This window comes from Jaculus jaculus, chromosome 5 (genome assembly GCF_020740685.1).
Source record: "Jaculus jaculus isolate mJacJac1 chromosome 5, mJacJac1.mat.Y.cur, whole genome shotgun sequence".
NCBI lineage: Eukaryota > Metazoa > Chordata > Mammalia > Rodentia > Dipodidae > Jaculus > Jaculus jaculus.
In genome coordinates this window covers 2,722,179-3,875,611 of record NC_059106.1, presented here as the reverse complement: position 1 = coordinate 3,875,611, position 1,153,433 = coordinate 2,722,179, and the positions used below count along the sequence as shown (strand labels likewise).

General features: G+C 46.2%; 8 protein-coding genes, 1 non-coding gene and 2 pseudogenes across 23 annotated transcripts; 9 read left to right on the top strand and 2 right to left on the bottom strand.

Annotated features, from left to right (window-relative positions):
- Positions 1-76,444: 76,444 nt before the first annotated feature.
- Crem (cAMP responsive element modulator) lies at positions 76,445-129,070 on the bottom strand. Of its 5 annotated transcripts, XM_045150625.1 has the most exons (7): positions 128,993-129,070; positions 116,211-116,308; positions 115,914-116,056; positions 103,723-103,914; positions 88,991-89,026; positions 82,251-82,407; positions 76,445-77,165 (listed from the first exon to the last, which is right to left on the bottom strand). In XM_045150625.1, the coding sequence occupies exons 1-7, from the start codon at positions 129,068-129,070 to the stop codon at positions 77,018-77,020; spliced, it is 852 nt and encodes a 283-aa protein (XP_045006560.1). In that variant the 3' UTR covers positions 76,445-77,017. The 5 variants fall into 5 exon arrangements, with proteins under 5 accessions (XP_045006560.1, XP_004668220.1, XP_012806528.2 ...); XM_004668163.2 differs by lacking the exon at positions 88,991-89,026; XM_012951074.2 differs by lacking the exons at positions 103,723-103,914; positions 115,914-116,056; positions 116,211-116,308; positions 128,993-129,070 and adding an exon at positions 96,021-96,135.
- Positions 129,071-143,698: 14,628 nt separating this feature from the next.
- On the top strand, positions 143,699-143,806 carry LOC123461324 (annotated as a pseudogene).
- Positions 143,807-183,549: 39,743 nt separating this feature from the next.
- Cul2 (cullin 2) lies at positions 183,550-251,761 on the top strand. 5 transcript variants are annotated; one of them, XM_045150377.1, is made up of 21 exons: positions 183,550-183,694; positions 198,874-199,014; positions 203,380-203,482; positions 208,382-208,476; positions 215,627-215,732; positions 221,913-221,995; positions 225,428-225,524; positions 225,617-225,727; positions 233,105-233,267; positions 233,664-233,788; positions 237,120-237,227; positions 238,326-238,385; positions 239,337-239,465; positions 239,565-239,651; positions 240,501-240,653; positions 240,912-240,989; positions 245,121-245,187; positions 247,859-248,061; positions 250,094-250,195; positions 250,831-250,947; positions 251,187-251,761. In XM_045150377.1, the coding sequence occupies exons 2-21, from the start codon at positions 198,896-198,898 to the stop codon at positions 251,316-251,318; spliced, it is 2,238 nt and encodes a 745-aa protein (XP_045006312.1). In that variant the 5' UTR covers positions 183,550-183,694; positions 198,874-198,895; the 3' UTR covers positions 251,319-251,761. The 5 variants fall into 5 exon arrangements, with proteins under 5 accessions (XP_045006312.1, XP_045006315.1, XP_045006314.1 ...); XM_045150380.1 differs by lacking the exon at positions 183,550-183,694 and adding an exon at positions 183,877-183,914; XM_045150379.1 differs by lacking the exon at positions 183,550-183,694 and adding an exon at positions 184,850-184,947.
- A 5,369-nt stretch (positions 251,762-257,130) lies between these two features.
- On the top strand, positions 257,131-274,999 carry LOC101616873 (putative ankyrin repeat domain-containing protein 20A5). The gene is made up of 5 exons (XM_012951061.2): positions 257,131-257,387; positions 266,255-266,369; positions 266,510-266,683; positions 274,030-274,136; positions 274,858-274,999. Exons 1-5 carry the CDS (start codon positions 257,131-257,133, stop codon positions 274,997-274,999), a joined length of 795 nt encoding a protein of 264 aa, XP_012806515.1.
- Positions 275,000-332,548: 57,549 nt separating this feature from the next.
- LOC123460952 (Kruppel-like factor 18) lies at positions 332,549-339,277 on the top strand. The gene is given in 5 exon segments (XM_045151339.1): positions 332,549-332,726; positions 332,988-333,241; positions 333,916-333,972; positions 334,459-334,542; positions 339,143-339,277. Coding segments are annotated over 5 exon segments (708 nt in total).
- A 119,754-nt stretch (positions 339,278-459,031) lies between these two features.
- LOC123460951 (basic proline-rich protein-like) lies at positions 459,032-462,823 on the top strand. The gene has a single exon (XM_045151338.1). It carries the CDS (start codon positions 459,032-459,034, stop codon positions 462,821-462,823), a length of 3,792 nt encoding a protein of 1,263 aa, XP_045007273.1.
- A 38,210-nt stretch (positions 462,824-501,033) lies between these two features.
- On the top strand, positions 501,034-808,842 carry Mgat5 (alpha-1,6-mannosylglycoprotein 6-beta-N-acetylglucosaminyltransferase). 5 transcript variants are annotated; one of them, XM_045151121.1, is made up of 18 exons: positions 501,034-501,117; positions 555,839-555,884; positions 623,505-623,883; positions 641,184-641,348; positions 680,908-680,984; positions 682,194-682,283; positions 700,727-700,798; positions 702,771-702,932; positions 705,262-705,431; positions 707,673-707,807; positions 716,712-716,845; positions 730,079-730,212; positions 767,015-767,164; positions 777,947-778,093; positions 790,783-790,899; positions 793,389-793,463; positions 803,392-803,549; positions 808,268-808,842. In XM_045151121.1, exons 3-18 carry the CDS (start codon positions 623,643-623,645, stop codon positions 808,464-808,466), a joined length of 2,226 nt encoding a protein of 741 aa, XP_045007056.1. In that variant the 5' UTR covers positions 501,034-501,117; positions 555,839-555,884; positions 623,505-623,642; the 3' UTR covers positions 808,467-808,842. The 5 variants fall into 5 exon arrangements, with proteins under 5 accessions (XP_045007056.1, XP_045007059.1, XP_004668219.1 ...); XM_045151124.1 differs by lacking the exon at positions 501,034-501,117 and having other exon boundaries at positions 623,508-623,883; XM_004668162.2 differs by lacking the exons at positions 501,034-501,117; positions 555,839-555,884 and adding an exon at positions 596,062-596,123.
- On the top strand, positions 690,104-690,213 carry LOC123461302. The gene has a single exon (XR_006637591.1). It is a non-coding gene; the product is annotated as a small nucleolar RNA U6-53/MBII-28 (small nucleolar RNA).
- On the top strand, positions 706,603-706,699 carry LOC123461384 (annotated as a pseudogene).
- Positions 808,843-816,039: 7,197 nt separating the features above from the next.
- Tmem163 (transmembrane protein 163) lies at positions 816,040-1,043,208 on the bottom strand. Its single transcript, XM_004668129.2, has 8 exons — positions 1,043,010-1,043,208; positions 1,035,887-1,036,006; positions 890,907-890,950; positions 889,444-889,535; positions 851,122-851,218; positions 827,815-827,926; positions 819,078-819,219; positions 816,040-817,001 (listed from the first exon to the last, which is right to left on the bottom strand). Exons 1-8 carry the CDS (start codon positions 1,043,206-1,043,208, stop codon positions 816,941-816,943), a joined length of 867 nt encoding a protein of 288 aa, XP_004668186.2. The 3' UTR covers positions 816,040-816,940.
- Positions 1,043,209-1,076,840: 33,632 nt separating this feature from the next.
- Positions 1,076,841-1,135,736, top strand: Acmsd (aminocarboxymuconate semialdehyde decarboxylase). Of its 3 annotated transcripts, XM_004668161.2 has the most exons (10): positions 1,076,842-1,077,030; positions 1,092,583-1,092,627; positions 1,097,895-1,097,991; positions 1,101,777-1,101,826; positions 1,104,383-1,104,619; positions 1,112,942-1,113,035; positions 1,114,900-1,114,995; positions 1,117,956-1,118,128; positions 1,131,436-1,131,534; positions 1,135,386-1,135,736. In XM_004668161.2, the coding sequence occupies exons 1-10, from the start codon at positions 1,076,974-1,076,976 to the stop codon at positions 1,135,446-1,135,448; spliced, it is 1,011 nt and encodes a 336-aa protein (XP_004668218.1). In that variant the 5' UTR covers positions 1,076,842-1,076,973; the 3' UTR covers positions 1,135,449-1,135,736. The 3 variants fall into 3 exon arrangements, with proteins under 3 accessions (XP_045006216.1, XP_004668218.1, XP_012806533.1); XM_045150281.1 differs by lacking the exon at positions 1,092,583-1,092,627 and having other exon boundaries at positions 1,076,841-1,077,030; XM_012951079.2 differs by lacking the exons at positions 1,076,842-1,077,030; positions 1,092,583-1,092,627; positions 1,101,777-1,101,826 and having other exon boundaries at positions 1,097,917-1,097,991.
- Positions 1,135,737-1,153,433: the final 17,697 nt, after the last annotated feature.

Sequence of the window (1,153,433 nt, the reverse complement as noted above, 5' to 3'; positions counted from 1 at the left end):
AAGGAGCCAGAAGGGCTGTGAGCTTGATGTGGGCACACTCGCCTCTTGAACTAATACTGGTCCAGTGCCCGGAGGACCGTGCAAACCTTCTGGGGCGGTGAAAGATGGTCGGGGCACAGAAGGGTTCCACCAGCTGCAGCGAAGATACCAGGTGATTCAATAGCTCCTCCAGCCTGCCTCAGGAGACGGGTGCAAGTTTAAAGAGCGTATGCGAGGTCAGAGAAAACATTTTTCTCACCCTGGGAGGAAATTTCAAACAGGAAAATGGTTGCAAGCTGCCAACTGACCGGAGGCCACTCTGTATTTTCCTGGAAATCCTGTAGTGAAAAGAAAAGCTGAGGGCTGGAGAGATGGCTTAGCGGTTAAGCGCTTGCCTGTGAAGCCTAAGGACCCCGGTTCGAGGCTCGGTTCTCCAGGTCCCACGTTAGCCAGATGCACAAGGGGGCGCACGCGTCTGGAGTTCGTTTGCAGTGGCTGGAAGCCCTGGCGCGCCCATTCTCTCTCTCTCCCTCTATCTGTCTTTCTCTCTATGTCTGTCGCTCTCAAATAAATAAATAAATAATGAAAAGAAAAGCTGAAAGCTGACTGATGCACTAAGTCACTCTAAAAGGTAACTGCTGAGAAGCTGAACTCTGTCAGCTAGAGATCCAAATGAGAGATCTGTCTAGGGGGAACCCCAGAGAGATGAGAAGTGGGAAAGGCAGTTTAGACTGAAATAGAGCTAGCTCATGGTTACGGTGACCCGACTACATAATTCATATGTATGTTGATTCATATGTTTTTTTTTTTTTTTTGTTTTTGTTTTTGAGATAGGGTCTCATTTAGTCCAAGCTGACCTGGAATTCACACTCTATTCTCAGAGTGCCCTTGAACTCACAGTGATCCTTCTATCTCTGCCTCCTGAGTGCTGGGGTTAAAGGCGCGCACCACCACGCCCAGCTCACATGTATGTTTTGAATCATACAGACTGCGCAAGCTGTCACGTTCTGCTTCTGTAAACCAACTGCCCGCTGCTCGCTCCCCCACCCCCCGGAACTATGAACACTGTAACATGAAAGTAAACAAAGCACAACATAAAATATGAGTGAAATCGCAGCTTAACCCCAAAGTTACTTTGAGGAGTGATCCCAGTTTCCATCCCTGGGAAATAAACTCTCTCTACTTTCATACCAACATTGGAGTGATCTTTAAAAAAAAAAAAAAAAAAAAAGTTCCCTAACAATTCACACTCACAGACATCCAGGGACAAATATACAAAGATCCTGGGTGATCACAAGGTGTCCCTTGTCTTTGGGGTCCTTTCTGCCGATGGGCTATGACTATGTGGGCCTGGGTAGGTTCCTCTTCAGCCTATGTAAAGCCAGATTCACAAAGTGTAGCATGCATCTGGAGTTTGTTTGCAGTGGATACTGTAAGCTTTATGGCTGGGAAGCCAGGTCAAATGTATCCACTGGTGCAATGGTGGAATGTCTGTTATGGGGAAAATGACTGCTCTCTGAATAGCTTTGAAGCTGCTCCATGGGAGGGAACTCATTCTGGTACGAAATTCCTGTGGGTGTGGAGGTCAGAAGGCCTAAGGGGAAAGCTGCTTCTGTTGTTTAACTAAATGAATATATTATGTCCACCAATTGCCCTCTAAATATTTATATGTTGCTCATACATTAATGCTATTTTCGCATTTGAGTAGATCAATTTCCCTTTTTAGATGGCACTGACCACTGGGGAGAACCAAAACTCAACAAAATGCTAAAAAGTGATAATGAAAAGCTGGGAGTGATGGTGCATGCCTTTAATCCCAGAACTCGGGAGGCAGAGGTAGGAGGATCACCAACCTGAGACTACAGTGTGAATTCCAGGTCAGCCTGGGCTAGAGTGAGACCCTACCTCGAAAATCAATCAAACAAACATCAACAACAACAAAAATGAAGTGATAATGAAATGTTCAGCACTAAGTGAGACATCTCTGTGACACCCTCCAAACCTCAGGGACCATTGCAGAAGAGGTGGCATGAAGAATGTAAAAGCCAAAGGAAGGGGAGGAGTGCAATGACAATATTGCTTGTTTTTTTCTAGGTTCCTTATATGTGTGCTTTTCCTTTTGTTCAGCATGGAGGATTCTATCAAGTATTTTCTGTAGAGCTGGTTTTGTCTTCAAATACTCCTTTAACCTGTTTTTGTTGTGGAATGTCCTTATTTCTCCGCCTATTTGAATGGATAGCTTTGCAGGATAAAGTAACCTTGGTTGACAGTTGTTATCTTTCAGAACTTGGAATACATCACTCCAAGCCCTTCTGGCTTTTAAAGTTTGTGTTGAATAATCTGCTGTTATGCTGATGGGCTTGCCTTTGTAGGTAACTTGATTTTTCTCTCTAACTGCTTTCAATATTTTTTCTTTGGTGTGTGTGTTTGGAAGTTTAATTATAATATGGCGAGGAGAGGTTCTTTCCGGGTTTGTCTGGCTATGAGGGAGGCAGGAGAGGACAGGGCTTAGGCGAGGGCTTTGCGGATATGTAAGTAGGGTTAGGTCACTGGGGGTAGAACGGTCTAAATGGGATCAGGGAAGGGGGTGGAGGAGGGTTGGGGAGGAGGGTGAACCAAAATTCAAGGTGTGGGCTAGAGAGATTGCTTCGTGGTTAACACACTTGCCTATGAAGCCTAAAACCCCATGTTTGAATCTCCAGGTCCCACGTAAGCCAGATGCACAGTGATGCAAGCATGCAGCGTCGCACATGGGAGCCCACGTGTCTGGAGTTCAATTGCAATGCTTGAATGACCTGGTGCATCCATTTCTCTCTCCCTCCCTCTCTCTTTTTCTCTCCCTCTCTCACAAATAAATAAATTTTAAAAATTTAAGATGTTATGAATAAGCTATATGTAAGCCTAGTTCTTTGCTAGAATATTGGCAGAATTATCCGATGGAGATGGATAATAGTGAACCCAGAAACCATGGATTGTTATTTTAAAAATTTCAGTGTCATTGTTGGGCAGGGCAGTCCCTGATGCCCCCCAAACATTACAGGTCATTACCAAGGCTCTTGGTTTCCCACCAGAACTAGATGGTCAGACCCTCCTGCTGAGGACTCCACAGGCTCAGGCTGTAGGTCACTGAGGAATCAAGCTGGAGCTGAGCTGGAAACATTTTCCCCCTGTTGACTAGCTATCAGAATTCTAGAAAGAAGCTATGCAGCATACAGCCTTTTGAGACAGAGAAGTCATCCACAGTGTTAAACAGCAGTGGACCCTGCAAGCCTTAAGGCTGGTCAGCCAGGCTAAATGAGCCAACTGGTATAATAGCGGCATGTCTGTTATAGGGGAAACACACAACTGCTCTCTGACTGGACTGGAGGTCTGCTCTGTGGGAGGGAATACATGCCTGGTACTGAAAACCTAATAAAAAGCCTCCACCGGGCGTGGTGGCACACACCTTTAATCCCAGCACTCTGGAGGCAGAGATAGGAGGATTGCCAGGTGTTCAAGGCCACCCTGAGACTACATAGTGAATTCCAGGTCAGCCTGAACTAGAGTGAGACCCTACCTCAAAAAACAAAACAAACAAACAAAAAGCCTATGACTGGAAAGGTCCTGAGATGTAGAGGAGTGATAGCTATTGTTGTCGGGCTAAGTGCCAAACCACCCTCTAAGCATTTTTCATGTTTGTGTTTATGTTTGTGCCCATACACTAATGCTGCTCTCACTTTTAGTTAGAGAAGCTTCTCTTTTCAGATGGTGGTGACCACTAGGGTGACTCAAAAGCCACCATAGTGCTGAGAAGAATTGACAATGGACTATTCAGCACAGGGACATCTCTGTCACACCCTCGAAGTCTCAGGATCCACTGTGGAAGAGGTGAAGGAAGGGTAGGACTGCGTACAATGCCATCTTCCAGACATGCAATGGTCTTTATATTCATGACCTCACAGTGCCTGACACTACCTGTTTGAGACCTTTGTGGTAGTTTGAGTACATGGTCCCATGGACTTGGGTGTTTTATTAAAACTGAGCTTGGGTCTTGACCCAATAGCAGGCAGAGCCCAGCTAGAGGGGACATGTCACGTGGGGGGAGGTGGATCTTGGAGTCCTGCCCTAAGGTGTACCTGGGGGCTCATCTCGAATCCAACCCTAATGGGTTTGGAGAGCAATTTTGGAGCCCCAGATTTTTTGTGCTTGTTGGTGTTTGGTAGTGTCTCTACTATAAATTTATTAAAGTGAGTCAGTTTCTTCCACCATTCATGATGTTTCTCCTGGAATTTGCAAGCCTGAAAACAAAACAAAACATCTCTTCCCATAAGCTGCTTCTGATTGGATGTTTGTCCCAGCAATGCCAAGCTGACTACAACAACTTTCATAATGGCAGGAAACAGTTATGACATCAAATAGAAGAGAGATTAACTGGAAATAAGAAGGAATTCAATAGGGGTGGATTTGGGAGGGGGGAAGTGGGGATGATGGATGGGAATTATCATGGTTTGTTGCCTATATTTATGGAAGCTGTCAATAAAACGTTTCTTTTTTAAAGAGTTCATTGGAGGGACCATAGAGAAGGGGCCAAAGAATGGTGGTGGAGGGCATTATGATCAGGTACATTGTGCATATATATGGAGGTTATCAATTAAAAGTTTTTTTAAATATTTATTTTTATTATTTGCAAGGAGAAAGAAAGAGAAAGAACACACACCAGGGCCTTCTTACACTGTAAACAAATGCCAGATGCATGTGCCACTGTTCATTTGGCTTTACATGGGTACTGGGGAGTTGAATCCAGGCCTTAGGCTTTGCAAAGCAAGTATCTTAACTATTGAGCAATCTCTCCAGTCCCCCCAAACCCAATTCTTCATACAAAGAAGCAGCTCTCAGGTCTAAATATGAATTGTTCTTTTCCCATTGGTGCTTGTGGAACTGTCTACAGTGTTACTTTTTTATTTATTTTTATTTTTAAATTTTATTTTATTTTTCATCTTTTCACAATTTTTATTAACATTTTCCATGATTATAAAAAATATCCCATGGTAACACCCTTCCCCCACACACAAACTTTCCCCTTTGAAATTCCATTCTCCATCATATTACCTCCCCATCTCAATCATTGTACTTACATATATACAATACCAACCTATTAAGTACCCTCCTCCCATCCTTTCTCTTCCCTTTATATCTCCTTTTTAACTTACTGGCCTCTGCTACTAAGTATTTTCCTTCTCACGCAGAGGCCTAATCATCTGTAGCTAGGATCCACATATGAGGGAGAACATGTGGCGCTTGGCTTTCTGGGCCTGGGTTACCTCACTTAGTATAATCCTTTCCAGACCCATCCATTTTTCTGCAAATTTCATAACTTCATTTTTCTTTATCCCTGAGTAGAACTCCATTGTATAAATGTGCCACATCTTCATTATCCACACATCAGTTGAGGGACATCTAGGATGGTTCCATTTCCCAGGTATTATAAATTGAGCAGCAATAAACATGGTTGAGCATGTACTTCTAAGGAAATGAGATGAGTCCTTCGGATATATGCCTAGGAGTGCTATAGCTGGGTCATATGGTAGATCAATCTTTAGCTGTTTTAGGAACCTCCACACTGATTTCCACAATGGCTGGACCAGATTGCATTCCCACCAGAGTGTAGAAGGTTTCCTCTTTTTCCACATCCCCGCCAACATTTATGACCATTTGTTTTCATGATGGTGGCCAATCTGACAGGAGTGAGATGGAATCTCAATGTAGTTTTAATCTGCATTTTCCTGATGACTAGTGACATAGAACATTTTTTTTTAGATGCTTATATGCCATTCATATTTCTTCCTTTGAGAATGCTCTATTTAGCTCCATAGCCCATGTTTTGATTGGCTTGTTTGATTCCTTATTATTTAACTTTTTGAGTTCTTTGTATATCCTAGATATTAATCCTCTATCAGATGTATAGCTGGCAAAGATTTTTTTCCCATTCTGTAGGTTGCCTCTTTGCTTTATTCACTGTGTCCTTTGCAGTGCAAAATCTTTGTAATTTCATGAGGTCCCAGTGATTAATCTGTGGTTTTATTGCCTGAGCAATTGGGGTTATATTCAGAAACTCTTTGCCAAGACCAATATGTTGAAGGGTTTCCCCTACTTTTTCCTCTAGCACTTTCAGAGTTTCAGAGGTCTGATGTTAAGGTCTTTAATCCATTTGGACTTAATTCTTGTGCATGGCAAGAGAGAAGAATCTATTTTCATCCTTCTACAAATATATATATTCAGTTTTCTCAACACCATTTGCTGAAGAGGCTGTCTTTTCTCCAATGAGTAATTTTGCCATTTCTATCGAATATCAGGTGGCTATAGCTACCTGGACTTACATCTGGGTCCTCTATTTTGTTCCATTGATCTACATGTCTGTTTTTGTGCCAGTACCACACTGTTTTTGTTACTATGGCTCTGTATTATAGGTTAAAATCAGGTATGGTGATACCACCAGCCTTATTTTTGTTGCTCAGTATTTTATTTTAGATATTCGAGGTTTTTTGTGATTCCAAATGAATTTTTGGATTGTTTTTTCTATTTCCATGAAGAATGTCTTTGGAATTTTTATAGGGATTGCATTAAATGTGTAGATTGCGTTTGGTAAAATTGCCATTTTCACAATATTGATTCTTCCAATCCAGGAACAAAAGATGTTTTTTTCCACTTTCTAGTGTCTTCTGCAATTTCTCACTTGAGAGTTTTAAAGTTCTCATTGTAGAGATTCTTTACTTCCTTGGTTAGGTTTATTCCAAGGTACTTTATTTTTTTTATTTTTTTTTTTGATGCAATTGTGAATGGGAGTGATTCTCTGATTTCATCCTCTGTGTGTTTGTTGTTAGCATGTATGAAGGCTACTGATTTCTGTGTATTTAGTTTGTATCCTGCTACATGGCTGTAGGTTTTTATCAGCTCTAACAGTTTGTTAGTAGAGTCTTTAGGGTCCTTTATGTATAGAATCATGTCATCTGCAAATAATGATAACTTGATTTCTTCCTTTCCAATTTGTATCCCTTTTATGTGTGACTCTTGCCTTATTGCTATGGCTAAGACTTCCAAAACTATATTAAATAAAAGTGGGGACAGTGGACACCCTTGTCTTGTTCCTGATTTTAGTGGAAAAGCTTCCAGTTTTTCCCCATTTAGTAATATGTTGGCTGTAGGCTTGTCATAAATAGCTTTTATTATATTGAGATATGTTCCTTCTATTCCCAGTCTCTGTAGGACTTTTATCATGAAGGGATGTTGGGTTTTGCCAAACACTTTCTCTGCATCTAATGAGAAGATCATGTGATTTTTGTCCTTCAATCCATTTATATAATTATTGCATTTATAGATTTGCATATATTGAACCATCCCTGCATTTCTGGGATAAAGCCTACTTGATCAGGGTGAATGATCTTTCTGATATATTCTTGTATTCTGTTTACCAATATTTTGTTGAGAATTTTTGCATCTATGTTCATGAGGGAGACTGGTCTGTAATTTTCTTTTTTTGTTCTATCTTTGCCTGGTTTTGGTATCAAGGTGATGCTGGCTTCATAGAAGGAATTTGGTAGAATTCCTTCTTTTTCTATTTCCTGGAAAAGCTTAGGAAGCAATGGTGTTAGCTCTTCCTTGAAGATCTGGTAAAAATTCAGCAGTGAATCCATCTGGGCCTGGGATTTTTTTAGTTGGGAGATTATTGATAACTGTTCAGATCTCCATGCTTGTTATAGGTCTATTTAAGTGATTAATCTCATCTTGATTTAATTTAGGTAGGTCATGTAAATCAAGGAGATCGTCCATTTCTTTCAGATTTTCATACTTTGTGGAGTATATGCTTTTATAGTATGTCCCTATGATTTTTTTGAATTTCTCTGAAATCTGTTGTGATGTTACCTTTTTCATCTCTAATTTTATTAATTTGTGTCTCTTCTCTCTTTCTTTTGGTCAGAATTGCTAAGGGTTTATCAATCTTGTTTATCCTTTCAAGAATCAACTCTTTGTTTCATTAATTTTTTGGATTGCTTTTTTTGTTTCTATTTCATTAACTTCTGCCCTAGTCTTTATTATTTCTTCCCATCTACTGGTTTTTGGTTTGCCTGTTCTTCTTTTTCCAAGGCTTTAAGGTGAAGCATTATGCCGTTTACTTGTGACCTTTCTAATTTCTTTTTTTTTTTTTTTTTTTGGTTTTTCGAGGCAGGGTCTCACTCTGGCTCAGGCTGACCTGGAATTCACTATGTAGTCTCAGGGTGGCCTCGAACTCATGGCGATCCTCCTACCTCTGCCTCCCGAGTGCTGGGATTAAAGGCGTGTGCCACCACGCCCAGCTCTAATTTCTTAATATAGGCACTTAAAGCTATAAATTTACCTCTTAGGACTGCCTTCATTGTGTCCTAGAGATTTTGGTATGTTGTGTTCTCATTATCATTTGACTCTATAAATTTTTTGATTTCCTTCTTGATTTCTTCATTGACCCATTCATCATTTAGTAGTGTATTGTTTAGTTTACATGATTTTGTGTATGCTCTATTGCCTTTCTTGCTATTGATTTGTAGTTTAATTCCATTGTGGTCAGATAGAATGCAAGGAATTATTTCAATTTTCCTGAATTTGTTAAGATTTGCTTTGTGTCCTAATATATGGTCTATTTTAGAGAATGTTCCATGTGCTGCTGAAAAGAATGTATATGGATGAAATGTCCTGTATATATCTGTTAGGTCCATTCCTTCTATGATCTCATTTAGTTCAGATGCCTCTCTGTTTATTTTTTCCCGGGATGACCTGTCAATTGATGAGGGTGGGTTGTTAAAATCACCCACCACCACTGTGTTTGGTGTTATCTGTGATCTTAGTTCTAATAGTGTTTGTGTGATGAATTTGGGAGCCCCCATGTTAGGTGCATAGATGTTTAGGATTGTAATGTCCTCCTGTTGGAGTGTGCCCTTAATCAATATAAAGTGACCTTCCTTATCTTTCTTGACTAATGTTGGACTGAAGTCTACCTTGTCAGATATTAGGATAGCAACCCCTGCTTGTTTTCTAGGCCCATTTGCTTGAAACACCGTTTTCCAACCTTTCACCCTAAGATAATGTCTATCCTTTGTAGAAAGGTGAGTTTCTTGGAGACAACAAATCGTAGGATCCTGCTTTTTAACCCAGTCGGCAAACCTATGTCTTTTGGTTGGGGCATTGAGGCCGTTGATATTAAGAGATATTATTGAAAGGTATGTATTTATGTTTGCCTTTTTTTGTGTGTGTGTGTGGTTCTGGTTCTACCTTTGTTCTCTTGTGTTAACTAGTATTTGCGTATTGCTTGTTTTTTCAATTAAAAGTTTTTAAAGCCAGGCATGGTGGTACATGCCTTTAATCCCAGCACTCAGGAGGCAGAGGTAGGAGGATCACTGAATTTGAGGCCACCCTGAGACTCCATAGTGAATTCCAGGTCAGCCTGGGCTAGAGTGAGACTATACCTCAAAAAAACAGAAAAAAAAAAACAGTTTTTAAAAATTAAGGAAGAAAAGGTACCTCACCTAGTATGTAATAATAATTCAAGAACAAATTTTGTGTTAATTGAGACCAAACCTAGAGCTGAAAACATTCGCTTTCCACCGAGGTTAATCTTGACAGCATGCCCAAGTGTCTGACATACCACTGGTAATAGTCACTGTCATATGCGAGTGGGGAAGCAGAGCCTGAGATTGTGGTGTCATGCTGCAATTCTTTATCAGACCTGGCAGTGAGAGGAGGGTGTTGGAAAAGAAAACAATTTGTCAGGGTGTCTCTAGTCCTGACCAGGGGGAAGGAAAACAGGAAGCCAGCATTTGCTATCTCAATGAGAGTTTCCTCAGAGAGAGCCTGAATGCCAGCTTTAGGTTTTTGCAATCAATGTAGTTGCACAGGGGCTAGAGGTGGGAAGCACTTTATATTTGATCTGACACTTTTGTCACACTCTTGAAATGCTGATCATTGTTAAACAAGGGGTCTAGTATTTTCATTTTGTTCTTACAGATTATGTACAATTGATGGTCCAGTTGGGTCCTTGGGTGATACGCTGTTGTCTCGAGAGTTTGGAGGGTAAATTGGATTACGGAGGACAATAAAGGAAGCAGAGGCTAATCTCACTGGGGAAGAAGCTTTGGAAAGGTAGAGTGCTAACACGCTAGGAGACGTGCTCTCGGGGGTAACACCGTCTTGTAAACTCACTCCCCGTGGTTCATGTAGGACGCTGATAGTGGAAGAGTTTTAAGAAACCACTTCAGGTCTGACAGCTGCAGAAGTGGATCAGTAAAAAGAGTTCTTCCAGCGCAGTCACGAGAGTTTGAGGGGACCCGGGACTGCCTGGGCTTGGTTCCCCAGCACCGCATGTAAATATCTGGGTGTGCCCATTCACCTCTGTAACACAAGTCCTGTGGGGAGTGGAGACCAGAGAATCACTGGGGCTCGAGACAGCAGCAGCTCTGGAATTAGTGAGGGACTTTGTCTCAAGGACACGTGTGGATGAGCAATAGAGGAGGAAATCTGATCTTCTCTGGTCTCCAGGCACACAGGGAACACACACACACTTACACACACATACTTCTGTGTAATTCCTCTTCACATGTCTCCCAGAGAACCATGACTGATCCTTGGCAACAAATAGAAATGTGGCCTCTGAAATTTCCCTGTCACTGATGTGGTACCTTAGTTATATACACTTGGAGATGCGGACCATGCGGCCTGGGCTGACAGCTTACTTTGCACAAATGTGGAGGGTTGATGATGTGCAACTGATGATATGCACCTGGGTGCACTGCTGGGGACCTACAATTTTGGGTATACAGTAAGATGCACCTGAGAGGCCTGCCCTCTAAAAAGCCCAAGATTCTGAGATTCAAACAGGCTTCTTCGGATAGAGATATTCCACATACATCACAGGGAGATTTGTCAGAGGGAAATTGCTCCTGCGTGGCCTTGAACCAGGAAGTTCATCAGCATCTTGGTCTGGCCTTCATGTCCTTTGAAGCAGCAAATGTCAGCATGTGTATGACCAGTCACTGAGCCTTCTCAGTCCTTGTGAAACAGGGTAAATCTCACTACAACTTCAAAAATAGCCTGCGTACCATTGTGCTTTTCTAACGAAAACCCATAGGTTTTAATGAAATAGCCATCAATTTAATTTACTAATACCAAAGACTCGTGATAACACTAGGTGTCATGATAAGCCCCGGTCCCTAAACTGAAACTCTTTTCTAATATTTAAAATGTAAGCTGGCCATGGTGGCACACTCTAATCCCAGCACTCAGGAGGCAGAGGTAGGAGGATCTCTGTGAGTTTGAGGCCACCCTGAGACCACATAGTGAATTCCAGGTCATTCTGGGCTAGAGTGAGACCCTACCTTGAAAAATGGTAAAACCAAAAATAAAATAAAATGTATTATTTTCTTTTGAAGATTTTGGAGGATGTAGTAACATTTGAATCATTTTTATAGACATTTAAATGAAACACTCGGTGCTATGTGGTCGAGATGCCATTTGACCATTTGGAGAGTGTCTTTCATTATGGAGACATGTGCACTTGCTAAAATAGACTTGGAACAGCTCACAGAGTGCATGCCTTTGGGTCCTTGTAGATTGATTACTGCCATTCCTTCTCCAACATTCCAGAGGAACTGACTCATAGATTACAAGTGTCTCCACATTCTACCACATATGTCCCTGCCAACACTATATCAATTTTTATGTCTATGCAAAAACTTGACCTCTCAGGAGGTCTTGGGCTCCTTTATGATATACTTAGGTAAAAAATAACTAGAGGCAGACCTCCTTCAGGTAGCATTTGCATGTACACTTGTGTCTGTTACTTACTACTGGTTAGGGCACATCATTATAAAACATTAATGCATATTTAGGAAATGTCCGACAAACCCTTACCTTCTAAGTCTTCAAAGGTGATTTTTTTTCACTACATTTCTCCTAACCATTAAGAATGCCCTCACAGGGGCTGAGGAGATGGCTCAGTGGTTAAAGGCCACTTTCTTGCAAAGCCCTCCAACCTGAGTTCCGTTCCCCAGCACCTATGTAAAAGCACATGCATGACAAGACGCCCTGGCACGCCCGCTCTTGCTCTCTCTCTTTCTGTCTCTCTCTTTCTCTCTTTCCTTTAAATAAAAATAAAAAAGAATTCTCATATATATAATACATATGGTTATTCTATCATTTTAAAACAATTAAATCTATCATTGAATATGTGTGTGTGTGTGTGTGTGTGTGTATTCTTTGGCTTGCAGAATGTTTGTGTACCATCTTCAATTATTCTCCATTTTCTAATATTTTTATTTGCAAGCACGGGGGGTGATGGGAACAATGGGATTTTGTGAGGTACAAATCAGTTAAATTCAAAACTATTTCATTTTCTTGACGTTTCAGCTACAATGACAGGTATCATGGAAGAAAGAGTAAGAGCTGGAAGTAGCTTAGTGGTAGAACATTTGCCTAGCATGGGTGGGTTTAATACTCAGCACTACAAAAGGAAGAGAGAGAGAGAGAGAGAGAGAGAGAGAGAGAGAGAGAGAGAGAGAGGGGGGAGGGAGGGAGGGAGGGAGGGAGGGAGAGAGAAGGAAGGAAGGAAAAGAAAAGAAGGGGAGGAAGACATAGTCTCTGTCCCCAAAGAGTAAATGTCTTCTAGAAAATGTGGGACTTAGCCAGGTGTGGTGGTGCACGCCTTTAATCCCAGCACTCGGGAGGCAGAGGTAGGAGGATCACCGTGAGTTCAAGGTCACCCTGAGACTACATAGTGAATTCCAGGTCAGCCTGGGCTAAAGCGAGATCCTACCTTGAAAAACCAAAAAGAAAGAAAGAAAATGTGGGACTTGGGATGTAGTTAGTCTTGAATATCCCCAGAGGCCCATGTCTTGAAGTCTGGTCCCCACGCTGTGGCACGCTCTTGGAGGAGGGGCTAGTACGAGTCCACGTGCTGCCGGGAGGCGAAGGGACACTAGGAAGGTCATCACCGAGGAGCATGCTAGTGAGCTCTCCAGCACTGCAAAGGCGAATATTGTTGAATCTGGTGCAGTAAATCGCTCCACTGCCATTTGTAGACCAGACTGGTAAGTGTTCACAAAGAATAGTTCATACTCACTTGGCATTTGATCACTTTTAAATTATACTTTCGGGGGGCCTGAGGGCTTAGCTTCGTGGCAGAGTGCACACTTAGCGGGTACAAAGCGCTGGGCTTGATACCCAGCACTACGGATGTATGAATGACTTTCTCATTGCTGTGACAAAATACCTGATAAAAGTAACTTGAAGCCGGGTTTGGTGGCGCACACCTTTAATCCCAGCACTCAGGAGGCAGAGGTAGGAGGATCACCATGAGTTCAAGGCCACCCTGAGACTACATAGTGAGTTCCAGGTCAGCCTAGCCCAGAGTGACACCTTACCTCAAAAAAAAAAAAAAAAAAAAAAGTTAAATCTATTTATTTGAAAGAAAGAGGCAGAGAGATAATGGGCACATTTTGTTCATTACTTATTTATTTATTTGAGAACAACAGACACAGAGAGAAAGGCAGACAGAGAGAGAGAAAGAGAGAGAGTGAGAGAGAGAGAGAATGGATGCGCCAGAGCCTCCAGCCACTGTAAACGAACTCAAGACTCATGCGCCCCCTTGTGCATCTGGCTAACGTGGGTCCTGGGGAATTGAGCCTCGAAACAAGGTCCTTAGACTTCACAGGCAAGTGCTTAGCCGCTAAGCCCTTTTATAAAATTTTTAAAAAATATTTTATTTTTTAATTTGCAAGGGGAGAGAGAGAAGGAAAGAGAGCACATGCGCACACACCAGGGCCTCTAGCTGCTGCAAACAAACTCCAGATGCCTGTGCTACTTTGTGCCTCTGGCTTTACGTGGGTCCTGGAGAATCAAACTGTGGTCATTAGGTTTTGCAGGTAATTGCCTTAACCACTGATCCATCTCTCTAGCCCCTTATCTCTTTCTTCCCTTCTCCTCTCTTATTCTCTGCTCTGCTCTCCTCTCTTCTTCTTCTTCTCTCTCTCTCTTTCTTTTTTTTTAGGCAGGGTGTTACTCTAGCCAGACTGATCTAGAACTCACTCTGTAGCCCAGGCTGCTCTAAACTCACAGTGATCCTTGTACCTCATCCTCCAAAGTGCTAGGATTAGAGGCATAGGCTACACTGACTGATTTTCAGGTCTTGTTTTTTAAAAATGGAGTTTTACTCTCTTTTTTTGAATGTCTCCTTTCCTATTTACCCTTAGTTTTTTGGTCCTTAACTGTGATGGGCCCCGTGGAGTCAGAGGCAGAATGGAGGCCCGGCGTTCAGGTAAGCAGATCAGGAAACTGCTCTTCTTTTTGCTCTCTATTACATAGCCAAGGTTGTGATTTAACCAGACAGTTGATAGCGAAAATCCTGCCAAATTAAAAATAACAGCTAGCTGTCCCTACCCTGCACTGGAATACTTCACATCTGCCAAGTGCCTTAATGCTGAAAATGCTATTTTAGGGACCCAAACAATTTAATCTAAATTGTTAGTCACAACGGTTGCCAGAAGTAAGGAAGAGCCTTCTGCTTCCAGGGCAGAGGTCCTGCCTGGGAAGTGAGGCATCTGGCGCTGGGGCCCCTGGGCGCCCACAGGGCTGTGCCCACCAGCGCCCAGCATTGACAGTGAGCCTTTCCAGCACAATGACTCTGGCTGGGGAAGCTGCAGTCGCCTGGCTTGGGAGCCAGGAACAATAGTGACTGGGCCTCAAAGGGAACAGAAACACCCCTAGAGAGTCCTCATCTGGGAAAACCAACCTTGCCCATCCTCCAACCAAGGGAACACGTTCATCCTCCTTGTTCATCTTTACACCTAGGCGGGCAGCGTCTGCCCCTGGCGTCAGCGGGCACCAGGGAAAGGACGCACTGGCTGTGGGTTGGGAGTGATGGCAAAGGCGGTTGGATTATCTTATCTTTATTCGTTGTCATCTTATAATGTTTATTGTTTCTCCATAGAAACTCTAAGACATCCCAGCAAAACAAATTTCAAAGGGAGCTATTTGAAAAACAAAAGCGCACCATCTCTTTTAAGTTTAACAAAGGAGGAAGTGGCTCATGATCAAGCTAGGCCCCAACAGCGTGGAGGGAGGCTGAATGCTGGGAGGTGGCATAGGACTTGCAGGGCCAAACCTGGCACAGAGAAGTTCGCCATGAATGCGAGGAAGGCAGACGCTCTTTTTTTTTTTCCAGTGCTCCTCTGAGTCATTGCTTTAGTTCATTTTCTACATGGGTGGGTCCACATGTTGTAACAGCTGCCTCCTTGTTTGATTTCAAGTAACAAACCGAGGCCCGCCCTTGGGCCATCCCTGGACCCAGCAGCGTGGAGGTGATTTGAGTGAGGTGTCTGGTAGTCCAATGGTTGGCTTCAATTTGAAATGCACTCATTAGGGGCGGCGGGGGGGGGGGGGTGGGCGCTAAGTGGTTAAAGATACTTACATGGAATCAATGTTTTAATTTATTTATTTTTAATTTATTTGCAAGCAGAAAGAGTCAAGCAGACAGACAGCCAGAGAATCAATTCACCAAGTCTTCCAGCCACTGCAAACAAACTCCAGATGTGTATGCCACTTCGTGCATCTGGCTTTACGTATGTAATGGAAAATTGTACCTGGGTCCTTAGGATTTTCAGGCAAGCATGCCATCTCTCTAGCCTGGAATTTATTTATTATTTATTTACTTATTTTGGGTTTTTGAGGTAGGGCCTTGCTCTAACCCAGGCTGACCTGCAATTCACTATGTAGTCTCAGGGTGGCCTCAAATTTGTGGCAATCCTCCTACCTCTGCCTCCCCAGTGTTGGGATTAAAGGTATGCTCCCCCATGCCTGGCTTTGGAACTTATTTTTTTAAGAACTCTTTATTTGTTAGAGAGAGAGAGATGTAGAGAGTGAGTATGGATGTAGCAACCTCTTGCCACTGCAAACGAACTCCAGACCATGCAACACTTTGTGCATCTGGCTTGATATGGCTATTGGAGAATTGAACCTGGGTTGTCAGACTTTGCAAGCAAGTGCCTTAAGTGCTGATCATCCCTCCAGCCCCTCAAATGCACTAATTAAGCTGGCTGCTCCCAGTGCTGTATAGAGGAGTTTAAAAGATGAACAGTGTAACTTGGCAGTGAGCATAAAATGTCAGGACACAGAGAGGAAAAAGGGATTCATTTGGGATAAGAGAATCAGGTAAGATTCCCGACTGGGTTAGACACTGAAAGGGGAACAGGACTCAGCAGGCGGAGGAACACACAGGGGTTCCCTTGGGTGTGGGCACAGCTTGCAGTGCCATTTCCCAGGATTCCCAGGGGAGGGGCAGAGGAACCACCCAGGAATGGCAGGGATTTGAGAGTCAGCATTTGTGGTAGTTTGAAGGTGGAATGTCCCTGTGGTGGTTTGCAGTAGATGTCCCCTGTAGACGCATGTGTTCTGAATGCCTGGTCTCCAGCTGGTGTCAATTTGGGAGGTAGTACTTTGCTGGAGGAGGACCCTGCAAACGAACTCCAGATGCGTGAGCCCCCTGTGCATCTGGCTTACATGGGTACTGGAATATCGAACCTGGGTCCTTAGGCTTCACAGGCAAGCATCTTTACCACTAAGCCATCTCTCCAGCCCCTCAGCTCTCTCTCTCTCTCTCTCCCTGTTGCTGTGCAGAAGTGATGTCCTCTGCTCTACTGTCCTTTCCCTGCCTGACGAAACTTCCCTGGAGACTAATAACCCTAAATCATAATAAGCCTTTCCTCCCAACCAACTGCTTTGGGTCAAGTGTTCGGTCTAAGCAATGACTCCCCAAGGCTCTGGGGTGAGTGGGGAGGAACTAAACTGTAGTTTCACCTCTGTCGGGGACCTCTGTGTTTATAGCAGCGACATGTTTGTGGTACAGGCATCCTGGTAGGTGACATAAAAGAAGTCAGAAGCCGACATCTACTCCACAGAGTAGCAGAAGGGGCCAGGGTCCTAGATGCAGCCCTTCCTGAGACCCACCAGCCCCCTTTCTCTCCCAGGGTTCCATAAGACACACTTAGTTGGAGTTGGGGATTTATTACTCTAGCTAGAAGAATTTGGACTATTACAGTCCCGCTGTTCTCTCAGTCAATGCTATCTATATTGTGGTGCTTATTTATTTATCTATGTTTGTCTCTTTGATCACATCTCAAAGATATTAAGCTGACTAGAAAAAGTGCAGTTTCTCACTCACCATGTTGGGCAAGGGACTTGCAAGGTGACAAAGAGCTCAGTGTGAACTGGGTGGCTGAGCTCTCAGCACTGGGCTTCCCACGGAGGCAAGGATGCTTTCTAGAAAACGTGTTTAGGGCTCAGTAATTTGGGACCTGCTCTAAAGATGCTATCAAGAAATATTTAGTTGAGGGCTGGAGTGCACAGATGGCTTAGCAGTGAAGGTGCTTACCTGTGAAGCCTAGGGACACAGGTTTGATTCCCAGGACCCATGTAAGCCAGATGTATAAGGTGGCACATGCATCTCGAGTTTGTTTGCAGTGACTGGAGGCTCTGGAGTACCATTCTCTCTCCCCCTCAAATAAATAAATAAAGTATTAAAAAAAGAAATATTATCTGGGCGTTGTGGTGCACACCTTTAATCCCAGCACTTGGAAGGCAGAGGTAGGAGGATTGCTGTGAGTTTGAGGCCGGAGATTACATAGCAAATTCCAGGTGAGCCCCTACCTCAAAAAATAAAGAGAGAGAGAAATATTTAGTTGAATAACGAACCACCCATGTAAAGCCAGATGCACAAAGTGGGGTATGTGTCTGGAGTTTGTTTGCAGTGATAAGAGGCCCTGAAGCACCTATCACCCCCCCTTGCAAATAAGTAAATAATATTTTCAGGTTGTATGTGCACATACCTTTAATCCCAGCCCTTGGGAGGCAGAGGTGGGAGGATCGCTGTGAGTTTCAGGCCAGCCTGGGACTAGAGTGAGTGCCCATTCAGTTTGGGCGGGAGTGAGACTCTACCTTGAAAAAACAAACAAAAAAGTAATATTCCTTTTAAAAAATTATTCATTTATTGGGGGGAAGCAAGCATGCCAAGGGCCTCTAGCCACTGCAAACAAGCTCCAGACGCATGCGCCCCCTTGTGCCTCTGGCTTACGTGGGTCCTGGAGAAGTGAGCGTAGGCCTGAAGGCTTGCAAGCAAGTGCCTTTAACACTGAGCCACCTCCCTAGCTCTATTTTATTGTTATTTTTAAATTTTTTTTACTTTTATTTATTTGAGAGTGACAGACAGAGAGAGAAAGAGGCAGATAAATAGAGAATGGGTGCGCCAGGGCCTCCAGCCACTGCAAATGAACTCCAGATGCATGCGCCATCTTGTGCATCTGGCTTACATGGGACCTGGGGAATCGAGCCTCAAACCAAGGTCCTTAGGCTTCACAGGCAAGTGCTTAACCGCTAAGCCATCTCTCCAGCTCTATTTTATTATTATTTTTTTTAATTTTTTTGGCTTATTTATTTGAGAGCAACAGACAGAGAGAGAAAGGTTGGGGGAGAGAGAATGGGCGTGCCAGGGCTTCCAGCCACTGCGAACGAACTCCAGACGCGTGCACCCCCTTGTGCATCTGGCTAACGTGGGACCTGGGGAACCGAGCCTCAAACCAAGGTCCTTAGGCTTCACAGGCAAGCGCTTAACCGCTAAGCCATCTCTCCAGCCCTATTTTATTATTTTTTGAGACATAGTTCCTCTACAGAGCCATGGTTGGCTCCTGCCTCTGCCTGCTGCTCCTGCTGGAGGTTGGTGTGAATACCCCCATGCCCGGCTACTCTGAGAGGTCTGTGGACTGCACCTCCCCCGCCCGTGGTCTCAGGGTCTGTGAGCCAGCAGCACAGCATCACGCAAGAGCTTCGGAGGGCGAAGCCCCTCGGCTCTCCAGACCCGCTGAGTCACAGCGCTTTGTTCTCAACTTTTAAAAAATATTTTATTTTCATTAATTTATTTGACAGAGAAAGAGGGAGAGAATGGGTGTGCCAGGGCCTCCAGCCACTGCAAATGAACTCCAGACGTGTGTGCCCCTTTGTGCATCTGGCTAACGTAGGTCCTGGGGCATCGAACCTGGGTTCTTTGGCTTTGCAGGCAAACGCCTCAACTGCTAAGCCACCCTCCAGCCCTATTCTTAACTTTTCCCTGACAACCTCCATCCATGCACACAAGATGCCGTGCTTAATCCCTCCCGCAGCACTCTCTCTTTCCCTCCTGAACCCCCTCCACTGAATGCTGGTCTCCCTTCCCTCCTATCAGGCAGGTATTGTGCAGGTAGTGTCAGCCACCGTGAGCTCATAAGTACCATGGCCACGTTGTGTCTGGAGGACACTATTGGAAGCACACCACCCCTTCCTTTGGCTCTTACCTTTATTCCACCATAGGCTGAGTGCTGAACACTCGACTGCCACTTCTTCTCAGCACTTGGATGAGTTTTGAGTCTTCCCGGTAGTCACTGCCATCTGAAAAGAGAAGCTCTCTAAACAAAAGTGAGAATGCCATTAATATATGGGCATAAACATAAGTATTTAGAGGGCAGTTTAGAGGGAATAATATACCCATTTAGCCAGATAGTAGCAGTAGCTTCTCCCTAGGGCTTATGACCTCCCCGGCCATAGGCTTTTGACTAGGTTTTCAGTACCAGGCAGGAATTTCCTCCCATGGAGCAGGCTTCAAATCTAGCCAGAGAGCAGTTGTTTTCCCCCTTAACGGACATGCCACCGTTGCACTAGTTGGCACATTAGGCCTGGCTGACCAGCCATAAAGCTTTTAGGGTCCAAAGCTGGTTAAGACTTGTTGACTTTTCTCCTCCAACAGGCTGTGTAGCTCTTTCCAGAATCATCATAGCTAGTCAACAGGAAGGCGGCTTCCAGCTCACCTCCAGCTTGATTTCTCAATGCCTGCAGCCAAGCATGGGGAGTGTCAGTAAGAGGATCTTACCATCTAGCCCTAGTGGACAGCCAAGAGCCTTGGCAATAGCTTGTAATGTTATGAGGACATCAGAGGCCTCCATGACCAACAACTCCAGAGAGCACTTTTTGACAATCCCCAGCCACTCCCATTTAAGAAGCACAGGTTGGATGGAGAGATGGGCTCAGTGGTTGAGACACTTACCTGCAAAGCTTAACAACTTGAATTTGATCCCTCAGTGCCCACTTAAAGCCAGATGCACAAGGTGGCACATGCATCTGGAGTTCATTTGCAGTGGCTGGAGGCTTGGGTACAACCATTCTATCTGTTCTCTTCTCTTCCCCTCTCTGCTTGCAAGTAATTTTTTTTTTTTAAAGGAAGGAGCCAGGTGTAATGGCACATGCCTTTACTCCAAGCACTCGGGAGGCAGAGGTAGGAAGATTGCTGTGAGTTTGAGGCCACCCTGAGATTACATAGTGAATTCCAGGTCAGCCTGAGCTAGAGTGAGACCCTACCTTGAAAAGAAAACAAAACAAAAAGGAAGGGATGAAGACTAACTCCTTTAAAAAGGGAGGAGGGCTGGAGAGATGGCTTAGTGGTTAAGGTGCTCGCCTGCAAAGCCTAATGACCCAGGTTCGATTCTCCAGTACCACACAAGCCAGATGCACGAGGTGGCGCAGGAATCTGGAGTTCATTTGCAGTAGCTGGAGGCCTTAGGACATCCATTCTCTCTCTCTGTCTCTCAAATAAATAAATTAAACTAAACTAATTTTTTAAGAAAACAGCAGCACTGGTCTAGACAATCCAGGAGACAGCCTGGGGCTTGAGGAAGGGAAGAGCTACATCCATGGGCTCAATAGAGTCACTTCCTCCAGAGCACGTCTCTAGCAGGGCTTCTTAAAACTGAGAGAAACATCTGGTTCTCTTCCTCCAGCTGGAACTCAGCACCTGCTGGTGGTGACACACGCCCTTCCCCTGACTCTCACCAAAATAGCTACCCATGCGTTGCTCCAGCAGAGTCATGTGTGTTGATTCATGAACCCTACAAGTGGCGTTTGTTATTAACCCTGTTTTGTAGCTGAGGGTTCTGCAATTTGAGGAGCGGAAGTAAGGTCACAATGGCAGGGCCAGGGGTCCAACTCCATGCTGCCCCGGCTCTGGAGGGCCCAGGCGGGTTGAGGGTTTCCTGTCAAGTTTCAGAGCTTCACACTGGATCTCCTGGCCTCCTGCCTTCTGTTCCTGGTGCTCAATTCTTTCCCCAAATCCCCAGGAAAATCTTAAGAAAGAGACAGAAAATAGCTACCAGTTAAACTTCTGCCAAGATCCTAATGCAACCTGTCCCAAGGGGAAATTCAGGCCCTGCCTGGAACAGCAAAAAAAAACGCCAGCTGTTTCCTGCCCAGCCTAGAAGGCTGGGGCATGAGTCATCACTTTCCTTGCCCCAGTTGAGATGGGGCTCCTACAATCCCTCGGTGATGTTTCCACCCTAAGTCCTCAGGCCAGCCTGTTATGAGCACCAACCACTTCAGAGCCTGCTTGCAATTTCATGAATTAAAAATGATGTACTTAAGGCTCCAAAGTGCTCACTTGAAATGAACTCTGTTGACCTTTAAGGATATCCCAAACTAGTCACATATGGTGAGCCGGGTGTGGAGGATGTGGCCTTGCTCGGGCTTAGTCTCTAGAGATGGAAAAGGCACCTGCAGAAAGCCAGCCATGGGCAGCGTTGCTCCCGTTTGCTTTGGCGTGTTTGTGACATATATTTAGGACCAAGAGCATCTTTTAGCTCCTCCTCTCCAGTACTCTGCTTATTTTTTTAATTTATTTTGTTTATTCGAGAGAGAGAATGAGTATACCAGGGCCTCCAGCTACTGCAAACAAACTCCAGACACATGTGCCATCTTGTGTATCTGGCTTATGTGGGTCCTGGGAACTGAACCTGGTTCCTTTGGCTTTGCAGGCAAGCACCCTAACTGCTAAGGCCATCACTCCAGCCCCTACTCTGCCTATTTTAATAGTGGACAGTAACCTCTGGAAGGACAATGGCCATGTTTCTGTCCTCTCCATTGATGTTCAGCAGAGAGCTCTAAATGCAGAAGGTGCACGATAGACGCTTATTAAGAGAAAAGGTACAAATGAATGGAATTCTAGTGACTATTATTACCACTTGGTGTCTGGAAGGAGACTCACAGCCCTTTGTAGCTTTCTAGGTTCAGTCTTCAGCAAAGAATTCTTTGGAACTTTAGGTAACAAGAGCTTATTTATTTACTTTTGTTTGTTTATTTAGTTAGTTTGAGAATGACAGAGACAGAAAGACACAGAGAGAGAGAGAGAGAGAGAGAGAGAGAGAGAGAGAGAGAGAGAGAATGGGCGCACCAGGGCCTTCAGCCACCACAAAGAAAGGCCAGATGCATGCGCCCCCTTGTGCATCTAGCTAATGTGGGTCCTGGGGAAGTTGAGCCTTGAACCAGGGTCCTTAGCCTTCACAGGCCAGCACGTAACCGCTAAGCCATCTCTCCAGCCCCACAAGAGCTTATTGATGTTAGTTCTGTCCAACGCCTCTGGCGGAGGTGAGCAAGGAGATGATGGTTGGGTTACCTCCCCGCGTGCAGGATGCCACGCAGGCTTCCTTGTTTGTCCTTTGAAGCTTTACTGTTAGTAAGGGCGGAGAGCAGAGAGGACGGGCAGCCTGTGAGCAGTCCCTGGTGCGGCTGCTTTTAATCCAGCTGAGGTGGCGGAGATGAGGAAAGTGCGTGCTGAATGGCTTCGGGCCCAGGGTGCGTCGAGTCCACCGACAGAAGCGAGAGCGCTTGGGTAGGCGCATGCGGGTGTTGGCAGCCATCTCTGTTAGACTCAGCTGGCGCAGAGGGAGCGAAGGGCTGCGGGGAGAGACCGTTGCCTCATGCTGACATTTGCTCTCCTCCATCTCCCGCCTTCATTGTCACCAAGCCCTCCGCAAACACCCAGTTACGCTTTTCCATCACGCCGGCGAGAAGGAATAAGTGGGTCCCTGTATGTCTAGATAGGACTCCAGTCCTTAAAAGGCCTCCTTAAAGAGCCAGTGGTTTTGCAAGTCTTTGTGTTTAGCGGGGTCATTGTGCAAACCCTGACTTCCACAGTCCTCCGGGAAAGTCCGTTGGCTTCACGGTCTTGTGTTGCTGGCATCAGCACATAGCTCAGGAAAGCTGCCCGCGGAGGAGCCCACGATGGTCCGCAGTGACCTCTCCGCTCAGAGCGAGGCCAGGGCGCTTCGGGATGGCTGGGAACTTTGGAAAGTCTTTTCCAAAATAGTGGGAATTTAAATCGTGTTGGTTACATTGTAATAGCAGTGATCGGGCAAAGCATTTTCCTTTTTCAGATTCCTGAAGTGTCAGTTACAGCGCTTCCGTCTTTTACCCACAGGAAGATCAGATCTTTCCTTATTGAGAGCTTATCTCTAGCTGGGAGGAAGGAGACCGGGCGCTGAATTGGAACTAGAAGTTCCGCCTTTGAACCCGGATTCTTCACTTGCTGTGTATATGGGTGGGGGAGGGATGAGAATATTCACTCAGAAGAAGGATTCGTAGTTCAAGGCCAGACCAGGCCATATAGAGAGACCCTGTGTCAAAACCAAAACCAACGAAAGATTATATTCTCGGGACCTCAGCTTACTTATGTAAAAACTAAAGATAAACATTAAATTTAGTTCAAAGGTTCATGAGGATTTGATGAGATCTCAAACAAAGAGTTACACCTCCAATCAATACTTGATGAGAGAATAAAAGACACCATATGGCATCAGGACAGGCGCAATGTAAGCTTCCGGCCAGTGACACCCAGAGCGGCCTGCCCGGCTCCCAGCAGGTGCCCGGCCCTCACTGGGGCTGAATCAACGTCACTGAATAAGTAAGTGCATGAGCAGACTCGCAGGCCTGTGCTGCTGGGGCCCTGGGCTCTGGCCTGTGGCACGGAACTCCACGGAGCTTGGCAGAAGTGTTAACCTGTGCTGCTGGGCTGGGAAAGACAAGCCCCCGCGAAGGCTTTCAGCAGGGAGTGCGGCGGTGGAGGCAGGAGCTAAACCGGAGAAGGCATCGGTGCCCCCAGTTCCATGTCCCCCCATGGACCGGCCCCAGGGGAGGCTCAGGGTTATCAGTGCAGATGCAGCCAAGAGCAAGGGAGCGTCCCGTGCTGAGGGACTGAGCAAAGCACTCCTGCGATGGCTGATGGACCTGGGAAAGAGGAGAAAGGACAGCCTCGGAGAGAAAACCATCGCATGCAAAGTCTGGATCCACTGAAGACTCCCCAGGACAGAAGCTCTAAAGAGAGGTTCCTGGGCTAGGGATGCAGGGATGTGTGACAGCCACGATGCCAGCAGAGCCCAGGCCTTTGACTACAGTTCGTCTGGACTCTTCAGGGCACTGGCATTCCCTGAGGCTGAGGTGGGGAGGGCAGCCTTCTCAGAGCTGCCCAGGAAAGCCTTTCTGGTTGCTTATGGTAGGACAGGGGACAAGTCACTTATGGGTGTTTGTTTGACTAGGGACTAGACTCTTTTTGAACACATTGACTAATAACAGCCACAGACTTTAACTTATTTAAATTCACTTGGTTTGAGCTGGAGAGGTGGCTTAGCAGTTAAGGCATTTGCCTGTGAAGCCAAAGGCCCCAGGTTTGATTCCCTAGGACCCATGTAAAGCCAGATGCATAAGGTAGCACATGTGTCTGGAGTTCGTTTACGATGGCTGAAGGTCCTGGCACATCCATTCTCTCTTTCTCTCTCTCTCTCTTTCCTCCCTCTTTCTATCCCTCTCTCTCTCCCCCTCCCTCTTTCTATCTCTATCTCTCTCTCCCTCAAATAAATAAAATTTAAATTTTATAAAAGGGAGATTGATTGAGAGGAGGAGGGGATATGACGGAGAATGGAGTTTCAAAGGGGAAAGTGAGGGGAGGGAGGGCATTACTATGGGATATTGTTTATAATAATGGAAGTTGTTAATAAAACGTAATTTAGGGCTGGAGAGATGGCTTAGCAGTTAAGCACTTGCCTGTGAAGCCTAAGGACCCCGGTTCAAGGCTCGATTCCCCAGGACCCACGTTAGCCAGATGCACAAGGGGACGCACGTGTCTAGAATTCGTTTGCATTGGCTAGAAGCCCTGGCGTGCCCACTCTCCTCTCTCTCTGCCTCTTTCTCTCTGTTTGTTGCTCTCAAATAAATAAATAAAAATAAACACACATTAAAAAAATTAAAAGTAATTTAATTTTTTTTAAAAAATTAAAATTTAAAAACAGATTAAAAATAAATTGACTTGGTTTGGTGGCTGCAGATCCAGGTTCAGAATGAACTACTTTTGACTCTTCCTTTATTATGATTTGAATATAAACTATCTCCTACAGGTGGGTCTGTTTTTGGAGGTTCTGGAAACTTCAGGAGGTGGGGGTCTAGCTAGAGAAACTAGGCTACTGGGAATAGGTCCTTGTTTATGCCACGGTGGTGACAAACTATCCTTGTGTCTGAGAGACAGACACCAAGTGGAAAACTTTCAGGTCAAGACACTACAATGATCAAGTGCAATTCAATTAAATCTGAACTTCATCTTAAAAATACAAATGGTATTTTACTATGTCCCAAATACTACATGGCACATACATTAAAAATATTAGTTTTTTTAATTTTTAAATTAAAGCCTAACAAGCCTATGAGGAGTAAACATTAAAAGTTAGAGTTTTCTAGGGCAAATAAACCTTCCTAGGAAAGTAGTGAGTGGTGACCTAAATTTGCTCCGGCCTTGTCTTTCTGGGATCAGTGCCCTTTTGTTCCTGCCACAACCAAATCTGATATCAGGAAAGGATCTAATGTCAGACACTTATACTTCAGTGGGAATTTTTTTTCAAGCAGAAACACACACACACACAGAATAGGCACGCCAGGGCCTCCAGCTGCTGCAAGCAAACTCCAGCTGCACGCACCACTCTGTGTATCTGGCTGTATGTGGACACTGGGGAATCAAACCTGGGTCATTAGGCTTGGCAGGAAAATGCCTTAACTGCCAAAGTCATGGGCGGTGCCTGCATCTTTAAAGCTACACCCCAGTGTAGAAAGGAGCAGCTTGTCTCATGTTCAATCAAGGGGGGCTGTCACTGCACAGGTGGGTGGAATGCCTTCAATGCCTTGGATTTCTTCACAACACAGGGAGATACGTTGTGGGTCTTCAGTATTCTCCAAAGACCTGTGTGTTTACAGCTTCTGTGGCCCTCCAGGGTGAAACCTCTAGGAGGCAAGTCACTAGGACTACTGGCCTGCTCCAGTCCACCAAGATTCTCTCTTTGTTTCCAGGCCACCTCGAGGTGAACAGGGCTCCTCTAAGTGTGCTTTCGCCTGTGATCTGCTTCAGGATCTCAATCCCAAAACAATGGGGAAATGGTCCATGAGACTGAGACCCTGACTCTGGGAGCCCCAGGAAACATTCCTTCCTTTTTTTATTTTTATTTAAAAAAATTTTGTTCATTTTTATTTATTTATTTGAGAGTGATAGAGAGAGAAAGAGGCAGGTAGAGAGAGAGAGAGAGAGGGAGAGAATGGGTGTGCCAGGGCTTCCAGCCACTGCAAATGAACTCCATACACATGCACCCCCTTGTGCATCTGGCTAACATGGGTCCTGGGGTACTGAACCTCAAACCGGGGTCCTTAGGCGTCACAGGCAAGCGCTTAACCACTAAGCCATCTCTCCAGCCCATCTTCCTTCCTTTTAAATTGCTTGACTTCTCACATATGTTGTTACAATACCAGAAAAAGCCTGGCGTGGTGGCGCACTCCCAGCACTTGGGAGGCAGAGGTAGGAGGGTTGCAATGAGTTTGAGGCCACTCTGAGGCTACATAGTGAATTCCAGGTCAGCCTTAGCTAGAGTGAGACCCTATCTCAAAAAAAACCACCCCCCCAAAATAAATACATAAATAAAAATGCTAGCCTGTAGAGTTAAAGAAACAAAATGCATGAAGAATCTCTTGCAAGGACAGCTGGGCAGAGATGTCTATGCAGTCGTCAGGTCATGTGTGATGTGATACTTATAAGGGCCATCACATGCCAAGGGTGTTTCTAACTGCTTCACATTTGTTAACCCATCAGACATGAACAGCAGCTCTGTGAGGAGCATTATCATCATTTCTATCCGCGTCCTAGGGCCTGCATGGCCAGATTACACACTCCAGTTCACCCAGCAAGCACATGACAGAACCGACTTGTGAGCCGGCGTCCAGAGTCCTTCCTGTGAAAGCACCTCAGCTGGCAAGGTTCTCACAGAAACTTATAGAAGAGAGAAAAATGCTCCTGGGCTGTGGAGCCCACAGTGCTCTGTGAAGGGACTGGACACGCGGTTTCTAGTCAGAGGCACTCCTGCTTGGTGACTCAATAGAGCACCTCCTCCTGCTTCTGCAGATCTCCCAAGTGTGCAGGTAGCCATAGAGAACCTCACCCATAGTCTGCCTGTACCCTCCCCTGGGGAGTTGACTCAGAGCGTAGTGTTTGAGCTACACGCGTGACTCAGGAAAACCCCAGTTCAGATTCACAGAACCTACATAAAAAGCCAGATACTGTAGTGGGCACCTGTCATGCCAGTGTGCCTGTGGTGAGAAGCGAGCAGAGGCAGGTAACCTTCCTCTAGCTTGGAGAATGGAGTGGTGGACACTGGAGCAGAGGCTCCTGGGATTTGGGGGAAGGACAGATACTTGACAGTTACCCTCTGACCTCCACAGGCACATCGTGGGAGGTGTGTGCCCTCGCTCAAACGAAAATGCACCCCCACACACATACACACCAGGGAATAAACAAACGATCACAAACAAAGGGCGAGATTGGGAATGTTCTCTTCATTTTCTGTTTTGTTTTCTTCAGTTTTGCTGAATTGGGAAACTGTTGACACACAGAAGCATAGACTGAAATGGCCTGCATTTCTTCGTATACCTACAGGGCACCATGCTAGAATCTTCCATCTCACTGGAACATTGCAACAACACTATGAAGTAGTTACTATCTGTCTCATGAAACTTCTTCCCTAGGGAGATGTGAACACAACTATTCACCCCAGATAAGCCCCAGGTGACAGACTGCACCAAAACCAGTTTTGGTGCACTGGTGAGTTCACTGGGGTTACGTACAGAGCAGGAAGAGGGATTACTTACAGGAGCATGAGTGATTCAAAGGGAGCTGCATCCCACAAGCCCTCTCAGCACAGGTGATGACCCCGGAAGCTGCATCTTTGGGGGGTCATTGTATAGGACGTGTAGGTAGCTCGGCAGAGCAGGTTGGACGGTCTTGCCACAAGCAATTTACTCTTTTTCTTAAGTATTTTAATTCTATTTGTTTATTTGCAAGCAGAGAGAGAGAGAGAATGGCTGAAGGGTTAATAGCCTTCCCTGAAAACTAAAGGGAACTAAAGAGTTAATAACTATCCCTAAAGCCCACAAGCGATAAAGAAGCAACAGAGGCATTCAGCCGCATTAAGTCTGGCCCCCTTTCCTGATTGATGTACTCCACTTAGCCTAAGTGGCCTTGAAGAACCAGAGACCATCTGAGTCTTCTCCCTTAGACATTCCTGGCTGAAGAAGCCTGTTCCAAACAAGGACACAGCTACAATTCTCTCATCAACTGCACCTGGTCTAGCCTGTTTCTTTGGATCCTCCTTATAAGTTTGAACCCCAGCCTGGCTCAGTGCTCTAGCCTCCATCCCGTGGGAAGGCTACTGCCCCTCGCTGTGTCTCTCAATCAACAGTCTGTGTGTAGAGATCAAGTCCGGTGTTCTCTTTTGCTTTTCTCTTACATCTTCCTTATAATGGCCATGCCACGGCCCTCCTGCCATGGCAGGCAAACTTCAGATGCATACCACTTTCTGCATCTGGCTTTACATGGATGCTAGGGGATTGAACCCAGGCCATCAAGCTTAGCAAGTGTTTTTAACTGCTGAGTCATTTCTCCAGCTCAGTTACTCTTTATGTAACCTTAGAGAGGGGTCTTCTAAGTTTTAGCTCTCCTAGACTTGACCTCCTGTGTCTCCAGAGCCTCCCTCCTCCCCTCAGGAGGGAGTAGTTCAATTTGGAGGAATTTGCTGCACAGCATCACCCAATCTTCATTTACAACATCTGTCACGTAAAAGGTCCTTTAGCCTTTCCCGTCTTACAGTTTATACCAGCAGCTAGTCCTTCAAGGAGCCCCCGTCTGAGCAGAGCAAGAGGTAGGAACGCAAAGCTTTCTGAATCTTAGTGATACCACATTGACCATCATTAAAGGGTATGTGTTTCACCCTAGAGAAGGGAATCCTCACAGGGCTGACACAATTAGACACTCTTGTTCTTAAAGAACTCCATCCTCTGCCCCCGCCCCGATGTTCCTTTGGAATCTCAGAAGTGGTCCATCCAATCCTGAGGAGAAGCTGTCTTTCTGGTCTCTCTTGGAAGGTCTTCTTTTAGCAAGAAGCATGAGCACCCTGAAACAGAATTCCACAAGACAGGCCCTGCCAACTCCTCTGATGCAGCACCCTTGTTTTTTGTTTTTTTTTTTTTCTTGGTGACAAGTGAATCAAGTTTCCACTAAAAGCACTGATGCCAAAAGCGAAAGAGAAAAAATAAAAGCTCTGGCATGATTTTGAAGGACAATTTTCTGTCTTAATTCTAGAGGCCAGGACGGAGAGTTGGCAGTTTGTCTTGAAAGATGAGAGGGCACAAGGTGGCTGCATGGGCAACTCCTGGGGATGGCGGCAGGACAAGAGGCGCCGTGCTTGGAGCCAGGTCTGAGCCTCCCAGGGTGGCACCATCACGTCACCTCACCATGACGACACTCCTACACCCATGGCAAATGACAACAATGGGTGCAGGAGCCAAACTTGAAAGAAATTACTCTGTGACTCGGACTGTTAATCTCTGTTTTGACAACCAGCGGCCACTTCTTGGAGCTTCTGCTTACATTTGGTATAGAAATGTTATAATATAGCACGAAAGTCTCCTTAATTTACAGTCCTGACCCCACCCCAAATGCCAGTTGTGGACTGGCAAGGAAGCAGATTCATTCATGTTTAGGACTCTGTCTCAAAGAAATGTGGAAGAGTGCCAGAGGAAGCCATGTCCTCTGCTCTCCACATGCATGCCCATGAGGCACACACATGTGCACACATGTGTGCATATCACACACACACACACACCCACACACACACGAGAAAAAGAATATTCTCTCCACTTTTCTCCAGTAAATAATTAATTCAGGGCTGGAGGTTTGGCTTAGTGGTTAAGGCATTTGCCTGCAAAGCCAAAGGACTCTTCGACACCCCAGGACCCACATAAGCCAGATGCACAAAGGGGCACACACTGGAGTTCTGGAGTTCATTTGCAGTGGCTGGAGGCCCTGGAGCACCCATTCTCTCCCTCTCTTTCTCTCTACCTCTCTCTCTCTCCCTATTTTTGTATCTCTCTTTCTCAAATAAAATTAAATTTAAAAAATACTAATTAAATCAGCATTCTAAGAGGAATTACTTCCCACCGCTCTCCAAAGTTCAATTCCATATTTGTGTGGAATCCTGAAACTCATCATCACCGCTAGAAGAAAAGGGAAGAGAACAGTTTGCATAATGAGCCGTGAAGATCTAGGCGACACTTCCTGTGATTATTGGAACCAGAAGAAAAGGCTGACAGTTTGGTGTTTTGGGCCCAACCAGAACTTGACTCATCTCTTACTGAGCTCAAGACAAATCCAGGGCATCTTCCTTACATAGCTCAAGGATGACTATAAATTGAACAGCAATCTTAGTGAAGTAGCAATGCATGTGTGTGCATGTGTGTGTGCGTGCATGTGTGTGTGTGTGTGTGTGTGTGCGTGCGTGCATGTGCGTGTTACTAAGGCAAGTGCACTACCACTGAGCTATATCCCTACTTTTTCCCCTTTTTCTTTCTTCCTTTCTTCTTTTTTTGTTTTTGTTTTATGAGGTAGGGTCTCGCTCTAGCCCAGGCTGACCTGGATTACAGTATGTAGTCCCAGGCTGGCCTTGAACTCATGGTGATCCTCCTACCTCTGCCTTCCAATCAATGGGATTAAAAGCGTGCGCCACCATGCTCAGTAGAGAGTAGTACACCAAAGCTTCTAGCCACTGCAAACAAATTCCAGATGTATGTGCCACTTTGCATATCCAGCTTTTACTGGGGAATCAAACTCAGGTTACTAGGCTTTGCCAGCAAACAACCTAGCTGCTGAGCCATCTCTCCAGCCCTGAACGTTCATTTTAAAGCAAGCGTCCTTTGCTGGATAATTCCTGGTTACCTTCTCAGCTCCATTCCTCATCTCCGCCACACCTTGGGACTGCAACAACTGGGGCCCTTATGTCAGTCCAGCTGGGTCAGGGACTAGGAAGCGTGGCAGGAAAGGAAGGGATATGGGAGGAGAGGGAGGCTGGCATATTTATTAAACCCCAACCACTTCCCTGCCAGGCTGGAGCCCCTCTCTAGATTTCTCTAGTCTTCCTTTTCCTCGCTCCTTCACATACAGGGTGCCCAATGTCCAGGGTGCTCCTAAGACCAACTGAGTCAGAATTTCTATGTGGAAGAACCCAGCACTCAATACTTAACTCTCCCTGCACCCCCAGGAGATCTGGAAGTACAGCCAAGGATGAGAACAACTGCTAGAGACCAGGAGCTTCTGTCAACAGGAGAAGCTGCTCTGGGGTGGGGCTTAAAATTCTACGTGTCTCACCAGAGCTCCAGGTGAGTCATGTGCATTGTAAGCTCAGGAAGCCGCCGTCCTCTGCCAACCTTCCATTTAACAGATTGAAAACGGGAAATCGAGAGAGAGAGAGAGAGAGAGAAATTCGCCTGAGAATACACAAGTCAAATCTCCCATCTAAAGCTGTTGCCAAGGGTTACATTGAAGTCACAGGCTGGAGGTCCGATGTGATCCTTGGAGATGCCAATGCAGCCAAAAAAAAAAAAAATAGTCGCAGCAGAAGTATGGCTGTTCTGCTAAGGATTCTTCAACCAGATTATTCCAAAGGAAACATATTCACATGCGTACACACACATACACACATACACACACACACACACACACACACACACACACACACACCCTGGATACCTGAGACCCAAGGAGGAAAGAAATTTTCCAAGGCATCTCGTGGCAGGTACAAGTTGCAGCCATGAGAAAGGCCTCCACTGGGAGCATCATGGAGGGAGGGAGGGAGGGAGGGAGGGACGGAGGCAGAGCAGATGGTGTTCACTCTTCCAGAGACCACATCCCAGGTGTCTTGGAGTGATTTCTGCAACACTTGGGTCACTAGAAATGTGCTGATTTTGTTTTGTTGTTGGAACCAGTCTTTGGGTGGGTACTGACAAGCTCCTGTCCTCTAAACTCACCAGCTTCCCCAGACTCTGGCTTCTTATTAACTAGTTGGAGCCTCTTAGCTGATACTTCCTAAGGTAGACTGTTTGCAGGAACAGCCAGTGCAGCCCTCCCTCTCTGTATTTATAGTCTGGAGTTTTCATCTGACAACTGTCTCTGGATTTGGATATGTTCCTTTTCTGAGACAGTGTGACAAAAACAAACCTTCCACATACAGACGTGAAAAGGACTTGCACATTTGCTTCTGCCCTTCTTTGCTGCTCCTTTAGGACCCTGCAAGCACCAAAAAATTACTTAATTAAATAAAATTAAAGGGTTGGAGAGATGACTTAAGGGTTAAGGTGCTTGCTTGCAAAGCCTAAGGACCCAGGTTCAATTCCCCAGTAACCACATAAGCCAGATGCACAAGATAGTGCATGCATCTGGAGTTTGTTTCCAGAGGCTAGAGACCCTGGCACACCCATTCTGTCTATCTGCTCCCTTTTTTCTCTCTCTAATAAATAGATAGCATTTAAAAATAAAATTTTAGAAGCCCAGGTTGTTCTATGGAAGGAGCCCAGGAGGAACAGAGACAAGACTTCACAGTGGAGAATGTCTTGCTCCAGGTCAGCCAGCCCACCAAGCCCCAGACAGGTGAGTGAGGTCGTTTAGCTACGAGCAACTGCTAGTGACCAAAGCCAGCCATAGGAAGCCAGCACACAGCAGCCAGTCCAGAGCAAGAGGACACAGCTGACCCTGAGCAGAAGCAAATGTTTGTTTGTTTAAACTGCTAAATTCAGCAGCTTAAGAATCCAAAGCTAATGGAACCACTTCCACAACAGTAGTCCTGCCTGAAATTCTATAAACAACTTGAGGCCAAGGCATATCTTTTGGTTTTTTGAGGTAGAGTCTCACTCTAGTCCAGGCTGACCTGGAATTCATTATGTAGTCTCAAACTGGCCTTGAACTCATGGCAACCTACTGCCTCTGCCCCTCCTCCACCCCCCCCCCCCCCACCAAGTGCTGGGATTAAAGGTGTGCGCCACCATGCCTGGCTCCAAGGCATGTCTTCTGCAACACTGTTTATGGTGCTGAGTACTAAAAACAGAATGTGTTGGCGTGCCTTTAATCCCAACACTCAGGAGGGAGAAATAGGAGGATTGCCATGAGTTTGAGGCCACCCTGAGACTACATAGCGAATTCCAGGTCAGCCTGAGCTAGAGCAAGACACTACCTTGAAAAAAAAGAACGAGGCCCGTATGCATGTTATCTCAGGAATGCAGTCATTGGAAGAACCATTGGCACTGTATTTATGCATGAACATCAATGAGTAAAAGCAAGCAAAATCACAGATCCATGGCTAATAAGACCTATTTGTGTCAAACAACAAAACAAGGGCTGGAGAGATGGCTTAGCAGTTAAGCGCTTGCCTGTGAAGCGTAAGGACCCCGGTTCAAAGCTCGATTTCCCAGGACCCACGTTAGCCAAATGCACAAGGGGGCGCATGCATATGGAGTTCGTTTGCAGTGGCTGGAGGCCCTGGCGCATCCATTCTCTCTCTCTATCTGCCTCTTTCTCTCTCTGTCACTCTCAAATAAATAAATAAAAATTTTAAAAAATTAAAACAAAACAAGTGGCTGAAGGGATTGCCGAGAGGCTAAGCGCACTTCCTGCACCAGCATGAAGTGCTGAAAGGGCCTGAAAATGCTAGAGTTCAAATCTCCAGATCCCACATAAAACAGCTGGGCATGGCCACACACCCCTGTGACTGCAGCCCCACACGGGGGCGGAGAGCCGAGAGTCACTGGAGCGCAGCAGGCTCTGGAATCAGTGAAGAGCCTCCAGCTCAAGTTAAGACATGCCGGGGCCGATGAGCAGGACAGGACATTCCACTCGGGCAGGCAAGAGACGCCACCCCCACACATACGCACAGTAGAGCATATGGGTTACCACAGGGCACATACATGTGCATACATCACACACACAAGCACACACCAAAAAATAATAAATAAGCAGCGCCTGGTCACACACGCCTTTAATCCCAGCACTTGGGAGGCATAGGTAGGAGGATCACCATGAGTTCAAAGCCACCCTGAGAACATATAGGGAATTCCAGGTCAGCCTAAGCTATAGCAAGACGCTGCCTTCAAAACAAAACAAATATAATGATGGTAAATAGTTAAAATAATCAAAATCCCATGGGCTTCTATTGTATGCGTGTAAACCAGGAGGGACCTATGGGATGGTACTCACCAATGAATGGTAGACCAGAGTAGGAGAGATTAAATCAGGGATCAGAGAGAAAGAAAATTAAAGGAGTTCAGTTAAATATTCCCAAAGTGTCATGATTCTATTTAAAAGTGCATGTATCAGTTCTTATTTATTTATTTGAGAGAGAGAAAGAGAGAATGGGCGCGCCAGGGCCTCCAGCCACTGCAAATAAACCCCACATGCATGCGCCATCTTGTGCATCTATCTGCCTTATGTGGGTCCTGGGGAATTGAACCTGGGTCCTCTGGCTTTGCAGACAAGCACCTTAACCACTAAACCATCTCTCCAGCCCATGTGTCAGTTCTTTCTTGTTGCTGGGCCAACCTGAAACATCTTACCAAAGGACAAGGGTTTAACTCACTTACAGTTTCAGAAGATAGAGCATGTCATGACCAACATGGCTTAGCAGAAAACCAGCATCAATCCCATCATCACATAGCTGGGAGAAAGTGGAGAGAGAATGCTCTTGGGGTCCTGCTGAAACATCTCCAGGCCCCTCCTCAGTGCCACACATCCTCCATCAAAGCCCCAATTACTAAAGGTTCCACAGCCTTCCTGAACAATGCCACCAGCCATGGATTAAATATTCAAACACAGGAGTCTATGGGGGACATTTTCCACTCAACCCCCGCACCATACCTATTTATTATTAAATCTTCCCTGAAATGTTGGCCTTGAAGCTGTGAATAAGATAATGAAACATCTCAAGTGATAGGATTTCAGTCTTTATACTGTTTACTTATTTATTTGCAAGCAGAGAGAGATAGAAAGAAGAGAAAGAGAGAGAGAGAGAGAGAGAGAATGGGTATGCCAGGGCCTCCAGGCACTGCAAATGAACTCCAGATGCATATGCCACTTTGCATCCGGTTTTAGGTGAGTACCAGGGAATTGAACCCAGGTCATTAGGCTTTGCAGGCAAACATTTTAACAACTGGGTAATCTCTCTCACCAGTCTTTATACTTTTAAGAACTGTTCAAATTTAGGCCTGGAGAGGCGGCACAGTGGGGAAGAGCACTTGCTGCCCAGGCATGAGGACATGAGTGTGATCTCTCTCATCTTCATTAAAAGCTGGAAAGTCCTGGCATTGCGGTTAATGCCTATGATCTGAGCACTAGAGAGGCTGAGGTAGGAGAATGTCCATATGTTTGAAGCCAGCCTGGTCTACAGTGTGAGTTCTGGGTCAGCCTGGGCTAAAGTGAGACCCTGCCTCACAAAGAAAAGAAACCTGAGCAGTGTGGGGGGGGTAGCTGGGGGATGGCTCTGCAGGTAGGCACACATCCCGAAAGCATGAGGGCCCAAGGGAGATTGAGACTACCTGAGTTCAATTCCCTAGAACCCACATAAAAAGCTGGGTGTGTTCCAAGACTCAGGGTCTAATGCGGAAGAGGTAATGGAAAGAATGTAAGAGCCAAAGGAAGGGTAGGACTCCTTACAACGTGCTCCCTTCAGACACAAAATGGCCTGGATATCCATGACCTCACAGTGCCTGACGCTACTTACACAAGACCATTATAATAGGAGGAAAAGATCATGGCATCAAAATAAAAGAGAGACTAATTGAGAGGGGGAGGGGATATGATGGAGAATGGAGTTTCAAAGGGGAAAGTGGGGGGAGGGAGGGCATTGCCATGGATGTTGCTTATAATCATGGAAGTTGTTAACAAAAATTAAAAAAAAAAAAAAAGAAGCTGGGTGTGGCCCTGTGTGTCTATGACCCCGGTCCTGCAGGAGGCAGAAACCAGAGGATTGCTAGGTCTCACAAAACCCGCAGGTGGGTTTTCAGACAGAGACTCATCTCTTGGAAACACACAGGTGAGCAATAGAGAAAGGCCCCCGAGTGTTCTCCTCTGGCCTCTGCGCATACACGCGCACGCACCACACACACACCACACACACATGCGCACGACCACACTACTGTACATTCAAAAGAGAAAGAGAGCTGGGCAGGGTTGCCTCACACCTATGTTGTAACCCCAGCAATGAGGTGGGTGGAGGATCATTGGTCAGACAATCTAACTAGAAAATGTCCCAAGCTCCAGGCTGAGTGAGAAACTCAGTTTCAAGGAAATAAGACAGAAGAGTGATAAAGGAGGACACCCCCCCCAAACCCCTCTGGCCTCCACATGTGTGTGCCTGGGCACGTTTATATACACACACATGCATACACCACACACGCCACATGCCACACACACATGCCAAAAAATTGGTCAAATTTTATATTGAATATTATGTACATTCAATAATCCATAAAGCTATTTTCTTATTTTTAAAAATATATATATATTATTTATTTATTTGAGACAGAGAAAGAGAGAGTGAGAGAATGGGCGCACCGGGACCTCCAGCCACTGCAAAGGGACTCCAGATGCATGCGCCCCCTTGTACATCTGGCTTACGTGGGTCCTGGAGACTAGAAGCAGGATTCTTTGGCTTTGCAGGCAAATGCCTTAATCACTTAGCCATCTCTCCAGCCCCTATTTTCTTATTTTTAAATTTTTTATATTTATTTATTTCCAAGCAGAAAAAGAAAGAAGAGAAACATTAATGAAACAAAGAGTTGGTTCTTTGAAAGGATAAACAAGATTGATAAACCCTTAGCAAATCTGACCAAAAGAAAGAGAGAAGAGACACAAATTAATAAAATCAGAGATGAACAAGGTAACATCACAACAGATTCCAGAGAAATTCAAAAAATCATAGGGACATACTATAAAGCATATACTCCACAAAGTATGAAAATCTGAAAGAAATGGATGATTTCCTTGATCTATATGACCTACCTAAATTAAATCAAAATGAGATTAATCACTTAAATAGACCTATAACAAACATGGAGATCTGAACAGTTATCAATAATCTCCCAACTAAAAAAAGCCCAGGCCCGGATGGATTCACTGCTGAATTTTACCAGACTTTTAAGGAAGAGCTAACACCATTGCTTCTTAAGCTTTTCCAGGAAATAGAAAAAGAAGGAATTCTACCAAACTCCTTCTATGAGGCCAGCATCACCCTGATACCAAAACCAGGCAAAGATAGAACAAAAAAAGAAAATTACAGACCAATCTCCCTCATGAACATAGATGCAAAAATTCTCAACAAAATATTGGCAAACAGAATACAAGAGTATATCAAAAAGATCATTCACCCTGACCAAGTAGGCTTTATCCCAGAGATGCAGGGATGGTTCAACATACGCAAATCTATAAATGTAATACATTACATAAATGGGTTGAAGGACAAAAATCACATGATCATCTCATTAGATGCAGAGAAAGCATTTGACAAAATCCAACATCCCTTCATGATAAAAGTACTACAGAGACTGGGAATAGAAGGAACATATCTCAATATAATAAAGGCTATTTATGACAAGCCTACAGCCAACATATTACTAAATGAGGAAAAACTGGAAGCTTTTCCACTAAAATCAGGAACAAGACAAGGGTGTCCACTGTCCCCCCTGCTATTTAATATAGTTTTGGAAGTCTTAGCCATAGCAATAAGGCAAGAGACACACATAAAAGGGATACAAATTGGAAAGGAAGAAATCAAGTTATCATTATTTGCAGATGACATGATTCTATACATAAAGGACCCTAAAGAGTCTACTAGCAAGCTGTTAGAGCTGATCAAAACCTACAGCAATGTAGCAGGATACAAAATAAATACACAGAAATCAGTAGCCTTCATATATGCTAACAACAAACACACAGAGGATGAAATCAGAGAATCACTCCCATTCACAATTGCATCAAAAAAAATAAAATACCTTGGAATAAACCTAACCAAGGAAGTAAAGAATCTATACACTGAGAACTTTAAAACACTCAAGCGAGAAATTGCAGAAGACACTAGAAAGTGGAGAAACATCCCTTGTTCCTGGCTTGGAAGAATCAATATCGTGAAAATGGCAATCTTACCTAAAGCAATCTACACATTTAATGCAATCCCTATCAAAATTCCAAAGGCTTTCTTCATGGAAATAGAAAAAACAATCCAAAAATTCATTTGGAATCACAAAAAACCTCGAATATCTAAAATAATACTGAGCAACAAAAAAGAGGCTGGTGGTATCACCATACCTGATTTTAACCTATACTACAGAGCCATAGTAACAAAAACAGCATGGTACTGGCACAAAAACAGACATGTAGATCAGTGGAACAGAATAGAGGACCCAGATGTAAGCCCAAGTAGCTATAGCCACCTGATATTCGATAAAAATGCCAAAAATACTCATTGGAGAAGAGACAGCCTCTTCAGCAAATGGTGTTTTGAAAACTGGATAAATATCTGCAGAAGGATGAAAATAGATTCTTCTCTCTCGCCATGCACAAGAATTAAGTCCAAATGGATTAAAGACCTTAACATCAGACCGGAAACTTTGAAACTGCTAGAGGAAAAAGTAGGGGAAACCCTTCAACATATTGGTCTTGGCAAAGACTTTCTGAATACAACCCCAATTGCTCAGGCAATAAAACCACAGATTAACCACTGGGACCTAATGAAATTACAAAGATTTTGCACCGCAAAGGACACAGTGAAAAAAGCAAAGAGGCAACCTACAGAATGGGAAAAAATCTTCGCCAGCTATATATCTGATAGAGGATTAATATCTAGGATATACAAAGAACTCAAAAAGTTAAATAATAAGGGATCAAACAAGCCAATCAAAAAATGGGCTATGGAGCTAAATAGAGAGTTCTCAAAGGAAGAAATACGAATGGCATATAAGCATCTAAAAAAATGTTCTACGTCACTAGTCATCAGGGAAATGCAGATTAAACCTACATTGAGATTCCATCTCACTCCTGTCAGATTGGCCACCATCATGAAAACAAATGATCATAAATGTTGGCGGGGATGTGGAAAAAAAGGAACCCTTCTGCACTGCTGGTGGGAATGCAATCTGGTCCAGCCATTGTGGAAAACAGTGTGGAGGTTCCTAAAACAGCTAGAGATTGATCTACCATATGACCCAGCTATAGCGCTCCTAGGCATATATCCAAAGGACTCATCTCATTTCCTTAGAAGTACATGCTCAACCATGTTTATTGCTGCTCAATTTATAATAGCTGGGAAATGGAACCAGCCTAGATGTCCCTCAACAGATGAGTGGATAATGAAGATGTGGTACATTTATACAATGGAGTTCTACTCAGCGGTAAAGAAAAATGAAGTTATGAAATTTGCAGAAAAATGGATGGACCTGGAAAGTATTATACTAAGTCAGGTAACCCAGGCCCAGAAAGCCAAGCGCCACATGTTCTCTCTCATATGGGGATCCTAGCTACAGATGACTGGGCTTCTGCGTGAGAATGAAAATACTTAGTAGCAGAGGCCAGTAAGTTGAAAAGGAGACATAAAGGGTGGAGAAAGGAAGGGAGGAGGATACTTAATAGGTTGATATTGTATATATGTAATTACAGTGATCGTAATGGGGAGGTAATATGATGGAGAATGGAATTTCAAACAGGAAAGTGTGGGGGTGGGGAGGGAGGGAATTACCATGGGATATATTTTATAATCATGGAAAATGTTAATAAAAATTAAAAAAAAAAAAAAAAAGAAGAGAAACAGAGAGAACAGAGAGGACGGGTGCACCAGGGCCTCCAGCTGCTGCAAATGGACTCCCAAAGCATGTGCCACTGTGTGCATCTGGATTGCGTGGGTCCTGGGAAACCAAACCAGAGTCCTTAGGCTTTGCAGGCAAGCGCCTTAACCTCTAAGCCATTCCTCCAGCCCTATTTTCCTATTTTTGTAAAGTACTCCAAACCTGTGCTACTTCTTAAAAAAAAAAAAAAAAAAAGCAAATTCCTAGGTCCCTTAACAGGACATCTGAACAAAAAACTCTGGCTTGGGCCCCTGGAATTATAAATAAGCACCAGGCAAGACTGACTTGCGCGGTGGCGTGAGCGGCCCTGACACAGCTCCTCTGAAAGAAAGGTTCATCACCAGGTCACTCACCTGAGTGAACTCAGGGCTTAGGTGGTAAACAATGTCTCACATTCCTGCTTTCTTTTGTGAACTGTATTTCCTATCTCTCTCTCCCTCTCTCTCTCTCTCTTTTTTGCTTGTTTGCTTGTTTCTTATTTGAGATAGGGTCTCACTCTGGTCCAGACTGACCTGGAATTCACTCTGTAGTCTCAGGGTGGCCTCGAACTCACGGAGATCCTCTTACCTCTGCCTCCTGAGTGCTGGGATTAAAGGCATGCGCCCCATGCCCGGCTTTCTCTTTGTTTCTTTATTTGTGAGGAGAGAGGGAATGGGCACATCACAGCCTCTTACAGCTCCAAGTGAATTCCAGAAGCATGTGCTACTTTGTGCATCTGGCTTTACGTGGGTCCTGGGGAATTGAACCTGGGTCATTAGGCATTGCAGGCAAGCAGCTTAACTGCTGAGCCATTTCTCTAGCCCCTGCTATACCATTAAAAAAAACAAACAAACAAAAAAAAACCTTCGATAGCATGAGAAGAAACTTGAAGGATGAAAAGCTGTTATGCCACTTCCTTTTTTATTCCTTTCAAGTATTTTATTTATTTATTTCCAATGAGAGAGAGAGAATGGGCATGCCAGAGCCTCCAGTCACTACAAATGAACTCCAAAGGCATGCACCATTCTGTGCATCTGGCTTTATGTGGGTACTGAAAAAATTGAACCAAAGTCCCTAGGCTTTGCCAGAAAGTGCCTTAATGGCTAAGCCAGTTCTCTAACCCACATGAGTAACTTTTAAGCCAAGGTATCTGTGGAGGTGCTCATTTAAAAAAAAAAAAAGAATTTCTTGGCCTGGAGAGATGGCTGCGGTTAAGCGCTTGCCTATGAAGCCTAAGGACCTTGGTTTGAGGCTCGATTCCCCAGGACCCACATTAGCCAGATGCACAAGGGGGTGCATGCATCTAGAATTCGTTTGCAATGGCTGGAGGCCTTGGCGTGCCCATTCTCTCTCTATCTGCCTCTTTTTCTCACTGTCTGTCTGACACTCTCAAATAAATAAATAAAAATAAGCAAAAAAAAAATAAATAAATAAATAAATAAAAGAATTGCTTTTGTAAGCACACACCAAAAGAGAAAGAGAGAGAATGGGACCACTAGAACCTTTTGCAGTTGCAGATGCACTCCAGAAGCATGCACCACTTTGTATATCTGGCTTTCTGTGGCTACTGGGGAATTGAACCCAGACTTGTAGGCTTTGCAAGCAAGCAAACTTAACGACTGAGAAATCTCTCCAGGCCTGATGTGTTCACTTTGATCTTCATGATTCTTAGAAACACATGATATGGGGAATTTTCTTAGTACTCCAAAGACCATCATTGAGTTTCCTCTCACCCTAGTCAGAACAGCTGTTGTAGCTATCAAGAAAACACAGACATGCATGATAGTAAGGGTGCATGAGACTTTTATTGGGGAATATTTAATCACAGTTGGGGAATGTAAATTAGTGTAGCTAATATCAAAATCTGTATAGAGACCCCTCAAAAAATTAAAAGTGTAACTTCCTTATGATTCAGCCACCAAGTTGAGAATACATACAACGCAATCAGTCATCAGATGTCATGAGGCTGGAAAGAGCTGTGAAGCCTGTTGGGAGAAAAACGTCATCAACAGTGTTAAGCAGCAGTGGACCCTGCAAGTTTCATGGCCAGCCAGCCAGGCAGAATATACTACCTGCTGCAATGTGGCATGTCTATTATGGGGGAAACCAACTGTTCTCTGCTTGGACCAAGGCCTCCTCAGAGGGAATTACTACCTGATATTAAAAGCCTATGGCTGGGGCTGGAGAGATGGCTTACTGGTTAAAGTACTTGCCTGCTAAACCAAAGGACCAAGTTCAGTTCCCCAGGACCCATGAAAGCCAGACGCACATGCTTCTGGAGTTTGTTTGCAGTGGCTGGAGGCCCTGACATCGTGCCCATTCTCTCTCTCTCTCTTTCTTTCTCTCTCTTTTTTCCTTCCATTTTCTTCCTTTTTTTTTTTTTTTTTTTTCTAGGTAGTGTCTCACTCTAGTCCAGGCTGACCTGGAATTCACTCTGTAGTCTCAGGGAGGCCTCAAACTCACGGCCATCTACCTACCTCTGCCTCCTGAGTGCTGGGACTAAAGGCACATGCCACCACACCTGGCTTAAGTCAGCAGCTTTCTATTACAAACATTATACGACCAAAAAGTGTATCATATGTACATAATGGAGTTTTACTCATCATAAAGGAGAGGAATTTACCAAGAATGTAAAGGAAGAAGGCAAAAGGTGGGGAGAAGATAATGAGTAATAAATTAGGGGTAAATATGCTTAAAATTCATTATATGCATATATGAAAATATCATAATGAAACCTCTTACTTTGTACAGTTAATATGCACTAATAAAAATATGAAGCTGGATGTGGTGTTGCACTCCTTTAATCCCAACACTCGGAAGACAGAGGTAGGAGGATGGCCATGAGTTCAAGGCTACCCTAAGACTATATAGTGAATTCCAGGTCAGCCTGGGCTAGAGCAAGACCCTACCTCGAAAAACCAAAAAAAAAAAAAATATATGTAGATAGATAGATAGATAGATAGATAGATAGATAGATAGATAATTCAAATTCAAATTCTAGCAGGGCATTGTGGTGCACACCTTTAATCCCAGCACTTGGGAGGCAAAGTTAGGAAGATTGCTGTCAGTTCAAGGCCAGCCTGATACTAGTGATATGTCATTCCAGATTGGCCTGGAATACAGCGAGACCTTACCTCATAAAAAACAAAGTTCAGGTGGCTGGAGAAATGGCTTAGCAGTTAAGGCATTTGCCTGAGAAGCCTAAGGACCCAGGTTCAATTCCCCAGGACCCACATAAGCCAGATGCACAAGGTGGCGCATGCGTCTGGAATTCATTTGCAGTGGCTGGAGGCCCGGGCATGCCCATTCTCTCTCTCTCTCTTTCTGCTTCTTTCTCTCTCAAATAAATAAAATAAAATGAATAAAACACAAAACATTTTTAAGTGGAGGTTTGTCATTGTTATAAAACAATGGGATTTATAACTGGCATTGGTGGAGAGGACAGATGGCGTCTGACATACCGCACGGTCACCTGCCCTGGAAGCTCACTGCCCTTATGTGGGCTTGGCGCCGACCATTTTCAACAGAGCCCTGTGCTCCAGGCTTCTGAAAGGCTCCTCAGCCAGTCCCACATTGCTGGTTATAGCTTAGGCAAATCTTTCATGAAAGAGCAGAGAGCTTCCATTCCAGGGCACTTACAGAACAGGCTTGGCAAGTCCTATTTGCCAGCTTGCTAGTAAACATTTATAGGTGTGACAGCTGTTCTCTGAGACTGAATGGCCTCATCGTGAGGTGGCTTCATCTGTAACAAGCTACAAGTCACTCTCTGCTATGGTTTTTGTTGTTGTTATTGTTTTTTTGGTTTTTGGTTTTTGGAGGTAGGGTCTTACTCTAGCCCAGGCTGACCTGGAATTCACTATGTAGTCTCAGGGTGGCCTCGAACTCCCGGTGATCCTCCTACCTCTGCCTCCTGAGTGCTGGGATTAAAGGCATGCGCCACCATGCCCGGCTCTCTGCTATGTTTTTTTGGTTTTGTTTTGTTTTTCTAATTTATGAGAGAGAAAGAGGCAGAGAGAGATAGAGGGAGAGAGAAGGGGCACACCAGGGCCTCCAGCCACTGCGAACAAATTCCAGAAGCCTGCACCCCTTGTGCATCTGGCTAACGTGGGACCTGGAGAATCAAACTGGGGTCCTTTGGCTTTGCAGGTGTATTAGTCAGGGTTCTCAAGAGGAACAGAACTGCTAGAATGAATTATTTAAAAAGGGGATTTATTGGATCAGCATACAGTAGTGCAATAGCAGTTGCAGGCCCGAGAATCACCAAACCTGGTTGCTGCTCAGTCCTCGTGTCCAGAAGCCTCAGCAGTCCCGACCCGGCACTGCGGATGGTGCGGGTGAGGAGCCGCTGGGTTTCGATCCACGCCGGTCTTCAGTTGATGCTGGTCTGCAGTCCTCACTGGTCTTCAGTCCACGCTGGAAGGTAGTGAGCGAGCAGCTCCGGCAGCCAAGTGGAAGGGAGGAAGAAGGAAGGAAGGAAGGGAGAGAGGGAGGAAGGGAGGGAGGGAGGGAGGGAGGGAGGGAGGGAGGGAGGGAGGGAGGGAGGGAGGGAGGGAGGAACTCTTTTTACCCAGAGCTTCCTTATATCAAGTCCCCCTCTGAGCGGGCCGCCCACCCTGGGGGACGGCTCACCCTGGGGGCAAGACTTCTTCCTTTGTTGAACCTTCCTAGAAGCAACCTGTGGATTACTAAACAGATCAAGTTGACAACACCTTAACTATCACAGCAGGCAAACACCTTAACCGCTAAGCCATCTCTCCAGCCTCTGCTTGGGTTTTTATGTGCACCCCCCACCACCTAAGCCCATGTGACAATATTGGAGGTAGTGGAAACTTCAGTGGACGAGGTCTGGTGGGAAGAAGTTGGGTCATTGTGGGTGTGTCCTTGAAGGAAGTACTGGAAGCTCAGCTTACGTTTGGCCATGAATGAGATGAAAGTTTACCATGAACTAGAATGACCTTCTGCTTCGCCACAGGCCCAAAGCAACATGGCCAGTTGACCAGTGCCTGAAACGTAGGAACCTGTGATCAAAGCCAACAGCCCCCCTTTGAAAGTGACCCTTCAGGAGTTCTGCTACAGTATGAGAAACTGCCTCCCACACCCTCACTTCCAGTGCCTGTCCTTACTCATATCCATTACTTCTTTCTTTACCATTATTATGTTTCTCTTTTTTCTCTGTTTTTCTTTTCTTTGGGCTTTAAAAAAATGTTATTTAGCTGGGCGTGGTGGTGCATGCCTTTAATCCCAGCACTCGGGGGGCAGAGGTAGGGGAATCGCTGAGAGTTCAAGGCCACCCTGAGCGAGACCCTACCTCAAAAAAAAAACAAAAAACAAAAAAATGTTATTAATTTTCAAGCAGAGAGAGATAAAGGGAAGAGAGACAGAGAGAATGAGAATGGGCATGCCAGGGTCTCTAGCCATTGCAAACAAGCTCCAGACACATGCACCACCTTGTGCATCTGGCTTACATGGGTAATGGGGAATTGAACCTGGCTCCTGAGGCTTTGCAGGCAAGCTCCTTAACCACTAAGCCATCTTTCCAGCCCTGTGGGTTTTTTTTTTTTTTTTTTTTTTGAGGTAGGGTCTCATTCTTGCCCAGGCTCTCAGGAAATGGCTTGAATTTATGGTGATCTGCCTACCTTTGCTGGGATTAAAGGCATGTGATACTACACCTGGCTTCTTTTGGCTTTTTATGAGACAGTTTATGTAGTCCTGGCTGGCCTAGAACTCAGCATGTAGATTAGGCTGGTTATGAACTTGCAACAATCCTCTATCCCCCTCTTCCTCCCAAGTGCTGGGATTATAGGTGTGTAGCAACAAACATATCTGATTCTAAAAAGGGATTAATAATTGTGACTAACCAATAACACGGTGATCTAAAAATAGTCTTTTCGAGATGGAGAGATGGCTTAGCAGCTAAGGCACTTGTCTGCAAAGCCTAAGGACCCATGTTCAACTCTCCAGACCCCACATAAGCCAGATACACAAAGTGATGCAAGCGTGCAAGGTCACACATGTGCACGAGGTGGCACACGTGTCTGGAGTTTGATGTCAGTGGCAGGAGGCCCTGGTGCACCAATTCTCTCTCCCTTTCTCTCACTCTCACTCTCACTTTCTTGCATCAAAAAAAGAAAAAGGCCAGTCTCTTAGACTTGCCTCAAAAACAACAACAACCAAAAGTTCTTCTGGACTCAGTCAGTGGTTGAAGGCACTGGCTCACAAAGCCTGATGGTGTGGGTTCAGTTCCTCAGTACCCACATACAGCCAGATGCACAAAGTGGCATATGCATCTGGATTTCATTTGCAATGGCAGGAGGACCTTGTGCACCCATTCTCCCTCTACCTCTCTCTCCTCTTGGTGTCTTACTGTCTCATAATACATAAATAAATAAATAAATGTATAAATAAATAAATATTATTCTAATATACCACAACAGAGCTGAATCTACTGGAAGAGAATTTTCTGGGGCTGCACACAGCCTCTTGCAGGAGCAGTCAGCCCACAGCCCCTCCCCCATAAAACCTGAACCCATTACTGCCTCCCCCACCCCTCATGTTTTCTGGAGGAGAGATGGCTCAGTGATTAAGGCACTTGTCTGCAAAACCTAATGACCCAGGTTTGATTCCCCAGTACCCATGTAACCAGATGCACAAAGTGGCACATGCATCTGGAATTCATTTGCAGAGGCCAGGGGCCCTGGCATGCCCATTCTGTGTGTGCGTGTGTGTGTGTGTGTGTGTGTGTGTCTGTCTGTCTGTCTGTCTGTCTCTCTGCTTGCAAATAAATAAATAAAATATTTTTTTACAAAAGCACAGCAAACAAAAAACCCCAAACCCACTAACCAACCAACAACTAACCAACCAAACCAAAAAATAAATAAATAAATAAACTGATGCCAGGCAGACTTTGAAAACTCCAAAGCAGTTCCTGAATTGGTGCAGTGGGACCACTGGCATGGGTGGGTGACAGGATGTGACAACGTGAAATTCATGGAATTCGGGGAAAAACATAGATTAGTATACTTAACTTGGCAACAGAACTACTGAGATATTTTGTATCCTTGTTAAATGCTGGACAAATGCTAAGCCCTTGATCTCTTGCCGTGCTGAGGGCTGAACTCAAGCCTCATGCATACCAAGCCAGCCCCTGAGCCACGCTCCCGCCCTGTGCCAGACATGAAGGGCTGAAGGAGGACGGAGCCATCCTCTGGGTCACCCCAGAGAGTGATGGGGTGCCCACTGTTGAAAGAACTGTGGGCTTGTACCTTCCTCCATTTCCCTTATGTGCTGAGTGGGGAGGGCTGAGGAGCCTCCCTCCTTGGTAACTGGGGGCTGCAGATGCTGGCGTGGTGCCCTGGGCGGGCCCTGGAAGACTCTGCCCAGGGCCGAAGCACAGGGCGAGGACTATGGGCAGAAAAGCTGGAGTCTGGGGACGGCGGAGAGTTGCCCAGGTCACTGGAACTTTCTAGTGTTGTGCTTACTTTTCCTGAATTAATTCTATTTTTGTTTTTTGAGGCAGGGTCTCACTCTAGCTCAGGCTGACCTGTAATTCACTATGTAGTCTCAGGCTGGCCTTGAACTCATGGCCATCCTCCTACTTCTGCATCCCAAGTGCTGGGATTAAAGGTGTGCACCACCACACCCGGCATCTTTTTTTAGAAACAGTTATTTATTTGCAAGTATAGAGATACAGACACAGAGAGAAAGAGAGAGAGTATCGGTGTGCCGGGGCCTCTAGCCACTGTAAAGGATCTCCAGATGCATGAGCCACTTTGTGCATGGGGCTTATGTAAGTACTGGGGAACTGAAGCCAGGTTGTTAGGTTTTGAAGGCAAGTGTTTTAACCATTGAGCCATCTCCCCAGTCCCTGATTAACTTTTGACACTATTTAAATTCTTCCCAAACAGGTTTTTGATTTATTTATTTATTCCTTCATTTATTATTCACTGTTCTAAAAAAAGTTTTGTGTATATTCATTGTACTTGACACTGTGTTATTCAAACACATATTTTAAATTTTATTTGGGGACTGGAGAGATGGCTTAGCAGTTAAGGCACGTGCCTGCAAAGCCTAAGGACCCATGATCGATTCTCCAGGTCTCAAGTAAGCCAGATGCACAAGGTGACACAAGTTCTCAAGACTACACAGGCGCACAAGGTGGTGCACGCAGCTGCAGTCCTATTGCAGTGGCTGGGGCCCTGGCCCACCAAGTCTCTCTCTCTCTTTCTCTTTCTCTCTCTCTTTCTCTCTCTCTTTCTTTCTCTCATAAAAAAAAGGCCAGTCTGTTGGATTTACCTCAAAAATTTTTTTTATTTGGTATTAATTTGTAAGGAGAGAGAATGGGCAAACTACGGCTTCTTGCCACTGAAAAGAAATTCCAGATACATGTGCCACTTTGTGCATCTGGCTTTACATGGGTGCTGGGGAATCAAACCTGGGCCATCAGGCTTTGCAAACAAGTGCCTTTAACTGCAAAGCCATCTTTCTAGCCTTGTACTTTAAAAAAATATTTTCTTTTTACTTATTTATTTGAGAGAGGGAAAGAGGCAGAGAGAGAGAGAGAGTGGGCATGCCAGGGCTTCCAGCCACTGCAAACCAACTCCAGATGTATGTTCCACATTGTACGTCTGGCTTAGATGGGTCCTGGGGAATCAAACCAAGGTCCTTTGGCTTTGCAAGCAAGCACCTTAATCGCTAAGCCATCTCTCCAACCCCAGCCCTGTACTTTTTATTTTTTTTATTTTTATTTTTTTAATTTTTTATTTATTTATTTGAGAGTGACAGACACAGAGAGAAAGACAGATAGAGGGAGAGAGAGAGAATGGGCGCGCCAGGGCCTCCAGCCTCTGCAAACGAACTCCAGACGCGTGCGCCCCCTTGTGCATCTGGCTAACGTGGGACCTGGGGAACCGAGCCTCGAACCAGTGTCCTTAGGCTTCACAGGCAAGCGCTTAACCGCTAAGCCATCTCTCCAGCCCCCAGCCCTGTACTTTTTTAAAGATACATTCTCACTAAGTTTCCCAGGCTTGCCTCAAACATGCTATGTAGGCCAGACTGGCTTTGAACTCTTGGCAATCCTCCTGCCTTAGCCTCCACAGTTCTGGATTTACTGGCCTGTGGCACCACACTTAGCTTGGAGCACTTTATTCTAATATCTTTGTTGGTTTTGGGCATAGAACACAGCGCCTTGCATACGCTAGGCAAGTACTGTGCCACTGAGCTCCATTCTCAGCCCCACTATGGCTTCTTCGCTCGTTCAATCACACCTTGACCATCCAACAGTCACGGAAAGCTCCTGTCATGGGATTGGCAAGGATCCTCATGCTTAGCACAAACACATTGGTTCCAATTGTGTGCTGTTGGTATCATACATGTCACCTCTGGCTACTGAATTAAGTGCCATAAGAAGTTTCATTGTCATGGGCTGAGGAGATGACTCAGCAGTTAAAGGCACTTGCTTGTAAAACTTACCAGCCCAGGTTTGATTCCTCAGTACCCACACAAAGCCAGATGCACAAAGTTGCGCATGAGTCTGGAGTTTGTTTGCAGAGACAAGAGACCCTGGCACTCCCATACTCTGTCTCTCTCTATCTTTTTCTCAAATAATTAAATAAAAATTTAAAAAGAAGGCTGGGAAGATGGCTTAGTGGTTAAGGCACATGCCTTTTAAGCCTAGGGACCCAGGTTCAATTCTCCAGATCCCATGTAAACCAGATGCACATAGTAGTACATGTGTCTGGAGTTTGCTTGCAGTGGCTAGAAGCCCTGGCATGCCCATTCTCTCTCTCTCTCTCTCTGTAATAAATAAATAAAATATTTTTAAACATTTTAAAAAGAAATGTCAGCTGGGCATGGTGGCTCATGCCTTTAATCCCAGCACTCAGGAGGCAGAGGTAGGAGGATCACTGTTAGTTTAAGACCACCCTGAGACTCCATAGTGAATTCCAGGTCAGCTTGGACTACAGTGAAACCCCACCTCGGAAAACCAAAAAAAAAAAGAAAAAAAGCCATTGTCCATGGACTGTAATGGATGGAAGAAAGAGAGGAGTGAGAATTTCTTCCCAGGGTAGAGAGTGCCCAGGTCAGGAGCAGAGAGGTGCCCAAACGTCTGAGCAGGGCACTCAGTGGCCACACAGCTGTGGCTGGGAGTGTCCGAGAGCCAGAGAGGAACACCACAGCAGACACAGTGATGCAAACATCTCCTTAGAGGCCCCACTGCAGAACAGCAACCCCGCCGTAAGCCCCAGGGCCTCGCCTATGATGTAAGTACAGTGAGCAGTTGCCTAGCCACACCTTTTAGCACCTCCCGTCCTAGGGGAGAGGCCGGATCTAAGGAGTCTAGTGAGACTTGTCCTTACAATAGGGCTGGGGACTAACAGTCATAACAGAAACAAACCCGAGCCAAGAAATAAAAAAAAAGAAAGAATTCCCTATAGATGTTAACAGGAGCTCTTGACAATAACAGTAAAGAGATGGGAAATGAGTGTGAGAAGTCACATTGACGAGTGTCTGTAGGCTCTGGCTGTGTTTGGTAAACTTAATACAGTAGGACTGCTTCAAGGGCAAATGGACATGGTGTTGTGTGGGAATTTCTCTAGTTTCTTATTCCTAAAGTTAACACATGGCACACAGGGCTACCCACAGACTTGACTCCAGGGAACATAATCTAGACACGGAGATTAAAAACATAGGCCCCTAAGGCAGAATGTAAGGCATTTGGCATTTAAGGTTTCAAAGGAGGAAAACGTCTTCTGGCCAGGGCAGTAGGAGAGGCTTCATGAAGAATGGAGGGTCTCTGCTGAGCCTGGAAGTTGGTGCTCTATTAAAAGAAAGAGGGGGCTAGAGAGATGGTTTAGCCGTTAAGGCACTTGCCTGCAAAGCCAAAGGACCAAGATTCAATTCCCTAGGATAAACCAGATGCACATGGCACATGAATTTGGAGTTCGTTTGCAGTTACTTGATGCCCTGATGTGCTCATTCTCTCTCTCCTCTCTGTCTCAAATAAATAAGTAAATAAAATATTTTAAGACTCTGAGAGTATCTACAAAGATGTTCTTAGGGGTTGAGTTTCCCTGCTATATATATATTCAAGCAGGCTGAGTGGAATAAAATACAGGTAGATTCTAAAGTTTAACTAAACACTGTACACATTCAATCAAAAACAGCCCTGAGTATGTATGCAAGAGTAGTTATTATAACGACCAGATCCTCTATCAACAAAGAGGTTAAGATTTCTTTTCTGTTGAGGGATCCAAGTCAGCTTGCGACCAAGTGAGACCCTTCCCTGGTGCAATCCCAGTTACCTTGGATGAGTTTGGTCTCAGTCAAGTTGCTGCCTGCGTCTTCGGGCTGCTGTTCTGATTTCTGGAGCTGGGCACTGGCTTTTCCTGCGGGGCAAACTGAGCCTGGCAAGTGTGGCCCTGCAGATCAGCACCCCTGCTGCTGGAACTGCTGCTGCTCAAGCTGCCCCTGCTGGGCTGTAGCCACTGCTGCTGAAGGTGTTGCTGCTGGACCTACCGCTGCTGCCTCTGCTGCTGCTGTAGCTGCCACTGCTGGAGCCACCACTGCTGCTGAAGCTGCTGAAGCTGCTGAAGCTGCTCCCCCTGAAGCTGCTGCTGCCGAGTCTGCCGCTGCTGCCGCTGGGGCCGCTGGTACCGGTGCTGGAGCCGCTGAAGTTGCTGCCGAACTCTGCTCCTGCTTGGGTCCCGCTGTCAGCCCAAGTTGGCGTGGCCGGGTCCCGGGCCGCTGCTCTGTTCGCTGGAGCTGGGTTCAGGCGGCGGGGGAGGGGAGGGAGCCGCGGCTGCTCTGGTTGTATCGCTGTTCCACGTGTGCTTTTACCTCGCGGTCTGCTCCTCCCTCCGTTGCTCGCGGCCGCTCTCCCCTCACGTTTCCGAGTTGCGGACAGCGCGGTGTGAGGGGAAAATCCCACACCTGGCTTTTCCTGCGGCTCGAGCCGAGAGTCTGGCGGCTTTCTGCTGCGCCGCGGCGCTGTGGTTGGCTGAGCTGCCGGAGCCGCTTTTCCCGCCTGTGCAGGCTCTGGATGCTCTATAACTCTTCTACGTCTCCGCTGCCGCTTCAATTTCCTATACACCTCACTTTTTAGTAAAAGTGTATATTTTGTTGAGTTTTTTTGGTCTTTTTCCCCCCAGGCTGCTTTGGCGTGGTACCTATGCCGCCATCTTAACCGGAAGTCCGTTCAAATAAAATATTTTAAAAAGCTGGGCGTGGTGACGCATGCTTTTAATCCCAGCACTTGGGAGGCAGAAGTAGGAGGATTGCTATGAGTTCGAGGTCACCCTGAGAATACAGAGCGAATTCCAGGTCAGCTTGGGCTAGAGTGATACTCTACCTTAAAAAAACCAAAAAAAATTTTTTTTAATTAAAAAAAAATAAAGTATTTAAAAGAAAAAGGTGCATAATCCCAAGAGAGTAAACAAAGAAAGGACAGGTGGGCAAGTTAGTTTGATTTCCATGTAGGAAAGCAGAAGAAAATCTTTAAAGGGTGTGTGGGTCCTGCATCTCCAGCCACCCAGTGAGTCCGTATGTGACCCCAGTCCTCTGTCTGCAAAGCCTGATGGCCTGGGTCTGACTCCCCAGTACCCATGTAAAGCCAGCTGCACAAAGTGGAGCATGCACGCCTCCGGAGCTTGTCTGTGGTAGCAGGAGGCCCTGGTGTGCCCATTCTCTCTCTTCTTCTTAACAAATAAAAATATTTCTAGAAAAAAATTTAGCCTCCTCCCAGAAAGGCTTAGGAGAGGCAAATTTAACATATACATATGCAAGTTTGGTGATACACAGCTACCACCCTAGTGCAGCCAAACTACAGAGTTAGTTAAGGCCCGCAGGGACTATACAGTAAGACCCCATTTTAAACATAGGTAAACATGCTGGGCATGGTGGCACATGCTTTCAGTCCCAGCACTTGAGAGGCTGAGGTAAGAGGATCACTGTGAGTTCAAGGCCAGTCTGAGACTACAGAGTGAATTCCAGGGCAGCCTGGGCTAGAGCGAGACAGCACCTCAAAAACCAACATATAGGGTCTGGAGAGATGGCTTAGTGGTTAAAGTGCTTGCCTGAAAAGCCTCAAGGACCCAGGTTCCATTCCCCAGAATCCACATAAGCCAGATGCACATGCTAGTTCATGCATCTGGAGTTCGTCTGCAGTGCCTAGAGGCCCTGGTGCACTTATTCTCTCTACATATCTGCCTCTTTCTTTCTAATAAATAATATATAAAATATTTTTTAGAAAACCAGTATGGGGCTGGAGAGATGGCTTAGTGGTTAAGCGCTTGCCTGTGAAGCCTACAGACCCCGGTTCGAGGCTCAATTCCCCAGGACCCACGTTAGCCAGATGAACAAGAGGGCGCATGCATCTAGAGTTTGTTTGCAGTGGCTGGAGGCCCTGGCACGCCCATTCTCCCTCCTTCTCTCTCTCTGCTTCTTTCTCTCTCTGTCTGCCGTTCTCAAATAAATAAATAAAAAGAGTTCCATTCTTATAAAAAAACAGTATGTATAAATAAATGATAGTAAGTACAAAAGTATAATACAGTTATTATCTTCCATTCATTTTTGAACTCTAAAAAATTTGCAGAAAGTGACATTATAAAGAATGTTAAAAGAGAGAAGCCAGGCATGGTGGTGCACGCCTTTAATCCCAGCACTCAGGAGGCAGAGGTAGGAGGATCGCCATAAGTTTGAGGCCACCCTGAGACTGCATAGTGAATTCCAGGTCAGCCTGGACTAGTGTGAGACCCTACCTTGAAACATCAAACAACAACAACAAAAAGTGCTGGAGAGATGTCTTAGTGGTTAAGGCACTTGCCTGTGAAGCCTAAGGGCCCAGGTTCGATTCTCCAAGTACCACATAAGCCAGATGCACATGATGGTGCATGCATCTGGAGTTTGTTTACAGTGGCTACAGGCCCTGGTGTGCCCATTCTCACTCTTGCCCCTCTCTCTCTGTCTGAAAGAAAGAGAGAGAGAGAGACAGAGAGAGAAAAGAAAGATCTTTTTTTAAAAAGTTAAAAGACAACCTCCAGAATGGTAAAGTACTTGCAAATTATATATCTACTCATGGTTTAATATCACAATATAGAAATAACTCTTAAAATCCAACAACCAAAAGATAACCCAATTTTAAAAATGGGCAAAGGGGCTAGAGAGATGGCTTAGCAGTAAAGGTGCTTGCCTATGAAGCCTAAGGACCCATGTTCGACTCTCCAGATCCCATGTAAGCCAGATCATACAAAGGTGAGGCAAGCACAAGGTCACACATGCCCACTAGGCGACACAAGTGTCCAGAGTTTGATTGCAATGGCTGAGGCCCTGCCAATTCTCTCTCTCTCTCTCTAAAATAAAAAAATAAAAGTTCAAAAAAAAAAAAAAAGGGCAAAGGACACACAGTTCCCTGAAGAACGTATACAAATGACCCCCCAATGTTAATGTTATTCATCAGAGGATAAATGGCACGCATAATGAGAAGCCACTGCACACCCAGGAGAATGACTAAGGTGAGAAAAGAAGATGAAGACGCTGGGGGGGCGTGGCCAGCGTGACTGCTGGGACAGGGACACAGTGCAGCCGCCCAAGTCAAACAGCTTCCATTTAACTCGGCAGCTCCTCTTCTAAGTATAGGCAGAAACCTTTCACTCTTGCCTAGATTTTGCGACCTCCACATTCAGTCATGCAACTAAATACCTACAGTCACCACCTACAGCTTCAAAGCTGAAAGCACCTAGAAAATAAAGGTTTTGTTTTTTCAAAGACAGCAACAAACTAACAGTACATCATTTGATGAATAGATAAAGGTGGTATATCCTTACAATGGAATGATATTCAACAATAGAAAGAATGATAGGGGCCGGGCATGGTGGTGCTCACCTTTAATCCCAGCACTCAGGAGGGCAGAGGCAGAAGGATTGCTGTTAGTTCAAGCCCAGCCTGAGACTACATAGTAAATTCCAGATCAGCCTGGGCTAGAGTGAGAACCTACCTCAGAAAAAAAAGAATGAGAGAGCCGGGCATGGTGGTGCACGCCTTTAATCCCAGTACTTGGGAGGCAGAGGTAGGAGGATCGCTGTGAGTTTGAGGCCAGCCTGAAACTACATAGGGAATTCCAGGTCAGCCTGAGCTAGAGTGAGACCCTATCTCAAAAAAAAAGAATGAGAGAGCTGGAGAGATGGCTCAGCAGTTAAGACACTTGCCTGCAAAGCCTAGAGATCCTGGTTCAATTTCCCAGTACCCACTTAAAGCCAGATGCACAAAGTGGTGCATGCATCTTCAGTTCATTAGCAGAAGCTAGAGGGCCTGGCATGTCCATTCTCTCTCTGCCCTCCCTCCCCCATCTCTTTCTCTTTCTTTTGTCTCTCTCTGCTTGTAACTAATAATAATAAAAAAAGAACAGAGATTTCATCCACTTGCATCCTACCATAAATGATAAACATGGTCTGGAGAAATGGCTTAGTGGTAAAGGTACTTGCCTGCAAAGTCAAAGGACACAGGCTCAATTCCTCAGGACCCACATAAGCCAGATGCACAAGGTGGTACATGCATCTGGAGTTTGTTTACAACTGCTGGAGGCCCTGGCTTGCCCATTCTCCCTCTCTCTCTCTCTCCCCATGTCTATTTTTCTCTCTCTGTCAAATAAATAAAGAAAAATAAAAAATAATAAACATGAATGAAGCTTAAAACATCAGACTAAGTGAAAGAATCTTCCCACAAGCAGCTGGTGTAGTGTGTGGTCTCCAGGATGGACGGACATGTCCAGACGGAAGAAGATTGAATCTTACAAGAAGATAAAGGAGCGAGAAATGGGGAGTGATGACTTAATCAGGACAGGGCTTTTTTTGGGTAGTGATGGAGAAATCTTGAAATAAGCCTGATGGTATCCTAATATTGTGAATGCACCAAATGACAGCAAATTGTTATGTGAATTTAACCTCAATTTGAAAATTCTTCAGTTTGGGGAAGAAATGAAAGGGTAACTGGGGTGCAGGCATGCAGGGGCTGAGAGCCGAGCAGGAGATTTGGTCTGTCATTCTGAACACGGTAGGCACACACTGAATTCCTGTGCAATTGTGTTGTTGGCCTTTATTTATTTATTTGACATTTTTATTTCTTTCTTTATTTGCAAGCAGAAAGAGACAGAAAGACAGAGAGAATGGGCATGCCAGGGCCTCCAGCTGCTGCAAATGAACTCCAGATGCGTACACCACTTTGCGCATTTGGCTTTACTTGGGTGCTGGGGAATGGAACTCTGCCCATCAGGCTCTGTAGGCAAGCAAGTGCCTTAACCACTGGGCCATCTCTCCAGCCCTGTTGCTGGCTTCCGTTCTGGTTTGCTGGTTTGTGATTCCAAAGTTGGAGCTGTCTGAGTGGAACCTACAGAAATGAGGGAAACCATTGCCACAGTCCAGCCGTGGCCATAAATTAGCAGTGCTCCCCCAGACACAAGGAGGGAAGGACAGGCATGAGCGAGCACCCCCTTCAGGAGCAGTAGGCGTGGGCGACACCTGCGTCGCGGGCGGCTGGGGCGACGGCTGGGCCGCGAACGTGCTGGCCCTGCAAGCCCGAGGGCCCGCGCTTGACCCGGACGCCCTCGTGAGAGCTGCGTGTGGACTGCACAGGCCTGTCGCCCCAAGCCATCCTGGGGAGGTGGAGAGAAGGAACCCTGTGGCACCCCAGTTAGCCAGTCACACCAACTGGACCCTGGCAGCCAGGAGAGACGGGAGCTGTTCAGTTTTGAGGTGCTGAGTCTGGGGCCTGGCGGTGAGTTCTAGAAGGAGCCGATCTTAGCAGCAGGAACAACGGAGGGCAGTGAGGGCTGACCTGCTCGGAGCCCAGAGGTGGCGACAGACCAAATAAAACCTTCTCTGAGCCGGGCATGGTGGCACACTCCTTTAATCCCAGCACTCCAGAAACAGAGGTAGGAGGATCGTCGTGAGTTCGAAGCCACCCTGAGGATACATAATAAATTCCAGGTCAGCCTGAGCAAGAGTGACAGCCTACCTGGAAAAAAAAAAAGAAAGAAAGAAAGAAAAGAAAAGAAAAAAGAAAACCCTCTCTGAGTAGGAACTGTGGCCTGGTTCTGGGGTGCAGCTCAGGTCCAGGTGGGGTAACTCTGGGGATTCAGTCCTACTCAGTCCCTGTGGCTCCATGCTCCCCCAAAGTGAGGACTAGAGCCAGGGGAGGTGTTTGCTGGGTCGACTCATTGTGGAGGAAGAGTGGTCACCACTCAGGCCCGGGCTTCCCTGTGGACGTTCCGTGGGTCACTGCTGCTCCTATGTGGTCCGGGCAGAGCGGGGGGGCTGGGAGTGCCACAACGCAGGCTTCTGGAAGTGCAGACATGAGGCTGGCATCTCTGAGAGAGGTTGCTGTAGAGGCTTGAGAATGGGCACCACCTCTGAAAGATGATGGTTGAAGTGAGACTCAAGAAAGGACTGGTGGGGCTGGAGAGATAGTTTAGCGGTTAAGCACTTGCCTGTGAAGCCTAAGGACACCGGTTCGAGGCTCGGTTCCCCAGGTCCCACGTTAGCCAGATGCACAAGGGGGCACACGCGTCTGGAGTTCGTTTGCAGAGGCTGGAAGCCCTGGCGGGACCATTCTCTCTCTCTCCCTCTATCTGTCTTTCTCTCTGTGTCTGTCGCTCTCAAATAAATAAATAAATAAAAAATTTTAAAAAAAAAAGAAAGAAAGGACTGGTGTGGGCTGGAGAGATGGTTCAGTGGTTAAGGCGCTTGCCTGCAATGGCCCAGGTTCAATTCCCCAGCACCCACGTAAAGCCAGATGCATAAAGTGGCACATGTATCTGGAGTTTGTCTGCAGTAGCTGAAGACCCTGGTGCACCCATTCTCTCTGTGGGTTTCTCTTCTCTATCTCTCTCAGCTTGCAAATAAATTTTTTTTTTTCAAAAAGAAAGGACAGGGACTGGAGAGATGGCTTACTGGTTAAGTTGTTTGCCTGCAAAGCCAAAGGACCTTGGTTCAATTCCCCAGGACCCACATAAGCCAGATGCTCCAGACACATGCGCTCATATGCAGTGGCTGGAAGCCCTGGCACGCCCATTCTCTCTCTCTCTCTCCCCTTTTCCCTCTCTCAAAAACAAACAAATAAATAATAAAATATATATAAAAAAGAAAGGACAGACAGACATGAAAGAACAGAGGGCAAAAGGAGGGCCAGAGGGCTAGAGGGATGGCTCAGCAGTTAAGGTGCCTGCCTGCCTAAGGACTAAGGAACCTAAGGACTCAGGTTCAATCCTCCAGCTCCCACATAAGCCACACGCACAAAAAGGAAAACTCGAGAACTCATTTCAAGGACTGAAGAGGAGGGTGTGATGGTTAAGTTCTGTGGTCAACTTGATCTATTAGGAATCCGCAGGCTTCCAGGAAGGTTGCTTCCAGGAAGGCCTGACTGAAGGTGGAGGTGTGAGCCCTTCCCTCAAAGGGGGTGGTGCTCATGGTGAGGCTTTATGTCCAGAAGCCAGGAGAGGAGCAGCCCCTTCCCCCAGCCTGGCTGCTCGTGTTGCTTGCTGGCGAGCGCCTTCAGTTTTACGTGCATCTATCCTGTTTGCTGTCCTTCCTCAGCATGGGAACTGAGTGTCCTCAGCCTTCCAGCGTGGACTAAAGACCAACGATGCTCCAGGCCTTCAGTGCTGGATCGGGCCTGCCGAGGCATCCAGCCGGTGGACTGAGCAGCCACCGGGTTCCTTGGCTCTCAAGCCTGCAGACTGCTATTGTCGGACTGCTGTAGCTAAACCCAATAAACTCCCTTTTAACTACAATTCATTCAATCGGCTCTCTTCCTCTATAGAACCTTAAATAATGCAGAGGCTAACAGAGGTTGGGTAAGAAGTAGGAATGTGAAATGTCAAGAAAGATCATGCTGGGCATGGTGGTGCATGCCATTAGAGGTAGGAGGATTACTGTGCAGTTGAGAACACCCTTAATTAATTCTATAGTGAGTTTCAGGTCAACCTAGGTTAGATTGAGACCCTACATAAAATTAAAAAAAAAAAAAAAAAAAAAAACAGAGCTAGGCATGGTGGAGCACACCTTTAATCCCAGCACTCAAAAGGCACAGGTAGGAGGATTGTCATGAATTCAAGGCCACCCTGAGACTAATTCCAGGTTAGCCTGGGCTAGAGTGAAACCCTACCTCAGAAAACAAAACAAAACAAACAAACAAAAAAAAAAAAAACAATAGGGCCGGAGGGCTAAAGAGACTGCTTGCAAAGCCTAGGGACTCGGGTTCAATTCCACAGAACGCATGTAAGCCAGAAGCATATGGTGGCACCATGTCTGGGGGTCATTTGCCATGGCTAGAGGCCCTGGAGCACCTACCCATTCTCTCTCTCTCTCGAAAAAAAACAGGGGAGGCTGCAGAGATGGCTTACTGGTTAAGGTGCTTGCCCGGGAAGCTTAAGAACCCAGGTTCAATTCCCCAGAACCCACGTAAGCCAGATGCACATGGTATACACATGCATCTAGAGTTCATTTGCATTGGCTAGAGGCCCTGGCGTGTCTATTCTCTCTCTTTTTTGTAAATAAATAAAAGTAAAATATTTTTTAAAAGAAAGAGAAAGAAGGATCCTGCAAGAAATGGTGTTTTCAGCTCTTCACCACATCAAGGCAGGCAAGGCTGGGTAGGCTGGCTTTTGGACTTGCTGTGCCTCAAAGGAACAGTTTTCTTGAGGCAGTCAGGGAAATAAGCAAGGGATGACTGAGAATGAAATTGGCAATTCTTTTTTTTTTTTTTTTTTTAGGAAAAAGAACATTTAAAAATATTTTATTTATTTATTATTTATGAGAGAGAAAGAAGCAGATAGAGAGAAAGAGAGAATGGGCATGCCAGGGCCTCTAGCTACTACATACAAACTCCAGACACATGTGACCCCTTGTACATCTGGCTTACGTGGGTCTTGGGGAATTGAACCCAGGTCCTTAGGCCTCACAGGCCAATGCCATAACCACTAAGCTATTTCCCCATTTCCAAAAAGATTATTGTATTTTACATTACTCCTATCCCCCTCCAGCAAAGCCTGTGTAACTGGGCATAACACTGGGCAAATGACCACTGTGGGTAGTAATGGTCCCTCTCATTGAAAACACAAAGATTTTGTGGAATATGCCTCAGAATTGTCTCCTGAGGGGTCAGGAAGGTGGGTGCTTATTCTCCAACCTTCCATCCGTACACACATGAGTAGAGAGTTGCTCCTAGAGGCTGAGGAGAAATGCTCCGGGGAGCTTCCTGGTAGGTGAATTTGTGACCTTCTGTAGGTGACTCCCATGGTTGGCTGGGTGCATGTGAGGCAGGGCCAGATGCCAAGCAGTCTGGGTTGAATGCAGACTGAGAGGCTCTGAGGGTCCAGAAACAGAACAGGGCATCCTGGTGCTGGGCACATGGTGGGGGAGGAGAGCAGGTACTCTGGACCTGGACCTGGTACCAGGCCTGCAGCCCGGCTGGGCTGATCTGAGGAAGGGGCTCTTTTCCTGCTTAAGAAAAACATCTACAAAAGCACAGAGAGAGAGAAAAAAGGGGAGAAAAACAGGCAAGCAGACAGGTAGTCATTTCTGATCAGATTTTATTTCTGGTCCCACTGAAGTTCCATCAATTGAGGAAAAGGGAGTTCTGGGGAGACTTTACCCTGAAACTATGCGATTCATGTCCTGGGGAAAGTAGGATCCACAGTTATGCAGTTCTGGGAGTTGGAAACCAGAGAGTGCTTTTCTTTTCTCTCTCTTTCTCTCTCTCTCTCTCTCTCTCTCTCTCTCTCTCTCTCTCTCTCTCTCTCTCTCTTTCTTTCTTTCTTTCTTTCTTTTTTTACTTATGAGACTTGGAAAGCAAAAGACCAGAGGTGACAAACTTTTTATTTTTTCTAAGAGGTGACAATCTTGAGCTGCATGCCAGGATCAGCTCCGTATGACTCAGGTGGAAATGTGGCGCCCCCTGCCGGTCACTGGAATAAAGCCGTTGCAAGCTCGGTCGCCGCAAGTCTAGTCCACTGAAGTCATTACTCAACGTGGGGGCTTCCCACCAGCTCACCCCAACCTTCAGGAGGAAAAGCCCGAAACGTCACCAGAGGAAAAGACCCCTCGTCATAAGGGGAAAGACCTCCACGGACACCTTCATCCTCACCGACGATGGAGACAATCTCCACGGATAGGGGATCTCCATCTCTACAGACCCGCCGCTTTTCAACAGGCCAGCCGAGGAGGGCATTGCTTGATTCTGCTTGAATGTCGGAGGCCATCGACTGGGTATTTGTGGGCACCCAGCGCAGACCTGAGTGCCATCTCATCTTTGTCCATCTCTTTCTGACACACACTGGGACAGATATTGGTCAGGATTCTGAATTCAAGCCATTTATGCACACCTGGGCCGAGGCGCCTGGCTGAATCCAGGTTCTCATCAGCTCCGCTGTATACAGAATGTTGACACATTCTCAGCAGCAGCTGGTGAGCTCAAGAAAAATCTGTCCAATTTCACACGATTCATTGTCTAAGAGGTGAAACAATGCTTTGTTCATCTTATACAGTTCCTATCAAAGTGATTATAGACTAGCCCCTTATTTTTCCAAGCTACTGGTTTAAAAATAACTGGCTTCAATTACGTAGTTGTTTTCCTCATGATTTCCTTCACCTGACAATCTCAAATATATTTTCTTGGGCTAGAGAGATGTGGTTTAGTGGTGAAGGCTCTTGCCTGCTAAGCCAAAGGACTAAGGTTTGATTCCCCAGGACCCACATAAGCCAGCTGCACAAAGTGACATATGCATCTGGAGTTCCTTTGCAGCAGCTGAAGAGTCTGGTGCACCCATTCTGTCTTTGCCTCCCTCTCTCTCCCTCTCTCTCTCTCTCACACACACACACACAAACACAAATAAATAAAAATATTTTTTAAAGAATTTAAGAGCTGGAGGCTGGGCATGTGCCACCATGCCTGGCTTCTGCTTCTTTCTTGAGCCAAAGGAATTTGTTGAGTTTTTAAAATTTTTATTTATTTATTTTTGAGAGAGAGAGAAAATGGACGCACCAGGGCCTCTAGCCACTGCAAACAAACGCCAGATGCATGTGTCACCTTGTACATCTGGCTTACATGGGTACTGGGTAATCGAACATGGGTCTTTAGCCTTCACAGGCAAGTGCCTTACCCTCTAAGCCATTTCTCCAGCCATATATGTAATATATTATTTTCTATGAATCCCAGTGACTCTCCAGTCTCTGATGTCCGTCAACTGATGAGTAGATAATGAAGATGTGGCACATTTATACAATGGAGTCCTACTCAGCAGTAAAGAAACATGAACTTACGAAATTTGCAGGAAAATGGATGGATCTGGCAAGGTCTATACTTAGTGAGGTAACCAAGGCCCAGAAGGCCAAGTGTCGTATGTTCTCTCTCATATGCAGATTCTACCTACAAATTATTGGACATCTATTTGAGTTGGGATAAAACTTGGTAGCAGAGACCAGTAAGCTAGAAAAGGGAACTATAAGGGAGGGAGGAGAGGGGAGGACTTAATGGGATGGTATTGTTTATATGAAGTAGAAAAACAGTACTAGGGGTGGAAAGGCCTAAGTGAGGCCAGGGGAAGAGACTGAGCAAAGGAAGGTAGGGGGAAGGCTAATCAAAATCTAAGAGGATATAAAAGAAAGAAGAGGCAGCCGGGCTTGGTGGCGCACGCCTTTAATCCCAGCAGCACTCGGGAGGCAGAGGTAGGAGGGTCCCTGTGAGTTCGAGGCCACCCTGAGACTATATAGTGAATTCCAGGTCAGCCTGGAATACAGTGAGACCCTACCTCAGAAAACCAAAAATAAAAATAAAAATAAATAAATAAATAAAAATAAAGTTAAAAAATCATTTTGGGGCTGGAGAGATGACTTAGCAGTTAATGCACTTGCTTAAGGACCCAGGTTCAGTTCTCCAGGTCCCATTTAAGCCAGATGCACAGGTGGCACATGTGTCTGGAGTTTACAGTGGCTAGAGCTCTGGTGCACCCATTCTTACTCTCTTTCTCTCCCCCCTCTCTCTGTCTCTAGTAAATAAATAAAAATAAAATATTTAAAAATCATTTTGTCTGATTATTCCTATGGGTTTATTTTTTCAAGAGTAATATTACTATGTAAGCTATAAATGTGAAATTTTTATTAAGGCTGCAATAAATATAAAGTGAAAACATCATGGCTGGTATTTTTACATGTCAAACATCTTTATGTTTAATTTCCTTTTTGTAATGGAAATTACAGATGTGATTCTACAACTAGGTAAGGGTTAGAATATAGATAAGTTCACCTTTACTGTGTGTAATAGAAACAGCCTTAAAAGACAAGAATTTGATATTTTATATCTCCTGTTCATTTTGTCAGCTTTTAAATTTCTGTTCAGGTTGAGGTCTCTTCGTGTTTCTTGGCGATTTAACTGTGGCTGCAATAATAATTGGTACCACTAGATGGGAGACTTGACCTAAAATCTATGTGATTCATGTGTAAAATTGTTTTTTGGGTTCTCTCTAACAATATTACAGAGTGGCTTTTAATGTGTCAAAAAATATAAATCTAGCTGGGCGTGGTGGTGCACGTCTTTAATCCCAGCACTTGGTAGGCAGAGGTAGGAGGATTGCCATGAGTTTGAGGCCACCCTGAGACTATATAGTGAATTCCAGCTCAGCCTGGGCTACAGTGAGACTCTACCTCAGAAAACCAAATAATAATAATAATAATTTAAAAAATATATTTACATCCCAAAGACCAGCAACTGTAAATACGCTGTGGGCAAGGGCTTTTTAAGCCATACTTAGCATGGTCCATGAGGATGCCAGGTCCCATGGTTAGGGGGCTGGTTGATGACCACTCAGACTCATGCCACCTGGTCATCATGACCCCCCACAACCCATGGCTCCCTGGTCAGCTGATGACGCCTCAGAAGCCAAGACCCTTGGTAGGTCCATATCCCCTTAGACATCACTGGGCCATGATCAGCACATCACACCTCAGACCCCAGGCCTTTTGGTCAGCCTATGACTCCTCAAGCCCAAAGCCCTTTAGCCCTTTGTCAGTCTACTAAACTTCAAGCCCCGTGGCCCCAGGTCAATAGATGACACCTCAGATGATGAAGTCCTTGGTCAGTGCCGGACACCTCAGACCCCACTGGCCACTAGCCAGACCACAACAGTAAAGAACACATGGCTCGTATCAGCCCAGGACATCTCAGAACACATGGCCCCTGTGTCATCTCAGGACACAGCAGCCCCTCCCATTGCCCCCTGGTCATTTCACGGCACCTCAGGCCCAGAAGCCCCTGGTCAGCCCATCGCATCTCAGAATCCCACCCCATGACCCCTGCTCAGTCCACGACACCTCATGAGAGGCCATGGCCACTCAGGAAGCTCAGGAGATCTGAGAACTCTGTCTTCCCCTGGTCATGCTACTTGATTCCAAGGCCCCATTCAGTCCATGACAGGCAGAATCATAGCTTCCTGACAGCCTTGAGGTCTCAGATTCATGAGTACTCCTCCGCCCCCAGGTCCTTGGATCCTGTGGTCCCCTGCTTGGTCCAGAACACCTGAGACTCATACCCACCTGGACAGCTCATGGCTCCACATCCTATGGGCCCATTTAATCCCTGTTGCAGGTCCTGTGTCTCTGGTCAGTGACATATTTGATATCATGACCGTCCAGTCAGTCCATGATATCGCACAGTGATGAGCTCCTCAAACACCATCACCGGTTCTCAGGAGCCCCTTTCCCACCCCTAACGAAACGTTGACTGCTGAAGGACCCGGGAGGAAGAAGGAAACAAGCCAGGGGTCCTTAAGTCCTCAGGAGGAGGAGCCAGGAGGGCCCTGAAGGACTGTGCCCCCACCCCATCTCCAGGGCTGGAGATAGGAAGTGGCGGGAGGGGGCTCAGCAGAGGCAGGGCAGGAAGACGCAGGGCGGCTCTGAGCGCTGAAGGGCCCCTGTAGGCCGGGAGTCGGGAGAAGTGGGGGAGTGGGAGAGCAATCAGAAGACATCCCCGTACAAGGACAGCCTCTGCCAGCCAGGGCGATCTCGCCTCCGTCAGTAAAACCTCTACAGTCTCTCTGCGCCCTTCCTCCACTACGGTTGGGACTTGCTAGTGGGGAATTCAGTGATGAGTAAGGCCAGGAAGTCTGGCTCGAACAAGCCACGCCAGCCCTCTGCCCACCACTGCACAGAATTAGTGCTCCGTGCCCTAGGACGGGGTTTCAAGCCTGATATGGACACGGGCCCAGCCCGATCTCTGGACGCGCCTGACAAACGAAGCACCGGGACTTGAAACATCCTGGAGAGGGACACAGGGCCTAAGGAGGAGGAGGTGCCTGGCCTGGCCTCTGCCCAGGCCCCTTTCTTTTTGTTTTTCGAGGTAGGGTCTCACTCTAGCCCAGGCTGACCTGGAATTCACTATGTATTCTCAGGGTGGCCTTGAACTCATGGCGATCTTCCTACCTCTGCCTCCCGAGTGCTGGGATTAAAGGCCCGGCTCTCCTGGTCCTTTTGTAAGAGAGCTATTCGCACTGAGAATGTGACACACGCACACGCACACGCGCACACACCTATCGGCTGCTGCCCGAGCTGCAGTTGAGGCTCAGATTGAGACAGCCTGGGGCTGGGAACCCGAGAGGAAGGAGTGGGGCAGGTTTCCCCAAGCAAGAAGCTGGGGCCGACGCCAGGGGCCCTCCTCCGGCAAGAGGCTCCCCGCAGTGTCCGGCACATCCTTCCTGGGCCCCTGGGCCCTCAGCACCTGACCCGTCCTGACGCAGCGCATGAAAACTTGCTCCCTCCATGCAGAGACTGCACCGGGCTAGGCTCAACCCCATGGGCGCCTGTGCACACCCCTCCACCCCAAACCCGGGCCCTGGGTGAGCTCAGGAAGTGGGTCCTGGAGGGCAGAGAGAGGACCAAGCCAGCCTGAGCAGGTGGATCTCCGCCAGGGAACAGCCCAAAGGCCCTTGTAACCCTGAAACCTGAGAGTTCACCTGATGATGACGCGAACATTCGCCTTCTCCCTGGGCGTCCCCCACCCTAGATCTGGGACACCTCCATCTCCTCAAGGAGGCACCTCTCTAGCAAGACATCTCAGTCCCTACACTTGGCACCTGACCGGAGGAGGTTTGCCATGGGGTCCTGGCTGTCCGGAGGGCTTTCTGGGCACCTTGGAGAGCGGGGAGACCGGATGGAAAGAGCCAGCATGAGGGCCAATGTGTGGCCAGTTTCCTCTCCACCCCCTCTCATCGCAGAGGAGCCTCCCAGCTGTCTGCAGTCCTGAAGCCACCTTGGCCTCTGAAATCTCTCTGAGGAGCTTTATCTGCCAGCATTCTCCCAGGTACGTATTTCTGGAGCCTGCCCATCCTTGCTGGCCTGGTCATCCCTGCTGGCCTGGTCCCTACCGGGCCACCCGCCTCCCACCTGACAAATCGGTGAGTGAGGGAGACCCTGCCTGAGCCATCCCCTGTCCTCCCATCGAAGCAGCCTGGTTAACCCCTGTTGCCTCGGGGCTGGCTGCAGCGCCCCTCCGCCTCAAGCCGCCCTCCTGTAATCCTGGACCGCCCCACGACTGCCCATAGCACCTGGAAGTCTGCGGCCAGGGTTGGGGTGTCCCGGTGTAGAGCCCCTGCTGCGCCCCTCGCGGTTGCACGGGGTAGTGCAGGCAGTCTGGCGAGGAGAGCGGAGGTCAGGGCTAGAGGGACGCGCTTAGGCTCGAAGCCACGCCCGTGCCCGCCCAACCCTCCGCCCAACCCAGCCACTGCGCGGCCTTATTTCTGCTTCCCTTTCTCCTCTCTCCTCCTCCTCCCCGCTGAGCTGCACTGAGGTCTTAGTGGGAACGCATTCAGGTTTTCTCCATTTAGTACGATGTTGGCTCTAACTTTGTTGTATTCAGCTTTATTATGTTGGGATATGTTCCCTTCATGCCTAGCCTCTCCAATGAAGGGATGTGGTATTTTGTCAAACACCTTTTCTACATCTTTTGAGTCTACTGGTGTGATGTTTTTAAAATAAATCTTTTTTCTTTTATCTACTTGTTTTAGCTTTTTAATTTTATTTATTTGCAATCAGAGAGAGAGAGAGAGAGAGGATGAGCACGCCAGGGCCTCTAACCACTGCAAACGAACTCCAGATGCATGTGCCCTTTGTGCATCTGGCTTACATGGGTCCTGGGGAATCAAACCTGGGTCCTTTGACTTCGCAGGCAAACGCCTTAACCGCTAAGCCATTTCTCCAGCCCTAGTGTGATGTTTCATATTTAATAATTTATGTACATGGAACCATCCCTGAACCTCTGGAAAAAGCTAACTTGATTGAGGTGGATGATCTTTTTGATATGCTCTCGAGTTCAGTTTGCAAGAATTTCATTGAGAATTTTTGTATCTGTGTCCATCATTGATAGTGGTCTGTAGTTTTCTTGTTTGGCTTTCTCTACCTGGTCTGGCTATTCGTGTAATGCTGGCTTTGTAGGAGTTATGGACCATTCCCTTTTTTAATATTTTTGGGGTTTTTATTGACAATCTGCATACATAAAGACAATAATATACCATGATCCTAATCCCCTCCCGCCACCCACCACTCTTATCCCTCTCAAATTCCCCCTCCACACACGTACAAATAAATAAATAAAAATTTAAAATGTGTTGAGATAGGGTCTTATGTATCTTGTACTAGTCTTGAATTTATGATGAAACAGGGATGACCTTGAACTACTGATCTTTCTACCTCCATCTCCCAAGTGCTGGGATTGCAGTACGGGATTATGTGCCACCATGCCAGACTTCATTATGTTTTCTAAAGGCGTACCATCAGGCACATAGAAGGCAGCATACACCAGACACATGAGGAGTCCATGAAGAAACCTGAGAAGAGCAGGCAAGCAAGAAACAAGACTCGGGCAATGGAGCGGCAGCCATCTGCTCAAACTACCTCACTCGTGCTCAGTGTGGGGCAAGCATCGTGTCACCTTGAGATACTACCACGAATGGAATGCATTTCCTGTATTCTCCCACTATGCACTATTTAGCATCGTGAAGGACTATGTGAACTACCCAAAGAGGTATAAATCTCATGAGCCAGAATCAGCAATTTCTATATCCTCCTGAGCGCATATTGCGAGACTTTCAGGATTAAAAACAGACACATGCGGGCTGGAGGGATGGCTTAGCACCGGGCTAGGCTCAACCCCATGGGCGCCTGTGCACACCCCTCCACCCCAAACCCGGGCCCTGGGTGAGCTCAGGAAGTGGGTCCTGGAGGGCAGAGAGAGGACCAAGCCATCCTGAGCAGGTGTTTGTCTGCAAAGCCAAAGAAGGACCCTGGTTTGATTCCCCAGGACCCATGTTAGCCAGATGCACACGGGGGTGCATGCATCTGGAGTTTGTCTGCAGTGGCTGGAAGCCCTGGTGTGCCCGTTCACTTTTCCCCCTTTCTCTGTCAGATAAATAAAAGTTTTATTTAAAAAAAAAAAAAGACACATGCATGGGGTCTGAAGAGATGGATTAGCCTGCAAAGCCAAAGGATACCAGTTTGAGGTTCGATTCCCCAGGACCCACATAAGCCAGATGCACTAGGAGGCACACGTGTCTGGAATTCGTTTGTAGTGGCTGGAGGCCCTCGTGAGCCCATTCTCTCTCTCTCTGCCCTTTCTCTCTCTCAAATAAGTAAATTAAATACATTTAAAAATTTTTATTTATTTATTTGAGAGCGACAGACACAGAGAGAAAGACAGATAGAGGGAGAGAGAGAGAATGGGCGCGCCAGGGCTTCCAGCCTCTGCAAAGGAACTCCAGACGCGTGCGCCTCCTTGTGCATCTGGCTAACATGGGTCCTGGGGAATCGAGCCTCAAACTGGGGTCCTTAGGCTTAACTGCTAAGCCATCTCTCCAGCTCCTAAATATATTTTTTAAAAAAGACACATGCAGTGACATCTCTGGATTCTGTGCAACCCTGAAGTAAGGATTATAGTGTTCATGGAAACCTTCCAACCGACTGCTCACTAGGTGCAGTGAGGCTACAGACTTTAAAGTTGAATGAAGAGTCGCTGAAGAGTGCTATTTTGGGAGCAGCAAGAGGGCTTGGTTTAGGGAACAAACTAGAAAAGAATGCGTCCCTGTGGCATCCTTGAGAACTTGGCCAAGGTCCCAAATCTCTCACAATCTGCTCTTAACTTCCTGAACAGTTTAAGTACTAATTCATTAGCCACGGGGCCACTGCCAGTGGGTTGCACACTGCTCCTCCCGAACCCCAGCTGCATTCAGCATTGGTGGCCTATGCTTCAGGTTTAACCTCCCAGCGTCTTAGTTCCATTCTTCTGGCCTGGGATGTTAGGAAATAAAATTATTGTGAAAGTCTGGCTGGAGAGATGCAGGCTGCTGTTGAAAAGCTTCTCAGTAAGTTTCCCTTGCCTTGTAAAACAATTTTATTCGGGCCGGAGAGATGGCTTAGCAGTTAAGGCGCTTGCCTGCAGAGACAAAGGTCCCATGTTTGATTCCCCAGGACCCACGTTATTCAGATGCACAAGGGGGCGCATGCATCTGGAGTTCGTTTGCAGTGGCTGGAGGCCCTGGTGCATCCATTCTCTCTCTATCTTCTCTCTGTCAAACAAATAAATAAATAAAAAATGTTTAATTTATTTTCAAGCAGAGAGAGAGAGAAGTGAGATAGAATGGGTGTGCCAGGGCCTCTGGCCACCACAAATTCAGACACATGTGCCACTTTGTGCATCTGACTGTACATTGGCACTGGGGAATCAAACCCGGGTCATTAGGCTTTATAGGCAAGTACCTTAACCACCAGGCATCTCTTTAGCCTTGCTTTTGAAAAAGTGCAAGCCAGCACTTGGTAGTCTGAGGCAGGGGAATCACCAATTGGAGCCAGTGTGCTATATAGAGGGAGACCCTGTCTCAGAAAAAAAAAAAAAAAAGGACAAGAGCTGAGGAGATGCCTCAGCAGTTAAAGGCACTTGCTTGCAAAGCCTGCTGGCCCATGTTCGATTCCTCAGTACCCAAGAAGATTCAGAAACACAAAGTGGTAAATATTTCTGGAATTCATCTGCAGCGGCAGGAGGTCATAGTGCACCCATAATTGCTCTCTGTCTCTCTCAAATAAGTAAATAAAGACAGGGCTAGAGAGATGGCTTAGCAGTTAAAGTATCTGCCTGTGCAGCCAAACTACCCAGGTTTGATTCACCAGGACCAATGTAAGCCAGATGCACAAGGCGGCACATGTGTCTGCAGTTTGTTGACAGTGGCTGAAGGCCCTGGCATGTCCATTCTCTCCCTCCTTCCCTCTCTCTATGTGCTTCTATCTCTCAAATAAATAAAAAAATTAAAAACAACAAAAATCCAGGTGTGGTGGCACACACCTTTAATCCCAGCACTCGGGAGGCAGAGGTAGGAGGATTGCCATGAGTTTGAGGCCACCCTGAGGCTACATAGTAAATCCCAGGTCAGTCTGGGCTACAGTGAGACCCTACCTCGCAAAACCAAAAAAAAAAAAAGACCAGGAAGAGGAGTCAAGGAGTGGCTGTCTTCTCCACGTCTTGCTGCCTGGAACTGTGGCTGCCAATAGCAGGGTCAGGGAGGAGCATGGGAAAACCTTGCCACGAGAGCATGAAGTCCTGAATTAAGCCGCCCAGACTGTCTCCGATCCCTGTGCTTCTGGTTCCCTGGGGCAATGACGTTTCCTTACTGTTCCAACCACTGGGCTTGGGAGGGAGACCTATGTCACAAGTGGGTGAACAGTCTTCTTCCTCTGAACTAACATGAGGAATTTTGTAGAGGAATACATGCGCATGTTCATTCTTTCTTTTTAAAAATGAAACTGATAAATTATGAGGGCCAGGGTGTGATGTCCATTCTATTCTCATGTCATTGTTTTCCCTGCCATTGTGGAGCATCCCCTTGCGCCTGTAAGCCAAAATAAACCTCTTGCCCCCTCCAAAAAAATAAAATAAAAGTGACAGAGATGAGGGTCAAGGCAGCCTCCTTTTGTAGGTAGTTAGGGACGTGGAACCAAAAGAATGTAGACTGGCTCTGCTCTGGCAGGACTGAAAGAATTCCAGTCAGAACCTAACCCAGATGGATCCCTCAAGTCGGCCATCAGGGGCAGCCTGCCTTTAATTCCTGGTTCTTCCTCCTCCTGAGAATTTTGTTTTGTTTTGTTGTTCAAGGTAGGGTCTCCCTCTAGCTCCGGCTCACCTGGAATTTACTATGTCGTCTCAGGGTGGCCTCTAGCTCATGGCGATCCTCCTACCTCTGCCTCCCAAGGGCTGGGACTAAAGGTGTGCGCCACCACACCCGGCTCTAAGAATTTTCTGTGGGCTTCCCTCCCCACACATGGTGGGCTCATTCCAAGTCTGGGCTTTTCTCCCAGACTTGCCAACCAGTCAAGGTCTTCTACATGCATTCTGAAGTTAACCAGTAAAGCTTATCCCAACTTGATGCCTGATTTATATCCTCAAGATTATATAAGAAAACCTGATCCAGGGGCCGGAGAGATGGCTTAGCAGTTAATGTGCTTACCTGTGAAGCCTAAGGACCCAGGTTTGATTTTCCAAGTCCCACATAAGCCAGATTCACATGGTGGCACATACATCTTGAGTTCATTTGCAGTGGCTAGAGGCCCTCGTGTGCCCATCCTCTCTCCACCCCCCTTGCCCCCTTCTGTCTCTAATAAATAAATACCAATTAAAATATACACATATATAAAACCTGATCTAAGCTATCATGTGGACTATTGCTCAGGAACACTCCCAACTCAGGAGCTTTCTGCTTTCCTCTTAAAAACTATTTTTTAAATTATTAAATTACTGTTATTTAGGGAAATACAGAACTACGGAAAGACAGCCATGTGGCTTGAGAGCCCACATGGAGGGTCTGGAAAAAGCCATGGAAAGGACACAAAAGAGAGTTCCAAGAGCTGTTGCCATGTGGAGAAAGAGCCCATGTGGAAAGGAAGAGCTGGGGGCGGGGGGGGGGGGGGGAAGCCGAGCAGCTGGAGGCTCAGGAGTGGCCAAGCAGCTCAGAGCTTGCCCTTCCCTCCCAAACACATTTATAACCTTATGATGGTGGGCCCTACCTACCGGCTCAGGTGAGCTGAGGGTCAGCTGATTGGTTTGGGCTAGGGGCTGTCTCAGGCAGAGGCCAGACAAGTTCTGGTGTCTAAGCTTGACCAACCAATCTAACTAGGATTAGAGTTAAATCCTAGGAGAGACCTCATTCCCAGGAGAGCTCAGGTTGTAAATATATTTGTTTATGAAAGAGAGGGAGAGAGGAAAGGAAGGGCCTCTTGCTGCTACAAATATATTCCAGATACAGGGACCACTTTGTGTATCTGGCTTTACATAGATCCTGGAGAATCGAATATGGCCGGGCATGGTGGCACAAACCTTTAATCCCAGCACTCAGGAGGCAGAGGTAGGAGGATCACTGTGAGTCTGAGGCTAGCCTGAAACTACATAGTGAATTCTAGGTCAGCCTGGGCTACAGCAAAACCCTACCTCAAAAAACCGTAAGAAAATCAAATCTGGGCTGGCAGACATTGCAAGCATCTTTAACTGCTCAACCTTCTCCCCAGCCCCTCTCCTTTACTTTCTTTCCTAAAATAAATTTTGCTTAACTTGCTCTTCTGTCATGTCTGTACTTGTCAATTCTTTGAGAGTCGCAAGACAACGAACTCGGAGCCAGTGGCTTGAGGGGCTCCTTCAAGGCTCTCAAGCCAGTAACAGTCAGTCCTTGGGGCATGTCCACTTGACCTCCACGGACCCCACGTCCAAGCTCCTTTGTGCGGAACTCGGGCTCTGCACGCCTGTCCAGAACCTCCTCCTCCTAACACCGCCAATCACTTCAAGGCTTTGTTCCAAATCAACCTCCTACATGGAGTTTCTTATGGAGCCCCTGCCTGCATCTCTAATTTCAAGCACAGCATTGACTGCCTCCAAGGTTTCACAGCTTGTCTGCAGAGTCCTGCGTGTCTCCCTGCGTGTCTGAGCACACGACCGCCTCAGTGACCAGCCCTGGGAGTATGCTGCACTGCTTTTCTTCCCTTGAAACCTGGGGTGTTTCTTTCCTGGTTTTCTTCTGGGTATTCATTCCTCATTTGATTTCTCTGTAGAAGACAAGTCTGAAATTGGGATAAAAGAAATTCAGAGTTCAGGATCCACAGGAAAAGTATTTTTAAAAAGAAAGCCAAAAATGGCTTCCCTGGGCTGGAGAAGATGGCTTAGCACTTAAGGCATTTGCCTGTAAAGCTAATGGACCCTGGTTTGATTCCCCAGGACCCATGTTAGCCAGATGCACAAGGAGGCGCTTGCAGCTAGAGTTTGTTTGCAGTGGCTGGAGGCCCTTCCACACTTATTCTTTCTCTTTCTCTCTCTCTCAAATAAGTAAATAAATATTTAAAAAAAAAAGGCTTCCCAGCCGGGCGTGATAACACACGCCTTTAATCCCAGCACTTGGGAGGCAGAGGTAGGAGGATCGCCGTGAGTTCGAGGCCACCCTGAGACTCCATAGTGAATTCCAGGTCAGCCTGGGCTAGAGTGAAACCTTACCTCGAAAAACAAACAAACAAAACAAAGGGGAAAAAAAAGGCTTCCCTTTGGAAGTTTCTGATAAGGGAAAGACTAAGAGCAAGCAGCCTTCTACTTGCGCTTCCCTGCCCACTCCCAGGTTACGGCCGACGCTGCAGCGGGGGGTAGGGGGTGGGTGTTTCCTTAACAGATCAGAAGTGAGCACTTCCCCAGCGCGTGGCTGCTGTCAGGGAAGGAGGGAGGCGACAGGACACCACAGGGTCAGGGCTTCGGGCGCATCCCGCAAGCTTGTAACTCATTAACTGAGATGGAGAGAGAACGGGCGCGCCAGGGCCTCCAGCCACTGCAAATGAACTCCCTTGGCGCCTTCTTGTGCATCTGGCTTATGTGGGTCCTAGGGACTTGAACCTGGGTCCTTTGGCTTTGCAGGCAAGTGCCTTAACTGCTAAGCCATTCCTCCAGCCCCCTTGACGCTTTTTTTTGGGGGGGGTGGTTTCAAGGTAGGGTCTCACTCTAGCTCGGGCTGACCTGGCATTCACTCTGTAGTCTCAGGGTGGCCTCAAGCTCACAGCGATCCTCCTACCTCTGCTTCCTCAGTGCCGGCATTAAAGGCTTACACCACCATACCCAGCCCCTTGAAGCTTTTTTTTAAAAAATATTTTATTCTTATTTATTTATTTGACAGAGAAAGAGGAAGAGAGAGAGAATAGGCATGCCAGAGCCTCCAGCCACTGCAAACAAACTCGAAACGCATGCGCCACCTTGTGCATCTGGCTAACGTGGGTCCTGGGGAATTGAACCTGGGTCCATTGACTTTGCGGGCAAACGCCTTAACTGCTAGAAACTTTGTTTTTTGTTTGTTTTTATTTATTTATTTGAGAGCGACAGAGAGAAAGAGGCAGAGAGAGAGAAAATGGGCACGCCAGGGCCTCCAGCCACTCCAAATGAACTCCAGATGCGTGCAACCCCTTGTGCATCTGGCTAACGTGGGTCCTGGGGAATCGAGCCTCTAACCGGGGTCCTTAGGCTTCACAGGCAAGCACTTAACTGCTCCAGCCCCTTGAAGCTTTTTAAAAAATATTTTTAATTTATATATTTGTAATCAGAGAGAGCTAGAAAGAAGAGAGGCAGGGCTAGAGAGATGGCTTAGTGGCCCTGGCTTGAGGCTCGATTCCCCAGGACCCACGTTAGCCAGATGCACAAGGGGTTGCACGCATCTGGAGTTCATTTGCAGTGGCTGGAGGCCCTGGCGTGCCCATTTTCTCTCTCTTTCTGCCTTTTTCTCTCTCTCTCCGTTGCTCTCAAATAAATAAAAATTTAAAAAAATTAAAAAAAAAAGAAAGAAGAGAGACAGAAAGAATGTGCACACCAGAGCTTTCAGCTGCTGTAAGTGAACTCCAGATGTACGTACCACTGTGCATCTGGCTTTATGTGGATATTGGGGACTCAAACTCAGGTCATTAGGCTTTGCAGGCAAACACCTTACCTGCTGAGCTATCTCTCTAGCCCTCCCTTGAAGCTTTTCATCATAGATACAGATGATGGGTGGATGCCAGGAGCAACACTGCTGTCTCGAGTGTGATTAACTTCACCTGAAGGTGCCATGAGTCGGCTTTGCAGCCCACACCATTAACCCAGCACTCAGGACACCGAGGCAGGAAGTACTGGGAATACAAGGCCAGCCTGGGTCCACATGGTAAACTGCATTTTGAATTGCTCAGTGAGTTAAGAGCAATTGCTTGCAAGGCCTGTTGGCCCTGGCTTGACTCCTCAGTACCCACGTAAAGTCAGATACACAGAGAGCCAGATGTGTCTGGAGGTCAGTTGCAGTGGAGGCAGGCCCTGGGAGTACCATTCTCTCTCTCTCCTTCTGCTTGCAAAATAATAACAAATAAAATATTTTATTTTTAATATTTTATTTATGAGAGAGAGAGAGCAAGAAAGAAAGAGAGAATTGGCATTCCAGGGCCTATAGCCACTGCAAATAAACCATCTTGTATGCATGTGTAACCTTATTCACATGCATCATCTTGTGCATCTGGCTTGTGTGGGTTCTGGGGAGCCAAACCTGGGTCTTTAGGCTTCACAGCCAAGCACCTAAACCACAAAGTCATCTCTCTAGCCCAAATAAAATATTTTTGAAAAGCAAAGCAAAAGAATAGATCCAATATGGACTTCATTCAAGCTGTGTTGAAATGAAAAGTTAATTCTTGGGTTGTTTTTGGTTTTATTTTAAAACTCTGCTGGGTATGGTGGTATATGCCTTTAATCCCAGCCCTCTGGAAGCAGCGGTAGGAAGATGGCTATGAGTTCGAGGCCACCCTGAGACTACATAGTGAATTCCAGGTCAGTCTGGGCTAGACTGAGACCCTACCTCCAAAAAAAAGGCATTCTCTAAACTCCTGAGGTTGTTAGCTAACACTCAAAACAGAGCTATCAGCACATCTCTAGACCAGCTGCAGAGAGGCCCCGTCCAGGACAAAGGCTGACCTCTAATCGCCACTCTGCTCCTCTATGTGCAAAGCTCTAGGACCGCCCCTCTCATTAAAGTGTTTTCTGAACATGCTGGGTGAGGGCTCCCCGCCGAGCTGGGCCCTCCTTCCAGGGAGGCGGTGGAGCGTGGGTGAGGCTCGTGACCCCGCGGTGCCCTTGCAGAGGTGCAGTTCAGTTCTCAAAGGCCGTCCATCACTGCAGACAGTAAGACGTGTCGTCTCCTTCACCAGATCGTGGCAAACAAACACTAAGGACTTCTGCAGGGTTGTTTATGTGATCTGATAGCATGAAAAGCTGCGGTTAATGTTCATGTATTTAAATAAGCACCAAATTCTACAAAGAGCAACCAACATGGTTCTATTCAAAACTGCCTTCAACTGTGGCGTCCAAGGACAGCAGTACAATATTTTCTTTACAAAGAAACATATAAAAATCTATAAATGCCATAAATTCACTTGTAGGCTATTCTTCTCATATAGACATGCCATTAAGATACACTTCCGATTCTTTCCTGAGGTATTTCTGTGGTTTGATCTATTGTTCTTCTAGATGCATTACCCTTGATCATCCTTCCCTAAAATGACATGTAAAAGACCTGCAAAACTTTATGCATAGGGCACTACTCATGACAGAGACTGGAACTGCAATATGTAGTGTTGGAACAAATCTTACACATATTTCAACTTAAAAATGTGTTACATACATTTTTTACAGTTTGTCTCTTCTAAAAAAAAAATTGTCCCTATAGGTAAGAGTTAACTAAATACAACAAAGCATTTGAGGAATGTCAGGTATTAGAAAGGAAGGTGAAAGATACAAGGGGAAGCCATAGTTCTTGCTGGCTATATATTGTATTGCATTGAAAAGCAACTGTACATGCTGTAGTCAGTTCATAGTTAAGATACTTCTACTGATCTGTTTTGGGAGAGCAAATGTCTTTCAAGGTCTCCAGCTCCTCTATAAGCTTCTTGTTCTGGACTTCCAGCACTGCGACTCGGCTCTCCAGACATTTGACATATTCTTTTTTCCTACGTCGACACTCTTTGGCGGCTTCCCTGGAGAAAGTAGAAGCAAGAGGGCAGACAAAACATGTTTGCATGCTACCAACACACAAATTAGAGTAAGCCTGCTAATGTGATTAATGTTGCATTCCAAATCCCAGAACAATATTCTCAATTCACACACTAAGCCAAACTGGATTCTAAGTAAGGGTCACAAGTGCCCCTTCTACAAGAGCCTTGATTAGAGTTCACAGTCAACAAGGTCCAGGCCAGGGACAGTCACTCTGCTTTATGGCAATAAAGATCTTTGAGGGCCTTGAGTTCCTCAATGAGGGTCTTGTTTTGGTTTTCAAGCACAGCCACACGGTTTTCAAGACATTTGACATATTCTTTCTTCTTCCTGCGACACTCCCGGGCAGCTTCCCTGGAACCAACACAAGGCAAGTGACTACAGGAACAGGCCCAGTCCAGTCCAGTCCAGAGAGCCTCCGAGCCTCTGCCCACCCCCAGACCAACACAGGGAGGGAAGCACATGCCTGTGAGTCAACGGGAACCAATGAAAAGCTGTCAGCTTTACCAGCGGCATCTCAGAGCCCACATGCCAGGATAAAAGTGACCAGAACTGCGTTCAGTCAACTGCAACCATGGGACCACAAACCAAGTGGAATTTCCACTAACACAGTGTAGATCCTTCCAATCCACTCAATAGTAAATTTAATGTGGTCAAAATTATTTTAAGAATTAATCCTAAGAAACCTCAAATGCCAATATTACAGACATTTATTCTTCAAGACTAAATCTCAGTAAAAATCAAGATCAATCACACTTCAAGAAAGTTTTTTTTTTTTTTTTTTACTAAAAAACACAACACGGCTAAATTACAACAATATACAAAATATGTACATTTTTATAAACCAAAGTGAAATGCACATTGTGAAATTTAAAGAAAGGTGAATGTGGCTACATGACCCAAAATTCAACAATTCTGACAATTTGAGCCCACAAAAGTGAGAACATCACAGTTAAAAGTATGAAGAAGGAAGCCAGGCATGGTGACACATGTCTGAAATCCCAGTACGTGGGAAGTAAACAGAGGACGGTCAAAGTCCACGGCCATCTTCAACTATAGAGGAAGCTCAAGACCAACCTGGGCTACATGAGACCCTGTCTCAAGAAACCAAACACAAATCAAGACAAATAAGCTAAGATAAAATGCTAAGAAAAAAAAAAGCAACTGGATAATTGAAAGGCACATTTCAAAACTGTTTCCTAGTAAGATTCGTTTCCCATAACAATTTGAATGCACTTTCAGCAGCCCAAAGGAAAAAGACAACCAGTGAGGACGGCAACTAGAATAGTAAGAGTTAGTTATTGTCATGCATAATTACACCAAAAGCAATTAACATTATCCATGGTTTTTTTTCCCTTTCTGTCAAAGTGGGACGGGTTGGCAACCACCTGACTGAAGTCACCACAAAAGACGGCCTCTTACAACCGCTGTGTCCAGCACTCGAGTCCAGAGTAGCTTCCAGGCTCTGTCATTCAACCCGAGTGCACAGCAGTGATGCTGGGCATCTAAGTGCCAGCTACTATGACGCCCATTAGTACTGCAGCAATCCCAGACTGTGACTCATGCAACTGTGTGTTTTTAGAATAGGTGACGCTCACTGGCTGGATCTATTTTCCTTATGGGAAGTAAGAGTCAGCAGAAAAGAAACCTTGAAATCCCAAAGAACTGCAGGAAAAGATCAATGGGCCACTTCCTAGCTGAGGAGCAATGCCCTTTCCCTGTGAACTCACAAAGTGTTGGACTTCTCAACTAGGTAATGAAAAAATATGTAAAAGTATATTGAAGCCAGGTGTGGTAGTGGTTTGTGCCTATAATCCCAGCACTCAGGAGGCTGAGGTAGGAAGATCACAGTGACTTCTAGGCCAGCTTGGGTTAGGGTGAGACCCTGCCTCAAAAAAAAAAAAAAAAAAAGGTAAATTGAACCGGATAAAATAGAGATTAATCAAATGACACAGAGGGGGGAAATGGACAATGAATCCAGACACAAATTTTCCAGTTTGGGAATATAACTCAATTATTTTACACATACATATACACCTTGAGTTTAATTTATGAATATTCATGATTAAATCATTAAATTCTAAATCTAGAAGGTAGACAGTCTTTCTATAAAAACAAGTTATCATTAAATGGAAGTTTAAAGCTGCAGTGTTGTGGGGTGTTGTGGGGTGTTTAATCTTTTAAATCTTCACTCAGCTACTTATTGTAAATATCCACATTTCATATTTGACATTTGCGTGCGTGTGTGCACACACGTGTGTGTGTGTTTGTGTGTGTGTGCGCGCACGTGCGTGTGTGCATGGTCCAAGCACAAAGCATTATATGATCACACAAACACTTGGTGCGTTCCTGAAGTGCTTCTTGGTGATGGAAAACACCTGCTTCTTCTATTAATAATTAGCTCAGTTTTCAAGCCTTGCTGCGAAGTGCAGTGTCCTCAGCATGGAGAGGGAGCTGCATGCAGCAGTGTGTGGAGTGCACACCTGTCACGCCGACACTTGCAAGTGAGGGAAGGCAGCAGAACCATGAGTCTGAGGCTAGCCGGGACAACATAGTGAGACACTGCTCCAAACACAAAGGGGCGCTGGGGAGATGGCTCGGTGGTTAAAGGTGCCTGCTTACAAAGCCTACTGGCTCAAGTTCAATTCCCCAGTACCCACGTAAAGCCAGATACACCAAGTGGCATCTGTGTTTGGAGTTCATTTGCAGTGGCAAGAGGCCCTGGCACACCCATGCTTGTTCTCTCTCCTCACTTCTCAAATAAGTAAATAAATAAGGGCTGAAGAGATGACTTAGTGGTTAAGACACTTACCTGCAAAGCTTAAGGACCCAAGTTCTATTCCCCCAGTACCCACATAAGCCAGATGCACAAGGTGGCACATATATCTAGAGTCTGTTTGCAGTGGCTGGAGGCCCTGGCATGCCCATCCTCTATCTGCCTCTTTCTCTTTTTCCCAAATACATAAATAAAAATAAATAATATATTTTAAAAGTGGGAGGGTGACCAGGTTACAAAGAAATAACAACCATTGCTACAATAGCAGAAATGTAATCACATGTCTATTACACGCAACAGCCAATACATGAGCTCTTTCATTGTTAACCTTGAAAGGTGCATGCTTTCTGTGAAGTTAGGTCTGAAGTTTTAGACTGAGGTCTTTTGAGGTGAGAACTGGTATTACAGTAATGAGTGGTTCCGAAAGAAAAACTGCCCAACTACATGCGCACTCTCTCTTCAGTTTAGGCTATGGGACAACGCATGACTTAAACTTTCCAGCTTCTATAAAGTAGAGATAATTATCAGGCTGATTCTGATGGAAGAGCTAGTAAGAGTTAAAGTGATAGTAGAATAAAACACTTAAAATCTGCAAAGCAGGGCTAGGGAGATGGCTCAGCAGTTAAAGCCTACCAACCAGGGTTCAATTTCTCAGGACCCTTGTAAAGACAGACAGACAAAGTGGCACATGCATCTGGAGTTCATTTGGAGCGGCAAGAGGCCGTGGTGTGCCCATGCATCTCTCTCTCTCTCTCCCTCAAATAAATAAATAAATAAATAAATAAATAAATTGTAATCTGTGAGATACGCCTCACAGCCATTTGTCACTGATTTTCCTTTGTGTTGCTCGGAAATGGACTTTGGGCAAGCAAAACTGAACCCTCCTCAGAATCCCTTACAGCTAAAACCAGAGACATGTTTCTAGCCACTGAAATGTTGCTGAAAGTTTGCAGGAGGATCGTGCAGGAAGTGCTCAGAAGGAATTCTCTAGCTATAGCTCTGGACCGTGGCCATCCTCCCCTCCTCCCACCTAATGCCACCGCTGGGGAAGCAGCTGCCATCCTGTGTCTTAACCACATGGGCAAGATGGCACCGAGGGACTTGAAGACACTGCTGGGCCTTTGTGCTGGCTGCACACCTCTACCCCGCCGTAAAGACCGACAGCCTTGTCTCAAGGCTGGAGAGAAGGCTCAGCAGTTACAGGTGACTGCCAGGGTTTGATTCCCCAGCATCTGCATAAAGCCAGAGCACTAAGTGGCACCTGAGTCTGGAGTTTGTTTGCAGTGGCAGGAGGCCTGGCGTGCCCATGCTCACTCTGTCTACCTGCCTCTTTCTCTATCTCAAATAAATAAAATATTTTTAAAAACCACCTGTTTCAGCCAAGGTTTCCTTGGTTATTTACTGCCCAAACATATATCCTAATGATTATTAAGTACATAATTTTAAATACAGTTTTATCTCAGGAGGACCCTATGTGTCTGAGGACAGTCATGTGGCACATTTGTAGGACTTACTGCCTAATGTTTTGTTTATTTTTATTTTGTTTATTTCACACTGGTATTCCTACCTAGTCTTGAAATCTAAAATGAAGGGCAGAGAACAGTGTCAAAACAAAAACACAACTACTTCCTGCCTGTCCCTTTTACCAGCCTTGGTCAAACGAAGTCATCAGTGGACATTTTCTATTTCTGATTATTAGCTCATATTCTCTCTCCAAGCTGAACTTCACCCTGCACATTCACTTTGAGACTACTGTATTAACAGCTCCTAAAATCTCAAAAAGTACAGTTCTAAGGAATCTATCCTGCTCCACCAGATCAAAGTTAAAAACCTATTTTTTACTTCTTGAAACAGGATTCTGCTATATTGCCCACGCTGGCCTTGGGCTTGTGGACTGCCGCAATCCTCCAGCCTCGGCCTCAGCCTCAGCCTCAGCAAAGAAAGTAGCAGGGACTGCATGTGTTTATCATCACACCTAGATTCATGACGACGACCCTGTGTGAGTCTTATACATTCAGCCCTTTCAAATTTCTGAGCAAAATGATGAAAAAGCATGGCTCTAGCATCTGTAGTGAACTCGGACAACCCCAACTTGGAAGAGACTGCTTAATTTTTTTTTGTTTGTTTGTTCTTTTTTGACTTTTCGATGTAGGGTCTCCCTCGAGCCCAGGCTGACCTGGAAGTCACTGTGTAGTCTCAGGGTGACCTCGAACTCAGCGCAATCCCTCTGCCTCCCGAGTGCTGGGGCTGGCGGCGGCCCGCGGGAGTGAGTTCCGCCAGCGGAGCTCCTCACCTGTTTTTCATCAGCCGCAGCTCCCGCTTGCGGGTCGCTTCTTCGGCTAGCTGCTGGGGGCTGTGCAGACTTCCCGGTGAGGCAGCCATCACCATGCCCTGCGGCAAAGCAGCGGTAGGAGCCCGGATCTGGTAAGCTGGCATGTCACCCGTGGCAGCTGCAATCAAACAAAACATTTCAGTCCACGTGCTAAGATTGTATGTAAAATTGACTTACTCCTCACATGTCACTAGAGATCATGTTTTAACAGGGACACTTCTGAACATCACAGGAGGCTTAACTAGCAAAGATTTTCCTCAGTATTTGGGACAAAGATACGAATATTTCAGCCTGCTCTTGGCATTTAAGGTAAAAAAAAAACAAAACAAAACTGTCATGGCCCATTTTAGACGTGGTTTTACCATGTAGGCCTTTTAGCTGTGGCACATTTAAAGTCAGTTTTGTGCTAGTCTTTAGGAACCACTCTTTGGGTGGGGGTGGCAAGCCCTGACTTGCAGTATCTGATTGTTTTCTGTAGCAGAAGGACTTTCAAATCGGCCAGCTAAAAGACACCAACTGGATGTGAAGTCAGGGTAAGACACAGTAAGCTGCATACCACACAGGGTTACTATCCCAAGATCACAGAGAAAAACACTAGTGAGAATAAATTTGTAATTACTATTATTAAATGCAATTTACTTAGGTGTGTGTGAAAATATTTATTGAATTTTTAGTAGTGGCTGGTTAAGGAACCCGCTCACAAAGATGTTCAGCATTAACTATTGGTCCTCACAAAGCCAGTGGGAGCTAGGTCTGTCACATGACCACCAGTATTTTAACTTAAACCAGTGCTCCAACTGAGAAATGCCCCTCTACCCAGACCCAAAGCAGGTACTGAATCAGTTACCAAAAAGTGAATTGGAGCGAAGGAGGGAGGGAATCTAGTTCACTACAGTTTCAGTCACAAATAATAGTAAACAAAAAATTCCACCCAAATCCTTCCTAAAACTGGCTTCTCACCGGGTGTGGTGGTGCACACCTTTAATCCCAGCACTCAGGAAGCAGGAGGAGGATCGATGTGAGTTCGAGTCCACCCTGAGACTCCATGGTGAATTCCAGGTCAGCCTGAGCTAGAGTGAAATCCTACCTTGGAAAAAAAAAACAAAAACAAAAACCTGGCTTCTCAAAAGAAACGGTAATTTTTATCTTTCTTAGATTTGGGGGGAAATAATGCATTTCTTTTTTCTTTTGGGTGGAGGAGGGAGTGAGTTGTTGAGAAAGAGTTTTACTATGTAGGCCAAGCCAACCTCATACTCAGTACATAGCCCAAGCTGGCTTCAGATTTGTGATTATCCAGCTGCCTCAACTTCCCTAGAGCTGGGCTTACAAGCATGTGCCTGGACTCCCAGCAAAAACAATATAGCTCTAAATATTATGCTTTCTAAAAACTATTTCTGAGTGTAGTATAATCATATGCTTAAAAGATGTATTTAATATTTATTGGGCTGGAGAGATGGCTTAGTGGTTAAGTGCTTGCCTGTGAAGCCTCAGGACCCCGGTTCGAGGCTCAACTCTCCAGGACCCACGTTAGCCAGATACACAAGGGGGCGCATGTGTCTGGAGTTCGTTTGCAGTGGCTGGAGGCCCTGGCACGCCCATTCTCTCCCTCTCTCTCTCTCTCTCTCTCTCTCTGCCTCTTTCTCTCTCTGTCTGTCGCTCTCAAATAAATAAAAATGAACAAAAAATTATAAATAAGTAAATAAATATTTACTAAGTATTTCAGTTGAATACCAAGTTAGATTCTCAAAGTTTCCTAATTTGTACTCAGAAATTATCAACTTCAGCAACACAGCTTTCCAGAAACATCACTGGGTTGGAGTGATGAAAAATATTCCTACTGCTGGGTGTGGTGGTGCACGCTTTTAATCCCAGCACTTGGGAGGCAGAAATAGGAGGATCGCCATGAGTTCGAGGCCACCCTGAGACTATATAGTGAATTCCAGGCCAGCCTGAGCTAGGGTGATACCCTACCTCGGGAAAAAGAAAGAAAGAAAGGAAGGAAGGAAGGAAGGAAGGAAGGAAGGAAGGAAGGAAGGAAGGAAGGAAGGAAGGAAGGAAGGGAGGGAGGGAGGGAAGAGAAAAGAAAAATATTCCTACCAGCAGTGTTTGAACTTGAGATCACATGCCCACGGTAATTCATGCTCTAGGAGATTACAAAGTAAATACCCTCAATGATAAATACACGAAAAGGATTAGAAAGTTATGTAAGCCTATAAAAACTGATCTAAATCAAACGCCAATCAAAGGAAGGGATATAGGGCTGGAGGGATGGCTTAGAGATTAATTTGCCTGCAAAGCCAAAGGACCCAGGTTCGATTCCCCAGGACCCACGTTAGCCAGATGCACAGGGGTGTGCATGTATCTGGCGTTCGTTTGCAGTGGCTGGAGGCCCTGACACATACATTCTCTCTGTCTCTCTCTCTCTCTCTCTCCCTCCTTCTCTGTCAAATAAATAAATAATAAAATACTTTTTAAAAACAGGGAATATGGGCTGGAGAGATGGCTTAGCGGTTAAGCGCTTGCCTATGAAGCCTAAGGACCCCGGTTCGAGGCTCGGTTCCCCAGGTCCCACGTTAGCCAGATGCACAAGGGGGCGCACGTGTCTGGAGTTCGTTTGCAGGGGCTGGAAGCCCTGGCACACCCATTCTCTCTCCCTCTATCTGTCTTTCTCTCTGTGTCTGTCACTCTCAAATAAATAAATAAATAAATTAATAAATAAATAAATAAATAAATAAATGACATTCCCTTTAAAAAAAACAGGGAATATAAACAAACCTATATTTTTAGTGTATAGAATTGAACATTTTACAAAACAGGAGACAAAAGGTTTTCTTCATAAGATATTATCACTGAAAAGAGCCATGTATTTCTAAAAAGGTAAAAAATAAAAAAATCAATTTGCTTCTGATGGGTAAATGCTAGCTTTCTGCTCTCAGATTGGAGGACTGGGTAAAAGAAAGTAATTACAAATAAAAACTATGGCTCTGAAGGAAGACTAAAAGTCTTCATAAAATTAATAAAAATTGGCTGGGGTGATTGCTTAGTGGTTAAGGCGCTTGCCTGCGAAGCCAAAGGACCACAGGTTCGATCCTCCAGGTCCCACGCAAGCCAGATGCACATGGTGGCACATGTGTCTGGAGTTCATTTGCAGTAGGTGGAGAGCCTGGCGTAGTCATTCTCACTCTCTCTCCCTCTGTCTCTAGTAAATAAATAAATATCAGAAAAAAATTAATAAAAATGCTATTTATAAGGTTATGCTGCCTTTTCTTTATATAATCTTCCAAAACAAAGGTAATACATAATAACTATTATCAATGATCATCAACCAAACCCAATTAATAAACAGGGAAATCTAAATTTGCTTTTATGTCTATTTAAAGATATATCACTATATGATGTAGAAAATTTTGCAGATTTAAAATATTTTTGAGGTAGGGTCTCGCTTTAGCCCAGACTGACCTGGAATTCACTATGTAGTCTCAGAGTGGCCTTGAACTCACAGCGATCCTCCTACCTCTCGCTCCCGAGTGCTGGGATTAAAGGCGTGCACCACCACGGCCAGCCAGATTTACAATACTTTTAGGTGTGGGGAGATGGCTTAGTGGTTAAGTTGCTTGCCTGCCAAGCCTAAGAGTGCTTGTTCAAATTTACAGGTCCCATGAAGCCAGATGCAAAAGTGACACAAGCAGTGTTCCACATGCGCACAAGAGAGGCGCACCCATCTGGACTCCATTCACACCTGCTGAGAGGCCCTGGCACACCCATCCCCACTCCCTGCCTCTTTCTCTCTCTGTCTCTCCCAAAAATAAAATAATTAAAAAATAAAGATTAAATAATATTTAAAATATTTTTTAAATAGGTTGATATTATATATATGTAAGTACAATGATTGTAATGGGGAGGTAATACGATGGAGAATGGAATTTCAAAGGGGAAAGTGTGGGGGTGGGGAGGGAGGGAATTACCATGGGATTTTTTTTATAATCATGGAAAATGTTAATAAAAATTTAAAAATTAAAAAAAATGTATTTTTTACAAAACTACTTAGACACTAACTTATAAGTGTGTTTTAATCTACTGATCCTATTGTGAGGGGAAATGCTGATGAGCACATTTTCTCTCTCTCTTTAACCACACACAAGGAAGAAGGTTCTGCTATAATAAAGGCTGAGATAACTTGACAGCTGGCGTCCTACATGGGCTTTCTAAACTTAGCACAATCACCAGTGACGAATGAGAAGTTGATGTGTCACTGTGTGGACATTTACAGGCACCAGGATGCGGACCTGGCTTGAGAATTGTTCTTTTCAAACAGTGTGTACAAACAAGTGACAAAACAGTGACGGAAATGAGCAAAGACAGAGCAGCAGGTCTTTTACAGCCGTGCCTATTGCCTCTTTGTAGAGGACTAAATTTACTGTTTCTAAGTATACATGTGCATTTTCATTATATGCTCCAGGTTTGTATACATTTGCCATTTTCTGTAATATGAAGTGGGAACAGAATACTTGCACAATCAACAAAAGCTGGTTTAAGAGTTTCCTCTCTTTATAAAAATACTTCACAGGGGCTGGAGGGATGGCTTAGCAGTTAAGACGCTTGCCTACAAAGTGAAAGGACCCAGGTTTGATTCCCCAGGTTCAACATAAGCCAGATGCACAAGGTAGTGCATGTGTCTGGACTTTGTTTGCAGTGGCGCACCCATTCTCTCTGTCTGTCTCACTCTGATTTTCTCAAATAAATAAATAAAAACTTTAAAAATTAATTTAAAAAATATTTCACAGATGCAACTAGATACCAGAAATGGTCTCAAGCAATGTTTGGCATAGGCACAACCACCCTTGGATGACTAAAGGGTAATGGATATTCCAAATGAAGAATTCTTAAAACATTTTGAGCAGGATCTTTAAAAAGTCACTTTAGGCTAGGCAGGGTAGAGCACACCTTTAATCCCAGCACCAGGGAGGCTGAGGTAGGAGGTTTGCCATGACTTCAAGACCACCCTGAAATTATAGAGTGAATGCAGGTCAGCCTGGGCTAGAGTGAGACCTACCTCAGAAAATTAAAAAATATGCATTCACTTCATTTGCTTTAACAAATATCAAAGATTACAAAACTCACTACACTTCAAGCCAGAAATAAGAATTATGGTAAATTATAGATGAGAATAAATTTCTAGGATCTACAAGATGGTACACATCTTTTTTTTGATGGTATGCTTCCAATTGTCAATAGATAACTTCCAAATATTCAAATATAATCCTATTAATAAAGCACATTTAAAAGATGGGCAAGGGCTGGAGAGATGGCGCTGGCCTGCAAAGCCAAAGGACCTCGGTTCAATTCCCCAGGACCCACATAAGCCAGAGGCACAAGGTGGCTCATACATCTGGAGTTCGTTTGCAATGGCTGGAGGCCCTGGGGCACCCATTCTCTCTCTCTCTCTCACCCACTCACTCTGCCTCTTTCCCTCTCTCAAATAAATAAATAAAAATAAATTTTCTTTTAAAAAAGATGGACAAAGAAAATCTCCTGTTTTGCGAAAACCTAAATGTCAAAAGGTTTTATTTTTGAAACAAGTCACGACAAAGTGTTTGTCTTGGCTTCAATTTTTAACATCATGAATTTAGTGATAATTTCAAGAAGATTAAATATCAAGGACCACAGTTCAAAGAACCATACTATGTTTTCTGATGACATGTTTATTCCTGCACTATTTATAAAGGCCGACAATCCCTCATATCCCATCTAATAAAAGTATACAAATTATTTTTTATAGTTTTTTAAAGACAAGGTCTTCCTATGTAGCCCAGGCTAGCCCCAAATTTATAATCCTCTTGTCTTAGCCTCCTGAGTCCTGAGATTATAGCAATGTACCACCACGTCTGACTTTAGAATTTCATTTTCATTTTCTGAAAATACATGTGTCACCAGTGGGGGCTTACAAATCATAATTGAATATAAGAAAAATAAATTTATAAAGTAATATTATACACTAATTTTAATTTCAGGCAGGCAAAATCCTCCAGACAGATTAAGAATGGGACCTTCCTCCTTGGGCATGCTGTAGAGTCCAGCCCAGTGCCTGGCACACAATGGGTACTTCTGAAGTTTATCTGTGCACCACAAAGTGAAGCTTAAACTTCATAGTTGTACACAGGCTCACTGACATCTGGAAAATCTGAAAGGATGAGTTTTTCCTATAGACATGTTATTTATTTTAACTGTGCTTTTAACACAAAGCTATGGAAAGTTCTATGAGATGTTCATTCCAAATGGCTGTATTCAACAAAAGGTATTATTTTCTTCTTCTTCTTTTTTTTTTTTTTTTTTTTCGTAGAGGTAGGGTCTCACTCTAGCCTAGGCTGATTTGAAATTCACGACGTAGTCTCAGGCTGGCCTTGCACTCATGGTGATCCTCCTACCTCTGCCTCCCGAGTGTTGGGATGAGAGGCGTGTGCTACCATGCCTAACCATTATTTTCTTTAGATATATTCTAGATTCATCTCACAAGATTTTAGAAGCAGAGTTATAATTATAATATGTTTCTAAAAATCTGATGCCTGACGTGAAACAATTCCTAGAACTGTCAGTTCTGATTATTAACTGCATACCTCCCTTTGAAAGCTTTATTTAAATGCATACAACAGAAAGAACATGGGGGTTTGGGATCTGGGTTCTAGTCCAGCTCTGCCACTTACCGGCCATGTGACTTGGGGCAAGTTCAGTTTCCTCATCTGTAAAATGGGGACACATGATCGCATTGAGTACTCACGACACACCCGCAGTGTCTGTCAAAGTATCTAGCCCAGGGCCTAGCAGACAGCAGACGTCAACAGCATTAGCCCCCGCCGCCCTCATTTCTCAAAGACAATGTGCCGAATTATACTTAACCTGTACAGTACTTAAAAGGCTTATAACATCCATAAATTGTTTTCCTGCATTTCCCTCCTACCTAACAAGTCTGAGAGATCAAAACACAGGACTTTTATTCCTTATTTTATTTACTTTAAAAAGCCCCCAAACTCCTAGATGTATAGTGTTACATCCCTCATAGAATTTATTAATAAAAGATAAGAGCTGGAGAGATGGCTTGGCAGTTAAGGTACTTGCCTGCACAGCCCAAGGACTGGAGTTCAATTCCCCAGTAACCATATAAGCCAGATGCACAAGGTGGCGCCTGCATTTGGAACACATCTGCAGTAGCAGGAAGCCCTGGCCTGCCCATATGCATTCTCTCTGTGTCTGCCTCTTTCTCTTTTCTTTCTCTCAAATAAATAAAATAAAGTAAAATAAAATATTTTAAAAGATATATGTTCTTTTCAGTGTGTCACTTATTTAAAATAGAAGCCAGATGACAGAAAATTACAGATGCCTAAATAATACTCTTGTGTCAGACTCGTGAGATGGTAAAAAAAAAAAAAAAAAAAGAAAAAATACTCACAAATCAGAGAAATAAAAAAAAATAGGTAACCTGGATAAATACCCATTTTGATGGCTTCAAAAGTGAAACTCTGGGCTGGAGAGATGGCTTAGCAGTTAAGTGCTTGCCTGTGAAGCCTAAGGACCCTGGTTCAAGGCTCGATTCTCCAGAACCCACGTTAGCCAGATGCACAAGGGGGTTTGTTCACAGTGTCTGGAGGCCCTGGCACGCCCATTCTCTCTCTCTCTATCTATCTGTCTCTTTCTCTCTCTGTCTGTCACTCTCAACTAAATAAATAAAAATTTTAAAACATAAATAAAAATACTTTTAAAAAAAAGTGAAACTGGGCTGGAGAGATGGCTTAGTGGTTAAGCGCTTGCCTGTGAAGCCTAAGGACCCTGGTTCGAGGCTCGGTTCCCCAGGTCCCACGTTAGCCAGATGCACAAGGGGGCGCACGCGTCTGGAGTTCGTTTGCAGAGGCTGGAAGCCCTGGCGCGCCCATTCTCTCTCTCTCCCTCTATCTGTCTTTCTCTCTGTGTCTGTCGCTCTCAAATAAATAAATAAAAATTAAAAAAAAAAGGTGAAACTCTCAGGACTAAGCGATGGAACCAAGTCAGGTATCCGTGAGCAGAGGGATGGACGGTGAAGTGTACCTTTACACAACGAAATTTTATTTAACCATAAAGAAGAACAATGGGATGTATTTTCAAAAGAAAATGGATGTGACTATAGATTGTCATATGAAGCAAATTAAATCAGTCTCACATAAAAAAAAAAAGTGAAACTCCTTATTAGCCTGCTACTACAATTCATGCTAGCTTAGCTTTAATTTACCAATGTCAAGTGAATTTGGAGAGCAAGCAATGTGCTATGAACACAACGAAAAGCCGCATGAGGTCACTACCTGCTGGCTTTGTGAGCTTGGACTTCCTCTGCCCACCCTGAGCTGCACTGGGTTACAGACAACACTTGTCTGATAGTAAGTGCCCGTGTGTACCAGGGAGAACACACATGAAGCGGCCCTGCTTTCTCGGGATTAAGCACTGCTCCCTCACCGGACCTTTAACCTGTGACCTTCTCACCTCTATTTCCTGCTTCCTATGAGTCTCTCACAATCTGAGTTTCATTTCCTTCCTTTTTTAAAAAAATATTTTATTTATTTACTTAGAGAGAAAGAGGCAGATAGAGACAGGGTGGAAGAGAGAGAATGGGCACACCAGGGCCTGCAGCCACTGCAAACAAACTCCAGATGCGTGTGCCACCATGTGTACCTGGCTTACGTGGTGCTGGGGAATCGAACCCGGGTGAGCAAGTGGCTTAACCACTAAGCCATCCCTGCAACTCTTTTTTTGTTTGTTTGTTTTTTTTGAAGTAGAGTCTCACTGTAGCCCAGGCCGGCCTGGAATTCACTATGTTATCTCAGGTTGGCCTCGAACTCTCAGTGATCCTCTTACCTCAGGCTCCAGAGTGCTGGGATTAAAGGTGTGCGCCACTATTATAGCATTAATGCTTACTTGTAACATTAAATGTTTTTTATTTTAATATTTATGCAAGTGATAAATACCCACATTGTTACTTATTAGGCAATGTACGCACACAGACAAAATGGGCAAAGTCTAATCACTACCCCAAGAACTGCATTAAAACAGTTTCAAAAGTAATGGGGAAAGACAGGCTACTTGGAAGAAGGGGTTCAGTGAGTAGGGGAGGAGGACAAAAGAAAGAAACAGGAAAGATTATGATTAAAATACATTATGCTTGTATATGATAATAGTCACTAACAATGTCTAAAAAATAGTGGGGAAATAACAAAATAGCCATTTTCAACTTCCCCTCCATGAGCTTTGTAGTTTCACTGAAGGTCTAGGTGGGTAATGACTTATTTCCACTTTCAACATGAGTATAATTCTCTAAAGCCATCTTGAAAGTTGAAACCTAGTCCAGCATTTGAGAGGCAGAGGTAGGAGGATTGCAGTGAGTTTGAGGTCACACTGAGTCTACATAGTAAATTCCAGGCCAGCATGGAAACACTACCTTGAAAACAAAAACAAAAAACACAGAAACACACACACACACACAAAACTTAATCCTAGCCAGGTGTGGTGGTGCACGTGAGTTCAAGGTCACCCTGAGGCTATAGAGTGAATTCCAGGTCAGCCAGGGCTAGAGTGAGACCCTACCTTGAAAAACAAATAAACCCCCCAAAAAAATCTGAGACTAGAGGTGGCTTAGTGGTTAAGGCTTCCTGGGAAGCCTAAGGACTCATGTTCAACTCTCCAAATCCCACATAAGCCAGGCACACAGTGATGCAAGCATGCAAGGTCACATGCACACAAGGGGGCACATGTGTCTGGAGTTCAATTGTAGTGGCTGGATGCCCTGGTATGCCAATTCTCTCCCACCCACCCCTCCAACGCACAGAAAAAAAAAAAAAAAAAAAAAAACTAATCCAAAGCATTCCCTCATGTCAAACTTTCTTTTTCTTTTCTTTTCTTTTTTTTGCTTTTTCAAGGTAGGGTCTCACTGTAGCCCACGCTGACCTGGAATTCACTATGGAGTCTTAGAGTGGCCTTGAACTCACGGCAATCCTCCTACCTCTGCCTCCAGAGTACTAGGATTAAAGGCGTGCACCACCACGCCCAGCAGTCAAATTTTCTTAAGACTTATTGTCAGTAGTATTCTCAATACACCCTTTTCTAATGCATCCAGTATGAACTAAAAACCTATTTCCCAAATTTGAATAGTTGTGAAATTTGTTTTAACAATTCAGAAGCCCAGTTTCAATATAAATTATTATAATTTGAGGTATAAGACAGGAAATTGAGCTCCTAACATGATCAACTTATGAATAAAACAAAAAAGTTGTAATAAAAATTTAAATTATACCCAAGAGTCAACAACATAATCCCATAAACTTGAGATGCTCACTATTTATGTTTGATTCTATAATCCTACAAGTAAAAGCTACTGAGGTCTTTTCTTTTGAGGTTTTTGAGGTAGAGTCTCACTCTAGCCCCAGCTATAGTGAATTCCAGGTCAGGGTGGCCTTGAACTCACAGTGATCCTCCTTACTCTGCCTCCCAAGTGCTGGGATTAAAGGCGTGCACCACCACACCCAACTACTGAGGTCTTTTCTAGACCAGTCATTAAGAAGCTTGATTTGGGTATAGATCCATTTCTCAAGCTGTAAACTATAGACCATTAATGGGTCATAAGACCAAGTTTATGGGCCAAGAATAGCATTAAGAAAACAAATAGCTGGCTATGGTGGGACACGCCTTTAATCCCAGCACTTGAGGCAGAGGTAGGAGGACTACCATAAATTCAAAGCCACCCTGAGACTCAATGAATTTCAGATCAGCCTGATCTAGAGTGAGGTCCTACCTCAAAATCCAAAAAAAAAAAAAGAAAGGGAAAGGAAGGAAGGGAGGGAGGGAGAAAGGGAGGAAGGGAGGAAGAAAGAAAGGAAGAAAGGAAGAAAATAGAAAAGAAATAGGGCTGGAGAGATGGTTCAGTGGTTAATGTGCTTGCCTAAGGACCCAGGTTTGATTCCCCAGTGCCCACGTAAGCCAGACAAGGTGGCGTTAAATGTCTGGTGTTCATTTGCAATGGCTAGAGACCCCAGCATGCCCGTTCTCTTTCTCTGTATCTGTCTCAAAAAAACTAATAAATAAATTTTTTAAGAAAAAAAAAATAGAAGGCTGGAGAGACGAATCAGTGTTAAGGCCACTTGCATGCAAAGCCCGATGGCCTGGGTTTGATTCCCCAGTACTTACGTGAAAGCAGATACACAAAGTGATGCATGCATGGGGAGTTCACCTGCAGTAGCAAAAGGCCCCAGTGTGCCCATCCCCCCTCATTATCCCTGCTTCTGAATAAATGACTAAAAATATTTAAGGACCGAAAAGATGGCTTAGCAGTTAAGGTGCTTGCCTGCGAAGCCTAAGGCCCCAGACTCAATTCCCCAGTAACCAGGTAAGCCAGATGTACATATTGGCACATAATATCTGGAGGTCATTTGCAGTGGCTAGAGGCCCTGGTACGCCCATTCTCTTTCTCTAATAAATAAATAAAAATAAAATATTTTAAAAGAAAAGAAATAAGCCAGGCGTGGTGGCGCATAACTTTAATCCCAGCACTTGGGAGGCAGAGGTAAGTGAATCGCCATGAGCTCAAGGCCACCCTGAGACGACATAGTAAGTTCCAGGTCAGCCTGGGCTAGTGTAACAGCCTGCCTCGAAAAACCAACTCCCCTGCCAAATAAAGAAAAGAAATAGAATGGAAAATGAAGTTGAGGGTTATGTCTGAGAACCGTGTCATGACAATGTGGAGGAGAAACGCGTGCACAGAGGTCTACTGTGTCAGGACAGACTACGCATGTCATGCTCAGTAAGTTCCTAATCACTGATCACGGTGTCAAACCATACAGCTAGCCCGGAAATGAGAATTCAAAGCCTTGCTTTGAGCTCCTTTGCACACCCTCCACAATTTTCTTTTCTTTCTTTCTTTTTTTTTTTTCTTTTTATTTTTTGGTTTTTCAAGGTAGGGTTTTGCTGTAGTCCAGGCTGATCTGGAGTCTCAGGGTGGCCTAGAACTCATGGTGATCCTCCTATCTCCACCTCCTGAGTGCTGGGATTAAAGGTCACAATTTTCTTAAATCATGTGCAATTGTACAAGCAAGCCCCTTTAGCTGCTGAGTCATATGCAATTAACTTGTTAAAAAAAGGAAACATTTCATTTCCCATTTTCAAAGAACAGTACTTCTGGGAGCAGTGACAACAGTTTGGAAAATAACTATGTCCAAGACCACAATCAGGTGTTGTGGAAAATGTTCAATGCTGCTTGACATTTGTAAATTTTAACATTTTGGAATGTTTACACTGAGAAGAAAATTCATAAATGAGTAATGATAACAGACTGTGAGAGAAAAAAACTTTAAGGGTGATGAATTCATTCTGGAAATAAATGTACACAAATATTTAATTTACAAGTAATGGTTAAATTTTTTAATAAACTATGTGCCTTAAATATACTCAGTATTTTAAAGAAGTTTCTTATTTATTTATTTATTTATTTATTTATTTATTTATTTATTTGAGAGAGAGAGAAAGAGGGTAAAGAGAGACGGGGGAGAGAGAATGTGAATGGGCCAGGGAATGCCAGGGCCTCTAGCCACTGCAAAGGAACTCTAGACACATGTGCCACTTTGTGCATTTGGCTTACGTGGGTCCTGGGGAATTGAACCTGGGTCCTTTGGCTTTGCAGTTAAGCTCCTTAACTACTAAGCCATATCTCCAGCCCTATACTCAGTACTTTAATTACTTTCTCTAATGCTTAGGCAAGTCAAATGGTTAAGGCTGGGGAAATGGCTCAGCGTTTGTTAAAGGCACTTGCTTGCAATGCCTGACGGCCCAGGTTCTATTCCCCAGGACCCATGTAAAGCCAGACATACAAAGTCAGACATGTATCTTGCAGAAGCAGGAGGGCTTGGCACATCTCTCTCTCCTCTCTCTCAAATAAATAAATAAAATTTTTAAAAAAGAAATTAAAAGTTTAGTTAAAAGGAAGATATAAGCCGATCCTTTTTATAAAACAAGTGTATTCACAAAAATGCCTTTTGGTTTTGTACACAGTATTTGAGATCCCTTTAAGCTTATCTGTATCTCATAATAAACTTGTAATTTGAGAGCCTTTGCAATCCATAGCACTTTTATGATTTCACAAAGAAATATCTTTTGAAAAAAAAAATAGTGCCTTAAGACAATCTTAAAACTGTTTAGCGCAGGTTGTAGGTGCTCAGCCAACGACCTGTTCCAATCCAGAAGGCCCTCAACCCACTCACTGGAGAGAGCCGAACTGTGAAGCTGTGTGGTCATCTGTTCCTTTACAATCCAAATGCAAATTCAGAATTGGGTTACAAACAAGACCAACTTAAATAGACAATTTTGCAACCATACAAAGGTCGCTAATAGCTAGGTCTTTCAAAATCACTTATCTATAACTAAGAAAAGCAAACCAACCGTAAATCATTACTGATTACCAACTTCAACTCCAGAAACTGCGGAGTGGGGCAATGAGAAGAAAGCGCACCCACGACTGGGCACTAGAGGGCGCTCTGACTCCCAAGTCCCTCGGCTCGAGGAAGAGCCCCGAACCCCGCGGGCCTAAATATAGCCCACGAGTCACCAGGCAGGTGCAGCGCCGCTCCCGGGAGGCGCGGCCTGACCCTAGGCTGGCCAGGCGGCCCCCGCGGGCTCATGCACGCTCCCAGGGGTCCTGCGCGCCCCCGCCCTTCGGCGGCCACTTACCTCGGAGGAAGGCTGGAGGCCGACGGGGAGAGGAGCGCGGCCTGGAGCGGGGCGCGGGGCGCCCACTAGTTCGCGAGCTCGTAGCGGCCAGCGGCCAGCAGCGGCGCTGGACAGGGCAGAAAGGAACTGACTAAACCACAGCCTGACCGGGGCTGACGTCAATGTGCAGCTCGCCTGGAGTTTAACTTTTCCACTTCCCTGCTGAAACACGATTCCAGGAAATGTAATGACGTCAGCCCTTTGAACTCGATTAGCTAGCGGAGGACCGGGCCATTTATTTGCAAGGCAGAGGAAAGTAACCCCGAGTTTTCTTTCTCTTTTTGGAGCTCTCTCTGCACCCAGCAGCTTGTTTACAACGTGAGCAGAGGATGCGTTCAGCTCCAGGCTAAACTGATTTTGCAACAGGTTGCAGATTAAATAATAGCTTGTTTTCCCGGGGCAGAGGTGCCCGGGGTAAGACAGCCAGGCTGGAGGAGGGCGGGGGGCGCGGCGGGACCCGGCGGGCTGCCTTGGCGGAGACGGCGGCAAACCCACGCGGCGCAGCCGCCCCCCGGGACCACACGCCGCAGCCCTGAGCTCCGAGTGCAGACGTGCGCTCCAGAAACTTCGCGCTCCTCACTTGGAGGCTCCTGAACACTTCTAAACCCCAACAACAACAACAAAAGCTGTCCTCAGGATTAACTTCAGCCTGACCTCTAAAACCCTTACCTGTGTCGTCTCCAGTTACAGCCATGACGGGCTTTTGCATGCGGAGCCGCTCTTGTTCCCGCTTGCACAGTTCAACATGAAAGTGTTCCAAGCTAGCAAGCATGTGTAAGATAAGCAGGAGCACTGACATCACAGTGACATCACTAGCCTATCACTGCCATCAATTTGCTTTGTCACAGACGAGCTCAATGAAACCAAAGCCCCGTAAAAACTCTTCCTGTAATAAACCCTCAGAATGCTCTTTTTTCTCATTTTTACTTAGCAATCGGGTGCGATGGGCTCTGGAAAACAATGCCTCCTCACTAACATGAAAAGCTCCAAGGGTAACCTCCGTGTTGTGTGCAAGGTTTCTAGGTAAACACAGGGAGCCAAGAGCCCTATCTGTTTCTCCTAACTCCAAGAACAGACAAGGGCTTCAGACGTGGGGATTAAAAACCACTCCAACAATCAGTGCGAAAGTACTGTTTCATAGACATTTTTACATTTTACCAAGAAAGACTCACTACCCTGATTCAGTTCGACTAATTTTCTGAACCAACTGCTGCCGCACCAGAAAATCCAGCTGTTCCTAAAGGGACATGGAATTTGCTAATTTTACTAAAAGGAGTAAATACTGATATTTAAAAAGTTCACTGGGCCAGTGTAGCAAATGTGATACAGCATTTCCCCCAACTGTCTGACTGGAACAGGACTTGCCTTTGACACATTAAAAAGAGCATTTTGTGAGCCAATCTAGTAAATATAAATAAGATCACAATTATTATGTGTAATTTTGTGGCTTGGGGAGGGGGGCTTTATTAAATATAAGTAAAATCACAAATATTGTGAATAATTTTGTGATGGGGAGGGGGACTTTTTAAGGCTCAGGGAGACCTAGCACTCATTCTGTAGCCTAGGTGGAGTTTGAGCTCCTGGCAATCCTCCTAGCTCAGCTCCCCAAGTGCTGGGATTTCAAGTGTTAGCTACCACACTCAGTTGACTACTTGTAACTTCTTACTGTTCACTTTTACTTGAATAGCTAGCTAGGTGTGTTGGCACATGCGTCTGGAGTTCATCTGCAGTGGCAAGAGACCCTAGCACACACACGCATGCTTGCAAATGTGCGCACATGCACGCAAGCACACACACACCAACAAATAAACCAACAAATCTTTCTAAAGAATTAGTATAGCCAGGTGTGGTGGTGCACGCCTTTAATCCCAGCACTCAGGAGGCAGAGGTAGGAGGATCGCCATGAGTTCAAAGCCACCCTGAGACTACACAGTGAATTCCAGGTCAGCCTGAGGTAGAGTGAGACGCGACCTGGGGTTGGGGGGGGGGAATTAGTATAAAGAAAAAGGATTGTCAGGCATGGTGGTTCACACCTTTAATCCCAGCACTCTGGAGGCAGGGATAGGATTGCTGTGAGTTCAAGGCCACCCTGAAACTACATAGTGAGTCCCAGGTCAGCTTAGGCTAGAGTGAGACCCTACCTTGAAAAAAAAAAAAAGGGGGGGTGAAGGCTAGTGAGATAATTTAGCAGATAAAGCACTTGCCTGCAAAGCCTAAGGACCTGGACTTAATTCCCCAGTACCCACATAAAGCCAGATGAACAAGGTGGCACATGCGTCTGGAGGCCTTGGCGTGCCCATTCTTTCTCTGTATCTGTCTGTCTGTCCCTCAAATAAAATAAATAAGTAAAATATTTTAATTGGGCATGGTGGTGCACACCTTTAATCCGAGCACTCAGGAAGCCGAGGTAGGAGGACTGCGGTGAGTTTGAGTCCAACCTGAGCCTACATAGTGAATTCCAGGTTACCCTGACAGAGAGTGAGACCCCCACCTCAAAAAATAAATAAATATGCAGAAAAGAGCAGGATTGGTTGTTGGCTGCTGGCATTCATAAGCTTTAGTGTGGACCTCAGGCTAGCTGTACTCATCCATCAGACTATGTAACCGTAACCAATATTTCACAGACATGTCACATGTTTTTTCCTTTTTATTGAGACAGGGTTGCCTATGTAGCCCAAGCAGGACTCATACTTGCAATTCTGCCTCAGCTTCCTGAGTTGCTAGATTTATATATAAATTGTATTTATATCCTCAGAACCTTTATGAAAGCTGGGCATGACAGCATGCAAGTGTGATCCCCACAGGGAAAGCAAAGAGACAGGAGGGTACCTCGAGCTTGCCAGCTGGCTAGTCTAGCCTAATTAGTGAGCTCCACATTCAGTGAGGGACCCAAGGGACTCCATGGAAGGTGTGGCTTAGTGGTTAAAAGTGCTTGTTTGCTGGGCTGGAGAGATGGCTTAGTGGTTAAGGCACTTGCCTGCAAAGCCTAAGGATCTATGCTCAACTCCCTAGATCCCACATAAGCCATGCACACAAGGTGAAGCATGCACAAGGTCTCACATGTGCACAAATTGGCGCAAGTGTCTGGAGTTTGATTTCAGTGGCTGGAGGCCCTGGGGTGCCAATTCTCTCTCACAGCATAAAATAATACAATTTTTAAAAAAGTGCTTGCTTGTAAAACCTGCCGCTTTGGTTTAATTCCCTAGTACAGATTCACGAAGTGGCACATATGTTTGGAATTTGTTTACAGCAACGAGAGTACCTCATATTCATTCTATTGCTTAAGTAAGTAAATAAATAAATTTAAAAAATAAGGTGGAGAACAGTTGAGGAAGACACCAAATACTGAACTCTGACCTCCACACACATGTACACACGTATGACCCACATGTCCACCCACACTTAGGAACACACATACACACCCACATGCACAACATACACAAATACACATGAAAAATAAAAAATTAAATAACATGAACAGTATTTGTATATATTCCCAGCAGCAATTGGGAAGTGCAATAGATAATGAGGTACCATTCATAACAGCAACAAAACCAACTGAGCAAGAATTCCATGGAGAAAAATTTAAACTGTTAAAATAAAGGGCTAAGCTGGGCGTGGTGGCACACACCTTTAATCCCAGCACTGGGGAGGCAGAAGTAGGAGGATCTCTGTGACTTCGAGGCCACCCTGAGAATACAGAGTGAATTCCAAGTCAGCCTGGGCTAGAGTGAGACCCTACCTCAAAAAAAAAAGATAGCCCCATGGCATCTTGGGAGATGGCTCAGTGATCAAGTGCTCACCACTCAAGCTGGAGGGTCTGAGCTAGATTCCCAGACAAACCAAGGTGGCCTGCCACGGTGGCAGTGAGACTGGGCAGGGTGGGGGGAGAGGAGACTCTAGGAAGCCCTGCTTCAAATGAGGTGCAAAGGCGAGGGCTGACCTGAAAGTCGTCCACTGACCTCCACACACAGAGTGGCACGTGTGCCTACACCCACATGTAATGCACACTCACCAACACACACACACACAAATACTGCCAGCACTTGGGAGGTTCAAGGCCAGCCTAGGGCTGGAATGAGTTCCAGGTTGGCCTGGGCTAGAGTAAGATTGCTCCATATAAAAATCAGAAGCCAGGCATGGTGGCACATGCCTTTAAGCCCAGCTCTTGGGAGGGTGAGCTAGGAGGATTGCTGTGAATTCAAGGCGACTATGAGACTAATTCCAGGTCAGTCTGGGCTACAGCAAGCCTCTACCTCAAATTAGATAGATAGATAGATAGATAGATAGATAGATAGATAGATAGATAGATGATAGATAGATAGATAGGTGAGGAGAGGACAAACCGTGGGTCAGAGCTCCATACAGAGAGAAGCACTGGATTCCATCTGGATCCCATATCCAACTACACAGAGGTGGGCCACAACCAAGTGAACAAAGGCCCTAACCCTGTAAAATTCATAGGAGACCAAGTATCTTTTTTTCCACGTAAAAAGACTCCCATTCTCTCCCTCTGTCTCAGTCTGTAAAATAAATAAATAAAATATTTAAAAAAATAAAGTATTAAATATTCTATGAATACTATTTTTTAATTTTTTATTATTTATTTATTTATTTGAGATTAACAGACAGAGAGAGAAAGCGTCAGAGAGAGAGATGGAGATTGAGAGAGAGAGAGAGAGAATGGGCGCGCCAGGGCCGCCAGACACTGCAAATGACCTCCAGACGCGTGCACCCCCTTGTGCATCTGGCTAATGTGGGTCCTGGGGAATCGAGCCTTGAACCAGGGTCCTTAGGCTTCACAGGCAAGTGCTTAACCACTAAGCCATCTCTCCAGCCCTGAATACTATTGTTTTGTTTTTAAATTATTTATTTATTTATTTGAGAGCGACAGACACAGAGAGAAAGACAGATAGAGGGAGAGAGAGAGAATGGGCACGCCAGGCTTCCAGCCTCTGCAAACGAACTCCAGACGCGTGCGCCCCCTTGTGCATCTGGCTAACGTGGGACCTGGGGAACCGAGCCTCGAACCGGGGTCCTTAGGCTTCACAGGCAAGCGCTTAACCACTAAGCCATCTCTCCAGCCCCTGAATACTATTGTTTTTAACCCTAGAAAATATCACCACTTCGGTTTTTTCTGTCTTTTTTGTTGTTGTTGTTTGTTTTTTTGAGGTACAGTCTCACTCTAGCCCAGGCTGACCTGGAATTCACTATGGAGTCTCAGGGTGGCCTCGAACTCATGGCAATCCTCCTACCTCTGCCTCCCAAATGCTGGGATTAAAGGTGTGCACCACCACGCCCACTTGTTTTCTTTTTTAAATAGTTATTTATTTATTTATTTATTCATTCATTTGAGAGAAAGAAAGAGGCAGAGAGAGAGTGTGAATGGGTGAACCAGGGCCTCTAGCCTCTGCAAACGAATTCCAGATGCATGCAATCCTGTGCATCTGGCTTATGTGTGTACTGGGAAATTGAACATACGCATTGCAGGCAAGCACCTTAACCATTGAGACATCTCTCCAATGCTCTTTCATGTTTTTGAGGCAGGGTCTAACTCTAGCCCTGGCTGGCCAGGGGAACTCATTCTTCGGCCAGGCTGGCCTCGAACTCACAGCAATCCTCCTATCTTAGCCTCCTGTGTGCTGGGATTCCTGTCATGCTCCAGTGCACATGGTTTGAGTCCCAGCTGTAGCTTACGTTAACTCCTCAATATGCAAGGGTAAAGTTCACTACAAGCAATTTATTTGTCAGGTCTAGTGGCACACAATTATAATCTTAGCTCTCAGAAGTCTACAGCAGGAGGACTGCTGCAAGTTCAAGGCCAGCTTGGGCCAAACTTACAGGACTTTCAGGATGAAAGAGTTGTCTTAAGCAAATGGACCTTCCCCCCCCCGCCAAAATAGAATTAATTGTATCAGCATATGTCCATGTTAAAGATATCTTTATATATTTATTAGAGAAAGAGACAGATAGAAAGAGTGCGCACCAGGGCCTCCACCACTGCAAACAAACTCCAGATGCACGCGCCACCTTGTGCACCTGGCTTACATGGGTCCTAGGGAGTTGAACCTGGGTTCTTAGCTTTGCAGGCAAGTGTCTTAACAGCTAAGCCATCTCTCCAGCCCTGTGTATGTCCAGTTTAAGACAGGGTCTCATGCAGCCCAGCCAGGCTGGCCTCAAACACAGTATGTTACTGAGATTGACCTTGACTTTATTATCCTCAGCCTCTACCTCCTGAGTACTGAAATTGTAGGTGATACCACTGCACCCAGTTTAAGTGGTGCTGGGGACTGAACCCAGAGATTTATGCATTTTGGGCACAGCCAAGTGAGCCATATTCCCAGCCCCCAAACATAAAATTTTCAAGATCTTTTTTTGATTTTTGGAGGTAGGGTCTCACTGTAGCCCAGGCTGATCTGAAATTTACTACGTAGACTCAGGGTGGCCTCAAACTCACAGTAATCCTCCTACCTCAGCCTTCTGAGATCTGGGATTAAAGGTGTGCACTACCAAGCCCTTCAAAGTTTTATTTTAATTCATTTATTATAATTATTATAAGAACTAATGAATGAAAATAAATAATGCATAGCTTAAATGTAGTATCTTAGATAATCTTAGCTTAGGGCCCTATTCCAACTGTTTTGTTTCACTACAGTCAGCTTTTATAAGAGTTCAAATGGGTCCCTCACATTCTAACAGACTAAGAGTCTAAAAGATACAAGAATCAGCATTTATTTTTAAGTGAATTATACAGATATTAGACTTAAATGTAATAGCTGGGGGAACAAATTCATGGTTTAATACTCAGAAAATGTAATAGAGCCAGGAGTGATGGCACATGTCTTTAATCACACAACTTGGGAGACAGAGGTAGAAGGGTCCCTTGGAGTTTGAGGACACCCTGAGACTACATAGTGAAATCCAGGTAAGCCTGAGCTAGAGCAAGACTCTACAGTGAAAAAAAGAAAGAAAGAAAAAAAAAAAAAAAAGAGGCACTTGCCTGCAAAGCCTAAGGACCCAGGTTCGATTCCCCAGTACCCACGTAAGCCAGATGGGCAAGGTAGTGTATGTGTCTGGAGTTCCTCTGCAGTGGCTAGAGGGCCTGGTATGCCCATTCTCTCTATCTGCCTTTCTCTTGCGTGCTCTAAGTAAATAAATAGAATTTATTGTTATTACTATTATTTTGTTTGTTAAAGAAGAGCCAGGCGTGGTGGTGCATGCCTTTAATCCCAGAACTCAGGAGGCATAGGTAGGAGGATTGCCATGAGTTTGAGGCCACCCTGAGACTTCAGAGTGAATTCCAGGCCAGCCTGGGCTACAGTGAGACCGTACCTCAAAAAAAAAAAAAAAAGAAGAAGAAGAAGAAGAAGAAGAGGAGGAGGAGGAGGAGGAGGGAAGAGGAGGAGGAGAAATACATAACCATTTATGCTCCCAACTCCCTTTACTATACTACCCTAAAATTAATGTTTCTTTAAAACCAGTGAAAATCCTAATTAACTTAATGAATTAATATATTTCTTCCTCAAGCCTTTTTGAAGCATCTCCACTCCATCTCCCCAAATCCACCTCCTATTTGTTTCACACACCACAATGAAGTCGCCACTGAAGGGTATGACAGAGCAACCCACAGGTATTCTAAATGTACGAGAGGAATAAAATATACCTTGAACAACAACCTGGCTGCCTGGGACAAAGAACTGCTGTGTGCCATCAGGTGACTGGGCTGCGTACTGTACAATTGTCGCACCTGGCGGAGGAGCTCCTGGATTTGTCATTGTTAATGCCGGCAGTCCCGGAGGAACACCATCAGATCCTGGGTTAGTAATCTGGATTGCTCCACCTTGGGCTATAGCAACTTAATAGAAAAAGAAAAGACGTATTAGAGAACTCCAACTGTCGTTTTTAACCCCACAACGGGGGCACACACTCGTTCTGTGCACTGCTGCTCCTTCCGGTCACTGCTCCTAATTTTCTATAGTCGCTGGCTTCTTCGTAGGGTCAGATTTTTATTTTAGAGATTGTAGTGTTTTAATATAGGGTATGTTGCTTTTGTCACTGCTGCTGTTTTTGTCTGTTTGGTTGGCTGTTGTTTTGAGATAGGGTCTCACTTTAGCCCAGACTGACCTGGAACACACTGTGTATTCCCAGGCTGGCCTCAAACTCTCGGGGATCCTTCTACCTCTGCCTCCCATGTGCGCCATCATACCTGGTTGTTTTTGAGAGTACTTTATATTCTGATTTTAAAAAAATTCCTAGGGTTCACATGGTTTTGCTCTTGGTATGCATTCACTTGAACTATTCAAGAGGAAAGGCGAAAAAGCAGTCAAGGCGAGTCCAGCCTCCTGGCATTCTCTGCTCTCCTGGGTGGTTTAGTTAAACTATATTCTTTGAACTAAAGGGAGAGTGCATGCTCAGGTTAGACACTAGGATTTGAAGTTCAATACCCAGAACTCAAAAATAAAAAAAAGTTTTTAGGGCTGTTAGAGATGGGTTAGCAGTTAAGGTGCTTTCTTGTGAAGCCTAACAACTCATGTTTGACTCCACAGATCCCATGTGAGCCAGATGTACAAAGTGACACATGCACACAAGGAGGTGTATGCATCTTGACTTTGACTGCAGTGGCTGGAGGCCCTGGCATACTAATTCTCTCTCTCATTAAAAAAAAAAAAAAAAGTTTTAGGTAGGAGGATCGCCCTGAGTTTGAGGCCACCCTAAGACTACATAGTGAATTCCAGGTCAGCTGGAGTTAAGAGTGAGACCCTACCTCAGAGAAAAAAAAAAGTCTTAAAAGTCATATATATATGTTGGTTTTAAAACTGATGTCTACAAAACTATAACCTTGATTATTTTGATAGTAGCAGGGCAATCCTGATACATAAAGTATTAATTTGTAAATGACTATTTATGGTAATTACCCAAACAATTGTACTACAATATTTACCTCTACCAAGTACCTTGAAAAACTATAGCTACTGGCAACAATTATCAGGTAGGCTTCCTCTAAAGACTGAGATTAGGAGCTGGGCGTGGTGGCACACACCTTTAATCCCAGCACTCGGAAGGCAGAGGTAGGAGGATTGCCGTGAGTTCGAGGCTACCCTGAGACACCATGGTGAATTCCAGGTCAGCCTGGGCTAGAGTGAGACCCTACCTCAAAAAACCAAAAAAAAAAAAAAAAAAAGACTGAGATTAGCCAGTCATGTTTATAGGGCTGGAGAGATGGCTTAGTGGTTAAGATGCTTGCTAGCAAAGCCAAAGGACCCAGATTCAATTCCCCAGTAAAGCCGGATTCACAGGTGGTGCAGGTGTTTGGAAATTCATTGGCAGTGGCTACAGACCCTAGCATGTCCATTTTCTCATATTTATTCCTTCTCTCTCTCTGTCTCTCTTTCTCACCTTACAAATAAATTTTAAAAAGTTTAAAAATAAAATATCCGGGCTGGAGAGATGGCTTAGCGGTTAAGCGCTTGCCTGTGAAGCCTAAGGACCCCGGTTCGAGGCTCGGTTCCCCAGGTCCCACGTTAGCCAGATGCACAAGGGGGCGCACGCGTCTGGAGTTCATTTGCAGTGGCTGGAGGCCCTGGCATGCCCATTCTCTCTCTCTCTGTCTCTCTCTCTCTGCCTGTCTCTCTCAAATAAATAAATAAAAACAAACAAAAAAAATTAAAAAAATAAAATAAAATAAAATATCCAAGAGGTTTATATATATGGTTTAGCATAAAGATTACAGCTGTGGGACTGGAAAAATGGCTTAGCAGTTAAGGCATTTGCCTGAAAGCCAAAGGACCTGGGTTCAAGTCCCCAGGACCCACCTAAGCCAGATGTACAAGGTGTAGCATGTGTCTGGAGTTCCTTTGCAGAGGCTGAAGGCCATGGAATGCTCATTCTCCCGCTCTCTCTCTCAAATAAATAAATAAAAATAAACTTAAAAAACTATACAAAGCCAGGCATAGTGGCACATGCTTTTAATCCCAGTGCTTGGGAGGCAGAAGTAGGAGGATTGCCATGAATTCAAGGCCACTCTGACACTACATAGTGAATTCCAGGTCAGCTTGGACTAGGGCGAAACCCTACCTCAAAAAATAAATAAATAAATAAATAAATAAATAAATAAGACTACCGTGCCATATTTTAGTTTAAATGGTAGCGATGAATTGGAATCAAGGGCTATTGTTTCTTTAAAAAAAAATCATGTTTAATCTCTGTTGGAGAATCTGCTTCTCTTTTTCAGATAGGTGCAGATCCTAAGGAGAGAGCCACCCCATCATACCTCAAAAGGGCCCTGGCTGAGACTAAGGAAAATTGGCAAAACAAGCAAGGGTGCTGTTTTCCTGGTGAACCGGATACCAGCACAAGGGAAAAGAGACCAACACAGAGAAAAAACAACACCTACCAAATCAGAGAGCCAGAGCCTCAGAGGCCCCCAACACCTCATCATTGAAGCAGACCAAAAATGAACCCAACATGGCTCAGGGAAATTTTGCGGAAGAGGGGGCAGAAAGAACATCAGAGCCACATGTTGGGTCACAATATGCAGAGACATTTATCTTACCCATAACTGTGGGCTAACTTCACAATGCACGACCCATATACCTCAACAAGGAGGGGCCAAGGGGAGGGGGTAGGTCACGAATGAGCCTAATAATGGTACCAAACTGCCTGTACTTGCAGAATAGAAAACTAATAAAAAAAATCATATAAACTAGCTAACTAGACATTATGACTAAGATTTTAAAAGCGTATCACACAATAACACAACACCTATAAATCAGTGTAAATGTAAAAGTAGTGTTTAAAGTATATTCTCATTATCTGGTGTGATGGTGCACATCGATGGTCCCAGCACTCAGGAGACAGAGGCAGGAGGATCACTGTGAGTTCAAGGCCAGCATGGGACTACAGAGTGAGTTCCAGGTGAGCCTGGACTAAGAGTGAGCCTTCTTGGGAAAAAATAATAATAAAGTATACTCTCAGTATGTGTACAGCATTTCCGAATATTTTTATGCAGTGACCTGGCAGCTTAAGGCTTCTGGAACTCCAGAGCACTGAACTAGTTTTCAGCTCCTCGCCCTAGCAGAGACGTGAGTTAACATGGTAAGACTTCCTTGCCGGGCATGGTGGCGCACGCCTTTCATCCCAGCACTCGGGAGGCAGAGGTAGGAGGATCGCCATGAGTTCGAGGCCACCTTCAGACTACATAGTGAATTCCAGGTCAGCCTGAGCCAGAGTGAGACCCTACCTTGAAAAACCAAAAAAAAAAAAAAGAAGAAAGAAAGAAAGAAAAAAGGACTTCCACACATGCACACTCTGTGCTCTAGCTCCTGGTAGACCACTGCTGTTAAGAGTACGACTGACAGAAAGTGGAGACTTAGTTATAAAATGTCAGCGGCGCTGCGCGGAGAAACCCTGAGGGAATAACGGCCCCTTTCCCTCAGGCACGGTGCTCCCTCCATGCACTTCCTAATAGCAGGACACCTTCAACCACAACGCTGTAAAGACTTCAAGTCTCGGCTTCAGTCCTCATCATTAAAGGCTTTAGAAGAAATCTAAGTTTTTCAAAACATATGAGAAATAAGGGCTGGAGAGATGGCTTAGTATTTAAGGCATTTGCCTGCAAAGCCTAAAGACCCAGGTTCAATTCCCCAGAACCCATATAAGCCAAATGCACAAAGTCGCACATGCATCTGGAGTTTGTTTTCAGTGGCTACAGGCTCTGGTATGCCCGTTCTTCTCTAATAAACAAACAAACAAATAAATAAGTAAATACAAATTTAAATATATATAAAAGAAGCCAGGCGTGGTGGCACACACCTTTAATCACAACACTCAGGAGGCAGAGGTAAGAGGATCGCCTGAGTTTGAGGCCAGCCTGGAACTACATTGTGATTTCCAGGTTAGCCTGGGCTAGAGTGAGACCCAGCGATCCTTCTACCTCCACCTCCTGAGTCTGGGATTAAAGGTGTGTGCCACTACACCCAGCTACATACTTAAATAAACATTTACAGCTGATTATTAGTTTGGAGTGACAGAAATAATGCCAGACAGAGAAGTCAACAGCAGCCTGGGCTAGAATGAGATGCTCACCTAAAAAACCAAGTCCATGTGCATGTATTAGATACTGAAAATAAAAGCAGGGCTAGAGATGATGGCTTAGTGGTTAAGGCATTTGCCTGTAAAACCACAGGACCCAGGTTCAATTCCCCAGGACCCACATAAGCTAGGTGCATAAGGTGGCACATGCATTTGGAATTTGTTTGCAGTGATTGGAGGCCCTGACATGCCAATTCTTTCTCTCAAATAAATAAATAAATAGATAAAAATAAATTTTAAGCTGGGCGTGATGGCGCACGCCTTTAATCCCAGCACTTGGGAGGCAGAGGTAGGAGGATCACTGTGAGTTTGAGGCCATCCTGAGACTACATAGTGAATTCCAGGTCAGCCTGGACTACAGTGAGACTCTACCTCGAAAAACCAAAAATTAAAAAAAAAAAAAGAAAAGCATACTCACACAAGTTGATTCTAGGAGGAAAAATACTGAAACCTGGGCGTGGTGGCACATGCCTTTAATCCCAGCATTTAGTAGGCAAAGATAGGAGGATCACCGTGAGTTCGAGGCCACCATGAGACTACATAGTGAATTCCAGGTCAGCCTCAACTAGAGTGAAACCCTACCTCGGAAAAAAAAAAATTGAGACAGGGTTTTATATAGTCCAGGCAGGTCTCCAATTTATTATACAGCTGAAGATGGCCTTGAATTTACGATTCACTTGTCTCTGCCTCCCCCAGTGGTAGGAGCATACAGGACATTTCTACCCATGATCTCTTGTTTTAGACTAGTTTTGATTTCTTACACTGACTCTTCTGGAGAGGGCTTTCCCATTCAAAATGTTATCTCTTGTATGACAAAATGAGATTAACCAATTTTTCAAGGATTTTTTAAGTCTCCAACTTGTACTTAACACATAAAGAATTTAATTAGATAAAATTCAAAACTACCTTGATTTCAAATTGCAATCAAAAGATTCATAAATGACCCAACACTTGGAAGGCAGAGGCAGGAGGATTACCATGAGTTTGAGGCCACTCTGAAACTACATAGTGAATTCCAGGTCAGTTGGGCTAGCGCGAGACCCTACCTTGAAAAACCGAATTAAAAAAAAAAAGATTCATGAGTGAAATCTCATGACATTGACTTAAACAAGTTTAGTAGGAATGGAGCTCACTCAGAGGCAGAGCAGAGTATCTGTTTAATATGTACAAGACCCTAGGTTTGAGACCTCATACCGCAAATATATATATAATACAGAGAGAGAGAGAGAGAGAGAGAGAGAGAGAGAAAGAGAGGGAGAGAACAGACACAGACAGAGAGGTCGCAAGATTAAGTAGCCATATTTATATTATGTGAATTAGCCTTAAGTCATTTTGAAAGTAACCTGGGGGAATAGAAGCATCTTTAGTGCTACAAACAGGCAAATATGACTCTCTACAATGTGCCAGTTCCCTGATGAGACAGTAGTGCTTGTTCATGGGTGTCTAAGCATTCTGAATTCTGTAAGCAGTCCACAAAGCTCAGCCCCATCTTCCTATTCTGATGAGCTTCGGGCTAACCCACTTACTTTCCATGGACAAAACTTCCAGTAAAGATGAGTCACAGAGTTTCATTAATAAGTTTCTTAGCAAACGAGAGTCACAGGACATTCAGAAAAAAAAGTCCTGGAAGTTTTGGTGACTGGGTTGAAATTGAGTGAAATAAGGTGAAGAATTTAAATATTTTTCTCATAACAGAAAATTTACTGAATTAAAAAACTTCAACTGAGAGAGATGGCTTAGCAGTTAAAAGTGTTTGCCTGCATTTGCTGCACATGACATTGAAGACATAAATAAAAAGGTAAATGCAGAGACCAGCTGTGGTGGTACACACCTTTAATCCCAGCACTCAGAAGGCTGAGATAGAAGGATTGCTATGGTTCTAAGGACCCTGGCTCAATTCCCCAGTACCCAGGTAAGCCAGATGCACAAGGTGGCACATGCATCTGGACTCTCTATCTGCCTCTTTCTCTCTCTCAAACAAATAAATTAATAAAAGATTAAATAAAAAAAAAAACTTCAGTGTGTTGGGACACGCCTTTAATCCCAACACTGCAGAAGCTGAGATAGGGTCACCACGAGTTTGAGGCCAGCTTGGGGCCACAACATCTGGAGTTTGCAGTGGCTAAAGGCCCTGCTGTACTCTCTCTCTCTCTCATAAATAAAAAAGTAAATAAATAAAAATAAGGGACTGGAGAGATGGCTCAGCAGTTAAGGAGCTTGCGTGAAATGTCTACAGACTTGGGTTCTATTCCTCAGTATCCCCGTAAAACCAGATGGACAAAGTGGATCATGCACCTGGAGTTCGCCTGCAGTGGCTAGAGGTCCTGTGTACCCTTTGTCTCTCTCTCTCTGTCTCCTTGCAAATAAATAAACAAATTATTGAGCTAGAGAGATTCCTCAGAGGTTAAGATACTTGCCTGCAAAGCCTAGTAACCAGAGTTTGAATCCCCAGTACCCATGAAAAAAATTAAAAATGAACTAAATAAATCATTGTTTTGAAAAACCTTCAATCATTTCTTTTCCTTTTTTTGTTTGTGTTTTGTTGTGTGGTATGTGCCTGTATGTGGTATATTCATGTGTGGGTGAGTGCACACATGTGTACCTATGCGTGTGTGCAGAGGACAGTGGAGTACTTTACGGGGTTCCTTCTTCTGTTCTTCCGCCTTATTTCCCTGATAGGAGTGTCTCTCAGTGAACCTGGGCTCTCCTGTTTGGACTAGAATGGCTGACCAGCAAGCACTCAATGCTCCTGTCTCTGGCCCCTCCCCCTGCCCCTGCACTGGGGTTACAGGCATGCATAGCCAAACTCAGCTTTTTTGTTTGTTTGTTTTTTCTTTGGAGGTAGGGTTTCACTATAGCCCAGGCTGACCTGGAACTCACTGTGTAGACTCAGGCTTGCCTTGAACTCATGTCAATCCTCCTGCCTCTGCCTCCCAAGTACTAGGATTAAAGGCGTGCACCACCACATGCCACTTAAGCTCAGTTTTAATACACGCATGCTGGGTATAGAATTCAGGTCCTCATACTTGCACAATACGTCTTGCTCACTGAGTTATCTTCTCAGCCCTTAAACTTACCTAAAACATTTAATTCTTTTTCTTTTTATGAATTTACTTATTTATTTTTTTATCTTTATTTTAGAGAGACAAAGAGAGAGAATTGGTGCACCAGGGCCTCAGCTACTGAAATCAAACTCCAGATGCTTGTGCCACCTAGTGGACATGTGCGACCTTGCGCTTGCCTCACTTACATGTGTCTGGCTCATGTGGGGTCTGGAGAGTCAAACATGGGTCCTTAGGCTTCGCAGACAAGTACCTTAACTGCTAAGCCACTAAGCCATCTCTCCAGCCCTGCTTTTTTTATTTTTATTTTTATTTTTATTTTCTGAGGCAGGGTCTCAGTCTAGCCTGGAACTCACTCTGTAACTCCAGTCTGGCCTACAACTATAGCAATCCTTCTGTCTCAGCCTTCTGAGTGCTGGGATTAAAGGTGTGTACCACCACAGCTGGTCTCTGCATTTACCTCTTTATTTATGTCTTAAGTGTCATGTGCAGCAAGTGACATTCTTTGCCAGTGCTAAACTATCTCAAATGTCATCCTATGAATGACTGAGCAGACATTCTTTGGCCAGACTTTTTCTTTATGGTGTTGAAGACTATGCCCAGGGGCCATGAAGTCACACGCCCAGTGCCACTAAACTGACAGTCAGCAAACCTACTGCTAAGATCTGTATCTAGCAGACTTTTACACATGGGCTGTTTACATGATGACAACAATAAATCTCTGCCTGTTTTAAGCTTAAATTTTTAAAAAAATATTTTATTTATTTGTTAGCAGAGAGTTAAAAAGACAGACAGGGAGGGGGGCAGGAGAATGGGCATGCCAGGGACTTCAGCCACTTCAAAGGAATTCCAGATGCATGTGCCACTTTGTGCATCTGGCTTACATGGTACATGGGTACTGGGGAATTGAACCCAGGTCATCAGGCTTTGCAGGGAAATGCCTTAATTGCTGAGCCAGCTGCCCAGCACCTGTTACCCCCTTTTTAAAACATGTTTTAATTTATTTGCAAGACAAGAGAGAGAGTGAATGGGCATTCCCGGGCTTCTTGCCACTTCAAACAAACTCCAGATTCATGTGCCACTTAGCACTCTGGCCTTATGTGGGTACTGGGGAATTGAACCCAGGCCATTAGGCTTTACAAGCAAATGCCTTTAACCACTGAGCCTTCTCTCCAGCCTCTGTTACCTCCTTTTGTCTTCAGACTAAGTTCAGTGTTTGACCGTTTAAATTACTCCTATGCTCAGAGGAGCTTCCTGGCCTCCTCACTGAGTTAGCAGATAGCAAGGATCAGACTCCTTCACCACATCCTCTCCAGGTTACAAGTTCTCCCAGCCCCCGGGTTTCCTGTGTCACACTCTAAGGTAAGATTCTATGTAAAGTAACCTATATCAGCTACTCCTCTGTCACTGCTGCTCTGAGAATCCTTCAGTAGCATGAGGCTATGCCAAAGAAGCATCAAGAGCTCAGGCTCCTGGCTCATTCCCCCAAGTCCAAAACTGTTTCGGCACTGCTTTCCAACCTGCCCCTCAGGACACAACAGGAAACAGCGGCGCGTACACCGGAGGCCTGCTCGGCGGGCGCCTCTTAGAGACCCGCCACGAGGAGCTCAGCCCTGGCCCTGCGGGAACCCAGCCCTCCACTGCAGCTGCACACCACCCTGGTTTACAGTCCTGAGATGCCCGCCACCTACTCCCAGTGAGCCAGACAAAGATATAACCAAAGAACACATGAGAAATGAGGGCTGAGGAGATGGCTCAGTGGCTAAAGAGCTTGTTTGAAAAGCCTGATGACCCAAGTTTGACTCCCCAGTACCCATGTAAAACCACATGCACAAAGTGGAGATGCATCTGGAGTTCATTTGCCGAGGCTGGAGGCCCTGGCATTTTCCATATTATCTCTCTCTATATATATATATCTATATATATTTTTTCTTGCAAAAAAAAATATTTTAAAGAGAGACAGAGAGATGAGCCAGGTGTGGTGGCGGACGCCTTTAATCCCAGCACTCAAGAGGCAGAGGAAGGAGGATCCCCATAAGTTCAAGGCCACTCTGAGACTACATAGTGAATTCCAGGTCAGCCTGGGCTAGAGTGAGACCCTACCTCAAAGAAAAAGAGGAGAAAGAAAGAGAGAGGATAGAGAGAGAGGAAAGTGAAAATTTTAACATCTAATTCCTTATTAGTAGTAGTTGCAGTACTTCAAAACCATAGAGCCTTAGACCTTATTATTGCTGAATATGGGGGAACGTGTGTGGTCTTGGGAAAAGAATGGTTTTTTTGTTAATGAATCAAATGTTGTTGAACAAGATGTTGAAACTCTCATTAAACTCCACAAGGAGCTGCTTGACCACTACAAGCCTGAGGACCCCACCACCTGGTTCTCTAACCCTTTAGCCACCTGGCTTCTCCCCTCCTCAGCCCCCTCCTTGCTATAGGAGCCCTATTACGTGTAGCCCCTGCCTCACCAAATTTCCCAGACAACAACTAACTGACATTGCTGAGGTTGCGACTCATCAGGCTCTCGTGCACCATCTACCCGAGCCTATGACAGACCATAAAGATCTCACTCAATGTGATGACGCCTCCCCATTCCAAAACCAAAGGGAGCTGTCGGACATTGGCAGGGCCCTGGGTTAAGCAAACCTAAGCTGTCTGACACAAAGGCCCCAGGCTATGGAGGGTCACAGCAGCTGGTCATATCTCGGGACTGACCTGCAGGGGAGCTCCTCCCTCCATTCTTGGGGGTTGCAGTGAGTCAGGATCCTTCCCCAATTCTTGGAAGTCGCAGTGAGCTTGGACCCACAGACAGAATCTCACAGCTCAAGATAGGCAGGAAGTAAGGCCACTCTTTCTCCAAGCACGGGACACCTGGACATTCAGGTAAGACTTAGGCTTTGCCCATAACCCTGTGACCTCTGACCAGTTGCCTAGGAAACTCTTTGTGTGGCATCAGCCAGCCCTTTGCACAGCCCCCCCCCCCCCCGTACTCTATGCCCTCCCTTTGCCACGGCCTATGTGTCAGAATGCATGTCCCCTATGCTAATTAGGCATCAGCCAGCAACCTTGTACATCCAGTCCCCTTAGGACCCTCAACTGCTTATAAACCCATTTCCTTGACAATAAACCGAGAGCTGTTCACGGAAGCTGACTCCCATGGTGGTTCTTTCTCTTGTCATGAGCACGTAACTTTTGTTTCCAGTTGCCTGGGATGCCTTCAGGGAAACCGTGGCAGGGACCTGGAGGACCCAGGAACCCACAATAATAATACCAAGTATCATGACAGGAGCACCCTGAAACTACCAAAGGAGATTCAGTTTCCTACTGCGAATAACTACCACCATAAGAAAAATTATTCTAGAAAATGAAATAAAATACTAATGACTATATAAGATCTCCTCCTGTGAAAGATGATAGCTTCTTTTAGCCAGGTTGTGAGACTTTTCTAAGTATTGCTACTTTTTAAATTTTTTTTGAGAGAGAGAGAAGCAGATAAGGAGAGAGAATGGGCGCTCCAGGGCCTCCAGTCACTGCAAATGAACTCCAGATGCATGCACCCCCTTGTACATTGGCTTTCATGGGTCCTGGGGAATCGAACTGGGGCCCTGAGACTTTTCAGGCAAACACCTTAATTGCTAAGCCATCTCTCCAGCCCGTATTGCTACTTTTTAAAGGAAAACAAACAAACAAATAAAAAATCTAAAATCTTAACACCTTATTTGGACATGATATTTAACATTACACATTTTCCAACAGCAAGTACTGGCTCTCAGGGCCCTCCCCACCTATTCCCCTCCCCCTCTTCTTGTGTGTGTGCTTTCTAGCTCTTGTCTTACTTATTATTTATTTATTTATTTATTTTGTTTTTTCAAGGTAGGGTTTCACTCTATCCCAGACGAACTTGGAACTCAAAGCAGCCCTCCAAGTGCTGGGGTTAAAGGCATGTGCCATCACACACAGTTTTTTTTGTTTTGTTTTATTTTCTTTTTCAAGGTAGGGTCTCCCAGGCTGACCTGGAATTAAATTCACTATGTAGTCTCAGGGTGGCCTTGAACTCACAATGATCCTTCTACCTCTACCTCCCAAGTGCCTGGATTAAAGGCATGCACCACCACACCTGGCAATATATTCTTAATTTGGGAAAAACACCAGTGCTTTACTTATAGCAAAAAGCACAGAATTAAAAGTCCATTGAAATCCACAAGACTATATGTGAATGTATCTGTTTATTAGAGCTTTCAGTGTATAAAATTCAAATAAAATGATCTATCAAATTGTTAAGTTTTAGGGAAAACTGCAGCACAAATGAACACAGCAAGAGCGGCGAAAACAGAGCTGCACGAAAAGCATCAGATTAAAAACATCCGCCTCTTCCCGATCCGCAAACACTGGCTGCTGGAACAAAAGCTATAGTGAAACACGGGCATTCACCATGAAGACAATAAAAAGCCACTTTTACTTGAGATGAATATAAACATATAAATAAATAAAAAATCTCTCCCTTTATTTTGATCCATGCTTTTTCTATACTCAACGATAAAAGGTTATTTTCCAGCTGCCGGCACACCTCTCCTTCTGTGCCATGCACTTTTCCCCCTACACAGTTTGGTTGGTGAAGTTGCATCTTAAGTGGAGCAAGCGGGGCCCGGGGTGACCGTAACCAGGGAGGTCGAAAGCTCGTCTACAACGGACGGCGCATACATACTGTATTGTCCCGTGCTAGTCTGGTAAATGCTAGTTGGCACTGCCATGGTAGCAATGCTAGGTGGTGTTCCTTCTTCCTCTGATTTTTCTTCTTCAATCTTGGGAATACCAGGCACATCAGAGGAAAAGTCATTCAGTATTTTTCTAAAATATAATTTAATAACATACGCAATTAGGATACAGAATGAGAGGCACGGCAGAAAAGCTATAGAGGAAGAACTGATCTGCTTGATGACAATTGTACCCTTTTGGAAAGACCAGCGCTCACTCCAGTAGGAAGGACACTGAGCCAACTCACCTATAGGAAGGTCTTCGTGAAAGGACTTCTCGCCGTTTATGGGAATCGATTACACCTTCTGATTCTGCAGGCTCATTTGTCTCTGCAATTGTTGCTACCTGTAATACAAGACCTTCTGAGATGCATCAAAAAAGCTTCAAAGTGGGTGACTAAGGGTCTTTGTGGGCAGCCCTGGGCTGAGGGGCAAGGCATATCCAGATCATGACCAGCAGACCAGTGCAGGGATGCTCTGGACAGAGTCTCTGAGGGGAGGGGAGGGGAGGGGAGGGGAGGCAGGAAAGGACAAGCACAGGCATTGAGACCCACAACCTTAGATCTGAATGTGTCCTTAGGATCCCAAAGGGCTGAGTGAGCTGGACCGAGACAAAAACTCCCCACAGCATCATGGCTGGCTTGACCTGCATCTTCAAGCTGGCATCAGGCCCAAAGACCACTTACATAAAGTCAGTGTTCATGTCACAAGGAGTGTGTTCAAGTTTAAAAGTTTTGAAGGTCCAAAAAGAAGTTTATGGGGGCTGGGGAAATGGCCCAGAGATTAAAAGTGCCTTCTTGGGCTGGGGAGATGGTTTAGCAGTTAAGGTGCTTGCCTACAAGGCCTACAGACCCAGATTCAACTCCCCAAAACCCACATAAGCCAGATGCACATGGTGGCAACACGCATCTGGAGTTCATTTGTGGTGGCTGGAGGCCCTGGTGTGCCCATTCTCTCTCTCTCTGTCTCTCTTTAATAAATAAATATATTGCCGGGCATGGTGGTGCATGCCTTTAATCCCAGCACTTGGGAGGCAGAGGTAGGAGGATCACCATGAGTTTGAGGCCACCCTGAGACTACAGAGTGAATTCTAGGTCAGCCTGAACTAGAATGAGACTCTACCTCAAAAATAAATAAATAAAGAAATATATATATATATATATATGTATGTATGTATATATATACACATATATGTATATCATATATATATGATATATATATATGATCAGACCTTTTACCTTTCTATTTTAAAAGTAGTGCTTGCTTGCAAAGCCTTCTAGCCCAGACTCAGGTTCAATACCCCAATACCCAGGTAAAGCCAGGTGCACGAAGCGGCACATACATCTGCAGGCTTTGGAACAGTAATAGGTCCTGGTGCCCCCATAATCTCTCTCACATTTTAAAAAATATTTTATTTTTATTTATTTATTTATTTGACAGAGAAAGAGGGAGAGAGAAAGAGAATGGACATGCCAGGGCCTCTAGATGAACTCCAGATGTGTGTGCCCCCTTGTGCATCTAGCTAATGTGGGTCCTGGGGAATCAAACTGGGATCCTTAAGCTTCACAGGCAGATGCCTTTATTGCTAAGTCATCCCTCCAGCCCTCTCACAACTTGTTTTTGTTTTTCCAAGGTTGGGCCCAGGCTGACCTGGAATTCACTGTGGAGTCTCAGGGTGGCCTCAAACTCACAGTGACCCTCCTACCTCTGCCTCCTGAGTGCTGGGATTAAAGGCGTGCGCCACCATGCCCAGAACCACTCACAATTTTTTTTAATAGAGTAAAAGTATTTTCTCCTTAGAGGTAGTATCAGAGGTTTCAATGTGATTTCATTTTTCAAGTCAGGAAAAATACAATAATATGATAAGTCAGAAAACTAAAATAATGAATCTGCAGAACCTATTTTTGCCAATCTATTCAAGCCATACATTAATTACTAAAGTTTCATTTTAAATAGAACCCTAAGACAAAACTTACTTTATACAATTAAAAGAAAATTTTATTTGGGAAAAACAAGAGGTTACTAAAATTTCAAGAGCCGGACACAGTGGCTCATACCTTTAATCCCAGAATTCAGGAGGCAGAGGTAGAAGAATCACTGTGAGTTCAAAGCCAACCCGGGACTACAGAATGAGTTCCAGGTGAGTGAGACTCTACCTCAAATAAATAAATAAATTAAATAAAAATAAAAGGTTGGACTGGAGAGATGGCTTTGTAGTTAAGGCACTTGCCTACAAAGCCTCAGGACCTAGGTTCGATTCCCCAGAACCCACATAAGCCAGCTGTACATGGTGGTGAATGCATCTGGAGTTTGTCTGCAGTGGCTAGAGACCCTGGTATGCCCATTCTCGCTCTCTCTCTTGCTCTTAAATGAATAAATAAATAAATGTAAAATATTAGCTGGGTGTGGTAGCACACAACTTTAGTCCTAGTACTAGGGAGGCAGAAGCAGGAGCATCGTCATGAGTTCAAGGCCACCCTGAAACTACATAGTGAATTCCAAGTCAGCCTGGGGTAGAGAGACTGTGGTGGTTTGATTCAGGTACCCCCCATAAACTTAGGTGTTCTGAATGCTAGGTTCCCAGCTAATGGAGAGTTGGGGATTAATACCTGATGGAGGCGCTGTATTGTTGGGGGCGGGCTTCTGGGTGTTACAGGCAGGTTCCCCTTGCCAGTGTTTGGCGCACTCTCCTATGCTATTGTCCACCTTATGTTATACAAGGGGTGATGTCCACCCTCTGCTCATGCTGTCATTTTCCCTGACATCATGGAGCTCCCCCCCTCGAGCCTCTAAGCCAAAATAAACCTCTTTTTTTCCCACAAGCTGTTCTTGGTTGGGTGAACCAAGAGCAATGCAAACCTGACTACAACAGAGACCCTACCTCGAAAAACCAAAAAACAAAGTAAAACATTTTTAAAAGTCAAGAATGTAAGCAAGAATATCTAGTTCCTGCTATAACATGATGACAACTAGAGACTACTGCTAACTCTATAGTCTCAGGCTGGCCTTGAACTCACAGCGATCTTCCTACCTCTGCCTCCCAAGCGCTGGGACTGAAGGCGTGCACCACCATGTCCAACTCTGGGAAAACACTTTTTAAAATAAATGAGTTGTTGAGATAAGGACTGACCCAAAAGTTGTCCTCTTCCCGCCACAGGGACTCTGGCATGCACATCTGCACTCACACGCATGAATACGCATGCACAACATGTGGCTGTCTTTTCTTTGTTGCCCCATAGTGTAGGCGTGGGGACTAGGGAGGTGGCTCAGCTGAGCAAGCCTACAGCTGAGTTCAAGCCTGGTGCCCACGTGAACCGGGAGCCGCGGCGTGGTAGCTCTCACCCCGGCTTGCTTTCTGTGAGACTCCTCCATCCCCACAGCCTGTCTGTCACTCTTTCTAACCCTAATTAGGAAAGAGGACATTTCCCACACCCTTTGTCTGGTGGCTTTTACTGGGGTGCACATATTTCTTCTACTTTTAAGCTGGCTGGCACTGGAAGAGAATCTTAGATTCAGAAGACTTGTTATCGCTGTTGTTAAATCAGTGATTTGTCACTGTAGAGAGTATCCAGGCGGAGAGTACAGGGCCACCCTGAGACTACATAGTGAATTCTAGGTCAGCCTGGGCTAGAGGGAAACCCTACCTTGAAAAAACAAAACAAAAACAATTATTTTCCCAGTCAGTTGTGGTGATACGACAGTGGCATGAATGCTATGGGAATAACCGACCAGTCTGACTGGATTGAGGCCCATCTCTGGATGCTCGCTCTGCGGGGTGGGAATTGGGTGAAGTTGCCTCTGAGTCATCCACTGTCCCTGAGATCAACACCTCACCCTGCTCCGTCGCCACCTGCACAGAGTCACTGGAGTGCCACTCATGCTGTGCTCCGCCTCTGCCCCACCTGGGTGAACAGACCTGTGTTCACGTCTCCCCAGAGAAAAAGTTGCCCAAGACAACTTTTGGGAACTGTTAAGGATCTATAACCACTTTAATAAAATAAATAGTAAAAATACATATTTAGATCACAACTACAAGAATAATAACATCTACTAAAGTCCAGGTTCAATATGAGGAGATATGTGATATGTAAACAAAACAGCCAAGTGCCAATATTACTTTGGAGTGAGGTAGCAAAGCTCAGTGGTCAAGCATGTGTTTTGTATGTAAGAGACCTTGGGGTTCTATGCCCAGTACCAAAATAAAATATAGCAATACTATATTATTTTATAAGTATTGCACGCACTGATTCTAAAATAAACTTCAAAGCCAGGCATGGCTGTGCATACCTTTAGTCCCAGCACTCACTAGGCAGAAGTAGGAAGATCACTATGAGTTTGAGGCCAGCCTATGCTAGAGTGAGATCCTACCTCAAAAAAGCAAATAAGGGGGCTGGAGATACTGCTTAGTGGCTAAGGCCCATGCCTGCGAAGCCTAAGGACTCAGGTTTGACTCTCCAGATCCCATGTAAGCCAGATGCACATGGTAGCACATGTGTCTGGAGTTCGTTTGCAGTGGCTAGAAGCTCTGGCACATACATTCTCTCCCTCTCTCTCTCACTCTCTCTCTCTCTAATAAGTAAATAGAAATATTGTTTCAAATAGCAAGTAGGAACTAGAGATATTGCTTAGTGGTTAAGGTGCTTGCCTACAAAGCCAAATAACCCAGGTTCAATTCTCCAGGACCCATGTAAGACAAATGCACAAGGTGGTACGTACACCTGGAATTTGTATGCAACAGCTGAAGGCCCTGGCATGCCCATATTCTCTCTCTCTCTCCCTCTCTCCCTTTGCCCCCTCAAATAAATAAATATATTTTTTTAAAAAAGCAACTAAAAGCCAGGTATGGTGGTACACACCTTTAATCCCAGCACTTGGGAGGCAGAGGTAAGAGGATAACCGAAAGTTTGAGGCACCCTGAGAATACATAGCGAATTCCAGGTCAGCCTAGAGTGAAACCCTACCTTGAAAAATCAAAAAAAAAAAAAAAAAAAAAAAAAAGCAACTAAAGGGCTAGAATGATGGTTTAGAGTCAAGGCACTTGCTTGCAAGCCCGATAATCCAGGATCAAATCCCCAGTACCCACATAAAGCCAGATGCACAAATTAGCACATGCATCTGCAGTTTGTTTTCAGTGGCAAGAGGCTCTGATGCACCCATTGTCATATCTCATAACTCATTCCCTCTCTCTCCTTGCAAATAATAAAATAAATTTCTGAGCCAGGCATGGTGGTGCACACATGTACTCCCAGCACTCAAGATGCTGAGGCAAGAGGACTACTTAAAACTTTGAAGCCAACCAGGGCTACAAAGGAAGTTCAAGGCCAGCCTGAGAAGCCCTATGAGAGAGGACAAAACATTTTATTTTCCTACTCTTGTGAGTTCTTGTAAACACACTATAATCTTTAACGATGTTTTATTTATTTATCTGAGAGAGAGGAAGAGGCAGAGAGAGATAATGAGCATGCAAGGGCCGTAAGTCATTGCAAACCCAGACGCATGGGCCACCTTGTGCATCTGGCTTATGTGGGTACTGGGGAACTGAACTGGGTTCTTTGGCTTTGCAGGCAGCGCCTTAAGTGCTAAGCCATCTCTCCAGCCCCTATAATCTTTGTGTTACTGTGTTTGACAGATATCTCCAGAGACCCTTTCAACTACCACTAGGAAGCTTTGCTCACTAAACCTGAGTGAGCACAGGAAACTAGGAGAGAAGTACTGGATAGCAGGCCATCACGCCTTGTACACTAAGGCAACTCCAGCCCTCCGTGATGTCTATGCCCAGCAGGACAGCGTGCTTCATACAGAAGGTGAAGTTCGTCAGGCGTGCGTCTAAGAAGACTGCAGTGTGAGTTCTACAACACAGCCAGGTGTGTTTTTGTTTTGATTTTTCAAGGTAGTGTTTCACCCTAGCCCAGGCTGACCTACGACACAGCCAGGCACATGACTGCAGTCTCAGCATGTGAGAGGCCAACGGGGAAGATCATGCTATGCGTGCAAGCCGTGGTTGAGCTAAAAAGTGTGAGTGTCTTTAAAAAAATTATGTAAGAAAACGAGAGCTAGAGAGATGGCTCAGCAGTTAAAGGCAAAGCCTGAGGCCTATGTTCCTCTCCCTAGAACCCACCTTAAGACTGACGCACAGCCAGGTGTGGTGGCGCACGCCTTTAATCCCAGCACTTGGAAGCAGAGGTAGGAGGATTGCCATGAGTTCAAGACCACCCTGAAACTCCATAGTGAATTCCAGGTCAGCCTGGGCTAGAGTGAGACCCTACCTTGAAAAATTAAAAAAATTTTTTTTGAAAAAGAGGGCTAAAGAGATGGTTCAGTTTGTAAAGTCTGAAGGCCTGGGTTCAACCCCCTAGTACCTAAAGCTAAATGCACAAAACGGCACTGTGCCTAGAATTCCTTTGCAAGTGGCAAGAGGACCTGGTGTGCCCATTCTCACTCACTCTCTGCTTCTTTCTTGCTCTCTCTCTCAAATAAATAAATAAGATAAAAATTTAAAAACACAAAGAAAAGCAATGACAAATGAATAGTAAAAGCAAGAATTTCAAAGCTCAAGCAAGTCAAGGAAGAAAGCTGGCCTGGACGTCTGTGCGCACGGGGACTGAACACGGACTCGGCGTGCTCAGCGCGCCCGAAGGCAGCCAGCGCAGTCGTCGCAGCAGTCGCGGTGCCGGTGATTAAAGCTACACTTTCACGCTCTGGTCTGTTGTGAAGAGCGCTGCTCACTACCCAGGCCTGGCCTACTTCTCTTCTCTTGTTCTTTCGCTTAAGAAATGACAGACAGCTGGGTACTTACCATCAGGAGGTAGTCACCGTCCTGGAACTGTCATTCTCTGATGTGACAGATAAGAAAGAACCCATGTGCCTCACTTTTGGTGCCCATGCTTCGGTGGCTAAGAATGCTCCAAGCACAAAGTTCTAAAGCAGTTAAACTACCTTGCTAGGACCTCATGGCTACTAACAGTGAGGACCTTTAGAGGCCGGCCGAAGCATGAACTACCCTCTTTAAAAGCTGAAGAGAAACTAAAGAGAATTTAAATATAGTAGATTACTTTTATAAACAGTTTATATGATAATCTTGTACTACTTTAGATGCAACCAGGACTGGAGAGATGGCTTAGCGGTTAAGGTGCATGCCTGGGAAGCCTAAGGATCCAGGTTCAATTCCCCAGTACCCACGTAAGCCAGATGTACAACATGGTGCATGTGTCTGGAGTTCATTTGCAGTGGCTAAAGGCCCTAGCGTGCCCATTCTCTCCCCCCCCTTTCTTTCTCATAAACAAACAATAAATAGATGCACGTCAAGGTCTTGTTCCCATATGGACAAAGAGCACATTAATTTTCATGTCCCATAATCAAAAACACGCAGAAAGCACACAGAAGGCAGCTCAGGCTGCTCGAAGCCTTTAGAGTCCTCTCTCCAGAGATGTCATCTCAGGGCCAGTGTGGCCTCCCGCCACTCCTCCCCAGCAGGAGCATGCCGAGAGAAGTCCAGACTCCTAGCCCTGAGCTGAAGCCTAACTCAGTCATCACCCAGCTACTGAGTAATTTCAGAGACCCCGGCAGCAAGGCACAGTAATGCCCCTTGCCTGGACTCAAACACAGTAATGGAAGTCTGGCATGGTGGCACACGCCTTTAATCCCAGCACTTGGGCGGCAGAGGTAGAAGGATCACCGTGAATTCAAGGCCAGCCTGAGACTCCACAGTGAATTCCAGGTTGGCCTGGGCTACAGTGAGACCCTGCCTCACAAAACAAAACAAACAAAAGTACAGTACTGCCCTCCCCTCCACGCCAACCTACTCACTTGTCGGCAGTAAGCATTCGGCACGGTGGACCTCTCTGGCACTGGGCAGCTTCACCTCGCTGCTCTGCCGCGCACAGTGACTGGCGCACCCCAGCCAGAGACCTTGGCAATGAAACAAGCTCTACTTTTGTCGTGAGCGGCAGCAGAACCTCAAGATTTCTTTCTTTTTCTGTCTTTGAGACACACTGGCCTCTCTCTTGCTGTGCAGTCAAGGATGGGCTGGAACTTGTGATCCACCTGCCTCCCCTCCCCCAGCTGCTGGGACTGCAGGTGAGCGTCACAGCCTTATTTTTCGCTGTGGCAGGGACTGAGCCCTGCAGGGCTCTATGCATGCTAGGCAAGCAGCTTACCAACAGAGCTGCATAGCCAGGCCAAGATCGCAGCTGCTTCTTTCATTTTTTTTCAAGGTCAAGTCTCAGTCTAGCCCAGGCTGACCTGATTCACTAGTCTCAGGTTAGCCTTGAACTCACAGTGATCCTCCTACCTCTGCCTTCCAAGTGCTGGAACTAGAGGCATGCATCACCATGCTTGGCAGGATCTCAGCTTTTTTATTTTTATTTTTATTTTTTTTTGAGGTAGGGTCTTGCTCTAGGCCCAGGCTGACCTAGAATTCATTCTGTAGTCTCAGGATAACCTCAAACTCATGTTGATCCTCCTACCTCTGCCTCCCAAGTGCTGGGATTAAAGGCATGTGCCACCATGCCCACCTTGTGATCTTTTTTTTTTTTTTTTGATCTCATTTTTAAGGAACATCAATGATCTTCCTCTCTCTCGCTATCTCTCTCAAATAAGTAAGCAAATAAATAAATAATGTTTGCCAGGCATAGTGGCACATGTCTTTAATGTGAGTTCGAGGCCAGCCTGGGACTATACAGTGAATTCTGAGTCAGCCTGGGCTAGAATGAGACCATACCTTGACAAACCCTCACAGAAAAAGAAATATAACCCTACCTTGAAAAAACAAACTAACAAAATTCTGCTTCAATGCTTGGATTTCGTCATTGCCAATAAACACTGTCTGTCATTTTCCTCAAAGTGACAATGACATTCCTTTTTAAGGAAATGTCAAGTTTGAATAGACAGTTTCACTAATAGTCATTCTTTTGAGAAAAATGATTTGTTTCCCTGTAGAAAAACATCCCACAGGTAGTTTATCTTCGCACATCGTAACAAGAGTGCTGCTCCTCAAGAGGGCGTCGGTCTTCAGTACAGACACGAGCGCTTCCTGCGAATGCCCACCTCAGGACAGAACAGCAGAGGGACTGTGGACTCAAGGGCAAGATATGTGCAGCTGACCCTGTTACTGGTTCACAAAGGAGAGTCTTAAATGAAACTGGCTTTCTTGTTTGTTTTAATTGCAAATGAGTAATAGTGAAGAAAAGCTAGCTCATCTGGTCGTCTGAATGTGTTTCTGTAGAGATTTAGAAGCAGCTGGCAACAGTGATGCCATGGTACAAGCTGAAGAGCAGCCGAGGTAGCCCGGGTCCCTGAAAACAGCTGAAATAGTGTAGTGTCGAAGAATTTTTGAAAGAATGTTGGGGGAGGTTTGATTCTGTTGTTGTTGTTCTATTAATTTGGTTTTTCAAGGGTCTCACTCTGGCCCAGGCTGATCTGGAATTCACTATGTAGTCTCGGGCTAGCCTTGAACTTCCAATGGTCCTCCTACCTCTGCCCACTGAGTGCTGGGATTAAAGGCATGCACCACACCTAGCTCTCAAAAGACTTTTAATTATAATTTTACTGTAACTTGTTCTAAACTTAATGAAACTTGAATAAAACTAATAAATTGCATGAAAAATTAGTAATAGTGAAGAGCACAAAGGCATGTATGTACAGTTTGGCGCCACTGATGTCACAGGCTAGGACAGATAGTTTATTCCTGCCCCTCCCAGTCACTGCGAATGTTAACACAGAGGAATAACCGTTACATCTCAGCGTAACTGAAGGAAGAAGGATGGGGGCGGAGGGCTTGTTGGTGTCTACCTTAACAAACCTGTGAAGTACTCTGAGTTCTACCACAGTTCTTCCCTGTCCCCTTCACCATGACTCATTAAAACTGCACGAGGGCTGGAGAGATGGCTAGTGGTTATGGCACTTGCCTGCAAAGCCAAAGGACCCAGGTTTGGTACCCCAGGACCCATGTAAGCCAGTGCACAAGATGGTGCATGCATCTGGAGTTCTGCAGTGGCTAGAGGTCCTGGCACACCCATTATCTTTCTCTCTCTCTCTCTCTCTCTCTCAAATAAATAATTTTGAAAAAATTTAATGCAAGTGAGGCGGGCTGTAGAGATGGCTTAGAGGTTATAGTACTTGCCTGAAAAGCCAAGGAACCCAGGTTTGATTCCCTAGGACTCATGCAAGTCGGATGTACAAGGTGGTGTGTACATCAGATTGTTTGCAGCAGCTGAAGGCCCTGGCATGCCCATTCTATCTGCCTCTTTCTCTATCAAATAAAATAAAGATTTTAAAAAATGTACATGAGGGCTGAAGAGTTGGCTTAGCAGTTAAGGCACTTGCATGTGAAGCCCAAAGATCCAGGTTCAACTCCCCAGAACCCACTTAAGTCAGATGCACTTAAGGTGGCACACGTGTCTGGAGTTCGTCTGTAGTGGCTAGAGGTCCTGGTGCACCCATTTTCATTCTTTCTCATAATAAATAAATAAATAAACAAACAAACAAATAAATACAATTTTAAGTGCACATGAAGCCAGGCTTAGTGGTGCATGCCCTTAATACCAGCACTGGGGAGGCAAAGGAAGGAGGATCGCCCTGAGTTTGAGGTCAGCCTGAGACTCCACAGTGAGTGCCAAGTCATCCTGAGTTACCGTGACCAAAAACAGCAAAATTTGCTGAGTGTGGTGGCGCACGCCTTTAATCCCAGCACTTGGGAGGCAGAGGTAAGAGGATCACCGTAAGTTCGAGGCCACCCTGAGGCTACGTAGTGAATTCCAGGTCAGCCTGGGCTAGAGTGAGACCCTACCTCAAAAAAAAAAAAAAAAAAATCTTATGAGTAAGTCATATGGATACTAACTTCTTTGGCAGCTAATTAAAAATATATAATTTTGCACTAGAGAGATGGCTTTGTGGTTAAGGTGCTTTTCTACGAAGCCTAAGGACTCATGTTCAACTCTCCAGATCCCCCATAAACCAGACGCACAAAGTGATGCAAGCGCACAATGTCACATATGCACACAAAGGGGCACACACGTCTGAAGTTGGACTACAGTGACTGGAGATCCTGACACACCAATTTGCTTTCTCTTGCATAAAAAAAAAAATTTAAAAAGCCAATCTGTTAGGCTTCACCCCCCCCAAAAAAAAACTATGTGTGTGTGTGTGTGTGTGTGTGTGTGTGTGTGTGTATAAAAATAAATTTTGGCCAGGTGTGGTGGTGCATGCTTTCAACCCTAGCACTCAGGAGGCAGAGGTAGGAAGACTGCCATGAGTTCTAGGCCACCCTGAGACTACATAGTGAATTCCAGGTCAGCCTGGGCTAGAGTGAGCCTCACCTAGAAAAACAAATTCCTCCCACCCCCTCCTATATATTATATATATATACACAATTTTGTCAAAGAGGTATGGGAAGATGGTTCAGCAGTTAAAAGCACTTGCTTGCAAAGCCAGAGGCCTGGGTTTGATGCCCCAGTACCCACATAAAGCCAAATGCCTAAAGGGCACATGCATGTGGAGTTTGTTTGTAGTTGTAGAGGCCTGGCAGCCCACATGCTTGCTCACTCTCATTTTTACACACACACGCTCTCTCTTGCTCACTCTTTTTCTCTCTCTCTCTACTTTTTTTTTTTTTTTTTTTTTTTTTAGGTAGGGTCTCGCTCTAGCTTAGGTTAACCTGAAATTCACTATGTAGTCTCAAGGTGGCCTTGAACTCATGGCGATCCTCCCACCTCTGACTCCCAAGTGCTGGGATTAAAGACTTGTGCCACCATGACTGGCATAAAATAAAATGTTTAAAAAGAGCATTTGAGCAGAAGTACCCTGTGGAGCTGGGTAATGCTCTGCCTAGAAGCCATAGATTGTTAAAGGAAAAATCCCAGGGGTGCCAGAGATAGGCTACCTCCCATTGAGTTGCTGAATAGGGAGGTCCCTGAGTTCCCCCCTCCCCAAGTAATATAGGCTCTTGCTAAGGCTCTTGGTTGCCTACCAGAAGTAGATAGCAAGACTCTGGTGCTGAAAACAGAACTTGTTTTGGTTGCAGGACACTAAGGCGTCAAGCTGGAGCTGAGCTACAAGGCTCCTTCCTGCTGCCTAGCCATCATAGTGCCATGCTGGGGGAGAAAAATCATCGCAGTCTAAACCAGTAGGGGCCCTGCAAGCTACACAACTGGCCATCTAGGCGATGTGCCCACGAGTGCAGTAATGGCATGTCTGTTAGGCGGGTAACCAACCGCTCTGATTGGATCTGAGGCCCACTCCACAAGAGAGTGGAGTTTATGCCTGATACTGAGACTAGTGAATAGAAAGATCTTTAGTGCTAGGGGCAAAGCTTTTCCTGTGGTGTGGCTAAATGGATATGTTATATCTATCAAAGCCCTTTAAATATTTAGGTCTATGCCCATATATTAATGCTGCTCTCAGGTTTTTGTTTGTTTGTTTGTTTGTTTTGTTTTTCAAGGTAGGGTCTCACTCTAGCTCAGGCTGACCTGGAATTTACTATGTACTCTCAGAGTGGTCTTGAACTCATAGCAATCCTCCCACTTCTGCCTCCCAAGTGCTGGCATTAAAGGTGTGTGCCACAATGCCTGGCTGAGAAGGAAACCAACCAAACAAAAAAAAAAAAAAAAAAAAAAATGAGATCAGGGCTGGAGAGATGGCTTAGCACTTAAGGCATTTGCCTGCAAAGCCAAAGGTCCTAGGTTCAACTCCCCAGGACCCACATAAGTCAGATGGCACATACGTCTGAAATTCGTTTGCGGTGGTTGGAGGCCCTGATGTGCCCATTCTCTATCTGGCTCTTTCTCCTTCTCTCACTCAAATAAATAAATAAATATAAGATCACTTGGGAGGCAGGTAGGAGGATCACTGGGAGTTCAAGGACACCCTGAGACTACATAGTGAATTCAAAAAAAAAAAAAAAAAAAAAAACCTTGAATAAGCGACTACTCAAAAAATAAGTGAAAAACCTAAAAAGACATATTTTACAACCTACACCTCTTTCTATGAGGCTTTAAAACTCCACAGAATGAACTCACAGTGGATAAGAATTTACCTTTTTATCCAGATCCCCTGAGGAGTAATCTTCTTCGACAGGGTGCCGGAAACATAGGTTATGCTGATGCCACCACATCCACTGGGAACCCGCCACAGACAACAGTCAGTGTGAAGAAACAGGCTGAGGTGATGCAACCGACAGCCTTTCTTGGCTTTGGAACTTAAAAAAGTTCTAATAGTGACACTTCTGCCAGGAACACCTCACAGTGTTGTAGCACAGGATGTGATCAGCACCCGGATGAGCAGCTCCCATCTGTAACCAGGTTCCCTCACCATGGGCCTTATGATGTCACAGTGCAGCTGAGAGCATCACAGACCCGGCTCTGCATTCAATAAAGGAGTCAAGAGATGTGAATTCACAATATCGCAGACTTTACTCACTCGTGTCTGAGAGACCAGGGTGCAACGGTTACCTAGTTAATGTCAAGGACTAGAATGAGAATCTACTTCATCAATCTAAGAAAGATGTTGAAAGCTACCTTGATTTGTATTTGCTTTATGTAAAAGAAAGTGTTTAAATAATATCACAAATAGTTATAGAGGTTAAAAACAGAAAAAAATAACATTAAATTGAACACTTGAATGAATAAAAATGTGAAATTTCATTTAAATTTTACAAACTCATATTTAGCTGTGCTAATTGAAGACAAAACCAAAATGAAAACGTTGTTATTCCCTATTACTTTTTATTTTTTGGCGGTACTGGAGAGTGAATCCAGGCTGTGAACATGTTAGACAAGCACCCTACCTGGTGCTGGGGATAAAGCCCAAGGTTTCACATGCAAGCCAAGTTCTCTACTACTGAGCAAAAGAGTGCAGACGGGCCAGGCGTGGTGGTGCACGCCTTTAATCCCAGCACTAAGAAGGCAGAGGTAGGAGGATCACCAAAAGTTCAAGGCCAGCCTAGGATTACAGAGTGAATGCCAGGTCAGCCTATGCTAGCATGAGACCCTATCTCTCAAAAAAAAATATATATATATAAAATATAAATATATATAAATATATATATATATATGGTCTGAATCTATATCCCACTTTTTCTGGTAGTGTGACTATAAATAGCTAAACTATAGGCCACTAAAATAAATCACCCCTTAGCTAGCTAGATGTGGTACACACATCTATAATTTCAGGACTCAAAAGGCAGAGGCAGGATCATCTTTTTGTTGTTTTTTTCGAGGCAGGGTCTCACTCTAGACCAGGCTGACCTGAAATTCACTATGGAGTCTCAGGGTGGCCTCGAACTCACAGTAATCCTCCTACCTCTACCTCCCGAGTGCTGGGATTAAAGGTGTGTGCCACCACACCCAGCTCCAGGATCATCTTTTGTTTTTGAATTTTTTTGTTTATTTGTTTGAGAGCAACAGACAAACAGAGAGAGAAAGAGGCAGAGAGAGGAATGGGTGCATAAGGGCCTCCAGTTACTGTAAATGAACTCCAGATGCATGTGCCACCTGTACATCTGGCTTACGTGGGTACTGGGGAATCGAGCCTTGAACCGGGGTCCTTAGGCTTCACAGACAAGTGCTTAACTTGTCTAAGCCATCTCTCCATCCCCCCACCCCCGCCCCCAGGATCATCTTTTAAAGTTCAAGGCCAATCTGGTCTACAGAGCAAGTTCCAGGCCAGCCAGGCCTAGACACCAAGACGTAGTCTCACTTCTTCAGGGTTTGGATCTGGTTTTCTTTAGGGCATGCGGGGGCTGCACCACAGCTCTGCACGTGCTGTGCAACCTCTTACCATGGAGCTGCGTTTCGGCAATAAACAAAATGTGAGATAGTATCTCCCAGTACAACATGGACTGACCCAGAGCTCCTGAGCCCTGCCTTACCCTCTCAAGTGCTGGGATTTCAGGCAGGTACCATCACTAAAACTGTTTCCGTTTGGAGCATCATTCTATATTCTGAATAATAAGATGCTTCATTTGTCAGAAGTTTCTAAAATTTTTTTTCAGTGTTTCGAGGCAGGGTCTCACTCTAGCCCAGGCTGACCTGAAATTCACTATGTAATCTCAGGCTGGCCTCCAACTCACAGTGATTCTCCTACCTCTCTGCCTCCCGAGTGCTGGGATTAAAGGCGTGCGACGCTGCTTCTGGCCCAATTTTCTAATTTTTTTTTTTTTTTTCGAGGTAGGGTATCACTGTAGCTCAGGCTGACCTGAAACACATTTTGCAGTCCTAGGCTGGCCTTGAACTCACAGTGATCTTCCTACCATTGCCTTCTGAGTGCTGGGATTAAAGCTGTGCACCATCATACCCCGCTATTTTCTTTCTTTCTTTCTTTCTTTCTTTCTTTCTTTCTTTCTTTCTTTCTTTCTTTATTTATTTATTTATTTATTTATTTATTTGACGGAGAGAGAAAATGGAGTGCCAGGGTTTCATAGCCACTGTGAATAAACTCCAGACGCATGCACCACTTTGTTCACCTGGTTTTATGTGGGTACTGGGGAGTCAAACCTGGGTCCTTTTGCTTCGCAGGCAAGGGCCTTAACCACTAAGCCATCTCTCCAGCCCCGTCATCATATATTATATACATATACATATACATATACATATACATATACATATGAACAGAGACTCAGAGAGAAAGAGAATGAATTGGTGCACCAGGGCCTCAACCACTGCAACTCCAGACACTTGCACCACCTAGTGGGCATGTGCAACATTTCACTTGCCTCACCTTTACACATCTGGCTTATGTGGGATCTGGAGAGTTGAACCTGGGTCCATAGGCTTTGCAGGCAAGTGCCTTAACCACTAAGCCATCTTGCCAGCCCCCATCATCATGTTTTAAAAGTACTATTAGGGCTGGCAAGATGGCTTAGCGGTTAAGCGCTTGCCTGTGAAGCCTAAGGACCCCGGTTCGAGGCTCGGTTCCCCAGGTCCCACGTTAGCCAGATGCACAAGGGGGCGCACGCGTCTGGAGTTCATTTGCAGAGGCTGGAAGCCCTGGCGCGCCCATTCTCTCTCTCTATCTATCTGTCTTTCTCTCTGTGTCTGTCACTCTCCAATAAATAAATAAAATTTTTTTTTAAAGTACTATTAAAATGAACATAAAAAATGAAAGAAAAAAATGAACATGATCCTATGAGTCAGGACTTTTACAAGTCAACCTGGGCTGTAGAAATGGCTTAGGAATTGGGGTTGTGCCTGTGTATGAAGTGTAGTGTTCATCTGTATATATGCATGTTCATGAGTATAGTGCAGGTATGAATGAGCATCTGCACATGTGTGTGGAGACCACAGACCTTGATGCTATTGTGACTATGTTTCCCCAGAAGTCTGGGGAAAATGACATGTGTAGAGGAGATACAAAGAGAGTGGAGCTAGAAGTAAGGTTTTTTTTTCAACTGTACCCTCAGAAAGGAATGGTAAAATTATAACCCAGGATAGAATTTTAAAAATTCTGGAAGATCCCAAATTCATTGAGAAAAGATAAGTGTTTTTTCTCCTATTCTATTCTCACAGATAAAACGATAAGCCCAAAAATGTGGACAATGATTTTGTATTTGGATGTTAGGATTATGGAAATTTTTGTTTTCTTTTAAGTAATATTTATTTTTAGAATTCTATAATAAACATGCATTTCTTAAATAAATTAAGGCTATGTTTTTGTTTTATTTTATTTATTTACTTTTGGGTTTTTTGAGGTAGTTTCACTCTAGTCCAAGCTGACCTGGAATTCACTATGCAGTCTCAGGGTGGCTTTGAACTCACAAAGATCCTCCTACACCTGCCTCCCCAGTGCTGGGATTAAAGGCATGCACCACCATACCAGGGTTTTTTATTTGTTTGTTTGTTTGTTTGTTTGTTTTTAAGCAAAAGGACTTCACACCTGCCTTCCAGTGTAACAAAGCAGGTTGTTGCCAAGGGAGATGCACCAAGCCTCCAGGGAACAAGTGGGTGCTGTTAACTTGAAAGGGAAAAGAAAAGTCTGGAGCTATGGGCCCAGTTTTAGGGAAGAAGAGATTTCACAGGACTCAGCCTGGCCTGGGACAACCCAAGAAGGGCAAGCTTTGCCAATGGCCTTCCCATCAGGCACCAGGAGCTCCTCAGTTACTCATTAAAATTCTTTTAAAATCTCAGTACTTCTCTGTATCCCACATTACCAAGGCTCCACCAGGCACCCTAATGATTCCCCCCTCAGTGGCTCATTAACCAGACATGCCCCATCTCCATATGGCTGTGAATGTTCTAAACACAGTGAGTGTTGAAAATATTTCAAGCATATTTAGAGTATAAAATAGTCTGAAGTCTGAAATATCGCCAGCAGCTTGTCAGCCCAGAAACCAGGACTCTGTTGAACAGCAATGGTCTCCAGTTCTGACATCCCATCCACTAGCTGTGTGCTCTGTACACATTCCTCCCTGTTGAGTAGCAATGGTCTCCAGTTCTGACGTCCCATCCACTAGCTGTGTGCTCTGTACACATTCCTCCCTGTTGAGTAGCAATGGTCTCCAGTTCTGACGTCCCATCCACTAGCTGTGTGCTTCTGTACACATTTTTCCCTGTACCCAAAACAAGCGTCCTTCCTGAAATCCATACAGAAAACTCCTCCCTACCTTTTATATCTCTTTCAACCGCAAAGCCCTCTGTAGGCCTCCTGGTCATCTGGCTGCCCTGCTCCTCCCGCTGACCGGCGCACACAGCACTGAGCAGCTCTCCACGTGGACCTGAATCATATGTCTGTCACCCCACTAGACCACAACACACTGAAGGTCAAGAGAGGTAAGTCTCTGCGCATTTAGCTCTGTGCCTGGGTTCAGTAGGTATTCAAGAAGTAATTGATAAACTAGTAATTCATGAAGCTGGTTTTATTACATTACGTTTTTACAGACATCTCAGAATTTGGCTTTAGAAGCTGATAAGCAGGGCCTGGAGAGATGGTTAAAGGCATTTGCTAGCAAAACCTGCCAGCCTGGGCTCAATTCCCTAGCACCAGCATGCAGCTGGATGCAAACTGGTGCGTGCATCTGGGGTCCCAATGCCCACATACAATGGGAGATAGAGCCAGGAGAACCCAGAGCCAAGGCCAGCTAGCCTGACGTTTCTATGCAGTGGCAAGAGACCAACCTTAAAGGAGGAGGACCACAGACACCTTGAGGTTGTCCTCCAACCTCCATATGCCGTGATGTGTGCAAATGTGTGTGGGTGTGTACATGCACGCATACACACACACACACACACACACACACACACACACACACAAGTAAATAAGTAACTAGATTTTTAAAAATTCTTTATTTTTTGGATTTTATTTCTCGTTATTATTATTTTTTTTTTTTTCGAGGTAGGGTCTCACTGTAGCCCAGACTGACCTGGAATTCACTCTGTAGTCCCAGGATGGCCTCAAACTTAGGGTGATCCTCCTACCTCTGCCTCCTGAGTGCTGGGATTAAAGGCATGCGCCACCACTCCTGGCTTTAAGTAGATTTTAAAACATGGTAAATAGCCAGGTGTGGTGGTGCAGGCCTGTAGTCCAAGCACTGGAGAGGATGAAGTAGGAGGATGACATTGAAAATGAGTTTGGGTCAGCTCGGGCAAGACCCTACCTCAAAAAAAAAGAGGGACTAGTTGGAAAGAAGGGGTCAGTGGCAGGAGATAAGAGGACAGGGGACACAAGAACGTGATGACAGGGGTTATGATCAAAATACATTAGCGAGCTGGAGAGATGGCTTAGCGGTTAAGCACTAGCCTGTGAAGCCTAAGGAGCCCAGTTCAACTCTATTCCCCAGGACCCACGTAAGCCAGATGCACAAGGTGGCACATGCATCTGGAGTTCGTTTGCAGTGGCTGGAGGCCCTGGTGCGCCCATTCTCTCTCTCTCTCACTCTGTCTGTTGCTCTCAAATAAAAAAATAAAAATTTTAAAAAATACATTAGCAACCATGTATGAAAAATCATAAAAAGTTTACAAAATAGCATAAAAATATTCACAGATAGTAGCTGGAGAGACGGCTCAGTGGTTAAGAGCACTTGCCGTGCAAACATGAAGGCCTGAGGCCGTCTGAGTTTTATCCCCCAGCACCCGTGCATAAAGATGGGTTTAGTCACCCACGACGGCTGCCAAGATGGCTCAGGGGTTAAAGGCATTTGCTTGCAAAGCCTAGGGGCCCGGGTTCACTTTGGCAGTTCCCACTCTGTGTCAGACGCACACAGCGGCATGCGTCTGGAGCTGATCTGCAGCAACAGGAGCCCCTCAGCTGCCCCTTCTCCCTTCCTTTCTCTCTCTTCTTTGCAAATAAATAAGTAAATATTAAGGAAAAAAAAAGCTGGGCTTAGTCACACATTTCTGTAATTCCAGTCCTGTTGGAATCAGAAAATCAAGAATCACTGTGGCTCATGAAATTACAGCTTCAGGTTCAAATAGACTCTGTCTCAAGGAATCACACAGGTAATAAAGGAGGACATCAGATTTTCCCCCTAACCTCCATGAGCATGCATGGTGTGCACATGTGTGTACACACACCACACTACACATACTATAAACACATGCAAACAATACAAATGTAGGACTGGAGAAGATGACTTAGCAGTTAAAGTGTTTGCCTGCAAAGCCAAAGGACTCCGGTTCGATTCCCCAGGTCCTATATAATGCACAAGATGGCACATGCATCTAGAGTTCACTTGCAGTGCCTGGAAGCCCTGGTGCACCCATTCTCTCTCTCTCAAATAAATAAATAATGAAATATATATATATATATGGGATTGCTGCGAGTCTAAGAGGCCACCCTGAGACTACACAGTAAATTTAGTAAATTCCAGGACAACCTGGGCTAGAGTGAGACCCTACCTTGAAAAAACAAAAAACAAACAAAAACACAAATGTGGGGCTGGGGAAATGGCTTAGTGGTTAAGGCATTTGCCTGAGAAACCTAAGGACCCAGGTTCAATTCCCCAGGACCCACATAAGCCAGATGCACAAGGGGTTGCATGCATCTAGAGTTCATTTGCAGTGGCTGGAGGCCCTGGCGTGCCCATTCTCTCTTTCTCTGTGCCTTTTCCCTTCTCTCTCTCTTTATTTTAAATAAAGAAATAAAAAAGGGGCTGGAGAGATGGCTTAGCGGTTAAGCGCTTGCCTATGAAGCCTAAGGACCCCGGTTCGAGGCTCGGTTCCCCAGGTCCCACGTTAGCCAGATGCACAAGGGGGCGCACGCGTCTGGAGTTTGTTTGCAGTGGCTGGAAGCCCTGGCGCGCCCATCCTCTCTCTCTCCCTCTACCTGTCTTTCTCCCTGTGTCTGTCACTCTCAAATAAATAAATAAATAAATAATGAACAAAAAAAAAGAAATAAAAATTTTTTTAAATGCAAATGAATACACACACACACACACACACACACACACACATATAATTTTTTAAATCTAACTGACAAATCAAGCCAATACATTAACAAGCAACTAGCATAATTTCCACCAGCTTTATAGTGAGGAACATTAGAAATGTACAGGTTGAGAATAAACGATCTACTCAAGTAATGTGTTTTGCATGTGGGAATGGAACGCATGTGTGTGTGTATCCATGTTTAGACCAGAGGTTGACTTTGGGTTCCTTCTTTGACCAGTCATTTACTGAGGCAGGGGCACCGCGGAATCCAGCTGGCTGTGAGGCCCCTCTCCACCCCTTGAGTGCTGGGATTACAGGCAGGCCGCCGCTGGCCAACCCCCCCACACACACCCAGCATCTGCCTGGGTGTTGGGCTCTAACTCCTATCACCATGCTTGCACGGCCAAGTTCCTATCCACAAGCCATCTCCCCGGCCCCGATTATTTCTGGTGTGTGTGTCCCTCTGTCCAGCATTCATGTGCAGGAGTGTGGGCAGGCAAGCACCACAGCATGTGTTGTGGTCAGAGGACAACTTCGGAGTTGGCCCTTACTGTCACTGGGAGGCAGTGCTTCTTGCTTGCTGTGACACGCACCAGACTAGCGGCCCACAAGCCCCCTCTCCTGCCACAGGATTGCCGTGCAGCATTCGGCTTGACGCGCGTGCTGGGGTGGAAATTCGAGCGCTCACACACCGCAAGCACTTCGTCCACAGATCCCCAACTCGCTCTCAAGTAAGGCCATTACTACATATTGTGGAGGAGCTTTCGGCTTTCTGTCCCACAGGGAGGGTGACAGTCAAGGTCAGGGTACCCCCAAGTGTCTGTTACACTGCAAAATAGCTCGAGTATGTCTTCTTTTAATGTCAAATCAGTAAACATGGGAAATTAAAGATACCTGAAGGGGGCTGTAGAGATGGCTTAGCTAAATAGTTAAGGTAAAGCTTAAGGACCCAGGTTCGACTCCCCTGTACCCAGGTAGACCAAATGCAAAAAGCAGCACATGCATCTGGAGTTCGTTTCCAGTGGCATGGAGGCCCTGGCATACCCATTCTCTCTCCCTCTCTCTCTCTCTTAAATAAATGAATAAAAAATTTTGTTTTCGGGCTGGAGAGATGGCTTAGCGGTTAAGCGCTTGCCTGTGAAGCCTAAGGACCCCGGTTCGAGGCTCGGTTCCCCAGGTCCCACGTTAGCCAGATGCACAAGGGGGCGCACGCATCTGGAGTTCGTGTGCAGAGGCTGGAAGCCCTGGAGCGCCCATTCTCTCTCTCTCCCTCTATCTGTCTTTCTCTCTGTGTCTGTCGCTCTCAAATAAATAAATTTAAAAAAAAAATTTTTGTTTTGGTTTTTTAGTTTTTCAAGGTAGGGTTTCACTCTAGCCCACACTGACCTAGAGCTCACTATGTAATCTCAGGGCATCCTTGAACTCATAGCAATTCTCCTACCTCTGCCTCCCAAGTGCTGGGATTAAAGGCATGCACCATCACACCCAAATCATATTAAAAAAAAAAAAAAAAGATAATTGGAGGAGCCAGACATGGTGACACAAGCCTTTGGTCCCACCACTAAGGAGGCAGAGGTAGGAGGATCACTGAGAGTTCGAGGTCACTCTGAGACTACATAGTGGGTTCCAGGTCAGCCTGGGCTACAGTGACACCCTACCTCTGAAAAGGGGGAACTGAAGAGATACTTTAGCAGTCAAGTGCTTGCCAGCAAAGCCAAAGGACCCAGGTTCAATTCCTCAGTACCCATGTAGAGGGAGATGCACAAGTTGGTGCATGTGTTTGGAATGTGCCCATTATCTATCTGCCAATTTTTCTCTCTCTCAAATAAATAAAATAAAATTATTTTATAAAAAGATAACTGAGAGGCTGGAGAGATGGCTTAACGGTTAAGGTGTATACCTGTGAAGCCTAAGGATCCAGGTTTGATTCTCCAGGTCCTACATAAGCCAGATCCACATGGTGGCACATGCATCTGGAGTCCGGTTACAGTGGCTGGAGGCCCTGGTGCACCCATTCTCCCTCTCCCCTTCTCTGCCTCTTTCTCTCAAATAAATAAATAAAGTTTTTTTTCTTTTTTTAAAAAAAAAGATAACTGGGGGAAACAAAATCTGCACCAAGTTCTCATTTCCACAGGCTCTGACTTTCATCAGTGTCTGACTGGGGCATACCTGAGCTAAAGCAGGGATGGAGATCGGCCCCGTCTGCATGTGAGCAATACTGCGCTCTGCCACAGGAGGAAGTGCATCTCCAATGCGCTGAGGTTCAACTCTTTCCATGGCCATTTGTCTGAAAAGAAAATCAAAAAGAACAAACAGTGAGACACTAACTGAAGTCAGTGGTAGTACACTGACTGTTTCTAAGCAGCTTTCTGATCTTCACTCTGACAGCCCACTGGACTTCTTCATTGTGTTTAATACAACCTCAGGGGCTGGAGAGATGTCAGCAGTTAGAAGCACTTGCAAAGTCTGCTGGCCCCAGTAACCCATGTCAAGCCAGACGCACACAATGGCTCATGCATAGAGTTAGTGTGCTATGGCCATGCTGCGCCCATATTCATTTATTCTCTCTCTGCTCATAAACAAACACATAAAAATATTAAAGTCTGGGGGGCTGGAGCGATGACTCTGGGACTAAAGGCATTTTCTTGCATGTAGTCTGATGGCCTGAGTTCAATTCCCCAGCACTCATGTAAAGTCATATGCACAAAGTGGTGCATGCACCTGGAGTTCATTTACAGTGGCAGGAGGCCCTGGCACACCAATTTCTCTCCCTCACTAATAAATAAATATTTATATTAATTTTTTAAAATAAAAAATAGGGCTATAGAGATTGCTTAGTGGTTAAGGGGCTTGCCTGCTAAGCCTAGAACCAAGGTTCAATTCGCCAGTACCCATGTAAACCAGATGCACATGATGATGCATGCATCTGGAGTTCGTTTGCAGTGGCTAGAGGCCCTGACATGCTCATTTATTCTCTCTGTCTCTCATAAATAAATACATAAGTAATATATTTTTTTAAATATATCAAGCCATGCCAGGCGTGGTGGCACACGCCTTTAATCCCAGCACTTGGGAGGCAAAGGTAGGAGGATCACCGTGAGTTCGAGGCCACCCTGAGACTACATAGTGAATTCCAGATCAGCCTGGACTAGAGTGAGACCCTACCTCAAAAAACCAAATATATATATACATATATGTGTGTGTGTATATATATATATATATATATATATATATATATATGAAGCCAGGTGTGGCATCAGATACTTTTAATCCCAGTAGTTGAGTGAGAGAGAGACACAGGAGGATCAGAGTTCAAGGCCAGCCTCAGCATAGTGAGTTTGAGGTCAACATGGACTCCATGAGACCTTGAGTCAAAATATGTCCACCACAAAAAAAAAGAGAGATGAAAGCCGGGCCATGGTGGCACATGCCTTTAATTCCAGCACTGGGGAGGCAGAGTAGGAGGATCACTGTGAGTTTGAGGCCACCCTGAGACTACATAGTGAATTCCAGGTCAGCCTGGGCTAGAGTGAGGCCCTACCTCAAAAAACCAAAAAAAAAAAAAAAAAAAAAAAAAAAAAAGAGAGAGAGGAATGAGAGATGACATAAAATGTTTTCTATAAGGCTAGAGAGATTAGAGAGATGGCTCAGTGGTTAAGATGCTCATCTGCAAAGCCTAATGACCCGAGTTCAACTTCCCAGTACCCATATAAAGCCAGATGCAGAGTGGAGCATGCATCTGGAGTTCCTTTGTAGTGGCTGGAGGCTCTGATGCACCCATTCTCTCTCCCTTCTCTCTGCTGGGTATGGTGGCACTCGCCTTTAAATCCCAGCGCTCAGGAGGCAGAGGTAGGAGGACTGCCATGAGCTGAAGGCCAGCCTGAGACTACATAGTGAATTCCAGGTCAGCCTTGGCTAGAGCAAGACTCTAACTTGAACAACCAAATAAATAAATAAATAAGCAATCCTCCTGCCTTAGCCTCCTAAATGCTGGGATTACAGGACTATGCTTCCTCCTTTCTTAATTCCTTCCTTCCTTAGTGCTTTTTCCTGGTGGTCAGAGATCAGCTTCATCAGGATCAGTTCCCAGTGTGCTGGGTTTAGGGTTAGGTAACCATCCTATCACTGAGATGTAGCCCCAGCCCTTTCTTAATTCCTACCCCAGTCAGGAAGGATAGTTTCTCATCAGAACCATGGTTTCTCAACCCCCTAAATGCTTTTTTAAATATCTTATTTATTTTACCTATTTACTTATTTTGAGAGAGAGAGAGAAGGAGAGAAAAAGAGGCAGATAGAGAATAGGTTCACCTGGAAAATGAAATGTGTAAGAAAGGGGATGATCCCTCTATGCAATGTCCCATGACCTTCCTGTATCTCTTTGTTTCTATCTTTGTGATTACTTAGCATAGAATGTTTCTTGCCTCAGTTCCTCCATGTGACCTATGGTCCCACCCCCCATGTTTAACAATATGCAATTTTGTAGTCTAACTCCCCATCAATCCTGCTTCTACTATAAATATCATGTGCTTATTTCCAATAAAAGCTGACACTCCAAACAGATCAGGACTGCATCCTGAGATCCTGAACTCTGGGATGCAGACCTGGCCATACCAGCTTTCCTCTTTTTCTTTCTTTCTACCCAATAAAACTTGGCCTCACATTCCATGAGTCAATGGTCTTACTTGTGTGAGACCAGACCCTGTAACATGCCAGGGCCTCCAGCCACTGCAAAAGAACTCCAAACGTATGTGCCACCTTGTGCATCTGGCTTATATGGGTCCTGGGGAACCAAACCTGGGACATTTGGCTTTGCAGGTAAGTGCTTTAACCACTAAGCCATCTCTCCAGCCCAAATATTTTATTTCTTTATTTCCAAGGTGGAGGTTGGGAAATGGAAGCGCCAAGGTTTCTAGCTGCTGCAAATGAACTACAAATGCATGTGACACTTTGTGCATCTGGCTTTACATTGGTACTGGGGAATAGAACACAGGTTGTCAGACTATGCAGGTAGGCATCTTAACCAATGAGCCATCTCTCTAGCCCTCAGTCCCCTAAATTCTTTTTGTCTTTTCTTGTTGCTATTTTTTTTTTTTTTTCTTCTCGAGATAAGGTCTCACTCTAGCTCAGGCTAACCTGTAATTCACCATGTATTCTCAGGGTGGCCTCAAGCTTACTGTCATCCTCCTACCACGCCTCCAAAGTTTTGGGATTAAAGGCATGCATCACCACGACTGGCTTTTGTTGCTGGTTTTTTAATATTTATCTATTTGCAAGCAGAGCGAGAGACATACATAGAAAAGACACAGAGGGAATGAACACACCAGGACCTCTAGCCAGTGCAAAACAAATTCCAAAAGCATACTCACACACATACACACACACATACATACATATATAGTGGAGGTATACACACACACACACACACACACACACATATAAACCTGAGTCCTTAGGCTTTGCAGGCAAGTGCCTTAATCACTAAGCCATCTCTCCAGTCCTTCAATCCCTTAAATTCTTTTTTTGTTTGTTTGTTTTGTTTTTTTGAGGTAGGATTTCACTCTAGCCAAGGCTGACCTGGAATTCACTATGCAGTCCTGCAGTCTCAGGGTGGCCTTCTACCTCTCATGGTGATCCTTCTACCTCTGCCTCCCAAATTTTGGGATTAAAGGCATGTGTTATCACACCCAGCTTATAAATTCTTATTCCTTTTGTTTCTATGTATTTTAGTAATTACCAATCTGGGAAAAACAAGTTCTGTTCCACCTCCGCTGACACAAAACTGAACAATAATGAATAACTGTGTAAAACACAATTAGAGCTACTGAATTCATAGCTTTTATCCTCAAATGGGCAGCAATTTTACTGTTCCCAGGGGTCAATTTAATCTTTCATTCTCCCCAGCTGTTTGAATTTTTCTCCTCAAATCTCTGAATCTACCGAATTACACTCAACATAAGGTGGGGTTTTGTTGTTGTTGTTTTCAAGGTAGGGTTTCACTTTAACTCAGGCTGACCTGGATTTTAATATGTAGTCTCAAGGTGGCCTCGAACTCATGGTGATCCTCCCCACCTCTCCTTTCTATCAAGTTCCTTTATCAAGACATTAAGACTTTCCCATCCCAAACATCCACACATCAAAAATCTACTGGACCTGCAGGGCGTGGTGGCACATGCCTTTAATCCCAGTACTTGGGAGGCAGAGATAGGAAGATTATTGAGAGTTCCAGGCCACCCTGAGGCTATGTAGTAAATTCCAGGTCAGCCTGAGATCAAGAGAGACCCTACCTTGAAAAAAAAAATTACCAGACCAGGAATCCTCTATAGTTATTTCTTAGGTAACAAACAATAGTAGGCTTGAAGGTGATTAAAAAAAAAAATTAGCCAGGCGTGGTGGCGCACGCCTTTAATCCCAGCACTTGGAATTAACTATGCGTCTAAGAGTGGCCTTGAACTCCTACCTCTGCCTTCCAAGTGCTGGGATTAAAGGTGTGTACCACCATGCCTGGCTTTTTTCTTTACTAGACAAAGAGAGAGAAAAAGAGGCAGATAGAGGGCTGGAGAGATGGTTTAGCAGTTAAGCGCTTGCCTGTGAAGCATAAGGACCCCGGTTCGAGGACCCATGTTAGCCAGATACACAAGGGGGCACACGCGTCTGGAGTTTGTTTGTAGTGGCTGGAAGCCCTGGCGTGCCCATTCTCTCTCTCTATTTCTTCTCTCCCCCCTTTCTCTCTCTGTCTGTCGCTCACAAATAAACAACAAAAAAAGTTAAGAGGCAGATAGAGAATGGGCACACTGAAGAGCCCAAACCAAAGTAATGCCATGACAGACTTTAAATATATTAATAGGCCTAAGTTTCTGTTTCCCTGCAGAGCCCAAATTACTGACACAGCACTTTGCAGTTACTGGGAAAAATAACCACAAACTGCTCAGTACCCAAAAGAATCCCTGTAACGGGCCAAACAAAAAGGACCAAGTAGATGTTATACATTCCTGTGGCTCTTGTGACTATAGATAAGTTTGCTTAAAGCTCCTCAGCTACTATGTAACCAAACAGCTTGCAACATATATGCTCTTGCTAAATGTCAACCAATCTTGTAACTGATATGTTGGAAATTCCCCTTTTCTTTGTTTGAACCTAATAAAAGTCTTCAAGCTTACCACAGGCTGGGGTTCTAACACTGTACAGAAAGAGGATCCAGAGGGATGGACAGATGGCTTAGTGGTTAAGCACTTGCCTGTGAAGCCTAAGGACCCCAGTTCAAGGCTCGATTCCCCAGGACCCAAATTAGCCAGATGTACAAGGGGACGCATGCCTCTGGAGTTCATTTGCAGTAGCTAGAAGCCCTGGCACGCCCATTCTCTCTCTCAATCTCTCTGTCTCTCTGCCTCCTTTTCTCTGTCTCAAATAAAAATAAACAAAGAAAAAGAGGCAGAGTAAACCTACCCCATGCACAGCTCAGCCTGGCCTGCATTGTGAATGGGGAGACATGGAATTGAAAACACTAAGTACCCTCTTTGAACAGTGTTAAAAGAGAGTAGTAGTTTTTAGCAACCTTTCCAGAGGAAACTTGAGAGCCACCAAAGGTCTATAAAACCTATTACAAATAAAGACACTTGGGCTGGAGAGATTGCTTAGTGGTTAAAGCCCTTGCCTATGACGCCTAAGGATCTAGGTTCAACTCCCCAGAACCTACATAAGCCAGATGTACATGGCGGCGCATGCATCTGGAGTTAGTTTGCAGTGGCTAGAGGCCCTGGCACACCCATAAAAATAGGGGGAAAAAAAAAAAGAGGGCTAGAGAGATGCATTAGCAGTTAAGGCACTTGCCTGCGAAGTCAAAGGACCCACGTTCTACTCTCCAGATTACACATACGCCAGGCACACAAAGGTGAGGCAAATGCAGGGTCACACATGTCCACCAGGTGGCACAAGTGTCTGGCGCTCAATTGCAGAGGCTGAGGCCATGGCATGCCAGTTCACTGTCTCGCTCAAATAAAACAATAATAATAACCCAGACAGGCGTGGTGGCTCATGCCTTTAATCCCAGCACTCGGGAAGCAGGGGTAGGAGGATGGCAGTGAGGGAAGAGCCAGGCATGGTGGCACACAACTTTAATCCCAGCAGAGGACTGAGACGACAGAGTGAGTTTCAGATCAGCCTGAGCGAGAGCAGGACCCTGCCTCCAAAACAAACAAAAATAAAATATAAGGAAGACTGGGGCTGGAGAAACTGCCCACTGGTTAAAGGGGCCCAAGTTCAATTACCCATGCTGCTTTATGATCCTCCAAAACAAGCACAGTTTATGGGAGGAAGAAGGGGTTTCTTCCTTGATGGCGGGAGAAGCCGGCCCCTCTCAGACCCACGCAGAGAGGCAGCCTGCACCGCGAGCAAGAACGAAACCGGCAGCTGAACGGCGGGAAGCCCAGGCAGAGCTCAAGGACTGCATACTTTTAGGCTGGAAATCAGACCGGCCCCCCAAACACACCTGTGGGCTGAACCCCTAGTGGCACTTCTCCCTGCCAGACAGCCGAAAATCCAAGTTAAAAGCTTTAATATGGGCTGGAGGGATGCCTTAGCGGTTAAGGCGCTTGCCTGCACCCAGGACCCACATAAGCCAAATATAGGAGTACATGTGCCTGAACTTTGTTTGCAGTGGCTGAAGGCGCTGGCATGACCATATTCTCTCTTTCTCTCAAACAAACAAATAAAAATAAAAAATATGTTTAAAATGCTTTAATAGGGCTGGAGAGATGGCTTAGCAGTGAAGGCACATGCCTGGAAAGCCTAAAGACCCAAGTTCAATTCTCCAGTTCCCACATAAGCCAGATGCACAAGATGGCACACGTGTCTGGAGTTCATTTGCAGTAGCTAAAGGCCCTGGGAGCACCCATTCTCACTCTCCCTCTCTCCCTCTCTGTCTCTAATAAATAAAAACAAATCTTTCAACAAGCTTTAATAAGCCTCTTGAGTCTATTGGGGGACATAAATTCAAACTATCACACCTAGTAACTCACCAAACCCCTGTGAAGCCAGATGTACAAAGTGGCATTGGTGTTTGCAGTAGCAGGAGGCCTTGGCATACCAATGATCATGTTCTCTCTCTCTTCCCCCTCTCTCTAATAAATAAAAATGTTTATAAAAAATAATAAGGTAATAGAAATGACTAAACCTCTGGGGACTGCTCTGATTCTAAGACTTTACTGAACTGGCCACAGGAATGAAGTCTGCTTTTGGTTGAAAGGCCACTAGCACTTAGCAAAAGCCAAATGAAAATCCCCACTTTGGGCTGGAGAGCTGGCTTAGTGGTTAAGGTGCTTGTCTGTGAAGCCAAAGGAACCAGGTTCAATTTCCTAGGACCTATGTTAGCCAGATGCACAAAGGGGTGCATGCATCTGAAGTTCATTTGCAGTGCCTAGAGGTCTTGGCACACCCATTCTCTCTGTGTCTCTTTTTTCTCTCTCTTTCTTACAAATAAATAAAATTAAAATTTTTTAAATGAAAAAGAAAATGCCAAAAAAAAAAAAAAAAGAAAATGCCCACTTCATCCCCTACACATGGCTTTACAAAGATACATATATCAATCCATTCATCACTGTAATTTTTAATTATGTAAAACCTCTGAAAGGGTGGATAATAGGGCTGGAGAGAGTGGCTAAGGCACTTGCTTGCAAAGCCCAAGAACCCAGATTCAATTCCCCAGTACCTAAGTAAAGCCAGATGCACAAAATGGCACTTGCATCTGGAGTTCATTTGCAGTGGCTGGAGGCCCTGGCATGCCCATTCTCTCTCTATATATATATATCTTCTTCTTTCTCTGTCAAATAAATATAATCTTTTTTTGAAAAAGGAACAAAAAAATCCACCTACCTTATATTTGTCTTCATATACTTTTTCCTGGCAAATCTGCTCATTATTAAGACATCTGCAATCAATGCTTTCCTACTTCCACGTTTTCTTCTTTATATATCCTGCAACAAAATCACAATGCTGAGTTTAGGGGGCATAACACTGCATTAAAAAAAAAAAAAAAAACTCAAGGGCTGGAGGGATGGCTTAGCAGTTAAGGTGTTTGCCTGCAAAGCCAAAGGATCCCGGTTCGATTCTCCAGGACCCACATAAGCCAGATGCACCAGATGGCGCATGCATCTGGAGTTCATTTTCAGTGGCTGGAGGCCCTGGTGAACCCATTCTCTATCTCTCTTTTTCTCAAATACATAAAATATATTTTTTAAAATGGAAAAAAAAATTAAAATTAAGTCAGGAGTGGTGGCGTACACCTTTAATCCCAGCACTCAGGAGGCAGAGGTAGGAGGAGCGCTGTGAGTTCAAGGCCACCCTGAGACTACATAGTCAATTCTGGGTCAGCCTGGGCTACAGCATGACCCTACCTTGAAAAACCAAAAAATTAAAATTAAAAATCGCCAGGCATGGTGGTGCACACCTTTAATCCCCAGCACTTGAGAGACAGAGGTAGGAGGAATGCAGATGAGTTTGAGGCCAACCTGACACTATATGGTGAATTCCAGGTCAGTCTGGGCTAGAGCGAGCCCCTGCCTCAAAAAAAAAAGCAAGCAAACAAACAAAAACTGCAAACAACTCTGCACCATTTTTAAAAAATATTTCATTTCTTTATTTAAGAGAGAGAAAGCAGATCAAGAGAAAGAATGGGCACAACAGGGCCTCTAGCTACTGCAAACCAACTCCAGATACACCCACTGCTTTGTGCATCTATTTTATGTGGGTAAGGGAATCAGAGCCATTTCTTCAGCCCAACTGTGCACCATTTTAAATTAATATGTGCCACTTTGTGCATTTGGCTTGACATGGTAGTGAGAAAAAAGTCTTCCCAGATAGGTTACAAATGACAGACCAAAGAGCAGAGCAAGGGCCACATGCAGGTGCAATGAGTGACCAGCCTGAATGATAACCTCCTCTTAGCTGCTTTGACTCAAAACCAGCTCAACTGGTGTTTCTTGAGAACTGGTGGTTTTTCCCTTAATATAGCCTTAGGGCAAGGTTTTGCAAACTTCCTGAGTGTCTGGTACTTTCTTACTGCCTGCCCTCCAGAAAAGTATGTTTTTGTTTCTAATTAACATAACCTTAGGGAGTGGGTGTGTGACCTTTAAGTTTCAGGTCTCAGACTCACTTCCTGAGTCACAGCCTCCTTTCTCTCTTCAGGAAGGAGGACTTCAGTTGGGAGGAATCTGCTACGCAACACATGGGTACCAGAAAACCAAATCCAGGTCACCAGGCTTTGTAAACAAGTATATTAACCACAAATCCTCTCTCCAGCCCCTTATCCTGAACTTAAATTTTACTCCACTGCAACAAAATTTTTAGCTATTTTCATGTACTTTTAAATTCCAAATTAAGTTTGGTCAAAGAATTTCAACTCCAAACAAAGTATCAGTTTTTTCAAAAAAATTTCCTTCCAGCCCAGTGTGGTGGAATAACTTTAATCCCAGAGGAAGGAGGATCGATCCAGTGAGTTCAAGGACACCTTGAGAGTACATAATGAATTCCGGGTCAGCCTGAGAGGTAATCTATTTATCCATTTTTTTTGTTTTGTTTTGTTTTTCAAGATAGGGTCTCACTCTAGCTCAGGCTGACCCGAAATTCACTCTGTAGTCTCAGGGTGGCCTCGAACTCACAGCAATCCTCCTATCCCTGCCTCCTGAGTGCTGGGATTAAAGGCATGCACCACCACACCCAGCTGTTTATCCATTTATTTAATAAATATTGTGAATTTCAAAAATATTTATTTATGAGAAAGAGGCAACATAGAAAGAGAGAATGGGTGCACCAGGGCCTCTAGCCACTGCAAATGAACTCCAGACACATGCACCACCTTGTGCATCTGGCTTATGTGGGTACTAGGAAATCAAACCTGAGTCTGTAAGCCTCATGGTCAAGTGTTTAAACCACTAAACCATCTCTCCAGACCATTAGTATTTTTTAATATTTATTTTTTAATTTATTTATTTGTAAGCAAAGAGAGAGAGAGAGACAGAATGGGCACCAGGACCACTAGCTGCTATAAACAATATCATGATGCATGTGCCATCCTGTTCATCTGGCTTTACCTGGACACAGGGGACTTGAACTTGGGTTTTTAGGCTTTAAAGACAAGTGCCTTCACCTCTAAGCCATCCCTCCAGCCCCATTTCTCTCTCTCTCTCTTTTTCAAGAAGAATCAAGGGCTGGAGGGATGGCTTAGAGGTTAATGTGTTTGCCTGCAAAGCCAAAGGACCCAGGTTCAATTCCCCAGGACCCACGTCAGCCAGATGCACAAGGTGGCACATATATCTGGAGTTCATTTGCAGTGACTGGAGGCCTTGGCATGCCCATTCTCTCCCAACCCCACTTTTTCTCTGTCAAATAAATAAATAAAAATAAAAACATTTAAATCAATAAAATGGATCTTTAAAAAAAAAAAAAAAAGGTCTATCTCATGTAACCCAGGCTGGCCTAGGACTCAAATTCACTATGTAGCTAAGAATGATCTTAAATGCGTGAGCCTCCTGTTTCTACCTCCAAAGTACTGGAATTAGAGGCTTATACCATCACACCCACTTTTGTAGGTGCTAGGGATGGAACCCAGCCAGGGCTTCATGCATGTTAAACTCTCTTTCAATTAAGCTACCTCTCGGGCTTAGAGAGATAGCTTAGCAGTTAAGGCACTTGCCTGTACAGCCTAAGAACTCATGTTCAAATCTCCAGGTTCTACATAGCCAGACGCAGTAACACAAGTGTGTAATATCGCACATGGGCACAAGAGGACCGTGATTGGTTGAATAGATGGCCCCCAATTCTGTGTTTTGTTAGTATGTAGTTTGGATCTGCTGCCACATGGCTGGAGATGGTGCCACTGGGCGGATCTTAAGGTGTGGTGGTGGGTTTCAGATTTCAATCTAAAGATATGCAAAGTAAGTGGACACTGCAAGCCTTATAATTGGCCAGCCAGCCCAAATGAGTCAACGGGTGCAATAGTGGCATGTCTGTCATAGTGGAAACCAACTGCCTTCCAATTGGACTGGAGGCCCACTCCATGGGGGGAAACACATCCTTGATACTGAAAACTTAAAACAGGGGTAGTCATGAGCCCTAGGGGTGTAACATCTGCTGATGTTTGGAAAAATGTATATACTATGCTTATCAAACTGCCCAGTAAGCACTTCTCTTAATATTTTTGTTTATTTTTTATTTATATATTTGAGAGCGACAGGCAGAGAAAGAGGCAGAGAGAGAGAGGTGAGTGGGCACGCCAGGGCTTCTAGCCACTGCAAACAAACTCCAGACACGTGTGCCCCTTGTGCATCTGGCTAATGTGGGTCCTGGGGAATCAAGCCTTGAACAGGTGTCCTTAGGCTTCACAGGCAAGCACTTAACCGCTAAGCCATCTCTCCAGCCCACTTCTCTTAATATTTATACACTTATATTAACGCTACTCTTACTTTGGGTAGGGAATCTTCTATTTTCAGATGGCAGTGACTTTGGGATGACTCAGAAGCTATCATAGTGCTGGAAAGAAGTGACTGGAGTACTGAGGAACATCTCGATCACACCTTCCAAGGCTCAGGGTCTAATGCGGAAGAGGTGGCAGAAAGAATGTAAGAGCCAAAGGAAGGGTAGGACTCCGTACAATGTGCTCCCTCCAGACATAAAATGGCCTGGATATCCATGACTTCATAGTGCCTGACACTACCTACACAAGACCATCATAAGAGTAGGAAAAGACTATGATATCAAAATAAAAGAGAGACTGATTGAGATGGAGAGGGGATATGATGGAGAATGGAATTTCAAAGGAGAAAGTAGGGGAGGGGGAGGGTATTACCATGGGCTGCTTTTTATAATCATGGAAAATGTTAATAAAAATTGAGAAAAAAATCACAAAAAAAGAATACATTTTCATTGTTTCAAATCATTAAAAAAAAAAAGATATGCAAAGTATGCCCAGCTGGAGTTCTTGAAGTGTGCTATGTGGCCTTTGGCTTTTAGGCTTGTGCTTCTCTCTCTCTGCTTGGTCCTGTGAGGGCAAGCCAGCTTCTTCTGCCATTATGGAACTTCCCCTGGATCTGTAAGCTTCAATAAATCCCTTCCTCCGTAACTGTGCCTGATCTGGAAGTTCATCTCAGTGAACCTGAAGCTGTCTGCTACAAGGATGCATGTGTCTGGAGTTGGTTCACAGTGGCTGAAGGCCCTGGCATGCCCATTCTCTCCCTCTCTCTCAAGATAAAAAAAAAAAAAAAAAAAAAGGCCACATCTCTAGCCTCTCCTTAAAAAAAGACACTTGGGGCTCTCACTCTTGGTTGTAGACTGATTTAGTTTTGTTTTACTTTATGTATTAGAGAGAAAGAGAGACAATATGGGTATATCAGGACCTCTAGCCAATGTAGTTAAACTCCACATGCATGTTCCACTTTGTGCATCTGGCTTATGTAGGTTCTGAGGAGTCGAACCTAGGTCCTTAGGTTTAGTGGACAAGTGCCTTAACTGCTAAGCCATCTCTCCAACTCAAGACTCTGCTTTATTTTACAGATGGCCAAGAAAACGGAGGCGAGTTGAGATCCATCAGTAAGACAAGAGATAACCATCTGCCTACCAGGAGACTTACCACCTCCTGCACATCTGCCAGGGCCCAGGAGAACTGCAGTGGAAGTGGTGCCATGAACACTGCTCTTACTGCTGACCTGACAACCAGCTCCAAGGGGATGGCGGCAGACATGGTGATCAAGCGCAGCCTATCAAAGCAGAAATCCAGGGGCTACAGAGAGCTCAACACTAAATCAGACTGCCAACAGGCCTGCCATGGCTCGGGGAACATAGTGGAAGAAGGAGTGGAGAGACTGTAAGAGCCACCAAGTGGCTGGGCATACTTAGAGGCATAGTCCCCCCCCACCCCCCCACTATCCCATCGGGACTGACTGGGGCCTTCCTGACCCTACAATGAATCCCACAACCCCACAGAGAACAGCCCCAGGGAAAAGGGAGGAGGGAGCAAGAGCACAATCTGTGAAAAAATAAAGAAATTTTTTAAAAAGCTGGGTATAGTGGCAAACGATTTTCATCCCAGCACTTGGGAGCCAGAGGTAGGAGGATGATTGCTGAGTGCAGGGGCAACCTACTACATAGTAAATTCCAGGTCAGCCTGGGTTACAGTAAGACCCTACCTCAAAAACCTTAAAAAAATAGAAGACACTTGGCAGGGTGTGGCAGCACACACCTTTACTCCCAGCACTCAGAAGGCAGATGTAGGAGGACTGCCATGAGTGTGAGGCCATCCTGAGTCTACACAGTGAATTCCAGGTAAGCCTGGGCTACAACAAGATCCTACTTGGGAATACAACAACAAAAAAAAAAAAAAAAAAAGAAAGAAAGAAAGAAAAAAGAAAAGAAAAATTCATCTAAAGGTTTTTCTTTCAGACTGGAAAGAATAAAGCCTATCTTTCCCTAAGTATGTTAAGTGTTATGCCAGCAATGCCACGGACACACTGCGTCCAGGGTTCCCTCCTCAGTGGCCCTCTCTAAAGGAGTACCGTTCCATCTGTTAATTGCGAAACTGGAGGCAACAGACAGGATGGCCCCCGCCTTACTTTAGTGAAGCCGTGGGTACTCTGCCACCTCTCCCACCTGCCCCAACAGAGACAAGACATGATGAAGAATACAGGAGTAAGATGGCTTTATTTTTAGATAGTAGGGGCAGAAGCCCAGAGGGAACAAGGAGATGCCATTCTGTCCATGTTGGCAAAACTGCAACTTGTGTCTGATCCCGTCTCACCCAGCAAGAACTTCCCGCTTCTTCTCCAGCCCGGCCTCTCCGGCCAGCCCCCGTCACTCAAGCCCACGAGGCAGTGAGGACTCTGCTTTCACACCAGAGTCTGACATCGAGGCTCGCCAGGACTGTGTGTCTGACCCATAAAGAGGAGGTTGGGTCATTGCTCCCTCTTCCTTTCTTTTCGCCCTGTGACCTAGCCAGAACACCCACTCACCACAGTGAGTCTGCCCCTCATTCAGCCTGGCAGGGACCAACATGACAGTTCTTTGGAGTTGCTTCCAAGAAGGACTGGCTGAAGGAGAAAGTCCTTCCTCCAGGGCAGGACGCCCTCGCTGCGGTGGACTGTACGTAAAGCTCTGAAAGGAAATGACCTCTTTGTGTCCCCGCCTGGCTGCCAATGCTGCTGCTGGCGAGCGCCCTCCCTTGCCCGGGCATCTGTCCTGTTCTACTGTCCTTCCTCGGCATTGGAACCAAGTTTGCTCAGGCTTCCAACAGGGACTGAGACCAGCAACTCTCTGAAAAGCTTTTAGGCCTTCAGTGCTGGATTGGGACTGCTAAGGCATCCAGCCACCTGGACTGAGCAGCTACTGGTTTCCCTGACTTTCATGTCTGCAACTGTTGGACTGATTAAACTAATCCAATAAATTCCTCTATTTTGATTTATTTGCAAGCACAGAGATAGAAGAGACAATGAGAGAATGGAGGTGCCAGGGCCTACAACCACTACAAACTAACTCCAGATGCATGTGCCACTTTGTGCATCTGGCTTTATGTGGTACTAGGGAATCAAACCCAGGTAGTTAAGCTTTGCAAGCAAGCGCCTAAATCACTGAGCCCTGCATGTGCCTCTATGCATCTGGCTTTATGTGGATGCTGGGTTGTTAAGGCTTTTCAAAAAAGTACCTTAAGGGCTGGAGAGATGGCCTAGCGGTTAAGCGCTTGCCTGTGAAGCCTAAGGACCCCGGTTCGAGGCTCGATTCCCCAGGACCCACGTTAGCCAGATGCACAAGGGGGCGCATGCATCTGGAGTTCGTTTGCAGTGGCTGGAAGCCCTGGCATGTCCATTCTCTCTCTCTCTCCCCCTCTTTCTCTGTCTGTCACTCTCAAATAAATAAATAATAAACAATTTTTTTTTAAAGTACCTTAACCACTGAACCACCTCTCCAGTCCCCACATCCCCCTTTCAATACATTTCATTCATTTCCTTACCTCTAGAAAACCCTAATACACCCACTTTCCTGAAATGCTGTCCTCTTTGAACTGTTCAGACATTACTTCCAAGTTTTTCTTCCAAATTACTGTCCTTGGTTCTGTCCCCTTTGGCCCACTATTTAGTTTTGCTATTTTTACTTTTTGTGATTTTTCAAGGTGGGGTCTCCTAGCCCAGGCTAACCTGGAATTCACTATGTTGTCTCAGGTCTCCAGCATCCAGCGATCCTCCTACCTCTGCCTCCCATAGTTTTGCTATTTTTTTTTAGTATTTTTACTTTTATTTATTTATTTGAGAGAGGGAAAGAGGCAGTGTAAGGGGGGATGGGTGCACCAGGGCTTCCAGCCATGCCTATGCAACCTTATGAGTCATTTCATCCTTATTTGATGATTCTCAATTTTTAATTCAAGCCTACTGTTCTCTCTAGAACTCAAGCCTAGGAATCTGTCAGATGCTCTGCTTTGGAACTCACTCTCGGGCCCAGGCTGGCCTTGAGCTCATGGCAATCCTCCTACCTCAGCATCTCAAATGCTGATGTTAAAGGCATGTATCACCACACCCAGCCTACATTAAATTTTTTTTCTCCTTGTTTTTGGTACTAGAAATTGAACATAGGGCCTTGTGGTGGTTTGATTCAGGTGCCCTCCATAAAGTTATATGTTCTGAATGCTAGGTCCCCAGCTGATGGCAATTTTGCAATTGGAGTTTCCTGCTCCTGAAGGAAATGTATTGTAGGGAGCAGAATTATGGGTGTTATATCCAGCTTCCCCTTGCCAGTGTTGGACACACTCTTTTGGTGCTATTGTCTACCTGATGTTGGCCAAGAGGTGATGTCCACCCTCTGCTCATGCCATTGTTTTCCCCTGACATTATGGAGTTTCTCCTTGAGTCTGTAAGCCAGAATAACTCCTTCTGCTCACAAGCTGCTCTTGGTCAGGTTTTTCTGCCAGCAATGTGAAGCTGACTGCAACAGTACAACTGGTACCAGGAGTGGGGTCATTTCTGCTAGAAACCTGACAGTGTAAGCTTTAGTCAACTGTAACTTATTTGCAGGAGGAAAGTAGATAGATTTGAAACCTTGGCCTAAGAGATTCCTTGCAGTGCTGTAAGTACAGACTGACAGACCAGTCTAGTCAGAGCTGAAAGATCAGAATGCAGTAAGAACTATGGACAGCTATGTTTGGCTTTTGAGAGTGAGAAAGAGCTTTGCCTGGACTGGGCTAGAAGCAGTTTGTGTGAAAGGCTGTGGTTATGGTTATGGCCATATCCTGAGAATCTGTGCATGGCTGCATTGCATAGAAATGGACAGGTGGGCTGGAGAAATGGCTTAGCAGTTAAGGCGCTTGCCTGCAAAGCTAAAAGGACCTCAATTTAATTCCCCAGGACCCATGTAAGCCAGCTGTACAAGGTGGTGCATGCATCTGGAGTACATTTTCAGTGGCTGGAAGCCCTGGCACACCCATTCTCTCCATCTCTCTTTCCTTTCTCAAATAAATAAATAAAGATAAAATAAAATAAATTTTTTTCTTTTTTTTTTTTTTTTTTTAAGAAATGGACTGGTGTGAGCAGAAGGATATGGCACAGAAAAAGAAAAGAAATCTTGGGAAAACTGTTACCCACTCAGCAGCAATTGAGAGATTACTTGCAATCATTGAGATTAGGCCAGATGACCTGCACTGGGACAACAGGAAGAATGCAGTCTTTTGAAGGGGCCTGAATGCTGAAGGAGTGTCGAGCTCTTCAAAGTCATATTTATTGCCTCCCCTGGATTAACAAACTGATAGCCAATTTAGTATTATGGAGTGTAACAAATGCAGGAAAGAGAGGGCCATTGAATTTGCACCACGATTTTGCTTTTGGGAAATTGTCATGGGCAGTGTGAAACAGGCTTGTTGAATTACTTGCATTGGAGGCCCAATGGAGCCACGAAAATGAACAGTGGGTTACAATGGAGACCCAATGGAGATGCCATGACTATGGGACAGCTGCCAAGGAGAGGACTGGATGAAGTTTTTCAGGATATGAGTAGCCTAGATGGAAGGACAGAAATGGAATTCCAGAGACTCATCAATGGTTAGAATTATCAAGACTTGGGACTGGAGAGATGGCGTAGCAATTAAGGCACTTACAAAACTAAAGGACCTAGGTTCATTTCCCCAGGACCCACAAGGTATACAAGGTAGTGCATGCATCTGGAGTTCGTCTGCAGCAGGTGAAGGCTCTGGCATGCCCATCCTTTCTCTATTTGCCCTTTCTCTCTCTCTCTCAAAAAAAAGCAATAATAATAAAATAACAGAAAAATTATGCGGACTTGGAGACTTGTCACTGGTTAAGAGTTGTAGGACTTGGGAGTTACAGAATTTGATGTTGGCCCTACTTGTTTTAAATCTTGTATTGGCCGGGCGTGGTGGTGCCTTTAATCCCAGCACTCGGGAGACAGAGGTAGGAGGATCGCCGTGAGTTTGAGGCCACCCTGAGATTTCATAGTGAATTCCAGGTCAGCCTGAGCTAGAGTTAGACACTACCTCGAAAACCCAAACAAAATAAACAAACAGGCCGGGCATGGTGGCAAATGCCTTTAATCTCAGTACTCGGGAGACAGAGGTAGAAGGAAATTCAAGGCCACCCTGAGACTACATAGTGAATTCCAGGTCAGCCTGAGCTAGAGTGAAACACTACCTCGGAAAAAAAAAATAAAATAAATCTTGTATTGTTTCTTTTTTTTTTTTTGGTATGCCATCTTTTGCAGTGTGAGTGTTTATTCTATGTCATTAGGAGACCTTGGACAATGGGAATGTTTGAACGTCATTGGGATTGATTAAAAACTATGGGGACTTTTAAAGTTAGACTAATGCATTACATTTTACATCATGGATGGTTATCAGTTTATGTGGACCAGGATCAGAATGTGGTGGTTTGATTCTGGTGTTCCCCCATAAACTTACGTGTTCTGAGTGCTAAGTCCCCAGCTGGTGGCAATTTGGAAATTAAGGCCTCCTGGAGGTAGTGTATTGCTGGAGGTGGGCTTATGGATGCTATAGCGTTTCCCCTTGCCAGTGTTTGGTACACTCTCCTGGTGCTGTTGTCCACTTGATCGGCCAGTAGATGATGTCCACACACTATTTTCCCAGCAATCACGGAGCTTCCCCTTTAGTCTCTTAAGTCAAAATGAAGCCTTTCCTCTCCCGACAAGCTGTTCTGCATAGGGTGTTTCTGCCAGCTCTATTATTTTTTAACATTTTATTTTTCATTTATTTATTTGAGATAGAAACAGGCAAGGGGAGAGACTGGGCACACCAGAGCCTCCAGCTGCATGCACCCCCTTATGCATCTGGCTTACACGGGTCCTGGGGGATCAAACCTGGGTCCTCTAGCTTTGCAGCAGGCATCTTAACCACTAAGCCATTTCTCCAGCCCTGGTGCATATCTTTAATCCCAGCACTTAGGGTTAGGGTTAGGGTTAGGGTTAGGTAGGAGGATCACTGTGGGTTTTAGGCCACCTTGAGACTACATAGTGAATTCCAAGTCAGCTTGGGCTACAGTGAAACCCTACCTCAAAAAAACAAGACAAAGCTGGGCGTGGTGGCGCACGCCTTTAATCCCAGCACTTGGGAGGCAGAGGTAGGAGGATCACTTGTGAGTTCGAGGCCACCCTGAAACTACATAGTGAATTCCAGATCAGCCTGAGCCAGAGTGAGACCCTACCTCAAAAAACCAAAAAAAAAAAAAAAAAAAAGACAAAAAAATAAAAATAATATTAAGCCGGGAGTGGTGATGCACACCTTTAATCCCAGCACTTGGGAGGCAGAGGTAGAAGGATTGCTGTGAGTTTGAGGCCACCCAGAGACTACACAGTCAATACCAGGTCAGCCTGGATTAGAATGAAAACCTTCCTTGGAAAAAAAACACCAAAAAAAGCCAGGTGTGGTAACACACACCTTTAATCCCAGCACTTGGGAGGCAGATATAGGAGGATCACAGTGAGTTCTAGGCCACCCTGAGACTACATAGTGAATTCCAGCTCAGCCTGTGCTAGAGCGAGACACTACCTCGAACCCCCCCAAATAAAAACATACATACATACATATATATATGTGTATATATATATATATATATATATAAAATTTATATATATATATATATAAAATTTCAGAGTGTGTGTGTGTGTGTATGGATGTGCTAGGGCCTCTTGCCACTGCAAACACTCCAGATGTGTATGTCACTTTGTTCTTCTGGCTTTACATGGGTACTGGGAAATCTAGGCCAGTAGATTTTGCAAGCGTACAAGGGTGGCCTCGAACTCATGTTGATCCCCTTACCTCTGCCTCCTCCTTAGTGCTCGGATTAAACGCAAGGCGTGGGCCACCACATCTGGCTGCAAGTGCTTTTAACTGCTGAGCCCTCTCTCTAGCTCTGCACCCCACTTTTTGGTGTGCTGTAGTTTGCATTGGTTTTAGACAGTGTCTCATTCTGTAGTCCAGTACTAACAGGAGTGAGCCACCAAATCCACCTTCTGCTTTCTGCATTACTATCTCAGCCCAAATATGGTTTTAATGTCCCAGTATCTGTTTTTGTTGAATAAACAAGACCTGAACCCAGTGGCCCCACCTCCACAAACTAAGAGCACAAATGTCCTAATATATCCTCATGAGGTGTTTAATATAAGTTTGTTTTGTCTTGTTTTTATAATTTTTTAATTTTTATTAACATTTTCCATGATTATAAAAAAAATACCATGGTAATTCCCTCCCTCCCCCCCCCCTAAACTAATATAATATTTTGTTTGTTTGGGTTTTTTTGTTTGTTTTTCAAGGTAGGATTTCACTGTAGCTCAGGCTGACCTGGAATTCACTATGTAGTCTCAGGGTGGCCTCGAACTCATGGCAATCCTCCTACCTCTGCCTCCCAAGTGCTAGGATTAAAGGTGTGCGCCACCCTGCCCAGCTATGAAAATATTTTTAGCTTAAAATATTCCCCAAGAAAATCTGCTTTCCCATAGAACTAAAAGTTTGCTTTATCCCAAAATTAAAGAAAGGTCTTTTTTTTTTCCTTTGTTTTTCAAGGTAGGTTCTCAATCAAGCTCAGGCAGACCTAGAAATCACTACGTAGTACCAGACTGGCCTTGAACTCAGTGAACCTACTACCTCTGCCTCCTTTCCGAGTGCTGGGATCAAAAGCTAAGACTTTGTCTTTGTTTTCCTTTTTTTTTTTTTTTTTTTTTTGTTTTTTGAGGCAGGGTCTCACTCTAGCCCAGTTTGACCTGGAATTCACTATGGAGTCTTAGGGTGGCCTCGAACTCACGGCGATCCTTCTACCTCTGCCTCCCGAGTGCTGGGATTAAAAAAAGTGTGTAGTAACGCCCAGTTTTGTTTTGTTTTTAGAGGTAGCGTCTCACTGACCTGGAACCCACTATATAGTCTCAGGGTGGCCTTGAATTCACCTGGGATTAAAAAAAGTGTGTGCCCATTTAAGACTTTAAGCATCCATTGTATCCAGTAGTAGCTCTGTAGTAACCCAAAATGCAAAAAGTGCCTGAGTTCATTAAAATCCATCGGCAGAGACAAATTCTGTCAACTCTTGGGGAAACAGAAAGTTCAGTTCCTATTTACACATTAAATATATTAGTATTTATTTGTATCTTACAAAAATATGTACATAAGACAACTGCAATTTCACACTTCCCCAAAGATTTCTCGTGAACCATCAAGTCACTAGAAAAGCATTTATTACATCGACTTTACAGATTCACCAAAACAAGCCAGTGTCATCAATAATATGACAAAGTGTTTACATGTACACTTAAAACCACTTAAATACTCTTAGTTTTGTTTGGATAAGTGCAGGCGCGGTGGCACATGGAGGGAGATGTAGGAGGAGGGTTGTTCAAGGGCATCCTCCCTACAAGGTGAACTTGAGGTGAGTCTGGGCTACTTCTGGTCCTGTCTTTAAAACACACACCCACCAGAGTGGCACTGTAAGTACCCAGCATGAAATGGCCAACGCATGTTTGAAAGCTGTGTCCTTTGTAGTAGAACTGGCTTAAAGTTCAAAGACAATGAAAGAAAACAAGCTTATTACTCAGATCAACTAAGAAATGTAACTAATGGGGATATTAGAAAATATAAATTGTAGGTGGCTGCACTCCTGCCGAACTTCATACCAAGTTAAAAAAAAAAAAAGGAAGAAACTGAGTCATCTAAGCCTCACCATTACAGGAGATTCAGTTTTAGTCAGACTTTTCAAGCTGGTCGTGTGAGTCAAATTTCCTAAAAACGTGACTGCAAACCGACAGCTGCTTTTACTGAGTTGTGTGTTGGAAACTTCTGAATGATTACACTTTGCATTCGTTCGGGTAACAGTTAACAGCAACACGGTTTAGAGCTGTGCGGGGTGCGGCTGGCTCTCCTCCAGGCGCTCGGGGAACTTCACCAGTCGGTCCCGCACGGGGCAAGGGCGTGAGCTGCACACCGGCTCCTTCCGCGGTGAAGACAGAGCGACAGACAAGAGGGCTGCGAGCCGACCGGGCGTCCCAGGTGCGGCGGGCAGGCTTCTCCAAGGCGCCCCGCGCCCGTCCCAGAGCTAGCCCGGGAAGGGCGGGGGAGCCGGCGGGCCCGCGGGGTGCTCCCGGGCCCACTCCCCTCCTTTCTGGTCCCCCATCCTGTCCCCCGACCCCATTCACTCCTGTCTCCCCGCCCCGTCCCCTCCGCTCCTGTCCCCCGACCCCATCCACTGCTGTCTCCCCCCCGTCCCCCCCGCTCCTGTCCCTCCGTCCTCTCCTGGCCCCCGTCCCCCCATCCTCTCCTGTCCCCCGTCCCCCCATCCTCTCCTGTACCCCCGTCCCTTCCGCTCCTGTACCCCGTCCTCTCCTGTCCACCCGTCCCCCCCACTCCTATCCCTCCGTCCTCTCCTATCCCCCCGTCCTCTCCTGTCCCCCCGTCCGCTCCTGTCCCCCCGTCCTCTCCTGTGCCCCCATCCTCTCCTGTCCCCCCCGTCCCCTCCTCTCCCGTCCCGTCCCCTCCTCTCCTGTACCCCGTCCTCTCCTGTCCCCCCGTCCTCTCCTGTCCCCTCCGCTCCTCTCCTGTCCCCTCCGCTCCTCTCCCGTCCCCTGGCCGCGGTCCCCGCCCCGTCGGCGTCCTGCGCGCGTCGCCGGCTCTCCGCCTCCGCTGCGGGGCCGACGGCCACTTACCGGCCGCGAAGGGATTTACGTAGCGGCCGTCGTCACTGCTGACGGCCGACGGAGGAGGTGCGCACCCGAGCGCCGCCCCACGCAGCCCGCGCCGCCGCCGACTCGCGTCGCCGCCTCCGACGTCAGCCGTGATGCGGCGGCCGCGGCCTCGCAGCCGCCCGGAGCCGAGGGAGCGCGGGGCCGCCGCGGACTCGCGTCCTCGAGCTCCGCCGCCCCGCCCCGCCCCGCGACGCCCCCGCGACGCCCGCGACGCCCCCGCCTCCCCGAGGGCCACGGAAAAATCGTAAAAGTCCGGCCTCGAGCTCTGCCCCCTGCCGGCCGCCGGCGGCACTGCGGAGCTGACGACCCAACAATTAAATGGAACGGGGGGGGCGCTGTGGGCGGGGCCTGGCCAGGGGGCGGGGCCTCGGGAGGAGCTGGCCTGGGGGGGCGGAGGATGAAGGTGAAGCCCGGCCCGTAGTGCACACCTTGAATGCCTGCACGGCTAGGAACCGTGCTGAGAGTTCGAGGTCAGCCTGAGATAGCGTGGGACCCTACCCTGAAAAAAAAATCCCAGCACTCGGGAGGCAGAGGTAGGCGAATCACCCTGAGTTCCAGGCCACCCTGAGACTACATAGTGAATTCCAGGTCAGCCTGAGCTAGAGTGAGACCCTCCCCTCCCCAACAAAAAAAAAAAGAAAAAAAATCCTTGCAGCTGGGGAGGTTGCTCACTGGTTAAAGGTGTTTCCTTGCAAAGGCAGATAGTCTGGGGTTTGAGTCCCCAGCATCCACATTAAGCCAGATGCAGAAGGTTACACATATGTCTGCACTTTGTTTGTAGTGGCTGGAGGCCCTGGTGTACCCATTCTCTCTCTCTCCGTCTCTCTCATAAATAAAATTTAAAGGGGATGGAGAGATGGCTTAGTAGTTAAGGTGTTTGCATGCAATGTCAAAGGACCTCGGTTGGATTCACCAGGACCCACGTAAGCCAGATGCACAAGGGGGTGCATGTGTCTGGAGTTCCTTTGCAGTGGCTGGAGGCCCTGGTGCACCCAATTCTCTCCCTCTCTCTGCCTCTTTTATTATTTTTTTCTCTCTGAAATAAATAAATAAACAAAGCTTTAAAAATACACACACACACACACACACACACACATACATATATATGATCTTAAGCTGGCCATGACTACCTAGTGAATTCCAGGTCAGCCTGGGCTAGAGTGAGACCTTATATTAAAAACCATAAAAAGAGCTGGGTGTGGTGCGCATGCCTTTATTCTCAACACTCTGGAGGCACACGTAGGATTGCCGGGAGTTCGAGGCCACCCTGAGACTACATAGTGAATTCCAGACCAGCCTGGGCCAGAGTGAGACCCTACCTTGGAAAAAAAAAAAAAGAAAGAAAGAAGAAAGAGAGAGAAGAAAAGAAAGAAAAAAGAGAGAAAAAGCCTATAAGAAGAAATTCATTTTCATTACAGGGGAAAATCACAGGTTGTCCATCCGTTTTTGGTTTTTTGGTCTTTTTTTGGTTTTTTGAGGTAGGGTCTCACTCTAGCCCAGGCTTACCTGGAATTCACTACGGAGTCTCAGGGTGCCTTTGAATGCACAGCGATCCTCCTACCTCTTACCTCCCAAGTGCTGGGATTAAAGGCGTGTGCCACCACGCCTGGCTAACAATACCCATTTAAACATATTAAGTCCTTTAAGGTTGGTCCTCTGAAATACAGGGCCTTTACTGTTTTTTTTAAATTTATTTTCCAAGTTTTTATTAACAACTTTCATGGTTATAAAAAATATCCCATGGGGCCGGGTGTGGTGGCGCATGCCTTTAATCCCAGCACTCAGGAGGCAGAGGTAGGAGGATCGCAGTGAGTTCAAGGCCACCCTGAGACTACAGAGTTAATTCCAGGTCAGCCTGGACCAGAGTGAGACCCTACCTCGAAAAACAAACAAACAAACAAACAAAAAAATCCCATGGTAATACCCTCCCCTTTCCCCTTAGAAACTCCATTCTCCATCATATCCTCTCCCTATCTCAATCAGTCTCTCTTTTATTTTGATATTACGATCTTGTGTAGGTAGAGTCAGGCACTGTGAGATCATGGATATCCATGCCATTTTGTGTCTGGGGAATCATGTTGTAAGGGGTCCTTTCCTTCCTTTGGCTCTTACATTCTTTCCACCACTTCTTCCACATTAAGACCATGAGCCTTGGAAGGTGTGATAGAGATATTACAGTACTGAGCACTTCAGTCACTTCTTTCCAGCACCATGATGCCTTCTGAGTCATCCCAAGATCATTGCCACATGAAAAGAGAAGGTTCTCAACCAAAAGTGAGAGTGGCATTAATATAAGGGTATAAACATTAACAGAAGTGCTTACTGGGCAGTTTGATAAGCATAGTATATACATTTAGCCAGACAGCAGCAGACGTTACACCCCTAGGGCTCATGACTACCCCTGTTTTAAGTTTTCAGTAGCAGGGATGTATTCCCTAAGGGCCTTTACTTTTAAAATAAGCCTCTTCACAAACCGGGTACATGAAATTAAAAATAGTGAACCTAAAACCCAACCTTATGCAGGGCATGGTAGCGCACGCTTTTAATCCCAGCACTCAGGAGGCAGAGGTAGGAGTATTACCATTAGTTCGAGGCCACCCTGAGACTACATAGAGAATTCTAGGTCAGCCTGAGCTAAAGTGAGACCCTACCTCATAAAACAAAAACAAAACAAAAACCCAACCTTAAGATATGGAAGACTGGTGCTGTGGTAATTTCTGGTAAGGACACTATTTCACAAGTTACTGAGAAAGGCTTAGAGAGATGGCTTAGCGATTAAGGCGCTGGTGTGCAAAGCCTAAGGACACAGGTTCAATTCCCCAGTACCCAAGTAAAGGCAGATGCACAAGGTGGCACGTGTGTCTGGAGTTCGCTTGCAGTTGCAGGAAGCCCTGGGGTGCCCATTCTCTTTCTCTCTCCCTCTCCTCTCTCTCTCTCTCACACAGACACACATCTCTGTCTTTCCTCAATCTGAAATACATAAATAAAGTATTCTTTTTTAAAAGTTCCTGAGGAAATACAAGTGTATGGCAAGGCAAGAAGAGAAGGGGTATTCTGTGACAGAATACCTGCGGGTCACAGATGTCGCCTGATGGAGTCCTTGGCTGCAGAAGCTCAAGGTCTGTGTTCATCCCCAGCACCCAAATGGGGACAGCAGAGGGGGAGCCAGTCCTTGCACACACATGCACCTGCATGCATACCCACCACACATGCACGCATGTACATGCACACATGTGCACACCCACACCTGCACGCATACACACTTGTGTATACACCACACATGCACACGAAGGAACAAAAGACAGCTCAGTTTAAATATCCCCTCCTCGCCAGTCATGGTCGTGCACACCTTTAATCCCAGCACTGGGGAGGCAGTCATAGGAGGATTGCTGTGAGTTTGAAGCCAGCCTGGGATGACAGAGTAAATTCTAGGTCAGCCTGGGAGACAAACAGTGAAAAAATAAATAAAATTAATTAAATAGATAAATAAATACATGCCTCCTCCTTACTGGTCCTCTTTAGAAATCATCTATCGCAAGGTAGTTGTGGTGCTTCATACTGTAGTCCTAGCAAGCTGGAGAGAGGCTAGGACAGGGCAGCCCTGGCCTCCCACCTTGTTTGAGACCCGCTCTCTCTCGTTTGCCACTGGGAATGCCCAGCTAGCTGTCTGGGAGCTGCGCTATTCTCCTCACTGCCAGCCTTTGCCACGGGTGTGTTGGGATTAGAGATGTGTGTGCTAATTGCCTCACGTCTCGAGCTTCTTCTGGCATCCAAACTCTAGTCAGACCTTCCCAGCAAGCACTTTCAACTCGTGACCTATCCCACTAGCCCAGCTGACTACTTAAAAACTATTAGGTTGTGCCGGGAGATGGCTCAGTGAATCAAGTGCTTGCTGTGCACCTCTGAGGCCCTCAGTTCAGATCCCCAGACCCCATGTAAATGCTGGAAGCTGCGGTGGGCTTCTGGACCTCCAGTGCACCTGCAGTGAGAAGGGAAGTGGAGAAAGGAGAATTTCCCAGGGAACAGAGACCCTGCCTCAAACAAGGTCGAAGACAAGGACTGGTCTCCATATGGGTGGGATTCCGCCTACACACCAAAAAAGTACATAAATAAAGGCTGGATGTGGTGGCTCACCCTTATCATCTCAGCACTTCTGGAGTCTGAGGTGGGAGGATTTCCATGAGCTTCAAGCCTGTCTGGGCTACAGGGTGAGACCGTATATCAGAAAATAAAATAATAGGAAAAAAATTTTGGCGGGGGGGGGGTGTTTTGTGGTAGGTTCTCAATCTAGCTCAGGCTGACCTGTAATTCACTATGTAGTCTCAGTGTGGCCTTGAACTCATAGCGATCCTCCTACCTCAGACTCCAGAAGTGCTAGGATTAAACGTGTGCACCGCCATGCCCAGCTCAAAAAAATTTTTTTTAAAAACTGGGACAGGCAGGCTGCCCACTTTTTCTTTAAGTATATTTATTTATTTATTTATTTGACAGAGAAAGAGGAATTGAGAGAGAGAGAGAGAATGGGCATGCCAGAGCCTCCAGAAAACGAACTCCAGATGCATGCACCCCCTTGTGCATCTGGCTAACATGGGTCCTGGGGAGTTGAACCTGGGTCCTTTGGCTTTGCAGGCAAATGCCTTAACTGCTAAAGTATCCCTTCAGCCCAAGAAAAAAAAAATTAAGATTTTGTGTGAGGGCTGGAGAGATGGTTTGGCAATTAAGGCGCATGCTTGCAAAGCCGAAGGACCCCGGTTTGATTCTCCAGGTCTCACGTAAGCCAGATGCACACGGTAGTGCATGTGTCTGGAGTTCATTTACAATGGCTGGAGGCCCTGGCACACCCATTCTCACTCTCTCTCTCCCAATCTCTGTCTCAAATAAATAAATAAAAATAAAGGCATGTGCCCTCACACCTGAAGTAAAAATAAATAAATAAAAATTCAAAAAGATTTTGTGTGATTATGGTGGCCCATGTTGGTAGGAAATTGTTAAAAACAGAGGCAGAGGCTGTCCTTGGGGCAAAGGCAGGGCACTCCCTCAATAGCCCCAGGATCCACATGGCGGAGCCTATGGAGAAACAGCACCCTGCCTCTCCCTCTGGGTGGATCAGGCCAGGGCTTCTTTTTCTAGAATGCTGGGACCTGGCAGCCTCGAGTCAATACTTCAGACAAGCAAGCAGATGCACTTACAACGTGCCTACTGCATACACTGTTCTTGCCTCATTGGTACCTTCCTGGGAAGACAGTCAAACCTAGCCTGGGCTTCATCCAATCACCTATTGTGTGTGTGTGTGTGTGTGTGTGTGTGTGTGTGTGTGTGTGTGTGTGAGAGAGAGAGAGAGAGAGAGAGAGAGAGAGAGAGAAGGAAAGAATGAGCGCACCAGGGCCAGTCTAGCTACTGTAACAGATTTAAGGAAATGATTTTCAAAATACCACATTTTATTCAGGTCTTACAAAGGAAGACAGAAAAGTGGGAGGTAAGGGCAGATAAAGTAGGGAGAAGAGAAGTACATCACGTAGAGCCCAGAAGCCCACGTAAATGAACATGGATCTTAGAGAGAAAAAAAAAAAAAAAAATGAAAAGGGATTTTAAAAACATGTGCTTCCAAAAAGATTAAAAATGAAGATGGAAAAAAAAAACAAAAACCAGAGGCAGGAGGATGAGGAATTCAAGGCGCTCATTTAAAGAATCAGGTATGGCGGTGCAGGCCTAGAGTCCTAGCACTTAGGATGCTGCTGTAGGAAGGAGTAATTCCATGAGTTCTAGGCCAGCCTGGGCCAAGAGTGAGGTACAGTTCAGTCTAAGCTAGAGTGAGGCCCTACCTTAAGAAAAAAAAGTATTATGGCAGGCATATTATAAGCAAGGTGGTTTAAGTCTACAAACCCTCCCATTTGGGAGGTGAAAGCCATAGGAGAGCCTGTATCAACACTGTAACAACGTTTGCAGTGGTTAAACTATGATGCTCCATGGCTTCAGGATGACTTCAAACTCAAGGACATTAAGGCATGTACCACCATATCCACCCGCCCCTTTTGTTGTTGTTTGTTTCACTTTAGCCCAGGCTGACCTGGAATTCACTATGTAGTCTCAGGGTGGTCTTGAACTCAAGATAATCCTCCCATCACTGCCTCTAGAGTGCTGGGATTAAAGACAGCCACAACCACGTCCTGCCACAGCCCCTTTTTTAAGATAAAATCATTTCTCTATCATCTATCTATCTGTTTAAGAGAGAGAGAGAAGGAAAGACAGAGAGAGATAGACAAAGAAGTGGACTGCTTGCCCCTCGGAAGACCTCCAGACACTTGTCACTTTGTGCACCTGGTTACACCTGCGTAGGGGGAAGTGATCGAGGTCAGCAGGCTTTGTAAGGAAGTGCTAGTGACTGCTGAGCCATCTCCTCAGTCCCATTTATTTATTTGTTTGTTTGTTTGTTTTTGAGGCAGACTAACCTGGTACTCATTCTCTCACTCTGTACTCCTAGGCTGGCTTCGAACTCATAGTGATCCTTCTACCTCTGCTAGAATTAAAGGCATGAACCACCACTCTTGGCTTACAATTTTATTTTTGGATAGTAGACTATAAAACAAACTGGGTCTTGGTGGGACGCAGAGGTGCGTGCCTTTAATCCCAGTACTTGGTAGGCAAAGGTAGTAGGATAACCATGAGTTCAAGGCCACCCTGAGAGTATCTAATGGATTCTAGGTCAGCCTGGGCTAGAGTGAGACCTTACATTTAAAAAAAAAAAAAAAGCCAGTGTGGTAGAACACACCTTCAATCCCAGCACTTGGGAGGCAGAGGTAGGAGGATCACCATGAGTTCGAAGCCACCCTGAGAATACATAGTGAATTCCAGGTTAGCCTGGGCTAGAGTGAGAAGCCTTCCTCAAAAAAAAAAAAAAAAAAAAAACCAAACAGCTGGGTATGGTGGCCCACACCTTTAATCCCAGCACTTGGGAGGCAGAGGTAGGAGGATCGCCATGAGTTCGAGGCCACCCTGAGACTACATAGTGAATTCCAGATCAGCCTGAGCTAGAGTGAGACCCTACCTCGAAAAAACAAAACAAAACAAACAAACAAAAAACCTGGTTCTCAATTATCATGTGACTGCCTGAGTTTGCATGTGCAGGTGGTGGCATCTGAAGGGAAACTGAGAGTCAGTGCCTCTTCCTTGCAGCTTCCAATCGGCAGGCAAAGGGAAACTCTGGAGCTGACAAGGACTCTACTGCCTACAGATGGCTGGAGCCTGGCAGTGCCAGGGTGTGGTTGCTGAACCAGCATGGAGGCTGCTGCTGCTTTGACATGGGCCGCTTTCTACCCTCTCAACTACCTCAACAGGGCCAAAAATAAAAGCAAACTCTGAGTGTGTGTGTGTGCACGCGCGTGTGTGTGTGAGTGTGTGTGTGTGGTACTAGGAATTGAATCTACGGCCTGAATCATGCCAGGCAAATGCTCTTCCACTGAGCTACATCCCCAGCACCACAACCACCATTACTTTTTATTTAAACTTTTAACAATTTTCATTGATTTATTTGAAAGTGAGAGAGAAAGAAAGGCAGAAAGAGAGAGAGAGAGAGAGGATGTGTCAGGGACTCCAGCCACTGCAAACAAATTGCACATGTGTACCTCACGTTGTGCATATGGCTTTACATGAGTACTGGGGAATCAAACCTGGGTCCTTTGGCTTTGATGGAAAAGGTCTTAACCATTAAGCTATCTAACAAGCCCCTCTTTAAGCTTTTTATTCTCTTGTTTTTTTTTTCTTTTTTAATTTATTTTTTATTGACAGCTTCCATACTTACAGAAAGTAAAACATGGAAAGAATGTAAGAGCCAAAGGAAGGGTAGGGCTCCTTGCAATGTGCTCCCTCCAGACAAAAATGGCCTGGATATTCATGACCTCACAGTGCCTGACACTGCCTACACAAGACCATCAGAAGAGGAGGAAAAGATCATGACATCAAAATAAAAGAGAAGCCAGGAGTGGTAGTGCACACCTTTAATCCCAGCACTTGGGAGGCAGAGGTAGGAGGATTGCCAAGAGTTTGAGGCCACCTTGAGACTACATAGTTAATTCCAGGTCAGCCTGGACCAGAGTGAGACCCTACCTCAAAAAACCAAATAAATAAATAAATAAGAGACTGATTGAGATGGGGAGGGGATATGATGGAGAATGGAATTTAAAAGGGGAAAGTGGGGGGGGGAGGGAGGTATTACCATGGGATACATTTTTATAATCATGGAAGATGTTAATAAAATTTGAGAAAAAAAGAAAGTGAAACATAATTCCCTCCCCTCCCCTACTTTCCCCTTCCAAAATCCACATTCTATCATATCCCTGCCCTCTCTCCATTAGTCTCTCTTTTATTTTGATGTCATCATCTTTTCCTCCTATTATGAGGCTCTTATGAAGGTAGTGCTAGGCACTGTGAGGTCATGGATACTGAGGCCAATTTCTGTCTGGACAGTTGCATTGTAAGCAGTCCTACCCTTCCTTTGGCTCTTATATTCTTTCTGCCACCTCTTCCGTAATGGACCCTGAGCCTTGGAAGCTGTGATAGAGATGTTTCAGTGCTGAACATTCCTCCATCATGTCTTCTCAGCACTAAGGTGCCTTTTGGGTCATCCCAGTGGTCACCGCCATCTGAAAAGAGAAGCTTCTCTAACAGAAAGTGAGAGCAGCATTAATATATGGGTATGAATGTTAAGAGAAGTGCTTACAGGGCAGTTTGGTGAGCATAATATATGAATTTAGCCAGACAACAGCAGGTATTACTCCTAATGTTCATGACCTCCCTCACCACAGGCTTTTGATTAGGTTTTCAGTACCAGGTATGTATTCTCTCCCATGGAGCTGGCCTCCAGTAGTGGTTGGTTTCCCCCATAGCAGACATGCCACTATTGCACCCATTGGCTCATTTGGCCTGACTAGTCAGACTTGAAGTTTGCAGTGTCAACTGTTTTCACTGCTAATGATTTCTGTTTCTCCCATAGGGCTGCATATTGTGCAGCTTTTTCCAGCTTTCTGACAGTTGGTGTATAGGAAAGAGGTTTTAAGCTCAGCCCCAGCTTGATTTCTCAGTGACCTTGCAGCCCAGTCCTAAGAGTCTTCAGCAATAGGGTCTTACTATCTATTTCTGGTAAGAAACCAAGAGCCTTGGCCATAGCCTGTAATGTCTTGAGGGCATCAGGGACCTTCTTGCCAAGAATTCACTGGAAGGTATCCCATTCCTGGCAGTGAAATTTTTCTAGTAACAATATATGGCTTCTGAGTGTGCCATTATCCAAAAAGTAGGTTTTCATATGGTTTATACACAATATCCTGAATTAAAAAAAATTATTTATTTATTTGAGAGAGAGAGAGTGGGTACACAAGGGCCTCCAGCCACTGCAAACAAACTCCAGATGCATGTGCCCCTTTGTGCATCTGGCTAACGTGGGTCCTAGAGAATCGAACCAGGATCCTTTGACTTTGCAGGCAAATGCCTTAAATGTTAAGCCATCTCTCCAACCTCAGTATCTTGAAGAAAAAAAAAAAAAAAAAATATATATATATATATATATATATATATATATATATATATATGTATATATATTTGGTTTTTCAAGGTAGGGTCTCACTCTATCCCAGGCTGACCTGGAATTCACTGTGGAGTCTCAGGATGGCCTTGAACTCAAAGCTATCCTCCTACCTCTGCCTCCTGAGTGTTGAGATTAAAGGCGTGTGCCACCACACCTGGCTAATATGTTGAATTTTTTAAAAATATTTATTTATTAGTGAGACAGAGGGAGAGAGAGAGAGAATGGGCATTCTAGGGTCTCTAGACACTGCAAACGAACTCTAGATGCATGTGCCACCATATGCATCAGGCTTATATGGGATCTGGAGAATCAAACCTGGATCCTTAAGCTTCACTGACAAGCACCTTAACCACTGAGCCAGCTCTCCAGCCCAATAGCCTTTTGAATAACTCTCCCCCCACCCTTCTTTTACTCAATCTCTTCCCCTGACCTCACTTAGGCCATTCCACCCCCAAGTAATCTGCTCTTCTGCTGACATGTCAACACCACCGTCCCCTTGCACCCTCCCTCTCCTCCCTCCCTTATGTTCTTTTCTAACTCACTGGCTTCTGCTGCCAATTTATTTACTCCAACTCACATGCAAATCTAAACATTTGTACCTAGGATCCACATATGAGGGACATGTGACATTTGGCTTTCTGGGACTGGGTTACCTCACTTAATATAATACTTTCCAGATCCATCCATTTCCCTGCAAATTTCACAGTTTCATTTTTCTCTACCACTGAATAGAACTCCATTGTATAAATGTGCCACATCTTCATTATCCACTTATCAGTTGAGGGACATCTAGGCTGATTCCGTTTCCTCACTATTGTGAATAGAGCAGCAATAAACATGGTTGTGCAACTCTCTCTAAGGTAGTGAGACAAGTCCTTAGGATATATGCCTAGGAGTGGTATAGCTGGGTCATATGGCAAATCTATTTTTAGCTGAGCTGTCTCAGGAACCTCCACACTGATTTCCACAATGGCTGTACTAGACTACATTCCCACCAACAGTGTAGAAGGGTTCCCCTTTTTCCACATCCTCATCAACATTTATTGTAATTTTTTTTGTTTGTTTTTGTTTTTTGAGGTAGGTTTTCACTCTAGCCCAGGCTGACCTAAAATTCACTATGTAGTTTCAGGGTGGCATTGAACTCACCGTGATCCTCCTATCCCTGGCTTAATTTGTTTTCTTTCTTTTATTTATTTATTTATTTATTTATTTATTTATTTATTTATTTATTTATTTATTTGAGAGCAACAGACACCGAGAGAAAGACAGATAGAGGGGGAGAGAGAGAATGGGCGCGCCAGGGCTTCCAGCCTCTGCAAATGAACTCCAGACGCATGTGCCCCCTTGTGCATCTGGCTAATGTGGGACCTGGGGAACCAAGCCTCGAAGCGGGGTCCTTAGGCTTCACAGGCAAGCGCTTAACCACTAAGCCATCTCTCCAGCCCTAATTTGTTTTCTTAATGATAGATAGCCTTTCTGATAGGAGTGAGACAGAATTTCAAAGTAGTTTTAATTTGTATTACCCTGATGGCTAAGGATGTAGAACTTTTTTTTAGATTTTCTTTCTTTCTTTTTTTTGGGGGGGGGAGGTAGGGTCTCACATTAGCCCAGGCTGACCTGGAATTTGCTATGGAGTCTCAGGGTGGCCTTGAACTCATGGCGATCCTCCTACCTCTGCCTCCCACATGCTGGGATTAAAGGCATGCGCCACCACGCCCCGCTTAGATGTTTATATGCCAACTGCATTTCTTCTTTTGAGAACTCTCTATTAATTCCATAGCCCCAACCCCCCTTTTTTGAGGTAGGGTCTCACTCTAGCCCAGGCTGACCTGGAAGTCACTATGGAGTCTCAGGGTGGCCTCGAACTCCCCCTCTCCTCTTACCTTTGCTTCCTGAATGCTGGGATTAAAGGTGTGCGCCACCATGCCTGGCTATGCCTAGCCCACTTTTAAGGGTTTTTGTTTGTTTTTATTTATTTATTTGAGAGCGACAGAGAAAGAGGCAGAGAGGAGAGAAAGAGAGAGAGAGAGAGACTGAGAGAGAGAGAGAGGGAGAGAGAGAAAGAATGGGCGCTACAGGGCCTCCAGCCACTGCAAACAAACTCCAGACGTGTGCGCCCCTTGTGCATCTGGCTAACGTGGGTCCTGGGGAATTGAACCTTGAACCAGGGTCCTTAGGCTTTACAGGCAAGCGCTTAAATGCTAAACCATCTCTCCAGCCCTGGCACATTTTTTTAAAATTTTATTTATTTATTTATTTATTTATTTATTTATTTATGAGCGACAGACACAGAGAGAAAGACAGATAGAGGGAGAGTGAGGGAATGGGTGTGCCAGGGCTTCCAGCCTCTGCAAACGAACTCCAGATGCGTGCGGCCCCTTGCCTGGCACATTTTTTAATTGGGTTGTTTGATTTCTTATTATTTAGATTTCTGAGTTCGTTGTATATCCTGGATATTAATCCTTTGTCAGATGTGTATATCTATTTTCATCCTTCTATATATATAGATATCCAGTTTTCCCAGTACTATTTGTTAAAGAGGCTGTCTTTTCCCCAATGAATATTGAATATTTTTGAAAATCAGATCATTGTAGCTGCCTGCATTTACATCTGAGTCCTCTATTCTATCCCATTAATCTATGTGCAATATAGCTTAAAATCAGATATGGCAATACCACCAGCCTTTTGTTTTTGTTTTTGTTTTTTTGGTTTTTCAAGGTAGGGTCTCACTCTAGCCCGGGCTAACCTGGAATTCACTATGGGGTCTCAGGGTGGCCTCGAACTTATGGCGATCCTCCTACCTCTGCCTCCTGAGTGCTGGGATTAAAGGCGTGTGCCACCATGCCTGGCAGTTTTTTTGTTTGTTTGTGTATCTGGCTTACATGGGTCCTGGGAAATTAAACCTGGGTCCTTTGGCTTTGCAGGCAAATGCCTTAACTGCGAAGCCCTCCCTCCAGCCCTAATTAATTTATTTTTTATTAACAACTTCCATGATTGTAAACAACATCTCATGGTAATGCCCTCCCTCCCCCACTTTCCCCTTTGAAACTCCACTCTCCATCATATCCCCTCCCCCTCTCAATCAGTCTCTCTATTATTTTGATGTCATCATCTTTTCCTCCTATTGTGATGGTCTTGTGTAGGAAGTGTCAGGCACTGCAAGGTCATGGGTATCCAGGCTATTTTATGTCTGGAGGAGCACATTGTAAGGGGTTCTATCCTACCTTTCCTTTGGCTCTTACATTCTTTCTGTCACCTTTTCTGCAATGGAACCTGAGCTTTGGAAGGTGTGATAGAGATATTGCAGTGCTGAGTACTCCTCTGTCACTTCTTCCCAGCACCATGATGCCTTATGAGTAACCTAAGCTCACTGCCATCTGATAAGAGGTTCTCTACCAAAAGTTAGAGTAGCATTAATAATATATGGGTATGAACATTAAGAGAAGTGCTTACTGGGCAGTTTGATGAGCATAGTATATACATTTAGCCAGACAGCAGCAGATGTTACACCTCTAGGGCTCATGACTATCCCTGTTGTAGGTTTTCAGTATCAGGGAGATATTCCCTCCCATAGGGCGGGCCTCCAGTCCAATTAGAAGGCAGTTGGTTTCCACCATGACAGACGTGCCACTATTGCACACACTGGCTCGATTGGCCTGGCTTGCAGTGTCTACTGTTGAGTTTCTTCACTGGTGATTTCTCCCTCTCCCATTGAACTGCATGCAGCATGGCTTCTTCCAGCTTTCTGTCTGTTGGTCTACATGGAGGAGGTTATCAGCTCAGTTCCAGTAGGATTTCTCAGTGACCTTGCAGCCTAAGTACATGGAGTCTTCAGCAATAGGGTCTTACCATCTATTCCTGGTGGAAAACCAAGGGCCTAGGCAATGTCCTGTAATGTTTTAGGGGCATCAGAGACCTCCCTGGCCAACAACTCACTGGAAGGTATCCCATCCCTGGCACTGAAAATTTTCTAGTAACAATCTATGGCTCCTGAAGGTTCCATTGTCCAATAAAGTAGGTTTCCATATGACTTATTTATATCCTCTTAGATTTTTTTTTTTTTTCAAGGTAGGGTCTCACCCTGGCCCAGGCTGACCTAGAATTAACTATGTAGTTAGGGTGGCCTCGAACTCATGGCAATCCTCCTACCTCTGCCTCTCTAGTGCTGGGAGTAAAGGCGTGAGCCACCACACAAGGCATCCTCTTAGATTTTGATTAGCTCTCCCTCTACCTTTCCTTTACTCAATCTATTTTATTTACTTGAGAGAGAAACAGGTAGAGAGTGGGGGAGAGAGAGAGAATGGGCATGCCACAGCCTCTAGCTATTGCAAACAAACTCCAGATGTGTGCACCCCCTTGTGTATCTGGCTTACATGGGTCTTGGAGAATTGAACCCAGATCCTTTGGCTTTGCAGGGAAATGCCTTAACTACTAAGCCATCTCTCCAGCCCATGACTTGCTTTTACTAACTATTCAATATATTTTCTTTGGTTTGCATGTTTTGTAGAATTTTTCTGTCCATGTTCATGAGGGAAATTGGTCATAATTTACTTTTTTTGTTCTATCTTTGCCTGGTTTTCGTATCAGGGCAATGCTGGCTTTGTAGAAGGAGTTTGGTAGGATAACTTCTTTTTCCATTTTTATGGAAAAGTTTAAGAAGCATTGGTGTTAGTTATATTATAATTGTAATATGGCAAGGAGAGTTTCTTTCCAGGTTTTGTCTGTTTAGTGTCCTAAATGCTTCCTGTATATGCATTGGCATTTCCCAATTTGGGGGAAATTTTCTTCTGTGATTTTGTTGAAAACACCTACTACGCCTTTGGTGTGAAATTCTTCTCCTTCTACTATACTCTGGATTCTTATGTTTGATCTTTTCATATTGTCCTAAATATTTTGAAATTCCCACTCATACCTTCCTACTAGCTTGTCTTTTTCTCTGTTGTATTATATTTTTAGATCTGCCACCTGGTCTAGTTTAGAAAAGCTGTCCCCTCCTTCACCCATTCTACTGGTGAGACTTTCTACAGTTTTTTACTTGACTTGCCATGTTTTTAATTTCTAGTATTTCTGATTGGTTTTTCTTCAGTATTTTGATTTCTTTACCCATGTCTGGTATTGACCTCCTTATTTCATTTAATTGGTTTCCTGTGTCTTCTTTGGTTCCTTTGATTTATTCTTTGATTTCCTTGAACATAGTTATAATCATACTTTTGAAATCTTTCTCAGGCATTTCCTCTAAATCAGTCTCACTGGAGGTCATTTCTGATGCATTTATTATTTTTGGTGGAACTAAATTATCTTAATTTTTTATGTGTTTCTTATATTGTAAGGTAGAAATTTATGCATCTTGGATTAATTTTTTGTTTGTTTTTTTTGAGGTAGGGTTTCACTCTAGCTCAGGCTGACCTGGAATTCACTATGTAGTCTTGGGCTGGCCTTGAACTCAAGGGACTCCTCCTAACTTTGCCTCCTGAGTGCTGGGACTAAAGGCGTGTACCACAATGCCCAACTACATCTTGGGTTAATTTGATGCTTGAGTTTTCTAATTATCTAAAGTATTCTTAGATGTGTAAATCCGACATTATATATCTTCAGGTAGGAGCTTAAGGTGCCAGATGTAGTTCATAAATGACTCTCAGAGTAACAGCAAAAGTGATCCTAGGTGTTGGGTTTGCCTGCTATGTGATATTCTGGGTGAAGCAAAATACAGGCAAATTCTAAAATTCAACTGAACAATATACACATCCAATAAATACCGGCAAGGAGTATTTACATAAGAGTAGGTATTAAAACAAACAGATCATCTTACAAAATCCAAGTCCCTAAGGATGTGTGTTGTCCCACACCCTTAATCCTGTCAATTTGGAGTCTAAGAGTTCTGGTCTGTAAAGGGTACAAATTCAATCTGTGGCTGAGTGAGACCCTGCCCCCACAAATGACAGAAGAAGAGACAAAGGCATTACAAATCAGGAAGCAACAAAAGACAACCCCAAAACATAGCTTATTTAAGAATGGAAATGGCTGGAAAGATGGCTTAACAGTTAAGGTGCTTTCCAGCAAAGCCAAAGGACACAGGTTCGATTCCCCAGTACCCACGTAAAGCTGGTTACACAAGGTGGCACATGTATCTGGAGTTCATTTGCAATGACTAGAGGGTCTAGTATGTCCATCCTCTCTCTCTCTGTCTTTCTCTCATAAAAAAAAAAAGAACGGCAAATCTAACCATCCATCGAATTTACCACAGAACCTTCTTTGGCATGGAAGGCGCTGTTAGCACTTCTGGTGCAGTCCTACAGGCCAGGCTTTTTTGGTGGGTACTGACCTGGTGTAAGTAGACTCTGTTACCTTTTGGGATGGTTTTGGTCTCAACTATGTGGCGTGTCCACTTGGGTCCCTCTTTATTGTGCTGTGGGCTCAGGTAGGCTGGCTGGGTCTGTAGATGCTCTGATCACCTGTGCTGTGTGCGGTGTAGCTGAGAGCCCTTCCCAGGGCTCTGTGTTTGCTGGCACTGGAGGTTGGGGGAGAGGAGGCTGTGAAGTGTGCCCAAACTGTATTGGAGCTGCAGGGCGGGTCCCTCTTCTTCCTGAGTGGCTCAGCTGGTACCTGCTGTCTTCTCCTTCAGCTTGCTTGTTTGCTTTTTTGTTTGTTTGGTTTTTGTTTTTTGGCTTTTCAGTATTTCGAAGTAGGGTTTCACTCTAGTCCAGGCTGACCCAGAATTCACTATGAGTCTCAGGGTGGCTTCGAACGCATGGTAATCCTTCTACCTCTGCCTCCTGAATGCTGGGATTACAGGCATGCACCACCACACCTGGCTCTCTTTTCTCTTTTCTGAGGTAGGGTCTTGCTCTAGCCCAGGCTGGCCTCAAACTCACGGTGATCCTCTTACCTTCGCCTTCTGTTCTCTCTCTCTCTCTCTCTTTGAGGTAGAGTCTTACTCTGGCCCAGGTTGATGTGGAATTCACTGTGTAGTCTTAGGGTGGCCTCGAACTCATGGTAATCCTCTGACCTCTGCCTCCTGAGTGCTGGTATTACAGGTGTGCACCACCACAACTGGCTTCTCTCTCTCCTTCTTTCTTTTTTTTTTATTTTATTACATAATTATTTATTAACAAATGAAATGATACCTTTACATCACAAACACACATATAGGATCTTACATAATAAACACCAGAAACATTATTTCAGAAGAAAATCATATGCTGTTAACCAACTCCCTTTCCCTCTAAAAAGTGATGCCTCATCCTTGTCCTAAAAGGTGGTTAAGCAATATTTATGAGAAATAACATCAAGGCACTTATTCTAATTAAAAATACATACTATGAAACATGCATCCTAAAAGAGAAGCAACACTATCTATCATCCACCCATCCTTTTTTGGCAAATAAAGACTGAAATCTAAATTCATTTACATGTCTCCCTGATAGTGTCTTGATTTGTATACAAAAGTACACAGAGGGGAAAAGAAAGCCAGTTTGGAATGTTCACACCCATTTCTAAGAAAAAGAAGCCATGGCAGCATTAGCACTCAAACCATAATTCCCCAGCTGACTTGCATCGAAAAGGAAAGAGCTATTTAATTTTGTATGTCTTACGAGGGAATGGGGTATGGAGTGGGGAGAACTCCCCAAAACAAGTTTACTAAACTCTAGATAAAAAGGACCCTCCCAGCATAGGATGCTTATCACAGACTTATAAATGTATCGTCTTTTTGTTGTTGTTGTTGTTGTTTTCGAGGTAGGGTCTTACTCTAACCCAGGCTGACCTGAAATTCACAATGAAGTCTCAGGGTGGCCTCGAACTCACAGTGATCCTCCTACCTCTGCCTCCCAAGTGCTAGGATTAAAGCTTTCTTTCTTTTTTTAAAATACTTTATTTATTTATTTGACAAAGAAAGAGGGAGAAAGAGAAAGAGAGAGAGAGAGAGAGAGAGAGAGAGAGAGAGAGAGAGAGAGGGAGAGAGATTGAGAGAGAATGAATGGGCCTCTAGCCGCTGCAAGGAAACTCCAGACACATGCGCTCCCTTTATGCATCTGGCTAACTTGGGTCCTGGGGAATTGAATCTGGGTCCTTTGGCTTTATAGGCAAACACCTTAACCATTAAGCCATCCTTGCAGCCCTTTTTTTTAATTTTTTGAGATAGGGTTTCACTGTGGTCCAGGATAATCTGGGATTCACTATATAGTCTCAGGGTGGCCTTGAAGTCACAGTGATCATCCTACATCTGCCTCCCCAGTCCTGGGATTAAAGGTGTGTGCTCATGGCTCTCTTTTTTTTTTTTTTTTGTTCATTTTTTTTTTAATTTATTTAATTGAGAGCGACAGACACAGGGAGAAAGACAGATAGAGGGAGAGAGAGAGAATGGGCGTGCCAGGGCTTCCAGCCTCTGCAAACGAACTCCAGACGCGTGCGCCCCCTTGTGCATCTGGCTAACGTGGGACCTGGGGAACCGAGCCTCGAACCGGGGTCCTTAGGCTTCACAGGCAAGCGCTCAACCGCTAGGCCATCTCCCCAGCCCATGGCTCTCTTTTTTAAATATGTTTATTTTAGAGAAAATAAGAGGCAAACAGAAAGAGAGTAAGTATGGGTTGAGTATGGGCCTGCCTGGCCTCTTGCCAATGAACTCTAGACACATGTGCCACTTTGTGTGTCTGGCTTTATGTGGGTACTAGGAAATTGAACCTGGGATCTTAGGCTTTCAGTCTTTTTGTTAAAAACATTTTTGGGGGCTGGAGAAATGGCTTAGCGGTTAAACACTTGCCTAAGAAGCTTAAGGACCCGGGTTCGAGGCTTGATTCCCCAGGTCCCACGTTAGCCAGATGCACAAGGGGGTGCTCACATCTGGAGTTCGTTTGCAGTGGCTGGAGGCCCTGGCACGCCTGTTCTCTCTCTCTCTTTCTCTCTCTCTGCCTCTTTCTCTGTTGTCCTCAAATAGATAAATAAAAATTAAAAAATTAAAAATTTAAAAAACAAAACATTTTTTGTTTATTTTTTATTTATTTGAGAATGATAGAGAGAAAGAGGCAGAGAGATAAAGAGAGAAAGAGAATGGGTACGCCAGGGCCTCCAGCCACTGCAAACGAACTCCAGACGTGCGCGCCCCTTGTGCATCTGGCTAATGTGGGTCCTGGGGAATTGAGCCTCAAACTGGGGTCCTTAGGTTTCACAGGCAAGCACTTAACCACTAAACCATCTCTCCAGCCCCAGTCTTATTTTATTTTATTTTATTTTTTTTGAGGTAGGGTCTCACTCTGGCCCAGGCTGACCTGGAATTCACTATGTAGTCTCAGGATGGCCTTGAACTCACGGCGATCCTCTTACCTCTGCCTCCCAAGTGCTGGGATTAAAGGCGTGTGCCACCACGCCCGGCCCCAGTCTTCTTTTAAAAATCTTTTTATTTATTATTTGTTTATTTATTTATTTTGGTTTTTTGAGGTAAGGTCTTACTCTGGCCCAGGAATTCACTATGTAGTCTCAGAGTGGCCTTGAACCTACGGCCATCCTCCTACCTTTGCCTCCCAAGTGCTAGGATTAAAGGCGTGTGCCACCACACTCGGCCATTTTATTTATTTATTTGCAAGCAGAAAGAGAGAGAGAGAGAGAAAATGGGTGTGCCAGGGTGTCTAGCCACTGCAAATGAACTCCAGACACATGCATCCTTTGTGTATCTGGCTTATGTGGGTCCTGGGGAACCCAACTTTGGTCCTTTGGCTTTGCAGGCAAGTATCTTAACAACTAAGCCATCTTTCTAGCCCTAGGCTTTCAGTCTTTATAGGCAAGTGCCTTTAACCTCTGAGCCATCTCTCCAGCCCTGATTTATGACTTTCTTTTGTTCTGTAACGATAAAACCTTCATAAAATTGTTAACATGTTGGAACATGGAATTGGGGCAACCTAAATCTGTGTTTCTGGGCCATGGACACTCATAATTGGCTCCAGAATAAACTATATCTTTTCCTCTTGGAGGTGAGAACTGTGTCCTTTGCAACAGCACTAACTAGTGATCTTCCTGTCTCTGCTTAGCTAAACTGCATAGTGAATTGGAGGCCAGGGTGGGTTATAGGAGACCCTGTCTAGAAAAAAAAAAGTGCACAGTAAAAACTTTAAGTTCCACAAGAAATAGAAGAGAAGGGATTGGTGGGATTTATCAGGCCAGGAAACAGGATTTTATAGGGTCTCTTTATGTAGCCCAGGCAGACCTTGGGCTCCCAAATCCTACTATCTCAGCTTCTCAAGTGCTGGGATTACCAACATTAGCCACCAAATGTGTCTAGAAGCTAGGATTTAAGTAGACCTATTTAAAAAGAAATTGTAATCTATTCATTTGCAAGCAGGGTTTGGGGGGGGGGGGACAGACAGACGGACACACACAGACACAGAGACAGAGAGAGAGAGAAAGAGACAGCGCCAAAGACAGAATAAGAATGTGCCAGGGCATCATGACAATGAAAATAAACTCCAGACACATGTGCCACTTTGTGCATCTGGCTTCTGGCTTTAAGTGGGTACTGAAGACTGGAAACCCAATTGGCAGGCTTTGCAACCAAGCAATCACCTGTAACCAATGAGTGATCTCCCCAGACCTTACGTGGACCTTGAAGGATTGGCACACACTGGAAGACCCAAGGGTTGGGAGGGAAATGCTCACATGTGCAAGGAAAAGTATAAGACCTCCTTCCCCACTGGCCCCACATCTGAGCCACTGACATCTGGGTAACAGGAAGGGCAAAGATGAGCTTTTCTTCCCTAGGGTTTTAGATGGGTACATCTCTGCTCCTGTCATCATTATCCTTTCAATTTGCATTTTATTTTTTATTTACTTATTATTATTATTATTATTATTTTGTTTATTTTCGAGGTAGGGTGTTGCTCTAGCCCAGGCTGACTTGGAATTCACTATGGAGTCTCAGGGTGGCCTTGAACTCACAGCAATTCTACCTCTGCCTCCCATGTGTTGGGATTATCAGTGTGTGCCATCATGCTCGGCTTAAATTTGCTTTGTTCTGAGTTAGGGTCTCACTCTAGCCCTGGCTGACCTGGAACTCTCTCTGTAGCTGGCCTCAAACACTGGGTGATCCTCCTACATCAGTCTCTTGACTTCAAGGATTACAGGTGTGAGCTACCACATGTGGCTGAATTTTTTTTTTTTTTCCCCCGATGTAGATGGCTCACTCTAACCCAAGCTGACCTAGAATTCACTATGTAGTCTCAAGGTGGCCTTGAACTCATGGTGATCCGCCTACCTCTGTCTCCCAAGTGCTGGGAATAAAGGATGTGCCACCACGCCCTGCTATGTGGCTATTTTTTTAAAAATATTTATTTTATTTTGGTTTTTCCACATAGGGTCTCACTCTAACCAAGACTATCTTAAAATTCACTCTAGTCTCAGGGTGGCCTTGAACTAACAGCGATCCTCCCACCTCAGCCTCTCAAGTATTGGGATTAAAAGTATGCGGCACCATGCCCGGATTTTTAAATTTTTATTTGTTTTTTGAGGTAGGGTTTCACTCTAGCTCAGGCTGACCTGGAATTCACTATGTAGTCTCAGGCTGGCCTCAACCTCACAGTGATCCTCCTGCCTCTGCCTCCTGAGGGCTGGGATTAAAGGCATGTGCCATCACACCCATCTTAAAATTTATTTCTATTTATTTATGTGAGGCAGAGAGGGGAAAAAGAGAATGGGTGTGCCAGAGCCTGCAGTCACCGTAGAGCTCCAGATGTATGCGCCATTTGGAGCGTCTGGCTTTACTTGGATCCTGGGTCTTTAGGCTTTATAGGCAATTGCCTTAACCACTAGTCATCTCTCCAGCCCCTGATTTTTTTTTTTTTTTTGAGGCAGGGTCTCATTCTAGTCCTGCCTCAGTCTCCCTATTGCTAGGATTAAAAGCTTGAGCCATAGCCGGGTGTGGTGGCGCACACCTTTAATCCCAGCACTCAGGAGGCAGAGGTAGGAGGATCTCCGAGAGTTCGAGGCCACCCTGAGACTCCATAGTGAATTCCAGGTCAGCCTGAGCCAGAGTGAGACCCTACCTTGAAAAACAAAACAAAACAAAACAAAAAAAAGCTTGAGCCACCACTCTTTGTTTATTCTTTAAATTTTAGGGGAGGAGGCTGGTCGTGGTGGCTCACACCTTTAATCCCAGTCCTCTGGAGGCAGATGTGGGAGGATCACTGTGAGTTCGAGGCCACCCTGTGACTACATAGTGAATTTGAGTCAGCCTGGATTAGAGTGAGACCCTACCTTGAAAAAATAAAACAAAATAAATAATTTTTTTTTAAAGTAGCCAAATAGCAGGGTGTGGTGGCACATGCCTTTATTCCCAGCATTTAGGAGGCAGAGGTAGGCGGATCACCCTGAGTTCAAGAGCACCCTGAGACTACATAGACTGCTTCAAAAAAAAAAAAAAAAATGTAGGGGAGGAAACCCCTTCGGATTAACACAAGGCTGGGCAATGGTGAAGAGAGGAGTAGATATCACTATGGCCCAGCGTGTCTTATTGTTATTACTATTATTTGAGGTAGGGTTTCTCTCTAGCTCAGGCTGACCTGAAATTCCCTATGTAGTCTCAGGGTGGTCTCAAATTCTCAGTGATCCTCTGCCTCCCCAGTGCTGGAATTAAAGGTGTGCGCCATCATGCTCAGACTTTTATTTATTTTTAGTGACAACTTCCATAATTGTAGACCATAACCCAGGGTAATTCCCTCTCTCTCCCCACTTTTCTCTTTGAAACTCCATTCTCCATCATATCCCCTCCTACCCTCAATCAGTCTCTCTATTATTTTGATGTCATCATCTTTTCCTCCAATTATGGTCTTGGGTAGATAGTGTCAGGCACTGCGAGGTTATGGATATCCAGGACATTTTGAGTCTGGAGGAGTGTTGTAAGGAGTCCTACCCTTCCTCTGGCTCTTACACTCTTTCTGCCACCTCTTCCACAAAAAGATGTGATACAGATATTTCAGTGCTGAGCACTCCTCTGTCACTTCTTCTCAGCACCATGGTGCCTCCCAGAAGTGTCTTTATTATCAAAACATTTCTTTCCCAGCATCTGTTTAAAGGTAAAGTCCAGTCGGGTGTAGTGGAGCATACTTACAATCCCAGCTCTCGGGAGGCTGAGACAGGATTGCTTGTTCAAGGCCAGCCTGGGTTGCATAAGGAGTTTCCAGGCCAGCCAGAGAGCTACATCAACAAGACCCAGTCTTAACAACACAGAATCAGGACATCCCTCTCCACCCGCCATGTTGACATAATTATTCATAGTTCTAAACGTAGGCGTGGGCTGCCGGTGGAGCTCAGTCCCCCGGGATCGCCTCCTTGACCACCCCGGAGCCGGGCCAATGAATCACTTCCAGTCTAGATTTCCGTGGCCTTCGCGATCGCTCACACGGGGCTCCCTGGGCTTGCCGTAACCGGGACCGTACCACTGGTGTGCTGCAGGGGGACTTCGGAGCGGCGGAAGGGGTGATGCCGGCGGTCCAGGGGGACGACTGAGCTCCAGATCTCGCCACCTACCCGTCCTTCTAGCCTCGGCGCCCCGGTCCTGCTCCCCCGCTCCTCGGACACCGGCCTACTCCGGAGCCCGGGAAGGCAGGTGAGCGTGTCCACCCCCGCGCGCCGGGCCCGGGTGGCGGCGGCCGGCAGGGGAGGCGGCCTGGACACACAGTAATGGCAGCGCTGTGAGCCGGGAACGCGAGCTGACAGCCGCCGCCGCCGCCGCCGCCGCCGCCCACCCCTCCGCGCCCGGGGCTTCGTCCTTCACCGCCGCCGGTTGCCTCCCCTCCCCCTCGCCCCCGCCCCCCCCTCCGCACAAGGTAACCCCCGCCGAGGCTCGGGGCGGGAGGCGCCGGGGCTGCAGGGCGCAGGGAAACTTCCCTTCCCGGCTCCCGGGTGGCGGGGATGGGGCGGGAGGGAAGGGGCTGGGGGCGACGCGCGCGGCGCGGGGAGCCGGGGGAGAGCGGGGTGGGGTGCGTGGGAGAGATGCTGTGGACGACCCAGGCTCCCCCCGATCGCCGACCCCCCCGAGGCCCGGCCCCCACCTCCCCACCCCCGGACCCGATCCCGGGCCTCCTCGACCCGATCTTGACCGCCCCTCCCTCGGCCCCATTTTTTTTTCTTTCCTCCAAAGGAAGGAAGGTGAGAGAGCGCGTTGGCCGTGTGGAAGGCCACACGGATCCCGAAGTCTCGTGTGTTGGAGAGGGCTGCCAGTCACTCTCAGACATCCTTGCCGCCAGTAATTTTCACTTTTGTTTCCATGGACAGCGGAGATTGATAGCTCTGGGGAGGAGGGTGATACGAGCCTCGGGTGCACCTCCTTGCCTCCACGCTCCGGGTTCTGGTGAAATTAGAGCCTCACTCTATCCAGCACTTGCTCACACTCTGCAGCCCGGGCCATTCCCTGCCATTACGTGCACGCAAGTGGAACACGTCTGTGAATAGCTGACTGTTGTTATTACAAGTTCTTCCTTGTCCCTTTGGTTACTATTGCCGTTTGGATGGCAAGACTTCTTGAAGTTTCATTTTGGGGATAAACTACAAACTGTTGGGCTGCGATGTGTGGCTCAGCACTGCTCCACTTGCCTAGCATGCAAAAAGGCCTTGAGTTCAACCTCTGGCAACACACACACACAGCATGTGTAATTATTGTTGTTAACATTAGCTGTCTTTGCTTCTTTTGCCCATGTTCAACCCCTCTACTGTATTCCAACTGTCTATCTCCACTTTAAGAACTGGGTCCAGGGATCTGTATCGACAGCTGGGCAGTGAAAGGTGCTTGCTTGCAAAAGCCTAATGGCCTGGATTCGCTTCTTCAGTACCCAGACAGTATTTGAAAATCCAAAATCACAGGTGAAATAACAGTTGTACATTGTTTTACCTGGTTGGTGTGTGTGTGTGTCTGGTGTGTGTGTGTGTGTGAGAGAGAGAGAGAGAGAGAGAGAGGGGGGGGTGGGGGTGGGGTTGGGGAGAAGGTCTTAATTTACTATGTAGGTAGCCCTGACAGCTCTGGCGTTCGTTATGTAGCATGTGCTGGCATCAAACCTCGAGTCCTCTCTCTGCCTCATCCTCCCAGATGTTGGCCATACAGATGAGTGCCACCAGCCTGGGCTTCCACTGGTGAATTTCTTTAAAGTTTTGCCTTGCTAGTATGTGCCTGTACTGTATGCTAGGCAATCCTGTAAGCACTAGGAATAGAACTATATGACATGTGAAAGTTCTGCCTTTTGGGAGCCTCATTTGTGATTGGGGAGGGAGACAGTAAACAGATAGACCCAAAATAATTTGAGAATCAGTGCTCTGAAGGAAATCAGGAGTTGTAGTGATTGGGGGAAAAAACAAAAACAACAAAACTTGTTTCAGATGCTGTGGTTAGGGAAGGCTTGTCTGAGATGACCTTTGACCTGCTTCTTGAACTCCCCCCCCCCCCCCAAGGATCAAGCCTGAAGTTAGTGCATTTGAGAGTATAAGAAATGGAAAAGCCCTGAGGTGATGTGGTAGAACCTAGCAACCTAGGGAGGTTAGGTCCTAGCCTGGGGCAAGAGCAGATAAGGCCTTTTTTTGTCCCTAGGAGTGGCTTTTACATTGAAAGTTAGTGGAATTCTCTTTGAAAGCTAGGACTAAATTGGTTTGGTTTATAATCTATTTTATTTATCTAAAAGGGAGAGATAAGACAGAGAGTGGGCAGCCAGGGCCTCTAGCTCTAGCTCCACCTTGTGTACCTGGTTTTACATGGGTACTGGGGAATCGAACCTGGGTCTTTTTGGCTTAGTATTTAAGTGTGCCTGAACTGCTAAGCTGTTTGTCCAGTTCTGATTTATAATCTATAGATTGCAGTGGTCAGAGTTGTGGCTTTGAAGTGACAACAGGCCAGTGACAAATTTTCAGAGACTTTTTTTTTTTTTTTTTGCTTTTTCCAGGTAGGGTCTCACTTTAGACCAGGCTGATCTGGAATTCACTATTTAGCTCAGGGTAGCCTCAACCTCACGGCAGTCCTCTGCCTCCTGATTTCTGGGATTAAAGACATGTGACACCACACCCAGCTTTTGATTTTCTTTTCTTTTCTTTTTTTTTTTTTTTTGAGGTAGGGTCCCTCTCTAACCCAGGCTGACCTGGAATTCACTATGGAGTCTCAGGGTGGCCTTGAACTCACAGCGATCCTCGTACCTCTGCCTCCCAAGTGCTGGGATTAAAGACATGCGCACCATGCCTGGCTATTTACTTATTTTTATTTTATTTTTGAGACAGAGGGGGAAGGAGGCAGAAACAGAGAATGGTGGGCCAGGGCCTTTCAGTCACTGTGTACGCACTCCAGATATCTGTGCTCCCTGTGCGCATGTGCGACATTGCATGCTTGCATTATTTGTGTCTGGCTAAACCTGGACCTGGCGATTCGAACAAGTGTTCTTGATTTTAGGCTTCACAGGCAAGTGCCGTAATCACCGAGCCTTCTCCAGCCCCCACGTTCTTTTTGTGGTTGTTGTTTATTTATTTATTCATTTGAAAGGCATGGGGATGGGGAGAGAGGAAGAGAATGGACATGCCAGGGCTTCTAGCCACTGCAAATAAACTTCAGATGCTTGCAACTCTTTGTTGTTGTTATTTTTTTTTTTTCCTTTTGGTTTTTCAAGGTAGGGTCTCAGTCTGGCCCAGGCTGACCTGAAATTCACTATGTCATCTCATCTGGCCTGGAATTTACAGTGATCCTCTGTCCTCTGCTTCCCAAGTGCTGGCATTAAAGGGGTGCACTACCACGCCCTGCTGCTTGTACCACTTTGTGTATCTGGCTTTACATAGGTACTGGGGAATTGAACCAAGGCCATTAGGCTTTGCACCTTTAACCACTGAACCATTTCCTTAGACTCCTAGACCTAATTTTTTTTTTTTTTTTAAATAAAGATGCTTATTTGCAAGCAGAGAGAGCAAGGAGAGACGGTGAGAGAATGAATAGGCACGCCAGGGCCTTCAGTCACTGCAAACAAACTCCAGATGCATGCACCACTTTGTGCATCTGGCTTTACATGGGTCCCGGGGAATCAAACCCAGGTTGTTATGCTTTATAGGCAAGTGCTTTAACTGTTGGGGCCACCTCTCCAGTCCCTGGACCTAGTTCTTTTAGATAGGGTCTTGCTATAGCCAAAGCTGGCTTGGAATTCACTATATAGTAGTTCAGGATGATCCTCCTATCTCTGCCTCCCAAGTGCTGGGACTAAAGGTGGTGCCACCACCTCCAGATGTACCTAATTCTTTTTAAATTTTAATTTACTTTTATTTTTTTGGTTTTTCAAGGTAGGGCTTCACTCTACCCCAGGTTGACCTGGCCTGGGATTCACTATGTAGTCTAGGAAGGCCTCAAACTTACAGTGATTCTTATACCTGTGCCTCCTAAGTGTTGGGAGTGTGCCTCCGTGCCTGGCTTTTTTTTTTTAATTAATTAATTTATTTGAGAAAGAATGGGAATATGGGTGTGCCAGGGCCTCTGGCCCCTGCAAATGAGCTCCAACAGGTGCATCACCCTTATGCATGCATCTGGCTTACATGGGCACTGAGGAATTGAACCTTGGTCCCTAGACTTCTTAGGCAAGTGCCTTAACTGCTAAACCATCTCTCTAGCCCTGGACTTAGTTCTTGAAGTAGACATACATGCCTGGAATATAGTGTTTAAGAAGTCATGCATTTGTTCATTCATTCATTCATTCATTTATTCATCTAACTACGGACCAGGAAGTGTAGATAGTGCAAAAAGAGACATGTCTGCCTGCCTTCATGGAACTTAAATTCTAGTGAAGGAGAGAAAAGATGGAGATAGGGAATGATCAGTCATTAACTTCTGGTATGTTATACTGTGTTTTTTTTTAAATAAAAATATTATTCACATTAAAAAGTTGAAAATGTTAATAAGTTATAGAATTAAAATCTCCACCATTTCTTGTCCCCTAATCACCCTTATTCCCTGTATCTTTTCTTTTCAAAAAAACCTTTTTTATTAACAACTTCCATGATTATAAAAAATAATCCCATGGTAATACCCTCTGTACCCCCACTTTTCCCTTTGAAACTCCATTCTCCCCATCTCAATCAGTCTCTCTTATTTTGTTGTCATGATCTTTTTCCTATTATGGTGGTCTTGTGTAGGTAGTGTCAGGCACTGTGAGGTCATGGATATCCAGGCCATCTTGTATCTTGCCTCTCTGCAAAAGTATAGTTTGTGTAACTATAAGCAGGTGTGTATTGTAATTCCAAACTTGCAAAAAATGTTAGCTTACCTTACACATTGTAGTAAGTTAAATACTGCAAGGACCGAAACAGGACAGACACCTAAAAGGAGAAGATAGGAAGAAATGGAGAAAACCAGAGTACTGTACTATTTTCTCTCTGTGTCCCTCCCTTCCTCCCTCACTTCCTTCCTTCCTGCTCTCAAGGTAGGGTCTCACTCTAACCCATGATCTGGAATTCATTTTGTAGTCTCAGGCTGGCCTTGAACTCACAGAAGTTCTCCTACTTCTGCCTCTGAGTGTTGGGATTAAGGGTGTGCATTACTATGCCCGGCTCATGTGGTATTTTCTGGTTTGATTCCTGCACTCTTTGAGTCTTTGACCTACAGATATAAATTCTTTGTGTGTGTGTGTTTGTGTGTGTGAACACACACCAGAACACTTGCTTAGCTGTTTAAGTTGGCCTCAAACTCTAGATAATTTTCATGTCCTGGTTTCCCAAGTGCTGGGATTACAGGTGTGTACAGAGAAGCTCAGATGTGCAGTCATCCATCCACCTGTATAAATTTTATTTATTTGCAAGGATAGAGAGATGGGGAGCATTAGGGCTTCAAGTCACTGCAAAAGAACTCCAGATGCATGCACCCCTTTATGCATTAGAGATTAATAGGTACTAGGGAACTGAACTCAGGTTGTTAGGCTTTACAGGCAAGCACCTTAACCATTTTTGTTTGGTTTATTTTTATTTGTGAGTGACAGACAGAGAGAAAGAGGCAGAGAGAGAAAATGGGCGCATCAGGGCCTCCAGCCATTGCAAACGAACTCCAGACACATGCACCCCTTGTGGCATCTGGTTTAAGTGGATCCTGGGGAATTGCACTGGGGTCCTTAGGCTTCATAGGCAAGTGTCTTAACTGCTAAGCCCTTAAAATTTCATTTCTTTTCTTTCTTTTTTTTTTCTTTTTTTGAGGTAGGGTCTAACTCTAGTCCAGGCTGGCCTGAAATTCACTATATAGCCCCAGGCTGGCCTCAAACTCTCAGCAATCCCCCTACTTCTGCTTTCCCAAGTGCTGGGATTAAAGGTGTGCACCAGCATACCTGACTTCTTTCTTAATTTTTATTTTGTGTGGTTGTTCACACTGCCCAAGTGCATGCACGTGGAGGCCAGAGGAAGACGTTGGGTGTCCTCTGTCACTGTTTTACCTTCATTCTCTCAGACAGTATCTCCTTGAACCAGGATCCCCCTGTTTTCAGTTGGACTGGCTGGCCATGGGGCCCAGCCATCCTCCTATCTCTCCCCTCCCCTACTCAGCCTGGGGTTCCAGGCCTGCAGGACCACGTCCAGAGTTCTACGTGGTTGTTGGGGATTGGACTTTGGTCCTCATGCCTGTGCAGCAAGTGCTCTTGCCTGTGAATCATCTCCAGACCCTTAGATGTAACTTTTAAAAATATTTTTATTTATTTATTTATTTAACAGAGGAAGAGGGAGAGAGTGTGAGAGAATGGGCACGACAGGGCCTTCAGTCACTGCAAATGAACTCGATGCATGTGCCCCCTTATGCATCTGGCTAACGTTGGTCCTGGGGAATCGAGCCTGGGTCCTTTGGCTTTGCAGGCAAATACCTTAGTGGCTAAGCCATCCCTCTAGCCCTAGATGTGAATTTTTTAAAGAACGTTTCTTTTTGTGACCTTTTTTTTTTTTTTTTTTTACAAAATTTGCGCTTTTCTACATCACCTGTGATTTTTTTTTTTTAAATATGTGCTGGAAAAACATTTGGTAGTGATTAAAAGGACATTTTTTCTTTTATTTTTAGAAAGAGAGAGAGAGAATTGGTGAGCCAGGCCTCAGCCACTGCAATTGAATTCCAGATGCTTGCACCACCTAGTATGTATGTGCGACCTTGTGCTTGCCTCACCTTTGTGCATCTGACTTACGTGGGATCTGGAGAATCAAACATGGGTCCTTAGGCTTCACAGGCAAGTGCCCTAGCCTGTAAGCCAGCTCTCTAGCCCAAAATGATATTTTCTATGTGAAGTCTGTTAAGTGAAACCTAGGTGACACAGGCTTGTAATTTCAGCAACTGAAGAGGCTAAGTTGAGATAGGAGAATCACAAATTTAAGACCTGTTTGGGCTATAAAACAAGTTCAAGGCCAGTCTTTTCAGTGAGAAATAAAAAGATGGGACTGGGAGATGGCTTGGCCGTTAAAGGCACTTGCTTGCAAAGCTTGACAACTTGGGCTCAATTCCCCGGTACCCACATAAAGCCAAATGCACAAAGTGGTAGATGTGTTGGGAGTTTGTTTGCAGCAGCAAGACGTCCTGGCACACCCATTCATTGTCTCTGTCAACTAAATAAATAAATAATAAAAGAGTGGGGGGGGCGGTGGGCTGGAGAGATGCTTAGCTGTTAAGGCTCTTGCCTATGAAGCCTGAGGACTCACGTTCAACTTTCCAGATCCCACATAAGCTAGATGCTCAAAAGTGAGGCAAGTGTAAGGTCACATATGCCCATTAGGTGGTGCAAACATCCAGAGTTTGAGGTCAGTGGCTGAGGCTCTGGCATGCCAATTCTCTCACTCTCTCTCCTTAAAAACAAACAAAAAGGACTGGGGAAATGGCTTAGCTGTTAAGGCTTTTACCTGCGAAGCCTAAGGACCTTGGCTCAATTCCCTAGGACCCATACGCAAGATACACAAGGGGCAACCGTGTCTGGAGTTCATTTGCAGTGGCTGGAGGCCCATTATCTCTTTTTCTTTCTTCCTCTTGCGACCTGACCTGACACAACAAACAACAAGAAAAAAAAAAAAAAGACGGCTCAGCTGTAAAATTTGCCTATCACACATGAGTTCCAGGTTCAACTTCCAGTTCTGGGAAAAAACAAAAAAGAGGCTGGAGAGTTGGCTTAGTGGTTAAGATGCTTACTGACAGAGTCAAAGGACCTAGGTTCTATTCCCCAGTGCCCATGTAAAGTCGGATTCAGGAGTTGGTGCATGTGTCTGGATTTTGATTGCTGTGCCTGGAGGCCTTGGCTCACTCATTTACTTTCTCTAGATTAATTAATTAATTTGCAAGCATAGAGAAGAAGAGAAACGGGGGGAGGGGGAATATGGGCACATCAGGGCCTTCAGCCTCTGTATGAACTCCAGGTGCATATGCCACCCTGTGCATCTGGCTTTACGTGGGCACTGGAGAATTGAACAACCGTCCTTAGGCTTTGCAGGCAAGTGCCTTAACCACTAAGCAACCTCTCCAGTCTTGCTTTAGATTACTTGTTAATTTTAAAATTTTATTTATTTTTTTGAAGTGGGGTAGAGAGAGAATGGGCATGCCAGGGCCTCCAGCCACTGCAGATGAACTCCAGATGCATGTGCAATACCTTGTGCATCTGATTTTTACATGGTTCCTGAGGAATTGAACCTGGGTCCTTGGGCTTTGCAGGCAAGTGCATTAACCACTAAGCCATCTCTCCACCCCCCCCCCTTTTTTTTTGGTTTTTCAAGATAGGGTCTCACTATAGCCCAGACTGACCTGGAATTCACTATGTAGTCTCAGAGTGGCCTCGAACTCTTGGCGATCCTCCTACCTCTGCCTCCCTAGTGTTGGGATTAAAGGTGTGTGCCACCACACCCTCTTTTTGTTATGGGAAATTTACTAGTAGGAGTGAGATTAAAGTTTTTATTTTATTTTTATTTATTTATTTGAGAGCAACAGAAACAGAGAGAGAATGGGTGCTCCAGGGCCTCCAGCCACTGCAAACAAACTCCAGATGCATGTGTCCCCCTTGTGCATCAGGCTTACGTGGGTCCTGGGGAATCGAGCCTCAAACCAGGGTTCTTAGGCAAGTGCTTAACCTCTAATCCATCTTTCCAGCTCCAATTTTTTTTATTAACAACTTCTATAATTATATAAAAAAAAATCCCATGGTAATACCCTCCCTCCCTCCACTTTCCCCTTTGGAACTCCATTTTCCCCATCTCAATCAGCCTCTCTTTTACTTTGATGTCATTTCCTTCTCTTATGGTCTTGTGTAGGTAGTGTCAGGCACTGTGAGGTCATGGATATCCAGGCCATTTTGTGTCTGGGGGAGCACATTGTTAGGAGTCCTACCCTTCCTTTGGCTCTTACATTCTTTCTTCTACCTCTTCCACATTAGACCCTGAGCTTTGGAATGTGTGATAGAGATATTGCAATATTGAGCACTCCTGTCACTTCTTTCCAGCACCGTGATGACTTCTGAATCATCTCAAGGTCACTGCCATCTGAAAAGAGAAGATTCTCTACCAAAAGTGAGAGTAGCATTAATATAAGGGTATTAACATTAAGAGAAGAGCTTACTGGGCAGTTTGATAAGCATAATGTATACATTTAGCCAGACAGCAGCAGACGTTACACCCCTAGGGCTCATGAGTACCCCTGTTTTAAGTTTTCAGTATCAGGGATGTATTCCCTCCCATGGAGTGGTAATTTTTTTTTTTTTTAAAATTTATGTGACAGAAAGAGGCAGAGGCAGTGAGTGAAAGGAAGAGAATGGGCATGCTAGGACCTCCAGGTGCTGCAAACGAACTCCAGACGTGTGCACCACCTTGTGATTCTAGCTCACATGGGTCCTGAGGAATCAAACCTGGGTCCTTTCGCTTTGCAAGCAAGCGCCTTAACTGCTAAGCCATTCCTCCAGACCTACATTTTTTAAAAAATTCATTTATTTATTTGAGAATGATAGAGAGGAAGTGACGGATGGAGAGAAACAGAATGGGCACTCTAGGGCATCCAGCCACTGCACACATTCAAGATGCATGCACCACCTTGTGCATCTGCCTTACATGGGTCCTGAGGAATTGAAGTGGGGTCCTTAGGCTTTGCAGGCAAATGCCTTAATCACTAAACCATCTCTTCATCCAACACCCGGCTATTTTACTTCTTTCTTTTTTTCTTTTTTAATTTTTTTGAGGTAGGGTCTCACTCTAGCTCAGGCTGACCTGGAATTCACTATGTAGTTTCTGGGTAGCCTTGAACTCATGGCAATCCTCCTACCTCTGCCTCCTCTGTGCTGAGATCAGAGGTGTGTGTCACCACGCCCCACCCATATTATTATCATCATCATTATTTATTTATTTATTTGTTTATTTTTGGTTTTCTGAGGTAGGGTCTCACTCTAGCGCAGGCTGACCTGGAATTCACTATGTAGTCTCAGCATGGCCTCAAACTCATGCTGATCCTCCTACCTCTGCCTCCTGAGTGCTGGGATTAAAGGTGTGCACCACCACACCCGGCCCATATTATTATTTTTGAGGTAGGTTTTCCCACAAAAGCCGGAGCTGGCCTTAAATTTGCAGTGATTCTGCTTCTCCCTGGTGATGGGATTGACAGGCTTGTATTACCATTGGCATGGTTTTCAGGTTTGGGCCTCAGGTCGGGGTTAGTCAGGTTGTTAGAGAGTAGGTCACACTTATTAAAAGGCACACTTGAGTCTTTTTACCTTTACAAGTTTTCTCTATGTCTACGTGGCATGACCTTGTCTCAGAAAGCAGAAAAGAACAATACCCCCCCACCCTTCCCACCCCAGCAACCTCAGGAAATTAGGGCTGTGGCTGGTGGTGGCACGTAGACTAACTTGTTCAGCATGTGGGAGGCTCTGATTTGATCCCCAGCCCTGGACAAACCAGGAAACTAGCATTGGTACATGACTGGTGACTGAACAACAGATCTTTGGGTTTCACCCCCTTTTCACTATGTTCTTGTTCCCTCTCAAGATTAGGTCACAGACTGGGTGTAGAGGTGCGTACTTTAATCCTAGCACTCAGGAGGCAGCAGTAGCAGGATCACCATGTGTTTGAAGCCAGCCTGAGACTACATAGTGAATTCCAGGTCAGCCTAGGCTAGAGTGAAACCCTAATTTGAAAAACAAAATTTAAAAAAAAATTAGGTCATGGATCAGGCCTTGTAGATCCTTATTGTGTGTCCTCTGTGACCTTCATGCTGTGAAGAATGTGGTTAGTTAATTTGCAGAATGCCTTCCAGTGTGAGTTTGTCTAGTAATTTTTGTTTAGTTAGAGGTTGTGCATTCTTGGAAAAAGAATACAAAATTCTCAGTGCATCACATCAAAATGTACAGGTTGTCAATATATCCTGTATATTATATTAGGTATGATCTCGCTGTAGCTCAGGGTGACCTGGAACTCGCTATGTAGTCTAAGGGTGACTGTGAATGCACAGCAGTCCTTCTACCTGTGCCTCCCCAGTGCTGGGATTAAAGGTCTGCAACACCATGGCTGCAAAAGTATTTTTACTTATTTGAAAGCAGTGAGAGAGAGATAGAAAGAATGAGCATGCCAGGGCTTGTGGCTGCTTTAAGTGTGTACTGAGGAATTGAATCAGAGTTGTTAGGCTTTTCAGGCAAGTACTTAACTTTTTTTTTAGTTTTTTGAGGTAGGGTCTCCCTCTGGCCCTGGCTGACCTGAAATTAACTCTGTCATCTCAGGGTGGCCTTGAACTCATGGCAATCCTCCTACCTCTGCCTCCCAAGTGCTGGAATTTTTTTTTTTTTTTTTTACTTTTTTGAGGTAGGGTCTCACTAGCCTAGGCTGACTTGGAATTCACAGTGTAGTCTCAGGGTGGCCTAAACTCACAGCAGTCTTCCTATCTGCCTCACAAAACCAAAACCAGCTGAAAAACAAATGAGCCATCACTTCCAGTTTTTGGAAAAAATATTTATTTATTTATTGGAGAGAGAGAGAGAGAGAGAGAGAGAGAATGAATATGAATATGCATGGGCATTCCAGGACCTCCAGACACTGAAAATGAATTCCAGACACAGATACATGGCCTACCTTGTGCATCTGGCTTATGTGGGTACTGGGAAATCAAACCTGAGCCCTTAGGCTTTACAGGCAAGTGCCTTATCTGCTAAGCCATTCTCCAGCCCTGGAGTCTGTTTTTGTTGCCCTGTTTAGGTTAGGTATCATTCTAGCCCAGGCTGATCTGGCATTCACTCGGTAGTCACAGGCTGGCCTTGAACTCACAGTAATCTTCCTACATCTGCCTCCCAAGTGCTGTGATTAAAGGTTTGTGCCACCATGCCTGTTTAGACTTTTTTTTTTTTTTTTTTTTTGTTTTTCGAGGTAGGGTTTCACTCTAACTCTAGCTGACTTGGAATTCCCTATGTAGTCTCAGGGTGGCCTCAAACTCATGGCCATCCTCCTACCTCTGCCTCCCGAATACTGTGTTAAAGGTGTGCGCCACCATGCTCAGCTTAGAGACTCTTTTTAAAGGCCTTGCCTGTTCAAACAGTAGTGGACTACAGAAGAAAGGAAAAGAGGATTTGACCTTGCAGACCCTCACTGGGGCACAGTCTGTGAGCCTGGGAAGTGTAATGTCCCTAGTAAGACCCACACTGAAGAACAAGCCTCACTCAGCTGTGTCAGCTGGTCAGGGACTGCTGTGCAGTGGTCCCTGAAGAATGCGTTGCATTGCCCTGTGGCCTCAGAGCCATCTTAGTTTGTGTGAGTATGCCGTCTGATGTGCGCACTGTGGAGTAGCTGAGCAGCAGTTTTCTGAACATACCTGTTAGTCACAATGTGATATCTTTGGGGGAAATTGAACCCAGGGCCTTCCGCAGCCCGTGGCTGTGTTTGTTTGAGATGACAGCCTGGGAATCAGAAACAGCACAGAGGTCGTGGTTCTGCTTGCTGGCTTCCTAACTTTATAATTTAGTGTTTGTATGGGACACGCATGCCACAGCATGTGTGTGGAGGTCAGGGGACAACTTCAAGTTGGTCCTTGCCCTGCAGGGTCTGTTGCTTTCTACTGCTTTCATGAGCGTCATGGACACTGTCCTGTCTCAGCTTTCCGTCATGCCACAGGGATGACAGGTTCACCACAGCTGGCTTTTATGTGATGTCTAGGGGTTGAAACTCAGGCTCTCAGAGTGCTGTTTCCACTGAGCCACCTCCCCAACTCCTGCTTTCTTTCTTTGCCCTCTCTCATCCTTGTGGAAATACTCTTATGAATAAGTTAACATTTAAATAATTTCAAGAAAATGAAGCAACTTAAAGTTTTGTTTTTGGTTTTTCGAGGTAGTGTCTCACTCTAGCCCAGGCTGACCTGGAATTCACTATGGAGTCTCAGGGTGGCCTCGAACTCACGGCAATTCTCCTACCTCTGCCTCCCAAGTGCTGGGGATTAAAGGCATGCACCACCACACCCAGTTTAATTTTTTTTAATATATTTTATTTATTTATTTAGGAGAGAGAGAGAGAGAGAGAATGAATGAGAATGAGAATGAGTATGCCAGGGCCTCCAGCTGCTGCACGTGAACTCCAGACTCGTGCCCCCTTGTGCATTTGGCTTATTGGGTCCTGGAGAATTGAACCCAAGTCCTTTGGCTTTGCAGGCAAATGCCTTAAATTAAATGCTAAGCCATCTCTCCAGCCCACTTAAAAGTTTTGAAGTCATGTGAGCTTTTTAGGGGGTGAGCAGAGAACTTGATGGGTTATTTTGGCATGCTTTCTGCTTACCTGTGTGAGGCGTGTTTCACTAGGCGGCTGGGTTGGAACTTCTTGCTTTGGCTTCCAGAAGTTTTATCATTCATTTATGCATTATCATTGCAGTTGAGCCCATTCTACCATTGCTCCCATAAGGGATGCGTCAGTCTGATTCTCTAAAGGTGGTCTATGCCACCATTAAAACCATTTATGAGTTGTTTAATATCCTATTTATCAAGAATGTAATGTATCTAGAATGTAATGTATCTTCCCCCCCCCCCCAGGTAAGGTTTCACTCTAGTCCAGGCTGATTTGGAATTCACCCTTTCTTCAAGAAGGGTTCTTAAAGCAGATGGATATGGATCAAGGCTGAATATCATAGGAGTTAGGTAAATGGGTGACAGGGAGTGTTAAGGAAAACGAGTATTTTGAGGTGGAGAAACACTGTAAAGGTAGGATGTAGTAAGCTTGTTCAGTGAGTCCGAAAGAGAAGTGACCAGATTATCGTGTCAAGTGAGCATCATGCAGAGGTGTCGCCTCATTTCCTGGACAGTTGGCGTGTCATGTTACAAATGAGTCTGTACTGGGAAATCTCAAATGGCTTTAAGTATTAGAGCGCCTTGTTCAACTCTTTCTTAGGCAGGTTATCTTCATGTGTTGTTTTGTTTGCTTGTTTTGTTTTTTTAAAGCAGGGTTTCATTTTAGCACAAGCTGACCTGGAAGCCACTCTTTTTCTTAACTTAAAAAAAAATAGTTATTTATTTGACAGAGAAGGAGGGAGACAGAGAGAGAAAGAGAAAGAAATGGGCACACCAGGGCCTCCGGCCACTGCAAATGAACCCCAGACGCCTGCGCCCTCCCTCCCCGCACCTGGCTAATGTGGGTCCTGGGGAATCGAATTTGGGTGCTTTGGCTTTGCAGGCAAATGCCTTAAGCGCTAAGCCATCCCTACAGCCCTCTTCTTTAGTAACTTTTGTTAGTAGTGTACAAAGATTTAGGTTTTTATTTTATTTTATTATTTATTTATTTGGTTTTTCAAGGCAGGGTCTTGCTCTAACCCAGGCTGACCTGGAATTCACTCTGCAGTCTCAGACTGGCCTGAACTCACTGCGATCCTCCTATCTCTGCCTCCTGAGTGCTGGGATTAAAGGTGTGCGCCACCATGCCCGGCAAAGAATTAGGTTTTATGGTGCTTTTCCTTTCCTCTCTCCTCTCTTCCTCCTGTGCACTCCCCCACTGTGTCAATTTCAAAACTGATTCTTTTTCTGAGGGTGCAGAGCATTTGTAGATGGCACAGGAATAGATGGAAACTGGGTGCATCATGACTGGGTTGGATGTGTTGAAGGAAAGGAGAAAATAAGGAAGACAGTGTTCCAGAGCATTCCTCCCCATGCGTTAGCTGTTACGTTCTTTCTGTCTCCTCTTCTATAATAGACCCAAAGCCTGGGAAGGTGTGGTAGAGATGGCTTGTTTAGTACTGAACTCTCTCCACAGTCACTTCTTCTCAGCACTTGGATAGGTTTTGAGTCTCCCCAGTGGTCACCAGCATCTGCAGAGAGAAGCTTCTCTAACCAAAATGAGAACAGCAGTAATCTATGGGCCTGACATTTCTTAAAAATCTTTAATCTTTTCATCTTAGAAATTCATATTATATTTGTATTCTACTCTAAAATATATCCCTGCTTGTTTTAATATAAATGTAAATTTTCTTCCCAATCTTTTATTAAACTGATGCTCTAGGAAGATAAGGGGTTCCGAGCACAGTGTTTGTGGCCAGAGTGCTCACTGAGTGTCTCGGTGCTTACTGCCTGCGATGGGAGCTGGCTTTGGTTCAGTAGGTCCCAGTTTCTTTTCCTCAACACATGAAGTGAAGCTTAGCAGGCTTTCAAAACACACACTGTTCACAGCAGATTTGTTTGGGTGGCCATGAGAAGACAGCGCGAACACTGCTCTGCTCTTGCTGGCTTCCAGCTTTGGTTTCTAGTCCTCTCCTGTGGGCTGGGTAATTATGTGGCACCTGAAACACACACAGCTGAACTTCCAGAGTTCCTGCTAACACCATTGTTGTTTCTGAATTAACAGGTTTCAACACTAAACGTGCACAATGTCTTTGAAACCAAGAGTAGTAGATTTTGATGAGACCTGGAACAAGCTCCTAACTACAATCAAAGCAGTTGTCATGTTGGAATACGTCGAGAGAGCAACGTGGAACGATCGCTTCTCGTATCCTTTAGCAGCAGCTTAAAATGTTCTCAGGTTGAGAAGCTTGTTGAAAAATGAAACAGGTTTAAGTGTGTAAGTGTAATGAAATGGGAGAACCAAGTTACCTTCTTTTTTTTTTTCTGAGGTAGGGTTTCATTCTAGCCCAGGGTGACCTGGAATTCTCTATGTAGTCTCAGGCTGGCCTCAAACTTGCGGCAGTCCTCCTCCCTCTGCCTCCAGAGTGCTGGGATTAAAGGCCTGCGCCACCACACCCAGCTCTATCATTTTTTTCTTTTTTAATTTTATTTGTAAGCAGAGAGAGAGAGAAGAGAGACAGACAGAATGGGCATTCCAGGGCCTCTAGCCACTGCAAACGAACTCCAGATGTATATGCCTCTTGTGCATCTGGCTTATGTGGGTCCTGGGGAATTGAACCTGGATCCTTTGGCTTTGCAGGCAAATGCCTTAACCACTAAGCCTCATTGCTTTTGGTCTTATGGCCCGGCCTAGTGGGAGCATGTGGCAGAGGTGGCTGCTTATGTCATGGTGGCCAGGAAGCAGAGACGAATGTGCTGGACTCCCAGTGTCTTCCTTGAGGGCCCAGGACCAATTACCTAACTTGCTTGTGCTGTGCCTACCATTTAGAGTCCCATCACCTCCAGTAGTGGGACTGGTTGGCAGGCAAGTCTTCAGCCAACGAGCCGTTAGGTGTTCGTCCAGACCTGCGATGGCAGTGTCCCAGGCAGCATGTAAATAGCAAGTTTGATGGCTAAGGTGGAAACAGGGTTGTTAATGAGATTGTCTTCATTTGCGAATTGGGAGGTGTTTTTTTCTCAATTTTTATTAACATTTTCCATGATTATAAAAAATATCCTATGGTAATCTCCCCCCCCAACTTTCCCCTTTGAAATTCCATTCTCCATCATATCCCTTCCCCATCTCAATCAGTCTCTCTTTTATTTTGATGTCATGATCTTTTCCTCCTCTTATGATGGTCTTGTGTAGGTAGTGTCAGGCACTGTGAGGTCATGGATATCAAGGCCATTTTATGTCTGGAGGAGCACATTGTAAGGAGTCCTACCCTTCCGTTCGCTCTTACATTCATTCCGCCACCTCTTCCGCATTAGACCCTGAGCCTTAGAAGGTGTGATCGAGATGTTACTCAGTACTCCAGTCACTTCTTTCCAGCACTGTGGTACCTTCTGAGTCGTCCCAAGGTCACTACCATCTGAAAAGAGAAGATTCTCTACCCAAAGTGAGAGTAGCGTTAATATAAGGGTAATATAAGGGTATAAATATTAAGAGAAGTGCTTACTGTGCAATGGAGTCTTCAGCAATAGGGTCTTACCATCTATTCTTGGTGGGAAACCAAGGGCCTCGGCAATGGCCTATAATGTTTTGGGGGAATCAGGGACCTCCCTGGCCAACAACTCACTGGAGGTATCCCATCCCTAGCACTGAAAATTTTCTAACAGCGATCTATGGCTCCTGAGTGTTCCATTGTCTGAAACTGGAGGATTCCATATGATTTATTTGCATCCTCTTAGATTTTTTTTTTTTTTTTGAGGTAGGGTCTTGCTGTACCTCAGGCTGACCTGGCATTCACTCTGTAGTCTCAGGGTGGCTTCAAACTCACAGTGATTCTCCTACCTCTGCCTCCAAAGTGCTGGGATTAAAGGCGTGCACCACCATGCCTGGCTGAATTGGGAGTTTGAAAGAAACCTAATTAGCAGTGTCTTGTCAGCAGTCTTCTGGGACTGTCAAGGCCTTACCCTTGTCATGGGGGCATCTGGTCTTAGCAGAGCTCCAAGGTCATAAACCAGTTTCATATGACTTCATAATAGTTTTCTTTTAAAATTGATTTATTTATTTGGGTATGTGTGTGTGGTCATTGGCCAACGACCAGCTTGCTCCTCATCTTCCCCCTCATTTAAGACAAGGCATACTGGGATTACAGAAACCCACCCAAACCACCAGTTTCTGTGTGGGGCCTGGGGATCTGAACTCAAATTCAGAGTTGTGTGGCCAGCACCATCACCCAGCCCTGTTTAATTCGTTATAATTACCCTTGTCAATAAGGATTCCTGTGTCCTGAGCTGATAATGCACAGATGGGTTCTGATGTTTCTGGCAGGAATGCTCCATAGTTTGCAAGATCTGTCTATCTGTATATTACCTACTGTAGCAGTCTGGTTCACATTGCTGTTAGAAATCACTCAACCAAGAGTAGCTTCTGCGAAAAAGAGATTTATTTTGGCTTACACACCTGAGGGAAAGCTCCACGATGGCAGGAGAAAACGACATGAGCAGAGGGTGGACATCACCCCCTGGCCAACATAAGGTGGACAATAGCAACAGGAGAGTGTGCCTCCAACAATACACTCCCTCCAGGAGGCCTTAATTCCCAAATATCCATCAGCTGGGAACCTAGCATTCAGAACACCTAAGTTTATGGGGACACCTGAATCAAACCACCACACCTATGTACCTATCATCCATCTATCTATCTATCTATCCGACTATCAATCAATCTTCTTTCTGTCTATAGTTTTTTTTTTTTTTTTTTTTTGTTTTTTTGAGGTAGGGTCTCACTCTAGCCCAGGCTGACCTGGAATTTACTGTGTAGTCTCAGGGTGGCCTCGAACTCATGGTGATCCTCCTACCTCTGCCTCCCAAGTGCTGGGAATAAAGGCGTGCGCCACCACGCCCAGCTATGTCTATAGTATTTTCAAGGAAGGGTTTCACTGTATCCCAGGCTGACCTGGCTGACCTCGAACTCACAGTGATCCTCCTATCTCTGCCTCCCAAGTGCTGTTATTAAAAGCATGCACCACCATAAGTGGAAATATTTAGTTTTTTTGTCATATAATACCTCAGAAAAATCTCAAAACAGTGGCAAATGTAATTACTATGCTTGTACACCTGACAAGGAAGCAATCTTAGAGGTAAGGGACCTGCATAGGTCACACAGTTGTAGTTGATAGCACACAGACTTGGATACAAGATTTTCTTTTCCACTGTGCATAGTGTGTGTGATGTGTGCCTGTGTACGTGCTAATGTGACACGTCTGCATTTACCAGTGGTGACTGGAAGACTATATTAGGCGTTTCCCTTGGCTCACCTGGGGTTGCGGGCATGCACGGCCGTTCGTGGGTTTTAGAGATTCATATTCAGGCGTCCTCAGGCTTCACGCTTGTGCAGTAAGCACATTTAACCACTGAGCCGTCACCTGGCTTCAATATGAGATGATGAAGATGATATTTTTCCTCCTGTTTTTCTGAGGTAGGGTCTCACTCTAGCCCAGACTGATCTGGAATTCACCGTGTAGTCTCAGAGTGACCTTAACCTCACGGCAATCCTCCTGCCTCTGCCTCCTGAGTGCTGGGATTAAAGGCATGCATCACCACGCCCGGCTATATTTTAGTTTCTACAGGTAGGGTTTCACGCTAGCCTAGGCTGACCTGGAATTCTCTTTATAATCTCAGGCTGGCCCTAAACTCACAGTGATCCTCCTACGTCTGCCTCCTGAGTACTGGGATTAAAGGTATGTGTGCCTCCACACTGGCTGAAAAGGGAATTTTTAAATTTTTATTTATTTATTTTTTATTGGCAAGCAGAGAGATACCCAATTCCCTTTGCTTTTCAGTGTATCTAGGAAGATAATCAATATAGAGTTTGCTTTTCAAGAGCTCTTTTCCTTCTCTTCTTTTCTTTTCTTTTCTTTTTTTTTTTTTTTTGAGGCAAGTTCTCACTCTAGCCCAGGCTGACCTGAAACTCACTCTGTAGCCCAGGGCTGGTCTTGGCTTTCAATTCAAGGCCATCCTCCTATGTGAGCCTTCTGAGTACTGGGAATAAAGGCATTTGCTACCAGGTCCAGCCTATGTTTACTTTGTTTGTTTGTTTATTTGTTTTTGTTTTTTTGTTTTCTGAGATAAGGTCTCAGGGTAGCCCAGCCTGACCTGGAGATCACTATGTAGTCTCAGAGTGGCCTCGAACTCACAGCGATCCTCCTACTGAGTGCTGGGATAAAAGGCATGGTTTTTTATACGGTTTTTTGAGGTAGGCTCTCATTGTAGTCCAGGCTGACCTAAAATTCACTATGTAGCCTCAGGGTGGCCTGGAACTCAGGGTGATCCTTCTACCGCTGCCTCTTGAGTGCTGGGATTAAAGGTATGCACCACCACGCCCAGTTTGTTTGTAAATCTTGATGGCCCAGGTTTGATTTCCCAGTACCCATGTAGAGACAGATGTACAAAGTTGTGCATTCAACTGGAGTTTCTTTGCAGTGTCAGGAGGCCCTAGCATTCTCTCCTTTTTCTGTCATCTGTTTTAAAATACATGATAAACTCATTTTTCTCACTCAAAAAACCTTAATGAATTGACTAGAGATATCTATGCTTTATGTGTGGCCTATCCTGAACCGCTGGGAGAAAGACTTTATGCAGAAACAAAGGTTTTTTTGGAAAATCACGTTCGGAATTTGCACAAGGTAAGGGATGGAATAGATGTGCTATGAACATGTTTATGACTACAGTTATCTGACTCCTTTACTGTTTTCCAGTGAAGAATTTACCAATTTCTGGGGTTTTTCTATCTTGTTTCCTGTTTTTCAATTTGGTGGCTCTCACTGTAGCCCAGGCTGACCTGAACTCACTTTTTAGTCCCAGGCTCACCTTGAACTCACAGTGATTTTCCTACCTCTGCCTCCTGAGTGCTAGGATTAAAGGTGTGTGTGTGTGTCTTTTTTGGGGGAGGAGGTTGAGGTAGGGTCACATTCTAGCCCAGACAGACCGAGTGAGAGGAAGATAGACTTGTGTGTCCCTGTGGCCTAGCAAGAGAGGCAGAGCCAAGCAGCTGAGCTGAACTAAGCAGCGTGGAGTGGGGTGAGGTTTGCTTTTATAGGCAAGAAGACTCCATTGGTTGGTAGGTTTGGAGTGGACCTTCGAGCCAGCCCACCTGGGCCCTCTGTGTAGATAGGATGTTAGATTGTGGGCAGCAGGGGGCGCTGTCCATCAGATGAGTGCTGTCTATTTTTTTTCTTTCATTGTTTTTCAAGTTTTCGAGGTAAGGGTTTACTCTAGCCCATGCTGGAATTCACTATGTAGTCTCAGGGTGGCCTTGAAATTATGGTGACTCTCCTATCTCTGCTTTCTGAGTGGTAGGATTAAAGATGTGTGCTGCCACACCTAGCCAAAGTTCAATTTTCCTTTTTTCTTTTTGGTTTTTCGAGGTAGGGTCTTTTTCTAACCCAGGCTGACCTGGAATTCATTATGCAGACTTAGACAGGCCTCGAACTCAGAGCAGTCCTCCTGCCTCCGCCTACCACATGCTCGGATTAAAGGCATGCACCACCACCTGGTACAAGCCCCATTTCTGCCAAGAATTCTGTTCTTGCGCCAGGGCAAGGTGTCATGTGAGGTGGCATTTCCAGGTTCTCTCTTTGGGCTCCAATCTCTAAGTAAGATTTTAAATTGCTAGCTTTTGGGGCTGGAGAAATGGCTTAATGATTAAGGCACTTGCCTGCAATGCCTAAGGACCCAGGTTCAATACCCTAGTACTCGCATAAGCCAGATGCACAAGGTGGTGCGTGCATATGGAGTTCGTTTGCAGTGGCTGGAAGCCCTGGTGCGCCCATTCTCTCTGTCTCTCAAATAAATGAATAAATAAATATGTACTTAAAAAAAATACTAGCTATCACTGGTCATGGTGGTGCATGCCTTTAATCCCAGCACTCAGGTGGCAGAGGTAAGGAGGATCGCCTTGAGTTCAAGGTCTGCCTGAGACTACATAGTTAATTCCAGGTCAGCCTAGGCTAGAGTGAGACCCTACCTTGAAACCCCCTTCCCAAAAAGAAAGAAAAAGTAAAATAAAAAGAAAAAAATGCCAGCTTTCTCCTATCCCCCTTGAATATCAAAAGCATGAGCAACCACGCCCCAGTTGGATTTTTTTCAAGTTTTTATTTACTTATTTGAGAGAGAAAAAGAGGGAGGAAGAGGTGTGCCAGGGCCTCCAGCCATTGCAAGTGAGCTCCAGACACAGGTGCTACCTTGTGCATCTGGCTTATGTGGGTCCTGGGGAATTGAACCTAGATCCTTACGCTTTATAGGCAAGTTCCTTAACTACTGAGCCATCTCTCCAGCTCTTGCCCCCATTTTTTTTTGGGGGGGTAGTTGAGGTAAGGTCTCACTTTAGCCCAGGCTGACCTGGAATTCACTATGTAGCCTCAGTGTGGCCTCCAACCCACAGTGACCTTCCAACCTCTGCCTCCCAAGCACTGAGATTAAAAGTGTGTCTCACCACGCCTGGGTGTTTTTTTGGGAAGGGTTCTCGAGGTAGGATCTTACTGTACCTCAAGATGACCTAGAATTCACTATGGAATCTCAGGGTGGCCTTAGAACTCATGGTGATCCTTCTATCTCTGCCTCCTTAAAAATCCAGGCACATGCCTGTAATACTATGTCTGAAACATAGGCAATAAGATGATGAGTTGAAGGTCAGCCTCCACAGCATAGCAAGTTGGTTCAGAGACCAGCCTGGACTACCTGAGACCCTGTCTCAAAAACAAATTGGGTGTGGTGATGCATGCCTTTAATCCCAGCACTCGGGAGGCAGAGGTGGGAGGATTGCCATGATTTTGAGGCCACCCTGAGACTACATAGTGAATTCCATGTCAGCCGGGGCCAGAGTGAAACCCTATCTCAAAAGACCAAAAAAAAAAAGATCTGAAGAGATGGCTTAGTGATCAAGGTATTTGCCTGCAAAGCCAAAGGACCCATGTTTGATTCCACAGGACCCACCTAAGCAAAATGTGCAAGGTGGCTCATGCATTTAGAATTCCTTTGCAGTGGCTGGAGGCCCAGTTGTGATGCCCATTCTCCCTCTCTCTTTCCCTCTCTGTCTCTCTCTTGCAAACAAATAAATAAAAATAATTTTAAAAATCCCAAACATAACTTAAAAGTAAAGCATGGTGGAGGGTGGGGGTGGCTCAGAGGTTAAGACACTTGCCTACAAATCCTCCGGAACCAGGTTCTATTCTCCAGTGCCCGTGTAAAGCCAGATGCACAAAGTGGCACATGCACCTAGAGTTTGCTTGCAGTGGCTGGAGCCCTGGAGTATCTGTTCTCTCTCTCTGCCTGCAAATTAATTAATTAATTTGAAAAAAAAAAAAAAAGCAGGGCTGGAGGGATGGCTTAGTTGAGGCGTTTGCCTATAAAGCCAATGGACCCAGGTTCGATTCCTCAGGTCCCACGTTAGCCAGATGCACAAAGGGACGCATATGTCTGGAGTTCGTTTGCAGCGGCTGGAGGCCCTGGCACGCCCATTTTCTCCCTCTCTCTTTCTCTCACTTGCGTGCTCTCTCTCTCCCTCTTTCTCTGTCAAATAATTAATAAAAAAAATTTTTTTAAAAAGCATAGTAGAAAGTTGTTTGATCTCAGACTCATGGTTGTCCAACTACTTTCACCTCCAGAGTGCTGGGATTATAGGCTTCTGCCACCACACCCCACTCCATGTCCTTTTTATTTATTTATTTTTTGTTTTTTCCAGGTTGGGTCTTGCTCCAGCCAGGCTTACCTGGAATTCACTGTGTAATCTCAGGGTGGCCTCAAACTCATGGCCATCCTTCTACCTCTACCTCCCAAGTGCTGGGATTAAAGGCGTGTACTGCCACACTTGGCTCTCTATGTCCTTTCTTTTTCTTTAATTTTATTTTTAAATATTTATTTATTTATTTGAAAGTAGAGAGAGAGAGAGAATGGGCATGCCAGGGCCTGTAGTCACTGCAAACGAATTCTAGATGCACGTGCCTCTTGTGCATCTGGTTTACATGGGCTCTGGGGAATTGAACCTGAGTCCTTTGGCTTCACAGGCAAATGCTTTAATCACTGAGCCACCTCTCCAGCCCATCTCCATGTCCATTTGATTGGCATACTACATATGACAGCTGTACCACCCATTTGATCTGGGCACAAATGATGCATTTTATATTGCTTTGGTATTGATAGCATTTTTATTTTTTTATTTGAGAGCGACAGGCAGAGAAGGAGGCAAGAGAGAGAGAGAGAATGGGCGTGACAGGGTTTCCAGCCACTGCAGACGAATTCCAGATGCGTGCGCCCCCTTGTGCATCTGGCTAATGTGGGTCCTAGGGAATTGAGCCTCGAACCAGGGTCCTTAGGCTTCACAGGCAAGCGCTTAACCACTAAGCCATCTCCCCAGCCCTGTTTTTTTTTTTTTTAATATTTTATTTGTTTATTTGAGAGAGAGACACACAAACAAAGGTACACAAAGAGAGCATGGGCATGTTAGGGCTTCCTGCCACTGGAAACCAACCCCATATATATGTGCCTCTTTATGACACTTTGTGTATCTGACTTTACATGGGTGCTGGTGAATCAACCCCTGGCCCACAAGAAAGCACCTTTAACCACTGAGTCAGCTTCCCAGCCTAGAGATATCATTTTTGTTCTTTTAAATATTTTATTTTTAGTTATTTATTAGAGGCAAGGGGAGAGAGAGAGAGACAGAATGGGTGCACCAGGGTTGCCAGCCACTGCAAACGAACTCCAGATGCATGGACCCCCTTATATATCTGGCTCACATGGGTCCTGGGGAATTGAACCTGGGTCCTTTGGCTTTGCAGGAAAGTACCTTCACTGGTAAGCCATCTCTCCAGTCCAGAGATATCATTTCTAACCAATCTTGGATGATTGATCCTTTTAGGAACTGGACTAGATAATTTATTGCCTAAGCTGGAACCTTGGACCCTACCTTGATTAGCTGTTGTGGGAACTCACTTAATGATTACTTTCTGGGCTGAGTTCTTACCTTATCTAGCAAATAGGTGTTTACAACATAATCTGTATCATCCCTAGTGCTGGGAGTAGGTGCTTTAAATGTTGGAGGAAGCCCATGAATGTAAACTGGTTAGTTAATGTAATTCAGTTTTCTTTTTCTTTGTGGTTCTGGAGGTTGAACCCAGGGCCTTGCTTGTGGTACCTCTGAGCTGAATCCCCAGCCCATGTTCTTTTTATAGTTTTGTTGAGAAGTTCAGTACATGACCAGACTGTAATTTGATCTTATTCCTGACCTAGGTGTTGTCTTCTAAACCGAGTTTCAGAGTCTATCCAAAGACAAAATTCAAACTGTTAATCTTTTGTCCTTTTTATCTTGGAAAATGAAACAGTTTATTCTCTATTCTGTATAGAGAATCACTTTCTTATCTAAGGTTTTTCCCCCAGTTGGTTCATTTCTACGAAAGGTAGTTAAAATTTGTAAGTGTGGTTTATAATGCAAGAATTGTTATGTTAGAAGATTTGATTTTGATACATTTCCTAGTTGGCAATGAAAATGATCAGTACATTCTCAGTACATTTTTTTCTCTGTTTAGAGAGTTCTGGAGTCTGAGGAACAAGTACTTGTTATGTATCATAGGTACTGGGAAGAGTACAGCAAGGGTGCAGACTACATGGACTGCTTGTATAGGTGAGTACTCTTGAATCAACCTGGGCAATACCGCCTGCTTTTAGTAACTCGAGAAGTAAGTTTTCAGTATTAATTTTAAACTTATTTATTTATTTATTTAAGAGAGAGAAGAAGGCAGACAGACAGACAGAATGGGCACATCAGGGACTTCATCTGCTACAAACAAACTCCAGACGCATGCGCCACCTTGTGCATCTGGCTTACATGGGTCCTGGGGAATTGAACATGGGTCCTTTGGCTTTGCAGGCAACTGCTTTAACCACTAAGACATCTCTCTGCCCCTCATTATTAATTTTAATTAATGGGTTCATTATTATTATTATTATTTTCTAACGTTTATTTATTTGAGACGGGGAAGGGAGAGAGAATGGGTGCATCAGGTCCCATAGCCACTGCAAACAAACTCTAGACCCGTGTGCATTTGGCTTATGTGGAATCTGGAGAATTGAACCTGGGTCCTTAGGCTTCATGGGCAAGTGCCTTAACTGCTAAGCCATCTTTCCAGCCCAATGGATTAATTATTAATTGTGCAAAATCATGGGCTTCATTTTGAAGGGATTATTTATTTATTTATTTCCATTGAAATATAGATAACAAATCATTCCCTCTTACATGGACCAGCTAGAAAGGTCTAGCTCCCCAGGTGGGACACACCTTTAATCCCACCACTCAGGAGGCAGAGGTAGGAGAATCGCTGTGAGTTTAAGGCCACCCTGAGACTACATAGTGAATTCCAGGTCAGCCTGGGCTGGAGTAAGACCCTACCTTGAAAAACCACAAAAATAAATAAATGAATAAATAAAGGTCTATAGTCTAGGTCAGGTTAGGAACAGGCCTATATGTAGAAAGTGATTCTGGGAAAAATAAAACAAATATATCCCATGTCTCTGTTTCTTTAGATTGTGTGGTGCCTAAGCACATGGTAAGCCTCCCCAGAGATGGCTGTAAAAATTCAGTCTGGAGGAAGTTTAGTGGAGTAAATCTAAGCCATTCCTCTCCCTATGCCTTGTTTTTGAGAGAAGGAGAGAGTGTGCCGAGAGGTCCGAGGAGGCCCGGCTCTCCCGCTGCTTCCTTGAGACACAGCTTCTCACTGGATCGGGAGCTGCCTTTCTTCGTTGTCTTGTTGGTTTCGTTCATCGCCCTCCTCTCCCAGGCAGGGCCTCACTCTGGCCAGGCTGACGTGGAACTCGGTTTGTCTGCAGTTCCAGGCTGGCCGCCTCCTACCTCTGCCTCCTGAGTGCCGAGATGAAAGATGTGTGCCACCGCACCTGGCTCCTTTTTCCTTCTTTCTTCCTCTCTTTCTTCCTTCTTTCTTTCTTTCTTCTTTCTTTTTCCCTTCCTTCCTTCCCTCTTTCTTTCTTTCTTTTTCCTTTTCTTTTGTCTGGATTGCTTGGGCAGCTGTTATTCTCTCTCTATTCCCCTTAGCACTGGGCTCACTCTTGCATAACCATGCCTGCCTTTTCACATGGGTGCTGGGGAGCAAACTCAGGTCCTCGGGCCTGCACAGCAAGAGCTCTTGCTGTCTGGGCCATCTCCCCAGTCCCCCTTTGTATGTTCTCATGTAATTTTACTATTTTACAGTTTTTAAATTTTTCTCTTGTGGTGCCAGGCATGGTGGTGCACTCCTTTAATCCCAGCACTTGGGAGGCAGAGGTAGGAGGATTGCCATGAGTTCGAGGCCACCCTGAGACTCCATAGTAAATTCCAGGTTAGCCTGAGTTAGAGTGATGCCCTACCCCCAAAAAAACAAAACAAAGCAAAATTTCTCTTGTTTATTTAAGAGAGAGAGAATGGGTGCACCAAGGCCTCTAGCCACTGCAAACAAACTCCAGATGCGTGTGTCACCTTGTGCATCTAGCTTACATGGGTGCTGGGGAGTTGAATCTGGGTCCTTAGTGTTCGCGTTCGAGCCCCTTAACCCCTAAGCCATCCCTGCAGCCCAGTGGCGCACGTTGTAGGGAAGCACTCCCCTTAAGACGGCCTGTCCTGCGCGCATACTGCGCTGCCAGTACTTGCTTGCTGCACGGCCTCTCTGCTTCCTGTATCGCCATAACTTATTCTGGTATGTTCTTCTGATACTCTGCTTCCTAAGTGCCCCCCCCCCCCATACATTTTTTCTTTTTGGTTTCTGAAGTAGGCCAGGCTGACCTGGAATTCACTATGTAGTGCCGTGAACTCACAGCAGTCCTACCTCTGCCTTCCAAGTGCTAGGTTTAAAGGCTTGTGCCACCATGCCTGGCTACCCCTCCTTTAAATGTTTTTATTTATTTATTTGAGAGAAAAAGAACATGGGCATATCAGGGCCTCCTGCCATTGCAGATGTGTGCACTACTTTGTACACAGGGCTTTATGTGGTTATTGGGAATTGAATCCAGGCCTTTAGGCTTTGTAAGCAAGTGCCTTTAACCACTGAGATCTCTCTCCAGTCCTGTGGTGGTAATTTTGCGCTGTGCATTGTGTCTTTCCTCATAGAATGACCCTCTTCCATGGAGAACTGGCTTTCTGGGCCCTCGGTGTGGTCCCATCATGCCCGGCAGCGTCCCGTGTTGCTAGGCCGGTGGCAGCTCTCGGGCTGCTGGTTCTTTTCCTAGCCACCTCAGCTTCCCTTCTATTCTTGGTGTTTTTTGAACACTTAAAAGTTTTTATGTGCATAACAGGAAAATTGTTCCACAGGGCTTTTATTATAGAAAGGAAAGAGTCATAGCTCTCTTTCCTTGTCTTGTTCTCTTGGAAAACCTTTTTGAAATTAGCAAATATTTGATTGTTTACTTTTGTTTATTTTAGTATACATTAATATGTATCATACATTATTTTGTATTTAAAGGTTATACTCACATATGCATAATTGTATTATCAACAGTTTTGCTTATCCTCAGTATTAAAAACTATTACTTGAAAAAATAAACAAGGGCTAGAAAAATGGCTCAGTGGCTAAAGGCACTTGCTTGTAAAGCCTGGTGGCCTGGGTTTGGCTCCCCAGTACCCACGTAAAGCCAGATTGCACGAAGTGGAGTGTGTATATGGCGTTCCTTCAGTGTCAGGAGGCCTTGCCTGCCATTTCCTTTTCTTATTTTCCCTCACTGTCTGTCTCTCCTTGCAAATAAAGTTTTTAAAAAGTAAATGGCTACGTGTTAAGAATTTATGTTTATGAAAAAACACTGTGTTAGACAGCTCAGTGGTGAAAAGTACTTGGCTAAACAAGCGTGAAGGCCTGAGAGTGGCCGAGAGTTAAGTTTGATTCCCAGCAGCCACAGACACAATCTGGGAATGACTGTGTGTCTGTAACCCCAGTCCTGCAGGGGTATGAAGACCAAAACATCTCTGGGGATTTCTAACTGAAAGTAAAAAATGGCTAAAAGAACAACCCTGGGTGGGGAGCGACTGCCTGGAGATATGGATGAGATAAAAGTGGAGAGTTTTTTCTTAAAGAAAGATTATTATTTTTAGTATTTTATTTATTTATATGAGAGGGAGAGAGAGAATGGGCACCTTAGGACCTTTAGCCACTGCAGACTAGCTCCTGATGCATCCGCCACCCTGTTCATATGGCTTGCATGGGTACTGGGAAATCGAACCTAGGTTCTTGGGTTTTGCAGGCAAGTGCTTTAACTGCTAAGCCATCTCTCCAGCCCCCACTTTAGTTTTTTTTATTTGTTTATTTATTTTATTTTTTAGAATTTTATTTGAGAGAGAGACAGAAGCAGAGTAAGTAGGGGTGTGCCAGGGCCTCCAGCAACTGCAAACGAACTCCATATGCACTCGCTGCTTTATGTGGGTACTGGGGAATCAAACTTTGGTCATTAGGCTTTGCAGGCAAAATTCTTCACCACTGAGCCATCTTTCCAAGCCCTGATATTTTTCTTTTCTTTTTTTTTTTTTCAAATTTTTATTAGCATTTTCCATGATTATAAAAAAAAATCCCATGTTAATTCCCCCCCCACTTTCTCCTTTGAAATTCCATTCTCCATCATATACCTGATATTTTTCTTAACTACCAAAATATAATATTCAGAAAATGAAGATCCCACTGGCTTAGGGCTGGGATATAAGAGAGGCCAGGCTGGGTCTGGTGCCACAGGCCTTTAATCCCAGCCAAGGTATGAGGATCGCCATGAGTCCAAGGTCAGCCTGAGACTCTAGAGTGAATTCTAGTTTGGCCTGGGCTAGAATGAGACTGTAACTCAATAAACAAAACAACAACAACCAAAAAGATGAGTCCCAAGCTAACTTACAAGTCACTGTGCAATTTGAGGCTGGCCTCGAACTCACAGTACTCTTCCTATCTCTAGCTGTTACCTTTTTTTTGGGGGGGGGGGGTCATAAGCCAAATCTCAATCCATTCCAGGATACCACCCTGCCCCCCGACAAGTGCTGGGATTTAAGGCCTGGGCCACCATACCTATTTTTTTTTCCCCTGTTGACAATGTTTGAGGCAGAGTTTCATTCTAGTTCAGGCTGACCAAGTACTCACTCCCGTAGCCCAGGCTGGCCGCATGTCAGTCCTCCTACCAGAGCCTCCCGAAGGCCGGGATGAAAGACAGGAGCTACCACACCTGGCTAATGTTATCTTTTTGAAAGCATGAATTTGATTACTGTCTAAAATCATTTAGTAACTATTCACTGTCTGTAGCAAAGATGGAATTCAGTTAACAGAATGTTTTGTGTTCTGTGGTTCTGACATCAAGTACTCCAGTGATCATTGTTGATTTATATTGGTAGGCTAAGTGGTAAGATTTTTTTTCTCAATTTTTATTAACATTTTCCATTATTATAAAAAATATCCCATGGTAATACCCTCCCCCTCCCCCCACTTTCCCCTTTGAAATTCCATTCTCCATCATATCCCCTCCCCATCTCAATCATTCTACTTACATATATTTATTTATTTGAGAGAGAGACAAATAGAGAACGTGTGCACCAGGGCCTCTGGCCACTGCAAATGCGCCACCTTGTGCATCTGCCATACGTGGTCCTGGGGAATCAAACCTGGGTCATTAGGCTTCTCAGGCAGGTGCTAAGCCATCTCTTCAGGCCACATATTTTTTTTAATTTTTTTTTTTTTTTTTAAATTTGCAAAGAGGATGGTAAGGAGAGAGAGACACACAGAGAAAGAGAGAGAGAGAATGGGAATGGGCATGGGCATGTCAGGACCTCTTGCTACTGCAAAAGATTTCCAGACACATGCACTACTTTGTGCACCTGGCTTTGTGTGAGTTGTATACTAGGGAGTTAAACCCACGCAGTAAGGCTTTGCTAGTGAGTGCCTTTAACTGCTGAGCCATCTCTCCAACCCAAGGTTCTTCTTCTTGTTGTCTTTTCTTTTTTGTTTTGTTTTTCGAGGTAGGGTCTCACTCTAGCTCAGGCTGACTTGGAATTCACTATGTAGTCTCAGGGTGGCCTTGAACTCATGGCGATCATCCTATCTTTGCCTCTTGAGTGCTGGGATTAAAGGCGTGTGCTACCTTGCCTGGCTTTTTTTTTTGTTAAATTTATTAATTTTATTTTGAAAGAGAGAGAGAAAGAGGCAGATATATGGACAGAATAGGTGCACCAGGGCCTCTAACCACTGTAAAGGAACTCCAGACACATGTCCCACCTTGTGCATGTTGCTTTCGCAGGTAGTGAGGAATTGAACCTAGGTCATTGGCTTCGCAGTACTTCAACCACTAAGCCATCTCTCTTCAGAGTCCCCCCTTTTTTGCTTTGATTTTTTTGTTTTTTTTTGAGGTAGGGTCTCACTGATTCAATGGTGCAGGCTGACCTGGAATTCACTTTGTAGTCTCAGGGTGGCCTCGAACTCATGGCGATCCTCCTACCTCTGCCTCCTGAGTGCTGGGATTGAAGGCATGCACCACCACACCTGGCTTCCAGGACCCCCCTTTTACTTATCTACTTATTTGTAAACAGAGAGATATATACAAAGAAAAAGTATGGGCGTATCAGGGACCCTAGCCACTACAAATAAACTCCAGATGCCTGTCAGGCAAGTGCCTTTAACCACTGAACCATCTCTCCAACCCCAGGATTCTTCCCCTCCCTCCTTCCCTCCCTCCCTCCCTCTCTTCTTTCTTTCTTTCTTAATACTTTTATTTATTTGAGAGGGAGATAGAGAGTGAGTATGGGCACTCCAGGACTTCTGCCACTGCAAACAAACTCCAGACGCATTTGTCACTTTGTGTATCTGGCTTTATGTGAGTACTGGGGAATTGAACCCAAGTCTTCAGGCTTTGTAAGTAAGTGTCTTTAACTGCTAAGCCATCTTTACAAGGTTCTTTCAAACTCAGAGTGTATTGGAGAGTACTTAAAAACTCCTTAGTACTGCTTTTCTTCCGTGATATTTAGGTCATCATCCTTCTTCCAGGTGGCCATCCGTAAGGAGCTGTGTAATTACATGTAAGGGAGAACATTTCCAAGGCGGGTTTGTGTGTCAGTCAGGATGGAGCACCTCGCCGTGCCATCCACGCTGGTCTTGAGCTCCTCGGGTTCCAGCTCCCCTCCTTCCTCTGCCTCCCCGGTACACTCCTCCATGCCTGGATCAAATTAGTGCTGCTTGAGACATAGTCTCTCTCTGTGGCCCAGGCTTGGAACTTGTGATTCTCCTGCCTCAGCCCCCCAGATGCTATGGTGACAGCTTGTACTGACACGCTCAGCTACTGCTTACTGTCCCCTCCTGGCAAGGATGGCTGTGTGACCTGGCTTCAGGCTGTTTTTAGGTTTGTGTTTCACATTTGCTTAGCCCACTGTCTGGAGTATTACCCAGGGTTTTTTTTTTTTTTTTTTTTTTTTTGAGGTAGGGTCTCCCTCTAGCCCAGGCTGACCTGGAATTTACTATGTAGTCTCAGGCTGATCTCGAACTCACATCAGTCCTCCTCCTTGGACTCCCGTTTGCTGGAATCAGTGGTGTGCACTACCATGCCTGGCAGTTGATTGTTTTCTAAACTAAAGGTATTAATTTGTTATCTCTTAGGGCCTTGTAGGAAGTCTTGAGGTAGTAATTTAGATCTTTTCTTTTTTTTTTTTTTTTTGCTAACCTCATATAATTTCTTTTGGACTTACTTCTTAGTGTGTAGTTAATTTGTAATTTGTAATTACACTTGTAACCTTTTAGATTTTGACTTAGCATTCAGTGATACTGCCATTTGTTTTTCAGGTATCTCAATACCCAGTTTATTAAAAAGAATAAATTGACTGAAGCTGACCTTCAATATGGTTATGGTGGTGTAGATATGAATGAACCACTTATGGAAATAGGAGAGGTAAGAAATTGTTTAAGTGACTGCAAACATGATTTCTTTTTTTTTGTTGTTGTTGTTTAAATTTTTATTTATTTCCATGTGTGTTTGGAGGTGTGCCAACCAACTCCACATGTGCCTACCACTTGGTGCCTGGCTTTTGTGGATGCTGGGGAACTGACCTGATTGACGGGCTTTGTGGGCAAGTGCCTTTACCCACGGAGTCCCTCCCTGTCTCGTAGAAACCATTTGGTTGGTTTGTGAATGTTTCTTGTGCTTTTGCATTTAAATATTTATGTATATACATAACACTTTTTTCTTTCTTTCTTTTTTTCTTTTTTTCTTTTTTTCTTTTTTTCTTTTTTTTTTTTTTCCCAGGTAGGGTCTCACTCTAGCCCAGGCTGACCTGGAATTCACTATGGAGTCTCAGGGTGACCTCGAACTCATGGCGATCCTCCTACCTCTGCCTCCCGAGGGCTGGGATTAAAGGCGTGCGCCACCACGCCCAGCTTTAACATTACACTTTTGATAATACATCTTAACCAATGGTATACTACACATGAGTTCTATAACTGAATTCTTTACTTTTTTTTGGTTTTTCAAGGTAGGGTCTCACTCTAGCTCAGGCTGGCCTGGAATTCACTCTATAGTCTCAAAGTGTCTTACACTATTGTTAGTTGGGTGAACACGTCTGGGAGTTCTTTTGGCATACTATTATTTTGGTGAAACCTTAAATTTCTATATAGTAGGGATATATCCTGAATTAAAATATCCATTAGGTTCCAGTGTTTCACTGTTACAAACAGTGCTACAGTGAGCATTATTGTTCATTCATTAGCTGTGAACGCACTGCATGCCAGGAATTGTTCTTGTGCTAAGAAACCAGTAGTGAACAAAATAGAAAACCCTCTTAGGCTCTCGGCGTTACATTTGTGTGTGTATGTGTATCTCATAGAACGCTACCTGGAAGAGCGAGGCACAGCTGAAGTCGTGACGGCTCTGCCACTTGCCTTTCAGTGGCCGGTCCACAGGCATACAATCCCACTTTGGGATGCACTTTCCACCCCATTCTTTTTGTTTTGTTTTGTTTTGTTTTTTTGAGGTAGAGTCTCACTTTAGCCCAGGCTGATCTGGAATTCACTATGTAGATTCAGGATGGCCTCGAACTCACGGCAGTCTTCTTACCTCTGCCTTCCAAGTGGTGGGGTTAAAGGTGTGTACCAACGTACCTGGCATTTTTTAAAGGTTTTTTAAAATTTAATTTATTATTATTTATTTATTTATTTTGGTTTTTCTAGGTAGGGTCTCACTCTAGCCCAGGCTGAGCTAGAATTCACTCTGGAGTCTTAGGGTGGACTTGAACTTACTGCAATCCTCCTACCACTGCCTCCCAAGTGCTAGGATTAAAGGCGTGTGCCTGGCTTTTTTTTTTTTAAGGGATTTTTTTTAAAAAGGCTTAAAAATTTTTTTTTGTTGTTTATTTGAGAGCGACAGACAGAGAGAGAAAGAGGCAGATAGAGAGAGAGAGAAATGGGCACGTCAGAGCCTCTAGCCACTGCAGACGAACTCCAGATGCATGAGCCACCTTGTGTGTCAGGGTTATGTGGGTCCTAGGGAATGGAGCCTCAAACTGGTGTCCTTAGGCATCACAGACAAGTGCTTAACATCTCTCCAGCCCTGTTTTTTTTTTAAATTATTTTTATAGCTGGGCGTGGTGGCGTGGGCCTTTAATCCCAGCACTCAGGAGACAGATGTAGGAGGTTCACTGTGAGTTCGAGGCCTCCCTGAGACTACATAGTGAATTCCAGGTCAGCCTGGACTAGAGTGAAACTCTACCTCAAAAAAAAGAAACCCAGCTGGGCATGGTTGCACACTGCTTTAATCCCAGCACTCGGGAGGCAGAGGTAGGATTGCTGTGAGTTCCAGGCCACTCTGGGGCTACTTAGTGAATTCCAGGTTAGCTTGGGCTATAATAATGAGAACCTACCTCGAAAAACCAAATATCAAACCAAAACAAAACAAAAAACCAACATATTTATTTATTTATTATTTATTAGAGAGAAAGAAAAAAAATGACTGTGCCAGGGCGTCTGGCCACTGCAAACGAATTCCAGATGCATTCACTGCCTTGTGCATCTAGCCTGTGTAGGACCTGGACAATCAAACCTGGGTTCTTAGGCTTCACAGGCAAGCAAGCTCCTCTACTGCTGAGCCATCTCTCCAGCCCCACACCTCCAGTTCTTGTTACTTCTAAAGAAGATAAAGGCAAAACTTCACATGTGTCCTTTGTCGGAAGGTAGATGGGCTTACTTAAAGCAAGTGTAGTTCCCAGTGGGCCACATAGCATTACTCCAGGGAAACAGGATATGGAGGCCAGATATAGCTTATATGTTAAGCTAGAAGCAGAAAAAAGTCAAGGCTTCAGATAATCGATTCTTAATACTGTAATGATTTATTCTCTGTGTAGGAAAACGATATGGAAGCTTAACGGCTTAAATGTGAAGCCAAGCATGGTGGCTCATGCCTGTTACCCCAGTTCTTGAGGCAGAAGCAAGAGGAGTATGTCGAGTTTGAGGCCAGCCTGAGATACACAGTGAGGTTCAGTACAGTCTGGGCGACAGAGTGAGACCTAGTCTTAAAAAATACATACCTATCTATCACCTATCCATCCATCTATCCGTCATCTATCTAGATGTCTGTCTATCTGTGTATCTGTCATCTGTCTATCATCTGCCTATCAATCATCTGTCTGTCTATATCTATATCTGGGGAGATTGCCCAGTGCTTAAAGATGCTAGCTTGCAAAGCCTGCCAGCCTGGGTTTAATCCCCCAGCACCCAAGTCAAACTGGAGGCAAAGTGGCTCATGTGCTTTTGATCCCAAAACCCCTATGACAATGGAAATGGAGCCAGGACAGTCTTAAGCTCATGGCCATTCCTTTGCATTCCTGCAGTTCATTTTCAGTGGCAAGAGACCCAATCTCAAGGAAGCTGGAGCACAGACAACTTGATGTTACCTCCTGACCTCCACATGCCTGCTGTGGCACGTACCACCTGCCCCCCCATAACATAAATAAACATTTTTAAACAATTAAAAGAGAGGCTGGGGATTCAGCTCGGGTGGTAGGTGCCTGCCTAGCATGCACGAGGCCTGGGTCGGCTCTGCAGCCTGGCCCGGTGGGCCGCTGTGGTTCTGCAGCCCCTGCACTTGGAAGCAGAAGCAGGAGGATGAGACGCTCAGCATCATCTTTGGCTACATGGCACATTTGAAGCCAGCCCGGGATACCTCACACCCTGTCTCTAAACAACAAAAATGCCCCAGGCCCAAAGCTTAAAGTACGTACATGCTAATAACTTCAGGCTAGGAAAGAATTTTTAAAAAATATTTTATTATTTGGGCTGAGAGGATGGCTTAGTGGTTAAGGCATTTGCCTGCCAAGCCGAAGAACTCAGGTTCGATTACGTCAGCCTGATGCACAGGGGGCTGCACACGTCTGGAGTTTGTCTGCAGTGGCTGGAGGCCCTGGCGCACCCATTCCCCCCCCCCCCGGCTTTCTCTGTCAAATAAATAAATAAAAATAAAATATTAAAAAACATTTTATTATTTACGTATTAGACAGCGAGAAAGATAGGGAGACAATAGGCGCTCGAGAACCTCTAGCCACTACAAACAAGCTCCAGTTGTATGCACCACTGTGTGCTTATGTGGGTCCTGGGGATTGAATCTGGGTTCTTAAGTTTCCCAGGCCAGGGCCTTAACTGCTCAACCATCTCTCTAGCCCTGGATTTCTTAAAAGACATGCCAGTAAATAAAAATAAAAAATAGAGGAAAAGACTCTATTTGAGTTCATTTAATCATTTGTGTGTATACATATACAGCATATATTAATTATTTTATTAATTTATTTACGAGAGAGAGAGGGAGAGAGAGAATGGGTGTGCCAGGGCCTCAAGCCTCTGCAAACGAACTCCAAATATATGCGCCACCATGGCTTACGTGGGTACTGGGGAATCGAACCTGGGTCTTTAGGCTTTGCAGGCAAATAAATGCCTTACTCACTAATCTATTTCTCCAGCCCATAGATGAATTAAAATATTTTTTTTTGAGAAATACAGAGAGAGAATTGGTGCACCAGGGCCTCAGCCACTGCAGTCAACTCTAGACGCTTGTGGCACCTAGTGGGCATGTGCCACCTAGTGCTTGCCTCACCTTTGTGCATCTGGCTAACCTGGGATCAGGAGAGTAGAGCATCGGATCCATAGGCTTTGCAGGCAAGCACCTTAACTGCTAAGCCATCTCTCCAGCCCCCACATATGAATTTTTTAAAAGTTTATTTATTTGAGAGAGAGAGAGAGAGAGAGAGAGAGAGAGAGAGAGAATGAGAATGGGCTTGCAATCACTGCAAATGCACTTCAGACACATGCACCACCTTGTGCATCTGGTTTAAATGGGTCCTGGGGAATCGAACCAAGGTCATTTGGCTTTGCAGGCAAACGCCTTAACTGGTATGCCAACTCTCTAGCCCTAATTTTTTTTTAAATGAAAAACAAAACAAAACACAAGAAATGAGTTGCTACGTCATATTGCAATTTGTTAAACTGTCAAGTAATGAATTTTACAATCTATAAAGAACTAGATTTCATTAAGAACAGGGAAACTTTGGCAGAGTATTGGCAAAGCAGTGTGGACATTTCCCAGGAAAAAAACCAAGATGGAGAGTAACCATAAACAGATGCCTAGCTGCCCTCAAGAACATGCTGGTTGAAACCACCAAAGGATGCAGTTTCCACACCCAGTGGGTCACGGGCTTGACAGTGCCCTGGAATGCCAGTTGTCGAGGGTGTGGGCTAACAGGGAGTGTCATCCATTGCTATGTGAGTGTGGATGGGAAGGGGAGAGAAAAAAAAAAAAAATATATATATATATATATATATGGTTTTTTGAGGTAGGGTCTCATTCTGGCCCAGGCTGACCTGTAATTCACTATGTAGTCTCAAGGTGGCCTCAAACTCACAGTGATCCTCCTACCTCTGCCTCCTGAGTACTGAGATTAAAGGCATGCACTGCCATGCCTGGCCAACTGCTGTTGGTCTTACTGAAGCTTTTAGCAATAAAGATTTTTTCTTTTCAAGGTAGGGTCTTGCTCCAGCCCAGGCCCATGTGGAATTCACTGTGGATTCTCAGGATGGCCTTGAACTTTCAGTAGTCCTCCCACCTCTGGCTCCCGAGTGCTGGGACTAAAGGAGTGCGCCACCATACTTGGCAAGATTTTTATAAAAAGTCAGTTACTTAACAATGATTGTGATGGGGAGGTAATATTATGGAGAATGGAATTTCAAAGGGGAAAGTGGTGGTGGGGGGAAGGGAGGGAATTACCATGGGATATTTTTTTATAATCATGGAAAATGCTAATAAAAATTTAAAAAGAAAAAAAAAGTCAGTTACTTAAGATTTTCAATCTGATATTAAGGCTGTACTTTGTAATTCTCATGTGGTAGTTGTTGCCATTTTAAATGAGAAATTTGACCAAAACCCCAACAAACAAACCAACAGAAATAGCCAGGTGTAGCGGTGCATACCTTTAATCCTAGCACTTAAGAGGCAGAGGTAGGAGGATCGCTGTTAGAGGTCACTCTGAGAATACATGGCAAATTCCACATGGGCCTGGGCTAGAGTCCCTATCTTGAAAAAAAACAAAAGAAAACACACACACACACACACACACACACACACCCATCCCAGGTCAGCCTGGGCTCGAGTGAGACCCTACCTTGAAAAACAAAAACAAAAACAAAACAACAACAAAAAAAACCCCAAAACAAGCAAACCTAAATTAGAAATTTACTTTTCTTTAGTTTTCTCTTAAATTTTGAAATAATGGTAAGGTTTCTCTTGAGTATTTTCGCTTTGATAAAATCATGAACGAGGGCCGGAATGATGGTTTAGCAGGTAAGGCTCTCACCTGCACTGACTGAGAACCCAGGTTTGACTCATCAGGACCCGTCTAAGCCAGCTGCACAAGGTGGTGCATGCCCTGGTGTTTGTTTGCAGGGGTTAGAGGCCCTGCCGTGCCTATGCTGTGTCTATCTGCCTCCCCCTCTCCTCTTTAAAATAAATAAATAATATTTTTTAAAAATCATGAATGAATGTTAAGACAAAGGACCCACTTGGTACATTCCTGATGATTTTTATTTTTCCTGGCAGCTAGCATTGGATATGTGGAGGAAGTTAATGGTTGAGCCACTTCAGACCATCCTTATCCGAATGCTGCTCCGAGAGATCAAAAAGTGAGTTGTATTTCTCTTCCTCAGTCAGGCCTGCTTTGCTGCGAGGTGAGGTTTACAAGTAATGGGCAGCTGCCTGGTGCTGACGAGACCCGGGTCTCATGTCCTGGAAGCAGCTTTGGTTTACTTAATGCCAGTATTAATGTGCTTTCTGTTCTTTTTCTCTCTCAGATTTTGTTTTGTTTTTCGAGGTAGGGTCTCACTCTAGCCCAGGCTGACCTGGAATTCACTATGTAGTCTCAGGGTGGCCTCGAACTCAAGGCGATCCTCCTACCTCTGCCTCCCGAGTGCTGGGATTAAAGGTGTGCGCCACCACGCCTGGCTCTCTCTCAGGCTTTCATTCTTGTTTTGTTGATTGGCAGGTCATTGGCCGTTCCTTATAAAGTTCAGTATCGCTCTTAGTATATGACAGTGTAAGTCTTGGTGAGGCTGGATGCCATCTATTCAAGAAAACATTCTTGCCTGGGTGTAGTGGTGCAGAGGTAGGATTGCTGTGAGTGCAAGGCCACCCTGAGACTACAAATTCCAGGTCAGCCTGGGCTAGAGCGAGACCCTACCTTGAAAAACAAAAAACAAAACAAAACAAAACAAATTCTTTTGCTGGAAGCCTTAGTGTTGTAATCTGTATAATTTATCTGTAATACTGTCGGGGTATTTATGGAAAGAGGCATCCTTCTCTACCTATGGACTGTAGTGGTTAACCCAACCTGACTGGTGGAAGAGTACAGGTTCGGGGAAAGTTCCCCACTTGTTCTTGGGTCACCTATGGCCTAAAAGACTTTTTGCCCTTGGCTTCCGGGAGTTGAAAGCAGAAGTCATGTGGGTGTGTGTACAGCGAGCATTCTAAGTTAAGGAAGGTGACGTTATAGGCGTCGTCTAGACCAGCGAGTTTACCATGTGATGTTGGCTGTTCCATTTGGATCTAGGTTCTTCTCCAAGGAATGATGTGAGGTTTTCCTTTTATTTTCTCCCCTCTTTTTTTTTTCTCCTCTCTCCCCTTTCCTTTTTGTTTTTCAAGGTAAAGTCTTGCTATAGCCCAGGCTGACTTGGAATTAGTCTCAGGCTGGCCCTAAACTCACAGCTATCCTCCTACTTCAGCCTCCCCACTGCTGGGGTCAAAGGCGTGTGCTTCTCCTCTTTCATGAGAGAAAGTCCCCTCTAGCTCACAGGCTGGTCTTGAACCCTGATCCTCCTCCTGCCTTTGCCTCCCAAGGGTGGGAATTACAGGCAGGTGCCACCATGCTTGGCTCAGAAGGAGTGGTTTTTCAGAGCGTTACTGTGTTAGCTCTGGGAAGATGTGAACAAGTGTCTCTTTGCCCCACATAGGGCACAGATGACACACTGGCACCCAGGTCCACTTGGCCAGCCAGTGAGCGTACAGGGGTCACTTACAGGAGCATAAATGGCCACAGGCAGAAAGCCACCCAGCCTTTGTAGTAAAGGGGTGACCCTGGAGTTCACCCTGCAGGCCGCTGGGCTGGAGAGCCTCCTGTTCCAGCGATTGTTGACTGCTTGTGTAACCCTAGGCGAGGAGCCTTGTGAATTTTGTGTTTTAGGAGCTCCCTAAGACTTAGGTTTTTTTATTTTCTGAGTCTTTTCTTTTAATTTAATTTAATTTTTTTTCTTCCAAATTTTTATTAACAACTTCCATGATTATAAAAAATATTCCCCCTTTTTTTAAAAATATATTTTATTGGTCTTCAGAGATGGCTCAGCAGTTAAGGCACTTGCCTACAAAACCTAACGACCTGAGTTGGTTCCCCAGCAAGATGCACAAGGTCGCACGTGCATCTGGAATTCATTTGCAGGAGTTAGAGGTCCTGGTGTATCCATTCTTTCTCTCTCTCCTTGTAAATACATATTATACATACATACATACATATGTATGTACATTATTTATTTATTTATTTTGGTTTTTAGAAGTAGGGTCTTTCTAGCTCAGGCTGGCCTGGCATTCCTGATGTAGTCTCAGTTTAGCCTCACAGCCATCCTTCTATTTCTACCTCCTCAATGCTTAGATTAAAGGTGTGTACCACCATGCCCAGCATTTTCATTTTTTTTTTTCTTTTTGAGGTAGGGTCTCACTCTAGCCCAGGCTGACCTGGAATTCACTATGGAGTCTCAGGGTGGCCTCGAACTCACAGCAATCCTCCTACCTCTGCCTCCCCAGTGCTGGGATTAAAGGTGTGCGCCGCCACGTCCGGCTAGCATTTTCATTTTATAATGCTTTGCATATACTAGTGTTTTCACACATCGCGCATGTGTGTGTAGGTGTTGTGTATGGTGGTGAGTGGGGGGAAGTTTCACTTAGTTGGGACCCAGGGACACATCTCCTTGTAGCCTAGAGACTTCTGTTTTAGAGCTCTCGCCCTACCAGGGGACTTCCCAGGATCCTGACAGTAGGAAAATGAATCTCAGGCTGAGTAGATTGGGAAGCAAGGTTTGACTTTATTTCATGTTGAAAGTAAAGGTGCTTCAGGGAAGGAAAGAGAAGGCACACCTGACATACAGGTGTAAGCTTCTGTAAGGAAGAGGGATAGGACAAGGCATAGCTGAAGTATGGAGATGGGGATGAGATTTTCAGTGCTGGATGGCAGTGAACGTTTTTGTAATGTGTATATGTAGGGACACGGTGACATTCAAGATAGCTAGAAGACCACCTTTCCCTTTTAGCACTGTTTAAGGAGTCTAACTTGTAACAAAGTAAAGAATTTCACCTGGGTTTGGTGGTGCGCACATTAACTGTTAAGCCATCTCTCCAGTCATATATATATGTGTGTATATATGTGTATATTTATATATGTGTGTATATATATATATTCTTATGTAAAATTACTTATTGGCAAGTGGTGGTGGAGGGGGGAGAGGAAGGAGGGGCACACCAGGACCTCCAGACATTTGTACTACTTTGTGTGTCTGGCTTAACTTGGGTACCAGGGACTTGGAGTGGCTGTCATGTTTCCTAATTTGGGCCTCCATTTGCCTGGTAGAAAGACATCGGTGCTCTGGGTTTCTATGTCTGGGTTCTGGCAGGACTTCTCAAACTATTCTGAGTAAAGTTGGTAAATGTGGATGTCCACGTTTATCTCATACCTTAGAAAACTTCCCCACTCAGTATCATGTTGAGGTACTGAAATCCTGCTATTAACCACAAATATTAAAGTTTTCCTTTGATGGGCTTATATCTACTTTTTCAAAGCCAAATACGTATAATTTGTTAAGTTAATGTCATATCTGTCTCCATCAAGTCTCACGTGCTGAATTCTATATATGTATTAATTATGAGATAATTGAGGTTATTATAGTGAAAGACTTGTTTTCAGTTTTATGCATGCTTTACCCTTGAAGTACTTGGTAAGTAGGCCAGTAGGAGAGTGGCCCGCGTGGGCACACTGTGGTGATTGCCCATGGGTGTTTGTGTTTGCCTTGTTTCAGTGATCGTGGCGGAGAAGACCCAAACCAGAAAGTAATCCATGGGGTTATTAACTCCTTTGTTCATGTTGAACAGTATAAGAAAAAATTCCCCTTAAAGGTAAAACTCCTTCATTCAAAATAATCAGATCTTTCAGTTTTGAAATCACTTGGCCTAATGCTCTTCTAATATAATCTAATTGATGTATTCAGTTTTATCAGGAAATCTTTGAGTCTCCCTTTCTGACTGAAACAGGAGAATATTACAAGCAAGAAGCTTCAAATTTATTACAAGAATCAAATTGCTCACAGTATATGGAAAAGGTAAGAAGAAAAACAGTGTTACAACATACTCATCTTTTTACACTGTCTCTTGTCATTTTATTTAATGTAGTTTCCATAGTTAATTTTTTTTTTTGATGAAAAAGGTTTGAATTGCTCACTGAGCTATTGTGAATGTGTAGCACCTGTTGACAGATGAGTCATTTTTCCTGATGTAGCATTACCCTGAAAAAGGGCTATTTTAGGTAGCATTGTGGTTTGAGACCCTGGTATCTTGGTGGGTTGTTGTTTTTCTAATATTTTTTATTATTTTTAAAATTTTATTTGAGGTGCTGGAGAAATGGCTTAGTGGTTAAGTGCTTGCCTGTGAAGCCTAAGGATCCCGGTTTGAGGCTTGATTCTCCAGGACCCACGTTAGCCAATCAAGGGGGCGCACGCGTCTGGAGTTTGTTTGCAATGGCTGGAGGCCCTGGTGCGCCCATTCTCTGTCTATCTATCTGCCTCTTTCTCTGTCACTCTCAAATAAATAAAATAAACAAAAAAATTTATTTGAGAAAGAGAAAGAGGCACATAGAGAATCTAGGCCGCCCTGAGATTACATAGTGAATTCTAGGTCAGCCTAGACTTAGTTAAGACCCTACCTTGCAAAAACAAACAAAAAACAACAACAACAACAAAAAAAAAAACCAACTCTGCAAGGGGCTTGGGGAGATGGCTCAGTGGTTAAAAGTACTTGCTTATAAAACCTGACTGCCTGGTGTTCAGTACCCCAGTACCCATGTAAAGCCATATGCACAAAGTGGTGCATGCATCTGGAGTTCATTTGTAGAAATAGTAGGCCCTAAGGTACCCATTCTCTCTCACATACAAATAAATAAAACATTTAAAAAATCCCTTCACAAAGAACTTAATATCTGTATATACTTTTAGCAATAAGATATATTAGAGATACATTTTTAACTTTAATTTTATATTTTATTTACTTGAGAAGTAGTGAGAGGCAGCTAGAATGGGCACGCCAGGGCCTCCAGCCGCTGCAAATGAACTCCGAACATGTGCTGCCTTGTGCATCTGGCTTATGTAGGTTCTGGGGAATCAAACCTGGATCCATAGGTTTGCAGGCAAGTGCCTTAACCACTTAGCCACCTCTCCAGCTCCTATTTCTTTTTTCTTTATTTATTTGCAAGCAGAGAGAAGATAAGTAGACGAGAGACAAACAGAATAGGAATCAAACCTGGTTTCTTAGGCTTCAAAGGCAAGCGCGTTAACTGCTAGGCCATCTCTCTGGCCCACATTGGAACTTTTAACTAGAATTTTGTGGGAGATTATTTTTGGGAGTTACTGTTTATTTTATCTGTCTTTTCTCTCTCTTTTGTTCTATCTCTTTCTTTTTCCTTCCTCACTTCCCCCTCTTTTTTTTTTTTTGAAAAAAACCCCTGTATTTTCAAGCAGAGAGAGGCAGAGAGAATGGGCGCAGTAGGGCCTCTAGCCACTGCAAACAAGCCACCTTATGCATCTGGCTTTATGTGGGGCCTGGGAAATCATACCCCGGTTAAACTCCACATGCGTGTGCCACCTTGTGTATCTGGCCTTATGTGCGTCCTGGGGAATCATACCCAGGTTGCTAGGCTTTACAGGTCAGTTCCTTGACAGTTGAGCCATCTCTCTAGCCCCCTCCCTCCCTCCCTCTCTCCCTCCCTCCCTCCCTCCCTTCCTTCCTTCTTTCCTTCCTTTTTGTCTTTCTTTCTGTCTTGCTATGTAGCTTTAATAAAAATTAAATTAAAAAAAAAAGTCTTCAGATCCAGTTTAAAGATCACACAGGGAATCCATGATACCTCGTTGTATCTGGATTTCAATGAGGCCATTAGCAAGTGTGGGAAACACTCCAGAAGTCAATCTGGAGTTAGAAGAATTAGCAGAAGCTTATTACATGCAGGAGAATATTATTCTGTTTAATTTATTTATTAGAGACAGAGAGAGAATGGGCGTGCAGAGCCTCCATTCGTTGCAGATGAACTGTAGATGTATGCATCACCCTGTGCTTCTGGATTTCCTGCGTCCTGGGGAATGGAATCAGTCTTTTGGCTTTGTTGGCATGTGCCTTAACTGCTAAGCCCTCTCTCCAGCCCGGGAATATTACTCCTTAAATAGGGAAGAAGTACTGCATCATGAATGAATGGACACTGGAAATACTAAGTGCAGTAATCCACACACACAAGGACAGATATTCAGTGGTTCTGCTCATGAAACGTCAAAGTAGCCAGCATGGTGGTGCACGCCTTTAATTCAGGTAGAAGGATTGCTGTGAGTTCAAGGTCACCCTGAGACTACATAGTGAATTCCAGGTCAGCCTGGGCTAGAGTGAGACCCTACCTCAAAAAAACAAAAACAAAATTCAAAGTCAAAGACAGAAAGTGGATTAGACATTATCGGGAAAGACGGGAATATAGCTTATGTTTGGAATGGGAAGTTTGAAAAGTAGATATTGAAGATGGTTATGCAAGCTTGTGAACTTAATGCTACTGATCGCACAAGCCAAAATTGTGCACCTACTGGCAGATTTTATGATACATCTATCATCTGTCTATGTATCATCTATCTGTCTGTCTGTCCATTCATCCATCTAGGCAATATCTCCCACTAGCCCAGACTGATTACTATATATTATTATATATATATTATTATATATATAATATATAAATATATAAATTGTATAAATTAATATAATATATATTGTATATATTATATATATATTACTGATCACTATATAGTCCAGGCTGGCCTCAGACTCCTGGCTACTTAACGTCTCATTCTGTCATCCAGACCTGCCATGAATTTAGTAGTCCTCTTGCCTCAGCCTCCCAAGTAATGGAATTACAGGAATGAGTTACCATGCCCTGAGTAACAATTTTTTCCAGGTAGGGTCTCACTCTCGCCCAGGCTGACCTGGAATTAACTATGTCGTCTCTGAGTAGTCTGGATCTCACAGCAGTCCTTCTACTTCTGCCTTTTGCTGGGATTAAAGGTGTGTGCCACCATGTCCCACCAGAGCAACAATTTTTTTTTTTTTGGTTTTTTGAGGTAGGGTCTCACTCTGTTCCAGGCTGACCTGGAATTAACTCTGTCATCTCAGGGTGGCCTTGAACTCAGAGCAATCCTCCTACCTCTGCCTCCCGAGTGCTGGGATTAAAGGCGTGTGCCACCACGCCCATCTAGCAGAGCAACAATTTTAAGAATGGTAACAATGTTACAGAATAAACCCAAACCACTGAATTGTAGAACTGTGTTGAATGATTGTAAACTATTGCAAGGTGCTAAAGCAAGCTGGTGCACTTGGAGTAAATTATGATTAGAAAAGAATGTTGACGTTAGGAAATCTTGGTGTACAGTACTGACTCACTCCTAGTTTGATCTCCGTGCATTCATTTAATCACCTCCTCTTTAGCTTTCTCCCCACTTTATTTCTCTATCATTTTGGCTCTTCTTTCTTCTTCTCCCTGTCCTACTCTTCCCCTTCCTTCTCCTGTTTTGTTTTGTTTGGTTTGGTTGTTGCTATTTATTTTTATTTATTTATTTAACAGAGAAAGAGGGTTAGAGAAAATGGGCACACCAGGGCTTCCAGCCATTGCAAACGAACTCCAGACGTGTGTACCCCTTGTGCTTCTGGCTAACGTGGGTCCTGGGGAATTGAACCTTGGTCCTTTGTCCTTGCAGGCAAACGCCTTAACATCTAAGCCATCCCTCCAGCCCTGTCTTTTTTTTTTTTTTTTTTTTTGAGGTAGGGACCTGCTCTAGCCCAGGCTGACCAGGAATTCACTACAAAGTCTCCAGGTGGCCTCAAATTCCCGGTGATCCTCCTACCTCTGATTCCTGTGCTGGAATCAAAGATGTGTACCACCATGCCTGGCTGTTTTTGTTTTGTTTTTCAAGGTAGGGTCTCACTCTCGCCTAGGCTGACCTGGAACTTACTATGTAGTCTCAGGGTGGCCTCAAACTCACGGTGATCCCCCAACTCTGCCTCCCAAGTATGGGGTTAAAGGTGTGTGCTACCATGCCTTTTTTTTTTTTTTTTTTGGAGAAGCTGGGTTTTAAAAAGTTTATTTATTGGCAGGCAGAAAGAGATAGAGCAGGTGGGGGGAAAAAAAGAGACAGGCAGAGAGAGAGTGGATGTGCCAAGGCCTCCAGCCACTGCAGACAAACTCTAGATGTGTGTGACACTTGATGCATCTGGCTTTACAAGGGCTCTAGGGAATCAAACCCAGCCTGTTGGGCATTGCAGGCAAAACTTTAACCACTTTTTAAAACCATTTTGGCCTTTCTTACTTCCTAGCTATTTCACACTTTGTGTTGAGACAGCCCAGTCTTGTGTCCTTTTCTGTAGATGGGCACCTCTTCTACCTAGGTCATCACTTTAAAAAAATAATTTAAAAAATATTGCTTTTTTAATTTATATGACGTGGGGTGCAGATAGAGAATGGGCACTCCAGGACCTGTAGCTACTACAAACAAACTCCAGATGTATGTGCCACCTTGTGTACCTGGCTTATATGGGTACTGGGGAATTGAACCTGGGTCCCTAAGTTTCACAGGCAAGTGCCTTAACTGCTACGTCATTTCTTCAGTGGTGTGTGTGTGTGTGTATGTTTGCAAGCAGAGAAAAAGAGAGAGAAGGGGACAGTGAGAGAAAATGAGTGAGTTGGCATGCCAGGGCCTCTGGTGATGTAAACAGACTCCAGACACACATGTGCACTTTGTTCATCTGGTTTTACATGAGTACTGGAAATCAAATCTGGGCCTACAGACTTTGCAAACAAGTGTTTCTGGCTGCTGAGCCATCTCCCCGACCCACCCCTTGCCTTTTCCTTGCCTTCAGTTCTTTTCTTCTTTCCTCTTCTCTTTTTCCTTCTCTTTTCAGAAGCTTTTTTTTTTTTTTTTTTAAGTTTTTACTTTTATTTACTTGTTAGAGACAGAGAGGGAAGGAGAGTGAGAGAGAAAGGGCACACCATGGCCTCCAGCCACTGCAAATGAACTCCAGACTCATGCACTACCTTGTGTATCTGGCTAACATGGGACCTGGAGAATTGAACCTGAGTCCTTAGGCTTTGCAGGCATGCGCCTTAACTGCCAAGCCATCTCTCCAATGCCGACAAGCTTTTCTTTTTTAAAGTTTATTTATTTATTTATTCGTAAGTAGAGAGAGAGAGAGAATAGAGAGGAGAGACTCTCAGAGAGAATGGACTTGTCAGGGCCTCCAGCCAATGCAAACAAACTTCGGACACATGTGTCACTTCATGCATCTGGCTTTCGTGGGTTCTGGGCAGTTGAACCCAGTCTCTTCCACTCTTGGCATTAGTAGGAGGGCAGAGCAGTAGAAACTATAGAAATGAGGATGGATGTCTCCCTAGGGTTCAATCCCTTTCTCCTCAAGAGACTTCTGATGAGCTACCTGGGATGGTTTTCCTCCTCAGCTTTGCCTCCTTATTTCTAGGTGACCAAGTCATACCCTCCACAGGGACACATTTACACGGTTCTCTGGGATCAGTTGAATCCAGAAATCTAGTAACATAGCTTCCCATCAGTTTTTTTTTTTTTTTTAGTCCATACAAATATACTTGTATGTGCCTTACAACCATGATTCTTTTTTAAAAATTTTTATTTATTTATTTATTTGAGAGCGACAGACAGAGAGAGTTAGAGAGAAGGAGACAGAGAGAGAGGGAGGGAGAATGGGCGCGTCAGGGCCTCCAGCCATGGCAAATGAACTCCAGATGCGTGCGCCCCCCCTTGTTCATCTGGCTAACGTGGGTCCTGGGGAATCGAGCCTAGAACTGGGGTCCTTAGGCTTCACAGTCAAGGGCTTAACTGCTGAGCCATCTCTCCAGCCCTACAACCATGATTCTTATTACAACAGTGTTGTAGTTTGTTTTGCACTGTTAATTCTTTTTTTTACTTTTCAAAATTTTATTAACAACTTCCATGATTATAAATAAATATCCCATGGTAATTCCCTCCCTCCCCCCACTTTCCCCTTTGAAACTCCATTCTCCCCATCTCAATCAGTCTCTCTTTTATTTTGATGTATGATCTTTTCCTCCTATTATGATGGTCTTCTGTAGGTAGTGTCAGGCACCATGAGGTCATGGCTATCCAGGCCATTTTGTGTCTAGGGGGAGCACATTGTAAGGAGTCCTACCTTTCCTTTGGCTCTTACATTCTTTCCGCCACCTCTTCGGCAATAGACCCTGAGCCTTGGAAGGTGTGATAGAAATATTCAAGTACTGAGCACTCCGATCACTTCTCTTGAGCACCATGATGCCTCCTGAGTCATCCCAAGGTCACTGCCATCTGAATAGAGAAGATTCTCTACCAAAAAGCACTGTTATTACTTTGTTTAACCTGTTTAACCTGCTGTTTGTAAAAATTTCATTTATTTACATGTGTGTACACAAATGTGTGCACCAGAGTCTCTCACTGCTGCAAGTGAAGGCCTTCCTGGCTTGCATGGGAGTTGGGGAGTTGTGCTAGAACAGCAGACTTTGCAAGCAAGCACCTACGACCACCGAGCCTCCCAGCTCTCCAGCCCCTCACTTTTTTTTTTTTTTAATTTTTGTTTATTTATTTGAGAGCGACAGAAAGAGGCAGACACACACACACACACACACACACACACACACACACACACACAAAATGGGCACAACAGGGCCTCCAGCCCATGCAAACGAATTCCAGATGCATGTGCCACTTTGTGCATCTGGCTAACGTGGGTCCTGGGAAATCAAGCCTTGAACCGGGGTCTTTAGGCCTCACAGGCAAGCGCTTAAATGCTCAGCCAACTCCCCAGCCCCCTCATTTCTTTCTGCACACAATAAACTGTAATACAGGTCTTGATTGACATATATTTGACTATTTGTGCTTTTGATTATCTTAAGACCTTTCATAAGACAGTTATCACACATTTACTACTTACGTTTCCATTTCTCAAGAATAGAAACCAAGGGAAAAGAATTAATCATGCCTGGCACTGTGGCACACACTTTTAATCCCAGCTTTTGGAAGGCAGAGAGGTAGGAGGATTGCTGTGAGTTTGAGGCCAGCCTGGGACTACAGAGTGAGTTCCAGGTCAGCCTGGGCTGGAGTGAGACCCTACCTGAAAACAAAAAGAAGTGATCTTAAGATAATTATCTGCTGAATATAACTTCTGATTTTCTCAGTACAGCAGTGATTTGGGCTGATAAATAAAAGTAGTTCTTGTTTATAAGATGTGGAATACAGGCGGTAGTTCAGAGCCTAAATAAAAATGTGAAATCATGGATGGATTGTGAGTTAAAATTGGTTATTTGAGCCATTTTCTTTTCCTAAGTTACTAATATCACAAACTTTTAAAAACAGAAAATCTTAATAGTTTATGTATTTCTGTAGGTTCTAGGTAGATTAAAAGATGAAGAAATTCGTTGTCGAAAATACTTAAATCCAAGTTCATATACTAAGGTGACTCACGAATGTCAGCAGCGAATGGTTGCAGACCACTTACAGTTCTTACACGCAGAATGCCATCATATCATTCGACAGGAGAAAAAAAATGGTAAGCGATACCGAGCACATCGGAATAGAAATTATAAACAATTAAAAACATTTCATTTATTGAGACAAGATCTGTTATGTGCGCTTACAGCTTACCAGTTCAGCTAGTCTAAGTAGCCAGTTTGCCCCGAGAGTCGTCTGTCTTGGTCTGCCGGGTGCTGGGGTTACAGACGCCCTCACGCCCACCTGGTGTTCGTGTGAGTGCTGGGATCCAAACTCCGGCCTTCAGGCGTTCGCAGAAGTGTCTCACTAGGTCACCGCCCCCCGCCCGGTGTTGTGCTATGGCCAGGTGGTCAGCGGATGGCTGGCATTTATCCACATACTCTGGAATTTTTGCATTTTGAATCTAATCAGTTCAAGTTATTTGGGAATTTAATGAACTTTCTTTTCTCCTCAGACATGGCAAATATGTATGTCTTACTCCGGGCTGTGTCCACTGGGTTACCTCATATGATTCAGGAGCTGCAAAATCACATTCATGACGAGGGCCTTAGAGCAACCAGTAACCTCACTCAGGAAAATGTGAGTCATGCATGAGGAACCAGGTTTTCCTCTTAACTGGCCTTATTATTACCTTTTTCTTCAGGCCTTAACTAATACCTTACAAGGTGAAAGGAAAGGTTTTGTTATATCAAAAAATGAACCATCTGTGCTTAGATGTTTTCACGGTGTATGGTATGCATCTTAGAGCAGATGAAATCGAAGGAAACTGTTGAATAACACCAGCTGCTGTTTTGCCATTTGCACTGTCCACTTAGCATTTGCTGACCTCACAGCAAACTGTTTGCCGAGTCTCTGTACTTGTGTTTCTTTCTAATTGGTAGATCAAAAGGTTCTTCCCTTCCAAACTTTCCTTAAACATTGGCACTCATACCCCACGTCCCCATTGTTCTCAAGATGATTTTGTCAGCCAGGTCACTTGTGTTTTTTTTTTTTTGGTTTTAGAGTCTCACTCTAGCCCAGGCTGACCTGGAATTCACTATGGAGTCTCAGGGTGGCCTTGAACTCATGGCGATCCTCCTACCTCTGCCTCCCGAGGGCTGGGATTAAAGGCGTGCGCCACCACGCCCGGCCCAGGTCACTTGTTTATAGCAAGTTGTCATTCTTACATAAGTGCCCCTGTAGTGTTGTCCTGTCCTTTTTATTTATTTATTTTTTGTTTTCTCAAGGTAGGATCTAGCTCTAAGCTGACATTTACTATGTAATGTCAGGGTGGCCTCGAACTCATAGCGATCTTCCTACCTCTGCCTCCCGAGTGCTGGGATTAAAGGCGTGCGCCACCACGCCCAGCTTGTCCTGCCTTCTTGTTCCCACTAGTGGTGGCTGATATAGGGGAGACAGCTTGAGGGGGGCTTCCGGCCCAACTGTGCGCCGTAGCGCAGACGTCTGTGTGAGCCTCACATTCAGGAGTCTTTAGATGGTGACTCCCTTGGGAGGAGGCTGTCTTCAGCGAGGACTCGGTCTTCGGTTCGCGTCCTGCGCGGGCCGGGCGGTGGACTGCTCTTGAGGAGATGAGAGTCGGCTGCCTCCTGCCTGTGCTGCTGTGAGTGTGGGGCGCTGTCCTGCAGCGCAGGTGCTGCCGCTACGCTTCATGTTCGCTTTACCCGGCTCTGTGGCAGTGGGCCTAGAAGCCCCGTGCCCAGTTTCCAGGCTGGGAGTGGAAAATACAAGAGAATACGTTTCCAATGAGCCTTAAGGGAATTCAGTTGACTTGGCTCACCCAAGGCCCCGTTTCTCCAGGAAGATCTCCATTCAGAGGGAGAGCCCACCATGCCCAACTAGGACGGCTTTTCCGAGCTGTTGTTGATTGTTCTTGCTTAAATGGATGTTCCCCCACACCAATGTATTCAGTTTTTTTTTTAATTATTTATTTATTTATTTGAGAGTGACAGACACAGAGAGAAAGACAGACAGAGGGAGAGAGAGAGAATGGGTGCGCCAGGGCTTCCAGCCTCTGCAAACGAACTCCAGACGCGTGCGCCCCCTTGTGCATCTGGCTAATGTGGGACCTGGGGAATCGAGCCTCGAACTGGGGTCCTTAGGCTTCACAGGCAAGCGCTTAACTGCTAAGCCATCTCTCCAGCCCTATATTCAGTTGTAGTAAAGCTTCTTGGGTTTCCAGCTGCCTGTGGGTGGATCCTAGGGTCCAGCCCTAAAGTGTGGGGGTGGATTCCAATTCCAGTCTAAAGATATCCAAAGTGCTGAGCTTTGCTTGGGGTTCCTGAAGTGAGCTGGCCTGTGCTGGTGAGGGTTGCTATTGGATTTTCTTCTCTCCTCTCCTCTCCTCTCCTCTCCTCTCCTCTCCTCTCCTCTCCTCTCCTCTCCTCACCTCTCCTCACCTCTCTTCCCCTCTCCTCTCCTCTCCTCTCCTCTCCTCTCCTCTCCTCTCCTCTCCTCTCCTCTCCTCTCCTCTCCTCTCTCCTCCTCTCCTCCCCTCTCCTCACCTCTCCTCACCTCTCTTCCCCTCTCCTCTCCTCTCCTCTCCTCTCCTCTCCTCTCCTCTCCTCTCCTCTCCTCTCCTCTCCTCTCCTCTCCTCTCCTCTCTCCTCCTCTCCTCCCCTCTCCTCACCTCTCCTCACCTCTCTTCCCCTCTCCTCTCCTCTCCTCTCCTCTCCTCTCCTCTCCTCTCCTCTCCTCTCCTCTCCTCTCCTCTCCTCTCTTCTCCTCTCCTCTCCTCTCCCCCCTCTCCTCTCCTCTCCTCTCCCCCATCTCCTCTCCTCTCCCCCCTCTCCTCTCCTCTCCTCTCCTCCCTCTCCTCTCCTCTCCTCTCCCCCATCTCCTCTCCTCTCCCCCCTCTCCTCTCCTCTCCTCTCCCCCCTCTCCTGTCCTCTCCCCCATCTCCTCTCCTCTCCTCTTCCCCATCTCCTCTCCTCTCCTCTCCCCCCTCTCCTCCCCTCTCCCCTCCCCTCTCCCCTCTTCTCCTCTCCTCTCCTCTCCTCTCCTCCCCTCTCCCCTCCCCTCCCCTCCCCCCCTCCTCCCCTCTCCCCTCTTCTCCTCTCCTCTCCTCTCCTCTCCTCTCCTCTCCTCTCCTCTCCTCTCCTCTCCTCCCCTCTCCCCTCCCCTCCCCTCCCCTCCCCTCCCCTCCCCTCCCCTCCCCTCTCCCCTCCCCTCCCCTCCCCTCCCCTCCCCTCCCCTCCCCTCCCCTCCCCTCCCCTCCCCTCTCCTCTCCTCTCCTCTCCTCTCCCCCCTCTCCTCCTCTCCCCCCTCTCCTCTCCTCTCCTCTCCTCTCCCCTCCCTTCCCCTCCCCTCCCCTCTCTCCCCCTTCCCTCCCGTCCCTTTCCCTCTCCTCTCCTCTTCCCTCTCCTCTCTCCTCTCCCTCTCCCTTCTTCATTGGTTCTATAAAAGGGGCCCATCTTCTTCTGCCGTTATGGAACTTGCCCTGCATTCAAATAAATTTCCTTCCTCCATAACCTTGCCTGGTCAGGATGTTCCTCTCAGCGACCTGAGGCTGACCGCGACAGTGCTGATTCGGCCCAGTGGCCCAGCGTCCGTTCCCACCAAGGCTGCCTCCTCACACTCCTCTCAGTGACTTTGCCGCCCGCCCTCTTCCCTGAGCCTTCTGTTAGGGCGATTGGCCTGGGATGAAGAGATTCATCTGAGACCCTTAGCACATGGCCTTCCAGCATGGAGGACTGTGCTTTAGAGGCTCATGAGGCGGGGGTCCTGGGCAGGCCTGGTGTAGGATGACGCTGTCACACTCCTCTTAAGAGCAGCATAACTAACCGGGAGAGGGAGGGGGAGGGGGACTTAACATGGTTTGCCTGGGGGTAAACTATAATTAAGTCTTTACCATATCTAATTTGATTTTTGGTCTTCTTAAAATGTGATTTTGTACTCTATATCTTGTTTTCAGATGCCAACATTATTTGTGGAATCAGTTTTGGAAGTGCATGGGAAATTTGTCCAACTTATCAACACTGTTTTAAATAGTGATCAGCATTTTATGAGTGCATTAGATAAGGTAAGAGTTTGAATATACATCTGTGTATGTTGGTTTGTATTAAATAATTTTTTTGAGAGAGAGAGGCAGATAGAGAATTGGTGTGCCAGGGCCTCTAGCCACTGCAAACAAACTCCAGATGCATGTGGCACTTTGTGCATCTGGCTTACATGGGTCCTGGTTAATCAAACCTGGGACTTTAGGCTTCTCAGACAAGCACCTTAACCACTAAGCCATCACTCCAGCCCCTAAATACAGGAGTTTTGATTGAGACATGCAGATCAACCTTAAATAAGTAAATGTTTTTATTCACAAGATTGGGTGATTTCAAGTTTTTTTTTTTTTTTTTTTTTTTAAATTGTGTCCACACTTCAGTCGTGGGGTGATGTGTTTGTGGCTCTGGGTAGAGTGTCTGGTCTCGCATATACAAAGCCCTGAGTTCAATCCCCAACAATGCATAAGCCAAACCTGGTGGTGTACACCTGTAATCCCAGCAAGACAAGAAGTTCAAAATGTTTGAGGCTACCCTCGGTTAGAGACTCTGTCAAAAAAAAAAAAATAATGTGTAAATATCTCCTATTAGGAATGCAGTGGGTAGCTGCTTCTGTAGTGGTGGCTGAGCAAGCAGAGGGAGAGAGGGAAAAGGAAGGCCCACGGATCCCAGTGTTCCTTTCAAGACTATGCACCCAGGAACCCCACTTCTTCCACCAGACCCCATTTTCTTTTTAATAATTTATTTATTAGAGCAAGATACAGAAATAGGTGGAAAGAGGGAGAGAGAATGAGCGTGCCAGGGCCTCCAGCCACTGCAGACGTACTCCAGATGCATGTGCCCCCTTGTTCATCTGGCTTACATAGGTCCTAGGGAGTTGAACCTAGGTCCTTTGGCTTTGCAGGCAAGTGCCTTAACTGCTAAGCCATCTCTTCAGCTCTAGATCCCATTCCTACTTATGCTACAACCTGGAGAGCAAGCTTTCCACACACATGACCTTAAAGGGACAGTTAAGACCGAAACCATGCCAGGTGCCAATTTTGGACATAAGGATTATACACATATTGACCCGCCCATGCTTTTGTTGTTGTTCTGATAACTGATTGCTGGCCTGTTTTCCTCTTTAGGCCCTGACATCTGTTGTAAATTACAGAGAACCCAAATCTGTTTGTAAAGCCCCTGAGCTGGTAAGTTTCAGGATTGTTTAACAGTAATCTCTTGCAAAGTTGGTATTAGGAAAAAAACCCAAGCAAAATGTTAGGTCAGTTTGTTTTCTGTAGCTTTGTTTAGAAGATGAAAATTATCTACATCATATGTAACTTGGCAGTTGTGCAAGGAATGCAGTACCAAGTACCCGCTCTTGAGAAGCCGCCGAGGAGAACATAGATAGTTACAGTCTGAGCTTTGAGGTAGGCCTGCTGTGAGACAGCGAGCACCGCCTTCCAGAGCCTTCCCCTGGGGTCTGAAGGTCTTAGGAATTTTTGGTAACCTTTGACAGCTGCTTACAACCGTCTTGTAAGAATTTAAACTGTAGTAAGTATGTTTGTGCATGCTTTTAATGCCAGAACTCAGGAGGCTGAGATAGGAGGATACCCAGAAGTTCAAGGCCAGCCTGGGACTACAGAGTAAGTTCCAGGTCAGCCTGGGCTAGGGTGAGACCCCACCTTGCAAAAAAACAAACTGCCCCCCCCCCACGAAAAATGAATTTAAAAAGTAATTGGTCAATGTCAATAATTACTGAATTACTTAAAAACTCAGGTGTTCAAGAAGCTTATTATTATGTTGCGTGTGGCTGTACATGCCCGTATCCCTAGAACGTGGGAGGTTGAAGCAGCAGGATTCCTGGTTTGAAGCCAGCCTGAGCTACATAGTGAAATCGTGTTAAAGATCAGTGTGTGATGATCACTAAGTTTGACTGGATTTTTATTTCTAGCGCTTTGTGTCTTTTCTTATATGTACCTGGTCATACATCAATTTATGGCTTTTAGTTTACATATATACTTTTTTAAAACATAAAGATGCCAAGACCACCTGTTGATATCATCCTGTATTATGGCCACTTTGCCACATTTGAGGGGTGACACGTCCAGAAGGGTCCTTTGTAAGATTCTATTAATTTCTGTTAATTTCTATTTGAGCTTGCTAAGTACTGTGACAACTTACTAAAGAAGTCAGCAAAAGGGATGACTGAGAATGAAGTGGAAGACAAACTCACCAGCTTCATTACTGTTTTCAAATATATTGATGATAAAGATGTTTTTCAAAAGGTAAACTGTAAATTAAAAGCTTTGATTTGAATGATTAGCTTTGTTTTCATTTTGAACTTTAAATCAATAGACTTGAAATAAACTCTTTCTTTTATGTAGTTCTATGCAAGAATGCTGGCAAAACGTTTAATTCATGGGTTATCAATGTCTATGGATTCTGAAGAAGCTATGATCAATAAATTAAAGGTAATGGAAGTCTTTGATATGGTAATACTCCAGAAATTGATCTACCAGCAGATAATTATATTAATTGCACCATTATGTGTAACACTGGGAGTTAACTCATCTGCAAGGCCTGGTTAAATGCATACACTGGGATACACAGACACTGTGCTGAGAGGACCAAAGGTCTCTACGCATATTGGTATGTTCAGCATTAACTTAAAAACATGTAGAGCCGGGTGTGGTGGCGCACGCCTTTAATCCCAGCACTGGGGAGGCAGAGGTAGGAAGATCGCCGTGAGTTTGAGGCCACCCTGAGACTACATAGTGAATTCCTGGTCAGCCTGGGCCAGAGCGAGACCCTACCTCAAAAAAAAAAAAAAAAAATGTAATACTGCTTACAAATGAATATACCATAAATACTCCTTTACCACTTGGGAGTACAGCTGAATCTCAGTTCACACTCTGGTAGAAATAGATTTCTCAATAAGCTGGTATTTAATGTTTCTAGTACCCTTTTCAAATTGACCGTGGCTCAGAGGGAATTACTTCATGTGTATTTGACACTATATTACATGAACTAAAAAGGTATCTTATGTGTAGTCATGGAATATTTTGGATTGTTGAAATGAGATTGCTGTGCTTGTAGGAATATTTTTTATTTGGGTGGGCAAGCATATTTTATATCTGAATTTCCATTCCCAGATTTAATCTGCCTCTAGCAGGCAAGGTGTTTGGAAGGATTTTGTGTGTCTGCTCCACTTTTCAGCGTGGCGGGCTCTGGGTCCAGGCACACAAACAAGCTCTGGGGGGACCCGCCCGCGGGAGGGCTGCTTTTCAGTCCCGTCACGCGCCTTTCACCTCCTTCCCCAGCAAGCCTGCGGCTACGAGTTCACGAGCAAGCTGCACCGCATGTACACGGACATGAGCGTCAGCGCAGACCTCAACAACAAGTTCAACAACTTCATCAAAAACCAGGACACCGTCATAGACTTGGGGATTAGTTTTCAGATCTATGTCCTACAGGTATGAAAATACTTTCTTTTTGGTACTTAACTGATTAGTTCACGGGTCTCATAAGAAAGAGACAACTGGCACGCTTCAGTGAGCAGCCGGCGGCCGCGCTGGTGAATTGGTTTGTGTCAAACGTACCATGGTGGTCGTGCTGATGGGCCCGGGCCCTTTCCACAGCTGGAGGAAGGCAGAAGGTGTTCACATTCTATAATGGCTTGTTGCATGGTAGATGTTGGTGGAGTAACTTTGCGTGTCTCCCTGTCTTTCTAGGCGGGGGCCTGGCCTCTTACTCAGGCTCCCTCATCTACATTTGCAATTCCCCAGGAGCTAGAAAAAAGTGTGCAGATGGTAAGTGTGAAGGGTTTGCCAACCTAATGAGTTTTGGTCGTTGGTTTCGTTTTGTGTGTCCTAGGTGTGGGCTGGCTTGTTTTCTTGGGTTTGGGGGATTTAACCTGAGAGCATGGAGCCTGGGAAGCCCACACTGCCTCTGCGCCGTCCCTGGCCCCGGGTTTATATCCTGCCGTCACTGTCAGTATTTTACCAGAGTCTTAAGGCTCATGGGATGGAAAAATTATAGTTTTTCTGCCTTCCAGAAGAATATAAACAATTGTGGTCTTTGTTTCTTAGTAAAGCAATTCTTGAGCAGTTTTAAATAACAAAAATTTTGGTGTTAGCATTTTTAAAGTACCATACGCCGGGAGTTGCTCAGCGGTTGAAGGCACTTGCTTGCAAAGTCTGCCAGTCTGGATTTGCCTGTAGTCATGCAAAGCCAGATGCACAAGTGACCCATGCATCTGTAGTTCATTTGCAGCAGCAAGAGGGCCTGGGGTGCCCATGCTCATCCTTCTTTCCCCACCTCTACAAATAAAGATATAAAATAAAATACTCTATGTCAAGTCTACCGTGTGATAGGCCCTGGATGCCATCCCCAGCATCCAGACTTCTGGGAAAACCCCGCTTCTCTTGATCAGCTCTTGTTGTAAGTACGGAGCACAGTATAGCTGATGGGCTGTGGTGCTTAATTTTGTGTTCAAATTTCATTTTCAAAACATGAAAGGTAAAAATCTGTCATAAGTTTTAGCTGAGCCAGGTATGGTGGCGCACACCTTTTAATCCCAGCACTGTGGAGGCAGAGGTAGGAAGATCGCCATGAGTTCAAGGCCACCATAAGACTACATAGTGACTTCCATGTCAGCCTGAGCTAGAGCAAGAACCTACCTTAAAAAAAACAGGAAAAAAATTGGCTGCATTGGGGTGAAGAGATGGCTTGGTAGTTAAGTGTTTGCCTATGAAGCCTAAGGACTCAGGTTCAAGTCCCCAGAACCTATTTAAGCCAGATACACATGGTGGTACATGTTTCTGGAGTTCATTTGTCTCTAATAAATAAATAAAGGAAAATAATTTTTTGAGTTTTAGCTGTTTTATTATAGAGTACATCACAACTAACAGCAGTCATGATTATGAACTGTGCTGTGACATTTATTTCTCAGTGTTATAAAGAAATCAAAGTTCATGAGCTTTTCCATGAACGTCACATGCTCACTGCATTCTTCACTAGCTCTTCTGGAAGGGAGGTAGTTTTTATTAGGGTTTAAACCCCAGACTCCTGCATGCTAAACACACTGAGTACTGAGCTATGTTACACAGCTCTTTTCTAGCTCTTAAAAAAAAATGCAAACCAGGGACGGGAAGGGGGCTCAGCTGTGCTTGCTTGCAAAGCACCCCAACCTCCTGATCTGGGTTCAGTCCTCTAGCATCCATGTAAAGCTGGACACTGAGACACTGATGTGCCTCTTGCGCTGATGCATAAATTCTGTGTTTGCTTGTTTCAAGATAGGGTCTTATGCCAGCCAGGCTGGCCTCGAACTCACGCTGAGTATCCTACCTCTGCCTCCCGAGTGCTGGGATTAAAGATGTATACCACCACACTGGGCAAGAAGGGGTTTTAAATTTCATAGCAATACTAATTAGATTTTAAATTTAGTCATTCACACTAATACTGACAAAAACCTGTTCAAAGAGAAGCGACCTGGCTGTAAAGCGCCGGTGTTGGAACATAGACATTAAGTCATAGGCACCACTTTGTAGCAACCACACTTTCGTTAGTCTATTGCTTCGGTAGGGCCGTGGGCTAGCCGCAAACATAAGAATGGAGAGCATGTTTCCCGGGACATATGTGATTGTTTATAGCAAACAGTGTATAAAGTCCACATTAATGCTGTTCATTCTGACAATGTCATTTCAAATTTTCACAGAAAGTTAGATTTGCAAGTGCTGAAGTTTACAGGGCCAATTGGACAAGATTATCAATTAAAAGAGCAGGGATGGGGCTAGAGAGATGGCTAAGCAGTTAAGCGCTTGCCTATGAAGCCTAAGGACTCCGATTCTAGGCTCGATTCCCCAGGACCCACGTTAGCCAGATGCACAAGGGGGCACACACATCTGGAGTTCGTTTGCAGTGGCTGGAAGTGCTGGCATGCCCATTCTCTATCTGCCTATTTCTCTCTCTGTCTCTCGCTCTCATCTCAAATAAAGAAATAAATAAATAAAAAAAATTTTAAAGAGCAGGGATGGCCAAGGCAATGTGGTACATGCCTTTAATCCCAGTACTTGGGAGGTAGAGGTAGGAGAAACGCTGAGTCTAAGGCCACCTGAGACTGACTACATGTTGAATTCCAGGTCAGCCTGGGCTATGTAAGACTCTTATCAAAAAAAGAGAAAAAGAAAAGAAAAAGGACCCAGCATAAACAAGCAACATTATTCTAATATGTAATACCAATTAATAATTCAAGAAGCAAAATGGGGCTAGAGAGATGGCTCACCAGTTTAAGGTGCTTTTTTTTGCAAAGCCTAACAGCCTGGGTTCAATTCCCTAGTACTGATGTAAAGCAAATGCACAAAACGATGCAAGCATCGGGATTTTGTTTACAGTGGCAAGAGGCCCTGGTGTGCCCACCCTCCTTCACTGTCTTCACTCTCAAAGAAGCAAAACAGCCTGTGTTCTTATCTCTCTATCATTGCATAGGTATTTGTCCTAAGTTATTCTTCCTTTAAAAAAATTTACTTATTGGGCTGGAGAGATGGCTTAGCATTTAAGGGTTTGCCTGCAAAGCCAAAGGACCCAGGTTCGATTGCCCAGGATCCACATAAGCCAGGTGCACAAGGTGGCGCATGTGTCTGGAATTTGTTTGCAGTGGCTAGATGCCCTGGCGTTTCCATTCTTTCTCTTTTTCTCCCTCCCTCTGACTCTCTCAAATAATAAAAATATTTTTAAAAAATTTACTTATTTATGTATAATGTGTATGTCCATGTACATAGGCATGCCAAGGTCTCTTGCCACAACAAAGAAATACCAGTTGCTTGTACCCCCTTTTTTTCTTTCTTTCTAGATAGGGTCTCACAAGCTGGCCTGGAATTCACTATGGAGTCTCAGGGTGGCTTGAACTCAAGATGATCCTCCTACCTCTGCCTTCCGAGTGCTGGGATTAAGGCATGCACCACCATGCCCGGCTTCTACCACTTTAAAAATTATTTATTTATTTATTTATTTGCAAGCAGAGAGAGAAGAGATATAGACAGAGAATGGGCAGGCCAGGGCCTCCAGCTGCTGCAAATGAACCCCAGATGGATGCACCACTTTGTGCATCTGGCTTTACATAGGTACTGGGAAGTTGAACCTGGGTTATTAGGCTTTGCAAGCAAGCAAATTCCTTCAACCACTGACCTTCCCAGCCCCTGCCTTTCTTCTTTGCACAGCTACATTTCCCAGAGTGACTTCAAGTCCGTGTGCTCAAGCACACTTTTCTCTCTGCTTCCCAAGTGCCTGGACTGTGAGTGTGTGTCAGTGCGCCTGGCCTCTAAGAGTTTGTGCCTGGAGGAAGTGCGCTCACAGTGTCAGCCGAAGGTGCTGGCTCCGACACAGAGGGTTAAAATTAGACTGGTGGTTGCATTGTATCTCCAGTAAACATCTGAGCGTTAGGCCGAATGTGGTGGCATACTCTTAATCCCATTGCTTGAGAGGCAGAGGTGGGAGGATCACTATGAGTTTGAGGCCAGAGTGAGACCCTACCTCAATAAAACAAAAACAAAACAAAGAAACCTGAGGGTTACAGAGATGACTCAGTGGTTAAGGTGCTTGCCTGTGAAGCCCAGTGACCCAGGTTTGATCCCCCTTACACATAAAGCCACATGCACAAAGTGATGCATACATTTGGAGTTTGTTTGCAGCAGCTAGAGGCCCTGGCATGTCTATTCCCTCTCTCTATCCCTTTCCTCGCCAAGAAAAACAAATCTGAGGTCTTTATATGATCGTGAGTAAAGTCTATACCAGTGTGTTTTCCTACCTGTAAATTGACAAGGTGTATTTGATAGACTGCACTGTCTTTACTAACATGACTATATTTTTACTTTTTAGTATGGTAATAAATAGATTAATTATTGTAGCTAGAAATAATTAAAATTTCTGTTTATTTCTTGCAGTTTGAATTATTTTATAGCCAGCATTTCAGTGGAAGAAAACTTACATGGTTACATTATCTGTGTACAGGTAAAACACATTTCCTTTTAGTTTGATGAAATGTACATGATATGATTGTGTTAATTTAGAAAGAAATTATGCCTTTGATTACTATGTTACCATTAAGTAGTTATTTCTTTAAAATTTCAAGTATAACAGTTATTTCTAGTATTTTGTAATGCTGCTAATAATCTTTCTTTCTTTCTCTCTCTCTTCCTCTCTCCCTCTCTCTCTCTCTCTCTCTCTCTTACTTGCTGGGCGTGGTGGCACATGCCTTTAATCTCAGCACTTGTGATGCAGAGGTAGGAGGATTGCTGTGAGTTCTAGGCCAACCTGAGAATACATAGTGAGTTCCAGGTCAGCCTGAGCTAGAGTAAGACCCTATTTCCCCCCCCCCCCAAAAAAAAAACAACAACCAAAAGAAAAACCTTATTAGAAATGTATTGTTTAAAGGTCTTTTTTTTTTTTTTTTTGGTTTTTCAAGGTAGGGTCTCACTCTAGCCCAGGCTGACCTGGATATTCACTCTGTAGACTCAGGGTGGCCTTGAGCTCACCGTGATCTTCCCATCTCTGCCTCCCAAGTGCTGGGATCAAAGGCGTGTGCTACGCTACCACGGCTGGCAGAATTTCTTTATTAAAAAGACTGCTGGATCAGGTATTGCAGAAGCCTGCTCTGTACATGTGCCAGAGTATATTAGAATCCCAAGGTCATCCGTCATACAAGTTTGTATTTTTGTTTGTTTGTTTGAAGTAGGGTCTCACTCTACCTCAGGCTGACCTGGAATTCACTCTGTACTCTCAGGGTGGCCTCAAACTCATGGCAGTCTTCCTACCTCTGCCTCTGTCTCGTGGCACGGGAATTTCAGTATAAATTGAATAAAATTCGCTCTTCTGTGGCATATAGATTAGCAAGATTTGTCCCATTTAAGTTACAACATGGGTGTTTAGATAAATGGGTGTGGGTTAAATGTCACTAGTTTTATAGATAGCTGCAAGTGTTTAGAACACAAAGGGAAATTCATAGTTCATACACAGAGTTTAGTGGGCATTACATGATTACTTTGGATTCATTAAGTAATTCATGAAAGAAATTTCTACTACCTTAGATAGTTTCTGGCCTTTATATATAAAATTACAAGTGCTATACTATATTGACTCAGGGACATCTAGTAAAAGGATTGGCTTCTAGTGACAGTGTTATCATGAAGCAGCCATGGCCCTGAGCAGTTACTGCCTGGATGCAAAAAGTCACCCTTGGCAGAGCAGCGCTGAGCTAGGTTCTCCTAAGCGGAGATGGAGAGAACGCTGCTCAGCAATGAGACATGTGCTCGGCAATTTGATTCATAGTATAAATAAGTTAACGGGCTTTGGGGGCTGGAGAGATGGCTCCGTGGTTAAAAGTGCTTGCTCGCAAAGCCCTGGTTCAGTTCCCCAGTTCCCATGTAAAGCCAGATGCACAAAGTGACACGTACATCTGGAGTTCATTATAGTGGAAGTCCCGGTGCACCCATACTCTGTTCCCCTCATAAATAAATTCTCTCATAAATAACTTACATATGTACATGTGTGTGTGTGTATTTTATTCTTATTTTATTTTTTATTATTATTTTGGTTTTTCAAGGTAGGCTCTCACTCTAGCTCAGGCTGACCTGGAATTCACTCTATAGTCTCAGGGTGGCCTCAAACTCACAGCAATCCTCCTACTTCTGCCTCCCAAGTGCTGGGATTAAAGGTGTGTGCCACCACGCACAGCTTTTAAAATATATATTTAAAGTTAATAGACTCTTGACACAGAAATGTAATAAAGCTAAAGAGCAGTACAGGAGAACACACTCCTGTGATCTTAGTAAGTGATGCTTTTAACAGTTGACCTTTTCTTTCATATGTTGTGAATTAAAAAAAAAAACTTTAAAATTATTTTATTTATTAGAGGGAGAGAGATGGGGGGAGGGAGAGTGAGCATGGGCATGCCAGGGCCCTGTTTAAAGGAACTCCAGATGCATGTGCCACTTTGTGCATCTGCTTTTACGTGGATACTGTGGAATCACACCCTAGCCAGCAGGCTTTGCAGGCAAGTGCCTTTAACCACTGAGCCTTCTGCCTACCCCCAGACACAGAAACTCTTGATGAGAATTAATTATCCCTGAGCTCAAAGCAGCTGCTGGGAGTAATTTTATGTTAAGTACAGCTGCTTGAGCTAAAGTGAAGGGCTTTAAAACAGTTTATAGTAATACATGACACAATCAAACAGTGTAGGTTGCATGTATGTTATGGTTACTAAACCACAAATTTATTCTTTTACAGTGAGGTACATTCAGAATGCTACAGCTGAACTTTCTTCTTCAGGAAGCAGCTCTTTGACAGAATTGTTTCTCTTTCCTATATGTTAGTGGGTTATGCAGTTCTTGTGTTTGTGATCCTCTGTCGAAACACTTCCTTGTCCTGTCCTGTGTAGGAGCCTCTCTGGAAGGTTGCACAATGTCCTGTGCCTCAACCTCTGTCTTTGAGAGCTTCTGGGGAAAGACTTTAGGACATTTTGAGCCTGTCCCTTACTGTACAAAGGAGTGGATCGATTTGTGTGCCTCTAAGGTCTCCTCACTCCACTTTCAGGAAAAATAACCTGAAACAACGTTATTAGTCAAGTAATTTTGAAATGCTTCTTTGGATGATCTGTGAACTATTGATGTTGTTTTAATTTTAGGTGAAGTTAAAATGAACTATTTGGGAAAACCATATGTAGCTATGGTTACAACCTACCAAATGGCAGTTCTTCTTGCCTTCAATAACAGTGAAACTGTTAGTTATAAAGAACTTCAGGACAGCACTCAGATGAATGAGAAGGAGCTGACAAAAACAATCAAGTCATTGCTTGATGTGAAAATGATTAACCACGACTCAGAAAAGGTATGTGCCAATATTCCTTAAGAGGCTGCAGAGGTAAGTTCCAGGTCAACCAGAGGTAGAGTGAGACCCTACCTTGGGGTGGGGGAGGGTGAATGGGCTGGGGGAAAAGACAAAAAGAAACTACAGAAGGGCCAATGGAGGATTCTGATTGAAATTCATGAACTAGCCTTTAATTTCTGCCATGTGTTTAGGAGTATTGGTCTCTCCCTCTCTCCCTCCCTCCCTCTCTTTCTCCAAACACACACAGACACACACACACACACACACACACACACACACACACACACACAGTTTGTTTTATTCATTTGCAAGGAGAATTGAGGACTGGCTATAATATAAACAGCTTATTTTCCTAAATATGAAATGATTAAGACTCTACTAAATGTAAGATTAGAAAATAAGCTGGGCGTGGTAGCACACACCTTTAATCCCAGCACTTGGGAGGCAGAGGAAGGAGGATTGCTAAGAGTTCGAGGCCACCCTGAGACTACATAGTTAATTTCAGGGCAGCCTGGACCAGAGTGAGACCCTCCCTCGAAAAACAAAAACAAAATTAGAAAATAATTGCTTTTTGCTTATTTGTTAAGCAGAAAACAATTTTTCCTCTTTAATTTTGTAATTTATGGCATTCACAGTTAGGATTTTAGTTCTTAAATATATTTATTTGAGGGGGGGGGAAGGGCACCCCAGGGCATCCAGTCACTGCAAACTAACTCCAGATGCATACACCCCTTTGTGCATCTGGCTTACATGGCTCCTGGGGAATCGAACTGGGATTCTTTGGCTTTGCAGGCAAACGCCTTAGCTGCTCAGCCGTTTCTCCAGCCCAGGTGTTAGTTCTTACTGGATCGTTATTTCATTTCCTGACACGTTATTTACATACACAGATCTATCTGTCTTGCTTTGTTTCTATTTTTTTAAATATATTTTTGTTCATTTTTATTTATTTATTTGAGAGAGAAAGAGAGAGAGAGAGAGAGAAAGAGATAATGGGCGTGCCAGGGCCTCCAGCCACTGCAAACAAACTCCAGATGCATGCGCCCCCTTGTGCATCTGGCTAATGTGGATCCTGGAGAATTGAGCCTCAAACTGTAAGACCCCCAAAATGAGGACCCCACGCTCTGCCCAGATATGGTGACACCCCAAATCACTCACGAGAAGTGGTCTTGATGCAAACTGCAAGAGGATTTTATTCCAAGCGCGCTGAGGCCCACAGTCGTACACCTCACAGGGGTAGAGGACTGCAGAGCCCCGAATTCAGGAACGGGACAGTTTTTATAGGGTTTCTAACAAAGCCTGTACATTAGACCAATCATTTTTTTAACATCAGGAGCCTGTGGGGTGCGAGCCAGTCAGTTTGTGCCACTCCATAGTTTCTAAGACAATTAGTTTAATTTGTTCAAGCCCCTCGTGGACCAATCATTCTCTTAGGACCTTGGTGGTCAGCATTTGCGCAGGTCCTTGGGTGGGAGTAGCAGAGTGTGGTATCAGTCTCCTATGACCTTGGTGGTCTGAGGCAGGCTGCTACAGCTTATGGTGTGAGCTACTAAGGCTTACAGTGTGGGCTATTAAGGCTTATGGTGCAGGCTATTTACAGAAACCAAATAAGTGGTTCACTTCATTACTCATTTCCCATCCTTGAGGGCTATCTCATGCCCTTTTTACCTAGTTTTATTTTAGGAGCGGGCTCTGATATAATGAGAAGAGTGATTCTTTACTTGCTTCCAACAGAGAGTAAAGCCTGGAGTTTGAGGTATGCAGGGGCCCGCTTAAGCTCCCTTTGGAGCGTGATAGTATTTCTGGGCTTCTGAATTCTTGGGCCTTTCAAAACCAGGGTCCTCAGGCTTCACAGGCAAGCACTTAGCCGCTAAGCCATCTCTCCAGCCCATTTCTCTCTATTTTTGATTTGGAGGCAGAGTCTCATTCTGTAGCCCAGACTGGCCTTGAACTTGTCCAATTCATGTGAGCCTCCTGAGTACTAGAAATCTGGAAATATATGCCATACCTGGCTAATAATTTATATTAAATGCAGGAAGATGTCGACGCAGAATCTTCATTTTCATTAAATATGAATTTCAGCAGTAAAAGAACAAAATTTAAAATTACTACGTCAATGCAGAAGGACACCCCACAGGTAAGTGCTTCTAAATGTCATTTTAGTCAGGGTTGTTCCTGGCTCCCCCACCCTCACTTCATTAATTGAAGTAGTTATTCATTTATCTGGGGTGCTGGAGGTTCAACCCAGGGCCTTGTGCATGCTATCATGTGCTTTACCACGGAGCTGTATCCCCAGCTCTATATTGCTTTTAAACTATTTAAAAAATGTATTGCTTGGGGCAGGAGAAATGGCTCAGCACTTAAAGGCACTTGCTTTCTAACCCTGATGGCCCGGGTTCATTTCCCTAGTGGCCACAAAAAGCCAGATGCACGAAGTGGCACATGTGTCTGGAGTTGGTTTACAGTGGTAGGAGGCCCTTGTATGTCAATGCTTCATCTTTCTGTCAAATAATAAACAAATAAGTAAATGAGTTGAAGAGAATGTATAGCGTGGGCTGATAGCCATAGCCCAGTGTCAAGGTACCTGCTTTGCGTGTGGGAATCCCTGGGTACTCTCCCCTAGTTGCCCTTCCCAAGTCACACAGGAAAGGAGGAGGGGCAGAGGGGAGGCAGCAGGAGAGAGAGCTTTGCTTTGTATTCTCTCCAAGCACCCCGTCTTGAGAAGTGATGTAATCTCACACAGCATCTCATTGGGTTTCCCTCATAAAACAGGAACTGGAGCAGACTCGAAGTGCTGTAGATGAGGACCGGAAGATGTATCTCCAAGCTGCTATAGTCCGTATCATGAAAGCACGAAAAGTGCTTCGGCACAATGCCCTCATTCAAGAGGTAAAGGGGAAGTGCACGAGGCTTTGTAGGCACAGCCGTCCGTACCCCTCAGTGTGGTGCGGAAGCAACCTGCCCTCCCAGGGCCCATGTTTCTAGGGCTGGCGAGATGGCTCAGTGGTTAAGGTGCCTCTGCTTCCTATTGGGGTAGTTCCGTTTCGGTTCTTCACAGTGAATTGGTTGGAAGTGGCTGCTTATGGCTGATGAGCTGGAGGTAACTTGACTACCTGTCTCTTCCACAGGTGATTAGCCAGTCGAGAGCAAGGTTCAATCCCAGTATCAGCATGATTAAAAAATGCATTGAGGTTCTGATAGACAAGCAGTACATTGAACGCAGCCAAGCGTCCGCAGATGAATACAGCTACGTTGCGTGACCCCCTCTCCAGCGTGGGTGTGAGAAGGTCATTGCCATCACCATCCGGTGTGCTCCTGTGGGAAGAAGCAGGCCTGCGCCTCCATACTTTGGTCATTCGGCAGCCCCTGTTTTTCTGCTGTTTACAACATCACCAGTGCCACGTCATGAGCATCAAAAGAAAATGCCTAGCGATGTTTCAAGCTCATGTCATCATGACATTTCTTAAAACTTTATTAAAAGAATGAGTGAAGTATTGCTGAAAAGTGGAAATTTGGTTGGGTACCATGCTTTTTCTCCCCTTCACGTTTGCAGTTGATGTGTTTTTTTTTTAAGTGTATCTTAAAGGACATAAAATAAAAACTTAAAATATTGTAATATGACAGATAACCTAATAATTGTACCTACATTAAAATGACAAACATGATGTTGCTGCTTGTCAAATAAAAGAACTTAAGAAATAGATCGCCTTTTCTATGTGGATGCAGTATCAGGTTGGCCACAAAATGAGAAAGACGCGAATGCGCGTGAGTCATCCAAGCAGCTGGCGCAGCTTGGGCGCGCTTGGGTCTGTTCACCTCGTTCTCTCGCGCCCTGTTACACCCGCCATCAGGGTGTCGGGGTCATTACTGTTCTTGAGTGAGTCAAACTGCATTGGCATGACACCCCTTTGCTTGTGACTAGAACTACGCTGGACATGAGCCTTTCTGCATCTCGAGTTTATGCTCCGTCCCGTTTCTGGTGATGGGCAGGGAACTGCGGTGCACTGCAGAGGAGCTTGCATCCAGCCATCTCCCTTCCCCTTTCACGACCCATCACCTCTAAGCCACCTTTTTGACCTGCCTTTCCTGATGTGTAGGAGACGCTGTGATTCCAGCTCATTCCTTCCAGCTTGTCCTGTCACCCATGCTCCTTCCTTTACCAATATAGAGGCCAAATTCACTGTCACAAGTCATAGGTCGCTCAGCAGTGTGTAACCCTAAAAAGAAAATGTGTGGCACATTTATACCAGGTGCCTCTTGCATAGCAACATGAAATTTCATTCTTTGGTTTCTTCTAGACCACCAAGGGTGTTAAAATATTCTGGTCCATTACTGTGTTTTTCATCTACCTACTACAGTCCCCCATAGCTTGTACTGCTCTTTAAAACCAGAATATTTTAAAGCATACCACATAATTTGTTTCATGTATAATTTAGTTTTTATCTCTAACTGATAAGGTTGACCCAAAATATTATTCCTAACAGAAACTACTTAGCATCATCTCATGTGGTTCATGTTTAAATTTTTCTTACTGTTGAAAAATGGCTTTTTACAGTTGGTTTGTTAATTGACAATTATATGAAACCGAATTATCAATTTGATTGATTTCTAACTCATGTTTTAAAAAATCTACTGGACTTTCAATGACTTATCTGCTGTATTTCTTACTCTGCCTTTCTGCCTAGCAAGGAAATAATGGCAAATCATATATTGTATATTCACTGTCAAAAAACAGGACCCTTTTTTGATTACTTCTTGATCAATTTTCTAAATTGGTTCCTTTCAAAATATTTATAAATATTAAATTAAGTCTTAACCTGGTATCTGCTTGTCAAGACAAATGTATTATATTGAAAAGTGGACAAAATACCTGTAGTGAGGTCAAGTTTACTTTACACCTTCTCCCCATTCACTGACAAGCGTGAGGAAGAAGAGGCTAGAAGTTCTGCCATAGGTGCCACCCAGAAAGAGCAGGGAGCTCCCTAGACTGCTCGCCTCACACCCTTCCCTGAGCAGAGTCAGGCAAGAGCGACAGGCTCTAGTTAGGCCAGGGTGCCTAAAGTGTCACTGTAGCTCAGAGTGGGCACCCGGCGGCCCAGCGTGCAAAAGCCCAGTGCTTGTGGGCAGAGCAGGTCAGGCGTAAGAAAGGATAGACACGGAAAACTCGTGCTTTTCGTAGAAAACTGTGAGTAGAACTTGGAGGTTTTAGCAAGACTTTAATGCTAGTATGTTCATGTTTCCTACAGCCACTTACAGGTAGACCTTGCCGACGCTCTGTCCTTCAACTTCGAAATCGTGTATTTTGATTGCTGCTCTAGGTGCAGATTTATGCTATGGCTTAGCCTGATACGCTATGAAAATTTGGTTTCATATAATTATCAGTGTTTCATATAAACCCTGTGGGTTCTGTTTTACTTTTTAACCTATATATGCTACAATGCTATAATGTGTGTTTTTTATCTTTTGCATATAAACTGTGACAAGGACTTCCACATGTCATTTTGTTTAATCTTCAGGTGACCTTTTTACATAGGCTATGTTTCTCTCCCAGAACAGGTAGCTGCCACAAACTGCAGAACCTGAACTCTCCGCTGTGTAGGACTGCCTGTAAGAGAAGCTCAAACAGCCCCCCCCTTTTTTTTTCTGGCTTCAGAATAAAACATGTTTTCTAGTTAAATAATGTGTGATAAACACTTGATATTGATATTTAAGTTTGTTTAACATGATATAAATATCAGTGGTTAAGGGACTCACTGCCAATTCATGGGCTGAAGAGACTTGTGACTTTAATATTTTATGCTGACATGTATAACTGTCCAATTTGTAATGTATATACCCTCAAAGTGATTAGTTTAAGGTTTTTTTTCTTAGCTATTTAGTGGCAAAAGATAATTATTTGGCTCATTTTATGTTCCAAGGAAAATTCTTAGTTGAGCAAAGTCAAAAGTAAAAATGTGAATTGAAAATTACTGTTGCTGTGGGTTGTAACTGAGTGGAACTGAGTATGGAGAAATCCAGGAGAGATCTGTGTTCATGATGCATGTCAAAAGACAGAGTAAGTAAATTAGGAAACTCTTAGGTGAGATGTGTTGTATCATAAGGTAGAGTTTATTAGAGCCTGGCTTCACTAATATGTGAAATGGCTTTTTTAATGCAATGGTTGGACACCCTAGGAAACTGAAATTCTAAGGCTTTCCCCTAGTCTGCACCTGTCCTCACTCAGGTTTAGGGAATTTCTCCTTTTGTCATCTGGCCAGCCTAGCCTAGTGTCTACTGACTGCAGTTGCAGTGGGTGGGCGTGGTGGCTTACACTTTTAATCCCAGCACTCTGGGAGGCTGAAGTAGGAGGATCGCTGTGAGTTCAATGCCAGCTTGAGACTCCATAGTGAATGAGACCCTATTTTGGAAAGAAAGGAATGGGGAGGGGTAGGGAGAGAGGAAGGAAGGAAAGGGGAGTGAGAAAGAAAAGAAATAAAAAGCAGCAGGGCTGTGCCTGTGCCACTTGGAGCTTTTGGTGTAGAAACAGGTGCAGACACATCATTGTAACGTAAGCGCTGAGAGCCCTGGGACCGTGGTCGGGTTGTGACGGGGAAGATTCTGCACAGAAGACGTGCAAAGCACCCAACCTAGAGCAGCCTGTGGGAGGAAGGGGTTTATTTTAGCTTACAGACTTGAGGGGAAGCTCTAGGATGGCAGGGGAAGCAATAGCAGAGCACAGGGTGGACATCACCTCTGCCACATCAGGTGGCAAAGTAATAGGACGGTGAGCCAAGCCCTGGCAAGGGGGGATCCATAAGCCCACCCCTAGTAACACACCTCTAGTACGGCTCTAATCCCCAAACTGCTATCAGCTGGGGACCGAGCCTTCAGAACACATGGGAGACACCTAATTCAAACAACCGCAGACCCTGAGACAGGTACCAAGTGGTCTAAAGGAAATTATATACACAGACACATGACCATCAAAGACAGAAGGGGGCTGGAGAGATGGTTTAGTGGTTAAGGTGTTTGCCTGCAAAGCCAGAGGATTTAGGTTTGACTCTCCAGGTCCCATGTAAGCCAGATGCACAAGGGGGCGCATGCATCTGGAGTTTGTAGTGGCTGGAGGTCCTGGTGTGCCCATTCTCTCTTTCCCCTGCTCTCTCAAATATATAATTTAAAAAATAGGTAGGGTGGGTGGTGGTTGGCACAAGTGAAGTGTAACTAACTCCTGGAGCTTCCAGCAGTCGCCAGAAGCTAGTAAGCGGTCCTAACATGCCTTCCTCTGGGCCTTTAGAGGTAATGTGGTCCTGATGTTGGAAATCTTCATACCATCAAATCCTTTGTCTTTCAACCATGAAAAATTAGGCACATGGATGACAAGGCGTGAATAAGGCAAAAAAGATTTTTTGAGGAAAAGACAGAAAAGCCCCAAAGTGTCTGGGGGCAAAGTCGGCAGTGGTCAGAGGAAAGCAGCCACACTGTGGGAGAGGCTTCTGGGGTACGGGGATGGGATGACTATTCTCTCACTGGGGAAGGGCTGGTTGACTAAGACCAGTGACTGGTCAGGAGGAAGTGGCTCTTCCCTTTCATATGGTATTTTATTTTATTGATATTTTGAGATTGACCTGGAATTCACTAGTCTCGGGCTGGCCTTGAACTGACAGCAGTTCTCCTACCACAGCCTCCTGAGTTCTGGGATTAAAGGCATATGCCACCTCGCCGAGTTCATACGGTATTTTAAATATTATGGAGGGGTGATTGGGATATTTCCTTTCTAATGTTGCCAGGGAAATGTGGTGAGGTCCATCCTTCAGTGACCTCCAAACCTACAACACTGACCTTTTTTTTTTTTTTTTTTTTTTTTAAATGCTTTTACTGCCTGGCATGGTACACACCTTTAGTCCCAGCATTTGGGAAGCAGAGGTCGGAGGATTGCTGTGAGTTGGAAGCCACCCTGAGACTACATAGTGATTTCCAGGTCAGTCTGGGCTAAAGGGAGACCCTACCTTGAAAAACCAAAATCAAAACCTTTTATGTTTATTTGTAAGCCGGGAGAGAGGAGGTGCACCAGGGCCTCTAGCCACTGCAGACAAACTCCAGGCTCACACACCACCTTTGTGCATCTGGCTTTCTGTGAGTACTGGGGAATTGAACCTGGGCTGTCAGGCTTTGCAAGCAAGAGCCTTTAACTGCTGAGCCATCTCTCCAGCCCCAATGATGCAGTATTTGGGGATTCAGGGGTCCCCAGAATTTATGAACTCTAAGTTTTGTGTTCTGTCCTCCTTTAATAAAGAATTAATGACAATGGACTCAATAATAAATTAGGGCTGGAGAGATGGCTTAGCAGTTAAGGCGCTTGCCTGCAAAGTCAGAGGACCCAGGTTTGATACCCCAGGACCTATGTAAGCCTGATGCACAAGGTGGTATATGTGTCTGGAGTTCGTTTGCAGTGGCTGAAGGCCCTGGCACATCCATTGTCTCACTCACTCACTCTGTCTCTGCCTCTCTTTCAATAAATAAATAAAACGTAAAGGCTGAAAAATCATTAAAATAATAACTTGTTAAAAAAATTACCAAGAATCTGGGTGTGGTGGTGCATGACTTTAACCCCAGCACCTGGGAGGCAGAGGTAGGAGGATTGCTGTGAGTTTGAGACCACCCTGAGACTCCATAGTGAATTCCAGGTCAGCCTGGGCTAGAGTAAAACCTACCTCACAGAAACAAAACAAAAACAAACAAACAACAACAACCACAACAAAAAACTAGCAAGCACAATTCCTGCATGCAATAACATCCTTTCATATTGAAGAAGTGATACAGACTTTTCAGGATATGCATAAACTAAACCACGCAAGACTCCCAGCCCATACTGCTCTGAGCATTGTTGGCTACCTGAGCTGTCACTGCTCTCTGTGGCAGCTAATGCTCACCACTGTTGCTTGGAAACAACTGTTACATCAGCCACCTGTGTCTGTGATGGACAGATCAAACCTCCGAGCTTCCCATTTGGAACTTGGCATGAGAGCGGGACGTATATGGGGTTGATTGTCGTGTTAGGAGGCAGTGAAGAGCAGAGCAGTGAAGGCAGAGATGTCGGTATTCTTTAACATCAAGAAAGTCTTCTGCTGTAAGAGAAAAAACAAGACCCCAGAGGGGTTTTGTGATGGCCGGAGGAGGAGGAGGAGGGACTGCCTAGGACATGCATGTACAACTCCTGATAAATATGATATCCCATATGAACCAGAAAATAATGTTCACATTGCGGTGTGCCTGGGAGATATTGAACGAGTGAAGAAGCACTTTTGTCAGAAGGAATGTAACATGAATGACAGGGATACACATAATAGGTAAGACTTTGTGAGTGCGGGGTGCTGGGTCATGGGGAAGAGAGTTGATTTGGGAGAAGCCTGTCTCCTCTGGTTTTATGGAGGCTGACAGGAGTAGGGAGGGCCTGCTATGCTTTCTGTCCCGGTAGGTTCCATAGCACCAGGACCTGTACACCTGCGAGATGTGCACCCCAACTGTCTTTCTGAGCAGGGGCATAAGCCCAAACCACTAGTTTCCCATCCCCTTAGAACTCTCCCATAGAGTGCTTTATTATTAGTATTATTACTATTATTTTTGGTTTTTGGAGGTAGGGTTTTACTCTAGTCCAGGCTGACCGGGAATTCACTATGGAGTATCAGGGTGGCCTCGAACTCACAGCGATCCTCCTATCTCTGTCTCCCGAGTACTGAGATTAAAGGTGTATGCCACCACGCTCGGCTTTTATTTGTTACTTAAAAAATTTTTTTTAATCAGTGAGAGAGAGAATTGGTGTGCCAGGGCCTCTAGCCACTGCAATCAAACTCTAGATGAGTGTGCCATCTTGTGTGACCTTGCGTGCTTGCATTACCTTGTGTGTCTGTCTTACGTGGCACCTGGAGAGTTGAACATGAGTCCTTAGGCTTCACAGGCAAGCGCCCTAACCACTATGCCATCTCTTGCCCTGTATTTATTTATTTATTTGTTTGAGAGAGATAGAGAGGGAAAGAATGAGTGTGCCAGGGCCTCCGATCACTGCGTATGAACTCCAGATGCATATGCCACCTTGTTCATCTGGCTTATGCGGGTCCTGGGGAATCGAACCAGGGTCCTTTGATTTTGCAGGCAAGTGCTTTAACCACTAAGTCATCTCTCCAGCCCATAGAGTACTTTTTGACTATGCCAAAGTATTGACAAAGTTAAATAAAACACTTGATTTCAATTATGCACAAACCAATACAATGATACATACTTTGTAGAAAAGTGTGTAATGAGAGGAATATTACTCATATTTATCAACCTCATGGCTAAAAGTTCTTCAAATAAAGTTCAACATCCACTATGTATCAGTATATACCTGCTTATATGGTTTTCTCTGCGGATCCTTGCAAGGAAACTTTGTACTGGTCAAATGGCTGGTATGTTTCCTCCTCCTCCTTGTTCCTTTCTCTTTATTGTATGCCTTACTAGTAAAGTTAGAAATGGCATTTTCCTTTCTCAGTAGCCTCTGTATTTCTCATGCTACTTAATTCATTATTTGTGTACTTTTGAATATCTAATCAACACTATCTTGATCAAGCACACTATCTTAATAAGAGGATAAGTTGACTGGTGGTTTATCTGCAAGATACTTCCCTTGATGCTTTAGTCACCTTTGATAGGTGGCAGGTTTCATAGTTTACAAAGTGATAAACATTCTTCTTTTTTTAACTGACTAGGAATATTGTTTATTTAATGATTTATACATGCATATTTTAATTTCTAGTACCATATTTAAAAATTGCCTTGAAGAATTAAGATTCAGAGTTGGAGAGATGACTTAGTGGTTAAGGTGCTTGCTTGTGAAACCTAAGGACCCAGGTTCAATTCCCCATGACCAGATGAACAAGGCATGTGTCTGCATGTTGTTTGCAGTAGTTAGAGGCTCTGGAATGTCCATTCTCTCTCTCCCTCTATCTGCCTCTTTATCTCTCTCAAATATTTTTATTTGTTTGTTTTTTTGAGGTAGGGTCTCAGTCTAGCCCAGGCTGACCTGAAATTCACTATGTAGTCTCATGGTGGCCTTGAACTCATAGCAATCCTACCTCTGCCTCCAGAGTGCTGGGATTCTGGGATTAAAGACATGCACCACCGCACCTAGCCATCAAATAAAAATATTTTTCAAAAAGAATGAACATTAGATTTACACAAATTAACATTCTCTCTCACAAATTTCTGACACATAAAATTTGGATGATTTGATAAAGACATTCATATTAGAGGAATATATGAAATCTGGCGTGGTTTGTATACACCTGTAATTCTTGCACAGTGGAGAAGGAAGAAGGATCAGAAATTTAAAGTTGTCCTTGGGTGAATTTGAGGCCAGCATGAACAACATGAAGCCTGATCTGAGAAAAACCTAGTTGTCTTGGGTTTTCTTGTAGCAACGGTGATCGAACCTAGGGCCTTGGGCATGACAGGCAAGCCCTGGATGACAGAGCTATTTCCCTAGCCCCACAGTGTTTCTTGTTTAGGTGCTGGTGATGTTGCTTAACATGCTACACGTTTTGATACTATGCGTGAGGTTCTGTATTCCATTTCTAACGATATGTAAATAGTCTATGGCCATGAGAAGTGACACACACTTCTGATTCAAAGCAGGGCTACAGATCCAGATCTTATCACAGGACTGGGAAGGTGGCTTGGTACTTCCAGGAACTTGCTTGCAAAACCTGTTGGCCCAGTTTCAATCCCCCAGCACAAACATAAACCCTCATGCAACGTGGTACATACATTCATGACTTCAGTGTGCCCGTGACAAGGGAAGCTGGATTCAGGAGCCTCTCAAGCCTATGGGCGAGCTGCTCCGACATTTGTCTGCACTCTGGCAGTTCATTTGTACTAACATTCTCAGTGATAGTGGAGTACGGAGACCATGAAGTTGTCCTCTGATCTCCACATGTGCACCGTGTCACATATGCTCCCAATTAACAGACACAAATAAATTTTTGAAATATTATGAAAATAGCCAGGCATGGTGGTGCACATCTTTGATCCCAACACTTGCGAGGCAGAGGTAGGAGGATTACTGTGAGTTCGAGGCCAGCCTGAGAATACATAGTGATTTCCAGCTCTACCTTAAGAAACCAAAAAAGAAAAATTCATAGAAATAAAGAACTATCAGTGTGTTTCATTGAAAATGATCAAAGAAATACCATTTTTTAAGGCAATGTTCTGACTTTTCTGCAGTATCTCAACATGATTTCTTATATAATCAATTGATTCTTTTTTTTTTTTAACTTTTTTTTCTTTTTTTTTTTTGGTTTTTTTTGAGGTAGGGTCTCACTCTAGCCCAGGCTGACCTGGAATTCACTATGTAGTCTCAGGGTGGCCTTGAACTCACAGTGATCCTCCTACCTCTGCCTCCCAAGTGCTGGGATTAAAGGCGTGCGCCACCACACCCAGCTTAACTTTTTTTTCCGAGGTAGGGACTCACTCTAGTCCAAGCTGACCTGGACTTCACTATGTAGTCTCAGGGTGGCCTTGAACTTTTGATGATCCACCTGCCTCTGCCTCCCCAGTGCTGGGATTAAAGGAATGTACCACCATGCCTGGAAAATTGATTATTTTGTAAATAAATTATTTTAAATGTATTTATGAAAGAGAAAAGGCACCTCAGGGCCTCCAGCCACTGCAAATGAACTCCAGATGCATGCACCACCTTGTGCATCTGGCTTATGTGAGTTCTGGGGAGTTGAACCTGGGTCCTTAAGCTTCACAGCAAGTGCCTTAACTGCTAAGTCATCCCTCCAGCTCCCAAACAATTTTTTACGGAATTAAGACTTTTTATAAATTTTTTGGAGTGTAGGAGGTGTGACTAATAATAGTAGAGAGCTTTTCTACATACTTTACATTTATAAAGTTTCTCGTCTCTATGAGTTCCCTGATAGGCAGTGAAAGTTGACTTGCATTATAAACCTTTCTTTCACCCCCCTTTTTTTTTTTTTTTTTTTTTTTTTGGTTTTTCAAGGTAGGGTCTCACTTTAGCTCAGGCTGACGTGGAACTCACTCTGTAGTCTCAGAGTGGCCTTGAACTCATGGTGATCCTCCTACCTCTATCTCCCGAGCACTGGGATTAAAGGCATGCGCCACCATGCCCGGCAAAGCTTCATCCTTTATATACATAAGGCTGCTCACCTGTATGGATTCTCTGATGTATAGTAAGGCATGACTACAGTGTGACTCTTACTTGTATGAGTTCTCTGAGCAGGAAACTCTTCTGCATTGTTTATAGTCACGAGGTGTATCTACTACATGAGATCTCTGATGTACGGTGACTTGTGACTTAAGATAAAGTGTGCAAGCATTCTTTACATTAATAGGAATTCTCACCAGTATGAATTCTATGCTGTGCAGTGAAGTTTGACTTGCAGAAGAAAGCTCTGCTGCATTCAGCACACTCATACAGCTTTTCACCTAGGAGAGATCTCTGAGGTACAGGGAGTTGCAGCTTACATTAGAAACTTTCTTGCACTCATTACACTCAAAAGGCTCTCCTGCATGAGGTCTCTAACATATATTGGGTTGTGACTTATAATAGAAAACATTAATGCATTCTTTACATTCTCAAGTCTTTTCCTGTGAATTTGATATCCAATAAGTTGTGACATACAGTAGAATATTTTTCAGCATTTTAAAAATGAATTAATTTATTTGCATGGAGAGAGATAGAAAACAGAGGAGAAAGAGAATATGGGTGAGCCAGGGCCTCTGTCGACTGTAATGAACTCTAGATGCATGCACAAATTAGTGTCTGGATTTATATGGATACTGGGGAATCAAACCCAGGTTGTTAGTGCAAGTAAGCACCTTACTGCTGAGCCACCTCTCTAGCCCTCAACATTCTTTTTTTTTTAAATTTACTTTTTATTAACAACTTCCATGATTGTAAACAACATCCCATGGTAATACCCTCCCTCCCCCCACTTTCCCCTTTGAAACTCCACTCTCCATCATACCCTTTCCCATCTCAATCAGTCTCACTTTTATTTTGATGTCATGATCTTTTCCTCAGACTATGATGGTCTTGTGTAGGTAGTGTCAGGCACTGTGAGGTCATGGATACCCAGGCCATTTTGTGTCTGGAAGGCCCTCAACATTCTTATATTCACATTGGATTGTCACCAGTATGAGTTCTCTGACATGTAGTTAATTAATGTTGGCTTGCAGAAGAAAGCTTTATCATATACCTTTTGCACATAAGGCTTTTCATCTGTATGAGTTATCTGATATACAGTTAGTAGTGACTTACATTGATTTTCTTGCATTCTTTTTTGTTTTTTTTTCAGGGTAGGTTCTCACTTCAACCCAGGCTGGCCTGGAACTCACCCTGTAGTCCCAGGCTGTCCTTGAATTCACAGTAATTTTCTTGCTCTTGCCTCTCAATTGATGGTACTAATGATGTGTGCCATCATGCCTGTACTCTTGCATTCTATACATTCACCAAGCTTCTCTCTCGTACCTGGTGACATGTGACTTATGTTAAAAAGCTTTCTTGAGAGGACTGCTGTGAGTTCAAGGCCACCCTTTGACTATGTAGTGAATTCCAGGTTAGCCTAGGCTAGAGTGAAACCCTACCTCAAAAAAAAAAAAACAACAAAAAAAAACTTTACATTAACAGGGCTTCTCATCTATATGAGTTCTCTAATGTATCATGAGGTGTGCCTTCTGAAGACAGCTTTCTTCCAATGTTTATATTCATAGTGACTTTCACTTGTAAGAGTTCTCTTATGTTCAGTGAGATTGTACTTCTGGTAGAAAACTTTTCTGCATTTTTCACTTTCATACAGCTTCATTTCTGTATGAAATCTGTGATGCATAGTGAAGTGTGATTCATAGTAGAGAGCCTCTCTTTATTCTTTACCTTCACAGGGATGTTACACCTGTACGAATTTTTGATGTGCAGTCAAGTTAAATTAGTAGAAAGCTATCCTGAATTCCCATTCATAGGACTTCTCAACTGTATGCATGCTCAGCTGTACTGTAAGGTGTAAATTACAGAAAAAAGAATTTCTTTGGTCTCCACATTCACAGAGACTTAAGTTTGGATGACTTCTCTGCTATGTGTGAGATTGTAATTCTTCTAGCAAACTTCTCCATTGTTTCCATATATGAGCGTTCTCTTCTGAGATATCTGACATACAGTGAGTTGTGGCTAATAGTTGAAAGGTTTTTTTGTTTGTTTGTTTTTGTTTTTGTTTTTGTTTTTGGAGATAGGATCTTGCTGTGAGCCTAGGCTGACTTGAAATTTACTATGTAGTCTCAAGGTGTCCTTTAATTCACAGCAATCTTCTTACCTCTGCTTCCCGAGTGTTGGGATTAAAGGCATTGGCCATCACACCTGGCTACTGAAAGGTTTATTTTGTTTGTTTTGTTTGTTTGTTTGGTTTTGGTTTTTCATGGTAGGGTCTCATTCTAGCCCAGGTTGACCTGGAATTCACTATGTAGTCTCAGGGTGGCCTCAAAGTCATGGAGATCATCCTACCTCTGCCTTCTGAGTGCTGGGATTAAAGGCATGTGCCAACATGCCCAGCTTGGAAGTTCTTTTCTACATTCTTTACATTGATAATATTCCTCATCTACATGAATTCTCTAATGTGCAGTGAACATTCAGTTATAGATTTCTTGCATTCTTTGCCTATATAGAGTTTCTCCTGTGATGAATTCCTCAATGTACAAGTGAGGCATGACTTACATTAGAGAGCTTTTTTGTATGTTTGTTTTGTTTTCAAGGCAAGGTCTTATTCTAGCCCAGGCCAGCTTGGAATTCACTATGTAGTCTCAGGGTGGCCTTGAATTCACAGCAATCCACTTGCCTCTGCCTGCTGAGTGCTGGGATTAAAGACATGTGCCACCACACCTGGCTCATTAGAGAGCTTTTCTACAGCCTTGCCATTATCAGTGCTTCTCACCTCTATGAGTTCTCAGCTGTATGTGGAGTATGACTAGTGGAAAGGCTTCCTACATTACTGTCATCCGTAGGGTTTCTAACTGTATGTATTTTCGGCTGCGCAGTGAGGGATGACTTATAGTAGGAAATGTCTTTCATTCTTCATATTCACAACGAGTCTTGTGTGTATGACTTCTCTGCTATACATGTGACTTGCAGGAGACAGCTTTCCTGCATGTACATTCAATGAGCCTTTCACAAGTATGAATTCTCTGGTATGCAGTGAGGTTTAAAGAAATAAAAATAAAACGTTCAAAAACTAATGATGGCAATTGCAGTTTTAGTACATCATGGTTGTACATGGCATTATAGTATCAGCGATGTTGTATGTGAAGAAAGACTATCTTAAGCTGTGAACCACGAAATACACCTCTAGCACCTGCTACCTTGAAGCTGGGGCAGGACGAGTCTACGTTTTTGTTCAGCTATGTCACAAAGCTGACCGTGACCCCATTTTTTTCCTTTTCCTTTTATCTTTTTTTAGCCCAGGCTGACCTGAAATTCACTCTGTAGTCTCAGGGTGGCCTCAAACTCACAGCAATTCTCCTACCTCTGCCTCCCAGGTGCTGGGATTAAAGGCGTGCACCACCACCCCCTGTTTGTAGTCCACTTAAAAATTTTTTTTTTCTCAATTTTTATTAACATTTTCCATGATTATAAAAAATATTCCATGGTAATACCCTCCCTCCCCCCCCACTTTCCCCTTTGAAATTCCATTTGTAGCTCCATTTTTTAAATAAAGAACATCCTTTAAAAAATTTTTTTGGTTTATTTTTATTTATTTGACAGTGACAGACAGAGAGAGGAAGAGGCAGATAGAGAGACAGAGAGAGCATGGGCGTGCCAGGGCCTCCGGCCTCTGCAAAGGAACTCCAGACACGTGCGCCCCCTTGTGCATCTGGCTAATGTGGGTCCTGGAGAACCAAGCCTCGAACCGGGGTCCTTAGGCTTCACAGGCAAGCACTTAACCGCTAAGCCATCTCTCCAGCCCCATAAATAAAGAACATCCTTGATTCATTTATGTATATTGCCTATGAAACATACCTGTAAAATAGGTATGAATAATTGTTCATTTAATTGAAGTGTCATGACTATTAAGTAATGATATTAATTTTTAAGTATCTAGAAAAGCTAAACTATTGTGAAAGTATTCTAAATACTTTTCATTCATACTCCTTGATAAACCACAGTGTCCTAGACAATAGCTAATCTTTTTTTTTTTTTTTCTCAAGGTAGGGTCTCACTCTAGTTCAGGCTGACCTGGAATTCACTTTGTACTTTCAAGATGGCCTCGAACTCATGGTGATCCTCCTACCTCTGCCTACTGAGTGCATGGATTAAAGGCATGCACCACCATACCCAGTAATAGCTATTATTTTATTATTTTAATTTTTAAAGTTTTATTTCTTTAAGAGAGTCAGAAGAGAGGCAGAGAGAATTGGTGTGCCAGGGCCACCAACCACTGCAAATGAACTCCAGACACATGTGCCACCTTGTGCATCTAGCTTATGTGCTTCCTGGGGAATCAAACCAGTGTTCTTTGGCTTTGCAGGCAAATGCCTTACCACTAAGCCATCCCTCCAGCTCCATAGCTAATGTTTTAGCCCCATTTAATGGGTGAGGAAATTGAGACCTAGATATAGAACAGGATTCCAACACAACGTGAGGTCATGCTCTGGCTATCTGAATGCACTGCCCTGGGTAGGGCTGCAATTCAGCGGTAGAGCACATGAGCCAGCATGCAGCCAGCCTGGGCTCTACTCCTAGTGCCACGGAAGTTCTGTCTAGGCAGCTTTCTTCTTAATGTAGTGGGGCATAAGAGCAAGAAAATATAATTGGTTTTCTTATTTAATTTAATTCATTTATTTGACAGAGCAAGAAAAAGAGAGAGAGACAGAGAGAATGGGCACTCCAGGGTCTCCAGCCACTGCAAATGAACTCCAGACACATGTGATACCTTGTGCATCTGGCTTACGTAGGTCCTGGGGAATTGAGCCTGGGCCCTTTGGCTTTCCTGGAAAGTGCTTTAATCACTAAGCAATCTCTCCAGCCTGTTTTTCTTCAATAGAAATATTTTCTAAAGAAATATCGGTCACAAGGCCTAAGAGTTACATGTCATATTTCTAGTTATATGGATAACTGTGCATATTGAGACATTGCTCTGCAGTTTCATTCACAAGATGCCTCTTATTTTGACAGAACTGCTCTGCACTTTGCATGCTTTTATGGAAACCTGGAAATAGTCCATCTTCTAGTTAAGAATAGCTGCATCATTGATGTACTTGATGATGAGCATTCCACACCACTGATGAAGGTAGATCCAAGCCAGCCTGGGATGAGTTTCATTGAAAGGCTTAGAATAAAAATAAATTTATCTCATTTGAACATAAGTATGATCTGTGGAATGGTGTTGAACTCTTTGAATTGACTTTGTGTTTCTTATTATATCCACAGGCTGTCCAGAGTTGGGAAGAAAAAATTGTCCATTTTCTATTAGAAAAAAAGGCTGACCCAAACATTAGGGACACTGATGGTAACACGGCTCTCCATCATGCAATCTATGTTGGGAGACCAGTATTAGCTGGGATACTTCTTGCTTATGGTGCAAACATTGAGAAGATGACTAAGGTAAACATCATCAAACATTAATTCCAAAATATTTTTTTAAAATGTGCCTTAACAGTGACATATAACATCAATTCTTTTTTTTTGAGATAGGGTCTCACTCTAGCCCAGCCCAGGCTGATATGGAACTCACTCTATAGTTCCAGGTTGTCCTCAAACTCACAGGGATCCTCCTACCTCTGCCTCCTGAGTGCTGGGATTAAAAGTGTGTACCACCATACCAAACTCCCTAATTCTCCTTTTTATCAAAAAAATTAATTTTTTTCTTATTCTTTTTTTTATTTTTATTTATTTATTTGACAGAGAGATGGAGAGAGACAGAGAGAGAGAGAGAATGGGCACACCAGGGCCCTCAGCTACTGCAAACGAACTCCAGACTTGTGTGCCCCCTTATGCATCTGGCTAACGTGGGTCCTGGGAATTGAACATGGGTCCTTTGACTTTGTAAGAAAACACCTTAACTGCTAAGCCATCTCTCCAGCCCCCTAATTCTCCTTTAAAAAATATTTTTATTTCTTTCTTTGAGAAAGAAACACACAGAAGCAGACCCAAAGAGAGAGTGAGAATGGGTGTGCCAGAGCCACCTGCCACTGCAAATGAACTCCAGAAGCATGCACCACTGGTTTTACATGGGTACTGATGGATTAAACCCTGGCCATCACGCTTTTTAAGCAAGTGACTTTAGCCACTGAGCAATCTCATCAGCTCTGGAAATTAGAATTCTTTCTTTTTCCTTTTTTTGGGTTTTGGTTTTTTGAGGATGGACTGACCTGGAATTAACTATGTAATATCAGGGTGGCCTAGAACTCACGGTGATTCTCCTACCTATGTGCTGGGATTAAAGGCATGCACCATGGAAATTATAATTTTTTGAGAAAAAGTGGCTGACTTAGAAGCTTGCCCAGAGTTGACTTCAGGAGGACTCTTGGGATCCCACACTGTAAGTGACTAGGAGGTCACACGAGGAGAGGACTTCAGGAGGACTCTTGGGATCCCAAACTGTAAGTGACCAGGTGGTCACACGAGGAGAGGACTTCAGGAGGACTCTTGGGAACCCACACTGTAAGTGACTAGGAGGTCACACGAGGAGAGGACTTCAGGACGACTCAGAATCCCACACTGTAAGTGACTAGGAGATCACACGAGGAGAGGACTTCAGGAGGACTCTTGGGATCACACACTGTAAGTGACTAGGAGGTCACATGAGGAGAGGACTTCAGGAGGACTCAGGATCCCACACTGTAAGTGACTAGGAGGTCACACGAGGAGAGGACTTCAGGAGGACTCTTGGGATCCCACACTGTAAGTGACTAGGTGGTCACATGAGGAGAGGACTTCAGGAGGACTCTTGGGATCCCACACTGTAAGTGACTAGGAGATCACACGAGGAGAGGACTTCAGGAGGACTCTTGGGATCCCACACTGTAAGTGACTAGGTGGTCACATGAGGTGGTGACTTTAGGAGGACTCTTGGGATCCCACACTGTAAGTGACTAGGTGGTCACATAAGGTGGTGACTTTAGGAGGACTCTTGGGATCCCACACTGTAAGTGACTAGGTGGTCACATGAAGAGTGGACTTTAGGAGGACTTGGGATCCCACACTGTAAGTGACTAGGAGGTCACACGAGGAGAGGACTTCAGGAGGACTCTTGGGATCCCACACTGTAAGTGACTAAGTGATCACGTGAGGAGAACCAGAGGGAAGACAGATGACTCACTGCCATGTGATCCTCTCAGGCCGAGGCAGGTGCTGGGGTAAGAGCCTGAGCTCTGCTCTCCCACCAGGACGCATTGCTTGGGGCTGAGAGGGATGCTACTCGGCCCTTTTAGATGACGTCATCGAGCTGTGTTTTGACTACTGTTCCTTCCCAGGGAAATTAAATGAAGTTCTCTGTAAGTAACTGCCTTCGTCCCCTTCTTCCTACGGTCAGACACCAAAATGTAAATCTTGTAAAAAGTAAAATAGATAAATAAAATGTTTAAACATAAAGCTGTATCTTAAAACAAAATCAAGCTGGGCTTGGTGGCATATACCTTTAATCCCAGGACTCGGGAGGCAGAGGTAGGAGGATTGCTGTGAGTTCGAGGCCACCCTGAGACTACATAGTGAATTCCAGGTCACTCTGAGCTAGAGTGAGACCCTACCTCAGAAAACCAAAATAAATAAATAAATAATATAAAACAAAAACAAAATGAAATCCACTTTCCTTTGAGCCCGATTAACTGCTGCCTATGCGGGTCACTTCCCTTACCCAGCATCCAATGGTGCTCCTCTTCCTATCCACGTGCTTCATAGTTCCTTCTGTCACCTGATTGGCTTATATAAGTGTTTTGTATAAGTAAATATAGCTCACGTCACAGTATACTGTGATGTTGATTTAGGAGTTTGGTATTTTGAAAGTGTCTCTTAATTTCAGGATATAGATCAGCGGCAGATTGCTTGTCTAGCATGCTCAAGGCAGTGGGTTCAATCCCTAAACCTCCCAAAGACCATCTTGTATACAATAAAAGTAATGACATTCTGCTGGGTGTGGTGGTGCACACCTTTAATCCTAGCCCTTGGGAGGCAGAGGTAGGAGGATTACTGTGAGTTTGAGGCCAGCCTCAGCCTACATAGTGAACTCCAGGTCCAACTGGGTAGAGAAAGACCCTGAAAAGAACAAATAATGATGATGATGATGATGATGATGATGATGACATTCTGCTTGAAAAGTCTATTAGACTTTTTAGGCTAACCCCAGTTATTTCAGACTGGTTGTGTCTGCTGTATACAAGAGTCAGTCTTTCTCTTTAGCATTGTGCCTTAACAATGCAAGTGACTTGGTGACTTTCAGTATACTAAACAAAATCTATTTGGATCTGTATTAAAGTTTTCGTTCAAAGGCTTTATATTTTTATTCCTGCTTTATATTTTGGCTAAAACAAAATAATTAAAAATAGTACTCAAAATAGAGTAATAATAAAAATGGATTTGGGGGCTGGTAAATGGCTTTGCTATTAAAGGCACTTGCTTGCAAAGCCTGATGACCCAGGCTTGATTCCCAAGTGCACACATAAAGACAGATTCACAAGTTCTCTACATATTACTAGGTACATGCATCTGGAGTTTGTAATGGCAAGAGGCCCTAGTGTGCCCATTTCTTCTGTCATTCTCTGCTTTTATACAAATAAAAAGAAAAAAAATATGGAGAGATGGCTTAGTGGTTAAGATACTTGACTGCAAAGCCAAAGGACCAGGTTTGATTCCCCAGTACCCATGTAAGCCAGATGCACAAGGTGGCACATGCACTTGGAGTTTGTAACTCTTTCTATCTGCATTTCTCTCTCTCTCAAATAAATAGAATATTTTTTAAAGAAAAAAAATACAACCAAGTAACAATAAATGTGTATCATGGTGTTGCAGTCCGGTTCACATTGCTGGTAGAAATCACCCAACCAAGAGAAGCTTCTGGGAAAAAGAGATTTATTTTGGCTTACAGGCTCGAGGGGAAGCTTCATAATGGCAGAGAAAATAATGGCATGAGCAGAGGGTGGACATCACCCCCTGGCCAACATAAGATGGACCACAGCAACAGGAGGCTGTGCCAAACACTGGCATGGGGAAACTGGTTATAAAGCCTATAAGCTTGCCCCCAACAATACACTCCCTCCAGGAGGCATTAATTCCCAAATATCCATCAGCTGGGGAGCTAACATTCACAACACCTAAGTTTATGGGGGACACCTGAATCAAACCGCCACACATGGTATCACAAAGTTATCATTACCAATGAGATTCAAGTGATATATTGAGCTTTCTAATTGTTGAGTCTGGGGTCGTGCAAATAATGAGGCAGAGATGGCTCGAGCTCAACAAAATCAGCCGATATCAGGAGCAAAATCTGATAGATCAGGAATGCAGCCAGACTTGGGAGTTGGGTCTGAAACCTGAAGGGGTGGCCCACAGGCCTTTTAAAGGGAAAAAAACCACAACCAGGTGCTGGGCAAACAGAGTAACAGTTTCAGGGTGGAGTGGGGTGCTCTTTAACAGGATTGATGGGATCCAGGTGGGGAGATACTTTGTAATTGTAGCTAAGGAGCTAGTGTTTTTAGTTCCAGGATGTTGGCAAGTGTAGGGGATATTCTGAGAGGGGCTCTGACCTTTCACTGATTGGCTCAGTTACAGGGAAATTCCACGAGGTTATTCCGGGAACTGGAGAGCAGCCTGAGGTCACAGACAAAATGGTGGGTGACTAACAAAATGGACTTACTGTATCTCTGTCTTGTCCCTTCACTAATGGTCTTCTTTTTTTACTTTTTTATTTTTATTTATTTATTTGAGGGCAACAGACAGAGGCAGAGAGGAGAGAGAGAGAGAGAGAGTGGGTGCGCCAGGGCCTCCAGCCACTGCAAACAAACTCCAGACGCGTGCGCCCCCTTGTGCTTCTGGATTATGTGGGTTCTGGGGAATCGAGCCACTAACCAGGGTCCTTAGCCTTCACAGGCAAGCGCTTAAATGCTAAGCCATCTCTCCAGCCTGTGAGATAACTCTCTTTCATCTCATAATAGGATAAAACCTATTCAGGGATAGCCAATTAAAGTTCTTACTGGCCCATTTGGAGCAGGATCCCGACAGTAGTATCTGGGGTCGCAACACAACAGATAGGGTCATGTCTATGTCACTGGAAAGCGCAACACTGTCCCTGCAACTAGTCCTTCAAATGCTCATATTTGCCTCATGAAAGCATTGCCAAGAAGGAATTAACCAAAATCAATACATTCATAAAAAACAAATGATCCACAATTTTGTCATATTTCTTTTTTTTTTTTTTCTATGGTAAGGTATCACTCTGGCTAAAGTTGAGCTGGCATTCACTCAGCAGCCTCAGGCTGGCATCAAACTCACAGCAACCCTCTTACCTCTGCCTCTTAAATTCTGGGATTAAAGACATGCACTACCATGCCTGGCTGTCATGTTTATTAAACAGATGGCCAAGGAACTTTCCTGTCAGGACATGGTACCTCTGCATGAGTATCTTTAGGAATATGCATAGACCTCCTGATTCAGGCAAGCACATTTAAAAGTAGATTATATTTACTTATTTATTTATTAAGAGAAAGATGGAGAGAGAGAAAGAAAGAGAGAATGGGCATGTCAGGGCCTCCAGCCACTGCAAATGAATTCCAGATGCATGCTCCACCTTGTACATCTGGCTTTGGATCCTGAGGAATCAAACATGGATTCTTTGGCTTTGCAGGCAAGCATCTTAACCACTAAGCTATCTCTCCAGCCCTAGACAAGTACATTTTGCTCATGTATTCAACAAAACGCTATAAACCTTGTGGTGGTTTTAATGTGATTGTAAGGCTTTTTTCTCTAATAAATATTTTTGGCATTTCTGTAGCTTCCCAGGCTTGTATCTGGGTCCTCCACTCTGTTGCACTGATCTACGCGTCTGTTTTGTGCTATCACCATGCGGAATTCATGTGTAATCCCAGGTGGCCTCAAATGTGCAGTGATCCTCCCCCGTGCCCGGCCCACCTAACTCTTTCCTGAGCTCTTCTGAGACAATAGGCTCAAGATCCCCCCACCCACCAGCTCTCAGAAAAGATCATTTTGTGAGATTTCTAGTTTAGGTAAGGAGAACCTGACACTGTTTTTTATAACTTATATTATTTGAGGTAGAGAGAGAGAGAATGGGCACACTGGGGCTTTCAAACACTGCGACAAATTCCAGATGCATGTGCCACCTTGTGCATCTGGCTTATGAGGGTCCTGGGGTTCTTTGGCTTTGCAGGCAAACGCCATAACTGCTAAGTCATCTCTCCAGCTTCTCAAGGCTTTTTGATTAAGCGTCCTGCTTAAGTCTCCAGCAGCCTGCTGGAGGAGGTGTTACTGGGAGCAGATCTTGTAGCCTAGCGCTGAGGTGTGTTCAGAGCCAGGTTTTGAGCTCGGGCTGTTTGTGTTTGTTGGCTGTTGGATTCTCTCTCTCTTTCTCTCTCTCTCTGCTGTGGATGCTTGAATAAGCCAGCTTTTTCCATTGTGATGGAAATTTCCCTGGATTCAATAAGCCAGAAATAAACCCTTTCCTCCTATAAACAACTTCTGTCTTGATGTTCATCCCAGCAACAAGGAAGTAAGTGCTGCCGGGCGTGGTGGCGCACGCCTTTAATCCCAGAACTCGGAAGGCAGAGGTAGGAGGATTGTCGTGAGTTCAAGGCCACCCTCAGACTACATAGTGAATTCCAGGTCAGCCTGGGCTAGAGATCCTACCTTGAAAAACAAAACAAAAGTAAGTATAACCCTTTCTAATGTGTGTTTTGTTTCGGGGCCATTGAGATAAGCCCTCAAAAAGCTTTTGGGTTAGATGGGGGGAAATTCTATGGCCCCATGTCGCGAGCACTCTCAAAGATGATTGGTTGAGAGGATTCCGCCCACGAAGGTCAATAATACTCAGACGCTGGTGTACTCGCAAAGGAGTTTACTGGGATGAAAGTCACACACAAGCAAGTCCAAACTATCACAACTAATATTATAGCTAATATAATATATAACCAAATTATATTCATCACTACTAACACAAGAATATTTCTAACAAGTCTAACATGTATACAACCTGATATCGCGAGACTTGGGACGCAGTAACGCGAGACTCGGTGGCAACGCGAGACTCGGTCTGCGAGATTTACAACCTGGTGGCGCGGGTCTGTGCTCCGACTTTTCTCTCGGTTCACGGTGTTTCAAGGCGAGTCTCAGTCGTCTCGGTCATTCGGACAGCGTGTCGGGCAGATGAATTCCGATTGGTGATGCGTCTCGCGGAGGTCTCAGTCCGGACTGCTGAGCAGCCGTTCAGTCAGTCATAGTGTCGGGAGGACTGGGACAACGGCTGCTGAGCAGCTGGGGTTTTTGTATTTTCCACTACTTATCTAGGGTTCCACACACACCTTCTGCTAATCTCTTACTATGTCATTGTACTCAGTTTATTCTTAGTTTTTGCTTACAAAGTTTGACTTTGCATTTTTACTCTCACAAACAAAGAAAAACAAACTTACTTATCTAAACTGTCCCTGGACCATATGCTGGTCCTTACATGCTCATAACACCCCCAAAATGCAATGATGAAAACTATGAGAGTCAAAAAGGTTCATGTGTCCCATAAATGATTCTTGTGAGTTCTGGGAGGCCTGGGCTTCCTGTGACAGCTGATGGCAGAGAAGGAGCCACACGCGTGCGTTGCAGAGGCCAGGAAGGGGAGAGCGCCGTTTGCTGGGGCAGGCCTGCTTGTGTGAGCAGGGTCTCTGCTATAAGGGGTTCGGTTCAGTAGAGGATTGTTTATGCTTGTGAATTACGAATTGCTTTCATTCCAGGATGGCTTGACTCCTCTGCTGCTGGCCCTGAGAGAGCACAAACTCTGCATGGCAGAATACCTAATAAAGCAGGGGGCAGATGTGCACGTTCACGACACCCAGCAACGGTATATTTCTCCGTCTTTAAAACAAATAGTGAATTTGAATGGAAACAATCACTAAAGTTGGAAATATTAAGTTGATAGGGCTGGGCATGGTGGTACGTGCCTTTTATCCCAGCACTCAAGAGGCAAAGATAGGAGGATCGCTGTGAGTTCGAGGCCAGCCTGAGATGACATAGTGAATTTGAGGTAATCCTGGGCTAGAGTGAGATGCTACTTTGAAAAAAAAAAGGTTAAGTTGATAGAAAAGTAAGATTAACTTTCTGTATTCTAAAAAATATCAACATAATCAGTTAGGTAGAAAATAATGCTTTGAAATCAGCAATACAGAGAATCTTATATGATAGACTTTTATGTTCTCTTATGTTATTGATAGAACTTATTTAGAAACAGTTTCTATTGGTTATATTGTCATTTTCATACTTTAAAAATATTTTATTTATTTTTTTGGGGAGAGAGAAAGAGGAAGACAAAGGGAGAGAATATGCGTGCCAGGGCCTCTAGTTACTGTAAACGAGCTCCAGACACATGCACCACCTTGTATATCTAGCTTATGTGGGTATTGGGGAATAGAATGTGTGTCCTTAGTCTTTGTAGGCAAGTGCCTTAACCATTTAGTCATCTTTCCAGCCCCATACTTTCTTTTTATCCCCTTTTGTGTGTGTGTGTGTGTGTGTGTGTGTGTGTGTGTGTGTGTAGACTGAAGTCTGACGTTGGGTCATTTCAGGAACACTTTGATGTATGCTATCAGAAGTGACTCTGAGGAAATGGTCAGCCTCCTCCTGCAGCACGGTGTCAGTCCCTTGTTGAAAGACTCATTTGGATGGAGTGCGTTACGCTACGCTATGGCGGGCCATCGGAAGGTGTAAGTGTTTAGCTCTTAGCACTGAATTTGGGTCCAATGTAATCACAAGCACCGTCTCTTCTATCAGGTGAAACTTCTTTGCTTTGCTTGGGTAGCTCTGGAACAGCAGTACCTTAGTCCATTTCACCTGCATAAACCAAGCAGAAGGTCACAGAAGTAGCATGAAGTGGGTTCCAGATAATCATCTCCGGACTATTTTGTTTGGTGCTGGGATGGGACTCAGTTCCTCATTCCTGTAGAGTGAGGGCTGTTATCTCTGCTGGGTCTTCCTCTAAGTCCTCTTTGTCTGTCTTAAAGTTCAAATGTTTTTACCAGGCTAGAGGGATGGCTCAGCAGTTAAGGCGCTTTCCTGCAAAGCCTAAAGACCTGAGCTCGATTCCTTAGTACCCACATAAAGCCAGATGTACAAAGCGGTGCACGAGTCTGGAGTTCATTTGCAGTGGCCAGAGGCCCTGGTGTACGCATTCTCCCCCCCCCCCTCCTATTTCTGTATCTCTCTCTTTCTCAAGGCATTTGCCTGCAAAGCCAAGGACCTAAATTCAACTCCCCAGGACCCACATAAGCCAGATGCACAAGGGGGCACATGCATCTGGAGTTCTTTTGCAGTGGCTGGAGGCCCTGGCATGCCCATTCTCTCTTTCTCTCTCTACCTGCCTATTTCTGTATCTCTCTCTCTCTCTCTCTCTGTCTCTCAAATGAATAAATAAAAATAAAATATCTAACCCTCCCCCCAAAAAGTGGTATTCCTAACATAATAGCACTTTGATTTGGCAGTTGGTCTTCTTAGAGTTACCCAAAAATTTTGTTAGCACACTTTTTTCATCTATTCAAAATCTTATATAGCCCCACACCTTAGCCTAGACAATCAAAGTAAATTAATTTGTCATTCTTTTTTTTCTTTTTTTGAGGTAGGGTCTCACTCTGGTCCAGGCTGACCTGGAATTAACTCTGTAGTCTCAGGGTGGCCTTGAACTCACGGCGATCCTCCTACCTCTGCCTCCTGAGTGCTGGGATTAAAGGCATGCGCCACCATGCCCGGCTTAATTTGTCATTATTTATGCCAGCACATGTGAGTTGTGATAACTCTAAACGGTGAGGGCTAAACATGTTACAGAAAGAAGGAAGGGAGCATTTTCCTGTCTATTTTGACTTTATTTTTTTTCAAGGTAGGGTCTTGCACTGTCTCAGCTGATCTGGAATTCACTCTGTATTCTGAGGGTGACCTTGTATTTATAGTGATCCTCCTACCTCAGCCTTCCTCCTAAGTGCTGAGATTAAAGGTGGGCGCCACCTTGCTCGGCTCAGTTTCCTGATTCAGGACCTGGAATCCTTTACACCTCTGAAGCCCCATTTTTGGCTAAGAGATCCTCTAACCCTGCTTCTCAGGAAAGGCACCAACTTTTTTTTTTTCCTTTTGGTTTTTCGAAGTAGAGTTTCACTCTAAACAAACTCCAGATGCTTACATCACATTTTGAATCCAGTTTACATGAATGTCTTGGGAATTGAACCTGGGCTGGCAGGGTTTGTAAGCAAGGACCTTTAACTGCTAAACCAGCCCAAGAGCTCACAAATTTGAGATGTAAAAAGTTCTGAAGCCAGGCGTGGTAGCTCATGCCTTTAATCCCAGCACTGGGGAGGCAGACAGAGGTAGAGGGATGTCACTGTGAGTTTCAGGCCACCCTGAGACCACATAGTGAATTACAGGTCAGCCTGAGCTTGAGTGAGACCCTATCTTGAAAAAAAAATAAAAGAAAAAAAATAAAAATAAGTTCTGAAAATCTCTGATATTGATTGAAATATTCTTAAACACTTAATATATTTGAAAAATATTTCTCATGTCAATAATAAAATAATAATTTTACATGCTACCTTTTTTGTGCATGACAGCAGGCACATTATTTTGAACTACGAATCGTTGATGCATAAAAATATCCAACATAATCTTCAAGGTAAGATTTCTGATAACTAGTTACTCTTGGTAGTCTTAACAAGTTACAGAAAAGATTGGAGTAAGAAAATTCTGATTCCCAAAGGCGAGTTTAAAAGTCAAGTCTATATTGTATTTTTTTTCAAATTTTTTATTTATTTTATTTATTTGTAAGGAGAGAGAGGGGGAGTGTGTGTGTGTGTGTGTGTGTGTGTGTGTGTGTGTGTGTGTGAAAGAGAGAGAAAGGGCATGCCAGGGCCTCTAGCTGCTGCAAACAAACTCCAGATGCATATGCCGCTTTGTGTATCTGGTTTTACATGGGTACTGGGGAATTGAACCTGGGTCCTTAGGTTTTGTAGACAAGTGCCTTAACCACTGAACAATGTCTCAAGCCCCTATAATGTGTTTTTTCTAGTTCTTTTATCTTAGTAGTTTAGAGTATATAATTTTAAAAATAGTTTTACTTATTCATGAGACAGAGAGAGAGAAAATGAACATGCTAGGGCCTCTATCCACTGCAAATGAACTCCAGACCCATGTGCCACTTTGTGCATCTGGCTTAATGTGGGAACTGGAGAATTGAAACTGGGTTCTTAGGCTTTACATGTAAGTGCCTTAACCACTGAGCAATCTCTTCAGCACCTAGAGTGTGTGTGTGTGTGTGTGTGTGTGTGTGTATATATATATACTTTTTTTTTTCTTTTTTGAAGTTAAAGCTCCCAGAATCAGGTTTGGCCTGATTCCTGAGACTCTTTATACTATAGTGTTATTGTCTGGAAAAACAAATGATGCCAGCATTATGTTGCTGTTAGATCTAATTGAGCTCTGCTATGTGGAAGGAAACCCAGCAGCACTCTTCATGAACATCAACTCAGCTCAAAACCAGCGAGAGCCCCAAGTCAGGAAGGAAAGGAAATGCCTGCAGAGCACAGGTCCTCGCCCAGCCCTTCTTTCCCTGGTGGTGGTTTTCAGCCAGGAGGGTTTAGCTTGGTTGCCTTTTTTTGTTTTGTCAAGGTAGGGGCTTGATGTATCCCAGGCTAACCTGGAATTCACTATGTAATCTCTGGCTGGCTTTGAACTCACAGTAATCCTTCTACCTCAGCTTCTGAGTGCTGGGATTAAAGGCAAAGAGTACATATATTTTTAAAAAATATTTATTTATTTATTTATTAGGCAGAGCTAGAGAGACAATGGGAGCACCAGGGTCTCTAGCCATTGCAAATGAACTCCAGACATATGTGCCATCCTGTACATCTGGCTTATATGGGTTCTGGAGAGTTTAATCTGGGTCCCTAGGCTTCACAGGCAAGCGTTTAACTGCTAAACTATCTCTCTAGCCTGAGAGTATGTATATGTGTGTATGTATATATATATGTTTGTTTGTTTGCTTTTTGAGGTAGGGTCTCGCTGTAGCTCAGGCTAACCTGGAATTCACTGTGTCATCTCAGGGTGGCCTCAAACTCAAGGCAATCCTCCTACCTCTGCCTCTGAAGTGCTGAGATTAAAGGTGTGTGCCGCCATGCACCTGAGAGTATTTTTAAAAATTATTTTATTTATTTCAGAGAGAGAGAGAGAGAGAATGTGCATACCAGGGCCTTTAGCCACTGTAAATGAATTCCAGATGCATGTGCCACCTGTGCATCTGGCTTACGTGGGTCTTGGGGAATTGAACCTGGGTCCTTTGACTTTGTAGGCCAATGCCTTAACACTAAGCCATCTCTCCAGCCCAGTATATATCTCTTAAAAATATTTTTTAATCCCAGCACTTGGGAGGCAATGGTAGGAGGATCGCCGTGAGTTCGAGGCAACCCTGAGACTACATAGTGAATTCCAGGTCAGCCTGAGCTAAAGTGAGACCCTACCTCGAAAAACAAAAAAAAATTTTTTTAATTTTTATTTATTTATTTGAGAGTGACAGACAGAAAGAAAAAGAGGCAGATAGAGAGAGACAGAGAATGGGTGCGCCAGAGCTGCCAGCCACTGCAACGCCCCCTTGTGCATCCGGCTAACGTGGGTCCTGGGGAACTGAGCCTCGAACCAGGGTCCTTAGGCTTTCCAGGCAAGTGCTTAATTGCTAAGCCTTCTCTCCAGCCCCCGAGAGCATATTTTAAAAAATCTGAGACACGGTCTCATTCTAGCCCAGGCTGACCTGAAATTCACTATGTAGTCTCAGGCTGGCTCCAAACTCACAACTATCCTCCTACCTTAGCCTCCCAAGTGCTGGAATTAAAGGTGTGTGCCACCATGCTTGGCCAGTTAGTACATAATTTTTTAATGTATTAACTGTATGGAACAGTATTGCCTGAGAAGATGTTCATGTGTCAATTATGAGACAATCATATAGCTTTACATATATAAAAATAATTTAAAATAGGGATGGTGATCCTTTTGTTATTGGCTGTGATGGTTTATCTCCACTGTCAGTCTGATTGATCTAGAATCACATAGGGGACAAATATCTGCCTGTGTATGGGAAGAAGTTTCTAGATTAGGCTGAGGTGGGAAAACCCACTCTAACTGTATATATATAAGTAGAAGAATAGACTAATGGGGGTGAAAAGGCCTAAGTGAGGTCAGGGGAGGAGATTGAGTAAAGGAAAGGTGGAGGGAGGGCTAATCAAAATCTAAGAGGATATAAATAAATCATATGGAAACCTACTATTTTGGACAATAGAACATTCAGGAGCCATAGATTGTTACTAGAAAATTTTCAGTGCCAGGGATGGGATACCTTACAGTGAGTTGTTGGCCAAGGGAGGTCCATGATGCCCAGAAAACATTACAGGCCATTGCCGAGGCCCTTGGTTTCCCACCAAAAATAGATGGTAAGACCCTATTGCTGAAGACTCCACATACTTGGGCTGCAAGGCCACTGAGAAATCCTGCTGGAACTGAGCTGATAACCTCCTTCATGTAGACCAGCAGACAGAAAGCTGGAAGAAGCCATGCTGCATGCAGTTCAATGGGAGAGAGAGAAATCACCAGTGAAGATACTCAAAAGTGGACACTGCAAGCCTTATATTTGGACAGCCAGGCCAAATGAGCCAATGGGTGCAATAGTGGCACATCTGTCATGGTGGAAACCAACTGCCCTCCGATTGGACTGGATGCCCGCCCCATGGGAGGGAATACATCCCTGATACTGAAAACCGACAATCCCATGCATGAAGAAAGTCTCAACTTTTGATCCAGAACCTCAGCCTATCTTTCATTCTATTTTTTAAAAGTATTATTTATTTGTTTTAAAATATTTTAATTTATTTATTTGGAAGCAGAGAGATAGAAGAGTGATAGACATAATGGGCACTTCAGGGCCTCCAGCCACTGCAAATGCAGATGCACATGCCACCTTGTGCATGTGGCTTATGTGGGTGCTGGGGAATCGCACCTGGGCCCTTAGTCTTTGCAGATAAGTGCCTTAACTGCTAAACCATCACTCCAGCCCTTATTTTTCATTTTTTAAATTTATTTATTTGAGAGAGAAAGGTGGGGGGAGAGAGAGAGTATATGGTGCCTAGGGCCTCCAGGTGCTGCAAACAAACTGTATGCATGCACCACCTTGTACATCTGTCTAAGGTGGGTCCTGGGGAATCAAGCCTGGGTCCTCTGGCTTTGCTGGCAGGCACCTTAACTGGTAAGCCATCCCTCTAGCCCTTTTACTCTATTTTTGCAGGTCAGAGGCTCTACCACTGAGCCACATTCCCAGTCCTCACTTTCTTTGAGCAGATTCTTCCTTATGAGAAATGCAAATAGTCACAAAGTGTTCTTTTCTTCATGTTTTATAAGGAAAAACATTTTTTTCCTCTCCTGCTAGAGAGAGCAAACTATTGACACATTCTGAAAACTTGAGTGGGTTAATGGATGTATCTATAATTCCACATCAGAGAGTCCTTCGTCTCCCTAGAAATTTGCTTCTGCCTCACCTTTCCAGAACAGGTTTTAAAGTAAGTTTATTAGCTGTAGTTCAGAGTGGGTATGCCCTTTCTTTTAAAAAATTATTTATTTGCCAGGCGTGGTGGCGCACGCCTTTAATCCCAGCACTCGGGACGCAGAGGTAGGAGGATCACCGTGAGTTCGAGGCCACCCTGAGATGACAGAGTTAATTCCAGGTCAGCCTGGACCAGAGTGAGACCCTACCTCAAAAAGCCAAAAAAAAAAAAATTATTTATTTGAAAGGGAGAGAAGAGAGAGTGAGAGAGAAAGAAAGAGAATGGGCAAACCAGGGCTTCCAGCCACTGCAAATGAACTCCATATGCATGTGTCACCTTGTGCATCTGGCTTACGTGTGTACTGGGGAATCGAACCTGGGTCATCAGGCTTCACAGGCAAGTGCCTTAACTGCTAAGCCATCTCTCTAACCCCAGAGTGGGTATTGAAAGGCCCAAGAATTCAGAAGCCCAGAAATACTATCACGCTCCAAAGGGAGCTTAAGCGGGCCCCTGCATACCTCAAACTCCAGGCTTTACTTTCTGTTGGAAGCAAGTAAAGAATCCCTCTTCTCATTATATCAGAGCCCACTCCTAATATAAAACTAGGTAAAAAGGGCATGAGATAGCCCTCAAGGATGGGAAATGAGTAATGAAGTGAACCACTTATTTGGTTTCTGTAAATAGCCTGCACCATAAGCCTTAATAGCCCACACTGTAAGCCTTAGTAGCTCACACATAAGCTGTAGCAGCCTGCCTCAGACCACCAAGGTCATAGGAGGCTGATACCACACTCTGCTACTCCCACCCAAGGACCTGCGCAAATGCTGACCTCCAAGGTCATAGGAGACTGATTGGTCCACAAGGGGCTTGAACAAATTAAACTAATTGGCTTAGAAACTATGGAGTGGCACAAACTGACTGGCTCGCACCCCACAGGCTCCTGATGTTAAAAAAATGATTGGTCTAATGCACAGGCTTTGTTAGAAACCCTATAAAATCTGTCCCGTTCCTGCATTCGGGGCTCTGCAGTCCTCTACCCCTGCGTGGTGTATGACTGTGGGCCCCAGCGCGCTTGGAATAAAATCCTCTTGCAGTTTGCCTCAAGACCGCTTCTCGTGAGTGATTTGGGGTGTCGCCATATCTGGGCAGAGCGTGGGGTCCCCCTCCTGGGGTTCCTTCAGTATCACTCCCCTGTGAAAGATCATCTCTTAAGGATCTTAAGGAGGTGATCTTTCACAGGGGAGGCAAAGTAGGTACATTTCAATCTTACTGGCACAAAAGGGGAGCATGTGAAAATAGCTCGAGCGCAGGGAGAGTAAGCACCTTCTCCAAACAGCTGAGGGAGTGAGCAGCGCTGGTTTCTCCTTGGCCCTTCTCCACTGGCAGCTGCCAGCTCTTGTGAGGAACCATATGAGAGGACTCGCTGACCACAGAAACTCCATTTTATTAAACATCCCCCATTTTGTTCAGTACTCTTGTTGACCCCTGTAACTCAGCCAACCAATAAGGAGACAGATCCCCTCTCAGAATACCCTCCATGCTGGCCCACATCCTGGAACCAAAACAACTTGTTCCTTATCTACAGTTACAAAGTATCTCTCCACCTGGATCCCACCAATCCTGTTAAAGGTCACCCCAACTCCTCCCTGAAACTGTTACTCTGTTTTCCCAGCAGCTGGTTGTGGTTTTTCTTTTTTCTTTTTCCCTTTTTTTGAGGTAGGATCTCGCTGTAGTCAAAGCTGACCTGGAATTCACTATGGAGTCTCAGGGTGGCCTCGAACTCTCGGAGACCCACCTACCTCTGCCTTCCGAGTGCTAGGATTAAAGGAGTGCGCCACCATGCCCAGCGTGGTTTTTCTTTTAAAAGGCCAGTGAGCCCATCCTTCCGGGTGGCGGTTGCAGCTCTGGGGTCTGGAGGCATCCCTGATCGATGAGCTTTGTTTGGCCTTGGCTTTAATCAACTTCTTCCTGGTTTTAGTTGAGCTTGAGCCTCATTACTTGCGCCACCCCTGACCCAACACCATATCCTGAGGCGTTTCCATAGTTTCCTACTTGCAAAGTTCAGCGCACATCTATCAACAGTTCCTATGGTGGGTTCTTTCATCCGTACTGGAACAGTTTCAAACAAATATGTGTCAGAAGAAATTAAGTATATTCTCGTAATATACTTAGGATACTCTCCTAGTGCTATTAGTCCAGAAGAATTATTCTCTACTTGCTAGCTTACAATATGATACAGATTTTGGTAGTGACGGTATTTTCTGTCTCTCAAACAGCATTCAGTCAGGTTTTTAGTCTGTGTATGTCATCTTAATTTTAGGTATCTAATGCTTGTGAATTTCATTTTTCCTCTTTTCATTCAGTAAACCAAGAAGGGGAAGAGTGCTTATCAGCAGTATAGTTATTGCTTGTAGAATGTTCCTTAGGCACATTTTAATATTTTTTGAAACATATTTTACCTTTTTTTTAAATAGTGAACAATAACTGTAAAGACCTCTCTTCATTGAAGTAAGGGTCATAGATTTTTTTTTTTTTTTGAGGTAGGGTCTCACTCTAGTCCAGGCTGACCTGGAACTCACTATGTAGTCTCAGGCTGGCCTCAAACTCACAATAATCCACCAATCTCTTCCTCCCAAGTTCTGGGATTAAAGGCATGTGCCACCATGCCCGACATAGATTTTGTATCTTCACTGGTGACTTCTCTCTCTCTCATTGAACTGCATGCAGCACAGCTTTTTCCAGCATTCTGTCAGCTGGTCTACATGGAGGAGGTTATCAGCTCAGCTCCAGCAGGATTTCTCAGTGGTATTGCTGCCCAAGTATGTGGAGTCTTCAGCAATAGGGTCTTACCACCTATTCCTGGTGGGAAACCAAGGGCCTCGGCAATGGCCTGTAATGTTTTGTGGGCATCATGGACCTCCCTGGCCAACAACTCACTGTAAGGTATCCCATCTCTGCCACTGAAAATTTTCTAGTAACAATCTATGGCTCCTGAGTGTTCCATTGCCCCCCCCAAAAAATAGGATTCCATATGATTTATTTATATCCTCTTAGATTTTGATTAGCCCTCCCTCCACCTTTCCTTTATTCAATCTCTTCCCCTGACCTCACTTAGGCATTTTCACCCCTATTAATCTATTCTTCTACTTACATATATACAATATAATCCTATTAACTCCCCCATTCTCTTTCTATTCCCTTTATATCTCCTTTCTAGCTTACAGCCTCTGCTATTGAGTTTTCTTCCTACTCACACAGAGTCCAATCACTCGTAGCTAGAATCCACATATGAGAGAGAACATGTGACATTTGGCTTTCTGGTCTTGGGTTATCTCATTTAGTATAATCCTTTCCAGATCCATCCATTTTCCTGCAAATTTCATAACTTCATATTTGTTTACTGCTGAGTATAACTCCATTGTATAAATGTGCCATGTCTTCATTATCCACTCATCAGTTGAGAGACATCTAGGCTGATTCCATTTCTCAGCTATTGTGAATATAGCAGCAATAAACCTGGTTGAACAAGTATCTCTAAGGTAGTGAGACAAGTCCTTGGGATATATGCCTAGGAGTGCTATAGCTGGGTCATATGGTAGATCTATTTTTAGCTGTCTCAGGAAGCTCCACACTGATATCCACAATGGCTGGACCAGATTACATTCCACAAACAGTGTAGAAGGGTTCCTCTTTTTCCACATCCTCACCAGCATTTATGGTCATTTGTTTTCATGATGGTAGCCAGTCTGACAGGAGTGAGATGCAATCTCAATGTAGGGTTTTTTTTTTTTTTAATATTACTTTTTTTTTCTTTTTCAAAATTTTTATTAACAACTTCCATGATTATAAAAAATATCCCATGGTAATACCCTCCCCCCACACACACTTTCCCCTTTGAAACTCCATTCTCCATCATATCCCCTCCCCATCTCAATAAATCTCTCTCTTATTTTGATGTCATGATCTTTTCCTCCTCTTATGATGGTCTTGTTTAGGTAGTGTAAGGCACTGTGAGGTCATGGATATCCAGGCCATTTTGTGTCTTAGGGGAGCACGTTGTAAGGAGTCCTACCCCTCCTTTGGCTTTTACATTCTTTCTGCCACCTCTTCCACAATAGACCCTGAGCCTTGGAAGTTGTGATAGAGATATTACAGTACTGAGCACTCCAGTCACTTCTTTCCAGCACCATGATACCTTCTGAGTCATCCCAAGGTCACTGCCATCTGAAAAGAGAAGAATCTCTACCAAAAGTGAGAGTAGCTTTAATATAAGGGTATGAACATTATCAGAAGTGCATACTGGGCAGTTTGATAAGCATAGTATATACATTTAGCCAGACAGCAGCAGATGTTACACCCCCAGGGCTCATGACTACCCCTGTTTTAAGTTTTCAGTATCAGGGATGTATTTCCTCTCATGGAGTGGTCCTCCAGTCCAATTAGAGGGCAGTTGGTTTCCACCATGACAGACATGCCACTATTGCACCTGTTGGCTAATTTGGCCTGGTTGGCCAAATATAAGGCTTGCAGTGTCCACTGTTGAGTATCTTCACTGGTGATTTCTCTCTCTCTCATTGAACTGCATGCATCATGGCTTTTTCCAGCTTTCTGTCAGCTGGTTTACATGGAGGAGGTTATCAGCTCAGTTCCAGCAGGATTTCTCAGTGGCCTTGCAGCCCAAGTATGTGGAGTCTTCAGTAATCAGGTCTTACCATCTGTTCCTGGTGGGAAGGGCCTTGTCTGTAATATTTTGGGGGCATCAGGGATCTCCCTGGCCAATAACTCACTGTAAGGTATCCCATCCCTGGCACTGAAAATTTTCTAGTAACAATCTATGGCTCCTGAGTGTTCCATTGCCCCCCCAAAAAAAATAGGATTCCATATGATTTATTTATATCCTCTTAGATTTTGATTAGCCCTCCCTCCACCTTTCCTTTGGTCATCTCTTCCCCTGACCTCACTGTGGGCCTCAAAATATACTCTTTTTTAAAATTTTTATTTTTTCTTTTACAATTTTTTTAATTTTTAATTTTATTTATTTATTTTTAATTTTTTTAATTTTTATTTTTAAATTTTTATTAACATTTTCCATGATTATAAAATATATCCCATGGTAATTCCTTCCCTTCCCCCCCCGACACTTTCCCCTTTGAAATTCCATTCTCCATCGTATTACCTCCCCATCTGAATCATTGTACTTACATATATACAATATCAACCTATTAAGTACCTTCCTCCCTTCCTTTCTCTTCCCTTTATATCTCCTTTTTAACTTACTGGCCTCTGCTACTACGTATTTTCCTTCTCATGAAGAACCCAATCATCTGTAGCTAGGGTCCACATATGAGGGAGAACATGTGGCACTTGGCTTTCGGGGCCTGGGTTACCTCACTTAGTATAATCCTTTCCAGGTCTATCCATTTTTCTGCAAATTTCATAACTTCATTTTTCTTTACTGCTGAGTAGAACTCCATTGTACAAATGTGCCACATCTTCTTTATCCACTCATCAGTTGAGGGACATCTAGGCTGGTTCCATTTCCCAGCTATTATAAATTGAGCAGCAATAAACATGGGTGAGCACATACTTCTAAGGAAATGAGATGAGTCCTTTGGATATATGCCTAGGAGTGCTATAGCTGGGTCATATGGTAGATCAATCTTTAGCTGTTTTAGGAACCTCCACACTGATTTCCACGATGGCTGGACCAGATTTCATTCTCACCAGCAGTGTAGCAGGTTCCTCTTTTTCCACATCCCCACAAACATTTATGATCATTTGTTTTCATGATTGTGGCCAATCTGACAGGAGTGAGATGGAATCTCAATGTAGTTTTAATCTGCATTTCCCTGATGACTAGTGACATAGAACATTTTTTTAGATGCTTATATGCCATTCATATTTCTTCCTTTGAGAATGCTCTATTTAGCACCATAGCCCGTTTTTTGATTGGCTTGTTTGATTCCTTATTATTTAACTTTTTGAGTTCTTTGTGTATCCTAGATATTAATCCTCTATCAGATATATAGCTGGCTAAGATTTTTTTCCCATTCTGTAGGTTGCCTCTTTGCTTTTTTCACTGTGTCCTTTGCAGTGCAAAATCTTTGTAATTTCATGAGGTCCCAGTGATTAATCTGTGGTTTTATTGCCTGAGCAATTGGGGTTGTATTCAGAACGTCTTTGCCAAGACCAATATGTTGAAGGGTTTCCACTACTTTTTCCTCTAGCACTTTCAGAGTTTCAGGTCTGATGTTAAGGTCTTTAATCCATTTGGACTTAATTCTTGTGCATGGCGAGAGAGAAGAATCTATTTTCATCCTTCTGCACATATATATCCAGTTTTCCCAACACCATTTGCTGAAGAGGCTGTCTTTTCTCCAATGAGTATTTTGGCATTTTTATCGAATATCAGGTGGCTATAGCTACTTGGGCTTACATCTGGGTCCTCTATTCTGTTCCCCTGATCTACATGTCTGTTTTTGTGCCAGTACCACGCTGTTTTTGTTACTATGGCTCTGTAATATAGGTAAAAATCAAGTATGGTGATACCACCAGCCTTATTTTTGTTGCTCAGTATTATTTTAGATATTCTAGGTTTTTTTGTGATTCCAAATGAATTTTTGGATTGCTTTTTCTATTTCCATGAAGAATGCCTTTGGAATTTTTTTTTTAATTTTTTTGTTCATTATTTATTTATTTATTTGAGAGTGACAGAGAGAGAAAGAGACACAGAGAGAGAGAGAGGTTGAGAACGGGCGTGCCAGGGCTTCCAGCCACTGCAGACAAATTCCAGTTGCATGCGCCCCCTTGTGCATCTGGCTAAAGTGGGTGCTGGGGAACCGAGCCTCGAACTGGTGTCCTTAGGCTTCACAGGCAAGTGCTTAACCGCTAAGCCATCTCTCCAGCCCGCCTTTGGAATTTTGATAGGGATTGCATTAAATGTGTAGATTGCTTTTGGTAAGATTGCCATTTCACAATATTAATTCTTCCAATCCAGGAACAAGGGATGTTTTTCCACTTTCTAGTGTCTTCTGCAATTTCTCGCTTGAGTGTTTTAAAGTTCTCATTGTAGAGATTCTTTACTTCCTTGGTTAGGTTTATTCCAAGGTACTTAATTTTTTTTATTTTTATTTTTATTTTTTTTGAGGTAGGGTCTCACTCTGGTCCAGGCTGACCTGGAATTAACCATGTAGTCTCAGGGTGGCCTCGAACTCATGGTGATCCTTCTATCTCTGTCTCTCGAGTGCTGGGATTAAAGGCATGTGCCACCACGCCCGGCGGTACTTTATTTTATTTTATTTTTTTGATGCAATTGTGAATGGGAGTGATTCTCTGATTTCATCCTCTGTGTGTTTGTTGTTAGCATATATGAAGGCTACTGATTTCTGTGTATTTAGTTTGTATCCTGCTACATAGCTATAGGTTTTAGTCAGCTCTAACAGTTTGCTAGTATAGTCTTTAGGATCCTTTATGTATGGAATCATGTCATCTGCAAATAATGATAACTTGATCTCATCCTTTCCAATTTGTATCCCTTTTATGTGTGTCTCTTGCCTTATTGTTATGGCTAAGACTTCCAAAACTATATTAAATAAAATTGGGGACAGTGGACACCCTTGTCTTGTTCCTGATTTTAGTGGAAAAGCTTCCAGTTTTTCCACATTTAGTAATATATTAGCTATAGGCTTATCATAAATAGCCTTTATTATATTGAGATATGTTCCTTCTATTCCCAGTCTCTGTAGGACTTTTATCATGAAGGGCTGTTGGATCTTGTCAAATTCTTTCTCTGCATCTAATGAGATGATCATGTGATTTTTGTCCTTCAACCCATTTATATAATGTATTACATTTATAGATTTGCATATATTGAACCATCCCTGCATCTCTGGGATAAAGCCTACTTGGTCAGGGTGAATGATCTTTTTGATATACTCTTGTATTCTGTTTGCCAAAATTTTGTTGAGAATTTTTGCATCTATGTTCATGAGGGAGATTGGTCTGTAGTTTTCTTTTTTAATTCTATCTTTGCCTGGTTTTGGTATCAGGGTGATGCTGGCCTCATAGAAGGAGTTTGGTAGAATTCCTTCTTTTTCTATTTCCTGGAAAAGCTTAAGAAGCAATGGTGTTAGCTCTTCCTTAAAGGTCTGGTAAATGTCAGCAGTGAATCCATCTAGGCCTGGGCTTTTTTTAGTTGGGAGATTATTGATAACTATTCAGATCTCCATATTTGTTACAAGTCTATTTAAGTGATTAATCTCATTTTGGGTTTTTTCAAAAAAATATCCAGATAGGGTCTCACTCTAGCCCAGGCTGACCTGAAATTCACTATGTAGTCTTAGAGTGGCCTTGAACTCATGGCAATCCTCCTACCTCTGCCTCCCAAGTGCTGGGATTAAAGGCGTGCACTACCATGCCTTGCTCAATATAGTTTTAATCTGCATTTCTCTGATGACTAGGGATGTAGAATATTTTTTTTAGATGTTTATAAGCAATTTCTAGTTCTTCTTTTGAAAACTCTGTATTTTCTAATGGAGTTGTTTGATTTCTTATTATTTAATTTTTTGAGTTCTTTGTATATCTTAAGTATTAATCCTCTACCAGATGTATAACTGGCAAAGATTTTCTCCCATTTTGTAGGTTGCTTCTTTGTTCTATTCAGTGTCCTTTGCTGTGCAAAAGCTTTGTAATTTCATGAGGCCCCAGTGGTTAATATGTAGTTTTGTTTTTTTTTTTCTTTTTTTGTTTTTTGAGGCAGTGTCTCACTCTGGTTCAGGCTGACCTGGAATTAACTATGTAGTTTCAGCGTGGCCTCGAACTCTCAATGGTCCTCCTACGTGCTGGGATTAAAGGTGTGCACCATCACGCCCAGCAAATCTGTAGTTTTATTGCCTGAGAAATTAGGGTTATATTTAGAAAGTCTTTGCCAAGACCAACATGTTGAAGGGTTTCTCCTACTTTTTCCTCTAGAAACTTCAGAGTTTCAGGTGTGATATTAAGGTCTTTGATCCATTGGACTTAATTCTTGCACATGGAGAGAGAGAAGAATTTATTTTCATCCTTCTACAGATATATATCCAGTTTGCCAGGCACCATTTGCTGAAGAGGCTGTCTTTTCTCCAATGAGTATTTTTGGCATTTTTGCTGAATATTAGGTGGCTATAGCTACCTGGACAGGCATCTGGATCCTCTGTTCCATTCCATTGATCTACATATCTGTTTTTATGCCAGTACCATGCTGGTTTTGTTACCATGGCATTGTGGTATAGGTTAAGATGAGGTATGGTGATACTACCAGCTTTATTTTTGTTGCTCAATATTGTTTTAGATATTTAAGTGTTTGTGCTTCCAAATGAATTTTTGTATTGTTTTTTTTCTATCAGGGTGATGCTGGCTTTGTAGAAGGAATTTGGTAGGATTATTTTTCGTTTTCTATTTTATGAACAAGTTTAAGAAGCACTGGTGTTAGTTCTTCCATGAAGGTCTGGTAAAATTCACCAGTGAATCCATCTGGGCCTGGACTTTTTAGTTGGGAGATTTTTGATAACTGCTTGGATTTCCATACTTGTCTATTTAAGTGGTTAGTTTCATCTTGATTTAATTTAGGTAGGTCATATAAATTAAGGAAATCATCCATTTATTTCTAATTTTCAAATTTAGGGGAGTATATGTTCTTATAGTAAGTCCCTATGATTTTTTGAATTTCTCTGATGTCTGTTGTGATGGTGCCTTTTTCTTTAATTAAAAAAAATTTTTTTAACAATTTTTTTGTTCATTTTTTATTTATTTGAGAGTGACAGACACAGAGAGAAAGGTAGAAAGAGAGAGAGAGAGAGAGAACGGGCATGCCAGGGCCTACAGCCACTGCAAACGAACTCCAGATGGGTGCGCCCCCTTGTGCATCTGACTAATGTGGGTCCTGGGGAGGGGCGCCTCGAACTGGGATTCTTAGGCCTCAAAGGCAAGCGCTTAACTGCTAACCCATCTCTCCAGCCCAATGGTGCCTTTTTCATCTATAATATTATTAATTTGTATCTCTTCTCTCTTTCTTTTGGCCAGATTTTCTAAAGGTTTAGCAATCTTGTTTATCCTTTCAAAGAACTCTTTGTTTTATTGATTCTTAGGATTTTTTTTTTTTTTTGGTTTCTATTTTGTCAATTTCTGCCCTAATCTTTATTATTTATTCCCATCTACTGATTTTCAGGTTGCCTTGTTCTTCTTTTTCCAAGGCTTTAAGGTGAAGTATTAAGTTGTTTACTTGCAGCCTTTTTAATTTCTTTCTTTTTTCTCAATTTTTATGAACATTCCATGATTATAAAAATATCCCATGGTAATACCCTCCCTCCCCCACTTTCCCCTTTGAAATTCCATTCTCCATCATATCCCCTCCCCATCTCAATAAATCTCTCTTTTATTTTGATGTCATGATCTTTTCCTCCTCTTAAGGTGGTCTTGTTTAGGTAGTGTCAGGCACTATGAGGTCATGGATATCCAAGCCATTTTGTGTCTGGAGGGAGCACGTTGTAAGGAGTCCTACCCTTCCTTTGGCTCTTACATTCTTTCTGCCACCTCCTCCGCATTAGGCCCTGAGCCTTGGAATGTGTGATCGATATGTTACTCAGTACTCCAGTCACTTTTTTCCAGCACTATGCTACCTTTTGAGTTGTCCCAAGGTCACTGCCATCTGAAAAGAGAAGATTCTCTACCCAAAGTGAGAGTAGCATTAATATAAGGATATAAATATTAAGAGAAGTTCTTACTGGTCAGGTTGCTATGCATAGTATATACATTTATCCAGACACCAGCAGATGTTACACCCCTAGGGCTCATGACTACCCTGTTTTAAGTTTTCAGTATCAGGGATGTGTTCCCTCCCATGGAGTGGGCCTCCAGTCCAATTGGAGGGCAGTTGGTTTCCACCATGACAGACGTGCCACTATTGCACCCGTTGGCTCATTTGGCCTGGCTGGCCAATTATAAGGCTTCAGTGTCCACTGTTGAGTATCTTCACTGGTGGTATCTCTTTCTCCCATTGAACTACATGTAGAATGGCTTCTTCTAGCTTTCTGTCAGCTGGTCTACATGGAGGAGGTTATTAACTCAGTTCCAGCAGGATTTCTCAGTGGCCTTGTAGCCCAAGTATGTGGAGTCTTCAGCAATAAGGTCTTACCATTTATTCCTGGTGGGAAACCAAGGGCCTCAGCAATGGCCTATAATTTTGGGGGGACATCAGGGACCTCCCTTGGCCAACAACTCACTGTAAGGTATCCCATCCCTGGCACTGAAAATTTTCTAACAATGATCTATGGCTCCTGAGTGTTCCAATGTCCAAAACCAGAGTTCTAATTTCTTTTTTTAAAATTTTTTTATTTTTTTGTTTTTTTGAGGTAGGGTCTCACTCTAGCCCAGGCTGACCTGGAATTCACTATGTAGTCTCAGGGTGGCCTTGAACTCATGGCGATCCTCCTACCTCTGCCTCCCAAGTGCTGGTATTAAAGGTGTGCGCCACCACGCCCGGCCTAATTTCTTAATATAGGCACTTAAAGCTATAAATTTCCCTCTTAGGACTGTCTTCATTGTGTCCCAAAGGTTTTGGTATGTTGTGCTCTCATTATCATTTGACTTTGAATTTTTTGATTTCCTTCTTGCTTTCTTCATTGACCCATTTATGATTTAGAAGTGTATTGTTTAGTTTCCATGATTTCATGTGTGCTATATAGCTTTTCTTGCTATTGATCTGTAGTTTTATCCCATTGTGATCAGATAGAGTGCAAGGGATTATTTCAATTTTCTTGTATTTGTTACGATTTGTTTTGTGTCCTGATATATGGTCTATTATAGAGAATGTTCCATGTGCTGCTGAAAAGAATGTGTATTATGCAGAATTTGGATGAAATGTCCTGTATATATCAAAAACCCTTCTGGGTTTAAAATTTTGTGTTGAGTAATCTGCTATGATCCTTATGGGCTTGCCTTTGTATGTGAGTTGATTTTTCTGTCTAAGTACTTTCAATATATTTTCTTTGGTTTGTGTGTTTTGTAGTTTTATTGTAATATGGCAAAGAGAGATTCTTTCCAGAGTTTTACAATGTAGGGTTTCACTGTAGTCCAAGCTCATCTGGAAATCATTATGTAGTCTCAGGGTCACCTTGAGCTCACAGTGATCCTCCTATCTCTTCCTCCCAAGTACTGGGATTAAAGGCATGCCCCACCATGCCCAGCTTCCTTATCCATTGTACTAGTGACACTTGACTTTCCATAGAGTTTTTTAATTTGACTGGCTGTGTTTTTTTATTATTTTAATTTTTTATTTACAATTTCCATAATTGCAAACAATATCCCATGATAATTCCCTCCTTGTTCCCACTTTCCCCCTTGAAACTCCACTCTCCATCATATCCCCTCCCTCTCTCAATCAGTCTCTTTTATTTTGGTGTCATAATCTTTTACTTCTATTATGATGGTCTTGTGTAGGTAGTGTCAGGCACTGTGAAGTCATGGATATCCAAGCTATTTGGTGTCTGGAGGAGCACATTGTAAGGAGTCCCACCCTTCCTTTGGCTCTTATATTCTTTCCGCCTCCTCTTCTGCAATGGACCTTGAGCCTTGGAAGGTGTGATAGAGATATTTCAGTGCTGCACCATGGTGCCTTCTGAGTCATCCCAATGACACTACCATCTGAAAAGAGAAGGTTCTCTAACCAAAAGTGAGAGTGAAGTGCCAAGACCCCCCCCCCAAGATAGGGTCGGGGTCCCAGAGTCACCCAGTGTGCCAAGGAAACTGATGCACTCAAATGTAAGAACAACAGGATTCTTTTAATATCAAGCTTAAGCAGGGACTCTATCCACACAGACTGATGCAGCGGGAGTGGGAGAGAGCCCTGTCCTTCTAAAAATGGGGGTTTATAAAGGGAAAAGTAGGGAAGGGGACAAAGGGGTTACATCATATTGTATCTTTTAAAATGATTGGTTCTAAGGAGGCATGCACAGGAACATTTTAGTTGCTTAAGTCTGGTCAATAGACCTCCAGTCAGCAGACTGCAGAGTCTTATCTTTTGCAAGAGGCCAGATGCCCTGTGGTGAGGTATTTCTGAAATGTCCTGGGGTGGGGGCTTCCCAGAAGTCTGAAGTCTGGGTTGGGGAGTGCTGTAGTAAAGCAAGTGAGCAAGGTTTATAGAAGCAGAGGTTAGCATGTTAGCCAGCTAGTTCCTTATCTAAGTCAGGCCAAGGTATTTTTTTTTTGTACACTCATGATGGCTGTCTATTTTAAAATGTCTGTACTACTGTCTGGCTTAAAGCAAGGTTATAGAGACCAAGTATATATTTTTTAGTCTCTCAAGAATAGCATTAATATATGTGGAAGTGCTTACCAGGCAGTTTGGTGAGCATTGTATATACATTTAGCCAGATGCCAACAGACATTACACCCCTAGGGCTCATGACTACCCCTGTTGTAGGTTTTCAGTATCAGGGATGTATTCCCTCCCATGGGGAGGGACTCCAGTCCAATTAGAGGGCATTTGGTTTTCCCCATAACAGATGTGCCACTATTGCACCCATTTTCTCATTTCACCTGGCTGTCCAAATTTAAGGCTTGCAGTGGCTACTGTTGAATATCTTAACTGATGATTTCTCTCTCTCCCATTGAATTGCATGTGGCATGGCTTTTTCCAGCTTTCTGTAAAGTGGTCTACATAGAGTAGGTTTTCAGCTTAGCTCCAGTGGGATTTCTCAGTGACTTCACAGCCCAAGTATGTGGAGTTTTCAGCAATAGGGTTCTTACCATCTATTACTAGTGGGAAACCAAGGGCCTTGGCAATGGCCTATAATGTTTTGGGTGTATCAGGGACCTCCCTGGCCAACAACTCACTGGAAGTTATCCCATCCCTGGCACTGAAAATTTTCTTCCATTGTCCAAAAACATAGGTTTCCCTGTACTTATTTATATCCTCTTAGATTTTGATTAACCCTACCTCAACCTTTCCTTTCCTCAATCTGTTCTCCTGACCTCACTTAGGCCTTTTCACCCTCATTAATGTGTGACTGTGTTTTTCATTACTAGTATTTCTTTTAATTAATTAATTTACTTAAGAGACAGAATATGGGTGTGCCAGGGCCTCTACCCACTGCAAGTGAACTCCAGACACATGCACCACCATGTGCATCTGGCTCATGTGGGTTCTGGGGAATTGAACCTGGGTCCTTAAGATTCTCAGGCAAGCACCTTAACTGCTAAGGCATCTCTCCAGTCTCATTGCTAGTATTTCTGACTGGTTTTTATTTATTATTCCTATATTCTTATTCTTGTATTAACATCATTATTTCATTAAATTGGTTTCCTGTGTCTTCTTTGATTTCTTTGATTTCCTCGAGCATATTTTTTTTTTTTTTGGTGTGTGGGGGGAATAGGTTTATTTTGGCTTACAGGCTTGAAGGGAAGCTCCACAATGGCAGAGGAAAATGATGGCATGATCAGAGGGTGGACATCACCCCCTGGCCCACATAAGTTGGACAATAGGAACAAGAGAGTGTGCCAAACACTAGCATGGGGAAACTGGCTATAATACCCATAACCCACCCCTAACAATACACTATCTTCAGGAGGCTTTAATTCCCAAATCTCCATCAGCTGGAAATCTAGCATTCAGAACACCTAAGTTTATGTGGGAAATCTGAATCAAACCACCACATTCCACACTGGGCCCCCATAAACTGATATTCATACATGATGTAAAATGCAATACATTCATCCAACTTTAAAAACTTTGAGCATATTTTTTGCGGGGAACAAAGGGTTTATTTTGGCTTACAGGCTTGAGGGGAAAGGTTTATGATAGTAGGGGAAAACGATGGCATGAGCAGAGGGTGGATATCACCCCCTAGCCAACATAAGGTGGACAATAGGAAAAGGAGAGTGTGCCAAACACTGGCAAAAGGGAAACTGGCTGTAACACCCATAAACCCGCTCCCAACAATACATTGTCTCCAGGAGGCGCTAATTCCCAAATCTCCATCAGCTGGAACCTAGAATTCAGAACACCTAAGTTTATGGGGGACACTTGAATCAAATCACCATATTCCACCCATGGCCCTCAAAAACTGATAACTATCTATGATATAAAATGCAATACATTCAGTCCAACTTTAAAAGTCCCCATAGTTTTTATCAATCCTAATGATGTTCAAACATCCCATAACCCAAGGTCTTTTAATTGAGCCATAATACCAAAAACAAAAACAAAAAAATGCCCTCCAAACCCATAATGGCACAGAATACACATTCACATGCAAAAGATGGCATTGGGCACAGCAAAGAAATACTCAAGCAATACATGACTTAAACTGGGCAAAGATCAAACTCTGTAGCTCCAAGTCCAACAACTCTAATCAATGACAACTCTACAAGTCTAATAATTCTAACCAGCAACAAGTCTCTGGAATTCCAATTCCACCCCTTCAGCTAGGCTACTCACAGTCCTGGAAAACTTCATCTGGGGCTGGCAGCTTTCCTTAGCAGCCATCTCATGGTCCCGGCATTTCCACTGGGTCTCCACTGCAAGCCACGGTTCATCCTCATGGCCCCATGGGGTCTCCATGCAGGCATCCAGCAAACCTGCTTCACACTGCCTATGGCCATTTCCAAAACCCAGGACAGTGTTGCAAACTCAATGACCCTCTCTTTCCTGTATTTCTTATACTCCACAATAGCAGATAGGATGCCAATTTGTTAATCCAGGGGGGAATAAAGAAAACTTTGAAGAACAGGACACTCCTTGAGCACTCAGCCCCCTCCAAAAGAGTCTACATTCTTCCTGTTGCCCCAATGCAGGTCAGCTGGCCCAATCTCAGAGGTTGTAATCTCTCATATAATTGCAGCTGAATGGCAGAAGTTTCAGCCCAAAGATTTTACTTCTGTGCCGTATCCTTCTGCTCATACCAGTCCAATTATTTGTTGTTGTTTATTTTTATTTATTTATTTAGAGAGTGACAGAGAGAAAGAAAGAGAGAGAGAAAGAGGCAGAGAGAATGGGCAAATCAGGGCCTCCAGCCATTGCAAACGAACTCCAGATGCATGTGCCAGTTTGTGCATCTGGCTTACATGGGTCCTGAGGAATAGAGCCTTGAACTGGGATCCTTAGCCTTTATAGGCAAGTTCTTAGGCACTGAGCCATCTCTCCAGACCCCATACCAGTCCATTTCTATGCAGTGTAACACTGCACAAGTTCTCAGGGCACAGATATAACAGCAAGCTTCTCACACAAACTATTTTTGCTTTGTTTTGCTTTGTTTTGTTTTCGAGGTAGGGTCTCGCTCTAACCTAGATTGACCTGGAATTCACTATGTAGTCTCAGGGTGGCCTCGAACTCATGTCGATCCTCCTACCTCTGCCTCCCAAGTGCTGGGACTAAAGGCGTGTCCCACCATGCCCGGCAACTGAAACTATTTCTAGTGCAGTTCAGGCAGTGTTCTTTCTCACCCTCATATGTCAAGCTTCACAGTCCATAGATCTTACTTCATTCAGGTCTTTCAACTCTGACCAGAATAGTCCATGAAGCTGTACTTACAGCACTGCAAACATCTCTTGGGCCAAGGTTTCAAGTCCTTCCACATTCCTCTTGAAAATCAGGTCCAACTCGAGAATTTCCCATAACTTCAAGATGAATATAGCAAAGAACAGCAGAGCAAGAGTCCAGAGAGAAACCCAGCCTCGAATGAGGTGGGCAGGTCAAAGAGATGGCTCAGAGGTTAAGGTGTTGGCCTGCAATGACTAATGGCCAGGGTTCGATTCCCCAGTAGCCACATAAAAACAGATGCACAGTGGTACATGCGTCTGGAGTTTGTTTGCAGTGGCTGGAGGCCCTGGCACACCCATTCTCTCCCTCTCTCTCTCTCTTTCTCTCTACTTGCAAATAAATAAATAAATGAAATGAGATGGAAACGTTAAAAAAAAAAATCAGGTCCAAAAGGCCAAAGCCACACAGTCAGGTGTCTAGCAGCAAATGGCACCACTCCTCGGTACCAAGATTACTGTTGCAGTCAGGTTCGCATTGCTTGTAGAAATCATCTGCCAAGAGCAGCTTGTGGGAAAAGAGGTTTATTTTCACTTATAGACTCAAGGGGGAAGCTCCATGCTGGCAGGGGAAATGATGACATGAACAGAGGGTGGACATCACCCCCTGGCCAACATAAGGTGGACAATAGGAACAGGAGAGTGTGCCCTTGAGCATATTTATAGTCATTCTTTTGAAATCTTTCTCAGGCATTTCCTCTAAATCATTCTTACTGGAGTTAATTTCTGATGGATTGATAATTTTGGTGGATTTATATTGTCTTGATTTTTGTGTTTCTTGTATTATAATGTAGAGATTTTTGCATCTTGGATTAATTTAATGATTGGGTTTTGTAATTATCTGCAGTATTATTAGTTGGGGGAAGGCTTATGGGTATTATAGCCAGTGTCCCCTTGCCAGTGTTTGGCACACTTTCTTTTTTTTTTTTTAATTTTTATTAACATTTTCCATGATTATAAAATATATCCCATGGTAATTCCCTCCCTCCCCACCCCCACACTTTCCCGTTTGAAATTCCATTCTCCATCATATTACCACCCCATTACAATCATTGTAATTACATATATACAATATCAACCTATTAAGTATCCTCCCCTCTTCCTTTCTCTACCCTTTATGTCTCCTTTTTAACTTACTGGCCTCTGCTACAAAGTATTTTCATTTTCACGCAGAAGCCCAGTCATCTGTAGCTAGGATCCACATATGAGAGAGAACATATGGCGCTTGGCTTTCTGGGTCTGGGTTACCTCACTTAGTATAATACTTCCCAGGTCCATCCATTTTTCTGCAAATTTCATAACTTCATTTTTCTTTACCGCTGAGTAGAACTCCATTGTATAAATGTCGGCACACTTTCTTGTTCCTGTTGTCCATCTGATGTTGGCCAGAGGGTGATGTCCACTGCTCATGCCATCATTTTCCCCTGCCATCATGGAGCTTCCCCTCAAGCTGGTAACCCAAAATAAACCTCTTTTTCCCACAAGCTGCTCTTGGTTTGGTGATTTCTGCTAGCATTATGAACCTGCCTGCAACAGCAATGTTGGTACCGAGGAGTGATATCATTTGCTGAGAGACACCTGACTGTGTGGCTTTGGCCTTTTGGAGCTGATTTTCAAGAGGAATGTGGAAGGATTTGAAACCTTGGCCTAAGAGTCACCTTGCATTGCTGTAAGTACGCTTTATGGACTATTCTGGTCAGAGTTGAAAGACCTGAATGCAGTAAGATGTATGGACTGTGAGGTTTGGCCTGTGAGTGTGAGAAAGAGCTTTGCTTGGACTCGGGCAGAAGCAATTTGTGTGAGAGGCTTGCTGTTATGGCTGTGCCCTGAGAAGTTGTGCAGGATTTCTCTGTTTAGAAATGGACTGGTTTGTGCAGAGGCATATGGCATAGTAAGAAATCTTTAGGTCAAAACTGCTGCCTGTTCAGCTGCAATTGAGAGATTACAACCTTTGAGAATGGGCCAGCTGACCTGCATTTGGGGCAACAGAATGTAGACTCTTTTGAAGGGGCCTGAATGCTCAAGGAGTGTCCTGTTCTTCAAAGTCTGCTTTATTCCCCCTGGATTAACAAATTGACACCCTGCCTGGTATTGTGGAGTATAAGAAATGCAGGAAAGAGGGTCATTTGCAATGTGGTCTTGTGTTTTGGAAACAGTCATGGGCAGTGTGAAACAGGTTTGCTGGATGCCTGCATGCAGAACTGATGGATCCATGAGGATGAACCATGGCTTGCAGTGGAGACCACTGGAGATGCCAGGACCATGAGATGGCTGCCAAGGAGAGCTGCCAGCCCAGATGAAGTTTTCCAGGACTGTGAGTAGCCTAGCTCGAGGGGTAGAATTAGAACTCCAGAGACTTGTTGCTGGTTAGGATTCTATTAGAGACTTGTCACTTGGCTAGAGTTATTGGTCTTGGAGCTACAGAGTTTGATGTTTGCCCTGGTTGTTTTAAATCTTTCATTGGTTGAATATTTCTTTCCTAGGCCCAATGCCATCTTTTGCAGTATAAATATTTATTCTGTGACATCATAGGTCTTTAGGGGAATTTTTTGGTATTATGGCTCAGTTAAAAGACCTTGGACTATGGAAATGTTTGAACATCATTAGGATTGATAAAAATTATGGGAACTTTTAACTTTGGATGAATGCTTTACATTTTAAATCATGTATAGTTATCAGTTTATGGGGGCCAGAGGCAGAATGTGGTGGTTTGATTCAGGTGTCCCTCTTAAACGTAGGTGGTAGGTTCCCAGCAGATGGAGATTGAGAATTACTGCCTCCTGGAGGCAGTGTATTGTTGGAGGTGGGCTTATGAGTATTAGAGCCAGTGTCCCCTTGAAAGTGTTTGGCACAATCTCCTGTTCCTGTTGTCCATCTAATGTTGGCCAAATGGTGTTGTCCACCCTCTGCTCATGCCATCATTTTCCCCTGCCATCATGGAGCTTCCCCTTGAGCCCGTAAGCCAAGATGAACTCTTTTTCTCCCCAAGAGCTGTTCTTGGTCTGGTGACTTCTGCCAGCAATGTGAACCTGACTGCAACACTGACATTATATATCTTCAGGGTAGGAACTTAAGGTTCTAGGTGTGGCTCTTAAAAGACTCTCAGAAAAGTGACCCTAGGTATTGGGTTTGCCTGCTATGAGAGTATTCTAATAGGCTGGGTGGAACAAAATAGAGGCAAATTCCAAAATTTCACTAAGCAATATACACATTCAGTGAAAACCAGCACAGAGTATTTATGCAAGAGTAGGTATTATGACAAACAGATCCCCTAACAAAGTCAAAGTTTCTAAGGATGTCCCCCACACCCTTAATCCTAGCAACTGGGAGGCTGAGATTTCTGGTCTGTAGAGGGTTCCAAGGTCAGCTGTGGCCAAGTGAGACTGCTCCAATGAATGACAGAAGAGGAGACAAAGGCAAATCAGGAAGCAACAAATGACAAGCCCAAAATGTAGCTCATTAAGAATGGCAAATCTGAGCCAGGTGTGGTGGCGCACGCCTTTAATCCCAGCACTCCGGAGGCAGAGGTAGGAGGATCACCATGAGTTCAAGGCCATCCTGAGACTACATAGTGACTTCCAGGTCAGCCTGGGCTAGAGTGACACCCTACCTCAAAAAAAAAAAAAAAAAGAATGACAAATCTGACCATCCATCAGATTTAGCACATAATTTACCCTGACATGGAAGGTGCAATTAGCACTTCCAAACCAAACCTATATAATAGGTCTTATTGGTGGGTATAAGTCCAGTTACCTTTTGGGGTGACTTTGGTCTCGGTTATGCTACGCACCCACTTGGGTCCCTCTTTGCTGTGCCGTGGCTCTTGTAGGCTGGCTGGTCAGTGAGTCGCTGCTCTGGTGGCCTGTGCCAGGGGCCGTGTAGGTGAGCTCCCTTCCCAGGTCTCTGGTGCTTGCTAGCGTTTGCGCTGGTGGTGAGGGGAGGGAGGCTGTGGATGGTGGCTGAAGTTCTCCCCTGGTCCTCACGATCCTCTTCCCCATGAGCTGCTCGGCTGGTCCGTGCCACCCTCCCCTTCATGTTTCTTGAGTTTGTGAGGAGCCTGGTGTGGGTGCAAAATCCTCTCACCTGCCTTTCCTGCCATCTAGGGACCCGGTGCTGCTGCTGCTGCTGCTGCTGGAGCTGCTTCTGCCTGCTTCTGTGGCCTCTAGACGCTCTAGATCTCTCCTACTTTGCTGTGCTGTGTTTCTTACACACCTTCACTTATTAGTAGAAGAGTGTATTTTGATGTTTTCTTTCTTTCTTTCTTTTTTCCTGACTTTCTTTTTTTTCTTCCTTCCTTTCTTTCTCTTTCTTTTTTTCTTTTTCTCCCCTAGGCTGCTTTGGCATGGTTCCTACACTGCCATCTTAACTGGATGATCAATATCTATTAATTCCAGCTTAGTGTTTGCTTTTTCATTAGACTATTTCAATATTTAAAACATATTACATATTAATTCTTTGCTCTGGTTCATATAACTTCTTACATGCCTGGATCAAGAAAAGTCTAAAATGACTAAGTTAAAGGATACAAGAAGTATAAACATTCTAGTAGTTCTAATATACATGAAAAACCAGAGTAGTTTATGAAATATTATAAAAGTTCATATGCAAGCAGCTCAATTCTGAAACCCTTTTATGATAACAAGTGAATTATACATTATAGTATGCTCATGTCACAGCTCATGATTTCTAAAGTATGGGACAAACTGAAGAACAAGATATCTGCTTATACTATAATTGTATGAGTGATTCTGATGTTACTCTAAATATGTTTCTGTCATAGTTCATCTCCAGCTTTGAATCGTGTGGTCTGAGAGTCAAGTTTTGTTACTATGATTGTAAATCACATTTTCCATCAATAAAATACTGGTACATACACATGTTTCTACTTTAGTCATTGGTAACTAATTAATGAATGAATTATTCTTTTTTATTTGAGAAAGGAAAAGAAGAAAGAGACAGGGAGAATGGGTGCATCATGGCCTCCTGCCACTGTGAATAAACTCCAGATGAATGTGACACTTTATGCATCTGGCTTTATGTGGGTACTGGAGAATTGAACCTGAGCCATCAGGCATTGCAAGCAAGTGCCCTTAACCACTGATCCATCTCTCTAGCCCCTCTTTGATATCTTTTTTTTTTTTTTTAATGAAAGGACATTATCACAGGAGAATCCCCTAAAGTTACCTGCCTCATTTAGCCGCTAGCAAGTTCTAACCACTTCTAACCAAAGGAATTGAGAAAATAAGGTGACTAGACAGAAAGAAGAAGGATGACATGGTAAAGCTGACAGCAGAAACCCATAGGAAGAGTCTCTTCCTGGGGCGTCAGCCTCAGTCAGGAAGCAGGAGCTGCTTCTCTTGGCACTGAACCCCCCTCTTTGATATCTTATTGGCATGGTTTAAAAAAATTCTTGAGCCGGGCGTGGTGGCACACGTCTTTAATCCCAACACTTGGGAGGCAGAGGTAGGAGGATTGCTGTGAGTTCAAGGTCACCTAGAGACTACGTAGTGAATTCCAGGTCAGCCTGGGCTAGAATGAAATCCTACCTTGAAAAAAAAAATTAATTTTTCCTTCAGTGTATTTCTGTCAAGCTGTTATTCTAACCAGTAAAAATGTACGTAGTTATTTTGAAAGCTAGGCGTGAGAATTCAGCCGTTCAAAACCTATGGTGGGGCTGGAGAGATGGCCTAGTGTTTAAGGCCTTTGCCTGCAGAGCCAAAGACCCAGACTCTGATTCCCCAGGACCCACAGAAACCAGATGCTCCAGCAATAAGACGAGAAAGAAATAAAAGGGATACAAATTGGAAAGGAAGAAGTTAAGTTGGCTCTATTTGCAGATGACGTGATTCTATGCATAAGAGACCTGAGAATCTCCATCTCAAAACTCTTAAAGGTGATTAACTCCTTCAGCAAAATAGCAGGATACAAAATCAATGCACAAAAATCAGTAGCCTTTTTATATGCAAAAGACAAATATACAGAGAAAGAAATAAGCAATATTGTCCCATTTTCAATAGCAAGAACTACAACAAAAATAATAAAATACCTTGGAATAACATTAATCAAGGTTGTGAAAGACCTATTAAATGAAAACATAAAAACACTCAAGAGAGAAATTGAGGAGGACTTGAGAAAACGGAAAGACCTCCCATGTTCCTGGATAGGCAGAATTAACATTGTGAAAATGGCAACCTTACCAAAGGCAATATACAGATTTAATGAAATACCAATAAAAATCCAACAATTTTCTTCACAGAGATAGAAAAAGTGATATCAAAATTCATATGGAATGACAGAAGGACTTGGATATCCAAGCATATCCCCAGCAAAAAAAACACCTCTGGAAAGTATCACTATACCTGATCTAAAGCTATATTACAAAGCCATAGTAATAAAAACAACATGGTATTGGCATAAAACAGGATTGTAGACCAATGGAACAGAATTTAGGATATGGACTTTGCATCAAGTACCTACAGCTACTTGACACTTGACAAAGGCCCTAACATTGTAGGCTGGAAAGAAGACAGCATCTTCAACAAATGGTGCTGGACAAACTGGATAACCATAATCAGGAAAATGAAACTTGATCCACACATCTCACCATGCACAAAAATCAAGTCCAAATGGATCAAAGACCTCAATATAAAACTGGAAACTCTGCTAACTGGGAGAAAAAATAGGAAAAACTTTCATGATATAAAAATGGAAAAAGACTTCCTGAACAAAATCACAGTAACTCAGGAACTTAAACAATTACTCAACCATTGGGATCTCATGAGGCTAAAAAGTTTCTTCACAGACAAATATACCATAAGCAGAGCCAATAGATTACCCACAGAATGGGGGAAAATTTTTGCCTGCTATACAACTGACAGAGGCCTAATTTCTAGAATCTACAAAGAACCCAAAAACCTAAACAATAAAAAATCAAACAACCCACTCACAAAATGGGGCAGAGTACTGAACAGGGAATTCTCAGAGGAAGAAATGCAAATGGCAAGTACACACTTGAGAAAATGTTCAACATCCCTAACTATTAGGGAAATGCAAATTAAAATAAATATGAGATTCCACCTTACCCCATAAGGATATCAAGCATTAAAAAATCAAATGAGAAAAAAAAATCAAATGAAAACAAATGCTGGCGAAGATGTGGAGAAATAGGAACCCTTATTTACTGTTGGTGGGAATGTAATGTGGTACAACCATTATGGAAAGCAATATGGAGACTCCTAAAAAGGTTGACTATAGAGTTACAGTTATATTCTTGGTAGGCATTTACCCTAAAAGCTCCATGCCTCAGTTCAGAGAGATTTTCTCAACCATGTTTATAGCTGCTCAATTAATAATAGCTAAGAGCTGGAATCAACCCAGATGTCCATCATTAGATAAATGAATAACCAAGATGTGGTATATCTACATGATGGAATTCTACACAGCAATAAGGAAAAATGACACAATGAAATTTGAAGAAAAATGGTCAAACTTGGAAGAGAGCATTCTCAGTGAACTCACCCAATCACAGAAAGATAATCGTAGCATGGTCTCACTCATCTGTGGCTCCTAACCTGAATCTGCCTGAGATGCTGGCATACCTAATAAGCATCTCCAGGACCGGACAATAGGGAGGGTGGGGCAGGAGGAGGGTAAGGGTAGTGGGGGAGGGGGGAACGACACAAAACTGGACCCAAATGGCAATGGTACTATAAAATTCTGTATCCTAAAAGACAGACTAAATGGTTGAACCTTCATCAGGTCCTTCGAGGGACCACCTGAATCACAGGGCCCTGGAGAGGATATAATGAAGACAACATTAATATCCTCCTCTTTCTGTCTCTCTCCATTTTTTTTTTCTCTCTCTCTTATAAATTACCTATCTTTTTCTTGCTTCTTTTCCTTGGTGCTGGCCTGTAACTCCCAGTACTAGCATGCAGTTAACATCCATAATGAGCTGTTGATCAGAGAGAACTTCAAGGTTTCCCAAAAGAAGACAGATTTCTGTCAGAGTACTTGATGACCCACCAAAGGCTAGTAGTAAGACCCTACTGCTGAAGACACCATATGCCATTGGTACAGAACATGGAGTGACCTGGCTGGAATCTGGAAGAGAGTCAGTCCCAAGACAGTTAACTCGTCTAGTGCCAGAAGGTGCTACATGAGTGGCTGGGGGAAATGACCAACATCATCTAATTCACGGTCTAAGCTACTCAGCAGCAAATAACATGGCATGAGAATCACATAAGTGCAGTAGTGGCACACAGCCATGGTGGGTGACCAAATGCTCTTTATTTGGCTTGCAGATCTGCTCAGTGGAATAGAACCCATAGCTGGTTTTGGGAAACAAGAAAGAACCATATCCAAAACACAAGCCCACTCTCCATTATCAAGCTCTCACCATGGGCTACAAGAGGGCCTACACCTATTAAATTCCCTCTAAAATAATAATGGTTGTTCCATTTATCTGGTGCTGACTTTACACTCCATTGGAGAATTTGCTTCTCTTATTCAGATGGACGCAGATCCTGAGGAGAGAATCAGCCCATTGCACCTCAGCAGGGCTCCAGCTGAAACCATAGATAATTGGGGAAATGAGCAGGAGTGCTGCTTTCTTGGTGAACCTGGTGCCAGCACAGGGTGAAGGAGATAGACACAGAGAACACTCAACTCCTACCAAACCAGATGCACAGAGACACAGAGGCTCCCAAGACCTCATCGCTGAAGGGGACCTAAAACAAACTCAACACGGCTCAATGAGATTTGTGGAAGAGAGGGTGGAAAGATTGTTAGAGCCACATGTTGGGACATTATGCACAGAGACATTGCCTCTCCTCCATAACTGATGGCTAACCCTACAATGCATGACCCACATTCCCATTGAGGAGGGTCCCTGCAGAGAGGGGAGGACAGGGAGGAGGCTAATGATGGTACCAAAATGGCTGTATACACGCTGTGTACATAACTAATAACAATAAAAAAATCAGTATTATACTGACACAACCCAAAGAAAGCAACACTGATTATTTAGAGGGAAAGAGAACTATAATCAAGAAAGTTTGTTCATAGTACACAGTGTTAGAAAGAAAGGAGAATTTTGTCAGAATAGTGGGTGCGTGTACTAGGTGTCCACAGATAAAGGTATAGAAATCTAAGGTTAATTTAGATGCCAAAATTGCTTATTGGATTGTTGAAAGTTAGTATTATAAGGTTCAGAATATTTCACAGGATGTGTTCATTTTCCCACTATGTTAACATTTGATTTCTGAAAGCTTGGTTTCTAATGATGAGTTGTGAAATTTTAGATAATTTTTCAGATTATATGTCACACAGGAGGCCTTGAACCAGAGAACAAGCAGTTTCTCTCCAAGTGATACATTGACTTTTCTGAAATTAAGTTTGATCTAAAGAAGTAGACTTACTGGCTAAATAAAAACAACTTATATAATCTCCAATTTCAGAAGTATTTCTATCAATTGTTATAGTGTTGTATCTAATTGTTACATGTTACAGCTTTTAAGTTTTATTTATTGATTTGACAGAGAAAGAGGGACAGAGAAAGAATGGGTGCATCAGGGCCTCCAGCCACTGCAAATGAACTCCAGATGCATGCACCCCTTGTGCATCTGGCTAACGTGGGTCCTGGGGAATGAACCTGGGTACTTTGGCTTTGTAGGCAAATGCCTTAAGTACAAAACCATCCCTCCAGCCCACATGTCATAGCTTTTAAAAGAATGAAATGTCTAATATGATGGAGAATGGAATTTCAAAGGGGAAAGTGTGGGGAGGGAGGGAATTACCATGGAATATTTTTTTTATTTTTTTTATTTTTTTATTTTTTTTTTAATATATTTTTTTAATTTTGTATTTATTTATTTGAGAGCGACAGACACAGAGAGAAAGACAGATAGAGAGAGAGAGAATGGGCGCGCCAGGGCTTCCAGCCTCTGCAAACGAACTCCAGATGCGTGCGCCCCCTTGTGCATCTGGCTAACGTGGGACCTGGGGAACCGAGCCTCGAACCGGGGTCCTTAGGCTTCACAGGCAAGCGCTTAACCGCTAAACCATCTCTCCAGCCCTGGAATATTTTTTTTATAATCATGGAAAATGCTAATAAAATTTTTTTAAAAAAGAATTAAATGTCTATATATTTGTTAGTAGAACCAGATTTTGAAGTGGTATCATTAGACAATGAATCAAGTCATGGTGAGTGGGAAGAAAATCAAGAAGTGACATGTGAATGTTTACAATTAAATATTTCACATAACACTGTTTTGTTTAAAGATGAAACATAGGCATGAAACTGCAGTTCGGGTCACCAATATAATTAACAGAGGATTTATTTACATCTAAAAACCCTAACATCAGTTAATAATCATAGTTATCTTAGAATCTAATCATGGAGGTAATGTTCATCCTTCAATGTGTAGTAGATAATTCCATGGATTACTCTGTGCCTCATTTCTCAAAATTTTATTATTATTATTATTATTATTATTATATTTGGTTTTTTGAGATAGGGTCTCACTCTGGTCCAGGCTGACCTGGAATTCACTCTGTAGTCTCAGGGTGGCCTCGAACTCACGGCGATCCTCCTACCTCTGCCTCCCAAGTGCTGGGATTAAAGGCATGTGCCATCACGCCCAGCTAAAATTTATGATTATTAATGTGTGAGAGTATATGTGTGTGGTAGGGGATGCCCATGCCACTACATGTGGAAGTCAGAGGACATATCAGAGTGTTAGTCCTCTCCTTCCACCTTGACAGAATCTCTCTCAGTGGACACCAGGCTACCTGGCCCTGTGAGCTTCAGGGGTCACCTGGCTCTGCCTCCCAATGCCACAGGCATGTTGGGATCACAGATGTGTGTGGCACTTTACATCTGACTTTATGTGGGTGCTGGGATTTGAACTGCGATGGAAGGCTTGCAGAGAGCCCTCAGCCCCAGCCCTTGTGCTTCATTTCTCTCTCTCTCTCCTCATGGTTAAAGATAATGAAAGCTTTGAGACTCATGAGTAAGCACTGGCAGTGAAGGACAGTGTAAAAGTTATTGCCTCTGAATTGGATTCAATGAAAAGAGTCATCATTCCCAGAAAATCAAAATTCTGTGGTTTCATAACAGCAGTCAATCATACCAAAAGTGACAGCTCCATTTTTTCTTGTGGTCTTTACAGATTCTTTTTGTTTGTTTTTCGAGATAGGGTCTCCTTCTAGCCCAGGCTGACCTGGAATTCACTATGGAGTCTCAGGGTGGCCTCAAACTCATGGCAGTCCTCCTACTTCTGCCTCCCAAAGTGCTGGGATTAAAGGCAGCATGCGCCACCATGCCCCGCTCTTTACAGATTTTAATGGCACCATTCAGGACAGAATGAGACTATATTATCAAACCCTACTGCCCACAAAGAGAATGTTCCCTTTCAGAATGGGGCCTTTGTCGTGGAAGCAATAAATTTCCAAATCTGCTTCATATCAGTGAATGCATGCCCATATCAAATTGCTATCCAGTGTCCTCATTGGGTGTATATTAGGAGTGAACTTAATGTACACTGTCCATATTGATGTATGACCCTATAGATTTGTAGTTTCCAAAATCTTTTTGTAGACGCCTATTAGGAATGTAATAACTGGAGTCTGAGATCCTACTGAAGAAGACATGTTTTTTTTCTTTTTCTTGTGTGTGTGGCGTGATGTGTGGTGTGTACATACGTATGTGCGCTGTGTGTGTGGCCAGAGGAGCACGCTGGCTGGTCTTCCTCTGTCACTCAAGCCCTGTCTTTCCGTGAGGTGGATTCTCTCTCTGAACCTGAAGCTACCATTTTCAGGAGTCCCAGCGATACGCCAGTCTCCACTGCCCACATGACAGGCACATGTGGCCACGTCCAGCTGTTCACATGTGCTGGAGAATCAAACTCAAATGGCCTTCGGTCCTCTCAAGCCCCGGTGCTTGAATAGCAAGTGCTCTTAAGTGCTGAGTCATTTCCTGATATCTCTCTCTCTCTCTCTATATATATATGTATGTATGTATGTATGTATGTGTATATATATAAAATGTATTTTTCCATTATGTGCTGAGAAGTTATCACTGAATGTACCAGATGAGGGCCTATGTTATAGTGTTAGGACATAAAAACAGATAAGCAAGCCACTATAAACCCTTTTCTGTGTAAAATATTAGTGAAGAACATTTTATGGAGATTGTAGTTCACAGAGGAGAGGACTGTGAACAGTTTTGTGGTCAGAGACTTTGATGAATGTGAAAGTTAAGCTGTCTACAAGAGGATGAGAACTTGCAGCAAAATGAGTGGGCAATGGGGGACAGTGGACATCTATTTATAGTTTGACTCTTAAAGTCCTCAAATGATCAGGAAGCAGGAATTTGGACAGGTTCTATCCTACCCACTTTCATTCATGTAAAATACAAAGAAGAAAATATTTCAATGAGTGACAGCCATATTTCACAGACATTTACTATGTAAATGTTCTCATATTTCCTTTATTAAGGCTTCCTATATTTTTGGAAGTTTTTTCAAAAAGTTACATGCTGCATCTAATATTTCAGCAGTATTGTTTAAACATAACATGGAGAATTATTTTTAATTTTAATTTTATTTATTTATTTGAGAGAGACAGAGACAGAGAGAGGGAGAGAGAAGGAGAAAGAGCAAGAGAGAGAATAGGTGCACCAGGGAATCAACCCACTGCAAACTGACTCCAGATGTATCCACCATCTTGTGCATCTGGCGTACTTGGGTCCTGGGAAATTGAACCTAGGTTCTTTGGCTTTGCAGGCAAGTGCCTTAACCATTAAGCAATCTCTCCAGCCCAGAGAAATATTTTTGTAGCTTGTTTGTTTATTCCACTAGGTTCTTTATTTCTACCTGAGGTAGTTTGAATGTGAATGTCTCCCACAGCCTTGGTGGGATTTTTTTTGTTTTTGTTTTTGTTTTCTTTGGTTGTGTTTTGAAGTAGGGCCTCAGTCTAGATCAGCCTGACCTGGAATTCACTATGTAGTCTCAGGGTGGCCTTGAACTCACAGTGATCCTCCTCCTTCTGCTGGGATTAAAGGCGTGTGCCACCACCCCTGGCCCTTCAGGTATTTTTTTGATTAAGGTTAAACTTCTTAAGTCTCTAGTGGCCTGCTGGAGGGGGCATGTCACTAGGGGTAGATCTGATTCTAGCTCAAAGGTGTGGAGAGAAGTATCTGAGCTCTGGTGGTGTACTCTGCTTGCTTGATTTTGGTGTTTTCTGGCTGTGACTCTCTGCTTGGGTTTATGAAAAGGAGCCAGCTTCTGCCACCATTGATGGAACTTCCCCTGCATGTATAAACTGAAATAAACTCATTCCTCCCCTAAACTGTTCTGGTTAGATTTTTATCTCTGTAATGTGGAGCTGACTACAACAGAGTTTGGTATCAGAAGAGTGGGGTAGGGCTGCTGAGATGAATCTGACCATGTGGATTTTGGTCTTTTGGAACTTTTGTGCTGGAAGAATGTGCCTGGACTTGGTACTTGTGACTACAGTGCAGTTAGGCAAATTTTATGGACTATTCTGGTGAGAGTTCGAAAATGCCAAATGAAGAGAGAATTGTGTTGGCTTATGAACTTTCAAAGGGGAAGAAGAGACCACAGAGAACTTTGTTGGAATTGGACTACTGGCATAAAGACTGCCTGCTTTCTGCTTCCCATGCCCAGACAATTTGATCAAGGCTGAAATTAAAAGTAATAGACCACTTAGAATAGTGGTGCGTGTCTTTAATCCCAGCCCCTGGGGGGAAGAGGTAGGAAGATGGCTGTGAGTTCAAGGATAGTCTGGGACTACAGAGTGAGTTTAAGGTCAGCCTAGGCTAGAGTGGGACCCTACCTCAAAGCAAGCAAGCAAACAAACAAACGAAAAGTAATAGACTGGTATTCTGGGAAGAAGTAAAGAACTGAAAGATGTACAATTTAAACTTGGAGAAATTTAAAAGTTTAAAGTTACTGGCACAGTGACTGATTTTAGTTGCTAAACCTGCCATTATTAAACTGATTACCACTATTAAGGATGGGCCAATTGCTTAACACTGAAACAAAGGAAAGAATGCCTAAGAGTGATATCCACCCAGTAAATGCTGAATGTTGGAAATGCAAACTCTTTTGAAAAGAGATGACTGAAAGGAAGAATTCTGAAGGTTCATGGTCAAGATTTATTTCCTCCCTGGATTAACAAAATGGCTGTGTCACTGCACACCTGGTGCTGGTTTTGAAAGCGTGGAAAGTGTGTGGATACGGTCATGACATGCTCATGGTTCCAGGAGCTGCTACTGAGTGTGAAGCTGGGTGATGTCCCTCTGTAGAGAGGCCACTGAGGCCATTTTAAAGTGGGCCATGGTTTGCAGTGGAGACCCAAAGATATATTGGATATATAAGGACTGTGCATTGGCTGTCACAGGGCACTGTTGGTTTGGGATGAAAGCTTAATCCAGGCTATTCAGCCCAGCTGGAAGGATGGAATAGAAAATCCACAGAATGTCATCACTGGTTATGGATATGGGGCTTGAACTACAGATGTTTGATGTTTACCTGTTACTGATTTTGCATTGGTCCAATCTCTCCTTGTTATGCCTTATTGCAATTGAAAATTTTAATCTATGCCATTATGTGTTGGAAGTAAGTATCTTGTTTTGATTTTACAGGACCCACAGTTAAAAGAGAATCTTAAATTTCAGATGAGACTTAGGACTTTGGAGCAGTCTTAAAGTTGGTAAAGTTTATGGGGACCTTTGAAGTTGGACTGAATGCAATTCACATTGTGGTATGGTCGTGAGTCCATGGGAACAAGGGGTGTAATGTGGTTTGAATGTGAATGTATGTCCACCCATAGCCATATACACATACCATATATATATGTAAATTTTTTTCAAGGTAGGGTCTCATTCTATCCCAGGCTATTAATTTGAGGCTAGCCTGGTACTACAGAGTGAGTTCCAGGTCAGCCTGGGCTAGAGTGAGACCCTGCCTTGAAAAAATAAAGAAAATACTTAGCTGGGTGTGCTAGCGCATACCTTTAATCCCAGCACTCGGGAGGCAGAGGCAGGAGGATTGCAGTGAGTTGGAGGCCATCCTGAGATGCCATAGTGAATTCCAAGTCAGCCTGGGCTAGAGCAAGACCTTACCTCAAAAAAATCAAATAAATAAATAAATGGAAGGAAGGGGGACATAAAGATTAAAAAAAAGAAACTACTTTCAAACCTTTATTTTTGTTTAGCTGATAGCAGTATTGGAGTACTGTATCATTCATAGCTGTTTTGTCTACCAGAGATAAATATATGCCATATGACCTTCTCATATACATGAATGTGACATTGTGTTTTTACTTCACAGGTTAGTATTGTACAGTGCATGGTAAGAGAATTGGAAAGAGAGGCATAGGTTCCGATACAGAGAATAGGTGTTTCATAAAACACAAAACATGTGTTAGAAAATTTGTGACTTCTAATGTAGTTTCAACTTAGGTGATGAACTAGGAGGACCCATAGTCTACATTGTAAAAAGGCAGTTTAAAGTACAGAAATTTCAAAGTAGATTTCATACTAGCCAGAGCTTCTCAAAGCTTCATAAATCACCCATGAGAGTCAATGTTAAAAATGTGCATTCTTGGGCTGGAGAGATGGCTTAGCAGTTAAGGCGTTTGCCTGCAAAGCCAAAGGGTCTCGGTTCTATCCCCAGGACCCATGTAAGCCAGATGCACAAGGTAGCACATGCATCTGGAGCTGGTTAAAAAAAAAAAAAGCACATTCTCATTTTGTAGTAACATCGGCATGGTTACAGATGCAGCCAATTCTCCTACCAGGCTTTGAAGAGCAAAGTATACATTTATCGTCAAAGAATTTCATTGAAAAAGCCATTGTATAATTGTTCAACCTGCAATAGGATCCAAGGAAAGCAGATTTTTGCTTTAATTTCTGAGCCTGTTTATAGCAGGAGGAAATCACAGTTAAAATCATAGGAAATATAATACTTTATGGTTCTTAGAGTTCTCATATGACTCCTGAATTCTAGCTCAATAATTATTAAATGCATCTCTTTAAATTTTATTCATTTATTTGTGTGTGTGTGTGTGTGTGTGTGTGTGTGTGTGTGCGCACGCGCCACTTGCTGCTGCAAATGAATGCTATTTACTAGCGCCACTTTTGCATCTGGCTCCATGTGGGTGGCTTGGGAATTGGACCCAGGCTGCCAGCTGTGTACTGAGCCACCTTCTCAACCTTGATGATGAAGTATATCTGAGACAGTTCATACTCCACTTAATGGATTTTTCTAATAACTTGACTTGTCTTTATCAGACATATATATTTATTTCCTTATAATTTTTTGGGGGGTGGGTTGAGGAAGTATCTTGCTGTAGCCCAGGCTGACCTAGAATGCATTCTGCGGTCTCAGGGTGGCCTTGAACTCAGGGTGATCCTCCTACCTCTGCCTCCCAAGTGCAGGATTTCACTGTAATTTAAGATGAACTAGAATTTACTCTGTAATCCCAGGGTGACCTGAAACTCATGTCGACCCTCCTATTTCAGCCTCCAAAGTGCTGGGTTTGAAGGTGTGTGCCACCACACAGCTTGGTAAACTTTTTTTTTAAATTAATTAATTAATTAATTAATTTGAAAGAGAAAGGGAGAGAAAGAGAGGCAGATAGAATGGGCACGCCAGGGTGTCTATCCACTGCAAACAAACTCCAGATATAATGTGCCCTCTTGTGCATCTGGTTTACATGGATCCTGGGGAATCGAACCTCGGTACTTTGCCTCTGCAGGCAAATGCCTTAACTGCTGAGCCATCTCTCTAGCCTCAGGAAATGTTTTGATGACCAAATGGGGCGAGCCCCCTGTCCTGCAGGAGAAGAACGACCACCAGACGAAGATCCTTCTTGATCACACTTTATTGGAGAGCCTCTTGGTTAACAGGAAAGCTGATGGCGAGGGGCGAGGGGCGCAGGAGTGTAGCTGCTTTTATAGGGCAGAATACTACGGGGCGCCTGCTGATTGGTTGCCATAGGCTCACCCGCCCACAGGAGCCACGGGATAGGCTCGGGACAAGGTGCGTCAAGCGCATGTGCAACCTCAAGCGAGGTTGGTGCCAAGGTGCTGCCTAAATAAGGAATTGTTTACCTCAAGACTGGCAGGAAGCCAGCGCCATCTTGTAATGGCGTCTGCATTAGCTCCCTACAGTTCCCCCTTTTTTATTAACTTATGGCATAGCTCAGGAAAAATAGCCACCTTCCCGATCAGGTCTGCACCTCATGATGTGTTGACCGATCAAGGGAAGAAGTTCAACCTCCCCTTCCTCAGTGCAATGGGACAGATCCCCTGAGAGTGCAAAGGCGGCGGTCAAACGAAAGCTACCAGATCCCTGCCCATCCTCGTGCAATGGGTACTCTGAGACCCTGAGGGTGCAAGGGCCAGGGGAGCTATTTGCCTTTTAAAGCTGACAGCCAAATTCGGGGGGAGGAACCACTTTCCAAGGCAGCGAGCGCTTGAGAAATGACCATCTTGTCTCTCTTGGTCTGGGTTCGCAGGCGGCAAATCAACCAGAGGCAAAGTACGCATCCTCCCAGGCAGCACACCAGGAACATTCCCACTCCTACCCATTCCTTAAAATAAGAGAACACTCTTTAGATGGGAATTTAGGGCTGTCTGAGTCTCCAGGGCCACGGTAGTGAAGGAGGCCAAACTATTCAAAGTTTCAGCAGTCTGTACCGAAGTGGCCATGGCCACACCGGCTGCTGTGGCAGCAGCTGCTATTGCGGCCACAGCCGCTATCACCGCTGCCGTGATACCAAAATCTCTTTTTTGTCTATATAGCGATAGCATGCTGGGGGCCTCTACAGGCACGGGGACCCACCGGGGCACCCTAAGGACCATAGCATTCTTGAATACCTTGGCACTCCAGCATTGAGACAAGTAACAGGAAGCATTGGTACAATTACTGAAAGAGAAGTTACTAAGAACGAACAGAAACGGTGGATGAACACACGCCGGCGCAGGGGCAAAGGAAGTATTCCTCCCACAGCCATGTCCAATGTCATTAACACCCCCAGATGTACTGAGGCGCTTCCAAAACGCCCCTTCATCTTGTGTCTCTTCCTCTTCCACTTGATTCTCCGTATGGAGGGTCCCGGACACATTATTGCAAGCTACAAGTCCTCCTTGTAACAGTACAAAGGGTGTAAAGTCCGTGCAGCTGCCATTTGTCCCACATAAAATCCACTTTGAAAATGGAGTTGTAAAGAAGCGAGGGAAGACCATGGCAGAATGGAGCACTGGAATAGGTTTGGGAAAGGTTGACAGAATACCCCAACGTGGCTCTCCTTTAATGGATTCCAGGCACAGGAGGAAGATTATCCACAAGACCTTTATCATCTCCGCCCTGATGGACCTTACTGTCTTCTGGACCCTCCTCCAGAGATTGCTTGACTGTCCTCACCAGCTGGCTGGAACCCAATGAGGGGAATCCTGTTCCTGTGGAAAAACACAAACAGCTCCCCTGGATCTTATTACAACAAGATCCGGTCCTTTCCATTTATTATCTAAGACATCCTTCCACATCACCAACTCACTAGATGACTGGACCCTATGTTGACTGTGCCTGTCAGCTGCAGATTTATCATTGTTGTCTAAAATTAAAAAATTAAGGGTAAAAAGGGCTAAGGAAACTCTCTCCTTGGGGGTCACATTTTCTGCTATCCCCCTTTTTTGTTTAAATAAGAGAGCTTTCAAACTTTTATTTGCTCTTTCTGCTATACCTTGACCTTGTGGGTTGTAAGGAAGGCCAGTGGTATGAGCGACCTGCATTTGTGCGCAGAAGGCTCGGAAACCAGTAGATGTGTATGCTGGGCCATTATCAGTTTTTAGATGGTGCGGCTTTCCCCAAGCAGCCCAGGCCTCCAAACAATGAGTCTTGACATGAGAGACCTTTTCACCTGCCAATGGAGAGGCGAAAATAACGCCTGAACAAGTGTCCACTGAGACATGTAGGTATTTTAATCTTCCAAACTCTGGAAGATGTGTCACATCCATTTGCCAAAGGTCTCCAGGATGTAGGCCCCAGGGGTTAACGCCCACATGTGGGGAGGGCAAAAAGGTGACACAAGACCGACAAGATTTTACAATGTCTCGTGCTTCATTTCTGGAAATAGAAAATTTCTTTCTCAAGGTGTTTGCAGGAACATGATATAGTCTATGGAATTTAGTAGCTGAAGCTTTTGTATCTTCCAGAGAAATCATGGTGAGCCTAGTGGCCCGGTCCACGAGGTCATTAGCCTGTGATAAGGGGCCAGGCAGTAGTGAATGTGCCCGAATATGAGTTACATAGAAAGGGCAAGTTCGCTGCAAAATTAAAGGCTGAAGTTGTAAAAGAATATTAGACGCTAGACTAGTAGAGCGAACCGAAGCGGCAATCTCTAGGCCAGCAACCGCATTAGCTACATATAGGGAATCCGTGAACAAGTTATAAGAAGTAGAGAATGTCTGAAAGACCTCCAAAACAATTAGGCATTCAACAATTTGAGGGGAATCGGGTCTAAACATTCTTACTATAGGCTCCGAGCCCTGTACCAAGTAGGCCCCACGACCAGACTTTGAACCATCAGTAAAGATGGCAGGGGCTGATGTAATAGGCTCCTGAACAGTGATTTTAGGAAAGTAAACCAGATTATTTTCAACAAAGGACAAAATAGGGCTCTTTGGATAATGATTATCTATGACATTTGGGAAAGTGCACATGAGAATGCTCCAGTCATCATCAATCTGGCAGCGAAATCTGCAAAAGGTTCTGTTGAGCCTTGTATAATTTTTGTCAGGTTGCCAGCTACTTCCCCCTTATTGGGGACATCTCTTATTGGGGACATGCTCGATAGTGAATGTCATTAACCTGTTGATATACCTCTATGGGAAAATTTACTTGGTCAGCCATGTGAGGGCCGAGCCCCAGGAGCATGTCGGCTGTCCATCCCGGATGGCCATTCTGGATATTTTGTCTAGCCTGTGTCTGAGCATTATCTGTAACCAAAGATTTCCACTCAAGGAACTGGCCTTTTGAAAGACAAGCCTTTGCCAACTCTGTCCAATCTGTAGGAGTCAAAGGAGCTGTAATGATCCTGCGCAACAGCGCAACGGAATAATCTGCACCTGGTCCAAAATCCTTGACAGCCTGAACCAAATCCTTTAGTTGTTTATAGGGAACTGGTTCATGTCTCCTTTGTTGAGTTACTGGGTCCTCAAAAACGGGAAAAGCGGAGGCCAGCCGCGACCAGGTTTTTGTTTTAATGAAGCGGCATGTGTCCCCAGGGGAGTTATAGGGTGGGGGTGCGGAAGGCTCTATCGACTGTAAAGGACCACACCCTTGGCCTTTAGGCCCCTTTGTCAGCAGAGGGCGCCTAGGCGGGGACCTACATCGCTCCCTTTTATAACAGGCGGTGGCTTCCTTTAGTCTTTCCTCTTCCCCTTTAAATAATTTTCCTTCTTCCTCCTCTGCAGAATCGGAGCTAGCCTCCTCATCTGCCTCAAGTACATTTAAATGTGCAAGCTCCTCAATGGGAGGATAGAGCCTGTCAAAGGCTCCTTTGCCCCCCTCAAGGGGCGGGCGATCATAAGTTTCACCTATTTCTTTGAGCTCATCTTGTAAACTTTTATCTTTGTCTTGTCCTTGTTTTTCCTTTTTTATTTCTCCCTTTCTTCTAGGCCTAGTCTGTGAATCCCCATTTGGATCTGACTCAGAAAGGCTATCCTGATGCCTTGCCAAAGCCTCCCGTCCCTTTCTAATAATGTCTGTGTGGTTCCCCTTATTCAAGCAAGAGGGAATAAGCCGCCAGAACGGCAATGTACCCTTACCAATTCTGTCCTCTTGTTTTGCCGCTTCCAGGTCTCTACCTAGCTTCTCCCAAGTAGGGAGAGAGAAGTCCCCCGACACCGCAAACCATGGCGCAATCTCGTCCAAATCTTTAACAATCTTTTTTATTGTTGCGGAGACCTTAATGTCCCTTTGCTTAAGCAGTTCTTTTATTGGCTGGACGAAGTCAACGGGCGCAAAGTCTGCACCCTGAGAGTTGCCCATGTTGCGCTCACAGCAAGCGACAAGGACAATAAACCACACAGGAATGAAAATAACAAGGATCAGGTAGGGGTCTAAGTGGAGAAGCATTATGACTGGGAATGACTTACCGACGTCTTCCTCTCCGTGTGTCAACTTCTGGATCCTCTTCGGCCCCTCGCCCGGTGACCACAAAGCACCCGGCTTCCCGGGTTTCGGCACCACTTTGGGGCGAGCCCCCTGTCCTGCAGGAGAAGAACAACCACCAGACGAAGATCCTTCTTGATCACACTTTATTGGAGAGCCTCTTGGTTAACAGGAAAGCTGATGGCGAGGGGCGCAGGAGTGTAGCTGCTTTTATAGGGCAGAATACTACGGGGCTCCTGCTGATTGGCTGCCATAGGCTCACCCGCCCACAGGAGCCACGGGATAGGCTCGGGACAAGGTGCATCAAGCGCATGCGCAACCTCAAGCGAGGTTGGCGCCAAGGCGCTGCCTAAATAAGGAATTGTTTACCTCAAGACTGGCAGGAAGCCAGCGCCATCTTGTAATGGCGTCTGCATTAGCTCCCTACAACCAAACAAGAATGGTAAAAATTAAAAACAAACAAAAAAAACCTAGCTGGGTGTGGTGGTGCATGCCTTTGAAGCACTTGGGAGGCAGAAGTAGGAGGATCACTATGAGTTTGAGGCCACCCTGAGACTTTGTAGCGAATTCCAGGCCAGCCTGGGCTAGAGCAAGAGCTACCTCAAAAAACCAAACCAAACAAACAAAGAAAAAACCCAAAAGGGCTGAAGAGATGGATTAGCAGTTAGGGCTCTTGCCTGTGAAGCCTAAGGATCCAGGTTTGATTCCTCAGTACCCACATAAGCCAGATGCACAAGGTGACACATGTGTCTGGAATTCATTTGCAGTGGCTGGTGGCCCTGGCTCTCCCATTCTCTCTCTCTCTCTGCGTGTGTGTGTGTGTGTGTGTGTGTGTGTGTGTGTGTTTATCAAATAAATAAAATTTTTTTAAAAAAAGAATGGGGGGTGGAGAGATGGCTTAGCAGTTAAGGCACATGCCTGCAAAGCCTAAGGACTCTGGTTCAATTTTCCAGGTCCCACATTAGCCAGATGCACAAGGCAGCATATGTGTCTGGAGTTTTTTTTTTTTTTTTTTGCTTGCAGTGGCTAGATGCCCTGGTGTGCCTATTCTCACTCTCTCTCTCTCTCTCCCTCCCTTTGTCTGTTGCTAATTAATAAATAAATAAAAGTAAAATAAAAAAAAAGAATGGGGAAGTATCGTACAAGTAGAAACCATATGTGCAATGGAAAAGAGCATGGAATCCTTATTCACTTGTATTCTAAAGTGATCATTAAAGATTAAAGATTAAAGTTCAGAAACTTTTTTTTTTAAATCAATTACGTATTTCCTAGGACTGGTCTCACAATGTTGTAGATTTCAAGTTGCAGGATAAACTTGGTAACAGGATAAATTCTTATAAAGGAACAAAGGACTCCTGAAGAGTTCAGTATGGATTTAAACTTTTTCATTCTACCTTCTGCTTTGAGAGTTGGGGTTGATGTTTCCCCTCAGGCTCAGGACTTACTCTTTTTTTTTTTTTTTTTTTTAGTTTTTCAAAGTAGGGTCATATTCTAGTTCAAGCTAACCTGGAATTTACTAATGTAGTCTCAGGGTGGCCTTGAACTCTCAGTGATCCTCCTACCTGTAGCTTCCAAGTGCTGGGATTAAAGGTGTGTGCCACTGATATAGAATTACTATAATTGATAGGAAATTCAGAAGCTGTCCAAAGGTTCAAGATTTTTAGTGAGAGCTGGGCACAGTGGAGAAAGCTTATAGTTTTAGCCACTCAGTTGGATCAGGCAAAGGTTTCTCTTGGGCCTAGGAGGTCCTGGATCTCCTGGGCAATGATGAGTCATGCATAAAAGGAGTATGTATTTTTATCTGTTGGGACAATCGTTTGCTGGCTCTCCATCGAATATGTATTGCTGTTTATATGCCAGTTCAGTTTCCTTAGTCATGGATTCATTTCTGTATCAATGAATGGTATTCAACAGTATTTATATGTTCTCTTTGGTTTTTAATATAAACAGTTAACAATTATCAATTTTTACTACCCTTTTTAATATTCCTTAATATGAACAAAAACAATTAGTAATCTTCTAATATCCTTTAAAGTAGTAACTGAAGCCAGGCGTGGTGGCTCATGCCTTTAATCCCAGCACTCGGGAGGCAGAGTTAGGAGTATTGCATGATTTTGAGGCCACCCTGAGACTCCATAGTGAATTCCAAGTCAGCCTGGGCTAAAGTGAGACCCTACCTCGAAAAAAAAAAAAAAATTAAGGTCCAGGCATCTTGAAATTACATGTGTCTTTCAAAATCTGGCTGCAGGGGCTGGAGAGATGGCTTAGTGGTTAAGCCCTTGCATGTGAAGCCTAAGGACTCCGGTTTGAGGCTTGATTCCCCCCGACCCATGTAAGCCAGATGCACAAGGTGGTGCATGCGTCTGGAATTTGTATGCAGTGGCTGGAAGCCCTGGCGCACCCATTATCTACATCTGCCTCTTTCTCTCTCTCTGTTGCTCTCAAACAATAATAATAAAAGAAAATCTGCCCGCAGCTCTCCGCATTTAGCCTTTGCTCTGCCTGCCCTTTGATCAGCCACTTCTACGTGGCTGGTGATGTTCTGCCAGTCCCAGTAGCTGTGCAGTGACATGGGCTCCTCCTGAAAGTTCTCTTCCTCTCTTCCTACTGACTTTCTTGTGTTTCCCACTTCCTGCCCTCCAGCGTCCTACCTTAGTGCTTGGAATTTGGTACCAGGCATTACCTGGGAAAACCCTTCCTGATAGCTGTCATTTACACTACTTAAAGCACTGTGTCAAACCCTCCCAGAACACAGTAAGTTACTGTACAGTAAAACCAAGCACACTTTTACAGAAATAATTTAAATTATTGTGCATTTCAGTACAGGAATAAAATGGATAATGATATAAAATGTTACAGCTCAGGGGGTAAAAATATGATTGGAAAAATAGTAAAGTTCTAAGGAATCAGGAATGCAACACCTATTTTTTTGAGAGGTTGGCTATATCTTTTTTTTTTTGACACAAAGAGCAATTTATTATAGCATATTATTTGGACTTCATTGGCTCTGTCTTGAATCTTGTGATGTGTCTGAGGAAAGACATAAGTTGAAGTTTTAGATAAGTAGAAGTGCTTATTATAAGAAATAGACACATTAACTATAGATTAAACTTACTTGAAATTCCTTGGAGAAACGAAAACAAAATATTTCTTAATCTTGATTTTTAAAAGCATCCACTATCCCTGTAACACAAGACTATCATTTTATCAAACTGTTCACTGTTGTTCATTTCAATGAAATATATGTTTTTTCTCAATTTTTATTAACATTTTCCATGATTATAAAAAATATCCCATGTTTGTTTTTTTTTTTTTAAATAGGATTCATTTTAGAAGAACCGAACAAGACCTCTGATGGACTGAAGGAATGGTGGCAGAAAAAATAACTGGTTTTCATCTGATATTTTTTTGTGTTCCTGACTTGATAACTTCATCACAAAAAAAGATCGTTTTGCACCTTGGGGCAGACTCTGACTTTACAAGCACATCGTCAAGCAGGTTGTGATAAAGAGTGCACAGATTAGGAGAAAAAGTATTTCTAGTCTCCGTGTGGGTTTATTATGGTTAGAGGGGAGGGAGGAGCCCTGACCATTGGTCCACCTGGCTCTAGGCACCACGGGGGGTCCGAGAGGCCAGAGCTGAGGCTGTGGGGAGGGTCTTGCGTCACTGGCCTGCCGGTGGTCAGCTGTCCTCACCTGAGAGGAGTCCAGCAGCTTAGGACCAGAAGCCCCTTCCCAATGCCGCACTATGGAGGTGAGGCGGCCAAGGTCCCGGCTCCTGCAACAACCCGGGGCTTCCTCCCTCTCCGCGGGCGGCGAGGGGCCTGGGCCCGGAAGGATTGGCTCCAGCCGGTGACCTTCTGGTGCTCCGTCCACAAAGCTGCATCCCAGGTCCCCGGGCGGCTGTGGCTTCCTCCTGGAGATGCTCTGAGGTGCAGGACAGTGCTCTGCACACGTCACTTCCAGCCTTCCCTTGGGCCCATGTGACCTTAGGGTCTCTTGACTTGTCCCCAAACCCCCCTGCCAGTCACTCTGCAGACTGACCCCTGCCTGGCCGCCCAAGGTCCTCAGCGCCCTTCAGGACCATCAGAGGCATGCAGGTGGAGGAAGGTTGGGCCCAGTGTTCAAACTTCAGCTGTGTTCTGCCGGCCTTGGCCTTCGCAGGACGTCAGGACCCCAGCGTCACTCTGCTGTCCCTTCAAACCTTAGTCAACGTCTCTCTTCAGTCCAGAGAATGTCAGGTCAATTTGAAAATGTGGCCAGTTCAGTCCTGTCAGGACCATTTGTGTAAGTTGATGATAATGCTTTTCAAGTCATTTCTGAACTTTACTTTTCTGCCTAAGTTTTCTTTCAGTAACTAAGGGATGTTGATATCCCCAATTTCTGTAGTGTCTTGGATTGGCTAATTCTTGAAATGTATAGGATCTTATGATTAGGCAGTATTTGAGATTTAATGTTTTTCAAATATTCGTTTATGTGTTTTTTTTTTCTTCCACATACTAAGTTCAATTGATTTTTTTTTTTTTTTTTTTGGTTTTTCAAGGTAGGGTCTTGCTGTAGCCCAAGCTGACTGGAATTCACTATGTAGTCTCAGGGTGGCCTCGAACTCATGGTGATCCACCTATCTTTACCTCTGGAGTGCTGGGATTAAAGGCGGGCACCACCACGCCCAGCTTCAATTGCTTTGAAACAACAAAATTTAGTAACAAATGTCTAACAAGCACCCATTGTAGTTGCTAAACTGTGAAATCAGCATTACTTGTATATGATCAGCTATACAAAACACATCAACTTTTCTTTTGGCGAAAGACAGAAATTCCCAAAGAACGGAAGAGCAGCTACCAGTTAAAGGTTGTGTTTGCTAATCTAGCACCATAATTCCAGTCTTAGAACCTCCCAAGTAGTTGGAAGGAAGATATGGGACAAGGTGAGGCTGTTGAAAATGTGCAAAGGGTAACTTAACTTGAGGCCCCACCTTGGCTCTGAGGCAACGCCCGGGGTTGAGCAAGAAGATAGGGGCGGAGAGGAAAGGAAAGCTGTGAGTGACATGCCGCGGGAGGGGCCCCCGGAGCACGCAAGCAGAGTGTCCAGGAAGGAGCGCTCGCGTGGGCGTCGGGAGCGAAGGGCTTTCTTCTTGACTCCCAGGTCCTTTTTAATGTCTGCAAGTTTTTTAGCCAGGTTTGGTATGTCATAGTTCTGGGCCAGATATATTCCGACCACATTGCCAAAAGTAAATCCAAGCTGGAACTGGAGCAGGATGTTGGCGAGGAGGGTGTGATCGGCGCTGGAGCTCCTGGGCTCTTGGTGTCGGCCTCCCTCCTCGCCCATTGATGTGCTTTGAGAGAAAGCCAAACATGGCGACACCTGTAACCCCAGCCTTTATTTTATTTTAAGTTCTTGCAATCCAGGAGCATGGGAAGCCTATCCATCTTCTAGTGTCTTCTGCACTTTCTTCCTTCTGTGTATTAAAGTTTTTATTATGCAGGTCTTCACAAGCTTGGTTAGGCTTACTTAGAGATATTTCATCTATTTTTAAAGTTATTGGGTATGGAGATATTTGTTTTTCTGATTTCTTTCTCAGCCAGTTCATTATTGGCATATAGGAAAGATACTAATTTTTCTATGTTGATCCTAATACTTTGCTAAAATATTTATCAGATCTAAGCATCCCCCCCATTTCTTATTAATTTTTTCATTAGAGAGAGAGAGAGAGAGAGAATGGGTGCCCCAGGGCCTCTAGCCACTACAAACAAACTCCAGATGCATGTGCTATAATGTGTATCTGGCTTACGTGGGATCTGGAAAATCGAACCTGGATCCTTAGGCTTTACAGGTAAGTGCCTTAACCACTAAGCCATCCCTCCAGCCCTCTCTTTCTTTTTCTGAAGTAGGGTCTTTTTTTTTTTTTATATTTGTTTACTTGTTTCAGAGAGAGAAATATATAGAGAGAGACAGACAGACAAATGGGCATGTCAGGGCCTCCAGCCACTGCAAACTCCAGACACGTGCGCCCCCTTGTGTAGAGGAAAATGCCTTCAGTTTTTCCCCACTCATTGTAATGTTGGTTTATATTTGTTGCATATAGCCTTTGTTGTATTGAGATATGTCCAGTCTCAAGCACTTAAGGGGCGTTTCATTTAGAACAATGGTCACTGTTATCCTCCACAGTGTATTGAGACAGGGCCTTCCTTCTATTTGATGCATAGACAGCATCTTGTTCACTACGGGCTCAAGCCCTGAAACACTGGCAATAGGGCTTTCGGCCTTTTTCCCTGAGTCATTGTCTGATACTGAGACCGTCGTTAAGATGCTCACTCTAAAGATTCTTGGGAGCGCACGCTCTCTCTGGTGTCAACAGTTAAGGCTGCTTGGATTCCCAGCCGGACACTGCTTCATTCTCATCACCGGAGGGCGCCAGAGACCGTCAGTGGACCATCTCTGTGTTCCCTCCCCAAGGAGGGGAAAGTTGCAGCAGTGAATTCATTTTATTCTTTAGAAAACAAAAGTAACGACAGATCCCAATGTTCTGGTTATGGCTTAAGAAAAAGTGGTTATCCTGATAGGTTTGGGATTGAGGTTCAGGCTAGCCTTGAACTCCTGGACTCAAGTAATCAAGCCCAGATCTCCTTAGTTGCTGGAACCACAGGTGCCCTGCAGCATACACTGCTCTTGGTGGGTTGATGCAGCTGCTTAGGGTAGAGAGCTGCTCTCCTCAGCTTTTCAGAAACGTGTAGTGGGGTTATTTTCTAGTGTGGACATTTTTTTTTTTTCTAATGAGAGAGAGAGAGAAGCACAAATTGTCGTGCAGGGCTTCCAGACTCTGTACTTGAACTCCAGGCCCATGCGCCACCTTGAGCCCACGTGCGACCTTGCGCTCTGGTGTCGCCTTGTCCCCCATCTCTCTTCCTCCCTCCCTCCTTCCTTCCTTCCTTACTTTTTTTTGCCTTCGGGTTTTTTTTTTTGAGATAAGTTCTCTTTATGCCAGTCCATTCTGATCTCATGATCCCCTGCCCCTGCCTCCCAAGTGCTGGGATTACAGGCTTGTGCCACCATACCCGACTTGAGTGATGTAAGAATTCGAAGATGGAATAAAAAGAGGATCAGAGAACTTGAAGAGCTGAGTAACTTACAAGACACCAATTAGGGGTGGAAATGGGACTGGACAGTGTTTTCAAGAGACAAAAGCCCATGGCTGGGTTACGGTGATTCTGTTACTGTCTCTAGATGGTGCAGGTCTAGGGACCCTGCAAGAGGGACCATCAGACAACACTGTGGTAACAGGAGCCAGGCCGTCAGCTCCTGGGGATGTGGCTCAGCGGTGGAGAGCATTTGCCTATTATGTTCAAAGTCACCTCCCAGCACACAAACAATCAGACTAATTAAGATGTACTCTGCATGTATCTTTTTGAGGAGCGAGGGTCTGGAATCATGTAATACGAAATGACTTAGGAGTGTTGGTAGAGCCAGACTAACAGAATCTGCTGTTATTCCCATAGAAAGTTCGATCTGTTCAGCTATTGAGTGAAAGGAAATGAATATAAAGCATCTTTTAGTATACATATTGTTGTTGTTATTTTCAGGGGGAAAACAAGGTCTCATAGCAGTAATCTGGCCTGCGACGCCCTCTGTAGACAAGGAAACTTGATCCTCCTGTCTCCACCGCCCATTCCCATGTGCTAAGATTACAGGCTGTGTCTCCATATCCTGTTTTGCTTTTTTTGAGGTAGGGTCTCACTCTGGCCCAGGCTGACCTGGAATTCATTATGTCGTCTCAGGGTGGCCTCGAACTCACGGTGATCTTCCTACCTCTGCCTCCGTGCTGGGCTTAAAGATGTGTGCCACCATGCCTGGGTCACAGCCTATTTATTTTTTAACTTTTTTGTTCATTCTTATTTATTTATTTGAGAGTGATGGGAGGGAGAGGGGGAGAGAGAGAGAATGGGTGTGTCAGGGCTTCTAGCCACTGCAAACAAACTCCAGAGGCATGCGTCCCCTTGTGCATCTGGCTAATGTGGGTCCTGGGGACCGGGGTCCTTAGGCTTCACAGGCAAGTGCTTAACCACTAAGCCATCTCTGCAGCCCTCACAGCCTGTTTTTATGAGGTGTTGGGGTCTGAACTCTGGGCTTCATACAGGACAGGCTGACATTCTACCCACTGAGCCTCATCCCAGCATGAACCATCTTTTGGACATGTGACCAAAGAGAGAGGAAGTGCCTTGGGGTCCCAGGCAATACAAGCTTGGGAGAGCCCATACCCATTTAAAAAGTATCTCAGGGGCTAGAGAGATGGCTTAGCATTTAAGGTGCATGCCTGTGAAGCCTAAGGACCCAGGTTTAATTCTCAAGGTCCCATGTAAGCCAGTTGCACATGGTGGCGCATGCATCTGGAGTTCATTTGCAGTGGCTAGAGGCCCTGGTGGGCCCACTCTCTCTCTCTCTCCCCCTCTCTGTGTCTATAATATATTATTAGATATAATATAATATATATATATTTATTTTTTAAAAAATAGATGTAGGAATCTATTCTACATCTAATGATTGCAAGTCATTCACTTTTATTATAAATAAATTAATTTAAAAAAATCTCAAGCTTGGACTAAGACACTGGCTCCCAGCTGTTACTGTGCGGGTCATCTGGTGTTTGTGGCCCTACAAATAATTGCCCATCAATAAACTCTCTGTGTTATACAGTAGGGGCAGGTCACAGGCTGGGGTGGGCCCATCTGTGGATTTTTGTGAATTAATAAAAAGGGGTGCCCCTTCAGCAGTCAGGGCCAGCATGAGCTTACGTAGCCCTTCTGAAACGTGGGGCCTGAATGCCTGCCTGCCCTCCACACAGTCACCATATCTTGTCTTGAGCAGCCCAGGGTGTGTGAGGTGACACTTGTGTTTTCTTCTGTGAGATTCAGTGCTCAGTGTGTTTTCTAGTTTTAGAAAATTCCACAGCATTGTCATCTCTAATATTAAAGGAAATGGTAACTAGATACCACAGCTGTAATTATAGCCTTTGAGCAAGGACAGGGACTTCAAGGTCACATTTCCTTCCTGTGTTCTTACTGGGGCTTGGCAGATCCAGTTGCTCAGGCTAGGCCTGTGTTTCTTTTTTTATTTTTCTTTCTTTCTTTTTTCTTTTTTTTTTTTTTTTTTTAGGTAGGGTCTCACTCTAGCCCAGGTTGACCTGGAATTCACTATGTAGTCTCAGAGTGGCCTCAAACTCACAATGATCCTCTTACCTCTGCCTCCCAAGTGCTGGGATTAAAGATGTGCACCACCATGCCCGCCTAACTTTTTATTTTTATTTATTTTTTGACAGCTTCTATACTTACAGATAGCAAAATGATAATTCCCTCCCATCCCTCACTTTCCCCTTCACAAATCCACACTCCATCATATTTCCTTCCCATCTCAATCAGTCTCTCTTTTATTTTGATGTCATGATCTTTTCCTCCTATTATGATGGTCTTGTGTAGGTAGTGTCAGGCACTGTGAGGTCATGGATGTCCAGGCCATTTTGTGTCTGGAGGAGCACATTGTAAGGAGTCCTACTCTTCCTTTGGCTCGGACATTCTTTCCACTAAGTCTTCTGCAATGGATCCTGAGCGTTGGAGGGTGTGATAGAGATGTTTCAGTGCTGGACACTCCTCTGTCACTTCTCAGCACTATGGTGCCTTTTGGGTCATCCCAATGGTCACTGCCATCTGAAAAGAGAAGGTTCTCTAACCAAAAGTGAGAGTAGCATTAATATATGGGTATGAACCTTAAGTAAAGTGTTTACAGGGCAGTTTGGTGAACATAATATAATGCATTTAGCCAGACAACAGCAGGACTTGTGAGCTCCCTTGCCACCATTTTTGTTTTTAAATTTTATTTAAGACAGGCATGGTGGCACACACCTTTAATCCCAGCACTCGGGAGGCAGAGGTAGGAGGATCACTGTGAGTTTGAGGCTGTGGTGGTTTGATTCAGGTGTCCCCCATAAACTTAGGTGTTCTGAATGCTAGGTTCCCAGCTGATGGAGATTTGGGAATTAATGCCTCCTGGAGGGAGTGTATTGTTGGGGGTGGGATTATGGGCTTTATAGCCAGTTTCCCCATGCCAGTGTTTGGCACACCCTCCTGTTGCTGTGTCCACCTTATGTTGGCCAGAGGGTGATGTTCACCCTCTGCTCATACCATCGTTTTCCCCTGCCATCGTGGAGCTTCCCCTCGAGCCTGTAAGCCAAAATAAATCTCTTTTTCCCAGAAGCTGCTCTTGGTTGGGTAATTTCTACCAGCAATGCGAACCGGACTGCAACAGAGGCCACCCTGAGACTACACAGTGAGTTCCAGGTCAGCCTGGGTTAGAGTGAGACCCTACCTTAAACCTCCACAAAAGTTATTTACTTACTTATTTTAGAGAGGAAGAGGCAAATAGAGAGAGAATGGGCACACCAGGGCCTACAGCCACTGCAAACAAACTCCAGACACATGCCACCTTGTACATCTGACTTATGTGGGTACTGAGGAATTGAACCTGGGTCCTTAAGCTTCACAGGCAGGTGTCTTAACTGCTAAACTATCTCTTCAGCCCTAAAAACAATTTTGTTCATATTTGTTATACATGGTGCTGTGTTACATAAAACCGTCTTCACATAGGTGTGTGCTATGCCTTGACCAGCGTCCGTGCACCTTCCTTCCTTTCACCCCCTGGTTCTTGTCCCATCTTGTCTTCTGAAAGTCCTTCCTCCTCATGTGCGGTTTAGATGTAATAGTAAGAGCCTGCCCCTTCTCCATCACTGTTCATCAAAGATTTTTTTTTTTTCATTCTTTTGGTTTTTCAAGGAGGTAGGGTCTCACTGTAGCCCAGGCTGACCTGGAATTCACTATGAACTCTCAGGGTGGCCTTGAACTACAGTGATCCTCCTGCCTCTCCCTCTCGAGTGCTGGGATTATAGGCATGTGCCACCACGCCTGGCTTTAAGGACCTTTTTAAGGGCCATACTCTGCACTGAATTCACCTTCTAGAATGGACTGTTCCATACAGTTTCTAGCAGAATGGCCACAGGTGTGGGTTGGATTTGCACAAAACTGGTGGAAGTACTTGCATTATTGTTCATGTCTGTTTGTGTACATGCATGCTTATTCATTTGCAAGGAGAGAGAATGAACGAATGAGCCTGGGCGCTCCAGGGCCTCTTGCTACCACATACAAACTCCAGACGCAGGTGTTACTTTGTGCATCTGGGGACTTAAACCTGGGCCATCAGGCTTTACAGCAAGTACCTCTAAATACTGAGCCTCTCTCCAGCCCCCAAGTTTGCATTTAAAAATATTTTAATTTATTTAGTCATTGGAGGGGGAGGAGGGAAGGAGGGAGAGAAAAGCAGAGCTAATGGGCACGCCAGGGCCTCCAGCCACTGTAAACAAACTCCAGATGCTTGCGCCATCCAGTGCATCAGGCTTAAGTGGGTCTGGGTCCTTAGGCTTCACAGGCAAGGAACTTAACCATTAAGCCATCTCTCCAGCCTCCATATCTTTTAGATTTGTAAAAATATTTTATTTGTTTATTTGAGAGAGACAGAGTGTGTGTGTGTGAGCATGTGTTTGCCAGTGCCTCTGTCACTATAACCAAATTCCTGATACACACTCCATTTTGTGTATCTGGAGTTGGTGGGTTCTGGGGAATCAAACCTATGATATGTAAGCAAATGTCTTTAATTATGGAGCCAACTCTCCAGACCCCGTGAATGGATTTAATGCATACCTATGTTTGTGGTGTTTACATGCATGTAGGTGTGCCTATTCACATGTGGAGGGGTTGGCTGGCGATCAGTACCAGCCATTTCATATCTGTGTGCACGTGGGGCGGACGTGACAACCAGCTCTCTTCATGTGTGTGCATGTGGGGCGGAGGTAAAAACCAGCTCTCTTCATGAGTGTGCAAGTGGGACGGAGGTGACAACCAGCTACCTTCATGAGTGTGCACGTGGGGCGGAGGTGACAACCAACTCTCTTCATGAGTGTGCATGCGGGGTGGAGGTGACAACCAGCTCTCTTCATGTGTGTGCACGTGGGGTGGAGGTGACAACCACCTCTCTTCATAAGTGTACACGTGGGGCGGAGGTGACAACCAGCTACCTTCATGAGTGTGCACGTGGGGCGGAGGTGACAACCACCTCTCTTCATGAGTGTGCACGTGGGGCGGAGGTGACAACCAGCTACCTTCATGAGTGTGCATGTGGGGAGAGGTGACAACCAGCTACCTTCATGTGTGTGCATGTGGGGCGGAGGTGAGCACCAGCTCTCTTCATGAGTGTGCACGTGGGGTGGAGGTGAGCACCAGCTCTCTTCATGAGTGTGCAAGTAGAGCGGAGGTGAGCACCAGCTCTCTTCATGAGTGTGCATGTGGGGCAGAGGTGACAACCAGCTCTCTTCATGAGTGTGCATGTGGGGCGGAGGTGAGCACCAGCTCTCTTCATGAGTGTGCACGTGGGGCGGAGGTGACAACCAGCTCTCTTCATGAGTGTGCACGTGGGGCAGAGGTGACAACCAGCTCTCTTCATGTGTGTGCACGTGGGGGGGAGGTGAGCACCAGCTACCTTCATGAGTGTGCACATGGGGCAGAGGTGACAACCAACTCTCTTCATGAGTGTGCATGTGGGGCGGAGGTGACAACCAGCCCTCTTCATGAGTGTACATGTGGGGCGGAGGTGAGCACCAGCTACCTTCATGAGTGTGCACGTGGGGCGGAGGTGACAACCAGCCCTCTTCATGAGTGTGCATGTGGGGCGGAGGTGACAACCAACTCTCTTCATGAGTGTGCATGTGGGGCGGAGGTGAGCACCAGCTCTCTTCATGAGTGTGCACTTGGTGCGGAGGTGAGCACCAGCTCTCTTCATGAGTGTGCATGTGGGACGCAGGTGACAACCAGCTCTCTTCATGTGTGTGCACGTGGGGCGGAGGTGACAACCAGCTACCTTCATGAGTGTGCACATGGGGCGGAGGTGACAACCAACTCTCTTCATGAGTGTGCACTTGGTGCGGAGGTGAGCACCAGCTCTCTTCATGAGTGTGCATGTGGGACGCAGGTGACAACCAGCTCTCTTCATGTGTGTGCACGTGGGGCGGAGGTGACAACCAGCTCTCTTCATGAGTGTGCACATGGGGCGGAGGTGACAACCAGCTGTCTTCATGAGTGTACATGTGGGGCGGAGGTGAGCACCAGCTCTCTTCATGAGTGTGCACGTGGGGCAGAGGTGACAACCAGCTCTCTTCATGAGTGTGCACGTGGGGCGGAGGTGACAACCAGCTACCTTCATGTGTGTGCATGTGGGGTGGAGGTGACAACCAGCTCTCTTCATGAGTGTGCATGTGGGGCAGAGGTGACAACCAGCTCTCTTCATGAGTGTGCACGTGGGGCGGAGGTGACAACCAGCTACCTTCATGAGTGTGTACGTGGGGCGGAGGTGACAACCAGCTCTCTTTATGTGTGTGCACGTGGGGCGGAGGTGACAACCAGCTCTCTTCATGAGTGTGCACATGGGGCGGAGGTGACAACCAGCTCTCTTCATGAGTATGCACGTGGGGGGGAGGTGACAACCAGCTACCTTCATGTTTGTGCACGGGGGCGGAGGTGACAACCAGCTCTCTTCATGAGTGTGCACGTAGAGCAGAGGTGAGCACCAGCTCTCTTCATGAGTGTGCACGTGGGGCGGAGGTGACAACCAGCTACCTTCATGTGTGTGCATGTGGGGCAGAGGTGACAACCAGCTCTCTTCATGTGTGTGCACGTGGGGCGGAGGTGACAACCAGCTACCTTCATGTGTGTGCATGTGGGGCGGAGGTGACAACCAGCTCTCTTTATAAGTGTGCATGTGGGGCGGAGGTGACTACCCGCTCTCTTCATGAGTGTGCACTTGGTGCGGAGGTGAGCACCAGCTACCTTCATGAGTGTGCATGTGGCGCAGGTGACAACCAGCACTCTTCATGTGTGTGCACGTGGGGCGGAGGTGACAACCAGCTCTCTTCATGAGTGTGCACGTGGGGCGGAGGTGACAACCAGCTACCTTAATGAGTGTGTACGTGGGGTGGAGGTGAGCACCAGCTCTCTTCATGAGTGTGCACGTTGGGCGGAGGTGACAACCAGCTCTCTTCATGAGTGTGCATGTGGGGCGGAGGTGAGCACCAGCTACCTTCATGAGTGTACACGTGGGGCGGCGGTGACAACCAGCTCTCTTCATGAGTGTGCACGTGGAGCGGAGGTGACAACCAGCTCTCTTCATGAGTGTGCATGTGGGGCGGAGGTGACAACCAGCTCTCTTCATGAGTGTGCATGTGTGGCAGAGGTGAGCACCAGCTCTCTTCATGTGTGTGCACGTGGGGCAGAGGTGAGCACCAGCTCTCTTCATGAGTGTGCATGTGGGGCGGAGGTGACAACCAGCTCTCTTCATGAGTGTGCACGTGGGGCGGAGGTGAGCACCAACCTTCTTCATTAGTGTGCATGAGGGGCGGAGGTGACAACCAGCTCTCTTCATGAGTGTGCATGTGGGGCGGAGGTGACAACCAGCTCTCGTCATGAGTGTGCATGTGGGGCGGAGGTGACAACCAGCTCTCGTCATGAGTGTGCATGTGGGGCGGAGGTGACAACAAGCTCTCTTCATGTGTGTGCACGTGGGGCGGAGGTGACAACCAGCTCTCTTCATGAGTGTGCATGTGGGGCGGAGGTGACAACCAGCTACCTTCATGAGTGTGCATGTGGGGCGAGGTGACAACCAGCTACCTTCATGTGTGTGCATGTGGGGCGGAGGTGAGCACCAGCTCTCTTCATGAGTGTGCACGTGGGGCGGAGGTGAGCACCAGCTCTCTTCATGAGTGTGCACGTAGAGCGGAGGTGAGCACCAGCTACCTTCATGAGTGTGCACATGGGGCGGAGGTGACAACCAGCTCTCTTCATGAGTGTGCATGTGGGGCGGAGGTGAGCACCAGCTCTCTTCATGAATGTGCACGTGGGGCGGAGGTGACAACCAGCTCTCTTCATGAGTGTGCACGTGGGGCCGAGGTGACAACCAGCTCTCTTCATGTGTGTGCACGTGGGGCGGAGGTGAGCACCAGCTACCTTCATGGGTGTGCACGTGGGGCGGAGGTGACAACCAGCTCTCTTCATGAGTGTGCATGTGGGGCGGAGGTGAGCACCAGCTACCTTCATGAGTGTGCACGTGGGGCGGAGTTGACAACCAGCTCTCTTCATGAGTGTGCACGTGGGGCGGAGGTGACAACCAGCTCTCTTTATGTGTGTGCACGTGGGGCGGAGGTGACAACCAGCTCTCTTCATGAGTGTGCACATGGGGCGGAGGTGACAACCAGCTCTCTTCATGAGTGTGCATGTGGGGCGGAGGTGACAACCAGCTCTCTTCATGAGTGTGCACGTGGGGCGGAGGTGACAACCAGCTACCTTCATGAGTGTGCACGTGTGGCGGAGGTGACAACCAGCTCTTTTCATGTGTGTGCACGTGGGGTGGAGGTGACAACCAGCTACCTTCATGAGTGTGCACGTGGGGCAGAGGTGAGCACCAGCTCTCTTCATGTGTGTGCACGTGGGGCGGAAGTGACAACCAGCTACCTTCATGAGTGTGCACGTGGGGCGGAGGTGAGCACCAGCTCTCTTCATGTGTGTGCATGTGGGGCGCAGGTGAGCACCAGCTACTTTCATGAGTGTGCACGTGGGGCGGAGGTGACAACCAGCTACCTTCATGATTGTGCACATGGGGCGGAGGTGACAACCAGCTCTCTTCCTTTGTGTGCATGTGGGGTGGAGGTGAGCACCAGCTACCTTCATGAGTGTTCACGTGGGGCAGAGGTGACAACCAGCTCTCTTCATGAGTGTGCACGTGGGGTGGAGGTGACAACCAGCTCTCTTCATGAGTGTGCACTTGGTGCGGAGGTGAGCACCAGCTACCTTCATGAGTGTGCATGTGGGGCGCAGGTGACAACCAGCTCTCGTCATGAGTGTGCACGTGGGGCGGAGGTGACAACAAGCTCTCTTCATGTGTGTGCACGTGGGACGGAGGTGACAACCAGCTCTCTTCATGAGTGTGCATGTGGGGCGGAGGTGACAACCAGCTACCTTCATGAGTGTGCATGTGGGGCGAGGTGACAACCAGCTACCTTCATGTGTGTGCATGTGGGGCGGAGGTGAGCACCAGCTCTCTTCATGAGTGTGCACGTGGGGCGGAGGTGAGCACCAGCTCTCTTCATGAGTGTGCACGTAGAGTGGAGGTGAGCACCAGCTACCTTCATGAGTGTGCACATGGGGCGGAGGTGACAACCAGCTCTCTTCATGAGTGTGCATGTGGGGCGGAGGTGAGCACCAGCTCTCTTCATGAATGTGCACGTGGGGCGGAGGTGACAACCAGCTCTCTTCATGAGTGTGCACGTGGGGCCGAGGTGACAACCAGCTCTCTTCATGTGTGTGCACGTGGGGCGGAGGTGAGCACCAGCTACCTTTATGGGTGTGCACGTGTGGCGGAGGTGACAACTAGCTCTCTTCATGAGTGTGCATGTGGGGCGGAGGTGAGCACCAGCTACCTTCATGAGTGTGCACGTTGGGCGGAGGTGACAACCAGCTACCTTCATGAGTGTGCACGTGGGGCGGAGGTGACAACCAGCTCTCTTTATGTGTGTGCACGTGGGGCGGAGGTGACAACCAGCTCTCTTCATGAGTGTGCACATGGGGCGGAGGTGACAACCAGCTCTCTTCATGAGTGTGCACGTGGGGCGGAGGTGACAACCAGCTACCTTCATGAGTGTGCATGTGTGGCGGAGGTGACAACCAGCTCTTTTCATGTGTGTGCACGTGGGGTGGAGGTGACAACCAGCTACCTTCATGAGTGTGCACGTGGGGCGGAGGTGAGCACCAGCTCTCTTCATGTGTGTGCACGTGGGGCGGAAGTGACAACCAGCTACCTTCATGAGTGTGCACGTGGGGCGGAGGTGAGCACCAGCTCTCTTCATGAGTGTGCATGTGGGGCGGAGGTGAGCACCAGCTACCTTCATGAGTGTGCACATGGGGCGGAGGTGACAACCAGCTCTCTTCCTTTGTGTGCATGTGGGGCGGAGGTGAGCACCAGCTACCTTCATGAGTGTGCATGTGGGGCGCAGGTGACAACCAGCTCTCTTCATGAGTGTGCACGTGGGGCGGAGGTGAGCACCAGCTCTCTTCATGTGTGTGCACGTGGGGTGGAGGTGACAACCAGCTACCTTCATGAGTGTGCACGTGGGGCGGAGGTGAGCACCAACTCTCTTCATGTGTGTGCACGTGGGGTGGAGGTGACAACCAGCTACCTTCATGAGTGTGCACGTGGGGCGGAGGTGAGCACCAGCTCTCTTCATGTGTGTGCATGTGGGGCGGAGGTGAGCACCAGCTACCTTCATGAGTGTGCACGTGGGGCGGAGGTGAACACCAGCTACCTTCATGAGTGTGCATGTGGGGCGGAGGTGACAACCAGCTCTCTTCATGAGTGTGCACGTGGGGCGGAGGTGAGTACCAGCTCTCTTCATGTGTGTGCACGTGGGGTGGAGGTGACAACCAGCTACCTTCATGAGTGTGCACGTGGGGCGGAGGTGAGTACCAGCTCTCTTCATGTGTGTGCACGTGGGGTGGAGGTGACAACCAGCTACCTTCATGAGTGTGCACGTGGGGCGGAGGTGAGCACCAGCTCTCTTCATGTGTGTGCACGTGGGGTGGAGGTGACAACCAGCTACCTTCATGAGTGTGCACGTGGGGCGGAGGTGAGCACCAGCTCTCTTCATGTGTGTGCATGTGGGGCGGAGGTGAACACCAGCTACCTTCATGATTGTGCACATGGGGCGGAGGTGACAACCAGCTCTCTTCCTTTGTGTGCATGTGGGGCGGAGGTGAGCACCAGCTACCTTCATGAGTGTTCACGTGGGGCAGAGGTGACAACCAGCTCTCTTCATGAGTGTGCACGTGGGGTGGAGGTGACAACCAGCTCTCTTCATGAGTGTGCACGTGGGGCGGAGGTGACAACCAGCTCTCTTCATGAGTGTGCACGTGGGCTGGAGGACAGCACCAGGCGTCTCCCTCTCTTGCTCTGTATGTTTTTGTTGAGACACAAATGTGGCTAGACTAGACTTTCCCTAGCATCCCAGTTCACCTCTGTAGCTGCTGGGATTAAAGGCATAGGCTGCTGGGCCAGGCTCTCCTTGTGATGCTGGGCATGTGAACTCAGATTCTCAGGCCATCTCTGAGCCCGCTGAAACATGCATGGATTTATGTGGCTGCTCTCTAAAGACTTTCTTATACCATTTTGACTGTGTCATTCTGCTTCATTGAATCTGGTGGAAAAAGCAGTGTCACTTGTTGTTTGGACTCTCATGTCATCATTCCGACGGCCTTTACAGAGCCAGGGAGGAACCCCAGAGGTACCACTGCTAGCTGGATGCTGGATGACTGAGCAGAGGTCCAAGGTGCATGAGTTGTGCTTGGCCCAAGTCATACATGAGTTTGTGGCTGAGACCCAAGCTGCTGCCCCAGCCTAGCGTCCTGCTTGCCGTGTGACTGGCTGAGAGTCCTGTTCCTTGTGGCTGCCACATGGATTTTACACGTTTTATATGGGGGGGGGGTCTCACTCTAAGCAAGAAGGACTAGGAACCTACTCTGTAGTACCAAGCTAGCCTCAAAATCACAAGGATCCTCACACTTCCAACTCTTTAATGCTGATACTAAAGGCATGTGCCACAACACCCTGCTTATTAAAAAATTTGGAAATTAAAAGAGTGAAGCTAACATCATAGGTTAGAGAATCAGCTCTCTGCAGAAGAAGGGTCAGATTTATCCAATCCGCAAAGAAGTCTGACATATGGCCATGTGCCAGCCCGAGTGGTTCTTGTGCAAACTGAGCAATTTTTTCATGTTCACCTCTCACTTACAAGTGGTGAGCCTCCTGCCTGCTCTTATTCTTCCATGTCATATGGGAATTTCTCATGATTGTGAGGAGCATGTAAGGCCACAGCAAATTCTAATTGCGTTCACAGTGGACCGTGTATTACATACTAACTGTATTTCCCTTGATATCTGTGAACATCACTCAATGAACGAGGGGCACGTCTGTGATGATCCAATACTTACCTCTCTGGTCCTTCATTCCACATGCATCCATTGTTGGGTCAGGATGGTTCTGGAGAGCCTGTGAGTGGGTACCCAAACCCTTAGAATACACGTTTGCACCCTGACACTCCTAATTCTTTCTGGCCTGGCTTCAGCAATTTTGCCCTGGGCCTAGAAGGCATAAAGAATGCCCATACTTGCACATGGGTTGGATGTTAATCATATTGTCGGGAGACTCCTATGTGTCTACTGCCTCGAACAGACATCGGTCCTCCTGCTAGAAAGGTGCTCACGACTCACTGGTGGGTTCTCACTTCACCTGTAAGCTCTGCATGTGCCATGCGGATGTGACCACTTGAGTCACATGTGTGTCAGGGGCCTCCTTTCCCTAGCACACGGAGATCTCCTGCATCTTCGTGGCCTTCTCTTTGACCTAAAAGCTCCCGATTCTCTAACCCCCTAGGTTAGAGAATCGGCTCTCTTCAGAAAAAGGGTCAGATTTCTGTAATTCACAAAGATGGCCAATGCCAGGCCATGGGCCAGCCCAGGTCATTGTTGTTCAAATTCAGCAATTTGAACCCCTCCCTTACAAGTGGTGAGCCTACTGTAATGGAGCTGTCTGAAATGTGAGGGAGCAGGGGGCAGAAGGTGTGTTTCGCTGGGAATGAGACAGCTCCAGAAAGTATCTTTTAATGGGCTGGAGGAGGAGGGCCTCCATGAGCGCCAAGCCAGCTGGCAGAGCAGGAGAGCCTGCCTCCCATATCAAACATTCAGAGATGTGAAAATCGTTGAGAATGTCTGAGTCCACTTCCGTGGACTGCTCACTTACCCTTGTCACTGGCGATGATTAGGTGTCACCTCTTCTCAAATGTGCAGGGATGCTGGTCCAGGTTTCTTGGGAGAGAGCCTGACAACTCCAGGACTTATAAGGAGCGGTGTTTTCTTTCCACCCAATGACAGAGGCGGTAGGACTCTTGCTTGTGGGTTGAATGCCACTCCTATAGGTTCTTGCATTCCTTCTTGACGAGTGTTGAATAGGAATTGATTTGCTTACCTACTATGAGAATAAAAGGGCGAGGTACACACGACAGGTGCTGGCCGAGGAGGCCCTCTCTCTTCAGAAACCTGTGTTGACCACATTTTCATCTGGACCCCCTCCCCCACGCAACGGGGAGCAAAAAGTATTTTACTTATTTAAGTATGAGACAGAAAGTGAGAGATAGAGAGAGAAAGGGACAGATCCAGGGAATGGGCACACACGAGCGTCCCCTTGTGTCTCGGGCTTGCGTGCACCCTGCGGGTTCGAACCGGGGTCCTTTGTCTTCACAGGTAAAGCCTGTAACCACAAAGCCATCTCGCGGCTGCCACGCATCCCGCGGCTCTTTTCCTTTTCCTTTTGCCTTTCTTTCTCCAGCAAGGCTTGAATTCTAGTACCGGTGACCTGGGATTCAGGATGTGGCCACAGGTTGGCGGCAATGTCACGTTCATCCTCTTATCTCTGCTGGCAGTCAAGGTGCCTGCCACAACTTCAAGCTCCCGGTGTTTATGATACTCAACTGCTCTGCTCTTGAGAAGTGGAGACTCAGTGAAAACTAGGCAAGAAGGGTCAGAAGTTAGAAACAGGCCTAAATGTTTGTCCTTCAACGGGGATATCCTAGAAAGAAATGTGTACGTGACTTCCATTTGACCCACCGACGTCGCTATCATTTTCTGGCAAGTCAAGATATCATTCCAGTGCCAAACACAAGAACCTGTTTGGAAAACTGGAGACGCTGGGTGCAGTGTCGTCTACAATGTCACCATAAAGCCTAGTCACGCCTGCTCGTTTTCTGCCATGTCACATGGGAATTTCTCATGATTGTGAGGAGCATGTGAGGCCACGGTAAATTCTGACTGTTCACAGTGGACCGTGTATTACGTACTTACGGTATTTCCCTTGATATCTGTGAACGTTACTCAATGAACGAGGGGCACGTCCGTGATGATCCAATACTTACCCCTCTGGTCCTTCCTTCCACCTGCATCCATTGTTGGGTCAGGATGGTTCTGGAGAGACTGCGAGTGGGTACCCAAACCCTCAGAATACCTGTTTGCACCCTGACACTCCTAATTCTTTCTGGCCTGGCTTCAGCAATTTTGCCCTGGGCCCATAAGGCATAAATAATGCCTATACTTGCCTATGGCTTGGACGTTACTCATATTGTCGGGAGACTCCTGTGTGTCTACTGCCTCGAACAGACATCGGTCCTCCTGCTAGAAAGGTGCTCACGACTCACTGGTGGGTTCTCACTTCACCTGTAAGCTCTGCATGTGCCATGCGGATGTGACCACTTGAGTCACATGTGTGTCAGGGGCCTCCTTTCCCTAGCACACAGAGATCTCCTGCATCTTCGTGGCCTTCTCTTTGACCTAAAAGCTCCTATCCCCCTAGGTTAGAGAATCGGCTCTCTTCAGAAAAAGGGTCAGATTTCTGTAATTCACAAAGATGGCCAATGCCAGGCCATGGGCCAGCCCAGGTCGTTGTTGTTCAAATTCAGCAATTTTTGTGGGTTCACCCCTCAATTTCATGTGTTGAGCCTCCTGTCACGGGGATGTCTGAAATGTGAGGGAACAGGGCCCATAAGAGAGCTCCAGAATGTATCGTTTCACTATGTGCAAACGAAACAGGATAAAGGGCTGGAGAGATGGCTTAGCGGTTAAGCACTTGCCTGTGAAGCCTATGGAGCCTCTCAGTTCGATGCTCAATTCTCCAGTACCCACGTAAGCCAGATACACAAGTTGGTGCATGTATCTAGATTTCGTCTGCAGTAGTTGGTGGCCCTGGTGCTTCCATTCTCTCTCTCTTTGCCTCTTTGTCTGTCTGTTGCTCTCATATAAATAAATAAATAAATAAATAAATAAATAAATAAATAAAACAAATTTTAAAATAAACACAGTATAAAGTTCCTGCAGTTTTGCCTTTATTCTATGTGTCTGTCTTGTTTTCTCTGGGTTGCCTGCATGCCTCTGCAGGATAGCTTATCACTTACATGAGGAAGGCTGAAGGTTCAGAGATGAGGAACGTCCGAACTCTTGTGAGTGCAGGGAGACAAGTGCATGCTGCATCAGGGAGGACCATCCTTGAAACCAGCTCACATCCTGTAGTAGGGAGGACCATCCTTGAAAACCTACTCACATCCTCCAGCAAGGAGGACCATCCTTGAAACCAGCTCGTCCCCTCAAGCAGTAGGAACCGCCAGAACCATCTTGTAGAGCCAGAATTGAGAGAAACCTCAGTCAGATTACACCCTGATCAGAACTGTTACTTCTTGTTCCTTTAATTTTGTTTTGCTTTGAGGCAGGGTCTCACACTAGCCCGGGCTGACCTGGAACTCGCTCTGTAGCCACAGCCTGAGAACTGGGATTAAGGTGCATGCCACCACAACCCACACTTCTAATTGTTTTATATTTAAATTTAATGCTCGTGTTAGTACCTCAAGGGTGAATTTGGGGACCATCAGAACCCTCTATTTGTTGCCTCATTGTGGCCATAATGATTAAAATCCTCTCTCTGTTCCTTTCCTTTCCATCCTCTGTCTTTGCCTCTTGTCTTTTACTAGACAGGTGGGATATTGTAGCTGTGTGTGTGTGTTTATTTTTGACTAAAATTTTAGTTTTACTACTAAGTAAAATAACTTTGGATTGATTTAATGATTTTAATTTACATGAGCACTCATGAGTTCACTACTGTGTAAATGATACTAAAACATGAGCAGATGTAGACAACTCATGCACAGAGTCCCATAGAAATGTTAATAAAAAAACCAAAGATTTGATACTTTCATCTATGTCTATCCCTTGTTGGGGTTTTTAAATTAATTTTTTATTTATTTACAAGCAGACAAAGAGAGAGAGAGTGAGAATGAGATTGAGAGTAGGTACATCATAGCCTCTAGCCACTGCGAATAAACTCCAGACACATGGGCCACTTTGTGCATCTGGCTTTACATGGGTCCTGGAGAATTTAACTTGTGTCATTAGGCTTTGCAGGCAAGTGCCTTGACCACTGAGCCATCTCTCTAGCCCCTCTCCCTTTTGAGGTAGGGTCTCACTTTAGCCCAGGCTGACCTAGCACTCACTCCATAGTCCCAGGCTAGCCTCAAACTCGTGGCTATCCTCCTACCTTTGACTCCTGAGTACTGGATTAAAGGTGTGTACCACCATGACCAGCTTTTGTCAGTTTTAAATGAGACTTTTTATCTGATTTTTTATAGCATTAGCAACACTTTATTCCAACATGTGTAACTTCAGAGACATGACTCTTGGAAGAAACAGCATGAGAGACCTAGATCTCAAGAACAGAGCCAGCGTGCTCCTACGTAAGACAGGCCTGGCAGACAACATTGGTGTGCTCTGAAAATCACTGCTGCTTTTCCAGTTTAAACTGAACAAAACAAGCACCTGAAACAACTTGTTTGAAAAGAGAAAAGTGAGCTGGAGGGATGGCTTTGCAGTTAAGGCATTTGGCTACAAAGCCAAAGGACCTATGTTCGATTTCCCAGGGCCCATGTAAGCCAGATACATAAAGTGGTGCATGTATCTAGAGTTTATTTGCAGCAGCTAGTGGCTCTGATGTGCCCATTCTCTCTCTCTTTCATCTCTCATAGGTGAGTCCTTTTTAAAAAAACAGAAAGGCTTAGGTGACAGTCTTTATATCTTCTTTTTAAAAATATTATTTATTTATTTATTTAAGAAAGAGATAAAGAGAAAGACAGACAGAGAGAGAGAGAGAGAGAGAGAGAGAGAGAGAGAGAGAGAGAGAGGGAGAGAACGTATGCATCAGGGACTCCTGCCACAGCAAAGTCTTTATATCTTAACACCCCAACTGCAAGTTAAATTTTATCTTAAAGTATAAAATACTTGTTGTCATTTTAAAGACATAATAACATAGTCATTGTGAAGTGCCAAGACCCCCTACCCGGGGTCAAGACCCTCAGGATGTTACCCAGAGATCTGCCGCAAAGAACCAAGATGGTCACTCCGATGCAATTAGCCGCAAGTTTCCTTTATTGTAGTGCAAGCCAAGGCCTGGGCCCGTCTCCACACAGACCACGCAGTGGGTGTGAGAGAGGGAGCCCCGACTCGGGGGAGGGTCAGGGGTTATAAAGGCAAAAACCACAATTCTGCATAACAACACAACCTTTGCATTAATTGGGTATTTGGGGTCCCATGGTTAGGGACTTTCCGCTCATGGCCAGACTGGTTGGGTGTCTGGGGTCCCATGGTTAGGGATTTTTTACTTAGGCTGTCTGGCATTTTACAGATCTAACCACCAAGTTGGGCCGGGGCTTTTTGTGGTAAAATGTTCCCCTCGAGTTCCCAGTATCTGCAAGGGAGGGGGAGTTCTCGGAACTTAAACTGAGCATACTGACTAAAATGGCTACCTGTTTTAATATGGCAATACTACTGTCAAGCTGGAGGGCTGGCAAGCAGGGTTACAGAAGCTAAAGGCAACATGTTAATTTCTTAGATCTTACATTCCCCCCTTTTTATGTTTCTTGAGGAGCCAATCTTGGTTCCTTATATGTTGTCAGGCTCATGAACAGCAACAGTATGGTATTGAGCCCTGAGAACCATCAATTGGACTGAATTAACACGATCTTTGACAAATCTGACAAGCCTATTAAGTATGCAGGGCCCTATGGTGAGTATAACTAAGAAAATAGCTAAAGGTCCTATTAAGGCAGATATTAAAGTAGTAAACCATGGAGAGTGGTTAAACATGGACTCAAACCAGCCTTGAGAGTTTTCTCATTCTCGTTTTCTTTTTTGCCAGACCCTCTTGCACCTTTGCCATGGAATCTTTAACCACACCTGAATGATCCACATAAAAACAGCATTCTTCTCCCAAAGCTGCACAGAGACCACCTTGTTGAAGAAAAAGCAAATCTAGCCCTCTTCTGATCTGTAATACTACGTCAGATGGAGAGGTCAGTGACTCCTGAAGGTGAGAGACTGAAGTCTCTGTCCTTTCTATGTCTGCATCAATAGCTGTCCTCAGGCTGGAGTAATGACTTTTCTGAGTAACTAGGGCTGCCGTACCAGTGCCCACCCCAGCTAGTCCAGCCTCAAATATAAGGCCTATGGTGAGAGCCGTGATGGCCTCTCGTTTAGTTCTTCTCAACTGTGGTTGTTCCAAATGGGCAAATAGCTCATCCTCTGTATGGTAAAGGAGCCTGGGCACCAGTGTAACCAACACACAAAAATCTCGTGACTGATTAAGAACTTTTAGTTGGACACAGGGAGTTAACCCCATGGAACATGCCCACCACATATTGGAGGGAGGGAGAAGGTAGGCAGACAGGTGATCAGGCTCTGGCGTTATATTAGTGATGTTGCAAAGTTGGGTCTGATCCAGGGGCACTGTTCCTATACATAGTCCCTGTCCAGGGACAGATGTTAAAGTTAACTGGGCTTTTTGTTGCCATCTACAACTAGCAGCATCATTAGCACTTGTATAATTACCATGTCCTGCAATGCCCTCATAATATGGGGGCTGAATGTCATAGCAAAGCCAACAAGCAGTAGTAGATTCGGGTACAGAGCATTTAAAAATCTGTAGGAGTGCTCTGAAAGGTCAAGGAGGGGGTTGATTTCAGAGGGATGGTTAAGGGTGGGGACAGGGGGAGTAAGGGAAATAGGGGAAGGGTCGGTGGAGGGGGGCGAAGTAGGCAATGGTTGAGGCCTGGAGAGCACAGGTAAAGGCCGGGCCAGAACTTCATTTGGGCCTACAGGTGGACTTCTAGGGTAAGAAATGCGTAAACGTGCTCCCAGGAGGCCCGCTTCATGTGAGCCCCAGCCAGTTTGGTACAGTTTCACCCCCAAATTAATCCTGATGCCACCTTTGGTTTTGTTTGCCACGATCAGTAAAGGACAGTTTAATCGGGTTACAGTGTCCCTTTACATCCCTTTCCGAGTCCTCTTAGAGGACCCGACTGTACTTTTAAGCAAGGGGTTTTGGGACCTCTGGTTCTGTAAATTAAATCATCCTTTTTTGGTGCCTCCCATCATATGTCTCTTGTGGAAACACAGGCCCATGATTTACAATAATAACTTTCAGTTCTCCCACACTTTTTACAATGTTTTTTGTCAGTTATATATCCTGGGCAAACATAAAAATTGTGTTTTTGGAGGAACCTATCTACAAAAGATACCTCAATAAAGGTTCCCAGCTCAAAATATAATTCTGGGAACCAAGTCCAGAGGGGTATATACCAGTGGTAGAATTTAAAATCTCCAAGGTGTCTACATTGTATACCTCCCATGTTAGATTTAAGGGAACATGTGGGTTAGGGGCAATACACACAATTGGTAACATGAGAACCATCAGGAACGTCCAGGGGCTGGAGTCTGAGATGTAACATCTCAGTGGAGACGAAGCTTGAGTGGATCTTCTGGATCTGGGTGACTCATCCAGGCATCTCCGGCCTTCCAGGGTACTGCCTTTACGTGGGCCCAATGGATCCATGATGTTATACCATCCAGCTTTACAGCTGTAGGAGTAGTCATTAACACGATGTAAGGACCCTTCCATCTGGGTTCAAGACTTCTCCACTGGTATCTCCTGACAAGCACTTTGTCTCCTGGCTGAAACCTGTGGGGCTTTGGGGGAACAACAGTTTCATAAACAGCTCTTAGGTGGGGCCAGACCTTTTTATGGGCAAGCTGTAAGCGCTTTAAATGAATTAGGTCTTGGTCGTCCATCTCCGTTAGGAGATCAGTCTGGAGGCTCGGGATGATGGGAGGAGGTACTCCAAGCATTATTTCAAAAGGGGTTAGACACATGTAACATGGGGAATTCTGGACCCTAAACAGAGCAAAGAGGAGGAGAGGCACTCAGTCCGCACCAGTCTCCAAAGCCAATTTAGTCAAAGTCTCCTTTAAAGTTCTATTCTGCTATTCAAAGGTCATCTACATATTGTAGTAAAGTTAGTCCTATGTTATGTACCCGAAAGTCCAATAGGTCCTCATGTAAGGCCTCATCAAAAATGTTAGGGGAAAAAATGGTAGGGGAATTTTTGAATCCTTGAGGCAACCAAGTCCAAGTGAGTTGGTCATTGATTCCAATGTCTGGGTCATGCCATTCGAAAGCAAAATAAAATTGACTCTGTGGGGCTAAGGGTAGGCTGAAAAATGCATCTTTCCAGTCCAAAACAGTATACTAAGTCAGTTCAGGTGTTAGACTTCCTAATAGGGTATAAGGATTAGGTACTGTAGGGTGAATGTCTATTACTCTTTTGTTAACTTCTCTTAAGTCTTGTACTGGGCGGTAATCACTTGAGTTAGATTTTTTTACTGGTAGGAGGGGAGTGTTCCAAGCTGACTGAATGGGCTTTAAGATCCCTGATTGAAGAAGCCGCCTGATGAGGGGAGTAATGCCTTGTTTGGCCTCTAATGGCATGGAGTACTGATAAACCCTGGCTGGAGTACTTCCAGGTTTTAGTTCTATGAGTATGGGGGTCTATGTTGTGCCCATACCATTCCTCCAGTTTCTGCCCAGGCTTGTGGGTCATCAGTCAGCCAAGAAGGGTCCAGGGATTCTGGGCCCTCAGCATACTTTTGAAACAGCCTATATTCTTCTATTAGGTGGGTAGTCATGAGAACTTGTATTGGAGTGTCTTTCATTGTTGAGACTTTTGCCCCTTCCTCTGAGAATGAAATTTGAACTCTCATTTTGGACAGTAAGTCAGGTCCTAGCAGTGGGTATGGACACTCGGTATGACCCAGAAGGAGTGAGTTACTTGATTGGTGCCTACATTGACAGTTCTTTTAGTTGTCCAATGATAGGGTTTAGTACCCATAGCCCCTTGGACCCATGTTGTTTTCTCAGTCATGGGTCCCTCTGGCTGTAATATGACCGAATTTTCAGCTCCAGTATCTACCATAAACGTTATCTTTTCCCCTCCACCTCAAGGGTTACCCTGGGCTCAGGGATGGGGGCTGAGCCCCGTCCCCCTCAGTCACTGTCTTCTTGGGTGGTTGTCAGGATATTTGCCTGGTTGTTTCCTTTTTTTTTTTTTTTTTTTTGACAATCCCTGACCCAATGTCCCTCTTCCTTGCAATAAGCACATTGACTTTTTTCCTACCTTAGGTTTTGTCCCCTTCCGAATGGTGCCTGTCAGATTTCCTGTAAGCTTTTAAAATTTTCTTAAGTTCCTCATGGTGTTTGTCCTGCTGCACTTCTAAAATCTTAGTTAAGTATTTTCTTGTCTCTTTTCTCATCTTATCTCTTTTTCTTCTGGACTTTCTCTCTTATCCAAAACCTTCTCCGCCACTGCAACCAGTTCCCTAATATTCCTTTCCCTTAGTCTCTCTAATGCCTGTAACTTTCTCCTAATGTCTGGGGCAGCCTGATTGACAAAAGCAAACATAACAGTTCCAGCTGACTCTCCTGAGTCAGGATCATAAGGGGTGTACCTGTGGAAGGCTTCCTGAAGTCTTTCTAAATAAGTAGCTGGACTCTCGTCAGGTCCCTGTCTAATGTCATATACTTTGAACATATTTATGGGCTTTCTTGCTGCTACTTGGAGACCTGCTAATAGAGTCCGGCAATAGACCAGGAGCCTCTCCTTACCTTGTGCCATGTTGTAATCCCAATCAGGATGGGTGGTTGGGAAATAACTATCAATAATGGCTTGATCTGGGGTGGGGTCCCCGAGGGTCCTGGGACGAGTTTGTGGGCATTCTCAATATTCTGTTTCTTTCCTCCATGGTGAACAGGACCTGTAGGAGCTGCTGACAGTCATCCCAGGTAGGCTGGTGGGTAAAAAGCACAGTCTCTAACAAATTAATCAATCCCCTAGGGTTCTCAGAGAAAGGAGCATTCTGAGAATGCCAGTTATAAAGGTCACTAGTGGCAAAGGGCCAATAGTGGAAAGGTTGGTTTCCATCTACATCAATAGGTCCAGCTGGGCGCAGCAGCAAAGCCACAGAAATATCTGGAGCCTGTGGGGTAACAGCCCTGTGACTCCGTGTGGCCTGTGCTGGGCCCTCCGGGTTAGGAGGAGGTGTAGCGGGGGCCTGTGCCTCCGCCAGAGGTGGAGGAAGGGGTAGGGCAAGGGCAGCATAAGGGGGAGGAAAGATGTCTGCTTCTTCAGTGCCCCTACAAGAATTGGGGCTGAGGCTCCTGAAGCCAACCTGGCATCCCTTTTCTGTGTGGCTGTTAATACCTGTAAGGGAGAGTGTGAGGAGGGAATAAAAGACTTTACCCAAGGGGGGGGTCTTCTATAAGGTTCCTCCAAGTCATAATGTAAGGGATTTGACCAGGGTGTCCACTTCTAGGATGAAGAACAATTTTTTCAACCTCTAGAATGGTCTCTAGATGAAAGGTTCCCTCTGGTGGCCACCCTACATTAAAAGTGGGCCATTCAGAAGAGAAAAATGTAATCCATCTGTCTTTATTAACATTTGCCCCATTGTTATGGGCAACTACTTTGACGTCCTTCCAGTGCACAAGGCAGAGTCCTAAGGAGGAAGGAATATGTCCCATGTTATTTAGTCAAGTAAAAACAAAAAACATCCGTAGAGAAAAAACAATAAGGAGATACACAAACATTAAATGGGCATATCAACTCAAGAAAGAAGCATCTGTAGGAGGAAGGCAATGAAGAGACACACATCTATCAAACAAACACATAGGGCCCAAAAACCAGATCTATGCGTATCAGAAAGAGGTCTGTGATGGCCAGAAGACTCTGAGTCCTTAGAGAACTTCTCAACAATGCCAAACACAGTACGGATGGGAGCAGGTCTCCCTAGCAGGTTTGCTACATCCTCCAGTGCAGAGCACCCGCTCAGATGAGGGGGCAAGACGTCTCGTGCCTCCTCCAGGTCTGTCCCCTTTGGTGCATCCACCAGGATGTATGACCTGATCAGAAACCAGAAATCAGAGACGGATGCAGCTAATTAAGAACAACTGCAGCTGGCCAGCAAAATGAAAACAAAAGAAGAGCACTCAAAAAAATAATAATGAAAATAAAAACTTACTCGACTGGCCAGGAGGAAACTTTCGGGGGTCTCAGATCCTCTCTGGGGGGGGGTCCTCTGGGGATCCCAGACGAGCCCCCAAATGAAGTGCCAAGACACCCTACCTGGGGTCAAGACCCTCAGGATGTCACCCAGAGATCTGCCACAAAGAACCAACACATGAACAAATTTGTAAGCACACAAAGATATACATGCCAGAACAAACACACACACACACACACATTCAGACATACAAAGACATTCATGCATGAACCAAAATGTATCCATGTATGCTAACACACACATGCACACATGCATATGCGAAGATTTATACACATATATACTTAAAAGCACACAAGTGAAAACATGTATGCTAACATGCATGCATGCTCATATGCAAGCAGATAATGCATACAATAGCACATGTTAGCACAACTAAACACATATGTACAAACACACATGCACACTGTCATGGAAACACACATGAACACATTAATATATGCATATGAGAAAATACATGCACACCAGCATGCAACACACATGTTGAAACACAACCATACATAGCCCTCACACTTTCAGACATGCATGTGCACATGCACATACATAAGTGCTTAGCAAGACACCAGAGATTCTTTTTTTAAAAAATTTTTTTATTCAAAAAATTTTTTAATTTTTTAAATTTTTTTTCTTTTCACAATTTTTATTAACATTTTCCATGATTATAAAAAATATCCCATGGTAATACCCTCCCTCCCCCCCCAACTTTCCCCTTTGAAATTCCATTCTCCATCATATTACCTCCCCATCTCAATCATTCTACTTACATATATACAATACCAACCTATTAAGAACCCTCCTCCCTTCCTTTCTCTTCCCTTTATATCTCCTTTTTAACTTACTGGCCTCTACTACTAAGTATTTTCCATCTCACGCAGAAGCCCAAACATCTGTAGCTAGGATCCACATATGAGAGAGAACATGTGGCGCTTGGCTTTCTGGGCCTAGGTTACCTCACTTAGTATAATCCTTTCCAGGTCCATCCATTTTTCTGCAAATTTCATAACTTCATTTTTCTTTACCGCTGAGTAAACTCCATTGTATAAATGTGCCACATCTTCATTATCCACTCATCAGTTGAGGGACATCTAGGCTGGTTCCATTTCCCAGCTATTATAAATTGAGCAGCAATAAACATGGTTGAGCACGTATTTCTAAGGAAATGAGATGAGTCCTTAGGATATATGCCTAGGAGTGCTATAGCTGGGTCATATGGTAGATCAATCTTAAGCTGTTTTAGGAACCTCCACACTGATTTCCACAATGGCTGGACCAGATTGCATTCCCACCAGCAGTGTAGAAGGGTTCCTCTTTTTCCACATTCCCACCAACATTTATGCTCATTTGTTTTCATGATGGTAGCCGATCTGACAGGAGTGAGATGGAATCTCAATGTAGTTTTTTTTTAATTGTTTGTTTTTATTTATTTGAAAGCAACAGAGAGAAAGAGGCAGAGAGAGAGAGAGAGTGAATGGGCACACCAGGCCCTCCAGCCACTGCAAATGAACTTCAGACACGTGCGCCCCCTTGTGCATCTGGCTAACGTGGGTCCTGGGGAATGGAGCCTCGAACTAGGGTCCTTAGGCTTCACAGGCAAGCACTTAACTGCTAAGCCGTCTCTCCAGCCCTCAATGCAGTTTTAATATGCATTTTCCTGATGACTAGTGATGTTGAACACTTTTTTAGATACTTATATGCCATTTGTATTTCTTCCTTTGAGAATTCTCTATTTAGCTCCATAGCCCATTTTTTGATTGGCTGGTTTCCTTCCTTATTATTTAATTTTTTGAGTTCTTTGTGTATCCTAGATATTAATCCTGTATCAGATATATAGCTGGTGAAGAGTTTTTCCCATTCTGTAGGTTGCCTCTTTGCTTTTTTCACTGTGTCCTTTGCAGTGCAAAATCTTTGTAATTTCATGAGGTCCCAGTGATTAATCTGTGGTTTTATTGCCTAAGCAATTGGGGTTGTAATCAGAAAGTCTTTGCCAAGACCAATATGTTGAAGGGTTTCCTCTACTTTTTCTTCTAGCAGTTTCAGAGTTTCAGGTCTGATGTTAAGGTCTTTAATCCATTTGGACTTAATTCTTGTGCATGGAGAGAAGAATCTATTTTCATCCTTCTGCAGATATATATCCAGTTTTCAAAACACCATTTGCTGAAGAGGCTGTCTTTTCTCCAATGAGTATTTTTGGCATTTTTATCGAATATCAGGTGGCTATAGCTACCGGGACTTACATCTGGGTCCTCTATTCTGTTCCACTGATCTACATGTCTGTTTTTGTGCCAGTACCATGCTGTTTTTGTTACTATGGCTCTGTAGTATAGGGTAAAATCAGGTATGGTGATACCACCAGCCTTATTGACACCAGAGATTCTTGTGAGAGATGTGGAGCAGGTGTTTTGCAGCTCACATGTATTCTTGTTTATCTGCTGCTTAGCTCAACCACATGAGGGAGCTCTTGGGCCTGCAGTGGCTCCACCATCCCCTGGATCCTTTATATCCAAGGCCATTCCTGGGTGTGTTTCAATCCTTCCTTGGTGAGGGTCTGCATCCACACTGACCAGTTCTAGCTCATTTGGGCTGAATTCTTGCTTTTCTACTTTATATCCACAGAAATATATGGGTGGGCAGACATACATACATACATGCAATGTGTTATAGGGCTTTGACCTCACCAGTATTAAAAACTTTCTAAATGTAAATATATAGCAATGTTATATATAACACACATATATAATTGGCAATAGAGATTTGCATGATGGAAGTTATCGGATCAAAATGAATTTATTTATGTCAATTCTATGAAAAAAGAAAAGTCAGGAAATTATGAAGAAAGGCTTCTAAGCCAGGTATGGTGGCTCTTGTCTATAATTACAGCCCTTGGGAGGCTGAGGAAGGAGGACTGTCACAAGTTAGAAGCTTGCCTGGGCTACAGAGTGAGTTGTCAGCCTGGGCTAGAATGAGACCCTGCTCTCTGCCCCCTCCAAAAGGCTTCTTATAAAAATAAATGAATAAGTAAATAAGTAAATAAATAAATAATGAATGGCCTGGAGAGATGGCTTAGCGGTTAAGGTGCTTGCCTGCCTACAAAGCTCAAAAACCTAAGTTTGACTCCCTAGGACCCATGTAAACCAGATGCACATGCATCTGGTGTTTGTTTGCAATGGCTAGAGACCCTGGCATTCCCATTCTCTCTCTCTCTCTCATACATAAATAAAAGTAAAAAAAAAAAGGCTTCTTAGAGCTGAGAAGATAGCTCTAATTGCTTTCTTTGCAAACACACTGACATGAGTTTGACCCTCAGAATCCATGTAAAAATGCCAGGTGTGAAGGCACACACTTGTATCCCCAGTATTTGGAGGAGACAGGAGGATCCCTGGTACTCATGGGCCAGCCAGTCTCGCTAAACTGATGAGCTCCAAGTCAGTGAAAAACCTTGTCTCAAAGAAAGGTTGGACAACATTCCTGACAAGCAATACCCAGGGTTGTACTCTGCCCTCCACATATACACCCACACATATATGAACATGCACACATGCACACACATGCTTTAAAAAAAGGAAAGGCTTCTTGCCTTATAATAACGATCACAGAAGACTCTGTTAGGCGACATGTTTGTACACAGATGACCACTTTACGTCTCTGAGGATATGCCCAACAATGAATTGTCTTTCAACTTCTCACTGACACCTCTCTTGCTATTAGTTGCTGTGGCCAAGGGTTACTGTTCCAGAACCTGTGTTGCACTCTTCCCAGCTTTGATCTTTAAAAACTTCCTTTTTCTTTCTCTCTCTCTCTCCCTGCCTCCCTCTTTCTCTGTCAAATAAATAAATAACTAAAATATTTAAAAATATTAGGAGCTGGAGGAATGGCTTAGTGGTTAAGGCATTTGCCTGCAAAGCCAAAGGACCCAGGTTTGATTCCCCCAGGACCCATGTTAGCCAGATGCACAAGGGGCTCAAGTGTCTGGAGTTTGGTTGCAGTGGCTGGAAGCCCTGGTGTGCCTATTCTTTCTCTCCCCCTCCCTCTTTCTCTGTCAAATAAATAAATAAAATATGTTTACAAACTTCCCCTTGCCTCAATCTAGTTGAAAACATCCATAGTTTACAATGGCACATAAATTCCCACTGCACTGTGCAGATATACTCAAATAAATATCATTATTGTCCTGGAGAAGATAATAATAGATAGGTAGGTAGGTGATAAATAGGTAGGTGATAGATAGATAGATACATAGATTCTCAGTGGTTCTTGTACTTAGTGGTTCCGTTTCTCTGACTGAATCCTGACTGATGCAGAGGGTTAGAGACTTGTGACCACTGGACACATGTCCCACGAGTCTTTTCCGTGCTCCCAACCTGGGCTTCTGCCACTGTCAGCCCACAGCTCTCTATATGAAGGAGAAGCAGTCATGTCTCCAAGCTGTTTCTTTTACCTCAAAACTGACCTTCTCCTCCCTACCATGTCAGGGAGGGGCTTCTGTGGGGATGAGGCTGGAGAAAGTAGAGAAATGGCTCTCAAGACCCTTGAACCTTGTTCCTGGCCTGTGCTACTCAAGGACCCGGGCTTCCTCCCTTATCTCTGCACATCTGGAGAAGATGTGACTTCCTGCCCATCCTCAGTGGACCGTGAGCCCATTCCACTCTTCCTCCCATAAGGCATATCTCACGGTCTTGTGAAAACACACATTTTCCTGCTGTCATGCATGAAGCTCGGCGAGCCGCCGTCCTAAACGCCTGCGAGCCTGACACCGACCGTGCCACGCGACGCTGACACCGACTGACTGTGCCGCCCCACGCTGACACCGACCGTGCCGCCTGACGCTGATACCGACTGTCCCAATCCTTTGGCTCTTACGTTCTTTCTGCCATCACTTCCACAGTGGCCCCATCCTAGCAATCGTTAAGATACTAAAACTGCTAAACAATGAGACTTAGTAAACTAGAATACCGATTAGCTGTGATTTAAATTGTTGTTTGTTTATTTATTTGAGAGTGACAGAGAGAGAAAGAGAGAGATATATACAGAGAGAATGGGCATGCCAGGGACTCCAGCCACTGAAAACGAACTCCAGACGTGTGCGCCCCTTTGTGCATCTCCCTAATGTGGATCCTGGGGAATCAAGCCTTGAACCCGAGTTCTTAGGCTTCATAGGCAAGAACTTAACTGCTAAGCCATCTCTCCAGCCCTATCTGTGATTTTTTTTTTTAATGGTGAAAAATTGATTTAAGTGCCAAGAAGTTTGGAGAAATAGCTCAGAAGTTAAGGGCACTTCCTGTGCAAGCTTGAGGCCTAAGGGGACCAGAGGCTGCCAGAGTTCAAATCTCAAGGTGACACATGAACCCCTGGGGGTGGCCACACCTGCCTGTAAGCTGAATCCTGCGGGGAAGCAAAGAGCAGGAGGATGATTAGAGCCCCGACGTCGGTGAAGAGACTCAAGTGGGTGGAAGAACAGTAGAGCAGAACACCCATGGGTTTGCTCTGGCCACCAGAAGGGTACGGCCAGCCACTGATGCTGGGGTACAGTGTCACCGCACCCCATAGCACACAACACACACACGTGTCAATACATGCATATGTATGTAATAATAAATGATCTTTAAAGTACCCAGAAAATGCCAAATGATACAAGCCCATTCATTTATTTGCTTTAAAATTTTTGGATGTCACCCAGTTTTATACACATACTACTTTCTCATTGCTGTGACCAAATTCCTGATAAGAGGCAACTCAAGAAAGGAAAGCAGGGGCTGGAGAGATGGCTCAGCACTTAAGGTGCTTGCCTGCAAAGCCTAATGACCTGGTTCCATTCTCCAGTACCCACGTTAACCCAGATGCACAAAGTGACACATGCATCTAGAGTTCCTTTGCGGTGGCTAGAGGCCCTGGTGGTGGCGGCCCATTCTCTCTTCTATCTCCCTCTGCTTGCAAATAGGTAAAAATATTTTAAGAAAGGAAAGCCCAATGGCTTGAATGTAATGTCCCACATGGGCTCTTATATTTGAATACTTGGTCCCCAACACAGAGGTGCTAATTGGGACTGTTATGGAACCTTTAGGAGGCAAGCCTTGCTTGAGGAAGGGTGTCCCTTGGGGCCAGCTTGGAGGTGTTACAGCGCATAGTTGGGATTGCTATTCTCTCTCTCCCTGCTGATGTGGCAATATGACGCTGGCCTCTTGTGCAGGTCTGGCCCCCTCTGGAGCTGTAAGTGGAAAGTTGCTTCTGGGTGTGCACTTTTTCCCAGTGATTAGAAAGTAACAGCTACAGAGGTTGAGGGCTTCCATTCAGTTCCTGGGGCTACAAGACCGTCGTGGGGAGAAAGCCCTTGCTGCAGGATTGGGAGGTGGCTGGACTCAGTTAGGGAGCAGAGGATAAACAGGAAGTGGGCCCAGGCTGTCACATCTCAGCGCCCACCTCCCATGACCTACTTCCTCCAGAAAGGCTCCACCTCTTAAAGGCTCCATAACCTTCCCAGCCACTAGTTAGGGACCAAGTGTTCTTACACAGGACCCTAAACTTATCCTGGGACATTTCACACTGAAACTACAACTGATATCTCAAGTTGTTAGGAGCAATTTCCTCTGAGGAGTGGAATGGAAGTAGATAAATTTTCTCTTTCCCCCTACACGCACTTCCAAACCCTTCAGTTTATTTACAGAACTTACTATTTTTACAACTTAGAATTAAGGAGCTGGGTGTGGTGGTGCACACTTTTAATTCTAGCACTTGGGAGGCAGAGGTAGGAGGATTGCCATGAGTTTGAGGGCACTCTGAGACTAGTGAATTCTAGGTCAGCCTGGGGTAGAGGGAGACCCTACATCAAAAACCAGAAAAAAGGCCATCTGTGGTGGCACATGTCTAATCCCAGCTCTCAGGAGCCAGAGGTAGGAGGATCATGGTGAGTTCGAGGCCACCCTGAGACTACATAGTGAATCAGGTCAGCCTGAGCTAAAGTGAGACCCTACCTCCAAAAACAAAAAACAAAACAAAGAAAAACAGAAAAAAATAGAATTAAGGGTTGGAGAGATGGCTCAGCTATTAAGGCATATGCCTGGAAAGCCTAAGGACCCCGGTTTGATTCCCCAGTACCCAGGTAAAGACGGATGCACAAAGTAGTGCATACATCTGGAGTTCATTTGCAGTGGCTGGAGACCCTAGTACATCCATTCTCTCTGTGTTTCCTTTCTCTCAGCATGCAAATAAATAAATAAATAAGGAATTCAAATCATGCTTTTTTATGGAGGTGAGGAGAATTGATGCATCAGGGCCTCTAGACATTGCAATTGAACTCCAGGTGCATGTGCCACCTTGTGCATATGTGTGACGTTGTGTATCTGGCTTACCTGGGTTCCTGGGAGTTGGACCTGGGTCCTTAGGCTTTGCAGGCAAGTGCCTTAACTGCTAAGCCATCTCTCCAGCCCTAGAATCATGCTTTTTAAGCCTGGAAAATGACAGAAAAATGTTCACAATATAAGGTGACTCTTTTGGCAGGAGAATAGAATTTTATGTAGCCCAGGCTGGTCTCATACTTGCTATGTAGCTGTTGCAGTCAGCTTCATGTTGCTGGCAGAAAACACCCTACCAATGCATGAGCCCAACAACATGGACTTCCATTAACTAAGGCTGAACTGGCTACAGCTGCTCCTAAGTGCCAAATCTGCCAGTAGCAGAGACCAACTCTGAGCCCCCAATATGGTAGCGTTTCGTAGGGTGACCAGCCAGCAACTTGGTGGCAGGTTGACTACATTGGACCAGTTCCATCATGGAAAGGGCAGTATTACTGGAATAAACACATTCTGGGTATAAATTTGCTTTTCCTGCACATAGCGCTTCTGTCAAAACTACTATCCAGGCTGGATAGATGGCTTAGTGGTTAAGGAGTTTGCCTGCAAAGCCAAAGAACCCTGGTTTGATTCTTCAGGACCCATGTAAGCCAGATACACAAGGGGCTGCACTCATCTGTAATTTGTTTGCAGTGGCTCGAGGCCCTGGTGTGCCCATTCTCTCTCGCTCTCGCTCTCTGTCTACCTCTTTCCCTCTCTCACTCACTCAAATAAATAAATAAATAAATAAATAAATACTTAAAAAACCACTACTATCCATGGGCTTACAGACTCAAGAGGAAGCTCCATGATGGCAGGGGAAAAGGTGGCATAAGCAGAGGGTGGACATCACCTCCTGGCCAACATCAGTTGGACAATAGCAGCAGGAGAGTGTACCAAACACTGGCAAGGGGAAGCTGGCTATAATACCCATAAGCCCACGCCCAACAATTCATTACCACCATGAGGCTTCATTCCCAAATTGCCACTAGATAGGGACCTAGCATTCAGAACACACAACATCTGAATCAAACCACTACATTCCACCCCTGGCAGACCTGCAAAATTTTGTCTTTGGGCATTCACGGATGGAAAGTCTGGGAAGGAAAATGCGGTCACAGGGAGAAAGACCAGTGTGATGGGTTACACTCTATTGTCAACTTGATTGGAGGTAGAACCACCTAAGAGACAAAACCCCTGGGCATGTTTTAATTCAATTTTTATTTATTTTTTCGAGGTAGGGTCTCACTCTAGCCCAGACTGACCTGGAATTCACTATGGAGTCTCAGGGTGGCCTTGAACTTGCAGTGATCTTCCTTTCTTGCCGCCCAGTGCTGGGCTTAAAGGTGTGTGTCACCATGCCTGGCTATGGGCATGTTTTTGAGACTTTCTAGATGGGGTTAACTGAGCCAGGAAGACTCACTCTAACTGTTGGCAACACCATCCTGTGGGCTGGAGCCTCAGACTGAACGACAAGGAGAATGCAAGCTGAGCGTCACGCTTTGCTGCTCTGTTTCCTGACTGTGGATGCAGCGTGACCAGCTGCCTCTGCTCCTGCCAGCATGTCCCCCCCCCCCATGATGGACTGTTTCCAACCAACTGCAAGCCAAACTCCGCCCTTCCTCCTTCAGCTGCTTCTTGTCAGGTACTTGGTCACAGCAATGAGGAAGCAACTAATACAACAAGGCTTAAGTGAACGGATGTTCCGATGATGCTGATGGACAAAGGAGGAACCAGGGCCATCACCATGGAGACAAGGGAGCAGTGGAAAGGGTAACCAAGGACATCCAGGCCCCACTGAATCCTCTCCCATAGGGCAGGGGTTCTGAAAGTGTGGCCCCCAGGCCAACAGTATGCACAGCTCTCAGGCCTTCCAGAAATGCACCAGATTTGTCTGTTGAGTCACAAGGATGGTGGGTCAGACACAGAGGTGGACTAATGGCTATTAAGTGGACTGAAGATAGCCCAAGATAATTTGGCTCTGAACCTGTAATATCCCATCTCTCCACAATCACAGAAGTTCTAATCAGCCTTGTCTGAATAGGCTCAGTCTCTTTTAAGGGAATTTAGCTCACACTTGGCATATATTAATTATACTTTGTGAGTTGTGTGGTGACATTTTCAGACATGTGTACAATATAGATTCTGGTGACAGTCATTATCCTTACTCTCTCTTATCCACCATCATTCTTGCTAGTCCTCTTGCTCTTCACAGCTAACCCCCTTCCACCTTTATGTTTCTTCCTTCCTTCCTTTCTTTCCTCTCCTTTTGTTCTCTCTCTTTCTTTCACTCATGAGTTTAATTAGGATTAATTACAGGAGCATGGGCAACTTATCAGTGACTACACCATCAAAGAAAATGTCTCCCTCTCCCCCAGCAAGCATTAAAAGCCAGTAGTTCCTCGGGGAGAGGCAGGGCCTCCATGATGGAGAGGTGACAGGACCAATGGTGTGGAGCAGTTACCACAGGTGCTGAGCGGTCAAGAGTGCGATGGCTGAGCCTCGCCTGCAAGACAGCATTCCATAACCCTCCACCCCTTCCTCCAGCTCTGACCCAGAAATGCATATCCCTGGGCCCTGCCCTAGACCACCTGGGAAGCAGAAGCCAAAGGTGGGACTCACCACCTGCATTTTGACCAGTCTTCCCACTTCGTCCCCATCCTCTCTCCCTGCATGCCATTCTGATGTTGCTGCATTGAGGACTCCCCATGCCCAGTATAAGCTTGAGTGAGTGAGCGGTACTGAACCACTCAGAAATGCAGACACACAGCAGAATCCTTCCTTGGATGAGTCACTGTACTTCTGGAAAGACAAGAGAAAGGTCATGGGACAGAGAGTCCCCTAAGATAAGCTCCCAAGAATGCCCATTCAGGGCTGGAGAGATGGCTTAGCGGTTAAGTGCTTGCCTGTGAAGCCTAAGGACCCTGGTTCGAGGCTCGATTCTCCAGGACCCATGTTAGCCAGATGCACAAGGGAGCACACACTCTGGAGTTCGTTTGCAGTGGCTGGAGGCCCTGGCACGCCCATTCTCTCTCTCTCTATCTCTATCTGCCTCTCTGTCTGTTGCTGTCAAATAAATAAATTTTTTTAAAAAAGAATGCCCATTCAGTCTGCAATAGACTCTGGACTGTTCCTATATGCCAGTTCCAAATGTGAATTAAAAATGGATTCAAACCCCTTGGGGGTGGGGTGAGCTTCCAGGCATATTAACCAGGTGTGCCAAGTAAGAAGAGATCGTCCTACGGCAGCCAAACCTTATAAATGCAGAGAACCATGTGGATGTGAACCTACACAGGTGTTCAGATGTGATAAGTGCTGGATTAAAGATTTGAGTTGTGTGCGGCCGAGCACAGGAAGCAGTCACTGCTGACTGTAGACTTTTAGAAGGCTGTACTGATCAGAAAACACTTAATTTTGAGCTTGAATAGAGAGTGGAATTTCGCCAAGCAAGAGTAGGGGGAAGTAAGAACAAGGGTCAGAGGTCATAGAGATTACCCAGGAGGAAGAGAAGGATGGAAAGATTAAAAAAAAATACCGTTTGGGCTGGAGAGATGGCTTAGTGGTTAAGGTGCTTGCCTGCAAAGCCAAAGGACCCAGATTCAATTCCCCAGGACCCATGTTAGGCAGATGCACAAGGGGACAAATACATCTGGAGTTCATTTGCAGTGGCTAGAGGCCCTGGCGTACCCATTCTCTCTCTCTCCCTGTCTCCCCCTTTTTCTCTCTGTTAAATAAATAAATAAAAATAAAATATTTTTTAAAAAGAACCAAAAGGTCCCCTTCACATAAAGATCTGTGAGGATTAAGGAACAGTGAAGGGCTCAGAAATCAAGGAAAGATCATGCATGTAATAGAGCAAGAAAACAACCCAAAGCTAGACACACGCACGGGGCAAGAAGGAGAGTGCCTGGGCAGAAGGAAGTGGGCCACACCCGATTCCTTCCCAGGCAGCCTGGAAAGGGAGAGGCCGACTTACCCACTGCTGCTCAATCAAACCACCGAAGAAGAGAGCACTTCCACAAGTGGTTAGCTTACTTCATATGGATCGACATCCAATTAGGGTGAGCCTTGTTATCAAACAAGGTGTGTAAGGAGAGAGCTGACTGGTTCAGGGACTCAAGGGCTGACTCCGAGGCATCAGCCACTCAGGAAGAAGTGGGAAGCCCCTGCTGGGTAGGGTTGCTTGCAGCCATCTTGGATGAGACTGGATCAGATGTGGGTTCTAGTCCCACCAGGGAAGGCAAGGTGGCGCCTCCTTGGGCCTTATTTGACTGCCCATAACAGCTATCTAGTTCCTGTTTCTCTTTTCACCATGACCACTGCCCACGTGTCTGAAAGACAGTATTGCAAAGCACTCCTCCCCTTCCTTTGGCTGTTACACAAAAGATCCTTGCTGAATTATGAGGAACACCTGTGTCAGTCAGCATTCTCCAGGGGAGCAGAACCAATACAGTGAACATGTATTACAAAGAGGTTTATTAGATTGGCTGACAGGATGTCAGCCAGCCAACACTGGCTGTCTGCATGCTGGAGAGGCTGAGAACCTGGTAGCTGTTCATACTCAGCAGTTCCGCTCTGTCACCGAGGGTCTGGACGATTCCTGGCAAGATGTCAGTCTTTAGCCCACAGAGGAAGGCTGAAGAATCTGGGTTTTGATGTTCAGGAGGGCTGGTGGCCACGGCAGGAACAGATACGCTGGCCAGGCAGAAGTAAAGGCAGGTGACTCCTGCGGGAGCTCCTTCCCTCCCACCCTGAGGGAGAGTCTTTCCCCTCAGTGAGCCCTTTCTGAAAATGCCCTCCATGATTCACCCAGAAGTGGATCTCTTAATTGGTTTCAGATCCCATCAAATAGCCAATCAAAATTAACAGATCAAATGAGCATGGTGGCACACTCTTTCAGTCCCAGCTCTTGCAGGCTAAGGTAGGCCAATCTGGGGCTAAAGAATGAGATTCACATCAGCTTGAGTCTGAGTGAGACCCTGCCTCAAAAAAAAAAAAGACAAAAAAGATTATCACACCACCAATATAATGAAAACCTCAAGCAATCAATTTATAAGGAGGAAAGTATTGCGTTGGCTCACGATCTCAGAGGTTTTAGCCTATAGTTGCCTGGCCCCGTTGTGATTTTGCCAGTGGCTTTGTAGGACACCATGCTGGGATGGGTACGCTGGAGCAAGCTGCTTACCATGTGGCTGGGAAGAAGCCGGAGAGCAAGGAGCCTGGGGCCCATGACGCTATGGCGCACCTTCCTCCCACCACACCTGGCTTCCTAAAGGTTCTGCCGTCTCCCCATAGCCTCTTGAGCCAAGATCTCAGCCTTTTCTTTTTTTTTTTTTTTTAATTTTTATTAACATTTTCCATGATTATAAAATATATCCCATGGTAATTCCCTCCTTCCCCACCCCCACACTTTCCCGTTTGAAATTCCATTCTCCATCATATTACCTCCCCATTACAATCATTGTAATTACATATATACAATATCAACCTATTAAGTATCCTCCTCCCTTCCTTTCTCCACCCTTTATGTCTCCTTTTCAACTTACTGGCCTCTGCTACTAAGTATTTTCATTCTCACGCAGAAGCCCAGTCATCTGTAGCTAGGATCCACATATGAGAGAGAACATGTGGCGCTTGGCTTTCTGGGCCTGGGTTACCTCACTTAGTATAATACTTTCCAGGTCCATCCATTTTTCTGCAAATTTCATAACTTCATTTTTCTTTACCGCTGAGTAGAACTCCATTGTATAAATGTACCACATCTTCATTATCCACTCATCTGTTGAGGGACATCTAGGCTGGTTCCATTTCCCAGCTATTATAAATTGAGCAGCAATAAACATGGTTGAGCATGTACTTCTAAGGAAATGAGGTGAGTCCTTTGGATATATGCCTAGGAGTGCTATAGCTGGGTCATATGGTAGATCAATCTCTAGCTGCTTTAGGAACCTCCACACTGTTTTCCACAATGGCTGGACCAGATTGCATTCCCACCAGCAGTGCAGAAGGGTTCCTTTTTTTCCACATCCCCGCCAACATTTATGATCATTTGTTTTCATGATGGTGGCCAATCTGACAGGAGTGAGATGGAATCTCAATGTAGTTTTAATCTGCATTTCCCTGATGACTAGTGACGTAGAACATTTTTTTAGATGCTTATATGCCATTCGTATTTCTTCCTTTGAGAACTCTCTATTTAGTTCCATAGCCCATTTTTTGATTGGCTTGTTTGATTCCTTATTATTTAACTTTTTGAGTTCTTTGTATATCCTAGATATTAATCCTCTATCAGATATATAGCTGGCGAAGATTTTTTCCCATTCTGTAGGTTGCCTCTTTGCTTTTTTCACTGTGTCCTTTGCAGTGCAAAATCTTTGTAATTTCATTAGGTCCCAGTGGTTAATCTGTGGTTTTATTGCCTGAGCAATTGGGGTTGTATTCAGAAAGTCTTTGCCAAGACCAATATGTTGAAGGGTTTCCCCTACTTTTTCCTCTAGCAGTTTCAAAGTTTCTGGTCTGATGTTAAGGTCTTTAATCCATTTGGACTTAATTCTTGTGCATGGCGAGAGAGAAGAATCTATTTTCATCCTTCTGCAGATATTTATCCAGTTTTCAAAACACCATTTGCTGAAGAGGCTGTCTCTTCTCCAATGAGTATTTTTGGCATTTTTATTGAATATCAGGTGGCTATAGCTACTTGGGCTTACATCTGGATCCTCTATTCTGTTCCACTGATCTACATGTCTGTTTTTGTGCCAGTACCATGCTGTTTTTGTTACTATGGCTCTGTAGTATAGGGTAAAATCAGGTATGGTGATACCACCAGCCTCTTTTTTGTTGCTCAGTATTATTTTAGATATTCGAGGTTTTTTGTGATTCCAAATGAATTTTTGGATTGTTTTTTCTATTTCCATGAAGAAAGCCTTTGGAATTTTGATAGGGATTGCATTAAATGTGTAGATTGCTTTAGGTAAGATTGCCATTTTCACGATATTGATTCTTCCAAGCCAGGAACAAGGGATGTTTTTCCACTTTCTAGTGTCTTCTGCAATTTCTCGCTTGAGTGTTTTAAAGTTCTCATTGTATAGATTCTTTACTTCCTTGGTTAGGTTTATTCCAAGGTATTTTATTTTTTTTGATGCAATTGTGAATGGGAGTGATTCTCTGATTTCATCCTCTGTGTGTTTGTTGTTAGCATATATGAAGGCTACTGATTTCTGTGTATTTATTTTGTATCCTGCTACATTGCTGTAGGTTTTGATCAGCTCTAACAGCTTGCTAGTAGAGTCTTTAGGGACCTTTATGTATAGAATCATGTCATCGGAAAATAATGATAACTTGATTTCTTCCTTTCCAATTTGTATCCCTTTTATGTGTGTCTCTTGCCTTATTGCTATGGCTAAGACTTCCAAAACTATATTAAATAGAAGTGGGGACAGTGGACACCCTTGTCTTGTTCCTGATTTTAGTGGAAAAGCTTCCAGTTTTTCCCCATTTAGTAATATGTTGGCTGTAGGCTTGTCATAAATAGCCTTTATTATATTGAGATATGTTCCTTCTATTCCCAGTCTCTGTAGGACTTTTATCATGAAGGGACGTTGGATTTTGTCAAATGCTTTCTCTGCATCTAATGAGATGATCATGTGATTTTTGTCCTTCAACCCGTTTATGTAATGTATTACATTTACAGATTTGCGTATGTTGAACCATCCCTGCATCTCTGGGATAAAGCCTACTTGGTCAGGGGTGAATGATCTTTTTGATATACTCTTGTATTCTGTTTGCCAATATTTTGTTGAGAATTTTTGCATCTATGTTCATGAGGGAGATTGGTCTGTAATTTTCTTTTTTTGTTCTATCTTTGCCTGGTTTTGGTATCAGGGTGATGCTGGCCTCATAGAAGGAGTTTGGTAGAATTCCTTCTTTTTCTATTTCCTGGAAAAGCTTAAGAAGCAATGGTGTTAGCTCTTCCTTAAAAGTCTGGTAAAATTCAGCAGTGAATCCATCCGGGCCTGGGCTTTTTTTAGTTGGGAGATTATTGATAACTGTTCGGACCTCCATGTTTGTTATAGGTCTATTTAAGTGATTAATCTCATTTTGATTTAATTTAGGTAGGTCATATAGATCAAGGAAATCATCCATTTCTTTCAGATTTTCATACTTTGTGGAGTATATGCTTTTATAGTATGTCCCTATGATTTTTTTAATTTCTCTGGAATCTGTTGTGATGTTACCTTGTTCATCTCTGATTTTATTAATTTGTGTCTCTTCTCTCTTTCTTTTGGTCAGATTTGCTAACGGTTTATCAATCTTGTTTATCCTTTCAAAGAACCAACTCTTTGTTTCATTAATTCTTTGGATTGTTCTTTTTGTTTCTATCTCATTAATTTCTGCCCTAATCTTTATTATTTCTTCCCGTCTACTAATTTTTGGTTTGCCTTGTTCTTCTTTTTCCAAGGCTTTAAGGCGAAGCATTAGGTCGTTTACTTGCGACCTTTCTAATTTCTTAATATAGGCACTTAAGGCTATAAATTTACCTCTTAGAACTGCCTTCATTGTGTTCCAGAGATTTTGGTATGTTGTGTTTTCATTATCATTTGACTCTCTAAATTTTTTGATTTCCTTTTTGATTTCTTCATTGACCCACTCATCATTTAGTAGTGTATTGTTTAGTTTCCATGATTTTGTGTATGCTCTATAGCCTTTCTTGCTGCTGATTTGTAGTTTAATTCCATTGTGGTCAGATAGAATGCAAGGAATTATTTCAATTTTCCTGAATTTGTTAAGATTTGCTTTGTGTCCTAATATATGGTCTATTTTAGAGAATGTTCCATGTGCTGCTGAAAAGAATGTATATTCTGCAGCCTTTGGATGAAATGTCCTGTATATATCTGTTAGGTCCATTCCTTCTATGACCTCATTTAGTCCAGATGCCTCTCTGTTTATTCTTTCCCTGGATGACCTGTCAATTGATGAGAGTGGGGTGTTAAAGTCACCCACCACCACTGTGTTTGGTGTTATCTGTGACCTTAGTTCTAGTAGTGTTTGTTTGACGAATTTGGGAGCCCCCATGTTAGGTGCATATATGTTTAGGATTGTAATGTCCTCCTGTTGGAGTGTGCCCTTAATCAATATAAAGTGACCTTCCTTATCTTTCTTGACTAACGTCGGACTAAAGTGTACCTTGTCTGATATTAGGATAGCAACCCCTTCTTGTTTTCTAGGCCCATTTGCTTGAAACACCGTCTTCCAACCTTTCACCCTAAGATAATGTCTATCCTTTGTAGAAAGGTGAGTTTCTTGGAGACAACAAATTGTAGGATCCTGCTTTTTAACCCAGTCTGCAAATCTATGTCTTTTTGTTGGGGCATTGAGACCGTTGATATTAAGAGATATTATTGAAAGGTGTGTATTTATGTTTGCCATTTTTTTGTGTGTGTGTGTTACTGGTTCTACCTGTGCTCTCTTCTGTTAACTGGTATTTGAGTATAGCTTGTTTTTTCTAGGTTCCTTATATGTGTGCTTTTCCTTTTGTTCAGCATGGAGGATTCTATCAAGTATTTTCTGTAGAGCTGGTTTTGTCTTCAAATACTCCTTTAACCTGCTTTTGTCATGGAATGTCTTTATTTCTCCATCTATTTGAATGGATAACTTTGCAGGATAAAGTAACCTTGGTTGACAGTTGTTATCTTTCAGAACTTGGAATATATCACTCCAAGCCCTTCTGGCTTTAAAAGTTTGTGTTGAATAATCTGCTGTAATCCTGATGGGCTTGCTTTTGTAGGTAACTTGATTTTTCTCTCTAACTGCTTTCAATAATTTTTCTTTGGTTTGTGTGTTTGGAAGTTTGATTATAATATGGCGAGGGGAGGTTCTTTCTGGGTTTTGTCTGGCTGGGGTTCTAAAGGCTTCCTGTATCTGTATTGGCACCTCTTTCCCAACTTGGGGGAAATTTTCCTCTATGATTTTGTTGAAGATGCCTACTATGCCTCTGGAGTGGAGTTCTTCTCCTTCTACTATGCCCTGAATTCTTATATTGGATCTTTTCATAGTGTCCCGAATATCTTGAAATTCCCACTCATACTTTTCTATAAGTTTGTCTTTCTCTTTGTTGGACTGCATTAGGTCTGCCACCTGGTCTTCTAGCTTAGATATTCTGTCCTCTCCCTCATCCATCCTACTGGTGAGATTTTCTACAGAGTTTTTTATTTCATTAACTGTGTTCTTCATTGCTAGTAATTCTGACTGGTTTTTCTTTATTATTTCTATTTCCCTATTTATGTCTTGTATTGCCTTCTTTATTTCATTAAATTGGTGTCCTGCGTCTTCTTTGATTCCTTTGATTTCCTCTTTGATTTCCTCTTTGATTTCTTCCTTGATTGTTTTCATGTGTTCTTTGACCTCTTTGAACATATTTATAAATTATTCTTTTGAACTCTTTCTCAGGCATTTCCTCTAACTCTTTCTCTCTGGAGGACATTTCTGATGCATTAATACTTTTAGGTGGATTTATATCATCTTGCTTTTTAGTGTTTCTTGTGTTATAATGTATATATTTTTGCATGTTGGATTAAGTTAATGCTTGGATTTTCTAGCTAGCTGTGTATTCTTAGCTGTATCAATTGATTTGATGTAATATATTTTCAGGGTAGGACCTTAAGGTATTAGGTGTGGCTCTTACGACTCTCAGAGTATCTATAAAGATGTTCTTAGGGGTTGAGATTCCCTGCTATAGGAGTATTCAAGCAGGCTGAGTGGAATAAAATACAGGTAGATTCTAAAATTTAACTAAACACTGTACACATTCAGTCAAAAACAGCCCCGAGTATGTATGCAAGAGTAGTTATTATAATGACCAGATCTTCTATCAACAAAGAGGTTTAGATTTCTGGTCTGTTGAGGGATCCAAGTCAGCTTGTGACCAAGTGAGACCCTTCCCTGGTGCAATCCCAGTTACCTTGGGTGATTTTGGTCTCAGTCAAGTTGCTGCCTGGGTCGTCGGGCTGCTGTTCTGATTTCTGGAGCTGGGCACTTGCTTTTCCTACGGGGCAAACCGAGCCGCTGCTGCTGCCTCTGCTGCTCCCATAGCTGCCACCACCGGAGCCACCACCGCTGCTGAAGCTGCCGCTGCCGTGACCACCGCCGCTGCTCCCCCTGAAGCCGCTGCTGCAGGATCTGCCGCCGCTGCCGCTCCTGGGTCGGCTGCTGCTGGGGCCGCTGGTACCGGTGCTGGAGCCGCTGAAGTTGCTGCCGATCTCTGCTCCTGCTTGGGTCCCGCTGTCAGCCCAAGTTGGTGTGGCCGGGTCCCGGGCCACTGCTGTGTTCGCCGGAGCTGGGCTCAGGCGGTGGGCGAGGGGAGGGAGCCGCGGCTGCTCTGGTTGTCTCGCTGCTCCACGTGTGCTTCTACCTCGCTGTCTGCTCCTCCGCTGCTCGCTGCCGCTCTCCCCTCACGTTTCCCGAGTTGCGGAGAGCGCGGTGTGAGGGGAAGCGCCCGCACCTGGCTTTTCCTGCGGCTCGAGCCGAGAGTCTGGCGGCCTCCTGCTGTGCCGCGGCCGAGCTGCCGGAGCCGCTGGAGCCGCTTTTCCCGCCTGTGCGGGCTCTGGATGCTCTATAACTCTTCTACTTCTCCGCTGCCACCTCAATTTCCTATACACCTCACTTTTTAGTAAAAGTGTGTATTTTGCTGAATTTTTTTGGTCTTTTTCCCCCCTAGGCTGCTTTGGCGTGGTACCTATGCCGCCATCTTAACCGGAAGTCTCCTCAGCCTTTTCTTGCACTGGGCCTGTGGGAACACGCACATACATCAGCATCACCAGTGGCAGGCTGAGTGGAGCAGCTTCTGTAGGAGACGAGGGTTTCTGGAAAGCGTTGAACCTGAGGCATGGAAGGATCACTGGAGTGGGTTCGGGACTGAAGAAGCTCCAGTTATGTGGGAGTAGAAGTAACTTCTAAGTGTGGTGTGTTTATGCTTGGGAGCCATGCATTTTCTCACATTCTTGCAGTTGTGAGGAGGAACATACAGCGCAGGGACACGGCAGAGACCCCAACTTAGGGGACGAGAGTGGAGTTGAGTCCACAGAGAAAGGTGAGAGCTGACAGAGCAGAGGCCATGTACTCTTGGAGACTGAAAAGAAGGGATAAACAGGGGCCCGGGGAGATGGCTCGGTCAGTAAAGTGCTTGCTGGACAAGTATGAGTCCTGAGTTTGGATCCCCAGAACCAGTGACAGCCTGGTGTGGTGCCACAAGCCTGTAATCCCAGCACCAGGGGAGGAGAGACAGGGAGGTCTGTGTAGGGCTTGCTGACTAAGGAGTCTAGCAGAATCAGCAAGGCCACGGTCAGAGAGAGGCCCTGTTTCAAAACATCACATGGAGACGGGTGCAATAGTGCACATCAGTTGTGAGAATAACCACCTGCTCCATGGGAGGGAAGTCACATCTGAAACCGAAAACCTCATCATCAGCTATGGCTGGGAGGTCATAAGCCCTAGGGGGAAGCTAGTGCTATTGTTTGGCTAAATGGATATGTCATGTCCTTCAGATTGTCCTCTAAGTATCTCTGTTTATGCCCGTAGATTGGTGATGCTTTGGCTTTTGGTCAGAGAAGTTTCTTTTAAAAAATTTATTTATTGGGCTGGAAAGATAGCTTAGTGATTGGAATGCTTGCCTGAAAAGCCTAAGGACCCATGTTGGACTCTCCAGATTCCACATAAGCCAGACACACAGGCAAGTGCAAGGTCAAACATGCCCATTATGTGGGGCAAGCATCTGGAGTTCAAGTGCAATGGCTGAGGCCCTGGCGCGCCAGTTCTCTCTCCTTTATCTCTCTCTCTCTTTAAAAAAAATATTCATTGCTGTGATTTATTTAGTGTGTGTGTGTGGGCATGCCAGAGTCTCTTGCCACTGCACACCAGACACTTGCACCACTTTCTATGCCCAGCTTTCTTTGAGTGGTATGGAAATTGAACCCTGGCTGGCAGGCTTTGCAAGCAAGTTTCTTTGACTGCTGATACATCTCCCCAATCCCAGAGAAGCTTCTTTTTGCAGGTAGTGGTGACTACTGGGGAGATTCCAAACTCCTCAAAATGCTGAGAAGAAGTGACTGTTGAGTGTTCCATGCCATGAGACATCTCTTTCACAGCTTCCCAGGCTCAGGTAGTATTGCAGAGCAGAGGCAGCAGAGACATGGTGAAGGCGGAGGACGGGCAGGAGGGCTGTGGAGGGCTGTCTCTGGACATGAAGTGGTTGCTGCATCCAGGACCCCACAGGGGTAGTTGTCACCTGCACAGGCCTGGACAATAGGTCTGGAGAGATGGTTTAGCAGTAAGGCACTTGCCTGCAAAGCCTAAGGAGCTAGGTTTGATTCCCTAGGACCCACATGTGACTGGAGTTCCTTTGTAGTGGCTGGAGGCCCTGCCGTGCCCATTCTCTATTTGCCTCTTTCTTTCTCTCTTCAAATAAATAAGTAAATAAATTGGGCTGGAGAGATGGCTTAGCAGCTAAGGTGCATGCCTGTGAAGCCTAAGGACCCTGGTTCCATTCTCCAGGTCCCACATAAGCCAGATGCACATAGTGGCACTTGCATCTGGAGTTTGTTTTCAGTGGCTAGAGGGCCTGGTGCGCCCATTCTCTCTCTCTGTCTCTAATAAATAAATTTAAAAAATTAAAAAATCAAAATAGAAGAGGGATTAGTTGGAAAGAAGAGGTTTAATGGAAGGGAGATATGAGTCAAAAGAAAGTAATAGAAAGGAATAATTAAAAAACATTATGTACATGTATGAGGGTTATCAACAAAAAGACTTAAAAATAGTAATTAGGAAGAACATTGATGCTGTAGGTCACAAACTTGGGGTTGCCCTGGAGTTGAAAGCTTAACCAAGCATAAAGACACCTCTAAGAATAGATATCAGAAGATCTGGCCTTGACATATTTCCAGAAGTTGCCGACACCCCTGTGAAAAGGCGATCAAAACGAAGATGCCCTGAAGAAGAGCTGTATTTTCAATATGCAGACAGTCACATGTTAGCTGGGTTCTAGTTGAATTGGTTATCAAGTTACCAACGTGCAGTCGCACAGTCACTTACACAATTACTTAAATGTACTTAACTGTTATGTTAAATGCACTAACACCAGTAATGACTAGACCTTTATGAAACAAAAATAAAAGTCTTAAAAATTAAGATGAGGGGCTGGAGAGATGGCTTAGCAGTTAAGGCACTTGGGATGCTGGATATAAACCCAGACAGTTATCAACCAATATGAGAACTTAGCAAAGAAATACTCCAGAATGACTGAAAAATTACAAAAACAGTACTGAAAACGGAGCCGCCAGTTGAAGTCCTACTTCTCCCCACACCTCCAGAGAGAACCTTAGGAGACATAACACTTAGGACTGGGGAGATGTCTCCATGGATCAAATGTCTCACAAGTGGGAGGAAGGAGTCTGGATCCCCAGCACCTATGTAAAGGTGGGGTGTGTGTATCATCAGGCTGACTAATACCAGCACTCAGGAGGCAAAGATAGGGAGTCCCTGAGGCAGAACATTCCCATGGAAAATGCCCCGCCACCAGAGAACAGGTGGCCACCCCGCTGAGCCCCAGCCGCCAGGGATGCTGCAGCAGCAGAGGCGCCTCCAGCCAGCGCCGCCTTGCCTGCCCCACTGCAGAACCGGAACGTCCTCAAGTATTTGGCGAGGGTGGTGGAGAGCAGATGCAAAGCCGAATCAAAAGATCTAAAATCAGTCAAAGAAAACACAAAGGCAGAATGTGCAAACAGGATTATTTGGGAAGGCTAGCCAAACTTAGAGAACTCACAGAGTGGGTGGGGAGCCGCCCTCCTCAGTGACTGCGCGCCCCGCGGTCTCTGCTGGGCAGAGCTCCCTCCAGCGGGCTCTCCTGCACCGCATGGTCTCTTACACGGAAAGCACTCAAATCAGACCACTTGCCCTCACAGGTGACACTGCATCACACGCCTGCACCCTGCCTGGCATTCATGGTGGTCAACTTGCCTTATGTGCAAGGGGAATTAGGCTGCAAATCTGAAGGGCTCCAAGAAATGTCTCCACCCCATCGTTACATACAACACTGTGAACCACTAGGAAGAAATCTAGCCTACAAATGCCGGTTATGCCCATCACAAAGCCTTCCGTGGGTATATGTTTCTGCCCTTTCAGTAATGCTGTTTTCACTTTGGTTAAAGAAGCTTCTTTTTACAGATGGTGGTGGATACCCAGGAGACCCAAGACTCATCAAAATGAGAAGAAAAGAAAGCCCAGGGCTTGGAATTGGAGGAGTCATCTCTACCACAGCCACCAGGACTCCAGAACACCGGAACAGAGGGAGTGATGGGAAGAGTATGAGCGCTGCTCTCACTGTGAGCCAGAGAACCATCTCTATGGAGAAGGTGGCAGACACTCAAAACTCACCAAAGCTGAGGCTTGTTGAGAGCTCAACACTGAACAATATGTCTATCACACCCTGCAAGACGTAGAGGGAGTGGAAAGACTGTAAGAGCCACCGAGTAGGAAGGAGCACCTTGGGGTACTGTCTTCCTAATATGAACTGACTGATGCATTCGTGACAATACAGTTGTTGCTAATACCCCAAGATGTGCACTGCTCTAAGTCCATCACATTTTTAAAAAACTTGTTTTTTATGTATTTGAGAAAGAGAGAGAGAATGGGTACACCAGGGCCTCTAGCCACTGCAAAGGAACTCCAGACACATGCACAACCATATGCATCTGGTTTACACGGGTTCTAGGGAATCAAACCTGGATCCTTTGGCTTTGCAGGCAAGTGCCTTAAAGGCTAAGCCATCCCTCCAGCCCCATCAATATTTGACATGGAGGGCACAGGAAGACAAAAGGAGGGAGGCAACAAAATAGAGGACAGCCTACCTTGGACGAGGAGGGTCTTCAGTGGATTGGTGGGCAGGAGAGAGGGGACAAAAGGAGATATTGCAATGGTAATATGATTAAGCTACACTATGTCCATATATATGAAAGTTCTCAATTAAAATAAAAACTAGGGCTGGGGAAATGGTTCAGTGGTTAAATGTTCTTGTTTGCAAAGTCCACCAGCCTGGGTTCAATTTCTTTTTTAAAAAAATTGTTTTTAATTTTTTGTTTATTTTATTTATTTATTTGAGAGCAACAGACAGAGAGAAAGAGGGAGAGAGAGAGAGAGAGAGAGAGAGAGAGAGAGAGAGAGAGAGAATGGGCGCACCAGGGCTATCAGCCACTGCAAACGAACTCCAGATGTGTGCGCCCCCTTGTGCATCTGGCTAACGTGGGTCCTGGGGAATTGAGCCTCGAACTGGGGTCCTTAGGCTTCACAGGCAAGCACTTAACCACTAAGCCATCTATCCAGCCCTGGGTTCAATTTCTCAATACCCACGTAAAGCAAGATACACAAATGATGCGTGCATCTGGAGTTCATCTGGAGTGGAAGAGGCCCTGGTGTGCCTATTCTGTCTCTCTCTCTTTCTCTGTCTCTCTCTCTCTCTCTCACGCAAATAACTAATTAACTAAATCACTAAAGCTAGGGCTAGAGAGATGGCTTAGTGCTTAAGATGCTTGCCTGCGAAACCAAGAACCTAGGTTTGATTGCACAGGACCCACATTAACCAGATGCACAAGGTGGTGCATGCATCTGAAGTTCATTTGCAGTGGCCAAAGGCTCTGGTGTGCCCATTTTCACTCTCTGTCTGCCTCTCTCTCTCTCTCTCTCTGTAAAAAAAGAAAGAAAGAAAGAAAGAAAGAAAGAAAGAAAGAAAGAAAGAAAGAAACCTAAAGATATAGAAGAAAATCTGATTAACAGCTTGTTGCAGTCACATTCATACTGCTGGCAGAAATCACCCAACTAAAAGCAGCATTTTTGGGGAAATAAAAGGTTTATTTTGGCTTACAGGCTTGAGGGGAAGCTCCATGATGGCGGGGGAAAACGATGGAATGAGCAGAGGTTGTGCATCACCTCCTGGCCAACATCAGATAGACAACAGGAACAGGAGAGTGTGCCAAACACTGGCATGGGGAAACTGGCTATAACACCCATAAGCCCACCTCACAGTAAACTGCCTCCAGAAGGTGTTAATTCCCAAATCTCCATCAGCTGGGAACCTAGCATTCAGAACAACTACGTTTATGGGGGACACCTGAATTAAACCACCACATTCTGCTCCTGCCCCATAAACTGATAACCATACATAACTGATAACCATAATAACCATAAAATACCAAAATAACCATAAAATACAATGCATTCAGTCCAACTTTAGAAATCCCCACATCTTTTATCAATCCTAATGATGTTCAAACATCCCCATAATCCAAGGTCTTTTAATTGAGTCATAATACCAAAAATTCCTCCTAAAACCCATAATGGCATAGAATAAACATTCACACTGCAAAAGATGGCATTGAGCATAGCAAAGAAATATTCAACCAATACAAGATTTAAAACAACCAGGGAAAACATCAAACTCTGTAGCTCCAAGTCCAACAACTCTAGCCAATGACAAGTCTCCAAGTCTGATAATTCTAACCATCAACAAGTCTCTGGAGTTCCAATTCTGCCCCTCTAGCTAGGCTACTCACAGTCCTGGAAAAGTTCATCTGGGGCAGGCAGCAACCCTTAGCAGCTATCTTGGGCTCCCGGCAGCACCAGTGGATCTCCACAGCAACCCGTAGTCCATCCTCATGGCTCCATCAGGTCTCCATGCAGGCATCCAGCAAACCTGCTTTACACTTCCCCATGACCATTTCCAAAACACAAGACTGTGTTGCAATCTCAATGCCCCTTACTCTTTCCTGCACTTCTTATACTCCATACCAGGTGGGGTGCCAATTTGTTAATCCAAGGGGCATAAAGCAGACTTTGAAGAACAGGACATTCCTTGAGCACTCAGCCCCCCTCAAAAGAGTCTACATTCTTCCTCTTGTCCTAATGCAAGTCAGCTGGCCCAGTCTCAAAGGTTGTAATGGCTCTTATAATTGCAGCTGAATGGGCAGAAGTTTCAGCCCAAAGATTTTATTTCTGTGCCATAGCCCTCTGCTCACACCAGTCCATTTCTACACATAGCAACCCTGCACAAATTCTCAAGACACAGGCATTACAGCAAGCCTCTCACACAAACTGCTTCTAGCTCAGTACAGGCAAAACTCTTTCTTACCCTCATCAGCCCACCTTCATAGTCCATAGTTCTTTCTGCATTCAGGTCTTTCGACTCTGACCAGAATAGTCCATCAAGCTGTACTTACAGCACTGCAAGTTGTCTCTGAGGCCAATGTTTCAAATCCTTCTACATTCCTCTCGAAAATCAGCCCCAAAAGGCCAAAGCCACACAGTCAGGTGTCTAGCAGCAACCCCACTCTAGGTACCAGCTTTACTGTTGTGGTCAGGTTCACATTGCTGGTAGAGATCACCTGACCAAGAGCAGATTTTGGAGGAAAAGGAGGTTTATTTTGGCTTATAGACTCAAGGTGAAGCTCCATGATGGCAGGGGAAAATGATGGCATGAACAGAGAGATGGATCAATGGGTTGACTGATCAGTCAACTGATGAATCAATGATGTATGGATAGAATGGATCAATGAATTGATGGATAGATCAACTGATAGATGGATGGTTGGTTCAATGACTGATCAATGATGAATATTCCTCAACTGACAAGGGGCTTTTAACTTGATAAACCTATCAAAAGTTACAAATACCATTAATTAAAATGGAGCTGGGGAAATAACTCATGCTTTGAATGCATGCTATGAGAGCCTGAGTTCAGATCCGCAATGCCTACATAAAACGCTGGGTGTGGGCCATTGCCAGCATGGGGGAGGCAGAGACAGGAGGACTGGATCCTTAGAGGTCACTGGCTAGCTAGTCTCACAGAGTTGTTGAGCTCTAGGTTCAGTGAGAGACTGTCTCAAAGAATAAGGTGGGAGGTGACTGAGGACAAAGACTCCACGTTGACTTCTGGTCTCTACATATATACAATGTTAATGCACCTGAATACACACGTGTGCCCACACACACAGGACCATGCTGTAGAAAGCATATTGGATCCTTATGGCCACATGTTCATAAGCCCAGAGAGCAGGAAAACACATCTAGGTGGCAGAGCTAGATACTACATCCCCAGAAAGAGCAAGGCTGATCAGCGACCAGAGCAGACAGCTGCTCATGGTTTTAGCTGTAGACCTATGGAAGGCAGGGCTGTGGTGGGAACTGTCCCCCACACACACCTCTGCTATGAAGCTGTGTCTAACAATGCCAGCCATGTTCACACTGGCATTTCATAAGCCAGCTGGCCTGAAACAAATTTGAATAGGTTGAAGATTCCACACATAATGGGTTAATTTCCAGTCCAATAATAAGAAGGCTAATAATTGGCCACACTTAGAGAGTCGGCAATTATCACTATTTTCAACCTGCATTGCTAAGGCAAGTGGTTTTATATGCAGCCGCCTGCAAGAGTGCTGAGCTGTCTCCAGCTGGGGAAACCGTGTTCCGGAGTCATGGCCCTGCCTCTTTTGGTTGACGTTTCTCCAGGGTCCTAGGCTCAGGGGATGGTCAGCCTGTCCTTTCCTTCAGGCCCTTCCTTCCCTGCTGGTTCACTGGACTTGAGGAGATTTGATATGTCCGTGGATACCAGAGCTCTCCTTATCCCATCCTTCCCAAAGAAAATGTCTGTTTTTAGATTTATTTTAACAACATTCTTTCCAAACCTTGGCGTGGGCCTCGTGGCTCCAGGTGTTTTTATGCCATCATCATGGACCTGACCTCTTCTCCCAGCCTCTGCCAAGGGAGGGGTGGGCCTCTAGCTGCTGCAAACAAACTCCAGACACATGTGCCACCTTGTGCATCTGGCTTATGTGGGTCCTGGGGAAATGAACCTGGGTCCTTTGGCTTTGCAAGAAAGCCCCTTAACTGCTAGGCCATCTTCCCAGCCCTTTTTAATTTGTTTGTTTTTTGAGGTAGGGTTTCTCTCTAGCCTAGGCTGACCTAGAACTCACTCTGTAGTTCCAGACTGGCCTCGAACTCACAGTGATCCTCCTACTTCTGCCTCCCGAGTGCTGGGATTAAAGGTGTGCACCACCACACCCAGCTGACATCTGTTACTTTCAACAGCTGTTACTCTGTCTCATGCATGTGCACATTGTTCAGGGTTAGAAGTATAACAAGACCATCAAGGAAGCAGAGCAAAGAGCATGGCTTAAGTTCACATCAGCATATCCAACATTCCTTGTCAACATTGTCATCTGGGCTGTTCTGAGCAGAGGCAATGTAAGGAAGCGGAAATCTGTTACACTGTTCTAAGCAGGCTGACTCACGGCTGTAAGATGAACTTCAGGGCAAGTTACAAGTAGGAACTTAGCAGAGTAAGCAGCCCACAGAAACAGGTTCAGAAAGGTTATTTGTAAGAAGTATTCCCACAGTTCTTTCCCATAATTCAGTCTCATAGTTCATTCCCACAGTGAATCAGAAGAAACAATCCTTCTCCCCTCTTGTTTTCTTGGGTGCTTGGTAGCCCTATCGGGCTGCAGGACACTAGAACTTATTCCTTCTAAACTCTGTACCTATGGTCCAATGGTTCTCCCCCACCCTCTACCCTTCCTCAGCTCTAGTAATGAACTTCTACCTTTGTCTACTTTGAAATCAACCTGTTAGCTTTCATATATGAGGGAATATGCAGCTTAAATCTCTCTGCGCCTGGCTCATTCACATAGCACAACATCTTCTGGTTCTATCTATTTTGCCAAATGGCAGAATCTCTCAATTTGTGGTTGAATACTATTGCACTGTGTCTCTCTTGTTTTCTTTATCCTTTCAACCTCTGATGGACGGCTGCACTGCTTCTGTACCTTGGGGCTGTTATATTTTTTCTTTGGTTTGTGTGTTTGGAAGTTTGAGTATAATGTGGCGAGGAGAGTTTCTTTCTGGGTTTTGTCTGGCTGGGGTTCTAAAGGCTTCCTGTATCTGTATTGGCACCTCTTTCCCAATTTGGGGAAAATTTTCCTCTATGATTTTGTTGAAGATGCCTACTATGCCTCTGGAGTGGAGTTCTTCTCCTTCTACTATGCCCTGAATTCTTATATTGGATCTTTTCATAGTGTCCCGAATATCTTGAAATTCCCACTCATACTTTTCTATAAGTTTGTCTTTCTCTTTGTTGGACTGCATTAGGTCTGCCACCTGATCTTCTAGCTTAGATATTCTGTCCTCTCCCTCATCCATCCTACTGGTGAGATTTTCTACAGAGTTTTTTATTTCATTAACTGTGTTCTTCATTGCTAGTAATTCTGACTGGTTTTTCTTTATTATTTCTATTTCTCTATTTATGTCTTGTATTGCCTTCTTTATTTCATTAAATTGGTGTCCTGCCTCTTCTTTGATTCCTTTGATTTCCTCTTTGATTTCTTCTTTGATTGTTTTCATGTGTTCTTTGACCTCTTTGAACATATTTATAATTATTCTTTTGAACTCTTTCTCAGGCATTTCCTCTAACTCTTTCTCACTGGAGGACATTTCTGATGCATTAATACTTTTAGGTGGATTTATATCGTCTTGCTTTTTAGTGTTTCTTGTGTTATAATGTATATATTTTTGCATCTTGGATTAAGTTAATGCTTGGATTTTCTAGCTAGCTGTGTATTCTTAGCTGTATCAATTGATTTGATGTAATATATTTTCAGGGTAGGACCTTAAGGTATTAGGTGTGGCTCTTAAGACTCTCAGAGTATCTACAAAGATGTTCTTAGGGGTTGAGTTCCCCTGCTATAGGAGTATTCAAGCAGGCTGAGTGGAATAAAATACTGGTAGATTCTAAAATTTAACTAAACACTGTACACATTCCATCAAAAACAGCCCCGAGTATGTATGCAAGAGTAGTTATTATAATGACCAGATCCTCTATCAACAAAGAGGTTTAGATTTCTGGTCTGTTGAGGTATCCAAGTCAGCTTGTGACCAAGTGAGACCCTTCCCTGGTGCAATCCCACTTACCTTGGGTGATTGTGGTCTCAGTCAAGTTGCTGCCTGGGTCGTCGGGCTGCTGTTCTGATTTCTGGAGCTGGGGACTTGCTTTTCCTACGGGGCAAACTGAGCCGCTGCTGCCGCCTCTGCTGCTGTTGTAGCTGCCACCCCCGGAGCCACCACCGCTGCTGAAGCTGCCGTTGCCGTGTCCACTGCCGCTGCTCACCCCGAAGCCGCTGCTGCGGGATCTGCCACCGCTGCCACTCCTGGGTCCGCTGCTGCTGGGGCCGCTGGTACCGGTGCTGGAGCCGCTGAAGTTGCTGCCGAACTCTGCTCCTGCTTGGGTCCCGCCGTCAGCCCAAGTTGGCGTGGCCGGTCCCGGGCCGCTGCTGTGTTCGCTGGAGCTGGGTTCAGGCGGCGGGGGAGGGGAGGGAGCTGCGGCTGCTCTGGTTGTATCACTGTTCCACGTGTGCTTCTACCTCGCGGTCTGCTCCTCCCTCCGTTGCTCGCTGCCGCTCTCCCCTCACGTTTCCCGAGTTGCGGAGAGCGCGGTGTGAGGGGAAAATCCCGCACCTGGCTTGTCCTGCGGCTCGAGCCGAGAGTCCGGCGGTTTTCTGCCGCTCCGCGGCTGCGGCGGGTGGCCGAGCCGCCCCAGAGCCGCTGTTCCCGCCTGTGCAGGCTCTGGATGCTCTGGAACTCTTCTACTTCTCCGTTGCCGCCTCAATTTCCTATACACCTCACTTTTTAGTAAAAGTGTGTATTTTGCTGAGTTTTTTTTGGTCTTTCCCCCCCTAGGCTGCTTTGGCGTGGTACCTACGCCGCCATCTTAACCGGAAGTCCTTGGGGCTGTTATAAATAGTGCTGCAATGATCATAGACGCACAAGTGTCTGTTTGTCAAGCTGACTTCATTTCCTTTGTGTAAATACCAGAAGTGAGGCAGCTGTATTACATGATAATGTGGTTTCAGTTTTGAGGGGAGCCTCCCCTCTGCTCTCCACAGTGACTAGGCTGAATCACATTTCCTCCAGAAGCACATAAGAGTTTTTCTGTGCATCATCTGTGGTTTGTATGTGTGCTTGTGTGCATGGGTTTGTGGAAGTTGGTATGTGTGGGGGCACATGTGTGGGGCCAGAGGTTAACATAGGAGGTCTCCCTCAACCACTCCACATTATTCTTTGAGACAGGATCTCTCATTGAATCTAGAGCTCACTGACTCAGCTAGACTAGCTAGCCAGTGAGCCCCAGGAAACCTTCTCTCTCCATCTCCCCCTGCGGGGTTATAGCTATGCTCCGCCATGGCTGGCATTTTACATGGGGCTGAACCAAAAGGAAAAAGGAAAGTTAGCTAACCGACAGCACTCATCTCTCTGCTTCCTGACTGCAGACACAATGTGACCAGCCGCCTGCTTCTGCCACTATGACTGCTCAGCCATGATGCGGTACACCCTCAAAATGTGGGCTAAAATAACCCCTTCCTTCCTTAAGTGGCTCTTGTCATATACTTTTGCCACAGCAGCAAGACTAACCAATACATGCATCTTCAATGCCCCCAAATTAGCCCAGTTCTCTCTGCATCATCCCTGATGCTGACATCTTTTAAAAAATTTATATAGGGCTGGAGAGATGGCTTAGCAATTGAGTGCTTGCCTGTGAAGCCTAAGGACCCGGCTCGAGGCTCGATTCCCCAGGACCCACGTTAGCCAGATGCACAAGGGGGTGCATGCATCTGAAGTTCGTTTGCAGTGGCTGGAAGCCCTGACGCACCCATTCTCTCTCTCTCTCTGCCTCTTTCTCTGTCTGTTGCTCTCAAATAAATAAATAAAAATAAAACCAAAAAAATTATTTATTTATGGGAGAAAGAGGCAGATATAGAGAGAATGAGTGTGCCAGGGTCTCTAGCCATTGCAAATGACCTCTAGATGTATGCACCACCATGTGCATCTGGCTTATATGGATCCTGGGGAATCAAATCTGAGTCCCAAGGCTTTGCAGGCAAGCACCTTAACTGCTAAGCAATCTCTCCAGTTCTGTTGTTTTTTGAGGTAGGGTCTTTCTCTGGCCTAGGCTGACCTGAAATTCACTATGTAGTCTTAGGCTGGCCTCAAACTCACAGCAATCCTCCCTCCTTTGCCTCTTGAGTGCTGGGATTTAAGGTGCGTGACACCATGCCTGGCTTCCTTTTTCTCTCTTTGTATATACATCTAGATATGCATATGTTCATAATTTTTTATACATCTAGCCATACATATGTTCATAATTTTTTTTTGCCAAAACATTTGGCATTAAGATATCATCTTTCAACCAGTCGTGATGGCATACACCTTTAATCCCAGCACTCGGGAGGCAGAGGTAGGAGGGATAGTTATGATTTTGAGGCCACCCTGAGACTGCATAGTGAATTCCAGGTCAGCCTGGGCTAGAGTGAGACCCTACCTCACAACACCAAAGCCAAAAAACCCCCCAAAATCCCAGATACCTTCATTCATTGCTCCTAAAATATGCTGTACACATCTGTAATCAAAAATGACTTCTTGGGGCAGCTTAGGGGTAACAAAATCCCCCAGATTAAAAGCAGGGATGTCTTCCAGACTGTAAGGGAGAATCTGTTTTTTTGTTTTGTTTTGTTTTGGCTTACAGGCTCAAGAGGAAGCTCCACAATGGCAGGGAAAACAATGGCATGAGCAGAAGGTGGACATCATCCCCTGGCCCACATAGGTGGACAACAGGAACAGAAGAGTGGGCCAAACACTGGCATGGGGACACTGGCTATAATACCCATAAGCCCGCCCCCAACAATACACCACCTCCAGGAGGTGTTAGCTCCCAAATCTCCATCAGCTGGGAACCTAGCATTCAGAACACCTAAGTTGATGGGGGACACCTGAATCAAACCACCACATTCTGCCGCTAGCCCCCATAAACTGATATCCATACATGATGTAAAATACAATGCATTCAGTCCAACTTTAGTCCCCATAGTTTTTATCAATCCCTGTGATGTTCAAACATCCCCATAGCCCAAGGTCTTTTAACTGAGACATAATACCAAACAATCCCCCCAAACCCATAACGGCACAGAATAAACACTCACACTGCAAAGGATGGCGTTAGGCATAGCAAAGAAATATTCAACCAATACAAGATTTAAAACAACCAGGGCAAACATCAAACTCTGTGGCTCCAAGTCCAACAACTCTAGTCAGTGACAAATCTTCAAGTCCAATAATTCTAACCAGCAACAAGTCTCTGGTATTCCAATTCCGCCCCTCCAACTAGGCTACTAAACAGTCCTGGAAAATTTATCCTTGGCAGCCATCTTGTGGTCCTGGCATCTCCACTGGGTCTCCACTGCAATCCATGGTTCATCCTCATGGCCCCATGGGGTCTCCATGAAGGGATCCAGCAAACCTGCTTCACACTGCCCATGGCCATTTCCAAAACACAAGACCATGTTGCAAACTCAATGACCCTCTCTTTCTTTCATTTCTTATACTCCACAAGACCAGGTGGGGTGCCAATTTGTTAATCCAGGGGGGAATAAAGCAGACTTTGAAGAACAGGACACTCCTTGAACACCCAGGCCCTTCAAAAGAGTCTACATTCTTCCTATTGCCCCAGTGCAGGTCAGATAGCCCAGTCTCAAAGGCTGTAATCTCTCAATTGCAGCTGAACAGTCAGGAGTTCACTCAAATATTTTTTTTCTTCTGTGCCATATCCCTCACACCAGTTCATTTCTACGTGAAGCACCCTGCACAACTGCTCAGAACACGGGCATAACAGCAAGCCTCACACAAACTGCTAGCCCAGTCCAAGCAAAGCTTTTTTTCACCCTCATAAGCCAAACATCATAGTCCATAGTTCTTACTGCATTCAGGTCTTTCAACTCTGACCAGAACAGTCCATCAAGCTGTACTTCAGCACTGCAAGGCATCTCTTAGGCCAAGGTTTCAAATCATTCTGCATTCCTCTTGAAAATCATCTCCAAAAGGCCAAAGCCACACAGTCAGGTGTCTAGCAGCAATTCCACTCCTCAGTACCACCTTACTGTTGACAATTGATGGGACTGTGGAGGAAAGATCTAGACTAGGCTGACCTGGAATTCACTCTGTGGTCTCGGGTGGTCTTATACCTAACAGAGACCCTCCCACCTCTGCCTGTCGAGTGCTGGGTTGAAGGTGCATGCCGCCCCACCTGGCTGAGGGAGGACCCTATATTCTCAGGTCTTCATCCAATCTGAATGGGGCAGGAAGAGCCTTAGGCCTGACCCTCCAGGTAGTGGCCCTCCTCCCCACCGCCAATCCCCCTGAGCAGAGCAAACAACATCTTCCCTGTCACCCTGTGGTTGACAGCAGCCTGATTGTGGCTGCATCCTGTCTCTGGGGCCTGGCTGACGCAGCGTCTCTGCATGCCCATGTTGTTGGGCACACCTGATCTCTCTCCTCAGGAGCAGGCACTGGCACTGGGTCAGGTAGGATGCTTGTGGGGAGCAGGTGGGATGAACGATCAGATAAGCCAGTGAATGAGGAAGCTTAAACCTGCATGACAAAGCCCAGTTCCTGGAGGGTTGGTCTGAGGTGGTATTGTTTCCTGGCACTGGGCCTGTACAGACTGGGCAGGCCTTGAGGAGCACTTTAATGAATTTGAAGACCGTGGCTTCTCAAACCTGTCGTGTAGCCTTCCTGATAGGAGTGAAGATATTCTGCTGGGTAAGTCGGTGCACATCTTTAGTCCCACACTCTGGAGGCCTGGGTAGGAGGATCACGTGAGCTCATGTCCAGCCTGGGCTATAAAAGAAGCCAGGTTAGCCTAGCCTAGAGTGAGACCCCGCTTCAAACAAACAAACACACAACAAAAGGAGTGAAGATGTTCTAAAGAGACACTGTGTCCCTCCCTTTGGCTATTAGACAACTAAAATCATGGACCCCTAGAAGTAGGAATTTCCCTAGGAATTTCATGCTGGAGAAGGGAGAGACTGAAACCTGGTGCCAGCCAGGGGAGAAACTTGTGTCCTATGAAGAGATTTCACTGGTTTTAGCATTTGACCACTTTGCAGGAGAGACTGGAGCCAGATAATAAGGGTCAGTGATGGGCGGGACCCCGCCCCACCAGGACTCTCAGTGGTGTGTATCTCTGGCTCACTACTTACATCGAACCCTCACGTCAGAACCCCAAAGATGCACTGCGGAGAATCACTGGATCTCTTTGTCTCTCTTGTCCAGTGTGGCAACACACAATCTTTTTCTGCTTTTCTGGGTTGGACACCTACTTCTCTATTAGCGAATAAAAAACTAATGGTAAAAAAAAAAAAAGCTCTAATATAAGGGCTGAAGAGATGGCTTAGTGGTTAAGGTGCTTGCTTGCGAAGTCTAAGAACTCATGTTGGAATCTCCAGGTCCCATGTAAGCCAGACACACAAGAGGGCACACATATCAGCTGCTGAAGGCCCTGACATGTCCGTTCTCTCTCTCTCCCTCTAAGTCATACTCTCTAAGGCTCAGGGAACACGACAGAAGAGGTGATGAAAGGATGTAATAGCCAAAGGACAGGGGCGGGGAGTGCTTTGGATGCTGTCTTCCAGACACAACATGACCATTGTGCTCATGACTAACAATAGCTGTTGTTACCTGCACAGTATTGGCCCATCAACTTTTCCCCATGGTGAATGGAGGAGGGCAAAACAAAAATTGACATTTTTTTGTCGGGTGTGCTCGCCTTTAATCCCAGCACTCGGGAGGCAGGGGTAGGAGGATCGCTGTGAGTTCGAGGCCACCCTGAGACTACATAGTTAATTCCAGGTCAGCCTGAGCCAGAGTGAAACCCTACCTCAGACCCCACCCCCCTGCCAAAAAATTGACACTTTCTTAGATGCAACATTTTCAGAAATGTATGCTTAAGTAGGCTGAATAAACTCACACTGATTAGTGTTGTGTCCTTAAATTATTCTCTCTGATAATTGAAATGTTCTAAAACTGGTTGTGAAAGTTTCACATTTCTGTAAATTTACTAAAATTCATTGAGTTGCACATTTAAAATATATAGACTTTGTATATTATAACTAAAAGTTTTTGTTTTTTAAAAATATTTATTTGCAAGGAGAGAGAGAAAGAGAGAGAGAGAGAGAGAATCACACCAGGGCCTCTGGCCACTGCAAAAAAAAACTCCAGACACTTGTGCCACTTTGTGCATCTGGATTTATGTGGGTACTACAGAATTGAATCCAGGTTGTTAGGCTTTGCAGGCAAATGCTTTAACTGCTGAGCCATCTCTCTGGCTCTTTGTTCTTTGAAAAACCAAAGCTTCCTCCCACACTCTGGCTTTGGTGACTCCATCATATTATTCCATGGCATACTAATGATGCAGTATTTGGGGGTTCAGGAGGGGGTCCCCCAAATTTATGTTTCCCAAGTTCGGGTTCTGTCCTACCTTTAACAAAGAATTGATGAAGATGAACTCAAGAAGGATAAACTATAAAATATTAGGTTTATTTAGGGAGAAACCACAAATTGTGGGGTTTATTTTAAGCGAGATTGGGATCTAGGAGGAAAGGCCGGTTTGGGCAGAAAACATTGTACAGTTCATATGGTTCATTTAAGAGACATAGAGGCTTTCAGAGAAAGACCAGAGCAGAGCCACAAGCTCGCGGAGGGAGGAAGTTAGGAGCTTGTGTAGGGAGACTTAGAAGGAATACCCATGGCATCTGCCACGTGCTTTCCCCATGGAAGCAAGTTAAAAGAGCAAATGGTAATGACTTAAGGAAGAATTGCAGAGAGAAAATATCAAAACAGAGACCAAGAAACTTAGAGAAGAAATGAGTAATGAAGAGAGATTTTATTATAGGGAAGGTACAGAGCTTAGGAGATAAAGAACTTAAGAGAAGGAACGAATGCCGAGCTCTTGCCCAAGGAGGCAAGAGGCTGGCTTTTGAAAAATGGGGAGTCCCACCCAGAGACTCAGGTTGGGAATATTTCGTGGTTTTTGTAAAATTTTTATTTGTTTATTTGAGAGAGAAAGAGAGAGAGAAAGAAAGAGAGAATGGGCACACCAGGGCCTCCAGCCACTGCAAACAAACTCCAGATGCATGCGCCACCTTGTGCATCTGGCTTACGTGGGTCCTGGGGAATCAAACTGGGATCCTTTGGCTTTGCAGGCAATCACTTTAACTGCTAAGCCATCTCTCCATCCCAGGTTGGGAATTTTTTTTTTTTTTTTTTTCGAGGTAGGGTCTCACTCTGGTCCAGGCTGACCTGGAATTAACTCTGTCATCTCAGGGTGGCCTTGAACTCATGGCGATCCTCCTACCGCTGCCTCCTGAGTGCTGGGATTAAAGGGGTGCGCCACCACACCCGGCAAGGTTGGGAATTTTTAAGGGAGTCTACCGGAGCTTGTCAGTTCACTCCTGATGCCAGGTATCTGGGTGATGTCAGGCTCTTGAGGAGGGACTAATCCCCTTGCTCTCTACCAGGCAACAGAGGCACTGACCTCTCCTGGGGGTGGGGGTTAGGAGAAAGGAGATAAGAAAACAAACAAACAATAACAATAAGAACAGATTCTCCCTGACCACTGGTACAAGGGTACTTCCCATCGTTAGCAAGAGATAGCTACAGTGAAAGACTTTGGGGGTCCTGTTACCCTTAAGCTCCCTCACTTACCTCAGCCTCCTGAGTGCTAGGATTCTAAAGTCATGTACCACCATGCCCAGCTTCAATCTTTTTTTTTCTTTTTACTTTACTTTTTTATTTTTATTTTTTATTTTTCAAGGTAGGGTCTCGCTCTATCCCATGCTGACCTGGAATTTGCTATGTAGTTTCAGGGTGGCCTCAAACTCACAGCAATCCTCCTACCTCTGCCTCCCAAGTGCTGGGATTAAAGGTGTGCACCACCACACCTGGCTTCAATTTCTTTTTTCTATCTATCTATCTATCTATCTATCTATCTATCTATCTATCTATCCATCCATCCATCCATCCATCCATCCATCCATCCATCCAACCATCCATCTATCTATCAGCTATCTATCTCTCTCTCCATTATCTATCTATCTATCTATCTATCTATCTATCTATCTATCTATCTATCTATCTAACTATCATCTATCTCTCTCTCCATCATCCATCCATCCATCCATCCATCCATGTAAATTCCCATCTATCATCTACCTGTGTGTGTTTGCATGTCTTGGCATGGGTGTGTGTGCCAAGTCACTCGTGTGGAGGGCAGAGGACAACTTCCAGGAGTCTGCTCCACCTTCTCTGAGACACACCAAGCTGCAAACAAACTGGCAGACTGCAAATGCAGGTCAGACCAGCTGGCCCACAAACCTCACGTTCCCCTTGCTCTGCCTTTGTTCTAGGTGTGTTAGGGCCACAGACGCGCCACTTTGCTTTACTTGGGGTCGGGAGAGGTGAGCAAGGCCCGCGGCTTTGCCTTTAGCTGCTGAGTCACTCCAGTTGCTGCCTGTGTCTCCACGTGTCCAGCTGCCTTCCCTTTGAATGCCTGGGCATTCACATGGCACCTGTGTAAAGATTGCAGTCATGGGCTGGAGAGATGGCTTAGCGGTTAAGGTGCATGCCTGCAAAGCCTAAGAACCCAGTTCAATTCCCCAGGTCCCATGTAAGTCAGATGCACATGGTGGCACATACATCTGGAACTTGTTTGCAGTGGCTAGAGACTCTGGCGCGCCCATTCTCATTCTCTCTTCCTCAAATAAATAAGAAAAAAAAATCAAAAAAGAGATTGTAGTCATTATATTTATTTATTTGAGAGAGAGAGAGAGAATGGGTGTTCCAGGTCCTTTAGCCTCCCCATATGAACTCTAGACACATGTGCCACCTTGTGCATCAGGCTTACATGGGACCTGGAAAATCAAACCTGGGTCCTTAAGCTATGCAGGCAAGTGCCTTAACCACTAAGTCATCTCTCCAGCCCCAAAACTAGCCCTTTTAGGCAGTTTCAATTAGCAATTGAGGCTCAAGGAGAACCAGTAGGTACAACCTTGCATGCCACAAGAACTAAACTCTTGACAAAAATGTCTGATTGAGGGATGGAGGGATGGCTTAGCGGTTGAGGTATTTGCCCTCAAAGCCAAAGGAACTATGTTCGATTTCCCAGGACCCACGTTAGCCAGATGCACCAAGGGGCACACATGTCTAGAGTTCGTTTGCAGTGGCTAGAGGCCCTTGTTGCACCCATTTTCTCTCTGTCTCTCTCTTTCCCCCCCTTTCTCTGTCAAATAAGTAAATAAATAAAAATAAAATATATTTAAAAAATGACTGATAGAGACTGATCCATAGTGCTTCCAGCTGCCCATAATCTATTGTGCTACCTGGGTGGGCTGACCACCCCCCCAAGTTCATTCTCCAAATTTACTAGCTGACAGAGAGAGAGAATGAGGCAGAAAGAGAGAGAGAGAGAATGGGTGCATCAGGGCCTCTAGCCCCCCTAAATGAACTCCAGATGTATGTGCCACCTTGTGCATCTGGCTTACATGGGTCCTGGGGAATTGAACCTGGGTCCTTTGCCTTTGCAGGCACGCTCTTTAACCACTAAGCTATCTCTCTAGTCTTGCATTATTTCTTGATCTCAACTTTTCCACTTGCCTCTGCTTTATAGTTTGGGGTAGCTTCTCATTTTAATTGCACGTATGGTTTTCCTCTGCTCTCTGAATCTATCACGTGGGGGCCCTCGCCAACAGTAGACTTGCTCCCTGTGTAGTTACTCTAAGCTCGGGGTGGCCACGCATGGAACCTTCTTCCTCATTCATTTATCCTCTGAATCTCTTCATCCTTTCCTTGATATCTGCCCTCTCACTTTTTCCCATCGAGCCTCACCATTTGTCCTCTTGACTTCTCTAAAAACACAGGGCAGATGCCATGAAGGTTCCTTGCAGGTCTCCCCACACAAGCTCCTAGTTTCTGCTTTCCACCTGCCAACAATTGCTCTTGGAAAGCCTCAGTTGCTCTTGGTCCACGTGCTGCAGCGTTGCCCTGGCTGCTCTTTAGAAGTCGCAGTTTAATTCCTCTCCATGTGTTTGCAACTTCTCTAAAAACACAGGGCAGATGCCATGAAGGTTCCTTGCAGGTCTCCCCACACAAGCTCCTAGTTTCTGCTTTCCACCTGCCAACAATTGCTCTTGGAAAGCCTCAGTTGCTCTTGGTCCACGTGCTGCAGCGTTGCCCTGGCTGCTCTTTAGAAGTCGCAGTTTAATTCCTCTCCATGTGTTTGCAACTCTATTCCGGTTTTCCCACAAAGACCCTCAGTCTCTCTTCTGTTTTGATATGTTCCCTCTTTAGGAAAGTACATGGAGGATGCTGTGGTGGTTTGATTCAGGTGTTCCCCATAAACTTAGGTGTTTGGAATGCCGGGTCCCCTGCTGATGGAGATTTGAGAATCAATGTCTCCTGGAGGCAGTGTATTGCTGGGGGCGAGCTTAAGGGTATTATAGCCAGTTTCCCCATGTCAGTGTTTGGCACACTCTCCTGTTGTTGTTGTCCACTTGATGTTGGCCAGGAGGTGATGTCCACTCTGCTCATGCCATCGTTTCCCCCTGCCGTCATAGAGCTTCCCTCAAGTCTGTAAGCCAAAATAAGCCCTTTTCCCCCTACAAGCTGCTTGTGGTCAAGTGTTTTCTGGCAGCAATGTTGTTACTGAGGAGTGGTGTCATTGCTGCTAGACACATGACTGTGTCACTTTTGGCCTTTTGGAGCTGATTTTTGGAAGGAACGTGGAAGGATTTGACGTTTTGGCCTAAGAGACCCCTTGCAGTGCTGTACGTACAGCTTCATGGACTATTCTGGTCAGAGTTGAAAGACCTGACTGTGAGGTTTGGCTTATGAGGGTGAGAAAGAGCTTTGCCTGGACTGGGCTAGCAGTTTGTGTGAGAGGCTTGCTGTTATCCTGAGAATTTGTGCAAGGTTGCATTGTATAGAAATGGACTGGTATGAGCAGAAGGAAATGGCACAGAAAAAATAAAATCTTTTGGTGAACTGCTGCCCATTCAGCTGCAATTGAAAGATTACAACCTTTAAATTTGGGTCAGCTGACCTGCACTGGAACAACAGAAAGAATACAGTCTTTTGAAGGGGCCTGAATGCTGAAGGAGTTTCCTGTTCTTCAAAGTCTGCTTTATTCCTCCCTGGATTAACAAATTGGCATCCCACCTGGTATTATGGAGTATAAGAAATGCAGGAAAAAGAGGATCATTGAGTTTGCAATGCAGTCTCGTGTTTTGGAAATGGCCATGAGCAGTGTGAAGCAGGTTTGCTGGATGCCTGCATGGAGACTCGATGGAGCCATGAGGATGAACCACAGGTTGCGGTGGAGACCCAGTGGAGATGCCAGGACCACGAGATGTCTGCTAAGGAGAGATGCTAGCCCCAGATGAAGTTTTCCAGCACTGTGAGTAGCCTAGCTGGAGGGGCAGAATTGGAACCTCCAGAGAGTTTTTGCTGGTTAGACTTATTGGAGTTGGAGATTTGTCACTGATTAGAGTTGTTGGACTTGGAGCTACAGAGTTTTATGTTTGTCCTGGTTGTTTTAAATCTGGTATTGGTTGAATATTTCTTTGCTATGCCAATGCTATCTTTTGCAATGTGGATATTTACTCTGTGCCATTATGGATTTTTTTGGTATTATGGCTCAGTTAAAAGACCTTGGTCTATTGGAATGTTTGAACATCATTAGAATTATTAAAAATTATGGGAACTGCCAGGCGTGGTGGCGCACACCTTTAATCCTAGCACTTGGAAGGCAGAGGTAGGAGGATCGCCATGAGTGTGAGGCCACCCTGAGACTTTGTAGTGAATTCCAGGTCAGCCTGGGCTAAAGCAAGACCCTACCTCAAAACAATAACAACAAAAATTATGGGAACATTTTAAAGTTGGATGAATGCATTACATTTTATATCATGTATGGTTATCAGTTTATGAGGGCCAGGAGTGGAAAGTAGTGGTTTGATTCAGGTGTCCCCCATAAACGTAGTTGTTCTGAATGCTAGGTTCCCAGCTGATGGAGATTTGGGAATTAACGCTTCTTAGAGGTCGTGTATTGTTGGGGGCCGGCTTATGGATATTATAGCCAGTTTCTGCTCACCAATGTTTGGCATACTCTCCTATTGCTGTTGTCCACCTGATGTTGGCCAAGAGGTGATGTCCACCTTTTGCTCATGCCATTGTTTTCCCCTGCCATCATGGAGTTTCCCCTTGAGTTTATAAGCCAAAAGAAAACCCCTTTTCCCACAAGCTGCTCTTGGTCAAGTGTTTTCTGACATCAATGTGAACCTGACTGCAACAGATGCCATGTGTGTTTTCTGCCTCTCTACATATACATCTAAGTTCTACTTTACATGTACTTGCAACTCTGTTCTCTAAAGACCTCAGTTTTTCTCTCTCTCTTTTTTATGAGATAGAGTCTCACTTTAGCCCAGGCTGACCTGGAATTCACTATATCGTCTCAGGATGGCCTAGAACTCATAGCAATCCTCCTACCTCTGTCCCCCAAGTGCTGGGATTAAATGCATGTGTCACCATGCCTGGCCTCAATTTCTCTTACATAAACCTTATAAAGTATAGTGTTTCCACATGAGAGTATGTTTCTTACTTTCCATGTGTTTAGACTCCTTTCCTGGACCCCCATTTCCCTTAAATAAACTCTACAATTTGTGATTTCCCCCTAAATAAACTCAATAATTCATAATTTATCCTTCTTGAGTCCATCTTTATTAATTCCTTATTACAGATAGGACAGAACCCAAAATTTGGGGTTCTTAAATTATGAGGATCCTTCCTGAACCCCCAAATCCTGCATCAATCCCATCTCAGTCTAGCTTAGTGAAGCAGTGAGCTTATTATGGTCCCTGATAGGAGCACAGATAACTCGGAGGCAACTGAGTAACTGAAAAGCCCATCCAGTCTGGCGATGATGAAAGCTACATCCCTGGATGTCCCTGAACAGCCTACAGGCAACTCCACTGAAGAGTCCTCCCCCTCTCTCCCCAGTAACTGTTGGCTGCTTTTATAACCCCCAGGTAGGAGCTTGTGGACCTTGAAATGTCCTGAGCTTCTTCAGCCTCGTCTCATGTGAGTTTCCTGTCTCTTACAAGCCTCTCCCTCCCATTCTCTCTGTCAGGGGTGTTGCCCTGGAAGAAATAACTACACAACAGAAAGCACAGTAAGCGCTCCTCTGCTCTCGCCCAGCCGCTCTTGATGAGCTGACTGGATTTCTTCTACCACTTTGCTCTGTGTGTGTTTTCCTGAGGAATTGTTAGCTGGCTCGGGTTTGACCTCACAGGTGTCATGATGGGATTATGGCCCACTCTGCACCAATTGCTTCACAAAGGACTTGTCAACAAGCACTGTTGGAAACACTCCTTTCCCCTGGCATCAGCTGTCCACACTAAGATGGTTCTTTTCATAATGACAGAAAAGCATTCTGGAGAGAGGCAGGACCTATATTTGATGCCAGATGCGGCCTAATTACTGCCAGGTAGCTTCTGAGACAGACCTGTCCCCGGTGGGCACAGCCCTGCCCTGTTGTCAACCCCAGCAAAACAGACCCAAGTTTACAAAGCAGGCTTTCCTTTCCCCACAGCATGCGCCATAAACATGGAAAGAGTTCCAGGATTCCAGGGGCGTCCATCTACCCTACAGCAGAAGACATAATATTTGCCTGTACATTGATTTCTCAGCAAGGGGACCGAAGAAATAGCATCGTCTGGCTGTGGGGACTCAGAAGTCGGCCACAAACATCTCTGGATCGCTTGCTGGGCTGACGCGGGCAGCAGATGCACGGCGGGCCGGTTCCGTGTGGTTTGCTTTTCTTTCCTTTCTGGACTATCGTGGAGACAAGGCATTAAAAGCTTCAAGTTTCTCTCACCCTGAAGAAAGGAAGGGCAGAGAACTCAGCGTTGTTAGTCTCTGGAGCCGCCTTAGCATGTACAGAACCCCGCGCCCTCAGACCTGCCACGGCCGCGCCAGCGCTGACGGGAGCGCGGGCACCAGTCACACCTCTGCACATTCCCCAGACCACAGGTCTGCAGACCTGCTGGAGAGGTGGCTCCGAGGTTAACGTTTGCTTACAAAGCCTGCCGGCCTTGGCTCAATTCTTCAATATCCACATAAAGTCACATGCACAAAGTGGTGCACGCATCTAGAGTTTGTTTGCAGTGGCAAGAGGTGCCAGCATATCAACACTCTAAATAAATAAAGATTTTTATGGGCTGGAGAGATGTTTTAGTGGTTAAGGCACACGCCTGTGAAGCCTAAGGATCCAGGTTTAATTCCCCAGTAGCCAGATAAGCCAGATGCACCAGGTGGGGCAGGCATCTGAAGTTCACTTGCAGTGGCTACAGGCTGTGACATGTCCATTTTCTCTCTTTTGCTCTCTCTCCGTCTCTCAAATAAATAAATAAAATATTGTAAAAAATACAATAGGGCTGAAGAGATGGCTTAGCAGTTAAGGTGTCATTCTAGGAGCATTAGTCACCTTTTTTGAGACAGAATTGCTCCTAGGCCTGCAGTTGACCCATTAGGCCAGAATGACTGACCACTGAGCTGCAGGGCCCCTCCTGTGTCAGCGTTTCCCATGCTGGGATTACAGGCACATGCTACTACTCCTGGTACTTTTAAAAAAAATTTTATTTATTTATTTGAGAGCGACAGACACAGAGAGAAAGACAGGTAGAGGGAGAGAGAGAGAATGGGTGCGCCAGGGCTTCCAGCCTCTGCAAATGAACTCCAGATGCGTGCGCCCCCTTGTGCATCTGGCTAACGTGGGACCTGGGGAACCGAGCCTTGAACCGGGGTGCTTAGGCTTCACAGGCAAGCGCTTAACTGCTAAGCCATCTCTCCAGCCTTTTTTTAAAATTTTAACTAATTATTTATTTATTTGAGAGCGACAGACACAGAGGGAGAGAGAGAGAAACTCCTGGTACTTTTATGTGGGTTCTAGGCATTGAATTCTGGTCCTCATGCTTGCTAGACAAGCGTTGACCAACTGAACTGTGTCCCCATCCCTGAAGAGTTTTTTCACCCCTACTACAAGAAGAAAAACTCTCTCAAGTGAATTTTTCTACTACACACTTGAGAAACCAAGAAAAACTTGCCAATATCTTAAAGTGGCAGTTTTTTCCTTTCCCACCACATATTTATTTGAATTCCTCAGAATCATTAAGTTATGTTATAGAAAAGTATTTAATAACAACAAAATACTACTGTGGCAGATGGGTCAGTAACCAAAACAAACAATGACAGGCTGGGAGATGGCTCAGAGGTTGGGGTACTTGCTCACAAAGCCTGCTGGCCTGGCTTCAATTCCCCAGCCACCCACACAAAGCCAATTGCACAAAGTGGCACATGTGTCTTGGAGTTCATCTGAAATGCCAAGGGGCCCTAGCTTGCCCACATTCCCTTTCTTTGCTCATAATAAATAAATAAAAATTTTAAGTAAGTAAATAAACATAAGACAAAGGGCTGGAGAGATGGCTTAGAGGTTAAGGCACATGCTTGCAATGCCTAAGGACCCATATTTGACTCTCCAGATCCCACGTAAGCCAGATGCACAAAGGTGAGGCAAGTGCAAGGTTACACATGCTCACTAGGTGATGCAAGTATCTGGAGTTTGATTATAGTGGCTGAGGCCCTGGTGTCCCAATTCTCTCTCTCTCTAAAAAATAAAAATAAGAAAGAGACCTATCAAAAAGCATGTGAGGGGCTGGGAAGATGGCTCAGTACTTAAGGCACTTGCCTGCAAAACATAAGGACCCAGGTTCAATTCCCCTTTACCCAAGTAAGCCAGATGCAAATGGTGGCACATGAATCTGGAATTTGTATGCATTGGCTAGAAGCTCCAAGGCTCTGGGACCATTGTGGAGAAGGCAGCAGAAAGTGCAAGAGCCAAAGGCTGGGGAGGAGTGCTTTGAACACTGTCTTCCAGACACAACATAGCCCGTGCATTCATGACCTCACAGAGGCTGTTGACACTTGCACAATCCTGGGCCCATCAACATGTTGTCATGGGTGATGAAGGAGAGGAAAGATGATGACATCAAAACAGAAGAGAAGCCGGGCGTGGTGGCACACGCCTTTAATCCCAGCACTCGGGAGGCAGAGGTAGGAGGATCGCCGTGAGTTCAAGGCCACCCTGAGATGACAGAGTTAATTCCAAGTCAGCCTGGAGCAGAGTGAGACCCTACCTCGAAAAACAAGAGCAACAAAAACAGAAGAGAGACTAGTTGGAAAGAAGAGGGGCGTGGTGATTTGAATTTGGTGTCCCCCATAAGCTCAAGTGTTCTGAATGCTTGAACCCCAGCTGGTGACAATTTGAGAGGTGGAGCTTTGCTAGAGGACGTGTGTTAGGGGGTCGGGCCTTGAGGTTTATTAGCCTATAGCTTGCCAGTGTCAGTTTGGCTCACTCTCCTGCTCCTGTCTGCCACCGCTGCGGCAGAGGTGGTGTGCATACAGCCTCTGCTCGCGCCATCCCTGTCCTGCCGTCAGAGAGCTGCCTTTGGAGACTACGAGCCAAAATCAGCTCTCTCCTCCCATCAGCTGCTTTTGGTTGTGTGTTTGTTTCAGGAATGAGAGGGAACTATAACAAGGGGTTTCAGTGGGAAGTATACGAGGAATATGAGACAGACAGACAGAGATGACAAACAGACAGAGACTGTTTTCTGCCAAAGGGTTAAAAAGGTAGAGGAACTCAATTCTAGGAAGACATCATTCTGTGAGAGCCATTCTTGAGACCAGAAGAGTTTAGTCCTGGAGACTAAAGCTTCTATTCCTACATTAGTAAAAGGTCTGAACCATCCATTTCTTCAGGTTCCCTAGAAACACTGCAACCGAGCTCCAGGTGCATGCGCCACCTCGTACGCATGCACGACCTTGTGCATGCATCACCTTGTGTGTCTGGCTTATGTGGGATCTGGGGAGTCAAACATAAGTCCTTAACCACTAAGCCATCTCTCTCCAGCGCCCTGCCCCCCATGCCAGTGCATTTCTAACAGAGGGTGGGTGGGTGGAAGATGAAGGAGGGTAGTGGGAAGGGAGCATGAGCAGGGCACATTGTGTACACATGGAGGTTGTCAATAAATTTATTTTAATAAAAGAATATAGGGGGCTGAGAGATGGCTCAGCAGTTAAGGTGCTTGTCTGCAATGCCTAATGACCCAGGTCCAATTCCCCAGTACCCACGCAAAGCCAGATGCACAAAGAGGTACCATGCATCTGGAATATGTTTGCAGTGGCTGGAGGCCCTGGCGTGCCCATTCTTTCTGTTTCTCTGTACCTCTCTGCTTGCAAATAAATAAATAAATTTTTTTGTTGTTGTTGTTTTTGTTTTTCGAGGTAGGGTCTCACTCTGGTCCAGGCTGACCTGGAATTAACTGTGTCATCTCAGGGTGGCCTTGAACTCATGGCAATCCTCCTACCTCTGCCTCCCGAGTGCTGGGATTAAAGGCGTGCACCACCAAGCCCGGCAATAAAATATTTTTACAATTAAAATAAAATTAAAAAGAATGCGGAGAGACAGCTGAGTGGTCACAGACATCACATACACAGACAGTGATCAGGCTAGAAGGGAAGGGACAAATTGAAGGACACAGGAGGGAAAGGAAGCCCTCCTTCTGGAGTCGGGTTGAAGTCTGGCCCCCTGAGAATTAAGAAATCAGCACAGTTAACAACATTTGCTGTGACCGTTGCCTACATCGAGACAATATTCCTTTTGTATGGAAATATTTCAAATAAAAATGTTAAAATAGCCAGGCATGGTGGCCCACGCCTTTAATCCCAGCACTTGGGAGGCAGAGGTAGGATTGCTGAGAGTCTGAGGGCAGCCTAAAACTACAGAGTGAGTTCCAGGTCAGCCTGGGCTAGAGTGAGAACTTTCCTTGGACAAACTAAAGACAAAAAAGAAAAAAGAAAGAAAGAATGTTAAAATAGGGCTGGAGAGATGGCTTAGCAGTTAAAGAGCTTGCCTGCGAAGTCTAAGGACCCAGGTTCCATTCTCCAGGTCCCACTTAAGCCAGATGCACATGGTGCATCTAGAGTTTGTTTGCAGTGGTTAGAGGCCCTGAGGTGCCCATTCTCTCTCTCTCTCTCTCCTTCTCTGTCTCAAATAAAAATAAGTTAATTTAATTTTTTAAAAGAATAATGAACTATGCTTTATGTATATCTAGGTTATTCTTATATATAGCTGTGAACCTGGCATTTCTCAGACTCTCACAAACAAGACTATAAACTTTGTTTATAGTGAAAACATCTTAACTTCCCATGCAACCCTTGTGACCTAAGGCTTTACCTCACCAGCTGTAATCCTATTCAATGAACCACAGGAACCACTGGTGATCGATCGCATTAAAGCTATGCAGCCCTTTAACCCTAACCACAGAAGCCAACAAGTGCAATGGCTGTTATAAGCGTGCATAAGTGCCACTCTCTCTTGAGATTCACGCACCCACACTTGGGTGCGTCCTGTGCTTTCCCAGGAAGCTCCCTGCTGTTCACACCTGTGTTTATAGCTATGTTCAGATGCCTGCCTAATAAGTTCCAATTCTGCTTCACACCAAGCTGTCCTGAATGGGCTCATCAACATTCAGTCATGGAGGGAGGAGGGGCTTACACCACCCCACCCTCCCTGAGGAGCCACTGACAGCGAAGCTGCTGGGGGAGGGGCGTTTCGCACTCCAGTGGTGTCGACACCCTGTCAGCTGCCCATCCGGGTCCCCCACCCATGGTCATCAAACAACCACAGTTAACCTCAATGGGCCCCAGAAAAAGGCATACAAGTAGGAGGATCAGGGCCTTGGAAAGCAGAAAGGCATTAGCAGGGGTGAGAGGAAGGAGAAAATTATGGGGAGTGAGTATGTTCAAAATACATTATATACATGTATGAAATTGTCAAAGCATAAATAAAAATTATTAGGCTAGAATCAAAGAACTATCTCCGAGTCAATCTAGGGCCCAGGAATGGGCCAATGAGCCTGTGTCACAGTTGGTACATAGTCTAGCCTTGGTCTTGTGGCTTTCTGTAAATCACAAGGGAACCACAGGCAAGGTCGGAGAAAGTTAGACACTTACCCCCTTTTGGTGAAACTATAATCCAATCCATTTTTCTTTATAGTGGAGTTTCGAGTTCCTAATTTCTTAGGAATATGGGGAAACTGAGGTGGCAAGTTTATGAATCTGAGTGTGTGATAACACTACCACCGCATTCAAGAAAATGGCTCAATTGTATAGATTTCCTGTAGTCTGCATGGGGACGTCTCAGGCCCAGAGATGGAGCAAGGGGACTGACAGTTCTTTTTTAAAAAAATTTTTTATTGATAACTTTTATAATTATAGACAATAAACCATCATAATTCTCTCCCCTCCACATTCCCCTTCACAACTCCACTCTCCATCAAACCCATCCTCCCTTTAAATCAGCCTCTCTTTTATTTTGATGTCATCAACTTCTCCACCTATTAAGATGGTCTTGTGTAGGTATTGTCAGGCACTGTGAGGTCATGGATATCTGGGCCATTTTGTGTCTGGAGGAGCACCTTATAAGGAATCCAATCCTTCTTTTAGCTCTTACATTCTTTCTAACACCTCTTCTGAAATGGACCCTGAGCCTTGGAAGGTGTGATAGAGATGTTTCAGTGCTGAGCACTCCTCTCATTTCTTCTCAGTACCATGGTGCCTTCTGAGTCATCCCAGGGTCACTGCCATCTGAAAAGAGAAGCTTCTCTAACCAAAAGTGAGAGTAGCATTAATATATGGGTATGGACATTAAATGCTTTTTGGATACTTTGATGAGCATAGTATATACATTTAGCCAGACACCAGCAGGCGTTCTGCCCCTAGGGCTCATGACCTCCCCTGTCATAGGTTTTCAGTACCAGGCGTGTTTTCCCTCCCATGGAGCGTGCCCCCAGTGACTGTCAGTTCTGAGCAGACCAAAGGCCTTGAATCCTGTCTCTTCTGAGGCAGAGAAGCATAGAGGTGGTGTGAGACTCCACTTTAGCAAAACACACATCCTTTCCTAACAATGCCCCTGGCAGTCTGGGATCCCCACCTGCATCGGGCTACATGTACATGCCAGTCTAAGCAATGCAATAGGTGCCTCCTCCCTTAGCAGCCCCTTGGTAACTCCCTTTTTGTGGTTAGTTTTCTTCAAACATGCCTTGAGACAAATCCAGGAATGAGGCAAGGGGCCAAGCTAGTCTGAACCAGTTTGGGGTGCATGCAGAGTAAGGCAAACTGTGTTCTTCACATGAACTTCAAGGGAAATCCACTATTTACTGATTTCTGCCTGTGCACCATTGAGCATGTTTAGGATGAAATCAGATGCATCAGTGAAATGACATGTGCAATGAACTAAAGCTTACATAACCCAAGCCTGTGCTCAGAGGAGAGCCACTCAAACCGTACCCTGTAGCAACCAGTTCTGTTTCCCTGGCCGTATAAACGAAGCCCCAGACAGTAACCCTGCATTCTTGAGCAATTTAGCTTAAGTGGCCTGCTGCTTCCTTGCAGTGTATCCTATACTTTCTTGAAATCAAACTCCTTGCCACTTTGCTATTTGTGTACATTTTTTAAAATTCTTTGAATCAGATGCTAAGAACCTGAAAATACAAGGCACAGATCGAGACCTCCCCGAAACCGCTTGGCTCTCACACTGTTGATGTCATTGCTCATCCTACTTAGGCAATAAGTCCTTCTCTGGGTAGTGAGAACAAGCTGTGGAGTCGTTTTCTTGCATTTCACCACAGACTCAGCACCCTGGCCTCCGCAGACAAGGATTGCATTTGTGAACCACAACTCCCAGCAAACAGCGACACCGGTGTTGAAGAGCCCACAAGGCTAATGGATGGACCATAACTCTAGGACGTGGAGAGTTAGGAAGTTGCAGAGGCATTTAGTTAGTGGCCTTGAGAGCCACCCATGGCCCACCTTCTGAATCTGACCTGGCATCTGGATGGCCCAGTAGAATCTCTGAGATGTGTTCACAGACCGCCAGCTTCCATTGGCCCCAAGGCTGAGCAAGTCGTCAGAGCACATCGGAAACCTACAGGCGTTTCTCCTGCCTTGGCATAAACTATCCAGCTGCCTTCGCCACAGATGTATTTGGAAAATGACTTCATTTATGACTTCCTTTCCATAAAGGCTCGTGTAGCTGCTCCCACTTTACAACATGTTATCTGGAGCATCTAAAATCAACATTCCTGGGGCCACGGTCACTTACTTGGCCCCAAATGAACTATCTTTTAGTCCCTTTGAGATGAGAGCTGTGCTTTTAAAAAAATATTTATTTATTTATTTATTTACTTGAGAAAGAAAAAGGAGGCAGAATAGGCATTTCAGAGCCTTTTGCCCCTGCAAACGAACTCCAGACACATGTGCCACTTTGTGCATCTGGCTTTACATGGGCACTGGGGAATTGAACCTAGGTCTGCAGGTTTTGGAAGCAAGTGCCTTAATTACTGAGTCATCTCTCCAGCCCATGAGTTGTATTTTGAGTCAACACAATGCGCACAGGGATCCCAAGGGCAGCTTCTTGTAGAGTGTCTCTTGTTCTCCCCACTTGGCTGTGAGCTCCTTGAGAGAAAGAATCATGTCTGAATTGTCCTCTTTCCCAGCACATGGTTGGCTCATTAGTGGCTCATTAGTGTTGAATAGGTGAATAAATGATCCAATAAGTACACAATAGAAATGACTGTTTACTACACGGTTAATGCTCAGCAACTTCCATCATGTAATTGTGTTTCATTGTTCTAAGAAATCCCTTTACACTAAGCAGTGAAGGAGGGAAAAATGGCAAAAGGAAAGAAAAAGTGGGAAGAAGCATAGATGGGGGGAAAAGAGAGGGAAAAGGGAGGGGTGCAGGGAAGAACAGAGAGGGAGAGGGGAAAGGGGGGAAGGATGTGATAAAGAGAGGGAGCACAGGGGAGAAACACTGGAGCAGAGGAGAGTTGGAGAGTAGAGATTAGGGAGACCAGCTGGTACCCACAAACTCCCTTGTCCTAACAGGAGCCCCATCCTGCAGGGGCGCTGGGAAAATTGCAAGTGAGCACAGGAAGACACCATTTGGACCGGCTGACTGTAAGGCCTGGTGCAAGGCCAAGGCAGAAGGTGACGCCAAGAACTTAAGAGTGGCCTGGTGGACAGGCTCTGGCAGCAGACGTTTTGATGACGGCCAGATTTGAAAACCGGGTAGGCAGGTTTAGTGATATCAGCAATTGCTGAGGCCAGAATGCTGGATTGAGGACGGGACTCTAACCCAAGGTTACAAGCAGGGATTCAGGCACAGAGCACAGGCTGGGATTTAGTTAAGAACAGAGTCAGGGGCCTCCAGCCAGGTTGAGGGAAAGTATGGTGTGTGTTATAACACACTGTTTGCATAGCATTTGTTTTTAAAGACCTTATGGGCTGGCGGGCCAGCTCACTGGGTGAATTGTTGCTGTGCAAGCATGAAGACTTGAGTTCGGACACTCACATAAATACCAGGTATGATGGTGTGTTCCTATAATCCCAGTGCTCAGGAGGCAGAGACAAGAGACAAGAAGATGCCATGCATGCTGGCTAACTAGACTTGAGGAATTGGTGGTGAGCCTTGGGTTCAGTGAGAGACCTTGCCTCAGTAAGTAAGGTAGAGAGTGATTAAGGAAAACACTAATGTGACCTCTGGCCTCCACGTGTGCATGCAGTATGCATCTTCACATACACGTATACACCCACATGCATGTGCCCAGAAATACACATACACATATGCAGTAACAAAGCAAGGATTTTATCATATTGGAGAAAAAATGTGATCATTACAAAATACAAAAGTAATCACTAAAGAAATAAGAGCTAATCATTTTCCAGAACTTCTGAAAGAAGAAAGAAGATAAAGCCAGATACATACATCCTGAGGTAGACCATGATCAAACCGAAAAATATTAAAAGCAAAAAAAAATCCAGTCATAAAAGTAGCCATGGAAAAGAGAATTGACTTCCAAGGAACAAAAATTAAGCTATGGGGCTGAAGAGATGGCTCAGTGGCTAAGGCACTTGCTTGCAAAGTCTAAGAACTCAGGTTCAATTCCTCAGTCTCCACGTAAGCCAGAGGCACAGGGTGGGGCATGTGTCTGGAGTTCATGTGCAGTGGCTGGAGGCACACCCATTCCCTCTCACTATCTGCTTCTTTCTCTCCAATAAATAAATAAATAAATAAGTAAAATGATTTTTTAAAAATTCAGCTGTGATTCTTTGTTCACCATAAACTGGATATTGTGAGTTAGTATTTTCAATAAGATATTATATTTACATATAAAATTTATATATTTTATGTTTAATGTGCCTAGGTATATTTTAAGGGCTTTACTATTATTAAGACCAGGTCTTATGTTGCCCAGGCTGGCCTCAAATTCTCTACGTAGCTGAGAATAACCTTGAATATATTGATCCTTCTGGCTCTACACCCAGAGCTCTGGGATTATAGGCTGGTGCCATCACATCCTGTTTACTAAGTGCTGGGTATTGAACCAGGGCTTCATGCATGGTAGGCAACCACTCTGCCAACTGAGCTCCATCTGCAGACAGCCTAATTCAGTACATATGCTACCTATGAACCTATTTTAATAACATATTATTATATTTACTGGTATATAATATAAAGGACATTATAATATTTCACAGTAATGATAAGTACTATTCTTTTTGTTTGTTTTGTTTCAAGGCAAGGAAGCAGGGTCTTATTGTTTCAGGCTGACCTGAAACTCACTCTGTAGCCCAGGCTGGCCTCAAACAACAATACTCTTACACCTCAGCCTCCAAGAGCTGGGACTGTAGATCTGAGCCCCGACACCTGGCTGAGACAGGTGCTGTTCTCACTTTCATTTGATCCATAAGAGAGCTGCAGCAGGAATCTTCAGTCATTTTCCTGTGTCCACACAATGTCGAAGTCAGAACTCAAAGTGAGTCAGCTTGTTTCTGAGACTTTACCCTCCATCATTATATTCAATGAATTCGCTATCCTGACAAAAGTCACTGTAAGTCTGAATTTTCTTAAAGCTTTTTTGACAACTTCTATACATACAGACAATATATCATGATCATTGTCCTCTTCCCTCTCGCCACTCTCTCTGTTTTCCCACCCAAAGCCCCCTCAACTGAATCCCTTCTTTCCAACAAGTCTCTTCTATTTGGACGCTGTTGTGTATTTTCCTCCTATGACGCAGGTCTTGTGCAGGCAGCACCAGCCGCTGTGAGGTCATGAACACCAAGGCCACTTTGTGTCTGGATGAGAGCATTTTAAGCACTCCTCTCCTTCCTTTGGCTCTTACATTCTTCCACCTCTTCTGCAATAGTCCCTGAACCTTGGAAGGGGTGGTAGAGATGTCTCAGTGCTGAACACTCCACCGCCACTTCTTAGCACTTTGGTGAGTTTTGAGTCTCTTCACTGGTCACCGCCCTCTGAAAAGAGAAGTTTTTCTAAGCAAAAGTGAGAGTAGCATTAATATAAGGGCATAAACATGAATATTTAGAGGGCAGTTTGGTGGGCATAATAAATCCATCTAGTCATTTGTGAGCCTGTATTTTTTTTTATCATCCCAAGTGTCATTTTAAAAATAAAGTCATACAGTTTCCTTTTCTTATAATGTCAGACTGAATAATTCAATAATAAATTTGAACCTGCAATTAACTACTTTATTATGGTGAAACTCTGAAGCCAGATGGGTTTACTAACAAAATATCAAAAACTTAGGAAGAAATAAAGGCATTCTTGACATCTGCCAGATCAAAGAAAACAAATAATATATGGGATGCATTTTTGAGACAAACATTACCTTGAAATTGAAACATTGTAAAACATGTTGAGGAGGATGAGGAAGAAGGAGAATTCTACATCACTCATGAACACAGGATATGAACAAGCCCAATCCGTGGGGGCGATTTGATAAAATCTCTTCAACTGAAGCGCATCCATCCAGCAGCCTAGCCACAACCATCTGAGGACTCAGTGGACAGTTTTAACAGTTCTCATATAAAACAACAGATGCTCACGACAATATAGAGCATTCATTGCATCACTGTATTAGCACAAGATTGGAGACAATCCAAGTTTTCAACAATAAATGTCTCATATAGATTATTGCATATCACAAAGTGGGATATTGTACAGCAATGGTAACAGAAGGTTACAGTCCTGTGTATCAATAAGAAAGATTCTAAGTTATAGTGCTAAATTTTAAAACTCAAAGCACCAAGAAGTGTTTACATTACACTTATTATTACATTAGAAAGTAGAAAATTTAATCCCAGCCCTTGGTAGACCAAGGCAGGAGGATCACTGTGAGTTTAAGGCCAGCCTGAGACTGTATAGTGAGTTCCAGGTCAGCCTGGGCTAGAGCGAGACCCTACCTTGACCCCCAAAACCAGAAAAATATAAAGTAAGAGTCCCTGTTCACAGTTGCATGAATACTAAGAAACAGCAGACATTACAACTTTACAAAAGGAATCTGTGTGGGGAGGTTATAAATACTAGTGGGAGAAAGTGGTTCTGACTGCACTTTCTTCTCCAATATCAAGTATTGATTTTTGAGCCATATGCCATAGTATGAAACCACACAAGTAAGGGTCAAACAAGTTAGCGTCTGATAGGATGGGGCTAAACAAGAGCACAGTAAAAACACAGGACAGAAGTAATGCAGAAGGAAAGAAGCCCGACAGGAACAAGATGTGCCCAAGCCCTTCTTCACTGTTTGGGACGTGAACATAGCAGTTCGTGTTATAGCGGGATAGGTGAAGCTTTTGAATTTTTACTAAAGACAGGGTCTCATGTATCCCAGGCCTTAACTCACTATGTAGGATGACCTTGAACTTCTGATCCTCCTTCCTCCACCTCCCAAGTGCTAGGAATAGGAGATCTTTTACCACTCAAAAAACATTTGATAGCTAGGCATGGTAGCACATGCCATTACTTTCAACACTTGGGAGGCAGAGATAGGAGGATTATCCTGAGTTTGAGGCCACCCAGAGACCTCATAGTGAATTCCAGGTCAGCCTGAGCTAGAGTGAGACCCTATCTCAAAAAACAAACAAAAAATTTGGGGGGGGGGCTGGAGAGATGGCATAGTGGTAAGGCACTTGCCCACAAAGCCTAAGGACCCATGTACTTAGTTCTCACGTAAACCAGATGTACAAGGTGATACATGGGCAAGGTCACACATGTGCACAAAGTGGCACACGCATCTGGAGTTCAACTGCAGTGGCTAGAGGCCCAAGCATGCCAATTCTTTTTCTCTCTATATATAAAAAGATATTTATTTACAGGGAGAGAGAGAGAGAGAGAGAGAAAGAGAATGGGTATGCCAGGACCTCTTGTCACTGCAAATGAATGCCAGATGCATGCACCATTTTGGGCATCTGTCTTTACAGGGGTACTAGAGAATTGAACCCAGGCCAACAGGGTTTGCAACGAGCACCTTTAACTGCTGAGCCATCTCTCCAGCCCCAAGAATAGGTCTTAATAGTGTAGGCTAAACATGACTATTATATACATGCATACACGCACATAGAAATAAAACTCTTGTCTTAATGATAAGAGAACAAAACAAGTACATGTGAAGCATTGATGCAAATTAGCTTTGCACAGGCCATAAAATAAATCAGTAAATTTCAAACAGCTAGCGGGGATAGACTGTGTGTTTTAACTCCCATGTTATCAACCAGACGTTCACAAGCTGAGGGCTATCACAGCGCTAAGGCATTTACCTAGCATGTGGGGTGAGGCCTTGGTTTCAATTCCTAGTATGGAAGGATGGACGGAAGGGAAGGAGAGGTGGGAAGGAAAGAAGGAAGGAAGGAAGAAGAAGGGAGGTAGGGAGGAAGGAACTAAAAATGTGTATTATGTTGAAATGTTTACAGGAAATTAATTCTAATCTTACCCAAACTAGTAAAAGGTTATAATATAAAAATCATATACACTCAAGTGGCACATGCCTCTGGAGTTTGTTTGCAGAGGCTAGAGGCCTTGGGATGCCTATTCATTCATTTTCACTCTCTCTTTCTCTCTGTCTCTCATAAAATAAATTGAAAGAAATTAAAAAATAAAGTCTTGGCACTGGAGAGATGTGGCTTAGCAGTTAAGGCACTTGGCAGCAAAACCTAAGGACCCACGTTTGATTCTACAGATCCCACATTAGCCAGACAGACAAAGGTGAGGCAAGCGCAAGGTCACACATGCCCACTAGGTGGCGCAAGTGTCTGGAGTTCTATTTCAGTGGCTGAGGCCTTGGCATGCCAATTCTCTCTCTCTAAAATAAAATATATATATATACATATACACTAAAAAAAATTTTAAAAATCATATACACTCCTGACTTTAGAGGACAAATTTAATCTTGGTTTGAAAATGGGGCAAAGACATTGTGAGTACAGAATACTCCAGTATAAACGCACGAGCCCTACACAGCATAGCGTACCCTCTCCGCGGGCCGGACACAAAACCAAACAGCGAAGACGCTGAAGCTGGAAGAGACGAGGCATAAACTGCAGTGCACTCAAGGGCGACGGTCCCCAGCGTCTTGCTCATTGTTCTACAACCTCAGCTCTGTATTTTGTGGGAGTTTGTGATCTTCATGCCAAAGCTGGCAAGAGACGGTCCTCCCCATCCCACCATAAAATCAAGTGGGCTATGAAATTCTTGAATCCCAGTTTCCCTCAGGACCATGTAGGTGTTACGGCATCAGGTGCTTACATGTGTTGACTTTCTTTTTGTTTCCTTTCATATCTTCATTCACTGGGATTTTATCACAAATAATTGATGGTTTGCTTTCAGAATAGCTCTTATGGATTTATTCCTTGATTCAGTCATAGGCATATTTTCCTTCATATAATAGCAGACACAGTCCCTTTGATTGGACTTGTGTTTTGGAAAATCTGATATCACCCAACTCTGTGCACAAGACTTCCTTATCATGTATGGTGGTCTGTAAAAGAGTTTTTTTTTTTTTGAGAGAGAGAGAGAAAGAGAGAGGCAGATAGAGAGAATGGGCATGCCATGGCCTCCAGCCTTTGCAAATGAGCTGCAGATGTGTGCACCCCTTTGTGCATCTGGCTTATGTGGGTTCTGGGGAATCGAACCTGGGTCCCTTGGCCTCACAGGCATGTGCCTTAACCACTAGGGCATATCTCTGGCCCTAGAAGAATGTTCTTTCTTCTCAAATAAATTCAAAAGGATGTATCTCAGAATCTACCTTCAGAATCAATTTCTTCCTACAATGAAGTTTATCTTTTTATATCAAACTGAGATTTTTCTTCCAGGGAGCTTTTTGTTTATAAAATTGTGTGTGTGTGTGTGTGTGTGTGTGTGTGTGTGTGTGTGTACGCATGTGTGTGCATACCACAGCCTCCATGTGGCGGTCAGAGGACAACCTCTGGGTGTCCGCCCTCACCTCCACTTCATTTGAGGCAGGGTCTTTGGTCTGCTGCATAGCTCAGGCTGGCAGGTCACAGAGCTCCCGGGATTCTCCTGCCTCCTCCGGCCATCTTGGCTGTAGGTGTGCTGGGATTTCCAGCACTAGCTGCGGTATCTAGTTTTATTTGAGTTTTGGGGGTCCAGACTCAGGTCATCATACTTGCACAGTTGCTTTATCCACTAAGGCATCTCCCCAACCTTGAAACATGTTGTCATAAGTATTCAATTCCATTTTTCAGGTTCTCTGCTTCATGTTACCAAAATTTGATCACTATTATCTCTCTCCCCTGGCTGTTACTTTCTTTCTCTAATTCCTTTATTATCTTTCTAAGTTAGTTAAGTTCAAGGAAATTATTTTCCGTTTTCCCTGGATTTCCGCAATTACATTCTCAGCATGACTGCCCTGCTATTCTATTGATTATTGTCCAGTTCTGATTTATTGATCACTTTGGCAAGGGCAGCACCTTGCTTCCCATCTTCTCTCCTCACCTTCCGGTTCTACTTCCATCTCATTCAGACGTTTTATCACGTAACTCCTGAGCTGCTCTAAAAATTGAATCCCATTTCTTAAATTGTTAGCAGCATGAACTATTTGCAGAAAGGTGTCTTCTGATCTTCATTTTCTCCTAGAATGGGTTCTCCACGGCTCTCTGTTCTCTGCTTGACTTCTTGTCATGGCCCAGCCTTACTGCTGTGCTGGCTGGTGCCCAGTGTTGCTTGGGCGCTGGGTGGTTGCTGTGGCTCTCCTCTGTTCTCAAGGAGGCGGCTCTGTGCTCGGACGCAGTGGATGAACGCACGCTGGCGCCTGCCCGCTGGAAATCCACTTCCCATCACTTCAATCCATGAGCTGAGGGCGATACTCAAGCTACCTGTACATCCAGGAAGATATCAGCCTGGGCCTCAGGAAATCTTCTGTTTAACATTTTATTATTTATTTGCCTATTTATTTAGTTTATTTAAGAGAGAGAGAGAGTGTGGGCATGTTAGGACCTGCTGCAGCAGCAAAGGAATTCCAGACACACATGTGCCACTCTGCGTGCATCTGGCTGTTTGTGGATACTGGGGAGCTGAACCCGAGACCCTAGCCTTTGCAAGCATGTGCCCTTGACTACTCAGCCATCTATCTCGCCAACCCCCGTGTACAGTCTTTGATGCAAAACATGGCTTTGCCATCTTTCACAGACATTCAGTTAAATACGTGTAAAAAGATGCTAGGGGCGTAACTCACTAGAGTGCTTGCCTAACATGCATGCAGCTCTGGGTTGTATCCCAAGCATCACTCACACACACACACACACACACACACACACACACACACACACACACAGCATGGTGGTGTATACCTGTAATTCCAGCACTCAGGAAGAGGGAACAGGAGGATCAGGAGTTCAAGGTTGTCCTTGGCTGTATAGTGAGTTTGAGTCCAGCTTGGGTTACATAAGACCCTGTCGCAAACAAATCAAAGAAACAAAAACAACAAAATGTACAAAGATAAGCATTTAGAGCCAGGCATGGTGGCACACACCTTTAATCCCAGCACTCAGGAGGCAGAGGTAGGAGGATCGCCATGAGTTTGAGGCCGCCCTGACACTACGTAGTAAATTCCAGGTCAGCCTGGGTTACAGTGAGACCCTACCTCAAAAAACCAAAAAAAGAGAAAGAAAGAAAGAAAAGAAAAGTAAGGTCTAGGGATGTGGCTCAGTTGGTGGAGCAGAAGCCATCTTCCCGCTGCATCACAGGTGTGAGCCACAAAGCCCAGCTGAGCGGAGAGTATTTGCAGGTGCAATTAATAAAGGTGTGCTAAGTCCCACAGGAATGAAGTGACCCTATGTCCAGTGAGAGAATGCAGCTCCCTGGGAGAGTGCTCACCTGGCATGTTTAACTTTCCAAAGTGGAAAACATCCTGAGATGCCTTCTCAGCTCTCCTTTGTTTCCTAACCATTTATAGAATGTCTACTAAAACACCCAAGTTTTTTTTTTTTCCAGATAAGGTCTCACTGTAGCCCAGGGTGACCTAGAACTCACTCTGTAGACCCAGGTTGGCCTCAAACTCATAGTAATCCTCCTACTTCTGCCTTCCAAGTGCTGGGATTAAAGGCGTGCACCACCACACCTGGCAAACAAGGCTTTATTAATCTTTTTTGCATATTCCATACAAAGGGATAGAAGAGAGGTGCTGTCTTCTGGATCATTGCTAGGGTGGGGATGGATTTCATTACTGTGGCTGTTGACCTTTTATTATTGCTGTGGCTGTATTTTATTAGATGTTGAGGGAAACAAAGCTTATATTCTAACTACATTTATCTGGAAAGTAGATTAGCTACATACACACAAGGAAAAATATATTGCTGAGTTTTAAAGTCAGGATATATATCAGTATTTACAGTTGTTCTGTTGTTATTAGAATGAATGTTTAATCAATTTATGTGTATGTTTATATCTATATATCAACATATAGATATGGTAAGTATAATATATACACATATAAATTTTATATAAAAATCCCCAAAGATGTGTATTTTAATACTGATATTCTCTAAAAGATAGTCTTCACTTTCTTTTTTATACCTGTGTGTATTTCATAAATTTCTATAATAAACTTTTTTTCAAAGCATGATATTGTTTTCTCTTTCACATTGGTTTTATTTATAGCCTGCCTCTTCCAAGATATATTTGATGTAGTTTTCAACTGAAAAAATATATAAGGAGGTTAATGACAAAAAATCAGAAAATAAAAAATCAGAATCAAGGAGAAGACAAACGATCAAAGAGGAAGGAACAATAGTGCCTGGAGACATCTGACTCTGGAGCAAAACAAGTTTCTGTTCTGTGCAGCCTGCACACATGCCGGACCGCACTGGGAGGGGAATCCGCGGGGAATGAAGCAGACACGGGCTCTATGCCTGCTGGCAAGCTGAGTGCTGATTGTTATTTGGGGTGTGTGTGTGTTTCGTGATGCACATGTGGAGGTCAGAGGCCAATCTCGGGTGTCAGTCCTCACCCTACAACTTTATTGTTCTCTCCACTCCTTGTGCCGGGAGGCTGGTCTGAGAGCTTCCAGGTGATTCTCCCATCTCTGCCCCCCTCTGCTGGGATTATAGACACCCCCTACAGTAGCTGGCTTTTGTGTGGGTTTCAGGGACCCAAACTCAGTTACTCACACTTACATGGCAAGTGCTTTATCCACTGAACAGCCCCCCAGCCTCTGGGTGTTTATTTCCCCACCATCCTGGCAGGAAGCAGGATGCTTGGTCATGTCACATATAAAGAAGCTACTGTTGACACCCACGGCCACCTAGCCAGTGCCACCAGGAAGCATCTATGAAAATACCTACAGGTCGGGTTAAACAAATCAACATGGGCACTGTTAGGTCAGATGTCAGCATTGAAGGCCAGCCTGGGGACTGTTCAGAAACTTAAGGGACTGTGCTCGGTGCCAGAGGGAGGTTGTGACCTTGCCCGTGGACTTCGCTTCCTGCCTCCACTCAGCCCCGGGTTGCCCTCGAGTCTGATGATGCATTTTGTTAAGCGTGGCGGAGCCACTTCATCAGCCACCACGCCTGCCTCAGTCCTGCTGCCGCGTCACTGTCTCCTGGGTAACATGCGAGTGACATGGGCCGACATCCAAAGTTCTCAATAGTCAAGCTGCGTCCTGTCTACCTCATTTCTTTTCCAATTTGAAGTAACAAAGATATGCCAAGCCCAGTGGATAGGTTGTATTATTGCATAAAAATTTCCCTAAAACCTGACTCACACACAGTAACAGAAATACAGGTATGGCGTGGCACTTATAACAGGACCCAAATAGTGGGCTGATTTAGTCATGTGTAAAGTGAGTACCTGTTAGAAAAACTTAAGACTACCAGGGGTCACCTGTGCTGGGAAATGATGGAGGAAGAGGAGGTCCACCGTGGGTTATGCTGAGCAAGGAGGGAGCAGGGCACCACGTGAATGAGGGTTTTGTTGGGGGGGGATTAGAGAACCAGGCAAGGCTGCAGGACAATTACTGGCCTCCTCCACTGCTGGATTCCAGTGGCCTGAGGCAATGCAATGCATGAGATTCTGGTCACTGTGGAAATGCAGTGACTCGGGTCTTATGGTGCTGTGTACTTGTGACCCCAGAGCATCTCCACAGGATCGACTGACATGTGACTGGAAAGACAGGCTTGGAGTAGGTTATAGGGAATCTTGCATTTTAAGGGGTTTATATTTGATTCTGAGGAAATTGACCACATTTGACCATATTTGTCTATTCAGAACAGTACCTTTCTTTCATGTGTATGTGTTTATGGTATGCATGCATATATGGAAATGTGTTTGTATGAGTGAGGGTGTATGTCTGTGTGAGGGTACACAAATGTGTGTTTTAGTGGAGGTCACAGGTTGAGCAAGCTTGGGGATCTTACTCAATTACTTTCCACGTTGTTTTTGAGGCAGGATCTCTGAGCCCCAAACTCACCAATTGGGCTAAATTAGCTAGCCAGTGAGGCCTAGGGATCTTTCTATATGCACCTCCCCAGTGCTGGGTTTACAAGGGTGCCCCCCCTTTACATGGGGCTGGGGCTCCAGCTGAGCCCTGTGCTTGCATGGCAAACACTTTACTGACAGAGCCATCTCTCTAGCTCCAAAACAATCCTGTTAAAGATCACTCTTGGAGCTGGGCGTGGGGGCACACGACTTTGATCCCAGAACTCGCGAGGCAGAGGTAGGAGGATCACCGTGGGTTCGAGGCCACCCTGAGACTACATGTGAATTCCAGGCTGACCTGGAGACCCTGCATGAAAATATTTACCAAAAAAAAAAAAAAAAAAAAAGACTCTTGCAGTGTTCAGCATGAAAATGTGGACAGAGAAGTGGGGTGGGAGAAAGAACAGGGGGCTGCGGGAGGAGAGAAAGACAAGGGTTCAATTAGCAGACCAGTCATGATGGCCCAGAGCCAGGCAGTGACAAGGCGTGTAAAGCAATGCGGCGTGCGAGACTTTCTGTATAGATGCCATTGAAATTGGTGACCATGATGAGGGGAGAGACAGCAGGAGAGTCAAGGAGCCCAGACAATGGGACAGTAAGTGAAAGGAACACAGACTGCTGTTGAGCGGTGGGGAGCCGGGATGACGTTCATCAGCATAAGAAACTCCAGGTAGGGAATGGTTTCTGCAGAAAGATGACCTACACTTCAGAAATGTAAGAGGCTGTGGAACCGTAGGGTGTCTAGAACACAGTGCTGGAATTTGTTGGCAAAGTCTTAGCCCCACGTAAAGGTGAGAGAATTACCGGTATGTGGATATGGGCCGGAAATCATGGAGCTGCATTTCTGGCTTTCAGTTTGATGGAAATAGTCCCTACGGGTCATCAGACTTGGTGTAATAACTAAAAAGAAGAAATTAGCATACTAAAAATGTTGGGTTTTTTTCCTTTTAAAAAATATTTTCATTTTATTTATTTGAGAGAAAGAAAGAGGGAGGGAGGGAGAGAGAGAGAGAATGGGCTCACCAGGGCCTCCAGCCACTGCAAACAAACTCCAGACACATGTGCCACCTTGTGCATCTGGCTTAAATGGGTCCTGGGAAATCAAACCAAGGTTCTTTGGCTTTGCAGGCAAGTGCGTTAATGGCTAAGCTGTCTCTCTAGCCCTCTTTTCCTTTTGGGATGTGTGCATACAGTGTGTGGCATGTGTGCACAGCATACGCAACATGTGTGCAGACGTGCACTATCTGTACGCATGCCTGCAGACCCAGTGGCTGTCCTCCTCTGTTACTCTTATTTCCCTGAGGCAGGCTCTCCATTGCGCCTGGAGTTCACCATTTCTCAGCTGGACTGGCCTGCCAGCCAGCCCCGGGCATCTGCCCCTCTCAGCCTAGGGGTTAGACCATGCCTGGCTTTTCATTTGGCACTGGGACTCAAACTCAGCAAGCATGGTGACAAGTGGGGCCACCGGGACCCTCCTAACCAGCTGGTAGGAGTGTATGATGGAATAGCATTGTGGAAAACTGCCTAGCGCTTTCTTCAAAGTGTAAACATGAGCTGTCTCCATGGCCTAGTGAGACTACTCCAAGCTAATTACCTAAGATATAGAAAAATGAATGCCCACAAAAGGCTTTGCAAGGGTTTTTCATCACAATTTTGTTCCCAACAGCCCCAGACTGAAAACATTCTCCATCTTTGCAAAGGAAAATGGATAATCAGATAGTCGTGTGTGCCTGCAACAGAATACAAAACAGCAGCAAGGGATAACAACGAACTTCTGGAATATACAACATGGAAGCATTTCAAGCTATGTCCAATCAAAGTGACAGGACATCAGAGTTCTGGGCTGAGGAGCTGGCCCAGTGGATAAAGTGCTTGGCCCTCAAGCTAGCGCACCAGAGTTCAACCCCAGGACCCCACGCGGAAAGCCGCGAGCCAAGGCAGAGTGCTGTGCTCGCAGCAGGCTGACGGGGAGGTGGGAGGGGCCGGGCGAGCCACGAAGCTCCACAAGAGCAGAGTAAGATCCAGAGTTCCTGCTTCCGATGAGGAGCGGGCATGAGGACAAGTCCAAAGGTTGTCCTCAGACCTCCCTGTGCACCGTGGCACCTGCACAGCTGCGCTCACGTGCACAAGAAAATGCCAGCATGTGCACACAGACACACACACTCCTCAGCCTTCTGAGCGCTGGGATTAAAGGCATGAGCCACCACACTTGGCAAGCTCCCCATTTTCCAGTCAGACTGCTGACTAGCAAGCCCCAGTGATTCCCCCTCTCTTAATTTCCCACCCATCACTGGGGTTACATGTGTGCACAGCCTTTCTTGGCTTTTTCAAGGGTGCTAGAAATCAAACTCAGGGTTTTTTTTGGTTTTTGTTTTTTTATTTTTTTTATTTATTTTTTATTTTTTATTAACATTTTCCATGATTATAAAATATATCCCATGGTAATTCCCTCCCTCCTCACCCCCACACTTTCCCATTTGAAATTCCATTCTCCATCATATTACCTCCCCATTACAATCATTGTAATTACATATATACAATATCAACCTATTAAGTATCCTCAAGCTCAGGTTCTTATCTTTGTGCAGCAAGCACTCTTATCCACTAAGCCATCTCCCCAGTCTCCAAGATGTTTTGGGGGTGTGGAGCGGGGAGAATTTCAAGGCAGGGTCTCACTCTAGCCCAGGATGACCTGAGTCTCACTCTGTAGCTCCATGCTTGCCTTGAACTCAGGGCAATCCTCCTACGTTAGTCTCCTGAGTGCTGCGACTACAGGCATGTGCCAACACATCTGGCTTGACCAAGAAATTTTTTTTAAATTATTTTATTAATTTATTTAAGAGAGGGAAAGAGAGAGAGAGAAAGAATTGTACACTAGGGCCTTTAGCCACTGCAAATGAACTAAAGATGCATGTGCACCTTGTGCATCTAGCTTTACATGGGTACTGGGTCTTTAGGCTTTGCAGGCAAGTGCCTTAACTGCTGAGCCATCTCACCAGCCCCCGAAGGTTTTCTACTATGAGGTATATTTCATTTCATTCAAATTTTCTGAAGATGGAATAATTGTATTCTGAGAAATATTACTGCTTATTCCATTTTGAACTTGCTCTCTGATTCTGATAAATTTGGGCTTTAAAAACATCCATGTGTTTTAGAGGAAGAGACAAAGAACACTAGGTGTGCTTAGCAACCCCGGAGTAGTGGGGAAAAGCAAATCAGATGATGGATGGAGACAGGCTTAAGAAGCTAAGAGTCCTACAGATAACGGCTCTTAATGCACCCTCGGAAAAACAGTTAATCTACTTATCTCTTGTTTCTTAAGTGTATTTCTGTAATAAACAGATATTTATCATGGGTCTTCCCAGCCACTTATGTTATACACATACAAGATGGCAAGCAAGAGCCCTGGACCATGGCGCCTTCATCACCATGCATACGAGCTGGTGGGAACCTGGACCCTCACCCTGCACTGGGATTGGTGGAAACCTGAACCCTAACCCTGCTTGTTCTTCATGTCTCCCGAGAGAAAGAACTCTTGTGGTCAACCTCAATCACCATATTTTAATTTATTTATTTCCGGGCTGGTGGGGGGGAGAAATGAACAGGGCCTCTAGCCACTACAAACAAACTCCAGATGCACATGCCACCTTGTGCATCTGGCTTTATGTGGGTACTGGGAAATCGATCCTGGGTCGTTAAGCTCTGCAGGCAAGTGCCTCAACTGCACAGCCATCTCTCCAGCAGTCTACCTTATTCTTTGAGGCTAGCTAGTGAGCCCCAAGGATTTCCTGTCTCCCCCTCCCTAGGGCTGGGGTTACAGGCATGGGCCACCACGCCCAGCTTTACATGGCTGCTGGGGATTTGAACTCAGGTTCTAAGGCTTCCATGGCAAGCACTTTACCCACTGAGCTATGTCCCCAGGCAAATTTTATTATTTTTTATATACTTTGGTAACTATTTCAGTGTAACCAGTTTCCTCTGGAATCATACTGTGGTAGTTTGAATGTACGCCATCTTCCCCTGGCTTGGATTAATGAATGGGACATGGGTTCTTCCGCCGTTGATGGAACTTGCCTTGTTCTGTACATTTGAAATAAGTCCCTTCCTCTCCTAAACCGGGCCTGGAATGGATGTTCATCCAGCAACATGGAGCTGCCTACTACCCATACTTAAATTATTTTCTGCATTTAAAAGTTATATGTTTCATTAGCCAAAGTAGTATAGGGCACATAAAGTGTGCCCACATGGAAAGTTAAGAATACTTACTCTGGGATAAGAAATATGTTTTCCAAAGTATTTTATCCTTGTTTCTATTGTTTGTTCTTTATTTGTTGTAGATCCCTCTCCCTCCCTCTCTCTCTCTCTCTCTTTCTCTCTCTCTCTCTCTCCAGCCTAGGCTAGCCTTAAACTCACAATCCTCCTACCTTACCTTTTCAAATGCTGCGATTTTAGGGGTGGCTACCAGGCCCACCTTCAGCCTGCATCATGATCTTTGTGGTTCTTCTTTCTTGAGCCCAGATTCTGACACACATTCATTCCCGCTTCAAACTTCTCACTCCATAGAACTAACCAGAGCACCTCATTGGCTGTGGCATTCAGCAAAACAACAACAAATTTCACCTTCCTTTGAGGGTAGTTAACAGGTTGTGGTTTGTTTTTCCCTGAAAAAAACTTTGAGGTCTTGGGCACTACTATAGTGTGAGCTTATTAAACTGCTCTACTCAAGAATAATCATGGGGAGTTGTAGAAAATATGATCTCAGATGCTGGGCTTTGGGAAAAACTTTGTCATTTGCTAAAAAGTCTCAAACAGAATAAAGCAAAGTCACATAACACAATATTTTAAGCACTTCATCAGCACCTGGCTGGCTTTTGTAGACATGCAATTTATTGTGAGATGCGATCTTTTTAAAAAACTTTTTCTTGACCACCTCTGTACATAGAGACAATACCCTGTGATCATCATTTCCTCATCATCTCCTCCCACCGCTCTCCTTTTCCCTCTTCCTGTGCTCCCGTCACTGAATCCCTTCTTCGTGCCGACTAGTTTCTCTCCTATTTCGATGTCATCATTTGTCCCTCCTGTTACGCAGGTCTTGTGTAGGTCACATCAGCCACTGTGGGGTCATGAATGCCATGGCCACTTGGTATCTGGAGGACAGCGTTGCAAGCACTCCTCTCCTTCCTTTGGTTGTTACGTTCTTTCTCCCACCTCTTCCACAAGGTTCCAGAGCTTTGGAGAGTGAGATAGAGATGTCTCAGTCCTGAACTGTCACTGTCACTTCTTAGCACTTTGGTGAGTTTTGAGTCTCCCCAGTGATCACTGTCATCTGAAAAGAGAAGCTTCTCTAACCAAAAGTGAGACCAGCATTAATACATGGGCATAACCTAAGTATTTAGAAGGCATTTTTGGTGGGCATAATATATCAATTTAGCCAATTAGCAGTAGAAGTTCCCCTGCTAGCCAGCCATAGGGTTTTGATTAGGCTTTCAGCAGCAAACAAAACTTCCCTCAAGTCCAATCATGAGGTGGAATGTTACTGTTACTGTATTGGCCTCAAATTCCTGGGCTGATGTGATCCTTCTGCCCCAGCCTCCCATGTGCTGGGAAGATAGGCGAGGCATACAATGTGAGTCTACGAAAGAAACAATGAATTCTTCTGGGTACATTGCAAGCTGATCATAGCAAGATATTTTGTGATCTTCCCTTAAAATCGTGCTGGGATAGCAATTTCCACAGCTCTGCTTGTAAAGCACATCACAGCTGACTTCTGCAGGTGTTTGTTCTGGGGAAGGAAAACACAGGCTGCTTGCTTGTTCTCCAAGGTCTCCTCCAGCCTTCTCAGCAGCGTGCGGCTTTATGGCTGGGGAGTAAGGAGAAAGGCCAATCTCTTCAAGAACAGTCTTTCTGCTTCAGTATACCAAGTTCATGGTTCTCTAGCTCTCTCTTTTCCTTCCCTTCTGTGGAGGTCTGGTTTAGGTGTCCCCCATTAACTTAGGTGTTCTGAATTCTAGGTTCCCATGTGATGGAGATTTGGCAATTAACACCTCCTGGAGGCAGTGTGTTGTTGGGGGTGGGCTTATGGGTGTTATAGCCAGTTTCCCCTTGCCAGTGTTTGACACACTCTCCTGTTGCTATTGTCCATCTTATGTTGGCCAGGGGACGATATCTACCCTCTGCTCATGCCATTGTTTTCCCCTGCCATTGTGAAGCTTCCCCTCAAGCCTATAAGCCCAAATAAACCTCTTTTCCCCACAAGCTGCTCTTGGTCAGGTGATCCCTACCAGCAATGCAAACCTGACCACAACAGTAAAGCTGGTACCTAGAGTGGGGTTGCTGCTAGATACCTGACTGTGTGGCTTTGGTCTTTTGGAGCTGATTTTCAAGAGGAATGTGGGAGGATTTGAAATCTTGGCCTCAGAGACACCTTGCAGTGCTATAAGTACAGCCTGATGAACTATTCTGGTCAGAATTTAAAGACCTGAATGCACTAAGAACTATGGAACTATGGACTGTGAGGTTTGGCTTATGAGGGTGAGAAAGAGCTTTGCCTGGACTGGGCTAGAAGCAGTTTGTGTGAGAGGCTTGCTGTTATGCCCATGTCCTGAGAACTTGTGCAGGATTGCTTCGCATAGAAATAGACTGATATGAGCAGGGGATATGGCACAGAAATGAAATCTTTGGGCTGAAACTTCTGCCCATTCAGCTGCAATTATATGAGAGATTACAACCTTTGTGATTGGGCCAGCTGAGCTGAAGTGGGGTAACAGGAAGAATGTAGACTCTTTTGAAGGGGGCTGAATGCTCAAGGAGTGTCCTGTTCTTCAAAGTTTGCTTTATCCCCCCACTTGATTAACAAATTGGCAGCCCACCTGGTATTGTGGAGTATGAGAAATGCAGGAATGAGAGGTTCACTGAATTTACAATGCGGTTTTGTGTTTTGGAAACGGTCATGGGCAGTGTGAAGCAGATTTGCTGGATGTCTGCATAGAGACCCAATGAAGCCATGAGGATGGACCGTGGATTGCAGTAGAGACCCAGTGGAGATGCCAAGACCATGAGATGGCTGCCAAGGAAAGCTGCCAGTCACTGATGAAGTTTTCCAGGACGGTGAGTGTCTAGCTGGAGAGGCAAAATTGGAACTTTAAAGACTTACTGCTGGTTAGCCCAGGCTGACCTGCAGTTCACTCTGTATTCTCCTTCTCCTTCCTCTTTTTCTTCCTCTTCCTTTTCTCCTCTTCTCCTCCTCCTCCTCCTTTTTCTTCTTCTTTTTAAAAGCAGTCTTATTCTAGCCCAAACTTACTTTGCATTCACACTGTACCCCCAAGCTAGCCTTGAACTCATAGCCACACTCCTACCTCAGCCTCCTGAGCACTAGGACTAAAGGTATGCACCAGCATGCTCAGCTTGCCTTTCTCTTTTTAAAAATTTTTATATATTTTATTTATTTGAGAGAGAAAAAGAGGCAGATAGAGAAGTGAGAATGGGCACGTGAGGGCCTTTAGCCCCACAAACAAACTCCAGATGTATGCGCCACCTTGTGCATCTGGCTTATGTGGGTCCTGGGGAATCAAACCTGGGTCCTTTGGCTTTGCAGGCTAGTACCTTAACCACTAAGCCATCTCCTCAACCCTTCTGTCTTTTAAAAATGTATTTATTTGCACACGTGTGTATATGGGTGTCCCAGTCTTTTGCCTTTTTTCTGGTAGGGACTCACTGTAGCCTAGGCTGACCTGGAACTCACAGTGATCCTCATACCTCTGCCTCCAGAGTGCTGAGATTAAAGGTGTGTGCCACCATGCTCAGCTAGTCTTTTGCCTTTTGCAAATGAATGCTTATGGGCTTTACTTAGGTGGCTATGGAATTGAACCCAAGCAAGCTGGCACCTTTAACTACTGAGCCATCTCCCTAGCCCCGGCTTCTTTCCTTCCCTCCCTCCCTCCCTCTCTCTCTCTCTCTCTCTCTCTCTTTCTTTCTTTCTTTTCTTCTTTTGCTCTCTCCCTCTCTTTCTTTCTTTTATCTCTTTCTTTTTTCTCTTTCTCTGTCTTCTTTTTTGTTTGTTTTTTTTCAAGTTAGGGCCTCACTCTAGCCCAGGCTGACCTGTAGTTCACTCTGTATTCTCAGGCTGGCCTCAAACTCACGGTGATCCCCCTAACTTTGCCTCCCCAGTGCTGGAACTACAGGCGTACGCCACCACACCTAGCCCCATTTCTTTCTTTGAATGATACAGGTAATTATCACATGGTAACCATCTATCAGGGAATTGCAGTGTAGTGTAGGATCTGTTTTTCCTGGCAAGCAGAAACATACTACAAGAGTAAGCAAAGATTGTTGAAAATCCCATAGGTTATTATTTAAATCCAATACCTTCTCAGACATGAGGGAGGCTGCTTGTGCCTCTGTACAGTTCTTCATGACTTTATCTCTTCACTGCATCCCCAATGGAGACCAGAGCACAGCTGTGTCTCTGATTTTGCCCTCACACTTGAAAAACCTCACACTGAGTACTGTACTCATTTTAAAAATAGTTTTATTTATTTATTTGAGAAAGGAAGAAAAAGAGAGGGTCAGGAAGATAAATAGAAAATGGGCATGCCAGGGCCTCTAGCCACTGCAAACGAACTCCAGATGCATGTGCCACCTTGTGCATCTGGCTTATGTGGGTACTGGGGAATTGAACCTAGGTCCTCAGGCTTCCCAGGAAAGCACCTTACCACTAAGCCATCACTCCAGCCCCCTCTACTCTTTTTAATAAAATATTTTATTTATTTGCAAGGAGAGAGAGACACACACAAAGACAGAAAGACAGGGTGTGCCATCGTCTCCACCCACTGTAAGTGAACTCCAGATGTATGCGACACTTTGTGCATCTGGCTTTACATGGGTACCGGGGAATCAAACCCAGGTTGTTAGGCTTTGCAGGAAAGCGCCTTAACCACTGAGCATCTCTCCCGTCTGAGTACTGTACTCTTGATTTAGCACCTCACTCTTAAAAAGCTAGTCACTGAGTACTGGACATGTGCACTGAGAACTGCACTCAGTCTGGTAGCTGTTTTCTCCCAGCACTCTGAGGGTGTATTTTTCTTGCTTCCAAGTTTGCTCTGAGAGGTCAGACCACAGCTGCTGGCAGTTCCTTAGAAGTGCTAACACCAAAGCAAGTTATGGTTGTCATTAGTTTTCTGTATATGCATATTCTTGTACTTTTTGACTGTGGGTTGGCATCTCCCATCACCTGGGTGATGTTCTCAACCGTGATCTTCTTTTAACATTGCTTCTCAAGAGCCATCCTGCTATTTCTGGAGCTTCAATTACACTTCTGTTGGACCTTCTCAAGCTAGCCTCCATGTCTCCTAATCACCTTTTTTTTAAAAAAAAATTTATTATTTTTAAAGAGAGAGAGAAAGAGGGAAAGAGAGAATGGGCATGCCAGGTCCTACAGCCACTATAAATGAATGCCAGACACATGTGCCACTTTGTGCATCTGGCTTTATGCGGGTCCTGGGGAATGGAATGCAGGCTGTCAGGCTTTGCAAACACGCTCCTTTAACTGCTGAGCCGTCTCTCCAGCCCCTTGTTGTTGTAGTCAGGTTCGCGTTGCTGGCAGAAATCACCCAACCAAGAGCAGCTTTGGGGGAAAAAAGGGTTTATTTTGGCTTACAGACTCAAGGGGAAGTTCCATGATGGCAGGGGAAAATGATGGCATGATCAGAGGTTGGACATCAGCCCCTGGCCAACATAAGGTGGACAACAGCACCAGGAAAGCATGCCAAACACCGGCATGGGGACACATAAGCCCGCCCCCAACAATACACTGCCTCTAGGAGGCATTAATTCCCAAGTCTCCACCAGCTGGGAACCTAGCATCCAGAACACCCAAGTTTATGGGGACACCTGAATCACACCTCCACAGTGCCTTGTCATGTTTTCTGCCTGTCTTTCTATGCTGCCTGTTGCACCTATCACCGAGACTTGGACCAAAGTTCACTTACTCTCTTGTCAACTTTTCAGTGATTTTATATTTTGCTTTAAAATGTTTTATTTTTTATTTTTGGAGTATGTGTGCTTGTATGTGGGCACGTGCATCTACGTGGAGGTCAGAGGGCAACTTTCAGGCATGGGTCCTTGCCTTCCACCTCCTTTGAGGCAGAGTCTCTTGATTTCTTTGCTGTGTTGACCAGGCTCGGGAATCTGTGATGCCAGGAAATTCTCCCGTCTCCACCTCCCAGCTGCTGTCAGTGCCTGGGATTATAGAAGCCAGCCATAGCATCTTGCTTTTAGGTGAGGTCTGGGATCCAAATATGAGAACTCAGGCGTGGGAGTCATCTCCCCAGCCCTGATATTAAGCTGATTTTTAAAATAACATTTTAGAACCAACCAACCTAACCATCAGTCTAAAGATATGAATGTCCAATCTTTTAATAAATCAATAACTTCTTTTTCACTTTTAATTCATTTACCTTTGACCCTTTCTTCACATCTTCCCTATGAAATGCTGCTGCTGAGAATTAGGGAAATTTTTCCCTTTGATAATATCTATACTTTTTCTTGGAGTGCTAGAGATTGCACCAAGGTCTTGTGCATGCTAGGAGCTGGAGAGAAACAGAAGCCAGTGATGTCCAGACAGTGAAGGCAGGAAGACTCCAGAACATCTTTGCTGTGTGCTCCCACAACCCCCAAGATGCAACACTTCTTTGCTAATTATCTCAGCTGACCTGTTTGTAAAGTGGTCCACATGTCACTTATCAACCTGATTGATGTAACATTTGTGTAAAGTACATGATTATCAACTGCACCAGGCCCAGAAAGAGACCACAAATAAAACGAAAGGCCATGGAGAATCCACTTATATCGCAGAATGATTCCAACAGTTGCAGTCAGACATTGGCAGAAAGGAGGCAGCTGCAGGCTTAGCAACAAGTGATTGTCTTGGGGTATTGACTGGGGCTGACTAATGCTGGGGGAAAAAAAAAGTCCCCTTGACACAAACGTCCAGTGACTGGATTATCAGCAGCAAAGAGCTGGGGGCCTCCAGGAACTTCAGCGCAAGCCCAGCCTAACTGCCTGAGGTGAAAACGTATACCCGAGGGGATAGACCAGCGCCATGTCTACTGTCTGCTTCTGGCCTTTCCTTCTCTCACTTCTGCTCCAGCTCCAATCCCGTGCTAGTCTGTGGAAACAGGCCTGGCTTAAATTTGTTCTTAGCAGTGATGGCTAAAGCAGTCAAGAATCTCTTGGTCTCTCTCTGTCTTTTGTTTGTTTGTTTCAAGGCAGGGTCTCCCTCTAGCCCGGGCTGACCTGGAATTCACTATATAGTCCTTGGCTGGCCCAGAACTCAGGGCAATCATCATACCTGTGCCTCATGAGTGCTGGGATTAAAGGTGTGCGACACCACACCTGGCAAGAATCTCTGTCTTAGAACAGCAAAATGGGGGTGGAGAGATGGCTTAACAGTTAAGGTGCTTGCCCACAAAACCCAAGGACCCAGGTTCGATTCCCCAGAACCCATGTAAGCCAGATGCACAAGGTGGCACATGCGACTGGAGTTCAGTTGCAGTGACTAGAGGTCCTGGCACACACACACACTCTCTCTCTCATGAATGAATAAAAATAAAATATTTTTAAAAAACAGCAAAATGTCAAAAAGCAGAGCAAACAAACAAACAAGGACCCCTCCCCCAGTATTTTACATAGCATTTCTGGAAGTGATCACAGGTATAGTGCTTTATTTATTTATTTATTTATTTTGAATTTTTATTTGGTCCATCATATTTCCAGAAACAAGGGTCTATGGCTGTGATGAGGTAAGACTATACTTACATGTTAGGAAATTTATCCCATAAAATGTGAACCTTAACTTATAAGACTTGTTTGGTTTCCTAGAAAATGTAAATATCCCTTTTACTAATTGGCATAGAGATTTAGCTATTATTCACACTGCCATTTTCAAGCACAATTTTTTTTTTTTTTTGGTTTTTCAAGGTAGGGCCTCACTCTGGTCCAGGCTGACCTGGAAATAACTACGTAGTCTCAGGGTGGCCTTGAACTCATGGCAATTCTCCTACCTCTGCCTCTTGAGTGCTGAGATTAAAGGTGTGAGCCACCACCCCTGGATTCAAGCACAATTTTTAAAAAAAATTTCCTTCTGCCCTTCTATTTCTCTTCCCCTGTTCTCCTCAGGTTCTGTCTCCTCTGGATTACACGTGTAAATATATTTTTGATTCTAACACTGAAGACTTTTAAACTTGATGGAATTGTACTTCTCATCTTCTCAAATCTTGTGATTGTTACTGACATTTACAATTATAGCAAGTTGAATTTTGCACATTTCTCACAGCTTCATTTGACTTAAGGTCACAATATATGATGTCAACCTACCAAAGAGAAGCAAAATAATGCCTTCTAAATATCATGTGTATATGAAGACACTAGTTCTGTACCAAATTCCTTTTTAGTGTTTTATTTATTTATTTGAGAGAGAAAGAGGCTGATAGAGAGAGAGAATGGACACACCGTGGCCTCCTGCCACTGCAAACTAGCTCCGGACACATGTGCCACCTTATGCATCTGGCTTTATGTGAGAACTGGGGAATCAAGCCTGGGTCCTTTGGCTTTGCAGGCATACACCTTAACAGCGGAGCCATCTCTCCAACCCCTAAGTTCTTTCTTAAAAAATATTTTTTATTAACTTATTTGCAGAGAGAGAGGAAAGAGAGAGAGAAAGAGTGTGGGCATTCCAGGGCCTCTTGCCAATGCAAATGAACTCCCGATGCATGCACCAGCTTGTGCATCTGGCCTTACATGGGTACTGGGGGATCCAACCCGGGCCAACAGGCTGTGCAAGCTAACGCCTTCAGCTGCTGAGCGATCTCTCCAGCCCCTAATTTCTTTTCTTAATTAATTACTATTTGATAATTTTGTACATGGGTATACTGTACTTTGAATACATTTGTCCCCCATCACCTCCTCGTATCCTCCTCCCCGCCCCGTTGAGCCCTTCCTTCTCCCCAGGTAGTCTCCCTTCCACTCCATCTTTGGTTTTTGGTGACTTTGTACTAAACTCTTTAGTCACCATTTTTACTTTTCTCATACAAAAAACCCAAAAAACAAAAACAACCAATCTTATTCTTACAAATAATTTACCTGTTTTAATTGACAAACTAAATTCTACAACCCTATCAACATTCATACAAAATAGTAATATTACTCAAAGAATTTTAATAAAATATCTGCTGATCACACTCAACTGAAGCACATCTCGCTGAAAACAGAAGTTTAATTTTATTCTGAGATGTCCCTTAGTACTTGTTATTTTCTCCTTACTATGAACAAACACCTAAGTTATTTTAGCTTACAGATTTTTAAAATTTGTTCATTTATTTGCATAGAGAGAGACAGACAGAGAATATGAGCACACTAGGGCCTCCTGCCACTGCAAACAAACTCCAGATGCGTGTGCCACTGTGTGCAACTGGCTTTACATGGATACCGGAGAATCGAACCTGGATCATTAGGCTTTGAAGGCTGAGCCATCTTTCCAACTCATGGCTTCTAGTTTTGAGGGAAGTTTCATGGAGGGTCTTTTTTTTCTTTGCTTTCGCATTTTGTCTTTTAAGAATTTATTTTGTACTTTTAAACTTTTTATTGACAATCTTCATATATATATATAAAATGTACCCTTATCATAATGTCCTCCCACCACCCTTTTTGGTTTTCCATCCTATGTCATCTTCCACTGAACTCCCTTTTTCCCAACTAGTCTCCTTCTTAAGAGAGGACAGGTTTCAATAGGGGCATGCTCTTGGCACAGCTATTCAATAGAAGGGAAGATTAAAAACGTAAGATCTAGACATGTCAGCCAGGCATGGTGGCATATGCCCAGCACTCGGGAAACTTAGGTCAGCCTAGTTACAGAGTGAGTTCCAGGTCATCTCATAAAAACAAAACAAAAAAAGATCTAGTCAGGTCAACCAATTCTGCATTCTTTGTATCATGGAGTTGTACTCATATCGGAACATGTGTCTTTTCTGCATACTCAATTTATTTTACTTTACAGAATTTTGACATGATATTAGCAATTCTTATTATTGTCTGAATGCTTTTTAGTGTACTAGAATATTTTTTGTTTTGTTTTGTTTTCGAGGTAGGGTCTCGCACTAGCCCTGGCTGACCTGGAATTCACTCTATTGTCCCAGGCTGGCTTCAAAGTCACAATGATTCTCCTACCACTGCTTTTGAGTGCTGGGATTAAAGGCGTGCGCCACTACACCCAGCTGCGCTAGAGTATTTTATTCCCCAACAAAGATCCCTTTATTTAAACAATAAATTACATCCTGCATTGTAGTAGCAGAGTTTGTAATTTATAAATCAGGATCATTTTCCTGGGTGGTATTGTTTTGGACCAGTATTGATCTTTCCTTTTCTGTTAGGATGTTTTAAAGACTATTTAATATGTTGGAATTCTGTGTGGTCAACAAGGAAGGAGACTTATACACACAGTTGTTACTAGTATGTAAGCTGTGTGTTTAACAAGGAAGGAGACATCACACACGGGTGTTACTAGCGTGTGCGCTGTGTGGTTAGCAAGGAAGGAGGCATCACACACAGGTGTTACTAGCGTGTGCGCTGTGTGGTTAACAAGGAAGGAGGCATCACGCACAGGTGTTACTAGCGTGTGCGCTGTGTGGTTAGCAAGGAAGGAGGCATCACGCACAGGTGTTACTAGCGTGTGCGCTCTGTGGTTAGCAAGGAAGGAGACATCACACACAGGTGTTACTAGTGTGTGCACTGTGTGGTTAGCAAGGAAGGAGGCATCATGCACAGGTGTTATTAGCGTGAGAACTGTGTGGTTAGCAAGGAAGGAGGCATCACGCACAGGTGTTACTAGCGTGTGCGCTGTGTGGTTAGCAAGGAAGGAGGCATCACGCACAGGTGTTACTAGCGTGTGCGCTGTGTGGTTAGCAAGGAAGAAGACATCACACACAGGTGTTACTAGCGTGTATTCTGTGTGGTTAGCAAGGAAGGAGACATCACACACAGGTGTTACTAGCGTGTGCACTGTGTGCTTAACAAGGAAGGAGGCATCACACACAGGTGTTACTAGCGTGTGCGCTGTGTGGTTAGCAAGGAAGAAGACATCACACACAGGTGTTACTAGCGTGTATTCTGTGTGGTTAGCAAGGAAGGAGACATCACACACAGGTGTTACTAGCGTGTGCACTGTGTGCTTAACAAGGAAGGAGGCATCACACACAGGTGTTACTAGCGTGTGCGCTGTGTGGTTAGCAAGGAAGGAGACATCACACACAGGTGTTACTAGTGTGTGCACTGTGTGGTTAGCAAGGAAGGAGGCATCATGCACAGGTGTTATTAGCGTGAGAACTGTGTGGTTAGCAAGGAAGGAGGCATCACGCACAGGTGTTACTAGCGTGTGCGCTGTGTGGTTAGCAAGGAAGGAGGCATCACGCACAGGTGTTACTAGCGTGTGCGCTGTGTGGTTAGCAAGGAAGAAGACATCACACACAGGTGTTACTAGCGTGTATTCTGTGTGGTTAGCAAGGAAGGAGACATCACACACAGGTGTTACTAGCGTGTCCGCTGTGTGGTTATCAACGAAGAAGACATCACACACAGGTGTTACTAGCGTGTGCGCTGTGTGGTTAGCAAGGAAGGAGACATCACACACAGGTGTTACTAGCGTGTGCGCTGTGTGGTTATCAACGAAGAAGACATCACACACAGGTGTTACTAGCGTGTGCGCTGTGTGGTTAGCAAGGAAGGAGACATCACACACAGGTGTTACTAGCGTGTATTCTGTGTGGTTAGCAAGGAAGGAGACATCACACACAGGTGTTACTAGCGTGTGCACTGTGTGCTTAACAAGGAAGGAGGCATCACACACAGGTGTTACTAGCGTGTGCGCTGTGTGGTTAGCAAGGAAGGAGACATCACACACAGGTGTTACTAGTGTGTGCACTGTGTGGTTAGCAAGGAAGGAGGCATCATGCACAGGTGTTATTAGCGTGAGAACTGTGTGGTTAGCAAGGAAGGAGGCATCACGCACAGGTGTTACTAGCGTGTGCGCTGTGTGGTTAGCAAGGAAGGAGGCATCACGCACAGGTGTTACTAGCGTGTGCGCTGTGTGGTTAGCAAGGAAGAAGACATCACACACAGGTGTTACTAGCGTGTATTCTGTGTGGTTAGCAAGGAAGGAGACATCACACACAGGTGTTACTAGCGTGTCCGCTGTGTGGTTATCAACGAAGAAGACATCACACACAGGTGTTACTAGCGTGTGCGCTGTGTGGTTAGCAAGGAAGGAGACATCACACACAGGTGTTACTAGCGTGTGCGCTGTGTGGTTATCAACGAAGAAGACATCACACACAGGTGTTACTAGCGTGTGCGCTGTGTGGTTAGCAAGGAAGGAGACATCACACACAGGTGTTACTAGCGTGTATTCTGTGTGGTTAGCAAGGAGGAAGACATCACACACAGGTGTTACTAGCGTGTGCGCTGTGTGGTTAACAAGGAAGAAGACAAAACACACAGGTGTTACTAGCATGTGCACTGTGTGGTTAACAAGGAAGAAGACATCACGCACAGGAGTTACTAGCGTGTGCGCTGTGTGGTTAGCAAGGAAGGAGATATCGCACACAGGTGTTACTAGCGTGTGCGCTGTGTGGTTAGCAAGGAAGGAGACATCACACACAGGAGTTACTAGCGTGTATTCTGTGTGGTTAGCAAGGAAGGAGACATCACACACAGGTGTTACTAGCGTGTGCGCTGTGTGGTTAGCAAGGAAGGAGACATCACACACAGGTGTTACTAGCGTGTGCACTGTGTGGTTAACAAGGAAGGAGGCATCACACACAGGTGTTACTAGCGTGTGCTCTGTGTGGTTAACAAGGAAGAAGACATCGCACACAGGTGTTACTAGTGTGTGCACTGTGTGGTTAGCAAGGAAGATGGCATCACACACAGGTGTTACTAGCGAGTGCGCTGTGTGGTTAGCAAGGAAGGAGACATCACACACAGGTGTTACTAGCGTGTGCGCTCTGTGGCTAACAAGGAAGAAGACATCACGCACAGGTGTTACTAGCGTGTGCACTGTGTGGCTAACAAGGAAGAAGACATCACGCACAGGTGTTACTAGTGTGTGCGCTGTGTGGTTAGCAAGGAAGGAGACATCACACACAGGAGTTACTAGCGTGTGCGCTGTGTGGTTAGCAAGGAAGGAGGCATCACACACAGGTGTTACTAGCGTGTGCACTGTGTGGTTAACAAGGAAGAAGACATTACACACAGGTGTTACTAGCGTGTATTCTATGTGGTTAACAAGGAAGGAGGCATCACCCACAGGTGTTACTAGCGTGTGCACTGTGTGGTTAGCAAGGAAGGAGACATCACCCACAGGTGTTACTAGCGTGTATTCTGTGTGGTTAACAAGGAAGGAGGCATCACACACAGGTGTTACTAGCGTGTGCACTGTGTGGTTAACATGGAAGAAGACATCGCACAGAAGTGTTACTAGCGTGTGCACTGTGTGGTTCGCAAGGAAAGAGACATCACACACAGGAGTTACTAGCGTGTGCGCTTTGTGGTTAGCAAGGAAGGAGGCATCACACACAGGTGTTACTAGCGTGTGCACTGTGTGGTTAACAAGGAAGAAGACATTACACACAGGTGTTACTAGCTTGTATTCTGTGTGGTTAACAAGGAAGGAGGCATCACACACAGGTGTTACTAGCGTGTGCACTGTGTGGTTAGCAAGGCAGGAGACATCACACACAGGTGTTACTAGCGTGTGCGCTGTGTGGTTAGCAAGGAAGAAGACATCACACACAGGTGTTACTAGCGTGTATTCTGTGTGGTTAGCAAGGAAGGAGACATCACACACAGGTGTTACTAGCGTGTGCGCTGTGTGGTTATCAACGAAGAAGACATCACACACAGGTGTTACTAGCGTGTGCGCTGTGTGGTTAGCAAGGAAGGAGACATCACACACAGGTGTTACTAGCGTGTGCGCTGTGTGGTTAGCAAGGAAGGAGACATCACACACAGGAGTTACTAGCGTGTGCACTGTGTGGTTAGCAAGGAAGGAGACATCACACACAGGTGTTACTAGCGTGTGCACTGTGTGGTTAACAAGGAAGAAGACATTACACACAGGTGTTACTAGCGTGTGCACTGTGTGGTTAACAAGGAAGGAGGTGTCACACACAGGTGTTACTAGCGTGTGCGCTGTTTGGTTAGCAAGGAAGAAGACATCACACACAGGTGTTACTAGCGTGTGCGCTGTGTGGTTAACAAGGAAGAAGACATCACACACAGGTGTTACTAGCATGTGCGCTGTGTGGTTAACAAGGAAGAAGACATCACTCACAGGAGTTACTAGCGTGTGCGCTGTGTGGTTAGCAAGGAAGTAGACATCACACACAGGAGTTACTAGCGTGTATTCTGTGTGGTTAGCAAGGAAGGAGACATCACACACAGGTGTTACTAGCGTGTGCACTGTATGGTTAACAAGGAAGAAGACATCACACACAGGAGTTACTAGCGTGTGCGCTGTGTGGTTAGGAAGGAAGGCGGCATGCACACATGGCTGTTACTAGCGTGTGCGCTGTGTGGTTAACAAGGAAGAAGACATCACACACAGCTGTTAGTAGCACGTATGTGTGCATTATTTCCTATACTGTACTAGCAATGTATTGTTAGGGACCTGTTGTGCTTTGAATGTAAGATGCCAGCCTCAGGCTCATGTATTTGAATACTTGGTTCCCAGCTGGTGGTGCTGTTGGGGAAGCCTGGTGGGAGGAAGTGAGTGGGGGGGGGGGAGCTCTGCGTTTCATAGCTTAGTTACACTTCCTCTTTATTCTCTGCTTCCTGACTGTGACCAGCGCCCTCCTCTCCTGTCATAGCCCTTACCCATCATGATAGACTGTACCCTTGGAACTGCCAGCTAACATAACCCTTCCTGAAGCTGCTTCTTGTCGGGTGTTTGGTCATAGCAACAAATAAAGTAACTCACAGGAGCCTGCATGAAAGTTAAGATAACTCCAGTATGTTTATACATTACTATATGACCCAAGCTCCCAGGAGCGTCATATGCTCACACAAATGCTCATTATCTTAATATCAAATAAATTCAAACTTCTCAGAGCAAATGAAGAGTATTAACAAATATAGGGGCTACAGAGATGGCTTATCAGTTAAGGTGCTTGCCTGCACAGCTTAAGGACTAAGGTTCAGCGTCCCAGAACCCATGTAAGCCAATTGCACAAGATGGTGCATGCGTCTGGAGTTTGACTGCAGTGGCTAAAGACCTTGGCATGCCAATTCTCTCTATTTTTTTTCTCTCTCATAAATAAAATAAATTTAAAAAAGAATATTGAACAAATGTAATAAGGTAAAATCTGTTAATAACTAAAAATGAGACATATTACTTCTGAAAAATTTTCTCAGAACAAGAGAAAGAACCACATAAAAACACAATTGCATAACAGGAAATGTGTGAAACCTATTCAGTACTGAGTTTAGTGACTCATACCTGTAATCTCAGGACTAAGACCAAAATAGGAGGGTCATCCCCAGCTCAAGGCTGGCCTTTTTTTTTTTTTTTTTTTTTTTGGTTTTTCGAGGTAGGGTCTCACTGTAGCCCAGGCTGACCTGGAATTCACTATGGAGTCTCAGGGTGGCCTCAAACTCACAATCCTCCCACCTCTGCCTCCCGAGTGCTGGGATTAAAGGCGTGCGCCACCACGCCCGGCTCCCTTTTTGAGATCCTGTCTCAAAAGTACATAGTAGAAGTTTTAAAATATACAAAAAGGTTAAAATATAGTAAAAATTTAATCACTCAGTGTCAGCTTGACAGGATTTAGGATCACCATGGAAACAAATTTCCTAGCATGTCTGTTAGGGATTTTCTAAATTGGACTCAGTGGGGTGGAAGAACTATGGGAGGCACCATACATGGGCTGGAGTCCGGGACTGTATGAAAAGGTGGGAGCTGGCTAAGCATTAGCATTTATCACTCTCTGCTCCTCAATGTGGACGGAATGTGACCAGCTGCCTCCAGCTCCTGCCATGAAGGACTGTAACCTGGACCGGTAAGCTGAAATAAACCCTTGCTTCCCTAAACTGATTTTGGTCGGGTATTTTGTCCCAGCAACGAGGAGTTGACTAATACACATTCCTACAGGGCATACGAGCAAAAATCTGGGAACAAATGAAATCTAGCAATAAGAAATGGCTTAAGATGGGTGTGGTGGAGCACGCCTTTCATCCCAGCACAGAGGAGACAGAGGTAGGAGGATCGCTGTGAGTTCGAGGCCACCCTGAGACTACATAGTGAATTCCAGGTCAGTCTGGGCTAGAGTGAAACCCTACCTAAAAAAAAAAAAAAAAAAAAAAAAAGACCCTGGGAATGCCACACAACAGACTGTGATACAATTAAAAGAACATGAGGCAGGGGTATGGGGAGATGGTTCAGTAGTTAAAGACGCTTGTTTGCAAAGTCTGCTGGTCCCAGGGTTCAATTCTCCAGCAAACACATAAGCCAGATGCACAAAATGGCACATGTATCTGATGTTTGTTTGCAGTGGCAGAAGGTCCTGGTAAGCCCCCTCTCCAACACATATGCGCAAATAAATACTTAAAAAAAAAAAAAAAAGAACATGGGCTGGAGAAATGGCTTAGTGGTTGAGGCACTTGCCTTCAAAGCCAAAGGACCCAGGTTTGATTCCCCAGAACCCATGTAAGCCAGATTCACGAGGTGGTGCAGGAATTCGTCGGCAGTGGCTAGAGGTCCTGGTGCCCCCATTCTCTTCCTCTCTCTTAAAGAAAAAGAAAAACAGAAAGACAGCATGCCAGTGCCCAGGAGCAAGCCACAGGCTGCAGAGCAAAGAATGAGGCCAGTAATAGAGTCTCTAGTGTGTGTGTGTTACACGGGGAGAAAAGGAGACAAATTGTACTCATTTATATGTAAAACTGAAAACTACAATGACAAACATAGAATTTTACACCCGGAGTAAACCCGGGAAATGAGGCACAAATGCTCACCTGTGGGAAGCAAGATGGATGCAGTAGCTCGAGACAAGGATGAGAGGAAACAGTTGAGTGAATAACTTCCTACGTATATTGTTGTGATTTTCATGAACCATGAGACTATGCAGCCTACCCATATAAAATCAAATTTACCCAAATGTTACAGTGGAAACAGTTCTTTCAATGCATATATGTTTTAGATTATTGGAATCTGACCAGCACCAATTCACAAGGGACATCATTTCTTACCACCATAACCAGCATAATCCAATTACAACACATTCCAGTTGAAATCCCATATTATATTATATTTGCAGAAAGCAATTGCTCTTTTCTCCATGGAAACAGAACAGCAAATCATATCTTCATATTAAAGTAAAATGTTAACATTTTCATATTTAGTATGTAAATGTTTTGAACCATGTTTTGAAGTTTTAAAGGGAAATTATGCAAAAGTCCTCCATATTTGAAAAATATCTTTCATCAAAACAAGAAACACAAAAGAACATTTAAATTAACTCCCCTCCCTTTTCCTTTTTTCTTTTTTGAAACCAGGACTTCTTAATCCCTTGGACTATGCTCCCTTATTAACAGATCAAACCTGTTTGAGCACAAGATTAAATAGCAGAATTTTTGTTGTTTAAAATAGAGTTTAATTTAAAAGCTTTCATTTTATACAGAAAAAATTTTTTTGCACTTTTGACCAGAAAACTCTCCATTTTTAAAAAACTATTAGTCCTTTATGGTTTTATCAGTGAAACAACTTTTTTTATTGTTGCTTTTTGAGGTAGGGTCTTGCTCTAGTTTAGGCTGACCTGGACTTCACTATGAAGTCTCAGGGTGGCCTTGAACTCACAGCAATCCTCCTACCTCTGCCTCCCAAGTTCTGGGATTAAAGGTGTGTGCCACCACACCCGGCCCAAAACTTCTTACTTAATCAAGTATTATTTATTTATTTATTTATTTCATTTTTTCTCGAGGTTGATTGGGAATTCATTATTTAGTCTCAGAGTGGCTTCAAACTTATAGTGATTCTCCTTTCTTTGCCTCCCAAGTGCTGGAATTAAAGGTGTGTGCCACCATGCTTGGCTAAATCAAGTGTGTTTTTAAAAAATAGTTTTATTTATTTATTTGCAAGCAGGAAAAGACACAAGAGACAGACAGAATGGGTGCACCAGGGTTTCCTGCTGCTGCAAACGAATTCCAGATGCATGTGCCACTCTGTGCAGCTGGTTTTGTGTGGGTGCTGGGGAATCGAACCCTGGTTGTTAGGTCCTGCAGGCAAGTGCCTTAACCACTGACCCATCTCTCCAGTCCCCAAATCAGGTGTCTTTAAGTGTTTACTTGAAGTGAATGTTTCAAATAAATCATTCTTGAGACCCTGAAAACATAGAACATCTTATTCCTGCTGCGTGCAAAAAAAAAAAAAAAAAAAAAAAATCTGTGTCTGTTTTGCTAAATCTTTGTGTCTTGGAGAGAACCTGCTGTGTGTCTCACCAGTGGTGATTCACAGGACAGAGTGAGTCTGCTTTTGTCATCCAGCTATTGTTTGGTCATCTGTCACTAGTGAAGGCCTCTGAGCAGCACGTGGCTGACATTGTTCTAGCTCTGTTTCTGTCTGGGAGCTTCACCCATTCCATGCAGCTGCTTCAAGACGAATGTGCTTCCAGTCAGACTCGCTGCTACTTAAAGGGCCGTGTGCACAGCCCATTGGCTCACACTGCCAAGCGCCTGCGGAATCTGGAGAGCTGATTCTCGGGCCGTTTGCCAGAGCGTTGAGAAAGGTGCAGTGAATAAGAACTCAGCTGCTGGAAGTGCCCGGCAAGGGGTCAAAAGGGAAAAGGTCTTTCTGGAAGACACATTAATCAGCAATGCTAGTTAATGTTACCACGGGAATGTTGACACTTCGGACTTTCCCTCACTGACAGCCTGAATTTCCTGATAGATCGTGTGTGTGTGTGTGTGTGTGTGTGTGTGTGTGTGTGTGTGCACACGCGCGCTGCATATACACACACGTGCCTGTCAATGTAGTCAGAAGTTGATGTTGGGTGTCCTCAGTCCCTCACACTTTATCATTTTGTTTCGTCTTGAGGCAGGGGCTTCTTGTAGACCAGGCTGAGCTGGAACTTACTCTATAGCCCAGGCTAGCCTCAAATTCACAGTGCTCGCCCTACCTCAGTCCCCCAAGTGCTCGGATTCAAGCCATGAGCCACCGCACCGGGCTTCCATGTCATGTTTTAAGACGGCGTCACTGAAACTGGAGCCCACCAATTTGGCTAGGCTAGCTGCTAGTAAGCCCTACAGGCTCTTCCTCCCAATGCTGGGATTAGAAGCACTGACTAAATATTTGAGTTCTAAGTAACTCAAATCCTAGTATACACTCCATGCCATCCTTGCTCATTTAGCCACCAGTGGTTACTGAAGTGAAGGGACCATTGTTAATTCTCTACTAGGACATTTGCATAGCAGGCATGTCCACTAACTCGGGTCACCGCTCCGGTCAGCATTCTTCCCTGGGAGTAACGCAGAGGCCAGGCCTCAAGCTCCTAGACTGAGGATAACTTCCAAACTACATGCCTAAGAACATAGCGGATAAAATAAACATAAAACCTAAACAATTAAATAACTCAAGATGTGAAAATCCCAGCACAGGAATATAAGAAACATAAAACATCAAAATAACCTAATTCCTTCAAAAATTATGAATCCCACGGTAATGGCCTCCAGTGAGAATAAATTAGACAAAATACCAGACAGAGAATTTACAAGAATGATTATAAGCATGTTCATATACAAATCAATATATATGATATACTATATAATGACTCTAAGGACAAAAGTCACATGACCATCTCAATAGATGCAGAAAAGACATTTGACAACATCCAACATGACTTTGTGATTAAAGTCCTAAGGAACAAAAGGTACATAACACACACACAGACACACGCACACATAGACATACACACACATGGACATATCCACAGACACACACCCACAGACACACAGATACACACACACACACACACACACACACACATGCTTTCTGGGTGGGGAGCTGGGGATGCAGCTCAGTTAGTCATGTGCTTATTTACCAAGGAAGCCTAGATTCAATCCTCCCCACCACACACAATGGCGTGATGGTGCACACCTAGAACCCTACCACTCAGGAGGCGCAGGCAGAAGGGTTAAAAACCCAAGGTCTTCCTCAGCTACATAGAAGGTTCGAAGCCAGCCTGGGATATATGAGATCCTGTCTTAAAAAAAAAAAAATAAGATTTTTTTTTTTAAAGCTGTCCATGCTTGCAAAGTCTGTTGGCCCAGGTTTGATTCTCTATATCCATGCATTATGTAGACAGCTTCACATTGCTGGGATGAACTTCCAAGCAAACACAGCTGAGGGGAGGAAGGGTCTATTTCAAGCTTACAGATCCAGGGGGAAACTTCCATCAGTGGCAGAAGACACGGCTTCCAGACATGCAAGTGGAGAGAAACAACCAAACAGCCAGCGAACACCAAAAGCAATGGCCTGAAAACCAGCAGCAAAGAGCAGACCCACCAGAGCTCAGACTGCTCTGCACACCTTTGGCCTGGAAATCAGACTCACCACCAAACATCCCTCAGGCCTGGACCAGGATCCACTCCCAGTGACACCTCCTCCAGCCAGGCAGCTGGAGGTCCAAGTTACAAGCTTTATTAAAACATCTGAGTCTAGGGCTGGAGAGATGGCTTAGTGGTTAAGCGCTTGCCTGTGAAGCGTAAGGACCCCGGTTCGAGGCTCAGTTCCCCAGGTCCCACGTTAGCCAGATGCACAAGGGGGCGCACGCGTCTGGAGTTCGTTTGCAGAGGCTGGAAGCCCTGGCGCGCCCATCCTCTCTCTCCCTCTATCTGTCTTTCTCTCTGTGTCTGTCACTCTCAAATAAATAAATAAATAAAAATTTAAAAAAAAAAAAAGTTAAAGAAAACATCTGAGTCTATGGGGAACATACATTTAAACTGCCACAGCATGTAAAGCCAGATGCACAAAGTGGCACATGCATCTGGAATTCTGCAGTGGCAAGGGGCCCTGGCATACCCACTCTTTCTCTCTCTCTTTCTGTCCTTGCAAATCAACAAAAAAGTATAATTTTTAAAAAAATAAAGAAAAAGAAAAAAAAGTATAATTTTTAGGACTGGGGAGATGGCTTAGTGGTTAAGGTGCTTGCCTGCGAAGCCTAAGGACCCAGGTTTGACTCCCTAGACCCCACGTAAGCCAGATGCACAAGGTGATGCATGTGCACAAGGTGGCGCATGTGTCTGGAGTTTGATTGTTGTGGATAAGGCCCTGGCTAATTCTCTTTCTCTTTTAGACTTTCTCTCATTAAAAAATATGTAATTTTTAAGCCGGGCATGGTGGCACACACCTTTAATCACAGCACTTGAGAGGCAGAGGTAGGAGGATCACCATGAGTTGGATGCCACCCTGAGACTCCATAGTGAATTCCAGGTCAGTCTGGGCTGGAGCAAGACCCTACTTTGAAAAACAAACAAACAAAAAAAAAAGCAAAACAACAAAAAAATATAATTTTTAAAAAACTATCCAAGGCCAGGCATGGTGGTTCATGCCTTTAATCCCAGTACTTTGCAGGCCAAGGTAAGAGGATCACTCTTTGTTCCAGATCAGTGTGGGCTAGAGTAAGAAACTGCTTAAAAACAAACAAGCAAACAAAAATAAAACAAAACAAAAAGCTCTCCAAATTATCCCTAAGCACCCTGAATTTTGGAAACCACTTGTCTATGGACAGACCCTGGAGATTCTTGAGAAGAGAAGCACATAGTAACTGAGACATGGGATCACTGCAGGTGCCAGTTTTGGTACCTGAGCCCTGGGTAGTTCTGCACCAGCGGCCTCCACCACAAGCAGCAAGCATGTGCAATGGCCAGCTGCACTCTGGGTCATCAAGGCTGGTGCAGGCTCTCCTGAGCTGTCACCATCCACTTCCTAGATGTCCCCTCCAGCTGAAAGACTAACTGGCAGGGTGGACCGAGGAGTCCTGTGATGCCTGTAAGGATGCTAACACATTGTTAACAGCCTGCTCTGGTTCCCATGACTTTTGCTTTTTTATCAGGGGCCTCGTTCTTTAAACCACAGAGCAGCTTTATGTTTGGTAAGTAACAAGAGGAAATAGGCGGTCCCTGAGGGAGGCAGTGTCAGCGGACGCAGCAGCTCCAGCTGTCCCCTGGCCGAGCTCACCCTGGAGCTTGCTGTGAGCTATTGGTCATGGCAGGAAAAGCAGAGGGAATTGGGCATGGTGACCTGCTGCCAAGGACATAGTGAATTCCAGGTCAGCCTGGCCTAGAGTGAAACCCTACTTCGAAAACCAAAAATTATTTAGTGAGCTGGAGAGATGGCTTAGCAGTTAAGGTGCTTGCCTGCAAAGCCTAAGGATGGGATTTTGATTCCCCAGTGCCCACAAAAAACCCAGGTTACAAAATGGCACATGTATCTGGAGTCATTTGCAGTGGCTGGCGGGCCCTGGCATGCCCATTCTCTCTGTCTCTCTTCTCTCAAACTCTCTCTGCTTGTGTCACAACATCAAAAGGGTGGACATATCTGATCGACGTTGTCTCCTCATGGAGGACAATGCCTAGAGTTCTTCATTTCTTGTCCAGATGTCAAAGCCAAGAAATGGTCCTAGAGTCAGACTCTGCAGGTGCTGTGGGAAGTGAATATTCTAGAAGGGATGTTTTAGGTCTCTCCGAAGATTTCTTTCTGTGTTGACTCATATTTTTAGACTTTTAGGGTATTTGTGTGAAGGCACTGAGCATTCTATCTCATGCTCCTATCTCTTACTGCTCTACCTTAACGCTGTCTGCTCAAGATGAAAGTGAGTCCTCCCTGCTGCAATTAGTCCATATTTTATCAGAGCCTTCACACTACCAAGTCTAGTGGTTTAGCACAAAACAAGACGTGTTGGGAACCTTTGTCCAATCCTAGATCAGACCATGTCCCAGGGTCATCTGATTTAGACCAGTGAGGAGAACAGGACACTCACATATCTCTGTGCAGATGTTCACACCCAGTGGGTGTGAGCGTAGAGACCAGAGGAAAGTGTCGGGGACCCTCCTCTGTCACTCATTTGCATGATTCCATGGATGGAGCCTCTCACCAATTTATTTCTGATTTCTGGAGCTTGCTGTTTTCCATTCTCCCTGGTGATGCTCCATTCTCTGCTCCCATAAGATAGGCATTGCAGACGTGTATGGCCACACCCAGATGTTTATGTAGGTGCTGGAGAATGGGACTCAGGCCCTCTCAGATCCCCCCAGGCCCTCATGCTTACATGGGAATCGCTCCACCTGCTGAGTATCTCTCCAGCCCCAACATTCAAATGTCTTAAACAATATATAAGATATGTATAAAACAATACCATGGGTGGGAAAACGTGATACTGAGATTGAGAAAAGGCCGTGTGATGTGATGACCTGCCATGGAACCAGCACAGCCGTCTGCAGTGAGATTTCAGGTGGGCAGAAGGCTGCATGAAGCCCAGAGAGTGAAGGAAGCTGAGGAGGGAACCGCCAGACACCGAGAGGCCTGTGAGTGGCCTTGGCCGTCATGGTGCGACCTTCTTCAGAGGCCCCGGCCACGTGGCTGCAGGTGCTGGTAACTTTGCTGAACTGTAGGAAAATACTGGTGGTTCACAGTTTCTAGTAAGTTCAATCATTCCCCAAGACCAACAACAAGTACAAGAGTGGGGAGTGCCTGTTTCCCAGGAAATAGTTCAACTCCCTAGACTTGTTAAGACCTTCGAGCAGAAGCCAACAGACTTGTTTGCAAAAATCAGAACTAAGCAGGTCAGACTTTGTGGACCACCTGCTCAGCTCAGTCTCATTAGCTAAAAAAATAGAGAAAAAGAAAGAAAGAAAGAAAGAAAGAAAGAAAGAAAGAAAGAAAGAAAGAAAGAAAGAAAAGAAAAGAAAAGAAAAGAAAAGAGAAGAGTTAAGTTGTCATGATGACTGATTGTTAACTTGGCAAATCTAAAATCACCTAGAAGATAAACTTCTGGGCATGTTTACAAAGGAGTTTCTAGATTAGGTTAATTGAGGAGGAAAGACCCACCTTAGATATGGGTGGCACCATTGCATGGGCTGGCATCCTGGATTCAATAGAAAGGAGAAAAAGTGCTGGAGAGTTGGCTTAGCGGTTAAGGCGCTTGCCTGTGAAGCCTAAGGTCCCAGGTTTGACTCCTCAGAACCCACGTAAACCATATGCATGAGGCGGCACACGTGTCTGGAGTTCATTTGCAATGGCCAAGGCCCTGACATACCAATTCTCTCTCTCTTTCTTGTTCTCTCTCTCATAAGAAAAAGAAAAAGAAAAGAAAAGAAACACGAAGAAAGGAGAAAACAGCAAGCCCCAGCATGCATCTCCCTGCTTCCCCTGCGGACACGATGCGAGCAGCTGCCCCGCGCTCCTGCCGCCACGCCCTCCTCGGTGACACACTGTCCTCTCAGACTGCTCGCCCACAGAGACCTTCCCTTCCTCCAGGTGCTCAGCCAGGTATTTTGTCACAGCAAACACAACACAGTGAGTGATGTGCTACCTTCCAACAGAACCTTATAAAGGAGACTGAAATTTGACTTGTACAAAGTTCTTACATAGAAAGAAGTATTTTTTCATTTCTGCATTTTTTTTTTTTGCCATTTAAAAATTAAGGATTGTAAAAAAATTAAGAGTTGTACTTTATTTTAACAATTTTATTGAGAATTTTAATACATGATTTGGTCACATTCCCTTCCTATTACCCTCTTTTGTTGTCCTCTCCTAACCCCTCCCCTGAGCACCCTTCTCTTGCCAAGGAGTCTTCCTTCTGTTGTGCTGTCTCGTTCTTCTTGTCTTCCTTTGTCCTCCGTGTTAAAATGTTGATGGGCTCAGAACTGTGTCTGTCTTGAGTAATACTAACCACTGTGAGGTCAGTTTGTGCCTGGAGAACAGTATTAATGGACTTTAAAATGGCTAATGCTGGGAGCTGGAGAGATGGCCTAGTGGGTGAAGCACGAGTCACTTGTAGCAGCTGCCTTCTCGCTGCTGGGACAAAGCTCTTGACCCAAAGCTGTTGACGGGGAGGAAAGGGTTTATTTCAGCCTTCAGCTTCTAGGGGAAGTTTCCTCATGGAGGGGAAGCATGGCATGCACAGGAAGAGGACTCATGTCATGTCAGCAGGAAGGAAGAAGTCCAAGAAAGCTACTATTCCCTGTGTGTATGGTTAATTTTATGTAATGCAAATTGCAACTCAATAAAAGTTTAAAAGTCATTTTAGCTCCTGTACTGTACAAAAACAGATGGTGGGCCAGATTTAGCTCCTGGGTTGCTGTCTGCTGGCCACAGACTTAAGGAAATAGCCTATCTTAGTTCACTTTCTGTTGTTATAGCTTAATATCATGGAATAGTTTATGAAGGACTCACCTCATGATTGAAGGATGGAAGTTCAAGTTTAAAATCCTGCAATTAGTGAGGGCTTTCTTGCTGGTGGGAACACTACAGAGTCCCATGACAGAACAAGGCACCAGATAGACAAAGCATCCTAACTCAGGTCTCTACCGTGTGTGTGTGTGTGTGTGTGTGTGTGTGTGTGTGTGTAGACAAGCTCTCATATACTCCAGGCTGGCCTTGAATGCATTGGGTAGCTGAGAATGACCTTGAATTTCTGATCTCCTGCCTTCTCCTCTCCAGCGCTGGGATTACAGGGGTATACCACCATGCTGGGTTTACGTAGTGCTGGAGATAAAACTCAAGAGCTATGGCTGGAGAGATGGCTTAGCAGTTAAGGCATTTGCCTGACAAGCTAAAGGACCCACACTCAACTCCCCAGGATCCATATAAGCCAGATGCACAAGGGGACACAAGCATCTGGAGTTCATTTGCAATGGCTGGAGCCCTGGTACACCCATCCTCTCCCTCTCTACCTGTCTATTTCTGTATCTCTGTCTCTCCCAAATAAATAAATATATTTTAAAAGTAACTCAGAGCTAAGTGCATGATGGGCAAGGACTCTACTAAACGAACTAGCCCCCACTCCCTTTTATAAAGACATAGTTCCACTGTATTAAGGTCCCTCCTTATGTCTTCATTCCATCTCAGTTGCTTCCTAAAGGCTCCATGTTCAAATGTCATAGATGCTGTTTCCACCCTTCTAGTAGTCTATAAGGACTAAATTTCAGCATGAGTTTGGGGATATTAATCACATTATGCTAGATATTCTTTTTTTTTTTTTGGTTTTTCAAGGTAGAGTCACACGCTAGCTGAGGCTGACTTGGAATTCACTGTGTAGTCTCAGGGTGGCCTTGAACTCATGGCCATCCTCCTACCTCTGCCTCCTGAGTGCTGTGATGAAAGGTGTGTGCCACCACGTCCAGCTAGATATTCTTTTTTTTTTCTTTTGGTTTTTCGAGGTAGGGTCTCACTCTAGCCCAGGCTGACCTGGAATTCACTATCGAGTCTTAGGGTGGCCTTGAACTCATGGCGATCCTCCTACCTCTGCCTCCCGAGTGCTGGGATTAAAGGTGTGCACCACCACGCCCAGCTTTTCCAGCTAGATATTCTTAAATGGAACTCAGTTAATGCTTAGTGTATTACTTTGCCTAGCATCCACTAGGTAAGGTGCATATGGTGACTAATATATCTTAGAGAAGAAGAAACCAAGATATACACAAACTTGTTAATCTTCCCAAGATTAGGTTGCAAAGTTAGTCAATCATAGCACAGCATTTTAATTCCTGTTTTTCTTTCCTTAATGAAAATTATAAAAGTTAACATAGAGTGAACATTAGGGCTGAGGATGTAGCTCAGTTGGCTGAGTGCTTGCCTAGCATACACAAAGCTCTGGGTTTGATTCTCAGCATTGCATAAATAGGGCATGAAGGTGCAAGCCTACAGTGCCAGCACTCAGGGAGTGGAGGCAAGAAGATCAGAAGCTCAAAGCCAGTCTTGGCTACATAGTGAGTTAGAGGCCAGCCTGCACTATATGACAACTTGTCTCAAAAAAATAGTATTATATTTAATATTCAACATATGTTAGACAGTACTCTAAATGCTACAGAACAGCGCTTCCCCACTGGGGCAAAGGAGATACGTGGGAGACATAGGTGGCTGTCACTGTGTAGGGCAAGGGTACTTCCTGGCATGTGCTGGGTAGAGGCCAGAGATGCCACTCAGGGTCTTGTAGTGAACAAGACAGCTTCCTACCACAAGGAAACTCCCAAGGGGTGGGGAGATTACTCATTCAATAGAGTGCTTGCCTTGCAAGCATAAGTTTGATGCCTAGTACCCATGTAAAAGAGGCTGTTATCATAGCATCTAACTGTGTTCCCAGCATTAGGGAGGTGGAGGATTACAGACTTGCTGGCTAGCTGGTGTAGCCTACTTGGCAAACTCCTGGCCAATAAGAGACCTTGTCTCAAAAAAGGAGGATAGGGGCTGGAGATATAGCTTAGCAGTTAAGGTGCTTGCCTGAGAAGCCTAAGGACCCAGGTTCAACTCTCCAGATCCCACTTTAGCCAGACACACAAAGGTGAAGCAAGCACAGGGTATAATATGCCCACTAGGTAGCACAAGTGTCTGGAGTTTGGTTTCAGTGGCTGAGGCCCTAGTGTGCCAATTCTCTCTCTCTCAAAATAATAATAATAATAATAAATAATAATTAAAAAGGTGGATGGAACCTGAGGAACAATGCCCAAGATTTTCCACTGGCCTCACATGCAAGTATATGCATACCAACACACATACACACAAATATGCACACACTTGTACATACACACATACCAAGAATGTTCTGGTCACAAATGTCTATCAGGCTGAAGCTAACAAATCCTACTCCAGATCTATTGGCCCATCTAATGCGTATAACATCCCTGAACAATTAGTATCATACTTTTCCATTTATCAGGTAAGGAAACTGAGGTTTAGAGGAATTAAGTATTTACCCAGTGTCATCCAGGCAGCAGCCAACTGACTCCTCCATGCCACACTTCAGAGTCACTGTTGTACTTTGGAACCTTGCCTTTGTTAGAGGGACTCATTTATTCACTTCACCACCAAAGTACCAGGGGTCATACTGGCTTCTTTTTTAAACTTTTTATTGACAACTTCCATAAATATAAACAATATACCATAATCATAATCCCCTCCTACCACCTCTTCCTTCTCCCTCCTGAATCTCCCCTCCACTGAATCCTTTCTTTTTCTAACTAGTCTCTCTTCTATTTTGATGTCATCACTTTTTCCTCCTATTATGCTGGTTTTGTGTAGGTAGCATTAGCCACTGTAAGGTCATTAATTTCAAGGCCACATTGTATCTGGAAGACAGTATTGTAAACACTCATTCTCTTTCATTGGCTCTTACCTTCTTTCCATCACCTCTTCCACAATGGTTCCTGAGCCTTCGGCAGTGTGATAGAGATGTCTCACTTTGTGGGGAACATACCACTGTCACTTCTTTGCAGCCCATTGGTGAGTTTTGAGTCACTCCAGTGGTCACACCACCTGAAGAGAAGCTTCTCTAATAAAAAGTAAGAGTAGCATTAACATATGGGCATAAATATTAAGAGGGCAGTTTCATGGGTGTAATATGTCCATTTAGCCAGACAATGTTAGTAGTTATCCACACCCATACACTTTTGATCAGGTTTGCAGTATCAGGAATGAATTCCCTCCTGTGGAGTGGGCCTCAAGTCCAATCAGAGAGCAGTTGGTTTCCCCCATAACAGACATGCCACCATTGCACAAGTGGGTTCATTTCCCCCAGCTGGCCAGCTGTAGAACTTACAAGGTTCTGGTGGGAAACCAAGAGCCTTGACAATGCCCTATAATATTTGGGGGTGGCATCAGGGGACCTTCCTGGCCAAAATTCACTGGAAAGTATCCCACCCCTGGCACTGAAATTTTTCTAATAACTATCTATGGCACAGCATTACCCACCTTCATGAGATACTTCTGCCCAAACCCTTTTTTTAAAACATATATTAGCTAGCAAAAACCCAGGGTTCCATATGGCTTATTTATAGCATTTTAAAGTTTGATTAGCCCTTCTCACCTTTGCTCCTCTCCCCTGACCCCACTTAGACCACCCCACCCTGTCATTCACCCCTCTGCTTACATATCTATAATACCCTCCCCTTAAGTCCTTTCCTCTTTCCCTCCGTCAGGGCCTGATCCATGGCAGATGCTGAATGACTGAGAGTGAATGCACACATATGTGTGTTCATGTGGTTCTAGAATCTCTTTAAAACTCACCCTTCTCTCTCTTTCAGTCTCTCTATCTCACATACATACACCATCTATGGTCATATCCATGTATCATCTCTATCTATCTAATTATATGTATATTATATATATATATTACATATATATTATATATATTATAGATAGATAGATATACATATATATATGGTTATGGTTTGAATGTAAAAATGTTCCCCATACGCTCAAGTGTTTGAACACTTCATTCTCAGCTTGGGAAGGTTATGGAAATTTTAGGAAGTAAGGCCTGCTGGAGGAAGTAGGTCTTCAGGCACAAGTCTTGAAATTTGATAGCCTGACCTCACTTCCAGTTCATCCTCTGGTTCCTGGCTATAGATGCAAGGTGACCAGCCAGCTTCCTTGTTTCGGACACCATGTCTTCCCTGCTTTGATAAAGTGAATCCCCTGGAAATGTAAGACAAAATCAACCCTTCCCTTCCCAAAGCTGTTTTTGTCAGGCATTTTCTCACAGCAATGAGAAAGTAGCAGAGTGTGTATAACAAAAGTTCATCTAAGTGGATTCTTCAACAAACTGAAAGTCATCCCTTTCCAGTCCAAGACTGCTTCCCTCCAACTTTGGAGAGAACTATTTTTAAATCTTACTGCACACATTCTTTTCCCCTCAAACATGGAGCAGAATAATTAAACTCAAATATTTACTTAGAGCTTTTAAGCACGCAAAGGACTTTCTGTCTGTATCAGCTTGTCTTTGCAAGGAGCCTGTGGCAGATGTTCTACAATCCTTACGTCTCTCCCCACCCCCACTTGGCAAATGTGAGACTGGGAGAGGGCAGTGACTTACCAGAGGTCACACACCTGGCTATTGCTGGAAGGGTTTTATGAAGGCCAACCTTGGTGTTCTGAGTCATCCTCTCCTTTTCTGTCCCATTAGGTGGAATGCTGCCTCATCCCACTGTTGACCTTGATCTTGACCTTGAGAACACAGGGCCTGCTTGCTCCATGGATTCCTGTGTACAAGCCCCAGGTGAGCTACAAGCCCATATGCAGATTTCACGTCTGCAAAAGTTTCCAGGCACGGTTTCCTCTGTGTGTGTGTGTGTGTAGTGTGTGTGACATGTGTGCATGCTGGTGTGTGCACCAATGCACTGAGGAGGACATCAGGTGTCCTCCCCTATTGCTCTTCTGCCTGGTTTCCTTGAGAGAGAGTCTCTCACTAAACTTGGAGTTGCCATGTTGGGGGGTTTTCTGGCTGATCAGCCATTCTCTTGTTTCTCCTTACCTCAATGCTGGGGTTAGAAGTGTGCGTGACTACATCTGATCTTTTACATTGGGGCTGGGGGTTGAACTCAGGTCCTTATGCTTATGCACAAGCGTTCTTACCCACTGAGCAATCTTCCAAACCTCTCCAAGTGTAGATGTTATATCTACAAAAGGCTCTAGGCATTGCATTTTCTTTTATTTTTTAAAAAGAAATTATTTGCAAGGAAAGAGTGGGGAATGAGAATGAATATGGGCATTCCAGGGCCTCTAGCCACTGTGAACAAACTCCCAATGAATATGCCATTTTGTGCATCTGGCTTTACGTGGGCATTGGGGAACCCAACCCACATTGTTAGGCTTTTCAGGCAAGCATGCTAATTGAACCACTGCTGTAGCCTAGCACTGTATTTTCTATACAGAGACACTTAGGTTAAACGTCTGGGACTGGAAGGAGCTGCAGTGGAAAAGCTGTAAAAGAAAGGTTGCTGGCTGTAAAACCGTGATGGCAGGAAGGGTTCAAGTATTTGTGCCTATTGCCCATGTGCCTAGGTCTGCAGGTAGCTGAGAGAAGATGAGCTGGAGATCAGATAAGAGAAGGGAAACACACAAGATCAGCTGCAGGGCTGAGGTACTGGTCCTTTCCTGAAACTGGGGTGTTTTGAAAGTCTCTCAAGGGCTGCTGCACTCCATGCCAGCAAGGTCACCATTCTCATGTGCCAAATAAATGGTGTTTTGGAGCAAGCAGAAATCCTACAGAAAGGAAGCAAATCTTTGCCAGCTATACCTCAAACAGGATTTGATATCCAGGATATGTAAAATAACTGCAAAAGTTAAACACCCTCCCCCAAATTACCCATCAATTAACACACTAATGAAATGAACAGACCTCAAAAGAAGAAATACAAATGGCCAAAACAAATATACTTAAAAGTGCTCAACATCCTTAGCCACCATAGAAATGCAAATTAAAATCATTTTGAGATTCCATCTCATCCAAGTCAGAACGGCTTTTACCAAGAAAACCAATGACAATGAATGCTGGTAGGCCTGGGAAAAGGGAACCTTATCCACTGTTGGTGGGAGTAGAGACTGGTGCAGCCACTATCAAATTCAATGTGGCTGCTTCTCAAAAAGCTAAAAATCAAACTACCATATGACCTGGCTATAATAGTACTGGGCATATATCCAAAGAACTCTACCCTTCAATAGCGGTACTTGCACATCTGTGTTCATTGTTGCTCTATTGAAAATGCCTAGGAAACAGCATCAACTGAGAAGTCCAACGGATGACTGGATGATGAAGATATGGTGCATACACACAATTCATTTAGCTGTAAAAAAAAAAAAGAAAGTTACAAAATTTGCAGAAATGGTTTGAACTGAAAAATATACTAAATGACGTTACCCAAGTGCAGAAAGACAAATTCCACACTCTTTTTCATATGTGGATCTTAGCTTTTAATATTTCTTTATGTGGCAAACAAGAGGATGCAAGAGTGGATTCAGGCTATAAAACTTGATAGAGCACACAAAGGGAGCGGGCGGTAGTCAGAAAGGCAGAAAGACCCTGGCATCATGGAAGCAGAAGTGAGGTTAGGTGGGGAGAAAGCAGGAGGAGGGGAAAAGATGGTGGAAGGGAAATAAAACATTGTTGGAAAAATTCCATAACGAACCCTGATTCTTTATATACTAGTAAAAATTTTAGTGGGAAAAAAAAAGTGCTGTTGGAGTTGGAGGATGATTCTCTTTCAGAAGAGGGCATGACAAGCCTGGCGTGGTGGCACATATCTTTAATGCCAGCTCTTAGGAGGCAGAGGCAGGAGGATCACTGTGAGTTCGAGACTACTCTGAGAGTACCTAGTGAGTTCCAGGTCAGCCTGAACTGGAATGACACTCTACCTTCAAAAAAAAAAAAAAAAAAAAATCAAAAGAAGGCATGGTTAAGGCGTTTGCCTACAAAGCCAAAGGATCTCAGTTTGATTCTCCAGGACCCGTGTAAGCTAGATGTACAAGCGGGTGCCTGCCTCTGGAGTTTGTTTGCAGTGGCTGGATGCCCTGGTGCACCCATTCACTCTTTCTACCCCTCCCTCTTTCTCTCTCGGCCTCTCTCTCTCTTTCAAATAAATAAATAACACACACACACACACACACACACACACACACATATGGAGAGAGAGAGAGAGGGCATGAGGTGGGGAGCAAGGCTAGGAATGAAGGAGTGGCACCCTCTGTGTAAAGCTAAGTTTGTCTCAGTGACCAAAGATACAGCATAGACCAGACACATGGCAGATGAGCACTCTTCTGAGTATTGCCCCCCACACACTTTATAATTCCCTCTTCTTTCCCTTGCCACCCTTAAAACTGGGTTTGATGACACACACCTATAATCCTAGCACTCAGGAGGTAGAGGCGAAAGGATCAGGAGTCCAAGGCCATACTTGGCTACAGAATGAGTTCAAGGCCAGCCTGGGCTACCTGAGGTCCTGTCTTAGAAAAACAAGAAGTAGGGCTGGAGAGATGGCTTAGCAGTTAAGGTACTTGTATACAAAGCCAAAGGACCCAGGTTCAATTCCCCAGGACCCACATAAGCCAGATGCTTGAAGTGTTGCATGTGTTTGAAGTTCATTTGCAGTGTCTGAAGGCCCTGGTGTGACCATTCTCTCTATTCCCCTCTTTCCCTTTCTCATAATAAATAAAATATTAAGAAAACAAGAAGTAGGCAAATCTCACAGAAAGAAGTTAAGGCAAAGGGCCAGACAATGTTTACAAAGGGATCCAGATTAGAGAATGTGAGATGCATTTAGGAAGTTTCTAGAGGTCAGATCAGAGGCTGTGCATGAAGAACACAAGTGGGAAGGTTAGGAAGGGAGGTTGAACAGGTAAGGATGGAATCAGTCGTCCCTTCTTCAGCTTTGAATACATTCCTATGGATTCGCAGGAAATTAATTTTCCTTGTTTGGATATTATTAAACATCCAGCTGTCAGAGATGGGGTGGGGAGAACCTTCAACAATGCTGAAAGAAACCCATTCCTTGACAATTCATTGTGCTATCTGATGAGCACAAAATTAATTTCCATATTAACGCATTATGTGGTGATAAGAGAGTGAAATATGAATGACAAAGGATATGTAGGTCTCATTAAGTTTCCATGGAACACGGAGTGTATTCGGCGATGCAGAAAGCCTCATGCCAGGGGGATTTGCAGGGAGCGGCAGAATAGAGATGGAGTACCCCAAGAAACAGGTTTGGGTCTGGTGAGGATGCTAGCCTTTCTTCTGTGAATGGAACACGATAAGACATTTCTTACAAAGTGTCACTGTTTCTGACACTTCCCTCTCCAACAAAGTACTGCTAGGCACCAAGTCCAGCTCTCAGAGGGACCAGAGACGTTCATTATCTAGCCATGTAAGGCTTTCCAACTCAGACTCCAGAGACCCTGGCGGATAAATTGTGCAAGTCCAAGGAGAAATGTCAGTCCTCAATCCTCTCTGGCATGGCTCTGGGCTGTCAATCCAGCTTAGAGGTGATGAATTGAATTTCCCGTGTGGCCGAGGGCACTAAGACATTATCACCACTGAGCTTCATCCCAAGGCATTTTAAACATTTTTTCTCCTTCAAACCAGATGCCAAAGAGAAAAGATTTCTTGGACATTTTTCCATGGACACACTCGCAGGCCATCAGAAAGACGAGTGTTACTTTATTTGAAAGGCTAATGGCCCGGCGGATAAACTTGTTAGAAGGAACCAGCGCTGGGCTGGGGCTGGTCTAGTGCATGAGAGTGCCTGCTGCACAAGCACAGGGACCTGCGGACGAGTCTCAGCATGATGCTGGGTGTGCCTGTGCACAGCTGTTGCCCCAGCACTGAAGGGGGGTGGGCAGAGACAGGAAGACCCTGGGGATAGCTGGTCAGCCAATCTAGCTGAAAAGTAGTGAGCTCCGGCCTCGACAGTTACCGTTTTGGTGCTGGAATGTTGCAGGGAGTACCTGCCACACAGTGGCCATGGAAGGAAAGGGTTCTTTCTGGCTTGCTGTTTGGAGGGACAGCTTCCTCACGGCAGAGTCTGGCAGAGCAGGCAGCTGGCTCACTTCTTCATACACCAGCAGCCAGTGAACTAGCTGCCTCCCATAGGGCTGGACCTCAAGCTGGAGTTAAGCACACCTGAGCTGCCACCGTCACCAGCCCCCATCTCAGTCTCATCCCACACGGCTGTCCCAGGCAGGGCAGTTTCTGCTCCCCGCCTCATCCTCCTGTAACCCTCAGCACTCTCTACCGGGCATTCCAAAGCTCTTGTCCTCAGTCTGACTTCCGCTCCCACCCCTCTCTTCCGGCATTAAAATAAAAGCTTGGCCTCATGAAACAGTTTACCCTGGTTCCTCTAAGTCGAACCCAGAACCTGACAGTGACCAGTCTTCTAGATAACCCTCACTTGAAGGCTTTATTGTTAGCAACCGAGAATGTCATTGGGGGAAAAGCTCCAGCTGTAGACAGGTGCCAGCCCAGTTTCTGGCCCATTCTGGAACAATTACACAGCCAGATGTGGAGTCCACAGGCTTGGCCCTTTTTCCCTTACTTGACATGATAGCAAAGTGTGCCCTAGCTCTAGAAATCTCCATCAGCTGGCCAAAGCTATACTTGGGCTTTGTATTAGTTACTTTTCTCATTGGTGTGACAAAATACCCTGACAAAAGTCAGTCAAGGGAGGAAGGGGTTATATCAGCCCGCAGTTTGAGGGTATGGTCCATCATGGTGGGGAAGACGTGGTGGCGGGGGCATGAGGTGGCTGGTCACATTCTATCACAGTCAGATGAATGCTGGTGCTCAACTCGATTTCTCCTTTTATTTAGTCATGGACCCTAGCCCATGGGATGGTGCTACCCACTGTGAGGGAGGGTTTTCCCCCCTCAATTAATGTAATCTAGAGACTACTTCACAGAGTTTACCACTTAGATGATTCTAGATTAAATCAAGAACCCATCACAGATCTCAACTGCTCCCTCAGCCCAATCCAGCTTCAACTCCTCCCTCCATGATGTTCCCAAGGGATCTCCTTCCCAAGCAACCAGCCTGCTCATCACTTCCCAGAGAGACCTGGACCATTCTCATGGACTCACACTATCGTGCTCCTTTAAGCCACCCCGCCAGGGTACTCATCACTCCTGTTTTACAAATAAGAAAACGCAGGCTTCCAGAGCCACTCACCAAGTTCAGGATTCTGAGCACATTGGGCAACAGCAAGGCTAAATATTCGGGTGCCTGGAGTTGGTCATGCCTCACAGGTTCCCCAACTGATCTCCTGTCCCTTGCTTGGCACAGAGGAGTGAAGGCAGAGAAACAAATCAACTCAGGCATCCATCTCCACTGCACAGAGGAGCAACAAGCAAGTGCCCGCATGGGTGAGTTACTCGCTGTCTACTTTAAACAGATAAGAGTGCTGGCTTTCACTGGAGGATTATTTTAATCACCCTGCCAGTCCACATCACATGGAGACACAAGGTCTGAATTAGGAGCTAGGAAACTGGAGTTTTCTGCTCAAGCTGCAAATATAGCTTCTCTGCTCACAAATGTTTTCAGATTTCAGGACTGATGGCTGGGGCTTCCCTGGGGGAAGGCAGGGAGTTAATCTGTTGTGAAATAATAGCCAGTGATGATGGGTCTGTAAGTTGTGATGGTTGGGGAAGTTGGGCAAAATGCTCACAAGAGTTCTGTATTTGTTTCTAATTCTAATTCTTTTCTAAAATCATTTCCAAGGGAAAAAGCTTAAAATAATAAGGAGCCAGTGATAGAACTGGGTAGATGAGTCAGTCTGTGAAGTACTTGCCTTGCAAGCATGACAATTTGAGTTTGATTGTCAGGAACCATGTTAAAAAAAAAAAAAAGCTGAGCATGGCGACAAGTGCTTTTAATTCAAGTGCTGGGGAGGCAGAGACATGCAGGTCCCTGGTCAGCTGGTCACGCTGGTCAGCCAGTCTGGCCTTATTGGAAAATCCCAGGCCAGTGAGAGATGGTGTCTTTAAAAGGTGGACAGTACCTGAGGACTGACACCTGAGGTATCCTCTGCCTCCACATGTGCATGTACGCACATGTGCGCACCAGAAATGGGCTTGTGTGTAATAAGGAAGGGGTGGCATAGACTGGGTAGATTACAGAACATACTCAGACAACCTGTGTGCAAGACAAGTATACTCTCAGTGTCATTCAGAGAACTGGGGGATGGAGAAGGACCAATATGCTGAAGTCGACATGCTGAAAGTTGTCCCGTGTAGTGCCCACATCTTAGATTACCTCTCCCCAGGTGAGTTTATTCAGCACCCACCCCACCCCCACTGCTGTCAAACTCCAAAGATCCGGATTGCCCACAGAGTGACTGATATAATAGAAATAAGATGTGCTGGACAGATGGCTCAGCAATTAAAAGTGCTTGCTACCCAAGCCTGCCGATCCTGGTTCAATTTCCCAGTGCCCACATAAAGCCAGATGCACAAAGTGGCACATGTATCTGGAGTTTGTTTGCAGTGGCAAGAGGCCGTGGCATGCCCATGATCTCTCAATCTCTCTCTACCTCTGCAAATAAATAAAGAAAACACTAGACATATTTTTTAAAATACAGTTTCAAGTTACACACATCTGGCCAGTGTTTTGGAGAATATCCTGTCCTGCTTCGACAACTCAGAAGGGGAACCCACTGGGAATCATTGCCCCAGTGGAATGGCACATGGATGTTCCTTCCAGCCACAGAGTCCAGCCGGGAACCCAAGGGTGGTACAGTCTTGCTGGCTGACCTGGCACCTCCTGGGAACTCATGCTGTGGGAAAGAGAGCCAAAGTGAGAGCTGCTGACCTAACATTCAAAAACTGAGCATGTTCTGTTTGGAAATGAAACTACCTTCTAGGGTAAGGATAGCTAATAAATCAGGTGTCACTTTACAACCAGAAGAAAAAAAAAACTATATTAACTAAAAGAAGATTTCTGCCAGCTATAACAATGTCTTATAATAAAAAGTCCATCTCTCCTCTAAGTTCTACTTTCCTCCTAAGAGAACTGTATGTTCCTGCTATTATGAGATGAGAGTGAGAGCCAAAATTGCTGTTGATTCAAAATGTATGCTACCTTACTGGTGTTTCATGTCCAATAAAGAAACAATAACTTCTGGTTCACATTCCAAAGTCCAAAGTTGTAAGGAGGATGCTTAGAGATGTTGTCTACATCAATCACTTCTTTTGGATCTAGGGTCTTACATATCTTAGGCTGGCCTCAGACTGGCTATATAGCCAAGGATGACCTTGAATTTCTGATCCTCCTGCCTATAAGTCCTGAGTGCTGGTACTACAGGCATGCACCACCGCAATTGCTGGTGCTACAGGCATGCACCACTGCGCCCGGCTTATACAGTGCTGAGAACTGAACTCAGGTCCTCATGCATGTAAGGTAGGCATTCTACCAACTGAACTATGTCCTCAGCACACAATTGCTTTTTTAAAAAACTATTTTATCAGCCAGGTGTGTTAGCACACACCTTTAATCCCAGCACTCAGGAGGCAGAGGTAGGAGGATCACTGTGAGTTCAAGGCCACCCTGAGACTACAGAGTGAATTCCAGGTCAGCCTGGATTAGGGTGAGACCCTACCTCGAAAAACCAATTTATATATCTATATCTATCTATCTATCTATCTATCTATCTATCTATCTCTATATCTATATCTATATATCTATATATATATATAATTTATTTATTTGAGAGAGAGAAAGAAACAGGGAGAAAGAGAGATTTGAATGGGTGTGCCAGGGCCTTCAGGCACTGCAAATGAACTCTAGATGCATGTGCTACCTTGTACATCTGGCTTATGTGAGTTCTGAAGAATTGAACTGAGGTCCTTTGGCTTTGCAGGCAAACGCCTTAACCACTAAGCCATCTCTACAGCCCTACTCAATCACTTTTTTAAAATGAGATAAAGAGAAGACAGACAGGATGGACGTGCCAAGGCCTTCAGCCACTATAAGTGAACTCCAGATACATGCACTACTTTGTAAAGCATCTGGCTTTACGTGGGTACTGAGAAATCAAACTCTGGTAGTTAGGCTTTGCAGGCAAGTGCTAACTGCTAAGCCATCTCTCCAGCCCCCTCAATTATTTTTTTGTTGAAGATTGCTTTATATGCGATTAACCCTGTAACAATAATGAAATCCGTGGGTGTTATACACCTTGTAACCAACATTGTCAGCACCCAAGAAGGAGGGAGAAGAAGCAGTGAAACCTGCGAGGTCTGACTTGTAATTACAGTTCTGAAGAGAGAACCATGTTTACAAGCATGCTTAAGGCTGGAATGTAGCTCAGCTGGTAGAGGGTTTGCCTAGCAAGCACAAAGCCCTGGGTTCAATCCCCAACAATACATAAACCTGGAAGGTGGTGCGCACCCATAATCCCAGCACTGAGGAGGTGGAGGCAGGAAAATCAGAAGTTCAAGTTCATCCTCAGCTACATAGTGAGTTGAGGGCAGCCTGGGTTCCATGAGACCCTGTCTCTAAACAAATAAACAACTTCTATGTTCAATATACCCTGTTTGTTATCAACTCTGATCTTAAGGCTAAAAATGACTCTCTGTGGCTTTATATATATATATATATATATATATATATATATATATATATATATATATATATGGGGCTGGAGAGATTGCTTAGTGGTTAAGGTGCTTGCCAGCAGAGCCAAAGGACCCAGGTTTGATTCTCCAGTACCCACGTGAAGCCAGATGTATAAGGTGGTGCAAGGATCTTCATTTGAAGTGGCTTAGAGGCCCTGTTGTGCCCATTCTCTCTATCTCTATCTGCCTCTGCCCGTCTCTCTCTCCTTCTCTCAAGTAAATAAATAAAGAAATCACACACACACACACATATATATACATACTCATACTCCAAGGTAGGGTCTCACTCTAGTCCAGGCTGACCTGGAATTCACTATGTAGTTTCAGGGTGGCCTTGAACTCACAGTGATCCTCATACCTCTGCCTCCTGAGTGCTGGGATTAAAGGTGTATGCCACCATGCCAGGCTCTAAACAAAATATTTTTAAAAATTTATTTGCAAGGAGAGAGAACAAGCAAGCAAGTATGGGCACACTTGGGCCTCTTGCCACTGCAAGTGAACTCCAGGTGCATGTGCCACTTTGTCCATCTGGCATTATGTGGGTCCCATGGGAATTGAACCCAGGCCATCAGGCTCAACAAGTAACACCTTTAACCACTGAACCACCTCTCCAGCCCCCTTCTCTGTGGCTGATACCTTTTAAACATCCTGAATTGCATTTTTCAGCCTTTTCCTCATGTTTATAAAATTTTCCTAAGACTAAACAATTCCTTACATGTACACATATCCAAAATAAATGGGATTACATTCTGCAAAATGAAACCAAATTAGATCAACATGTCTATGTCTTTACTTTGCACCCCCAGTAAGTTATCTGAGAGAAGTCTAATTCATTCCTTCTAATATCTACACTCTATTCCTTTAACCACAGAGCCTTCTCTCCAGTCCAAATCTATAGCTATATCACAGTTTATGCATCTATAATTCCTGGTGAGAAGTCAATTTTTTCCAAGCCTTAAACACTAACATATGCTTGTAACACAAATCCTTGTGCATATTTCTGACCATCTAGCACTGAGCTCTTTGGAAAAGGGAAATGAGGCTTAAAGTCACGAGGGTTTTGCAAATCCAAAATCAAGTAGTCATGTTTGGGGCTTGGTGATAATGTTGTAGGGAGGCAGGCAACAGCAGGCTTGGAGGTCATCAGCAGACAGATCCCACCCCTGATTCTCTCGTGATAGTACAAAGAGAAACTTCGTAACATTCCATATAATGTAAAAGATCATGCGTAAGGAAAAGGGGTGCAGCTTTGGTTTAGGTCCATTAAGAGAAAGGTTACTTCCTCTTGGTCAGAGGAGCAAAGTCCTTTGGCCTTAGTAGGAGACTAATCTACCCCCCTTAAGAGTTAATCCAAGGTTGGAGAGATGGCTTAGCTGTTAAGGCACTTGTCTGCGAAACCTAAGGACCCAGGTTTGGTTTTCCAGGTCCCACGTAAGCCAGCTGCACAGGGTGGTGCATGCATTTGAAGTTCATTTACGGTGGCTAGAGGCCCTGGTGCACCCATTCTCTCTCTCCTTCCCTCTCTATCTCTAATAACCAAATAAAAATAAAAACTTTTTAAAAAGAGTTAATCGATTTGAGCCTGTCAAGAGAGGACCCCTCCCCCCTCCCTTAAAGACATGCTGAGGAAGTGAGAGGAATAGTTATCTCTTTAATGAGATGATGTATGTATACCCTCCAAAGGTCCTCCCTCAGTGCAGCTGCTTGTACATTTCACTGCTAAATCTGCAGGCTTTTCTGAGTTCTAACTCAAAAAGAGTCATTTTTTTCTTTCTTTTCTCTTTGGATGCCGGCCAAAATCCAAGGCATGTTTTCCCTGCTGTTCTTGGGCTTTCCCACCTTTCCCTCAACCAATCTCCTTGGCTCTAATCACTCCTCATTGTCTGTGTGCCTAATCTTTTGTGATCATGAGACAAAAGACTTGAGGACAGATAGAATCCTTGTCACCATAAGGTCGCCAAGAACCACCCTGAAGACGCAAGTGGTCCAGGAGAGGAGGGATGCTGGGCCAGGCAGTGGGCATTCTCTCCGAGGGCACTGGCAAAAGTGGTACACCATTAATAACCAAGTCGTGCTGAGCATGAGTGGGGCTCCCTGAGATCACTGGGGCCACGGGACCTCTCTGTACTCTGGCCACACTTGATGCGTCCAGTCACCTGTGATTTGTATCTGCAGCTGTCACAGGCTGGGAGCATCCAGGCTGGATGGCGAAGGCTCCTGGTTTTCTTTTCAAGGAAATGTGCACACCTGCTCTGAGGAATTCAAGAGGTTTGACACTGTGGAAATGATCACAGGGGCTCTACATTTTGCAGAACAAGCCAGAGAATTATATAAGCAGCTTTATTCCTCCTCAACAGTAAAATAAATCTGGCAGGAGAGGACACTGGGGATAGAAGTGGCAAGTGTCAGAGAGATAAAAGACTCCATAAAGCATGTAGTATGAGTCAGAGAGAAAAAGATTTGGAGACTTTACCCACTTTTCCTCCCTCTCGTTGAATCTTAATTCTCCCCTCTATTATCATTCACTTAGAATGAAATTCCCCAGGAGGGACTTGCAATGGAGGAACTGTGTCCAGAAGACCCATCCCGGGACCCACTCTACCAAGTACATCAATCTCCTGGATTGCTCCTTAAATTCACAACCCGCTGAAACAGCCAGGAGAAGGATGGTTAACTGGTCTCTGTGGGAACCCGTCTACACTGCTGCTGAGTCATTTACATAATAATTCCACGGATTCTCCTCTTCTTATACATCTAAGACATGATTATAACGTTTCAGATATCTTTAAAACTCGGGGGGGGGGGGAAGGTAGGGCAGAGGGAAAGAAATCATTAATTTCTGAAGAAGCCACAGGTTTTCTGCTCTGTTGCCTTGACCATCTCCTCCGCATGTGTGTGTCCATGTGAGTGTGCATATATGGGGGCCAGAAGACAACCTTGGGTGACATTCTTCAGGTGCCATCTACTATTTTTGGAACAGGGCCTTTCTCTGTCCTGCAACTTCCTGGCCAATGAGTTCCAGGGATCGTCCTGGGTCCTCCTCTCCGGTTTCAGGATTGTAAGCACTACTGAGGCACTTTAGGGGTAACAACCCCCCCCCCCAAGGTACAAGTGAGGAATGTACTTGAGTCTGCCCTTGAAGTCTCCACTTTGCTGGAGGTCAGAGAAGGATCTACATTTTTCTTAAAGGAGGTTCCTAGATCTGTTTTTCCTTAAACTTAATCTGAACCCTCCCTAGACAGGAGTCTCCATTCCTGCAAGATTAGGGGTCCTGGAAGGACTAAACCCGATTCCCTGCTTAGAAATTTGGCCCCGGGCTGGTTAGATCAGCCCCTAGTCAGAATCTAGAAGACTCCTCTCTGTCTCTCTAGATGGACTTTACCCACTTCTGACTTTCTCATAGGCAGGAGCCCTCTGGATGCTCTCCTCTTAAATTCTGGGCTTCCCCATTTCTGGTAACCCCACTCAGGCCTCCTTTTGGGCATGAGCTCTTCTTTTTTCCTTCTCTCAAATTCTACCTATAATAAAACTGCTAACTTCACCCACTGGTCTGTGGACTTCAATACTTTGAATTCATATGACAAGAATCTGGAACCAGTCATGGTGGTGCACACCTTTAATCCCAGCACTTGGGAGGCAGAGGTAGGAGGATCACATGAGTTTGAGGCTAGCCTGGGGCTACAGAGTGAGTTCAAGGTCAGTCTGAGCTAGAGTGAGACTATACCTTGGGGAAAAGAAAAACAAAAAGAATCTGAAGGGTACAGCAGTGTAAGTTTTGCGTGACCATGACAGTCCAACATCCTAGCCCATGGGGTACAGCCCACCCAAAAGCTGAGAAAGGCTGTCACTCTCCATGACACCCCAAATTCCTGTATCATATTGGTGTATTAGCAGAGAACACCAAATCCTGTATCACTGCCACCATATCTGACTTTTTTTCTAACCTGGGTACTGGGGATTGAACTCAGGTCCTTATGTTTGCAAGGTGAGCACTTTACTGGCTAAGTCATCTCCTCAACTTCTTTACCACCTCACTGGACTGGAAAAATGCTGTACATTTAGTCCATTTGGTCTCTAGTAGCCTGTGGGCCCCTCCTCTGAGCTGTCACTCACCTTACCTTGCTCAACTATGCTGTGGGCTGCATAATTTATTTTTCAATATTTCAGCATAGATATGGTGATCATGCCATGCATTAAGTTACATCCCCTAACACCGCCAGGTAGAGGAGTTACTTCATTTGAAATCTCTAATAAATCCACATATCATGTGGATCCTAGCTACAGATGATTGGGCTTCTGCGTGAGAATGAAAAATACTTAGTAGCAGAGGCCAGTAAGGTAAAAAGGAGACATAAAGGGTAGAGAAAGGAAGGGAGGAGGATACTTAATAGGTTGATATTGTATATATGTAATTACAATGATTGTAATGGGGAGGTAATATGATGGAGAATGGAATTTCAAATGGGAAAGTGTGGGGGTGGGGAGGGAGGGAATTACCATGGGATATATTTTATAATCATGGAAAATGTTAATAAAAATTAAAAATAAATAAAAAATAAAAATAAATAAAAAAAAGAAAAAAAAAGAAATCCACATATCATAAGCTTTCAACCAATCAACACTGGAGGGCTTTTTGAGGGCTTACAAGATGCTGGTAGTTCTTTTTCATAACTCGAACTATATATTCAAGGCATATGGGTTGCCTATAAATATTGATCAAGCGCTCTGGCTTGAACAGGTCACCAGTATGTTTTGCTTGGAAAAACTACAGCTTCCTAACTCAACACCTTGACCCCACATTCCAGTGTCATCCTGTTCGATGCTAAATGCAACCCAACCTTTCTTATAAACGTGACGCTTATGAAACCCAAAGGTAATTTCCTGCTCTATGCTCAGCTCTTCAGTGGCCTGTGTGGAAAGACTGAAGAGTGTCCCCACCACCAAGCAAAGACGCCCGCTCGCTCCTCAGCGCGCGTCCTCCCGCGGTCACCCCACCCGGCACCCACGCCCCGCTCGTTCCTCAGCGCGCGTCCTCCCGCGGTCACCCCACCCGGCACCCACGCCCCGCTCGCTCCTCAGCGCGCGTCCTCCCGCGGTCACCCCACCCGGCACCCACGCCCCGCTCGCTCCTCAGCGCGCGTCCTCCCACGGTCACCCCACCCGGCACCCACGCCCCGCTCGCTCCTCAGCGCGCGTCCTCCCGCGGTCACCCCACCCGGCACCCACGCCCGCTCGTTCCTCAGCGCGCGTCCTCCCGCGGTCACCCCACCCGGCACCCACGCCCCGCTCGCTCCTCAGCGCGCGTCCTCCCGCGGTCACCCCACCCGGCACCCACGCCCCGCTCGCTCCTCAGCGCGCGTCCTCCCACGGTCACCCCACCCGGCACCCACGCCCCGCTCGCTCCTCAGCGCGCGTCCTCCCGCGGTCACCCCACCCGGCACCCACGCCCCGCTCGCTCCTCAGCGCGCGTCCTCCCACGGTCACCCCACCCGGCACCCACGCCCCGCTCGCTCCTCAGCGCGCGTCCTCCCGCGGTCACCCCACCCGGCACCCACGCCCGCTCGTTCCTCAGCGCGCGTCCTCCCGCGGTCACCCCACCCGGCACCCACGCCCCGCTCGCTGCTCAGCGCGCGTCCTCCCGCAGTCACCCCACCCGGCACCCACGCCCCGCTCGCTCCTCAGGGCGCGTCCCCCCGCGGTCACCCCACCCGGCACCCACGCCCCGCTCGCTCCTCAGCGCGTGTCCTCCCGCGGTCACCCCACCCGGCACCCACGCCCCGCTCGCTCCTCAGCGCGCGTCCTCCCGCGGTCACCCCACCCGGCACCCACGCCCCGCTCGCTCCTCAGCGCGCGTCCTCCCGCGGTCACCCCACGGGCACCCACGCCCCGCTCGCTCCTCAGCGCGCGTCCTCCCGCGGTCACCCCATCCGGCACCCACGCCCCGCTCGCTCCTCAGCGCGCGTCCTCCCGCGGTCACCCCACCCGGCATCCACGCCCCGCTCGCTGCTCAGCGCGCGTCCTCCCGCAGTCACCCCACCCGGCATCCACGCCCCGCTCGCTGCTCAGAGCGTGTCCTCCCGCGGTCACCCCATCCGGCACCACGCCCCGCTCGCTCCTCAGCGCGCGTCCTCCCGCGGTCACCCCACCCGGCACCCACGCCCCGCTCGCTCCTCAGCGCGCGTCCTCCCGCGGTCACCCCACCAGGCACCCACGCCCCGCTCGTTCCTCAGCGCGCGTCCTCCCACGGTCACCCCACCCGGCACCCACGCCCCGCTCGCTCCTCAGCGCGCGTCCTCCCGCGGTCACCCCACCCGGCACCCACGCCCCGCTCGTTCCTCAGCGCGCGTCCTCCCGCGGTCACCCCACCCGGCACCCACGCCCCGCTCGCTCCTCAGCGCGCGTCCTCCCGCGGTCACCCCACCCGGCACCCACGCCCCGCTCGCTCCTCAGAGAGCGTCCTCCCGTGGTCACCACACCAGGCACCCACGCCCCGCTCGCTCCTCAGAGCGCGTCCTCCCGCGGTCACCCCACCCGGCACCCACGCCCCGCTCGCTCCTCAGAGAGCGTCCTCCCGCGGTCACCCCACCCGGCACCCACGCCCCGCTCGCTCCTCAGAGAGCGTCCTCCCGCGGTCACCCCACCCGGCACCCACGCCCCGCTCGCTCCTCAGCGCGCGTCCTCCCGCGGTCACCCCACCCGGCACCCACGCCCCGCTCGCTCCTCAGCGCGCGTCCTCCCGCGGTCACCCCACCCGGCACCCACGCCCCGCTCGCACCTCAGCGCGCGTCCTCCCGCGGTCACCCCACCCGGCACCCACGCCCCGCTCGCTCCTCAGAGCGCGTCCTCCCGCGGTCACACCACCCGGCACCCACGCCCCGCTCGCTCCTCAGCGCGCGTCCTCCCGCGGTCACCCAACCCGGCACCCACGCCCCGCTCGCTCCTCAGGGCGCGTCCCCCCGCGGTCACCCCACCCGGCACCCACGCCCCGCTCGCTCCTCAGCGCGCGTCCTCCCGCGGTCACCCCACCCGGCATCCACGCCCCGCTCGCTGCTCAGCGCGCGTCCTCCCGCAGTCACCCCACCCGGCATCCACGCCCCGCTCGCTCCTCAGGGCGCGTCCCCCCGCGGTCACCCCACCCGGCACCCACGCCCCGCTCGCTCCTCAGCGCGCGTCCTCCCGCGGTCACCCCACCCGGCACCCACGCCCCGCTCGCTCCTCAGCGCGCGTCCTCCCGCGGTCTCCCCACGGGCACCCACGCCCCGCTCGCTCCTCAGCGCGCGTCCTCCCGCGGTCACCCCACCCGGCACCCACGCCCCGCTCGCTCCTCAGCGCGCGTCCTCCCGCGGTCACCCCACCCGGCACCCACGCCCCGCTCGTTCCTCAGAGCGCGTCCTCCCGCGGTCACCCCACCCGGCACCCACGCCCCGCTCGCTCCTCAGAGCGCGTCCTCCCGCGGTCACCCCACCCGGCACCCACGCCCCGCTCGCTCCTCAGAGAGCGTCCTCCCGCGGTCACCCCACCCGGCACCCACGCCCCGCTCGCTCCTCAGAGAGCGTCCTCCCGCGGTCACCCCACCCGGCACCCACGCCCCGCTCGCTCCTCAGCGCGCGTCCTCCCGCGGTCACCCCACCCGGCACCCACGCCCCGCTCGCTCCTCAGCGCGCGTCCTCCCGCGGTCACCCCACCCGGCACCCACGCCCCGCTCGCACCTCAGCGCGCGTCCTCCCGCGGTCACCCCACCCGGCACCCACGCCCCGCTCGCTCCTCAGAGCGCGTCCTCCCGCGGTCACCCCACCCGGCACCCACGCCCCGCTCGCTCCTCAGCGCGCGTCCTCCCGCGGTCACCCCACCCGGCACCCACGCCCCGCTCGTTCCTCAGCGCGCGTCCTCCCGCGGTCACCCCACCCGGCACCCACGCCCCGCTCGCTCCTCAGGGCGCGTCCCCCCGCGGTCACCCCACCCGGCACCCACGCCCCGCTCGTTCCTCAGCGCGCGTCCTCCCGCGGTCACCCCACCCGGCACCCACGCCCCGCTCGCTGCTCAGCGCGCGTCCTCCCGCGGTCACCCCACCCGGCACCCACGCCCGCTCGCTCGCTCCTCAGCGCGCGTCCTCCCGCGGTCACCCCACCCGGCACCCACGCCCCGCTCGCTCCTCAGAGAGCGTCCTCCCGCGGTCACCCCACCCGGCACCCACGCCCCGCTCGCTCCTCAGAGCGCGTCCTCCCGCGGTCACCCCACCCGGCACCCACGCCCCGCTCGCTCCTCAGCGCGCGTCCTCCCGCGGTCACCCCACCCGGCACCCACGCCCCGCTCGCACCTCAGCGCGCGTCCTCCCGCGGTCACCCCACCCGGCACCCACGCCCCGCTCGCTCCTCAGAGCGCGTCCTCCCGCGGTCACCCCACCCGGCACCCACGCCCCGCTCGCTCCTCAGCGCGCGTCCTCCCGCAGTCACCCCACCCGGCACCCACGCCCCGCTCGCTCCTCAGGGCGCGTCCCCCCGCGGTCACCCCACCCGGCACCCACGCCCCGCTCGTTCCTCAGCGCGCGTCCTCCCGCGGTCACCCCACGGGCACCCACGCCCCGCTCGCTCCTCAGAGCGTGTCCTCCCGCGGTCACCCCACCCAGCACCCACGCCCCGTCCGCTCTTCTGAGCACGTCCTCCCTCTGTCACCCCACGGGCACCCATGCCCTGCTTGCACTTCAGACGGAATTCTCCGGAGCTCACCGTCCTGCCTCCAACCCCAGGCACACAGGCACCCACATTCCATCATTTCCCCTATCACCCTTCCTTCACCACCATGCACACGCACACACACTCTATTATTTCCCCACCTGCACTTAGCTCACACTGTGCTGTGAGTGTGATTTGGGGACCCAGATCAAGTCATCCAATTCATCTGCTTTGGTTAAACGAACTGGTGAGATGACTGTCCACTCTGATAAAGAGAAATGCCTCTCTTCACACATTCTCCCTGCAGAGTTCAGTCCACCCACTGGGTTCCAAGAACTTCCGTTGCTTAAAGACTGAAAAATAAGGAGTTTAGACGAGAAGAACTTGAACAGAGGGTATAGCTAAGAATTGAATATGTATTTTTTGTTGTTTTCTTTTCAAAGCAGGGTCTCCCTGTAACCTAGGCTGACCTGGAATTCACTATGTATTGTCAGACTGCCCTTGAATTCACAGAGATCCTCCTACAGCCTCCTGAGTGCTGAGTGCTGGGGTTAGGTGTGCACCACTGTGGTGTTCAAGGTGCCATTTTCTCTAGATTTTGGGAGGGCCAGTACTGAGGTAAACCCAGGGTGACAGTGTGTGAGGGCCAGTTCCTATTGTTTCTTTCTTTGTCTCTATCTCAAATAAATAAATAAAAATGTTTTTAAAGGAACTGGAAACATGGTTTACTGGTTAAGGCACTTGCCTGAAAAACCTAAGGACCCAGGTTCGCTTCTCAAGTATCCACGGAAGCCTGATACAAAAGGTGGCACATGCTTCTGGACTTTGTTTGCAGCGGCTGGAAGCCCTGGTGTGCCCATTCTCTCTCTGAATTTGATTCTTTCTCTCATGTTCTTTATCAAATAAATAAACATATATTTCTTCAAAATATTAAATAGGGCTGGAGAAATGGCTTAGCAGTTAAGGTGCTTGCCTGTGAAATCTAAGGATTCACGTTCAATTTTCCAGGTCCCACAAAAGCCAGAGGCACAAGGTGGTACATGCATCTGAAGTTCATTTGCAGTGGCTGGACTCCCTGGCTTGCCCATTCTCTTTCTCTCCAATTCTCTGCCTCTAATAAATACATAAAAATAAAAACTTAATTTTTAAAAAATGTTTATTATTATTATTTATTATTATTTTTGTTTTGTTAAGGTAGGGTCTTACTCCAGCCCAGGCTTTCCAGGAATTCATTATGTAGTCTCAGGGTGGCTTTGAACCCATGACCTCCTACCTCTGCCTCCCTAGTGCTGGGAGCTTATATATATTTTTTAACATCCAGCTTATTATTTTTTTTTATTATTTGACAGAGAGAGGGAGAGAGAATACGTGTGCCAAGCCATCTAGCCACTGCAAATGAACTTCAGACACATGTGCCCCCTTATGCATTTAGTTTACATGGGTCCCAGGGAATCGAACCTGGGTCCTTTGGCTTTGCAGGCAAGTGCCTTAACCACTAAGCCATCTCTCCAGCCCTAAAAATATATTTAAGATAACAAAAAAAAAGAAAAAAATAGTGGGAGATGATAGTAAAAGGCTTGCCATAAAAGCACAAGGACCTCCCAAGCATACATATAAAATACTGATGTCAGATGTGGTGATGCCCATGTTTAGTCTCAGCATTTAGGAGGCAGACATAGGAGACTGTTGTGAGTTCAAGGCCAACCTGAAGATACAGAATGAATTTCCAGTCAGCTTGGGCTAAAAGTGAGACCCTTCCCTCCCCACCCCAAAAAATATGCTGAGTGAGAGGAAGACATTCAACATCAGCCTCTGCACACATATGCATAAACATATTTACACACATACATGTATACCACACATACATACAAAACCCAAAAGCAGCTATTCAAAAAAAAATTCAGGGCTGGAGACATGGCTTAGAGGTTAAGGCACATGCCTTTGAAGCCTAAGGACCCATGACCAATTTCTCTCTAGATCCCAAGTAAGCCAGATGCACAAAGGTGAGACAAGCCCAAGGTCACACATGCACACCAGGTGGCGCAAGAATCTGGAATTTGATTGCAGTGGCTGAGGCCCTGGTGCACCAATTTCCTCCTCTCTCTCTAAACAAAAAACAAATTAAAAAAATATTCAGAGGCAGTTGTGGGGAAAAAAGATATTCCCATACCCATACATTCACACAAATCACACACACACACACACACACACACATATATATATACAGAGAGAGAGAAAGTAGCAAACTCCCAGCAGTATCTGAGTGTGCAGTTGTGCATCTCCTACCGCCTCAGAGCTCCTACCTGCAGGGAGAAAGCTTGGGAGCTGGCCTTGAGGGAGCAGGAGCTAGGCAGTCCCTACCCCCTGAGGCTTCTGCTTACTGCTGTCGAGGGATTTCCTATGTGTGGATCTCCCAGCCATGTTGATCTGGGTCCAATGCGTTAACCCACTGTGACTCCATTTCCTTTTTCTTCAGGAGGGGTCAGCACAAGATTAGATAGACAGGACTGAACAGAGGTTCTGTGCACATCTGGGGAGTAGCTCATCACCATGGGGAACTCAGCTAAATTGGAAAAGCCCAGGAAAGAATCAGAGACAACATTCCCAGACAAGAATGCTCATGGCCAAGCCACCATTGAAAAACCTCCCACATGTTTGCAGTTCTGTGAATAATAAGATCTATTGTGAACTCTTTGTAGTACAGAATATGCCTGGTGTTAACTCGGAGGCTGAATTTTAACAATAATGAATGAGGGGCTGGGCTAGGGTGCTTACCTCACAAACATGAGGACTTGATTTCAGATCCCCAGCACCCATGTGAAAATGCCAGGTGTGGCAGCACTTGTCCAAAACTCCTGTGCTAGGAAGATGAGAGACCGCAGGGACCATGGGGCTTGCTGGCCAGCTAGTCTAGTCTAATTGGTGATCTTAGGTTCAGTGAAAGACTGACTTTAAAAATGATATATTTTTAAAGTTCCACCCTCCCTTTTTATTTGTAAGATTTTCAGAAAAAGCTAAACATTTATCCTTCCAATTCAGCTTTAGTCAGTGCTAAGATTATTACCCCGAGTCTCTTCTAAATGAGCAAAATCAGGGCTGCTCTCTTTACCCACCTACGAAGGCACTTCCTTTATAGAATAGCCTTTACCCATGTTCATCCTGCTCAAACTCATTCCTGTAGAACATTTAAAGTTCTTATCCAGAAATGAATTTTTATCTAACGTGATCTAACACATAATGACAAAGCTGTACCTTTTTTGCCTCCTTGTTTCTTTTTGTGTTCCCTTTAATGTGACTAATTTACCTGGACGTAACTACCCAATTTCTAGCTCTTTATTGGATTTTTAAAAATCAATTAGCTCTATTTAACATGATCCTTTGGCATTTAAAATAAAGTAAGGCTTATTACCCATAAAAAAAAGCATTCACTCATTTTAGAACCAAACTTATTTGTCCACTATTAGGCCCAGAAAACAAAACCGTCTAAGGCTCTATGAAATAAATAATGTCTGCCTTTGGTCCTGCTTAACTGAAAGCATGAAGGACTTAGACACACACAAAAAACAGGGTGTTGAAATCTGGACTGCTTTCGGCCTCAGAATATATTTGTTCTAAAGTAGGTCAGATCATGTTACTACAAATCTTAACAATTCTCTTTAATTCATCTATGGGCTCTACTTGGACACTGGAAGGGAGAATTCGTCCAGTTAATTACAGAAGACTGCAGTAGGGAAAGAAGAGCCTGAAGTGTCAGTTTTCTCCATCTCCACCCCCTGTGAGTTCATCAACATGAAAGTTATTATCAAAAGAATGACTGGTAGGGAGGCATTCATTATACAAGGGATGCTTGAGTAGGCTGAACTGGCTGACCTCAAATATTCATTTTCTCTCCTGGAGTCTGAGGAGGAGGCTGACGCAGCTTGGGCTGAAGCCAAGACTGCTGCAAGGAGAGAAACGAGCGATGACCCTCAGAACTCCGCGTCTGACATGCCACCCCACAAACCCCGGGGACGGTGTCTCAGACCCATAGACACATGCTGGAAGGCCTAGATCCCCAAGGAGGTGTGTAAGTGGTAGGAATACCCAGAAGGCACTCGTATTCTCAATCCACGGGCACATGTGAATCCAAAGCCCTCCTTTTCTTTGGCCTCTAACACAGTCTTCCACCTTAACCACTGTGGTACAGTTATTTTCGAGGATAACTTTGCAGAACATGGACAGTACTATTTTGCTACTTAATCAAAATTCTGCCAGCTCGATTTTTTTAATTTTTGTATTTTTTGTATTTGTGACTTTCAAAACTTTCAAGCTCTTACTCAAATCATCAAAGGTCAACAAAATCTTCAGGACTTCAAGGGACTTTTTTATATGTGTGTCGTGTGTGTGTGTGTGTGTGTGTGTGTGTGTGGCAAACAGAGGACAGCCCTAGGTACTGCTCCTCAAGAGTGCTCTCTCTCTCTCTCTCTCTCTCTTTCTTTTGCAGAGTCATACTCTAGCTCAGGCTGACCTGGAACTCACTCTGTAGCCCACGTTGGCCTCGAACTCCCAAGTGCTAGGATTAAAGTCATGGGCCACCTTGACTGACTGCCCATTTCTTTTTGAGATGGGGGTTTTTCATTAGCTGAGCCATTAGGCTAGACTGGCTGGTTAACAAGCCCCAGGGATCTTCCTGTCTCTACCTCCCCACTGCTGGGCTTACAGATATATGCCATGTTTACATGGGCATTGGGGAGGGGGTCTAACTCAGGTCCTCATGCTTGTGAGGCATGCACTTTACCAATTGAGCTATCTTCCAGCTCTTTGTGGGGTCTTTCAAGGACTGTATCTTATTCTTGGCCCATCTGAGACTGTGTAAGAAAGGGTTCCCAATAGATGACTCATTATTAGGCTAGCCAGAAAAGAGCATTTTCAATTAACCAATTGAGGCTGATACAATGATGACCAACAAATTCTTTCTTCTATAGTCTGAAAGATAAAAGCCTTTTGTTGAGTACTCTCTGGGAGGACTTGTGTTGTTAGACTTTACAACTGTGATGGTACTGTCCTAACTATATTTATCAGCCATTGCCAGAAATACACTGCATAACAAACAATCTCAGGAGTCAATACATAACAAAGTATTTTTTGACTAGCCTGTGTTAGCCTCAGGTAGGTTGGCTTTTGGGCTGGGGTTTAAGACAAGGTCTGTTCCAATCTTCCCATTCTCCTCTGATCAGCTCTTTCAGGAGGCATGGTTTTCCCATGGGGAAAAGCAGAAAACTGGAGAATAAGCCCAGCCTTGCTGATAGATTGATAGCTCATGTTGACTTCGTATCTGCTAACATGGCTTCAGCCAGTACAAAACACAGGGCCCAACCCAACACTGAAGGAGCAAAAACAGCACGGACCACAAACATGAACAAAGAGCATGACCCATAATCCACCACTGTGGCTCAGTGATAGGACGCTTGCTGTAGTCACCTTCTCATTGCTGAGACAACACACCTGACCAAAAGCAGCTAAGGGGAGGAAAGGGTCTATTTTGGCTTCAGTCTTGAAGGGAAGCTTCATGATGGCAGGGGAAAGCATGGCATGAGCAGAGGCTGGGCATCACCTCTGCCACAGCAGGTGGGAAACAGCAGCAGGAGAGTGAACCAAGCTCTGGCAAATGGAGGCTGTCTATAAAATCCCTAAGCCTACCCCAACAACACACCTCCCCCAGCAAGGCTCTACCTCCCAAACTGCCATCATCTTAGGACCAAGCATTCAGAACACACAAATCCATGGAGGACATCTGATTCAAACCACCACAATGCTTCACTAAGAAATTGGATTATATCCCAAAGGCAACTTTCCATCAAATCATTTTCAGTGGAACCCTTCACTGAGCAATGTGGTCTCTACCATATGAATGCTGCATGGTCTCACTTACAGTCCCGGGCCTGAGTCCTAGAGAGGTCTGGAGTCAGTTGGGATGACATCTTTGGACACAGCTATTGAGAGGGGGAGATGGCTAGGCTGCACTATCAATGCTGGGCAGTTCAGAAAGGGTCGGACTGATAGCCATCTGTTCTTTGCACTCTGGCAGCTGGGGTAAAGTGACAAGGTTAGTAGATTCTGGTTCTAGAAGTTCCAACTAAAGGGCCAAGTATGTTCCATAGAATTGCTATCTCTGGGCTGGGCTGTAGTTCAGTGGGTAGACTGCTTGTCTTGTAAGTATGAGGACCTCAGATTGCTCCCCAGAACCCATTAAAAGCTGTAAAATTGCCTGATGTGGCGGCACTCCTGTAATCTTAGTGCTGGGAAGGTGGACATAGGAGGACTTCTGAAGGACTGCCAGCCAATCTAGGCTACTTGGTGAGTTCCAGAGCAAGAAAGTAGTTGGTGTTCCAGAGATTGTCCTCTGACCTACACACACACACACACACACACACACACACACACACACACACACACAAGTGCACACACGCATGTACCCCCACATACTCGCAGCCTTGCACACACAGAGATATTCTTAAAAAGATTTAATTCAGCTTTGACAGCCCTCACCCAATCTATTCCCCCTCAGGCCACAGGCCCTTTAGGTTCCGGTGCTTGGCGCAGTAAGCAGGGGTCTGGTTCAATCCTTTGCTATCTGCTTTCATGCCACTGTGTCCCTGAGGAAACAAGATGGCTCTGTGGGGAAGACTGACAGTGCAAACAGGCCCTCTCTGTCACCTTTCCTTGGGGACAAAATTAAACAGCTTGTGAAGTCCAATTCTGCAGCTCATGAACACTGAAGAGAGGAATTTTAAAAAGCTGATTCTAGGAATGAATTAGTAATGAGTTTCTGCTGAATTTTTAAGGTTGTTCTTGTCACACTCTTCAGTGGTCATCACCACTTTTGGATGAATCCACAAAGTTTTAGCTCTATCTCTCAAGATATACAGAATTTCAGGAGAGATTGTGTCATAGAATTCCTGACTCAAGCTGGTTATTTCTAACTCAAAGATAAAACACCATCCCTGTAGGGCAGTGCTCACCCCCTAGATTCCATATTGCCATTTCTTTCTTTTTTATTTACTTGCAAGAAAAGAGGGGGAAGGGAAGAGAATGGCTGTGTCTGGGCCTCTTGCCACTGCATATGAACACCAGGTGCATGTACCACTTTGTGCACATGGCTTTTGTGGGTACTGGGGAATGAATCCCAGGCCAGCAGTCTTTGCAAGCAAGTGCCTTTAACCACTGATCCATCTCCCCAATCCTCTTCATCTGTTTCTACCCCTCAGGCTTGACTCAAGTCTACTCTCACCCAAGGCCACACAACTCCTTCTCCTCATAACTGGCTCAAACACAGTGCCTGGATGCTAAACAAATGCTCTCATTCTCTTGAGAATCAGGGTCCATCTCATCTCTCCCCAAGATCAGCGTCCCCTTCTCAGCCCTCTTTTCTGCCCCATCTCAGAACCAATGGGAGTCACCAACTTCATGTGTGGATAATGACCAGGATGGAGGTGTCCCCACCAGGGAGCCCCTGGGTCAGTAATTTCTGCCTTGCTCCTAGTGAAGCAGGACCCACTGCCTACTTTGATTCCATTTCTATTTAAAAATATATATATTTGTTTATTTGTAAGCTGAGAGAGTTTGAAGGAAGAGAGACAGACAGAAAGAATAGCTGTACCAGGGCCTCCAGCCACTGTGAACGAATTCCAGATGCATGCACTATTTTGTGCATCTGGCTTTACATGGGTACTGGGGGATCAAATTCTGGTCATTAGTCTTTGCAGGCAAGTGCCTTAATCTCTGAGCCATCTCTCCAGCCCTCCATTCCATTTCTATTGTAGCTGTAACAATTTACCACTAACAAATATGCTGGTTGAAAACAATCCGATTGGATGGTTTTTTATTTATTCATTCATTTATTTTATTTTATTTTGGTTTTTCAAGGTAGGGTCTCACTCTAGCCCAGGCTGACCTGGAATTCACTATGTAGTGTCGGGGTGGCCTTGAATTCACAGTGATCCTCCTACCTCTGTCTTCTGAGTGCTGGGATTAAAGGTGTGTGCCACCATGCCCAGCTTTATTTTTATTTTTTTATTGACAACTTCCATAATTGTAAACAATATCCCATGGTAATTCCCTCCCTCCCCCCCATGATTGGATGGTTTTTATTGTTCTGAAGGTCAGAGGTCTGACATGGGCCTCACAAGGCTGACATAAAGTGTCCCCAGGCTGCATTGCTCCTGGAGGCTCTAGGGCAGAAGCTCATGGCCTTTCCCAGCTCATACATGCCACCCACAGCCCTCGGCTGATGTCCCCTTGCATCTTCAACCAGTGCTGGCTGGTTGAGCCTTTCTCACATCATATCTTCATATCTTTCTGATACTGTGATCACACTGGAGCCATTCAGATAACCCAGGTTCACTTTCTTTTTCTTTGTAACCAGCCTTAATCCCATGTGCTCCATTAATTCCTCCTTTCCATGTAATGCAACATTCACAGGTAGCTGGGACTAGAATAAGGATGGGGTGAGGAGAGGCGCTGTGATGCCTACTCTGGTAATCAAGGGGAGAATGGCAGGGAATGCCCATGAGAAAACCATTTCCCAAGCTTGTTGGATGGGCTGGCCACTGCCTGACAAGCACCAAGGGATGCTTGCAAAGAGGAAAGGAAGAGGAAACACCCGCAAGCAGTCTGGAGTTGGGGACGTGGCTCCAGGGGTGAAGCGCGTACTGCTTCAGCATGAGGGCCGAGTTTGAATTCTACGAATCCGTGTAAAAGTTAGACATGGAGATGCATGCCAGTAGTCCCATACTGGGTAGGTGGAGGCAGGACAACCCCCGGGGCTTGCTGGCCGGTTAGTCTAGCCAATTCAGTGAGCTCCAGGTTCAATGAGAGACCTGTGTATAAAACATAAACAATCAAGGAAAATACTGAATGCCAACCTTTGGCCTTCACTTGCATGCACACATATATGCACGCACACGCACACACACACACACACACACACACACACACACAAAGAGAGAGAGAGAGAGAGAAAGAGAGAGAGAGAGAGAGAGAGAGAGAGATTTTGTCACCTTTACTCAACTTCTTTCATCTTCCTAGTGTTGCCCATAGGGAGCAGGTGGGGGCCTTGCCCCTCATTGGTTGCTGTTGCTCTGGCAAGGGGAGGGAGGAGAGACAAGGCTGGAGGTAAAACCTGCCTTTCTTCCATCTGCTCTGGGTCCTCAGAGCAGTCGCCCAGCCTCCTCCTGCAGGCTTCTCCTCCAGTATTCCACAGGGACGAGACCATCTGTGTCTCTAACTGTAATTAGTTTCACACTTGCATTTCTGCTGCGCTGCACTATGTTATTATGTTTGGATTTGAAAGTATGACGTGTGCCTCCCTTGCTGGAGTCAGGAGACTTCACAGAATAGTTGCTGTTCTGTTCCGTTCTGCAGCTCCTGAGAAAGGATGCCGGGATTGGCAGCCATTCCAGTAAGCATGGTGCTGGGTGGTTAAGGAATTTCAGAAGGATGGTTGGAAGCTCTGATGGGCAGTGAAGCCACCAGGGGAAAGAGTCACCACAAACAGGAAGTCAGTTCTGAAAGTCCTGGGCCGCCTGTGTGGCTTTGGTCAGGAGAGGATGGGAGGAGATCAAGATCAGAGAAGAAAGGGGGCTTCAACCCTGTGGGGACTGCAGAGCAGTTTCATCTCCCACAGAAACCTCCCCTTCTGGAGAGAGGCACCTAAGACCCAAGAAATAAACAAAATCCAAGCAAGGTTCAGGAAGATCCTGAGAGTTACAAGATTCGCCAGGCCCCTCCCCCGGCTGTACAGGAGTTCCAAGTGCTGGGGAGAGGACACTCCCGCCCAGCTGCCTGCAGGTTGTTGGGGAGCTTCAGGGGCACAGCTTTTCTCAGGGCACCACACTGGGGTGGGCTGGGGCTTTCAGGTGATGCAGCAGCCTCTGAGCTGTTGGCACTCCCGTACATAGCAGCTCACCCATGCTTTCTGTAAGCACTTCCATGAGCTCCCTGCTTCACAAAGCTGGGTGTGGGTGCAATCATTACTTTAGTCTGTCATCCATGTTCTGTCAGGGGTGCATAGACATGTCTTCTCCCCAGGAAAAATTCCGTGACAGTGGGTAATTCTCATCATTTTTTCCTAAGAGGAAAAACCATACTGGTGATGGGATCCAAGTGGAAGAAAAGATGGGATCCAATGGGGACAGGAAGGAGGGAGAGGGCATCATTCCAGGGAGGAGGGAGGGCATGAACATATGCCAGCCGAGTATCTGGGTTATGTATGATGCAAGAGGGAGCAGGTTACCAACAAGAGCAACTCCCTTTGCCTTGTGTGGTCCGCTGACTCTCACTTTTGCTAATAGCTTTTTCTTCCCCATTGTGGTCCTAACAACTGACTAGCAAGGAAAGTTGAGGTGAAGACTGAGCCCCGCACGGAGCCTGCATGCTGCTGCCCCAGTCCAGTACTGGGCCTGTGTGCTGCTGTCCCACGAGTTTTTGTGGAAAGGTAGGAGACACTCACCAGGAAATTCAGACATACCTATATTCTGAGACTTTGCCAAAAGCAGGTGGCTAGTAGGGTCATGGTTTCAATTTTGCAGCCATGTTGTATTTGAATAAATGGCACAGTAACAGGATACAAAATAAAAAGGAAGAAAAGATCTGTGTGGCATTGAAAAGCTTCCTCCTACCAGATTCCAGGCACAAAATTCATTTGCTGAGGCAACTCATGCAATTGACTTCTTACACATCTTGCTGAAATAGTTAAGGCATATATTAGTGTCTATATTCTCTCCCCTCCCTCTATTTTCTTTTCCCTTCCTTCCATCTTTATTCAAGAGAGAGAGGGGGAGGGAGAGAGAGAAAAAGAGAAAGAGAGAGAGAGTATGGACGTTCCAGAGATACAAACGAACTCCAGATGTATGCACCACTTTGTGCATCTGGCTTTGTAGGTGAACTGTGGGATTAAAAAGAGGCCAGTAGGCTTTGCAAGCAAGTGCAAAGTGCTGAGCCATTTCTCCAGCCCTGTAATCCTTGCACTTGGGATGTAGAGGCAGAAGAATCTATTTAAGGCCACCCTTGGCTACCCAGTGAGTTTGAGACCAGCCGAGCCCACATAGGACCCTGTCTCACAAAAGAGGAAAAGGTGTTAAGACTTTTCACTCCCTCCCCCATACAGATGCACCACTTCTCCGGCTCCCATCATCCTCTCCACACCAGAGCATGGGATTTGTTCCTGTCAATGAGTCTGCATTGGCACATCTCTGTCCTGCCCCCAGTCCACAGTTTAGCTTACATTAGGAGTGTTGTGCATTATATGGATTTGAGCAAATGTATGACATTTGTATATATCAGTGTATCACTGTATAAACCTCTAGAATGGCTTTATTATCGGCAAAATCGCTTGTGTTCTAATTATCTATCCTTCCCTCTCCCTATTCACGGCACCAATTGACCCATGGTGTTGTGCGTTTTTGTTTTGAGGTGCTGGGGGTGGAGCCTGGGGTTTTGTGCGGCCAGTCACACACTCTACCACAGAACTCCAACCCCAGCCTGCAATCGCTGATCTTTCTCCTCTTTGCCTTTTCCAGTTTGTCATAAAGTTGGAAGCATTATCTGCAGCCTTTTCACTTAGTGTGATGCATGCGAGGTTTCCCAGCACCTTCATCTGTCAGCTGTTAACTGAATGCCTGCTGGACACATCCTCCTATGAACTGGGATGTTGGGATGGGAAGGTGGTTGGTCTCCTCAGCCCAGTGGAGTTTATAGTCTAAGGGTGGGATAAGTAAATAAATAAGCAAACAAGAGATTTAGAGATGGTCTGCAATGAGGGAATTAACACAGAGAAGTATGGTAGTAAGAATTAGTCTGCAGGGCTGGAGGGATGACTGTCGGGTGTCTGCCGCACAAGCAGAAGGACCTCATTTCGACCTGTCTAAAATCCGGGCATGGTGGCATGTGCTTATAATCCCAGCACCTGGGAGGGAGAGACAGAAGGATCCTTGGGCCTCACTGGCTAGTGAGTATAGTTGAATTGGTGAGCTCCAGGTTCAGTGAGAGACCCTGTCTCAAAAAATAGAGTGGAAAAAGGAATAGAGTGGAATGTGATTAAAGTGTACAGCCGGCATTGACCTCTGCCTCCACATTCACGCACACACAGGTACATATATACCCCCCCACACGTGCATCTACATGCACACACATATACCACACACAAAAGCACACATTAAACAGTGTTCCATGTGGCTCTCTTTCTCCCAGCAGCATTTCCAGTAGGTTGGCATTCCTTGGGTCTCCGGAACTAGTCGGCAGGGCAGGCGAAATCCTTTACCATTTTTGGCAGAAGCTTTGGTATAAATAAGGCTTGTTTGTGGCAGATCTACTGTTCCTTCGCAGATGCATCTGATTCTGGATTCAATATGTCTCAGCATGTACGACTCGACCAAGGTCCCTAGGCCCACCCTCGAGAAAGTGTCTGCATTCTTGCTGTTAATGAAATGCTCCTGGAGACTTGCCCTCTGCCAGGCCCAGTCCCTGCTGTCTTGTTAGGTTCCTGTCCCTTCCCATCCTGCACGGACCAGCTTTAGCAAGATGGATGAGGAGGTGTTGTGGTCTGAGTGTAAAATGCCCTCATATGTGCCTGAGCACTTGGTGGCTCTGGCTTGGAAAGTTGTGGAACCTTTAGTAAGTGTCATCTCACTGAAGGAAGCAGGTCCGTGGGAGTGGGGCTCCACTTCCTGTTGGCTCCTTGATTCCAGATTCCAGGTGGAATGTGATGGGCTGCCTCAGGTTCCTGCTGCCATACCTTCTCCACCATAGTGGCCGGAGTCCCTGAAACAGTAAGCCAAAGATAGACCAGTGGTTGCTTAAGCTGCAGGGAGGGGATGAATAAGGACTATTGAAAGGTGTGGGGCTTGTTTGGGGGCTGCTGAAAATATTCCGAAATTAGCTAGTGGTGAAAGTTGTTCAGTACTGTGAATATATTAAAAACCACTGAATTGAACACCTTAAATTGGTGAGTTTGGTATGTCAATTATGTCACAAAAAATACAATGGCTGGGGATGTGGCTCAGTCAGTAGAGTGCTTGCCTAGCATGCACAAAGGCCTGGGCTCAATCCCCAGCACCACATAGAGCAGCGTGGTGGCCCACACCATTAATCGCAACACCTGGCAGGTGGAAGCAGGAGGATGCAAAGTCCCAGGTCGCCCCCAGCTATATGGGGAGTTCCAGACAGCCTGGGATACATGAGATCCTGGCTCAAAAAGTTAGTTATGAAGCAGAAGTACTTCCCTGACACATTTCTAGACTTTTTATAGCAGATGAGTGATTAGCTAGTGGTGAGTTTTAACTCTATCTATGAATTCTTTCATACTCTGCCATTGAAACTGGAGCTTAGTCATAGTCACGTGAATGTAAATTGGATTCAGTGGCAGGGGAAATGGCTTCCTCCGTGGGAAGAGTGAGGGTCTCAGTTCTACCCACATAAATGCCAAGCATGGTGGTGATATGTACTGTATATATAATCCCAGCACTTGGGAGACAGAGACAGGAGAATCTCTGGGGTTTAGTGGCCAGCCAGTCTGGTCTCACTGGTGAACTCCAACTCACCAAGAGACCCTGCCTCAAAGAAGGTAGATGGCATTCCTGAGAAAGACATGTTAGGTTGTCCTCTGACCTCTATACACATGCACACACATCACACGTGTGCCCTATACCCACAGACACACAAACATGCACATATACCAAATGCATGCAATATCTATATCTCTATATTTTGAAATTTTTTTATTTATTTGCAAGGTGAGTGGGGGAGAAAATGAGAGTACAAGGGCCTCTAGCTGTTGCAAATGGACTACAGATGCATGTGCCACCTTGTGCTTTGAGCTTTACATGGGTATAGGGGAATCAAACCCAGGGCATCAGGCTTTGCAAACAAGTGCATTTAACTGCCAAACCATCTCTCCAGTCCCATCTATAGATAATCCACATCTACCTCTTTATCTATCCATATCATCTGTAACTATATCTATACCCATATGTTGTAGTTAGTGACTTTTCCTTGAAAAACAGCATGTGCCAGAAAAGAGTATAAATTCTGCTCACAGGTCATAAAGGATTGTACTGTTCTTGTTTCTCTCCCTTCAAGCACTCACTGTAGAGAGAAGCAAATCGCCTTGTGCTGAGTGCTACCTGAGTACCCATTTAAAACTTCAGAGGGCTGAAGACATGGCTTAGTGTTTGCCTGTGAAGCCTAAGGACCTCGGTTTGATTCCTCAGGACCCAAGTAAGACAGCTGCACAAGGTGGCCAGCCGCTAGTGCTCCCATTCCCTCTCTCTTCCTCTTTCTATCTCTCTCTCAAATAAAATATTTTTTTCAAAAACCTTCAGAAAACTTTAGCCCCAGTTGGGGTTTTAACCAGATCCCTGGTAAGAGACCTTAAGCCTAAACCAGCTAAGCTGCTGCCACATTTACAACAAAATAAATGTTTGTGGTCTTAAACCACTAAATTTTGAGATAATCTGGTCTATGGCAATAGATTATATTACATGTAGTCAAATACATTCTGAGCTAACAACCCATTTGATTTTCCTGACTAACAATTAGCCAATCTGAGCTAAAATGTGGACAAACACTGGCTGGTTCATCCTTCCAGAATAACACCTTTCTATTTTAACACAGAAACCCTGGAGACACAGTGCTCCAATTCCAGAGCACCAGGACAGTGGTTATTCCTGCAGGCAGACCTGGGGGCAGGCCTGTAGGGAGGTTATTTTTGGCCAAGGTCTGGAAAATATCTTTGGCTTTCTAACCACGTAGCTGCTTTCTCTCTCTTTCTACCCAGTCCTTAGGCAGCCCACAGAGACGATTCCTGTCAGAGACACCATGGGCAGGCACTGGGTAATGTTACCACCCTCTGAGTGACAAGAAGATGCCCCTTTCTCCAGAGAGCTCACATGCTCCTTTCTTCTCCCGGTGCCTGCTCCTTTGACTGTCTCTATCTGGTCTCCTGCGACTAAAGGTCACACTGCGCTCTCCTTTGTCTGTGTCACTGAGGAGGATGGGTCTTTCCATTCCAGGAAAGTTATGTTTTTGTTACCTGCTGACTTCTTTTCATCATTTTTTCCTGTCTCCTTGGACATTTGTGGCTGCCACAGCCATTTGGAAATCCAGGGGCTTGACTGAAAGGGCCAGTGGAGGGGCTAGGGGTAGGCATGTCAGAGGGTCAGTGCAAGTAGTTACTGCACAGTGTTGGAAACTAGCAAGAAAGTACAAACACACACACACACGCACACACACACCAATGCAACAGCAGCAGAGTGTCAGGAAAGGCTAGCAATGGCCAACCAGAGTCTGCCTTACCTTCCACAGGCCCGGGGGTGGGGGGTGGGGGGGTGGGGGGGTGGGGGGATGGGTAACACTGCTCTAACTCCTCCTGCAGCTCTGAAGTGACTCCTCCCACTGGGGCCAAGGATTACTAATGGATAACAGAAACACCAACCGTGTATAAAGAACATAACCCCTCCAACACACTCTCTCTTGCCATCGTTCTTTCCTGTGTGCATTCATTTCTTCTGGCTTGTATATGTTCAAGAACCTTCTCTATCCTTCACTAATGGCATGAACAATTATGGGAGTGGGGGGAGGATTGGGGTCAGAGCTCTTACTACACAAGCATGGGGACCTTGTGTTCACTCCCCAGCACCCATGTAAAAAGCACATGTCTGGAAGCCCACCCCCAAGGAGGCAGAGATGGAAGATCCCTGGTCAGCCAGTCTAAGCTCCAGGTTCAGTGAGGACCGTCTCAGGACAATAATGCGGAAGTGACAGAGGAGCATGCCCGACAGCCCCTATCAGCCACCACATATACACATTTACACAGGGTACACGCATTTTCACAGGGCATACTTATGCATACACCTCCCTCACACACACACACACATCCTACAACTATATACTATACACATGCATACACCATGCATACATATATGCATATACCACACATACATATCACATACACACACCACATGCTACACACATTCATACACTACCCATACATACCACATGCTACCCACATGCACATAGCACACATATACACCACATACTACACACATGCACATACCAAACACACATACTTCACACACACACACACACACTCAAGAAAAATTTTTTTGTATTCCCAGTTACTAACTCCAAGTTCTGAGTTTGGCTGTTTCATTACTATTCCTCTTTGAGACACCTCAAAGACTATAGAACATTCCCTGGGGACCTCCTGCTATTTCATAACTGTGAGGGAAAACCTGTAACATAGGATCTTGATGGCTACTGCACCCACGAGCAGCCTGAGGTAGTCCAGAGTCCAACATTGCCGTCTAAATCTCTGTGATCGCACGACGTTTCCACAGCGCTGAGGTTCTGGTGGTGGTCGAGACAAAAGAAGCACCACCCAGAGCTCATTTGGAGCAGACACCAAGGGAGGCGGTGTCTAGCCCGATTCCAAAGCTTGTTGATAAGTCACATAGTGCCTAACAGAGTACAGTAGCAATTATGATTGCTGAAGAGTGCAATAATAGAGAGCTGCGGAGATGGCTCTGTTGGCAAACTTTGACTGGCAAGCCTGAGGACCTGAGTTTGTCCCCAGGCCTCACATACCAGTGCCTGGCAGGGTGCCCGTAATCCAAGCACTGAGGACGAGTTGACGGGGGATCACTGGAGCTCGCCAGTCAGCCTGTCTAGCCTAAGTGGTGTGCTCCAAGCCAGTGAGAGACCCTGTCTCAAAAAAAGGGCAGATGACGTTCTTGAGGATGACACAGAGGTCCCCTGCCTCCACGTATTCCTGCACACAAATGTGTATCTGCTTACACCAAATACGTATGCACGAGTATACGCACACGAGCATTTAAAAAGGACTAAAATAATTTGAGTTTTATTTTCAATTGAAGTGTGTTTTTCTCAAAAGGCTATCATTATTAGGATATGAATATTAGGCTGTTTGGACTCAACTACTCAACTAAGGAAACTGAGATATTTCTTTTAGTCTCAGGACACCATGGAAAAATAACTGAGGTACTAAGAAAACAATGACCTGAGAAAGTCTGGGGACTTCTGCTGTGGCCCTTTGTGACCTGGCCCCTTTCATCTGTGCTTTTCCTCTGCTCCCTCATCTGTGCTTTCCCATAGAGCACTGGGCGCTGCTCACCAAACTTACCAACATGGTGACCCCAGGGACTTTTCACGTGCTCTCTCTTCCTCAATACATGCTGCCAGATCACCTCCAATAGTGCCCATCACCTTCAATTACATTGTGTGTGTGTATATATATATATATATATATATATATATATATATATATATTTTGTTTGTTTGTTTGTTTGTTTTCTTGTTTTTGTTTTCGAGGTAGGGTCTCCCTGAAGCCCAGGCTGACCTGGAATTCACTCTGTATTCTCAGGGTGGCCTTGAGCTCATGGTGATCCTTCTACCTCTGCCTCCCAAGTGTTGGAATTAAAGGCGTGTGACACCATACCTGGCTGATTGTATTTTTAAGAATTATTTATTTATTTATTTGAGAGAGAGAGACAGAAAGAGAAAGAGGCAGATAGAGAAAGAGAGAATGGGCGCTCCACAGCCTCCAGCCACTGCAAACAAACTCCAGATACACGTGCCACCTTATGTATCTGGCTTATGTGGGTCCTGGGGAATCAAGCCTCAAACTGGGGTCATTAGGCTTCACAGGCAAGCACTGAACCACTAAGCCATCTCTCCAGCCCCAGATTGTATTTTTTAAAAAACACTTTTATTTGTGTACTGATAGAGAATGAGAATGGGTGTGTGTGTGTGCACCTCTTGCCACTGCAAAAAAGCTCTAGATACACACACTACTTTGTGCATCTGGCTTTACATCTGTATTGGGGAATTGAAACCAGGCTGACAGGCTTTTCAAGCAAGAACCTTTACATTTTCTTATAGATTTGATCTTCTGCTAGCAAGAGATAGATGTTTCTTGCCTCTGTGTATCCAGCACTGAAGAATGAATGCCAGTTTATACTCTTCCTTAATTTCTCCTCCAAAGATGCTGACATTAACCCTAAGATCAGTTGCATCCTGTGACTGTGTCCTTGTGTCAGGAAATGTCTGTGCTGGGACTGGACCTGGGATGGGATTCTAGAGTTGGTGCCTGTTGTATAGAAACTGAATTGACATATTTGCTTCTGGATGGACGCTCAGGAGCTAAACAGATCTGGGAAAGCCAACACTCTGCAAGAGCCCTGCCCAAGGTCCTGCATGCAGTGAACACCTGCTGCGGAGGGGCTGACGAGCAGAACTGCCTGCAGGCTGTGCAGTGAGCTCCAGAGATCAGCCTCTGCCAGTCATCCTCTGGGCTGGGCTGGGCTGTGCAGAGACGCCGCTGCCTTTGCGTCCCCCATGCTCCTGTGAGCAACCCCGCCCCTGCTCAGTGAGTGACCCCAGTAAACTCATGGCTCACCAAAACTGGTTTTGATGCAATGTGCTTTGGTATGGCATCCTATTGGGGTGCATAGATGTGTGTTCAGCCTCCCCAGGGAAGAAGCCTCATGTGATGGTGCCTGGAGAGGCATCTGCTTGTCAGCAGCACAGACTCTTAAAGGAAGTAAGGAGGGCTGCTTCTGCCATGCTATATTTCTGTTTGGCTCATTTCAGTCCAGTTTGGCTGGTTGGTTTCTAGTTGAAATCACCATCTTGTGTTTCTATTTCTACTGTTACAGGAACGGCATCAGCACGTGAATCCCAGGGCAATGAGGCCTCACAGAGCCTTTGGCCAGAGAAGCTCAGAGCTTGCTCTGAATTCAAGGCACTTCTAGTAGTGGGTCATGGCCAGCCTGACCCCCAGCTCCACTGCTGGTATGGCAAGGCTGCTTCCTCCTCTGTCTAGGACCTGTTTCCCTAGTAGTTACCTTCCTTGCTGCTGTGACACAATACCTGACAAAAACCCACTTACAGGAGGAAGGGTTCATTTTGGCTATAGTTCAAGAGGCTACAGTCCATCATAGAGGCAGGAGCATGAAGCAGCAGGTCACATCGTGCCCACAATCAGGAAGCAGAGAGCCATGAGTGCCAGGGCTTAGCTTCTGTTCTTTTTAGTCAGTCCACGACTTCAGCCCCTGCAATGGTGCTGCTCATCGTTGAGATGGGTCTTTCCACCTCAACCTGTTCTAGAATCTTCCTCAGAGACATACCCGGAAACTTGCCTCTTGGGTGATTTCATATCCAACCAAGTTAACAATTTGAGATTAACCATCACACTCGCATTCCCCCAAAATCACATTCTCTTTGAGTCTGGTGGATCCAATTGATCAGTGAAGTTTCTGTTTCCCTAGGATTTTTGCAGGGGCCTGCAACCTGGATCTACGTGTGTGTAGGGGGTGGGGTCACGTGTCTGCTATTATCCAATCAGCTGAGAGTAGGATTTGTGGCCACTCTGGTGTGTGTGTGTGTGTGTGTGTGTGTGTGTGTGTGTGTGGTAGCACAGGCGTGTGCCTGCTGCAGTGCGTGTTGGAGGTCAGAGGACAACTTCTTCAGGTGTCAGTCTTTGCCTCCCACCTTGTTTGAGGCTGGGTCTCTTGTTCACCACTTTATTTGCCAGGCTCTGTGGCCTTGGAGCTACCAGAGAACTTTCTTGGCCCCGCCTCCCTTCTCACTCATGCTGCAGTGTCTGGCTTTGTGCGTGGTTCTGGAGATCTGCAGTCAAGTACTCGTGTGTATGGCAAGCGCTTTATTCACTGAGCCATCGCCTCGGCCCCTGAGCGAGTGTCTTGGAGCAGATAAGCCTTCCTCGCCCAGGGAACAGGCAGATAGCAGCTCATTTCTTAAGGTCTTGGCTCCCATCAAGAATCTAGGATTCTACTGTGATTTATGAACTCAGTTTCCAGACCATTGAGTGGAATCAATGTGCATGATAAATGAATCAGTGAGGTGGGTAGAAAGAACTCCTTTCACTTGAGAAAAAAACCTCATTAAATAAAGAAAACCCCTTTTAAACAATGTTTTGTATTTTATTTTATTTATTTGGGAGACAGACAGAATGAGGCAGATAGAAAGAGCGTGAGTATGGGTGTACCAGGGCCTCCTGCCACTGTACGTGAACTCCAGCCACAGACACCACTTTATGCATCTGGCTTTCTATGGGTACTGGGGAATCAAACTCCTGTAATTGGACTTAAAGGCTTCACAAGTAATTAAGCTCCTTTAACCACTGAGCCATCTCTCCAGCCTAAGAAAACCTCTCTAATTGTTATGTCTGGATACCTGAGTGCTAAATTCTTTGTCCTTGGAGTAAATGAAGGTATTTTGGAGGTGTGTGTGTTGGCTTCTGAATCTTCAGTGAATCCTTCCTAGGGTTCAGATTCATCCTAGGGATGACTTGAACCACAAGGAATGAAATTTTTCCAGCTCTCCCATAAACTTATGGTATCAACCACACCATGGCCTCCGCAACTGGATTCTTTGATGTTTTAGGTTGTCTGTTCACAAATTTAACTTTCATCTAATTTTGCTTATTAGACAAAGACTCAAGACAGTTTGGAATTTCACAATTGGAGCACCAATTAATCACCTTTGCCTCTTCGCTGGCCTAATGGGTCCCTAATTTTGTGGCCTCAACACTTACCTAATGTGTCCTTTAGTCTCATGCCTTCACATCCACATTATCACCTCCATGCAGGCAATTTATGGGAGTGCCTTTTCTGTAAACTTCTGATGGCAACTGGACATGAGCTGCTTCTCTGCTTAAAAAATGTCATCGTTAACTAGGCGTGGTGGTGCATGCCTTTAATCCCAGCACTTGGGAGGGAGAGGTAGGAGGATCATTGTGAGTTCAAGGCCAGCTTGAGAATACATAGTGAATTCCAGATCAGCTTGGGGTAGAGTGAGATCCTGCCTTGAAAAACCAAAATAAACAAACAAAAAAGCCATCACCATTGCCCCTCTCTACTCACAGCTTGCAAGAGTGGACTCTAAACCCTCAGGGTCTCCTGGGACGCTTACCTCACCAGAGTTGCCTGACCTCTCTCCTCCAAGGGCATGTGTCTGCCACTCAGTTATTATGATTGATCAGAAATGTTACCTGCTCTCTCATCTCCAGACACAAGGTGCTTTCCTTCAGTCTGAAAGCCCTGTCTTGGTTTCTGACAAAGGAAGTCATTTCCATCCTTAAGATTCAGCTCAAGGGCTGGGGAGATGGTTCAGTGGTTAAAGTTCTTGCTTTGCAAGCATGAAGACCTGAGTTGGGTCCTCAGGTGCCGTGCAAACACAAGCTTCCTTAGTGCTGGGATGATAGGCATACGCCACCATACTCACTGGTTCCATGGGTGCTGGTGATTGAACTCAGTCCTCCTGCTTGTCCAATAACCACTTTACCCACTGAGCCATCTCCCAGCCCCAGCTTGCTTGCTTGCTTGCTTGCTTTCTTCCTTTCTTCCTTTCTTTCTTTTTTTTTTTTTTTTTTTTTTGGTTTTTCGAGGTAGGGTCTCACTCTGGTCCAGCCTGACCTGGAATTAACTCTGTAGCCTCAGGGTGGCCTTGAACTCATGGCGATCCTCCTACCTCTGCCTCCCGAGTGCTGGGATTAAAGGCGTGCGCCACCACTCCCGGCCCCAGCTTTATTTCTAATGGTGATAAGAAACATAGTGGTTCTTTTTTTGAGGCACCATCTCACTCCAGCCCCAGCTGATGTAAAACTCACTCTGTATCCCAGGCTGGCCTCGAACTCACGGTTATCCTCCTAACTTAGCCTCCCAAATACTGGAATTATAGGCATGAACCACCACACCCTGCTTCCCATTGTATTCTTTTTTATTTATTTAAGAAATGGAAAGAGAGAGAGCAAGAGGGAGAGAAAGAGAAGGAAGAAGAGAGAGTGTATGGGAATACCAGGGCCTCCTGCCACTGCAAACAAACTCCAGATACACACACCGCTTTGTGCATCTGGTTTTACATAGGCTCTGGGGAATCAAACCCTGACTATTAGGCTTTGCAAGCAAGTTCCTTTGACTGCTGAGCCATCTCTCTAGCCATTCATATTGTATTTTTTTTTTAATTTTTGAAGTTTTTTGTTTTTTCAAGATAGGATCTCACTCTATCCCAAGCTGACCTGGAACTCACTTTGTAGTCCCAGGATGGCCTTTAACTCACAGCAGTTCTCCTACCTCTGCCTCCTGAGTTCTGGGATTAAAGGGTCATATTGTATTCTTAATAGTTGCTTAAAATAACCTTTGAATAGATTGAAAGTTAGAAGTATTTCAAAGGACAGGGAGTGTTGAATAAATAAAACACTGGATCAGAATTCTAACCCAATTTTAACCCCATTTTCTGACCTTGAGCGAGTTTGATCACTATTCTGGACCTTCATTCTATTCTTTGTAAAAGTAAGACTGGACGACATAATTTCTAAGGTCCCTTCTAAATCTGCTGGAGGGTGGGACTGTCCCTGGAGTTACCCTGTCGTTCTATGTGAAAGAGGCCCTAACAAAGGACCCACCATACTGGGCAGAATTATTCTCTTAACACCAGCTGGGTTTTTTTTTTTTTTTTTGTCCTAAATAAACAGAGAGCCATAGAGGAGAGAAGAGTACAGAGAGCTTGGATCCAGAAATAGCCTTTCATTTGCAGCCAGAGCCACAGAGGAGCCTTAAGCAGACTGGAGTTGTCTACATTTGCTTTTGGGACATGCCAAAGTTGTCTCTTCCATCAATGAGTATGAGAAGAGAAGCACAGAAATTCCTTAATGTTTTCTAAGCCGTTCTCAGGCTGGGCCGGGTCCCAGGAAACACTGGGATGGTAACTGAGACTCTGGGACACTTGGCAGTGTCATGTTCTTGTTTGGCTGGGTGCAACTCTTTATTTATTAAAGCCCAGGCTCTTTAGGCCAGGGATCAGTGGATTAATTTATGTAGCTTCCCTCTCTAGACAGAGGCCAGTTGACTATCTCTAGCTTCAGGGTGATTCAATATGCAGCCAAGATGTTAAATCTGAAGCATTTTCTTTATTTTCTCTTCTTGTGCCTGTAAAGAAGATTTGGGGGCCATGCTACAAAAAAAAGCCAAGATTACACATTCACTTCTCCCCTTTCTCTCTGATCCTTCACTACATGAACATGGATCAGACTTTCACTTTAATTTAGTCAGTCATTATTCCTTGAGCGCAAATTGCATCCAAGTTACATGCTCAAATACACTGACCCCAGTTGCTGTCTACAAAGAGCTAGCAAAGTCTTAGGCAGACAGACAAACCCCTCCAAGAGATGTGGCATGAACTTGAGGCACATACAAAATGGGTGTGGAAGACTGGGGAGATGGCTCAGTTAGTAAAGCACTGGCCTCACAAGCCTGGAGACCTGATTTTAACCTCTGTAACCCACTTCAAGAAGCTGCGTGTAGTGGTGTGTGTCTATAATCCCAGCACTGAGAAAGCAGAGGAAGGTAGATCCCTGGGGCTCTCTGGCTGACCAGCCTAGCCTAGTTGTTGAGTTTCAGGCCAATGAGAAATTTTGTCTCTAAAAAGGTAGATGCATTTCTGAGGAATGACACCAGAGATTGTCCTCTGGCCTTCACCCACACATGTGCACATGAGCACACATGAACTTGCTATGTAGTTGAGGATGGCCTGTTTTTTGATAGTCCTGCCTCTACCACCTTAGTGCTGAGATTACAGGTTTGTATCACCACACCCGGCTAATGAAGTGCTGGGGATTGAACCCAGGGCTTTTTGTGTGGTGGTCAAGTACCCTGCCAACTGAGCCACATCCTCAGCTCTCAGGCATAAATTTTTAATTGATTTGAACTGAAAATAAGTAAAACCTATAAGTGAAAAGAGTAACAAACCAGACTGCTATCTCTCATGCAATAGAGCCTCTTATTATAAACCACCAACCAACTCATTTATAGGCAACCCAAATAGTCAGATCATGAAGCCAAAAGAAGATGACACTAAAAGCTGAGCAAATGAACAAAAGCAATCAAGAAGTCCGAGTCTCGATGGTCACCTAAGAGTGGACTTCAAAGGCCCAAGGTGGTGTCACTTGAATGTAAACAGGGGTTCTGAGGGAGACATCTAGTCCTGCCTTAGTGTTGGCTCCAAACTATCAAAGACAATGTGCTCTTCAGGAACAATTAAGGAAGCAACTTTACTTAAGCCATTTCTGGAAAGACAGAGTTTGATCCTCAGAACCCACATAAAAAGCCAAGCAAGGGCTAGAGAGATTGCTCAGTGGTTAAGCCACTCAACTACAAAGCCTAAGGAACCAGGTTTGGTTACCCAGTACTCATATAAAGCCAGATGCACAAAGTAGCACATGTGTCTGGAGTTCATAGCAGCTGGAGGCCCTGGTACACTCATTCTCTCTGTCTCTCTTCTATCACTCTCTGATTGTGTGTGTGTGTGTGTGTGTGTGTGTGTGTGTGTGTGTGTGTGTGTGTGTATATTTTTTTTAATCAAGGCATAGCGGTCTGTAAGCCCAGTGCTGGGGAGGTGGAGACAGGTGGATTCCTGGGGCTTGCTGGCCAGCCATGCTAGCCTAATTGGTGAGTTCCAGGCCAAAGAGAGACTATATATATTTAAAGACAGACAATGAACAGCTGGGTGTGGCCATGCACCTCTATAATCCAAGTCCTGTAGGAAGCAGAGAGCAGAGAATCTCTGGGGGTTATGAAAATGCAAACCCCAGAATCCAGACTCTGTCTCAAGGAAACATGCAGATGACCAATGGCGGAGGATACTTGAGGTTCTCCTCTGAACCTCTTTGCATGAGGGGCATGCACATCTATTTGTACACACATGTGCTCAACACATACATACCATACTGCATATATTGCACACATGCAAATAAAAAGGTAGACATCATTCCTAAAGATGAGATCCAGTTTGTCTTCTCATTCTATACACATATACACACATGTACGCATAAAACATGTACACATATATTTAAAAAAAATATGGGCAGAGCTGGAGAGATGCCGTAGCAGTTAAGGCACTTGCCTGCAAAACCAAAGGACTCAAGTTTGACTCTCCAGATCCCATTTGAGTCAGATGCACAAGGTGACACAAGTGTGCAAGGTCATATATGTGCACAAGATGGCACATGCACCTGGAGTTGGATTGCAGTGGCTGGAGGCCCTGGCATGCCCATTCCCTCTTATTGAAAAAAAAAAAAAAACATGGGCACACTAAAGCGTGTCTTAGCCTCTTCATGAGGTGGGACACACAAAAAAGATTTTTAGATCCTCTTCTGGCTCAAAGATCGTTCCAGACTTCATTAGCAATGCCAACTTGATTTGCTTTCAGCTCTCAGCCCAGTGGCTGGGACATTTTTCTGGTTGCTATGAAAGTGCCTGTTGGCTGCAGATAAGGGACAAAAGCATGATTCAAAGCCAGTTCCTGTCCCTACCGCCTCACAAATGTCACTGCTAGGTATATGTATGTTCTGAGAACAGGGCCACAGGTACCCCACCATCTTTAGAAGTCAGGCAAGCCAAATACCCATTCTTTCTCCCTCCTTAGCATGAACTTCAATTCGTAGTCCAAAACATAGAGTGGATTCTTCTCTTCCTGTCGCAAAGCTGTATGAAGGACAAAATGGACACAGAAACCCAAGTATTTTGTTGGGGAAAACCTTTGTTTCCAAATTAATTTAGGTCATTTATGTTGCTATAATGTCGTCCTGGAACAGGAAGGCTTAAGCAGATTGTTACTGCTGCAGAGCAGTTAGGTTTACCCAACTACTTTGACGGTCTCCCTTGGAGAGTTTACCGAGTTTGCTTCTCACCATGACCTCAGTGGAAGGAAAACACTCCTGTTACGACCCGCCGCACACACCTGCTTCTGCAGTGCAACCGCTACCACCGTGGCTTGCCGCTAGCTACCAGCCTCATGTCTCAAACCACTGAGCCCTAGCAGGGAGGCAAAGTGCGTTCTCAGGTCTCAGCACACAAGTGCCACACGCAGCTCCACGACAATTAAGAACTGCTGAAGCAGCGTTGAAAAGAACTGCAAGTTCTGCAAATCAAGGAAAAGACTGGAGGAAGAAGTGTCCTGTGACCTGCGTAATAGGAGAAAAAAATGATGACATCAGAGTAGAAGAGAGACTGTTGGGAAAAAAGAGAGTGGAGGGGAGAGTATATTTGGGAGGGAGAAGATGGGGGTGATGGGAGGGAATTATGATTATGGCATATTATCTATACTTATTGAAGATATTTTAAAAAATAAATAAGCCAACCAACAAATAAACTAGTGAGGTCTGGAAAAAAATTGGGGGCAGCAGCTGAGCTTTCAAAGTGCATAGAAAGGCAAGAGGATTTCTTTAAAAATATGTTACTATAGGGGCTGGGTGGATGACTGAGAATTAAAGGCAATTATTGTGCACACCTGCTGACCTGAGTTCAATCCTCAGCACCCACATGAACCCAGACATAAAGTGGTGCACACGTCTATAATCCAGGCATAAAGTGGTGCATACATCTATAATCCAGACATAAAGTGGTGCATACATCTATAATCCACACATAAAGTGGTGCATGCACCTATAATCCAGACATAAAGTGGTGCATGGACCTATAATCCAGACATAAAGTGGCACATGCATCTATAATCCAGACATAAAGTGGCACATGCATCTATAATCGAAACATAAAGTGGTGCATGCATCTATAATCCAGACATAAAGTGGCACATGCATCTATAATCCAGACATAAAGTGGTGCATACATCTATAATACAGACATAAAGTGGTGCATGCAGCTATAATCCAGACATAAAGTAGTGCATACATCTATAATCCACACTTAAAGTGGTGCATACATCTATAATCCAGACATAAAGTGGCACATGCACCTGTAATCCAGACATAAAGTGGTGCATGAACCTATAATCCAGACATAAAGTGATTCATGTGCCTATAATCCAGGCATAAAGTGGAACATGTGTCTGTAGTCAGGACATAAAGTAGGGCATGCATCTATAATCCCACAGAACCTAAAGCAATGGGAAGGCTCGTCAAGAGAATCTGGTGCTCATCCATCACTGGACTGGCCTTCCTGGGAGCAAACAGCAAGAGAGACCCTGTTTCAAGCAAGGTGAAGAAGAGAACCGATATATTGTGGTTGTCCTCTCACCCTCCACACACAAAATATGGCAGGCATACACAGCAGATTTAAAAAATAAAACAGATTATCTTTTAAAAAATATTTTATTTATTTATTTGAGAAAGGGAAAGAATGAGAGATGCAGATAGATAGAGAGAGGGAGAATGGGTGCACTGGGACCTCTAGCCACTGCCAATGAACTCTAGATGTATATACCACCTTGTGCATCTGGCTTTATGTTGGTACTGGAGAATCAAACCTGGGTCTTTTGGCTTTGCAGGCAAGTGCCCTAACAGCTCAGCCATCTCTCTAGCCTAGAAAACAGATTATTTAACAATGTATTGGTATAAATTATACAAATACATTTGGATTCTTTTCAAAGTGCTCAGGAACTATAGGGTAAGAATATGGGCTGTTTGAGATGTGCCCTGGTGGCTGGAAGAAGATATGTAAGTACACGTTGGGAAAGCTATTTGGGTCCTTTCTCTAGATTCCATTATCATGTAGAAATGCTTTGGGCCACAGGTATTAGAGAAGTAGACCAATAATTCTGTAACAAGTTTGGATTTGCTTCCTTCCTATAACGAATGAGCAAACAGAAGCAACACGGCTTCTCTAGAACCCCTTGGCAGATGTGGCCTTGAAGCTTGTTAACCAGAACTGGTCACATGCTCTTTGCTAGGAGGGTGGGACTGAAAAAGTAAGCTGGTAGGTGTCCAGATGGTGCTAGAATGCAAAGAAAGAACATGGGTTGGCCATGTGGGTTAGGGATGGCGACAGTGTGGTGTCTTGTATCTCATCTCCCCTTTGCAAACGGTTGAAGGTTGGCAGACAGTGCATTCAGGCACTGAGGAGGATGACTCTTTGATGACATCTGGCCTGCAGTTCTCCTTAGAAGCATCACCTTTCTCCTCATCACTGAGCTTCTCATGCTGCAGAAGCATGTGTCTTCTATGACACCTTAGGGGACAAAACACTGGGGGTTCATAAGTTATGCTACTCAAGTATTTCATTAAATTCTTTGTATGTGTGGTCACAAATACTTGCATATGCATACTATGTACTTATGGTGCATGTGTGTCTGTGCGTATTTGTGTGCACACATGCGTTAGGTGCATGGATGGGCAAGTGCATGTGGTGACCAAAGGGTAACATGGGGGATCTTTCTCAATTACTCTCCAACTGCATCCTTTGAGTCAGGGCTCTTGCTCAAACTAGAGCTCACTGATTTGGCTAGACTAGCTTGCCAGTGAGCTCCAGGTATTCCCAATCTCTGCCTCCCAGCACTGGGATTACACACATCTTAAGTAGACACTGGACATAGAAATCAGATTCTCATGTTCTCAGGCTTGTGCAACAAGCACTTTACCCGTTGAGCTCCTCCCCAGCCCTTGCTTAAATTCTTGGATTTCCTTATCTACATAATACTAAGGTCTTTGTGGCATCTCACCTTCATGAAAAGAATTTAGCGTAAACTTTAAAACTCAGAGACAAGTCATGGGTGGTGGCACATGTCTTCAGTCCCAGCATTTGGGAGTCTGAGGTAGGAACACAAAGGAACTCTCTCCGCTCTTCTGCTCTTCTCCCGCAGAACATGTCTCTCGTCTTCTCCCACAGAGCATGCCTCTCCTCTTCTCCCACAGAGCATGTTCTTTGAGAGAAGAGGAATACAGTGGTGAGTTCAAAAAGCAGCCTGGGTCTACAGAGTGAGTTCCAGGTCAGGCCGGGATAGAGTGAGACCCCGCCTCAAACACAACAATAGCAAAAGCTCAGAGTCTAGAATGAAGGCATCTCATTTGAATCCAAGCTGTGTCGTTGGTAGGCTGTGTGAAGGAAAGGGTGAATTTTCACATGCCTGGCTATTATCTGCTGCAGAGGGGTGAAGAGATATATATACCTCATGTGTTTATTATTAGGTCTCAATAACTTAATGCATAAAAGTATTCAAATAGTGCTTGGCACTTAGGAAGAGCTTCCTGAGTGCCAGCCAGCATCGCTTCCATCAGCTGCCCCACACCCCAGGAGCTGGAGCTGAGCAGCGATGTGAGCCAGTGATGTGCATGCCTCCCAGTCCTTCCGTGAGAACTGTCAGACAGAGGCTTTGGTAACTTCTCCATGTCCACACGACCAGCTTCCTCTAAAGCTCTGCTTTTCCTTTCCTCAACGCTGTATAGCACTCTCTGTATTCGTCTCTATATGGATCCACTGATTTTTGCTTACAGATAAGCAACTCTATGAATGCTGCAAATAGTTCTCCCACAGAGCATGCTTCTCCTCTTCTCCCACAGAGCATGCCTCTCCTCTTCTCCCATAGAACACGCCTCGGCTCTTCTCCCACAGAACATGCCTCCCCTCTTCTCCCACAGAACATGCTTTTACACTTCTCCTAAAGAACATGCCTCCCCTCTTCTCCCACACAGCATGCCTCTGTTCTTCTCCCACAGAGCATGCCTCTCCTCTTCTCCCAAAGAACATGCTTTTACACTTCTCCTAAAGAACATGCCTCTCTTCTTCTCCCACAGAGCATGCTTCTCCTCTTCTCCCATAGAACATGCCTCCCCTCTGTTTCCACAGAACATGCTTTTGCACTTCTCTCACAGAGCATGCCTCTCCTCTTCCTTAAAGAACATGCCTCTCCTCTTCTCCCAAAGAACATGCCTGTCCTCTTTCTCCTCTTCGTCCTCCTCCTTCTATCTTCCCACCCTCCTGTGGAAGACAGAAGACAGCCTCTCAAGTGTTGTCTCTCAAGGGAACCATCCCCTTTTTGGTGTTTGGGGTATGTGTTTGGGGGGGGCAGAGAGCAGGGTCTCTCATTGGCCTGGAACTTGACGTTTGGCTAGACTGACTGGCCAGAGAGTTCATGGATCTGCCTGTCTCCTCTTCCTTAGCGCTGGGATACCACTATGCCTTGCTTTCTTTAATTTTTATTTATTAGTCTTTTGTTTATTTTTTGAGGTAAGGTTTCACTCTAGCCCAGGCTGCTCTGGAATGCAGTCTGTATTCTCATGGTGGCCGAACTCATGGTGATCCTCTTTCCTCTGCCTCCTGAGTTCTGGAATCATAATTTTTTGAAGTGGAATTTCATTCTAGTCTAGGCTGACCTGGAATTAACTCCTAGACTGGCCATCATGACCCTCCTATCTTACCCTCCTGAGTACTGGTACTAAAGGTATGAACCATCATGTTCACTTTTGACTTGCCTTTTGTTTTTTAACATGTATTCTAGGGATGGGCTCACATCCTCAAGCTTGATCAACTCCAGCTCTGCAGTTTGCTTTTTGAAGTGGCTTCTTGAGGCATGCTAGAATCTCACTCCATAGGGAAAGACAATGATACAGGACTTGGTATCACTGTGAGGTTGCAAGGTAATACTCTCAGGTGAGCTCATGACGGGAAGTCATTCTTGCTTACACTTGGCCGAGGAGGCCCATGTGGGACTGCTGTGTCCATGGAGTGTGTGAAATCTCCCATGTGCAAGCTGTGGTGTGTCAGGGCGTGAAATCTCCCATGTGGGGACTGTGGTGTGTGCAGGGCATGAAATCTCCAATGTGGGGGCTGTGGTGAGTGAAGGGTGTGAAATCTCCCATGTGGAAGCTGTGGTGTGTGGAGGGTGTGAAATCTCCCATGTAGGGGCTGTGGTGTGTGGAGGGTGTGAAATCTCCCATGTGGGGGCTGTGGTGTGTGGAGGGCATGAAATCTCCAATGTGGGGGCTGTGGTGAGTGAAGGGTGTGAAATCTCCCATGTGGAAGCTGTGGTGTGTGGAGGGTGTGAAATCTCCCATGTGGAAGCTGTGGTGTCTGAAGGGTGTGAAATCTCCCATGTGGGGGCTGTGGTGTGTGGAGGGTGTGAAATCTCCCATGTGTGCGCTGTGGTGTGTGAAGGGTGTGAAATCTCCCATGTGGAAGCTGTGGTGTGTGGAGGGTGTGAAATATCCCATGTGGAAGCTGTGGTGTGTGAAGGGTGTGAAATCTCCCATGTGGGGGCTGTGGTGTGTGGAGGGTGTGAAATCTCCCATGTGGGGGCTGTGGTGTGTGGAGGGTGTGAAATCTCCCATGTGGGGGCTGTGGTGTGTGGAGGGTGTGAAATCTCCCATGTGGAAGCTGTGGTGTGTGAAGGGTGTGAAATCTCCCATGTGTGCGCTGTGGTGTGTGAAGGGTGTGAAATCTCCCATGTGGAAGCTGTGGTGTGTGAAGGGTGTGAAATCTCCCATGTGTGCGCTGTGGTGTGTGAAGGGTGTGAAATCTCCCATGTGTGTGCTGTGGTGTGTGGAGGGCGTGAAATCTCCCATGTGGGGGCTGTGGTGTGTGAAGGGCGTGAAATCTCCCATGTGGGGGCTGTGGTGTGTGAAGGGCGTGAAATCTCCCATGTGGGGGCTGTGGTGTGTGGAGGGCGTGAAATCTCCCATGTGGGGGCTGTGGTGTGTGGAGGGCGTGAAATCTCCCATGTGGGGGCTGTGGTGTGTGGAGGGCGTGAAATCTCCCATGTGGGGGCTGTGGTGTGTGGAGGGCGTGAAATCTCCTATGTGGGGGCTGGGGTGTGTGGAGGGTGTGAAATCTCCTATGTGGGGGCTGTGGTGTGTGGAGGGCGTGAAATCTCCTATGTGGGGGCTGGGGTGTGTGGAGGGTGTGAAATCTCCCATGTGGGGGCTGTGGTGTGTGGAGGGCGTGAAATCTCCTATGTGGGGGCTGGGGTGTGTGGAGGGTGTGAAATCTCCCATGTGGGGGCTGTGGTGTGTAAAGGGTGTGACATCTCCCATGTGGAAGCTGTGGTGTGTGGAGGGTGTGAAATCTCCCATGTGGGGGCTGTGGTGTGTAAAGGGTGTGAAATCTCCCATGTGGGGGCTGTGGTGTGTAAAGGGTGTGAAATCTCCCATGTGGAAGCTGTGGTGTGTAAAGGGTGTGAAATCTCCCATGTGGGGGCTGTGGTGTGTGGAGGGTGTGAAATCTCCCATGTGGGGGCTGTGGTGTGTGGAGGGTGTAAAATCTCCCATGTGGGGGCTGTGGTGTGTGAATGGTGTGAAATCTCCCACGTGTTAATACAGGTTACTTTGTAAGTCAGCAACTCACAGTATCAAGTTTTCTTTTTAGTTTTCATGTATCTTAGGTTCCAGCTGGCAAAAATAAGTTTTGTCATTTAATTTGTTAGGCTTTTCTGTTCGTTTGTTTCAGAAGTCATAGAAAACCCATGGTTTCTATGTATTTGGCCTGAGAACTCAGGACATTGAGAATGTCATTGTATTTTTGTTTTTTATTTTATAACTTAGGTACTTATTTTTAGCTTCTATACAAGTATATATGTTGAGTATATTCCTCCTCATATCTCTCTACCCTCCCTCTTAGGACCCTTCTCCCACTAATCCCCTTTATTGACTGTTTGATTTCTACTTTAATGTCATATATCCATACATAATTTTGCTTTTCTACATAAAAATCTAAGAACCTTTTCCTGAGGTTGACTTCATTCCACCTAATATGATTATGTTCAATTGCATCCATTTTACCTCAAATGACATGACTTTGTTTTTCTTTATGGCCAAAAAATTCCATTGTGATATTTTCCTTGTCCATTCTTCTATTGCTGAATAGCTGGGTGGGTTGCATAACTTAACCACTGTGTAGAGTGTTTAATAGACTTTGATGTGCAGGTACCTCTGTGATATGTCCTCTGGGTAAATATCCAGGAATGATGTAGCTGGGTCATATGGTAGATCTATTTTTACTTTTCTGAGAAACCTCTATACTGACTTCCACAGTGGCTGGCCTAGCTTACATTCCTACCAGCAGTGTATAAGAGCTCTCTTTCATCCATATTCCTTTTTTTTTTTTTTTCTTCTGGCTTTTAGAGGTAGGGTCTTGCTCTACCCCAGTCTGGCCTGGAATTGATTATGTAGTCTCAGTGTGGCTGTAAACCCCTGGAGATCCTCCTACTTTTTTTTTTTTTTTTCTGAGGTAGGGTCTCACTCTAGCCCAGGTTGTCCTGGAATTCCCTATGTAGTCTCAGGGTGGCCTCCAACTCACGGTGATGCTCCTACCTCTGCCTCCCGAGTGCTGGGACTAAAGGCCTTGGTCCATATTCTTGGTAGCATGTGTTGTTACTCATCATTCTTCCCCCAGGCTGTCCAACTCCATAAAACACAGCCACCTTTCTCCCACCATCCTTGACTTTGTCCAGCTTCTTCTTAATCTCCCTAAACTTGATGAGGTGCTTTAGTTTAGATGAATTCAGTTTATAATTTGTGACTTTTTTTTTTCCCAGCAGGCACCTTTAACAACTGAGCCATTGCCCCAGCCCAATTTCCTACATTTTTTGGTGGTGCTTATACCCAGAGCCTTGTATTAACTCTTAACATTGAGTTACAACCTTGGCCCCAAGTTTAATAAATTTTTGTCACTCTATGTCACAGGTTGCCTATATTAGTAACCCTTAATTTTGTTTTTCTTTTTGGTCCTGGAGAATTGAATCCAAGGCCTTGTGTATGCCAGGCAAGAGGTATTCCATTGAGCTATAGCCCTGCTGCTCAAAAACCCTTAAACCCACTGGGTTTTCAACTCTGAACCCAGGTAACCCATCTCCAGTTTCTTTGGCTTCTCAGGGACCTGAACCTCTTGATTTTAATGTCTGTTTTCATCCAGCTACTGGACTGGAAACAACAGAAACTTAGTTGGACTAATTTGGGGAGAAGTGAATTTATTTTAAAAGAAAGGTAGAGCATTAGCCTCAGAGGCATGCAGTTCTTGAAGCCATGCCACAGACCAGTAAGGTGAGAGCATTATCAGCATTCCAGTGTGCATCAGCATACGCAGATCCCTCACTGGGCACTGCTGCTGGCAAATCCCTGAGCCCTCAGAGGTCCTTCGACCGTGAGGACATAGTAGATAATTGCCCCGGCCAGGAAGATAGGCCTGGTTCTTGCAGGAAAAACAAAACAAAACAAAAAAACAAAAACAACAACAAAAAACCCAAGGGCTTAGTGGTTAAGGCATTTGCCTGAATAGCCTAAGGACCCAGGCTTGATTTCCCAGTAGCCACGTAATCCAGATGCCCAAGGTGGCACATACATCTCGAGTTCATTTGCAGTGGCTAGAAGCCCTGGTGTGCCCATTCTCTCTCTCTCAAATAAATAAATATAAAAAAAGAAGAAGAGAAAACAATCAAGACTGAACCACAAGGGACACAACTTTATAAGTTTTAGAAAGATAATTTCATTTAATTTGTTGCTTATAATTTACACATAATTTGAATATGTCAAGATATATTATTTATGTATAGTACCTTAAGAATTCTCTTTAAAGCCAAGTATGGAGGCACACGCCTTGAACTTCAGCACTTAGGAGGCAGAGCTAGGAGGATTGCTGTGAGTTCGAGGCTAACCTGGGACTACAGAGTAAGTGCCAGGACAGCCTGGGCTAGAGTGAGACTGCCACAAGAACAAAAACAAAAACAAACTTCTCTTTATTATTTCATGATTCCTTTTTGTTTTATTTATTTGTTTATCTATCTAGTCATTTATTTCTGAGACTGTCTCATGTATCTCAGGCTGGCCTGGAACTCTATATGACCAGAATGGTCTTGAGTTCTTTACCCTCCAGCTTGTGCTGGAGTCACCAGCAAGTACTCCTGGCTTCCCATGCATTCTTTTTTTAAAAATTTTTTTTTTGAGGTAGGGTCTCACACTAGTCCAGGCTGACCTGGAACTCACTATATAGTCTCAGGGTGACCTTGAATTCTCAGCGATCCACCTACCTCTTCCTCCTGAGTGCTAGGATTACAGGCATGTGCCCCCATGCCTGGCTTCCCATGCATTCTTTACAGCTTCTGCCTTGGCTTCCATTTCCTCCTCCTGGTTGTCTGGAGTGAGTAGCACAGTGCTGTAAAAGGTTCTGGGCTTCCCAGTCAGGCTCATTTCTGATCCAGTGTTTATTGGGAGGCATACTATCTACCTCTTTCTCCGCTTCTTTTCTCTCTCCTTCCCTGCCTTCCTCCCTTCCTTTTTTCTTTCTTCTTTCAGCAGAAACAGGCAGAGAGAAAAGAAACACATAGACAGTGAGCACTCCAGCCACTGAAAATGAACTCCATATATATGTGCCATTTTGTGCATTTGGCTTTACATGGGTACTGGGGAATTGAACCTGTCATCAGGTTTAACCCATGTCATTAGGTTTAGTAGGCAAGTACCTTAACAGCTGAGCCATCTTTCCAGCCCCACCTTTTCTAAGTCTATAAAAGCTGACGTAAGTGCCACCTCATGCAGTGTTATGAAGTATTAATTTCTCCAAGGACATCAGAAGTATATTGTCTATATAAATTAGCAGTATATGTAACACAAATATGGAATATGCACATATGTATACAGAGTTCACATAGAGATACTGGGAAATGATGGAACTGATCATGTGGACAGAGATGTGTTTTCTATGCTGGCAACTGAGCAATTATGTAATGTATGCACCTGGGCATCTGTGGGCAGATGTGGAACAATACAGTCAGAGCAGACTTAGCAATACCTACAGCCACTGTGATGTTCATGTAAAATAATCTAAGCATCTTTCTTTCTATCCTAACATTGTTCACAAGTGATGAAATGCTGGTAAGGACCTTGTAGGTGGCCTTAACCATCAGCCATGGAGGTTTTCATTATTAAAACCCCGAATTTCAGAGACTGGGGAGATCGCTTAGTGGGTAAAATATTTGCCATGCAAGTATGAGGACCTGAGTTCAGATCCCCAGAGTAGACATAAAAATGCCAGCCATGGTGGTATGTCCCTGTAATCCCAGCATTGGGGAGGCAGAGGCAGGAGGATCCCTGTGGCTGGCCAGCCAATTAGTCTCAACACATTAATGAGCTGTAGGTTCAGCAAGAAGCCCTGTCTCAAGGAATAGACATGAAATATACAACTCCATTCTACTGTGCATTTTTCTATAAGAAACTATCATTGCAATTGTTAGCGTAGTAAACTGTAATCTTGCCTGGGGGAAAACAGTCGGGGAGGTATTAATTTCTACAAAGACATTGTAAGCCTTTTATTTATACAGATAAGTAGAATAAGTAGAACAAAGAATTCATGTCTATGAGTACACATATGAATGTATACCCTTATACTTTATTTCTTAAGATATATACAGGCTTTTTGTTAAAAACTGAAATAACTCCGTGTAGACACCTTTGGAGGTAAAGGGAGTATAAAGTCCAAATGACTGATGTCTTTCAGAAATCTTTATGGAACCTGGCTGTACAGTTAGTAACCACCCAAGGGAACTTGGCTTCCAAGCTAATCTATTATGATTAGAATCTGTAAGATCCATATCCAGCACACAGAGCCCTGGCCGCCAGATGTCACCATTCTTCTATTTCCCTTCTGGTATATGAAGAGAGCTGGAGACATTATTTTCCTCCTAGGGTCTGAGAGAAATACATGCCTCAGAACATTCCTTTTCTTATGCAGAGAAGTCATTCTGCCCAGGCAGGTTTCCTCGTTGTCTTTGGGCATGCCAGGACCATTTCTGACAGTGAAGAATCCAAGTGATTGCTCCTTTGAGGTTCATCTGGTCAGAAAGCCATCCTGCTATTTCCTCCAGGTAGACATTAAAGGTAGGACTGGCCTCAGGTGTCTAGATCCTCAGTTTGTTCTGTGCAAGAGGTATATTCTACCAATGTCCAGCAGACACTTGTAACCATCTGTGTGACCTTAAGGGCTGGCTGACAAAATGAGGCAAACTAAGTTATTTCCAGAGTTAAAAATTTCCATGATTTTAAATTCTCGTGTTGGAAGGGTGGACAGTAGATGAGGGAGTCATAGCTCAAAAATGAAGAACCCAGGGGGAGCTGTGAAGCAGGGTTAGAGAGACCCCGTGTAACCTGAGGTCATGCCTGGCTAGAAGACGGAACTAGCTGGACTTTCAAACCATGTCTTCTGAACTTGTTATGAATTCACCAGTCAGCTCGCTTCCATTGTGGACACAACTTAACTATCTGTACCGCTTTGCAATGTGATAGTATGGCATTCTCTCTGGAGGGTGGGTTGGATTTAGTATTTCATGCCAGTTAGTGTTCAATAAGATATCTTCAGGGCATGGGATATGTCTTATTTCTTTTCGAATTTACAACTGTGCAATTCTCAGCCATCCAAGTCTAGAGTGTTTATAAAATGACAGGGGCAAGGGCAGTAAAAGCAAGTGAATTTATGTTTTGTGTTCCTACTGTGTGCTAGCTACTGCCAAACACTTCTCTCTCTCTCTCTCTCTCTCTCTCTCCTTCCTTCCTCCCTCTCTCTTTCTCTCTCTCTCTCTCCCTCTCTCTCTCTCTCTCTCTCACACACACACACACACACACCAGTACATTTCATCTTTACAGTATTTATTCTCAAAGAGAAATCGGCTGAATTCAGAGTCACAAACCAAGTATCACAAACTCCAGCTGCTTCATGTATTCTGCAGAGGAGGTAACTGGGCCTCAAGGTGTTTATTAAAGTTGTCTGAACCCCTAACTAGTTGATCCCTCACAGTGTTGTTTTCACTGGCCTGACTGCTGGAAGGCCCTTGTCTGGAATAGACCTGGGCTCTGCCACTCTGGAAGATGCCTCCGAAGGCACATCAGTAATTGCACCCCGCCCCAGACCTTGCTAGAACATTATTTATGGCCCAGAGTCCGTCAGGGTAGCTCGCGGGTGTTCCCGTAGTGCTGCAGTGGGAGCCCGAGAGCCATCCTCAGCACGGGGTTGAGAGTTTGCAGACGGTCCCTGCGAAGCTGGGCGTTGCGAATTGGCTGCGCGCTGGGCCGGGGAAGGCGGGGAGTTTGCCAAACGTCCCTGGCCGGAATCCCTGCCTTGCCGGGGCCTAGAGCTCCGCGGCGGAGTGAAGTTGGGGAGGTCGAGTCGCAGACGGCTGGAAGGAATCGCGGACGAACTCCCCCGGCCCGGCAGCCTCTCCCTCCCCGGCCCGGGAGAGACGTTTGGGCTTGCGCCTGGGCCGGCCGTGGACGCGCCGCGCGGCTCCGCCGGGGCTGGGAGTTTGCAGACCGTCCCTACCGAGGCCCGCGCGCCGGCGGCCCTGCGGCTCCCGCGGCGGCGGCCCGGGCGCGATCCAGCCCAGGGGCCGCGCGGCAGGCTCGGGGCGCCGCGACCCCGCCGGCGGGCCGGCTGCACCCGGGGATCCACGGGCTGGAGTGGAGCCCGGCGGCAGCGGCGGCTGCGCCCGGAGGTGAGAGCTGCGTGCGGGGCGCCGTCCCCGCGGGGAGATGCGCGCCGAGGGGACCGCGGAGGGCGCGCGGGGCGCGGGTTGGCCGGGAGCCGGCACCCGGGGCCCGAACACCCGCTGCGCCCGAGCTGCGCGGGTGGATCCTCGGCGGGATCCGGGGGCGCAGCCTCCTTCCACGGGTACCCCCGTGTTCCGCCGCGCCTGAGGAGCTGTCCTGGGGAGGTGGCGCCGGTGGGGGACAGTGTCTGGACCCTCAGACTGCGGAGGTGCCGGTAGGGGTCCGGCTGCGGGCTTGGGGCCGGGTGGGGACTTGGGGACCCGGGCGCGCAGGGCGGGCTCGGCCACGGACCGGCGGGGAAGGAGCCTGGAGGAGGGTGGCCCCGATCCCCAGGGGACGTGGGGTGAGGCGCGCCAGCTCTCCAGGCTGGGAGATGGTGGAGGTCCCCGCGGGTCCCTAGTCCCTCTCGGGGACCGCCCGGAGATCCGCGATCCGGCTGGTGCGCCTGGCGGGGATGCGGGATGGCAGGGCCGAGCCCACGCGCAGTCCGGGAGAGCATGCTCAGTGCGGTGCTGGGAACTTCCTGCCCGGTGATGGGCGCCCGCTCCCCGCTCCCGGCTCCCGGCTCGCGAAGTTGGGGGCCGGCAATGCGCGCGCGAGGGGCGCGGTGCCGGCGCGTCGCCCCTGCCTCGGCCGGGCTTCTGGGGCCGCGCTCGTTAAGCCACTCCCCTGGGCTGGCGGCGGGGGGCGTGGATGTATGTCATTCCTGCTCTCCTCGGCCGGTGTGGCCACAGGCCCGGTGGTGTAGCCGTCCGCCCGGGTGGAAAGGGGTGTGTGAGCCCGGGGACCCCCGCGCGCACCGCCGCGTCGCGCACAAAGCGGTGACTTCGAAGCCCTGGCGGGGAAGAGGGAAGGGGTGGCGCTTGCATTGTCCAGCGGGCGCCTGGAGCACCAGCCGCTATCTTCGGGGTTGCGGGGACGCGGGCGGTGCGTGCGGTTTTCCGACACGTCCACGTCCGTATCCGAGGCCCAGTAGTGTTGGCTCCGACTGCCAGGCCCCGGTCCACTGTTTGCAGATATTTGGCCCAGATAGGGAAGGATGGGCATTTCTGGGCTGTGAAGTTGGGAGGTTTGTGTGGGATTTCCAGCACTGTTGCGTACCTTGATCAGAGGTCAGATCTAATTAGGTTCTAATTAGAATGAAGTGCACAGCAAGTCATTAACTGAGTCCCACGCCCCCCCCCCCCTTCATTGTTAGGATCCGAAGGACCCCTGCCTGCAGGCTGTCCTTGCATTTAGAACCTTGCCACAGAATCACACTCTCTGAGCTTATCCAAGAAAGTCATAAAGCTGTTTTTTTCCCCCTGAAGGGCAAGTTCCCTCAAATCTTCCTTTATGAATCCCTCTCCTCTCTTTTCGCTTAGAAATTATTTTGTTGCTATTCAGGGCTGAGAGAGGTTCAGGCAAAGCTCCCTTTCTGGAGACTTTGTTTTCATTGTGTTACCAGCTTAGTGTCTGTGCGGTCTTCAGGTCTTCAGGTCTTCATGAGGGGAGAAGCCCTGGAAATGGAGGCCAGGGAAGAGAGGAAGGAGAAGAGTGTTTCTTTTTAGGGGCGGAGAAGAGGGGAAGGAAGTCGCTGTGCTGAGGGGACGGACGTCTGTGGGTCTGTGGCCCTACTGGTGTCTTCACTGGCCCAGCCTGCCTTCCTCATTCTGGGCACTTGGGACTCAGTTACGGGTTACTAGGGGAAGGGGCTCTGCAGTTCTGGCTTGGAGCTTTGCAGGGTCTGCACCTACCCAATTGGCTGTCCAGTTAGTTTTTGAGGTGAGCTGCGGTGTCAGGTCTGGGAGGTGCTGGCTCTCTCTAACTTTGAATGTGTGTACAACTGTGGGTCTCTTGTATGGCCACTGCAGAGCAATTTCCATGGGGACTTCTTTTTTGAATATATATGTATGTGTGTATGCATGCGTGTTTTATATGTGTAAGCACATGTGTGTGCATGGGCATGCACGGAGGCCAGAGGTTGATGCTAGATGTCTCCTTGATTGTCCTCTTCTGCATTTACTGAGATAGGTTCTCTCACTTAAACCCAGGACTTGCTGGTTCCCCTAGTTCGCTAGCCAGCTCGCTTAGAGGATCCCTTCTTTCTGCCTCTCTGGGATTACAGGCTGCTCCTTGCTCACCTGGCATTTCTTTGGGCACTGGGGTTGCAAATTCAGGTCTTCATGTTTATGTGGCAAATGCTTCTTCTCCTGAGCCATTGCCCGCTCCCTCCAACAGTGCACACGTTTGAAGTGTTTTGTGTGTGGAAATGTGAGTACTGTGTTCCTTAGTCACTCGTCCGTGCCGGTGTTTATAAAGAAACATGTGAGTATGGATGTACATACAGTGTCCTGGGGAGGGTCTGAAGTGGGTAGGGACCTCAGGGAGTCATGGAAATTCAGGTTTCATCCTTCCCCCTTCAGCTTTCTCAGTTAAGAATCAACTCCTCTTGTGTCTAGTCTTGAAATTCCAATATCCCTTTGTGATCCTCCTCTCAGGATTTCTCCTTGTCACTGTGACATTTGACACCTTTCCTAGGGTTCCGTATTTTGGGGTCCTAGTCACCACAGAGGCACATTTTGGTAAAGGATGAGCAATGTGGTGCAGGCAGCCCTCAGAAGGTCTGGGATGAGAAATGTACCCCCTGTCTCTTGAGAGGCCATCCTCCTGCATCCTCATCAGTACTTTTGCTCTCCTGAGAATCTTTTTTTCCTTCAGTGCTGGGAATGGAACCAGGGTCTTGGGTATGTGTGACTGGGCAAGCATGCTGCTGCCGAGCTGTATCCTCACCCCTTCCCCACCAGCACATCTGACTTTGCCCCCCTTGTTTATCCCATCCTGGGAGGGGCGGATGGTGGTCCTTGGAGTGGCCCTGTGTCACTGCTGCTACTAACAGTGGCTCCCAGGGAACCTGGTGAGGCCACCTTTGTCTCTGGGGCTCCTGTTGTGATTCCTGAGGTTGGAGGAAGGGTCTGGTGCCAGCAGAACAAGATGATGAGTATTTTGGGTAAGTTCCAGGATCCACGTACTTAAAGGGAGGAATGAGTTTGTGTGGGGGTGGGGAGCAGACTTGTGATGAGGGTGACAGGTGAGAGGTTTGGGTGGGAGGTAAATAAGCACTTGGAACCTGTCAGCGCAGGCTGTACCAGGTTGTCTTTAAAGTTAATTGCTTTGAAGTGGAGCCACTCTTAATAGCCAGGAGACGGCTGTACTTTGAGAGTTGTGTTTGAAACGGAGTGAAGTTTTGTAAAGATTCTATTTTATTTATTTGTTTACTTATTTATTTGAGATAGTGTCTCATGCAACCCAGGGTGGCCTGAAACACTTTGTAGTCCAGGCTGCCTTGAATTCCTGTTACTACTGCCTCCACCTTTCAAGAGCTGGGATTACTGGCATATGCCACCCTGCTCAGCTTGTAAGGGTTCCATCTAAATAATATCGTTTGACGTGTGTTTGTATCACTAACCCAGCACTGGTGCGACACCACTGTCTACAGGGGTACTGAGCATTTACCTAGCTCCACCCGAGCTGTGGCCAGAGCTGGTACTGGGGATGAAGACGTCCTCCCTCGGGATGACCTTCTCTCTTTTGAATGTATCTGACCTTCTCATACAGTGTGTTAATGGAAACGAACAGCCTTTGGATGGCTGCCAAGGCAGGTCCCAGGGGCCTTGATACTGTGACCCTGTAGTCAGCTGGGAGAAGGGTACTGGCGCTGTGTGTTTGACCATTTGGACTGCTTTATTTTAGTTTTCGTCATTGCCATGGTTAAATACATCCTCTGTGTCTTGGTACTGGCAGGCAGGGTGTATGCCTGTGAGGGGTCAGAGGAATTGTTTTTCTTTTTTCAGAACCCCACAGCTTTCTCGTGTAAACCCAGCCTTGTGGCATGAGAGAGAGCCTTCCTCTTGGGACTCTCTAGCCTCAACAGTCTAGACCGGCAAAGGGTACATGCCATGGTGTTTGAGGGAGCCACTGTCTTGTCCTTGTCACTTCATCACCTCTGCTGCCAGGCCCGTGTAAGTTCATGGTTGTACTTCCTGGTGGGGTGGTGGTTCTAGAAGCCAGAGCATTCACCTCCCCACCCCACTGCCATGGACTTGGGAGTGGGCTGTTGCCCCAGTACTCTGTTCCTCACCTGAGTTATTTTAGCTGAGCCGGGGCATGATGCTAACAGGCCTGTATTCTTAGCACTCCAGAGACAGGAGGATCGTTGCAAGTTTTAGGCCAGCCCGGGGTATGTAGTGAGACTATCTAAAGACAAGCAAACATTAAAAAAACAAACAAACAAACCAAAAACCAAAAGAGTTGAGGCTAAGGAGATGGCTTAGTGAGTAAAGTGCTTGCCAGGCAAGTGTATCTGAATTCAGATCCCCGGAACCCACATAAAAAGCCCAAATCTGAAAGCTGTAACAGGCATCTCTGTAAGGCCTCAGGCACAAAGGGAGCTGAGACAGGAAGATTCCTGAAGCTGGGGTGGGGATGGGCAGAGCCCAGCCTCAAATGAGGTACAGGGTGAAGACCAACTTCCCAAGTTGTCCTGCACGAGGCCCGGGGTTCAGTCCTCAGCACTGAAAGAAATCCTTACTTGCTTCTCTGGTCTTTCTTTTTTTTTTTTTTTTAAAAAAAAACTTTATTTATTTGCAAAGAGAAAGAGAAGGGGGGGGGGAAGGGAGGGAGGCAGAGGGAGAGAGAAAGAAAGAATATGGGCGCACTAGGGCCTCCAGCCTGTACAAACGAACTCCAGACCTCCAGACGTATGTGCCACTTTGTGCATCTGGCTTAAGTGGGTCCTGGGGAATTGAACCAAGGTCATTTGACTTTTCAGGCAAATACTTTAACTATAATCCATCCCTACAGGTAGGGTCTCACTCTAGCCCAGGCTGACCTGGAATTCACCATGTAGTCTCAGGGTGGCCTTGAATTTACAGGGATCCCTCTACCTCTGCCTCCAGAGTGCTGGGATTAAAGGTGTGTGTCACCCCGCCTGGCTCCCGACTGTGTGCTTTCTGTGTCTGGCCTGTGAAGGAGTGCGTATATTCCTCGGGGCTGGAGCTGAACACAGAGAGCGCTTACAGACCTTGTCGTGCTGTGCAGATGTAAGATACCTTTTGTAGGCTTCTAAAGAAAACTTCTACTCAGGTAGTTTGGGGCATTGCTACCCTGTAAAAGTGTTCTGTTTGAGTGATTGCTACAGTGAATGTGTGTTGTGGTGGGTCATGCCAAAAACAGGTGGGCAAGAAAATGGGAATCATGAGCAAAGATTATGTTCCAGGGCTGGAGAAATTTGTGTAGTGGCTAAGGCACTTGCCTGTGAAGGCTAAGGACCCATGTTTGACTCTCCAGGTCCCACGTAAGCCAGATGCACAGGTGATGCAAGTGCAGGGTTGCACATGCGCACAAGGTTGCATTGCGGTGGCTGGAGCCCCTCTTTCTCCCCCCCCATAAAGGTATATGCCACCGTACACAGCCAAAAACAATATGTTCCTTAACTGATTTTATTTCATAAGGTGGTTTTTTTTTTTTTTTTTGGTCTTTTTCATGTCTTACCTAGAGCCCTAAGGCAGATGCTAGCATTATTTCCAGTTTATGAGCATAGGACTTCACGAAATCTGCTTTGTCAAGACAAACAGTAGTGTGCGGATTCAAACCCGAGGCCCATGCTACCTGGATCATGCCTAGCCATGAGGTGTCCTGTGTGGGGCAGGACACACCTTTCCCACTCATGTCCTGAGGGGTCTTAGTAAGGACTGCAGGCAGACCCCTGTGGGTCACGAAGTACAGCGCACAGCGTTTTCTCAGTTTCCCCGGCAGGCAGCAGTGGCTGAGCCGTGCCTGACTTCTGTGTCTTGGTCTCATGAGACAACAGTCCACAGCAGATGTGTGCCTGCTTTGTTTAAGAAAGGTTCCAGGAAGTGTGTGGTCATTTGGCATCTGTGCCTTCCTGGAGCCATCAAGTGGGCACACCCCCCCATGTATGGAGAGCATTTGGGTGTGGCTCAGGTCCCTCCCAGTCCCCCTGGGACAAGTGGAGCCACCTGTGTTCCTTTGCGTGGTCACCTGTTAGATTTGACAGCTTAACAATATAGAGGAGAGGGCGCTAGGAAGGTGGCTCAGTAGGTAAATGTTTGCTACACAAACATGAGGTCCTAAGTTTTATCACTCCCAGTACTCCCATAAAAAGCCAGGCATGGCTGCATTCCCTGTAACCTCAGTGCTGAGGAGGGCCAAGACAGGAAGGTCTCTAGGGCTCACTGGTCAGCTAGTCTAATGGCACAAATGGGGAGCCCCAGGTTTAGAGAGAGTCTTTGTCTCAGGCAAAGACGGAGGACGCATGACACAGGAGGGCACCCACCGTGTTCCTCTGGCTTTTGCATGTGCTCCCGTGCACCTGACACATGTATCTACACATGTATTACATACACCAAAAATAAAGAGAGAACCGTCTAGGGTTACAGAGAGAGGGTAGAGCTCCACTGGCACGCAGCAGGCACACAGCCCTGGGTTTGACCCCTGGGACCACCTCAGCTGGGAGTGGTGGTGCACATCTGTAACCATCACACTCTGAAGGTGGGTGGAGGTGGTAGGATCAGGAGTTCAGGGTCAGCCTGAACTGTGTGCTGGCATAAACCTTTAATCCTAGCCCTTGGGAGGCAGAGGTAGGAGGATCTCCTTGAGGTCCAGGCCAGCCTGGGCATACAGAGTGAGTTCCAGGCCAGCCTGGGCTAGAATGAAACCCTACCTTGAAACCATCTCTCCCCCACCGAATAAGGAGTTCAGGGTTATCCTTGGCTACACAGCAAGTTTGAGGCCAGCCTGGGCTATGTCAGATCCTGTCTCAAAAAACAAAATACAGGGCTGGAGGGATGGCTTAGCAGTTAAGGCATTTGTCTGCAAAGACTTGGGTTCAATTCCCCGGGACCCACGTTAGCCAGGTGCACAAGGGGGCACACATGTCTGGAGTTCATTTTGCAGTGGCTGGAGGCCCTGGCATGCCCATTCTTTCTTTCTCCCTCACCCTTTCTCTGCCAAATAAATAAGAATAAAATATTTTTAACCACCCCCCCCAAAAAAAAACCCAAACTACAGTCTGGCTGGGTTCTGTGTTTCATGGCAATTCCCCCTTTGTTTTCTTGGGGCTCCTGGGCCCTCAGTCTTTGGGAGCATGGGATGATGGGGCACATGTGTCAGGGCCCCTGCTTACCAGTCCAGTAGAGATTGCCTGGGAAGTCACAAGTCATCCTTCAGTGTGGGACAGCGTAGTTACTGAAGCTGTTCTTCAGCTGCGGGTCCTCCACCAGTTCTCCCACTGGCTCGGCACCTCTGGGAGCACATGTCTGTTTCTTCTGTCCAGTCATGCACCAGGATCACATCAGGCACTTGCCTCTTCCTAATTCCAAAGATTGCTGCCTCGTGAACTGTCCCAAGATGCTCAGGGGTGTAAAGTGTGGGCTTGCTAGGGCCACACACTTATAAAGATACTTGGAGCCTCAGTCTTTTCTTTGTTGAGATGGGGGCGGGTCATGTCTTACTGTATTGCCCAGGCTGGCCTTGAACTCCTAGGCTCAAGTGATATGCCTGCCTCAGTTTTTCAAGTAGCTGAGAGTACAGGTGCACACCAGTTCTGTTTGTGATTTTGAGACTAGGCCTTGGCATGTGGCTCAGGCTGGCTTTGAACTCGGGATCCTTGTAAGGTGCTGGGATCATAGATTTGTAGGCATCCTTGGTGAAGCCTGGCTTGGGTCTTGTTCCCATGATAGAAAGCAAGAGGTGTTCAATGAGCTCCAAAGGCCATTGGGTCCTCATGCTATCTGATCCGGCCCATCTGCAGAGGAGAGGAGAAAAGAGAAGTTAAATAAAAGTCTCTTACTGAGTAAAAAAAGATTGAGAGGGCAGTCACGCTTTTTTTGCCCTTGTAGGCTCCCTTTAGTCAAACAGTGCAGTGCATGTCTTAGAACCAGTGTTTTACCATCACCGTCTTCATTTGTTTAGAGAGCCAGAGCCTTTGGATGCAGAGGTGGCTCTGTCAATTAGGCACTTGCTACACAATTGTGAGGAACTGAGTTCAGATCCTGTGTTTGGATCCTTGGCATCCACCTAAAAGCCACGTGTGGTGACATGTGGGAGGTGGAGACAGGTGGATCCTGGAGGCAAACTGGCTAGCCAAGCCGTGACCTCTGGCTTCAGTGAGAGACTCTGTCTCAATAAAATAAGGTAGAGAGTGGTTGAGGAAGACCCCTAATGTTGACCTCTGGTCTCCACATGCGTGTACACACATGCACACACATGTATGAACATGCATTCACACATACATGCAAAAAAATGAAAAGTCTTGGTCCTAGACATAATCTACTACCCTCTGTTGGAGCTGTTCCCCGCCCCCCCAGGGCGTTCAGATCCACAGAGCAGAAGATGACTAGGCCCACAGAATTCTGTGGTTCAGTGGCCAGGCAACCTGGGGAACGTGGGTAGATGTTGACACTGCCACAAGCCAAGCCACATCCTGTTCCCAGGCCTTCCTCTGCCTCCCGGTGAAAATGCTGCACTGACTGGATCTGGGAGTTGGATGTCGGACTTCTTGCAGCTGCTTTTTTAAAAAAGCCATCTGTTATTTTCAGCTCTGATTAAAAAAAATATTTACTAGCATTCATGCTGATGAGGAGTTTTCTAAATGACCAGTTCTCTCCCTTGCGTCATGTTTGGGGAACACCGGTGCTGCCTGCTCGTGGACCTTTTTCCTTCAGAATCTGGCTGGGTACTTCTGTGTGTTCTGCTTCTGTCACCCCCTTGCCTATAATTCTTTAGAGCAGGTCTCTGCTCAGAGGGGATGGCACACGCCAATCATGACGTGTCCACAGGCCTGTCTACGACCTTTGCAAGCCCAGCGGAGCCTGCCTGTTCATCTGGATGGACTTCCTGCCTCCTTCTGTGGACATTCAGTCTCTACCAAGTCACGTCCTTCTCTGGTCTCTGTATTTGCTCGTACCTGTCATGCTTGCCAGGCATAAAGACACATTGCTCAGTGGGCAGTCCTCACTGTGTGTCACTGTGCGCAGTTGTAATTCATTTGGGTAAATACCCTCATTTCTCTTTTAAAGATTTAGCCTCCCACATTGCAATTCTAATGTTTACGAACGTCAGCAAGGGCAAGTTTTTGTTTTTGTTTTTGCTTAGACTTTTTTTTGAGACAGGGTCTTGAATATGCTCTATCATGGAGGATGACCTTGACCTTTTGATCCTCTTGACTCTGCCTCCCAGGTTCTGGGATCACAGATCTGCATCACCATACCTAGTTAATTTGGTGCTGGGGTTTGAAGCCAGTGCTTTGTGCATGCTGGGCAAGTCTTGTGTTGCACATGCAGATGGTCTCATCATCCTAGCTGGCCTGGAACTCATACCGACCAGGATGGCCTTGAACTTGTGGCAGTTCTCCTGTCTCTGCCTCCCCAGTGCTGAGCTTACAGGCATATGCACCACCACATGACTTGCCTAAACTTGTTAAAAAAGTGTTTGGGCTGGAAGGATGGCTTAGCAGTTCAGGCACTTGCCTGTGAAGCCTAAAGACCTAGATTTGATTTCCCAGTACCCACATAAGCCAGATGCATAAGGCGGCGCATGCTTCTGGAGTTGGTTTACAGTGGGTAGAGGCCCTGGCGTGCCTATTCTCCCACCTTTCTCTCTTTGATTGCAAATATATATATAAAGTTTGCCTGGTGGTCCTATGAAATACTCAGAAGGGAGTTGGAGCTCTTGTAGGCACAGACTGCAGCTCCCTGCCTGGTGTGGAGTAGCATGCTAGTCACAAGATCTGCCAGCGTGACTAGTGAATGAACTCTGACGCCCAAAGGCCAGGCGTCTGCAGCCGGCCAGCTCTGTGCTCTGGGATCTCATTTCTTACTGACAAGTGACGTGTCTCTCAACATCTGCAGTGTATGGTTCAGCACACCCATTGTTCTAGTTTTGTGTATGTGTATGTCCACGTGTGTGGGGGATGTACTTGTGTGTTCACACTTGTGTATGTGTATAGGCCAGAGGACAACTTTGGGTGCTACGGTGTTCCTCAGGTGCAGTTCACTGTCTTTTGAGACAGGGTCTCCCATTTGCCTGAAACTCACTGGGTAGGATGGCCAGTGAGCCCCAGAGATCCACTTGTTTCCTCTTGCCACTGGGATTACTAGTGTGCGCCATCATGCCTTTAAAAAATGGCATTTAAAGGGCTGGGCATGGTGGTGCACGTCTTTAATCCCAGCACTCGGGAGGCAGAGGTAGGAGGATCGTTGTGAGTTCAAGGCCACCCTGAGACTACATAGTGAATTCCAGGTCAGTCTGGACCAGAGTGAGACCCTACCTCAAACCCCTCCCCCCAAAAAATGGCACTTAAAAATATGTATTTTATTTATTTGTAAGGAAGAGAAAGATATAGAAAGAAAAAGAACATGCCCAGGCCTCTGGCCACTGCAAAGCACTCCAGATGCATGTGCCTACCGCTTTGTGCATCGGGCTTTATGTGGCTACTCGGGAATCAAACCCAGGCTCTCAGGTTTTGCTAGCAAGTAACCATTGAACCATCTCCTCAGCCCATGCCTGGCATTTTTATGTGGATACTGGACTTGAACTCAGGTCCTCATGCTTGCATAGCAGACACTTGACTGACTGAACCATCTCCCCAGCACTGCCTCCAGGTATCAAGCCTTTCCAAGGATCAAGTCCTGACAGCTTCCGTAAGCAGGGACTGCTGGGAGCAGCTCTGTTAGTGCAGCTCCTGCACAGGTGCTCCCTAGACACCTCACGTAACTGATGAACACTGCAGGCCCGGCCTCAGCTCTTCTTATGCTCAGTTTTAAAAATATTTAATTTAATTTATTTATTAGAGAGAGAGAGAAAAAAAAAGAAGCAGATAGAGAGAATGGGCACACCAGGGCCTCCAGCCCTGCAAGCGAAGTCCAGATGCGTGCACCACCTTGTACATTTGGCTTATGTGAGTCTTGGGGAATGGAACCTGGGTCCCTTGACTATTCAGGCAAGCACCTTAACTTCTAAGCCATCTCTTCAGCCCTCATTCTCATTATTGCAGATCATATGACCACAAAGGTAATGACACCTAGTGGCGTGTGTGTGCACGTGTGTGCACACACACACACACACACACACGCACACACACAGACACACAGGAGTCCCACCTCGTTGACCTTCATGAATCCATGAATTATAACTGCTAATTACAATCGCTAAAATGTCTAAGAGTCCAGATTGATTAGAAACCAGAACTCTGAAAAGGCCCAAGCACCAAGTAAGACCTGATACAAGACACACACTAAGGCATATTCCAAGAGTGACTTTCCCCACTCCTGCCTTCTCATGGGTGGGAACTCTCTGCACTTAATCTCTTTCCTTCTCTTAATCTAATCAAATTAACTTAAACCTTAGGCAAAAAAGAAGCTAGAAAGAGGGTTTGGGCAGATGGCAGTAAAGTGTTTGCCTTGCCTCTTAATCATCAGGATATGGGTGTGCACCTCTAATCTCAGTGCCAGGGCCGCTGAGCGAGGCAGGAGGATCCCTGCAGCTCACTGTCTAACTCATCTGGTCCATTGTCCCCTGGCTTTCACATGCATGTGCACACACACATGAACATGCACCCACACAAATGCACACACAAATGCACACACACATGCACACACAAAAAAGAATAAACTGGGTGTGGTGGTGCACGCCTTTAATCCCAGCACTCAAGAGGCAGAGGTAGGATCACTGTGAGTTTGAGGCCATCCTGAGACTACACAGTGAATTCTGGGTCAGTCTGAGCTAATGTGAGACCCTGTTTTGAAAAACCAACCAACCAAACAAACAAGAAAAACCCAGAATAAGAAAACAATTTAAAAAAGACAATGCTAAGCCAGGCATGGTGAGGCAGAGGTAGGAGGATCGCCTTAAGTTCAAGGCCACCCTGAGACTACATAGTGATTTTCAGGTCACCTTGAGCTAGAGTGAGACCCTACCTCAAAAAACAAAACAAAACAAAAAATTAAATAAATAAAAATAAAAAGACAATGCTGAGGAGGGTGATTTTACTGTATTCTGTCCAGTTTCATAGTTGCTGTTTCTGCCACACTTTATTTTTCCTGAACTGCTTGTATAACCAGAACCCAGCCGTTTTCCAGATTTGATGCTATGCCTGGTTAATGTTCTCCAACTTCCAGAATTATTCTTACCAGTCCACTGGCTTTGAGGTGACTTTTTTTGTTTCCTTACTGTCAGCTTTCGTCGGAACTATGACGGTCACTGTCAGCTCTGTTGAAACAGCCAGTCCTCTCAGTTCTAACCCTCTGTGTGTGTTGAGGGAGGGATGGAGGTTTCTGCTAAGAACATGGTGTCCCTTCCTTCTTGGGGCTCTGTGGAGAATCCTTTTCTTTGTCTGTGCTAGCTTCTAGCAGCTGCCAGCATCCCGAGGGTGAACTTGTGTCCTCCTCTCTGATACCAGCCACATGGAAGTGCGTTCTTTTCCTTCTGCTGCCTGGCTGGTTCTCTGAACGGGGTTGGGAATCATTCTTTGCTTGGAGGATTAGGTTAGACCAACTGGTTCTGGGATCCATGGATTGGGGAATACCAACTGGGATAATCCAGGATCATCCCTATCTCAAGGTCTTTAATGTAATCAAATCTGCCGGCTAAGGTAACATAGCCATAGGAGTCCAGGAATTAAGATCAAAATTAAGATCAGAACATCTTTTAGGGCCATTTCCCTATTTTCCACAGTTCTCATAATTCTTTGGAAGGAAAAATTCCTCTATTTATGAAATATCACTGTATTGTTTTTTCAAAAGTAAAGGAATTTTGCCACGGCAGGAAATGTACCTAGTTCCTTGTCCTATCTTTTAAAACAGATTCACACCAGCTCTTTGCCAAGCACATAAGAGCTTTGCTAGGGTCAGACACTGAGCGAAGGAAAAACACACACATGTTGTGTGTATGCTGGCAGCACAGGTATTACAGTGAGGAAACTGAGGCTGAAGGGAACTTGTCCAGGGTCATGTATCAGATGTGGCCAAGCCATGGCACAAGAGCCTGTGTTCTTACCACTCTGCTTTCCTGCCTTGCCAGCATAACTGTTCTGGCAGGAATGAAGATATTGCAGAGATACACTTGTGACCTTCCCTGTAATTATCAGACCATGGAGACAATGGCTCTATCTTTTCCTGCTTTTCAGTACAGCTTGTTTCTGTCATTGGAGGGTGGGTGGCTGAGCCCAGGTTATTAGGATGCCAGGGCCCAGGCTGTGACCCTACAACACAAGTGGTCAGGGAAAAACAGAATGAGATATAGTAATGGAAAATCCTAAAATAGTGTCAAACCTCTGCTTCTGCCAGGTTGGCAATAAGCAGTAGGTGCTGTCTGTGGTAGGGGATGGCACAAGAGGCTCCGTTAATGGCCTCCGTGAACCCATTGTTGGCTCTTTCACTTGTGTGTGGCTTGTTTTGGCCAGTGGGATGTTAGCAAATGCTGTGTATAAACAACTTATTTTTATTTTAAATTTTATTTTACTTATTAATTAGGAGAGAGAGAGAGAGAGAGAGGCTGGTAGAGAGAGAGAGAGAACGGGCGCACCAGGGCCTCTAGCCACTGTATACGAACCCCAGACGCATGCGCCCTTTGTGCATCTGGCTTATGTGGGTACTGGGCCATTGAACCTGGGTCCTTAGGCTTTATAGGCAAATGCCATAACCACTAAGCCATATCTCCAGCCCATTTTTTTAAAATCTATTTTACTGGGTACACTCTCCTGTTGCTGTTGTCGATCTGATGTTGGCCAGGGGGTGATGCCCATCCTCTGCTCATGCCATGGTTTCCCCTGCCATCATGGAGCTATACCCTTGAGTCTGTGAGCCAACACAAACCTTTTTTTTCCCTACAAAAAATCTATTTTATTTTATAAAGAACTTTTAAAGAGTGCCTGTGAGTTTTTGATTGCCTTTTTCACAACTACATTTGTTGTCTCAGAGCCCTGGTGCCACCACAGAACATGTCCAGACTAGCCCAATGGGATGAGCCAGGTTGTGCCAGGTGATTCCATTCTAGGCCAGCTAGCCTTCCGTACCTTCCTCTGTTCACAGTAGAGCGTGTCATTGGCGTAGGTCATTGGAACCACCCAGCTGACCTGCACACGTGCAAGGCTGCTTTTAGCCGCTGAGTTCTGGGGACATTTGCTTCATGTAACAGATGTGTAGCTCATATTGTTACAGGTTTGTGTAGGAGTCGGTGAGCTCCCACTGAGAGATCCAAGAGTTAGACCAGGCTCACATGGATAGTGATAGCAGGCTCACTAAGACAGGTAATGGTTGTCAGGCCTGTTGTTACAGACCTTTAATCCCAGCACTCAAGAGGCAGAGCTAGGAGGATCACTGTAAGTTTGAGGCTAGCCTGGAGCTACAGAGTGAGTTCCAGGACAGCCTAGGCGATTCTACCTTGAAAAAAAAAAAAACAAAAAAAAAAAAAAAGAAAGAAAAAACCTGTGATGTGCTTTGACATATTTATTTTATTCTTTTCTATTTTATTGGCTTAAAACTGCTGCTCAGGGCTGGAGAGGTGCTTAGTGGTTAAAGCATTTGTTTGCAAAGCCAAAGGACCCAGGTTTGATTGCCCAGTATCCATGTAAAGCTAGATGCACAAGGTGGCACATACATCTGGAGTTCGTTTGCAGTGGCTAGAGGCCCTGGTTTGTCCATTCTCTCTCTTTCCCTCTCTGTCTCTCAAATAAATAAATATTTTGCTGGACATGGTGGTACATACTTTTAATCCCAGCATGTGGGAGGCAGAGGTAGGAGGATCACTGTGAGCTCAAGGCCACCCTGAGACTACAGAGTGAATTATAGGTCAGCTTGTACTAGAGTGAGACCCTGCCTTGAAAACCCCAAAAAAGGGCTGGAGAGATGGCTTAGCAGTTAAGGCGCTTGCTTACCTGTGAAGCCTAAGGACCCATGTTTGACTCTGCAGATCCCACATTAGCCAGATGCACAAAGGTGAGGCAAGCGCAAGGTCACACAAGTCCACTACATGGCACAAGTGTCTGGAGTACATTTGCAGTGGCAGAGGCCCTGGTGTGCCAATTCTACCCCCCCCCAAAATTAAAAAAAAAAAAAGAAAGTAAACCCAAAAACTTGCTGGTCAGGGCTCAGCAGACTCTGACCAACTACTCATTTGTTCACAAAGTTGTATTAGAACCTAATTGTTTCTGTATACCCTACTTTCACGCTGTCGTGGCTGATGTGAGCAGGGTTACAAAGACGAGCTGGTCTGCAAGGCCTGCCTACTCTCTGTATTCTCTGGTTCCGAAGAAGCTGGTCCCTTTGCTGACCTCTGTACCCGGCCAGATTCATACCCTGTCTGTCAGCTGAGGTCCTCCATTTGACAAGTGCCGTTCAAGTGACCCTGAGTTCTCCTGGTGCCCGTCGTGGGGAGACAGCGTCACATCTGACAGAAGTGGCCCTGCCCCTCTTCTCGCACCTTCCTCACCTTTCTGTCTCCTCAGACCCGGCATCGCAGCTTTTATTTCACATTACGTCTGATGGGCTGGCTAGGAAACTTTTCAAGCAGTCCTGAAGTGTTTCATTATAAGTAGTAATATGCCTCCCCCACCTTTTAATTTAAATAAGGCTTTCTATTGGAAACTAATTGGAATTAAGATGGACACAAATTCCATTTGCATGCTGGTTATTTTTTCATTAGATTCCAGTGGTGCCTTTTTTGTGATATAATGGAGTCCATTAGTGGAAGAAGCAGAGAGACACTGATCCTGACTTCTTTAAGAACACCTCTCTGGCAACCATATTGGCACATTTCTATATTGGAGTGGCGTTATTTCTGAACATAACACACTTTAGAGACATTAAATCATGGACTTTTGTGGTTGAAATGATTTTGGAATTTTTTTCTCTTTCGTACTCAGACCTAATTGGGCCCTTAAAGGCCATATTCCTCCTTTGGTGTAGACATTTTCTATGCCTGTCAAGAAAAAGACAACGTTGCTATTTATGCTGCACGGTGCATGGGATTGATGGGCAAGAGCTGGGGCTGAAAAGATTCTAGAATGATCAGGATATGTCTTTAGCATTTGAAATGCCGGAAGAAAAGAGGCCACTGATCTGTTCATTTATTGGCAGTGAGATTGGAACCAAAGTACATGAGCTTTCATTGTAGCATGAAGGTTGAGGTAAGAGCTGAGAGACCTCCCAAGAAAGGTAGGTTTTTCAACACTAGAGGATGTCCTCCCGGGCAGTGTGTGTGTGTGTGTGTGTGTGTGTGTGTGTGTGTGTGTGTGTGTGTTGTGGAGGTCAGGAGATAACCTTAGACGTCATCCTCAGGAATGCCTTCCATTTCTTTTTGAGGCAGGGTCTCTCACTGAACCTGGCCCTTACCAGTTAGGTTGGACAGGCTGGTCAGTGAACCCCGGGGATCCTCTTGTTTCCACCTCGCCAATATTGGGAATACAGGTGCCCACTACCATATCTGGCTTTTTTATGTGGGTTTTGGGGATCAGGCTCGCTCCTTATGCTTGCAAGGCCAACACTTTACATTTTGAACCTTCTCCCCAGTCTCCTCTCGAGTAATTTAAAGTGGTGTTAGTCTGAGTTCAGAGGGCACCTACTGAAGTTTCCAGGTTCTCTTGTCCCAGGATGAAGATGTAATTTGGGACAGGAATATTTACTAAGAAAGAGAAAGTCACTGGAGTGTGCTCATGAGCTAGGAAAAAACCACCCTCAAAAGCATTGGCCTTCAAATAAAAATAAACAAAAATTAAAAAAGAAAGCATTGGCTTTGAGTCTCCTGACCCGTATAGGTCATTTACATAGCACCCACCTTTCCTGTGTGTATACTGTGGGCTTCTTCTCACGCACGCTCTGTTGCATGGAGCCCAGGTCGAAAGCATTTCTGGCTGGGCGTGGTGGCGCACGCCTTTAATCCCAACACTTGGGAGGCAGAGGTAGGAGGATCACTGTGAGTTCGAGGCCACCCTGAGACTACATAGTGAATTCCAGGTCAGCCTGAGCTAGGGCTAGTGTGAAACCCTACCTAGAAAAACAAAATACAAAAAAAAAAAGAAAGAACGAAGAAAGGAAGCATTTCTGCCCGCTGGCCCTCTCCGTGCGCCTCCTCGGCGCTCTCCGCCTGCCCGTGCCCTGCCCCTGCGGGCCTGCTGCCCTTATCTGCCTCACTTTGCAAGGCTGCGGAGTGTCCCACTGGAAACCATCACACCTGTATTTAACGAACCTCCAGCCAGAATTTTGTAAGCCCTTCACTTTTGAATGGTGGCCTGCAAATTGTGGTAGTATGAATGTTACTTGTAACTTTGTCACCAAGACAGATCCAGTATTCTCAAGTAAGCATCGTCAGCCACAGAGCCATCTCCCTAGCCTGTCTCCAGTATTTTCTTATCACTTGACAGCAGCTATCTTGGAATATCAGGACTTATCACCACTTTAAATGTTGTTCCTGTGAAGCTTGCTGCTAGACAGTAATACTTAATGTGTTAATAAACAAACACATGTATATATCACAATTAAAAAAACACATTTTAGTTGGGGATGTCGCTCAGCTGGGCAGAATGCTTGCCTGGCATATGTAAGGCTCTGAGTTGGATCCCTAATACCAAGAGAGAAAAAAAAAGATGAAAAATTTTGGTAATTAAATATAATTGATTTCCTCTATAATACTATATACTTTATTTTCTTTTTTAAAAAATTAACGAAATATTTATTTGAGAGAGAGAGAGAGAGAGAGAGAGAGTGTGATAGAGAGAAAGAGAGAGAGGGAGAGAGCATGCCAGGGCCTCTAGCCAATGCAAATGAACTCCAGATGCATGCATCACCTTGTGCATCTGATGGCTTTGTGTGGGTACTGGGGAATAGAACCTGGCCCCTTTGGCTTTGCAGGCAAGACCCTTAATCATGAAGCCATTTCTCTAGGCCTATATATTTTATTTTGTTTTTCATTTTAAAAGTCCCTCTGTGGGGCTGGGCATGTACCTCATTTGGGAGAGTATTTACCCAGCATGCAAAAAACCTTTGGTTTGATCCCCAGCAAGGCATAAATTGGGTGTGGTGGTACAGACCTTCAATCCCAGTACTTGGGAGGTGGAGGCAGGAAGCCAGAAGTTCAAGATTATCCTCAGGTACATGGGTATTTGGAGGCCAGCCTGATAAATGAGACTTTGTTTCAAGGGAAAAGCCCCACCGGGTGCAGATGCCTTTCATTCTGTCAGAGGGGCTGTGGTAAGGATGCTGTAGAGACTGTGAGTGTTCTGGATGTTGTCAGCCCACCGTTTCATGTCCCTCCCTGTCACCAGCACTTTCCCAAGGCTATCAGGCAGGGTGTGGAGTGGCCGTGGGCTCAGCTCTAGCTGTTGAAAGAGTTTGAGCTGAACCCAGGTCTCACTGACTGTCATATGCAGAGGCAAGTTTGCCAGAACATTCATTCAGCAAGGCTCTAGTGACTTGCCCAAGGTACCTGGTGCATTTAAAGCCAAAAGCCAAAACATACTGCTTTTCTCATTCCAAAACAGAAGTGTGACTTCTGCTTCAGGTTTTCAAGTAAAGGAAAACCAGACTTTCTATAGGAAAATTCCCTGCTATACAGTCTTTCTTCAGAAAAATTCCTCGTAAAAAAAAAAAAAATTAAAAAAAAGAAAAATTCCTTATATACAGACCCCATTTTTCTCTTCCTATGACTCAAAGTTACATAACCGACAACACACACACACACACACACACACACACACACACACACACACACACCCCTTTAAGAAGCACCCCGTTGGTTGCCGGGGAAATGTGTTTGGGGGGAGGGCCACTCCCTGAAGAGCATGTTTGGGTGGCTGTCCACACACAGCTCCTGGAGTCCAGGGAGTCCTCCAAGGTGCTGGGCTGTAGCTGTAACTGGCTTCCTGGGAGTGGAGTCGGCCTGTTTCTGTCTCCAGGAGCTTCTGTTGATAGGAAGTGACTTTGCCACAGCACAGCATACTCCTCTGCTCCACACAGAGCCGTTGCTGCTCCACATGTGCATTGTTTTCTCTCATGGCTTCTGAGTCTATATTTAGAGCATGAAAATACTGAAGATTTCCTTTAAAGTTTGCCGGAAGTTATGGTGGGGAGGGGTTGTCACGTGGTCAACACTAATAACTTGGATAACTATGTTTAGTGATTAGAGGAATAACATTTTATTTTATTTTGGTTTCAGTTCTCAGGTGTGCAGGCTGGCCTCAAATTTATTTTATATATTTTTTTAATTTATTTTTTTGTTTTTTTGAGGTGGGGTCTCACTGAAGCCCAGGCTGACCTGAAATTTACTATGTAGTTTCAGGGTGGCCTTGAACTCACGGCGATCCTCCTACCTCTGCCTCCTGAGTCTGGGGTTAAAGGCGTGTGCTGCCAAGCCTGGCTCAAATTTATTTTATAGCTGAAAATGACCATGAACTCTTGACCCTCCTACCTCCACCACCCAAGTACTGAGATTACAAGCATGTGCCACCACATTCATTGTATGTGGTGCAGGGTATCCTGCTCAGGGCCCCTGCAGGCACGGCCAGTACTCTTCTAACTGCCTGCATTCCCAGTCCCCAGGTTTTCATCTGCTATTTGAAAAAGTTGTGCTGAAGATTGGAATTGAATTGCTGCACTCGTTACTGGCCTCATCTCCCATTGGGTCTAAGCCACCCCCTTACATCAGTAGTATAAGTAGCCCTGTTTACAGCCCGCATGCGCGCCGGGAGTCTTTGTTCATGCTCCTCTTTATCAGGCCGTCTCTCACTTGAACCCAGGGTGCGCCTTCTAAGCCACTTCATAAATGGAAACAGAAGCTTGAGAACAGAATAGTTCTATAAATCCATAGCTTATAAAAATGTCCTGCCAGATTGTCATCGAGCCTGCAGTACTAGGGAATGACAGGTCACTGCTGGGCACCTAGGGCAAGCTGGTGGACAGGTGAACATTGTGGAGGTGGTTGGACACTTCCGCTGTGACTTTTAATTGGCGGCTAGTACTTGGCCTTCTGTTTACAACCAGATTCATGGATGTGGGTGTGGGGGAAAGGGGTTCCGGCTTCTGAAGCTTAGAGCAATCCCCGAGTATATGAAATACAGCCCACCCCGTGTGTGTGTGTGTGTGTGTGTGTGTGTGTGTGTGTGTGTGTGTGTAGTCAGAGGTCAGAGGTCAGAGGTCAGTGGACAGTCTCGGGGTGTCGGTCGTCTCCCGCCACCTCATTGCAGACAGCGACTCTCTCCTTGTTTGCACTGCACGCGCCATGCTAGCTGGCCTGTGAGCGTCCCCGTTCTTCAGCCGCCTCCCGTTGCCGTTGCGTTTTTGGGATTACCGACGTGTGCACTGTGTGGTCGGGCTTTGCATGAGCTCTGGAGCTCCACACTGCAGTTGCCAGGCTTACATGGCAAGTGCTTATAAGTCTGGGCCATCTCTCAATCCCCAATTTTCTTCTTTTTTTGAGGTAGAGTTTCACTCTAGCCCAGGCTGACCTGGAATTCACTATGTAGTCTCAGGGTGGCCTCAAACTCATGATGATCCTCCAACCTCTGCCTCCCGAGTGCTGGGATTAAAGCCGTGCACCACCACGCCCGGCTTTGTTCTTTTTTTTTTTTAAATTATTATTGACAATTTCTATAATTGTAAACAATAACCCATGTAATTCCCTCCCTCCACTTTCCCCTTTGAAACTCCACTCTCCATCATATCCCCTTCCCCTCTCAATCAGTGTCTCTTTTATTTTGATGTCATGATTCATCTTTTCCTCCTATTATGATGGTCTTATCTACATAGGTAGTGTCAGGCACTGTGAGGTCATGGATATCCAGGCCACTTTGTGTCTGGAGGAGCATGTTGTAAGGAGTACTACCCTTCCTTTGGCTCTTACATTCTTTCCACCACCTCTTTTGCAATGGACCCTGAGCCTCGGAAGGTGTGATTGAGATATTGCAGTGCTGAGCACTCCTCTGTCACTTCTTCCCAGCACCATGGTGCCTTCTGAGTCATCCCAAGGTCACTGCCATCTGAAAAGAGACATTTCTCTAGCCAAAAGTGAGAGGAGCATTAATGTATGACTGTGAACATTGAGAGAAGTGCTTACCGGGCAGTTTGGTGAGCACAATGTAGACATTTAGCCAGACAGTAGCAGATGTTATACCTCTAGGGTCGAGCCCCAACTTTTTGATGATACAGAAAAAAGCTCTCTCCCCCCAGGAACCTCATGAGGGCCATTAGTGAAGTGATATCAGCACTCCCTGGAGAAAAGAGGTCCATCGTGTGAAGTCTCTGTGCCTTGCTTGACCCACTCAGAAGAGCCCAGCCAGCTCCGGTCATCTTTGTGAGGGGCCTGGCTTTCCCCCAGCAAAATGGGAGCCACCAGCCAGGAGACAGGACGAGAGAGAAAGGAGTGAGAGGAGGAAAAGGCAGCCGGAGGCAGTGGCTGTGACAAGGGAGACTGTGAGAACATCTGTGTGACTGTTACTGTGGGTGATCTAGGTTCCTGGATTAAGTCTCGATGCCAGTGGGGACATCAGGTGACTGAGGGCGGCTGCCTTCCCCACACTGACTAGCTTGTGATCCTTCGCCTCTTCAGCCCCAGTGGGTGAGTTGAATCAGATGACTTCCCGTGTGACTTCCGGCTCTGGGAAGTCTTGGATGCTCAGGCAAGGAACTGTCTTTTTAGGGCTCACTGATAGCGAGGGCTTATGTTCCAGATGCAGGCTCAAAAGCGCTTGATCCACATGCAGGGAAGGACCAGTCTGTGCCTCCAGCCGTCAGGATGACCAGCTACTATTCTGTAGCACTTGTATCACACCAGCCAGTGTCACTATTTACATCGCCTTCCATTTTTTAGCTCTCAATCTTACACAAGGACATGTGGTTAACCAGGCACCACTGTTCTACTTTATAGATGAGAAAACTCAAGCATGAGAGGGGAAGCAACTTGTTCCAGGTTTCCCAGCTAGCAAGTGAGGGGCCAGGATTTGAGCTGAAGGAACCGATGCAGTTGTTACAGGAGGTATGTGGCAGCCATGTGTCATTTCTGGCTGCTTTACTGGATTGTTAAAGTGTCTGAGGATCGCAGTCATTTCTGTCTCCCTGTTTCATCTCTAGTGTCCGGCCTAACGTAAACTGCTGGGACATTTTTGTTGAATGGATAGGTTGATAGGTGGATGGGTAGATGGTGGATAATGGGTAGATGGATGAATGGGTATATATATAGATGGATGGATGGATTGGTGGATGGATAGATGTATGGACGGATGGTTGGCTAGATAGCAGGGTGGAGAAGATAATCAGGGTCTTCAGAGATCATATTATAGTCTAAAGGGGAAACCTACCCACCAGCAGCTAATATCAGTGTGTTTCAGCTGGGAGGGGAACTTAGCCCAGGCCTGAGATCATGCAAAGCCTCATTTGAGTTTTGAGACGTGCAGGACTGGACGGGCCTGGGTGTGAAGGCGTTGTGAGACTGTGTGGCTTGCTCCAGTACACCCTTAGGTCTGCATGCAGGTCTGGGGTAGGGGGGCCGACCTAATGCCCCTTAAAAGGTGTTACTCAGGAGAAGCCAGTCTTTTAGGCAGAAAGAAGGCCTGGGGGAAGGGCCAGTCTCCAGGGAGACCTGGACCTGCCTGAGCAAGCAGGGCCATGAGTTTAGATAATGAATTTAGATGGAATAGATAATGCTGATCTTTGTGATGAGTTTTGGGCACTTGCAGTGCGTCTGATCCATCTGTTTATGAGCACACTAGGTACCTATCATGTTCATTCACTCTCTATAAAGTCCCTATGAGGTAAGTGTTGTTCTGACCCCTAAAGCAGACAGGAAAAGAGGTACAGAGATGCCAAGTCCTCAATTGCCCAAGGTCACACACACCATGTGACTGGAAGCCCTGGGAAGGGGAGACTTCTGGATTTTATTGTTTTGGTCAGTCTCACTTCTACTTTCATATCATACATATATACGTACATACATGATTTTATGTATCTATATGAAATTCAGAAACCTCCAATGAGAGAAACATGGTATTTGTCTTTTTTAAGACTGGCATAATATGTTTAATATGATTATATCCAATTATTCATTTTGTTGAAAATAATGTAACTTCATTCTTTTTTGTGAATATGTACTGTGTGTACATATGTATTTGTATGTTTGTATGTGTGTATTTTGATGCATGTGTGTATGGAGTTCAGAAGTCAACATTGGGCGTTGAAAAAGAGAGAGAGAAAGAGAAACAATGAATATGAATGGGTATGCTAGGGCCTTAAGCCACTGTAAGCAAACTCCAGACACATGCACTACCTAGTGCATCTGGTTTTTATGTAGTTACTGGGGAAATGAACCTGGGTCCTTAGGCTTTGCAGGCAAGGGTTTTAACCACTGAGCCATCTCTTCAGCCTTTAATGTATTTTATTTTATTTTTTGGTGTTTCGAGGTGAGGTAGGGTCTTGCTGTAGCCCAGGCTGACCTGAAATTCACTATGTAGTCTCAAGTGGGTGATCCTCCTACCTCTGCCTCCCAAGTGCTGGGATTAAAGGTATGTGCCACCATGCCTGGCTTAATCTTAGTTTTTGAAACAAGAGTCACTCACTAAACTTGAACCTTGCCAATTTGGCTAGACTTTTTTAAAAATTTTTTGTTCATTTTTATTTATTTATTTGATAGAGAGAGAGAGAGAGAGGCAGATAGAGAGAGAGAGAGAGAAAATGGGCGCGCCAGGGCCGCCAGCCACTGCAAACGAACTCCGGACGTGTGTGCCCCCTTGTGCATCTGGCTAACATGGGTCCTGGGGAATCGAGCCTTAAACCAGGGTCCTCAGGCTTCACAGGCAAGCGCTTAACTGCTAAGCCATCTCTCCCTCCCTGTTTATTTGTTTTTGACCAGCAAGGGTAAGGGATCCTTCTACCTCTGCCTACTCAGTGCTGGGATTATAGGCACATGCCACTATATCCAGGAGGATATATGCCATGCATTTGCGGCCAGTCTTGATTACAGAATGAGTTCCAGGTCAGCCTGGGATGGAGACCCTTCTTCTCAAAGCAAATAAACAAAAAAAATACCATTGTGTGCTTTTCTTTTTTCTTTCTTTCTTTTTTTTTGAGGTAGGGTTTCACTCTAGCTCAAGCTGACTTGAAATTCACTCTGTAGTCTCAGCGTGGCCTTGAACTGATGGCAATCCTCCTACCTCTGCCTCCCAAGTGCTGGGATTAAAGGCGTGCACCACCACACCCAGCTCACCTTCTTTTCTTAATTCCTCTGTTGATGAGCATCTGAGTTACTTCCATAGCTTAGCTATTGTGAGTAGTGTTGCCATGAAAACTGTTGTGCGTTTCTCAGTGACATGTTGACAGAGTACTTGGGTAAATACCCAGGGATGGTATGGCTGGGTCATATGGTAAATCTATTTTACTATCAGAAGCTGAGAAGGCAAGGAAAGTTATTAGTGCTGTCCTGACCAGAGGAAGAAGGATCAAAGGAAGTGTGTGTTTAGTTTCCTAAAGGATGGCAGGATTTTTCCAAGGCTTAGAGTAAGCCTGGTTCAGAGGAGGGTGTTAAATATCCAGGCAGGAGGGAACCTGAGGATCTCAGGACAGATGTGGGGCATGAACCAGAGGACCATGGAAAGGGACTGGAGGGTCACATACAGGAAACACCTGGATGGACAGGAAGCTGATCCCTACTTACCAGGCGGGGAGTGGAGGTAAAGGACCACTTAATGGACCCAGAGTGGAGGCAAAGGACCATTTAACAGGCCCAGAGTCGTCTTTTTTTTTTTTTTTTTAAACATGTGTATTAATTACTTTTTTCATTGCTGTGGCCAAATGCTGACCAGAAGGAAGTCAAAGAGGAAGGGTTTATCTTGGCTCACAGTTTGAGGGAACACAGTTCACCATGGTGGGGAAGGCATGGTGGGGGAATGTGAGGCAGCTGGTTATGTGGCATCCGTAGTCGGGATTCAGAGAGATGAAGGCTGGAGCTCTGCTGCTTGTCTCCTTTTCATTCGGTCCAGGACCCCAGCCCAGGGGATGGTGCCAGCCACATTCAGGGTGGCCTTCCCTTTTCAGCAAAACCTCTCTGGAAACATCCTGTTTGACCAACTAAGAGGGCTTTCTAGAAAGAGCATGAGGCAGCCCTGTTACCTTGGCATATCTTATTCTTTCTAAACCCATCCTGTTTGCAGGCCATCTTACGGGTTTATTTACTTATTTATGAATTTGTTTATTTGTTTACTTTTGTGGTGTGGGGATGAAACTGTCTCTAAGCAACACCTCAGCCTCCATACCTTTTGAATGATCACAACCATTGCTGATATTCCCTTGAAGAACTTGAACACTGTCAGCTCAGTGTCCATGATTCTAGAATCCCCAATAACTTCTACTTTTTGAAGAATTAAGCTGTTCCTTCCTGTTCTTCCTTTTATCCCTTACCCCCATTCTTGCCCCTCTTCCTCCCCCACCCCCCGTCCTTTATCCATTGTAGGTGTGTTTTGGTGTTTCCCCACCCTGTAGGAGGTTATGACCCAGGGAAGTATTTTCTTCCTCTCTTTGGAACCCGGGCATAACCTTCACAAGGCTTGACACTTGATCTACAGGTAACTGCTGGGCTTTGAAGGGTGAGTGAGTTCCAGCAGGAGGGTGGTGGCCCTGAGCCAGGGTGGCCTGCTTTTTGGTTTTGACTCCGTTGTGAGGGACTGTGTGCTTCTGGGCGAATTGTTATACCTCCCTGACTTCCAATTTCATTTTAAAATTGGAGAGATGAAGATCTGATAAGGTTGTGGGAAAAATTAATGGAGTGTACGGTACATGTGAAAGTTTCTTCCACTTATCAGGATGATATTTTTATTTATTTATTTCTCAGAAGAGAGAGACAGGAGAGAGAGAGAGAGAGAGAGAGAGGGAGAGAGAGAGAGAGAGAGAGAGAAAGAAATTGACAATGGGCACACCAGGGCCCCTAGCAGCTGCAAAGGAACTCCAGATTCATGCACCACTTTGTACATCCGGCTGTATGTGGGTACTGGGAATTGAACCCGGGTAGTTAGACTTTGCAAGCAAGCACCTCAACCACTGAGTCATCTCTCCAGCCCTTACCCAGTCATTTAAAAATATTTATTTATTTATGAGAGAGAGAGAATGGGAATGGATGTGCCATAGCCTCTTGCTGCTGCAAACATACTGCAGATGCACGTACTATTTTTTGTGTGCCTGCTTTTACATAGATACTGGGGAAATGAAGCCAGGCTGTTATGCTTTGCAAGCAAGTGCCTTGAACCATTGAGACATCTCTCTAGCCCTAGTCTTTGTGTTGTTTTTTAAGAACGTTATTATTTTAAGGCGAGTTTTGTGTGTGTATGTGCATGTATGTGTGCATGTTTGTGAGTGTGAGTGGGCTTGTGGGCATGCATGCTGAGGTCAGCATCTGACCTCGTGCCGGTCCTGAGCTTCTACCTTGCTTGCATTGGGTTCTTTTGATGGTCACTGCATATTCGTGCGGCCAACTGGCCCCCAAGCATCCGGGATTCCCCTGTCTCCCCTTCCGTCTCACCTTAGGCACGTGGGGTCATTGACGCTCATCTGGTTTCCCCTGTCTCCCCTTCCGTCTCACCTTAGGCACGTGGGGTCATTGACGCTCATCTGGTTTCCCCTGTCTCCCCTCCGTCTCACCTTAGGCACGTGGGGTCATTGGCGCTCATCTGGTTTCCCCTGTCTCCCCTTCTGTCTCACCTTAGGCACGTGGGGTCATTGACGCTCATCTGGATTCCCCTGTCTCCCCTCCTGTCTCACCTTAGGCACGTGGGGTCATTGACGCTCATCTGGATTCCCCTGTCTCCCCTCCTGTCTCACCTTAGGCATGTGGGATCATTGACGCTCATCTGGTTTCCCCTGTCTCCCCTTCCGTCTCACCTTAGGCACATGGGGTCATTGACGCTCATCTGGTTTCCCCTGTCTCCCCTTCTGTCTCACCTTAGGCATGTGGGATCATTGACGCTCATCTGGTTTCCCCTGTCTCCCCTTCTGTCTCACCTTAGGCACGTGGGGTCATTGACGCTCATCTGGTTTCCCCTGTCTCCCCTCCTGTCTCACCTTAGGCATGTGGGATCATTGACGCTCATCTGGTTTCCCCTGTCTCCCCTTCCGTCTCACCTTAGGCACATGGGGTCATTGACGCTCATCTGGTTTCCCCTGTCTCCCCTTCTGTCTCACCTTAGGCACGTGGGGTCATTGGCGCTCATCTGGTTTCCCCTGTCTCCCCTTCCGTCTCACCTTAGGCACGTGGGGTCATTGACACTCATCTGGATTCCCCTGTCTCCCCTCCTGTCTCACCTTAGGCACTTGAGGTACTGATGCTCATGTGGTTTTCTGTGGCATCTGGAGGTCAGAACAGCAGCTCTCATGCTTGGGCGCAAGGGCCTTTCCCACTGAGCCATCGTCCCAGTGCCTCAGGAGAGTTCTGTGCGTTCTCTGTCGTATCCTGACGTTTGGCTCATGCTGAGACGAGTCATTAATGAGGCTTCTGCCCACCCCAGTGAAGATGGAATGAGGAGCTGATGTATTTCACAGGGACAGAAACTAAACTAATGTCATTCCCTTTGCTCCCTCCTACCCTATTTTATACATCTTCTGAGAACATGTAGAATGAACATGTTTGCACAGAATCATTTCAAAAGCCTCTTGGTGGTTGTGAAGGAGGCCTTTTGAAGACAATGTTTTTGTTTTGTGTCTGATGGATGGAGCCAGCAGCTCCTTCCCACCACCACATAGGCAGTGTCTTCCTGCATCTCTGTGTCTGTAGGTATTGTGATTTGAAGAAGTTGAATGTAAACTGTCCCTCATGGGCTCATGTGTTTGAACACGTGGCCCTCAACTGATGCCACTGCTTGGGAAGGTTGTGGAGCCTTTAGGAGGTGGAGCCCTGCTGGAAGAGGTGTGGTCCTGGGTGGGCCTTGAAGTTTTGTAGCCCAGCCCTGCTTCCTGTTCCCTGTGTTTCCTGCCGCCTGCTGCAACATGAGGAGCTCACCTGTCTTGCCTTCTCCTCCCTGACAGACTGTGTCCCTGAAACGTGAAGTGAAGTAACCCTGCTCTTTCCTTAAGGAGCCTTTGGTAGGTATTTTGTCCCAGTAATGGAAGTAACTAACTTTCTCTTTCTCCTCTGCCCTTGCATGGGGGGCTTTTGACTGCCCCTTTCCAGCATGCTTGCTCTGCCAAGAAGTCCTGTGTGACCCTCCCAATGGAGAGATTTGAAAAGTTATTCTGAAGTTATTAGGAAAGTTTGGCTGTGTTGCTAGGATGAATGAATTTGGGGGCTTCTCCCTACCCCAGGAAAATATTTTATTGTTTAGTTAAAAATAAATATCATTGCTGGACGTGGTGCACAGGCCTGTAATCCTAGCACTTGGGAAGTGGAGGATCAGGAGCTGAAGTCAGTCCTGGGCTACATTGAAAGCCTGTCTCAAAACAAACATACAAAATACATACCTTTTAATTTATAACTAGAATTTTAACACAAATACTAAAATACTTTGGGCTCTCTGTCTTCCTCCCTTCTCCATATAACATTAGGCTATTGTGAAATAATCACTTACTATCTTTACTAAGTAAGATGGGGTAATGGATAATGGATATAAGTGTTAGAACAGTTCAAGGAAAGAGCCTAATGCTATGCCTAAAACATAATAAGCATATACTATGAGCATATAGTACATGCTATTTAAATTCTTTTTTTTTTGTGCTGGTCTTATGTGCCCTAAGCTGGCCTCCAAATCAATATGACCTTGAACTTTTACCTTCTAGCTCTACCTTCCCAAGTGTTGGAATTATTAGGTGGTCACTAGTACACCCAGTTTATGCAGGGCTGTGGATCAAATCCAGGGCCTTGTGCATGCTAGGCAAGCCCTCTCCCCGCTCTGTTATATACCCAGCCCTCAATTTAGAACATAGAAAAAGAAGACTAAGGTATTCATATTCAGTGCAGGGAGTACACCACTACATGAAAATGAGCCAATGGATAAGCACTTAGAAAGTTTAAAAAAAAAAACCACTTTTAAATCACAAGATCTCAGCATGTCTGTGATGGACGTCTCAAAGCAGATGAAACAGTTGAGGCTTTCTTGTGGAAGAAGCAAGTGTCTTTTCACATGAAGAGACACTTGAAAAATATTGCTATAATTAAAGTATACAGTGTAGTTTTCTGGAAATGTAGTTTTCACGTCTTGAAGAAGCTTTGTGGAAGTACACCGGACTGGAAATGAGCCTGTGTGAAGTGTTGAAGTTTTGGTCTTTTTTCTTCTCTTCTGTCTGAGGTCTCATACCTGTAGGTGGGATTGATGGTGATGAGCATGTCCTGAAATTCTATTTTCTTCTCTCCTCCTCCTCTTATACCTGAAAGTGACCATGGGCAAGGAAAACAAAACTTCTTTTTTAAAGATTACTATTATTATTATTTTTTACGAGAGAAAGAGAGAGAGAGAAACGTATGGGTGTGCCAGGGCTTCTTGCTGCTACAAACCATCTCCAGACACATGAGCCACAATGTGTATCTGACTTTACCTGGGCATAGCAGGGGAATTGAACCTGGGCCAGAAGTCTTTGCAAGTAAGTGTCTTTAATTGCTGAGCCATCTCCTCAGCCCTTTAAAGGCTGTTTTATAGACAGTTTCCTAAATGCATAGTTTTTGATCATAATCCCCTCCATTACCTTCTCTTGCTGCCCTTAACCTTCCTCCACACTCGTTCTTCTTTCCAGCCCATCCCTCTTCTACTTTGATGTCTTTTAAATTTTGCCCTCCTCAGTCATCTGTGATGGCATGGGGATGGGCTCCGTATCGTGCGGGTCTTGCCACTTTCCTGACGATAGTCGTAGCTGACATGCTTTGTACACATGCAGTTATTACAGACATCTATATCTACACATGAGATTGTACTCTGAACATCATTCCTTATGGACCCATTGCACTTTTCCACTTATATCGTAGCCAGCTTGTATATTTAGATTATGAATTAAGTTGACACCTGAGGTTTTTAGTTAAAACTGGGGAACTTGATCATGTAGTTGTTTTGAAGAACGGTGCTGTGGGGCCCGGGGGTAGTTTGAGAGAGAATGTATAAAGCCCTAGGCTCGCTTTCCAGTGCTGTATAAACCATGCATGGTGGTTTATGCTGTAGTCCTTGCATTTGAGGTGGAAGCAAAAGGATCAGGAATTCAGGGTCATCCTCGACTACCCCAGAGCATATGAAACCTTGCCTCAAAAAAAAGTAATAGTGCTGTGACAACGAGACAGAGTATTGAGGTCAGGCTGATCTGGAGTGTGGGACCTGGGGCAGTTGGACACCCCTGTAAACATCTGTGTGCTCATCTGTCAGAGACAGGTGACTGATGCTTTGCTGTCTAGTGTCCCCATGGCCAGTGACAGTTGACTGTTTTCATCATTTTCCTTGTGGGCTATACTTCCTATAGGAGTCTGAAGTGGTCCGTGAACCTCTCAGAGTTTTTTTCTGTGAGTGGACAAGCCATCATCTCGTGTGTACCTGCTTCAGAAGGAGCAGAGGGTCGTAAAGGCAGGCCTTCTCAGGGAGGCCGTCTTCATCTGGGTGGATTTCAAGTTAGTTCAAGGCAGCATGGTTATTAAATTCACCTTCTCAGCTCTTCTCAGCTCAGCGTTTATACCAGGTTATGAATCTCAGCAATGCCCCAGAGTGCTCACAGACTGACATGGGCGCATTTTATCTCTTCTTCGATAAAGCGAGTCAGTATCAGCTCCTGGCAGGAAACCGATTTGATGTGAGACAGTCTAAAGCAGACTAATGCTGGAAATAGTTCCAGAGTGCTGGCGGGATGAGGGAGCGCCCCGAGCACGTTGACTCACGACAGCGGGGAAACTCTCGGGCCCCGGGGCAAGGAGAGGGAGTAGACTCTCTAGAGTCAGGAAGGAGGTGCACAAGTAGCAAGGAGGCCTGGAGATGTGGTTCCCAAAGAGATGGAGTGGGCTGCTACCTTGTGTCTCCTCCTAAACCCCCATGGAGTCACCGACTGAACCAATAGCAAGCAGTCAGCATAGCAAACAGCATATCCACGTGTCCTCCACAGAGCCAGGCGGAGGGCCGAATACTTAGGGGTCACGTTGTTTCTCATGTGCTACCTTGCCTCCTAGGGCTTGGGTGGCCCCCATAACCAATCCTTTAGCAAGACCCCAGACCTTGATGGTTGATGTTGATTGTGAACTTGACAGGATCTACAATAACCTAGGAGACAGACCTCTAGGCATGTCTATGAGGGAGTTTCTACACTGGATTAACTGAAGTGGGAGACGCACCCTAACTGTGGGCAGCACCGTTCCACAGGCCGGGGTCCCGGGCTGAATGAAAAGGAGAACGGTGAGCTGGCCCCAGTTCGTGTCTGCCTCCTTGCTGTGGATACAGCGTGACCAGCTGCCTTGACAGAGCTCTTGCCACTGTGACTTCCCTGCTACATGGAACCTTTCAGGGCTTCTTGTTAAGTGGCCACAGAGGCCACTGTTGCCAAATGTTGACCTTTCTCAGTCCGTGCTTGTTCACAGAGGCTTCTCCAAAGGAAAAGAAAGGATGTGTGTTAGCTTTCTGTTGCTGTGACAGCATTCCTGAGAAAAATCAACTTAAAGGGAGGAAAGATTTAGCCCGGGGGTGGCTGGCCCCATTGCATATGGTAGAGCAAAGTCCCGTAGCACTGGGAAGCAGAGCGGAGGCCGCGGGGCCAGGGTTTGCTTTAAGGTTCTGTCCCCAGTGACCTAAGCTTGCTCACCAGGCCCTGCTTCCTATTGGCTCCACCACCTTCCAGATTTGCAGCTAAGCTTCTTAGCATGTGGCCTTGGGGAGAAAGTAAAGGTGCAAACCATAACAGAAAGTGCCCATAAAATAAATGTCTTTACTTTTTTTTGTTTTTGGTTTTTCAGGGTAGGGTCTCACTGTAGCCCAGGCTGACCTGGAATTCACTATGTAGTCTCAGGGTGGCCTCGAACTCATGATCCTCCTACCTCTACCTCCCAAGTGCTGGGAATAAAGGCATGCACCACCACACCTGGCAGCTGTCTTCACTTTTTTTTTTTTTTTCTTTTTTTGGTTTTTTGAGGTAGAGTTTCATTCTAGCCCAGGCTGACCTGGAATTCACTATGTAGTCTCAGGGTGACCTCGAATTCACAGAAATACCCCTTCCTCTGCCTCCTGAGTGCTGGGATTAAAGGCATGTGCCATCATGCTTGTCTATCTTTACATTTGTTCAATAGAATGAACTGTCTGTTGACAAATGAGGGACGCCAGAGAGCTAGCTGATAAGCAGGGTGAACCTGTGTTCATCTCCCAGCTACGTGCAGGTGCCGCTGGGACTGTCTCCTTAGTTCTGAGTGCATGAGTGACTGTCTTAGCTATATTGAGCAGTGCATTAGTGAAACTGGGCGCTGTTCTGCTCATCTCAGATGCATGAAAACCACTGAATGGACTTGTTTAAAAGGTACATCTATGGCCACACCATCCTCAGATATAGAATCCTTTTCATAAAAATATTTAAATGAAAATTTAAAAGGCTATGGGGGACATTTTACATTAGACTTTTTTCATTGTATGTATTCATTGTAATTGTACCGTATTACATAATGTAAGAAATGTAAATGTTGTGTGTTGAGCACGTTACCCTCCATTTCCCTTTCAGCCCCTTCTGTTTGTTCCTCTGCCCCTCTAGACAGCTTTGCTGCCACTTCCTGTCGTATGTACATACATGATTTCACGAGTCATATAAGATCTAGGAAAGATATAAGTTTATTTTTCCTTATGACCAGAAAAAAATACCATTGTGTGTGTATATATCACATTTTCTTTTTAAAAAAATATTTATTTTAAGATTTTGACCTTGCACTGTCGGTAGGCTGTGCTCTGTGGGGCCAGTGCACAGGTCATGTTCTCTGGAGAGGGATCTGATGTCCTTCCGAGGGAGATGCTGTGTTGTTTAAAAACAAAAAATACAACCCTCCATCAACCCCAGTCTCCATGAAGAGGCCTGGGGACTAACCCACTGGTGTCTCTCTGCAGCCCGTGCTGTTATTAATCCTGTTATAAATGATAATTCTTCCCGTTTGTGGGCCCGCTGTCTCCAAGGAGTTTTCTGTATTGTTTGGTAGGCCCTGCTGGGTGATTAAGCTACTCGCTCCATGTCTTACAGGCCACTCGAGGACTGTTTGCTTACAGCAGTTGACTGTATTTCTCAGAGCTTTTGCTGAGTGGTGTGTTAACTGTTGTTTATGCTTCTTAGGAGGAGAAGGCCCTTGCTGTAGGGCTTGAGGCTTAGAGAGACCTCAGGTCCACCCTCTTGTTCCATTCCATCCTACCCTATGCCACCCCATCCCATTGAGTAACCTAAGAGCTCTGTGTAGCTCTCAGTCAGCGAGGAGGAACAGAGAACCAACAGAAGGGTCCTTCCTTCACGGGCTCAGAGGTTTTCATGGGCTCCATGTGGCTTCTTTGCCTCCTGCCTGTCACGGAGAAGGAGGGTGAGGTGGCTGCTGGATGGCTTTGGCCTTGGAAGGAGAGGCATCTGGTGTGATTGATGCTCTTGGCAGCTGGCCTGCAGGTCTTCTGTAAGCTGGGGGTGAGAATATCTACAAAACTTCCTGTGTAAGGGGCTTAGTGGAGCCTCCAGATGCAGAAAACCCGAGTCCTGATTGCTGGTCTTCTTGACTTGACTGTGAGCAGGTGATTGTGTTCTTTGATGTCCTGTGTTGGGAGTTGGGAGGTCACCTACCACATAGCTAAGCAACTTTGTGAAGCCTGGTAGAATCCAGATCAAGTCTGTAGCTCATTGCTAAATACCAGTGTGAGTTCCTGGTGTGGATGGCGGTCTCAGCCTCTGAGACGTCACCATCAGTGAAAGGCCCCCTTGCTGTGTAGTTCCTTGGGGAAGGCCTGGGGCGGCTCCTTTCTTCATTTCCCTCCCTCCCATCGTGCTGCTTAGCTGCTAAATCACCAGGGACTTGACAAGGTTGCTGGGGCAAAATGGTGGCTCAGGCTTGTCACCAGCTCATAAACAGGCAGTCAGGTTCCTTCCAACACCACCTGAATAGCAAATATTGCAGAGGGCTTCGAGGCTCCTACAGAGCACTTTCACAAGATCCCATTTAATGGTCACGTAAATTATTACTGTTTTGAAACAGGTTTTAACGTAGCCCAGACTGGCTGTGAACTCACTGTGTAGCCAAGGATGACCTTGAATTTCTGATCCTCATGCCTCCACCTCTCTGGTGCAGGGATTCTCGGGAGGGATGCGCCGCATGCCTAGCTTATGCTGTGCTGGGGTAGAACCCAGCGCTTCGTGCATGCTAAGTAAACAGTCTACCCACCAAGCATACCCTAGGCCTAACTGAACTGTCTTCATTATGGACTGGCGAATGTTGCCATTGGGGAGACCACCCCTTCCTTAGTGGGGTGGGATGAGGACTCCTCGTGCTCTTTATGTTGTAGGAAATTCCTTTTTGTTGTTGGGATGTCCTGCCTTTTTAAAAATCATCCCTCCATTCTCCCTTCAAAGTAACTATTAGGAGATCATTGCTTCTGAATTCATGTGGGGACTGAACAAAGCAGTCTTCCAAGTTCCTAGCTGGTGCGTGTGTGTTTAGGTTATTTTTCAAGGTGGGGTCTTACTCTAGCCCAAGCTGACCTGGAACTCTGTAGGTCCAGGCTGGCCTTGAGCTCACAGCAATCCTTTCACCCCAGTCTCTTGAGTGCTGTGATTAAAAGCTTGAGCCACCACTTCCAGCTCCTAGCTGGTATTTTTTTTTTTTCCCTAAGAAGGTCGATTTGCCCTTAGCCCATCAGCAAGCACATCTGCCGTGTGTACTCATGAGCTGGTGGGGCAGTCTGGGCAAAGGAAGCCTCAGCGTCCACGTGTGCAAAGTGTAGGCTGGTTTGCTGGAGGTCCTTGTCGGGACAAGGGCTGAGGCGCTGGCAGCTGTCATGCAACTCCAGGGATGGGGCCTCCAGCTTCCTGTGGATGCAGCTCTCCTCCCTGGCTTCCCTCACACCTGACCGTAGTAGGTGGCATTCTTACTCCCAGGGTAGCAACTAAGAGCAGGAGAAGCTGGTGTCGGTGTCGCAGCCCGGTAGCCAGGGCTTACACTGGCTTTGCCACTTTGCTGTGACTTTGTGCTGGTTCCTTCATCCCCTACTGGCTTAATCATCGTAGCTTGGGGTCGTGATGTGCTTACCAAGCTGTTTGAAGCATCTGCCTGGTCCCAGAGCTTTCGGGGGCATCGTCTGGTATTTTTGGTGAAATTCAGGATCCTCAGGCTTCAGCTGTAGGAAGACCGTCTGTCCATCCATCCGTCGTCCATTGGGGACTTGGGCAAGGAAGTAGAGGGGAGCGGCGGGTTGTGGGGTGGGTGAGCTTGGAGCTGACTGTCTGTGAGTTTATAGCTGCTTGGGGTTTTTAGGCTTTGATGAATGACTGACTTTATGCAAGCCCCTTGGCTGCATCCAGAATGCTTGACTGTGCATCGGACCAGTTGGTGGGGCCAGCCATTCTGGGCCGGGTGAATGGCCCGGGTTGCTGGGTTCCCTGGCTCTGGGGGCCGGGCTGGGCATGGGAGCCATAGGAAGGAAATGAACTCATTTTCTAGCTTTATGTAAGCTAGCCATAGCCAAGAGGATGCTTTTTTTTTTTTTTTTTTTTCCTGCTGGGAACCTCGTTACCTGGTAACTAACTCACTTAATGTCTGAATGCCTCCTCTGGCTCTTCCAGCCTCGCCTGCAGGGGAAGGATCTGAGCCAGGCTTCCTCCCTCCCCTTTTCTGGGTCACTGGTCTCTCTTGGAGCAGGTAGAAGCCTGAGGCCCTTGGGCCAGGAACAAGGAGCCCCTGGCTTCTCTTCTGACCTCTTGTCTCTTCTCAAAAATTTGCAAGTTGTTCAAGTAGAATTTATTTTTCTTCCTAGGAAGCATGTGGTTTTGTGGGATCTGCCTTTTTCATGGCTTGTCACATTTCCTGTTGGTTTGAGGAGGATGTGGCATGTCCTACTGCATTGCTTTTCTGTTTATTTCCATGAGATAGGTCTTTTACTGAGCCTGAACCTTACACTGTTTTAGTTAGACGAGGCCAACCAGCAAGCCCCAGCAACCTTTTGTTCACCTCCGTGCTGAGGTTACTAGCACAACCACACCCGGCTTTTACATGAACGCAGAGGCTTGAACTCAGGTCCTTGTGTTTGCATAGCAAACGCTCTTACCTGCTGAGCCACGCTCCTAACCCCAAGGACTTCTTTTGGCTCACAGTTTGATAATCCAGTCCATCATGGTGGGGAAAGTATATATGGTGGTGAAGGGATGAAGCTGCTTGCTCATATCTCTGTAGAGAGGAAGCTGAGAATAAGCATTCTCCTGTTCCCCTTGTTCAGCCGGAAGCCTGGAACCCATGGGGGATTGTGGCCCACACTCCAGTCAGGCCCTTGCTCACCTCCATGGGAGCGCCTCACAGACATGTGTAAGGTGTACACTGATGCACTGGGTGTATCTTAGGACAGTCACCTTCATATCCAAGTTAACCATCAAAATGACCTTGCTTCTCCACACCATTGTTGCCCTACCCCAGCTACCCTGTTCACCAACACCATTTTATGGTCCTTCCCTCAAAGTGGAACTGTATTGTTTCCTAGGATTTTTTTTTTTTTCCTTAAGGTAGTCTCTGTAGTATGGGGTTGACCTGGAATTGACTATGCAGTCTCAGGGTGGCCTCAAACTCACAGCAATTCTCCTACATTTGCCTCCCTAGTGCTGGGATTAAAGGCGTGTACCACCACACCCAGCCTATTTCTTAGGTTTTCAATTCCTGAAACTCTTCCTTTTTATTTTGAGTTTTAAGTTTTAATTTTAGGATAAGGGCCGCTAGCAGAAGGAGTGGAGGTGTTGCCCAGGTGAGGGCCCACGTGGCTCAGTCTCCTACAGATGGCAGCTGGGCGTGCTGGGTAGCCCTGGCTTTTCTAAGTCGCTCTCTTCCCGCCTCTGGCAGGTGGTCTGCGTGGCCTGTGGAAATCAATGAGAACTTGACCACTAGAAAACGTTTTTAAAACCTAGGAAATTAGCAAGGGGGTAAAAAAGAAGAGGATAGCTTAACTGCCTCTCAGAGAAAGCAGAGGGCCTCTGGCCTCTGAGATTAGCAACAAGAGCACAAGAATGGCTCTTCAGAAAATCTGGGCTCTTCCACCCCAGCCCTAGCCTGAAACCACAGAAGAATTGGGGAAACAAGCCAGAATGCTGTGCTCTCAGTTAAGCTGATATCAGCACAAGGGTGATGGAGAAAGATACTGAGTGGAGATCCTCAACATCTACCAAACCAAACACCTAGATGCTCCTAAGTGCCCATCACTGAAGTAGACTTAAAATGTTCCCAGCATGACTCAGGGAATCTTGCAGAAGAACGGGTGAAAAGATTGTTAGAGCCACAAGTTGAGACATTTTGCACAGAGACATTGTCTGTCCCTCATAATTGAGTGCTGCCCCATAATGCATGACCCACAATACCCATAGGGTTGACCTACATCCCCAATGAGGAAGACCTCTTCAGAAAAGGGGCAGGGAGGAGGGAAAGGATGATACCAACATGTAATGTTTACATACAAAATATAAAATATGTCCATATCTAATAATAAAATATATATATATCTCTATGGGCTCTGGGGATCAAACTTAGTCTTCATACTTATAAAGCAAATATTTACTAACTGAACTACTTGCTAGCCCCTACTTTAATTCTTTTAAAAATCATCTGGCCATTATTTATTTTTAACCAGCACCACAGAACAGAATATGAATTCAGCAAGGTTAGACCTTGGGTCCAAGGTCTCATGCATAAGGAATGGCTGCACTGGGACAAAACGTAGCAACTACTATGCTTTGTAGTCACTAAACCCTGTAACTTATGGTAGAAATGTAAGCACCATCCTTGTTTGGTACCTCAGAGACCACACCCCCCCACACACTGATAGTTTGAATCTGTGTCCCCCACAGACCCAGAGGAGGTGTCAGATCCTGGGTCCAGTCCAAAGGTGTGTTAAGGGCGGATCTGAATCCTAGCCCAAAGGTACGCAGAGACATTTGACCTCTGGGGCTCTTGCTTGCTGCTGGTTTGTGCTGGCTGCTTTTTGGTGTTTGCTGTCTGGGGGTGGCTTCTCTCTCTGTGCTTAGATTTATGAATGGGAGACAGCGTCTTCCACCACTGATGGAACGTCCCTTGTATTTGTAAGTTGAAATAAATTCTGTTTTCCCTTAAAAATAAAAAGAAAGCCTGGGTGCTGTTGCCAGTGGGGTGCATCATAAGCTCGAAGATCAAAATTTCTCAGAGTGCAGTGCCTTAGAGAGGTACTGTTATGTTGGATAACTTATATTATCTTGGCACATAGAAGGTTCTCTGTTTATACTTTATGATCACATATTTAACTATCATGTATACACAGGCATCCCTAACCCTGCTCCATGAGACCAGATCCTGTGTCACTCCCCTCCTCCCCCTTCGCCTTCCCCTAACCCCCCTTCCCTCCCTTCCTCCTTCCTTAGTTTTTCATTTCCCCCTTTTTCTTTCTTTCTATTTTTGGTTTTTTTTTTTTTTTTTTTTTTTTTTTTTTTTAATTTTTATTAACATTTTCCATGATTATAAAATATATCCCATGGTAATTCCCTCCCTCCCCACCCCCACACTTTCCCGTTTGAAATTCCATTCTCAATCATATTACCTCCCCATTACAATCATTGTAATTACATATATACAATATCAACCTATTAAGTATCCTCCTCCCTTCCTTTCTCCACCCTTTATGTCTCCTTTTCAACTTACTGGCCTCTGCTACTAAGTATTTTCATTCTCACACAGAAGCCCAGTCATCTGTAGCTAGGATCCCCATATGAGGGAGAACATGTGGCGCTTGGCTTTCTGGGCCTGGGTTACCTGACTTAGTATAATACTTTCCAGGTCCATCCATTTTTCTGCAAATTTCATAACTTCATTTTTCTTTACCGCTGAGTAGAACTCCATTGTATAAATGTACCACATCTTCATTATCCACTCATCTGTTGAGGGACATCTAGGCTGGTTCCATTTCCCAGCTATTATAAATTGAGCAGCAATAAACATGGTTGAGCATGTACTTCTAAGGAAATGAGATGAGTCCTTTGGATATATGCCTAGGAGTGCTATAGCTGGGTCATATGGTAGATCAATCTCTAGCTGCTTTAGGAACCTCCACACTGTTTTCCACAATGGCTGGACCAGATTGCATTCCCACCAGCAGTGCAGAAGGGTTCCTTTTTTTCCACATCCCCGCCAACATTTATGATCATTTGTTTTCATGATGGTGGCCAATCTGACAGGAGTGAGATGGAATCTCAATGTAGTTTTAATCTGCATTTCCCTGATGACTAGTGACGTAGATCATTTTTTTAGGTGCTTATATGCCATTCGTATTTCTTCCTTTGAGAACTCTCTATTTAGCTCCTTAGCCCATTTTTTGATTGGCCTGTTTGATTCCTTATTAGTTAACTTTTTGAGTTCTTTGTATATCCTAGATATTAATCCTTTATCAGATATATAGCTGGCGAAGATTTTTTCCCATTCTGTAGGTTGCCTCTTTGCTTTTTTCACTGTGTCCTTTGCAGTGCAAAATCTTTGTAATTTCATTAGGTCCCAGTGGTTAATCTGTGGTTTTATTGCCTGAGCAATTGGGGTTGTATTTAGAAAGTCTTTGCCAAGACCAATATGTTGGAGGGTTTCCCCTACTTTTTCCTCTAGCAGTTTCAAAGTTTCCGGTCTGATGTTAAGGTCTTTAATCCATTTGGACTTAATTCTTGTGCATGGCGAGAGAGAAGAATCTATTTTCATCCTTCTGCAGATATTTATCCAGTTTTCAAAACACCATTTGTTGAAGAGGCTGTCTCTTCTCCAATGAGTATTTTTGGCATTTTTATCGAATATCAGGTGGCTATAGCTACTTGGGCTTACATCTGGGTCCTCTATTCTGTTCCACTGATCTACATGTCTGTTTTTGTGCCAGTACCATGCTGTTTTTGTTACTATGGCTCTGTAGTATAGGTTAAAATCAGGTATGGTGATACCACCAGCCTCTTTTTTGTTGCTCAGTATTATTTTAGATATTCGAGGTTTTTTATGATTCCAAATGAATTTTTGGATTGTTTTTTCTATTTCCATGAAGAAAGCCTTTGGAATTTTGATAGGGATTGCATTAAATGTGTAGATTGCTTTAGGTAAGATTGCCATTTTCACGATATTGATTCTCCCAAGCCAGGAACAAGGGATGTTTCTCCACTTTCTAGTGTCTTCTGCAATTTCTCGCTTGAGTGTCTTAAAGTTCTCATTGTATAGATTCTTTACTTCCTTAGTTAGGTTTATTCCAAGGTATTTTATTTTTTTTGATGCAATTGTGAATGGGAGTGATTCTCTGATTTCATCCTCTGTGTGTTTGTTGTTAGCATATATGAAGGCTACTGATTTCTGTGTATTTATTTTGTATCCTGCTACATTGCTGTAGGTTTTGATTAGCTCTAACAGCTTGCTAGTAGAGTCTTTAGGGTCCTTTATGTATAGAATCATGTCATCTGCAAATAGTGATAACTTGATTTCTTCCTTTCCAATTTGTATCCCTTTTATGTATGTCTCTTGCCTTATTGCTATGGCTAAGACTTCCAAAACTATATTAAATAGAAGTGGAGACAGTGGACACCCTTGTCTTGTTCCTGATTTTAGTGGAAAAGCTTCCAGTTTTTCCCCATTTAGTAATATGTTGGCTGTAGGCTTGTCATAAATAGCCTTTATTATATTGAGATATGTTCCTTCTATTCCCAGTCTCTGTAGGACTTTTATCATGAAGGGATGTTGGATTTTGTCAAATGCTTTCTCTGCATCTAATGAGATGATCATGTGATTTTTGTCCTTCAACCCATTTATGTAATGTATTACATTTATAGATTTGCGTATGTTGAACCATCCCTGCATCTCTGGGATAAAGCCTACTTGGTCAGGGTGAATGATCTTTTTGATATACTCTTGTATTCTGTTTGCCAATATTTTGTTGAGAATTTTTGCATCTATGTTCATGAGGGAGATTGGTCTGTAATTTTCTTTTTTTGTTCTATCTTTGCCTGGTTTTGGTATCAGGGTGATGCTGGCCTCATAGAAGGAGTTTGGTAGGATTCCTTCTTTTTCTATTTCCTGGAAAAGCTTAAGAAGCAATGGTGTTAGCTCTTCCTTAAAAGTCTGGTAAAATTCAGCAGTGAATCCATCCGGGCCTGGGCTTTTTTTAGTTGGGAGATTATTGATAACTGCTCGGATCTCCATGTTTGTTATAGGTCTATTTAAGTGATTAATCTCATTTTGATTTAATTTAGGTAGGTCATATAGATCAAGGAAATCATCCATTTCTTTCAGATTTTCATACTTTGTGGAGTATATGCTTTTATAGTATGTCCCTATAATTTTTTGAATTTCTCTGGAATCTGTTGTGATGTTACCTTGTTCATCTCTGATTTTATTAATTTGTGTCTCTTCTCTCTTTCTTTTGGTCAGATTTGCTAAGGGTTTATCAATCTTGTTTATCCTTTCAAAGAACCAACTCTTTGTTTCATTAATTCTTTGGATTGTTCTTTTTGTTTCTATTTCATTAATTTCTGCCCTAATCTTTATTATTTCTTCCCGTCTACTACTTTTTGGTTTGCCTTGTTCTTCTTTTTCCAAGGCTTTAAGGCGGAGCATTAGGTCGTTTACTTGCGACCTTTCTAATTTCTTAATATAGGCACTTAAGGCTATAAATTTACCTCTTAGAACTGCCTTCATTGTGTCCCAGAGATTTTGGTATGTTGTGTTCTCATTATCATTTGACTCTATAAATTTTTTGATTTCCTTTTTGATTTCTTCATTGACCCACTCATCATTTAGTAGTGTATTGTTTAGCTTCCATGATTTTGTGTATGCTCTATAGCCTTTCTTGCTACTGATTTGTAGTTTAATTCCATTGTGGTCAGATAGAATGCAAGGAATTATTTCAATTTTCCTGAATTTGTTAAGATTTGCTTTGTGTCCTAATATATGGTCTATTTTAGAGAATGTTCCATGTGCTGCTGAAAAGAATGTATATTCTGCAGCCTTTGGATGAAATGTCCTGTATATATCTGTTAGGTCCATATCTTCTATGACCTCATTTAGTCCAGATGCCTCTCTGTTTATTCTTTCCCTGGATGACCTGTCAATTGATGAGAGTGGGGTGTTAAAGTCACCCACCACCACCGTGTTTGGTGTTATCTGTGACCTTAGTTCTAATAGTGTTTGTTTGACGAATTTGGGAGCCCCCATGTTAGGTGCATATATGTTTAGGATTGTAATGTCCTCCTGTTGGAGTGTGCCCTTAATCAATATAAAGTGACCTTCCTTATCTTTTTTGACTAACTTCGGACTAAAGTCCACCCTGTCTGATATTAGGATAGCAACCCCTGCTTGTTTTCTAGGCCCATTTGCTTGAAACACCGTCTTCCAACCTTTCACCCTAAGATAATGTCTATCCTTTGTAGAAAGGTGAGTTTCTTGAAGACAACAAATTGTAGGATCCTGCTTTTTAACCCAGTCTGCAAATCTATGTCTTTTCGTTGGGGCATTGAGACCGTTGATATTAAGAGATATTATTGAAAGGTGTGTATTTATGTTTGCCATTTGTGTGTGTGTGTGTGTGTTACTTGTTCTACCTGTGCTCTCTTCTGTTAACTGGTATTTGAGTATGGCTGGTTTTTTCTAGGTTCCTTATATGTGTGCTTTTCCTTTTGTTCAGCATGGAGGATTCTATCAAGTATTTTCTGTAGAGCTGGTTTTGTCTTCAGATATTCCTTTAACCTGCTTTTGTCATGGAATGTCTTTATTTCTCCATCTATTTGGATGGATAACTTTGCAGGATAAAGTAACCTTGGTTGACAGTTGTTATCTTTCAGAACTTGGAATATATCACTCCAGGCCCTTCTGGCTTTAAAAGTTTGTGTTGAATAATCTGCTGTAATCCTGATGGGCTTGCTTTTGTAGGTAACTTGATTTTTCTCTCTAACTGCTTTCAATATTTTTTCTTTGGTTTGTGTGTTTGGAAGTTTGAGTATAATGTGGCGAGGAGAGTTTCTTTCTGGGTTTTGTCTGGCTGGGGTTCTAAAGGCTTCCTGTATCTGTATTGGCACCTCTTTCCCAATTTGGGGAAAATTTTCCTCTATGATTTTGTTGAAGATGCCTACTATGCCTCTGGAGTGGAATTCTTCTCCTTCTACTATGCCCTGAATTCTTATATTGGATCTTTTCATAGTGTCCCGAATATCTTGAAATTCCCACTCGTACTTTTCTATAAGTTTGTCTTTCTCTTTGTTGGACTGCATTAGGTCTGCCACCTGATCTTCTAGCTTAGATATTCTGTCCTCTCCCTCATCCATCCTACTGGTGAGATTTTCTACAGAGTTTTTTATTTCATTAACTGTGTTCTTCATTGCTAATAATTCTGACTGGTTTTTCTTTATTATTTCTATTTCTCTATTTATGTCTTGTATTGCCTTCTTTATTTCATTAAATTGGTGTCCTGCCTCTTCTTTGATTCCTTTGATTTCCTCTTTGATTTCTTCTTTGGTTGTTTTCATGTGTTCTTTGACCTCTTTGAACATATTTATAATTATTCTTTTGAACTCTTTCTCAGGCATTTCCTCTAACTCTTTCTCACTGGAGGACATTTCTGATGCATTAATACTTTTAGGTGGATTTATATCGTCTTGCTTTTTAGTGTTTCTTGTGTTATAATGTATATATTTTTGCATCTTGGATTAAGTTAATGCTTGGATTTTCTAGCTAGCTGTGTATTCTTAGCTGTATCAATTGATTTGGTGTAAAATATTTTCAGGGTAGGACCTTAAGGTATTAGGTGTGGCTCTTAAGACTCTCAGAGTATCTACAAAGATGTTCTTAGGGGTTGAGTTTCCCTGCTATAGGAGTATTCAAGCAGGCTGAGTGGAATAATATACTGGTAGATTCTAAAATTTAGCTAAACACTGTACCCATTCCATCAACAACAGCCCCGAGTATGTATGCAAGAGTAGTTATTATAATGACCAGATCCTCTATCAACAAAGAGGTTTAGATTTCTGGTCTGTTGAGGTATCCAAGTCAGCTTGTGACCAGGTGAGACCCTTCCCTGGTGCAATCCCAGTTACCTTGGGTGATTGTGGTCTCAGTCAAGTTGCTGCCTGGGTCGTCGGGCTGCTGTTCTGATTTCTGGAGCTGGGCACTTGCTTTTCCTACGGGGCAAACTGAGCCGCTGCCGCCTCTGCAGCTGTTGTAGGTGTCTCCGCCGGAGCCCCCACCACTGCTGAAGCTGCCGTTGTCGTGTCCACCGCTGCTGCTCACCCCGAAGCCGCTGCTGTCCTGGGTCCGCTGCTGCTGGGGCCACTGGTACCGGTGCTGGAGCCGCTGAAGTTGCTGCCAAATTCTGCTCCTGCTTGGGTCCCGCCGTCAGCCCAAGTTGGCGTGGCCGGGTCCCGGGCCGCTGCTGTGTTCGCTGGAGCTGGGTTCAGGCGGCAGGGGAGGGGAGGGAGCCGCGGCTGTTCTGGTTGTATCGTGTGCTTTTACCTCGCGGTCTGCTCCTCCCTCCGTTGCTCGCTGCCGCTCTCCCCTCACGTTTCCCGAGTTGCGGAGAGCGCGGTGTGAGGGGAAAATCCCGCACCTGGCTTGTCCTGCGGCTCGAGCCGGGAGTCCGGCGGTTTTCTGCCGCTCCGCGGTTGCGGCGGGTAGCCAAGCGGCCCGGAGCCGCTGTTCCCGGCTGTGCAGGCTCTGGATGCTCTATAACTCTTCCACTTCTCCGCTGCCGCCTCAACTTCCTATACACCTCACTTTTTAGTAAAAGTGTGTATTTTGCTGAGTTTATTTTGGTCTTTCCCCCCCCAGGCTGTTTTGGCGTGGTACCTACGCCGCCATCTTAACCGGAAGTCCCTCTATTTTTTGTTTTTTGAGGTAGGGTCTCCCTCTATCTGAGGCTGACCTGGAATTCATATGTAGTCTCAGGGTGGCCTTGAATTCACAGCAGTCCTCCGACCTCTACCTCCTAAGTGCTAGGATTAAAGGTGTGTGCCACCACACCCTGCTCCCTTTTTCTTTTTTTTTTTTTTAAATACTTATTCATGTATTTATAAGGGGGGAGAGAGAGAGAGAGAGAGAGAGAGAGAGAGAGAGAGAGAGAGAGAGAGAAAGAGAGAGAGAGAGAAAGAGAGAGAAAGAGAGAGAAATGGGTGCTTCAGGGTATCCAGCCACTGTGAACGAACTCTAGATGCATGCACTACATTGTGCATCTGGCTTTACATGGGTGCTGGGGAATTGAATCTGGGTCATTGAGCTTTACAGGTCAGCGCCTTAACTGCTGAACTGCTGAGCCATCTCTCCAGCCCCCTTTCCCCTTCCTCTTCCTTTCCTTTCCTTTTCTCTTTCTTCTTTTGAATCAGGGTCTCATGTATCACAGGTTGTTCTCATATGATGACCTTAAATTTCTGATCTTCTTGCCTCCACCTTCCCAGTTTTAGGATGACAGATACATGCCAATCTGCCAAGTTTATGTAGTGCTGGTATGGAACCCAGGACTTTGGCATGCTAGGAAAGCACTGGGCTTTCCTTTTCTTTATATCCTTTGATGCAGTTAATCTGTCTTCTTCCATGCAGTGGGCTAGGAATTGGGGTGGTCCTCAGGACAGTAAAGACAAGGGGAGGGTGTCCAGAGGCTGAAAGGAAGGGTCCTTTAGGGAACTGAGCACTGTAGTATAATAAACAAGCCCACTCCTCCCATCACAGTAAGGGCACATCAGCTGGTGAGAAGGAGGCTCTTGAGCGTCCTGTCCCAGCATCCCGCTCCCCTGAGGGAGGACCACTGAGTTTACAGCGCGCCTTCCCATTTCTGGGCATGTACAGCACTCTGGACAGCTCCGGGAGCCTGCTTCCAGTATCATTTCCTTATCTGGGTTCTGTGTTTACTTGAACACTTGAGTTTGATTTAGTATCTTACAAGAACTGAGAATTGTGTCCCAGACATCATTAATCTTGCCTTCCTTGTCCTGCCTAAGTGTGAAATTAATCAGAAAGGAAAGAGAATTTAATAACATCTTGATATTCACAATTCATTGGAAGACCTCACAGCAGGTGTGAAATTACCTTCTTTGAATTTATGTACATTCTAGAAATTAAAGGTATACTAAAGGTTTTATTTATGATTTAGGGCATGTCTCTTTATGCTTCCTGCTTTGATAATTAGTCAAGGAAGATGATGGGTGATGTTTGGTAAGTAGACCATTTATTATTGTGAGGTCACTATAGGACCTAGAGAAAACATTAAATCAAATGTGGCTTTTTTTTTGCTTCATATATATTTCTTTTCGATAAATGAGAAAGCCTTAGAGTTGATTCATACTCATTTCTTGTCAGTTACAAAAGGTTTGCCCCAAGATAATGTAGTTTTGATCTCTATTTACAATAAACCAACTTTGATCTCACATTGTGGTGAATGCGTTATGGAAAAGAATGGAGTGTTATAATTATAACTCTCTATTATAGCTTTTACTGAGGGTGATAAGGGACAAGCTTTTGTGGCTGCAGTGTTTTGTAATTACACCAGAAACAACAGGCAGCCATCACCTTCCATTAGGGGTGTGAGGGGAGGCTCTTTACTATTTAAGTGATGGCATAAGGTGCTGAGTGAGTCATGCTCAGCTCATATGAGGAATTAAAAATAGAGAGGAGCAGTTGACATCATTTCATGGCAAATTTTAGGGAGCAGAGAAATGCCAGACTATTTTGTAAGGAGAAGAGCTCTCCGTTGTAATGACTGCCCACATGGTACTAGCCTGTTGACAGGGGTTCTCAGGCCTCCAAATCTCTGTCGCTGGTGCTGCCAGAATTTCTGATTTGTAGGTTCGTGGTGAGATCTGAGCTTTTGCATTCTCAGCTTCTCCGATGATGTTGCTGTTGATAGTCAAGGATTCCCCGTTGAGAAGCACAGGGCTGCAGGAGTGAAACAGTTTGTGATCAGTTCCTTAGCCTCTGTTCTAGTAAAGGAAAGTACTGAATTTTCCTTGGGGATGCAGGTTTTGTACAGGAGATCTGTAGTTTGTGCTGCTGTACATGAACATTAACATATGATACATGAGCTGAGCTTAGTGGCACACACCTGTAATCCTAGCATTTGGGAGATAGAGGCAGGAGGATTGGAAGTTCAAGGTCATTCTTAGCTACATAGGGAGTTTGAGGCCAGACTGAGCAACATGATATTCAACAAAACAAAACAGAAAAACATCCAAGAAAAAACAAGTGAGCAACAACAGCAGCAACAGTAAAATAACATCAAAATCAAACATAGGGCTGGAAAGATGGCTTAGAGGTTAAGGCACCATAGGTTCAATTCCCCAGTACCTACATAAAGCCAAAGTGACCTGTGCATCTGGAGTTCATTTGCAGTGGCTAGAGACCCCTGTGGGCTCATTCTCTTTGTGTGTGTGTGTGTGTGTGTATGTATATGTATATGGATGAAATATGTTTATGTATTTATGATGTCTATGTATATGATGTATATGTCTATGTAAAAGAGTACTAGCTTGTGAGCTGGTATTTAAAAAAAATCAAACCTAAATAAGCAACTCAGTTTAGTGTCACAGTGTCTTGGATAAAACTTATTGGCCGAAAGTATTCTCTCTATCCTGTTAATGATGAATTCAGAGGTTTGGATGTTTTTTCTCTGTAAACCTAGTACAGCTTATCTGGGTGGGTCACTGAAGGAAAACACATATCATAAGGAAGGTATTCTAGGTCTTTACTACTGAATTACCACCCTTGTCATACTCCCTGGCAACACAGCTGTCAGCAGACTCATGTGGCTCAGTTGGCACAGTGTTTGCTGAGCATGCGGGAGACTGGGTTTAATTGCCAGCGTGGCGTAAAGTGGTCATGGGGTGCACTCCTGAAATCTCACCTCTCAGGAGGGGAAGGTAGGAGGATCTGTTTGTTTTTTACTTTAAAAAACATTTTTTTTTTTAAATTTGTGAGAGAAAGAATACATGCATGGCTGTGCCAGGGCCTCTTACTGCCACAAACAGACTCCAGATGCATGGACCACTTTAGGTGCATCTAGCTATATGTGGGTGCTGGAAAATTGAACCCCAGCTTTCAGGCTTTACAAGTAAGCACTTTTAATCACGGAGCCATCTCACCAGTCCTAGGAGGATCAGTTTAAATTCATCCTCAGCTACATAGTGAGTCCAAGGTCAGTCCAGGATACATGAAGAACCTTTCTTAACATACACACACACGTGTGTGTGTGTATGTGTGTATGTATATATATATATACACACACACATAAATGTGTGTGTGTGTTTAGAACCAACCTCCTGCCATGATTCCAGGGTACACTGTGGTTCTAGAATTGCCCTTTTATGATCCCATGAATTCTGTGAAAGCAAAGCAACTGCTGCCAGCATACTGGCTGATGTTTGACTCGCTGGGGCGGTAAGTTGTGCTGCCCTGTCTTAGTTCAGGAACTCCATCCCCTGAATGTGACACCACGATGGCCCGTGCTCCAGACACCAGAGCACAGGAGTGTCAAGGGCTGCTCTTTTGCTCTCACTGGGTTTGGGAGAGTTGAAGTCCCATATTTCAGCCCAAACCATGGGAGATACTAATTCTGTTACATCTTGGGAGACTTTTTTTTTGAGACTTATGAAAGATCTCATTAACATGGGAAGAGGCTATACAAATTGAAGTTTATAAGCAAGCACCTTTAAGTGCTGAGCCGAGCCACACCTGTTTGAGATTAACACCTTTGAAAGAGTACACTAGATCTTTGCAAGTGGACAGAATTTCAATGTGTAGTAGTTTTGGCTTTTCTGGCTAATGTAGCTGGAAGCCAGTATTGGCATTGCGAGTGTCTTTCTTCTATAACCATCTGATACTTGGTAAAGAAGATTGAATGACTTAAAATTTATAAGCAACAGGGCCTCGTACCTCTGCAGATGAATGTCAGATGTTTGTGCTACTTTTGTACATCTGGCTTATGTAGGTAGCTTGGGAATTGAACCCAGGACAAGCAGCTTTTCAAGTGAGTAGCTTTAACTACCGAGTCATCTTCCCAGCCCCTTTTAATTTTTAAAATATATCTATTTATTTATTTATTTTTCTGAGAGTGAAAAAGAGGGAGGGAGAGAGAGAGAGAGAGAGAGAGAGAGAGAGAGAGAGAATGAGAATGGGTATGCCAGGGCCTCTAGCCACTGCAAACGAACTCCAGATGCATGTGCCTCCTTGTGCATCTGGCTTATGTGGGTCCTGGAATTGAACCGGGATCCTTTGGCTTTGCCGGCAAACACATTAACTGTTAAGCCAGCTCTCCAGCCACTCTATTATTTTTGTAATGTGCGTGAGCACACTTGTTCATGTGTGTGCTGATGCTTATGTGTGTACATGTATGTGGAGGCCAGAATACAGTTATGGGTGTTATTTCTCAGTAGGGTTAGCATCTGGTCATGGAGGGTTTGGCATTCATAGTTCTGAGACTCTCTGGGGGAAGAACTATACATGAAGAATATAAAAGGAAGAAATGCTTGAATGTAAAATAGAGAAAGAGGACTTGGGAGCTGGCTTAGTGGGTAAAATGTTTGCAACACAGGACTTAGGTTTGGATCCCCAGAACCCATATAAAAGCTGGATACGATACTGCATAACTATGATATTAGCACTGGGGAGGTTGAGACAGGAGTATCCCTGAAATGTTCCCAGGTCAGCTAGCTCTAGGTTCAGTGAGAGACCGTGTGTCAAAGAACAAGATGAAGAGCAGCTGAGGAAGACACCCAACTTCAACCACTGGCCTCTACATACATGCACATACATATGTGTTCCCCTACACCATGGGCCCACACATAATAACACACATATACACATATACATGCATTTAAAAAAATAGAGAAGGATCTGCCTGACAGTGTCCAGAGTATCATGAAGGGCTGAGCCCTGATGTCTGGAATTGGCATCAGTTACCCTGTGCCCTCAGATCCTGGTAGGAGTAGACATTGGTTCACCACTGCTGCACCTCTAGAGGCATGCTTTCTGTGAGAACATGGCTGGGGGTGGGGGTGGGGGGTGGAGGTGGAGGGTGGGGCAAGCAGCTCAGCTGCAGACCTGCAGTGGTGTTGACTGCATGGTGCTCAGCTTACCAAATGTGCTTTTTTTTTTTTTTCCTCCGAGGCAGGGTTTCACTGTAGCCCAGGCTGACCTGGAATTCACTATGTAGTCTCAGGGTGGCCTCGAACTCACTGGGATCCTCCTACCTCTGTCTCCCAGGTGCTGGGATTAAAGGCGTGCGCCACCATGCATGGATCACTATTTGTTTTTGTAGGCCATTAATAATGCCTTTTATGCAAAATTTAAAACAGGAGTATATTTTGGTTCAACATGAGATTTCAGTTTTTCTCATGGCCGTGTTGACACTCTTCCCTCTACTGGCTGCCTTACTCCTCTTTGTAAATTAAATAGTACAAAGTAAACTGTTCTCTCATGACATCGGGGTACCAATGCCGATTAATCTTTAGCAGAGGTACATTTCGGTGTAATCTTGATGAAAGCTAGAGTGGAGCACTATTTTCAAAATGGAAAGAGAAAGAACTTCCTTTGGCATACCGTTAGAGGAGGCTGCAGATGGCTGCAAAACTTCCTTCACGCCATGTGCCTGGCCAAGGACACAAGCAATGGCCTTTGTCTTCTCACTGACCATGAATTTCGCAAATGTCCCAGGCCACAGCAATGCAGTATTTTTCCTGTGATTTTGGAAGTATCTTGTTGAATGCTTTAGGAAATTCCTAACTTTGTGACTTTTTTTTTTTTGAGAAAAATAATTGAGACTTGAAAGCACTTGGGGAGATAAGGAATACTAATTTTGTGAATATCATGAACATTTTTTAAAAACCTGATAGTCTAGGGCTGGAGAGATGGCTTAGCGGTTAAGCGCTTGCCTGTGAAGCCTAAGGACCCCGGTTCGAGGCTCGGTTTCCCAGGTCCCATGTTAGCCAGATGCACAAGGGGGCGCACGCGTCTGGAGTTCGTTTGCAGAGGCTGGAAGCCCTGGCGCGCCCATTCTCTCTCTCTCCCTCTATCTGTCTTTCTCTCTGTGTCTGTCGCTCTCAAATAAATTAAAAAAAAAAATTAAAAAAAAAACCAAAAACCTGATAGTCTCTTTGTGCGTAATATTGTGTGTAGGTATGTATATATGTGTATATGGTATGTACATGTGTGTATGTATGGGCATGTGTGTGCCACAGCATGTATGTGGAATCAGAGGACAATCTTGGAGTGTTGGTCCTTGCCTTGCACCTTGTTTGAGACAAGGGCTCTTTTTTTTTTTTCGAGGTGGGGTCTCATTCTGGCTCAGGCTGACCTGGAATTCACTCTGTAGTCTCAGGGTGGCCTCGAACTCACTGTGATCCTCCGACCTCTGCCTCCCAAGTGCTAGGATGAAAGGCGTGTGCCACCATGTCTGGCTTTTTTTTGAGGTAGGGTCTCAGTGTAGCCCAGGCTGACCTGGAAGTCATCCTGTAATCCCACGCTGGCCTCAAACTCATAGCCATCTTCCTACCTCTGCCTCCTAAGTACTAGGACTGAAGTCATGCATTACCATGACCAGCTCTCTCTCTCTCCTTTTTTTTTTGGTTACTGCAAATGTCAGAACTGGCCTATGACCTCCAGGTTTCTCTAACTCCTCTTCCCTTGGTGTAGGACTCTACGTACGTCCAGCCTTACGTAACTTCTGGGGTCAGAATGCCTCTTGTCAGCCTTGCGCAGCAAGTGCTGTTACCGCCAGTCAGAGTTACTGTTGGTATGATGCACAGGTCAATTCATATATAATGTACCCAATGAGGTGTTTATGAGGATGTAAAAGAAGAAAAGCGTGGGAAGTAAGTTAATTGTAGTTAGCCAGAGGCACAAGTCTTAATTTCATTGTTTAAAAAAAATTCATTTATTATTTATTTATTTATTTGAGAGCAACAGACAGAGAAAGAAAGAGGCAGGGAGAGAGAGAGAGAGAGAAAGATAGAGAGAGAATGGGCGCGCCAGGGCCTCCAAGCCACTGCGAACAAACTCCAGACGTGTGCGCCCCCTTGTGCATCTGGCTAATGTGGGCCCTGGGGAATCAAGCCTCAAACCGGGGTCCTTAGGCTTCATAGGCAAGCACTTAACCGCTAAGCCACTTCTCCAGCCCCTTAATTTTAAAGTTACTATTCATGAATGAGGTATTTTTGTATATGACCAAGATACTGAGGACTGACCCTCCCTCTATCCCTCTATCCCTCCCTTCCTTTCTTTTATTTATTCATTCATTCAAATATTTTTATTTATTTGGGAGAGAGGGAGGGAGGGAAGGAGAGAGAGAGAACGGATGCACCAACTCCTCTTGCTACTCCAAAAAAACTAGACACTTGAGCCACTTTGTGCATATGGTTTTACATTGTTACTAGGGAATCGAACCTGGGCCAGCAGGTTTTATAAGCAAGCACCTTTAAGTGCTGAGCCATCTCCCCAGCCCTCTCTTCTCTCCTCCCCCTCTTTTCCTCCCCTCCTCCTTCCTTCCCTCCCTCCCTCCATCAACCTACCTTCCTTCCTTCCTTCCTTCCTTCCTTCCTTCCTTCCTTCCTTCCTTCCTCTCTTTCTCTTTCACTCCTTCCTTCCTTCTCTCTCTCTTTCTCTTCCTCCCTCCCTCCCTCCCTGGTATAATGCACATATGTGTGTTCCTATGTGAGTACAGGTGCACACATGCCACAGTTTACTTGCAGAATTCAAAGGACAGCCTTGAGCATCAGTCCTCACCCTCCGCCTTGTGTGAGGCAGGGTCTCTTGTTCACTGCCGTGTTTGCCAGGCTAGTGGCCTGAGAACTTCTAGGAATTCTGTCTCTACCTGCATCTCACTCAGGCACTCTGGGGATCTGAACTTGCATGGAGGCTTGCATAGCAAGCACTTTACCCACTGAGACACCTTCTTAGCCCCTGGTGCTTGTTTTCTAGAAATCTTGGTAACTGAAATTATGGGAGTTAGTAGCCTTTTCTATATTGTAATCCATTTTCCACATCAGTTCCTTCAGCACAAAGTGGTGTCAGACAGAAGCTAGTACAGTAGAGAGACCACACAGCCACTAGCCTTGGCTGTTCCTGTCAGCCTTATGTCCTGCAGTAAACGTTTGCTGATCTCAGACTGTTTCCTGGAGACAGTGGCTTTGGAACGGCTGCAGGCTTGGCCAGCTCTCCCTAGTTGCCCAGCGCCCAACCCTCCAGTGTTTCTCAGAGCTTGCTGGTACAGATGAAAATGTTGACACTGTGAATGTAGCCATATGCCACAGACCAAGAAAGAGGGAATTGCCATCATGTTTGGGTTAAAAATAGCCAAACTTTTTCAAAAGAAAATTGCATCACAGACTTTTCCACAAAGCTCCTAAGAATGAGGACCAGCTGACTAGTGGCAGAGGCCTGGTGGGTGCTTCATCCCCTCCATCGCTGTCTTGGTAGTTTGCGAGTCTGCATTGATAGTGTCCCACAGGTCTGAGAACCAAAGTGTGTGCGCATCTCTTCGGTGTGAATCACCACACTTGGTTTATATAGTACTGGGGATGGAACCCGGGGCGTTGTGTGTGCTAGGCAGATACTTAGCAACTCAGCACCCACCTTTAAAAATATTTATTGTTTACTTGTAAGAAGAGAGAGAAACTGACAGAAAGAAAGAGGGGGGGAGAGGGAGAAAATGGGTGCACCAGGGCCCTTTGCCACTGCAGACGACCTCTGGATGCATGTATCATTTTTTTTTTTTTTTTTGATTTTTCCAGGTAGGCTCTCACTTTAGCCTAGGTTGACCTGGAGCTCACTTTGTAGTCTTAGGGTGGCCTCGAACTCACGGCATTCCACTTGGGCCGTCATGCTTTGCAAGAAAGCACCTTTAACTGCTGAGCCATTTCACCAGCCCTAAATAAAGAAGTTTTGCAGAGGGAAAATTTTAGCTGCATTATAAACACATAGATGCATTTCTAAATGGATTTTTAAAAATGCTTCTTTTGGTTTTATTCTGCAAAGTGAAGTAGTTATAAGGAACATGTTATATTTGAGCAGACAGGCTTGTGATTGGATTGTCTGTATTGCCTGCTGTGAATGCTTTAGTCTTTGTAACAGCAACCTGTTTTTAAAGTCGAGTCCATGTGTATGCTCAGAGCTCTGTGTGGTAATATGATGTGGTCTAGTCCGGAAAGTGTTAGGATTGGTAAAAGCTTTGGTTTCCTGCCTCCCGAGACTTGGAACAGTGAGCCGTTTTGTATAGATGTTCATTCCTTCCCAAGGGTAGCCTTATGCCTGCTGACCTAATCACGGATGGATTTGGGTTCTGACAAGAAAGATGCTGTCTCTTCTTTAAACAAATGCCACTGGTGGGGCGGGGGGAATTGAAGTGCCAGTGTTTCCAGCCTCTGTTTTGGGCAAGGAAACTGCCTCCCTAGTAGGCAGTTGGGTTCTAAACGGTCAGAAGCAATCTGTGTGGCTCAGGTCCTTCAGATGGGAAATGTAATGGTGTCCTTGTCCTTTTGCTTGCAGGGTAAATCCTGTTCTGACGTGGGTGCTGGAGGATTCCTCAGGCCACGTAAGTATCGCATGCATTCTTTCCAGCTGAACACAGAGCTCAAGGTATTCATTGTTTTGGAAAAGAGATGACCAAAAACTTGAAGTCAGACATCACCTTTGGAAACATTGACCCTACCTCGAAAAACCAAAAGCAAACAAACAAAACAAAACAAAAAACCCCAGCAGACACTGGATTGGGATGTTGGGATGTAGCTGTTAGTAGAGTGCTTGCCTAGTGTGCACAGAGCCCTGGATTTGATCTCAGGACTACATAAAACCAGGCAGAGTGGCGCACACGTGTAATCCCAGCACTTACTTGGGAGGTACATGTAGGAGGATTAGGAGTTCACGGCTAGCTTCAGCAGCATTGTGAGTTTTAAGCCAGCTTGGTCTACATGAGACCCCTTCTGAAACAAAAAACAAAATAAACGAAACACGCCATATCATACCCAAAAAACAAAACAACCAAAACAAGGCACTCTAGTCTTTAAGGGCCCTGGATGGCACGTTGCTGCCTGTAATCCTGAGAGAAAATCTCTGACTCTCTGGTTAAGGTTTGGAGTACAATTGATCTCTTAGGTTAAATGGGCAAGACTATTTTATCTGTATAGTATTAGCAGAAATCCATTTGTTACTTCATGTAATCATTTTCAAATACAAATGACTGAGTTTGATGTTGCCACTTACTTTTATGAAGGAGTGGCCACTTCCGAGCAGGCTAGCCCAAGCCTGACACAGGGCCGTGACATGACTATAAGCAAAGTCACAACTAGAAAGCCTGACTTCTAGAGATTGCACAGCCTCTGAGCTCTGGCTCTATTAGGAACCACTGATCAAGGAGTTCTTTTTTTGTCTCCAATTATAAGCCTGTTTCATGGGGAAAGCAACTTGCTAAGTACCTCCTTATTTTATCCCTCCAGATCTCCTGCTGAGGCTCCCTTGACTTAACCTGGGTAGAGTTGGAGCAGAACATTTGGATTTTACAGGCTGATAGGATTTGGGTGTCAAGGTTACGGGGCCAACACCATGAAACATTAAACATTTCTCATTCACATTTCTTTCCTGCATGTGGGCTTTTGAATACACTTTATCTCTAGCTACGCTACAGGAGCACCCCTCCCTAGCAATACACAAAGAGACTAATGTGATTTGAATAAAAGCATTCATGTTAGAGCTTTAAAGACATCATGTGACCATGTGACTTTTATCTGTGGCTCCTCTGGAGCTGTCACCTTGAGAGTTTGTCCCTCTGGGAGCAACCAGAGAAACAGGAAGCGTCTCCCTTGGAAGCTCAAAGGGATTTTGAATCTCTAAGGATACCATGGGACTTTCGTTTAAAATACACTAAGCATATTTAATCCCCATATCCTGCTTAATGAGAATGTGACTTCATTTGAGGAACTGGACGACTGAACCCTATCTGCAAGGCTCTGTTCCTCTATGGCAGTGATTCAAGTCTGGCCAGCAGGGAGCCACTCAGTGCTGTCCAGCGTGGCCCAGTGGCTCGCGGGAGCCGCTGGCTTCAAGGAGTCTGTGCATCTTGCTCTCCGCTTGCCGAGGCTGGTGCTTTGAGACGAGTCTTCGCTGGGCTGTCCTTTTCCCCGCAGTGTCCCCGCTCTCCTCTCCACCGTGTGGGCTTGACAGCCTTCACGGGGCACGCAGACACGTTGGCGTGTGTGGGGCTCCTGGGCTGTGTCTTTCTGCCACCAAATATGTTGTCATTTTCCTCCTCCGGGGTGCCGTAGCGAGCTGGCTGTGGAGGGGCCTCTTGGCTGTGTGGGGAATGACTACTGAAAGAGCAGCTGTCTGTCAGCCGCCCCCGAGCCGGAGCCTTCGGCTTGGGCGGCTTTGGAGGAGTTCCCGAAGCGGCAGACTTCGCTGTCACCGACATTTATAACTTGAAAGCCACATCGCAGACGACTTTACATTGCTTGTCATCCTCTAAAGCTCCTTCAGCCTATACATCATGTGCCTTCTACACACATGGGCAACCTGAGTGGGAAAAATGCTGGTCCTTGCCGAAGGTGAAAAAGCGAGTCACTGTCCTCACTCCACCATGTTATAACTTCCCGGGTCTTCTGACTCGGAGTTTCATCCCGTCACCGAGATGCCTTGGCAGGTCAGCTTACAAGGAAGGAAGGCTTATCTTGGCTCGCAGTCTTAGAGGTCTCGCCAGGTGTGGCGTTTCTCGCCATGTGTCAGCTCTCCTGCAGCAGAAAGGTGAAGGCCATTTCACTTTGTCATTCACGTTTCCTGTTGGGAACAAACGACCTTTCTCGGGCGGGACGAGGCCCTCACACAGCCTACGTCCTCTGGGCCAGGCACGCTGACGGGCTGCAAGTGGCTGCTGCTTCTGTCCGGCCATCTTCCCGGCCCGCTGTTAACGTTCACAGGACAGCGCAGATGTTTCGTCTGTGACTGACCCTTCACTTCTGCACCTCAGGGAGGCTGGGGGAGTCGGTCCGCGTGTAGTGAGCACCTCGAAGGGGCTTGTGGGAGGTTTCCCTCAGAGGAGGCCACCATCTTGACTAGACATAAAGGCAGCTGCAGAGTGGATGGGTGAGGAAGAGCCCAGTGAGGAAGGTGCAGAGATGGGGAATGGATGCGGTCATGTTGGGTGATTGGCTGAAGAGTTTTGGCACTGTGAGTGGCTGGAGACTTGGTTTTGCCATCATGAACTGCTGTCATTAAAAATACCAAGCTGGGTGTGGAGGCAGAGGCAGAGAGGCCGAGAGGCTGAGGAGAGGCCGAGAGGCAGAAGAGAGGCCGAGAGGTAGACGCATCTTGATCTTGAGTTTGAAGCCAGCCTGAGCTGTATAGCAATATCCTGATTTGAAAGAAAAGAAAATTACTACTAAAAAGAAGTTGAAAAATAAGGCAAAACCACAAGCCTCCAATTTTATTAGACTGAAAGGCATAACATCACCATATGAAATTACTAAAAACTTTTCTTAAGTATGTCTGTATTTCTGTACTCTTCTTTTCACAGGCTGGACATATTTTGTAGGGTAGCCCTGTGCTGTGGACATCTTTTGAGTGACTCTGACCTGGGAGATGAGTGTCTTACTAGGGCTGCCTGCTGGCAAGCACACCCTGGCCTCTCTGCTCTTGGCCTTCATACTCTAAACTGAAAATGTCAGTTGGTTAACATGCCTCTGCTCCGCGCCCTGAGCAGGTCGCTCAGGTGAATTCCTTTTAGGGTTTTCTGTGGAAGGGGCTAGTGGCAGACTTATGTATCTACCTCCATGGCCACCTTGATCAGACAGCTGACATGCTTTTAGCTCATTTGTAATATATATGTCTGCTAATAGTGTTTTTCTCTAACAAATAAGCTCTGTGTATATGTGTTTCTATCTATTGTAATTTGTACCCACTGTAAGTTCTTACTTACATATAATTTTAAGTAGGTGGAGTGGAGCATGAGGTCTTTTGTGAAGTCATTTAGTGACCCAGGCTATAAATAAATATGACTTTTAATTTAACTTTTTTAAAGGTAGGGTCTCATTGTAGCCCAGGCCAATCTTGACACTCACTCTGTAGTTCTGGGCTGACCTTGGACTCTCAGTGATCCTCCTACCTCTGCCTCCTGAGTGCTGGAGTGCTGGGATTAAAGGCACACCCCCATTCCTGGTCTAAACCTAACTTTACCCTGTTAGTAGTTTTTGCCCAGCCTACTGGACATCTTGGAATAGATGGAGGAGCTGGCCAGTGGGCTTGTGGTGGTCACTGCTTCTTTCTATTCAGGTTCTGTGGCTTTGAACTCTACCACCCACCACTGCTGGAAAAGCTGTGTGCCCCAAAAGAATTGCAGGGAGATTTTGGTGCTAGCTGGCATTTTCCTCATCTGCCCTTTCCATGTCTTCTCTGATTCACTGATCAGAATTATATTCACAATCACATTTCTTTTATCTAATTGAACTTACTTCTGAATCTGTTAAGTCTGAACATGATTATGGTCAGTGGTGACATTTTTATGCACTGAGGTAAGAAACAATGGCAATTTGGAAAGAGAATGGAAGTTATTTCACAGTTAATGACTAGCGATCACAGAAGCCTACTCCAGAATGGCTGTGAGTGTGAATTGGATACATGCCATAGACTACATTTGGATTATTTTTTTCAATGCAGGTATTTATGGATTGGAAATAATGCTGGTTATGTAAAAAGTAAATAGCACTTAAGTGGAGGGGAGCCATGGCCACAGTGGTGCAAGGGGCAGCCAAGCAGTGTCCCATGTTGAGAGGTGGCAGAGGTAATGTAACGTGATAAAAAGCCGACAGTACTAATGTCTTTATAATTATGCCTTTTCTGTTTCTGTAGTACTGAGCAAAACATAAAGCAAAACCTCTCTCTCTCCTCCACCCCTCTTTTTTCCCTTAATCCAAAGAAACCTGAGAGTCAGGATAAGAGAGGCAAGGTTAATGAAGGAGTGGGTGTTTAGGGAAGGATTTTTCACATATTTCAGGGCATAGCATTTTTTAGCCGTGTTCCAGCAGAGTGTCAGCCCAAGGTCAGTAGGAGATGCTGGGCTAGTTCAAACAGAACCCAGTGAAGAAAAATGACCATGTCAGTAATAGAAGGATTGTGTTATCAAACTCACAGGAAATAAGAGGTACTGCCTTGGGAGGTTATGATGTGGTCAGTGTTCTAGGGTCAGCATGGGGCAATGGAGATGCAGACCAGATATCTAATATCTGTAGTAGTTGCTTTCTTTGTTGCTGTGACAAAATGATTTCAAGAGGCAACTTCAGGGAGGAAGGGTTATGTTGACTTACAGTTGGAGGGGATACAGTCTGTCATGGCAGGAGCATGAGGCAGCTGGTCACACTGTTCACAGCCAGGAAGCAAGAGTGAGATGAATGGTGGGGTTCAGCTCACCTCCTTTTTAAATTTTCTTTGTTTATTTTTATTTATTTATTTGAGAGCAAAAGAGAGAGAAAGAGGCAAAGAGAGAGAAGAGAGAGAGAATGGGTGTGCCAGGGCTTCCAGCCACTGCAAACGAACTCCAGATGCGTGTGCCCCCTTGTGCATCTGGCTTATGTGGGTCTTGGGGAATTGAGCCTCCAACTGGGGTTCTTAGGCTTCACAGGCAAGTGCTTAACTGCTAAGCCATCTCTCCAGCCCTCACCTCCTTTTTATTCAGTGTGGGACCCCACCCTGTAGCCCATGGTTGGGGTGGGTGTTCCCACCTCAGTTAACCCACTCTAGAAACTTCCTCCCCAATGTGCCCAGAACTTTGTCCACTGGGTGGTTCTGGACTTTGTCACATCGACAGTGTGACCCATCACAGCTTCTTTGTTGCTTAACTTGAAGAAACCACACAATAAGATCAGTGTTAAGTATGAGGTGGAGGATTACAAAAGAGGGGCCACGAATATTATATTCTCTTTAAAGTGTTCCTTTCCATCTTTAGAGGAAATCTTCCTGGGATAGAATAATCTCTTTAGAAAGATGTTTGGTTTTGTTCTTTTTCCAGTTTATTGGAGAAATCTTTGTAACGAAAAAGAGATGTTGATAGGGCTGTGGGCACTTTCCAGTGCCTGTGCTCACTGAACTGACCGTTCTCACTTAGTTTCTTTCTCCAGTTTCCTTTGTATCTTAATAAGAAATGCATGTACTAGGCTGGAGAGATGGCCCAGAAGTTAAAGGCCCTTGTTTGCAAACCTGATGGCCTGGGTTTGATTCCCTAGTACCTATGTAAAGCCAGATGCACAAAGTGGCGTATGCACCAGCAGTTTTTTTTGCAGTGGCTAGAGGTCCCGATTCACCCTATTCTCTCTCTCTCTGCACCACATAAATAAATATTAAAAAATTGCATACACCTGTTAATGAAGTAGAGCACCATAAAAGTTCATCCTTGAATCCTTGTGTAGTGTCCAAAGAGAGCCTAACAGTACTCTCAACTGGCCGCAGCCTTGTTCCTCAGGAGACAGCCGGAGCATGCTGGCGGAGGCTTGGGGACCGTGCCCCTGGCCCATAGCTGGTAGACACCAGGGTTGCTGCCATACGTCTGTGTCAGTTGTTGCTGTGACAGATGCCTGACAAGAGCAACTTCAGGAGGAGAGGATGTGTCCTGGCTTATGGCTTAAGGATGCCATCCCGACGTGGCAGCAGGAACACGAGGCAGCTGGTCACGTTGATCTACAACGAGGAAGCAGAGAGATGAATGCTGCTCCTCAGCTGGCTTTCTCATTTTCATGCAGTCAGAGACCCCAGCCGTGGAGTGGCCACATTTTGGGGGAGTCATCCCACCTCAGTTCATCTAATCTTGACACATTCAGTCCAGGGTAACTATGAATGGGGCTCAATTAAAAAAAAAAAATGTAGTTTTCTGTGTGTGTTTGGTGTCCATACATGTGTGTGTGTGTGTGTGTGTGTGTGTGTGTGTGTGTGTGGTGTATGGGTGGGTGCATGCGTGTGGGGGTTGATATTGGGTGGTCTTCAGCTGCTTTTCAGCTTTATTTATTTATTAATCGATTCATTTATTTAGGTTTTTGTTTTTTTTTCCAAGGCAGGCTCTCATTTTAGCCCATGCTAACCCAGAACTCTGTATCCCCACTGATCTTAAACGCACAATGATCCTCGTGCCTCAGACTTCTGAGTGCTGGGAGTGTAGGCATGAGCCACGGTGCCCAGCCTTCCGTCTTGATTTTTGAGACAGGATCTGTTGCTTTGCCCAGAGCTCACTCATGTGGCTACCCTAGCTAGCCAGCATGCCTTGGAGGTCTTGTTTCTGCCTCCCCAGCTGGGATTAGCGTCATGCTGCAGCACCCACCTGTCACCTGAGCGCTGTGGATCTGAATTTGTCTTCACTTTACTCACTGAACCATCTCACCAGAAAGTTGTGTAAATTTATTAAAACATTATGAGATTCTTTTTTAAAAAGAAAAACCACTTGACTGGACAGATCTTGAGCATGAACTTTGTAGATGACCATGTCACGTCGCAGTGCCATACAAAGCCGACATAGGTGTGCTGTCCCACAGGTCCGGAGCACCTGGCTGTTGTCAAGTTTAATATGCTGTAATGGAAAAAAGAAACCCATTACAAACAGCAACCTAATTTCAGCATCACTTCTTGGGCCATGGGATTTTATTTGGGATGTGGATAATTGTATAGAAATTGAATGTGAATTTGTGAACACATAAAAGCAATCATTTTCATTGAAAGCTAGAGTGCTTTCAGGTTTACAGTGGCCAGGAAGCTGAATAGACCACAGAGGTTAAAATTGGACTTGAGTTAGTCACTGTATCAGTGCAGCCATAGTCCATCATTATTATAGTGTTCTTTGAGTAAAAAACTTACCTTGTTTATAGAAATAGAATGCATGGGATGTTCAGCAGTTGGCATTTGGGTCACGAGATCCAGACTGCTCTGTGCTGATGGAGAAGTGCAGCAGGCACCCAGTTTGCAGGCAGTCACAAATGTTAACCTGCTCAGTTAAGGCAAAATTAAACAATAGCTTTCTGTGAGGCCACCATGCACAGTGTGAATATGTATTCTCATCTGTTTCTGTGCAACTGTCACGCACAGTGTGAATATGTATTCTCACCTGTTTCTGGATCTGCCAGAGCCTGGCTCATTCACAGGTGCCTAGGCAGCCGAGTATGGAGCTTGTCATGGCTCCAGTTGGGGTGTTATGTGGGCAGCTGTCCACGGAGGACGTGAGAAATACTTGCCAGCAGGTTTCATTTGGTCCCAGCAGAGACAAAATGAATATTTCTAGCAAATTTGCTCAGTCAGGGATGCCTCTTGTAAGCTGCCTTAGAAGATGGAAAGACCTCACACGCTCATGGATTTGAACAACTAATATTGTGAAAATGAACATCTTACCACCAGCAGTCTACTAGTTCACTGCAGTCCCAGTCAAAATTAAGACTTTGTTTTTTCCAGAAATAGCAAATAGGTGTACTGAAGTCCCCAGCTAGCCAAGGGAATCCTGAGTAAACAGAGCAAGGGCGAGGGGTGGCAGTTTCAGCATACCTGATTTCTGCTATATACAGAGCTATAATAACAAAAATAACATGGTACTGGCACAAAACAGGCATGTAGATCAATGAAAGAGAATATATAATAAACTGGCATTGATATAGCTAACTGATTTTACAAAGATGCCAAAAACACGCATTGGGGAAAAGACAGCATCTTCAGCAGATGGTGCTAGGGAAACAGGAAAGAGACATGTAGAAGGGTGACGCTAGATCCTTCCATCTTACTGCGCTGGAGAGATGCTTAGTGGTGAAGGTGCTTGCCTGCGAAGCCTAAGGACCCATGGCAACTCTCCAGGTCCTGTGTAAGTCAGATGCACAAGGTGGCACACAAGTCTGGAGTTCAATTGCAACAGCTGGAGGCACTGGCATGCCAATGCTCTCTCTCATAACAAATTACAAAAAAGTCAGTGTCTTAAAAATGCATTTTTACTTACTTATTTGCAAGCAGAAGGGTGGGGAGGGAGAGAGAGTGGGTGCAGTAGGGTCTGTTGCTGCTGCTACAAATGAATTCCATATGTATATATGCCACTTTGTGCATCTGGCTTTACGTAGGGTACTGGGAAATTAAACCTGGGCCAGTAAGTTTTTCAGGCAAGCACCTTTGACCACTGAGCAACCTCCCAGCCCTTAAAGTCAATTTCAAATTGATCATTTAGCTTTACTTTTCTGAGAGAGGCTAGTGGGCTTTCCCACCCTTTTCCCCTCCCTCCCGTCCCATGTCAGTGGTTTCTAGCCATCCTCTGTAATTGAAACAGACATCACCTTGTCATGCCTAATCGCGTCCCCATACTTGCGTTGGCTACTCCTGCCTCACTGGATGCCTCCCCAGGCCTGCAGGAGGAAGGAGCCCTGGTCAGGTCCTTGTCATGCTTATCCTCTCTCCTCACACCCTCCCATGCCCTCCTTTACTCAGCCTTGAATCCTTCCAGCCTCTCCACACCTTGTTGGTAGAGAAACTGGTTCTTCTGAGACACATTTCCCCTGAGTTCCTGCAATACTGTGAACATCTCACAGCTGCATTTGTATATGGCTGTGTCTCCACACCCTAAATATACCTGGCCTTAGTGGGTCTCCGCACGCATGTGTTGAAGCAGTGAGTCAGCCGCACTTTTATTCTACCTTTTAATCATTTACTGATGCATCTGTCTCCTTTCCACAGTTTGAAGGCAGGTTGTGTCTGTGGTCACATACTCAGTGACTGATGAAGAACTCCAAAATCCACCACACAAGGGCTGGAGATCATAGCTCATTTGCTAGAATACTTGCCTAGCATGCACAAAGCCCTGGGCTCTATCCCCAGCACCACATAAACTAGGCTTGGAGACAGGAGGATTAGAAGTTCAAGGTCATCCTTGGCTAATACAGACTATAAGGCCAGCCCAGGCTACAGGAGACAAATTAAAAAACAAGAAGTGTCACATAGGCGGATGGGTGCACAGAGGCTGGGGACTGCCTTACACTTCCGTCATTTGCATTACTCTTGGGGCATGGTAGGCAGAACCTCATCTTGCAGCTCTGTGGATAGCAGAATTCCGGGGTGTGAGATCAGAGGGACATCTTTGCCCCCTCCCGTGTTTTCCAAGTAGAAATGCCACCAAGCCTGTGAAGGTGTTGAGAGCATTCACGTTGCAGAGAAAGTGCTTGATGTTGGTGTCGATTACCTCCTGATTGCTGATGGAAGCAAACATCAGTGAAGAAGAAAAGTTGAAAGGATGGGATATGGAAAGGCAACATTAATTATCACCCATTAAGGCCACTAATTGCCATTTTTACCTGATGACTACACAGCCCCAAAAGGCCCTGTGCGTTGTATATCCTATTTCATATCTGCAGCAATTTTGACACAAGTGTGTAACTGATTTTAGGCACTCAACCCCTGGAATCACATCATAGCAGTGTGCTTTCTTCCTCTTTGTTCCCCCCCTCCCGCCCCATTTCCTGATCTTTTCCAATTTAGAGTCTTTCTTTCTTAACCTGCTAAGCTCTTTGACAAGCACTTAACCTGCTGGTAAGTGCCAGCCAGTGGCAGAATGAATAACTAAGGAAATCTGGTGCTGTAGAAGAGGAGTGCAGAGACGTGATTCTGTGCTGTCTGTTATATTTCCTGCATGTTTCCCATTTCCTGCTGCTTTCCCCTCATTGTTTCTGGGTCAGAACACAGGGTTTCCTGTGGCAGGAATGCCTGGTGCTCTGCCCAGAGTGGGTGGTGTTGAGGGCTCTGGGGTATGGACAGAGGCATATTTGGATAGAGTAGACTGAGGTGCCATAGGGTATGGCACAACTTGCATGAAGAAGGTCTTGCCTGGTTTTTGTGGGTAAAGAGCCTGTCACTGCTGTGACATCAGAATGACATTCTCAGGCCTGAGGTTAGAAGGCTCAGTCACCCAGAGCCTTGTCCTCAGGGTCACCAGCCTTGTCTAGAGTGTTATAGGCATGGATCTCAGTCCAATGCCAGCTGGAAATTCTAAGTTCTTGTGTTCTATAACAAAGAATTGGAGTAGGGCTATATGCATAGTGGTTCAAGTAGACATTTTTAAAAAAATTATTTATTTACGAGAGAGAGGGAGGGAGGGAGATAGATATAAGGGCAGAGAGAGGGAAAAAGAGAGAATGGGCGCTCCAGCCACTGCAAACGAACTCCAGACGCAGGTGCTCCCTTATGCATCTGGCTTACGTGGGTCCTGGGGAATTGAACGGGGTCCTTTTGCTTTGAGGCAAGTGCCTTAACTTCTAAGCCATCTCTCCAGCCCAAGTGGACTTTTTTTTTCTTTTTTTTAAAGGAAAATGAAAAGTGGGGCTGGGGAATGTGACTCAGTGGGTAAAGTGCTTGTCTACACGAGCATGAGGCTTAGAGTTCAGATATCCAGCACCCAGGTAAAATGCCAGGTGACATGCACCTACAATGCCAGTGTTGAGGAAGCAGACAGGGAATCCCCGAGGCTCAGCCAGTGAAGCTGAACTGGTGAGCTTTGGGTTCGACGGGAGACCCGTTCTTAGACTATAGTGTGGAGAGCAACTGAGGAAGACCTCTACTGTCTGTGCTCCCCTCACACACGTGCGCCCACGCCCACACACACACGCGCAGACAAAGAGAAAGGCACTCTGAGAATGGAAGTGGGCCGAAGAGCTTGGAAAGATTAGAAGCTCAAAATGATGCTGGACCACACATGTCATGACCCTTTATGGGTCATTTACATGGCATATACCTTCTCCAACATGTATATTATGAGCTTTTCTTATGCATATTCTGTCCCTTACATGTATCCCTGGTGGGAAGGGTTTCCAGTATTTCTGACAACTAGCTTCTTTCATGTTAGACAGCGAGAGAGAGAGTGAGTGTGGGCACGTGTGTGTAGGTGGGTATGCATGTCCATGCTTGTCGAGACTAGAGGTTGACAGCAGGTGTCTGGTAATTGCTCTCCACTTTATTTACTGAGGTAAGATCCCTCACTTGAATCCAGAGCTCACTGATTTTGCAAGTTCAGCCAGCCAGCTTGCTCCAAGGATCCCCCTTCTCTGCCTCCCTAGTGCTGGGATTATAGACAGGCTGCCACGCCTACCTGAACTCCAGTCCTGGGCTGCGGAGGTGACTCAGTGGTTAAAGTGCTTGCTTGCTGCCTCATTCTCTCTCTCCCTCTCTCAAATAAATAAATAAAATATTAAAAAATATTTTGAAAAGCTCTTGCTTGACCTGTAGTCCTCACACCTGCACAGCAGGTGTTTAATTCACTGGGTCCTCTCCCCGGCCCCTCGTGTTCATCTTGATGCCTTTCTCGCCACCTCGCTCCACTGCCACAAGAGAAAGGAGAGGAGCATCGACAGGCTGATGGTCATGTCAGCTGTGAGGCCAGAGGAGAAGCGAAGGTCCTCTTCTTTTTCTCTTTTTTTGGTGCTGGGGTTGACCCCAGGGCCTCATTGTGCTAAGGAAGCAGTTCTGCATGCAGGAGGTAGAGCAGCCTCGTTGCTGGGGCCAAACACGAGCCAGAAGCAGCGTAGGGCAGGGAGTGGTCATGTGTGCGTTACAGTTTCAAGGGGACTTTGAACAGGGCTGCAAAGGCATAGCAGGAGCACAGTCGTCACACCCTCTCACACCAGCAGGGAGGGAGCCGCAAGAGTCAGCTCCCTGTGGCAGGTGGCGCTGGGCGTGTAGCACCCCAGGGCCTCCTCCAGTGAGCTCCCTGTGGCAGGTGGCGCTGGGCCGTGTAGCACCCCAGGGCCTCCTCCAGTGAGCTCCCTGTGGCAGGTGGCGCTGGGCCGTATAGCACCCCAGGGCCTCCAGTGAGCTCCCTGTGGCAGGTGGCGCTGGGCCGTGTAGCACCCCAGGGCCTCCTCCAGTGAGCTCCCTGTGGCAGGTGGGGCGGGGCCGTGTAGCACCCCAGGGCCTCCTCCAGTGAGCTCCCTGTGGCAGGTGGGGCTGGGCTGTATAGCACCCCAGGGCCTCCAGTGAGCTCCCTGTGGCAAGTGGGGCGGGGCCGTGTAGCACCCCAGGGCCTCCTCCAGTGAGCTCCCTGTGGCAGGTGGCGCTGGGCCGTGTAGCACCCCAGGGCCTCCTCCAGTGAGCTCCCTGTGGCAGGTGGGGCTGGGCCGTGTAGCACCCCAGGGCCTCCTCCAGTGAGATCCCTGTGGCAGGTGGGGCGGGGCCGTGTAGCACCCCAGGGCCTCCAGTGAGCTCCCTGTGGCAGGTGGGGCGGGGCCGTGTAGCACCCCAGGGCCTCCTCCAGTGAGCTCCCTGTGGCAGGTGGGGCGGGGCCGTGTAGCACCCCAGGGCCGCCTCCAGTGAGCTCCCTGTGGCAGGTGGCGCTGGGCCGTGTAGCACCCCAGGGCCTCCTCCAGTGAGCTCCCTGTGGCAGGTGGGGCTGGGCCGTGTAGCACCCCAGGGCCTCCTCCAGTGAGCTCCCTGTGGCAGGTGGCGCTGGGCCGTGTAGCACCCCAGGGCCTCCTCCAGTGAGCTTCCTGTGGCAGGTGGGGCGGGGCCGTGTAGCACCCCAGGGCCTCCTCCAGTGAGCTCCCTGTGGCAGGTGGCGCTGGGCCGTATAGCACCCCAGGGCCTCCAGTGAGCTCCCTGTGGCAGGTGGCGCTGGGCCGTGTAGCACCCCAGGGCCTCCTCCAGTGAGCTCCCTGTGGCAGGTGGGGCGGGGCCGTGTAGCACCCCAGGGCCTCCTCCAGTGAGCTCCCTGTGGCAGGTGGGGCTGGGCTGTATAGCACCCCAGGGCCTCCAGTGAGCTCCCTGTGGCAAGTGGGGCGGGGCCGTGTAGCACCCCAGGGCCTCCTCCAGTGAGCTCCCTGTGGCAGGTGGGGCGGGGCCGTGTAGCACCCCAGGGCCTCCTCCAGTGAGCTCCCTGTGGCAGGTGGGGCTGGGCCGTGTAGCACCCCAGGGCCTCCTCCAGTGAGATCCCTGTGGCAGGTGGGGCGGGGCCGTGTAGCACCCCAGGGCCTCCAGTGAGCTCCCTGTGGCAGGTGGCGCTGGGCCGTGTAGCACCCCAGGGCCTCCTCCAGTGAGCTCCCTGTGGCAGGTGGGGCGGGGCCGTGTAGCACCCCAGGGCCGCCTCCAGTGAGCTCCCTGTGGCAGGTGGCGCTGGGCCGTGTAGCACCCCAGGGCCTCCTCCAGTGAGCTCCCTGTGGCAGGTGGGGCTGGGCCGTGTAGCACCCCAGGGCCTCCTCCAGTGAGCTCCCTGTGGCAGGTGGGGCTGGGCCGTGTAGCACCCCAGGGCCTCCTCCAGTGAGCTCCCTGTGGCAGGTGGGGCTGGGCCGTGTAGCACCCCAGGGCCTCCTCCAGTGAGCTCCCTGTGGCAGGTGGGGCTGGGCCGTGTAGCACCCCAGGGCCTCCTCCAGTGAGCTCCCTGTGGCAGGTGGGGTGGGGCCGTGTAGCACCCCAGGGCCTCCTCCAGTGAGCTCCCTGTGGCAGGTGGGGCGGGGCCGTGTAGCACCCCAGGGCCTCCTCCAGTGAGCTCCCTGTGGCAGGTGGGGCTGGGCTGTGTAGCACCCCAGGGCCTCCAGTGAGCTCCCTGTGGCAGGTGGGGCGGGGCCGTGTAGCACCCCAGGGCCTCCTCCAGTGAGCTCCCTGTGGCAGGTGGCGCTGGGCCGTGTAGCACCCCAGGGCCTCCTCCAGTGAGCTCCCTGTGGCAGGTGGTGCGGGGCCGTGTAGCACCCCAGGGCCTCCAGTGAGCTCCCTGTGGCAGGTGGCGGTGGGCCGTGTAGCACCCCGGGGCCTCCTCCAGCAGCACACTCCTCCAGCAAGGCTCCCTGTGCCAAAAGCTCCACCAGCTGGGGATCAAGTGTGAGGCTTAGTCACAAATGCATGAGCCATGGGGACATTTTGTATTCAGCCTCTCACCTCCTGTCACTAATGAGGTCCAACATCAGAAATTGGTCTGAACTCTCCTGCAGGGCCAGGCACTGCCTTCTGCCAGGCCGAAAGAGCTTGTGCTCACTAGTTCCTCCAACCGTGTTTCTCCATGATGGTGTTTGATGGACCGAAGCCCACAGGCTCACAATGTGGGCTTATGTATGGGCAGGCCTGTTGTCCTTGTCAACAGACTGCAAGACTATTCCCGATCCTGGGACTGCCTGTTGGGGTCAGCATGTTGCCAGGGTGGAGCCCCAAGTTGCCACGTGTGGGGCTCAGCCACATTAGCTGGACCACTGAGGACACTTTGGCCTACTAAGAAATTCTCTGTGCCTGCCTTGTAATGGCAGGGGTTTAAGATGGCCGTGCCACTTCCTTCATGATTTAGAGAAGTTCATCTGTCAAGAAGTGTGTGCGATGTTTCTGCATGAGTACTGGCCAGGGTTACGGTTTCAACGTGATATGTCTGGGGATCAGGTTGAGCAGGGATGGCTTTGTGCTGGTTAATCTTGACTGCCAGTGTGACAGGATTAAGAATCACCGTAGAAATGCATCTCCACGTGTGTGTAGGAGGCTGCTTCCAGAAAAGCTAACCAAAGAGGGAAGATCCACCATAGCATGGGGGCCCCATCCTGTGGGCTAGGGTCCTGGACTGAGTAAAATGAAGAAAGCGAACTGAGCACCAGCGTTGGGCCGTCTGCTTCCTGGCGCTTGACCTACGGCAGCCGGCTGTTTCAGACTCCTGACCCCATGCCTTCCCCGGCATGGTGGACTGTGTCCCTGTGAATGTAAGACGAAAGAAACCCTGCCTCAGCTTTTCTTTCTTCTCTTCCCTCTCTCCCTTCTCTCTCTCACAGCAACAAGAAAAGTAAGAAATACAGGCTGCTGTGATTTTGTAGGGAATTCTTGTTTTCTTAGATTCAGAACCAGAGAGTAAGCTTATTTAAGCACATAGTTTGCCAAATGAGCTATCCCTAGCCCCTGCGATACACCTTTTATCTGAAAAATTACCATTTTAATTACTGCACTCAACCGGCTGACAGTATTAAAGTGTGATATGGTGCAGTACTAGTGAGGAAGCATTAAGGCTCTGGAGTTTGAACAATAGTGGGAGCCAAGAGGAGGAACGGGTCAGGTGAGGGGCTGGCGGTGACAGGAAAAGCTTTGAACCTGTGTTTTCCCTGTGGTGAGGTGCGTCACTTCCGCTTACATCCTGCTGTGAAATGTGTCTTTTTGGGAAAAGCTGCAGTCTAAGCTGGACACATTCAGTGAAATAGTAGGGTGCCCCCCCACCCGCCTGCTGTACTGTGTTCTTGGGCTTCCCTTTCCTGGGCTGCAGTCTAAGCTGGATGATTTTTTCATTACGAAACACAAGTTCTTTCCAGGGGACACTGATGTTCCGCCGTGGTTAGGAGGACAGAATGGGAACAGGGGTGGAGGAGACGGGGGACCACGGGCCCTCAGAAGGGGTGGACAGCAGCAGTCATAGCTTGTCCACTGGACTTGTGGCAAAGGGGTCTGGAGATAGAAGAGCTTCTTTTGAATCCTGGCACCACCACCATGTGGCCCTTCGCTTCCCTGTGCCTCAGTCCTCTCATCTGTGAGATGGGAACGGGAGTATTCGTTTGCACTGCTCAGGCTCTCTGGAGGGGCAGAGCCGATAGAGTGAATGTGTATTACGAAGCAGACTCAGGATGGCTGCTCCACGAGGCTGCCTTGTGTGCAAGAGGCTGAGAACCCAGTTCTGCTCAGTCCCGAGGCTGGAGGCCGTAGCAGTCCCAGGGTGGCACTGGAGGCCTGGAGGATTCCTAGAGAGCCGCAGGTCTTCAGTCCACGTTCTAATGCCACCGATGGATGGTAGCAGCAGGGTCGATTCTGTCATCAGCCAAGAGCAAGGACAGCCCTGCAAACAGGGCTATTTGTTTCTGGAACTGATTTATTATACATAGGGTGCCACTCCAAGGGCTTCCCCCACTGGACAGAAATCCTCTCTCAGCTAATTCTTCTAAATGTCCTCACAGACCCACCCAAGATGCATGTCTCTTACTTGTTTCCTGACCTGAGCTAAGTGACAGCAGAGATTAACTAATGACCTTCACATTGTCTTTTGAAGTTGGTATGAAAGTTGAATTAATATACCTGGAAAGTTTCTGAACTGTATCTGACATAGGAAGTCCTCCAAACATTTTAGCTTCTGTTACTGAGTGGGAAAATATTTCTGATTATCTACAGTTGACATAACCTTTGATAAGTAAAGCTTGCATACTTGAACCCATATTTACTGGTGAGCAGCATCTAAGCCGATTGAAAGCGGACTCATGCTGGAGGATGGCAGTAAGCCCTGCATCCGCGTGGAGCTTGTGCAGATTGCCTAAGCCAAAGGGACTTGCCTCCAACAAGACTGCCCCTTTCAGGTGTCCACTGTGGCCGGGTTCCAGGACAGTCACTCTTCTGACTGGCAATAAATTCTGTTTCCCATGACTCCCTCAGATTCGTTAATTTACTAAACTGATTCACAGAACTCTGAAAGGAGAAACTTACTGATTACTTTGTGTGTGTGTATGTGTGTATATGTACAGGTATGTATGTGCATATGCATATGGATGTCAGAGAATAGTCTTTTCTGTTCTTTCTCAGGAATTCCATACACCTTTTGAGGGACGGGGTCTCTCACTGGCCTAGAACTTATTAAGGAGGCTAGATTAGTTGGCCAGTGAGCCCCAGAGATCCACCCATCTCCTCAGCTCTGGGATTACAGGCATGTGTCACCATCCCCTGCTTTGAAACAAAACAAAACATGTGGGTTATGGGGATTGAGCTCAAGTCCTCATGCTTGCAAGGCTAGCACTTTATTGGCTGAAATATCTCCATAATCCTTAATAATTACTTTAGCTTTTATTATAAAGGATATGTTGCGAGCGCCAAGTAAGAGAGAAGGCCTGGGAGGGTCTCCAAGCAGACACCCCCAGCACTGCGGAGCTAGGGGTGTGACCTTCCTGGCATGTCCATGTGTTCATCAGCCAGGAGCTCTGCTGTGTCCAGAGTTTTTATTGGGGTGTTGCTACATAGGAATGACCGAGAATAAAATAGTGGTCCATGATGCAACCTTCAGTGCCCTCTTCTTCTTCTGGGGGTGGCTCAGAACTTGCCCCTCTGATCATGTGGTTGGTCTGTCCGGTCCCCCCCCCCCCCTTGAGCCACTTCATCCTCTGGTGTCTAGCTGGTGGTGATGCAACTGGCTTACGAAGGACAGATACTTCTAAGTACTCAGGAACTTCCAGGCTTGTGGACTCTGCCCTCCCGGAACCAGAGTCAAGGGTCAAATTCTTCAGTATCTAGTATGCGTGTTCTATGTCAGATAGCAAGGTACAAGATGGTGGCCGGTAAGGAGGCCACCTCCCTTAGGTCTTCGTTCTGTTGCTTCAGATTTGTTGTCCAGAAGTAATATGTTTAGCCTCAGTGTCTTTAGCTTTCCTTTCTCTAGAACAACATTAGTTGCATAGTAATTAAGCTGCCTTTAGGGATTTTATTGTGCCCTTCTCTTAAATGAGCCACAATTTTTCTGACTTTGAATCTTCCCATGTGAGAACAGAGCTGCTGGCTGCTCCTGATCTCTCTCTCTCTCTCTGGCTGCTAGCAGGTACCCTTCTCAGGAAGCTCACTCCAAATCTGGGTACCACCTGTAACTGGGCAGGCAGGCTTAGTCAGCCAGGAGTGCCCTTCATTGCCATGGCCGAGAGTGTACAACAGGAAATTCTGTGGCTAGTGGCTCACTCAAATCTCCCAGAACTCTATACTGGCCAGTCTGTGCTGCCCACTTCATAGCATGTAAATTACAAGCCAGGAAATAGCACATGAAGAAACTCACCCAACGGCAAAGTGCTTCTCCCAAGGGGAGACCTCCGCAGCACCCTGCCCTCACCGGTAGCTGGTACTCTGGTTATTGCTCAGCCTGCTGTCCACTTCATTAGGCCATTTCTCCCAAACTAGCCTAAGCGGCAAATCTACTCACCCCTGCCATCGCTGTGGTGCCTGGCCACCCAGTTCACTCCCATATTCTGCACTGAAGACCTGAGGCCAAGTGATCTGTGACTTGTGGGGAATTCCCTGCTGATGTCTTCTTGTTAATGCAGTAGCCCTTCGGGAGTGTTCACTTCGTTTCCATGTGCTCTCTGCTTCTGTGGTAAGTACAGTTCTTTTTTCTTCTTTCCTGGTGCTGTGTACGCATAGGTGTATACAGATGTGTGCGCCCTGTGTGCACGTGTGTAGAGACCAGAGGAGGATGCGTGTGCTCCGCTATCGCTCTTCTGCCCTATTTCCTTGAGACACAGTCTCAGTGAACCTGGAACTTAATGATTGTTTAGTTAGATGAGCCAGGGAGCCCTGGCAGTCTGTCCTGTCTCCACCCCCACCACAGTGCTGGGGTTGCAGCGTGGGGAGCCATGCCCAGCTTTTTCGTAGGTCCTGAGGGTTGAACTCAGTCCTTATGCTTGCACAGCAAACACTGATCTACTGAGCACTCTCCACATCCCAGGAAGTGAGGTTCCTCAGCCCGGCTCCTTCTCGGGGGTCCCCACATATTCGCTGAGTGCATTCCACAGTGCATCTTGCTCCTGCAGTCACACGTCAAGCTTTGTCAGAGACATTTCACTTTTTTTTCCCCCAAAGAATCTCTAGTACCTGCCCCACACCCCACTGCCATTTCTTTGGCATGACGTTTCCCAGAATAGCACAGGAGTGTCTGTAAGGGCCCCAGTGGCTGAAATGTCCAAACTAGACGCAAAGCTCGCAGGCTGCCATTTACTTCTAGATATTTTTTGGCATGTCTTGTGGTAAAATGTGAAAGATAAAGTTCAGTGTTTCAACCATTTAAAAATGTATAGATCTTTGAAAACAAGAATATTAGATTTGTTCTGTAGACACTCCTGTCCACCCACATCATCTTTCCCCATGTGTGCGCACGTGTAAGTGTTGTGTGCATGAGTGTATATGCAGGTTCGTGGTTGCATGTATGTGTGGGTGCATGTGCCCATGTGTGCATGAGGAGGCCAGAGTTCAACAGTGGGGGTCTTCCTCAGTCACTCTCCACCTTATTCTTTGAAACAGAGGCTCTCATTGAACCTAGAACCTGCCCATTCAGCTAGACTAGTTGGCCAGCAAGCCCTTGAGATGCCCTGTCTCTACTTCCTGAGTGCTGGGATCGTAGGTCATGTGTTGTCCCACCCACTTGGTGTCTATGTGGGTGCTGGGGACCCACACTCAGGTGCAGCAGGCGTCCTGCTGACTGAGCTGGCCCTCCCCGTCGTCCTGCTCTTACGTTCTCCTCCCATCAGTGATCCCCCTTCCCTCCCTCCGCCCGCCTAACCATCATGTTGCTTTCTTTCTCTGAATTGGACTACCACTTCCCCTCCTTTTGCTGGACCATAGGGCCTGACTTATTTCAGTTGGCATAGTGCCCTCAAGGTTCATCTGTGCTGTAGATGTGTCAACATTTCCTTCCTTCTTAACCCTGGCTTCTGTCTATCTGTGAATTCGTGACTGGATGCAAGTTTCTGCCAAAACTGTTGTGGACATTGGCATGAGGGTATCTCTTCAAGTCCCTGTTTCATTTCTTTGGGAATTGATACCCAGAGGTGGAGATGCTAGGCTCTGTCTTTGTTTTATACAAGAAAATGAAAGGGCCTGATACCTTTTATGAGGTTAGTTTGACAAAGGTGAATAGTTGTTTGCTAAAGTAGTAATAAGTGCAGGCCACATTGACCAATGCAAAGTTATCAATATGAGTTGCTAAAACTAAGAACTGTGTTCACCATGCTGGAGGATCACCTCATAGTGACGCTGGATATATAAATAAAGGTCAGGTGGACATGTGGGGGTCCCCCATACAGTGACGCTGGATATGTAAGCAGAGGTCAGGTGGACATGCTGGGGACACCTCATACAGTGACGCTGGATATGTAAGCAGAGGTCAGGTGGACACGCTGGGGGCACCTCACACAGTGACGCTGATGTGTAAACAAAGGTCAGGTGGACACGCTGAGGACACCTCACACAGTGACGCTGATGTGTAAACAAAGGTCAGGTGGACACGCTGGGGACACCTCACACAGTGACGCTGATGTGTAAACAAAGGTCAGGTGGACACGCTGGGGGCACCTCACACAGTGACGCTGATGTGTAAACAAAGGTCAGGTGGACACGCTGGGGGTACCTCACACAGTGACGCTGATGTGTAAACAAAGGTCAGGTGGACACGCTGGGGGCACCTCACACAGTGATGCTGATGTGTAAACAAAGGTCAGGTGGACACGCTGGGGGTACCTCACACAGTGACGCTGATGTGTAAACAAAGGTCAGGTGGACACGCTGGGGGTACCTCACACAGTGACGCTGATGTGTAAACAAAGGTCAGGTGGACACGCTGGGGGTACCTCACACAGTGACGCTGATGTGTAAACAAAGGTCAGGTGGACACGCTGGGGACACCTCACACAGTGACGCTGATGTGTAAACAAAGGTCAGGTGGACACGCTGGGGGACACCTCACACAGTGACGCTGATGTGTAAACAAAGGTCAGGTGGACACGCTGGGGACACCTCACACAGTGACGCTGATGTGTAAACAAAGGTCAGGTGGACACGCTGGAGGACACCTCACACAGTGACGCTGATGTGTAAACAAAGGTCAGGTGGACACGCTGGGGACACCTCACACAGTGACGCTGATGTGTAAACAAAGGTCAGGTGGACACGCTGGGGACACCTCACACAGTGACGCTGATGTGTAAACAAAGGTCAGGTGGACACGCTGGGGACACCTCACACAGTGACGCTGATGTGTAAACAAAGGTCAGGTGGACACGCTGGAGGACACCTCACACAGTGACGCTGATGTGTAAACAAAGGTCAGGTGGACATGCTGGAGGACACATCATACAGTGACGCTGATGTGTAAACAAAGGTCAGGTGGACACGCTGGGGACACCTCACACAGTGACGCTGATGTGTAAACAAAGGTCAGGTGGACACGCTGGGGACACCTCACACAGTGACGCTGATGTGTAAACAAAGGTCAGGTGGACACGCTGGGGACACCTCACACAGTGACGCTGATGTGTAAACAAAGGTCAGGTGGACACGCTGGAGGACACCTCACACAGTGACGCTGATGTGTAAACAAAGGTCAGGTGGACACGCTGGGGACACCTCACACAGTGACGCTGATGTGTAAACAAAGGTCAGGTGGACACGCTGGGGACACCTCACACAGTCACGCTGATGTGTAAACAAAGGTCAGGTGGACACGCTGGGGACACCTCACCCAGTGACGCTGATGTGTAAACAAAGGTCAGGTGGACACGCTGGAGGACACCTCACACAGTGACGCTGATGTGTAAACAAAGGTCAGGTGGACACGCTGGGGACACCTCACACAGTGACGCTGATGTGTAAACAAAGGTCAGGTGGACATGCTGGAGGACACCTCACACAGTGACGCTGATGTGTAAACAAAGGTCAGGTGGACACGCTGGGGACACCTCACACAGTGACGCTGATGTGTAAACAAAGGTCAGGTGGACACGCTGGGGACACCTCACACAGTGACGCTGATGTGTAAACAAAGGTCAGGTGGACACGCTGGGGACACCTCACACAGTGACGCTGATGTGTAAACAAAGGTCAGGTGGACACGCTGGGGACACCTCACACAGTGACGCTGATGTGTAAACAAAGGTCAGGTGGACACGCTGGAGGACACCTCACACAGTGACGCTGATGTGTAAACAAAGGTCAGGTGGACATGCTGGAGGACACATCATACAGTGACGCTGATGTGTAAACAAAGGTCAGGTGGACACGCTGGGGACACCTCACACAGTGACGCTGATGTGTAAACAAAGGTCAGGTGGACACGCTGGGGACACCTCACACAGTGACGCTGATGTGTAAACAAAGGTCAGGTGGACACGCTGGGGACACCTCACACAGTGACGCTGATGTGTAAACAAAGGTCAGGTGGACACGCTGGAGGACACCTCACACAGTGACGCTGATGTGTAAACAAAGGTCAGGTGGACATGCTGGAGGACACATCATACAGTGACGCTGATGTGTAAACAAAGGTCAGGTGGACACGCTGGGGACACCTCACACAGTGACGCTGATGTGTAAACAAAGGTCAGGTGGACACGCTGGGGACACCTCACACAGTGACGCTGATGTGTAAACAAAGGTCAGGTGGACATGCTGGGGACACCTCACACAGTGACGCTGATGTGTAAACAAAGGTCAGGTGGACACGCTGGGGACACCTCACACAGTGACGCTGATGTGTAAACAAAGGTCAGGTGGACACGCTGGGGACACCTCACACAGTGACGCTGATGTGTAAACAAAGGTCAGGTGGACACGCTGGGGGACACCTCACACAGTGACGCTGATGTGTAAACAAAGGTCAGGTGGACACGCTGGGGACACCTCACACAGTGACGCTGATGTGTAAACAAAGGTCAGGTGGACACGCTGGGGACACCTCACACAGTGACGCTGATGTGTAAACAAAGGTCAGGTGGACACGCTGGGGACACCTCACACAGTGACGCTGATGTGTAAACAAAGGTCAGGTGGACACGCTGGGGGACACCTCACACAGTGACGCTGATGTGTAAACAAAGGTCAGGTGGACACGCTGGGGACACCTCACACAGTGACGCTGATGTGTAAACAAAGGTCAGGTGGACACGCTGGGGGACACCTCACACAGTGACGCTGATGTGTAAACAAAGGTCAGGTGGACACGCTGGGGACACCTCACACAGTGACGCTGATGTGTAAACAAAGGTCAGGTGGACATGCTGGGGACACCTCACACAGTGACGCTGATGTGTAAACAAAGGTCAGGTGGACACGCTGGGGGACACCTCACACAGTGACGCTGATGTGTAAACAAAGGTCAGGTGGACACGCTGGGGACACCTCACACAGTGACGCTGATGTGTAAACAAAGGTCAGGTGGACACGCTGGGGACACCTCACACAGTGACGCTGATGTGTAAACAAAGGTCAGGTGGACACGCTGGGGACACCTCACACAGTGACGCTGATGTGTAAACAAAGGTCAGGTGGACACGCTGGGGACACCTCACACAGTGACGCTGATGTGTAAACAAAGGTCAGGTGGACATGCTGGAGGACACATCATACAGTGACGCTGATGTGTAAACAAAGGTCAGGTGGACACGCTGGGGACACCTCACACAGTGACGCTGATGTGTAAACAAAGGTCAGGTGGACACGCTGGGGATACCTCATACAGTGACACTGATGTGTAAACAAAGGTCAGGTGGACACGCTGGGGGACAGCTCATACAGTGACACCGAATGTGGAACAAAGGCCGGGTGGAATTGCTATGTGCATCTCCAGTCGTTGCCCTTAGTTGCTGGTGGGCACTTGTCATCACTGAGCCGACAGCTGGCACTAGGGTTAGATGACAGGTGACGGAGGACTCCGGGGCCTGGGCTCTGGACCAGGTTCCTCGTGGTACATTTGGATGTCCCTAGTCCCAGCTGCAGAAGACGCCTCCCCTTCCTGTGCCTCAGCTCACTTTACAGACGGAAGTCATTTAGAACAGGGGCTGGCTCTGGGTAGGTGTGGTAGTGGTCTTTATTAGTAGCACTTTACATCTGCTTCGTGAACTTTTGCTTGTGTATGCACACGTGTGTGCACAGGTGGAGGCCAGAGGATAACCTTGGTTGTCGTCTTCAGCAGTGCTGCCCACCTTTTTGTCCTTTGAGCCTGGGGCTCATGGTTAGGGCACATGGGCTGGCCAGTGAGCCCTAGCCCTCCCTCTTTATGCCTCCCCAGCACTGAATTACGAGCATGAGCCAGACACCTGACATTTGCAAGTGGCTTGTAACTTAACAATAAATTGTGGATAATAGAAAGTTTGTTGAGAGCACAGTGTATATAGGTACTCATATCTTTTTAGTGGGAAAATAAGGTAATACAATTTTCCTAAGAGAAATATAGAAATACTACTAGTCTAAAGCTGAAGAGAATTTCTTATTTTATCGAGTGATTTCCTTTATTGCAAGGAAGTGTATGCAATCGAGGGCTGGGCTGTAGCATACAGTCAGTGTTTGCCTTGCACGAATAAGCTGATCCTAGCACTGTTCACACAAATGTACGTTCCTTCACTCTTGCTGGACACAGTGGCTTACTCTTGTCATCCCAACTACTCAAAATCAGCTTGGGCAACTTAGCGAGACCTGAATCAAACATAAAAAACTAAAAAAAAAAACAAACCAAAAACTATAAAGGTAAAAGGCAGTTTATTGTGTTAGTTTTAAAAATATATATATTTTATTTATTTATGAGAGAGAGAGAACAAAAAACAGGCACACCACTGCAAACCTACTCCAGATGCATGTACCATCAGGTATCACACACCATCTTTTCATACAGATGGAGAAAAATAATTTCATATGTGTAGAGATATCACTTCATATAGTGGAGAGATTTATTTCATACAAATGGGAAATATATATTTCATACCAAAATCATGCCAGTAGATATTTGTGGGTTGTGGAAGTATTACTGATTTTTAAAATTCTTTTGTACTTTTCTGGTATTGACTAACTTTTTGGCATTAAGCAAGTATTAAATTCAACCAGAGAAAAAAGGTAGTAGCTTCACTTGGAAAAACAAGTTGCTGCTTAGTTATCTGAGCCTGCTAGAGACCAGAGAGGGAGCCAGCCGAGCAGAGCAGGCCTGTCCTGTACGTATGCCCAGCACCCAGCGCTGGGCTGTCTTCTCCCACCATGGCTGACCTTGTGGTCCAGTCCCCATCCAGCCCTTTTGCCCAGCCTCTGCTGCCCAAGCCTAGCCTGGCGTTGATAAATCCGGGCAGCAGTCTCCTGCAGCCTTTGTGGTTTCTTAGAGTTTCCAATGTGGCCCTGTGGGGTTTGCTGGGAGAGTGTTTAATCACTCGTGATGAAAGCTGACTTCTGTTGGATTCTCTTTTTGGATTCCACTTTCCAGTCTTGTTAAATGTCCCTGGCATGCTTAGCGCAGACATTTATGTCCTTGTAGTTTTGTGCATAAAGATTTTTTAAAGGGTAAAAATAAACTTGCTTGCTGTTCAGATTGATCCTGAGCAATCTGTCTTCTGCTGGACGTGGGTGCCAGGTGGCGTCGTACCTCCTGCTGGGTTAATGAATAGATGTTTGCTCAAAACCTTGAGTTGCTCTTGAATATTCTCCCCAACACACTGCCAGAGGCAGTCTGCATGTGTTTCTTTTCTTTTCCTTCTTTGGTTTTAGGAAGGAGAAAGAAGGAGAAAGAAGAGATACTTTCCGGAATAATGTTGAGTCGAATTAGTTTTATTATCGATATTACAAGTATATATTCCTAAATAACTGTGTACTAGGGTCTGAGCAGAGCGAATTTCTTTAAAATTCTACCTCTGTGCTGGGCTAAGCAGCTAACTTAGATGTGAGTTGAAGGATGGCCAGAAAGACATGGTGCTCAGGGCTATAGTGGCCCGTCCCAGTGTTCTGCACACATCCTCAGCCATTCACTCTTTTAACTACTTATTTATTGGGCAAGAGGAGAAAATGGATGTGCCAGAGCCTCTTGCCACTGTAAATCAACTCCAGATGGATGTACCACTTTGCGTATCTGGATTTACATGGGTACTAGGGGAATTGAACCCTGACTGTCAGGTTTTACAAGCAAGTGCCTTTAACCACTGAGCCATCTCTCCAGCCCAGTCACTCATTCTTGCTACAAATCTTGGATAGTCACAAGGAGGCAGATAGTAAGGCATTAGCTCCAAGTCCACCCAAGAGAGTGGATTAAGGATAAGGGGTTTGGAATAGAGAGGTAGTTCAGGGGGTACATGCTTGCCTCGTAAGCATGTGGACCTGAGTTTGATTCCCAGTACCAGTGTAAAGAATGCAGGGTGTAGCAGTGTACACCTGTAATCCCAGAGCTGGGGAAGTGGAGACAAGGGATCCCTAGGGTGCACTGGCCAGCCGAGCTCACCCAGTCAGTGAGCTCTAGACCAGTGAGAAACCCTGTCTCAGAGGTGTTGAGGTTGTCCTTTAGCCTGGTTGTATACACACACACACACACACACACACACACACACACACACGAACATGCATGCATACACACATACCTACCACACACACGTAAGAAGATGAGATGTCTGCCTTTGTACTAGATAATAATATACTGACTCATACTCTAAAACTAAATGATAGGGGATGTTTAGAACCTAGCAGCTCTAGGTCTCTGTCTAGCCTAGCAGGTCCATGGTCCAGCTATCTAAGGACACAGAGGGATAATGCAGTCTTGCTCTACTCCTTGAGTTGGGTTCTGAAATCCTTCCTACACCAGGCCTGGACATCAGAGATCAGTCCTCCCCTACCTCTAGGCTGGCTTTATACTCATTATATAGCCAAAAAAGACCTTACTTAAACTTCTGATCTTCTTGTCAATTTTGTGTGCTGAGATTTAAGTGTGTGCATCACCATGTCACATTTTATGCTGTGCTGGGATTGAACCCAGGGCTTCATGTGTGCTAGGCAAGTGCTTTACCAACTGAACTAACCTAGAGATGAGTTCTTTTAAAAATATTTTATTATTTATTTCTGTGTATATATGTATGTATGGGTGTGTGTTTGTGTGTGTGTGTGTGTGTGTGAGAGAGAGAGAGAGAGAGATAGAGAGAGAGAGAAGGAGGGAGGATGGCACACCAGGGCCTCTAGCTACCACAAACAAACTCCAGATGCATGCACCACCTCATGCATCTGACTTTATGTGAGTACTAGGGAATTGAACCCTGGTCCTTAGGCTTTGCAGTAAGTGCCTTAAGTGTGAAACTATCCTGAGACGAGTTCTTTATATGTGTGTCCTCATTTTGATATTGGTTCAGTCCTTTCTGGAATATCTTTCATGAATTTTTATGATTCTCCTTGATTTTTTTTGGTCCTTGGTGGTTCAAGGGGTCTGTGTGAACACAATTCAGTTTTGGAATTCACTATGGAAGTGGAAGTTGGGTACTGTTTACTGGTATAGGCTGGGAATCCTTTATCTGAATCGCTTGGGACCTGAATGTTTCAGGTTTTGGAATAAAGAGATATCTTGGGACTGGGAGCCAAGTTGCATGAAATTCATGTATGTTTCACACATACCATACACATACCCTGAGGTAGCTTTGTACAGTATTTAGGTATACCTGTATGTTCCCTGCAACCTGTCATGTGAATGTAAATGTGGAATTTCTGCTTGTCATCTAGAAAAGTGGTGCTCAGAGTTACAGACTGTGGAACATCTCAGAGATATTGGCCCGGTATACTGTCCTTCGTTCCTGGATTGAGTGACTTAACAAGTTTAGCATCTCAGTGTTATGGTGGCTTTAGATGTCACACCTTAACTGCCACAAATACCCCCAAACACAGTCGATCACGAGCACATAGGGCTTATTAACCTCTAGGATGGAAACACTCTTTCTGTTATTTTGGTAAAAACTTTGGACTCACCCTGATTCCTCGGCCCATCGTGTGCTCATTTCTCATACTGCAGTCCTTCAGTGTGTTATGTGCTGGGTGTGGGACCTTGTTAGTTGTCAGCCAATCTCACCCCCTTCTGTGTTTTTTACTCTTTATTCATTTATATATTTATTATTTTTTTTAATTTATTTATTTATTTATTTGAGAGCGACAGACACAGAGAGAAAGACAGATAGAGGGAGAGAGAGAGAATGGGCGCGCCAGGGCTTCCAGTCTCTGCAAACGAACTCCAGATGCGTGCGCCCCCTTGTGCATCTGGCTAACGTGGGACCTGGGGAACCGAGCCTCGAACCGGGGTCCTTAGGCTTCACAGGCAAGCGCTTAACCGCTAAGCCATCTCTCGAGCCCCTTTACTCTTGACTTAGAAGTGTCAAGATGGATTTTCTGTTTTGGAGAAGAGCTTGTCTTTTCAAAGGATCTTAAACCATCTTTTGATTTTTTGGCATTGTGTGTAACAATTTTAGTACTTGTAAAGTTGAAGTACACTTTCCTAGAAGTCATCTGAGAAATAACAGAGGAAAGAAAGATCCAAACATTTCAGTCATGGAGAAGGGCAGCCTCCTGTTCTTTCCTCGCACGTGGGCGCAGTGCTTGGTTTTGTAACTTGTGCTTCTGCGCTGTGCTCCTTGTGGAGTGGACCGTCTTCTCACTTGGGTCAGCATCCCGCCCTCTGGCAGCAGGGGCCACATGGGAGTCACGTGGCAAAGGCTTCTGCTGCCTTTTAAATGTTTGTTTACTTGGTTCTTAGGACTTCTTAGTTACAGGATCTGCCTTTGAATTTTCAAGTAGTTCAGTGTGTGTGTGTATAATGTGCAGTGTGCGTGTGTGCACCAGGACCTCCTACCAGTGCAAACACAGTCTAGTATCCACCACTTTTGCATTTGGCTTGGGTCCTGGGGAATTGAACCTGGGCTGGCAGGCTTTGCAAGCAAGCACCTTTAACCTCTGAGCCATCTCCCCAGCTCCATAGACCTTTTTTACTTTTGATTTTGAGACAGGATCCTGCTAAGTTGCCCAGGCTGGGCTTTAACATGCATTCTTCCTGCCTCATTCTCCCAGTACTTGGGATAACAGGCCTGTGCAATGCTTGGCGATTAAAAAAAATGCTCTTAAGGCAATATTAATACAATTTTATTAGTTTCTCAGGCAGTTACTGAATTCTTACTGTGCAGGGACTTAGATGAAGGTGTGGGGAAGGCCTAGGGCTCAGCCTGAATTTGTGGTTCTTAGGTGCTGGGATGTAGTTTATTTATATGAATTTGTGGTTCTGAGGTGTTTGGATGTAGTTTATTTATATTAATGTATTTATATGAATTTGTAGTTCCTAGGTGCTGGGATGTAGTTGATTTGTATGAATTTGTAGTTCCTAGGTGCTGGGATGCAGTTTACTTGGTAGAGTATGTGCCTGGCATGCAGGAAATCCTGGGCTTGGTTGCTAGCACTGCACAGAAACGTGGCGTATACTTGTAATGTTAGCGCTTGGGAAATAGAAGTAGGAGGATGAAGAAGTCGTCCTTGATTACATAGAAAAGAATAAGAAGTTCTTGCCATTAAGAGTGTGCATTCTGGTTGATTAACAGGCATGTATAACATAGTATACTTCAACTCATTTTTTTTCCCCAAAGTTTTCTAGGCCCTTAGGAATCAAAACATTTTTGCATTTGAATTTGACCCTGGTGTTGAGGACTTTTCAGGAAGGGCTTTCCAGGTTGTGGGAACAGTGTCGGTATTAGTAAGACAGTACTAGATGTGTCCCGGCAGAAGAAACGGCTCATGGACTTAGACACCCACAGCAGCGCACGTGGGCATGAAGGTCACCCGATAACCTTGTGTGTTGCTCATGAACACCGTTTGCTTCTTTTTTATATATCTTCATTTAAAAATATTTTTATTTATGAGACAGAAAGAAGCAGACAGATAGATAGAAAGAGAGAGAATGGGCACACCAGGACCTCCAGCCACTGCAAACAAATTCCAGATGCATGTGTTACCTTGTGCATCTGGCTTATGTGGGTACTGGAGAATTGAACCTGGGTTCTTTGGCTTTGCAGGCAAGCCATCTCTCCAGCCTTCTTTGTTTCTTTTTTGAATCAGGGTCTCTCATTGGCTGGGAGCTTGCAAATTAGTCTAGAGTGGCTGGCCAACGAGTCCCAAGGATCCGCCTGTCTTTGCCCCCAGTGCTGTGATTACTAGTGTAGATACTGGCTTGCGAGGCAAGAACTTTACTGACAGACCCATCTCCCCAGTACTAGCCCTTGCTCCTCAAAACAAAGAGTGGGGCAGTGTTTTGTTTCTTCTTACTCACTGAGCCTAGCACCAGCCTTCAGGTGCCTTCTGTGAATTCTTGTATCATTGGCAATCTCATGCACGGTGGGGTGGGCACGCTTACTCCCGGGCTCTGCAGCTCTTCAGGTTTCCCACATTCTGACCCAGTGTTTGTCAGGACTACGAAGCCACTGAGAGCCACAGCCAAGGACTTGTCAGCTGTGTGACACCGTTTGCTCCTGAGCTCGGGTGGATGGGAAGCTGGCTGGCTTGGACCACCTAGACCTCACCAGTGTGGATAAGGTCTCTGAAGCATTTCGCTAAAGTGTTTTGCCACCCTGGCCTTCTCTTGTGGGTGAGCACTCAACCGGCTTCTCCTTGTTGCTTCTTGTAGCTGCTCTCCGGGTCAGAATCACCTGGACTAAATGTTTGAGTTCCTGCAATCCAGTGTGGTAGGTAGGCTGAAATAGATGCCCAGGAGGTGCCAGGAATTGGAGTACCATGTGGGTTAAGTGATGGGCTAGCATTGAGAACCCATGCCTTCCAGTGTTTTCTATCTAAAACTCTTGGTAACTTAGTGAGATGGCTTAGTAGGTAACATGCTTGCCGTGAAGGCATGAAGACCTTTGTTTAGTTCCTAGCATCCATGTAAAATGCTGGGCATGGTGCCACATGCTGGAGTGTTGGAGACCGGGATCCCTGGGACTTGCTGGCTGTTTTGTATAGCTGAACCAGTGAGTTCCAGGCTCAATGAGAAATCCTGTCTCATAAAAACAAAATGAAGTGGGCTGAGGAGATAGTTCAGTGGAAAAAGACATTGTTGCTTTTGAAAGCCTGATAGCCTGGGTTTGATTCCCCAGTACCCACATAAAGCTGAATGCACAAAGTGGCACATGCACCTGGAATTCATTTATAGTGGCAAGAGGCCATGGCATACCTAGTCCCTCTTGTCTGTTTGCAAATAAATAATAATAAAGTAAAGAAGCAGTAGATAAAGACAACTGATGCTGACCTCTGGCCACTGTATGCATAATTACATGCATGTACTTACACTCTCATGCATGCTGTGACTACATACACAAACTTATGCATTACCATGCACATGTATACAGGCAAAAGCAGACTTTGGTAGCTGGAAACATGGTTTCTTTTCCGCTGAGGGGTTTATGTGACTGCCTAGCATGTCAGTGTAAGCATGGGGGCGGGGCCTTGTTTGACAGTGAGCAAACATAAAAGACATTGAAATTTATTTTGTGAACGAATTTTTGTGCAGCCCCACGGCTCCCTTGAAATGTTTTCTTGAAGCATATTAAGTTGTCTTAAAACATTTTGGTTAACAGAAGGTAAAAATTAGCCCACCAGGAAATATTGCACACATACCATTTCTGAGAAATTAAATACTTTCATATCTTCCAAAAAATGGGGATAGATTTGAAAGTGAACATTACCACCCATTCTGGAGTTCTTTTGCTAAGCTGTTATTTCTTAGGGAAATCTTTTCTGCGTAATTTAACTAAGTTCTTCGAGTACTGTCTTCCAGTTCAGTTGGTAGAATGCTTGCCTGGCATGCACAAAGCCTTGGGTGGAAGCCATTCTGCAGTACCACATAAACCTAAACTGGATGTGGAGGCACATGCCTGTAATTCCCGCACTTAGGGAATGGAGGTAGAAAGATCTGAACTTTAAAGTCATCCTCAGCCTGGCCGGCCTGGGCTACGAAAGACCTAATCTCAAAAAAAGGAGGGTGCTGGAGAGATGGCTTAGCGGTTAAGGCATTTGCCTGAAAGCCAAAGGACTCAGGTTCAATTCCCCAGGACCCACGTAAGCCAGATGCGCAAGGGGGCGCATGCATCTGGAGTTCGTTTACGGTGGCTGGAAGCCCTGGTGCGCCCATTCTCTCCCTCTCCCCCCCACCCTGCCTATTTCTCTCTCTCTCAAATAAATAAAGAAAAAAATAAAATATTTAAAAACAACAACAGCAACAAAACAAAATACAAAAAGCATACTATCTTTAGAGATAGGTAGGGAGATGGTTCAGAACTTAAAGGTGCTCCCCACACTGACCATCTGGAGTTTGGATCCTTGGCGAGGTGGTGCATGCTTCTGTAATCCCAGAGTGCCTACTGCAATGGGAGGCAGAGTCAACCGAGGGTGAGCTAATCCTGGCTTCCCAGTGGCAAAATAGCAACAAAACAGACCCTGTGTCAAACAAGGTGGAAGGAGAGCACCAACACCCTAAAGTTGTTTCCTGACCTCCGCATGCGCACATGCGCACAGTGTTGGGCTCTCCTTTCTTGTTTGCACATTGCTCCCTCCTCTCTCCCATTCCTCCTAAGGAACATTGGGTTTCCTACTTGCTCATATGCCTCAGACTATTTCTATGTCGGGCTACAGCCCTGAGGGAGTCAGGTGGAGTGGTCAGAGCTTTGGGACCACGTGATGACCACAAGCTATTCTTGCTGTGCCTCCCATGGACTGCTGCTGGTGATTCTCTGATGGGGTGGGGGATGCGCATTTCTGGCGGGCTGTGGGCTCCTGGGGAGTCTCTGATGGGACCAGCATGCTAGCTGCACGTCACTTGCTCTATTTTCTTTTCTTTCTTCCTTTTTTTTTTTTTTGTTTGTCTATAACAGTAATTTGTACCTTGTCCTCCCACTGGCTATGGGGATTGACATTTACTGTCTGTTCAGACAAACAGTGATTTTTATCCCCCTGTACCATAAGCTGCTTCTCCAACTTTTTGTGTCAGTGTTGTATGATTTTCCTCTCGTCTGTTGAATCATCTATGTATTGCTTTCTGGTTTTTTTCCTCTAAGTTTCCATAATTTTATTATTAGGGCTTCCCTACAAGTCTTCGATGTTTTCTTTTTCTTTCTCTGCCTTAGCACTTGAGACCTCAACTTTGTAAAGGTTCCCTGACAGAGGATGGATGCCTGTGTATGCTGGGTAATTTCCACTGGTGCTTGCTCATGTTGCTGGCGTTTGAGGAAAACAGGTGCCCACTGTTGATCAGTTCCATGCTGTTCATGTGGAGGTGGTGCAGGTGGGAGAAATGATCCAGCTCCTGCCCACAGGGTGCCTCAGTGAGCAACAAAGTAATAGCCATAATCAGTCTTTTTTTATAAACAGTATTGTATTTGCAGGGAGAGAGGGAAAGAGAGATAGATACAGAGAGAGAGATAGAATGAATGGTGTGACAGGGCCTCAAACCACTGCAGACAAACTCCTATTGGATGCATGACTTTGTGTATCTGGGTTTACATGAACGCTGGGGAACTGAATCTGGGTCATTAGGCATTGCAGGCAAGTGTCATAACTGCTGAGCCACCTCTCCAGTTCATGAACAGCCTTAAAACCATTTATTAGAAGTGTGTTCTGGGGCTGGAGGGATAGCTTAGCAGTTAAGTGCTTGCCTGTGAAACCTAAGGACTCCAGTTCAAGGATCGATTCCCTAGGACGCCCACTAACCAGATGCACAAGGAGGTGCATGCTTCTGGAGTTCGTTTGCAGTGGCTGGAGGCCCTGGCATGCCCCTTCTCTCCATCTCTCTCTCTCTCTTTCTCTCTGTGCCTCCTTCTCTCTCTGTCGCTCTCAAATAAATAAAAATAAACAACAAAAGTGTGTTCTGATGGCTGGGGAGACAGCTCAGTGGTTAAAGGCATTTGCTTGCAAAGCCTTCTGGCCCTGGTTCAATTCCCCAGGTCCCACATAAAGCCAGATGCACACAATGTGGTGCATGCATCTAGTGTTAGTGTGCATTAGCTGAGGCCCTGGTGCACCCATACACACTCTCTCCCCCTCTCTCACCCATGAGTAAATAAACATAGTTTGAAAATAGTTTTTTAAGTAGAAGTATGTTTTGGAGGCTGGGGAAATGGCTCCGTCTCCGAAGCTCGTGCTGTGCAAGTGTGAGGACTGGAGTTTGGATCTCCAGTACCGGCCTAAGTGCCAGGCATGGTGGCATATGCTTATAACCCCAGGGCTTGGGTGGAGGAGATGGGCAGCTTCTCAGGGCAAACAGGCTAGCTAGACTAGCTAAATTGATGAGTTCTAGATTCAGTGAGAGGCAAAAAATAAGGTAGGGGCAGTGTGTAAGGGCATTTGCTTGCAAAGCCGGGGTTTAATTCCCCAGCACTCACATAAAGCCAGATGCAAAGTGGCACAAGCATATGGTTTTGTTTACAATGCCAAGAGACTCTAGTGCATGTGTGTGTGTATATATATACATCACACACACATCAATAAATATAAATGTAGGGCTGGAGAGAAACTTAGTGGTTGGTTAAGGTGCAGTTAAGGTGCTTATCTGCAAAGGCTAACGACCCTAGTTCGTTTCCCCAGTACACAGGTGCACAAAGTGGTGCATGAATGTGGAATTTGTTTGCAGTGGCTGGAGGCTCTGGTGCACCCATTCTCTCTGTCTCTATCCTCTGTATCTCTCTCTGCTTGCAAATAAGCAAAAAGTAAATAAATATAAATGTAAAAAAAAAAAGTAAGGTAGAGAGTGGTTGAGGAAGATATGAGATATTGACTTCTGGGCTCCACAGACAAGTGCACATGCATGCATACTTACCTGCATATATACATGTGCCCCACACATACAGACATACATGCATGCATGCTACAGACACATTGTTATGCAAAAAAGAAAGAAAAAAATGTTTTGGAATACCTATTGATCACTTTGTGCCTTATGTCAACTTCTTTAAAATTTACAATTATTATTAGCATAGTACTTTGTAATAGTAGGGTTTATATTGGTATACAGTGACTTTGTTTAAATACTTTCATTTATTGTTGGTGACAGGTCTCACTCTGTAGCCCAGGCTGGTCTCAAACTTGCAGCAGTCCTCCTGCCTCTGCCTCTCAAGTGCTGGGATTTCTACCACCACTCCCATCTGCTCGTGTTGTAGCAATTAATATTCTTTCTCTCCCCATAAAGCCTGAGCTAGTCACCAGTTGGGGGAAATATTTCAGAAACATGTTTTGAACAGGGTCTCACTCTGTAGTTTAGACTGGCCTCAAACTTTCACATCTCTTGCCTTAGTCTCCCGAGTGCTGGAACTACAGGTGTGCAGCCACCACACCCAGCTGCGGAATGTGTGGCTGTCTAGCCTGGGTAAGGACACGGTCATCCTCCTGTGACCAGGGCCTAGGGAAGGCTGCTGCTGAGGAAATGTAGCCTGTAGCTCGGTGCTGCTCTGGCTGTCGAGAGCTCCCTTGATGTGTCTCTTCCTTGTGGTTTCCTCTAGAAACGACTGTTGTCTCTGCAGGGTGGTGTTTTCAGGGATGTGGCTGTCCCCCGTACAGTGGCAGTTGGTACCAGTTGCTTCACTGATCTTGGTCTTCTTTTTGTCCTGCACCCCCAAGGTGTAGTCATGTGAACCTTTCTTGGTGCAGGGTTCATGTATTTTCTTTTATTATTTTATCTATTTACAAGCAGAGAAAGAGGAGAGAAGGTGGGCAGGATGAGAATGGGTTCACCAGAGCCTCCAGCCACTGTAAACGAGCTCCAGGTACGTGAGCCACTTTGTGTATCTGGCTTTACATGGTACTGGGGAATCGAACCAGAATCCTTAGGCTTTGTAGGCAAATGCCTTAACTACTGAGCCATCTCTCCAGCCTGAGTTTATGTCTTTTGATTTCTCTCTCTGCATTGGCCCGTTCTCTATCCATTCAAGGAGTAGTGAGCCCTTAACTGCCCAATTCTTACCACTCCCAAGTACAACCTGAACACGGACGCCGAGTTCTAAGCTTTCACAATGCTTCCTTTCCAGTGAACAGATAAGGTCATTCATTTTCAAACTTCTTTTCCTTAAAGCTTTGTTTTTTTAAAGAAGATTTTCTTTTTATTTACTTATTTATTGGAGAGAGAGAGAGAGAAAAAGAGAGAGGGAGGGAGGGAGGGAGGGAGGGAGAGGGAGAGAGAAAGAATGAGAAAGGGCGTGCCAGGCCCTCTAGCCACTGCAAATGAACTTCAGACGCATGTGCCACCATGTGCATCTGGCTTACTTGTTACCTGGAGAATAGAACTGGGGTCCTTAGGCTTTGCAGGCATGTGCCTTAACCGCTAAGCCATCTCTCCAGCCCTCAAACTTTTCTTTTGTGTGTGTGTGTGTTTGCGTATATGAGTTTAAACGTGCTTAGGCTCAGTGTGTGTGTGGGTGCTTGTGCACATCTGTGTCTGTGTGTTTGCAGGCTAGAGATCCATGTCAGGTGACTCATTCCATCACTCTCCACCTTATTCTCTGAGAATTTGTTTTTTGCTGAACCTGGAGCTCACTGGTTCAGCTAGTCTGGTTAGTGAGTGAGCCCCAAGGATTCCTTGGCTCCACCTCTCCAGTGCTGGGGTCACAGGTGGGCACCACAACCATGCTGGCACGTTACATGGGTGCTGGGGATTCAAACTCAGGTCTTAATGTTTGTATGGCAAACACTTTACCCACTTAAACATCTCCACTACCCTAAATAGGATAATTTCTGATGGCTACTGTGACTGAGGGACAGTGGGGGGGGGGCGGGTATCTGTCAGTGTCTTGATCTTGGGCATTCCAACCTATAGAACCATTTCTGGTGCTCATAAATGCCCAGTGTCAGGACTTTGGTTATCCCAGTTTATAGGCTGAGGCCCTGCCCTGTACTCCATTCCCAGATAGAAGTGTGCAGCAGGTGTCCCATGCTGGCTGCCAGCCCTATAGCCAACATTCCCCTCCATGGGCATCTCTGCCCATAATGGGAAAGGCAAGAAAGTCGCATCCTTTACTTGTGAGATAAGCATTGTCTTTGAAGAGCATGTTTACCAGGGTCTGCGGGTATTCTCAAGTTGTCCTTAGTCCTGTGTCCATTGTCTCCTGTGTAACAGCTATTTGGTAAATTTGTTTTTACTGTCCTGAGTACATGTCATAGATAATGTGACCCAGAAGCACACAATTAAAAAAAAAAAATGGTGTGGGCTGGGGAGATGGTTCAGTAGATAAAGGAGCTTGTTTGCAAAGCCTGCCAGCCTGGGTTTGGTTCCCCAGGAGCCATGCAAAGCAAGATGCACAAAGTGGCTCATGTATCTGGAGTTCATTTGCAATGACAAGAGGCCCTGGTGTGCTCTCTCTTGCCCTCCTTTTTCTTTCTCTTTCTCAAGAAAAACAAAAGAAAACAAAACACCAATGCCATTTTTTAACTGTAATGTAAAGGAAAGTAATACACAATCTCATCATCATTTCATTACCTAAAAGCATGAATCGAGTGATGGAGGTGGCTCAGTTGGTAGAGTGCTTGCCGTGTTAACATGAGAACCTGATTTCCATCCCAGAATCCATTGACAAGAAAAAGAAAGGCAGGGCATAGTGATCCTGCTTGTAATCCCAGAGCTAGGGAGGTGGAGACGGGAGGCTCCCTGTGGCTGACTGTCTAACCTACGTGCACGCTCCAGGCCAGTGTCTGTAAAGGCATTGGATGGTGCCTGAGGAACGGCACATGACGCTGTCTTCTGGCCTGCATACATGCTCGTATGCATGCCATGCATGCCTACACATGTGCATACACACACACCCAAGCATGGCATCAGGTGTGCCAGGAGGGAGCAGAACAGTCAGACCCTTATATCTGCTGCAAAAACTCACCTGTAACCGTCAGCAGCTGGGTTGGTTTTGTGGGTGGGATTCCTGCAGTGGCTTATCAGTGATTATTCATGACTGCTTAATAGCTTCAGTGAAGTTTAGAGTAAAACACAGCGTTCTTAGCTCAACTCGACATGGTGGTTGGAAGAGATGAATTCTGGGAGGAATTTAAATAAGCTACAACTTCACAAGAAGCACTTGTCTTCATAGATCCAAACTGCCACAGGTCAGGGTCCCCAGTACTGCCCTTTTTAATAATCTCCTGCTCCACGCTCACTAGTGTGCCCAGAGTTAGGGTCCTGTGCTTTGATAGCCCAGATATACACCTGGCTCATCCAGCCATTCCCAGTAAGTGAATAAAAGAGCCAAATTCATAATGAAAGCAGACAAAGGAGGTTTGTCCAGTGTGGCCACATTGGGAAGAGACAAAGAGATCCAAGTGGACTGGCTCCCCAAGCCCATCTTTGGGGAACGAGGTAAGCGGCGGGCTAGGCAGCCCGGCAAGTGTGGTCCTGCCCATCATTGTCTGGGTGCCAGTGCCTCCGACATCTCTCCAGCACTAAAATCCCTTTCTGGGGAGCACAGGTTTCCACTCTGGCTGGCACCTGGCTTTGTCCTTTCCTTCTTCCAGCGTGGGGTTCCTGAGGAAACACCAGGTGCTTGAGCTTCATTGTTCAATAGTCTGAATGCCGAAGGAAATGGAATCAGTGTCTCTTTAGGATAACTTTGCTCTTGCCAGGCTGGCCTCTGAATTCCTCTGGAATCCTTGGGTTTAATGAGCTTCCCAAGTTATCCCAATGTGTGAGAGGGGCGAGCTTTCAGCACTGCTGTTTGGAGCTGTCTGCTTGGAGCCTCCTCTGAGAGATGGGGAACACTACAGCTTGCTTATCTTAATGGGTAATAACACGATGCTTCTCATATGGTTGTTGACATCTTTGTGCGACCTAAAGTTCCCAGGAAAAAGCTGCACCTACAGGGCTGGCTGGCTGGACTTCTGTGATTTTGGAGAGTCGGAATGTTGCAAATCCAGAGGCAAATCACCTTGGGCCATCTTTGTCTCCTTTGTAGCAGCCACCCGTTGCCCCGCTCCATCTGACCCTGTCACCCTGTGACTGTCATGTTGAAGCAACCTGTGGGGTGTGTCAGCGTGGCAGAACATAAGTACTCACCCACCAAGAATGCGGCATGTGGGGCCACAGCGGAGACCGCCCTGCTGTCTGACGGCTCCACCAATGCATTCGATAGTTCCCTTCTCCTCAGCGGGACAGAACACAGGAGCCAAAGCAGCTGATGGGAGGAAAGAGTGTATTTTGGCTTATGGTCTCCTGGTGGAGCTTCATGATGGCAGGGGAAAGATGGTAGAGCTCAGGCCGGACATCACTCCTCTTGACAGCAGGTGGAGAACAGCAGCCGGATGGTGAGCCATGCTGTGGCAAGGGAGGGGGTGTGGGTGTGACACCTCCGAGCCCACCCCAGCAACATACCTCCTCTAGCAAGGCCCCACCTCCCCAAGTGCACTATCTGGGGACCAAGCATTTAAAACACATGAGTTTATAAGGGACACCTGACCCAAACCATGCAGTATTTTAAAAATATTTTAGAAGTGCCTTGAATTCTGACTTTCTTTGGTTCTGTCACTGTCACAATTTCACACAATTGTTCCTGTGTTGGAGTGTGCAATTTGGGATAACCTGAATGTTTGTTACCTGGCCAAGGTATTCCTACTGGCCCAAGAATAAACCATCTCTTAATCCCTTGTAGGTAAGAGCTGTGTTTGTACCTTCAGCAGTTTCCCCCTTTCTTCTTCCTCTCCACACCACTGATTTCTTTGTTCTTAAAAAAAATACATTTTGGCTTGGAGCAATGGCTTAGTGGTTAAGATGCTTACTGCAAAGCCTAAGGGCCCAGGTTTGATTCCCCAGTACCCAAATAAATCTGATGCACATGGTGGCGCATGTGTCTGGTGTTCATTTGCAGTGGCTAGAGGCACTGACGTACCTATTCTCTCTCTCTTTCATGATAATAAATAAATTAAAAATATTATTATTATTATTATTTTTTTTTTTTTGGTTTTTTGAGGTAGGGTCTTGCTCTAGTTCAGGCTGACATGTGATTCACTATGTAGTCACAGGCTGGCCTCATACTCATGGTGATGCTCCTACCTCTGCCTCCCAAGTGCTGGGATTTGTTTTGCTTCTTAAGGGGACACTATCAAATGGGAGGAAGCCCTCTAATGTGCTTACTGTCTCCCATAAGTTGTATTGGCCATGCATGGGCTACCAGGAAGCTGTCCACTTAATAGTGAACCCTTGTAAGGGACCAGATTTGTCCTTTCACTGCCTATTTTTTCTTAAGTGTTCATGTGGCACATGGCCATTCTTGACCTCTCTCTCATCCTCATAGGCACTTGGTGTGTTCTTGTGATTCCCACCATCTGTTGGGTTGGACAGCCCTTCCACCTTGAGGTGAGTCCTGTGATCACATACTCATCTTTCATGGAATTCTTTTTTTTTTTTTTCTTTTCTTTTTGAGGTAGGGTCTTGTTCTTGCCTAGGTTGACCTGGAATTTACTATGTAGTCTCAGGCTAGTTTAGAACTCATAGTAGCGCTTCCTCCTACCTCTGTCTCCTGCGTGCTGAGACTAAAGGTGTGCGCCATCACTCCCAGCTACAGAATTATTCTTGGGTGAATTTCTCCTTTCCTCCCTCCTCTGTTATCCTTTCCCTCCTTCCCTTTATTCCTTCCTTTTTTCTCTTTTTAAAATTTGATTTATTTGAGAAAGAGATAGAAAGAGGCAGATGAGAAAGAGAGAGAGAGAGTGGGCACACCAGGGCCTTCAGCCACTATAAACAAATTCCAGATGCATGCACCACCTGACGCACCTGGCTTACATGGGTCCTGGCAAATCGAAACTGGGTCCTTCGGCTTTGCGGGCAAACACCTTAATTGCTAAGCTATCTCTCCAGCCCTATCCATCCCTTCACTTGAGAATGCACGTAGCCCAGGTTGGCCTTGAGTTCACCATGTAGCCAAGGGCGGATGGCCTTGCCTCCTGATCCTCCTCTGAGGTGTGTATCAGCATGCCTGGACTGTGCTGTGCTGGGGAGGAATCCCGGACTCCTTCCATGCCAGACACTTTGTCCCCTGAGCTATGGCCTCAGCTCCACACAGTTCTTTTTAATTTGAGAGAGAAAGAGAGAGAGAGAGAGAGAGAGAGAGAATTGGTGTACCAGGGCCTCAGCCACTACAATTGAACTCCAGACACTTGTGCCACTTAGTGGGCATATGTGACCTTGCACTTGCCTCACCTTTGTGTGTCTGACTTACATAGGATCTGGAGAGAGATGGAACATGGGTCCCAGCCCAGCCAGACTCACCAAAGCCTTGAGATTGGACTTTAGCTCTCAGAACATGTGGCCAACTCCGCATGATCCCACAAGTTCAGAGAAGACAGTTGCTCACACGAGGCACTGCTCATGTGCTCCTGCTGTCTTCCCGTGGGATTTTGAGGCCTGGGATGATTTCTACCCTCTCAGGGTCCTATTTGTCTAGGATGTTATGCCTATTTGTTCCTGAGCCTGATCAGACTCAAGGCCGCAGGACATTGCTTGCATTGGCCACCTGTTAAACCCTGTTTGTTGGCCTGAGGAGGCCAGTGCCTGCGGGCTTGGCAGAATGCCTTTCCACAGCCTGAGAGGCTTTGTGACAGGGACGGGCTTGTGTTTTATGACTTCACCGGCTTGAGTGCTCTCATCAGTGGAGGGCCATGAGTCCCCGTGGGCAGTGGGCACTTTTGTTTTGAGGCAAGAGGACCCGATGGCATATTTGTGAAGATATTTCATGCTTGTCACCGTAGCTTTGTTGCTGTTGATGAATGCCCGTCGAGATAGGTGAGGAGCCAGTGATGCGGCCAGGCAGCACTCTGTGCTAGAACTTTCTGACTCCCTGCCCAGTGTTTTCTGCCCCATGTCTGTGCGTATGTGTTAGTATGTGTGAAGGTGCACGTGTGTGCATATGCATGTGGAAGCCAGAGATCAATATCAAGTTTCTTCTCCCTGGCTTTCCACCTTATTTTTTTTTTAATTTATGTATTTATTTGCAGGGGGGAGGGGAGAGAGAGGGGGGGAGGGAGGGAAGGAGGGAGGGAGGGAGGGAGAGGGAGAGAGAGAATCTATGTGTGTGTGAGTATAGGCTGCCAGGGCCTCCTGCCATTGCATATGAACTCCAGATGCATGTGCCACTTTGTGCACCTGGCTTTACATGGATACTGGGGAATTGAACCCAGACCGTCAAGCTTTGCTAGCAAACGCCTTAATCACTGAGCATTCTCTTCAGCCCTCCACCTTATTTTTTGAGGCACTGGATATGGAGCTTACTGGTTTCACTAGACCAGATGGCAAGCCCCCAGGGATCTGCCTGTCTCTGTCTCCAGCACTGGTATTGCGGAAGGCACATGCCACCTTGCCTGGCATTTTGCTTGGGTTCTTAGATTGAACTCATGCTTGCAAGGCAAGTACTTTACTCACTGAGCCATCTCCTTAGTCTCCAATGTTCTTTTCTTTCTTTCTTTCTTTTTTTTTTTCCCCAAACTCAGAACTATTATTTTCTTAACTCCAGGCACTTTTCTCCTGCCTGTACATTTGGTGCCCCTGTTATGACGGTCCTGTCCATTGTGGACTGAACTTAGGAGCACCTGGGAGACACACCTGGACGTGGGTGGCACTATTCCCTGGGCTGGGGCCCTGGGCTGGGTAAAAAGAAGAAAGTGAGCTGAGCGGCGGCACACGCCTCTGCTCCCGACTGCCCATGCGGTGTGACGAGCTGCCTCCCACCCCTGCTTGCCTTGCCTTCCTCGCCAGGATGGCCTGTGCCCTCGGGCTGCGGACCAGAATAAAACCGGTCGTTTAACTGACACACTAGCCTTTAAGTTTATTCCAGTCAATTCCTTTATTTTAAGTTGGTCCCATTGTGATTAGCAACATACCATCTCTCGTGGATGTGCTAAGTGTGAGGCTGTTCATGGCAGGAATGAGTTTGTAGGAGCTGAGGAGATGGCTGTGTGGGCAAAGTGCTTACCTTTCAAGCATGAGGACTTAAATTCGCTTCCCAGTACCTGTATACAGTGTTGGGCAGGCTGGCATGCCTGTAATCCTAGTGCTGGGGAGGTGCTGATAGCAGAGTCCCAGGGCTCACTGGCCAGCCAGCCTAGCCTAGTGAGTAAAGTCCAGACCAATGAGAGACACTGTCCCAGAAAGAGGTGGGTGGAGTTCATGAAGCTAATACACACACACACACACACACACACACACACACACACACGCAAAGCCAAAAAGAATTTGTTTACACTATATATAGTGTAAGCACGCCCTGTGTGATACAGATAAACCACATTAGGCTGGGGGCTCTTCATGGTGTGGTAACTGTAGGAAATGGGAGTCTAATGATTACCTGTGTCTTCTGTGAGCTCAGCACTTCGGGGGTAGAGGGTGTCTGCATTAGCTACCTAGGAACACCTTCTATATAATGCCTGAAAAGCAGGAGTTGGGTGTGTCTTTATTTCCAGCATGCAAACGGAAATGAATGCTACTTACTCTATGTGCTCTCTAGAGTGAGGGACCATGTCTCAAGACCTTGAAACGTACTAGTCCCCTGAGTGAGTGATTGCAGGAAATGAGCCTGCTGGGCGGCTGAGCGCTATGTGGACATGCAGTTCTGATTTGCTGAACCTGAGGTGCACTCCAAATGTCTGTCTCGACGACTTCTCCTTGACATTGGATTAGTTTCCTTTTTGGGAAGAGCCCTGTCTGGTTGGGATTTTGGATAGTACTTGCAGTTTTATTCCGGGAGCTCGTGCTGCTGACTTGGTTAAAAGCATCACTTTGCACACACATACACATCTTGTTTGTTTCCCTGGCAGACTGAAGGGCTGGCAAAGGACAAAGGATGGTTGGGTTGAATTTGCAGAGTGACAGGTGAGTGACCCAGTGGTGGACTGTAATTTTGTCTCCTCAGACTTGGGGCTGGCTTTGGACGCATGTTAATGCACCTGGCTGGGTGAGACCTGAGGAGGCCACCCCTTGCCTTTAGATGTCACATTCCAAGGCAAAGGGTTGGTGTCAGGTGTTCCAGCTTGTGTCACTTAGGAAGTGACTAGGTTTTTAGGAGCTCAGTGCCTTGAAGGGGGCTGGAGTGAGACAAGTGCAGAGATAATTTCATATCACAACATCAGAGCTAACCAACATGTTTATAGTCGCTGTGGTTAAGCAAACCAGTATCCTTGGTGCTATTTTAACTTTTTATTGATGTAATACACATGCAGGCAAGTACACGTGTGGGGCTCTGTGACTTTCCACAAAGTATGTATACTCACCTAACCACTCAGATAAGCAAAGAGAGCATGGGAGCTCCCCCACCCCTTATGGTCTCCCTCTACCCCTGACTCCCATGATCCCCTGCCCCACTGTTGAGACTTTTATATATTTTTATTTCTACTTATTTATTTACAAGCACACAGAAAGAGTGAGAGAGGGGGATAAAATGGATGCATCAAGGCCTCTTGCCACTGCAAATGAACTCCAGATGCATGCACCACTTTGTAAAGTTGGCTTTGCGTGGTACTAGGGAATCAAACCTGGGCCAACAGGCTTTGCAAGCAGGCACCTTTAACCACCGAACAATCTCTCCAGCCCCTGCTCTGACTTGTAAATATCACAGATTCCTTTGACCTGGCCCTTCCCTCCCTCCCTCCCTCCCTTCCTTCTTTCCCTAGTACCTATGTGGGTGGGGGTGGTGCTCACGTGCCACGGTACGCGCAGAGGTCAGAAGACAGCCCTGAGTGTCGGCCCTCATCCTCCACCGCGTTTGAGGTGGGCTGTCCGTCTGTTGTTCAACCCTGGGAACAGTAGGCTGGCCGGCTGGACTGTGACCTTCCATTTGCAGTTGCACACCAGGTGGGTAGCAGTTGAAAGATGGATATGGAGATGTCTGAGGTTTGTTCACACTGTGGTCCTGTGAGTCCGACTGGATTTTCAGGTTCTGAGTATGGAATGCCCATGTTGCAATCCAGTCTCCTTGCAGGCAGGAGGGCTTAGAACCGCTGGCTGTCCAGAAGCAGGACGGCAGCAGTCTTCCTCACCGTGGACTCCAGGTCTTTTCTGTTTAGCTGAAGCAGTCTCGTGAAGGAAAAGTAAGGCTTGAGCTCTGACGAGAGAGACAGGCCACGAGATCCTGGTCTGCGATGGGAGTGGGATGTGATTCGGCCTCCTGCTGCTGCTGAGATAACTAGGAGGGGTTTCCACCCCGTGCTGTGCTGTTCTGCTCAGCACCCATGGGCCATGTGTGTGGCCTCTAGCTGCTTCCTGAAGGAGCGAGGTGGGAAAGAGTGAGGGAGAGCTCTTGACACAGGGAACATGGGTCACTTGTGCCCTTGGCTGAGCTTGACACTGGGGGAGCCCTGTGAAGATTTCGGAGCTTATTTCTGTAAATGGGATGGAACCGTGCTTGGCCTGGGGAGCTTTCACCAGAACATAGAGTCGTGATGTGCTTGGCAGAACACCACCTGCAGTAGGATAGCATGCTTGTTCCAAGACATCAGGGGCTACAGTTTCCTTCACTGTTAGGATTTTGGTATGGAGGAAAGTCCTGGGAGGATGATAGAACCTTGCCCTGTCAATCAAAGCCTACATAGTGGTGGGTAGAAGTTAGCTGGATGGATGATGTGTTTTTAGATGGGACTTTCAGACTCTGGTGTTATTTCTGGCGATGGCAGCGTGATGTCTGTTTTGAGCAGAAGGGGATGGGTGTGTTCTCTAGGAGTGTTTGCCTGTGTGTGCACATGTGTATGGCCAACACATTCTCATAGCTGAAAGGAGAGATAGAAGTCTGTTGTGAGTGGTGTTTAGGTTGCACTCATCCTGACCTTCTGTGTATTTTACCTCATCCAAGTTTCCCAGACTAGAGTTAGAGAAAGTCCATGTGGGCGGCTGGAACAGAAAGCCACACCCTAGAGAAATGGATCATACAGGCACTCCCATAGCTGCCCACGAAACACGTGTGTGTGTGAAAATGTCCCAGCGAAGTCCATGCATTTGCACAATTCATTATGCCACTCTGTGTGTCTTGCTTATGTGGATACTGGGGCATCAAACCAATGCCAGTGGGCTTTGAAAGCTGTCTCCCCAGCCCTGTACACTGATCTTCCCCGAGGCTCTGAAATAAGTTCCTCCTTTGGCTGGTACCGAGCTTCTGACTTTTTCTTTTCCCAACATGAGATGCCTAGGCAAATTTCAGTTCCTTGGGGTCCACTGTTTGAATAATCTGACAGCCAAAGGGAAGGGCACAAGTGTCTTTTCAGAACATCTTCCTTTCTAAAGATTGGATCTCACTGTGGTTCAGAATCGAAATGCTGCTGCCCAGCCTTCTAGGGCCTTCTCTGCCATCAATTAGACTTTGCCCATTTGCCATCTTTGTTGTCTTATGACACAGTTATCCCAGTACTTAGTGGCCACAGAGAGTAAGGTTTGTGGGTGCTCACTGGCAGTTCTGGTCCCAGCTACTGCATAGTCTGCTGTTGTCAGCTGGGTTTTTCATTTGTTGTTTATAGGGTTGACTGGCTGAGTCTGGGTGGGGGTGATCTCCATTGGGCTCCCTCTTCCATACAGGCAGTGACTTTGTGGCCAATTAGCACAAGTTATGTGACTCCCAGAGAGTAAGTGGAAACACCCAGCTCCTGGTGAGCCTTGGTTGTGGCCTGGCCTGTCACATGTGCTCCATCTTATCAGCCCGAGAAAGATGCTGTCTTCAAAGAGTAAGGGTCTAGCATCTCCCTGCTGGGAGGGCAGGAGTCAGTCTCAGCCAGGCAGTCCCTGTGAAGGGTTTGGCGGCAGGGGAACTTAAGTGAGATGGTTAGTCTACCAACTCCATTCTTCTCACAGTGCGTTAGGTATTCCCTGAAGAAATCCCTAATTCTCTCTTCCCCTTCTTTGCTAACTAAGACTCCTAATACAAGACCAGTAAATGTACCATGCAGTGCCCTTGGGACCTGCAGAAACCACCAGGGTAAGCTCAGACGCCAGCCTCCCAGCCTCGCCTCGTAGCAGTTCATGGCAAAGGGCTGGGGGAGGCTTGTACGCAGCGCAGCCAGTGACGGAGCAGTTGAGTAAGTCCGAGGAGGGGCCTGCGAGCCTGGAGGAAGGCGGGAACTAGTGTGTGGGCAGAACTCAGTCCCTAGAGAGCAGGGCAGGAAGGAGCCGAGAGAGGGAGAACCGAGAAGCCCAGAGCAGTTCCCAGGGCTCAGGAACCAAAGCACTCAGCATCATGGCCCTGCATGCAAGTGCGTAGTGTTTGTTTTACTGAAGTGTAGGAAAGCCGCCAGGGGACTGAGGCTCAGAGGAAGGCCCACAGGTGGTGTCAGCACACCTGAGAACCTGCTGGGCTTGGCACTCCTGCAGGTTTCTTCCCTTTTGCCTACATGTGAGGGCAGACGTGGGCCCTCAAGTGTTTTCCTTTGCAGGTGGCACAGAGTTGAGCTCAGTCAGTAGAGGGCACTAGAAATTCACTGCAGGAGGAAAGAATATTGCTTCCTGGTTCCACTGTGGTTCAAGGGTGGGGAGGCTTTTTAAAGTTTTTAATTAGCTGATAGTAACTGTATATGCTAATGGGTCTCATGATGATATTTGGTGGTGGGTATGTGTGTTGTGTTATGTGGGTAGTGTATGGATGTGTTTGTATGAGTGTGTCTGTATTTGTGTGGCTCCACATGCATGTTGAGAGGGCAGAGGTCAACACTGGGCAGCCTCCTTTTGCTTGTCTGTCTGTTTTCCTTCAGGCCAATTCTTTCACTCAACTCTGTGCTGTTTTCACTGTTTACTTATTCACTTTTTTGGTCAACATCTCCCACCCTGTCCCTGCCTCCTGAACTGGGGTTACACATGGGCATAGCCATGCCATCTGTCTGCCTGGCTGCTCGAGAGTCAAGGAATCCAATTGGGAGGTCTCCTGTCTCATGCTTATGGCACGTGCTCTTTATTGATGCAGTGGGATGTTTTCACACATGGTTATCATGTGCTTTGAGCATGTTCACCCCATTGTCCTCTCTTGCCCCCTTCCAAAGTAGTCCCCTTTCTGCTGTCCCATGGGTTTCTTTCTTTTCTTGCAGGGAAAGGGGAGGTGTGGCTCACTGAGCTTAAGGAGGGTTAGTTACAGTTAATTATTGGTCGAGTTGTTGTTTGCACTGTGGGCAACTTATAGTCAATAAACCATTGAAGAAAATCTCCCCTCCTCCCAGAGCAACCACTAACTGCCTGTAAATCCTTGGTGGGGCCGGGGGGGGGGGGAGCAGCTGAGGCTTTGTGAGCCCCTCCCAAGGGTGGGAAGATCCTTTTCCAGTGACCTGACTGAAGATGCATGTAGCCCAGCGGCTTCCCCAGGCACCAGTCCATGCTGCATGCTGGAAGAATGGTGTGCTACCTTTTACCAATTGATTCCTTGCTAATCCAGTCCTGGGTTGTAGTTAGTTGCTTATATTAAGATCTCCTTGTTAATCCGATCCTGGGTTGTAGTTAGTTGCTTATATTAAGATCTCCTTGTTAATCCGATCCTGGGTTGTAGTTAGTTGCTTATATTAAGATCTTCTTGTTAATCCGATCCTTGGTTGTAGTTAGTTGTTTATATTAAGATCTCCTTGTTCACATTTCTGCGTGCTTTCCATCTCATTAAGATCATGACTGATTCAAAAAAAATTTTTTTAAAAATAATGTTGGTGCTGGGAAGCTAGATCATTTGGTAAATCTGTAGTCTCACAAGCATGAGATCCTGAATTTGGTCCCTAATGCCCATGTAAAGTACTGGGAATGGGGTGGCACATGCTTGTACACCCAGCACTGGGGCTCGCTGGCCAGGTTGGCAAACCCATGCCCGTGAGACCGCCCTCTCTCATTGGTGGACGGCATGCTGAGGACTGACGTTCATAGCTGTCCTGTGGCTTCCACATACATGCACACGTGCACATGGCACCTGCACACACATTCCCCTGCATGTGAACACATATACAACATATACACACATGCACATACACATCACACACACATACACACACACACACCAATAAAGAAAAAAGGTAATGTCAGAGAGAGTTGTATGAGATTCTAAAATGTGGAAAAAAAGATCTGAAGTGTCTTGTGTACTCCTCTGGCTTATCTGTGCCTTTGATACTTACTCTGTGACCTCGCTTGCAGTTTGCTAAGTTACAGAAAATCCGTAGTAACAGAAATGATTCTTACTCATAGACATGCAACTGGGGAAGTGCTGTTTATTCCCCCAAGAAGCTAACTTTGTGTCTGTTAACATGTATCCTCTGTGTTCCTGATTGCCTACATATGTTTATGTTGCTTACATTCCTCTTTGGACCTCTGGTAACATTTTGTTCCCTCGTTAATTTATCAGTTAAATAAAACCTTTAATATGTGTTCCCTTTCTATTTGTAACAAACTGTAGTTTTATCTTTCTAAAAAATGTACTATCAAGGTACAATGTATGTAGGAGCCCATGAGAAATGAGCACTTAGTGACTGAACAGAAATAGTCATTTATTTTCTTAGGAACAAAAAATTATGTATTGAAAATAGAAGATAAGATTTATACACCCACGGAATGGGAGAAAGTATTCATGTATCATATATTTGATGAATGAAATTCATTAAGAAGTAGTTCAGACAACTGAAGAGCAAAATGACAACCATATTAGAAAATGGGTGAAGGATCTGTGTAGACATTCCCCTCCCCTGCCAAGGAGCCACACATGACAGGTACGTACCTAACGGTGGCCGTCATTCAAGGGGAAGCGCAGAGACACCGCTGTGAGATCGACGTTCATCCTTCTCGGTGGCGGTTTACCAGCAGTCCAGCACATACCCGCTGGCAAGGATGTGGAGACATTGGAATCTTGGTAGACTGATGGGGCTGTTACCTGGGAACTGGGATTTCCTTTTGTGGGTTCTTAGTTTTGTTAATAAAATAATTTAAAAATGGGACCTGAAAAGATGGCTTAGCAGTTAAAGGCACTTGCTTGCAAAGTCCTATGGCCTGGGTTTGATTTCTCCAGTACCCACATAAAACCAGATGTACAAAGTGGCATGTGCATCTGGAGTTCATTTCCAGTAGCAGGAGGCCCTGGCATTCCCATACCCTTCCTCTCAAATTAAAAAAAAAAAAAAAATAGACTCAGAAGAATGCTCGAGGGCAATTTCATTAGTGTTTGAGAGAAAGACAAACAGGAACAAAGGCCTTGTGTGGGGTGGGACTGGCTTTCTTGCCTTCCTCTCATGCAGGACTTTTTTTCTTTCCTTTGGAAGAGAGCATTGCTAAATGAACAAGTAGCTGGGAGACGTCTTCATGGAAATTCCCCCTTCCCCGCCCTCAGGAGCACTGTGTGTGTGTGTGTGTGTGTGTGTATGCACGTGCATGTGCTATGCATGGTGCTGTGTGTGTGCTGTGGTGTGCACATGTGTGTGTGAGCAGATGCCTGCACCCCATGCACACGTGAAGCCAGAGGAGAATGCCGGTTGTCCTTTCCTATGAGGCGGCGTCTCTTACTGAACCTGGAGCTGCCATTGCCTGTCAGATGGGCTGACCAGTGAGTCCCAGTGGCGCTGTCTCTGCTCTGTCCCCACAGCACTGGGATTACAGACACGCGTAGCCACAATCACATAATCAGTTTGTCGCACGGAGGCCCTCTCAGGTCCATGCCTGCTTAGCTGAGCCATCTCTCCAGCCTTCAGATGAGCTCTTCTTACAAGAACACTATGTGCCCAGACTTTGTGGATCCCATGGGGGGCACCCTGGTTGAGTCATTCTTTACCAAGGGGAGGTCCAGTGTCACATGGCTGGGCCTGGGGTTGGATATGCAGCTGATGGGGGCAGGTCAGGGCCAGGTGAGTGGCATGCCACCTTTGACCAGCTGTACCGTCCAGGGAGAAGAGGTGACGGGGTCTGGTGGCAGTATCACCAGCCCCTTCAGCCAGTTGTCCTCATGCTTTCTCACAGACAGCCCCCCACCATTCTTCTGTGTCAGTGAGTGACCTTCACGCTTTGTCATAGACAGGCCCCCATTCTTCCGTGTTGGTGAGTGACATGCCACCATTTCTTTTATTTAATTTTAATTTATTTATCTGAGAGTGACAGACAGAATGAGACAGAGAGCGAGAGAGAGAGAGAATGGGCACACCAGGGCTTCCAGCCACTGCAAACAACTCCAGATGTATGTGCCACATTGTGCATCTGGTTTACGTGGGTCGTGGGAAATCGATCCTTGAACCAGGGTCCTTAGGCTTCACAGGCAAGCTCTTAACCGCTAAGCCATCTTTCCAGCCCCCCCCCCTTTTTTTTAAATTGACAGCTTCCATAATTGTAAATATCCCATGGTAATTCCCTCCTTCCCCTCACTTTCCCCTTTGAAACTCCATTCTCCATCATATCCCCTCCCTCTCTCAATCAATCTCTCTTTTATTTTGATGTCATCATCTTTTCCTCCTATTATGATGGTCTTGTGTAGATAGTGTCAGTCACTGCAAGGTCATGGATATCCAGGCCATTTTGTGTGTGGAGGAGCATGTTGTAAGGAGTCCTACCCTTCCTTTGGCTCTTCCAATCTTTCCACTACCTTTTCCGCAATGGACCCTGAGCCTTGGAAGGTGTGATAGAGATTTGTCAGTGCTGGACACTCCTCTGTCACTTCTTCTCAGCACTGGGTCATCCCAGTGGTCACTGCCATCTGAAAAAAGAAGCTTCTATAACCAAAATGAGAGTAGCATTAATATGTGAATATGAACATTAAGTGTCGCACTTTCAGGGCAGTTTGGTGAGAATGATATATACGTTTAGCCAGAGAAGAGTGGGCTTGATACCCCTAAGGCACCTGACCTCCCTGCCATAGGCTTCTGATTAGGTTTTCAGTACCAGGCATGTGTTCCCTCCCATAAGAGTGGACCTCCAGTCCAATTAAAGAGCAGTTGGTTTTCCCCAGAGCAGACATGCCACTATTGCACCCATTTGGTCATTTGGCCTATCTGGCCAAACTGAGGTTTCCAGTGTCCATTGTTTCACTACTGATGACTTTTTTCTCCCATAGGACTGCATACAGTGCTACTTTTTCCATCTTACAGTCAGCTGGTCTACAGAGGAGTCCTACCCTTTCTTTGGCTCTTACATTCTTTTCACCACCTCTTCCACAATGGACCCTGAGCCTTGGAAGGTGTGATAGAGATACTGCAGTGCACTTCTTCTTAGCACCATGGTCACTGCCACCTTAAAAGAGAAGGTTCTCTAACCAAAAGTGAGAGTAGCATTAGTATATGGGTATCAACATTAAGAGAAGTGTGTACTGGGCAGTTTGTTGAGCATAGTATATACATTTAGCTAGACGGCCATAGGCGTCACACCCCTAGGGCTCATGACTACCCCTGTTGTAGGTTTTCAGTATCAGGGATGTGTTCCCTCCCACGGAGCAGGCCTCCAGTCCAATTAAGTGGCGGTTGTTTTTCCCCATAACAGATGTGCCACTGTTGCACCTGTTAGCTCATTTGGTCTGGCTGGCCAAATTTAAGAGCAGCTTGTGGGAAGAAAGGTTTATGTTGGTTTACAGACTCAAGGGGAAGCTCCATGATGGCAGGGTAAACAACAGCATGAGCAGAGGGTGAACATCACCCCCTGACCAATACCAGGTGGACAATAGCAACAGGAGAGTGTACCAAACACTGGCCAGGGGACACTGGCTATAAACTCCATAAGCTCGCCCCCAACAATACACTGCCTCCAGGAGGCGTTAGTTCCCAAATCTCCATCAGCTGGGAACCTAGCATTCAGAACACCTAAGGTTATGGGGGACCCCTGAATCAAACCATCACAGGCACCTAAAGTTCTCTGGCCACATCATACATGTGCACAGTGAACTCATGTCTGCACACACACATGCATGCACCATACTGAATGTAATACACACACCAAAACACCAAACCCACTTTAAACACTGTTCCTAGGAAGTTACAAGACTGGTGCAGAGTGTTGTATGAATGGAGCTCCTGCCTGGTGTCACTTTATACAGTAGTCCCTGTGTCCATGAGCATGTCATGGTTCAAGACCCTCAAGTGGTTGCTTGAAGCTTCAGTACTGAACCCCAACTATTTACTCCTGTACAGACCTCCATGAACATTTAATTTCTAAAACAGACCCAATAAGAGATTAATAGCTCATAAAATAGAGCACTTGATGGTCATGTGACCATTATCTTGCACTTCCTCTTTCTTAAAATGGATTGTTGTTCACGCACTTTTTCACTTAAAGGAAGCATGCTGCATGTTCTCTTTGCCAACCTGAGTGTCACTACTCTTGAATGTTCATTATTAACTGGAATGAAGGTGGCAGGAGCATAAGCACCATGACGTGAGGCGGTCTCCCTGGCAGGCAGCTGTAGACTGCACTTACAGTGGACACATGGCTGATTTCACAGTTGAGGAGGAAGGGTGTCAGGTTTACTATTGGCTTTCAATGTAAAACTTACTGTTTATTTCTGGAAATTTGCACTTAATATTTTTAGGCTGTGTTTGAGTATAACAAACTATGAAAAGGGAAACTGAGGCTCAGAGGGGACCATTGCATACTCAAAAATGCCAGACCAGGAAGTTGACTCTGGTGGTTACTGTGGAAGGGACACCAGGCCTGGGAAATGTTTTGTAATGCCCATTTCTCTTGCCAACGTGGAAAGTAGAACTTGGTGTTTATATATAGGACTCATTAGGTTACTATCGGTTTCTTGAGGACACATTGTAATTTAGGAATGGAACAGACATTTTGTGTGTGTATTCATACATGTGTGGTTGCATGTTGTATGAGCATGTGTGTGGAGGATAGAGGTTGACATCGTGTGTCTCCTTTTTGCTATCCACTTTGTTGGATAAACCTAGAGCTCACTGATTTCCACTGTGCTAGCTAGCTTATGAACACCAGGGATTCCATTTCTGCCTCCCTAGCATTGGGGCATTCAGGCACATGCCCTGATGCCTGGCATTTTACATAGGTGCTGGGCATCAGGACTCAGTCCTCATGCTGGCATGGTAAGCCCTTTACCCATCAAACCATTTCCTCAACCCTGGCACAGACATTGTTAATTCTGTGACCAGGGGTGGTGATGGTGTGTGTTGTATACTAGTGTGTGAGATTCTGATAGCCATTCCTTGTTTGTCCTTGTAAAGTGGATTACACCCCAAAGAGCTTGCCAAGAATGCATTCAAGCAGTGTAATTCTATCTGGTGACTAAGGTCATAACATTCTCTCCCGCCCCACGTAGAGCCTTACTGTAGCCCAGGCTGACCTGACCTCCCTCTGCAGTCCCACGTTGGTCTTGAACTCACAGTTCACAGCCTGCTACCTCTACCTCCCAAGTGCGGGGATAAAGGTGTGCACCATCATGCCTGGCAGAGATCATAACATCTTTATGTACAAAGCCAGAGGGGCCGCAACAGGTTTTATGCTGGAAGAGTACTACAGGCATTTCTTCCCTTTTAAAATATTTTTATGTGTGAAGGGGAGCGGGCGAGCACGTGAGAGGGAGGGAGGGGTAAAATAGCAGCACCAGGGCCTCCAGCTACTACAGATGAACTCCAGATGCATGCACCACCTTGTGTATCTGGCTTACATGGGTACTGGGGAATCAAACCCAGGCCATTCGATTTTGCAGGCAAGCACCTTAATTGCTGAGCCACCTCTCCAACCCTGTTCTTTCTTCCTCTTAAGATTTAGTTAAAATGATGTCATTGGGATTTATTCCCCAGGCATGTGTGGATTCTTCTTTGTCTTCTGTACAGCGTGAGGCTTCAGGGCACAGGACAGCCTTGTTAGTCTTTGTTTTATATATACATAATCTCTCTCCCTCTCTCTATATATAGATATAGATATAGATATAGATATGGATATCTCTCTATATCTATCTATCTATCTATCTATCTATCTATCTATCTATCTATCTAGAGAGAGAGAGAGAGAGAGAGAGAGAGAGAGAGACAGAGAAAATGGGCACACCAGGGCCTCCAGCCATTGCAAATGAACTCCAGATGCATGTGCCACCTTGTGCATCTGGGAATTGAACCTGCGTCCTTAGGCTTTGCAGCAAGCACCTTAACTACTGAGCTATTTCTCCAGGCAATGCTTTTGGTTTCATTTCAATCATCATTCTAAAATCCAGTACCTACCCGGGTGGCTGTCCTTGGTGAATCAGAAGGTTTGGCTTTGCTGTCAGAGGGATCATGTTGGGGGATGTAATGAGTTCAGGGTACTAGGTTTCTGGTCTTCAGATCTGGGGGATGTAATGAGTTCAGGGTACTAGGTTTCTGGTCTTCAGATCTGGGGGATGTAATGAGTTCAGGGTACTAGGTTTCTGGTCTTCAGATCTGGGGGATGTAATGAATTCAGGGTACTTGGTTCCTGGTCTTCAGATCTGGGGGATGTAATGAATTCAGGGTACTTGGTTCCTGGTCTTCAGATCTGGGGGATGTAATGAATTCAGGGTACTTGGTTCCTGGTCTTCAGATCTGGAAATCCTTTGCAGTAGTGATAGCAACCGGATGTGGAAATCAGTGGCTGCTTCATTTTCTCATCAAAACCCAAGAAGGAGTTAGGTTAATTCTGAGTCATTTGTGGTGGTATTGTGCCAGCAGTTGCCTGTGTTTTCTGTGTTTCACACAGACATGCTTATACCCTTTGAGACTCAGAACTGAAGAGCAGAAAGTAAGCCACAGGCGGTGTCAGAAAGAAACGAGGTCACCATGATTTTCGATTAGCTCCACTGCCTGACACCACGTCCTCTGGGACTTCTCAGTAGAATCCAGAGACGTCTTCAGTCACATTCTTCTCACCACGGTTTGAGCACTAGACTAGGCTCTTTGCAAATGAAAACAGTAAGTTAGACATTTTACATGTGAGGAAGTTTCTAGAATTTTCCATAGCAGGTTCCAGGGCTAGGTTTAGTAGGACTGAGATTTGAAACTGTCTGTGATCCCCAACCTTCCTACCACACCAGCTTGTTTCTGACCTCCAGACCTTCCTACCACACCAGCTTGTCTGTGACCCCCAGACCTTCCTACCACACCAGCTTGTCTGTGACCCCCAGACCTTCCTACCACACCAGCTTGTCTCTCCGTCCATGTAGTTCTCGCTGCTCTTGCCCTCCCCAAGAATTTCAGAGCAGGTTCTGAGAGATGAATACTGGGGCCAACTTCTGCCCTGGCCTAGACACTGCTTCCTGAGGGGCGTCTCTTACTGGAGAGCCCAGAGCACAGTGGTTGTCACTGTCGCGTCCCTGGCGAGTGACAGGCTCATCTGAGCAGGAGGGCCTGTGGTCCAGGGAGAGCAGGCTGTGCCAGTCAAGAGTTGTTCCACTTCATTTCGTGAGGTTCTTGTTCTCTGAAGTGACGAAGCAGTTACTGGGGGCTCAGAAGCACATTCCAGAGGTACTTTAGGCTCTGAAGACATTAGTTCTTAAGAGGGACACCTAAAGCAATCATGGCTCTTTTTCAAAGAGAAAATCAGCAGATATTTTTATTGACCAGCAGGCAACAAGGACTCTTTACTCGGCAGATATTAAGTACCCCAGTTCACAGGAGGGTTTGGGTTTATTCCTTTGCGGAGTCCTGAATCTTACCAGGGAGCAGAATAGGAAGCTGGCAGTCAGTGTCTGTGTGTTTGTCAGGAGTGATGAGATAATGGGGTGCCTGCAGAAGAGAACAGAGGGGAGAGCCCTGCTGTGCCAGGGACAGGAGGGTTTTCCAGGACAGGAGCCTCCAGAGTGAACAGTTATCCTGCCTTCTGCAGTTGCTGTGGTTCTGAAAGTCATGATAAACTTTCTGGACGACTATTTCTGGTTTATTTTATTTGTTGTTTTGAGATAGAGTCTCCCTATGTAACCCCGGCTAGTACCGCATGGCTTTGGTGTTTCTAAGTCTTGTACTTTCCTGAGCTCGTGACATAAAAGTCAGCTTATGTTGAGGGCTGTACGTTAGCTTTCTTAAGGGTGCAAAGTTTATTCAACATTTTCATACATATACCTAAATAAAATGTGTTTTGATCATATTCATCCTAATTCCCCTCTCTTGTCCCCCCTCCCATTCCTGTGGAACTCCTTCCCGGTGTGTCCGCTTCCTGCTGTTCCTACTTTCATGTCTGGCTTTTTTTGTGACCCACTGAGTTTAAGGAGGGTTGCTTGCATGAGCTTGGGTGAAAGTTTATTTACTGGAGCGTGGACAACTTACCACCGAAGCAAATGACTCCCCCCTCCCCAGCAACTGTCAGCTGTCAGTAGTTCCTTAGAGAGGAACCAGGCTTCATGAGCCTCAGTGTGAAGTTGTGACGTGAAAGCCCCGTCATGTCAGAAGGGAGCATTCCACAACACTCCTCCCTACACCGCCACCAGTTTGACATGTCCATTTACAAAACAGCAGAGTTGATGCTTTTCCAAACGTTTTGACAGTGATAACCAGACCCCAGGGTTTGACTGTGTGCCTACCAGTGACTGCTCCATTGAGACAGGCTTTGCAGGTAGGGTACAGTAGTGGCACCGGTTCCTGTCCCCAGTTGGGTGAGCAGATGAGCAAGAATGTGGACTTCTTTGAAGTCAGGGTCTTTTATTTTAAAGGTTGTTGGCTTTACCATAAAGTTCTTGATCAAGCCTACAGCTTTATGTTTTACTTGACTAACCCAAAAATAATTTTTAAAAATAAAGCCATGTGTGGTGGCTTATACCTGTAATCTCAATACTTGGAGAGAGACTAGGGCAGAAGGATTACCTTGAGTTCGAGGCCATCCTGAGCTACACAATGCCTTTGGGCCAATGTGAGACCCCCTATCTTGAAAAAGAATTCTAAACCAGTGCCAACATTTAAAAATAGAAACATTTGACTAGAACTTTGAGTTTCTGGTGTCTTTTGGGAAGATTGAGTTTTAACCATCTCAAGCTATGTTCCTTCAAGTTGGTCCCTGACTGAAGCTGAGAAGGGGCTGTCCATCTAGCCGGGGGAAGGCATGCTGTTACATTTAGCCTGCTGTCTTCTTTCTCATCTCAGTTCTGTGGCCCCCACTCACTTTCTTGTGTCTGATCGTGGGCGTCTTAGCTTCTTAGTTCTCAATCTTTTGGTCATGCTCAGAATTCCATGACGTTCCTGAGTCTCTCTGGACCAGCTGATGGATAATCTTGGGGGCTGTAGAGGGTATAGAGCTGAGAGTCTCTCATGGTGACTTGGTTGCTGGGGAGGTTCCTGGGACCAGTTGTGCTGAACAGAAGCCCCAGGGAGCAGAGGACTGAGGTAACAGTTACCTGGTCTGGTGAGCGAGGGCCGTCACAACGTTCGCAGAACTCCCTGGGTGAAATCAGGGCATTTTTCATAAGGGAATACCCAAATGGAGTATTCATGGCACGTTTTGCTAAAGTCTTAATAAACTCCCCCAGATCTTGCCATGCTGCTGGTGTTATTTAAATCATTCCAGTAATGGCCAATTTTTTTTGTTTGCATGAGGTGATTATAAAAGTGGTTTTAATGGGTTATAAATCTAGTGGTCATAAGAAACGGATGACATAGATGTACTTTATTTGAAGTGAGGGATGAAAGGGAGGGGAGCAGTTAAAATTGACTTCGGTGCTTTTCTGTTTGTATAATGACTGCATTCATCTGTAATTCTTCCCCTGTAAATCACTCTTCTGTAGCTCACCCTCCCTCTCCTTCCTACCAGGATTCTGGGTGGTGTGTGCTGTGGCTCTGAATTATTACAACATTCCAAGTAGCTAGCAAAATCAAAACCTGTTCTCGTTTTAGCCAAAGAAAACACAAAACATCTGTGGAATCTCTAAATCTTGAAGTCCTTTGGAACACAGGATGAGAACCAACAAACTTTGTTGACTCATCTCTAGCCATCCAGCTTTAAAAGTGTTCTTTGGTTCTAGAATGTTCTCTGTTATCTACACGCAGACACTGAGGTGGACAGGCACAGTGCAATGGGTGGAAGCGGCTGTGGGTCAGAGATTCCCAAGGGCAGGTTTCTTTAGCCCCCCGCAGCCTTCCTCCCTGCTGCTCCTGGGATGCCGTGACTGTCCACCAAGTAGAGAAAGCTGCTTACCCTGCATCGAGATTTCCCGCTTGTTCCCCGCTGCTCCCTGTCATGGGTGTCCTTTCTTCTCCATTGCGTTGGTTCTTCTTTCATTATCTTCTTTAGCTGTACCCCATTTTCTCCTGTCTTGCTCATATGTATGTGCATGGTAAGAGGACAGCCTCGGGAGCCATATTCAGGAACTCTGTCCACCTCTTTTTTTAAAAAAAACATTACTTTTTGCATGTGTACCTGTGCGTGTAACAGAGAGAGAGAAAGAGAGAGAGAGATGGGTGCACCGCTGAGATTGAACACCGGATACATGCACCACGTTTTGTATCTGGCTTTCCCTGGGAGGAGAGGTGTTGAACCTAGGCCAGCAGGCTGTGCAAGCAACTGCCTTTAGCCACCGAGGCTGAGCCAAATCTCCAGTCCCTGTGCACCTTTTTAAAGACAGGGCCTCTCATTGTTCTAGACCTCACTAATTAGGCTAGACTGGCTGGCCAGCTATTTCAGAGACCCTCCTATCTCTACCTCTGTTAGGATTACAAGTGTGTACCACCATGCCCAGGCAGAGAAAGTATGTATAGGCATGCCAAGTCCTCCTGCATCTGCCAGTGAATTCCAGACACATTTGCCACTTTTTTTGGACAACTTTTATACTTACAGACAGTAAACCATATTTCCCTCCCCTCTGCCACTTTCCTCTTCATAACTGTGCTCTCCATCATATCCCCTCCCTGTCTCCATTAGTCTCTCTTTTACTTTGATGTGATCATCTTTTTCTCCTGTTATGAGGGTCTTGTGTAGGTATTGCTAGGCACTGCAAGGTCTTGGATATCGAGGCCAATTTCTGTCTGGACAGTTGCATTGTATGAGTGGTCCCCTTCCTTTGGCTCTTACAACCTGTCCATCACCTCTTCTGCAATGGCCTCTGAGCCTTGGAGGGTATGAGATGTTTCAGTGCTGGTCACTCCTCCGTCCCTTCTTCTCAGCACTGTGGTGCCTTTTGGGTCATCCCAGTGGTCATCACCATCTGAAAGAGAAGCTTCTCTAATCAGAAGAGAGAGTAGCATTAATATATGAATATGAACATTAAGTGTAGTGCTTTCAAGGCAGTTTGGTGAGAATAATATATACATTTATCCAGACAAGAGCAAGATTTATACTCCTAAAGCCACATGCGCCACTTTTGTGCTGGCTTTATGTGGGTACCAGAGAATTGAACCTGAGTCAGCAGGCTTTGCAAGCAAGTATCCTTAACTGCTGAGCCATCATCTTAGCTCAATTTAAAAAATATATTTATTTTGAGAGAGAGAAAGAGGCAGAGAGGGACAGTGGGTGCACCAGGGCCTCTAGCCACTGCAAACAAATTCCAGATACATGTGCTACCCTGTGCATCTGATTCACCCATGTAATGGGGAGTTGAACCTGGGTGGGTCCTTTGGCTTTGCAGGCAAGCACCTTAACCGCTAAGCCATCTCTCCAGTCCCACCAGCCCAATTAAAAAAAAAAAAATTTAAATATAGGTTCTGTGAATTAAACTCAAGGCGAGTACTTTATCCACTGAGCTCTTTCCAGCCCAGGAATTCTTAAATGTTATTGCAGGGAATAGCTGCCAGTTAAAGACTCCTAGGAAGTGCTTCAGGTAAGCGGTGTGCATGCTGACCGAGCGGAGCTGGAGCACAGCGGGAAGGGTAGCATTGCCTGGGACTGGGCTGCGACAGACTGCGGTCACCTGGTCACCTGGTCACCTGGTGTGAGAAGGTGGCGCCTCCCAGGCAGGGCGGATCTGGAGCTAGGCTAGTGAGGCTGATGCAGGGTTGCAAGAATGTGGCTCTGAAAATTAGTAAGCGAGTTTTTTGTTGTTGCTTGGTGCACCTATGTTTTCATTTCTCTTGCAAGAATTCCTGGGAGTGGAATTGGCCTGGCTCATACAGTAACTCCCTGTTCAAATATTTGAACGGCAAAATTGTTTTCAACGCTGGCCATGCTGTTTTACACCCCCACCAGCAGTCTTTGAGGAGTCCCGTTTCCACTCATCCTCAGCAGCCCGCTCTCTCCTCAGTTTCTTATTGCCATCCTGATGGCTGTAAAATGGTATCTCATTGTGACTACTCTTTTCACTTCCCCGAGGGATTAATAATGTTGAACATTTCTTAAAGATTTATTTGTATTTATTTATCAGAGGGAGGGAGGGAGAGAGGAAGAGAGAGAGAGAGAATGAATGAGAATGGGCATGCCAGGGCCTCTAGACACTGCAAATGAACTCCAGACGTATGTGCCACCATGTGCATCTGGCTTACGTGGGACATGGAGAATTGAACCTAGATCCTTAGGCTTCGTAGGCATGTACCTTAACTGCTAAGACATCTCTCCAGCCTTCTTGAACATTGTTATGTGCTTTTTTTTTAAATTAGGAGAACTAACATATCCCTTTGCCAAAGATCTTTGACCACAGTTGAAAGGTAGACATCTGATTTTTACTATGTTGAGTGTGTGGGAGGGAGAGAAGGAAGGACATGTTTTCAGAAATCAGGGATAGAGGGTTGCACATTGAGTGGTTAATATTGCAAAAAGGCTTAGTACCCACTTGTATCTTTGTTGGATTGATGAAGCCACAGATCTGCAGTATCACTCCTCTGCTTGGCAAGAACTCTTCCAAGACACATTACCTAGCCCTTTTCTTTATTAAATTTTATTTATTTATTATTTATTTATGAAATAGAGAGAGGGAGAAAGAGGCAGATAGAGAATATTGGTGCTCCAGGGCCTTCAGCCACTGCAGACAAACTCCAGATCCATGTGTTACCATGTGCATCTGGCTTACATGGGTTCTGGGAAACCAAACTTGGGTCCTTAGGCTTTGTAGGTAAGCGCCTTAATCACTGAGCAAATCCCCCAGCCCTCATTATTACATATTTAAAAAAAATTATTTTATTTATTTAAAAAATTATGTATTTTATTTATTTATTTGAGAGTGACAGAAAGAGAAAGAGAGAATGGGTACATCAGGGCCTCTAGCCACTGCAAATGAATTCCAGATGATGCGCCACCTTGTACATCTGGCTTATGTGGGTCCTGGGGAATCGAGCCTTGTACCGGGGTCCTTAGGCTTCACAGGCGAGTGCTTAGCCACTGAGCTGTTGCTCCAGCCCCCATTGTTACATCTTTTAATGGCAGCAAGACTCCGTGAGGATGGCTGTTCTGGGCCTCCTCATCTCCCTGTTGTGGGAGACATGTGCATCTCCAATAACGCCCTCGGAATGTCTTAACTCTGTCTCTTACTAGGAACCACAAAGCTGAAAGTGATGCACTGGACCCATGTGTGCTGCAGATAGGCTGGTAAAGGTTCTGTTATTTCACCCTCAGAATTCAGCTCATGAAAAGAACACTTCTGGTGACTCTATAGTCACCTCAGATCTGGTCCCTCAAGCCTCTCAGCCCGTTCTAGCTAGGGATTTGTTCTCCCAATCTCCTTCTCTGCGAGCTAAACTAATTTTACTTGGGCTGGCCTTCTTGGTTAAAAAGAAGTACCAGCTGGGTGGTTCTGACCTTGAAGGAAGGTTGTTAGAAGCCTTCTGCCTTCTAAGGAAACCCTTGTCTAGCTCATACCCTATCCCTCTCTCCCTCCCCCTCTCTCTTTCTTCCTCCTTTTTTTTGAGGCACAAGTGTCCTGGGATACCAGCCTAGCCTTGAACTCACTGTGTAACTAAGGATGACCTTGAACTTCCAATTCTCCTCTGGGATTCCAGATGTCCATCACTGTGCCTGGCTTGTGCAGTTCTGGGTATCCAACCAGGGCTCTGTGCATGTTCGGGTTACGTGAGCTGTGTCCCAGCCATGCCCTCCGCCCTTCTGTGGCCTAGGTCAGCCACCTCACTGGGGTTAACTGAGGAATTAGAGTAGGGTTTTGTGTCTGAGAGTTGACAGGTGACTTTGTCACCAGTCCAGTTCTGTTACAAATGAGTGAAAGCACATCACCAGAAGGCCCCGTTGAAGGTCCAGCACCCAGCGTACTGTCCCCAGGAAAGTCCCTGCAGATCTGGGGTGACCGTGAGTGTGGGTTATCACAAAGGAAGTGGGGTTACTTCCTCTGCAGCTGGAGGCAGCAGGCTTTAGGAGATGGCGTTCAAGATGTGACCCCCTTGAGGGTGGGGACGCCCTGCTCATCATTCAGTCCCCAGGCCGCCAAAGGCAGCACTTGCTCAGTGCCTGTCTCCTTGCAGAAAGAAAGAGGGAAGGTCCTGTTCAGCTGGCCACTGTTTAGGCACAAGCTCCTGTAGTCATCAGATATCTTGTGCCCATATGGTCATTGTCTTTCTCTGAGAAGGTACAGGTAGATGGCCTTTGACTCATGATGTTTGACTTGGAAGTTTTGACTCCAGGGTGGTGCAGAGGCTTCCCTCTGTAGCATTTTGTGCTGTGTGTCATAAATTACAAAAGATACAACACTGTTAGGGAAAAATGGGCTTCGTGTTAGATGAGGTTTGCTCAACTGTAGGGTAGCTTAAGTGTTCTGGGCATGATTAAGAAAGACTAGACTAGGGACCTCAGGAGATGCCTCAATAAAGTGTTTGACATACAACCAGTAGTACCTGAGTTTGAGAGTTTGCGCCCCTAGACCCCACATGAACACTGGGAGCTGTCGTCGCAGCCTGCCTATGGCAAGATAGGTGACAGGGCAGGCGACGTTCCTATCAGCTTGTAGAGTGGCTAGCCTGGTGAGCAAGCAGCAACAGTGAGAGACGCTGCCTCAGCTGAGGCGAAGGTGAGATTCAGCGCCTGCAAAGCTGTCCTCTGACCTACACGCGCGCACACACGCACATACAAGGCTAGGCTAAACTATGATTTTAGTAAGTGTAGGTATATTAAGCCTATTTCCTACTGATTTTTTTTTTTCACTGATAATTTCAACTTGTGAGACAGTGTTTTTGAGGATGTAACTCCAGTGTAAATAGAGGAGCATGTGTGTCTTGTCCACTAAACAAAACATGGGATCCCTCTGTGCCAGGCTTGCATCACTGTGACAAATGTCTAGGATAAGCCACGAATAAGGAAGAAAGGTTGTCTCTGACTTATAGATTTGTCAGTTTCAGTGGCCAGGAAGCAAAAAGAGAAGAAGGGGCTGGAGTCCCAATAGCTCCTTTAAGGACAGCCCCCAGTGATCTAAATTCACTACCTCCCCATGATGCCTAGACTAAGGACCAAACTTTCAAATTTTTTAAAAAATTATTTATTTATTTATTTGAGAGCGACAGACACAGAGAGAAAGACAGATAGAAAGAGAGAGAGAGAGAATGGGCGCGCCAGGGCTTCCAGCCTCTGCAAACGAACTCCAGACGCGTGTGCCCCCTTGTGCATCTGGCTAACGTGGGACCTGGGGAACTGAGCCTCGAACCGGGGTCCTTAGGCTTCACAGGCAAGCGCTTAACCGCTAAGCCATCTCTCCAGCCCATACCAAACTTTCTATACATAGACCTGTGGGGGGACATTCGAGATCCAGAGTAAGCTGTCACCCTGAATGTGAGCTGGTAGGGAGGTAAGTGTTTATGTCAGCCTGTGAAGGGAGCACTTGTTGGCAAGATGGGCAGAGAGAGGAAGGAGCTGCTTAGGTGGAGGTAGAAGAGCATGCCCGCAGATATGTGGCAGAGGAGCTTATGTATTTAAAAGAAAGCAGGTCAGCTTGAGGCGAGTCGTACTGGCTTGTGAAAGACTGCATGGTGATGAGATGCACTTGGTACCGTCGGCGCAGCTCAGGGCTCTGCCCTTGGGTCTGCGGTACCACCATGGGGGCTTGTTGAAGCCCACGGAGCCAGCCCACCTCCAGGGGCAGACTCAGTAGGTCTGGGGTTGCATTTCTTCCTGGTTATTCTGCTGGTTCTAAGTTAAGGACCACACTTGAGAACCTCTGCACAAGAACACAGGCATGGGGTTGGGTAAAGAGCTTGCTGAGCAAGCTGGGTGACCTGAGTTTGGACCCCAGAAACCACGTGAAGCTGGAGCATAGCATGTTGTCTGTCATCCCAGCATGCCTCTGGTAAGGAGAGAGATTAGGACAGGAGAATCCCAATGGTCTCAGGTGAGCTATGCTGGTGAATCACAGGTGACCCTGCATCCAACAAGGTGTAAGGTGAGGAGTTGTCCTGTGATCTCCACGCCCACACTCACCCCTGAACACTCATATGCGTCACATATACACAATAAAACAGTTACTGGAAGAGCTGAGATATTGGAAAGCCTTTTCTGTTAAGGGCTGGGTAGTAAATCTTTTGGACTTTGTGGGTTACACAGGGTCTGTGTTACAAATTCTACCTTGTTGCTTCCCACACCATGTTGGGTGTGTAAATGGTACTCTTTGATTTACACAAACAGGCTGGTGGGGCAGCTGAAATGCAGAAAGGAAGCTGGGGTGTGGCTTCCTGATCCCTGCATGCCCCTGGAAGATCTCTTCCATGCCCCCAGGCTGCCCTTGACGCAGGTCTCTCCTTGTACCTCTATTTTCTCATTTGAGTCTCATAAACAGGAAATGGGTCCGTGCATCCTTCTTAGCGTGTAGAACTTACTGAGATTGCATGGTTTAAGGTACAGAAAACCATCTTGAGAGCCAAAGGGAACAGTGGGGAGGGGGGCACAAATTAATCCAAATGAAGTTTCTGTGAAAACCACATAGACACATATTACTTTGTAAGCAAATTTTAAAAATAAAAAGTTTTAAAACAAGGAAACAATATTTCTCTGGCTAGGGATGTGGCTCCATCATCAGTGTTTGCCTCACATGCCTGAAGCCTGGGGTTTGCTCCTCAGCAGTGTGTGAAACCAGCTGTGGTGGCTGCTTGTGGCTGTGTGCACGGCAAGCGCGAGCGAGGACCACTTGCAGCGTCGCTCTAAGACCCAGGGGTGGTGGCAGTGCCTGCCATCCTGGCGCTGGGGCAGAGACAGGCAGACTCCCAGGGCTTGCTGGCCAGCTTGTCTAGCCGAATCACTGAGCTCTGCGGTCAGTGAGAGACCCATCTCAAAAAGAAAAGAAAGTAAGAAAGGAAGAGAGAGAAAGAAAAGAAAAAGAATATGGTGAATGACTGAAGAAGACACCTAGTACTGATCTCTGGCTTCCATATGCACATGTGCACCCACCCTCATTCACACACATGTACACACGTGTGCATCCACCCACATTCATACACGTACACACATGTGCATCCGCCCACATTCACACACACGCACACGCACATGCATCTGCCCACATTCACACACATGTGCATACACATGTGCACCCACCCACATTCACACACAGTCAAAAAAGAAAGTGAGCAAATAAAAGTAGTTATAGTGGCACATATCTGTTATCCCAGCACTTGGGAGAGGAGATAAAGAGATAAGAAGTTCAAGGTCATTCTAGGCTGCCTAGCAAGTTTGATGGCAGCCTGGGCTACATGAGCTCCTTTCTCAAAAAAAAAAAAAAAGGTCAGGACATTTGTGAAATAGCCATAATTTATTTAGCACTCACTATTATAGTTAGAAGGGCCAGATACCCGTGCTCTGTGGACAGCTGAGCTGACCGTCAGCCGCAGCCCTGCCGAGGCAGGCTACTTTCCATTCTCTGACCGATCGCTCTGCTCCAAGGCTTGCTGCCTTTCCCCTGAGATGCGCACTGGGAGGAACTCCGGGCTAAAACACCCGCTCTGAGACACATCCTGGGCCAGTCCCTTGTGGAGGATGTTACTCAGCCTTTCCCCCAGACATTCTTATTAATAGGCCAGTCTTGGGGGGTAGGACTCAGGCTAAAGGGCACATATCTTTTTTCAGCTCTGCTCAGGCCCCACTTGTGGGAAACCCCAATAATAGAGACCATTGATCCAGTCTATGTTGGTATCAGATGGGGTCTAGGCACCTTCATATCGAAACTCTGCCCTTGAACTTTTCATTTTGCCTCCAGGGTGAGTGAAAGTGAGAACCACTGAGCAGCAGGGAGGTGCCCGTGCTTCCTGCGCGGAGGGCCAGGGAGCCATGAGCTGCCTCTCTTGCTCAGGTTAGCTGGGGTGATAGCCTGGGGAGGGAGCTCGGCTCAGGTAGAGGGCTTGCCTAGCATGGGGGAAGCTCTGGGTTTGATCTCCAGTACCACCCAAACGAAGAGCACTAGACTGGTTGTATCTGTGGCCTCTCTGTGCCGGTGCCAAAGGAGAGCTGGCCATGCAGAAAGACTGGGCCCTCTCCCGCTTCCTTCTCAACTCCCCTTTGAGGAGGCACCCACTTTCTTGTGCAGCACTCCAATCGCATGCTCTAGTCTTTGCCCCAAGCACATAATAATGACTTGAAGCTCAAGTTACAGATGTACAAAGTCCCATTGCTGTGACGTGACTCCCCCCGCCCCCCCGTCAAGTTTTTTTTTCTGCCATGCACTGAAATATCCTTCCATCTCCTTTGTATCTTGTGAAACCAGCTTCCTGTTTTGAACTTGGTCCAGACAGGAACAAGCCCTGCTCTACCTGTTAACACAGACTCACACTCCTCCCTCTGTTTGGATTGCTGCTTGTTACCACCAGCCAGGTCTCACCTCTCGCTTCACAGATCCCAAACCCCAACCTGAAGTCCAGAACCAGCACGTTAAGCAAGAGGAAATGGATGTTTTACGTAAGGCTGTCTCCATAGGGGCACGGCGCCTGGTCAATTTTGTTGGGTTTGCCCACTACCGACATGTAACTTTCTTCCTCTCTTCCTCCACAGCAGAATGGAAGCAAGGGAAGGCAGTCGGCTGACACAGGAGCCAGTGAGACCCACAGACCCTGTGATCCAGTCTGTACCATGAACTTGTGTCCACCTTCTGTGCATTGAGAACAAGGGCAGAGGCATTGCTGGAACGCGATGGCTCTCTTCACTCCCTGGAAGTTGTCCTCTCAGAAGCTGGGCTTTTTCCTGGTGACTTTTGGCTTCATTTGGGGGATGATGCTACTGCACTTTACCATCCAGCAGCGAACTCAGCCCGAAACCAGCTCTATGCTACGGGAGCAGATCCTGGACCTCAGCAAAAGGTACATCAAGGCGCTGGCCGAAGAAAACAGGAACGTGGTGGACGGGCCGTATGCTGGTGTGATGACGGCTTATGGTAAGTGTGGTGGCCTGGTGGGGTGCTCCACTGAGCACTGAGGAAGAACCCCAGAGGCTCCATGCTTGGGCTGCCTGGGGATTGAGTGTCCTCTATCACTGCCTTCATGGACTTCCATTGTACTGTTAATTTTAAGAACTACTTTTTGTGTGTGCTTGTGCTTGTGCATGTTTGTATGTGTGAATGTGGGTGCTCACCTGCCACAGCCCACGGTGGGAGTCCTCGCCTTCCACATCATTTTGAGGCAGGGTCTCTCCTGAACCACTCCCTTCGTGAACTCCTGGGAAATTCTTCTGTCTCAGTAGACACAGAGGAGTCGCGGCCTCTGGTCTGTTCACGGGGACGGGCAGCTCGACGTGGTACTGGGTCGTGTAGCCCTCGTGCCACTTCCGCAGCACCTGCCACCACGCATGTATGAAGGTAAAGGAAAGCAAGGCTAAGGAGACGGCTCCATGGCTAAAGGCACCTGCTTGTAAAGCCTGCTGGCTTAGGTCTGACTCCCAGCACCGACATAAAGCCAGAGGCCAAAAGTGGCGCCTACATTGTTTGCAGCAGCAAAAGGACTGTTGCACATGTGTGCACACACAGATACAAATGCGTGTTCACAAATGAATAGATTTTAAAAAGAAAGGTAGGGGCTGGAGAGATGGCTCGGCAGTTAAAAGTGCTTGTTTGCAAGCCTGATGGCTCAGGTTCAATTCCGCAGTTCCCATGTAAAGTTAGATGCACTAAAAGGGACATACATCTGGAGTTCATTCACAGTGGCAGGAAGCTTTGGCACACCCATAATCACTCTCTGTGCTTCTTTCTCTTCCTCTCTTTAAAATAAATAAGCAAGCAAATAAATAAATAAAAATTTTTTTGAGGTAGAGTTTCACTCTAGCCCAGGCTGACCTGGAATGCTCAGAATGGCCTCGAACTCATTGTGATCCTCCTATCACTGCCTCCAGAGTGCTGGGATTGAAGGCGTGCACCACCACACCCAGTATATTTTAAAAAACAAAATCATGGGCTGGAGAGATGGCTTAGCGGTTAAGCGCTTGCCTGTGAAGCCTAAGGGCCCCGGTTCGAGGCTCGGTTCCCCAGGTCCCACTTTAGCCAGATGCACAAGGGGGCGCACGCGTCTGGAGTTCGTTTGCAGAGGCTAGAAGCCCTGGCGCGCCCATTCTCTCTCTCTCCCTCTATCTGTCTTTCTCTGTGTCTGTCACTCTCAAATAAATAAATAAATAAATTTAAAAAACAAAATCAGTGAACCAGACAGGTAAAGCCATTCCCGTGGCACGACGGTGAGCATGCGAGCGCTTGCCTGCGCTACGTTTGCAGCTGGCACTTCCTCCCTGAGCGCTTTTCGCCTTTCTAGACTGCGTGGTGGTGTGCTGGGTGCCGACAAACGCTCTCATCATCGTCCTTCAACAAAGCATAATTACGAGCAGCAGGGTGGGGTGAGGTGATTTTTGGATGCCCTTAAGCTGAGTGTCAAATGTCTGCCTCCCTGCTGTACCGGGACCTGAGCTGATGGACTGCAGAAAGCTTTAACTTGGGGCTTCACAGATTTTGATGGTCTTATTTCTCTCTGTTTCTAATTATGATCACTTGGAAATAAACCTTTTTGTACTTGTTCAGGTTTAGGTACCTTAACTCTGTTTAAAAATGCACATAGGGGCCTGGAGAGATGGTTTAGTGGCTAAGTGCTTGCCTGTGAAGCCTAAGGACCTCGGTTCGAGGCTCAATTCCCCAGGTCGCACATAAGCCAGATGCACAAGGTGGTGCGTGCATCTGCAGTTCATCTGCAGTGGCTGGAGGCCCTGGCGTGCCCATTCTCTCTTTCTGTCACTTTCAAATAAATAAATAAAAATAAAAGTAGATGCACATAGGGGCTGGGTGTGGTGGTGCACACCGTTAGTCCCAGCACTTGGGAGGCAGAGGTGGGAGGAATGCTATGAGTTCAAGGCCAGCCTGAAATTACAGAGTGAGTGCCAGGTCAGCCTGGGCTATAGTGAGACCCTACTTTGAAAAAAAACAAATACACACATACATATATGCATACATACAGGGCTGGCAATGTGGCCCAGTGGATATAGTGCTTGCTTAGCATGCAGGGTGCCCTGGGTTCAATTCCCAGGACTGCATAAAGAACTGGGTTCAGCAACGCAGCCTATAATCCAATATATGAAGGTGGAGGCAGGAGGATCTTGGCTACATAGTGAGTTGGTGGCCAACCTGAACAATGATTTCCTGGATGTATTTATGTGTGTATATATGTATGTGTACACATACATGTACATGCATACACACAGGTAAAGAAATACATACATGGAACATGTCTTATTTCCTTTTAGAAAAGTTATGCTTAAAATGGAAAAAGTTGGATGCCGTAGCTAGGAAAATAAAAACCACATAAATCTTTTCCTCTAATACATACAATTAACACTTAGTACATGTCTTTCTGCTAGCTGTTTTTATATGTGCAATATGTACATAAATACTTGCAAAACAAAAATTGCACATAAAGCTTGGATCTCACTGTGTCCTGGAGAATCCACATACCTGATGTCTTGTCCTGGGCTTGAGAAGGATCTGGCTATGCAAAGGCCGACCTGGTGCCAGTGTCCCAGGGAAGTGACGACATGGAGCCCAGACCTCAGGGACCTCAGTGTTCAGGATTCACACTACAGATGAGTTGCAAAGGGTGCAAGGTAGAGGAAGGTTGGTATTCTGCTTTGTGACCCTGCCAAGGCACATGTGAGTAGAGGACAGGTGATCACGGAACATGTGCCGCCACAGATTCAGTTCTGGCCAGCTTGAGTGTAGTCCTGGGAGCCACGATCCAAAAGGATCCTGGAAACATGGTGTTCTTGCATATGACTGAGCATACGTGTGCAGGCCAGAGGTTAACATTGGTGGTCTTCCTTAGTCACTTTCTACCTTATTTAAGATAGAGCTTCTTAGCTGGGCATGGTGGCTCACGCCTTTAATCCCAGCACTTGGGATGCAGAGGTAGGAGCATCACCATGAGTTCAAGGCCACCCTGAGACTACATAATGGTGAATTCCAGGTCAGCCTGGGCAAAGTGAGACCCTACCTTGAAAAACAAACAAACAAAAAGTAGAGCCTCTTGGTGAACCCCTAGCTACCTCTGTGGCTAGACTAGCTAGCCAGTGAGCCCCAGGCATCCTTTTGTTTCCTTCTTACCAGTGCTGAGATTACAGGTGCATGCCACCATGCCCAGCATTTTACGTGGGGATCTGAACTCAGGTCCTCAGGCTTGTTTGGCAAGTGCTTGACCCAAACCCAAGATGGTTACTTCTGAGGAGCAGGGTAGACATTCTTTTTCTGTGCCAACTATTAGACTAATCATACTTCCTACTTCTAACATATGCCTTTAATATCACTCAGTCTCTGCAGATGTGGTCATGACTGTAATCCCCGTGTTAGTGAGGCACAGGCAGGAGAATCAGGAGTTGTAGGTCATCCTTGGCTACATAGCAAGTTCAGGGCCAGCCTGGGATGCATGACCCTGCCTCAAAGTGGGACAAATGGATAAAGTGCTTGCCATGCAAACATGAGGACCCGAGTTCACATTCCCAGTGCCCATCCACATCACAGCTGGGTATGGTAGCCTGTGTCTGAAGTCCTGGTGCCAGGGAGGCAGACACAGAAGAATCCCTAGGTTCACTGGCTAGTGAACTTCAGGCTGAGAGACATTGTCTGAAAAAATTAGGTAGAGATCAGTTGAGGAAGACACCTGATGTTAATCTCTAGTCTGCATACACATGCATACATACCTGCCCCCAACATATGCCTACCCCATACATATGACCATTCATGCCTATGTGCACACGCCCATTCTGTTTTGTGTCATCTCCCTTCTTGTGAAGTGTCTTCTGGTGCATGAGTGACAAAAGGAGCATCCTGGCAGGCTGGGAGAAGGAGTTCTGAGACAGATGACACTCAACAAGAGGCCAGTGTGCAGTCGGCCCTGCAGCCACCCAGGAAGGCAATTCAGGGTCTGCCTGCTGTGGTGTGTGGGACCCAGTGTGTGAGGAGAGGGCCTCATGAAAGCAACATCTTGGGAATGCACTGGCCGAACTGGGGTCCTTAGGCTTCGCAGGCAAGTGCCTTAACTGCTAAGCCATCTCTCCAGCTCAAGGAAAGGAATTTCTACTTTGGACCCCTTTGCAACCTACAAACGAATTTGGGGCTTTCAAGTTGTATTGTATTGGAGGTCTAGATGCCCCACTTTCTTGGTCAGAGCCTGACCAGGTCTGAGGAAGTGGGGGGTGCTCAGAAAGAGTCAATGCTATAGGCACAGACCAAAGTTCAGGGGGTACCTACTGGTATTTCCAGGTTCCCGTGTCCCGGGGCAACCGCAGTAAGGCAGTAGAAGTAGAGTCAGTTTCTTAAGGGAGAGAAAGGCATGCCTGAGAGCGAGCGAGCTGGGAAAAGGCACACACTCGGACGTGCGGCCACCAGTGTCACGACCCTGTACAGGTCATTTTCTTAACAGCCACCTGTCCTGAGTGTGGGCATCATGGGCTGTTTAAAACTGCCTGTGCTCTGCTGGCTCCATGAATCCCAGGTTGGGAAGGCTTCCAGTCTTTCTCTGTCAGCTGGCTTCTTTCATATGTTCCATCTTCTTAAATGTCTCTCTCCCTCCCTTCTTAGCGTGTGTGTGTGTGTAGTGTGTGTTGTATAAACACATCAGTGTGCACATGCTCTGCATTTACATATACAATGTTGTGGTACATGTGGTGTGTGGTGTGTGCACATTAGGGTGCAGAGGCATGTGTGTAGTATGTGGGTGTGTAGTGTATGTGGTGTGTGGTGTATGCATGTTAGGGTACAGATGCATGTGCGTAGTATGTGGGTGTGTAGTGTATGTAGTGTGTGGTGTATGCATGTCAGGGTGCAGATGCATGTGCGTAGTATGTGGGTGTGTAGTGTATGTGGTGTGTGGTGTATGCATGTCAGGGTGCAGATGCATGTGCGTAGTATGTGGGTGTGTAGTGTATGTAGTGTGTGGTGTATGCATGTCAGGGTGCAGATGCATGTGCGTAGTATGTGGGTGTGTAGTGTATGTGGTGTGTGGTGTATGCATGTTAGGGTGCACATGCCCATGCCCTGTGCTCACATGTGTGGGGTGTGTGGTGGATGCGTGATGGGGTGCAGTTGCACGTGCCCTGCACTCACATGCACCTTATTTCCCCAAGATAAGTCTCTCACCAGACCTGGAACTCCCCATTTTTGGGCTAGACGGGCTAGCAGGGAGCCACAGTGCTCCTGTCTACCCCATCCTCAGTTCTGGGGTCACTGGCCTGTGTGGCCAAGGATCAAGCTCCGGTCCTCCTGCTGTGCAGCCAGCGTGCCTCCCGCGGGGCCTCTGCTTCCCCCTCTGCTGCCCTCCATCGCCAAGGCCTGGCTTTCCTTCTCTCCCACACAGCAAGGCCTCTGCTTCAGTCGGGCTCAGGAGGAGAGACTGTGTCTCTGAAGGGCCCTCCCCTTACCTGGGGGCCGAAGCTCAGCACACTGGCTTTTCTCTTCCCACTCTTCTCAGCCCCGAAGCGGTCCTGCGGACCTCCTCCTGCCCTGCTCCCCCGCCCCCCAGAGCTCGGTGCTGGCCTCACAATGGCTCTTGGGTCGTAGCTGACCTCCTCCCAAGCCTCTGACTGACTCTCGGCCACTCTTGGCTTCCTAGCAGTCAGCCTGGCCTTCTCCCAGGCCGGCATTGGACATCTACTGTTGTTCAGGTCACCACTCTCCCCCACGTCCGGTGTCTGTCTGCAGAGAGCAGGGCCTTAGGCCCAGGCCCTTGCCTGGCCCAGAGTAGAGCCCATGAATGACAGTAAGACCCCTCCCCACCCCGCAGGGCGCACTCTCCATGTGCTGTCCTTGCAGCTGCGACAACTTTGAGAATCATGTTCGTGTTTTTAGTGAGGCAGGAAATGGAAGAAATTCCCCGTAGATTCACATCCCAGAGGCTCCAAAGTGCAGATCATGTTCCTGATGCCAGAACTGCCATTCGGCTGGAACAAAGTTGGAAATAGTTACCCTAAGGGCTGGGGACCGAGGGAGCCTGCTCCACGTGGAGCCACACGTGCGGCTGTAAAGGAGCATCAGAGAGCCTCTGCCTCTTGGGGAGCATAGGGTGTAACTTTTCCTTGGATTACAGGGATGGTTAGAAGAACATTAAAAGAAAGATTCTTCTGGAAGATGTTGGGCATCCTCTGTCACTCGTCCACCTTATTTCCCCCAGGTAGAGCTTCTCCCTGAAGCTAGAATTCATGTTTTTTTTTGTCAGAGTGGCTGGCCTGGGAGCCCCAGTAACCTTCTGTCTCAGTCCCACTCAGTACTGGGGTTATGGGCACACATGGCCATGTCAAGCTCTTCATGTGGGTGCTGGGGATTGAACTCGGGTCCTCAGGCTTACTCGCAGATACAAACCCAAGTCTCTTGGAGGGCGGGGAAAGGGTTGTATCTGGGCGTGAGCCTCCTGAGAGAAGTCGAGAGGTGAGAGGTGAGAGTGAGATGAAGAAGGCCTTGGCGTCTTCAAGGCTCCTGGGGGAGGGGCCATTCTGTGGGGAGGCAGGAAGACATTACATAGGAAGTTAAAAGTCAGCATTCCCTTGTCCAGGCAGCATCCGGCCTCTGTGTTATCACAGTGTGTATCAAGTAGGTGAGGGACATTTGTTCATTGGTACCACTAACCTGGCCTGGATGCGCCCCTCTATCATCATCACCCACCTGAGGTGAAGCCAGGGCTCAGGACCCCGCTTATGCAGTGTCCTGAGCATTTGCAAGAATAGGGTCCATCACAGTGAGAGTGCCCGTGGGGAGGGGACCGAGGCTCAGCTCCACACTGTCACCCTCAGCAGTCTGCAGAGCTCCCATAGACATTTGGGTGCCTCATCTCAGGCTTCCGACATGGCAAAGAATTTCACTGCTGGCTAGTTTGACTGTTCGTTCTGGCAGTTAGTTTGCAACAGTGAGAAACCCTGTTTGAAAGAAGGGGGTACACAGCCACCTTGAAGTTGTCCTGTGACCTGCATACACTTGCCATTGACACAAGCGTGTATGTGTACATATGCACAAACACACACAAGTAAATAAAATGTAAAAAAAAAAAAAAAGACTACCAGAGAGAAGGAAAGCAAGGTTTCTTAGCGATTCTTTGAGGTATTACTTGAGAGCCATCACCATGGTGTATGTGGTGACCGTAGTTACTCTCCGTCGAGGAGCGCACACCCACGCCTGGTCACGTCTTACTCTTTCCTGCAAGACTGTATTAGAGAAGCCCACGCCAGTGGGGGTGGTGTGCTTTTTTTCTCCAGCACTTTGTATTTTAATAAAACCTCCGCTGCATGGCTTTATGCTCTTTTGCCCCACCTCCCATCGGCATAGGTTTATTGGCATCACCAATGCACGTGCCACTTTGCATGTGGCTTTGCATGGGTGCTAGGGAACTGAACTTGCAAACAAGTGTCTCTAACGACTGAGCCATCCTCCCAGCACCCCCTCATTTTGAGAACTGAATTAATATGGTGTGTCCGGAGATGACTTGGATGGGATTTTTATGTTTTTATTTATTTACTTGAGAGAGACAGAGGGAGAGAGCAAGAGAACGGGCACACCAGGGCCTCCACCCACTGCAAACAAACTCCAGACGCTTGTGCGACCTTGTGCATCTGACTTACATGGGTCCTGGGGAATGGACTAGAGGCCCTTTGGCTTTCTTTGCAGGCAAGTGCCTTAACTGCTAAGCCATGTCTCCAGCTCAGGATGGAGTTACTTTTATAAGTAAAACCCAGGAGCCACTGTGGTTGCACCAGGGCGTCAGGACATGTACTTGGGGCTTCTGGTCAGATTCCTAGGACATTGCAGGTGGACACCGGGGAAATGAGAATGGCCGTAAGCCGTTGGCAGTTGTGCTGGCATTCTTGCTTAGCTGTTGGTGGCCTCCCGTGCTCGTGTAACTTTGCCCGCTTCCCACTCTGCCTCAGGAGGAGACAGCTCTTCCCAGGAGGAAGCAGACATGCCACACAACATAGTGTGATATCGTTGCTGTGTTCGAAGGCCAGGGGTTTCTCTGGTGGCTTTAAGCCGGACATGGCCAGCTTCACTTGTGAATCTTAGTAGGGCATTGTTGGAAGTGATGTTTCTGTGAGAAAGAGTAGCTTGCGTGGGAAGATGTGGTCCTGAACTAAGGTGGGGGCCTTAGGGTGACAATGACCTTGGCTTCATAGCAAGTCTGAGTCCTTTCTTCTTAATTGCGTGTGTCCTGTGATGGTTTGATTCACGTGACCCCATAAACTTAGGCATTCTGAATTCTAGGTTCCCAGCTGATGGCAATTGGAAATTAACGCCTCCTAGAGGCAGTGTATTGTTGGGGGCGGGCTTATGGGTGTTATAGCCAGTTTCCCCTTGGCAGTGTTTGGCACACTCTCCTGTTACTGTTGTCCACTTTATGTTGGCCAGGGGGTGATGTCCACATTCTGCTCATGCCATTGTTTTCCCCTGCCATATGGAGCTTCCCTTCAAGCCTATAAGTCAAAATGAACCCTTATTTTCCCCAAAGCTGCTCTTGGTCAGGTGATTTCTGCCAGCAATGTGAATCTGCCTGCAACAAGTCCTATTGTCTTGGAACTGGCCAAGTGTTAAGAAATATAGAAAACAGCCTAAGAAGTGCATTGTGGGTATTTACAGACTTCATAAAGCACCCGTGTCCCTGGAGGCTCATAGGGGATCTTCTGCTCAAACTTTGCAGCTGCAGCAGAGTCCCTCCGATTGATCCCCATGTCCCCTCCTTTGCCCTCCCCCAATGCCTTAGGGAACATTCACATCTAGACTAGCATTCTGGGCAAAGCTTCGATTCTGCAGCTGCAGGTGTAGTTGGTGGAGTATTTATTTGCCTAACATAAAGGGAGCCCTTAGTTTGATCTTCAGCACTGCATAGACCAGGTGAGGTAGCACATGCCTATGATGCCATGATTCTGGGAGTAGAGGCAGGAAGGAGTTCGAGGCCAGCCTGGGCTGGAAGAGACCCTGCCTCAGAGGGGAGAGAGAAGGCGGCTTTGGTCTGTGTTCTAGCCAGGAAATAAGGAAGGTCAAGGCTGTGGAGCATGCATGCTGCCCTTTCCTGAGGTGGCCACAGCGCCTGCTGTGGGCTCCGCTGCCCGTCTCAGCAGCAGGGAAAGTGGCTTGCATGTCCTCATACAGGCAGCTGTCCACTGCGCACCTCTAAGTTCACACGAGCTGACCCAGTGAGCGCTCTCGAGGTGTCTTTGGGAGACGTTGTCGTACCTGATTGTAGGGTACTTGTGGCTATTGTCTTTGAATCTTTGGAGTGGAGCTCCCTGCACTGTCTGCATGTATACAACAGCATTCTATACCTTTGTGACTTTGAAAGTAATGTGAATTTCTATATGAAATTGGGAGCATATGAGGAAGTTTAAAGGATAAAAATTAAACTACTCCATAGCCCCAAACCTAAATCTTACCAGTGATTAAATTTTATTTCCCTCTAGGCTTTTAAATTTTTGTTTGTAGCTGAGGATGACTTCAAAATTCTGATCCTTCTGCCTCCACCAAGCAAGTGCTTGGGTTAAAGGCAAGCGCCACACCAGGCTTATGAAGTGCTGGGCATGGAACCCAGGGCTTTGTGCCTACTAGGCACGTGTTCTAACAACTGATGGTCCCCAGGTCTCCTTCAATTTTTCTTTTAAAAATGAAGAGAAGAGGGCTGGAGGTGGCTTAGTGGTTAAGGCGCTTGCCTGCAAAGCCTAAAGACCCAGGTTCAATTCTCCAGGTACCATGTAAGCCAGATGCGTATGGTGTCACATGCATCTGGAGTTTGCACTGGCTGGAGGCCCTGGTGTGCCCATCCCCCACCTCTCTTTTTCTCTGCCTCTTTCCCTCCCTCTCTCTCAGATAAATAAAAATATTTCTTAAAAAATGAAGATTAATAAGCATTTGTGTGCACTTATATCTGCTCACATGTGTTCTTCTTAAAATGTTGAGATGGGCCAGCGGTGGTCCCAGCACTCAGGTGGCAGAGATAGGATTGCTGTGAAGTCGAGGCCACCCTGAGACTACAGAGTGAATTCTAGGTCAGCCTGAGCCAGAATGAGACCCTGCCTTGAAAAAAAAAGAATTGAGATGGTTTTGAATATAATGTTTTTTTTTTTTTTGTATTGTTTTGTTTCCTTTCAAGACAGGGTCTCATTCTAGCTCAGGCTGACTTGAAACTTACTCTGAAACCCTAGGCTGGCCTCAATCCAACTGTGAGCCTCCTCAGCATATGCCCCACGCCCCGTGTTGCAGTCAGGTTCACATTGCTGGTAGAAATTGCCCATTCAAGAGCAGCTGGTGGGAAAAAGAGGTTCACTTTGGCTTACAGGCTCGCGGGGAAGCTCCGCAATGGCAGGGGAAAATGATGGCATGAGCAAAGGGTGGACATCACCCCCTGGCCCACCTAAGGTGGACAACAGCAACAGGAGAATGTGCCAAACACTGGCTTTGGAAAACTGGCTATAACACCCATAAGCCCACCCCAACAATTCCCAAATCTCCATCAGCTGGGAACCTAGCATTCAGAACACCTAAGTTTATAGGGGACACCTGATTTGAACTACCACATGCCGCCCCTGGCCCCCATAAACTATTAGCTATCCATGATGTAAACTGCAGTGCATTTAGTCCAACTTTCAAAGTCCCCATCAATTATAAAAGTTTTCATCAATTATAATGATGTTCATACATTCCTGTAGTCCAAGATCTTTTAACTGGGCCTTAATACTAAAATAATTCCCCAAAACCCATAATGGCACATTCAAACTGCAAAAGATGGCATTGGGCATAGTAAAGATTCAACCAACACAAGATTTAAGCAGTGAAAACATCAAACTCTTTAACTTCAAGTCCAACAACTCTAGCCAGTGACAAATCTCCAAGTCCAATAATTCTACCCAGCAACAAGTCTCTGGAGTTCCAATTCTGTCCCTCTGGCTAGGCTACTTACAGTCCTGGAAAATTTCATCCGGGCCGGCAGCTCTACTTGGCAGCCATCACGTCATCCCGGCATCTTCACTGCAACCCACGGTTCATCCTCATGGCCCCGTGGGGTCTCCATGCAGGTATCCAGCAAACCTCCTTCACACTGCCCAGGGCCATTTCTAAAACAAAACATCATGTTGCAAACTCAATGACCCTCTCTTTCCTGCATTTCTTATAGTCCATAATAGCAGATAGGGTGCCAATTTGTTAATCTAGGGGGGAATAAAGCAGAATTGGAAGAACAGGACTCAGCTTGAGCACTCAGGCCCCTTCAAAAGAGGCTATATTCTTCCTGTTGCCCCACTGCAGGTCAGCTGGCTTAATCTCAAAGGTTGTAATCTCTCAGTTGCAGCTGAACAGGCAGGAGTTCACTCACAGATTTCATTTGATTCTGTGCCATATCCCTCTGCTCACACCAGTTCATTTCTATGCAAAGCAACCCTGCTCAACTTCTCAGGACACGGGCATAAGAGAAAGCTTCTCACACAAACTGCTAGCCCAGTCCAAGCAAAGCTCTTTCTCACCCTCATAAGGCAACCTTCATAGTCCATAGTTTTTACTGCATTTAGGTCTTTCCTTTGACCAGAATAGTCCATCAAGCTATATTTACAGCGCTGCAAGGTGTCTCTTAGGCCAAGGTTTCAAATCCTTCCACATTCCTCTTGAAAATCAGCTCCAAAAGGCCAAAGCCACACAGTCAGGTGTCTAGCAGCAATCCCACTCCTGGTACCACTTTACTGTTGCAGTCAGGTTCGCATTGCTGGTAGAAGTCACCCAATCAGGATCAGCTTGTGGGAAAAAAAAAGAGATTTATTTTGGCTTACAGGCTCAAGGGGGAAGCTCCACAGTGGCAGGGGAAACCAACAACATGAGCAGAGAGGGTGGACATCACCCCCTCACCCACATAAGATATACCATAGAAACAGGAAAGTGTGCCAAACACTGGCATGGGGAAACTGGCTGTAATACCCATAAGCCCGCCCCCAACAATACACTCCATCCAGGAGGCGTTAGTTCCCAGATCTCCATCAGCTGGGAACCTAGCATTCAGAACACCCAAGTTTATGGGGGACACCTGAATCAAACCACCACAGCCCACTTAAATAGACTTAAAAACTCATCTTTGTGATGTTTCCTCATGTTACTAGGTTACTTGGTGGCTGTATGTGGTTTCCCTTCCATCCATTCAATAAATACTTATTGAACTCTCAATCTAATAGCTTTTGGCACTGAACAGAAATGACGTGATGTAGTGTAGCTATGAGTGCATGCCAATGTAATTTGATTTTTCTGTGGGATATTTAGTAGTTTCCAGTTTTAACAGTAATAAATAACAATTGTCCTTTTTTTTTTTTAATAGAAATAGTAGTATCCTGAATGCCATTGTACATAATGAACATATCTTGGTCATCACTATAACAGTATTATCTTTTTGTGGAAAGGTCACTTTAAAATTAATTTTAAAAATATATTATTGATGAAACTTGACACTCCTGGCAGCTGATGGAAATAAGAGGTTAAGGTTAATTCCTTTTTCATTAACACCTTCCTTTCTCATTAACACCCTGTCTTGGCTGTTTTCTCCAGAGCAGCAAGCGAAGCCACTCTATGACCATGTCTCTTGGGCAGGTGTGGTGAAAAGAGATTTTAGTTTGGAACAAGCCAAGATGTAAATTATTTTTGGCAGCTCAGGTGGAAGTTCATGTTCATTGCATAGTTTGTTTTGTGCCCTTGAGTCATGGTTTTTCAGTTCATAGGTTTAAGTAATAGATCTTTGAACACACACCTCAAAAGTAGATGCTATCAGGATGGCTCAGTGGGTAAAGGTTCTTGCCATGCAGCTTTGGGAACAGATCCCAAGAACCCATGTAAACAATTCAGACCTAGGGGTGCCAACCTGTAATCCCAGTGCTGGGGAGGCAGATAAAGGAGAATCCCAAGTTAGCTACTCTAACCAAATCCATGAACTCCACCAGGTTCAGCAAGAGACCCTGTTTCAAAATGTAAAAGTAGAAAGCCATTGAGGAAAACACCCAAAGTCAACCTCTGATTTCAGCTTGCATGTGTACCCACACACAAGTATGCCTACACACAGGCATGCAACACACACACACACACACACACACACAGTAGATGGGGCTGGGGAGCTGGCTCAGCAGTTAAGGTATTTGTGTGCAAAGGCTAGTGGCCCGAATTAAGTACCAAGCCCCTGTGCACCCCTATAAAGCCAGATGTACAAAGTGATGCATATGTCTGGAAATCATTTGCAGCAGCAAGAGGCCCTGCCCCTCTCTCTTTCTCAAATCAACCAGTCAGTCAAACAAACAACAAAAAAAATCCAGTAGATGACAGCCTTAGCCTTTGACAGGTAGAACCTATGGGCCGTGGATGAAAATGGGGCTTGCTGACCGACTCCACTGAGTAAGTCTCGAGTCTCAAAGCAACAGAAGGACTGGGGCTCACTGCTCTGGAAGAGTGGCCCGAGGCAGATGGGGTGGGGACAGAATGGGTCCCAAGTACATCCACTCTTGGTGATTCCTCGAATACCGACCACCCTGATGACAAGGGAAGAAAGCGGGCTTGGTCAGCGGGCTTGGTCAGCGGGCTCTCGGGTTGACCTAGTAGGTCTGTGAACCACATTGCACCACAGAGCTCTGGTTTCTCCTGACACCCCTTCTTCATGGATTGCAGATGAAGAGAAAAGAACGACTCACGGTGGTGCCATCTTTTCCCTTTCAAGGTTGTATCAGTGCCTTCTGGTTCTTTCTACACAGGTCACAGCTTCCTGGAAGTGCAAATGTCCACACTGTCAGAGTACCTGTTCTAATGCACTTCGATCGATCTCAACATTTATCAAAGAACTTCTGGCATGATAGAAAACAAAGCTTTCTTTCCTGGAGAGGCATTTTTAGATGTTTTCAACTACTTTGATCTCTATCATATGTAGTGAATTTTAGGAACAACGAAAATTGCTACAGTAATGTTGGGATTAAATTTTTATTGCTCAGGTTTTGAAACACAAACCAAATTTTAAAAGCTCATTAGTAATTGAAAATGTATTCCTACCGAGGACCTGCTTTACTGCTAGGTAATTGTAAAACACAGTGGTAAATATAAAATTATTATACTAGAATTTGGAGGAAGATTTCACCCTCATTTTCTTATGAAGCTGTAGAAATTATTCTTTGGTGTACAGTCTTATTGGATAAATGGGTTTACCACTATTTGTTTAAAATTGCAATAAAGTTATTAACAGACTTAACTGTAAAATACACCAGTGAGAAATAATTTTATCACCCAAGAAGCTGTAACTTACAGAAGGACTATTGCTCATTATTTGAGAAAGGATAATAATTTGTCTGTTTTATGCATGTGCTTGTGTGGAGCATACTCACTGGTGCTGGCATGTGCCAAGTATTATGTCTTGTTAGGTTAAAGATCCAAAGATGGGCTTTCCCCCTGTATTTCCCATGAATAGTGTCTTTAATCCTACATGGGGTTGTGAAGAGGTTGCATTTGAAACTTGGTGCCACTTGAGTTGGAAATAAACTCTTTTTTTCTTTCCTATCAGGAGGTAAACCATGTATGCTCTGGCACCACTAGACACAAGGTTTTGGTAGACTGGTGTCCTGTCTTCCTGCTAGGGTGGAAGCTGCCATTTATTTGCTAGTGTCCCCTGTTGTTGCTGTGGGGCAGGAGCATCATCCAGCCGTGGGCGGTTGGGACACGACTTTAGAACACAGGAGCCGGGGTCTGGGGACATGGTTTAGTGGGCAGAGTGCCCATGTGCGAGCAGGAAGACCTGAGCTTGGATCCTCAGCACTCACACAAGTTGGGCATGTGATAAGTGCCTGTTAGCTCAGCGTTGGAGAGGTAGAGAGGGAAGGATCCCAAGGGTGGCCTTGAACCTTGAACTCATAATCTTCTTGTCTCCATCTCCCAAGTGCTAGGATTATAGGCACCCACCACCATGCCTGGTGTATGCAGTGCCGGGGATTGAAGCCAGGGCTAGGCAAGTGCTACGTAGCTATGTCCCAGCTCCCTTAGGTCTTCACAGGCCCACACAAAGCTAATCTGTCCTCTTCATAATTATGCAGACAAAGAAACAGGAATGTAAAGCTACCATTCAAACCCAAGAAATTCTGGCCCTACAGCGTGAACTGTTTACTATGTAATGAATAAGACTCGTACTGTGGCCTCTGTTCTGTGCCCTGTGGGAGGGGTCCTCCCATTTGTCCTGTCACAGTTCTCCTTCCTGCCCACACTGGACACCTTCCACATGGCCCTCTCCCAACTCATACGAAGTCTCAGCTGGTTCACCTTGGCCCATTATCACCACAAGTAGGTCTGGATTGGTCCACAGTAGACTTTCTGGTTCCCACAGCTCAGCAGCTCTGGTGTCCACGTTGGTCTTTCTGGTTCCCACAGATCAGCGCAAGTCTCTCTGGTGGGGAGCTTCCAGAGGCAAGTCTTAGTTCACCTTTTTCCTCCCCTGTGAATATTTTGTAGTAAGTGCTCATGTGATATATTAGTTTCTTTCCCAGTTGCTGTGATAAGAATCCCTGAAAAGGGGCAGGAAAGATGGCTTAGCAGTTAAGTGCTTGCCTGTGAAACCTAAAGACCCCGGTTCGAGGCTTGATTCCCCAGGACTCACGTTAGCCAGATGCACAAGGGGGCGCACGCGTCTGGAGTCGTTTGCAGCAGCTGAAGCCCTGGTGCGCCCATTCTCTCTCTCTCTCTCTGTGCCTCTTTTCTCTCTGTGTCTGTCGCTATCAAATAAATAAAAATAAACAGCAAAAAAATCCTTGAAAAGAAGCGACGGAAGGGGAATGGGGCTTTCGATAGCTCGCAGTTCGAGAGGACGCCGTCCCCGTGGTGGGGAGGGTGGCGGCAGGGCGTGACGCTCGGGCCACGTGGGGTCTGCGCCAGAAGTAGTGTGACGAGCGCCGGCCTCGGCTTCCATTCTCCTGTCTGTTCAGCCGGGACCTCAGTCCACGCTCTCTACAGTTAGGATGGATCTTCCCACCTTAATTCACCTCATCTAGAAACTCCCACAAATGTGCCCAGAGATTGGTCTCCTAATTCTAGAGCCAATTCAGTTGTCAGTCAAGATCACACGTGCAGATGAAGACAAGGTTTCTAGTGAAGCGCCCCGCTTTTCGATAATAATGTGTAGGAAAAGGACTCCGGTTGTCCAGTGTAAGCACCAGGAGGGTGATATCTTCACTTCTAAAATAGTGCCTGGCCCATGCTAGTTTAAGTGTATTTGCTTACAAATGATGAGTCTAATTTTTAAGTTTCAAGTATTTTTTTTTTCTAAATCTGATTATAGTGGATACCGGATTATCCAGCATGATTGGAAATATGGAACTGTAGCCATATATAGCCAACAGAAATAAACACTTTTCACAAAACTGGGACACATTGAACACTAAAAATGACAACACACTTGATTCTGAAGCTCCTTTGAGACCGTGCTGCTCATTGGGTTGCCATCCTGTGTGTCAGTCACCATGTTGCTGAAGGGAGGAAGAAAACAGCTCTGGTACAAGGGATGCTCCGTAGCTAAGACTTTTCTCTCTGGACCTTGTACCTGGAAATGATGTTGGAATGAGTTCTGCAGTGACTGATTTGTTTGCTAGAGTCAGGGATCTTGAAGATGGTGCCTGCCATGTCTAAGTTGGGTTTGTTTTAGGAAGGTCTCTTTTGAAAAATTAATTTATTTCGTTTTTTTTGTAGGTAGGGATTCACTGTAGCCCAGGCTGACCTGGAATTCGCTCTGTATTCTCAGGGTGGCCTTGAACTCATAGCAGTCCTCCTACCTTTGCCTCCCAAGTGCTGGGATTACAGCCGTGCACCACCACACCCAGGTAGAAAGGTCTTTTATGCTCCTTTAGAAAGCTTTGAAAATTTTTGTGTTACGTGTTGGTTTGTGATACTGGGGATGGGGTGGGGGCGGAGGGGAGCCTAGGGTCTTTCTAGGCAAATGCCCTTACTGAGTGAGTTACACCCTCAGCCCAAATAAGAGATTTTGTTCTTCCTGTTAGAGAGAATGAGCAAGTGAGTGAGTGAGAGGCAGGCAAGGGAGAGACAGACAGACCGAGAGGAGAGAATGAAAAGAGAGAGTAAAACAGCAAGAAAGAGAGGAGAGAGCAAGGGCGGGGGTGGGTGGTGGAGAGAATCCAAGTGTGTGAGCACCTGTCACCTGCAGGGCTGTGGAGCTTTTCAGTTTTCTGCACTTTCTTTTACAGATCTGAAGAAAACGCTTGCTGTGTTACTGGATAACATCTTACAGCGCATTGGCAAGCTGGAGTCGAAGGTGGACAATCTTGTCATCAATGGCACTGGAGCCAACTCAACCAACTCCACCACAGCCGTTCCCAGCTTGGTAGCACTTGAGAAAATTAATGTGGCAGGTAAGGACAGTCCTTGTCCAGACATGGAATTCCTGGACCAAAGACTCTGTGGTCCTTACTGGCCCAATATAAACTTTGTATGAGTGTTGTAAAAATACATTTACATTTGGTGTCAAGTAACAGATGTTAGAAAACTTACAGGCTTAAAACTAGGAGAAATTCTTTTCTAAACATTTAATCGTTTTGCAATGTGCAAGCTGGTTGTATTATCTTTTCATTCTATTCTTGGCTCTTTCTTTTGCAGATTTGTTTGTTTGTTTTGTTCTTATCTTTTCAAGGTAGAATCTCACTGTAACCCTTGCTGACCTGGAAGTCCCAGGCTGATCTTAAACTCACAGTGATCCTCCTACCTCTCCTCCCAGATCCTAGGATTAAAAGTGTGCACCACCATGCCCGCCTTAGCAGGTTTTAAATCACAAACTCTTATCTCTTTTTTTCTTCTATTTCTTCCAACCTCTCTTCTTTATTTGAACTTACAATTTTTTTTCTTAGTATATTAGAGTTGGGTTTATTGTGGTGTTTTTCAAAATTCTCTTGTTTCCCTTTTGCCTTCTCTCTCATCCCACTTCACCCTTACAAACTACATTTCTAATAATGTGAAGTATACCATCAAACAAAAGTATTACAAAAAACTTAATTACATCTCAGAGACAGTGTCATCTGGGCCATAATTCTGTCTTCCCTGCCATTTCCAACAGTTTCTGTAATTGCACAAGGAGTCCTCTCAGAGTGCACCGGGCTGCTTATCACTGAGTGGACGCCAGGTCTCTCAGTCTTTGTTCCATGCCGGCCCCTGTGGACAGTGTTTCTGGAGGGCCCATCTGATTTCATCACCGTTTCAGTTTTTTGATGATTTTGGAGGTGGCATGGTATTTTTGATTTTTTTTTTATACCTCCTCCTATCACCTACAGTTTTAGTTCCCAGGTAAATTTTTCTCTCCCTGCTATGGAATGCCACTGTCTGGCTGTCCTGTATGAAAGCCAGGTTACAGAGAGACTTCCCTGCCTAGATGTCAGGTCCCAGGGCACCATAATCCTGGGCAACCTCCACAAATAACATAGGAGGGACTTGCTTTCAAATAGGATGTTTGCCTGTGTATTTTTTTTTTAATTATTTGTTTGTTTTAAATGGGGCTTGGGGCAGAGGACAACCTCAGATACTGATCTTCAGGAATGCTATACACCTTTCTTGAGATAAGGTGCTTTATAGGCGTGGAGCTTGCCACATGGGCAGGACTTGCTGCCCAGATAAGTGTAAGATCCTCCTGTTTTTGCCTCTCCAGTGCTGAGATTACAAGCATGCCTCCATGCCTGGCTTTTTCTTTCTTTTCTTTTTTCTTCAGCCTTGAAAATTTTTTTCAAAATTTTTTAAATTAACAACTTCCATGATTATAAAAAAAATATCCCATGGTAATGCCCTCCTTCCTCCCACTTTCCCCTTTGAAACTCCATCATGTCCCCTCCCCCTCTCAATCAGTCTCTCTTTTATTTTGATATCATGATCGTTTCCTCCTATTATGATGGTCTTATGTAGGTAGTGTCAGGCACTGTGAGGTCATGGATATCCATATGCCTGGTTTTTTCTTTTCCTTTCTTAAAAAAAAATTTGTATTTATATATTTGAGAGATAGACAAAAGTATGGCAAGTCAGGGCCTCCAGCCACTGAAAATGAGCTCTAGACACATCCACCACTTTGTGTATCTGCTTTTATGTGGGTACTGAGGAATTGAATTCAGGCCAACAGGGTTTGCAAGCAACTGCTGAGCCATCTCCACAGCCCATGCCTGGCTTTTTCATATGAGCCCTAGGGATGGAACTCAGGTCCTCATGCTTGTGAAGCCAGAGTGTTATCCACTGAGGTGTCTGTCCAGTCCTTGACCTAGTTTAACCCAGTTACAAATATCTCTTTCGCATGTTCTGCAAGCCCTTGACTCAGGATGGAGCTCCCGTGCATATTCCAGAGCACCACCGCCCATGTGTTTATTATATATAAGGAACCAGAGACATGTTTGTTATTTTTAAACATATTTTACTTACTTGAGAGAGAGCAAGAGAGAATAGGCATGCCAGGGCATCCAGCCACTGCAGACGAACTCCAGACATGTGCGCCTCCTTGTGCATCTGGCTTACATGGGTCCTGGGGAGTCAAACTTGGGTTGTTCGGATTTGTAGGCAAATGCCTTAACCGCTAAGCCATCTCTCCAGCCCTTGTTATTGTTTCTTTTGGGGAAAGAGGAACAAATTGAGAGTTATGCTTTTAATAATTAACCTCATTTTCATGCCTTTGCTCCCTGTTGGTGTGGATAGAATCTGTGCCTTCAGGGTTTTTGCTGGTCCATTAGGCACACAATCTCCACACATAAACAACGTAAATTGTTTGCAGAGCTGTGAGGTGGGGTGACTGGGGGGCATCCTGTGGGAAAGTAGGCTGTGCAGGTGGGTAAGACAGAGGCAGAGTAGAAATGGACTGTGGCCCTGGGAGAGTGGAGAGGTCGCTAACATCAACCATCAGCAAGTGCCACTTGCCCTTCCCGCCCCTCTGAGCTCCATGTGTCCTTAAGCCACTCAGCATCTCTTGAGAAGCAAGTGGTTTCATAGGTGTCCCTGAGTTTCAGTCCTGGGAGAGGAAGGAGTCACTGGCACCTCCTGCGCTCATCGCAGCCCAGCGTAGGCCTTCCGGGAGGCCCACGGTGAGGAGGTCCTGCAAACTTGCTTCCTCTGCCCCGTTCCATCTGTGAGTCATAGCACAGGGACACCTCTGCAAAAACGTGTCACCACATTCTAAGTCTAAAAGGTCCTGGAGAAGGAGAGCTGAGCTCTGTGGGGCATTTAATAGCCTCTCTCCCAAGCAGCGTCCCTGTGCTGGGGTCTTTCTTAGTCCCCTTCTTGGGCTTGTACTGTCCAGAGTGGGTGTGGGCTGGAGGCTCTTTTATATCTTGTCCATTAACCAACATGTTTTATTTATGTTTTGCTTGCTCGTGTGTGTGTGTGTGTGTGTGTGTGTGTGTGTGTGTATTGCGTGCTTGTCTCTGTGCCTTTACAGTGCCCCATGTTCTTGACTGTGGCCGGAGGCACTTGCTGGTGGCTGGAGCCCTGGACAAGGAAGGACAGTGTCCTGCTCCCGTGCCCTTTCTCCCCTTCTTGTTTGGGCCCGAGGCTCTGACTGACACCAGAACTTGCTGGTTTTCAAGAGCCTGGGCAATTCCCTGGTCTTTGTTCCTTTTTGCAGACTGGGGCTATAGGTGCGTGGCTCTGCCCAGCTGTTTACATGAAATCCAGTGATTTGAACTCAGGTGGTCTCAGGCCTTCATGCTTATGCAGGAAGATGCTTAGCTGCGGTGCCATTTCTTTAGCCCCCCTCCCCTTTAAATTAGGTCTCGTGTGGCCCAGGCTGGCCTTCAGTTTGCTGTGAAGCTAAGGATGGCTTTGAAGTTTTGGTTGTACTGCCTCTTCCTCCTGAATGCTGGGATTGCCGACACATGCCGCCCCACATAATTCATACAGTATCGGGGTGGTGTCCGGGGCTTCGTGCGTGCTGGGCAAGCACATCCTCAGCCCCAGTGCATACACTTGTGGGTTTTCTTGAGGTACAGTCTCAATGTATTTGAAAAAATATTTTTCATGGCTATAGATCAGGGTGTTGAAAGAAAGATGAGGAGCATTGAAGCTAACAGCACACACTCACGAGTCCTCATTCCTTGTCCTTTCTGCCCTCTCTCTGGTCTGTGGGGTGCTGTTGGTCCTTGTCACTCTCTTGTTGTCTGATGAGTGGCTCCTGAACTACGAGAGAGTTCATTTTTATGGGTTCCCATCCTGATTGGAACAAGTTTTTCTTCCTTCTTTTCTGCATTGAGACATGTGGTAATTGCTCAGACATGGTCTCCCTGGCGAGCCTTTACCGAGTGCTGTGGTGTCTGACTGCTCACCCATGTTCCTGAGTGTTCACTGCTCTGGCTTATTGCTTCTTGATAGATCTCCTGGCTCATGATAAACTGCTGCTAAGTCGGCTACCACAGCAGTTGAGAGAGGGGTCTCTAGATCTGTTTTGCTCACAGAGACAACCGTGTGTGTCCCCATGTTGGTGGCCCTCGTTGCCTCATTTAGCTGTGTTCTGTGTGGATTTAATCCCGCTGGCTCTCCCCCTGCCCCCTGCGAATTTATCACCCATAAGCTTCTTCTGTTATGTCAAAGTGAACGTATCCCTGGAGAAATTTAGGTGCAAGTGAGTTTTATTAAAGTCACGGATCAGATTGGACTGCACTGGTGAGCTCTGCTAGTGTTGCTGGAGGACCAGGGATCAGAGAAACGAGAGAGCAGATTGCAGAAGCCCTGCCCTTCCATCTATCACTTGGCAAATTGACTTATCCACATTTGTTTTCTGACAGTGCTTCAGTGCTCCCTTGGCAGATGCTTCTGCTTTTGTGGGGCTGGGATGTGGACCAGTGGAAGAGTTCCCTAGCAAGTACCAGGCCCTGGGGTTGGTTCCTAGCACTACAAACCAAAACCTTGCCAGCTTTCCAAATAACGCTCTGATGTTTAGAAAGACATATTGTGTCTTTCTCTGGTTGTTTAATTTTATTTATTTATTTTTCAAGCAGACAGAGAGAGATGGAGAGAATGAGAATATGAGATTGGGCGCTCCAGGGCCTCTTGCCACTGCAAATAAACTCCAGATACATGTGCCCCTTTTTGCATCTGGCTTTACATGGGTACTGGGGGATCAAACCTGAGCTATCAGGCTTTGCAGGCCAAATCATCTCTCCAGCCCAATTTAATATTTTTAAATTTTAGGTTAGCATACAAAATCTCATCATTCTTGGCTACACACCATATCCTATGCAGTATACTTTGTCATAATGATGCTTTGGTTTTCAGAAAGCCCTGTTTTGCCTTTCTCCAGTTTTGTGGTTTTTGTTTTCAGTGTGTGATGTGGGGGTACACAAGCATTTAATCCATATACAAGCATGTGGAGGCCAGAGGAAGACATCAGGTGGCCTCCTCTGTCACTCTTCTGCCTAATTTACCTGAGATAGAGTCATTGAACCTGGAGCTCCTCACTTGCCAGTTAACCTGGCTGATGTGGGAGCCCCGGCTGCTGTCTTCCTGTCTACCACCCCGTGCTGAGTCCACAGCCAGGAAGCAGAAAGAGAGATGAATGCTGGTGCCCAGCTCACTCTTTCCTTTTTTTCAGTCCAGGACCCCGCCCATGAGATAGCGCTCATCACAGGAGTTTTCCCACCTCTGTTTACCTAATCTGAGAGAGTCGATCACAGACATGCTTAAAGATTTGTGTCCTGGGTGATTCCATGTTTGTCAAGTTGATAATCAATATTAGCTATCACACTTACACTAACAATATCCAGTTCCTCTAATTTGGCAGCTAAGAGGCCAATATTGATTGTTTCTTTTTTTTTAAATTTTTTATTTATTTATTTGAGAGCGACAGACACAGAGAGAAAGACAGATAAAGGGAGAGAGCGAGGGAATGGGCGCACCAGGGCTTCCAGCCTCTGCAAACGAACTCCAGATGCATGCGCCCCCTTGTGCATCTGGCTAATGTGGGACCTGGGGAACTGAGCCTTGAACCTGGGTCCTTAGGCTTCACAGGCAAGCGCTTAACCGCTAAGCCATCTCTCCAGCCCTATTGATGTTTCTTAAAAGCCAAAACGTAGTGATCACATGTGCTCTGTGTTCTGACCTTTTGGAGTTGTGAGGTCAATTGACATATACAATTAACATCGAATGTTTTAGGCACAACTCAAGTGACCATTTTCTCATATTTAATTCAAACTGAATGCTAAGGAGCCCTTCATTTTTTCAGTGCTGTTGGCCACACACAACATTTATAGCATTTGGGATTGGGACATAGTGTATTTGAGCTTGGGTGCTGTTCTTAAAAACACCGGCCATAATTATTATTCTTAACATTTGGAAATTGGACAACGTCCCTGCTGAGTTTCAGAGCTTGCCTTCGCAAGAGTGACTCCGTGCCTGATGCTGCTAGCGGGCCTTGGCATACATTGTGACAGTTGACATGTGCAGGCTCCGTGTCCTTGCCTGCATGACCATCGTGTCCCTCGTGTTGAAGCAGCACGTGACGCGGGCCCAGCTTTCGGCCAGGTGCATTTCCTAGGGTCAGAGATGGCTCTGAGTGGGACCTCAGGTGCCACAGAGGGACAAAGAGATGATCCTATCCATGTGAGCAAGACCCAGGCATGCTCCACTGATTTGTGCGTGACTTCGGTCGCCTTCTAGCAGAGTCAGCAACATCTTTTGGGGAACACTTGGCAGTATCTGCAGTCACTTTTGAGTGTCACAACTGGAAGGGGTTCTATCTTGTGGAGAGAGGCCAAGAACGCTGGTAAACACCCTGCAGCTTACAGAGCAGCCGCACAACAGGGACCCTTCCCCCCCAAGTGGCAGTTGTACGGCGGTTGATGAAGCCATCAACAAGGTGCTGTTGGAACTGGTGGTGGCACATAGCCTCGTATGTGGCCAGGGAAGAAAGTCACCTGAGTAGACCTCCTGCTCTCAAAGCCTCTATCTTTCCTTCTCCCCATCTCGTTTGCAACCCCCACCCCACTGAGTATTGTAGCTGGCCCTTGAGACCTCCACAGAACAACTGTTTTATAAATTCCCCAGACTGTTGTGTGACCCTGACCTTACAGAGCTCCACAGCCAGTGCGCCTCTCGGCAGCATGCCTTGTGCTTCTGCTTAGATGGGAGGAATTTCCTCTTTTCCTGAAGCAGCCACTGATTCAGAGTAGTGATGGCACAGTGGGCTTAAATTGCAGAATGTGAGATAGAAGAAATCCCTTTTTATTAAACTGAAGCAGAATATATATAATTACCAAGATATAAGATAGTAAACTAAGTAATTTAAGGGAAACAGGCAGGTCTCCAAGATTACAATGTCCAGTTCCCTTCCTGGCATGTTTTGGGCACTAGAGAAGACAGAGAGGTAAGGTTAGGGTCTTTGTGACGGGTTCTGACAGAGGGAGCTTTGCAGCTTTATGACAATGGATGGAGGCGGTCCTCATCTCTGAGAATGATGAATGACCACGCGGCAGGCGGGGCACGGCAAGCCCATGTCAGGAGGAGGAAAATGCAGGGCGAGGAAGCCAAGCCCAGCCGGCAGAGTGCTTGCCCAGCGTGCAGGAGGCTCCAGGTTCCATGGCCAGGAGCACACAGAGCAGGCCAGGGGTGCGCACCTGCAATCCCAGCCCTGGGAGGTGGAAGCAGGGAACAGAGCCCAGGGTTGTCCTTGGCTACATAGCAAGTTCAAGGCCACCCTGGAAAGTAGAGCTGCAAAACAACAGAACCGAGGTGTGAGAGAGTTCTGCTGACCTAGGGAGGAATAAGTGGCCCCAGGTCAGACACACAAGGTGTGCGGGGGGGGGGGGCGGGGGAGGCTCGAGGCCTGCATCACGACGAAGCTTCATCAGGTAGAAGCTGGCATGTGGGCGTCACTGGTGGGCTGTGGGGGAACGTGAGGGAGATGCCATCTTGGTTTTCAAGGGCATAGCTTCATGGACGATGAGAATTTGCTAAGAAGACAACCCTGGAAAGGTTTCTGAATACACCTTTAGTAGGAATCTGGGGGTGTAAAGTAGTGTACCCCAAGCCATTCTTTTGGGTATGCTAGATTGAAGGCAGTTAAAGCTCTATTGCTAGCGCTTGAGAGATGAGGGGCCAGGACAAGCAATGACTAGGGAGCCAGACTGCCCCAGTCCAAATCCTGGCTCTACCAATTTATTTTCATGACACTTTGGGCATGCTTCCTTCATCTTTCTGTGGCTAACTGACTGGGGGGAAATGATAGTAGTGTCCATTGACAGGGTGGTTTTGAATGCTGAGCTGTGTCAGTTACTTTTCTCATTGCTGTGACAGAATTCCTGACAAAAGCCCCTAAGAAGGAAGGTTTTACTGTGGATCATGTTTGAGGGGGCAGCCCTTCCTGGGGGGAAGCCACGTGGCAGGAGCATGGGCGCTGGTCACGTGCGAGGGCAGTGCTGCTGGCCCCCAGCTTGCTTGCTTCTTCTTACGTGCCTGGTGCCCTGGTCCACGGGCTGGAGCCGCCTGCATTCAGGGTGGGTCTTCCTCAGTTCAATCTCTCTGGAAACCCCTCACACTCCCCCCCCCACAGGTGTGTTGCCATGGTGATTCTGAATCTAGTCAAAATGACAGTGAAGATTAGCCATCGCAGAGCTGATACAGTGCACATGGTCACTGGGCACCCTGTTAGGCTGTGGCTTGGATGTTTACTCAGCATGCATGAAGCCCTGGTTTGAGCCCCAGAATTGTTTCAACCCTGCATGGTGGCAAATGTCTGTAGTCCCAGCACCTTTGCGGTGGAGGCAGAAGGATCAGAAATTCAAGGTTGTCTTCAGCAAGACTCCAGCTTCTCTCCTTGAGGAATCCAGACCAGTGGTTCTGGACTACAGACTTGCACTGTTCATTTTTCCCAGTGCAGGCAGTTGATGAGCACAGGGCTGCCCGCTGGGCACGTGCTCTGCCACTGGCTGCACCCAGAGCCTGGCCTCCATCCTCTTCAGTGCAAGTGTGGCTTCACCCCACTAGTCCTGCTGAAGAGTGCCCAGTGCCCAGTGGCTGTCCCTTCACGCCCTGCACACCTTTTATTCATTTTTATTATTTTTGGCATGTGTATGTGGCATGCATACATGTGTGTAGGCCTGTTCATATGTGTGTGGGTACACAGGTTTGTGCATACATATCTGTGGGTGAGTGCAGAGGCTGAAGGCCAATACTGATTGTCTTCCTCAGTTGCTTTCCACCTAAGTTTTTGAGACAGGCTCTGTTGCTGAACATGAAGCTCACGGATTTGGCGAGTCTAGCTCGCTTGCCCCAGGGATCCTCCTGTCTCTGCCTCCTGAGTGCTAGAATTAGTGGTGGGAACTGCCGTACCTAGCATTTACATGGGTGCTGGGAATCCAACCCTGGTCCCTGCGCTTGCCCAGCAAGCACTCTTACCCACCGAGTCACTTCCCCAAATGTTTTTTTCCTTACAAAATAGAGAGCATGTGCCCTCAGGGCATGTGGCCTCTCTCTAGCCGTGAGCAGAAGCCCTCAGAGGCATGCACGTGCTACCTGGAACCCAATGCTATCCTCACCGGTGGGACAAATACCTGTGCAAAGGGTTATCTGTGTATCGGAGGTGGGACTGCTGACATTGGACATGTTTGTTTTGATGAAAAGGTGACCGATGTCACGGCTCGAATGTGTGTGATGAGAGGGGCGGTGACCTCGGCTCACTTACGGTGTGGTCTCAGGATGCGAGGCGCTGCTCTGGTGCAGCATACGCATGTGCTCAGGTCTGCTGGCTCTGCATCTCCTAACCCTTCGCTCTTCCACTCTTTACCTGGTTTTCATTGATGCGTACTTCAGTAGACTCATTTTGGGCTGCAGAGTTTAAAATTACAGAGCCAGGGCTGGAGGGATGGCTTAGCAGTTAAGGCATTTGTTTGCAAAGTCAAAGGACCTAGGTTCGATTCCCCAGGACCTACGTTAGCCAGATGCACAGGGGGCACACGTGTCTGGAGTTCGTTTGCAGTGGCTGGAGGCCCTGGCGTGCCCATTCTCTCTCTTTCGCCATCAAATACATAAATAAAAAATACAGAGCTGGTTTTGGAAGAAAACTGTTTTGTGGGGTTGAGCTGTGTCTGTTGTTTTCGTGATTTTGAATAGGAGAGAGATTTTCTGTTCATGTGTGCTTTTGCCTTTCAAGTCCATGGCTTCTGAAGTAGGTGGCCTGTATGAAAATGAGTTGTTTGATGGATTTCTGTTTTCTCTTGGTGATTCTGGGGATAGAACTCAGGGCCTTAAGTCTGCAACCACCTGGGGGTGGGAGTGACCAGCAACTGGCTCCAGGAGAGCTCTTCTCGATGACTAGGTGGACGTCACACAACTCCTGCATCATGCGTCACAGCAATGCCAGCAGATGCAGAGGGCGCCTTCTCACTCTGCAGTGGGGGCAGGTGGGGGGGTTGGTTGGGGAATGTTCTGCTCTCCAGGGAAGACAGTTATTAACCTGTCTAAACTCTATGCTAATAGAACCTTCTGGATAATTGCTTCATTAAGAGTGGTTAATGCAAGCATTACAAGTAATAGCAAGATTTCAGAAGAACAGAGTAAATATTTAAGACTCTACGTCAGGGCGCAGTGAGCTGGGGCAAGCAGGAGGTCGGTGCAAGCTGCATGTCATGTCATGTGTCTCTGGAGTGAGCTGCTAGGCTGCGGTCCGCATCACTTCTCATCAGAGACAGATGCTTGTTTCCAAGAGATAGGCAAGGTCGGTTTTCTCCTTACATCTCTGGCCTCTGTCACATGAGTGAAATGGCGATGAAGATAAACGGCCTTCCCTGAGCCCCCCCGGGAATGCCATATGGATTAAGAAGGTGCCTGTTGGCACGTAGCTCTGTCATGGTGAGAGCACAGTTGTTTGCTGAGGGCAGAGGGTCATTATAAGCAGCAGAGTCAGCTAGGAATGCCCTCAGCATGTGCATGACAGGGCAACACTGTACTCTAGGCTGCCGAACTGTCATCCAGGGGCACCTGCAGCGATTGAGCCGTGGGGTTCACGCTGTACCTCGCAGTGGCCAGGGCAGCTGTGTTCCCGGCTTCGTGTGTGAGTAAGGGGCTGTGTTTTCCAGAGACTTGAAAAACAACCTCTCTTCTGGCTCAGTCAGTAGATGACTCCTGCCCGGGGACAGACTGAACTGGTTTGCTGCTCACAGACACTGTTAAGCACCTGGTCTGTGCCAGACACCTTCTGGGCTCCAGATACGGAAGCTGAGCCCGTGCAGGCCCAGGCTGCTGCTTGCCTTCATGGTCCGTGCCCCTGGTGATGCCAGAGTGTGAACAGACTCCAGATACATGCACCTCCTTGTGCATCTGGCTTACGTGGGTCCTGGGGAATTGAGTCTCAGACCAGGGTCCTTAGCTTTCACAGGCAAGCGCTTAACCGCTAAGCCATCTCTCCAGCCCTCTCTGCTTTTTAATTGGGGATACGCTGTGACCAGCTGCCTCCTGCTCATGCCCCAGGCCTTCCTCACCACCACAGACTACATGTACTCAAACTGTGAGGCAGAAGAAACCTGCTAAAATGCACATGTGACTGGAAGGTATGGGTATGTTTGTGAGGCATTATAGACCAAGTATATGTAACAGTCTGGTGAATCTGAAGAGTTTAGAGCTGAGCTTTCCAGCAGGGAGATGCGGGTCAATCCATTTAAAGAGCTCACGTCTCCGTTCTGTCACCTGTACAGACACCAGCTCGTGTGGCACTGTGAGTGCCCAGAACAAAGAGCATTTGAAGAGCTGGGTGAGAGTGAATATTAGTTGTTGCTTAATTATCAATATGGTTGTAGGAGACCCTGCTTGTGACTGTGATAGAATGTAGGCTTGTTTAGTTTTGGTGCTGCGATTGAGCCCGAGTTTCACCTATGATGGTCATATGCTTCCCCTAAGCTGTACTTCCAGCCCCTCTTTAGCCAATGACCTCCAGAAGTTGTAGCAGAGGCATCAAAAGTGGGAGCACATTCTGTTCACTTGCTAAAGGAGGACCTGGGGGATGAAGGTCAGTGGGGAAAGTGCTTGCCTTGCAAACTGAGTCTGAGACCAGAGCTTCTGTAAAAACGGCAGGTATCGTGACACACCTGTGATCCCAGTGCTGTGGGGCAGAGGCAGGGGATCCCTGGGGCTCGGTGGCCTTTTGGTCTGGCCTAAGGTAATGAGCTTCAGGCCAGTGAGGGACCCTGTCTCAAATGAAGTAGATAGTTCCTCAGGGATGGAACCTGGGCTGTTCTCCTGGCCTCCACATGCATGAGCATGCATGTACATGCCCATTTACACACACATGTATAACTCAAAAACATAAAAGAATGAGCTAAATGTAGCCAAGCTTTAATAGAAGGATCATACATTGTGGATATAGGGTAGTCATGAAAATGCAGAGCCTGTGGAGGTCAACTTCTTGTCTGTAGTTACCTGTCTCTATTGACATTTTGTTAAGGAACTTTTCTCGCCTTCAGGGATGCTAGGTGAGATCTCTGTGACCATAGTTGGTCTCTGAGAAATGTTTGGTTGCTATGGTTTGGATGTGAAATGGTCCCCTAGGCTCATGTGCTTGAACACTTGGTCCCAGCTGTTTAGGAACCTTTAAGGGGGTAAAGTTTTACTGGAAGAAGTGGTTCACTGGGGTGGGGGTGGGGTTGGGGCAAGCCTTCATGTTTAATGACTCAGCCCCATTTCCTGTTTGCCTGCCTACTTTCTGACTGTGAATACGATGTTACCAGCACTCAGGAGGCTGAAGTAGGAAGATCACCATGGTCTACAATGAGTCCCAAGTTATCCTGGGCTAGAGTGAGACCCTGCTTCTAATAAAACAAAAAATAAATAAAGCAACAAGAGCCGGGCATGGTGGCTCACACCTTTAATCCCAGCCCTTGGGAGGCAGAGGTAGGAGGATTGCCATGAGTTCGAGGCCACCCTGAGAATATATAGTGAATTTCAGGTCAGCCTGGGCTAGAACGAGACCCTACCTTGAAAAATCAAAATAAAATAAAGTAAGAAGTAAACAAGACCTCACACAACAACTCATTCATTTGAAACCATACTTCAAATTCTGAATCTGGATCTTTTCCCAGGCTAGTCATAGTATGCTTCTCTTGTGATGCTGGGGAGTCTGGCTTCTAAATTTTCATGAATTTCTGGCTACGAAAGAAGAAACAGAGACTGAGTACCTGCCAGATGCCTCACTGTAGTTTGTGAGAGCCATGGGCTTCCTTCCCAGGCCTGCTGGGCCGTGTGCAGCCCTCCTCGCTAGGACTTCCAGTTCTTGGCCTTGCGTTGCTCAGCCTGTGGCCCCTGATAAGTGAATGTCCCTTCACTACTAGTCACGTGTATGTTGCGCGTGGCTCCCCTTGCACTCGCCGACAGTGAGGGTGTGGCCAGAGCTTTCGGGGTCCTACTCCATCACTCTTCCCTGGGTTCTTGCTCTGATTCTCAGAACCTCCGACTCCCCGGCCTCTGCTGTCTTGGGGACTGGCATGCAGGTGCACGTGGCCATGGCCGGCTCCTGATGTGAGGTCTCGAGTTTCAAACTCGGGCTGTCTCAGGCCCTGGTGCTTGTGCAGGAAGCACACTGAGCCACTGAGCCATCTCCATCCATCCCTCATATCCTTACTGTTCATGACTCTAGTTCCTTTCAGTCAGTGGACTGAGGTTGGAAAATTATCACTGGAAAATCCTAAATGCAGAATTCCAGACATACATAGTTCATTACAGTGTCTCATAGCTAAATTAAACTGTAGAAACTTTTGGTCTTTATGAATCGGATAAAACACAACATACAGTTTGTTACTCTCTTTAACCTCAGGCATCTACTGAGGTCTGGAATATACCTTCCCCAGGGGATGGGGACTACTATGTCATCTCCTTTCTCTGTGCTAGACATTGTTCAGGTGCTGGAAACTTCACTTGTGTCCCTCCCCTCGGGTCTGAAACCCTTTTTGGCTGATTCTGTCCATAAACTATTGCTGATTATAATCTAAGGACCTGGGTAAGCACCAAAGACCTGATAGATATTAGAAGTTGCACCCTGGGTAATGATAAGTGAGAGAATTCCTGTTGTACATTCTTTAAAAAAGCCCATCCAGCATAATAAATAGAAAATGATGTCGGGTTCTTTGATTACTGCAGAGGTTGGATGTTCCCATGTTTCATGGGATTTGTATACTTGGTGCATTTCCTGTTGGCGGCTCGTCCTTGGTGTTCTCCTGCGTGCTCACTGGAGCTTGAATCCTTTTGCTGCTGTCAGGAAGTCAAGGCTGCCTTTGCTTTGCCATCTCCCTGACACGGCTCTGGTAGACTCTGAGGAGAGAGACCCCTAACATGTTCTCTCTGCACAGGTAGGTGTGGCCTACCAAACAAGTCAACATCAGGCGTCTTCCTCGGCATGTCTCCCGTGTGTACTTGGAGGCAAGGTCTGTCACTGAGCCAGGAGCTCAGTGATTCGGCTTGGCCATCAGTCATGGCTGTGTCCTGTCTCCGCCTTAGCAGTGCTGGGATCACAGGTTCATGCCACCTCACGTGGTCTTTACATGGGTGCCAGGGATCCAACTGAGGTCTTCGTGTGTGCATGGCAAGCCCTTCACGCCCTGACTTAGCTCCTTGGCCCTCAGAATTCTTTGTCCTTGCGGGGAAGCATCAAGAATTTGGGCTAGGGAGATGGCGCAGTTGGCCGAGTGCCTGCCTCAAGGCCCTTCGTTTGATTTCCAGCACTGCGTAAAACCAGGTGTGGTGACAGGTGCCTGTAATCTCAGCACTCTGGAGGTAGAAATAGGAAGATCGGAAGTAAAACCGTCATCCATCCTCAGCTACATAGTGAGTTTGGGCTACATAAGACCTTGTCTCAAAAATAAACAATTAAAAAGTGGTTGGAAACTTGAAGGTGATGTTTGGAGGTGGGGCCTTTGTGAGGTGCTCAGGATTAGATAAGGTCTTCAGCATGGAGCCCCCACAATTAAATCCTAGTGACTGCATAAGAAGAGAGACCAAGCTGGGGTGATGGCTCTGAGGTTAAAGGTGCTTGCTTACAAAACCTACTGGCCTGGGTTCAATTCCCCAGTACCCACATAAAGCCAAATTTAAAAATTTGTGCATGCACCTGGGGTTTATTTGCAGTGGGAACAGGTGTGCCCATACTCTCTCCAAATTTTTTAATTTTTTAAGAAGAGTGAGGCCAGTGGACATATATTTGTTCCTTCTCCCTCCTCCACTCCTGTCTCTGGCCTCATGTTAACCTGAGCCATATTGGGATCATCCACCAGATACTTGTACCTTGACCAAAAGCTTGAGCTGAATAGGCCTCATATCTTTATAACTTGCCCTGCCCATAGTATTATGTTATTATCTACAGAAAACACAGTAATGCAATTGTCACAATTCTTTGCTGGAAGGGATAGGCATGGTCCTGTGTGACTCTTGGAAGCTTGGACTTTGGTCCTATGTCACCTTTCCCTCAGCTGACTTTGCTTGATGTCCCTTTGATGAAGTCAAGTTGCACTGTGAGTGTGCATTCATGAGTGAGTTCCTTAAGGGCTCCTGCCGAGACCCCCAAGCCAGTTGTTCTCTGAGTGAGGCACCAACTTGGAAGTGTTCTTGGGGCCCAAGGCTGTCCAAGTTTAAGGCTAACTGTGATGTCTGGTAACCCTACAGGCATATTCTCACGGCTGCTTCTCTCTCACCCAGCTCTCGCCTGGAACCAGTGAGGTGACTTTGGGGGCGCTGTCCCGTCCCACTAGCTTGGTCTTGGCCATTGATGGGCTGCTGCATGTTATTAATTTTGGCTTTTTTCACTATTTCTTACCAGAACTATCTCTTTTGTACTTCTCTGGTAGTAGGGCCTTGTTAAAGCAGTGCATCCGGCTCTGGGGGTATTGTGGGGCATGAAAGTAGGTGACAGGTAGAGGTCGGTTGGACTGACAGTGAGGTACACGGGGGCTGTGGCTGGCCCACCTCCGTCTTCCTCCCACACACTCCCCCTTCCTGTGTCCCCTTCACACGCTAGCACGAGGCTTCTCGTGCCTACTCATGTCATCCACTGCTTTATACAGCTCTGGAGGGAGATTGGTCATTCTGACCTCCCCAGGGGCTAGGAGTATACTTCAAGCTCAGTCAGTAAAATGTGTGCCTTGTGTGTGGTTTGAATAAAATGTTTCCCAAAGGCTTTGACTACTTGGTGCCCAGCTGGTGGCAGTTTGGGAATGTCGTGGTATCTGTGGGAGGTGGGGCTTTGGGATGACGCAGCCCAGCTCCAGCCACGTCCAGCAGACAGGCTGTTTCCTTCCTCTTGCTGCCGAGCCAGCCATCTGCTCTCCCAGGCTTTCTCTGCCGTGATGAAAATTCCCCTCAAAACTATAAGCTGAAATGAACCATTTCCTCCCATAAGCTGCTTCTGGCCACGTGTTTGTCCCAGTAATGTGCAATAACTGCTACCCTGTGCAAGAATGAGGACCTGAGTTTGATCTTCACAGCCCACCTAAAGATGCCAGGCATGGTGAGGAGCACCCGTAGCTTCCACATCGGAAGGCAGAGACAGGCGGGTTCCTGGGGTCCCCGGCTAGCTAGTGTGGCCTACTTGGTGAGGTCCAGGCCATGAAGGGCACTGTTTCAGATAAACCTCAGACGGTGTTTCTGAGGAATGACACCTGAGGTGGTCCCCTCGTCTGTGCACACACACACACCTGCGAGCCCACACACACGCACATGCGCATGCATGCACACAAAATGGAAAGGCAAAAAGAAGAAAGTAGCAGTAGTCCACGTCTCCCCTGTCCTTCCCTACTTGTTTATCGACTACACGACAGGAGGTGGAGTTGAGGGACAAAGACGAAGTCACAGAATCTCTGTCTTTCCTTCAGCAACAAGACAGCTTCCTGAACAGCCTCTCGTTCAATGCTCGCAAGTGTCCCTCCTCTGCCTGAGGAGGTCGCAGAGCTCAAGCTGGAGTGTCATTGCTTCTCTCTGTCCCACTCGGAGGCAGAACAACAGATCATCCAAGAGGTTATGCAGTTAACAGAACTTAATGTTATTGCCAGCTCTGCTACTAACTGGTAATTTTAACCCAGAGGTAAATCCAGGTCTGGCTTCTGTAAACATTGTTTTGGTGCATATGTGCATGTTCATGTGTGTGAGGGGTGAGTGCAGGCACACCTGTGCCGTGGTGCATTATGGAGGTCAAAGACCAGCCTTGGGTATCTTGCCTTACATTCCATCTGAGGTGAGCTTTCTTATCCACTGTGCTGCGTTCTCAGCCTAGCTGGCCTGTTAGTGTCCAGAGGATTCTCCTGTTCGCCCTGTCTTCTCTCCGTGTACGGGGATTGCAGACACATTCCAGCGTCCAGCCTTATGTGGGTTCTGGGGACCCGAACTCACGTTTGCAGGCTTGTGCAGCAAGTGCTTTATCCGCTGAGCCATCTCTCCAGCCCCGGGCTCTGTACTTTGGAAATTAGGAGCCCAGGGTTCTAAGGTCGGATAACTCCTTTTGTTGTGACTTTGGCAGAATTCAAGTTTGCCCCTCCTCCCCTGCAGCAGTGCCTGCCAGTCTAGTACCTCACCTGTGCCCTTTTCTCCCCCTCGGTCCCATTCTTTGCGGTGGGCCACTGCTGAGGGCTGCATTTCCACCTACGGGGAACACTCTGCTCTCTGTGGGGCTTTTGTTCCCGCAAAGTGGGCTTGCAGGCTCTTGTGATACCTAGGGGAAGTGGATGGGGCAGGTAGGAGCCTGAGGGCCCTGCTTCATGTTGGGCTCTCTAGACAGCTTTCAGATGAAGGAAGTCCTGGGCTGTCCCAGACATATCCATCTCAGAACAAGCACTGTTGTCTGTGATAGAAATAGCAAGCAAGCAGGCATACCCCCAAGGAGCATGGGTCTTTGATCGACCTTCACACATGACAGGTAACCGTTCTTAGTGCATTCCAATTCATGGTGGGCACTATTGACACTAGCCTCACCCGCCTGTTTTCATAACATGCATATCATAGTGTTACTATGCAGCGAGAGGAAAAGATGAAAATTGAAAATGGGTGAAGGATTCATTAAATTGCAAATGAATACGTTGTCAGTGGCCACCTGGTTCTAAGGCCTGGGCTGGCTACTTGTGTCGTGACTCTAGTGTAAGAATGGGGAGCGAGCAGCAGGAGCCGCAGGTGCGGGTGGCATGCACTCCACCTTCCGGTAGAGAGGCCCGCCCCGTTCAGGTATTTCCTGACAGGTGAAGCGCTGGTCGCGCCCCATGGCCCTCACAGTGGAAGGAAGACCCTCATGCCAGAAGGGAAGTTCCTACCTTCATGTTCAGCATCTTTAGTTTCAGTTTTATAGTCCTTAGCTTAAAGTTTCAGCATAATCCCAGCACTTGGGAGGCAGAGGTAGGAGGATTGTTGTGAGTTTGAGGCCCCCCTGAGACTCCATAGTGAATTCCAGGTCAGCCTGGGTTAGAGTGAGACCCTACCTCGAAAAAACCAAAAAAAAAAAAGTTTCAGCATAGAAATTTTTAAAAAGTCTTTTAAAGTTATTTGCAAGCAAAGAGATAGACTAAAGAGAAACAGACGGAGAATGGGCATGCAAAGGCCTCCAGCTGCTGCAAACTCCAGATGCATGCACCACTTTGTACATCTGGCTTATGTGGGTACTAGGGAATTGAACCTGGGTTGTTAGGCTTTGCAGGCAAGTGCCTAAACAACTGATCCATCTTTCCAGCCCAACATAGGGATTTTATATGCCTCAGAAATTGCCTAGTGTTAAGTAGTCAGTATATGACACTCAGGTTTCTGAGACTAACTTAGATATACAAATAGTATAAATAATCTGTATTAATTTTTTTCTCCTATGACCAAAATACCTGACACAAAGCAGCTTTAAAAAGAAGGGTATTTGACTCAGAATGTGAGGAGACAGACCATGGTGGCAGGAACGTGAATATGGCTGGTTACATTGTGCTCCCCTATTTAGGAAGCAAGGGGAAATGAATCAGGGTACCCAGTTCACTTTCTCCTTTTTATGCAGACTAGGACTCCAGACTATGGGATGGCTCAACCTACATTCAGGGTGAATCTTCCCTCTTCATTAGACCTTTCAAGAAACATTAGTCATGCCCAGAGGTGGGTTTCCATAGTGATTCTAAATCCAGCTAAGTTGCCAGTGAAAATTAACCACATAATGAAATAAATCACAATACTATAACAGGGTTTTAAATCCCAGGTACGTCCCACAGCTGGTCAGTGTCAGTCTGTGGAGATCTGTACCCTCTACGTGGGTTGATATGGCTTTAGATCATACAGTTATAGATGCCCCATGTGTGGATTGACATTTGAGGATTCTTTATTAGTTAAAAGATGCTGGAAATGAACAGTAGGAATGTCTAGAAAAATCTGGCAACTGTGGTTAAATTTCTTGTGAGTTGACTGTAGCCATAAATAATCCAGTTGGATTTTGCTGGAAGTGTTTGCTAGAGTTGGTTGTGGGGTTGTACGTACAGTGGGTCCAAGCCCCATACAGCTTCCTCCTCACGGGCAGGGGAAATGAGATATTTTTGAGGTCCTGTTGTTATTTTCAAACAGTAGAGTTATGAAAATTATTTAGTTGGAAAGAAGTCTTCAGGGTGGTGGCAGCATTTCCCTTGCACTGGCTTTCCCTGTATTCTGGCTCCCTCCATTCTTGTAATATCAGTAGGGAGTGCTTTATTTATTTTTTTAACCACTTTACCAAGAGGATTCATCCTGTCTTGATTTACCATCCAGTAGCCACAATATGGGGTGGCTCTTGGCTTGTCATTGCTGGGACTGGCTTCAGCCAGACAGGAAAGCACTGTTGAGAGTTTCTGTTGGAATCAACAGCAGTCCTGTTTGGGCTTCAGGAAGGTTGAATTACACCAGGCTGAATTCTGTGCTTCAGTTCAGCCTCTCAACCTTAACCCAGCAAGTGCTACCTAATCTTACTCTCGGTTTTGTTTCAGTCTTGGGGGACGGGTCACATGGTTTTACAACATCTCTTCTGAGCCTTCGGAATCTGTGCTTTGATATTTGCTGGGTACTTAAAAGCGACCATAGTTTTTATTGGGAGGTGGGTGGTGATGTTCTGGAGAGGGTGGACTTTTCGCTAATGTTTGGCCACCTCACATACAGCTTGTGGTTTCAGAGTTGGATGTTGACTCTTTTGCAAAAGTGATGTTAGCCACTGAGACCAGGAGGTGACGATGGACAGAGCAGGGTAGGAACAGATGACCATCATTACATTCCTTTCAGTTGCTCGTTTCCCCCTCCCCCAGGGCCATATTTCAGGGATTTGGGGGTGGGCACCTGATATTTAAAAAGGACACAGCATTTAGAAAGTCACTGTTGATGTATAGAAATAGCTTACCGTGGGAGACAGTTCCTTGAATCTGTGGGAACTAAATAAACACTGCGTGAGATGGCTTGCTTTGGTATTGTGGGCGTGGCTGTCTGAGTTTCCTGTTCTCGGTATCTTTGGTTTCAAGTGTTGATTGATGGGAGGTTAAACACTTTTCCCCTTGTACAGCATGACTAACAGTCAGGGTTTGTGTGCTTCCTCGTTCTTCTTTCCACCTGGGTTTCTTCCTTTAGCCTCATAGGATTAGTTTTTGACACTTGAAAGAGAAATCACTTTCTTTACCCTCCGAGTCCTGGAAGAAAGTGACAGGTGGTGGCGCCTGTGGCTGTGCAGTCAGTTGGCTTTGCTTTTCCTCTCTGTCATCTGTGCTTATTCTTCTCTGCTGAGGGCTGGGGAGATAGCTGAGTGGTCAAAGGCGCCCACACGCAAAGCCTGTGGGCCGAGGTTCAGTTACCCAGACCCCTCCTAAAAAACCAGATGCACAAACTAGTACGTGTGTCTGGAGTTTGTTTGCAGAAGCCAAAATCTTCTCTCTCCTCCTCTCGTCAGAGAGGTGGCTCAGTAGTTAAAGATAATGGCTTGCAAAGCCTGATGGCCCAGGTTCAGTTGCTTAGTACTCATGTACGGCCAGATGCACAAAGTGGTGCATACACCTGGAGTTCATTTTCAATGGCAGGAAGCCCTGGAGCTCCCATGCATATATTCTCGCTCTCTCTCTTTCTCAAATAAATAAATAAAAATATTAAAAATATTTTTAAATAGACCTGATATTTAGTTAGAACAAGGAAAAAAGTCAGTATTCATACATTAAAGAGCTGTAGAATCCAGATAAACCAGACACACAAAGGTGAGGCAAACACAAGGTTGAACATGCCCACTAGGTGGCACAAATGTCTGGCGTTGGATTGAGTGGCTGATGCTCTGGCACACCAATTCTCTCTCTCTCTCTCTCTCTCTCTCTCCATATATATATATATATATATATATAATTTCCCAAACTAATTAACAGGAAGAAGTTACAGTGTTAGACTTCATAGTAGGTGCAGTTTTTTTTCTGTAAACGCAGCCATGTGGAGGCATAACTTTTAGTACAGGGGAGGGGGTAGTTTGGAAAATCTTTCACAAAATACAAAAGCACTTGACCTGGACAGAATTCTCAAATGTAACCGTTTTAGGGTGTTTGGAATTGACCGAAGGTACCTACGAAATTGAGAAGGGGTTATTTCAGATGAATGCAGGAATTTGTATATAAGCCCTTTTGTCATTCCCAACCATAGCTTTGAAAGCAGGCAGAGCAAGCTAGAAGAACCAATAGCTTCATTGCTGAAGGGGGCTGGGCCCATTTGGGATCAGGGTCCAGAAAGCCCCCACATCCAGCAGCATAGTTACTGACAGCAGTGAACTTAACAAGGGAGGAAGAGTGCCGCTGGCTCCAGTGGACTGAGGATGGCCTGTGGTTGGGAGCAAGGAATGGGCCGGTGAGCTTGGACTTCTTGGGGAGACCTGGAAGAAGACTGTTGTGTAAGAGGCATGAGCAAGTTCTCCATAAATCTGCTTGAGAGACCTGAGAAGTCAGGCCAGTCACATGTCCTTAGCTGACCATGATCCTGTATGCAAATGCAGAGACAATACAGAAAAACCAGCAGAAAGTGAAAGGCTAGATGGGTTTAAATAGTGCCATACGTGTAAGGTAGATCCTCTGTGAAAGAGAGAAAAGCAGAGTTCTCACCTCAAAGGGAATGAGGGATAGCTAATTCTGTAGCCAAGAATGGGTGACGATAGCCCGGCAGCAACAGGTTACCCCAAACTCCCTGTTCTTACATGTTAACAATTTCACAGCACTGTTTTTATTTGACAGAGGAAGAGGAAGAGAAAGAGAGAGAGAACGGGTGCGTCAGGGCCTCCAGCCACTGCAAAGGTACTCCAGACTCCTACAGAGAAACAGGAACTGCGATGCATAGTAAGGAGGGAGGAAAGAGACAGGGCCGGGAGCAGCTGAGGGTCTGGACGCAGCAGGTGGTCTCCGCAGCTCGTGAAGACTGCAGGCTAAAGGCCAGGCTGTCATGCTTTGAAATGAAAGGACGGTATCATGGCAGTGACTCAGTAAACATAGAACCACAGCAAACAAAGCTACTAAAAGAAGCTCACTGGGCCTGGTGGTATGATCACAGTGCTTGGGAGGCTCAGGAATTTAAGGTCATCCTTGGCTACATAGCCAGTTTGAGTTCAGTCTGGGCTTCATGAGACCTTGCATCAGAAAAGAAGTTAAAAACATCAAAAGTGAGGTCTAGGATGTAGCTCAGTCGGAAGAGTGCTTGCCTAGCATACATGAGATCCTGGGTCCATTCCCCAGGAGGATCAGAAGTTCATGGTCATTCATTGCTACCTCATGAGTTTGAGGCCAGCCTGAGAACATAAGACCCGGTCTCAAAAACAAAACAGAACAAAAATCTCCAAAAGATGCCAACTGGCAAGTGTGGAGCTCAGAAGTAGAATACCTGTTATGAAAGAGTCACCACAGGGCCTCATGACAGTGTTGAAGATGTCAGCAGGGGCGAGGAGATAGCTCAGCAGTTGAATGGCAGTTAAAAGTGCTTGCTTGCAAAGCTGACTGCCCAGGTTCAGTTGCCCAGTACCCATGTTAAACCAGATGCACAAAGTGGTGCATGAATCTGTTATTCATTGGAAGCAGCAATAAGCCCTGGTGTGCCTATACTCTCTCTCATAGTTAATTAATAATAATAATAAATAAATAAATATTTTTAAAAGATGTCATATAATCCCAGCACTTAGGAGGCTGAGGTAGGAAGATTGGTCATGGATTCAAGGCCAGCCTGGGCTATAGATTGAGTTCCAGATCAGCCTGGGCTGGAGTTCCAGGTCAACCTGCCTACTTCAAAAAAGTGAATAATGGCTGAAAACTTCCAAAATTTGATGAAAAATTTACCTCTACTAACCAAGGCCAATGAATTGAAATGAGTGTAAATATAAATTTACACCTGGGCATATGATTGTAAAACTCTTAAAAGATTTTTAAGGTATTTTGCTCATGTTTTGGGGTTTATTTGAGGCACTCATGGTTTCACAAGCTGGAACAAAGTATCACAGGATAGAGTCTTCAGGGTTTCCAGTTGCCTGTGTGTTCTGAATACTGGACAAATCTTCAATGCAACTCTGATTCTAGAAGGTGCCAGAGCACAATGCTAAGCAAATTGCATAGAGAGAAAATAAATCTGGCAGCTCACTCTGTCCTGCAAACCTGTCCTTTGATAGTGAAGGGAAATGAGGCCATTCGCAGACAAATGGCCTCCCAGGGGACTTGTTGCTGAGCCAGACTTACAAGAAAGAAGCATGTTCTCTAGGGCAAGAGAAAACGATACCAGACGGGAAACCGAATGTGAGCACCAGAAAAGGTGAGTGAATAGGAATATGTAAAAGATAGTTGGGCTGGAGAGATGACTTAGCGATTAAGACACTTGCCTGCAAAGCCAAAGGGCCCAGGTTCAATACCCCAATACCCATGTAAGCCAGATACACAAGGTGGTATATGTGGCTGGAGTTCATTTGCAGTGGCTGAGGGCCCTGGTGCACCCATTCTCTCTCTCTCTCTCTCTCTCTCTCTCTCTCTCTCTCTCTCTCTCTGCCACTCTCTCTCAAATAAATAAAAATTAAAGGTAAATATTAAAAATACTTACTTTATAAACTATAGTAAATTGGTATAGTTTTAAAAAATGGTATATGTTTTTATAGCATGTTTTCATGTATGTATGCATGTTCATATGTGTATAGGTGCAGGTGTGTGTGGAAGCCAGAGGTCAACATGGGGGGGGGTTCTTCCTTAATTACTCTGTACCTTATTTTTTGAGACTTGCCTCGCACTGAACCCAGGGCCACTGATTGGGTGGACAAGCCAGCCACCAAGCCCCTGGGATTCCCTGTCTCTGCCTCCACCTCCCGGCAGTGGGGTTGCTGGTGCGTGCCGCCAGGCTCGGCGGGTACGTGGGTCTGGGGATCTGAGCTCTGGTTCTTTTGCTTGCAAGATAAGCACTTTACCCTGTGAACCATCTCCTCAGTCCCTCTTTTCTTTTTCAACATTTCATAAGTGTTGGTTTTATAACATTGATGGAATTTGTAGGGGTAAGCACCTGCATTACAAAAGAAGAGAGGTTTCCAGTCAGTAACTTAGGCTTCTAGCCTGTTACAGTCAGGCTCGCATTGCTGGCAGAAGTCACCCGGCCAAGAGCATCTTGTGGGGAAAAAAGGTTTATTTTGGCTTTCAGACTCGAGGGGGAAGCTCCATGATGGCAAGGAAAATGATGGAATGAGCAGAGGGTGGACATCACCCCCTGGCCAACATAAGGTGGACAATAGGAACAGGAGAGAGTGTGCCAAACACTAGCAAAGGGGAGCTGGCAATAACACCCATAAGCCCACCCCAACAATACACTCCCTCTAGGAGTGGTTAATTACCAGAGCTCTATTAGCTGGGAATCTAGCATTCAGAACACCTAAGTTTATGGGGACACCTGAATCAAATCACCACATATACCAAGAAACTAAAAGCAGAAGCACAAATAAAAAGACAGAATTTGGGAAATAATAAAAATTAGAAATGAATGAAATGAAGCAATGGTCAAAACTCTAACTCAAAAGTTAACTCCTTGGGATGATCAAGAAATTGATCAAAATTAGTTATGTTGAAGGGAAAGGGGGAATAGAATAGGGATGATAGAAATTTAAGGTTTTTAAAGAATGCTAAATATAGTGGGCTGAAGAGATGACTGAAATATAAAGTAATTGCATGAGGACCTAAGTTTCACGTGAAAAATCTGGGTATGGGGACAAATTCCTGTGATCCCAGTCTAGCCTGAGTCACAAGCTTCATACTATTAAGAGACCCTGTCTCAAAGAAATGGTGGACAGCATTGCTTCTGAAGATGGACGCCCAGGGTTGTCCTCTGGTCGCCACACATGGGGTCCTCTGCGCTCACATTGTGAAACTATGGGAGTCACCAGTCAGCAGTCCGTGAGCTGCAGTTACATTTTCTTCTGTATTTTAGTGTGCACGCTAGAAATAAAGGAAAAGTTCCCTACACTGTGCTTGTTGTGAATGACATTTGCAAGAAGTAGACATTCTCTGGCCATTTGCTTATTTGCTCTACATGATGCTGGAAAAAATTTTAATTCCCAGTTACTTCTCAAATCGCCCACACTTGTCACTTTTCGCTCACAGGACAATGTTGGTGCTTCCTCTGAGAGGTAGGGGGTTGCAGATAGACCACGAAGTCCAGGGTTGCATCCTGTCAATGATAGCTGTGTGAAGTCTGTCAAAGTTTGTGGACAGAAACAGAATGAAATTCCTATCTTTTCTTTTACTGAGTATTTGAGGGTGGATTATTCCCTGGTCCTGGTGACCAGGGTCACTTGGAGTGAAAGCTGTTACTGAAAACTCTCCAGCGTCGGGCAGAGCACCGTGAGCACACGCTGGGGGCCTGGGGAAGGTGGCTGGTTGGTAAGTTGTTGCTGCCCAAGCGTGAGGACCTGAGTTCGACCTCCATGACCCACGTAAAAGCCAGCGGTGCAGTGTGTGCCCGCAAGCCCAGCGCGGGGCAGCAGAGACGGCAGGACTCCAGGCTAGAGGTGTCTAGCTCAATCAGTGAGCTCCAGGTTCAGCAAAAGACTTTGTCTCAGCGAATAAGGTGGAGGACTGGACAGATGTGCTTGCTGCTTTGGTGCAAAAACAAAACAAAAACCCCACAAATGATAGCATGTGTAATCCCAGAGTGCCCGTAGCAAGAAAGGAGAGCGAGAGAGGAGAACCCTCTGGAAGGCAGCCTGGAGAATGCAGCATTAATCAGCTTGGGTCATTGTCTTTAACCAGGTGGAAGGTGAGGACAGACACCTCAGAGTTGTCCTCTGACCTCCTCATGCGTGCCGTCACATGCACGCTCCTGCACTTACGTACGTAAACACATGCACACACATACACTTCATGTGCACACACCAAAAACTAAGTAACGTGGAGAGTGATTTAGGAGAGCACGCCCCTTGTAGACCTCACACGTATGTACACCTGCACATGTGTGCAACCCCATAAACACAAGCACACGAATACAGTCAGCTAGACCATGACAGTCTGAGAAACTTCAGTGAAGTCACAAAGAAAAACCTCTACCAAGAGATTGCACGTGATACCAAAATCATAATTTCCAGAATAAGGCTCACCACATGCCCACCACACCACAGGTAAAGCAGAGGCCATGGCGTGAGATTTCTGAGGCACTGAGGGGGTATATGTGAGCTTGTACATGGGCCCTTAGCACTGCACACCCACAGCACCACAGGTAACATTGGAGGCCATGGGGTGAGATTTCTGAGTTACTGTGGGGTAGGTGGGAGATTATAGAACAAGTCATTCTCCAAGGCTGGTTGGCAAGGGGTTAATAAACAGAGATTAGAAGGGAAGATAATTCTCTTCATCTGTATGCTTGAGTCATACAGAAAACATCTTAGTCCTTATGTGAGAGCAAAATCACCCATAATGCAAGGCAGAGATCTTAATTGTACAATTTGATGAGTTCTGATAAATGTATACACACAATAAATCAGCACCATAGGAAAGTAAAGAACATATTCATCCCCTTAGAATGTTCTCTCATGCCTCTTTCCATTCAGGCTCTGTCCTCCATAGGCAATCTCTGTTCATATTACTATCACGCCCGAATTAATTTTACATGTTGCTGGCTTCATAGACATGAAATCTTTTGGTTATGAATATTTGGGGGAGGGACTGAGAACTATTCAGGGTGTTGCATATGTTAATCTTTCACTCTTTTTCTTTTAAAAATTGGAGGATAATACTTGGCCATATGAGCATATTATTGTTTTATCCATTTTCCTGATATTTGGCATGTGATTTCCAGCATGGAACTGTGTGACGAACAATCTGCTTGAAACGCATGATCCTGTCAGTTTTCCTAACAGTAGACTATATCATAAAGTTGCTCATTGTACTCTCTGGTCTTCTGATATGTGTAGGATTTATGGACATAACCCTTTTCATTCTGTGTCTGTGGTTGAGCACGTGTATGTACTCACGTGTGTGTGGGTGCTCATGGGGCTGGACTTCAACGTCAGGTGTCCTCAGTCCCTGTCCACTTTGTCTTGTGACACAGGGTCTCTCACTGAACTGGAAGCTCACGGATTTGGCTTGACTAACTGCTCAACAAGCCCCAGGAACCCTCCTGTCTCTGCTTCCCAAGCAGTGCTGGGATTATAGGCACCCACCACTGTACCTGGTTTTTAATGTGCATGCTGGGATTTGGCCTTTGAAATTTTTTCTCTCTTTGTATTATTCAAAATTGAGTCAGAAAGGCAGAGTCACTTGGAGAGGTGTCATATTAAGGGATTTGGCCTCAGCCAGGTGTGGCAGCTGCTGTCTGTGGCTGATGGTGGCCTGACACCCATGGAGACAGCATCCAGGAAAGACAGGTGCACTGAGTGGAGGAGAATAAGAACATTCTAGAACTCACATGTATGAGCCAGAGCCCAGAAGGACAGAACAACACCCATGTCAATTTGTTTCTGTGTCAGAGTATTTTTCCCCATGCGCTCTCTCTCTCTCCCTCTCTCTCTCTCTCTCTCTCTCTCACTCTCTCTCTCTCTCTATCACACACACACACACACACACACACACACACACACACAAACACACACACTTACTTCTGTGAGTGGTAAGTTCAAGGGAAACTGATTACAAAAGTAAGTAGTTCTCAGATTTGGCCTGTGAGCTATAGTTTACAGTTGCCTATTGTAGAGATTGTAATATGTTTTCTTATCTAACCACAGTCTGCATAGGAAACAGTACCCTGCCTTTGGATAAAAGGGTTGTGTTTTTTTTTTTTTTTTTCTGTAGGTTCACTTATCCAAGGTCAACTGTGATCTAGCAATGTTAAATGGAAAATTTCAGAAATGTTAACATTTAAGTTGTGTGCTGTTCACTAGAGTGTGGTGAACTCTCACACTATCCTTCCTGGAATGTGAACCGTCTTTTTGCTCAGTGTTTGGTGCTGTATATGTGACCTCACAGTTAGTAGTTATCTCAGTTCATGAAAACGACTGTCATAGTATCCCAATGCTGAGTCCAGATGGCCCTTACTATGCTTCCGAGTGACTCCAAAACACAAGCGTGATGTGGCAGTTGCCTCCTCGTTGCTGGGACAAAGCACCGGACCAGAGGCAGCTGATGAGAGGGAAGGGTGTGTTTCGGGCTCCCAGCTCGGAGGGCAGGTGCGTCATGGCGGGGAACGCATGGCAGAGCAGACAGCCAGGAGTCACACCCGCACGTCAGCGCGGAGGAAAGGAAGGTGGGTCTGGCAAGTGGGCTGGGCTGTGGCACTGGAGTCCCGCCTCAGGTTCACCTCCTCCAGGTAGCTTTCATCTCCCAAAGGCTCCAACATTTGGGGATTAAGTAGGAGGCTTGACTACAAACATATGAGACTTCGGGGGAAGTTCGCATTCCAATCACCTCAGCAGGTAAGAACGCTGGCCACACAGACGACCTTAGAGGGCCCTGGCTCTCTTCTCAGCACCTGAGTAACCCCGACCCTCACTGGAGCTCACTGGTCACTCAGTCTGACAATAAAAAGGCAGTGGGCTGGAGAGATGGCTTAGCAGCTAAGGCACTTGCCTGCGAAGCCCAAGGACTCAGGTTTGACTCCAGATCCCATGTAAGCCAGACGCATAAGGTGACACGAGCATGCAAGGTCACACATGCGCACAAGGGGTGCACACGTCTGGAGATTGCAGTGGCTGGAGGCCCTGGCATGCCAGTCCCCTGCCTCCGCATAAAAAAGGGCCAGTCTGTTGGACTTGCCTCGGAAAAAAAACGGTGCCTCCTCGTTCCTTGAGAGACTGTCTCAAGGAAGCGACGTAGAAATGCGACAGAAGAGGACACCCAGTATTCACAGCTGGCTTCTCCATGTGTGCACATGGGCACCACATCTTCACACATACACATCATTACACTATACATAAACACAACGTACTACATAACCAAACATAATACATGCCAAAAGAGTGAATCCTAAACAATATCTAAGGATGTGCACATTGCTCTCAACTGTATGGTTACACACATTTGTTTACATGACTACCATGCCAGGCTTCCTTCGTTCCTGCACAGATGACCAGGTGTCCAAGGCCATGTGAGATTATGAAGCCCTGTTTTTATTTGGACAGGAGTTGAGGACGGGTCTCACTCTAGCCCAGACTGACCTGGGGACTTATTCTGTAGCTCCAGGCTGGCCTTGAACTCACAGTGACCCTCCTACCTCCTATCTCTGCCTCCAGAGTTCTGTGATTAAAGGCATGTGGAAACAGAGAGCAACTCTGAGGGTTGGTTCTCCTCTTTCACCTCCTTTGAAACAATATCTCTCTCGTTTGCCCTTGGGCAGGCCAGACTAGCTGCCTCCAAGTTTTAGGATTTGGGATTTTCCTGGCTCTACCTCCCATTGCCTTCAGCTCGTTGGGATTTCAGACACATATGCCACCATGCATCTGGCTTTAGGTGGGTGACAGGCATACATATTCTGGCTGCCAGACTGTCAGAGCAAGTGCCTTTAACCAACCCCTGAGCCATTTCTCTAGGCCCAACAAAAGTTTACCTCGATCTTCTGTTATGAGGGGAGTCAAGGCACTTCCTCCTTAGGTACTACTGAGAGGATTCCAAACACCTGTCAAGTGTTTCAAGTGATTCAAGGCAGAGGGCGTTCACAACTATGGTGTGACTTACACAAGTAAAATGGGTTAGGAACATAGCCAGCCTTGTCCCATAGATTCTACTTCTATACTATTTTCTTCTCTTATCGTGTCTGAAAATACAAATCCACATGCATATAGAATATAGCCCAAAACACCCTTGACACGTTGATAAGAGAGGTCAGAAATGCATGCACTATGTGTAACTCAAGCCTGTTCTAGAAGAAAAATTGAACCACCATGGTTTGAGGGCATGAAGAAAAATGTGTATGTCCCTGTCCCAGGGACATTTCCTGTTCCAGAAAGATAACTGTGTAATGCCTCTTTACCCCCCCCCCCCAGTCACCTGCCTGTGAGAACAGGGAAGTTATGAAAGGCTAGGCCCTATCTTCTTTATTGCAAAAGGAAGGCAGTCATCAAATGCCTGAGGCCTGCAACTTGAGAATACGATACAGTTTTTGCCAGTATCATCTTGAATTTTTAATATTTGCTACAGACTTCCCAATTACATCATTTCAAATCAAAATTGACAGCTAAGGATGCCTGAAAATATGTCAGTTTATATCTTGTTTTTTAAAATATTATTTAGAGGGGCTGGGGAGATGGCTTAGCAGATAAGAGTGCTTCCCACACAAGATCTCAGGAGGGCCTGAGACCTTCCAGGGTGCACCCAGCACCCATGTAAGCAGGTGGGTGTGACCACACACCCCTGTAACCGCAGACCTATGGGGACAGAGGCTAGAGAATCTCCACAGCTCACTGGTCAGCCAGAATAACCAAAACCTGAGCAGCTGCAGGCTCAGTGGGACCCTCAGCCTCAAGGGTACCAGCGGAGGAATGACAGGGGTCACATGGTACTCCCCTCTGACCCCAGCATGCATGGGCCCAACTTGCACACATCTACATGCATGTAGGAACACACTCTACATACACACACTACACCAACATACTTCATACACATATGCACATGCCAAAACTATTTCAAGAATAATTTTTGCTCAAAATGATACCAGTACAACTTTTTGGTTTTGAAGTACAAAATAAGATTCTCTTAAATTAGTGACTGTTATGTCCATTTATTACAACTAATTACATAATTGATACCCACATGGAGTACTTTCATGTTCCTCATGTGGTTACTTAAAATACCAAAGAATAAGTCAGGTGTGGTGGCGCATGCCTTTAATCCCAGCACTTGGGAGGCAGAGGTAGGAGGATCACTGTTGAGTTCGAGGCCACCCTGACACTGCATAGTGAATTCCAGATCAGCCTGGGCCAGAGTGAGACCCTACCTCACAAAAAGAAAAAAAAAAAAGAATATTTTGTTGCAGAAAAAAAATGATAGCAGAAATTAAGTATATACTTATAGGAAATGCTATCTACAAAGAGATAAATACATGCAGATTTCTGCCTTAGAAGAACTCTTGATTACCCAAATCATGTTACAAACCTGATTTTATCTTGCAACCCCAGAGCTGCTAAAATATTTAAACACAAGTATGTGTGCTATTGTGCAATTGTATTTATTTAAAAGGCTTAAGCATTTCTCTTTCCATAATTCCAAAACATCTCCGTCACGGAGCATGACCTATACTCCCCGCGCTCCCACACACTGCGATCTCACACGCACCAACCGGGCAGACACAGAATGTCGCCAGGCAGGGCACAGATACCACGTTGGCAGAGAGCTGGTGGAGTGGGGCTGGTGCGTGCTGTTTGGTGGTGTGGACAGGCTCTCTCAATGAGCTGTATCTCTGAAGGGTGTTGCAGTTACACCTTCTTAGGGCTGGCACAAAGCACCTGGTGGGATTTCTGCTTACAGTGTCAGGGAGGTTTCTGCATGTTAGGAAATCACTGTGGAGCAGAGACTGGGCATCACATCATCCGGGTGGAAGTTAGTCTCAGAGAGCTGGACTGCTACTGGCAAGGGAGCTGGCCTAAGCCCACCCCCAGCAACACCCCCCTCCTCTAGCAAGCCTCCACCTCCCAAATTGCCACCAGGTGGGGACCAAGTATTCAGAATGCATGAGGCTGTGAGAAGATGTTATTCAAACCATCACAGAAGGTGTTCTGATGGTGATGTTTTTGGGCATTTGGGGAGATGGCTTAATTGGTAAAATACTTGTAGGCATAAGGACTTGAGTTTGATCTCCAGTGTCAACATCATTAAAAAAAAATCCAGGGCTGAAGGAATGGCATAGCAGTTAAGGTGTTTGCCTGCAAAGCCAAAGGATCCAGGTTTGAATCTCCAAAACCCACGTTAGTCAGATGCACTAGGGGGCGCACATGTCTGGAATTCATTTGCAATGGTTAGAGGCCCTGGCGTGCCCATTCTCTCTCTGTCTCTCTCCCTCCCTTCCTCCCTCTTTCTCTGTCACATAAATAAATAATTTTTTCAAAAAAAATAAACAAGGGCTGGAGAGATGGCTTAGCAGTTAAGCGCTTGTCTGTGAAGCCTAAGGACCCCAGTTCGAGGCTTGATTCCCCAGGACCCATGTTATCCAGATACACAAGGAGGTGCATGTGTTTGGAGTTCGTCTGTGGTGGCTGGAGGCCCTGGCATGCCCATTCTCTCTCTCTCTGTCTCTTTCTCTCTCTGTCTGTTGCTCTCAAATAAAAAATAAAAATAAAACAAACAAATAAAAAATAACAAAGCCATAGCTGTTAAGGTGCTTGCCTGCGAAGCCTAAGGACCCTGGTTCAACTCCCCAGGACCCATGTAAGCCAGATGCACAAGGGGGCGCATGCATCTGGAGTTCATTTGCAGCGGCTGGAGGCCCTGATGTGCCCATTCTCTCTTTCTCTTTGCCTCTTTCTCTCTCTGGAAAGCATTCTACCCATGGATCCACATTTCCAGCGCAGATGTTATTTCCCTCACACTGCTGAGGGTGGCGGTGGTTAAGGACTTGGGCAGAAAGGGGCACTGGAGTGCAGCTCTCTGCATTTCTGTGTCCACCTGGAGCAGGTCCCTTCATAACAAGCAGGTGTGTTACAGAGAAGATGATGTTTTATAAAACAGTTGATTTGCTATGTAGAGATTGGAGATCTATGTTAAGTATGCTTTTAGAGTCCCATGCTACGCCATATAAAGAATTCAGTACTTACCTTCCAGCTAGGCACCAATGTGGGTTTTGCTCAATGAAAATGCTTATCAAGAAACTGTTTAAGAAAGGCATTAGAGGGGGCTGTCAATTCAAGAAAGGGTAAAACATTCATAAGTTTCTTTGTAAATTCTCTTTCAGGGCTGGGGATGTAGCAGTGGGTGGGGTGCATGTCTAGTGTGCACAAAGCTCTGGGTTCAATCCCAGCAGTGCATAAACCAGCTGTGGTACTGCACCCCTGTGATCCAGCATTTGGGAGGTGGAGGCAGGAGGATCAAAAGGTTAAGGTGGGCTGGAGGGATGGCTTAGCGGTTTAGGCGTTTGCCTGCAAAACCAAAGGACCCTGGTTCGATTCCCCAGGACCCATGTTAGACAGATTCACAAGGGGGCGCACACATCTGGAGTTCATTTGCAGTGGCTGGAGGCCCTGGCATGCCTATGCTCTCTCTCTCTCCCTCTTTCTCTGTCAAATAAATAAATAAATAATTTTTTTTAAATGGCTAAGGTCATCCTTGTCTACATAGAGACTTTGAGTCCACCCTGGGCTATATGAAACCCTGTTCCAAAGAAAAAGAAAATGGTGCTGACTTCTGTAACAATGTAAGGTAGATTTTGACTCCTGAGCAATTTACATTAGATATAAAACTGTTCAACTATAAAGATTTTATGCAGGTGTGTGTATAATAGTATTTTTTTTAGATTACAGTATGTTCACATTTTTATTAAAATATGGTGAACAGTTAGATTACTTCTCCCTCCCAAGCAGATTGCTTCCCTATTCAGACTGTCCCCAAACTACACAAGTGACTACAGCGACTTCTCCCTGTCTGCAGCAGTAACCGATGCACTGGACTCTAAGTCCAGAGCTCAGCTCCGCAGTGATCAGTGCCTGCTCATGTGTCCTCAGCTTTGGTCTGACCACGACCCCCCAACACACACACGCGCACCCTCACGCTCACACCTAGAGGAGTGGCTGTCCTCTCCCACCAGGGTTGGGATTGTTCCACAGCAGAACTCTCTGATTGTTTGAACATGGGTAAAGCTTTGCTCCATCTCCGACCCATCCCCCACTTCTGCAGTGTCGCTTACTTACCTTTACCACTTACCGTCTAGGTCCCCAGCTGTGGCTGACGATGAGTCCCATGAGGTAGGAGCAGCAGGAAGAGAACCCCAGCCATTTACCACATCACAGTATCCAGTGTGAAGAATGTTACTTTAAACTCCCCAAGTGACTTTTAAAATGTGTGCAATTAAGAGTGATTGCTTTATTCCATGGCCTTGCTGAGCTACAGTCTGAGCCCTGGTGACTTGGGTTGAATGGGGATAATTGTTTTTGTGATGGTTAATTGTGATGCCCAAGGAAAGTGGCAAAGTTGGAAGGAGAGGAGGGCCTCAAAGCCAGGAGAAGAGGGTGTCAAATCCACAGGCTTAATCAAGCAGCACTTCCAGGTTACCTGGAATTTGTCTAGCTGCTTCTCTGTTCTGCATTTACTCCTAAGATCCCAGTGTAACCACAAGACAGAGAGACCCTGGGTGTGGGAGCAAGTGATCTGATGGGTCCTGGAAGTCTGATGATCCTACCAGGCACCCATCCCTCCATCCCTGCAGGGCCTCTTCTTGCCTATAAATCCTTTTTTTTTTTCGGGGCAAGTCTATCAGACTGGCATGTTTTTTAAATGTGAGACAGAGAGAGACAGAGAGTTGGCATGCCAGGCCTCCAGCCACTGCAGTTGTACTCTAGATGCTTGTGTCCACTTTTGCAAGCATGTGCAACCTCACGTGCTTGCGTCACTGTGCGTCTGGCTTACATGGGATCTGGAGAGTCGAACATGAGTCCTTAGGCTTCTCAGGCAAGTGCCTTAACCACCAAGCCATCTCTCCAGCCTAAGTCCTTTTATTAAAGAAGTATTTTGGGCTGGAGAGATGGCTTAGCGGTTAAGCGCTTGCCTGTGAAGCCTAAGGACCCCGGTTCGAGGCTCGGTTCCCCAGGTCCCACGTTAGCCAGATGCACAAGGGAGCGCACGCGTCTGGAGTTCGTTTGCAGAGGCTGGAAGCCATGGCGCGCCCATTCTCTCTCTCTCCCTCTATCTGTCTTTCTCTCTGTGTCTGTCGCTCTCAAATAAGAAAAAAAAAAGAAGTATTTTATGGACAACCTCCATCCATATAGACAATATACCATGATCATAATCCCCTTCTACCACCCTCCCTTTTCTGCAGCTTGAGTACCCCCTCACAGAATCTCTTTTTCTTTCCAACTAGGCCCTCGTCTGTTTTGATGCCATCATTTTCCCCTCCTGTCAAGTGTGCTTGTGTAGGTAGTGACAAGCACTGTGAGCTCAAGTCCTTTGCCTTTGCAGGTCCCTATTGTCCTTGCACTGAGCTGTTAAAGTGCCTTGTCTGATGAGCAAGTTGTGGGTTCCCCAGGCTATGGAAGACTCCCCCTCCCTGAGGAGGGATTGCTGTGAGTCCCCTGTTCACTTTTGGAAAGACACTAAACCACTGAAGGTGATCATCTGGGAGCAGTATTTACTGCATGACTTGGCAGTAATTCCTGGTGTTTGAAACAGCTTGACTCGAGGTATGATTTATATACCATTAGAGTCCACCCCTTTGCCCTGTTAGCTCCCAGTGCTTCTAGTGTGTTTGCAGAACTGTACAGCCCTTATCAAGTTTTAGAGCATTTTATCACCTCCAAATAACTTCTGTACCATTTAACCATCACTACCTTCCCCTGTTCACCTTCCCTCCTTGATGCTAAGCACTCATCTATATCTGCTAAATCAACTTCTATAATAGGCAGTATTTGTGACTCACTGCTTTCATCAAGCACAGTGCTTGGAAGGTCTGGCTTATTGTATGTAGCATGTGCAAGTGTTTTTGTGTGTATGATGTGAGTTTGTGTACACACACTCCGTAGGCTGGCTCTGATTTAGCACCACTACTGTGAATATTTGTGTACGAGGATTATTGTGGAATTGCTTTTTTTTTTTTCATTTTTCTGTAGCATGACCCAATGCATGCCATCACTGGGTTAAATCTTACTTTTAAATGCACTGCTGAGCTATGTTTCTAAGCATTTACATGATCTTGTCTCCACCCCTGGAGTCTGAAAGCAGTGGTTCCTCACGTCCTTGCCAGTACTTGCTGTTACGACAGTTTTTGATTATGGCCATTTTAGTTTTGTGAGCTCCTGTCTCATTTTGCTTGCCCAATGATAAATTCTTTTCTCGGTATCAGTGAAGTTACTTCATGCTAATTGTTTTTTGCCTATTGTATGCTCTTAGGTGTGTGATAAGCAGTCTTTTCTCTTGAGGGACATTCCTGGAACTAGTGACTTGGGAGCCAGGCATGGTGGCGCACGCCTTTAATCCCTGCACTCGGGAGGCAGAGGTAGGAGGATCGCTGTGAGTTCGAGGCCACCCTGAGACTACATAGTGAATTCCAGCTCAGCCTGGGCCAGAGTGAGACCCTACCTCAAAGAAACAAAAACAAAAAAATGACTAGTGACTTGGGGCTTGTCATGTGTTTGTAGCTTGCTGGGTATAACACTCCTGTGTAACCTCAGCCTTCATACTGGCATCTTGATCCTCCTCCCACCGCCTCCTGAGTGCTGGGATTACAGGCACGTCCCTACGCCCACTGCATACAGTGCTGGAGAGCGATCCCAGGGCTTTGTACACACTAGGCAGGCATTCTGCCGACCAAGCTGCATCCCCAGCCTTCAAATTTGAAACTTTGTAACTTGATACTCAAAAATTTAAAATTTTGGAGCATTTTGGATTGGGATATTCTGTTAGGAATGTTCAATTTAAGTAAAGTATATGCAGATGTGTAATATCTGAAAGTCTGTGAGATGTGAAACACTTGTGTCCCCAAGCATTTCCAATAAGGGACACTCACCCCATGTACTCTTCAGTAGCCATGAGTGGGCCTTGGCGGATCGTCACACCATGGCTTCCTGGCTCTTTTGGTGGGTAGGGAGTTTCCTAAGACTGTGAAACTATCTTCCTGGAGTATGTGTACAGGATTCATTTGGATTCAGTTACATCACTTTTCTCATAGTACAAAAGTGAAGCAGGCTTGGATGAATATTCGCCAAGCTGAAAATAAGTGGTGAGGTCATTTTTAATGGGAGACTGTGTCTCACCATGGCTGACGTTTCTACAGTTTATTGCTGCTAGCTCCCACGGCCAAGTCCGTTTATGAAGGGGCTGGAAAAGGCTGAGCCCAGCATGGTCATTGGCTCCTGGCTGATGCTCAGCCAGGGCAGTGGCAGGCTATGTGGATGTACTTTGCAGGGGCCATCTGATAAGTGTGACCACATGATCCTCTCAGGTGTGCTGGGAGAAATGCTATCTTGTCCTGCCACAGAGTGGTTACTGGAGACCCTTTATCTTTTGAGAGGACATATTTGTGGGGTACTTTGGGATGCCGTGACACCCTCACCATGAAGATGGTTATCCTAGCTGCTGGCAAAGGGCCCAGATGGGAAGATTCAGCTCAGTTTCCTGAGACTTCCAGTGGCAGACAGTTGGCCATGGTTCCTGAAGTTTCTGAACGCTTTTCTCAACCTGTCCCTTCTGCTCCTCCCTCCATCCCTTTATAATAGTGGTGGTGAGGCCATCCGTCACCCTTAACCTATCAGGTGCCTGTTCACTTCCAGTTTAAGTCAGTGGCAGGCTGGGGGGGGGGGGGGTCAGTGGGTAAAGTACTTTCCAGGCAAGGACCTGGTTTTGGGTCCCTAGAACCCAAGTGAGGCACACACACAAACCTGGAATCCCAGCATTCAGGTGGCAAGGAGGGGCCAGGAAGGAGAATCCCCAAAAGCTCGCAGGCCAGATGGCCGCTTGGTGAAGCAGAGACTCTGCCCCGGACAAGGCGAAGGGCGAGGGCCAGTGTTGGAGATTATCTTCTGATATACACATGTGTTCTGTGCCTGTGTGTACACAGACTCACATCATACACACAAAAAGACAAAACCCAGGGTTGGAGAGAGGGCGTAGCGGTTACGGTAACGCCTAAGGACCTGGATTCAACTCCCCAGAACCCATGTAAGCCAGACGCACAAGGTGATAGCTACAGTGCACAAGTCACGCATGTGCACAAGGTGGCACACATCTGGTGTTCACTTGAAGTGGCTGGAGGCCCTGGTGCACCTATTCTCTCGCCTGCCCACCCACCCAAAAAAAAAAAAAAAAAAAAAAAAAAAGAAGAAGAAGAAGAAGAAGGAGAAGGGCAAAACCCAGCCAATGTTATCAATGTTATGTCATGGCCTCCAGGTTTTCAGAAGTGCTGTCGCTGTAGGTAGTGCACAGGAAAGAGCTTTGACAGGCACTCCTCAGGACAAGGTCCTTCTGTCTGAATTACTGCCTCTGTGAGGCTCACAAACATCCCCTGTCTTCTCCCTCCCCACCTCCTCTCCTTTGCTTCCTTCCCTTTCTCACTTGTATTGTTACCAAGGAACCAGTAGTTAGGTTTCTTACACACCGTGCCCACCTGTGAGTATCCATAGAATCAGCACCAAGGGCGATGCCTAACTTCCATCTCTGCTTTTCAGAGAGTGTCACATGCAGGGTGACCTTGATTTCCTGATCCACCTGCCTCCACGTCCCAAGTGCTGGGAGAATAGGTTTACAGGCATACATCACCATCCCCTCTTGAAACTCATTTTGTAGCCTTATTGATGGATCTCTTGTTCAGTGAGGAATGGTTAGCATGAATGTTAAGCAAATGTCTAGTGTGATGCTGCATGCTTGATCACTGACGATGCTTGAAATGTGTGTGTGTGCACACGTGCACTGAACTGGTTAATTAAAGGTAAACAGTGGTACCTAGTGAACCTTGCTTATGATTTGTGGAAGCATCAACAGTTAACCCTGCATTTGTTCAGGTCTGATACTGGGGGCTAGAGAGATGGCTCACTTGGTAAAGTGCTTGCCTTGCAAGCTTGATGATCCAAGTGCAACCCTCAGAATCCATGTAAAAATGCAGAGCTGCATGTGATAACAGCACTGGGGGGGAGGGGCAGAGACAAGCGGATCCCCGGGAATCGCTGGTAGCCAGACTAGGCAAATCAGTGAGCTTTTGCCAGCGAGAGACCTTGTCTCAAACAACGGTGAATTTGCTCTTCAGTCACACATGTCTTTTTTAACCTTTTTAAATTTTTATTTATTTGAGAAAGAGAATGGGTGCCCCAGGGCCTTCAGCTGCTGCAAATAAACTCCAGATGCATGTGCATCTGGCTTACACAGGTCCTGGGGAGTTGAACCTAGGTCCTTTGGCTTTGCAGAGAAGTGCCTTAACCACTAAGCCATTTCTCCAACACTTAAAAAATATTTCATTCATTTATTTGAGAGAAAGAGGCAGATAGAGAAAGAGAAAGTGGGTGCACCAGGGCTTCTAGCCACTACAAACGGAAACCACTTTGTACATCTCCTTTTATCTGGGTGCTGGACGGTCGAGCTTGGGCTTTTCAGGTAAGTGCCTTAACCATTGAATCATCTCTCCAGCCTCACATGCCTCTTTTTAAATTCCAGTAAGATACATCAGTACCCACTTTGTGGGACAGGAATGCCCTCTTGAGCAGCAGTGTCCTGCTTGTTGAAGCCATCAGTTGTGGTTGGAGCTGGAGTGGCTCCATTGATCAAAACCTGGTTGCTGGTGTAGACCACGGTGTTTGGGTTTCTCTCTCCGTTTTTGCTCTCAGCAGAGTTAGACCTCTGTACTGTGGACCTTACAGTATCCTTTGTTGTTTCTCTTTCTTTGCAGACATCATTAATGGAGCTCAAGAAAAATGTGTATTGCCTCCTATGGATGGCTATCCCCACTGCGAGGGGAAGATCAAGGTAAGACAGAAGCCATGTCCGGTCACATCTTCACACTGAGACCTTTCGAGGTGCCTCCATCCTCGTGGTGGTGGGTGGTGGACTGTGGCCCTCACAAGTCAGACTGAGAGCCTGGGTCACCCCAAACACCTGCTATGTCATTCCCAGCCCTGTACTGGTGACCATTGGTGGGCCAGTTCTAAGGGGAAGCTGTTTTGGGGTCAGTCTCCCCTCTCCTTGCTGCCCAGAGCACTGCCCATTTACAGCATACTGTGTCGTGCATGTCAAATTTGCATATGCAGCTGAATGCCAAAAACACTTCATGTGTGCATGTGGGCATGTGCACGCATGTTCGCAGACTTGAGGTCACACTCAGGGGTGCCAGAGTGCTTGGCAAGTGCTTTACTACTGAACTGTAGCCCAATCTTTTTTTCCCCAAGTTAGGGTCTCTCTCTAGCCCAGGCTGACCTGGAATGCACTATGTAGTCCCAGGCTGGCCTTGAAGTCATGGTGATCCTCCTACCTCAACCTCCTGAGTGCAGGGAAAGGTGTGTGCCACCACACTTGGCTTGTTTTGTTTTACACTGCTTTGGAAAAAATCCTTTTTGTTTGTTTTTTTGCTTGTTTGTTATTTTGAGGTTGGGTCTCATTCTAGCCCAAGCTGACCTGGAATTCACTATGTAGTCTTAGGGTGGCCTCGAACTCATGGTGATCCTCCTACCTCTGCCTCCCGAGTGCTGGGATTAAAGACGTGTGCCCTGCCTAAAACTCCTATTTTTATGGCTTGCCCATGAGTAGACCCCTCCTCCGCAACAGCTTTTAAGGAAAAATTTCGGCTCACGTACCTTAGAGAATGGAGAGAACTCCAGGAACACTTAGCAGTGCCCTTTCGGAATGCGTGTGAGTGCTCACTCAAGCATGTGCGGTACTTGCACTCTGCCCTGGGCCCCTGCTGGGGGCTGTGGAACTTTAGCTCTCAGTAGTTTTCAGACCCACAGGACCCATGTGGTCTTGATGACGTTCCCCGCTCATTGATTCTGTTGGCCTCTTCGTACTGTACACACCTCTCCTTGGGCCAGTGTCCACTGTGGAGCGTCTTGGAGAATCTGGTCATCTGGACCCTGCCATGCCCCCTCTGTCCCCATGCCTCTTCCCCAGAGCATCAGCTATATTGATGCAGGAGCGCGTGGGCAGCCTGCTCAGCAGCATCTTTTGCTCTTGTCTTTTCAGTGGATGAAAGATATGTGGCGCTCAGACCCCTGCTACGCAGAGTATGGAGTGGACGGGTCCACTTGCTCCTTTCTTATCTACCTCAGTGAGGTGAGTAGCTTCCTGCTGTTGCTGAAGGCACTATGTGCCACACTGTGCTGCAGCCAAGCCTAGCAGCTTAAAGGCTTTGGAAGGGTGTTGTTTGGACAAGAGGGACCTTTGAGTCCCTCCTTCATTGTTCTCAATGCCTCAAGAATATCTTCTTTTCCCTCCAAGGAATAACACCCCGAGTTAGCTATTTTTTTTTTCTTTTTCCAGTTTTTCCTATTTCAGTAAAATACACATGTAAGATTTTCCATTGTAACCAGTTTGTTTGCTTTGTTATGGGAATTTTTTTTTTTTTTTTTTTTTTACTTATGGTGTTTGGTGTATGTACATGTGTGTGTGTTCTTTTGTGTGTGGGCACAGGTGCACATATGTATGCATATGTGTGGAGGACAGAAGTTGACATGAAGTGTTTTCCTCAGTTGCTCTCCACTTTAGTTTATTGACACGGTATCTCACTGAACCCAGAGCTTACCAATTCAGCGAGGCTGGCTGTCCAGTTAGTCTCCACCTCTCCCGGGCTGGGATTACAAGCACACATGTCTATGCTGGACATTTTACATGAATGTGGGGATCTGAAGTCAGGCCCTCACGCTTGCATGGCAAGCACTTTCCCCTCTGAACCATCTCCCCAGCCCTGGCCTTTTTTTGTTTTTTTTTTTTTTGTTGTTTTGTTTTTTTGTCTTCTGCTCTGTTATAACAGCCGCCTGGTGATGCTGTGCAGAATGCCTCCATTTCTGAGGTGAACTAAATGCCCTTGCTTGTAGTTGCTCCAATGGGCTTCAGGGGCCTCTCTTTTCTGTACCCGAAGGTGACAGGGACAGCTTGTATTGGGGACAGAGCCCAGGTTTCCATTGCTGTAGGGCATGTGGCCTATTGCAGTTACCTTTTAGTTGATGGCATAGAGCAGCCTGTGGGAGGAAAGGGTATATTTTGGTGTACAGACTTAAGGGAAAGCTCCATGAAGACAGGGGAAAATGTGGCATGAGCAAAGACTGACATCACCTCCTGGCCAATATCAGGTGGGCAACTGTAGCAGGAGAGTGTGTCAAACCACCCTGGCAAGGGGAAGCTGGCTATAACACCCATAATCTCTCCTCCAGCAATACACTTCCTCCAGCAAGGCTCCACCTCCCAAATTGCCACCAGCTGGGATCCAGGCATTCAGAACACATGAGTTCATGAGAGACACTTACTTCAAACCCCCACATGGTCCCTCTCCTGGATCCTTATTCCCTTTCTGTGAGGGTTTATCTCAGTTGTCAACTTGACAGGATCTAGAATCACCTAGGAGACAAAGCTCTGAGCATGTCAGTGAGGGAGGGTTCAGATTTGTCAATGGAGGTGGAAAGACCCACTCTAAATCTGGTGGCCCCATCCTGTACACTGGAGTCCTGAACTGAACACAGAGAGAGCAAGCTGAGCACCAATGTCTCAACTTCCTGACCATGGACGTACTGTGACCCTCTGCCTTACGCTCCTGCCGCCATGACAGACTGTACCTCAAACTGAGCCAGAATCAACCCGCCTCCTTTAGGCTGCTTCTCGTCAGGCATTTGGCACAGCAACAAGCAAAGGTAACCAAATGCCCTCTTCCCTTAGGATATCCAAGGCCTAGACTCCCTTCCCTCAGTACTAGGATTTGAACCCAAGTCCTCAACATTATAGGAGAGGGCCTACCACTAAGCGATACCCAGACCCACATACCTTTTCTCTAACAGAGTTGTTCCACAGCCTCCAGAAGCACAGTCAATAATCATAAATGTCTAAAAATTATAAGCCCTCAGAACTGGGCTTGGAAGCTTCTGGCGAACAGTTTTGGGGCACTTCTTTGAGCTGGCTTCTCTTTACTGGCTCCAGTGGCCTGTGGCCCACCTTCTTATTTAAATGTGCAAGGAGAAGGCTTGGAGCCAGGCGTGACTCTTCACCCCAGTGAGAAGGTAATTAGAAGCTGTGCTCCAGTCCTGAAGGGAAGCCTCCTCAGTCAGTTTAATTTCAAAAGTTTTCTACCTCCTTTCCTGGGATAGACTGTGCGCTACAGTGGACAAACTGGGCTCATTTCTCATTTTAAAAGAGTTTTCAGGGTAGAAAAGGGTGAGGAGGCAATGGTGCTAGAGGGCTATGCATTCGCCCACCAAAATTAGTTATAATTTATCTTAAAATATTTACTTATTTACTTATTTATGAGAAAGAGGCTGATAGAGAATGGGCACACCAGGACCTCTAGTCACTGCAAATGAACTCCAGATGCATGCGCCCCCTTGTGGGTCCTGGGGAATTGAACCTGGATCCTTAGGCTGCATAGACAAATGCCTTAACCACTAAGCAATCTCTCCAGCCCAATATAATTTTGCTTTTTATTTTTTTATTTATTCATTTATTTTTAAAAATATTTTACTTAACACAGAGAGAGAGGCAAATAGAGAAAGAGAGAATGGCACACCAGGACCTCTTGCCACTACAGACGAACTCCAGATGCCCCTTTGTGCATCTGGCTTGCGTGGGTCCTAGGGAATTGAACCTGGGTCCTTAGGTGTAGCAGGCAAGCACCTTAACTGCTCAGCCATCTCTCAAGCCCCTAATTTTGGTTTTTAAAGATGCCCACTTGAATGTATCCAGAATCCCGTAGGAGTTTCTAGGTTTGCTGAGTTGAGATGGAAAGGCCCACCCTAACTGAGCGTGACCATGTATTGGTCTATTGACTATGGACTGTGTGGCCAGCTCTGCCTCCTGCTGCCATGCCTCCCTGCATGATGACTGCCTTCACACTAAGTCCTCTCATCCGTAAGTTGCTGCTGGTGAGGTGTTTGGTCACAGCAGTGAGAAAGTAAGTAATGCAGACCCCTACCTTGAGAATGGCAGGAGGACAGCCACCCGAGTTTATAATAGATAGGACCAGGAGCCGGCATGGCAGACAGACCACATTCCATAAACATACCTGACATGTTTGTGGGCTGTAGTGGGGTCATTACTGGAGGACAGTAGTGTCCTGTCACTTAGCCTCAGACATTGCGAGTGGGTTCTTGGTTCCATTTCAGAAATAGAATCCATTCACCAGTGTAATTTAATTTTAGAGCTTTTGATTTCTGGTCATGTAGCTGCTCCTTTGGTACCTGTTTTGTTTTTTTTTTAATTGGTAAATAAGGATTGTATGTACTTGCAGCGTCCAGCACAATATTGTTAGATCCTAGACCATCCAGGTACACCTGCTGCCTCAGAAATCACAGCCCCTCCCCCGTCTGTATCTCAAGCCGATAGGCACCTGCTGTGACTCTGCAGCTCTTGTGAAGAGCCAAGCAAATTTTCCAGGTACCCACACCCTGCGCAGCTCATGACTATGGGCGACTCATTGCTTTACATGAGATACGCACTAAATCTTGCCCTCTACTCAGAGGCAGGGTGACTGCTGTCACATAGACCCAAGCCACATGTGACTCGCTTTCCCCCCTCTTGCATGTCCTTTAGGTCACATGTTGGCAAAGCCTGCTTGTTTCATGACATGGGACCTCTCCCAGATGGCACTGTGTCTGGAGGGACTGACAGCGTTCTCTCTCTTTAGACACCTGCCATGATGCCTGTGGTGTAACTCCCCTCCCAAATAAAGCTCTCCCCTGAAGGACAGTCCAGCTCAGTACCTCTCTCTTGAGCCACCTTCCATTTTATCATATATATATATATATATATATATATATATATATATATATATATATATATAATATATACAGGCTTCTAGCAGATATTGTGATGTGCATGTGTACTATAGAGTGGTTCTGAAAAGCTAATGAACAAGTCTGTGTACCTCACATACTTACTTTTCCTATGATAGGCACACTTCCTGCTTGATGTCTTGTCTTTGGAGAGCTTACTGTGTTTGTATTTCAGTTCGGAGCTGTGTGTGGAGCCAATCATTTGAAATTAAGAGAGGTGGTTTCCAGGGTCAGTTACCTATATTTTTCTATCCTGAACAGTAACTATAGCCATGTGAAGCTGTTTGTTAGTTTGGTTTGTTGCTGGAGTTGTCAAGGTCAGAGCCACAAGCTCAGCCCCCCAGCTTTGATTAGCCAGTTAAACAAACAAGTAATAGTGCCTAGCAGAGAAAGGAGGGTTATTCAAAGTGCCGCATTGGGAAGAGGGATCAGGATGTCCAGTGATCCCATAAGTTCATCCTCAGGGTTCTAACATGAGGTTCAGGTTCAGATCAAAGGCAAGAGGGATATGTAACCAAGTTCTGATCAAGGTATGGCCCTTGTATCTAGCCGTCATTGACCCATTATTACTGGGCTCCAGTCTCTCCTGCAAGATGGTCACCACTGTGGAAATCTCTTCCTGAGAGACAAGCTCCTCCTCTGGCATCAGGCTTTGCCATTTTCTTTTCTCCATGTGTGGGATTCCTGGGGACATTTTATTTCCTTGGGGCCCATTGTCTCGGCAGTGTGATAGCCAAATGGGTGGGGCGGGGAGGACAACCCAAGGCACAGGGCCCTCCCTCCTGCTGGGGCAGTTACATGAAGAGAAGAGGAAAACATCGCTGGGTGTCACAAATACGCAGTCTCATTTAAATTGCTGCTCATACCCAAAGTTGGTGGAGGATCAGGCCATAGACAGCCAGCCCTGTGACCTTAGCTCTTCAAATTTCCGCATCTTATAGGTTTCCCATGTTGAAGGAAAACTGAGCTCAGATAAGTGACTGGTACTGACAGCCATTGACTTTGCATTCAGTCTGTTTGTACATCCACTTGTGTCATAAATCTCACCATGATTTGCCAATTTTACTTCGTTGACCTTCATTGCTAGTTTTCTAGTACTTCATTATATTGATGCCTTTACCCCAAACCGGAGAAAGCCAGCCCCCTCCCCCCAGGATATAACTCATGAAAACCAGGTGTCGGCCACCAAGAGTGGTGGGAATGAGGGATTCGTTAGGCAGCCTTGTATTTCCACAGCATCAGGCAGCTCATGTCCTGGATCTGTTTTTGTGAGCCGTGTAACCAGTGCCATTTCAGAGACGAGGCCCTAGAAAGTGACTACTCTGAATGTCAGTGTTTGCGTATATGAACTTAGCTATCTGCCTGGCATTTTCCTGCTGCCAGCTGTTATAAAATAGAATGGATTTCTTCACCCCCGTTAACAGAGTATTGGTGGAGGATGCTGGTATTGTTTGACATCCACACATTTGATTCTGTTTAGGAAAGATTTTTTAATAGTTTGATTTTTATTGTGAGTTTTCATACATGTACATAGTTTGTTTTGATCATAATCCCCTCCTGTTATTTTCTTTTGCACACCCCTTACCTCTCCCACATTGTCTCTTCCAACTGGTTCTATTAGTTTGTTTTCTTTGCTTTCTCCATTGTCCATGATTTGTCGATGGATCCAGGTTTTCTTCTGTTTTTAATGCACACACGTGTGTGTGTGTGCATGTGTGTGTGTGCGTGTGTGTACACATATGTATGTGCAGAGGACAATCTCAGATGTCATTCCTCAGCACTACTCTTGACCTTTGGCCTGGAGCTCACCTGGTAGGCTTCAGTTGCTAGCCAGGGTGCCTCAGGGATCCCTCTGCCTCCATCCACCTCCCCAGCCCTGCGAGTGCAGGCACGTGCCACCACAGTGGACGTTTTACGTGGATTCTGGAGATCAAACTCAAGTCCTCATGCCAGCAGAGGACGCACTTTATTGATGGAGCCTTTTCTCTCCAGCCCCGTTTTTCGCTCTCTTGCCGTCACTGCAGAAGCGAGGGAACAGTGTGCCTTCCCGGTTTGTTGCCTTGCTGGATGCTCGGTGGCCACTGGAAGCACAGTTGCTCTGAAGTCCTCAGATTGCTCAGCAGTTGATGGGTAGATGTTCAGACGTGTACAGACTTGCTCCAGACACCAATTGGGACTGGGTAGTGTGTCCATGCATGTGCTGTATGTGTGTCCATAATGGAACAGAATAAGCAATTTCATGCCTTACTCGTCATCTGTTTCTTCTGTTTCATGAATAAGAGGCATAAAAGTCTCAGTCTTTGTTTTCCCTTGGCAATGTGTAAAACTAATATTGCTTGAGCACGCCATTAACCTTGAGTTTAAATTCAGCATACTTAATCCCTTGATGACTGCCAAGATTAATGCCCAACAGGAAAGGGTGGAAGCTTAAGTGTTTGTGAAAGGGACCATGAAATGAAATCCTAATAAGCCACCCAATGATCTGGATTTATAGGCTGTGTGGGCCGCTAAAAATAACGTGGAAATGGTATGGTGCAGGCTCATTTGTCATCATGGGCAGCAATAGAAAACTGACCATTCAGGTTGCATAAGAAAGACAGAATGAGCAAAACAAAAACCTAACCTAACTGCTGTTTAGGGACGGGTCCGGGAGTGCTTTAACATACTGCCAGGCTGTTGCCCGAGCGCACCCACATGCGCCTTGTACATATCTAGGCACGTGCCATAGGCAGTGTACTTTCCGCGAGATGAGATAAGATTTGTTGGCAGTGAAGACAGTTGGCCAAGATTTACAGTTGTGGCCTGTCCCTTCTCCACGTCCAGCCAGTACTTGGATGTGTGTCATATGTGTGTTCGTGGCTCTTCTTACCTGAGTTTTAAGATGTCTCTTGCAAAGGGAGTTTTTAACAGTGTTGCGCTTATAGAGCATTGTTTACCAGTCTGCGGGATGTCTCTGTTCTCTTCCTCTACACTCTCCTTTCCAGAATGCATCTTTGGGACACTTCCTGTGTGTCTGAGAATTTTAGACACTACCACATTTATGCTTAATTTCTTCTGGTCTCTGCCTGGCAAACCCCAGAAGGGAAGAAGCAGACTCTGTAACCCAAAGCACTGTCTCTTTGTTCCCTGGAACTTGCCAGGGCAACTTCCCATGGGCACATTGCGTGCGCAAAGCCCCGGCCGGATTCCACAGGAAGCAGGCATGGTGGTCAGTGCATCTTTGCACTGGGAAGGTAGAGACAGGAAGGTCAAAAGTTCAGTTACCTTGGGGTAAGACCAACCTGGGTTACATGGGACCATGTCATGAAAAAGAAAAAGAAACAACATGAGAATGAGAATATATACAATAGAAAAGAGTATAATGAACTCTGCCCCATGTTCATGGCCCAGATTCAGCCATGTCACCCTGTGGTCATTGGCACCCCTTGCCCTGCTACATATTTCAAGAAATCCTATGATCCTACCATCTAAATGTTCCTATCTGTGTCTATAAAGGAGGCTTGAAAAAGTACAGCTTTTCCCACTGTTCACTAGTGCTATCACTTCACAGCTGAAAACTTACATCTTCTCTCTATCTGTCGGGGTTGTTTCAAGGTAGGGTCTCTAGCTCCACACTGCCCTCAAATTCATGGTGACCCTTCTATCTCAGCTTCTAGAGTGCTGAGATCAAAGGCATGTGCTACAGTTCAACCCATAATTTCTTAATATCAAATTCCAGATTGGTGTTCATTTTTCAGGTTTGTTATTTCATCTTTTCCCCCATTTCCAATTTTTTTATTGGCTGTGTATGTATGGATGTATGTATGCATGCATTTGTATGTACGTGTCATGTGTGTGAGTGCACGTGCACATGCCTTGGCTTGTGGAGGTCCAAGGATACCTCAGTCACTCTCACCTTCTACTTTGAGGCAGGGTCTCTGGCTGATCAGTGCTGTGTACCCCAGGCCAGAAAGCTTCTGGGATTCCCCTCTCTCCTCGCCAGAGGAGGGCTGGGATTCCAGACGCTCGCCACCGTGTCCAGCTTTCATGGGGGTGCTGGGGCTTTGAACTTGTCTTCCTGCTTGCTCAGTGAGCCATCTCCCCAGCCCTCTGCAGTGTTTTGTGGAGAAACGTCTTTGGTCCCAATGATGAGTTGCCATGCTAATACTGAGTCACCAGCCAGGACAATGGTGCCCTGGTTTGGGTGCCAGTGAGTTTAACAAGACTTCTCACCTGGAGACCTGAGGGACATTGAGGGACATGTACAAAAGAGCACACACACTCTTGATGTTTTGTTAAGTACTAGTGTGTTCTGGGTGTTTGGTGTGTTACATCCCTGTTATGTCGTAACCGGCCTCTCCACCTCGTGTGTTTCTTGTGAGATGCTGGTTTAGTCTTAGTCTTTTTTTCACTTGGTGTGTATGTTCATATTCATATGTGCATGCTTGTATGGTTCATGTACACGTGGGCAAGTGTGTGTGGTGGCCAGAGGACAACCTCAAATATCATGTTCATATGCCATCTACCTTGTTTTCTGGGTTTATTTTTTATTTTTAATTTTTTGGGAGAGCAACAGACAGACAAAGAGAAAGAGGCAAATAGAGAGAATGGGCACACCAGGGCCTCCAGCCACTGCAAACGAACTCCAGATGCATGTGCCACCTTGTATGTCTGGCTTACATGGGTCCTGGGGAATCAAGCCGTGAACCAGGGTCCTTAGGCTGCACAGGCAAGTGCTTAACCACTAAGCCTTCTCTCCAGCCCCTACCTTGTTTTTATTATTATTATTATTATTATTATTAATATTATTATTTTATTTTAGAGAGAGCAAGAGAGAGAGAGAGATAGAGAATTGGCACACCAGGGCCTCAGCCACTGAAATCAAACTCCAGATGCTTACACCAGCTAGTGGGCCTGGGTGACCTTGCACTTGCCTCGCCTTTGTGCATCTGGCTTACATGGAATCTGGAGAGTTACAAATGGGTCCTTAGGCTTCGCAGGCAAGTGCCTTAACTGCTAAGCCATTTCTTCAGCCCCATCCACCTTGTTTTTTGACACAGCCTTTCCTACTGACCTGGAGCTCACCAACAAGGCTCCACTGTCTGGTCAGCGAGTTCCAGGAGCCCACCTGTCTGGGCCTCCACAGTGCTGGGTTACAAGCCTGCGCCACCCCCGCGGCTTCTCTGTGTGGGTTCTGGGGGTGGAACACTAAACAGCCCTTTACCAGCTGGGCTGTCTCCATAGCTGCTAGTCCGAGTCTTGCCTAGAGTCAGTCTGTGTATCTTTGTGTAAGACCACGTCGTAGACACTACCTTATTCTTCTAGGAGGCACATAAGGCTTGGTTGTGGGTTAATTGGTTGGTTAAAGGTTCTCTCTCTGTTTTCCCTCCCTCCCTCCTTCTGTCCCCCATTTTTTGTATTGGCCTTTTTTGAACTGGGACCTTAAGCATGCTAGGCAAACACCTTACCCTACAGGTTAACCTCTGAGGAATGTCCCTGTGAGGCAAATAGCTTCTTGCCTATTATCTGGTCTCCAGAGAGACAGAGAAACCTTTGTTTCCCAGTTGACTTCCTTGCACCTTCCACTAGTGATCAGCACTTTAAAAACTACTTATTTACTTGAGATAAGAAGGGAGGGAGGGAGGTAAGGAAAGTAGAGAAGAAGAGACAGAGAGAGAAAGAAGATATGGGTGCATCAGTGCCTCTTGCTGCTGCAAACAAACTAGTTATGTGAGCCGCCTTGTGCATCTGGCTTTATGTGGGTACTGGAGAATCGAACCCAGGCCATCAGGCTTGGCAAGCAAATGCCTTTTAACCACTGAGCCATTGCCCTAGCCCAGCACTTCTTTTCAAAAAAATTTTTTTGCAAGCAGAGAGGGAATGGAGACAGACAGAGAGAATAGGTATGCCAGGGCTTCCAGCCACTATAAATAACTCCAGATGCAAGTGCTACTCTGTGCATCTGGCTTTATGTGGGTACTGAGGAATTGAAGCTGGGTCATTAGGCTTTGCAGGCAAGCACCTTAGCTGATGAGCCATCTCTCCTGCCCCCCCCCCAGCACTTCATATCTTTATAAAAATGTTTGAGGGGCTAGAGAGATTGCTCAGTGGTTAAGGCACTTGCCTCCAGAGCCGAATGACCAAGGTTCATTTCCCCAGCACCCATGTAAGCCAGATGCACAAAGTGACGCATGTGTCTGGAGTTTGTTTGCAGTGGATAGAGGTCCTCATACACCCATGCTTATTCTCTCTCTCTCTCTCTTGCATCTCTCTGCTTGCAAATAAATAAAATCTTGCATTCTTTCTAGTTTTCATTGTTATCATTGTGAAGCCATTGACATATTTTAAAATATTATTTATTTATTTAGAGAGAAAGAGGCAGAGTGAGAATGGAGACGTCAGGGTCTCCAGCCACTGCAAATGAACTCCAGATGCGTGCGCCCCTAGTGTATTTGGCTTCACATGGGCACTGGGGCATCTAACCCCTGCTGTCGTGCCTTCCTAGCAAGTGCCTTTAACCATGGAGTCCTCTCTCCAGCCCCTGAAATATTTGATATATTTGATCCATTGAAATTATTTTCTTGTCGATCGCTATCTTATCCCTGCTGTGCCAAAAGGAACCATTTCTGTTGTCTTCTGCTCCTTATTGACAGGACCCTGTTTTTTAAATAGTTTTCTTGTTATCTGGAATAACAAGGTTTTCTCAGCTCATCTTACACTGTGCCTCATGTGACCAGGAATCAGCCTTCCTCGAAAGTCCCCTGTTCATATTAACAGGAAGCAGTGCACAGGGACTGGGGACATTCATTACGAGGTGTTGACAGGGAGCTTACATTCCTGTTAAGGCTGCGTTTTATGAGAGGAGATAACAACTTCTAAGAAGTGTATCAGGGCTTGGGCAATGGCTTAGTTGTTAAACGTGCTTGCTTGCAAAGCCCGCTGGCCTGGGTTCAGTTACCCAGTACCAACACAAAGCCAGATACACTAAGTGGTACAGAGCAAGAGGCTCTGGAGTACCCTCTCACTCTGTCTCACCATGTGTGTATGTGTGGGTGTCAAATAAATAAAAAATACTTGAAAAATAATTTTTAAAAAGTATATCCTAGTACATGCCATTGATACCAGCACTTGGAGAGACAGAGGCAGGAAAATTGCTGTGAGTTCAAAACCAGCCTGGGATAGAGTGAGACCCTATCTCAAGAAAACAACAATAAAAGGTATATCTTCATGGGACATAATACAGATCTCTCAGTGATACTTAGCAGGTGTTGGGAATCAGCAAGTGCAGAGGCCCTGAAGTGACCATTAACATGCCACCAGGTAAAGTAACCTTCAGAGAGTTTTTTTTTTTTTCCAACAGATTTCCCAAAAAACAGTGTGCCCAATATGTTCACTTGTTGGGTGAATGGTTTGGGGGATATGTGTGGTATGTATGTATGCGTACATATGTATGCAGATGTGTGTTCCCAAGCACAAGCCAGAGAGCACACCCATGACCCTTCCACCTTACTTCCTTTGGGAAAAGGCTTCCACTGAGCCTGGAGCTCTCCACTTTTGACCACAAGTCAGTGATCCTCCTCCTTCATTGCTCCGCACCCTCAGCACTGGGGTCACAGCATGCACGGCCATGCCCCAATCAAACTTGGGTCCTCACACTTGCCCAGCAGTGCCCTTTCCCAGTGAGCCATCTGCCCAGCCCCTGAATGAGTAATTCTGCTTACTGCTTTTCATTGTTCTGCGTGGGCACCTTTTCCCAGCTATCACCTCATCCTGATGAAAACATCATTGTGAAACTTAAGACATTAAAATCTGCTAAGACATTCAGGTTGAATTTGCTCTGAGCTTATTCACAAGTTCAGCATAATGTTCTCTAATATCTTATCTCGAACAATCCGAGGGTCAGATTAGACTCTTAGATGCAACTGTTGTCATTGTCACTTAGAGAGATTTGCCAGGATATTCACTCCAGGCCAAATTACACATTAAACACAAAAGAACAACTGGATCTCTGTCTGTAGCAAGGTGGCCACCTTGCAAATTGGGGTGACATTGGCTGTTGGCATGGATGCAGGCTCCATGGTACAGGACGCCTGGTGGAAATGGCTGGAAGCAGCATGTGTGTGTGTGTGTGTGTGTGTGTGTGTGTGTATAAGAGAGAGACTTGTGTGATTGGAGGAATTCATCTGCTGCCTCTCCTGTGTGGGGAAAAATTGACTTTTCTCCCCCGTGGTGATTCGGGATGGGTTTTACAGACTGTGTGTCATCATCTCATTAGATCTCCACTAGTCCTGTGGCAGATGGGAGACTAGAGGCTGGTTTCCTTTCTTACTCTAGGGCCCACTCTCGTGTCCTGACTGGGACTTCCATGGCTTCTCCAGCTCCTGCCTCTTTCTTGCCCATAGCCAACTGGTCCTGGCTCTGTGTTTGTGATGTTGCTATCTGTCGCAGTAGAGGACAGAAGTACTGTGTTGCAGTACTCTCTTTCTTTACATCTGCAGCCTGTTTTATGCCATTGCAGTTACCCATAGTCAACTAAAGTCTGGAAATATTCCATGAAAAATACTGGATCTAAATAATTTACTGGGTTCAAATAACATTTATTGTAGTGTGTTGTTAACATTTTCTCTACTTGGTCATGGCTGTTCCCCTCTTATTGTGCTTAATGTAAAAATTAATCTCAAGCCCTGGGTACCATCCCCAGCACTGCATAAGCCAGGCATCCCAGCACTTGGGAGGTAAAGGCCAGAGGACCAGCTGTCCAGGGTCATCCTCAGCCACACAGTGGGTTTTCAGTGAGCACTGATTGCATACCTGGTTGCTGGGCTCTGTTCGGGAGTTCCTGTCCTTGGGGCACTCACGCTCAGAGGAGGAGCAGTGCGTGGTAAATGAACACCCGCAGTAACTCCCACGTGCTCCCAGTTCTCCGATGGGAAATACAGTTACGGACAAGGATGTGGAGTGGCCAGGCAAGTAGGTCAGGGGAGGTTTCCCTGAGGAGAAACTTGGGAGTCATGAAGAAGCGGGTAAGCGAGCTGAGAGAAGGAATCATCTGGAAGGAAGCCCAGGACAGCAAGCACAAGCCAGTGTGGCTGTGTACTTACAATCAAAAACCAGAATAATAATTTGATGAATGAATAAAAGATTTCCTGGGGTGTTGCGTGATGAGGTGATGCAGCACTCCAGTGACCCTGGAGCTCCAGGTAAGCAACCCCTGAGTGAAAGCACAGCAGGTGACGGTGACTTCATGAGACACAGATCACAACTGGAAAGAGCTTCATTTGAGATTAAAATTTAAGTGGATGCTTTAGCTCTTTTTTCTTTTTTTCTTTTCTTTTTCACTAATTCTGGCAATTCTACAGAGGCAGGAATACAGGAGACAAGTTTTAGGTCTTAGGAACGGGTTGGTTTTTATAGGGCCAAGTGTAAGAGTAGCAGTCAGTTTCCACAAGACCTCCTTGTAAAATCTGGGTGTGTTCTGAGGACAAAGAGAAGCCATTGAGGTGCTTAATGGCCTGCATTGTGTGGTCTGGCTTTTGGTTTAAAGCACTTGCCCTTACCCTGGGGAGATGGCTCAGTTGGTGGCATGCTTATCTTGGCAGCATGAGGACTTGTGTTCCATCCCCAGATCCCAGGGAAAACGCCAGATGGAATGGCACATGCCTGTAATCCCCACACGGGGAGGCAGAGGCAGGAGGATGCTGGGGCTGTGGGGCCAGTCTAGCCTTCTTGGTGAGCTCCAGGACAGTGAGAGGCTGTCTCAAAAATGCATGGACGGCATCCCTGGGGAATGACACCTGAGGTTGTTTTCTAGCCTCCACATGCTCACATACATGGGCATGCTTACACACATGCATGTGTGTGCACACACATACACAGTACAGAACATCTCTGCATTCCCATATGTGACTATAGTTAAGCATATAGCCATATACCCTGGGTCTACGATCAGTTTTTACAGCAGCTTTCTTAATTTTTTGTTCCTCTTTAACCTTCAACTTCATGGTGTGTATCCACCAGCAGATATTTTTGTTTGTGTGTAATGAACGGGCTATCCTGTGGACCTTGAAAACAAGCATGATGCAGGTTAGTGGAGGAGAGGCTATCAGTCACAGGAGATGTGTTACCCTCCATTCATATGGTTTTCAACTTTTGACTTTTCTTTGGTGAATTAGAAACTGCTAGCACTGTGGTGGAGCCCTTCCCTTCAGGAGGGTCGCGCTTGGGGTGGGGAGATGGCTAAGCAGTAAAACATTGGCTGCACAAGGGTGATGACCTGAGTTCACATCCCCAGTGCTCATGGAAAGCAGGACCAGAAGCACTCATCTGTAAGCCCAGTGCCCTATGCCAAGATGGCGGTGGAGACCGGAGAATCCAGAAGCTAGCCTGGCATAAGCAGCGACGAACAAGAGACTATGCTTCACAAGGTAGAAGATGAGGACAGACACGCAAGGTTGCGCTTTAACCTCCATGGACGTGCTGGGATACACATGCAGCCCCCAACACACACACGCACACACACACACACACACACAAGATGAAGAATAAAAGAGGGTTAGCAACTCTAATGAAACTCATTGGGACACCAAAAGAAAAACAAAAAGCTGGACAAGAGAGACTAGTTGGGAAGAGAAAGGGAATCAGATGGAGTGGAAGGATTAGAAGCGGTAGCAGGAAGGGGGGTGAATATTATCAAAAAACGACATATGCATGTATGAAAATGTCATCATTAAAACCAATCTTATGTGTCATGGAAACGTGGCAATTAAAAAAGAAAAGAACAAAGTTCCCTACGGGATGTGACTGGCTGTGAGCAGGATTCTCCCTCGACTCTCTAACCGTGCTCTTATTTAGGGTAAGAAGGCTCAGCAGAGCAGTGTATTTCAGGTTTGTTTGGTTTTTTTTTTCCAGTACTTGGAGTTACTGTCTATGCTGGCTTTCTTCCGGGCCTGGTAATCTCCTGGGGTTCCAGAAGAAATGTGCCGTTTCATTTTTGCTCTTATTCTGTAGGGGTAATTGGCTTGCATGTAACTTATTTCATTAACCAACTACCCTATGGCTGTAGACATAAACACCCTTAGCCTACCCTCCCATTCTGTGAAGGTTTTCACCATCCATCTTTCCACCAGACCGATTGCATGTATAACTGAAATTTCTGCCTTAAAGCTCAGTTGGACCAACACATTTTCCACACTTGAGAGGATGTCCTTGGAGCCTGTGCGGTAGCGCGTGGTGATTGAGGAGGAGTCACACACTTGAGAATTCGGTAGTGAAGTCATATTTTACGTCACCTTGGGTCTTGAAAGAGCCTTCTTGGAGTAGAGGAGGGATCACATTGCTTATCAATATCTAGTCCTTTAGGTTGATTTTCTTTATTCATAATCTGGCTTCATGTTTCCCCATGATGAAGAAATTTCTTTCATCTTGAAAGATTGCTGTATTAAGTTGGCTATTTGTTTAATTATGAGGGTTATTTTAAATATGTCCCTTGCTTACTTATACTGTGTGCGGTTGGGAGCGTAGGACACTGAAGGTCTAACAGTCAAGTCTGGGGCCCATTTGTTATAAACGTGCCTTATTGGATGTGTTTTGAGTCCATTTGCTCAAATTTCATTGTGACTGACTAGTCAGCCGCCCTCAAGCTCAGGCATACCAGATGTGTGTGACGCTGCTGGAGCCGGCCGAGACTTCTCGATCTCCTTTGTGTTGGTTTTCTGCCTATTCCTTCGTGGAGCTCCATATATTGCCTTCCATGATCGCACTATCAGAAGGTCCCCAGTATTAGACTGTGGGCCTCCAAGGCAAGATATATATTTATTTTATGAGTAAAAACAATTTCAGCTTTTCCTGGGGGGAGAGTTTGAGTGTCTGAATTTGCTCACAAGCATGAGCTCTCATTTGTTCCATCAGAGGGAACGAGCATACTGTACTTTTCCTTCTGCTAGGCTCATGCTCTGCAGGCCCACTGGCTTCAGACCTGGTGGGGTTTTTTAAATTTATTTGTTTGCATGTGTGTACAGAGTGTTGGTTTTTTTGTTTTTGTTTTGTTTTTCTTTTTTTGGTCAATTGAGTACAACTTGTCTAAGTGTTCTCTGTGGGCACTTCTTTTTAAAAAATATTTTCATTTATTTGAGACAAAGAAAGACAGAAAGACACAGACAGAGAGAGTGAGTATGAATGCCTCCTGACACTGCAATCAGACTCCAAAAGCATGCACCCCCTTGTGCTTCTGGCTTTATGTGGGTACTGGGGAATTGGATCTTGGCTGTCAGGCTAACAGACACGCTGTTTTAATCTCTGAGCCATCTCTCCAGCCCCATTGTTTAACTTTTTATTGACAACCTCCATACATATAGACAATATTCCATGTTCATAGTTCCTCCCACCATTGCTCTTTTCCCTCCACTGAAGCCCCCCTCCACAGAATCCCTTCTTTTTATCTCATCTCACGTCTATTTTGATGTCATCATTTTTGGTAACAGAAGGCTTCATGCAAGCCTGATCAATCATTTTTAGTCATGGTAGAAGTCACTTTTCATTGTGATTAATTTCTAGATTAGGGACAATGACATGTGTTTTTAAAATCTCACCCAGACCTAAAGGGACAACACGTAGGTCTGCTCTGCTGACCCCCAAGGCTGTGGAGCCCTCCTCTCTTGATCCCTCCAGCAATGTCCCTTGTAGATCTTGTAGATCCACTGAAGCATTTAATGACCATGTGCAACACCTGCTCATCAGCCGTCTGTAACAGTGTCACTATTGCTAAATGGTGATGCTGTTGTCTTTGTGAATGTGTAACTGTTTTAGACAAAGAGTACAGGCATCCAGTTCTCATTTTTCCTTTACTAGATTTCATGAATTAGCCAAATTTTTTTTTTTTTTTGGTAATTTGAAGTAATTTCAACAAATCTGGAGGTTCTTATTTCTCTTTCTTGCTTCAACAACTCTTTCTAAACCCTTGTGCGTTAACAGATCCATTGTTTCCCAGGAGATGTTGTCCCAGAATTGCTCTCCCCCTTCTTTCCTTCTTTTTTTGAGGTAGGGTCTCAGTCTAGCCCAGGATGACTTGAAACTCACTCTGTAGTCCAGGCTGGCCTTGAACTTACAGTGACACTACCTAGTGCTAGGATTAAAAGCATGAACCGTCACACCCAGCTACCCTCATGTGTGTGTGCATGTGATACATGCATGTTTGTGTGCACATAAGGTACATGCATGTTCATGTGGTACATGCATGTTCATGTGTGTGTGCATGCATATAGAGGCTAGAGGACAACTCAGGTGTCTTTCCTCAGGCACCATACACCTTTTAAAAACTAGCATTTGTTTATTTATTTGAGAGAGGGAATGTGGGCGTCCCAGGGCCTCCTGCTGCAGTAAACGAACTCCAGACACAGGCACCACTTTGTGCATCTGGCTTTAAGTGGGTGCTAAGGAATCAAACCTGGGCTGTTAGGTATTGCAAGCAAACACTTTTAACCACTGAGCCATCCGTCCAGCCCCCTCCACCTCTTTTAAGACAGGATCTCTCACTTGCTTAGAGCTCAACAAGTAGCCTAGACTGGCTAGTGAACCCTGGGCACCCTTTTGTCTCCATCTCCCCAGCACTGGGATTACAAACGTGGCACCATGGCACACTTTTTCTATGGGTTCTGGAGATTAAATTCAGGTCTTCATTCATGGGAGACAAGCGCTTTAACAACTGAGCCGTCTTTCCAGCCCCACCTTTTTGTTGTCTTGTGTAACCTAGTCTGACCTGAACCTACTCTGTAGCTCATAATGACCTTGAACTTCTGATCCTTTTGCTTCTACTTCCCAAGTACAGGGAATGCAGGTGTGTGCAACCACACCCAGTTTATTTGGTACTGGGAATCAAGCCCGAGGCCTCATCTATTTCTAAGCAAGCACTATACCAACTGAACTACACCCCTAGCCCACCTTTTTGCTTGAGATATTGTGAAGTGAACTATTAGAAACTGTACAAAGCTTTGCTGGATCAGCCTTAAGTTGTTGCTGCATTCCTGATCTGCAGGTCAGTGGTGGGATCCCGTGGCCTGCATGAGCCCAGCAGGTAAACTTTTCAGGCCTGTTTGCTGAACATTCACAGAATCTCCTCTACATGGTTGTTGCCCTGTGGCAGCAGCGCCTTTTTGTTTTGTTTGCGTGTGTGTATGTTTGTGTGTGTACGCATCTTCATGTGTGTTTGGCACATGTGTGTGGACAACACAGTCTTAAGATAAGGTGTCTTCCTGTATCACTCTCCACCTTAACTCTTGAGACCGGGTCTCACTGAGCCTGGAGCTCGCTGAGTTGGCTAGACTAGCCATTAGTCCTCGGGGGCCCTCCTGTCTCCACCTCCACAGCACTGGAATTATAGGCACACGCCAGCACGCTGCCATGCATGGCTCTGGGCTCTGAATGAAGGTCCTCGTACTTGCAGCAAGGGCTCCCCAGACTCGTGGTCAAATCTTCAAACTGCCCTCTCTGATACGGGAGTGTGAGGATTAAGAGATGGCCCTAATGTGCTTCGAGGGACAGGAAGGAAGTGTCATCATGTGCTCTGTGGACCTTTGCTGCCGCTGGCTGCTGCGCTTCCCAGGGCACCGTGTCTGGGCAGCTTCCTGAAGTCATGGGAGTCCGGTTGATGAGATCCACCTTGATGTCATGTTCATTCCTAGCCAGGAGCATCCTGAGCACTTTGTACCAGTACGAACGCACTTAGAGAGGAGCCAGCAGACTAAGTGTTTGCTGATTTATGTTTTTCAGGTTGAAAATTGGTGTCCTCATTTACCTTGGAGAGCAAAAAATCCCTACGAAGAAGCTGATCATAATTCATTGGTAAATGCTTTTGGAACTCTCTTCCCAGGCTTGTGCATTTGGGTCAGTGATATATGTGGCATCTTAAAGAAGCTGTCATCTGGAGTCCAGGTGACCAAATGGGTCCATCAGTTACCTACCATAGATTTATTTATAGAGTGATTTTTCTGAAGGTCCCTAAATGATGGCTACTAATGGGAATGAGACCTGGTGCCAGATGTGGAGGCCCTTGGGTGCTCTAATGGGGGGGGGGCTGTAAAAACTGACCCACCTGTCAAAGCACTTCAAAGACTGCTGAGGGAAATGAATGTGGAAGAGGCAGTCTCGGCCTCTTCTGGAAGTCAGGATAGGTTGCACACAGTAGAATTGAATGTGAAGTGCTGAGCAGTGTTCTATGAGGTGAGGAGAGAAGGAAGGTTCATGCCTCCTCTGTGAGGAAGTGAGCGCTTGGTGTGTGGCGCTGGGCAAGCTGAGAGGGGTTTAGATGAGCTGTTGATGGTAAATTCGGATTGACAACAATGAGAGTGTAGAGAACTCTCTACACTGCCTTGAAAGCTTAGGTGTTTTTCTTTAGATGGGGTGTCAGCAAAGTTTTCTTTAAAGGCCAGATAAGGGCTGGGCATGTAACTCAGTAGGTGGAATGCTAGCTTAGCATGCATACTGCCCTCAGTCTGAGCTCCAGCTCCACACAAAACCAGTCATGGTGGCACATGCTTATAGTCCTAGCAGTTGGGAAGAAGAGGCAGGAACAGCAGGGTTCAAGGTTATCCTTGGTCATGTAGTCTGTTGGAGGCAGCCTGGCCTATATGAGACCATGTGCTACCTAAAACGGGCCAGGTAGTCTCTCCTTCTTTGCAGGTCACACAGTCTCTGTCCCCACTCCTTGTCCTGCCATTGCAGCACCAGCAGCAGCCATAGGCTGTGTGTCAGTGAAGGCTGTGGCAGTGTTCCAGCCACGCTGTGCACAGAAACAAGTATCCCTGGGGAAGATGATTCCAGGCCCTCTGTGTGCCTACCCAAACTGTAGACCAACGGAGACCGTGGGAGGTGGTTGGGTCAAGGAGGGAGATGAATGCTTAGGCTGAACTATAGAGATTCCTGGGAGATGGATTCAAGGTAGATAAGGTATCTTGTGAATTAATATCATTATCATATTTCTCTATAATATTAAGTTATAATATCAAACACATAGGGAAAATATAATTCCTGGAGTTTGAATTATCTTGATCTGAATTTTCAATGGCATTCAGCTAGGCCTGGCTTCGAGAGTCCTTAGAAATGCATGCATATTGTTGGTTTGGAACGGGATGAAACTATAAAATAAGTGTATATTTAGTCATCTGATTCTAGACAGGTCCCTTTGGCTGGCAGCCCACATGGTGCTGGGTGGCCTGGTCAGAGCTGACATCTCTTTTCCTGGGAGGTCTTGCTCAGTGGGGTAATTCAAGTGGCAGGCACATTTTAGCACGGGGAGTTTGAAGGTGCATCAGGTGTGTGTGTTGCTCAATTGCATTTCTGTGTAGATTAGTGCTCGGCAGTGACCATGCTTGCCCTTTTCAATCTCTAATTTTTTTAAAAAAAATATTTTTTATTCAGTTATTTGAGAGAGAGAGAGAGAGAATGAGAATGGGGGCACCAGAGCCTCTAGCTGCTGCACATGAACTCCAGATGCATGCACCACCTTGTGCATCTGGCTTACATGGGTCCTCGAGGATGGAACCTGGGTCCTGTGGCTTTACAGGCAAGCACCTTAGCCTCTAAGCCCTCTCTCCAGCCCTCCATCTCTAATTTTTTGACAGTGTCTCTGATAACAGCTCAGTAGTCAGGGAGCTTTGCTTTGCTTTACAGTCCCGGGACCGCTAAACAAATACTATGCAGAGAGTCAAGACTGACTTTGGAAATCCTGGTTTTATTGACTCTCTCTCTCAGCTTTTCAAGTGTCATGTTATGAAGACCATTTTTCTTTCTAAGCTTTTTCAATCTCTTTTTCCAGGCAGAAATCCGTACGGATTTTACAATTCTCCACAGTATGATGAAAAAGCGCGAAGAGTTCCGGTGGATGAGGCTGCGCATCCGGCGCATGGCTGAGGCATGGGTCCAAGCCATCAAGGCCCTGGCAGAAAAGCAAAGCCTTGAAAAGAGGAAACGAAAGAAAGTGAGTTTCTTCTTAATTCACTGTTAGATGCTAGTTGTCTTTTTAAGATTTGGTTTTGCTGGGAAGCAAGATTAAGAGAAATGTCATCTTGAATTATATCCTGTCAGAGTGAATCAGCCAGCCACTTCTACACTGGCATTGGGGTTTTCTTTCCCACAATGCTCTTGTTCAGCAGGGCCCAGCACAAATTTCTGGGATGAAGCTAGCAGAATATCTGCCTGTCAGATTTTCCTTTGAGCTTCCTGACTCTCTGTCAGGGTGGGGGTCAGGCAACCTTCCCAGTTCTTTATCTGAGTCCAACTTCTGAGAGCGTCTTGTTATTATCATCATGGCAATTGCACAGTTTTTTCTTGGCTGTGTGTATGTGTTACTCATGTGTGGGTGTGCATGTTCAAATCTGTGTATGTGTGCATGTGGAGGCCAGAGGTCAACTTCTCGTATCTTACTTGATTGCTTTTCCCCTGTTCTTTGAGGCAGGGTCTCACTTAGCCTAGAATAGACTAGCTATTCAGTGAGCCCCAGGGATTTCCTGTCTCTGCCTCCCCAGTGTTGGGGTCACAGGCACATGCCACCATATGCCCAGCATTTCCGTGGGTTCTCAGTTTTGTGTAGACCCATTCGTTGTGTGAGACGGGCCACCCACACCATGTATGTCTTCTTTCTACGGACCTGCACTTAGGTGAGACAGAGAATAGCCACCTATACCTAGATACATGTGCATGACTAGACCTTGTCACATATATGATACATGTATAATGCAGACATTTTATAATTTGCATGGGAAATGCCTTCCATAGGCTCATGTGCCTAAACGCTTGACTGACCCAATAGTTAATGAGAGCTAGTCTCTCCTCTTAGAAGATTTTTAGCTAATGTGTGGAGAACGCATGATCGAACGTCACTGTTTGGCAGCTCCAGGTACATTTAGGTCTGGTGAATGACTGTCAGTGGCTACTGGCATCACAGAGCAGAGACCTGCAGACACCATCCCACCCATGGGCATGCATGGCAGCACCTAGGGAGCAGTGCTCCCAAAGCAGTTGAATCTGAATTTGATCACTGCTAAAGATTGAATTAATAATTTATACCATGAATACAAGAAATGAAGTAATGTATTTTATAATATCTTGGGATTGTAGTCAGTAAAATTCAATGTGAAAGACTCTGTTGGAAATACCACCCAATGTCTTTGATAAGCGGGTCGTAACACACCCTCTACCTTTTCCCAACAGGGTCATAGGGAGTCATAGAGATAAAGGCCAGTAAGGGGCATATGAGGTATTTATATTGTGTGTACTTTGCCTTCTGACTCAAAGAGCTGTCCTTGAGAAGCAGGAGGTCAGTTGAGGGAAAACAAGTATGCATTACATACCAGGTGATATTCTGGAGTGAGTAGCTTACTAGGGGCATCAAAAGTGTTGTGACATTGTAAGTCAAGGTTCATTTCATTTAGAGATGTGTATTGACATATATTCAGAGGGAGGGATGTATTTGAAATTTATTTCAAAATCATCCAAAGGGCTTGGAAAACAATGGGATATAGATTGACTGGGATGTGTCATGGATTACTAATTATTGCAGCTATGTAGCTGTATTTATAATGTCTGCTTTTCTGCATTTGAAATTTCCTGTGGTAAAGGTTAAAGCTATCCTAGAGGTGAGGAAAAGCCCAGTGTTGCTTAGAGGGCTTTTTGCCTTGGCTTATTTTCCTTAAATTCTGATTTTATAAACATCTCCTATTTTTTTGCATGTGTGTTTGGTGTGCATGTGGTAGGCATGGATATGCATGTCCGTGTGTGTGTGTGCAGGTGCGTGTATGTGGAAGCTAGAGATTAATATCGGGTGTCTTTTCCATCACTTCTCCACCATACTTTTTGAGACAGGGTCTCTCACCAAATCTAGAAGCCACTGATTTAGCTAGACGAGCTAGCCAACATGTCCCAGGGATCCTCTTGTCTCTGCCTCCTCAGCTTTGGGATGCAGGTGCGTGCCACCATGCCTGGCATTTTGTGAGGGTGCTAGGGACCCCTGACATCCTCAGGCTTGATGCCAAGCACTTTGTCTACTCGCTCACCCTGCCCTATTTTTAAAACCAGCATAGTCTGTCCACACATCCAACTCCTTCACTGTTGTATGAAGAGGTAATAATGGTTTTATTTGTCTAAAACAGTGAAAAAATTTTCCTTCCTTTTCTTTTTTGAACATCTGGAAAAATGGCATCCCCCACATTGGAATTTTATTAGGACCTAAATGGGACTTCAGCCGTGGACGGCTTTGTGGTGCACTGCCTGCCTGTGAACTTTCTACACGCCTCTTCTCTGTGTTCCAGGTCCTCGTTCACCTGGGACTCCTGACCAAGGAATCGGGCTTCAAGATCGCAGAGAATGCGTTCAGTGGCGGCCCTCTTGGTGAATTAGTTCAGTGGAGTGATTTAATTACATCTCTGTACTTACTGGGCCATGACATTAGGATTTCTGCTTCGCTGGCTGAGCTCAAGGAGTAAGGAGATTACTTTTCAATTTTAAAATCAGAATACAAAAAAGAAATTGTAAACTCTTAAAGCCCTCTATTAGTGCATAATTTCTTGTGGAGGAAAATGAAAGTGATAATTCACTAAACAGGAGATAAGAAGATTATTTTCAGGAGCTAAATACATATGCTGTGAAAAGGATAATATGTTTTCGTTGTAGCTGCAGGCTCCTGGAGCCTCACAAATGAATGCCAGAAAATTCAAACTAAGGAGCTTATTCTCTGCTATTACAGGTGCTTCCAACAGCTGCAGCACAAAACATTATTGACTTTTCTAATTCCCTGTCTCTCACTGAAATTCATACTATTCCCTACTCAACATGAAGCTTTTCACATCTTGAAATAGAGCAGGTTCCTGTTTATGATTTAATTTGGATAAAATAAATTGCCTGAAAACCCTGATCCAATCCTTTTTCAGTTAGCCAACTTCCATCCTGGTCCCCGACCTCTTCCTGGCTCTTGTGTCCCCCTGGAACTGCGCCTGGCACTCGCTTGCTCACAGACCCTTCTAGTTGCCACAGCTGGCCAGAGACACTCGGGTCCTCCCAGTCCAAGAAAACTGCCGGTAGTGGGGAGCACCAGGGTGACACGTTGCATTGTGGCGTATTTCTAGAAGAAATACCTAGGTGTCCCTTAGGGGGTAGAGAGTGAAGCAAGGCATGTGGCACCCTGTTCCTGCTGTGTCAAGCAAAACATTGACTCAAGGGATGGAGCAGCGTATTGAGGGGAAAGCAATGATGCGGTCGAGATAATGTCACTACTCATTTGTTAGTGATGTCCAGGTGCCCAATAAACGTCTATAGATTCGGGTGGGGAGCTCCTGACTTTGAACCTGTGTCTATCTGACTTCCAAGGAAGTGGTCCCCCTCAGTTCTACAATGGCCTTTCAGAGCTAGATCAACTCGAGGTCCCCTGAGCCTTAGTCAGCACTCTTGTTACTTATCAGACTGCCTCCTGGCGCCCTCTTCCTGATTGGTTAAAATACAAGGGGTGCATGACCTCTGGTGTCATGCACTTTGCAATGGCTTCCTGACTCCTGAGAGCTGGGATGTGGCCCAGGGCCTACAGAGTTGCACAGCATGCAGATGTGCCACTGTTGGTCCCTTGATAATAGCTGATACATTAAATCAAAGCTGTAGTGATCCTTGTACTGGCTCATAAGCATGGTGATTGAGTGTCTGCATGACACGTGCCTCCCATAAACCTTGTGGTGACGTTTGCATGTTACCTACCTGACAAGAAAAATAATTATGATAGTAATAATTATGATAGTTATGATATATGATGGGATTCTGTTGGCACTAATTGAGAGGTCACCTAAATCCCAAAAGAAGAATATAATGCTTCTTTTATTTTGTATTGGACCCTTTTTTTCTGGAGGATAATGGAAGAAAAAATTCAAAGAGATGAGGAAAGTTGTACAAGTCATTTAGCACCCCATGGTGGAGGGGGCTGTAGACCCACATATTAGACTTCTGGAATTCTGTTTCACCAAATCAGAATGGGGTATCTGGTCAGGGTTGGAAGCACCAGCACATTGCCTGTAATGAGGATTTGGGGGATGACTGTTAGCCTATTTAGTTTGCCTGGTTTAGTATTTTAGTTAGTGTTTTAAGGCTGGGGAGATGTCTCAGTGGTAAAATTCTTGCCCTGCAAGCATGAAAATCTGAATTCCCTCTCCAGAACTCATGTAAAATGCTGAGTGTGGTGGTGTGCACCTGTAATCCCAGCACTGGGGAGGTGGAGGCAGGCGGATCCTTAGTACTTGCTAGCCAGCCAGTCTCGTCTAATGGGTGAGCTCTAGGCCAGTCAGAGACCCTGTCTCCAAAAGAAAAAAAAAAAGATTGACAGTGTCTTTGAGGAGTGACACCTACGGTTGTTCTCCGGCCTCCGCATGCACGCGCGCATGCACGCACACACACACACACACACACACACACACACACATTTTTAAAAAATATTTTATTTATATATTTATCTATTTTAATTTGAGAGAGAGAAAGAATCAGATAGAGAAAGAGAACGGGCATGCCAGGGGCTCTAGCTACTTCAGATGAACTCCAGATGTATGTGCTGCCTTGTGCATCTGGTTTACCTGGGTCATTAGGCTTCACAGGCATGCACCTTAACCACTAAGCCATTGCTGCAGCCCACATGCATATTTTTAAAAGTTAATGGTTTCTTTTCTTTCCTCTTCTGCCCATTCTCTAGGATCATGAAGAAGGTTGTTGGAAACCGGTCGGGCTGCCCCACTGCAGGAGACAGAATTGTTGAGCTCATTTATATTGATATTGTGGGACTTGCTCAGTTCAAGAAAACACTAGGGCCATCCTGGGTTCATTACCAGTAAGTTCAACCTGCTGTTCCTGCTTCAATGTCTTTCAACACTTTTTTTTTAACAAGTGCTGATTGAGTAATATCTTGAATTATATGAAGTGTTTCTCATTGCTACTTGAAACTTAAGTTCTTCACAGTATTTGTTTGAATTTAACAAATTGCTTTTCAGGGCTTGGGTATCAAGCTCAGGGCTTCTGACATTCCAGCAAATGCTCTACTCCTGAGCTATATCCACAGCTTATTGTAGTCTTTTTTTTTTTTAAAGAAGGATTTTTGGTTATTTTCTGCTTATTCCAGTTGATACTGGCCTTTGTGAGAAGAGTTGCCTTTGAAACATTCTATATGACTAAATCTAAGATCATTGTATTCAGTAGTGTCAGTGATACAGGAATTTGATTAAAAACTCATGAAGGAAAGATAAGTACTGTAAATGATAATAAAATCCAGGCTCTAGTTAGAGTCAGCTTCCTATGAGAACACTGAAATTCTTTCCCTCAGTAAACATGAAAATCTCTCCCAGTGTTAATCTGACTAGCAGGTAACTTTTTTAAAGATTTTATTTTGTTAATTTATTTATTTATTAGTGACAGACAGAGGGGAAAAAAAAGAGAGAATGAGCACACCAGGGCCTCCAGCCACTGCAAACAACCAGATGCATGCGCCACCATGTGCATCTGGCTCATCATGGGACCTGGAAAATTGAACATGGGTACTTTCATAGGCATGTGCCTTAACTGCTAAGCCATCTCTCCAGCCCTACCAGATCATTTTTATGCAATATTCTGTGTTAATCAGGTTTATGCTACAGTGTGGAACATGTTATTCTGGCTCATATTTTGACCATGTAGCAGGAAGGGGCCATGGGGGAATGGAGAAGCTCACCTGTGGCTTCCAGAAAGCAGGAAACAGGGATGTCCGGGCTGCCAGCTTTCTTCCTCACTTTCCCTTGGTCCCTAGTTGGTGGGTTGGTACCAGTCCACATTCAGGATGGTTAATTCTCTTGAAGACACCCTCTAGATATACCAAGGCTTGTTTAAAATTCTCCTAGGTGCTTCCCAGGCCAGTCAAGTTGATGGCAAAGACTAACATTATGTCAGGTGTGGTGGCGCACACCTTTCATCCCAGCACTCTGGAGGCAGAGGTAGGAGGATCTCCACTGTGGGCTGGAGGCCACCCTCACACTACAGACTGAATAGTGAATTCCAGGTCGCCCTGGGCTAGAGTGAGACCCGATCTGGAAGAAAAAAAAAAAGACTAACATCACCTGTTGCAGTTGCAACTTAGCCAGTAAATGAAGTTGGATAGCCTAAGGTAGTGCTTTCTCTTTCAGATTAGTTAAGTTTAATATTCGTATTTAATCATCAAGGTTACATGAGATTGGGAGGCTTCTACAAATAAGAAATAGGAACTAATAATACTAAGAATTTTCTCAAAAACTCAGGGCAGAGGGATGGATGTCTATTGTCTGTAAATTCCCCTTCCAAGTTTTTTTCTCCCCAGCAGCAAAGATTTTCTCATTGGGCAATGAAATATTCATAGGAAAGGGATTGATGGAATAGAGGCTTTGTTGGTTGGATGAACACAGTTTCTGTATTCATTTTCTTTCCTCTAGATATAGTTTCAGTTTTTATTGAGAGCTTTCATATATGAACATCCTGTAATTTGGTCATGTTCCTGTGCCATTATCATCTTTTGTCTCTTCTCCCCTGCCTCCATTCCACTGAGGACCCTCCTCTTTCTAGATAGTCCTTTCTCGGTTTGTTTGTCTCATTTCTTTTGTTCTCCTCTGTCCTCCGTGTCAAAATGTTGATGGGCTCAGAACAGTGCAGGTCCCTGTGGGGGTGTCGCAACCCCTGTGGGGTTTATGTCAAGAGGACTGTGCCCCACAGAGTGCCTTTCTACCCTGTGGCAGTCAAATTTATTTTCCTAACCCTTTTTTGCAATGTTCCTTGGAACTTAGAGGGTGTGATAGATGCCTTATTTAGTATTGAGCTCTCAACAGCTTCCCATTTTGATTTTGATGAGGTTTTTAAAAATAGTTTTATTTATTTGAGAGAAAGAAAGAAGCAGAGAGAGAGGGGCAGATAGAGAATGGGCACACCAGGGCATCCACCCACTGCAAACGAACTCCAGACACATGCACCACCTTGTGCATCTGGTTTACATGGGTCCTAGGGAATCAAACCTAGGTCCTTTGGCTTTGTAGGCAAGCTCCTTAACTGCTAAGCCATTTCTCCAGCCCAACTTTGATGAGTTTTGAGTGTCCTCACTGCCAACCACCATCTCCACAGAGAAGGTTCTCTGGCTGGCAGTGAGAGCCACTCTCATACATTCAATTCGACCCTTCCTCCGCAGTGCTTCCTGGGCTCTGGCAGGGTGATGGAGGTGACTCATCTGGTGCTGAGCACTGGGTTAGTTTCATTTTTAAAATGGCAGAATTAGGACTGGGGAGATGATGTACTAGGCAAGAGCGCTTGCTGAGAAAGCATAAAGACCTGAATTTAATCGCCAGCACACACATAAGAAGTCAGGCATGGTGGCATGCCTTGATGCCAGTACTGTGGAGGATGGAGACAAGAGGTCTACTGGGAACCAATAAACAGTGAGCTCAGGTTCTGTGAGAGACCCTGCCTCCAAGGCGGAAGAGCAATGGGACAGGACACCTGGCATCCTCCTCTGGCCTCTGCACACATATGCTGTACCCATATCCATGTCCCACCTGCTACACACAGTCACACACTGTTTTTACATCCTGTTTTCCCTGATCCTGCCTTTTTTTCTTTCTCACCCATGAAGCCTTTATGAATCACAACCTATCACACTTTTTTTTATTTGCACAGCAATAACCATCATTCTTTTTGGTTAATAGGCCATATGTTAAACATAACATTTCCCCCCCTTTGAGTTATATCTTTAAAGAAAAGCAGAGTTCTTGTTTTCTGTCATGTTGGGGATGGCAGACATCTGGAAAGTGTACAAAGGAAACTGGGCAGTCCAGGCTTCCCTGGTGCTCATGCCCTCGCCATTAAGAAGGGCTGCTTAGGTGGGAAAGCGTTCTCAGCAGTGGCGCTTAGGTCAATTAAGAAAGGCTATGCCGCTATGAAAATGGTCACTGTTAATTGGTATTTGATTCTTGGTGGATGAAAAGGCCCCATCTCAGGGGGGTTTATGGAATGTTTATCCGCCTCTCTTTAATGACTGGGCTGAATAAGCAGTACCCAGCAGGAAGCCTCCCAGGGCTTGAGTCCTGAGTCTTTGTTTTATGACAAAGTTATGATTCCATAGGATGCCAAGCAAGCTCCCTGGAAACTTTCTCACTTCTTTCCTTTCCCCTTAAATATGAGCTGTTGGGGGGCCTGGGGCGTAGCTCGGTCCACGCAGTGCTTCCGTGGCGTGCATGAAGTCCCAGCGGTTGCAGTTACTGTTGCCCTTGCTGTGACCAAAGATCTGGGAGGACACAGCTCAAGGGAGGAAGGTTTACTTCAGCTGACAGAAGCAGGAGACGCAGTCCAGCATGGCAGCCGCGCAGTGAGCAGGCTGGTCACATTACACCCACAGTCAGGAAGCAGATAGAAGGAACAGGAAGTGGGGACTGAGCTGGAAAACCTCGGGGCCCACCCTTAATGGCCCGCTTTTTCCAGTCAGGTCCCATCTCCCGAAAGTCCTGCAGTCTTTGTAACTAGCATCTCAGCTGGGGACAAGTGCTTACACACACAAGCCTATGGGGGAATTGTACCAGCAGTGCATCAAATTGGGTGAAGTTGTAATCCCAGAAAATACGAGGTAGAGATAGGAGGATTAGAAATTCGCTCCTCTTTGGCGACATAGAGTTTGAGGGTGACCTGAACTGCATGAGACCCCATCTTGAAGAAAAAAGTTGTCTAGACTGTCAGTGGTCATCTCCATTGATGAGTATTTGTGTGTGAATTGCATTCCATGTCATGAAATCACGTGATCTTTTAACTGGAAACAAGCCCTTTATTCCTGTTGACTGTGGGGAAAGTGTTTGTAGTATTTCTACAAGGACCTTGGAGAGTCCAGTACACATTATTAATGCCTGTGTGCTAGTCATATTCTGTTTGGCAAGGCGCAGGAGCCCTTTGCTTCCTAAGCTGCCCTCGCAGAGCATTGAGGGCACACAGGAACGAACGTAAGGTGCAGATTGTCCAGGTTCGAGAAAGTGGGTCCAGGCCACGCATTTGAGAGCATCTAGCTCCTTGTTCTGTGACCTAGAGCCGCAGTAGTGTTCCAGAGGTCATTTGGCATTGCTGCTAGGTCCCTGGTAGAGGAAGGCCTGTGCCCAAGCAGATGCATGCATAAATCACTGCACCGTTCCTGATACCCACTCTTCCATGCCCCCCATTAACATTTAAATATTCACAGCAGAACACAGTATAATTCTAAAGCAGATGTCGAAATGATTTGAAAGAAAACTAGGAATTAAACGTCCCCTGTAGATGAAGATCAGACTCGTGCTGCTGGTTTATAAACAAAACCTTTATTAAGCCAAAGCCTCAAGTGAGAGAATGTGGAATTATGGGTTTCTGAGATTCATGGCATCATCTGTTGCCAAGACACCAGCATCTCGAAGTTTACATGTGGCTCTGGCCAGAAATCTTCAATGTGAGGGGTGAGGCCTCTACCAGGCAGCTCCTCTGTCAGTGTATATGAAAAGTAGCCATAGGGGCTGGGGAGACGGCTCAGCAGGTAAAGGCACTGCCTTAGAAAGTCTGATGCCTGGGTTTGATTTCCCCAGTACCCATGTAAAGGCAGATGAAATAAGTGTTGCATGCCTCTGGAGTTCTTCTGCAGTGGCAGGACATTCTGTTGTGCCCATAATCTCTTTCTCAAATAGATAGATAACTAAACTACAAAATGGCTAAATAAATAAAAGTAACAATGGGGGCTGGGGAGATGGCCCAGTGAGTCAAGTGCTTGCTACACAAGAATAAGGACCTTAGCTGATCCTAAGAGCCCTTGCGGAGGTGCCAGGCGCCCTGTGTGCTGTGACCCCCTGAGTGGGGCAGAGACAGGGACCCTGGGGGCTCCTTGGCTAGCTATCAAGTCTTACTGATGAGTTCCACGGCAACACCCTGTCTCAGAGGATGTGGATGATATTCCTGAAGATGACGTCTGAGGTTGTCCTCTGGCCTCCGCACTTGTGCACATGCATGTACCCACAAACATAATGCATACACATACATGTACAAAAATAGTGAACTATAAGGCGAGTAATGGAAAAATTTTTAGCTTTTAAAGTTTCAATTTTTAAAACATTTTTGATGTTTTTATATTTTGGTTTTTCAAGATTGGGTATCACTCTAGGCCAGGCTGACCCAGAACTCACTCTGTAGCCCCAGGCTGGCCTCAAACTCGCAGTGATGATCCAACCTCCGTCTCCCAGGTGCAGAGTGGAGTGGCATCAGTGGGTTCCTGAGTTCTTCACTCGTGTTTCTTTCTTCCTGGACTGTCTTCCTGCTGGCTGCCAGGCTAGAGACATTGTCCCTGTAGATCCTGCGAACATTGCCGCACCCAGAGTAATGGTCTGTACCTATAACCCCAGCATCTCGGGTGGCCAAGGCAAGAGAGTTGCTTGAGCCCATGAAACCAAACCTAGCCTGGGCAGCATAGCAATGCCCTGCTTCTGAGGAATTTTCCACTGTGATGAGAGCATGTTCTATGAAAGTCAATAGGAGCCCCAAACCAGGCAAGTCCTTCTGCGGTCAGCTTGCATGTCCCCTGTGGGCGTGGCCTTTCTGCCCTGCTGTGTCTTTCTGGTCTAGACAAGTGGCGGTGAGAAAACCAGCACACGGACATTGCACTTTGCACTGTTCTTCCCGGAAAGCCCAGTCTGGGGTTTGGGTCGCTGTCATTGTTTTCAGAATTGTATGCAAATAAAAGGAACTGCAAGGATAGAAGAAGCCAAGTCAGAAATTAACAGTCATACCACGGGGCTGGGGAGTTGGTTCAGCGGGTCACATTCTTGTCATGCCAGCGCGAGGACCTGAGTTCAAATCCCCAAAACCCACGTAATGCTGGATGCTGCAGTAAGTGTCTGCAATCCAAGTGTGCCGACAGCAAGGTGGGAGATGGAGACATGAGAGCTGGCCTGACACTTGTCGGCCACCAGCCCAGGGAACGCAGAGGTGAACCAGAGACTGCCTCAAACAAGGTGGAAGGCAGTGACTGGCATCTGAGATTACCCTCTGACCACCTCACGCAAAGTGGCACTTGTGCATGCAAACTTGTGCATATGCGGGTGCACACACACGTCACTCCATCATCCAGACCTAACTGGTAGGCTTTAATCTTGATTTAGTTTTATGTTTATGGGCCCAGTAAAAAAAATTTTACAAAAGTATTATTGATAAATGACAGCAGAAAATAGAGCTGATTTTTTTTTGTTGTTGTTATTTTGGGAGGATCATGAGCTTAATTTACATGAATTTTTTGAGCATTGGTAATGAAGTCAGTGCATCCCATATCAGTAAATCTTGTTTCACTTTTGATTTCTTCTTCTTTTTTTTTGTTTTGGTTTTTCTAGGTAGGGTCTCACTCTAGCCCAGGCTGACCTGGAATTTACTATGTTATCTCAGAGTGGCCTCGAAGTCACGGTGATCCTCCTACCTCTGCCTCCCAAGTGCTGGGACGGAGGGCCCGGCTCACATCTGACGTCTACAGCCTCTTTCAGTTACCCCTTGTCTTCACTCAGCCCACAGTCAGCAAGCTCTTTTGATGCTAGTTGTAGCATTGGCTTAGGACTGTGAGTGAGGGGGCAACTGTCAGTAAAGAATGAGGACCTGCATTCCAGCCCCGGAACCCATGCGGAAAGCTGGCATGGTGGCTCACACTTAAAATCCCAGCACTGGGGAACCATAGACAGTTGGATTCCATCCGGTCTAGTCTGCTTTGTGAACTCCAGGTCAGCAAGAGGCCAGTTTCAAGAGACAATAAAGGTGGTGCATGAGGAGTGATACCTGAGATGGTCCCTCTGGCCTCCACATACATGTGTACACGCACATGTATGGATGTGTTGTGTGTGGGCATTAAAGAAACTATATTTTTCAATATGGAAACATGACCTTCATGTAATTTTCATCTGTCACAATTGTTTTTAATCATTTAAGAATATCAAGCTTAGGCTGGACAGATGTCTTAGTGGTAAGGCACTTGCCTGTGAAGCCTAATGACCCAGGTTGATTCCCCAGTACCCACGTAAACCAGGTGCACAAGGTGGTGCATACGTCAGGAGTTCATTTGCAGTGACTGGAGGCGTTGTCTTGTCCATTCTTGTTCTTTCTCTATCTGCCTCTCTCTCTCTCTCTCTCTCTTGCTCTCAAATAAATAAAATTTAATTAGAATACTGTAAAAACTATATCAAGATAATTCTTGGCTTACAGCTTCGTAAAAATTGGTGACAGACCAAATTTGGCCCTGTTGAAGTCCTTAGTGGAATAGCCAAATAACATACCTCAGGCTATATTTCTTTAGTGTTATTGTTAGAATACAGTCAAGGTATAGTCCCTTCAGTGTTGCCACAGCATACTACCCACATCTGAGCAGCTCAGTGCAGTGAAGTTTCTCAGTGTCCTAGAAGCTGAAAAGTCCAGAGATCAAGGGGCCACATCTGGTGACGGCCATCCTCTGGCTCTCAGGTGAGAGGAGAGGAGCCTGCAGGCTCTCGGTCGCTCTCTCCCTCTTCGGAAGGCACTAGGGGCACCATGGGTGCGTGCCCATGTGTAAGCACTATCAGCCTGGTGACATGAGGATCGTGTTCCTGGTGTGTGAACTCTGATACAGTATGAGCTTGTCCCAAAGTCACAGTCAGGTTAATTGATGAAAGTGTCACCTTGCGGCTGAAGGAGCACGTTTGCCCTGTGGTTAAGTGACTAAGATGTGCAGAGGTAATGGCCCCTTATTGCTTCCATAAGTATTGATCCAGCCCCTACTGCATGCCTATCCCTGGCCAGGTGTGAAATCTACGGTGGTGAAAAGTGCAGCCTTCATGGAAGTTTATTTTGGTGACATTTGAACCTTTCTCTGTGATTAGTCGTTACTCCTAAGCCAGCTCTTCCTGCTGGATGCTGGGTGAGACTCTCAATATTGGTTGTGCAAACTACCCGAAGACCTTCTGGTGGATATAACAAGTGTTTGGCTATAAGGTCCTAGGTTTGATTCCCCATACTGCCAAGAAAAATTAATTATGGCTGGAGAGATGGCTTAGCAGTTAAGGCACTTTGCCTGTGAAGCTTAAGGACCCAGGTTTGGATCTCTAGTAGCCATGTAAGCCAGTTGCACAAAGTGGTGCATGTGTCTGGGGTTCGTTTACAGTGAATAGAGGCTCTGACTTCCCCATTCTCTCTCTTTCGCTCTCAAATAAATAAAATGTTTTTAAAAGTTTGATTAACAAAATAAAATATGGGGCTGGAGACTTAGCTGAGTCAATGAGGTGTTTGTGGCACAAGCGTAAGGACCTGAGTTTGTTATGAATGCCGAGCATGGCATTCCTCATCTCTGACCCCGAGAGGCAGAGACAGGAGGACCCCTGGGCCCCTCTGGCCAGTCTAGCCTAATCCGCGAGGCTCAAGCCAATGAAACGCCCTGTCTTAAGAAAGCGTGGAGGGTTCCCGAGGAATGTTCCTGAGGAATGACAGCCAGGACTGCCCTGGCCTAAATACACACATGCACACACAGAACAAAACAGAGAAAGCAGAAAGGTTGGGGGGAGAGAAGGAAGGGGGGAGAAGAAGAAAAAGCAAGCCAGCAAGCAAAGACAATCTAAGCTGTTGCCCAGTAGCAGTGTTGATTTCCTGCTTGTCCGTGTTGGGAGCTCTTTGGAGAAATGGTGAGAGCATTTGCCTTGTGAACTGCGTGGTCAAGGTTGTAGTTTCACACCCAGCACTTTTCTTCTAGGTGCATGCTCCGGGTCCTTGACTCCTTTGGAACGGAACCCGAGTTCAATCATGGAAACTATGCCCAGTCTAAAGGCCACAAGACCCCCTGGGGAAAATGGAATCTGAACCCTCAGCAGTTTTATACCATGTTCCGTGAGTACCTGTGCCCTGATTTCCAGAATGTCACACAAGGCCTTGGCACCCGTCTGTTTGGGGTTGTGATTCCTGGGACCCTGAGGTCAAGAAGTGTGTGCTGTTGAGGCCATTCCTCAGGAATGGGACTGAACGGCCACATGAGTATCTTGAGAAAAGCCTTAGAAGTGTTCTGGAGAAAAGCATCCAGCACCCATTAGCATTGAAAGCCATGTGGGAAAGGACTGTGAGCACCTTTGGGTGGGCGGGTGCTACCCACCCATGTCTCATGCCTAGCCAGTACTGTTAAAGGCCCATTTTACCTTAATGAGCAGCAAGGCCTTCCATGCCAGTCCACTATTCTCATAGTTAAAACTGCATTTGCGCATCAGGCTTCTGAAAGAAAAAACATCTATATAGTCTTTTCTGAATTAGAATTGATTTAGAATCAGTTTCATACTTGGCTAACTTCTTAAATGCTGGACATAGCATGGTCTGTTCCCTTCCCTTGCTGGCTTGGTGCTGTTGATGGTATCTTGTTTGACAATGTCAGACAATCATGGTTATATTCGTTGTTTTACTCATTGCCGTGACCAAATACCTGACAGGAAGAAGCTTAAGAAAGGATAGGGTTTATTCTGGCTTATGGTTTGCGGGCATGCAGTCTGTCACGCAGGGGAAGGACCTGCAGCAGGGGACAGCTTGCCACACCGCATCCTTTGCCGGGAAGCTGGAGACGAACGGGCCGGGGGTGGGCTGCGACACCTCGAGGCCCGCCCCGGCCATGCTGTCCTCCAGCAAGCCTCCACCCCCGCAGCCTGCCTGCACACTGGCCGTCAGCTGGGGATCCCACGATCAAGCCAGGGAGCCTGTGGCCAACATTTCGCATTCAAGTCACAGTGACAGTGAGGAGCCGCTGGCCCCCTGCTAGGCTCTTCAAACCTTGACGGCTTTATGGTGCTTTTTCCTCTCTTCGTCATAATTTCCGTCTACCTCCCACTCATCTGGTTTCGAATTAACTGAGGCCCTTGAGACCAAATACAAGATTTGACAGGGTTTGTGTTGAAAGTCTTTTTTTTTTTTTAACTTAATGCATGGGTGATGAGGGGAAGTGAAAGACCACATGGGTCATTCAGTTCTTTTGGAGGAGGACTGGGAAGGTGGCTCAGCAGTGAAGGGTGCTTGCTTGCAAAGCCTGTCCGCCCAGTTTCGATTATCAAGCTGCCCACATAAGTACTTCTGGAGGCTCAGGGTAGGGAACCCTCATTTTCCAAAATTATCTGGATAATTTTAATCCAGAGGTTTCCATTTCCGAATGAATTTCTGGGATGTTTGTCTGTCTGCTTGGTCGAATCAAGGTACAAGAGAGTCCTGCCTTGTGCTTCCCTGCGTGGCGCCCCTTGCCCTGTGTGCTGCCAGCTGATGATGGCCCTGGGTCAGTTCACCGAAGCCGCAGTGAATGTTGAACTGATCTTTTGTGTTGGATCTGAGAAGGAGTAATTAAGGATATACACAGTTGGGACATAACTCAGCTGATCAGATATTTGTCTTCTAGCATGAAGACCTGATTGTAATCCCCAGAACCCACGGGAGAAAGCCAGGTGTGGTACCACAAATTTGTAATTCCAGAGGCAGAGACAGGTGGGTCCCTGGCGCTCACTGGCCAGCCGGTCTAGCGTACTGGGCAAAGTCCAGGCCAGTAAGAGGCCCTCTCTCAGAAGAAGGTGGGTAGAACTCCTGAGGAATGAAACACCACCTAAGGTTGTCCTCTGGCCTCCACACACGTATGCATGCACACCTGTGCGCACGTGTGCACCTACGTTTAGGAACAAAAGGGTATACTGCTGGTGGGGAGAGCGGTTTTAGAGATCGGTTCACGCTTAAATGTCTGTTGAGCTCAGAGAGATTAGTGACAGCATGCTGAGTGTGTCAGAAACGTTACTGTCATTCCTGGAGCTGTGTGATACTGCTTTTGCCACCTGTCCCTGGGGCACAGTTCAAGAAACAAACTAATAGTTGGCACACTAGGTGACAGATGGTTGTCAGTGAGTGTGGCAGGATTGGAGTTAGCCTGCAGTTTGACTTTGCTGTTAAACTTTGAGACAGGGAAGAGGTACCACCCAGCAGCCTAAGAAGTGACCTGTGTGTTTTGACAAGTGAAGTAAGATGCTACTGTGACCAAAATAGTGTCACTTTTCTTCTGTGCCCTCCAAGATACAGTGTCCACAGATAGCCCCTGGTCCAGGCCTAGCGAGGAGGGCCATGTAGCAGGCACAGGCTTCGGTTTTAGAATGGTGGGTTAGAGCCCGCGAGCAGGCTCTGCTTTCCACAGGAGGAGGCTTTCAGCATTGTTCATTGTTTGAACTGAGAGAAGTTTCTCTGTTTAAAATGCAACTAAAGCCAGAAACACCGAATCCCTTTGCTTAACCTGGGAAAGGGATCGGGTTCCTAAGTTCAGTAGGAATCAGGGGAATATGACTCGTTTGACTTCTTTAAACACAGAAGCTGAATGGCAGAACATCAGTGAGTGCACACTGAAAGCAGACTGTGTTTTGACTGACTGTATGCCCTGAGTAGAAAGTGTTTACCTTGTTATTTGAGACTGTTACAGATTTATATGTAGGAGCTAAGCTTGTAAGTGCACAAGAAAGAAGGACTTAGAGACGAAGTCACCACTGTAATCTTCAGTTTGAATGAGAGATACTGGTTGATTCATTTTTTTTTCTCTTTAAAAATGAAATGTTTCTGTGCTAGGGAAAAGCACAAGTTAGTAAAATCATTTGCCCCACAAGCAGGAGGACCCAAGTTCAGATCCCCAGCATCCATTTAGATGTTGCATAGTGTGGTGGCCTGCCTGCTATCCCAGTGCTCTTGAGGTTGGAAAAGGGGCTTCCTGGGGCAAGCTGGCTAGCTGGGCCAGCCTGATGGGTAAGCTCTGTGCTCCAGTAATAGGACTATCTAGTTAAAGGAGGGCTGGCTCGAGAAAGCTGCCCACTGTCAACGTCTGCCCCCACATGCATGGGTACACACATCCATACACAGTATTCATGAACACACATGCACCCATACACACAAAAGAATACATACACACACACAAAGAAGAAAAATGATTCCTATATGTGTGAATGTATGTACTTATATGTGTGTGGACCCATGAATGTCGCCTGGGTTTGTGTGTGTGTGTGTGCGCGCGCGTGCATGCATGCGTGTGCACCAGAGATAAATGTGGTGGTCTTCCTCAACTAGTCTACACTTTCATTCTTTCAGACAGGGTCTCTCACTGAACCTGGAACTCACCAATTCAGTTAGACTAGAAATTTCTTCCCTCGCCCTGAGATTGCACGTGCACGTCACCCGGCGTTTTACGTGAGGATGCGAGCTCACTTCCTCCTGCTGATGCCCATAGTTCTGTCCTTTGCAATGGACCAAAAATAAAGCCAACTTATTGAGTAGCCATGAGTCTCCTAGGACTAGGCTTCCCTCAATGCCTTTATTTCCTGGAAATACGGTGAGTGCAGATGTGAGATGAATCGTCTTCAGGAAGGCAGGGAAGCCAAAAGGAGCACAAGGCTAGTGTCCAGAGAGACCTGCGATCCCACTGAGAAACAGTTGGTGGGGCACTGGGAGGGTCGCTCAGCCATTAAAGGCACTTTCTTGCAAAGCCTGCTGACAGGAGTTCTATTCCCCAGCCCTCTGTGTGCACCAGGTGTAAAGAGTAATGCAAGTGTCTGGTGTTAGTTTGCAATCCCCGACGTGCCCACATACAATCATGTGCAAATAATTTAAAAAATAATAATGAATCTAGAATGATGTGCCTGACAAGAAAATCTCAATATGTACTCAGTCACCTTTGCAGGTTGCAAGGACATACACTCATTACTTGGAAAAAGAAAAAAAAAAAAAACCAGCTTTGATGTTCCTACCTTCTTAGCACAAATTATATCTGAAGATAATCAAATGGTTGATGAGAAAAAAAAATGTTAATCACGGGGAAATCAGAGCTAGAAAATGCAGAGTGAATGAAGTGTTGGAAAATCAGCATTTTGGCACTTAATGAGCTGTGGATCTAGTCAGTATCAGCGGCTGCAAACCCTTCACGTAACAGGTCGATGGGGCGCTTTCTCCTGGACCAGGCCGTGCCAACTGTAGGAGATGTGGAAGTGACATAGGAAGGGAAGCAGTGTAAGATGTCCATCATGTTGAGATGTATCCAGGCTGGGAACTAATGCTGTGTCCTGTGAACCTGCATGCACCCTTGTCACAGGGTCCTTCCCTTTCATGAGAGGAGTGGGATCCAGACCAACTGGTTTTTCAGGGTGTCTCTCCTAGAAGGCTGGAAGGGAAAGGCTGTTCTTTTCAGCAGAAGAAGAAATTTTCAAAAGTGGATTGGGGAGCTGTCTCAGTGAGTAAAGCACTTATCACACAAGCTTGATGACCTGAGTTCAGATCCCCAGTGCCCACATAAGAGCTGGCATCATGGCACATACCTATAATTCCAGCACTGGGGGCCACTCCAGGTCTTAACCCTTTGAAGGTACTGCCTAGCTTCATCACCAGCCCTGTCCCCTCCAAATTACCCTTATAGCAACATTGAATTATTTCCTTTAAGATTCTATGTCAGAGCTGGGCATAGTGGCTCATGTCTATAATCCCAGCACTCTGGAGGCTGAGGTAGGAGAATCATAATGAGTTGAAGACCATACTGGGCTACGGAGTGAGTTCCAGGTCATCCTGAGCTAGAGTGAGACCCGGCCTTCAACAAAATTTAAAATAAAAAGCCTTGATGTCAGGGACCTTGTTCTTCTTTCCAGTAACACAGTAGAAGGGACGGGGAGATGGCTCAGTGGATACAGCTCATGCCACACAAACGTGAATACCTGATTTGGATCCCCAGAATCCCCAGAAAGCTGGGCACTATAGTGTGGGCATCTGTAGTCTCAGCTTGCCTATGGGGATATGGGAAGCAAAGACAGGAGAATCTCCTAGAACTTTGCAGCCAACTCTCCTGCAAAGAGTGGTGAACAATGAGAGACCCTGCCTCAAGCAAGGTGGTAAGCAAGGAGACCCAAAGCAGTCCTCTGACTGCCACACGTGTGCCCACCCTCACACATGAACATGCACACACCACATGCACACACTCACAAAAAAAAAAAAAAAAAAAATAGAAGGAGGAGGAAGAGGAAGAAGATTTACGAGAAGGAGGAACAAGAAGAGGAGGCAATCGTATCATAAAAACAAGGAGAGCCCCCAGGGAAGGCTCCCAAACCATAGTGTAACCATTCATGTCTTTTTCACATGTATATCTTTATTTTTTCGATGTAAATACTAATGCTTGTATCTTATTGTTTTCCCACTTAATATATCAAATTCCTATTTACATTCAACTCAGACTTAAAAAGGCTTTCCAATCTATTTCCAAAGCCATTTGAGAGTCCATCAAATAGCTGGCTCCTAATTTACACTTGATTGGAAGTATTTTGTCGTAGAAAATTCACTGCAACCAACATTCCCTATGTTTTCCAGACACCTCAGTTCACCCTCTATCTAGGAATTATTTGTTTCTGGATTTAATCTGCTGCAAATAAGATTTTTTTTTACACTCTTGAAGGCAATCTTTTTTCTTTTCTCCACAATCTCCCACAAGGTTTCTCATGCCTCAGTAAACAATGAAAACAAACCTGCCCCCACAGCACAGTTAATAAGAGAATGCATTTGACTTGCCACATACAGAAAAATGCAGCTCTACAGTTGATGTCTTGCACTGTTTTTTATGCCATATTTGGGAAGCTCTAATTATCTCCCAACACCTACTTTCACAACTTTATGTGGCTTATGTAAAAACATTGACCAGGGCAAAAATCTTTTCATCTAATTGATTTTTTTTTCTCCTGTCTTCACCTGGAGACTGTGGCTGAAAGTAGATACAGAGCAATTCTGAGACTGCTGCCCAACGCAAATTCAGACCAGCTCTGCTCAGACCTGACGTGCACGTCGAAGGTGTCAGTGACCTTGGAAAGCAAGGTGGCTGGAGATCTCCAGCCCTGCCTCATTCCTGAAGCACAGCCTGGACGCTTGGTTTATTCCTTTTGTTTGTTGTCTAACTGCAGTGACACAGTGTCACTCCGGTAAGAAGGCAGTGTGCCTTGTGGCTGGTCACTTTCCCTGCTGAAGTACAGGCCGAGCAATAGTGAGTATTTCTTGGCATAGATAGGGCAGAAAGACGGGAAGCTGAGGTTCGGCGTGAAGGGACAAGCAGCCTGAGGATTCTGGGGGTGTTGCTGAGAAAGTTCCCGTTTCACACCATCCCCAGCTCCCAAACCTCTGCAAAATGGTCTCAGGAGGGTCTCAAGAGGTGACTAAGCCTGAGTTGTCATCTTGTTACTTTGTAATTTTTTTTTTTGAGAGCACGAGAGAGAATTGGCTTGCCAGGGCCTCCAGCCACTGCAGTTGAACTCCAGACACTTGTGCCACCTTGTGCGCCTGCGCCCCCTTGTGCGCCTGCGCCCCCTTTGGGTCTGGCTTACACGGGACCTGGGGAGTTGAACATGGGTCCTTAGGGCTTTGCAGGCAAGCGCCCTAACCACCAAGTCATATCTCCAGCCCTTCGTGTCTTTTTAAAGGTCATTTTAAGTTGCATGTGCATCTTCATTTGATTGCTGTTTTTTTAATCATTCTCTCTCTCTCTCTCTCTCTCTCTCTCTCTCTCTGTGTGTCATCTGAGTTGTAACCTTCAGGAGTGTTATTCCTTTAAAGAATCCATTTGCTCCTGAAGTGTTTTAAGACATAGAAGAATTTCCTCTGATGTCTCTGTCAATGCCTTAGGCTCATCTTGTGGCTCACAATATATTACTATTTCCCCAGCCTGTCTTGTCTTTTTAACATTTATTTTGTGACCTAGATTTAAAAAAGATGTGTCAGCTGGGTGTCGTGGCGCACGCCTTTAGTCCCAGCACTCAGGAGGCAGAGTAGGAGGATCACTGTGAGTTCGAGGCCACTCTGAGACTATATAGTGAACTCCAGGTCAGCCTGGGCTATAGTGAGACCCTACCTCGGGAAAAGAAAATGTGCCAATTATCAGTCCACTAAATATTTTGTGTGGGTGCATGTTGGCATGTTTGTAAATATGCATCCATGTATGTGGGTGTAGAGTCACTGCTTAGTCACTATTCACCTTCTTTTAAGACAGAATTTCTCACTAGCCTGGAACCTTTTAAGTAAGTTAACCTAGCTAGCCACTGAGTCACCCAGCGCCACCCCCCCCGCCCATCTCCATGCCTCCAGCACTGAGGTGACAACTTCTTGCCATCTTGCTAAGCTTGTCTCTGTGCGTTCTGGGACTTGAACTCCAGTACTCACACTTGTGAGGCAAGCGCTTTACTGTCTGAGCATCTCCTTGGCTCCTCGGCTCATTGACCTATTGATTGAGCACTTATGACATGTAGCCCTGGCCTAGGTTCTGGGACATAAGGTTGAATTACCTTGGCGAGTTACTATGTTGAGAATGGGCTTTGGTTCTAGAACATATGTGCAAAAAGGTTGATGCTAGAGGTGGTTTAGGCATAGCCTGTGCTGCCTGGTGGTGTAGTCCCATCTGCATCGCACCCTCCGCAGCTAATTATGCTTTCACTGTTGACTTAGCCCTGCATTCAGGAATACTCACTCAAGCCCTGTTATGCTGGGTGTTCCAGGAAGCCAGGTACACAAGCGTGCCTTGGGTGAGTGGACAGGCTGTTAGGAAGCTAGTGCTGTTCAGTAGTTAGTTCCAATTCTTCATGGTCTGGGCGCCAAACAGTGGGCTTCATCAGTCTTGGGGAAATGGGAGATCTCTCAGCTTGGAGGTGACAGGAAGAAGCTATCACCATGTAAAGAAATTCAGCCTGAGTACGTCAGCGAGGAGCGGAGGGGTTGCTGGAGGTGTGTCGGAAAGCAAAGCTGGGCTGGTGGTCACAGTGGCCCTATCGCCAAGGAACATGAAGAGTTGCATCCATCTTCACAGACCTGTTTCAAAGCAGTATTTCTTTCTTTCTTTCTTTCTTTCTTTTTTTTTTTTTTTTTTTTTGGTTTTTCGAGGTAGGGTCTCACTCTAGCCCTGGCTGACCTGGAATTCACTATGGAGTCTCAGGGTGGCCTTGAACTCACAGTGATCCTCCTACCTCTGCCTCCCGAGTGCTGGGGCTAAAGGCGTGCACCACCACGCCCGGCTATTCAAAGCAGTATTTCAACAAGCCTCACCAAGCAATGGGGAGGAGGGGTTAGGGTGAGAGGCAGTGAGAAAGGTGGGAAGGGGCAAGGCTACAGGTTCAGAGACTGCTTACAAATCCACGGGCCTGTACGGGTTCAGCCATATGATAGATAATCTGCTGGCTTAAGTACTTAAGGGTGGCATATTGGATAAGATGTCTGTCACATGGGCCTGGTCACAGCTTGTTGGCCTGTTCCTTGGGAATGGGGAACTCTGCTTTAGTCAGAGCTGAGTTCAGGCATGGAAGTCTTTTGCCTCCGCATCTCAGCCTTACATTTCTCTAGGCTGATGTCTGTTTTAGGCAGGCTGTCCTAGCAGGGGATCATCTACAACACCACCTTGCAGGATGACACTGACTTCAAAGTCAGCTCTGGGGGCTGGAGAGATGGCTCATTTGGTAGTGTGCTTGCTGTGAAAGAATGAGGACCAAATTTGGATTCCCAGTACCTGGATAAGTTTGGCATGGTAGTGTCAGTCTAACCCAGCTTTGGATAGATGGAGACAGGAGAATCTCTGAGACTTGCTTGCTAGTTAGTCTAGTCGAACCTGGTTAGTTTTGGTTCAGTGAGAAACCCAGTCTCCAAAAATAAAGTGGAGGGCTTGAAGAGATGGCTTAGCAGTTAAGCAGTTAGGCTAAGCAGTTAAGGCACTTGTGTGCAAAGCCTAACGACCCAAGTTCAGCTCTCCAGAACCCATATAAGCCAGATGCATAAGGTGATGCATGCACACAAGATGACACACACTTCTGGAGTTTGATTGCAGTGGCTAGAGGCCCTGGTACACCAATTCTCTCTCTCTCATAAGTAAGATTAATTAATTAATTAATTAAGAAAAAATAAAGTGGTGAGCAATTGAGGAAGACACCTGATGATGTTCAGTCTGGTCTCCGTACACACATGCATCCAGACCACACAATCATACACATGCAAAAAAACAAATGACCCCTGGATACTCATGGAGAAATGATGAGGGTGGGACCTGATCAGGCATCTGTGTTCCCGTTGACCCGTAGTCAGTTACATGCCTGTATCTGGACACCTGGCGAGAGGACTGAGATGCAGAGTCAGGATTGGCACCATAGCAACCATCTATGGGAGCCAGATCACATGGGTCCAGGGACAGGCGATGAGCTTCCCCCTAGAGATGCAGGCAGTGCCAAGCCAAGGGGACCCTCATGTGACAGAATCAGGTCATGCACAACAGACTGATGTGAGGTTTCACATGCAGTGGTGAGTTGTGGCTATTGCCTAGAAAGATCTGCAGCCTGTTGTGTGAATGGGAAAAGAAGTGTACAAGAGTAATAATAGCGAGATCCAATTGTAGTTTGACAATACAAAAATAATCCACAGGCTGGGGCGGGGAGGCAGCTAGTAGTGGGTATTTCTGGACAGTGAGGTGATAAATCGCTTCTTCTTGGTATCTTTCTTTGTCATCTGAAATAAAGTTTTACACTGAGGGTATATTTTTCAATTCTAGTCGGGGAAACCACTGAAAGCATTTGTATTTAGAGGAAAGAAAAACTTGCTTGTTGCAGAAATCACAGCAAAAATCAATGAGGCCAGGGCCAGGGGGATGGCTCCACAGATAACACGCTGGCTCATCACGTGTGAGAATGCGCGTTTGAATCCCCAACCCTCATAAAAAAAGCCAGGGGAGGCAACATGTGCCTGTTATCTCAGCACTGACCAGGTGGAGACAGGATCCCCAGGGCAAGCTGGCTCCCTAGTCTACGCAGATGGGGGAGCACTGGGTTCAAGGGAGAGGCCCTGTGTCAACAATAAGGTGAAACACAATCAAGAAAGACTTCTGGGCCAGGTGTGGTGGTGCACGCCTTTAATCCCAGCACTCGGGAGGCAGAGGTAGGAGGATCGCCATGAGTTCAAAGCCACCCTGAGACTACATAGTGAATTCCAGGTCAGCCTGGACCAGGATGAGACCCTATCTCGAAAAACCAAAAGAAAAAGACTCCTGGGATCAAGACATGTGCACACACTCACCCACACACACGCACACATATCAGTGAGGCCAGAACATTGGACGTGGAGAAGAGCGGGGAGGTGGGTGGGTTTGAACAGTTTATATGCTATATGAGAGCTGAAGGATGGGCCCTGGCTTCCTCTTATGTTTCTGCCGGCGAGGGCCAGGTACTGTGGAGCACCTCAACATTCCTAGAGCTGGTTGGGAATTACAACAGGCCTTGGAGATTCATGCCACTAAAAGAAAGGCCAATGTGACTTGCTAAACGTTAGACACGATTACTGCTGGGCAGATGTCAAGTGTGCACCATTGATAAGTCATTGTTGCATTCCTGAAGGGCAGAGCTCTGTGTGTTGTAATCACTTAACTCCTAGTTACCTGCTGCCTTTCAAATAGTGCTTCTTTCTTGACATATAAAAGGGTGTGTATGTGTGAGAGAGAGAGGCTCGGTGAGGAATTTCAGTGCGTGGCCGTGGTGTTTGTGATGAGGAGAACACAGCAGTGGACTTGTATGTCACCTCAACCACTTACCTTTTCTTTATGTTGGAACACTCAGAATTCTTTCAACTACCTATTTTTTTAGTGTAGTAGATGGCAGAAGATCCTCACAGAACTGTGGTAATGCCATTTATATGTCAAGATATATATTAGCATCTCACAGTGAGACAGAGGAGTTGAGATACAAAAGTATCTGGGTGAAATTTGAGAGGAATGCTTGTGTGTGTAGTTTTTTCTTCATAAAGTGTCAGAGTTGATTTAGTTCCAAATTACAGCCGCACTGTGCAGAATAAGAATCAGTTCTTCCTTCCTCTTCCTGTCACCATTCAGGCTGAGAGGGGCCTTTGACACAAAATTTTACACACAAGCACATTGTTTTCTTCTTTGGAGAGCTTAATGATAATTTTTTACTACATCATAGTGTCCTGAGAACTTTGCCCCATTAAATGTTGTAGGTAATAGACTGCTTCATTTCTTAAAAGTGCTCATATAAGGAATCTGGGGAGGAAGTTCAGTGGGTAAAGTACTTGGCCTGTAAGCATGAAAACTGGAGTTCAATCCTCCTAACCCAGGTAAAAATGTCAGGCCTGATGCACACTTCAGAGGCAGACAGGAGGACCCTGGGGCCTGCTGGCCAGGCCAGACCCTATCTCAAAAGAAGTTGGATAGCACCTGAGGAATGACATGAGGTTGTCCTCTGACCTTTACACGTGCACATGAATGTGTACACAGGCACGCACCTGTGCACACACACACACACACACACATACACACACGTGCCCATACAGTGACTGCATAACTGGATCACAGAAACAAACATCCCAAGACAAGAATGAAGGTTTAGTCACCATGTGAGTTTTCTGAAAATCTAGAGCCTCTGATTCCAGTTCAAAGGCTTTAGGGAGAGCAAGCTTTAGGAAGCTTCTTAGCTGCCTCGGGGCTGTGCCGAGTATAGTGCCTTCCTCCTCCTCACCTCTCTCCGCGTTCAGGCCTCTCCCTTCTCTGAGCCCCTCCTTGTACATCCTGAGGTTGGCCATAGAATTTATCCCGTAATTTACTTTCTAACCACCTGCAGCCGTCGCCCTTCCTTACGGGCACATGTTCAAAGACACAGAGATGAAATAGCAGTGGTCAGACAGAGCACGGCTCACCAGTCACAACCCTGTCACCTCCTCATTCTGTCACCCCCATTAGGCAAAGGCACCAGAGCCTGGATGATGACACGAGAGTGTTGATGTAGCTTGCGCTCCTGCAGCCCCTCTCCTCCTCCCCCCTCAGGACTGAGAGGACAGGTGTCTGATTCCTAGGCTGGGCTGCGCACCGCCTTGGCATGCTTTCAAAGACTTTTGTACCTGGAAAGGGTTCCTCAGCCCCTGGAAGCCAACGCAAGGCAAGGCACCAGACTCCCGTCTGCTAACCCCTGTGGACGGATGTGCTGAGGCTGCCGTGTGGGTGTTGCTGAGTCACCTGCCAGGGACTTGGGGGTTGCTAGTCACAGCTGTTCTGCTCAGGTCCAACCAAACAACAGTTGCTTGATTTCACACTTGCTGTATGTGACCTCTGCTGAGACCCTGGCAAGCTTTCTGTGGATAGGGTAAAGAAAAAGAGAAGACAAGGGTCCCTGTTTAATCAGGAGAGAATTGTCTGTTGTTGTCACCTCCTGGTGACACTTCCTTGAAAATCATAGCCACAAGATACAGATGTGCACTGGGGCTGTAGGCTTATTGCTTCTTGTGTGGTGAGGAGATAAAATAAGAGACGCAGAACCAATGGTAAAGGGAGGGCCAGGGCCAGTCTGTCCTAGTGGTTGGGTTTCGGAGTGGTTTATACTCCTAGCTGAGCCTTCCTGCTTGTTCTGTCTTTACTCCATGTGCCTGATCTGTACAACCTTTAACGACAGCCATGCATTGCTGGTGCAGTTGCTTGATGCAGCATGTTTCGAGAAATGCATTGTTGGGTGTTGTGCAGATGTCATAGTGTGTGCTTACACAATCCAAGGTGCCTAGGTTGTCAGTAGGCACATACAGCTGGGCCTTGTTCAGACAGATGGAGTCCTCCCTCCCGTCCCCCAAAAGAGCAGAATTCACTTCAGATTAGTCCATCCTAGAGAACTTTTTTATGTGTGAAGCTCTTTCAGGGAAGCCAGGCATGGTGGCACATGCTTTTAATCCCAGTACTCGGGAGGCAGAGATAGGAGGACCACTGTGAGTTCAAGGCCACCATGAGACTACATAGTGAATTATTCCAGGTCAGCCTGGGCTAGAGTGAAACCCTACCTCGAAAAACTGTACACACACACACACACACACACACACACACACACACACACACAAACGCGCGCGCGCTTGCGCATGCGCGCGTTCTTGCAGGGGATGTATGGAAGAGGACACCCGCTCTTCCTCCCACTCCCAGGTATGAGAGGCAGGAGAAGATGCAAATATTTAACGGTGGGTGAGACTACTTGTCTATCTGTAATTCTTGCTACTGCTCGTTGCCAGTCTAACGTTAACAGCCCTGTCTTTTGCTTTCCACCTCAGCTCACACCCCAGACAACAGCTTTCTGGGGTTTGTGGTCGAGCAACACCTGAACTCCAGCGACATCCAACACATTAACGAAATCAAAAGGCAGAACCAGTCCCTCGTGTACGGCAAAGTGGATAACTTCTGGAAGGTGAGTTGGCCTCTGTGCAAGGCATGCTTTCTGAAAAGAAACTCGTGGAGTAAGTCAGTTTAGCTTTGATGCAGGGAGTGATCAAGCCAAGCGCCCAGGACTCGCTGGGATCTGCTTAGATGAGACAAGCAGGTGCAGCGCTGTGGTTGCCATGGCATGCGGGCATCTTACTGAGGCTGTTTTGGCTCAGCCATTGTTACCACGGCTGGACCACAAACCCTTTCATGTCAGAGGTGACACATGGCACTTGACATCTTTAGTGAGTCCTGGGTCTGAGGTTTTTACATTCATAGTTGTGCCTAGATATAGAAGATGAAGGAACCAATTTTGCTGAACATACATGGACATTTTCTTTCTGTCATCCCCTTAATAATACAGTACAACCATTTACATAGCATTTGCATAATGTTGGCTATTATAAGTAACTGAGAGGTGATTTAGTATATGCGTATGTTCTATGCAAATACTATGCTATTTTATGTAAGGAACTTTAAAAACATTCTTGAGTTTTGGTATTCTTTAGTCATCCTTGTATTGGTCACCCATGGATACCAAGAAAAATGCATCCTTGCTTCTGAGAGCTGGGGGTCCTAATAGGATCTGGCTGTCTTTCCAGAGTTAGACCCTTTGCCAGTGGGTCTTGGCCTCTGGCCTCTGGGAAGCATTGAAGAGGCAGTGCTTCACAGTTCTCACCTACCTGCGGAAGGGAATGCCTCCCTGGACTGACGGCAGGCAGTTTGCTCAGGAAGGTTTTGAGTGTAACAGTGTTCTCAATACCTGACAGGAAGCACTGAAAAGGAAGGAAGGAAGGAAGGAAGGAAGGAAGGAAGGAAGGAAGGAAGGAAGGAAGGAAGGAAGGAAGGAAGGAAGGAAGGAAGGAAGGAAGAGGGAGGAGGGAGGGCTTATTGGTTTAGAGTTTGAGGGGAGATGTTCGTTCCATCATGGTGGGGAGGTGTGGCAGCAGGAGCGTGAGGCAGCTGAGCTCATTGCAACCGTGGTCAGGAAGCAGAGGATGAACAGGAAATGGGGCAAACCACCCCCAGTGACCCACTTCTTCCAGCAAAGCTCGGCCTGGGACCTGGTGTTCGAACAGCTGAGCCTGTGGGGGACGTGTTCCACAAGCGAGGCACAGCACAGAGGAGGTCAAAGCTCCCTTCCCCATGCTCACCTGCTGGCCGGCCCCATGTTAGAACATGCTTGGCCTTGACTATGTCACTTCGGTTTTAGCACCAAGCACAGCCCCCTACAGGGTGCCTCTGGTAGCTTTTTCTATTTCATTAGAAAAGCAAAATCAGTCATTGGTTCTGAAAGGTTTTTGTTCTGTGCTTTGGGGAAGTTAACGCTGCCACTAAAATGAAGACCTCCTTGGAAGCTGTCAGAATCTGAAAATGATGAGAGATGAGGTTTGTGGATGGAGAGATGGCTCAGCCGTTAAGTGCACTTCCTGCACAAGCATGAGGGGGCCAGAGATTACCAGAGGATAAATCTCCAGATCCTAGTCCTGTAGGGGAACAGAGACCCAAGAATTACCAGAGCCCTGCAAGCTCCAGAATCAGTAAAGAGACCTGGGCCCAAAACAAGACTGTGCGGAAGAGCAGCAGAGCAGGACCTCCAGCAGAGAACCTGACCGCGGCAGGCAAGCGTCCCCACGCAGACAGCAGGCGGCGCACGGCACACACTCGTGCACACGCACACTCACACAGCTGTGGTTTGAACGCTCATCCATGGTTTAGGGTGACCCAGCCTTCTCCAAAGATTACCAGAGGCATAGTGTGTCAACATTCATCCTTTCCTGAATAGCAAAATTCCTGACGTTATTTCATTTTTTTCTATGTAATTCCTATGTACAGTGTTAGGAGGAAACTCTGAAATATGAGAAGTACTGTAATGTTTCTAATGCTTTCAGGCATCATCTCTAACCTTTGAAGATAGAATTAAATTTAAAAAGTTTATTTTCTAGAAATACCAAGATATTATATTTGCTGTATACATACAGCGAAAAGATGCACGTATGTATGTGTTCTGTGTGCACATGTATACACATGTTTGCATGCATGTGGAGGTAATAGGACAACCGTAGTAGGAGCTACCCACCTTTGAAACAAGATCTTTCACCTGCCCTGAAGTTCACCATTTAGGCTAAGCTGGCTAGTCAGTGAGACCCAGGAATCCTCCTGCCTCTACCTCCCCATCTCTGGTGTGTGCCAGCCCACAGCCAGCACTTGTACACAGGTTCTGGGGATCAAACTCACAGCCTCATGCTTGTGAGGCTGCCACTTCACTGACTGCGCCACCCCCCACCCCCAGGCCAGATTGCCATTTGGGTTTCTAAAATATATCAACAGTTGACATGGCCTAACCCGTGGACCAAATCTCGCCCATAATCTGCTGTTGTCAATACCATTTTATTGGAACCCAGCCAGGCACCCTTATTGCCCAAGGCCACTTTTGCACTGAAACTGTGGAGCTGAGTCACTGCAACAAGGACTGCGCTGCAGACTGTCTGGCTTTTGCTGGAGCAGTCTGCTGACCTCGGGGCTGTGCCATGGCCTGAGTAAATCTAGCCTCTGTCTGAGGACACAGGGAGCCAGCAGGGACCCTGAGATCCTGTGTCGAGTAAGGAGGTTCAGTGGTAGGTGCTGTGGGTTTGCTCCCCAGCACTGTGGCCGTGGGGGAGGGGCAAATGTAGGATGAAAGGCAGCAGCATGCACCCCGTTCAGTCATGGTCTTTTGTCCTTAGCCATCCTGGATTGCAGATGAGGAACCAGTTGAGGTGGTGGTACAGGCACAAGACCATACCTGCAGCCTTGTGCATGTGGCCAAGCCAGGACCAGGGCTCTGCCCTCCTCCCTTGAGGCCTCAGTGGTTCCGTGTGCAGAGCAGGTTCGGAAGGCTGGGTCTCCTGGCTCCCCAAGCGGGGTAAATCTTGGGTAAATATTGGCAGAACAGGAAAACCATCCTTCCTGGCCAATCGCCTCCTGGGTGCCAAGTCAGCAGCGGCCTTGTAGTTCTGTGGGGTGAGTGCCCTCCTAGGACTAGTTCAGACGGTCGCCTGCTCTGGTCCCAGGGCCTGCCTGGCCACAGCCCCAGTGAACCCCTCTTAATGTGGAGACAGTGGCCCCTTCTCCAGTCCCCAGGGCACTAGCAAACAGCAGCCTTGGGTCAAATCCTGGTTGTCACCTATTTGTGCATAGCCTCAAAGCTATAATTTTTTTAAACATTTTGAAGGTTATATATATAAAGAAAGGAATATGTGTATTCACAGGGTCTGAAATACTTATTATCTGGCTCTTTACAAAAAAAAAAAAAAAAACTTTGGCTGACTCCTGGATTAATATATATGTATTTTTTTGAGAAAGGGTTTTATGTATCCTAGGCTGTCCTCAAACTTACTAAGTACTCCAGACAACCTTGAACTTCTAATCCTTTTGCCTTCCCCTCCCAAGTGATGAGATTAGAAGTGTGCACCATTATGCCCAATTCATGCCAGGGCATCAGGAATGTCAGGCAAACACTCTACCAACTGAGCCACATCCCCAGCCTGAAATGAATCCTTGCTCTTTGGACCCCATGACACAGCCCCTTAGCAATCCGAGGGCAGCCGCGCCACCAGAGGAACTCTGATTATCTGTGTGAAGATCTGGGATTTCAGTGCAGGGTAAAAAGATGCCTTAGACAACCAAGAAGAAGCCTTGAAAGTCTCTAGAACAGGTGACCTCTGTCTGAGATTGAATCCCATTCTCAAAATGGTGTAACTATATATTGGCTAATGTAGTTGACCTGGGGTTCTTTGAAACATATGGAAAGTGGGATTCATTTGGAGAAATGCAATTTGATTTCCTAGAGAAGGCATTAACTGTGTTTCCGTGCACAGTTTAATTACAAAGACCTTTGTAATTAGAGGATTATTGAAATCTGTAAGCAGATTAAACCTTGTCATTAAAATACATAGCCAGGGACTGGGGAGATGGCTGTACAGTAAAAGGCGCTTTCTTGCAAAACCTGCAGGCCCAGGTTCAATTCCATACTACCTACATAAAGCCAAATGCACTAAGTGGCACATGTGTCTGGGATTCGTTTGCAGTGTCAAGAGGCTTTGGCATGCCCATATTCATTCTCTCTGTTTCTCTAAGTAAATAAATAAATAATAATTTTAAAAATGGAAATAAAAAATAAAATAATAGCTAAATGTATCTCTGGCCAGGTACTTCAGAGGTGACGGGGATCAGTTGAAACCCACCTTCTGTCACGGCAGCATGATTTGCGATAGCCCTGCACTCAGTTCTGTTGGGTCTGTTAAAATCTGTTACCATCACTCCATTTGGTTCTGTGTTGTTAACACAAAAGCACAGCTCTTTCTTCAAAGGGGATTAGAGGTAGTCTACTGTGGAGCCAAATATGAATGACCAGTGGGCCCAGGAGCACAGATTCAGGCCGCCCTCGGTCCTGTGTGTTCCACTGTGGAAGTAGCTCCATGCGGCCTTACTAAATACAGCACAAAGCCAGTCCGGGTGTTCACCACATACCTTGGTGGGGACCAGAGGCAGGTGGGTTATAGTCAAAGCAGGGAAAACTCTGTCACAGGTGTCAGATGCTGTCTGACCTGATGGAAGCTAGTGGTTTGCTAAGAATACTCTGTGTGTGTGTGTGTGTGTGTGTGTGTGTAATGCAAGCATGTGTGTGCCAAGGCGTGCATGAGGAGGTTCTCCCCTTGCCTTCCCTGCCTCCCTTTGAGACAGGGTCTCTTGTCCACGGCTGCGCTCACCAGCCTGCCTGGGCAGCTTGGCGGGAGCGTTCCTTTCCTCCACCGCATCTCCACCGTGGGTACCCCGGGGTTACACAGACCTCTCGAGTGCATGGCCTCACGTGGGTTCCAAGGATCTGAACTCTGCTACTCAAGCTTGCACAGCAAGCACTTCATCCACTGAGCCATCTCCCTAGCCCAAGAATACATGTTGAAGGTTTTGTTAGTCACAAGGATGTGAGGTCAGACACAAGGGGCAATGAGTGGCTTTCACAGGGACTAAAAATAACTCAGGCTAATTTGGCTCTGGTTTGAATCATTTTAACTCTCCATAATTACCAAATTCAGTTCCTTAGCCCTGCAAACTCTTTAACACAGGTGTGGCTTTTTTTTTTTTTCTTCCGGGAACTTGAGTTCTCAGTTTCTATCCAGAGGAGCAACTCAGTGGCATGTCCCCTTACATGCAGCTGTCTGGACAGAAATTGGCCTCATGGCACCTTGCAGGGCCTAGCAATACCTACACAAGACCCTCATAATAGGAGGAAAAGACGATGACATCAAATTAAAAGACAGACTAATGGAGAGATTGAGGCCTTGCATATGATGGAGAGCACGCCCTCCCAGCACGGTGTACGGTCTACGGTGCTGTGGTGATGCCACCTCTAATCTCAGCCCTCCATAGGAATACGCAGGAGAATCCTGAATTCACTGTCACCCTCAGCTACGTGGCAAGTTCAAGGCCTGCCTGGGATACATGAAACCCTGTCTCAGAATGGGAGGGATTCTCTAGGCAAGTTAAATCCTGTTCTGTGTGTGCATGTGGTACGCATGTGTGTGGGCCAGGGCACCTGCACGTAGACATGGGTGGAGGCCAGAGCTCAACCTCAAATGTTTTTCTCAACTGCTTTCCACTTTGTTATTTTGCAGCAGGGTCTCTCAGTGAATCCAGAGCTCATTGATTTGGCTAGAGCCCTGGGGACCCTCCTGTCTGTGCTGCCCAGTGTTGGGGTTATAGGTGCACACTGCCATGCCCAGTTTTTACTCTGGTGCTTAGGTCCCTTCTGCCTGCCTGGCCAGAATTTTACCCATCGAGCCATCTCCCCAGCCCCCAGGTCAAGGCCCTTTCATTGGGAAGGAATGAGCTGTGAGGACACTCAAAGACTTGCTTTCTGAAGGTGGATTGAAGAGATCGACTTAAGGCCAGAAAGGCTTGGTGGGTTAGAATGAGTAAGCCAGGACAGAACTCTGGGTTCCCAAACAGGGGCAGAAAATACAGTTCAAGTGAACTTGCTGGCCTTCAGGAAGATGAGACAAGGCGTAGCTCTGAGGTGGGCGAGCCATGCGGTAGGAAGCCTCCATTGGTGTTGGCTGTAGGGACACTGGCAGAGCTTCTGAGAGGTGTCATTAATACCAGGGCACTTGGGTTGGCTAGTAAAGGCCCCTGGCATCCCACAGATGGTCTTTGTGGACTGTGGGTGGCAATGAGAAAGAGGGAGGGAAGTGGGGACACATGAGAGTGTCCCACAGAGGAAACTCTGGGCTGCAAGCTGAAAGGTACGTTGCCCACACTCTACTTTTAATGCAGCTTTGTGCCCAAAGCAACAGGAGCAGCTCGGACCTCTTAGGCCAGATCCTGCTCCGGGCATGTGGGTTGGACCAACGCAGTATTTTTTAAATTGGAAAATATGCCATTTGGGGAGGCTCATCAGAAAAGCCAAAATTCCCACTTTCTCTGAAAATATTGGCGCCGTGGCAAATTAAAGTGCTGAGCTCCCCAGGCCCATGGCTGTCTGGAACCAAGGGGTGGCATTCACATATGTGGGGTGCTAAGTTTTGGGGGGATAATGGTCCTTCTGAGACATTTTATCTCAGCGGTCTATCTGGTCCCCAGAAGTATTTGCCTTTCCAGACACTGGGCATGTGGCTCACTTGGTAGAGCCCAAGTTTGATCTCCAACACTGCATTAACTGAATATGGTGGTCTAATCTGTAATCTCAACGTGTGGGCGTTAAAAGTGGGAGGAGCAGAAGGTCACAGTCATCGTAGTTACTGGCCTCATGACTGCGACAAGAAGCAGCTCAAGGAAGGCAGGAAGGGTTTGTTTGCCGGGTGCAGGCTGGCGGGCAGGGAAGGCGTGGCAGCAGGAGCGTGAATGCCCATCACACCCAGTGCCCGATCAGGAAGCAGGGAGCCCTGCCTGCTGGGGCTCAGCTCAATCTCTCCTTCGTATTCGGTCTGTGATGGCGGGGTACCACCGACTGTTGGGGTGGGTCTTCCCACATCCATTAACTTAATCTACACATGCCCAGCGATTTGTTTCCACGGTGACTCTAAATCCTGTCAAGTTGACAACTAGTGATTAACCATCACAGCTATAAAGTGAGTTCAAGGACAGCCTGGGATACATTATACTCTGTCTAAAAACAAATCAAAACAAAATGAAAGGATGCTTGCCTTTAAACCACGCTAACAATTAGTCTGGGTTTTGGAATCTACCCAGCACTTTCAGGACATTTTTCAGCCAGCTGTGGTGGCGCACACCGGTAGGATGTTGCTGAAGAGGTGGAGGCAGGAGGATCAGGAGTTCGAGGCCAGCCTGTGCTACACATTTTTCAGCACATTTGTTCTTACAGGAGACACTGAGAAGCAGTGTCCACCTTACACTGCCTTGATGTCATTCCTTTGGTGTGACAGTTACACCTCAGAAGGGCCACACATGGCCCAAGGGTTGAATGATGAATGGCAGGACTTTAGCCCTTGTCACAGGTGGGTAGGGAGGCAATAGAGGGGCTGTTTGGTCACGTGATCAGAACTGGCCTGCTCCATGATGAATTAGCATCAACTGTCACCTTGAGACAAAAGCATAGACGTGCTCCCAGTGAGAAAAGTCCCCTGATGTGCAGATGAAGGTCTTTCCTCAAAAACCAGGACTGGCTGGGAAAGCAAGCTGCTCATGCAGCCAGCATGAGTGCTTCCAGACGGTTCCTAGTCGCTGTCCCCTGCTCTCACAGCCCGGGAGGAGCTTAGTCATAGTAAACACAGCTGTGGTGGTTCCTTTTTAAGTATTTCTCCAGTCCTGAAAGCTTGGCAGCTGGTGTGAGAACAGTGATGGTGAGAGATAAGACTAGAAGTTCATGTCTCACAGCAAAGAGAGGCAGGAGAGGGGCTGCACTTTTGCAGCATACAGAGAGTCCCCAAGTCTGTAGAAGCCATGCTTGAGGAGGAAGAGGGGAAATGTGAAATATTCCACTTAGTGCCCAAAGGGTCTCTGATGTCCGGGTGATGAGCACTGTTGGGGAAAACCAGAGGAGTTGCGTAGAAAGTATCATAAAGCCACTGCAAGGGGCCTGGCAGCTGGCTCAGCAGGAAACTTGCTTGCCACACAAGCATGAGGCCCTGAGTTTGGATCCCCAGCACCCATGTCAAAGGCAGGTGCAGAGTCAGGTGCCTCTGCTCCCGTAACTGGGGAGGTGGGATGGGAGGATCCCGAGAGCTACTGGCTGGCTCTTCTAGCTGAGTCAGTCCGCTTCAGGTTCAGAGGCCTCTTCTCAAATATAAGGTGGAGAGTAATCCAGGAGGATGCCTGATGTTGACATCTGCCCTCTGCATGCATGCACACCTGCCCACATACATATGAACACACACATAAAACACAAGAACACACTCCCAGGATTGCTCCCATCTATGGAAAGTGTCAAGATTGAGACCTGCAGTGCTTCTGGCTTCACTGTGGGCTGACAGGCAAAGCCTTTTAAGCACTGATCTGTAAGAACAAGGTAAAACCTTGTTGATTGTGATACTTTTAGGAAACATTTGTTGAGTTGGGCTTGGTGGTGCATGACTGTGATCACAGTACTTGAGAGGTGGAGGCAGGAACATCAGGAGTTTAAGGTGAGACTCAGGTGCATATTGAATTCAATGATAAATACTCATGGCCTACATGAAATAAATCTTGCTTTAGAAAAAGCAAAGAGATAGGAGGAAGGGAGGAAGAGGGAGGTAAGAAAGGAAAAGAAAGAAGAGAGGGAGGGAGAATATGTTTTGGAAGAGAATTCTAGGTATAGTTCAAACTATTTTAAAAGCAGTTTAAGCTTGAGACAGATGATAGCTCTGGACTCTTCCCTTCCAAGGAGGCAGCTGACTGTCCAAGGCAGGAGCTAGGGAATCACACTAGCCTGTACCAAGATGCTGGGTACTGTGGCCATGCTGGTTAAGTGTCCTCTAGAGTCCCTCCAGAGCTCTTCACTGCTGAAGCAAAGTCCTGGCATCAAGAGACTCCCCTGAGGCTTGCACCCTCACCCCCTCAACCCAGGAAGCTTTCCATGGAAAAAAATCTTCAAAACTGCCCAGGTTCAAAGTCCTGGGAGGATGATGCTCATTTCCCAAAGGCTGCAACACAACTCAAAAATATGCCTTGGCAGTGAGTTGCCCTAAAATCCATTGTTGTCACATCAGCCACTGTGACAAAAATTGCCGCTGTGGGATGGCAATTGAGGTGTGGGTGTTTGCCCGTGTCGTGGAAAGCAAGGCTAAGTGGATGGTGTGTGTTCTACTCATTGCCACCTGGGAGGCTTCCCATGCCTGCTGGGAAATGAAGGGGTCGTTTAGGCAGAAACTGAGATGGTAAGAATTGCCCATTTGGAACCTGGTTACATCCATGAAGAATCATGTCAATGAGACTTTAAAATAGGGCCTGCAAGGGCAGAGTTTGTTTATGGAGTTTTATATCAAAACTACAAGTTGGTAGGGGCTGGGGAGATTGCTCATTTGGTAAAGTGCCTAAAGCCCAAGCATCAAGACCTGAGTGTGGGGCTGGAGAGATGGCTTAGCGTTAAGCGCTTGCCTGTGAAGCCAAAGGACCCCGGTTTGAGGCTCGACTCCCCAGGACCCACGTTAGCCAGATGCACAAGGGGGCGCACACGTCTGGAGTTCGTTTGCAGCGGCTGGAAGCCCTGGCGCACCCATTCTCTCTCTCTCTCTCTCTCTTCCCCCACCCCCGTCTTTCTCTCTCTGTTGCTCTCAACTCTCAAATAAACAAAAAAATTAAAAAAAAAAAAAAGACCTGAGTGTGATTCCCAGTCACACACATAGGAGCCAAACTTGGTGACACGTGCCTGATTCTAGCACTGGGGAGGCAAAGGATGTCTGAGTCTTTCTGACTATCTAGTCCACCCAATTCAGTGACCTCCAGGTTCAGCGAGAGCCCCTGTCTCGAAAACTAAGGTGGAGAGCCATGAAGGAAGGCGCCCAGTGTAACTGCTGGCCCACATGTGCGCACACCCACACACGTGCTACCATTCATCCGTGCATGCCACACACACACACACACACACACACAGATTGGAAAAAGACTTTGCAACGTGGGCTGTTTGCTGGAAGCACATCCATTGTTTTATTACAAGAAGGATAATGACAGAAATAGTGACAAAGCAATTTAGAGAATATTTTTAAATATAATAATGTGTGTGCGTCTCAAATCATGTTTAGGATTGTCGTACAATATTATGTTTAAATAAAACTCATATGCAGCATATGCTCATAAAGTCTGGCTGTGGCTTTACAGCCCCAAGTGCTGACTGATCCCATCTGTACTCAAGACGAACCAGGACGTGATGAATGGAGAGTCCTGCTCGCTTCCAGGGGCAGGAGGGCTTGGGGCACCCTGGAGTCATCCCTGTCGCACTGAGATGTTTATAGGCTTTGTCGCTCCTGCCTTGATTCTGGTTTTTAGTAGGTTGAGTTCCTCTAGGCATGATATGGCTGACACTAGAGTCCTTCCGTGGTGCCTGGCGAGGCCTTCCCACGGGCTGTGAAGCTAAGTGCCAGTTCTGCATGAAAGAAGGGAGGCAGGGGAGACCGCGACCCAGCCTCTCGAGGTCACTGCCCTGCACTGTGAGGGATGGACTGTTTCCTCTAACAGCTTCCTGTTCGTTTCTCAAATCCCAAGTTTAGCTATATTATGGCATGGGGCAGATCCAGACCGGAAGTCCCCTGTGCGAAAGTGGTGGAGCCAGGATGGTGGATTGTTGGCCTTCATCAGAAAGCCTTGTTCTACACCTAAGTCCATTTTTTTTGGGGGGGGGGTGCTGTGTGTATGCATGTTCTATGTGGGTGCATGCATGTGCATACATGTATGGAGCCCAGAGGTCAATGTCAGGTATCTTTCTCTGTCATTATCCATCTTACTTTGTGAGACAGAGTCTCTCACTAATCCCACAGATCACCAATTTGGCTAAACCAGCTAGCCACCAAGGCCCAGGGGCCCTCCTGTCTCTGCCTACACAACACTGAGATCACAGTCACGTGCCACCACACCCAGCTTCTGTGTGAGCACTGGGGATCCCAACTCAGGTCTCCACCCTTGCACAGCAAACACCTCACCCACCAAGCCATTGCCCCAGCCTCTCTGAAATTTATTTTCTCTGGAATAATTGTTGTCACCAAAAATCAGTTATTAAAAATCCACATGCGTATTGATCATGGCAAGGGCATGTCTGCCCTCCTCCTCTTCCCCACCCTCCAGGGAAACTGGAGAGCCAGACATGCAGACCAGACAGAGGCAAGATGGAAGGGCAAGCATTTTTAAATAAAGGTAAAAACCAGGAGGCCGGGCATGGTGGTGCATGCCTTTAATCCCAGCACTCGGGAGGCAGAGGTAGGAGGATCGCCGTGAGTTTGAGGCCACCCTGAGACTACATAGTGATTTCCAGGTCAGCCTGGGCTAGAGTGAGACTCTACCTTGAAAAAATAAAAAAGTTAAAACCCAGGGCTGGGCATGGAGGTCAGTCGCCAGAATGCTTGCCAAGCATCCATACTGTCTTCACAAGGGAGAGTGAAAGGAAGTGGGTTTTGTGGCTGTGGTACGTTGACTTTTGCTATCAGTTATATAATTGCGTGTCACAAGCAACAGAGGCAAAAAGCAGTAGGGACATAGAAGAAGGCTTCTGTCCTCCCAGGACTGCCTTTTCCAATTGCCTTCTCGCCTCTGACCCCCTCTTCCCCAGGTCTGTCCCATCTTCCCTTTGGCATCTCCGTTCCTTCTCCGTATGTTTACACTTTTGCTGTAATGAATTAACAATGGCCAGATGAAACGCTTGTGAAGTGTTTGCCCAGGGCCTTTCAGAACCACGCATGCTTGTTCTGAATATTTTACGCTCTTGCAGTGACTTGCTCTTCCTGGACCGAGTGTCCTTTCCACGGGTTCTTCCACAGGGAGTGAGCCAGGCCTTAGACACCTGCGTCGCAGCGGAGCAGCGCTCTGTCCTTGTGCGGAACCAGCGCCAGCTGCCAGCTGCGTAAGGAGTTCAAAGACGAGGTTCCTGCAGGCCCGCTCAGGCTGGGGGCAGCCCACCAGCACCTGGGGCCCCAGAGGAAGTTGTTCTGTAGGCAGTTAACTGCCTGTCTGAAGTGGGCAAGACTCCTGCCAGCAGGCAACATGGGCAGTAGACTGCAGGCTTCCTGAGGGTGGGCACTTCTGGTCTTATATTTGTGCACCTGTGCCCAGCCAAGGCCTGGTTGTAGGAAATACACAGTAAATAGCTCAAGAGAGCAAAATGGGAACATTTGAATAGTAGGGGCCAATGTAAGAAGCATGGACTCTGTCCCTACCCCTCTCCATAAGAACTTAGCACTTTTATTGAAAAGGGGAATGTTCTGAGGGAGACATTAGGCCCTGGGCTCTACCTGTGATCTTAGCCTGTGCCGGGGCCATGCTTTAACCCTTGTTAATCAAGTGTTGTCATCTGTGGAAACAGTGTGGCATTAGCAGGATGTAAGTGTAGAAACAAGGGAAGGGATGTGAAGATGTGTCTGCTGGAGCGGGTGACATGTACGAGGCTCTGCAGAATGCTCGCTGGGATGGGCTGGGGGTGGCTCATTCAGTAAAGGTCTCGATTTACAAGCGTGATGACCTGGGTTGAGCCCCAGAACCCATGGTTTAAAAAGCCGAGCACTACAGTAGCATGTTTGTAATCTTGGTTCTGGAGAGGTGGAAACAAGGACCTGGCGTTCACTGGCCAGTTTAGCCTAGCTAGGTGAGTGCCGGGCTAATGAGTGACCCTGTCTCAAATCAAAGGGGAATGATGCCTGGGAAATGATGCCCAAGGTTTTCCACTGCCCTCCGCATGCCCATATATTTATTTGAAAGAGAGGGAGAGGGAGAAAGAGAATATGGGCATGCCAGGGCTTCTCGCCACCACAAACACACTCTAGGCACATGTGCCACCTTGTGTGTCTGGTTTTATGCAGTAATTGGGAAATTGAACACAGTCTGCTAGGCTTTGCAAGCAAGCGTCTGCCATTGAGCCATCTCTCCAACCTCTTGACAATGTTTTAAAATATGAGCCACATCACATTCACTTAAAGACCCTTCAGAGTCTGGTGCTGCCCCAAGATTCTGGGCACATGAAGGTGAGAGGCTCTCAGGATCTCTGGCATTCAGAGTGATTTTGATACAGGTAGTGGGCAGCAAACACAGGTAGATCTTTTTAGCCTCTACTTTCCCAGCAGGGCATAAGACATGCCGAGGTTGAGAACCAAGGACCTGGCAGAATCCAAGTAGACCAGAGGATCTTTCCATGGGCCATGCCATTCCTCAAAGCCCTAGTTATAGAGCGCATCAGACGCCGGCTGGGTTTCCTCTCGCATGTGTTTACACACATACCTGCATTACAATTGCATAATCCTGTTAACCAGTACTCAAGCTGATGGAATACACATTTCAGAAGTCAAAGCAGTTACTTCTCTTCGCACTTAGTTTGTAGCTGCAGGTTTAATAAAGGTAGGAGTTTTAGAAATCCTATTAAATTATGGTTAGTCAAGGCAACTGAAATAATGGGGAAATAAGCCAAAATAGTGAGTTTGCATTTACCTTGCTTTACAACTCTATATTTACATAACACTTAAGAAATTTTTAGAGATGGCTTATGGACTCATGTTGAGATAATAGTGATCCCAAGGAGCTGGGGAGATGGCTCAGTGGTTAAAGGTGCTTACTTCAAACATACTGGCTTGGGTTTAGTTCCCAAGCCACCCATGTAAACAAGGTGGAAAAGTGCCTGGTGTTTGCAGTGGCAAGAGGCCCTGACATGCACGTGCACATGCACACAAATGATTCCCCATCCCCAGCAACCATTGCTACCAGTAGCTCCTCAGGGAGAGGTGGTTTAACCTGTCTTTTACTTATTATTTGTTTAAGGCAGGGTCTCACTCTAGCCCAGGATGACCTAGAACTCACTCGATAGTCTCAGGTTGGCCTCAGACTCACAGCAGTCCTCCAATCTGAGCCTGAGTGCTGAGATTCAGGAGTGCACAACCTCACCTGCTAACTTGCTTTTTAAAGTGAAGGTGTGGAATGTGAGTAGGTGAGCAGTTCAGGAACTTGGTCTTCCTTTAAGGGGCAGCCGGTGACTCTTCATAATACTCTTCCTTCGGGGCCTTCTGAAACACAGACATTTGTAAGACCGAGTGTCATTGTTAAACGGCAGGTTGGTGTCAGGGGATGTAGCTCCTTCAGTAAAGTGTTTGCCTAACATGGAAGAGGCCCTGATTTCCATCCCCAGTACCACATAACCGGGGTGCAGGCACACACCTCAGTCTCAGAACTCGGGAGGTAGAGGTAAGAGAATCATCAATTCAAGATTATTCTCAGCTACACTAGTGAGTTCAAGGCCAATCCAGATTACATAAGACTCAGTCTCAAAAACAAACAAATAGGCTGGAAAGATGGCTCAGCAGTTAAGGTGTTTGTCTGCAAAGCCGAACAACCAAAGTTTGATTGCCCAATTCCTGTAAAGCCAGATGCACAAAGTGGTGCATGTATCTGGAGTCCATTTGTAGAGGCTAGAGACCCTGGCACACCCTTTCTCTCTGCCTGTCTGTCTGTCTTCTATCTCTTTCTGCTTGCAAATAAATAAGTAAAGATATATAACAAACAGAAAATAGGGCCCAGGGAGATGGCTTAGCAGTTCAAGATTACAAAGCCTTACTGGCCCGGGTTTAGTTCTCTAGCCACTCTCGTGAAGCTGCACACAAAACGTGGTGTGAACGACTGGTGTTTCCTTTGCAGGGACAAGAGGCCCTGGCGTACCCACACACATCCAGATTTTTTAAACGATTAAAAATAATTTTAAAATAATCTTTAAAAAATTAAATGAGGGCTGGAGAGATGGCTTAGCGGTTAAGCACTTGTCTGTGAAGCCTGAGGCTCCTGGTTTGAGATCAGCACTTGGGAGCATCGGGACACAATCACAGGTGTCCTCCAGAGGATGTCAGGAAATGCTGAGATGCCAAGTGATGCAGTGGTTGATTTTAAATGTGCAAAATTAGCTTGCGGCCAGACCACGGAAAGTCAGGTAACTGCCAGGGTATGAGAAGTTATCAGAGGCAGACATAGGGAATGCTTAATCTGTTGATAGGAAGTGACTTCAGAGGTGTTTGAAGGACTGCCATTAACAAGTTGACAATGTAAAGAACATCAACTCTTACATTACAGATAGACAATGTATAGGTTAGTTACTTAAGTTAGGAAATAAATTCAAATGTGAATATTAGACGATATATATAGTAACAAACTTAAAAAAGATCTTATATAAATCAAGAGTTTCTTCTTTCCTCTCGCTTAAGAAAGGCAGTTCCAGGCAGTGTTAATGACCAATTTTGAGGAACTTCAAGTGTCTTTATGTCTTCCAATTCTTCTATCCCACAAATGACACTCATCTTCAGAGTTACATCTAGTTACATCTTGATCCAGAGCACTGAAGACCATTAGGTCTCCAGTCCTCATAAGACGTAAGTGGACAAAGGGAGGAGCAGAAAAGGCGTATGTTCCCTTCCCTGCTGGTAAGTCACCTTCAGGAGCTTGCCCGGAAGACATGCTGAGTATTTGCCTAACCTAACTGGCTAGGGAGACTTGGAAATATCTTTTAACTAGGCTACTGCTGACCAAAATAGAAGCCACTGAAAATGAAGAATGTTGGACATTCTTAGAAGCAGGAAGAAATATTGAAGATTAGAGACTCTTGTGTATGCTTCTGTATGAATATGTGGGTGCACCTGCGTAGGGGGTACACATGCCTGTGTCTTCTGCCCTCTTGGATGCCACCTTCTTCCTATGAGACAGGGTCTCTCATTGGACTGGAGCTCACCAGGGATCCTCCTGTCTATTGGGGCACATACATTCAAACTACCACAGCTAGTAAATTTAAACTATGGCTGCTGAGTTGGGGACAGTCTGGAAAGTCATCCCTGAGGCGACATCTGTAGGGAGCCAGTCCCTCCAGTCTCTCTAGGTCTTCTAAAGCAGAGCCTTCTCGCTTTAATACCTGTGTAGAGTTCAGCGTCAGCCTCTGAGCTGCCTGCATATGCTTTAGTAGCCAGTTAGGTTCCTAGTGTTACTTTTTTCCTGGAGACCCTGAGGCCCGCAGTTATGCACATATGGTGTCTAATGGCTCGGTGGGTAGCTGAGCTAATGCTGTGTGAAGATGACCTGAATGCATTCTGAATCCACGCTAACGTGGGCTGTGGCAAGCTGTTCTCCTAAGTCTGAAGAAGTTATGTGTGTCCCATAGTAGGTGTGTGGTAGCTCTCCAAGCACCACCTCTTTTCAGCCTTTGCAATGTCCTCATTTACTCCTTTCCCACTGTGCGCTGGGATTTAGACAGCACCTCCATTCTCCTGTTTTTCTTGATCACTCTGTTTTTGCATGTTGCATGTATTTGTGTGTGATGTATGTGCACATGCATGGAGGCCAGAGGTTGTCAGCTGTCTCCTCAGTCACTCTCCACCTTAATTTTTGAGACAATCTCCCTCTTCTCTTTCTCCTTCTCTCCCTCTCAGTCCTGAGCTCACCCGTCTGGCTTAGCTAGATTATAGCCAGTGAGCTCCAGCTATCCCTTGCCTCTCTGCCTTCCCAGTGCTGGGATTATGGGCACATGCCAACACCTGACATTTATGGAGGTGCTGGGGATCAAAACTTGGGTCCTCGGGCTGGCATAGCAGGCACTTGAGCCACTGAACAATCTCCCCAGCCCTGGATTCTCTTTCTAAATTAAGAAAATCATGATCAGGACCCATCAGGCGTTGACATGGATGTCAGTAGAGTTTGGCCAGGGTGCCTCACCTCACCGTGGTCATCTGCAAGCGGGAGAAGATATGGGGGGGGGGGGGGGCTCAGTGAGTGAAGAGCTTCCACATGAGCATGAAGACCTGAGTTCAGGTCCCCACCCATGTAAAGTGTATTCCCAGTGCCAGAGAGGTGGAGGCTGGAGTCTCTGGAGCTAGCTGACAGCTAGTCTAGGTCAGTGAGTAAGTTCTGTGTTCACTGAGAGACCCTGTTGCATAGAAATGAGGCTGAGAATTGATGGGGGAAGACAGCCATTGTTGACCCTGGCCTACACACATGCGCCCACACGCACATGGTGAGCATGAAACGCACATGCACATGATGAACATGAAACACACACACACACACACACACACACACACACACACCGGCCATGGTGGGGAAAGGAGGGAGAAGAGATGTGGAAAGCACAGATCATCTCCTAGGCTCAGAAGATATCTCAATCAGAAGAGGGCTTGCCTCAAAAGCATGGGGACCTGAGTTTGATCCCCAGAACCCACATAAAAATCCCAGTTGGAGTGGCGCACGGGGGAGGCAGCGATGGGAGGATTCCTGGGGCTCACTACCCCCCCCCCCCCCACACACCAACCTAACTGGTGCACTCCTGGCCAGTGGCAATATTCCCGAGGTTGTTGTCTGGCCTCCACATGTGCATGCACGTACGCACATGCACGTGAACAAAAGCACATACACACATTTCCCAAAATAACTGACCAGGCTGAGACCTCAGCTTTCCTTGACCTCGGTGAATTTTAATTGTTCCTGTTTTCAAACTGAGACTTAGTCACTCTAACTGCTTTTCCTCTCTAAATATCCTTATTGCCAGCATCTTGGATTCAAGTGTGCTCTAATTATTTTTATTTTGTCATTTCATGTTTCTAAGAAATCAAGGAACAAAGTGAAAACAACTTCAGGAGGAATATGATTTATTTTGAGGACAGGAAAGGGGAGGGTATTTTTAGCTCCCCTTTCATAACTCAGCCCTTTCTGCGAAGCCCGGCTGTCAGCTGTCCCTGGAGGGGCTGGGACGGGAGGTTCTGTGTGAGCACCTTCATGGAGCAGAGAGGGTGTGTTTGTAGCTCAGAAGGTGGTTCTGTGCTGATGGGAACAGAGGAAGGAAGAGAGTTTTAAATGGCCTAGTTTGTCACATGTCAGGTCCCAGCCTACAAGAGCAGTGTGCTGATACTTGGTATTCCAAGGGGAGAGATTTTGCACATTATGACCAAGCGACACATCCATCATTTGGAATCTGAGTATTCGTGCCTGTGGCACAGCCAGCGTGCTCTGCAGAGGAGAGTTAACAAGCTCGGCACTTCCACACTTGATTGGAAACCAGAAATTGGTCACCACCTATGCGTCGCAGGGAAGCAAGCCCATGCTGCCTCCCCACTGCCTGCACACGCGGGGGAGCACCTGGTCACCAGTCAGCAAGGACGGAGAACTTTGGTGCGGGAGGGTCCTCTCTACACGGCAGCGCATCCTTGGGTCACCCTTGGCAGCCATGAGCAGGTCCTGAGCAGAGCTCTTCAGATGCGTCCAGAGAGAGTGGAGGGGGAGAATGTGCAGGGGCTTCGAGCTCTTCCACATGATAATACTTCTTTAAATCCCATGTGTTTGGTGGAAATGCATGGGGAGGTGGTTCTGATGATAAAGACCTGGGTTTGATTCCCAGTACCCACATAAAAAAGCTAGCTGTGTCCTGGGTATGGTGGCACACACCTTTAATCCCAGCACTAGGGAGGCAGAGATAGGAGGATCATCAGGAATTCAAGGCCAGTCTGGGACTACAGAGTGAGTTCCAGGTCAGCCTGGGCTAGAGTGACACCCTAGCTCCATAAAACAAACAGAGCTGGGTGTGGCGGCATGTACTTGTAATGCCGGTGCTGGGGAGGTGGAGACAGGCAGATCCCTGAGGCTTGCTGTGCAGCCAGTCTAGCATACTGAGTAAGTTCCAGGCCGCTGAAAGACCCTGTCCAAAAAGAAGTGGATTGCACCCTGAGGAAAGGACCCAAGGTTGTCTTCTGACCTGTACACAAATCTCGTATGTCTGTGTATACGCCCCACCCAAGAGATATTAGGGCAGGTTTTGGCATGGTTTCGGTTTTTGTTTCATTTGTTTTTTGAGACAGAGTCTCACTCTGTATATCAAGCTGGCCTTGAACTCAACAGTAACCCTCCTACCTCAGCCCCACAGTGCTAGGACTAAAGGTGTCCCCATCGTCACGCCTGGCTCTAATGGGACAGTTTTAAGAATCTCTTTACAGATAGCAAACTGAAGTTTGGGAACTTACCCATAAAAAATTAATCTGAGAACTATTAAAAGAATACAGATTACTATACTTTTAACTCCATTTGCCTACCACATTGTGTGACCAGAATCCCAGAAAGGGCCCGAGGACGTCGCCAGGGGCAGGGGTACTACCAGAGCCAGGACTATCCATACCCAGCACTTCTTGACTCTCCTCATGCTGAGTCATTAAGTGCACTCATTCTCAGGCTGCAGCTCATATCCGCCAAGCAGACGGTCTTCAAGGAAGTCCCCAGTCTTTTCAAAGCAGCGCCGTTTACCCTGTTTAATCATTATAACAGCGAGCACGTTCTCACACATTAAAGTCGTCTCATGTGGAGTCCGCCTTCCTCCTGTGCACTGTGTTCGCGATTTGCAGCAGCACTGGAGGACGTGTTTATGGCCTGCCTGCTCCCCCAGAGACATGCTACTTATTATTAATTAGGGCTGCAAAGAGAGGAGCACCTCTAAATACTCCATAGACTCATAGGGCAAGTTCTTTTACAGAAAATTAAGCACATGATGAAATTTTTCAGCCCTAGACTCAGGCTGCTATTTCTCTGCACCACGGTGGTATGGTGTATGTTTTATATAACCCAGAACTAATGAGTGGAGCCAGGCGTGGGGTCCCACCAAACATGCCACATTTGGAGGATGCAGGAAGTGCCATGTGTTGGGCAGCGTCACCCCCTGTGTACAATGCAAGGGGCCCATTCTGGTCTCAGCTGGAGAGACTGGCAGGAGGCTGTGAAGGAGAGCCGTGTGTCCCGTCCCACAGAAGCAGGTTAGATAGCATTGGCCTTCTCCATCGCTTCCCCACCCTCACCTTAGATTCCTGTGGTCACTGTGTGTGGGTGGCCAAGTGTGGTTTTTGTAGACAGATGTGATGTTCACTCTCAGTTGCCAACTTGACAGGATTTAGAATCATTATGGAAACAAATCTCTGGGTGGGGAGTTTCTAGATTAGGTTAATTGAGGACCCATCCTACATCCCATGGGCAGTGCTGCTCCCTGGGGTCCCGGGCTAAATGAAAAGGAGAAAGTGAGCTGAACACCAGCATTCGTGACTCTGCTTCCTCACAGTGGCTGCCTCCTGCTCCTGTCACCACACCGTACTCACCATGATGACTGTGTCCCCTCAGACCGTGAGCCAAGATAAACCCTCCCTCAAGGTGCTTTTGTCAGGTTTTTTGCCTCAGCAAGAAAGGTAACTAATTCCGATGTTACCACCATCCCCCAGGTTGTTAGATAAGTACCTGTGGGAAGGTTGGGAGATGACAAGAAAGCTATTACTGCACATCCTACCAGGCAGAGATGAGCAGAAGTGATGCGTATATAGTAGTCACTTTGTGACTTACGTGTATACCTTGCTTCATCTGAAAGAAACCTTTTGAAATTAATTTTTAAAAAGGTACTTCTCAATAAGTTGTGAATAAATACATGTCTGTACATAGCATGCCTGTCCATGAACATGAATATATGACGAGTATATTGTGTTCATGGTGTCTCTTGACAGATGTGTGCAGGTAATACCAGAAAACAGAACATGTAATATTCTTGATTTACAGAGCATAACATAAATAAGACCAAAGTGGTTCCTTCTACCTGCTTACAGAGAAATGAATTAAGGTAATGTTAAAAGTCAGAATCTAGGGGCTAGCAGATGGCTAGATGGATAAAGTGTTCACCTTGTAAACATGAATATCTGACTTCAGATCCCCAGAACCCACATACAAAAGGCAGACACTGTGATGCCCAGCAGTTGTAATCCTATTGTGCACCGAGGGTGAGAAGAGAGGCAGAGATAGGAGAGTAACCCAGAGCTCACAGACCAGATAGCCTAGTGAACACAGCATGATTACCACCTGGATCCTGCCTCAACCGAGGTGGAATGTGACAACTGAGATCCCAAGTTGTCCTCTGACTTACACACATGTGCACCTGCACTCACACCCCCAAAGTGTGGATCTGCATTTTATCTATGGCATCATTTTAAATTTATCTTTATTTCTTTATTTTTGCTTTTGATATGAGGTCTCCTATAACCCAGAGTGTTCTCAAACTCACCTGGTAGCCAAGGGTGACCCTAAAGTTCTGGTCCTCCTGCCTTTACCTCCCAAATGTTGAGATTGGGGGTGAGTCACCACACCCCGTTTATGTGGTGCTGCTGGGGATAGGGTTCTTCGTGCATGATAGGTAAGTCCTCTATCAACTCAGCTAAATCCCCAGTCCCAATTTCTTCTTTGTTTATGTGACTATCTATGCAGGTCCAAAAAGAAATGTTCACTGTCTGCATTTCCTTTCCGGGCCATGATCATTATCCATTGCATTTCATGGTTATTACTGAATGTGATGGTGTGTGTGAGAGAGAGAGAGAGAGAGAGAGAGAGAGAGAGAGAGAGAGAGAGATGGTGCCCCATATCATTGTCTGTGGTTGGGAGAGGCACTCGCCTACAATAGCCAGAGAGGAACAGAGAATGTCCCACTCCATCACTCTTCTGCCCAGCCTTGTTTCTGAGCCAGATTCTCTTTACTGGCTCCAGAGCTTACGGCAGTTCTTGGGTCTCTGCTCTTCTGCAGGACTGGGGTAACAGGCAGGTGTGGCCAACCCAGCTGTTTACATGGGATCTGCAAATTCGAATTCTGGTGGTCTCAGGTCCCCTCGGGCCATCATGCTTGTGTGGGAAGTGTACTGAACCGTTAAGCCAACTCTGTAGGACTTCACAGGGCTAGAGGGAGCTCTACAGCAGGAATGGCTCTACCTCAGTACCAACCCTTTGTTCCCACCTGACTGTCCCTGGTCCTCTTCCCTGGGAGCCAGTTCTTTGGAGAGACGTCAGCCATGAGTGTACCACCGAGAGTTGGACAGCTGGCAGCAGTCACAGAGTCCCCTTACTTTTGATGACTAAGTCTCAAGGAGCAGGGATCAGAACGCACATGTCATAAGTTTAAAGCCATGAACTTCATGGTCCAAAGGACCCCCAAATCAGCAAGCCCTTCTTATGAGTGAGGAACCTGAATCTGCTCAGTTTACCATAGGTGGCCTGGACTCATCCGGAGATCTCAAAGCTGCACCAGGTCTCCTGCCTCCCAGACGGTTCTCTGAACAGCCTTGTCTAGCCTGTCCCCTAAATGAATGGCGAACATCCCAGAAGGCCATAGGGAGGATACCACTCCCTCTCAGACTCAGGGAAGCATCTTCCTGCAGTTCACAGTCACCAAGGGTGAGAGTGGTTTCAACTTGGACACACCTGACAAAGTGGGTATATGTACTGGCTGATCACAAGCATGTTGCCTGGGGTTGCCATGCCTATATCTGCCCTCTCACCTGGGTTGAAGCTCAGTGGTGAAGGGACGTGACTTCAGGGGCCGTCAGAACCTGTAGCCACCAGGCTTCGTGGAGTGGCAGAAGGTGGCTCCCGCCCTCCCACTCCCATCTGTGGAACGTGGCTGTCTGCCACATTCAGCTTCCAGCCATCTATTAACTTCAGTCCTCAGTCACACCACGCCAAACTTGGGCTCTCCTGCACTGCTAACTGCTGTTTGGAATGGACTTACTATTTTAAAATAACTGTCCATGAAGTCACAAGTATGCTATATTTTCCTTAGCCCCTTAAAAATGGATTCGTGTACTTGAAATGTAACGTGATCATTCATCTACCACCTAAAGGCTGGGATGCTAGCTCAGTTGTCTTACAAGCATGAAGACCTGAGTTCTATCACTAATACCCAGATAAAAAGGCCAGGCATGTTGGTACATGCTTTTGATCCCCATGCTGGGGAAGCAGAGACAGGGTGGTCCTTGAGACTTGCTGCTGACTAGTCTAGCTGAATCAGCAAGCTTCACGTCAGTGAGAAAGCCTGTCTCAATGGTGGGCTGTGTCTCTGAGATTCGACACCAGAGGCTGTCCTGTGGTCTGCATACCCATGCACCTACACATGTATCTGTATATGGACTTCACTGTACACACATACACATGCATAAAAAAGAAAGGCGCCTTGTAGAATTAAGTTAGAGTGGGGTGTCACAGGAAACAAGACAAAGCAACTATGTAGACCCTTACTTTGCACAGTTGATGTTGTCTCCCCCGCGGATGCAATTTGGGGCAGGCTCTTTACCTCTTCATGGTAAAAAGAAATCTATTTTTACTACTTTGAGTTCCCAGAACAATCTCAGTGTGATAATTCAAGTATCCACGTCATTTCCAGTTCAGTTCCGTCTCTCGACTGCCAGAGAAGCTGGAAGCAGAGTGGGGACATGGGCTCATCTTTTCAGCTTCCTCAGCCTGCAGGTCGCCTCTGCATCCTCCCCGACCATCTACCAGCCACCACCCCCGGGTGCTCTGACGCCTCCCAGGAACTAAGTGGGGAGCGAGCAAGAGGACCTGTGGGTCTGCAGTGCCCCAGTGGAATGGCACGCCTAGCACTCCACTTCCCAGGCAGCTCGAATGTCCACTCATTTGCCAAGGACACCGTAGCCCTGGAAGCTCGGGCCCTGCAGAAGCTGGGTCTCCTCCGGGGTCCTCCTTCCAGGCCTCTGCTGACCCCGGAGTCTGACTGTGGGGGCTCTTGGAGCGCAATCTGCAGGCCCCAGAAATGCCTCCAAAATCCCCTACGTGGTTAGATGGAGCTGTGGGTAATAGCAGCAGGCCAGCCACACCAGCTCTCCCTGTCTCTTTCCTCGCTGCTGGGGGGCTGGCTGCTCACTCCCGAGAGCCCGTGCCCTTTTTATTTGGCTCCTGGACTTTCTGGTCTCCGTTTAGTGGTTAGGAAATGCCGCATCTCCCCTGTCACACCCTCCCACAGTGCTGCCTCGCTCCTTTTCCCCCAACGCAGTGCCCAGCCCTAGCGTTACATGGTTTCATGGAGACGCTGCCCTGGATAGAGGTTTTCCTTTGGTCTCCACACTCTGCTGCAACCCGTGGAGTCTTCAGGTCAGGGCTATTCCTGACCCTTGGGGAGTCTACCGAAAACACAATTCTGGGGCTGGTAAGATGGCTCAGTCAGTAAAGTGCTTGCCTTGCAAACGTGAAGACCAGAATTTGGTCACCAAAATCCATGTTAAAACAAAACAACAACAAAAAGATGCCAGGCACGGCCTTTAATCCCAGCACTCTGGAGACAGAAGTAGGATGATCTCTGTGAGTTCAAGGCCACCCTGAAACTACAGAGTGAGTGTTCCAGGTCAGCTTGGACTAGAATGAGATCCTACCTTGATAAAAAAAATTAAAAAAAAAAAAGTGGGCATAGTGGCCACTCGCCTATAATCCCAGTACTAGGGATGTGGAGAAAGGCAGATCCTGGAGCTTGCTGGCCGGCCAGTCTCGCTGTCTTGGTGACGTCCAGGTTCAGTGAGAGACCCTTCTCAAAAAAGGTGGACGATGCCTGTAGTAGTTACTTTCCTTGTTGCCATGATAGAGTACCTGGCAGGAAGCACCTGCAGGGAGGGTTTGCGTTGACTTACAGGCTGTGGATTGCTCTGGGGAGAGCTGGCAGTGGAGCAGCTGTTCATGTTCTGCTTGCAGGCAGCAAGGAGAGAAGAAAGCCAGCGCTCCACAGCTGTCTCCATTGCATTCCATTGTGGACGAATCCTATGGAATGTTGCTGCCTGCAAATAAGCCCACCTAATCTAGAAATGTCCTCCTAACTGATCCAGGATCCAATCAGATTGACACTGGAGACTCATCACAGTGCCTGAGGAACTGTAACTTCCTGGTTCTCCTCTGGCCTCCATGTTCACACTCATGTGCACACACAAACATGTCAGCACACATACACGTGTACACACACACACCACTTTACTTTTGCCCAGGGAGTCTCTTGGTTCTTGTAACCTGCCTCTGTGGCCACATTCTCTGCCACTGACCAGTCTGTTTTGGTGATGACTATGCGGATGGAGCCAATTGGAGGAAGCTAGTGTGGGAGGGAGTCTTTTGACACATTTGGGCCACAGTGCTCTGTTTTCAACCTTCCAGCCTCTTTCCTAAGCACAATAGCGTGGCTGGTGGGCTTTGTCCATTAGGACTATGTCAATCAGAGCAGATTAAGGACATCATTACCCATAGGGGACTGCATTTGCATTAGGGGAAAGAGAAGCTGGCTTTATAATCTGAAGACCTCCTGCCCTCCTCAGAGCAGAAAGGAGGTCATGTCAAAGGGTTCCTTGTTTGCAAGACTGGCTGGCAGTTCCCCAGGGTCTTTTAAGAGGCATTCATTAAATGAAAGCCTAGAAAACAATGGCTCAGGGAAGTGGGGAGCATGCTGACTAGCTAGCTGAGATTGAGGTCTGAAGGGTAAGGGCACAGGGTCGAGCTGGGCAGGGTGGTGAAACCATTAGGGTGAGATCTGTAAGGGCATTAGCACCAGGCTGAGCTAGACAGGGCAGTAAAACCATTAAACAGATCTGGAGGGACATGGGCACTGGGTCAAGCTGGGCAGGGAGGTGAAATCATTAGGATGAGATCTGTAAGGAAATGGGCACTGGGTCGAGCTGGGCAGGGTGGTGAAACTATTAGGGTGAGATCTGTAAAAGAATGGGCATCGAGTCGAGCTGGCCAGGGAGGTGAAACCATTAGGGTGAGATCTCTAAGGGCATGGGCATGAGGTCGAGCTGGGCAGGTGAAACTATTAGGGTGAGATCTGTAAAAGAATGGGCACTGAGTCGAGATGGACAGGAAAGTGAAACCATTAGGGTGAGATCTCTAGGGGACTGGGCACTGAGCTGAGCTGGGCAGGGAGGTGAGACCATTAGGGTGAGATCTGTAAGGGCATGGGTGCTGGGTTGAGCTAGGCAGGGAGGTGAGACCATTAGGATGAGATCTCTAAGGAAATGGGCACCGGGTCGAGCTAGGCAGGGAGGTGAGACCATTAGGGTGAGATCTGTAAGGACATGGGCACAGTGTTGAGCTGGGCAGAGATGTGGAACCATTAGGGTGAGATCTCTAAGGGCATGGGCATGGGGTCTAGCTGGGCAGGGAGGTGAAACCAGTAGGGTGAGATCTGTAAGGACATGGGCACTGGGTGGAGCTGGGCAGGGAGGAGAAACCATTAGGGTAAGGTCTGGAGTGGTATGGGCACTGGGTCGAGCTGGGTGGGAAGTCCTTGAGTAGCTGTCATTTCTAGATTGTTCCATTTTATGCTGTGGAGGTGATATTAATGCCATAGTTTTAAATATTTTTGCGCCAATTTCACTCTTTCCAGTACTCAGTCAGCACTGTGCATACAGTAGATGTCACATAGCTGTGATGTGGCATACTTTTCCATTTGTCGGTGAGAAATTTGCCATCAAGTTGCAAAACCAGGATGGGTTCCTTTCTGCAAACCACCTGATAACCTGAGAAGCCTCCCACTTCCCTTAAAACAGAGACTGAACCTCTCACCTAATTATTGTAGAGAGCAGTGACATGCTTGCAATATTCTTTGTCTTTTTTCTTTCGTGCATGCGTGTGCAGGTGCATGTGCACATGCATGGACACAGGAGCACGGAAGCCAGAGGACAAGCTCCTCAGGAACACTGTCCCCTCTTTTTGAGCAGGTTCCCTTGCCCTTGAGCTCACCAGGTAGGGTAGACTGGCTGCCCATGGGGCTCTGGGGATCCTCCTGTCCCCACCGCTCCAGCACTGGCCCTGCACGCATCCCCACACCGGGCATTGTTGTGGGGGTTCTGGTGGTAGGCAAGCGCGTTACCGACCGGCCTATCTTCTCAGCTCGTTTGTGAGTACTCGTCCCTGTCTGTATTAACTTGGGTAGGTAGGTTCTAGAACCACTCGGAAGAAGTGTACCCAAGTGCATCCTTGTGACAGGGACTCAGCCGTTGTACTAGATATAGTGCGTCAACTCAACCAGATGAGGGGATGTTAGGAATAATGTGGAATCCTATACATGTTTATTATTCTTTGAAACACTGGAGACCAGAAGTCTCAGCATCAGACTGTTTTGGGTTTTGGAACATTTGCATACACTTCACTGGTTGAGCATCTGTCATCTGAAAATCAGAAAATCCTAAATGCCCTAAAATTCAGCACTGCTTCAAGAGCACAGATTCTGATGTCAAAGCTCTTTGGATTCATAATGTTCAAAGCTGGCTATTGTGAGTATATCCTCTCTCTTCTTTTTTTAAAAATGTATTTATTTATTTATTTGCAAGAAGAGACAGAGAGATAGAGAGAATGGGCACTCCAGGACCTCTGGCCACTGTGAACAAACTCCAGATGCATGTGCCACTCTGTGCATCTGGCTTAAAGCGGGAACTAGGGAACTGAATCCTGGTCATTAGGCTTTGTAGGCAAGTGCTTAACCACTGAGCCATCACTCCAGCCCCTATCTCTTCTTTTGATTATCCATTGTACAGAGGGGACCAGCAGGGACAGAGAGCAAGCATTGCCTTGTTGTGCCCATCTCAGTCACTGCACAGTAAGGTGGACAGCACTGAGGTTCTTAGCTTCTGAGGTCTTTGGGGACCCTTGAGACTGAGAGAGGCACAGTGAGACCACTCCTCCAAGCCCTTCCCACTCACTCACCCCACCTCTTCCTGGTTACTTGAAGTAAATGAGCCCCAGCTGCATGCACAGTCTCTATCTAAGTCATTCTGTAATGTAAATTATCTCTGCTTCATTGCCACAGTTCACAGTCATTCGCCTTTTAGAGCTTCTGCCTCTAATCTTGGAGTAAAATGCTGTTTTCATCCTTGTTGAAGTCTAGTCTCCAAGGGCAGAAGATGAGGCTGTTTGCTTTTGTTTCTCTCCCCCCTTGCGTTTTTCTCTTCACTTTGTTCCTCCTACGGGAAAACCCGTATTCTTGGAAGCTGTGTCAGGAGAAAGATGAATCAACTTTAAAGTGACACTTTGAGCAGTTTGCAACACTCCATTTTTTTTCAGTTAGCATATACCCTCAGGTAATCGTGGACGGGGCACCCATTTGCCGAGAGCAAGTGGAAGGACGTGGCTACTGGCTCCAGGTGGGAAGATGGGTGGATCCTCAGCAACTGTCTGAAGGATCTGGGTTGTGCCGGGGACTGCCCTTTGCATACACCCATGGATGCTCGATGTTGTGTGCTTTCAAGTGTGTGTGTGTGTGTGTGCGCTGTGTGATGTATATGTGGTGCAAGAGGGTAACCTCATGGAGAGGTCTGCAGATGAGAGCCAGACAAGGGGAGGTGCACCTGAAGCAGAGTGGGAGAGGAAATAGTGGGAGGTAAAACCAAATGGAAGAGAGAGCAGAAGAGGGCCCCGCTGTGACCGGCCTAATGTGCAGAACTGAAGAAGCAGGTCTCTCGTCCCACTGCCTGGGAACAACCTTTACTGTCCTTTCTAGAAGGCTACAGGGTCTGCAGTGGCAAATAAGGAACGTGGCTTGAAGTAGGGGCGCCTGTGCACAGTGTCTCAGCTCACAGGTTCCAGAGAGCAGGGCTGAAGCACAGTCCCAGCAGTCTCTCCTCATCCTCACCTGTAGCCATGCTGATTCACCACAGTCTGCAACAGAACATGGAAAATTCCAGAAATAAATAATAAAATGACTCTTGCTACAGAATGTCATCAATATCTTTTAGTCTATGCTAATCTCCTGGGCTGGGGATATAGCTCATTTGATAGAGAGCTTGTCCAGTCCATCCTCAGCACCTCCTAAACCAGGCATGGTGGCCCATGCTTGTAGCCCCAGTGTTCAGAAGGTACAGGCTGGAAAGTTATGAGTTCAGGGTCCTCCTTAGCTACATAAGCCAGCCTGGTATACATAAGACTTTGTTTCAGGGGAAAAAAAAAGCTAATATCTTACTAAGTGTAACTTATGAATTAAAATGATATTAGAAGCAGCAGGAACGGGAACAGGAAAGGCCTCACTTTTCAGACAGGGAGCTCATCTCCGAGATGACATAGCAGGATGGGAATGACGCCATAGTTAATTAATGAACAAGCCCAGTAGCAGTCTTTTGAGGAGGTGTGTCCCCACAGCCATAAGGATGTGTTATGGTATAGCTGTACTCCATGGCCTGTGTTTGTTTGCCTCTTTCTTCCTTCCTTTTCTTTCTTTCTTTCTTTTTTAAGATTGGGTCTCACTGTAGCTCAGGTTGACCTGGAACTCACTCTATGGCTCCTGGCTGGCCTGGAATTTACAATAATCCTCCTACCCATCTCCTGAGTGCTGGGATTAAAGGTGTGCGTCACCATGCCCAGCTGTGTTTCCTTTCTTCCTGCCTGCCTTTCTTTCTTTCTTTTTAAAATGTGTATTCTTTTTGAAAGTGAGAGAGAATGAGAATGGACATGCCAGGGTGTTTTACCATTGCAAACAAACCCCAGGAGCATGCACTTTGTGCATTTGGCTCCACATGGGTACTGGGGAATTGAACCTGGACCATCAGGTTTTACAAGTGAGCACCTTTAACTGCTGAGCCATGAAGAAACTGCAACCCAATGGCCTGCATTTCTTAAGAAAACAATGCAATTCAACATTGTATTGTGCATGGTCCCTGACTTATAGTTTAGATAGTAGGAAGTGTGTTATTTGCATGTGTACATGCAAGTTGTGTGTGTGTTATGTATGCATGTTTATATACTTGTGGGTGAACATGTGTGTGTGGGTATGTGAATGGAAGCCAGAGGTCTTCCTCATTTGCTCTCCACCTTGCCCTTTTGAGACTGAGTCGCACACTGGACCTAGAGCTCACTGACTCAGCTAGACTGGCAACCCAGCCAGCTCTAGGGATCTAGCTGCCTCCACCACCTCAGCACTAGGAGTTACAGGCAAGCCCCGCCATGTCGGACACTTTACCTGGGTACCCAGGACTGTGTTGTGGTTTGGATGTGAAGTGTCCACCGTTGGCTCATGTGTTGGAACACTTGGGCCCCACCCAGCTGGTGGTACTGTTTTGAAAAGTTGTGAAACCTTTAAAAGGTAGAGCTCCTCACTGGAGAAAGTGGGCCACTGCGCGCCCCACCTCTCTTCTGTCTGCCCTCTGCTTCCTTTCCGAGGTCACTGCGTGACCAGCTGTGTAAGGCTCTGCCTTCCCCTTGAGGATGGACTGTGACCCTTCCTACACTGCAAGCCACGGAAGCCCCTCCTCCCTTGGTTGCATCTTTGGTTTTGTCACGTCAGTGGGGAAAGTAACAATTCGGTGGTGAGGACTCGCTTTCCTTTGCCTGGAGCTTGCTGCAGCCTGGCCTCTGTGAGGTGTACCCACACTGCCTTCACACTCTGGGCTTGCGGCTCATCTCTCACTGTGGAGAAGATTCACCTTGCACAGCCAGCCAGCACTTCTGGGAGGGATTCCACTGGCTCATACTAACCAAGGTCTCACTACCAGGTGGGCCAAATCCAGGTGGGTCAGCAGAGAGAGAGACAACATGTTCATATATGTGCACCTGCATGGTATACATATGCAAGTGGAGGCCAAGACTCACTATTGGTTATCTTCCTCAATCATTCTACATCTTATTTAGTTAGTTAGTTAATTAGTTAGTTAGTTAGTTGATCGAGAAAAAAGACAGAGAGAGAGTGTGTATGGGCATGCCAGGGCTTCCTACTACTGTAGATGAACTCCAGATGCATGTACCATTTTGTGCATCTGGATTTACACAGGCACTGGGGAATTGAACCTGGGTCATCCAGTTTTTCCAAGCAAGTGTCTTTGCTGAACCATCTCTCCAGCCCCCTCCACCTTATTTTGGAGACAGTCTCTCGCTGTCTTGGAATTAAGATAGACCAGCTGGCCAGCAAGCGCCAGGGGCCCTCTGTCTCTGCCTGTCCACGCCTGGGTTGCAGGTGCATGGCACGAGCCCCTGGCAGCTGCTATATGGGTACTGAGGGTCCAGACTCAGGGCCTCATGCTTGGGGGGCAAACGCTTTACCAGACGTGTGTGTGTGCTCAGGCTCACATGTGTGGGTGAGATGCTTGCGCCCCTGCACTTGTGTAGAAATCAGAGGACAACTTCAGGTTGCCTTCTGTCTTGTCTGTGGCAAGGTCTCTCGTTCACCACTGTGTCTGCCAGGCCAGAGCTTCCAGGCATTTCTGCTGTCTCTACCTTTCCACAGGCACACTGGGACTCCAGATGCTCATTCCACAGCACCTGCTTTATACGGGTACTGATGATCCAAACTCAGGGCCTCATGCTTCCGTGGCAAGCTCTTTCCAATGAGCCACCTCCCCAGCTCCATAACTGTCTAGCATGCTGCGTGCCGCCATGTTGATGAGGGAAGTGGCACTGGGCAGAGAGGACGTGTGGTAGGCAGTGGGGAACAAGGCTGTCACTGAAGAAATGCATGCAGCATCCACTCTTGCCCAACCCATGGAAGACCAGCATTTGCCAAGGAGCATCCCAGCCCCTCCGCTCCCGAGCTGCAGAAGTTGGCCAGAGAGCTCTGGCTTCTCCACTTCTCCATTTTGCCTCTCCCCCGTTGCAGACTTGTGTGAGTGTTGCGTAGATTGAGTTCATTTCCTAGATCTTTCCATCCAGGCTCTAAATGTCTTAACTGCCACTTCTGCAGATGCATCTGCCTCCAGCCACAGCTACAAACATCCGGAAACACTCCGACAACAGCAGCCCTCGACTTGGTGCCTCACCCACTCCTGTATCCCCTCACCCCAGATGAGGTTACGTAGATTTAAATGATCGGTTCGATCAGTTGTTTATAATGGGAATTTTAATTGAACTAGAGACTTAGAAGCATTGGGGGGCTTGCAAGTCACTCAGCTGGGAACTTGAAGAGGCATTCCCCATGGCACTGAAACAGGCATGCTGGGGTGTGACTCAGTGCCAGTCCCTTGTGCCAGCCCCTTCTGGTGGCATTGCAAGAAATCAGAAAGTGGCTGGGCTGCTGGGGATCATTTTCTGTGACCTTGGCCTGTTAAGTCAGAAGGAGTTTCTGGCTAGTGGCTTTGTTCTGGTTCCTAGATCAGCAGGACTCCCTGCTCAATAGCGTCATTTTCACCCTGCTCCCAAGTGACCAGCAGACAGAAGGAAGAGGAGGTGGTGGCAGATATCCCCACGCTTGTGCCATTCCTCACTTGTCCTTCCTATGTCTTGAGGAAAGGCGGTAGCAGCAGTGTCAACTTAGATAAGAGGGCACATTTCAGGGCGAAGAAGGGGTCCTTTGAGCCCCTCAGTGACAACAGCCAAGCCTTCCACTGTGGGGTGGGGTGCAACTTGGAGTCATCTATGTTAAATGTTTACATTTCACTTAGAAAAGACATCAAAGGGGCTGGAGGGATGGCTTAGCAGTTAAGCGCCTGCCTGTGAAGCCTAAGGACCCAGGTTCGAGGCTCGGTTCCCCAGGACCCACGTTAGCCAGAGGCACAAGGGGGTGCACGCGTCTGGAGTTCGTTTGTAGTGGCTGGAGGCCCTGGCGTGCCCATCCTCTCTCTCTCCCTCTCTCTCTCTCTCTCCCTCTCTCTCTCTCTCTCTCTGCCTCCTTCTGTGTCTGTCACTCTCAACTAAATAAACAAAAAAAACCTTTTTTTTAAGAAAAGACATCAAAGGTACAGAAGGCTTTATAAAATATTGTCTTTGAACTTTTTGTTTTGCTGTGGCAAAATATTTGAGACTGGGAAGTTGATGTCAATTATGTGTTTCAATTCTGGAGGCTGGAAGTCCAAGCACATGGTACCAACATGTGCTGGGGAGGGTCTCTGCCTCCTCCCGGCTACGTCCTGACAAGGTGAAGGTCACGAACAACCAAAACCACAATGCCATCCTAAGGGTCCTGCCCTCATAACTTCATCTAATAATCCGAATTACCTCCCCAAGTCCAATTTCCAAGTTCCATTAACATATGAATTTCCAACATATGACCTCTTAGGAGGCACATTCATATAGCAGAGCTCTAAACGCTGCTCCAATTTGTAGATGTTCGTTTCTTGCAGTATTTTAACAAAGAACTTCTATAGTGCAGGTGTTGCTAACCCTCCTCTGCGGCCACCTGTCCTCAATGGCAGCATCTGGAAGTCACACCACGCTCATGCCCTTTTGTGCCTAGCTGCAGACACACACATGGGTAAACATTCCCCTTTGCGGGACTCTCCACGCTGCCTCCTCCTTAGGGAGGTTGTGGACAAGACCCATCGCCTTTGGAGCCTAGCAAGGTGTGAGAAGATTCTGGCTGTAGCACGTGTGTGACCCTCCTTGCCCAGGCTTGGGTCTGGGATTCTGGTCTGTGGTGAAGGTTGTTTGGTAGGATGGAAACCACACAGACCATGTGCTGCCTCCCCCTCGCTGCTCCTCCTTTTCTTGTCAGCCACTGACTGCTCTCAGGAAGGTGTCTCTTTTCACATCAGGGGCAGATGCCTGCGGCTGCTCCCAGTCCCCACTTCAAGGCCAGCAAGATGTCCCCAGAGGCCTCCTTTTGGATCTTTTGCGATCTGTCCCAAGAAGCTCAAGTGAAAATGTGGGGCAGATCAGGAAATAGTTGGGGTAGCTGCTGTTATTTTAAGGATCTAGAGACAGACCCCAGGGGTTAGGGTTTCCACGGCTGCACGTGGGTGGCCACCACAGCAGCTTGGGCACTAGTTTCTGTCTGTTATGCAGTTGTGCTTTGAGACAATGTAACCCAGACTGGCCTGGAACCCACTATGTAACTGAAGATGACCTTAAACTCCCAATTTACGCAGGGCTGAAGGTATGTTCCTGCATGTTAGGCAAGCGCTCTACGCCCCCAGCCCACTCCTGTTTTCCTGTCTCCGCCTCCTCCCTCTTCCCCCACCCCGTCCTCCTCTCCCTCCTCTCTCTGTCCCCCTTGCCTTGGTTGGCCTCAGCCCACCAGATTGTTCTGAGCTGCTGCTCAGCCTGGGAGTGAGCCGGGTTAGAGAGCGCCTTGCCTACCTCCCAAGGGATGGGGACAGTGGTCCCTGAGCAGGCAGCAGAGTGCAGGAATTACCAAATACTTGTAACACAAAAATTCGTATCCCAGAATCCTTCACATGGACTGACTTTACCAGGCAGACAATCCGGAGGGTTCTTGTGCTTCAAGTAGGAAGTCAAGGTTAGACGCTCTGCTCATTCAAGGCACCATGGTGTTTGATAGGCTCGGCCTCTTTGTGTGGGGTTGCATATGTGTGTTTGGGTGCATATACACATGCGAGTGGAAGCCAGAGGATAACCTTGGATGACACCCTTAGGAACAATATCCACCTTTTAGACGGTCTCTCATTGGTCTGCAGCTCGCCAATTAGCCTAAACTGATGGCCAGTGAGCCCCAGGGATCCTCCTGGTATGTCCTCCAGCACTGAGATTGCAAGTGTACAGAGGTAGCCGGCACGTCTATGTGGGTTCTGGGGAATGAACTGATGTCCATGAGTCATCTCCTCAACCTAGGAGCTGAGCATCTCACAGCCACACTGAACATCACATAGAATCGAGCCTGTGCTTTAAACATTCATTACATTCATATGCTGGGCTGGTGGACAGAGGTTTCCTTGACCAGCAGTCATTCTGATGCACAAAATAGAGTTTAAGAACTGTGTTTCTATTGACGAGTACTTCCTTTTTTAAAAAAAGTTATCAGCAGAGAGAGAGGGAGAGAGAATGAATGGGTGCAACAGGGCCTCTTGCCACTTCAAACGAACTTCAGATGTTTGTACCACTTTGTGCATCTGGCTTTATGTGGGTACTGGGGAATTGAACCTGGACTAACCCAGTCCTGCAGGCTTTGCAAGCAATTGCATTTAACGGCTGAGCCATCTCCCTAGACCATATTAGTGAACACCTCTGGTATTTGACTTGCAAGTTTTCCCGTCAAGTTGAGAGCTGTGACAGGCTCCAGGCCGGGCTGGCCAAGGGAGGACTCTTGGCCCGTTTCTTCAGAGCTGCCTCCCTTCTCTGCCCTCTGGCTGTTAGGGCCACGCTCCACATCTGCTCCAGTCTTAAGTAACAAGCCCAGCTATTATTAGATTTACCCAGAGTGTCTGAAAAGAGGCTGAGAATGGCAAAACCTTGGCCCACTTATACACAACTGGAATGCATTACAGAACTTGAATCTTTCAAATTACAAAGGAAATACACACAAGCCCAAACAACCAAGCTGTGTGAAACCCCTCTTGTCCAACTTTGTCACACGGAAATGAGAACAGGAAGAGAAAGCGAGCTCGCAGCACAGGTGGCTTTGATTTGAAACTGCCTGGACTGTAATGCCTCCAAAAATGGGGAGGGAGTTCATTTTCCACTTCTTATAAAAGAGTAAGTGCCCTCACCTGTTCCCGAGCTCACCAGCGTTCTAGCTGAAGTGCTTTCTCTGCTTTGGCCCACCTGGGTAGTCTTATCTCTCCAGCTTCTGAGTATCAGTACATATGGTGGTGGGGTTGGAGAGATGGTCCAGTGGTTAAGGCGCACGCCTACAGAGCCTAATGGCCTGGGCTCAGTTCCCTAGTACCCACATAAAGCCAGACACACAAAGTGCCACAGTCTGGAGCTCACTTGCAGTATCTAAAGGCCCTGATGTACCCATTCTCTCTCTCTCCCCCTCCTCTCTTCCCCCCTTCTCTGTTTCTCTCTGCTTGCAAATAAAATAAAATAATATAAATTTAAAAGTACATATGGTGAGAACCTCTCCTCTCCCCATCCCCCAGCCTCAAAACTACTAAGTGGGATTCAGTTCTGACAGCAGAGTTAATCATCGCTGGAAATATTGGCAAGAGCTGGGGATGTTTGTATTCCTGAAGGACAGCTCAGCGTCCTGGATAAGTACTCCAGTCCAGCTGACAGCCTTCTCCAGGCTTTTGTTCCCAGACTTCCTCCCCCATAAGGAAGTCCGCAGAAGCAATATGTTGGGTCCCGGCTAATTTACACAGGACTGTACTTCCAAAGAGTTGGCTATGAGCTGCTGCTCTTCCGTAATATGTTACTTCTGATTCAGACTTGTACAGTTGTGACGATGGGTTTTGCCCTCAGGATCCAGCTGTCTTACTTTTAAAAGAAATTTCAGGGGTCGCGGCGGGGTGGGGGGTGCTCAGTGGATAGCGTGCTTGCTGCACAAATGTGAGGACCTGATTTCAGACCCTCCGGGGTCCACATAAACGCCAGCTGTTCTAGTGGCCAGCTGTGATCTCAGTGCTCGGGGGCCAAAGACGGGGCAGTTCCAGGTCAAACGGGCCACCTAGACTAGACTAGCCAAATCTGAGTTTAAGAGAGAGACCCTGTCCCAGTAAATAACGTGGGGTGCAACTGAGGAACACACTGGCACCAGCCTCTGGCCTCCACATGTATGTGCGCGTGCACTTACACATGGAAAAATTAAATAAAAAAGAAATTTTTTTCTTAAAGGTTTGTTATGAGTACATGTTAATTATGCACAATAATGGGTTTTATCACGACATCTTCACACATGTGTATAATGAACTGGGATCATATTCACAGACTGTTACCTACCTGTCCCCTCCCATTTCTACAGATTCACTTTTTCTTCCCAAATGCTTCCCTTTCTGTGTGTGTGTGTGTGTGTGTGTGTGTGTGTGTGAGAGAGAGAGAGAGAGAGAGAGAGAGAGAGAGAGAGAATGAACTTAATTGATATTACTTATAGGACATGGGACACTTCTGATATCTCAATATTAATCAATATTAATTCCTGTCTCTGAGGGCCTCGAGCTCTTTCAAAAGGCTTGGTCCCAGCAGACAGGTCATTATGCTCATGAAAGGAAATAAAATGCTTTCTGCTCATGTCGCCCCTCTAGAATAAGAAGTTCTACTTGGACATCATTCACACGTACATGGAAGTGCATGCCACTGTTTATGGCTCTAGCACAAAGAACATCCCTAGTTACGTGAAAAACCATGGGATCCTCAGTGGGCGGGACCTGCAGTTTCTTCTCCGAGAAACCAAGGTAAGTCCAGACATCCACCATGGTCTATGGATGGTCCCACTGGGGTGACAGTGGGGTCAGTTTCGTGCTTTCCTTTCAGCGGTGGGTAAGCCGTGGACAGCAACCAGGCAGCAGTTTGCCAGACTAGCTGTTCCTAAAAAGCTTGCAAACAGTGGGCAAGGCTGCTGCAGGTTTGTCCAGTGACTGTGTTAAGAATGTTTTGTACAGGAGCTGGGCGTGGTGGCACATGCCTTTAATCCCAGCACTCAGGAGGCAGAGGTAGGAGGATCACTATGAGTTCGTGGCTACCCTGAGACTACAGAATGAATTACAGGTCAGCCTGAGCTAGAGTGAGACTAGACCTCAAAAAAAGAAAAAAAAAGTTTTGTGCAATTAGCCAGGCATGGTGGCACACGCCTTTAATCCCAGCACCTGGGAGGCAGAGGTAGGAAGATTGCTATGGTTCAAGGCCAGCTTGGTACTACAGAGTAAATTCCAGGTCAGCCTGAGTTGCAGTGAGACCTTACCTCAAAAAAAAAAAAAAAAGAAAAGAAAACAAAGTAGTTTTGTGCAGTTAGAAAAGAAGCCATGTATAGCAGGACTGGAGAGCGGTTTCAAGGTAGAGGGCTTGCCTACAAATCCAAGACCGTGGGTTCTGTCCCCAGAATCACAAAGAGTAAAAGTAAAAACAACAATCATGTCAGGTCTGGGGGAATGGCTCAGTGGGTGAAGTACCTCAGTTCAGATCCCCAGTACCCACATAAAAGTTGGGTGTGATGGCACATGTCTGTCGTCCCAGCACTGGGAGGGTGTGGGTGCTTAGGGAACCAGAGGATTATTTTGATAACTATATCCCAGTGACAGAGTGCTTTGCATCATGGGGAAGTTATCCTTGTGATCTCTGTACCAAATGAAGTTAGGGGGCTTATGAGTAACACAGAGGCTTTGAAGGGTCAGCTGACACTGGTGTACTACATACACTCATTCATATTTTTAATAAGCTCCTATTTATGGACTTTATGAAATATTTATGGAGTAGCCACTGTGAGGCAGGCATTGTACAAAGGGAAAAAGTGTATCGCTCCTGTACTATTCCCAAATGCATAGCTGTGGGTGTTGCAGGTCTAGTGTGTCTCTCACACTGCTTACGTGGTTAAGGTGGGAAAGAGGTTGACCAGATGGACTCCTGTGACAGTATACAATCTTCCATTATACTGCAATTTTGGAAGGTGCGTTCACATGGGAATCTTACGGTAGCCTTAAGAGATGTACAGAGCAGGTGTTACTGTGAATTCTAGACATCTGGGCTTACCCACAGTAAACTGAGGTTGTCATGGAGATAGCTCCAACTCAAGTTTTTTTTTATTGAAATTAAATATCTGAGGCTGGGGAAGTAGTTCACTTGGTAATGTGTTTGCCACACATGCATCAGGACTTGAGTTCAATCCCCAGAACCATGAACCATGGAGAAGTGCCCTAATGCGGTGGTGCAGCCTGAGGAGGTACAAACAGGAGGATCCCAGGGGGTTGCTGGCCAGCCAGTGTAGCCGAGCATGCCAGGCCAGAGAGACATCTTGTCACCAAAAAAAAAAAAAAAAAAGCACAGTGTTCCCGAGAAATGACACCCAAGCTTGTCCTTTGGCCTCCACAAACGCGTGCATGCACAAGCACGCGCACACACACACACACACAAGCTAAAACTCTACTAGGACCTCGGCTTACTATCCTCATACGTACTGGATACCTGCCAGTGCTACTTGTCCTTTGCCTCAGTTTCTCCACCTGTAAGCACACTGATCCTTCCTACCTCTGAGTTGCTGTGTGAGGCCATTGTGGTGGTTTGAATGTGAGTGCCCTCCCCCACCTGTGGCCTCAAGTGTTCGTGCTTAGGCCTCCTGTTTCTCCTACTTGGTCCCCAGCGGTGGAGCATTGGGAAGTGGAGCCTTGCTGGAGGAGGTGTGTCCCTGAGGCGGGCCTTGAGGTTGTCTAGTCCAGCCCACTGGGTGTGTACTAGCTAGCTCCCTCTCACTGCTCCCTCTCAACTGCTGTGAATGGATGTGATGTCCAGGCTCTACTCTGCTGTCCTGTCCTTGACAAAACTTCCCTTGGAGGCTGTAAGCCAAAATAAACCCTTTCCTCCTATCAGCTGATGGTTGGGTGTTTTGACCTAGAAACAACAACAACAACAACAGCAAAAACCTGCAACAACCATAAATAAGACAGCTTAACACATCCTTTATCACCTTGGCCAATGACCCTGTTTATTCTAATGAAGACTGATACTTACAAGGTCACCTGTCATCTGATGGCTGTGTGTGGCCCTTCACGACGTGTGTCCCAGTCACACAATGTGCTTCCTCTTACCTTCTGTCTTAGCTTAACATTTCTGGATCGGTCGTTGGGATGTCTGGGCCCTTTAACAGCAGAGCTGTTTTTTCCTATTTGCTTCATTTTCTATGCATAAAATTGTGCAAGAAGTTCAAGTTCCTTTAAAATAACATTTGGCAGGACTGGCTCTCGGCAGTGTGTCATTACTGTCTCACACACTTCGATTAACTCAGCCTCATGAATGTCTCTCTCAGCCTTGCAAATTTTAAAAGAGCCCTTACCTACCATCCATTTACCCCATCAGAGACTGGGAAATAGGCCAAAATGAAGATCCTGTCCACGAGAGGACAAGGACAAAAGCCCCCCAAGACCCAGCCTTGACATTGGAGACAGCCTAGCAGCCAGGGACTTAGCTTGTGGTTTTGGAGCACGAAGGACATATATTCATCCTTGGAAAATGGGTGCCTCTTGTGGAAGTCAGTGATGGGATTGCAGAGTACCTGCTTATCTCACAGGAATATATGACAATGTCATGAGTAATTAAGGTTCAATAGCTGCAAAATATGAAGAGGGTGAAGTGCTGTGTCACCAGGACCCTCCATCCAGGCCAACCACAGCCACAGCCAGTACAGGGTGAAGTGGTGTGTCACCGAGACCCTCCATCCAGGCTGACCACAGCAACAGCCACTACAGTGAATGAATTTTGTGTTTTGAAATAATGACACAAAAGGCCAGTCTGTCTTTGCATTTATAACCTTTTCTGCTTTGAACTCCTTCCTCCATGTCTCCGAGCAATTTAAACGTGATTGATTCATTCCCATCTACGATGGAAGTAGAGAACCAGAGCGACTGAAGAGCTCAGTTTCTGGGAGAGGAGTGAGGCTCGCAAGCCCCCAGATGCAGCTGGAGAGGGAAACGAGTCCCGTCTCTCTCCTTGAGCTTCAGAGGCACAGAGAAGATTGATATTTAATCCTGTTCAGGCTCCAGGTTCTTCTTTATGGGCCATCTGTGATTTAGTTTTTAGTTTTGTTACTGTATTTGAGTGGTTCTCTCTCTTTCTCTGTGAATGCGAGGGTGAGAATTGAACCTAGGCCCTCATGCATGTCAGCTGAAGTAAATTACCACTAAGCGACATCCTCAACTCATGAGCCATTTTGAACCTCTTTTTAAGTTTTTGGTGTGTATATGATGTGCTGTGCATGTGCGTGTATGTGTGTTCATATGTGTGGGCAAGCACAGGTTTGTTTGTGCACCATTGTGTCTACACAAGTATTTGGAGTCCAGTGGTCGATGTAGGGGTTCTTTTTCTTTTTCTTTTCTTTTCTTTTGGTTTTTTGAAGTAGGGTTTCACTTCTGGCCCAGGCTGACCTAGAATTCACTATGGAGTCTCAGGGTGGCCTCGGACTCACGGCGATCCACCTACCTCTGCCTCCCGAGTGCTGGGATTAAAGGCGTGCACCACCATACCCGGCTTCAATGTAGGGGTTCTTCAGTTGCTCCCCACCTTGTTTTTTTGAGACAAGGTTTCTCACTAAACCTTGAACTCTCTCTATCTGTTAGAACTAGCTAGCCAGCAAGTCCTGAGGATCTTCCTGCCCCACCCCTGCAGCCCAGGCATACAGGCTTAGGACATCATACCTGGATTTTTTACTTGGGTGCTGGAAATTCAAACTCAGGTCCTTCTGTTTGCATGGCAAGAACCCACCCACTGAGCTGTCTCCCCAGCCCCATCTGAATCTCTGTGTCAAGCCTAGAAAACCCCTTACTCTTCAGAACTTTGCCCTTGCATGCTGTTGGTGGTCCAGACATCCTTCACACACTTCTGCATTTTAGAAGATGGGAGGAAATTTGATGTAATAAAAAAAAAAGGGATTTAAAATGCCATGAAGTTGTTGGACTCTGGGATCCACTTCTAACAAGGCTGTGAAGTTGGGGGAATGGGTTATCTGAGGACCACAGACAGGCCGTTCAGTCCAGCAAGTGCTAGGAGTGTTAGAGCCAACGGCTCACTAGAGTGGCATGTTTTGATTTGGGTTCTTCGTTTTTCTTAATGTGGTTTCTTTCTCCACCTTCCCGGTTTTAACATTGTCACCTCCTGCCTTCTTCCCCCGGGGTGGTTCCTTATTATATGTGACATATTGAATGTGGCGTTCACAGCTTACTCCAGAAAGGAAGGACTCTATCACTCTGAGCTTCCTTTTGGCAGTGAAGAACAAATTTTGGCTGTGGCCTAACAGAAGAGGCCGTTGTTCAGATCTGTCTCCCCCAAACCTCCCACCATGTGGGCAGTCCTGGCTTCCCACCGCATCAGCTCACCTAGAGGCTTGGACAGGTGTGGCTAATGTGAAGTGTATGCTCACCATTCACAACTTTGCCCCCCAAACACATAGCCAGCCAGCTGTGGGGTTTCACAGTAGACTTGGCTGGGTTTTGACTGAAAACAAGGACTTGAGTTTCCACTACCCTTGAAGCCAGACGTGCCGCACAGACAGCTCCGAGTTCAGAGGCCTTGAGTGGTGCTGCCAGCAGGTGTCTTCCCAGTGCCTACCCCACAGGAGACTTGCCATGCAGGTTGACGACACCAAATGTGGGCATCAGAAAAACCAAAGAAACCCAGAATGCAACCTCTGTGAGTACGTGTGAGCCACGCGCATGCAGAGTTTAGAGGCCCGAGGTTGATGTTGCTATCTTCCTCGGTTCTTCTTTCCCTTGTTTTTTTGAGACAGGTCTCACTGAGCCCAGTGATCACCAGTTCATCTAGGCTAGCTAACCAGCAAGCCCTAGGGATCTGCGTGTCCCTTTCTTCCTGGTCTGGGATTATAAGCATTCAGTGCCACTCGGGGCTTTTACATGGGTTCTGGGCATCTGAACTCAGGGTCTCATGTTTAGATGGCAAGCACTTTACCACTGAGACATATCCCTAGCCCCTAGAATCCAAAAAAAAATTTTTTTCAGTGCCAACATAGTGCCATAATGGGAAATTTTGCACCTGACCTCATGTTACAGATCAGTCAAAATACAGGTGCACTAAAAATGTATAGCACTGCCTTCAGACTATTTGTATAAGGTATATATGAGGCATAATTAAGTTTTAGAATTGGATCCAGCCCCAAAATATCTCACTGTGCCTATGTAATTATTCCAAAATTTAAAAAGACCCATAGTCCAAACTACTTCTGGTCCTAAGTCTTTAAGGTAATAGATACTTGATATGCCATTCTACAAAGAACAAAGATGATATCCTCTGACTGGCTAGGACTCCAGTCCCCACACCCCGAAGACAATCCTCTTGCTGGCCTAGTGGTGAGCATTTCAGGCTGACCATGATGAAGATTTTAAATTTATTAGAATACTCTCTTCTCCATCTCAGACTGAATAAATTGACATGCATATAATGCATTCTGTTTGGTATTGTGGGCTTTCAAATGATGAAAGTGTCGTGGTGGTTTTGGTGTGGTTCACTTCATCCCTGGCAAGGCACCAAGGTCACTGGGAAAAGTCAAGAGTCTTCCCCAGGGAGCTGGTCTCCAAAAAACACCGATTTAGTGGCCAATTTGGCCACTTTGTCACACGAAGACACATGTATTAAGCATCATTGTTACAACCTCTGATGCCTTAGCTCTGCCCTAGATGGTCCCTAGCAGAGTGAGGGAGAGCGGAGAGCATGAGAGGAAGGACCAACAGCAGGGCAGTTAGCCAGCGCCTGCTGTTCTCCTCCCTCGGCCTCAGGTGCATGAAGAGACGCCACAGAGCCCCTCCCCACCACAGCAGCATCACTTTACAGAAACATAAACTTTCTTCCATCCCCAGCCATTGTGTGCATTCTTTGTAAACATACGAAAGGAATACCCACTACTAGAAATAGAATGGTTCCTGGCCATTTTATAAAGAATAACCAGGCAAGCCTTAGCAGTAACATGCAGGTAATAGGCCTGGCTCTTCCATGTGGCTGTCGCCATAAACTCTATTGTCTCCCTCTTCTGACACATAAGGTACTTTATGAAACAAAAGTCTCATACCTAAACTCCAGCTATGTGCTACAAGGTCATGTGTAATGAAGTTGAGTCTGAACTTAAACTTGGATGACTGTTTTTCAGGTGTTTACTAGGTGCCAGACCTGGCAAAAATAGTTATTTCTATGAAATATTTCATCTCATTCTCATGACAGACAACCTCCTGAGATTTAGTACTACTTGCCCCATTTTTGTACCTGAGAAGACTGTGAGCCTGTGTTACCCTCCGGCAAGGTTCTACCACTAGAGAAGAGGTTATAAATGAGCGTCAGAAAAGCTGTGCACAGGCAACCTCTGTCATTACTGAACCAGGAAATGGAGGCATCAGGACTTGGACTCTGGTCTTCCTGTCTATAGAACCTCTGTTGTTAATCACTTTGTCCCGACCACTGTACCAGTAATCACTTTATTGTTACATTAGTTACTTTTTTATTGCTGAGAACAAATACCTGAACAGAAGCAATGTACAGAAGGAAAGGAAGGGCCTATTTTGGTTTACATATTCAGGAGGTTACACTCCATTAATACAGAGAAGGAATGGAAGCTGGTCATATTGATAGTCAGGAAGCAGAGGACAGGCAGGAAGTGGGGCAGGATATATGACCTTAAGCCCCACCCCCAGTGACCTGCTTCCTCCAGCAAGGCTGCATCTCCTGAAGTTCTACAACCTTCCCAAACCATCATCAGCTGGGGACCAAGTGTTCAAACACATGAGCCTGTGGAGGACATCTGACATTTAACACACACACCCCCCCAGATGGTTAAGCTGAAGTTAATTCATTGCTCATACTTCCTCCTGACCCAGCCTACAGTGGGTAGCGGTAATTAATAATGAGCAGAAAAATGTACACTGAGCTTCTGTGGGTCTAAGTTTTAATTTTTCTAAAATATTTTTTTCTAAAACAAAAACTATTTATTTTTCCTAAGATAAAAATTTCAATGTTTCTCATCAAAAGTGGCTGTAAGAGGCTGAGGTGTCACCATGATATACTTCTAGCACAGCACCAATGAGGCTCTGGGTTCATTTCCAGTAAGAGAGAGGAAGGGGAGAAGGAAAGAGGAAAAGGGAGGGAGAGAGGGAGGAAAGAAGGAAGAAAGGAAAGTAAAAGAAGGGCCTGAAACTGACCAAATCTATACTGTGTTCATACAGTTGCCTTTGGTGAATCTAGTCTCTGATAGCCCATTTGGGGCTGGAGGGAAGGCGCAGTCAGTAAAGTGCGTGCCTTACAAGCATGGGGACCTGAGTTTTGTCACCAGTATCTATGTAAAGGTGCCGGGTATGGTGATGACAGCCTTAATCCCAGCTCTGCGGAGATGGAGACAAGTAGATATTGGGGCTCCCAAGGACACCCCAGCCAGTCTCACCTCCATGGTGAGCTCCAGGTCAGCAATCTGGCATGGTCCGAGTACCATGGGGTGGCAAGGCCATAAACAGGTAGAGGTTTCTAGATGGAGGTGTTGACTTTCCTCTACATATTTGACCTTCATAAATCTGCTCCATTGTGATTTAACAGGTCATGAATACACAGGAACAAAGAAAAATTGCTTGTGGACCAAAGTGACAGAAAACTACTATTTCAATGTTTCCAAGTCATACATTTCCTTTCTCCTAATTAGCGTGGCGAGAAAACTCATTGCCAAGAATTTGTGTAGTATTTGCTTAAACTTCCTTGGATAATGGTGAGGTTTGGGAGAGTTAGCCCCAAGTGTTTGTTTTATATGTACTGAGCTGTTCTGGTGCCAGCAGGGCATAAGAGATGGTGCAAATTGTTATTCAGATATAATTAAACCTGGGTCATATTCAAGTCCATTAAGCAACAGCCTCAAATCCTTTTAATTAATGAGTTCAGATTGGTTGGTCTAAAGGAGATAATTAATTTTTTCCCCTCAAGATTTTCTGTTTAGATGGGCAAGCATTGTATTCTTACACTTCTCTAGTTCTTCTCAACAATTTAGAGCTGCAGAGTGTGACAGTCCATCTTTGGTTGTGAATTTGACAGGATCTAGAATCACCATGGAAATAAATCAACTTGGCATGTCTGTGAGGGTTTTCTAGATTAAGTAAATAGAGATGGCAGACCCACTCAAACTGTGGGCAGTGCCATCCCGAGGGTTGAGGGTCTTGGGCTAATAGAAAGGAGAAAGCGAGCTGAGCAGCAGCCTTCGTCTCTCTCTGCTTCCTGACTATGGATGCTGCGTGACCACCACCTCACGCTCCTGCCGCCTTGCCTCCGCGCCATGGTGGTCTGTAACCTGGAGCTGTAAGCCAACGTCACCCCCTTCTTTGTTTGTTACTTTTGCTATGTATGTGGTCACAGGAACAAGAGGGTAACTGACATAAGGAACTGTCAGCACCTCATGACAGGCCCTGGTTTCCTGAGGCCAACAGATACGGCAGGCTCCGCAGGTTCCTGTTACACCTGTCGAGACCCAGTCTGTGCCCCTGGCCCTCTCTTCTCACATAGCTGTCTCGTCTGCCTTTGCCCAGCCATAGCATAGCAGAAGTCATCTGTTCCTTCCTAGAGAGCCGGCACATCTTCCCCCAAAGTGTGCTGGGAAATGAAAAAGTTTAAGGATTCTTCTTGCCAGATAAAGCTCAGGATGTCATGGAGTTGACTCCGCCCCACCGTTGCCTGCTTTCAGACCTCTCCACCTCTGAGCTTCTTAGCCAGGCCACACCCTGCACTCAGCGGCTAGCTCTGCACTCGGTCACTCGGGCCACTGGGAAAGAATGGGCAGCCTGCAGATATCAGAGAGCTCTCCTCCTTCCAGACCCAGCTTCCCGGCTCCTGGGCCATGTCTTCCTCCCATGGCCCCACGGCCCCAGCAGGAATAGTTCTGCAGGCCTCCAGAGCCATGCTTCTCCCAGTCCTGCCCCCTGTGATGCCTCCAGCCATATGAAGTCATGGTTTTCAGAAAATGAAATTCCTCCCAAAATCCTAGAAATGTTGTGCACAAAACAGAATTTGATAGAGCAGGGAGGTTGGGGTGATGGCTCCATGATACAGTGCATGCCACGCAAGCGTGAGGGTCTCTAACACCTAGCTAAGAGCCATGTGGGTCCCTGTAATCCTGGTGCTGGGAAAGCAGAGCCAGGAGGACCCTTGAGACTTGCCAGATCCCTGTCTCCAAAACAAGAAGGAAAGCCACCGAGAAAGACATCCAAGGTCGGCCTCTGGCCTCCACACACCCGCGCCCCACACTCACATACACCTGCAGGGAAAAAATAAGAGTTGCTCCAGAAAACTTGAGATTTTAGGAGTTTTGCCCCAGAATTCCTTTGGGAGCTTTGGGATTCTCCAACACATTAGATGTGGACCATCCTCCCCTCCCCCAGGCTTTTGATACTCTGCATCTTCCACGTTGCCCAGGGATCCAGGCAGCTGGGACCCAGCACTCTCTAGCAAAACTTTCTTTAAAACACTGCAAAAGCTGCTGCAAGAAGGCTGGGGTACGGAGGGTCCAGCACACTGCAAGTCCCCTGTGGTCTCAGGGCCTGCGTCCGGGCTACCTGTGTTCTCCTCAGCATGAAAGGAAACACAAGAAGTGGGGTGGCTTTGTCATTTGATGTGCCTCTGGGCACTGGAGTCATTGCAGACTTGTCTCCTTAATATGGCCAGAGAGAGCAGGTGTCACCAAGCCCATTTTGGACCCTGCCTGGAAACAGCAGTGTGTGACATTCTCACACCTAGGGTAGGCAGGGACTGTTGCATCTTTTGGACCCAGGCACCTGAGCCGCTGAGCCACAGGGGCATGTCCCCTTTCTTACAGTGGCGGCTCTTTACTGCTGCAGGTGCTCCTTGGACTTTGCGAGCAGGCCTCTGCTGCCACCTATGGTCCGCCTGCGGGAGCGTGTGTTAGCTGAGAAACTGATGCCCCTGTCACCCACCGAGGGGTAAATAAAAGCCCTGCCAGCCCCATGGTGCACCCCAGGGAAAACCCCATGATGAAAACTTGTGTTTACTAACCTCCCCTGGTTTGAAAGCACTTCTATTTGAACTGTAATCAAACTGCCAAGTGACCCTCATGTCCCTCAGACCCAGAGTCCCTGAAAGGGCCTCTTGTTTTGCTGCTTCAATGAAGGAACCTCCTGTGTAGTGAAGCAAATGTCTTTCTGGTGAGTTACAGAAAGATGATTGTTGGGTCTTGGGTTCTGTTGTTGTTTTTCTTTTAAAACTCCGACCCCCCCCCCCCCCGCCATTCCCCGTCCTTACCCCCTCTCCAACACTTTACTTTCTTAGTGAAGAATAACATAGCTAGCTGAGTCATCTCGATGGTGGTTTTCAGATCCTGGTACATGCCGCTTCTCCTTGTCCCATCTGGCACCCACCAGCACCGCAAGGCCTGGGACCCTTCCAGCATGTCAGAGGCCTCCTCAGGAGTGGACCACAGCACAGCCTTCTGGGAGCCGGAGGCTGGTGCTGGCTGTACCGTCCTAAGTGTGTGCTCTCCTGTCTTACAGCTGTTTGTTGGGCTTGGATTCCCCTATGAGGGCCCGGCGCCCCTGGAGGCTATTGCAAATGGATGCGCTTTTCTGAATCCCAAGTTCAACCCACCCAAAAGCAGCAAAAACACAGACTTCTTCATTGGCAAGCCAACACTGAGAGAGGTGAGTATCAAAGTCATTCTGCTTTCAATACCACAGCAAGATGGCTGGCCTGTAGCTCATGCCAGAGTGCAGGAGCTCCTGAGCGCCTGACCAGCCCTGCACAGCAAGACAACTGGTCACGGTTGCTTGAGTGCCAGTGTGGGTGCAGCCAGCGCTCGCTGTGTGGGGAGGGCTTTCCAGCCCACTCACATAGTGCCATGCCAAGTGCCCATGACCGACACATCCATGGACTCCACCAGCTCTCAAGCACTTATGAAATGTCATCCATTATAAGTACTACATAAGTCGCTATTCTGAATTGTTTAGGAGACCGGGGAAAGTCTTCAAAGGTCCCATGCAGATGCATCTGTGCTTAATGTGTGTGCGTATGTGGGTACATGTGTTTGTGTTCATGTGACATGCATGTGGAGTCCAGAAGACAGCCTCCAGCATTGTTTTGTAAGAACACCATATACCTTTTTTGGAAACAGAGTCTCTCATTGGCTTGGACCTTACCTAACTAGGCTAGACCAGCTGGTCAGCAAGCCCAGGGATCCTCATCCCCAGCTTCATGGTTGTAAGCCCATGCCACCATGCCTGGTCTCTTCATGGGAGTTCTGGGGATCCAACTCAGGTCCTCATGTATGTGTGACTGAACCAGTACAATGAATTGTTTTAACTTTATTTAAATACATTTCCATCTGTGAGTGCAAAACCCATGGATATGAGAGAGCCAACTGTCTTGTTAACTTTGCTTAACTCGAAGGAAGAGGACTTGCTCGGTGTGTGTGTGTGCACACTTCCCCAGCATGCCTGTTCAGGGCCGAGGATGGCTGTTGGTGTCTGCCCTTGCCTTCCTCCGCACTTGAGGCGAATTCCCAAGCATTTTGTTGTTCACGCTCCATCCTCCAGGAGGGCTGGCCTATGAGCTTCTAGGAAATTCTCCTGCCTCCTCCTTCCTTATTACCATAGAAGCCCTGGGATTCCAGAAGCCCACCACAGCTTCTGGTTCTTGGCTGGGGTCTGAGGATCCACTCAGGCCCTCATGCTTGCATGGCAAGTACTCTATCCATTGAGCCCCCCCCACACCACATGGAGCGGGACTTGGAAGGCTGACCCCGAAGCTCAGACGTGAGGAGCATTGTAGCCCCCCTTGTTGGTGGCAGGACCAGGTTCACGGAGTAAGAAGTCTTTTCACTCTCTGCCAGCCACATCTGAAGGGAACATAGACACCTCAGCGTTTTGACCGCAACTGACCTTTGATTTTCTGATGCATGGAGTTTAGGGATGAGGAGATCACCAGCAGTGTTTGTAAAGACATGCATGATGGTCTTTGGAGAAGAACAGCAGTCCATGGTGTTCTCAGAACATTAAGAAACTACAAACTCCACTATCCATCAAGTCCCCTTCCCCTCTCAACCAGTCTCTTTTATTTTGATGTCTTGATCTTTTCCTCTTATGATGGTCTTGTGTAGGTAGTGTCAGGCACTGTGAGGTCATGGATATCCAGGCCATTTTGTATCTGGAGGAGCATGTGGTAAGGAGTCCCACCCTTCCTTTGGCTCTTACATTCTTTCCACCACCTCTTCCACAATGGACCCTGAGCCTTGGAAGATGTGATAGAGATATTGCAGTGCTGAGCACTCCTGTCACTTCTTTCTAGCACCATGATGCCTTCTGAGTCATTCCAAGGTCATTGATTGAGAGGGAGGGGATATGATGGAGAGTGGAGTTTCAAAGGGGAAAGTGGAGAGAGGGAGGGAATTACCATGGGATATTGTTTACAATCATGGAAGTTGTCAGTAAAATAAATAAACAAATAAATAAAAAAGAAAGAAAGAAGACTGATCATAGGTGATGGAGGAAATGTGCCTGGTTTTCAGACCACCGCCAGCAGGGCCATTCCATGAAGCAGCCTGCCTTTGCTTTAGCCCATGCAGAAGCCCTGTTTGGATTATATTCCAAGATGCCTGTGAAACCCGCAGTGGGTGATGCATTACCACAGAGCGTACTTGGATTGCATATGGTACAACAGACTCATTTACAGCTAAATATGGGTTATCAAGCTAGGGCTGGGGAGACACTGGTGTGTGTGGGAAACCATGAGATTGATTGATTCTTTCAGCATTTCTGGGTGGTTAGTCAATGACTTTGCAAGCAGCTCATGAGCAGGAAGGTTAAAGCGGCATCCTTTCCCCTTGAGGCCTGCAGCTGGGAGAGTCCTGTGATGGACAGCCCTCCCATGATTTGGAAATGACTTTTTTTTTCATGCATGTTTGTGCGTGTAAAAGTACATATGGCTGGGCGTGCTGGCACACACCTTTACTCCCAGCACTTGGGGGGCAGAGGTGGGAGAACCACTGTGAGTTCCAGGCCAGCCTGAGACGACAGAGTGAAGTCCAGGTCAGCTTGGGCTACAGCGAGACCCTACGTTATTAAAAAATAAAAGTTCATGTGCACATGTGTGAGGAGGCCAAAGTATAAGAGGTGCTGGGGTTAGGAAAGTCCCAAGCCCAACCCATAGGCTTATTAGTACTCTTTCTGGCTTTTTTTTGTAATTTTCACTCTTGGTTTTTCAAGGTAAGGTCTCACTCTAGCCCAGGCTGATCTGGAATTTGCTCTGTAGTCTCAGGCTGGCCTCGAACTTACAACAATCCTCCTACCTCTGCCTCCCAAGTGCTAGGATTAAAGGCATGCGCCACCACACCCAGCTCTGTTTCTACTTTTAATCAAAGAATTGAATAAAATTAGATTAAGAAGAGTAATTATTAAATTATTATTATATTTATTGAAGGAAATATAGAACCAAGGAAAAAGAGAATGTACTCACATGGCCTGAGAGCCCACATGGGGGGACTCAAACCATAGGGGAAGGCTGGAGGGATGACTCAGCATTTAGGGCACTGTGAATTAGGCCAAGCTGAGGAGGAACTCACCAGCAGCTGCAAGTTCGGGAGAGGCCAGGCAGCACAGAGAGCATGCCCTCCCTTCATAAATGTATTTACGACCTTATAGTGGTGGGCCCTACCTTCTAGCTCAGGGGAACCAGAGGGACCCTGGTTGGTTAGAGCTAGGGGCTGTCTCAGGAAGATGCTAGCCCCGACACCACCTTCCAGGGGCTACAAAGTTTAAACCCTAGGAAAGACCTCCCTCCCAGGAGGGGCCCAGGTTGTTTGTGGAAAAACAGGTCTAGGGAACCAGGCAAGAGATCAGAAGTCAGATGATCCTTTGATCTCTAGCAAGTGCAGACCATCCTGGCCTGTCATTTTACTTTCAGGGGTGCAGTCACCCCAACTGCCTAAAAGAGCTACCTGACTCCCTCTCAGTGGGACACATCAGGTGTCATTCTTAGGAACCCCATCCACCTCCTTGGAGGCAGACTCTCTCATTAACCTGTAGATAACCCATTAGGATCGCCAGCCAGTGAGCTCCAGGGGCCTCCTGGCTTCACCTCTGCAGAGCTGCAATTACAGACACACACCTTACACCTGACATTTTCACGGGGGTACTGGAATTCACACTCCGGCCCTCATATTTGGGAGGCCAACACTTCGCTGAATGCACTGTCTTCCTACCCTCATAGTGGCTGCTGTTAAGGGCTTATTTTTCTTTTCTTTAAAAAAAAATAATAATAATTTGCAAGGAGAGAGAGAGAATGCAAGAGAGGAAAGGTGTGTGCCAGGCAGGGCCTCTTGCCGCTGCAAAGGAACTCCACATGCACGTGCTACTCTGCACCTGGCTTACATGGGGCCTGGAGAATTGGCCCCAGGCTATCAGGCTTTGTTAGCAAGCACCTTTAACTGTTAAGCAATTTCTCCAGCCCTTTTCTTTTTTCTTAAAAAGAAAAAACAACTTTAAGCCGGGTGTGGTGGCACACTTCTTTAATCCCAGTACTTAGGAGACAGAGGTAGAAGGATCACTGTGTTCGAAGCCAGCCTGAGACTACATAGTGAATTCCAGGTCAGCTTGAACTAGAGGCCTTACCTTGAAACCCCCCCCAAAAAAAAAACAACTTAAGAATATTTTATTTATTTGAGTATGGGTGTGCCAGGGCCCCTAGTCACTGCAAAGGAACTCCAGATGCATAAGCCACTTTGTGCACCTGGCTTATGTGGGTACTGGGGAATTGAGCCCAGGCCATCCGGCTTTGCTAGCAAGCACCTTTAACCACTGAGAAATCTCTCCAGCCCCTTGTTTTTCCTAAAATTAAAAAAAAATAATATTTAGCTGGGTGTGGTGGTGCACGCCTTTAATCCCAGCACTGGGGAGGCAGAGGTAAGAGGATCATCGTGAGTTCGAGGCCACCCTGAGACTCCATAGTGAATTCCAGGTCAGCCTGAGCTAGAGTGAGACCCTACCTTGAAAAAACAAACAAACAAAAAATAATAAAATAATCATATTTATTTATTTGCAAGTAGAGAGATTCAGACAGGAGAGAGAGAAAGAGAGAGTATGTGTGTGCCAGGACCTCTAGCCACTGCAAATGAACTAAAGATGCATGTGCCCCTTTTTGCATCCACTTTAAGTGGGTACTAGGGAACCAAACCCAAGTCATTAGGCTTTGCAGGAAAGCACCTTAACCACTGAGCCATCTCTCCAGCCCTAAAAATACATTTTATTGACAATTTTTATGCATGTATATAATGTGCTCTGATCATAATCTCATCCCAAGCCTCCTTTGTGGCCCTCTTCCACCTCCTTTCCACTGAATCCCCTCTTCTTTTCAAATAATTCCTATTAAATTTTCATTCCTTTTTTGTCCTCCACCACCCATGACAGAATGGTGATGGGTCCGATATTGTGCAGGTCATGACAGTCACTGGGAGGTCATGGTCGCACGGGCCCTTAATGTTCAGAAGACAGTATTTCTCCATCCTCTCCTTCCCTCCATCCCCTCACCCCTACCCTAAACATTTGTTTTTCAGTTCTGCTGCTTTTCAACTCTTTTGGGCTTAAACCTTCCCTAAATCTGTACCCAAAATGAAATGCATTTTCAGTGATTATTCTGTTGGATGAGTCAGGAGTTGCCAGTTTACAGCATTTATCACCCTAAGACGTCTTTCCTCCAGCCCCACTTACCATGGTCAAGACCCATAAATCATCTGTAGCAGTGAACTGTGGCCAGGTGACATCCACCAGGGATTAACTGCTCACATGATGCAGTTGAACTCTTCATTTGGGGGAGTGCCCTCTTTTGAGATTATCACTTCATTCCTTCATGCATTCATTACTCAGCAGGACTTAATATGCACCTGTGGACCAGGTCGGGGCCTAGGGGTTAGGGAGACCATCACAGACATTTTACTGAAGAAATTACTTTTTGGCCATGGTCTAAAGGACATCCCATAGCAATGAGACCATCTCTACTTTAACCTGTGGCTCACTAACTTCTTTTGAAACTTTAGAGCTTGGGGTACAAAATAGACCTAACTCATCCATAGGTTTCTGTTCCTTTCTTTGTTTTCACAAACAGAAGCGGTATATGTTTAAGTTGTACAGTTTGATGCACATGCACGTTATGAAATGGTCACCACAGTCAAGCCAGTTAACACGTGAAGCGCTTTACATGGGTCCTTGCTCGTGTCTGTCTGTATGTGGAGAACACTACAGGTCGGCCCCCTTGGCCGACTGCGACTCAGTAATGCAGTAGTGCTAACAGTAGTCACGAGGCTAGTTTGTTTACAGTTGAAACTTGATGCTTTCAGATGCACTATCCTAGTCCAGCCCAGCCCAGCCCCGCACCCTCCAGAGCCCTCTCGCAGAGTGCAGCTGCGCTAGACTCCCCATGGAAACGAGACCTCACAGTAGGCTTCTGGCTGTGTCAGTGTAATGACCTCCTGGGCCGTCCGTGTTGTCGGGCATGGCAGAGCTTCCTACTTTTCTCAGGGAAGACAGTATTCCATTGGATAGACCGATTTCTGTTATTTGTTCCTCTCTTGTGGGTCGTTTCCACATCCTGGCTTTTGTGCCCAGCGCCACGTGCACGTGGGCCTATGGATGTCTCCTTGGTGCATGATCCCGTGTCCTTTGGACATGCATCTGGTACAGCGCAATGTTCGGTTCCTAGGGTAACTCCATTTTCAGTTTTATGAGAAACTGCCATACTGCTTCCCATCCTGGCTATGGTAATTGATATTCCCACCCACATTGTAGGAGGCATCCCTTTTGGCCACATCCTGGCCAGTGCTCATTATCTTTTGTCTTTTTGATAAAAGTCACTCTGACAGGCTGGAGGTGATATCTCGCTGTGGCTTTGATTTGCATTTCTCTGATGGTTAATGCTGTCCCTCTTCATATATCTGTTGCCGTTTGGATGTCTCTTATTAAATGTCTACCCACGTCCTTAGGCTGTTTTTAAATAGGATTTGTTGGAGATTCTTTTGCTATTGAGAGATAAAGGTTCTGTAGATATTTTGGGTATTAACCCCTTCTCATATCTGTAATTTGCAAATATTTTTTTCTCATTCTATATGTTAATCTGCAAAAACCTCATAGCTTGCTGTCCCATTGCCTGTTTTTGCCCTCATTGCCTATGCTTTGAGGATCAAAGCAGTCATTGCCCAAACTAGCACAAGAAGCTTTTCCTTGAGCTGAGGAGATGGCTCAGTTGGTAATTTCAGTGTTAGGGAAGCAGAAACAAGTGGATCCTTGGGGCTCACTGGCCAGCCAGTCTAAATTACTTGGCAAGTTCCAGGCCAGTGAGGGACCTGTCTCAAAAAGGGTGTGTGACAGCCATGCATGGTGGTGCATACCTTTAATCCCAGCACTCAGGAGGCAGAGGTAGGAAGATTACTGTGAGTTCAAGGCCACCCTGAGGCTACAGAGTGAACTTCAGATCAGCTTGGGTCTAGAGCGAGAACCTACAAAAAGGAAGGAAGGAAGGGAGAAAAGGAAGGAAGGAAGGAAGGAAGGAAGGAAGGAAGGAAGGAAGGCACACATACACACTCAAAACAAGCTTTTTCTGTTTGTTTTTTTTTTCTCCCTTACTATTTATACTGTTCAAGTCTTAGATTTAAATCTAATACATTTGAGTTGACCTTTGTATGTGGTGTGAAATTCAGATCTGTTGCCATTCTTCTGCATGTGAGTATCAGTTTTCCCAACACTACTTACTATAGAAGTTCTCCTTGCCTATTTTAAGCTCTTGGTAGACTTTCAGAGGTTAGTTGACTATAAATACATGGATTCATTGCTTGACGTTCTGCTCTGTCCCATTATTCTGTATGTCTATTTTTACACCAGTATCACCCATTTATTTTACATTGAGAATATAAAATCATTCAATTCTACTTCCTCCCAACTTATATATGTTGTTTTTAGTTATAGTTAACATTTAACCATTCTCAGTATGCTATCAACTAGCAGTAAGTAAGTTGTGGTGTTCTTCTGTCATCAATATTATCCATTTCCAAAATTCATTCATAATGCCTCCCCATCAAAAAATCCCTCTGGTCCTGTTAGGAAACCTCCCCCCACTAGCCCTGGATGACTTCTATTTCATGTCTCTGTGAACTTGCCTAGACTCAGTATTGGATGCAAGTGCAGTCGGGTGGTGGTTGCTGTCATCCACTCAGCACGTTTGCATGTTGTAGCAGGTGCCAGAGTCTCCCTCCTTCTTTAGCATCAGTGTTGGGTCATGTGCCGCACTGCATTGAGGTTCCTCGCTCACTGCTGATGGACATGTGAGCTGTTGTCATCTTTTGCCCATTGTGAATAATTCTGTTATGAACACTGCTCTACAAGTACCTGAGCTTCTGCCTCCAATTCTGTCAGGTGCTTGCTTATAAGTAGAGTTGTTGAATTTGACATTGATTCATTCATCTCTCAGCATGGTCTCATGTTTCCCAAGCTGGTCCCAAACTTACTTTGTAGCCAAGGATGACCTTGAACTCTGGATCCTTCTGCCTCCATGTATTAGTTACTTTGAGATCCAGAGGGTAGAGTCCCTCATGGTGCAGAAGGCATGGTGGCAGGAGCATGAAGCCAAGCTGGGCACATTAAATCCATAGTCAGGAAGCAGAGGGTAAATAAGAAATAAGACCAGACCATAGAACCTTGGGGTCTCCTCCAGTGACCCACTTCCTCCAGCAAGACTCTACCTGCTAAAGGCTCCACAGCCTTCCTAAACACAAACAGAGAGCCAAGTGTTCAGACACATGAACCTGTGAGGGTATTTTCCATTCGGACAACACTCCACCTCACCAAGGCTTGTCAAACAGCCATCTGGCACCATGCCGGGTATTTTCTTGTTCTTTCTTTGTTTTAGGCAGGGTCTCACTGTACCCACGGCTGACCTGGAATGCACTGCATAAACCTGGCTGGCCTCGAACTCATGCCACTCATCCCACCTCAGCCTCCCTAGTGCTAGGATTAAAGGTGTGACTTATCACATCCAGTTAATTTAGAGTTCAGGTGTAGCTTCCATTAGCCATAACCTGCAGAGCCCCATTCAATGCCATGAATAAGGAAATGGACATCGGTGCGCACAGCGTTTGTCTTTTACCAGTGTTTCCACAGATGTCTCTCTTCTTGGACGCAGTGTAGGGCCACACATGGCATCTGCTGGTCATACCACCTTACTCCCTCCAGTCTGTTAAAAACCCTCAGGGTTAGAGAGATGTCTCAGCAGTTAAAGGTGGTTGCTTCCAAAGCCTGACAGCTCGGGTTCAATTCCAGTACCCACATAAAGCCTAATGCACAAAGTGGCGCATTTATCTCAAGTTTGTTTGCAGTGGCAGGAGGCCTGGCAAGCCTATTCATTCTCTCTCTCTTTCTCTGCTTGAAAATAAATGAACGAATTAGTAAATAGATGATTTTTAAAAGCCAGGGTTTCATTGCTGCCCTTGAGGTTGTTCTCTGGCCTGTGCATGTGTGTATGCCTGCACACACACAGAGAATGGGAGAAAAGCAAAACTCTGAGAAACTCTCCTACCTCAGCAAATGGAAAGTTTTCAGCCAGCACATCATACTGACAAGACCATCTCCTTGAGCTGCCCAGCTTGCATGTGGAGCGGTGGTCTGCCCACACCAACTGATTGAGAGCAGTTGCCTGCATCTCTTTATGTTCATGTGAAGAAAAAAGTCAAAATGCTTAAATGTGAGTTTGGCTTTGTTTTTATTTTTTTATTTTTATTATCTATTTATTTATTTAGGTTTTTCGAGGTAGAGTCTCACTCTGGCCCAAGCTGACCTGGTATTCACTATGTAGTCTCAGGGTGGCCTCAGACTCACAGCGATCCTCCTACCTCTGCTTCCCTAGTGCTGGGATTAAAGGCGTGCGCCACCATGCCTGGCTTTTGTTTTTATTTTACACTTAATCAAAATTTAAAATTTCAAAGTACAGTCTCTAATAAGGGGGGAAAACATGTCTAATACCTTAAGTAATGGGATTGGTTCATTAAACTTTAATATAAATTGGATTTTCATCTTTACATTGGGAAATATATTAATAGGTAGTTATTCTGTCATTTTGTTAACATTACAAATTCTCTGTCTTTGGGACTGTTCCCGTAAAGAGAACTCGTGAGGCTGGGAGGAGGCTCAGTGGGTGAGGTGCTTGCTGCGCAAGCCTGGGGATCTGTGCTCAGCCCCGTGCCCATGTAGAAGCTGGAAGCAGCAGAGTGCCTGTAACCGCAGCACTGGGGAGGGGGAGACGGGGTCCTCGGGGCTTGCTGGCTGGCTAGTCTAACCAAATCGGTGAGCTCTGGGTTCAGGGAGATACCTTGTTTCAGAGATCCAAGTGGAGAGTGGCTGAGGGAGACCCTCGATATTGACTCTGGTCCCCACCCACGTGCATCCACACATGTACGCACATGCCACACTCATACATGAACGCCATATGCACACAAAATACATACAGAATTAAAAAAGCTTATATTTTCTTGGAGGTGTAGTAGCCAGTCTGAAGACATGTCTCATATTAATGAAGACTTCGACTGCTTTTACAAGGTATAGTCCAGCAAATGTAGTGACCACTATACAGCAATGTAGCTGAGCGCAGACAATCCTTAATAATGAGCAAGGAGGAGCATACCTTCAGAGCAGGCTAATGGATTGCAAGATGCCTCATGTATAAAATTAAGTAACCTCAATAAATGTAAGCAAATAAAATGATAATGGCTCTGCATTTTGTGTTTTCTAAGTGTTTATCACAACCTGGTAAATAAGCAGGGACCTTAAAAGTGGGGAAGAGCGAAAGACTGATGCTAATATGTAAATTGCTAAATAGCAAAATTGATGGCAACTTTAATTCACTCTGATTTCAGAGGAAGGACTAATTAGTTTGTTCTCCAGCCCACAAAGTAAAATTGAAGTGGCATTTTGCTCATCTTCAGAGAAGGTCTAATATAGTCCTGGGATTGTTTTTAATGTGTGTGATTAAATGGCTTTGTCATCTTTGTGTTAAGATTCAGTGACATGCTTCTAAGACATCATCTTCTTTTCTGCTCAGAGCTGATAAGTTATTGGAGAGTCTTAATTAGAACTTGGCTCTGCTGTTTTCTGCCTATGTGGTCTTGGGGAGGCATAAATGCCCCAGAATCTCAGCATCCTTGTGATACCTGAGAAACCAGATAAATAATGTATGGGCAGGTGATTAACTCAATGCCTGGCACAACCTGGAACTTCAGTGATATGTGTTGAATCAAAACATTTCATACATCAGCCAGGCGTGGTGGCGCACGCCTTTAATCCCAGCACTCGGGAGGCAGAGGTAGGAGGATCACCGTGAGTTCGAGGCCACCCTGAGACTACATAGTGAATTCTAGGTTAGCCTGGGCTAGAGTGAGACCCTACCTTAAAAAAAAAAAAAAAAAAAAAAAAACATTTTGTACAGGGCTGGAGAAATGGCTCAGTTAGTAAAGTGTTTGCCTTGCAAGCACAAGGACCTGAATTTGGTCCCCACAACCATGTCAAATGCTAGACATGGTGGCATGCACTTGTAATCCCATCACTGCAAAGGCAAAGACATGAGGATCCCTGGGGCTCACTGGCCAGCTGATCTAGCCTAAATGATGAGCCCCAAGCCAAGGAGAGACCTTGCCTCAAAAGGAGGTGAATGGTGTTCCTGAGAAATGACAGCCAAGGTTGTCTTTTGGTCTCTATAACATGCACACACACATGCATAGAAAAACATTTTGTACAGATCAGGGAGGAAAACAACAGTTTCCCATGGCCTCCTGATCCTGCAGAGCCTCTGTCACTGACCCTAGAGCCCAGAAAAGAAGATGATTATCAGAAGGATAGCAAGTCTAAGTGGCAGCGAGAGCTGTGGCTAGAGGAAAAAGGAGAGAGATCAAGACATGCTGTGACTTCAGGGTCATGAGATTTTCTTGCATCGTTTCCCTGTGTAGTTGGAAGCAGAGGCTACAGCTGGAGCTCAGTGACTTGTACCCCTGCCTTCCTGCTCTGAGATGAAATTTTCAAGTATTGTATCCTGCTTATGTCAGTAATATTTAAAATTTTCTATCTCTAATATGAAGAAAAAAAAGGAAAATAATTTTTTGCTAGTGTATGTGTGAGCACGCATGTGCTGGTATGTGAAAACCAGTGGACAGCCTCAAGTATGATCCTCAAGATGTCATCCAGCTCCTTCAAGACAGGGGCTTTCTATTGGCTTGGAGCTCAACAGTTACACCAGACTGCCTGACAAGTAAATCCTGGGGATTTGCCCATCTTCACCTCCCCAGTGCTGGGAGTACAGGCATGCACCACCATCACTGGAATTTTTACATGGGTTGTAGGGATTGAACTCATGCCCTCGTGCTTGAAAGGAAATACTTTACTAACCAAGCTATCTCCCCAGCCAAAAGGGGAAATAATTTCTAATAAGATACTATGTATTTCAGTATTACATAGCCAAGAATTATAGTAGAAAATAAGATTTTCATTTCTTCTTGCAATGCATATTTGTATTTAAAAGTGATAAAACTGAGGCTGGAGAGATAGCTTAGCAGTTAATGCTATTGCCTGCAAAGCCAAAGTACCCAGGTTCAATTCCTCAGTACCCACATAAAATCAAACGCACAAGGTGGCACATGTACCTAGAGTTGGTTTGCAGTGGCTAGAGGCCCTGGCGTGCCGATTCTCTTTCTCTTTGTCTGCCTCTTTGTCTCTCTCTCTCTCTCTCTTTCAAATAAATAAAAATAAAATTTTAAAAAGAAGTGACTTATAAAAAAAAAGTAATAAAACAGAGCCTGGGTGGAGGGGATGGCTCAGTGGATCGAATGCACATGAGAATCAAAGTGCAGATCCCCAGCACCTAAATAAAATGCCAGGCATGGTGGCACACACCTATAACCCCAGCACTGGGACAGGGAAACAGGTGGATCCCTGGAACTTCTAGCTAGTTTGTCTAGCCCAATCAATGAACTCCAAGTTCAGTGGAAGCCCTCGTCTGGGTGGAAAATCAATAGAAGGCACCCAGTATTAACCACTAGCCTCCACATGCATGTGTGCACAAACATGTGAGCACATGCATACCTCCCACACAAAGGAATGAAACTTTCAGCCGAACACCATCACACATACATGTGTAGCTGTTGTTAATGTGGTAAATACCAATGTGAACACATTTTTCTTGAAACTAAGGCCTTCAGTGACTTTGCTTTTGCCATGGTGATTTTTCTGTAATGGTGACCACTTCCAGATGAAGTCTCAAAAAGAACATCTAGTATGTGGAATAGATATACAGCTTGTTTTCTGTCTTCCAGCTGACGTCCCAGCATCCCTACGCAGAGGTGTTCATTGGCCGGCCACACGTCTGGACCGTGGACCTCAACAATCAGGAGGAAGTAGAAGACGCAGTGAAAGCAATTCTAAATCAGAAGGTCACTTCTTTATTCCACCTCCCTCATGTGCACTGTGGCCTGGAGTATGGGGAAAGCATCATAGACCCTGGCTTGCAACAAATAGGGCTTTCCCACACTAGCTGGAGTCAGGAGACAGCCAAGCTGAGAATTCCATGGATGTTCTGTGAAGTGGAAACAAAGCCAGCACCCAGATGTGGGTGTAAGGGCTCCTGGTCCCAGACCTGGGGAGAGGGGCTTCAGTTATGCTTGCTTGCATGACCTGATTGTGTGACTTGTGTAGATCTGCAAAGACAGTGGGGAAAGGGAGTGTAAAGACTAGTGAGGATATGCTCTGTTTTTATAGACTGTTTCTCTACCTAAACATCAGGTGGAATCTTGTCAAAGTAAGTAAACTGGACTCTTCCAATCAATTCAGCATGCATTTAGTAAGCACCTGCTGTGTACAGAGCATACTCTGAGCCACTCTGGGAGCAGGATGATGAGGTCTGCTTCCATTAGCACAAGGGAGCCTGGCTGCTCCCATGGGAGGTTTCCCATCCTGTGGTGTATGAGCTGAGGTTTCCTGAGATTGCTGTGAGGTCCACCCTTCCCTGCACTTCTCATATCACAGCACATTTACCACTTGGTTCTAAGTGTGAATGTAAGTATGGCCATGAGTGTGGGCTGGACTCACTTTGGGTTTCCCTCCTCTGTCATAGAGAGCTGTTACCGCCTTCATTGGTCACTTGAGCCTGCTTCACATATACAAGGTGCTTAGTGTCTTCCACATAGTGTTTAGCCAGTATTGTTTATTTGTATTTTCTGAATTTTCCATACACTACAAGCAACATAAGGGCAATACATACATATCTAATCTCCTTACTATATCCCCACTAATCAGCATTGTGATATACCTGATGGATGGATGGGATAGAGGGAGGGAGGAAGTAATATTTTTACATAAACAGAAGTGTAACACAAGTAGATGTTCAGTGTCAGAAGCACCATGTAGAAAACTAGCAGAATGATGAAAAGGAACCCTTTGAGTAGAAGGCAGCATTTTGAGTTATTTTACATCTATTAGGGATAAGTAAGCAGGCTAAGGAGATAGACCAGTGGTTAAAGGAATTTGTTTGCAAAGCCTATTTGGCCCAGATTTGATTCCCTAGCACCCATGTAGAAGCCAGGTGCAAAATGGTTCATGCATGACAGTTATATATCCCCTCATACACACAAAAAAGTAATAACTTTTTAAGGAGAGGTAGGATTTTGCAAAGCCAGGTGGATCCCTGGAGCTCACTGGTCAGCCAGACTAGCCTACTTGATAAGCTCAAGACCAGTGAGAGACCCTATGTCAAAGGAGGTGGAGGTCACCCAAGGAACAACACCCAAGATTGTTCTCTGGCCTCCACGTGCATACATACCACACACATATACACATGTGTTAAAAAAAAATCCTAAGAAGAGAGCTGCCCCAACATACCTCAGAAGGGGCCCAACTGAAACTAAGGACAACTGGCGAAATAAGCAAGGGTGATGTTTTCCTGTGAACTGGATACCAGCACAAAGGGGAAGGAGATCAATGCAGAGAAAAATCAACTCCTACCAAATCAGAGAGCCAGAGCCTCAGAGGCCCCCAACACCTCAGCACTGAAGCAGACCAAAAATGAACCCAACATGGCTCAGGGAAATCTTGCGGAAGAGGGGGCAGAAAGAATGTCAGAGTTACATGTTGGGTCATGATTTTCAGAGACATTTATCATACTAATAACTGGGGGCTAACTCCACAATGCACGACCCATTTTCAATAACAAGGAGGGTCTAATGGGAGGGGGTAGATCACAGATGAGCCTAAATAATGGTACCAAACTGCCTGTATTTACTGAAAAGAAAACTAATAAATTAAATTAAAAAAAAAAATCTGAACCCTCCCAAGACATGGCCTTAAAAGCCCAGCACAATCCGACATCCATTCTGCTTCTCACCCACCCAGTCTGTGCTCCTTGAGGCCCTTTAACCTCCTGTTTGCATAGCATGTGTTCTTTATGTGCACACAAACCAGGCCTGTGAATGCAGACCACAGCCTTTGTCACCATTGGTGGTTCTTGAGCTGCTCATTGTGCCTGTCCCAGAGCAGCGACCATGCGCTCAGTCAGTAGACGTTTGCTAAATTCCTGGGATTTCTGCCTAGGTTGGGGGGCTGCAGATGATCAATGGCTATAGACTTGAACCTGTGCAGCTCACCTGCTGTCAAGTGACAATGCCCACCTTTAGTTGAAGGCTTGCCAGTCTGAGTATTCTCCTATATAATCACCATAGTTTTAAGAGGTGGATTTTTGCTAGCTCAGGGTCTACCTCCATGAAAGATCACAATAAAGTCTGAGCCCTGTGTGTTCACCTCCAGACCTGTCTTTCTAGTTCCACCCCCTGATGAGGCCACCTCCAAGGTGAGTGCCTATGTGCTGAATGTATCAGGTCAGAGTCCTCTGTCCCTGTTGACAGCGCTGTGTTGTCTGTTGTCTCTGCAGATTGAGCCATATATGCCGTATGAGTTCACGTGTGAGGGCATGCTACAGAGGATCAATGCTTTCATTGAGAAGCAGGTAAGCCCTTCAGAAGACTGTCCTCCTTGACAGGGTCCCACTTCCTGTTTCCTTGAGGGGTCTCCTGGCTTTTCTGTGGTTATAGCCTGCTTTGGAAAATTCCAGATGGTTCCCTATGGCTTGTTGTAATTTGATTTTTTTTTTAATCTGGTATGTATGTGTGTGTGTGTGTGTGTATGCATGTGTGTGAGAGAGTGTGGTTGTGCCAAGGCACACATATGAAGGTCAGAAGACACCCTCAGATGTTCGTCCTCACCTTCCACATCTCTCTTCTCATCGATTGCCTCTGCATTCACGAGGCTAGCTGAACTTTTAGAAATCCTCCTGTCTCCACCTCCCAACTTGATGTAGGCCATGCCTCCATCCATGCTTGTTGTAATTCTAAGTAGAGCACATTCATGATCAGCAAGGGAGCCAGTCTTCCCTTGGGTTTGTTCTCTGTAACAGTGAACGGTTGCATGCGTGCTTAGGACAGAGAGAAAGGGCCAGGACAGGGCCGCGGGCCGGGAAGGTGGCTGAATGGAGAAGACGGCTGGCTGCACACGCATAGGGGCCTGAGTTTGATCTCAGCACCCACACCCGTAGCCCTGCGCTGAGGGTGGGGGAGGCAGGAGAAGTCGGGGGTTCAGCAGTCAGCCAGTCTGATGGAAAAAGCTGCAGCCCCAGTTTCAGCAAGAGACTTCATCTTCAGGGAAGAAGTCAGAAGAGCAAAAGAGGAGGCCTGGCCTCTCCTCGGGCTTCCACTTGTGTGTGCAAAGGGCATGTCCATTGGTACACGTATAAGCAACACTTCACACACACGCACACAAAAACACGTACCATAAAATTATAGTAAAAGATGGAGTCTTTGTAGATCTTACAGATGCCACTCACTTTAACAGACCAGGTGTGACTACCCGAAAGGGATTGGCCACACTCCTGCAGCTTGTCTGTCACCTCCCGGTCCTTGCTGTCACTGTCAAAGTACACAGATGCAGGGTCTCTGGGAAGGGGAGCACAGAGCAAGCAGTCAGGCCACACCTCAGTTTAGAGGCCCTTGGAAACATAAGAGCAAGGGCTTTTTTTGTCTCACAGGTACTGTCGGAACTCTCCTTCAGCACTCACACTGCGCTGTCCCTGGTACTAATGACTCCCTTAGTGAGCTAGCGTCCTAACTAAGGAAGAGTTCATCCTTTCTCTCCACCCTTCACCAGAAGCTTTCTTGAAATCTAACAGTGAGGACTTGGGAAGGATGAAGGACAGACAGATGATTCTATCCTGCCTTAATTTCTCACCCTATAAAGAAATGCAGGGCTGGGGAGATGGCTCAGCAGTTAAGCACTTGCCTGCAAAGCCTAAGGACCAGGTTCCATTCCCCAGTACCCACATAAAGCCAGATGCATAAGGTAGCAAATATATCTAGAGTTTGTTTTCAGTGGCTAAAGGTCCTGACCCTCCCATTCTCTTTCTTTCCTTCTCTCTCTCCCCCTTTCTCTCCCTCTCTCAAATAAATTAAATATATATTTTTTTAAATGCTAGGATCAAAACTACTTTTTCTAAGCATTCCTTTAATGGTATATACACAGTAATACTGAACATGTTATGGCTTTTTTATGGTTTTTCAAATATGTTCCTTTTCAAATGAAACCTTAGGTGGAAAAAAAAAAATAATAGCATGATTTCAGTTCCAAAGCAAGGGAGAAACGCCCCCAGGCCCAATACCTCCAACAGTGTCTGGATCCTGCTGTTTATGCTCCTGGAAGTGACAGGCATAAGCTTCCTCACTGTTCTTTATAAAGTTCTAATTCCTCAGGCTTCCAAAGCAACTCGGAGCTAGAAATAGACCAGCCTAGATCCCCTGTGGACAGAAGAATCAGATCCCCTTGACTGGGTGCCAGAAATAAGGGGTTCCTTTTATCGGGTTGTGAGGTTCATGCAATGGGGCCCCAAGAACTGTGGCAGCTGCAGGTAGAGTCAGTGGAGTGGAAACGCAAGTCCTCACAGAGTGGCGTCGCGGTGAGCGTTTCAGAGAGGGAGGCGGAGGGGGGCGGGGCTGGAGCCTGAGGCTCAGGCTTCAGGCAGTCTGATCAGCTGGGTTTTGTTGGTTTTTGTTCTGTTCTTGGTTTGTATATGTGGGCGTGGTGTGCATGTTTATGCACACACCTATGCACAGGTGTATGGAGCCCAGAGGACAATCTCATACGTCATCCTCTGGTGCTGCATCCACCTCTTTTTAGACAGGCTCTGTCATCAGGTAGGCTGGATCAGCTGTGCAGTAAGTACCTGGATCTGCCTCCTCCTCCTCCCCAGAGCTTGGACTACGACCTTGGACCACCGGGCCCAGCATTGTGTGTAGGTCCTGGGACTTAAGCTCAGGTCCTCATGCTTCTTCCGCAAGCGCTCTACCCACTGAGCCATGTCCCCAGGCACGCTCTGAGCTTGGCCATCTGGATTCAGCTCCCGGCAGATTGAGTCTGTGTTTGTAGAACTTGAATATTTATTACTCGGGCTCTCTGCGCCCTAGGTTTCCCCTTTGTAAAATAAGGATACTAGAATCTTTGTGGTGTTGGTATGAGTGTCATGTAAGCCAGTGCACAGGAAATGCTCAGAGCAGACCCTGGAACACGGTGCTTGGAAGCACTCTCAACACTGTTGGACACGCCGGCTGGCAGAGTGCACCCTCCCCGGCCCATCTACCCCGCAGCATGTGGATTTCCTCTGGCCAGAGAGGTTACCAGGATCTTCTGGAGGAAGAGTAATGTTGCAGTAGCTGTCACTTACAATCCCAGTGCATGGGGAGGCTGAGGCAGGAGGATCTCAAGTTGGAGATCAGCCTGCCCAGTTGTTTGAAGTCGGTGGAGGAGCACCAGGGAGATGGTGGCTAAGTGGGTAAAGTACTTGCCTCACAAACATGAGGTCCTCAGTTCCATCCTCAGACCCACATAAAAGTGCCATGCCTGGTGGCCGCAGCTATTATCCCAGCACTTGGGAGGTGGAGACAAGAGACTCCGTGGGGCTTGCTGACAAGCTCCTCTAGCTGGTCAGTGAGCCCTGGGTGCAGTGAGAGACCCTGCTGAAAAATAAGGTGGAGAGCAATTGGAGACTTCTGGCCTCTACACTCGTGTGCAAGCATGTATGCACACCTGCACACACATACAAACACCCGTACACACATGCCACAACACACATACGTTTGTCCCCCAAAAGTAGACTTTCTACGAATCTTATGATTGAGACATTCTCCTAGTACCCCAAAATGAGTAACGAAGGGGCTATTTTGAGTTTATCTCTGCAGTTCTATCGATTCATAATGTTCCTCCAATGCCAGATGGAAGCCAGGACCCCATTGGATCACACATTGGGTCTCTGTTTGCTGTGGCTCCAGTATTTTAGAGCGTGGGGTGCTCCTGTTCTCACAGGGCAGCAGAACATCCTCAAAGAGCCCCAAGGACACCGAGAAGGGTGCTTCGGGAGGGAGGGGAAGCCTGCAGCCCAGAGGAGGTTCCTGCACTGCAGTGCTCACTCCATCTGGGCTCTGCAGTCCTTCCTGGGAGTGGCGTGGGGCTTTTGTCCCTGAACCCTTTAAAGATTGCCCTTTCTGTCCCACCAAGCTGCAAGAGCCATAGAAGGCCAGCTGCTTGGGGTTTGCAGAGGACTGTGGATTTCCTCTGGCCAGAGAGGTTAGCAGGATCTTTTGGAGGAAGAGTAATGTTACAGTTGATTTTTTTGAGTTTTTACTTTTTTTAATGTGGGAGGGCAGATAGAATGGATGTGACAGGGCCTCCAGCCACTGCAAACAAACTCCATACACATGTACCAGCTTGTGCATCCGACTTACGTGGGTCCTAGGGAACCGCACCTGGATCCTTAGGATTCACAGACAAGCAACTCTCATGCATGCAGGCACACATGCATGGATGGGTGCTCATGTGTGTGTGCATGTGTGAGGAAGCCAGAAGAAAACCGTACATGTCATTCCTCAGCCACCATCTACCTCTTTTATGGGGACACAGGGTTTCACGAACCCAGATTTTCCAGTCAGGCTGGATTGACTAGCCAGTGAGCCCCAGGGATATGCCTGTCCTGGAACTCTGTGGCCTTACTCCCTCTCACTGCCTCCTTCAGACCTTCCCTCCCCAGCCTGTCTTCTTAGTTCCCAGTGGTACCCCAACATACCATGGACTGAACACGCTGTTCAGAATTTGGCCAAAGCTGCTGATGGCTGCCACACTCATAATCCCAGCACTCAAGAGGCTGAGCAGGGGGATTGCCTCTAGTTCAAGGCCATCCGGAAGTACATGAAGTGTTCTAGACTAGCTTGGGCTACAGAGTGATAACTTTTCTCAAAAATAGAGCAGGAATTTGATCAGAACTGGATGGGGTGGAGGCCTATGGAGAAGACCTCAGCATGCCGTGCTCAGCACCCTTCCCTGGCCCTTCTGTCCCAAAGCTGTTGCTTTGATCCAAACATGTGGCCCTTCCCACCTGGCAAAGCCAGCCCGGTGGGGGAGCCATATGCCCATGCTTTCTCCTGAGAGGAGCTCCCTCAGCCTTCGAATGTTGGGTGCAGGTCTGAGCCTCCCTTCTGGTGGCAGCACCTTACTTATTTGCCTAGAACATTGCTTTGCCTGAAAACCCCGCTGGAGGCAAACTTGTCTCAGTATGGTTTGCAGCCACTGCAGGGCAGTTTCCGAATTGTCAGACACACTCGAGAAACGCTGTGACTGGTGGGAAGAACCGCTAGAGAGAAATGCAGATGGTGTGCGCTCTGAGTGGGCTTGTTAGCCAGATTGTAAACAACTGCTTATCTCTCTTCCTGGCTGCAGAGATGCCTTGTTGGGTTGGAATAATCTCCTTTTTAAAAAATTTTTGCTACTATCAAAGCCTCCAGGAGGCCAAAACCATGCAGTTTGCTGCAGTGGCTCTTGATTGAGGGCCAGTTACCTGCAAAGCTAGCGCCATGTTAGTGGCAATCTACCAACAACAACTCAGCCTCCAAAACCCAGCCTATCTCCTGGAACCTTCTCTGCTTGCCATCACCACCGCTCTCTCCTCCCGCGCAGTCAGTCCTTTCTCTCCTCAAGGGGCTTTGCAGTGACTGTGCGTGGCCATCTGTGGTAAGTGCCCACCCCTCTTACTGGACATTGGACCTGTGAGGCCAGGGCCCGTGTCTTCCTCATGTCCTGTTTCTGGCAGCTGCATGAGGCTTTAATAGTCATTTGTAAAGTTGTGAATGAATGCATGCTTATCTGCCTCTTAGCAAGGATCTGTTGAATGAATGAATGTGTACTTAGAGTGAGACAGTGAAGCGAGCATCATCGCCACGTTGGCCTGGGCTGTTGCTGAACAGAACGGAAGGCCTTTGGCCTCCTGATCGCCCTGTGGCTTTGCACCCATCGGGGTTTGGGATTTCTGTGCTGCTTGTGCCCTGTGAGCAGCTGGATGCAGAAGCAGCTGTCATGGATGAGCTGCCAGAAGCAACACAACCCACAGCAGTGGTCCACCTTGGAATGTTATCTTTAGCAGCCTTTCTCTCTCTCTCTCTCTCTCTCTCTCTCTCTCTCTCTCTCTCTCTCTCTCTCTCTCTCGTGTGTGTGTACGTGTGTGAGAGAGAGAGAGCGCGTGCATGTGTGTATGTGTCTCCGTCCTTACCTTTCACCTTGTCTGAGGCAGGGTCTCAGCTCTCATTGCTCACCATTGTGGCCTGAGAGCTTCTGGGAAATTCTGTCTCCCAGACACATGTGCTACTTTGCACATCAGGCTTTACGTGGATAGTGGGGAATCAAACCTGGCCCGGCAGGTTCTTGCTGTAGACGTGCTGGGATTACAGACACCCACTACACTGCCAGCTTTGTTATTTTATTCACTGAGCCATCTCTCCAGCCACCCTTCACCTCTTCTGCTTTCTTTTCTTTTGATGCAAGGGTCTCATGTATCCTAGGCTGTCCTCAAACTTGGTATACATGTAACTGAGCATGACCTTGAACTTCTGATCCTCTTGGCTCCATTTCCTAAGTGTTGGTATTACAGGCATACATGACCACTTCTCAGAGCTGCACAGGGACTCAGGATGGGTGGCACTGTCCCCATTGCCTACGCAGGACAGCAGGACAGGCAGAATGAGCTTGAAAGGCATCTGTGAGGCTGTGGACCAGAATCAGCCCCATCCCTGGCCTCCTGCCATACTTTCTTCTGACACCTTTGGGCTCCCTCTGTTCAGTTTTATCCCCTGCAAACTTTCCAGATGGTTCCTTAAGCTTGGAGAAGATCCTGCTATAATAATTGCTATTCTTGGTCTTGAGAACAGACTCCTGGGAGGATGCCAGGCCATCCTGGTGAAGCCCAGCGGGATGGCTGGAGCCCTGTGTCTGTGGCTGACCTGAGCTGCCAGATTCACTGATACTGTCATGGCAGAGAGCAGTGCCCCCCCCCCGGCCCATTCTGTATTCACATTCAGGGTACCGTGGGTCTGTCACATGCCGTCACCCCTGGTGTGTGCTAACATCACTGTGAGTAGGAGTCAGGTGGAGTCCTCCTGCTAATGGTACCCAGGGCTGCGTGCCTCTCTCTCTGCCCACATACTTCTCTTTCAGAAGACTCAACTGCATCTTAACGCTCTTATGCAATTATTATATATATTATGAAACAATCCAAATTTCTAGACCATTCTGGAATCAGTTGATTAGAATCTGCCTGTAGATGTCCCACCTGTTGCTGGGTGAAGCATTTGTGTATGCTAGCCACCCAATTCACTGGGACTCCAGGAGTCATGGCCCCTCTCCTCAGGGGGGACAGCTGAGGCTCTAGATTTCTTCTTCGGGTCCTGGTCATCATACTAGAGACACACAAGGGTGCTAGACCACATGCTTGCTGGAGGCCGCTGCCTTTGGCATCTCACCTCCTGGAAGGAGGTGCTCAGACGCCCCTCTGCAAAGGAACGAGGAGGGAGCCAGAGCTGCAGGAAGTCGTCGCGACTGTCTCGTCCTCTCTCTTCTGGTCAGGAAATGGAGTCTCCAAAGGTTACATGTTTTGTCAACAAGCTTGCAGGCTGGTGAATGGGAAAGGTAGAATGGGCCGGAGAATGGCTGCCTGAGAATCTGGGAGAAGTTTTGGCTTTGGTTGTTTTTCAGCTTAATAAAAGCAATGTGAGGACAAGGCTTCTTTTAAGAAGTGTGATCATGGGGTCAGGGGAGGGCTCAGTTGACTGCCACACGAGTGTGAAGCCGTGAGTTCAGATTCCCAATACCCACGTAAAAGCCAGACATGGTGGCACATGTCTGTCATCCTGGTGCTGGGAGGCAGCATGGGAACCTACCGCCGGGTCAGCCAGATCCTCAAGCTCTGGCTTCATGCGGGACTCCGTGTCCCAGCATGAGGTGGAGGCTGGAGAGCGGGCTCAGCAGTTGAAGGTACTTGCTCACAAAGCCTGCCGGGCCAGGTTTGATTCCCCACTATCCACGTAAAGCCTGATGTGCAAAGTAGCACATGTGTCTGGAATTCATTTGCAGTGGCAAAGGGGCCTGGTGCATCCACTGTCTGTGTATGTGTGTCTCTTTCTCTCTCACATACACACACACAGAACACAAATTTTAAAAAAAATTGTTTTGAGGGTCTCATTCTAGCTCAGGATGACCTGAAATTCACTGCGTCTCAGGCTGGCCTGGAACTCAAGGACCCTCCCACTTTGGCCTCCTGAGTGCTAGGATTAAAGGCATGCACCACCACACCCAGCAGAGGAAACAAAAGCTTGTTTTTTAAATAAATAGGGTGGATAGACGCCATCAGACATTTTTGGCCTCCACATGCACTTGAACACACATGCGAACCCACCCCCCCCACACACACATGCATACTACACACATGGTTAAAAAAAAAAACTCACGCGCTGGAGAGATGGCGTAGCAGTTAAGCACTTGCCTGTGAAGCTTAAGGACCCCAGTTCAAGGCTCAGTTCCCCAGGACCCACATTAGCCAGATGCACAAGGGGGCGGACGTGTCTGGAGTTCGTTTGCAGTGGCTGGAGGCCCTGGTGCACCCGTTCTCTCTCTGTATATGTATCATGCTCTCTGTCTGTCGCTTTCAGATAAATAAATAAAAATAAAAATAAGAAGAAAAAAAGTTAACAGGGAACCCTTAATAAAAACAAACCTCACAGTGTAGCTTGCCCAGGTGTGCCCCTTCCTGTTGCTGGAGGCCCTGGCAGGCAGCAAAGCCCCTCTGCAGTGCAGGGTGAGAACAGGGGTGTGGTTCAAGCCACTTCCTCCTGTGTCCGGTCCTGGGAGCTGAGCTGTAGATGACTAACTCCCTGGTCCACAGAGGAAGAGGCCGGGCTGAGGGAAACAAAGCATTGTGCCAGGACGCGGGTTTGGAAGTAGACCTGGCTGCTCCTGACCCTGTGCCTCCTGGAGGCTTCTCGGCCTGCACAAGGTGGCAGCTTTGTGCTCCCCCACAGGGCCTATCACGTGCGGAACTCACCAGCCACACAGCTGTCTGTCTGTCCTGTATAGTCCTTTGTCAGGGCGTAGAAACCTGCTTGTCTTCAGTATTATTTGTCTGTAAATACACATCAGCAGTTTCAATGCAACAGCCTGGTATGCAGCCCTTTGTTCGGCCCCACTGCTGCCGAGCTGGCTCAAGCCAGAATAGCTTTCTTGGTGTCTGTGTTCCATGTCTATGGACTGGATTCCTGCAAGGCACCCGGTGCACCCCGCGCCCCTATCCATGGCCTGGTGCCTCTGATGACCAGCACTCCCAAACACCATCCAAAAAGCATGGCTCCTAGCTCTCCCACACCTTGGGCAGGTGTGGCTGTCCCTGGGAGATGGGTGCCTTGGTTGCACTCCCCTATGCACTAGCAGAGGGGGTGCTGGGTGCCAGGTCCTTTCACGTCACATCTCAGCTTAAAGAGAGTCAGAGTGAGCAGCCTGCCTCTCCCTTCCCCAGCATCTCAACACCCAAGCTGATGCTTTCCAGTGCAGTGTCATTTCCTGGTGGCCTGACTGCCCCTTCCTGGGTCTCCGTTATCTGTGCTCCCTGTAGAAGGCAGAGTGATGTGCTCCTCCACCCCACAGACTTACTCAGAACACACCACTTCCTCCAGCCTCCCCCACCTGTTGAGTCAGTGTTCCAAAATAAGTGTTTAGCCTGCAATTAATTAATTAATTTGAGAGAGAGAATGAGCCCACCAGGGCCTCTTGCTGCTGCAGATAACTCCTCCAGACCCGTGTGCCACATTGTGCATCTGGCTTTACATAGGTATTGGAAAATTAAACCAGCCTGGCAGGCTGTGCAGGCAAGTGCCTTTAACCCCCATGCTATCCCCCCAGCCCCAAGGAGCTATTTTCAACTAGCAAGCCCTGGATCCCTGCAGGAACATAGCACCATGTCAGGGGGCACCAGAGATGCCCACAGTCACTTTCACCATACAGTGCCAGAATCTTGCCATTGAAATAAAGCTAGTGTGACATCACGTGAGGTAACTGCCAAGTTAGGTGGGTGGGGACTCAGGAGGAGGGAGACTTGGAAGAAGCTCCTCATGGGAAATGAAGGAGTTTTTGTTGTTTGTGTTGTTTTGAGACAGCTGTAGCCCAGGCTAGCTTCAAACTTCCTTTGTAGCCAAGGGTGACCTTGAACTTTGATCCTCCTGCCTTCACCTCCCTATATATATAATGACTGACAGGTGTGTCCATCATGCCAGGTTTATGAAGTGCTGGGGACCCAGGACTGTGCGTATGGTAGGCAAGTACTCTACCAACCGAGCTACAGGTCCAGCCCGGAAGCTGATGTTGGGAGTGGGCCCAGCCTGGCCCAAGGACAGGCATGCCCACCCCTGCCGTCACTTATTCCCTGTGTGGCGCCTCCTGCTGTCAGAATTCCTTGACAGGGCTAAAGATGCCCCTTCAGGCTTGCGTACTTGGCCCTTTGGCTGACAAGTTCATTATCATTCTAGGACTTCTGCCACGGCCAAGTGATGTGGCCGCCTCTGAGTGCTCTGCAGGTGAAGCTGGCCGAGCCCGGGCGGTCCTGCAAGCAGGTGTGCCAGGAGAACCAGCTCATCTGTGAGCCATCTTTCTTCCAGCATCTCAACAAGGACAAGGACATCCTGAAGTGAGTCTCTGGGGTGGGGCAGGCTGGGGACAGCTCAGCCTTGCAGATGCTAAAGACATGCTTGGGTTCCATTTACATGCTCTGGGTTGTAGGAAAACAACGTGGGAAAGTGAGCAGACTACAGTGAACACCCAAAGAACATGCCTCTGCACTTTGTTTGTTTCCAGCAGGGTCTCGCCCTCGTCCAGGCTGAATTGGAACTCACTCTGTAATCCCAGGCTGGCCTTAAACTCACATCCATCCCCCTACCTCTGCCTCCCAAATGCTGGGATTGAAGGCGTGCGCCACCACACTTTTTTTTTTTTTTTTTTTTTGGTTTGTTTTTCGAGGTAGGGTATCGCTGTAGCCCAGGCTGACCTGGAATTCACTCTGTAGTCTCAGGGTGGCCTGGAAGTCACAGCGACCCTCCTACCTCTGCCTCCCTCATGCTGGGATTAGAGGGGTGCGCCACCACGCCCAGCTTACCTGCATTTTCATTGATCTGTCAGCTGCAGTTACCTGGCTCACTGACCATTTAGGACTTGAGTAGAGTGAAGTATTTTCATAAATAATGCCTGTCTGAGCTTGACCATTGGGGGAGGATTTTCGTTTGCTAATGTTGATCCCAAGAACGTAAAGTGGAGGTTGGCATAGAACAGAGGCCCTGGTAGCAGCCAGGTTCCCAGCAGAGGGGCATTGTGGGGGACAGGGGACGGTCTTGGACCCTGGAGTCAGAAAGTGTAAGAAGCAACACAGACTTGCCCCCCACGGACTCCAGGCGCTGCTCCAAGCCTTATGGTCCCCAGCCCCTCTCTGCCCTGTCCCTGGGGACAGGGGACACATGGTGCAGCCGCATCTGTTGTCCCCCTAGCAGCCAGGCAAGCGTAGTGCCCGAAGTGCTGCCCAGGCTGCCCCAGGGGCCTTGGAAACTTTGCTTTGTGGGACTGATGGACGCTGTTCGTTTCTCTGGGCACCAGCATCTGGGCTTTGCATTCTCTAAGTCCCCATCCCACATGCTGGTGCCCATGCTGCCTTGGGACACCTGAACCCAGCAAGCTTTGATGCCATTCTGATTCTCAGCACACCCCTCGCTGTCCCACACATTTGCTGGATGGTCTGGCCTCCCACCAACCTAAGGCTCTGATAAGGCGGTCTCCCCCAGAGCCTTGCTTAGGAGTAGTCAGGACAGTGCTTCTGGGCGTGGTGGCACACTGCTGCAATCCAGCACGTGAAGGGCCGTAAATTTAAGGCCAACCTGCTCCTCAGTGAGATCCATTCTCAAAAACCCAAACCAAAAGAACAAAGACACTACTATGGCAATTATAAATATTCAGTCCAGGGCTGGTGAGATGACTCAGTGGATAAAATGCTTGCCTTGCAAACATGAGTTCAGGTCCCCAGCCCCTCTGTGAAATGCCAGGCTTGGTGGCACATGCCTGTAATCCCTCCTCTGGGGAAGTAGAGACAGGAGGGTCTCTGGAGGTTGGTGGCTAGTCTGGCCTAACAGTGAGTTCTACACCAATGAAAGACCCTGTCTCACAAAAGTATGGTGCCTGAAGAACGACCCTACGTGCATATGTGAAATAAACAACTATTCAGTCCAACCATTGCAGTGCCCGTGCTAGAAGTGGGTATGTAGGGAATGGAGTGGCTCACCTGCTCCCTGTTCTGGCTTCATGTCTGGCCATGGTACTCTGGTACTTTGCATGGTCGCCTGAGCCAGCCTGGTCCCTCCTGAGCACCACATTGTCCTAAGCATGGAAGAAAGCCCCTCCTGGACTCAGCGTCTCCTGTGGGAGTTCCGGGGCCAGGCCTGGTTTCCCTGATGTGTAGTGGGAAGACTGGCATCACAGTGCACATAGAAGCCGGGACCAGACGAGGGTGGCTGAGGCGGCACCTTGGTGCACAGCCAGGGAACGTTTAGGAGCAGCCTGGAGTCTGACCTGCAGAACCAAAAGCAGTACCAAAAGTTTCTGGCTTCACAGCATCGTCCCTGGTTTCCAGGGTCCCATTGGGGAAATGGCTTTTTGCTAGTAGCTCCCTGAGCAGGGTAACTTTTTGAGACCAACCACTCTGTATTGCAAGTCTCAACTCACTAGGGCCAGACTTGGCACCGAATTCATGGCTCATTGTGCACAGTCTTCCTGGCCAAGGAACTACTAGATGCTTTCTGGGAATGGGACCCACGTGGGACTCAAAACAGAGCTGCTCCTGGCCTGGGCACTGTGGCTCAGAGTTAATGAGGGGCCCACAGGTGTCCTGCCTCTGGGGTAAGGGTCTGGTCCTTGGGAGAAGGAAGAGTCACCAATAGCTAGGCAAGTGACCAGTTCCCATCAGTTTTCTCACCTGCAGAATGGGCACATCCTGCATATTTTCTCAGTGCTTCAACAAGCTACCTGCCTGAAGGGAGGGAGGGGTTATCTTGGCTCACAGTTGGATGTACATCCCATCACGGTGGAGAAGCGTAGCTGCAGGAGCAAGGCAGCGGCTCACACTGCATTTGCAGTCGGGAGCAGAGTGATGATTGTTTTCTCCTTTCACTCAATTCTGGACCCCACCTGGCTCATGGGACATGCTGCCCACAGTTAGGGAGGGTCTTCCCACTGCAGTGAACATAATCCAGAAGCTTCCTCACAGACATGCCTAGGGCTTTGTCTCCTAGGTGATTCCTGATCCTGTCACATTGACAATATTGACCATCACGGTGGGTGACAGTGACAGTGTGACTGTTGCAGTCACCTTCACTTCTGGGACAAAGCACCTGAGCAGAAGCAGCTGAGGAGAGGCAGGTTTCTCTTTTGTCTTACAGTCTCAAGGGACAGCCTCTTGAGGGCAGGGCAGGTCCACGAGCAGAGGCTGGACATCACCTCTGCCATAGCAGATGGAAAACAGCAACAGAAGAGTGAGCCAAACTCTGGCAAGGCGGAGCTGGCTGTAGCACCCCAAGCCTGCCTCCAGTAACACACCTCCTCCGGCAAGGCCCCGCCTCCCAAGTTGCCATGGGCTGGGGGCCAGGCATTCGGAACACATGAGTTCACGGGAGCAGCGGTTCAGTCACCACAGCGACAGCACTGCGCAGCCTTGATGAAGGACAGCAAACTGGCCCCTTAAAAACTGCTCAGGGCTCCCAGGCCGAGGACAGAGTAGCCAGTGCCGTGCCCTGTGTTGACCTCCCTCTCCTCTTCCTCCTCCCTGAGCCGTGCAGAGTTCACTAGGGGGGCCGCGGTAGGGCTGCCCTGCACCCAAACACTGCACCGGGCTGTCCCTTACTCGCCCACCTCAAGGAAGGGATTTGAGTTTTCTTACCAGAATGCTGGACTGAATGGTAATTGTGCAGTAAAACTATCTGGAATGAACTCCGTGAGCATAACTTGCTCGTGCATTTCTAAGGACTGGTAGCGTAAAGCCCCAGCTAGCTACCTGGCAGTCTGCTGAGTGCCTTGTCAGCGTGAGGCCCTCTGGGTCCGTCCAGACGTGTTCATGGCCAGTTAGCAGTTAGTGACTCAACAAACCAGACTAATTTCTCTTCTCCAACAGGAGCCTCATTCACACTCAGCTTACATTCTTTTAAGTATTTGGGTGTCCATGGCCTTTAAGAACCAACCACCTGTTGGGGCTGGGGAAAGGCTCAGTTGGTAAAGTTCTTGCCACACAAGCATGAGGACCTGAGTTAGTTCGGGTCAGTACAACTATATGAAAAAGAAAAGTCTGATGGATTAGCAGCACACACTTCTAATCCCAGCACTGGGGAAGTGGAGATAGGCAAATCCCCATTGGCCAAATCAGTGAATTCCAGGTCAGTGTAAGACCTTGACTCAGAAATAGAGTGGGGGCCTGGGAGATGGCTTAGCTGTTAAGGTGCTTGCCTGCAAGGCCTAAAGACCTAGCTTTAATTCCCAGGACCCATATAAACCAGATGCACAAGGTGGTGCATACACCTGGAATTTGCTATAGCTGAAGGCCCTGGCACACCTGTTCTCTCTCCTTTCCTCTCACTATTTCCCTCTCCCCCCCCACTCTGTGCTTGCAGACAAGTAAATGAATAAATAAATAGAGCATGGAGCAACCAACCAAGTAAGATACCAACCTTTGGCCTGTACACACATGCACACACATATAACATGTATATGTATGTATGTATATATGTACATATACATATATATATACATTTACTTGAAAAAAGCCAATACCTTTGGGAACAAAACACTGACGTATCTTCAGTCCTGTGCCCAGCAGTAGTTCCAGACTGAGGAAACAAACCTGCTCAGCTTTGAGAGAAAGTTGGCACTCCATCTTGGCCTTGCACATACTTCATATTCTGTCTGATAGCCTGCTTCCCTTCTGGACAGCTGTCATCCTGCGGCATGTGTGTCTCTCGTATTCGTTTCTCAATAGCTACATAGAACCCCAAGTATGGGTGGTCATAGTTTATTGACCCACTCCCCACTTGGTGCGTACATAGGTTGTCCCCAGTTTCTCCATCACAGACAGAGCTTCCGCAAACAACATACCCTCAAAGTCACGCCCCTGCTCATGTGTTTGGGCGCATGCATGTTTTTCTGGCCCTGAGATTCCTAGAGGTGGAAAATTGCAGGACCAAGGCAAAGGCACACTTCATTTTGAGGCAGGAGCATGGGAGACGGTGCCCGTGCATGCCTCCACAGGGGTCAAGTGATGGTGATGAAGGTGAGTTCTGCCCCTTCCATCTCCAACCTATGTAACTTTCTTTTCCTCTTCAGATATGAGGTGGTCTGCAAGAGCTCAGAGCTGGCCAAGGACATCCTGGTACCCTCTTTCGACCCCAAGAGCAAGCACTGCGTGTTCCAAGGAGACCTCCTGCTGTTTAGCTGTGCTGGAGCACACCCCAGGCACTGGAGGACCTGCCCCTGCAGGGACTTCATCAAAGGCCAGGTGGCCCTCTGCAAAGACTGTCTGTAGCCACCTGTACTCATTCTAGCTGGGAAGAGGTGGCTCCTCTGGCAAGGCCAGGGGCTGAAGTCATTCAGGGACTCTGGCAGAGCCTGAACTTTTTGGTCCCGGGTTTGGATTTGGTACAGCTCCCGCTGGAGCCTACAATCCCAGGAGCCGGTACCAAAACAAAAGTGAAAGCAGATGTCAGGCCAGGAGCCTGGCTCCCCCTGGTGCCATGAGCACCCTTTTGATTTTGTGAGGAGCAGCTGTAGGGAGGCTGTGGCAGCAGCTGCTCCCACGTAAACTACAAACGACGTCTTAAGAATCACTTAAATCAAAACAAAACAAATTGAGCTGATTGAAAAGAACTTTTAATGGGAACATTCCTAAACCCATTAACTTATTTATTTGGGAGGGAGGGAGGGGGCTGGGGAGGGAAGAAAGGGGTTGATCGGTTTCCTCTTTTTTTCCCACACTGTTAATCATCCACCTTCAAGATGCTGTTATTCCGTCGGCTCCAGGTAGGGTTGGCGGCGTAGCTGGGAGCAGCTGTGGGTACCTGGCTCCTGAAAGCAGGTGGCACTATAGCACAAGAAAACCACGCTTTGGAAACAGTCACTGTCCAGGGCACTGTCACAGGGCGGAGGGGCCTCTGTGTGCTCGCCAGTGACACTAGAGGACATGCCTGTGATGTTCAGGGGGCAGCCAGGTTCCAAAGTCAGACTGCTCTGCTGGCAAGAGAGGCCAGTTTCTTGTATGCCTACCCGGGACCCTGCCTCCCTACCCATACACCTAGTTTCTGGTTAGAATTCCTTTAGCAAAGAAATTCATGGTTGTGGGGTTTTTGTTTGCTGGTTTGTGGTAAACTTGCCCTCCCGCTCATGTCCCTCACTTTAACGGGAAGCAGAAGTTCAGGACTCGTCAGAGCTGCCTTTGAACTTGGAGCCTGGTTCTGAGCCCCGTTCCCCGAACAGCTGAGATTTGGGCAGGAATGAAGTCAATCCTTAAAAGTTGGTGGTGTGCCGGGCGTGGTGGCGCACGCCTTTAATCCCAGCACTTGGGAGGCAGAGGTAGGAGGATCACCGTGAGTTCAAGGCCACCCTGAGATGACAGAGTTAATTCCAGGTCAGCCTGGACCAGAGTGAGACCCTACCTCGAAAAACCAAAAAAAAGAAAAAAAAAAAAAAGTTGGTGGTGTGATCAGAGCTGGGCTCTTGCCATGGCCCCGGCTAGTGTCCAGAGAATGGGGCTGTCTGTGAACTTGATGTTCACTATGAGAACATGGGCAGTTCAGGCTAAATGCTGGGTGTTGTCCTGGCCACTCCCCAGTGGGTGTGGCTTGCAGAGGGTGGGACCCTGGGGCTAGCTCTTATTCCAGGCCCAATGGCAGGTAGGTGAGCAGCCCCACTCGTGGGCCAAGAAGTGGTTTGGCTGGGTGAGGCATGTAGGAATCTCACGCTCCAGGGTCGGTGTGTGTGAGCCACCATCCCATGGAAGCATTCCTTGTGTTGTGTGTACGTGAGTGTCCTAGAAAGCCAGACACTGTCTCCACGAGGGTGTAAGAGTGAATCCCCCCTGCCTCTAGGGAGCTCTGAATCACGCACGAGCCGGGGCTGGCTGGTGGGGCCTCACACATCTGCGATGCGGTGTTCCCAGGCCTTGCCTGCTGCGGGAAGGGGTGGTCAGGTGGAGCCTGTCAGGCAGAGGGGCTAAGCAAGGCTGGTGACTAGTCGGACCCTCTGGAGGTGATGGAAAGCAAGAATTCTGTTTTGTAGGTAAGAAGGAGAGCGTGGAGCATTACGTCTGGAAAATGAAATCTTCCAGCTTCTTGATTTCAGAAAACCAAATGTGCCAAGGGCTTTTTCTCCCCTTAGATCGCTGCTCAACGGACCTAAATTGCACCTCCACTCCTAGATAATAGGGGTAGGGGCTCTGCCCTGAGAATCAGCAAAGGGGTCCTTTAAGCACCTCTGCCCAGGCACAAGAAACCCGAAGGAACCCCATTTAGTGAGGAAGTGGGAACGTGTGTTCACTCCTTTAAGCTTTATAAGGGCAACTTACTGTAGTACGAGAGGAAGGAACTGGCCCCCAAACTGTGAGGAAGGGCTTTTTCCTTTGATGGGCCTCTTGGCTGTACCCCAGGGTAAGGGATTTTGCCCGCGGTCCCAGACCCACAATTCATGGGCAGCTGCGCCCCCTCCTGGGCTCTTCCGGGAGCTCCACTGGCCGTGCAAGGCAGTGCGGGCATTCCACCAGCAGGGGCGCCGGTGAGCTGAGAGGTGATGCCCATGCTGACCGTTTTAACCTTCTTAGTAGAGAGCTGCTGAAAGAGGCCCCCAGGATTCAAAAAGCCAGGAAGCTGGGAAGCGACCTTGTCACTACCTGCAGGAGCTGGAGAGATCACTGGTTGAGGCCTGTTCGTCTTCTCCGAGTCAAGACCCAGAGCGCTATGTCCCGTAAATTCTTTGGGGGCTGGAGAGATGGCTCAGCAGTTCAGGTGCTTTCTTGAAGAGCATGGCGACCTGGGTTCAATTCCCCCGTACCCATGTAAAGCAGAATGTACAAAATGGCTCATTCTTTTGGAGTTCATTTGCAGTGCCAAAAGACTGGGCACGCCTGTCTCCCCATCCTAACTCCCCAGCCCAGGCGCAGCGGGAAGTAAGCCCCAGTCCTTTGGTGGGATTTGGGCTGCTGGAGCAGATGAACCCCACACTCCTGTCATTAGGGGCATTAGCAACAGATGGGTGGCCCCTGCATGGACATGGGTTCTTAGGCCTCCTTAGACTTGGCCACATATGATGATCCTGCAGGGGAAACTGGAGAGAGGCTAACACCTTCCTGGTGTGGAGAGAGGTGCTTCTCACGTGTAGGCTGCACCCCTGCACTGCCTTATCAGTGCTTATCTCTATAAAAACCCCATAGGGAGAGAAAGCCCGAACCAGGAGCCACGGTTTCCTGTACTATAGTTATATTTTTTGCCTAGTCTGTTGAATTAATTCCCCCTTGTGATCCCAAGCTCTGAAAAAAAGAATATGAGGGAAAATCATTTGTCTAATTTATTAAGAGAAAGTATTTCTTTTGTAAGGTGGACACTTTCCCCAGCAAGAACTCTTGCAAGGGGAAACACGTAGTTGAATGCCAGAAAACACCTCGTATATTTCCTGTATATAATTTGACCTTTTTTTTCCTGTCCCTGTGTATGAAGTTTGTTTTGTGTGTTTGCTGAGTGTTTGGAAACACTGGCATCTGTTTCTCTGGTGATACTCTCCTCACGTGCCTTTTCACTTTCCCGTGGGATTGGTTTTGGAGGCTGGGTGCTGTGGAAGGGTGCTAACATGAGCAGAAGGCTCCAGCCTGGAGTCAGACAGGTCCTTGGGTGTGTGTGTGGTCAGAGAGCATGCGCACGGGCCCCCCAGAGAGGCATTGGGAGTGTCAAGAATCTCTTTAACAGGCGTCCTCCGGACCACACCAGATCTTTGGGTCTGTCTTGGTTCTGCTGGTTCCCAAAGTGTCGAAGGGGCCGCAGGTCTCAGTGTCCTTGTCCCTTGCTGAGTCGTCACCAAGGCAGAAGAAGGCTAGCCCTAAGTGAGCTCTTCCCAAGCAGCAGCCCAGAATGGCTTCAGCTGGTCAGCCTCGTGGACGAGAATGTCTGCCCTCTCCCCCTTTTCTTTGTTCCTTATTGAGTGAGTGTGGGATTTGAGTGCAGAACCTCGCGCTGGTGACTAAGATACCAGCGAGGCGCGTTGGACCGAGACTACTCACAGACTGGCGTATGCTCCTCTGACCAGACCGAGGTGGTATGCCACCCTCTCCTGTGCCCCCAGATTCCTGATTTAAAAAGAAAAGCAATTTTGTTTACGACAGGCTCTGTTGTGTGTGTTACTGTCCCAAGCCTGGGTTGTTTTATTCATGTACGAACCATCTTAATTTCCATACTGGCTTCATCTGTCACCATGGGGCTGCGGGACATCTTCATCAGACAAGGTGGATGGGGCATCAGTAGAGCCACAATCATGTAGGAAGCCGGCAGCTTAGTAAATCTGAGAAGTTCATTCATTCTTGTTGGCTTTAACAAAAAGTGGGAAGTCAAGTTTTTACATATAGCAACAGACCAAACTAGCGATGTAGTCTTGGATACAGAAAAATAAGATTACCCTAGCTCTCCTAGCACTTAGGGTTTTGTGAGGATTCAGTGTTTAGCACAGTCCCCGACATGTAGTAAGCCTTCGTGGATGTTAAATATTGTTATTAATAGCGTTTCATAAGACTTGAGAAATAAATAGCTGAGCTTACTTCCTATCTGTTGATTCAAAGCTGATCTTTACGTGAAAATATTGTTCCAAGCTGAGCAGATGATGCAGGAATGACGGGTTTCACGTGTTTCTGCGCCTACCCTGAAATTAAAATATGTTCCTGAGTGCACTGAGTGATTCCAAACCATGTCAGCCCTCGGCCTCCAGGGCAACAATGCTACCAGAATTTCTTAACTGGAGTTCAAAAGGGCAAAGGTGACCTTTGTACCTCACCCCACTGATATCTTCTGGAACATTCCAGGGGGTTCTTTGAGGAACTTTTTGAGCTAGAAATTAAAAGTTCTCTGACAAACAGCACCCCACGAATTCATTCTACAGCAATGTAAAAAGCTGACTTTCTGTTTTATTTAAGGGGAAGAAATGACCAACTGTATGGATTTACACATTCCCCAGGAAATCATTTGCCGCCCCCTGCTGGACAGGGTGGCTCCCAACAGGCTGGTTTTTCATCAAATCCAAGATTAATTCCTCAAAGCAGGGATTCTGGCCTCCTTCAGAACAGTATACAGAAGCAGTTCATGGTTTAATGATGTTTTCCAAAGTCACGTAGATATCGGTTTACTGTTTGTTGCCTCGCCTGTTCCCAGATGGAACAACTCTGGGTAGATTGAGTCTGTGAGACAGTGGGGAATCTTCTGGGGTTCAGTGCATTTCTCAGTTCCTTTGGCCTCTCCTCAGCCCAGATAGAGGTATGACAACTGGAATTTCCTTTCTTTGGAGCCTCACTCTGCCCCAGCTGTTGAAGGTGCCTTTGGCTACCTTGCCTACCCTGACCACTCTCCCTGTAGCTGGAAAGCGTGCATGTGGCGGCGGGAACACTGAGGCAGTGGGGCTGGGTAGCGGGATGCAGGGAACGTTGGTGGGATGGCAGGTCCGCTGAGGCTGAGGGAGTGAACATGGGAAGCGGGTTTGCCCATCGTCCTGCCCGTTAGCACACTAGTGTGCCCATTGATGCCAAAGGAATGGTGACGCCTCTTCTACTGTAGTCACTGTCACAATCTTGATGTTGTTAGGATAATGGCCGGTCCAGTCTGTGTCCTCAAACATCCCGGGCCAGCCGTTTTCAACGTCACTCCTGGGGTCACTTCACGCGATCGTGCAAACACGGTGTCCCAGGCCCAGCCTACTGTCCTGGCACCTAGAACTCTGTTTTCCACTGTTGTAGAGGAATTATGGAGAACTTTATTTTTCAATAAACTTTTCTTGTGTGATGGGTGGAAGTGACTTTTTTGGGGGAAGGGAGTGCTGACTGAGCACAGGGTCACCCATAAAACAAAGCTGGGCTTCTGGGCTCATGGCACCAACACACTTGCTGGCCAAAGGAGTGGACAGGAAGGCCAAACCACCGCGCATTTTCCCATTTCCACCCTCCCTCGGGGCCAGCGGGGACCATGGGGACCATGCATTCTGCCTTCACTAGCCTCAAAGCAAGCTGCATTAGAAAGTGAACTGACTCCTTTGGAGGAACGGAAGGAGAATGTGACATGAATGTGTGCTTCATGGCGGGTGTATGTATGGATTCCTCCTAGGCACTATCCACATTCTTTGAATTTATATTTATTTATTTATTTTCTTCCAGGTAGGGTCTCGCTCTAGTTCAGGCTGACCTGGAATTCACTATGTAGTCTCAGGGTGGCCTCGAACTCATGGTGATCCTCCGACCTCTGCTTCCCGAGTGCTGGGATTAAAGGCATGCGCCACCACACCCAGCTTGAATTTATGTTTATAAGCAGAGAGGGAACGTGAACACCAGGGCCTCCTGCCCCTGCAAACAAACTCTGGACACGTGTCGGGCTTTACATGGGTACCTGGGAAGCAAACCTGGGCCTTCAGGCTTTGCAAGCAAATGCCTTTAACCACTGAGCCATCTCTCCAGCCTCACTTTTTTTTTTTTTTTTTTGAGACAGGGTTTCTCATTGGTCTGGAGCTTGCCAGTTAAGCTGGACTGGCTGGGTAGAAAGCCCCAGGGATCTTCCTGTCTTTGCTTCCCCAGCTCTGAGAAGCACTGCTATACCCAGCTTTATACACGTTTGTACATTTTGAGCATATTTACACACCTCCATCACCTTTTCCTCTCCCCCTCCTGCCAAACCCTCTTTTCATCAGTTGGTCCTCCTTTGACTTAAGTGTCTTTTTTTTTTTTTTTTTGTGGTGGCCCACGGGGTTTGCTTAGGGCGCCTGCATGAGCGTGGCTTGGGGTTGTTACTGGGGCAAAAGCAACTTGCTGGTGGCTGCACCACTGAAGAGCTTGACCCTCCCCCGCCACCTCAGGGAGGGGAGGGCCCTCGAGACCGCCTTTACTTGGGAACCGGTGATAAAACCAAGTCCTCTTGCTGTGAGGCAAGCGTCGTTGACCACCGAGCCTTCGTCCCAGCCTGGACTTTCTTTTCTGATGTCCCAGCTTTGTGCTGTCTGCTGTGCAACAAACCCACAAGGCCCACACTTCCCACGTGTGCTTGCTTACACAAACATCTCACGGGAGGCCCTTCAGTGTCTTCAGAAGTCCCACTGAGAAAAGCATGACTTTGTAGGACTACACCTCAGTGTCCCTTGTCCAAAATGCTTGGGAGCAGTAGTGTTCCAGATCGTGGGACTTTGTGGCTCTTGGAACGTCTGCATAGACATACTGAGTTACCTCTGGAAAAGACCTGAAGCTGGACATGAAGCTCAAGTTCATACAAGCCTTGTACACATGGCCTGAAGCTAACTTTACACAGTGCTTGGGACAGGCCCGTGCTTTCACTGTGACCCATGTCGTCAGGCCAGGTGTGAAATTTCCATGGGTGGCATCATGTAGGTGCCTGGTTCTGCGCTTCTCAGAGTCAGGGGTTAGGGAATGTTCCACCTATACCTTCCACAACAGCATGGAGAAAGACGGGGTGCCACAGCCTAGGTAAGACCTGTGTCTCGCCCAGTTAAGATGGCCTCCACAGGGCTCCAGCACCATGGCTCTGGGTAACACACCTGCCCCAGAAGCAAGTGCACAGGGATCCCCAGAACCCTCGCAGAAGCCAGACATAGTATCTGTTACCCTAACCCTCGTACAGCAAGATGGGGTGGGGGGAGCAGAGACTGGAGAATCCTGGAAGCTTAAAGGCCAGGTAGCCTGCCATTCACAGCAATAAACCAGACAGGCCCTGCCTCAAACAGGGTGGGAGGCAAGGATGGACGCGTGGCGTCATCCTCTGACCTCCGCGCGTGCCTGCACTCACCCGAGGACACACATGCACAACAGGCACGCACACAAAGTTAAAAATGAATAAAAGAAGAAACTTTATAAAAACAACAACAGGTAAAGGTCTTTATTGGCCAGACACTGCTGCCTGGGCAGGCAGCACTGAGAGAGGTACGAAGGCTGCGGGCGGGAGACGCGTCTCTGGCGCCTGTTCCTAATGTTAACTAAGCTGAGAGCATCTTGTTCCTCGCAGAGGAGTGAACCGTGCCTCACAGACTGGACTGGACCACTGCCACTTCACACAGCATGTGGATGTATGCATATGCAGGTAGACTATGTAATCATGTATTACAAATAAACTCGCAGCTTCACATCTCTCAAAAATGGTTCCTGTTCTCACACGGGTGGGTGTGCAGGTCCTGGTGTATGAGGAAGGGTCATGTGCTTATTTAGCTCATCCATGCAAAAGCTCATACAGATATCCCTAAGCATTTTTACAAAATAGAATGGTCTCCTTTCTAACAGATCTGTTTAGATTCTGGATTAGTAAAAGTGTATGAAACTAATGTAATACATTGGTAGAAATTAGGAGATGGTTCTGTGTATGTAAAGGGGACAGGGGCTTCCCTTGGAATCTGCCAGGAGGGAAAAGGCTTTGGAGCTAGGCAACATTGGGACTGGTGGTCTTGGTCATTCCTGTTTCAGCCAGGCAGAACTCACATCCTACCTGCAAGAACCAACTTTCTTTAGGAAATAGAAAATGTCAGTCCCAGCTCAAGATGGAGCCAGACCCCCTCCTGTGGGCATTGGTGGTCCTAATGTGTTTGATGGATGGGGCAACGGGGTGAGGGTGTCGGGCAGGTCCACCCCCCAGACAGACCTCATCCCGGATGATACACTCTGTGAAAGAAAACTTCCAAAAGTGAAAATGGACGGTCAGTTAAATATTGGCACCATCTGCCTACGTGGAAACCTCTTGTTGCCTGGACGGTCTTCAGCGAGAGCGCCCGTCTTCACTCGAACATCTCATAGTGACGTGTCTGCCTCACCCTGGGCACCATGTCGATGAGAAGCCTGCACGAGGAAGACAGACAGTCAGCACAAGGCCACAGCTTGTGCAGCCCTGGGGCTGGAAGTGTGCAAAGCTGCTATTTCTGTCCGCATACTGTAGCCTACCCCCCACGGTCTCAACTCTGACGGTTTTTTCATCCTCTCGCCCTCCTGTGCTTGCTAGCATTTACTCCCACTCTCCCCTCCACACCTTCTCCAATAATCTGCTTTCTGTCCCTTAGAAGTTCTATAAACTTCACACAAAACTTTATATGACCTCTTATATCTGGCAGGTCTCACTTGGCATAATATTGGAGGTTTAGCCACAATGGAGTGAATACTGACCAGCACATCATTCATTTTTATGGCTGCATAACAGTCCAATGTATGGATGGACCACATCCTTTTATCAGTTAATGGGTGGCTCACTCGCGTGTACTAGGAGGAACATTGCCGTGAGCATTCACAGAGACAGTTTCGTGTACATGTTGATGTGCATTCGTGCACAGCATGCCAGGGAGCAAATGACTGACTCAAATGGGAACTCTGGGATCAACTTTGAGGACCTTCCCGGTTCTTTGGTAAAGTGGCCTTCTCATCTTCCACGAGTGAGATGTGCGAGGTGCCCAGTCCTTTGCAGCCCTCACAACTATCCCTGGATGCGATATGACATCTGAGTAGTAGGTAGAGGGCATTTTAACATTTAAAAACACAAAATCGGGGCTGAGGAAATAGCTCAGGGGCTAAGAGCCCCTGCCCCCAAGTGTGAGGGTCTGACTTTGATCCTTAGCACTCAAGTAAAAGGCTGGGTGTGTCCATGCACACCTATAACCCCAGCCCTGTGAGCAGCGGAAACTAGGAAATCACTGGGGCTTGCAGGTCAGCTAGTCTGCACACACATGTGCATGCATTAGTGTATATTATACATATACATACACACATCACACCACACTACACACACACACACACACACACACACACTCACCAAAACAAATTTAAAGAAAAAAAAAATACAGCACCTTGGCAGAAATTCTCTCAAAGGCAGGTGCAGCAAAGTTGGAGTAGCATTTCTTCCATAAGAGTGTACTTAAGACACCACTCCAGGTGAGGGTGGCTTTTCCCTCGGTGTGGCCTTTTGCAAAGCACTCACCAGGGCTGGGCCCCCTCTGTGGGCTGGTGTGGCCGAGTCTCTCCCAAGCGCCTGCAGCACGGGCAGCAGGTGGCAGGACCTCAGATGGTGGCACTAGCCGGGGGTCACGAAGACCCTTCTCGTGAAAGGCCAAAGGGAAGAGCCTCTCGTGAGTCGAAGGGTAGAGAAGCAGGACAAGTGTCTGGGGCAGGGCTCACCCAGTGAAGCGCCTGCTGCCAGCCTGAGGACCTGAGCCAAGCCCTAGGACTCAGCTAACAGAGGTGGGTGTGGTGGCACGTGCTGCTCAGCCCAGCGTGGGGAGGTGGAGACAAGTGGATCCCTATTGGTGAGCCCCAGGCCAGTGAGACGCCCTGTTTCAAAAACAGATGGAGGGCTGGAGAGATGGCTTAGTGGTTAAGCGCTTGCCTGTGAAGCCTAAGGACCCCGGTTCGAGGCTCGGTTCCCCAGGACCCACGTTAGCCAGATGCACAAGGGGGCGTATGAGTCCGGAGTTCGTTTGCAGAGGCTGGAAGCCCTGGCGCGCCCTTTCTCAATCTCTCTCTCTCTGTCTCTTTCTCTCTCTCTGTCACTCTCAAATAAATTAATAAAAAATGAACAAAAAAAATTAAAAAAAAAACAGATGGACAGCATTCCTGAGGATGACACCTGAGGTATCCTCTGGCTTGTACACACACACGCATGCACACCCACACATGTGCAACTGCACACATTAACATACACACATGCACTTCTTAAAGAAGTAAAGGAGTCGCCATGGCTTCAGAGCCTTTCAGCCTTTTCGCAGAATCTGTCTCCTTTCTGTGCCTCTCAAGGAAGGTGGAACCATGTAGGGCTTTCCCAACTGCCTGATGTGGCTCAGACTCTAGAGGGGCAGCAGCTCCAATGTGACTCTGGGGATCCTGCTGTCACTCCTGGCTGCTAAGAAGACAAAGCTGAGAGCGGGGACGTACTTGACCCCATAGGCAAAGATGGTGAGGCCGATGAGTACCCCAGTGCTGCCATCCAGGTACCAGACGGACGCGTCGTGCTTGAACACCTCGGCGCTCAGCAGGATAGAGAAGCCCATCACGCCTCCGACCAGGGAGTTAAATCCTGCAGCAGAAGGAGAGAGTGCCTGGTGAGGCCACCTGATCACCCCCCAGGCTAGACGTGTATGACACAGGAGCACCCTCGGTCACAGCCCGACCCAAGCCTCTCAGTGGAGCTGTCACTCCCGCTGCCTGTGCCCATCCCCTGCCCCGCTTGCTTTTCCAAGCACTGTCCAGTTCATTGCTGGTGTCCCCTCGTGCCCGCTCAAGAATGCAGACCTTGTGAGTTTGACTCCCGTTGAAGCCACAGAGGCCAGGCCAGGGCCTGACCCATAGCAGACAGCCGTTAGAACATAGATATGGTCACTTTCAAAGGTGGGAAAACAGGAGCAGCTCCTTGTTGCCAGAGAAACCCAAGGCCACCTGGGATATGGCCTGGTGGCCTACGTAGTGCCTCCTTGACTCCTAGCATGCAGACTAAGTCACATGGGGTAGAGTCTTCCCTCTGCCCCAGAAACTCAGAAAAGGGGACCAGCTCACTTCATGCTCTCTCTCTTTAAGAGGCGCCCCACGCTGCCTTGGGATGGTGTTAAAATTCCTAATTAGAGCTTCAATTCTAAAAGGGTGACTTGTCTCATGGAACCCGCCTGCCACTCTCCTTCTCATCTTCCATCTATCAACATCCCAATCTTTGCTGAGTCACATCTTCTGAGCAGCTGCTGGGCCGGATCTGAGCTGTGCGCTTCAGACATCTGGTCAACATCCAGGAAGACGGTTTCCCAGTGAGAAAGCTCAGCTCAACTGAGGCTAGGCGAATAAACCCAGGTGAAGCCCAAGGGCTGGGATTCCGCGGAGCCGGCCTCCACTCCCTCCGGAGTGTCCCCTGAGTAACTGAAGGATTCTCACCTCTCCTCCTCTCCCCTCCCACCTGTATCTCCCTCCCTCCCACTTCTCTTTCCCTTCTTCCCTTTCTCCCCACCTTGCTCTGAGTTTTCAGGTAGTGGCATGGCTGAGAAAACAGTAATATAAACACCACACGCACAGGCTGAGGACGTGGCTCAGCTCAGCTGGTACAGTGCTGGTCCACTACTTGAAGCGCCAGCTTCGGGCTCTAGTGCCACATAACCAGGATGTGGCGGCGCACATCTGTAACCCTAACTCAGGAGGATCAGGAGCTTAAGGTCAGCCTTACCTGATTGCACTGCAAGTTCAAGGCCAGCCTGGGTGACATAGCTCCTCTCAAAGAGCTTCTCTTGCCAGCACCAGGTCTTCCGCCACCCTGTGACAGCAGCTTCTCTGATCCTCTGGCCTTACATCAGGCAAGCCCTACACACCTGTTCACCCCTCTCCTGGGATGGACCCTACCTCGCCTTTTTCTGGACCCCGCGTGCTCACTTACCGTAACTCTTTACCTCCCCTTCCCTCTCCTGCCGTCTGCTGCAGCCCCTCCTCCCCAGCTGAGCCCTTCCTGCAGTCGGGGATGTACCCATGCAGGCCAGGCACTCCTCTCCCCCCCCCCCTTCCTTGGCCTCCAGTGTGGCCCCTGGCCCCATCCAGGCAGCGTGCGTTCTTGAGCTCTCCCATCCTGAAACCAACACCCTTCCCCTCACGTACTCACACAAGCACCTCAGACTGGTCCTCTACCAGCTCCTCCACCACCCAGCTCACGGCCAGGCTCGTCGCCCCTTGGCTCTTGTTGCCCCGCCCCGGGCCTCCCTGTGTGTCCTGGATCTTCAGCCCAGGCTCTACCCCAGCCGCCCCTCCTGCACACAGCTCCGCAGCCTACACTCGGCTCTGTTCCCGCCAGCACAGTCCACAGCAATGGAAAAGTCAACTGTTACTATCACTCGTTCCACACAGACTTGTCACACTGACACTGCCAGCCACGTCTCTATGTCCGCAGGGCCCTTGAACTTCCAAGAAAGAACCTCCTGGCTTTCCTCTCTACACCCAGCCCTGTCTCCCTCTTCACCGACAAATGCAAACTGTCCCCCACAGGGTCATGTGCTTCAGCCCTTGGTCCCAGCTGGCGGCCCTGTTGAAGATGGAGCCTTGCTGGAGGAAGTGTGGCGCAGGCGCAGCTCTCATTGTGAAAGCTTGGCTCCACTTCCTGTTTGTCCCCACAGGGGCTGCAGTGTGACCAGCTCTGCTTCATTCCCCTGTCTCCACTCCTTCCCCAGCATGAACTTCCCCTCAAAACCCCACAGGGCATGTAGGCACACCCCTTTAATCCCTGCACTGAGGGGGGGGGTTGAGGTAGGAGGGTCACAAGGAGATGCAGGCAGCCTGGGGCTACAGAAAGAGTGAGTTCCAGGTCAGCCTGGGCTGCAGTGAGACCCTGCCTCCAAACAAACAAAAATAAATAAAAGTTAACTGTAAACCAAAACACTTTCCTTCCTTAAATTGCTTCTGGTCAGATATTTGTTTACAGCACCAACAAAGTACCTAATGAAGTTACTCTCTACCAAGCATAGTATTTTTGCCCTTTTTCCTTTTGACCATCTTTCTCCCACTAGAAACCTTTTATCTATTTATTTATTTGACAGAGACAGCGATGGAGACACTGTAAGCACACCACGGCCTCTTGTTGCTGCAAACAAACGCCCAATGCATGTGCTATTTTGTGCACTGGCTTAACCTGGGTACTGGGGATCTAACCAGGGCTTTCAGGCTTTGCAAGCAAGCACCTTTAGCCGCTGAGCCATCTCCCCAGCCTCAAACCTAACTTTTGAAGGGCAGGCACTTTATTCTTTCCCTTGTTGTCTCCCATGTCCAGAAGAGGGCGCTAATGACTCACCAGTAACTAATGCATTTTACAAGGTCGGGAAAGAAGGGGGCATGTGGAGCTGGGTTTTAGCCGTCCCTTAAGAGAGGGAGCCAAACCTCACCTGGGACCTGATATTCCCAGTGAGTATCAGAAACCACGATGAGCTAAAGGTTCCCAATCAGTCACTACATGTCCCCCACCTCCCCACCACCCCAGCTCCACTGAGCCAGGCCCTGGGCCAGTCAGCACCCAGGCCTGGGTGGATACAGAGCTGAAGTTTCCCCAACCAGCCACTAGATGCCCCCCAGCTCCACTGAGCCAGACCCTGGGCCCGGCAGCCCAAGGCCTAGGGCTTGAGTCACAGGGGAGGGCTTGAGGCATCCTCACCTCCTTTGTCCCTCTCTCTAGGAGGAGCCCTCTACCTCGTGTGACTCGAGCTTTTTGTGTTGCCAGGGCCCCTCTGCCTCCACCTCTGGGAGCCTGTGTGAGAAGACCTGAGCCAAAGCCCGTCCGTCCTGCTCCCTGGGAAGGTTAGAGCCTCTCTAGTTGCCACTGACCCTGCAAGGCATGAAGACTCTGTACTAATGCACCGTCAAAATATCTTTTTGTGGGGCTGGAGAGATAGCTCAGGGCTTGCTTACAAACCCTGATGGCCCGGGTTCAATTTCCTAGTGCCCACATGAAATCAGGTGCACAAAGTGGGCCATGAATCTGGAGTTTATTTGCAGCACCGCAAGAAGCCCTGCTGTGCCCAATCTCTCCCTCCCTCCCTCTCCCTCTCTCTCACTCTTTTCCTCTCTCTCTCTCTCTCTCTCTCTCTCTCTCTCTTTCTCTGCTTGGAAGTAAATAATAAATAAGAATTCAAAACAAATATCCTTCATTTTCAGCTACAACTTTATAGATCAAGCTGTGCCTGCCCAGAGGCATTTCTGTCCTTCACTTTAATATTTTACACATGTGCTCGGTGTCTTTGAGTTAAACATGCAAAAACAATGTATACTATCTTTTAAAATTTTAACCTCAAGTGAGCATGCTTAGAAATGGGTCCACTCTATAAGGATATGCAAAGACCCCTAAATAAAATCCCCATGCTCCCTTTGTTTGGGAAGTCCCCGGCTCTCCTTGCCTGTGAATAACTCTCCCCTTCTATGTCTTGGTTGTGTTGACACAGTTTAGAGGTGACAGGGTCCCAAAGTGAATAGCGTTCTCTTGGCTAACCACGGGAATTGTCCTTAGGTGTGCATGGGACAATCTTGGCTATTTCACTTAGTACAGGACAAAAACGTCAGGAAAATCTGGCCTTTCCTTACCTCTGCCCCGTTAAGAGTCCTTCCATCCCTTCTGAGAGGACCCTTCCTGGAGGATTACAATTTCTGGGAAGACTGCCCTTTTCCAGAAATCCTGACCCCAAACCCCTCATGTCAGGAGCAGACTGACTAAACCAGCCCCTCATCCATGGGGCTCATAGAAAACCTCAAGCTTCCCAAACCCCTTCTTGCCTCCTCTGGCAACAGCTACGTCTCCCTCCCTCCCTTCTCCCTTCCTTTCCCTTCCCTTCTCCTTCCTTCTTTCCGTCCTTCTTTCCTTCCTTCCTTCCTCTCTCCCTCCCTTCCTTCCTTCCCTTAAGCTCTCATTCTCTTGAAGCTATCCCTCTGTAAAGCTCAAAGCTGTAATAAAATTTTACCAAACCTCATCCTCTACTCTGTGGATTTCATCCCTCAAATTCATAAATTAAGAGTCTGGAGATACCACCAAATTATTGGTGTATAGTATCAGTGCATTAGTAGGAACCCCAGCTCCTCTAAGGTGCATTGGTTTGCAGGACTTCCTTCCTTTCTCCTCTGAGATAGAAGGTGCTTGGCTCAGCCCCGCCAGGGCAGCAGCCACAGAGGATCCCCCAACCCTGCCTGTCCCCCTTCCCAAGGGAAGGAAAGCAGACAGGTTACAGGCGGTAGAGCCCAGACTGCAGAGGCAGTGCAGTTGTTCTGAGGCACGCCCACTCCTAGTGAGAGGACTCTCTCTTTAAGCCAGTATCCCCTACAGCCCCAAGTTCCCCTGTCACCATCTCCAGTCCCAGTGCCCTCTTCCTGCTCCAGCTCCTCCCTTCCTACACTGATCCCCACCAGAGACACCCAGCAGGCTTTTCAGAATAACACATAGGTCATGTCGCCCCATCTGTTAACTGCACCATCTCTCCAGCCTCACAAAAAGTTTTTGAGACAAGGTTCTCCCACTGAACCTAGAACTGACTAACTCAGCAAGTTTAGACAGCCAGAAAGCCCCAAGAATCCTCCATTCTTCTCCCGCCCAGCACTGGGATTGCAGAAACCACACCCAGCTTCTATGTGGATGCTGGGGATTTGAACTCAGCTCCTCATATTTGCACATCACACACCTCACCCACTGAGCCATCTCCCCAACCTCTTATTTCTTCTTCTCAATTAAAAAAAAAAAAAGCCAGATCCAGGCATGGTGGTACACACCTTTACTCCCAGCACTTGGGTGGCAGAGGTAGGAGGATCTCTATAAGTTTGAGGCCAGCCTGAGACTCCACAGTGAATTCCAGGCCAGCCTGGGCTAGAGCCAGACCCTGCCTCAAAAAACAAAAAAAATTCATGGGCTGGAGAGATGGCTTAGCGGTTAAGCGCTTGCCTGTGAAGCCTAAGGACCCTGGTTCGAGGCTCGGTTCCCCAGGTCCCACGTTAGCCAGATGCACAAGGGGGCGCACGCGCCTGGAGTTCGTTTGCAGAGGCTGGAAGCCCTGGCGCGCCCATTCTCTCTCTCTCCCTCTATCTGTCTTTCTCTGTGTGTCTGTCGCTCTCAAATAAATAAATAAAAAATTAAAAAAAAATCCAGTCCCCACTTGTAATCCCAGTATACAGGAGGCTCAGGCAGGAAAATGGAACATTTCAGCTTAGTTTGAGCTACAGAGCAAGACCCTGTCTCCAACACCAAAAGAAACCTGGCTATTTTTGCTCCATTTTGTGCATATGCATCAATTCCACCCTCTCACCTTTCCCACATCACCTCTGACTCCCATGACTCTGAACCTGTTCAGGAATGAATAAGAATAAAGCAGTGGGGACTGGAAGATGGCTCAGAGGTTAAAGTACTCGCTAGCAAAGCCTGCGGGCCTGGGTTCAATTCCCAAGCCGCCCAAATCAACTGGACACAACAGTGGCTCAAGCGTCTGGCATTTGTTTGCAGTGGCAAGAGGCCCCGATATATATGATGTACTTTGTTCAAGTGAATGACATTCATCAACCAACACCATGCAAATAAAATTTTAAAATAACAGCAATAAAAAGAATAAATCAGCCAGGACTGCTGTCTATCCAAATGCCTGATGATATGGCAACACTAGACTGAGGCCTGAAACGCATGTCCTCTGTTCTACATCCATGTGCCCTGTTCCCGTCACCCCTGAAACGCATGTCCTCTGTTCTACATCCATGTGCCCTGCTCCCGTCACCCCTGAAACGCATGTCCTCTGTTCTACATCCATGTGCCCTGCTCCCGTCACCCCTGAAACGCATGTCCTCTGTTCTACATCCATGTGCCCTGCTCCCGTCACCCCTGAAACGCATGTCCTCTGTTCTACATCCATGTGCCCTGCTCCCGTCACCCCTGAAACGCATGTCCTCTGTTCTACATCCATGTGCCCTGCTCCCGTCACCCCTGAAACGCATGTCCTCTGTTCTACATCCATGTGCCCTGCTCCCGTCACCCCTGAAACGCATGTCCTCTGTTCTACATCCATGTGCCCTGCTCCCGTCACCCCTGAAACGCATGTCCTCTGTTCTACATCCATGTGCCCTGCTCCCGTCACCCCTGAAACGCATGTCCTCTGTTCTACATCCATGTGCCCTGCTCCCGTCACCCCTGAAACGCATGTCCTCTGTTCTACATCCATGTGCCCTGCTCCCGTCACCCCTGAAACGCATGTCCTCTGTTCTACATCCATGTGCCCTGCTCCCGTCACCCCTGAAACGCATGTCCTCTGTTCTACATCCATGTGCCCTGCTCCCGTCACCCCTGAAACGCATGTCCTCTGTTCTACATCCATGTGCCCTGCTCCCGTCACCCCTGAAACGCATGTCCTCTGTTCTACATCCATGTGCCCTGCTCCCGTCACCCCTGAAACGCATGTCCTCTGTTCTACATCCATGTGCCCTGCTCCCGTCACCCCTGAAACGCATGTCCTCTGTTCTACATCCATGTGCCCTGCTCCCGTCACCCCTGAAACGCATGTCCTCTGTTCTACATCCATGTGCCCTGCTCCCGTCACCCCTGAAACGCATGTCCTCTGTTCTACATCCATGTGCCCTGCTCCCGTCACCCCTGAAACGCATGTCCTCTGTTCTACATCCATGTGCCCTGCTCCCGTCACCCCTGAAACGCATGTCCTCTGTTCTACATCCATGTGCCCTGCTCCCGTCACCCCTGAAACGCATGTCCTCTGTTCTACATCCATGTGCCCTGCTCCCGTCACCCCTGAAACGCATGTCCACTGTTCTACATCCATGTGCCCTGCTCCCGTCACCCCTGAAACGCATGTCCACTGTTCTACATCCATGTGCCCTGCTCCCGTCACCCCTGAAACGCATGTCCTCTGTTCTACATCCATGTGCCCTGCTCCCGTCACCCCTGAAACGCATGTCCTCTGTTCTACATCCATGTGCCCTGCTCCCGTCACCCCTGAAACTCATGTCCTCTGTTCTACATCCATGTGCCCTGTTCCCGTCACCCCTGAAACGCATGTCCTCTGTTCTACATCCATGTGCCCTGCTCCCGTCACCCCTGAAACGCATGTCCTCTGTTCTACATCCATGTGCCCTGTTCCCGTCACCCCTGAAACGCATGTCCTCTGTTCTACATCCATGTGCCCTGCTCCCGTCACCCCTGAAACGCATGTCCTCTGTTCTACATCCATGTGTCCTGCTCCCGTCACCCCTGAAACGCATGTCGTCTGTTCTACATCCATGTGCCCTGTTCCTGTCACCCCTGAAATGCATGTTTTCTGTTCTACATCCATGTGCCCTGTTCCTGTCACCCCAAAGCCCACGCGGGCAGCAACTCCTGTTCACAAAGACACATAAGCACTTTTCTAGCCACTTTGGATATTTTTGTATTTTTAAAAATATAATTTTATACATGCATATAATGTATTTTCATCATGCCTCCATTCTTTCTTTCTTTTCATATGTGTATGCAAGTTTATGTGTGGATGCACACACATGTGTATGTGCGTGGGTGTGGAGACCAAAGGACTACTGCACGTTATCTTCTGGAATGCTGTCCACTCCTTTTGGGACAGGGTCTCTTACTGGCCTAGAGCTTACAAGTTAGGCCAGACTGACTGGTAGGCAAGGCCCAGGCATCCTCCTGTCTCCACCTCCTCAGTGCTGGGATTATAGTACACCACCATGCTCATCATTTTATGTGGGTTGTGGGGATCAAACTCGGGCCTTCATTCCTCTCGAGGCAAGCATTTTATCCACTGAGCTATCTCTCCCCTTCACTCCAGTTCAGGTTTTATCCTGGCTGGCAATGCATGTGGAACCTGGAAGCCCTTTGAGCTTCATGATTTTTTTTTTAATTTTTTTTCTTTTTCAAGGTAGGGTTTCACTCTAGCCCAGGCTGACCTGGAATTCACTATGGAGTCTCAGGGTGGCCTCAAACTCACGGCGATCCTCCTACCTCTGCCTCCCTAGTGCTGGTATTAAAGGCGTGCGCCACCACGCCCGGCAAGCTTCATGATTTAATGGCTGGGAACCCTGAGCCTTTGTGAGACAGCCTGAGAGCCCTGAGAGTCATCGAGCAGCTTGGGGAGGAGGGATGGGGATGAGGTCTCCTGCTGGACATGAGCTCCAGGGGGCCCAGCTCACTCACCGTCTGTGATGAGGGCCCTGCTGGTGAGCACCTTCCCCAGCATAAACTTCAGCACAGCCAGGATGCTGCAAAGGATCCCACTTAAAATGGAGACGCTGAACAGGAAATCATCCTAGGAAAGAAAATTCCAGATTTCAGGATTTCACCTCCCGCCGGCACGTGTTACCTGCTTTAAGAATCCGCTTTGTTCTGAGGAGAACCAACTCAGGTGTGCTGCCACCAGGTGGGAGCAGCAGCAGGCCTTCATTTACCTGTCCCGCTGGGATGAAGACAGCCAGATTTACCTGCAGAGCCACTGTGTATTTACCCGCTAGGGACTTAGCTATTTTGTTCCAATGAGTGACATTCATCAACCAACAACACAGTTGGTCAGAAGGCTAAGCAGCAGGTCCAGGGAGTTTTCCCTAGAGCATTCTCAGGGAGGCTGGGTGGGGATGTGGGAACACATCACTGCTCAAGAACCGCTGCACACAGAGGCCGCTGAATCTGCCACAGGGTCAGTTACGGCCAGAGCTACTGGAAACCCTATGCTGAGGGCTGGGAGCTGGGGACTGGGGCGATGGCTCTGGGCATCAGACCAATGCTCTCCTCTGCTTTCTGCACAAATGCACATGGGCAGGCACATCTGCACACAGGGAAGAAACCCTGTTTCTTCAATCACACAACTGAGATTCCAAAGATAACCTTTAAGGTGGGAAAAACTGGCATCTGAAAATACAGCCTGCTATTGATGTGACCTTAACACTTCCTCTAAGTTGCTACCTTACATTTGCAAGCAAATGGGTGAGTCACATGTGCTAAGCCAGCCCCACTGTCTCCTGACATCAGGTCCCCAGAGGTCTGCCTCTGGCTCCCACACATCACTCCTATAAGACACAGACTCGGGGTTCTCTGGGATGAAAATGCAACTGCCAGCAGAAATCCGATATGGCAGCAAGATCCACAAAGGAAGGAGATTCTCTTTAAGTGTTTAAATAAGAAATTCACTAAGTTCTGACAGGCACTGGGAAGGAGGAGACAGCTTGCTGTCTGAACAAAATCATTTGACAAGTCACCTCACTGGAGCCAGGATATCTGTGTAGCATTACAGCCCCCCCTCCCCCAAACATCACAATGATGGTGGCCTATCTAACAACAGGGTTCACAAGTTTGTGGTGGCTCCTTCCTCTTGGAGATGGGGATCAATCTTCCAACCCCTAGGAGGTCACCTCAAAGACCTTACCTTGAGCAGGGTCAGGACTTGCTGACTCCAAGCTATTACAGACAGTTCAGAAGGCAACAGTATGGTGAAGAGGCCCCGTGGGCACCCTGCCCAGTCATTGAGCTTACATCATCACAGTAAGCTATGCTAATACCACACACCTTGTAAGGTGATGGGACAAGAAGGCCACTCTGCCTCCATGGTATCCTACCTCCATTTAATTATGGGGAAAAAAATCAAGCAAACCCCAAACTGTGAGACAGTTTACAAAACACCTGACACCATTCTTTGTGTATGGCAAGGTCACCAAAGACAAAAAATGACCAGGGAACTGTCACAGACCAAAGAATGAAGGCATGTCCTGAGTAAATGTAGCCTGATGGTTTGGGCCAGGTCCAGGGACAGAAAAGGGTCATCGGTGGCAAACCCAGAGAAATCAAAAGTGAGCGTGGCAATGGAGAGACCACTCACAAGCCCGAGGACCTGAGTTTACTCCCTAGAACCCATACACAAAACATCGTGTCCCATGCCTGTAATCCCAGCACTCGGGAGGTGGAGCCAGGCATACCCCTTAGGCTCACTGGCCAGCCAGTCTGACCTACTTGAAGAGTTCCTGGCCAGTGAGAGACGTCTCAAAAAGGAGGATGAGCTGGGTGTGGTGGAGGGAGGCTGAGAGAGGACATTGTGAGTTCAAGGTCAGCCTGGAACTACAGAGTGAGTTCCAGGTCAGCCTGGGCTACAGTGAGACCCCTCGGGGCAGGGTTATGGCACTTGAGAAACAAAATTTGAATTTGCCTGCTGGTATCTGACTAACTGCATATACTATGCTCACCAAACTATCAAGTAAGCACTTCTCTTAATGTTGATACCCATATATAAATGCTGCTCTCACTTTTTGTTAGAGAAGCTTCTCTTTTCACATGGTGGTGACCTCTGGGATGACTCCAAAGGCACCATAGTGCTGAGAAGAAGTGACAGAGGAGTGCTCAGCACTGCAATCCCTCTCTCTCTCTCTCTCTTTCTTTTTCTTTTTTTTGGGGGGGGGGTTCGAGGTAGGGTCTCACTCTAGCCCAGGCTGACCTGGAATTCACTATGGAGTCTCAGTGATCCTCCTACCTCTGCCTCCCAAGTGCCCAAGTGCTGGGATTAAAGGCATGCGCCACCACACCTGGCTAGCACTGCAATATCTCTATCACAACCTCCAAGGCTGATGGTCCATTGCAGAAGAGGTGGCAGAAAGGATGTAGGAGCCAAAGGAAGGGTAGGACTCCTTAAAATACAATCTTCCAGACACAAAATGGCTGGATATCCATGATCTCTCAGTGCCTGGCACTACCTACACAGACCTGGAAAAGATGATATCAAAATAAAGTCTGATTGAGAGGGAGAAGGGATATGATGGAGAGGGTATCAAGGTTTATTGTTTACAATTATGGAAGTTGTCAATAATACAAATTTTTAAAAATTGAGTTTGTCCTCTATGCACTAGTGCCCACACACACACACACACACAGAGAGAGAGAGAGAGAGAGAGAGAGAGTCTGGAAGGGCTGGGAGACTGGGTAGTTAGTCAAGCACTCTGAGGTGGCAAATTCAGAGGCCAAGTGGTCACTTCTCTCCCCGCAAGCTCGAAGTTCTTGTGTCTCTTCACTCACCCCATCCAGCCCTCAAGTTCAAAGTTTCAGAGATGGAGGGAGTCTGTGCTCACCCATGGAGGCTCTGGACACCTTTGTCTGTCGCCAGGTGCATCTCAGGAAGAGCCACTCCTGGCCCTGAGGGTCCCCTGCTGAGACACCACCTCCAGGAGCTCACTCACAATCGGGCCCTGGCATGGAGCAGCTCTCAAGTCTAGGCGGTCCCTTCCTAGGGAAAAGTACTCCACTCTGGGGCCCCCTTTCTCTGCTCTGTATGCAACAGTGGGTCGCCAGCTCCTGCTAAGCTGTTGGTATCAAATAAAAAGCAGCTCACACTCCGACTTATCCCACAATGGCCGAATTAAATGCTGAGAGCCAGACAAAGGTAAGATTCCCAAAAAGGAACACAGGATGGCTTGACATGAAATGTCTCCTACAGGCCCCTACGCTGAAGGCTTGGTCCTGAGTTGACAGCACTATTTTGGGATATCCTGAAAAGTTTACAAGGTCAGGACTACAACTAGGTCATTGAAGGAGTGTCCTTGGGGGTTCTGTCTCACCCAGGTGCCTTCTTATCTGGTATCAGGCTGTAGAGCCAGCCATTGATAACTCAAACTATTAGCCACAACAAATCTTGCTTCGTTTAAAATGGGCTATAACTGGGCGGGGAGATTGCTCTCTGGGTAAAGGTGCTTGCTCGCCAAGCCTGCTGGCCTAAGATTGATTCCCAGTACCCATGTAACTAGATGTACAAAGTGGCATATGCATGTAGATTCACTTGCAGCAGCAAAAAGCCCTGATACATTTAGACTTTTCTCTTTCTCTCTCTCATCATAAATATTTTTAATGTACTATAAGCAAGCAAAGGAGACTCTGGCTTCCCTTTATTAAAAATCAAGCGTTGTGGAGTGCTTTCTTCCAAACATGACGTGGCCATGGGACTGTTACACGCATGAACTTATGGTGGTTGTGGCTACCTGAACAAGACAGGGCTCACCAACATTCCCTCATGGGCTGGGGAGGCACGCTTGAGCCCCCTTCTCCCAGAGGAGCTGCTGGCAGTCAGCGGTTGGTGGGAGAGGGGCGTCACTCTTCAGTGGTGTGGGCGCTAGCAAGCGCCCGTGCTCTGCTGAATCACTCCTCCCCTGTGCCCATGCAAGCAGCACGACTAAACTTAGTGGGTCGCAAAAAGCAAAATCATCAAAGTAGAAGGGGGGCTCGTGGAGAAGAAGTGGTTCAGTGGGAAGGGGACAAGAAAAGGTAATGGAATGACCATCAAAAAATCCCAATTTATTATTTCCATGTATGAAATTGTCAAAAAATAGAGGGCTGGAGAGATGGCTCAGTGGTTAAAGGCACTTGCTTGCAAAGCCTGCTGCCTAGGCTTTCCAGCCATCCATGTAAGCTATTCATTTGCAGCAGAAGAGACACTGACACACACACACACACAAACACACACACACAACACACGATCTTTAATTTCTACCATCAACTTGATCAGATCAGGAATCAAGTCAGAGACTCTGCTCTTTGGCAGGCCTGTGGGCCGATTCCAGGCAGGATTAGCTGAGGAAGGACGACTTTCCTCCCGAGTGGCCCCTCCAGTAGCACCCCATGCATTAAGAGGTTCCAGGAAAAAGCGGCCCTTCTGTCCTGCCCACCTTCACCCTCACGGGTGCATGTATCCACCCTGTCACCACCAGGCACGGTGTATCCCCGCTTCGCCAGCCCTCCCACGCGGACTTACAGCCAGAAGCTCTCCGGGAATCCTGAGCAGCTACTGGGGTCTCACTCTCCAGGCTGCAGACACCATTGTATTGCCCAGCCCATATCCTATAAACCAATCTTGAGAAATTCCCCCCCCCCCCTTTTTTTTTGGTTTTTCAAGGTAGGGTCTCACTCTAGAACAGGCTGACCTGGAATTCACTTTGCATTCTCAGGGTGGCCTTGAACTCATGGCGCTCCTCCTACCTCTGCCTCCCGAGTGCTGGGATTAAAGGCTGGGATTAAAGCCACCACGCGGGGCTGATAAATCCCCTTTTAAATACATATTCATTCTATCAGTTCTGTTTCTCTAGAGAACCCAACTAATACTCCGGTGGTCAGTAAGACCAAGACTGGCCTTGCGGGGAAGTCAAAAGTGTGTGTGTTGAACAGACTCCAAGGTCACATTCCAAGGAAACAGACAGCAGGGTGTGAATATAATCCTTCCCTTCCTGCCTGCAAGTGGGTTGGCCAGGCCTGGCAGCAGCCCTCCTTAGGCCCACCTCCAGGATTGTTTGGTGTTGCCTGCCTTTCCTGAATAAGAGTTCATGGCTCCTGGTAAAGACACCTGTGCTCATCCACAATGCAGATGTTGGGTCTGGGGACAGCTCAGAAGTAATGTGCTTGCCCAGCATGTGTGAGACCCTGGATTCTACCTTGCTGCAGTCAGATTCCCATTTCTGGCAGAAAACACTCAACCAAGAGCAACTTTTGGGGGAAAAAAAAAGGTTTTATTTTGGCTTACAGGCTCAAGGGGAAGCTCCATCATGGCAAGGAAAACAATGGCATGAGCAGAGGGTGGACATCAACTCCTGGGCAACATCAGATGGACAACAGGAACAGGAGGGTGTGCCTAACACTAGCAAGAGGAAGCTGGCTATAACACCCATAAACCTGCCCCCAACAATACACTGCCTCCAGGGTTTAATTCCCAAATTGCTGTCAGCTGGGGACACGACATTCAGAACACCTGAGCTTATGGAGAACACCTGGATCAAACCACTACATTCTGCCCTCAGCCCCCACAAACTGATAACCATACATGATATAAAATGTGTGCATTCAGTCCAACTTTAAAAGTCCCCATAGTTTTATCAATTCCAATGATGTTCAAACGTTCCTATAATCCAAGGTCTTTTAACTGAGCCATAATACCAAAAAAAAAAAATATCCCCCCAAAACTCAAAATGGCACCAAATAAACATTCACACTGCAGCATTGGACATAGCAAAGAAATATTCAACCAATATAAGATTTAAACAGGGTAAACACCAAACTGCAGCTCCAAGTCCAACAACTCTAGCCAATGACAAGTCTCCAAGTCCGATAATTCTAACCACTGACAAATCTCTGGAGTTCCAGTTCTACCCCTCCAGCTAGTCTACTCACAGGCCTGGAAAACTTCATCTAGTGCTGGCAGCTCTTCGTGGCAGCCATCCCATAGTCCTGGCATCTCCAATGGGTCTCTGCTACAACCCACGGTTCATCATCATGGCTCCATCAGGACTCCTCGCAGATAATCCAAGAAGCCTGCTTCACAATGCCCATGGCCATTTCCAAAATACAAGCCCGTGTTTCAAATTCAATGACCCTCTCTTTCCTACATTTCTTATACTCCATACCAGGGGGAATAAAACAGACATTGAAGAATGGGACACTCCTTCAGCATTCAGTCCCTTTCAAAAGACTCTGCATTCTTTCTGTTGTCCCAGTGCAGGTCATCTGGTCCAGTCTCAATGCTAGTAATCTCTTACACAATTCCAGCTGAATAGGCAGCAGTTTTGGCCCCAAAATTTCATTTTTTCAGTGTCAGATCCTTTGCTCACGTAAGTCCATTCCTACACAATGCAATGCAACCCTACACGAGTTCTCAGGACACGGCATAACAGAAAGCCTCTCAGACAAACTGCTTCTAGCCCAGTCCAGGCAAAGCTCTTTGTCACCCTCATAAAATGAACCTTGCAGCCCATAGTTCTTACTGCATTCAGGTCTTTCAGCTTTGACTGGAATAGTCCATCAAGCTATACTTACATCACTGCGAAGTGTCACTTAGGCCAGGTTTCAAATTCTTCCACATTCCTGTTGAGAATCAGCTCCAAAAGGTCAAAGCCACACAGTCAGGTTTCTAGCAGCAATAACACCACTTCTCAAGTTTACTGTTACAGTCAGGTTCACATTGCTTGCAGAAAACACCTGACCAAGAGCAGCTTGTGGGAAAACAGGTTTATTTTTGCCTTACAGACTTGAGGGGAAGTTCCATAATGGCAGAGGGAAATGCTGGCATGACCAGTGGGTGGATATCACTTCCTGGGCAATATCAAATGGACAACAGCAACAGGAGAGTATGCCAAACACTGGCAAGAGGAAGCTGGCTATAACATCCATAACCCTGCCCCCAACAACACACTGCCTCCAAGAGGCTTAATTCCCAAATTGCCATCAGCTGGAGACATGGCATGCAGCACACATAAGGCATGGGGGACACCTGAGTCAAACCACCATGTACCCTCAGCACTGCAAGAAACAAAATACACAAAATGGGGCTGGACAAATGGCTTAGCAGTTAAGGCACTTGCCTGCAAAGCCTAAGGACCCAGGTTCTATTCCCCAGTGCCCATGTAAGTCAGATGCACAAGGTAGCACATGCATCTGGAGTTCATTTGCAGTGTCTAGAGGCCCTGGGTGCCCATTCTCTCTCTCTCTCTCTCTCAAATAAATAAAAGTCTTTTTTAAAATAATTTAAAATGTACCTGTTGAATGCTAATCCCTATGGTGTGAGAAAGGGAACCTTTAGGGGTTAGTCATGATGATGGGTCCTTTTTCAGGGAATCAGTGACCTTCTTATATAGTGAGCCTGGATCACTCCTTTGCCCCTTCTCATGTGAGGAAAACTAGAAGACATCCACCTATGGACCAGGACACAGACCCTTGCCAGATGCCCTGATCATGGAACTTCCAACCTCTGGAACTTTGAGCCCCTCAGGCTATGGTAGTCTGACCTGAGCTGGACCCCCAACCCAAACACAAGGACAGCTTAGGAGAAGCCACCTCAGCCTTCTCCTAAATGCCCTCTGCCTTTTAGGATGTATGTGACAGGAGCCAAGGGTCAGGCCATTGGGGAAGTGGCATGCCTTTCCCAAGAGCTAGTAATACAGAGACTCAACCCCATTGGTCCCAAAGTGTGAAAAACAGCATGCTAGCCTGGTGGAACAAACCGTTTATAGAGGAATTCCAAGAGCCTGACAGACCCCAGCACTATACAAAGCCTCATATACCAGACTCCAATCTGTGCCAAAAGTTATTCCATCTCAGCCAAGAGGACAAAACAGGAAGACTGTGTTTCTGAGCCTGACCACCACTGAATATCCTCTGTGAAAATATGAGGTATTCTTAACCTCACACCATGGCAGAGATGAACACAGGATTAGACAGCACCTCATTTATGCTATAATAAGGAAACTGAGTCATGAAAGAAAGTCAAGAAAGGTGGGGTGATGGTTAATTTCTGGTTGTCAACTTTACGAGACTTAGAATCGCCATGGAAGTAAACCTCTGTGCATGTCTGTACAGCAGTTTCTACATTGAGTTAATTGAGGTGGGAAGACCCACCCTATCTGTGGGCAGCACCATTCCATGGTCTGAATACAGAGAAGAAAACAAGCTGAGCACCAGCTTTCGTCCCTCGGTTCCTGACTGTGGATGTGATGTGACCCTCTGCCTCATGCTCCGGCCACCATGATGGACTGACCGTACCTCAAACTGTGAGCTACAATCAACCTTCCTTCCTTAGGCTGCTTCTTATCAGCTGTTTGGTCACAGCAATGAGAAAGTAACTGAAACAGGGATGACCCCATCTCAATCAGCAAAGAACTGTGCTCTGAGCTCAAGGCATAGCCCTCAGCTAACACTTCCTGTACCCTCATTCTCTCAGCCCAGAACAGAAGGTGATGGAAGCCTCAGAGCTTGGTGAACTCAAAGGCAGTTAGGGAAGGGCTGGGGAGATGTGACCTGGGCCAGGAGTCTTGGGCTGACGTGTGACTTTTGTTCCCATGTGCTAGCTCAGGGAATTTGGTCGGCAGTTTGCCTGGAACACACAGGTCTCCATGCTGCCCACAGACAGTCTGGTGAGCTGGAGAGTGAGAGTTCCCATGACCAGTACACAGAGGTATGATGCTGATTCTTCTATTTCTCATCAGAAAATTCAAGCCACACTAAAACCACTAGACAGAGCTGATTCCTCTGCCCTCACCATGCACACGTGTGTGTAGTATGTAAGGTGTGTATGTATATTGCATGCACATATGTGTGCAGATGAGAACGCCTGGTAAGCACATGTTCAGAGGCCAGGAGAGAGTGTTGGGTGTCCGCCCGCATCACTCTTCCACTTTATTTCCTTGAGATGTACGGAGTCTCTCACTGAACCTGGAGCTTCAGTAAGACTGGCTGACCGGTGAGCCCCAGTGCTTCCCTGGTCTTTGCCCCAGCGACTGGGATTACAGGCACATGTGGCCATGCCCAGCTCTTTACGAGATGCTCGGGTCTTCCTAGCCCTGCTGAGCTGTCTCCCCAAACCTATCCCCTCTATTTGAATTCCGCTGCAGGCGCCCAGCCCCCACCTCGGTCCCCACCTCCATCCTCCACTGTGAACAGCGCGCTCCCGCTGCCGGGCCGCGCGCTGCTCCATCTGCCCGGAAGCTCGGGACAGCCACGCTCCTGCCGGTCTCCCAGACAGCACCTGCGCGGCGGGACGGCTCCGAAGGGCAGTCCCTGCTCCCTCCCTGACGGCGTGAGGCAGGTGCTGCTGTGGCTTCAGTCATGTGTTTGGACACTTGGCCCCCAGCTGGTGGCGCTAGTTTGAAAGGTCGTCAAACCTTTAGGAACTGAAGCCTCCTCCAGGAGTGGGTCACCATGAATGGTTCTTGAGGGTGTTTTTATTAAGTATTTTATTTTTATTTATTTATTTGACAGAAAAATAGGGAGAGTGAATGAGAGAATGGATGCACCAGCGCCTCCAGCCACTGCAAACAAACTCCAGACACGTGCACCCCCTTGTCGATCTGGCTAACGTGGGTCCTGGGGAATCCAACCTGAGTCCTTTGGCTTTGCAGGCAAACACCTTCACTGCTAAGCCATCCCTCCAGCCCGTCCCTGAGTTTTTGTACACCGACCCCACTTCCCGTTCCTGCTTTCTGACTAAATCACAGTTGACCAGCTGCCACCATGCCTTCACTCCCTGATGCACTCTGCTACATAATAGCAAGCCCTCTCTCCCATAAGCTGCTGTTTGTCAGGTATTTAGTCACAGCCAGGAGAAAAGTAATTAACACAGAGTCTCACATTGTAGCCCAAGCTGGCCTGGAACTCACTATGTTGCTCTGATTGGCCTTGAACTTGCAATGATCCCCTAACAGGCATGAGTCCACCCAGCTTCCCCAATTTTTTTTAAATAATACTTTTCTTAATAATGTCTTTTAAATTTGAAATTAATTTGAATGTAAGGCAAATGAACTTGAAAACTCAGTTCCTCAATGGCATAGCCACATTCAAGTGTCTTATGCAACTATAGATAACGCTATCACAGAATACATCATGGAACATTTCCACAATCACAGAGAATTCTACTGAACAGGAAAGATTAGAAACACGTCATGATGTAATAAAGAAGCAATCCCAGCCAGGCCTATGGCAGGAAGAAGTGACCACTAGGCCCTTGTACTTAGCAACACAGGGCTAAAGTTGCCATGAGTGATGAGTGCCCTGCCTCCAAAATGTACCTAATAGAGCTTTTAAAAAATTATTACATCTGGGCTGGAGAGATGGCTTAGCAGCTAACTGCTTGCCTGTGAAGCCTAATGAACCCAGTTCGAGGCTCAATTCCTCAGGACCCACGTTAGCCAGATGCACAAGGGGGCGCATGCGTCTGGAGTTTTTTGCAGTGGCCGGAGGCCCTGGCGCGCCCATTCTCTCTCTCTATCTGCCTGTTTCTCTCTCTGTCGCTTTCAAATAAATAAATAAACAAAAAATTATTACATCCGTTTCTTTTCCCCTTCTTTCCTTTCTTACTTTCTGTTCCATTCTTTTCTTTCTTTCTTTCTTCTCCTTTCTCCCTTGCCTTCCTTTCCTTTACTTTCTCCTCCCCTCCCCTTTCTTTCCTTTCTTAAAATGTTTTATTTATTTGCAAGAGAGAGAGAGAGAGAATATGGGTTCATAAGGGCCTCTTGACACTACAGACAAAATCCATATGCATGTGCCTCTGCATCTGGCTTATGTGGGTTCTGAGAAACTGAACCCAGGCCATCAGGTTTTGCAAGCAAGTGCTTTTTATTTGTTTGTTTGTTGTTTAATGAATTTATTTTTTCTAATTTTGTAATTTTAATTTCCTGTAGCCCCTCGGCAGTATTAGAAACACATACAAATACAGGATGTTCAAATGCTTTGTTCATGGGCATGTGCCATACCATTCACAGGAGGGACAGTTGTGACAACAGGAACAAGTCTCAGCGAGGGACAAAGCAGAAGCCAGGTGACTGGTTCTGGCATCCTCATCCCCAACAGTTAAGATATTTCACTCAAGGGACACTTGAATTGGTTTCAAAAATAAGAACAAATCAACATTAATACGAATATTTCTTTATGTTACTTATCAGTGTTCTGTACTGTAAAGCTACAAATGAAACCATTTCAAAATACAGATATCTGAGTTGTACCTTTGGGAATTATCTATTCAAGGATTTATACAAAGTTATTATTTTTAAAAATAAACACTAAGGTATTTATTAATGAGGTGAACTGTAAAACATAATTTACAATGTCCTCATTCAGCTAGTAAAAACTGAAATGTCCACATATTTTAAAAATTTTTTTGTTGTTATTTTATTTATTTTAGAGCGACAGACAGAGAGAAAGAGACAGAGACAGAGAGACAGAGAGAGAGAGAATGGGTGTGCCAGGGCCTCCAGCCACTGCAAATGAACTCCAGACGCGTGCGCCCCCTTGTGCATCTGGCTAACATGGGTCCTGGGGAATCGAGCCTCGAACTGGGGTCCTTAGGCTTCACAGGCAAGTGCTTAACTGCTAAGCCATCTCTCCAGCCCTCCACATATCTTCTTGAAGCTCAGATTAACTATGTAACTATGCCAACGAGTCAAAGTAAATTAATGGCCACCAAATTGTAAGGAAATAAAAAAAACTAGAAAAACTCCAACATATATTATATTTAAGAATTTATTTTTTAAAACCCTCAATATACTATCCTCTTTTGAGTTAACAATTAGCATTTTAGGCCCCAAGATGGTAGGGCAGACTGACCTGCCAGTCATTTATTTGTGTTAGCATTAACTGTGAAACAACATAACTGGCTTTGTAAAGTATAATAGTTCAAAAGTAAGAAAAAAGAGCCGGGCGTACTGGCACATGCCTTTAATCCTAGCACTTGGAAGGCAGAAGTAGGAGGATCACAATGAGTTCAAGGTCACCCTGAAACTACATAGTGAATTCCAGATCAGCCTGGGCTAGAGTGAAACCCTACCTCGGAAAAAAAAAATAAGGATTAATTGGGAATTTTTTTTTTTTTTCTGGTTTTGGTGTTTAGCATTTTCCCTCTCCTAAAAATAAAAAAGTATACAATTTTAATTTGCTGAAACAGCAGGTCAAGAAAATTTTAAGATAAGATGAAAATGATTGTTTAAAAATGAATGCATAATTTCTCAATGTGTAAAGTAGCTGTCATATTAAATAGGAAAGTTTACATGCTGATATGTAGAAAGCAGCTAAAATACAAAAAAAAAAAAAATGTTGCATTTATCTGTTTTAAGTCCTACCATTTTTATAGTTCTGCATAGGGTGGCATTTTCTTTTCTTTTGAGGGATGGTTTATGAGAACTTAGAACTTAAGTTATTGAGGTTTAAGAACTGCCCTCACGTTAGTGAGCTGCATATGTACAAGCTGAAACTGCAAGTTGTGAGCACTGGAAAACACCATGTGACATAAACATCTTTGCAACATACTAAAAGTGACTGTAAGCGGGAGTTAAAAAGACTGTGAAACTTATCTTCTAGCTCTAAATTCAGCTTTGAAAGCAAGCAAGTGCTTTTAACAGCTGGGCCATCTCACCAGCCAAGCTTCCTTTCTTTTGACAGGGTCTCATGTGTGTCAGGCTGGCCTCGAGCTGGCTATGCAACCAAGGATGATGACCTTCAGCTCCTTGTCCTCCTGCTTCTGCTTCTACCTCCCAAATGCTGAGGTTACGTGTGTGCACCACCACCTGTTTTCTTAATGAAGCATAATAAACACACAATGAATATAAAGATTTCAGACACTGACGCTGATCAGTCTGTCATAACCACCCCAGAACAAAACTTCCACCACCCCAGAATGTTCCCTGTGTCACCCTCTCAGTCTACTGCAGAGAGCAACCTCTTCTATTTTTGGATTTTATACTCTGGATCCCACATAATATGTATTTTTTAGTTTGGTCTCTATTTTTTGGCATGCATGTGCAGTGTGTGTGTATGTTCATGTCCACATATGTGTGGGCTCATGTGCATGTATGCACGTAGGGCCTGAGGACAATGTGGGATGTCGCCTTCAGGCACTAACCCTCCTTCTGAGACAAGGTCTCTGATTGGCCTGGAGCTCACAAATGAGGCTGGATTGGCTAGCCAGAGCCCTGGGGATCCTCCTGTCTCCCCTCCCAGTTGGTAGTACAGGCATGTGCCACAGCACCCAGAATTAATTAGTTATCTACCCAAGAGACAGACAGATAGAGATAGGGGAGAGGATTGTCATTTTCACCACTGCAAATGAGCTCACGCACCACTTTGTGCATCTGGCTTCATGTGGGTACAGGAGAATTGAACCAGGGGCTGCAGGCATTGCATGCATGTGCTCCTAATCACTGAGCCATCTCTCCAACCCTATCCAGCACTTTTTAAAAAATTTTATTTATTTATTTATTTGAGAGCGACACAGAGAGAAAGACAGATAGAGGGAGAGAGAGAGAATGGGCGTGCCAGGGCTTCCAGCCTCTGCAAACGAACTCCAGACGTGTGCGCCCCCTTGTGCATCTGGCTAACGTGGGGCCTGGGGAACCGAGCCTCGAACCGGGGTCCTTAGGCTTCACAGGCAAGCGCTTAACCGCTAAGCCATCTCTCCAGCCCTATCCAGCACTTTTATGTCAGTCTTGGGGATCTGAACTCATGTCCCCAGGTTTGTGCTGTAAGCACCTTACCCATTGGGCCATCTCCCCAGCCCTGGCTTCTTTTGCAATATGTTTGTGAGATTCACCCCTCTGCAGCAGGTCTCAATATTTTGTCCTCTGGGAGCCTGGTGGCTTATTCTAATGATCTGTTTCTCGGCCCTCTCCATGAAAGGATTTTGAATAATTCCATCTAAGTGCCTCCAGCTGAGCAGAAGCTTTTTCAGTTGCTCCCAGCGGAGAAGAGCCATTGTCGACACCGATGCAGACGGGAGGGAGGCTGAGGGGTCTAGTGCTCCTTCGGGGACCCTCAGGCCAGGTCAAGGGTAAGTGAGCAGAGTATAAACGACAAGTTCTGAGGAGGCCAGTCCTATCACTGAGGAAGAGTGGCTCGGCGCCAGGCCGCACCTCTCTCCCCTTCACACCCACCCAGCATTCCACATTGCTGCACAGAGGTATTGTGGGAGTTAACATCTGCAGAGCCATATGCACCTCTGGCTAACTCTTATCTTCATGTAGCTGGTCCCCAACATGCAGCAGTTTCTAATGTCACATTGAATTTCTGTCTTTCTTGCCACTACTCTCATTTGCCCAGGCAGCCTCATCTCACAGCATTTGTATTCATGGCACTGCTCAGAGGGAGACAAATGAAATTTTTCAGTGGACGTACAGTTGCCACCTGATATGTGAAACTTATTCCTTTTCAGAAGTAACATCAGCAGTTGCGACCTCAGGTCACAAAGAACTATAGCCACTGCTACCACATGCCAGGTCTGCAAACCCAACCCGCCCTTCCCCCCTGGCTCTTTCCTATTCATAAGACCCAAAGTGACAAGTGGGGTCTCTGGAGGTCTGCTTGCTTATGCCTGCAAAAAGGTGTCCTTCGACTCCCTAATGAGGACAAATTTCCAACCATTCTGACACTCCGCATGTTCGTGCATCACCCAGGGAAACGCTAGTGCTGGTGAATAACAAATGAATATTGATTTATGGTCCCAGGTGAAATTGAAAGTCACTTTCGTCTTCAGAACTTTTCCTGCCCCTCCTCCCCCAGCAGATGAGAAAAGATTGCAGATGCGAACACTCATATTTTCCCATGGATTCCCTTCCAGTAGCTTGGCAATTTGTAAGTTAGCATCGGACCATTTGGATTTCATGAATGCCAATTACCGATGTTTGGGTTGATAAGCACCTAGCAGACACTTAAAGCACCCTGGGGCACCCAGCCCTGAAGTTCCCTGGCCAGGTTGGCCAGCTGACAGGTGAGTCTCTGCAGAATGTGGTAAGGGGAGCTAGAGCCAGGTCTATGGCCATCAACCTAGCACAGGACAGTGGCACCGTCAGTGGAGTCACAGGGGCGGCCATCTCCTTGTCAGCTGCGATTCTCTGATTGCCGCAGCACTTTTTGACACCAGGCTGCCACTCCACGGTAGACCCTGCTCCTGTTACATGAGGCTGCTTCCTGGTACAAGATGAGGAAAGCAGAACTCTCTGGAAAGAGCACTCCAATCCCTGGATGTTGCCATGGAAGCCGAGGTAAGCCATTGCTGGGGCTCACACCTTCCTTCCCTAGTGACGTGGGGATTCAAAAGAACCTGCATCTCTGGGGGTTCCTAGAATCCACAGTAAATGAATAAAGGATAACATCAACATCAGTGACAGTTAATCTTCACTGACAATGAGATGGATTTAGGATCACAGAAAAACAATTCCGAGTGTCTATGAGTGTTTTTCCAGTAAGGTTTTACTGAAGAGGAAGGACTGTCCTTCCCCCACCTCCACCTCCACCCCGGAATGTAAGTGGCGCCCTCCCACGGGTGGGGTCCCGGCCGAACAAGCAGGAGAAAGCGCGCTGAGCTCAGTGTTCACCTCTCCACTTCCTGGCTGTGGCCTGCATGCGCCTGCCACGCCTTGTCTGCGCGACGCGGTAGTCCCCTGACTCACAATCAGGACAAAGCCTTCCTCCTGAAGTTGCTTTTGTCAGGTCACTGAAACATGCAGTGCCTAGTTTGTGCTTGGCTCCTGCACCACAAAAACAAGTAACGATAAAATAGGTAAACAGTAGCTAAACAAATAAGAAATAGGGACGAGAAGGTAGAAGCTGGCATGCTGCACACTTGGGAGGTTGGCACTGGAGGATCAGGAGCTCCAGTCATCCTCAGGCTACACAGAAACTTCAAGGCCAGCCTGGGATATGTGAGGCTCCATTTCAAAATACACACATACACACAAATAATAAACATAAAAACATGAGGTGTGGAGGTTGAAAGGCATCATAAATGGTACATATATATGTGCATACATATATCATGTCTCAGAAATGTAAAGAAAGTACTTGAGGGCGGTAATTTCTGGCTGAGTCCGCTGGGGTTGGTCCATTGAGAGTCTGGGAGACAGACCTTTCCTGCCAGGACCAGCGAGGAAGTCCGAAGCCCAGCGCTCATGGAAGCTGCTGCCAGGGCGGGGCTGTCTTCTTCCTCGGGGAAACCAGCTAAGCTCTTGGGATCGTCAGCGGACTCTGTCAGGCTTCCTCCGAGTCCCGCGGGAAACTCCACGCAGGGCCACAGACGTGAGTCCCACGACGCGGCTCCTTCCAGCGCCACTCCCACCGCGCTGCAGCCCGCCGTCGTCCTCGGGGCCTGCGGCGGCTGCTGGCGGCCCACCAACCCAGAGGGGCCTCCCAGCACCACACAGGACACTTTCCACCAGCCCCTCGCCTAGGTGGCCATCTCGTCCCTCTTGAATTTGCAAACAAAACAAGATCAAACTCCAACGTTAAGAGCAAAAAACAAAAATCTCAAAAGGAAAAACCAACATAAAACTCATTTACCCACCAGAACCGCCCCCCCCACGCACATTTATCAGGAGAACCCCAATCTGGAGAAGCCGGGGTGTGGATGTGGGAGCAGTGTGGGACAAGCCCTTCTTGGCTAGTGTATGATGTTCCCGCAGAGAGAAGTGTCCACCACCAGGTCCCTGCAGTCTGACCCACAGACAAGCTAGCTCAGCCCGGGTAACGGCAGCGCCGGCCCAGGCTGGCCCAGCCTCCCGCCCCGCACACACGTGAACTCTGTCAGTCAGCAGATACGTACTGCATCCCTGCCGTGTGCCAGGCTGTGTTGTAGATGCAAGTCTAATTTCTTGAATATTCTGGAGGCTCCTTCTCAAAGAACTTACACTCCTCTCTTTATGTAAACTCCAAAGGACAAGTAGACCAACCAAAGAAAAAAGTCCCACTGCAGCTGCTGAGCGGGCTGCTGCAGCCATCAGCAGGAAGTGTGGAAGAGGGCACACGCCTGAACTAGGGCAAGGTGGTGTGCTGGGAAATCAGAATGAAGAGGAGACACAGTGAACAAAAATAGCCAGCTGCTGGTGGCAGGCAGAACCCAGGGCAGAACAACTTGTCCTGCTTCTGCCAGCAGGAGGGCAGAAGCATGGACACTGGCTCTAGTAGCTGTTTCCTCTTAGAACCCTCCCTCTGCCCAAGAACACAAAGCACAAAGGAAAAGGGCAGAGGGCAGCCACCCACCACCACTCCTATTTCCTGGAAGAGAACCTGTATTCAGCCATCTTGGTCTTAGAATTCCTCAGCTCCCCAAGGGAGTCTCATTTTATCAAGGGTTAAGAACTTTCTGGTTTGCTTGCTTGTTTGTTTTGAGACAGGGTCTCATGTACCACAGGCTGGCCTCAACCTTGAATTTCTGATCCTCCTGCCTCCTTCCAAGTGCTGGGATTACAGGCATGTGCTACCACACTCAGTTTTATGCACTGCTGGGGTTGGAACTTGGGGCTTGCATTACGATAGGCAAGTATTCTACTAACTGAGCTGCTCCCAACACCCCCAGTCCGGGGCTATAAAGTTTTACCAATTGTCCCCAAAACTACTTCCCAGAAAAGTATCCAATGTCCCTCTAACAACCTGGTTATATGTGTAGTTTTGTTACTAAATACTTGTAGTCTGGCCACAAGTAGAAAGCTCCAAAGAAATAGCACTGCCCACGTGACGGCAGGAGGGGTCTTCATCCGCCAAGAGCTTATTCTCCACTGCTGGGCTGCACTAGGATGTATCGTGTGCCCATGTCGACCGGGACGTTTAGTCCAAGCTTGGGAAATGAAACAGGCATTCAATATGAGTCTCTCCACTCACCAAACAATAAGCAAGCAAACAGACGAAACCCCGAAATGTTACAAAGATCAGTTTCTCCTATTAGTTTCTCATTAGCGTAGTGAGTGAGAAGTCTTTACACTAAACTATTAAAATTCCTTCTGAAAGAACTGGTTTTCTTTCTTCAAAGGATAAAGTATTCTGAAAACCTTGAACCACGTGCTAAGTTGTCTTCATCTCACATTGCTGATGATGAAAAAATAAGTACCAGGAGACTGAACAAGTTTGCTAAGGTCAAGTACAAAGGCAAATGAATAGTGAAGTCATGTTGATTACCAACCCCCAGCTCTGATCCGCGCTAGTATCTTTTGTTGTTGTTGTTTTTGTTTTTGTTTTGGAGACCGGCTCTTGCTGGTAAACCTGGCTGGAGTTTCACATGAGTGAGGGCCAGGCACTGTGGAGATAGCTCAGTGGATAACGCACTTGCCGTACAAGCATGAGGAACAGAGTTCTGGCCCCATCACCTGCACAAATGTCAGGTGTGTGTGGCGGTCTTCCCATACTCCCAGCGCACAGGAGACAGAAGCATGGAAGTCACTGGGCCAGCAGGTGAGCTGCATGAGCAGAATGGGTGCACGCCAGGTTCAAGTGAGACACCTTCTCAGGACACAAAGCGGAGCACAATCAAGACCGATAGCCCATGTCTACCTCAGCCTCCACATGGACGCTTTCACACCTACCCTGACTCACACATACACACACGTATGCACCACATGGACGCTTTCACACCTACCCTGACTCACACATACACACACGTATGCACCACATGGACGCTTTCACACCTGCACTGACTCACACACACACACACACTCACGTATGCACCAATGGATGCTTTCACACCTATACTGACTCACACATACACACACATATGCAAAATGTTAGCATTCCTCCTGCCTCTGGCTCCCAAGAGTGCTGGTGTTACAGGTGTGTGACCACAGCTGGCGCTCTCTCTCTCTCTCTCTCTCTCTCTCTCTCTCTCAATCTCTGTGTGTATGTGTGTGTGTGTGTGTGTGTGTGTGTGTGTCAAACCCAGCACCTCATGTATGCAAGGCAAGCACTCTGCCAACCGAGGCACATTCTCAGTGTCCTTCAACGCCCAGATACCCCTGGAGTAGAATGAGCCACGACAGTCAGCCTCCTATGATGGGTCAGAATCTCTGGTGCTACTGGGGAGATGGGGCTGGGAGTTGGGCTCTGAAGACCCAGAGCTTGTTCAGAATCTCCTGTGACATGGTCTCTGAACCACATCTCCTGCTATCAGGAGAGAGGGACCTGAGCACATTTTCTCATCATAGGACGGTGGACAGTCGAATCCTCCACTGGTTTCAGAAACACTGAAGGTCTAATGGCATGTTAAGTGCACAAACAAACTTTGGAGGTGTAAAGCACAACAAGGCATAGAGAACAAAGTAGTCTGGCTTTGTTCACAGGCAGCATATGCTCATTAAGATCCCAGGTTGCCAGGGGCTGGAGTGATAGCTCAGTGGGTAAAGTGCTTGCCTCGAAAGCATTAGGACCTCAGTTTGATCCCAAGAATCCACGTAAAAATGGTGGTGTGTAGCTTGTGATCACAGTGCTAGGGAGACAGAGGCAGAAGGGTCCCTGAGACTCACCAGCCAGAAAGAAAGGTGGATGGTATTCCTGAGGAACAGCAACTCTGGCTTTTGCACACATATGCACTTGTGCATACACACACACACACACACACACACACACAATGTAATTTTTAAAAACCCAAGGTTTCCAGAGTGAGTAAGAGAATCATCCAGAATTCTATGCAGCCATTTCCTGGAAAACCCAAACAAAGAACCCCAAGTATGCCACAGAGCAAAAGGACAAACTACTTGTGCCTCCAAAGGGCGACAGGAATACCCTCAAGAGCTCCAGCCACCAAGGGCACTTCTCACACAGTCACTCCTGTTTCAGCCAAGCTACTCCTAGGATCTGTCTGCCCCAGGGGACAGCTGGTCTCTTCTGCCAACTCTCTCTCTCTCTCTCTGATCGCACACCCCATCTTCTTCGTGTATCTATTGACAGTCTGCCTAAACAGCACTGCCAACAGCCCAGGATCGCAACGTCTACGTCACACTCTGGAAAGTAAGTACTCCCTTTGGAACCACTCCTTTATCCTACATGGATTTCAGTGGGACTCACAGCCGGACCAGCACTGGAAGGTCATTTGTGGCCAGGCAGAGCCCCTGGATACGCTTGAATTACGTGCTTTTCAAGGGCACGCAGTGATCATCATTGATATCTTTTTATACCCATGAAACTATCATCACAAGCAATTATTTCTATCGCCCTAAAGTGTCATCAAGATTCGTTATTAATTCCTCCCTCCCAACCTTTATCCTAGGCAACTGCTAGCTGCTTTCTGTCAAGCAAACTAGTTCACATGCACAGTTTTGATTGTGTGGAGTTGTACAGGACGCGCCTCTTGTCTTGTCTCTGCCTCCCACACGGTGACTGGAGATTAGGCGCTGCGGTTGGTCGTGCCCTTTTATACCAGGTGAGGAGCCTCTGCACCCGGCTTATCCATATACCTGTTGAATATACATACTCAGCAACCCACATCTGTGTAAGAGTCTTTGTGTGCAGGACATGTATTCTCCTAAGGCAGTAATGACTATGTCTGCTGCCTTTTTAAATAATGCCTGTGTGTTCATATATGTGTGGGTGCATGTGGAGGTCACAGGACAACGTTGGTGTCATTCCTCTGTGGTATCCACCTTTTCTTGTGACAAGGTCTCACACTGACCTGTTGCTCACCAGTTAGGCTATGCCGGGTGACCAGTGAGTTCCAGGCATCACCCTTTGTCAACTTCCCCAGTACTGGGATTATAAATGCACACCACCCCCCTCAGCATTTTTATGCAGGTTCTAGGCATTGAGCTCAGTTGCCATGCTTGTAAGGCAAGTATTTTACCAACTAGGCTACCTCCCCAGCCCCTGCTACCTTTTTAAGAACTCTGAACTATCTCCCAAAGTGGTTGTATGTACCATTTCCTCTCTCACTACCAGTGTAATCAAAGTTTAGCTACCCTATACATTTTTGCTCATAAGGCTTTTTTTTTTTTGTTTTTTTAGTTTTTTGAAGTAGGGTCTCTGGCCCAGGCTGACCTGGAATTCACTATGGAGTCTCAGGGTGGCCTCGAGCTCACGGCGATCCTCCTACCTCTGCCTCCCGAGTGCTAGGATTAAAGGCATGCGCCACCACGCCCGGCTTCAAGGCCTTTATTTTGAATTAAGTATTCTAATAGTTACATAATGCTTTCAATTTGTAATTCCTCCATGACTAATGATGTTGAATATCTTGTCAAGTGTTTCTTGTGTATTGTCTGTATAAATACTTTTTTTTTTGGACAGGGTCTCATGTAGTCCAGGCTGGCTTCCAATATGTAGCATGGATAACCTTGAACTTCTTTTTTTAAAAACTATCTTTATTTATTCATAAGGAGAGAGATAAACAGAGAGAATGGGCATGCTAGGGCTCTAATTATGCTACAATTGGACTCCAGATGCATGTGCCACTTTGTGCATCTGGCATTACATGGGTGCTGGGGAATCAAACTTGGCTTAGGCTTTTCACACAAGTACCTTAACCTCTGAGCCATCTCCCCATCCCCAGCCTTGAGCTTCTAATCCTCCTGCTTCCACATCCACCCTGGATTTTAGCAGTACTGGAGATGGAACAAGAACTTATACACACTAGACCAACTGAGCTACATCTGCCCCATGACCCTGCTTCTGACAGAATAAAGCTCAACTGTGAAAATGCAGCTCTGCAGTTGAGATGAAGGATAAATGAATAACTGGGAGAGACATTCATGACCTCAAGGCCCTGAAAGTCAATGTCTCTGGTTTTGTCTAGACTCTGCAAGAAGGAGAAAAATCCCTGAGTGAAGCTAAGAGCCACACTCAACTTGACCTATGGCTATGACCTGGTATCATAAGGGCCTCTGTGTTGCTCAGCCACTGGGTGTTTCCCTCTCCCTTCTGAAGCTTGAACATCACTAAGCTTTCAGAGTGCTCAAGGCTATAAAAGTTACTAGGCTGGAGAGATGGTTCAGGGGTAAGATTACTTGCTGCACAAACATGAGGGCTTGAGTCAGTGGCTCTACCACGACCTGGGGTCCCAAACAGAACAAGAAGAAAAAAGTAAGCTGAGCTCTCTACTTCTCGACCACGGACTGAATGTGACCAGCTGCTTCTACTATCACAACTTCCGCCATGATGGACTGTAGCTCCTCAAACTGTAAGCCAAAGAAACCCCTTCCCCTCCTAAGTTGCTTCTTTTCAGGTATTTTGTCACAGCAACAAGGGAAGTACTTACTACATACCTAAGTTGGTATTGCCTTCCCTGGTTTCAGTCTTTCTCCTATCACACAGACACTGAAGAGTCTCTGCTTGGATCAGCTGTGGTAATAAATAGCAGTTAAAATGCTGGTGGACTATGAGAGATGGCTTTAAGCTCAGTTTCACAGGGATCTAGGAAACAACTCCAGTGCATCCACTCAATGCAGTGGGATAGCATTCATTTCCATCATCTTCATAAACACACATACACAAGTGCAACACATCACCTCAAAGGATCTATGTGCATTCTTTCAAAAATGAAATTAATAACTTAACCATTTTGCATGACAGCCAAGCTCAAACCCAATCAAGTCCTACAAGACCAAGTTTTGCATTCACACTATCATGAACTTGCAGATAAAGAATTATTGTAACGGCAGCATCCTCATCTGGTAACCAATCAGCTGCATTCTATTAAGGTTTCCTGCTAGGAAGATGTAAAAGTATGTCTTTTCTCAGAATTCATAACAAGAGGAGGGAAAAAAAGACAGAGTTCGAGGAATGATGTATCCAGAGAACAAATCAGTGAGACATTTCAGTAAGAAAGTGTCCTCTAGTTTCTATATCCAAATGTCAACTGTGCTACAAAACCTAATGTGAATAGATTTAGGTATTGAACTAACGCATGAAAAGCAAAAAGAATTCTTATTACATCAATCATTGAAGGATATGGATCAACAGACTGGAGCATAGCTATACAAACAGTCCCATTTCTTTTTACTAATAGGAGGACATCATGCTTTAAAAGTAGTCAACAGGTCTAAGAACAGGAAGACAGAGCCAGGTACCAATGCAATTACTTGGAGTCTCTTCAACTTGCTCCAAATTTCACTCTGCCGTCATTAGCATCCCTGAAGTAAGTTCTTTTGGACCCCCCAAATGTCATGCGGTCTCTTCCTCTTTATTTTCCCAACTTTCCCAGTAGACCACGGTGAGACTCACAACAGGAGCTGTACTGCAAGTGAGAGAGTTAGGAAAGAAGGGCCTTACCACTTCTGGGAGCAGCCTCGTCGAGAGGTCGTGGATGGCTTTGACCACTATACATACAGACGACAGAAGGAAGATCACTCCTAAGATTACGCAGGCTCTGCAAAAAAACAAGCATTGAGAGCTGTTGAGCAGCTGTTTCTTCTACAGGAGAAAAGCTCATTAAGACACAGAAAGTAAACAAAACAAAGCACAGGTTTCCTAAGTCCCTCACTAAGGTAACATGAGCAATAGCAACTGCTGAGTTGAAAAGAGCTGAAAGTTGTCTGCAGGTCATGCAGGGCGCCCTAGGGATGCAGCGTTGAGGGTGGTCTCCCCATGTGTGTGGACTTTGTGGGGTGATGCAGCTCACTCTGAGTCATCCATGCTCCCATGCATAGTCGCATACCTATGCTCTTGTACTAATCCCTCATCCATGCTCCTGTACTAATCCCTCATCATGCTCCTGTACTAATCCCTCATCCATGCTCCTGTACTAATCCCTCATCTATGCTCCTATATTAATCCCCCATCCATGCTCCTGTACTAATCCTTCATCTCTGCTCCTGTCCTAATCCCTCATCATGCTCCTGTCCTAATCCTCCATCCATGTTCCTGTCCTAATCCTCCATCCATGCTCCTGTACTAATCCCTCATCTCTGCTCCTGTCCTAATCCCTCATCATGCTCCTGTTCTAATCCCTCATCAAGCTCCTGTACTAATTCCTCATCTATGCTCCTGTACTAATCTCTCATCCCATGCTCCTATACTCATCCCTCATCCATGCTCCTGTCCTAATCCTCCATCCATGCTCCTGTCCTAATCCCTCATCATGCTCCTGTCCTAATCCCTCATCCATGCTCCTGTACTAATCCCTCATCATGCTCCTGTCCTAATCCTCCATCCATGCTCCTGTCCTAATCCCTCATCTATGCTCCTGTCCTAATACCTCATCCATGCTCCTGTCCTAATCCCTCATCATGCTCCTGTCCTAATCCCTCATCCATGCTCCTGTCCTAATCCCTCATCCATGCTCCTGTACTAATCCCTCATCTGCTCCTGTACTTATCCCTCATCTATGCTCCTGTACTAATCTCTCATCCCATGCTCCTGTACTCATCCCTCATCCATGCTCCTGTACATCATTCCTCATACATGGGTTTGTAAGTAACTATAATAAACTCACTGGTTCAGCTATTTAGTCTTTAGTAAAATGATTTCTTCTGTCTGTCATCTATGCCCTGCCTGGTGTGAAAAAACAATTTGTTCACAAATATATCCTCAGGAAAAATTCAGACAACAGGGGTATTAACAAGAGGAAGTTGATGGTAAGAAGAACACAATATGGAAATTATACTCAACTTTAATTTACCCTATTGCTAGGGCCTAGGATTGATACCAAGTCCTTCTTGAAGAATACAGTCAGGGCTTTATCCTCAGGCTGCATGGAAAACAGACCACCATCCAGTAGCACCTCAAAGCATGCCATCTGTGCCCTTGTAGGTGGGTCTTCCCAATATGAATCCACCCCCTGCCTGGCAGATAAACTTCCCTCCTCTTCAAGTCAGAGAATCCCAAGTTTAACAGCACAGGGTGAGATTTCTGACATGAGACACTCCATGCTGGGTCATTTAGCTAAAGTTGCATGATCTTGGTCAAGGAATTGAATCTCTCTTAGCCTACATTTCCTCACTTTTCCCACGTGGATAATATTCCCACACAAAATTGAAATGAGATGGTGTGTAAAGCATAAAGAGGTGCCATCACTACTAGCTTAGACAAGAGTGTCTACTCGGCATGCCTTTTCCAGGCATGTCATGGTAGATGTCTTTGGATTTTCCCAGATGGAAATATGATTTTGTAGTAATAAAGGATAATTTGTAAGAATGGGACTTTTTTAAGTGAGGAAAAAGAAAGAGGAGGTTACATGCCTTTCTGCCCACCTTATTGACAGGCTCTCCAGGTAACTAGGTCCTAAACAACTAATGAATACAAGTAACCCATCGTACAATATGGACACACAGAGCCACTCCTGGGCTCAGAGAAAGAACAGCCCCATCACGTATTTAAGTCAATGGCCCATGGCTCTACTTCAGTCACAGAACGTAGGTCATGTGTTCACTGGGCCTCTTTCCCACAGTGCAAGACTTCCTCTCTCCTAAAAGAGATTTCTGATGTGGTTGTGTGTGTTCAGGGTGGTATGTCTGTAGACTCCCCAAAAGTCTTCAAAGCAACTTTGATCTTTCTGGGCTGGCTGACGTCCTTTCTTTTAGACCTTCGGCATGCTGTTTGCCAGCTTTAGTAAACCTTTTGGCCTCAGGAAAGTCCGCCTCGACATCCCTCTCTATTGAACTTCCTCATCCTCCCCCACACCCTGACAGACGTCAACCAGGATACCCAGCATAGGAGGAGACAGAAGCAGGTTGGGGGCTTGGCCAACGGTGAAGTAAAGACACAGGACCGAGAATGGGGAAAGGTCGCCGGCAAGGAAGACTAGGGTGCTGGGGCATAAAGCCCACAGACACCTGAGCATCACAAGCCTCAGGAGAAAGAAAGCACCAGCAAGCAGGGCTTATGGGTAAGGCAGCCTCCATTTGTAGACAGCTAGGTAAGGGTGAGGGCCCAAGTAGAAAAAAGCAGAGGCCTGTACAGCCTGACAGAGCCAACAAGCATAGAAACTTTGTAAGTCCAGGCGGCAGAGTCCGGAACTAAAAATGTCCTGAGTCATGTTGATTCACCCGGATGTTGGCTGGCCTACAGAAAGTAACCAAACCTTTGTCTAGCTGATCAGCCTGTCCAAAGTGCCCACATACATCCCAAGCAACCAATCCAATCCACCTCAACTTGATACCTAATTTACAACCCCATGAATATAAAACATCCTGGTCCAAGTTCCTGGATGGTAACCTGTTAAGAGAACCCCTCCTGGCTTGGAAGCTGCTCTGTTTCTGCTTCACTTTTACTAATAACCCTTTGTTGAACTTGCTCTTCTGCTGAATCTGCATTTGTCAGTCTTTGGTGTCACTAGACAAGAACTCACTGGCTTGGGAAGTTTTAGTGACTGTTGAGTGTCTGGCACTCTGACCCCAAAGCTAAGCCCATCCAGAGCTCAGAAAGGCCCTATCACTCTCAAAAAACAGTAACAGTAACACAGGACCAAATGAAAATGAAGACTGAGAAAAGATTTTAAAAAAATACAAGAATGACTATAGTTCTTGATTCTGTCCAAACTTATCTCCATCACTTGACAACCACCTCATCTTCTCAGTTACCAAAAGCACCTTTCTTTATCTACCTTGGACTCCTTTCTCCAGACCAGCCACATGATCTCAAAGTTTGAAGTGGTAACAAACCCACTAGGAGACACAATCCCGCAAATTCGTCAGTCACAGGTAAGAGCTGCTAAGCAAGACTGCGCGGAGCTCACCCAGCAGCTTCTTACCAGCCCCCAGCTAGAGGCTTCGTTCTTCCCAGAACAGTGTGGAGCATGGACAAGCTGGGGATTTGGTGAACACTTGAGCAATCCGGTGGGCCACCATAGGTGCCAAGCACCTCAGAATGAGCCCAGGGGAAGAGACACACACTCAAACCCTGAAAAGAAAATGAAGGCAATAAGAACACCTGGTGCCACCAGCCAGTTGGCACGAGCCAGATCTAGGCTCATGGCCACAGTCCTATCGGAAAGAGGGACAGAATGGATTCATGGAGGAGCTAGTGCCCCGTTCAGAAAGTCCTTGAGAAACTAGAACAACGCCACAGGTTCCCAGGGCCCAGGGATCAATACTGTGTGCATGTGAGTGTGGAGGCCAGAGGTCAAGGTCAGGTGCCTTCCTCAGCCCACCTTGTTTTGAGATAGGGTCACTCACTGAGCTCACAGTTCTAGCCAGTCTGGCCGGTCAGGGAGTTTCAGGGTCACCTGTCTTCTCTTCCTCAGTGCAGAGGTTATAGGCCCACTCCACCACGCTCATCACTGTAGATGGGTGCTGCAGATCTGAACTCAGGTCTTCACGTTTGCATTGCAAGAGCTTGTCTCACTGAGCCATCTCCCCAGCCTCCCCTGTCAACCTTGTCACAATCCTCGGAGGAGAATGTAAACTCTCTGCGTTTGTCTGGACACCCAGAAAGAGTGAGCTCCTACCCTTGGGGGCTCCCACCTTGGGGTAAAGCACACATCCCTGGGACAGATGCAGGAAGGGAGCCACGATCACCCCAGTTGCAAAGGAAGGATAGGTTCATGGTATTTTAGTGTCTGCTGATTAGTTTCCTCCCACTGAGAAGTCATCGATGTGCTCGACCTTTACACACAACTTGTCACTGCTCCCTTACCTGCACACTTGTCCAGGGTTGGGGGAGGACACAATTAATGTTTGTGCTACTTCCTGACAGGGGACAGTGATGCTATGGAATGCTCCTTTCCCAGATTATGGCAGGTAGACCATGTTCAGGTACAGAAAGTAGAAAGAGAGAGAGTCTGAGTGTACAAGACAAATACACACAGCATATGCAGGTCGGAGCCAGAAGAGAACCTCGGCTGTCATTCTTCAGGCACCATCTTTTATTTTATTTTATTTTATTTTATTTTATTTTATTTTATTTTATTTTATTTTATTTTATTTTATTTTATTTTTGAGGTAGGGTGTCACTGGATTGAGGGATGCCTTGAGACTCATGATGGCTCATGGTGACTGTCACCTTCACTGGATTGAGGGATGCCTTGAGACTCATGGTGGCTCACGGTGACTTTCACCTTCATTGGGTGGAAGGACGCCTTGACACTCACGATGACTCATGGTGACTGTCACTTTCACTAGATTGAGAGATACTCTGAGACTCATGATGTTTATTGGTGACTGCCACCTTCACTGGATTTAGGGATGTCTTGAGACTCACAATGACTCATGGTGACTGTCACCTTCACTGGATGGAGGGATGCCTTGAGACTCACGATGGCTCACAGTGACTGCCTCCTTCACTTGGTGGAGGGACACCTTGACACTCATAATGGCTCATGGTGACTGTCACCTCATTGGATTCAGGGATACCTTGAGACTTGCAATGGCCCATGGTGACTGTCACCTTCACTAGGTGGAGGGATGCCTCGAGACTCACGATGGCTCATGCTGATTGTCACCTTCACTGGTTGGAGGGATGCCTTGAGACTCACGATGGCCCATGGTGACTGTAACCTTCACTGGGCGGAGGGATGCCTTGAGACTCACGATGGCTCACGGTGACTGTCACCTTCACTGGATGGAGGGACACATTGAGGCTCATTTAGTACAACTTTGTGTGTGTCTGGAGAGGTTTCTTCCAGGAGCATTTATCAGGAGTGCTCTGACCTAACCTGTCATTTAATCCACTGATGGATTAAAAATTTAAATAGACAGCTGGGAGTGTTGGCACATGTCTTTAGTCCCAGCACTTTGGAGGCAGAGGTAGGTGGATCGCTGAGAGTTCAAGGCCAGCCTGAGACTACATAGTGAATTCCAGGTCAGCCTGGGCTAGCGTGAGACCCTACCTCGAAAAACCAAAAAAAAAAAATAATAATAATAATAATTAAATAGACTATTTGGGAGGTAGTGGGAGACAGAATGTGTCATTTTGGGGTATGTATTTCAAGGAGCATTGGAAAATTATTAGCCAGCTAGCCTGGCCTCTCAGTGGTACGAAACAAGAGACCTTGCCTCAAACAGGGTGGAAGGTGAGGACCGACGCTTGGGTTTGTTCTGTGACCTCCACATTCATGCCATGGCACGTGCACGCCTGCACTCTCACACACCAAAGACTTGAAAGACCCCTACATCCTTCATCTATGTGTGTGTGTGCACGTGTGCGTGTGCATGTGTACAGGTGCACGTGTGCGTATGTCCATTGTTATTCTCAGGAATGCCATCCATATTTTGGGGGATACGGTTTCCCACTGGCCTGGAGCTCACCACAAAGGCCAGGCTGACTTTCAGCAAGTCCCAGAGGCTTGCTGCCTCTACCTCCCCAGCGCTGAGACTCCAGGCATGTGCCACCATGCTTCACATTGTCATTCTGTGGATTCTGGGGATGGAATCAGGTCCTCATACTTGCAAAGGAAGCACTTTGCTGACTGAACTCCCCCCCCGTCCCTGAAAGCCACACTTCTGTTGCTCAGTGTCTACAGCAAGTGCCTTGTGTCATCTGAAGAGCAGACATGTCAACTGTTAGCCAATCACTAATCCTCACTGGTTAACTCACGTGTAAGTTTCCCTCCATGCAGTCTAAGCTTCTAGCGGGGCCGGAGAGAGGAAAGAGACCCTTCAGCCAAATGCCACAGAGTAGCCCACATTGCTAAGCAATTCTAAAATATAATCAACACCAAAGACAGTTTCATCTGGCGTATTGAATTTTACAGAACTGCAAATATCCTTCCTTTACCACTGTACCTACAAACATGAGCAAAAATGTCAAAAATCTCATTTCTTCTTTTTGTCTGCATGTGTGCATGTGTGTTAGGCATGCATGTGCTGTGGGTATGTGTGTGGGCGCATGTTTGCAGGCGTGTGTGTTTGCACAGAGGCCAGAGGCTGACACTAGCTATGTCCCTCCACGCTCTCTTTGTTTCTTTGAGGCAGAGTCTCTCACCTGAACCCAGGGCTTGCTGATTCAGCCAGTCTAGCTAGTCAGCTTACCCAGGGTTCCTGGTCTCCAGGTGACCAGCACTCCCACCGGGTTTTTACAGGTGCTGGGGATCCAAACTGCCCAGCTCCACCCTCTTTTTCATGTGGTGCAAATATAGAAAGCACAATCCCACTTCCTGCAACAGTTAGAGCCTGTGTGTCAGAGCCCCACCCACTCCCATGGTCCACAGTAGCTCTTAAGACGGCACAGGCTGCAGCGAGGTTCTCTAACACTTTACTAATTCTATGTCGTGCCTACCCAGCGCCCTCCCCCCAGGCACTCATATTTCCACATGGCAGCTCCTAAGTCCCTTGGGGCTCGCCAGGCCCAGGCATTCGTTGTTCTTTTATTTATGGATGGGGAGGGGAAGAGGTATGTTTCATTAACACAAGGAGAGAAATCAGGTCACCCAGGATTAGGAGGCTTGGCCCAACATCATCACTAGGGATGTGAAATCCCCCTACAAACAGAGACCGATTCAACTAATGCCCTCCCCAAAGTAAAACCCAATCAACCATGTAGCTTCTCCATGATGCTGGACGTCAGGCTGAGGAGGTAGCTCAGTGAGCCAAATGCGTGGTTCCCCAGCAGACCTGAGCTAAATCCCCAGAAGCCATGTAAGACGCTGGGCATGGTGGCATGCCTATAATCCCTGCACTAGGGAGGCAGAGACAGGAGGATCCCTGGGCAACTAGACTGGCCTAATTTGCCAGGCTAGGGACAGACCCTGTTGCAGAGGAGATGGGTGGCATTTCTTAGGATGACACCGGAGATGGTTCCCTGGCCTCCTTATACACATGCACATATGTGCCCCCCCCCACAGCCACATAACATATTCATGTGACTGTCACTGCTCTAGGGCTACATCCATCTCTAGGATACAGGGAAGATGTGGGTCAGGCCCATGTGGTGGCACACACCTTTAATCCAAGCACTTGGGAGGCAGAGGTAGGAGGATCACTGAGTTCGAGGCCAGCCTGAGAATACATAGTGAATTCCAGGTCAGTCTGGGCTAGAGTGATAGAATGAGACCCTATCTTGGAAAAAAAAAAAAAAAAAAGAAAGAAAGAAAGAAAGAACGATGTGGGTCAGGGGCTGGAGAGATGGCTTAGCAGTTAAGGTACTTTCCTGCAAAGCCAAAGGACACAGGATTGATTCCCCAGCAACACTGTAAACCAGATGTACAAGGTGATGCATGTGTCTGGAGTTCATTTGTAGTGGCTAGAGGCCTTGCTGTGCCCATTCTCTCTCACTCTCACTCTCTTTCTCTCTCTTTCAAATGAATCAATACAAGTAAAGAAGGAGAAGATGGGGGTCAGGGCAAACACTTGCAAATGTGGCCACCTGTACACCTGCCCATGGGTTCTGCTTCTAAGCCTAGCGGGCAGAGGGTGGGGGGAGGCGCGAAGGGTAATGGCTTCCTGAGCACACACAGGCCTTCACCTGGACAGGCTGGCCTGGCAACTTAGGTAGTGGCATCAGAAAGGTATCTCAAAAATGCAGTACTTGTGGCTGAGGAGATGGCTGAGTGGGCAAGAGCACTTCCTGTGCAACCATGCGGACCTGAGTTTGGTCCCCAGCACCCATGTCAAAAGCCAGGTGGGACCATGCACACCTGAACCCCCGCACTGAGGAGAGAGGACGGGAGGCCCTGGGGCTCGCTGGTCGCCAGTATCACTGGAACAACAGGGCGCCCCAGATTCAGCGAGAACCTCTGCTTTGGGGAAAGGAGGGAGAAGAGTGCTAGACCTCCTCTGGCCTCCACACATATGCACAGGGCACACACATCTACATTCGTATATGCACGCACCACACACACACACACACACACACACACACACACACCCCAACAAAAATGTACGAGTGGGAACTTTGGGGAGAGAATTGCCTGCTCAAGGAGCATTCTAGAACAACTGCCTGGTTATGATGGAGAGGACTCACCTCAAGGCCAAATCCTTCTCAAGAGCAGGCAGTTCCAATGTCATTGTGTTGACAGAGCCCACTTTTATCATGAAGAATCCACAGGAGGAGAGACTGACAGGACTAGAAGTCTCCTGTGACCTCCGTGACGCCCACACGGGGTGAAGGCCTCAGGGGCCAGCCCTCGCCTCTGTCTTGCAGACAGTCACCAGCTCCGCACCTCAGCCCACACGCTTCCTGGTGTGGCTGCACAAACAGACTCTTGTTTGCTCTTCACACAATCCCCTCACTTTGCCTCAGTAACCTGCTTGGCAGGGTTTTCCTTGATTACAGTAGTTAAAGCAATTGACTGACATTGTTCATTCACTCTGATCCACTTCTGGGAATCTATCCCCAAGAAAAAGCTTTTTGCAGAAGAATGTTCACAAAAGTGGTGTTTAAGTGACTGTGAGACATCAATTCAGTTGCCAATTAGGTGCCATTAAAAAAATTGGGGTGGGGAACTGGAAAAATGGCTTATCGATTAAGGCACTTGCCTGCAAAACCTACGGAGCCAGGTTCAATTCCCCAGGACCCACGTAAGCCAGATGTACAAAGTGGCATATGCTTCCGGAGTTTGTTTGCAGTGGCTGGAGGGTCTAGCATGCCCATTCTCTCTCTTTGTTTTTCTCTTTATCTCTCTCTCTCAAATAATTTTTTTTTAAAAAGTAATAAAGGAGGCTGGAAAGATTGCCTAGAGGTTAAGGCATTTGCCTGCAAAGCCAAAGGATCCTGGTTCAATTTTCCAAAACCCACATAATCCAGATGCATAAAGGGGCCGCATGCATATGGAGTTCGTTTACAGTGGCTACAGTCCCTGGTGCGCCCATTCTTTCACTCTCACACACTCTCTCTCTCTCTGCCTCTTTCTCTCTCTCAAATAAATAAATAAATAAGATATATTCAAAAAGTAAAGATAAATGTAGGGTGGGGTGGGGTGAGGGGAACTTCATAGGTAAGGTGCTTCCCTTGCAAGCATGAGGATAACCCTCAGAAACCATACAACATGTCTGGTTTGGTGGCACGTGCTTGTAGCCTTGGCTCTGGGGAGACAGACGGAGACAAGAGGATCCTTGGCGCTTGCTGGCCAGCTGTCTAGCATACTTGGTGAGCTCAAGACCAGTGGAAAGCTGGGTGTGGTGGCACATGCCTCTAACCAAAAAGAAAACCAGTGAGAGACCATGTGTCCAGGTAGATGGCACCTGAAGGAATGACACCCAGGCTGCCCTCTGCCCTCCACAGGCACTCACACATGTACACACACATGCACGCACACACGTGCACACACACACACACACACACACACACACAGCATATGTATGCACACAAAGTTTTTGTTTTGAAGTCAATCTCACAGAACAGCACAGAGTATTGGTCACTAGAGATTTTAAGGACAGTGCAAGGCATAGGGAAACTTAGATATGGGGCGCAAAATGCAGAGAGATTAACTGTGGGTTTCTATAGTGCAGTAGGGTACCTCTCACTTAATGTTTCACACAATGCCGAGCACGCACAGCAATTCCACATTTCAAAATGACTGGAGGAATACATAATTCCCAGTGCAGAAGACTGACTGGCACTCAGTGACGGAAGTGCTTGTGACTGCTCTGGTTTGACCTTTGCATACTGGGTACACGTGTCCAATTATCACAATGCAGTCTACTCCATGGAAAGATATCACATGGTGATTAAAATTTTGTGTCCACAGATGACAAAAAGGAGGGCAAGGAATAAAATATTGAGTTAAGTTAAAATATTAAGGTTGAAGCAGGAAGACTGCGAGTTTGAGACCAGCCTAAAGCACATAGCAAGACTCAGTCTCAAAAGACAAAATGACCAGTGGGACACAGAATTGAATGTGTGTAGATTAAAAATAGATAAAATAGGGCTGGAGAGATGGCTTAGTGGTTAAGCGCTTGCCTGTGAAGCCTAAGGACCCCAGTTCGAGGCTCGGTTCCCCAGGTCCCACGTTAGCCAGATGCACAAGGGGGCGCACGCGTCTGGAGTTCGTTTGCAGAGGCTGGAAGCCCTGGCGCCCATTCTCTCTCTCTCCCTCTATCTGTCTTTCTCTCTGAGTCTGTTGCTCTCAAATAAATAAAAAAAAAAATAAAAAATTTTAAAAATAGATAAAATAAATCTCAATTCAGGGGGAATATTTTGAAACGGGATATGCAATTGAGGAATAATGATGAGAAAATGGGTTTTGCTCCTTCTACTTTTCTGAATCAATTTTCATAATGTAAAGAAAATAATTTCTCTGGCTACATAAATTTTGTATACTTGTTTGAGACACGTTCTTAAATCTGTACCCAGACTTGCCCCTAACTCACGGCAATCCACCTGCCCCGGCCGCCTGGGCGCCGGGGCTGCGGGCGTGGGCTGCGGGCTGTACCACCTGGACTCTCCACTAGCTTCTATTGCGTGGCTCTGCTGCTCTTGTCAAGCATCACTTCCGGACGTGTGGATTAGCCGCGCCTCCAGAGCGTCTCTGCACCCTGCACAGTGAGCGGCTCCAGCGTGCCAAGCACTGGTTTGATGGGTCAGAGCGCTGTTTCTGGGACAATTTACCATGTTTTCCTCAGTATCTCCTGGGTCCTGGTTCCAGATGCCCCTCAGATGCCCAAATCTATAAATACTCAAGTTCCTCATACACTTAAATTTATTTTCATGGTCTTAATTAGTATACTGTGCATTAGTTTTCATTACAGCATTTTCAAGCATAATTTGTTTCTGTGGATCCTCCCCCCCCCATTCTCCCACATCCCTTGTGCCCTTCCTCCCCAGCAGCCCCTCCCCTCTTCCTTAGCACCTCTTTCCCCACACTTGTGGTCCCCCTTTTAATGACATGACCTATACTTCCAAACACGTAAACTTCAGTTACACATAGTTTCTATAGTTACTGGGACAGAATACCCGACAAAAGGCAGGTTGAGGAGGAGGAGGGCTGGTTCTGGCTAACAGGTGGTGCTTACAGGCCCTCAGGAGGGGCAGGCGTGGCGGCAGGCGCTCCAGGCGCTGTGAGCTGCTGCCTGGCCACTGCCCTCCTGGCTTCTGCAGGAGCCAGGATTAATTAAGTTAATCTAATTAAGATAATCACTCCCAGACTCTCCCAGAGGCTAAGTGAACTGAGACAATCCCTCATAGACGATTTTGGGTCTTGTATAGTTGGCAAATCAATATGATTAATATAATCACATCCTCCCATATAGCTTAAGCCATCTCTACTTAGAACACCTAAGACCATGTAAACTTTATAAACAGCTGCCACACCACACTGGTTAGTGCACACCAACAAGAAAAGATCCCACATGTTTAGTATGGACAGTTTTCCCCCAAGTATTTATTTTTATTTATTTATTAGAAAATGGGAACAGGCATGCCAGGGCCTCTAGCCACTGCAAATAAACTCCAGACACCTGTGCCACCATGTACACCTGGCTTACATGGGACCTGCAGAATTGAACCTGTGTTCTTAGGCTTCATAGGCAAGTGCCTTAGCTGCTAAGCCGTCCCTCCAGCCCTGCCAAGTATGTTTAATCTTTGGGTAGGTCTGTCATAGATGCAGGGTTAACAGGTAGGGAAGGCCACTGCAGCAAGCCTCCACCCATACTTAAGTATCCATCTCTCCTTTCCCAGGACTCAGTTTTCTTAGAAGAAAAACAGGAATGAGAAAGACCACTTCTCTCCCAGAATGATTGTGAACATGTCCAACACATGAAATTGAGCATGCATAGACTACTGAAGATGATTCTACCTTTTCTTGTATGTGCATGTGTGTGTGCACATGGAAGGCAGAGATCTTCTGGAGTCATTCTCCATCTTTGTTTTTGAGGCCGGATCTCTCACTGAACCTAGAGCTCACCACTTAGCTATACTACCTAGCCAGCAAACCCAAAGATACTCCTGTCTCTGCCTCCCCAGAGCGGAGATGACAGGTACACACCACTGTACCTGGCTTTTATTTAGGTGTTGGGGATTGAACTGAGGTACTCACGTTTGTCTAGCAAACACTTTGCCAGCTGAGCCATCTCTGCAGTCCCACATTACTTATTTAACCCTTCCGTCCCCAGCCTTCTTCTTAAAATACATCCCAGTGTGCTCACTCTGAAGCTGTCTTAGGGGCAAGTCCTATAGAAATAAGCACCCCAGGGTGAAGGCTCTGTGGCACAAGGTACAGAGAGCATGTGATTTTCATCCGTGCCACCTGTGGAACAAATGTTTTCTCCTTTACCTGCCAAGTTAGAGTGGTTGAGAGAGAAGGAGGGGGACTTAAAGAGAAACAGAGGGGAGGTCTCATAAGACACGTGGACTGCTGAGGTTTATCAAGCCAGCTAATGGCTGAGCAGGACTCAAGTTCAAAGGGGAGGCTTGCAAACACAGCGTGTTCTTTACCTGGCTGAGCCGTCAGTCTAAACAAGCATGCGCAGTTCTTGTGTAGAGATTTCCGCACAGATCTTTCTAACAGAAACAGCAATATTGCTCAGTCAGTAAGCTGAGGGCAAGGTTCAGGGGTCCTGGTTCTAGATCTACCCTTCCCATTGACATGTGGATACAGGGCTGGGGATGTAGCTCAGTTGGTACAGTGCCTACTTAGAATGCACGAAGCCCTGGGTTCAATCCCAAGCACGGTATAAACAAGGTGTGGTGTGTTCCTTTGCCATCCGAGCACTCTGGACGTGGAGGAAGTTAGATAATAATTTCATGTCATTCTTTGGCTACATAATAAGTTTGAGGACAGCCTATAATACATGAGACCCTGTCTCAAAAGAAAAAAAGGAGAGGAGGTGGATTCACAGAAAAATTTTTGTACCCCTTTGGTTTTCTTATGCTAAAAATGAGCAACTTTGATACAACCAGAAAGGTCCTCAAACTAAAATTCTAGCCTACATGTAGCAATGGGAATTCTGGCTCATTAATGCTTTTATTTTAAGTCAACAGGTTTGAGGTCCAGATTTGTTTGCATAATCAAAATGTAAAAACTCAACAGTAGGCATTATTTACTCACTGACAAGTCAGGGGAAAATGTGTGTTTCCCAGTGAGCAACCCACAGACTTTAGGTCTCCTTTCAAGTCCTACCAGAGAGCTGCCAGATACAGGGAAAAGGCACAGTGTTTTTTGGCTGAATCATAAACTTCTCTATGACCTACACACTCCACTATTTTGAAGAAGGACCAACATTTCCAAGAGGAGAGGAAAATAGAAAGTACAGAAAGAATTTTGGAAGCCAGGTATGGTGGCACACGCCTTTAATCTCAGAACATGAAAGACAGAGGTAGAAGGAGTGCTCTGAGTTCAAGGTCAGCCTGAGACTACATAGTGAATTTCAGGTCAGCCTGGGCTACAGTGAGACCTACCTCAAAACATGACAGAAAGAAAGAAAGAAAGAAAGAAAGAAAGAAAGAAAGAAAGAAAGAAAGAAAGAAAGAAAGAAAGAAAGAAAGAAGGAAGGAAGGAAGGAAGGAAGGAAGGAAGGAAGGGAGGGGAGAAAGAAAGAAAAAGGAAAAGAAAGAAAGAATTTTAGAATAACGGTTATTCATCCCTTGAGTTGGGAGGCTGGGCTACAGTGAGACCTACCTCAAAACATGAAAGAAAGAAAGAAAGAAGAAAGAAAGAAAGAAAGAAAGAAGGAAGGAAGGAAGGAAGGAAGGAAGGAAGGAAGGGAAGGAAGGAAGGAAGGGAAGGAAGGAAGGAAGGGGAGAAAGAAAGAACAAGGAAAAGAAAGAAAGAATTTTAGGATAGAGGTTATTCATTCCTTGAGTTGGGAGGCTGGTTTTCTAAGCAGAGAGCTACTATAAGTTATTTGAAGCATGTCAATATTCTGGAGCCTGACTGTACTGTAATGTGGGGAAAACACATGAATAATTAACATGAAAGCTTTCACCTAGAGAGGCTAGTTTAGGAAAATTCTGGAACTTCAAGATACGTTGAACTCCATTATTAAATCCATAATGCTAATAAGGCTTCCCTAAAATGCAATTCTGCCCATAAAGACAATACTGGCTTGGCCTCGACATCAGTAACATCATTTGAAGCATCACATGTGAGCACCGGGCTGAGGAGACAGCCCAGTGAGCAAGAGCCCTTGCTGGGCGAGTGCGAGGACACCGACGTACGAGCGGAGCGTGGCCGAGATGCCTGGACCCAGCACTGAGGCAGGGCGAGACCAGGGGACTGCTGGGGTCCAACAAAGCAGCAACACCCAGGTCCAGTGAGGGACTGTCTCAAGGAAATAAGCGGAAGAGCAACTGAGGATCCCTGATGTCCTCCCTCTGGCCTGCACACGCAGGAACAAGGGACATGCATATCTGCACCTACATCCATACACCACACACACACACACACACACACACACACACACACACCAAGACAGAATGAGAGATAGACAGATGTTAGTATTTACATAGCTATTATCATCTTGTCCATCCCAGGAAGGGGTGAATTAAGGAACCTGTGACTTGCTAGAATATTGCACTGAAACAAAGATGTCCCAGAGTAAAGAAAAGCAGAGTATGGGCTGGGGAGATGGCTTAGCCATTAAGGTGCATGCCTGCAAAGCCAAAGGGCCCAAGTTCAACTCTCCAGGACCCACATAAACCACATGCACAAGGCAGTGCATGAATCTGGAGTTCGTTTGCAGCAGCTGGAGGCCCTGATGTACCCGTTCTCTCTCTCCCTCTCTTTCTCAAATAAATAAATGAAATGAAATATTAAAAAGAAAGAAAACCAGAGCATGTTTTGAACCACTGAGACTACACTTAATGGCTGCAGAGAACTGGATTCTTGGAACCTCATCCTATCTTTGGCCAGCTCAGATTTTCTGCAAGCTTAGGTAAGGCTTCCCTGTTCTCTACACAGTCCTCCCTCTCTGAGGCAGAATCCAGCCACCACTCACTACAGAAGTAACCAGATACAGTGCTTGGCTTGACTATAGGAGGCTATGATTCTGTACTGTTTAAGGAATAGGGAGGACTAGGGAGATGGCTCCGCATCAACAGCTGAAGGTACATGCTTGCAGAGACTTTGGACAAGTTCAATTCCCCAGCCACATACATAAAGCCAGACTCAAAACCTGGCAGAAGACCCTGGCACACCCATACACACACAAACATACACATGCAAATTAATGAACTAATTTATTAGTTGGCTAAAAATATATCCAGTGTCTAGAGAGACAGCCCAGTCAATAAAATGCTTGCCTTGCAAGCCTGAGGACCTGAGTTCAGACCCCCAGAACCCATGTAAAAAAAAAAAAAAAAAAAGCCAGGGAAGTGCACATGCCTGTAATCATACCTCTAGAGAGCCAGACACAGGAGGTCCTGGGAGTTCACTAAACAGCTAGTTCCAAGCCAACGAGAGAACCTGCCTCAGAAAGAAAGAAAGGAAAGAAGGAAGGAAGGAAGGAAGGAAGGAAGGAAGGGAGGGAGGGAGGGAGGGAGGGAGGGAGGGATGGAGGGAGGAAGGGAGGGAGGGAGGGAGGGAAAGAGAGAGAAAGAAGAGAAAAAGAGAGAAAGAGAAGGAGGGAAAGAAAGAAAAAGAGAGGGGGGAAGGGAGAGAAAGAAGGAGAGAGAGGGAAGGAAAGAAAGAAAAAAGGAGAGGGGGAAGGAGAGAGAGAGAAAGAAAGAAAGAAAGAAAGAAAGAAAGAAAGAAAGAAAGAAAGAAAGAAAGAAAAGAGAAGAGAAGAGAAGAGAAGAGAAGAGAAGAGAAGAGAAGAGAAGAGAAGAGAAGAGAAAAGAAAAGAAAAGAAGGAAGGAAGAAAGGAAGGAAGGAAGGAAAAGGGAGTAAGCAAGAGGGGGAGAGGGAGGGAGGGAGGTTGGAAGCGTAGTGGTACACACTTTTAATCTCAGTTCTTGGGAGACTGAGGTAGGAACATTGGCTTAATTGTGGGGTTGAGACCAGCCAGGGCTACAGAGTGAGTTCTAGGTCTGGGCTAGAGCAACCCCATACTTAAAAGAAATAAAAAAAAAAAAAAAAGGAATGACACCCGAGGTTGTCCTCTGGTCCCTACATATTCATGCATCTGCATACAACAGCACAAACACACCCATAAAAAATTGAAAACCTAATGAGGAAAGCCATATCACCCCGTGATTATAGCATGGGCTCCGAATATTTCATTTTGCTCTAATTTCTCTACCCAGTGATTTTGAATTAAAATCTGATACTTGCTTAAAAAAAAAAAAAAAAAACAAGGAAGAAAAGGCCAAATCCTGTGCATGTGGGGGGGAAAGTGCCACGTGTCTTAGAGCAGCCCTTCATAATGACCAGCCCCTGGCGTCTGACAGATGGAAGGCACAACCCCACCCTTACAGAGCTTGTACAATGAGCCACTGTGTAATCACAGCTCCACATTCGATCTGCCCCATTAATGCCGGAGGTAGTTCAACCGAATGAGGGGAGCGGGATCTTGTGGCTCAGAGTGATGTGTGTACACAGTAATCTTATTAACCATTAACATCCTCAGGGGGACGGGAGGGCTCCCCATTCAAAACCGTGAAAGAGGTATGCAATTTGCAGTCTCCACTGATTTAATAGCTCGTGGGCGGGTGAGCAGGTAGGGGTGGAGAATGGGTGTGCACCATCAATGAATTGTAATGACACCCTGGAATAACATATCACCATCCAGTCAGTGATAAGAATTATTCATGGCTTTGTTAAAAGGTCACATGCCAAGAACTTCACTTAATGGGAAAGAGCTGAGATGTGGTGCTACATCTTGTTAACCTAGGGATTACTGAATGAGAGCAAGCCATTTCCAAATTTCTGGGCGTTCTGGTTTGGTGCGATTGTTTTAGGGTGTGTTTTTCTTTACTTTGTATTGTTGGGGATTGAACCCAGGGTTTTCCATGTTAGGCAAGCACTGGTCCACTAACCTGCATTCTCCTGATTTTCCTGTCCACTGGGAAATGTATGCATATTTGTATGTAAATGTTCTATATGTATGCATGTTATGCATGTGTGCACATTTATATTTATGTGTTCATATATGTGCATATATGTATTTAGACATGTGTGCAGGTGTGATGCTATTAGTAATAGCTTTCTAGCTCTATGACTGAGAAAACCTAGCAAGGCCCTCCCTACGACCCTGGCTTCTCTCACTTGCTCTTCTGGAATACCCTGACATCTTTCTCTGTCTTATATATGTATCATTTAATTGTTCTTTAATTTATGTCATACATAAGAATTTTTACTTGCAAACAGAAAACCTCAGCTAAAGGTATCATCTTAGACCATCATGCTGTCACTCCACAGCTAACACCAGACCTGGTCACAGATTTCTAGCTTTGGCATTTCTTTTTGTTTCAGAAGCATTTTCCAAAACAGATGCCAATGGATAATGAGATTCAGTGTCTTCACAGTAAGGTTTGGGATATATCAGTTTCAACAAAGCTGAACATTTTTTCTCTACCTGAATACTACAGAATTTTGCTGAGCTGATAAAGTACTTTTGGTCCTTCAGAGTGTAAGACTTTCAGGCACAGTAGTACATACATTTGGGAATGCTGAGGCAGGAGGATCACCAAGAGCTCAAGGTCAGCCTGGGATACATAATGAGATGCTATTTCAAAAATAAATAAATCAACAGTTGTTCCCATCAAAGATCAGTGCAAGACTTAGCAGATGTCACCTCACAAACATCTTCTAGCTTGTCGGTCTGTCAGCTGTGTGTGTGTATGCACGTGTGCACATGTGTGTTTGAGACAGGGTCTCAGGTAGCCCACACTGGCCTGGGATTCCTTACATAACTTGAATTTCTGATCCACCTGCCGTCACCTTGGAAACACAGATATTACAAGGATGCCCCCCATGCACCGTTTATGCAGTGCTGGGGTCAATCAAGTCCAGGCTTGTGTGTGCCAGGCATTCTAGCCACTGAGCCCAGCCCCAGACCCCTACACAAGCTTCATGAGCCAGGGAACGTTCCTTTGTCAACTGTTCATCCACATGGTGGTTCTCAGGGAGGAGCTGAGCTATTACTTAGCTCTTTGCAGTATGAAGGACCCCAGCAATCACGAGGCCTATTCTAGGCACTTGGAGCCAGTTTAGAGGTGGAGATGGTCACCATTAGAGACATGCGAAGAGTGGGAAGGAGTCATGAAGTCCAGCTCCAGTAAGTGACGTTCCTCCAGTCTTTCTCACCATAGGAAGATTTTTGGCCCATCTCCACTCCCAGGGGACATTTGGCACTGTCTGTAGACATTTTTGGCTGTCATGCCTGGGTGGATTGTAGACTAGCAGCAGAGAAAACAGGGCCATAAAATAAGTCACCGTGGTGGCTGCTAGAGCTCTGTGCTAGCAGAGATTAAGAGGAACACAGGACAATGATCGATTAGCAAAGATGTGATCAAAATACACCACAAATACGTACAGTAGACAGAAGCTTGGCATGGAATGAGCCTTAAGAAACAACTTTTTGATGTGTAAGTTTGAAAAAAAAAAGAAAAGAAAAAGAAAACCACATTTTTTCAGCCTGGCCTGGTGGTTTAGGTCTGTAATCCCAGGGACTTGGGAGACTGAGGCAGGAGGACCAAGAGTTCAAATTCAGTCTAGATTGAGTTCAAGGCCAGCCTGGTACCTAGTGAGTCCCTGTCTCAAGATAAGAAGTGAAAGGGGGAACTGGGGGCATAGCTGAGTGGTGGCAGGCTTGCCTGCTGTGCGCAAGGCTCTGGATCAATCAATCCCTTGTATGGCAAAGTAGCGGGAATGGTGGTTGCATGCCTTTAACCCCAGAACTCAGGAGGCTGAGGACGGAGGATCACAGTGAGTTCAGGGCCAGCCTGGATTACAGAATGAGTCCCAGGACAACCTGGGGTAGAATATGATCCTGCCTCAAAAAAATATATTTTCATGTGATACACAGAACAATATTCTCATTGGCTAACATAAGACAAGCAGTCAACGTTCACACAGATAAAGGGAAATGGATCCCACTGCCCCTCGGTGATTTACGGGTCTTCCAATTGGAAAGGCTGTAGAAGAATGAGTGAATTCCCAAAGAGGACACTATCGGAAGCCAGAGAGCCTTGGACTGAAGCCCCAGACCATTCCCACAGCTGCCAGTTCCCAGCCAGTTGTCCCAGGCACAGGATCACCCCTGTGGTCAATGTGGAAAACCCACAGCTGTTTGAAAGGCAAGAAAACATTCTAGAAGCACCCTTGATACCTCTAAGTAGATCCTGGAAATGAAACACAAGTAAAAAGGTAGTGGTCAGGAATCCATGGATCTTGCTGGCTAGGTTGTCTAGCCAAACTGGGGACTCTGGGTTCCGTGAGAGATACTGTCTCAAAATACAAGGTGAGAGCAATTAGAAAGACACCTTTCTAATTCACTGACCTCTGGGTACACACATGTACACATGCAAAACAAGAGAGAGAGAGAGAAGACCTAGAATGATAGAACTTGTGGCACAAGCATGAGGACCTGAGCTTGGCTCGCTGTTACTCACAGAAGTGCCCGGCAGTGATGGTGGCCCACCTGTAACCCCAGGCAGGGCTCAGAAGGCAGTGATGGGATCCCTAGAGCACGCTGGCTAGCTGGACTAGCTGAACCAGCGAACTCAAGGTTCAGTGAGGGACCCTGTCTCACTAAATATGGGGGAAAAGTTACCAAGGAAGACACTCACTGTCAACCTCTGGTCTCCACACACACATGCACTCACACAAGAGAAAAAGACAGAGATGACAGTGGAGCTAGGTGAGTTAAATGTTTGGATAAGCATTCTGGAAAATCTTGATAAGTCAAGCAATCAATTTGGAATGAAATCTCTCAGGTCATGTCTTTAAGCATCATTTAAATGGATACCATTTACTTCTTAAGACTGTCAATCTGATACCCAGTGCCGGTGGAGTAGAAATGGTCATGATCTTCTCCGACGACAACTAGTGAAATGCGTGGCGCCTCTGATTAAAGTCCATTTCTGTGAATTTTCTGTCTAAGAAAATAATCAGGGCTGGAGCCATGGCTCATTGGTTAAAGCACTTGCCTGCGAAGCCTAAGGACCCAAGTTTGATTCCCAAGTACCCATGTAAGCCAGATGCACAAGGTGGCACATACATCAGGAGTTCATTTGCAGTGGCTGGAGGCCCTGGTGTGTCTATTCACTGTATATATATGCTTCTTCCTCCCCCTCTCTCTCCAATAAATTATTAAATTTTTTTTTTTTAAAAAGAAAGAAGATAGAGAGATGCAAAAGTGTACAAGGCTCTTCACTGCTGGACTGTAGTAGGGACAACACACACATTTAATGAGCGGAAAACTGATACAACCATTAAACACAGCAGTAATGATACAATAACAATGGGCCTAATTTACATGTGGCTTTAAAAAAATTTTTTTTTGTTTTTTTGAGGTAGGGTCTCACTCTAGTCCAGGCTGACCTGGAATTCCCTATGGAGTCTCAGGATGGCCTTGAACTCACAGCAATCCTCCTACCTCTGCCTCCTGAGTGCTGGGATTAAAGGCGTGTGCCACCACACCTGGCTAAAAATTATTTATTCATTTATTTGAGAGAGAGGGAGAATGAACATGGGCACACCAGGGCCTCCAGCCACTGCAAACACACTCCAGATACATGTGCCACCTTGCATATCTGGCTTTAGGTGGGTACTGGAGAATACAACCCGGGCCCTTAGGCTCTTCAGGCAAGTGCCTTACATTGAGCCATCTCTCCAGCCCCACATTAATCTTCTAAACACTCTTTTGAGACAGGGTCTCTCACTGGCCTGGAGCTTCCCTCATAAGTGGAATGGTGGCCCTCCCCAGCACTGGGGTTGACAGGCGCACGCCCCTCCATGCTGCCTGCCTTGTGGGGTTCTGGTGACTGAAAACTCCTACGCTCACACCAGACAGGCAAGCGCTTACCAGCTGAGCTCTCCCCAGATCTATATCGAGAGTTCTTTTAAATCGCAAGGTCATTCTCATTCGAGAAAATCCAGAGGGCTGGAAATAGCAGGCACAGAACACACCACTACCCACTTTGCACTGAGGGTACTCTTGGATTTACTCTTTAGAAAACAGTTGGCGAAGACATGAACGACCTTCTGATGTGAAGAGTGGGTCTTGGATGGGGAAGATGGCTTAGAGGATAAAGTGCTTGCTGCTCAAGCATGAAGACCTCAGCTTGGATCCCCAGAACCCACATAAATGATGGGCATGGTGGTGTGAGCCTATAATCCTGGTGCTGGGGAGGTAAAGACAGGTAGAGCCCTGGTGCAAGTGGCTAGCTACTCCAGTAAGTTCTGGGTTCACTGAGAGACCCTGACTCAAATAATAAGGTGGAGAGGGACAACTTCTGACCTCCCTATGCATAAGCACATACACATAAGCATGTGACCCACAAACACACATGCTCTACATACATATGAGCATGCATCCATATACACCATGCACATGCACATGCAAGAAAAAGTGGACATGAGAAATTCAAAGGTCTTCCTCAAAAAACCTACCAAAAGCATTTTTATTCTATAGAAGAAGAAACAGCCTGAATAAGTAGTTTAAGGCTTTTTCATTAACTCAATAGCAGATGCCTTTTTTGCAACCAAATCTAATAACTTGGCATTCTCCCTGGGACTGGAAGGGGAATAAATCAAAGTAATTATGCTTGCAAAGTAGCTAATGTGTAAATTTATTTGCTCCCACAATAAAATATCCCAACATGCAAGCATGTGCACACACAAGTGTGCACCTTGCCTTTGAAATGGGCCGGCCCAATATTGTGGATGAATGCTCCGCTGACTTCTCTACGCTTCTGCAATAATGCCTTGGCTCTGTGAGTTCCAGCAACTGGTATCACCAACCCCCTCTCACAATCTGGTTCCGACAGAGAGGAGGGAGTTAGGGGTCTGTGTTAATTCTACTTTTCCAGAAGACATTCCTTTTTAGGAACCTGGGAATGTAGCTTCGTTGGTAGAGTGCTAGCCTAGCATTCACAGAGTGCTGGGTTCAATCCTGGGTGTGTACATTCAGCAGAAAGCCATGGTCTTGTACCCTTGACACAGAAAGGGTGGAAAGCCTGGTCTGGGAGATGGCTCGGTGTGCTACGCCTCGGCTCAACCCCTGACCCGTGTACTAATCAGGATGGCTGCACACGCCTGTAAGCCCAGCCCTCAGGGCAGCGGAGACAGGAGGGTCACTGGGCCTCCCTGGCCAGCCAGCCTCACTGAAAGATGATGAGCTGCAAGCTCCACCGGAGACTGTCCCAGGGAATCAGGGAGGAAGCGAGAGAGGAGGACACCCGATGTTCTCCGGCCTCCGCACACATGCACAGGACATGTTTATCTACACACATGTGCTTACACACACACCATGCATGCATTTTAAAAAGTGAACAGTGCTGCCCAGATGTCTGGGCATCCACTGGTAGGAGGGAGACCCATCTGGGCAGACTCCTGTCTCAGCTGCTAGAGCCGAGGGTGAGCATGTTGTTTCCGAGGTGCACAGCAAACTTGGGCTGGGAGGTTCCCGCGAGCCTCAGCACAGCCAGCCTGCCTGGACTGCCTCAGGGGAAAACAGCACGGGCAGAAAAGTGACTCGAACCCCTCTCTCCCTTCCCAGCTCTTCCTTCAGCCCAACCCTCCTCCTCATGCGCTCCGTGGCTTTTAATAGAATGTGATATTTGCAAATGAGGCCTCAGTCAGTCGTCAGGAAGTCTGTATTTGAATCTGAACATGCTCCCCACAGCCTCAGACAATCCCAGTTTTGGAAAGGAGAATTGTGAGTTCATTATGCACAGGGCCAACCCAGCTTTGTGTCGTCTTTTGTTTGCAAGCCCGTCCCTGGCTTTAGTTACTCATGACATTAGGAAAGCAGCCTAATACAGACCTGAAGCTGCAGCTGTGCCCGCTCAGCGAGAAGCGCTGAGGGAGCACACCCGGCCGTGTGTGCATGTGAGGTGGCAAAGCTTCCCAATCCAGGCGTATGGTTCTCAGTCTTCCCTGCAGTTGAAGCTGGCCGTATTTCCATCGCGGCCTCACTCCGTGAACAATCAATATTCCAGATCGGTGGCAAACAACGGCCCCACATACAGGCGTCTGGTGTACCTCACACCCCTGCCAATGAACCCGCTTTCCTTCTTACGTAGACTATAGATGGGGCTAGCTACCCAAGGGCTTGCAAAACTCAGTTTTCTTGTGTGTGCGCGCGCGTGTGTGTACATGCAAGGAGGTCACAGGCTGACACTGGTGTCTTCTTTAATCACTCTCTACCTCACTTTTTGAGGTGGGGTCTTTCTCACTGAACCTGAATTTCACCAGTTCAGCTCAATTGGCAGGTCAGGGAGCCCCAGAGTCTCCTTTTTTCCCCCAATCACTGGGATTGCAGGTACCCACTGCCGCACCCACATTTTCACGTGCATGCTGAGGACCCAAACTTGTGTCCCCAACTTGTGCAAGCACTTTACCAACTGAGATGTTCCCCTAGCCTTTAATCATTTGTTTTGTTTTGTTTATTTGAGAGAGAGAAAGAGAGAGACGAAGAGGCAGATATATAGAGACAACGAGCACGCCAGGGCCTCCAGCCACTGCAACTGAACTCTAGATGCATGTGCCACCTTGTGCATCTGGCTTACATGGGTCCTTAGGAAATGAACCAGGGTCCTTAGTCTTCGCAGGCATGCACCTTAACTACTATGCCATCTCTCTAGCCCAGATCATTTCTTATTAAAGAAAAACATACCCCCGTCTCAAACATGTGATTCATACCCAAGCTATAAAAGTCCCAAAAGCTCAAAAGCAGCAAAGGCTGAAGCAATTCTGATCTCCTAACAGCCTGTGAAATGATTACAGGAGAGCCAGGAGCCGAGCTCTGCAGGGTCTCTACCCTTACAAAGACCAGACCAGAGATGAAAGCAAGAGATTTTTTTTTTTGCAAGAGATTTTTTTAGTGTGCTTGATGTTGTGTTAGAAGAAGCAAGTTCCCAAACAATGTGACAGAATTTTCATTTTCATGCCTAGTCAAATGTAAGTATGTATGTATGTGTGCATGTGTGTGCATGTGCCTATGTGTGTGTGTGTGTGTGTGTGTGTGTGTGTGTGTGTGTGTGTGTGTGTAGTATGGAAGTGTGTACCTTATTTTATTTACAAAGAAAATGTTCTGGACGTACATTGACCAAACTGCTTATGGTGACTATCTTTCATGGGGGAGGGTGGAAAAGTGAGAACAACAATGAGAGAAATCTTCACTTTAAAATCTGTATTCATTTAAAGGTAGTTATTCTATACAAATAGACCAAAAAGAGAATCAGTGAGATGAATGATTATGTTGTTTTTCTGAAACAATGAAGGGCCTCCTATATTCACAAGCCTGACAGATTTCTTTATAGTAAGCCAGCTGAGCTCACAACATTAATTATATAACCAGGACACTTCACCTCAAGGCTTAATAACCTGCTCATGGCTCCCTACGGCTCTCATAATCAAAACTTTCTCCCAAAGAGCCAGCTGCAGCTCTGTACTTGCGCTTGGGTCCAGCAACAAGAACTGATTTTCTCCCTCTCAAAGACACCAAGCTGGCCCGCCTTCGGGACTCTGGTGGGGACGCTTTACCTCCAGACCTCTTCCAGCCAGCCTCAGAGTCAGCTCAAGCACGGCTCTGCCCAGCAGCCTCCCTTGGCCCTCAGCTTCACAGAAGCCCTTGTCGGTGCTCCGTCGTGCAGGCTGCCATACTGTCCTCATGGCTTTTGCTACCTTTGTGGCTACTGCACTGCCCATTGCAGGAGGACGCAGGCAGTGCTACAGGAACTGTTAGCCACGCCCCCTGCGACCCCTTTCTCATCCTAAGTACAGCTGACAGGCTTCCTGAAATCTCCCTTGGTACACAGACCCCCAGATAGGGCAAGACAAGATTAATTTCCTGACACCCAGAACCACGGCAGCCTGAATTATGCCCTATACTATCAATGCTGTCCTAATGGCCAGAAAGTCTGAGACCTGTCTACCACATAGTCAGTTTTTATCTCTAGTTAAGAACCCTCCCCTTTTAAAGTTTACAACAGCAAGGACTTTCTTTTGCCTTGGGATTAGCTTTTGAATCTCCTTCCCAGGCTGTGTGTATGTGGCAAGTGTTTATGAAAGGACTTTACATCTGAAATTCCTTTGGGCGCCTCTCTATGGAAGCAGGAAGGAATCTGTCTTTCAATCTTTCTTACACCCGCCTTCTTATGTTCAGTCCATGGGATCAGGGAGTTGGTTAGCCTGGGCTCATCCAGGTGCCTCATGAAGTGTCTACTCCCAGCTCACTGAATGGTGAGCATGCAGCAGTGCCCATGTTAGAAATGTAGTTCTCCACAGGACACAGACTGGTAAAACTGGACTTTTTCAAAACAAATTTCATCTTCTCGGATATGGAAGAGCATAAGATGATCATGGCACATGCCTGTCTGACCAGAGCCTGTGCTAGGTCAGCCACTTTCCAGAAACGGGAGCATGGGGAGCTCAGTAATGGCTACACCAGTGAAGGAACTGCCTCTCTCTCCCCAGAGACCATGAAATGTCATCAGTTCCTCAGGAGCTCCTTCCCCGTGGATGAGGGGATGTTGGCTAGCCCGCTTTTGTGTGGGTCTCATGCAGGTAAGCACGGCTGCTGTGAGTTCACGGGGGTGAGGGCCACGCCATGTCCAGATGATGTCATGTCTGCATGACGATGCACCACAGAATCCCTCCCGCCCTCCAGCTCCCATGCTCTTTCCATCCTCTCGTCCACAATGCTCCCGAGCCTTGCAGAGGGCAACATAGATGTCCCCTATAGGGGTGGACACTCAAATAGTAGTCACTTCTTCTCAGCACTTTGATGAGACAAATTCCCATCGTTCTATCCAGGACTTGTCAACAGACCATTTACCTAGGTACGATTTCTGAGGGATTCTCAATTTCAGCCTCCAACACATTCCTCTGTGTACTGGAAAAACTCTACTGAGAATCACCTGGTTTTCACATGATCTCAGCCTCTGTCCTCTCTTCAGGAGAGTATTTGGACTTGGATTTTAAAAGAAGATCAGCATACTATTTATTTGTTTGAGTGACTTACACATCACAAACTATCATGCACACAGATAAACATTTTTCAAGAAATTAAAAAGCAACAAAACATAAATGATGACTCCAGCCAAACACCAACATTTTGGCACTGGCCAGTATTTAATGACAACATCAAATTGGATTTTAAATGTCCAACAGAGGTGGGAGATGAGTCAATGGATAAAATGCTTGCCATGAAAGCATTAGGACTTGAGTTCAGATCCACAGAACCCATATGTGGTGGTTTGAATCAGATGTCCCCCATAAGTTCATGTGTGATCAAGGCTTGGTCCCAGCTGATGAAAATATGGGAGGTGGAGACTTGCTGGAGGAGGTATCATAGAGGTGTTATGGCCAGCTCCCCCTTGCCAGAACTCGGCTCACTCTCCTGCTGCTGTCTTCCACCTGCTGTGGCAGAGGTGACATCCAGCCTTTGCTCATGCCATGCTTTCCCCTGCCATCATGAAGCTTCCCCTTGAGACTGTGAGCCAACGTAAACCCTTTCCACCTGTCAACTGCTTTTGGTCGGGGACCCTATCTCAGCAATGACAAGGTAGCTACAACACCACAGAAAAGCTGGGCATGGCTGTTCATGCTTGAATTTCAGCACTGGGGAGGCGGAGGCAGATGGATCCCCAGGGCTTGCTAACTTCCGAATCTAGCTGAATCAGTGAGCTCTAGGTTCAGTGAGAGACTCTGCCTCAAAGGATAAGATGAAACATGACTGAGGAAGACACCTGAGGTCAACCCTTGACCTCCACTATCCAATGGCAAAGACACAGAACAAAATACAGACTCCGGTGAGAAGAAAACACTCCATAAATTTCTAAATCACCGGCAAATGTCATAGACGCCCATGGAGTAAACAAGCCCAGAGCTCTGCGTGCAACAGGACAGCTCAGAGGAGGGAAAGAGCCTGGCAGAGACAGAGGTGGACAGCTGGCGGGAGCACCTCATTCTCACTTTCTGGAAAAGGGCTCACTGCAACAGGGGCACCTGAATCGAGTCTGTTCACCTCCTGGTCCGGGCAGCAGCTCACAGCAGGGAAGCAGAGGACCGAGGAGAGGGGGACACACACGGTGACATCCAGGAACCTCTTTAAAAAATTTATTTATTTTAAAGAGCAAGAGAGAAAGAAGGAGAGAGAGAGAGAAAGAGAATGGGTGAGCCAGGGCCTCCAGCCACTGCAAACAAACTCCAGACGCATGTGCCACCTTGTGCATCTGGCTTACGTGGGTCCTGGAGAAGCAACTGAGATCCTTTGGCTTTGCAGGCAGATGCCTTAACCGCTAAGCCATCTCTCCAGCCCAGGAACCCCTTTTGCATTGCTGGGTCCTGGTGCCCTCCAGGTAGACCACCCCTCATCTGGTACCAGCAGGTGTCAGAAGAGAGGCCACAGCTGTGACAAAGCCAGTTTCTGTTCATTGACCGGGACACAGCCAAGCCTTTTCCTGCAGCAAGGAAACTGTGCTCTTTCAAAATTGTGATGACTATTCTCGTGTGCAAGGCCTTTGGGACAATGAGGGACTGCAGTGTTTGTCATAGTAGCCATTTGCCAGCGGACCCAGGATATGAAAACCAGCTAATGGCAATGCCTTCCTGGCTTCTACACTGCTGTGCAGTTGTACAGGTAGTTTATCTGTGACTTTACACACACATGTACATACACATACATATGTAAATATGCATACACACAGATAAAATTAAATAATAAAACAGAGAATGGTGACTGATGTCTTTAATCCCAGCATTCGGGAGCCTGAGGTAGAAAGATCATTGTGAGTTTGAGCCTAGGCTGGGCTGCAGAGTGAGTTCCAGGTCAGCCTGGGCTAGAGTGAGACCCTGCCTCAAAAAGCGAGAGAAAGAGAGAGAGAGAGAGACAGGCATGGTGGTGAATGCCTTTAATCCCAGCACTCTGGAGGCAGAAGCAGGAGGGTTGCATGAGCTTGAGGCCATCCTGAGTCCACAGAATGAATTCCTGGGCTAGAGAAAGACCCTACCTCGAAGAGAGAGAGAGAGAGACAGACAGAAAGAGAAAGGGAGAAAAAACTCCAGGTACCGAAAGCAGGTGAACTCAAGGCCCATAGCAGGCTCCCCTCAGCCTCCTGCTTCAGTTCCCAGCAGTCACTGAGGCTCCTTGACGTTATTTATTCTTCTAGCTCAGGTTCTGCTCTTGAGTTAAAACATGTTCAAGGGTTTTGTAAAGTGAAGACACCAGAAAAATACACGGATTCACTTCCCCAGAGCCTGAGTTAGGGCCAGATCAAACACTCAGAGAAGCCGGGGAGCCGGAGGCCCTTGTCCTTGTCCAATCTTGGCGGAGCTCGTGGCCTCTGCAGTGGTTCAGATGGGGCGCCAGGAGCGGACAACCAGCCCAACACCACTCTGCCGGGTCAGGTGCCTTTACCTTTCAGTTTTTGGAGTTGTTCCACAAAGCTACCCCTGGGTTCGCTGAGGCCAGGCACCCCACAGCCATCGCGCTAGCACGGAGCTTTTAAGCCAAGTCGTTTGTTCAGCAAATTGGAAAAGGTGGCAACTCAGGTTCCAGGATGGGAAGCGTGCCCCATCTATTTCTCGTGAGAAGACATGTGAAGGGTTTCAGTGTCTCTAAGTGCATCCGTTCCAGAGCAGTGGGGTTCAGTTTCCAACAGGCTCCCGAGTGGCATGCCATCTGCAGGTGCCTTAAGAACAGCCGACTCAGTTCCCGGAGGAAAGGCCCGTCAAAGCGAGCAGTGCTTCCCATCTGCCTCCTCCCCTCGCGCTCAAGAGCTGCCGGGTGGCCCAGAGGGACAGGTGGCCCGCGGAGCCCTTGCGGGTCCACCTGTGCTGCCACCATATGCGAAATGTCAGAGGCTCCCAAAGAGTGCCAAGCTGTACCTTCTGGGGCAAGCACCCGGAAGGCGCCACCAGCTGACAGCAGCCACAAGGTGTCTTTGCTGCGGCCTTACGAGGTACCCAGGGCTGAGAATGGCTATGGTAAGCATGAACTTCCATGTCATCTGGCCTCGCCAATTCCCAGTAGTGAACTCATTTCTCCCCATCCTCCCCACTTCCAGCACCTCCTTCCTTCCCTCAGTCTCATCTCTTATTTCTAAATCACCTGCACCTTGATTTTTTTGTTTTGTTTTATTTGGGGTGTGTGTGTGTGTGTGTGTGTGTGCACGTGCATGTGGTCAGGGGACAACCTCAGGTTGCCAGTCCTCGCCTTCCACCTTGTTTTAGACAGGGTCTCTTGTTCTGATTGCTGCAAATGCCTGACTAGCTGGCCCATGACCCTTAGGGTTGTCTTGACTCAGCTTCCCATTGCCACTGCTTGGGGTGACATCCTCATGGGCTACTTGCATCCGGTTTTGCGTGGGTGCTGGAGATCTGACCTCTGGTCTTCAAGCTTTGCAGCGAGCACTTTTAACCACCGAGCCACCTCCCCATGCCGTTTACTTGTTTTTGATGCTGGGGTGGAACCGGGGGCCTGTGCGTGCTGAGCAGACGCTCCACTGCCGAGCTGCACCCATGGCTCTCACACCCAAATCCATCAGAGTCCGGGAACAGCACTGGTCAAGTGCACAGAGAAACATCTTCCTTGGGCTGGAGAGATGGCCCGGTGGGCAAAGTGTCACTCAGACATGAGGCCCGGAGTTCAGATTCCCAGCCCCCAAGTCGAGTCTAGGTCTGGCCTGAAATCCCAGTGCTGGAAATGCAATTGAGGAAGACACATAATGTTCGACTCTGGCCTCCACATGCACATGTATATGTACACCCACACATAAGCTCATACACATATGAACCTGCAACACACATGCACACACACTGCACACACAGAGAGAAGCCCGACTTCCTCCCCCAAGAAACATCTGTCCCTGCCCCTGTCCTAGAGGGGGGAGGATTCTGCTACCAGTTCACTTTGCAACCTTGCTGGGATCTTTTATGTCTAAACAAGTGTGTGTGTGTGTGTGTGTGTGTGTGTGTGTGTGTGTGTGAATGTGAACCTCTTTAACTAAATAATCGAGAAAAGGCCTTCACTATTTTGTACCAGGCAGGCCTTGTTCACGGAAGGAACTTTAGAGCTCACAGTGTAAGAGCATAAACATACTCGAGTCTTGTGAGTGCTTCCGAGCAGTCCACGGGCACCAGGCCAGTGTTCCCATCTTCCCATCTTCCCATCTTCCCATCTTCCTTCTTGTCCTCAAGTTTCTCTGTTCACCCCCTCTGCAGCCTGAGCCTACCTCTTGTGTCTGCCCAAACCGACTCGGCCGCCTCAAACTCATTTGACTGTTCCCCTCACCTTCCGACCAGAACACAAACCTTATGTCACTCAAGAAAGCTCTTTCTGCCTTTGAGGCAAAGGCAGGCAACCTCTCTCTCTCTTTCTCTCTTTCACTTCTTTCTCTTTCCCTCTCTCCTTACATTCTCAGAGCTTTTTTCTTTCAAGGGATCCTCCTGGTTCAGCTACCCAAACCCTGGGACTACAGGTGCACAGTACCACACCTGGCTTTTCCATGGGTGCTGGAGATCCAATTCAGGTCCACATGCTTGTGCAGCGAGCACCTTGCCCAGTACGCCATCTCTCAAACTGACCGTTTGTTTTGTTTTGTTTTCAAGGTAGGGTTCCACTCTAGCCCAGGCTGACCTGGAATTCACTGTGGAGTCTCAGGGTGGCCTCGAACTCATGGCAATCCTCTTACCTCTGCCTCCTGGGTGCTGGGATTAAAGGTGTGCGCCACCACACCCAGCTTCAAACTGACCCTGACCGTTTTTAAGTGCAAACAGTGCAGTATGTTAAAGACATTCACACTGTTGTGGAACAGACTAGAACCCTTTCACTTTCAAAACGGACTCTATACACATTGAATATCATCCATTTCCCGCTCTCTGGCCCCTGGTAACAACATTCTATTTTCTGTTTCTAGGGGGAGCCCTGGGGCTTCCTGGCTAGCTAGACTGGTCCAGCTGGTGAGCCCGAGCAAAGGTGCTGCCTGAACGAAGAAGGTAGCCAGAGAGCGAGAGAGACATCTGACATCAAGCCTGGCCTCTACGTGCGCATGACACACGTGCCCATACCCCCACACATGTGCCCTACGTATACGAATACATACATGCACACATACCACATACACATACCCTGAAGAAAGGTCAATTGGTACGTAATGTCAGTTTTGCCAATTTTTTTTAAATGTAGCCCAACAGTAATATTGGGACTATGTTCTGCTGGTGCAAAAGCCATAGACTTTCTTCCTTTGGGCATCAAACACCTCATGTCATCCACTCTCCTCACATTGGCAATTTCAATGCCAAGCTTAATGCAGAGGCTGTGGCTCCAAATCAGAACAATAAGAGAACCACATTAAAGGCCAGTTATGCCCCTCCATCCCCTTTAATACTACTTTCCAGAAACAAACTGAAAACCAGTGGTTTGTCTAGCTGCGCCCCTCATCACTCATTAATGCTCATGAATATGCAAATCCTCGGCAGTGATCTCGTGAATATTTAACTAGAGATTAAAACTGTAACCAAGGCCACCAATGACACAGGATCCTGTATATCTTTTTAATCCTTAGATTAGGGATCTCCACGTGAATTCATTACCAGTATCCAATGAACTACCCAGGAATCATCAAAGTGGTACCTCTGCTTTTTACCTTTTTGGTAATTGTGGTGGTCTGATTCAGAGGTCCCCCATAAACTTAGGTGTTCTGAATGCTAGATGGAGATTTGGGAATTAATGCCTCCTGAAGAGAGTGTATTGTTGGGGGCAGGCTTATGGGTGTTATAGCCAGTTTCCCCTTGCCAGTGTTTTGCATACTCTCCTGTTGCTATTGTCCATCTGATGTTGGCCAGGGGGTGATGTCCACCCTCTGCTTATGCCATCATTTACCCCTGCCATCATGGAGCTTCCCCTAAAGCCTGTAAGCCAAAATAAACCTCTTTTTCTCACAAGCTGCTCTTGGTTGGATGATTTCTACCAGCAATGCAAACCTGACTGCAACAGTAATATACACATTTTCTGGCCTGTGAATGTGTACATGGTATGAATATGTATACATGTGGGTGCATGTGTGTTTATACAGAAGTCAGAGGTTGACACTGGGTATATTCTTCAGTCTCTCTACCTTCTTCCTTAACACAAGCCTTTCGCCAAAGCTATAAATCACTGATTCAGCTGTCTAGCTAGCCAGCAAGCCCCAGGGATTCTCCTATCTCTGCCTCCCCAGCGCTGGGATTACAGGCACGCAACACCAAGCCCAGCATTTTATTTGGGTGCGGGGGACTCAAACTCGGGTCTTGCACAGTAATCACTTTACTAGATGAGCTCTCTTCCCAGCCCCTATATTTTTTAATGTACCTATTTGTGGATCATTGAAAGCAGTGAAATCAAAACCATTTCTTGCCAACAATCTTGATCTGGGAAAGCCTCCAGGCCACCTGGAAAGGCTCACAGACATGCTGCAGAAATTCCTGGCTTTCAGACCACGACGTACAAACATCATTTTAGCAGAAAGGAAAAATAAGATTTTTTAAAAAAGCAAATTATAAGAGAGAACTAAATTCCTTCTGGAGTTGTAGATCAACTTCTTGAATGATTAACTCTAAAATAAGAAAGACAGTACAGGGTAAGAAGCTTTCTCCTTATATTGCTCTGAGATTTAATAATAAAATGCAAGGCACATACACACAATTGTAAATTCCTAGAATCCATATAAAGAAAAATCAGCTGGGCGTGGTGGTGCACGCCTTTAATCCCAGCACTCGGGAGGCAGAGGTAGGAGGATTGCCATGAGTTCAAGGCCACCCTGAGATGACAGAATTAATCCCAGGTCAGCCTGGACTAGAGTGAAACCCTACCTCGAAAAAAAACAAACAAACAAAAAAAAAAACCCCACAAAGCAAGAGGAAGTAGTCTTAATACATTAGCCCAATAAGTACAAAATATTCTGAAATAAGCATGTCATTAATATTTTTAAAATAAATAAGGCTTTGATACTTTTCCTTATCCTTTGGAATCTGATGCCTACGTTATTTCTACAATGTCAGCTTGCATGAGCCCTGTAACAAGTGTGAAAATGTTGCACTATTGGCATATTGAGTAGTTAGGCTATGGAAAGGCTTGTTATTTAACAAGGTGTTAGCCACCTCTCAAACTGGACATCTCTCTACTCTCTAGATTGTTCTACTAAACCCCTCAAACCCTACATGGTAAGTAAATGAGAAGCAGTAGCAGTTCCTACATGACTACAGAACTATCACTTGAATTTTTAAAAATATTTTATTTTTATTTACTTATTAGAGAGAGAGGATGGGCATGCCAGGGCCTCTAGCCACTACAAATGAACTCCAGACACGTGTGCCATGCTTACATGGGTACTGGGGAAGGACAAACCTGGGTCCTTAGGCTTTGCAGGCAAGTGCCTTAACTACTAAGCCATCTCTGCATCTGACTTGTAATTTTGCAAAATTAATTTGCTATTGTTAGTTTTCTTATTTAAAAATTGTTTTGTTTATTTTTATTTATTTGAGGGTGACAGAGAAAGAGAGAGAGAGAGAGAGAGAGAGAGAGAGAGAATGGGCTCATCAGGGCTTCCAGCTACTGCAAACAAACTCCAGACATATGCTCCCCTTTGTGTATCTGGCTGACATGCGTCCAGGGGAATCGAACCTCAAACTGGGGTCCTCAGCTTTCACAGGCAAGTGCTTAACCGCTAAGCCATCTCTCCAGCCCAGTTTTCTTATTTTATTTTTATTTATTTATTTGACAGAGAAAGGGGAGAGAGAGAAAAAGTGGGTGTGCCAGGGTCTCCAGCCACTGCAAACGAATTCCAGACACGTGCAGCCCCTTGTGCATCTGGCTTACATGGGTCCTGGGAAATTGAACCTAGGTCCTTTGGCTTTGCAGGCAAATGCCTTAACCACTAAGCAATCCCTCCAGCCCCAGTTTTCTTAATTTTTAACCACATGATTGACTTAGTTTCTAAAATTAACCATCCAAAATGCTTTCATTTTTGATGTCATAAATTGAACAATTTATATTTGCTAAAAGAGGTAATATGCATCAAAGTAAACAACTGACACATCAATGAAATTTGTTTTGTGTCTATGGCTATGTGGTGTGTATATGTATGTAGGCATGTTCACATGTGTGGGCACATGTGTATGGAGAGGCACACTGTACAGAAAGGCCAGCAGTCTATATCCCATGTCCTCACTTGCCACTTGAGACAGGTGTCATCCAGCACACCCAGGCCTCACGCGGGTGTTCCGGTCAGAATCCGGGTCCCCATGCTTGTGCGGCAAGCTGACACGGTATCTTCCCAGCGCCGCTTTGTCTTGTCGCTAGCATCACTGAACCCGTTTCACCTCATCTTTCAGAAGTTTTCCAGTTCAGCATGTTCAGTCTCAAATACATTATTATCTAAATCCTCTGGTACCAAACAGATAGCTTCACCTTTGTACGTTTGAGTGTGGCTTGACATTCCATCAAGAATGCCTTTTCGCTGGGCTAGGGAGATGGCTCAGTGGTTAAAGGCGCTTGCTTGCAAAGCCTGATGGCCTGGGTTCACTTCCCCAGTACCCACGTCAAGCCAGATGCACAAGGTGACACATGTGTCTGGAGTTCATTTGCAGTGGCTGGAGACCCTGGTGTGCCATACTCACTCACTCTCTCTGTCTGCTTCTTTCAATGTCTCTCTCTTACGTTAATTAATTACTTAAAAAAAACCAGTGCTTTCTCTCTGGGCACCACAAACCATAGCAGAGGGCCATGTATCTATGGTATTCAACCATGTAAAACCTACAGAGGACAGGTAAAGCTGCCCCCACACACACACAGAGGCTACAAATATGGCTTCGCAGTTAACATGCTTGCTTGCAAAACCATAGGACCCAGGTTTGATTCCTCAGGACTCATATAAGCCAGACACACAAGGTGGCACAGGCGTCTAGAGTTCATTTGCAGTGGCTAGAGGTCCTGGCATGCCCATTCTCTGTCTCTGTCTCTCTCTCTCTTTCTTTCGTTCTCCTCTCTCAAATAAATAAATTTAATTTAATTTAAAAATAAAAAGCTGCACACACAAACACACGCATGCACACATATTCATAGTCACATATGTAAATATGCATGACTTGATGTGTTCATATTTGGGATGTGTGCATTCCTCACAGCAACCCAGTAATGAAGGAACTATTTTTCCAGATGAGGGAACTGCTTTTCCTGAATCAGAGGCAGAGCTAGCGAGAAAGGGTGCTCAGAACCACAGAGCCTGACTGTGGCGTTGCAGGGGTTAGCTTAGTAGAGCAGCTACCTAGCATGCCAGGGCATGGGAGGAAAGAGAGGCAGGGAGAGACGGCTAAAAGGAGGGAAGAGGGCTGGAGAGATGGCTTAGCGGTTAAGCGCTTGCCTGTGAAGCCTAAGGACCCCGGTTCGAGGCTCAGTTCCCCAGGTCCCACGTTAGCCAGATGCACAAGGGGGCGCACGCGTCTGGAGTTCGTTTGCAGAGGCTGGAAGCCCTGGCGCGCCCATTCTCTCTCTCTCCCTCTATCTGTCTTTCTCTCTGTGTCTGTCGCTCTCAAATAAATAAATAAAAAATTAAAAAAAAAAGAATTAAAAATAAAAAAATAAAAAAAACTAAAAGGAGGGAAGAGAGGGGAGGGGGCATAAAGAAAGGGAAAGGAGGAAGGAAGGATGGAAGGGAAAGGGGTGGGGAACAAGAGAGGGAGGGAGGAAGGAAGGAAGGAAAGAAGAAAGGGAGGGAAGGAGGAGTCTGGACCCCTCATCTGGGTTCTTATTAACCTGGTGGCTATAAATGCTATGAAAAGATGGAAGTTTAGGCTGACGAGATGGCTTATTAGTTAAGGCACTTGCCCGCAAAGCCTAAGGACCCAGATTCGATTCTCCAGAACCCATGTAAGCCAGATGTACATGGTGCCACATGCGTGTGGAGTCTGTTTGCAGTGGCTACAGACCCTGGTGTGCCCATTTTCCCTCTCTCTCTTTCTCTCCCTCTGTCAAATAAATAAATAAATAAAATAGGAAAAGATGGCAGTTAAAACAATCCAAGTGTTTTATGATCACAAATAGCAACCCCTCAAAGTCAGAATCATCCACCCACAGCGTGAAGGAACACCCTCTAATTCACATGCCGGGTGGAAGACAAGTAGAATAATTCAGAATGTTCCTAAGATGCCCTTGGCAAATTACAAAGTGGAAGGGGGAAAAGCATAAAAATCCCAAAGATCAGTTTTGGAGGTAATCAAATTCTTTCTGATTGGATTCGAGACCTACTCCATGGGAGGGAATTCATACCTGGCACTGAAAACCACATCAAAAGCCTACAGCTTGGAAGGTCATGGGCCCTAATAGGGAAACTACCACTGCTCTTTGGCTAAATGGATATGTTACTCATCAAATTGCCCTCTAAATGGTTGTGTTTCTATCCATAGAGTTTGGATAGAGAGCCTTGTCTCTGCAGATGATAGGGACAACTGGGGAGACCCATGACTCATCAAGGTGATGAGTGCTCAGCACTGGACAAGACATCTCCATCACAGCCCCCAGGGCCTGAGGGACACTGGGGAGGAGGTGACACACTACTGCAGTTCTCTCCACTGGCCAGAGAAGCAGCTCTTTGTGATACCTACTGAGGAGACTCCAAATTCATCATGGTACAGAGGATAAAAGGTGGCTGAGAGCACAGCACTAAAGGAGACATCTTTACCTCAGTGCCCATGGCTCAGGAAATATCATGGAAGAGGTGGTGGCAAGAACATAAGAGCCAGAGGACAAGATGGAGTACCTTGGAACAACTGTCCTCTGGACACAAAGTGACGGGTACCTCCATGACCTCGCAGTGGAGGTCACTGCCACTATAAGTCATGTACGATATTGAATTCTTCAACACTTTAACATAGATGAGGGAGGTGGGCACAGAAAAAGAGTGACAATTAGAAGGGTGACTACTTAGAAAGAGAAGGAAGTTCAGCAAAATAGGGGCAGGGAAGGGAAGAAACAAAAGGGCAATGGGGGGTAATGATAAAATTACAGTATGTTCCTATAATGAATATCCTCAATTACACAATCAATAAAAATTTTTAATTCTCAATTAAAAAATAAATAATGGGCTGGACAGATGGCTCAGAGTTTAAGGCACAATGTCTAGTGACCCTGGTTCAATGACCCAGTACCCACATAAAGCCAGATGCACAAAGTGGTCATGCATCTGGAGTTTGCTTGCAGTGGCTTGAAGCCCTGGTGTTCTCTCTCTCTCCCTCCCTCCCCTCTCTCTTTGCAAATAAATTGATATTGTAAAAGTTGAAAAGAATCAAAGTTACACTAGCAAGGAGAGAGCGCGTGGTGGAGTGTATGTATGCGATGTGTGGGAGGGAGGCTGGGGAGAGGGAGGCTGGATGGAAGGACCGAGGGGGGGGGGGGAGGAAGGAGGAAAGGCTGGGCTGTGGAAGGATGAATAGATGGGTGGACAGACCGACAGGTGGATGAATGGACAGAAGGATGAACAAGCACATTTTCACTCCAGAGCAGGGAACAGAGGGGATTATAAAGACACCCTATCTCTGTGACGATCCTAAGAGGAACCAGTCCTATGCCTGACAGCACAGGCTGACCCCTGAGGTAGCCTGAGGGCTCTCTTCTTGTGACCGAGCAAAAGCTAAGGGGTGATTCGTGCTGAGCCGCAGCGCACGGCCTGCCGCGCGGGAAGCAGGAGGAATGCACTCACATGTACTCTCTGTGGGCAGAGTGCACGGCAGCCGCGTTGCTGTAACGCCACAGGACAATCGCCGACGACAGCACATCCAGGATGGCGTCAAACTAGAAGAAGACAAGGCGTGAGTCAACCTCTAGAGCTAACAGGGCACAGCCAGGAGCCGCAGGGCAACTGTGCTGCGAGTCACATCTGGAGTGACGACCTCAGAGCACGCGGGTTTCTGGGTGTGTTGGGTGAACCCCATGCTGGGGCCTGGGGCATCCACCGCTTGCAGTGCATTGAGGCCCTGCTGTGCGCGGGCACTGCTGCCAGAGTCCTGACCGCAGACGCGGCCTGGGACTGAGGGAGGCGCGTGCGTGCCTCCACCTTACCTGGGAGTGTCTTTCCCGTAGCAAGCAAGGAACTGTGCACGCCGATGAAAAGATTTGGGGTGAGGATTTTACTTCCTGTTCTGAATCAATGTTATAGCTACAAACAGGGTTACGCATTGAGGGGGGTCACAAGGGTCTCCAGGAAGACCACTAACACTTTAACGTTACATATAAAGTTTAACGCTTTTGTTGGAGGGAGGAAGAGAGGGTGAGAGAGGGGAGTGTGTATATGCATCTAGTGTGTCTTGGTGTGTGTATGTTGTACAGTCACATGTGGGTATATGTGTATGATCTATGTGTGTGTGTGAGTGTGTGCGTTGTAGGTTATGTGTCTTGGGGTGTGTGTGTTGTATGTTGTGTGTCTTGGTGTGTGTATGTTGTATAGTCACATGTGGGGATATGTGTGTGTTGTATGTTGTGTGTCTGGGCAACTGTGTACTCATGTACATTCTTCTGAGCAGTCCATATTCTTCATAACTCTTAAGAATCTTTAATACCCTCCAAACACTTAGTTCTTCCATCAAGTGGCAGAGAAGGGTTTGGATAGGGACACATGTCCCCTCAGGTACAGGCACCTTGTGTCTGTGCAGGAGGGAAGTGCAAAGGTGCTCTCTCAAGAATCACAACAGGCACCTGGAACATTACAAGCACTGCCTCTCTCTTGAAGAGACACGAAGATATGCCACCCACTTTTTCACTGTCCCCAGCCTGTGAGAGTTGCTTTCTCTTATCTAATCCCTCCAGGCAACAGGCAGAGAATGCAGGTCTTCTCGGTCATGCTAGAGACTGACTTCTAGTGTGAGCATCCCAAAGCGCATGTCCACACCAGCATGTGCATCGCCTCAGTGTGCACCAGAGAAAGGAACATGGAGCTAAACATCCTGAAACAGCTCAATCAAACACTTTGTAGGAAAGGTTTCACGCCTGGCTGCGCTGAGAAACACACAACCTTGCTGCAGCTTAAGTCTATTAAGTTGTCATTTTTTAAAGATAATATGTTCATGAAAAGTACCACCCTTTTGTTTAATGATTCAGGGTGAAATTCATGGGCTCAGGAAAACCATGCAAAACATAATGAAAGTAAGTATATTTCAGGTTACTTACTGCAAACCCAAAAGCAGAGGCGCTGTACCTCATCACAGAGACAGCTGAAAAAAAAGAGAATATCATTCAGAATTCTATAAAGCCCCACTCTCTCATTTGTGACTTTATTAGTGCATTCAATACCACATTTTGAACATCAGGGATAAGTTCAAAGAGAATAAAGTTAAAAAATAATGTTTTCATAAAATCTGACAATCAAAAAAATTAAAAGAGGTATAGTGATGCACGCCTTTAATCCCAGCACTCAGGAGGCAGAGGTAGGAGGATCACCATGAGTTTGAGGCCACCCTGAGACTACACAGTGAATTCCAGGTCAGCCTGGACTAGAGTGAAACCCAACCTCAAAAAATAAATAAATAAAAGGATAAAATATTTCCAACTTCCATCTATGAATTTCAAGGTGATCAGAATGGCCAGCTTCAGAAAAAAAAAAAAATATATGCTTAAGCAGTTTTTAGTCAATTGACTTCTGAGACTTTGAACTTAGAACTGGGAACAGATAACTGGAACTGTGGTAAACTTTCAGAGGGAAACGCAAACCATCCAGACTCACTCCATATGTCACTTCATGTAAACACACCACCATTAACTACTAGTAGTACTACAAAATTTAAAAAATATACACCCATAGATGCAATAGTGGCACGTTTGTTATGGGGAAGCCACCTGCTCTCTGATTGGACTAGAGGCCCACTCCGTGGGAGGGAAAATATCCCTGATACTGAAAACCTAGTCTAAAGCCTATGGCTGGGGAGGTCATGAGCCCTAGGAGAGTAACAACTACTACTGCCTGGCTAAATGCATATATTATGCCCACCAAACTGCCCTCTAAACACTTATGTTTATGCCCATATATTAATGCCACTCTCACTTTTGGTTAGAGAAGCTTCTTTTTCAGATAGCCGTGTCCACTAGGGTGACTCAAAAGTCACCATAGTGCTGAGAAGTGACAGCAGCGTGTTCAGCAGTGAGACAACTCTTTCCCACTCTCCAAGGCTTAGGGTCCATTGCAGAAAATGTGGCAGGAAGAACGTGAGAGCCAAAGAAGAGGTAGGACTGCTTACAATGCAGTCTTCTAGACACAGGTCTGGATATTCATGCCCTCTCAGCGCCTGGAACGACCTACACAAGACCTTGATAACAGACATCAGTCACATTGTGACTCAGGCTGTCTTTTAACCCTCTAGCTTCCTTACTCTGCCTCCTTAGTAACTGGGATTGCAGGCTATGCCACCAGGCCTTGCTGGAACACCCACTCTGAATCTGGCCTTGAGACCACGGGCAGGTACAGTTAGAAAGCACCCCTCCTTGTGCCATGTAGCAGAAGGCCGCCTGCTTTAGAGTGAACCGTGCAAAGTGTCTGCGTGTGAGTTAACAGGTAACCAGAACTTTCATGTGCTGTGCGACGGAGATGGCACTCAATGTTGGGGCCTCTCACTCTATGGGAACCCAACGTTCCTGACTTCAAAACCTCTCAGAGCTGCACTGGAGGGGCTGGGGAGATGGCTCAGGGAATAAATCATGTCTGTGTAAGCGTGGGAACCTGCACATGACTCCCACGTGAAACTGCACCCAAGAAGCTGAGTGGGAGAAGCATGCACCTTACAGCCCCGTCCTGGAGATGCAGAAGTAGGAGAGCCCGGGCCTCGCTGTACAGTGAGCTTTAGGACCCATGAGAGAGCCTGTCTCACTAAATAAGGTGGAAGCCAACTGAGAAAGACACCAGTAGGCTACACCAACCTGAACGTGCCTGCTCTCATTTGACCTCAGAAGCTAAGCAGGGCTCTGGTTAGTACTTGGATGGAAGAGAGACACCCACCGTTGACCTCTGGTCTCACATGAACATGTATATAAACATACACATGCACATACACACGCCAAGAACAAAAGCCTCTACTGGAAGTCGCTGCTTGTTTGCGCAAGGTCAGTCGGTGGATGGACTGACCACGGAGCACCAAAGTGGAATGTTAATGCTGTGCTGTCCCCCACGTACCGCAGGAGACGTGAGCAGGAGGGGTCCAGGCTGACCCAGGGTCCTTGACAGAGGTCTATCATTTACTTGTAAATTGCCTCCTCTAATTTCCTTCACAACACAGCAAGACAGAACTACCCACATTGCATGGGGGAATGAAGAGAGCTCTGAAGGGCTCTCCACACTGCCTTTGCTCTGGCAGCTTCCCAATGTGGCCAGCTCCTGAGTCTTGCCACTAAATAACTGCAAACACTCATTAGCACAGTACCCAAGTGGAAGGGCTCAGATGGCCTTTTAGGAATTTATTAAGTGTTGAGTAATAATTTCATTTTCTTTAGCCCATAGCTCGTCACAATGCATCCTAATTCCAGGATAAGAATGAATTCAGCAGGCAGCTGGGAGATGGCTTAGTTGGTAAAACACCACATAAGCATGAGGACCTGAGTCCAGGTCCCTGGCACGCACATAAGAGGGTTGGCACAGCAACACACACCTGTACCCTTGTTTGGGGAGGCCTTTTTCTTGCCTTCTGTGGCATACCTGCTTCCTCCCATGTAAACATTCTCTCCAGGGAAAAGGGGAAAGGAAAGCTCACATAAATCACCAGCAAGTTACAAGCACTCACAAGAAAGCTAAAGACTTAGGAAACCCCTTCTTTTCCCATTTTATGTAAGAGTAAGCAATTGTTGGGACGAGTAGAGTCTCTTCAGTGGAGCTGCCTGCAAGCTGTGCTGGGAGCTGCAGGCATGTGGCTTTTGTGAGTCACTTGTGCTTGGGCAGGCGTCTCCATGATATGGCTGCCTCTGAGTCCACACTCCTATAAGCCAGCCCTCCCCCATGCCCAATAAACTTGTTGGTTTACCAAAGAAGACTAGGCTGGTGTGGGGCAAACTGAATACGGAGGTCAGAAGAGGTTCCAGTGTGAAGGGATAGGACCTCAAAGACTTGGAGTATGTCAGGAAGTGAGCCGTGCAGCTACAGAGAGGAAGAACCTTCCAGAGAATGAGAAGTTGGTGCAGAAGCCCTGAAGTGGAACATTTGGTGGGTCACAGCCTGTATGGGCAAAAGCTAGATGGAACAGGTAGGCAGTTATGTGGGACACTTTGGATGAGAAAAATAAATAGCATATGCAATGGTACAACTGTGGTTCAAAAATTCACTGAAAACAATGAGAAAAAAATGCCTCAAATGATAAACGGTTAGCCTTTGAAGGAAAAGAACATTTGAGGGTTTTTTCTTTTCTTTTTTTTTTTTTTCATTTTACGCCTTTTCTATAACCATCAAATTAGAAAAAGAAATCAATTTTATTTTGGAAAAACTGTACACAATTCGTAAAATAGAATCAAAGGTCTCAAGTTAACAAGAAGAGGTTTCAGACCTCATATCTGGGATTGGCTGCATTGTAAGCGCTTCTGGCTAACAGAAAATTACATCACCAGGGGTTGGGAGGTAGCTCAGCAGTTTGAAGGTGCTCGCTTGCAAGCCTGCCAGCTCAAGTTCAAGTCCCCAGCATGCATGTAAAGCTGGGGCAATGTGGCATATGCATCTGTAATCCCAGTCGTACCTATGGCAATGGGAGGTAGAACCAGGAGGATCTGGAGGCTCATGGGATAGCTAGACTAATATGTGCAGCAAGGCAATGAGAAACTGTGCCAAAGAAGGAGGGAGAGGACAGAGGCCCTGAGCTTGTCCTCACACCACCACAAGTGCCATGGCATGTACCCACCCAATGCACTGGGGTGGTTTGAATGCAATACCCACCCCCCATAGATTTGTGTTGGAACACTTGGTCCCCAGCAAAGTGACATTGCTCTTTCTGGTTTGTGGTGCCTTTAGGAAGTGGACCCTTCCTGGCAGAAGTGTGTCACCAGGGCTGGACCTTGAGGTGTTGTACCCCAGCACCACTTCTGCTTTCTCTTCCTCCCTCCCTCTCCCTCCATCCACTGACGTGATGATGTGACACCAGCTTCCTGCTCCTGCCATGCTCCCCTGACGTGATGGACTCTGTCCTCTGGGATTATAAGTCATGATAAACTCCTTCCTTCTCCTAAGCTTCTTCTCATAGCAATGAGAAAGTCACACACCCATGTGGGTGCGCACACACACACGTACACGCACTCATTTGCGTGCACACACACACTAAATTTTTTTAAAAAGAAAAGCACATTACTATGTATGCCATTGTTATGTCTAAGTTCCTTTTTTTGGAACTCGAGAGGTGAGAATACATTTATTGAACTGGAGAACATATCTAAGTTCCTTTACAAAACACATTTTTAAGGGATAGCAGTAGTGTGGTAGTTTGAATGGATGTGTCCTAATAGATTCAGGAGTTTATTAAAGCTTGTGACTTACATTTCCAGCCACCTACCTGGAGGAAGTATCACTGTGGGCAGGCCCTGGGGTCCAGCCCTCAGGTGTTTCTAGGATCAGATCTGACTGTAGCCTCAGGAATGCAGAGTGCTGGAGCTCTGCTTGGGTCCCTGGTGATTGGCTGCCAGGTTTTGCTCTTGCTTTTGGTGGTGGGTTTTCTATTTTTTGCCACTATACAAATTGTCCTGGGTCTGTAAGCTTCAGCAAATCCATTTGTCCCATAAACTGAGACTGGTTTGGAAGTTCATGCCAGCAATGTGAAGCTATGACAGTTAGGGTCAGGGTGGAGAAGAGTAAGTGTCATGTTAGGGTTATGGCTATGTCTAGGGTTAGGACAAGGTTAGGGTTAAGGCTAGAGCTAGAGCTAGTGCTAGGTTTAAGGTTAGAGTTAGGGGTAGGGCTAATGTGAAGGTTAGATAGGGTTCAGGTTAGATAGGGTTAGGGCTAGTGCTAGGGTTACAGTGAGAATTAGGGTTAGAGTTATGGTTGGGGTTAGAGCAGCTTACATTTTGTGTTGTGGTTAGTGTTTAGGTTTAGAGTTTGGGTACTTAGGGTTAGTATCATGATTAGGGTTCAGATAGCTTAGAAGTAGAGTCATGCTTATGTCCAAGTTTCTGGTACCCATCTCTGAGTGGGCATGTTGTATGCAGATGACTAAGCCCCTCAAACATGCATGCAGGGGTAAGATAGGTGTCAGGTTCTCCTCTCCTCTGCTCTTCCAGAGTTAAGAGAGGTGTCAGGTTCTCCTCTCCACTGCTTTTCCTGAGGTAAGAGAGGTGTCAGGTTCTCCTCTCCACTGCTTTTCCTGAGGTAAGAGAGGTGTCAGGTTCTCCTTTCCTCTGCTCTTCAAGAGGTAAGAGAGGTGTCAGGTTCTCCTCTCCTCTGCTCTTCCCGAGGTAAGAGAGGTGTCAGGTTCTCCTCTCCACTGCTCTTCCAGAGGTAAGAGAAGTGTCAGGTTCTCCTCTCCTCTGCTCTTCAAGAGGTAAGAGAGGTGTCAGGTTCTCCTCTCCTCTGCTCTTCCTGAGGTAAGAGAAGTGTCAGGTTCTCCTCTCCACTGCTCTTCCAGAGGTAAGAGAAGTGTGAGGTACTCCTCTCCTCTGCTCTTCCGGAGGTAAGAGAGGTGTCAGGTTCTCCTCTCCTCTGCTCTTGCGGAGGTAAGAGAGGTGTCAGGTTCTCCTCTCCTCTGTTCTTCCGGAGGTAAGAAAGGTGTCAGGTTCTCCTCTCCACTGCTCTTCCGGAGGTAAGAGAGGTGTCAGGTACTCCTCTCCTCTGCTCTTCCAGAGGTAAGAGAGGTGTCAGGTACTCCTCTCCTCTGCTCTTCCAGAGGTAAGAGAGGTGTCAGGTACTCCTCTCCTCTGCTCTTCCAGAGGTAAGAGAGGTGTCAGGTTCTCCTCTCCTCTGCTCTTTTTGAGGTAAGAGAGGTGTCAGGTTCTCCTCTCCTCTGCTCTTCTGGAGGTAAGAGAGGTTTCAGGTTCTCCTCTCTTCTGCTCTTCCAGAGGTAAGAGAGGTGTCAGGTTCTCCTCTCCACTGCTCTTCCGGAGCTAAGAGAGGTGTCAGGTACTCCTCTCCTCTGCTCTTCCAGAGGTAAGAGAGGTGTCAGGTTCTCCTCTTCTCTGTTCTTCCAGAGGTAAGAGAGGTGTCAGGTACTCCTCTCCTCTGCTCTTCCAGAGGTAAGAGGAGGTGTCAGGTACTTCTCTCCACTGCTCTTCCGGAGGTAAGAGAGGTGTCAGGTACCTCTCTCCTCTGCTCTTCCAGAGGTAAGAGAGGTGTCAGGTCTCCTCTCCTCTGCTCTTCCAGAGGTAAGAGAGGTGTCAGGTACTCCTTTCCTCTGCTCTTCCAGAGGTAAGAGGAGGTGTCAGGTACTTCTCTCCACTGCTCTTGCAGAGGTAAGAGAGGTGTCAGATACTCCTCTCCTCTGCTCTTCCAGAGGTAAGAGAGGTGTCAGGTACTCCTCTCCTCTGCTCTTCCAGTGGTAAGAGGAGGTGTCAGTTACTTCTCTCCACTGCTCTTGCAGAGGTAAGAGAGGTGTCAGGTACTCCTCTCCTCTGCTCTTCCAGAGGTAAGAGAGGTGTCTGATACTCCTCTCTTCTGCTCCTCCTGAGGTAAGAGAGGTGTCAGGTTCTCCTCTCCTCTGCTCTTCTGGAGGTAAGAGAGGTGTCAGGTTCTCCTCTCCTCTGCTCTTCTGGAGGTAAGAGAGGTGTCAGGTTCTCCACCACTGCTCTTGTGGAGGTAAGAGAGGTGTCAGGTTCTCCTACCCTCTGTTCTTCCGGAGGTAAGAAAGGTGTCAGGTTCTCCTCTCCACTGCTCTTCCTGAGGTAAGAGAGGTGTCAGGTACTCCTCTCCTCTGCTCTTCCAGAGGTAAGAGAGGTGTCAGGTTCTCCTCTCCTCTGCTCTTCTGGAGGTAAGAGAGGTGTCAGGTTCTCCACCACTGCTCTTGCGGAGGTAAGAGAGGTGTCAGGTTCTCCTACCCTCTGTTCTTCCGGCGGTAAGAAAGGTGTCAGGTTCTCCTCTCCACTGCTCTTCCTGAGGTAAGAAAGGTGTCAGGTACTCCTTTCCTCTGCTCTTCCAGAGGTAAGAGGAGGTGTCAGGTACTTCTCTCCACTGCTCTTGCAGAGGTAAGAGAGGTGTCAGATACTCCTCTCCTCTGCTCTTCCAGAGGTAAGAGAGGTGTCAGGTACTCCTCTCCTCTGCTCTTCCAGTGGTAAGAGGAGGTGTCAGTTACTTCTCTCCACTGCTCTTGCAGAGGTAAGAGAGGTGTCAGGTACTCCTCTCCTCTGCTCTTCCAGAGGTAAGAGAGGTGTCTGATACTCCTCTCTTCTGCTCCTCCTGAGGTAAGAGAGGTGTCAGGTTCTCCTCTCCTCTGCTCTTCTGGAGGTAAGAGAGGTGTCAGGTTCTCCTCTCCTCTGCTCTTCTGGAGGTAAGAGAGGTGTCAGGTTCTCCACCACTGCTCTTGCGGAGGTAAGAGAGGTGTCAGGTTCTCCTACCCTCTGTTCTTCCGGAGGTAAGAAAGGTGTCAGGTTCTCCTCTCCACTGCTCTTCCTGAGGTAAGAGAGGTGTCAGGTACTCCTCTCCTCTGCTCTTCCAGAGGTAAGAGAGGTGTCTGGTTCTCCTCTCCACTGCTCTTCCGGAGGTAAGAGAGGTGTCAGGTTCTCCTCTCCACTGCTCTTCCAGAGGTAAGAGAGGTGTCAGGTTCTCCTCTCCTCTGCTCTTCCAGAGGTAAGAGAGGTGTCAGGTTCTCCTCTCCACTGCTCTTCCAGAGGTAAGAGAGGTGTCAGGTTCTCCTCTCCTCTGCTCTTCTGGAGTTAAGAGAGGTGTCAGGTTCTCCACCACTGCTCTTGCGGAGGTAAGAGAGGTGTCAGGTTCTCCTACCCTCTGTTCTTCCGGCGGTAAGAAAGGTGTCAGGTTCTCCTCTCCACTGCTCTTCCTGAGGTAAGAAAGGTGTCAGGTACTCCTCTCCTCTGCTCTTCCAGAGGTAAGAGAGGTGTCTGGTACTCCTCTCTTCTGCTCTTCCTGAGGTAAGAGAGGTGTCAGGTTCTCCTCTCCACTGCTCTTCCTGAGGTAAGAAAGGTGTCAGGTACTCCTCTCCTCTGCTCTTCCAGAGGTAAGAGAGGTGTCTGGTACTCCTCTCTTCTGCTCTTCCAGAGGTAAGAGAGGTGTCAGGTTCTCCTCTCCACTGCTCTTCCGGAGCTAAGAGAGGTGTCAGGTACTCCTCTCCTCTGCTCTTCCAGAGGTAAGAGAGGGTGTTAGGTACTCTTCTCCACTGCTCTTCCTGAGGTAAGAAAGGTGTCAGGTACTCCTCTCCTCTGCTATTCCTGAGGTAAGAGAGGTGTCAGGTTCTCCTCTCCTCTGCTCTTCCAGAGGTAAGAGAGGTGTCAGGTTCTCCTCTCCTCTGCTCTTCCAGAGGTAAGAGAGGTGTCAGATACTACTCTCCTCTGCTCTTCCAGAGGTGTCTGATACTCCTCTCTTCTGCTCTTCCTGAGGTAAGAGAGGTGTCAGGTTCTCCTCTCCTCTGCTCTTCTGGAGGTAAGAGAGGTGTCAGGTTCTCCTCTCCTCTGCTCTTCCAGAGGTAAGAGGGGGTGTTAGGTACTCTTCTCCACTGCTCTTCCTGAGGTAAGAAAGGTGTCAGGTACTCCTCTCCTCTGCTCTTCCAGAGGTAAGAGAGGTGTCTGGTACTCCTCTCTTCTGCTCTTCCTGAGGTAAGAGAGGTGCCAGGTTCTCCTCTCCTCTGCTCTTCCGGAGGTAAGAGGGGGTGTTAGGTACTCCTCTCCACTGCTCTTCCTGAGGTAAGAGAGGTGTCAGGTACTCCTCTCCTCTGCTCTTCCAGAGGTAAGAGAGGTGTCTGGTACTCCTCTCTTTTGCTGTTCCTGAGGTAAGAGAGGTGTCAGGTTCTCCTCTCCTCTGCTCTTCCTGAGGTAAGAGAGGTGTCAGGTTCTCCTCTCCTCTGCTCTTTTTGAGGTAAGAGAGGTGTCAGGTTCTCCTCTCCTCTGCTCTTCTGGAGGTAAGAGAGGTTTCAGGTTCTCCTCTCTTCTGCTCTTCCAGAGGTAAGAGAGGTGTCAGGTTCTCCTCTCCACTGCTCTTCCGGAGCTAAGAGAGGTGTCAGGTACTCCTCTCCTCTGCTCTTCCAGAGGTAAGAGAGGTGTCAGGTTCTCCTCTTCTCTGTTCTTCCAGAGGTAAGAGAGGTGTCAGGTACTCCTCTCCTCTGCTCTTCCAGAGGTAAGAGGAGGTGTCAGGTACTTCTCTCCACTGCTCTTGCAGAGGTAAGAGAGGTGTCAGGTACTCCTCTCCTCTGCTCTTCCAGAGGTAAGAGGAGGTGTCAGGTACTCCTCTCCTCTCCTCTTCCAGAGTTAGGAGAGGTGTCAGGTATTCCTTTCTACTGCTCCTCTGCCATATTTCCCTGAGATGGTTCTCCTGAATCTGGAACTCATGTCATCTTCCAGTTCATCTGGCTGACCAGGGAGTCTCAGAGATCATCCTGACTCCACCCCCTCCTGAACTGTGGTTTTACGCATGTATAGCCAGATTTTTACATGGGTGCTGGGGATCAACCTCGGGTCTTCATGCTTGTGCGCCTAGTGCTCTTACCCACTGAGTCTCTCCCTAAACCCTGAAACCATCTCTCTAATTAAACAGCCTACAGGAGCAGGTTTCTAATGGCATGAGGAGATCCTGGGACATGGCTGAGGGCTACACAAGCCTGGCTGTGGAACTCAAACAACGCCAGTGCCAGGAGTGTGCTTATCATATGAATGCACTTTCATTCACACACCTACTTTCATTCACACAGCATGGAGGGCAATAACAGCTACATTTCCAGAAACAGACACACAACAGAAGTCTTAAATAAATATTTATACAGATCTGGTTAAAAGACCAGATCTTTTTAAACTAAGTCCCACCATGCCAACAAAAGCACATTGGCAACTCAAATTCAAACAGAAAGACAGCTGAAAAGTGAAGGGACCCTGGCAACCCCATTGTTAAGGCAGAGCCAAACAGCTGAATAAGCAGGAGGGTCTGCAAGGTTGAGACAAAGGGCCTTGCAAGCACAGAAGGGAGTGTGCCAGCAAGACAACCTCAGATCAATGTAAGAGGCCCTCCACAACAGCCAACAAAGAATGCCATTTCGACTGCCAGTGAGATTTACAGGGACAATGAGGACCCATCTGTCATTCCCTCCAAAATCAGGCAATAATTATCTTGAGACCTGACACTCTTTAGCAATACCCCAGGCCCCGTCACACCTCCAAGTTGTTAAATTATGTGACCAGTAAAGCTCCGTTAATAAATCAATCCCACTTTAATTAGACTGCCTCGATCACTCAGATGCCTGGCAACCCCTCCCCCACAGCCATGGAGCAAAACTACCCTGGAGAGCCTCCCTCCCACCACCCGCCTTCAGTACAGGCTCTCCTCTCCTGCTGGGACCTGGCCATAGAGGCAAGGGAAGCAAGAGATGCCAAAAAAGTAAAAATTATAAAAATAGTTCTCTGTGTTGTAACTCACTTCAACAGAACCTCCAATAGCTTCCAGGTGCTCCGGCCTTCTCAAACAAGATTATCAGCTAGTACAGAAATTAGTGACAGGTTGTTGAATTCAGTGAAGAGGAGACAGCTGCTTATAGAACAAGTCAAAGAACCTACCAAACAATCCATGAAGTGATTCATCTCCAGCAACAGCATAGTGGTTTCCTTTGTTATTCTATCTGTCTGGACCAGAATTAAAAAAAAAAAAAAAAAAGGCTGCTTGAGGGTAAGATCCAGAAGTTTATGTTTGGCTTATACTGCATTATTCAAATATCAGAACTGGTTACTGAGCGTCTTTAAACTCAGAGACTTTTGGGTTGGGAATGTGGCTCAGTATAGTGCTTGCCTAGCATGTACAAAGCCCTGGCTTTGATCCCCAGCAAAACCTAAAACCAATCATTGCGGTGCACATTTGTAACTCAGCCCTCAGGAGGTGCAGGCAGAAGGCAAGGCCATCGTGAACTACATGAGCTCCAGGCACTCCTGGAGTGATGGTTGAGTCATTGTCAACTTGACGAGATCAGGAACAGAGTGAGAGACGTGCCTCTGAGTGGGGTCCGTGAGGGCATTTCCAGGCAAGATGAACTGAGTGGAGGGGCCCTTCCACCACTGTGAGTAGACTCCCTAATATTATCTCTATAGCCAGACCTGGGCTCATCCTTCTCCTTGGAGCACCTACCATAGCAAGCCAGCTGGCCCATCTTCTCTGGGTCTCTGTTTCAAGTTTACGTCACAGGCCAGTGTCCTGGCTGCCCTATTTAAGATTGCAACCTGCCCAACTCCATCTCTTCTTTTCCTTGCCTCCTGCCCATTTTCTTTATCTAGAGTACAGACCGCCTATCACACTATCCAGTTCACTTATATATGAATGTATATATAACTGTATATATATATATGTATGTATGTATGAATGTGGTGTGTCATCTGCCCCACTCTATGTCCTGCTATGATGGTTAATAATGATTGTCAATGTGGCAGGATCTAGAATCACCTAAGAGACAAACTTCTGAGCATGCCTGTGAGGGACTTTCTAGATTTAGGCTAATTGAGTTGGGAAGACCCACCCTAAATTTGGGCATCACCATCCCATGGGCTGGGGTCCCAAATGACATAAAAAGGAGAAAGCGGGCTGAGCACAGAGCTCATCTCTCTGCTTCCTGACTGGATGCAGTGTGACCACATCGTTGCCACCACCACGGACAGTGTCCTCAACCTGTGAGCCCAAACAAACGCTTCCTTCCTTGCTTGCTTTTCTTGGGCTGTTTTGCCAGAGCAACAAGGGAGGTACATAATACGCCCACCTGTGAGGACAGAAGCAGGACAAGGGCATAAACCACGAGCGTGTGCTCGCTAACGTCTCCCAAGTGCCTAGACCTGTCCCTGAATGCTTGAAAGTTTTCAGCTCGAGGAATTAATTGAGGAACCGCTTTCTTGACTGGAATCTGATGTCTCCCTAGCTCCAGCTTGCCAGCAGTCCTTAGGAAGGAAGCAAAAAGGAATAAGGCCTCAGAATAGAGAGGCTGATCTGTGTCACCAGGAAGCCATTACCTGACGAAAGGAGGGAACACTAGCCTCTGTGGTAGGGAAGTAGTCCAGTAGGCAGGACACAGGGCTGCCCTCTGGAATTCTCCACAGCTATGTTAACCCACATGGGACTCCCCCTCCCAACCAGACTGAGCCCGTCAGCATTTCATGGGGCAGGGGCGCATAAGACCCAGCACTGCCCGGGACGTAGACAGTGCACCTGGCTGAGAGAGAAACGTTTAATTCAGTGGTGCAGCTGCTCTTACATTAGCCATATTCCTATAAGGCGTCCTTCAGCCATGGTGCTGTAAGTAACCAATGCCCATGTTCCTGTAAGGAACCATGATTAAACTCTGTTTCACCAACCTAGACTTGGTGAAATGAGTTCTCTGGTTTTTTCATCGATGTGCAATCTGGGGTGAACAGACATTCATCCTCATTTTCCCAGAAAACATTCACACAACACTCTACAAGGACCATTCATTGAAGGAGAGTTTAAGGTATTTGCAAATGGCAAAGACCTGTAACTATAGAAAGATGAGAGCAGTTCAGTGAACAGAATCAGTGGAGTGTCCAGCAATCCCGGGCTGCTCCTCCTCCCTCAACTGCACACCCTATGTTGGCTCTGCGCCGCGAGCGGAATGCTCATGACCACACTGCACGGTGGGGGCAGTGTTACTGAACATGGGCTCCCCCCCCCCCATTTGTTACTGTGACGGTTGCAAACACCTCACACAGCAGAACTAACGATAGGACAGGGATCTGCGGCATGTCACCAGCCACTGCTGACACTTGCTCTCACACGGCGCGCGAGGCTGCCCTGAACTGTAGCTCCCCTCTGAAGCCAACATATATGCTTGATTTACTGATTTACAAGAAAAGTACTTCTAAAGTACATCAAAGTAATAAAGTTATTTTCTATTAATGGCGCTGGGATAACGAGACATTTATAGGAAATGGCTAAATCTTGACTGTACCTCACATCAGATACAAAAAACAATGCAATATAAATACATAAGGCAAAGGATAGAATGGACTATATCTGAAATACAATATTGAGGGTATCTTCTTAATTTTGAGAGAAGAAAAAGATTGAGACAGTGCATAAATGCATTTGTTGTAAGAGAAAAGGTGGTAAATAAAGTGCATTGAAAGACTCCTTTAAGGCTGGAGAGATGGCTTGGTGGTTCAGATCACTTCCTGTACAAACATGAGAGCCTGAGGGGGCCTGGAGTCTGCTGTATTTCAATCCTCAGGACCCATGTAAATGGATGGAGTGGCTGTATGTCTCTATAACTGTAGTCCTATGGGGAGCAGAGACCAGAGAATCATCAGGGCTTACAAAAAACAAACATGAAAACATCCCAGCCAGATCTGAGGTCAGTAGAAGGCTCCAGCTTAAGTAAGAACGGGTGGAAGAGAGATGGAGGGGCACCCTCCATGGTCCCCTCTGGCCATCACAGGTAAGTGAACCCTGCCACAGGTGAGCACACCTGTGTTCCATAGGCACATACATGTGCATATGCCACACATACACCACACCACATTACACACACATGTACATACATGTGGGTTCTTGGGTCCTTGCTCTGGGGCCGGCTGTGGATCCCCCTGCCAAAGGTACCCAGGCAACCAGGGTAGTGAGTGCACAAAAAGTAAAGACTTTTGGGAGACAGTTCTGGTGAATAGCTCCCTAAGTTTATTGTCAGGGAAATGGGTTTATAAGCAGTTGAGGATCCTAAGGGGACTGGATGTACAAGGTTCCTTGCTGATGCCTAATTAGCATAGGGGGACATGCATTCCAGCACACAGGCAATGGCGGGGGCAGGGATCAGGCATTCTAGGGTCTCAGGGGGTTGGGCTGTGTGAAGGTGCTGGCTGATAAGGAGTTTCCTAGGCAACTGGCCAAAGGTCACAGGGCTATGGGCAAAGCCTAAGTTCAGGAGTGCTGGGCTTGGAGAGGGAGTGGCCTCCTGTAGCCCAGGGATCCTTAGCCCTGCCTGGAAGCTCAGGCCCCTCTCCTAAAGGCTCCAGCCTGTGCCTGGAAGTGCCTGACACACACATGAGAAAAAATATATTCCATTAAAAAAAAAGCTGGGGGCTGGAGATATGGTTTAGTGGTTAAGCGCTTGCCTGTGAAGCCTAAAGACCCCAGTTTGAGGCTCGATTCCCCAGTACTCACAGAAGCCAAATGCACAAGGTGGCACATGTGTCTGGAGTTCGTTTGCAGTGGCTGGAGGCCCTGGCACACTCATTCTCTCTCTCTCTCTCTCTCTCTCTTTCTCTATTACTCTCTCGCTCTCTTGTTCTCTCACTCTTGCTCTTTTCCCCACTCTTCCCTCTGTCAAATAAATAAATAAAAATAAAAAAACATTTTTTATTTAAATTTTTAAAAATTTTTTATTATTTATTTATTTGAGAGTGACAGAGAGAGAAAGAGGCAGATAGAGAGCAAGAGAGAGAATGGGCGCGCCAGGGCTTCCAGCCACTGCAAACAAACTCCAGATGTGTGCGCCCCATTGGGCATCTGGCTAAAGTAGGTCCCGGGGAATTGAGCCTCAAACCGGGGTCCTTAGGCTTCACAGGCAAGCGTTTAACTGCTACACCATCTCTCCAGCCCAAAAATAAAATATTTTTTAAAAGATGTTTTAGAAATGGAGAAGAACTTTGGGAGGTGTCTCGCCTGGTGGAGAGCTTGCCTGTCTCCCATGCACAAAGCCGTGGCTTTCAGTCACAGCACTGCACAGCCAGGTGTCTTCATGCACGCCCACATTCCTGCACTCAGGGCGCACATGGAGGCAGAAGGATCCGTTCAAGGTCACCCTTGGCTATCTATTGAGTTTGAGGCCAGTCTAGGATACATGAGATGCTGTCTCAAAAGAAAAAGACTGCAGTACTGACAAATTTAGATGAAAACAGCCCAAGAGGAAAATAGACAAAAGACTTAATAGGCTCGTTATTTAAAGTAATACTCAACAAATATATGAAAATATGTTTAACTTCATTAGCCATACTTGCCCCATATTAGAAACATATTTCCATATATTTTAAAAATATGGACTGTATTGTGAATCAGTATGTTATCTTTATAGAGGGGCCATGCAAATGTTCTTTGTTTTTTTCTTTCAAATTTCAGTATTGTGTCCTGCTGAAGTGAGCACTGCACTTATTTTTAAGGCAGGCTTTCTCACTTTTACCCAGAATGCACTGCTTCAGCTAAATAAGCTAGCCAGCACATTCTCCTGGTTCCACCTCCCCAGCCCTGGGATTCCAGGAGCAAGCCAACACACCAACCTTGATGCAGGTGCCAGGGGGTCTCAGCTCAGGGCCTCATATTTGCATGTCCAGTGCTTCACCAACTGCTCTATCTCCCAGCCCCAGAGTGGTTATTAAAGTTGGGGGGGATACATGGGCACATGCACAAATAAATTCACACATATGCAGATAAAATTTCAGAAAAACTACACAAGACTCTGGGGGTTATAATTACCTTGAAAAAGACCTGGGAGTCAATATTAAAAGATTGCTTTTGTGCCTCCATACATCCTTGCGTGTGCTCTGGTCCCTTCACCCTGTGCACACCGTGTACATCTGCATGTATTTCCACAGCAGACCCAGAGGTCCACACACTACCACCAAAGAAACACTTAGAAGGACTCTGGAAATCAGTTACTGAACAGGTGCTTGGCATCAGTGGACAAACCGTAGCCCCTCAATGCCTGTAGAGGGAAATTCAAGCCGATGACATTTTGCAATACCTGGATCTACACTCCACTGACAGCCACAAATGGGATAGATCCATTATTTGTCAATATCTATAAAATTAAAAGAGAAAGTTGCCAAAAATTAAAGTTCTTAAAATAGCATTTTTCATTTGCAAAAATATATTTTTTATTTAATTGAGAAGAAGAAAGAGGAGGAGGAAGAGAAGGAGTAAAAGAAAAGGGAGGAGAGAGGGTGGAGGAGAATGAGGAAGAAATATTTTTAAGGATATCATGGTCCTGGACAGTCACTAGGTAGATATAAAAATCAGAGAATATCTTCTAACAGAGAACAAGCTCAGCTCTCTGCTGGGCTACACTCTCTTCTATTAGAGGCTGAGAACTTACAGTCTCCTTTTTTAAAAGGCTGCCATCTTATCTGATGCAGTTAATTGCATAGCCTTAGCATTCTCCTAGCTTAAGAAAATACAACTGGATTCAAATAAGACTTATACCAGAATAATGTGATCTTCTCAGCAAGTGTGGCTGGCCTTATTTGAAAGCATTGTTAACCGGTGTACTTCTGAGTGCCTCTGTGTCTAGAGTGTTGCTACCTTTCAATGATCTTGAGTCTTTACAGGCGGAGCAGAGGTAAAACTAGAACAAAGGAAAAAAAACCTTAAGTCTTGTTTCCATGTCAACAAATGCATATGCTCGGTGTACCTTCTAAAGTGAGGAGAATTCAACAATGACAACATTGTCCGATCCATCAAATGGCCACCATGCCACAAGAGAAGCCTTGTGAGAATAAATATGGAAAACACAACCCTCAGACATGAAATTACACACCTTCTATGACGTCACTGAGCCAGAGACTCACAGTGCCGCTGGTCACCCACATACAAATAGCATGAGTTAACAATAACCTGATGGGATTTTACAGGTGGAGACTGTGTTCTGGTGTTTTACATGAACTGGGGCATAGAGCTACCAACCAGAGACAAGTTAGAGTTGTGACTCCAAAAAGGAAATAGAAGTGAAGGTCATCCTCTACTACATAGTGAGTTTCAGGCCAGCCCAGGTTATGTGATCCTATTTCAAAAACAAAAGAAGGGGCTTGAGAAATGGCTTAGTGGTTAAGCACTTGCCTGTGAAGCCAAAGGACCCCAGTTCGAGGCTCAAATCTCCAGGACCCATGTTAGCCAGATGTACAAGGGGGCACACACATCTGAGTTCATTTGCAGTGGCTGGATGCCCTGGCATGCCCATTCTCTCTCTATCTGCCTCTTTCTCTCTCTGTCACTCTCAAATTAAAAATAAACAAAAAAAATTTTAAAAAGGACTGGAGAAATTTTCCAGTGGTTAAAGGCACTTGCTTACCAATCCTGATTTCCCAGGTTCAAATCCCTGGTACCCACGTAAAACCAGATGCACAAGGTGACACATGTGTCTGCAGTTCATCTGCAGTGGCAAGAAATCCTGGCATGCCTATACTCTCTCTCTCCTGTCTCTATTCTCCTCTCCCTCCCTCCCTGCCTCCCTCTTCTCTCTCTGCCTCTCTCCTTGAAAATAAATAATAAAGTTTAAACAAAGAAGGTTTACTCTTAGCATAAGAAACTATTTGCCAGCCAAATTCCCAAATACCACCTGAGGGCCATTTAGATAAGCAGACTTTCCTGAGGACAATCTCAAGCCTGCTCTGTTAACTTTCTTCACATTGACAAGACTGGAGCCCAGAGACAGGAAGCAGCTTGTCACAAATGGCCTAGCCCAGAGAGAGCCTGCCCCACACCTCAGAGAGATGCCAGGCACCGCCGGCCTCAGCCTCCCAAGCTCACTTCTCCCAGAGAAGCTGGTCGGCCTGAAGTGGAGAATGCATATGAAGACAGCCCTGTTCTGAGTCTACAAGTTCTCCATGGCAACGTCAATTATACCCAGTGCCTACAGGTTTCACTGACAGGATAAATATAATTTTTAATATCCTTACTGAATCCCTCCTCTTAGAAAAAGATACATCTTGTGGCCAGAGAGACATATGGGTCAGTGAAGTGCTCGCCGCAGGGGCCTGAGGACCTGAGTTCAGAGTCCCAGCATGAGAACATAAGTGCTGCTTGGCCCTGGCAGCCACCCACAAGCCCCGTACTGGAAAGGTGGAGATGGGGGTCCCTGGGGCCAGCCAGACCAGCTGAACCAGTGAGCTCCAGGTTCAGGGAGACACCTGCCTCAGTAAGATATAGAGGAGAGTGGTGGAGGAAGACACCTGAAATCAGCCTCTGGCCTCCAAGTGAGTGCAAACAGGCATGCACACACCACACACACACACACACACACACACACACACACACACACACACACATGGAAAAAGAGACCAGGGCATGGTGGCGCATGCCTTTAATCTCAGATCTCAGAAGGCAGAAGTAGGAGGATCGCCGTGAGTTTGAGGCCACTCTGAAACTACATAGTGAATTCCAGGTCGCTAGGGTGAGACCCTACCTTGAAAAATAAATAAATAAATAAATAAATAAATAAAAAGATACAACTGCAACTCAATTTAATTATATTTAAAAATACCCAGTTCATTATCACCTGAACTAAAATCATGCATTTTCACTGAAAGCTGGAAGAGTCCTCAGAGATCTATCGAGTCTAAACTCTAACTCACAGGAAAGAGTGGCAGGATCTAGAGAGGGAAGCTGTGTGGCACTATCAGGCCCAGCCTGGGAGAACAGCAGAACATGTGGGGAAGAGCACATGCCTGAGAGTTGAGACAGGAGGATTCTGGGTCAGAGCTCAGAGGACTACGCTCATGATAGAGCCACAAGTGCTTAATGATCTGAAATAAATTTCTCTTCATGACCTCAGCAAGCCAAACTCTACAACCCCACAAAAAGCCAATATCCCTTATGTTAGGCAAATAATAAAGATGACTGATATGCTTGGGGAGATTTTATGACATTTAGAAGCTATTTATATACATCCCTTTTTAAATATACATGATTAACCAGAAGCATAACAGAGCTTTAAGTTCACAGCTGTAATGTGCCGGAGACATCCGGGCCCCACAAGTGAAACCTCAGAAGTGGACTGTGAGGGACCGGCCACGCCCTGTCTAGCTCCTTCACACGCTATCAGCCTACAAAGAAATCAAGGAAGCAGAGTCCACTTTTCCCAGGCCCCTGTTATTATTATACCACAGAGAGTCACAGAGACAGCACAGAACGTGTACATTTCTCTCGTCATTGTACACACATCCTCATTGTACATGTAGACGCGTGCGTGAGCTAGAGATATCCAAAAGAACAGCAGGGAAGACGGCTCGGTGCTGACCACCCACTGGCCACGCAGGCATGAGGATCTGAGTGTGAACCCCCAGCACATGCCAGATGCTGGGGCAGGGAGCTCTCATTCCAAGGTGCCCACAGAGAGGGCGAAGGAAGGACAGGAGAATCTCCAGGAAGCTCGTGGGCCAGCTAGCCTGGCATTCACAGCAATGAGACCCTGCCTCAACAAGATGGACAGTAGGACCAACCCTGAAGTTGTCCTCTGACCTCCACACATACACCGTGGCCCATGACCACCTGCATTCACATACATGAGCAACATACATGAGGAGAATGTTCCATATGTCAAGTCATAAAAGGTAAAAGGCTTCAATCTATAATGTGACATGTATTAGAAAAGATATACCAAAAAAGTAGAAACAGGCTAGAGAGATGGCACGGTGGTTCAAGGAAGGCACTCGCTTGCCTGGGGTTCAGTTCCCCAGTACCCACGTACAGTCAGACACACAAAGCGGCGCACGCATCGGGAGTTTCTTTGAGTGACAAAAGGCCCTAGTGTTCTTTCTCTCTGATAAATAATTTGTTTTTGAAAAATTAAAGAACTAAATAAGGCCCCTATCCCTTGGCCCAGCAGGGGACGTCTGACAAAGTCCCATACATGGTTGGTGTCACAGCGAAGCAGGGGAGGCGACAAGTGCTATCCCACAGGCTGAGGTCAGCTGTCCTGGTCATTGCCAAGGGTGTTCCAGGACACTTCTTGCCAACAAAGATTTATTCATCCTAACACACTGATGGTGCCAAGGGTAGGCACCTGGCGCTGAGCAGATGGGCTCTTGGTGGCCTGCAACTGATGCAGGACCCTGGCCTGCTTAGGTGTTGAGCGCAGTGATGCATAGAAGGTAAGCAAATGGAGCTACAGACACAGTCCCTTTAGGCAGAGCAGTCCAGGCTCCATATGTTTTTAAGAGTCTTTGCTTGATTATTTCACTGTTTTTTCTTTCTTTGTTTTCTGAGACAGGATTTCAGGTATCCCAAGCTGGCCTCAACCTCACTATGAAGCTGAAAATGACCTTAAACTTCTTTTTTTTTTTATTTTCTTTTTGAGGGAGGGTCTCACTCTAGCCCAGGCTGACATGGAATTCACTCTGTAGTCTCAGGTTGGCCTTGAACTCATGGCGATCCTCCTACCTCTGCCTCCCCAAGTGCTGGGATTAAAGGCGTGCGCCACCATGCCTGGCAAACTTCTAGTTTTTTAGTGCATTTGTGTGTGTGTGCCCATGTGTATGAGCATGAGCCACATGTGCCACAGCGTGTGCGTGGCGATCAGAAGACAATCTCGGGTATTGTCCTCACTGCCTCCCGTGTTGAGGCAGGGCACGGTCTCTCTCTGCTCACTGTTCCATCCGTCAGACCAGCTGATCTGCACGGTGCTGGGAACCTCTCTTGTCTCTGCCTTCCCCCTTGCCGCAGGCATGCTGGGGTTAGATGCCTGCCACAGCTTCTGGCTTTTACGTGGCTGAACTCAGGTCCTCAGGCTTGAGTGGCAAGCACTTTATCCACGGAGCCATCTCCTCGGCATCAGCCTTGAACTTCTTGTGCTGCCTCCACCTCCCGAATGCTGGGATTACAGGTGTGGCACCATCATACGTGGATCACCCCTGGGTCTTGTGCTGGCTGGGCAAGAACCTTGCAAATAAGCAATAGTCCAGCCCCTGTTTTAAGACTTTGCCTTTTAATTTCCCTTATGGTTTTGGCTCCAACTTGGCCACTGAGCATTGCAGCACTGTCTGTGTGACCACAGCCTGGGAGTGGAGAGCAGCCACTGGACAGCCGTGGTCTGCACAGCCACCAGCCACCATGTGGCCGACATGCCAGCCTCCGAGGCCATCATCCCACGGTTTGCATCTCTTGTTATGCTTCTAAGAGTTGAGAGCGAAATTTCAGAAACAACTCTGACAACCCTTGAGAGCAATCAGGCAGGAGAAGGGAAACGTGCATTAGCACATGGTGAACCTGCAGCCTGGAGCCAGGCGGACACAGTGGGCGACAGTTACGACAACAAGAGAGAGATGGGGTGGCGGAGGGTGAACCAAAGCTAAGGACACTCGAATAAGACATTGGAAACCTACTACTTCATAAGACATAAAACATAATTTTTTAAACATTTTTTTGTTTATTTTATTTATTTATTTATTTGAGAGCGACAGAGAAAGAGGCAGAGAGAGAGAGAGAGAGAGAAAGAGAATGGGCGTCCCAGGGCCTCCAGCCACTGCAAACGAATTCCAGACGCGTGCGCCCCCTTGTGCATCTGACTAACGTGGGTCCTGGGGAACCGAGCCTCGAACCGGGGTCCTTAGGCTTCACAGGCAAGCGCTTAATCACTAAGCCATCTCTCCACCTAAAACATAATTTTTTTAAAAGGCATTTCAACAGATGTCATCTGCATAGGTGCATAAAACTGCTCCCAGAAGCCATAGGTTATTGACTGTAAATTCCAGTGCCACACATAAGATACCTGCCAATGAATTGTTGGTCAGACAGGCTACAGATGCCCTAATACAATACAGGCTGTTGCCATTGCTCTTGGTTGCCCACCAACACTAGATGGTCAGTCCCTATTGCTGAAAACACCACATAGCTTGTAGGGTGGGACTGAGCTGGAAGCTTCTTCCCTGCTGCCGAGCTTAGCTTTCTTCACAGCAGAAGGAGCTGTGCAGGCTGGTGGGGGAGAAAAGCCATTGACAGTCGTACCCAGCTGTGGATTCCGTGTACGCCACAATCTCCCCAGCACCATGTGCCCGCTGGTACAAGAGGGGCATGAATGCTATGGGAGTGACCAACCCATTGAGGCCCATTCCAGAGAAAGAAATTCACGCCTGATACTGTAACCATGGCCAAAAGCTGATGGCCAGGACATAGGCCTTGGGCGAACCTACTTCTGTGGTCAAGCTAAGCAGACAGCACATCAAACTGCTTTCTAAATATCTGCATTTGTTCCCACAGACCAGCACTGCTTGAAGCCGCAATCACAAACATTTCCTAGCACAATTGTTAGAAATTAACGTAGAGATACAGAGCTGGCAAAATGTCTGAGAGTAAGTAACTTCTGTGTGCTCAGACTCAAACAGGAACTCTAAAGCACCCCACGAGGCCCAAGGAACCTAACAGATGAATGGCAAGAAAGAAGGTAAGAGCAGAAGGACTGCGAAACACTGTCTTCTGGACACAGCATGGCCATTCCCCTCGTGAACTCACAGCAGTTATGGTCTCCTGGACAGTACTGAGCCTGTCAATGTTTCATCACCTATCACAAGACCCCACACCTCCCAGAGTGGCCAATGGTGGCTGGGACAGGAGAATCAGGTTCATCCAGTGGCACAGCCACGGTAAGGCGCCCATTCCACAGTGACCAACCTCCCACCCACGATCATGCAAGCAGCTTTAACAGAACTCAATGGGTTTTAAAAAAGGCATGAGGGCTGGAGAGATTGCTTAGTGGTTAATGCACCTACCTGCAAAACCAAAGGACTCAGGTTCAATTCCCCAGTACCCACGTAATCCAGATGCACAAGGGGGCACAGGCATCTGGAGTTCATTTGCAGTAGCTGGAGACTCTGGCACACCCATTCTCTCTCTCTCTCTTTCTCTTTAAATAAATAAATATTTTTAAAGGCATGAAAGTAAGATAGGGATTAATGGGGAAGAAGAAAGGTGTTAAGAGGAGAGGGGGGGATAACTGAGGATATCTTGGGGGGAATAAAATCAAAATGCATTTCATACATGTATGGAAATGTCAAAAATGGGGGGGAAAGTATGGGGCTGGGGAGATAGCTCAATTAAAGATGCTTTATTGCAAACCTTACAGGCCTAGGTACAATTCCCCAGCCACCCACGTAAAGTCTAGTGGGCATTTGTTTGCAACAGTAAGAGCCCCTAGCGTGCCCCACATGCATACATACATACAAACAAATAAATAAACATTTAAATAAATAAATAATGCTTAAAAGTAAAAACAAGTAGAAAAGATATACAACTGTGTGTTTCTGGGAACATAAAACAGCTAACCATTGAGAGTAAGACAGGATCACAGTGTGCACTCTGCCAAGAAGGGAGGCAGCTGTGTGCCCATGTCTCTTTCTCTACTTCGTGCCTCTTGGACTCTGTTTGCCTTTCCCTCTCTCTCTCTCTCTCTCTCTCTCTCTGCATGTATGTGTGTAGGGTGGGGGCCACATTTATACATATGTGTGTGGAGGTAAGGGGATAAGCTGAGGTGTCACTCCTCAAGGGCAGTCACCTTTTTTGAGGTAAGTTCTCTCTGGCCTGGGTCTTATCAGGTAGGCTAGACTGGCTATGCACAGAGAGCCAGGGATCCTCCCATCTCTGCCTCCCAGCGCTGGCATTACAAACATGCGGCACCACACCTAGCTTCTTCATGTGGATTGGGGGGACAGAACTCAACTTCCCATGCTTGCACAGCAAGACATTTGCCCACTGAACTACTTCCCAGCCCCTTCACGTCCTTCCTTGCACTGAGAGACTCCATTTGGATAAAGAATTTGCCTGAAAACCAAACAGGAATGTAGCTGATTAATAAGGTCCACTGGGATTTAGTTTTCCCAGCTCTAAGAAGGGAACAGACTACCCAACTAAGCAGGCTCCCAGCTGAGGGGAGTCCTGGGTGCTTGCCAGCTGAGCACTCCACCATGAGGCTGCACCCACTCAGGAAGGAGCTTCCCCTCAGGCGCACAGGGAGGCTGGCTGCCCAGGAGAGAAAAGGATGGGACTCCTTTGCCAAGCAAGGCTGGTCGTGGCCTGTGAGATCTGGGAAGAACACAGAGGCCCAGCAGAGGTCTTCAGCAAGCCAAGTAGGAGCTCTAACGGTGGCGAGTGATGGGAAAGAAATAAGATTTTCTTGGCCTTTTGGGCCTTTTCTTCAGATTAGCTTGAAGTAGAAGAGTTAAATGGAAAGAAATGACAGCTAAAGGCGACTGTTGGCCTCAACTTTTACTCACAGGCGGGGTCTCACCAGCCAGCTCTGGAAACACGTCGTTAGCAGTCATGCCCACTGCCCCGCAGCTGCTTAGCATGGGAGGGGAGGTGGAGTCGTCCTCTGTTGTCACACAATACTGTGGTGGAGGTTGATAAGAATTAGAAGCAAGGTAGTTATTTTTCTGATAGGTAGTTCACTAGGGACTGGCCCACAGAAGCAGGGATGCCACGTCCTTGCCCACTCTGGCGAGACTAGAACTTGTGTCTGACTCTCCTCACACAAGATGGATGCAAGAAATGAGCTCCTAGCCCCACCAGAATTAGCTTCTGGCTTTATCCTCACCTCTTCCTGGGCTCAGCACACCTGTGGACTGGCCCCTCCTGAGTCAGCCTCTTGAACCCCCAACCAAGCAGGTTCCTTCTGTGCACACCTGAGGCTGATGATAAAGATCATCCTCACTGGATACGAGACATGTAAGTGGGCCTCAGCCACATGTGCGAGCCTCCTGGCACCTCACCTCTCTTGGCTCTCTTAATCGGGGGTCTCGGCGGTCTCCCCTCCTCAGAAGAGAATTTGTTTCCTGCCCAGGTGCTTTCCTTCTTCATCCTGACTCTTGCTGAAACAGATCTCACAATTTGCTCTCCTCTGAGTCCACACAAGGCTCAGACTTGGGGTTCATGGGCTTAAGGGTCTCCTGCATCGTTGTGGAGATCTAACCCCTCCCAGGACTCCAAGTCCACTCACTGTGAGCACCTCTGCCCTCACCTCTGAGCTCCTGCACTGTGCTACCAAAAGGAGCTCTGCCCCACGGCTCACTTCAGGCAGGGGACTCGCTGTGTGTGTGTGTGTGTGTGTGTGTGTGTGTGTGTGTGTGTGTGTGTGTGTGTGTGTTTTCAGGCTTTTCCTAGCTCCTTGCCTTCCCAGCTGTGTAAGATTCTCCCAGGAGATTCTGCTCAGCACATGAAATGAGTGGCCCATCCCCGGGGGAGGCACAAGTCCACTTCTACAGTGCGGAGGTCGGCATGGTTGGGAGAGAACACGATCTCACAAGTGAATGGGATTCCAGCCAGGGAGTAGGAGAGTGTGGTATTCCAGGCCAAGGAAACATCCTAAATCTGATTAAGAGAGCTTGCCTGACTCTGTACCCAGCCCCACATAATGGAGCATGGAGGTGCACACCTACAATCCAAGCACGGAGATGAAAACAGGAGGATGAGAAGTTCAAGGTCATTCTTGGCTACATAAAGAGTCAAGGCCACTTCTGGGCTACATGGAACCCTGTCCTGCTTAATAAAGGTACAAAGCTTGGGCTGGAGAGATGGCTTAGCGGTTAAGCGCTTGCCTGTGAAACCTAAGGACCCCAGTTCAAAGCTCGATTCCCCAGCACCCACATTAGCCAGATGCATATGGGGCGCACGCATCTGGAGTTCCTTTGCAGTGGCTGGAGGCCCTGGCACGCCCATCCTGTCTTTCTCTCTATATCTGCCTCTTTCTCTGTCTGTCACTCTCAAAGAAATAAATAAAAAGTAACAAAAAAAATAAATAAATAAAGGGGGAAAAAAGTACAAAGCTTATGGGAGAAAGGTCTCCATGGGAGTCCTGGACATGTAAGCCCTTGGTGGTTGTGTCTGGGGAGGAGGTTTCTGTCTTTATCTCTCATGGTTTCCTTCATATGTTGTTAATCTTTTGTGTGTTTCTATGACACACGTGTTCGTGTGTGAGTGCAGGCATACACGTGCCATGGCATGCGCGTGGAGGTTGAAGGGCAACCTTAGGTATCGATCTTCCCTGTCCACCTTGACGAGGGTCTTTTTGTCATGCCAGTGCCAGGCTAGCTGGACTGTGAAATTCCAGTAGATCCTCCCGTCTCTACTTCCCTTCTCACTGTGGGCACACTGGGATTACACACTAGCCCTCCACATGTGTGGGATCTAGGGATCCAAATGCATTATCCACCGAGCCATCTCCCCAACCCCAGAGGTGAATCTTGTTGCTTCTCTCCCAGCCCTACTTTCTCTCCTGCTTCAGAAGAACCTGGGGAATTCCTGCATGTATGAAGTAGGCAAAGATGTAAGAACAGTGAAAGAAAGTTAGACCCTACAGGCCCAATGAGAGGAAAGAATGACCTACCATGTAGCCCAAGGGAGGTTCCCAGTGGTAGACCATAGACAGTATCCAAGAACAAACTTCTGAAGAAAGGGCTTGTTGTTAGCCAACAAGTGGGGGGGTATAGGGGACACAGAGATAGCGCAAATAGGATATGAAGATTTTGAAAATTCCTGAAGCCTGTAGGGAGAAAGGTGCTAAAATTTACAACATGGACTGTGACCTGCCCGAGAAATTCTATGAAGCTGAGTCATCAAAAAAGCCTTTGCTGTTGTATTTCTCACTAACACCTAAATTAGGAAAGCAAACTTGCCAACGGGGCCTGCCAGTAGCTACCTGTAGGAAGAAGCTGTTTCCCCACTTACAAGGTCTTCATCTCACATGGGCTTAATGTTAGATTGCAAAGTAACTTTGGACACGAAAGAACCCCTCCTTATGTGGATCCTTGAGGAAAAGGACTCCTTACCAAAAGATAGAATGCCTCTGCAAGGCCAAGGTTTATATTTTAAGAGACAAAGGTCTCCCACACAAAAAGGAAACAGCAAGAAAGACAGAGAGAGAATGACTGGCCCCTCCAGTCTCTGGGTTGACAAGCAGGGAGCTTTAAGGCCAGCATGGGTCACAACTTTCTCAAAACTGAATGAATCTGAAAGAATTAGAGTCCCAACAGAAAGGGCAGAAATGGGACCCCAAAGACAGGCCCACACCCAATCCTCTAATGCACAGCACCCCCCCACCTTTGCCCTGCAGTCAACACTGCCTCAAAATGGAAGCAAGGACAATGCTCCCCAACTATGTAAAATCAACTAGCATTGAGATGGATTAGGAGCAAGGTAGTGTTCCCCTGATAGCCAGCCAGCTAGAGACTTGCCCACAGAACCCGGATGGACTAGAACTCATGTCTGATCTAGTCTCATCCAAGACGGCTGTACCTTCTAATCACTTTTCAGCAATAGCAGCTTCCTGTTTCTCCCTCGGTTTCACAGGTTTAGCCCCCATAGGTGGGCCCTTCCCAAATCAGCATTCCTCCTGGGCTCACCATCCAATTTGGTCACTCCCTACACACCTCAGCCTGGTGATGAGGCTCAGTCCACTTTGACGTCTGTTTCATACGAGTGGGCCTGAGCCATGTATAGTAACCTCTCTTCTTCCCTTCTCGCCATTTTTCCCTTCTCCCTTCTTCTCCTGAAGACTTCTATTCCCCATGTGAGGGAAGTCCTTCCTTGGTGTTTTCCTCTCCCCTGACAGCATTAGAATTTCTCTTTTTTCCAGCTTCCCTCCTGTTTTTACACTGTCTTCAATAAATTCTCTTAGCTCACCATCACCAAAGCCAAGCATAAGTACACAGACATGTCACCTAGGCAAGAAAAGAACATTTTGTTTATGCTAATGCTCTCACTCCCACATCAGAACCTTTCTAGAACTAGCAGTGGTGTGTATGTGTGGTGTTCTTGCCCGCCAGCTGCGTTTCTCAGCTCGCTGTCCATGCAGACCGCGAGGTGTTGCCCCTGGATCAGACAGCATGTGCATGTCGGGGGCAGCCATTTGGAAAAGATTAATTTGATGACGAATTACAAAAGGCATCAGACAACACTTGCCCTTGGCCCATTAATATGGAAAACACTGCAGATAACCAAAATAACAGGAACACAGCCGTGATTACTCTCCTGTCAACCCATCACAGCAACCTGACACAGCCTCGACTCGGTAATTCTGATCATGTAAAATGTCACAGCCTAATTGGATAAATTACAGGTGGGTGAGCGGGTGTGCAACTGCACGCATGCGTGTATGAGCATATAAAACAACAGTTTCTCCACAGCACAGCCAGTTGAAGCCTGACTGTATGGGAGTGTGGTGCTTTTTTCTGCTGTCAACTCTAGCCGGACCAGGAGTCAAATAAGAGACACACGTCTTGGACAGGTCTGGGAGGGCATTTCTAGGAAAGAATAACTAATGAGGTATATTAGTTACCATCTTGTTTCTGGGACAAGAGAACTGACAGGTGATTCTAGGGTCCATCACATTGACAATCAATATAAACAAGACCTTCCTCAGTGGGAGCAGCCCTTCTGGTGGCAGTGTGTATATATGCCTGCCTGCATTTGTCCCTCACTGGTGAGTGTGTCTGCCTGTTGCTGCCATCCTTCACTGACACTGGGACCCAGCTTCTTCAGTCTTTCAGCAAAGACTGATGACCAGGAACCCTCCAGGCCTTCAGCACCAGACTGGGACTGCTGAGGTCTCCAGCCTCATGGGCTGAACATCCACCGGGTTCTCAGCCTCTGCAGTGAGTAGACAGCCAGTGTTAGACTCCTCAGCCCAAATCATGTAAGACAGTGTAATAAACCCCTTTGTAAAATTCATCCTGTAGATTCTTTTCCTCTAGAGAACTCTACTACATGGAGGGAAGTAAAGAAGACTGCTATCTTTGCCAACAACCTAACTTACCTACTCCCTGCACCTCCACATTTGCTGCACAGAGATACAAACCTCATCCTGGATGAATCCAGTATCTAAATGCAATGATCATGAGAGGAGATACATTGTTCATTGTTTCTATAGGAGGTCATAAGAAGGAGATATTTCTACCAGGTATAGTAGTTGAAAGGAGTTCCAACGGATTTACGTCCTCATGGGTTTGAACCTCACTTTTGGTATCAATTTTCTGAATTAGTTACTTTCTCATAGTTATGAACAAATGCTTGACCAGAAGCAATTTAAGGAATAAAAGGGCTTATTTCAGCTTCCAGTTCAAGGAGATATTTTCCATCGTGGTGGGGAAGGCACGGCAGCAGGAGAAGGAGGCTGGCTGGTCACACCATACCCACAGTTGGGAAGCAGAGAATGAACAGGAAAATGTGGCCCAACTATAAAACCTCAAAGATGGCCCACAGTGACCCACTTCCTTCAGCAAGGCTCCACTGCCTATAGATCCCACAACCTTCTCAAACACCACCAGCAGCTGGGGACCAAGCATTCAAACACATCAACCTATGAGGGACATTTCACATTCAAATCAAACAAAATGGCTGGATGGCTGACCGATGGCCCTCCTAGTTGGGAGGGTGTGTTGGGACCATTGTGCCCCACATCACATTGTATACAGCAGCCTCACTTTCCTGTAACTCACTTCCCTCAAACCCCAAACTGGTCTCAAATTCTTTCAAGGGAACTCTGTCATATCTACAAAAAGGTCACTGTTTTAATACAATGCTTCAGAGCAAGTACGGTATACATTTCCAGTTTATTGGAACAAAGGTAGTATGGGACACAGAATTCTTTCATAGCACTCCTTTGTCTTCTCACACTACAAAATAAAGGGCTTTGGGTGAGGAGATGGCTCAGTGAAGAAAGCATGAGGACTCAAGTTCGATCCCCAGCACCTGGGGAAATTGCAGGCTTGGTAGCATGCACCTACAATCCCAGGGCTCAGGAGGTAGAGACAGATGGCTGGGTCCCTGAGACAAGCTGGCTCGCTAGACTACTGAACCAGCAAGCTCTGGGTTCACATGAGTGAAATAAGGTGGGGTGCAACAGAGGGAGGCAACTGACATTGACCTCTGACCTCTACATACACATGTGCACACACATGCACACAGACATGCACACTATACACCTACATACTCACACCATACACCTACATGCTTTAAACCAATACATGGTAATGGGCTTTAACCCTTGCCAGCAAAGACTCTGAAGTCCTAACTGACTCCAGGGCCTTTCCTGATGATGCTTTCATGGTATATTTTAATTTAATTTTAATTTATTTATTTGAGAGAGAGAGAGGGAAAGAGAGAATGGGCACACCAGGGCCTCCAGCCCCTGCAAACGAACTCCATATGCATGTACCCCTTGTGCATCTGGTTTACATGGGTCCTGGGAAATCGAACTGAGGTCCTTTGGCTTTACAAGCAAATGCCTTAACTGCTAAGCCATCTCTCCAGCCCCTCTTTCATGGTTTTTATGAAATAAATTTGAAGTATCTAACATGAAGAAGTATTGGGCCTTGAGAGGCCTGGACATGAGGCCTAGTGGAACTTCCTGAGCCTAGCTAAGTTTGGCAAACTGCCTCAGCCCAGCTATGACTCAGCAGGGGTCCAAATGGCCTCTGGCCTGCTACTTCCCCTCAGGAAGTTAGAGTCCCCGCCCATGCGCACTTAGAGCCAATCATCTCAAAGGTCACGTTATGCTATTGGCCCTTACATGTCACCCCATCCTAAAATCCCCGCCTTCGCCTTCATTCTCAACATTATATAAACACCCGCCTGCAACAATAAAGTGAGTTCCTGCTTTGACAAGACTCCCGGCTGGGTGGATTTGTTCCTGGCGGTGGACACTCACCCTCCTCCTCAACCCCTTGGGAGGAACCAGCAGGCCTGGTCCTTCCTCAGCACTATCTGCCAGAGAAGCCCAGCAAAGAAGCTCTTTGGATTGCACATATATATATGTGGTGGTTTGATTCAGGTGTCCCCCATAAACATAGGTGTTCTGAATGCTAGGTTCCCAGCTGATGGAGATTTGGGAATTAATGCTTCCTGGAGGGAATGTATTGCTGGGGGTGGGCTTATGGGCTTTATAGCCAGTTTCCCCATGCCAGTGTTTGGCACACCCTCCTGTTGCTGTGGTCCATCTCATGTTTCCAGGGGGTGATGACCACCTTCTGCTCATGTCATCGTTTTCCCCTGCCATCATGGAGCTTCCCCTCAAGCCTGTAAGCCAAAATAAATCTCTTTTTCCCAGAATCTACTCTTGGTTGGGTGATTTCTACCAGCAATGCGAAACAGACTGCAACCATATATATCTATGGAAAAACAGATTCTCTGAATCAAAAGTTCTGAATTCACAAAAATGTTCTTGCTGTTACTACCTGAATCATATCCAAGCAGTTTTTTTTCCTAGTTACCCACCCACAAGAAAGCTATTAGGGAATGAGTAGACTTCCTTGGGGTATATAATCAACTTAATGGGTACACAGGGGTTTGGGACCAAACCACCTAGATTTGAACCTAACTATGTCTGTATAGGACAAATTATTTAATGTTTATAAACAAATTTGTTTTCAGTATTTTCAGCTGCCTTATTGGAAGAGGAACATACTATCATTAAGCCAGAATGGAAACCAAAATATCATATCCATATCATATATGAAACACTGTGCCTACTTCATGCGTATTTACTGCTAACAGCATGGCCCTTGTACTCACGGAATGATTTCAGTTCTCACACACAGCTTGAGAGATCTCATATGATACCAAACTAAGAGGTTTAATCTTCCAAAAATAAGTGTCACATTGCATAAATGAGAAGCTAAACCCAATAATAAGATGTCAGGAAGCAGCCTGATGTGATAACCCATACCGCTAATCCAAATACTTGGGGAGGTTAAGTTGGAGGATTACTATGAGTTCAAGGCCAGTCTGAGGCTATACAGTGAGTTTTAGGTCAGCCCAGGCTACAGTAAGACGTACCTCAAAAAATAAAAATAAAAAAAGATGTCAAGAAACAAGTAAAAATTACTCTATGTACCAAAGATTATCCACCAGGATATTTGGTAAGATTTGATCACTGGGCTGGAAAAATGTCTCAGTAGATAAAGTGTGAGTACCTGAGTTCAGCTCCCCAGAACCCACATAAAACCAAACCCTGTGCATCTCTGTAACCCCAGCACTGCCAATGGTGGGAAGGGAGGCAGAGCCAGGAGAACCCTGAGGCTCATGGGCCAGGCAGAGCAGCAAACACTGCACTGAACAAGGGGTCCTACCACCAACAAAACGGAAGGTGGGGCCTGCACCTCCAGGTGCCCTCTGACCTCCGCACATGTTGTGGTGCCTGCACACATACATGCATGCACCACATACATGCATGCATACATACATACACACACACCAACCAAGATTTGGTCCTGAAAGGAAATCTCAAACCCAGTCTTTCACCAAACACTTTCATAAACAAATCAAGGACATTTCCCCCGTGCAGTAACACAGCAACCAAGGACTCCCCCTCATTGGAGAAGACACACTTTTGCGGCGCATCGAATGGATGCTGCCTCGTCTCGATGGCTCTGGTGGTCGAGGAAGCAAAGAGGTAGAGTTGGAATTCATTAAGTGTTGAGAATTAATTGGACCAATTCATTGCTGTAAGTCCTAGCCATCAATTTAAGAGACATAACACCATACACTGGGTTTTAATTAGGAGGGTTACAAAACTGCTTAAGAACAAAAAACCCAACTGACAAGCCAATTAAGCAGTTTGATGGAACACAGTACAGGGCTACAGTGTCACTTGACAATGGAGGCATAAAATAAAATCCTTGAAAAGAGTTCGTTCACCCCCACCCCAGATACAGAGTCACATACATGTAATTCACACATTCATTGACTGTATAAGGGACATTAGTCTTTGAAAGAAGGAATTAATGTGGAGGGGCTGAGATGTAGCTCAGTTGGTAAGAGTGCCTACCTCATCCTAGGTTCAAGCCCCAGCACTGCATAAACTGCATGTGGCGATGCACTCGTGTAATCCCAGCACTTCGGGTGGAGGCAGGAGGACCAGGAGTTCAAGGAAAACAAGAAAGAGGAGAGGGAGAAAGAAGAGGAGGAGCAAAGGAAGAAGGGGAGAAGAGAGGGGCAGGGAGGGAGGAGGTGGGAGAAGGGAAGGAAAGCAGAGACCCAAGACTAACATGTGTGTGTGAGTGCATGTGCATGCACGTGTGTATGTGTGTAAGTCAAAATGATGGTTCTGGCCCAGCCCAGCTTTGGCTAACAAGTCTCTTCAGCAGGTGTCCTTGGAGGCCAGATCCAGTTCCAAACTCCTGAGCTGATGATGGAAATACTGACAATCACAGGTGCTGGTGACAGTGAGACAAAACCAGGCCTGGACGACAGGGAGTAATTCAGGGCCAGAAAGACGAGGGATGAGTCGGGAAAAAATGAACTTGAACCCCGTATGTACCACTAACAGCCTGATACACCATTCCAGGCTGACCCGGTCCTCCTTTTCTTCTTTGTGTGTGTGTGTGTGTGTGTGTGTGTCTGTGTGTGTGTGTATTAAGCCAAACTTATATCTATAAAATTAGCTATTTGGAAAAATAACAGAAACAAAACTCAAGTCTATCTCCTCTTAAAAAGCCAATTAATATTTTTAATTAACTTAGAAACATGGTCTACAGACAATTTTCACACCGCCTTCATAAGTGTGCATGTGCAAGTGGCCTCTCTGACACATCCTGCTTGTCTCTTTCAGAATGTATCTGAAATTCCTCACCTTGCTTTGGCAAGAAAAATTGCACGTCAACATTCACATCATTACAATACTGGGTCTATCTCCTTCCAAATTCATCCAGATGTCTAAGAGCAGCCACCACCCATTCTGCCTGCATCACTGTGCTGACTCTCCCCACTGTCTCCTCAACAATGCCCCTTTTGGAGTTGGGGATACCCCTCATACTCTGAGGAGGAGGGAGTTTATGAAGTTGATGAGGAAGCAGTTTTATTTTTAAATTGGTGTTTTTTTACTTTTTAACTTTTTTGGGTTTTTAAAAAATATTTTATTTGTACTTATTTATTTGACAGAGAAAGAAGGAGGAAGGGAGAGAGGGAGAGAGAGAAAGGGAGAGAATGGGTGTGCCAGGGCCTTCAGTCACTGCAAATGAACTCCAGATGCATGCACCCCCTTGTGCATCTGGCTTACATGGGTCCTGGGGAATCAAAATGAGGTCCTTTGGCTTTGCAGGCAAACGCCTTAACCACTAAGCCATCTCTCCAGCCCAGGAAGCAGTTTTTGTGCTGAACAAGCTCATTCAGAGGGAGGCTAGTCCTCTATCACTTTTCCCACTCCATGCCTGCATATGTGTACACTATACACAACAGCGAACATGAAAGAACATAGCATTTGGGTTGGGGGATGGCTAAGTCGGTAAACTGTTGCCTTGAAAGCATGGGGACCTGAGTTCAAATCCCCAGAGCCCATATAAATATTAGGCATGGTGCTGTGGATCTGCAATCCCAGCACGGGGAAGGTGGAAATGGGATTCTCTGGGCCTGCTGGTTTAACTAGCTTAGCTGAATCAGTGACTTCTAGGGTTCACTGAGAGACCTTGCCTCAAAAATAACATAAACAAGCTGGAAGTGGTGACGCATGCCTTTAATCTCAGCACTTGGGAGGCTGAGGTACTTGGATCACTGTGAGTTCGAGGTCACCCTAAGACTTCATAATGAATTCCAGGTCAGCCTGGGCTAGAGTGAAACCCTACCTCAAAAAACCAAAAAATAAGAAAAATAAAAAATTAAGATAAACAGTGATTGAGGAAGACACCTGACATCACCTTCTGGCCTACACACACACACACACACACACACACACACACACACATATGCAACCAAAAAAAAAAACCGAAGCTAGGAGAGTATATTTTAGGACCATTTTCATAGAAAGCCTAGTCCCAGAAGTCAACGTACTTTGGGAGACATGTGGAGAGTGCTTCAGGGGTGGATTCTTTCCTCTTCCTAAGGATACGGCGGAGTTGAGCCTTAGAAGTGGGTCTTCTGTCCCTGTCTCCCTCCCCCAGGGTGGAGGCCGGACCCCTGCCCCTCCCAGAGACATTGCCACCAACTTCTCTCCCCAGTAGGACTTTGTGTTGCCCACAAGCATAACATCCACTCGTTGAAGAGCCACTTCCTTCTCCATAGGTGGAGCATTCAATGTGGCTAACTGGTGGCATGCAAATCAGCGCCATCCTGTGGCGGGACCTGGCTGGAGCGTTCACCTGCCCCGGTTGGGCTTTCTGATTAGACTGGTGGATCTATGTCAGGTACCCGCCAACCCCTCCCTTTGCCCTGTTGTTCCTTTCTGTCACATCAGGCATCTCCCCATAACACACAGCTATCTTCTTACATTTGAAATGGTCGCACTTTCTAGGAAAACATGTTTCCTCAAGCTCTGGACTTTTCTAAGCTATATCCTGGCCCTGTCTGTCTCTCAGTCTCTTTCTGTCTCTGTGTCTCTATCGCTCCTCCCTCTGTCTCCGTCTCATCCCCTCCCCAGAAGTTTGGATTCCAATGTCTGTGTCTCTATCACTCCTCCCTCTGTCTCTGTCTCCATCTCACCCTCCCAGAAGTCCTGACTACAATGTCTATTGTACTTCTACCCATGCTTACAGTGACAGATACTCCCCCAGCTTCATGACACCAGGAAGGACAAAGTCTCTCTCACAGGTGGCCTTATTTTTGACTGATCAGATATTGGTTAATCAGTGGCCCAAGGGCAAGAGAGTGTTTCTTTTAGTCCTACTGTTTCATGTATACTTAGGTGTCTTTTATTTATTTATTTATTTATTTATTTATTTGAAAGAAAGAGAAAGAGGCACAGAGAGAGAAAAAAAAATGGGTATGCCAGGGCCTTGATCTGCTACAAACAAACTCCAGACACATGTGCCACCCTGTGCATCTGGCTTACATGGGTCCTGGGGAATCAAACCTAGGTTCTTTGGCTTTGCAGGCAACAGCCTTACCCACTAAGCCATCTCCCCAGCCTGGAAGTTAGGTTTATTATTATTATTTTGTTTGCATGAGTTATGTGTGGTGTTTGTGTATGTGTGTGTCTTCATGTGTGTGCAGGCACACTGCTGTGTGTGGGTGCATGTGCTTGCATATACATGTGGAGGCCAGAAGACGACCTCAGGAGTCACTCTCAGGAATGCCACCTACCTGGGCCTCACTGGCCTGCAGTTCATCGATTACACTAGACTGGCCAGCCAGGAAGCCCCAGGGGTTGTCCTGTCTCCATCCTCAATGCTGGAATTATAGGTGTGCGCACCGCCTCAGTTTGTTCGTTTATTTTTTGTTGTGCTGGTCATGTCTACGATGGAACCCAGGGCCTGGGCATGCTAGGTGAGGGCTGTAGTCCCCTGTGGTTTCTCCTCTGTAAGACGTGGGAAGTCTCCAGCTGTGGGCTTCTTGCTGGGCATTAAGGGAGTCGAGTGTGTAAGGTGCTTGGAGAGCACAGCACGTGCCCGTGAATGCATGCATTTTCTCTGGGTGAATCTCACGACTGCCCTCTGGTCACTTAAGATAACAAAATTTTGAGAACACAACCATGATAAGAAGGACCTACATTCAATTTGATGGAAAAGACAGACCAAGAGCAAGAAGCCCCAGAAAATGGAAGGCCACTCGATCTACAATCAAAACAGAATTCAGGAGCCTCGGAAGTGAAGCCAATGGAATTCTGGGAAACGGGTCTCACCACATCTGTGTGGCTTCCCTTAGAGTAAGCTTTAAAACATTTAACAGGCTTTTAATAACTTCCCCTCAAACATTCAGTCCCGTCTTGTGACCTGAGGGCCTCCTCCTACTTTTTCTTCTCTTCTGCTCCCCACCACTGCCCTGGGCTCCAGGTATGGCCCTGCCCAGCAGCCTGCTCTCCTCCGCCTCCAGCATGCTGGTCCCTCCTTCCTCTCTAACGTCCTATTGTCCTCACTCAGACTACAGTCCCAGGTCTCTAGGGCGACAGAATGGATATTGTCTCAGAGGAGACTTTGGACTTATGAACAGGGCAGGGTCCACTAAAGACTTGGGAGGACCTTTGAAATTGGACCCATGTGTTCTGCATCATAAGATGGCCACAAGCCCATGGGGCAGAATGTTGTCTTGAGTATAAAATGTCTTCCATGGGCTCACGTGTTGAAACCCTTGGTCCCAGCAGGTGGCAATGTTTTGAAAACTTATGGCATCTTGAGAAGGTGGAGCCTTGCTGAAGGAAGCGGGCCACTGAGGTGGCAGTTTTATGGCTGACCTCACTTCCTATTCATTCTCTGCTTCTGGCCTCTGGCTGAAATGTAAGGGGTCAGGCTGACATGCCTTCCCCATCATAATGGACTGTATCCCCTCAAAATATATGTTAAAATAACCTTTTTCCTTCATAACTTGCTTTTGGTCAGGTATCTATCACAGAAATGAAAAAGTAATGAATACACTGAGGTTTTTCACAACTGTGATATTTAACACTACTGCTACTTCTGCCCTTTCCCATAGCCCCTGTGATAGTCTTACTAATTATAGTTTCTTTCACACCTTCAAAGCAAGATTTCTGTCTGTTTTGCTCACTGCTCTATCCTCAGGACTAAGAAGAGAGCCTTGTGCACGCGCATGCGCACACACACACACACACACACACACACACACACGGAGCTGAACAGAGCAAGTACAAGACTTCTGCACAGGAGATGCACACTATTCCCTGGCAGAAAGACTGGTCCAATGATACATCCTACGGCAAGGGCAAGGGACATATTAGCTGTCATTACAGGTTGAATGCCAACTGATATCCAAGTGAAACTTCTCAATAGTTTCCAGAAGCAAACTAAAGAGCAGTGCAAAGTCTTGGAATGAAAATTGTAAGTCTATTCTGCTGCCAAGACGGGGCTGCATCAGGGAAGACCAAGAGCCTTGAACAGAAACTGCAAATTCAACTATATCCACAGGCACGTGTGTGCACAGTTCCCACCACACAGAGGTCAGGGGGTGAGTGTGCAGGCACAGCCAGCAAAGTTGTGGGTGGTCTGTACGACCCCTCCACTACCAACCATGAGAGCACCGCAGGTGGAAAGCCCCTCCCCCAGAAACTGTTTCAGGGAGACACCATCTTCAAAAGCGAATGTGGCCCTCTGAGGCTCAGGGACCATCGTGGAAGAGGTGGTGGAAGGAATTCAACACCAAAGGAAGGGAAGGAGTGTTCGCGATACTGTCTTCCAGACACAGAGTGACCATAAGCATCCACAACCTCACAGCAAGTGACTCCACCTACACAAGACCTGCGAAATAAGAGGGGAAAACTGAGGACATCCAAATAGAAGAGGGACTGGTTGGAAAGAAGGGACTCAGTGGAGGGGACATAAGGGAAGGACAACGGGGGGAAGGGACTATGATCATGGCATGTTGTATATATGTATGGAAGGTTGTCAATAAAAGAATTTAAAGTTTATGTGGAAGGAAAAGTACCCAGAATCATTATATTAGTGACCTTCCTCTTTGTTGTGACAAAAATACCTCACAGAACAGCAAAAGGAATGAAGATTTATTGTGGTTCAGGGTTTGATGGATACAGCCCATCATGGTGGTATGAGCATGAAGCTTCCAGACAGGAAACAGGAACAAATTATTTAACCTCAAGGTCCGCCCCCAGTCACTAACTTCCTCCTGGAAAATAAAAAATATTTTTATTCATTTTTATTTATTTATTTGAGAGTGACAGGGAGAGAAAGAGACAGAGAGAGAGAGAATGGGTGCGCCAGGGCTTCCAGCCACTGCAAATGAACTCCAGATGCATGCGCCCCCTTGTGCATCTGGCTAACGTGGGTCCTGGGGAAATGAGCCTCAAACTGGGGTCCTTAGGCTTCACAGGCAAGCGCTTAACTGTGAAGCCATCTCTCCAGCCCTAAAAAAATATTTTTATTTATTTATTTGAGAAAGAGGGAGAGAGAAAAAAATGGGCGTGCCAGGGCCTCCAGCCACTGCAAACAAACTCAGATGCATATGTCATCTTGTGCATCTGGCTTATGTGGGACATGGGGGATTGAACTGAGGTCCTTGGGCTTTGCAGGCAAGCACCTTAACCACTAAACCATCCCTCCAGACCCAAACTCCACTTCCTAAAGGTTCTACAACCTTCTCAAACAGCATCACCAGGTGGGGACCAAGTGTTCCAACACATGAGCCTATAGGGAACATTTCATATCCAAACAAAACACCATGAATCTGTTGGCCATTTTAGTTTTGATTCCTTATTATTTAACTTTTTGAGTTCTTTGTATATCCTAGATATTAATCCTCTATCAGATATATAGCTGGCGAAGATTTTTTCCCATTCTGTAGGTTGCCTCTTTGCTTTTTTCACTGTGTCCTTTGCAGAGCAAAATCTTTGTAATTTCATGAGGTCCCAGTGATTGATCTGTGGTTTTATTACCTGAGCAATTGGGGTTGTATTCAGAAAGTCTTTGCCAAGACCAATATGTTGAAGGGTTTCCCCTACTTTTTCCTCTAGCAGTTTCAGAGTTTCAGGTCTGATGTTAAGGTCTTTAATCCATTTGGACTTAATTCTTGTGCATGGAGAGAGAGAAGAATCTATTTTCATCCTTCTGCAGATATATATCCAGTTTTCCCAACACCATTTGCTGAAGAGGCTGCCTTTTCTCCAATGAGTATTTTTGGCATTTTTATCGAATATCAGGTGGCTATAGCTACTTGGGCTTACATCTGGGTCCTCTATTCTGTTCCACTGATCTACATGTCTGTTTTTGTGCCAGTACCACGCTGTTTTTGTTACTATGGCTCTGTAGTATAGGTTAAAAATCAGGTATGGTGATACCACCAGCCTTATTTTTGTTGCTCAGTAATATTTTAGATATTCTAGGTTTTTTGTGATTCCAAATGAATTTTTGGATTGTTTTTTCTATTTCCATGAAGAATGCTTTTGGAATTTTGATAGGGATTGCATTAAATGTGTAGATTGCTTTTGGTAAGATTGCCATTTTCACAATATTGATTCTTCCTATCCAGGAACAGGGGATGTTTTTCCACTATCTAGTGTCTTCTGCAATTTCTCACTTGAGTGTTTTAAAGTTCTCATTGTAGAGATTCTTTACTTCCTTGGTTAGGTTTATTCCAAGGTACTTTTTTTTTTTGATGCAATTGTGAATGGGAGTGATTCTCTGATTTCATCCTCTGTGTGTTTGTTGTTAGCATATATGAAGGCTACTGATTTCTGTGTATTTATTTTGTATCCTGCTACATGGCTGTAGGTTTTGATCAGCTCTGACAGTTTGCTAGTAGAGTTTTTAGGGTCCTTTATGTATAGAATCATGTCATCTGCAAATAATGAGAACTTGATCTCTTCCTTTCCAATTTGTATCCCTTTTATGTGTATCTCTTGCCTTATTGCTATGGCTAAGACTTCCAAAACTATATTAAATAAAAGTGGGGACAGTGGACACCCTTGTCTTGTTCCTGATTTTAGAGGAAAAGCTTCCAGTTTTTCCCCATTTAGTAATATGTTGGCTGTAGGCTTATCATAAATGGCCTTTATTATATTGAGATATGTTCCTTCTATTCCCAATCTCTGTAGGACTTTTATCATGAAGGGATGTTGGATTTTGTCAAATGCTTTCTCTGTGTCTAATGAGATGATCATGTGATTTTTGTCCTTCAACCCATTTATGTAATGTATTACATTTATAGATTTGCATATGTTGAACCATCCCTGCATCTCTGGGATAAAGCCTACTTGGTCAGGGTGAATGATCTTTTTGATATACTCTTGTATTCTGTTTGCCAATATTTTATTGAGAATTTTTGCATCTATGTTCATGAGGGAGATTGGTCTGTAATTTTCTTTTTTTGTTCTATCTTTGCCTGGTTTTGGTATCAGGGTGATGCTGGCCTCATAGAAGGAGTTTGGTAGAATTCCTTCTTTTTCTATTTCCTGGAAAAGCTTAAGAAGCAATGGTGTTAACTCTTCCTTAAAGGTATGGTAAAATTCAGCAGTGAATCCATCTGGGCCTGGGATTTTTTTAGTTGGGAGATTATTGATAACTGTTCGTATATCCATGTTTGTTATAGGTCTATTTAGGTGATTAATCTCATTTTGATTTAATTTAGGTAGGTCATATAAATCAAGGAAATCATCCATTTCTTTCAGATTTTCATACTTTGTGGAGTATATGCTTTTATAGTATGTCCCTATGATTTTTTGAATTTCTCTGGAATCTGTTGTGATGTTACCTTGTTCATCCCTGATTTTATTAATTTGTGTCTCTTCTCTCTTTCTTTTGGTCAGATTTGCTAAGGGTTTATCAATCTTGTTTATCCTTTCAAAGAACCAACTCTTTGTTTCATTAATTCTTTGGATTGTTCTTTTTGTTTCTATTTCATTAATTTCTGCCCTAATCTTTATTATTTCTTCCTGTCTACTGATTTTTGGTTTGCCTTGTTCTTCTTTTTCCAAGGCTTTAAGGTGAAGCATTAGGTCGTTTACCTGTGACCTCTCTAATTTCTTAATATAGGCACTTAAGGCTATAAATTTACCTCTTAGAACTGCCTTCATTGTGTCCCAGAGATTTTGATATGTTGTGTTCTCATTATCATTTGACGCTATGAATTTTTTGATTTCCTTCTTGATTTCTTCATTGACCCATTCATCATTTAGTAGTGTATTGTTTATTTTCCATGAATTTGTGTGTGCTCTATAGCCTTTCTTGCTATTGATTTGTAGTTTAATTCCATTGTGGTCAGATAGAATGCAAGGAATTATTTCAATTTTCCTGAATTTGTTAAGATTTGCTTTGTGTACTAATATATGGTCTATTTTAGAGAATGTTCCATGTGCTGCTGAAAAGAATGTATATTCTGCAGCCTTTGGATGAAATGTCCTGTATATATCTGTTAAGTCCATTCCTTCTATGACTTCATTTAGTCCAGATGCCTCTCTGTTTATTTTTTCCCGGGATGATCTGTCAATTGATGAGAGTGGGGTGTTAAAGTCACCCACTACCACTGTGTTTGGTGTTATCTGTGACCTTAGTTCTAATAGTGTTTGTTTGACGAATTTGGGAGCCCCCATGTTAGGTGCATATATGTTTAGGATTGTAATGTCCTCCTGTTGGAGTGTGCCCTTAATCATTATAAAGTGACCTTCCTTATCTTTCTTGACTAACGTTGGACTGAAGTCTACCTTGTCAGACATTAGGATAGCAACCCCTGCTTTTTTTTCTAGGCCCATTTGCTTAAAACGCCATCTTCCAACCTTTCACCCTAAGATAATGTCTATCCTTTGTAGAAAGGTGAGTTTCTTGGAGAAAACAAATTGTAGGATCCTGCTTTTTAACCCAGTCTGCAAACCTACGTCTTTTTGTTGGGGCATTGAGGCCGTTGATATTAAGAGATATTATTGAAAGGTGTGTATTTATATTTGCCTTTTTTTTTTTTTTTTTTGTGGTTCTGGTTCTACCTGTGCTCTTTTAACAAGTATTTGAGTATTGCTTGTTTTTTCTAGGTTCCTTATATGTGTGCTTTTCCTTTTGTTCAGCATGGAGGATTCTATCAAGTATTTCTGTAGAGCTGGTTTTGTCTTCAAATACTCCTTTAACCTGCTTTTGTCATAGAATGTCCTTATTTCTCCGTCTATTTGAATGGATAACTTTGCAGGATAAAGTAACCTTGGTTGACAGTTGTTATCTTTCAGAACTTGGAATATATCACTCCAAGCCCTTCTGGCTTTAAAAGTTTGTGTTGAATAATCTGGTGTAATCCTGATGGGCTTACTTTTGTAGGTAACTTGATTTTTCTCTCTAACTGCTTTCAGTATTTTTTCTTTGGTGTGTGTATTTGGAAGCTTGATTATAATATGGCAAGGAGAGGTTCTTTCCAGGTTTTGTCTGGCTGGGGTTCTAAAGGCTTCCTGTATCTGTTTTGGCACCTCTTTCCCAATTTGGGGGAAATTTTCTTCTATGATTTTGTTGAAGACACCTACTATGCCTTTGCAGTAGAATTCTTCTCCTTCTACTATGCCCTGAATTCTAATATTTGATCTTTTCATAGTGTCCCGAATATCTTGAAATTCCCACTCATACTTTTCTATAAGTTTGTCTTTCTCTTTGTTGGCCTGTATTAGATCTGCCACCTGGTCTTCTAGCTTAGATATTCTATCCTCTCCTTCATCCATTCTACTGGTGAGATTTTCTACAGAGTTTTTTAGTTCATTAACTATGTTCTTCATTGCTAGTAATTCTGACTGGTTTTTCTTTATTATTTCTATTTCCTTACTTATGTCTTGTATTGCCTTCTTTATTTCATGAAATTGGTGTCCTGCATCTTCTTTGATTCCTTTGATTTCCTCTTTAAGTTCCTCTTTGACTCCTTTGATTTGTTCTCTGACTTCTTTGAACATATTTACAATCATTCTTTTAAAATCTTTCTCAGGCATTTCCTCTAACTCGTTCTCACTGGAGGTCATTTCTGATGCATTAATACTTTTGGGTGGATTTATATAGTCTTGCTTTTTAGTGTTTCTTGTGTTATAATGTATATATTTTTGCATCTTGGATTAAGTTAATGCTTGGATTTTCTAGCTAGCTGGGTTTTCTCAGCTGTATTAATTGGTTTGATGTTATATATTTTCAGGGTAGGAGCTTGAGGTGTTAGGTGTGGCTCTTAAGACTCTGAGAGTATCTACATAGGTGCTCCTAGGGGTTGAGTTTCCCTGCTATGGGGGTATTCAAGTAGGCTGAGTGGAATAAAATACAGGTAGATTCTAAAAGTTAACTAAATACTGTACCCATTCAGCCAAAAACAGCCCCAAGTATGTATGCCAGAGTAGTTATTATAACAACTAGATCCTCTATCAACATAGAGGTTAAGATTTCTGGTCTGTTGAGGGATCCAAGTCAGCTTGTGACCAAGTGAGACCCTTCCCTGGTGCAAACCCAGTTACCTTGGATGAGTTTGGTCTCAGTCAAGTTGCTGCCTGGGTCGTCGGGCTGCTGTTGTGATTTCTGGAGCTGGGCACTGGCATTTCCTGCGGGGCAAGCCAAACCTGGCAACTGTGCCCTGCAGATCAGCTCCCCCACTGGGTCTGTCAGCAGCTGAAGCTTCTGCTGCTGGGCTGCTGCTTGGGCCGCTGTTACCGGTGCCGGAGCCGCTGAAGTTGCTGCCGAACTCTGCTCCTGCTTGGGTCCCGCTGTCAGCCCATGTTGGCATGGCCAGTCCCGGGCCGCTGCTCTGTTCGCCGGAGCTGGGTTCAGGCGGTAGGGGAGGGGAGGGAGCCGCGGCTGCTCTGGTTCTCTCGCTGCTCCACGTGTTCTTCTACCTCGCGGTCTGCTCCTCCGCTGCTCGCTGCCGCTCTCCCCTCACGTTTCCCGAGTTGCGGAGAGCGCGGTGTGAGGGAAGCACCCGCACCTGGCTTTTCCTACAGCTGGAGCCGAGTCTGGCGGCTTTCTGGTGCGCCCCACCGCCACCACTGTTGGTGGAGCTGCCAGGCCCGCTTTTGCCGGCCTGTGCGGACTCTGGGTGCTCTGGATCTCTCCTACTTCTCCGCTGCTGCTTCAATTTCCTATACACCTCACTTTTTAGTGAAAGTGTGTATTTAGCTGAGTTTTTTTGGTCTTTTTTCCCCCCCAGGCTGCTTTGGCATGGTACCTACACTGCCATCTTAACCGGAAGTCCCATTTTAGTTTTGAAGATGTCTCTGCAATTGCTTGTTTCATTAACTGTGTTCTTCATTGCTAGTAATTCTGACTGGTTTTTCTTTATTATTTCTATTTCCCTATTTATGTCTTGTGTTGCCTTCTATATTTCATTAAATTGGTGTCCTGCCTCTTCTTTGATTCCTTTGATTTCCTCTTTGATTTCCTCTTTGATTGTTTTCATGTGTTCTTTGACCTCTTTGAACATATTTATAATTATTCTTTTGAACTCTTTCTCAGGCATTTCCTCTAACTCTTTCTCACTGGAGGACATTTCTGATGCATTAATACTTTTAGGTGGATTTATATCGTCTTGCTTTTTAGTGTTTCTTGTGTTATAATGTATATATTTTTGCATCTTGGATTAAGTTAATGCTTGGATTTTCTAGCTAGCTGTGTATTCTTAGCTGTATCAATTGATTTGATGTAATATATTTTCAGGGTAGGACCTTAAGGTATTAGGTGTGGCTCTTAAGACTCTCAGAGTATCTACAAAGATGTTCTTAGGGGTTGAGTTTCCCTGCTATAGGAGTATTCAAGCAGGCTGAGTGGAATAAAATACAGGTAGATTCTAAAATTTAACTAAACACTGTACACATTCAATCAAAAACAGCCCCGAGTATGTATGCAAGAGTAGTTATTATAATGACCAGATCCTCTATCAACAAAGAGGTTTAGATTTCTGGTCTGTTGAGGGATCCAAGTCAGCTTGTGACCAAGTGAGACCCTTCCCTGGTGCAATCCCAGTTACCTTGGGTGATTTTGGTCTCAGTCAAGTTGCTGCCTGGGTCGTCGGGCTGCTGTTATGTTTTCTGGAGCTGGGCACTTGCTTTTCCTATGGGGCAAACCGAGCCGCTGCTGCTGCCTCTGCTGCTGCCGTAGCTGCCACCGCCGGAGCCACCACCGCTGCTGAAGCTGCCGCTGCCGTGTCCACCGCCGCTGTTCCTCCCGAAGCCGCTGCTGCGGGATCTGCCGCCGCTGCCGCTCCTGGGTCCACTGCTGCTGGGGTTGCTGGTACCGGTGCTGGAGCCGCTGATGTTGTTCCCGAACTCTGCTCCTGCTTGGGTCCCGCTGTCAGCCCAAGTTCGTGGCCAGGTCCCGGCCCGCTGCTCTGTTCGCCGGAGCTGGGATCAGGCGGTGGGGGAGGGGAGGGAGCCGCAGCTGCTCCGGTTCGCTCGCTGCTCCACGTGTTCTTCTACCTTGTGGTCTGCTCCTCCGCTGCTCGCTGCCGCTCTCCCCACACGTTTCCCGAGTTGCGAGTTGCGGACAGCGCGGTGTGAGGGGAAAATCCCGCACCTGGCTTTTCCTGCGGCTCGAGCCGAGTCTGGCGGCTTTCTGCTGCGCCGCGGCTGCGGCGGTTGGCCGAGCTGCCAGAGCCGCTTTTCCCGCCTGTGCAGGCTCTGGATGCTCTATAACTCTTCTACTTCTCCGCTGCTGCCTCAATTTCCTATACACCTCACTTTTTAGTAAAAGTGTGTATTTTGCTGAGTTTTTTTGGTCTTTTTCCCCCGTAGGCTGCTTTGGCGTGGTACCTACGCTGCCATCTTAACCAGAAGTCTAATCTGCAATTGCTTGTTAAAAGATGGGAGTGGGTTGGAGAGATGGCTTAGTGGTTAAGGTGCTTGTGTGCAAAGCTTGACAGCCTGGGCTGGATTCCCCAGTGCCCAAGTACAGCCAGATGCGCAGAGTGGCGCATGCGTATGGAGTTCTTTAGCAGTGGCAAGAGGCCCTGTATCACCCATTCTCTCTCTCTCCTTGAAAATAACTAAATAAACATTATAAACTAAAAATAAACAGCTCAGAACAGGATGAAAACTCCAGGATTTTGCTAAGAACGTGAAAGTCTAGATGGCGACTTTTATTTAAGTTAGACATGAACTTTTCTTTCCCACCATGTGAGAGGCTGTAGAGGTCTCTGGCTGGCAACGTGCTTGTGCCCAAGGACCTGAGTTCAGTTCTGCAGAACCCACATAAAATGCTGGGTGTGGCGCTGCCTTCAGAGACAGGCGAATCCCTGCCTCGTCTGAATCGGTAAGCTCCAAGTTCAGTGCAAGACCCTGTCTCAAAACTTAAGGTGGAAAGCAGTTAAGGAAGACAACCAGAGTTGACTTCTCACCTCCACAACCTGCGTTCACATGTGCACTTCTACACATACCAAAACACATACACACATGCACGTACACTCCACACACACACATGCCAAAATACTTTCTCCTGCGTGAAAGCATCTGCAAAGTGCAGAGCACTGAGTTTAGCACCTACACTTAGGCTACTGTTGCCATTTAGATCAAGGAAGCCAATGCTCACCACAGGCAATGACTCGTCAGCACCGCTGAGTGGTAAGCGACAGGACCACGGCGCAGCTCTGGGCCCTGGCTGCACAGTGCACTGCCCACCACTCCGCCGACGCTCAGTGTCCAGACCCTTCATGGTCAGTCCCGTGCTCTCCTACCAGAACCTGAGGGGCAGACCTCAGACGATGAGCTCGTCGGCAGCTATTTTTATTGCATGACAACCACGTCCCATGCAGGGATGTTTGTTCCATCTTCGCACTGGATTCCTAGCCTTGAAACAGGAGTAGGAAGATGGTAGTCTCACTCGCTTTTTAATTGTTTTATTTGCAAACAGAGAGAGAGAGAAAGAGAGAGAGAGGAGAGACACAGAGAATGGGTGCACCAGGGCCCACAGCTATCGTAAACGAACTCCAGATGCATGCGCCACTTTGTGCCCCTGGATTTACATGGGTGGTGGGGTGCTGAACTCCAGTCCTTGAGTTCTGCAGGCAAGTGCCTCAACCACTGAGCCATCTCTCCAGCCCCAGTCTCCCACTCTTTGACATGTGACTCTCAACTCTGTGTGCAATGGCGAAAATGGCATCATTTAGTAAAACCCTCAGGCAAGTTACCAATTCTTTCTGTTCCTCCATTTCCTCTTAACAGAATTTCAGGAATCAAATGAGTTAATTCATTAAAAGGGCGTAGAAGAATGTTCAGCAATGGGCTTTCATGCTGTGAAAGAAAGGTTCGCCGTCAAGGTTGGAGAGATGCTTCAGCAGTAGATGAAGAGCATGCCTTCAAGCATGAGGACCCGAGCTGGATTCTCAGAACCCATGTAAAATGCCGGGCTTGGAGACCCACACTTGTGATCCCAGCAATGGGGAGGCAGAGACAGGTGGATCCCTGGGGCTTACTGGTCAGCCAGTCTAGCCTGATCAGTGAGGTCTAGGCCAGTGAAAGATCTTATATCAAAAAAAAAAAAAAAAAAAAAAGAGATTTAGAAAAGAGGTGGGCAGTGTTACTAAGTAACAACACTTAAGGTTGTCCTCTGGCCCTTCACAAGCATATGCACAGACAACATACACAGACAGATATACCCATGGACACAATAATTTTTCTATCATCTTTCAGGCTTTCTCCCATCCACTAGACTCAATGCCCACTGATTTTTATCTTTTCTACTAAGAGCTGTTTATAAGCTACACCATTCTAGTCCTATGACTTGCAGATCAAATAGAGATACAGAAAAGTTAACCTTGTCATTTGAGGTCACACACTCAGTGATGAACCAAACTGGCTTTTTATGTCTAACCCTGTGAGTTAACCTACCTGCCTCCCCTGGTATATTTCAACCAATCCTTCCTCCCCCTCTCGAGCCCACAGCTCCCCCTGACCAGTGATACCTGGAACCTGAGCTACTGTGGTTGTTTCTAATCACAATCCTCAAGTCCAGTTTCTTCCAGTTCTCATTTAAGGCTTCTAGATAAATCTGTCCCAAGTTGGGTCTACATCACACACAATTTCATTTGCAAATGTTGCCATCTACCAAATAAAGATCAGACTCCACAGCCTGACATTCAGGCTTCCAACCACTGGTCAAATGTCACCACTTACATATGGTAAAAATCTCCCATTTAGCTCAAAGGCAACAACTAGCAAATTTTCCTACAGCCTTCACAGCTCATAAATGTGGGTATTTGACATAGTCAGTTAGATAGCTGGAGAGAGTATATTAGAGATGTGGGTATAAATTATAAATACAGATAGGTATAACTGTATTTATAATTTATATATATCCTTGGAAGTAAGAATTAGACAAGCATGGCCAGTAATGGGTCTTGTCATTTTTTTATGCATGTGACTGTGCCTGTGTATACATGTTTGTGTGCATGTAGCACCATGCAGTTTGGGGGTACGTGTGTGTGTGTGTGCATGTGTGTGCGTGCATGCATGTAGAGGACGGAGGACAGACAACCTCAGTTGTCATTTCTCTCGGGTGTTGTCCACCTTTCTGAAGACAGAGCTTCTCATTGTCTTGGAGCTCACCAAGTAGGCTAGATTGTCTGGCTAGTGAGCTTCAAGGACCCTCCTGTCTCCCCAGTGCTGAGGATATAGGCACACACCACCATACCTGACATTTTTATGTGGGACCTGGGGATCAAATTTAGGTCCTTATGCTTGCAACACAAGCACTTTAGGGACTGAGCTATCTCCCCAGCCCCATTCATGATGGGCTTTTTTTTTTTTTTTTTTGGTTTTTCAAGTAGGGTCTCACTCTGGCTCAGGATGACCTGGAATTCACTATGTAGTCTCAGGGTGGCCTCTAACTCACCTACCTCTTCCTCCTGAGTGCTGGGATTAAAAGCGTGCACCACCATGTCCAACTTGGCTTTGTCTTTTAAAAAAAAAAAAAAACAGGGCTGGAGAGATGGCTGAATGGCTAAGAAGCTTGCCTACAAAGCCAGAGTTACTCGGTTTAATCCCCTGGGGCCCACTTAAGCCAGATGCACAAGGTGGCACATGCATCTGGAGTTCGTTTGCAGTGTCTGGAAGCCCTGACACACCCATTCTCTCCCTCACTCTCCCTCTTTCCCTCTCTCAAGTAAATAAATAAAAAAATAAAGTATAAAAAAGAAAAACATGGAGCTGGGGGAATGGCTTAGCAGTTAAGGTGCTTGTGTGCAAAACCAAAGGATCCAGATTTGATTCCCCAGGACCCACATAAGCCAGATGCACAAGGTGGCACATGTATCTGGAGTTCGTTTACAGTGGCTGGAGGCCCTGGCACACCCATTCTCTCTCTCTCCCTTCCTCCTTCCCTCCTTTTTTCTCTCTCAAATAAATAATTTTTTTAAAAAAACACATTATTTTATTTATTTATTTTATTTGAGAGAGAGAGAGGCAGATAGAGAAAGACAGAATAGCATGTCAGGGCCTTAAGTCACTGCAAATGAATCCTAGACACAAGTGCCACCTTGTGCGTCTGGTTTATACAGGTCCTGGGGAATTGAACCTAGGTCCTTTCGCTGTACAGGCAAGTACCTTAACTGCTAGGCCATCTCTCTAGCCCCTTTGTCTTTTTTAATTATTATTTATATTGAGTCAGGGTCTTGCTAAAATGCCCAGGCTAGCCTCCTGCCTCAGCCTCCCAAGTAGCTGGGATTATAAACCTGAACCAACAGGCCCAGAAAGCACCATCACTATATGGCCTCCTCATCCACTGCTCTTCTCCACTTTCTCCAGAGTAACGGCATCCTGCGGCTGCAGGGAGTTTCTGCAGCACGAGGAACACAAGGAAAGAGCTTTGAGTAGAAGACAGTGAGTGACATACTGTCACCATACAGATCAAGCCACTGTGAGCTCACAGAAGACAGTAATCCATCCAAACTGGCAGGACCTGGCATCAGAGGTAGATAGAGCCAAAGCTGGAGGAGCTGAGACAGAGGACGAGCAGCTTCTCAGAGAAGAAACACTCTAAACTCCTTAGAGGGTTCTAACTGTATTCAAGAAAGATGGCAAGATGGCTCTGTGGGTGAAGCACTTGCCGCAGGAGCTTGAGAACCTGAGTTGGGATCCCAGTACCCACACAAAGCATGGGCTTCTAATCCCAGCACCCACACAAAGCACGGGCTTCTAATCCCAGCACTTGGGAGGTCTAGACAGGGGGATCTGGGGCTCGGCAGCTAGCTGGTCTAGCTGGATCAGTGAGAGACTCTGTCTTGAAGAAGGTGGACAGCTAGGGAGAGGTCTCCGGGTATAAAGCACTTCTCGCACAAGCGTGCATGCCTGAGTTTAGATCCCCAGAGCCCCCAGAAAGCCTTGGCCCAGCAACACATGCATCCATCACCCCTCTGCTCCTATGGCTAAATGGGAGGCAGAGATGGGAAAATTCTCCAGAAGCTCACCTAGCCTGATACACACGAAGAGACCCCGTCTTGAATGAGGTGGGAGGTGAGGACTGGCGCCAAGGCTGTTCTCCGACCTCTGCATGCATTATGCCCCCTTCTCCTTCTCTCTCTCTCTCCTCCTCTCTCTCTCTCTCTCTCTCTCTCTCTCTCTCACACACACACACACACACACACACATCAAAAAGAAAAACAGTAACATGGAGGGGAATATTGAGGAAGACACCCAACAGCGATCTCTGGCCTTTACATGTACACATATGCACACATGTGTATACCCACACAACACCTATATACACACCATACACAAAGACTGCATTGGGATTTCCTGTGTAGCCCAGAGCCCAACAGCCAATAGGGAAACACATAACTGCACTGTCCCTTGAGGCTGGCACGAGAAGGGGCAGCTCGCAGAGACAGTCCCCCTCTTCCTGCCATGAGCAGCTCTCAGGAACAAGGCAGGATGGGTCACAACACCACCCTGCAAACGTCCCTTCCACAGTGCCACCTGCACTTCTATTTAGAGCAGATCTCCTGAGGGTGCTGCCACAAGAAGCCTTAGGTATGGCGACAATTGGGAGGACTGGAGGTGGTGACCACAGTCCCCACAAGTAGGGACGGGGCCGCAAGTGATGGAGTGCCTCCAGGGCGACCAAGTTCATTCTTCCCTATTGCTTCTCCACCAACCTGTCTGGAACCAGGGCACTCAGAATGTAGGCGAGGACAGGGTTAATCGTTTTTCTTCCTAGTGCCTAAAAGCTTGGTTTATAAAAAATTGAGGAGAACACTCGCTCTGGGATCCCTTCATGGGCAGCTCTAGCTTGGTGAGATGACAGCCCCTGTAAGGCCTCAGTCTTCTGGGAGAGCTCTGCAGGGGAACAAAGAAACCCTCAGGTCAGGTGGGGCAGGTGGCTCATTGGGGAAGTTTGGGGATCTCGAGGTGGAGAATTTAAAGTTGTAGGGCAGTTACTTAAATGAACAGACAAGAGAAAAGGTGCACTAGAGAAACCACCTTTATGGGTGTGAGTTAACACGGCAGAACTTTCCCCGGTCCCCTAGGAGCGGAACATGTGTGTCTGCCTTTCAGTTTCAGTCTGTGTGCTTCCCATTCATAAGCTAGAAAGGAAAGACAGGGAACAGAAAGAGAAGGAGGGAGAGAGAGAGGGAGGGAAAGAAAGAGTGCTGGAAAGACGGCTCAGTGTGTAAGCGTGCTTACTACACAAGCATGAAGACCTCGATCGATCTCCAGCACTCACAGAACAGCAGGCAGAGCCAAGGACGTCCGTGACTCCAGTGCTGAGGGAGTTGGAAACAGAATCACTAGGGCTCAATGGTCAGTCAGTCTGATCAAAAAACTGCAGCTCCAGGCTGGAGAGATGGCTTAGCGGTTAAGGCACCTGCCTGTAAGCCAAGGGACAATGTTTGACTCTCCACACCCCATGTAAGCCAGACGCACAAAAGTGAGGCAAGCGCAAGGTTGCACATGCCCCTAGGTGGTGCAGACATCTGGAATTTGATTGCAGTGGCTGAGGCCCTAGTGTGCCAATTCTTTCTCCCTCTCTCTCTCTTTCTGTTTCTTTCTAAAAATAAATAATAAATAGAAACAAAAACTGCAGTTCCAGGTCAAGTAAGAGGCTCTGCCTCAAGAAACTAAAGCAGAAGTGTGATAAAGAAGGACATCCAGCATTTTACTCTGGCCTCCGCATGCGTGCACACAAGGCGTGCACACCTGTACACATGCAGGTATACATACAAGGTGTGCACATCTATACACATGCAGGTCTACAACACACACATGATAAATAATTAAATCTACAAAGAAAGGGAAGAAGAGAAAGAGGGAGGGCGATGGTGAGCATGAAGGCAAGCCGAAGGTTACGTTCAGCAACTTACTTTATTCCATCATATGTGGAACTTTGCTGTCAATTCCCGAGGAGTGTGATTCAATCTCTCTTCTGCTGGGTGGAGATTATATCCCATAACTTATTAAATAAGAATATCCATTTTTAAAAAAAACATTCATTACCACTAGAAATAAAAGTGGAAGCAAGCTATTTATAGGCTGCCTTGCCACCATGCCCTCTCACACTCACAGCAGGATAAAAAACAAAGACATATGTGGCACACAAAGCTATTCTTCCTGAAAACCAGGGTACCGCAGAACTGAAAACCTGGAGGTGGGCCCGTTGGCAGTCATCACACCTTCTGATCCTGTTAATTTAGGTCCGTTTCTGTCTACTGGTTCAGATAGTCAGTAAGTAAGTATTAGGCATACAAGGGGGCAAATTCAGAAGAAACCGTGGTGACCAGTTCTTCGAATCTCACAATCTGCAGCATCTAAGCTAACATGGGATAGCTTCATAGACATATCCCCCCAGGGATGGAGGGATGGCTTAGTGGTTAAGGTGTTTGCCTGCAATGCCAGAGGATCCCAGTTCGATTCTCCAGGACCCACATAAGCCAGATGCACAAGGGGGCACATGTGTCCAGAGTTCGTTTGCAGTTGCTGAAGGCCCTGGTGCACCCATTCTCTCTCTCTCTCCCTCTTTCTCTCTCAAACATATATATATATACATATATATATATATATATATATATACACATATATATATACATATATATATATATGTCCCCACATACACACACACATGCACATACACACATGACAATGCACACACACACACACACACACACACACACACATACATTTCCAGGCAGCTTGGTCTACATTCTGGATTCCTGTATGTGTAGCTGTGTGATTGATTTTTCATAAGGCACCAATGGTTCAACTGACCTCCACTTACCCACTTGCCAGGGTAGTGGACATTCTGTTTTTTCTGTAATACTCCCTTGCTGATCCAGGGAGCCCACTCTATTACTAGGACTAGATTTTACCAGTTTCTAATCACGAACTGCTGTCTGTTTTCAAATCTGTTTGTGCCAGTCATATCAGTTGTACTAATTATACATGCTAAATATTTACAGTAACAATAAAACTCAGCATTGACCTCATACTAGACATTTTCTAAGCACCTGTATTCACTGATGAGTTCATAGCTAGCTGGTATGACATGTAATGTTCACTAGCCTTATTTTATCAGAAAAGAAAGGTAACAGCCCAGCTTTAAGCAGGCAAGAAGCAGGATTCAGATGAGAGCCCAGGCTATTGGACACCGCGATCTCTGTACTGAACGGTTCGGCTGTGCTGTGTACGAACCAGACAAATGAAACAAGAGCAGCTTCCTGACTCAGGTGAAACCCTCTGGCATGCCCAGTCTCTCTTTCTCTCTCTCCCTCTCTTTCTATCTCTCTTTGTTTGCAAATAAATAAAAACTATAAAGGGGGGAGAGAATAAATTCCTACCTGATAGCCCACCATGTGTCACAGGCCTCTAAATACATTTCATGTTAAAACACAAAAGTCCGCGGCTAGGGATCTAGCTCAGTTGCTGAGGTGCTTGCTGTTCGAGCATGAAGACAAGTTCTGCCATGAAAAAAAAAGTTGGTGTTGAAGCTTGTGCTTATAAGCCCAGAGCTGGGGAGGTGGAGACAGGTGGAGCCCTGAGGTTCAGTCGTCAGCCAGTCTAGCCTGCTTGGTGAGCTGCAAGCCAATGAAAGACCCTGATTCAAAAAAAAGTGGACAATGTTCCTGAGGAGCTACACCAACACTGTTCTCTAGCCCCTCCACACATGTGTACCTATGGGCACTTGCACACACACATCAGAAGAAAGGGATGAAGGGAGGGAGGCAGAATATGTTCAGTACATAAAGCAAGCATCCTTGCTCACAGCACAGTACTTGAATGGGACATAAAACAACCAATGCTCAAATGCAGAGTGCCAGAGACAGGTCTACTGTGGTGGTTTGAATGTGAAATATCCCCTTTAGACTCATGTGTCTGAATACTTAATCCCCAGTTGGTGGTGTTGTTTGAGAAGGTAGTGGAAACTGGGAAGTGGAGCCCTGCCGGAGGAAGTATGCCTCTGTCCTTGAGGTAGCGTAGTCCCACCCCACTTGGCACTCTTGTGCTGTCTCCTTCCCCTCTGCTGAGGTGAAGATGTGACGCCAGCGGTCTGCTCCGCCATGATTCCCCGCCATGACGAACCTCTCAAAAGTGGAAGTTGAAATAAGCCCTTCCTTCCATGAGCTGCTTCTTGCTCTTGTTGGGTGTTGTGTCCCCGCACTGAGACAGTGACTCCCACCACCTCCCATCTTGCACTGTGCACACCAACCTAATAAAGCCCTTTCATAACTCATTCTATTATACTGTTCCTCTAGGCATTACCTAACTTAATCCTATAATTACTACGTAAGTACTATTATCACTACTATCTTAAAGATGAGAAAATTGAGACACAGCAGTTAAATAATGCAACCAAAGTCTCGCTGCCAAGATTTGAAATCAGGCTGTCTTACATCAGAGCCAGAATAATTCTTCACCAAAACACTATGCTACCTCTCTCTCCCCCAATACATTCATCTTCCATAGGTGCATTTGTAACATAACTCAATCCTATTAATCACTTCTTAGGATTGAAGTTATGGGAAGGAATGCCTGACTTTTACCTGGAGCCTGTGCATATATTTCTAATATATTAAGTATATTTTTGTAGGGGTATATGCATGTGATATATGTGCGTATATGTGTGCATGTGCATGTGGAAGCCAAAAGTTGAAGTTGGATGTCTTCCTTAATTGATTTCCACTTCATTTACTGAAGCAAGGTCTCCCATTTGAACCAGGAGCTCCCCAATAAAGCTAGTCTAGCTAGCTAGCATTCCCCAGGGATCCTCCTGTCTCTGCCTCCTGAGCCCTAGGAGTACAGGCAGGCTGCCACACCCTCCTGGTATTTACGTGGTGCTGAAGACTAAAGACCAGGACGTCACACGTGCATGACAAGCACTTTGTTGACTGAGCCACCTCCCCAGCCCCACGGTAAAGCAAGCACTGTCAGTGATAGAGTGTTTACGGTGAGGAGATCTGCCTCAGGTGCTCAGCCTTTACAGCATGCTTGCTATATCCAGGACTACCCAGAGTCTGACTGAGCTTGACACCTGCCCCTCTACTAGTTACACGTCCCATTGCTGTAATCAAATACATGACAAGAAGCAATTTAAGAGACGTCTGATTTGGCTTACCGTCTGTGGAATACAGTCTGTCATGGTGGAGAAGGCACGGCAGCAGGAGGACACGGTACGTTCAGTCAGGAAGCAGAGTGCTAACAGGAAATGGGCCAGGTTATGAAACCTCAAGGCCTGCTCCTGTTGACCTACCTCCTCTAGCAGGTTCTCACTTTCTAAGTGTCTTGTAATCTTCCCAAACAGAGAACCAAGAGTTCAAACCCATGAGCCTATGGGAGAAGATTCCATATCCAAACCATAACACTGCATGATCTTTGGTAAGTTACCTAACCTTTGTGATGCTCATCTTTTCATCTATCAATGGGAACAACGATCCATCCTCCTTGGAGAGTGCCATCAGGATCAAACACCACCACCCACGTTAAGCTTCTCGACTGTCATAGGCACCCAAGGAATGGAAGAAGTTAACACTGATGCCATTGCCATAGTTTCCTCCTATTTCAAAGTTGCAGCCCATGAGGCTGGGAAAATCGTCCAGGGGGTAAGAACACTGGCTGTGTGAGCTTGAGACCTCAGTTCAATGCCCAGCCCCTATGTAAAAAGCCAGGCATGGTCATGCAGAACTGTGACCCTTAATACTGAGGAGGGCAGAGATGGGAGGATGTCTGGGGTTCCCTGGTCAGCCAGTCTAGTCAACAAATGGGGAGCTCCAAGTTCAGTGAGAGATTCTGCCTCAGGGAACCGTGGCAGAAGAGTAAGAGGGACACCCCGCCGCCTCTTTCAAAAAGTCGTGGCTCATTTCTAAAATGAAAAAGAAATAGGGAACTCTTAATAATGCTTCCTGGAATTTGCTGTGTCTTCAAGTCACTGATGTCTCCAGCGTCTGGGTGTGCTTTTGCACCTCCAACGTGGCGCTGCACAGACAAGACAAAGGCAGGAGGGCGGCACCACCACTGCGACTGGCAGGAAAAAGAGACACAAGCCAACAGCCCAGACCCCAGCACAGTCAACAAAGCCATTCCTGCGCACACACTGAGCTCCTGGAGCTGATCCACGAGTGATAGGAAATAAGATGTTTCCCAAAGCCCGACCCCTCCCTCTCTGCCTTGGTTGAGTTATCCTTCTTTGGTCACCATGGCAACGTTCTGTCAGCATGCACACCACCTCCAGCCCGGGAAGGCAGCTCCTGTGTAGATGGCTCTTTGAAACTGATTGAGTTTGCTGTGTTCTATAGTGGAGAAATGTGAGGGGAAAAGGGACTGTGCTTGCTCGTTGGTGGCTCTGCAAATTAAAACAAAAACCCAAGCCAGGCATGGTGGCTTACACCTTTAATCCTAGCACTGGGGAGGCAGAGGTAGGAAGATCGCCATGAGTTTGAGGCCATCCGGAGACTACATAGTGAATGCCAGATCAGCCTGAGCCAGAGTGAGACCCTACCTCAACAAAAAGAAAAAAAAAACCCACACACAACCCTAGCTGAGACAGGCTATGAGAATGATGGAGGAAACATTTTGACAGCCACTCCTCTAAGCGTCAAACACTTGTAGAAAAGGGAAATTGCCTTGTGAAAGAAAACCAGCAACAGAGTATAATGAAAGCAGGGAAGCAATGGTTCAGGCAGCCCAGTTCTTCTTCAAGGCCTGGAGAATCTCCATCTAAGGAAAGTGGAAAAGAGAGACCAGGAAGGTAGCATAGTTGGGTAAGTGCTTGCTAACAGCCCAAGTTCGGATCCCCAGCGCCCGTGTATGTGAAGGGGAGCATGCAGACCCACCTGCCGTCCCAGCGCTGGGATGTCATATACACACACGCGTACCTGTACACCCCTGCACTTGCACATGCACGTGCCCCAAATACACAAACCAGTGTACACGCAAGCACAAACACACACACATCCACAAAGGAAAGGAGAAATGCCTTAAGATGTTTGCCAGAGTTTATACTTGGCGTGAACAAGAGATGCCGCCAGAGGAGCTGTAATGGTGACATCCACAGACCACTGCACAGGGTCAGAGGGCGCAGTGAGAACCTCCTGGGACACGGTAAGTAATACAAAAGAAGAAAGTAAAAATAAAGCCGTGCATAGGACTCTCTCACAGGTGCCGCTGCTCCCGCCTCTAAAGTGACTGCCACTTAACTTAACCTTCTGCCATGATCCATGCAGTGGGGCATAGAAAATCCCAGAAGCAGAGACAACTGGCAGAGCTGGGTCATCTCTCCACACACCCAGCGGCCTGAAACTACACATGCGCTTGTGTCCTCTGCTCCAGATTAGCCTTTCTCAGTCTGGAAGCGTGAAGGGTCTTCTAGGTGGACTGATGCCCCACAGAGGGAAGTGAACATTTTAGCCCCGGCAGGTTGAGGGTACCTTTACCCAAAGTGTCCAAGACATGCTTCAGATTTGGGATGCATTGGTTTGGGATAATAGGCAAGTACATGATGAGATATCTTGGGATGGTACCTGAGTCTAAATATGAAATTAATGCATGTTTCATACACATATAGCTGAAGGTAATTTTTATACCATATTTTAATGAGGTTGTACATGAAACAAGGTTTCACGCCATGCAATTTTCTCTTAATTCATCAGGTAGGTACTCAAAAAGCATTTCAGATTTGGTGACTAGGGATGTTCAGTCTGTATGTAGAACATGATACCACACAAACCAAAAGGTAGTTTGAATAAAAAACAAAAACTGATCACAACACATAACAATGACTTTGAAACCTCATCAACAAAAGAGAACACCAGGGGTGGGGAGAAGGCTTAGCTGTTAAGATGCTTGCCTGCGAAGCCTAAGGACCCAGGTTCAATTCCCCAGGACCCACGTAGAGCCATATACACAAGATGGCCCATGTTTTTGGAGTTTTTTTGCAGTGACTGGAGACCCTGGTATACTCATTATCTCTTATCTGCCTCTCTCTCTCTCTAATACATAAATTTTTTTAAAGAAAAAAGCAATGGAAACATAAGCTTATTGGGACAATTTTTATTTTGCTGATTTGTTTCTAAGCCAGCAAAGGAATGCATTTATGATTGTGAGAATGTCTGCTGGGTGAGTGGGGAACGTACCAAACAGCAGGCATGTCCGGGCCTTCCCAAGACCCACTCTCCCTCACCCCTTTATTAGAATGCCAATTCTGACAGCACGACAGTATGGCCCCTTCAGACTGCCTGCTTCCCAGACTCCCCTGCTACTAGAGATGGTCTCATGGCTCAAAGCTGGCCAGTAAGATTCAGCTGAGGGTTCGTTGACCTTTTGAACTCAAGCATCTCTCTTCTTTCCACCAAGTAAAGAGGATGCGGAAATAAGCACCCACTGAGCATGAAAGTGCACATCGCAGGGCAGGATGGAGAGGCAGCGTCAGCCAGCAGGGTTGCCTGGCTATACTGGGCACTTGTCCCCAGGATGCGTGGGAGGAGCTGGCTTGGTGACCTTGCCCAAGTTAGCTTTTCTTTTTCTTTTTTTAATATTTTACTTTTATTTATTTATTTGAGAGGGAGAAAGAGGCAGAGAGAGAGAGAAAGAGAATGAATGGGCACACCAGGGCCTCCAGCCACTGCAAACAAACTCCAGATACATGCACCACTTTGTGCATCTGGCTTACATGGGTACTAGGAAATCGAACCTGGGTCCTTTGGCTTTGCAGGCAAGCACCTTAACCACTAAGCTATCCCTCCAGCCCCCCAAGTTAGCTTTTCTTTTCTGCAGTTCCAGATCACCATTAATTCCTAGGTCAGTACAAAGAGATTGTGTCAGGGAACCTGGGGGTTGTAGCTCAGTCTTCACCCACTCATGGCATTATACTAGAGACCTGTGAAGGCCAAGTCTTGTAATATTTTTAATAGGAAACATTTTTCACCCTTCCAGTAGATTTTAGGAATTTTTGCCAATCACTGGCATGAGGCCAGCATCACACTAAGTTCCTGGAATGCTATTCTGACTTCCTTCCCCAGAGGCGATTCTCTATAAATTTAATTATATTGTCTTTCATTGCCGGTAGCTTTCAGAAGCTCATCAATGGAAAGGAGAAAGAGAAGAGTTACGAATGGGTTATCTGGGCTGCGGCGATGGCTTGGTAGGAAACGAGATTGCTGCACAAGAATAAGGACTGAGTTCGGATCGCCAACACCCACATAAAACACCAAGTACGTTGGTGCTTGTGATACCAGTGCTGGGGACCCGGACACAGGAACCCTGGACTTGCTTGCTAGCTAGTCTAACTGTTCTGTGAGCTCCAGACTTTAGCAAGAGACCCTAACTCAACTCCCAATGTCAGCCTCTAGCTTACACACACACACACAAACACACACACACAATTATTCACCTAATGTGTTTCCAATCCACCAAGTTAAAAGGGAACCCCACAATTTCTTCCCATTGGCAAGAAATCCAGGCTTTTGCCCCATACTAATTAAACAGGCTACACATCGGCATAGCATCTTGGTTTTTTGAGAACTTGACCATCAACTATGCTTCACCCAGCTTCCTGCTCTGGTTCTGGTGTTTTCAATAAGATCAGCTCTCCAAACTGCAAAGTACTAGCACTTTGTATTAGATACTCTTCCTAAGGAGTGGCATCCATTCTTGCCTTCAACATATCCAAGTTCCAGTAACTTCCCCACACATGCCGGAGTTGTGGTCTTTAGTGGACTAAGAAGGGATATGGGGCCGGGTGAAGTGGTGCACGCCTTTAATCCCAGCACTCGGGAAGCAGAGGTGGGTGGATTGCTATGAGTTCAAGGCCACCCTGAGACTACATAGTGAATTCCAGGTCAGCCTGGACTTAGACCTTACTTCGTGAAAAAAAAAAAAAGAAGAAGAAGAGGAGGAGGAAGAAAAGATATAACTTCATATTCATTTTCATTTTCAATCCATTTAGTCATTTAAAGACCCTGTTCGTGCCACATATATAGTAGACAGTTCTTTGAGCCTTCCCCCTGAATATTCTTTTAAATGTTCAAATAGTAAGATAGGAACCAGGTAATAACTTACAGATCAAGATGGATATCATTTTAAATTGCATATATTTTGATACTCTATAAAAATGTAAATTATCTCCATTTAGTTACATATGAATAAAATGAAAAATTTAGAATCCCAGGAACATTTCTTAGAAAATGAACAAGTCTCAGGCTGGAGGGATAGCTTAGCAGTTAAGGCACTTGCTTGCAAAGCCAAAGGATCCAGGTTTGATTCCTCAAACCCATGTAAGCCAGATGCACAAGATGATGCATGCATCTGGAGTTCATTTGCAATGGCTGGAGGCCTTGGCATGCCCATTCGCATGCATTCTCTCTCATAAATAAAGAAATTTTAAAAAGAAAAAGAACAAGTCCCTGTTATGGCTTGAATACAAAATATCCTGAACAGGCTTATGTGTTGAACACTTGGTCCCAAGCTGATGGCACAACCTGGAAGGTTCTGGAATGTTTCAAAGTAGGGTTTAACTAAAGGAGCTCAGGTCCTTCCTCCCTCCCTTTGCTTCTCAGCCAGGGACTCTGAGGTGTTGAAAGGTAACTTCACATGCTTACTACTTCACTGTGGTTGACAGGGAAGGGGAGGAGGAGGCAAGAACTTGGCTGGAAAGCATGGGAAGTTCTACGGGAAATAACCAGCAAGCTAGAGAAGACATACGAGTATGCCTCTCCCACACAGCACCATCATACGTACTGCACACATGCCCTTCTCCCAAAAAGGTGGATGTCCTCTGCCCTCCACGGTGTGCCATGGCACTCAACACCACAGTCACATACAAACCCACACTCATCACACACACAAGCAATGTGTAGAAGGCCACCTACAGAGCTGGAGATGCAGCTTGGCTGGGTTTCAGCCCTGATACCACATAAATTGGGTATGGTGGCACATGCCTAAAATCTTAGTGCCACCTGAGAGGTGGAGGCAAGAAGATCATAAGTCCAAGGTCATCCTCAGCTACATAATGAGCTTGAGGCCAGCCTGGAATAAAGGAGGGCAGGCAGGAAAGAAGGTGAGAGAGAAGAGGGAGGGCAGGAAGAAAGGAAGGGAGGAAGAGAGGAAAGCAAAATTAAAAAGTCACCCACATTACAAACTGAACTCCTGTCTCTCACCCATTGCTCAGCATCCTGTGATCATCGGGGCAGTAGGAACGCCGCTTCCTTATTCCCTAATGAGGAGGACTTGTGCCCAGTGCTCACTGGAGACTTCTCTCCCCTGGTTCTTCATGTCCCCCAATCTCACCGCTTCCTTCCCACATCTCCAAACTGCCCCCTTAAAATGCCTCCCATTCCTTTGCTAAAAGAAATGTCATGCATTCTTCTGAAACTGTTTCCCCATCGTCTATCAGCTAAGTTTCTCTTTGGAGTGTCAGAGAGATGAAATCAGATTTTATTATCCCCCGAGGGACCAGAGCAAACACTGGACACTGCTGCTGTCCTGGGGAATCCCCTCACTCCAGTGGAGGAGATGTGGAGATGAATCAATCCCTCTGGTCTCATCAGATGCCAACTGAGTCTTTAGCAGAGGCGATAAGCCCGTGTGGAAGGAGATGAACAGGGCAACCCCATACAGATGAAAACCTCCAGCTGCGAAGAGCAGAATGTGACCGCAGAGGTCGCCCTGTGTCTGCAGGCTCAGCTACCTGTGACCCACCACGGCCCAGCAATGTTAAGGGGGAAAGGTCAGAAGTGAGTAATCCCTAAGTTTTCACTTATTCACTGTTCAGGTGTCACGATGCAATCCCACTGCAATGATTCATACTGCTCCATTCATCTTGCCGGGAACATAAGTCATCCCTCCATCACCATATCCATGCTGTGGACCCTACCCTCCCATTAGTCATTCAGTGGCCTTCTTGGGGACCAATCGACTCTCACAGTATGGTAGCACTTCATACTTAAGCATGTCACCAAAGCACAGGTCTGGTGAACTCAGATGTGCCAAAGAGAAGCCAGGAAATCTCTCCTGTCCATGAAAAGGCAAAACTTCTTGACTTGAAAGAACATTTGTCGCGTCTACAAAGTTCCTCAGTAAGAACAAATATTCTGGGCTGAAGAATCAGAAGTTCAAGGTCATCCTCAGCTACCTGGGAAATTTGAGGCCAGCGTGGGCTACATGCAAACATTCCACAAACAAAAACAAAACTCACAGTCCTCTCCAAGCCTGGCATATCTGGCTGCCAAACAGCCCATTTTCTGTGGGGGATGCTGGCTTGAATGAAGATGTGCAAGGGATGCCCAGGGGAAAGAGCAGAAGTGAAAATGGATCCAGTACCCACTCCTCAGGCTGTGGCCTGGAATGGGACAGGAGCCACAGAGGTCAGAGTACACAGTGACCTGTCCCCCTCTCAGATCCCAGACATCAAGGAACCCTGGACGACAGCAGCAGCCAGAGCAGGCAGGGATGAAAGTTCAACAGTATGTCATGGAAGCCCACCAAGGGGTCCATCCGGAGAAGGGAGCCCAGAGAATGGGGTAAGCCTGTGGCACAAGGAAGTGGAAGTCATGCAGCCTGGTCCTTCAGCTGGCTTTTGTCATCAAAACCCCAAAGGAAGAAAAGGAAGCAAGGTTGGGGCTGTGTTTAAGTGACCCGAGCAGAATCAACACTGCAACTGATGGAGAACGGCAGGATCAGTGAGAACTCTCCACAGGCTAAGGTGACTGACCATCCCGAGCTCACAAGCAGGGGCTGAGGAGATGGCTCCGACTCTGAATCCCCAGCACCCACATAAGCCAGATGCACAAGGTAGCACATGCATCTGGAGTGCATTTGCAGGGGCTGGAGGTCCTCGTGCATCCAAGCTCATTCTCTCTCTCTCTCTCTCTCTCTCTCTCTCTCTCTCTCCCTCTTTCTCTCTAAATAAATAAATAAATAAATATTTTAAGGTGGAGAGAGATAAAAGGGAACACCTGATGTGAATCTCTGGTCTCCAAACGCACATGCACACATGTGCACACACAATTGCCTCATATAAACACACACACACAGTTCAGAAGCTAAAAAGAAGGGTTAGGGGAAGAAAGCAGAGAATTGAACACAATACTAAGGAAGAAACGGAGGCAGCAAAATCTCAGAGCAACTGACCCAGATGCCTCACCATCTCCACTGAGATCCTGACCCCTGAGAGCCCATGGGCCACTGCCACCCAGCAGGATCGACTGGGTTTCCTCCACTTGTGGTTTTCACTTTCTGCTTCCCTCAAAGATGCTCTGAGCTGCTCATCACAAGCTTCTAACAAAGGGCTCACAGGCAGTGTCACCAGCACAGGCCACTGTCTAACGGCGCCGTATTTGTGTCGTCTCATCCATGGAGGCTTCTTTTGTTTCGTTACAGTAAACTGGCTGCTAATCAGAAATAAAAATCTAGAAAATGCCACTAAAGCAGACGACACTATAAAAGACGGCATATGAGTGCCCTCCCCAAGGCTCAGGGAAGAGATACTTTCCAAGTCTCTGCTGTAAATGAAATGAAAAAGTACTTTTTCTTGGATTCAGAAGCCCCATGTCTCCAGGGGAAGAAAGACATTACTGTGCCTTTGGCGTCACCCGCTTTCCCAGGTACAATGAGCATCTATATATCAATTTTCTTACAAAACAACAGGTAGAGTGACATAAATTCCACAAGTTACTTCCTTCAGATATTTAATTATCTGCTTGCTTTCCCAGGTACAATGAGCATCTATATATCAATTTTCTTACAAAACAACAGTTTCCCAAAGTCATAGTTTGTCCAAGACTCTAGTTCTCATCATTATCACTTCCCTTGCTAGCTTTTAAAAAATATTTATTTATTTGAGAGAGAGAGAAGAGCATGGAGAGAGAGAGAAAAAAAATGGGCATGCCAGGGCCTCCAGCCACTGCATGAATAGCTTGTGCATCTGGCTTTATTTGGGTACTAAAAAATCCTTAGGATATTCAGGGTACTGAAAAATCCTTAACTGCTGAGCCACCTCTCTAGTCCCTACTTGCTAGTTTCAAGCACTGATTCTGAATGTACAAGGTCCTCAGTCAGAGTGTACAAGTTCCTTGGACAAAAGTTAAAATTTGAGTCAGTTCGATGTGACATGAACTTCAAAGCTGGGAGGTAAAATGATGGCCCATCCCAAAGGTGGGTGGGGTGACAGGTTCAGGGTTAGCATAGCAGGGACGGAGGACACCCCGTCCTCATGACACCTCCCAGGGGCTTGGGAAAGGTCTAGTTGGTAAGACGTTGCTGAACAAGCACAAACCCGAGTTTGGGTCCCTACCACACACACAACAAAGCTGCTTTTGGTGGTGCAGGCCTGTGACCCCAGCACTGGGGACATGGGCATAGCTCATCCTTACAGGGAGTGGACAGTGACTGCTTGGCATGCCCTTGACCCCAGGCTCCATCTCCAACATCTCAAAAGAAAAAATACTGGGCTGGAGAGATGGCTTAGCGGTTAACTGCTTGCCTGTGAAGCCTAAGGACCCCGGTTCGAGGCTCGATTCCCCAGGACCCACGTTAGCCAGATGCACAAGGAGGTGCACACATCTGGAGTTCGTTTGCAGTGGCTGGAAGCCCTGGCGCGCCCATTCTCTCTCTTCCTCTCTCTGTATCTGTCTTTCTGTGTCTGTCGCTCTCAAATAAATAAATAAATAAATGAACAAAAAACTTTAAAAAAAAAAAAGAAAAAGAAAAAATACTGCTCAGAAAAAAAAAAAAATCATTATTAAGCCGGGCGTGGTGGCGCACAACCTTTAATCCCAGCACTCAGGAGGCAGAGGTAGGAGGATCACTGTGAGTTCAAGGCCACCCTAAGACTACATAGTGAATTCCAGGTCAGCCTGAACTACAATGAGATCCTACCTCAAAAAAAAAAAGTCATAAAAAATTATTACTAAGAAAATTAAAAGCAATAGTATGAGGGAGAAAGAAATGTGTATATATGTAGTCAAAACCATAAGTTACAGGCTGGAGAGATGGCTTAGTGGTGAAGGCACTTGCCTGTGAAGCCTAAGAGCTTACAGTCAAATCTCCAGGTCCCATGTGGCCAGATGCACACAATGTCATACATGTGCCACAAAGGGGCACATGTGTCTGGAGTTCGTTCACAGCATCTGAAGGCCCTGCCACACCCATTCTCTCCCTCTCTTTTTCTCTCTCTCAAAACAAATTTTAAAAAACCTAAGTTACATCATAATGGGATATTAAAATATGTTAATTAACTCAAAAGGGCATGAAAGGATAAAAAGGGACAAAGAGAACAGGCAAGAATGTCATAGCTGAAGGAACTCACAGATTAGACCGAAGGCTCTTAGCACATTAATAACAACGGTTATCAGGACTGAATTGTTAAAGCAACAACTATGTGCAAACTGCAAAAAATTCATTTCAAATATATCAATAGGTTAAAAATAAAATATGGATGGGCTGGGGAAATGGCTTAGTGGTTATAGCATTTGCCTATGAAGCCCAAGGACTACAGTTTGATAACCCAGGACCCACATAAGCCAGATGCACACAGGGGCACATGCATCTGGAGTTTGTTTGCAGTGGCTAGAGGCCCTGGCATGCTCCTTCCCTCTTTCTCTCTATCTGCCTCTTTCTCTCTCTTTCACACACACACCTAAATAAGTAAAAATTCATTTAAAAAATAAATAAGAAAAGTAGAGCTGGGGAAGAGGGGCAGAAAGATTGTGAGAGGCACAAAGTGGGTAGGAATATCCCAAGGCACAGTCCCTCCACTGCCCCAGGGACTGAGTCCTTCGTGATCCCACAGTGAATACCATAACCCTACTGACAATGGCCCCAGAGAAACAGGAGCTGGAGCAAGAGCTTAAAAGTTATAATTTACATAACATAATTAAAAAAAAAAAACGTGAAGCCAGACATAGTGGCACATGCCTTTAGTCCCAGAACTTTGAAGGCAGAGATAGGAGGATCACTGTGAGTTAGTGGCTAGCCTAGAGCTACAGAGTGAGTTCGAGGTCAGATTGGGCTAAAAGGAAATCCTGTCTCAAAAAATAAATATATATTAATATTATATATTAATAAATATAAAAATAAAAGAAAGAGTGGCAAAAACATATCAAGATATGCCATATCAACATGCAATAAAAGAAAGCTAAAATGGTTATACTAACAGCAGACAAAGTAGATTTCAAAGCAAAGGTAACTACCAAAGTAACAGGGGATATGACAAAATGATGAACAGGTCAATTTGTGAAGAAAATATAATACGTTCAATGTGTTTGCACCTACCAGCCGAGCTTCAAACATGAAGGAAGAACCAAAGGGGAAACAGTTCAATCCAGCGCTATGGTTGGAGACTTCAACACTACTTTCTCAGGAATAGGGTTAGAAAGAGAACCGATAAGGCAAGTAGAGGTACTGAACTCCACCAGTGCCCAGCTGGGAGAAGCTGATCTTCAGAGGTAACTCGAGTGCCAGCCCAATGCCTGTACCTGTGTTCCAAGTGCACATGGGTCACTCCTCAAGACAGACCAGATTGTAGACCACAGAACAAATCTTAGTATTATCAAATAATTGAAATCATATAAAGTATGTTCTTTGAACATAACTGGATTAAATTACCTATGGAATGATAAGAAGAAACTAGAGATTTAGAAATTAAAAGGAAAAACTCTAAATAACCCAAGACTTGAAGAGGATACCTCAAAAGAAATTTTAAAGTATCTTGAATGAAACTAAAATGAAAGCATAAGATATCAAAATTTGCAGGATGTAGAAAAAGCAATGCTTTAAGAATGGTTAGATGGCTGGAGATATGGCTTAGAGGTTAAGCCCTTACCTATGAAGCCTAAGGACCCTGGTTCAAGGCTCGATTCCCCAGGACCCACATTAGCCAGATGCACAAGGGGGCGCACACATCTGGAGTTCGTTTTCAGTGGCTGGAGGCCCTGGCGCACCCATTCTCTCCCTCTCCCTCCTCTCTCTCTCTCTGCCTCTTTCTCTCTCTGTCACTCTCAAAAAAAAAAAAAAAAAAGAATAGTTAGAGCACTAAATGCTTATATTAGAGAAGTCAATTCTCAAGTAAGTGATCTTGGTTTTATCTTAACAAAAATACAAAGACAGTAACAAAAAAAATAATCAAACAGGAGAAAAGACATAATAAAGATAAGATTTAAAATGATGAAACTAGAAACAGTTTTAAAAGAAAAATAAACAAAAAGCTGGTTGTTTGAAATGAAAATCAATAGTATAGATGTGAACCCCTACGAGGTGGGGGAGGGGGCAAAAGGGGGAAAGAAACAGGGGATGGATTGGGAAGACAGAGAAGAGGTAGAAAACAAGTTTCTAATATCATAAAAAAGAAATACATCAGAGATCCTACATATACTAAAGAAATAAAAGGTAATACCAAAACCTCCTTTATGTGTATGGATTTCTGAACTTGGATTAAATTGATTTTCCTCAAAAAAAAAAAAAATCACAGGCCACCAAACTTAATTCCAAATAAAAAGATAAACTGGGACATTATAGAAATAGAATTCATCATTAAATAAATCTCTAGCTTCAGATAGCTTCCAGTAAATTTTATCACACAGTTAAAAAGTAACTCTAGGGATAGAGAAATTGATTAGTGGCTAAGGTATTTGCTGGCAAAGCCAAAAGTCCCAGGTTCAATTCACCAGTGCCCACATAAAGCTGGATATGCAAGGTGGTACATGCGTTTAGAGTTAATTTGCAGTTGTTAGAGGCCCCTGGCATGACCATTCTCTCTCTCCCTCTTTCTCTCTCTCTGTCTCTCTCTCACTATCTGCCTCTTTCTCCCTCACATAAATAAATAAATAAATAAATAATAAAATATAAGAAATAAAATGCCCAGATAGATTTTTGTGATGCTGACATTATCTTGGTACCAAAGCCAGAGAAAGCAGAGAACAGACCAATATTCTTCCTAAACACAGATGCAAGCATCCTTGACAGAATGCTAGAAGAATGCAGCTACACACATGTACACACAAACAATACATGTTAAACAAGCAGAGCTACTTCAAGGAAGGCACAGCCAACTCAATAAGACCAGCTCAATATTCAAAAACCACATACAGTATCTGAACAGTGGATGAATAAAAAATACATGGTAGCATAAATTGACAATTCTCAGAATTCGGCATCCATTTACCTACAATCTCTAAAGAAACTACAAATAGGCGGGACATCAGGAACCTGACACTGAAGTTTGCTCTCACACCTCTTCAGATTATGCTGAAAGTCTTGGTGAGCGCAAGAGGGGAAGAAAAAGAAATAAAAGCCATATCGATTAGAAAAAGGAAAAAGAAGAGATCCCTCCTGTTAAAAGTCATGGAATTGGGGCTGGGAAGATGAGACAACAGACAAGAGTACTTATTTCACAAACATGGAGACTCAAGTTTAACTCCTCAACAACTGTGTAAAAACCCTGGCATGGTTGTGCACGCCTGTAATCCCAGCACTGAAGGGCTGGAGACAGAAGGAAGGCTGGAGCTTCCCGGTCAGCTGGTCTAACTCAGGCTAACTGCAAAATGGCAGCTCCAGGTTCAGTGAGAGACTCTGTGTCAGGGAAGTAAGGCTGAAGAGCAATAGAGGAGGACACCCCATGTCTTCCTCGGGCCTCTGCATGAATGCATTTGCCACAAACATGTGCATGCAACATATACACACTCCAAAAAAAAAAAGATCATAGAATTAAGCAGAGGATAGAGCGAGTGGAGGGGAAGAAGGAGTAAGATACGAGGGATGGAATGAAGGTGGATGGTAAATTAGAGAGGAGAAATGGGCTCTGGTGTTCTACTGTACAGTTGAGTGACTTTGGGGGAAACCAAGTGCTCTGTACTGGATTCCAGGCCTGCTCATGGGAAGGAACTCATGCCTGGCACTGGTACCTAATCGAAAGCCCATGGCCAGAAAGGTTCTGAAGCCCAAGGCTGGGAACTAGTAATGTTGTTTGGAAAAAGGACATGTTGTACCAAACCAGTTGGCCTCTAATAATTTGTGCTTCTGTCTGAAGATCAGTGTGGTGCTCACCTCTGGTCAGAGATGACATGTCTGCACATGGAAGTAACTCCTGGGGAAACTCAAAACTCCCCAAAGCATTGAGAACTAAGTGGTTGCTGAGCGCTCAGTGCCATATGAGCCAGAAGTATCACCACCCTTCAGAAGTCAAGGAATGCAGTAGACAAGGTTGGGGAAAGGCTGTGAGAGCCAGCGAACAGGGAGGCGTGCTCTGGAACTCGGTGTTCCTGGAATAATGTGGATGCTGTGTTCATGACTTCATAGTGACTGTCATTCCCCGTACAAGACCTGCACCTTGTTGGGCCCACCCGCATTCTGTCATGGATGGTGCACGAGAAACAAGACATCAGAGAAGACAGACAAGTTGGAAAGAAGAAGGGGCTCATGGGAAGGAGGCGGAAGGAAGGACAAAAGGTAACCGGAGAGGATTGCAATCAAAATGCATTCTGTGCGTGCATAAAAATTACCAATAAAGAGTTTCCTAAATGATGGGAATGGGGAGATGTGGAGTATTGTGCTGATGGCTCATAAATGAAAGGAAGCCGCTTTCACAATGCTGTGGTTTTAATATGTACACCAGATCTCGTGTGATGGAAACTTGATCCCCAGCGCAGCAGTGTCGGCCGGTAGAGCCTGTAAGAAGTGATTGGATCTGGAGGGTTCAACTCCCATGAACCGTTCATGTCATTAGTGAAGCAGTGGGTTACTTGGGACAAGCTTAGCTCTCGCTTCCCTCTTCCTTTCCTCCTCTTTTTTTTTTTTTTTTTTTTTGACAAAACAACCAGGAACATGATGGCCTCAGACATTCACAATATGAAATATATTTAAACTTAATACGATGAAGATAATTTTTTCATTTGTGCATAAAACACATTATTCTCTCTCCCTCTAACACACACACACACACACACACACACACACACACACACACACGTAATTGAATGTAGAGCATCCCCCAGCCTCATGTGTTTTGGATAGTTGGTCCCCAGCTGATGGCAACTTGAGAGGCGGGGCCTTTCTGGAGGAGTACTGTTGGGGTGAGCTTAGATGTGTTATAGCCAGCAGGACTCAGCTCACACTAGTTGCTATCTCCCAGCTGCTGTGGCAAGATGTGATGCCCAGCCTCTGATCTGCCAGTCCTCCCGTGCCATGATAAAGCTTTCCCTCAAGAATGTAAGCCAAAGTCAAAGCTTTCCACTCACTCAGCTGCTTTTTGGCCAGGTGGTTTGTCCCAGCAACACAAAGATAACTAACTACAATTCCCCCTCCCCTGTTCTCTCTCTCTCTCTCTCTCTCTCTCTCTCTCTCTCTCTCACACACACACACACACACACACACACACTTGAAAAGGCATTTTGCCAATTCAGGATGAAGAAACAAACTCCTTAGTCCACATATTTTATGGAGATTTGCATGATTTTAAAAGGGGGATTTCCTTGGATTCCATGAGTAACAGATGGTACGACCCCATTGCTGCAGACTTCAGGTGCATGAGCCTCAAGGTCACTGAAAAGTCAAGCTAGGGCTGAGCCGAAACCCTTCTCCCTGTAGACCAGCTGACTGAAAGCTGGAAAAAGCTGCACTGTATACAGCACTATCTGTTGTGTTTTTAAGATAATTATATACCTAATATCAAAGTATGTACACAGGAGGGAAAAATATTCTTTGTCAATATGACTAAGATGTTAATAATGGAAACTGCTGGGATGAATCAGTACTAAGAAAGTAATTGTTAGTCCTCCTTGTATGTTTTTATCCTAAGAAGAAAACAAAGGGAGAGCGGGAACTATTTCTGGTCATCTCTTGGCACCATTGACCTGATATCCATTAGGACTCTCAAGAATTACCATGGCACGGGCCGGGGAGACGGCTAAGTCAATAAAGTGCTTGCTGCAGAGTTTAGATCCTCAGAAATCAAGTAAAATGCCGGCCATGGTGGCACACAATTGAATTCCAAGGCTGGGGAGACAGAAACAGGAGGATCCCTAGGGCTCACTGGCCAGCCAGTCTAGACTAATTGGTGAGCTCCAGGCCACTGTCTCCAAAAAGGTGGATGGTACTTGTGAGGATTGTCCTCTGGCCTCCACACACATGTGCAAGTGCACCCACATACACGCATATAAATATAAAATAATTATAAAATAAAGCTGGCCATCCAACCTACAAGCCACTGCCATATCACTGCCCTTTCCCCAGCCACATCATCTTCTCCTGGGACAGGTGGAGCTTTCCCCCTGGGCTCACCCTCTCCCAAGGTGACCAGTGTGGTATCAAGGCACTGAAGGGGGAGGACTGGGGGTGGGAGTGGGATGACAGAATCCTATCTATCTGTCTATCTATCTGTCTGTCTATCTATCTGTCTAGTTTTTCGAGGTAGAGTCTCACTCTAGTCCAGGCTGACCTGGAATTCACTATGTAGTCTCAGAGTGGCCTCAAACTTGCGGTAATCCGCCTACCTCTGCCTCCCGAGTGCTGGGATTAATGGTGCGTGCCACCACACCCGGCTTATTTATTTATTTGAGACAGAAAGATATATGTAGAGAGAAAGGGAGTATGGGCATGCCAGGCCCTCCTACCACTGTAAATGAACTCCAGACACATGCACAACTTTGTGCATCTGTCTTTATATGGGTACTAGGGAATTGAACCTGAGCCATTAGGCTTTGCAAGCAAGTGCCTTTAACCACTGAGCCATCTCTCCAGGCTAGAATCCCATCTCTTGGTCATTAGTCTTAAGGTTCTTCCGAATTCAATCCCAAATTCAAGTTCGAGAGGGCCACAGAGCCAGCTCTCATGATCTGAGAGGGTCTTCTCTACCATTCCCAGTTCCTCTTTCACTGGGTTGAAGAACACAGAGCTTCACAGTGCCAAAAGGTGTCACGCAGGCTGCTAGGGGACAACACCCAGCAGACTTACCCAGCAGTGGACCCTGTGTGCTCCACAACCAGCAAGCCAGGCATGATATGCCCACTGGTACAAGAGTGGCATGACTGTTAAAGAGATAATCAACCACTTTATGATTCGATTTGAGGTCTCTCCACAGGAGGGAACTGATGCCCAGTACTGTTGAATCTGGTGAGAAGCCCACAGCTGGGAGGTCACAAGCCCTAGCTGGAATCTGCTACTGCTGTTATGCCACACAGACAGGGTGCCAAGCTGCCTTCTAAATACTTATGTTTATACCCCTAGATTAATGCCACTCTCAGCTGTGGTGCAAGAGCGTCTTTTTGAAGTGGGCAGACACAGAGCTGAGAACAAGTACCTGCTGAGTTGTCAGCTGTAAATGGGACATCTCTGTCATATGCCCTCCCCTACCTCCAAAGCTTAGGGCACATCATGAAGAGGAGACTGATGGAATGAATGAGCCAGAGGATGGGAGAAGTGCTGCGGTGACCCGAGCAAGACCAGGAAGCGCATCATCGTGCTAGGGGAGGGTGTGTGAAACCCACTTCTCCCTGAGGGGTCACTGGCAATCTGCGGTTGCTGGGGAGCCGGGAGCATCCTCTTCAGTGATACAGCCACTGAAAATTGCCAGTGCTCTACTAACTGCCCCCGCTCAAGCGAGCAGGCTGATAAACTCAGCCGGGCTGCCGAGATTGCTAAGCCGGGGCAGGCACTTGCCAGCAAGCCTGCCAGTCCACGTGCAATTCACCAGCACACGGGTAAAGCCAGATGCACAAAGTGGTGCATCCACCTGGAGTTCATTTGCAGTGGCAAGAGACCCTGGCAACCCCATTCATTCTCATTCTCTTATTCTCTCTTTATGTGTTCCCCCCCCTTTCTACTTATAAAGAAAATAAAAATATTTTTTAAAAATCCAGTAGGGCATACACACACACACAAGACTAATTTGGAAGAAGAGGTTTAGCAGGAATGGGAGGGGACAAATGAGGGTATTAGGGGAGAATATAATCAAAATACGTTTTATACATGTATGAGATTGTCTGAAAGAAAATAAAAATTATTTTTTCTAAAAATGCAGAGCATTGTAGACAGTGGGCTCTCTGATGCCTTTCACTTCATGACATAATGTAGGATAGCCCTTGTAATCACATAGCTAGTTGGGTATATTTTATTTCTTGTGTGAGAGTGTCTGTGTGGGCGTGTCTGTATGTGTGTGGGTGTACATGCACACATACGAGAGCAGAGACCAGAGGACAACCTCGGTGTCATTCCTCAGATGCCATCTACCTTTATCTTTTCTAATAAAATGATTTTTATTTTATATATTTTTTTTATTTGCAAGCAGAGAGATAGAAAATGAGAGAGAGAGAGAGTGAAAGAGAGAGAATGGGAGTACCAGGGTTTCCTGCCACTGCAAACAAACGCCAGATGCATGTGACATTTTTGCATCTGGCTTTATGTGTGTACTTGGGACTCAAACTCAGGCCTTTAGGCTTTGCAAGCAAATACCTTAAACTGCTGAGCCACCTCTCTAGCCCTACCCTATTTTTTAAGACAAGACCTCTCACTGGTGTGGATCTCATCAAGTTGGCAAAAGTGGCTGGCCAGCAAGCCCTGTGTTTCCACCTCCCCAGCACTATGGTTACAAGTCTGTGCCACCACATCTGCCTTTTCTCCTTTTCTCATATGGGCCCTGGGCATCTAACTCAGGTCTTCATGCTTACAAGGCAAGCAAGCACTTTGGGACTAAGCTAGCTCCCTAGCACCAGGTGAGTTATTTTAAACAAACGGCTGATCCCCTAGGAATCCAACCACAATGAAGTTACAAAGGGGTTCATAGGCATGCATCACTTTCCTTTGCATGCAAAGTGGACCTGCTGCTCATGTGTGGCCATTTCTCCACCTCAGGGGCTGAGCAACTCCAGCTCCCAAAGAACTCACACAGTGGAGGCTCGGCGGCTCCAGCTCCATCCAGCCTGTGCGACATGAAAGACACCACCACCACGGCTCAATCAAACGGGAGGCCCGGGCTCCCTGGCTACTTCCTCACCACCGAAGCCCCCCTTTCTTCTGAAGAATGGAGGTGGGGCTGGGTAGGGTGGTGTGATGAGAGAAAAGTCTTTTGATCACTTCCAGAATATGCCTGCACTATAGACACTAGGAACCCCTTCCGTGAGCAAACACCTAACCCTTTCATACCACCTCCTAAAGGACACTTTTCTGAGCTTCCCTTACCCTTGGCAACTCCTTCCCACTTGGGCCATATCTCTGTGTGTCTTTCCAGGCCTCATTCTTTTCCCCGGGCTTATAGAAATCAAAAAATGAGTCAAGTGCCCTAGCGTGTGCGTGCATGCGTGCAAGCGTGTGGAGAGCGCAGATTCGTGATGGGAGTCTCGCTCAGCTGGTCTCTGCTTACTGTTTGAGATAACCGCTCTCTTCTGACCATAGAGCTCACCTATCCAGCAACCCAGTGAAGCCCAGGCATTCTCCTAGCTGTCTCCTGAGCACTGGGATTGCAGGTATGTGCTACCTCTCCTGGCACCTCCATGGATGCTGGGGATCCAAACCCAAGTCCTCATGCTAATGTAGCAAGCACTTTGCCACTGAGCCATCTCCCCAGTCTCTGCCTTTCCATCCTGTCATTTCAAGTCACTCCCAATGAAAGAAAGAAATCACATCCTCAACGAACTTCCTCTATCACTCCTGTCTCAAACGTCACTATCTATCAACAAGGCCTACCCAACAGTCTCCCATGCTAGACTACAGCTGATTGTTTTTCCAGATGGCACCACTAACACCCTTTGTACCCCACAGGCCACAGTGCGACACTGACATGCTACCCTCCCCTTGAGCCTGCACTTGCACTGATGCATTGACCAAGAGAATGTGGTCAGAGATGCAGCACACCGTCTGAAGCCAGGTCCTGTAGACAAATCCCACTTCCCCCTCCCAGTTCTGTCTTTAGACACATGTTTTCAGAGCCCTGAGCCCTGACGTGGAGACAGGATGGGCAAGGAGCCTCCATGGCCCAACCCCCAGCAGTTCATGGCTCCCCAACCAAACACTAGATATGAGAGTGCAGAAGCCTTGGAGACAATCCCAAGAACAAGCCCCTCACCAAGGACCAAGTATAAGAGCATCCAGCCGAGTTTCTGCCAAACATCTTACTCATAGAGACACGGGAAACAAGGGCTGGGGGACGGCTAAGCACCTGCCACACAAGGGTTAGGACCTGAGTTCAGGTCCCCAAAGCCCACATAGAAAGCTCAGCAGCACACAAAAACCATCCACTACAGTGAATGTCTAATCCCAGACCACCGTAGCGAGGAGGAAGGCAGAGACAGAGGAATCTTCTGGAAGCATGCAGGTCAACTGACTGGTGAACATAGCAGAAAGAAGAGACTGTCTCTGCCAAGGCCCAAAGTGGGGACTAAGGTTGGAAGTTGTCCTCTGACCTCCACGTGCACACCGTGTCGTGTGCACACCCACACACTCTCTATCTCACACACACACACACATGCACACATACCAAAAAGCTGTTTAGAGCAACATCGATTATCACTGATTCAAGTCTCAGATTGTATTGCGGTATGTTATACGGTCACAGTGACTGTGTCTACAGAGTTGTTAGCAGACTGGGGTTTGGGGGAAGGCTCCCCTGAGGTAACAATTTACTGTCTCTGGCTAGGTTTAAAACATCGTGTCACTGCTCAATTTCACAACTCTACCTCCTAGTACAGTAAATGACACTTACAAACATGAGAGTCTAAAGTTCTACTTGAAGATGCTAAAACTTTCACAATACTGCTTTCCAAGTCATGAAGAGGCCTTGAAGCCTCAAGTGGGCATTGGGCAATGTACACGGGTACAAACATATGGCCCTCCCAAGCATCCAGAAGGCAGGCACACAGCAAAGGGACGGCAGAGCTGGGTGAGATGCTGGCCTCTCCACTCTCTTGGGCATGTTTGTCCTCATGGCTTGCTGCCATAGCCTCCAGAGCCACACCATGACAGCCTATAAGGCCCAAATCAAGCATCATGATTAATAACAACAAGCAAAACTAAGGGCAGGGGAAGTGGCCAATGAGTAAAATGCTCGCCTCCAAGCATGAGGACCTGAGTCCGACCCTAGAGCCCACGGAAAGATGCCAGGCATGGTAGCATGTACTTGTAATCTCTGTGCTCTGGAGGCAGAAACAGGAACATATGCAGAGCTCCCTGGCCAGCCAGTCTAGCCTACCCGGTGAACTCCAGACCACAAGAGTCCCTGTCGCAAAGGTTCGCGTTCCCGAAGATGACACTGCACATTGAAAAGGTTAACAATAAAACAAAGTAGCAAGGCCAGATAATAGCATTCGATGACTGGGCTGCAGGGGGCGACACGGGGGAGAAAGGCCCCATAACGGCCTGCGGCAGAGCTGAGGGAGCAGCTGGGTCACAAAGGGAAGCTTCCAGTTCAGAAAGCCGATGGCTTGGGCTTTTAACTCAGTCCAGCTGGAATCTGAGCCTCCCTGCTCCTCAATTTGTAACTGGAAACCTTTCCTTAAAGAGCCAAGTATTTGACATTAAGGTCCCCAATTCTGAAGGGCTTCGAAGCCAACAGCGCATTAGTGCTTGAGGAAACAAAGTATTCACAGACGTGTTTCTGTCTCTGTCCAGCACGGCTCCGTCCTTCGTGTCAGGTGACCTGTCTTCCCAGGTCCCTGTGCTGTGCCGGCCGGACCATCTGCACCCCACGCTTCTGTCCTGGTGCACTCTGTGCGTCTCTCTCTGTCCAGACACATTTGCTGACCGGGGGCTGCCCTACGGCCCCCCTTTGCGCAGTAGAGCCACAATTCTGCGCAAAGGCTAATGCAGGCAGGTAATAGGACACCTAGTGCCAACTCCAGCCCAGCTCCCACAGGCTGTCACTCCCGCCTGCACTTCAGCGTCCTCACTGTCAGTGTGGACCACGCAGAACCCTCACCGTTAGCATGGACTGCTCTGCAAGCCCAGTGACCACACGGCGGTTACTAGGGTGACAAATGTCCCTCTGAAGCAGGCACAGCCTGTCCCCAGGTTCTGACTCCTGCAGACTCCAGTACCGAGCACTGACTTCCCACATGACCCAGCTTCAGATGCTCAGGGAGCCATACTCGATCAACCATGCCCCGTGCCTTTATCTCCACCAGAATGCCAACCTCCCAGAATGCCAAACTCCCTGCGGTTAAAGCCCTGGTTTCCATTCCCAGTTCCATGTAAACAGAGCATGGTGGTACACACCTAGGATTCCAACACTTGGGAGGTGAAGGCAGGAGGATTAGAAGTTCAAGGTCATCCTTGGCCAGCATGAGATACATGAGACCCTGCCTATGGTAACACACCAGGCACCCTCCATTGCCCCATAGAGCACAGCTCTTTGCTCCTTCCTTACATTGTTCCAAGAACCCTCTGCCATTATCTTTATAAAACAAAACACCATTGACAGTAAGCCCAGGTGAGCCACTCAACTTTCCACCTCCCTGGACTGGAAGAGACACAGGGATCAACGCCAAGCCTCCCACTGACAGGCTTGACACGAGCTCACTGGCTAAGTTCAAGGTCAACCTCTACCCCTCACTAGCTGAGTGACATGGTGCTCACTCTTCAACACACCTCTCAGGCCTTTGCTGCATCCACTGATAATGGTATATTAATGGCTGGGAAGATGGCTCAGTCACTGAAGTACTTGTCACATAAGTTCAGATCCATGTAATGGGTAGAAGTGGCAGTTCACTTATAATCCTAGCACTCAAGAGTCAGAGATGGGATCTCAAGGCAAGCTGACTAGCCAACTAGCTGAATCTGCCAGCTCTGGGTTCAAGCCAGAGAACCTCTCAGTAAATAATGTGGAGCACAACCAAGGAAGACACCCAATGTTGACCTCTGGCCTACACACAGACACACACACACACATGTGTCAACACACATGAGAACATGTATACATACATATATACATACAAAATATAGTTCATGAGTTTCCATATGGTAATGTAGACATTACTATGACCACTATGTGCTAAGCATCTGTGGTAGTTTGAATTTATGTCCCCTGTGGTGGTTCGATTCAGGTATCTCCCATAAACTCCTGTTCTGACTGCTAGGTCCCCAGCTGGTAGCAATTTGGGAATTGGTGCCTCCTGGATGTGATGTTTTGTTGGGGTGGGCTTATGAATAGTATAACCAGCTTCCTATCGCCAATGTTTGACACACTCTCCTGCTTCTGTTGTCCACCTGATGTTGCCAGGAGGTGACGTCCACCCTCTGCTCATACCATTGTTTTCCCCTGCCATCATGGAGCTTCCCCTTGAATCTGTAAGCCAAAATAAACCCTTTCCTTCCACAAGATGCTCTTGGTCAGGTCTTTCTACCAGCAACATGAAGCTGACTGCAACATCCCCCAAAAGACTCAAATGTTTTATTAAAGCTATAACTTGGATTTCCAGCTGCCTGACTGGAGGAAGTGTCATTGTGGGAGGATTCTGGGGTCCAGACCTAAGATGTTACTGGGTGGATCTGTTTCCGGGCTACTGTATGCTTGAGCTCTGCCCAGCATTCACCAAAGTGTGCTTGGTTGTGTGTGATGCTGCGTGCTGACTTTTCTCTGTGTGTGTATGGACCTGTGAAGGGAGACCAGCTTCTTCTGCCATTATGGACCTTCCCCTGGATCTGTCAGACTAAAATAAGTCCCATTCCTCCCACAAACTGTGTCTGCTTTGGAGGTTCATCCCAGCAGTGTGGAGCTGATTACAACAGAAACTGGTACCAGAGAGTGGGTTGTTGCTGCATGATGAATCTGACCATGTGGATTTTGGTATTTTAGAACTTTTGTTGTGGAGGAATGGGCATGGACTTGGTACTTGTAACTGAAGATGCCTTCCAGAGTGCTAAGCCTAGTTTTATGGACTATTCTAGTGAGAGTTTGAAAATGCTAAGTGAGGAGAGAATTGTATTTGGAGGCTGTGCTTATGAATTTTCAAAAGGGAAGGAAAGACCTCAGAGAACATTGTTGGAATTGGGCTACTTGCATCAGAGTTGGCTAAGTTCTGCTGCCCAGGCCCAGAGAGTTTGATCAAGGTTGAATTTGAAAGTAAAGATGTACCTGGAGGAAGACAAAGAACTGAGAAATTTAAGATTTAAAGTTGGAAAAACTCAAGCATGTTTTGGCACTAAGACTGAGGCTGGTTGCTAACACTGCTATTGTTAAGGAGATATTACCATGATTAAGGACGGGCCAGCTGCTTTACAGTGGAAAAATGGAGAGAATGTCTAAGGTGATTCCACCCCAGAAAGATTGAGTGGTAGGAATGCCAACTATTTAGAAAGCAAGGAACCTGCTCTTGAAGTCATGATTTATTTATTCCTGAAGTAAGAATATGGCTGTGTCCTGCACAGCTGGCATTGGTTTTGAAAGCATGAAAAAATGCATGGAGTTGGTCAGGATAGGTACAACAGTTCCAGGAGACACTGCTAAGATGCAGCATGAGGCAGGGCATGATGATCCTGTTAAAAGAGGCCAGTGAAGCCATTGGAAGATGGATGGTGGCTTGCATGGAGACCCGAAGTTGTTTTGGCTATACCAGGACTGCATAAGGCTGTCATGGAACACTGCTGGCTCAGGATGGAAGTTTTCCCTGGCTACTCAGCCCTGCTGGAGGGGCAGACCTGGAAAATCCAGAGACTCTTCACTGGCCACTGATTATAGCTACTGGACTTGAACTGCAGATGTTTGCCTAATGGTTATTCAGTTTGCATTGCCCCAGTTTTTCCTTGTTATGCCTTATAGCAATGGAAATGTTTACTCTGTGTCATTATTGAAAGTACATAACTTGTTTTGATTTTACAGGACTCATAGGTAAGAGACAATTTTAAATTTCAGACTGGAATTAGCTTAAATTGGTAAAGACTATAGGAACCTTTGAAATTGGACTGAATACAATTTACAATGTGAGATGGTTATGAGTCAATTAGAGGCCATGGGTGGAGTGTGGTAGTTTAAATTTATGTCCCCCAGTAGACTCAAATATATTATTAAAGCAGTAACTTGGGGCTGGAGGGATTTCTTAGTGGTTAAGGTGCTTGCCTGCAAAGCCAAAGGACTCAGGTTTGATTCCTTGGGCCCCACGTAAGCCATATGCACAAGGTGGTGTATGTGTCTGGCTTCATTTGCAGTGGCTGAAGGCCTTGATGCACGCATATTCTCTCTCTCTTTCCCCCTCACTCTCTTGTCTCACTCTCCTCACTTACACTGTGCCATCCCTACTACTTCCACCTCATCTTACTCATTCATCAAATCATTTAAGTTCTATTCCCTGGATACTCTGCCCAGCTGGAGGGGCAGAACTGGAAAATCCAGAGACTCTTCACCGGCCACTGATTATTGATTCTGGACTTGAACTGCAGATGTTTGCCTAATGGTTGTTCAGTTTTCATTGGGATAAATAAATAAATAAAAGTAAATAAAAGCTGTAACTTGGATTTCCAACTGGCTGGCTGGAAGAGGTGTCACTGTGGGCAGATCCTTGGGTCCAGCCCTAAGGTGTCACTGGGGGCAGATCTGTTTCTAGTCTCAGGCATGCAGAGTGCTTGAGCTCTTCCTGGGGTTCTCAGAGTATGCTCACTTGTGCATGGTGCTGGATGGTGGTTTTGCTTTCCATGTGTGGATCCATGAAAGGAGGCCAGCTTCTTCTGCCATTATGGAACCTCTCATAGATCTGTAAGTCTGTAATAAACCCTGTTCCTCCTATAAACTGTATCTGGTTTGGAGGTTCCTCCCAGCAGCATGGACCTGACTAAGATAGCATCGCTTTTCACCATCCCACAAGCCCTATGATACAAACATGCACAGTACTGCATTTTTCTACTCCATGGTCACCCCCAGACCTTCCTCACCCTTATAATATTCCCTAAGTATAGTAATGGAGCCTTCATCCACCCAGAATGCTGGCTTCTTATCTTCCACCAGGCTTATCCATCAAATCATTTAAGGTCTATTCACTGTCTTGTCTCACGCTCCTCAGTTACATTGCTCCATCCCTACCACCTCCACCTCATCTTACTCATCCATCAAATCATTAAAGGTCCCTGTTATTAGGCCTCTAGAGATGTTGTGTTCTGAATGTAAGATGTCCCCCATAAACTCATGCGTTGAAATACTTACCTCCCAGTTGGTGGCACTGTTTGAGAAGGGGGTGGAGCCTTGTTGGAGGAAGTGGCACTGAAGTGTTATAGCCCAGGCTAGCTTGCTGTTCTCTCTCTACTTCCCCCCGCTGGTATGAGGATGTGATCCTGGCTGCCTGGCCCTGCCGTGCTTCCCTGCCCCGATGGACTCTACCCCTGGAACTGTAAGCCAAAATAAAACCTTTCCTTCTGTAAGCTGCTTTGAGTTGGGTAATTTGTCCCCGCAATAGGACCACTGCTGTGATAAACCTGACAATGTGATTCCTACACCTCTGGAACTAGTTGACAAGAGGAATTTGGAAATATTTGGAACATTGGGCTAGAGGAGCCTTACAAAGTAGAACTTAAATGAACCTTCTGGTGGGAGTTTGAAAGACTAGAAAGCCGAGAGAAATGTGGACTGTGAAAGTGTGACTCAAGAAGTTCTAGGGGGAGGGAAAGGACATTGTTGGGAACTGGGCTAGAGGCAGTTCATGGGATGTTTTGGTAAGGAACTGGCTGATTCTGCCTGTGGTCTAAAAACCTGAGCAAAGCTAAATGTAAAACAAATGAACAAGTGTGTTTGGTGGAGGAAATCCCAAGGCAAAATAACAATGGGCCTGTGGAAAGGTTTATTTTAACGGCCCTGATTCTGATCTACAATGAAAGAGCAAAATCAAGAAAAGAAAAATAGGAAGCACATAAACTTTGGCACAGTAAGAATGGCACAGGCCGGAGACTCAGCTGCTCCTGCTGTACTTGCTTTATGTTTGTATTTTTAGTGGACATTCAGAAATTTAAGTACAGGCTGTCATTATTGCAGATTATCATCATGAAAGAGAATCTACTGCTCTGTAGTAGGACAACAGGAAGGGCAAGATCCAGCTCACTGAAGGTTCTAGCTAGTAAGAATGTGAAATCTTTTGAAGGAAAAGTGAGAAGGTTGAAGGGCATTCCTGTTTTCCAAGGTCAGCTACAGCTTTGGCCCAATGCCAGGTTTCGTTACAACCTAACATCAGAACTTGGCAGCATTAACCCGTAGTACTGGTTTAGAAGAAAGAAAAACTAAAGTCATAGAATATTGCTGCAATTCCAGAACACCATTGAGGCTAAATATTGTCAGGCAGGACCAGAGTGCCAGCAAGAAGGTCCTGTGAGGCCACTGTGTGACCCTAAACTACAACGCAGACCCCAGAATGTTGGAAATGCCAAAACCATGGGATGTCTACCAAGGGAAGCTGTGGGCTTAGAGCAGATCTTGCCCAAGAGAAGCTACCAGACAGCATGTCTGGAGGGTTAGAAAGTTGCCAATCTTGTGGAACCCAGAGGGTTTGATCACAAGTCCTAGACACTGATCAAGGAACTATAGGAGTTGGTGTTTGCCCTGGTGGGTTTCAGCCTTGCTCTGATCCAGTACTTCCTCGCTATGCCCCCAGTCCTCCCTTTTGAAATAGAAATGTTTATTCTGTGTGATTATATGTTGAAAGTCTATAACCTGTAGGGAGGGGGAGTTGTTTTGTTTTGCTTTCTTTTACTTAGAGGGCTCACAGTCAACTTATTGCTTTGAGACGTTGGACTTAAAAAAAAACTACTTATTTATTTATTTACAAGTAGAGGGGAAAGGAAAAAGAGAGGGTGGAGGGAGGGAGAAAGAGAATGAGCACACCAGAGCCTCTTGCTACTGCAAACCAATTCCAGGTGTGTGCCACTTTGTGCATCTGGTTTTTATGTGGGTATTGGCAGACTGAACCCACGCCATCAGATTCTACAAGCAAGGGCCTTTAACTGCTGAGCCACCTCTCCAGCCCTGATTTTGGGCTTTTAAATCATGTTGGAACTGATTAAAAAAAGAGAGAGAGAAAGAGTGTGTTAAAGGCAGACTATATGCACTTGGCATCATGAGATGGCCATGAGTCTATGGGGATTTGAATGTAAAATGTCCCTATAGGCTCCTGTGTTCACATACTGAATCCTTAGTTGGTGGCACTGCTTGGGAAGGTTGTGGAAGCTTTAGGAGGTGGAGACTTGCTGGAGGAAGTGTGTCACTGGGGGCAGGCCTTGAGGTGTGACAGCCTTGCCACTCTCTCTCCTTCCTCCCTAGTGACATGGGGATGCAATACTGTCCTCCTGGTCCTGCCATGTTTTCCCACTGTGATAGACTCTACCTCCTGGAACCGTAAGCTTAAATAAAACCTTTTCTTCCCTAAGCTACATTTGCTCATGCATTTGGTCCCTGTAACAAATAAAATAACAAACACGAATGTCTCTACCACCACCATTTCCCTAGCCCACTAAAGGTCAGTTTTCCAGGTGGAAATTTCATCATGCCATTCCCTATATACTACCCTTTGGAGACATCCATCAAAAAAAGTTATGGTATTCAATTTTTGGATTACAAAACTCATCAAGAAATCTGTTGAATTGGACTACCATTTGCTACTTTGAGGGCATTAGGAACTGAGCAAAGTGATTTCTTCACATGATACTAAAAACTACGGTGGCTTTTAATTTATATCATGTAAAGATTTCTATCAATAAATGATTTGTTTAAAAAAGTATATTGAGGGCTGGAGAGATGGCTTAGCAGTTAAGCGCTTGCCTGTGAAGCCTAAGGACCCCGGTTTGAGGCTCGGTTCCCCAGATCCCACGTTAGCCAGATGCACAAGGGGGTGCACACATCTGGAGTTCCTTTGCAGAGGCTGGAAGCCCTGGCACGCCCATTCTTTCTCTCTCCCTCTCTCTGTCTTTCTCTCTGTGTCTGTTGCTCTCAAATAAATAAATAATTGAAAAAAAAATTTTTTTAAAGTATATTGAATGCCAGGCGTGGTGGCGCATGCCTTTAATCCCAGCACTCGGGAGGCAGAGGTAGGAGGATTGCTGCGAGTTCAAGGCCACCCTGAAACTCCATAGTGAATTCCAGGTCAGCCTGGGATAGAGTGAAACCCTACCTCAAAAAAGCCAAAAAAAAAAAAAAAAGTATATTGAGAGCTGGGGTAATGGCTTAGCAGTTAAGGTTCTTGCCTGCAAAGCCAAAGGACCCAGGTTCAATTCCCCAGTAACCATGTAAAGCCAGATGCACAAAGTGATTCATGCATCCAGAGTTTGCTTGCAGTGGCTAAGAGGCTCTGGCATACCCATTCTCTCTTTCTCTCTCTCTCTCTCTCAAATAAAATATTTTTTAAAAATGGGGTCTGAATCCCAGCACTTGGGAGGCAGAGGTAGGAGGATTGCTTTGAGTTCGAGGCCACCCTGAGACTACAGAGTGAATTCCAGGTCAGCCTGGGATACAGTGAGACCCTACCTCGAAAAACCAAAAATATGGGGTCTGGAGAGATATCTTAGTGGTTAAGGTACCTGCCAAGCCTAAGGGCACATGTTTGACTCTCCAGGTCCCACATAAATCAGATTCTCAAGGTGACACAAGTGTGCAAAGTCGCACATGCACGCAGAGGTGGCCACACATCTGGAGTTCGAGTGCAAAGACTGGAGGCCCTGGTGTGCTAATTCTCTCTATCTCTCATAAAATAAATAAATTTTAAAAAGAGAATTTTGTTGAGAAGTGGGGAGACAGCTAGGGTAAAGTGCTTGCCATGCAAGCATGAGGACCTGAGTTTGGATCCCCAGTGCCCACATAAAAAATGCAAGACATGGTGGTGAATGCTCATAATCCCAATGCTGGGAAGGCACAGACAGGGAATCCCTGGCACTCAGTAACTAACTATATAGCCAAATGAGTGAAGTTCAGCAAGAGGTCCTGTCTCAAAGAATAAACTAGAAAGATAAACCAAGGAAGATTCCCAGTGTCAGCCTCTGGTCTCCACACACATGCACACAAAATTCTGAAGATGGAACAACCAGTTATCTGAGCCAACCACTCAATTCATTTGTACAACCTTGATTAAAAAAAAAAAAAGAAAGAAAATAGTAACACAAATAATAATCTTCAGATGCCTGAATCTCCACTTCTTCTTATGGGTAAAGATTATCTTTCTGTGTGTTCTCTCTTTAAGGGACATGTGCTCCCAATTGGTTATAGATTAACTGTACTGGTAAGACTGACATATATATAACATGCATAAATATATATCCACATATATGTTGTTCTGGGGCTGGAGAGATGGCTTAGCAATTAAGGCCCTTACCTGCAAAGCCTAATGAACTCAGTTCAATTCCCCAGGACCCACGTAAAGCCAGCTGCACAATGTGGTACATGTACCTGGAGTTTGCAGCAGCTGGAGATGCTGCCACACTCATATTCATCCTCTCTCTATCTATCTATCTATCTATCTATCTATCTATCTATCTATCTATCTCTATCTTTTTCGACCCTTGAAAAATAAATAAATTTTCTTTAAATTTTTTAGTTTACTTTTTATTTATTTATTTATTTGAGAATGACAGACAGACAGAGAAAGAGGCAGAGAGAGAGAAAGAATGGGCACACCAGGGCCTCCAGTCCCTGCAAATGAACTCCAGATGTGTGCGTCCCCTTGTGTACCTAGCTAATGTGGGTCCTGGGGAATCGAGCCTTGAACCGGGGTCCTTAGGCTTCACAGACAAGCACTTAACTGCTAAGCCATCTCTCCAGCTCTAAAAATATTTTGTATAACTTTTAAAAATGTGTTGTCCTGATGGCTTGATTGATATATAATTTACTTATCACATTATACATAGATGTAAGGTGTTCAGTTCAATGGTTTGGTACATTCAGGGTTACATGTCAATTTAAAACATTGTCCTAAGTCTCAAAAATAAATAAATAAATAAATAAGACTCCCTGACCCACAGAAGTAACCTCTAACTGCTACCAATACTCCCAGTCCTAGGTGACCAGTAATCCACCTTATCCCTCCACATCTTTGCCTATTATGGATCATACACAAAGATCAGATCATACACTATATATGCCTATCTATTCAGATATAAAACATTTGAGATGGACAGGCTAGAATGAACTGCTGCCACACGAGGCAGTGCTGAATGAGAACATTAACTGCGGTCCTGTCATCTGATTGAACAAAACGATAAGACACTATCAGTGAGGGAAGGGGCTGGGGACATGGCTCAGTTGGTAGTGTTTGCCCTAGGAGGGTGAGGACCCAAGCTTAGCCCAGAACCCACGTAAAAATTTCAGGGCAGGTGGCACACACTTGTAGTGCCTGTGCTGCAAAGATGGCGACAAGGGGGCCCCTCGGGCCTGCCAGCCAGTGTCGCCTGTGTGGCAAGTTCTGGGCCAGTAAGAGACCTGGTCGGAAAGGAAACGCACACCGTGAGGCTGAGGTTGTCTTCTGGCCACCACACCCACATGCATGCACGTGTACACGCGCACACACACACAGAGGGGGGGGGGACACAAAAGCATCAACACATCTGCCTCTGCTAGCAGTTCTTCTCTGGTGCTCTGAAGAAAGCACGTAAAGCAGGCATAAATGGCCAGGGAGAAAGGGACGCAAGATCCCATCACAATCTCCATATTCCAACACCAACACCGTGACTTGCACTGCAACAAAATTCAAGCCGGTCAGCTTGCAGCGGGTGACCCTGCTCCTCCTGCGGGTGGACGCCGTGGCTCTGACCAGGCAGACAATGAGGCTTTGAAAGGGATTCAAAGGCTGGAAGTGAAGATGGAGCCCCGGGGACTGCGATGATAGAGATATTTTTACAGGAGCCTCTGAAGTGACAGTTACTGATGTTGCCATCTCCCACTTCAACACAAAACCCACTCCTTCCAGAGATGGTGCCCCAGACAAAAAGCCTGCAGCCATCTCTGCAGGGGAGGAGGGAGAGAGGGGCTGAAAATAAAGGTGGCAGTGGCCTTTTGAATTGAAAAGAAACTACAGGCTTTCAATTTATTGTGATTTATTTAACATATGCATGTGCATAGTATGCATGCATGTGTGTGTGTGTGTATGTGCTTATGTGTATGGATATATATATGTATGCATATATGTGGAGGCCAGAGGTCAATGTCAGGGGTTGGTTTTCACTTTATTTATTGAGATAGGGTTTCTTTTTTATGTTTATTTTTATTTATTTATTTATTTGAGAGTGACAGAGAGAGAAAGAGGCAGATAGAGAGAGAATGGGCACGCTAGGGCCTCCAGCTACTGCAAACGAACTCCAGACGCGTGCACCCCCTTGTGCATCTGGCTAACATGGGTCCTGGGGAATTCAGTCTCAAACTGGGGTCCTTAGGCTTCATAGGCAAGCGCTTAACCACTAAGCCATCTCTCCAGCCCTCTTTTTTTTTTTTTTTTTTTTTTTTTGTACTATGGCCCTGGTTTAACAGGCAGTTTATTTCTTATGAAATAGAGCATATCTGCTTGGGAACACTGGTATAAGCATGCACACACACATGCACCTGTACAGACCTTACTTTTGTCATTGCTGTGACCAAAACCCGGAAAAATGCAGCTTAAGGAAGGCAGAGTCTGTCCAGCCCTCTTTTTAAAAAAAATTTATTTTGTTTATTTATTTGACAGAGAGAAAGAGAAAGGGAGGGAGGGAGAGAGAGAGAGAGAGAAAATCGGTGTGCCAGGGCCTCTAACCATTGCAAATGAACTCCAGACACAGGTGCCACCTTGTGCATTTGGCTAACATGGGCCCTGAGGAATCGAACCTGGGTTCGATTTGCAGGCGAATGCCTTAACCACTAAGCCATCCCTCCAGCCCGAGAAAGAGTTTCTTATTGAACCCTCAGCTCACTTACTGACCTAGACTGGCTAGCTAGGAAGCCATGGTGAGCCTCCTGTCTCTGCTCCTCAGCACGGGGTAGAGACGTGTGCCACCCTGCCCAGCACTTATGCTGTGGGTCTGAGCAGAAATCTTCATGCTCACATGGGAAGCATGTTTCCCACTGAGTCATCTCCCAGCTCTGATTCTTTTAAAGACAGATAATGTATAACTTTTACAAAACTTTTTGCAATATGATGATAACTCTATGTTTTTAAAACAGATTTTAGGGATAGGAAGATGGCTTAGCAGTTAAGGCACTTGCCTGCAAAACCAAAGGACCCAGGTTCAATTCTCCAGGACCCACGTGAGCCAGATGTACAAGGTGACACATGTATCTGGAGTTTGTTTGCAGCAGCTGAAGGCCCTGGTGCCCATTCTCTCTCTCTCTCCCTCTCTCCCCCTCTCTCTCTCTCTCCCTCCCTCCCTCCCTCCCTCCCTCTCCCTCTCCCTCTCTCTCAAATAAATAAGTAAAAATAAAAATTAGGTTTTTAAAGGTTGTACTAATGGACAACAACTGTTAAGATGGCTGTCCCTCAACTATGGAAAAATGGAGGATTATTGTCCTTGTCAAAAAATGTAGTATTTTTATAACATAATTTTTTGTTTAATTTTTTTATTAACAACTTCCATGATTGTAGACAATATCCCATAGTAATGCTCTCCCTTCCCCACTTTCCCCTTTGAAACTCCACTCTCCATCATATTCCCTCCCCCTCTCAATCAGTTTCTCTTTAATTTTGATGTCATGATATTCTCCTCCTCTTAGGATGGTCTTGTGTAGGTGGTGTCAGGCACTGTGAGGTCATGGGTATCCAGGCCATTTTGTGTCTGGGGGGAGCACATTGTAATGTTTAATAAATACCTATGAGAGAATGCCTGACCAGAGCAACATAAGGGAGCAGGGTGTGCTTCAGCTCACAGACAGGGTACGCAGTGTGGAAGGCCTGGCCGCAGGAGGGCGGGGCAGCTGGTCACACCGTGTCCACTGTCGGGAAGTGCGGATGAAGGCTGGTGCTCAGCTCACTTCTGCCTTTGCTTTCAGTCCTGGACACCAGCCCATGGGATGGCACCTCGCACACTCAGGGTGAGTCTTCTCTGCTCAGTTATGCCTTTCCTAGAAACACCCTCACAGGCACGCTCAAATCGTAATGGAACAGATGGCAGACGCACAGGCTCTCTGGAAGCAGAGGGAGGAAGGAAGTCCTGAGGCAGTGTGTCTTGGGGGACAGCTTAGCCACAGGAGGCTCTGGCTGTGAGCACCCTCGTGCTGCAGGGAGGCCTCCCAGCACACGCAGACCCCCAGGGAGCAAGCTGATCAAGTCGCCCTTGCCGTTCCCTCTCAGCCAAGGTCCGGGGAAAGCACACTAAAGCCAGCTCTCTGATTTCACAGTTTCAGCTCCAGAATGTCCATGTCTCCAGGACGGCACTGGGCTGTTTAAAACTGGTTCTAGGCTGAGGAGATGGCTCAGAGGTTAAAGGCAAAAGTTGCCAACCCAGGTTTGACTCTTCAACACCCATGTAAAGCCAGATGCACAATGTGGCACATGCATCAGTATTCAATTGAAGAGACAGGAGGCCATGGCACACCCATGAGATTCTCTCCTTCTCTCCCTCTCCCTCTCCCTCTCCCTCTCCCTCTCCCTCTCCCTCTCTCTCTCTCTCTCTCTCTCAAATAAATAAAAATATTTACAATATGGGGCTGGAGAGATGGCTTAGCAATTAAGGCACATGCCTGTGAAGCCCAAGGACCCAGGTCCAATTCTCCAGGTCCCATGTAAGTCAGATGCACATGGTGGTGCATGTGTCTAGAGTTTGTTTGCAATGGCTAGAGGCCCTGGCATACCTATTCTCTCTTGCTCTCTCTCTCTCTCTCTCTCTCTCATAAATAAATAAATAAATAAAAATGAATCTTTAAAAATATTTACATGGGCTAGAGTGATGGCGCAGCGGTTAAGCGCTTGCCTGTGAAGCCTAAGGACCCCGGTTCGAGGCTCGGTTCCCCAGGTCCCACGTTAGCCAGATGCACAAGGGGGCGCACGCATCTGGAGTTCGTTTGCAGAGGCTGGAAGCCCTGGCGTGCCCATTCTCTCTCTCTCCCTCTACCTGTCTTTCTCTCTGTGTCTGTCGCTCTCAAATAAATAAATAAATAAAATTTAAAAATATTTACGATAAAATTAAAAATATAAATCATTTCTAGTACATCTCCTCCTTTCCCAGTAATCAACAGCTCTTTGGTTGGTCAAACTTTAATCAGGCCACTAGCCCATGTGTACATTTCCTTACAGAGCGCTGTTCCAGTGAGCTGGGGAGACGGCTTGGTGGACAAGGCACTTGCTGTGCAAACATGAGTACCTGAGCTTGGGTCCCCACAATGCAAGCAAACACAGCCAGATGCTGTGGTAAATGTCTGTAATCCCAGTTCACCTGTGGCAAGAAGAAGGCAAAAACAGAATCTCCAAGGAGTCTGTGGGCCAGCCAGTCTATTGAACCCAGTGGTGAACAAGATTCCCTGCCTCAAAAAGGGGAGAGATGAGGATTGACACCCAAAGTTGTCCTGTAACTTCTACGCACATGCTATGGCCCGTGTGCACTGACACGCACCACCATGTGCACCTGGCTTACATGGGACCTGGAGAATTGGACCTGGGTCCTTGGGCTTCACAGGCATGTGCCTTAATTGCTAAGCCATCTCTCCAGCCCCATGTTGTAAATATTTTTATTTATTTGAGAGAGAGATCTTATGGGTGTGCCATGGCCTCCTGTCTCTTCAATTGAATACTGATGCATGTGCCACATTGTGTATCTGGCTTTACATGGGTGTTGAAGAGTCAAACCTGGGTTGGCAGCCTTTGCCTTTAACCTCTGAGCCATGTGTTCACACACATGAACACACACAAAACCAATTTTAGCCAGCATGGTGGCCTATAACTGCAATTCCAGCCCTTGGGAGGCAGAAGCAGGAGGACTGTAAGTTCAAGGCCGGGCTGGGCTATGTAGCAATACTGTCTCAAAATGAAAGGAAAAGCTGTAAAATCTGGTTGAAGCAGGATAGAAAGACAGGGGAAATTAAGAGGACAACAGGAAGGCTAAAGAGCTCCTCACCCTGGAGTCTGGTTGAAGCCTCCCACTGCTGAGACAGAAGGATTCCAGCTCAGCCAACGCTTTTTGTTAAAAGCTGAAGACACACATAGAGCTTATGATAAAGTAGCAAGGACATATATCTATGACCTTGAGAAGGACCTCACAGTGTCAAACAAGACTGCTAACTTTGCAGCAAAGACATCCTGCCTTCCTGCATCCCTGGAATCGCATCCATTATAACCCTATCTTGTTACAGTCCTTAGTAACCCTTGGAAGACGGTCCCTTCAAACCCACCAAACCCCTAGGGGCTACTGCTGTGAAACATTGAGAGATGCTCTTCGTACGTGTCCATGCTTTAGGGCATATCTTAGTTTCTTAACAGTCCCCCCCCCTCATTAAAATTTAAGCCTATATTTAAAAATTCTGATGGATTTGTAACCATGCTAGAGTTCCTGGGGTGATATCAGAAGGCAGTGAGATCCTAGGGCAACCAAAGTCTGTCAACAAGACAAGAAAAGACAGCTGACTCCGGCAGGAAATAAACCGCTCTAGCACGTCAGCCAGGGCCCAGGGGACCCCCAGAGGAGCTGGTGACACGGGCAAGAGCGCTGCTTCTACAGCGAGCCTCACGACCTACGGCAGGGTGCAGGAGACACACGCCAAGGACACTCACCACCTACCAAAGCAGAGATCCAGAAGCTTCTGAGAGCTCAACACTAAAACACACCCACCACAGCTCAGGGGATTCTGCAGAAGAGGGCCAGAAAGACTGTTCACAGCCACAAGTTGGGAGGACACACCCAGAGGCATCGCCCCCCCCCCCCCCCGGGACTGCTGCTCTCACAACGCATAACCCCGACCCCATGGGGAATGCCAGCAAGCCCACTGAGGCGGGCCCTCAGAGGAAGGGAGGCAGGGAGGAGTAAAATGATGGCACTAACACATGATGTGTCCACACACAGTATAAACTTAATAAAAAATAAAATAAGGGCTGGGGAAATGGCTTAGCGGTTAAGGCATTTGCCTGCAAAGCCTAAGGACCCACATAAGCCAGATGAACAGGGTGGCGCATGCGTCTGGAGTTTGTTTGCAGTGACTGGAGGCCCTGACGCATCCATACTCTCTTTCTCTCTGCCTCTTCCTCTCTCTCTCTCAAATAAGTAAAGAAATAAAATGTTAAAAAAAAAATAAAACAAATTCTTTTAAACCCCAACTAGGATTTATAAACTAGCTAGTCCTGGGCTGAAGAGATTGCTTTCCTGCAAAGCCTAAGGATCCATGCTTGACTCTCCAGATCCCACATAAACCAGATGCACAAAGGTGAGGCAAGCGCAAGGTCACTCATGCCCACTAGGTGGCACAAGCGTCTGGAGTTCTATTGAAGTGGCTGAGGCCCTGGCACACCAATTCTCTCTCTTTCTCTCTCTGTCTCGCTCTCTCTAAAATAAAAAGAAAAATGAAAATGAAAGAAAAACTAGCTAGTCTTGCTCTTTTCATGCATCAAAGTCACAGTTCCGGAGTCAAGTCCTTAGAAGCCTAGCAGAACTCCTTGTAACGAGGGTGGCAACAGGGATTCTGGCCTCTGTAGTGGCTTGAGTACAGTGTTCCCCATGAACACGTGTTTTCTGGATGCTTGATCTCCAGCTGATGGCAGTTTGGGAATGGAATCCTTGCTGGAGGAAGTGTGCTGTTGGGGGCAGGCTTATGGCTGTTATAGCCAACTTCCCTTTGCCAGTGTTTGGCACACTGTCCTGCTACTGCTGTCTACCTGATGTTGGCCAGGAGTTGATGTCCACCCTCTGCTCATGCCATTGTTTTCCCCTGCCATCATGGAGCTTCCTCTCAAGACTTTAAGCTAAAATAAACAGCTTTCCTCTCATCAGCTGCATCTGGTCAGTTGCTTTCTGCCAGTAATGAGAAGGTAATGGCCACAGCCTCTTACCTTTGATCCCCACGATTCTGGTCTCACCTCAAAATCTAATGGGGTTGCTCATCCACCATGCCCCTAGGCATCAGCTGATCACCCTGGCAAGGCTTCAGCCTGTGAGGTCAGTTCATCGAAAAGTGTGATGCTTCCAAATGCTCATTTTCCAGCCCCGATCTCCACCCTGCTCTCGTCTGTGCTGTGTTGAGGGAGCCCACTCTGCCCTCTGCAAGAGCCCACTACAGTGGCCCCCACACCCATCTTGGCTGTCCTCAAACTTACGGTACGATGCTGCAACAAGTCTTACAGTCTTTTCTACCACCACTGAGCAGCAAATACCCCCAGGGAAATGTGACTGTGAACGGAAGTTCCCCCACATGGGGCACCGACTTCACGCTTCCTACAGGCCGACTGGCAGACCGTCTGCGGCTGGGGAGATGGGATGATGCACTTTTCGAGCCAGATTACCTCGGGCTACCTTTAGCCCTTTAATAGTCATTTGTTGCCTACCTATGTCTGACCTAACACCCTTGTGAGACTACCAAGCAATCAGGTGAAACCCTTTTGGAATGTACTAGGCAGACCCGTAGCTTCCACCAAGCCATAGACTAAGAATGTCATCTGAGGCCTATGGCAAAGAGTTCCCCTTCACTGGAACCCACCTACCTGATGTTTTCACCAGTGTATTTGAAAAGTGTCTCCATCCATGACCTTTTGTTCTGTCATTCTACAAGAACTGCATGAACTTTTTAACATGTTGGAACATGGGATTTGGAGTAATCTGAATTTGTGTTCTTGGACAACGGTCACCTATATTTGGCTCCGTAATAAACTCTCTTTTATTCCTTTCAAGGTGAGAGTTGTGTGTCTTGGGTGGACATGGCCATAGAAGGTGTCTTGGAGCACTAAGGTTTAATGTCCAGGACTTCTCTGGGCAGGGAAGGATGACATTGGTAAGCCCAGGCAGCTGCTGATGAGGCTTGAGTCACAGGTCCTGGCCACATCCTCATGCCCATGTTCACACATGAATTGTCACTCTGGCTCCCTTTCAGACTCTTTGGGTCCCAAAGAAGACAAAAAGGTTAAGGGTTTTTGGCTTTGCCTTGAGTAACAGGGCATTGTGGGTGGTTTTCACGTTTGCATGCAGGTCCCCATTGAAATAAGATAGTGTAAGCTGCCATTTTTGTTGTTTTTTTGTTGTTGTTTTTGTTTCTTGGCTTTTTGAGATAAAAGTCTATGTAGCCCTGACTGGCCCTGAACTCCATGCAACCCTCCTGGGATTCCAGATGTACCACCACACCCTCCTGTTCCTAGCCACACCAAGTGGTATCAAGGCTCTGGAATCCTCACTCCAGTGTTCAAAATCAACCTCTGCTACTCCCACACTGTGTCAACCTGGGGAGCTCTCTCATGTCCAGAGCCTGTGCAACGAGCCCATGCAAGTGCAGGGACTCCTGCAAGTCCAAGAGGCAGCAAGCAGTCCCTGGCACACTGGAATTACATGGAGAGAAGTTATCATTGCTCCAAGCACAGAGAAGGTGATTGATAAATGTCTACTGAATAAATTAATCCTTTCAGGCTCTTGGCTTTTAATTGCTCAAAAACAAATTTTTACTGAGCTGTTTTGTTCTAACTTCAAGTAGATAAGCTACACTTTAATGAGGCTACTGTATCTGAACACAACTGTCACTTCAACTGTTGAAATGCTCTTTCCCCGAGCCAAAAAAAAGAAAATACTCTGCCAAAATCCATCTATGTACATGAAAATAATGAATTCATTCATACGCAGAGGTGACAAGCACATGTTTAACGAGTGACTGAGTTTCTGCCCCGTCAGTCACTGTGGACAAGGTCTGCACCCAGCTAGGTCAGGTCCTGGAGCTCAGGCGAGGCAGTGCTCCACTCAGCTGGCCATGTCCAGAAGGCCTCTGCAGAGGACGAGGGCAGAGGTAGAGGGTGGAGGCTTCAGCAGCGACAGGTTTGCAATCAGCAGAACCACCTGACGTATGCAGCTCGAACCCCATCCTGGATTGATTGCACATGTGCACCTGACTGTCCATGCACATATGTGTGCATGTGTGTACTATGATGGCATATGAGTGCATGTGTGTATATGCTTATACATGTGTATGTGACCACATATACACAACTACGTGTGTGTATAACTGCATGTGTGCATGACTGTACTTGCGTATGGGACTTCATATGTATAGGACTTGTCATTCTAGGTCACGTATTCTAACAGGAGGAGAATTTGTCTTCAATTTGAGCAAGACTGGCCTTTTCAAGTGGGTGATGGGTTTGCCATGCCTTCCATACACACCCACTTGAATCACTTTCCTACTGCCTGGCCTATGTGAAAATTGACACTTGAACCATCTCACCGGAGTGATAAGAGGGAGCGGCAAATGCTCAGAGTTGGAAGAACTGAAGTTGGGGAAGTGCAGGCTGAGGGGGGGCCATAGCGGCCGTTTCCATGGGCCTACCCCTGCCCTGGAAAGGACCTGGCGTGGGCTCCATGGACACCCTCGACAAATATCAGAGACATGGAGACAATGTCATGCAGAAGGTCACAATGCTAGCAAGTGATTCCCAGCCTAGAAACAAAACCTCTAAGCCCATGGCCTTGACCCACCTCCTGCCGCCAGTCCACGCCTGAGCTTTTGGGCCACTACCGGGTCCCCAGTCACCCTACCCAGCTAGGCGGGCACCACTGCTTATTTAACCTCATCAGCTTCGCCAGCTCCCCTGAGGGTGCCATCCTCCACCTGCCCAAATCAACTGATTCTAGGTCCTCCTTCCAACAAGGGCATACAGAGGGGCTAAGCCATGCCATAGGCTACAAAACACACGATTCCTCAGAGCGCCTGGCCCTGTGCCTGGCCCCATAACAGATAAGAAAGGGAGGGCACAGGGCAAAAGCTCAGCTGTTCAGAATTCCCCTAACTATGTAAATGGCTTTTCTACCATAATATTTTGGAAGAAAAGACGTAAAACAAGGGAGCTGAGGCGAGAATTCAGTCAGCAAAGTACTTGCCTTGAAAGCATGATCCCCAGTACCCACGTTCAAAAAAAGCCAGTTGTGAGAGCACACACACGTAATTCCAGTGCAGAGGACACAGCGACAGTGGATCCCCGTGGGTCCCTGACCAACCAATCTAGCTAAATTGGTGAGCCCCAGGCCAGTGAGAGACCTTGTCTCAAAAAAAGGTGGACAAGCCAGGCGTAATGGCACACACCTTTAATCCTAGCACTCAGGAAGCAGAGGTAGGAAGGTTGCTGTGAGTTCGAGGCCACCCTGACACTACATAGTAAATTCCAGGTCAGTCTGGGCTAGAGTGAGACCCTACTTCAAAAATAAAAAATTAAAGGGCTGGAGAAGTGGCTTACCAGTTAAGCGCTTGCCTGTGAAGCCTAAGGACCCTGGTTCGAGGCTCCATTCCCCAGGACCCACGTTAGCCAGATGCACAAGGGGCGCACGCGTCCAGAGTTCGTTTGCAGTGGCTGGAGGCCCTGGCACACCCATTCTCTCTATCTGCTTCTTTCTCTCCCTGTCACTCTCAAATAAATAAATAAAAATAAACAAAATCTAAAAAATAAATAAAATTAAAAAGATAGTGCCTAAGGAATGACACCTGAGGTTGTCCTCTGGACTTCACATACATGAACAGGCATACACACACAAAAAGAAAATTAAGAAGGCTTTGAATAAATTTGTAATTACTTTATAAATAATTAATTACTATTTTCTTTTCATGAAAATTTCATTTTAAATGAATATTTACCCTCAAGGGATAGATAAAAGGATTAAATTTAAAAACTAAAATCAAAGACAGGATTTAACCCACAATGATGAGATCTATAAAAAGTAGCCTTTAAAGTCTCTGGTCAAATTTAGCTAAACTCCACCTCCCACAAATCTTTCACTTTTTTGTTGACTAAATTACCAGAACTTGCAATTCTCCTCGGGTGTTACATCCCAAAAGCTCCTCACAGACCACATTAAAGTGTGAGGTTTCCATCAGCTCTGACAGCTGCTGTTCTGTGACTGGCTCCCTGTCCAGGTTACTGAAGAGGGGACAACTTCCTGGTTCCGGCTCACAGGGCTGGAGAAGGCTTTGAGTGGGGAGACATTACTGACCTCAAACCATGCAGGGAAGGAATGGCCTGCTATGGGGCCAGAGAACCTGGTTTGAATCCAGGCCCACTGCCAGTCAGCTGTATGAACTTGGGGAGGTGATCGACCCCTGCATACTCCCATTTCCTCATGAAGTTTTCATCAGGATGAAGCAGAAACTCAAAAGGGCACTGACGCACAGTAAGTGCCCAGTGACAATTAGCTTTACAGCCAGGAAGACAGCCAAGGAAACACAGTGTTGCCTGCAAGCATGGGACCCTAAGTTCAATCCCCAGAACACTTTCTTTGTAAGCCAGAAGTGGTTGTATGCACTTGGATCCTGGCTCTGGGAAGGTGTAGACAGAGGATCGCTGGGGCTCACTGGCAAGGCAATCTAGCCTACTTAGCAAGTTCCAGGTCAGTCAGAGACCCCATCTCAAGAAATGGTGAGGAGGGAGGGAATTACCATGGGATATATTTTATAATCATGGAAAATGTTAATAAAAAAATTTTTTAAAAATAAATAAATAAATAAAAATTAAAAAAAAAAAAAAGAAATGGTGAGGGCTGGAGAGATGGCTTAGCAGTTAAGGCACTTGCCTGCAAAGCCTAAGAACCCAGATTCAATTCCTCCATACCCACATAACCCAGATGCACAAGGTGGCACATGTGTCTGGAGTTCCTTTGCAGTGGCTATAGGCCCTGGCATATCTATTTCTCTCTCTCTTTTTTTCTCTGTATCTCTTTCCCTGCCTCTCAAATAAATAAATACAATATTAAGAAATGGTGGATGGTACCTAAGAAACAACACCCAGGGATGTTCTCTGGCCTCCACACATATGCATGCACATACACACAGACATACATACATACACAGAGAGGGAGAGAGAGATTAGCTTTGCAATCCATGTGGGCAACGTGAATGAGGACAGTTCATCAGTGCACAGTTGGTAACCCCAGATGAACACTGGGCCGTGAATACATGCCTTCAACCTGCATTGGACCATTTAGTACCCACTGCCAAAGCTGTCAGAGCCACTGCATGTGCCTTGACAGGTGCCACTAATTCCTATGCCATCCTCTTCTCCCCATCCAACTGATACCACCCTCTCACTGAAGTGCCCTCGTTTCCCACATGCCCCATAGCCACCCACAGCAGCACCTTGCTCCATCCGCCACAGGGTCTCTGAGGCCATCTCCTATCGTCACATGGGACCGAGCCACAATATACCAACCTCCTTAGATGACCTTGCTTAGTGCTGGACAGAGACTCAGTGCTACACCAGGCAGATCACCCCTACATCAGCAGCTCCCCACTCCTCCACTTGCTCCTCAAAGCTTCTTCCAGCTCAACCCTGCATCTGCATTCCTGCCAAAATGAACCAATCTCTTGAAACCCTCCTCTTTCCTTCTCATGTCTGTTCTGTCACCATCTCGTCAGCTAGCTAGCTATCTCTACCTCCCCAATGCAAAATAAATAAATAAATACGAATGGAAGACTCTACCTGTGAGATCCGCTACTCAGCTTCCACAACTAGGCACAGACATGACACCCTCTCTTAGCTGAACAACACCCACAGTTGTCCTTGGCTTACAATCCCCCTGCACTCATTGCTCCTGAGAAGCTGGGATATCAGCACTTGAGGACGTCCATCTGAGTGCTAGCGAGCTCACCCTGAGAACTTAGGCTGCTGGGGAAATGTGATGCCCGGCTGGCTGGGTGCTTTTACCATGCTATTCCCACTATTATGAAATGTCCCCCTTGAGACCGTAAACCCAAATATAAACCCCTCCCTTCCACATGCTGCTTCCAGTTGGGGGTTTGGGCCCAGCAAGAAGAAAGTAACTGCTACCTACACCTGTCAAACAATCTTACTCCATCAAACACGTAAGAGATGCCTGAGAAAGCCAACAGAGCAGCTGAATGCAATTATCCAAAGGTCTGTACCTGCTCTTCCGCCCTCTGTCAGCCAGGATTCCTCATCTGAACCGCAGAGCACGGGGAAGCGAGCGGAGTGGCTTTCCTCGAGTCCCCCAAGCACGGCCTACAGCCACTAACCTATCTCGTCTCATAGGACAAAGCGCCTTCACTGCACACGGCACTCTTCTCAGGGGGTTTGAGCTCAAATCTTGTCACGAACCCAGGTTGAGAAAGGCTGGAGGGAGGCTTTCTTAATACTTATGCACTTTCTTTTATCACTTTGCAAAGCTTTAAAAAAAAAAAATCTCTTTCAGTTTGGGAAGAGGCCCAGAACACAAAACACAAAACAAAGGCCCACAGCTCCAGCACCACAGAGAAACGACACCCGAAGTGGTCCTCCAGCTTCCCTGCCTTCTCTCAGTCTCTCTCTCTCTCTCTCTCTCTCTCTCTCTCTCTCTCTCTCTCTCTCACACACACACACACACACACACACACACACACACACACACCTGCACGGGCACATTATAAAACTGAAGAGAAAGTAGGCCAAGTCCAAGGGTCACAGACACAAAAGAATATTGATTAGAGCAAAGAGCCACCATGCCATGTGTCTAAGAAGGCCTACAGTCCCAAGCACCAACACTACCAAGTGCTGGCAGGCTTGTGCACCAATCCTGGCAGGAGAGTGAATGGCACAGCCATCTTGAAGGAGAGTGGCGATATCTTCTAATACCAAACATACTCCAAGCCAGGTGTAACAGCAGGTGTTTTGTAGACACGGGGAGAGAGGGAGGGAGGAGGAAGCTTATCAGATTTCGCTGTGAGAACAAACAGGACCAGGCACAGGTAGGACAGGAAAACACTAGACTATTTTCGTCACTTCCTAATCCTGACCTGTCATCACCACGGTCATTCAGTGGGAACCAGGAGGAATGCTTCTGTGTGTGCATGAGTGTGGGGATGCGTGCGTGTGCGTGCTTGTGCACAGGCACATGGTGGGAGTGCCATGTCCGGGTGTGCCTGTGCTTGTGGTGGCCCGAGGACAACCTCGGGTGTCATTCCGTGGGAATGGTCTCGCCCTTGTTCTGAGACAGGGCCTCTGATTGGCCTGGAGCTCACCAAGGAGACTAAACTGGCTGACCAGTTGTGTTCACTTTTCCGGGGGGACATGAACAAAGTCTATGCACCCTAGATAGGGCACCACCACAGATCAAAGAAACAGTTCCACCTAAGTGGCTGAGAGGCCAGCGAGATCACTGCCTCACATGCAGGAGCACAGCTGATACACAGGGGCCTTGTCTGAACGTCCACCCAGCACAGGAGACAATTTCCCAAGGCCACTCTGGAGCTCACTGTCTTGTGAACTGTGCCTCCCACCCCAAGCATCTCTTGACTTCTTCTATGACATTGGGAGTCTTGAGAATCTTAAGTGTTTCAGGGACTTCCTGGAACTTGTGAGATGTTTATATCCCAAGATGAAGAGCTTCCAGAACTTCCTGAGTCTTCAGCCTGTGTTTTGATTTGAAGCTTCCAAAGGAGCACCTTCTAGGATGGAGTGTTTCACTTGGGAAGAAATTGTCATATAACACCAAAGACACTCAAGATCCTCCTATCTCCACCTCCCGGGCTCTGGGATTGGCCTCTAGACCTGGCATTCCTTAATGTGGGCTCTGAGGACTGAAGTCACATGCTTATTCTTGTGAGGTGAGCACTTTAGCCTGTGGTTCCAAGGGTATGGTTTAACTTAAAGTAAAAACAAGCAACCTCCCTCGTTTATTCATGCCAGAAGAATCTCAGCACTTGTACACACTGGCTCCCACACTCCACACAGCCTGAGATAAGCACTACTATCTTGCTTTACAGAATGAGACCTATAAAATGTCACGTTTTCAAGGTCACAGAGAAAATAAGCAGCCCTTGGTCTCTGCCTTGGATATGTACACCCACACACATTTATTCTCTTGACAAACGTTGAACTGAACAGTTTATCCACTAGCAACTGAAAAGCTTCATGGGGCACACACCATACCATCAAAACACTTCTTTAGAATCTGGGTAGATGGCTCAGGTGTCAAAGCACTCACCTCATAAGCGTGAGGACCTGAATTCAGATCTCAAGCTTGGATCCTCAGAGCCCACATAAAGCCAGATGCTGCGGCAGGTATCTGCAGTGCGCCTACAGTGAGAAGGGATGTGGGACAGGAAAATCCCAGAAGCTCACAGACCAGCTGGTGTGGCCAGTACAGCAGTGAAGACAACAGAGCCTGTCTCAGACACAGTGGAAGATGAGGACCAGCACCTGAGGTTGTCTCTGACCTTCCCATGCACACCATGGGAAACACACACACACACACATACACACACACACACACACACATACACACACACACACACACACACACACACACACACACACACACAAACCCTTAGGTAGTGATGCTGTACTGTAATAATTAATTTTGTGAACATGAACAAAGGCTCAGACAGGCTCTTGAAGCAGGTGAACTTTCTCTCAAGGCCAAGGTCAATGAGAAGAACATTTGCTTCTAAGGAAAGTCCTTTTATAAGCAAAAGTATAAGGAAAAGGTAGACATCAGAGGTCTTAAAGAAAAAGATACAAATCAAGATGGAGTCCTATAATCCCTAAATTTTATAAACACAGAGATACTTTAGGGTAGAATAAATGGGGCCCCAAGAACAAGGCTGACACAAAACATGGTGCTTGGGGCTAGAGATGTCTCAGTGTGTGCTGGTATGAATGTATGTCCCCCAGTAGACTCTGGTGTTTTATTAGACCTTATCTCCAGCTTCCTGGCTGGAGGAAGTGGCCCTGGTGGGTGGGGATTTGATTCCAAGCCAAAGGTCTGCAGAGCAGTCCAAGTTCTGCCCGGTCCCTGCTGCGTGCTGAGGGTCCTGCTGCTTGTGTTGGTTTTGTGCTTGCTTGTGGGGCTGGCTGTGTGGTCATGTCTCTCTGCTTGGATCTTTGAAAGGGAGCCAGGTTCTTCCATTATGGAACTTCCCCTGGATCTGTAAGCTAAAAATAAACCCTTCCTCTTATAGACTGATCTGGTTTGGATGTTCATCCCGGCCACATGGGACTTACTATAACACAATGGTAGAGTGTGTGCCTAGCATGCGCGAGGTCCTAGGTTCCATCCCCTTCACTCTAAAGGTGATTTAGGGGGACTGGGAACAAAACAATGTATCACTCCAAGAACAACCAGTCTCTCCTGCCAATTTCAAGCTTGTGTCCTCACCTTTGCTGGTGTCATAACTGAAATGTGACAGAGCTGCCCCTGCAAGCTGAGTTGACAAAGTTCTTATCAGAATGCATGTCCTCTCTGAGGCCAACAGGTAGCCTAGCTAAATCAGCTCCTGAAACCAGGCATCACATCTGGAACATGGTTAGCTTTCTTGGGGGATGATTTAGCAATGCTTGCCATGCAACCGTGAGGACCCAAATTTGGATCCCCAGCACCCATGTAAAAGCCAGGTATGGCGGCACGCACACATAAGCCCAGCGCTGGGTGGGCAAAGACAGGAGGAGACTCAGTGCTGGATAACTAGTCTCACCCAGCTGAGCTCTAGGTCCAGTGAGAGGTCCTGTCACAAACAGTAACATGAGGGCTGGAGAGGTGGCTTGCCTGTGAAGCCTAAGGACCCAGGTTTGATTCCCTGGAACCCACATAAACCAGCTGCACAAGGTGGCATATGTGTCTGGAATTCATTTTCAGTGGCTGGAGGTCCTGGTACACCCACTCTCTCCCTCTTTGTATGTCTCTATGTCTCTCTGTCAAGTAAATAAATAAAGAAATAAAATAAAAATTTTTAAATAGTAACATGGAAAGTAATAGAGTACTATATCTAGCATTAATCTGGCCTCCACACACATGCATGCACACATACACACATGTATACCTGCAAACATATAAACATGCACACAAGCATGCATACCACACAGATTAACATGCAAAAAATAAACTAAATTGTTTTGCTTCCAAACTTCACACTGAATTTCCTTGCCTCTCCACAACAAATCTACCACTCAAGGCCTCCTGCACACAAGCCATCAGCCTCCTGAACAACACGGAAAGCTGTGGTGGATCAAAAACCACAGGCCAGTAACCTGAGCAGAAGGATTTTATCTTGAGAAATTTGGGGAAGTAGTTTTTCTCTTACTAAGAGTAGCAATTCAGAATGCTAGAAATTAAAAACTCCAACATAAATTATTCACGAGTATTAAATCACAATTTAGCATCAAGTTATACCTATTTGAGTTAAAGCTTTCCAGAAAAGGATATTTTTTTAAATTTCTTTTTGTTTATTTATTTATTTGAGAGCGACAGAGAGAGAAAGAGAGAGAGACAGATAGAGAGAGAGAGAGAATGGCGCCAGGGCTTCCAGCCACTGCAAATGAACTCCAGATGCGTGCGCCCCCTTGTGCATCTGGCTAACGTGGGTCCTGGGGAATTGAGCCTTGAACCAGGGTCCTTAGGCTTCACAGGCAAGCACTTAACCGCTAAGCCATCTCTCCAGCCCAGAAAAGGATATTTTAAGGTCCAGAAATAGTTTATTTGGATCTGGAGCCCCATACCTTGGTCCACCCTCCCACCTGTCTCCAGCAGCATTTCAAGCAGTCACCATCAAGTTATTCCAAGAAGGCAGTTTACAGAAAAGCACAGCAGAATGTTGGGAAATGTTTTCTAGGGGGAAGGAGGGAGGGAGCAAAGAAAGGGAGGGAAGGAGATAGAGTTATTTATGTGAGAGAACACATAACTTAAAACATGAGCATGTTAATTTAATTAACAAAATTCACCTTTGTATAATATAAACAAAGGGTGAAATTTACTAAGAAAATGTTTTAGGACTGGGGAGATGGTTCAGTGTTTAAAGCTTAAGAACATATGTTTGAATCTCCAGGTCCCACATAAGCCATACGCAGCTATGCAAGCATGCAATGTTGCACATGCACCACAAGGGGGTGCACATGTCTGGAGTTCATTTACAGTGGCTGAAAAGCCCTGGCGCACCTATTCTCTCCTCTCCTCTCCTCCCCTCCCCTCCGCTCCCCTCTTCTCTCTCTCTCTCTCTCCCCCCACCTTTCTCTCTCTCAAAATAATAATAATAATAATAATAATAATAATAATAATAATAAGAAGAAGAAGAAGAAGAAGAAGAAGAAGAAGAAGAAGAAGAAGAAGAAAGACACTTGCTTTACAAAGCCTGCAGGCCTGGGTTCAATTCCCCAGTACCCACGTAGCTAGATGCTCAAAAGTAGCACATGTCTGGAGTTTGTTTGGTGTGGCAAGAGGCCCTGGTATGCCCATAATCTCTCTACACTTGCAGATAAATGGGTTTTTTATTTATTTATTTTTTTTAATTTTTATTTATTTATTTGAGAGCGACAGACACAGAGAGAAAGACAGATAGAGGGAGAGAGAGAGAGAATGGGCGCGCCAGGGCTTCCAGCCTCTGCAAACGAACTCCAGACGCGTGCGCCCCCTTGTGCATCTGGCTAACGTGGGACCTGGGGAACCGAGCCTCGAACCGGGGTCCTTAGGCTTCACAGGCAAGCGCTTAACCGCTAAGCCATCTCTCCAGCCCTAAATGGGTTTTTTATGTTGTAGTGTTGGGGCAGTGGTGTGTGTGCATACATGTGCATGCATGTGCATGCATGTGCATACATGTGCACGCATGTGTTTGGTTTGAAGGGATGTGGGGGGGTAAAAAGGTGAGTAGGATAATGTAGACCAGGATGGCCTTGAACTCCTGACCTTTTTGCCTCTGCCTCTTCAGCAATTTCCTACCAGCATGCGCTATCACAACTGACAAAAAGATTTTTTTATAAAGGGGAGGTTTTAATATATATATATTTCAGCATAGGTATTAAGAAAAACTATGAAAAGTTTAAGAACACGGTGGTATACATTCAAGAGAAAGAGCAATTGTCTCAGAGAATTGCCAGCAGAATTTATCATCGAATGTGTACACACTTAAGGGCAAAACACAACCAGTGTGTCTTCCCCTTGACATAATGTCCACAACCTCATGTGAAAGCAGAACGTGGCAGACCTCTCTACAAGTTGAGGTGTGGCTGTGACAAGGTGCATACATCACAGGTGGCCTTGCCTCTTTGTAAATGAGAGCCAACTCCAAGACGTGTGACCCACAGGACATACAGATGTGGTGCTACTGCAAGTGGAGGTCAGTTCTTCATAAACTACACGCCTGTGACCAAGATCTCATTTATGTGACCGGTATTGTTTTCATCATAAGATAATCACTGGTAAGAAAACAAAAAGCAGAACCTGTTTCTTCAACCAAATGATGGCATACCTCACAGCTACAAGTAACCAGGGGAGGAAACAAAATGGTGTCAAAAGCAATTCCCAAATTCAAGAAGCTTAATTTTTTTTTAATAAAATGGGATCTCACACAGGCCAGGGTGGCCTCAGACACTCTGTCTGACACACAAAGTCAAGGGTGACTTTGAACTTCTGATCCCCCTGCCTCCACCTTCTGATTATGTTGCCGTCTAAATATAAAAACCTTCCCCATAGTCTCATGTGGTTGAATACTTGGTCCCCAGCTGGTGGCGCTGTTTGGGAAGGTTGAGGCACCTTTGGGATGAAGTGGGTCACTGGGGGGTTGGCCTTGAAGTCTTACAGCCTAGCCTCATTTCCTTTTAGCCCTGGATGCAATGTGACTGGCCAGCTTCCCACCCTATGCCATCCTGGAAAGTACCTCTTTGGAAGGATAAACTGAAATAAACCCTGTCTTTCCTTAAACTTCTTGTCTGGTATTGGCCACAGCAATGAGTAAAGTAACTATTGCCCGTTGCAACCATGACCACCACACCCAGTTTACACCGGGCTTTGTGCATGCTAGGCAAGCACTCGAGAGGTTTAGTTCTTGATTGTCAGCAACAGCCAGCAAGTCTGAAAACAGCCATGGCATGTGCGTGGCGTTGGGGCCTCCACGTTCAGCGTGGAAGAGGCTCAGAGCCTCTGCCCATCTCCCCTCTCCCCTCGAGCTAGGGGCCGCTCTGGAACTGCGTCCTGTGACGCTAACTGTGATTCAAGGAGAGTGCGTTCCCACACCAGACCTGCGATCTCACACTCCCTGTCTACTATGACGGGATTTAATGATGCGGCCCTTCCTCCCAGCCCACACCGGGGCTGGCTCGGCCTCGCTTCCCGGAGCTCACCAGGCAGTCCCGGCACCGGGCAGGGCAGGCTCCCGCGCCCCGCCCCGCCCCGCCCCGCAGCACCGTGGAAGCCTGACCGCGCCCGCGGGGCTTCCAAAGACCGCGGTCAGCCCCGTCCAAGTTTCCCGCTCCTTCCTCCTTGCTCTGCGCCGGCCCGAAGCCTCCTGCCCCTGCTCTGTTCCTGACCTCTGGAGCCCCCTTCTTGTTCTGCACCCCACCACTCTCTCCGTAAAGCTTAGGCTCCAAAGGCGGCCGGTCTCCGAGCCCCGGAAGAGCCGCGCAGGCCCCGAAGCGGGCAACGCAGCCAGGCTGACTGTGGCCCGCGGCGGTCACAGCGCCCGGGGCTCCGCAGGCCCGGCTGGGCGTCGGACGCCACGGTCACCCCCAGTGCCAGAAGGAGCCTCGCTGTGCACGCTCCCCAGACTCGGGGCGCTGGGGAAGAGCCCAGAGCTGGCAGTGTGACTTCGGTCAAGCGCCCCAGCCTGCTGCAAGAGTCTTGGAAAGCAGTTCCTCGGCCCGAGCTCGATCTGCCCTCCACCCCGTCAAACGGCGGGCTCCTGCCAACACGTGAAGTGGCTCAAAAGCCTAGAAGCCAGAAAACAAGACAAAACAAACGCCACCACGGCGGGTATCCCAAATATACAAGGCTGGGCTGGAGAGATGGCTTAGCGGTTAAGCGCTTGCCTGCGAAGCCTAAGGGCCCCAGTTCAAGGCTCGATTCCCCAGGTCCCACTTTAGCCAGATGCACAAGGGGGCGCACACGTCTGGAGTTCGTTTGCAGAGGCTGGAGGCCCTGGTGCGCCCATTCCCTCTCTCTCCCTCACTCTCTCACTCTCTCTTCTCTCCTCCTCTCTATCACTCTCAAATAAATAAATAAATTGATTGATTAATTAAACAAAATACACAAGGCTGCATGGGGAAGGAGAGGGAACAGGGGAGGAAAACACCCAAGGGCATCCTTCCTGACATAGGTCAGTGAGTTCAGTGGGGGAAATGCAGTTGGAAAAAGCAGTGGCTTGTGAGGCTGGGAAGATGGCTCGGTGGTTAAAGGCACTTGCTTACAAAACCTACTAGCGGAGTTCAGTTCCCACCCTAATTGAATGTAATCCACCCACGTAAACCACCCACATAATGCAGACACAAAAAGTGGCCCTAACATCTGCCACTCATTTGCAGCAGCAGGAGGTCCTGGCACACATACACAATAATTAGTTAATTACTTTTTTAAAAGAAAAGAAAAACAAATAGCTTGTGCTTTTATGGCCAAATATTAAGACTCTCTCAATTTCAACAGTGAGCACTCTATAGTCATTCCATGTGTACTTTACTTTGCATGTATATGTGTGTGGTGTGTGTATACACAATCTCATGCATGCACATGTGTGTGGAGGCCAGAAGATAACCTTGGGTGTCATCCTTCGGTACATGGCCACCTCTTCGCAGACAGAGTCCCTCATTGGCCTGGAGTTCACCAATTAGTTCGACTAGCTAGAAAGCTCCAGGGATCTGCCTTCTCCAAGCAAAATAAACAAAACCAACAAGAAGCATGAAACCAGAGCCTCCAGTATGATAATTCCTAAAAGCCAATGCAACCTTTCCCAGCATTGCTGTGAATCCCACACACACGAACTAATACTCTCCTCTGAGGACAACTCTGCAGTCGCCTCTGGGTATGGCTAAACAGGACACCCATCTGTCCAGAGACGGTTGGTCAGACGGTGTTTCAAAATCATCCTTCTGTCAGGAGTAGAGAGGCCCAGGATGCTCTCTCTTCAGAAGAGGTGACAAGATGACACAGTAAGCAAGTTCGTACTGATGGCCTTGTGGAAGATGGAGTGTTGCCCCTGGTTAAGAACACAGGGTTCACAGGCACAAAGACTGGATGCAGATATGTCCAGTCTCTCAGAAGTTAGGAGAACTCAGAAAGTTCTATAGCTTCTCTGAGTCTTAAAACATCGCTATATAAAGTGGAGACAGTAAGCAACCTCCAGAGACAATTGTAAAAGTGCAATCACGTACAAAGCACTTAACAGTACATGCAGAGGTTCTTGCTAAGCAGTAGCAAGGGAAAGAATAAGGAGCAAGCATTAGGAAAAGGCAGATTTCAGGGAGCCATTAAAAAGTCTTCTCTGAATTGAAGATTGGGCAACATGCACTGCTTTAGTAAACACCAAGTTGTAAAAATCCCACTTCTAGGTGGCATTAGTTACTTTTATTTGTTTGTTAGAAAGAGAAGAGGCAGCTAGAGAGAGAGAGAGAGAGAGACAAAGAGAGAATGGACACTTCAGGGCCTCTAGGCACAGCAAGAGAACTCCAGACACATGCGCCACTTTGTGCATCTGGCTTTATGTGAGTACTGGGGATTCAAACTCCAGTCCTTGGGCTTTGCAGGCAAGTGCGTGAACCACTGAGCTCTCTCTCCAGCCTTCCGTTAGTTATTGTGCATGGTCGTACAGAATGCCTGACTGACAACCTGAGGGAGGAAGGATTTACTTTGGCCCACAGTCTGCAGCAGGAAGAGAACAAAAACGCAGCAGACTGTGAGCTAGTGTGAGGCAGTGTGAGTGTGAAGTGGTGTGTGAGCAGTGTGAGAGGCGGTGACGGAGTGTGAGCTAGTGTGCGCAATGTGAGTGTGAGACCGAGTGTGAGCAGTGTGAGATGAGGCGGCAGAGTGTGAGCAGTGTGAGGCTGAGTGTGAGCAGTGTGAGATGAGGCAGCAGAGTGTGAGCAGTGTGAGGCCGAGTGTGAGCAGTGTGAGATGAGGCGGCAGAGTGTGAGCAGTGTGAGGCCGAGTGTGAGCAGTGTGAGATGAGGCGGCAGTATGAGAGCAGTGTGAGATGAGGCGGCAGAGTGTGAGCTAGTGTGAGCAGTATGAGTGTGAGTTACTGTGAGGCAGTGTGAGTGTGAGGCTGAGTGTGAGCAGTGTGAGATGAAGCACACAGTGTGCAGCAACACAAGTTTGAGGCAGAGTGAGTGTGAAAGAGACTGCATGAGAGAGCGTGAGGCAGTATGAACTTAGGCAGTGTGGGCGTGAGTGTGCGTCAGCAAAGTGTGAGCAGTATGAACGTAAGGGAGTGTGAGGGAGAAAGCTTGAAGTGTGAACAGGGCCCGGAAGCCCGGGGAGGGCGGCAGGGAGGTGAGGTGAGGAGCCTGGAGACGCGCAGGAGAAAGGAGGCCGTGACCAGTGCAGTGGGCCTGACCTGAGAGCCTGTCCCTAGTGACCTATTTCCACCAGCCAGGTGCCACCTTCCAAAGTCTCCACCGCCTCGGAAATAGCCCCTCAAATTCGTAACAGGGATTTCAAACAAAGGCTGTACAACCATTAGAACTGTCCTTGAAGCCCAGTGTGGTGGTGCCTGCCTTTAATCCCAGCACCAGGGAGGCTGATATAGGAGGATCCTCATGAGTTCAAGGCCAGTCTAAACTACAGAGTGAATTCAGGTCAGTCTGGGCTAGGCTAGAGTGAGACCCCGATTAAAAAAAAAACAAAACCTGTCCTCCAGGGGAAGTGTCTATTTAGACACAGTGCGATCTGAAAAGCTCTGCCAACATCACAGAACTGAAGAACCAATGTCTCTGGCTTGATGATCTTATCACAGAAAAGTAATGACATGTGTCTACAACTAAGTACATAATCCTTCTTCACCAGAAACAAACCCCATTTTTCCTTATGAAGAACAACAAAAAAATCACCATCTTTTGTCATTTAAAAGTCATTAGCTAATAATGCTGTCTTTATGGGACATGCACAGTTAGGGTTCTGCTTCCAGAGAGTGGAACATTGATTACTCCACAATAAATGTCTATTCACTTCGGATACCATTATCTCCTTATTACCAAAGAACAACCTGGGATTGGGTCCAAATTGTCATAAAATTACTTTTCCTAGAAAAAAAAAGTCTCCCTTTATGTAAATGTACTTTATTAAGTAAACTAAGGTTCTTACCATCTAGAAATGCTAAAATGTTTCTAAATGTAACTAGTAGAAATGCTAGAAATCTCCCTGGATAAACAGACGCATGATGGGGAAAGTACCCAGTTAAGAAACACAAACCCAAACCCTGTGTGGGTGGTGTCCTTAATCCCAGCACTTGGGAGACAGAGTTGGATCACCAGGAGTTTGGGGCCAGACTGGGCTACAAAGTGAGTTCCTGCTCAACCTGAGCTAGGATAGGACCCTGTCAAAGAAAAAAAGAGGGAAATGGGAGGAAAAGAGAGAGAGAAAGGGAGGGAGGGAGGGAGGAAAGAGAAAAAACGAAAAAGGAAGGGAAGGGAAGGGGAGGGGAGGGGAGGGGAGGGAGGGGAAAGGAAAGGGAGGAGAGGGGAGTGAGGGAAGGTGAAGGGAAGGGAAGAGGAGGGGAGGGAAGGGAAGGGAAGGGAAGGGAAGGGAAGGGAAGGGAAGGGAAGAAGGAAGAAGGAAGAAAAGACAAACTGTTTTGGGAGGAAAAATAGAAATGATGGTGAGAAAAATGGTGTGCATGTAGAATGGTGTGTGCACGTGTATGTGCAGATACGCACACCCCATGCACAAGCAGACAGAGGCCAGAAGAGAACATAGGTGTGCTCCTCTACTGCACTGAAACGGAAACAGACTGGCTGGCCAGTGACCCCCAACGACTGGTCTGTCCAACAGAACACGGCCAGGCCCTTCTTTCTATGAGGCTGCCGACTGAGGAGACCGAGTCCAGCTTTCTCAGGAGCCAGTGCTTGGGTGGCAAGCACCCTTACCCACTGAGCTGGTGTGGTGCTCTTACCCACCGAGCCATTTCTTCAGCTTCAAGATAATTTGTAATCTCTCAAAAATAGAACGGCTAAACCAAAACTCAACCTTTCACAACAAAACTGGATTAGTGGCATTACCAAGAAACAAGAGATGGCTACCAGACTTGCATACTCTCAGCAATGACCAGGAAGAGGCCAAGAGAAGCAAGAGAATCCTAAATCACTAACGCGACTACTGGGCACGAGCCGCAGGGCCGGCTGAGCAGGTGGTCAGGCCCGACCTTCAGCTCCACAGCTCCATCCAGAAGGCAAGCACGTAAACTAGAGCCAGTCGGAGGGAGCAGAAGCCAAGGGCACTTAGCAACAAGTCTCTCCAGGACCGAGGCCACACTGAGAAGAAATTACTGGAAGCAGAATCCAAATTGAACAGGTCAGAGACAAAGAGGATAAAAGGAAATCTACGTTTTAATGAGCACTGGGAGCAAAGGGGACCAAATCAAAAGAAAGGTCCATATTTTTAATCAGTTTGGGAGAGGAGGAGTTAGAGAGAGTTCTAGAACCATGATGCTGGAAAATCTCCATGGATTTTTCTCTTCATCAAAGGGCATTTCACTTACTTACACAAGTAATAGAAAATCCCTACTCTTTTTTTAAATTTAATTTTTATTTATTTATTTGACAGAGAGAATGGGGGCACCAGGGCTTCCAGACACTGCAAACAAACTCCAGACACTTGTGCCCCCTTGTGCATCTGGCTAATGTGAGTCCTGGGGAATCGCACCTGGGTCCTTTGGCTTTGCAGGCAAACGCCTCAACCACTCAGCCACCCTCCAACCCGAAAATCCCTACTCTTCATCATACCAGTAAGGAAGAGTGAGAAGCTACCCACGAGAGAGGCACACTTGGAAACATGCTCACAAAACTGGTATCAAAGTGAATATGATGTCATTAAAAATATTTTATTTATTTATTTGCAAGAAAAGAGAGACAGATATAGAAGAGAATGGTCACACCACAGCTTCTAACCACTGCAAACAAACTCCAGATGCATGGGCCACATTGTGCATCTGGCTTTGCATGGGTATTGGGACTCAAACCCAGGTCTTTAGGCTTTGCAGGCAAGTGCTTTAACATCTGAGCCATCTCTTCAGCCCCCAAAATAATGTCTTGAAACAAATAATACATAATAGAGAAAATAATGCATGTGTATGAACTATGTAAAATCAGAATTCAAAATTATAATTGAAGAAATGAAACATTTTAAAAAGAAGAAAATAAGAGCCAGAAAGGGCTTAAAAAAAAAAAAAAACAAGAAAATTGGTCTGGAGATATGGATTAGCAGTTAAGGCATTTGCCTACAAAGCCAAAGGATCCAGGTTCAATTTCCCAGGACCCACGTAAGCCAAATGCACAAAGGGGCACACGTGTCTGGAGTTCATTTGCAGTGGCTGGAGGCCCTGGTGCTCCCATTTTCTGCCTCTCTCTCTCTCTCTCTCTCTCTGCCTCTCTCAAATAAATAAATTAAAATATAAAAAAAAAAACAAGGGCTGGAGAGATGGCAAAGCTTAAGGACCCAGGTTCAATTCTCTAGTACCCACAAGGTGGCACGTGTATCTGACATTCATTTGCAGTGGCCATTTAGAGAATGCATCCATTCTCTTTTTCACTATCTGCCTCTTACTCTCTCTCTCTCTCAATAAATTTTTTAAAAAACAAGAAAATTTTCATTTTATCCACAAAGGAAAATTATAAGGGATACAAAAATAAATAATTAATAATAATGATGAGCCTGGCATGGTGGTGCACTCCCAGCACTCGGGAGGCTGAGTTAAGAGGATCAGGGTGAGTTAAAGGGCACCCGGAGATTACATAATGAATTCCAGGTCCGCCTGGACTAGAGTGAGACCCCACCTCAAAACAACAAACAAAACCTGATGATGACATGATGACAGCCTGGGGCTGGGAAGACGGCCGGGATCAGGCTCCGCGTGGAGGCGTGAGGGCCTGTAGTCACACCTGCCTGCCCTGCGGGAGGAGGCAGAGGTGGGAGGATCCGCCAGCGTGCCAGCCAGTCTGTGAGCACAGTGGTCAACAATGAAAGACCCTGCTTCCAAACAAGGTCAGAAGGGGGATCGACACCCCAGCTTGTTCTTTGACCTCCACACCCATTCTGTGGCATGTGGACACCTGCACTCACACACATGAATGTGCCCACACAGACAGCAGAAAGCAAGACCCAGAAAGAGCATAAGAAAGAAAAGAGCATTGTCATTTCAGCTGTGAAGTGAAACAAGGAATTCAGAAGAAAGGAAAAGAACACTACCTAATACTCTTAAGAGAACTACATAAAGAAAGAGGAAATTTTCAAAAATCAAACATATGAGGGCTGGAGAGATGGCTTAGTGGTTGAGCACTTGCCTGTGAAGCCTAAGGACCCAGTTGGAGGCTCAATTCCTCAGGACCTATGTTAGCCAGATGCACAAGGGGGCGCACATGTCTGGAGTTTGTTTGCAGTGGCTAGAGGCCCTGGCGTGCCCATTCTCTCTTCTCTCTCTCTCTCTCTCTCTCTCTCTCTCTGTCTTTCTCTCTCTGCCTTTCTCTCTGTGTCTTTCGCTCCTAAATAAATAAATAATTAATTAATCTAAAAAAATATGAAAGATGAAAGTAATTACAGGAAAAGAGACACACACCAATGGCAAACAGAGAAGATACAACACACATTAGAAATGTTTGCAGAAGGGCTGGAGAGATGGCTCAGTGGTTAAAGATGCTTGCAAAGCCTCATGGCCTGGGTTCAATTTTCCAGTAGCCACATAAAGCCAGATGCACAAGATAGTGCATGCATCTGGAGTTTGTTTGCAGTGGCTGTAGGGTCCTGGCTTTCTCTCTTTCTTTTCCTCTCTCTCTCTGTCTCCCACTTTCTCTCTCAAGTAAATAAATAAAAACATTGTAAAAGAAATATTGAAGGAATAAGGTTAAGGTAATAGAGCAGAACAAATGGAACAAGAAAAAGTCCTAAAATAAAAAGACACAAAACTACAGCTTGCATCTGGGAAAAAGTTGGCCCACAATAGCCAATGATAAGATATAGTTTGGCTAAACTCTTGGATAGCTTTAAAAAACACTAATAATTGTTTAGGTACTCAAGAAAACAAAAGTGTCATCAAACATTGTGAGAAATACTTTATGCCATGACACATTAGAGTAATATATTGAAGGTATATGGGAAAGAAAATATGAACCAAAGATTCATTCAGTCAAAATGGAAGTACAAAGGCCATGGGGTGGGGGGATAACATGTATTGTTCAAAGGAACTCTCCCTGAATCTAGTGCAGAAAGTTCGAGCATGAAAGGTCATAAGGATTGGAAGTGATCACTGAAAATGTTGGGACTGAGGCTATGATAAGCAGTTAAAGGCACTTGCATGCAAGCCTGTTGGCCTGAGTTTAATTCCCCAGTGTTTATTTAAAGTGGGCACAAAGTAGTGCAAGCATCTATAAATGTCAACAAGGATACAGCAATGAAAAGCAGAGCCAGAGAATCTGGAAGCTCATGGGGCAGGTAGACTGGTATACACAGAGAGAAAAAGTGAAAAAATAGAGCTGGGGAGCTGGCTCAGAGGTTTAGATGCTTGCTGACAAGGCCTGCTGGCCCAAGTTCAATTCCCCAGCCATCCATGTAAAGTCAGGTGCACAAAATGACTTAGACGTTTGGAGTTCACCTGCAGTGACAGGAGCCCCAGATAGTCCATTCTCTCCCTCTCTCTTTCTTTCTCTCTCTCTCTCTCTCTCTCTCTCTCTCTCTCTCTCTCTCTCTCTTCCTCTTTTCTCTTTCTTTCTCCCTGTTTCCTTGCAAATAAATAAACAATCCAAAAAGAATAAAAAATAAAGAAGACCTTGTCTCAGAGAAAGGTTGAAGGAAAAGACACACACCTGAGGCTGTCCTCAGAACACCATGGGTCATGGGAAAAACACAACCATATAGCTCATGCACTATCACACAGACAAGAAGAGTCCAACCAGAGCTCAAGATGGAAAAAAATAATCAAGATCAGAGCAGAAATTAATGAATTGAATTAATTGTATTAAGAAAATCAATGAAACTAAGAGCTGGTTCTTTGAAAAAATAAAAAGGATTGATGAACCCTTGGCAAATTTGATCAAATTTTAAAAAAGAGAGAAGTCTCAAATTAACAAAATCAGAAATGAAAATGGAGAGGTCACAACCAACATCAATGAAATTGGAAGAATCATCAGGATTTACTTCCAAAACCTCTACTCCACAAAATTGGATAATCTGGAAGAAATGGATGAATTCCTAGACAAAGATCACCTACCAAAACCAAAACTCAGAGCAGATTAATCTCTTAAACAAACCTATGACATCCATGGAGACAACCAAAAACCTCCCTAAAAAGCAAAGTCCAGGGCCAGATAGCTTCTCAGCCAAATTCTATCAAATCTTCATTGAAGAACTGAAGCTAATTTTCCTCAAGGTGTTTCACATAAACAGAGATCAGAGAATCCTTCCCAACTCCTCTTATGAAGCTAGCCTCACCCTAATACCAAATGCAAACAGAGATGCAACAAGAAAAGAAAACTATAGGCCTATATCCCTGATGAACTTGGATGCAAAGATCCTAAGCAGAATCTTTGCAAACTGAATTCACATCAAGAGGATTAGCCACCTTAATCAAGCAGGATTCATCCAAGGGATGCAGGGATGGTTCAATATAAGGAAATCAGTTAACATAATACTCCACATAAATAAACTTAATCACAAGAAGTACATGATCATTTCAATAGACGAAGAGAAGGCCTTTGACAAAATACAACATCACTTCATGATCAAAACTCTGGAGAGAATAGGCATGGAGAGTTAATATCTCAACACAATAAAAGCTATATATAAAGCACCGAAAGCCCAAATAATATTTAAATAGGAAAGACTCAAGGAATTCCGATTGAGATCGGGAACAAGACAGGGGTGCCCACTCTCACTTCTGCTCTTCAACATAGTTCCAGAAGTCCTAGCCCAAACAATAAGCCAGGAGAGAGAAATAAAAGAGGTAAAAATTGGGAAGGAAAAAATCGAAATAGCTCTATTTTCAGATGCCATTATCCAATACTTAAGTGACCCAAAAGTCTGCATCTCAAAACTTTTAAAGGTGGTTAATTCCTTCATCAAAGTGACAAGATACAAAATACGCGCACAAAAATCATATATGCAAAGGACAAATACATAGAGAAAGAAATCAGCAAGGCTATTCCATTTTCAATAACTACAAAAAAGTCAAGTACCTTGGAATAACACTAACCAAGGATGTGAAAGACCTATATAATGAAAACACTCAAGAAAATCATTGAGGAGGACTTGATAAAATTTAAAGATTGCCTATGCTTCTGGATAGGTAAAATTAATATTGTGAAAATGATAATTCTACCAAAAGCAATATATAGATTTAATGCAATACCAATAGAAAAAAATCAGTATCACTCTTCACAGAGATAGCAAAAACGATCTCAAAATTCATATGGAATGGGAACAGGCCTCAGATAGCCAAACATATACTCAGAAAAAAAAAAACACCTTTGGAGGTATCACCATACCTGATCTACTTATGCTACAAACCCATAGCAACAAAAACAGCGTGGTACTGGCATGAAAACAGAAATATAGACCAATGGAACAAAATTGAAGACCCAGACCTTAGGTCAAGTAGCTACAGTTACTTGTTCTTTGACAAAGGTGTCAATAATGTAGACTGGAGAAAAGACAGCATCTTTAACAAATGGTGCTGGACAAATTTGATGACCATATGCAGAAAAATGAAACCAGACCCACTCATCTGGCCATATACAAAAATCAGCTCCAAGGATTAAAGACCTCAATATAAGACCTGAAACTCTTCTTATACTGCAGGAAAGTACGGCAGGAACTCTGCACAATATAGAAGTATGGAAGTAGGGAAAAACTTCTTGAGCAAAACTCCAGTAGCCCAGGAAATTAAGCAATCATTCAACCAATGGGATCTCATGATGCTAAAAGTTTTTGCACAGACAAACATACCATAATCAGAGCAAATAGATTACCCACAGAATGGGAAAAAAATTTTATCAGCTATACCACTGACAGAGGCCTAATATCTAGAATCTACAAGTAACTCAAAAAAAACTGAACAATAAAAAATCAACCCACTGGAAAAAAAAATGGGGCAGAGACTGCATAGGAAGTTCTCAGAGGAAGAAATTCAAATGGCAAACATACACTTAAGAAAATGTTGAACATCCCTAACCATCAGGGAAATGTAAATCAAAACAAGTATGAGATTCCACATTACTCCAGTAAAAATGGAAATCATTGAAGAATCAAACTACAACAAATGTTGGTGTGGATGTGGGGAAAGAGGAACCCTTATCCACTGTTGCTGGGAATGCAAACTTGTACAACCACCATGTAAATCAATAGGGAGATTCCTGAAAAGGATGAACATAGAGCTACCAACAGACCCAGCTATTCTCTTACTGGTCATTTACCCTAAGTGTTAAGAACTGGAATTAACCCAGGTGCCCATCATTGGACAAATGGGCAGGGAAGTTGTACATTTACATAATGGAATTCTACTTAGCAGTAAAAAAAAAAAAAAAAAGATACAACAAAACCTGTAGGAAAATGGATGGGCTAGAACAGGTCATATTCAGTGAACACACACAATCACAGAAAGACAGATGTTGCATGTTCTCACTCTTCCGCAGTTCTTAACCTGGACCAGCTTAAGTTGCTGGCATGCCAGATAGGCAACTTGAGGCCCATACAATAGGGATGAAAGGGTTTGGGAAGGGGAAGAAAGGGGATGGTAGAAGGGAATAAACAGAAATCTATTAAATATTTTCTGTAGAGCTGGTTTTGTCTTCAAATACTCCTTTAACCTGCTTTTGTCATGGAATGTCTTTATTTCTCCGTCTATTTGAATGGATAGCATTGCAGGATAAAGTAACCTTGATTGACAGTTGTTATCTTTCAGAACTTGGAATATATCACTCCAAGCCCTTCTGGCTTTTAAAGTTTGTGTTGAATAATCTGCTGTAATCCTGATGGGCTTGCCTTTGTAGGTAACTTGATTTTTCTTTCTAACTGCGTTCAATATTTTTTCTTTGGTGTGTGTATTTGGAAGTTTGATTATAATATGGTGAGGAGAGGTTCTTTCCAGGTTTTGTCTGGCTGGGGTTCTAAAGGCTTCCTGTATCTGCATTGGCACCTCTTTTCCAATTTGGGGGAAATTTTCTTCTATGATTTTGTTGAAGACACCCACTATGCCTTTGGAGTAGAATTCTTCTCCTTCTACTATGCCCTGAATTCTTATATTTGATCTTTTTATAGTGTCCTGAATATCTTGAAATTCCCACTCATACTTTTTGATAAGTTTGTCTTTCTCTTTGTTGGACTGTATTAGATCTGCCACCTGGTCTTCTAGCTTAGATATTCTGTCCTCTCCCTTATCCATCCTACTGGTGAGATTTTCTACAGAGTTTTTTATTTCATTAACTGTGTTCTTCATTGATAGTAATTCTGACTAGTTTTTCTTTATTATTTCTATTTCCTTATTTATGTCTTGTATTGCCTTCTTTATTTCATTAAATTGGTGTCCTGCGTCTTCTTTTATTCCTTTGATTTTCTCTTTGATTTCCTCTTTGATTTCTTCTTTGATTCTTTTGATTTGTTCTCTGACTTCTTTGAACATATTTACAATCATTCTTTTGAAATCTTTCTCAGGCACTTCCTCTAACTTGTTCTCACTGGAGGTCATTTCTGATGCATTAATACTTTTAGGTGGGTTTATATCGTCTTGCTTTTTAGTGTTTCTTGTGTTATAATGTATATATTTTTGCATCTTGGGTTAAGTTAAAGCTTGGATTTTTCTAGCTAGCTAGGTATTCTTAGCTGTATCAATTGATTTGATGTTATGTATTTTCAGGGTAGGAGCTTAAGGTGTTAGGTGTGGCTCTTAAGACTCTCAGAGTATCCACAAAGGTGTTCCTAGGGGTTGAGTTTCCCTGCTATGGGAGTATTCAAGCAGGCTGAGTGGAATAAAATACAGGTAGATTTTAAAATTTAACTAAACACTGTATGCATTCAATCAAAAACAGCCCCCAAGTATGTATGCAAGAGTAGTTATTATAACAACCAGATCCTCTATCAACAAAGAGGCTAAGATTTCTGGTCTGTTGAGGGATCCAAGTCAGCTTGTGACCAAGTGAGACCCTTCCCTGGTGCAATCCCAGTTACCTTGGATGATTTTGGTCTCAGTCAAGTTGCTGCCTGGGTCATCGGGCTGCTGTTGTGATTTCTGGAGCTGGGCACTGGCTTTTCCTGCAGGGCAAACTGAGCCTGGCAAGTGTGGCCCTGCAGAGCAGCACCTCTGCTGCTGGAACTGCTGCTGCTGGGTCTGTAGCCACTGCTGCTGAAGCTGCTGCTGGGCCCACTGCTGCTGCTGCTTTAGCTGCCACTGCTGGAGCCACCACTGCTGCTGCTGGGTCCACTGCCACTGCTGCCACTGAAGCTGCTGCTGCGGGATCTGCCGCTGCTGCTGCTCCTGGGTCTGCTGCTGCTGGGTCTGCCGCTGCTGCCGCGACTGGAGCTGCTACTGCTGGGGCCGCTGTTACTGGTGCTGGAACCACTGATGTTGCTGCCGAACTCTGCTCCTGCTTGGGTCCCGCTGTTGGCTCAAGTTGCCATGGCCAGGTCCCAGGACGGCTGCTCTGTTTGCTGGAGCTGGGCTCAGGTGGTGGGGGAAGGGAGGGAGCCACGACTGCTCTGGTTGTCTCGCTGTTCCACGTGTTCTTCTACCTCGCGGTCTGCTCCTCCATTGCTCACTGCCGCTCTCCCTCCACGTTTCCTGAGTTTCGGAGAGTGCGGTGTGAGGGGAAGCTCCGCACCTGGCTTTTCCTGCGGCTGGAGCCGAGCCTGGCGGCTTTCTGGTGCGCCGCGGCCACGGTTGGCAACTCGCCAGGGCCACTTTTGCCGGCCTGTGCAGGGTCTGGATTCTCTGGATCTCTTCTACTTCTCCGCTGTCGCTTCAATTTCCTATACACCTCACTTTTTAGTAAAAGTGTGTATTTTGCTGAGTTTTTTTTGGTCTTTTTCCCCCCTAGGCTGCTTTGGTGTGGTACCTACGCCGCCATCTTAACCGGAAGTCCTAAAAAGAAATCTAAACCCAAAGTGAATTGGTACCATAGAAACCTTTCTCCCTGAGGGAAGGCTCAAAGATATAACCCTCAACAGGAATGCAGGGGGACTGCCCAGAAAGAACGGCCCTGGGGAGGGTGGGATAAGGCTTAACCTTAAAAACCTCTGGCTCTGACCTGTGACTCACAGAGCCAGAAATAGGTGCTACCCGCATGGAGTTGTTGATCAGAGAGAACTATAAGGTCCCCCAAACAAGAAAGGTTTCTGCCAAAGCACTTGATGACCCACCTGACATAACGGTAAGACCCTATTGCTAAAGACACCATATGTTGCCAGCACAGAACACGGACAGACCTGGGTAGAATCTGGAAAAGTGCCAGTCACCAGAGCATTAGCACGTCTAGTTCTGGAAAGCGCTACACGGGCTCCTGGGGGAAGGTGGCCAACAGCACTGTGAGCAAGCAGGGGTCTAAGCTACTCAGAAACAACCTAGTCTGACAGGAAGGTCACACCAGTGCAATGGTGGCACTCAGCCTTGGTGGGTAACCAGTGGCTTTATGGTTGGCTAAGAGATCCACTCAGTGGAAAGAACCCATATCTGCAACTGAGAACCAGGTCTGAATCCTACGGAGACAAAGACTATGCTCTCCAATGTCAAGCTCCCACTAGTCTTTGGCTAAAAGAGGGGCTGTGAGCCATCAAATTCTCCCTACATTAACAACGCTTATCCATTTTAACCTCAGCTGACTTTACTCTCCGCTGGAGAATCTGCTTTTTCTTTTTCAGAAGTTAGTGAGACATGAGAAGATAAACTACCCCTTGCATCTCAGTCAAGTTCCAGGTGAAACCCCAGAGGGACTGGAGAGACGAGCAAGAGGGCCGCTTCCACTGTGAGGCTGACAAGCAGTGCCAGGAGGAAGGAGGCAGACGCTGAGGACACTCAGCACATACCAAGTGGAAATCCAAAGGCTCTTAAGAGCATATCACAGAAGTAGACTTAAAACAAACCCACCATGGCACAGAGAATTTTGCAGAAGAGGGGGTGAAAAGATTGGAAAAGCCACAGTTTGGGATGTCACACGCAGAGGCATTGCCTCCCCTGCCCCCCATAACTGACTGCTGCTCTCACAACGCATAACCCACAACCCCATGGGGAATGCCAGCAACCCCACTGAGGAGGGCCCTCTGCAGGATGGGAGCAGGGAGGAGGGAAAGGATAGTACCAACACATGATGTATCCATATAAAATATGTTCTTAATAATAAAAAAATAAACACGAGCCACATATAAAAGAAAATAATGTAGGCTGGTGAAATAACTCAGCCATTAAGGCTCTTGCCTGCAAAGCCTGATGACCCAGCTTTGATTCCCCAGCAGCTATATAAAGCCAGATGCACAAGGTGGCACACGAGTCAGGAGTTTGTTTGCAGTGGCTCAAGGCCCTGGCATGCCCACTCTCTGTCTGTCTGTCTGTCTCATAAAACAAATAAATAAATACATTTTTATAAAAGAAAATACATTTATTTGTAGAACCAAGATGAAATGATAGTTCTAAGGAAAACAATCGAACTTGATACGTCTATCTTCCCTAACAAAGCAAGTGTGGTACAATATCTTTAAATGAGAGCACTGTGAGTGTATGAAAACGACAATATGTGAACAGACATGAAAAATTCACAGGAAAGGTGGAAAACTAAGTCCAATGACGTCCTTCTAGGTAGACTATAAGTAAAAGAATAAAACTTAAAATTAGATACTGTGCAAAGAGAGGAGGAAGGAAAAGGAGGTATTAACTTAGAGCAACATAAATAAATAAATATTCAGAGCTCAGGAGATGGGTCAGTGGGAAAACTGCTTACCACTCAAGGGTGAGAAGCCAAGTTCTGACCCTCAGGAGACACAGAGCTGGGCATTTTGACAAATCTGTACAATATCAGCACTGGAGGCGTGGAGACAAGTGGGTCCCCAAGGCCTGCAGGTGAGCTTATCTTACCCAACCAGTGAGCTCCAGGCTCAGTAAGAAACCCTGTCTCAAGGGGCTGGAGAGATGGCTCAGTGGTTAAGGTGCTGGCCTGTGAACCAGGTTCAATTCCCCAGGACCCATATAAGCCAGATGCACAAGGCAGCACATGCATCTGCAGTTTGTTTGCAGTGGCTAGAGACCCTGGCATGCCCATGCATTCAATCTCTCTCTCTCTCTCTCTCTCTCTCTCTCTCTCTCTTTCTCTCTCTCTCTCAATAAAAAAAGAAATTCTGTCTCAAAAAATGGAGTAGCTGAGGTGGTGGCAAACACCTTTAATCCCAGAGCTTGGGAGACAGAAGTAGGAGGATCGCCATGAGTTTGAGGCCATCTTGTGACTAGACTCCAGAGTGAAGTCCAGATCAGCCTGGGCTAGAGTGAGACTCTACCACGAAAAACAAAACAAAAACAGAGGTGGAGGGCTGGAGAGATGGCATTTTCTTACAAAGCCTGATGGTCTGGGTTTGATTTTCCCCAGTACCCACCCACATAAAGCCAGAGACACAAAGTGGTGCATGTGTCTAGAGCTCATTTGCAGTGGCAAGGTGACTGTGGTAGTTTCAATAGATGGCCCCCTATTTAATATATTCTGTGTTTTATTACACTTTGTAATTCAGATCTGCAGCCACCTGGCTGGAGGAGGTGTCACTGGGACCCTAAGGTGTAGTGGTGAATTTGAAATTCCAATCTAAAGATATGGAAAGTGCCTGGAGTTCCTAAAGTGGGCTTTGGGATTTGGCTTGTGGCTTTTCTGTCTGTGTTTGGTTCCATAAGAGCAGACCAGCTTCTGCCTTATGGAACTTCCCCTGGATCTGTAAGCTTCAATAAATATCCCTTCCTCCATGACTGTGCCTGGTCTAGAAGTTCATCTCAGTGACCCGAGGTTGTCTGCTACAGGGCCCTCTCTGTCTGTACAGAGTGACTGAGGATACCTGACATCAACCTCTATCCTCCACATTCATGTACAGACACATAAACAGGTTCCCAGTCATGAACATGTATAAACACACACAAAAAAAACAACAATAAATAACACTTAGAAAAATGGAGAAAGGGTTGACTCTATCTAAGTCTATAGCCAAAGAAAAACAGAGAATAGCTTTTCATCCGAACATCACCTCACTCAACTCATAGTTTGCTATCTAACCTGACATTATTGTGGAAGGGTTTTAAGCAGGAAATAAACCACATGAATAATAAACAAACCAACATGAATACAGTCTCCACCCAGTTTTTGTTTATTTTTTTGAAGCAAGCCCAACAGACAGGCCTTTTTTAATGTGAGAAGGGGGGGGGGGTGATTGGTGCACCAGGGCCTCCAGCCTCTATAACTAAACTCCAGACACATGTGCCACCTAGTGCAGATGTGTGACCTTGCACATTTGTGTCACCTTGCATCTGGCTTATGTGGGACCTGGAAAGTCAAGCATGCGTCCTTAGGCTTCACAGGCAAGCACCTGAACCGTTAAGCCATCTCTTCAACCCTCTCGCCCAGTTTTGATAGTTATGCACACTTTGCCATTGTGCTCTGGAACTGTTTTAAACAAGCATTACAATCCTAGTTTAAAGCTGACTTTGTGCAGTGGCCCCCGTCCCTTGACCAGGGTATCCACGCTGAGTTTCCATCACTCTCCTACTTGTTCTCGACTTCCACATCCACAAGCCCCTCGTTGCATGCTAAGGAGTGCATGGTGGGTGGGCTCTGGAAATTTCTTTTATTCCTCCAAATTGCTTTTCAGACTCACCATGTTACTGGCCTTTCTTCAGCAGTTCACACTGAGGCAGTGTCAAATTGCGCATGCGTTCAGCCTTTGACCGGAAGACACGTCATCATCTTCAAAACCCAAGCTCAAGAATGCACACCACCAAATTATAACACAACACTCACAAAACACTCACGATGCTTTAAGAAAGCTTTTTATTTGGTGTAGGGCCATATCCACAGCTATTCTCGGCCACATACAGTCTGCCGGCTGCAGGATGATAGGTCTAATAGGGTGTCATTGGTCATTGTAACTTTAGATTGGGGGTGTGATAACTGATCTCAATTGTCAGCATGACAGGATTTAGGATCACCATGAAAACCAATCTCTGGGCTAGTCTGCGAGGAATTTTTTGGGTTAGGTTAAATGAGATGGCAAGACACATGCTAAGTGCTAGGAGCCCCAGCCCATGGGGTCATCAGCTTCCTCACTGCTGCTGCAACGTGGCCAGCTCTGCTTCAGGCTCCTGCTGCCACGCCTTCCCTCCATGATGGGCTGTAACTTTGAACTCTGAGCTAAAATAAACCCTTCTTCCCTTAAAGTGACTGCTGTCAGGTGTTTTGTCCAGCAACAGAAAGGTAACTAATGCAGGGGAGAATCACTGTGTTCACCGGGAAGAAGGAAGCCAGAGAGAGATGACTCTCCTCGCATTCAGATAACCCAAATGCAGGAAGTAAATAATTGTCTATGCCCAAGTCTCAACTCTATTTTATCCACACAGGAAGGTGTGCTTGACTTTGTTCCATTGATTTAGATTTAGATGAGCGCTCATTCTTCTAGGACGAAACTACTGGTATGTCAAAAGAAGTGTATGCTCACTTTTCCATTCAGACTTTGAAAAGAGTCTGAAAGTAATCCAAAAAGGTTACCAAGGGCAACTCTACTCAAAGTATTGAAAATACAAGACAAAACACTTGTACTAGTCTGTCCTTGTACCTGCTACATTCCTGATGGTCATACAGATGCGCCCCAAGGTATATATTTAATCCTATGATGGAGGCTGTCAACAGTATGAGTTCTCTTTTCTCTCTTAAGTCCAACCTTGCTCATTCTATGCAAATTTAAGCAACTAACTACTTGTATCTATCAATATTATCTAATCAAGCATTTATATATTTTTATATATGTGTGTGTGTGGTACGTGTGTGGGTATGATGTGGGTACACGTGTGAGTGTGCATGTGTGTGGAGGGCAGAGGCCAATAGCAGATGTTTTTCTCCACCCCTCTCCACCTTATTTATTGGGACAGAATCTCTAACTTGAAGCCAGAGCCCATCAATTCAGCAGTTTGCTCTATCAATCCCATCTCTGCCTCCCAAGCAAAAGGATTACAAGTGGGTCTCCATGCCCACCCTGACCTTTACGTGGGTGCTGGGAATCCACACTCAGTCTTCAGTCTTGCAATGGCAAGTGCTTTATCAACGAGTCATCTTTCCAGACTCTACATATTTAAATATACATACTATTTCCAAAATGGCCTTTTTTCTCCATTATACTATATTTAGAATACAATGCCATTTTTATAAGTAATGTGTATACATGGAAGTTAATTTTAAAAGAGTAAAACAGACATAATAAAACATGTCATAAAAAGGCTACTTTTGGTTTGATCAAGCTAAAAACTGCTAAATATAGCTTCACTGTTTTTAGAAATACAGTGTATCTCAAATTTCCTGTTAGTGGACATCTGTCTCCCTCTTAGTTTTGTTGTTGTTGTTTTTTGGTTTTTGTTTGTTTTGTTTTACAAACAAAAGTAGTCCAGTGATCTTGCATAGTCCCTCAACCATACATGAGTGAATACTTTATAAGTCTTTTCTCATCAGCAGCTCATCTTGAATTGTTTCAGATGGTGCTTTCTGATAACACAATGCTTTTAGTCTGTTTGCAGCTAAATCTATTGATCCTTCCCTGCATAGTGTGTACTTCTGGTTTCTTGAAAACTCTGTCTGGACCCAGCCATATCACCCCTGGGTATTTACCTGAAGGACTCATAAATCAAGGAAATAAACAAAACAAAATAGCCTATGAGAAGAGGATGTTTTTAAGAAGTAAGATCCATTAGTGAAAGAAAATGAGAGGTGAGAAAATCAACTTTTAGGAGCTAGAAAACATATGGGCAAGTAGTCATTGATTTACTGGACTTGGGAAAGTCAATTCTTAACACAGCAGTATGAAAGCAAAAAGGCAAACTAATATGTGCTTCAGGACACCCAATCCTGGAAAAAAAAAAAAATAAAGAGTAGGAATTGGTAAGATTACAAGGAGAAAATCAACAACAAGAGTGGCTAAAACCATGTTCAAAAAAGAATGTGTGTGTTTATCTGTGTGTGTTTGTCTGTATGGAGTCAGAGGACAACCTTATTTCCAACAGTGTCCCCTTGTTTGTCCCTGGGGATGCCAGACTAGCTGACTATTATTGATTATTCCTGCTTCGCCTTGCATTGCTGTAGGAGCACTGGGGTAACGTGTGTGCCACGGTGCGACTGGCCTTACATGGCTCTTGGGATGGTGGGATGGTAAGTCCAGTTGGCAAGCTTGTGGAACAAGTACCTTTAAACACCGAGCCACCTCCCCAGCCCCTCAAACTAGTTCTGCAGATTCCACCCTTAATTCTGCACAGGACAATACCCACTCTCCCCCCAATTTCCCAGCACATTCAGGAAGTATTCTGTGGAGAGGGTGCAACGGTCTCTTGTTTGAGGAAAATCATTCTCAGTCAAAAGTGAGGTGCTATAGTTTGGATCTGACACATTCCCCCAAGGCCCAGGGGTTGAAGACTTCAAACCTAGCTGACAGTGTGCTGGGGGATGGTGGAACCTTTAAGAGGGACGTGGGGCCTACTGGGAAGAAGTTAGGTCCTGGAGCTCTCTATTCATCTCTTCTCTCTCCTCTGTCACCTGCCCATGCTAGACCTGGGACTGGGCTGCCTTCTGGTATGGTAATTGGGGATACCTTTGAGCTGAGAAGAAGCCACCTCCTCCAGCCCCACCTGGACCCAACACCCAAGGCCCCTCCTCGAAGGGCACTTTCTCTCCTCTGAATAAAACCTCCCTCCCTGGCCCTCACTTGCTCTCTGTTGGCCTTCCTGCTCCAGACTCGTTCCCCCTTTCTCTCTCCCCCTCTCTCTGTCCCCTGCCCCCATTACAATAAAGTCTTGGATCTAAGAAATTATTTGTAAGTCACCAGATCCAAAGCTTCCCTCCCCATTTTTGGATCATACCAGTCTATCCCAATGTTAAATAAGACCCTGGGCCCAGGAAACTGTCCATCTTGGTCTGCACTAAAAACCCAACAATTGCAGGTATGCCCCTGGGGAGAGTACAGAGGCCTGGCACCTCCCTCCTGTCTCTTTGCTCACCCTTTGCTGTGACCAGCTCTGTCCCAGCGTACTCCCTGCCAGCTGCTCTGCCGTCCACAGGCCCAGCAGTCCAGGGACCAAACTCTTGAAAACCGTGAACCCAACACCAGGTCCTTCCTTCTTTCCTTGTCACATGTATTTTGTTCCAAAACAGACAACTTGACCAAGTAAAGAATTTGCAACAGATGCTGAGATCTCAACCCTCATTCCTAACTCATTTCCCCAAATACAGGTAGTCAGGGGCTCTTCTGGCTTTAAATCAAGTCTCGGGCCGTAAAAGCAGACTGTCTCAGTTTCCCCCTATCCCAAACCCAGAACTTGATAACAGAATTATCTATGTGAGCCAGGTGTGGCAGTGCACACCTGTAATCTGCAATCCCAGCACTTGAGAGGCTGAGGCAGAAGGATTATAAATTTGAACCCAATTTATGCTGCATAGTGAGACTCTATCAAAAACAGGAAACGATGGCTCAGTGGGTAAAGTGTTCGCCATGCAAGCATGAGGAGTGAAGTGGAGACCCCCAGCACCACCAAAATGCTAAGCATGATAGCTGTGATCTCTGTGCTGGGGAGGTGGGAAGGGAAGGCCCCTCGGGACTACTGGCTGGCTAGTCTAATGGAATTGGTGAGTTCAGGATGCAGTAAAAGATCCCTTCTCAAAAAGTAAGGTGTAGAGAACCAAGAAAGACACCCAACATCAACTTCTGGCCTACACACACATCCACACATATGCACCCACATCCACGCAATATGCACCCACACACATGCACATCATACATGTGAAAGACAAAAGAAGGGAGGGAGAACAAAAAAGAATTATCTTTACATCTGAAAGTATCACATAAAAATGAAGTTGGAGTAAAACTTCATAGAGCCGGGCGTGGTGGCACACGCCTTTAATCCCAGCACTTGGGAGGCAGAGGTAGGAGGATTGCTGTGAGTTTGAGACCACTCTGAGACTACATAGTGAATTCCAGGTCAGCCTGGGTTAGAGTGAGACTCTACCTTGAAAAAAAATTCATAGAAAAAAGAAACAAATTCATAGAAAAGCAAATACATGGATAAACAGACATTAAATCCAGAGAGAATCAAAAATTCTGTAAGAAAGAAGTCATACTTTGGCATGTGGCTCTGTGAGGATTAATGTAGGCATAAGAATGAACTCAGGTGACTGCTACACATGGACAGAGCTTCAGGAAGCCAGAATGTTTGGTGGGGCCGAGAGCATGAAAGACTAATTATCTTGCTAGGGTGGGACTGCAAAGGAGGACCATAGCAGACATTTCTTAGACTCCAGACTTTATTGTACTGGAGGAGAGAAAGAAGGGGACAGGGAAAGAGGGAGGGAGACCGAGAGAGAAGAAAGAGAGAGAGAAGAGATAGTGAGGGGAAAAGGCAAAACATGCTCCTGGAAGAAGAAAGACGAGAGAGTGAGCGAAATCCACCTTGTGCATCTGGCTTTCCCAGGGTACTGGGGAATCAAACCTGGGTATTCTTAGGGATTTGCAGGCAAATGCCTTAACCACTAAGCCATCTCTCCAGTACCCCCCCACCTTCTTTTCTTAGCCCTGAGGGGTCCTCAATTACCATACCAGGAGGCAGTTTCAGTCTCCAGTCCCTGGACTAGCCTAACCAAGTCATAGGGGAGAGAGGGGACAGAAATCTCTGGGACCGTAACATCTTCCAATTTAGGAAATCAACAAATAATGACTAAGCTCAAGAAACCATAAGAAGTAGGATTAGTGGTCCATTATTTATACACATATAAGTAAATAAAGAACCAATTATAGAGGTAAACTAGTCTCTGGAAGTGGGGCTCAGGGAACTAGAAAAAGAGGGCTGTAGTAGTTCTGATTTTACAACTATATGCATGTCAAAGCATTAATAAAAATAGCAAGAATATTTTGATTTGTTAATTCCCCAGTTGCTCTTCTCAGCATCCTTGCTTTCATATGTCTAATTCCTTTATGTTATTTATGAAGTCTATTTATATTTTTCAGCTGATTCTCTGATCTGTAGCTCAGTTCTAACCAGGTCATCTCTATGGCTTTCCAGGCTGTGGAGATGTTCCATTGGAAACACTTGCTACATAAGCACAAGGACCTAAGTTCCATCCCCAGCACCCACGAGAAAGGGCCAAGCAATGCAGCACATGACTGTTACCCCAGTGCTAAACTGGGTAGAAACTGGAGAATCACTGGTTACTCCCGAGTCAGCTGGCCTGACCAATAAATAGCAGCTGTGGGCTCAGCGAAGGGCTCTGTCTCAAGAAAATGAGGTGAAGACGACAGGGGAGGGTGTCCGGTCTTTTCTTCTGGCCTCTGCATGAATGCACACATGGCACACACAGCTACACACACACACACATCTGCATGCACAACACATACACATAGTGCACACAGTGCACACACACACATGTCATACAGCACACACACTTACACACACACATACCACAGCACACACACATACACACACACAGCACACACATCTGCACGCACACACACATGCATACACCATGAGCACACACAAAAATGAGTAAGTAAATAAATAAAAGTGAATGTGGCTCTCAACCATACAGTCCTTTTCTCAAAGATTTACTAATGTTGGATAGACAGCTCATCTTTGGTGCAGTCACATCCATAGAACACCCACAAGATCTGGTTCATATCAATAGCTCAGCATCTGCTGGAATAAAGCTTAGCTTCCTAGACAAAGTAGAGTGCATAAGCCTAGAGTGAATGGCATCGCATGTCTCCTGGGTCTTCCTTCAAGGCCTAAGCATTCATTCTCCCCACTGCAAGGAATGGGGACCATGATGCCTGCGTCTTTGAAGGAAGCTGCCTCCCTGTCCTAGGGCTTTCAGTCCTTCCCTCTCGCTTCAGTGGGACAACTCTGAAGGGTCCCCACTTGAGAGTCCTGATGGCATGGCCCCCAAGGACACAGCACTGCAGCTGGACTTGTCCCTCTGCCCTCTGGCTGCCCCAGCTGGTACTCTGAGGCCCTCCTCTGCCCACAGCCCCAGTACACCTTGGGGTCTCAGGGTCTATTTCCTAGGAATGGAGCTTAGAAAACTTTAAATGCAGTTTAAATAAAGTCATCCGAGTGACTCTGAATTTTACTGGAAGCTTCCCTCGCTGTCCCACAGAACTATGTGGAACATATGAGCTTGCTCGCTGTGGGTCAAGCCCGTCACTGGGGGTAACACGCCTGCCTTATCATACTGGGGTCTTCACTTCCTTTACCGGCCTGGAGCTTTGGTGAAGGCTGTTGTTATGGACCAAGTTGTGTTGCCTTCAGATTAGTGTGCACAGGCTCTGCCCCACACCTGAACACATGCCTGTTCTTTAAGGTAGGGCCTCACTCTAGCCCAGGCTAACCTAAAATTCACTCTGTAGTCCCAGGTTAGCCTCGAACTCATGGTGAATCTCCTACCTGTGCGTCCCAAGTGCAGGAAGTAAAAGTAAAGGAATGCACATGCACGCCCAGCCATAGGTTTCTTTTTTTTTGCGTGTGCATGGGTGTGGTGTGCATGTTTATGTGTGTGTAGGTGCACACGTATACAGGTGCACGTGCATGTGTGAGAGCACACACATATACGTGGTAGAGGCCATAGGTTGACATAGGTCTCTTCCTCAGTCATCTCCACTTCCCTCTGAGACAGGGTCTCTCACTGCACCCAGAGCTCCCATTAGGCTAGACTAGCTCCCCAGTGAGCCCCAAGGACTCCCCACCACCACCTCTCCAGCACTGGGACTACAGGTGTGCACCGCCACACCTGGCATTTATGTTGGTTCTCGGGACCAATTCAGGTCCTTGCGCTTGTGCAGCAAGCACTTTATCCAAGCAGCCATCTCCCCAGCGCCAGGAAACAGCTAATTTAAGGAAGTAAATTAAAATAAAAGCCCTATGGTAGGCCATAGCCCAGCCTGACTGCCATTCTGTAGAAAGAAAAAAATTAGGGCCCAAAGACGCACAGAGTGAAGATCGTAGGACAACCCAAGGAGAAGACAGCCACGTGAGCACAAGAGAGAGGCCTCGGAAGCAGCCCTGCCACACTGGCAGCTCCTGTTGGACCTTGTTCTATGGAGGCGGAGGACGGCGGGGCCTGGCTCCACTCTGGACCCGTGAGGCCCTTTCCCGAGCAGCCTGTGCTACTGCAAGGTGACTGGCACAGGTTCCCTTCCCTGTGGCCTGTCACCGCCTGCCTGCTTAGACCTGCGCTCTTCCAGGGGACAGGCTGTTCCTGTATGGCACCTAACACCGCCCAGTGTCCGTCTCTGGCTAAGGACTGAGGAACACAGACACCAGCTGGGAGGAGGGTGGCTGTTGGGTTAGGACAGTGAGAGCCTTCCTTTCCTGGGGCGGGGGAGGGGATTGCCCCTCTAGCTTCATCTGCCTTTGCCACATGTCACCACATCCCAGAACCTAGCACACAAGCCGACAAAGTCATGTCTTGTCCCTCAGGAACTACAGCAAAAAGACACCTGAAAGAGGAAGTTTACGGAGCTAGGGGAATAGGTCAATGGGAAAAATACTTGCCTTTTAAGCATGAGGACCTGAGTTTGATTCCCAGAATCCAAGTAAAAATGCCAGGTCTGGCGACATATGCCTTAATCGCACTGCTGGGAAGGCAGAGACAGGATGATCCCTGGCACTTACTGGCCAGCCAGCTAGCCCAACTGGCAAGCTCCGGGTCAGTGCGAGGCCTTGTCACAAAGGAGGTGGACAGCACCTAAGGAATAACATCTGATGCCCTCTGGCCTCTACATGCACATGTGCAGCTCCCAAAGGACCAAATCACAACCTGAAGCAAAAGCAGATCAGAAAACCTTTCTCGAACCCAGCAGGAATGAACTGGAAGCTTCCTTTCTGCTGGGTAAGCTGTCAGAGTTCTGGAAGGTGCTATGCAGGCTGCCGGGGAAGAAAAATCAATAGTCTTAACCAGTAGTGACCTCTACAAGCTCCACACCCCACCAGCCAGGCAAGACGTGCCCGCTGGAGCAATAGTGGCATGACTATTATAACCAACGGCTCTCTGACTGAATTTGAGGAGTCTCTACGAGAGGGAATTTCTGCTGGTACTGATAACCTAGTCACAAGCCAAAGCCTGGGGAGGTCATAGGCCCTGGAAGGGAAACTATTACTTCTGTTCGACTGGATGGATATGCTATGTTCATTCTATTATCCTTTAGAAACTTGCGCTTGCATTCATGGGTCTGTGCTACTTGTACAATCGCTCAGAGAAACTTCTTCTTTTCTGTTTTTTTTTGGTTTTGTTTTGTTTTTTTCCGAAGTTGGGGTTTCACATTAGCCTAGACTGACCTGGGACTCACTATGGAGTCTCAGGATGGCCTCGAACTCATAGTGATCCTCCTACCTCTGCCTCCCCAGGGCTGAGACTAAAGGCGTGCACCACCACGCCCGGTGTCAGAGAAATTTTTTGCCGTTAGCACTGACTACTAGGGCAACTCAAAACTCATCCATGTCCTGAGAAGAAGCAAGCGATGAGTGCTCAGTGCTAAAAGAGGCATCTCTATCACCCCTCCAAGGCTCAGAGAACATAGTAGAAGAGGGTGTGGTGGTTTGATTCAGGTGTCTCCCATAAACTTAGGTGTTCTGAATGCTAGGTTCCCAGCTGATGGAGATTTGGGAATTAACGCCTCCTGGAGGGAGTGTATTGTTGGGGGCCGGCTTATGGGTATTAAAGCCAGTTTCCCCTTGCCAGTGTTTGGCACACCCTCCTGTTGCTGTGGTCCACCTTATGTTGGCCAGGGGGTGATGTCCACCCTATGCTCATGCCATCATTTTCCCCTGCCATCGTGGAGCTTCCTCTCGAGCCTGTAAGCCAAAATAAATCTCTTTTTCCCAGAAGCTGCTCTTGGTTGGGTGATTTCTACCAGCAATGCAAACCGGGCTGCAACAGAGGGGTAGGGAGAATACTGAAAAGCTGTAAGATAAGAAGGAGTGCTTTGGAACACTGTCCTCTGGACAGGACATGGCCATTGCACTTATGACCTCACCGCACCTTTCATTACTCGCACAACATGGGGCATATCACTGCTCCGTTGTACGTGGGAGAAGAGGCTGTGATGCTCCCGTGCCTCCCTAAGGGGTTAGCAGCAGTTAATGGCCACTGGGGGAGTGCGGAGCGTTTTCTTTCCTGACGTAGCCACTAGTAAATCACACATGCTCTGGCAAATAATCTCCCACCCATGCAGGCTACCCGAATTAAATTCAGCGGGATGCACACACGCATGAAATAAAAGACATCATGGGTTGGAGAGATGGCTTAGCAGTTAAGGCACTTGCCTGTGAAGCCTAAGGACCCAGGTTCAATTCCCCAGTACCCCCTCAAGCCAGATACACAAGGTGGTGCATGTGTCTAGAGTTCATTTACAGTGACTAGAGGCCCAGGTGCATCCATTCTCTCTCCCTACCCCCTCTCTCAAATAAATAAATAATTTTAAAAAAAAACATCAAAGGAGAAGAAGGGCAAATTGGGAAGAAGGGGGTCAGTAGAAGAGGGTCAGAGAAGGTAATGGGAGGGGATTATGTTCAAACTACATTATATACATGCATAAAAATCTGTCAATAAGAAATAAAGCTCTTGTTCTTCCAGGCCTGTGGAGGTAATAACATATGGCTCTTACCTTATTCTCTGTCCTGGTGGGACATTTTCTAATATATCTATGCCATTGACTAAAAACAAAAAAAAAGAAGGAAAGAAAATTTAAGAAAGAAAGAAAAGCCCTTTCCTCCAGTTGGTTAATGAACAGGACTGTTAAAGAGACTGGGAGGCGTATAAACACCCTCACAGATGTCTCAGGGGTCTTCCTGCCTTTCAGACCCAAGCAAGGAGGGGGAGAGCAGCCTGGCCTGATGAGAAGTCTGGCCAGGCTTGTCACCAGGTCCCCCGTGGTCCTCATGCTTACACACCCTGGCCACACTTTTAATTATCACCGTGCAGAAGGGAGGCAGGCCGCGCTGGCAGCTGCAAAGACCCCTCCTCCACGCCTGCCTGGAAACAGCGGCTCTTTGTGCACTGGCGGCCGGGAAGAAGTGTGCTCACAGCAGCTGGAGGCGAGCCCCAGCCAAGGGCAGGTCTGGGAGCCCGAGCCCGAGGGAGCCAGTTGAGGAGAGAGAGTGGGCGCCCATAGCCAGTCACAGAGTCAACGAGACCCCCAGTGCAGCTTCCCTTCTTGCTTCCACGTACTAGGGGAAAAAGGGCATTCCTTTGTCTGGGATTGCCACTTGCAGCCGCGCACTCTCAAGCTGCTGCATCCACAGAGACTTCTTCTGGGGGTGGCGGGGGGTGGGGGCAGGTGAGCAGGGATACAGATACGAAGCAGACTAGAGAAGGGGACGACCGGTGTGGCGGAGTGGGGCAGCGCAGCCGCGCTGCAAGAACTGTATCGTGAGCATGGTGACGCGTGCCTTTAGTCCTAGCACTTGAGATGCTGACGTAGGAGGGTTACCATGAGTTCAAGGCCAGACTGGGACTAGACAGTGAGTTCCAGGTCAGCCTGGACTCAAGTGAGACCCTGCCTTGAAACCCACACCCCACCTCACCCCCCAAAAAAGAGAATTGCATGGCATGCCTGAACATGGGCAGAAAACAGGGACATTCAGCTCACCCTGGAGGGCCATGGAGGTCTTCCTAGAAGTGCTTTGTTATTTTTCTTTTGAGTACTAAGCCAAGTCTGGCTAGCAGGTGGTGATGATGGTACACACCTATAATCCTAGAACTCAGGGGGTTGAGGCAGGGAGATGGTGATTTTAAGGCCAGCCTGAGCTACACAGCAAGACTCTTTATCTAATAAAGTAATATAAAATATAACATAATGTCAATCATGTAATGCAATGTAATATAGTAAAATAAAATAGAATAAAATAAAAGTGAAGACAGCTAGAAAGGGTGGGGGAGGCAGGAGGCAATGCATCTACGAGCTCGGGGAGAGCAGGCACGTGAGGAGGAGGTCTCAAGCCTCTGGACTCCCCAGGAGCGTTGTGGGTAGAATCGCCGTGCGTTGGGGACGGGGGGGAGATGAGTATAAGCAGGAAGAAGGGCAGGATCGTGGCAGGTCTCAGGGAAGCAAACTGTGGAGTCAAGGACTCCTGTGTAGTCCACAGGACATGAAGCCACCGCAAGGCCATGAGGGAAGAGCCCAGCGGGGAGAGCTGTCAGGGCGAGGTTCTCAAAGAACACTTCTATCTGGGACTCCTCCGGTTTCCACCTCTCTGGAGCAGCCTCGGAGTTATCATTCTCTGAACACACTTGCAGGGAGCAAATTATCCCACCAAGCCCCCCAGGATGTGGCTCGGGACTTCCTGCCCACAGGCTCCCAGCACGGCAGTGTGATCTAGCAGCAGCGGGCAGATGCTCATGAGGAAGCTCTTCCTTTTAGAAGCCCATGCTGTTTTAAAGACCAGGAAAGACAAGACACTTGTCAGGCGAGCATGAGGTGAGTTTACACTCCCTATACCCAGGGAGATTTGGGCACGGTACTGCAGGCCTGGAGTCCCAGCGTCTTGGAGAAGTGAATCCCCAGGACTTGGCTCACTAGACTAGCCACGGCACTGAGCTCCAGGTTCAACTGGGGACTGTCTCAGAAAATAAGGTGGAGAATATTTGAGAATGACACCCCAACATCAACCTCTGTATACACACACATGCATGCACGCATGCCTACATGAATATATACATGCATGTACACACAGAAGACACAAACCAAAAAAAAAAAAAAAAACAAAAGAGTAAGACACTACTTCCAATAAAAGCAATAGTAACAAGAAGGAATATTGATATCTTTTTACTCTCTAGCCCCATGCTGTCCTTGAAAACACCCACACACACACACACACACACACACACACACACACAGAGAGAGAGAGAGAGAGAGAGAGAGAGAGAGAGAGAGAGAGAGAGAGAGAGAAGAACCAAAAGAAAGAGACAGCAAGATGGGCAGAGAGGTATACCAGGTACCTCTGATCTCATGATTTGTTTTTTAATTTGTTGGTTTTATTTTTCAAGGTAGGGGCTCACTTTAGATCAGGCTGACCTGGAATTCACTATGTAGTCTCTGGGGTGGCCTCGAACTCACAGCGGTCCTCCTACCTCTGCCTCCCAAGTGCTGGGATTAAAGGCGTGTTCCACTATGTCCGGCCTTTGATCTCATGAATTTTTATTGCATGCATTCACTGCTTTTTTTTAAATATGAAAATAATAGAAGACTAGCAAATACCACCAAGGGTCATCAACCCTGCCCATCTTTGGCTCAGTGAAGTATCTCAAGACTATCAGCACTTAGGACACAGGCACAGGAGACCAGGGCTTCACAAACCTCAGAGAACCAAGGAAGAAAGCAGGGAGCGTGGAGACACATATGCTGCAAGGGATGTGGCCCACGGCTGGCAAGGCCGCTCGGAGAAAGTCTGTCCTGTGGGATTCCAAGCCAGACCACAGAACATGACTGCAATCCTGCTCAGAAGTTCAAAGGGTTCCAGAAAAGGGGCTCAGGGCCAGGCCATGGCACACCTTTAACACCACTGTGAACACTCAAATGTTACTCTCCTGGCTCTAGGAAGCCCCTAGAGCCTTCGGTGACCTCAAACTGTAGCTCTCCTGCCTCAGCATCCAGCGTGCTGGATTACTGATGAATGCCACCATGCCCAGAGAGCTGTTTTAGGCCTTTTCTTTTCTTTTGTTTGGCTTTTGTTTGTCTCCCCCACCACCACCACCAGGTAGGGTCTCACTCCAGCCCAGGCTGACTTGGAAGTCACTCTATAGCTCCAGGCTAGACTCAAACTCATGGCGATCCTACTTCTGCCTCCCAAGTGCTGGGATTAAAGGTGTGAGTTACCAGGCTCATTATTTTTTTATTCACCAGTTTCATTCATGATGATAATGTAATTTGATCATAATATCCTCTTTTGATTCCTCCTTCTCCTCCCCACTAACCCTAAACTCCTTCTTTCCAACTAGTTCCTCTTCTATTTTGTTGACTTTTTTTTTTTTTTCTCTTGCTGTCAGGTTGGAGCAACAGCCATTTTGTGTCTGGAAGTCTTGGCCCTTTCTACCTGGCATCATGTCTATCAAAGTGAGAAAACACCCTAGAAAGTTCGTGGACACTTTTGTTCATATAGACAGAACATGTAAGTTTACTTAACCACCTTTCAACTCTTGACCTTAGAAAAAATAACTACACATTATTCTACTATGTTTAAAGAGCAAGAATTTATACTGAAATCAAATAACTTACTTTAAAATTCCCACACTTAAAACAGAAATCATGGGCTAGAGAGATGGCTTAGTGGTTAAGGCACTTACTTGCCTGCAGTGCCAAAGGACCCAGGTTCAATTCCCCAGGTCCCACGTAAGCCAGATGCACAAAGTGTCACATGCATTTGGAGTTCATTTGCAGTGGCCAGGGGCCCTGGTATACCCATTCTCTCTCTCGCTCTCTCGTTCTCTCTCTCTCTCTCTTTCTCTCTCTGCCTCTTTCTCTCTATCTCTGTAGCTCTCTCTGAAATAAATAAAAATAAAATATAAAAAAAAATTTTTTTTAAAAAAAGGAAATCACTTGCTAAGTTGGTGGACGATGCCTATAATCCCAGCACTTGGAGGGCTAAATTAGGGGTGGGTTTCCATAAATTTAAAGCCAACCTGGGCTAGAGTAAGACTGCCAAAAACAAAAGGGAAATCACTTTTTTCAGAATATTTTTTCTAATTTTTAAGTTTTTGAATAATCTTTTTCTGAGATCTTGTTCTGGAGTGCCCTTTTCTTCCCTAATAGAGCTGCGTATCTTACAAAAATAGTGTCCCTTGAGAATATTTTAAACATATCTTTATTTCCCACAGAACAAGTATTAAGTCCCTAAAATTTAACTTGTACTCAAATCTCAAATATAAAGTCAGAATCCATTTTCTTCAATCATCTTAACACAGACATCAATGATGTCCAAAGCTGAGTCATAGAAACCAAATTTTTAGTCTCTTTCCAGCCTCATTAGTGCAGCAGACTCATTTTCACGTTTGGCTATAAGAAGACTTCCATTTTCCATGCTGTCTGTCCATTACTAGGGCTCTCTAGAACATTCTAGGATTATTTGCCACTTGCTTTTTTATCAGTACATCAGTACATCTAAAATCACTGCATTACCAAGCTTGATCCAAACTACTTCATGAGGCCTGGGAAATGGCTCAGCAGTTAAAGGCACTTTCTCACAAAGCCTGCACACCAGGGTTCAACTCCCCAGCAACACCTGTGTAGAGCCAGATGCTCAACACAGCACATGCATCTGGAGTTTGTAGCAGCAACAGGCCCTGGCATGTCCATTCTCTCTCTCTTTCTCTTTATTTCTTTCTCTTTCTCTCAAATAAATAAATAAAAATTTTAAGTCTAGATTATTGGAGTGTTGGGAAGACGACTCAGCAGTAAAAGGTCTTGTGTGCAAAGCGTGCTGGCCGGGGTTTAATTCCCCAACCACCCATGCAAAGCTGAACGGGCATTTGTTTTCAGCAGCAAGAGACCCCGACATGCCCATACACCATCACCCACACACATAAATAAATAATTAGTGCTTCAGAAAACAAGGGCACAGGGCTGGGAAGATGGCTCTGTGGGTAAATCCCTTGCTGTGCATGCCTGAGGACCTAAGTTCATATTCCCAGAACCCACAGAAAGCTGAGCGTGGTCGAGCACGTCTGTAATCCCAGCACTTCAAAGGTGAGATGGGAGGCCTCGGGAACCAGGAGATGGTAAGTGGGAAAGTCTCTGGAAGCTTTCGGACCAGCTAACCTGGTGAACACAGCTGCAAACAGCAGACAAAGTAGAAGACAGGACTGACACCTGCGCTTCTCCTCTGACAACCATATTAGCACACATGAGCGTGCCCAGACACACACACACATAAATGCAAAGATTAAAAAAAAAAAAAAAACTATACCAGGCATGTGAATATCAATCATAGCACACACACATGAATTGTCACAAATAACTCAGTAATTCTATTGCTTCCTGGCCTTTTGGCTAAGATCAAGTGTAGTAACTCAGTAACACTGACCTAAGCAAGTTCCTTAGATCTTCTAGAAACTACTAACTTGAAAACAATACACTCCATCAAAAGTATTGATAAATGGGCTGAAGAGATGACTTAGCTGTTAAGGCGTTTGCCTGAAAAGCCAAAGGACCTCAGTTCAACTCTCCAGGACCCAGGTAAGCCAGATGCACAAGGTGGTGCACGCATCTGGAGTTCATTTGCAATGGCTGGAAGCCCTAGCATGCCCATTCTCTCTCTTCCTCTTCCTCTTTCTCTCTCTCAAATAAATAAATAAATAAATAAAATATATTTTTAAAAAAAGTATTGACAAACAAGTACAAAATGGCAGTTAAGTAAGTGACACGAAGAATTCCAGCTTATGGCAGTAGACACAGCTCCTGGACAGTGCCCTGAGCAACAGAACGTTCTTAAGGACAGATGGTGGGCTCCAAAAGTGGTAACTATTTATAAAACAGATGAGATCTGCACTTAATTTCTAAATAAACCTTTAGCTAAAATGTACCATTTCTTAGGCTGGAGAGATGGCTTAGCAGTTAAGGTGTTTGCCTGCAAAGCCAAAGGACTGAGGTTTGATTCCCCAGTACCCATGTAACCCATATGCACAAAGTGGTACATGCATATGGAGTTTGTTTGCAGTGGCTGGAGGCCCTGGAATACCCATTCTCTCTCTTTCCCTCTCTCCCTCTTCTCTCCCTCTTAAATAAATAAATAAATAATTTTTTAAAACACTTAAAAAGTACCATTTCCTAAGAAATACAGTCCCCTACCTAGCTTGAAAAACCAATTTTAAAAAACAGTTTATTCACTTAAAGATCTGGAATGCAGAGTCCATGCAAAGATTGATGCTCTACCTCCTCCCAGTGTTTTAATATCTGGAAGTAGCCAGAAAACATAGCCGACAAGGTGTCAGTGAACACCTATAATCCCAGCACCTGAGAGACAGGCGAGAGAGTCTTGAGTTTGAAACCAGCTTCAGTGACAATGAACTCAAGGCCTGCATGGGCTACACTGCAAGGCCCAGTCTCAAACCCATCCCCCAAAAGAAAAAGATGTGATTATAAATCTACTCTATTTATCTTCCACTGATTCACAGCATACACACACACATACCAGAAGCTTCTCTAAAATATCAAAGCACCTCCCGTTGTAATTCTGTAAATGATGCTTTTAAAAACACTAATGGGGTGGGGGGGTTGCAGAGATGGCTTAGAGGGTAAGGCACTTGCCTGCAAAACCTAAGGACCTAGGTTTGATGCTCCAGGACCCACATAAGCCAAATGTACAAGGTGGCATATGCATCTAGAGTTCGTTTGCAGTGGCTGGAGGCCCTAGTACACACGCATTCTTTCTCTATTTTCCTCTTTCTCTCTCACACACACTTACTCAAATAAATAAATAAGCAAACACTAACTGAGGCTAGGGAGATGGTTCAGTGGATAAAACACTTATGCAAGTGTAAAGAACTGAGTTCAGATCCTCAGAATTCCACATAAAGCCGGAGCCTGTAGCATCTGCAATCCTGGCGCTCCTACGCTGAAAGGAACACAGAGGCAGGAGAACCCAGGGAATATGTGCATATGCAAACACAGCAGACCCTGTCTCACACAAGGTGAAAGGGAAGACAGGCATCCAAAGCTGTCCTCTGACCTCCACACACCTTCAGATGCACCGTGGAATGTGTGAACCCACACTAACATACATAAGCATGCACACATATACATGCATACATTATCCATGCACACACACACACACACAAAGATTAAAAAACACAAACTGGGGAGGGGATATGATGAACAGTGGAATTTCAAAGGAAGTGGGGGGAGTGAGGGAATTACCATGTATGGTAGTTTGAATAGATGGCTCCCAATATATTCAGTGTTTTATTAGTTTTCAGTTTGCATCTGCAGCCACCTGGCTGGAGGCAATGTCACTGGGCAGATCTTAAAGTGTGGTGGTTGGTTTGAGATTTCAATCTAAAGATATGCAAAGTGTACCTAGGTGGCATTCCTGAAGTGTGCTGTGCTGTGTGGCTTTTGACTTGTTAGGCTTATGCTTCTCTCTCTGTGTTTGGACCTGTGAAAGCAGGCCAGCTTCTTCTGCCATGATGGAACTTCCCCTGGATCTGTAAGCTTCAATAAATCCCTTCCTCCATAACTGTGCCTGGTCTGGAAGTTCATCTCAGTGAACCTGAAGTTGTCTGCTACACCATGGAATATTGTTTACAATTATGGAAGTCATCAATAAACAAAAAATAGAAAAGGAAAAGCAGACATCATGCAACTTAAAACACGCACACACAAACTGGCCCAATCCACCTGTATCTCACTTGTTGCTATAATAAAATACCTAACAGAAGCAACTTAAGAAAAGCAGGGTTTGTTTTGGCTCACAGTTTAAGAAGAGACACTGCCCCTTGCAGCAGGGCATGGGGGCAGGTGTGTCCACTGACCACATCACACCCACAGTTGAGAAAAACCGTGAGAGGATGGCGGAGCTCCGGTCTACCTTCTCTTCTTTTATTCACCAGGCGTCAGCCCATGAGCACGATGTCACCCACATTCAGGATGGCTCTTCCCACTTACATTAAGCCTCTTTGGAAAGGCTCTCACAGGCATGCCCAAAGTGTGTCCATAGGTGATTCCAAATCCAGTCGAGCTGACAATGAAGATGGACCACCACACCATGCTCATATCCCTGGCTCACGAGTTCCTTCCACCTCACCAGAGCCCTTGCCAACCACCTGGTGGCACAAAACACTGGGGAGAAGTCCTCTGGTGACACAGGGTCTCATGTGTACCAAGCTGACCTCAAACGTGCTATCTAGACAAGGATACCTTGAACTTCTGGTCTTCCTGCCTTTACCACTCTGACTACAATCATGCAACACCATGCCTGGTTCACGTGACACATCTAATCTGAGATGTGCAATTTTCCTTTACATACTAACTTAAGTATAACTTTCAAAGTGAGCTGATATTTCTTAATCTCTATTTTATTTCCATTCAAATTATGAAAAGGGTCCCACTAAGGTCTGTCAGCTCATGAATGACACTTTAGAAGGGATTTAAAATAGGGAACTAAAAACAAAACCAACGCAATCATAGGCAAGACCAAAAGTCTAAAATACAACATACATACGTGCATGCACACATGCACACACACACATACACAGACACAAAACTGCTCATTAAAATGGAGAGAAATATGTTTGGTGTTCCACACGTTTTCAGTTTAACTAAACCAGAATAAGTTGAAAGCAAACTTGAAAATGAAATAAGTGAGCAGCAGAAAATAACACAGGTCATGCTACACTATGCCAATGGCCATGTCTTATAGGCCAGAAGTCAAAGGACTTAAATTAAATGCCTGTTGTCACAAAGAAGGCAAAATCATTTCCAGAAACAAAAGAAAAGGAAACCCATTGCACAAAGCAACATTCCAGGCACGTGCATTACCCAGCAGGCTTTTCCTATTATAGAAAATGGACATTTTTAAGAGAACCCAACTGACTAGGGCACCACAGTGTCTTCATAATTCTTCCCTGTTACAAGATTTAAGTGCATCCGATGCAACACTATTCTACCAAAGAAAAGACTCACTACAGACTGTCTTCACTCAGGTCCTCACTCAGACACCCAGGATGAAGACTCAACAGCCTTGCTGGTCGTTGGGACCAGTCTGAGGGCTATTATTCTGTCTATAAATCACCTCTCTTCATTCCATCCCTTTTCTTTACATATGTAAATTACCGTGTCTGATCCAGAGTCCCCTTACCAGCCACCAGGGCCAAATTACCCTCAAGGGACATCCATGAGCTTGTTATTTTTGTAACAGCATTAAAAAGGGGAGGAGAGGGGAAGAAGGGGGTCTATTTTCAAGAGTCAGAATTCCTCTTGATTAGATTTCTGGCTCGCTGGTAATGTTTATTTCTGGAAGGCTTTACCTTCTGCAGCTAAATGTTTGCATTTTTCAGAGCCAAGATATGGTACAGCGTTTCCCAAGAGAAGTCACTTCATGTAATATATGCTATGCTTTGAGAAAACAGTTGGTCAAATTCTAATATTGCCCCTTGGGATCCAACCCCAACTTCCAGTATAAGATCCAATCTGACACAATAGAATTTTAAATAACATGTGCACATGCGCACGTGCACACACACACACACACAGAGCCTTGTCTTCATCTAATGACCACAGCCCTTTTCTTCCTCCTCCAAGGCACCTTGCAGGATGTTCAGCACTTAGAACACAGAGCTTTCTGCTCAGTAATAAATCCATCACAAAATGGACAAATACATTCTCCTTTTTCCTGGCATTAAAACAAGAAAATGTTATAGTTTCTACCAAGATCAATCACTAAGCTATTATAATTAGACTTGTGGATCATTGCAGCATTAATAAGAATTAATAGCACAGGGATCTGGAAAGATGGCTCAGCAGATAAAGTGCCTGACATGCAAGCACAAGGATGTGAGTTTAGACCCGCAGCACCAAGGTCAAAACCAGGTGCGGTAGTGCACGTCTGCATTTCCCGTGCTGGGGAGGCCGAGGCAGGAGAATCCCTAGGGCTTGCTGGCTTGCTGCTCTGGCCAAACCAGTGAGCAGCAAGATTGTCTCAAAAAGCAGACAGCAACTGAAGTCAGCCTCTGGCCTTCATATGTGCACACGCACCTGCACCCACATGCACCTACACACATGCAAGCATGTATACATGCACACACAAGAAAAGGATACACAGCATGTGCATATGTCCATAGCCTGCAAATGTTGGCAGAGAAGACACATCATAAAGCCTCCTGATCCCCAAACAGGATCATCTAGAGGCCAAAATTATTTCAATTTCATGGTTTCCTTGAATTGAAAGAAGGAATTTACTTCTGTGGCAACTAAAAACCTTGAAAGGTAGCCCTTCCATTTTTCTTTCATTAAAATGCACACATGATTTTATTCCAAGCCTTGCACAAGTCACAATAAGGAGGAAGGAGAGGGTGAACTGTAACATGACACTCATCTCATCACACTAGGCTCAAAACCCACATCTCGAGGATAGATATTTGCCACACAGCAGCACAGGCTGAAGGCATCCACCAGGAGAGCATTCTCTCTGTCTGGCCAGCAGCTGGACTCCACTTCCACAAACCTGCCTGCTAACGACAGCCAAAGCTCTTGGTATCTCTCTCCACTCCATCATATTTGTCTCTCTGCAGAGGAGAGAAGCCATGTTGCTCATTTATAACTACCCCGCGTATCCAACCATCTAAAAATTTTTTGCTCATCAATAATAGTCAACTAAAAGCAAGAGGATGGCCCACTGGGGTTAGAGAAAAAGACAGGCAACACCAACGCTTATTGATCAGCAAGACTCGTGATACTCACTGAACGCAGCCACCGCAAGGGCTAGTGTGACGATAATGGAGAACCAAGATACCCACAATGCCTTCTTTCTGTAGTTCTGGGCTTCGTGAGGTTTTAGGCGGGTACTGCTTTCTAGTAAGCCTGCCCAAAAAAAAAATTAAAAAGAGAAAAGGAAGTTAGACATCTCCTTATTAAGAAACACACAGCCAGAGTTACAATTTCTTATCCAAACATGGCAAACTGACAGCCTATAGACAAACATGTGTTTTTATCTTCGTGTTTTGCACATGGGGAGCCCTTGACAACAGCAGGAATTTGCAAAAACTCCCAGGCAATGCCACCTCAACTATCTTGGGTCAGCCTAGAACATCTGCAGTCTGACTTGATTTATATTCCTTTCTTCCCCTTGGAAACTAAATTATACATGCCATGTCTTTTTTTTTATTTTCTGAGATAGGGTTTCACTCTAGCTCAGGCTGACCTGGAATTCACTATGTAGTCTCAGGGTGGCCTTGAACTCATAGCAATCCTCCTACCTCTGCCTCCCGAGTTCTGGGATTAAAGGCGTGCACCACCACACCTAGTGACATGTCTTTTTAAAAAAAGTATTTATTGATTGATTGATTGATTGATTGATTGATTTGCAAATGCAGAGAGAAATGGGAGACAGAGAATGGGCATGCCAGGGCCTCCAGCAGGTACAAACAAACTCCAGATGCACTTTGTGCATCTGGCTTTACTTGGGTACTGGGGAATCAAACCCAGGTTTTGCAAGCAAGCACCTTAACTGCTAAGCCACCCCCATGCCATTTCTTAGTTGCTGGAGAACCAAGTTTTCAGCCACGCATGCGTCTAAGTAGAAGGTGGCTGAGCCCACTCAGCTCTGGCTGCACAAAACGTCACGTGCTTCCTGGGAGGCCTCATCACACCAGTCTAGCAGTAACGAAGGAATTCATAGAGCTTGGGTGTGCATTTGTAAAACATCACAGTGTGTCATATCACCCCTGCCCATCATTCGCTTTGCCCCACTGACCATCACACAAAGCTACAGTGACAAAAAGAATGGCACCTTTCCTCACCTAGAGGAAGGCACATGGCTAACACACCTATAAGACAAGTTAATAGGAGAGAACTGATAATGAATTTACTGAATGAAAGGTCTGTGAGAAGGGCTGGGATGTAACTCAGTTGGCAGAGTGCTTGCCTAGCATACATGAATCACTGGGCTCCATCCCCAGCACCTCATAAACCAGGCATGGTGGTATAGCCTGTAATCCCAGAACTTGGATAGTAGAGGCTCTTACAGGAGGATCATAAGTCCAAGGTCATCCTCTACTACATAAAGAGTTGGAGAACAGTTCAGGATGCATGAGACCAAAAAAAAAAAAAAGTACAAGGAGGGAAAGGGGAAAGAAGGGGGAGAGCAGGAGGGAGGGAGGGAGAAGTAAAGTCCTATGTGACACAGAAGACTCCAGAGCCAAAGACACGAAGGCTGCGGGAATGTTCTTTATGCTCAGATTCAACGAGCAATGGACAGCCCTGAAGAAACACGATTGGGTAAGAGGGAAGGAAGGAGTAACAAGCAGGAAGAGGGGCAACCCAGCAGGGCCTGCCTGTCTATTCAGGCTCTTCTGTGCTGCTCTCCTTTCTTGGGGGTGGACCAGGATTCCTGGAATAGGGTCTTGTGATTGCTCTTCTCTCAGACAAGGTAAGTCAGAGGTTTCTGTGATCAGCTCTTACACAGAAAGAAAGGGTGTCATTAGAGCAATAGTTCTGGGTTTAATAGCTGCCTTTAGGGGAAGAGGAATTCGAGTTTACGTGACCTGCCTTGGGGAATAAAGGGGTTTAGGAGAAAGAAGGGCAGGGGAGACTTCTAAGGTCTCCAAGGACCTTCAGTTCACAGTCCACTGTGTGCCCACATTCCACCGCTTAGGGTATCTTTTTTCTGAATCCCACAAGTGCCCCAAGCCTTAGCTTGTTTAAATATTATAACCAAGAGGCTGGGAAGATGGCTCAGTGGGTAACGTGAATTTCATCCTCAGCACCCACATAAAAACCAGGCATGGTAGGGTGTTCCTGTCATCTCAGCACTGGGGATGCAGAGACTGGAGGATCCCTGGGGCTCTCTCTGGCCAGCTAATTTAGTCTAATTTGTGAGCCAGTGAGGCCAGTGAAAGACCTTGTCTCAAAAATAAGGTGGGAGAGTGACTGGGGAAGAGATCTGACATGGACACACGCACACCACACACACATACCTATGAAAAATTTATAACAAAGGCCTTGCTGAAAGCCCTCAGCTCTAAGCATCCTGGAACCAGACTTTGAACAAAGCAAGCAGGGCTGTTGAGAAGGACGCTTTGTGAGCAAGCAGCCCAGAGGATGCAGAAGTAACTGAAATCTGGGGACTTAAGCCAGATGAAAGGAGAGATGAGAAGGCAGGAGCAAAGCACAAACCCATATCCACCATCTCACTGAGACACTGTCCCCGGATCTCTCTTCACAGATGCACTTGGATGGCAAAAGGACAAGCCTTCGCTCTCATCAGGTTCCGCGCTAGGTGCAGGTGACTTCAGATGATAATGTAGTATGTCCCTCTGTCTGCTTCTTTCTCAGCTAAAAAAAGCCCCCTCTCTGCTCTTTACTGACGTCACTCTTGTGTCCAGGGGAAGCAATGACCTAGGCTAAGCAAATCCCACACGCCCCTAAATTTTCCTTTCCTTTTCCCAAATGATATGAAAATCTTCCTTTCTTTCTGGCTGATTGAATTTCAAGAGAAGTGAACCTAAACCATTGAAGTACTGGCGCAAGTAAGCAGCTCATTTGCTGGGATTTTTTTTTTTTTTTGCATGTGTGTGGCATGCATACATGTGGGAATGGGGTACACATGTGTATGTGAGAGCCCATGCACATGTGTGCATAGGTATGTACAGGCCAAAAGACAAGCTCAGGGGCCATCCTCAGCAATCCTGTCCACATCCTTTGAGACACTGGCCTGGAACATGTCAATTAGTTTCCAGGGTTCTTCCTGTCCCACCTCCTCGCTGCTGGGATTTTATTGGTGTCCACCACCGTAGTTAGCATTTTATATATGGGCACTTGGGATCCAACTCAGGTCCTCATGCTTACGAGGCAGTCACTTTACCCTCTAAGCCATCTCCACAGCCCCTCAGTAAGCATTTTGACAATGACAATTTCAAGGGTGCAAAAATCCCATTCCTTTGAGAAGCTGCTTACTTTTCCAAGGACAGCCACAATCTGGGTTGTCTATTCTGAGATGTCACATTTACCTTCCTTCAGCCAGTTGGTTTCAATAGTGCCTTGGTCCGGCCACACCTGAAGACCTTCCCCTAACCCTCCAAAGCACTGGGGCAGCTCTCTTTGCAGGAGGCTCAAGTAACAGCCACAGGGGCCACGCCACCTGAGCCTTGGGTTTTCTCCGACTGTAAAAACAGTTCTTTCCCGGACCTAACCTCTGTCTGCCCTGATAAGATTTTAAAATTAAGAAAAAAAATAACAAGGGCTGGGGGGATGGTCCAATGGCTGAAGCGCTTTCTGTGCAAGCCTGAAAACATGAGTCCAGATCACCACACCCACACCGAGCTGGATACTTACTGCAAGCACCCCTAATCCTGGTGTGCCTGTGGTGAAAAGGAAGTGGAGATGGGAGAACCCAAAGCTCATAGGCCAGATCCCCTCAGAGACCCTTCCTCAAACAAAGCTGAAGGTGGAGACAGACATCCGAAGTTGTCCTCTGACCTCCACGTGTGTGCCATGGCACAAGGGACGTGCACTGAACACCTAAGCATACATCCATCACACGCACACACACTGCAGTGATTACAACGGAAATACCACACAGAAGAGGAAGTGCTTTCCTGTTTCTAAACATCTGCGCCTTATCTCCCGACTCTCACTTCTAACAATGCAGCCTATGCCAAGAATGGGACACTTCCTACTCCTGTACCTCCTATGAGGGGAGTGGAGAGTGAAGACCTGCAAGGGCTCAACCCAGACATGGCTGGTGCACACACAGACATTCTGTATCTGTCCTGGGGGTGCCGCACATTGGAATTCCTAATGTGGTCAGGAAGCCATGCTTCCCAGAAGGAAGGAAACAAGGCAGCCTGGAGAGGCAGGAGGGCCCAGCACAAGCTAAGACAGGCCTCACGGCCACGCTCAAGGCTACAGCCTCCCTGCTCACACTTGGCTTCCGAATTTGTATTTCTAACCTCACTTGAATTCATATGTTCAACTTGAGACTGGCAATACTGAGCACAGGGTTTTTTAATGAAGAAGAGGCGGATGGGGCTAGAGGGATGGCTTAGCGGTTAAGGCACTTGCCTGCAAAGCCAAAGGACCCAGGTTCAATTCCCCAGGACCCACATAAGCCAGCTGCACAAGGGGGCACATGCATCTGGAGTTCGTTTGCAGTGGGTGAAGGCCCTGGTGCACTCATTCCCTCTATCTACCTCTTTCTTTCTCACTTTCTCTTACAAATAAGTTAAAAAAAATTTTTTTTAAAGAGAAGGCAGGTGCCAATATATGTGGGGAGGTTTAAGCTGTGCATCACTCCCACACTAGTATGCGTTAGCATTGCTTTTCCCTGAGTTTGTCAAAATTCATTGTTGATGCTATTAAGGTCTCACGCTGCAGCCCAGTCTGACCAGGAACTCACAACCTCAGCCTCCCAAGTGCTGGGTTACAAGCTTAAACCACTAAGCCCTGCTGCATCAATCTTTAATTCACCTGCAGTAGGGGGATATCTACTAGATGGGGAGTTTTAGGTTCTGAGGTCAGAAATAGTGGGACATGCTAAAGCAGGTTACTCCGTAAGGGCAAGCCACACCCTAAGGTTTGGGAAGAAATGATAGAAAAGTGGGTATTAAAAGAGGAAATGGGAGGCCTAAGATCAACTGGGCTGGGCTGTGTGTGTGTGTGTGTAAAGGTCTTTAAGTCACCAGTGTGCTCTCTGCTCCCTTAGCAACAGGGTCGGCCACAAGGTCCAGGTTTAGGATATTCTGAGTTAGCTAGGTTTCTGCAAAGGAGGCCGCATGACGTCTAAGGACAAAATGTCTTCAGAATCCCAAAGCATTAGCTTACAAAGCATCTCTCTGCCTGGAGCTTGAAGCGGTCTACAATAAGTCCTGACCACTCAGGAGGAAGCCTGCGCAAAAGGGAATCGCCAAGGTAGGTGTGCAGACAGAGTGCCCATCCCCCGCCACGCCCTGTGGTGCTAGACTTGCCCAGCAGAAAGCCACTGCGCCCCACAGACGACTGCTGGGGCTTCCTGCCCTGTCGCAGCTCTGGAACCATTCCCAAGGGACAGAAGACTCCATATAGGAACGATGGACTAACACAGCCACAGAAAAGATGGCAGTAAACTCCCAGCTAACCTGATTTACTTAACCAGAATACTCAGTTATCATTAACTCTTTGCCACCAGGAACCGGCCAAACAAAAGAATATCATATGACTGTCAGCTAGCTCGCCATGGCATTAGGCCTTGGATTCTGTAGGGGACAGGATCCGTGTGAACAGAGAGGCCGTGTGTGCCATGCTATGCTTCAACACAGGAACAGCTCACGAACAGTGAATGCTTTCAGGGAACAATAAAGTAGAAAATGAAATTCAGCTGACCACTGACACCATAAAGAATGAATTCAGAAGGGTTTTTCTTTTTCTTTTTTACACTTACGCATAATCTGCAAACAACCCTAACATTGAGTCACCCTAGCACCATTTTCCCCCTTATTCTTTTGCCAAGTAGGGAGAAAGTGGTCAGCTTAAGCAGGCGACCTGCAATGCTACAAAATTAAAATCGACCGGGGCACCTCTTTCTTCAATATAAAAATTTTTAAATGTTGCAATATTAGTTATGGGAGGGAGCAAAGATAATAGATACATCCCATAATAAGAGTGAGAGGTTTTGTTGGGTGCCTGGTGGTGTCTCCAACCTTGGGGTCTCCAAGACTATCGAGTTATGCGAGTCATGCGGGAGGAACTGCAACACTGGTGCAGAACTCGTTGCAACTGGAGCAGCTCCAATTCCCTGAGCACCTCCGCGGCTTCCCGCTTCCCAGGGAATCGCTGTTTCCATGTCATTCCATTTCACACGCTGCTGTTCAGAATTTTTAAGAGCGCCTGCATCCCAACACGAAATAAAAATGTACAGGAGATACTAAGAATAGAACAGAAACCTGCTAAGACTAAAATAATATAATCCCTCCACAGCCGACAGATAAAAGCTTCCAAGAAAATTGGGTAGAGGTCCAAAGAACCGGTTTCCTGCTGAAGGACCCAGCCGCAAGAACCCCCGCTCCCGCCACTTAGCGGCTTTAGCAAACTACTGATTCTTTACGGGGGCAGCAAGAGGAGAGACGAGGTCGCTGCTGAAAGCACGGCATCCGTGCCATCGGCCAGGAGAATGGGATGGGAGAGGGGAGCGACCAGGGAGGCACAGGGGAGTCTGGCAGCATTCCCTGCGGGCCATTCCAAGGAACAGCAGCTGCCAGTCAGAGGTAGGGAGTCTAGCCTTCCTAAGAGATGCATGTCTTCAGGGATCAAGGCCAGTGTCCAGGGCTGGGCACACACTCCCCGGGGAAGTACCAAGTTTCAGTAGCATCCATGTAGATGAGATCAGTGGCCCAACCCCAAACGTCCCAGCCCTCTGCCAGCACCCCGACTGTAACCCCGGACTCAGAGGACCTGCGGGTAGCCGGGATCCCGGCTCACTCCCTAGGTAGCATCCTTCTCCGGGGCCAGCATCCTGACGAGCACCGGCCTCTGATCCCGCCCAGGGAACTTTCCCCAGGTGGCCAGCGGAGCTCACAGCGCGGGACGCGAGGGATCCGCGTCCCCGAGCGGGCGGGCGCCGAGCAAGGCCTGCGGTCCCGGTCCCGGGGAGCTCGGGGCTCCGAGGCGATGAGTCGCCGGGCAAACTTTTCCCGCGGGCGTCGGGCTGGGGCTGGGGGACGGCCCAGAGCAGGACCGGCGGAGGGGCGGCTGCCCGGCCCGCGCCCAGGGCGGGCGGTGGCACCGTGGCCCCGGCTCTGGGCGCGCGCCCCGGGTCGCAGAGCCCGGCTAGGAGGGCGACGGGAGGCTGCGGGCGGCGGTCGGGAAGGGACCCCGGGCGGTGCCCGCTCACCTCGGTCTTCCAGCCCGTCGCTGAACTGGCCGCTGTCGCTGAACCGCGGCTGCCGCTGCTCCTCCTCCGGCTCGCGCGCCGTGGAGCTCCGCGGGCCCGGGCCGGGAGCGGCGGCGACCGGGGGCGCGTGGCCCCGGGGTGGCGGCGGGATCGTGGGGCCCGTGGGGCTGCGGCGCTCGCTGCCCGCGGCCGGCTCCATGACGCGGGGCTGCAGGTCGGATGCGGCCGGGGTCTCGCCGCGCGGAGTGAGGCGCGGGCGGTGGGCGCGAGGGGCCGGGCGGCGGCGGCGGCGGCGGAGGCGGAGGCGGCGGAGGCTGGGGCCCGCGGTCGTCGCTGCGCTCCGCTCCGCCCCCGGGGGCAGGTGCGGCGGCTGGGACCCGCCCCGTGCGCCCGAGCGCGAGCGCCGAGGCCGGCGGAGACGGAGGGACTAGGACGGTCCCCGCGCGCCTAAGCCCCGGCACTGTCAGGGGCGTGGGGACCGGCGAGCGACCGGGGCCGGGCCGGGCAAGGGCGTGACGGGGGCCGCGCCCCACCCGGGCCGTGGATTGGTGCTCGGGAGGGACCCTGCGCCCCGAGCCTGTGCGCTCGCCGAGCCCGGGGCCGCGCGTGGGAGGGCAGGCGGGTGCGTGGGCGCGAGGGCGGGCGGGCGGCGCTCTCCGGCATCGCTCTCTCTGCGACCCCGGCCGGCTGCACCGGCTCTCGGCCGGCAGGAGGCCGCCCACGCCGGGAAACGGGATCCCGGTCCCCCAGCCGCTGAGCCTCTGGTCTGCCAAGACCTTTAACTCTCCGCCTAGTCTCTCTCGGGCCCCTACTTAGCCAAGGGTCCAGTCTTTGTTAGAGGATGTCGGGACCCCACGGCTGGCCCCATTGCCACGGTCCCTGGGCCGTTCCCAGACAAGACCCTAGCCAGCTCTTTTGCCTCTGAACATCGAGGATCGGTTCTCCCGGACGGGGTTGCCGCGCGCCGGTCCTTCCCGCGCATCCAGCCAGGCTCCTGACTCCGGAGACGCTGCGACCTAGTCCACGCGCGGCGGGCACCCGGCAAGGCTCGCGGAGGAACCGGCTCTGACAGACGGGGCTTGCATTTAACCGCTTCAGCATCCAAGAGTCTAGATTTCGTCTTTAGATTGGCATCAGTCTCTAAATTTAATCTGAGATCCCTAAAATGCCGAGTTCTTCATTTAAAGGACTCCACCCTGTTTTTCTCATTTCCTTGTGATCGAAACCAGGACGGGATTTAAAGGCCTCGGCGGGCGAAGGTGCAAAGACAAGAGGGTCTCATTTTATTGTGAAGTTGCTAGGCTAAGATTAGATCTGAGTTAACTCCAGACCCCGACTACGTTTTGTTTTTAAACAGGAATTTTAGCTATAAACTGAAAGCATCAAACTAGGTCATTCTAAAGGTCCTTTCTTGTCCAAAAGAAAAAGAAACATGCCGTACTTATTTGACTAAAGAACAATGAAAGAGTCGTTGAAAGGCAGTCGGGGTTCAGGGAAAGGGGGCAAGAGAAGGGTATGGGGAGGGGGTGATGATCAAAATACATTATGTGCATGTGTAAAACTTGTCAGTAAATTTAGAAAACGTTGAAAGTATCTCCCCATTAATCCTGGGTCTGCCCTGTAAAACTAGACAGTCCTTCAGAAGTACCTGCAGGTCCTCCATCCCCCCACCCCCCAGCCGGATCTTGTCCCTCCATCTGATCTTCCTATCTGTCAGTGTCCCTCGAAGCACCATAGATGGCCAAAACCCAAAATACCCAGGCCTACGGCTGACTGGACCAGAGAACCACTGTCGCAGCCAGCGCCACAGAGCTGAGGCCTGGACATGAGAGTATGCTGTGGGATTCTTCCCCTCCCCATTTGGGCTCTTAAATTTTATTGTCTTTTTCAATGTGCTGTTAAGGGTGGGCAGGGTCACAGGCTTAAGCTTTGACCTTCAGCCTTAGCCCTTATCTGTTGGGGGACTGGGGTTTTTTTTAATATATTTTTTTTATTTATTTATATATTTATTTATTTATTTGAGAGAAAGAGGTAGAGAGAGAGAATGGGAGCTCCAGGGCCTCCAGCCACTGAAAACGAACACCTCCCCCCCTTTTTTAAAATCAGATATCCCTTCCTCTGTGAAGGTTTGATTCAATTGCTCTGTGATCTGGCCGGAAGTCTTTGACACCCCCCATCCTTCACCCCCACATTCTGATGTAATTTGTTACTCAGTCACTTGTGATTCTCAAAGTGCTCTGTGCAGCATGGGCCCTACAGTGCACATACACACACACACACACACACACACACACACACACACACACACCTGAGATCAACAGCAGGCTTTCTGAATGAGACAATCCATGTTCCCACTGTCGTCTCCCTTGGCTCTGTAGTCCGTGGCTCTCACATTCAAATTTGCGGCTGAACCTGCTGAGGCTTAAATGATCCTCCAAGTAGGCGTGCTGAGTATGTTAAACTGAAGGAAGAGGGCTCAGACAGGAGATCTCTCTTGCCTTTCTTTCTCCTTCTCCCCCAGACAACCCCCTCAGCAATTCACTGAATGATGTTAGTTTGTATTCTCGGAAGGCAAGCTATGTGCCACACACGTTGCTAAGAGTTTTACGTGCAACTGCTGGATTCATTTTACAAATAAACCAAGGTTTAAAGTTAATCCTTGCCTAGCATCATAATCCACACCAGTACCGGCCCCTAGGGGGGAGTTGGGAAAACTGCAGGTGCCTTCATTGATGGGATCATAATGGGAGGAGGGAAGCCGCAGGCATTTAGTAGGCGTTACCTGGGGCACAGAAGATTGTCTGTGTCCCACATGACTTTCATAAACCAGCCTGGACCTTTGATCTCTTGAGAATGTGCTTCTAATTACATCAGAATTTTAAATTCTGTTTTACATGCAAACACAAAACAAGTTTGCACCTTTTCAATGTACACAGAATTTTCTAGAAATACAACTAGCAAATACATCTAAGATACTCCTTCTCATTTTGAAAAATCAGGACTTTGACACCAGATCCACTCATGAAGTCTGAGTCAGCAATCAACACATATGTGTCCATCACATGTGTAACTCTCACGGGCCCAGGAACTGTAATGTGCTTGTGAATGTATCTACTTAGCCCTTGTTTCAAAATGCTAAAATGAAGGAAACTATCAATAATATTCCCTCCTTGTCCTCCATCAGCTCCTACATTGTACAGGTACAAACATCTGAGTACTCCTGACTTCTGGAACGGCCTGCTTAAGCATGCAGAAAAGCAGATCACACTCCCTGTAACTGGCACTGCTTTTATTCACCTGCTATAACTTAGGTCACCATGTTGATGTCTAAACTGTGTGTGTACCTATTATCCATGAATTTGTTCCACAATCACATGGTGAGTAATCCTAAAGAATTGTTATAAGAATAGGTGGTGGTTTGTGCTCTGACTAGTAGGTCCCCAGATGATGGCAATTTGGGAGGTGGAGCCTTGCTGGAAGACAGTGTTTTTGGGGGTGGGCTTATGGATGTTATAGCCAGCTTCCTCTTGCTAGTGTTGGGCACACTCGGCTGCTTCTGTTGTCCACCTGTTGTTGGCCAGGAGGTGATGTCCACCCTCTGCTCTCCTGTCTTTCTCCTGCCATCATGCAGCTTCTCCTTGAGACTGTAAGCCAAAATAAACAACTCTCTTCCCATCAGCTGCTTTTGGTCAGGTGCTTTGTTACTGGCAACAAGAAGGTGACTGCAACAGAAAGGAAGACATTCATTCCAGCAAGAAGACCGTAAGGAGATATGACAACAAAATATAACATGGCGTTTTGAGGTAGAAGAAATACCTTTGGTAAAAATCAAGGCAACCTGAATCAAGTGTGGACTTCAGGTAATATATAACCTATAGGGAAAAGAAATGTCCTAACATAAGACATTAATAACGGGAGAAATCGAGGGAGATGGTTATAGATGCCTGTGATGCTGTCTTAATTTTATGTAAAAATTAAAATTTCTAAAAATATAAAGCCTATTTTAATTTGATTTCAAATTACGTCAGAATAAAATAGTAGCCCAGAGTGACCTTAAGCTCACTACGTAGCCACTGAGAATAAATAACGCTGAACTTCTAATCCTCCTGCCTCTACTAGCTGAGTGTTGGGATCCCAGGCATGCACCACACCTTGCTTATGGGATCAGAGCCAAAGCTTTGTGCCTGCTAAACAAGCACTCAACCAAATAAGCCATACCCTTAGTCTGATGTTAGCTTTTAAAATATTCTTATTTGCTCATTTGCAAGCAGAAAGAGAGAAAATATGTATGGGTGTGCCAGGGCCTCTTGCCACTGCAAACAAACTCTGAGATGTATGCCCCACTTTGGTGGGTAGTGCTGCTGGAGAATTGAACCTGGGCCCTCGGGCTTTGCAAGCAAACATCTTTAACCACTGAGCAATCTCCCTAGCCCAAGGCTTGCTTTCAAAGACCGCACTGTACATGGTCTCTGTGGAGGATGGCAGGGAGAAGAGCATCTACACCCGATACCAGTGCACCAATCTCATGCCTGTGTCTACTTGTCTGACTTCGTTATAGTCGTGGGCTTTAGAATAAATATAAATATAGCCTTTGTGTTTTGTGTCTCAGAGAACAAGCAATGCTGGTGATTTAGGGTGCCCCTTGCAGACCTGAACTCCAGGCTGAGCAAGGTGAGAAGTTGTTCAGTTTTGGAATAGCTAAGCTGGCTTATGAACAGCATTTGCAATAACGGCCTGAAGATCTCTTGGAATGTGGAAATGCTGTGCATGCACACGTGCCTGCAGGTGTGAGTATTGAATTTATAAACTCTCTCATAAAAAAGGAAAGAGTGCAAACTAGGTCATGACTACAGGATATCTGGAGAAACAACAACACACGTACGAGAAGCACCAGGAGGAGCTTTGTGTGGTGACATCGTGCCGGAGGCCTGCCTGCCGATGGGCTCTGCATCCATGTGTCACAAGGAGGTATTTTAAAAAGTCATCTCTACTGAACATGCCCAATCTCTTTACTTGTCATTATTCCTGAACAATACCATGTAACAACTGTTTGCATAGCAGGTACATTATACAAGATATTGTGAGGACCCTAGAGATGATTTAAAGCACACAGAAGAATATGTACAAGTTGTGTGCAAATACTATGCCATTTATACAAGGGCCTCAAGTACCAGTCCCCCTCAGATACCAATGAGCACTGTGCTGTAAGAAATCCAGAAGGAGGCACTGCAGATGGCTCAGTTAGTAAAATGCTTGCCTTGCAAGTATGATGACCTGAGTTTAATCCCCAGGAACCATATTTGAAAAAAAAAAAAAAATAAGTGATGGTACACACCAGTAATCCCAGTTACAGAGGGAAGGCTGAGACCGGCAGACCCCAGAGGATCACTGGCCAGACAGTCTAGCTTAATTGGTCAGCTCCAGACCTTTAAGACTGTTTCCAAAAGGTGGTAGGCATTCCTGAGGAATGACTCCTGAGACTGTCCTCCAGCCTTCACTTGCATGTACATGTGTGTACAATGGCATATGGATACACACACAAATAAATATAAAAATAATTTAAATGTCCTCTCTACCTTTTGGGAGCTAGTCTAGCCAAGATAGTATGGGTCTGCACTGGCAACCTTCTCCACTCACGTTTGTGAGCAGTTGGCCACAACTGGATGCCATACAGTTACGAGGGGCAGCACAAGCAGCTGGCAGTGGTTGACTGATATGTCAGTGTCATCTAGCAGACTCCTCCAAATTGTAGCAGTGAACTGCTGCCAGCTTAATCAGAAGCATCTGGAGCCATGCGTAAGTAACTAGGGACTGGGCCTGTTGACATTTCCCCATAGAAGAAAGGGCATGGGGAAGATGCCATACCCTCACCTTAGATCTCAGGTGCCCCAGGTGCCAGCTGTAAACAATGATGCATGGTCTCATGGCCTCAGGGGGAGACGAAGTATAAAGAGGATAGAAAAATCCAGGGTGTACCATCTAGAAGCTAAGGGAAGGTATTGATCCATGCTGAGATGCAACTTTTCAGTGTTAAGGTGGCTTTGTGGTCTCCACGCTCCTTTAAATAGCCCCTCACCCATGTTCTGTAAGTAGCCCCAGAAAATCAAGTTGGAGCCAGGTGTGGTGGTGCACGCCTTTAATCCCAGCACTCGGGAGGCAGAGATAGGAGGATTGCCATGAGTTTGAGGCCACCCTGAGACTCCATAGTGAATTCCAGGTCAGCCTGGGCTAGAGTGAGACCCTACCTCGAAAAACCAAAAAAAAAAAAAGATCATCAAGTCACCAAAACTGGTTTTGGTGCAATCCTGCTTTGGTCAGTTGTGCGTTCCCTATCCTGGGTGAAGAGATGTGTTTGTGCATCCCCAGAGAAGAGTTTCACGGAGCAGTGAAAGCCCCAGAAATGATCACTTTGGGGAGGAGTAGGAGGACTAGGGTGAGCCCTACTAGAAGGGCTGCTGAGATATCTGGGAACTTTCTATCTTCTGGATTTTCTTGTCATTAGGCCTGACTGATAACTTACTGGCGAAAAAGTTCTTTTGGCTTATGGTTCAGAGAGTGCAGACTGTGGTGGCAGGGAAGGCAGTGAAAACTTACTCACATAGCAGTGGTACAGAGGAAGCAAAGAATCTGATGGAAGCAGAAGTGGGCACCACCTTCAAGTACTATCAACTATGCCCAAGTTGTCCCACAGCTTCTCAAAGCAGCGCCACCAGCTGGAGACACATGAGCCTGGGAGGGACAGCTCACACACAAACACACATGATCCTGGGAGAGACAGCTCACATGCAAACACACGTGAGCCTGGGAGAGACAGCTCACACACAAACACACATGATCCTGGGAGAGACAGCTCACACACAAACACACGTGAGCCTGGGAGAGACAGCTCACACACAAACACACATGAGCCTGGGAGAGACAGCTCACACGCAAACACACGTGTGCCTGGGAGGGACAGCTCACACGCAAACACACATGATCCTGGGAGAGACAGCTCACATGCAAACACACGTGAGCCTGGAAGAGACAGCTCACATGCAAACACACGTGAGCCTGGGAGGGACAGCTCACACACAAACACACATGATCCTGGGAGGGACAGCTCACACACAAACACACGTGAGCCTGGGAGAGACAGCTCACATGCAAACACACGTGAGCCTGGGAGGGACAGCTCACACACAAACACACATGAGCCTGGGAGGGACAGCTCACACGCAAACACACATGATCCTGGGAGAGACAGCTCACATGCAAACACACATGAGCCTGGGAGGGACAGCTCACACGCAAACACACATGATCCTGGGAGGGACAGCTCACACACAAACACACGTGAGCCTGGGAGGGACAGCTCACACACAAACACACATGAGCCTGGGAGGGACAGCTCACACACAAACACACATGATCCTGGGAGAGACAGCTCACATGCAAACACACGTGAGCCTGGGAGAGACAGCTCACATGCAAACACACGTGATCCTGGGAGGGACAGCTCACACACAAACACACATGAGCCTGGGAGGGACAGCTCACACACAAACACACATGAGCCTGGGAGGCACACCTCACACACAAACACACGTGAGCCTGGGAGAGACAGGTCACACACAAACACACATGAGCCTGGGAGAGACAGGTCACACACAAACACACATGAGCCTGGGAGGCACACCTCACACACAAACACACGTGAGTCTGGGAGGGACAGCTCACATGCAAACACACGTGAGCCTGGGAAGGACAGCTCACACGCAAACACACGTGAGCCTGGGAGGGACAGCTCACACACAAACACACGTGAGCCTGGGAGGGACAGCTCACACGCAAACACACATGTGCCTGGGAGAGACAGCTCACATGCAAACACACGTGAGCCTGGGAGAGACAGATCACACACAAACACACGTGATCCTGGGAGAGACAGCTCACACGCAAACACACGTGAGCCTGGGAGGGACAGCTCACATGCAAACACACATGAGACTGGGAGGGACAGCTCACACGCAAACACACATGTGCCTGGGAATGACAGCTCACACGCAAACACACGTGAGCCTGGGAGGCACACCTCACACGCAAACACACGTGAGCTTGGGAGGCACACCTCACATGCAAACACACGTGTGCCTGGGAGGGACAGCTCACACGCAAACATACGTGAGCCTGGGAGGGAGAGTTTACATGCAAACAGAAGGGCTGAAGGAGACATTCCTTGTTTTCACATTGAGAACTACAGTTCCCTGGAATCAAGGAAGTTGGGTGGTAAGTTGCCCCATCTGGATATTTTTTAAAAATCTTGAGTCCCCGACTCCCCTCTGCACTCTCTTGGGTTGGGATCCAGGCATGAGTGTTCAGTGAAGATCTTCAAAGGAGCCCACTGCACATCCAAGTGGGGGAAGATCAGGTGACAGTTCTTCAATTTGAATGTGCTCACCCGTCACTCTTGGTAAGATACACATTTAATGCAGGCCTCATGTGAGGCTCATTAGCTGCTGGTGCCACCCCTGCACGGACCTCCTCCCATGACAGGGGTCTGAATACAGAAGCACAGATTACATTTCCTCCTTGATAGATGCGAAACAGAGTCAGGAAGGCAGGGAGGGACGAACAAAAGGCAAAAATCAGATAAAATACGAGCAGTTAGTGATGCAATATGGAGAGAGGGCAGATTCTGGAACACATCGCATGTCTGGGTTCCTCAGTTCTCAGCACGTTGGCTATAGAGTCATGCTGGGCACAGGCCAGGTTAACTAGACATGCTTTGGGGGGGTGACCGCTACCAGACACATGTAAGGGAGGAAAACCATCCCACAAAAGGGCAGTAGTGAGCATCTGTGATAGAGTCAGCTAACTCTACAAATGTACAGAAATGGTCACTTTTTAAAAATATATATTTATTTATTTGAGAGAGAGAGAGAATGGGCACACCAGGGCCTCCAGCCACTGCAAATGAACTCCAGATCCATGTGCCCCCTTGTACATCTGGCTATTGTGGGTCCTGGGGACAAGCCTGGGTCCTTTGGCTTTGCAGGCAAATGCCTTAACTGCTAAGCCCTCTCTCCAGCCCCAGAAATGATCACTTTGGGGAGGAGTAGGAGGACTAGGGTGAGCCCTATGAGAAGGGCTGCTGAGATATCTGGGAACTTTCTATCTTCTGGATTTATTAAGCCTTGCAGTGTGTGAGTTCTTGTAACTGTGCTCTGTCATCCCATGAGATATTTTTGCCTATTTTATGTGTGTATGTGTGGTATGCATGTGTGTGTGAATGTTTGTGGGGGTGCACAGGAATGTGCATGCACGTGAGCATGGAGGCCAGAGGTTGGCAATGAGTGTCTCCCTATGTCACAGTGCACCTTATTTACTGGGACAAGGTCTTTCACAGGAAGCCAGGTACCCTGAGTTCACTTTTCCTGGGGAGATACAAACAGACATCTGCTCACAATCAATAAGGCACCAACAACAGACCAGAGTATACCAAAGTCCAACATGGTGGACCAATGAGTTTACTGGGCTTACATGTCAGTTGCTTTCTCGTCGCTGGGACAAAATACTCACCAGAAGCTGCTTAGGAAGGGAAGAGTCTAGTCCAGCTTACAGTTCCAGGCGAGGGTGTCTATTGTGGCAAGAAAAGCATGAGGGAGCAGGTAAGCAGGCATCACATCTTCCCACCAGCAGGGAGGGTGTGGAAAGAGCAAGAACAGGCCTTAAAACTTCCAGGCCCACTTTCTCCAGCCCGCAAGTCTCCACCTCAAGATCCACAGCACCTCTGTGAGCCCATGGGTGCCATTTCACATTCAAAGCCACACAGGGTTCTCACAGGTGTGCACGCGAGGGGCTGCGTGAGGAGCACGGACAGCCCTAAGGCAGCCTCATCGCTGGAAAGCAACCCCAGTGTAGGGGAACCCCTGGAAGCTGCATCTCTAAACTCACTGCATCACTGGCAGGAGAGTCTCTCTTCTCCTACTCCACATATAACCTTGGGGAGGGGACTTGTGACTCTCCTGAATTTCAGAACTTCCTGGGGCTTGTGCGGTGTCTCCATCTTGAGCTTTGCTGACTTCCTCCCATCCATCTGGAACTTCCTGAGTTCATGTTTCCCTTGGAAGTCCCTATTGCATCTCCAGGCTGGAATGTAGCGGTCACAGGAAACCTGACACCGCCAGAACCTGCTGGTTTGACTCTTCTAAGTAGTCAGGTCGCCCTGGGAGCCACCTGGCTCCACCTTCAGAGCTCTGGGTTACAGACAGGCTACCATGCCAGCCCAGCACTGGAACCCTAAGCTCGGGTCCTTACCTTGCATGGCTTTACCAACTGAGCCATCTCCTCAGCCCCAGAAATATTAAAACTTTTTATATCCTGAATGACCAGATATCTCAGGAAAGGTGGTTATTCCTTGGCTTACACAGTTTTCCTGAACTCAGTGGTTGCTAGGGGTTACTGCCTACATAGAACACATGAGGGGATCAAAAAGAATAAAGTCAAAGTTAGCCGAACCTAAATCAGGTGTGATGGCCCATGTCTGTAATCCCGGCACTCAGGAGGTAGAAGGGAAAAGATCAGAAGCTGAAGGTCATGATTGGTCACATAATGAGCTAGAGGCCAGAGTGAGCCATATGAGACTTTGTATCAAAACAAATAAATAAAAACAGGTTAGCTGAATCTTATATGTGAAAAGGGAGTTACACAAGCTCAAAAAACTGTTTTATTTTCTCCTGCTGCTGTGAAGAAATCATGATGGCATTTTCCCTCCCTTATCCTCTTTCTATCCCCTCTTGCCGCTCCCCTTGAGCCCCACCCATGAACCCAGTGGTCCCTAAATATCTCCAGCTAAGGCCCCCACAACTCAGTTCACGTAAAAAGAGAAACTCCCAGACCAGGCACCTTCTTTCACCCTCTGTTCATGAATTGAAGCTCCATCCGCCCCTTCCTCCCTCTCTAGTTAAAATCCTCAAACTATTTCCTCTTGGCTTCCTCACCTCTGAGATGCAGAAGCTGAGCAAAGGTTAGTCAGCTTTCTGCCCCTGACAAAATACCCAAGATACTCAACTTATAAGGAGGAAAAGTCCATTTGGGCTCATGGTTTCCAAGGTTTCGGTACATGCCTTGGTCTTGTTGCTTTGGGTCTGTAAAAGCACATCCCATCTGGAATGCATGGTGGAGGAGGAAGCTCAACCTCACGTGTGATGGTGAAGTTTGGCTGTTAGCTTGACAGGATTTAGAATCACCAAGGAAACAAATCTCCAGGCATGTCTGTGCTGGATTTCCTAGGCTAGGTTAAGTGAAGTGGGAAGACCCACCCTAACTGTGGCAGACCACTCCACAGGCTGGGGTCTTAGACTGTGTAAAAGGAGAAAGTGGCCGAGCACCAGCCTTCATCACTCTCCACCTCCAAACCACGGACATGATGTGAGCAGCTCTGCCTCGCTCGCCTGCCACCATGCCTTCTCATCATGATGACTGTAACCTCAAACCATAAGCTGAAACAAGCTTTTGCTTCATTTGCTTTTGTCTAGATGTTTGATCCATGGATGGGAAAAGTAACTAACACATCGTGGAAGCAAGAGGGTGGGGCAGAGAGCTGGGTCTTGAACTGGTTGCAAAAATGCTTGCCTCGCAAGCAGGAGGACCAATCCCCACTTTTAAATTCCAAGTGAGGGAGCTGGAGAGATAGTGAGTGGTTAAAGCACTTAATTGCAAAGCCTGATGACCTGGGTTTGATTCCCCAGGACCCATATAAGGCCAGATGCACAAGGTGGCACATGCGTCTGGAGTTTGTTTGTAGTGGCTAGAAGCCCTGGTGTGCCCATTCTCTCTATATATTTGCCTCTCTCTCAATCTCTCTATCTCCCTCTCTCAAATAAATAAATAAAATTAAAAAGAGAGAGGAAAGAAATGAAAGTCCCAAGATCCCCTTGAAGGGCAAATACACCAATGATCTAACTTCCTCCCAATAACTCCCTCCTCCTAAATGTTCTGCCACCTCTCAATACTGCCCAGGTCAGAGACAAGCCTTTAACATGCAGACCTTGGAGACACTTATATCAAACTATAGCATCAACCCATTTGAAGTCTACCCTCTTAACACCCCTTAGGTCATTCCTGGATTTTAATTTAAGTCAATTTGCTTTGTTTTGTTTTGACCCCAGTCTCATGGAGCCAAGCTATGTGCCAGAGACCTTTGCATCTCCCCTGTCTTCACTCCTAAACACGGGCTGGCTGAGCTCTGGTGTAAACAGTTACTCTGGATGCCAGAAACAAGAGAATGAGGAGCCCACTTTAGATGGTAACCATATTTTCAGTGCCTGTAACAGTACCTGTCATACGACAAATGAACGTTTTTATGAAGTAGAAAAAGTGTTTATTTGGTTAGTGAAAGAAGAGTGGGCTAACAATCACCCTATTGAGAGCACTCATTGAGTCTCCCTCAATGACCATAATTCTCCAAGGATCCTGTGCATAAGGACTAGAAATGCTGTGCTGTCTGCTCCGTGATGTATTCCCCCATTTGTGTGTGTGTTTTTGATCTTGTGTGTGCAAGTGCGCATGACATGTGAGCGTATGTGTGGGGAAGCCAGAGGACAACATCTGGTGATGTTCCTCAGATGCTGTCCACTTTTTTATTTTTCATATCTAGTTTTTTTATTAGATAGGGAGAGAGAGAATGGGCATACCAGGGCCTCCAACCCTATAAATGAACTCCAGATTCATGCACCATTTTGTGCATCTGGCTTACATGTGTTCTGGGGGAATCGAACCTGGGTCCTTAGGCTTTGCAGGCAAGCACCTTAACTACTGAGGCATTGCTCCAGCCCCACGTTTTTTGTGGTTTATTTTTTAATTTTTTTATATTTTATTTTTATTTATTTGAGAGAGGGAAAGAAAGAGAGAGAGAGAATGGGCACGCCAGGGCTTCCAGCCACTGCAAACGAACTCCAGATGCATGTGCCACCTAGTGCATTTGGCTTACTCGGGTCTTAGGTAGTCGAACTCAGGTCCTTGGCTTTGCAGGCAAGTGCCTTAACTACCAAGCCATCTCTCCAGCTCTCACTTTTATTTTTTGATACAGGGTTTCTCACTGGCCTGGTGTGGAGCTCACTGACTAGGCCAGACTGATGGGCCAGCAAGCCTTAGAGAGTTTGCCTAGCTCTAACCTCCCTAGTACTGGGATTGCCAGAATGTATCACAATGCCTGGCTTTTTATGTGGGTTCTGAGAAATTGAACTCTGAACCTCATGGTCGCAAGGCAAGCACTTGACTTACTGAGCTACGTCACCAGCCCCTCAGTGAGTCTTCCACTCTACTCTGGAAGCTTTTAAAACTCAGTTCTCCAAATAGCCTGTACATAAGAGCTGAAAATGTTCTCTGTGATAAAACCTTCCTCTTTCATCATGTGGAGTTCTAAAATAGTAATCCTGGGAGGCACCAACTACCAGCAGCTAGAGACCTAGCGTTCAGAACACATGAGTTTATGGGGGACATCTGATTCAAACCATCATTCTACCCCTGGCCCCCATAAACTCACAACCATCCATGGTGTAAAATGCAATGTATTCAGTCCAAATGTAAAAGTTCCCATAGTTTTTATCAATCCCAATGCTATTCAAATATCCCCATGGCCCAAGTTCTTTTAACTGTGAGCTGTAAAACCAAAAACACATAATGGCACAGAGTAAACATTCACATGACAAATGTGGCATTGCAAGGAAGGATTGAACCAATGAAAGATCTAAAACAAGCAAGGCAAAAATCAAATCCTACAGCTCCATGTCCATCTGGGAATCAGTAAAATCTCTAGGGTTCCAATTCTGCCCTCCAACTGGGCTGCTTACAGCCTGGAGAACAATCCATCCCCAGCCAGCAGCTCTCCTTGGCAGCCATCTCATAGTCCTGGCATCTCTAAAAATCCTGGGTTCTCCACTGTAATCCATAGTTCATCCTCATGGATCCATCTGGTCTCCATGCAAGGACTCAGAAAGTCCTACCTCACATTGCCCAGTGGCCATCTTCAAACCACACTGCAGATTCAATGAGCCCCTCTTACCTGCACTGCTATGCTTCCAGAGTACCAGGTGAGACGCCAAATTTGTTAACCCAAGGGGTAATGAAACCAGCTTTGAAGAACAGGAAAACTCCTTCAGCATCCTGGCCCCCTACTTTCAAATGCACAAAAGCTGGGCCAGTTACAGTGGTGGCAAATAATTGCAACTGAAACAGGTTGCTATCTCCATCACTGACCTTTCATTTCTTCCTGTGCCATGTTCTTCTGCTCACACCAGTCCATGTTCCTGCTCAAGTTCTCAGAATACGCAAGAGTACAGCCAGCCTCTCACACAAACTGCCTCCACCTGGCAAGACAAAGTTCTTTCCTTCCTGCATATGCCAAGCTTACACAGTCCACATTCTTTCTTCATTCAGATCTTTCAATCCTGACCAGAATGGTCCTTCAAACTCTGCTTTCAACACTGCAAAGCATCTCTTAGGACAAGATTTCAAATCTTTCCACATTTCTCCCACAAATCAGTTCCAAAAGATCAAAAGCCGCAGTCAAGTTTCTAGAATCAATGGCCCCATTCCTCTGGTATCAATTTTCCTGTTGCAGTTACCTTCTCACTCCCAGGATAAAGCACCTGACCAAAAGCAGCTGACAGGAGGAAAGTTTTTATTTGGCTTAGAGTCTCAAGGGGAAGCTTCATGAGGGCAGGGAAATACAGAGTTGAGTGACTGGGTTATAGTCTGTCCTGACCATAACTGTGTTATTCAGACCTTTATGTCTGAAAAAGCCAAGTGATAAGTACACATTCTACCTGGCTAAAGAGAAAGCCCAAAACAGGGCTGGAGAGGTGGCTTAGTGGTTAAGGCACTTTCTGGCAAAGCAGGAGGACCCAGGTTTAATCCTCCAGGACCCACATAATGCCAGATGCACAAGGTGGTGCATGCATCTGGAAGTTCCTTTGCAGTAGCTAGAGACCCTGGTGCCCATTCTCTCTCTAGATATAGGCTTTGCTCTCTCTCTCTCTCTCTCAAATAAATAAAGTATTTAAATTAAAAAAAAAAAAAGAAAGCCCAAAACATTACCACAGAACACAACCCCAAGAAAGGGAGTTAGGCAGGGCCTCAGAAGTCCCACTTTGCAGATGTTGAACTTAGGAGTACTGGGCTGCATGAGTTTTCTATCACTGCCATAACAAGTGATCACAAACTTGGTAGCTAACAGAGGTTTATTCTTTGACAATTCTGGGGCCCAGATGTCTGAAAAGATTCCTAGCCAGGCATGGTGGTGCACGCCTTTAATCCCAGCACTCAGGAGGCAGAGGTAGGAGGATAGCCTTGAGTTCGAGGCCACCCTGAGATTACATAATGATTCCAGGTCAGCCTGGGCTAGAGTGAGATACTACCTCAAAAAAAAAAAAAAAAGATTCCTATAGTCTGAAAAGACTAAAATTGAGGTATCAGTGTTTCTAGAGTTGGAGTCAGAACCTACCTGCACACTGGCATTCCTAACAAGCTAGGCCCAGCCACACATTCTCAATATGCCAATTAAAGACACAAGCAACAGTAAAAAGCAGAGAAAAGAGATTTACCCAGTGTGGTCTTATTAGGTAGAGAAACAAACAAAGAGGTGACCCCTAATTCCATCTTTGAGGCCCTCTGTTTGAATCTAAAACTAATGTCATGACACTGAAGATGGACTTTGGAGAAGGGAGTTTTCATTAGACCTCTTTATTCCGCTTCTCAGTGTGCCCACTTAATTTTTATTTTTACTTTTTAAATTTTATTTTAATTTAATTTTAAATTTATTTTTAATTTATTTGAGAGAGAGAGAGAGAGAGAGAGAGAGAGAATGGGCATGGGCCACCTTGTGCATCTGGCTTTACATGGGTCCCATCTCAGTAAACAACAAGTGACCATAGTCCTAGTAGACAACAGAAAATTCACGTAGTTCTGGAGGTTAGGGAATCAGAGGTCAAATCACCTATAGACTTGGCATCTGGTGAGGGCCTGCTTCCTGCTTCACAGCTGGCTCCTTCTTAGTGCTTTCCTCCACGGTAGATGGGGATAAGGGACCTTTCTCCAGCCTCTTTTTTTTTTTTTTTAAATAAATACCTTATTTATTTATTTGAGAGCGACAGACACAGAGAGAAAGGCAGATAGAGGGAGAGAGAGAGAATGGGCGCGCCAGGGCTTCCAGCCTCTGCAAGCGAACTCCAGACACGTGCGCCCCCTTGTGCATCTGGCTAACGTGGGACCTGGGGAACCGAGCCTCGAACCGGAGTCCTTAGGCTTCTCAGGCAAGCGCTTAACCGCTACGCCATCTCTCCAGCCCTCCAGCCTCTTTTATAAAGGACCTAATTGTTTCTTGAAGTCCTCACTCCCTAATACTTTCACTTTGGGGCTTAGGAATTTGACATTTGAATTTTAGGACAGCACAAACATTCAGTTCATAATAGGTACAGGAGGTTTTTCTTAGTGATAGCAGAAAATAATCATTTTTCTAAAAATACCAATTTTTTTTTAGAGAGAGAGAGAATTGATGCACCAGGGCCTCAGCCACTAAAATTAAACTTGAGGTGCTTGCGCCACCTAGTGGGCATGTGCAGCCTTGTACTTGTTTCACTTTTGTTTGTCTGGCTTATGTGGGATCTGGAAAGTCAAACATGGGTCCTTAGGCTTCACAGGCAAGTGCCTTAACTGCTAAGCCATCTCTCCAGTCTATGGTACCAATTTTTATATGTAAGGATCTGCTTGGCTTAGGATACACACACACACATGCCTGGAGACCAGATGACAACCTTGGTGTTGTTCCTCCTCAGGTACTACCCACCCTTTTTTTTTTTTTTTGAAACAAAGTCTCTCATTATCCTGGAGATCACTACTTAGTCTAGACTAACTGATCAGCAAGGCCTAGGGATCTATCCACCCACCTCCACCTCCCCAGCATGGGTATTACAAGTATGCCACAAAGATTAGCTTTTTACATAAGTACCAAGGATAAAGCTCAGGTCCTCATGAAGGTAAGCACTTTATCCACTGAGCCATCTCCCCAACCTCATGGGTGGTGGCAGGGGTGAGGTCTGTGAATGCTTTCTGGAAGTAAAGTGCATGATCAAGAGTGCCTTTTGGAGACACCCCTCACTGTCACATCAACCCAGTGGACTGATTCTGCTATAGCCAAGTTGCCCAAAATAAGCATTTTTGAGGGATTAATTCATGATAGTGGAATAGGAAAAGGAAGTACAGGAAGGATGGAAACAGTCCTATAGGACTATGGGGCATGTTAGCAAAGCAGTTCTCCTGTGGGAAACTGGGACTCCACTGCTCATGTGTGTACAGCAATTGATTTGCCCAGTGAGCCGTTGCCCAGATCCTCCCCTCCCCCAGAGTTCCATCTCTGTGTGCCCCTTGCATCCCTGGAAACAAGCATGGTAGAACATTCTGCTCTAGAAACAGCCTGACATGCTAAGAATGTGTCTCCTTATCTCAGGAGTTTGCATTCTCAACCTATTCTGCCCCAAATCTACAAGCAACAGAGGAGAGAGCTGGGTTAGCCAAGGCCACCAGGATTAAATCTCTGTAGCCAGCAGGGGATGGTGCCCCTGCCTAGCCTGGGTCACGTGCCAATGTGGCCATGGCAGGATATGCTATCAGTAGAAGGGACAGGAGGAAACTTTTCTACAAATGACTGCCTCCTCTGAAGGGTGGCCCAGCCAATGACAGAGAGATGGGGAGCTGAAGGCTAACCCTAGTCCCAAGGCTGGTAACTCCATGCTCCGCTAGCAGCTTTTCATGGATGCAGGCCCAGCTTAGAGCTCAGCAGAGCCTACGTTTCTCCTAGCGTCTTCCTCTGTTCTGTCGTGTTTCACTCATTCCCCTTCTCCTAATGCCACTCACAGAAACAATCCATACTTCGGGACAGGGTCTCATACTGTAGCCAGGCTAGCCTTGAACTCAAGGTGATCCTCCTGCCTCAGCCTCCTGAATGCTGGGATTAGAGATGCAAACCACCACAGCAAGCATGTGGCCTGCTTCTATAGAACCTCAGAAGAGCCCTGAGTTTAGAACTACCCCCTCCCATCTCTTTCTCTCTCCTTTCTTCCCCCTTTCTTTTCCTTTCCTTTTCCCCCCTATGTAGCATGATCATGAACTTCTGATCCTCCTACCTCTGCCTCACAAGTGCTGAGATTATAGACACACACCGCCACACTTGGTTTATGCAGTGTTGGAATGGAATCCATGGCTTTATGCTAGGTGAACACTGTGCCAACTGAGCCCCATCCTGGGTCCCAGAACCAGGATCCGTGTTGAAGTGCTGTCCCTACACAGGCACTCCGTCTCACAAGTGTGCGACAAGGCTCTGGGTTTTCTTCGCAGAAGCCCTTGTTTCTCTAGGCTCAGAGGAGCAGTACCACAGGCTCTGTGCCTCCGGACTCTTCGGTTCTCATCGTCCTCCTTTCCCTGGCTCTTTCAGTCTCGTTGTGACCTCACACCACCTAATGCGGTTTGAATTTGAAATGTCCCCTATCATGTGTTTGAACACAGTCCTCAGCTAGTGGCACTGTTTGGGAAGGCTGTGGAATCTTTAAGAGGTAGACCTTGAGGAAGTGGTTCACTGGGGTGGCCTGGAGGTTATAGCCCTGCCTCACTTCCCATTAATCCTCTGCTTCCTGACCCTGGCTGCAGTGTGACCAGCTCTGCTTCATGCTCCTGCCACCATGTCTCCCCCTAACATGATGGACTGAATCCCCAATAAACTATAAGCCAGAACAAGCCTTTTTCTTCTTGAAGCCACTCCCTGTCAGGTATTTGGTCACAGCAATTAGTAATTTTTATACTTGTCGAGGACCACATCTGGTGGCCAGTAACAGGGAGGCTGGAGGCCAAGGCAGCCATGGGCTTTGCTTGTACAGTACAATTTTCCTCATTGTTGAACCTCATTAAGTGGCCAGGTTCTAATCCATAGAATGAGTACTAAGCCACACTCCCTCACGAGGTAATGGGTGATTTCTGGGGTGGTGCTGGGGTCAGAAGAGGCAGATGCTGGCTTTTTATTAGCCTATGTGGTGTGACTGCCCAAAGCAGCCATTGTCGTAGCTGACAGACATTCAGAGGACACAAGGACAGTGGTGTCATGAAAGACAGGAATAAGGGTTTGGTTTACGTAAAAGATGAAGCCAGATGTACTGAAGGAGGCAGATACGTTTTCCAAAAGAGGGTGTGAAAAGGCAGCCTCTGGGGACATACTGATTCAGCAACACGACTGTGGGGCCCTGACTTGCCAACACTCCGCAAACCCATGCAGATCCTTCCAGGCGCACAGGGGCTCTGGGCTTCCTCCAGGAGCTGTCAGCCTGAGGCCTCCACCTTCAGTTCAGTAGGTCAGCCTTTTCTGCCTGTAACCAAAAGGAGGGTGTGCCAAGGCGCGGTCAGCTGAGACTGTGATGCCAGACCGGCCTGGCGCGGTCCTGCTGGGCATCTCGACAGCTGGGTGGGGGGCACTGTTGCCCCCCTCTAAGCCTCGTCACCTTCCTGGTCAACAGCAGGAAATAATATGGAGAGGGCTGCTTCAGAGAGCTAAAGTAAGTGGTCCTTGTACACACTTCCCTCAGTACCTGATTCTGAACTCAGAGCATTGACATCAGCCCCTGCTCCCGAAGCCAGCTGTAGGATTCCAGTCCTGTGAGGTTCCAGAGTCCACAGGGTCATACAGACAGAAAGCAGAATCACGGTGAGAGGGGGGTAGGGTCTGAGGATGTCGCTCAGTGTTCACAAAGCCCTGGGTTCCATCTCCAGCACCAGTAAGAGAGATCAGGAATTCAAGGTCATCTTCACTGACATACTGTGTTCAAGGCTACTGGGCTACATGAGATCTTATCTCCAAAATACACACACACACATACATAAAAAATCAAGCCAAGGGTTAGGCGGAGTGAGAGGAGAGGGATTCAAAAGCAGGAAGCCCTTGCTCAGAGGAACACTACACTGAGGAACTCTGCTCTCTTATCCTCTCTCTCCTCTCCTCTCCTCTCCTCTCCTCTCCTCTCCTCTCCTCTCCTCTTCTCTCCTCTCTTCTTCTCTTCTCTCCTCTCTTCTTCTCTTCTCTTGTCTTCTCTTCTCTTCTCTTGTCTTCTCTTCTCTTCTCTTCTCTTCTCTTCTCTCCTCTTCTCTTCTCTTCTCTTGCCTTCTCTTCTCTTGTCTTCTCTTCTCTTCTCTTGTCTTCTCTTCTCTTGTCTTCTCTTCTCTTCTCTTCTCTTCTCTGCTCTGCTCTGCTCTGCTCTGCTCTCTGTCTCCCCCTCTCTCCTCTCTGATATAGGGTATCATGTATCCCAGGTTGGCCTTGTGTTTTCCTTTTTTGTTTTTGTTTTGCTTGTTTTTTGAGGCAGAATCTCTCTCCACCTTAGGCTGACCTTTAACTCACTATCTCAGGCTGGCCTTGAATTCATGGTGATTCTTCTACTTCTGCATCCAATGTGCTGGGATTAGAGGCATGAGCTACCACGCCCAGCTTGTGGCCTTTCTTTGTTTGTTTGTTTTTTCCTGTTTTGTTTTGTTTTTTTTTTTTTAACAGAAGTACTCCATGCTCAATTTAGAGATTTTAGGGAAAAAAGTAATTATCAAATTTAGGAGGCTGGAGAGATGGCTTAGCTGTTAAGGGCACTTGCCTGCAAAGCCAAAGGACTCAAGTTTGATTCCCCAGGATCCACATAAGCCACATGCATTCTTTCTCTATCTGCTTCTCTTTCTCTCTCTCTCTCTCTTTCTCTCAAATAAATATATTAATTATTTTTTAAAAACAGTTAAGAGCTGGAGAAACTGCTCAGTGGTCAAAGGCACTTGCTTTCAAAGCCTGACAGCCCAGATTCTATTCCCCAGCACTTACATAAAGCCAAATGTACAACGTGGCACATGTATCTGGAGTTTTCAGCAGTAGGCAGGCCCATTCTCTCTCTCTTTCAAAAAAAATAAATAAAAATATTTTTAAAAATCAAAATTGAGCCGGGGGCTAGAGAGATGGCTTAGTGGGTAAGCACTTGCCTGTGAAGCCTAAGGACCCTGGTTGGAGGCTCAATTCCCCAGGACCCACATTAGCCAGATGCACAAGGGGGCACATGCATCTGGAGTTCATTTGCAGTGGTTGGAAGCCCTGGCATGCCCATTCTCTCCCTCTCTCTCTCTATCTGCCTCTTTCTCTCTCTCTCTGTCACTTTCAAATAAATAAAAAAATAAAAATAAAAAGATAAGGAATGGGGAGACATGATCATCGTTTAAAAAAAACATTGAGCTGGGCATGGTGGTGCAATGCCTTTGATCCAGCACTTGGGAGGCAGAGGTAAGAAGATCACTATGAGTTCAAGGCCAGTTTGGAACAACAGAGTGAGTTTCAGGTCATCCTGGGTTAGAGTGAGACCCTGATTGGAAGAAGAAAATTAAGTTTACAGCCAGACACAGTGGTGAACACCTGTAATCTCAATATTTGGGAGGCTGAGGCAGGAGGATTGCCATGATTTCAAGGACTACAGAGAGACCCTATTTCAAAATCGAAATTATTTATACTGTTATCCATCACAAATAACCACCCTTAACTATATGATATATTTTCTTTCAGACTCTTGCCAGCGTCAAGTGGCTATTCAGTATGTGGCTTATTGCCCCCAAACCATCAATTGCTTTTGTTTTGCTGGTTTAGAAAGGAATGTGAGAAGAAGGGAGGTAGCGGCTAGCCAGGGGGCAGGGCAGACTCTCTGCCCATCAGCATTCCAGACACAGGCTTCTGCACACTAGGCCTATGCTGCTTTGCATAAGGACCGTCAGCAACTGGCCCTAGGCTGCTGGCCTCTTGGCTGGGCCAGCTGTGAGCAGTCAGGGAGGTGGGCTGGCTACGCTCGGCACCTCGGCACGCACAGCTAGCGGGCTGCAGCTCAGGGGCAGGGTGCTTCCCTAGTGTACAGAAGGCCCTGGGTTCAGTTTCCAGTACCACGTACACACACCTGTAGACACACAGACATGTACGTGTAGGTACACACACAGCCACATTCGGAGACGCACATGCAGACACGCACACATATAGACAGCCACAGCCGCCGACGTTCACACACGCACACAAGCCTGAGTCACCGGTGCTGTCATTCTGTCCACGAATCGTGGTCTCCTGTAGGCTCCCTCCGGCTTGGCACAGGGCAAAGGGGTGGCCGCTGCTGTGGAAGCAAGAAATCTGCCCCCTTGCCCAAACCGTGAGGTCCAGAAAAGGTTAGTCTACAGGCTGCACAGTGGAAACAGGATACTGTGTCAGACAAAGGAGAAAAATCAACAACGCCCGTGAATTCACTGCGCGTGTGCAGCCCCGGCGCGGCTCGGGGAGTTGTGTTTCTGCGTATTCCTGACCTGACTGGAGGCGCAGACCTCAACCCAGCTGCCGTTCATCTGAGTTTCTTACCTGCATGGGAGCCAGGCAAGAGTCTCAGGGGAGCAGCTGCTCCAAATACCAAGAGACAAGGGGGACAGAGGGTATAGGACCCTCTGCTGCCACCGTGCCATGCACACCGCATGCCACCTCCCTCCTGCTCCTCCCAGCTGCTCCGGCCAGGACAGGTAACACTATGATATGGCCCCAGGGCCCCAGGCTCAGGCTTGTCATGTCACTTCTGTGCCACTAAGTCACCTTTTAGCACAATGACCTAAGGTCACTTGGCCTTACCCTGCAAGAGCCACACAGGATGCCCTAGCAAAACTACAGAAACGCAGGCAGCACACATGGGTTCATAACCCACCGAGAACAAGTTCTCACCTTTTGTGAGACTGATTCCATACCTGCAAAATAAGGGAGCTACAAACCCCTCTGTCAGCTCTTGGGGTTACACTGAAGATGACTGAGGCCTGGGAAGATGGGTAAAGCACTTGCCATGCAAGCATGCGAACTGGAGTTTGGGTCTCCAGCACCCACAAAAATGCCAGCTGGGTATAGTGGGCACCTGTGATTCTAGTATTTGGGAGGCAGAGACAGAACATCCCTGAGACAAGCTGGCTAGCTGGCTAGCCAAACCAGCAAGCCCAAGGTCCTAGTGAGAAACCTTAGCCTTATCTCAGTAAGTCAGGTAGAGGGTGACCACCCCTGTCAGTCTGGCACATGTGCACACACATGTATGCACATTCCCATACACACCGCCACGTGTACGTAGTAGCAAAAAAGTAGAGGGGGCTGCAAAGCCCTGACATGTGGGAGGGTCACAGTAGACCTCATGTCCTCTTCCCTGCTGGAGATGGACACACACTCTTATGTGTTCCTTTTGGGGACCTCAGAAAGTCATCAAGTGACACATTTCTCCTTTGGCATAACTATGACATTTGCAGACCATACCAAAATAGAAAGTGACGTGAGTGCAAAGACTAAAAGTCACGGTCCTGGTACCTAAAGAAAAAAGAAGTGACAAAGTTAATTGGGGAAAATGTGAGTAACTATCCTTGGAGAAAGTGTGGATGCTGCGTGAAGCCAGGTCGGCAGAAGTAGTCAGGGACGGAGGGAAGGGCTGCAAGTGACCTGGGGACAAGAAAGGAAGTCCCTGGGCTGGGGCTGGGGCTGCAGAGATGGTTCAGTGGGCAAAGTGCTTGACACGCAAGCCTGGGGACCTAGGTCAAGATCCCCAGCCCCCAATCAAACCAGGCATAGCAGCGTCCTCTATAATCCCAGCCCAGGGCAGGTGGAGACAGGAGGCTCCCCAGGGCAAACTGGCCAGCTGGTCCAGCTGAATTGGTAATCACTGGGTTTAGCAAGAGACCTTGTCTCTATAAATAAGGAGACAGTGAGTGAAGGAGACACCTGACAATGGCCTCTGGCCTCCACATGCATATACCCATGCCTACACGCATGTGCCCACATGTATACACACAAGCACACCCATCACAAATACATGCACATGCAAAAAAAAAAGGAAGCCTTTGCAGAAGAGTTGAGGGACTCTTGGATTGGGATTCTGCTGGGGTCAGCAGTAAGTGGCCTCCCTCAGGGGTGGCAGAGCATGCACATAGATCCCAACGGTGCCCAAGCCCCAAATAGCATGAATGGCTTTCTCACAGAGTCCTCCCAGAGGAAATGGGAACGCCAAACATTAGCAACCTTATTCTTTTCCACTTAGGCGTCCTTGGACGGGAGATAGCCCAGCAGTTAAAGGCACTTGCTTACAAAACCTGCTAGCCTGGGTTTGAGTCCTCAGCACCCACATAAAGCCAGGCACGTGTCTGAGGTTGTCTGCAGAGGAAAGAGTCCCTGGCATGCCCACCCACACATATAGATATATATATATACACATACATGCACACACACATACATGTAAATAAATAAAACATTTTTTTTTTTTTTTTTGGTTTTTCGAGGTAGGGTCTCACTCTGGCCCAGACTGACCTGGAATTCACTATGGAGTCTCAGGGTGGCCTTGAACTCATGGCGATCCTCCTACCTCTGCCTCCCGAGTGCTGGGATTAAAGGCGTGCGCCACCACGCCCAGCTAAATAAAACATTTTTAAAAGCACTCGTTTCTTTCTTATTTTTGCATATAAGTTGAGTACAAACATCTATCCTGCTTCATATGTGAATATGAGAATGTGTGTTCACACACATGCATGTGCGTGCGCGCACACGCGCGCACACACACACACACACATTAGATTTTATATCTCTCTTCTGACAGAAATGACCGTGTCAAAAATATGCTCAAAATGCCAGACAATATAAAATCCTAGAGAAAGGGGCTGGTTTTTCAACGCAAAGGGCCCATGCATTTCACGCCACAAGAGGCCACAGACCGTGGAGATTAAGACCAAGGAGTCCGACCTGAAGAGATTGCTCAGTGGGTAAACAGCTTACCTCACAACTTTGAGCAGCAGGGTTGGATTGCCAGCATCCATGCAAAAGTGCCAAGCAGTACGTGCCTGTAATCCCAGGGCTGGGGGACTGGAGACAGGTGGATGCCTGAGGACCACTGGCCAGTATTTAGTGTATTTGTTGGCCGGCATTTAAAGAGTATGTCATCACAATGGTGGCATTTAACACAAAAGGAATTTCTCTTATACCCGAATCCAGGAAATTAATCTGAAATCCATCTAAAAATAAAAATATTATCTTTTTTCCCTTTCTCTGTTTTCAAGAACCCAGTACTTGTTCATTCCTTTCCCCCAGATGTTATCTGGGAAATCTACATTTTTTTTTAAAGCCTGGCTAGAATTCACACATATACAAAAGTGTTGATAACACTAAAGGTGCAACTTACATGAAGAGCTCATGGAATTCAGGATTTCCAAGGTCTGTGATTGCTACTTCATCTTCCTTTATTAAACGCACGGAAATCACGAGGTGCATACCTGTGACAATCTCTTGACTTAACAAGCATCCAATGTGTAGAACTAACGGGGCTGACACTCAGGCTTTGAGGCAGAGCTAAGCTCAGCTCGTTAAAGGCTGGTCAGCTGTTCGATGCAGATGTTGTCTTTAGTACAGGGCCGTGATCATCGACTTCATGTGCCCTGAAGTCACAGGAGACTGGGGGGTCGAGGTGGTTTTAGAAAGAGCTGTCCTCCGCCTCCAGATGAACCTAAAGGTTACACTCACCTCTACTCACTGGTGTGCTCTATGATGACTTTTTAAATTTTTATTTATCTATTTGTTTATTTGTTTATTTGAGGGAGGGGAGAGAGGGAGAAAGAATGAGAATGGGCACACCAGGGCTTTCAGCTGCTGCAAACGAACTCCAGATGCAGCCAGCACTACTTTGTGCATCTGGCTTACGTGGGTCCTAGGGAATTGAACCAGCAGGCAAGCACCTTAACCACTAAACAATCTCTCCAACCTCTAAGATTTAATATATTAACAGGTTATACTCTTTTATTGCCTTGCTGCTGCTCCCGTTACCCTGAGGGCCCTTCTCCGTGGGGTTATGGCCTTCACTGTGGGGTCATGAAGGCCTCAGTTTGTCCCTGTAGGGTAGGGAGGTGGGAACCATACCTCAGGGTATTCCTACCACTCTGTGGCTCTTATAATCTTTCCACCGACCTCTTCTGCAATGTTCCCTGAGGCATGGCAAAGATGTTGGCAGTCTGATTTAGTGATGAGTTCTCTGTAGCTTCTGAATTTCTGCTTTGATGGGTTTTGATTGTTCACATGTCTGTTACCATCACCCTGAAGCTGGTTGGCAGGCTAGCAGTAAGAGCAGTATTCATGTTGTAGCTTCCTCTATAATTTCTCTTGGGGTCTGGCAGATGTGATAGAGATGGCACATCTTGTGGTGGGAGACAGCTCTCTTCTTGTCTTATTGATGGATCTTGGGTTTCCTCCATTTCCCCTGCTACCTATAAAATAAAATAGACTCTCCAACCAAGAATGAAAGCACCTTGGGTTAAAGGGAATATGCAGAGTTACTTGACAGACGTTTTGGTATACAAATCCACTCTTCTCCAGAGAACAGTGGGGGCTGCTCTGTAGAGTCTGAGTTTCCTGACTATGGGATTCTGACTTGGTTTCCAGTACCAGACATAAGTTCTCTCCCACTGAGCAGACCTCATGTCTAATTAGAGAACAGTTGGTTACCCTCAGAGGCTGTGTGCCACTATTGCACAAGTGTGTACTTCTTGTCAGGCTGGTTAATTTCACAGTCAGCAGGATCCCCTGCTTATTCACACTGTTGGTGACCATTGTTGTCCAGTAGTTCCCACAGGGCTAGTTTCCCTTTTAGTTCCAAAATGGTATTCCAGTGTCCTGTGATGACAGCATGTGGTGTCTTCAACAATAGGGTCTTATATGGTGGCATTTTTAACACTGGGACATGACCCATTCATAGGCCCTAAAATTATGTTATAAATGCAAATCATGCTAGACAAGTACTCTACCACCTGGGCTTCATCCCCAGTCCCATACTATGTAATTTTTGAAAACATTTTATTTATTTATTTTATTTGAGAGAGGGCAGCTAGAGAGAGAATAGGTGCACCAGCGCCTTAACTGCTAAGCCATTCCTCCAGCCCTCATAGTACATACTCTTGATCACAAACTCTGGTTATGGCTGTTGTTACCTGCACAATATTAAGCCCATCAACATTCTGCCATGGACAGTGGAGAAAGATACGATGCCCCCATCAGTCCCTGAGGAATTGTGACCATTAAGGGTTGCTGTGGGTAGAGGAGACATTTTCTTCAGTGGTGTACCCACTGGTAAGTTGCATGCATTCTGATAAACAACCCTCAGTAATGCTCATACAGGAAGCCCTAATTGAACTCAGGAGTCACACCACACACACACACACACACACACACACACACACACACACACACAATCAAAGTAGATGAGGGACTAGCTGGAAGGAAGAAAGGGTTTACTGGGAGGGAAAAGGAAAAGAGAAAGTAATGGGAGGTGCATGCGATAAAACTAAGTCATATGCATGTATAAAAAGTGTCAGGGGGCTGGGGAGATGGCTCAGCAGTTAAGGTGTTTGCCTGCAAAGCCAAAGGATCCCAGTTCAACTCTCCAGGACCCATGTATGCCAGATGCATTAGGGGGTGCATGATGTGGAGTTTGTTTGCAATGGCTGGAGGCCCTGGCATGCCCATTCTCCCCCTCCTTCCTCTCTTTCTCTCTCAAATAAATAAATAAATAATACACACATATATATATTTTTTAAAAATTATCAGTAAGCCAGGCGTGGTGGCGCACACCTTTAATCCCACACTCAAGAGGCAGAGGTAGGAGGATTGCCATGAGTTCGAGGCCACCCTGAGACTACATAGTGAATTCCAGGTCAGCCTGAGCTAATGTGAGACCCTACCTCAGAAAACCAAAAAAAACAAAAAAAGAAAGAAAGAAAGAAAGAAAGAAAGAAGGAAAGAAAGAAAGAAAACTATCAGTAAATATAATAAAATAAAAAATATGGTTAGAAGTGGGTTATGGAGATACTGCTGATGTTGCTTTTTTTTTCTACATTTCCCCCAGGGTTTTTTTTTTTCTACAGCACATGATAGATGCTGTGTCTATTGTCTGGGGAAGAAGCATTTCTCCTCAGTCATGTAGGGATGTTTGGATCATCATTGCTACTTTTGCAAGGATGACGCCTCCATCAACACTAGCTGGTAGAAGGAGGAAAATGTTCCTTCTTTCAAATGGGTTTTCACAGTGCAATCCTTTCAAGGCTGTTTTCCACCCCTCCCGGTGATTAGCACAGAAGCCTGAGCCCCAGGGCCAGGACAGGAGCCCCAGCCCCGCTCCGGTGCCCACAGAGGCCCTCCGGTGCCCACAGAGCGCCGGTCGCTGCTAGCCCCATGCATCCAAACAGTGCCGCGGGCCTCATCCTGCAGCGCAGGACCCATGGGGCTCTCTGAGAGAAAGTAAGGTCCTGGCAAGTGTGGGTTCCCACTGGACGCTGCAGAGAAGATCCCACTTCCTGCCTTTTTAGCTGAAAGAAGGTGACTTGGTTCATGGTGCCTGTTTCTGTCTTCAGAGTCACCCTTGAAGCATCTTTAAACTCTCCTTCTATCCTCACATCTTCTCTCTTTTTTTTTTTTTTTCTTGAGGCCAGCCCAACAGAGGGGCCTTTTATTTACCCAAGAGACAGAGAGAATGGGTGCATTAGCACCTCCAGTCACCATAATCGAACTTGTGATGCATGTGCCTTCTTGTGCACTGGCATCACTGTGCATCTGGCTTGCGTGGAGCCTGGAGAGTAGAACATGATTTCTTGGGCTTCACAAGCAAGTGCTTTGACTGTTAAGCCATTTCCTCAGCCCTCCAGCCTCCTTCTTAATAAGGACCCTGTGATTTCACAGGGAAATCTCACCTTATGGTCCTAGTGGCATCTGCAAATACCTTTGATCAATCATGTAGAGCACCGTATTCAAGAATTCTGGGGATTGGGCCATGGGCATTTTAGGGGCACTACTATGCCTTCTATTGCCAGCTGGATAGAATAGCTTGAAACTGGAGAGTTTCGTCCCTCTTGTATTGCAGAGAGACATAAACATTGCACTGGCAGCGGGGGTTGGAAACATAGTCAAGTGCTTGCTATGCAAGCATGAGAACCTAAGTTCAATTCCCAGGAAGAGAGGAAGGAGGGGAGGAGAAGGGGGGAGGAAGGAAAGAAGGAAGGGAGGAAGGAAGGAAGGAAGGAAGGAAGGAAGGAAGGAAGGAAGGAAGGAAGGAAGGAAGGAAGGTGAAAATAAAATTGCACTGTGGCCAGTTAGTTAGCTGTCCAGAAAGTAGAAGGTCTGAGGACTTCCCACTAGGGGGCCACATCCATTAACAATGGCAGGCCTGACCCTCAGCGCTGGCATTGGCTTACACACAGTAGAACAGAGACTGATCTAAGCTGACTGTGACAGCTCCATCAGCAATGGCAGACGTGCTAGGAAAACCTACATGAGCAAGGCCGGAGAGCCTGCCCCTGTCATCAGGACTGCTTTCTGTAATAACATTTCAGGCTATTTTCAGTGTGAGGCAAACAAGCCAGAGATGGGAGACAGACAGATGATGGACTGAAGACATGTGCAGGACATTGTAACTCACTCTTGTTTTTATTTTACAGCCTGTCAAAATAAGCAATATTACCTTGTAGAAAATGAGAAAATAAGACTGGAGAGATCACTTACTGGTGAAGGCACTTGCTTGCAAAGCCTAACCACCCTAGTTTTGATTCCCCAATACACATGTAAAGCCAGATGCACAAAGTGGTGAATGCATCTGGAGCTCATTTGCAGCTGCTAGAAACCCTGGCTGGCATGCCCATTCTCTCTCTCTAAAAGAAAAAAATTAGAAAACAGGAAAAGTACATTTTTATATCACTTTCAATTCAACTGAATACAAAATAACTAAATGTCACTGTTTATTTTTAAGACCTTTTAACTGAATTACACATTTAGAAAAATAAGATTTTTAAGTTAAAATTCATCAAAAAATTTCAATGAGTAAAGTCCTTGCCACACAAGCATTAGAACCCACATTCACATCCCTGGAATCCACATAAAGTGCTAGGCGTGGTGGCATGCACCTGTAATGCCAGTTTGCAGTGGTGGAGACCGGAGGTTCCCCAGGACTTGCTGGCAAGCTTGTCTGGCCAAACCATCATGAGTTCTGGGCTCAGTGGGAGACCCTATCTCATAAAAACAAGGTTGAGAAGCAACAGAGAAGACACCTGGTGTCGACCCCTGAGCTCTACATTCTTGTGCACTCACATGCATGCACACACACGTGTGCCAATGCACACACAAACACACATTTAAACATGCATGCAGACCCCACATATGCATACAACATCAGGAGAGGGAGGGGGAGGGAGAAAAGCTGGGAACTGGCTTTTGGTGCTAACAACACGAGAGCTCCAGGTGGCTCAGGATAAGCTAGTCCCTCTGCTCATCACACCCGGTGCTCCCCGTTCTAAGTGGGGCTTTCTTCTTTCACAAACAACAGCAGGAGTTTTAGTAACTCCATTCCATCATCCACATGGTCTAGCCTCTACCTAGGTGCTTCCAGTTAAGGCTAGCCTTTCCTTAGCAGAGAACATGCTGCTTCCAGAAAGCGAAAGCAGAAGGCTCATTGCTGAGCAATGCGTCAATGCCCCCATGACTGCCAGTGTGAGGAAATGGTCCACTGAGGAGTGCCTGAAATTGTAATTATTTTCTATTAATAAATCTGGACTTCTCTCAAGGCACCAAGGTAAGCTTGATTAAAGTTCTTTTGCATGTGATCCCCAAGTGGCCTCTTCCTTGCCTGTAATTCAAAGTCAAGTGTGGCTTCTTGTCCAGTGGTTGCCAGGAGATAGCCCAGGAGGCAGCTCCCCATCTCCTCTGCCATGGCAACGTGGGTGATCGCTCATCCCCTTCCTTCTGTGGGAGCCAGGTGTCCGAGTAGAATGCTGCTGCCCCAACTGTTAACCCACAAAGGGAGAAGAACCCTTCCAACCCTTCTTCTGCACAGGAGACATTCGAGCCTGCCTCTGAGTTTTCCTTCCTAACCTCGAGCCATAGCTGCCCTGATTCTTTATTTTCCCCTCAAGGCTTCCCTGGGACACTTCTGGAAACAAAAATGCTGTATACTGTGAACCATGAAAGTATAAAACCAGGGCTGGGGAGATGGCTCAGTGGCTAAAAGCACTTGCTACGCAACCCTGGCGACTGGAGTGTGGGTCCCCAGGACCCACAGAAGCTGGATGCAGCAGCGCACGCGTCTTCGGCCCTGTGTGCCTGCAGGCAGATGGGAGGAGGAGCAGGAGAGTCCCAGAGACTTGCAGGCCTGCTGGACACAGCAGCGACAATGCGAGCCACCTCAACCACATGGAAGGTAGGGATGGACACCTAGGAATTGCCCCTGGCCTTCACACAAGCGCCATGACGTGTGTGGGTCCATGCACACACATGACACACACACAGTGGAGACTGAGTTGGCCGTGTGCCTCCTCATCACATCTGCAGACTGTCACATGAATGGTAGCCACATGGGTGTGTTTGACAGGGCTGACACCCATCATCCTTGGTTTGGCTTACAAATTTGACTTTAAAAGCTCAGTTAAGAGTTATCAAAAGTCTGGATGGAGAAATGGCTTAGAGGTTAAAGTGCTTTCCTGCAAAGTCAAAGGGTCCAGGTTTTATTCCTCAGGACCCATGTAAGCCAGATGCACAAGGGGGCCCATGCATCTGGAGTTTATTTGCAGCAGCCTAAGGCCCTGGTGCACCCATTCTCCCCGCCCCCTCCCTCTCTTTCTTCCTCTGCCTCTCATAAATAAATAAAATAAAAGAGTAACTAAGAGTTAATAGTTAAGATATTATGGGAAATTGAATCACACAGAAATGGCACGAGAAATGAGTTGGAGAATCAGAAAACTTATTCATGTTGACATGGCCTCAGGGGAATAACTTCCAAAGCCTGAGTGCTGAGCTCTGATAGCTCGGGGGGGGCGGGGGTTATAGATAACATGGCAGGTAATCTGACATCACCTTGAATTCTTTACACTACTGGTGGGTTACAAGTTTCTTTTTAATTCTTTTTAATTTATTTTTATTTTTTTAGAGAGAGAATGGGCAGGGCAGGTCTCAGCCACTGCAATCGAACTCCAGACACTTGCACCACCTAGTGGGCATGTGCAGCCTTGCACTTGCATCACCTTTGTACATCTGGCTAAGGTGGGATCTGGAGAGAAATGGAACATGGGTCCTTAGACTTCACAGGTGCCTTAACTGCTAAGCCGTCTCTCCAGCCCGGGTTACAATTTCTAAGGTTATGTAAGGAAGTACAAATACAGAACAGAAGGCTGTTTGTTCAGGGGTGTTTTGTCTGTGGCTGCACTAACCAGATCACATACAAGCAGGGTGCAGCTGCACAGACAGGGAGGAGACTCAGGGTCATGCTGTCTCCCTGGTGACACTTGTACAATAGAAACTGTGTCTTAAAGTATCATCTGGGCCTGGTTTCTTTGTTAACTTTCTTCTACCACATAGAGAGAACTCTCATTTTGCCCAAGCCATCCTGGACTCCACAGGAAAAGTATTCTCTTCTGCCATCAGGGATCTGATAGTGGAACCCATGTTTTCACAGCAGGCGACAGGTCTCACATTTGTTTTCTTGTGTGTGTTTAGTATGTGCAATGTATGGTGTGATGTGTATATGGGTGCTATCTGCACGTGTACGTGCATGTGCACATATCCCATGCGTCTACGTGCGGAAGCCAGAGGCGTGTCCTCCTCTGTGGCTCTGCAGCTTGTTTCCTTGAAATCAAGTCTCTCACTGGATCCGAAGCTGCTGTTTCCAGTCAGACTGGCCGGCCAATGAGCCCCAGGGATTCTCCAGTCCACATTTACCACAGGACTGGGATTACAGGTGCATGTGGCACGCCCAGCCTCTGACCTGGGTGCTGAAGACACATTTGCTTATTTCTGCCTCAGTGTGTTGAGGTGTGGTAAAGGGGTGCAATGATGGGCAAGCCATGCGGGGTGACTGGCCCACAATCTCTTGCTCTGTAAGTGCTTTCGGTTTGCTTCTGAATTAGTCATCAACTCCTAAAATAGTGAATGAACAGGCTTAGTCAGAGCTGACGTCCAATGCAAAGTCACAGTGGGAGAAAAGATGAATAAAATTTAAAGGTACTAGTTGGGGCTTGGCAAGCATAAATCTGACTTCAAGTGAGCCACACATTTCCCTCAGTCCGGGTGACCATGATCCTTATGCATGTAGAACCATACCTGGCAGCTCTGCTCTGGCAAAACTAATGAAAACAGAGGAGTTTCTGGATTGAATCTCAATTTTAAGTGGAACTGGAGATAACGAAGTGGATAAAGTGCTTTCTTGACAAGTGTGAGGACCCAAGTTCAATCCCCAGAACCCATGTAAAAATTCCAGGCACAGAGTGTGAGCTACAATCCCAGTGCGGGGTCCCTGGGGCCCACGGGCCAGCAAGTCTAGCCTCCTTGGTGAGCTCTAGGGAGAGACTGCCACAAAAAAGGTGGATTGTGTTCCTGCGAGATGACACCTGAGGCTGCCCTCCTCCCTTCATTTGCACGAGTGTTCACACACACACACACAAGATTTTGGGAAAAGCCCCTTGAATTGCTTTATTTCTAACATGCTATTTGAGTCATAGCAGCATGCATATTAATAAAATTGAAATACTTAAAGACAAATTTACTGGAGTTCTGAGCTGCTGTGAGACTGAAGCAGCCTGCTGTACTTTTGACCTCAGAAGGTGGGTCCAATCCTGTTTTAATTTTGTGCTGAGTCCTGGTTACCAAAGAATGTTGACCCAATGTCAGGTTAATAAACAGAATTTTGAACTTTAATAGGGCAGTTCCAATGGACCAGAACTGGGCTGGGCTGGCCTAACCTGGCCTCTTGCCTGGTACCTCAGGGCCATCATAAAGGGACCAGCAAATCATGGTTCTCATGGAAATCTCTTGATATCAAAATTCCTTCCTCTTTGCACACGTGTCTCCTGGAGCCCTGTGGAGATGAAGATTGACATTCATAGTCATATTCTCCCAAAAGAATGGCCGGACCTGGAGAAGGTAATGAGCACTCCTTTGCTGAATTCTTTCTGGAACTTTTCCAGGTTTCTCAATGCCTCTATTTATAGGCCGTTCTCTTCTTTGGAGAATTGATGTTTCTTTGCTGGAGGGGGTGGATTTAAAACCCCTTGGTAGCTGTAATTTCCAAAATTTTAAGAATGACTTTTATATTCATTTTCAAAGAACCTTGGATCAAAGAAACAAGTGCCTTCCTGAAATCTTTCATTCCCCTCAAATGACGTATCCTTTCAAATTCCCAGACAATTTAAGTCAAGTAGCTTTACTTCCTTTTAAATCACATTTTCAGCTACTGGAGAGATACCTGCCAACTATAGAGTCTAAAGTTACAATTTCAACTAAAAGACTATTTAAAAAGATAGAATGTGATCAGTTTCCAAAGTGCTTAAAATAAGTTTTAGAAGCACCAGGAGATAGCTTTCTGCAATGTCTTTTTAATCTATTTTAGGACACTGTCTGAAATCTTTCCTGTTTGATCTTTAAGCTGTAAATCCTTGTTTTGAAGAGCTAGGAAGTAGGTACATCAAAAGTCCCTAGAATGAATGACATAAAATCTTTGCACAATGAGTGTCTCTAAAAAGTGTTCTCTGGAGAGAGAGACCCTGAGCTTTATTACAGTCTCTTGCGTGAGCATGGTGGGGGAGGGGGCGGGGGGTATTCACTAAAGCGTATGTGCCTCACTGTGGCTGCTCCACTGAAGAGACTATCTCCCCACCAGCAACTACCCTCTGCTAGTGTGTTCATGTCCCAGAAAGGGTCTCAGCATTTTCACTCCAAATGAGAAAAAAAGTTAATTGATTCAAACTGCAATTAAAATGCGGTTCATTGTACACATAAAGTTTCTTCTCACAGTTGTGTCCTAAGAGAGTGTTAGTCACAAGTGTCTTTATGCACGGGAGCCTTAAATGAGAAGAGGGGTGGATGGGCCACGCTGAAACATACAGAGGATGCTGCGCCGTCTTTTGAAAGCCTGTCCTGTTCTAGAACCCGTGGGTCTCACGCCCCTTAGAGGAGTCTACCTGTTTGCACAGAATGTGCTGTGTGGGATGTTGCTGTCCTTCGTGTCCTGAGAGTGCAAATCCCACTTCACCGTGTTAATGACTCTATGAGAGGAAACCCCAGCTGCCTCGCGCGACCTCCTGGCTTGGTGGGAAGCTGCTTTCCATGTCTTCCTTCTCACAGTTCTCCCTGTTCCATCCCCTTGCCTATGAGCACTTACCTGCCAAATGGAACAATGAGGAAGTTTGCTTATGAGTCAGTAACGAAAGGCTTAGTTGATACTCCCTAATCTGAGAGATATGGACAAATTTCAGAATGTAATCATTTAGAATAGCTCTTGGTTATATTGGTAGCAAGGAGTGTTAACTCCAACATTCTGGCTGTTATTTGTGTTTGAGCCTCAGAGAACACTCTTGTTTGGAGATTGTATGGTAGTCTCTACCCCAGTTTTCCTTAACATTTTCTACTTGTGATCCGTTTTTTTGTTGTTGTTGTTATTGTTGTTTATGACACAGAGAGAGAATTGGCACTCCAGGGCCTAAGACACTGCAAAAGAACTCCAGACATGTGTGCCACCTTGAGCACATGCACAACTTTCGCATGCATCACATCGTGTATCTGGTTTACGTGGGATCTGAGAAGTCAAACATGGGTCCTTAGGCTTCGCAGGCAAGTGCCTTAACTGCTAGGCCATCTCTCCAGCCCTTTGTGATACATTTTTACTGAGAAAGTTGTTTGGGGAGGGTTGGTTTTTTGAGGTAGGGTCTCACTCTATCTAGTCCAGGCTGACCTGGAACTCACTATGTAGACTCAGGGTGGCCTTGAACTCACAGCGATCCACCTACCTCTGCCTCCCAAGTCCTGAGATTAAAGGTGTGCACCACCATGCCTGGCTGTCTGAGAAAGTTTTATATCACCCTAGATATACAGGTCTATGAAACAGGTATGCAAATCAAATACATACCGAAAATAAATCATAGAGAAATTTACTTTTAAGATAATTCTATTTTTCTCTCAATTTTTATTAACATTTTCCATGATTATAAAAAATATCCCATGGTAATACCCACCCCCCCACACACTTTTCCCTTTGAAATTCCATTCTACATCATATCCCCTCCCCTTCTCAATCAGTCTCTCTTTTATTTGATGTCATGATCTTTTCCTCCACTGTGAGGTCATGGATATGCAGGCCATTTTGTGTCTGGAGGAAAATGTTGTAAGGAGTCCAACCCTTCCTTTGGCTCTGGCTCTTACATTCTTTCCACCACCTCTTCCGCATTAGACCCTGAGCCTTGGAAGGTGTGATCGAGATGTTACTCAGTACTCCAGTCACTTCTTTCCAGCACTATGATACCTTTTGAGTCATCCCAAGGTCACTGCCATCTGAAAAGAGAAGATTCTCTACCCAAAGTGAGAGTAGCATTAATATAAGGGTATGAATATAATTAAATTAAGAGAAGTGCTTACTGGACAGTATGATAAGCACAGTATATACATTTTTCCAGACATCAGCAGATGTTACACCCCCAGGGTTCATGACTATCCCTGTTTTAAGTTTTCAGTACCAGGAATGTATTCCTCCCCATGGAGCAGGCCTCCAGTCCAATTGGAGGGCAGTTGGTTTCTACCATGACAGACATGCCACTATTGCACCTGTTGGCTCATTTGGCCTGGCTGGCCAATTATAAGGCTTGCAATGTCCACTGCTGAGTATCTTCACTGGTGGTATCTCTTTCTCCCATTGAATTACATGTAGAATGGCTTCTTCCAGCTTTTTGCCAGCTGGTCTACATAGAGGAGGTTATCAGCTCAGTTCCAGCAGGATTTCTCAGTGGCCTTGCAGTCCAAGTATATGGAGTCTTCAGCAATAGGGTCTTACCATCGATTCCTGGTGGGAAACCAAGGGCCTCAGGAATGGCCTATAATGTCTTGGGGCATCAGGGACCTCCCTGGCCAACAACTCACTGGAGGTATCCCATCGCTGGCACTGAAAATTTTCTAACAACGATCTATGGCTCCTGAGTGTTCCATTGTCCAAAACCAGAGGATTCCATATGATTTATTTGCAACCTCTTAGATTTTGATTAGCCCTCCCTCCACCTTTTCTTTACTCAGTCTCTTCCCCTGACCTCACTTTGGGCCTTTTCACCCCTGTTAATCTATTCTTCTACTTACATATATACAATACCAACCTATTAAGTACCTTCCTCCCTTCCTTTCTCTTCCCTTTGTATCTCCTTTTAACTTACTGGCCTCTGCTACTGAGTTTTTTCCTTCTCACACAGAAGCCTAAGATAATTCTTTAGTATACACTTATTTTTCCCATTTATTAAAAACAAAAGCAGGACTGGAGAGATTGCTTAGTGGTTAAGACACTTGCCTGTGAAGCCTAAGGACCCAGATTTAACTCCCCAGAATCCACATAAGCCCGACGCACAAGATGGCACATTGGCACAGGTGGCACACACGTCTGGAGTTTGACTGCAGTGGCTGGAGGCCCTGGTGTGCCAATTCTCCCCTCCCTCTCTCTCATAAAAACAAAAAACAAAACAAACTTGCATACTGCAGACATAGGTGTGCTTATTTGTTTTTGCATTAAAGTTAAATCTTAGCTGAGGGTTTTTTTTGTTTTCTTTTTGTTTTCTTTTTGTTTTCTTTTGTGTTTTTTTTTGTTTTCGTGTGTGTGTGTGTGTGTGTGTGTGTGTGTGTGTGTGTGTGTGTACATGCATGTACACTTGCCTAAGGCAGGGATACACACCTACAGTGGCCAGAGCACAACGTCAGGTGTCCCACTCCGTTTCTATTCTGCTTCACCCTGGCCTGAGCCGGAGTCTCACTGATTCCAGAGCTGGTGAGACTCCAGGGATTCTTGGGTCTCTGCTCACCTGTGGGTCTGGGGTTGCAGGTATATGTGGACAAGCACAGCTCATTATGTGGAGACGCGGACCTGGAGAGTCAACCTCTGGTGGTCTCAGTTTCATTCAAGCTCTTGAGCTTGTGCAGTAGTGCACTTAATCACAGAGCCATCTCTACAGGCCAATTGGCTAAACATTTGAAACTGTGGGATATAAAGAATCTTTAAAGTTTTTCAGATTTGATCCATATTTTGATTTTATAATCATCAATGCTGAGAATGCCGACTCACATACATATGTAGTATAAAATGATAGAAATATGTTTCAGGCCATTCCAAAAGATGTTGGAAATTCTGTCCCAATCCCAAGCCAAAATACATTTTAACAGATTTTTTATGATACTTAAGTCAGTAACTCAAATAGGAATCTTTAAAATCAAAGATTCTAACACAGTACAAGCCAAAGATAGACTCATGTGATCCTTACAAGCCAAGAAATGGTGATAGGAAGATATTAAAAGTCTAGTTTTACATAATGAATCCCTTATGCTTCTGTAAGAGTAGAAAACTTTTTAAAAAATATTTATTTATTATTTATTTGCAAGCAAACAGAGCGACACAGAGAAGGAAGATAGACAGAGAGAATGGGCACACCAAGGGCTCCAGTTGCTGCAAACAAACCCCAGATGCATGCGCCACTCTGTGTATCTGGATTTATGTGGGTCCCGGGGAATTGAACCTGGGTCATTAGGCTTTGCAGGCAAGCACCTTTACCACTGAGCCATCTCTCCAGCCCAAGAGTAGAAAACTTTGTACTCAAAGTATGAACACTAAAGTATATAATGGTCTCAAATCTGAGCTGAGGTGTTTCGGACGGTGGTCATTAGTGCCATGTGATGTGATGGCACACAGAATGCACAGGCTCATCTTGTGCATCCAGAAGAACGGCTACAGTGAAGCCAGGGGATGTAACATGTGCTGGTGCTGCAGAAACACTAGATTCATCATGCATTTGATTTAGAATTAATTTTTGTCACTGTGCATTCAAACACCCTTTACTGTATGACCTCACATGGTGTCCTAACCCACAGTTTAAGAGAGGACACTGCCCACCTCCACCCTCCTGTAAAAGAGTGGCCAGCGTGACCCACTCACCTAGAGATTGTCACACCAGGAGATGCTCCAAGCTCTATGACTCCACCGTCATGGCCTCCACCTAAGAATTTTTTAGAGCTATTTGTCTTTACAATTAGACTTCTTTTTTCTTATTGCTATTTTATTGACAATTTTTATGTATGTACAAAATGCATTTTAGTCATATTCCCCTCTGGCCCTCTCTCTTGCCCTCACAATCCCAAGCCCCTTTTACTGAACCCCTTCCCCCCTCTCCAACCAGGCCCTCTACTATTTTGGTGTCTGTGTTCATTTTACTTTTGCCTTTCTTCATCACCCACAGCAACATGCTGCTGAGTCCAATATTGTGCAGGTAATGATACCTGCTCAGAGGTCATGAATGCGACAGCTGCTACATATCCTGAGTACAGTGTCCCCTGGCACTTCCTCCGCACCCTCTGGGTCTTAGATTCTTTCTGCCACCTCTTCCACAGTGTTCCCTGAGCCTTGATAAATGTGATGGAGATGTCACATTCCATAATGAGCACTTAACTGCCACCTCTTTGGGACTTTGATGAGTTTGTCTCCCCAGTGGTCACCATCATCTGAAAAGAAGCTTCTCTGATCAAAAGTGAGAGCAGGGCTGGAGAGATGGCTTAGCAGTTAAGGCACTTGCTTGCAAATCCAGAGGATGCAGCTTCGATTCCCCAGGACCTGCATATGCCAGGTGCACAAAGAGGTGCATATGTCTGGAGTTCATTTGCTAAAGGCCCTGTTGTGACCATTCTCTCCCTCCACCCCCTCATAAATAAGTAAATAAAAGTGAGAGCAACCCTACTGTATGAGCATAAACCAAGCATCTAGAGGGCACTTTGATGGGTACACCAGGTCTATTTAGCCAAATAACAGTAGTAGCTTCCTGCCTAGCACCTATGATCTTCCAAGCAATAGGATAGTAGACTAGGTTTTCAGTGCCAGGTGTGAATTTCTTCCTCCGAAGCGGGCTTCAATTCCAATCAAAGAGCAGCTGGTTATCCCTGTAACAGCCACACCACTGCTGCATCAGTGGCTCATCTTGCCTGACTGGCTGGTTCTATAGTTCACAGGGTTCTCTACTAGTTAAGACTGTTGATGTGTCTTTCCAGCACTTTCTGGCACTTTCCAGCACTAGCCAGCAGAAAGAAGGCTTTAGTGCCAGCTGAAGTTCTGTGTCTGGCAACAGATTCATGGGGTGTCTTCCACAGTATGGTCTTCCATTTTAGTTCTGGTAGGGACCAAGAAGCTTGGTCTTGTAGCCTGTATTACTGTGGGGGATTCATGGCCTCTCTGACTGACAACTCTTGGGGAGGTGTCCCACCCCAGGCACTGGTACTCCAAAATTTTGAACCTTCCGCAAGTCTAAATGTTGGGTCCTCTTAAAATTCATATGTTGAAATCCTCACCATCCCTCAGGCAAGAGAACACAGGATGGTGCTCTTATAAAATAGGCATGTCCACCTTTTACTACGTGATTACTCAGCAAGAAGGTAAACCAGAAAACAGGCCCCATTTTCTAGCTTCTAGAACTATAAGAAATAAGTATAGGCTAGATGGATAGCTTAGCAGTTAAGGCACTTGCCTACAAAGCCAAAGGACCCTGGCTCTATTCCCCAGGACCAAATAAGTCAGATGCACAAGGTGGCACATGTGTCTGGAGTTTGCAGCAGCTGGAGGCTTTGGCACACCCATTCTCCTCTCTCCCTCTCTCTCTTTGTCTCTTTCTTTGTGTGTGTGTGTGTGCCTGTCTCTCTAATAAATAAATTTTTAAAAAATTTTAAAGAAATAAATGCCTGTTATTTATGAGGCTCTAGTTGCTAACATTGTGATGTTTTAGCTTAAATAGACTAAAATGGAGAGGAAGCCAGTAATAATAGTTTACATATTTTCATCATGAGAGGAAATTTCAGTTCCTTCCATGGGTAGGTATAAGGCACATTGTGCAAAGAACCTGAATGTTCCATTCAGGCTTCTTATGTATTCATAATCTCTCACTCTCTCTCTTTCATCTGAAACAAATTCTCAATATATAACCCAGATTAGCCTCAAACTCAAGATCTCCTGCCCCCGCCTCCTCAGCACTGGACGACAGATGCACATGGGTAACCCTCGGCCTCTTGCTGAGCTCTGCAGTGTGGGTTTGAACTTCAATGTCACAAACAGTTTAAGGCAACGCCCTCTGTTTCTCTAAAACCGTTGTTTTCTTTTTTTTATTTTTTATTTTTATGTAACTATTTGAGTCTGAGAGAAAGAAGCAAACAGAGAGAGAGAGAAAGAATGGGAATGACAGCCCCTACAAACGAACTCCAGACACATGTGACACCTTGTGTATCCTGCTTACATGGGTCCTGGGGAACCAAACCTGGGTCCTTTGGCTTTGCAGGCAAGTGTCTCAACTGCTAAGCCATCTCTCCAGGCCCCTAAAAAGCTTTTTCTATTATTCATTTTTTCCTCTATGTGTGTATGTGTTGTATGGTGTGTGTTTGTGTGTGGTGTATAGTGTATGTTGTATGTATGGTATGTGTATTGTGTGGTGTGTGTACGGTATGTGTGTTGTGTGGTGTGTGGTGTGTGCGGTGTGTGTGCTTACAGGCTTGAGGACAAGTCGGGATGTTTCTCCCCTCCTCTCTCTTGCCACTGTTGCTCTTGAGCTTCTGGCTTGCACCGCCTTGTATCTGGCTTGTCCCTAGGCTTGGAAGCAAGCACCTTGAACTGCTGGGCCACTTCCCTGCCCATTGTCTCTGGGGGACACACTCCCCAAAGTCCTGGGGAAGAATTGTCACCTTTTCACTAGTCATCTGAGCACAGGACGCTGGTTTTAAATAAGCCCTGTATATAAAGACCTCAGCTGGGCTGGAGAGATGGCTTAGCGGTTAAGCGCTTGCCTGTGAAGCCTAAGGACCCCGGTTCGAGGCTCGATTCCCCAGGTCCCACGTTAGCCAGATGCACAAGGGGGCGCACGCATCTGGAGTTCGTTTGCAGTGGCTGGAGGCCCTGGCGCACCCATTCTCTCTCTCTCCCTCTATCTGTCTTTCTCTCTATGTCTGTCGCTCTCAAATAAATAAATAAAAAATGAACAAAAAAAAAATTTAAAAAAAAAAAAGACCTCAGCTGCCCCATCTTGAAGAACCACAGGAGCTTTCTCTTGCAAGCAGGAGAAAGTGTTCTGGTAGCAGGCTGCACAAGCCCGCCTCCCAGTGCCCACCTCCCACCTCAGCTCTGTGTTCATTTGAAGCAGGTAACTGGGCACCTAGAGCTGACAAGTCCCAGGTACCTCACCTCATGTAAGGCCCAGTAGGCCTTATTTAACCTGCTTAAAAACTGAGAGCTGGGGGCGGGGGAGATGGCTCTGTGGGTAAACTGAGGGCTGGGGAGATGACTCAGCAGGTAAACTGAGGGCTGGGGAGATGACTCAGCAGGTAAACTGAGGGCTGGGGAGATGGCTCAGGGGTAAACTGAGGGCTGGGGAGATGGCTCAGGGATAAACTGAGGGCTGGAGAGATGACTCAGGGGTAAACTGACGGCTGGGGAGATGACTCAGCAGGAAAACTGAGGGCTGGGGAGATGACTCAGGGGTAAACTGAGGGCTGGGGAGATGGCTCAGCAGATAAACTGAGGCCTGGGGATTTGGCTTAGGGGTAAAGTGCTTGCTGCACAAGTGAGAACCTGAGTTCAGACCCCAGAACCCATGGAATCTAGTACGCCCCTAAGGATCCCTAGAGCTGGCTGGTCTGAATCAGTGACTCTGGGTTCAGTCAAAAGTTCTGTCTCAAATATATCAGAGGAAAGCCAGGCATAGTGGTGCACACCTTTAATCCCAGCACCCAGGAAGCATTGGTATTAAAAGTTCATACGCCAGCCAGGCATGGTGTTGCACACCTTTAATCCCAGCATTCAAGAAGCAGAGGTAGGAGGATCGCCGTGAGTTCGAGGCCACTCTGAGAATACAGAGTGAATTCCAGGTCAGCCTGAACTAGAATGAGACCCTACCTTGAAAAACAAACAAACAAAAAAAGTTCATACACCATCACACTCAGCACTTTCACATGGGTTCTGGGACTGGAACTCTGGGGCTGAAACTCAGGTCTGGCCAGCAGTTAACTAATACCTACAAAGGACTAGAATTTGAGAACTCTTTCACTTTCATTTGCTGATAAGAATGGTTTTTAGTCTGAGTTACACCCTAGCTCCCTATAGAAGAAAACAATAGCAGATTCATGGGAACCTGGTGAAATGGTGTCTGGTGAACAGGATTCACACACTCTGCTTTCACAAGTAAGAGGATAGCAGAGCAAGGGCTGGATAGATGTCTTAGTGGTTAAGGCACTTGACTTAACCTAAGGACTCTGGTCCAATTCCACAATACATGTAAGCCAGGTACACAAGGTACCGCATGCATCTGGATTTCATTTTCAGTGGCTAGAGGCGCCGGCATGCCCATTCTCTCTCTCTCTCTCCTTCTCATAAATAAATAAGTAAATTATTTTTTAAAAAGAGGGCTGCAGATCAAGCATAATGAAAGACAGTTCAGGGTGACTTACAAGATTACTCAGTGCAGTAGTGATATGGTGAGGTCTATGGTGACATATTCTTCAGGATGATCTACAGGATTACTCAGTACAGCAGTGGTATGGCAAGGTCCATGGTGACATATTCTTCATGTTGATCTGCAGGATTACTCAGGGAAGCAGTGATATGGTGAGGTCCATGGTGACATATACTCCAGTGTGATCTACAGGATTACTCAGGGAAGCAGTGGTATGGTGAGGTCCATGGTGACATATTCTTCAGGTTGATCTGCAGGATTGCACAGGGAAGCAGTGGTATGGTGAGGTCCATGGTGACATATTCTTCAGGTTGATCTATAGGATTGCACAGGGAAGCAGTGGTATGGTGAGGTACATGGTGATATATTCTTCAGGTTGATCTACAGGATTGCACAGGGAAGCAGTGGTAGGGTGAGGTACATGGTGATATATTCTTCAGGTTGATCTACAGGATTGCACAGGGAAGCAGTGGTATGGTGAGGTCCATGGTGATATATTCTTCAGGTTGATCTATAGGATTGCACAGGGAAGCAGTGGTATGGTGAGGTCCATGGTGATATATTCTTCAGGTTGATCTATAGGATTGCACAGGGAAGCAGTGGTATGGTGAGGTCCATGGTGACATATACTCCAGTGTGATCTACAGGATTACTCAGGGAAGCAGTGGTATGGTGAGGTCCATGGTGACATATTCTTCAGGTTGATCTGCAGGATTGCACAGGGAAGCAGTGGTATGGTGAGGTCCATGGTGATATATTCTTCAGGTTGATCTATAGGATTGCACAGGGAAGCAGTGGTATGGTGAGGTCCATGGTGACATATTCTTCAGGTTGATCTATAGGATTGCACAGGGAAGCAGTGGTATGGTGAGGTCCATGGTGACATATTCTTCAAGTTGATCTATAGGATTACTCAGGGAAGCAGTGGTATGGTGAGGTCCATGGTGACATATTCTTCAGGTTGATCTATAGGATTGCACAGGGAAGCAGTGGTATGGTGAGGTCCATGGTGATATATTCTTCAGGTTGATCTATAGGATTGCACAGGGAAGCAGTGGTATGGTGAGGTCCATGGTGACATATACTCCAGTGTGATCTACAGGATTACTCAGGGAAGCAGTGGTATGGTGAGGTCCATGGTGACATATTCTTCAGGTTGATCTGCAGGATTGCACAGGGAAGCAGTGGTATGGTGAGGTCCATGGTGATATATTCTTCAGGTTGATCTATAGGATTGCACAGGGAAGCAGTGGTATGGTGAGGTCCATGGTGACATATTCTTCAGGTTGATCTATAGGATTGCACAGGGAAGCAGTGGTATGGTGAGGTCCATGGTGACATATTCTTCAAGTTGATCTATAGGATTACTCAGGGAAGCAGTGGTATGGTGAGGTCCATGGTGACATATTCTTCAGGTTGATCTGCAGGATTGCACAGGGAAGCAGTGGTATGGTGAGGTCCATGGTGACATATTCTTCAGGTTGATCTACAGGATTGCACAGGGAAGCAGTGGTATGGTGAGGTCCATGGTGACATATTCTTCAGGTTGATCTATAGGATTGCACAGGGAAGCAGTGGTATGGTGAGGTCCATTGTGACATATTCTTCAGGTTGATCTGCAGGATTGCACAGGGAAGCAGTGGTATGGTGAGGTCCATGGTGACATATTCTTCAGGTTGATCTGCAGGATTACTCAGGGAAGCAGTGATATGGTGAGGTCCATGGTGACATATACTCCAGTGTGATCTACAGGATTACTCAGGGAAGCAGTGGTATGGTGAGGTCCATGGTGACATATTCTTCAGGTTGATCTACAGGATTGCACAGGGAATCAGTGGTATGGTGAGGTCCATGGTGATATATTCTTCAGGTTGATCTATAGGATTGCACAGGGAAGCAGTGGTATGGTGAGGTCCATGGTGACATATTCTTCAGGTTGATCTGCAGGATCAATCAATGCAGCAATGTCATGGGGACATGTTGCCTTCTTTCTTCACCAAGTCTTTATTGCCATCTTAGTATGGCCCCAATCCTTATAAAAGTTTATTAATTTAAAATGGAGTAAAAAAATTCTGTACTCTAATTTTAAAATCATATAACTTAAAATTCTTAACAGTAACTTAATTGTATTTGATCACAAATACAAATAAAAAACCCATCTGATTCAATTTCTGTTTTTGAGATAGGTTTTCATGTATTCCAGACTGGCCTCAAACTCACTATGTAGCCAAAAATAACCTTGAATTTCTTATCCTCATACTTCTGCCTCCAGAGTGCTGGGGTGCCAGGCACGCACTGTTACACTTTGGTTATCTAATACTGAGGATGGAACCCAGGGCTTTGTCAATGCTAAGTGAGCACTATACTAACCGAGCTACATCCTTGGCCCCATAGTTTGACTTTTAAACAACCATTTTCATGAAATAGGTATCTAGTTTTGTCACTCAAGAGTTTCATTGTTCACCAAAAGGAGGTGTGAGGCCTCCAAGATACTAAAAATTTCATTCAGCTTTCAGGCACCTATAATCCCAACTACTCAGGGGGCTGAGACTGGAGGAAAAAATTAACCCAGGAATTCAAAGACTGTCTGAGGAACATGTCTTTTTTTTTTTTCTCTTTTTCTTTCTAATTTTTGTAATATTTTATTTTTATTTATGTATTTGAGAGAGAGATACAGCAATATGCAGGTGCAAAGGGAGAAAGAATGGACCCTCCAGAGCTTTCAGCCACGCAAACAAACTCCAGATGCATGCACTCCCCTTGTACTTCTGACTAATGTGGGTCCTGGGGAGTTGAACCTGGGTCCTTTGGCTTTGCAGGCAAGTGCCATAACTGCTAAGCCATCTCTCCAGCCTTCAGCGTTTCTTTTAAAAATAAAATAATAATTTTTTTTAAAATCATGTATTCTGTTTAGCTACTTTTACTTATATATACTCATATTAGAACAGATCAGCAATACATCTCTTTGTAAGCCAAGTGTGGTGGCACACACCTGTGATGCTAGCACTCAGGAAATTGAAGCAGGAGAATCATGAGTTTGAGGCTATCCTGAGCTATATAGCAAGATCTGGTCTCCAGAAACTAAAGAGAAAAGAAGGAAGGAAGGAAGGAAGGAAGGAAGGGAGGGAGGGAGGGAGGGAGGGAGGAAGGAAGGAAGGAAGGAAGGAAGGAAGGAAGGAAGGAAGGAAGGGAGGGAAGGCATCTCATATATAAAAGTAAATTCCCTTGATTTTTCAAATTTTTGTTTGTATTTGTCATGCTGTAAATGCCTAGGGGATGTCAGTCAATGTCAGTCACTTTCTGACTGTGAATGTATTCTGGCATCAATTAGCTGAACTACTCCCAAGATTCTTTATGCAGTGGAGACTCAAGGTTTGGCTCAACCCAGGCTGAGAGCTGGACACTTTGTGGAGCCCACATCAGGAGTTGAATTGAGTTCCAATAAGTAGGTTAGTAGGTTAGGTCTTTGCAAGGGGCTTGTAGGGTAGGATAGCTTGAATATTTTATGCTTATCGGGGAAGAGATGGAGGAACACAGTGTGACAAAGAGATCTTTCCCTTATATCTGTCCCTAGTGTCTGACACCAAGTTATTCCACCTAGGTGTGGGTAAGGCTGGTATCATTACTGCCATCCCACCACCATCGCTGTGCACCACCACATCCCCAACCCCACTACTGCCATTGCTGTGCTGCCTGTAAAGGTCACTGCTACTGTCACCTCGCACATGGCATCATTGGTACCACAACTGTCACCATGCTGACTATCAGGATCATCACAACTATCACCTCACTCCCTCTACCATTGTTATCACCACCGCTGCCCATTCTACCAGTCCTTGCCTCTGCCACCCACCCATCACCATCAGCATCATTAGCATGGACAAAGCCCCTTCTACCAGCCAGGCCTGATGGCAATGGCTTTAGATGCATGATCTCAGTGAGTTTTCATGAGCACTCCTTCTCAGCCTCATTTTACATATAAGGAAACAGTAAATTGGAAATATTAAATTACTCCAGTGAAGTCAAGTTCCTTGGAAGTAACTTGTTGCATGTGACAGGATCCCTCTGCTCTGCCTCTCTCTGCCTCCTCTCTCTTCCCTCAACTGATCTATTTCTATAACTGGATAGCATCCATATATTAAAGTGTTTTTGAAGAATTAAGAAACTGTAAGAGCTAGGCATTGTGGCACATGCCTGTGATCCCAGTATGGGAGGCAAAGGTTAGAGGATCACAAGTTCAAAGCCAACCTGGCCTACGTAGTGAGATGAAGAGAGACAGAGAGAGGCCAGAGGGGCAGGAGAGCGTTGTTAGTCTCGGGGTTCTATGAGGTGCAACTATGAAGACAGAGAGAGAGGCCAGAGGGGCAGGAGAGCGTTGTTAGTCTCAGGGTTCTATGAGGTGCAACTATGAAGACAGAGAGAGAGGCCAGAGGGGCAGGAGAGAGTTGTTAGTCTCGGGGCACTATGAGGTGCAACTATGAAGACAGAGAGAGAGGCCAGAGGGGCAGGAGAGCGTTGTTAGTCTCGGGGTTCTATGAGGTGCAACTGCTGCAGTTCATCGCTGTCCAAGCCCCCTGCACTGCCACATTCTCTCCTGGAAGCTATCGCCAGGAGAAGAAAAGGAAAGTACTAAGTCCATGAAGGGAAGAGTGCAGAGCTCAGGGCCTAGGCAACAAGAGTGAATGAGCAAACAAGTGCAGTGCTATCTAAAAACATACAGCTACAGGCTGAAAGATGGCTTAGTGGTTAAGACACTTGCCGGGGAAGCCTAAGGACACGTTTGACTCCCCAGATCCCACACGAGTCAGACGTGCAAGGCGGCGCAAGCGTGCAAGGTAGCACATGAGCACAGGGCGGCACACGTGTCTGGAGTTTGATTACAGTGTTTGGAGGCTCTGGCACACCAGTTCTCTCCTGCTCTTTTTCTCTCTTGCTCACTCTTGCTCTCACATACTTGCATGAAAAAAGAAAAGTCAGTCTGTTGGGCTTGTCTCAAAACAAAAGCCATATATACCTGGCTTTCCAGATGTTCAGTTCATGACTTCAAAAAGGAAGTTTGTGTGATATCATGACTTAGTGCAGCTATCTACATATGCAATAAGGAAAATTTCATGAACCATTCTACACAAGAGATTGTTCTGGCCTCTCTCCTTTTTCCCTCCACCCTCCTTCCTTCCCTCCCCTTCCCTTTCATTCAAGGTTCATGAGGAGAACATATAAATCCAATGCTACATGTAAGATACAGAATTTGGGGTTGGAGAGATTGATCAGCAGCTAAAAGCACTTGCTTGTAAAGCCTGATGATCCAGGTTTGATTCCCTAGTGCCAATGTAAGCCAGATGCACAAAGTGACATATGTCTGGAGTTTTTTTGCAGTAGCAAGAGGCCCTGGTGCACCCATTCTCTCTCTTTTTCCTCTCTCTCTCTCTCTCTCTCTATCAATATATATATATATATATATATATATATGCTTGCAAATAAATAAATAGATAAAATTTTTAAAAGATACAGGATGTTCTTTTGTGACAGGATCTCATATAGCCAAGGCTGGCCTCCGACTTGATATGTACCCAAGGATAACCTTAAACTTCTTTATTTTAATATTTTATATGTATTTATTTATTAGAGACAGAAAGATGTAGGGAGAGAAAGAGTAAGAATGGGTGTGCTAGGGCCTCTAGCCACTGCAAATGAATTCCAGATGCATGCACCACAATGTGCATCTGGCTTACGTGGGAGCTGGAGAACCGAACTGGGGTCCTTAGGCTTTGCAGGCATGTTCCTTAAATGCTAAGCCATCTCTCCAGCCCAAACCTTAAACTTCCAATCCTCTTACAGCTACTTCTCAAGATCTGGGATTACAGACACATGCACCACCATGCCCAGTTTATGCAGTGCTGAGGGTCGAACTGGGGCTGCATCCCAGCCTCGTCTGTTCTTCCTCACTCTCTAAGCTTCACTGTGCTTCTTCTCCCCACTGCAGACATTTGGCTACGGAGGCTGGGTGCAGCTACACCACCACAGCAAGGTCAGTTCCTCCCACAGCACAGCCACAGGTACGACCCCTGGACAGTGTGGGCCAGAGCACAGCCACAGGTATGATCGTGGACAGTGTGGGCCAGAGCACAGCCACAGGTAACACTGGACAGCGTGGGCCAGAGCACAGCCACAGGTATGACCGTGGACAGTGTGGGCCAGAGCACAGTCACAGGTAACACTGGACAGCGTGGGCCAGAGCACAGCCACAGGTATGACCGTGGACAGTGTGGGCCAGAGCACAGCCACAGGTAACACTGGACAGTGTGGGCCAGATCACAGCCACAGGTATGACCCTGGACAGTGTGGGCCAGAGCACAGCCACAGGTATGACCGTGGACAGTGTGGGCCAGAGCACAGCCACAGGTATGACCGTGGACAGTGTGGGCCAGAGCACAGCCACAGGTATGACCGTGGACAGTGTGGGCCAGAGCACAGCCACAGGTATGACCGTGGACAGTGTGGGCCAGATCACAGTCACAGGAACGACCGTGGACAGTGTGGGCCTTGGAACCCTTGCTGCAGGCTGGGCCACCAGGAAACTTGACTCTTCCCTCCCATTTGGCTCATGGAAGGTCAGCAGCTCTGTGACTTCCCAGAAATAGTAGGGAAAATGTGACTTCAAATAGCAGCATTTGTGAAGATAAAAACTGGAACTGCGACTCCACTAAGAAATCTTTTTTTTAATTTAACTTAATTTAATTTTTTGCTCTGGAACCAATTTTATCATTTATTTCTCTGCCTCAAGGAAGTGGCTTGGCCCTCTCACCAGGTTATTATAGTATATTAAGGCAGAGCAAATAAATGGAACAGTTAGGAGAAATCGAACATTGGAGGCAAAGGGGAGAAGGCACCGCTATTAGGAGCCGAGTTTCATACGAGAAAGGGAAGGCAGAGGGCCCAGCGACTCATAAGTGACAAGGCCGGAGAGGGCGCTGGGGGTCTAGAACTACTCACTGCTCAGGCGTAGCCTCAGTCAAGGGCACCATATGCCCTACTGGACTTGAAACTGGGTAGACATGACCACCATAAGCCCTGTGAAGCTGGGGCTCTGGAACATGGCGATGAGGGGTACATCCAACGCCGTGTCATGAGGCTGGGAATACCACTGCATATGAGCCAAGGAGCATAAACCTGAGCGCCAAGGATTACACAGGGCATCCAGGGGGTCTGCAGAGATGGTTCAGGGAGGGAGAGTTCTTGCTCTTACCTAAGTAAGTTCAAGACCCAGCACCCATGTCAAAAGGCAAGACTGGCAAACATGCCTGCAACTCCACAGCACTAAAGGGGACAGTGGCAGGAGAATGGTTGGTGCTCAATGGTCAGCCAGTCTACCAAACGGCTCAGGTTCAGTCTCACGGAAGAGCGATAGAAAAGGACACTTGAGGGGCTGGAGGGATGGCTTAACGGTTAAGGCATTTGCCTGCAAAGCCAAAGGATCTAGGTTTGAATCTCTAGGACCCACTCTCCAGATCCCAGGTAAGCCAGATGCACAAGGAGGCACATGTATCTGTAGTTCATTTGCAGTGGCTGGAGGCCCTGGCATGCCCATTCTCTCCCCACCCTTTCTGTCTCTCTCTCTCTCTCTCTCCCTCCCTCTCTGTCTCTCAAATAAATTAATTAATTAATTTCTTTTAAAAAAGGGCACTCAATATTCTCCTCTGGCCTCCACACATTTGTGCAAGAGGTACATACATCTGCACACAAAAACATACATACACAACATACAAACTACACTGCATGTGTGTGTATGTGCACACACACACACACCACATAAAAATAAAAGAAATAAAAATCGATTTTTAAAAAGACATCTGGCACTAAGCCACACACACCCCAGACCTCAAGCAGAGGTGGAGGCTTGCCTGAGAAATAAAGGAAAGTGTCCCAGAAGAAGAAGACAGGGAACAAAGACATACTAAATTCACATGCTCCCAGAATGCAAAGATGGGCCGCAGCCACCATCACTGTTTCTCAAACCGCGGTGCCTGGATCAGCAGGCTCAGAGTCACTGGGAACTGAGGAGATATGCAGGTGCCAGGGCCAGGCCCCCAACCCATGAAACCCAAAACTGGACGTGTAGCTTTTTGGTGACCTTTTTTCTTTGAGTGTGTTGGTGCATGCATGCATGTTCATAGTTTATATGGCTGCATGTGGAGGGCAGAGGGCAGCCTCTGTCGTTCCTCTGGCACTGACTACCTCTTTTTGAGACAGGGTCTCCCTCTAGCCTCACCAAATAAAAGGCTAAACTGGCTGATCAGTGAGCTCCGGGATCCTCTTGTCTCCACCTCCCTGGTGTTGGGATTGCACGCAGGTTTCATCATGCCTGGCTTTTTCCAAGGATACCAGGGATTGAACTCAGGTCCTCACATTTGCAAGGCAAGAATGTTATTGACTGAGCCACCTCCCTAGCCCTACAGTCTGTTTTCAACAAGCTCCTGACAATTCTGATGCCTGCTTAAGTTTGAGAACCTCTGGCTCATACGTCTACCCACTCACTGACTCATGTTCACTGAAACTTGTTTTATGCCAAGTCCACCCACCTAGATACTAGGAATATTCTAGTGAACATGACAGAGGTAGTCCTTGACCTCAAGATGCTCAAATTCCAGAGGAACACAAGTCAACACAATCAACTCAGGTAAAGAAATAAAAGACAAGGACTGCAGTAGAGAGTGACAGGTAGCTGGCTGGCCAGTGACCTGGCAAAGACTTGGAGGAAAACAAAACCTGGCTCATGTTCCTGGCTGAGGGAACAGAGGTTGCAAAAGCCATCAAATGGGAAAGAGTCAATGACGCATTAAAGGAATAAGAGAGTGGACAGTGTGGCTGAAAAGCAGCAAGTGGGGGAGATGGTAGGAAACAGGCCTGAACATATGGGTATTTGTAAGACACAGTAGAGGTATAGATTTTATTCCTGAAGCAATGCGAATGCTCTGGAAGGTCTGAATTGCTTTAAATAAAAGACCATTTTGGCTACTGTGTGGAGAATGGAGAAACTCATCAGATATCACCTTAAAGATTTAGGGGTGTAGAGAGGGGGGGATTGCTCAGTCAGTAGAATGCATGTTGTACAAGCACAAGGACCGCAGTCCAGATCCCCAGCCCCAGTGAAATGCTACTGCAAACGCCTGCAATCCCAGCGCGGGGAGGCGCTGGCGGGGCGGGGCGTGGGGCTCACCGCTAGCAAGTGCAGCTGAGTCAGCAAGCTCCGGCCTCAGTGACACAGCCGGTCTCGGACAGATAAGGTGGAGAGTGACTGAGGAAGACACCTGGCGTGCAAACCCATGCACACTCACACACTCACTCACACAACCACACAGAAGCATTTGGGGCTGTACCCCCAGGACCGGGCTCAGGCAGCTGTGCTTGACTGCAGTGAAGGAACGGCAGAGGTGGGCGCGTGAGAGCAGCGGGCAGCCCGAGGAGCCCTCCTCGCCCGCCAAGGCCAGTTCCCGCGGGAGAGCTGCTTTTCCCACCTCACCTCCAGTCTCTGAGGGAGGGTGCGACGTGAGGGCTGCCTCGGGGGCAGGCTGTAGCCTCACTCCATGCCCAGGCTACAGTTTGTCCCTTGACAATAGATACCTTGGATAGCCTCCACGTCCTTTGTTTTCTATTTTACATTAGATGTAATTCCACTTTTCCCTCCACATTATTTGTTTGTGTGTGTATGTAGGTAGATAGGTATGCCAGGGTCTCTTGCCACTACAAATGAATATTGGTCTGGCTTTATGCAGTGGCTGAGGCATTGAACCCAGGCCAGCAGGCTTTGTAAGCAAGCACCTTCAACCATTGAACCATCTCACCAGCCCCTAATTCTTTTTTCACTATTTGTTGACAACTTCCATAAACATAGACAATATACCGTGATCATAACCCTCTCACCACCTCCCTTTTACCTTCCCAGCCCTTTCTCCACTGAATCCCTTCTTTCCAACTAGTCTCTCCTCTACCTTCGTGCCATCATTTTTTAACCTTCCTATTATGTAAATCTTGTATAAATCATGAATACCAAGACCAATTTGTGTCTGGAAGACAGTATTGTAAGTAGTTTTCTCCTTTAGGCTCTTACATCTTAACACCACCTCTTCCACACTGGTTGACTAGCCTTGGAGGACGTGATAGAGATGTCTCCCTTACTGCTGAACACTGCACTGTCAGCCACTAGTCACTGCCATTGGAAGAGGAAAGCCCATCTAACCAAAAGTGAGAGTAGCATTAATATATGGCATAAACATCTGGGCTGGAGAGATGGCTTAGCCATTGTGGCATTTGCCTGCAAAGCCAAAGGACCTAGGTTCAACTCCCCAGGACCCACAAAAGCCAGATGCATAAGTGCACGTGCATCTGGAGTTCATTTGCAGTGGCTGGAGGTCCTGAGTGCCATTCTCTATCTGCCTCTTTCTCTGTCCTCCTCTCTCTCTCTCTAATAAAATAAACAAATAATTAATTAAATTAAAAAATATATATAGCATAAACATAAGTGCTTAGAAGGCAGTTTGGTGGGCATAGCATATCCTTTCAGCCAGACAACAGTAGTTGTTAATCCCCTAGGGTTTATGACATCCCCAGCCGTAGGCTTTTAACTAGGCTTTCAGTCCCAGGCATGTGTACATTCCCTCCAATGGAATGGGTCTCTAATTCAATGAGAGAGTAGGTGGTTTCTCCCATAACAGATTCGGCACTATTGCGCCAGTTGTTACCTTTGGCCTGGCTGGCCAGCCATAAGGCCTACAGGGTCCATTGTTAACAACATTGTTGATTGCACTTTCCCAAAAGGCTGCAAGCTACATAGATCTTTCCAGCTTTCTGAGGCATCTAGCTCAGCTCCAGCCTGATTTCTCAGTGACCTGCAATGCAAGCATGTGGAGTTTTCAGCAATAGGGCCTTACCATCTAGTCTAGTGGGCAACCAAGAGCCTTGGCAATGGCCTGTAATGTTTGGGATCATCAAGGGCCTCCCTGACCAACAACTTACTGAAAGTTATTCCACCCCTGACACTGAAATTTTTCTGATAACAATCAACGGCTTCTGACACCCCTATCTTGTTCCAATTAACCATCCTCACTCATGGAGGCCAGAAAGGGCGCATGTGTCACTTTCTAGCTCTGTGTTCAGCCACTGGCTCCCAAGAGCACAGTTTCTGCAACCATTAAGTGAAAATGCCTGGGACTGTGAGAGAAGCGTGGTCCAAAGCGTTCAAGCAGAGACTGAGCCAAGCTTAGAGTTCCTCTTCCTGATGTGGGTTTTCTTGCCCAGGGCGAAGCAAAGATGATGAAAGATGGGAAGGTCTTCAGAGTGGTCCAAGAGAACTGCTGGGACCCGGAAGTTCGTATCAGAGAAATGGATCAGAAAGGTACTTTTAAAAAATGGGGTCTTATGTAGCCCAGGCTGCCTCCAACTTGTTATGTAGCTAAGTATGACCTTGAATTTCTGATCCTCCTGTCTCTGCCTGCCAGGTGCTGAGATTACAGGTATGTACCACCATGTCTGGTTTATGTGGAGCTGGGAATCAAACCCAGAGAATGTGCATGCTAGGCAAGCATTCTGCCCACTGAGCCATATGCCCACCCCAGAAAGGTCCTTATGATGAGAAATGTTATGAATGCTTGCATCTGATGTAAAGGCAGTGTCTGCTCTTAAAAGGCAGTGTCTGCTCTTAAATTCTGCAGATCATTGGATATGATTCTTGTAATAGCTAATTCTGCTCCCCCACCCCAGGCCAAGCCAGGCTGTTTCAGCTCCATCATGAGGGAGGTGCCCCACTGCCACGCTTCGAGAGCATGGGTTTAAAGTGCCTTAAAATCAGTGACATCCTGTCTAAAAACAGAATGGTTACATTGTCAGAAATACTGGTGTTTTACTACTTAAAGCATTTTGGTTCAAATGCATAGCATATATTCATTATAGAGCTAATTAAAGCAGTAAAAGTAGAAATCCTAGATGAAGGACTCTAATGGACTGCTTAGTCAGACCTGGGCTCTGCATCTAGAACATCCCTGTGGACATGAGGGACAAAAGTAGGAGCAATTGAAAAAATATTAATTGTGCAATTTCATAGTACTCTATGATGAAAGCAAGTCAGAAATGTTAAAGCATTAGGAAAGGGGCTGGAGAGATGGCTTAGCAGTTAAGGCACTTGCCCTAGAAGCCTAAGGACCCAGGTTCAACTCCCCAGAACCCACATAAGCCAGATGCACATGGTGGCACATGCATCTGGAGTTCATTTGCAGTGGCTAGAGGCCCTTGCACACTATTCTCTCTCCCTCTCTCACTCTTTCTTTCTCTCCTTCCTTCTGTCTGTAATAAATAAATAAATAAAAATAAAAATATTGATGGGAGCTGGACCTAAGGAGATAAATGACCTAACACACTCCACCCCAGCCTCAGCTGAAACCACAGAGGAACTGGGGAAATGAGCAAGAGTGTGACTTTCTTAGTGAGTCTGGTATCAGCACAGGGTGAAGGAGACAGACACTGAGGACACTCAGCACCTACCGAACCAGAGACCCAGAGGCTCCCAAGTGCCCATCAGTGAAGTAGACTTAAAATGAACCTAACATGGCTCAGGGAATTTTGTGGAAGAGGGGAAATTTGGGGGAAGAGGGAAAGATTGTTAGAGACACAAGTTGGGACATTTTGTATAGAGACATTGCCTCTCCCCCCCATAATGAATGACCCACAATCCCCTTGGGGTTGACCTGCATCCCCAACGAAGAAGCCCTCTTCAGAAAAGGGGCAGGGAGGAGGGAAAGGATGGTACCAACATATGATGTTTACATACAAAATATGTTCATATCTAATAAAAATAAATTTTAAAAAATTAAAAAAAATATATTTTTAAAGATAAAAGTTTTTTTTAAAAAAAAAAGGGGGGGGGTAACACTTTCTTGCAAAGTCTGCCAGCCCAGCATTCAGTGCTCTAGCATCCATGTAAAGCCAGATGCAGGGTGATGCATGTATCTGTGACCCCAATGCACCCATGACAACGGGCGGCACAGCCAGGAGAGCCCAAAGCTCGTGCGCCTCCTGGTCTGATGCTCCTTTGAGGTCTGGCAGTTCCTCTGCAGCAGAAAGTGATCCTGTCTCAAAGAAGGTGAAACACAGACGCCTCAAAGTTGTCCTCTGACTCCCACATGTGCACTGTGATCCCCCGCCCATACGAACACCAAATAATAAATGACATTTAAAAGGAGAAGTAAGAAATATTGTGTATCAAAGATGAATTGTGGCCAAGCAAAGTGACACATGCCTTTAAGCCCAGCTCTTTGGAGGCCAAAGTAGGAAGATCACCATGAGCTCAAGGCCACCCTGAGACTACCTAGTGAATTCCAGGTCAGCCTGGGCTAGAGAGAGACCCTAGCTCAAAAACAAAAAAAGATGAATTGCTAACAATTTCTAAAAACTGCTTCCATTGTGACTTTTCGTGTGTGTGACCTTGTGTCTAAAAATCAGACTCACAACATAAGTGAACTTCAAAGAGTAAACACAGAACAGCGGCCGCTGCGGCACCTTCGCTGGTCACTGCCTAGCCAGCAGTGCCACGCGAGGCCCAAGAAGATGCGCCCGTCCTTTAGGATGCATTTGGGCCAGCTGTGCCCATGACCCTGATGGGGAAGTGACCACCACTAGCTTCATCAAGCCTAAATTTTGACATCTGTTGTCTAGACTTCAACTTGAAAATAATGCATACGCATGTCCAAGATAGCAGTTCAGAGCCATTATCTCCTTAAGTGAAGACAAATTTTAAGAAGCTCAGATATGTACACAGAGGTGGCAGGAGAAGCTTGTTTTATTTACTTATTTGGATTTTTAAAAATAATATTTTGTTTTTCTTTATTTATTTGAGAGAAAAAAAAAAGAAAAAAGTTGCTGCAAACAAACTCCAGGAACATGCTCACCCTTGTGCATCTGGCTTATGTGGGTCCCAAGGAATCGAACCTGGGTCCTTTGGCTTTGCAGGCAAGTGCCTTAACCACTAAGCCATCTCTCCGGCCCCTTATTGGGATTTTTGAGACAGAGTCTCATATATTTGTTGCTTGCCCTGAACTCATGTAGCCTAAGCTGGCCTTGTACTCCTGATCCTCCTACCTTCACCTCTCAAGTGTTGATATTACAGACATCAGCCACCATGCCCAGGGGGACTTTTATTTCATTCCAAAATCTCCAAAAAAAAAAAAAAAGGAGTCAACCTGGATTCCCAAAATGCAGAGGCGGCCTCTGGCATGTCAGAATCTGATGTGACACATCTGTCCGGGTGTTTTCTTACACATTCACAGTTACAGTGTATCAGCTATCAGTGTGAGGGCGGAGGAAATAGTTCACAAGGCGCAGTGCTGGTCAAGCACGTGTGAGGACCTGAGACGGCGTTCCTAGACCTCAAATAAATGCCTGGCGCGGTGCCTCGTGCCTGCCATCCCAGCACAGCGGAGGGAGACAGGAGTCCCTGGGGCTTTCAGGCCAGCTAGTATAGCTGAATTGGTGAGTCCTATATTCAATGTGAGACCGTGTCTAAAACAATAAAGCTAGAGTGAACAGTGACTGAGGAAGGCACCCAACATTGACACTCATGTACACCCACACACATACAAACATGCAAACACACATACAAAAAGGATACATGGGCTGGAGGGATGGCTTAGCAGTTAAGGAGTTCACCTGCAAGGCCAAAGGACCCAGGTTCAATTCCCCAGGACCCACACTAGCCAGATGCACAAGGGGGTGCATACATCTGGAGTTCATTTGCAGTAGCTGGAGGCCCTGGCATGCCCATTCTCTCACTGTGTTGAAAATATAAATAAATAAATAAATATAATTTTTTAAAAAAAAAAGGTACGTACTTGTGATTGACCTACTATTGAAAGTCTGAAAAATATAAAATGGTGAGCAAATGTTTGGCCTAAAGGAAGCTTCACAGAAAGAACACAGGAGAAATTCTTGGCAAATGCACTCAGCTTTTTTTTTTTTTTTTTTTTAACTTCTCTTCAGAAAGTGAGGCTAAGGTATGTCGGAGAGGGTCTGAGGAGGAGGCACAGCAAGGGAGGGTGTCAGGAGGAGGTTGGGGTTGAGGCTCACTGGCTTCTGGGCCCTGAGAAGAGCTCCTCTCCTCACAGCTTTGCCTCCCTTTGTGTCTGTGTCTAGGAGTCACAGTGCAAGCTCTTTCAACGGTTCCTGTCATGTTTAGCTACTGGGTAAGTATGATCCTCAAACCATCTCCCCATTGGTGAAGGCTCATGTAAACTCCCCAGAAGGTGAACAGATGTCCCAAGTCTCATATTTTTGCATGTGTTTGTGTATGGTATGTGTGTATGTGTGTATACATGTTCATATGTCTGCGGGCACATGCATGTGGAGGCCAAAAGTTGATGTCAGGTGTCTTCCCCATTCCTTCTCTACCTTGTTTCATGAGACAGGGTCGCTCACTCAATCTGGGATTCAGCGAGACTAGCTATCCACCTCCCCCGGGCTGGGAGAAAATGCACTACTATGTCCAGAATTGTATGTGGGTCCTAGGGATCAATCTCATGTCCTAATGCTTGAGTGGTAAGTACTCTACCCACTGTGCCGTCTCAGATGCCTCAAATCTTGACACTGCTCCCATAAATCGTAACTGTCCCTCACAATCCTCCCCTTAGCAGCATCCTCCCTGGGCCTGGCTTCTTAACCATGTCCTTGCTCCAGCAGCCTGTTCGTCCCTCTTAGATCCATACTGTGTTTCCACCAGACCACATGGGTCTAGACCCAGCCCGGATCCCCACCAGAACTTATCTGTCTGATGGCTCGTTCCTGCAGTGCCCTGCTGGGGTACTGACAAGCCAATTGACTCTGAGGCAAGGAAGATTTTTGAAAGGGTATAATGGCCTAGGTTATCTCTCCCAGGGAAGTGTACAAAAAGTAAATCCTATATACCATTCTACAAGTCAACAATTCTCAATCACTAGGAGTTTAGGCCTGATTTTGAGCCTTCAGGCTCAGAGCTAAGGATGCATTAACCTAATAGTCCTGTGATTTACGAAACGATGAAAGTGCCACCCACTCACACTTTCCCCACCTTCAGACCTCCAGGCTTACAATGAGATTCACTAGTTAAAATCCCATGGGCTAGGGAATTGACTCATCAGGAAAGGGCTTGCCACACAAGCATGAGGACCTGGCATTGACACATGTAAGGTACCAGGCATGGTGGCACATACCGGTAACACCAGACTTTGGGAGGCGGACACAGGGAATCCCTGGGACCCACTGAGTGAGTTCTGGATTCAGTAAGACAGCCTGTCCCAAAGAATATGTGAGTAAGGAAGACCTCTGATGTTGGCCTCCACAGCCACATGCACATACATGCACGTGCATCTGCACCCACACACGAACATGCATACACACAAGCAAGCATACCACACGCATGTACACATGCAAAAATAGCAATAAAATGCCTTCAAACTCAGGGTGCTTGAACTTATCAAGTGGGTACAACTCTGGCTGGATAACTGGGGTGGCTGTACAGGACCACATCGCCAGCACTGGGACATGTCGGAAGAAGCAAACCAGAAAGAAAGGAGACCGAGGGAGGCAGAGCAAGCTTGTCTGCCCCAGCAGCTCTCCGAGGCCCATGTCGGGGCAGCCAGCAGGGAAGGTGGGAAGGACACAAGGACAGGGAAGGTCTGTGAACTGGCCTGGTGTCTCTCAGGGTGGCATGACAGATGCCCAATGGTGGCCTCAGGCCCTGGGCCCACCCATGACCATTCCACCCCTAGGATGAAAAGACCCTGTAATGAAGCCAGGCGCAGTGATAAGGCTCCTCATTTAACTAGTTAGCTGTGTACTCTGGAAGCTCTGCTGTCAGAGGGTTTGCCTTCACAATCTGTGCCTCAGGAGTTGCATGTGTGATATGCATGTGTGCACATACATGTATGGTTGCATGTTTGTGGGAGTACACGTGTGTGCAGGTGCACATGCTTACGGAAGCCAGAGGTCCAACAGCTGGGGCTTTCTGCAGTCACTCCCACCTTACTTTTTGAGACAGAGTCACTGAACTTAGAACTCACCAATTTGGCTTGACTAGCTAGTCAGCAAAGCCCTAGAGGATCCCTGTGTCTCCCCAGAGCTGGGGTGACAGGCATATGCCACAATGCCTGGCATTTATCTGAGTTCTGTGGATCCAGACTCGGGTCCTCATGCTTGAAGGACAAGCACTTTACCCACTCCGGAGAAGTAGGGTTTCATTGTTTTTGTTTTTTATTATTTATTTATTTATTTGAGAGAGAGAGAGAGAGAAAGAGGCAGAGAGTAAAGAGAAAGAGAGAGAACGAGAAGGGGCACTCCAGGACCTCCAACCACTGCAAATAACTCTGCATGCATGCACCCCCTTGTGTATCTGGCTTACGTGGGTCCTGGAGAATCAAACAGGGGCCCTTTGGCTTTGCAGGCAAACACCTTAACCGCTAAGCCATCTCTCCAGTCTCCAGGAAGTAGGTTTTTATTATTTTATTTTATTTATTTGCAAGCAAGCAGAGAGAGGGCGAGGAGAGGGAATAGAGACAGAGAGAATGGGTGGGCCAGGGCCTCTAGCAGCTGCAAAGCAGACCCCAGAGGCATGCACCACTTTGTGCATCAGGCTTTACATGGGTACTGGGGAATTGAACCCAGTTCTCTAGGCTTTGCAGGCAAGTACGTTAAGTGCTGGCCCATCGCTCCAGCCCCTGAGAAGTAGATTTTGAACAGCACAGTTTTCCCTTTCCTGTTTCCACCAGGCCAAACCTAAGGACACTTTAGACCTGTGCCAATTTTTAAACAACAACCTAGCTGCCACTGTGGCAAGCCACCCACAAAGATTCGTGGGTTTGGGCACGTTGCCCATGCAGGCCCCAGAGCTGGCCGTCCAGGAGATGGAGCGGTGTGTGAAGGAGCTGGGATTTCCCGGGGTCCAGATCGGCTCCCACGTCAACTCGTGGGACCTGAATGCGCAGGAACTCTTCCAGGTCTACGCAGTGAGTACACAGCTGTCAGTCAACGGGCCGCACTCCATGGCCCCAGGGGTGAACACTGGTGGTACCCATAAGAGGAAGGCACCACACCACATGGGCCCGGGGAACATGGGGATGCCAGTCATTCCAGCTGTGGGTACCAAAACCCTTCCCCCAAAGGATTGAGTCATTCTACAGTAGAGGGAGGATAGAGCCAGGCTGAGATGACACAATGATACAATCTCTCTGTTCTGATCACACTTACTCATTTCCTCTTAAAAAAAAAAAAAAATAGTTATTTGCAAGGAGGGAGAGAGAGAGAGAGAGAGAGAGAGAGAGAGAGAGAGAGAGAGAATGGGCAGGGCTGGCCGGCCGGGCCTCTGCACTGCAGATGAGCTCCAGACACGTGACAACTTTGAGCATCTGGTTTTAAGAAGTGGGTACTGGGAAATTAAGCCCAGGCAGGAAGGTTCGCAAACAAGTAGCTTTTTAAATATTTTCTTATTTGTATTTATTTATTATCTGGGAGAGATAGAGAGAGGCAGACAGAAAGAGAGAGAAAGAAAAAAAGGGCACACCAGGGCCTCCAGCCACTGCAAACAAACTCCAGATGCATGTGCCACCTGTGCATCTGGTTTACATGGGTCCTGGGAAATGGAACCTGGGTCCTTTGCAGTCAAGCGCCTTAATGGCTAAGCCAGCTCTCCAGCCCCAAGCGAGTGCCTTTAACGGCTGAGGTACCCCTCCCCTCCAGCGCTCTTTTCCTCCTTCATGTGAAAACCTAAATGCACCCTCACCGCCACAACCAGGCACTACTCTGTTTCTCTCTCTCTCATACACACACACACACACACACACACACACACACACCCTTTTTGCTTTGGGAACATGTAATGTTTATCAAAAATATAAAATAATTTTGAAAAGATTGTGGGAGAACAGAAAAGTACAAAAAGGAAAGCAAACCCCCAAATCCTACCACCCAAAGATAAATAAGTAACCACTGATACAGTTCAGTTCATTTTAAAATTTTGCAAATATCCATATTCTAACAAAATTAGAATTCTCTTACATATGTGATTTTATATCCTAACTGAGGGCTGGAGAGATAACTTAGCAGTTAAGGCATTTGCCTGCAAAGCCAAAGGACCCAGGTTTGATTTCCCAGGACCAACCAACATAAGCTAGATGCACAAGGGGCACATGCATCTGGAGTTCATTTACAGTGGCTGGAAGTACTGGCACACCCATTCTCTCCCCCCCAACCCCCATCACTCACTCTCTCTCTGTCTCTCTCTCAAAGAAATTAGAAAAAAAAAAAAGAATATCCTGAGAACTTCCAAACTAACTGAAAATTATCTTAATAGGTGGCTTTTAAGTAATTGCAGAATATTTTAATATCTGGGTGTGTTTTTATTTGTTTTACCAATCCTCACCTAAGATCCTGTGAAAGCCAAATATCTGGCAAGGTATAAGAAAAATACATAACAAAGCCGGCGTGTTTTTTTTCCCAGCACTTGGGAGGCAGAAGTAGGAGGATCTCTGTGAGTTCAAGGCCAATCTGAGACTACCAAGTGAGTTCCAGGTCAATCTGAGCTAGAGGAAGACCTTATCTCAAAATTACAAAACAAAAATACTAATAATACATAACAAAATCAGGTGTGGAGGTACAGCCTGTAATCCCAGTTATCAAAAGGTAAAAGCAGGAATATCATGAGTTTGAGGCCAACCTGGACTACACAGTGAGTTTCAGGCCAGCCTGGGCTACATAGTGTGGCCCTGTCTCAACCCCCCCCAAAATAAACATAGGTATGGATGATATGGATAGAGATATAAAAATAGATGATGTATAGAAGTAACATCATGAAAATGTTCACATTTGACAAACTTAGGTGATAAGTATATGAATGTTTTTGTACTATTATTATTATTTTGGGTTTTTTGAGGTAGCACCTCACTCTAGCCAAACTGTCCTGGAACTCGCTCTGTAGTCCCAGGCTGGCTTCAAACTCATGTCGATCCTCCTACCTCTGCCTCCCGAGTGTTGGGATTAACGTTGCGCGCCACCACACCCAGATTGTAGTATTATTTATACTTTCTTTTTAAAATGTTTTTATTTATTTATGCATTAGCAAAAAGCAAGAGAGAGAAAGAGAATGGGCATGCCAGGGCCACTGAAAATGAACATGCATGTGCCACTTTGTGGATCTGGTTTTACATGGATACAAGGGATTCAATCCTTGGCCAAAAGGCTTTGCAAGCAAGTGCCTTAGCCACTGATCTATCTCTCCAGCCCTATGAATTATATGTTTTATATTTAAAATATTTTATAATAAAATAAATTTTCAAAACTTCAAACTGGGGGGGGTGGTACCCACCTTTAATCTTAGCACTTGGGAGGCAGAGGTAAGAGGATTACTGTGACTTCATGGCCACCCTGAGACTACAAAATAAATTCCCAGGTCAGCCTGGGCTGGAGTGAGACCCTACTTTGTGAAACAAATTCAGTGCCAGCTGGGTGTGTCTTTAATCCCAGCACTTGGGAAATAGAGGTAGGAGGATTACTGTGAGTTCAAGGCCAGTCTGGAACTACAGAGAGAGTTCCAGGGTCAGCCTGGGCTAGAGTGAGATATTACCTCAAAAATAAAAAATCAGTGCCATCCATTTCTGAAGTATCCAGTTTCATTGCTCCGCAATCCTCTCCTGAGTCTCCATCTCTCTCTTCCTAGAACTCAATCTGTTATTCATGGTTCCAGGATCTAAGATCCTTGAATCTTTTTCTTTTTAATGATGATGATGATTATTATTGTTTTGTTTTGTTTTTCGAAGTAGGGTCTCCCTCTATCCCAGGCTGACCTGGAATTCACTATGTAGTCTCAGGGTGGCCTTGAGCTCACGGTGATCCTCCTACCTCTGCCTCCCAAGTGCTGAGATTAAAGGCATGTGCCACCATGCCTGACCATCCATGATTTTTTACTTGATTGCATTTTTGTATTTCTTATTTCACCCTTAAAACTATGATGGTGTGGTACTGTTTTGTGTTACTTTCATTGTAAATGCAAAATCATTTTAAGATCAATTTTCATGATCTTTTAATTAATTCAGTAAAAATAGTAACATCAATTTTTAAGAAAATAACAAAGCCACGTATTTTTATAGCTATGCATGCAATCCCTGTTATACCCACACACCATGTTTACCTTTTTAATTTTTTTTATTTTATATATAACAGATTAATCTCTTTTATCCCTTAAATCCTGTTCCTGTTACCCTGGAGACCCTCCTCAGTGGGGTTATGGTATTCACTGTGGGGTCATGAAGGACTGTTAGTCCCTGTGGGGAACTGTGCCTCAGGATATCTCTACTCACTACCCACAAGATTAGCTTTTACAATCTTTCTGTCGCCTCTTCCACAATGCTCCCTGAGACATGGCAGGCCTGTTGGCAGTCTGATTTCATGTTGAGTTCTCTGTGGCCTCTGGATTTCTACTTTGATGGGTTTGGATTGGTCACTGTGTCAGTCACCATCACCTTGGAGCTGGTTGTCAGGCTAGCAGTCAGAGCAGTATTCATGTTGCCACTTCCTCTGCAGTTTCGCCTGTTCTCTGGGAAATGTGTTAGAGGTGGCACAACTGTTGGTGGGCAGGTAGCTATCTTCTTGTCTTCTCAATGGATCTTGGTTCTCCTCCATTTTCTGTGCCATCTGTAAAATAAAACAGATTCTACAACCAAGAGTGAGAGCAGCTTGGGTTCAAAGAGATATGCATTTGAGAGTTGTGGTTTTGGGGTTTTTTTTTTTTTGTTTGTTTGCTTACTTTTTGTATGCAAGCCCACTCTTCTTCTCCAGAGAGCAGTGGAGGCTTCCTTTTGAAAACTGAGTCTTCTGACCATGAGATGAGATTATGACTTGGCTTCCAGTACCAAATATGAGTTTTCTTCCACTGAACAGGACTTATGCCCAATCAGAGAACAGTTGGTCACCCACAGAGGCTGGGTGCCACTATTGCACAGCAGTGTACTTCTTGTCTGGCTGGTTGGTTGTGTACTCTGAAGGGTCCCCTGCTTATTCATGTTGTTGATGACCATTGTACTCCAGGCTCTCTCACAGGGTTTTCCAACCCTATGGGGACTAGCCAGGAGGGAGCTAGTTTCCCTTTCGGTTCCAGAATGATACTCCAATGTCCTGTGAACACAGCCTGTGGTGTCTTCAGCAATGGGGTCTTACCTTTTAGCTCTGTCAGGGAATCAATTGAATTGGCAATGACCTACATTGTTTGGGAGACCTCATGGGTCTCTCTGGCCAACAGCTCATCGTATGGAGCAACCCAGTTCTGGGCCTGGGATTTATTGAACAGAGTCCATGGTCTTAAGGTTAAGCTTCTCCCACCTTCTGTCCAGACTTCCCCTTTGATTGGTGGTTGTATCTTGTAGAGTGCTTCCCACCCTCCCCACCGCCTAACCCTGCAAGATCCTCCTACTCTGAAATTCTGCCCCCCAACCTGTCAGGTAGCTCCTCCCCTCCTCTCCCCGCATTTCTTCTCTCTTCTGGTCTCACGCTAGTTTCATGTGTGCCTTCCTGTGCTCACCACCATTCATATTCTTCCTTAATCGATCCATGTTAGGAACTAGAAATGAGAAAGTACACGTGACATTTATCTTTCTGTGTCTGTGTGACCTCGCTTAAAATAATAATTTTCTGGCCAGAGATGGCTTAGCAGCTAAGGCACTTGTCTGCGAAGACTAAGGACTCAGGTTTTATTCTCCAGGTCCCACCTAAGCCAAATGCACATGGTGGCACATGCATTTGGAATTCATTCGCAGTGGCTAGAGGCCCTGGCACACCCATTCTCTCTCTCTCTCTCTCTCTCTCTCTCTCTCTCTCTCTCTTCTCTGTCTCTAATAAATAAATAAAAATAAATCTTTTAAAAAAATAATAATTTTTCTCAACTCCATCCATTTCCTGCAGATTTCATTATTGCATTTTCCTTTCTGATGAATAGAGAGTAGAATTCCATTGTGTATGTACCACGCCCGGCTTATGTTCTAGAAACTTAAATAATCTTTAAAAAAAAAGATTTATTTACTTGCACACTCAAGTTCTTTCAGCACAAGGTGACTTGAGACTTCAGCTGCAAGCCATTTTATTATTCATCAGAATCGGATTTAAGAATTACTGAGGATCTTTGACTACAACAATCTTTGCCTCCAGTTGGAGCCCATAGATATTTTCATTTGTGGGACTTGCTCAACCCATTAAGCACTCTCAGTAGACTGTTTGGGGTGAAGCCAGTCTCTAAGGGATTTTGCAGCACATCCTGACGCAGCTGACCCACAGCGTCCCTGGGTTGATGGCGTATTTGTTTAGTTAGCGAGGCTCGCCGCTTCACTGCTCTCTGGCTTGCGTCAGTATCATGTTCAAACAAATGGGAGGAATTTCTGAAAGTTCAGTGAGCTTTGTCATTTCAAGGTAAGCTGGTGCCTGCTTTCCAGCATCCAGGGTCCCCCTTAGTCCTTAGACCTCTCCTACTGAATGAACCTACTCGTACACACTCAGGTCAGTTTACAGAAACAAAACTGACTCCATTACTAGTATGAGGCAGATAGGGCATTAGTGTCTAGTTATCTCACTTTACCATTTATCAGCCGCAGACCTAATTAAATTATTTGGGGTCTATGTGCCCCAACTTCCTTCTCTGTAACTTGAGGAGAGAGACTAAGAGTATACATCGCATGAAGGATTAAACTAACACTTGTAAAATTCTTTTTTTTCCTTTTGCAGTCCTGGGAATTGAGCCCAGGACCTTGTACATGCTAAACCAGCACTCTACTGCTGAGCTATACTAGCTAGTTGGCATGTTAAGATCTCAGTGAATGCTGGCTATGGTTTTGATATACATGTAAAAAAACAAAAAGTGGTATATGTGTGCCTGTGTGTGTGGAGGCCAGAGGACAGCCTCGGGTGTCTTCCTGAGATGCCACCCCCCTTTGAGACGGTCTCTTATTGGAGAGCATTCACGTGGCTCTATCCAGCTCTTCCTCCCTCGTGTTGGGATGGCAAGTGGGTATCACCACCTGTGGTTTTGTTTTTGTTTTTCAGGTGAGCTCTGAGGATCAAACTCAGATCCCCATGCTTGCAAGGAGAGCACTTCACCAACTTAGTTATCTCCCCAGCCTGGAAATTTTTGTTTTTTGAGACACAGTCTTAGGTAGCCTGGGCTGGAACTGGAACTAACTGTATAGCTGGGGATCACTTGAAGTTCTGGTCCTCCTACCTCTACCTCCAAGGGCTAGGGTTGCAGGCATGCCCCACCACACCTGGCTTACATGGTGCTGGGGATGGAGCCCAGGGCTTCATGCGTGCTAGGTAAGCACTCTGCCAACTGGGCTATATCTCTAGAACCCCCAAAATTGTTTTTAATGGTTAATCTGAATTAAATCAACTTCCTAATGAGGTGCTAGTCTCACTGAGATGCCATGATCAAGTGCCTCTGCCAATCCCACACCATTAGAAGAAGTCAGTGTTCTCTCTCCAATCTGTATCCATTATCCCAAACCAGTTAGCTCCTTGTGGTAGTTTGAATGTATGGCCCCATAAACTCAGTCATTTTTGATTAAACTTCCTACTTGAGCCCCTAGCAGGCAGATCCCTGCTACAAGGGGCATGTCACTGGGGGCAGATCCTGGAGTTCAGCTCTAAGGAGTGTTTGGGGACAGATCTCTCTCTCTCTCTCTCTCTCTCTCTCTCTCTTTCTCCCTCTCTCTCTGTCTCTCCTTGGAACTATAAAAGGCAGCCAGCTTCTTCCACCATTGATGGTGTTTCCCTGGACTCTGTAAGCCTGAGATAAACCACTTTTCTCCCATAAGCTGTGTCTGGATGTTTGTCCCAGCAATGAGGAGCTGCCTGCAACAATCCTTGACCTTCAAAGGCTGACTGCTGATTTACTGTTTTACGTTCCATTTCCAGAATCCTTGAGTATCCAAGATTGTTTTGTTTTGTTTTGTTGTTTTGTTTTTGAGGGAGGGTCTCACTCTAGCCCAGGCTAACCTGCAACTCACTCTGTAGTCCCAGGCTGGCCTCGAACTCACAGTGATCCTTCTACCTCTGTCTCCCAAGTGCTGGGATTAAAGGTGTGTGCCACCATGTCTGGCTTGTTGTTCTATTTTAAAAATATTTATGTACACAAGTCACATTGCTTTGGCCTGGTTTGCACAACTATTAATATATGAAAGCAGGATGAGTCATTCCAGCTCCCCAATACACTTTGAAAGAAAATAAACTAAGGAAAAAATTTTTGAACCCTGGAATGCATTAATATTCTGTGAGTGTTGAGGGGACTTCTTATTCAAACATTTTGTTCAAGAAAGTTCATTCCGTCCAAACAACATTTCCATTTCCCAGAGGCCTTGAGGTAGGCTTGCCCCATGATCCTCAGCACTTGCCCAGCTCACGTACTGAGAGTGCTGTAAGGTCATGTCAGTACAGCTCATCTTCAGACACTTCCCTGGCTCCAGTGACTTGAGAGCCTGCAGACCTCAAAAAGCCCCACCCAGGGTTGAGTCCAGCTGTCTTCATGACTTGTATCAGGCTAGCCTGCCCTGGCCCAGCATTGAGACCCTAGTCCCCAGCCCCATCATTTCCTTCCTTTCTTCTTGTCTTCTTCCCTCTCTTCCTCCCCCTTTCTTTCTTTGTTTTATGTATGGATGTATGATATGCCTGCGTGTGTGCATGCATGTGTATGTATGTGTGTGGGCCTACATATATGTGAAAGCCAGAGGTCAACATCAGGGGTCTTCCTTAATCACTCTCCACTTTGTATTTTGAGACAGTGAACCTAGAGCTCACCAGTTCCACTAAATTGCCTGCGCGAGAGCCCCAGGGATCCCTCCACCCTCCCTCCCCCACACTGAGATGGCAGGCCTGTGCTCCACAGCCTGATTTTACATGGGGGTTGGGATCTGAGCTCAGTTTCTCATGCTTGTACAACAAGCAGTTTATTTACCAGCTGAGTGGTCTTCCCAGCTACCTCCTCTTTATTCAGACGGGGTCTTGCTATGTGGTTCTGGCTGGCCTGGAACAGGCTGTATACACAAGCTAAAAGCTGGCCTTGAATTTGCATTGATTTTCCTGCCTCTATCTTGAGGTGGGATTATAGGATTGTATCACACACCTGAAGTGTTGGGAGGCCTGGGTGTGGCCCTTTTCTCCATCTAAATAAATAAATAAATATTTTAAGGTATTTTAGCTTATTTATTCAGGTCAATACAGACTCAGAAAAGCAGCCTCCCTAACATTTTGCCTTGTACCTGCAGGCTCATCCAAATAACCCTGCCATTGCTTCCTTGCAGGCGGCTGAAAGGCTGAACTGTTCCCTGTTCATTCATCCCTGGGACATGCAGATGGATGGACGAATGGCCAAATACTGGCTCCCTTGGCTTGTAGGTTTGTGCCAGCCTGGGTTTAGGAACAGAACTCCAGCTCTTGGGACTTTCCAATCACCTGTGGATCCCTACCACGCTAAAGGGAGGAAGTATGAATAGTTGATTGACAGTGACAGCCACCATCATGTCTAAAGTGCTTACTCTGAGAAGTGCTGTGTATATTACCTCCTTTCATTTTAACCATATCCAACATGATCATAGGTAAATTACAAAGCAAATCAGGTGCTGAATGGACAAAGGTTGGAATTATAATGAGTTTCACAGATGGAGAAACTGAATCTTGAAGTGGTTCATGGTTGGTTGAGATGCACAGTAACAGGAGAAAGTGGAGTTCACATCAGTGTGCCTGACTGCAAAGCATTTTAGACAGACTTCCATAGACCCCAACATACAGCCAAGCCGATGTAGCAGAGTTTTCTTAGATCCTGTTATAATAAGAGGCGAAGGTCATCTTCTATCACCCAAGCGACTAAAGCCATGGACTGTAGATTTGCCTTTCACCATGCCTGGTATTCGCTCCTCTCCTCTGCCCTTCACCTTCAGCACTGCTTATTCATAGCTCCCCTGAGAGCAAGGCACAGGGAAAGGTGAGAAGTCTCATCTGCCCTCTCATATCTCCCACGGATCAGTCCCAGGGAGGAGAGCGGTGGGGAGAGATGCAAACCTCTAGTGCTTCCAAGTGAGCCCACCCCGTCACCTCCCTGGGCTCTGTCTCATCTGTCAGATGATAGAGCTGGTCTGGCTTTCTGCAAAGGTTGCTTTCTGCTGTGCTGTGGCCTCTGGTGAAGACCAAAGTATACAGTGAGGCAGCTCCCCGCCACCTGCCCCCACCAGAGTACTTCACATAAATGACTGCTTAAGAACATGGTGCTGAGGGTGGAGAGATGGCACACAGGGCAAAGTGCTTGTCATGCAAACATGGGACCTGAGTTCAGATCCCCAGCACCTACGTAAAAACCAGGCACAGTGGCACATGCCTGTGATCCCAGCTTTTGAGAGGCAGACGGGAGAGTCCCCTCAACTTGCCAGCTAGCTAGCCTAGCCAAACTGGTGAGCTCCAGATTCAGTGAAATATTCTACTTGAAAAGACAAGGAAAGTAAGAAGGACCCCAACACTGGCCTCTGGCCTCCACACCAGACATGAGTGGAATGCTTCTACAGGGAGCCCAGAGCACTTGAAATCATTTGCACCCACCCAGTGGTTCATCAGCCTTAGCTCTGAGAGGCAGCACAGCTTGGCAGGACCGACCATGGTGAATATTTAGTGAGCTGTGACTACGTAGGCACCAAGTACTACCTGCTGAGTCATCCAAACAACCCGCTGGGGGAACAAGCCATTGCCCTCAGTTTATGACGACACAGAGAGGTAACTCATATTTGCTCAGCCTTCCAACATGAGGTTCTAACCAGGAACTTTGCTGACATCATTACTGCAAAAGTCCACAAAAGCCCTACAAGAGAAGCAACAGAGTCCTCAGGTGAAGAAGTGCAGGCTCAGGGATATAACAGTCACTTATCACAGGCCGAGAAGCAGGAAATGGCAAGAGCCAGCAGTCTGCCCCACCTTCACCCACTCTGCTTGGAGGGGAGTGGGGCAAGGCGAGGGGGCTGCTTTCCCTGCTTGTCCAGCCCCCGGCTGCTCTCCTCAGATGGACATGGCAACCAGGAAGCTGCCCGATGACCCTCCTTGCCAGGGGGATGCCCTGTATGCATTTGAGCCACGGTGGGGCACAGGGCCCCATGTTTCATAGCACTTACAGTTCCCCAGTAATTAGCCACTGCTCCCCAGCCACTAATGTTCACTGAGCTTCTTTTGCTTAAGGTGACAAGCCCTGACTGCTGTGACTCTCTATCTCCCCTTTCAGGAATGCCCACCGAGACCACCGTGGCCATTTGCTCCATGATCATGGGCGGGGTGTTCACGAAGTTTCCTAAACTGAAAGTGTGTTTTGCACATGGAGGTGAGGCACTATTTGTATCAGTCAACTCTGGCCAGCCAGCCTAACAAAATGTCACAGACAGGGCGATCTAAAGCCACAGCCATTTATTGCTCACCACTCTGTAAGCTGCAAGTACAAGATCAAGGTGTTGGCTGGGCTGTTTTCTGGTGAGGGAGTTCTTCACACACAGAAGGCCATCTTCTCCTATGTTCTCACACACAGGAGGCCATCTTCTCCTGTGTTCTCACACACAGGAGGCCATCTTCTCCTGTGTTCTTCACACACAGGAGGCCATCCTCTCCTGTGTTCTCACACACAGGAGGCCATCTTCTCCTGTGTTCTCACACACAGGAGGCCATCTTCTCCTGTGTTCTCACACACAGGAGGCCATCTTCTCCTGTGTTCTTCACACACAGGAGGCCATCCTCTCCTGTGTTCTCACACACAGGAGGCCATCTTCTCCTGTGTTCTCACACACAGGAGGCCATCTTCTCCTGTGTTCTTCACACACAGGAGGCCATCCTCTCCTGTGTTCTCACACACAGGAGGCCATCTTCTCCTGTGTTCTCACACACAGGAGGCCATCTTCTCCTGTGTTCTCACACACAGGAGGCCATCTTCTCCTGTGTTCTCACACACAGGAGGCCATCCTCTCCTGTGTTCTTCACACACAGGAGGCCATCCTCTCCTGTGTTCTCACACACAGGAGGCCATCCTCTCCTGTGTTCTCACACACAGGAGGCCATCCTCTCCTGTGTTCTCACACACAGGAGGCCATCCTCTCCTGTGTTCTCACACACAGGAGGCCATCCTCTCCTGTGTTCTCACACACAGGAGGCCATCTTCTCCTGTGTTCTTCACACACAGGAGGCCATCTTCTCCTGTGTTCTCACACACAGGAGGCCATCTTCGCCTGTGTTCTTCACACACAGGAGGCCATCCTCTCCTGTGTTCTCACACACAGGAGGCCATCTTCTCCTGTGTTCTCACACACAGGAGGCCATCCTCTCCTGTGTTCTCACACACAGGAGGCCATCTTCTCCTGTGTTCTTCACACACAGGAGGCCATCCTCTCCTGTGTTCTCACACACAGGAGGCCATCTTCTCCTGTGTTCTTCACACACAGGAGGCCATCCTCTCCTGTGTTCTCACACACAGGAGGCCATCTTCTCCTGTGTTCTTCACACACAGGAGGCCATCTTCTCCTGTGTTCTCACACACAGGAGGCCACCTTCTCCTGTGTTCTTCACACACAGAAGGCCATCTTCTCCTGTGTTCTTCACACACAGGAGGCCATCCTCTCCTGTGTTCTCATACACAGAAGGCCATCTTCTCCTGTGTTCTTCACACACAGGAGGCCATCTTCTCCTGTGTTCTCATACACAGAAGGCCATCTTCTCCTGTGTTCTCACACACAGAAGGCCATCTTCTCCTGTGTTCTTCACACACAGAAGGCCATCTTCTCCTATGTTCTCACACACAGGAGGCCATCTTCTCCTGTGTTCTCATACACAGAAGGCCATCTTCTCCCATGTTCTCACATGGACCTTCCACTGTGTATGCATGGTGAGGAAAGGGCAGAGGAGGAGGTGGAGAGACCATTCTGATGTCTTCCTCTTGTAAGATCATTCTTGCTGAGTTAGGGCCCCACCCGGTCCAGCTTCATGTATCCTGAATTCCTTCCTTAAGGACCCTGTCTCCAAATAAGTTACAACGGGGAATTTTTTACATGAATTTTGGAGATTTTGTAACATCTTTTAGCAATCATCTTATTATGATTTGAGAACCAAATGCTTTTTCTTTTTGCATGTGTATGTGTGTTCATATGAATGTGAATACACATGCATGTACAGGTACATGTGTACATGTGCATGTGTGTGGGGGTAGAGGCCAAAGGCAAGAATAGAGTATCTTCCTCAATTGCTCTTCACCTTACTTTTTGAGACAGGATCTCTCATTGAGCTTGGAGCTCAGCGACTTAGATAGTCTAGCTGGTCAGTGAACCCCAGGGATCTACCTGTCTCTGCCTCCCTAGTTCTTGGATTACAGGCATGCATGGCCACACCTGGCTTTGACATGAGTGTGGGGATCTGAACTCAAGTCCTCATGCTTATGTGGCAAACCTTTAACTGATTAAACCATCTCCTTGGCCCCAAATTCCATGTTTATGGGCAAGTTTTGTTTGTTTCATGCCATTTTTATTTTGGTTTTTACTTAAATCTTTCTAGTTAGGCCACAAGCATTATGGTCCCTACCATTCCCTACTATTTACAGGTAGGCCAATTGTGTTCCTTTGCATTGCCTGCCTGGTTCCTCTAGGTCATTGAGATTGTGACTCTTAGACATACTCACACATGATATCTGATTGTACATGTGACATGCTAGCCTGATGTTCCCTATCTATAACTCAGAGAAGATGCTTCCCACATCCATCAATAGGACTCGAGTCCTTCTAATAGCTTTGTGCACTGCACTGCACTTTATGAATAGGCCTCAGATCTGGAATAGGTTGTCCTATTTGAGAACACTTGACAAGCTAGTCTCTCTGGGATACACTTCCTAAGTCTCAGCTGTGGATGAGTCACTTACCTCTTCTGGGTCATTGCCCCGCATCTGGACCCTGGTAGGCACTTTGAAAATGACATCAATCTGAGGGGCTATGTTAACGTCTCTTTGAACACACATCCTTTTAACCAACAGTAGCCTCTCAGTAATGGATTGGCTCGCCACTGTTATTTTTTTATTGCCACTAGCACTGTGTCATAGGCATTGAATCCAAGGCTTCCCACCTAGTAGATAAGTACTTTACCAGTCAGCGACATCCCCAGCCTTTAAAGTGTTTTTGTTTGTGACCGAGTCTCTCTTAAGTGTCCAGGCAAAGCTTGAACTGACTCTGTCACTCAGGCAGGCCTTGAGTTTGTGATCCTCCTGCCTTGTCTTAGCCTCCCAAGCCAGGGATGGTGCTCGCTTTTGTCTTGCAGGCGGCGCTTTCCCCTTCACAGTGGGAAGGATCTCCCATGGATTCACCATGCGCCCAGACCTATGTGCCCAGGACAACTCAATGGACCCAAAGAAATACCTTGGTTCCTTCTACACAGACTCTTTGGTTCATGACTCTCGGTCCCTCAAGCTGCTAACAGATGTCATAGGAGAGGTAAGCTGGGCATGGCATTTACACAGTTTCTGAGGAGAAGAGTGCCACATTGGCAAGCTGGGCGTGGTGATGCATGCCTTTAATCCCAGCACTCAGGAGGCAGAGGTCAGAGGATCGCCATGAGTTCAAGGCCATCCAGAGACTCCATAGTGAAGTCCAGGTCAGCCTGAGCTAGAGTGAGACCCTACCTCAAAAGAACAAACAAACAAAAAAATGAATGCCACATTGGCAATGCATAACTTGGCACATTGGACAATTTTGAGGGGAAAGAATAGTCTGAATTAGTTTTTTTTTTAAACCCCTCTGAAATGTTTAGTGTAGTTGTATCTAGAGGGAATTGATTCCAGGACCCCAAAATATACTGAAATCCTCAGATGCTCAGTTCTCATATTAAGTGGCATGATTTTCATACAACCTAACACACCCTCCTATACACACTACTTGACTGATAACAGCTAAAACAATGTAATTGCCATGTGAACAGTCACTATGATGTATTGGTTAGGGGATGCTTATAAGGGGAAAAGAATAACATAGAAGCAACTTTTTACCAAGTAAAATCCACATTCACTGGAATATAAAAAGGTGGAATTGAGCACATTGCCAAAGTGCAAATGCAGCATCACTTGATGTAACCACACAGACTGCTGAATCCGTGTCAGACATACAAGCCATATATATTAATAATTTAGGGTTCTCTTTACAATATTAATGCTTCCCCACCCTAGTTATATCCACATCAGCAAATTCTCTTTTAAAATCATCCCCAAGGGCTAAGAAGATGGCTCGGTCAGTAAAGTGCTTGCAGAACTAGCATGAGGGCCAGAATTTGGATCCCCAGCACCTATGTGTGGCGTAGTGGTAGCATGCACCTATAACCCCAGTGCTGGGGGCAGAGATGGGATCACCACAGCTTACTATCTAGTTAGTCTAGCTGCATTGGTGAGCTGTGGGTTCAGTGTGAAACTGTGTCTTCAAACAATTAAGTGGAGAGTGATTGAGGACATGCCCAGTGCCATCCTCTGGCTTACACACACACACACACACACACACACACACACACACACACACACACATGCAAATATGCATACCAAACACATACACAGGCAAAAAAAACATCTCCAAATCAGAAGGCTCTTTGAAGTTTCATTTTTGGGAAAATGTCAACTTTATTAATAAAGCCCAGCAGACTGACCTCTTTTTTTGGTTTATTTTTATTTATTTGAGAGCGACAAATAGAGAGAAAGAGGAAGAGAGAGAGAATGGGCGGGCCAGGGCCTCCAGCCACTGCAAACAAACTCCAGACACATGGGCCACCTTGTGCATCTTGCTTACATGGGTTCTGGGGAATCAAACCTGGGTCCTTTGGCTTTGCAGGCAAGTGCCTTAACCACTAAGCCATCTGTCCAGCCCCTGACCTCTTTTTTTATGTGACATTGAGAGAGAGAGAGAGAATTGGAGTGCCAGGGCCTCCAGCCTCTGTAATCAAACTCCAGAAGCATGTGCCACCTTGTGCACATGTGTGACCTTGCACGCTTGCATCACCTTGTGCATCTGGCCTAGGTGGGATCTGGAGAGTTGAACATGGGTCCTTAGGCTTCACAGGCAAGCACCTTAATCATTATGCTATCTCTCCAGCCCAGTAAATTCTATCTAATTGGCCTTTTGTGTTTTTTATTTTTAATCAACCAGGGCTTATGGTTATTTTTAATGGCTTGTAAATCATTTTAAACACCCTGTTCCTTTGTGATGCAAGTGATCTCTTATCTCTCTTTTTAATATTTATTTATTTGAGAGAGAGAGAGAATGGGCATGCCAGGGCCTTCAACTGCTGTAAATAAACTCCAAACACATGTGCCACCTTGTACATCTGGCTCACATGCATCCTAGAGAACCAACCTGGGTCCTTTGGCTTCATAGGCAAACGCCTTAATTGCTAAGCCATTTCTCCAGCTCTTAATCTTCTCTCTCTTAATCTCATCTCTGAATCCACTAAGGATTTTTGTGAGTTTACCTATAAGTCTTCCCTCAAGTGGATGTTTGTCTTTAAGTCCCCATGTTTCATGTTAAATGCATTTCTCACATCTCTGCTCTGCGCATGTAAAATGATTTAGAATCCAGCTCCTGGGGTAGTTTGCCTTTTAGATACCTTCTTGTAACTGGGAGGGAAAAGAGAGGCCTGAGAAGAGAAAGAACTGTTGGGCCCCACCCATGCCCAGAACTGTACTGCTCCTTTGCTCCTTGGTGCTTTCACTGCCTTCAAAGCTCTATCCAAAAGGGGTTTTGTTGTTGTTTATTTGTTTGTTTGGTTGGTTGGTTTGTTAGGAGGGGTTGTTTTTTTTGTTTCCGAGGTAGGGTTTCACTCTGGTCCAGGCTTACCTGGAATTCACTCTGTAATCTCAGGGTGGCCTCCAGCTCACAGAGATCCTCCTTGCTTCGCTTCTGCAAGTGCTGGGATTAAGGGCATGCGCCACCACACCCAGCTTCCAAGAGGTTCTAAAGGACTAGAGGAATCAGTGCTGAAACAGTTCCTTAGCAGCAAAGATTTTATAACTTCCAAGGTTATGGTAAGGCCATAAAGTATGCCATGTGAACTAGACATATTTCCAAAATGGCTTAAAACAGGGCTGGAAGATGGCTCAGTGGTTAAAAGTGCTTGGTTGCAAAGCCTTCCAACCCAAATTCATGTAAAGCCAGTTACAAAAAGTGGCAAATGAGTACAGAATTCATGTGCAGTAGCAGAAGGCCCTTGCATACCCCTATCCAAATATTTTTTTAAATGTCTTAAAACAGGAAGGGTTTCCTTGCCTAATTCTTATCTAGTTTGATTATTACAAATCATGTCTTTACATGTGTGGGAGAAGGTGTCAGGATGTCTTGTCCCTCCCAGAAAACCCAGATGCTTGTACCACTTTTTGTAACTGGCTTTATGTGGGTGGCTGGAAATTGAACCCAAGCAGCAGACTTTGCAAGCAAGCACCTTTAAGTGCTGAGTGATGTTTCCAGCTTGATTGTTAATTTATTTTTTTTTCATTTTATATTTTATTTATTTATTTGAGAGGGACAGACAGAGAGAGAAAGAGGCAGAGAGAAAGAGAGAAAGAATGGGAGCACCGGGACCTTCAGCCACTGCAAACGAACTCCAGACATGTGCGCCCCCTTGTGCATCTGGCTAATGGTGGTCCTGGGTAACTGAGCCTTGAACCTGGGTCCTTAGGCTTCACAGGCAAGTGCTTAACTACTAAGCCATTTCTCCAACCCTGATTGTTAATTTTTTTAAAAAAATATTTTTTTAGGGCTGGAGAGCTGGTTTAGCAGTTAAGATACTTGCCTACAAAGGACCTAGGTTCAATTCCCCAGGATCCATGTAAGCCAGATGCACAAGGTGGTGCTTGCATCTGGTTCATCTGCAGTGGCTACAGGCCCTAGCCCAATTCTAGTTCTATCTGCCACTCTCTCTCTCTCAAATAAATAAAAATAAATAAAATGTTTTTAGAAGTATTCTTATTTATTTGTTTATGATGAGAAAAAGAAATAAAAACAGAGAATAAGCACACCAGGGCCTCCTGCCACTGAAAACAAACTCCAGATGCATACACCACTCTGTGCACGCAATTCCATATGGCCACTGGGGAATCAAACCCAGGCTGGCAACTCTGCAAGCAAGCACTCACAAACATTAAGCCATCACCCAGCCTTGATTTTTAATTTCATTTTAGTAGTTCCCTCTCTAAACAATGACTTTCTATGTATTGCAGTTCGCAGAAGAAACCCTTCTTTGTAAGCCTCCTGAGTGAAGGGCAGATGCACAAGGGAGCAGATGTGTCTGGAGTTCATTTGCAGTGGCTGAAGGCCCTGGCATAGCCATTCTCTCTTCCCTCCCCCTTTCTTCCTCTCTCTCTTTCTCTCTCTCTCTCTCTCTCTCAAATAACTAAAATATTTTTAAAGAGTTATTTTATTTATTAGAGATAGAAAGGGAGAGAGAGAGAGAATGAGAATGGGCGTGCCAGGGCCTCTAGCCATTGCAAACCAACTCTAGACGCATGTGCCACCATGTGCATTGGCTTATGTATGTACTGGGGAATCAAACCTGGGTCCTTAGGCTTCAGAGACATGCATCTTAATGGCTAAGCCATCTCTCCAGCCCAACAAATAAAATATTTTTTAAAAAAAGAACTTGCAATGAGTGTGAGAGTGTTTGTAAGTCCTGGCTCTACCCCTTCTTAGCTAGGCAACCATTAATATCAGTCACTCAGCCCTCTGTTTCTGTTTCATATTACAATGGGAGTGATAAGCAGAAGGAGTTGCTGTGAAGGGTTAATACACGCCAAAGGCTATAAACATGTCAGAGATCTGAAACACCTATTCTGGTGCTTTACAAACAGTTAAGTGTTAAGTTCATGTTTGTTTGAGTTGTGTAATGACATTTGGGAACAGAAGGCTAATCTTATTCTGTATTGATAGATTTAAAGCAGGCTTTTTTTCTGTAGGAAATACGTCCTGTTCTTTTGGGGTCAAGTAGCACATTTTCTTTCTTTCTTTTATTAGATATGTACACAGTGTGTGTACAGTCATGTTGATACCATATCAGCCTCCTCTCTGTCCTCCCCCTCTCTGCAGGGACCTTCCTATTGGGGAATAAGAGGCGTGCATTGTGGGGTTAGCCATCAGTTATGGGTAAGAGGCAATGTCTCCATCCATAATTCCCAACATGTTGCTCTAACATTCTTTCCACCCCTCTTCCGCAAATTTCCCTGAGCCATGTTCAGTTCATTTTAGGTCTACTTCAATGATGAGGTCTTGAGAGCCTCAGGTAATACCTTTTCTTATCTTCCTGAAATCTACTAGGAATCTTTTGAAAGTTTACTTATCCTTACAAGTCTTCTCTAAAGTGGACTCTTTTTTTTTTCACTATTTTATTTATTTATTTATTTATTTATTTAAAAGAGAGAGAAAGAGGCAGGTGGAAATAGAGAATGGGCACACAGGGCCTCCAGCCACTGCCAACAAACTACAGACACATGCACCACCTTGTGCATCTGGCTTATATGGGTCCTGGGGAATTGATCCCAGTACTTAGGATTCATGGGCAAGCACCATAACCACTAAGCCATCTCTCCAGCCCTGCCTCAAGTGGACTTTTGTCTTTAAGTCTCAATGTTTCACATTAAATGCCTTTCAAAATGAATTTCTGGGACAGGAGTAGTGGCACATACCTTTAATCCCAGAACTTGGGAGGCTGAGGTAGGAGGATGGCTGTGAGTTCAAGGCCAGCCAGAGGCTACAGAGTGAGTTCCATATTAGCCTGGACTAGTGTTAGGCCCTACCTTGAAAAATTAAATAAATAAAATATGAATTTTTGTAGTAAGCTATGTTCTTCGCATCTTTTGTGTCTGCAGAACTCCCTGAAAATGTGACAAAGTTGATTCCTTTCCCTTGGCAGGGCTGCGAATCCCTGCCATCCCCCTGGCTGTCTCTGCCATCACAGGGAAATGCATGCGCTGCTAGATTTGGGGCGAAGTGTATGTTGAGGCATGGACTTGGTGCCAAGAACTCCAGCAGGATTCTTACCCACCTATTAGCTGCCTAATAAAGCAAACCATCATCTTGCTGGAAAGTAACATTCCAGGATCCCAGAGATATGGTCAGTCTTCACTGAGAATTGTCCCTCCGAGTTTAAAATCTTTACTGTCAAGGTTCAAGTGTGAAATGCCCCGCCATAGGTTCGTGTGTTTGGACATTTGGTCTCCAGCCAGTGGGACTATTTGGGAAGGTTATGGAACCATAGGAAGGCAGAGCCTGGCTAGAGTCGGTCCCTAAAGGTAGGCCTTGAGGGTTGTTTATTTACTTATTTATTCATTTGTGTGTGTATGGGCATCCATGCCAGGAGATGAGGGCGAGTTAGAAGGACAACTTCAAGGTGTCTGTGCTCCACCTTCTTTGAATCAGGGCCTCGTTGGAGGGATGGCTTAGCAGTTAAGGCATTTGTCTGCAAAGACAAAGGACCCAGGTTCGATTCCCCAGGACCCACGTAAGCTAGATGCACAAGGGGGTATACATGCCTGGAGTTCGTTTGCAGTGAATCAGGGCCTCTTGCTGCTGCAAATGAACTGTCAGACTGCAATTAGCTGACAGACTAGCTGGGCATGTCTGTGAAGAAGTTTCTTAGCCCAGGGTGCTTAGTATAATTAATTTAATATACAATTGGGCTGAGATGGCCCAGGGGTTAAAGGTACTTGCTTACAAAGCCCATTGGCCTGGGTTCTATTCCCCAGTACCCATGTAAAGCCAAATGCTCAAAGTGACACATGTGTCTGGAGTTCATTTACATTGGCAAGGGGCCCTGGTGTGCTCATTCTTGCTGTCTTTCAAGTGAATAATAATTTAGTGTATAACCGATATGTGCAGTTATAATGGGCATATTAGTTATTTTTCTTGTTGCCATGACAATAGCTGGCACAAGCAACTTAAGGGACGGTTTGTCTGGGCTCACACAGTTAACACACATCCATCGAGGTGGGAGGGCGAGGCAACGGGAGCAGGAGGCCGCTGGTCATACTGCATCCGCACTCAGGCAGAGAGGACGCCGGTGCTCAGCTCTCTGCTGTTTTGTATTCAGTCCTGGCCCCCAGTCCATGGAATAGTGCTGCCCACAGCTAGAGAGGGTCTTCCCTCCTCAGTTAACCCAATCTAGAAACTTCTTCACAGACATGCCCAGAGGTTTGTCTCCTAGGTGATCCTAGATCCTGTCAAGTTGCCAATTGATATTAACCATCATAATAGGTGACAGGAATAGAAAAAATATCCTAACTTATTTACTAAGAATGTATCAAGTATAAATGTATGAAGTGATGGCATGTGTGAGCTTCTTTGTAAAGGATCACACGTATCTGGAGGAGTCTCTTCCCCACCTTCTTCTTGCTGCTATGTCCTTTCTCTCAAAACAAGAACATCCAGTTAATAAGATTCATCCCCAGTTCATTCACTTTTAACTTTCCTTTTCTTCCTGCCTTCCCAAAGCTAATATTTTGGGCTTACTCACATCATGTGTCCCTGCTCTGCACATTTGGGCATTTATTCCTTCGATGCACACACATGTCTGTTAACACATCTTGATGGGGGTAAGCAGGCGTCAGACATATTCCACATTTATTCCTTCAATGCACACACACATCTGTTAACACAATTCTTGGTGGTGGTAAGCAGGCGTCAGACATATTCCACACTTATTCCTTCAATGCACACACACATCTGTTAACACAATTCTTGGTGGTGGTAAGCAGGCATCAGACATATTCCATACTTATTCCTTCGATGCACACGCATGTCTGTTAACACAATTCTTGGTGGTGGTAAACATGTGTCAGACATATTCCACAGTTTCAAAAGAGAAGCTCTTTACAAAAATCCAGTTCAAAGAGTTATTCTTGGCAGAGATTTTATAGGGAGGAAATGCCTAATTATTGTTAATTGGATTATAAAAAAAAAAAAACACTGGGCCTGGGGAGATGACTCAGAAGCTAAAGGTGCCTGCTTGAAAAGCCTACTGGCCTGGGTGTGATTCCCCAGCACCCACATAAAGCCAGATGCAAAAAGTGGCACATGCATCTAGAGTTCACTTGTAGAGGCAAGAGGTCTTGACATACTCATACTCTCCCTCCCCTCCTCAAATAAATTTTAAAAAATTAGGGCTGGAGAGATGGCTTAGCAGTTAAGGCACTTGCCTGCAAAACCAAAGAACCCAGGTTCGATTCCTCAGGACCACGTAAGCCAGATGAACAAGGTGGTGCATGTGTTGAAGTTTGTTTGATGTCGCTGGAGGCCCTGGTGCCCATTCTCTTTCCCTCCCTCTCTCCCTCTCTCCCTCTTTCTCTCTCTCATAAATTAAAAAAAAAAAAATTAAACACACTTTAAGGATAATAGCATGGTCTTAGACAAATTTTAAGACTAGAAAACAAGATTACTAACAAGCTAGAGGTGGTCAACAGACAGACAGATACATGCAGATAATTCACATCCTATGGAAAGAACTAACTGGGTGTGGTAATGCACATCTTTAATCCCAATACTCCAGAAGCAGAGGTAGGAGGAGGATGCTATGAGTTTGAGGCCAGTCTGGGACTACAGAGTGAGTGCCAGTTCAGCCTGGGCTAGAGTAAGACCCTACCTTGAAAAAAAAAAATAGAAAGAAAAAGAAAAGAAATAAAGAAGGAAGGAAGGAAGGGAGTTAAGGGCCAGGGAGATGGCTCAGTGGTTAAAAGTCCTTGCACAGCCCGGTGACCAGAGGGCAGATCCCAGAGCCCATGTAAACCCAGCTACAAGTAGTGCGTGAGGCTATGATGCCAAGGTGCCTTCAGCAATGGGAGCCAGAGTCAGGAGACTCCTGAAGCTCCTGGGCCAACTAGCCAGGCGTTCACAGCAGAAAAGATAAATAAGATAAACCTTGTCTCAAATAAGGTGTCGGGCAAGGACCCACACCCCAAGGTTGTTCTCTGACCTTCACATGTGCACTGTGGCATGCACCCACCCACACACACAAAGGGAAGGGAGGAAGAAGTGAAGGAGAGAGGGAAGAAAAGGGGGAAGGAGAGCAGGAAAGTAAGAAATTGGGAACAACACAAAATAATGAAATGCTTCCAAGCCAAGTTTGGTGTTTGCAGTGGGCATACAAAATAAATCACTTTAGGAAGGAAAACAGGGAAGTATGTTAACCAGGAGAATGAATTACAGAATAGTGGTTTTCATTTGTATTTAGAATCACTTACTATCTCCACATTAGAATAGAACAGGCCCCCTTTAAAGTGTACTTATGTCTGAGAAGGCCGTAATACTGGGAAAGGAAGAATTTCTGACTAGGGTCTATGGCCATACCACCCTGAACATGGCCCACCTCACCTGATCTTGGAAGCTTAGCAGTTCAGGCTCAATTAATACATGGATGAGAGAATTCCTGACTAGAAAATTTCTAGATTTCATTTTCATGTTAATGTGGCTGACAAGTGTAATATAAGCATGGGACTTTAAAATGATGTTGTATTTTGGAACTGTAAACAGCGTTAGTGAAAGGAGGTAGAAATGAACCTCTGTGAATACTGAGCAGACAGCTCGGGGCAAGATCAGCTGTTGGCACAGATGTGAGCACATATAACCCTGGGTCTGTGGATTTCTACAGCAGGTGGACCTGCTTAGATTCATATATTAATGAATAAAGAAATATGGAAATATTTTGTGAGTCTATCACAGCTTTCTAGACTTTATTAACAGATTATATTTTTATTCTCTCTCCCCTGTTTCCATTTCTTTGGGGCCCTCCTCTGTGGGGTTATGGGATTTACTATGGGGTCATGAAGATCTCGGTCAGTCCCAATGGGATAGTGGGGGACCGTGGCTCTAGGAATTCCCACCCACTCTGTGGCTCTTGAAATCTTTCTGTCCCCTCTTCCACAGTGTTCCCTGAGCCATGGCAGGCCTGTTGGCAGTCTGATTTAGTGTTGAGTTCTTTGTAGCCTCTGAATTTCTGCTTGCATAGGTTGTACTTAATCACCATGTCTGCCGCCATCCCCCTGGAGCTGGTTGTCAGGTCAGCAGTAAGAGCAGTGTTCATGGCACCACTTCCACTGCAGTTCTCCTGGGCCCTGGCAGATGTGAAGACGTGGCAAGTTTCATAGTGGGCAGTTGGTTATCATCTTGTCTTATAAATGGATCACAACTCTCTTCTATTTTCTCTGCCATCTGTAAAAGAAAGATGATTCTCCAAAAGTGAGAACAGCTTGGCTTAAAGGAGGCATGCAAAGTTATTTGAGAGATTTTTGGTGAGCAAGCCCACTCTTCTTCTCCAGAGAGCATGGGGTCTTCTCTCTGAAGTGAGTTTCCTGACCATGGGATTCTGACTTGGTTTCCTGTACCAGGTATGGGTTCTCTCCCACTGAGTGGGCCTCATGTCCCATCAGAGAATATCTGGTTACCTGCAGAGGCAGAATGCCACTATTGCAGAAGTGTGTACTTCTTGCCTGGCTGGTTGATTTCATAGTCTTCAGGGTGCCCTGCTTATTCATGTTGTTGGTGATTGTTTTCTCCCAGCAGCTCCCAAAGTGCTTTCCAGCACTATAGGAATTAGTCAGGAGGAAGCTAGCTTCCCTTTCAACTCCAGCATGGTAATTTGATGTCCTATGACGGCAGCCTGTGATGGCTTTAGCAATAGGGTCATACCTTTTAACTCTGGGAGGGAATCAAGTGTTTACCCTAGCCCTAAACTTCTAAATGTACTTTCTTATAGTATTTCATATAAATGTATTTCTATAGCCTAAAAGACTCTTATGTTTTTGTTGTCAAGCTCATATTTAGAGTATTTAAAGGACGAGTCACATCAGAAGTTCGTGTTTCATACATTCAAGCGTTTGTTCCTTCAGTACATCCACATTCATTAAAACAAATCTTGAATTGATAATAAAAAATATGTCCGAGCTATTCCAACATGTCAAAAGAAGAGGCCCCTTTAACTCTGGCAAAATTCCCAAACAGTGCCACCAGCTAAGGACCAAGTGTTCAAGCACATAAGCCTCTAAAGGAACATTCTGTATTTAAACCCCAACAGGAAGGCTGTGAAAACTAAATGAACTTTAAACACAAAGGGCTTAGGAAAAACATGCATGTAGTAAACCATCAATAACTATTAGATGTTGTCATTATTAGAGGTAGCTCACACTGGCTAAGCTAAGACATGGTAAGGGCAGGTTAAGGAGGTATCACACAGGTGCACAGATAATGGGAACAGAAATGGCAGGGGTGAATGCTACAGAGCTTCGTGTTCCAGGAGATGCTGGGATTGAGGGAGCGGGGAGACCTCAAGGTAACTCTGGAGGTCCTAGCTTGGGAAACGGAAGTGAAAAGTAGTACCATCAGCCAGAAGGACAAACAAGCTGAGGCTCATGTTCTGCCAGACAGTTATACTTCTTTTTTTTTTTTTGGTTTTTTGAGGTAGGGTCTCACTCTGGTCCAGGCTGACCTGGAATTAACTCTGTCATCTCAGGGTGACCTTGAACTCATGGCAATCCTCCTACCTCTGCCTCCCAAGTGCTGGGATTAAAGTTGTGCGCCACCACGCCCGGCTCCAGTTATACTTCTTATGGTTTGGATGTGACATGCCTCCCAGAAGGTTCATGAGTCTGACTGGATTATGAGGCCATCGCTCTTTCAACACATTAATTCACTGGTGAGTTTATATTGCATGGCCCATCAGGAGGTAGAGCCTAGTCAGTGAAAAGCATGTCCTAGGGTACTCTTTCTTTCTCCAAAAAAGTTTTAAAAAAAAGTTTATGTCTTCTTTTTTCAAAATAAACACTAATTTAGGACCAAGGGGTCATTGGGTCATGATGTCTCCAATCCATATACATATATTCTGAAAATGACCAAGCAACATAGCAAAATGTTAGTTAATCTGGGTGAAGGCTATACAGCATATCCCTGTGTTTCCTTGCAATATATCTGTTGGATTGAAAGTCTATCAAGATAAAAATGATATGCCAATTCAAATTGGACTTCAAGTGACATTCCAAGCAGGGGAATAGACCTAGTCAAGTAACTCACTTAAGAGTCTAGCACAAGGGGATGGAAGGATGGATTAGCAGTTAAGGTACTTGATTGCAAAGCCTAAGAACCCAGGTTCAATTCCCCAGTACCCATGTAAGCCAGATGCACAAGGAGGCATATGTGTCAGGATTTCATTTGCAGTAGCTGGAGGCCCTGGCAGGTGCTTTCTCTCCCTCTCTCTCTCTCTTACTTCTCTCTCTCTGTGTCTCACCCCCTTTCTCTGTCTCTCTCAAAAAAATAAACAAAATATTTTTTTAAGTCTGGTATAAAACAAGATCCCACACTTGGTTTTGGAAAACTCAAGCAAAATTAATAAAGGGATCATTTACAAAGGTTATAGGGACTGATACTGCTATTCAGGCTCAAATTTTTCCTTCCAACACTAATATGCCTTTGAAAATTCTAAGATCAGTTGTGTTGTATCATTTCAGTAATGGTAGACTTGGGCTGGAGAGATGCTTAGCAATTAAGACACTTGCCTGCAAAGCCAAAGGACCCGGGTTTGGTTCCCCAGGACCCACGTAAGCCAGATGCACAAGGGGCACATGTATCTGAGTCATTTGCAGTGGCTAGAGACCCTGGAGTGCCCATTCTCTCTCTCTCTCTCTTCCTCTCTCTCTCTCTTCCTCCTTCTTTGTCTTTTTCTCTCAAATAAATTAAAAAAAGAAAAGAAAAAGAATGGTAGACTCACCAGGAATGGTGGCATATGCCTTTAATCCCAGCACTCGAGAGGTAGAGGTAGGAGGAGCACCATGAGGTCAAGGCCACCCTGAGACTACATAGCAAATGCCAGGTCAGCCTGGGCTTGAGCACAACCCTACCTCGAGAAAGAAAGTAAGAAAGAAAGAGAGAGAGGGAGGGAGGGAGGGAGAAAGGGAGGGAGGGAAAAAGAAAGGAAGGAAGGAAGGAAGGAAGGAAGGAAGGAAGGAAGGAAGGAAGGAAGGAAGGAAGGAAGGAAGGGCAAGCAAGCAAGCATGGGTGGGAGGGGGCAGATAAAAAAGAATGGTAGATTCCATTCTTTCATCTGGATGTACATGTAAATATTCCTTGAATTTCAATATTCTTTGTTTCAGTTATTACGAGGGGGAAAAAAAGGATTAGGGAAGTGCTTCCCATACAAGTATGAAGACCTTAGTTCAATCCCTAGAACACACATAAAAATGTCTAGGTATGGTAGGATGCACTTGTAATCCCAGCCCTGGAGAAGCAGGGATAGGTGGATTCCTTATGCTCACTAGCCAGCCAGTCTAGCCTAACTAGAGGGCTCCAGAGCAGTGAGAGACCCTCTCTCCAAAACAAGGTGGACAGAGCCTGAGGAACACCACCAGCTCTGACCTCCACACACAAACAGAAGAGACCGGAAGCTGATTTGCAACTTTAGACCTAATAGTGACACCTGCTGGGAAACAGTGCAAATAAAATTTGAACCATAAAGTCCACTTTTTTTTTGTTTTTGTTTTTGTTAATGAGGAAGTTAAAAAAAAAATTAACCGTCCAGCACTCAGGAGGCAGAGGTAGGAGGATCACCTGTGAGTTCGAGGCCACCCTGAGACTCCATGGTGAATTCCAGGTCAGCCTGGACCAGAGTGAGACTCTACCTCAAAAAAAAAGAAAAGAAAAAAATTAACCAGGATAGTGTACATAATAAGAGAACAAAGTTTACAGGATACTCTTTGATGTTCTACAAATTTACAAACGAAACTATTTTTTCCTTTTAGGATAAAGTCATTTTGGGAACCGATTATCCATTTCCACTAGGTGAGCTGGAACCTGGGAGACTGATCGAGTCCATGGAAGAATTTAATGAGGAAACAAAGGTATACAGCCTTGATTTTGAGTCTGCTTCCTGAGTGACCTGCTCCCATTGGGTTTGGTGTCAGGTACCTTGACACGCAGAAGAGCCGTTACACTGAATGTTCCTAGAGCCTTAGTCCATCTTCACAGACAGCTGGATGACTAAAACACAGATGTATGAAACTGTCAAAAATAAAGGGAAAACTTTTTACAGGCCTAGGATGAAGCCCAGTGAGTAAAGTGCTTGTCAGGCATGGACAGAGCCCTGGATCTGATCCCCAACGCTGCACACAATGAGCCTGCTGATGCATGCCTGCAATCCAGCACTCAGGAGGCCGAGGCAGGAGGAATGCCACAAGCCTAAGGCCAGCCTGGTCTACATAGGAAGTTTTAAGCCAGGCCTGCAAGGGCCACATGAGACCCTGCTCCCCCCGCCCTTCCCTAAAAAAAAAGAGAACTACCATGTCAAAATTTGTAGAACTCTAGTTAGTTGTTATTTTGGATATTGAGACTGAAGTCTAACAAGGATCCAAGGACTTGGAACCCTCAGTATGTGTATCCACCCCACCCACTAAACCTGACCCTTACAATGGGTAACAATACTAAAACATACCAGAATGTACCACTAATAAGGATCCAGGATTTGGAACCCTCAGTATGTGGATCTATGCTGCCCCACTGGGACTGACTCTTCAAACGGGTAACAATAATAAAATGTAGCAGAATGCTACTTCTATCTCCTCTACACCCTTGGTGCTTGGGCCAAAATGAATTTCAGATGTCCTGTCCTCAGATGTCCTCTCCTTTGCCACTTCCTTCCTTTTTCACCCTTTGCAAACAGGTCTTTCCTAAGGGTTTCACTTCCAATCACTGCCAGAGATCTAGGATGGCTGAGAATGAAAAGGGAACATGTCAGCTCTCAATAAGTCTTGCAAAAGTCTTCCATCATGACTGTTTTGTACACTTAATGGCTTCCTTCTTGGATAGAATCCCAAAGCTTCCCTGAGCTCACCCTACCTTAAACTGTTAAAGACAGGGCCCAGCAAAGCTTCTCAACAGCCTTGAATTGCATGAAGCGATGCCAAGAACTCACTCTGATGAGACACAAGTTATTAAATGGGAAACTCAGAAGTTTCTTGATACCTTAAGGCACTAAAATCTTAACTTGTTAAATATTCATCTGTCAAAGTAAAAACTTCTGTAAGATTTTTTTTTTTAGTTTGGGGTGAGTTTATAATAAAGGTTGAGAATGAGAAATCTTTTATGATGTTAACCAAAATTAAACAGAAACCACCTTAACCCAAGCATTCTTAAACTCAAATGGAATAGTAACTATTTTATGATCCTCATAGTTTATTCCTATGTGCTTATCACTTTCAAATCTTAAAGAAATCTAGTATAAAAATGTTATGTTATTACAAGCCAGGTGTGGTGGCACATGCCTTTAATCCCAGTACTCAGGAGGCAGAGGTAGAAGGATCACTGAGAGTTCAAGGCCACCCTCAGACTACATAGTGAATTCCAGGTCAGCCTGAGCCAGAGTGACACTCTACCTCAAAAAAACAAAAAACAAAAATAAACAAAAAATGTCATATTATTACAAAATCACAATGACATTCTAGAGAAGGCTACTCACTATAACACTGCTAGCAGTAAATTGCTGAAAGCAGTAATGGCTAATAATATCCTATGTAATAATCCTATCATGACAATCATAAAAACATCCAAATAAAATTTTTTAAATATTTTTATTTATTTGCAAGGAGAGTGAGAGAGAGAGAACGGATATGAGCAGGTGACAGGGCCTCTAGCCACTGCAAACGAACACTAGACACGTGCCACTTTGTGCATCTGGCTCTATGTGGGTACTGGGAAATAAAACCCGGGTCATTAGGCTTTATAGGCAAGTGCCTTTTAAGACACTAAGTTTAAAAGGCAAGATGAAAAGCGAATTACATAATAAGTACACTTCTATTAATGAAAAAATATCTCTAGACATAAATGTATTTGCTTATATTGCATAGAATCTCTGGTATAATGAATAAAAAAAAACAAGAAGAAACCTGATCTGAGGCTAGCTATGACTCCACAGCAAGACCCTGTATCAAAAAAGGAAAAGAGGGCCAGGCGTGGTGGCACACGCCTTTAATTCCAGCACTTGGGAGGCAGAGGTAGGAGGATCGCCATGAGGTCGAGGCCACCCTGAGACTACATAGTGAATTCCAAGTCATCCTGGGCTAGAGCAAGACCCTACCTCAAAACACAAAGAAATTCATTTCTAAAGTGAAATAAAGGTATCAATTTTGCTCATTGTGATGAAAATTAGAAATGACAGATATTTCTGGAGTAGTTGCTTACTTTATAGCTATTGTGATATTAATAAAAGCACTCTCAAACATCACAAAAAAAAAGAAAGAAAGAAAGAAAAGAAAAAGAGAGGAGCAAGGAGGGAGGGAGAAGTTGATAACTCTCAGAAGAATAGGGTTTGGTGGCAGTTACAGAAAGATGGATCCTTTTTTTGGCCGGGTGTGGTGGCACACACACCTTTAATCCCAGCACTTGGGAGGCAGAGGTAGGAGGATCGCCGTGAGTTGGAGACCAGCCTGAGACTACCTAGTGAATTCCAGTTTAGCCTGGGCTAGAGTGAGACCCTACCTCAGGGGAAAAAAAAAAAAAAAACAAAAAACCCGGTGTGAGCCGGGCATGGTGGTGCACGCCTTTAATCCCAGCACTCGGGAAGCAGAGGTAGGAGGATCGCCATGAGTTCAAGGCCACCCTGAGACGACAGAGTGAATTCCAGGTCAGCCTGGACCAGAGTGAGACACTACCTCGAAAAACCAAAAAAAAAAAAAAAAAAGCCCAGTGTGGTGGCGCACACCTTTAATCCCAGCAGTCAGGAGGCAGAGGTAGGAGGATTGCCATGAGTTCGAGGCCACCCTAAGACAACATAGTGAATTCCAGGTCAGTCTGAGCTAGAGTGACACCCTACCTCGAAAGATCAAAGAAAAAAATGTATCCATTTTATACCTTTTTAAACTTGAACCTTAAGAAGATAAATACCCTAATGAAACTGGAGGCAATAAATCCTTTGATGAGTCCAATCCTAAAGTACATGAGAATATGTTCACCGTGAAAACATGGATGAGGAGAGTAAAACAGGTGCCAAATATTGAGTTAAGCTATGGGAGTCCTTCACTCATGAACTTGATGAACTATGTGGAACCTTCCATCTGTGTCACTTCTCATGCTCTGAACGAGCTTAGCTTTTATTCACAGCAATATGAAAAGCCAGGAGACACATAAATTACTTCCGGGTAGTTCCCAGCCATCATCCCACTGACTGATATTTGCTTCCAAATAGTTCTTAAGACCCTCTAGAGAAGCTGTTAAATGTTTCCAAAGATGGGCACGTCCCTAGGACAGAGCTCTTGCTCTTCTATAATCAAGTTTCAGATGTGGGCTTCACAGGGGGGTGAAGGAATGTTGAGTCAAAAGAACTTTAATCCCTTAAAAAGGAGGAGGGAGTTGGTAGGAGATGCACCATATAACCTGTTAAATTTTTCTCTCATTTTGGGGAGCTGCTTTAAAACAATGATGAAGGGGGAGGGTTAAAAAAAAGAAAAATGAAGCTGGGCGTGGTGGCTCAAGCCTTTAATCCCAGCACTCGGGAGGCAGAGGTAGGAGGATTGCTGTGAGTTCAAGGCCACCCTGAGATGACAGAGTTAATTCCAGGTCAGTCTGGACCAGAGTGAGACCCTACCTCGAAAAAAAAAAAGAAAGAAAGAAAACTATTGAAGATCTTCAATGAAATATTTTAAAGGTAAAGAATAATGCTTTAAAATAAAACATGTTTTTGTTTTGTTTTGTTTTTCAGGAAAAACTGAAAGCTGGTAATGCCCTGGTATTTTTGGGTCTTGAGAGAAGACAATTTGAATGACTGAACTAACAACAAAATCAAACTTTCAAGAGAATATTTTACTTTTGTCTTTAAGTTTGTAACACACATTACTAAAATTCTCTCTTGAATTATTTTACCCTGAAATAGAAGATCCTCAAATACTCAAAATTACTCCTTACAAAGATGACTCAGGGGCTGGATCGATGGCTTAGTGGTAAAGCGCTTGCCTGTGAAGCCTAAGGATTCCGGTTCAAGGCTCAGTTCCCCAGGACCCACATTAGCCAGATGCACAAGGGGACACAAGCGTCTGAAGTTCGTTTTTAGTGGCTGGAGGCCCTGAAGCTCCCATTCTCTCTCTTTCTCTTTCTCCCTCCCTCCCTCTTTCTCTCTTTTATCTGTCACTCTCAAATAAATAAATAAAAATAAACAAAAAAGATGACTCAGCAGTGTCTTCATTCTGAAAAGCAAAGCAATTTGTCACACCATAACCATTTTCCCAGCTCCTTTATTTTTCAAATATTTTTATTTGTTTATAAGCAGAAAGAGGGAGAGGAGAGAGACAGAGAGAATGTGTGCACCAGAGCCTCCAGCCACTGCAAACCAACTCCAGATACATGCGCCACTCTGTGCATCTGGCTTACGTGGGTCCTGGAGAATCATTAGGTCATTTGGGTCTGCAGCCATGTACCTTAACTGCTGAGCGATCTCTCCACCCCTCCTCCGGTTCCTTTTTAATTAATTTGAAAGAGATCAAGAGCTAAAGAATCAGGGCCGGGCATGGTGGCCCATGCCTTTAATCCCAGGATTGCCATGAGTTCAAAGCCACCCTAAGAAGACATAGTGAATTCCAGGTCAGTCTGAGCTAGAGTGAGACCCTACCTTGACAAAAAAAAAAAAAAAAAAAAAAAAAAAAAAGCTGAAATATCATTAATGATTTAAAGAGAAGCCAACACCAGATTTATTCTAGGGAGCTCAAGTATGTTCTCCATTTTGATAAAGGATAAGGAAAATGGGCCCACATAACCTGTTTTCCCCACTTTAAACACCTTTCATTAGCCCAGAAGTTCAGTGAGAATCCCTTCACCTCCACAAAATAAGTGCAGTACATCCATCACCTCACAGAGCTTTCAACCCAACTAAGAAAGCAAGACACACCATGGAATAATTGCTGAGAAATACATGAAGTTCAAAGGAGTTTCAGTAAAAAGAATTCATTTTGGTCTTGAACAGTTGAGCAGATCTTCACAGAGGTTGGAACTTGAACTGGGTCTAGGGGAGTTTGGATAAGGCACGTTTTTAAGGAAAAGGATGAGAAATAGGAAGGCAAAACTGTTGGAACTTAGCTATGACTTCAGAATTGATAGAACCTATGCATCTTAAAGAAAAGGTTCAGGGGCTGGAGAGATGGCTTGGTGGTTAAGCGCTTGCCTGTCAAGCCTAAGGACCCCGGTTCGAGGTTCGATTCCCCAGGACCCATGTTAGCCAGATGCACAAGGGGCGCACAAGTCTGGAGTTCCTTTGTCATGGCTAGAGGCCCTGGTGTGCCCATTCTCTATCTATCTATCTGCCTCTTTTTCTGTCTGTTGCTCTCAAATAAATAAACAAATAAAAGAAAAGGTTCAGTCTGTAAGTTTGACCTTTTTTTACTATTATTTATTTGCAAGCAGAGAGCAGGAGAGAAATGGGAGCACCAGGCCCCCTGGCCACCTCAGTCATACTCCAGATGCATGCGCCACTTTGTGCATCTGGTTTTATGTGGGTACTGAGGAAATGAACCTGAGTAGTTAGGTTTTGCAGGCAAGTGCCTTAACCGCTGAGCCATCTCTCCAGCCCTAAGTTTGACTTTTACCAGAAGCTTTTTTTTTTTTTTTTTTTAGAGAGAGAGAGTGAGAGACAGACGGAGAGAAAGAATTGGCCTGCCAGGGCCTCAGCCAGTGCAATCAAACTCCAGGTGCTTCTGCCACCTAGTGGCCATGTGCAACCTTGTGCTTACCTCACCTTTGTGCATCTGGCTTACATGGGATCTAGACAGAGATCAAAAGCGGGTCCTCAGGTTTTGCAGGCAACCACCTTAACCACTAAACCATCTCTCCAGCCCACCAGAAGCTCTTTTAATTTAAAATGGTGAGTGGGATATAGAGCATTAGCTCTGGAGTCTGAGTAAGTGACATGTTATATTGTTTGTTCCTTCTCTGCATCTCTGGGAGAATTGTCTACTCCTTTTCAAATATTCCATATTTGAGCACTTTGCACACTGTTTTTATTAGTTACTTCTGCATTACTATGACCAAAAGACATCAGGAGCCTGCAGGGAGTTTTGGTCCACTGGGGTGGACATGCAGAGCCCAGCAGAGCAGTGCTCCTCATGGCAGCACAGCAGAACAGAGCTGCCTGGAGCACCAGGCTCTCCTTTGTTTGCTACCTGGGTCCTAGCTCATGCTAACCCACGTTGTCCAGGGAAGGCCATTCTCTCTTAGCCCGTTCTGAAAAGACCCTCAGTGGCATACCCATAGGCATGCTCTGCTAATCTCCTAAGCCCTTCTTAAAATATATATATGTATGTATATATATATATTTGAGAGAGAGAGACAGAGAAAGAGGCAGAGGTTGAGAGACAGAGACAAAGAGAGAATGGGTGCATCAGGGCCTCCAGCCACTGCAAACGAACTCCAGACACATGTGCCACCTTGTGCACATTGCTTACGTGGGTTCTGGGGAATCAAAGCTGGGTCCTTTGGCTTTGCAGGCAAGTGCCTTAACCACTAAGCCATCTCTCCAGCTCTCCTAGGTCCTTCTTAATCCAGTCAGAGTGACAATTGATTAGTCATAACAAGCCCACCCCTTGTCAACCTGATACCCGAACACACATCCTTAAACCTTAAGTCCACCCTCGGCCCCCCTAAAAGGCTCATATTGATCTTATAATGCAAAATGCATTAGGTCCAACTAAGAGTCCCTAGATTAGTCAAACCTGTCAACTTGATGGGAGTTAGAATCACCATGGAAACACACCTCTGGGTGTGTGTGCTGCAGTGTTTCCAGGTTTAACTGAACAAGGAAAATCCACCCAAAATGTGGGAGGCGGGATCCAGTGGGCTAGAATCCTGAAATGAATTAAAAGAAGTTGAGCACCAGCGTATGTGTCTGCTTCCTGACCCCTGCCACCATGCCTTCCCCACCCTCATGGACTCCACACTGGAAGCCAAGATTCCCTACCCTCAAGTTGCTTCTTGTCCGGAATTTTGTCACAGCAAAAAAAGTAACTAATATGGTCCCTACAGCTTTAAATAGTTCCATTATTGGTCACAAGTTTAAGCCAACATTCCAAACCAAACTCTAAACTGTGAACCCCTATAAAATCACAAGTTCCAGTCATCAGATAGAATGGCCTAGGGGGAACATTTCCAACGTGAAAAATCAAGAAAGGATATGCCCAAGCCAAGACTGAAGTCCAGCAGGGAAAATCTTGTAGCTGCATGTCTGGCATCTAGAGCCCAGCATGAGGTGAGCTCCAACAGGCCTAAGCAGCCAAGCCCCTGTGGCCTTGCCACTTGGAAGCTCCTTCTTGGGCCGGTTCCATTCATTGCCAGAAGCTTTCTTGGCTTTCCAGTAAGTACCCTGCGTCTCCCGTGCACCTTAGGCCTCACCCGCACAGCTTCATGCACGGCCATCAGGGACTGCCTGCAAGGACTCCAGTTCTGCTCCACACTGCCTGGCCGTCCAGGGCTTCCTCAGCAATCGGGGTGGACACTTCCAGGACCCCATAATTGGTGCATTTTGCATACCTCAAAAACCAGTACCAAAAAGATGAAACTAGATCTTCCACTTGATACTGTTATGCCACTCTTAGACAAACACCCTAAAGACCCCTCTATCCATTACAGACACTGGCTCAGCCATATTTGGCACTGGTCTAGTCACAAGAGCTAGGAAATGGGATCAGCCAAGGTACCCATCGACTGATGAATGGAAAATAAAGATGTGGTACATATACACAATGGAATTCACTCAGTGGTAATAAATGAAATATGAAATTTTCAGGAAATGGATGAAGTTAGAAAAATTGTGTTTTTTTAAAATATATTTATTTATTTGTAAGCAGAGAGAGAAGAGAGATAGTCAGAGAGAATGAGAATGGGCACACCAGGGCCTCTAGCCACTGCAAACTCCAGACATATGTGCCCCCTTGTGCATCTGGCTTACATGGGTACTAGGGAATTAAACCTGTGTCCTTAGGCTTCCCAGGTAAGCACCTTAACCGCTAAGCCATCACTCCAGCAGTTTAGGCTAAAACAAAGTAAAATGGAGTACATTGTTAGGATGGCCTGACTACAGAAATTATTGTAATTATTGATATGCAAAGTCCTACATCTTGTTTGTCCACTTACCCCTCCCTTTAGCTATGAAAACTATAAAATGAAAAAGATATCTCAGCTGGGGGGCAAAGCTTCTTTGGAGGGCTACCTCACTCAACCTTTCCCCCCACCACCCCCTGTTATAAACTCCTCTGCTTTCACACATTCTGGCCTTTGAGTGATCTTCCCAGACAATTTCTACAACAACAGTGATGGAAAGTCCTGTGATAGTCACTGGAGTACAACAGTCAACAATAGCATGAATAAGCAGGGCACCCTGCAGACTATGAAATGAGCCAGCCAGACAAGAAGTACACACTTGTGCAATAGAGGCACGCAACCTCTGAGGGTAACCAACTGTTCTCTGATTGGACATGAGGCTGCTCAGTGAGAGAGAATTCATATCTGGTACTGGAAACCAAATCAGAATCAGAATCCCACAGTTAGTAAACTTAGAATTCAGAGAAAAAAATCTCACTGTTCTCTGGAAAAGAGTGGGCTTGCTCACCAAAAAAAAAAAAAAAAACCAAACAAACAAAAAAAGAAACCCTCAAATAACTCTGCATCCTTTCCTTTTTTATTATTTATTTATTTTAGAGAGTGAAACAGAGAGAGAATTGGCACACCAGGGCCCCAGCCACTGAAATTGAACTCCAGATGCTTCTGCCACCTCATGGGCATGTGCGACTTTGTGCTTGCCTCGCCTTTGTGCATCTGGCTAACGTGGGATCTGGAGAGTAGAACATGAGTCCTTAGGCTTTGCAAGCAAGCTTAACCACTAAGCCATCTGTGGTAGTTTAATTACACGGCCCCCAATATACCCAGTGTTATTACTTTGTAGTTTGCACGTGCAGCCACCTGGCTGGAGGCAATTTCACTAGATGGATCTGAAGGTTTGGTGGTGGGTTTAAGATTTCAATCTAAAGATATACAAAGTGTGCTAACTGGAGTTCCTAAAGTGTGCTATGCTGTGTGGCTTTTGGCTGTGCTTTTCTCTCTGCTTAGACACATGAAGGCAGGACAGCTTCTTCTGCCATTTATGCAACATCCCCTGGATCTGTAAGCTTCAGTAAAAATCCCTTCCCTTCCTCCATAACTATGCCTTGTCTGAAAGTTCATCTCAGTGAACCTTAAGCTGTCTATTACACTGTTGGGAGCTATGAACCAAACCTCGGCCATGTTGACAGAAACTGCCATATAGCAAGTTAAGTTTCTATTTCCTCATCTAATGATCTATTACCAGAAATAAAGGAGCCCTTACGCCTGGGAGACAGCCTCTCCTGGTGCTGCCGGTAATTGATGAAAAAACAAAGACATTACATTTAGCCAGTAACCCTGTGATCTCTGGCCTGATTATGACTCCTTCCCCCTACAACCCTATAAAAACCTATGTGTAAAAATAAACTTCGAGACCTTGACAAATACCTAGCTTGGTCTCCTTCTTGTGTCTGTTTGCCTCCCCCCATTCAGGTTAGCTTCTCCTTGTTCAACTCCCCGCTGGCCGGGACAAGTGGCGTCCAAATGTGAGGCCCGAGGTACAAAGAAAAACCTGAACGTCACTCGAGTGGACAGCTGTCCCTGCCATTGGATCGCCACCCCACTAGGGGGGGTGAGTGAAGATCCGCATAGAGGTCACTGCAGGCAGTCCGTGCCTATAATAGAGACCCACACCATGATCACCACAGAAAGCCCACCTGTGATACATACTGCTAAGGTAAGATAAGCGACGAAGTTTAGGCAATTAAAGACTATTCAGTCAATTTGCAAGACACAAGAATTGCGGGGTTTCTTTTTGCACTTCTTTTCCTCCTTTTACTTTCGGTTGGCACCATCGTGTGGAATTGCAACATAGCGACAGGGCAACTGAAGCCTCTTGGCCAGGGCTACCCTCTGGCATTGGCTGAAGGCCCCTAGCTCCCCGTGTGAGTCCCAACAGCCCGTTTGGGCGTTGGAAAGACCTCCTATCTAGCCTCTCTTTCTATCAACAAAACTGGGTACATAACAGCCAGTAAATGCTCTTAGAGCAGCTGCCAGTCCTTAAAATTGCGGTCAGGCTTGTGCCAAGTTCACTGGGGAATCTCCCGTGCCGGTTCTCCAAAGGGGAATGTTGCCCTTTGGTCTTGCCGTTGCTCCTCTTTCCTTTTCTATCATGGGACAGTCCCTAAGTAAGCAGGGACTTTTTATCCGGAGACTTAAAGACTCCCTCAAGACTCGTGGGGCAAAAGTTAAGAAAAAAGATTTTGTTCATTTTTTCCTCTTCTTAGAAGATTTATGTCCATGGTTTCCCCAGGAAGGTACCATTGATGAAAAAAGATGGGGGAGAGTGGGAGATTGTTTAAAAGATTATAGGATTTTTGGCCCTGAAAAACTCCCAGTTCAAATCTTCTCACACTGGAATTTAATAAATGACATACTTCAAGTTCACTGGTGTCAACCAGATGTTTCAAACATTGTTCGGGATGGAGAATTCTTTCTTAAAAATAACCTTAAGCCTAGCCAAATCCCTCCCATTCATGAACTAACTTCCAGCCATCAGGATCCCCCAGCGGCTACTGCTGCTGCAGCAGCTCCCTCCCCTGAGCCGCCCCACCCTCCAGGCAGGCATCGCGGTGGCGGCTCCCAGGCAAAGGCGCTAGGCAAGACAAATGATCCCCCTTGTGGTGCCCCTCTGTCATGCCTGAGGATGACCCACCTGCCCTTAAATCCATTTATCCTATTCTCTCCAAATCTGCAGTGACCCCTCCCCCTAATACCCCTCTTTTCCTAGATGAGGAATCAGAGATAGAGGGTGAGGCTGCCATGTATCACAACCCTGACTGGCCCCCTCCCACAGCCCCCATAGCAGACCCTTCACCTTACCTTCACATGCCTAAGTCACATCACTTCTGTGCCCTTGTAACTCTTGATTGTGATTTAGAAGCAGTGACTCAACAGGCAACCCGCCAACTTTCCTGGGAAGCCCAATCACTAAAAACTCTCCTTGCAGTTAAAAAAGAAAAGGCCACTTTACTTAAACAACTCCATGACTTATACCTAGAAATCCGCTCTCCCTCTCCTGCCCCTGTACAGCACATAAAAGCTAAAATCAAACAACCTAAGACTGTTCATGCGTTTCCAATAACACACGCCCAAGTGAAAGCAGGAGCAAATTCTTTAACCCGGTCACCACCTTAGTCAAGGGGGGGGGAGGTACAGATTCAGGGGAGGAAGGCTCTGAAGGAGATAAGCACTCTAAACAATCCACTGATTCAGATGATGATAGTGAGCCAGACAGGAACAAAAGAATTGTTATTAAGCCCCAGCAGTATCAAGGATACTTTAAAATTTAAGCATATCAAGGAATTAAAGTGCTGTTTCCTCTTATGGACCTACTGCTCCCTTTACCATGACCCTACTAGAGGCCCTTAGTGATAATTGGCGGTCAGTAAATGATTGGAAAATGCTAGCAAAGTCCGTCCTGACATGAGGGGACTTTCTCCTGTGGCCCAGGCTAAAACAGCTCATTCTGTACATCACTTTAATGCTCAAACCTTGCATCTTCTTTTTAAAATAACTAGGAAACAAGCTCGCCAGATAGTCAAACAATGCACAAACTGTGTCACCCTCCTACCCATTCCCCACTTAGGCATGAATCCTAAAGGTTTAATTCCCAATGAGATCTGGCAAATGGATGTAACACATGTTCCCTCATTTGGTAATCTTAAGTACCTCCATGTTACTGTGGATACCTTTAGTGGATTCATTTTTGCCAGCCTCCATGCTGGAGAAGCTTCACAAAATGTCATTGCTCGTGTACTCAATTGCCTTGGTGTCATGGGAAAGCCCCAAATTATTAAAACCAATAATGGTCCTGGATATACTGGAAATAAATTCCAAAATTTCTGTCATCAATTACAAATTAGACATATTACAGGCATACTACACAATCCTCAGGGTCAAGGAATTGTTGAGCGAGCCCATCAAACTATTAAACATACCCTCCAAAAGTTAAAAATGGGGGATTTATATCCCATAAAAGGCTCCCCCCAAAACATTCTTCATCATGCTTTGTTTGTCTTAAACTTTTTAACCCTTGATACTCAGGGAAATTCAGCTGCTGATCGCTTTTGGCACACAAACACAGAAAACACCTTTGCCAAAGCCATGTGGAAAGATTCTTTAACCTTAAAATGGACTGGCCCAGACCCAGTACTCATTTGGAGCTGAGGATCAGTATGCTTGTTTGACATCAAAGAAAATACTGTGAGATGGCTGCCAGAGAGACTTGTAAAACAGGCTGATGATCCTCCAATGACATCTTACATATCCAGGGAAGAAACACTTCCCTGAGAAACTCCTTTTTTCCTAACAGGACAAAGCTGGAAGGACCTCTACTTATTTTAATCCTCCTACTCACAATCAGACCTATTATTATAAATAAAATCATGTGTTTTATACGTCAACAGATTGATGCTATTAAGATGCAGCCTTTACAGATTCATTATCACAGACTGGAGCTGGCGGATCGAGGCATTGCCACTGAAGACCTACCACCTGCAGTTGTCACTCTCCCTTGATCTTACATTCTGCACTCATTTGCTATACTATATACATTGTGCACTCATTTACTATACTGCTGTCCTCTACACCTCTGCTATTGCTGCAGTCTACCTGTCATGGCCAAATAGCTACCCCTCCTAAGGGAGCTGCATAGGATTCAGACCTATGCATATCAACACACAATAAAGTGAGTGCGATATGGGCACCAACATGGGTGCAAGGCAAAGCACCACAAGGGAAGGTCCCTATCTGACTGCTTCTGAATTCCCTGAGAGAAAAACCCAACTCACATGGAGGTTGGTACCATAACTGTTATCACTAAGGCCATGTCTCACTCTCTGGCCACATAGGCCCTGCCTCCCCTCCTCAAAAGGTACCAAGGGCCAAAGATTTTGGGAAAAAGACATCCCATGGGAGGAGTCGGGTCCCTACTCCCCCAGTTGGTTAATGCCCACCGCTGCAAAGCGGACCTCCCCGTCTTTTTGTATAAAAGAAGAGAGGAGATGTTGGGAGCTATGAACCAAACCTTGGCCATTGTTGCAGTCCGGTTTGCATTGCTGGTAGAAATCACCCAACCAAGAGCAGCTTCTGGGAAAAAGAGATTTATTTTGGCTTACAGGCTCAAGGGGAAGCTCCACGATGGCAGGGGAAAACGATGACATGAGCAGAGGGTGGACATCACCCCCTGGCCAACATAAGATGGACCACAGCAACAGGAGGGTGTGCCAAACACTGGCATGGGGAAACTGGCTATAAAGCCCATAAGCCCGCCCCCAACAATACACTCCCTCCAGGAGGCATTAATTCCCAAATATCCATCAGCTGGGAACCTAGCATTCAGAACACCTAAGTTTATGGGGGACACCTGAATCAAACCACCACATTCCGCCCCTGGCCCCCATAAACTGATATCCACACATGATGTAAAATACAATGCATTCAGTCTGACTTTAAAAGTCCCCATAGCTTTTATCAATTCCAATGATGTTCATACATCCCCTTAGTTCAGGATTTTTTAACTGAGCCATAATACCAAAAAATAACCTGAAAATACCCATAATGGCGCAGAATAAATATTCACACTGCAAAAGATGGCATTGGGCACAGCAAAGGAACATTCAACCAATACAAGATTTAAAACAACCAGGGCAAACATCAAACTCTGTAGCTTCAAGTCCAGCAACTCTAGCCAGTGACAAATCTTCAAGTCCGATAATTCTCACCAGCAACAAGTCTCTGGCATTCCAATTCCACCCCTCCAGCTAGGCTACTCACAGTCCTGGGAAACTTCATCGGGGCCAGCAGCTCCTTGGCAGCCATCTCATGGTCCCAGCATCTCCACTGCAAGCCACGGTTCATCCTCATGGCCCCATGGGGTCTCTATGCAGGCAACCAGCAAACCCGCTTCACACTGCCCATGGCCATTTCCAAAACACAAGACCGTGTTGCAAACTCAATGACCCTCTTTCCAGCTCTTTCCAGCATTTCTTATACTCCACGATAACAGGTAGGGTGCCAATTTGTTAATCCAGGGGGGAATAAAGCAGACTTTGAAGAACAGGACACTCCTTGAGCACTCAGGCCCCTTCAAAAGAGTCTACATTCTTCTTGTTGCCCCAGCACAGGTCAGCTAGCCCAGTCTCAAAGGTTGTAATCTCTCAGTTGCAGCTGAACGGGCAACAGTTCACCCAAAGATTTTTCTTTCTGTGCCATATCCCTCTACTCACACCAGTTTATTTCTACACAAACCTGCACAACTTCTCAGTACATGGGCATAAGAGCAAGCTTCTCATACAAACTGCTAGCCCAGTCCAGGCACAGCTCTTTCTCACCCTCATGAGCCAAACCTCACAGTCCATAGTTCTGACCAGAATAGTCCATCGAGCTGTACTTACAGCACTGCAAGGCATCTCTTAGGCCAAAGTATCAACTCCTTCCACTTTCCTCTTGAAAATCAGCTCCAAAAAGACTGAAGCCACATAGTCAGGTGTCTAGCAGCAATCCCATTCCTCGGTACCACTTTACTGTTGCAGTCCGGTTCGCATTGCTGGTAGAAATCACCCAACCAAGAGCAGCTTCTGGGAAAAAGAGATTTATTTTGGCTTACAGGCTCAAGGGGAAGCTCCACGATGGCAGGGGAAAACGATGACATGAGCAGAGGGTGGACATCACCCCCTGGCCAACATAAGATGGACCACAGCAACAGGAGGGTGTGCCAAACACTGGCATGGGGAAACTGGCTATAAAGCCCATAAGCCCGCCCCCAACAATACACTCCCTCCAGGGGGCATTAATTCCCAAATATCCATCAGCTGGGAACCTAGAATTCAGAACACCTAAGTTTATGGGGGACACCTGAATCAAACCACCACAGCCATGTTGACAGAAACCTCCATACAGAAAGTTAAGTTTCTATTTCCTCATCTAATGATCTATTACCAGAAATGAAGAAGCTGTTATACCTGGGTGATAGCCTTAACCAGTAACCCTGTGATCTCTGGCCTAATTATGATTCCTTCCCCCTACAACCCTATAAAAACCTATGTGTAAAAATAAACTTCGAGACCTTGACAAATACCTAGCTTGGTCTCCTTGTGTCTGTTTGCCTCCCCCCATTCAGGTTAACTTCTCCTCGAGTCCTTGTTCAACTCCCTGCTGGCCGGGACACTACACCACTTCTCCAGCCCCGCAATGGAAACTGCTTTATTTTACAGATGGCAGAGGAAACAGAGGAGACCCAAGATCCATTGATAAGATAACTGACTGCCCACCACAAGACATGGCACCTCTACTATATCCGCCTGGACCCAGGAGAAACTGCAGAGAAAGCTGCAACATGAATACTGCTCATACTGTTCAACTGACAACCAGCTCCAGGGTGATGGTGACCCCTCAGTGATCAATCAAAACCCATCTGGGGGTCTGGCTTAGCAGTTAAGGCATTTGCCTGCAAAGCCAAAGAACCTTCATTCAATTCCTCAGGACCCATGTAAGCCAGATCACAAGGGGGCACATCTGTTTGGTGTTTGTTTACAGTGGCTAGAGGCCCTGGCATGCCCATTCTCTCTCCCTCTCTCAAATAAATAAAAATAAAGTTTTAAAAAGAAATCTGGGCTGGAGAGATGGCTTAGAGATTAAGGCACTTGTCTGAGAAGCTTAGGACCCATGTTCAATCTCTATCCAGATCCCATGTAAGCCAGATGCACAAAGGTGACACAGTGCAAGGTCACACATGCACACTAGGTGGCACAAGCACCTGGAGTTCAATCTCAGTGGCTGCAGCCCTGGTATACCAATTCCCAAAATCTCTCTCTCTCTTAAAAAAAAAAAAAAATCAAAGCAGAAATCCAAAGGCTAGAGAACTGAACACTAAATCAGACTGCCAACAGGCCTGCCAAGGCTCAGGGAACACTGTTGAAGAGGGGACAGAAAGACTGGCAGAAAGACTGTAAGAGCTACAAAGTAGGTAGGAATACCCTGAGGCACAGTCCCCAAAATACCTTACAGGGACCATGACCCCAGTGAATTCCATAACCATGAAGAAGAGCCTCAGATAAACAGGAGCAGGGCCAAAGGGATAATGGTATAACCTCTCATAATATATATTTTTAAAAGGTTAAAAAAAAAAAAAGCAAAACAACCACCACCACCACCAAAAACAAAAACAAAAACAACAACAACAACAAAAAAAAAACAGCACCAGGGGGCTGGAAAGATAATTCAGAGGTTAAAGGCACTTGTGTGCAAAGTCTGAAAGCCTGGGTTTGAGTCTCCAGTACCCATGTAAGCAAAATGCACAAAGTAACACATGCATCTGGAGTTTATTTGCAGCAGCAAGAGGCTCTGGAACACACATACATACGCATTCTCAAATAAATAAAATGTTTTTTTTTTAAAACACCAGCATCAGGCCTGAAGAGATGGCTTAGTGGTTAAGCACTTGCCTGTGAAGCCTAAGGACCCCATTCTCTCCTCTCTCTCTCTCTCTCTCTCTCTCTCTCTCTCTCTCTCTCTCTCTCTCGCTCTCAAATAAATAAATAAATAAAAATTTAAAAAAATTCCAAAGGCATTCTTCATGAAAATAGAAAAAACAATCCAAAAAGTCATTTGGAATCATAAAAAACCTCAAATATCTAAAATAATACTGAGCAACAAAAATAAGGCTGGTGTTATCTTCATACCTGATTTTAACCTATACTACAGAGCCATAGTAACAAAAACAGTGTGGTACTGGCACAAAAGCAGACATGTAGATCAATGGAACAGAATAGAGGACCCAGATGGAAGTCCAGGTAGCTGTAGCCACCTGATATTCGATAAAAATGCCCAAAATACTCATTGGAGAAAAGACAGCCTCTTCAGCAAATGGTGTTGGGAAAACTGGATATGTATCTGTAGAAGGATGAAAATAGATCCTTCTATCTCTCCATGCACAAGAATCAAGTCCAAATGGATTAAAGACCTTAAAATCAGACCTGAAACTCTGAAACTGCTAGAGGAAAAAGTAGGGGAAACCCTTCAACATGTTGGTCTTGGCAAAGGCTTTCTGAATACAACCCCAATTGCTCAGGCAATAAAACGACAGATTAATCACTGGGACCTCATGAAATTACAAAGATTTTGCTCTACAAAGGACACAGTGAAAAAAGCAAAGAGGCAACCTACAGAATGGGAAAAAATCTTCGCCAGCTATATATCTGAAAGAGGATTAATATCTAGGATATACAAAGAACTCAAAAAGTTAAATAATAAGGAATCAAACAAGCCAATCAAAACATGGGCTATGGAGCTAAATAGAGCATTCTCAAAGGAAGAAATACGAATGGCATATAAGCATCTAAAAAAATGTTCCACGTCACTAGCCATCAGGGAAATGCAGATTAAAACTACATTGAGATACCATCTCACTCCTGTCAGATTGGCCACCATCATGAAAACAAATGATCATAAATGTTGGTGGGGATGTGGAAAAAGAGGAACCCTTCTACACTGCTAGTGGGAATGCAATCTGATTCAGCCATTGTGGAAATCAGAGTGGAGGTTCCTAAAACAGCTAAAGATTGATCTACCATATGACCCAGCTATAGCACTCCTAGGCATATATCCAAAGGACTCATCTCATTTCCTTAGAAATACGTGCTCAACCATGTTTATTGCTGCTCAATTTATAATAGCTGGGAAATGGAACCAGCCTAGATGTCCCTCAACTGATGAGTGGATAATGAATATGTGGCACATTCATACAATGGAGTTCTACTCAGCGGTAAAGAAAAATGAAGTTATGAAATTTGCAGAAAAATGGATGGACCTGGAAAGGATTATACTAAGTGAGGTAACCCAGGCCCAGAAAGCCAAGCACCACATGTTCTCTCTCATATGTGGATACTAGCTACAGATGACTGGCCTTCTGCGTGAGAACAAAAATACTTGGTAGCAGAGGCCAGTAAGTTAAAAAGGAGACATAAAGGGAAGAGAAAGGAAGGGAGGAGGGTACTTAACAGGTTGATATTGTTTATATGTAAGTACAAGGATTGTGATGGGGAGGTGATATGATGGAGAATGGAATCTCAAAGGGGAAAGTGTGAGGAGTGGGGAGGGAGGGAATTACCATGGGATTTTTTTTATAATCATGGAAAATGCTAATAAAAATTTAAAATTTTTTTTAAAAACCAGCATCAGGCCTGAAGAGATGGCTTAGCGGTTAAGTGCTTGCTTGTGAAGCCTAAGGACCCCAGTTCGAAGCTCAATTCCCCAGGACCCACGTAAGCCAGATGCACAAGTTGGCACATGCATCTGGAGTTTGTATGCAATGGCTGGATGCCCTGGCATGCCCATTCTTTTTCTCTCTCCCTCTCTCGTTCTCTTTCTCTCACTCTCAAATAAATAAACAAAAAGTTTTTTAAAAGTTAAAAAAAAGTAAAAATAAAAACCAGCATCATATGGCTATCACCCGTGTCTGCCACCAGCTCAAGCAGTAGCTAGGTCCCTTTGGACAACAGATGTAATGGCCTCCAATTAACTGAGTGCAGTTAAGTGAATCCTGGGGAGAAACTTACGAGGAAACCCTGGGTCAGCAGGGTACCAGAGGGCTTTCTCTATTTAGGGTTCTCAAGGGAGCCTCATGAATGGGTTGGTACATTTTCTCCCTTGTGACCATGAGTCACTGGTTCCTGAGATGGTCTTTTCTATTGGTTGAATGCAAAGTACTTGGCTTCTTTTTTCTTTTGATTTTGTGAGGTAGGGTCTCACTGCAGGTCAGGCTGTCCTTGCACTCACCTTTAGTCCCAGATTGTCCTGGAACTCACAGCAATCCTCCTACCTATGCCTCCTGAGTGCTGGGATTGAAAACATGGACCATGTCTGGCTGCCTCTTTTTAAAAATATTTTTATTTACTTATTTGAGAGAAAGAGGGAAGACAGAATGGGGCCCCCAGGGCCTCCAAACACTGCAAACGAACTCCAGATGTGTGCACCACCTTGTGCATCTGGCTTACGTGTGTACTGGGGAATAGAACCAAAGTCCTTTAGCTTTGCAGGCAAGTGCCTTAACTGCTAAGCTATCTCTCCAGTCCCCGGCTGCTGGTTTACTTATTTGTTCTTTTTTTTTTTTTTTTTTTTTTTTTTTTCAAGGTAGGGTTTCACTCTAGCTCACGCTGACCTGGAATTCACTATGGAGTCTCAGGGTGGCCTCAAACACAGGGCGATCCTCCTACCTCTGCCTTCCAAGTACTGGGATTAAAGGTGTGCGCCACCATGCCCGGTTGGCTGCTTATTTTTTTTTTTAAATATTTTTATTTATTTATTTATTTGACAGAGAAAGAGGGAGAAACAGGGAGAGAGAATGGGCACACCAGGGCCTCTAGCCACTGCAAACGAACTCTAGATGCATGCACCACCATGTGCATCTGGTTTATGTGGGACCTGGAGACTTGAACCTGGGTTCTTAGGTTCTGCAGGCAAGTGTCTTAACCACTAAGCCATCTCTCCAGCCCTTATTTATTTTTTTAATATTTTATTTTTATTTATTTATTTGACAGAGAAAGTGGGAGAGAAAATAGGCGCGCCAGGGGCTCCAGCCACTGCAAACGAACTCCAGATGTGTGCACCCCCCTTGTGCATCTGGCTTACGTGGGTCCTGAAGAATCAAACCTGGGTCCTTTGGCTTTGCAGGCAAATGCCTTAACCACTAAGCCATCTCTCCAGCCCTGGCTGCTTGTTTTTAATGACATTAATCTCTTCCAAAACCATGCCTGCTTTACACTCAACTATACACATATTCCTTTTCTGACTAAACAGCATTTCTCAAATCTTCTCTGCTACTGGCTATAAGTCTGGTTAAAAGCAGTAGTCATACTCCTATTACTACCGTAAAATTTCGTCCCCCAGATCAACCAGCAGCAGCAACCAACTCAGTCTCCCACAAAGGGCAAGAGACAAAATGTAGGTAAAACCCTACCAAATGTTAACACAAACATCCTCTAGCCCAATTCCTAAGAGTCCCACTCCCACTTGAAAGCTCATGGTCAGTTTTATTGTCCACAGTCTCATTTCTTCTGAGCTCCTTCCAGAAGCTCTGCTGGCAGCATTCTAAAGGCTCAGTTGGGGCTGGAGAGATGGCTCAGCATATAAAGGCACATAGCTAGCTGGCTTCTCCAAATTCTTCCTTCAACACATGATCAGATGAAGTTGCAGCAATCACTCCACTTCCCTGGTGCTAATTTTCTTTGTTACTTCTGCATCACTGTGATTAGTATCTGAAGTAAGTAATTTAGGGAGGGATTGTTGGGGCTGTTTCAGAGGTTTCAGTCCAACATTATAGGAAAAGCAGAGCACAGCAGTTTAGGATATACTGACCATAAAGGGGGAGGGCGAGAACATAAATGAGAATGTGAATGAATGAATATGCCTGTGGTATGGGGTTACCAGAGTTATTAGGAACAAAGAGTTCTGGCAGCCCTAACAAAGTGGGGACCAGCAACTCATCCTGAAGAGGCCAATTAAAAATGCCAAAATAAGAGTAAAAAGCAAAAAAGATTTATTCAAGGTGACCACCTTGGTAGAAACAAAGAGGTCCAGGGACACTCCCCAGTCCTCCACCCATGCCTTTAATCTTCGGGGTACAGCCAGTAAGCTTGTTTAAGAAAGCAAGAGGCCTACATGGATGCGATCCAGCCCAACCACTTCTCAACTCCAGCCTCTGCAGCAAGGCAGTTAAACACCAGGTTTAGGCCTGTTCTTTTCCCAGCATGAGATGCCTGGGGAAATTACAATTTCCCACCCCATTCCCCCCCCCCAAGGTAGGGCCTTATTCTAGCCCAGGCTGATTTGCCAGTTACAGTCCCAGACGGGCCTCCAGTGCTGGTATTAAAAGCATGTGCCATCACACCGGGCTGGGATTTCTTATTCTGATTCTCCCTTTTATCCCATTTGCACCCCGGGGCCTATGGAATGCTGCAGTCAGGGTGCCTTTCCCCTTGATCAACTCTCTCTGAAAGGGGTGCTCTACCTACCTGCTAGGTGCATCTCAAGCCTATCAGGTTAACAATCAAGATTAAGTATAGTCTTTAGCAACTGTTTTATTTTTAAAAGTTACGTGATTGCTTTATTCAATGCCAAATATACATACAGTGAATGGACATGTTTTCCATGTGGACAGGGAATGTCCAGGCACTATGGGGTTATAAGTAAACAAAAAGGCCACAGTTCAGTAAATAATAAAAACTTAAGTGTTTTTGGTCACATAGATTAGCATTTTCTTAGAGAGATGGAATTAACAGGTTATGTGAGCTATCATTTTATCAAATGCTAAAAATGTTTTTTTTTAATTTGGTTCTTGCACCATCTGTTTCTCTCCATTCTTTTTTCACCCCAATCTGGACCTAAGTTAGAGACTCAGGTCCTCTGGTTACAAACTGCATAATCCTCTGCAAGTAACTTGAGATAAATCAATCCCATCGGTCAGGAGTGTGGCCACTCCTACAACCCTAACACTGGGGACTGCAGGGTTCAAAGTCATCCTCGGCGATTTACGGCGTTCGAGACCAGCCTGAAAAAGCTAGTAAAAGAAAAACAGATAAACCCACACGTACAAAGTACATGCGAGGAGCGGCCCGAAAGCGCCGACCAGTTT

Bases quoted from the DNA above. Each gene is read 5' to 3' on its own strand.
- Crem (XM_045150625.1), bottom strand. From the start codon at position 129,070: ATGTGGTGGCATCAGCATAACCTATGTTTCCGGCACCCTGTCGAAGAA. The intron at 116,309-128,992 runs GTAAATTCTTAT...CTTGTATTACAG, and splicing joins CAGGGGATCTGGATAAAAAG to GTAGCAACAATTGCAGAGAC. The intron at 89,027-103,722 runs GTATATTTTATT...CCCATTTTACAG, and splicing joins CAGCCAGGTTGTTGTTCAAG to ATGAGGAAACTGAACTTGCC.
- Cul2 (XM_045150377.1), top strand. From the start codon at position 198,896: ATGTCTTTGAAACCAAGAGTAGTAGATTTTGATGAGACCTGGAACAAG. The intron at 238,386-239,336 runs GTAAGTTTCAGG...TTTCTATTTGAG, and splicing joins TTTGTAAAGCCCCTGAGCTG to CTTGCTAAGTACTGTGACAA. The intron at 248,062-250,093 runs GTATGTGCCAAT...TATTAAATGCAG, and splicing joins TTAACCACGACTCAGAAAAG to GAAGATGTCGACGCAGAATC.
- LOC101616873 (XM_012951061.2), top strand. From the start codon at position 257,131: ATGTCGGTATTCTTTAACATCAAGAAAGTCTTCTGCTGTAAGAGAAAA. The intron at 266,370-266,509 runs GTAGATCCAAGC...TTATATCCACAG, and splicing joins ATTCCACACCACTGATGAAG to GCTGTCCAGAGTTGGGAAGA. The intron at 274,137-274,857 runs GTATATTTCTCC...GGGTCATTTCAG, and splicing joins GTTCACGACACCCAGCAACG to GAACACTTTGATGTATGCTA.
- LOC123460951 (XM_045151338.1), top strand. From the start codon at position 459,032: ATGAAACCCAAAGGTAATTTCCTGCTCTATGCTCAGCTCTTCAGTGGC.
- Mgat5 (XM_045151121.1), top strand. From the start codon at position 623,643: ATGGCTCTCTTCACTCCCTGGAAGTTGTCCTCTCAGAAGCTGGGCTTT. The intron at 682,284-700,726 runs GTGAGTAGCTTC...TATGTTTTTCAG, and splicing joins TTCTTATCTACCTCAGTGAG to GTTGAAAATTGGTGTCCTCA. The intron at 790,900-793,388 runs GTCACTTCTTTA...TTGTCTCTGCAG, and splicing joins AAGCAATTCTAAATCAGAAG to ATTGAGCCATATATGCCGTA.
- Tmem163 (XM_004668129.2), bottom strand. From the start codon at position 1,043,208: ATGGAGCCGGCCGCGGGCAGCGAGCGCCGCAGCCCCACGGGCCCCACG. The intron at 889,536-890,906 runs GTAAGTAACCTG...GTCTTCTTCTAG, and splicing joins CCTCTGCTTTTGGGTTTGCA to TTTGACGCCATCCTGGATGT. The intron at 819,220-827,814 runs GTGAGTGAGCTG...CTTCTGCTGCAG, and splicing joins CAGGGCCCTCATCACAGACG to GATTTAACTCCCTGGTCGGA.
- Acmsd (XM_004668161.2), top strand. From the start codon at position 1,076,974: ATGAAGATTGACATTCATAGTCATATTCTCCCAAAAGAATGGCCGGAC. The intron at 1,104,620-1,112,941 runs GTGAGTACACAG...GCTTCCTTGCAG, and splicing joins AACTCTTCCAGGTCTACGCA to GCGGCTGAAAGGCTGAACTG. The intron at 1,131,535-1,135,385 runs GTATACAGCCTT...TTTGTTTTTCAG, and splicing joins AATTTAATGAGGAAACAAAG to GAAAAACTGAAAGCTGGTAA.